Here is a 1,153,433-nt window from a genome sequence, read left to right on the forward strand (position 1 = left end):
ATGTATATCTCATGCACATATCTTTCCACGTAGCACTTTTAATTCTTATCCCTACTTTTATTTTTTCCATGTCTATTTAAGTGTTATTTATGACACCATGTTTGCACTGAAGCACCGCAGCAATTTCCTAATGTTGTAAACCTGCTCAACATTTGGCAATAAACCCCATTCTGATTCTGATTCTGATCACATGACAAAAGATGGAAGCTGTCGCATCAGTATAAGTTTTTTTATTGTAATATATTTTTAACTATGGAACTAATAGTGTTTTGTGTTTCCCAAACAAGACCAAACACTAAAATCATCCAACACTGATGTGTTTTTACCTCAGTGCAAAGTGCATTTGGGTATAGTGACAATTAAATCATTGTTATCCTGCTCAGAACACCACAACAGACTGTATACATTCAAGGTGGCCAGAGGGTAGATATTAGGTTCAACCATGTAAATCTAGACGGGGAAGTAAAAGTCTTTGGTCAACATAGAGACGATACAGGGGATCTGCTTCTTGTTGCTAAATCCAGGCAGGTTGCAGGACGACTCAAACTGGCGTGAAACACTGTGGCTGACTCGCGTCATGATCTGCATCAGATCCAGCTTCCCACTGTAGCGCTCCAACATCTCACACAACTTCTGTATGAACCAGGAGCCGTTGCTTGTGTTTCTCCATGAGTAGTATCCTGCAGGACGAGTGACAGCGTTAGCGCTCTTAGAAAACAAGTTTGGACACCACATGTGACACATCAGCTGCGTTGTAGACCAAAAAAAAAAAAGGAAACAGAAAAAGGGAAGCATAGACAGAAAATGAACAGGACAATGTGTCGATGCTTGTTCTTCACACCCCAACCCATCGGTTTATGAGAATGACCCAGAAGGTGGGTCCTGAGGTCGGGACATCACTCTAAAATGTCCCGTCTGAGAAACTGTTTGTACCTGGAGCGGTGGAATAGGCGTATAAGAAGTCGGCCTCCACAGGAATCTTCTCAGACGTCTGCTCGTCTCCTACACTGTCGGTCTCAATGACTCCCTCATCCAGGGCTGAACCACGGCATGCCTGAAAAGGAAGGAGAAACTCAAAATCGATCTCATATTTGGCACACATCTTGAAACACCTTAGGGAAACTTGGGCGGGCAGTTATTCGAAGCATTATCTAAATGAACTTGAATTTCAGCAGCACCAGGACATATAAACAAAAGTTATCAGTCATACTGGATATTAAGAAAAAGGGTTAAAGGTATATTTTGTAAATTCCAATCTTTAAAAGTAGTTTAAAACCTCCCCACATTAACTAAAGCTCTCGAACAATGTGAAGAAACATCTGGACTTTATATCCAAAACATCTGTGTTGGGCAAGTTGTCCTCAAAGCTCCTGGAGGAAATCAAAGTGGCTAAAAAGTGGGTGTGTTAGCTCTGACTCATCAGTTAAATATAAAGAAATTCAATGGTTACATTTTTTTCATGTACATTTAAAGTGAAAGCACTGTTTTGTTTTTAAAAGTTATAAAACAGATGACAATTAAAGCAACACTTTGAACTTAATAAACTACTAATGAAGACGTTACTATATAAAGACTGAAACACAGGAATCAACATCGCAGAAGTGTACCACACTGCCATAATGAACTCACCTGTATGAAGAAGAGCTTTGGTTTCCCCACCAGACCCTTGCACTGCTTTCCTTTGAAGCACTGTACCAGCGTATCAAACTTTTCACAGCCGTCAGTGCCGTATATGACACCCTCATCCCCATGACTAAGCATCACACACACAAATGATGCATTGTTCTTGTGGTCCTCTTTGGATGCTGGAAACACAGCAGAACAGAGGGGAAACACCAAGGAATCATTAGTCCAGCTGTTTTTAAACAACCCCCTGATGCCAACTCACAAGCCAGTGCTTTTATTTTGGCGGAGCTACTCTAATAGAATGAACAAAAATAAAATCTTCTGGATATTTTATGTTCCTTCACATCCTTTTTCACTCTTCTTTCTCAATGGGCTAAGGCTACTCTCCTAAAACGACTGGGATGATTGGTTAAAACCAAACCAGACAGTACCTGTTATGTAAGTGTAACTGGTGTAGCTCTATAACATCCGCCAACTGCTAACAAAAAGCTATAGCAACATTAGAACAACTGCCGTCTGGTGGTTACCACAACCACAGCATTTCACTACAATCAGCTCACAGGTTGACTGTAACAGGATGGAGAGGTTTTTGTGAATACAGAGGTAAAGCTTTAACGTCTTCTTACCGTCTAACAACAGCCTTTTCATCTCAGCCACAGTCTGGTCATTTAATATTTGGACCTTGTAACCCAGGTTTTTGAAGGTCTTTGCAACACTGGCAGCATCAGCATCTGTCCCATTACGAGTGCCCATCCCTACAGAGATACACAAGCAGAAAGGTAGCACACTATAAAGTCAGCACCGTCTGGGAATCCTGGAAATAAAATCCAAACAGAATGCAATGATTTAAAATCTCATAAGCTGATATTTTATTCACAACAAAACTTAAAAAAAACATCAAATCAAGCTAATACATTTAACTATTTCATGATAAATATACAGCTCATTCTAACCCAGATTATCTGTGTTTAATATTAAAGTTTGTTAAATTTAAAACATGTAAATGTGACAACTATTAAAAAAAAAAAAAAAGAACTGGAGAAAGAGGCAAATACTTTTTCACAGCACTGTAGGGTTACCTCAGGTTAACTGGCCACATGTCAGTAACATGGTTGGGTATCATATCATGATTGGACGCCCAGAATCTGGCATTAGTGCCTATGGAACTAACAGCCTTCACATCTGGGAGGGGACCATCACCATCGTCTTTTAAACTGCATTCTTTATGTGGCTTCGTACTAGAAGAGTACGGGTGCTGAACTGGCCTACCTGCCTCCAGATATTTCACCACCTGCAAACAGCTGGAGCATCACGAAACAGGAACATGACAAATAAGAGCCAGGAGTGCGGTACAGGTAGAGTCCTGATATTAAACAAGAACGGGAGAACGGGACAGCGCTCGTTTCCTCTGCTCTGTGGTCAATGAAGTGTTGGTTCAAGAGTTAGGAGTTTGCCTTGTAATCGGAAGGTTGGCGGTTCGAACCCGGGTTTGGACAGTCTCGTTTGTTGTGTCCTTGGGCAAGACACTTCACCCGTTGCCTACTGGTGGTGGTCAGAGGGCCCGGTGGCTCCAGTGTCCAGCAGCCTCGCCTCTGTCAGTGCGTCCCAGGGTGGCTGTGGCTACAATGTAGCTGCCATCACCAGTGTGTGAATGACTGGATGTGTAAAGCGCTTTGGGGTCCTTAGGGACTAGTAAAGCACTATACAAATACAGGCCATTTACCATTTGGTCTGTGAGATCTGTCGCTGCATTCTGTTTTACATTTTAGTTCCAAGTTTGTTTTGGAACTGGGATTGTAACTGTCACAGCAGGATTCCTTTGTACTGCAACTGCACAAAAAGCAAAGCAGTGGAAAGTACTTCATTTGACTTTTTGTACATTTGGAAAAATGTGGGAAAATCCCATCTCCCTTTTCACTGCAGACACTGGGATTTGTCACAGCAGCAGCTGTAAAATGATCCTACAGATGCTACTACTGTTACACCACAACATGTGCACATTTACAACTGGGTGAAGTGAGAGGGAAACATCTGCACCATAGAGGTGTCATGTCTTACAAATACAACACTATTATTGAGCATAGTGTAAAAAGAAAACAAGCACTCCCCGACATTCTATAAATCTGGATAAGGTTATAACATACAAACACTCCTGTGACAGGAAGTCCAAGAAGGAAGAGTTCGGGTCTTAGGAGGTCAATCAACCACCATTCAATCTCCAAACACGTGCTGGGTAATAACATTTAAAGGATCTTGTGTTGGTCTTCACTGTATTTACATTTTATTCAAGGTCATATCCATGTGAGGTACATGTTTTCTTTTCCTATTGTGATAAGTTAAAAACTAAAAAGACTGTATCAGGTTGTTTTTATGCCACAGTGTGAAGTGTGAGGCACAATGTAGCGCAGCTGATGACATTTGGAAAATTAGTGAAGTTTGGAACGAGCACTGTGACGAGGCAGTTTTAGACGAAGACAATGATCATGAAATGCAAAGTGTCTCAGTCCATCTCAATGACTGTCTAGACCAGGGGTGGGCAATTCCAGGCCTCGAGGGCCGGTGTCCTGCAGGTTTTAGATCTCACCTTGGGTCGACACACCTGAATCACATGATTAGTTCGTTACCAGGCCTCTGGAGAACTTCAGGACACGTTGAGGAGCTAATTTAGCCATTTAAATCAGCTGTGTTGGTTCAAGGACACATCTAAAACCTGCAGGGACACCGGCCTTCGAGGCCTGGAGTTGCCCACCCCTGGTCTAGACCCACTGTTACCACTGTGGTGGCATTTTATTTTATTCTATTCTATTGTGTACAGTATCTCATAGATATATCAATCCACTGTTTTTTTCTCTAATTTTCTATGCAACTTTGCACTGTCCACTGCTGTAACAAAACAAATGTCCCACACGTGGAACTAATAAAGGTTATCTCATCTTACCTGTTTTTGAGTGGAAGTTCTTGTTGTTGATAATCACACAGGTGCCAATGCAGGGGTAGTCCATCTTGTAGCGGTAAACATCAGAGGCTTCTGGTTTACTGCTGTTCCAGTCCTTTTCCTCAGTAGTCTTGCAACTTCCTGCAGCCTCTGCATTTCCCCTGATGGAGCACACACACACACACACTCTGACTCATGACTGCCCTGTACTTAAAACATGAAGAACTTGTTTAACACCGTCACACATAAAAGAAGTTGTTAACAAGACTGTAGCTACTGTAGCTAAACTTGTTTGTTTACCCACGACTTCAATGAAAACGTACAAGAATATCACACAGATTGGTTTTGAAATGTCATTGTACCAGATAGAACTTCAGAGCATTGGTGCAACTAAGCATTTTCACATGTACCATTTTCTTTTGAGCAGCTCTTGTACGCTCAGCTTCTTTACTAATTAATCCTGCTGGTTTAAAACCACACTGTGGCAAACTGAAGAATAAACTGCTGGCTGTCAAAGTGAAGATGACGGTAACATAAGCCACTTGTGTTAAAATATGAAGGAAAACAACCTGAGCCAAGGTCAAATCAGCCAGGAGGTGCACAAGTCTCCACATTTCAGCAAACAGAGCTGCTACAGTAGTTAAGCTTTCTCAACACGTGGGCACTCAGACAGTGAGCAACAACACACAATAGTTACCCATTTCCACAAACTGCAGCATCTACAGTGTCCCCACCTCTCTGCATGTCACCATCAGCCATGATGTTCCTGCACACAAAAGGTGGCATAGAAATCACCACAGGAAGATAAAGAAACCAAACACCCCGTGGATCCTCTCCAAAGGTGGACCACACCCCTACTAACGCTTGCAGTTGGTTTAAAAACACATGCATTTTCGTTTAGGCTGATTAGCTTCCTCATTTTCAAGATTTAAGATCAGTGATGTAGATCATGCTATAGCATTTCTTCATTAGAAAAAGGAGAACAATTACTTTACAAGGAAATACATGCCATTCTCAGTGTTTTCAAGAAAGAGCTACACTTTCTGGAGAAGTGTATTTTTGGAGTCTGGTTGGGTTGTGCAAGTTGCAAAACTGTGAAAAGCATGACTAAAACGTTTGGAGTTGATTGATGTGCAATTCTTGAATAATAATAATGTATACTTTACTGATCCCCGTGGGGAAATTCCTCTCTGCATTTAACACATTTACTCAGGGAAGCACACACCAACAAACTGGAATGGGATTCTTCTTTTTTTGCAGTCCCAACCTGTAAGGTCATGTAGCTTGATAGAGTATGCCAGATTATACAATCTCAAAGTGGAAAGAAAAACCCCACAACAAGCACAATAGTTACCCTGGAAGTTGTTTGGTAACAGGGATAAGATAAACCTTTATTAGTCCCAAACGTGGGAAATTTTGGGGTCATGGCAGAAGGCACAAGAGCAGTAAAAATAAGAAAAACATTAGACCAGTGGTTTGGTGGTTTGTGGGTTTGGTGCATACACTCAACCTTGTGTTTACCAACATAGAATCTACTTTATGGATTAACTAATATGTCAATATATAAGTTAAAGCAGTTTAAAAGCATACTCAGGAAGAGCCACTCCTGTTAAACCACACCAAACTGTAGCTCATAGTGAAACCACTGACACAACAGGAAGTGTTTTATAAGGATCATGAGAAAAGTTACCTCAGTGTGAAAGAGAAAATAACTGTCAACATGAAAACAGTGAGTCAGTATCTTTCTGTTTGATTTTTTTAAATTAAATTCTGAAACATCCAGATGTTAGTTTGATAAATATAGGTGTATGAGAACACTGCAGTACATAATGTACACGTTGTAAAATATAAAGGTCTGTCAAAATGAAGACTACTAACATAAGCCAGCTGTATATTACGATGCTTATTTTTCCTACATTGTGTGTACTAGTACATGGCACTGGTACATATGCCACCAAGCAACTGGTCACTTAAGCCTGTCGCTTGGTGTCAGCAAGGCTACGTGATGAGGTCATATTTTCCGATGCAGATAAAAGCCTTTGGGTGAACTAAGACAGTTTTCCTCTTTTAAATGGATATTACACTTGTACGGAATGGTGTGAAGGCACAGCAGTTAGTTTCAAAAACAGCAATAGTATTTTATGTCTTTTGTTCATCTCTAAAAATATATTTCATTTTCCTGTAACTGCGGGTGCTGTGCTGAACAGTAGACCGTCGTAAATGACTCATGGCCGATAATCTGTCAAAAACACATCTCTCATGAAAGCCATTTCTGTCACCAAGTAGATGTTGAGATGAAGTTTTGGCAAAATCACTTGTACAGACATTTACCCAGGTAAAAACTGATTGCCACCAAAAATGTCTTTTTTTCAACAGAGATTTGTCCCAGAGAGCTGCAAACAAACATAACATCACAGTTTTATTAAGATATTTAAAATGGCCAAAAAGGGCTGATAATGTAGGTGCAGTAAGGCTGTATAGACATAGGAAATACAGACAAACAGGTCCTGTCTTTATTTTAAATATATAACCCCTCCATAAATGTATGGTCAGTCTATTTACCAATATAAGCACACTGAAACATCAAAAATCAGTTTCTAGCACAACACTGGCATCAGGAGGAATACCAATAATTAATAAATGCCCTCAATGAAATTCTTTTATATTTTAAGTCGCCCATTTAGTGAGCTGGGCTACCTCTGGACCCTAGACCCATGTTCAACAACTCAGGTTTAGAGGATCTCAGCCTGTCATAAATACTGGTCACGTGATCTAGCCAAAGTGAAAAAACCACAAAACCCATGATGCTTCCTGTAAGTTGTTCATTTGACTATTATTAGTTAGGTTTACTTTTGGGGTTAGGACCACAGACTGCTGTTTCCACACACCCATGTGTTTGAATGTTAACATATTCAAAGCAGACTAATACTAAGGAACAACCATTACTGTTTAACTACACCAAGTTAGAGCTAATAACGAAACTGCAATGATAACAAAAAATTATTTACAACCCTTCTATCAGCACGTTCTTGTTTTTACGTTAAGCCAATTGAAATACTTCCACGCACCATACCTGGATGTTAGCTTAATAATTACCCCGTACATGAGTGACAGATCTGTGGGAATATTCCATATGAATTATATAAATGCCGTAAAAGTGAGTCCCACTGCAGACTAGTAGCACAAACTACAAAAACCTAACATACGACAACTGTCCATTAAAGTGCTACTACAGCTAATGTTACACAGTAATAAAGGCGAGTGAACGATGACCTAAAAATAATACTCCCGAGCTGGTTTGTTAAACAATTTCAGTTTAGTTTACAGCTACGTCAGAAAACGCGTTAGTGAAGCAAATAGTTGATAAAACACGTAAATATCAGCGGGAACACGGTAAACCCACGCAGCGAGTAACTCATAAGGGTAAATACGAACGGAGTAGAAAACACCAAAATAAACGTACCTCTTAATGAGACAGTAGAAAGTGCTTTTATGAAGTATGTTACATAAATAAAGCCAACCAGGAAATCTCTGTTAAAAGTTTATACCTGAAACTTTGAGCCAATGGGAACGCCGATTCTGTGTGGGCGGGATGACGCTACTAAAAGACAAACGCTGATTGGTTTAGACAACTATTGTTTAGTTACCAACAATCCCTTCTCTTTTCTGCACAGGCAGGTGAAATGCTGTGACAAATAATTATCAGAAGCTCCGCGGAAATCCCAGTAGCAGTTCAGACTGCTTCCGGAATTTCTTTCCTTTTGTTAAATAAAGAAAGTAACTGAACTACACACGCACACAGACTCTGGTTCCGTTATTTGAATTTATTAAATACAATATGAATGTATTCATATTATTAATCTATAAAACATGTCACATTCTTCTAGTAATCATCCAGTTTACATTTATGATCTAAATGAACAGGACAGTGTTATATACAAAGCCTTATCTACACCATACATTACAATCCAAACCGTCAAGCTGCTTCCAGCCTCTCATCTCATATTGTGCAGTCTCTGGGAGCTTTAAACGTTCTGCATTTGTGTCATTTCCCAGACTCATTTTAAGTCTCTTTTCTCTCTGCTGTTTTAATGTGCTTCGTCTCCAAGAGCAGAGCTGGTAAGCTGGAGGCCCCGTACTGGAAAAAGGAACCAGAATTCAGCTCATCATTGAAATACACAATACAGTATTTGGGTATTTAATGTTGTTGTGCATCTCTACCGTCTCTTTCTCATTGGGGTGTTTTTGTCTGTAGTCCAGGTACTGTCGGTTGAGCTCTCTGATGTCATGGAGGAAGGCCTGGCTTTGTCTCAGGTCAGCTAACCGCTGCTGAAGTTCAGCTTTCTCCTTCTCCAGCAACCATGCCTGCCTCTCAGCTCTGTTAGAACAATCACACGAGGTCAGCAGTCAGTGAAAGGAAAAGAATGTAAACTTTTACATTCTCCAAGACCTAGTTCTTTCACATAAATGACTCTATAAAGACATAAAAGTTATAACAGGCTGTTTGTAAACCATGTGTGTGAGCTGCTGCTCACCTCATCATCTCATGCTTGGCATCAAACAGTCTCTGCGTGTTTTTACGGATCAAAGAGCCCACCTAACACAGAACAATGGAAACAAGCACTTTACCCAACCTACAGAAATACAAGCTGCTCTGTTATCCTTCAGTGCAAAGTATGGACGCTGACTTTGAGCTAAACATAGGCATCAGTACTCTGACATAAAATCACAGTAACAGTATGTTCATGTCTAACACATTCTGCCAGCTCATACGGAAGGTAAGGAGGCGATATGGAACGATTAAATGACTAAAGTTCTCGTCTTATCTTCCAAGAGTATAAAGTGGATTATTGTCGTGCAGACTAGAAGTTCAAGGACACACAGAAACGTCAAAATGAGCCTATTGATCTGATTTTGACCGTTTTGAATGAGTCAAAGTTGAGAATCATTAACTAGCAGGGAGGTGGTGTGGTTAGATGCTTATGTAAATTCATCGTGATGGGAAGTTTAGGACTTTAATGAGTTCTTTGAACTTTTTCCAGTGCAATGATTGTGCAGCACAAATCTTTAATGACTTAAAAACCAAACAAATCAAAAAACAAGACTTTGTTTGAATCCATTTAGGATTTCCTCCAATCCACACAGGGTCAAAAGAACACAAATATACACACACAATAATATTTAATTCAATGTCCATTAACAAACTGCAGCTTGACTGAGTGCGTTTGGTAGCCTGATCGATCCATTCCAACCAGTCCCGATGTGTGTTTGGGATCCTTGATCAGAGGTGGCGTACTAACATGCTACTAGGGTCACAATTTAGTATTTTACCATGCTTACATTAGTAATGCTGACCAGACGTCATAATTACCTTGTTGTTTTCTCTTTTTAAAACCTTGAGCTCTTTAAGTGAAGTGATCTGAAAGAGACAAATACAGTGTTTGATTTAATGATGGCTGATCAACAAAATGCTGCTGTCTATTAGACTCAATTCATGGAGAAAACAAATCCAAGTTATATCATAAGTCCATTCGTGACATCTAGAGTTTGAAGTAGGATCGACTACTTATTATGTCGTTAGATGAAAAAGGCCTTGTAGGGACCTCCCTGCATTTCATGATGTTTAATGTCAGTAACCAACAAAATACTTAGCATTACAATTGTCACTGTAATCCTGTCCTTCTATAGTGCTTTACACTCTAATATGGCTACACAATGTATGAGTTACTGGTATTACACTGTTGGTTTAATCCAGCTTGTAGCATCCTTCAAAACAACACAGAGTAAAGCTGTGTTGTCCTTGACAACCTCTGTTTGACATCATGACCAGAATCAGGAAAGTCTGACCTTTTCTGTGAGCTGGTCTTTGACATTGCTGGAGAAACAATTAATGGTGTGTCTGACAGCTTTAGACCCCACAGACTCCCTGAAAGCAAGCAGAACAAAGTAATGCTACTGGCAACCTGAATGATTACCTCTACCAGCATGCTTGCAGTTTTCTTGCATCCTGACTCAGCCTTTGAGCTTTTCTAAAGTAAACATCATTGCTTCAATATTTATCTGTGATAGATATCTGTGTGAAACACAGCTGCTGTCAATGCAAAGGTGTTAATAAAAATGACTGTAATGTGTACTTAAAGCCTAGATTACAGGCTACAGAGACGGTCACGGTGAATGAGCGTTGAATTTTGGAAATTTACCTGTACTGCTCACAGAAGTCAAGGAAGGAATCCAGCAGCACCTCCAACTCTGTCCCTCTGTGTTGGCCTCGTTTCTTCCTCCTCTGCTCGCCTGTGCTGGCCTGTTCTGGTTCTCCGGATCCACTGCCTTCGAGGGGAATCATCTCCATTATTTAATCACTCTGAGCAATAATTTTTTAAGGAAAAATGTCAATTACAATTAAATTACAGTAATATTAAATAAAGCACAGGGCCAGGCTCACTGAGATACTTTTCCCAGTGATGTGGTTAGAGTCTGTTTCGGTTCTTTCTGATGAAGGCCAACTGTGACTGCATCAGCCACACATGGGCAAAATCAATCCATACATTCACCTCCTTAGTTTGGATTCCAGTTATTTTAGCAATATAATTCATTAATGTCTCTACTTTATCCTAACAATGATATTATGAGCACATAGTAGCATTGTGTGGTTATACTGGCTGCTTCCTGTCTGGGCAAAAGGTGTGGCCAGGTGCAGTTATGTTATTTTGTGTTTGTTTCCCTCTGTGAGTAAATGGTTTGGCCAAACCACTGTTACCCTCCTTTGTCTTTGTGCTCAGTTTACTCATTTAAGTTTCTGGAAGTCACTTTTTGAGTAGTTATGCTTAGTTGAGCTTCTTTATGAATCCACAAATTTTATTTTTAAATTTGTCTTTTTGGGGGGTAAAATGGTGTAATTGGCTGCTTGGTCCATCACACCAACAGTTGATACAGTTCAGAAACAAATGTTTGTTGTGTTAGTTACAAAAAAACAACAACAACAAAAACCCCCACAACAACATGTGATCAGAACCTTTGCAGTAAGGCGACAGTGTTGACTACAACAGCCTCCCACCTTCATGCCAACTGCATGTTTTGTGAAACACTGCCACAGATACTGATTACAAATACACTCATTGGACATTTCATTAGGTACACCTGCATAGTGTTGGGTTGGACCCTCTGTTGTTTTCTAAAATGTTGCAATTTCTACAATCAGGAATGTGATGGAAACATTCCACAGAGATTTGCTCCACAGTGATATGACAACATGTTCAAGAAACCAGTTTGTCGCGATTTGAGCTTTATGACATGACGTGTTATCGTGCTGGAGGCAGCTATCAGAAATGGGTACACTGTGGTCATAAATGGATTCACATAGTCAGCACCAATACTCAGGTATGTATTTGCTTTTAAATAAAGTTGATAATACTGAAACCCAAGGTGAGCCAAGAAAATATCCACACTATTACACCGGCACCAGCAGCCTGAACCATCAATACCAGGCAGGTCATGCTTTCATGCTGTGTGTACCAAATTCTGACCCTTACATCCAAACGCAGCAGCAGAAATGAAGTCTAATCAGACGTTATGCATTGTAAAAGTGATAACAGACAGTAACTAGTTCTCTTTGCTCTTACCTGATGAAGACTTCCTAGCTTTGGATTTCTCGTACAAAGACTTTTTCATTCTTCCCAAGCTTCCCCTCACGGCCTTCTTTGGACTTGGATTCTGAGGAAATGACATGAAGAAAAAGATGCAAAGTTAGAATATAGCCCATATTTGCCACTGTTGCTCAAAGCTCTGTGCTAATGCTAGTCCATACCCAGCTGGAGTCTACATCCACATCCTCCTCATCAGATGAAAGCACTCGCCTGCTCTTCTGTGGGGCGGGGCCAGAGCTCTGGAACAAATCATTATTTTCAGCACATCTGACATCTCAACTCTATTTTTATTTGAAAGGCTTTATGACCACACAAGAGCTCCTCACCTGTGACTGACTGTCACTTGATCTTCCACTAGCAGACTCACTTTTTCTCTTCTTGTCCTCCTTCCTTTGCTGATTATTCACAGGCCTAGTGGGACACGGACAGACACACACACAGATAAATAAACCAGTAGGGATATAACATAAAAGTCAGTCACTTCAGCATCATTACTCAGACAGTCAAGTTCAAGTTGTTTAAGTTCTTCCAGAGTGGGGGGGCAGCTTCTGTACTCACAGTCATAAATATTTGGGTAAGTAGAAAGGAGCTTCTAGAGCTTTGAGGGGTTTTTATGTCATCACACTCTTTGTACAGGGCCTCACCTTGCACTTCTCCTCTTGGCAGGCTTCTTCCCAATTAAACGCTTCTGTATGGCTTTAGGAGCAGGCTGACTGTCCTTCTCTGGGACAGATTTATGTACCTCCACATGTGGCTCTGCTTGTTCATCTGCAGTGGCTTCCTTCTCAGGGCTAACCGGTGCATACAGGAGGTTTAAAAAAAAAAAAAAGAAGTCAGCACTCACGTCACAATAAACTAGTAAGTGCAAATTAACTATACCTTACCTGGTTTGGCCCTTCTCACCAGCACTTCTCCTGCCCCTCTCTACCTTCTTTTCTTCCTTCCTATTCTCTCGACCTTCCTCTGCCACATTCCTCTTTACAGCAGATCCACGCTGTCTGCCGGTGGCCTTTCCTGGGTTTTCTGGTCTGTTCTGTTCTTCTTCAGGCACATTTAAATCTTCTTCCATGGCGGTACTGTGCAGAGGGTTGCCTGGGCAACACAAGCATCATGTGGTCAGCCAAAGTTCATTAGGAGCAGAAAATGTATAACAACACATGACAAAGGTACTCAGATTCAATAGTCTTACCATAATTTATCTGTAACCCTGCCAGGAAGCTAGCTTTGTCTATAGAGGACAGGTTGGTGGAATCCATTTGATCAAAAGCTGACGCTTTCTAAATTTGAGCAAAACAAAGTGGAATAAAAGTATAATTAGGTGCTTTAAAAAGTTGCCCCACAACAACTATTTTTACGTGTTTTTCCTCAACGATGCAGCAAACAAAAGAAGGACCAATCGATCTGATCACACTGAACCAGTCATGGATGAACTTACTTCGCTCTCCACTGGAGGCGCTGCCGACACTCTGGTTCCCAGTCGCTTTTTGGCACTGCATAAACAAAAGGCCATATGTTATTACAGTTTCTTCTGAATGCTTAAACCCTAACTGTGATTCCTGTAGCACAATCTCTAAAACTATTCAGACTTATAGCAAAACCACTCACTGAGTTTGCAAAACTAAAAGCACAAAAACTGCTTTGCACTCAGTTTGCAATTTTGTAACACACACTTTGCAAAACTGTAGGCACAATTCACTGCACAACACTCAATTACCAAATTTCCAACACACTCCTAGCAAAAGTATACACATGTATGGCTATCATTAACACTAACTTGCCAACTGTCTGGCACACTTTCACATGTGAAAACTTCTTTAGATAATTAGTTCACTTTGCAATCAGCCTAAGCACTATAATACAGGTAAGCTGTGTGTGCGGAGTACAATGGAGGGAGCAGAAAGAGTGAGAAGTAGAGGAGGCCGAGGAAGAGGACGTGGAGGTGAAGAAGTAGGATGAAGAGGACGACAAGGACAAGGAGGAGCAAGAGGAAGACGAGGAGGGGGGAGAGGAAGGGTAGGAAGAGTAAGAAATAGAATTAATGATGACATCAGAGCTACAATAGTGGACCATGTAATCAACTATGGAATGACCCTGAGGGTAGCTGGCCAACGGGTCCAGCCTAACTCGAGCTGCTACACTGTAGCAAGTACCATAGGGACATCTTGAAATGAGAATCGGTTAGTACAGTCACTTCGCACAAAGATTTGTAGCACTGCCATATGCCAATGAGAAACACACCAATACCATTGATGTAAAAATACTGAAATTGTTACTTTACAGAATTGCTAGATGACCAGATGCTGGGGGCAGAGGAAGCATGTTCACTGCAGACCAAGTAACCCATATAGTCATTATGGCGATTGCAAATAATCCTATACTTGGAAATAAACACTTGTGTTTGTTTTGATGTGTTTGAATAAACACCAGTACTTGAAGTTTGGATCCCTCTATGCTTAAGGATCTATGACAGAAGTATGAGCTCAAACTGACATAGCCTACCTTGTGCACAGAGAAAGCAAAAGCCAGATGTGTTTTGTATTCATACCATCAGTGTGCAGTTGGTGCATTGTGTGCTTAGTAGATGATGGCTTGTGTGTACTGTTTGATACGGAAACACCATTTTTACGAAGGTGTGAAGAGTTAATCTAGCTGTGTTTGCTTTTGCAAGAGAACTACAATGTTTTGATTATTGGGTGACAGGTTTTCTTATTTGTGTGAAGAGTTTTGCAAAATTAGCCAATAGTTACAAAAAATGTGCTTAAGCAATCAGAAAAAACTGTAACTGGCTCTGGATGCTGGGTTTGTTCACCTACCAGCCTGGTTAAAGAACGCATGGCTGTGGTGGAATTCTTACCTGGATAGACCCAGGTGAGGCTATATCGATAACGAGAGCCGGTTATATTCTTAAAATACTAAAAGGAAAGTGCTTCATGATTACCTCCTTTAGCAGAGGACTGTCACTTATGTTAATAGAGTAGATAGGCTGTCCCACACTTTACAGTGACACACCACCCAACCATTCAAGACAAACCATCACTCGATAAGTGGCTCACATCGTGTAAATACTCATCTGGGTTTCCTATTTCATGCCACAGTCAGCTGATATATTTTAAACCTTCCACGTTCTACGTTACACCCACATGTGAAATAAAAACATTGAGCCAGTGGCAAAATGTGCTTCTTATTAAGAGGCCGGCTCTTGTGCCGAATGTAGATTAAAAGAAATAAGAGCTTATCTGCTACATCGTTGTTGTTGTTTTTTTTTTATTGAATGTGAGCAAGCTCAGAGAGATGGTGATCAACATCAGAAAGAAGAGGGCGGCCATACAAATACTGAGAACTGGCTGTACATATAAAGCAGGCTCTGGCTCTGTGAATGGCTCCAAACGAAGCACTTTTGAAGCTGTGACCGCCATCACGGAACAGATACATACCACTAGTTGTCACACTCTATAACACAAGTGTGTTTCTCTTTTCGTTATTCGACAGTATAACTTCCCTCACTGACATCATGCTAACAGCAGCAGGTCAACGAAAAGTTTCTTTTAGCAAACAAGGTGTTCCGGTATGTATAAAGAAATATTTCTTGTAGTGTTGAAATGTTAGAAATCAAAACGGAAAGTTCTCACCTCATTGCGAACAACTGTAGGTTTAGTACGTTATATAAGCTGTTCGTCGGTCGGAGGAGCTCAAACAGCTTCCCGCTGCTCCCGCAAAATAGTTCAAGTTCCGGACTGTACCATTCCAGTCACACAGGGGTGTAAAATAATACAATAAAAATGTGCAAGTGGGGGTTATAGAGATAAATTAACTGCATTCGAGACTCAACTTTAACTTTGCCTTAAGTTGCTTTGAATTCACTATATTCGAAAGAATGTTTACAGTGAGAATAAAAATTAAAAAAAAGCCAACCCCACAGCGGATTTGAACAGTCCTTATTTCTACGGAATGCGAAAAAGACCATAAAGAACTTTTTTCGAACCTTCGAAAGCAACGAAATCTGGGACACAAATCAGTGACTGATGTCAATACAAAAACAAATGCGACTGATTAAATATAACAAGAAGAAATGAGAATCTTTAAATTTTGTGCATTAGTGAAGCAATGTACAAACATTACACCGATTTTTTTAATCAAATATTTTACAAAATGTGACATTAAAAACAATTATAATACAAATCAATGTTATTTTTCCTTGTTATCTAAATAATGCATTATTTAAAAAACCGATTCATTCACCAAATCTCTTCCCTTCCTGAACCCACTATAAAGTAATTAAACATTAACAAGGCTTTCCCTCTGTGTCTGCTCCGTATGTTCCTGAGTGACTTCCCTGTGTACAGTAAGCTAACATTGAATTGTTTCATCTGCTGATCCCCCTAGACAAGCCCTGACTGCAACTAAATTACTTCATGCAGACAATGAAGGAACCAAGTGAAACAATCTTGCTGTTAAAAATTTCAACACTAAAACAAAATCATGACATCAAACTGTCTCATCAATGCCAGTGAACCATTCTGTGTGAGAATGATGCAAAACAAAAGTGCACAATGTGTGTTTGCTTTTTGCTGGCCTGAGATTTGTGATGTGACAAAGTTGAAGTACAAACAAAAAACAGCTTCTTCAGACTCAGCACCTTATCAGCATCATCATCATTAATATTTAAATATCAAGGACTAATCAATTCCATCAACAGTTAAAATTGACTTCCTGTCTTGCGTACCACAGATCCTGTAGTCAAATTATTTTTGTGTTCTGTTGAGCATGACAATCGTGTTGTTTGGCCGTGAGAACTAAAGCGAGTCCTCAGGGTTTGTACTGTAGTGTCCTTGTCTTCGTCTATGTCCATAAAATCACATTACTGATTTGATAAGCACCATTGTGTGTGTGGAAGTAGTTGTTACTTTTAATTAAGCCAGGTAATAAAAAGATAACCTGCTTTGTAGTACAGGCCTGTGATGATGGCCTCAGAGGGTCTCATTCATTTGCTTTCTGTTGTGTGCTTCAGCTTGTACCTCAGTTATTCTTTCCCCTTTTAATTGAATCTAAAGCACCATTAGAAGAGCTGCCGCCTATTCTTCCCTCCCGCTCTCCACCTGTCCTTCTACATTTTGATCCCAGCGTATAACTCGTCGATCTGGGATCTGAAGTACTGGCGCAGTTCGTTCCTCTTGGCCTTCATTGTTGGAGTGAGCAGGTCGTTTTCGATGGAGAACAGCTCGGTGTGAATGCAGATGGCTTTTACCTAAAGAACAGACATGTGGCCAGGTGGTGTTAGTGACAATAATAATATTACTTCTAATATTTGATGGAAAAACAATTCAAAGTATACAGAAATACTTCAACTATGACTGAGTGCTGTACCTGCTCAAAGGACTTGAGGCCTCCTGCCTTGCCCAGCCTCAGCATGTCTTCCAAGATGGCTGCTTTAACTTCCTAAATACAGAAGAATGAAAAAATTCTCAATATATTACTCAATATTAACATTGTTAAGCTGCTGAACACTGGCCTATGATTCATTCAACCATAAAGAGAAACCTAAACAACAGACGAACCAGTGTTGTGTGTACACATAATAATTAGCCATCAGATTTTGCCTTATAAACCGTTTATATTTGCACATATTTCTATAAATCGCTCCACCTATTTCACCTGCAGCAAAAATATAAAGAAATAAGGGATGGCTCAAGACTTTTGTGCAAGCTTTCTGAATCCATTACCGCTCTGCCACATAGTTCCAGGTAGTTGCCCTGCAATCCCAGCGTCCTCCTGGTCCAGTCAGACAGGAAGTCGGGGTCAGGAACCACCACTGCTACCAGGCACGCCTGGAGGCAAACAACATGTAAATGTATCTCATTCAAAGTGGACTTTGTTCTAGAGAAACTTGCAGTTTTAAAGAGAGGACCTACCTGCAGACTGTCTCCATGCACAAATACCTGCGCCACCGCATCACTCCTCATGTAGATGTTCTCTATCTTCTCAGGAGCAATGTACTCGCCCTGTGCCAGCTTAAAGATGTGCTTCTTTCTGTCCACGATCTTCAGGGTGCCATTCTGTAAACAAACACGCGCACGCACTGAATCCTGGTGTGGCCACAGACCACATATGTATTGAGCTTAATGTAATGAACAGATGAAGAACCCACCGGAAGCCATTTCCCAATGTCTCCCGTGTGGACCCACCCATCTGCATCGATGGTCTCTGCTGTTCTCTCTGGGTCATTTAGATAGCCTTGGAATACGTTGGTGCCCTTCACGCACACCTGGAACACATACGCACACGTGACTAGTGTGAATGACTGAAACAACTATGGACATTAAGTAAGCTATATGTGCTGATGTCAGCTTTTTAGTTTTACCTCTCCCTCTCCATTTTCAGCCAGGTAGTTCATCTCGGGTACATCCACCAGTTTAACTATGTTACAGGGCAGAGGCGCTCCAACATGACCTGTTGAGATGAAGTCAGTTTGAGGTCATCTTCAGATCAGTAATCATTTCATACTTTTACATAGTTGGTTAAAGTAGGTTAAGTAAGGTTGGTTAAGTTCTGCAGCTTTGTTATGTGCTACCTGCAGTGCAGTCTCCAGGCATGGTCACTGTGCAACCTGCAGTGCACTCGGTTTGTCCATAGCCTTCATAGAACTGAGACAGAGCACAAACCACAATTATTATTATAATCGTTAGTGATGCTGCTGCTACAGACAGAATTATGCAACATGGAAAATGACAAAAGGAGGGCGGGGTGGATCATCCCAGAGGACATTACTGTGATGTCACATACTACGGAAGTAAAACACCACAGGATAACAGTAGATTACATTCAGCAATTGTGTGTGTGTGTGTGTGTTACCTGACAGCCTAGTGCAGCTCTGAGGAAGGTGAGAACAACTGGAGATATGGGAGCTGCTCCTGTTATCATGAGACGCACACAGCCACCAAGACTGGCCTGCAGAGGGCAGCACATCACATTATTTACTTCACAGCTGCTCAAATGCATCCCAAACAAACTCACTCAGACATTGTTAATGCTCTGATACTACAGTGTTTTTGTATCGTCATTGTTTGCTCTGTTTTCCATTTTCCTAGAATGGAAAATTTCCTTTTAATAATGTGGATCCCCAGGTAACGAGTAGGTTGGTATTTATGTTTTTTTTTTTAATTTTTTCACTGTTGTTTAAAATAATAAACTGTATATATTCATGGACAATTAGTCATTTTGTCATAACAGCAGCTGAAAAAATAGTATTAAAATAAAAGCGGTGCTGGCTCTGAATACCTGGACCTTGTTGAAGATGAGCTTATCCCATATACTGTCTTTCCTGATGATGCCTTTCATGATCTCAGAATGCTTCCTCTTGAAGGCAAATTCCAGCAGCCAGCGCTTCCAGGGTGAGTTGGCCAGACCGAAGATCTACACCAGAAGAATTACCAGGATTAAACAGAACAACATCAGTAAAGCTTACGATCAGCACTGCATTTATGCAAAATCGTATCTTTATAAGATATCATAGCACACAAATGAGCAGAGTGCTTACACTTCTTCATACCTTATCATACATTCTGTTTAAGAGTCGTGGAACCACGGGGAACACCGTAGGCTTCAGCACCTTCATGTCATCTGACAGTCGACGAATATCTCCCTGGAAATAACCAATCCTGGCTCCATGTATCAACATGACTCCCTACCAGACAGGGAGAGGAAATTTGGGACAATGTTATTAAAAGGAGCCTGACACAGCAGGCCGGAAGGAATCCTCCTTGATTTTTAACGACAGGTGGAACAAACCTGCACGACCCTCTCAAACATGTGAGCCAAGGGCAGATAGGACAAATGGATATCATTGGGAAGCACTGGACAGGTGGTCTAAAACAAACACACACAGCAAGCAATCAACACAAAGACAAACACACATGCACAAAGACAGAGATGGAAAGCATTAACCTTCGTAATCCCCCCGCCCTCCCCAGCATGTAGGACAGATGCAGAAAAGACAGCAAGCTTCTTCTGAAGCGGTCTGAACGTACGACTGGAGAGAAGAGGGACGAGACCATTAAAGGTCTTAGTGAGCTGTGTTTTCTCTATCTTCCCTTCAGCATTTTTCCTTTCCTTCTCCTTCCTGAAGCTGCATAGACACTAGAAGCGATGTGCAGTGATGTGGGGACAGGGCAGAATAAAAATTAAGGCTATTTGGTGACTTTGAGTGTCTACTGGTGAACAAACTCCTGGTGATGAAAAGTGGGCAGTACCCACAATCAATAAAGTCTCAACTTCCAGGCAAGCACCTGAGGAAACTACTAGACTGACATACGATACGTTAGAGCTGGGGAGTCAAACATAAGGCCCGGGGGCCAAATTGGTCCAACAAAGACTGCAATCTTTGGACATACATTTTACACTTTTTGTTATATTTTCATAAGTTTTACAGTTTTTCCTACTGATAAAGAGACAATTCATATAACATCAAAGTAACAGACAAACAAATGTTTTCTTTAACTACTATAGAAACTTTAGTTTTCTACATTGAGTCCGTAGTAATTCTGAAATGTTTTCTGTAATTTTGCACATTTATTTATTTACAATTTAAGCCTTAAGAGTCACGGCAACAGATTACTTTCATTTACTAGAAAAACATTTTCATGTTATGTAGAAAAACTCAGAAGGGTCACCACAAGGTCTCAAACGACCAGCTTCAAAGAGATGTGCGATGAGCAAACAGAGAGATGGTCTATGATTACATCAGCACCTCACCCCTGTAATCTTGATGACAGCTGAGCAGTTGGAGACAATATTCCCATGTGTCAACATAGCTCCCTTTGGTTTTCCTGAAAGTGCGTACAGGAGACATGGCAAATATTTTAGTTAACTCAAATCAGAGTGGCTGCATGTCACTGTGAGTCTGTGGATGTGTCACCTGTTGTTCCACTGGTAAAGCAGATGACTGCCATGTCCTTGGGCTGAGGGGGCTGAAGAGATGGAGGTAAAAATGGATCAGACAGCATCCTCAATATTTAGAGACAGTCTAACAGGCCTGTGTTTACATACCAGTGGTTCCTGGTGGTTGGCCTTCCCTATGGCCTGTGCAACAAGAAAAGCAGGTTAACTAACAGATCTGAGAATACAGAGATAAAAGGAAATGATGACAACTGAGACAAAACAACAGGAAACGTAGGCCGAAGAAGTAACCATCTAAGAAACAAATGAAAGTGAAAACAGGCCAAATAAACACAAAGCAGCAAGGACAGCAAAACTAAACTATTTGCCTACTTCCTGGATTATTAGCTTTTTGCACATCTGTCACACTGAAATGTTTCAGATTACTAGAAAAATTTGAATTTTACACAAAGTTAATCAAAGTAAACTTTTCATTAAGTAAAGATGAAAAGCTATCAAAGCCAGTCTGGCTCTGTGTAAAAGCTGTTAACTGGTTGTGCCACCCTCGTATTTGTGATAACCGATAAATCTGAGACGAGCCTGTTCTTTTTGGTCAGCAGTGATTTTCTCCTTGTAACTCTCCCATGATATCATCTCTTTTCTTATTGTTGAATCATGAACTTTGACCTTACTGAGATAAGTGAGGCTTGCAGTTCTTTAGATGTAGTTTTATTTTTGCGCTACCTCCTCGATGTGTCATTGATGCACTCTAGGAGTAAATCTGATTATGTGCCCAATCCAGGGATGGTTCACTCGAACGTTTCTAGATTGATCCATTTGGGCTCGCCCTTAGAACTGCATTTGTAACAACTTTGTAACTGATAGATGTCAAGGACTTTGTTTCCTTTTGGTCTTTTAAACTTTATTTCTTTTAACCTACTTCACTTTGTTAGACAGGTTTAGCATTTCAGTGATTTCATGAGTCAGAAGGTTTGACAGTAATCAAATAAAATTAAACTCAACTTTTTGAGAATGTGGTTAATGGCATTTAAATCATGGTTTAAAAAGGGGGGGATCAATAACTTCACACATAGAAGGTCTGGGAAGCTTTTTTTCTTTGAATAAATGAAGTTATAATTTTAAAAGACTGCATTGTGTATTTACACCTCCCACTGTCACAGCTGGACACAGGGAGGTGTTTAGCTCAGTATACACATTTTGGGTATTTGGGTCAGATCACATTTAAGTGAATCGCTCTGGAGTTCATTTGGACTCGCACAGAGACCACCTCCTCCAAAGCGTCTCATTGTGGTGGTTCTGGTCTGCACCAGAGTGTGATTACTGTGCTCACATCTGTCCAAGTGAACCACACCATTGACACGGATTGAAAGGTGGGGAGCGTCCCTTTTAATTGACAGCAGTTCTCTGCTAGGTTGGATAGGTTTTCTTTCCCCCTTAATAAATGAAGTCATCGTTTAAAACTGCATTTTGTATTTACTCTTGCCTTTGTCTAATATTCCAATTTGTTTAATGATCCGAAAGATTTGAAAGTGTGAGAAATATACAAAAAATAGAAAATCAGGAAGGAATTGAGTACTTTTACAGCACTGCACAAAAACAGAAAACAAAGGAGAAGCTGTTGAAGGAAAAGAATAAAGTTTATTAAAGGTAAAAGCAGAAGAATGAAATAATTACACACAAAAGACAAAGAAATTACGATAAATAATAATAATAATAATAATAATAATAATAATTAATTTAAAAAAAGAAAAAGCCTTCTGACCATCATCTCCTGCAGGCTGAGGATGTGGATTCCAGCCTGCTGTCCCCGTTCGATCAGGCTGGTGTTCGGGCTCTCCATTAGAACAATTGTTCTCACACTGTGTTTCGTGTTGTTAATGCAGTCCAGCACTAGATTGACTTTATCCATCACATCGCACACTATAGTTGAGATAGAAGCTGCAAAAACAAATAGCAGATAATCAGCTGAACGTCTTCAGAAAAACCTCTGCCATGTATCCAAATCTTCAACATTATGCACTCCACACTGTATATAAATGCCACTTGTTTTGCACATATTCAACTCTGTATATTTTATATATTTTATTATTATTATTATTTATTTATTTATTTTTTTTACTATTTAATTTGTAAAAATGTGTATACATATACACACACACACACACACACACACACACACACGTAGGAAAATATTTAGTATACACATCCAGAAATGCATACACTATTATATATTGTACATATATTTATTAGTTTCAGGTTGGCCATTCTTGCATTTTGCTCGTTTGTGTTGTTGTGTTTGCACATCTCTGTTGCTTGTGGGGCTCGCACACAAGAATTTCACTCGCATGTGCTGTGCCAGTGTGCCTGCACATGTGCTGTGACAATAAAAGTGATTTGATTTGATTTGATTTGAAATCACCATTGTTTACCTTTGTCTATAATATAGCTGATAGCCTCTGTTCCCAGCGTGTCATACAGAGGGACTGACACCAGAGAATAGGTGTAACACGCCAGCTCACTGATGGTCCACTACACACACAAATCAGAATCATCAGAATCAGAATACTTTATTGATCCCTGGGGGAAATTATTTAAACAAACATTACAAGATTAAGTTTGATAATGACTCCGTCGTCAAAAAGCAGCACATTCAGGTTCATCTTAGCACTGAAGTAATGAGGCTGTGAGATCATAGAGCAGCTGCTTGTTAAAGTAAAGACTAAAACCTTGAAAGTGTGCGATTATGTACCTCTGGTCTGTTCTGAGAGAATATGCCGATGTGAGAGTCGGCAGTCTTGCTGTTTCCTTTGTGAAGAAATGCAGAACCCAGATTCTCTGCTTGCTCAATTACCTAACACATAAACACACAGACACACACACCAGCTGTTAATGCTGACAAACTCAACCTTGTTCAGCCTCAGAAATCAAAGTTTGATTTATGCTCATTTTGCCTTTTCACCTTCTCATTTACATGTGATCACATTTAGCACAAAGTTACAAAGTGACGATTTCAGATTTGCATACAGAATAAAATGACGCACTTGCAGAGTGAATGTCACCGGCAAACAACGTGACCAAAAAGACGAGGTCACCTTTTTGACCACCACTTTGTAAACAACTGTTTATACTGACTGCAAACTGTAGCTTTCACCCTGGAGGCCATAGTGTTTATACAAGGTGAGCTAATCTTGGTATCTCTTACCTCTCTGTAGGAAATCCATTCATAAGGCTGTTTTGGCTTCCTGGAGCCGACACAGGGACCGTTACCTGGACGATGAAAGAGAAGAGTTACTACAGTGGAAAGTTAGAGCAACCTAATGTCACAAATTCAAAAGTGTTCCCAGGATGTCTTCATACACATATCCCTATTACACATATAGATGATTACACTTCCTACCCTGCATGCTTGGCTTCTGGCACAGCAGTAAACTGAAGTGTTGACTATTTTGTCAGGCTTCTGGCATTAAGAAAAAGTACGTAGGTCCCAAAGTCAAACAAACACTGCGGCATCACTGAGAGTTAAAAACTGTCTAAAGTCTTTCATCTTTAATAAAATGATCAGCGTTGCTGCTTTACCAGGTGTAACAATTAAGTTTAACATCCAGGCATCCATGAAAACAGGATTTAATAAATTTAACGGAGTTAGAAGTTAGCAGGAAGTTAGCTCGCTAGTTTCTACCTAAACATGATATAGCATGTTCTGACTGAGAGATTTCTGAAATAATTTAACTGTGCCTTTCATCTTCTTATCTAAATATGGACTTCTGGTTCCAAAACAACTGACACAATGGCTCTTATGGTTGGCACATACATGTGACAAAGCTGTTCCTCTAATGTGGAAAAACCACATGAGTGGTAATCCATGTCATTCACTTTCTTTTTCAGACCGTTCCTCTGCAAAAATGGAAAAAGGGTCCCATTTTTAAATGCTCATCTTTAAAGCAGCAGCATACATGTTTAATATGAAAACTGTAAAAACAACAGTTGCGGTCTCTACAGCTAAGTTTGCCTTAATGATCGCGTAGGAGGTTAATTTTTACATAACGTGTGTCATAAAATTGTATTAAAATATCTAAATATTCAAATAAAATATCCATCTTTTATATACAGTTTTTGTATTCAACAAAGTCAAAGTTACTATGAGATGTTAAACACATCATCACTACTGCACCAGTGCAGTTAAGGATGAATCTGAATGCGAGCTTGATTTATACAGTAAAAGTACCACATTGGGATTAAATTGTATTACTGGTGACTTACTGGACACTCTGGCGCCTCTGAGAAAGAATTCATACAACGTAGTGGCATCATCATAGATATGTGTCAAGGGACTGTCAGTGGTCAGTAGAACTGATCGGCGTGCCAAATCTCCACCCTCACAATGACAATGAAACAGATTGTGAATGCAACAATAACGACAGCAGCTGGAACGTTTCTGTATGAAAAATCTTGTTAGAGAATTAATGACAGCAAGTAATTTGTGGGTCACATCATCGATCAGCATAACTATCCTGTGACTCTGACAGGGACCAAACTTACCTGAACCTCAACTGACTGCATCTGCAGGTCACAGACCTGTGGGAGGGGCCTGGATCGTGTTGCCAGGTAATAGGTTGTTGCAGCAACCACAGCCCCAATGCTGACTAACACAGGGGTGGACATGTTTCTGACGTAGCAGCTGACATCTAGATCTGGCAGGTTCTGAATAAACTCCTCCATGTTATTTGCGATGAGGTGCCTTCAACAACACTGACTGCTCTGCTCTGTTCGTCCAGGTGCAGTTAGACTGAATGCCCTGAGGTGTGGTTGCAAGCAATATGAAGACGTTTTTGGCCAGGAGTTCACCTAGAAAGAGCAAGAGAAGACACATCGTTATTGTACTTTGAATCTTTTTTTATCCATAGTTTAGTAAAGTAAGTAAGTAAATTTTATTTATATAGCACCTTTCTAGATAAAAGATCACAAAGTGCTTCACACAGGGAAGACAAAGTATAAAACAAAAGCAGACAAAAGTTAACAAAATGAGTACTTCAATGTTTTGGTCAGAAGCCTTGCTGCAGCGTTTTGGACAATCTGCAGACGCTCCAGGGAGTTTTTTCTTAGAGATGTAAACAGTGAATTACAGCAATCCAATTATGATAAAATGACTGCATGAATAATAATCTCCAGTTCAGTACGAGACTTAATTTAGAAATGTTTTGTTAAGTGATAAAAGCAGGCTCACCAAAGTGAGCCGGGTCAAAGATTACCCCGAGGTTCCTGATGGACGATTTCACAAATGTTGAAAGAGGACCAGGAGCATTCATTATCTTAGGTACATGTCTGTCAGGAGCACATACAAGGACTTTGGTCTGTCCTTCATTAAGTTGGAGAAAGTTGTCGACCATCCAACCTTTAATGGATTCTAAGCACTCATTCAGAATCTGCAGCTTAGAAACATCTTGGGACTGGATATCATCTGGGTAGCAAATGCCCTCAAAGGGGCTTAAAATATGCTGGAGAGGAAGTAGATACATTAGAAACAATAAAGGCCCCAGCACAGAACCATGTGGCGCACCATAGGTTATGTTACGACCTGGCTCAAAAGCCGCAACATAAAAAAGGAGACGAATACCAGAGTATAGGTGAGAAGAGGTATTATCTTAGAATGGAATACCAGGTCGGCTAAAATGGCTGATGCCAGCAAGGCAAAGACAAGCGAGCTCCCTGGGAAGCTTGCCTCAGGTATGCTTTTATCCACACCTGACTAGGTGTGGCCAATTAGCACCAGCTGAACACATTGAGATGATTAGGGGCTACAGAGGGACGTAGCACCTCCTCCCTCAAAAGGGTTCCTCTAGGACCCCTAAATTCATTAAAAGCCCCTCTGAAGCCTCTAGGTCTTTGACCCACAAACCTGAAATAAAAGTAAAAGCTTAGAAGTGGAAGATTTAGAAACTGTCACAGAAAAGTATCGTTCATATAGATATGAGGAGAACCACTCCAAGGCAGATCCAGATACACCGACCCAATGTTTCAGCCTTTCAAGCAGAATTCGATGGTCAACTCTACCAACATCAGGAGAACAGAACATTTTCCTGCATCATTTTGCATCAAAATGTCACTGGAGACTCTGAGAAGGGCTGTATGTCTGTGAAGGTTCTCAGTCATCCAGGTCATCGTAGTCTAAGGAGCTTGGAAAGAAAAGCATCAGGACTTCTTTAAGTTGCTTGAAGACGTTTCACCTTCATCCGAGAAGCTTCTTCAGTTCTAGGGTCAAATGGTGGAGAGTCGCAGATTTAGACAGAAGTCAGATATCGGCTGCTGATTATAACCAAATCTTCAAGCCGACACACACAGACAGCAGTGGCTGATGTTTATCCGGACCTGAAAGACTTTGGTCTAATGTAAGGGCTGTTTGTTTGTTAATAATAATCCTGTGCACTGAAGCGTGCAACATCTCTTTACTGTTAAGTACAGAAACCAAATGAAAGACTGCTGCTTTTCCCGTACAGTAATAGCAGGCGATCTCGTTCAGCTGTGACTCACGTTACAGTGCAATTGGATCGTATATCATATATTTAACAGATTCTCCCAGGCATCAGATGTATTCGTCCCATTCTGTGCCAGTGTTGTTGTTTAATAGTTGGAGGAGTTCTCAGCATTACAACAAAAACACAGTTAAGCCTCCCTCATCCCAGTTATTGCCCTCGCTCCCACCCTCTCCCTCTCTCGACCCTCATGTCAGGCTCGTGTGTCCCAGCCTACATCTCTCTATGTTTCCTGTTTTATTATTGTGCGTTCCCTGTTCAGTGTGTTTAGTTTTGCTCCCATGTTCATTCATGTGTTTCCACACTAAATACACCTCTCTGTGTATTTAGTGTGTTAGTTTTCTGTCAGTCGGGGTCAGGTCGTCTGCGTTCCATGTTTCAGGTATTCGTGTTAAGCATGTCCAGGGTTTTCATGTTCAATTCTAGTTTAGCCAATTTAGGTTATTCTTTATTTTTGTATTGTTTGCTTTGCCCTTTATTTTTGTAATTTTTCCATCAGCTATAACAAAAGCGCTTCATTTTGTCTGCGTTTGGGTCCACATTTCTTAGTCCACACAGTCTCCCAGCACAGACTGTGACTGCAAAGCTGTTGAAGAATAAACAGACTGGAAAGTGTGACATCTTCATGTGAGAACAGATGAAGACGATGACCTTATGGTCCAGACCAGCGGTGGGCAACTCCAGGCCTCGAGGGCCAGTGTCCTTGGTCAAATACAGCTGATTCAATTGGCTAAATGGCCTCCTCAACATGTGTTGAAGTCCTCCAGAGGCCTAGTAATGAACTAATCAATTAATTCAGGTGTGTTGACCCAGGGTGAGATCTAAAACCTGCAGGACACTGTTGCTTGAGGCCTGAAGTTGCCCACCCCTAGTCTAGACTCTAGAAAACACAGACAGCACTTCTCACAGCAACACCAAGGCAGACCCACGATTTGGACTTCTCCTCTCTCAGCTCTTAAAATGAAAGTTGCTGCATTCTCATTAGCAGGATAAAAGAAAAACTGTCTGTAAGACTGAACTGAAGTGTGAGAAAACAATCCTACTTAAAGCACAGCTTGAGTTGAAATGTACCTCAAGAGTTCAGGTTCCTGTATCAGCTGTGCCCTCTCTCACAGTCACATTCTGTTACTCTACATAAACTGCATAACAAAATACATCACTGTTAAATGTTAATGCTGTTGTTTCTCTTTTAAGACCAAGAAAAAAAACATTGAAATTATAGAGTGCTCAATTCTTTGCATGTGGTCAAAATTATGAATTCAACAAGGGGTCGGATACTTCTTTCCCCGACTGCACATATGCAGAAAGAGTTCAATCAATTTCAGAAACTTAAATTACAAGTAATATTATTACAGAAAAGGATTTAGCATTTTTAAATAATCTTTTTTATTATTTTGGCAGACCACCCACCAATTCAGTTCAATTCAATTTATGTAGCATCAAATCACAACAGCAGTCACTCTAGCGTGCTTTATATTATAAGGTGAAGACGCTTCCACATTACAAGGAAACCTTCAGTCTAGTTTCTCATCCTTTGATTGCAGAGCGCTTGTTTCACCTACACTAATACTACTCAGTGTTTCATTTCCCAGCACATGCATGACAATAACATGAGCCAGTCTCTTAAACTGGAATAACCTGTAAAAGAAGAGGCTTAGCTGTGAATGCTAACTGTACAACAGTTAATAATAACAGGATAATGCAAGAACAACACACGACACACACTATTTCCGTATCCCCGTGTGTGTTTCTCCATGTTTTAACGTGTTTCTCACCCACTAACCTGTAACAGAGAGCAGCCAGGTGAGACACTGAGCATCCAGTGGCAGGGATCCTGCAGTTTTTACTGCCGCTCTGCCTTCACAATGCACTAATGCACCGTTGACACGCAACAGCAACAAACATTCTTTTAAGAGGTCAGGCGGGGCCACGGGAGCCCTCTAATTGGCTGGCTCCTGGAAAACGATCAGTCTAACTCAAAGTCAAACAATCAATGCATGTTTCTGTAATTTAATCTGATAGTGAAGACTGGGAGACCAAACCAAGCAAAGTTAAACTTGTTCTAATAGCAGTTAAATGCAGAGTATCTTCAAAATTAATAAACAACATCAATACGGACTCTTTGTCTGGTGACGCGTCTCTTTCATTTGTCTCATTCTCACACAGTTACAGCCTTCTTGCAAAGGACAGCAGGTTTCAGCAACGCCTGAGTGCCTTCACCTTTGCCACAGTGACCTATGACCCACATGTGGTCAGGTGAGCAAAGGAAAAACTATCTGACACAATGTTCTGGGGCAAAAGTGTGTGTGACCATACATGAAGTTATTTTCTGTCTTGTGATTGTTAAATATTGACTCATCTGTGTTTATCATGTGAACATGGTTCTCAACAGCCTTTAAGCTTAGGACAATATTCCCTCTGTGCTCGGTGCTTTCTATGTCAGCATGACCAGACCAACTTCCTTCTTTAAATCCTGTCAACTACACAACAGTGGACGATCACCAATTACACACACATCACTACAGTGGGCACATACTTCCTCCATGTCTTAAAAAAATAAAAATAAATATTTTTTAATATTGATGGTTAAAGAGCTGGTACTCATACAGCACTTTTCTCCTGAATTTGAGCACTCGGGCGCTTTCATGCTCACAATCATCCTTTTATCTGTATCCAAGCATGAGCTGCTCCTCACAAACACACTCACACTCCGATGGATGCATCACGGCCAACTCAGGGTTTAGCATGTTTTTTGTTTGTTTTTTTCTCTTTTTGCCTGTCCTCTTTGGCTCTTTTGCCATCAGAATTATTGTCTAAAGGCGAAGAAAGATGCCCAACGGACTTACTTTACCAAATTGACTATCCCAGCCTTGCCGTAATGGTCTATTTGATTCACCTTTTATTGTTTATTTTATTTTTTATTTTCACTTGCTAGATACGGGACAGACTGAATGAGGAAAAGAGAAGGGAGAAAGAAAGAGGGAAAGAAAAACAGCGGAGAAGAGGGACGGGGATAAAAAACAAAAACCAACTAAATAAGCAGACAAAAAAAACAAACACATCAATCACCTGGATCACCTGTTGAGAATGAAAAAAGAAAACAAGCAGAAGAAAACGAGAGCAATAGAATAAACAACATCACAATGATCTATGGGAATATGACAGTAAATACTAAATATTGAACATTATTGTGCAGCACCTAAGATCGACAGCGCACAGTGTGCTTTGAGGTAGGAGCCAAAAAGGGTGTAGTTTGTGTGTGTGAGCAGCCGTGTGTACACCTGTGAGCATGGACGCGTTTGTTTTTAAAAGGTTCCTTCATGTAATGATCTGCTAGAGGGTGTGGGGGGGCCACTGCCCCGTCCACCAGGGCATGAAGCAGGTATGGAGGAGATCAAGACTCCAGACATCCAGAGGCCCCCAGAACACAAGAGACCAAGGAAGACCAACAGAGGGGCAGCCGCGCCACTGTCCCAGTAAGAGCTGAGGAGAGTCCCAGATGAGGGGTCACTCAGCAGCCGCGGAGCAGAAGCCAGGGGGGGGTTGCAGTGACGTGCCCGTGAGCTCCGCCGGCAGCCAGCTGTGCCAGAGTGGCCTCAGGCCTCAGGCCGAGGCCACCCCACCCCTGAAGTGGCCCGAGCGAGCCCCAGGCTCCAGGCCCCGATAAGGAGCCACCAAGGAGTGAGCCGGTGTGTACCTGGACGCCCATCCCCGGACACAAAGAACCACCAACGCACCGATGTCTGAGGGCGTTTGCCACCGGCAGGGGAAGTGGTGGGGGGAGATAGGCCTCCATACCTTAGAGGGCCTGAGATGTCTCCAGAGAGGTGGCGACTGATACCCAACCTGACATATAGACACAGACATACAGGCACACACAGACACAAACATCCATTCCCACCCTCATGCTCTCATATGCACTTACTCCACACTCAACCAACGTGGAGACAGACATAAAGAGACGCTGTACACACGATCACACTCCCCAAGCGTACTCTAAGAACCGGGTCTAGGTACCCTTGCCCCTGGAGGGGGAAACTGCACCCAGACCCAGGTGGTGTTACCCTTTTCCCTGCGGTGGGGAGAAGCAGACCGCCCCGACTCCGCAGCAGCAGGGAGGCCCCACACTCCAGACCCCAGTCGGACGGCCAACTCCTCCTCCTGGCCCCCCCGCTCCAGCAGGCCGCAGAGAACGGGGATGAGAGAAGACTCCAAACCTCCCTCCGCCAGGCTCATATGTAGTGTTGATGCATGTGTGTTCTAAGGTGCATTTAAAACCCAGGAGGGCATGGAGCTACCTGCCAGAGAGCAGCAGGTAAGCGCACAGCCCCTCCTGATAGCCCTCAGTGTCTACGTGTATTTAAAATTGAGAGGTGGGCAACGACGCCAGGGGTGAGGTGTACACCCTGATGGTCTTTTGGATTCCGTGTAGCGTGCCCACCCCCAAGATCCTATATGTATGTGTTATGAGAGTGTGAGTAATGTGAATGTCTAAGATTTTGAAATAAAATTGAGGCACAGGCAGCCAGAAGGGGACAGAGGGGGGGATGCCTCCCCTGCACCCTGGTGCACCCATTCTCATGTGGTACTCATGGCCATTGATCAATGGTCATGAGAATTTGCATAATTACGATTAAGGAACTGACCTCCCAGCCCATTGGTTTCAGTCATTATGCAAATGTACTGTTTATAAGATTTGGGGAAACCTGCAGTCAGCTGAGACTGAAGAAGTCACTTGGATGAGTGACGAAACGTTTCTCCCACAAACGCTACGTCCACATGAACAGAATCAACTTTTGGAGATATAAAGGAGAACATCACAGGATGATACCTGCAGGTCTGACAGCAGCAGGTGTATCACTCCTGTTTCTACCTGGAGACAGCAGTCGCCTCATTGTTCTGACACACAACACAAAACTATCCACAACACTACCCACTAACTACACAAGACAACACATTAACTACACACTACAAACACGCTAAACGTCACAAATCTCTCTTCCTAAACAACCAAATGTCGTATTGCCATATCATTTTTGATTGGTCGACATGGTGCATTTTTCCACCAACACAAAAGGGCTGTTTTTTGATTTGGTTTGGGGTTTTCTTTATTTTTTGCTCATAAGCAGAGAGTGCTCGCTGCGCTGTCCTTATACATTAAACGTGACGAAACTATTGAGGAAAAAACGCTGCATATATATTGTTTATCACGACTCTGGTTTTACGTGGCCTATCAACACAATTTATAAACTGGTATATATCACTTTGTTGTTTTGTCTTTAAGTGGTCATGTGATTGGCTTACCACGACTACTTTATTCTTCCTCAGTCAAACAGCAGCACTCATGCGATTGTTTTGCCCCCTTAGCTCCAGGTGTTGTGCCAAAAAGTTATCGTCGGGCAGAAAGTGATTGCCGTCTGCAGGAGCGCGCAGCTGCTTAAAGGTGTAGCGCCCAGATTACTTACAGCTACTTCCGTACAACTGATGCAGTAAGCTGAGCACAGCTTCAACCGTCTGTTGAAAAATAGTAACGCGACCGCAATTTTCTTGTTAGTAACAGTAACGGCGTTGTAACGATATTCCATCCATTTTCATCCGCTTTGTCCGGGGCCGGGTCGCGGGGGCAGCAGCCTAAGCAAAGAGGCCCAGACCTCCCTCTCCCCAGCCACCTCCTCCAGGGGGCATCCTTGTCAGATGCCCGAACCACCTCAGCTGGCTCCTTTCGATGTGGAGCAGCAGCTGCTCTACTCTGAGCCCCTCCCGGATGGCCGAACTTCTCACCCTATCTCTAAGGGAGAGGCCAGCCACCCTTCGGAGGAAGCTCATTTCTGCCGCTTGTATCCGCGATCTCGTTCTTTCGGTCACTACCCACAGCTCGTGGCCATAGGTGAGGGTAGGGACGTAGATCGACCGGTAAATTGAGAGCTTCGCTTTTACACTCAGCTCCCTCTTCACCACGACGGACCGGTGCAGCGTCCGCATTACTGCAGCTGCAGCCCCAATCCGTCTGTCGATCTCCGGCTCCCTTCTCCCATCACTCGCGAACAAGACCCCGAGATACTTGAACTCCTCCACTTGGGGCAGGAACTCATCCCCGACCCGGAGTGGGCACTCCACCCTTTTCCGGCTGAGAACCATGGCCTCAGATTTGGAGGTGCTGATCCTCATTCCCGCTGCTTCACACTCGGCTGCGAACCGTTCCAGTGCGAGCTGGAGGCCCTCACCCGATGAAGCCAACAGAACCACATCATCTGCAAAAATCAGAGATGAGATTCTGAGGCCACCAAAGCGAAAGCCCTCCGCCACTTGGCTGCGCCTAGAAATCCTGTCCATAAAAATAATGAACAGAACCGGAGACAAAGGGCAGCCCTGGCGAAGCCCATCACCCACCGGGAACGAGTCCGACTTATTGCCGGCAATGCGAACCAAGCTCTTGCAACGGTTGTATAGGGATCGAATGGCCCGTAGCAATGGGCCAGACACCCCATATTGTAACGTTGTAACGATAGAAATAGTAATTAGTTAGATTACTCGTTACTGGAAAAAAGTAACGCCGTTATTCCCATCACTGCAAAACACACACACAAATACACCAACACAGTAACGACTAAAGTGTTGTGTTGTTGCACTTTGCCAGCTTTTAAAACACAACCTCCAGCAGCTTGTTCATGCCCCGCCTCCCTTTAGCAGCGGTGCCCGGAGACACATCTGTCTGACAGCGCTGACTGGACTTAAGGTCGGAATGGAAACTCCCCCCCCCCCCCCCACACACACCGCACTAGCACTATTAAAAGCGTGCACAGCATTTGTCATATCATAATAATTTATCATATTAATAAGTGCGCGTGCAAACACAGGTTAGTGTTGTTTTCTGTCACGCGCCACCTTTATGGTTTCGCTTGAATATAATTAACTTACCTGATTTCTAAACGGAGCTCGCTTTGATATTCTTCTTAATGCCAGCTGGGATGTGCTGTTCTCCTATTAGCACACTTTCTTTAGCATACTGTATCAAAGCCAGCAAACGCACTATTATTTCTTTCAGTCGTGATTAACTGACTACGGTGAGCTGCTGTCGCTTACTTCGCACCTGTTCCCACGACTTCTTCCCGGTTTCTCGCTCCTCACCTCGCGCAGACCTGACCAGCCAATCATGGCATTACATAAGTTTCAAACTTCCGGACAAGTGTTTCTCAATAAGTTAGCAGTAAAAGGTTCAATGCGTAAAATACTAGATCCATGATTCAGCTTTGCGTTCACCAGTCAGTCTTTAAAAGGCGTGTTTTTCTCACGGGTCACTTTATGACAAGATGCAGCGTGGAAGGTAATTTCACTATCAGGGTCTCACATGGCTTGTCAGACCAATCAGCTGGCTAATCACTGGCTCAAAGCAGACTGTAAACTGCTCTCCTTTTAGTGTCACTCAGAGTTAATGAGAAGCAAGTAACTGTCAATATTTAGCCTGCAGCGTCCATCGACCTCCACACTTTGACTTTGTGTGCACCGCTGCAGGCAAATAACTGAACAACATAAGCATAAAAAAACAAAACCAGGCATCAACATACTACATCAAAAATAATGAAAAACTAAAAACAGAAGACTTTCTTCTTTTTTGGACTTTATTAATGAAGACCGACACAGGATGCTCACATGGCTGCGACATATTAAAATTCAGATCAGGAAATTGGATGTTAACATGAAAAAGTGCAAGTCAAATAAAACTACAACGATGTAGAAATAATAAAAATAAAATTATAAATCACATTTTATTTTCACCACAGATATCAAAGATCAGCCACTCGGGAAGAGCAGCAAAGCAGACTTTTTCAATATCACAACGAAGTGAATCTGCTAAAAACAGCTGAAGACACTTTGGTCCAATCTGTGCAACTGAATACAGATTCATTTTGTTCCACTGATAATTTACTGCTGTACAAACATAATTTTAACTTGCATCAGAACAATCACAACAACCATGATACCGAATAACACTGTTTACAAGTTACTGGTCGTGTTCCACAACTAAAAGTAACTCAAATACTGAGAAGCTCCTGATGCATTGCTGATGAGAATCAGTTATTACAAACTGGAAGCTTTGCAACACGTGTGTGTGAGCAAAGACAAGACTGTGGTCCAAGGCCCTTTCTCATTATAAACAAAGCAGTTCTTCATAAAGTGTTTTGTTAAAAATATCCTGTGACTCTTGCTTGACTTCTGTTCAGTGCCTCAGAGAGGATATGAAAATGTTCACACCACAAAAAGGAAGCGCTCTGCACTAGAAGGCTGTGGTGGGTCAGCTGTGGCAGTAGGAGCAGTGGATCCCCCCTGTCAGGTCAGTGATGGTTCCCTCTCTAACCAGTCTTTGCAAGAGCTCAGTCTCTCTGTTCACGTTGTGCATGCTCTGCTCCAGCATGGCACTCATAGGCAGCTGGTCATAGTAGTGCAGTGGCGCCCCGTGCTGGGAGAGGTTGTAGCCAAAGCCTGCCAGGCTGACCTCGTCACACAGCAGGCTAGCTAGAGTCAGCGCAGACACACCTAGAGTGGGAATGTTCTGCAAATATATGTAAAAAAAGGGTTAAACTTTCTTAAAGAGTAAAGACGTTTGTTTCTGTCTTCCTGTTGCAGATTTTTCACATCATTTTATTTTCTAAGCAAACTGACTATGGTTGAAGTAAAGAAGGAAAATGGACAAGAGTGAGACACCGGCAAAGTCAAAGTAATATAGGCCATAATAAATAAACTATGACTTAGCTTACTGTAATATGCACAGACAGGTAAACCGATAGTATCACGATATTAGCCTTTTGTTAACACCTTTCCCATGTCTGCCTGTAGCTCATGAGAACAGCAGCTCAGTGAGCTCCATTAGAAACCTCAGCGCTGAGTAACAACTTTATTCTTGTTCAGAATGACTTTATTACTCCAACAGAGTCGAAGACAGAGGTTAACATAACTTGACACACAGAACCACTTCTAAGCTTTTATTTTCTAATTTCACTAATCTGATCATTACAACTTAAATGAGCTCAAATCAGAAATGGTCACATCTGCTGCTGTTAGATAGTACTGCAATAGTCAAAAGTGACCACAAGGGGGAGTTGCTCCAACACAACAGACTGCAGGCTGGCTACAGCAGGCATGACGATTAAACCTGACACTTGGCACAGTGGCAGATGGACAAAGGGATGTTTTACTGTGCAAACAGATATAACTTGTTCTTTATTAGAAGGTTTAATTCCTAAGCTGGGCTAGCCCGTCTTTCTACGTGAAAAATAATAAAAAAAAAAAATACACAATACAAAGGCATTTCAAAAACGACTTCAATGAATCAGTAGTTTAAAAAGTATTTTTAAAACTGACTTCAGTTTTCACTTTAACCAGGGGTGGGGGAACTCCAGGCCTGAGTGCAGGTGTCCTGAATTGCATGGCTAAATTACTCAGCATGTCTTGTTCCCCAGAGGCCTGGTAATGAACTAAGATCTAAAGATCTAAAACCAGAAGGACACCAGCCCTCGAGGCCTGGAGTTCCCCGCTTTATACCAGATTTACGAACAGACACACTTTCACTTAATGTGTGGTATGTGAATCATCAATTACCTGGTCCCAGCCCCACAGGCGTGGCCTGGGAAGAGGATATTTCAGGAGGTCCAGTGCAGTCTCTCTGATCACATGTGGGTTTAGAAGTCTGAACTTACTGGCTTTGAGAGGGATTCTATCTGGAACCTTCTGCCAGAAAAAGAACCAATCCCACAGAGGCTGCAACACAAAGCACAAACTGTTGGTTTCTCAACAGCTCAGAACACTGACTCACAAGAAAACAGCAGTGAGATCTGAGACTGTGTCACACTTTCACGTAGAAGATGATACTGAGGAATTCACAAGTTGACAATGACTTATGGAGCTAGCAACGGAGACGTTACATAATCCAAGAGATCCATGTGATTAAACCACAGGTAGGGGAGGAATTCCTGGAAGCACACTTCAGCCAGACGTCTCACATATAATGTCTGATAAGAGCTTTTCTGATCTTTAAAAATGTCTCTCGTGCTTAGAGGCTATTTGTACTGCACATGATTTTTATTTTTATCTAATACTTTTTCTAATTTATTTTCTTCAAAGCTTGCTTTTATATTAAAATATGAGAATTGATTTCTAATCTTCACCTTACAGACAATCCCAAACTGTGCTATTACAGTGCTGCTACTATTTCCATTCAGTTTAACAGGATCATTCTAACATCTAACTGCATTTAAACATCTCAGTGTTTTTGACTCAGTGCAGCCATCATTATATTTATAAGTAGTCAGATTTTCCATATTTATCTGTTTCTCCAGGGTGTATTCTCCAAGATGGCATATTCTTAAATAATATAGCTTTAATCCAAGAACACGAGCTGATTTATTCGTGTGAAGGTGGGTTGCTGGTTAGTTTGATCAGATGAATTCAGCAGTGCTACTCACCACAGAGAGCTTGTTGATCATAGCAGAGCTCCAGCTGATGTCTCCGCTTTTATACACCACCGTCACAAACAGAGTGTCTGGGTCTGTGTCAGCCCAGCTAAGAGGCGTGCCCTCCGGGTAACTCATCCTGATGGTGGTTCGATTCCCAACGTCAATGCTGAACTTTCCCAGTGGACCTCTGTTTAACCTGAGGGACAAAGAGCCAAAAGCCGAATGACTTTCTATAGTAATATTAGTATGAAATCAAGAAACACCCCACGATATGATCCATCCATTCGCTTCCGCTTATCCTTTTCAGGGTCGCGGGGGTGCTGGAGCCTATCCCAGCTGTCATAGGGCGAGAGGTGGGGTACACCCTGGACAGGTCACCAGTCTGTCCAAGGGCCAACACACAGAGACAGACAACCACTGGCGCTCACATTCACACCTATGGGCAATTTGGATTAATCAATTTACCTATCCCCACCAACTGCATGTCTTTGGACTGTGGGAGGAAGCCAGAGTACCCGGAGGGAACCCACGCAAACACGGGGAGAACATGCACGCTCCACACAGAAAGCCCCCGGCCTGATGGTGGAACTGAACTCAGGACCTTCTTGCTGTGCGGCAACAGTGCTAACCACCGTGCTGCCCCCCACGATATGATATTAATCCAATATTTCACTCACGTTGCGATATTATTGCATTTTTTAACAATTTACAATCCACTGCTATCAGCCTGTGAATCTGTTGGTAATTACATGCAATACGTCTCTGCAGCCACTAACTGATAAACTGTCAAAGATCACATATCTGCTGCTGTCTTCATGGAAAGAAAGTCACATCTAACTATTACATTTGCACTCAGTAACCGTCCTGTTCTATAGGAATATTACCCGAATACAACAATAATTTGTTTAGTTAAATATCGATATTTGGTGTTACTGCCACCTCAAACATTGCAATACTATGCTGTATCGATTTTTTTTTTACCTGGTCAAACATGCATTCAATATGGTCAGGTAGGCTGTTTATTTTGTTCAGGTTTACTCATCAAGCAACAATTCTGACCTGATAATGGTGTCAAAGCGGTCAATCACCGGGCCAAGCTCCAAGCCTTTGAGAATGCCTCCGTTTCCCATGACCAAACAGCGCTGACATTTCCCTGCAGCCTTCTCAGGCTGTGGTGAGTCTGAGGCTGGTAGCTGCAGAGAGAAATTCACACTATTACATCTGTGCTCTGAAAAAGACTGATGCACAGGCGCACAAGTCCGTGGCTTACCACTGACTTGTGGTATATACGTGCATTCAGCTGCAGTGGTATATGTTCTGCATAGTGTAAACCAGGGGTGTCGAACTCCAGGCCTCGAGGGCCGGTGTCCTGCAGGTTTTAGATCTCACCCTGGGTCAACACACCTGAGTCACCTGATTAGTTCATTACCAGGCTTCTGGAGAACTTCAACACATGTTGAGGAAGTAATTTAGCCATTTAAATCAGCTGTGTTGGATCAAGGACACATCTAAAACCTGCAGGACACCGGCCCTCGAGGCCTGGAGTTCGACACCTGTGGTGTAAATGGAACACAAAAAAATAAGAGGAACACTTTCTAGCAAGAGTACGTCAAGTCAAGTGACGTCATTTAAACTTTTGGGGATTCTGATGTGATCAGTGAAGCAGCAGAGGGGGTTGTTAATTACTTTCAGCTGCTCTTAATGAAATTAACAACAGGTGCTCCAGGGGAACAAAAAGACAACCGCAGGAGCAAGAGTGGTTCCACAGGTGGAGGCGCTCACATGTTTTCCCTCCTTATCTCTTCTCACTAGTTAGCTAGTTTTGCATTTGGATAAGATCAGTTTCAGGACACCAGCCATTGTCTCACTGCATGCAAGCACGTTGGGGCCATGCAAACTACTGAGGATCATTTTGAGTTGCTTAGCTGCTGCATCTTTTTTTTCACTTTCATTTTTGGGTGTGTCTTTGAATTCAGCCCTCTGTAGGTTGATCATTTTCATCCCCCACCCTACTGAGAAGTGTTTATTATTTTTTGAGCAGTGGAAATCACTCAGATACTGAAGGATCTTAACCCCCCTGCCCAAAAAACAAAAAAAACAAAAAAACCTGCATTCACCAGTTTTTGCAGTTCTGCTACTTTGCTCTGAAGACCTCGGAACCCAAACGGCGGGGGATACAAGAAAAGGTCATCGTTCAGCGGTTCATCTTTCCACAGGAAGGGCTGGACATTGTGACTGGAAGCAGGGAGATGAGTTAACAAGCTCTGTCTGGTGTTGCCAGGGCGACACTGACTCTCTAAGACTCTCTGCACATATTCATGCACCAGCTGCAGGAAGAAGAAAGGAAAGCCAGTGTTGGGAAGGTTACTTTTAAAATGTATTCCACTACAGATTACAGATTACATGCCCCAAAATGTATTTAGTAACGCATTCAGTTACGTTACTCAATGAGAGTAACGTATTCTGAATACTTTGGATTACTTAATATATTATCATGCTTTTTTACAACTACATGAATGTACTATTGCTGTGTGATTTATTACTATTACTGAAGGTTACTCTCCATACCAACACCAACTAGATGTTTAAATCTTAATATAAATGAATAACAGTAGGTGGACATTAGGTAAGGCTGCACTTTTTGCAGCGATCTCGTATAGAAAACTATTCGGCGCGTATATAAAACAGGTCCGCGGCTCTGAACTGTAGTAAAGGGACCTCTGGCTAATACGTCGGGTTCGTGTCGGGCTCGTAGCTGAAAACTAGCTTTACTTTGTTGTCTGGGTCAAATTTGCTAGCGAGAGACAGAGAGAGGCGTTGAAAGGCTGCTCCAACGTAACTTATTGTTTCAGAGGAAAACAGGAACACAGTGTACAGTCGAGTCTTAACAGCTTACTTACAACTGGGCTACACTGGGCTGCATTCTTTGGGGCGATGCCTGTAACTCTCTGCCTTCATAATTTTGAATAACAATTAAAAAAAATATTTCTTCACATCTTTCTGTGGGCCGCAGTAGACGTGACATGGGCCTGAGATTGTGACACAGGCATTAGAGCCTCTTAATGCGTGTTTTGTTTGGATTTCCACCGGCGTGGAATTACCAAAAATAAGAGAGATCATAGCCGAACATATGAAACAGGAAAAGACCGCTGTGTAATCCATTTATTTCAACAAAGTAACTGTATTCTGAATACCACATTTTTAAACGGTAACTGTAACAGAATACAGTTAGTCATATTTCGTATTTTAAATACGTAACGGCAGACCGTTTTCATCTTAGAAAATAAAATAATGTCAAAAAGGGAATGAAAGTTTAACTGATTGAAAGACATATGGATCTGATAGATGGGATTATGTAAAAAGCTGAATACAACACAACAAGCTGTCTGCACACCAAGTAAAAAGTGTAATGCAGCACTTCACATCCGGGGCGCTTATCTAATTTCATGACCTGGCTCAGGTTTATAAAAAAAACAAAGCGGCTTCAAACGCCACGTCTTCTGTTACAGAGGCTCGTTCTCTTGTGGTTTTTGCATCTATATCAGAACAACAGCGCAGACACACAGGACAGTGTCAGCTCAGTTTCAGGGCCAGTTAATGAAACGATGAACAACTAGATCAGGTTTAATGTGTAAAAAAAACTGGCACCATTAGCTCACGTTACGGCTGCAGTTATCGATTATTTTCAAAATTGAGTAATCAATTAATTATTCCATTGATTAATCGAGCAATAGGTTAAGAAATACTTGTGTTATTATTGAGAAAATGCAAAATATGTAAAAAAAACCCTCAAACAAAGTCAAAGGTCAAATAAGATCTATCCAAATCTAAACAAATCTAAACTATATTAGTGTTTTTGCACTGCTGCTTTACAGGATACAGACAATGCTGGACAACACCTCCCACCCACTCCATGACGTGCTGGCCAGTCACAGGAGCGCGCACTGAGACTATTCATATTACCACTGAATAACACAGAAATCATCTTTCTGTACAACTTCTCCATTTAATGTACAGTTGCACCCTTTCCATGCTCTATAGTGAAAATAACATAAGTTTTACCAGTTAGAGTAAAAAAAAGAAAAAAGAAAAAAAAGAAAAAAAATTATATATATATATATATATAATTATTTTAGGGGTGCAACGATACTCTATCGATATTGAACCGTTCGATACAGTGCTTTCGGTTCGGTACGCATATGTATCGAACAATACAACATTTATTTTATCAACTTTCCTTCTTACGATGTTGTCTGTGTTGAGCGCTCAGTGGATCTGCGCTCGACAGTGCAGCCTAGGCGGAGTAGTCGAACACAGATTCACTGAGCGCAGCGCAAGCTAGCGAGACAGAAGTTAAGCTCTCCTTGCAACATGGCAAATTGAACCTCCCCCACCCTCATTCAGATCTGGCGTTTGGAACTATTTTGGTTTTCATGTGACGTATGACCCTGAAGGTAAGCGCGTCATGGACTAAAGTAAAACAGTATGTTGGATGTGCCACGCAATGCTCAATTACATGGGTGGGAACTAGTGTGTTAGCGCAGTTAGCGTGTTAACGTGTTGGCCGTCCAGCCCCAGGCACGGGGCAATCCGCGGTATCTCGTTAACTGAGATTTGTTGTGGCGTTAACGTCATTTCAGCGAGATTAACGCTGACAGCACTAGTGGGAACACAACGAATATGACTGCACATTTACTCCGACAGCATCCTAGTGCAAAGACAAGTGGAAGCAGACAAAAACAACAAGCACGTATGCTTTTTTTGTATCGAAAAAATATCGAACCGTGACGCCAAAGTATCGAACCGAACCGTGAATTTTGTGTATCTATATATTTATTAGGGGTGCAACGATACACAAAATTCACGGTTCGGTTCGATACTTTGGCGTCACGGTTCGATATTTTTTCGATACAAAAAAAATGTTCATGCCTTTTTAATTTGTCATTTATTAAAATTATAAATATATATTTTAACTCAAAAGTACAGTTTTTAAATTTAATGTTGCTGAAACAAAAAAGTAATAAAAAATAAATAAATATATCTCAGGGCTCGCAAAATTTCAAAATCCCTGGTAGCCCTTCGGGCAGGGACTCTTCAGTTTTTGGTAGCCCAAAATAAATTTAAGTAGCCCGAATAAAAAAGAGAGCAATTTTTTGATTGATGTTTTGTTTCCTTTACAATATTATACTTTAATGTATAATATTGTAAAGGAAACAAAACATTAATCAAAAAATTGTTGAAAAACAAATTACAACATTGTATAAAAATTACAATCATCAACTCAAATACTTGGTTGTAATTGAACAGAAATTTCTATGAACTTGTAAGAACTGTGTAAGACATGAATCAGTCTGTGTCAGATCCTGAATTTGAAATTTCCACTGAAGTCACCGGTAAGAGGCAAGTGGAACCAAGATCTAGGACATTTGCTTTTTGAAGTTTGCAAAGACTGCTAAATTTTGCCAGTGGTAGTTCACTCTTTGCAACATAGTACGCTGTTTTAAGCTGATTTTCAGGTTTATTTTTAGGATGTTATTTGCAATTGGTGTTTGTTCTGGGAAAGATATTGCAGACTGAGCAATAATGCATTTCTTGCATTTCTCATGGGTTCTAATGGGGGCCTTTCTTAAAATGACTGGTCCCAGTAACAAAAGCGCTTGTCGACTCAGAAATCGATGGAAAACCAACAACACACCCGGCAGAACATTATGTTATTTACACAGGTGCACATAAGTGGTCCGCATGTGCGCATTCGCTGTCAAAATAAAAGACGCGCACCAGATAAGAAGTTGCAACGCACGTTTGCGTCCATATAAAAAGCACTGTTTTTGTCCGTTAGAGTGGGATTTTCACGGCACATTCCGCACCACATCTCTGTGCGTTCATCATTTGTTTGAAGCCAGCTCACCTCCTGCAACCACTTTTCCGAGAATATGTGCTTCTTTTGTGGTTCTGACTCCTGCTGACATTTCTTTGGAGGTGGAGGAACAAGTAATTGCTTAAAGGAGCTTCTTCGACATCTTTAAGAGTTCTAAACAAATGTCTGTCCTCCTCCAGAAAATCTTATGTACGCAAACACGCGTTGCAACTTCTTATCTTGTGCGCGTTTTTTATTTTGACAGCGAAAGCGCACCTGCGGACCACTTATGTGCAGCCCTGGTTATTTAGCTCGTCATATTGCAGCCACAGAAATTATTTTGTCCATGAAACCATAAAGCTGCACTTTCTTTTTGCCTTATAGTCTGATTTGTCATAACTTCTCCGTTTTGTGGTAAGCTTTTCTTTGGCTGTCACTTCTTCACCCTGACCTGTCTTATTTGGCTCAGCAGAACTAAAATATATATCCTGCTGCTTTTACACACGCACTCACATAACGCTCAGCGATTCTCTGCGCGATCAACCTCTCACATGTTTAAGCTTGCTGCGGGAGATTTCACTTGTCATGTTTGCATAGTAAGCTAACGATTAATAAGACGATGTCAGAGGAATTGATGCGCAAATTATCATCACTCACCAATCAGTGCTGTCGCTCTCTATACACAGTTCGTGCGATTGCAAAGTGAAAGCAAAAAACAAGCGCAAATTCAAACGCAATTTCAATATGTCACATATTGACAGTGGCTCGCCGATGCCAATGACATAATTACCCAGCTACATTTCCGAAAGAATGCAAAAGCATATTTTTCCTTCCTACGATAGCCGACGGGCAGGGCAGAGATAGATTTTGGTAGCCCGACTGGAAAAATAGATAGCCCAACATCCTGGGGCTAGCGATTTTTCCAGCCCTGTATCTGATTGAGGAATCACTCATCTTTGGAAAAGAGAGTTTATTACAGAGAAATGGCTCTTTCCAAAATAAAAGCTATACTATACGCTTCTTCTGGGCTATATTCTCAGCAGCATATTAAACAAATCAGGTCCCCATAAGGAGATTCATGTGCTAACGGCTGTCTAAATGACTCGGGTAAAGTTTGTAGCATGCGTGCTTGTTGTTTTTGTCTGGTTCCACTTGTCTTTGCACTAGGATGATGTCGGTGTAAATGTTCAGTCATATTCGTTGTGTTCCCACTAGTGCTGTCAGCGTTAATCTCGTTGAAATGACGTTAACGCCACAACATGGCAAATCTCCGTTAACGAGCTACCGCGGATTGCCCCGTGCGTGGGGCTGGATGGCCAACACGTTAACGAGCTAACTGCGCTAACACACTAGCTCCCACCCATGTAATTGAGCATTGCGTGGCACATCCAACATACTGTTTTACTTTAGTCCATGACGCGCTTACCTTCAGGGTCATACGTCACATGAAAACCAAAACAGTTCCAAACGCCAGATCTGAAAGAGGGTGGGGGAGGTCCATGTTGTAAGGAGAGCTTAACTTCTGTCTCGCTAGCTTGCGCTGTGCTCAGTGAATCTGTGTTTGACTACTCCACCTAGGCTGCACTGCCGAGCGCAGATCCACTGAGTACTCAACACAGACAGCATCGTCAGAAGGAAGAGCGCAGGGCAAGCTAGCGAGACAGAAGTTAAGCTCTCCTTGCAACATGGCAAATTGGACCTCCCCCACCCTCATTCAGATCTGGCGTTTGGAACTATTTTGGTTTTCATGTGACGTATGACCCTGAAGGTAAGCACGTCATGGACTAAAGTAAAACAGTATGTTGGATGTGCCAAGCAATGCTCAATTACATGGGTGGGAACTAGTGTGTTAGCGCAGTTAGCGTGTTAACGTGTTGGCCGTCTAGCCCCACGCACGGGGCGATCGGCGGTAGCTCGTTAACGGAGATTTGCCGTGTTGTGGCGTTAAGGTAATTTCAACGAGATTTACATTGACAGCACTAGTGGGAACACAACGAATATGACTGCACATTTACACCGACATCATCCTAGTGCAAAGACAAGTGGAAGCAGACAAAAACAACAAGCACGCATGCTACAAACTTTACCCGAGTCATTTAGACAGCTGTTAGCACATGATTCTCCTTATGGGGACCTGATATGTTTAATATGCTGCTGAGAATATAGCGCAGAAGAAGCGTATAGTATAGCTTTTATTTTGGAAAGAGCCATTTCTCTGTAATAAACTCTCTTTTCCAAAAATGAGTGATTCCTCAATCAGATACAGGGCTTGCAATATCGCTAGCCCGACGCTAGCAATTTTTCCAGTCGGGCTACCAAAATCTATCTCTGCCCTGCCCGTCGGGCTATCGTAGGAAGGAAAAATATATGTCAATGCTTTTGCATTCTTTCAGAAATGTAGCTGGGTAATTATGTCATTGGCATCGGCGAGCCACTGTCAATATGTGACATATTGAAGTCGCGTTTGAATTTGTGCTTGTTTTTTGCTTTCACTTTGCAATCGCACGAACTGTGTATAGAGAGCGACAGTACTGATTGGTGAGTGATGATAATTTGCGCACCAATTCCTCTGACATCGTCTTATTAATCGTTAGCTTACTATGCAAACATGACAAGTGGAATCTCCCACAGCAAGCTTAAACATGTGAGAGGTTGATCGCGCAGAGAATCGCTGAGCGTTATGTGAGTGCGTGTGTAAAAGCAGCAGGATATATATTTTAGTTCTGCTGAGCCAAATAAGACAGGTCAGGGTGAAGAAGTGACAGCCAAAGAAAAGCTTACCACAAAACGGAGAAGTTATGACAAATCAGACTATAAGGCAAAAAGAAAGTGCAGCTTTATGGTTTCATGGACAAAATAATTTCTGTGGCTGCAATATGACGAGCTAAATAACCAGGGCTGCACATAGGTGGTCCGCAGGTGCACATTCGCTGTCAAAATAAAAAACACGCACAAGGGTTAGGGTTAAATTTAAAAACTGTACTTTTGAGTTAAAATATATATTTATAATTTTAACAAATGACAAATTAAAAAGGCATGAACATTTTTTTGTATCGGAAAAATATCGAACCGTGACACCAAAGTATCGAACCGAACCGTGAATTTTGTGTATCGTTGCACCCCTAATATATATACACACACACACACACACACTATATCAGTTATGCTACCAATCTCAGATTTGTACTCCACTGTAGACACTATTGGTTTGAGACAGGATGTATGTAAACATCTGACTTAAGAAGGAAGGAAGGGCAGAGTGCTGCACATGTTGAACTCTTGCAGACCTTTACCCCATCACGATTCTTCACTTCTGAATACAGATAAGTCACTAAACCCACACCATGGACACTCTGCTCTACTGTGCTCTCACCTTTCTATGTGCAGGGTTGATGACCCACTCTGCAGGTTTGATTGGTCCTGTGCTCAGCAGTTGCATAGAGACCAGCACCAGGCCGAGGAAAACCACGACAGCTGCTGCCAACACACGTCTGAACACACACACACAGAAAGCACACAGGGCAAACATGACCAGAAATTTAGTTCATTTTATTATAACCCCTTTCATTGAGCTGGCCGCAATTCAATGAGTGCTTTGCAGAAAACAGACAACGTAACAACAAACTCGAGATTAAAAACAAAAAAGCAAAATAAAAGGTGAATACGACAGGGCTTGTAAAATGAATACATACATAATTTATTTATAATTTATGAACAAATTTTAAATATTTATTATTTATAATTTGTTCGTGCTAAAAATAGACTTGAAGAAATAAAAAATGGTATTGTGCAAAAAAAAGAAAGCTACATGAGGAAGTAAGTAATTTTCATGGACTTAAACTGTTGGAAATAAATGTGTAAAATTACAGGAAGTATTGTGGATTTTGTTTTTTGTTTAAACTGTAGTCAAAACAGAAATTCTTCTGTCATTTAATTGTTTATTTCTTGATTACTTTGTGTAATATGAACGTCCATAAAGGATCAGTGGGATCAGTTTTTATCAGTAGGAAAAGCTGTAAAACTTGACAATACATAGTCCAAAATGTCTGCTTGTGCCCGTTTCTGCTGAGCAGCAGATCAAACAAGTTAATAATAATAAATGTCTTCAAGCCTGTGAGACTCGACACTGAGCCACAGCTCTGTGGTACATGCACACACTTCTGCACCTCTGCTGTTCAAAGACACTTTGTAACTAGAAAAATGTGCATTTCCTGCGAAAATGCAGTGTGGATGCTTTACAATAAACGACTACAGTCTGATTCAGTTTTTTTCTGAATCGAAACTGTTCACTTGTCTGACTGTTTCATTTCCCCATCCTACATCAGCTATTCTGGTTAAACTGTGTGGTTTAAGAGTCACAGCACACTATCTGAGAACAGTAAGGCAAATATTGCAAACATTTGGCAGACTAGCAGCCACTGCGAGAGGACAGATCTGAGCAGATAACTCCAAGCCACAAACTGTTGTTCAGTATTCAACAGGCTGAAGAAGCAGGTTAAGCTAATAGTCTGAGTTTGTTACATCAAATGATAGTCAGTTTATTCATTTCCTGATTGATAAAGTTGAGCACAGGGCTCATACGACTTTTCAGGGTCAAAGTCAAGCACTTTTAAGCACTTACAAGGTCTATTTTCAAGCTTTTCCGGCACATTATCAAAAAAAGAATGCATGATTGCATCACCTCAGTAAGACTAAAACAAATCATCTTAGGTTGACTTAAATGTCCTTTGTTCCCTTTTTGTTAAAACAGAGAAAAACACACCACACAAAAATACTGCAAAAGCAAAGGGCTGCCTTATATGCATATAGTGTATAAACTGAAAACACACATTTCACTTAAAAATTAAGATGTGAAAATGTGAACAAATCAACCTGTAAGAGATATTCATCTCCCCTTGAAAATAAACAAGCCCACAAAACAAGAAAACTGCACCAAACACCACAAAATAACCCACAGCAAGTCTTCTCATCAGATATTGATGCTTCTTTCCTATATGACACACAAAATAGGAGACAGATGTTTGTTAGTGGGGTTTTTTAAAGTTTATTCCCAATAAAACTAACAGTGTTTGACTACACTGCTGTCTGTATTATTAAATTATCACCTTTAAAGTGTTTGTGCTGAAAACATCATGTACAGTGAGACAGGCATGGACTACAGCACTGACTGGGAGAGGCTGTGAACAGATGACAGACTCAGTTCAATTCAACATATAAGACTTTAAGAATGCACAAGCATCTATCTAAAATCTGTTTATTTAGTCTATCATCTGTGATATCATTATGTACAGTTATAATGTATTGTATCATCTCCCTTAAATAAACAGGCAGCCTTAAAGTATGAAACATTCATGAACGAAACACAAACATGTGTCTACTGTCTCAGTGGCTGACAGTGTCCACAGGCCTCAGTGTGAGCTTGAAGCCGTTATATTGTTTAAGTTGTTTCATGTGTCGGTGCTCACGATAAACCGATTTTGAAAGTCGGGGAACATCGTTAGAACAAAAAAGTGTCTATTATTTGTGCCCATATGGATCAGTCATATTACCATTATTACCAAAGCCACCAAGTTAATACTTGAAAAAGCTGCATATTCCATAAATATTCCATTAATAATAATAATAACTTTATGTATAAAGCACTTTCAAACAAAGTGCTGTACAGCTATTTGAAAATAAAGAGATAAATGAATAAAAGCAATACAAGTTAAAAAACACAATAAAAGTTAAAAACGATAAAAATGTCAAAGACTAAATGGCAGAGAATGGAGACATGTAGGATAGGGTGAACAAGTGGGTCTTCTCCCAATAGTCTTTTTTCTGGCTCTAGGAACTTTTAACAGGCCAGAGTCCTGAGATCGGAGAGCACGGGATGGAACATAAAGGTGTAAAAGGTCGGAGAGGTATGAAGGTGCCAAACCATTTAAAGCATGGGTCGCCAATCCCAGTCCATGAGGGCCGGTGTCCCTGCAGGTTTAAGATCTCACCCTGGGTCAACACACCTGAATCACATGATTAGTTCATTACCAGGCCTCTGGAGAACTTCAAGACACGCTGAGAAGGTAATTTATCCATTTAAATCAGGTGTGATGGATCAAGGACACATATAAAACCTGCAGGGACACCGGCCCTCGTGGACTGGGATTGGGGACCCCTGATTTAAAGCCTTGTAGGTGAGCAGCAGGACCTTAAAATCTGCTCGAACCTGACAAGCTAGCCAATGAAGGGATTTCAGTACAGGACTAATGTGCTCACATTTTCCAGTTTTAGTTAAAATGCAAGCAGCTGCATTGTGCACCATCTGTAAACCTCTAAAACTTTTCTTTGGCAGCCCACAAAGGAGAGCGTTACAATAATCGATATGTGAAAACACGAATGCATGAAGAAGAACCTCTGCAGTGTTTCAAGTTATTGTCAGGATATTATTGACGAGACATGACAAAGACGTGCAAAATGCAAAATGTGCCAATATAGTATAATTTAGGTGTTCAGAGCTATGTGACTGAGTGCGCAAATAAGCATGTTGTTCCCAGGTCCAGTTTGTAGTGCATTTGTGGGGTTTTTTTTGTTGTTTTTGAGTCCTTTGATGAGTATTGTAGGTGTCTGTAGAGGTGTATGTGTATATCAGTCCTTCTGTGGTAGTGAGTTAAGGGCCCTGCCTGCTTGGGGGAAGAAGCTCTTGCTCTGGTCGTCACGGTTTTAATGCTGCAAAATCCTCTGCCAGATGGAAGGAGGGAGAACAGTGCATGTGAGGGGTGGAGAGTGTCCTTCACTATGTATCAGGAGAGGTCAGCTGATATGTGCACACCAGGAACTTCACACTAATGACCATCTCAGCAGCAGATCCATTGATGTGCAGTGGGGTGTGGGCCATTGAGCTCTTCCTGAAGTTAACAACCATCTCTTTAGTCTTCTGAACATTTAGAGACAGGCTGTTATTCTGACACCAGTCCACCAGGTGTTGTACCTCCTCTCTGTATTCAGACTCATCGTTGTTGGTGATGAGACCCACCACTGTTGTGTCATCTGCAAACTTGATGATGTGATTTGAGCTGTACTGTGCAGTACAGTCATGTGTTAGCAGGGTGAACAGCAGTGGGCTAAAGCTGCAGGTCATCAGCATAACAATGAAAGGTTACATTAAAAGAATGCAAAAGAAGACCAAGAGGCAGCAAATACAGCGAGAACAGCAGTGGGCCAAGTACAGAGCCCTGAGGGACCCCGTGCCCCACCGCACAGAAAATCCCTGATAACGACTGTGTTTAGACTGTTCCTTCCCATTCTATGCAAGGCCACCTGGGTTGGCTGGAAGACTGTTTACTTAGCCTAGCAGGGCGAAGGACACTGTCTCAGCTGAACTCTGGAAACACACACACATACATATACACTGATATGCACACACTCACCCCCCCTCCCTTTCCAAACGCCTTCGACGCTTATTCCCTTCCGATGCAGACGGTGGATCAAGGAGACAAGCGCACAGGCTGCAGGCCCGGATGTACTGTCTAAATCGGCTGTCTCTCACCCTTTACTGCCATTACCCTGCCATTTACCCTGTTGCTTGTCATGTGTTTCTTTGGTGTATTAAGAGTTTTTTTTCATGTGCTATGTGCAGAAGTGTTTTTTCTGTTCTCAAACTGATCTCCCTGTTGGAGCTCAGTCTGGGGGGAGTTATTTTTTTTTCTCTTTATCTTTCCTCATGTGGTGCATTTTCCACTGTTATACCTCTCTGACCTGTCTTCCCCATGTGATGTTTGTGTAATGTATGTATGGTCAGAAGGGTAGGTCGGCGCTGGCAAAGGTCGGCAGCCTTAACCCAATTTCCTTCGAGGTCAACCTTCAGGATCAATAAAGTTTTATTGAATTGAATTGGTCTAAAACCAGACTGAAATGCTTCAAACAGATTGTTAATTGACAGATGCTCAGTGAGCTGCTTGAAAACCACTTTTTCAAAGATCTTGGACAAAAAAAGACAGATGTGAGATGGGTCCATAGTTTACAACCATGTCAACATCCAGAACAAGCTTTTTCAAGATTGGCACTACCACAGCTGTTGCAACATGGCATTTGGGTCTTCAAACTAAAACAGGAAAACAGGAACATAAATAGTGCATCATTGCCAGACCTGGCCCACATCTGGTTGACATACACCCTGCCATGACACCAGTCAGTCACAAGTGCCAGCTTAATACCATAATCGGGCCAGATATGGCATACCACCGCATAGACCAGACCTTCCCAAAGTGTGGGGGGCGCAGAGCCATTGCAGGGGGGGCGCGGTATGAAAAGGGGGGGAAAAAACAAAACGCTTGGACACTGCTAGCACGGGGTGCCCACACAAACGCAAAGCAGGAGATGAAGCATCGCTGAATAAGTTTCCAAACCAACTTCATTCTAAGCCAAAGACTAGAAAATATGGTGAAGCAAATCTTCCCTTTGGTTTCACCTGCACAAGTGCCGAGGTACGTCTCCCTGCAGAATTGCTTTTCCCTGCGTCGGGAGCAGCGTTGGGCTGTTTAAATCACGGACAAACAGGATCCCACAGTTGTTTATGTTTTTAAACCCATTTTGCACAGAGAGCATTTTTTGAAAAATGTATTTATAGCAATGTTGAACATTATTACACAGGAAAAAAACAACTACATGTAAAATAATCACACCGTAACGCCTCGTCCACACGTAAACGCAAAAAAGGTGTCATGGTCTCCGTGCCTGCCCGGCCAGCCCCACAAGGCTACATGTGTTGTTTGGTTTTCTCTCTCTCTCTCTGCCTGGTTGGACTCACTGCAGGCTCCCGCCCTTGGCCCACACACCTGACAACCATCAGCTGTCATCACCTGGAGCACTATTTGAGGCTGGAACACAGCTCCTCTCGTCGCTGGATGATTGTACTACAGACGTTAGTGATCCTCCCAGCTCCTGTGAACCTGTGCTTTAGTATTCTTGTGATTTGTGATTCTGCTACAGACTTTCCTTCCTGGACCTATGACCTCCCTGCTGTGTGAGCGTGTGTGAGTTTGGGCAAGAAGACGTGAGCGAGTGTAAGAGAGCTTCCCCGTGATTCCCTGGAGTTTGGATTTTCCCTTCACTGTATATATTGTGCACTGGTGCTGTAAATAAACTGTTTTTGGAGATGTCAAACAGCTCTGCTCTTGAGTTTCTACTACCAGTTTGTGACAAAAGGAGTTTTAAAAAAGCTCCGTTTTCGGTGATTCGAAACGCTGTTTACGTGTGGACGAAAGGCCCAAACGCATAGAAACAGCTGCGTTTTCAAAAAAATACCCATATAGGTGTGGATGTAGCGTAAAAGAGTTAGTTTATTTCCTTACTAGCTGTAATTTATTGCAGATTACTTGTTTAATTGTTCACTAAATGCTTGAGGTGTGAAATAAACAGCAATGGAGCAAAATATGGGTGTGTGTGGTTGGAGGATGTGTTTGTGCGTGCGCGCGTGCGTGCGTGCGCACGGGCGCGAACATTTTTCTTGTAAAACAAAGGCGGGCCCGGCAAAAAAAGTTTGGGAACCACTGACATAGACCGTGCCATCTATGCCAAGCCTGGCCCATATGTGGCTGACGTACCACTTACCATGCCAGAAGTCAACCAGCAGTGCCGGCTTGACACCAGATGTAGCGACAGACCTGCTTGCTATGTGGGTCAGTGGTTCGACCTAGAACTGGATCCACCTGAAGGTTCAAAAGGCTTGGCACACCACCCCCAGGTCAGAGTACACTTGCAAGTCAGGATGGATATGAAATTTAAAAGGTTCATAAACTGGATCAGACCCGGTTCAAGTTCAACTCCAGCTCATTTCTCGCCGTATACTAACTGGATATGTTTTCCATTCACGGTGGCTTATTTTATCGCAACACGATCTGTAACCATTACTGATGACAAGTCATCATCCCAAAGCTACACTGAAATATTTAAAATCCAGCTTATCCATCTTACAATATGTTTGCCTTTACATTCAATACAGACTCAGAAATATGTCAGTAACAGTAACTGTTCAGTAACATTTACTGACACTGAATTCTGACTCTAGGTTAGGTTAACATCTCTGCCACAGCTGTAACAGAGCCAGCATCTATCAGTGAAGGCTGATGTTAAAATAAAATATTAAGGAACAGTTATTCTGTAAATCACATTCATCATTTTCTATCCAGTAATGGCAGAAATAGTGAGTTTCTCTATAAAGGAGCAGGACTGTTAAAGTCCATTGGTATTTAAATGTTGAGGGCAGATCCGCCTGGTGTCTGTTTAATAGGGATGAGTACCGGTATCCGGTGCCATTATGGCAGACCGAAACCAGACTGAAAAGCAGCGCACATTTCGGTGCTTTATTTCTGTGCTTTTTTTCCTGAGATGTCACACACTTTGGATTCTAGCCAATCATTTTACCTTTGCGAGCATAGTAGGCGGGCCCAGGTACGTACGTTCTTTTAGAGCAGAGCTACAGATTAAAAATGCCCAAGGCAAAGTGGTCAAAGTTTGGCTGTACTTCACAGCAAAAGATGCAAACTCAGCAGCCTGCAACAAGTGCTGTAAGCTGATACTGTACAAAGGAGGTAACACCTCGAATCTGATGAAACACCTGGTGACTTATAGCATTTTGTTAAAAGCCGAGAAATGCGCCGTATTTGATAGCTTGCTCCGAGACCTCACACGGAGTACATCTACTGCGGGTGGGTTGCCTGTTATCGGACCCGGAGCAACATCCCCAAAGACCCCGAAGAGGAGAGTCCTGGCCCCTAGCCCTGCCAGTGTAGCAGAAATGATGACGGATGATGATGGCAGCAGCAGCCGTTCTTCTCTGCATGAGTAGCTTAATGTTGTTCGTGTGTAGTTTACATTGAGTAGGCTAACCACGTTATTAAATTAATGCACGTAAGGTGAACTAGCAAACACCGTCTTCTTGTTTGATGGCAGATACTCCCTTCACCCTGGCCAAAAAGGCTAAAATGACCAAAGAAAAAGTGGAAAACAGCTAAACATGAGAGGTTTTTGGACAAAGTTTGTGTTTTTTCCCCATTGATCAAGCACTGCTTCCAGCCAAGAGTGATACCATAAATCCCCTATAGCTGCAGAAAAGGCTAATATTGTTGTCTTTTTACAAAAAAAACCCAGCTGAACATGAGAGGTTTTTGGACCAATTTTGTGTTCTCCATTCTTTAAGCACCGGTTCGAGCACCGTTTAAGCACCGGCACCATTTCAAAAGTACCGGTTTGGTACTGGTATCGGATAAAACCTAAATGATACCCATCCCTACCGTTGATGCCTGGTGAACTAGAATAACAGGTCCATCAGTCAGTTAGCTCAGTTTCACTTTTGATGGCAGAAACTTCAGGACATGAGCACACAAGTATAAGAAATATGCAGCAGGGCTATAAATCGAGCTTCACAAGACGGCTGTGGAAAGGAAGAACTGGCAAACACGAGAGGACCTGACTACCACTGCTCACCCACCAGGTGCTGTGCATGTCACAACTATCACAACCATGGGTCATTTAAATAATTACCTTTTATACTAGAAGTGGCACTGAAGTGGAATAGTATGTGCCACCATCAGCTAATTGTTGAAGAAAATGCAAGACTTCCACAACCTGCCTCCACTTACAAAAACCAAGGTGTTCTCCTTCCATCCTGTGAAGGATTCTCTTTTACTAGAAAGCACTGTGTCCTTTCAAACAGCAGAGGTAAACCAGGAACCACTTGAGGCGATCAGGCTTCTGACTACACTCTTCATGTGATTTACATGCAAAGATGGCAAAGTAATGAAGAAAGAATAGTAATGAATGAAGTAATGTAGTAATAATGTGTCTAGTAATAAAGAACTTACAGCTTCAGATAGGTTAGAACGTTGCATGCAGACTGAGAAAAAATTAGAACAAGCTGTGCCTGTTTTCTGCAAGTTTCAACTGGGACTCTGCCTACATACGTGTAAGCAGTTTGGAATGACATGTGATTAATATCAGAATGAGTGGGAGCTTCTTCTTAAGTATGACACAGACATAGTTCGTCTCCATGGCGTCAAATGATCTGTTTGAACTTTCATTTTATTGCTTTCTTTTGTTAATGTCCACAAAAGCCACAGCCACTGAAAACCAAATCATTTAACATGAATGAGGAAAGTGCTGCTATTCTGTCAGATTCATGTCTAACTATGGGCAAAGCATGTCGGGATGTTGAATAGTTGAATAGTTAATTGCGTATTAAAATTGACATTTTTTAACTTAAATTTGTCATTTCTTAAAATGTAAAGGGATTTACAAAAAACAAAACTGAATTAAAAACATATTTTTGAATTCTGCATTAAAAAACTGATTTTTAAAAATACAATTTAAAAAGTCAAATAAATAAACAATACCTTCTTTTTTTTCTTTTCCACCAATCCTTTTCAATTTCATTTCGATGTCTTTTTGCATATTTTATTTCACAACTCATTATTAAATTACAAAATATTGTATTTATTAGGGGTGCAACGGTACACAAAATTCACGGTTCGGTTCGGTTCGATACTTTGGTGTCACGGTTCGATATTTTTTCGATACAAAAAAATCTTCATGCCTTTTTAATTTGTCATTTATTAAAATTATAAATATATATTTTAACTCAAAAGTACAGTAAGTAAGCTGCACTTTCTTTTTGCCTTATAGTCTGATTTGTCATAACTTTTCCGTTTTGTGGTAAGCTTTTCTTTGGCTGTCACTTCTTCACCCTGACCTGTCTTATTTGGCTCAGCAGAACTAAAATATATATCCTGCTGCTTTTACACACGCACTCACATAAGCTCAGCGATTCTCTGCGCGATCAACCTCTCACATGTTTAAGCTTGCTGTGGGAGATTTCACTTGTCATGTTTGCATAGTAAGCTAACGATTGAAAAGACGATGTCAGAGGAATTGATGCGCAAATTATCATCACTCACCAATCAGTGCTGTCGCTCTCTATACACAGTTCGTGCGATTGCAAAGTGAAAGCAAAAAACAAGCGCAAATTCAAACGCGATTTCAATATGTCACATATTGACAGTGGCTCGCCGATGCCAATGACATAATTACCCAGCTACATTTCCGAAAGAATGCAAAAGCATTGACATATATTTTTCCTTCCTACGATAGCCCGACGGGCAGGGCAGAGATAGATTTTGGTAGCCCGACTGGAAAAATCGCTAGCCCCAGGACGTCGGGCTAGCGATATTGCGAGCCCTGTATCTGATTGAGGAATCACTCATCTTTGGAAAAGAGAGTTTATTACAGAGAAATGGCTCTTTCCAAAATAAAAGCTATACTATCCGCTTCTTCTGGGCTATATTCTCAGCAGCATATTAAACATATCAGGTCCCCATAAGGAGAATCATGTGCTAACAGCTGTCTAAATGACTCGGCTAAAGTTAGTAGCATGCTTGTTGTTTTTGTCTTTGCACTAGGATGATGTCGGCGTAAATGTGCAGTCATATTCGTTGTGTTCCCACTAGTGCTTTCAGGTTAATCTCGTTGAAATGACCTTAACGCCACAACACGGCAAATCTCCGTTAACGAGCTACCGCCGATCGCTCCGTGCATGGGGCTGGACGGCCAACACGTTAACGAGCTAACTGCACTAACACACTAGTTCCCACCCATGTAATTGAGCATTGCATGGCACGTCCAACATACTGTTTTACTTTAGTCCATGACTCGCTTACCTTCAGGGTCATACGTCACATGAAAACCAAAATAATTCCAAACGCCAGATCTGAATGAGGGTGGGGGAGGTCCATGTTGCAAGGAGAGCTTAACTTCTGTCTCGCTAGCTTGCCCTGCGCTCTTCCTTCTGACGATGCTGTCTGTGTTGAGTACTCAGTGGATCTGCGCTCGACAGTGCAGCCTAGGCGGAGTAGTCGAACACAGATTCACTGAGCGCTCAACACAGACAGCATCGTCAGAAGGAAAGTTGATAAAATAAATTACAAATGTTGTATTGTTCGATACATATGCGTACCAAACCGAAAGCACTGTATCGAACGGTTCAATATCGATACGAATATCGTTGCACCCCTAGTATTTATATATGGAGGACTTTCCTGGTCCTCCATATATAACCACCAAAATCATTGCAAGTCTTCTGTGTTCTGAATATCACCTGTGTGCTGCCCAGCGTATATGAAGCCTCATGCTGGTCTCTCTGTTCTGGGACGTCTTCTGGTCTCTGCTGTAGACTGAAGCCCTCTGACTGTCAGGAGTCCTGACCTGCACACACAGGCATGGCCATTACCAAACATTGAAAACAGTGGATGTTCTATGCATGACTCGAGGTTTTGGTCACTTAAAAATACTCAGATTTCCTGCACACAGACTTTACTGAGCATCTTCCTCAGCTCATTCCAGTATGAAGGTCACCATATGAGATGAATTAATTAGTGGACAAACACAGCTTTTATTTTGAAAGTTTAGTCACTAGAGCCCAGTATTGGCTATTTGCAGATATTTTGGTGTCTGCATTTATTGGGGGTCATATAATTAAAATTTAAGAAAGGAAAGAGGAGAAACACCCTTCAACTATGAGTGCTAATGTTGCTGAATGCCCTCTGACTAGGGCTGCTCAATTAATCGAATTTTAATCACGATTACGATCTGGGCTTTCAACGATCATTAAAAATGACTGAGCCGATTATTAGCCCCTCCCTCATTTATCCGCGACACCTTAAAGGCCGGTCCGTAAAAATATTGTCGGGCATAAACCGGTCCGTGGCGCAAAAAAGGTTGGAGACCGCTGATTAAGAGGACCCGAGGGAAGCTCGGAAAGCTAAGCAGAAGTTATTTGGAGAGGAGAGTGACTGCTGTTGGTTGAAAAGAGAGGTTAAAAAAAACTTCAGTGGTGTTGCACACTATTTTATATTATTTTTTAAAGTCATTGTTAACCCTTTAAATCCGATCAGAGCAGCACGCTCCGTTTTGTGTAACGATTTTTAAATCCCTGTAGAACCTGAACCGTGTAAGCTAGCGCAATAATTTGTTTTGTATATGAAACCGGAGGAGTTGTACTTACATCTTATGCCATCAGCTTGTCCTCGGTCACGGTTTTCTTCCACATATAGCTTTGCAAAAATTGCATAAAAAGTGCTTGCAGGAACAAAAACATAATATTCCAGAAACACACTTTGCCGATCCGATCAGCTGTTCGTAACACTTCCCACAGTGAAACAGACATCAGCGCGAACTATCGCATGTCCGCCATTTCCTGGCCGAACCCGGAAGTGACGTCATTTTTGCGGAAATGTAGTTTTTTACTTGTAGGCCTTAAAAACCTATACTGGTCATGTTTGACTTTTCTGAATAGTTTCTGTGATGCTTAGAACTCAAATTGCACAGCTGGAAATAGTTTATTTTGATGCACATGCTGTTTTCTTTGCAAATTTGCATCATAGGATTGTTTTTTCGTTTTTTCTGCAGTGTATATAAAAATTGGTGTATCTCCAAAATAAAACTATGAAGACACTCAAAATAAATTTCCTGTTGTTGTAAACTATTTTTTGCAACTTTTTTGTATTTAAAGTTTTAAGGGATAAACCTCTTAAATTTCTCCAAGTAGAAATATATGTAAAAAACAAAACAAAAACTATTTTCAATTTTTTTGTAGTTTATTGCACTTTTTTGCAATTAATGTAGTTACTATGGACTTAATGCATACATATTATTAAAATATGGGCCATAACAGTTGTATAGCAACTTGAAATGCTCCCACAAATGGCACTACTACTACAACATGTAAAAAAATAATATAAGCTCTGGCGGACTTGGTTCTATGGTAGGTCTTAAAGGGTTAAATAAATATCGTCAAATAATCGAGATCTCAATTTCAGTGAAAATAATCGTGATTATCATTTTTGCCATAATCGAGCAGCCCTACCTCTGACAGTCACACTCTGTGTCAGCAGCACGTATTTGGACCAAAAAATAAATCTACAAGAACACACGCACACACACACACTCAACCATGAAATTTTATGTAACATCTTATCAGCAAAGACTCATAAAGATCACATCATTTTTATGGAGACTAGCTGACAGTGTAATTACTGTAAGATAATTTGTTCCTTAAAAGCAAGCAAAAACAAAAGCAGTTAAAAACACTATATTAGTGTAACCTGTCACATTGTGCTCTAACTCCAACTCTTTAGTGCACTGTGCTCCACAGAACGTAGGCTTACCACACAGCTGTAACGTATTAACAGTTATTAACTTAAACTGTCACTTAAACTTAAACTGTCCTTTCTGTGCACTTTGTTTTTTAAACATGCATTAAATTAAAGTCGATTAGGTCAATTAAGCATTATAAGGCGGAAGGTGGGGGGTGGTTCCCTTTCTTTTTTGCTGGGAGTTGGCAACCCTATAAGTTAGGTTATTTAATATTTCTGCTAAGTTCTCTTTAAAATACCAGAATAGGAAGGATGGTGCAGCTTTAAGTTTATTAAACTGATCACTTTTGCTGAACTATTAAATATTTTGGGTGCAGTGTATTTTTTGCATGCAGGTGTAACAGAGTAGCTTTAGTTTAGTTTTTTTAAACTTGAGTATGAACTTATACAAAATGCAGAAAGATATAAAAAAAAAACGTTTTATTGATTATAAAATATGCTATATCGGTATCAGCAGATATTGAAATTTATGATATCGGTATCAGACATAAAAAGTGGTATAGTGCCATCTCTACCATAGAGTGAGATCAACCAGACTGCATTAACTCAAAACACTCCTAGCCTTCCCTATTTAAGAAGAAGTTTCTAACACATTATGCTTTTAGCATGTACAGCACTTTGTGAACTCTGGTTTTATGTTAAAGTGCTTTATAAATAAAGGTGGTATGGTATGGTGGTACATTAAATGAAAAGAAAGGCAACTTTGGAGATTCCACTCATTGTAAAACAAAACCTTATAATTCTGAGTCAATGCCGAGACCATACACATAAGAACAAGAAGACACCACAACCGAAGACTGCCGGGAAAAGTGGGTGAAGAACTTATTAAATAGGAACCTCCCTGAAACTGAAAAGAAGAAGCTAACCAAAGGACTCAATTTTGCCATTTCTCCACCACAGCTGCCCATAGTGGACCTCATCACAGGCACAGAAACAGCGATACGTATTAATAAATGAATACTTCCTATGAACAACACCTATGAGCCCTTAAGACAAGACCTCAGAAGCAACTATAAAAATAAAGTCATCAGTTTGAGCGGTTTCACTGCATCGTCGGTATCTACAAGTAGGCATCACGGGGCTGTGTGGATTCAATAATACAGGGAGTGCAGAATTATTAGGCAAATGAGTATTTTGTCCACATCATCCTCTTCATGCATGTTGTCTTACTCCAAGCTGTATACCGATATCATAAATTTCAATATCTGCTGATACCGATATAAATCCGATATAGCGTATTTTATAATCAATAAAACGTTTTTTTTTAAAAATATCTTTCTGCATTTTGTATAAGTTCATACTCAAGTTTAAAAAAACTAAACTAAAGCTACTCTGTTACACCTGCATGCAAAAAATACACTGCACCCAAAATATTTAATAGTTCAGCAAAAGTGATCAATCTAATAAACTTAAAGCTGCACCATCCTTCCTATTCTGGTATTTTAAAGAGAACTTAGCAGAAATATTAAATAACCTAACTTATAGGGTTGCCAACTCCCAGCAAAAAAGAAAGGGAACCACCCCCCACCTTCCGCCTTATAATGCTTAATTGACCTAATCGACTTTAATTTAATGCATGTTTAAAAAACAAAGTGCACAGAAAGGACAGTTTAAGTTTAAGTGACAGTTTAAGTTAATAACTGTTAATACGTTACAGCTGTGTGGTAAGCCTACGTTCTGTGGAGCACAGTGCACTAAAGAGTTGGAGTTAGAGCACAATGTGACAGGTTACACTAATATAGTGTTTTTAACTGCTTTTGTTTTTGCTTGCTTTTAAGGAACAAATTATCTTACAGTAATTACACTGTCAGCTAGTCTCCATAAAAATACAGGAAATGCAGAATTATTAGGCAAATGAGTATTTTGTCCACATCATCTTCTTCAAGCATGTTGTCTTACTCCAAGCTGTATAGGCTCGAAAGCCTACTACCAATTAAGCATATTAGGTGATGTGCATCTCTGTAATGAGAAGGGGTGTGGTCTAATGACATCAACACCCTATATCAGGTGTGCATAATTATTAGGCAACGTCCTTTCCTTTGGCAAAATGGGTCAAAAGAAGGACTTGACAGGCTCATAAAAGTCAAAAATAGTGAGATATCTTGCAGAGGGATGCAGCAGTCTCAAAATTGCAAAGCTTCTGAAGCGTGATCATCGAACAATCAAGCGTTTCATTCAAAATAGTCAACAGGGTCGCAAGAAGCGTGCGGAAAAACCAAGGCGCAAAATAACTGCCCATGAACTGAGAAAAGTCAAGCGTGCAGCTGCCAAGATGCCACTTGCCACCAGTTTGGCCATATTTCAGAGCTGCAACATCACTGGAGTGCCCAAGAGCACAAGGTGTGCAATACTCAGAGACATGGCCAAGGTAAGAAAGGCTGAAAGACGACCACCACTGAACAAGACACACAAGCTGAAACGTCAAGACTGGGCCAAGAAATATCTCAAGACAGATTTTTCTAAGGTTTTATGGACTGATGAAATGAGAGTGAGTCTTGATGGGCCAGATGGATGGGCCCGTGGCTGGATTGGTAAAGGGCAGAGAGCTCCAGTCCGACTCAGACGCCAGCGAGGTGGAGGTGGAGTACTGGTTTGGGCTGGTATCATCAAAGATGAGCTTGTGGGGCCTTTTCGGGTTGAGGATGGAGTCAAGCTCAACTCCCAGTCCTACTGCCAGTTTCTGGAAGACACCTTCTTCAAGCAGTGGTACAGGAAGAAGTCTGCATCCTTCAAGAAAAACATGATTTTCATGCAGGACAATGCTCCATCACACGCGTCCAAGTACTCCACAGCGTGGCTGGCAAGAAAGGGTATAAAAGAAGAAAAACTAATGACATGGCCTCCTTGTTCACCTGATCTGAACCCCATTGAGAACCTGTGGTCCATCATCAAATGTGAGATTTACAAGGAGGGAAAACAGTACACCTCTCTGAACAGTGTCTGGGAGGCTGTGGTTGCTGCTGCACGCAATGTTGATGGTGAACAGATCAAAACACTGACAGAATCCATGGATGGCAGGCTTTTGAGTGTCCTTGCAAAGAAAGGTGGCTATATTGGTCACAGATTTGTTTTTGTTTTGTTTTTGAATGTCAGAAATGTATATTTGTGAATGTGGAGATGTTATATTGGTTTCACTGGTAAAAATAAATAATTGAAATGGGTATATATTTGTTTTTTGTTAAGTTGCCTAATAATTATGCACAGTAATAGTCACCTGCACACACAGATATCCCCTTAAAATAGCTAAAACTAAAAACTACTTCCAAAAACATTCAGCTTTGATATTAATGAGTTTTTTGGGTTCATTGAGAACATGGTTGTTGTTCAATAATAAAATTATTCCTCAAAAATACAACTTGCCTAATAATTCTGCACTCCCTGTATAGTCTAATACAACACATCACACAGACCCATCGCTGTCCCTGAATTATTATTCAACAACTTCCTGAATGAAAATGTATTCCACCCAAACCTCAGCCTACTTTTTTCTTTTGTGCATCTATCTCTGACTGCACGAAATGTCCAGAAAAGTGGACATCAAACTCGGAATACTATGCTGAGAAACAAAAATACAAATGTGCAGATCACAGTTGTCTTTTCCTGCCAAACATCTACAAAACGCTTTGTGTAACTGAGTGGCACATGATCAACTCTCTTACCAAGTCTTGTGATACAAGATACATCCTCTTCATTTACACAAGGGTGTAACCTGCGGTTGTCTTCTGATAGGCGCAGCTCTCTTATACTTATCACTTCGTGCTTATGTGCCAGAAGCTAACTTTTCCCCCCCTCAAAATACTATTTAGACTCTAACATCGAAATTTCGACTTTATTCTCAAAATTATTCGTAATATTTTTTTCTTAATGCGGTCCCATTGCTCCCTCGTATTAAATCAGTATGAGTGTTTACTGCATCCCTGCTGCCGTTAAGTGGTAAGAACTCTAGGGACAGATTAAGAAGCCTTTTATAAATGCTCGGAGAAAAGGCCGGGGCGGCGGGTGTCTGACACAGTAAATGTGGCCTGTGAAGGTAAATGATTTTATTGCTCCGAGTCTCTTAACAACCGGCCTACCAGCCCTTGAAAAAGTAAAAATAAAACAAAGCTAAACATTTTTGCTTTTCGTAGCTTCGGCTTTCTCCTCCTTTGCTAACGTCTCGCGCACGTAGGTCTGTCGGGACGATCCTGCGCAGAGCCGAGGATTGTGGATAAATGCGCCATAACGTTTTTACAAACGCTGTATAATTAAATTCCGCTAAACTGCGTGAAAATATCACATGGATAATCAACTGCTTATTTACAAGTAACGCAAATATTTTTAATACAGCGAAGCTTTTGTAATAGGACAAAAAAAAAGATACAGCATCAGCGGCCGACTGTTAATATCGGCAGCTTCAAAATGTAGCAAAACACTGACCAGCAACGAAGGCTCAAGTCAGCTTACAGGCTGACCATTGTGTCCATATCGAACCAAACTGTATTTTACCCCCAACTGCTGACGCCTTTCAAACCAGCTTCTACTGTTTCGCCTCATTTCGTTATGACTCACCCTTCCATAGATATCCACGAGCGGTCACGGCGCATCCTTCGCACGAGGGTACATTATCACATCTCGAGATTCTGCAGCTTTATCACACCACCTTCACTGGTCGGTCCTACCGCAGGAGACCAACCAACCAATCAAATTGCGTAAAAGTTCCCATCATTTCCGTTCTTTCGTAATAAAAGCCTCCCAACATTTCAGTGTCCCGTTAGCGCTACAAGCAACGGTAGCTGTTTGCAAAATTTGTCCACAAAACATGTTGTAAACTGAAATGCACAGTAAAATCCGTTAGATTTACTCTTAGAACAGTAGTAATGCAGATTTATAAATCGAGATAAATACACAGAACCAACTTTACAGGTTACACAATAAGGTTTAGGATAAATAAGCCAGAGATGTAAAAGTGTAAATAAATCAGGAGAGAAACAGTAGATACATTTTGTCTGGGTGCAGGACTGGATCAATGCACCCAAGTCACACTGGACTGGTGGACTGTGACCTCGGAATATTTTCAACACACTAACTATAGTTTTTCTGGGTGAGCTTATGCTTTAAAGTACACACTAATTACTCAGCCACTTACACATTACACATGCAGGAGCTGCTTACTCATGGACACCCATATCATGACGCTCTAGAAAGTTTGGAGTCAGCAGTGACGGCGGTTTTTGCTCACTGTGTGCCTCAGCACTTGGTGATTATGCCAACTTTAGTCATCTTGGATGACCTGTTGCACTTCTTAATCATTATCTCTGCAGTAACAGATATTTTACAGACTGACAGTAGCATCCTGATAGAGTACGGCCCTTGAACACAGTGAGAGCTTTAGAATGACACACATATGTTTGTAAATCTAGACCTCATGACCTCAATTCACTGAAAAGACTGACCTCTGTTCAGAGTCTTGAGCTTGAGCTAGAGTAAGTAATCAGATTCATCTTTTTTTCCTTTACCAAACGAACTTAATAAAGACACTCTGGACCTGCTCAAGGCCTGTCTATAATGCTGAATGACTATTGTTGTGTTCCCAAAAACATAAATTGATGTTGTTTACAATTCAAACAGTCCCAATACTGTCACAAAATACATACATAACAAAAATACAAAATTCAATATTCCTTTTATTAAGAAATGAAAACAAAGTGACTTATTCCATCAGTTTTTATGTTCTTTTAATGAAACGTTGCAGCCTGGAAGGCTTTTGCTAAAAGGAAATAAACATATTTACTGATGCATTCTGTAGAGGATGTAAGGAGCCTGCAGACCGGATCAGCTGTGATCTTATCACATCATATCTAACCACTGTCAGCATCTCTGTCTCTACTGCAGAGGCTGCTTCAGTTCAAAGAGTCCTGTTCCACCTCTGACTACTTTCCCCACCACCAGGCAGGCTGAGGGTGACACTAGCTGATCATGTGATCCTGAAGGGGGGGGGGGAAGAGGAAGAAGAAGAATACTTTACTTAACAACAATGCTGAAAATGTATTTCTATACATTTACTTCTGACTAATGATCAAATCCGATTTAGTACATAGAAAAAACAAAGAGCCTAACGCTGGTAGACCAGTAGCGACCCTCGTAAACTGTGATTTCTCTTCAGCTTTCTATGCTTTATCAATGTTGTCATCCTTACCTAGCATGGTGGCCTGCTTGAGGAATTTGTAGCTGGTCTCGAAGGTCATCTGCTGCAGAGGAGAGGAGTTGGACCGGATTGCGTGTCGGTTCAGTGGCTTATATACACCTTCATAGCACATGTAGTCTGCTACCAGTGATAGATGTCTGGGGTCAACTTCAATACCTGGAGAGAGACGGAGGAAATCTGAGTGATTCTGAGAGCTTTCCTGGTTTGGGGTTTTTTGAGTACGAGTCTAAATAAGAGCATGTTTACCATAGACAGCAAAGACATTTTTGATCTCTTTCTCTATGACCTTCAGAGCCACCTCAATTCCATATGTCTTCGCCATGGCGTGCACCTCATTGGAGTACAGTCTGTTGATGTCCAAGATCTGGAGGAAAATAAATAGAGCTGCAGTGTTGGGACAACTGAAAACATGCAGTCTGGTAAGACAGAGCAACACAAATACAATAAGAAACTGCAGAAGCCTTTCCAAACTACAGAGGCGATATCGCCACAGTTACTCTCTGTATTTCTGATCGGACCAATCAAAATGTAGCTGGAGGAATCTTATCTGTAACCCAGCAACTTGTAACTCTGACCAGCTGTTTACCTTCACTTAATTTAGAAAGGCTTGCAGATGTGCAAAAAAACAAAAAGCCACCCTTATAAGCACGGCATTGTTTCAATTTCACCACCTACATCACTGTACTTGAAGATTTCATGCATGTTGATTCCCTCAGTGTTCAGAACGGTTTCCTTTTCTCCGGTCTTTGTTGTCGTTTCGCTGAGCAGGCAGCGCGTCAGGCCCTTGGTCTCCATGATGACGGCATTCTGGGCCAGCGATGTCAGCACCGAGGTCAGATCAAAGTGCACCTTGCTCACAGGTAATGCCAGGTCAACCTATAAAGGAGACAGATGAGAGTTAATCTACTTCCTGTAGCTGCATACCTTAGCGTCATGCGTGTCAGTGCAATCGCAATACGTCGTAATTTCCAAAAGTCCTCAATTATACAAAACCCAGGCTAAAAACCCCACAAGGATCAATGCACAGGTTGTCTTCTGGAGGGAGATCGTCTTTCACACCAATTGCGCAATTGCACACTGCTGGCACGGTGTCTGTGCACAGAAAATCTGTGTTGCGCACAAAAAAAACCTAACCTGAATTGAAATTAAAATAAATACGTTAACAATTCTGTTTTGCAGTGTTAGTCAGTGAGTGACTGAACGATGCCACCTTATCCCATAGTCCAGCCAATGATGCGATTCACATTCGTATATACGCAGCTAATCAACGTCGTTGACAGGCTATGACAGCGTCCTTATGTGCCGACACCGGTGTTTTAGCTGGCAAAGTGGCGTGGCTGATGTGGAGTGAAGCCACGTTAATGACAACGTGGACAACAGTTGGAGATGTGAGCAGGACAGACAGAACAATTGACGGGAAAAGTGTGGACTTCATACCAGTTTCTAAATTGTGTTGACCGGCCACGTAAAACCAGAGTAAGGCATTCACTTTTGGCTCACTCTTTCTTCACTTCCACACGGGGCGGCAGCTGAGGTGAGGTTCTATTTGGGTTTTATTTTTATGTATTGTTTAAGGGAATGAATAAATCTGTTTTCCTGTTTTCTTTCAGCTGTGGCAGTCCATGTGTGTCTTTGTTTCCTTCCTTCTTTGCCTTAATTATTTGAGAATAAAAGGAGAACCCTGAGAATAATTCTGAATTAGATGGCTGCTTTTTCTTATTCTAACCGGATGAGCCCATGATGCTGATTGCTTCAGCCCTGAACCTTCCTTCCTTCAAAACAGTTTTGTTGTGTGTGTCAGAACAATGAGGCGACTGCTGAATGTTACAGGTGTTACAGCAGTGATACATCTGCTGCTGTAATCAGGTATCAGGCTGTTGTTCTCCTTTATCTCATAGTGGACAGAAATTATTTTTTGGAGTGGCACAAATAATTTGTGTGGCATCAGATTTGATGCAGAACAGCTGATTGTTCTGTAAATAGTTTGAAATGTTTATTTAAAAAAAACGCCTTCGCTGCATTTTTAGGGAAACAGCTGCAAAAAACTTTGTTTGCAAAACTCAGTTACTTTTTTGAAGAAGTAACTATATAATTAATTGCCCAGCATTGGTCATTATTTACTGTATTTTGCAGACAGAGTTACAGACTCTCTCCCAGACCACAGACTCATAATACAAGTCAGAACTTTATTTTTTTAAAAAAGAAGAAAGTTGAGTTTTCAAAATTGGAGTTCAAGTTATTTTTACTTCCAAGTGTTAACATACTACACAGGTCATGAACAAGATTTTTTAAATTGTCATTGTAAGTGGGCTAAAGCAGTTAATTAGAAGTAGCCTAACATAAATGTAAACGCTGTAATTTGATTATTTTAATAAACATGTAACTTGGATGGATTCGATGCTGGCGTGACCACAGTGCTCATGTCTGCTGTTGCTCACAGTGGTCCACAGTGGGTCGCTCAGGGAGTTTGTGTGTTTGCTCAGACACATGCAATATTAGAGGGAACATTGTTTCACACCAACCCTCTGGACTACCATCCACCACTCTTCACTGTGGTCTTCAACGTCCTTTATCCAGTACATTCACTGTCCTCCTCTGCACATGTCCACATGTTTTTAGTTTTTATTGTGGCAAAACTCATCAGTTACTCCTGCAGTTTAGACATGAACGCTGCAACCCACAAATCTACCAGTTCATGCATTCACAGCAGCCACAGTAAGAGCCTTTGTAGCCTTCCTCTTTTCAAAGATGGCACCTGATAATGAATGCTAATGACGTGTTATCTTACAGTAATTACACTTAGGAAGGAAACTTGGTGAGAAATGTGCTTAATTGTACAATTTATGATTTCCTTCCTGCTCTTCTACGCAAACTGAGTGAAACTAGCATGACCAGAAGTAGAGGAAACAGTTGCTCCTGAGGGCCAAACATCTTTGCCTGTGTGTGTGTGTGTGTGTGTGTGTGTGTGTGTGTGTGTGTGTGTGTGTGTGTGTGTGTGTGCGTGTGTGTGGGTGTGGAAGCAACAAAGTGAGAGCCATCTCTAAGAGAAAGTCAGTGTTCATTTTTCAGAATCTACTACTCTGACATGCACACACTCACCTCACACCAGAGTTCATGCTTGTGGTCATAGCTGTATCTCTCTATGGCTGCGTTTGACTCCAGCACAGAGTTCACTCTCATCTCACTCTGCGACTCTGCTCCTTCCACTCGTTTTTCTCCCTTCTTCCTCTTCTCTGTTCTCCTCCCGTTAGCCTGAGGCTCCTCCACAGCGTTTGTCTCCTCCTCCGCCTCTTCCACGCCCTGGTCCTCTTTATCCTCTGGGTCATCGCCATTGTCTTCCTCCTCGCTTTCATAGTCCACCTGCAAAAAAATTAGCCTGCTAATCTTTCTGGCCTTTTGGTAACATATTGAACAGGAAGCACGTTTCTTTGTGAAATAAACTGATATCAAACATCAAACAAAGGAGCGCCCATTTTAATTTTTAAAAGAGGCAAACCTTAAATCAAACTGAACATATCTGAGAATGAAAGTTAATCACGGACCACAGAAACCTCAAGGTGCACGCCCTCACAGACAGAAACTTTCCACCGTACTTCACTGTCTGCACTCCTTTGCCTTTGCATATGATGTTGATCATCTGACAAACCAGAGGAACCTGACACTGAGGGTTCGTTGTGTTAAAGCACATATGTTAAAAATGTGTTTAACACATGTGCTGCACTGGCTCAGATACAACACATTGTGTGAATTTTGACACGCTGTTTTAAAACAAAACCCACGCTGTGTCCAAATTCACGTTCAATGTGTCCAACACATTTTGTGTGTCATTCTTTAAACACATCCTTTGTAAGAGTGTATGAGTCTTACAAGTGTGGCGCATATTATAAACATATAAAACATAAAAAGTACTGAGTGAAGATTAAAAATGGCATGTGACAGACAGCGCTGCTTTTATCAAGGAATTCTCAGAATTTTTAAAAAACATACATTCAAACTATAATATGATAATTTTAACCGGTGATTTTAACCTGCACATAGATAATCCTTCTGACCCTGCAGCAAAAGAATTCTTAAACATTCTTCACTGTTTGGATTTTACCCAGCACGTCACGCAGCCGACTCACAACAGAGGACACACTCTGGACCTGGTCATCACCCATGGGCTGTCCACCAGTGTGTCCTCTGTTGTTGACTTGGCTGTCTCTGACCACTACTGTGTGTTTTTTAACATCACCGGTTTTATTCAGCGGGAGACCTCGGTGCGAACTGTGAGGAGGCGCTATCTAACCTCTGAAGTGGCTGCAAATTTTACCAGGGTTTTAGACGAATGCCCCCCTGTGATTTTACCTGCACCCTGCGATCTGATTTTTAATCATTTCAACAGCAAACTGAAGAAAAGCCTTGACTCCGTTGCTCCACTCACCACCAAAAAGATTAACGTAAAACACGTATCACCCTGGAGAAACGAAGAAGTCAAAAAACTCAAAAGAAATTGCAGGGCAGCAGAAAGGAGATGGAGGAAAAATAAAAATACTATCAACCATCAAATATTTTGCGAGCAACTTAAAATGTACAATAATACATTAAGGAATTCAAGAAATTCATACTTCGCCAAAATAATCAGTAATAACAAAAATAATCCCAAGGTCCTCTTTTCCACCATAGATCATTTATTTAACCCTGATTTTAACAGCTCCCAAAGAACCCCCACAGACTCACTCTGTGAGCAGTTTGCAGACCACTTCAGGGGAAAGATCAGCGCCATCAGATCTGATATTTTATCTAATCGCGATATGTTTGTAAACACATCTGAGGGCTCGATTGTACCTGAGGAGACACTGGACAGCTTTGTCCTGGTTAATGCTGAGAACCTTCAGAAGGTTTTCTCCACAGTGAGACCCACCACATGTCTTTTAGATCCAATCCCTTCTTCACTCTTTAAAACACTTTATGGATTTTTTGAGGCTGAGCTTTTATACATGATGAATTGCTCTCTTCAGTTGGGTGTCTTCCCTGCTGCCTTTAAAACGGCGGTGGTGAGGCCCCTTCTGAAGAAGAGCAATTTGGATTGTAATGATTTTAATAACTACAGACCTGTATCCAACTTACCATTTTTAAGTAAAATCTTAGAAAAACTTGTTTTTACTCAGATTACTGATTTTCTCAATGATAGACAGATCCTGGAGATATTCCAGTCTGGATTTAGGGTGAACCACAGCACAGAGACTGCTCTCCTAAAGGTTTTAAATGATCTTAGATGTAACTGGGACTCCCAAAAGCTCTCAGTCCTGGTGCTACTGGATCTAAGCGCAGCCTTTGATACAGTAGACCACGCTATTCTTTTAAACAGACTGAAACACATGGTGGGCCTCTCTGGTGCTGTACATAACTGGTTCACTTCCTATCTCTCTGACAGAACTTTTATGGTGAGTATGGATACATGCTCCTCTAAGATCCATAGAATGACATGTGGTGTGCCTCAAGGGTCGGTTCTAGGCCCTGTACTTTTTAATTTGTATATGCTCCCTCTCGGCAGTGTCATCAGGAGGCATGGAGTGAACTTTCACAGTTACGCTGATGACACGCAGCTGTACATCTCCGTGTCTCCTGATGACACCAGACCAATGGATGCCCTTTTTAACTGTATCTTAGATATACGATCTTGGATGGCAGAAAACTTTTTACAGCTTAACCAGGACAAAACTGAAGTTTTAATCGTCGGTCCTGAGGCTCAGAGAGAGAAACTCTTGTCTAAATTACAGGCATTTTCACTATGTCCTTCGCTACAAGTGAAAAACCTGGGTGTTATTTTTGACTCTGAGCTTGGTTTTATCCCACATGTTAAACATGTAGGGCTGCTCGATTATGGCAAAAATGATAATCACGATTATTTTCACTGAAATTGAGATCACGATTATTTGACGATATTTATTTAACCCTTTAAGACCTACCATAGAACCAAGTCCACCAGAGCTTATATTATTTTTTTTTTACATGTTGTAGTGCCATTTGTGGGAGCATTTCAAGTTGCTATACATCAATACAACTGTTATAGCCCATATTTTAATAATATGTATGCATTAAGTCCATAGTAATTACATAAATTGCAAAAAAGTGCAATAAACTACAAAAAAAATTGAAAATCGCTTTTGTTTTGTTTACATATATTTCTACTTGGAGAAATTTAAGAGGTTTATCCCTCAAAACTTTAAATACAATAAAGTTGCAAAAAAATAGTTTACAACAACAGGAAATTTGAGTGTCTTCATAGTTTTATTTTGGAGATACAGCAATTTTTATATACTGCAGGAAAAACAAAAAACAATCCTATGATGCAAATTTGCAAAGAAAACAGCATGTGCATCATTTTACTGTGGGAAGTGTTACGAACAGCTGATCGGAACGGCAAAGCGTGTTTCTGGAATATTATGTTTTTGTTCCTGCAAGCGCTTTTTATGCAATTTTTGCAAAGCTATATGTGGAACGAAACCGTGACCTAGGACAAGCTGATGGCATCAGATGTAAGTACAACTCCTCCGGTTTCATATGCAAAACAAATTATTGCGCTAGCTTACGCGGTTCAGGTTCTACAGGGATTTAAAAATAGTTACGCAAAACGGAGCGTGCTGCTCTGACCGGCTTTAAAGGGTTAACAATGACTTTAAAAAAATAATATAAAATAGTGTGCAACACCACTGAAGTTTTTTTTTTTTTTAAACTCTCTTTTCAACCAACGGCAGTCACTCTCCAAATAACTTCTGCTTAGCTTTCCGAGCTTCCCTCGGGTCCTCTTAATCAGCGGTCTCCACCCTTTTTTGCGCCACGGACCGGTTTATGCCCGACAATATTTTCACAGACGGCCTTTAAGGTGTCGCGGATAAATGAGGGAGGGGCTAATAATCGGCTCAGTCATTTTTAATGATCGTTGAAAGCCCAGATCGTAATCGTGATTAAAATTCGATTAATTGAGCAGCCCTATAAACATGTAACCAAAATTGGATTTTATCATCTAAAAAATATAGCCAGAGTCCGCCCTATTCTCTCTCGGGCCAACACAGAGATGCTGATGCATGCTTTTATTACCAGTCGCATTGATTACTGTAATGCCCTGCTCTCTGGTCTTCCTAAGAAGAATATTTCAACTTTACAACTTTTGCAAAACTCGGCAGCTCGTGTGCTGACGAAGACCAGAGGGCGGGCCCACATTACACCGGTTTTAGAATCGCTGCATTGGCTCCCCGTGTGTTTCAGGATCGATTTTAAAGTTCTTTTATTGGTTTTTAAATGTCTTAATGGTCTTGGGCCTTCTTATCTCTCAGATCTGCTTTTACCATACGAACCCTCGCGGACCCTGAGGTCCTCTGGTACTGGCCTTTTAATTGTCCCTAAAGTCAGGACACATACTCACGGAGAGGCAGCTTTTCAGTGGTATGGTCCTCATCTGTGGAACAGCCTGCCGGAGGAGCTCAGGGCCGCAGAGAACGTACATGTTTTTAAGAACAGGCTCAAGACCCACCTTTTTAATTTAGCTTTTACTTAGCGTTTATTTATTTTATGCTTATTTATTCTATCCTGTTATTCTATTATTAATTTAGGCTTTACCTAATATTTATTGATTTTATTCTTATTCATTTTTTAATCTTCTTACTCTATTTATATTTATATTGTATCCTGTTTCTTATTTATTTTATCATTTTACCCTGTATATATCCTATTGTGTCATATCTCCAGTGTTTCCTCAGAGGGCGCTCTCTGCACCGGGGCTGTGATCGACTGTGGCTGCGGGGTCTCTGGGGGTCCTCTCAGCCTGGTTGGGGGGCTCCTTGGCCTCCCTCCTGCTGTGTGCCCAGCCTGGAGGCTGCGGTCTGTGACCGCCTCCCGGTGCAGACGGCTCCCTGTTATAGTGTTTCCTCACTTGGCTCATGCGAGCCCAGCCCAATTTTTACTCTTTAAGTGTGCGCATGTGTGTGTGTGTGTGTGTGTGTGTGTGTGTGGGGGGGGGGGGGGGGGGGGGGGGATATGTGTGTATTCACATCATTTATGTTAATGAGAGTGTGGGGAGTGAGTTGGAGGGTGGGGTGGGCTGCTTTTAACTATGTAAAGCACTTTGTGCTACTTTTTTTTTTTTGTATGAAAAGTGCTTTATAAATAAAGATTGATTGATTGATTGATGTGACATTTCACCTCTGACCCCGCCTTCAGATCTGAAGGCTAGAGTGACAATAATGTTATACAGCCGTAAAACTATATTTCTTGCTGCTATTGTTTGTACTGACAACATACACACGGGGAAGCACATGTTCAAAAGAGCACATTACTTTGGACGTCTGACTTTTTCTTCAAGGTCAAATAAATGAAAATTACTTAGGAAATGATACTGATATATGAAGATTCCCATGTGACTTCTGACCTCATGTCTAAGTTTCACATCTGTTGTGTGTTGTTTTCGATCTGGGACAGTTTCCAATTTCCTTGTACTATTGGCCTGGGTGTGACAGTGCAATTATCTTTCTTTCTTCCAAGCTGACCCCAAAATGTGTTGTGTCTTTAAAGCAGTGTTTCCCAACCACTGTGCCGTGACACGTAGGTGTGCCGTGGAAGATGATCTACTTCCACCTGATTAGTACTCTAAGCCAGAAGTTCCCAAAGTGTGGGGCGCGCCCCCTAGGGGAGGCGCAGAGCCATTGCAGGGGAGGCCCTGTATGAATTAAAAAACAAACAAGAAAAATGCTTGGACACTGCTAGCATAATGGACAGGTTTTTGACGGGGCTCCCACAAAAACTCAAAGCAGAAGATGAAGCATCGTCAAACCAACTTCCTTCCAAGCCAAATACTAGAAAATATGATGAAGCATATCTTTCCTTTGGCTTCACTTGCACAAGGTAGGTCTCATCTGCAGAATTAGTTTCCCCTGCGTTGGGAGCACGCGCTGGGCTCTCCAAATCCTGACAAACAGTATCCCACATTCTGGATTTTCGCGAAGATTTTCTTGTAAAAGAAAGGGGGCCTAGCAAAAAAGTTTGGGAACCACTGCTCTAAGCGATCGCCGTGAATTATATTCTCTTCCAATAGAGGGCAGTACAACTGCCTGCTCTAATTAAAAGAGCTGCCAACTGCCAGTAAAACAGAAGAAGATGAAGAAGACATAATATAATTACATAATAGCCATGCTGTGAGACCACGCAGCATAGTGATCGATAAATATTTGAAAAGAAAAAGCAGTCAGTCTGACCCGAATCCTGGAGAAAACGCAGACCCAGGTGAAGGGCCTAGCATGAGTTGTGGTGTACTGGAGACAAACCGAGCCAATTTCACCATACCTGGTGCGCAGGGAAAAATGATCAATAAGTATAATAAGTAATGAGTACGTGGAGTGGATCAGTACCAAGCTGTTCAAAAACGACTCCAACTTCATCCCAGCGGAGGACTCCCACACCTCATATTTAAACATCTCATGCACTGTGTCTGGTTTCCTGTTTTGTATCTGTCAGCCTCCCCACGATCACCCACTGGCAGTTGCGACAGGCAGGAAAGAGAGTGGGCTTCAAGCACACACCACATTTCTTATCTTCATACCTCCTCTTCCTGTTTGCCTTTCCTCTTCGCATCCGAAGCGTCAGTATCTCCTTCATTCTCCTGGTCGTCAACGATCTCTCGCTCCTGCTCTTCCTCTCCATCATCTAACTGCTGAATGACAACGTGACAAAGGTTTGTTTTTGTAGTGGGAAAGAAAATGTTTGAACACCACATGTGCTGTAAATGCTTCAAAAGAACACTGAATTAAAAAACAGACCCCTCCTGAGGCAGCTGCTCCATTGCCGTCATCATCCCTGTCTCTGGCGGTGGCCCTCCTGGTCTCCACAGCGATGGAGGCCAGCTTGGCAGAGCGCTTCTTTATGGCGTCGAGGAGGAGACGGAAAAACCTGGAAGGACGAAACAAAGCGTGAGGAAGGTGAGGAACAATGACAGTGCTTCCTTTATGGCACAGTGAAACAGACACACACCTGGTTTCCATGTAGTGGAGGATCTGCTGCGGTGACAACAGCCTATCATCAGAGTAGCGCTCTGGAGGCAGGAAATGGAAGGTGATTTTGAACACCCGCAGCTTGTGGTGATTTTCAATTCGCAGCGTCTCAACCACACCCACCTTCTGCAGCACCTGTTCTCACACACACACACACACACACACACACACACACACACACACACACACACACACACACACACACACACACACACACACACCTGCAGTGAGTTCCTCCCGCTCATTCCTCACATGCAGCCACAGTTAATGACAGGCAGGATCAGGGAACATGTGCCAGGCAATAAAGATTAGAGGGAGTGAAAATTGGGAAGGTGAATAAGTAAGCAAATCAGACGCGCAAGAGAAGTGATTCCTACCTCAGCTAGGCACACCCGGGCCAACTTCTTACGAAGCACTTTCACCCTCTTCAAAGCTCTCTTGTTGTTGAGCACTGGAACGCTCATCATGGGGGTTTTAATGTTGGCGCTGGCCACCATCAGGATCTCTCTCAGACTTTGAGGAGGACACACACAAAATGAGAAACTGAGGGAAGGTATAGTGGAAGGCTTTACAGACAAAACAAAAGCCTCTGACACATGCAGCAGCAACCCGCTGCACACGTAGTGCCACCCAACCTTAATGTGAGTATGAACTAAAAATACAGTTTGCCTGTTAGAGGATTTTTAAGTTTTATTGTCATGAAATGCAACTGAGTGATATACTGATAAGTGTTTAATATTTCTGCTTATGCAAAGGTCTTTCTATCATGAACTCTCTGAACAGTCACATCACAACACCACAATGAGTTGTGAAAACAAGCTGTTATTGTTAGATTAAGTTCCAGAAACTGCATGTTCTCTCCCCACGAGTGAAGAGCGTGCAGCTAAGTTCCTGTTTTATCTTTGCTTTGCCATGTGACATCACTATACTGAGTGTATAAATAAAGATGCAAGACAAGTGTGGGGTGTGTGAGTCTTGTTGGGCTCTCACCCGTGCACGTTACCTGCTGAACTGTCTGAGTGTCATTTCTTCACCTGAGTGTTTGATAACTGTTCACCCCTAACAAAACCCTTTACAGACACAGCTAACTGGAAACAACTGTAACGTGTTGGCCCACTCCTCAATTTCATTAATGAGTGTGCAATTTTGTCCGTAATTCTATTTTTTCAAGCCGCCGTATTGTTGTTCGACTGGTTCAACCAGCACCTCATGCTTCCTTCGGCCCACACTTCTTTTGAATCAACCAAGTGCAAAAGCTTATTAAAGTGTGCAAAGACTCTTTTAACGGCACTATGACACTGTTGTGCCCCCACATTTGCGATAAGGACGAGTCATTACCGAGGTATTCCCAAAGTGACGTTCATCTCTCCTCTGCCAGCAAAGTGGAAGGTGTTGAGAGTCATCTGGGTGGAGGGCTCACCTATGGACTGAGCTGCCAGCAGACCCACAGCTTCACCTGGGTCACACAGCGAACGCTGCCACTTATAATGCAGCAGCTGGCGAAGGCTGAGGACAAAAACAGAAAGTTATAGCCTGCACAAGTATCATCTGTCCCAGCTGTTTCCAGCTGTTCTAGGTACATGAGCGTAAAAACCCCTTTGTCTATATTTAGCCTCGAATTACACAAAGAAAGCTCTCAGTTTTCATTCACACTTTATTTGGTGGTTCTCGTCCTTCGTTTAATTAGAAATGCACTTCTGGGATCTTTCTTTTCGATCAGGTTTTCCCAGGACTCTGTGCATCCCTCTTTAACAGGAACAGTTTTATCAGGCTTTCACATTACTGTGTAGAAATATTTGGACCACTCCTCTTGGCAACCTTACTTTCCTGGTATTTGGCATTTGTTTACACACAGCTCTTGTAAATTTCAGGCAGACTCACATGTGGACTTTGAGCGCTTACCAGCACTTTATCTTTTTTCAGCTGCTCTCGTTTAGATTTGCTGCTGTGCTCTGAATGCTGCTCTGTTGCATAACCCTATTTTGGCCAAACTGTCAGCCTAACCCTCTAAGAGCACTTTGTATACACAGTTTGTGGTCAGCTCGATCACTGCAAGGTGTCCAGGTCCTGTGGCTGCAACTGGAAATGATCACCGCTCCAACACTTTGTCTGATGCTTGTCCTGATATGATGTGTGGCATTTGTGCAGATGCAGCTTTGCTAACCAATGATGTGGTTCTTTTGTAGAGAGAAGAGCCAAACAAGCCTTTTAGTATGTTTCTATCTGAACTCTCATGAACTTTAACATGGTAACTGAAGACTGTAGAGTCTACGATGTCGCTCTTGGGGTTTTTTGCGGTTTCTATGAACATTGCATTCCTTTGCTATGATGTTTCTCTGCTTTTAGATGTGCTCACACTAGTTCATGATCATTAAATGAAGTGCTTTTGATCAGCAAAGCACAGGCATTCTCTAAAACTGTAATAGGTATTTGTCCCCATTTGAATATTCAGACACTGAATACCTGTTTGTGTCCAGTCTGTCTTGGTTCGCAGTGTCTCTGCTCTGCAGGTATTTCTCTGTGATGCCATGAAAGTTTTCAGAGATTGATCCAAAGCAGACATCAGGCCTAAACAGGCCCAGCGACGGCTCCGGGCAGCGGGAGGACTTCCTGCAGTATTTGGATCTGCTAGCTTCATCCAGAGTGTGCCACTGTTGTACAAGCTGTGAAGTGAACAGAATTCAGTACGCTGTTTATTTCGACTACATTGGAGGTCGGGAGTTCACGTTATACAATATGTGCTGAGGAAGAGCAAACGTACCTGCAGCACAGCAGGATTTCTGCCACAGTCGGCCTCTGCTTCATCAGTCTGTTTTAATTTTCCCAGCTTCTTCTGGGAAAAAAGCAAAAACGCTCCTGGCAGAGATGAAAACATGGAAACACAAACATTAGTTACAGAGGCAATGCACAAATATGCATGCAACGATTCACTGGACTCTCCTGATGAAGTTGCTGCTACGACCTACAACAGTTCAAAGTGGTAATTTAGACAATTTTTTACTTTTTCATACAAAAAGAAAAGTTTTACAATCAAACTGTGTGATTGGAAAGAGTTGGGCAGACATGTCAACCATCAGCACTGGTCCAAGATTTTACACTCAGTGCATCTCGAAAATATCATTCGGGCAAATATGTGGGAAATAATTTCCCTGCAAAGACAAACATTTTTACATACCACTCCGTGGACATGCTAACTCTCTCTTTGCTTTCCAGCGCTGGATGGCAGCAAAGTGCTTAGTGGCACTTTGAGGGTCTAAACGTGCTAAAATCTCATCCAGGCCCTGCGACCTCCTGATGACCTGGCAGGAAGGAAACACACGTCTCCTTCATTCAAACTGGCATTGTACACAGGAAGTCATTTGCTCTTTGCACGTCACTGTCACTTATTGTTGCTCGCCGGCAGACATTCAAGCACCAGCTGCCTTGGTATATTTGTCACTCTGACAATTTTACTATCCTGTTATATCTAAATCACCAAAATCCGGCACACGCGTTTGTAGCCGCTTCAACTTATCGCCTCGAAAGTGAGGAAAGTGTATCTCGGGAAATTATTTTGCATAAAGAAAAGTTTAATTTAGCAAAAAAAATTCATTTCTATGTGCAAATGTATTTGAGTGTTTGCTATTATCCATATACACACACAATAATGTGTGTGTATATGGATAATATATATATGTAATATATATGTGCCACAAAACCAACCAATCACAAGTCTGTGGTTGGTTGGTTTTGTGGCACACTTATAACGGCGTACAGAAAGAGTTGAGCGTGCACGGAGGAAAGCTGCTGAGAGCGCGAGCGACACACTGAGAGCAGGTGTGCAGATGTCTGTGAGCACACAGAGCAGAGATCTGAGCGCGAGGGGCTGTTATTGCATATGTATATGGATATTAGCAAACACTGAAACAGACTTCTTGCACGCAGCAATGAATTTTGTTTGCTCAAATTAAACTTTTCTTAGCTCAAAATAATTTTCTTCTCAAAATACAACATTTGCACTTGCAAATATTTTTACGTGCGCTCAGAATAGAGGCACTAAAATAATAACGCCATAGTCTGGGCGCATTCAGATTAATGTGGCTTAGCTTTCTTTTTGTAGCTTCATGCTAAACTAAGCTAATAGTTAACAAATATTTATAGTTTTGTTAACAGCTGGGCTAATACAACAAATCGTCATGGAAACTGCACAGTATTATCTGAGTTGCTGAGCACTAATGTGCTTGTATGCAGTACATATTTATCCCCCACCGAGGCCCATGACCTGCTCCTTCACTGTAGCAGCCATTTTGGCCAGTACCAACCACAGAGGGGGGAGCACTGAATTTGGCTGCGATCTTCCACAGCACTATCACAGGGAGCTGTAATGTGGCTGTGAATCAACAAATGGTTTGTGTGCAAAGTTAAGGTTGCGGTTAACAAGTCGTTTACCATCAAAACCTTTTTATAACTTGTCGAGCTGTACGCAGACAGTACACAGATGATGAAACACTGAGCCAGCCATGCGTGTATCATCAGCCATGGCTGGTAAAGTTTAGCTTTGCAGCACTACCTTGATATGTGGACCGTCTCAGATTACCATTCACATCCTCGCTGTGTTCATACCTCATAGTTGTCTTCTATGAAGGGGAACTGTCTTGGTTGCAGGAACTGAGTTTTGGGGATATCTAGTCCATCCTCGCCGTACAGGAACTGGACCACAGAGCCATCGCTGTCTCTTACCGTCAGGTCGTACTGCACTACCAAACCCTCCAGATGTTTTATGACACATCTGCAGAGGAAATGGTTTGAAGAAGGCAGAGGGGCAGATGTGCCATATTAATGACCTTACACTGTGTTTGAAACACCTGCGTTTGATATTCTCTGCTGCTCACTTCCACACATTGCCACATGGAAGCAACATTTCCCTCTGAAATCAAATCAACTTGCTTCTCAATCTCATATCAAAACAGGGTTTCTGGTTACAAATCATCTCTGTTTGTGTTCACTCCAAAACAAAGACTAATGCTTTATCCGACCACGCTGGCATGCAAAGAGATTTACAAAGCTCAAAGCAGTGCACATATGAATGCTGTTCAGAAATCCTGTGAACTCAGATTTGAATAATGTTTCATTTGCACAGCACTCATTGCCAGCCAAAACAACAGTGAGTAAAATTCGTATAATATTTGCATTTCTTGCCCCAGACAGACACAGGGAGCATTTCTGTGTTTTTTGGGGCTTGTGTTAGTAAAACTTTTGTTACCTTTGCAGATATCCTGATCTGGATGTTTTCACGGCCGTGTCGACCAGTCCTTCTCTGCCAGCCATGCAGTGGAAGAAAAACTCCTGAGGATGAAAGAAATGCATCATAAAGGAAGAAAGTATTCAAATCCTGTGCTGTGCCACTCCAGACTCTGATCAGGTGCCTCATATTTGCCTTTATTATCTTTCAACTGTGCCCAACAGAAGCAGAGTTTACTTTAAAAAAACCATCAGCAGCAAACCTGAACTCTAAGGAGCTGCTCTTAGCAGCGAGGTTTAGCTCTCTCTATAGAGCATAAAATGAGAACAACCGCATTGGGATCCTTTACAGGAAGTGGTCTCGGTGGGTTGAACTCCAGTGGTTCTTTTATGGTATGAGTGTGAGCCACCCTCAATGCATAGGGTCTCTCACAGCACGCCATCACGGCTGAGGTAAGTAATTTCTTAAATGATCCTGAGGGTTATGGAACAAAAACCTCAAGTGGAAGACCCCAAAAAAATTCACCAGCACTGAGCCGGAGGATCCAATTGGCTGTCCATCAAGACACTGGACGATCCTCCAGTGTCTTGATGGTCCAGTCGGCCGTTACTGGTGCCGACTGCAGCCCTATAACCATCAGATGGCATCTGAGACTGAAGGGCTTCAAAAACAAATGTCTTCAAAGGCCTCGTCTCCTTGGACGCCACAGAATCAACCGTTTGGACCAAACATGCAACACTGAAAGGTGGCAGAGAGTTTTCTTCTCTTATGTGACCCTTGTCTGTGTGGTAATGCCTGTGTTTTTCAACAGGACAACGCTACAGTACACAATGTTCTTTCAGGAGAGTAACATCACTCTTTTGGACCATCCTGTGTGTTCTAAATCCAACTGAGAACCTTTGGGGATGGATGGCAAGTTTACAGAAACAGACGACAGTTCCAGACAGCAGACGCCCTTCATGCGGCCGTCTTCAACACTTGGAGAAACTTCGCTCACCTCATGGAAACGCTTACATCAAGCATGCCGCAACGAATTTTTGAAGTGATCAATAATAACAATGAAGCTCCTCATCACTGAGTTCATGTCTCAACTTTGATTTCTGTTTTGGGGGGTGTACGAAAATGAAAATATGATTTTTTGCCATTTTTCAAGCCGTCTTAAACGTTTGAGTGTGGATGTATCTAAATCTACAAGACAGCTAAATGTTCAAAATATCAAAGTCTACCTCCTTAAGTAACGTTATAAAAAAAAAACTTAACCTGGCCGCACAAAAGGAGCTATCATGTAAAAGTGACTTTTAAACGTTACCTGTGGTTTGATGCCTGTGAGGAATCTTCCAGAAACAAAGCCTCCAGCACCGGGCGCAGGGTCGTAGGGCTGGAAGCACGGCAAGAATTTCCCAGAGGGCATCAGTGGAGGCCTACGGCCCTCCAACTCAATCTGACCAAGCAGACAGGAAATCTGAAACACACACCAACACACAGGTCAGGACATCTGTAGCTTAACACACCTGGCTATCAAATCAAAAGGAAAGCCAAGGTGAATGTGAGAGCGAGGGGGAGGGCCGTACCTGCATGGTGTTCACTGTAGACCCCTTGGCTCCTGATTGGACCATCAGCTGGAGGTTGTTGTCTGGGAAAGAGGTGTGTAGTCCAACTGGCATACATACCTAACCAGCATACAAAACAACGTGCACACTGCATTAAACCAAACACGGAGTGAAACCTGTCTGAGGGTGTCTGAGTTATAGAAAGGAACGATCTAATGCTTTAGAAGATGCAATTAAAATGGATAAATCTATAATGTTGTTAAAAACAGTCTCAATAACCAATCATGACAACACTAGAGCCCAACAATAAATCAGCTGATCTGATATACAGGATGAGATTAGACGTTTTCTGACATACATTTTTACACATTCAGAAACAAATCAAATGAGTTTCTTTAGACGCTTCCTCTGCAACGACGCAGACATGTGACTGGACCATTAAACCTTCTATTCTTAAAGCAAACAAAGGAGGAACAACGTGGCTCTGAAACAGCAGTGACAGGTTACCTTGTTGATATCATTGTTGACTTGGTTTGCCACTTCTTTGAACTTGTGGTCGGCCGTGATGAAGTCTCTCTGGTCTGGGTTGAGGTGAGCATCCTGCCAGCGACTCTGAGCCTCGGCTTGGTCCACATTGGTGGGCAGATTAAAAGCAGCCTGGAGCGCCTGAATGACAAAAAGAAAAAAGGAAAAACAAAAATAATAAAGCACCGAATCTTTAAAGCCACCATGTGGACAATCTGAAAATATGTAGACTTTGCTGCCCCCTATTGGAAATCACCTAATGCAGCAACCACTTGCAGATTATTATCACCATAATGTGAGTGAAGCAGATATAGGGTTCATAGGCCTTTTTCAGGGTCAAATTCAAGCACTTTTTAAGCACTTTCAAGGTCCCTTTTCAAGCTTTTCCAGCACATGCCCCCCCGAAAAAAAAGAATGCATGTTTCAATTCGCATCACTTCAGTAAGACCATGTGAAAATTAAAACAAACCATCCTCGGTGAACTTAAACACCTTCGTTCACCTTTTGTTGAGAAATAGAAAAACGAACCACACAAAAATACCGGTACTGCAAAAGGAAACGGTCGCCTTATATACATCATGTATAAACTCAAAATGCACATTTCACTTAAAAATTAAGATGTGACAATGTGAACAAATCAACTTGTTAGAGATATTCTTCTCCTGTTGACAAACTGTATCAGCACAATTTATCTAAATTCAGACAAAATTTAAAATATGAGTAGAAAGTGATATTTTTGACTGTAAAAACCAAAAACATGTTTAGCGAATCATTTTGATAACTTGAAATGCAAACAGAAATTTTTGCAAACAACAAAGTTATTTGGTATTATTTACCTAAAAATACAGCCAAGGCTCAGACGTTTTTTATATAACCATTTAAAATTATTTACAGAACAATCAGCTGTTCTGCATCAAATAAGAAGGCACAAAAACTATTTATACAACTCCTAAAATAGTAGGGGTGGGGAAAAAAATCGATATTGTGTAGTATCGTGATATTTTCTTTGCTAATAATGTATCGATACAGGGACAGCAGAAATCGATATTTTGTTACAAAAAAAGTTTTTGTGGACTGGAACTCTGACTTCAGAGCATGTTGATCCTTTTTCTGAGCAAGAATCCTGACGTTCCTTCACTGTCCAAATGTGGTTTTTTTGGCAGCAATAAACATGACAGTTTACTTATTTTAATTTAAGACATGTTTTATTTTAATTAAGTTTAAAACTTTTTTATTTAATGTAAAATTATATTTTGTTTTAATTTACTTTCAAATTCTTCAGTTGCTGAAGGGGCTGCATAGTTTTCATATTGCATAGTTCAGAACAGCTATAATTGTACCAGATGGTTGCATTCAGTTAAGTTGGACTAGACTGTGGCACAAACCGTTCAGTTTGTAAACAGTAAAACTGACTGAAATGAGAGAAAGACTGAGTGCGAGACTTTGATATTAGATAAAATGAATATTGATAAAGTTTACCTTTATGTACAGAATCTGAATATCGCAAAATATTTTTAAAAAATTGCAATAATATCGTATCGTGCGTTAAGTATTGTGATAATATCGTATCGTGGGATGTTTGGTGATTCCCACCTCTAAAAAATAGTTTGTGTCACTATAACACAGATGAGAACAGCACAGGGATAAACATGCAGGTCTGACAACAGCTGTGTCACTCAGCGTTTACGCTGCAATCTGCCTTTGGTGGCTTTAAGGCAGCAACTGTGACGTTCACTAGTAGAACTGACACACAAAACAAAACAACGACTACACCACACACTAACTACACAAGACAACACACTAACTTGAGACTCCATACACGATAAACGTCACTAATCTCTCATGTATCAAAACTGTCTCTCTCTCTTTCGCTCACTCCTAAAGCTTCCCTCTCTTCCCAAACAACCAGATGCCACATGTTGCCATATCATTTTTTTGATTGGTCGACATGGTACATTTTTCCACCAACAGGGAAGGAGTGATTTTTTTCTTTTTTCACCAATGACTGTTGTTTTTCACTCACAAGCAAAGCGTGTTTGCTAGCGCTCTCCTTAGAAAACTCAGTTTTTATGGAACCCTGCAGATAACACAGATTCATTTATTAAGAGCACGTTTCTATACTGGTTAACAGCTAAACACAGCTTCCTTTTTCCCCATTAATTAGCCACATCCGCTATAGCTGACAGTGTCACACTGCACACTACAGACCATTCCACACCCTCTCATCTGATCTTTGTGGCTCTCACATCTCACTACAGCCACGAACTGCTTTCATCTCATTCTTGTCATTCCCACATTCAGCCTACGAGCACAGTGTTTCACTGATGTTTGCATTCACACGTCCTGAGTACGAACGAGTCTTATAACACGTGTTTTCCCAGTGATTTATAAACCCAGCTGCCTGCTGAAACGTCAGCGTTGTAGAAGCGTTATTGTGGACACAGCAGAACTGGAAACAGCCTTACACACAGACACTTAATGACTGTGTACAGGTAAGCGTAATATAATTACTGTGTGTAGTACATATTTATCCCCACAGGCCATTTTCCAGCACCATGGGGCCCATGAACTACACCTTTACTGTGGCAGCCATTTTGGCCAGTGGCGTCCAGGAAGGAGGAAGCACTGAATTTGACAAAGCTGCAGTTTAGTCTCTCTGTGGTGTCAAATGTAGAGCGTGCGTTCATGCTTGCAGGCTGTTCAGTGAAGACCACATTAGCTTTACTCACTTTGGTTCCAATCTTCAGCGACTCCTTAATAATTTTCTTCCTCCGCTTGTTGGCGCCTGGTTTTACCAGGATGTCCTCCACACCTGGGCACAGGTCAAAGGAAAAAGTTAGTGTTTCTGTTCCTTGTACACAACTGACAAACAGGTGAATCATCAGCATTTAGCAATCATTTCCCAAGTGCTGGTAAACAGAGCAAGGAATTTTTAAAATATCCCTTTATGCTGGATGGTTACATTATTTTTTCCCCTAAAACCAAAAACTACCAGGATGAAAATGATGATGCAGTTGTGCATCCTTTATGCTGGCTAACAGCCTGCAGTCGTCTCATGCACGTCTCTGGAGCAACCCCAGCCTGTCCTTCTCTGGCAAACCTCTCCAGATCCTCCAGATTTAACTGCCTTCTAGCGAGGACCCTGGTCTTTGGTTCACCCGACAGATTTTAAAGTCAGGACGTTGTGCAGGTCAGTCAGCAACGCTCACTTTGAACTTCTGGAGGTCTTTCTTCACCAGGACGTGTGTTTAGGTCGTTGTCATGTGGGACGACACACTGCTTAAAGTTGTGTTTCAAAATCTTCACACATCCTTCATGGTTTCTTCCACCTTGATGAGATTCCCAGTTCCAGACACACTGAAGCGTCCCCGCAGCATAATAGTCCCACCACCGTGCTTCCCTGTGGTCTCTCTCTTCCTGCGTTCTCCAAACATCAGCAGCGTTTCTTAGTTTAGTCTCATCTGACCAAAGGACAGCTCGAGTGTGCAGAATCTTTCTCCAGGTTGCTCTCAGTGTACCTGACACATTTGTGTGATTGCAGTAATACTAACAGGGTTCAGGGGAGGAACGAAGAACACTGGTCAGTATCCGGGTTCTTACCCAGAGTGAAGCCTCTGTAGAGCTGCAGGTATGCAGTGAAGAGTCGAGCCAGACAGCTGAGCAGTTTGCCGCTGGTTTCCCCTCCATACAGCTCATAGCAGCAGTGCACCAAACCGTAAGCCGAGGAGCCATAATGAGCTTTGTCCAGAACCCCAACTAACAGCTCCCCCTGACGAATCACCACCTGAACACAAAGACGTTCGAAAGAAGAGGAGAAGCAAGCGTCAATGCCACAAACCAAATCAGAACTACAAGATCCCTGGTCTCCTTTAGTAACTGAGTAATTCGAGTACTTTTGGCTCGAAGAGTGTACATACCTGAGAGTCACACATGCTCTCGGGTTGGTACCCTGGAGCGGCTCGTGGTGGGACCTGGATCCACGCCTTACTAGGAATCTTTGATTTGCCAGCCAGGTTGAGAGGCACAGCTTTCTCTGGGATCACATTCAGCAGGAGGGTCGACACCACCTATGAGGAGCACCGAAATCATCACACAAGAGATGTTGAAGCCATGAATTCCTTATTTTTACTATTAGAGTTCAAGACGATGGATAATTAACACGCTGACCTTTGACTAAACTCTTTCGTTCAGCTTCCAGCATCACGCTGAAAAGCTTCTATTAAAACCAAAACTCAAATGTACGTTCGCTCACCTGTTTTCCCGTCCATAGCTGCTGTGGTTTGAGTATTGCTGGAGGAAGTAACTTCACCCTGCCCGGTTTGTCAGTCAGCCCTCTGTACACCAGCTCAGTGTACTGGTCTTTGGTGAAGAAGCAGCCTCGTATTGTCATCCTTGTTCCTGACACCATGTGGTCCTGGATCAGGCCTGCTAAAGGTTTACCATCCTGAGGAGAGAAGAATGAGAAGGTACAACCTGCAGTTCATGAGAGGAAGGAGGCCCTTACTCCAGATTCACAGTGGAGTACTTCGATGCACGCGATGGAGCGTTGTCCTGCATAAAAACCAGAATCAGGTTTGGGAGTTGAGTTTTAGTCTTTAACCCCAAAAGGTCCAACGAGCTCATCTTTAGTAACGCCAGTCCAGACCAGAACCCCGCCTGCACCTCGCCGGTTAATTTGTCTTTTTAACGCCAACACAATTCTTGTGATCGTGTTGACTAGGGTTGGGTTTCTGTGATCACACACCAATATCTTATTTCAACAATGCTGCATCCCTCTGAAATACTTTTTTTTTGCCTTTTTAAAGTCTATTAAGTTTATTGTTTTGGCCCAAAAGAAGCTGCCTAATAATTATGCACACCTAAATAAAGACTTTTGATCTCTTAAGGCCACAACTTCCCTTACTCCACAAATACAGGTCACCTGATGTACTTAGATCCAAAAGTCATTCAAGGTTACGCAACTTGATCGTTAAAAATTAAATCAGTCCGTCTTTGAGTAAAAGTGAAGGTTATTGCTAAGCTCATGGATATGGAAGCCTGTTTCTGCCACTAAAAATAACAAAACAAAACAAATTCATCTTTCTCAAAAAAGTAAATAAATTTTGACTTATTAACTCAAAATTTTGAGAAAAGTAACTCGAAATTTCGAGTTAGCGCTGCCAATCAGTAACCTACGTCAATGACGTCATTTCCTTGTTACCCAGAAGCTGAAGCCCTCGGCTACAAATGCTATGCTAAGCTAGCAGTACTGCAGCCAGTCATGAATGCACACATTTCTGAGTATTTTCAGCGTGGCTTCACAAATGATGAAATTCTTGTGTTATTAGCTGAATCACATGGCGTTAATATCAGCAAACGTACTCTCAAAAGCGCCGATTTGTTGCGATCCGGTTTTGAGTGCACGTTAGTCTGCGCCATATCCTTCCGGGTAACAAGAAAATGACCTCATTCAGGTAGATCACTGATGGGCAGAGCTAACGCCAAGTTTCAAGAAAACAACTCAAAATTTCAAGTTATGGATACTTTTTTAAAATTTTTGTGGCAGAAACGGGCTTCCATACATGAGTCATTAAAACCAGAGGCTCTATTTCCATAAGCAGGAGTCTCCCCCTGCTGGCCATTAGAAATAATAGAAGTTTAGAGGGTTTTTATTCGTGGTCGTCTTACATGTATAATCCAGTCTGTTTATAACGTTTTGCAGCTATAATCCCTGAGACTGTCGGGCTGCAGTGTTAATCCTGTGTACTGTCTGCATACACACACATACCTTGGGGACGAGGTACTGCTGGTCAGTGCTGACTAACGTGTAGGCCTCGGCTCGGCCCAGCTCACTTTGAGGGAAGTGAGCGTTCATTTCATCCCCATCAAAGTCAGCATTGTAAGCTTTACAGTTGGCATAATGGAGCCTCAGCACCTGGAAGATCGAGTTGAGATCAAGTACAGATCAAAGTAATCCACAAAGCACAGCGGCTGAGGGGCTCGGAGCTACCTTCTCTCCTGGTAAGATGCGTGCACAGTGGGCTTGGATGGAGGGTCTGTGCAGAGTCGGCTGTCTGTTGAGCAACAAAACATCTCCGTTCTTTATGTGTCGATTCACCTGAGCAGACGAAACGCAGCTAGTGAGCGCTCACGCAGGGCGTTAAATCTGTGACTGACTGCTGTTTCAATCCACGCAGCTGACTTACGATCTTCATGGGCATCTTGCGTGGACCTGGAGAGGGTGTCAGCAGCTCCTTGGCCACCGCCTCCCTCTGTGCGAGGCAGGTAGGGGAGAGGATGGTTTTCCTGCCGTCCTCGTTTATCACCATGGAGGCACCGGGGTGGACGTTGGGCCCGTTGAGAACGGCCTGCCGGAGCTCCTTCACATTCCAGGGAGTGACTGGCTGAGGGTAGGTCAGCTTGGTGGCGAAAACCTGCACGGATACACAAAACAGCCAGAAAACTTTGAGCTCCAGTCCTGATACCATTTTGATCTCGTCTTCTTTAACAAAGGTAGGGATGTACCATAGGTATTCCTATCTCGTTGGTGCCTATGTACATGTCTGGGCAGATGACAGATCTTGCGGCGTAGTCCACACGTTTGCCCATCATGTGTTTCCGAAATAATCCGTCTTTCTTCTCAAGGATCTGTAACGTAATGTGAGAAACTGTAAGGTTTACTTGCCTAAACCCTGGTCAGCTGTGCTCGTGCTGGTGTGCAGTGAGGTACCTGTCTGATCCCAGGGTATTTCTCTGTCATCAGTTTGTCCATGTCGCTGTCAAAGACGATGTTGACGTGGCTCTGCAGGCGGACCCACACGTTGTACAGTTTATCTGTTAGAGTCGCTCCCAGGATCCCGGACAGAAACGACTGGTCCGTCTGCTCGACAGCCTGAAAAGAACCACATCCACTCTGCCATCACAATCTGGATGGAAGAAACGCTTCAGCTGCTCAGCTTCTTACACTCTTCATGTTTCATCGTCTCCGACTCACCTCTGTCTCCGGGACAATTTTCTCGCCAGCTATGAGGGCCAGGAGTTTTCTTATGATGTCACAGTCCTTCATGACAGCCTGCATGTTCACTGTCTGACCGTTAGTAAACATCTGGTCACCCAGGCGATTGATTGGACGATACCTGACGGGGGAGATGAGGAGTGTAGTGTTTGAATAAAAATAAGCTGCTCGTACAGCAGTAACAGATTACAGGTCGGAGTGGTAGGTGTTTCAGTGTAAAACAAACAGGTGCTACTGTGCCAACTGTGTAATGTTGTACCTGCATGGCGGGACCACAAGCAGCTCCAGGAAGAAGAGGTCAGGGTAGAAACTGCTTCCCCCTTCTTTGGACCACATGCACTCCTCCAGCCCAGAGAACAGACACTTGAGGAAGAAACCTGAAGAAATAACACAAGTAGTGCTTTGAATTCTGCTCACACACACACACACACACACTAAAGTTTCGTGACTGTAAGGTGTGCACTCAGGTATTTTTATGACTGGCCACGTTATACATGTATTTGTATGAGAGCATGAGCACGTTCTTAATAAATGCAGAGCAAAAATAAACAATAGTAAAAGCCAAAGCGATCTCTCTCTTTTTTTAAACTTGTTACATTGCATTTTACACATATGTAACGAGCAGCTTCTTTCATGTTGGCTCTCTAACACACCCCCAAACCAAACGTCCAGCTTCAAATACTCAGAAATGCTGTAATCTCCTCACTGAAACTGGAATAAGCATCATATTTTAATACACAACAACCTTCCAGCACAATGAAGTTTGACAGAGCTGAAAGGCAGCTGAAGTTCCCTCTTGTCTTAATGGGACGCTTTGGCCAATCACAGGTTTTTTTCCTACTAAATCACAGGTTAAGCAGTACACGCTGATCTGGGAGAAAAGACTTTAAATCTCACATGCAGCTGAAAGTCAGGGTTGACTTTTAATCCACAAGAGACATGTGGGTGAATGTGTCTGCGTGTGTCTGGAGGGAGGGGCTTAGAAGAGCCTTAAACATGTAACCTGGAGCCTTTATTTCTGGCCTACCTTCCTTTTCCCACACTTTGTTGACGTGCTCTCGAGCAGTGCTGGCAGTCATGTAGACTCTCTTTCCACGCAGCAGATCTTCTGCAGGGAGACATGGTTATGGATCAGAGTGAGAGGAGGTGCGTGCAGCCACCACTAAAACAGACGTATATCAAGTCCACCACAAATCACAATTAACCAGACATTTGTTCAGCAGTGAAACTGCATGACAGAAAAGGCAAGTTACGCAGCAGCCGTCGAGCTAACAGTCAGCTTGATTTTGTGCCACGTGTGTGGACTGTGCTGTGTTTTGTCTGTTTATCTGCATTTCCTGAAAACACTGCTCACCTTCAGTTTTGTCACTGGTTTGAGCTCCTGATGGCATCGTGACAATCAGCTTACTGTTGTGTTCGTGACGCACTGTAGACCTGCCACAACTACACAAACACACACAGAGTGCATGACTAATAATAATAATAATAATAATAATAATAATGGAGTGGATTTATATAGCACTTTTCAAGGCACCCAAAGCGCTTTACAATACCACTATTCATTCACTCTCACATTCACACACTGGTGGAGGCAGCTACAGTTGTAGCCACAGCTGCCCTGGGGCAGACTGACAGAAGCGAGGCTGCCATATCGCGCCATCGGCCCCTCTGGCCAACACCAGTAGGCAAGTAGGGTAAAGTGTCTTGCCCAAGGACACAACGACCGAGACCGTCCAAGCCGGGGATCGAACCGGCAACCTTCCGATTACAGATGCAATTCCCAACCCCCTGAGCCACGGTCGTCCCTACGTCACAATAAGGGAGAATATATTGTTTATATGTAAGTATAAACCTCTCCATTATCATGTATTACATTACAGCGAGGGATGATTAAACTTTGACTTGAAGACGACTTTAGAGCAACACTTTTCAACACTGACATCCAGTAAAGACACTATTTGCTGAAATCATAAACAGGATGAATATCAGTGACAGATGTGTGCATTCCATCGAGTTACCCGCAGTGAGGACACTTCCTGGTTTTCATATGGATCTTCCAGAAGTCGTTAATCAAACTGCCTTTCTTCTCAACCAAGTGCTTAATCTGAAACACACACACACACACACACACACATGCCAAATAAACAGAAAAACTGCACAGCTGACACAAATGCACATCGCAATCTGATTTACGTGCGGTTTTATTTCATTCACAAAACATCTCCATGCATTCCTTCATGAGTCTGTAAGTGTGTACTCACAGGTTTGGTGTTCTCTGAAGTCGCTGCGTTCATTCCAACTGTGGCGTCTGTAAACACCTGAAGCACCTGCACGACCTCATCGACAGTCGCTTTGACATTCTCCTCCATGTACTAACACAAACACACACACAGAGTCAAATGAATCAAACATAAAGAGACTAACACTGACCTGTGATAATTACAAAGCACAGAGAAGCAGAAGTGAAAAAACAAAACAGTGAAAGACCCCATCGTAGGAGAAGCTGCTGCAAGAGTCCAAACTCGGTTAATTTCTTTTTAAATCCCTTGTAAAACTAACCACACCTGTCAAAACTAGTTTGCTCCGTTTACTACACCTGGCCCTGTGTCGGTGCACTTCATGCCATCGTGAGTGCAGAACCCACCTGGCCGAGAACTTGTTCGATCTGGTAGACCTCCTGCATGGCTCCGTGGTCCAATAACTTGAGCTGGTTCAGCAGCAGGTGCATGGCTGCTCGAGGACATGTTAGCATGTGACACGCCAGGCACGAGCCACGGATCAGCAGGTAGAGTTTCTGAAGAGAGAGGTCAGCGCAGACATTAAGGTGAGGAAGGAAAAGCAGATGCTTAACACTGCTACTCTTTGTAAGCGTGTATGTGTGCATGTGAAACGCTTACATCAAAGAACAATGGATTATACACAGGTAGAGGTAACTCTATGTGTCCAAGGTGGCCTGGGCAGTTGTTGAAATCCTGACAGCAGGTTGAACACACCTGGGTAAAAGCAGCAACACACAACCATGAACACATGAAAACAACACATTCAGCTGATCATTATTTATTCCAAAATCTACAGATTCCAGAACATTATGAGCCCTTTTTGGTGGATTACTTCCTGAAACTTAAGCTGTACAGGCATAAAACCTAAATGGGAAATAAAATGGTACGGACTAATCTGTGACAAATGCATCATCACGTCTGAAGATCTTACCTCTTTGATGTCTGCTGGTCCCAGAGCCAGATCATACAAGCCGTTTGGGGCCACATTCCCAACACCATCCAGGAACCTGAAGTTAGTGATGGCTTTCACACTCAACTTTCTGCATGAGGGAAATTCGCAAGATACATAGATTATTAGAAATGCACCAGTTTGTAAACCAAACCTCAGCTTTCACACAACAGCTTGTTGGAAATTAAGAGGACATTAGTCATGACAGGGGCACAACAAGGTTTCACTGGCTATTTTTGAATCATGGTACATAAAGAAAGTTCAGATCAGACATTTTTGACGTTATTATCGATGCATTATGTCTTTACTACAGTTATACTGAATTTCTAGCAGCTCTTGGGTCTGTTCCGAATAGGTGCATATCTGTGTTTACTCGATGACACGTTCTTTATCACAGCATACTGGGAGGCTGGACTGTAAAGTAGCACAACGGTAATAACCTTATAACGGGAGGTCCTTACACGTTTCACAGATGAACACACATTAATAACAACAACACAGCAACCACAAGACATACTATGCGCTTTGTGAAAAGCCAGAACTTCTCATCATGCTGTCTCTTGCGTGTTGTTTTGAACTAGCACTTAGCGCGTAGCTAAAAACCGACCAGCTCCCTCACCTTATCTCTTCGGCGGAGTAAATGCCAAACGACATGCCTTCCAAACGCCGCCATGGCACTTCTTTTCCGAACAACATCTTCTTTGGCGGGGAATTATCAGCACTTTTTACCCGTTTACATAGATTACTTCATAGCGCTCAGTGAGAAGCTATTCCTCCTGTTTCACACGTGGGGCCGTAACACGTAAGTTTCTACGACAGGGGAGACACGAATAGGTATGACTAAACTTTCCACAACACCTGCTGCATGTTTAAAGTTTAAATGACCACACTTAAAGATAAATATTCTTTTTTGTTCTACATGAAAGGGAAAAGTGCACTATATCCTCCAAAATGTCACTACTTGTTATTTAACTCCCCCCTCCGTCTTAGCACAGATAGTTTCGTCCCTCCCAGAATCCTTCAGTTTGTAGCAATATGGCGGCGCCCGGTAGGCACATAGGGCACTCTGTGCAGAGAAACGGACGATTTATTCTATATAACCTCGAGCAGCTGTTGGGCCACAGGTAGGACGAGTTGATAAATGGTTATTTTAAATACGGGCGTTATTCATTCGTCTCCTATGTTGTGTTTTTTATTTGTTGCGACAAGAGTGCGACAGCTGCAGCAGCTAGCGCCGTCTGACAGGAGGTCATGTCTTCACGTCGTTTACATCAGAGAGCTGCTAGACGTGTGAAGCCCCAACTAACCAGCTACCTGCACGGATTCTTAAATGTCTACATTAGTGAGGAAAATAGTAACTAAAACGTTAAAAAGCGTCACACCTGCATTTTCCACAACCATTAACTGCCTTTTGTGATCCTCGGCACATAAGAATATATCTGACACAAGGAGCTAGAGGTGCTGAATAAGCTGCTGAGATGTTAGCTATGACGTGTGAATGTAACAGCTGAAATGTCCGAGTTTGCTTGGAGGACCCTCTGCAAACAAGCAGGTCACAGATGAAACAGTGGCAGAGCCTTACTGATGTGCTGTCTGGCCAATACTCATAGACGATGCCAGATGTACATAATGTAACCGCCGTGAAAGCTTTTTTTTTTCTCTCCTTTTTCACAAAAGTCGGCTGATGTTAGACAGGAAGTGTGGGAATGAGAGCGAGGCAGGTGTAACAGTGAAGATGTAAGGTGCAGAGGTAGTGATGGGCAAATTTAAATTCACCCAGAATAATGGACGAGAGCACAGGGAAGGTTGGAGACAAGTGTCAGGGAGATTTGTGACAGAAGTGCAGTGGTTCCCAAACTGTTTTTTACTAGGCCCCCTTCATTTTTTTTAAAATTCATAACACCCCCCCCCCCACACACACACACACACACACACACACACACACACACACACACACACACACACACACACACTAGGGCTGCCACAAACGATTATTTTGATAGTCGACTAGTCACCGATTATTTTTGCGATTAGTCGACTAATCAGATCATCATCCATTGGACGTAAAACTACAGCTTATTGCACCAGCAGCATCTGCTCTTATATAACTATCATTAGCTTACAGCTTTAAGTGTTTAAGGTCTGTGCTAACTAAAAATAAAGACAAGATGATAGTTTATTAAATTTCAATGAAATTTGCAGATTGTTTCAGTGAAGTTTAATAAACTCCTTGCTATCTAAAATATAACAGGACACCGGAGAATATTCTCGAGCATCTCACACTTCTGATAATCAGCTGTCTGCTTGATGTTTATTCAGCTGTGTAAAAACTATAACTTTAATCTCAGCCAAACCGATTTACTCAGGAACAAATAAAATACTAAAATAAGCCAAACAATAACATTTGTAAGTTATCTAAGTGACTTATATATCATGTTTAACCTGAGCAGCGAAAGACAGCGGTGTGTTTGAAAACAATCTGCCGGGAGTCCGGTGTTCTCACGGCTCGAGTGAGCCTTGCCCCGGCTAGATATCGAGCTAGTGGGTAACAGACGTCTCTAAAAACATCGGAGCGCTTTTGAAAATATGTGGTGTCTTGATAAACTGAGCAGATACTCGAGGTTTACACAGCTACATTCTCGCCTGAAAATATGAGCTGGTGACACAACAGACTTGAGCAAAGCAACCCAAACACTTAACAGTTTAATTCTAGGGTGATTTGTTGTGTTGACGTTAGTGGAAAATAAACCAGACCGCTGTTAAGTGAAACATATTTTAGTGTCGATAGAGGAGCGCTTAATTTCAGTCGACAGACCTGTGAGGATACATCATCCAGTTAAAGCAGGTGTAGCGCTGGTCGTGTTTTTAGATTGAAGTGTAACAAGTAGGGCTGGGCCATATTATACCGTTCACGGTAATACCGGTATAATGTTAGGCAACGATAGGAAAATGAAATATCGCGATAGAATGGGAGTAAAACGCGCATGCGCAGTGCCTTTGTTTTCCTACGCACATGGCCGATTGTTGAGTGAAACAGATGAACCAGAATTGGTTTGTAAAAATGGTGCAACTTCCGTGATGTGGAACTGGTTTGGTGTTTGTCCGTCAGATACACAACAAAGCACATTTTTTTTGCAGAACATGCAGGCAGCCGTTGTTATTGTCATATTTGTCGGACTAAGATGCTCTTAAATCTGGGAGTAATCTGGGTCCTAAACTCCGTATGCTTCAGGTCAAACAACACTGCAGCATCACTTAGAGTTAAAAACTGTCTAAATTCTTTCATCTTTAATAAAACGATCAGCATTGCTGCTTTACCAGGTGTAACTATAAAGTTTAACTTCCAGGCATCCATGAAAACAAAAGTTATTACATTTAACGGAGTTAGAAGTTAGCAGGAAGCTAGCGGAAGTTAGCTCGCTAGTTTCGCTAGTTACCTAAGCATGATATTGCATGTTCTGACTGAGAGATTTCTGAAAAAAATCAAACGTACAGCTCTGCTATCACTTCCAACATAAATGAAGACAGGAAACTAAACAGCAGTGACGTTTGTAGGGTTACTGAAGTTGGGCTAGCTGGTATATAATGATGTGCTACGTGATCGCTAGCGACACAGCTATGTTAGCATAACATAAACAGTGAAGCTGGAGGACGAACACTAACACTTTTCCACTTATAAAAGTTAACGTGAAGGTTCTTCATGGTTAGAAACAAATGCAATCGCATGGCAGGATGCTGTAAACGGACCAAACTTCAGTCAGGAGAACAACTGAGATAATCCATCCACAATACGAGGTTAGTCATTAATATACTGCAACAACATGGGAATAGAGCAGCTGCCAGAGAATTCAACATTAAGGAATCAATGGTACAGAAGTGGAGGAAGCAAGAAGAATGAGTTTAATAAAGTTTGATTTATCTGACTGCTTTGTTTCGCTTAATGTGCCTTATAATCCTGTGCACCTTATGGTCCGAAAAATGCGTACTGCACACTGCAGTTTAATGTTGCAAAGCACCTCTTTTTAACCATATAACCATATTATACGTGGTTATGCTCAGGATATGTCAGCCCATTTCTACTGGAAATGCCTTTTGGTTAAACTTTCAGCAAGGAATTTGCATTTGCACTGTTACATTTTTATAAAGCTTTAATGTACATAAAAACCAGCTTCTTGTTTAAGTGAAAATAAATGGAAGGTTGTCTTTTTGCGCTAGTAATGTTGTGGAGTTGTATTTTGTCTCGCATCAATTATATCGTCGGTTATATCGTTATCGCAAATTTTCAAATATATATCGTGATAAATATTTTTGGCCATATCACCCTGCTCTAGTAACAAGGATGGAAAAAATCATTCTGGCTAAACTGACAAAAATGATCTTTCAGGGGCTTCGGTTGGACCTCAGCTCTACGACAGCAAGCTGCTGAAGCCAATAAAGGTAAATGATATAAATTCAGTGTTTGTTAGTCAGTGGGTTAAATTTAGGAAGCATTTAGATTTCATCAATGAGTTTAGTTGAGCAGGAAAATATTGAACTGAAAGGAGCATTTATTACATCAAAGCTTTCATTTTTAATCTTCACGTCTCGTCAATTGTGTTGCAGAATCGACAGAGTCCGTTGTCATCCCCAGGAAGAAGACATGGTATGAGCTGATCTGACTGTGAATTGGGGTATTACAGCCTCTCATGCTCTTTTGTTTAAAGCGTTCTTTAAATGAGGCATTAAAATCATGTTTTTCTTTATCAAACAGGAGCAGAGAGGCAGTGCTGGAGGCACTGGCTTCAACTGTCAGCAGGGTGAGAGCACCTTCACATTTTTCACTGTATTCATGAAGCTGGATTTTTAGCTTGGACTGACCGCCTTTTCTTTGCCCCTGCAGGATCCCACAGCATATCCCTACCAATTCCAGGATGATCCTTACCTCTCTCCCAGGACTTCTACTGAGTTTGTATGTTAAAACATGTCTTTATGCTTGTATGTATATTTAGGGACACTGTTAGTTACATCAGACAGTTTCTCTTTTTATTTAATTCATTTCAAGAGTCTTAGATCAGGTAACGCAGACAACTTTGTTTTTTGCCTGTATTGCTCATTACTCTGCGAGCAACCTAATAAACCAGCTTTATTGTATCTCTGCAGAAGCTGTTCTCTCTCTCTCAGGAGTCCGGCAGATCTGCAGCCAAATACATCGTCAACAACAACCCCAAACTCTTCACCAAAGACTTTGCAGAACCTCATATACCCGTAAGAAATACACAGCAGTGTGGGTATGTAGTGTAGTGCTGCTCTCGTATTGTGCGGTTCCTTTTCACTAAGCAATTGGTTGTCGTGTCTGTGTGTCGGTCTGTGTGTAGTGTCTGATGCCAGAGACTGTATCCCTGCGTCTTGAGGAGGTGAGTGAGGAAGCACTGAAGGAAAGGATCACCCTGAGGAAAGTTACAGCTGCTGTTGACATGTATGATCAGTTACTGCAAGCTGGTGAGAACACACGCGCACACACACACACACATGCACGCACAGCATGAATATCGTAAAGCTGTACTCCAAATACTTATTTACTCTGCTATTGTGTGCATCAGTAGTATAGGTGTTGTCTGCAGAAGTTCTTTGCATTTTACAGAATGTTACTTTGGAGCTCAAAGCTTCACATTTAAAAATGTTTTTTTGCAATTTTTTTTCAGGCACTACTGTCTCCATGGAAACAACCCATAGCCTGCTGGACCTTATCTGTCTCTACAGCGACAGGGACCCCGTCCAGGATGGGGAGCCACAGACAGACGACGCAGTGAGTTCCCGCCTGACGTAACATTAAAGTAGCTGCTCCAGTGAAAAGGACGTTAGCACTGCAGGATACTTCTCTGTTTTTTCTCCGCAGGAATTTGGAGAGGAGCTGAAGAAAAGGAAAGCACGGGTCCGCCGAGCTTCAGACTTCCTGAAGTTCACCTGGAAAGAAAACAACAATGCGGAGAGAATCTTTAACCTGCTGCCAGAGCGGGATACACGCTGTTACTCTGCTCTCATCAGAGGCATGGTCAAGGTAGGCGTGCATCAGAGTCACAGGCTAAATGCAGGCCTGCAGCATTGCAACAGCAGTGAAAGGGTCATTTTAGTGTATCCTAATATTCGTGTGTGTGTCTGTGTGTGTCCCCACAGCATGGAGCCTATGCAAAGGCATTCAGCATGTACACAGATATGCTTAACAACAGGCTGACAGGTGAGCTGCTTTGGTTAATATCACTGCTTTGGTTAAATACTGTATAGAGGTCATGTCATTGCTTCTAGCAATCATGTGGCCTTTCGTGTAGTTATTCTTCTCATCATTTAAATGAGTCTTGAACTTAAATTGAATGAATTTTGTGTCTTCTTACGGTGATAAGGAAATATGTTGTTTCATCGAAGATGGAAAAACTGGAGGACTCTTATAGCCCGACTCAGAGTTTAACTGTGGGTGTAATGGGGTGGCCAAGTACTTTTGGCCATATATTATGTATTTTTGTATATATTTTACATTATATATGTAATCTGTTAACTAATAACCCAATCGTTTCCCTTCAGCTGATGTCCACATCTTCAATGCTCTGATCTCAGGAGCTCCAGATGTCCGAGACAAATTTAATGAGCGATGGGACCTCGTTGCTGTAAGACCCTTCACACTGATTTATTGATCGCTGCTGCACAATGCTTTTGTATTAAAAAAAAAAAAAGGCAAACAAACACAAGTAATTTGTCCTGTGGTAAAGAGGTTTTGTATTTACTGCCATCTTTGCACTGGTAGTTTGGTCGTTTCCAACCTTTTAAAGCTAAAGGTCATCCGTGTTCACGCTCTCTTCTCCATTGGACCCTTTCTGGTCTCCTAGTTAATCAAATCAAATCAAATAGTTAATATTCACAATGGCGTCTCCTTGTCTGCAGGAGCTGTTGAACCAGATGAATCAGCAGAAAGTTCGTCCTGACCTGTTGACCTTCAACAGCGTCCTCAAAGCTCTGAGACGCTGCGGCTTCTTGGCCAAAACACAAGCTCTGCACACTCTGAATGAGATGAAGGCGCTGGGGATAGGTAACACTGCCATTCGTGTTTTATTACCTGGTGTTTTACAGGCAAGTCTTATTTTTTTCTCTGAGTGTGTGTGTGTGTGCAGCTCCCAGCCTGGCCTCCTACGACCACATCCTGGCAGTCTTTTACAAATCAGGTAGCCCTGCAGTTGCTCTCATACGTGACCCTCACAGGCATCTGCGCTGTTTGTCGGCTGCATGCTTTCAAATGTGCATTCACCCCATGTGTTTCCTCTCCAGCCTCTTCTGCGCAGAACAACACTGATCTTCTTCAGGAGGTGATAGCTGAGCTGGAGGGACGCATCTTCACCTGCCAGGACCCTGACGATGGTATATCACGGCGCACGACAGATTTAGCAAATGTTTCCTTTTGTTTGGGTAGAACAAACGTGCGGACATGTGGATGGTAAAACTGATGCTGTGTTCTCTCTCTGTCTCTCCAGTTCTGTTCTTCTCCAGCGCAATGAGAATAGTGAGTCCTGCTTTACAGTCTCGACAGTCTCATGGCAGCGTTTGATTCTTAGCTCCCAGATCAGTGGTGACACAATTATCAGTCATACATTATAATTAAAGGAGGCTATGCCCTGCTTATACAGCGTGACCTGTTTCCGCGTGCATGCTTTTTGTCCTTGCAGTGTTTGGACAGTAAAGATCTGGAGCTGGGATATAAAATCCAGAGTTTGGTAGATGTCGGGGAGAACTGGAGGCTGCTGGGAGACTCCTTCCAGCAGAGCATTTACTAGTAAGTAGGAACCCTCTGCTAACTTCCAATGATGTGGTCGTGTAATGCAGTATAATCACTCTGAATCTGTATCTGATCCAGTTATAAGCAGTAAACGTGGGTAGTTAAACAACCATTCTCCCTCCTCTGCAGTGGTCGCTTCTTCAACCTGCTGTGCATGATGGAGCACATTGATGTGGTGCTGAAATGGTACAAGCAGATCATTCCCTCGGTCAGTGCATATCTGCTTCTCTCCGTCTGCTCCATGTGCTTATATTATATGCATATGTAAATGATATTTAAATATATGCACATAATGTCTCAGTTATAATCTGTCATCTTTCCGGGTCACAAGTGCGCTAAGTTGAGAAAAAAAGGGGAAAAACCTGATTTGTTTTGGAAGATTCTTTGGCTGTCTCTGTCTTTATAAAGGAAAAAATAAAGAAATAATAGGTTTCACCTTCAGTCTTGCTTTAACTACCTTTCCTTATATCCTGCGTTTGTAGCTCTACTACCCCAACCCTCAGGGAATGAGGGACCTGCTGCAGGCCCTGGACACGGACAGCCGTCTGGACTTGCTGCCTTCTATATGGAAAGGTGAGTTCCAAGATGCATTGTTCAGTGCATATCTTGATGAAGAGTAGACAATGCATTGATTGTTTAAAAAGCCCCTTCCTCTGCATGTCAGGATCTGTCACATTGACCTGTTTTTTCAGACATCAAGACTCTCGGGCACGATAACAAACCCGATCTGGTGGAGGAGCTGCTCAGCCTCATGGCCAGAGAGAAACACAGTTCTGAGGTCAGTCTGACGACATTTGTGTTATCAGTTTTCGCCATCTGGACAGTGATGTTGAGCGAGTTAGTAATGCCAACCTGAGTGTGTTTCTATGAGCTCGCCTGCCTTTTGCCTGCAGGTTCAGGAGTCCTTTGCAGCATGCGCTCTGGATGTAAAGAGTGTATTTGATTTGAGGCCCAGTATAGAGTGGAGCGCCGCCTCCCTCTCACACATCACCACACTGCTGCTGCGAGCTAACAAGACCCGACAGGCCTGGTGAGAGCGACAGCCGCACATGTCAGGAGGAGAACTTTTACTGTATTCTGACTTGGCTGCAATCTAATGTCACCTTTTCTCTGCAGGGAGATGCTGCAGCTCTTCAAGTCCAGGAACAGAGTTCCTTCGTAAGTCTCACTTCAGACTAGACTCATAATGAGTGATGACAATGACAAAGCCCACACTCCTTCATCATGTCACACATGAACAACAATTGCTATATTTTTATGCAGAAAACTTCACCTGTGTAACTTTATTTAGGACATTTAAAAACTGATATTAAAGAGTTTGAAGAGAAGACAAAAGAAATCCACTTTCTTCTTTTCAAGCTCTCAAAGCTACTGTGAGCTTGATGATCCAGAACCTGCGCAGACAAACCCTTGTGTTGGCTGAGTTGCCTCTGACTCTGTTTCCTGCTGTGTTACTCTACAGCGAGGGGCTCTTGAACAACTTCCTGTCAGTGTGCCACAGTGACGGTGACTCCCAGAAAGCAGTGCAGTTGGTGCAGCTGTCTGCAGCCTTCTGCCTGCCAACAACATGGAGGCTAGCAAAGAGAGCACTGGCTGAGTTTGAGCTGACTGAAGAGCAAAGGTAAGCAGGATACATGAGAGAGATATCTGGATAGATATATAGTTTTGTTATTTAATTACAAAAAACCCTCAAGATTGGATATTTGGTTAAATTGCCCTTATCAAGTTACACTGTTACCAGATTTTATGGGTTTTGATCAGTAAACCTGGCATAATTCTGGCTGAGGTCTGGATTTTGACTAACTCAAATGTTCTACATCATCCCTCCACCCGTGGTTGGGGTCACTGCCCTGCTGAAACATTCAGTTATGTTCAGCATCAAAGGTGGCTGGAGGTTATACTCAAAACTTCTAAGGTAGTCTGTTTCCTTTGCTGAAATGTATCAGTTCCACTGACCATAAAACAGCCCCAGAGTGATGCATCCATCACGTTGTCTCATCTGTCCAAACATGCATGTGGTTAATCGTGGCTAGAAAATTCAAGCACCGTAAACCTTTACCACTGGGGGCAGTATTATGAGCTTAAACTTGCAAAAGATTTATTACAAAAAGTGCTTTTATTGGATGGATAGATGGATGGATTTTGAGCTGTTGTTTTCCACTTGGTGAATGATTTCTTCAGACATCAGCAATGACATCATAGCTCCCAATCCCAATGGTCGGGCATTGCACAGCTACAAACATTTCACCCCCATGTCATACTGTGTGTGTGAGAGAGAGTGTGAGACTGTGAGAGTGTGAGACAAATAAAATTTGAATTTGAATTTGAATCCCATTTAATCTGCTAAAGCTTACACACTGTATCTCGTCTGTCTGGCCCTTCCAGAGCTATTTTATCTGAGCTGGAGACTGCAGGAGAGCCGTCTGACTGACACAACACCAAGTGACCCAGCGTAGACTCGCATCTTCTAAATGCATACAGAGTCTGTACTTTCCTGGATTATCTCTGGATGTAAAATAAATACAATGTGACCCTGTCCTTGTTTTTTATTGTTTGGTCACTAGGTGGTGCTGTTTTACCTGATTGTTTTCAGCTCTGCCTTTTATGAAAAATAGTTTCATGCTCGCTCAAAACCATTTTAATAGTAGAAGAAGAGCATCTGAAACGTATAAGTGCTTCTTCTGATTCTACAAAATGAATAAATAATAATAATAATAATAATAATAGCACTAGATTTACTGTCCAAGACGGATGGTCTACACAGTTCATGGCAATTAGCTGTGTTGGTGGAGGGGAGGGGGCTGGGGGTGTGTGGATGCATTCAGTGTGTGTGATAACAAAACAACTTCCTGAACTTACTGATAAGCTGCTTCCTTAAATGTCATAATTTGAGATCTGGAATGCTGCTTTGGCCGTTCTTCAGTGTCTCCTCATAGACCTCCTGCATAATTACAAGAAAGTTCCAGATGTTAAAATTCCTGCAGAATCAGGTATGCACACTGAGGCTTTCTGTCCTGCGTGTTTGGACAAGACATGCCGTCTGATATGCATTTATGTATCATTCCATCTCATTCAAACATTGCTCTGGACCTTTAACACAAAATTTTTGGGGCAAAGATTCATTCAAGCATTCGAAAACAACTTTACTACTTATTAAATTTATTGCTATTGTGTATTTATGTTTAGCTGCAATCAGTACAGAGAAAACCCTTACATCATGTCTGTACCTGTGTGCACGTGGGAGGTGCTGGGAACAATATAGGTGTGTTCGAGCGTGTGTGTGTTTCAGTCAAAATAGTTTTCACTCCACCAATCATCAGCCGAGCTGGCAGCACGACCAAATAAGGACAAGTGGACTGAAGAAGGAGGAGGGTGGGGGGGGGTACTTTAAAATGGGGTGTGGTCTTAGGACAGCATCGTTCTCAAGAGGAACAGCCTATTACCACACACACACAAACACAATCGCCCTCACATGCTCTCACTTCACCCTTATTTCTTCTTCTGAGACAAACCTGAACGATCCGGCTGATGACACTCACCTATTTAAGGCTAACTGTGGGTGTAGCTAAGGGACAGAAGTGCCCTGCATGAGCTGCAACGACGGGACGCGTGTAAAGTTACAACATCAGAGTTTAATTTGCCTTGATTAAAGGATGAAATGTAACCAAATACTTAATACCTTCCAAAAACACAGACACACACACAAATAGTCTGGAGCAACAGTGGAAGCAGAAGCATTCTTTTCTCCCACTCCTTAACTGACTCAGCATGAGTGTGCGGTACTGCAGCGGAGGTCAGAGGTCAAACCTGTTCACAAACACAGGATGTTTTTTTTTTTTGTTTTTTTTTGAAAATATTTTTATTGAAAAAAGAAAACAGCACTTGCAGTTACCGAAATACAATCAACCTTTCTTAATTTTCCTAAGTAAATTAACATATATATATATATATATATGAAAAAAACAACAAAAAAAACAAAAAAACAAAACAACGCCCCCCCCCAGTCCCACACAGATCAACACAACCATCAAACATATTAGAGGAATATAACAGTAACAAAAGTAGATTTAAACAGGCAATACCTCTAGACTAGCAAAATAAGAGATAAAGGGTTGCCACTTGTGAAAAAATTTGGCTGTGCAACCTCTCAACGTATATTTAATTTTTTCAAGTTTTAAAAAAAACATGACATCTTTAAGCCACCGGGAAATAGTAGGATACTTAGCAGACTTCCAATGCAACAATATTAGACGTCTCGCTAATAGGGATGTGAAGGCTATAATATCCCTTTGTGTGGAATCAAGTGTAAGTGAGCGAGCAGGAATCCCAAACACAGCAATCAGAGGACAAGGATGAAGAGTTACCCCAAGAACAGTTGACATAATAGCAAAATACCTTGTCCAGAAACCTTGTAGCTCAGGGCACAGAAAAAACATGTGGCTAAGGTAAACACAGGATGTTTTTGATACCTCAGTCTGGTAATAGCAGGTTGTTGGTGATAAAAATGAAGGGACATGAGAGGAAAACATCATCGGCAGGAGGAGGATAGGGGCATACTGGTTTGACCTCAAAAAAGCATGCAACTGTAGGTACAGGTCTCTGATGGTGAACTCGCCAAAGCGCAAACTTAGTGGAGACCATGCTGTAGCAATTCCAAAACCATGGAGCGATCTGCCTTTAGAGATTAGACAGACCTCTTTGCTGCCTGTTTTTTAAATCACTCCTGAAAGCCCACCTCTGTACTGCCTTTGACACCATGTGAGATGTTGGTTTTAGTTGTAGTTGTAGTTTCTGAAGAAACAAGATGGCGCCGAGTATGGCAGCCTCGTCGCGAGCTCCCCCAAGCAACAGCTTTTTTCTGTGTTTACCATCTCACCCTCAACGTCGCAAAGACAAAGGAGTTGATAGTGGACTTCCGGAGGTGCAGAGAAGTGCACGCCCCCATCACCATCAACGGCGCTGCTGTGGAGAGAGTGAGCAGCTTCCGGTTCCTTGGTGTACATCTGGCTGAGGATCTTACGTGGTCAGTACACACAAACAAAACAGTGAAGAAGGCGCAGCAGCGCCTCTTCTTTCTCAGGAGACTGAAAAGATTTGGCACGAACCCCCACATCCTCAGGACCTTCTATCACTGTGCCATTGACAGCATCCTCACTGGATGCATCACCACCTGGTATGGCAACAGCACCGCCTACAACTGCAAAGCTCTCCAGCGAGTAGTGCGGTGCTCTGAACGGATAATTGGAGGTGAGCTTCCCTCCCTCCAAGACATCTACAGGAAGCGCTGCCTGAGGAAAGCGGGGAGGATCATCAAGGACTCCAGTCACCCCAGCCATAAACTGTTCAGACTACTTCCATCAGGAAGGAGGTTCTGCAGCATCCGGTCCCGAACCAGCAGACTGAGAGACAGCTTCTTCCATCAGGCCATCAGACTGATGAACACGTCATAGACACCTCAGCTTCACTACTGGAACTTTAACATTATGCACTCCATACTGTACAGAAATGCCACTCTTTTGCACATGTCTCAACTCTGTATGTTTTTATATATTTATTTATTGTTTAATCTATTTAATTTGTAAAATATGTGTACACACACACGTAGAAAAATATTTAGTATACACATCCAGAAATGCATGTATGTATATATATATATATATATATATATATATATATATATATATATATATATATAATCTCATCCATATATATATCATCCATGTACAGCCACCTCCTGTACATGGATGACATCAAGCTGTATGCCAAGAGTGAACGAGACATCGATTCACTGATCCACACTACCAGGCTATACAGCAATGACATTGGAATGTCGTTCGGACTGCAGAAGTGTAGTCGAATGGTAACAAAGAGAGGGAAGGTAGTCAGAACTGAGGGGATTGAACTACCAGAAGGCAACATTGCAGACATAGAGGACAGTTACAAGTACCTGGGGATCCCGCAGGCAAATGGGAACCATGAAGAGGCCGCTAGAAAGGCTGCAACCACCAAGTACCTGCAGAGGGTCAGGCAAGTCCTGAGGAGTCAGCTGAATGGTAAGAACAAGATCCGGGCCATCAACACGTACGCCCTGCCCGTGATCAGGTACCCTGCTGGGGTAATAGGCTGGCCAAAGGAGGAGATAGAAGCCACTGACATAAAGACAAGAAAGCTCCTTACCATGCATGGAGGGTTTCACCCCAAGTCCAGCACCCTGAGGCTGTACGCTAAGCGGAAGGAAGGGGGCCGGGGACTGGTGAGTGTCAGCACCACAGTCCAGGATGAGACAACGAACATCCAAGAATACACTGGGAAGATGGCCCCAACTCACCGAGTGCTCAGTGAATACCTCAGGCAGCAGAAACCCAAGAAAGAGGAGGGAGACGAGGAACCATCATGGAAGGACAGGCCCCTGCACGGTATGTACCACCGGCAGATAGAGGAGGTGGCTGATATCCAGAAATCCTACCAGTGGCTGGACAAAGCTGGACTGAAAGACAGCACAGAGGCACTAATCATGGCAGCACAAGAACAAGCTCTGAGTACAAGATCCATAGAGGCTGGGGTCTATCACACCAGGCAAGACCCCAGGTGCAGGCTGTGTAAAGATGCCCCAGAGACAATCCAGCACATAACAGCAGGGTGCAAGATGCTAGCAGGCAAGGCATACATGGAACGCCATAACCAAGTGGCCGGCATAGTGTACAGGAACATCTGTGCCGAGTATAACCTGGAAGTCCCGAGGTCAAAATGGGAGATGCCCCCAAGGGTGGTGGAGAATGACCGAGCTAAGATCCTGTGGGACTTCCAGATACAGACGGACAAAATGGTGGTGGCTAACCAACCGGACATAGTGGTGGTAGACAAACAGAAGAAGACGGCCGTAGTGATCGATGTAGCGGTTCCGAATGACAGCAATATCAGGAAGAAGGAACACGAGAAGCTGGAGAAATACCAAGGGCTCAGAGAAGAGCTCGAGAGGATGTGGAGGGTGAAGGTAACGGTGGTCCCCGTGGTAATCGGAGCACTAGGTGCAGTGACTCCCAAGCTAGGCGAGTGGCTCCAGCAGATCCCGGGAACAACATCGGAGATCTCTGTCCAGAAGAGCGCAGTCCTGGGAACAGCTAAGATACTGCGCAGGACCCTCAAGCTCCCAGGCCTCTGGTAGAGGACCCGAGCTTGAAGGATAAACCGCCCGCAGGGGCGTGCTGGGTGTTTTATATATATATATATATATATATATATATATATATATATATATATATATATATATATATATATATATATATATGGTACATATATATATAGTACATATATTTATTCGTTTCAGATGTAGCCATTCTTATATTTTGCTTGTTTTACGTTATTGTATTTTGCACAACTCTGTTGCTTGTGAAGCTCGCACACAAGAATTTCACTCACATGTACTGTACCAATGTACCTGCACATGTGATGTGACAATAAAAGTGATTTGATTTGATTTATTTTAGTTTGTCTGTGAAGGTTCTCAGTCATCCAGGTCATCGTAGTCAAAGGAGCTTGCAAAGAAAAGCATCTGGACTTCTTTAAGTTGCTTGAAGACGTTTCACCTCTCATCCGAGAAGCTTCTTCAGTTCTAAGGTCAAATGGTGGAGAGCCCCAGATATAAACCTAGTGGGAGTATCCCCCCACAGAGGGACAAAAGGACCCCCTGATGATCCTCTAATCGCCTGAGCCAAGGTGTGAAACTGGGTGTGGGTCCCACTCAGCCAGAGTTTCGGGTGTGTTCATTGTGAAACCTGGCCCCACCTTATCATGCGAATTCCTGAGATCAGATGGCCCAGGATGTGAGTGAGCGTTAAGGCGTCTGGGAAGGGATCTCAAAACTGGATTATAGATGGCAGAGAGTTGGTGTCGTAAACCCCCGCCTCTGTTCAAAGATGGTCGCTCACAGTGGACATAGATGGCTTCTTTCACTCCTCTTTCAAACCATCTGTCCTCTCTGTCCAAAATGTGAACATTGGCATCCTCGAAAGAGTGTCCTTTATCCTTAAGATGCAGATGGACTGCTGAGTCTTGTCCTGTGGAGGTGGCTCTTCTGTGTTGTGCCATGCGCTTGTGAAGTGGCTGTTTGGTCTCTCCAATGTAGAGGTCTGAGCATTCCTCGCTGCACTGTACAGCATACACCACATTGTTAAGTTTGTGTTTTGGCGTTTTGTCTTTCGGGTGAACCAGTTTTTGTCTGAGCGTGTTGCTGGGTCTGAAATGCACCGGGATGTCATGCTTGGAGAAAACTCTCCTGAGTTTCTCTGATACACCGGCTACATAGGGGATGACAATGTTGTTGCGTCTGTCCTTCTTATCCTCCCTCGCTGGTGTCTGGTCTTCTTTTCTCTGCCTCTTTGCTGACTTTAAGAACGCCCATTTAGGATAGCCGCACGTTTTGAGTGCTTCCTTTACATGTGTGTGTTCCTTCTTTTTTCCTTCAGGCTTAGAGGGAACATGTTCTGCCCGGTGGTGTAGGGTCCTAATTACTCCAAGTTTGTGTTCCAGAGGGTGATGGGAGTCAAAGAGGAGGTACTGGTCCGTGTGTGTGGGCTTCCGGTAAACTTCGATGTTGAGTTTGCCGTTCTCTTCAATGTGCATGGCACAGTCCAGGAAAGGCAAACAGTTGTCCTTTGTGTCTTCCCTGGTGAACTTGATGTTTTTATCCACAGCGTTAATGTGCGCAGTGAAGGATTCCACTTCTTGTGTCTTGATTTTGACCCAGGTGTCGTCCACATATCTGTACCAGTGGCTGGGTACTCTTCCTTTGAAAGAACCAAGAGCCTTCCTTTCCACTTCCTCCATGTAAAGGTTGGCTACAATAGGTGACACGGGGGAGCCCATGGCACAGCCATGTTTTTGTCTGTAAAAGCCTTCGTTGTATTTGAAATATGTAGTGGTGAGGCAGAGGTCTAACAGTGTGCAAATCTGATCGGGTGTGAAGTTGGTCCTGTCCTCCAAGCAGCTGTCTTTTTGTAGTTGTTTTCTGACAGTCTCCACAGCCTCCGTGGTGGGTATGCAAGTGAAGAGAGAGACTACATCAAAGGACACCATGGTTTCTTCTGGATCCAGGGTAAGTTTCTGGACCTTGTCGGTGAAGTCGGTGGAGTTCTTGATGTGGTGTGGGGTGTTCCCCACGAGAGGAGCAAGGATGGTAGCAAGGTGTTTAGCAATGTTATAAGTGGCTGCGTTTTATTTTAGTTGTTTTTAGTTCCTTCTATGCTATTTAATCTTATTTTTTTATTATATGGCTGTTTTAATTTTTTATGTATTATGTGTTTTATTGATTTATTTTTGCTGTTTTCCTTTATTCTCTTGTTTTTAACTTAGTTTCTGTACAGCACTTTGGTCCTGTGCTGGCTATTTTAAAGTGCGTTATAAATAAAACTGGGTTGGATTGCAGTAATTATCATAATTAGTATTATATTTATTTATTCTCATGACTTATTTTTATGATTATTATTTAGATTATTCGCGAGTGCTCTTGATGACACTAATGAATAGCTAACTGTGATTAAAAAGCCAATTAGAGAGACAATTAACTGAACATCATTATTAAAAGGGAATAGTAACAATAACAATACAGCGCTGTAATGTAACAAATAAATCACTCCCAGTTCTCACTTTTTCGGAGTATTATATGTTCTGTAACAACATGTTAGAACAGTGGTATCATGATATCCCTGGTCTCTTTCAAAAACACGGGACTATATAAAAGTTTAGGATATGAAGTATAAAATATAGTAAACAGTATAGTCATGAAGTATAGAATACTTCAGCCGACACCCTCTTTCCGTGTTGTCGTCCAAAAGGATCGTGCACATACTGCATGGACTTAGACAATACTATGTTGTCTGCGTGCTTTTAATATATTGTCATATTCAAATACATGTAAAGAGGAATGCCCACATGTGCATATCAAACCTGTATGGTACAGTTATGGGAAAATGTTTTAGGTGCCTGACATGTTAACCTTCATGTGTTTGATCAGTCCCTGCTCCATTCATCCAGATACAGACGACACAATGTGTCGCTGGATCATGATACCATCGTTCCTACAGACAGTGTATGCTTTCTCTACTGCAAGCTGCTATGGTGATTCTCATCTTTTGTGTGAGAGCCTGTGCTCTATTTTCCCCTAGGGATCAATAAAGTATTCTGATTCTGATAACAGGTGAACAGCATGTATTGGTTTGATTTAGGCTTTTAATCTGGGCCGCATTCCATTTGTGTGAGGGAGTTTTAGGACACACTGACATTGGATAACGCTGTCTGTCACTGCACCTGTGAATTTCCTGTCAAACAAAACGTCTTAAGTTACTTTTTGTTGTTTATGATAATATTTAATTTCCAGCTTAGTGTGACATCTCATTTAAGCTCTGTGAACTCATGGCAGTGTAATGTAGCTTAATGGCTTACCACTGTTTACTCTGATTAACGTGCACCACAAAGACACCTGGCCACACAGCTGAGTAATACAATCCTTACGGGGATACACAGTGTGAGCTTCTGTTCGGTGTATCTGAACATGTGTTTAAAACAATCGATCCATCCTGCCAAAACTGCACAATGCTCAGTCAGTCGGCCTGTTCCTGACTCTCTCCCATCTCCTGCTTGTCCACATCTCTTTCTGTTTCGTTGTGTTTTTGTCAGTGTGTCTCACAGGCATTACTGGAGAGCAAACAACACTCAATTTGAGTGTGTTTGGCTTACTCACGTCCTTTCAGCGCTATCACATGAGCTGGCTGAGCAGCTTCCAGCTCAAATCCAAGGTTGTTGTGTGGCTCTGTGGTCTATGCTTCAACTACTTTTTCCTTTGTCATTTCAATTAGAATCATGGGCAATGTTTGAAGTTGTATTTGAAACAATTCAATATACATTATTATCTTATTATTGTGTAACATTACAAGGCACCAAAAACAAGGGCACTGTGTAGGGCCACACCTTTTACTCTTGCATGAATTGCAAAAAATCCTTCACTAACAATGGAAATGAAGGTGCCAGTTCAAAATGGGTACACTTTTCATTTTTGAAATGAATTCTAACAACAATTAAAGATGCTTTGACACTTTGTGACAACCAATCCCCCCATATGGTTGGTTGTCTCTATTGTTTCAGTAAAAAATGGTGGTAAAAAATAAAGTATAACTTTTTTTCAGACCAACACATCAGTGAGTTTAGACATGAATATCACCTGGTGCTCCTTCCATATAAACCTTTCATTTGAAGTAGTGATAATTTGTGTGAACTTTTCAATGTACAGTCCTGATCAAAAGTTTAAGTGCACTTGAAAAATGGCAAAAAATAAAATAAAATCATATATTGCATGTTTGGATCTTAACGGTTCCAAGCAGAGCTTCAACATGCAACAAGAAGAAATGGGAGTGAGACAAAACATTTTTTGAGCATGCAGTTTCCTGAAAACAATCAGATCAGAGGAACAAGCAGGATGGTCCAAAAGAGTGATGTTATTCTCCTGGAAGAAGTCCCTTGTCCTGCGGGCGCTGTGTGCTGTAGTGTTGTCCTGTTGATAAATCCAGTGGTTACCACACAGATGAGGGCCCTCAGTCATGAGGGATGCTCTGTGCAACATCTGGACACAGCCAGCAGCAGTTTGATGCCCCTGCACCTCCTGAAGCTCCATTGTTCAACTGAAGGAAAAAGCACCCCAGATCATTATAGCGCCTCCTCTACTGTGGCACCTAGAAAACATCTCAGGTGAGATCCGCTCGTCATGCCAGTAACAATGGAAACCATCAGGACCATCAAGGTTAATTTTTTTCTCATCAGAGAATCAAACTTTCTTCCATCTTTCAATGTCCCATGTTTGGTGTTCTCTTGCAAAGTCCAAACGGTCGGTTCTTTAGAGTCCAAGGAGACAAGGCCTTTGAAGCCCTTCAGTCTCACCAAGTGACAAGGCTGTCACTTGGTGTTCGCTCGCTCTGCGGTAGAGTATCACTTCCTGTTCCTGCTCAAACACAGTGGTGTTTCTGAGTAGCTTATTTGCTTAGCAATTTAATTAACAACTTTTAAATACATTCTTTTTCATAGTATAATCTTCACGTGCTTCATCCGAAGCACACTTTCTGTGTACTCACTACCTAATTTATAGCCAAAGTATTCACTCACTGTCTCTGTATTGTTTCGCTAGCTTAGCTTAGCTCGTAGCCGACTCGTTAGCACCATGGCTACTTCACCTGTCCCTCCTGCACTTTCTTGCTCATTGTGTCAGATGTTTAGTTACTCCTCGGCCTCCTTTAGCAGTAATGATATCTGTAACAAATGTAGCATATTTGCAGCTCTGGAGGCCAGGATTACTGAATTGGAGACTCGGCTTCGCACCCTTCATTCACCCATAGCTAGCCAGGGCCCTGTAGCTGGTGCAGCCGAAGATAGCGTAGGCCCCACTAGCTGTTCCCCGGCAGACCCCAAGCAGCTGGGGAAAGAGGGCGGCTGGGTCACGGTGAGGAGGAAGCATAGTCCTAAACAGAAGCCCCAGGTACACCACCCACCCGTTCATGTGTCTAACCGTTTTTCCCCACTCGGCGACACACCCGCCGGGGGTCAAACTCTGGTAATTGGTGATTCTGTTCTCAGACATGTGAAGCTAGAGACACCGGCAACCATAGTCAATTGTCTTCCAGGGGCCAGAGCAGGCGACATTGAAGGAAATTCAAAACTGCTGGCTCAGGATAAACGTAAATTCAGTAAGATCATAATTCACGTCGGCAGTAATGACACCCGGTTACGCCAATCGGAGGTCACTAAAATCAATATTGAATCGGTGTGCAACTTTGCCAAAACAATGTCGGACTCTGTAGTTTTCTCTGGTCCCCTCCCCAATCAGACCAGGAGTGACATGTTTAGCCGCATGTTCTCCTTAAATTGCTGGCTGTCTGAGTGGTGTCCCAGAAACGATGTGGGCTTCATAGATAATTGGCAAACCTTCTGGAGGAAACCTGGTCTTGTTAGGAGAGACGGCATCCATCCCACTTTGGATGGAGCAGCTCTCATTTGTAGAAATATGGACAAATTTATTAAACCCCCCAAAATATGACTATCCAGAGTTGGGACCAGGAAGCAGAGTTGCAGTCTTACACGCCGCTCTGCTTCTCTCCTCCTGCTACCCCCCCAAAAACCCATCTCCATAGAGACTGTGTCAGCTCCCAAACAGACAAAAAACAAACTAAAAACCAGCAACAAACAACTTAAACATAAACAATTACAAAGAAAGAACAATAAAGTATCCACATCTGAACCAAAGAGTAAAACAGTGAAATGTGGATTATTAAATATTAGGTCTCTCTCCTCCAAGTCTCTGTTAGTACATGACTTAATAATTGATCAACAAATTGATTTACTCTGCCTTACAGAAACCTGGTTGCAGCAGGATTATTATGTTAGTTTAAATGAATCAACACCCCCGAGTCATTCTAACTACCAGAAATCTCGAAGCACAGGCCGAGGGGGCGGTGTGGCAGCAATTTTTCACACCAGCCTATTAATTAACGAAAGACCAAGACAGACTTTTAATTCATTTGAAAGCCTGATGCTTAGCCTTGTCCACCCCAGCTGTGAAACTCAGAAACCAGTCTTACTTGTTGTCATCTATCGTCCACCTGGGCCTTACACAGAGTTTCTGTCTGATTTCTCAGACTTTATATCTAATTTAGTTCTGAGCTCAGATAAAATAATTATTGTGGGTGATTTTAACATCCATGTAGATGTTAAAAATGACAGCCTCAACATGGCATTTAGTCTGTTATTAGACTCAATTGGTTTCTCTCAAAATGTAAAAGAACCCACCCACCACTTTAATCACACTCTAGATCTTGTTTTAACATATGGCATAGAAACTGAACATTTAACAGTGTTTCCTGAAAACCCTCTCCTGTCTGATCATTTCCTGATAACATTTACTTTTACAATAATTGATTACACAGCGGTGAAGAGTAGACTTTATCAAAGTAGATGTCTTTCTGAAAGCGCTGTAACTAAGAATATAATCCACCCACTGTTATCATCTTCAATGCCCTGTACCAACATAGAGCAGAGCAGCTATCTGAACGCTACCCCAACAGAGGTCGATCATCTTGTTAATAATTTCACCTCCTCACTACGTACGACTCTGGATACTGTAGCTCCTGTGAAAACTAAGGTCTCTAATCAGAAGTACCTGACTCCGTGGTATAATTCTCAAACACGTACCTTAAAGCAGATGACTCGTAATCTGGGGAGGAAATGGCGTGTCACAAATTTAGAGGATCATCATTTAGCCTGGAGAAATAGTTTGCTGCTTTATAAGAAAGCTTTATAAGAACAACCCCAGGTTTCTCTTCAGCACTGTAGCCAGGCTGACAAAAAGTCAGAGGTCTTGTGAGCCAACAATCCCTTTAACGTTAACTAGTAATGACTTCATGAACTTCTTCACAAATAAAATTTTTATCATTAGAGAAAAAATTACCAGTAATCATCCCACAGATGTAATATTATCTACAGCTACTCTTAGTACCATTGATGTTAAGTTAGACTCTTTTTCTCTAATTGATCTTTCTGAGTTAACTTCAATAATTACTTCCTCCAAGCCATCAACGTGTCTTTTAAACCCCATTCCTACAAAACTGCTCAAAGAAGTCCTGCCATTAATTAATTCTTCGATCTTAAATATGATCAACCTATCTCTAATGATCGGCTATGTACCACAGGCCTTCAAGCTAGCTGTATTTAAACCTTTACTCAAAAAGCCATCTCTAGACCCAGCAGTCTTAGCTAATTATAGGCCAATCTCCAACCTTCCTTTCATATCAAAAATCCTTGAAAGAGTAGTTGTCAAACAGCTAACAGATCATCTGCAGAGGAATGGTTTATTTGAAGAGTTTCAGTCAGGTTTCAGAGCTCATCACAGCACAGAAACAGCTTTAGTGAAGGTTACAAATGATCTTCTTATGGCCTCTTACAGTGGACTCATCTCTGTGCTTGTCCTGCTAGACCTTAGTGCAGCATTCGATACTGTCGACCATAATATCCTATTAGAGCGATTAGAACATGCTGGAGGTATTACAGGTACTGCACTGCAGTGGTTTGTATCATATCTATCTAATAGACTCCAATTTGTTCATGTAAATGGAGAGTCCCCTTCATACACTGAGGTTAATTATGGAGTTCCACAGGGTTCAGTGCTAGGACCAATTCTGTTTACATTATACATGCTTCCCTTAGGCAGTATCATTAGAAGACATAGCATACATTTTCACTGCTATGCAGATGACACCCAGCTCTATCTGTCCATGAAGCCAGATAACACACACCAATTAGTTAAACTGCAGGAATGTCTTAAAGACGTAAAGACCTGGATGGCCGCTAACTTTCTGCTTCTTAATTCAGATCAAACTGAGGTTATTGTACTCGGCCCTGAAAAGCCTAGAAATATGGTATCTAACCAGATTCTTACTCTGGATGGCATTACCTTGGCCTCCAGTAACGCTGTGAGGAACCTTGGAGTCATTTTTGACCAGGACATGTCCTTCAATGCACATATTAAACAAATATGTAAGACTGCGTTCTTCCATTTGCGCAACATCTCTAAAATTAGAAATATCCTGTCTCAGAGTGACGCTGAAAAACTAGTTCATGCATTTATTACTTCCAGGCTGGACTACTGTAATTCATTATTATCAGGATGTCCAAAAAACTCACTGAAAAGCCTTCAGCTAATCCAAAATGCTGCAGCAAGAGTACTGACAGGGACTAGAAAGAGAGAGCAGATTTCTCCTGTTTTGGCTTCCCTTCATTGGCTTCCTGTTAAATCCAGAATTGAATTCAAAATCCTGCTCCTCACATACAAGGTCTTAAATAATCAGGCCCCATCTTATCTTAATGACCTTGTAGTACCATATCACCCTATTAGAGCACTTCGCTCTCACTCTGCAGGCCTACTTGTTGCTCCTAGAGTATTTAAAAGTAGAATGGGAGGCAGAGCCTTCAGTTTTCAGGCCCCTCTTCTGTGGAACCAGCTTCCAGTTTGGATTCGGGAGACAGACACTATCTCTACTTTTAAGATTGGGCTTAAAACTTTCCTTTTTGCTAAAGCATATAGTTAGGGCTGGACCAGGTGACCCTGAATCCTCCCTTAGTTATGCTGTAATAGACATAGGCTGCCGGGGGATTCCCATGATGCATTGAGTTTTTCCTTTCCAGTCACCTTTCTCACTCACTATGTATTAACAGACCTCTCTGCATTGAATCATATCTGTTATTAACCTCTGTCTCTCTTCCACAGCATGTCTTTTATCCTGTCTTCCTTCTCTCACCCCAACCGGTCGCAGCAGATGGCCGCCCCTCCCTGAGCCTGGTTCTGCCGGAGGTTTCTTCCTGTTAAAAGGGAGTTTTTCCTTCCCACTGTCGCCAAAGTGCTTGCTCATAGGGGGTCATATGATTGTTGGGTTTTTCTCTGTATCTATAAAGCGCCTTGAGGCGACTTATGTTGTGATTTGGCGCTATATAAATAAAATTGAATTGAATTGAACTGATTGGATCCTCCGGCTCAGTGCTGGTGACATTTTTTGGGTCTTCCACTTGACCTTTTTTGTTCCATAACACTCAGGATCATTTAAGAAATTCCAAATAACTGTCTTACTGTGTCCGACCTCAGCAGTGCTGTGAGAGTGGACACAGCACTGACAGACCCCGCTCATGCAGTTCAACAACCCGACCACGTTCAAAAAGGGAACGTTTTTTTGCCTTTGCCATCAGAACGTCATAACAGCATGACTACTGATAGAAAATGACAATGAATCCACATTTTCGCACAGATTTGCACATGTGGTCCTAAACTTTTGATCAGCTGTAAAACAGCCCTGTTTCAGTTTAAGCCTTATTTTCAATAAACCGCACGCTCAATAAAACGATCTCTACTTTTAAGATTAGGCTTCGAACTTTCCTTTTTGATAAAGCATATAGTTAGGACTGGATCAGGTGACCCTGAATCCTCCCTTAGTTATGCTGCAATAGACGTAGGCTGCCGGGGATTCCCATGATGCACTGGGTTTTTCCTTTCCAGTCACCTTTCTTACTCACTATGTGTTAATAGACCTCTCTGCATTGAATCATATCTGTTATTAATCTCTGTCTCTCTTCCACAGCATGTCTTTTATCCTGTTTTCCTTCTCTCACCCCAACCAATCACAGTAGATGGCCCCGTCCCTCCCTGAGCCTGGTTCTGCTGGAGGTTTCTTCCTGTTAAAAGGGAGTTTTTCCTTCCCACTGTCGCCAAAGTGCTTGCTCATAGGGGGTCATACGATTGTTGGGTTTTTCTCTGTATCTATTATTGTACGATCTACTGCACAATATAAAGCGCCTTGAGGCGACTGTTGTTGTGATTTGGTGCTGTATAAATAAAACTGAATTGAATTGAATTAAAATGGTTTGTCTCACTCCCATTTCTTCTTATTGCTGCACATTGAAGCTCTATTTGGAACCTTGGAAACTTGGATCCAACCATGCAAAATATGATTTTTTTGCCATTTTTCAAGTGGTCTGAAACTTTGATCGGGACTGTATAAGCAGTGAAATGTAGGAAGTTTCAGTGCTGATATAATCTATCCATTATTAAAGCCACAAAACACCTGAGAACAGATAAGAGCATTTGAAGCATTTCCATTAAAAAAATATCAGTAGTTCTTGGTATTTGTTAAAGACAAACAGCCTTTTTGTTTGTTTTTAACTTTTCCAGCACATAGTCTTGACAGTAGTAAATGGCCTGTATTTGTATTATATAATACAAAAACAACAATAACAACAACTAGTGTGTTTTCCACAAAATGACCAAGGACCGACATGGACCGATTAGGTCAGACGTGTGATATCAACACAGTTTATAGCGGCCTCTCATGTGGCGATAACAAGCAATGGGACGACCAACCCACAAATTTCTATTCTAATAAGTCATTCTTTTATTACATATGAACACAGAACCAACGATAAAATGCAAAGTTGAAAAGAGTTTTCAAACGACAATAATTCTGTTTTAAAAATGTAGAACAGAGCCTGCTCAGCACTGCCTTTGCTCCCTGTGTAAGTTCATGTTGTGGCTGCTGGACTGGGGTCAGTATGCACTCAGCTATAACATCACTCTAGGTGCTAGCTTTGCATTTGCATGCTGTCTGTGCGGATGCTTGCAAAGAGCTTGTGTTGTGTCAGCAGTATAAGGCAGTTGTTTCTGTCCTGGATGCAATTTACACTTTACCATCACCTTCTTGTTCTTTTATGCAATAAATAAAGGTTTTGTCCATATCTGCACTCCTCAAAATCCATAAATTTTCCTCCTCCTCCTGGCACCAAACTAAGATCAACTGATCGTAGTTGTGGCTGGAGTCAGAGCATATGATCTGGACCAACTTCAACAGGGTGGCATTTGGCTTTTATTTAAAAATATATGTATTAAAAAATGTAGTCACTTATGAGCAGCTGTGCTTCCAAACTTAAATAATAAATCAGTACACTCAGGCACCTTTACAGGCTACACAACAGATTTAAAGAAAAACGAGTGAGTTTGAACGAGATTATAAACAGGTATGCATAATTACAAATACATGCATAGTACAATGCAAATGCACTTGTGCCTTAGACTGCAATGTGTACAGGGCAGGAGAGATGCTTCCTCTATAGCTGCAGAAGTGATTCAGTGAACTCAACACACACACACAATGATAGTTGGAGCTAAGTTGTGAACACAGAATGTACTCAACACATTTCCTATGATTTTGGAGTCTTTCAGTGAGAACATAGTTACAAAACTGGAGCACAGGCTGATAATTGACCTTTCGTTTTTAGTTCCAATGAAACATGAGGGGATGCTTCAAAAAGTCTGCCTTCCAGAGGCCGATCCACTCCAACACCAGTGTCCTCTTTAGCCATGAACGTTATCACAGTTGTTGCAAATGCACTAAGCCGCTGTTAGCTGCTTAACTTGAGCTTGAACTGCAGTAACTTAACTATAGTTTATTATTACTTTGGTTGTAAAGGTATATTAGTAGAAATCAGCTGAGGTGGCACAGTGACCTTTCTGGATGCTCCTTTTTCTGCCAAAGCCCTTTTATAACCACAACACTGAATAAAAAGGATCTTTGCTATTTATTGATGTCAGTTAAAGACAAATCCCCAGGCCAGCTGGAGGAGATTTTTTTGTTTTGTTAAAAGACGACTCAATATATCCAAGCTTTGGCAAACAGAGCTCATTCTCTATGACAATCAGGTTCAATCGCACAGTGTTTTGTGCACAAGCCAGTGCGGTCTAATCCAGCACTCATTAGTCTAGTATAAGGTTACAAAAACGACTAGACACTGGTTTCAGTTTACTTTTGCATCACTGGATTCATTCATTACAATAACAGCCATGAATTGCATCCCTTCTCTGTGTGGCTTTTTGGAAATGTCTCGCTCAGTGTCTGGCACAATCAAGGAATTGTGACAGTTCTGACAAGATGAAACACATCAGTCCACTGAGGGAGAGAGACATCACAGAGCAGGGGGAGGAAGGAAAGGTATGAGAAGAGTAGGAATGGGAAGAGGAGCAGGAGGAATTCCTACATGTACGGACTGGTAGGAGCAGCAGGGCTCTGACTGTTTACACATATTGTTTTAGAAAATGTAATAACCTGTAGAATAATCTGAAGCAGACTATAATTTAAAAATAAGCACATGACTGATGGTGATGCATATTAGAATTTGAGATTGATATAATGAGTTTACTATCTCATTGGACCATTTTGTTGGCTATTACTTACTGTGGGCGATCGTGGCTCAAGAGTTGGGAGTTCGCCTTGTAATCGGAAGGTTGCCGGTTCGAGCCCCGGCTCAGACAGTCTCGGTCGTTGTGTCCTTGGGCAAGACACTTCACCCGTTGCCTGCTGGTGGTGGTCAGAGGGCCCGGTGGCGCCAGTGTCCGGCAGCCTCGCCTCTGTCGGTGCGCCCCAGGGTGGCTGTGGCTACAATGTAGCTTGCCATCACCAGTGTGTGAATGGGTGGATGACTGGATATGTAAAGTGCTTTGGGGTCCTTAGGGACTAGTAAAAGCACTATATAAATACAGGCCATTTACCATTTTACTTTGGATTCATGCTGCCCAAACAAAGAAACTTTTCTGGCATTCTTGATAGAGTGTATGTTTTATTTATTTTATGTTTTATACTAAAGTTTCTTCTGCTTATCTGCACATAGCAGTTACATGTGAGTTGAGTTTAAATAAACATTTGCCAATGATGTTCTTTCAGTGGCACATAGGTGTGGCAACTGCTTTGATATTAATTTAACGATTACAAAAACTTTACTAATGCTGGCTAACAGCAGCTAACAGCAGCTAACAGTAGCTAACAGTAGCTAAAGGCAGCAGTGTTTACAGACAGAAAAGTCTAGGATATCTTCAAAATGTATCACTGTATCACTGTAAATAGATGTGGAGACTTTGAGATAAACATGGACTAACAGCCTACTGTCACTATGAAGAGTGAGATGAGAAGGTAAGAAGAGAGAATTCTGTTAGTGGTGAGATTTGACACACTACTTTAATTTAGAAATTTTACAGTTACACTTATATTATGAGCACTTTATGTAGCCAAGATAGCACCAAGATAGCACTTTCTAACGGGGTGTTCACAGATTTTGAATAAGTTGCTCAGTTTGAGTTTCTTTTCAAATAAATACTCCCACATATGTGAACCAATGAGGAACATTTACACTATTAAAAGCTCAAAAGTATCCTTTGAAGGCAACATGCCGCCTTTCACAACCTAGTGCTTACCTTTGTTTACATGTTTACATGTACAATATATTGATATATGTTTTCATTTAAATAATCTAGAAATTTTTCTTACTCTACCGTTAAACATACCAAAAATTCCCTTATTAAGTAAAAGGTTGTAAGTGGTTGTTAAATAAGTTATCAAAGCTGTGAAAAGATGCCAGATATGAGACCTGCTTCCAGATGGATTATAGTTAGTGTTAATGTAAATAGGCTAAAATTGTTAGAACTACTTACATTAGTTTATATATAATGTATTTCAAGTCTGCCCATCAAAGAGTTTATTGTTTGAAGTTGAGAAACACAAGCTATTAATGCTAATTAAGCTACTGTTAGTGTTACTACATTTTATTTGTTTAGCATTACATATCAGTTGGCCATAAGTGAGTCTTCGTGTTTCTCTCTGTTTCATTAGTGCAGAATTTTATGTTCTTGGTAAATTTCGCCATTGTCTCCGAAGAACACCACAGACAGTGTTTTCTTTTGCTTGGTGCTCAACATGACCGCGGGCATGAGGAGGAGGCTTGGTTAAGGGAAAGGGTGGCGCCGAGGGGGCGGAGCGGCTCCCTTCTCCGGGCGGCGTCAGCAGAAGAAAACGGGACAGAGGGGCAGAGCCAGGCCGACAGAGAGATTGGTTTCCCCGGGTGATTTTGCCCCATCCGCCGACTACAGGTAAGCACAATGAGAGTTTCAGGGCGTTTTCTCGTGACTAATGACAGGAGGTAAAGACTTTTATGCATCGGAAGAAAACAATTTAAAACTCACTGCGACACATCAGCTGTCCGTCCATTCACCTAGAAATCACATTTTACAGCTTATGTGGGGATGCTTGTAGAGACTGTATTCAATAATATTTTAAACATATGCTAAAATACGCAGTATTTGTGGGTTAGATGGCTCATGGTATGCACACATGGTAGTTAAGCAAAATGTCACCTTGTGTATTACTTTTATTCTTATTTCATGACTTTGTCTTCTTGGAATACTATATAACTTCTAAGTTGCGTATATTATTACAGCATATTGTGCGTTACTTGCAGCCTGTCTGATAAAACTCCCACTCAGGCCTCAGCCACACCGTTAATAGACGTGAAAGTGGCTTTTTCTTTCAGTGAGTGCTAGAATGTGATTGGCAGACGGTGCAGCAGCAGCGGCCGGACGAAGTGCGTCGTCACACTGAGCATGTGCCAGGCTTTATAAGCTATGAACATCATTCATGTGCGCGGGCTCTGCCTAATCTATCTGCAGTACAAATTGCATGCAGACAGCCAGACTTTTACAGCGGGCTGCAGTGCTGTTCAGTCAGTGTCACGTCTCACAACAGAGGGGCAATTTTGAGGTGGTCGGTTTGTCCAAATAATAGTCCCCCCCCCCCCCCCCCAACACACACACACACACACACACACACACACACACACACACACACACACACACTAATAATAATACTCATAAAAGGATTTGGATTTATTGGCAAGGACACGTCCATCTGAAGGTCTGATCTTCCCAAAGCAGTGACACCTGGTGGCGGCATGATATGTACATTTCCTATAAACTGAGTATTGTGAACGAGTTGCTACACAATTAAAATGTTTAGATCATAATACGATATTTTCGAAATAATCCGAATCACATTTTTTGCCTTTAAAAGCCTAAAAACCTGTGAAATCTAGCTTGTAAAATCAAAATTAAAAAACAGCAACACTTTTTAAATACCTCTATGCTGTTTGCACCAGTTCAAAGCAGTAGTGTGATGTGCACATATTTGGGCTGGTTTGCGTTAGGAGAGATGCTTTTCCTTTCTTTATTCAAATAACCGTGGGTATAGCTAACTGCCGTCTGATCACCACTGTTGTCTTTTTAAAGGGGCATTTTTGTTTCTAGTTTTTATAGAGATATTAGAAGGCTTGTATTCAAGTGCCTGTATCCATGTGTATCTGGTTGAGAAACCACTGTTTGCATATTCACGCTCAGCTTTGCCTGTTAATTTGTTTGTCATGCTGTAACATGATCAGGGTGCATGAGAGATTTTTGTTTCAAGAGATGCAGCCCTAATAGGAGCTCAGTTTTTGGAAAAAAAAAAACCTTATTGAGTGAGAAAACTGTTAAAACTCATTTATTATATAAATATTTTTTAATAAATGTATTAATATAAATATGTATTTGTATGCATGTAATTAATTTCTAGTTCAATTTCTGTTATTACCGCAGCCCACCTGCAGTACCTGTGTGGTCCACCAGGGCCCCACACTTTGATAGTCACTGGCCTATTGGATGGCTGTACGAAATGATCCCTAATAACATTTAATATTTTTGGTATCATTGCTGGAAAATTTCACATTGAAAATGGAAATTGGTGCCAGCTGCATATTTGGAGCCGCTCTGCTGGACAACCTGTGTCATTACAACAAGCTTCTTTTCTTCTATTTCTAGCTGCTTTCAATAATGATATTAGTGTATGGCTATTATACCACTCAGGCTCTATGCTGTCATGTACACTGACATGCCATTTCATTAGTTACACCTGTTAAGTACTGAGTTGGACCCCCTTTAACTTTCAACGCTGCCTTTATTCTTCATGGCATATAGATTCAACAAGGTGCTGGAAGCGTGCCTCAGAGATTTTGGTCCATATAATAATGGATTGCATTTATATAGCGCTTTTCGGGGCCCTCAAAGCGCTTTACAATTCCACTATTCATTCACTTTCATATTCAAACACTGGTGGAGGCAGCTACAGTTGTAGCCACAGCTGCCCTGGGGCAGACTGACAGAAGCGAGGCTGCCATATCGCACTGAAGGGCGAACTGAAGCACTGCAGCCAGTTCAGTCACAATGCATGCATAAGAAATCTGCATTTTATAAGCCTTTTATGGTCATTACTCCTGATGCTCTGTGCGATGTGTCCGGAGTTGGTACGCAGCACTTACACGCATCATTTGCCTGTGTAGGTGTCAGGTGTCTCACAGGTGTCGGAATGTCAAAGTCTTTCAGTGCCGAGGAGATGGCGGAGATAAAGGAGGCCTTTAACAAAGTGGGTGAGTAAAAATGTGTGTGTTTGTGTGTGTTCGTTCACATTGCAGAAAACTATGAATTAGCCACTTATTTTTGACTGTGTGGTGTACATGACTGTGAAAAGTGCCTCTTTGTGCACGCCTGTGTACGTGTGCAGGATCTGGCAGACAGAAGCTTTGATACGCCTACATTCCCGTTATTGTCTAAAGCAGCGATCCCCAACCCCCGGGTCACGGACCGTTAGCGGGCCGTGAGAGTTTGGTACCGGGCTGCGAGAGTTGAAGCTCAGGTGTGAAATTGATGATTTTCAGGGTTTTTAACGCTAACTCGGTTTCACTGGGTCTTTTTTCCCATTTTTTTGGTACCAGGCCGCACAGAAAAAATAAAAAACTTACTAGTGCACGATCAACTGTCTTTTCTTTTAAAAATAATCTGAGTGTTACTTCCCATTCACGAACTGCTTTAAAAGCTTTAAAAGTATGTTCGAGACATCAACTACTTTGGATAAAAGTCATGGCAGAATATTCCAAGATTGCCACAACAGCACACACACACTACCTGTGTGAAGCGGGGTTTTCTGCGGTTCCAGCTACCAAAACAAAATTGCGGAGCAGGCTGAGCATAAGCAACACACTTCAGGTGTCATTGTCTCCCCTCTCATTGATTTAGCATTATGGTGAATTATATATTTTCATGTTCTTTATAAATGTTTTGTAGTCGTGCGTCTTATTTTGAAAGAAATATTTACGCGTTACCATAGCGACCAGAGAGCATTAAGGGGCAGAGAGGAGGATGTTACTCTCAATGTTGTTGGTGCATTTCAGGAGGACGCTGCTAATAAAGTTACACAATTACACAGTGAATTTGCTTATTATTAATAAATTTACAAAATAGCACAGTTTTTGTCTTGGTCGTATCATTTTATTTGGTTGTATTTATCTGCGACACCTTAAAGGCCGGTCCGTGAAAATATTGTCTGACATTAAACTGTCCGTGGAGCAAAAAAGGACCGCTGCACTAAAGGAGCAATTCAGTAAATTTTACTCCAGAAAAGTTGGAACACTGTGTAACGTAAGAAGAGAAAAGAATGCCATGATTTGCACATCATTTCAATGGAAAATACTACAGAGTAAACATAAGCTGAGACTTTAGGGCACTGACTCTTAGCATGTCACAATGGCAGCACTTTAAATCTCGCCCTGCATATCTGGAAAACTGTAAATAAAGAAATAAAGAGTAGAAGTTTAAGCTTAAGTAAAGTTCTCTTTCATTTCCTGTCTTGACACACCACGTGTAGATGCGGATGGCAATGGGTACATCTCCTCCACCGAACTTGGCAATCTCTTCCGAGAGGTTGGCTGTCCTGTCCCGGGATACCAGCTCAGACAACTCCTCCAGAAGCTGGATCTGAACAACGACAGCAAAATTGAATTATCAGAGTTCGAGGCTGTAGGTAACACTAGTTAACTAACTGTAGTAATTCACAGCTTTACTAACAGTTTACTCACAGCAGCCAAAAAAGTAAACATGTTACATAAAAATCTGTTTATATACTAATGTACTGTAAAGAAAGGCAAAGTACCATAACATATTAAGTGATAAATGACTTATATTGGTTAATATCTTGACAAATATACAGTAACCATGGTTTGATTGTCTGTAAGTTAGCGTGTGTTTGCATATATATTCAGCTCTTTAAGGAACTCAAGGATGACCGCATAGCCCAGAGTTTCAGGAAAGCTCTCAACAAGAAAGAAGGCATTGTAGCCATCGGGGGCACCAGCGAGCTCTCAAGTGCAGGAACTCAACATTCGATCTCTGGTTAGTAACGCCATATATAATATGTGTGGTGTCACCGCCTGGTGGAGTCAGGGAACTCTCTGATCAAACAGCCTCAGGTTTTAGTCGTCGCAGAAACAGATCTGACACTTGGCTTTGTCGTATTTCAGAGCAGGAGCGTTTCGCCTTTGCCAACTACCTCAACTCGGCTTTGGAGAAAGATCCCGACTGTCAGCACGTTCTCCCCATCAACCCCAACACCGAGGATCTGTTTAAAGCTGTCGGAGATGGCATCATGCTCTGGTAAAGCAGTTTTCTTTAGACGCTGTTTGTCACGTTCAGGCAGTGCGCTAAGATGCTTCCCTCACGCTCACTGTTTCAGTAAACTCATCAACCTATCTGTGCCTGACACCATCGACGAGAGAACCATCAACAAAAAGAAACTGACTCCTTTCACCAAACAGGTCAGTTGGTTCCCTTTCACATCTTAATCGTGTGCTGGCTTAATGCGATTTAACCCTTGACCCTTCATATCCTACAGGAGAATCTGAACTTGGCTCTGAATTCTGCTTCAGCCATCGGGTGCCAGGTCGTCAACATCGGAGCTCAAGATCTGAAGGAGGGGAAACCTCATCTAGTGCTCGGGCTCCTCTGGCAGATTATCAAGATAGGGCTGTTTGCCGATATCGAGCTGAGCCGCAATGAAGGTGGAGCACAGATAGATTTGCAGATAGATTTGTCTGTGGAGAGGGAATTTTGCAAACATGCAAAAAGTAAAACACAATTTAAAGGGGACCCATTATTTGTTTTCCTATATTTTCTATCATTTCACTTCCTGGCCACAAAAAAGTGACTCACTGTAAAATGTCACATTGACCCGCCTTTAGCTCTTCACTAAGCTTATGCAGTGTCACTACATTTACTTCTATCCAAAGCTGCACTGACTTCTTTGACAAAATCTGAACCCTCTGTGACAGTTTGAGCCCAGTGAATCCCAGATAAAAAGGAGAGTCCCAGGATCAGAACATGGAAGTTTATATAGCAGTTGTCCTTTAAATACATGCTGGAGTTTAGTTTAGGCACCAGAGTCATTCCTCTCTCTCTGTATAGCTATTGCAGCGTTGCTAGAGGAAGGTGAGAGTCTGGAGGAACTGATGAAGCTCAGTCCTGAAGAGCTGCTGCTCCGCTGGGTCAATTTCCATTTAAAGAAAGTCGGGATGAAGATATCAAACTTTTCTGCTGATGTTAAGGTAAGAAAATGTAACCAGTCGCTTCACTGTTTGCTATTAGAGACTGAATCCTTATTTGATCTTTTACAGATGTTGGGTCACAATTAAAAAAAATCACATTGTCTTCAGGGTAATATGCCTGTGACAGTATAAACACTTCATTCATGGGTTGTAGCTCTGACACACGGGCGTTTGAATAGTTGCTTAGATTAAACATTAAACTAGAATATTTAAATGATGAGGGCAGAATATGCACAAATAGTCCCTGTGAAACAGAAGAACGTTTGTTTTCCACTCATGGCTCTGTTTGAGTTCACATATCTGATATCGTCATGTCAGGCTAAACACAGCTACCTGCTTTTCTCTGAGCTTTCTCTTCATGAGGGACAGCCAATCAGAGGGAAGCTGGCTAAAGGGGAGGGACGTTTTAAAGACAGAGGATAGTTTGTTTCAGGTAGAGGATGAACTGATTGTCTCCACCAAAGCCCAGCATAAGCAAAATAATTATAGGTCAAATTAAATAGATCAGCGGTCCCCAACCCCCAGAGTCGTTTGGTACCGGGGCGCAAGAGTTGAGGCTCGGGTGTGAAATTTATGGTTTTGGGGTTTTTTTATCTTTATTTTGTATCGTATTTATCGTTAACTCGGTTTTCCTGGGTCTTTTCCCGTTTGTTATGAATAAATCTTCTTTTTTTGGTACCGGTGCTGTTTTCATTTTGTTGTGCTTATCCGCGACACCTTATCCGCAACATAAACTGGTCCGTGGTGCAAAAAAGGTTGGGGACGGCTGAAATAGATGTTCAGTAAAATATTAAAAAGCAAAGGCAGGTTGGCTCTGCAGTTGGCTGCAATTAACTGTATTCTGCTTTCATATAAAAATTTGTAAATGCACTTTTATTTTTGCACACATTTACACACATTAAACACACATTTACATTTATTTTGCATGAGTATTGTCACATATTGCAACAACACATAATGCTATTGAAATCAACCCTGAATAAATGAATAAATGTCACTCAAAATTCATGTTTACTCTCAAAATGCTGACTTTAACTAATCAAACTACGCTAAGTACAAGTAGAATATAAATATTACATTTAATTGAATTTTACTCCTTCATGTTTGTTGAGGGTGAAGAATCTTTTTTTTAGCGCTGGGAATAAACATGAGCGCAGTCTGACACGGGTCTGTCTCTGCCTTTGTGCACTTCTGTTCCCACGCAGGACTCCAAGGCCTACTTCCACCTGCTCGAGCAGATCGCCCCAGATGGCAGCAAAGAGGATGTTCCCCATGTTAACATTGAAATGAGCGGTCTATATGTGAGTTTGCTTGAAAGGCAGCATGTCGTTTGCCTTGTAGATTCTTTGTTTGTAGTGCTGTTCTAGTCAGGCCTAACCCTTCATACACACCCTGCATACACACACACACAGTAGAAAAATGCCCCAGTGATGTCAGAGAAAATGGTTCAATTTCTTTATTTGAACGCTTGAAAACTGAGAACTAATACAGAGGATGAATCTGTCATTTAAATACATGCATATCACACGCCTCTGTGCCTGTGTGTGTGTCACAGGAGCAGGATCTGGTAAAGAGAGCAGAGTGCATGCTGCAGCAGGCCAACCGTCTGGGCTGCAGGCAGTTTGTCACTGCCACCGATGTTGTGAGTGGAAACTCTAAGCTCAACATGGCCTTCGTGGCGACCCTTTTCAACAAACACCCGGCTCTCACTAAACCAGAGAACCAAGAGTGGATTGTGGAGAGTAAGCATGGATGAGCATTTCCTTTCTCGCTCCTGTAGTCGCTGAGGTAAGATCCTGTGGCTGACTCTGTCTTTCACGATCTCCAGGTGAGACCAGGGAGGAGAGAACTTTCAGGAACTGGATGAACTCTCTCGGCGTCTCTCCAAATGTTCATCATATCTATGGGTCAGTGTGCGATCTGTACCGTTTAGCAACACTCTGATATGTATTTTACATGTGCATGTTCACCTCACACGCCACTGTGTGTGTGTACAGTGATCTGCAGAATGCCATAGTGATTCTGCAACTTTATGAAAAGATTATGGTTCCAGTGGAATGGGACAAAGTCAATCGCCCTCCATTCAAAGCAGGAGGAGGCCACTTAAAAAAGGTAAATACACAAACTGCTTCATTCAAAGAACAGTTTTTAATAAAAGATGTTCACGTGGAAACGACACATACACATTTAATGGGTGTGTATGATGCTCATTTCCAGCTCCATATATTTATGCCTTAGATTGGGTCTTGGTGGAGCACCTTGTTTTGTTTCACACTCGACACACATTCTTCCCGTCTCTTTAAGACAACCGTTTTCTTATTGGCTGCCCCTCATACAGAGACAGTCTAGTCAGCAGATGTATGGAGCTTGTACGCTGACAGTCTAAGCTTAGGTGATCATATTAAGGACATCTTACTCACAGCGATGACAGCCAAGAATAGAAAAACTGTCTTAGTGTTTAGATCAGCCTGAAAGCTGAACTTATGACTCGTGAAATATATTAAAAAATGTTGCAATGTGTAAAACGTTAGTAAAAACAGAATGTATCCAGAATGTATCCATCCATCAACAACATTAACAAATCTCATAAATCCATATTTTACTCACAGTAGAATTTAGAAAAAACTGCATCTACAGATTGACCTTTTTAGTATTATTATTTAAAATGGTAATCTACTCTTTTTAAACATTTGATATGTTTTCTACTATAAATTAAATGTGGCTTTTGAAATTTGCAATGTTTTGTTTGTGTGCGTGTAAAAACTAGGATTCCCAAAAAAGTTGGGACAGTGTATAAAGTGTAAACAACAAGGTGCAGATCCCAAAAATGTCTTTCTGCGCACTGCAGATTGAAAACTGTAACTACGCCGTGCAGCTGGGGAAGCAAAAAGCTGGGTTTTTCCTGGTGGGGATTGGTGGACAGGACCTGTACGACGGAAACCCTACTCTCACCCTGGCACTGGTGTGGCAGCTGATGAGGAGGTGATTTTCTTTTGATTCCTATGTTGGGTTTGCAGTACAATCGAGGACAGATAGGGGGTACTGCTGTTTCAGGATGGAAACCGAAAAACTCAGAGCTCTCTCACCAAGTTCATCGAGTTTAATGCACTGAGCTGTTATGATGAGACACATCGGTGCACTGATGATTAAAAACACCGGGGCTTATGGGAAATATAGTGCTCAGTAACGAGGCTAATATTCTCACATCCACATGCAGGTACACGTTAAATGTCCTCAAAGACCTTGGACATGGAGAAGTTGCTGGAGATGATGTGATCATTTCCTGGGTCAACAAGACTTTGTCTGGCGCTGGCAAGACTTCCTCTATAAAAAGCTTCAAGGTAAAAAGTTACACTTTGCCAGAGAAAGTATGCATTCATTACACAAACTAGCCAATTACTAGTGTAATGTGAGATATTTTCACATGTATATTCTGTTTTGTCATTGTGGATTATTGCTTGTGAAGAGTGAAAGACCAGCTGTGGATGTGTGATGCTTGTGTGCTCTTCTGTTTAGGACAAAATAATCAGTAGCAGTCTGCCAGTTCTCGACCTGATTGATGCCATCCAGCCGCAGAGTGTCAACTTTGAGCTGGTTAAAAAGGAAAATCTGTCAGAGGAAGACAAACTGAACAATGCCAAGTAATCACCTCTGCTGCTCCGTTTGTTTCCAGTAGTTACTGGGCTTTTGTATTTCATTACATTGCTATCTAGAACCTTAGCTGGCAGTGGGGCATTCTGATTATTACATCAACGTTGTGATGATGAGGTGATACACTCTAATTACCATCCTTCCTTTCTCCAGGTATGCCGTCTCCATGGCGAGGAAGATTGGTGCCAAAGTCTACGCCCTGCCTGAAGACCTGGTAGAAGTCAACCCCAAAATGGTGATGACCATCTTCGCCTGCCTGATGGGGAGAGGGATGAAGAAAGCTTAAAGGAGACACGCTTGCACCTAAAGACAAACAGACACACGTGTAGTGGGCATAGATGTACTGCGTTGTTGTTTTATGTGGTTATTCTGAGCTAACCAAAACAGAGTGAATCCAATCTGAGTGTAAACAGTAAAGTGCAGTAAAGTGGGACTTCTTTAACGGCTACATGATATAAAGGTTGAGGTTTGGTTTGGGGCTTTTCTTTGGATCTCATTTTTACGATCGTTTACGAGGTGATCATCGTCTGTGCTACTCGCTGAGATGAATCTAATAGAGCGCTGACTATCACAGGGTCTGAGCCATGCATGCTAGGACTGTGCGAAGGGGAAACCTGTTAAGAAAATATGAAATTGTGTCTTTATGTTTGTCTTTAAGTTATGACACGTGGCAAATATTCAAAAACAACTACTTCACATCTCACATAGAAGCACCTAATGCTGCCTTTCCTCCATTCCTGAACATATTTAACATTTTCTCAGCTGCTTTTTCCTCTCAACTTCCCATGTGTCAGTTATTGTTCTCGAGCCATAATAATCTTTCATGTATATGACCAAAGCTGTGCTACATTATAGGCAGATAATATATTCACAGAATATAAAACTGAAACCTGTTTTAACCTTCAATGTCTATTAAATGCTTTGACTAGGATTTTTAACCCAGAACAGCACATCTGTAGTGCTTTTTTCTAGCGCTTTGTCTGTAGACGGTCTGTTCCAGCATAACACTTGAATTCAGTAGCTCTGCTTTTGCTGCCATGATGACTGCAATAAACAACCTCAAAGGTTTAGTCCCGGATTAATTTAAAGTCATGCGAGCAATACTTTCAATGTGTTGTGTGCACAATTACGTCTGTTATGGTAAACAATAAAATCTTTTTTCATATATTATCTAGTTTTGTGTTCTGTGTGATTTGTTCTGTTGCCGTTTCAAGCGTGTTATTGCAACAACCACACATTTACTTACTGAACAGAACCAATAGCAGTCATTCATTTCCATTTCCTTAAATATTATTATTGAGATTTTGCTTCCATCACGTAGCAAATAGCACGATGTTATATTTATTTGTATTTAGCAATTAAAGACTGTTTTACATTTAATTGATGGCACAGCTGAGGCTACTCTGAATTTTCTTGGTCTACTGAAACAGGATATCATGGATAAATGTAAGTTTCATTTTTAAGAGAACTCAGACTCCTGACAGGGACTAGAAAGAGAGAGCAGATTTCTCCTGTTTTGGCTTCCCTTCATTGGCTTCCTGTTAAATCCAGAATTGAATTCAAAATCCTGCTCCTCACATACAAGGTCTTAAATAATCAGGCCCCATCTTATCTTAATGACCTTGTAGTACCATATCACCCTATTAGAGCACTTCGCTCTCGCTCTGCAGGCCTACTTGTTGTTCCTAGAGTATTTAAAAGTAGAATGGGAGGGAGAGCCTGCAGTTTTCAGGCTCCTCTTCTGTGGAACCAGCTTCCAGTTTGGATTCAGGAGACAGACACTATCTCTACTTTCAAGATTAGGCTTCAAACTTTCCTTTTTGGTAACGCATATAGTTAGGGCTGGACCAGGTGACCCTGAATACTCCCTTAGTTATGCTGCAATAGACGTAGGCTGCCGGGGGATTCCCATGATGCATTGAGTTTTTCCTTTCCAGTCACCTTTCTCACTCACTATGTGTTAACAGACCTCTCTGCATTGAATCATATCTGTTATTAACCTCTGTCTCTCTTCCACAGCATGTCTTTATCCTGTCTTCCTTCTCTCACCCCAACCAATCACAGTAGATGGCCCCGCCCCTCCCTGAGCCTGGTTCTGCTGGAGGTTTCTTCCTGGTAAAAGGGAGTTTTTCCTTCCCACTGTCGCCAAAGTGCTTGGTCATAGGGGGTCATATGATTGTTGGGTTTTTCTTTGTATCTATTATTGTACGATCTACTGTACAATATAAAGCACCTTGAGGCGACTGTTGTTGTGATTTGGCGCTGTATGGTAAATGGCCTGTATTTGTATAGTGCTTTACACGTCCAGTCATCCACCCATTCACACACTATATAAATAAAATTGAATTGAATTGAATTATACATACCAGTCATTTCTTTTGTGTATGTGTGTGCTGCTTAAGTATTACATCAAAGAATTGGCTTTAACTTCAGTCAGTCTGCTCAGCAAACAGCAGCAGGTTAATCCAAATCTTCTACTGGGTTGGGGGGTGAGGGGGTGGGGGGTGGGTGGACTCATGCTTGAGAAACTTTGAGATGATCTGAGCTCTGTGACGTTGATCGTTATCTGAAGATGCATACACTGTGGTTATAAAGGGATGGACATGGTCAGCAACAGTACTCGGGTAGGCTGTGCGATTTATGCTCAATACTCCCAAAGTGTGCCAAGAAAGCATCAGCCCACACGTTACACCACCACTACCTGCCAGAAGCACTGATAGAAGGCAGCATGAAGTTGCAGCAAATAAGCAGACTCATCAGAGCAGGCAACCCTTTTCCAATCTACTGTTGTCCAGTTTTGGTGAGCATGTGTGAAATGTGGCATCAATGTACAGTACTGTTTTTACCTGACAGGAGCGGCAGCTGGTGTGTATTGTGCTGCTGTCGCCCATCTGCTTACATTGCTGCCCATTCAGAGGTGCTCTTCTGCATGGCTTGGTTGTTTTTGAGTTACTGTTGCCCTCCTGTCAGCTTGAAGCAGACTGGCCGTCTCCTCTGACTGCTGGGATCCACAAGTTATTTTTGCCAGAAGAACTGCTGCACACTGCATATTTCCTCTTCTCTCTGTAAACACTAGAGAGGGTTGTGTGGGAAAATCCCAGCAGATCACAGACCAGCCTGTGTGATACCATCAACCACGCCACATTTAAAGTTGTTTAAATCACTTTTCTTCCTCATTCTGATGCTCAAACCGAACTTCAGTGTGTTTCCTGTACAATCATGCCAAAAATTCATTGGGTTGCTGCCCTGGGATTGGCTGATTAGATTCACATTAGCCAATAGTTGAGCAGTTGGTCCTAAGAAAGTGGCCATTTTACTTATGTTTATATTTAGGACTCAAGGACTAAAGAAGTTTATTGTCATTTCATATGGTGTTACCCAGCCTGAAACAAAATGCTGTTTCTCACCAGCCTCTACAGTGCAATAAGCAATACAGTTTAAAAGAATAAGTTTAAAAAAGAGCAGTAAAAAAAGGCATAAATAGCATAAGATCTAAGTTCTAAAACAAACTCCAGTCACATGTCACATTCGTTTGGGTAGATAGCAGCAGTCCTTTCACAGAAGTCCTTTCACAGATTTAATATAATGATTACAAATGATTTCCATAAACTTTGCAGAAACTATCAGGACGCAGTTACGGCTGGCTTGTAAGGCTGGAACACAACAACCATTTACTCTCTAATGAAGGTCATAGTCATCAATCCATTCATCCATTCTGCTTATCCTTATCAGGATCACGGGGAGGCTCCTGAAGCTCATATATTACCCAATATTGAAAGCACAAAACCAAAAAGGAACAGCAACCTAACACAAAGGCCAGATTGCTGCTTTACGAGGGACCGTAAAGGAGCAGAAAGAGCCGAGGCAGAAGCCACTATACTACATCTATCATCAGGGGGCGGGTCCTAGGCCTCAAAAACACGAATCACAGCCAAATGTATGCACAGACAAGCAAACAATAGCAGTGCTAGCGATCCATAACCTTGTTTTAACTAATTTTACATACAGCCTGCTTTGATCTTAAGTGGGCCGGACCAGTGAAAATCTTTCTGTCAGTGTGAAGACTTTTAGCTAAACACTTAATCCCTGAGATGTCTTAATATTGTTATTGTACATGTACAACAATTAGTAAATGCTTTTTAAAATAGAATAAAATTGTAGGTTATTATGTGGCAGGTAGTGGAAAAACTGTAACTTTTTCCATTGAATTGTTTATCTATCTATTTGGTGTAGTGTGAAAGTCTTTGTCAACAGGAAATCTGTCAAATTTATGAAAAAACAGTTTAAAGTTCAAAATCCATGCACTCCTTCACATTTTCCAAAGCCTTCGAGCTGCCCAGGTTGGAATTCTTCGCTGAGCTGATTCTGGTCCCCGGGCCTTATGTTTGATGCCCCTGAGAGTGTTAAATACAAGTTCAGAGTTATCTGAAGCAAAAAGAAGCTAAGCTGTGATTTACAGACAAAGCATTATGTTAAAATGTGTTAAGACACTGATGGGAACCGACATTATATTTGATTTGCTATTTTGCTAAAATGACAGGCAGAATCCATCAAGGGTTTAAGTGATGTTTTCAGTGGAGGCAGCGTGCACAGTAGCATGACCTAACATGGGTGGAATGCAGGTAGCATTAACTTTATTGAATATACAGCAAGGTGACTATCTCCAGGCTTAAAATGAGCAGGAGTTGTTTTTGTGAAACAAAGGCTTAAATATTTGCAGCTGTCCTGCAATATAAGAGGGAAAACTGGGATAGGTCAGTTGAGCTTCTGACAGGTTGTTAATGTGTCTGCAGTGCGGTGTATTTGTCATCACTGCAGCAGTGGAGCTGCTATCATGATTGAGAGGCAGCTGCTTCACTTTCTAAATGTGTGCTGGTAATAACTGAGCCAATTACACGTGACACTCGATCCCAGAAATGACTTTTACCCTGTAAGGCACTCGTGTTTTCTGTCATTTTGAACAGACATGTCAACATCCCGTCACAACCAATCAAAACACATGGTGAAAACACGTTTTTGGATAGATGGGTATATTTTTGTGTTGTTTTGTAATCCATCTGAACAGAGCTGAAATAGTGCAGGTGCACTCACAAAAATCTCTCTCAGTAATCAGCAGAATACACACACACATGCACAAAGACACATTTCCAGATCAGAGGCCACTTCAAACGAGATTCTTGAATTCAGATGAGCATGCTGGTGAAAAGAAACACACACATATATGCACGTACACACACAATTTGCAATTTAAACGATGCTTTTTCCCCCCCCGAGTACCACGTGATTGTTCCTTTTATCGGTTACATTTGTTCACTCCATCCACCGTGTTATGTGTGTATTGCACTCGAGTCTGTTCATCGTGTCTTATAGCCTGTAAAAGACGTTGAGTTTTGTTTTGTGTTTTTTGAAAGAAATAATACTTTGGCGAGATGCACAGGATCTGAGCTGATGGACTGACCACCTGAACGCTGGAGCATCAGAACAGTTACCAGGTTTGCTGAATGGATCACTTTTGCATTTCTGTCTCTCCCTCTTATGATCTGTTGTCATAACTACTGTACAGCTTGTTGCTATGTCATCTGGTTTCTGTGGTGATGCTCGACAAAGGATGACCTCGTACTAGATGACCTTCCATATAAGTGCGATATGTGGGTGTGAGTGTGCACGCGTGAGTGTGTGTTCTGACACATATTCTGACGGTGCTTGGGATCTTGGGTTGGGTACAGTCGACCTGGCTCCATGTGTGTGTTTTGTTGTGTTGTGTTCTTTTCGCAGTGAACAAAATGAAAATGACTTGAGTGTTGCTGTGTTTGCGTCTGTAGGATGACGGGTCTGGTTCAGGATTCTCACAGGCTGTCTGTGAAAACATGGACAGAGGAGGAGAGTGACCGAGCTGAGAGCACACTTAGCAGGTACACACACACACACACACACACACACACACACACACACACACACACACACACACACACACACACACACACACACAGGTACAGGTATTGTTACAGTTTAGTTGATGCTTAAATCCGTATTCTTTCTCATGGCCAGCAGGGGGCGACAACCGTGATAGCAAAATTAGTCCAAGTGGACAGAAGGATAATCACTAGTTTCAAGTTGTTGAAAGCTCTACACACTGTTTGCTGAGTTACATGGTTTGTGTGTTATGTGTTTTGTATGTGCATGAATACACAGAGGACAGTCAATATGTGACGACACTTCTTCAGAGCTACAGCAAATGGCAGCCATTGACAGGAGAGATGCTGGTTCCCAGAATTCCTTTCGGGCCCGAGGGGCTCTGTCCAGGTATGATAGCTGATTTTCAGATGATAATGGAGTAAAACAGTACAAGAGTGAATGTTTTAGCTGGATACAACCACAATAACAAAACAACAATACAACCTTGGTCAGAGGGCCCGGTGGCGCCAGTGTCCGGCAGCCTCGCCTCTGTCAGTGCGCCCCAGGGCAGCTGTGGCTACAATGTAGCTTGCCATCACCAGTGTGTAAATGTGTGTGTGAATGGGTGAATGACTGAATGTAGTGTGAAGCGCTTTGGGGTCCTTAGGGACTAGAAAGGCGCTATACAAATGCAGGCCATTTACCATTTTACCATAACATTTTCTGCCTGTTTGTCTTCAGGATAGTCAGTATGGTGATGACCCTGAGAGAATGGGCGCAGAAGAGTTTGGCTGAGGAGACGGAGCGACCAGATTCTTTCCTGGAGCGGTTCAGAGGCCCTGCTAACATGGACATACAGGCGCCGCCCAGCAGGTTCAGCCACAGCCGTACCGGCTCAGATGCAGATCACGAAATCAGACGCTCCAGACGCACGTGAGGAAACTACAGCTAACATGCAAACAGTGTGAAACTTCAGTTGATGCTTACTGTCTGTGTTTTGGGTTCTCTCTGTCAGGAGAAAAAAGTGTAATATTGTGGTTTTATCTCCATCTGATGACGCGTACTATTACTGGCTGATGGTGATTGGTGCTGCAGCCTTTTACAACTGGACCCTGCTAGTTGTCAGGTAGGGAGCTGACATTGACATAGCTTCCGCTAATACAAACGGTCAAACTCCCTCTCAGAAGCAGATTCCTGTTTGTGTTATTACTCTTACTAACACGTCTCTGGGGCAATGACATGTGTCTGGAATAGCAGATTGATATCATTTTTGTCACTTTGCTGTTTGTATTTCTTTAGGGCTTGTTTCGATGAACTCCAGATGAGAAATGTGCTCATCTGGCAAGTGCTGGACTACACCTGTGATGGAGTCTATATCCTGGATATTGCTGTTCGGCTTCACACAGGTACTCTGATAAGTTTCCATCATGAAACAGACAAGAAACTACTGAACATGAAATATTATGACACTGACCTCTTTTTTGTTCCTGATGGAATCTTAATTCAGGTTTCTAAAAATCCCAGAAGTGGGACATTGTATTTACATTTATTATGTACATCAAGGTTTCTTGGATCAAGGCTTGATGATCAAAGATGTGCGCCGTCTGAGAGAAACCTACATTCGAACGTTACAGTGTCAGTTTGACATCTGCTCCATTCTTCCAACTGACCTCTTGTACCTGATTGTTGGAATCGGCTACACTCCGCTTCTTCGATTCAACAGACTGCTGCGCCTGCCCCGTCTCTTTGAGTTCTTTGAGCGTACAGAAACACGAACGGGTTACCCCAATGCTTTCCGCATCTGTAAACTGATTCTGTACATCCTGGTCATAATCCATTGGAATGCCTGCGGATACTACAGCTTCTCCAAAATCCTGGGACTGGGCTCTGACTCATGGGTTTATCCCAATGCGTCTGACCCTGAGTTCGGCACCTTGTCACGAAGTTATATATACTGCCTATACTGGTCGACCATGACGCTGACCACTATAGGAGAAACTCCTCCACCCGTTAGAGATGAAGAATATCTGTTCCTGATATTTGACTTTCTGGTAGGTTTATAGCTTACTCAAACCCTATACAAAAGGTGTATACTAGTTTTTCCAGTCTGCTAAAACAATTACTACTGGTATTTCTCTCCAGGTTGGTGTTCTGATATTTGCCTCCATTGTGGGTAATGTTGGATCCATGATTTCTAATATGAATGCAACAAGAGCAACCTTTCAAACACGTGTAGATGGACTCAAACACTACATGCACTTCAGACATGTCAGCAAGGTGCTGGAGCAGCGTGTCATCCGCTGGTTTGACTACCTTTGGACCAATCAGAAGACAATTGATGAACAAGAAGTCCTCAAGAGTCTGCCTAATAAACTGAGAGCTGAGATAGCTATCAATGTTCACCTGGACACACTTAAGAAGGTAAAGACCCATATCTTACCCTTTTACCTCACTTGGCAAAACTAGTCAAACGATCTGAAGTTCCTAAATGTTGCTTTTGTGTCTGTTTTTGGACCTAGGTGCGTATCTTCCAGGACTGTGAGGCAGGCCTCCTTGTAGAATTGGTGTTAAAACTCCGACCGCAAGTTTTCAGTCCTGGAGACTACATCTGTAGAAAGGTATCACGTTTACTGGTTTACCTAACTGTATATATGCAATAGATAGAAGGGCTGTACAACGTCACTGTCCAACAATTCTGCTAAAATTTACAAAGCACATACACAAAAATAAATTCATTAAATCTTTCTTCGACTTTCTTACGCCTTCTCCTAAACTGTTTGGTGACTGGACCTCTGAGGCAGATGAGACTTCCCTCAAATTCCTTGAGGCTCTGGATGTGGTGGGGCTGTCCTGGTTGACATGCCTTTGAAAGTTCGCGTGCCTTTGGATAAAAGAAATGGGGGCTGGTTTCCCTTCAACTTCACTTGGATCCCAGCCTCCCTAGCAAGGTCTATGCCAGGGTGCTGGAGAGGGAAGCCCACTTTTTAGTCAAACCTCAAATCCAGAAGCAACAATGTGGTTTTCTTTCTGGTTGTTAAATCCTGGACGAGTTCTTTTCCCTCATAGATATTTGAGGGTGCATCGGAGTTTGCCTAGCCAGTCTAGATGCGTTTGTGGTCTTGGAGAAGGCATTCAACCATGAACCAGTGTCCTGAGGAGGATGTTTGGAAGAAAGGGGGATAGGACCTGTTGTTACAAGCTATTGGATCAAACACAGAATTTGCTTGTGCATGCATGAATCCAGGGCTGTACATGCATGTGCATTCTTGTACAAGCAAAGCATTACAACACTTGTAAAAAAAACAACACACATAATTCTCTTTATACAGTGTTGCTGTTAAAAATGCTAATGTATATTTTTTGTCTGTCTTTTTTATCCAAGGGAGATGTGGGTAAAGAGATGTACATAATTAAAGAGGGCCGCCTGGCAGTGGTTGGGGAGGATGGCGTCACACAGTTAGCTGTTCTGACCGCAGGAAGTTGCTTTGGTGAAATCAGCATCCTAAACATCAGTGGCAGCAAGATGGGGAATAGACGCACGGCTAATATTAGGAGCCTTGGATATTCTGACCTGTTCTGCCTTTCCAAACAAGACCTGATGGATGCGCTACAGGAGTTTCCCCATGCCAGGGCACAGCTGGAGCAGAGGGGGCGGGACATCCTGATGAAGGAGGGACTTCTGGAGGAACTGAATGTGTCTGCAGGGGAGGAGTTGGAGACGAAGGTGGAGAGGCTAGAAACCAGTCTTGATCGGTTGCAGGTCAGTACTGTTATGCTGAATATTGTAGCTGGTGGTCTTGTTTCTCATAACACAGTTTCTTGCATTATGGCTCTTTGTTTTTGAAAAATTAGAATGACTAATAACATTGATGTTACTTTCAGACGTGTTTGGCCCGTCTGCAGAGTGAATTCAACTCATCCCAGCTTCGACTGAAACAGCGAATAACGGCCCTGGAAAGCAACATCCCCACAGCAGCAACTGGCAGCGGCTTCCTGTCAGATGCTGACGGCAATGAGAGTATTTCTGGTGGTGACAGTGTGCGAAGTGAAATTACCTTCCGATTTTAAATAATGTCTTAAATTAGTTTTCCTGAAATATTTAGCATAATTTCTTCTTAGAAGTTTCTTTTAGTTTGAAGCTTTCTTAATACCACTGAACAGTTGCTCACACCTTTATGATTAAATATATAGATAAAATTGCCAGTATACAGTAGAGTAATGCAATAAATAAACAATGCTTGAGAGAGAGAGAACCTAAAGACGAAAAATACAGCTGACTTATGTCCTAATTATGTCTTAATCTACTATTTGGCATGCATTAAAGGTACAGTATGTAAAATCTCACCACTACACGTCAGCAGATTGCGATGTGAGAATGTAATCAAATTGTTTATCAGAGGGAAAGTGGGATTTTTAGGACACTTAAGCCTCACATTAGCTGGTATAATGTTAGCTTATGTTTTGTTGTTGTTGCATTTTTTAGTGGCTTTTTGTTAGCTGTCTGAAAACAGCAGGTTTGCATGCCTAACCTGCTGACACTAGCTAACTGTGACAGTAATGAAAATGTTTAAGCCCTAAATTCATTTAAGGACATGAGGCTTGAGGCGAGGAGGAAGAAAATGAGGTGCAAATGAGGAAGGAGAGTGGGCAAGGGTGTAGGAGGTGAATGGAGGCATAATGAGAATGAGAACAATTTTGCCACTGATTTCTAGCCACATACATAAAAAGACGATTACAGCAATGTCCACTTTGGCCACTGTATTTAAGATTTGTGTGACAAAAAGGCAGCTTCCACAAAGCCACTTTGTATTTTTCATGGATTAATTATGAGTTTATGAGAATGGACCAGTTTGTTGGTAGACTTAATTCAGCTATAAGTACAATAGTAGTTTTATGTTAAATAACTTTAAAAAAAAATACTTACTATACCATCAAATCATCTTAAACGTAATCACATAAGTGTGAAGGTTTTTCTGGTCATGTGGTTGGTTTGGTTTGTCTTTGTTAGTATGCCTGTTAGCAGGATTTTTCCCATGGAGCTTTTATCAGTGGTGGGCCTTGCTCCAACTTAGAAATGATTAACTTAATCATCTGAAAAAATCCTCTTGTTCTCAAGAAATAATAATACATTTGGATCAGATATCCTGGGGATTCAGTTCATGGTGTGGAGGGACTTTCAGCCCTGTAAATGATTTCAGACTGGGTCCCTCTTATCTACATTATGCTATCATACAGTGTGCATTTTTAGTTTATGAGGACTCCTGCTGTTCAAAGTGTTCCACTGATCACATTTTCTGTCACAGCCCATTTCCTTTCATTTCATTTCATCCGCTCTAATTAAAGAGATTAATACAGAGCATGTCTTTCATCCTTCTGTCTAAGTGATCACAGATAAAACAGCATGAGTCATTTTATTATTTTCAGTGTTTTTAGCATGCAGTTTAGTCTATTTCTCAGAAACTCTGAAAAAGTATGAACAATTTTGTTATTAAACGGTATATTTTTAACACAAATACTGAACATTTATTAACAATAAATTACATCATTTGAATGCATTCTTTTATACTGTGTGTGTGTGTGTGTGTGTGTGTGTGTGTGTGTGTGTGTGTGTGTGTGTGTGTGTGTGTGTGTGTGCGTGCAAGTTAATAACGGTGTCATACCCATTATAACATGGTAACTGTATAACTGCAGTCATGTCAGCAACTGATTTTAGAGCAAAGTCCAACACTACATAGCTGTGAGATTTCAGGAAGTGAAACAGGGAAAAATCACTGTTGAAAAGCAGGTAAAAAAACACCTATTTAAAAACAATTTATTTGCCTCGTTGTTCTTTTATTTTCGCCCTTCACTGTTAATCTTTATCTCTCTTGTCGCTGCGTTTCTCTCTCGCTTGCATTTGACTTCATCTTCTTGTTTTCCTCTGCTTTAGTTGCACTTTTTTCTTCCTGCCTCTGATCATTGTAGTCACAGAACAAATAAATAACGAATGATTATGATTGAAATCACATTTTTTCTTCCTTCAGAATCTTTGAATGTGGTCTTAACCAAGTATGCTTAGGTCATGCATGTGTATACAGTAACACCTGTAGACAGTATGAGTATTGCTGAAAATGTGTTAATACTTAGTGTTTCTGACTCATGTCAAAAACTGTTTAGTTCAGTACAATTCACAGTTTTCTGTTGTGTTTTATTATTTATTAAGATTAAAAGACTGAAACACCCCATATTCAGATGATTTCTTACGGGACTAAAATTAAAGTCTTCCTCAATGAATCCAAGGGTGATTAGGGATGAAGGACCAGAGCATCTCCAAAACTGTGACTCTTGTGGGGTGTTCACGGTCTGCAGTGGTCAGTATCTACCAAAACTGGGCCAAACAAGGAAAGACTGTGACCCAGTGACAGGATCATGCAAAGGCTGGCCCATGTGGTCCAATCCAACAGACGAGTTGCTGTAGCTCAAATTGCCAAAAATCGTGATCCTGGTTCTGGTATAAAGGTGTCAGAATGCACAGAGCGTCGTAGAGTATAGGGCTGCATAGCTGCAGACCAGTCAGGGCGCCCATGCTGACCCCGTCCACTGCTGAAAGCACCAACAATGAACATGAGAGCATCAGAACTGGACCATGGAGCATTGGAAGAAGGTGACCTGGTCTTCATTTGGATGGTTGGATTTGTTTGCAGCACTTACCTGAAGAAGGCAATCCAGCGTAGGCAGTGTGATGCTTTGGGCAATGTTCGGATGGGAAACTTTGGGTCCTGCCATCCATGTGGATGTTACTTTGACATGTACCATCTACACGCTTTCATGGAAACAGTACGCCCTCATGGCTGTGGCCACTATCACAAAGCAAAAATGGTTGAGGAATGGTTTGAGGAGCACTGTGCATTGACTTGGGCTCCATCTTCCCCAGTTTTAATCCAGTTTAATCATCTGTGGGATGTGCTGGTCAAACAAGAACAATTCATGGAGGCCCCACTTTGTATAACTTACAAGACTTCAAGGATCTGTTGCTTACATCTTGGTGCCAGATACCACAGCACACCTTCAATGGTCCATACCTCAACCATTTAGGCCTGTTGTGGTAGCATAAGGGGAACCAACAGAAAATTAGACAGGTAGTCAAACTGTTACATCAGAATATTTAAAAGAAGGTGGGTGGGTGTGGGACAGCTCTGTGAACATACTGGGGACTATGCCAATTATAGAGAATCATCTAGAATCATCTATACTTGAAGATGCCATTGTTGCCAAAAGTTGTTTTTAACTATAAGGTCTGTACTATATATAACAAATGGAATATTTTAATCTTTATTATGAACAAACTGATAAAGGACTACAAAATCTATTTGGCTATGATTGTTGTGGATAGATTGATCAGAGAAAATGAACTGAATTATTTTAAAAGGTTTGGAGCATATAAAAAAAGAGTCTAAAGACATTCAGATCTCATTGCATGCGTGTGTGTACACCTGTACTTGTATTTTAGGGATGGACACCAGCTTTCTGGTGCTGTGCATGATGCTGGCAGCAGATGTGACACCAGCTTCTGCTACAGCAAATGTAAGAGTTTTACTGCATTTATTCTTTTTTTGTATTCACTAAAGATTGTATACAGATTGTATACAGTGTAGTATTGTGAAAAAAATGTTTTTTTACTATTATACTTTTTCTTTTCTTATCTTTAAGGCATGCCTAAAAAAAACATATAGAAATCTGCCACTATAGATGCGGGTTGATATAACAGACTAATAGTTTTGCTCTGCAGTCCATGCACCTAGATTACTTACACACCACCTAGTGGTCAGATGTAGAAATGCATGGCATAGAAATGAGTCAGTCATGTTTCCTGCTGATTTTATGACCCCGAATAATGGTCTTGGTCACATTTTTTTTTAAATCCAGTACTTTTGTTTGTTACTTGCCTTCTTCTAATTTTTTGGCATTTTACATTCATGTGATCATTTTACAAGCTGTTTTGATCTTTTATCCATCATTATATGCAGTTACTTTATTTATCTAATGACATATTTGTTTATGTGCGCTCTAGCCAAGCATCATAGAGACCCTCATTCTGGCCACTTTCCAGCGTCCCTGGCTCTGGGGTCTCTATGTCTTTGTTGTTGGACTCCCCATCGTTCTCTTCATAAGCTTCATGTGGCCAGACAAGGTACATTATACTTAAGAGTAGTTTGGTCTTCCAGAGAAATACGACAGCTCCAAAAAAACCTAAATCTTTAACTGTGTGGTGTGCTTGCTTACAGAGGTTTGGTCCCCCTGATCAACCATATTACTATAAGAAGAGTGATGAGGATCAATCAGATGACCTTGAGCTCTCACCACCAAGGAAATCGATAGAAAAAGGTAATTTATTATTATTATTATTATTATTATTATTATTACATGAATGCAACAGAAGTAGTCTATTTCTACAACATGAAATTTAAGATATGTAATGAAGAAATAAGTAAAGCGTTATCTGAGCTCTTAGGCAAAGATCTTGTGACATTAATTACACAGTGTTTGGAAATAGCTAGCTTATATTTTCTTAAAATTAATTCAACAGCCCTTTAAGTTCCTTTGCATCATATTAATTGGGCAAAATTATATATATATATAATTATATACAATTTCCTATTTGTTTTTTATTGGAACCAGACAGTGATTATCTAATTTAGCTAGTTTATAACAATTTTTTGTTTTTTTGACAAAGTCTAAGTAGGATTGTTACTAAACCTGCGGCCGGCCATGGAAACTGTTGATGAAACTTTTTGTCTGTTTCTGTATGTGTATCTAGATTCATGCACCAGAGCAAGAACCTCAGAACAGGAAACCCAACAAACTCACAAGAACCTGCTGAGAAGAAAGGCTAAGGAATGAATGGCATCCCCTTACTTAGGCAAACTAAAAAAATGAATATAACCAATGTATTCGTATTTAGTTGCACATATATGGGTCCTATCATCACCCCACAAAACTGCTCAGGAATTATACAGAGGAACACGAAAGCTAACCTGACACCCCCTCCCACCAACTCACTACATCTGCAGGATATGCTGCAACAAGCTTGATTCACAGAGGCCGAAACCCACAGTTAACTGGACATAACATATGCCGTGTGTTGGGAAATGACACATTACTGCAGTAACTAAGTACTTCTATATATCAGTTCCTCTTGCCTGCTGTGTACATAACTGGTTCCACCAAAAAGTATACCTGTTTTTGAAGCTATGAACTTGAGTCATAAAAACTAATAAAAATTTAAGATCACACCAGAGGATTTTTTTTTAATGTTCATCTTCTACAGTCTTTGCTTGATTCCTGTTTTGGCTGTTACAATTGAACTGTACACTGGCATTAGAGGAAATAATTGCGTTCTTGCTAGAAAATAAGTGAGAATAAATGTCAGTCTGTCCATTAGCCAGTTTAGCTTAGCACAAAGGCTAACTTCTCTATCCAAATGCTGCAACATTTTCTAAGAAACATATTTAAGATTACTACCTGTTATGAAGTTTACTTTTACTTGTGAGTAAAAAATGAGAACATCTGTTTGTCACAACAGCTGTACAGATTCTCAGTTGATATCGTGCACACATTGCTTGAGAGTTGCTTGTGATACAGCCACCAGTAATGAGGGAAAAATCTATTCTCCAGTTAGAAGCTGAGTGTTTCTTTGCTGTGACTAGGTGAAATCAGATGCAAGAGTGTGCTACATCCAAGGCCTGTTTATGATTGCCTTGGCCACTAGCTGATTGCTGTGGTTGCCTGTAGTTTGCATGGAAGATACAAACTCTTCTGCAAACACTTGCTAACGACTATTTGAGTAGAAACATTATAGGATGAACTGGAAATGGTGAACATTCACCCTCAAAGTAAAAGTTGCACTTCATTGCTACAGCAACATATTTCAAAAAGTGTAATGTTTTCATTGAAGGCTAATGTTCTCCTCTTCTGGTTTTGTGTTTTATTACCACCTGGAGTGTAGTTGGACAGTTTTTACAGATGAGCTGGTGTGTTCTGTGTAAAGTACAGGCAACCGCGGCAATCTGCAAGCAACCAAAGCAAAAGAGATGGTTTTTTTGCCAACTGGTCAGGCAATACACATTTTTCTGTAGCAACCAGTGGTTGCCAAGCAGTCAGTGACCAGTCTCTAGGACTGCGTGACTGGGCTTTACCAGTCAACTTTCACAGCGACTACCAGCAACTTCAAGCAATCACTTGCTATTCTGTGATTGTTTCCCATCCCTGTGTGACTGGTGATTTATTTAGTTGATCCTACATTTTCAAAAATAGTGGACAAATTAACATCACATGGTTAGTTGTCACATGACCACTCATGCTAAACTAAGCTAACCTGCTACTCCAACTATATATTTAGCATACAGATGTGAGAGCGGTGGCAAGTACCTTGTTTAACTTTACTGAAGAAAAAGGCATATTTACACAATGTATGCCTGCTGTGACAGCCAACACTACTATATACTATTACATCCTCCTACAGCATCACTGTCTAAAGCTGTCATTGTTTGGTTATTAAAGCTTTCAACCAACAGAAAACTTGCCTCTTCTTCCCTTGAAATGAAATCACTAAAAGCCAATTAATACAGTCGAGTCTCTTTGTAATCCTTTGAGACAAAATATCTTCTGCTCTTCCTGCTCCTGTTAGAGTTGACCTTCAGTGGCATTTAGCTGCTGGCAACATCTATTTAAAATGGCACAACACTCACTCATCAACAAAATGACTACTTGACTCTTTAATGACACTGACAAAGAATGCAATACAGATCAGTGATAAGTGGTGGATGGATCTGCAGACTATCATCAAATGCACATTTTTGAAAAGGAATAACTTCAAATAACCTTCTGCTAAAATTGTTTGAAAAAAGTCTGTTCTCTTATTTTATGGTGTTTTCCTGAAACCGTGGCTGGATTTTGGGAAGCGGACATCTGTTCTGGATATTTGCTGCATATTTCTTCACTGTAGAGAATCAGGTATTTGGTCAAGTTCTTCTTGTTCTTCTTGGCCACAAACGTGGTTTTGTTCCAGCTGAGGGGAAGATCCAAATAGCAGCATTTGCTCAGGGGCAAAAATCAAAGAGATAAAACCAAACTGGAAAAAGCGAAATACTTATTCATTTGCGACTTCTTGCCACTTAGGGTGTTGTGATATCCAAACACGAAGAGGATGAGAGGCTCTCTGTTGCTGCTGCTCATACTGACAGCTTATATCCAGTCTCTGTGTGTAAGTACGTGGATCTGACACGTTTCTTTTTACATAATTTACCAGGTAGGCTGATCATTTGAATTTAATTTTAAGTTGTATTTACTTCATTTTTTCCTAAACCACAGCAAATGTCAAATGAAGTTCTTCTGCCTAATATATGATGTTAGCTGTGTGTCGTATTGACCAATTAACAATGCAATCTACCATTTAAGCATATTTTGACAAATGATGAAATCAACTTAGCCACGTAACTCTAATTATGTCTTTTTTAACCTATTTTAAATTGCAGGACATATACAAACTCAGAACAGTTCATATTTAAATATTTATGAAGATTCATTGTAGGATCAGATTAAAGTTGTACCACTCAGGAGGCAGAGCCTCAGGTTACCTACCAAGTGGAAATTTGATAGCTTGATCACTGGCTCTTCTGGTCTGCACAGGCAAGATACTTAACCCCGAACTGCCCGAGTATGTGTCAATGGTAGGCAAAGTGTTTAGGCAGGCAATAAAGAGTGGAAGACTGCTGTATAAGTACCAGGCTATATTTCCCCAAATGATTCAGTTTGAATTGTACAGCCTGATCTTGAATTTAACATAAGAATAAAAGTAAGTATTAAACAATGGCACTTTATGTGGCGTATCAGATTTCAAAATTATAGTTATTCAGCTTGTCAAAACTGCAAATGCACATAAACATTAACTGGATATGAAGCTTGGAGCAGAGGGTTAAATGTTGATTTGACTGGAAGCTGATGCTTATTTTTTTTAAAGAAAAGTTTTAGTGATGTGTTACAGGGTTAGATTCAGTTTTGTTGTATAATCTATGTTTCACTCTGTATATCAGCATAACATTGGATACCTATCATATGTTATGTGTAGAGGAGGGAATGAGAATGAATGATGATTCTTACAATTACAGCAGTACAATTATGTGTGTGTAGGCGTCAGACAGTTGCCGTGAGGAGGCGGCTCGTCTGCGGGAGCGGGAGAATCTTCTGAAGGGCCAACTTCAGAAGCAAGAGCTTCTTCTGCACAGATTACAGCTCCTGAACCAGCCTCGTAACAACAAAGTCAGAGGTGACCAGAGCCAGGACAGACAGTATGCAGGTCAGGGCAACACCTTCAGGACTAGACTAAAAATATCTTCTTTGAAAATCTCCTGCCACAGAATCACAAACCAGATAATGTTTTAAATACAAAATATGTGTCTACATATTTAAATTTGAGGGTGTATGCATCAGATTGCTCCCAGGTCTTCAGCGCTGGCCACAAATCCAGTGGTTTATACAGAATCAAAGCCAATGACAGCCCTTCTCCAGTCCAAGTGTACTGTGATATGAGCGACGGAGGTGGTTGGACCATCATTCAGAGACGGATCAGCGGAGCTCGGACATTTAACAGGTGTGTCTTACATCTAACAGCAAGGGTAAAAAAATTTAATTATTTACATTTTAAAAAATTTCTATTTGCCTACAAGGTCATGGGAAGAGTACAAGAATGGTTTTGGGGAAATGGATGCAGAATTTTGGCTCGGAAATGACAACCTGCATTACATCACCGAACAAGGTATTAGCAATGTACTATATTATTCTTATTGTTTAAAGGAGCAGTAACTGATAGCATATATTATCAAGTGGAACACAATAATGGCAGAACATTGCTCTCTGCTCTTGTTCACTACGCAATGACTTGTGGGTAAAAGTCAGTGTCCTCTGGCGTCAGTGGAGTTGTTACAGGTTTTGGACATGTTTTGATGCAACAACGATAGTGTTTTGGCCCTCACCATATTGTTATTATTAGTATTATGTTTTTATTTTATTTTATTTTTTTGAAGCCAGAAGCTATCAGCTAATGTTAGCAAGCTTGGTTAGCATGATGAATTCATAAACTCTAAAACTGAAATAGTGCAACACACAAACACAAATATCTGCTAATTAGTGCTAAGTAAGCAACATTAACAAAATACTAGAATTTCACTCACCAAAACTGATGCACAGACTTCCTGTTGCAATATGCAAAAATGTAACAAACACAGTTGGGTGGTTCAGGTCAGTGAATACTATCCGATTGTTCAGTGATGACGTGACGAATCCTACTTCCGGGCCTAAAGTAGTCTGCGTTTAATATGGCTTTTGTGTTGTTAACATGTTTAATGTTATGTATTTTCTTCTATTTAATCTCAAAAAGCTCCTAAAACATTCAGTGATCACTGTTGACCTCCCTCGGCTTTTATTACCGCTAATCATGTATTTAAGATCAGTTTTTAAAACCTTAGGATGTAACTACAGCCCAGGTAGTGCAGCAGTATATGAATGCCTAACCTCGTATTGTGGATGGATTATCTCAGTTGTTCTCCTGGCTGAAGTTTGGTCCTTTTACAGCATCCTGCCATGCGATTACATTTGTTCCTGACCACCGAGAACACTCACGTTAACTTTTATCGAGTGGAAAAAAAGTTAGCTTGTTTATATTGTGCTAACATAGCTGTGTCGCTAGCAGTCACGTAGCACTGCTGTTTAGTTTTCTGTCTTCATTTATGCTGGAAGTGATAACAGAGCTGTACGTTTTAATTTGTTTCCAAAACTCCGCAGTCAGGACATGCTATATTATATTTAGATAGAAGCTAGCGAGCTAACTCCCTGCTAACTTTTAACTACGTTAAATGTCATAAATTCAGTTTTCATGGATGCCTGGATATTAAACTGAATTGTTACACCTGGTAGAGCAGAACGCTGATCATTTTATTAAAGATGAAAGACTTTAGACAGTTTTTCAACTCTCAGTAATGCTATAGTGATCATTTGATATATGGACCTGCAGCGGAGTTTAGACCCAGACACGGCTAGTGACGTCAGACTGAACAACCGGATTAGAGGAGATGAGGTGCTAGCTACAGCTACATCTGACCGTCACAGTTTAGTAACACTAAATTCCCATAAACCAAATACAGCCTGTTGAGATGTGATTGGTCAATACTTGGACTACAAACATAAACCAGAAAGCTTTGAGTACAAAAACATTGAATGCATAAAATCACATGGTGCACAAAATAAGTTATTACTGCTTAAAAAACTGCTACAGATCCTTATTGTGTTTGCAGGGGTCAAGATTTTAAATTGGTTTAAAATTGTCATTTTTGTTATGTTCATGTGTTTGTTCCAGGGAATTATACTCTGAGAATCAACTTGGAAGATTTCGATGGTAACCAGCGCTACGCTGAGTACAAGAACTTCAGAGTCACGGATGAAAAGGTAACGATGCTAGGCGACCGCTAAACTAATAGATAGTAGACTTGACAGTCATTTAATGTGTTTGATTGTTGCTGGGGAAAATAATCTTGAATCTCATGCATGTCTCTGATATATCTTATATCTGGTTTTCTTCTCTCTATGAGATTGTACCATTTTTAAAGGATCGATGCTAATTGAAAGATACTGAACAGAAATATGAAGCTACAGTCAGCTGCTGGTTAGCTTATCATAGCATAAAGACTAAAATTTGGGAATTGTAACATAAGAGGGTTAAGTTTTCTCATTCTGAGTCGGTCTAATTGAATTTTATCCATCCATCAATTGAAGTCCCACTCCCCCAAAACAAGTTCAAGTTCTTCCTGGTGGGTCCCCAGATATTCGAAGACCAGATGAAATTTATGTAATCTCTCCAGTAGGTTCTGGATCTTCCCCAGGGTTTCCCATCAGTTGGGTAACTTGTATCATACTTCAGCTGTTATTTTAAACTTATAGCAGCTGACAATCTCTTATTGTATCCTTCTTTTTAGGATCACTATCGCCTTAGCTTTGGAGTCTATGTAGGTACAGCTGGAGATGCTCTTTCTGGAACCTATCAGGTTGGGGTTTCAGACTGGGCCAGCCACCAAGGCATTAAATTTAGCACCTATGACCAGGACAACGATAACTACAAGGGAAACTGTGCCGAAGAAGACAAAGGAGGCTGGTGGTTCAACAAGTATGGGGTTTGCCCATTCATCAAAAGATTTGCAAAGATGGAAAAGTATTTATCAGTCATCCATTATCATAAAAAAATAACAAAAGGATATTTGTTTTTTCACACTCCTCAGGTGTCACTCAGCCCATCTCAATGGCAGATACTATCCCAGTGGGTACTACAACTCTGTAACAGATGATGGTGTAGTTTGGTACACTTGGAGAGGATGGTGGTACTCTCTGAAAACCAGCATCATGAAGCTGAGACCCACTGCCTTCGAAATTGATCCCATTGATGACCCCAATGTGGTTCATCGCAGCCCCGATTCACAGGCCGAAGAAGATCTCAAATCAATTGTGGGTAGAAACTAATTAGAAAACAGTACTTTTACAGTAATACTGTAAACATTTTTTCCTGTGTTATTGGACTATATCTTAATGGTAAATGGCAAGTAGAGAAGTAAAAAGTGGATTAACTCGAATTCATTATTTTTCCTATACCGGTATTGGGAATATAAAAATAAACAACCCTTCTTAGCTTATCTTAGTAGGAGATGCTTATGAAATGCTGTTTTATAGCTCCATGTTACAAGAGGAAGTAGAATGCACACACAGCTGTCTGTTTTGGTGGACAAAAAGGGGAATCTGATGTCAGTGTGTGTGCCAGACACAGGCGCAAACATTGAAGTGAAAGGAGCCATTATCATGTCACTGAAAATAGTTGTAAGAGGAGTTGATATTGTCATAGATAGACAACATAGCACTGAAGCCAATGCTATTTCTTTGGCACACACAAACAGTCTGCCCCAGTGCAGCTGTGGCTACAACTGTAGCTGCCTCCACCAGTGTGTGAATGTGAGAGTGAATGAATAGTGGAATTGTACAGCGCTTTGAGGGCCCCGAAAAGCACTATATAAATGCAATCCATTATTATTATTATTATTATTATAAATAGAGGCTTAAAAATACTATGCATGGACTGTTATCCACTTACAGGCTGCGGACACACCGTCAACTCCATATTCCTCTTATTTGAATTATAACCATGATTCCAGAACATGCAAGTCCTCCCTGTTATTTCATAATGCTGAATTAACTAGTTGTGTTGTTCTAATGCTGTTGTATTTGTTTCTATTCTTTTATTAAAAACGTTAAATATCAAATTTCTTGTGACACCTTTATTTGAATTCTGACATTTTGTGAGCACATTTTGCTACTCCACATGCCAAATCACTATCACTCAAAGGTGGAATTTAACCTTATCCACAACTTTTTGCACTCTTTATTCTGTACCGTTTATGGCTTACTAAAATAAAATAATAAAATAATAGACTCCCACATGACTTTGTACAGGACTGCTTGCCTACATATTGTGACGAGTAAATGTATGAATCGATGTATGTTAATGTTTAATTTTTCGTCTAGGTCAGGTTGGACTGAACGCCATCGACCAAACAGCAAGGCTTATATGTAATCTGAAGAAGGATACTGACAATAAAAGAAAGCCACCCAGTTTACTTGACTGACAATGAATCCATGAACTGACAACTGTGTATTATCACTGGATCGCTGGATTTTTCAAAGGAGGATGGCTTATTTTATTTTTATAAAGCCTTTTGGAGTTAATAATGGCCTAACTACAAATTTATGCCAATCATTACTAGTGCGTCAATTATGAGAAAATGCAAGCCTGTGATTATCATTATAGAAAGTAGGGATGAGGGCAACAGGAAATCGGAATGCAAAATAAATATGTGTGAAATCTAAATTATCATTGTGTAAATACACAGTATCGCCTTTGTTTAAGCCAGTATCTGTAAAATTAAAAAAATCTACGCAATCATAAGCCAACTATTATCCTGTATCTGGCGGTGTGCTTAATTAGCATAACCAACTTGCCCGATGGGCGGTGCTTTCCCTGCTACAGATAGGTTCAAGCGAAAGCCCCGTCCAATCACACCATCTCCAGAGTTAAAACAGACGCGCCGTCGGTGGTTAATGCCGGCGCTGATTGGCTAACACCCTTTCACGTTTAGAGAGATTGTCAGTCAGCTGGAGCTCAAGTAAAACAACACAGTACTTGTTTTTTTTTTTTTATCTTTCAGGGGCTTTTGAACTGGAGACATTTTTTCTCGCTGCGTTTATGGCACCTTTAATACATTACTAAACGGCCCGTGGAACATTCTTTTACGGAGAGAAAAGCGGGAATGTAGCGTTGTTATCGTCCACCCCAATTTTTAACGATAGGTGAGTAAGCTAACGTTAGCTGAAGTTAAATTGCTTAATTAGCACGCGAGCTAGTTAGCCGCCTGTTGCAGTTAGCTTGGCAGCCAAAGAACACAGAAGTTCGAGGTTGCTCGACTCTTCCTTGTATTTTATAAATTTTTTTCTTCCTCGTTTTGAAGCAGGTAACGGCAACTTATGCTGGCTTTCTAGCGTAGCTTCTTGCTAGCTTAGATTGTAAACGACAGTCGGTGAGCTACCCTTCCACCGAAAGTGTCTCCAAGGTGACGGTGGTTGTTTCTCCATCCATTTACTCCCTGCTCTCTCCCTGTCTCTGCTTTCTGATAGCTCCTGACGCCTTTCCCAGGAGAAGCCCGGTGCCCTCTTTTGTTGTCTGGAGCGCCGTGTTGTGGCTGAGAAAGCTCTCGGGGGTCCGTGATTGTTGCTGCCAGGCGGGCCGACGCTAGGAGCGTGGGGGAACATAGCGGCGTGTGTCTGGTGAGGAGATGTCAGAGCGGGGATGCCTCTTTTTGGAGACAGTTTTGTAGGCGAGGGTATACACGAGTGTACACAGTATACCTCTCGCTGGGACTTGGCGTGCAAACCAGCGGAGCGAGGTTTCAGCATAACTAGCAGTGACACATATATGGATGGTGGGGTCGCAGTATGCCCACCCCCTCGAGTACCACTACATCACCGGCTGGAGGGAGAAGCAATACTGGGGGAGAGGAAGAGGGGCCCATGTCCGCAGCTTCTACCTCCTCAATCGGCTCATCTTTCCGGTTCGTCCCAGCCTTCTGCCTGGGCGTGGTGGCAGCAGTAGTATTTCAGCTGGCATGGGGAGGCCTGTCTCTCACCTCGTTCTTCTTAAAGCTCTTCATCTATGTGTCATTCGCCCTCCTGTGTTTCCTGGCTGGGAGCTTTGCCCTGCTGGTCAGGAAGAGTCCTCTCAAAGTCAGCTGCTTTAACCGGAGCAGGAGGCAGCCTTCTGAATGGCTGGAGTTCTTCAACAAGCTCATGGTAAGAAGACCCCTTAAATTCATTAAGGGACATGCAGCACACCTCCAGGAACGCAAACTGTAGCTCTGTGCGACATCTCATTAGGATCACACTGTGTCTCATCAGAAAACATTGTTTACTGCTGACATGCAGACTTATATCTAAGGGCTTTTTGCACACTCTGCGTTATTGACAAACTAGATCTGTTGAGCATCTGATGTTTTACATTTTGCCTCCTGATTTGGCCTTCTCAACCATTCCACCCCCTTGTTTCCTGCCCCAATTAATTTCCTTCCACCTCAGCATTTGTACCCAATCTGTCTCTCTGATGATGTCTCCCGACTCTTTTATCCTTGCTGTGTTCTATAATAGAAGAGGTACAGTCATTCTTCTGGATTTAGCCTGATTCGCAACACTGAGCACATGCATACACACAACAAATGGTAATTTATTCTTTAAGGAAAGCCTTTGGGTGTTTGCAGCCGGTTGGTGGCATCCCTCAGCCCAGCGGCTGCCTTTCATCTGTGATGTTTGATGTTTTGTGGCGCTTATGACTTATTGATGTTGACAGTTGATGAGTATTGTCACAAACATTAGTCTGAGTGACATGTTGCACGAGCTGTGACCAATTTAGGCTGCTTCATTTGTCATGATTTTAGGCCTTCTGGACACACAGTTCTAAGTCCTAGCTCTCTTCTCTCCTTGTATTTCCTGTTTTTATGTTGTTCCTTAACTGGAATTGCCTGTTTGGCTACTTTTCAGGTTCGTTTTTTGGTGCCAGTTCAGGAGTCAAGCCAGAGCAGGAGGGTGGTGGTGTCGCACAATGTGGACAAAACCCTGAAGGAAGGTAATTAGTCACCTGTTTTATGGCACATTTATGTGAATGCATGAGGAGCTATTGATGTGTGAGGAGATTTTGATATTCTAGCAGATGATGTTAAAAAGAACTTAAAAAAACCCCAATTGCTTCTTCTGTTTCTGCCATTTTTGTGGCATCCTGTCTTTATAGAGTAAAATGTGTGAGCGAATCAGGATTCTGAAATTGGATCATATGACAGTCAGACGTCTGAGATCACTTGAGAGTCAAGTGTGGTCATTTTTTGAAAGGCTTTAAATTGGCGATTGCAGAAGAGTGAGATTTTCATTGATTATTCATGCTACTTTTTTGAAGGACTTCAGAAGCAAAAAAAACAAAACAAAACAAAAAAAAACTTCAGAAGCAAACATGAATGTGTCTTCCTCAAAATTTCAGTTTCAGTTATTTCAGTGTTTGAATTCCACGTATAAAAAGTTCAAAATTCCATAAAAAGACTTTTCCTTTAGCATTTATGCTCTTTTCAAGCTCTGCATTATGTTTTGTTTTGTTTTGTTTGTGGACTCTACCGTAGTAGCTTATCTTACATTGGGCCTCGGTCTAGCCTCTCAGTTCATAACACTGTCTGAAACAAAATGTTTCAGCTCCCTTTCCTGTCCATTAATGCTCCTGATTGGCTGCCACTCTCAAACAAAATACATGAACAGCAGCTGTGGTCTTAACTTTGAGATGACTGTAATAAGGACATCCATTCTCACTGGTGTTATTCAGAGTTGAGAGCTGGGAAAACGTAAAATTTTTAAAATGTAGTACTTTACAGCATCAACACTGCCTTCTCTCCAGTCATCGAATTAGACATATTTTGGTGGCATTACAATACTGCACTTCGACAGTGGTGATTCAAAAGGATAGTCATGTTGATTCTTATTGTGGCTGGCTCTGTTTTGAAAAAAAAACTTTGCTTTTTTTCATATTGAAAACTTGAAGCTTACACAGCATTAAAATCTGTTTTTCACTCTCAGTAGTATTAGGAGACCTTTCCTGAAATGACTGACTGATGGAAAAAGTTTCAACTTCTGTTTTTGACAAAATTGCTGACTGATGGAGCTCTGCTTCTGTCATTCACCACGACCTGTCACCCATCTCTCCCACACATTAAACCAGTAGAAGGTTAAAGACACGTACACACTGGGAGCCGCAAACAGACACTTGCACACCCATGCACGCTCAGTAGATCAGTGCATGTGCCTGCCAAGTAACAGATGGCTCCAGGATTTACACTGAGGGTGTGTGTTTGCACATCCATCTGTGTGTTTTTAAAAAATGGTCTTTTGATTGCAGTGTGATACAAGTTTATGACATTATTAGCTTTATAATCAAGACGGGCTGTGTCAGTGAACTGATGCCTTGATATACCTTGATGTGTTTTGTGGGATTCTTTAGAGTTATGCATTTAAAGCAAGCAGAATACTTGCATTCTAGTTAGAACCTTTCCAGAGGAGCTTACTGTGAGTGCTCAGCACAAAATACCTTCTGAACTGTGTCTCATTTATTTTATTCATTTTTTTTAAAAAGATGAAGAAGTAGTATGAGAGCATAATGTTGTTTGAAGTGGAAACTGAGAAATGGAGCAAATCCAATTGTGCAAGATTGGTCTTTATCTGTTATTAGAGTGCTAACCTCTCTAACCATTCATCCCCCCTCTTCATCTGTTTCTAAAGCACTGATCCTGGTCAGTTCCAGTGTCTAAAGGCACACATAGAGGTTGTATGGTCGCTTAACTTGCATGTCTCTGGTTAAAGGGAAAAACCCCAAGAAGGTGACAAAGTATGTGCTTTACAGTCATTCCTTACAAGAGTGAATGCTGGTCACGTCCGTTGTGAGTATTAGGGTGCTTCTCCTCCTGTTCTGCAACATACAGTACATGTTGATAATGTGCTGTATATAATCTACAGAGGGTTCGCTTGGATCACTGCATACACTTCAAAGACAGATTCTGCATTTAGTTAAAAGATCACAACAGAACAATTGGTTTGGTTCACACATTAAAACTGAATTTCACAGAGAAGGGGAAGTGCCACACTGTACTTCAAAGCATAACTCGATCAGTATGCAGTTATTCAAGTGATAATATTAATTTAATTTTTACAGTTGAATTCATTTTTTACGTATATGTTGTACTGTTTAGAATACTGGACGAGCTGCTCATATTTGGATTGCATCTGATTTTTTTTTTTTTTTTTTTTTCCCCTGTGATTTTGCTCTTTGTGCAGTTTGTAAGTTAAAGATTTGACCAGTAAAATCTGTTTTTCAGCAGCTAGTTAAAGCAGAGCGCTCACTGTTAAGCTATGGTGTTCCCAGGGTTAAAATTAACCTTCCAGTTGCAGCCGTCTGTGTGGAGTCTGGGTGTGTTATTTATATATTTCTGTCAGTTTTTTTTCCAGGTGCTGTAGTAGGTGTCTCCTCCTATATTCTTCCTGTAGTTACATCATTTGAAAGTGAGTGTGAGGGATTGCCAGTGTTTTGTTTGTTTGTTTTTGTGCATCTAAGGGTCAGCTCTGTGATGAGGTGGTGAGCTGTCCAGTTTCCAGTTACAGCTTTCCCCTCACAGAATGAATGCTGGGATAAGCTCTCGGGGGGGGGGGGGGGGGGGAGGGCTGGGGACCGTTTACAGAAAAGCGGGCACAGAAAGTAGATGATGGAAAGCGTGAACCACCCTCCAGCTTTCATAAGCTGCACCTGGGCTTTGGGGAAATGAAACTCGATGCACCCGTTGTGGTCTTCAGTGGCTCATTGAAAACAGAGTTTATACAGGGTTTGTGTTTTGTTTTGTTTTTTTTGTGCATCAAAAGTTTGAAATGTAAAAAAGCCATTTGGTGTTACTGTCAGAAGAGTACTGACTGCAGCTGTTTGTCTATTCTAACAAAAACTGGATTTAGATTTTCTTTTGCTGTCTCCGCAGTGTTTGACTATGCCTACAGAGACTATATCCTATCCTGGTACATTCCTCTGAGTCATGATGAAGGCCAGTTGTACTCCATGCTGTCAGAGGACTGGTGGCAGATGATCGGGCAGTTGAGATCCAGGCTTGCTGAGATCGACCTCGTCAACGTAGTGTGTTATGACAGCATCCGGATTCTACACACACACTTCACCGACCTCAAAGCTGCATCTGCAAGGTGCACTAACACACACTCTTTAATTGTATGAAGTTCTCCCACAATATTCATCACCTGCAAATCAAGGATGGGAAAGCTAGTGAAATAATGTGTTGTTACTGTCAGAGTCACTGAGCCTCTAACAGCTTTCTTTGCACAGGTATGACTCACAGTTGTTTATCAGGAAATATGTTCCATCTTTGATTTGTTACTGAAAAAGATTTCTCTTCCCACCAGTGTCCATACCTAGTACCATAATTTTATGTACACAGATGGTGTGAAATTACTGCAATTTGGTCCAGCGTAACCGCATTAAAATCCCCCTTCAGTGTGTGCCAGGTACACTATCACACATGTGTGTGCAGGAAAAAGAACAGACAGAGCGATGATTCACACATCATCTGGTTTTATTATCTTGGCCAGTCAGACGAGACTTATGATTTGATTGCACTGCTGTGATGTCTGGTCTGCCTAATTTCCAATTGCTTGGGAACAATGTAGCAGCAGCAGCATGTCTTTAGAAGCAAAAACAGCGAGCTACAACACAGCTGAAGTATGAATAACAGAGGGAGCGAAGCTTTAGCTCACGTAATATAATCGGACATCTAAGGTGTGTGTGTGTGTGTGTGTGTGTGTCTGTGTGTCTCCCCAGACCAGAGGAAGTGGCTCGGCCGTTTCCTCTCCATCCCTGTTTGGTCAGTCCGGAATCGGAGCTGGCCTTCCTCCGCTGTGTAGCCAGAATACTACTGCTATGTCTGCTGCCACAAAAGGATGCCAAGTCGCACACACTACGCTGCTGTCTCACTGAAGTCATCACTAATAAAGGTACATAACTTCCTTGGGGATTAATAAAGAATTCTGATTCTAATTGGTCATTGTCACATACATGCATTATTGTTGTCAAAGAATAATATGTTCTGTTTTAATGTACTGTTTATAAGTCATTGCTTTTTTGTCTTATGGATTGTTATTACAAGTAGCAGTCGTTGAATGTTTATATCTTTATTTTGGCTCTACTCCAAGTCATTAAACACAAGAGTACCGTAATTGTCGGGCTATAAGCCGCTACTTTTTGCACCAGCTTTGAACCCTGCGGCTTTTAGTCAGGTGCGGCTTTTCTATAGATTGTCCATGATTTTTGTGATATCGTAAGAGGATTTGTTTTGTTTGTTCCGCTGTTGTACGGCACTACGTTGCCTGGCGGAAGGATCGGGGTTCAAGAGTGGTATGTTGGTCACATGTCCATCCTCCAGGCAACATAGTGCCGTACAAGTAGCGCGAAAAACAAACGTCAAAGTAGCGCTACGCGTTCAGTGGGAGGCGTGGATGACGAGCGGCGATAAACTTGCGAAAAGCAAGTTATGCTCAACTCCACCGGTGGATTCTGACAGCGTGGAAAAGTGTGAAAACATCCACGATCACCAACGGATTTCGAAGGGCTGGACTGCTGCATGATGAAGAGGAGGACACCGCCACGGCCCTTCAGAGGGTGTTCGACTCTGACACTGACAATGAGGATTTGTTTGGTTTTGAAAGTGACAACGAAGGAAAGAAGCTGAGAGTGGATGACGAAGCCATCCTGAACCTGTTCGTTTCCGACACTGGAGAAGAGGACTTTGGTGGTTTTAGTGCGCAGGAAGATGAGAAAGATGGTGGTGAATGACTGGCTTTTCTTCTTGTTAAAGCCGTGTCACTGCACCTGAGCCTAAAAGGTAGTCCGAATCTATTTTTCTGGTGTGCTGTAGGTTACTGTTATGTACTACATTTGTTACTCATTTATGAAGCACAGCACATGTGCAAATATGTACCCATAACTTGTTTTTCAAAATATTAATAAAAGAGGTGTGTCTCCAAACAGCCATCTCTTTCCTGACAATTCGCTTTGTGCATATTCTCTTACATATGATAAGTCAACATTGAAACACCTGCGGCTTTTGGTCAGGTGCGGCTAATGTATGTACAAAACAGGATTTTCCCCTGATTTTAGCTTGTGCGGCTAATATTCAGGTGCGCTTTGTAGTCCGGGAAATACGGTAGTTGAATCAGCTCCACAGTGCAGACATGGTGATGAAATGTGCACCATCCTCTTGGTGGACTCCGTTTGTCAGTGTCACACTCCCATAATTGGGGAATTAAACATACGCTGTGAATGAATTTCATTTAAATAGAATTAAACTTTACTCAACACATTAGGACACAATTCATGATAAGCACAGTTGTAATTAAAAACACAAATGGTGTCTCCTTTCCTCTAGTTGTTTAATAGTTGCACCTGCTCAGTGAAAGAGATGTAACACTGAGGTGTTGTTGACATAGATGCATAACACTCGCAGCTCTTCAGGTGTGTTTGATAAACAAAGAATAAATATACAATTCTGCTGAATAGTTTTACTCTTTAATATACAATACTATGTAGAACTCGAGTTCTTTAATTTCTTTTGATTTTGCTAGGAAAATAAGAAACGGGTGCAGCGATTTATTGAATCATAGCCAAGCATACATGTCAATACAATAATATAAGGCAAAAACAGTGTCTGTACAATTCTCACTAGCTTTAAAGTCAATATTTGTATGACCACCTTTATTCTTCAGCACAGTCTGGTATAGTTCATTTCAGGTCTTCTTTGGGTGTTGGCTGTCTTTTGTTTGTTTCTGTGTCGATGAACTCACACTGCCTCAGTAATGTTGAGGTCTGCGCGCTGGGAGGCCAGTGTGTGTTCCAGTGTGTTCCCCCCCCTTTTTTTTTTTTTTTTTTTCCTTTTGGACATATCTCCACCTTTTATCCCATTTCTGGTGACGTTTGAACAAACAGTATTTAGATCAGCTGCAGGGTCAGACGGATTTCTCAGGTCCTGTGTCACGTCTTTGTTGGTTTTTGCCTATTACATGACTTTCACTTACTCTCCATCTGCTGTAGATTGCTTTTTATGCCTGTCACTTCTTCTTTTGTCCTCTACTTTGCCAGTTTCCTCATTTTCTTTTACCTTTTTTTTTAAAACCATGTAGATGTAAACTTTGTCAAGATATGACAAGATCACCTTGTTGGTGCATTTTCTGCCTGTCAAAGTGTCCTGCCGTTGGGATTTTTACTAGATTTGAATAAAGAAATTGGAACAAATATTATTGTGACAGGCTTTTAGCAACAAAGCGCCTAAAAATACAATATAAACTGTCTCTTTGCTAAGTTTCCTGGTATGTTTGGAGACAGCATTGCTTCTTTTCTTGAATTAGATGCTTGCTTTTTTTTTTTTTTTGAATGAATGACTCATAGGTCAGTGTGGCTCAACAAACAAAAACATTCCTCTGGACAAAGACTGGACTCATATTCCTTCCAGTCTTTGTACCTTGAATAAAGACCAAGGGATGAGGGGAGTAACAATAGTGAAAATAATAATTTTCTTACAAAGGATTCAACTCAGAGAGATTATTAAATAGCCAAAGGAAAAGGCTTTGCTGCTCACTAGTAGCTCCACCATTAATTTCAGTCCAAACTCAGGCAAAGCACTTCACTACAGCTCATCACTCTCAGGCTGGCACACACTGAGTCCGAGCAACTCCACACCAGATCTTTTTATAGTGTTGGATGATGATTGGTGAGCAGAGCATGCTCCACACTGGTGGCTCCTCACAGGAAAATGTGTGGCAGCTGCAGGCAGGGGAGAAGGAAAGCAGAACACACCCACTAACAACACCTGTTAGGGTTGTAACAAAATATAACAAATGACGAGTGGCCCAGTCTTTGGACATTACTGCATGTTATAAATAATTTAATTGTCATCTAATTATTGAGCATTGCAAAATGTACTCTTAGCTGTTGTAACAGCACTGACTCACAAGGGAAGTGTGGCAGTGAAGCAAGGAGAGGAAAAAAGAATGCAGGAAGATACAGAACACTTTTTCTTCTTCTCCTGCATTGCAGCAGAGCGTCACACTGTTACTTCTGCACTTGGCTCTTGTTTCCAGAGTACATGTTGGTTTACATGGTGTGAAATGAAACAAATTTTGCTGGCCCGACACACGAATCAATGGACTTTTGTTATTTATCTGTAATGTTTTGCTGCATGTTTGAGCTGTTCTGGAAAATTTACCTGATGAAAAACCAGAAAACTTCAAAAAAAGTTGGAATTCAACTGAGAAAAACTGGAATCTTACAAACTCTGTGGTCATCCTTTCCTCTTGAGCAGGTGTGTTGTCAGTGTTGTTTTGAATGCAGCTGTTGTTGTGTTCCTACTGTGAGAAGGAACGATGAAACGATAGTATTAAGAAAATGTGTGATATCTTGATGTCTAGCTGCTGCTCTGTTTCTAGAACTGCATTCCTCAATTTCCCACACCTAGGATTTTTTTTAATTTTTTTTTTATTTTTAAGATCAGTGTCTCATTTTATTATGCGTCACAGAAATCTGTGGTTCTAACTTCATCAAGAGCATTTGTCCGTCCTTTTTACATCAACGTATTTTTATCTTTGTGTGTGTGTGTGTGTGTGTGTGTTCTCCAGTCCTGAAGCCGTTGGTAGAGGTACTCAGCGATCCAGATTCCATAAACAGGATGTTGTTGTCTCAGCTGGAAAAGAGGGAGCAGCAGGCTGAGCAGCAGAAGAAAGCCTACACCTACGCTGCCTCCTATGAAGACTTTATCAAACTGATATCAACTTCTACTGATGTCAATTTCCTCAAGCAACTCAGGCATGACAGTGACAACGTGCACACAGGCACACACACAGTAGATGCCTACATTACCTCATTTAAGTAGACTATCCTGTACCTACATAGAGTCAAATTAAACAAACCACGTGTGTCCTTATATACATAATGACAAACATGTTAACCAGGCAGTCTTAGCCACCAACATGTTTGCTGCTCAGGGGTTACCATGGGAACAGACAATGTCTCTGCAGCAATATACTTGATCTAAATGCGGGGTAGACATGATACTGCTATATTGTCTCGTTAGTTTGAGAAATGGTGGCTCAGTACTGGCTTCTTTTTGAAATGTTTCTTCTTTTTGTTTGTTTTGATTTATTTTGGCCTCGTCACTTTCCATACTATATTTCCATCTTTCTGTGACGTAATTCATCTAATAATTGTATTTGTCTCCCGTCTTTCCTCCTTTGTAGGTATCAGATCGTGGTAGAGATTATTCATGCCACCACCATCAGCAGCCTGCCTCAGCTCAAGAAGCAGAAAGGTACAGACAACACTACAGTTTCCTGCATTTAAAACCTCAAAAGTATGGCAGCGTTTCAGTTCACGTTCACTGCCCCTAAAAAGCTAGCCAGGTATGCAATATAGGCATTCATTCATAGAAGTAAACAATAAGAGTACAGTCACAATTCTGCTTGTTTTGCAACAATTTGAAGAGAAGTGATGTGAACATTTATCTGTCAGACACTTGCAATATGCCTGAGTTCAGCCTCGTGTCAAAGACTTTTAAGGATCAGGAAGTGACAATGAAAGCGAAGTTTCAGGACAGCTGTGTGAGCGTGGTTATAATGACATTACCAGAGTGACTTTAGTCGTAAATGTATTGCAGCAAAGGCTGATTCCCGTCAGTTTCAAACTTTTACATACAATACTTACCTTCAGACCCAACCACTGAGTCCCATCATTAGTGTTGCAGGTGGTTGGGTCTGAAGGTAAGTATTGTATGTAAAAGTTTGAAACGGATGGACACACAGCACCAGCTGATACAGATTTACAAACAAAACAAGGGAATGAGTGGATTTGAACTGCCCTGCAGTGCAGAGCCTAATTTTTATTCTCATTATTGAGGGGGGGAAATGGTCCATAAACTGTCTCCATGTGCACTTTTAAACGCTATACTATCTATACTGTGTGATCCTGCTGGACTACACAGTATAGACCAGCACTTTTTCAATTTGCTTTTGGGGATTTTGGAGACCCAGTACTGGTTTCTGTTTGCACAGGCTATTTGCTGTTGAAACACACAGTCCCTGTTCAGCAGTGAATGAATTCATGAGTACATTTAAAGGCCAGTCGGCTGTAGAAACTGCAAGTGCATTCACATGCTGTATCTGAAAATCAATGACCAATAAAGTTCACTTGCTGGTGTGCTTAGCTTGAAGCACATTTTCATAGAATCAGGCCATCGGTATGTATCAGCTTTATCCCGATAGTTCAGTGGCTCCACACCAGGTGATTGTGCGCCTTTGTGTTATTATGTGGCCAGAACTTGCTCAGACAGACTTTCCCTCTCCCTTAGAGAAAAAAGGTAAAGAGTCAGCAGCCATGAAGGCCGACCTGCTGAGAGCCAGAGATATGAAAAGATATATCAATCAGCTGACTGTTGCTAAGAAACAATGTGAAAAAAGGATCCGCCTCCTTGGAGGGCCAAACTATGAGAATAGTGAGGAAGGAGGGGCCGATGACAACGACGAGCCTCAAAGCCAGAAGGTAAATAATATGTCATGTAACTCAGCGGTCCCCAACCTTTTTTGCGCCACGGACCGGTTTATTCCCGACAATATTTTCATGGACCGGCCTTTAAGGTGTCGTGGATAAATACTAGAGATGGACCGATCCGATATTACGTATCGGTCCGATACTGACCTAAATTACTGGATCGGATATCGGAGAAAAATAAAAAATGTAATCCGATCCATTAAATATCACGAAAGCACCTCACAAAACTTGCAACACACCGTAACTCGCCTCAGAACGTTAGCACGTCGGAGCAGTATGCATCACGTGATAGAGCGGCTGTGGCATGCGGGACCTGTGGTGGTCTGGATAGCATTTGGAGCTTCGCTAGCAACCCGGCATTTCATCTCCGACAAAGTTATCCCGAGAGAAGTAAAGCAAGTGTGTAAGTCCATCTCTGAATGTTTGTAAAGCATTCCTGCGTTAAGCTTAACGAGCGACTGCCTCTTCTTGCTGCTACTTCAATCATGAAACTGCTTAATGATCAGCTGATCGGCTTTTCTGTCGCAAGTCCGTCTCTCTTATTTGTTTTTGGCCCACTTTGCACCAGAAAGAGGAAACCAGCGGCTGAACAACAGCAGCACGTTTAAGCTTGATAAGCTGTTGTTAGAATGTATTTAATATTACTTTCTACTCGAGGATCTTTTTCTACGTTGCTGACGGCTGTAACTGTGCAGGGGCGGATCTAGCAAAGTTTAGCCAGGGGGGGCGATAGGGCATTAACAGGGAAAAGGGGGCACAAAGACATACTTTTCTTTCTTATTCTCATTTAAAATGTCTAGCTTTTAATAAATAATTATCTGACACCCAAAGTTTTAATTTGATGTAAAATGAATAGAAGTCAATTACTGTATATAGTGACTATTAAGTCTAATATATATACCCTAGTAAGCTATAGTACTTTTTCCTTTGGGAAGGTACCATCTGTGCAGTCTGCAATTTTGTTGAAGAAAGATGTTGAATCTATTTAATATTTCTTGAAAAAATAATTGATTTCTGTGCATTTTTTTTCACACTGCATCAAATTAAGGTTGATTACGTCGATTAAGCATCATGAGGTGGAGCGTGAGGGGTGGTTCCCTATTTTTTTTTTTTAAATTTATTTATTTTTGTTGTTGCTGGGAGTTGGAACCCTATTAGTTAGGTTGCTTAATATTTATTCTAAGTACTCATTCAAATACCAGAATAGGGAGGATGGTGTAGGTTTAAGTTTATTAGATTGATCAGTATTGCTGAACTATGAAATAATTTTTTTGCATACAGGTATAACAGAATAGCTTTAGTGTAGTTGTTGTTTTAAACTTGAGTATGAACTTATACAAAATGCAGCAAGATATTTAAAAAAACAGTTTTGTTGATTAAAAATCACTATCGGATTCATATCGGTATCGGCAGATATCCAAATTTATGATATCGGTATCGGAAAAAAGTGGTATCGTGGTATCGTGCCATCTCTAATAAATACAACAAAATAAAACTAGTACCGGTACAGAATAAAAGAATTTATTCATAACACATGAGAAAACCAAGGAAAACAGAGTAAACGATAACAAAATAATGCTGAAAACCGATTAAAAACCCTGAAAACTATACATTTCACACCTGAGCCTCAACTCTCGCGGCCCGGTACCAAACGACTCAAGGACCGGTACCGGCCCGGGGGTTGGGGACTGCTGATGTAACTAATGCGGTCTCTCTTCATTTCCTGTAAGGTGTGAAATTACTTTGGTTCTTTTTAAAAATTCTCTCCCCTTATGCAGATTCTCCAGTTTGATGACATCCTGTGTAATCCAAGTTACAGGGATCATTTCAGAGTTTACATGGAGAGAGTAGATAAGAGAGCTCTGATAAGCTTCTGGGAACTGGTGGAAACACTGAAAACTGCCAACAAGGTAACGGCTGCACACATTCAAGAGCTCGAGGTGTGACGAGGCGATGGCATTCATACTGAGATGTACACAAAAGTAGAAAATTTGAGTGCTTGATGTAATTTTATTAAACAGTCTTGTATAAAGAAACGTAGCATAAAGCTTTTTGTGAGTCCAGTGCACAAAATCAGACTTGAAAATAACTGCACATAGTGTCAGCAAATGTCTTTTGCTTTAATGTCTTTAAACTTGGAATCTGCTGGTGTGGCTGTAACTGACAGTTAAAAGAAACTTTATTCGTTTTATTAAAAGCTTTGGTGCAGCTTGTTAGTTCATCTACCGTCTGAAGCAAACTATTTTCACTCACCTCCTTTATAGCCAGTGATGTGACCAAATTTAGGATGTCCACTTGCATTCGCACCACAAAGACTTCAGGGTAGAAATAAGAAAAACAGAAACTTGAGATTTTTGCTCACAGAGATTACATTAATTCAGTTTTATTTAAATAGTGTCAAATCACATTTGCCTGTTGAGAAAACCCCAACGATCATATGTCCCCCTATGAGCAAGCAGTTGGCGATAGTAGGAAGGAAAAACTCCCTTTTAACAGGAAGAAATCAGGTAGAATCAGACTCTGGTATGGGCAGCCATCTGCCTTGACCGGTTGAGGGTGAAGGGAGGAAGACGGGACGTTAGTTAGTATTAGTCTCTGGATCACTAACACTAACTAATGATAAATGTAGAGCTCTGTATAAACACAGTGAGTGGGGGGGAAGAAAGGTGAGTGAAGAAGTAAGATAATTTTATTCAGATTATTTGTTATTCAAAACTTTGGTCATGAGCATCAGCCATTGTAACAGTTTGTGAATGTGAAAATATATATGTGTATGTATGTATGTATGTATGTATGTATGTATAAAAAAGGGAAGCAAAAAATGTTCAAAACGGTGAGAAAAGTATGTGAGAAAATAATTTTTGTTTGACAGAATGAGGTGCCCCAAATTGTTGGGGAAATTTACCAGAAGTTCTTTGTGGAGAGCAGAGACATTCCAGTGGAGAAGTTTCTTCTGAAAGAGATCCAGCAGAGTTTGGTGGGGAACAGAGGAACACAAGTCTTTGTTAAACTACAAGAACAGGTATGTGCTGCTCTGCTTAGCCAGCTGCAGCTACCTGTAGCTACAGCAGCTGACGGTGGATTTCTTGAAAATCTCAAAAGAAAGCTGTTGAACTTCGATCATTAAAAGCGTGTGTAACAGTGGAAACTGACACATCCCTTAGGTTGCTGAGACAATGAGAGAGCGTTACTACCCCTCCTTCCTGGTGTCCGACCTCTACGATAGGCTGATCAGACGAGACGACCATCACAGCCAATCGCGGTGTAGCCCAGAGGAAAAGGGAGAAGGGGTGAGGCATTCATACGCAAACGACACACATGCATACAATACTAAATGAATGTGTTTAACACTTGTTTTTCTTTATATCCTCTGAAGTGCCAGGGTCTAGATACAGGAGAGGTGTGTGACGAGGGCAGTAAAGGAATCAATGAGCAGGCGAGCTATGCTGCTACTAAACTACACCAGCTCTATGACAAACTGGAGTACAAGCGACAAGCCCTGGGCTCAATCCAGAACGCACCCAAACCAGACAAGAAGGTAACAAAATATAGGTCAATGTGCTAAATACAGTCTGTTGGATCACTTCAGTATTGAGTATCAGGATGTTGGAATGAAGTGGAACCAATTGCAGGATGTTTGATTGGGTTAAACTCCCATTTATCTGATGTGGTCCCTGCTAGAGTATGTGACAACTTTAAAGTAGAGCTTTGAAAACACCTCTGAATGCAAAGACTTTTATTCATTGTGGTTCAGCATAATGTCATTTTACTGTAACTCGTGTGCTTATCTGCCTCTGGTGTGTGCTTTGCAGATAGTAAGCAAACTAAAAGAAGAAATAGGAGCCATGGAAAAAGAACACAGCGAACTTCAGCAACACATCACAAGGACTGACTGGTGGTGTGAAAACCTGGGGAATTGGAGGGCTACGATAACTACAGCTGAGGTAAAAGGAAACAACAAACCTGAGTGTAGAAACGAATGATGCACTCACCTAAACAGTTTACAGCAGTCTGCAAGCATGCCCTTCATCCTTTATGCTCTTGCACAGAAGAAACAAATGAGCCACACAGCACAGATAATTTAATACTCTGCATACTTTATGCTTAAGTATAGAAGATAGATTGGACAACACATACATTTGTATAGATCAAGCACATTTCTGTTCTTTATCTATACAGGACTAGATTCACTAAACTTCATGCAGCAATCACAGAAATGGCCCAGTGGGAGTGGAAAGTTCTGTGGTTGATCTACTAACAGTGCACATTAAATTCATAGAAGAACAGAAATCATCATTTAGAGTCAGATCGTGTATGTGTGTGAAAATATTACTGTTACTTTGATGTGTGTAGAAGCATATTTTTCTTTCTTTCTTTAGTTTTTCACCAGGCTGCATGTTTTTAATGAAAAGTTAGTGTTAAACATTGTAACATTGGATGTTAATCAAAGACACTGCAGGTTTGCTTGAGTGTCTCGTCCTTCAAAACTCTTACACATAACATGCACTAAGGCCAGCCCTAACACTGTCCTATGTTAATGAATATTGACAGTATCTCTATAATGCTAAACGATTGTTTTTCCAGCTGACATTAAATCTGACCCTAGTCATTCACATTTCATTCATTTTGTTCTTTCGTGTACTTACGTGTGTAAATCCTTTGTAAATTTATACTAAATTATAAAAATATATTGTGACAATGAAGGACCCGACAACAGCAGCGTTGCAGTTCAACACATCCTTTATTGACGGACTTCCCAACATGTGCAGCTTTCTGGCTGCCCTGCTCCTGTAGCACACAACACCGCCCTCTCCTCCGGTCCTGGCAACATCTTTAACAGGGGAGACATGATTAGATGATCAGGGTCAGGTGTGTCAGCCTCCCCTGACAGTACACTCTGAACTCCACTGCTCCACCCTTCCCCTGCAGCTGAGCCACACCCCACCACATATATATTAATGTGCCTGAATAAAGAATATCCAGGTTGTGTCAAAAAGAATCCTCTGATTTCAAAGAGCTTAATTTCAAGGCCACTCACCGATAACGACTTAATTGCGCATTGTTAAAAAGAGTGGATCTGTGAGCAGCATAACGACAGCAGTGGCTGCATTGACTCAAAAGTATGGGACAGATTTGACTGTGGTATGGACTAAAGCTGTGTGGCTGGAGGGGGACACATTGAGCACTTGGGAATATTGTTTTTATATTCTTTTTTTCTTTTTTAAAGTATATTCTTTATTTTAAAAAAGTGTCACCTTTTGATATCAGATTCTTTTTGATACGCCCTGTATGGATACTACATCTGTCCATTTTGGGGTTGTGGTTTTTTTTTTTTTTTTTTTTTTTTTTTTGGGAAATTCCCAAGTAATCTCTCTCCAGAGTAAAGAGGTGGTGGTTTATTGTGTATGTTTGTGTGTATTTCAGGCTGCAGAGGAAGGTGGTGAGACTGTAGCTTGTTACAGTGTGTGTGTTAGCCTGGTGGAAGGAGAAGAAACGGCCAACAGTCGCTGGAGCGTCCAGAGGAAACTCACTGAATTCCAAATGTTGCACCGCAAACTCACAGAGGTAACAAGGCACCAATCCTGCACACATGGATCAACAGCTGCTGCCTTGTTGTTTAAATGCTTAATGTCCCCTGCACAATAAACCAGTAAGGTCATCAGCTCACTGTGTAGCACTGAAATGGAAAGACTCTCAACAAAAAAAATAATGTGATGATGGATTTACTGCAGCCTATGTGCCACAGAAAGCAGAGACTGCTGTTTGTTAGAAGCATTTCCAGTCCTCTGTGTGACCATCTGTGGTCACTGTACAGTGATAAATTGGTTTAGATGAAATCTAATATCTGTGACATCTGGAGAGCTGCATGCTTTTAGTCAGTCTGCTCTATTGACTAATTTATGGTTGTTAATGCATTTCTGAATCTAACAAGAGTAAACAGAGTAGCTGTTGAAATCAAAAATACACATATTTTTGCCTCCTGTTAGTGTAAAATCATCACCTGTTAATGTGTCTCTCCTTCAGTGTTTTCCATCACTGAAGAAACTCCAGTTACCATCACTCAGTAAACTTCCCTTCAAATCTATTGACCAGAAGTTTTTGGACAAAAGCAAAACACAACTCAACACTTTTCTCCAGGTAAACAAGCAGCTGCTGCATCTATATTTTATATCTCTATCACCTGCTGTGATACAATCATAAATGCTTCACTTTATCTCTACATTGTTAATTATAACACACAAAAACCAGGGTGCTGAATCACAACCTATTTCAGTCTATGAAATGTGTGAGCTCTTTTAATTAAATATTACACTGTAACGAGGTCTGTAACCTTACAAAGTCTGTGCTCACAAAAGCTTATTCTGCTTATGATCACAGCTGTTGATGATAACGTCAGGTGTGTGTGTGTGTCGTGTGTTAGCGTCTCCTAACAGATGAGCGGTTGTGCCAGTCAGAGGCTCTCTATGCTTTCCTCAGCCCGTCTCCAGAACATCTGAAGGTAAGCCATTTCTCATATTTCAATTTTAAAAAGAACGGGGAATAATATGCTTATTTCCATAAGTGTTTGCACATTTCTTTTTAAATTTATTGCCTGTACATAACAACAATGGATTTGAAATAAAGTTAACTCAATGGGATTAACTGACATATTAGATCAGCTCTGTAGGAGTTACAGTTTCCCTATTTTTACAGATTCATCAGTGATTGTACATATAATAATTATTTTCTTAATTCTTCACGTTTAATGACTACCAGAGGTTTGCAGCCCATAGACCTCATGCGATGCTGGATTTTCCTGTCTGAGGCTATAAATTTCAATTTTTATTTTTTCATAAAATAATGAAGAAACAGGCCCCACCCAGACGTGAAATTGTTGTCTTGCAATTGTATATTTTATTTAGCGTCTATTAAATGGAAGTGCAGTGACAAAATGCAGTAATTCATGAATGTTACAGCAGTTTTTGTTATCATTCTTTTTTACCTTAAAGTCCTCACCTTATTCCAAATCCACTGTGTGGGTGTACAGTGTGAAATGACCAAAATTGTATCACATATTTCCTTTCTTTTCAAAGCCACCACTTTGTCCTAGAGCTGGGCGATAGAACGATAACGATATGTATTGCGAAATAACTTTTCCTCGATAGAAAAGTTAAACCTACCCTGTTGAACTTATTATGGGAAATAAATATTTAAATAAAAACAAGCTGCTGATTATTTCACATTTTACTTGTGAGCAATATAGTTATTTGGCTTATATCGTGATAGATATCGTTATCGCCTTAAATGAAAAACAAAAAACAAAAAACATATCGTGATATGAAAAAATCTTAAATCGCCCAGCTCTACTTTGTCCTGTTTTAATGCTTTTAAAAGTTAAATAACCATTTAACTTCATTAAAACTCAATCTATTTTAAACCCCAAACCAGAAGAAGCATTAGTTTCCTGTATTAGTTAATCAGCTAAAGTTCTCTGACATGAGTTGTGTTTGTTACTTTAATCTGAAATTTTGACCCTGTGAATTTAATGAGCGGCAATTACTTACATCAGATATGGGCCATTAAATACAAGGTTATTGCTCTAATTACCAGCAGCTTATTGATGCTCTTTTACGCACATTTATGGCTTTGTGCAGTGTTCGAGCAGCAACACTGGCAGAGCCGCTTCATAAGAGGGTCACTACTCATTTGACACTGGCACCATTAATGAGGAGATGCTGATTACAGGGCCGTGTTTGTGGCTTCACAGGGATCCTTTCATGTTTCAGACCTTCCTGATAGGTGTGTTATCTGGATGATTTTGTCCATTGTATGCAGACCATTTTATAGTAATGATATCTTGTATAACGTTTGAAGGTGATGTCTATTCAGAAGAAATCCTCTTTCTCACTGGCCTCCTTCCTAGAGAGGTTACCTGGAGATTTTTTCTCCCATACTGAGGTACACACTCATGCACGACGAGTAAAGCAGCATTCCCATGCTGTCCTGCATCCTCATTTGCATGATGTGCGCTGTACATTTTCTTCATAGGAGGATGGCGATGACGACAGTGACTTGTCAGACTACGATGAAACAGACGGGCGGAAAGATGCTCTGGCTGAACCCTGCTTCATGCTCATAGGAGAGATCTTTGAACTCAGAGGAAGTGAGCAGGACACTGTTTTGATGTTACACACGCTCGTGTTGGTGAATTCTAACTGCCTCAGAGTCTGTTTATCTGAATACATTCCCTCTCTGTCTGTCTTCCTGCTCAGTGTTTAAGTGGGTGAGGAAGACTTTAATTGCACTAGTCCAGGTGACATTTGGACGAACTATCAACAAGTAAGTACTAACAAGTACTCTTTTAGTCAGTGGTCTGGCAGTATTGTTGATCCAGAATAAAATATCTCATCTGTCGAGTCCAGATCCAGAGGCTTTGTTAACTTATGCAAGGTAGAGAGTGTAACACCTATTGTACATTTTCCTGAGATGAAAGTTTTCAGGCCTCTGTTGTGTATTTCAGACAGATCCGGGACACTGTAAACTGGATCTTCTGTGAACAGATGTTGGTGTGCTACATCAGTGTGTTCAGGGACACCTTCTGGCCTGATGGCAAGCTGGCGCCACATATCAAAGCTCGAACGGACTATGAACGCACTGAGACCAAGGAGCGCGCTCAGCAGAAACTACTTGACAACATCCCAGGTAGCAACACACACACAGGCGTGACTTATTATTTCATTTATTATGATTGCACATGTTTGCAGTGTAAAAGAAATAAAGAATAAAGTGCTTGATTCAGCATGCTTTTCCTCGTCCACCAGATGCACTCACAAATCTAGTTGGCCAGCAGAATGCCCGCTACGGCATCATCAAGATCTTCAGTGCTCTGCAGGAGGCCAATGCCAATAAGCACCTTCTCTATGTAAGCGTGACACACATTTCCAACATCAGCGTTTCATTAAAACAAGATTTCTTAGCCATTTATTTTTTCCCTGTCTCCCTGTGTTTGTTAGGTATTGATGGAAATGTTACTAAAGGAGCTGTGTCCTGAGCTCAGGGCTGAGGTGGACAGTATCTGAACACATGCATGAGAATGAGGATCGGCTGGTTCGTCTTTCAGGCCTTTCTGTAGCTGACCAATCACAAACTGCCAAGCCAAACAGGGAGAGGGCCATTGGGTGAATCCTCAGACAGAAAGCAAGCTGCGTTGGTCAGAGTTGAGATGCACGAAGACTCTGTTCAAAGAAATTTGCTGTGAACCGGTGAAAAGTTGGCCTAACACTCTCCTGACAAAGCTGCTGACAGAAGGGTGCATCTCTAAACCTGCGTTTGGACAGGGAGAAACCACAGGGACTTCTTCCTATCTAGACTGCAGTCTGATGAGACTGATCACAGAAGAACAAAGTGTATTTTTGACTTAAGCAACTCACATCTGTGTTTTTCTTTTAAAAATAATTATAATTCTTTCACTAGCACTGACATTCAGCATCTGTGCCAGAACAGACTGAAATGAAATGTTTCACTCAAATGTAAATGATGGTGGTTTGGTCGACAACTTCTTTGTACATCTTTAATTTTTAGAGTAGATAATCGACTGACTTGACTAAAGACAAAAAAAAGACAGTCAGACTCGCTGTTGCCCTCTAGAGGCGACCGCTGTGAGTCCCAGCCCACATACCTCTGAACATTCCTTCTACACACAACCTGAGCAACACTTGTTCTGTGATTCTTGTAATAAGGCTTATAATTGTGCAATGTAATGTAAAAGTCATTGTGATGATTTTATTTATGATTTATTATTGATAGATTTTATTTTTACCAAAAATTGTTTAGAGAGCATTTATATAAGCAATAAATTGCAAACAAAAAGCGGTTGTGAGTTTTGCATTTCTTTGGGGGGAAAAAAAAGTGTGTGTGTGTATATGTACGTATGTATGTATGGGGGGGGGGGGAAGCACAATGACGTAGTCGCTTGTTTAGAAAGAGCTTAGAGGTCACAGCAGAGATATGCAAGTATTGCGCTACATTTAGTAATGCCAACATATTAAGAGAACAATATTTGTCTCTCATATATAATACACTGTCAAAGATACTTGACTTTGAGTGAAGATTTAAGGTGATAGGAAATATAAATAACTGCAACAGCAGTGAATTCAAGTTCACTGGTGTAATAACTAATAATGGTTAATATAATAATAACTTTAATATTGGCCATATTATATTTACATTACCAAAGTAAGATGACTTTAGTCTCATGAACAACATTAGCTAATTGTTATTTACTAGCTAATCTTAAAATGACTGCTCAGTACAGAAATGAAGCCCAATAATCACGTTTTTACAGTCCCGTGGTCTCAGCCTCAGATACTTATCAAATCAAAGCTCATGTAGAAACAAACAAATGAACAAAATATTTTTTTCTTCATTTCTGTCAAAAAGTGCTGTAAGAAACGTTTCCAGCGGTTAGTATCATAGTTGCTAGGCAACCTGGGCAGCGAGACGGAGGCTAGACCGTCCCATTTCACAAGCCTCGCACTTTCCGGCCTTAGCGGTCTTTGAGTACGCGGCCCTTGTGGACCTTTAAGGCTGAAGACCCAGAATTGGGATAGAGCCATAGTGTCGATATGCTAGAGAACATGAGATTGAAAAGCCTGTGATATGTGAACGATTGTGTAACTAGCTTATAATGGAGATACAGAGAAAACTTGATTTGATGAATTCCCAAATAAAAAACATATGTTCCTATTAACACGGACACATCAACATAGTTTCAAATTTGAATGGTTTCTGATAGCTGACACATCACAAAGTATTCCTACACAGTACTTTATTTCGACACCTGCGACCGGAAGTACTGCTATTTGTTTGCGATATACAATCGCTCAAGACACCGCCATCCTTTTCAAGCTAACGAACACTGCCTCGCAATCATACACCACCTAATGGTAGGTTTGACTTAATTCTAATAACAACAGTACAAAGTTCCAGTAGAAAGTTAACGCTAGCAGCTCGAAGCCAAGTGCTCATTAGCTAAGATTAGCTTTCATGTGCTTTTGTGGTGTTTTTGCTAACTTTACTTTGCTTTCCATTAGTCAAAGCTAATAAGCAAGCGAACCATAGCAATTTAAGTCGGTTTAAACGAACCAAACACGTTCTGGGCGTTACAGTTACGAGCACTTTCCATGCTACATACTAATTGCATTATTATATTGCTAATTGCTAAGCTAATACAGTTAAGCGGGTTAATGCTATCTGTGCCTGGAACTTGACGCCGGTTGCCTGACAACAGTAAATTAAAGTGATAGAACCGACTTGCAAGCGAAGCGGTGTGTGCTGCAGTTCATATCAGTGACGGCCGTGACGCACTGAACCCTGTATAACATACATTTTTATCATTTGTTCTCGCTGCAGTGAGCTCTCTGTAAGCTCACTGTAAGGAGGATTAAGTTGTTGTTTCCAGCTCGGTTGTGTAACTTCGCCGGATGGAGATGGACGACGAGCTGGAGAACTTCATCATGGAACGCAAGGCGAGGGTGGCAGAGGATAAAGCCTGTTTAGAACAAGACCCCCCATACATGGAAATGAAGGTGGGTTAGAAATAGATAATTTTCAAGGCAGACCTTTTGATAAACGTCTGAAAAACAACACCGTTTTAGACCAAATAAGAAGTTTATTGAAGTTAAACTTTAGCCGCCCTCTTTGCCGTTATATGCTGTAACTAAGAAGTAATGTGGATCTTCTTTTCCTTCTGACTGACAGGCAAAACCCTACCGAGGCTACGGGTCTACTGCTAAGGAGAACATCCCTCCTAAGTCAAAAGCACAGGGAAGAGGTATAGATCCTGGCCACAATTTGTCACGTCAGTTCATACTTTAAGTTAAATATTATTTAAGTATTTCACTTGTCACTTGAGATTTGTTTTGGTTTAAAATGGAGCACTGTAACAAAAAATAATTTCCCCCAGGGATCAATAAAGTATTCTGATTCTGATTCTGATAACACTGTTTACCTTCTGTCTCTATGAAATGTTGATGTGTTTTCAGAGGAGAGCTGCAGTGTGGGTCTCCCCCTTGGTGTGGAGTACGAGAGGAAGAAACAGAGGCTGCAGCACGAGCTTCGTATGGACTACAGGCGCTACATGACTCGGGTGACTGTCACACACTGCTCTGTTTATGTGTGTGTGTGTGACACTGTAGCGAGTTTGAGTTTTCAATCTATATGTGTCAGATCCTTATTCTAAACTTATACTTTTATGCTGCAAGTTAGCTATCACTTGTCTCAGGTTTACAAAAAAATTACATATCTTTTTCATTTTCTGAGAATTCTTCGGGTATCAAACTGCTTCCATTCTATAAATTGTTGGGGTTTAGTAGACCCAAACATCACAGTTTGCCACAATTCATCCAGCACTATCATCACAGCCTAAAGAGAGCTGCTAGCATCTCTGAGGCTGAGTTAGACTTCTGTGGGGAATCTTTGTAGATATTACTGATGTAAGTGGCTGAAATTGTTGTTGGCATTTATGCTTGTGTGTGCTGCATTATGGGTTAAGTACATTGTGATTGTGTTTTATACATGATGCCAGCCGATAGCTACAAATAAAATGCTGGGACTTTCCCCCCACCTGGGTCCCAACTCGTTGTCATTTTCCTTTTTTTTCGAGTTTGTCCACTTCTTTGTGGATATCCTCACATCCATTCCTATATCAGTCCCCTCTAGCAATTTGCTAACATTTGTGAGGCCTTAGATTGATCCTCGACATGTAGTTACATTTCCAAGGAGGTGCACTTTAGTTACAATGTAGGGTTTCAGTTGGCTTTTCGGTTACAACGTAGCAATATCATGAATTTCCCGCTTAAGTATAAATCTCCAGTAAGGAGGCAAATTTCACCAACTGACCAGGTCACACCTTTAGATGTGTGTGACTGTGCTGAGTGGGGTTTTTCTCTCCATCGTGGAAAAGTTTGCTGGGTATAGGATTTAGAATAAAATGGAGCATTGTTTCTTTGCAGTTTATTGGTGAGAAACTGTTCAATAAACTACATTTTTTTTTAGACATAGTTCTGAGAGAGATTGCAGACAGATTTCCGTGGCGGTGGCTCGGGAGGTAGGACAGATCCTCTAATCGGACGGTTGGTGATTCGATGTCTTCCTTTTGGCAAAATACTGAATTCCACTGAACCCCCAAAGTGTGAATGTGATGTTAGATAGAAAGCACTTGGACACATTGGGTGAATGAGGCATGTTGTATAAAGCGCTCGTCATGCTGTGTCACAAATATGACAAAGCTGTGTGGCAATTGAAAGACAGTCAGGAATAAGAAACATAGAAACCCAACTGAACATGTGCTCGGCCTGTTTATTTTGCTAATCCTGTGTTAATGAAGTAAAAAATAAGACAAAGGTTTCAGTTGTTCTCCATGTAATACAGTGACACACATGAAATATTACACACTCTACTGTAAACATCAGCGTTGTTGCGTACCTATCTGTACACCTGAGGTCGCAGCTCTAGCATCAAAGCCAGTTTTTAGATTCTAACTACAGTCTGCTCATTAGGTTTACACCACCTGTTTCATCTCTGCTTTTATTTTATGTTACAGAAAAACCAGTTTGAACGTGTTGAGACTGCAGGACCATTACTCCAGTTCAATAACAGGAGGCCTGTCAAGGTAAATGCCTTAATGTCTTTTATGATTTTAATATATTTAAAGATTAGATGCTTGGCCGAACAGAATGGCTGCTAAAGTGGATGGTAGATGACAGCAGTCCTGCTGAAAAGAATTTTCTCATTTGTTCATTTGGAATAAAACACTTTTATTTACCAAAACACTATAAACACAAAAGACTATAAACACAGTTAAGATGCACTGTGAAAGAGCCCACACATGTTTTCATCAGTGATTCTCAATCCGGGCGACTCTTAGTGGAGCGGTTACTTGTGATGTTACCAGATGTTACATAAGCCATTGTCCTGCATGAATCAACATGTGATTGTTGGGAGGATCATGTTGTGGCAGTGCTGAAGCTGTCCTTTTTCACATGCAGGATGCAGCAGTAGAATGTCTGCTTGCTGGCACTATCTGTCGCTGGTACAGTCACACCTCAAACAGACATTTTCCTTCCTACGTAAAACTCTGTTGGCTCAGAGCTTCAGTGTGTGTATAAAAGATGGAGACACCTCAATATGTGCACAAACACCATGTGAATGTCAGTAAAGACTAAAGTTAAAAACTAAGCTAAAACAATAGATCAGCGATTGACGTAGAATGCTAAACACATCGAGTAAACTGTTGCAACAATAAAGGCTTTCATCTAACTTTATAAGCAATTTAAAGCTGTAAACTTTGAAACAGCACTACTCCAAGTGATACTCGTACAAATGCAGTAGTGACAGCTTGACAGTCCATTAATCCACTCTGATGTGATAATGAAAGACTGTAACATCTAATGTCAGATCAGACAGTAGCTTTGTTACTGTACTTGATTTCATCTAACATGACAAAACGAGCACGGTGGTTCGCGCACAAGAAGGCCCTGAGTTCAATTTCACCATCAGGCTGGCGTCCTTTTGTGTGGAGTTTGCATGTTCTCCCCGTGTTTGTGTGGGTTCTCCCCGGGTACTCCGGCTTCCTCCCACTGTCCAAAGACATGCAGTTTGTTGGGTTAGGTTAATTGATTAATCTAAATTGCCCATAGGTGTGAATGTGAGTGCGCATGGTTGTCTGTCTCTGTGTGTTAGCCCTGCGACAGACTGGCGACCTGTCCAGGGTGCACCCTGGGTGTGCCTTATGATAGCTGGGATAGGCTCCAGCACCCCCCACGACCCCGAAAAGGATAAGTGGATGGATGGATGACAGAACAAAGGCAGCCTCTTTCTTTCTAGTGATCTCTGTTTATTTCTTCAATGTTGCCTTGTTATGATGGTGTGTCCTCTAGCCACGCCTGTCTGTGCTCAAACAGAAGGACGTAGCCACTCTAACAGAGGAGAGCAGGACGCTACACAGGCCTCTGTGCCTAGCTGAGGATGAAGAGAGGCAGTCGCCAGCGCTCTTCAGGCATCGAGACAGGCTGGGGAGGCCAACGGACCAGGAGTCAGAGGGAGAGGAGTGTAAAGATGAAGTGGAGCTGATTGAAGGCACAAGACGTATGGCAGTTAATGGCAATTATGAGAAGAGACGACCTACAAAGACCGATGGCAGGTAGAAGATTTTGTTTTTGTAGTGTTGATTTATGTGTTTATGATAAAAGTAGTGTTAAAGATAGTGACTTCTTTCTCCCTCATTTTATTTGTGTGTTTAGGGAAGATTCAGCTAGTGTTACCAGAGATGGACAGACATCCAGAGTGCGGAACAAATCTGCAGATGCTGAGTTTGCCACTGGCCTTTTAATAGGTAAAAAGACTTCCCGTGAGCAGCTCAAAAAACATCATTTGTGTTAAAACAGCTGAACATACAGTTACAAACTTATGAACCCTTTAAATGTGGAAAAGAATTGGGAAAATGAATTCAAGGTTTCAGATGCGGTCCCGTGTTTTCAGGAACAGTTGATACACATGAGGCTTTGCAGAGGAGGAAGGAGCGCTACCGACAGGAGCTGCAGGAGCAGATAGCTGAGCAGCACCGCAACAAGAAGAGGTGCGTCTTTATTTATGGTGCTTACTAGAAGCCCTAAATATTTCACCACTTAGCACTTAGTTATGACTTGCAGTGGCTGCAGAAATGGATACAAATTTGTCTTTGTTTCAGGGAAAAATATTTCGAGTTGAAAGTCGCAGCAACAGGAATAAATGACCCTGAGAAACAGGTCAGCTTACAGCTCATAAGCCACTCTCCTTTGCTCTGAGAATGTTTACACTGTGCAGGATATTTATCAGCTGTTTCTTTATCCAGCCGGACCGAATCAGACAGTTTGGACTGAGCAGAAGAAAAGGTGCCCAGGTGTCAGATCCTGTAACCACAGGTGATAGATCATCATCAAGCGCTCTACCTGACATCGAGAAGATTGGTGCTAGAGAGAGGGAAATGCCTCCCCTCGGGCAGGCTCACGTGGCCTTCCCGTCCCCTTTGCTGGAGTATAGCTCTGCCCTGGGCTTAGGTGGAAGTGGTCTGCCTCTCAACAGCAAGCCTGCCAACCCTGTGACGTCCATGGACATCCCTAGGTAGTAATACGAAACTTTACATCAGTTACAGTCTGAATGATTTCATAATGCAACACTTAAGATTAGGACAGGAGGCAACACTTGAGCAGCAAGTTGGTTGACAGTTTGACAGTGGAGCCAAATATGTCTGCATTGTTTTCATAACGAAATCAGTTAATAATAGCAATGATGTCATACTGCAGGACATGTTTAAATGAACTGAATGCAGCTGTGGAAGAGTAAACAGTATATAATGGCTCATGTCAGTGAGATCAAACAGTAATGATAATACAGCGTTTTGTTTTGGGAATCAGTGTCCAGTACGTGTTTGTGTGTTGAGAATCTGGATCCAGCAGAATTGACAAACACTGTAGTTAACGTTGCTCAATATAAAGATGTATATCGGATGACGATATGAAAACATCTATCGTCTCATATTATACGCTATCGTTTGTTTCGTGGTGTCACAAAAGAAACCGTTTACGGCAAATCTTTCCATCATTTTGATGGTCACTGTAGAATTTGTTGAAGTTCTCCCTTTTTTATATTTAATGTAACCACACTACAGACGGACAAGCGACTGTTTTTATGCGTTGTCGTTAGCAACAACGATCGCGTGGCTCCACAATCCGCATGTTTATTTTCCACATAAACCTTTCACAATAAAGTTGAAGATTTGAGATTTTTCAAAATAAACAGAATCACGTGAAATAGTATGCAGAGTGTTTACGGATGAGAGGCCAAAAAACCCCCCCAAAAACCTTAGAGCAGGCTTTTCCCCGCAGCACGCCTTGTAATAAATAGTCACAAAGAAAACTGCGGCCATTTCATCTTATGTAACTCCAGGTACACGACGCCCAGCTGAAAACACTTTGCAAGTCGAGTTGCTTGAGATTCATAGAGTTTACAGAAAATATAAAATTTTTGTGATACATATCGTTGTCGGGACGATAAATATGAGATTTTGGTCATATTGCACGGCCCTAGCTGCAGTTAATGAAAAGGACCTTAAAGAGAAACTAGAATGATTAACCGTTGCAGGGCTTCATGAACCCTTTAAAGACACTTAAAAAAACACTAACTAGTCACAGTCCCAGCTGAATCCAGAAATTCATTCAGGATTGAATATTTATTTAGTTACAAATCACATGTTTTGAAATGGTTCCTCCCCAGACATCCTCTGTTTCATCCCCGCCCACCTCCTTCAGTGAGTGATGCATACAGAAGCCCCTACGTAGAGCCACATCACTACGCCAACAGAAGCATGCTTGATCCAAACATGGCCTACTGTAAGTCCGGGTCTCTGTTACATGGGAGTAAAAACACTTTCTGGTCTACATTACAAAACCTGATCTGAGTATAATTGGTATATTAGACAGGTGTTCTACTTTTAGTTTATTATGTGATTGATTTTCTTTCAGACGGGCACATGCCTGCTCCTGGTGCTGGCTTTCCCACGCCCTACTGGAATGTCCCACCAGGGGAAGCCGTGCCCAGCCAGCTTGGTAACCACAGCCCTCAGAGCCAGCACAGTGGCAGCAGCTTTCCTGAGCCTCCTATGCAGTAAATATCTACTCTTACAGTTTTCTAGAAGACAAGATGGCAGTAATTATATCTGTTATACCTGCACGCACACAGTCATGTTAGTGAATCCTGCCCAGGCCAAGTAAACTCATTATAGTTTCCAACAGAATGGTAAGAACGTGGCTTTAACTCCTGTTTGTGTTTGCTGTAAGACATGGTAGTAAGACACACCAACCAAAGTGCTCATCGGGTCTCAACTACTCTAACAGGCCCAGCAACGAGACGGCTACTGAACCATCGCATGCCTACATGTTCCCTTCAGAGAGATCCAGATCAGCCAGGGAAAGGATTTTGAGCTACAGGCATGCTCTGAAACAACAGGTAGGTGAGATAAAAGGAACCCTTTTCTTTGTGCTGCCACCACCCAAAGAACTTAAATTTTGTTGGTGCTCGTGATACAGCAAATCTAGTAACAACAGTGTTAAAGTATAAGCACAGAAGAATGTCGATGGATGTGGATTTGATTTATATGATTAAGGGGGGGGGGCTTTAAATCACCAGAGAAGCATTCAGCACCGTTGATATTTAAAGGTGAATAAATTTGGCCATCACGGACGTTTGTGGTGATGATGTTGCTGGGCTCCTCCTTTGTTATTTGACTGAAAACAGTATTGGTAGAGAGTTGAAGGTAATGAAATTTCACTGCATCCTAGTGTGTGATGTGTTGACAGGAAGCTTCCAGGAGTGGAAACGGTGAGCTTTACAGCAAGGTAAAATGGATAAGGCTCCCTGTAAGTTATCTGGAATCAAAAATCCTTCTCATGTATTAGTCGAGTTGGCTGTAGAAGTAATTCTGAGATCCTCCTCTGTTCAGTTACTTCATAACCAAATCCCACCCTGACCCCTTTTATTGTGAAAATCCTCTTTCCATCTGCTTAGCGTGCATTTTCCCCTGGTCTTCTCTTTAGCATACAAGATCACTGCAGACTCCCTAAAATGTTTTCCAGGTAGTTTGTCGCTGTGCTTTGGTTCCTTGTCGTTCTGGTGCAGTAATAACTTAATTCTTCTGCTTTTTTTGGTTCCATATTTGCAGCTCATGTTTGAAAGCTTCTGATAAACTGAGCTGAAATGTGAAAACTGGAACAAATGAAGTCAACACAAGATATTCAGTTTTACTTTTGTTTTGTTTTTTTAAATGTTTTTGAATTTATATAATAGGCATCTTGACACATTTAATGAGAAAACGGTGGTAACATTCATCACTGAGGCTTACTGTTTTCATCAATTGGACAGATAGTTGTGGTGAAAATAGAACATTTCACAGTGTCTTGGGAACATAGTTGTTGATCGCTGACATTTGATGAGTGTTGAATAAACCGAGAAATACTGTTTGTTAGATCCAGGAGCAACAGGAGCGGAGGCGTCAGGAGAGGGAGGACAGGGAGCGTTACGAGGCTCAGCTGGAGGCTGACATGAAGAACCACCAGCCCTGGGGGAGAGGTGGAGGAGGAGCGCCGCTGAGGGACAGCACTGGAAATCTCATTGGTATGTCCCGCTTTGTACCGTCTTTTTATAGTATGCAGCATGTAACGAATTCAGAGGAGCTGTTCTAACTTAGCCTGCCTGACTCTGCAGCTGATCTCAGTCAGATGCACAAGCTGAACAAGGAGGCGTACAGCAACCCGGAGCAGCGGCAGAGGAGAGCCACAGCTGCTGCGGCAGCCAGCCGGACTGAGCACCTGGACCCCAATGAGAGGGTTTCTGGTAGTGTGGCATCCATAGCACTAGAAATATGACTTTGCTTTATTTAGCTTTTGTTTGCTATCAGATTATTGGTGACACCACAGCCATAAAACACAAAGAAAACAGGCTAAAACTGGCTGTTACTTCAATGTTCAGAAACTGGCATCTCCACTGAGTAGCATATCAGAATATCCAGAAACAACAGCATTGAGACTGATACGTTTATTTTGAAAGATCTGTTTCATGTTTTGTAGGTTTCACCCATGTACAAACCCCACAGTTTGCCAGAGGCAAAGTATTTGCCAGCCAGCCCACAGAGCAACAGCTCCAGGAGCAGGACAAGTACAAAGCTTACCTCAAACAGCAGGTAAAAGGCTACGCAGCTGGGGGCATTTCTCCTGTCGGTATTATATGCTACGCTGTCTTGTTGAAAATCGCTGGTTTAGTTCTTTATCAGCCTGCATTTGTTTGCAGATCGAGGAAAAAATGCATAAAAGGGCAGAGGAGAGAGAACGAATCAGGCTGGAGGAAGAGAAGGAGGAGAAGAGGCTGGCAGAGCAGAGGGCTCGCATCCAGAGGGAGTACGAGGAGGAGCAAGAGAGGAAGAAACGAAAGGAAATGGAGGTGAGAAACTAAAATCTGACGGATAGAAAGGCTTCGATTTGATTCGACTCGACTCGATTGGTAATTTGTTTCAATCGAATCGAAGGCTTCATCTCTGACTTAGGCTACGTTCACACTGCAGGCGAAAGTGCATCAAATCCAACTTTTCTGACCCTATGCAACCCATATCCGATCATGGTATGACAGTGTGAATGGCACAAAACCGATCTGGGTCACTTCTGTATGTGTTACTGAAGACGATACATATCTGCTGTTTGAATGGTCATGTTGCATTAAATCCGTCTTTTACGTCACTGATACAAGACAGACGCCAATTATCAGCGCCGGAGAAGACATCGGGAACGCTTCCTGGCCATCCAGTGAAACTGTTGGGAAGACAACGTTGGAGAAACATGAACATTTTATTTGTACTGTATAATCTACAGATTCTGACAAATCTGCAACTATCCTTTGAAGCACCGCTCCTCTCTAAAACAGCAATAAGGATCATTATTAGGCCAAATGTAAATAACAAAATAACTTTATAACTTAAAGCAAAATTGGGAAATGTAAAGTCCGAAGTCTTTATATTAAGGGCCATCAGTCAAACAATACTGTTTGCTCTGAGTCTAAACAGAGCGTGTTGTGTGTGACGTCTTCTTTTGCGCATGCGGCCGCTTTGAGGGCCGTGAACCGTTCACACTAGAGCGCGTTTGCTGTCACATTTTATTTGTTGTGTGAACAAGCAGAAAAAAAAATTGGATTTGAGCACTAAGACATGCAGTGTGAACGTAGCCAAAGTCACTTTGAGTACTTTGGCAGGTGTTTTTATGCCTGTCTGTCGACCGATCTTTTCTGTGCAAGATGTAGTCATGAAACTGTGCAGATGTGTAGCTGAATTTAAAATCAGGGTTGAGTCCAGAGATGGGCGTTGGCCAACCCCTACAGAGTGAACACGCATGTAGTAACAAGTGCACACAGGTTGGACTGTAAATCATGTTGCTGGGGATTGCGGATGTTGTGATGGTCTCTAATTATAACACATTGCAAGTTTTTCTCATTTCCCTAAATCTTTGTCTTGTGCACTTCCTCTAATATTTTTTCTTTCTCTCAGCAAAAGGCCAAGAATGAGGAGCTGATTCAGCTGGCTGAACAGAGGAAGAAGGAAGCTGAGAGGATAAAGAAGGAAGCAGAGGAGAAGGAGAGTGCGATACTGAGGAGACAGTATGAGATAGAGAGACAGGCACGGGTGGAAGAGGTCAGTTCACAGATGTACAGCTGTGTCACGCTGTCCATCTTTTGACTTGATGCCTACTTAATAATCCAGGTAACAAAATCCCAGAAAGCAAATTGTCCCAATCATTAATCACTAAGAGTACTGATCACAGAAAGCTGTGGAATGGCTGAAATCACAGGATTGTAACATAGTGAAAGATACATTTTCGCCCCCTCGGTGGGTCAGAGACGGTCATTCCCTTTTCACATAAATGGTCTTCATGACTCTGTGATCCTGCTTCAGTGATGAACTTATACACCTGGACAGAGACGGAGTCACTATGAGCTGGTAAATAGGTGGCTGAGTCCTGGCGTGATGAGGTAGCTCTTCTGCTCAGCCAGAAGTTGTTCGGTTTTCAATGCTTTGGCACTTGAACCCCAGGGTTAGTATCTCAGGTGTTTGTGTGTGTTGGAAAGTGCTCAGGCACGTATAGATTGGGTGATTGAGAAAGTGCTTTGAGTGTTTAAGTTGAGCAGAACGATAAATACCAGTCCAGTTACTATACTGGTCTTTGTTTTGAGGGACGCGATCCTCGAGGTTGGATCTCCCCGAGTCCAGATGAACAAAATGAACTCCATTGCTCACTTTTGTTAACTGTTTACACTTATTGTGAAACACAATTTGTAGTACTGTCAGGGTTAAAGTCAGTTTATACAAGGAACAGAAGTATGAGATGCGAAGCAGACATCTGATGTTCAGGAATAAAAGTCATCATCCTCCATGTGACCAAATGTCTGCTCAGGTGTTGTATTTATGTTTCATATTTCAAGACACACATAACTACAAAGACTGTAACCAGTGACCAGCTGACCACCAGTGTTGGGAAGGTTACTTTTAAAATGTATTCCATTACAGAATACAGAATACATGCCCCAAAATGTATTCTGTAACGTATTCCGTTACGTTACTCAATGACAGTAACGTATTCTGAATACTTTGGATTACTTAATATATTATCATGCTTTTTACAACAACGTGAATGTACTATTGCTGTGTGATTTATTACTATTACTGAAGGTCCGCGACTCCGAACTGTAGTAAAGGGACCTCTGACTAATACGGCGGGGTCCCTGTCGGCTCGTAGCCGAAAAATAGCTTTACTTTGTTGTGTGGGTCAACTTTGCTTGCGAGAGACAGAGAGAGACGTTGAAAGGCTGCTCCAACGGAACTTATTGTTTTCGGAGGAAAACACGAACACGGTGAAAAAGTCGAGTCTTAATAGCTCACTTACAACTGGGCTCGTCAGGCACTCTTCTTGGCTGAAGTGGTTATTATTATATTTACATGCTTCCAGCTCCTGTTTTTCCTCGATGACAACTCGTACCTTTCCACTCCCCTTTTTCTCCCTCCTCGCGCTCACAGACTCATAACGTGTATGGCAGTCCATTCTCCCTGCAACACGGACTACACTGCCCATGATGCTACATTCTTTAGAGCTATGCTTGTAGCATTCTGCCTGTTAGCTTAGCACAACAACAACAACAACAAGGCGCTCTCTCACCCAAATCCAAATCAAATCAAATCACTTTTATTGTCACATCACATGTGCAGGTACATTGGTACAGCACATGTGAGTGAAATTCTTGTGTGCGAGCTTCACAAGCAACAGAGTTGTGCAAAATACAATAATGTAAACAAGCAAAATACAAGAATGGCTACATCTGAAACTAATAAATATATGTACAATATATAATAGTATATGTATTTCTGGATGTGTATACTAAATATTTTTCTACGTGTGTGTGTGTGTGTGTGTGTACACATATTTTACAAATTAAATAGAGTAAACAATAAGTAGAATATTTAAAATAAATAAAATAAAATATACAGAGTGAGACATGTGCAAAACAGTGGCATTACTGTACAGTATGGAAACACACTGTCGCAGAGAGAGAGAGCGTCACCCTGTAACCATGGCAACCGTAACGCTGCCGCCTGGAACAACAGAACGTAGCTGTCAAACAAAACCCAAACAGTCCTGACCCGCGACAAAATGAAACAGGAAAGTACCGCAGTGTAATCCATTTATTTCAACAAAGTAACTGTATTCTGAATACCACCTTTTTAAACGGTAACTGTAACGGAATACAGTTACTCATATTTTGTATTTTAAATACGTAACGGCGGTACATGTATTCCGTTACTCCCCAACACTGCTGACCACCAACATACAAATATTGTATGTGTCTGTGTGTTCACTTGAATTATTTGAAGACACCCCTTCATTATTTTGATCCAAAGACCAAACAGTGCCACTATTTGGTTTATCCCTTCCCACACCAGCGGAGTTGAGCTACCGTGCATGGTGCTGGTGTGAGCACTGGGAGCAATTAGTTGGGGTTCAATGTTTTGTCCAAGGACACTCTGACAGATGGACAAGCCTGTCAGCCCTGTGGTTACTGGGCCACCTACCTCCTGAACGACAGCTGCTTCTTTTAATTTCTTTCCTTTGATTAGCTTTCAAGATGAAAATGGCCGTCGCTGATTCCACTCAGGACACTCTCACTCAGTTCAGATCACTTCAGTCCTGCTTTATTGGCATGATGGTTTCTGAAAAAGATATTCTCAAAGCACCAAAATACTATTAACAGCAGAGCAATATAAACATGATGATGTGGAAAAAAATAAAATGAAACAGTTTTTATATCAATATGTTTGATTAAATAGAGCACACAGATTAATTCACAAAGGTGTGTGTGTGTGTGTGTGTGTGTGTGTGTGTGTGTGTGTGTGTGTGTGTGTGTGTGTGTGTGTGTGTGTGTGTGTGTGTGTGTGTGTGTGTTCAATCGTGTTCTTAGGTCAAGATGAAGGTAGTCACCATTTGTAGGGACTTCTTCTCTTGTAGCTACACTGCTATACCCTTCTTCCAAATATTCTGAAGAATAAGTTTCAAATAATCAGTTGGCTTATATTAACTGTAGTATTTTAAAGTTTTATGTAGTAAATCACAAGCTGTGTGTCTTCAGGTCTACAGGGAACCCTCACCTCCAATCCCCACTCTGCAGAAGAAACGTGGCCTTCACCAGTATACCCCCAGACCTCCCACTGCTGACAGCCAACACTCTACAGTCCCATCGTCTGTAAGTCTCTTACACTCACTTCCATTAGTCTGACAGCATCTTGAGGTTGGTTTATCTTATGTGAACATGTTTGAGGGTTGAATGCACCCAGAGGTTTTTTGTAAAAGTTGTTATGCTAATGTTACTCATCCAGACTGAGTAACACTTTCTGTGTAAGTTTCAGTCTGTTGCACATGTACACATTTATTTCATGTCTCTTATGCATAGCTTTTCAGAGTTACTCAGGTCACAGTTAGCCGGTGCTAACTACCTGCAACAAGTCTTTTCTACAAGTGTTTGCACAGATCACATCTGTACTGTGATGAATGATGATGTGAAAGGCATTAAAGTCAAGACTCAATGACAGAATGTTACCAGCAGTGTTTTGTATTTAATATTTGAAAGGCTTAAACACAGGCTACTATAGCTGCACTGTTTTTAAGACTTTTCTTGGTCCAGTTTATTTAAAAGTTAGAAAATGTTTAATTTATTTCTCTGTAATAGAATATTTTCTGCTAAAATCCTTTGTGAATTAATCTTTTTGTTTTTAAGGAGCGGTCTCTGTCCGGTCTGCAGTCCCCTCCCGTCCCTGCTTGTAGGAACCAGTTGCGAGCTGCAGGTACTGTGTGAGAGCAAACATAGACGCCTCTGATCATATCTGCAGGATCTTTGTGTTGGGCTCAGTCTCCCATAAACAGTGTTACATTTTCTTTGACACTTAGAGTGATCCGTCCTTTCTTACACATCGACTCGGCTGTGTTTCTTTACGTTTTGTTGGTGCTGAGAAGGGTAATGATATTGAAAACACTGTATCAGCTATAGACTGTGTGTGTTTTAGGAGACCGTTGCGATCTGTTCAGTGAGCTGTCAGCATTGCGTCGGCAGCTCCGCAATGAACAAAAACGCCTGGAGGGTGACCTGCAGCAGGCGGATTGGGAGGATTTAGACTCTCCTCTGAATAACAGGTAAAACACATTCATCACTCATGCTGTAACCTTTGGCATACTAATGGATGCATATACATTTACTGGACTTCATATTGGATGTAGCTGTGCATCAGTTAATGCACATTGCATACTTAGATATTTCATATTGTAACCACCAAAAGTGTTCTTCTCTGTGTTTGTCGACAGCAGCTTTGCAGGCTTTTGCTTTCATGTTGTCACCAGGAGACTGTGTTACAGATTGCTCTTAGTTGTGCTGTTGTTGGTCCTTCAGAAAGACGTGGAGAAGAGTGAAGTTAGCAAGTGAAACTGAGTGTTTAATACACACTATCATTCACATTGAGCTACAATACCAGTAAAAGTTTTGTTACACCTTCTTTTTTAATGGTTTTATTTTCATGACTGTTTATGTTGCAGATTGTCACTGAAGGCATCAAAGCTATGAATGAGCACATGGAATTATGTAGTAAATAAAAAATTGTGAAATAACTCAAAAAATGTTTGATAGTTTAGATTCTTTAAAGCAGCCGCCCTTTGCTTTGCTTACAGCTTTGCTCACTCTTGGCATTCTCTCCATGAGCTTCATGAGGTCGTCGCCTGAAATGGTTTTCCAACAGTCTTGAAGGAATTCCCATAGATGCTGAGCGCTTGTTGGTCCTTTTTCCTTCACTCTGCGCTCCATCTCATCCCAAACCATCTGCACTGGGTTTAGGTCAGGTGACTGTGGACGCAAGGCCATCAGGCGCCAGCACTCCAGCACTCTCCTTCTCGGTCACACAGTCTGGAGGTGTGTTTGGGGTCATTGTGCTGTTGAAAAATAAATGATGGTCCAAGTAAATGCAAACTTGATGGGATGGCATGTTGCTACTGGATGTTGTGGTAGCCATGCTGCTTCAGTCTGCCTTCAATTCTGAGTAAATCCCCAAAAGTGTCACCAGCAAAGCCCCCCCACACCATCACCACCTCCTCCATGCTTCACAGTGGGAACCATGCATGTAGAAACCAACGTTCACCTTTCTGTGTCGCACAAAGACACGACGGATGGAACCAAAGATCTCAATTTTGTCTCATCAGACCAAAGCACAGATGTCCACTGGTCTAATGTCCACTCCTTGTGTTTGTCTTGGTCCAGACAAATCTCTTCTGCTTGTTACTTTTCCTTAGTTGTTGTTTCTTAGCAGCTATTTGACCATAAAGGCTCCTCTGAACAGCTGATGTAGAGATGTGTCTGCTACTGGAGCTCTGTGTGGCATTTATCTGGGCTCTAATCTGAGCTGCTGTTAACTTGTGATTTCTGAGGCTGGTGACTCGGATGAATGTATCCTCAGCAGCAGAGGGACTCTTGGTCTTCCTTTCCTGGGGCGTCCTCATGTGAGACAGTTTCATTGTAGAGCTTTATGGTTTTTGCGGCTGCACTTGGGGACACATTCAAAGTTTTAGAAATTTTCCGCACTGACTGACCTTCAGTTCTTAAAGTAATGATTGACTGTCGTTTGTCTTTACTTAGCTGATTGGTTCCCGCTTGTGTGGGAAAATTCTAGCAGATGAGCAGTTACTGAAATACTGAGAGCAGTTTGTCTGGCACCAACAGCTATTCAATGTTCAAAGTGACCTAAACCACCTTTCCTTCCCTTTCTGATGTGATTGGCTGCCTGGGTATTTATGTTAACAACCTCTTGAAGAGATGCAAGTGGCTGTTAATGCTTTGTATAGTTGTGCTTGTACAGTCTTTTTGTATGTTTACAGTGTCTCACCTGTCCGTCTTCTCATTCTTCATTGTAGAACACACAACAGTTTCCCACTGACAAAAGTGGGCGGTGGGGTGGGTGGGAGTTGAGGAGATGAAATAAACAAGCATCTGTGCAAGTGCAGACTTATTGAATTTAAAAATCAAACCAGCAGTCAGAAATAACCTCCATCTCATCTCTCATTTGATCATAATGAGTCAGTGTGCCACTCTGCACACACGAGCATAAAGATCCAGACATGTTTGTGTTGGTATATGTGGAGATGCAACATGAAATTACAGTGAGGCAGACTACATGTAGCTGAATGACTCAATCATGGAAATGAGCTAAAAAGCTTGGCGACCTACTGCTTATCGCTTTGACCATCGTTGATCCTTGGCATTGTCTAGCAGAACAAGCCAAACTCAGACAAAAGACTGATCTGCTCTTCCATAGAAACTGATATTTCTGTGCGTACACCTGTTTCCATTCCTCCAGGTATCGCGAGCGTGCTGTGGTGGATGTGTTTGATATGGCCAGGCTGAGGCTCCAGGCTCCAGTTCGTAGGCCTAACTCCAGATATACAGAGCCACGAAATTTGTTACGAATCCACGACTCCCTTCAGCTCAAGTACAGAGGTAACACAGTGATCTCAAAGTGTTGACTGTACTCTATTAGTAACAACATTACTTCACTATTATATGTTTACATTTACTTCTAATGTGGTAGATGAAGAATCGAAGTTGGGCTCCAGTGAAGTTCCTAAACTAGAGGAAGTAGGTGGGACCAGCAGACGGAGGCGGGACTACAGGGATTCATATCACCAGTTGAGCAGCCAGAGGTCTACGGTCCAGGACGGTCAGACTATATTTCAATTACTTTTTTTACCCTGTTATTACTTTTCAACAGCCAAAGTGCCATCCATTGTTGATAATAAAGAATATCCTACTTGTGTTGCAGATTATTTCGACCTGTCCCCACCACAGCAAAATGATCTACTGGTGAGAAATAATGTTTAAGCTGCACAAAAATCCTGTGATTTGTACCGTATCCACCAGCTTGTAGTTATTAGAGTGGAACTGTGAAAAGAGCTGTGTGTATTTCAGAGGAGCGAGACCAGGGGATCTGCAAGAGGTTCTCTGCTGGAGTCAGAGAGTGCTTTCATTGGTAAGACATGGTGAAATAAAAGCATTTTACTGCTGGTGAAATCCACATTCTCCTTTTGAGTCATAGAGCTGCAGGCGTTTCACTGACTTCACAAGACCCGAGTCTTCATGGCAGACAGCCATCCCGAATTCTTTGAGCTGTTACAGTACTGACATCGCTTGTTCTCTGGATCACAAACATAATTTACCTCCTGCTTTGTTTGTTTGTGTTGTTTAGCTCATGCTGGAGAAGTATGACGCACACCTGAATGTATCTAACTTTTCAAGTTGAGAAAGTTTATTTCAGTGGGGCCAAACTGTATACTGCAAAATGACATCTGGAACTTTTTAATGTCGAGGATGCTTTAAGTGACGAGGATCACATAAAAAGTTGCAGCGATGTTTGAAATGACTGACTTTGGTTGTGTGTGTGTTAAGACCCTCTGGGCGATGGCTCGTCAGTGCTGCAAACCCCAGAACCCGAGAAGACTCGTCAGCTGTCGGCCCGGGAGAGGAGGAGGCTTTCCAGACAGTCACAGCGCCCACAGGTATTCTTCTTAAAAACCATCCGCGAGTCCTGGTCAAACACGAAGTTTATTTGCTGAAGTTTGAACTTTTTTCTTCCCTTTTTTCAGGAGCGAGCTGCTTCTGGCCACCCTGTTGGTCATCATGATGATTACTCCGGCCACGCAGTTACCAGACAGCGGCAGAATGAGGATGGGGAATGGGGAAACCGGAACAGGACGGGTCATCAGGCTCTCAGTCGTCGTGGCAACACAGCTGGTACGACTTCATATTTTTTTGTGTAAATATGTTTCTCGTTGTATAAAAGCCCAGACCAGCATTCAGACCATCTTCAGGATTATGAAGCTCAGGGTCTAATATATCGATCATTATAAAATTCTGCATTAGGATTTTTAATGGGTTTGAAGTTTGCTCGATTCAGTAAGTACAGCATCGTTCATGTAAACCTGAAAACTAACAATATATATTTAGCAAATATTTGTTCTTATATAAAGCATGCATTGTAGCAGTGAAGATGTGTGTTTTCTGTGTTCACTTGTTTTTCTTCAGCACCGCTGGATCTGTCTAACGACGACGACTCTCCTCCGCGGTTTTCTCTTCATAATCGTCAGGGGTCTATAGAAACCGATCGCTGGATACGGCCAGAAACATCAGACACGCTGAAGTGTTTAGACCGTGCGATCAGAAGGGAGCGGCTGGCAACGTAGCACCTTGTCTCCTAAGATTTGGAGGGTCCTTTTGATTTTGAGTGCATAAGTTCAAAGTTGGTTTTAATTTATTGCTTTGATTAAAGATAAATGTAAGTTACTGTCAAGGAAAAGATGTTTCTCTTTTTGCTTCTGTTGAAACCTCACAGTTGTAATCCAGTGTGGGAACCTTTGTGGTCTTTTACATGTAAATTATTGTTTTATTGAATCTATTTTTAAATAAATTATTTTTTACTTTTATGTACTGTGTTTTGGTTTGCTTCCTTTTACAAGACATATCATCGCTAAAGCAAATTGCTCTTTGCCTGTAATTTATGTTCATGTCAACAATTTTCCCTCAATTACTCAAAGGTTCAATTTTCTCCCTTTTCATTCATATTGCATGGCAAAATTAAGACTTCACTGCTGCATTTAAATGTGAATTACATATGCCAAGTCACACAAAGTAGCATTAAGTCATTAGGACAGCAATGTCACGATACTGGAATTTCAAATGCAATACTATTTTCAGTACCACAGAGAAGAATTTGATCCTGCAGCAACAGAAGTTATAGCAACCGAGACATATATTGAAAAGATTAACATATATTTTAAACAGATTTTCCCATGAGTTATAAGTTTGATCAAAATAAGTAATTTTCAGATTAAAATTTGATTATTTTGCAAATTTAGATAATTTTCTTGTATTGTCAGAGTAAAAATATTTTCATGTTTATTCATGTTTAATAAATTATTAAACAAATAATTAATTATTAAACATGAATAATTAATAAAGAAATAATTATTCATGTTTGATCTAACTGCAGTCAGCTAGTTGATATATTTTTAATGATAACAGATGGCTAATGTGGCTAATTGCTACATGGCTAATGCTAACATATTATGTATAAATTATGAACTTTTTTATGAATTACTTGTCCATTTTTAATATGTTTTTTGGGCAACAGATGGTAATTAGCCTTTGGCTATAATCTTGTATGTTTACATTCATGTAATTTCTTTTTTTAACATGCACTGTCCCAACTAAAATAAAAAAATAACGTGAGCACTGACCAGGTTAAATTTCATGATGGCTGTTTCATACTGCAGTGTTGCTGAAGCGTGAGCTATAATGACCATGAAAGTGTTCCTAAAGTGTTGGTCAGTGGTATCAATGTTAGCTACTTCAGCTGTGAACTAGCATTTTTGCTACATGTGCTATTCCAGAGCTGAAATGTTTTCTTTTTGTACTACCCAGAAAACACTGCTAACATAGCTGTCATTATTTGTGACTCTCAGCGACGTAAAAAGTAAAGGTTCAAATCTCTCGCAGAAATCGTCACTGAAACATCTCGAAGCTGTTCTATTACACATGGTCTTTCAAGCAGCTCTAGGATTTCTCTTAACTTGAACATCGTTTGCCGCCTTCTGTTCGGTGAGAACTCACGCTGACAAACATCGTGACCTCTCAGGATGAATGAATTATGTTCTCTCTTTATCTCGATAGACCCGCGAGAGCCGTGCTCTACATCGTATCCCCGACCAAAACTAGAGAAAACGGCACAAAAGCTGCACAGCCTGTAGCTGTTTGTTTATCATTTGTCTTCTGGGTTTGATTTTCTGACAAAATGAAAGCGGAGCTGTTTACCGTTGAAGTTCTGGATGTGGCGTTCATCTGCCAGGACGTAATTTGTAGCAGAGCAACACACAAAGCACAAACCAAGTGCTGGTGTGAATCCAAGACATGGATTACTGCCCAAAAGAGACAATTTCTGTTTATTTGTCCACCAAACTCAGTGGCAGTGGGGGATGAACACAGTGTTACTGCTGTGTGTGGTGGGAGACTAGATCTCTGCACTGATTGCAGAGATCGGAGTGTGTTTTTGGCTTTGTACTGGTTCTGCTGGTAGCTGTGCGGTTCAAGGTTGTACAATCCCAAACAAGAGCAAGTGTCTTTCTTGTGTGCCACGTTCTCTCGCCACTGCACACGTCCTCACCTTTTTACTCCTTCCTTCCTGGACTAACACTGTCACCCGCTCACACCGCCTCCCCCTCACTCTGTATGAGTGATGACCCTTTCCAGGATTGGATAGGAAGGAGGATAGAAGCCATCTAAACTCTGCTATGCCCCCATTACTCAACCAGACACCCCAGTGTCAATATAAATGCATACACACACTGCATCCCACTCAGCATTACACTGACTCAGGAAGGCCACAGCAACATAGCACAACTCGCAACTTCATCCAAAAATTGATTGTCCAGGCAAAAATCCTTTCACTTGGTTGAAACAATTTATTGCTCCGAACACATTTTATGGTCTTTAACTTAGTGGCCCAACCCAAACCACGAGAGCGGGAAGGCCTTCGCTCCCCTGTTGGCATGGAGACAGCTGGGATTAATGTCCAATATGGCGTCTATAAAATCTATACTCGGTTGTTTTGTTACATGGCCTATCTAAAAATGTCTGATTTTAGCCGATTTCAAACTGAATCCACGGGTGTGCGTTAAGCAGACAAGGTCCAGCAGAAAACCATCATTTGGATCGCGTCTTCACAGAAAAATCTTCCCCTTAAAATTGCCCCTAAGACTGATAACAAAATGAAATGCATGTGCATCATTTAAAAAAAAAAAAAAAAGCCTTAACTTCTTAAGTTCCTGAAATCCTTCACTTTTATATTCACACTCTATGCTGAGTGGCAAATCAGGGATTAATACGTTAGAGACGTAAATATATGATAGAGCTGTGATATTGATAGGTCTGTTCATTTATGCAGTCAGCATTCTCACACGTTTACATTCCAGGCCAATGTCATTAATAGCCCATAGAGGATGTTTTCCAGTCTTACTGAGAGCCTGTGCACACAGTTCCTACAGTGCTCTTTTTGTTATCTTGGATTTAAAGACACATACTGCTAAGATGTCTGCAGCAGTTCTGTTGCATAATTTTTAACACCTCTCTTGGTCTGATGCCAGTTCCTCAGCAGTAAACACAGGCAGAGGTTTGCCAATCTGCAAAAAAAAAAAAAAAGTTTAAAAATTGTGGAACAGTTTCAGGATAATATTCCTCAATGTAAGTTTTTAAAGTTTTCACAATCTGCAGTTCATGATATCATCAAAACATTCTGAGAATCTGGAGGAATCTCTGTGTGCAAGGGACAAGGCCAAAAATGAGTCAATTTGGATGTTCGTAGCATTTGGGCTGCAGAACTGTCATGGAAATCAGTGCATTAGCTCAGGAACGCCTCCTGACATCCACAAAGTGAAGAGGAACGTGACGAAGCTGAACAAGTGGAAAGCAGTTCTGTGGTCAAATGAATCAAAATTTTAAATTGTTTGTAAAAACATGGACACTGTGTCCACAGACCGAAGAGGAGATGCACCATCTGACTTATTGTCAGTGCTCAGTCCAAAAGCCTGCATCTCTGACTTTGGCAAAGCCTCCATCAGCACTGAAAGGTATATCCAGGTTTTAGGCAACATATGCTCCCAGCCACATTATCTCTCTTTCAGGGGAGGGCTTACATATTTCAGCAAGACTAAACAGCATACTACATCTGTTACGACAGCACGGTTTCGTGGTAGAATAAACCCATCATGAAATAAAAAATAAAAAAAATGCAGAAGAAGTAGACCCGGGACTGCTGAGCAGCTGGAAACAGTCAAGAACGGGGCAACAACAACAACTCGTCTCACTATCATCAAATCCAGTGGGCAACTGTGGCCTCCACTTCCTTAAAAAATAAAACGAACACACTACACGTGTGCTCTGTGTGTGTGTCAGTAGCAGTGCAGAGAAAATGCCGCCTGAGTAAATGACTTCGGTGCTCGCCTCGGACAGCGTGCCGAGGATCCCATTCATTTTGGTCAGTGTTATGAATCCTTGATAAGGCTAATGAAAGCCATTGCTCACTTATGCTAATCAGTCTCTTGAATTAGCCTGCCACTGGAGTGCCCTATTAGTGGAGATCACTGTGTAATGGATGATATCAGGGCTGCACTGCCCAATGCAGTTTGAGTGGGACTGCGTGCATGTGTGGATATGAATGATATAAATGATCTCTGCACATCTATATCTGAGTGTTTCGGGGAACAGGGCTGCCATAGTTCAAGCTGAACACAAAGAGGGGGAAAAAAGCTTTTTGAAGATTCTGCATACGATTTTCGATGTATTTTTAAAGTTGTTACTGGAAGCGAGCGACTCCACTGCACCACCACTGGATGGCAGTAGTGCATTACACTGGACTAGTTAATGGTACTGTAAGTTAAAGAGGCTCTCTCCCAAGAATAAATCTCAGACTGTGAAATAACATATTCACACACATGAGCCGGGCTGGGCTCATTTCAGTGGGCGCAGCGAGTATGATTAAAAAGATGAGAACATATTTAAATGTATGCACACTGAGACTGTGAACTCTGCCCATGGTGTATCACCTTCAGCCTTAGAGGAAAACTCACTTCTTTGTTTGTTTGCCTTTTTCTACACCACTCCTTCCTTCTTCATCCTCTTCCCCGCCTCCTCCTCCCTCTCATCACTCATAAAGTTCAAGCCGGGAAGCATTGGACTAAATTTTGGATCAATCACTTGATCATTCCCTACAACATCACCGCTACGCCCAATTTAGCTGACATACACACAGACGCAGACACTTGCCCGTGCAGATACACACTTGTGTGGCCTATCCCTTATGTTACCTCTGGGATGTAGCTGACAAATGACAGCACTACTCATCTGCCAACCTAGAGTCTCTTGCTCGGCAGGGTGTGTGTGTCTGTGTGTTGCAGGAGGGGGGGAAAAAAATCGTTGAGGGACATGGGGAGATGGAGGGGAGCACTGGCAAGACTCTCGCTTTGTGATTGGTTGAAGTGAACATCCTGCAGAGTTATGGATTTTTGACAGAAAAGATGGTTTGCTTCGACCATGTTGCGCAGCAGACTATGAAAATCAGGTTATTTTCCTGCTATCTGAGTCCAAACCAAATTTTTTTTTTTTACTATATTGTTATTTTGCACAGAGGACAGCAGCGGCCATAAAAAAGGAAGCGAGGGATGTAAAATGGAAGATAAGAGAGCTTAAAGCTGCAAAGGGCTGCAACATTTGAGGAAATACAGCCTGTAGTGTGATTACTGCTTAACCTTACCATGTTTTGCCTGTTGGACACATTTTTCAACTGTCATTGACAAAAACCTTCACATCAGAATTCAAACTATGCTTAGTTTGAGTCCAGGTTTTGTTAAACATCTTAATGTTCTTCTGATCTGTGCCCGATGCTACAGAATTTCATCCACCCGCTTCTTATCACCTGTTTAAGTCAACGAGGAAGTAGCGCCAAAAAGGCCTGTGTTGCTTGTTCCATTCTTTTAATTCCCCCAGTTCTTCTTGTGTGATTCCCAAGGCTTTCCGATGCCTGGTGGGACATGTAGTCCCTCCTGGCCAGCAGGAGCCATCTCTGCTCTTCAGGACTGTTTTGAGAGCAGTGACTGGAACATGTTTAGAGAGGCTGCAACTTACGGCGACTTCACTGACTTGGAGGAGTACACATCATCAGTGTCCAGCTATATCAACAAGTGCACCGATGACGTCACTGTCTCCAAGATCATCATCTCACGACCCAACCAGAAACCGTGGATTACTGCGGAAGTGCGTGCACTTCTAAGGACCCGAGACTCTGCCTTCAAAGAGGGAGATAAGGTGGCGCTTAGAAGAGCGAGGGCTGAACTTTCTCGGGCCATCAGAGAGGCGAAGCGCGCACACGCCCAGAGAATCCACAACCACTTTAAGGACAGCGGCGACACACGACGCATGTGGCAGGGCTTACAAGCCATCGCTAACTACAGGACGACACCACCTGCCTGTGACAGTGACGGCTCCCTCCCAGATGTGCTTAACAACTTCTATGCTCGGTTCGACAGGCAGAACGACGTGGCGGCGAGGAAGACCACCCCTCCTCCGAACGACCAGGTCCTGTGTCTCACTACAGCTGAGGTGAGGAAAACTCTACGCAGAGTCAATCCACGTAAAGCTGCTGGACCAGACAACATCCCAGGCAGAGTGCTCAGAGAATGTGCTGATCAGCTGGCAAATGTTCTCACCGACATCTTCAACATCTCTCTGAGCAGTGCCGTTGTCCCCACGTGCTTCAAGGCCACCACCATCGTCCCCGTGCCCAAGAAGTCTTCTGTGTCCTGTCTCAATGACTACCGCCCTATCGCACTTACACCCACCATCATGAAGTGCTTCGAACGGCTCGTCATGAGACACATCAAGACCCTGCTGCCCCCCTCACTGGACCCAATGCAATTTGCATACCGCCATAACCGCTCAACGGACGACGCCATCTCCACTGCACTCCATCTTGCCCTGACACACTTGGACAAGAAGGACTCACACGTCCGAATGCTGTACATAGATTTCAGCTCAGCATTTAACACGATCATCCCCCAACAACTGATCGGAAAGCTGAGCCTGTTGGGCCTGAACACCTCCCTCTGCAACTGGATCCTGGACTTTCTGACCGGAAGGCCTCAGTCAGTACGGATCGGGAACTGCACCTCCAGCACCACCACACTGAGCACTGGGGCCCCACAAGGCTGTGTGCTCAGTCCTCTGCTGTTCACACTGCTGACTCATGACTGTGTAGCAACACACAGTTCAAATCACATCATTAAATTCGCTGATGACACGACCGTGGTGGGTCTCATTAGCAAGAACGACGAGTCAGCGTACAGAGAGGAAGTGCAGAGACTAACGGACTGGTGTAAGGACAACAACCTGTCTCTGAATGTTGACAAGACAAAAGAGATGGTTGTTGACTTTAGGAGGACACGAGGCGACCACTCACCGCTGAGCATCAACGGCTCCTCTGTGGAGATCGTTGACAGCACCAAATTCCTGGGCGTACACCTGGAGAAGGACCTCGGCTGGTCCCTCAACACCAGCTCCCTGCACAAGAAAGCCCAACAGCGTCTCTTCTTTCTGAGAAGACTGAGAAAGGCCCGGCTTCCACCACCGATCCTGACCACCTTCTATAGAGGAACTATTGAGAGCATCCTGAGCAGCTGCATCACTGTCTGGTTTGGGAGCTGTGCCATATCAGACCGCAAGACCCTACAGCGGATAGTGGGAACAGCAGAGAAGATCATCGGGGTCTCTCTACCCTCTATTGAGGACATCTACACCACACGCTGCATTCGCAAAGCCACCAGCATTGTGGCTGATCGGACACACCCCTCTCACACACTCTTTACACTCCTGCCATCTGGAAAAAGGTACCGAAGCATTCGGGCACGCACATCCAGACTGTGCAACAGCTTTTTTCCACAAGCCATCCGTCTCCTCAGCAAAAAGGGACTGACTGATAAACACGCACACACACATACACTAACATTATCACTCAGCTTAACTCAAATACCTCAAAACATTGAGACTGGACTGACTAACCAACACAAGCGCAAACACACTGACCTACACCACCAAACCATCGCACACACCAACCTGTAAATGCTCTTTTGCACAATATTATTACTAGATATATTATTATTATTATTATTATTATTATTTTTTTTTTTTTTTTTTTTGCACTAACTTGTCTTGTAGCACCTTGGTTCCTGGAGGAACGTTGTTTCGCCTCACTGTGTATTTTTAAACTGTATATGGTTGAAGTGACAATAAAGTTGAACTTGAACTTGAACTTTGTTGCTCGGATCTGTCTCGGGGTCTCGTCCTTTTGAAATTCGTGCCCTGGGATGTGTCCTTATCAGTCTTTAAAACTCAGGAGCAGCGGCTCTGTCTGGATTCTTATTCTATGAGCACATCCACATTTTTCTGATCTCGGTCTTACAGTCGCCCCTAAACCTTCACGACCGCAGCGGAGGGTTCGTAACAAAGATCAGCGGATGAAATGTGCACTTCTTAAGTCATCCTCGCATTGTGTCCCACCCTCACCTCATCACAGTCCACATCCCCAGAGCCGGCGTTTGCTGCCTGTTGTTTGAACTGTGTAGGCGTTACACAATGTACTGTATGCACACGGTGAGTAGGTGGTCAGCTCCCAGATTTAAAACTCTTGTGTTTAAAAGAAACAAAAAGATTCTGCAGGAGTTGGTAGTACAGATACACACTTACTATTTTCTTTCTCCCTTTTTTGGTTCAACATTGGCACATTAGAATCATTTCCTGGTGTAAAGATGAGTAAGATCTGTGACAGGGAAGAACACTGCATGCTTATATTGTAGTTACCATAAGTGCGTTAGGGCAGGCCAACCTTGCAGTTCTCTGCTTTGTTCTTCTTCTGAACACTAATGGGGATTATAATTTACAAAATATACATCACGTTGTATTCAGTGAGTTGTATAAGTAGAAATTGATAAATGCATCATAAAAGTGTTTATTGAGGGTTTAGATGGAGGGAGCGGCCTGACTTCAACACAACCCGGCTTCATTTTGTGACCCCTGCTGCCCCCTGGTGGCTGTTTGAACAAAAGCAGATTTAAGCCCAATTTACTAAACAAGGCAAAATCCTCGAATAGAGCTCATAGGTGTGGTGAATTTCACAGGTGATTTACAAAAGTTGCTTCTAAACATAGACACAGTCAGTTCATTTTAATATCAAGCACAAAAAATAAGAAATGCATGAGAAAAAGACGATATCCACACTACGCTAAAGGTTAGTTCAGGGCTACGTTCATCTTTCATATACAGTCTATGGTAGATTCCATCTTCTTTCTTCTGTTTCAGCGCCACCACCCAACAGGAGCTGACAAACGCGATTTTGGTCCACGCTACACGTTACCCCCCTGCGAGCCTCTATCCTTTACCATTCCCCATAACACTGTTTAAAGTTTAAGATTCCAGACCTCCCGTCTCACAGTTGACGTTAACATTTTAACATTTTCAGCTCTTTCTAGAACAACAACAACAAAAAAAGTAAAATGAAAGAAATACCATTCTTGTTTAGTCCATTTGAAAACCAGAAGAAAAAGCTTTTTGACTGAGTCTTTTTCTGAGTGTCAGCATTTAAATTTGACAACCTCTTTCATCATATTGCTCCTTTTATTAGCCACTGGAAAAAAAGAGAAAAGACAACTGGTGGACGTTTTGTAGCAGCTGGCTTGTCAAGTCACTCGGCCACTTTAACGAAAGCTGGGAAATTACTGCTTTTACTGGTGAGAATTTATCTGTAAGAGCATTTAGCTCCTTTGTTTGACGTGCTTATCGTTTTTTTTCGCGTTTTAAATCGATAAAATCTAGCATCTGCTGAACTCTGATTCACCTTTCTCGCAGAAATCTAATTCCCGTCCGTGGAAGTGAGGAGTCCAAATTTGAGGGAAATCCCGGAAGGGCCTGCTGAACTGCGCAGAGGTTACTATAATGATGACAGAGCGTCTTCACCGACTGGAGGAAGTGAGGCTGAAAGTTACAGTGAGGCAGCGGTGGGAAGATTGAATCAATGCATCGATGAACCTGAACCTCAGGTTCATCGATGCATTTAAATGTACAGCAGCTTCTGCTGAACGGGGGACGTGGTGATGGAGGGATGGAGAGAAAGATGGAAATATTTGAAGTAGCGATCAGGTAAAAACAGATGCTTTAATTAGCAGACTAAGAAATGCCTGTAGCTGTGTGTGAGTGTGTTTGATGGCTTTAATTAGTTGAAGTGTGTGATGAAACACAGAGGAAAATCAACAAAGTGGCATCTCTATAAAGGTTAACAACCACCCACCCTCTTCTCTCCTCCCTTCCCTTTCTCCCCAAGTAACAGAGGGACAGAGGAAATGAGAGCTGGACTCGGAATGAGAATGAGCGAGCAGAGACAGAAGAAGATGGAGTAAATGTCTTTAATCAAACAATAGCTCAAAGTGCTATCAACTTTATTTGCTACACACACAAAGACACACACAGGCGCACACATGTTGTTGCTGGAAAGTCTAAGAATTGAATTTTCCCCTCCAGAAACACAGGAGAGCTTTAGCTTCGAGCCTGTGTCTCAGTGTACAGATTACAGGTAGCAGCACAGAGATTACTGTGAAACTGGGGTGTCTACTTTCTGATGTCTCGCCTGCGGCCTGAATGAAGACAGGGATGTTTTTCCCTCTTTCTACTTCACTGCTAGGGTTGTTTTAATATTATTTAGGCGAGAGGAAACAGAGTTTGAGCGTGTAGCCTGGAGACAAGCGATGAGGAATGAAGGTGACAGAAGGGTGGAAGGAGGGGATTTATTTGGGTTTTTTTGGTTTCTTAAATGGTGGCTAAATGTTCACAATATGTGAATCAGAATTTGAGACAACTGTGACAGCCAGTCATTCACAGATACACTGATGTTAACCTGCTGTGTATGTAGCACCTATCCATGGAATTTACTTCTTCCATTCCAATCTCTTCACCACCATTGGGAATACCAAAGAGCTGTCAAAGGATATATAATGACCCTCAGTCACATTCAGTCTGGAGGTGGTGGATCAGCCCAAAACTACATGGGAGGAGCTTATTAATGATCTAATGGTAGTTGGGAATAGTCACCAAGAACATCATTGGTAACGCACTGCGCTGTAATGGACTGAAATCTTCATACATCCGCATAAACGTCCTCGTACTCAATAAGGCATATGTACAGGGCTTGCCAGTGAACATCTAAATGATTCAGAGAAGTCTTGGGGGGAAAGTGTTTTGGTCAGATGAAACCAAAAGTGAGCTCTTTGGCATCAGCGTCTCTCCAACTTGATCATGTTTGGAGGAAGAGAAGTGCTGAGTATGACCCAAAGATACAGTGAGAGGACAATGGATGTAAAATCTTGAACGAGAACCTTATTCCCTCAGCAGAACACTGAAGATGGGGGATGGATGGGTCTTGATGCATGCTCAGTCATCCAGGTAAGTAAATCCCAAAAGGTTGATTCTTGATTCTGGGCTTTGATCAGTAGTTGTTGATCAATGGTCATGAGAATTTGCATATTAATGATCAAGGAACCGACCTCCCAGCCCATTGTTCCTGCAGTGGTTCTAGTTTCAGCTGAGACTGAAGAAGTCACTTGGATGGATTTCTCCCACTGAAAATGTCCAGATGAACAGAATCAACCTTTTGGGGTTGTGGATGGGTCTTCCACCATGGCCACAAAGGAGTGGCTGAAGAAGAAGCACATTAAGGTCATGCAGTGGCCTACTAGGATATTTGGTTCCTACCACTATGAATCAGATCTTAGACTTTCACTCAAACATTTACTGTACAAAACATTTTTTATGGTTGTTACGACTGTGGCCGTAATTGTGTGGGGATTTGAGTGTCTAGGTGCTCCTCCGGGTATGTTACGATTTGGCGTTGGTAATGTGTTGTTTTTGCGTGACTGTTATGTGTTTCTTACTTTACTTTGAAAGTCTGTGTCATCTTAGTGTGTTCAGTTTACGTTTCCTTGTCTCGTTAGTTCTAATTTGCCCCGGCTGTGTTTCCCTCCTGTGGTCCATTCCCTGATTGCTCCTTCTATGTATTTAAGCCCTGTGTTTCTGTATGTCATGGTCGCGATCTTCCCCCCCGTTGTAAATAGTTTGACGTTTTGTGTTTTGATGTAAATAAATTCGTTTTGAGACACTTTTTGGGATTTTGGTGGAGAGCCTTAGTGTTTTTCTTCGTAGTTTTATTTTCCTTATTTTTATTTTCCTGCGTTGCACCCCGGTTGCCTAGGCCAGGGTGTAACATATGGGGGCTCGTCCAATCGCTGGGGGGTCCGAGGGAGGGACCGCTTCGGCCTCCGTCTGTCTTCGCTGGAGGGTCCGGGATCGCTGGAGGGTCCGAAGGAGGGACAGCTTCGGCCTTCTGTCTTCGCTGGGGGGCCGGGGACCGCTTCAGCCGTTCGCCGTTGCTGGAGGGTCCGAGGGGCCGCCTCAGCCTTCGTCGTCTGCTGGAGGGTCCGTGGGACCGCTCCAGCCTTCATCCACCTTCGCTGGAGGATCCGAGGGACCGCCCCAGCCTTCGTCGTCTGCTGGAGGGTCCGTGGGACCGCTCCAGCCTTCATCCGTCTTCGCTGGAGTGTCCGAGGGCCCGCTCCGGTTTTCCGTTTCCACTGGAGGACCCGTCCAGTCATCAGCGTCGCCTGCGGGACGGTGGCCGGTGCCGTATGGGCTGGACATGGAACGAACATTTTTCGTTGGGGTTGTATGTTTTAAATGTTTGTTTTTTTTGGGTGGGGGGTATGTTAGGTCTATGCTGGGTCAAGTGTGCTGCCTGTGCAGGTGTTTACCGGTCACAACCCACTGGTGTTCCTTTCCCGAATGTGCAACTCCAATCAAAGACTTATGCGCTGGTCCTTGTTGTTGCAAGATTTTAACTTGGAGATCAGCTACAAGAAAGGGAAGGTTAACGTATTGGCTGACACCCTGTCTAGAGCACTGTCTCCTTGAATTAAACATTTTGGGGTTAATGTTAATTCTTGGGTAAGGGGGTGTTACGACTGTGGCCGTAATTGTGTGGGGATTTGAGTGTCTAGGTGCTCCTCCGGGTATGTTATGATTTGGCGTTGGTAATGTGTTGTTTTTGCGTGACTGTTATGTGTTTCTTACTTTACTTTGAAAGTCTGTGTCATCTTAGTGTGTTCAGTTTACGTTTCCTTGTCTCGTTAGTTCTAATTTGCCCCGGCTGTGTTTCCCTCCTGTGGTCCATTCCCTGATTGCTCCTTCTATGTATTTAAGCCCTGTGTTTCTGTATGTCATGGTCGCGATCTTCCCCCCCGTTGTAAATAGTTTGACGTTTTGTGTTTTGATGTAAATAAATTCGTTTTGAGACACTTTTTGGGATTTTGGTGGAGAGCCTTAGTGTTTTTCTTCGTAGTTTTATTTTCCTTATTTTTATTTTCCTGCGTTGCACCCCGGTTGCCTAGGCCGGGGTGTAACATGGTGAAGAATTGCTTTGCATCTGGTCCAGAAATCCTCACAACTTTTGGTTTCTGTTTAGAAATAGAGTCGTGGATGTACCCAAGAGGACTGGTGATGGTGGCAGTGTGCTTCATTGGACCAGTCTGACTGAGAATATCATACAGGGTGTTGTTGAAACACAAATCGTCAAACTGCCGTGCCAAAGACTTTCATCGGGCCTGTGTGCGTTGTCTGCTTCAATATCTATTCCTATTTGTATTGCTCAATCCTATTTTCCTTTATTACAGTTATTGACATTTTCCAGCAGACCGAAAATCACTTCTGAAGCAAATTTTACACAGTGGTAGGTGTTGTATAGACAACAGTTCCCTTTGTGTCATCATTCAATTGTCCAGGTGTCATGTTTCAGCTGTGTACAGGCAGGAGAAGGACCCAAACTCAAAAAGCTGCTTTATTGCAGAATGGCATGGAAAACTAAACTGGAACATGGATAAACTGACACACACGGAAACACAGCCATGAGGAAGACTACGACACTGACAAAGAGAAACACAGGGCTTAAATACACAGAGGGATAACGAAGGAATGAGACACAGAAGGAGAGCACAGCTGGGAGTAATCAGGCTGGACGAGACAAGGGAAGCAAAACTAGAATCACTCACATGAGACATGGACCTTCAAAGTAAAACAGGAAACACACTGACTGAACTCTAGACATGCAAACTTAACAGCAACTGAGAAGACAGAACATAGGGACCTGAAACATGGGACAGAAAGGCACAGTAGACACAACGTGGACATAACAACGCCACAGGGAAAGAGTAAAACAAAACACAGAACCTCTTAGAAAATAAAACAGGAAACATAATGAAACGCAGACATGACTACATGAACTTGACAACATAACAGACATGAAACACATGAAGGGCAAGGGAGACTTAACAGGGGTTGGAAGACACAAGGGGAATCTAATAACAAAGAACTAGAAAAACTCATGAGCTTAATCATATAAACATCCAAATAAACTAAACTCAAAACACTGGGTCATAAGACCCAGGATCGTGACACCAGGTGCATGTGTGTTTATTTATCACCATCATTTGATCTGTGTCAGATTAAGGCAATTTGTGACAAATAGAGATACGGCTTTTCTGTGTGTGTGTGTCCTATTTGGACTGTAAAGGTAAGTGTGAGGATTTTACTGCTGTTTTATAGTCCATTACAAGCTCTTTACTGCTGCCTCATGGCCCCATTCTGTTCTTTTTATTCTGTATCTCTTTATGGCGTTAAGTATTTAAATAATGGCAGCAGAAGGGGCAGCAGTGCTAGCAGGCAGCTTTTGGCAGGAGAGACAGCCAGCAACACTTCAGCGGCATTCCCACCCAACTGTCAGCTGTCTAACCTCACATTTTTGAAATATCTGAATTACTTTACTCATTCCGTTTATTTGATAAATAAAACTCCTGAAATATGCCACATCTGACGGAAAATAAAAACCGAGCGGTTTTGGTCAAATTGTTTTTATTCTTTAGTGACAATAGTGTCAGGCATATTTCAAACTGTCTAGAGATGAGAAGGACCCCCCCTCCTCCCCCCAAAACTTTAATATTGCACTCCTGTAATAGCCATGCATAGCAGAGGCTTAACATGGACAACCAACTTATTTTTTACGAGATTTTGCTCGACAGGTCGGGTACACTAACCTTTCCAAGTACAGAGTTTTTAATGGGAGAGCAAAGAATGGTCAGAATTAGTTTAACAGTCGTGTTAGAAACCCTCTCTCATACATGTAGCCATGAGATTAATCTTATGGTCTGCTGACCTGAAAGTGCCTCATGTGTTAGTACAAAATCCAAGTATTGTTCTTTTAATCTTTATTAGTGTGAACGCTTGAAAAGCCTCTAAAATTTCTTTTCTCATTACTTAGGTTTTTCTAATTTACATTTAAAACATTTTCAGCTATTTTCCAACTTCTTCTGTGTAAACGTCAGCTTTTAGCAGTTCAGCACTTTGGTTTTCAGGTTAAATTCTGTTTTTTGTTTTTTTTTATCTCATTCAAAAATTTTAACTTAAATTCAGCAATTAATTCATTTCAGTGCATACATTCAGATTCAAGCATTCACACTGCAGTTTCTTCAGAAAATGCACTTTCTAGTTTCATTTTCCGTACATTTTTCGCCGTCTATCTCCTTCAAAACCGTTCAACTTAGAAAAACCATTCAAACACCGTTAGATTCCTACGGAGCCCTGCAGGGGACATGGGAGAAAAAAAAATTAAGACAGACTTTTGCGAGATCTCGCAAAACAAACTCGGGATCTCGCAAAACTTTTGCGAGATCTCGCAAAACAAACTCGGGATCTCGCAAAACTTTTGCGAGATCTCGCAAAACAAACTCGGGATCTCGCAGAACTTTTGCGAGATCTCGCAAAAGTTTTAGCCGCATTCTTCGGACGCTGGCTCGAAGCCGACCAGGAGGTCGAGGCACGATGTGCCGGGAAAGCGGTGTTCCTCCCGGCTCTAGTAGGTCTCGACCTCCCGTTAGCTTCGAGCTAATGGGAGGTTGAAGGCCGAAGAATGTGGCTAAAAGTTTTGCGAGATCCCGAGTTTGTTTTGCAAGATCTCACAAAAGTTTTGCGAGATCCCGAGTTTGTTTTGCGAGATCTCACAAAAGTTTTGCGAGATCCCGAGTTTGTTTTGCGAGATCTCGCAAAAGTTTTGCGAGATTTCGCAAAAGTCCGTCTTAATTTTTTTTTCTCCCATGTCCCCTGCAGGGCTCCGTAGTTTCCTATTCTTTTGGACATGTGTGGTTGTATTTCAATGGGGAGACCCTTCAAATTCTCCTTCAACTTACTCCTCTTTAAACTGTATCTACTTCCACATACATTGACGTAGAGCCACCATTAAAACTTTAAAACAAAGACAAGACATTCAACTATTCAACTTGTATTTATCTTTTTAATATCAATTATACTTTTTCTTCAGTTCCAGTTTAAGTTTCATCCTTTTTTTCAGCCGTTTCAGAGTTTATAATGAGTGTATATGGGACGGACTGTTGGCGCTAGAGTGAGACAGCTCAACTGCTAGAGTGAGAGGAGGGGGGAATTAATCTTAAAATCTTTTCTTAAAACTGCTGCTGTGTCCACAATGTTCGCTCTACAGCCATCATTTTACCCTCAAAACGTAGCCATCGCTGTCCTCTTTCATCCAATGTGTTTATTATTGCAATAGGTGTTATGGTTCTTTCATAAAGGTCACCAATGCACAGCCTCCTCCCTCCAACTCTTCCATAGACTCTAATGTTAAAATGGCTCAGAAACTTCTTTTGAAAATCAGAAGTACCGGCTGTCTTTACACTGTCACCACGTCCATATAATAAACTCCACGGGCATGAAAACTGAGATTTCAGTAGACTGGACATTGCTGGTGCTCACGATGAAAGAATTTTGTCAATACGACCTGTACTTTTCATTTGGGAAGGATTTGTTTCGGGCTGACATTTCTATTCATTTTAAGCAGCAAAAGTGAGGTGCATGTCTGTATGCATGTGTATGGAGCCATTGGGTGCAGTCACTATAGCAACCAGGCTCACACCTGCCTGCCTAACGAGCTCTCTCTCACTGTGCCAAGATTCATCTTAGTCTACGTTCACACTGCAGGTCTTAATGCTCAATTCCGATTTTTTTGATCAAATCCGATTTTTTTGTCTTCTCGTTCACAATACAAATAAAATGCGACAGCAAACGTGCACTAGTGTGAACGCTCAAAGCGGCCCGCATGTGCAAAAGAAGATGTCACACACAACGCGCTCTGTTTAGACACAGAGCAAACAATATTGTTTGACTGATGGCCCTTAATATAAAGACTTCGGACTTTACATTTCCCAATTTTGCTTTAAGTTATAAAGTTATTTTGTTATTTACATTTGGCCTAATAATGATCCTTATTGCTGTTTTAGAGAGGAGCGGTGCTTCAAAGGATAGTTGCAGATTTCTGTCAGAATCTGCAGATTATGCAGTACAAATAAAATGTTAACGTTTCTCCAACGTTGTCTTCCCAGCAGTTTCACCGGATGGCCAGGAAGCGTTCGCGATGTCTTATCGGGCGCTTCTCCGGCGCTGATAATTGGTGTCTGTCTTGTGTCAGTGACGTAAAAGACGGATTTAATGCGACTTGACCATTCAAACAGCAGTCGCTTTCTGAAACATCGGATATGTATCGGATTCAGTACCACATACGAAAGTGACCCAGATCGGATTTGAAAATATCGGATTTGTGCCGTTCACACTGTCATACCATGATCGGATATGGGTCGCATAGGGTCAAAAAAATCGGATTTGATGCGCTTTCGCCTGCAGTGTGAACGTAGCCTTAAACACTTCTCTTTCAACTGCTGCTGTGTCCACAGTGTTTGCTCTACAGCCATCATTTTACCCTCAAAACGTTGCCATCATTGTTCTCTTTCCAACACCGTGTCTTTCAAAGCTCAGAGATGTAAACTTTTTAAACTGTGTGGATCCAAGTGGAGGGATCACATTTTAGTCATTCAGTGATTTAAAGAGTATTAACTTTTAATATTCATTCAGATGTTTTCTGACTCTAAAATTTATTTTCTCATTACTTAGGTTTTTCTCATTTACATTTAAAACATTTTCAGCTATTTTCCAACTTCTTCTGTGTGAATGTCAGATTTTAGCAGTTCAGCACTTTTGTTTTCAGGCAAAAATTTCTGTATTTTTCATGTAATTCAAAATTTTTAACTTAAATTCAACAATTAATTCATTTCAGTGCATACGTTCAGATTCAAGCATTCACACTGCAGTTTCTTCAGAAAATGCACTTTCTATTTCTGCTTTGTTGTGCAAGAGCTTAGAGTTAAGCTCTGAATACACTTAAGTTAGAGTTCAATAGCTGAGAGTGGTTTAAGACGTTCCTTTGCCACGGGCTGCATATAAAAAGCAGGGCACTACCACCGAGGCACCAACGTTTATGTTTTATACCTATTCTAGTTTCTGCCTTACTGGGTTTTATTTTTGGAGCCAGGAGTGGCCATATTTAGATTAGAGGGTGGTCCTAAGTTATCACCTGACATTAACAAGCTTGGCTAGCATGCTACATCTCTGAACTGTAACCTTGATTAGTGCTAAGCAAGAGACAGAGAAACTTTAGAACAGTGAGTAGTTTCCTTTCCAAAACTGAAAAACCAAGTTTTTGGATCTTTACCAAACAGCAGGCAACACAGTTTGTCAGAAATACCATTAAAATGATCCATAGTGAAGAGTGACTCTAATTTACTGACATGTAGCTAACAGCCATTGGCTATAGCAGCCTACGTTGGCACACATATCAGTTAAAGTTGTCACATCTCTACTTTTAAACCTTAACCAAATCCACCTGGATTAGTTCTAGAAGGATGAAATCAGCCACAGAGATCAAAAAATGTTTAAAGGCTTTAAATATGTAATTTTCATGGCTAAAGTTGGGCTTTTTTTAAACGGGAGTCTGTGGTGATTCACTTTTGGAGCAGGCCCCAACTTCAACTTCAGCTTCACCAGTGAGGAACATGCAATTGCAAATGCACAAACGTGATTAAAAATAACTGCACAGCATCCTCCGTTCAGCATAAGCTGCTGTACATTTAAATGAGCAACTCTGCCTCTGCTGCTCGCGTCATTTTCCCTGCAAATGCAGATTGAGGTCCAGGATTCATTTATTCAGTCTTCCCACCACCGCCTCACTGTAACTCTCACCCTGACTTACTCCTTTCACGAAACCTTTACTGAGAGAAAGCACTGAGACACCACTTTGAAGCCCAGCGTAATGTGACTTTTTAAAGAGACACCATTCAAAGCAGCCATTGCATCAAGCCTGTCCAATTCAAGTGCTTGGATTAAAGCCCAGCTGCAGACGAGTCACTCGTAGAACTGGACCTCTTCTGACATCATTGAAAACACAAAATGATATCATTAAATCATGTGCACTTAACCACTTAAAGCATCATACACAGCTGGAAAGTTGCCTTCTGTGCAACCTTCAACCTTATGGCCATTAATTCAAAGATCTGCCTCTGTGCCAGTGTGCAGCCTTCAGCTTTAGCTGGCTGAATGTAGCATGTAGCCACTGTTGATGGGAAGAGAGCAGCGAGTCAGACTGCTGACAGGACAATATTAATGCAAAGAAGGTTATTTCTGGCATAAAACGATTCCTTCATTTAAACTGATTGGTTTAAAAAGTAAAAAATAAAAAAGAAGTAGTTTTTGTACAGATAAAGGACTCATCGCAACAAATCATCATTTAGGAGAACAAGCAGTGAATCCACAAAGGCTGTTTCCTGTTGATTTTGAATGGAGCAGCTCCAGGTTTTGCCTGCGTGTGCGTCATTATGAAGCATCTGTTCAGCAAACAAGAAACAAAAGGGAAGAGCAGCTATACGGTGCCCGCGCTGGGTGCAATCCATCAGCACACATCATGAACTGTGTGTGCGTGGGTGAGTTTGCTGGTGACGGCGGTGGGGGTGTGTGCCTCAGAAGTGATTAGCGAGTGTTTTCAGCTCTCAGACGTGTCACGGAGGAGGGAAGTCAAACGACGCTCCTTAGCGCCCACACACACGCAGCCCGGCACAGTTTGACCCGAGTCTGTTGTCATCAGAATAGGTTGCTAATTAAGAAGAGATTCTCTCACACTGACAGCTTGTCGCTTGCCTCCCTACCCAAGAATCTTGTGAGGGACCGAGGGTATGTATATGTGTGTGTCACAGCACTGTTGTGTGTTGTGTTCTTCTGTCAAAGAGCTGTCCCATACCGTGAAGGGCCAGAAAGGTGATTTGTCTCCCTCAACCGTGCTCTGTGTGTCAGCGAGTGCCGCTGTACACAAACATGCACTTGTGCAGTGTGCACACAGGGCAAAATTAAGTTTAGTGCACAACTCTTACATAAAAGGAACACTTTTACAGAGAGGCTAATACCTAGTCTGCTGTCACTGTTTGAGCACTCCCAGCGCAATCTTTAAAGCAGAATCCCCCCTTCCCAAAATCAGTTTCATAAAATGTGAACATTAACATTTATTGCAGTGCTGTAGCACTTGAATGCATTAGTTTTAGACAGCTGCAGCCCTCTAAACTGGCAACTAAATGACTTTGTGTATTGACGAAGGTGTCACTTCAAAGCTGCAGGCAGTAATCGCTCAACTCTTTAGCTCTCTGCAGCTCTTCGCACTATGCAAGCAGAAAAAAGGACTTTTTTAACCTCATCCAGCTTTTTCTTGGTGGACACTGGGCAGCACATAGTGACTGAAAATCTGGTGGCCATGAAATATGGGGAGGTGTGCTGACCCCTCAATATATTCTTAAAATAAAACACCAAGCTGTTCCTAAACCAATCCGGAGATGTCTGCCTTTGGCCTTCTCCTCATCTAGGACCCGCCCCGGAGGCATCCTAGTCAAATGCCCAAAACACCTTAACTGGTTCCTTTTCATGTGGAGGATTAGCGGCTCTACTCTGAGGGTGAGATCATCACCCTCTTTCAGGCTGAGCTACCTTTCGGAAGAAACTCATTTCCGAATTGGGTAAATTATTTATTTTATGGACAAAGGTATTCATATTACTTCCACATTCTATTTTAAAAGGGGATGAATATGTGAATCAGAAGAACAACTCCACAAATTAGAAATGAGACCACTGAGGATCGTGTAAGCGCAAAGTAAATGCAGCCTCAAAGAGGTGCTAGCATGGCTGCTGACTGTCTCGGGTAATGGACACAAAACCAGAGGGAAAACTTCAAATGATGGTGTTATCAGAACGACAAAAAGAGCTCCAAACAAATGTTTTTATGTTAATATGTTTGCTACTGCAGGCTTATATAGTAGACTATAAGTGACTATTTCAGTTTTATCATGGTAAGCCGTAGTTAATGCTAAATGCTAACTGTTAATGCTAACTGTCGTTTTCCTTTAATAACAAGCTCATGAATTCAGGCTCAGAAAATGTGGTGGTTGTAAACAAGTTCTGTACGGTGGCCATGAGAGGTCAAACGCACTGCAGTTAAGAAAGCACCAAGCAAAAGACAACTTTTGTGCACTTTTGCAACATTTTTTAGTTGCTGGTCCTATCTTAATTTGCAGTGCATCTAATCTCTTAGATTCACTGTCCAGTCCTATATAAGGCCATCTACTTGACATCTGCAAACACTTTGAGTTTACGGGCTACGCCGCTCATTTTAGGTAAAAAAATAAAAATCTAGGTCATACTATATTTTAGAATAGAGGGTTATCAATGCTCAACAGCTAAGGACTCGTTCTGCTTTCCTCGAAGCTAAGAAGGTGAACATGCCTTTTCTTTTACATTGTTAATGAGGACAAGTCATGTCTGGTGTGAAATGGGCCCTTTAATGCTTCTTTAAATATATTTTACTTACTGAACTGCTTTAGGACTCTACATGTTTTAAGCATATTCCATTTCTTAATTAAGTCATTGTAATTAGTCACTATCAGAATCATTATCAGGTGTAACGTATGTGGCTGTTCTTCCAAAGCATTTAAAGGAGTAGAAACATTAATCCCATATTTCTTTGAATAACAACTTTAACTTTAATGCTTATTTTAAATAATAACTCCATATTTGTAATTATTTATATGTTTTTGTTCCCTAACTAGTCATCATTTTGGGTTGTGCTCTCTCTCTCTCTCCAAACTGAATAAAACTGAAAAGATAAGTATTTTAGTATTTAGTATTTATTTATTTATTGTCATTGTCAAGAACAATGAAATTGCGTTTGGGGCTTCCATACAACCCAAAAAAAAAGAAGAAAATAATAAATACCCCTTAAAACCCAAGTGTACATATTTAACCCAGTGTGACTCCAATGCAATAAGACAATCCTTAGCAATAATGTTCGTAGAAATTCAGACAAAGACCTGAGAAACATGACAAAATACAACAATGCAACCCATTCAATATTATTGTACTGTGAGATATGATATCAGATATGATAGTTATCTATCTATCTATCTATCTATAAGGAGACATGAAGTAGACGAGCGAGGACAGAAACAGAAAGATGAAGGATGAAGTGAGGAAGAGATGATGAATGAGATAATCATTATCAAAATCCCACTACCCCCCCTTCCCTCGTCTCACTCATTCTGTCTCTTTGAACAAATTAATATCTTGATCACTGATATAATAAACTGTTGTACTGCTGTTCTCATGCTCCTCAGGGGAAAACACAAAGAGAGGACGAGGGAGGCAAATAATCTTTAAAAGTAAGTGAACTGACAAATAGATGAGAGCCTGTTTATGTGTGCAAGTGTGCAAATGAGACTGAATTAGAACTACACACAGTGAAAGAGCCTCATCCATATTAATACACTGCAGGTCATCCGCCCCACTCCTGGGACCGATGGCTTCCCTCGCTCTAATAGATCACACGCCATCTTTGATCACATGGCTGTTTGTTTTTAGAATGAACTCAAATTCAGCTTCGCCTGTGATATTTCAGCTTATTGACACTTGCTTGGCATTTTAACTTCATTACAACCAGTTTCTTTCTCGCTGGTGGACAGTCACCATGTGCTGCTCTGTATGTCCCAAACAGACTTTATTAATGTTGATTCCAGTTTGAACTCTCGGGGTTTTCATTTTGTTACTGATGGTGACTTGATCTGATTTTTTTTCCCTTTAGAAAATCCAGTTATATGGTTGTTGCACTGTGGGTGGTTATAATCCTTGTGTTGTCATGCTAGGACGTTTCTGTCTGCTTAAAGCATAAACAAAATTTACCCTGCAGGAGTTTTCTGAATGAACACGACAGCTGATCTTCTGTATTTTCAGCTGGTGGTGGTGGAAACGGTTGTAGGTCACAATCAGCCAGGGTTTCGGGTGAGCTCATTGTGAAACCTGGCCCCACCTTATCATGTGATTTCCTGAGGTCAGATGGCCCAGGATGTGAGTGGGCGTTAAGGCGTCTGGGAAGGATCTCAAAACTGGATTATAGATGGCAGACAGTTGGTGTCGTAAACCACCGCCTCTGTTCAAAGGTGGTCACTCACAGTGGACATAAATGGCTTCTTTCACTCCTCTTTCAAACCATCTGTCCTCTCTGTCCAAAATGTGAACATTGGCATCCTCGAAAAAGTGACCTTTGACCTTTAGATGCAGATGGACAGCTGAGTCTTGTCCCGTAAAGGTGGCTCTTCTGTGTTGTGCGTTTATGAATGTTTGGTCTCTCCGATCTGGGCATTCCTCGCTGCAATGTACAGCATACACCACATTGTTAAGTTTGTCTTTAGGAGTTTTGTCTTTGGGATGAATCAGTTTTTTGTTTTTTGTCAGTATGGTGATGACAGAATGGGAAAGTGGTAGAGATGTAAAGAACAGAGCAGCATCCAAAAAACCAGGAAAGCTGGCAGATGAGTGTTAACACATCTTTCTTACTGAACTTACATACAAGCTTCATCAGTGGTTAGCAGGTTTTCCCCTGTGGAAGAGAGGAATGTGGTGATACTGGAGCTACTTTTACCTGTTTTCTTGTCATTCATATTCACAAGAATAATGATGGGCTAAATCAACTCAACTCAAGTCATCCCTTCCCAGATGCCTTAATCCCCACTCACATCCTGGGCCATTTGACCTCAATAAATCACATGATAGGGTGGGGTTAGGTTTCACAATGAGCTCACCCAAAATCTTGGCTGATTGTGACCTACACCCATTTTCACACCTTGGCTTGTGTGATTATGTAGAGGATCAATAGGTGGTCCATGACCCTCTTAGGACACTCCCATAGGACTTAAATCTGGGACTGCACCAATTGCTCTGAGAACTGAAGAAGCTTCTGGACGAAATGTCTTCAACAAAACTTAAACAATTCCAGACACTTTTCTTTCCAAGCTCCTTGGACAACTCAAATCAAAATTCTTTCTGACCACAAAATTAAAAGTGAGCTCCCTGAAAGCAACGTAGTTCTTTGTAGCCAACAGATAATCAGGTTTTCCTGACTTCTCAGGAGTTCGGTATCCTATGGGGACTATGCTTCTATTATCGGGACCAGGCTCCCTCTTACAGTTTTTCGGGGGAAATTCCCTCCTCAGGGAGTAGAATATTCTGAAAGTCTAGAACCTCTTTTTGTACTTTTCAGTTTCCAATTTATTTCTGTTTGTGTGACCTTTTGCAATATTTTCTGGGCCTCGCCTGAAGTGTTTGCTGGGCTGACAGATCTGAGCATGACCTTTAGCGTGGAAGGAAAGTTTCTGGATTTTGCTAGAGATAAATAAATGTATTATCATGAATAAATCTTCTGTCAACTTGAAAATACAAAGATCATTTTCTCTGATCTTGATTTAATTATTTTTAACCAAATTACAAAGAATGAAGTCTTGATTGACTTTAAGCAGATATCAGAATCAGAATATTTTATTAATCCCAGAGAAAACTATGTGGTCACAGTCGCTCCAAGACAGTAAGAACAGTAACAAATTAAAGTCCCAATATAAGATAATGCACTATACAAGATATCACAAAATACCTCTAATAATGGAAATAGACCTAAAACATAAATATCCCAATTACACAAAATTGAAATATAAATAAAGTTGAAGTTGAACTTTGCTATTGTCTCTGTAGATGATGTGCAGATATCATATAATGATATATTGGTAAAATGTCTTTTTACTTAATTTTTAATCAATACACAGATTTAACCTGGAAATAATTAAATGCATGCAAATGCTATTATGGCTGATTTTCATTTCTCGATTTGTGTTTTTCTCTTGGTGTAAGGAAGGATCACAGTAACAATGTTGTATTGTATCTACAATTTAACTATTTATGCTAATTAGTGTGTGTTCTCACGCCATAAAACTTGCTTTCCCTTCTTGATAATCAGAAAGATCTTGTTACTGTCACAATGTGCTGCCATGATACTTGAAGTGTAAAGCGCCAAAAAGGCAATAATGCAAAGCGAACTAGTTGAGAAGCTATTTAACGTGCCACAGATTTGTTCACCTGTAGGAATGATTTCTTGAAGTGTTCTTTAGCAGGGTGAAATCAGTCTGAGGCAGAAGCAGCTCCACTGTATAATGTAGACCAGATTAGACCACGTCTACCAAGTTCACAGTGTAGCCCTTTGCTTGCTTTAGTGGCCTCTGACACAAAATGTTCCTGACCCCTGCTGTAGTCTGTTAGAGCTGCTCCAGCCTGCATGGCTGATTGACAAGTATTTTAAAAGGACATCTGATTGTGAACAGGTCTGAGGCTAAACTGTTCAACATCACTGAGGTGTGTTGCTGCATAAGTTGAACAGGCACCAAGATCATGTGAGAAAGCAATTTTCTGAAGCATAACTTTAATCTAAATCCTAAAGCTGACAAAATTATTTGTGGGGTTGCAAATCAGGCATATAAGCAATGGCTTTGCAATCAAAGAACACACACACACGTTAAAATGTATCATCTGTATGCGAGTATGCTGGTACGATGGGGTGAAAATCTTGTAAACTGTAGTAAATGCGTTTGCTTTTATATAATTATTGGCTTCTGTGAGTTTCCTGAAATGAGCAATCAATGATGCATCACCTACAAGCAACTAAATCCAAAAAAACATGACACACTGACGCTGACTCACAGCTTGGTTTGATAAAATCAGAAAATGGAGCTTTAACATCCACACGCATAAAAGATGCATTTACATTTAAACTCTTAGATTCATCTAGTTAATCTAAAGCATATTCACAAACAAATGAATAAACTGTATACTGTCCTCCACCTAAGCATGTATGCATTCACCCCCCACACACCTCATTACAGAGACAAAGCCATTCTTTTTGATTCCAAGCTGACGTCAATCCGAATCATCGGCACTCCCGGAGCATCTCAAAGGGGAGGGGGAACGAGGAGAGCAATCAACCCGATTAGGAGAACGGTGGATTCACAAAGTGGTTGACACCTATGGGGGAAATGTGAGGAGCAGGGAGGGAGACAATTGTGTTGGTGGAGGTACTGTCTTGTCTTGACTCCTCTCTGATCAAATAGGGTCTAAAATATTCCCAGCCAGGCGTGAAAGCGGGAATAAGAAATGTGCTCGTGGCTGAGGCAATGGAGGGACTTTTTGTACAAGGATGCCACGATGTTGCACTACCTGGTGTGGAGAGAAAACAGGAAACCAGACGGAAAGAGGTAATTGGACAGCTTTAAAAAAAGTGTCTCAAAAGAATGAGGTGAATCGAAAAATCCAATTATCATCTCTATATCCTACTTATTCCCCAACACACTCGCACACACATACACCAAAAAAGAGATCTGTAGCAGAGATTGTCATCCTGCTGGTCGTCACACGCCTACCTCAGACGAACAACACGGGTCAGGACGCACAATCGCGCATCGGTGTAGCTCGACTTGTTGTGCTATGACGCAAGTCTTCTGGGGAACACAGCAGGTCGGGGCACACACATATCTGCACATACAGAATAGGTAAAGGTAGGTAAAAGGGTACTGAAGGAAACTGAGATGCTGACATGATGCTTCTCCAGTGCATACATCTGTGCTGTGAATATGAAATCACCAAGAATCAGTGCTACACATGCAAATGCTTCACAGCTAGCGTTTAACTGGATAAACTGCAAGTCGCATTTTTCGTGGTGTAGATGATGTGACTGTTAATCTTTCCAGTGTTGGTTTATTAAACACTTACTTGGTTACTGTTACTTACATACAGCAACCAAAGAGCCAGACTTTCTTCTCGTTTTAAAAGTGAGCAGTATTACTTTTTGAAAGGTTTTCAAACTTCTATTACTAGAAACGTGTCACAAAAACACAATTTGTTTTCATTTCTTTAGCTGAATCTATGAAAAATGCCAAAGATAACACAGCTTGACAGACACAAAATAGCATTTTTTGCACCAGGAAAACACCCCCCAGCAGATGAACTGTATCTGTAAGTCATGTCCTTGAGGAATAGGAAAGAAAAATCCAGCAAAGACCTGACAGAGGACCTGAGAGATGAATCTGGTCCTCCAGTTGATCAGTTTCAGTTTACTGTTCACTGAAGGCTAAGACAGGCTTCCTAAGCCATTCTTAGGAAAATCAAATGCCAAATGACAGATGAACTGGACTGAAAGTCAGCACCAAGAGGTCTGATGGAGTGACGAATCCATAAGTATCTATGGAGGTGGCCAGGAGGTCCAACAGTGAGTGTCTATAGCCATCTGTAAAGCACGGTGGAGGCTCTGTCAATGTTTGTGTTAGCATTGGTCTCTTTAAAACTGAGGAATTATGAAAGCTGAAAAGCTGTCAGAGTTTGATCTACTGTCAAAAATAATCTGAAAAGGATCTGACTGGAAACAGCTTTTTTAAAATGACAGAGATCTCAAACACACTGCCAATGCAGTAAAAGCATACGTGGATAGAAAAGCACACAGTGGAACACAACAGTCATAGATTGGTCTCCCTAGAGGCCGGACCTCGACACTAGTGGAGCAGTGTGGGATAATGCTGACAGAAAATAAAAAGCAGCAACATCTAAAGAAGAGCTCTGAAAGAAGCCTAGAAAACGATTCCTGGAGACCAGTGTTGGTCAAGTTACTTGAAAAAAGTAATCAGTAACTAATTACTGATTACTTCCCCAAAAAAGCAATCCCGTTACTTTACTGATTACTCGTTTTCAAAAGTAATTAATTACTTAGTTACTTAGTTGCTTTTTAAAAACATGATTTACAACCTGAATAGGTGATAAAGGATAGATCTTTCAGCCCAATTCTACTTTTTCTGCATAATCCATCATACAAAATGTAATCAAATGGAAAAGTCCCTTTTAAAACTTGTTTTATTAGTTTTGATCTTTTAACTTTATGCATCAAGCAAAAATGTAATTATATGCAACATTCTCTGACTGGAAGAAATTTGTTTAACATTTAAACCTATTTTCTGCACATTCCAGCACATAAAATAATTTTCTTTTGTGTTTACACTCACTCTTTCAAATAGATGCAAGTAAAACACAGCAGAAAATAAATAAAGTCAAAGACTAGCGGCCCTTTTGCTCTATTTTAACCTGTAAAGCAGGAGTGGTGTAGGCGGAGGGTTACCCTGGAGCAGGTGAGCCGCAGCGGTCAGTGGAAGATTCCGCGAGTTTCTCTGTGAGTTTCCCATTACGTCGTAGCGCACTTGGTACTTGTTTGGAAGTTTAGGGGTTTTTTTCGCTGTAAAAAGAAGTTTTCTTCCCACGCACAATGGACGCAAATGTTTTTGTCACTTTTTATGGAATCAAACTCAAAGTAAGGTCAGTACTTCCACGCTTTAAACGCTGCACGCTCATACTCTCTCCCACACTCGATATGTGATCCATTGTTGATCTGCACACAGCTGTTGTCACAAACGTCGCACTCGCCTACGTCACTGTCGTGAGACATTCTCACAAAAAAATCACGCTTTTAGTAACGCAGTAACGCAGCGTTCCTACGGGAAAGTAACGGTAATCTAATTACGTTTTTGCAATAGTAATCCCTTACTTTACTCGTTACTTGAAAAAAGTAATCTGATTACAGTAACACATTACAAGTAATGCGTTACTGCCCATCTCTGGTTGAGACTTACTTGTAGAAATGATGAAAAGGCTTTCCTTAGAGAGCTCAGGCTGTGTTAAAGAATAAAGGTGTTCACACCACATTTTGACTTTCACACTCATTAGAATTGTAGAAACACTGTTTTTGCCATATTACATATACACACACACACACACACACACACACACACACACACACACACACACACACACACACACACACACACACACACACACACATATATGTGTATATATATATGTGGAGTCAACTGCAAAGGTTGGTACCTAAGGCAGGAGGAGTTGAGGTCAGGGAGAGGAGAGGAGAGGCACCAGAGTGCCTTTGGCCTTGTAGTGGGTTTATGATTGTGGACGCTTATTCCTGCTCTGTGGGGAAGAGTGTGTTTGATCATTTAACCATTTGATTTTATGCCTTTTCTTTTCAATGGTTCTTCAAAGCTTTTTTGAATTGGCACCTAAATGCAATCCCCGCTTTCCTCTATATTTTCCACTGCAATCTTTGTAACTTATGATCATGATCAAATGCAGGATCAAGGCGGAAGAAAGGTGCAGAGTTCACAAAAAGACTACAGACAAAGTCAGTGTCATTCTCAAAATATTTAGTAGATGCCTGTACCTGGGAAGACCTTGCTCAAAATAGAATAAACATGGAGAGATAAGGAGCCATAGATGTGCTCAGACAGGGAGCCAAAGTGAGAAGCAGGGAAGTATGAAGGACTCCAGCACCTTACATTAAAGGACCTCCACCACCATCCCGCGGGTGACCCTCATACACAGTCACAGATGATCAAATGAGTCTTTTATAATTTTTTTTATCTCAGTGTTCTCATACAGTAAGCTGGGTGTTAGCTCCCAGTGTGGTGTCAACACACCACATAACACTCCAGATTGCTGTTTGTGGATAATTATAGTTCTCTGTTGTATGCTCAAAAAAAAAAATCATGACTTCTTTCAATGTAATTTCTGAGAGAACAGAAAACAGTGACGTTCCTGGATTGATCTGAAGTTATATTTCTTTGTGCTGTTTTATACCCACAAATACTATTGGAACAACTGTCAAACATATTTTTGACAGGACTATATTAAATTGTTAGAGCTCACTTTGTCCAAACTTTAAAGCAGATGTAACATACTTGTGATTGCTTTGTGATTTTTTTAAATAAAAAAGTAGTTACTGTTGTGATGCCAGAGGTCTGTACATAGTCGAAGAGAAGTTGAAGTTCACAGACGCAGCAAAGCAACCTTGTGTCAAACAAAAAAACAGACTGAACCAGCTCATTCTGTCATGGTCTGTGGAATGCGTGATGCTCGGGTAGCCACACCCCCGGGCTGGGCCATCACTAGCACACCTGCTCTCCATCCCGGTGATTACACGGAGATCCACTTAATCCGGCGCTGACGGATGCTCCACGCCAGTCCGTAGTCATCCCCACAGTGGTAACCAGACTTCCACGAAAAGTGTGCATTCTCTTCTGCTTGGAACTTTGTTTAACCTGCCTACTTCTGTCCAGATTTCTACTCGGCGTCTGCTACCTGCCTGTCCTCCGGCTCAACTGGATCTCGCGGCGCTCACCTGGCCCACTCGCCATTCCACGGACTTCCTGCCCCCACGGACTGCCACACTTCCCTCCCGAGCTCCCACGGTTCCGTTCTATCGTAAGCCCCTACTCTAACTCAGTCCTGATATGTTCTCCCCGCTTCCTGGCTCCCTAGTAATCATCTCCCCTTTCTATTGCAGCCCCCCGCCGTCCTGATCCCGGCTTCCTCGTGTCATTGTTTCCCCGGATTTTTAGTTTCTGTTTTGCTCTCTACTTTCCCCGGGTCGCCTTTCGTTGTTTTAATAAAGTGTCTTTTTGTTAGCTCGGAGTCTGCGCCTGGATCCTTTCGTGCCCGCGCACCACGGCGCATGACACATTCTGGTGCCCCTGAAAACAGCTGGTTGTTGTATGTTGATACACATTGTTTCACAGATTTATTCATCAACATGTGTGAAAGTATCTGAGAAACTGACATTTTATGTAAATGATGAGTAGGAGAGGTGAAGTCGGTCTACTGTCTGTTTTTCTTTGGTTGCGTGCGGTGCAGTTGGAGCTGGAACAGCCTGTTTCAGACATCAGCTGAACTGGCTGACCCGCATAGTTTAAGATAATTAAAAGTACCAAGAGCCGATGTAGAAGAGGAAGAGTGTGTGTGTGTGTGTGTCCAGCTTTGCCTGCTTCTTTTTTAAAAATATTTTTTATTATTTGAGGTGTACTGTTTCTGTCTATTTTATGTTGTATTAATATCCATCCATCCACTTACCCAATTGTTATTGTTATTAGGAGGGGGTAAGCCAATCCCAGCTGTCGTAGGGTGAGAGGCAGTCTATCACAGGGCTGTGTGTAATTAGCAGCAATACTTTGATTTTGTTAATACAGAGGTGAAAGAGTATTTTGTCAAGGAGATTTGTCACTTTCTCACCTCTGTACATTACACTACTTCATTCAGATGCTCCCTTTACGTTTCTCCACAGTAGTCATATGCCTCCATCTCACCCTATCCCTATCATCCTGCGTGTCCTCCTTCACTACATCCACAAATTTTCTCTGTGGACAACTGCTTTCCATCTGTACATCGTATCAGCCAGCTCTCTCTATTATACACACCAGTCTCCTAACAACTCTTTTCCTTGTCTGTAGAAACAGTAGCACAGTTAACATCGGCACCCTGTTGGCCAACAGTGGCAGAAACTGTTGTTAACCTGGTCCCGTACCATGTCCAGTATGGAAGTCTTATTCTTTACAATTCACATACTTGTTTTTGGCAAAGACTTTACAACGGACGCCCTTCTTGACACTACGCTCTCCATTTATCTGGGTTTAGAGCTAGTGCAAGTAGAACGCTAACAGGGGATATGAAATCAAATGTGAGGATGTGATTATGGCCATTTCTATACACAGTCCCCCCGTTTTTCTCATTTCCTTCGGCGAGAGGAAAAGCAGCATTTGGTGATGTCCATGAGCTGGAGACCTGCCTAAGGTGCAATGATGCAAATATTAAAAACAGCCCTTATGTTTTCACAATTCGCTTCACACTGGTCAAAAGCAGTTTTATTTACTGTAATAAAATCACTGCATTCACTTGGAAGAGAGAAGAAATATAAAAGTGAAACACAGTTCAAGAAGGTCTGAGTGGTAGGGAGGTCCAGTCTCCTTGAGGCTAAATCCAGACAATGACAATCTTTCCATATGGAAAAGAAATAGTAAAAAATTAATAAGAGACTTGCATAAGATGTGGCCTACTTCATATAGTGAATTGCATAAGGCGTATAGATTTACTCATGAAAGTGGCCACTTTCTCATTACTTTCATATATTGTTTTAGTAAATATCCAAAACATACAAGTTTCATTTATATAATTCAATTTATAATTGATTTATATAATTTCATACAAGTTTCACACAAGACAGATACAAACTTTATAACATTTATATATATCTTTTCCATATGGAAAAGATATATATAAATCTTGTACGTGCTTTGTCTTTAGGGGCCACCGTATATATTTATATATAAACATATATAAATAAAACCACAGTTTTTTTTACATTAGTAATTCGTTTTGTGCATAATTTTATATTGTTGTTAATAATAAATTAATTAAAGCAACAAAACAACCTGAAGAGCCGGTTGTGAGCCGAAAGAGCCGGTTCTCTAAAAACAGCCAGAAATCCCATCACTACACTCTGCACTTTGAATACTCCGTTTGCCTGACAAACATCATCTATCAGATGTGGCATGCTTCTTATTTCTATAAAATACTACAAAGTGTAAGAGCCATTTGGACACAGATATGGCTGTTACAGTTACAAGCTGAGTCAGTCTTTGGTAGACTAGGCAGGTGAGGTTACAGCTCTGTGGCTGGTTGTCCAATGCTCCTACAGGGAGGCATATTTGGGAGTGCCGTGCTTCTTGTTTGGCAAATGAGCTGTAGTAGCCACACCCTGAACTGCAGGACGTGTGATGCTTTTGGGATCTTGTATCAATTTCCCAAATGTTCTGAACTCCAGATACATAACATTTTTCCCAGCTATTGTATGTTTTTTTTTTTTTTTTTTACTATTTTTCCCAGTGCGCATTTGAGGTATTTTCTTTCATTTCCAAAGGACAGAAACAAAGTACTGACCTGATACCAATACCAGCATTGCTATCAATACTATTGATATTTGTAGCAATTCGCGCACCTATTACTTTTTACTAAAAGAAAGACATTTTTAGAATGAATTTTTTTCCTCCAAAAACTATCCATCTAGCCATCTCGGGAGAGGAGGTGCAGCTGCATCTTCTCTGGCTGGGTTCTGGCTGTTGATGGCCCCTTCTGTCCCCAAACTGTCTCTTCGGTTTATTGCCAGCTTTTGTTTGGCTCTTCTTCTTATCATTAAATATCTCCCCCCATTAGGCTCTATTTCCCGAGAAGCCAGAACAGCTATTCACCACATTGGTTTCCCTCCTTCCAAGCTGATTTAACATCATTTTGCCTTGGTGCCTTGTTTGTGCTGCAAAATATTCAGCGTTGGCAAGTCTGCACTTCCTACACAATGACATCAGTTTCTTCCTGAAAGGAAAGCAAAATCCCTCCAAATAATGCCTCTACATAACTTACTTGATATTGCTTTTGTATATAACAACATTCTCATGATATTAGTTGTTTTTTTTAAACATACACTTATTAACATTTTTTATCTCACTATTTTTCTTGGGTTGGCCGTGCTTTTCTGCTATTTTGCTGTCTCATCTCCCATAGACATTCCTGTTTTGCATTTTGAAAAATGTTCTGGAGGAAACCTGCCACTCAGCCTATGTTCACTGGCACTGGCAGTTGGAAGGAGGCTGGGGTTAATGACTGGGCTTGTAGCCCAGCCGCACAGCACATAACTGTGGCGCTAAAGATTGAATGTTGTGTGCCATCTAACATTTAATCAAGACCATGTTTCCCCCTCATTCATTTTAGTTGCCCAGAGGCCAACATAACACCCCATATTAGCTTGAACACGGAATCATTAAAGAGTCACAACAGCATTCAGTAGTAATAGTTAATGTTACTCTGATTGCTCTCTGGTTACTTCAAGCGTAAAGAATAATAGGAATTTAGGAGGTTACATAAAATTTCTTTTTTCCTTGTAAAAGTAAAAATTGTTAAAATTAATATTATATACTGGAGTCAAAATTAATCGAAGATGATGGGATTTTAAACATTTTATTAAAATAAAAGACAAAAAGCAAAACAAATGTGAAATGTGTACTACTGTCTATATTGCATTTATAGCTCTCTCCACAGGAACTCATACATAGTTGCAGTCAAATACTTGTTTTTTCATCAGTACTGTGGCAGACATCATATATTTCTTGGTTATGAAATATATTTTCCACAGTGTTGTGCGCTTTTACATAGCCTGGATGAAACAGCACAATATGAAAGGCTGGTACATCATATTGAAGATCTAATTTTAGAAGTTCATCTTAGGAAATGCATACGCTGTTTTCTCAAATAAAAACCTGTAGATAAATCATGAGTCATCATTTAACGGTGAGGGTGGCACAGTGCACAAAAAAAGATCACACTGTGACATTACTCATCAGGTTCTAAACTAGTATTTTATTATTCTTTAGTTATTCATTTATAAAACCTTACATACTGCTCATCGTCTGGGCCTTCAAAGTATGGTCTGAGTCCATTTTGAACAAGAATTCCCTCATAACATACAATTACATCTGAAATTAATAAATGGATGATTAATGCTTAATTCCATTTACAGTGTGTAAAATTTTCACCACTAGATGTCAGTAGATTGCACTTTGGCTTTCTGACCTCTCCAATTCGAGTGCATAATCGTAGCATTGGTGACCCTGCGGTACATGTTTTAGTCAGCCATGAGAGATCAAAAACATTAAATTTAGACTGTCTATAGATTTATGCCTAAATTCGTGGTGTGTTTCTGCTATAGTCTGGATGGACCCGCTTTCTGTCCACAGTTTACCTCAGCTGTCAATGCCGACAAGCTTTAGAAGCGTCCATCTTTATTTACTCCGGAAGATGCTTTATAACTTTGACTCACTGACAAGTGTCGTACGTCTTTCACAGAGAAGCTCACTTCTGACTGATGACAGCAATACTGAGGTGAGTTGTTGAGGATATGCTGAACTTTTTTGATGCTGTTAGCCAGTGTTAGTCTCTGTTAGCCAGTGTTAGCTGCTGTAGTGGAGTTTGTGAAACTACCTTTGACGTGGAGGAAACTTGATTCTCTGATTCTTAGTGAATAAACTTATACAATGTGAGAATGTAATGAAACTGTTTATCAGAGGGAACATGTGATTTATAGGACCAGTGTTGGGACCAGTGTTGGTCAAGTTATCAGTAACTAATTACTGATTACTTCCCCCAAAAAGTAATCCCGTTACTTTACTGATTACTTATTTTAAAAAGTAATTAATTACTTAGTTACTTAGTTACTTTTTAAAAACATGATTTACAACCTGAATAGGTGATAAAGCGATAGATCTTTCAGCCCAATTCTACTTTTTCTGCATAATCCATCATACAAAATGTAATCAAATGGAAAAGTCTCTTTTTAAAACTGGTTTTATTAGTTTTGATCTTTTAACTTTATGCATCAAGCAAAAATTTAATTATATGCAACATTCTCTGACTGGAAGAAATTTGTTTAATATTTAAACCTATTTTCTGCACATTCCAGAATATAAATTTTTTTTTTTTGTGTTAACACTCAGTCTTTCAAATAGATGCAAGTAAAACACAGCAGAAAATAAATAAAGTCAAAGATTAGCGGTCCTTTTGCTCTATTTTCACCTGTAAAGCAGGAGTGGCGTAGGCGGAGGTTTACCCTGGTGCAGGTGTGCCGCGGTCAGTGGAAGAATCCGGGAGTTTCTCTGTGAGTTTCCCATTACGTCGTAGCTACTCGGTGCTTGTTTGGAAGTTTAGGGTTTTTTTTCCGCTGTAAAAAGAAGTTTTCTTCCCACGCACAACGGACACTAATGTTTTTGTCTGGTTACAGGTAAACACAGTTAAACACTTTATCATAAAAATCATTAAAGGATCATTAATATTATTATTTTATTACTATTTAAACTTATAAATGTTCGTTATAAGTATTCATTCAATATCAATTAATTCTTTGAATACAAAACTTTTCCCACACTGACTGAGATGGCAGGTTAGATGTTTTTATAACTTACTTTTATATATTGTGGGTATTTGTGCTTGCCCAGTTAATAAATAAACCAGTGTATGTTGGGTGCCATCTCCAACAACGATGAGGCGGCCTACATGGATGAAGTGAAGAATCTGGCATCATGGTGCCAGGACAATCACCTCCAGCTGAACGTCAGCAAGACCAAGGAGCTGGTGGTGGACTTCAGAAGGGGTCAGCACAGAGACTACAAGCCCATTATCATCAATGGAGCTCCAGTGGAGAGGGTGCAGTGCTTCAAGTATCTTGGTGTCCACATCTCCTCAGACCTGACATGGGCTGCCCACATTCATGTCCAGACCAAAAAGGCTAGGCAGCGCCTGTATCACCTACGACAACTGAGGAAGTTCAGGGTCTCTCCAAAGATCCTCAGGATTTTCTATACAGGCGCTGTGGAGAGCATCCTCACACAGAACATGACATCGTGGTTTGGGAACAGCTGTGTGAAGGACCAAAAAGCTCTCCAGAGAGTGATCCGTACAGCAGAACGCTGCTGCAGGATTGCTCTCCCCCCGCTTCAAGACACCTACACCAGGTGTCTCTCTTGAGTGTTTAGGGCCCGGATGGGCCCTAAACACACACACCCACCCTCTCACATCATCTATAATTGACTGAGACAGGACTCTCTTCCAGATGCTAAACCAAGGCACAATGTGCATTCCAAATTCCTTTAATTTTAAATATGTTTATATTGTCCATTCTGTAAAATAGTCAGATGTCTATTCATATTAATGTACAGAATTCACCTGCTTGCTGCTACTACTGCACATTCACCCAATGTGTGTGTGTGTGTGTGTGTGTGTGTGTGTGTGTGTGTGTGTGTATATATATATATATATATATATATATATATATATATATATATATATATATATATATATATATATATATATATATATGTAATGTTCTTCCTCTACCCCCCCCCATTTTTGCACATGTCGAGGAGCGTGTCAGGCTACATTTCACTGGGTGTTATACTTGTATAACTATGAATGTGACAAATAAAGAACCTTGACCTTGACCACAACCTTCAATAACTTCACTCCAATTAAAGGAAGTGAAAGATATGATATCCTTGACTTTCCGCGTTGTGTCCTTCCTCATTTCCCCTCAGATATTTTCCTTCTCTCTTCCTTTCTCTCTCTGCTCCTCTCCTTCTTTTCAAATTTGCTGTATTTTTTAAACCTTTATTTAAACCGAAGAAAATTAGTGCACATATTAGACGTTCATAAATTTGTGTCTACCACGCTGATAGCGGAATGGAGAGAGAGCAGGGATTGTACAAACCTTTACCTTAGAATGTGAAATAGAAAAACAGAAGAAATGAGGATGAGCCAAGAGTTTCTGTAAAATGGAGAAAAGTGAAAAAGTAAATGAGACCGATCGTGAATCAGCATGCAGCTGGCCTCTGCAAATCTCAGCTCCTCCCATCTGTCTCCTAAGTGATAATTATGTCTGTCTGTGCACCGCTGTATCTGCTCATTTTCTTTCCATCCTCCACTCCCGCTCCTTCACCAAACCTCTTAACAATGATTATCTATCACTTAACCTGTCCTTCTTGTTGTCTCTTAAGCATTTTTCTTACATTCCATCTTCACTCCCTCAGTTTTCCACCATGTGTCTACTAGAGATGGACCGATCCGATATTACGTATCGGTATCGGACATAAAAAAGTGGTATCGTGCCATCTCTAGTGTCTACTGCCCGTGTCCCTGCTGATTGAGCCAAAGAAGAAGAAGCGATTCTGAGCTCTTTGTGCTTCCCTGCAAGCTACAATGGAACTTTAACCTGTTGCCTTTGTTTAAGCTCAGATTTGGGCGTAAGAACGATGCCATCAACATGTATTTTCTGTCCCCGGGTTTTCTACAACATCTGGGTTCAAGTTGTACAATGAAAACTGAGCCCCGAAAGTTTGTGAAGTCAGACAAAAACTTCTTGTTACACTTGCTGCTGTATAAATTGGTCTGACAGGAGATCTCCTATCTACTCAGCTCCAGATCTACAAGTGTTCTAGTGTGGAAAAAATAATGGGAAAGTATATTTTTAAAATGACTTGATTTGGTTATTTCTATATCACTGAATATATAGTACAAAGAAAAGTAAAGGTTGAAGAATAAGTGGAGAATCTAAGGAACACAAAAAACATAAGGCTTTGTCTGCAAAATAAACTATAGCAGCAATGACATAAACAGTTATTAACATGAACAATTAGGGGTTTGCACATTTGCACAGAAAGCACAGAGCACCGCACCGTGCAGAATATTGTGTATGTTTTATTGTTTGTGATTAATTAACGTGAGTTTCTCACTTAATCTCTGGCTCTCTTCCACAGAGTGTCTTTTATCCTCCCTCCCTCCTTTCACCTTAAGTCTTTCATATGTAAAAAAGCAGCTTTTTCCTTCCCACTGTCACCAAGTGCTTCCTCACAGGGGGGTCGTGTGATTGTTGGGTTTACCTCACAATATAAAACACCTCCAGGTGACTGTCATTGTGATGTAGTGCAATACAAATAAAATTTAATTGAAAAACAAAACAAGCTTATATTTTTTAACCTAAACCATAATATTAAAAGTATAAATTGCTATAAATGGCATTGCAAAGCTGTTTAAAGTCCAGCAGCAGCAGCTAGTGACTGCAGCCAGCTGTGATGCATGTAACCATGAGAGTGTTAAACTAGGAATGATGAGCCATGTGCTCACTTTTCCCTTTTTGGTTTTTAGTCAATAGCTCTCGTTGTCGGGGATCTTCACTCATGCAGTAAATGGCTGAATTATTATAGTACCTCCTTTTGCCCACTTTAGATTTAATCACTGGGAGAATATGTTGCATTAGCATTTTGCATTTGTAAAATCCTCCTTTCTGTCATTGTTCTGTTATTTTATTTGTGCATTATCCTACTGGAAGGGGGGAGTGGTTGCTATGGCAGCAGAGATGGAAAGGCAAGAATTTTTACTCTTGGCATGAACAGATTTTACAAGACATGGTGATATTATAAATTTTATTTATAGCACATTGCAGTACTGTACTGTGGAATTCAGCGTGATTTAAAAGCTTAAACCTTGTATGAGGTTACAGACTGTGTGCACTTCAGCTAATGCAGGTGACTGGAGCCGTTTCAACTTTGGTTTGAGGCTCTGGAAGATCATTTCTAGTTTTTCAGGCCTGAATAACAGCAGGTGTGAAAGAGGAAAACCATATAAGACAAATGGACAGTATACCTATTACATGCACGCTTTCCCTTATTTTCATATGAGTGGTCAGGTGAAGGAACAGTGATGAAGAGTGTTGGGGTCACTACTTAAGTAATCTGTTATGCTGCTCGTTGCATTACTTCCTCTTTACACTCTAAAATGACCTGAAAGACATTGTCACAGATTAAAAATGTAAACCACAGTCCCACACACCAGCAAAATTTCCCAAAGTTCCAGAAGTTGGGATTGGATGCACTGCACATGCTTGCAAAGAGTTCTGTTAGCACTATAATGTGGTTGTTTCTGTCCTGGATGTAGTTTCCCCTTTATCATCACACTCTTGTCCTTTTGTGGAATTAAAATGAAAGCAGTGTCTATATCTCCACTCCTCAGTCCTTCTGCACAAACTGACATCAGCTCAGTTCAATCGAGCTTCTGTGGGATGTGCTGCACAACCAAGTTAAATCCACCTTGCAACTTACAGGATCTTAAAGGATATCACAGCACAGCTTCAGTGGAGTCCATGCCTGGACGGATCAGGGCTGTTCTGTTAGCTCAAAGTGGACCAACACTAAATCATGCAGGTGGTTATAATGTTATGCCTGATCTGTGTGTATATATACACACACATAACTGAAACAGCTTATTTTAGAAAGTGGTTAAAGAGAAGTGCAGCACCGAGGTCCGGTATAAGAGAACTGAGCAGTGAATCATGCAAAGCTACTTTAGTGTCCAAAAATAAAAATTAGGATCTGAAAATGAGCAATAATAGGCGCCCTTTTATAAAAGCCACACTTATTTTGGAGTCATTTTTTGTCTGCCAGTGTTCAAAAAGAGTAACATTATCTTGATAGCGTATTTTAAAATGCACGACTGTTGTCACAGTTGTATTCATACTTTGTGAACATTGATACGGCCTTTAATCTGTGATCTACAGTGTTATGATATTCTTTGCTGACAGTTAAAGAGAGGCTTATTTTTTTCATCGCTTGTTTCATAAAGCTTCTAAAAACTGTCCAATAAAATTGTACTCATATCCCTGTCTGTAAATCAGCCCTCTAATCAATATTAACGAGCTAGCACCAGGATTTGTCTCTTTATAAAAATCACCCGAGAGTCCTGAATGCCGGGTTTTCAGCTTTGAAAAGCTGGGAACAAAATAAAGGGCTTTAAAAATTTCTGCTCAACTGTGCACAGGCTTGTCATCATATATTTATCAAATGGCTATTGCAGATTAGAGCAGCCTCTCTTCAGATCACACTCACGGTGTATAATCATTAACCAGCGATAAGAGCTTTTCTTAATTTGTAAAAATGAACAGAGTTCCATATACTTAGAACATACAGGTAGTCGAGCCAGTTTATTTGTACACCGTAGTCTACATGCAATCAGGGAAACAGCCCGGTGCCACACAGTGCTTGATTCAGGGAAGATGTGGTTTCTTTTTTGCAGTCGGTGAGGATACTAGCATCAGTGACTGATATATAGAGTTAAGGTTCAGTAGCCAAAGAGAACTGCAGTAGGTGTGTTTGTTTCATATTCTCTGCATGATTTCAACCTTTCAAAAGCCCTTACAGTGGGGCAAAAAAGTATTTAGTCAGCCACCGATTGTGCAAGTTCCCCCACCTAAAATGATGACAGAGGTCAGTAATTTGCACCAGAGGTACACTTCAACTGTGAGAGACAGAATGTGAAAAAAAAATCCATGAATCCACATGGTAGGATTTGTAAAGAATTTATTGGTAAATTAGGGTGGAAAATAAGTATTTGGTCAATAACAAAAATACAACTCAATACTTTGTAACATAACCTTTGTTGGCAATAACAGAGGTCAAACGTTTACTATAGGTCTTTACCAGGTTTGCACACACAGTAGCTGGTATTTTGGCCCATTCCTCCATGCAGATCTTCTCGAGAGCAGTGATGTTTTGGGGCTGTCGCCGAGCAACACGGACTTTCAACTCCCGCCACAGATTTTCTATGGGGTTGAGGTCTGGAGACTGGCTAGGCCACTCCAGGACTTTCAAATGCTTCTTACGGAGCCACTCCTTTGTTGCCCGGGCGGTGTGTTTTGGATCATTGTCATGTTGGAAGACCCAGCCTCGTTTCATCTTCAAAGTTCTCACTGATGGAAGGAGGTTTTGGCTCAAAATCTCACGATACATGGCCCCATTCATTCTGTCCTTAACACGGATCAGTCGTCCTGTCCCCTTGGCAGAAAAACAGCCCCATAGCATGATGTTTCCACCCCCATGCTTCACAGTAGGTATGGTGTTCTTGGGATGCAACTCAGTATTCTTCTTCCTCCAAACACGACGAGTTGAGTTTATACCAAAAAGTTCTACTTTGGTTTCATCTGACCACATGACATTCTCCCAATCCTCTGCTGTATCATCCATGTGCTCTCTGGCAAACTTCAGACGGGCCTGGACATGCACTGGCTTCAGCAGCGGAACACGTCTGGCACTGCGGGATTTGATTCCCTGCCGTCGTAGTGTGTTACTGATGGTGACCTTTGTTACTTTGGTCCCAGCTCTCTGCAGGTCATTCACCAGGTCCCCCCGTGTGGTTCTGGGATCTTTGCTCACCGTTCTCATGATCATTTTGACCCCACGGGATGAGATCTTGCGTGGAGCCCCAGATCGAGGGAGATTATCAGTGGTCTTGTATGTCTTCCATTTTCTGATGATTGCTCCCACAGTTGATTTTTTCACACCAAGCTGCTTGCCTATTGTAGATTCACTCTTCCCAGTCTGGTGCAGGTCTACAATACTTTTCCTGGTGTCCTTCTAAAGCTCTTTGGTCTTGGCCATGGCGGAGTTTGGAGTCTGACTGTTTGAGGCTGTGGACAGGTGTCTTTTATACAGATGATGAGTTCAAACAGGTGCCATTCATACAGGTAACGAGTGGGGGACAGAAAAGCTTCTTACAGAAGACGTTACAGGTCTGTGAGAGCCAGAGATTTTCCTTGTTTGAGGTGACCAAATACTTATTTTCCACCCTGATTTACCAATAAATTCTTTACAAATCCTACCATGTGGATTCATGGATTTTTTTTTCACATTCTGTCTCTCACAGTTGAAGTGTACCTCTGGTGCAAATTACTGACCTCTGTCATCATTTTAAGTGGGGGAACTTGCACAATCGGTGGCTGACTAAATACTTTTTTGCCCCACTGTATATATTAAAGCCGCATTAATAAATTTGTGAACACCAGGGCTCTGATGATGATGATGATGATGATGATAAGGCCAGGAGTTAGTTTTCCAGTTCATCCCAAAGCTTGAAGTTGAATGAGGTTTGTCTCGGAACTGCTGTTCCAACGATCCTTCAGTTTTTTCAATTCAATATCATTCAATTTTATTTTATTTACAGAACACCAAATCATAGCATGCCATCTCCGGGCACTTTACATGCTAATGTCAAGTCCTTACAGTGTTACTGAAAAAAAAAGGAAACATTCCCTTTGGCCACCATGAGGATAAAAAGAGGGAGGCTGGCTGTCCGCTGCGACAGTCTGGGGTCGAGGAGAGCAAAGAGAGAAAAAAATATTACCGAGCCACAGACACCTGCAGGAAGGCAGAGGCAGAGAGAGAGGCCAGAGAAGAAACAGTACCAACAACAGGAGAGACAAGTCACAAGGTTCATAATATACAATAGAAGGATTTAAATGCATGGAGAATGAAAGGGAGGAGAGGTTGTCGGTATATTTTTGTGTTTTCACCAGGAGGCTGGGCCTACAGTATAAACACCTGAACCAGCTCTAACTCTAACTATAAGCTTTATCAAGAAGAAAAATAAGGCTGATGGCAGCAAAGACAAATTAAGTCTGTCTTTACTAGGGATGGGTACCGGTTCTGACATAAACGGTAGTAACCAGACCGAAAAGCAGCGCACATTTCGGTGCCTTTTTTTCCTGAGATGTCATACACTTTGGATTCTAGCCAATCATTTTACCTTTGTGAGCGTAGTAGGTGGGCCCAGGTACGTACGTTCTTTTAGAGCAGAGCTACAGATTAAAAATGCCCAAGGCAAAGCGGTCAAAGTCTGGCTGTACTTCACAGAAAAAGATGCAAACTCAGCAGCCTGCAACAAGTGCTTTAAGCTGATACTGTACAAAGGAGGTAACACCTCGAATCTGATGAAACACCTGGTGACTTATAGCATTTTGTTAAAAGCCGAGAAATGCGCCGTATTTGATAGCTTGCTGCGAGACCTCACACCGTGCACATCTACTGTGGGTGTAGTGCCTGTTATCTGACCCGGAGTTAGCAACATCCTCCAAGAACCTGAAGAGAAGAGTCCTGGCCCCTAGCCCTGCCAGTGTAGCAGAAATGATGACGGCTGATGATGGCAGCAGCAGCCGTTCTTCTCTGCATGAGTAGCTTAATGTTGTTCGTGTGTAATTTACGTTGAGTAGGCTAACCACGTTATTAAATTAACGCATGTAAGGTGAACTAGCAAACACCGTTGTAGTTACATGCGGCTGTCTTCTTGTTTGATGGCAGATACTCCCTTCACCCTGGCCAAAAAGGCTAAAATGACCAAAGAAAAAGTGGAAAACAGTTAAACATGAGAGGTTTTTGGACAAAGTTTTTGTTTTTTCCATTGTTCAAGCACTGCTTCCAGCCAAGAGTGATACCATAAATCCCCTATAGCTGCAGAAAAGGTTTCTGGACCAATTTTGTGTTCTCCATTCTTTAAGCACCGGTTCGAGCACCGTTTAAGCACCGGCACCGTTTCAAAAGTACCGGTTTGGTACTGGTATCGGATAAAACCTAAATGATACCCATCCCTAGTCTTTACTGGCCTCCACAATCAAAAAGTCCCATCCAATAAAGCAACTTTGGTGTGTGGTGGAATGACAGATTCACACCTCTGAGGCAGCTGGATGAGCCTGTCATGTCAACATTGCCCAGAATCTCAAAGGAACGTTTCCAGCACGTTGTTGAATCTATAGCACAAAGTGAATGAAGAGTCATGAAGTGACCAGTGTGTGCATAAATATAATATATGTCATCTTACTGGCCATGAAGGTATATCCATGCATCTCTATAGACCTGAAGTTATTTACCTATTTTCACATGTGCAAAAAGGAGTGTGCGCTTACATGAAAACATCACCACAGCTTGAACATATATGCCTGTTTCTATGCAGTAATACATGAGTGTGCTAAGGTATTACGTGAGGAAGATGACATGAAAACTGAAAAATATGAGCTAAATAAAGTTGAAAAGTATGAACTGGATTGGGAAAGGAGGGGCGAGGATGACAAGAGCAAGGAAGAAAGATGAGTAGAGGAGACAAAAAGGACAAGGCAGGAGATGTCACATACAGGATTTTGCTTGTGTCAGACCATGTGTGAGCAGTGTGTGTGTGTGCGAGAGGGATAGACAAGAGGGGAAAGGTTGACAAGCATATGATGTCATCAGGTGACATTTAGTTGACAGGGGCCATGCAACAGATGGGGCCGTGGGTTGAGAATGAATGTGCATGTGTCCTTACCCATGGCGGTCCTCATTGGTGTGTGTGTGTTGGGCATGGGGACACCTTTGGTTTCAGAAGTGATGTGACACTAATTGGTCCAAAAGGTTGCAAGGTTCAAGTTACACGGTGGTCATGTGGCGATCACGGTCAAAGTTTGCAGTTGCTCTGGCTTTTCAGTTATGCAAACTCTTCAGCTTCTTTTAAGCGCCGACCCTTTCCTTCATCAGAGAAGTACAGAATACAGAGTTCAAAGGGCACAGCTGGAAAGAAGCGGGAGACTAGCACCATATTGTGAATAACGTTTCCAGTATGCTAGTTCTGGGTAGGATATGTTGTGTTGGGTACCCGGGCAAACTGGGATACAGGACCTCCTCCTGTCAGGAATAAAAAAAAGTTTGCTTTTTGAAAACAAACTTATTGGCACTCACTGTTATGCATTCTTTTTGCCTTTGAGCACTGTCAACGTTGAGCGTCACAGAAATTGTATGGAAAACAAGCTGCCTTTCACAATGTGCTCATCTGAAAAAATTTAAATATCTGGGCTTGACAGTTGTCCAGATGACAGCCTGAATGAGGAGGGTAACGACACCACAGGTCATTCCTGAACAACAGATCTTTGGGAGAGTGGTATCTCCTCACTTATTAATACAAAGAAGGGAAACGTGTGGTTGGAGAAGGTGCACAAGCAAGATCACCACAACCTTGAGAGGAAAGTTGATTCAAGAATTTTGGAGATCTTCACCTGTCAGAAGCATCTTACCTGGAAAAAAGAACTGAACTTTTGTTTAGTGGTCCAAAGTCCTCTTTTCTAATGAAAGTAAATTTTGGATTTATTTTGTAAACCAAATGTCCTAAAGTGTAGAGCAGGGGTCTCAAACTCCAGGCCTCGAGGGCCGGTGTCCTGCAGGTTTTAGATGTGTCCTTGATCCAACACAGCTGATTTAAATGGTTAAATTACCTCCTCAACATGTCTTGAAGTTCTCCAGAGGCCTGGTAATGAACTAATCATTTGAATCAGGTGTGTTGACCCAGGGTGAGATCTAAAATCTGCAGGACAACGGCCCTCTAGGCCTGGAGTTCGAGACCCCTGGTGTAGAGGAACAGTGAAGAGGAACAAAAACCAAGGAATCTGGAGTCCTGTGTGAAGGTGCAACAGTTTACAATAATTAAAGGTGCCAGCTGTCTGCCAAACTTGTCAGCACGTGCTTCCATCTTTCCATCCAAGCTTTATGGAGATGCTTGGATGCTCTTGCTGACCATGTTGTTATCGTTGTTGAATGACCAGCAAAGTAACCCATTGCGAACCTCACATGACATTGATACAGTAATTCTGATAAAGGAGCTCCAGCCTTGTACTGAGGGTATAAATTAATTAGGCTATTTCTATGAAAGAGTGATTTACTAGATTTTGGATTTTCATGAGCTATGAGCCATAATCACCAAAAAAAGCAATATACAATTTTTAGAATAAAAGTTTTGCATCTTCGAGAGACACTATAGATGTCTCATAGCATGTCTATAGAGAGACTGCAGTATGAGCAGCAGCGTGCATTCTGCCCATGTGTCTGCACAGGTCTACAGGTAAATTGTTGAGCACAGGCCACTGGATTTGTTACTAACACTCTGCAAGTGCTGCGTGTCCCATTCACAATGACTGTAATGACACATGTTAAAATGGGTTTGTTGCCTAATTGACTCTTTTGTCTGTGGCTGAGTGTGTGGCATTCAGACATGCACAATGTGTGACATGCAGGGTGAAGTCGTGGATAGAGTTATTGATCACTGTTGTTCCATCAGACGTGCACAAGATGACTTAATAACTTGTTTGAAACATTCTTTGTGAAAGTAAACTTTTCATAAAACAAACTCTGATATTTGCGCCCTCACGGTTCTTGATGTCTGCACTTTTAGCCTCTGTATACTTTATGATCACAGTCTTGGTTGTCTTTAGTTGTTTATCAGCCAGAAACACAATTTGAAAGTTCCTGTGGTTCAATGCAAACATTTCTCAGACTGATTTGCATAACTTACAAGCACTTCTGTTTTATTACTCTATCTTTAGGTCCTGAATGTATGGAACTGCAGGTAAGTTGACATTAACCCTGGAAAAAATTAATGAATTGTTTTAGAAATTACAGTTACAATACAGCATCACACAGGGCAGGGCAATCAACCGCACCTCAGGTCATTAGCACAGTCATTATGTCCTTAATTGATGTCAGTACACAGAATCTAAGAGGTTTCATGCAGTGTTTCCTGAACAATCATATCTTAGGAATTAAAAGTAATTGGAATAGATTTTCATACCTCAAACTAACTTTCAGTAGCAGGATGATGGTCAGAGGCCTTGTATTACCTTTTCACCATCCAATCCAGCCAGTGTGGTCAGTGTGGGAAATGCTTCTACATGTCTATTTAACACTGCAGCATTCTATATATAGACTGGAATAAACCTTTAATATTAAGGATTTATTTCAGTTCAATCACAGGGTTCTGTGCTTCCAACTATACTTGTCTCACTACAGAAGCTTCCTAGAGGCAGCCTTAAAGAATTCAATGTGACATGATGTCTAATTTCTTTAATTCTAACTTCAGAAAACCTGAAGTTGTATTTCATTAAAAAACAAAACAAGGTGTCTTACGAGATATTTTGCAATTGTCTTCAGTAGTACTGTGAGAAACATTCGAGCTGCTCTTTAACTCTCACATTAAACCAGTATAATTTTTTTCTGATTTTGGTAATGAATGGAAAATCGTTGCCTGTGGTATGTATGTATGTATGTATGTATGTATGTATGTATGTATGTATGTATGTATGTATGTATGTATGTATGTATGTATGTATATGTATATTTTCCATTGGGCCATTCTATATTATGATATTCTATTGGTGCTCAGTTGACCTGTCAAAAGGTGCAAATATATACAATTGTGGGATTTGTCTAAAATATTTGCATGCTCCATATAGATGCTGACACTCACTCTGCGTGAGGTAATGTTTATACACACACACACACACACACACACACACACACACACACACACACACACACACACACACACACACACACACACACACACTTCAGTGTGTGTCCTTAAAAGTGGGCCTTAAATAGGACTTAACTGTTGACCATTTTAAATGCTCATGAGTACTGGACAGCAACAAAGTCTATGTCTCCTTGTTGCTTCAGAGCATATTTATTGCTTTGGGGTGTTTAAAACAGTCATGTTCTAGCATTTCTGCTCACTGTGAGGAATGGCTAGCTCAATGGTTTGGAAAACGGCAAAAATGATTCCTGAGGGAGATTACAGCATAAAATACTGGGGAATACTGTAATGTAGGTTATGGAAAGACATGCTTTAAATGCACTGTGCAGTACCACTTATTGAAATGACATAGTGATATGCTGACGTACTGATACTGTAAAGCCCAACACTCATGTTTCAGCCTGATTTGCTTGGAATAAGACTTTCAAGAGCTGATGGATATTTTTTTTGTTTTGTTTTCCACAATTACTTACAGATAATTCAGTATATCAGTGCATAACTCTCTGATGTCTCAATCAGGCAGAAGTGACTTTTTCATGGAAAAAGTGTAATTTTTTCATTGATGTGTTTCAGTTACAGAGATGAATTTTGTTATTGTTGAAGGTTTGGAAAAACACTAGTAAAATACAAATATTCTAAAATCCTAGGATTAGGGTTGGGGTCATCACCAAATGATGCCTAAGAGCTCAGAGGGTTAATAAATGGCTGATCGATGTTGTGTCTCTTCATGCTCCACTGGGCATGGTCAGAAATCCAATTCAGCAAGTACAGCAACCAAAGCCTTGCCAAACAAAAACCTGCGTTGAGTGCATGGCGTCACGCCTACTTTAATGCTTGGCTTCCTGAAGAAAGAAACAATTGCGATGAAAAATCAAAGACAGAATGCATACCATTGAAAGAGCCAGCTGTTGGTACAGTCTGGCCTATGTTTGACCCTTCTGATCCAAGTTTAGAGTTTTCTAACATTTTCTAACCTCACTTTAAATTCCATCACATCCTTGCACCAAATATCCAAGATCTTGCGATGTGACATTGAGGTTGTGATTTAAGACAGTAAATTCTATGATAATTCATATTATGGCAACCCTGCTGCACAGTAGCTGCACACATTTACACAAAAACTGCAGCTTGAGTCATAATTTTACGTCAAACCTAACTGCACATCCTTTCTCGATATGTGGGGTAAATCAACCACTTTGCATCCCATTTCGTGCAAGCTCATTCTTATGGTAGAATGAAGGTGTGCTGATCTGTCACTGTCTGAGACATACAACTGCCCTGCTTGCTCCAGAGTCATTAACAGAGAGAGAAATGTGAGGTGACATGCACACGCCCGTACTGTAAAGATGCCAGGATGGAAATGTGTCGTGGCATGTAGATCAACTGTCGGTTTAGTGACTGCTTTGGCATCTGTCACTTTCTTTGTTTCCCATTGATACTTTCCCCCTGCCGTAGTCAGTCTGTATTTACACTGCCCATCTCATTAGGGCCCGAACACTGAGAGTGCGAAGGCCCTATTGTATCTGCTCCGTTGTTTCTTCTTCTTCTTCTTGCAAAACAAGGGCCTTTTTGAGGGCTTTAACATGCTCAAAAACTCATGAAATTTTGTACACATGCCAGGCCTGGTGAAAAATTTTGTATTTTAATGGTTTTACATATGATCACTGGGAAATGGCTCTAGAGCGCCACCTGTTAAATGCAGGTCTACTACCACATCGTTTGAGCTACATGTATGAAATCTGGCACACATGTGTATCATGCCAAGATGAACAAAAAAGTCTGTGGGCCCATTGACGCAAACCCAACAGGAAGTCTGCAATTTTGAAGTGAATGTGACATTTTGGCTCTAATTTTGCCATTTCCATGCCTCGAACTTTTTCAAACTCCTCCTTGGGATTTGGTCGCATAAGCTTCATCTTTGGTCAGTGTCAACTACACACCTGGGCCATGTTAAATTGTGGAGCTTTTGAGTTTTTACAATACGGTGAGCCGGTGGCGCCACGGCGAATTTCGATGACTCGCCATGAAAATCTTATTGCTTCTCATTCTATCATACATTGTCCAATCTGGACCAAAGAGCACACATATGATAAGGCTCCACCCCTGAACATATTTCAACTGCCATATTTGACATCAGCGACAGTGCCACCTAGTGGGAACAGGAAATGTCATGTTTTACACTTTGGGGAATAGTATTGTGATGGGTGACATCTGCAGCCTCATATTTCTCCAGGAAAGCCTTAAAGAGTTGGTCTTGGGTTACAGTGAAAACTGTGAGTTTTCACGAAAGGGTGTGACCCCTAAAGCATGGCGAATTTTGATGTCTCGCCATGAAGAAACAAATAAGTATAACTCAATGAAATCCAGTCTGATCAGTACCAGACTTTACAGGCATGATGTCACACCGGCCATGAACAGATTGATATGCCCATTGTCAGGAATATGCAGAGCGCCACCTAGTGGCAACAGGAAATGTCATGTCTTTCACTTTGTTGTACTGATTTTCTCAGGTTCATCACGGCCACCTCAAAAGCGGTGAATGTCACCATCAGTCCTTCATGATGCTTCAGTGCGAAAATTGTGACTTCAAAGTGAACGGCGCACCCTGGTGGCAACGCGGTTCACCGTGAAAGATGAAGTGGCTTTTGAGGGGCTTGGAAAGTTTTAAAAAAGTCTTGAAATTTGGCGCACCCCTCCAATGTGATGAAGGCTTTGTTGTTATGTGATCATTTTTACTGAATAGTGCGAAATGGCTCCACAGCGCCCCCTACAAAATTTCAAAACATCAGCCCTTGCTCTGTGTTTTATCTATGAGTCTGAAACCTGGTAAGCTTATAGAAGATGTCAAGATGTACAAAAAAGTCTCTTGGAGCAATATCCCAAATCCAACAGGAAGTCAGCCATTTTAAAATTAATGTGTAATTTTGTCGACATTTTTCCCTCTTTTCAGGCACTTTGACGAAGTCCTCCAAGGGATTTGGTCAGATTGGACCGATCTGCAGTGCGTGGCATCTAAAGACCTTTGTGATGTTAAATTGCGAAGCTTTTTACATTAAGGGAAACGGGGTGGTCATGGCGGCACTTAGAGTTTGAATCGCTCGCCAAAAAGCAGTAATCTGGTGTCACTCAAAAACACAATGTCCAATCTCTCCCAAACGTCGCAGGCATGATGAAACTCGAGCACGGAAATGTTTGGTATGCCATTTGTCAGTAATGGTTAGAGCGCCACCTAGTGGGACAATTACAATCATGATTGAATGAGATGAAATGTTAGCTGGTGGTTAAATGCATGAATTCCATCAATGTGACATCAGATCAGACGTGCTGGTTGTAGGTGTTGGGCGTGGCTCGACACGCCGGGGGTGCGAGGGCCCTCGTAACGCTGCTTGCAGCTTTAATTTATTTTTGCTTTTCATACTGTCCTCCTTCTGAGACACCTGTCACTATCTTGTCCTTAAGGCTACAAACGCGTCTCCTCGCCTTAGTGTCACAGCAGGCGTATGCATGCGAGTGATTAAGCAAACGGCATGTGTGTAACTGCACTGGAGTGTGTGGTGTGTCCAGTCTTGTCAGCCATTCTGTCAGTTGAAAATCATGTTTAAGTCACCGAAGGCTGCAAAGTAACTTCTTTACACTGGAGCTGCAGGCTAGTCATTTTCAACAATATCCCAGCTGTTGCCTTGTAGAAATGTCAATGACTTACTGCACTTATAATGTTGTTTTTCTTTTGGATCTCTTTTCTTCCAGTTTGCAGTCATGTGATTGGGAGCTTTTAATACACTGAGACCATTAACTGGTTAAATGTACACAGTTTTCATTTGGGCAAGATTGGCTGAACTGTCATCCTTGTTATTTTAAGCCCTTGCCTAACTTGCCTTGTCTGCTCGCTGCTCATTTTCTTTCATTTCTTCCTCTCACACATCCATCAAATGATATATGTCAGATCTGCCAGGACTATTAGTTTCTATCAACAACCCCACTGGCACTGGCCAGGTCGCGCTGATGCACCATCTCGACTTTCCCTCCTTACAGTCTCCTGTTTGAACTCTTCTTTTCTGCTACCAGCAGCTCGATCTTTTCACCCCTTGCAGTTGATTTGTGTCAAAGAAAAATTGTACAGAAAATTAGTTGATAAGGTTGAGAAATACATTCTTGTCATAAAGATAAAAACAACACCATAAGGAGGTATAGCTCTTCAGGTCGGCTCTGTCCACACATTAAGTATGTGCTTTCCAATTCCACCTCACATATAATGTCTCCCCCCTCCTTTCTTTCATCACATTGCAATGTGCAAAATATGCACAGATATAACTTCATGTAGGAAGTATAGCAAGTTAAGTTGGTCAAAGAGCAATGAAGCTATTTCACATACACTCCTATTTTAATATTGTCTCACAATTGTATCATAGACGGATCCATATGGTAGCGCAATGTAATGTGCATCATATGCCAGGCCTCCAAAAATGATGTAGAGAATGTCTGAATCTTTTTTCATTTTAGCAGAAACAGATTCATTCACAATGGTCATCAGAACCATTGAGCTCCTTGATTTTGGAAGTGCCTGAAACTCTAAATCAGAAATTCTGTGGCCAGGCTTGTTTGTGAGGCTCACCTCCCCCCCTCTGCTCCTTTCTGGCATTACACCTGACTTTCTAAGTTTAAAATATTGGTATTGGGGATATTAGCCTTGTTGCGACCCGGCTCAAAAGCCACAACATAAAGAAGGAGACGAACACCAGAATGTCAGTGAGAAGAGGTTTTAACTTAAAATGCATAGCAGGTTGGCTACAATGGCTGGCACCACCAAGGCAAAAACTAGTGAGCCCCCCTTAAAGCTTGCCTCGGGTATGCTTTTATCTACACCTGACTAGGTGTGGCCAATTAGCAACAGCTGAACACACTGAAGAGATTAGGGGCTGCAGAGGGGCATAACAAACCTTTATCTACTATACTTGGTATTGATCAATACCAAAAATTGGACAATATTGGCATCTAGCTTTGGCCTCAACAGTGCCTCAAGTAGGAACTCTGTTTGTCAGCCTTTTTGCGTTACTGGTAAAAAGGAGTTGATTTGTACACAAAGATGAAAACTTATCCACAGCTTTTGGGAAAATTTGCTGCAGCAAATACAGAACAACATGTGCTGGTTGCAGCCTTTAATATTAACAGTCCGCTCTCCTTTTTGCTGTTCAGGAAACATTTAGAATTTCATTTGAATGTTTACCTGCCCGCCAGTGCCGTGTGTACTCATGTTTTCCTACCGCAGACCCAAGGGAAATACAGCCTTTACCCTGGCAGCATTTGTATCTTGCCCTGCCCACTGAATTATTAAAAAACATATACTTTCATTATACCCATGCAATGTGTTGGTTATAGATTGATTGTCTTGACATTTGAGAAAAGTCTCGAGGCATAGAATTTCAGGCAGGTGAGGTGCTGAGTTAGAATCTATGAAAGCAGCATCCGGGAAATATTAATTTCCTCTAACCTGGATATGTCTGAGTTGACTTGATTAGAACTGGACTGTGGCCTCTCTCTCTCCCTCTCTCTTGCTCTGCCTTCATTGTAGGTGCAGAGGTGTGTGTGTGTGTGTGTCAGTGTGTCAGTGATGGATGCATTGCAGATGGTCTAAGCTCCATCTAATTATGCTGTGGACACAAGAGGAAGTTCTGCACAGAGGTCACTCAGGACACACATACATACACAGCAAAGAATCGGCAAGTGAATCTGCTTCAGGTGCTTCTGCTAATATACTTTATCTTAAACAGTCTGCCAAAGTTAGAAATGTCACTGAGATGTAGACACCTTCACCACTTCAAGGTTACTCACTTATATTTTTCTATTGTACATGGAAATCTGTACATTTGCACATCCTCATTAGCATTTTTAAACATTTTATAAATCATCATCAATAATTATGGTGTCCTTAAGTCACTGATCCTCCACTAAAGGTTAACAAAAGTGCACACTGACTGCTTCTGTTAGTACTAACTGTAGACTGCGTGGATCTAATATAAGGCATTCTTAAGACTATAAGCACTTCAGTGTAAACAGGTAGGTGAGGTAGGCATCATTATAATATCATCATACAGACTTGAGGTCCAAATGTTGGGAAAAATACTCCTTTTTGTAAAGAAAAGAAAAAGCTGTTGAGCTATGATGAACCATCTGTTGAGCCCTAAGCTCTGCTAAATACAGTAAATGTTACTGAACAATGTTCTGAAGTTTTTCTAACCCATAGCAGGAAAGTAATTCCCCTCGATCTACAAGATGCTGCCTTCAGCACACTGGTTTAATTCACACGTTGGTAAAATCACCGTGCACTCGATTGACTTTGTAAGTATGTCATTGGATTTTTGCAAGAATGCAGTCACGGAAAGATTACTGAGCCGGTCCATAGGTTATTTGAAGCGACTCTTATTATTTCTTTTTGGAAAGTTAAAAGAAAAATCAACCACAAAGAAAAGCAGACAAGAGAAAATAAAAAAGTAATCAGCACAAAAGATGCAAACTGGAAAAAGGAAACACACACACACACACACACACACACACACACACACACACACACTCTACAACAACTTTGTGTGTCTTACTGTCGTGAGGGCATTTACTCAGTCTGCATAATGCATTTTAAACAAAACAAAAGGAAACAAAGACAACTCTCGGAAAGGTTAAAAAAGTAGCAAACCACAGCACTTCAACTCTTGCCATTCTGTAGACATAAATGTTTCGCTTTACGGGCTCAGCCTCACTAATTCCAGTTAAGGTAAAACATTTTCCACCTAAAGTACAGTAACTGATTGTTATTGTGTGGATGCTTTAAGCATCCACACAATAACACTAAAAGCATCCACACTATTGAGTTCCTTCTTGGTGTTTCCGTACACTTTTCGCCGTGGATCTACTTCCACAATTTATGTGCTATTTTCACTGTTCAAATTTTAAACCATTCTGCTATTTCTGCTAATGATGGCTATATCTTTTGGTATTTTTCACTATTATACTTTTTAAAATATGAAGCTTTTTTCCTTTAATTTGAAATGAATGGGAAACTTCTGCAATTCTGCTAAAATTTGTTTTTGAAACTTAACTACTTCCTCATATTTTCACGTAGAACAACCATTCAAACTTTAAAATGATCTCAAATTATTGGGCTATTCAGGTATAAATCAGCTTTTTCAAATCTTTTACTGTTTTACTTTTATGCCTCTTAAAGTTTTGAGTTGCAAAATTGTGATTTTTCACAAAATACATGCGTTGTTATGGTTGCTATGCTCTTGGCTTCCAGTGTACCACTGAAGGTTTTGCAGTCTTCTTTTCATGTCCGAACAACTTCTTGCTACTTGCTCAATTTTCACTCAACTTCCACAATTATACATCGAAACGTAGGTATTTTTGCTGGCTTTCTGAAAATGCCACTATCATTGTTGTGGGATTCATAGACTTTTGGCAAATCTCCTCAGACCAACACAAAGTCGGAAAACTCTCCATAGAAAGTCAATGGAGAGTTTGTTCAAAATCACCGCTTGATTTCTGTAATGAGAGGCATTTTCGAATCGTCATATCTCCTTAATGAAGCAAAGTTAAGACATGAGGCTTGTCCCAGTATATCTTCAGACACTCCTGACGCTCACAATTCAAGAATTTCTTTCTCACCTATTACCGTTATGAAATGAGTTAGACTTGTTTGAGGGTAGGAAATTCGTCCTTCGGTCAAATTTCTTCAGATTTCAAACTCTGGAAATGAACCACTTTTTTCTCTCATCATAACTTTTTGTTGGATTTCCACAGAGACCTGAAAATTTCCATGACTGTTCACCAAAGCCTGCTGTCTCTTACGGTGAAAGAATGATATCAATGCTCCAAATAGATTTAGAGTTACAAAGCGTTATTTGAGGGCAAGTCAAGGCAGTTTTTGCTTCGCTCTACTCAGTTATGGTGCATTACAAGTCAAATATCTTTAATAATTCATATTTTAATGATAGATTGTTAACACTTTAAGATTCCCCCATCTCTTCTGAACAAAACGTTGTAAGAATGACCGTTCTAGCCCCTACGGTTAGGAAATTATGGCCATTTGTTTGAGGGGCGTCCTCACTATGAGAAATAGACTGCAAAAATCCTGTGTCTCTGTGCTGCGTGCACCTGTTTTGGCGGGAAAAAGTACACAGCCCCTCTGATTGGTGGATTCAAATTCAGCAGCTCCCAGGCTGCTTGACTGAGCTAGAAACTTACTTCTCTATCCCTGTGTGTGTGTGTGTGTGTGTGACAGAGAGAGAGAGAGAGAGAGAGAGAGAGAGAGAGAGAGAGAGAGAGAGAGAGAGAGAAAGCCTTTTAATGGGATGATCTCATTGTAAGATTTAAATTCAATATATTTAGACTGGTTGACTGAATTGGATCTTGTGTGTGTGTGTGTGTGTCTCTCTGTGCATGTGTGTTTCCTTATGTGTACATATTTGTGATTGTGTGGCTGTTATATATTTTTTTGCTGATTTTTTTCATTTAACAAGTATATTTGAGGGACCCTCAGCATGTCCAGCATTTTTTCAGTTGTCCATTTTGCTTTTCCAATTTTTCTCTTTAAGTTATTACTATTGTGCTAAATCATACTATTTCTGCTATTTTATAAGATTTGTGCTAAATATAGTATTTCTGCCAAATATAGTATTTCTGATTAATTATAGTTTTTCTACCAAATCATAGCACAGTATTTTTGCTTTTTATAGGATTTGTGCTAAATATAGTATTTTTGCTTTTTATAGGATTTGTGCTTAATATAGTATTTCTGCTAAATTATAGTATTTCTGCTTTTTATAGTATTTGTTGTAAAACATAGTATTTCTACTAAATGTAGTATTTATTCTTAATCAAACTATTTCCATATATTACTGCCAGGTCCCCAGGCAGCCAATCCTCTGTGAGGACTGAGACATTTAAATTTACAAATCAGGGCCTGCATGACTTCCCAGCCAGCCAATCATATCTGAGGTTTGAGGCATTCAAATTTGCATATTGAGGCCTTCACGGCTTGTAAGCCAACCAGTCATCCATGTCATATATCTCTAAAAATTCACATTTTTATTTTAAATAGACAACACTTGACGATTCCCCCATCTCTTCTGAACAAAACGTTCTAAGATGACCGCTCAAGCCCCTACGGTTAGGTAATTATGGCCATTTGTTGGAGGGGAATCCTCAATATAAGAAAAAGACTGCAAAAATCCTGTTTCTCTGTGTTGTGTGTGTGTTTGTAAAACCCTGCACTTGGTGCACCAGTTTTGGCGGGAAAAAGGTACATAACCTCTCTGATTGGTGGATTCAAATTCAGCAGCTCCCAGGCTGCTTGACTGACTAAGAAACATGGTGTTAACAGCCCCAGTTCACTTGCTGCTGCTGCTGTCTGTGTGTGTGTCTGTGACAGAGAGAGAGAGAGAGAGAGAGAGAGAGAGAGAGAGAGAGAGAGAGAGAGAGAGAGAGACTTTTTATGGGATGATCTCATTGTAAGATTCAAATTCAATATATTTAGACTGTTTGACTGAATTGGATTTTGTGTGTGTCTCTCTCTGTGCATGTGTGTTTCCATATGTGTCCATATTTGTGATTGTGTGGCTGTTATATATATATTTTTTTCATTTAACAAGTGTATTTGAGGGACCCTCAGCATGTTCAGCATTTTTTCAGTTGTCCATTTTGCTTTTCCAATTTTTCTCTTTAAGTTATTACTATTGTGCTAAATCATACTATTTCTGCTATTTTATAAGATTTGTGCTAAATATAGTATTTCTGCCAAATATAGTATTTCTGATTAATTATAGTTTTTCTACCAAATCATAGCACAGTATTTTTGCTTTTTATAGGATTTGTGCTAAATATAGTATTTTTGCTTTTTATAGGATTTGTGCTTAATATAGTATTTCTGCTAAATTATAGTATTTCTGCTTTTTATAGTATTTGTTGTAAAACATAGTATTTCTACTAAATGTAGTATTTATTCTTAATCAAACTATTTCCATATATTACTGCCAGGTCCCCAGGCAGCCAATCCTCTGTGAGGACTGAGACATTTAAATTTACAAATCAGGGCCTGCATGACTTCCCAGCCAGCCAATCATATCTGAGGTTTGAGGCATTCAAATTTGCATATTGAGGCCTTCACGGCTTGTAAGCCAACCAGTCATCCATGTCATATATCTCTAAAAATTCACATTTTTATTTTAAATAGACAACACTTGACGATTCCCCCATCTCTTCTGAACAAAACGTTCTAAGATGACCGCTCAAGCCCCTACGGTTAGGTAATTATGGCCATTTGTTGGAGGGGAATCCTCAATATAAGAAAAAGACTGCAAAAATCCTGTTTCTCTGTGTTGTGTGTGTGTTTGTAAAACCCTGCACTTGGTGCACCAGTTTTGGCGGGAAAAAGGTACATAACCTCTCTGATTGGTGGATTCAAATTCAGCAGCTCCCAGGCTGCTTGACTGACTAAGAAACATGGTGTTAACAGCCCCAGTTCACTTGCTGCTGCTGCTGTCTGTGTGTGTGTCTGTGACAGAGAGAGAGAGAGAGAGAGAGAGAGAGAGAGAGAGAGAGAGAGAGAGAGAGAGAGAGAGAGACTTTTTATGGGATGATCTCATTGTAAGATTCAAATTCAATATATTTAGACTGTTTGACTGAATTGGATTTTGTGTGTGTCTCTCTCTGTGCATGTGTGTTTCCATATGTGTCCATATTTGTGATTGTGTGGCTGTTATATATATATTTTTTTCATTTAACAAGTGTATTTGAGGGACCCTCAGCATGTTCAGCATTTTTTCAGTTGTCCATTTTGCTTTTCCAATTTTTCTCTTTAAGTTATTACTATTGTGCTAAATCATACTATTTCTGCTATTTTATAAGATTTGTGCTAAATATAGTATTTCTTCCAAATATAGTATTTCTGATTAATTAGTTTTTCTACCAAATCATAGCACAGTATTTTTGCTTTTTATAGGATTTGTGCTAAATATAGTATTTCTGCTTTTTATAGGATTTGTGCTTAATATAGTATTTCTGCTAAATTATAGTATTTCTGCTTTTTATAGTATTTGTTGTAAAACAAAGTATTTCTACTAAATGTAGTATTTATTCTTAATCAAACTATTTCCATATATTACTGCCAGGTCCCCAGGCAGCCAATCCTCTGTGAGGACTGAGACATTTAAATTTACAAATCAGGGCCTGCATGGCTTCCCAGCCAGCCAATCATATCTGAGGTTTGAGGCATTCAAATTTGCATATTGAGGCCTTCACGGCTTGTAAGCCAACCAGTCATCCATGTCATATATCTCTAAAAATTCACATTTTTATTTTAAATAGACAACACTTGACGATTCCCCCATCTCTTCTGAACAAAACGTTCTAAGATTGACCGCTCTAGCCCCTACGGTTAGGTAATTATGGCCATTTGTTGGAGGGGAATCCTCAATATGAGAAAAAGACTGCAAAAATCCTGTTTCTCTGTGTTGTGTGTGTGTTTGTAAAACCCTGCACTTGGTGCACCAGTTTTGGCGGGAAAAAGGTACATAACCTCTCTGATTGGTGGATTCAAATTCAGCAGCTCCCAGGCTGCTTGACTGACTAAGAAACATGGTGTTAACAGCCCCAGTTCACTTGCTGCTGCTGCTGTCTGTGTGTGTGTGTGTGTGTGTGTGTGTGTGTGTGTGTGTGTGTGTCTGTGACAGAGAGAGAGGGAGGGAGGGAGGGAGGGAGGGAGGGAGGGGGAGAGAGAGAGAGAGAGAGAGACTTTTTATGGGATGATCTCATTGTAAGATTCAAATTCAATATATTTAGACTGTTTGACTGAATTGGATTTTGTGTGTGTCTCTCTGTGCATGTGTGTTTCCATATGTGTCCATATTTGTGATTGTGTGGCTGTTATATATATATTTTTTTCATTTAACAAGTGTATTTGAGGGACCCTCAGCATGTTCAGCATTTTTTCAGTTGTCCATTTTGCTTTTCCAATTTTTCTCTTTAAGTTATTACTATTGTGCTAAATCATACTATTTCTGCTATTTTATAAGATTTGTGCTAAATATAGTATTTCTGCCAAATATAGTATTTCTGTTAAATTATATATATAAATTATGTAAAGCGCTTTGGGGTCCTTAGGGACTAGTAAAGCGCTATATAAATACAGGCCATTTACCATATTAATGTTAATAGTTTAGGAGACGCATGCTGTTGCAGCAGTTCGGTACTTTCCTTTGTGGTGTTTGGTTTGGCTGCTGCTGTGTGCAAGGGCGTAGATTTGGTTTTGGCATTGGTGGGGACGGATGATTCAACCACTGAACCCTGCCCTGTTTCTTTTTTTCCCCTTTTTGTCTTTGCTTCTTGATAAAAAAGGAGAAACATAATTGCCTACATATACTATTCTACATGCTTTTAAACCATTTAAAATTACAATTCATAGTTTTACATTTGAGTTATATAATGTTAAATTACTATTAAACAAATGACTGACTAAGTATTTTAGAGTTTAGTTTACTTCAGCCATATTTCATATAAATCAGGTATCATACAAAGATAAAAATAGCTTCAAATACAGTCATGACAATAAAAGAATATGACTTTAAGGACTTAACAACATTACTTCAGTTATAGTACACCAACATCTCTTATACAGGGAGTGCAGAATTATTAGGCAAATGAGTATTTTGTCCACATCATCCTGCATGTTGTCTTACTCCAAGCTGTATAGGCTCGAAAGCCTACTACCAATTAAGCATATTAGGTGATGTGCATCTCTGTAATGAGAAGGGGTGTGGTCTAATGACATCAACACCCTATATCAGGTGTGCATAATTATTAGGCAACGTCCTTTCCTTTGGCAAAATGGGTCAAAAGAAGGACTTGACAGGCTCAGAAAAGTCAAAAATAGTGAGATATCTTGCAGAGGGATGCAGCAGTCTCAAAATTGCAAAGCTTCTGAAGCGTGATCATCGAACAATCAAGCGTTTCATTCAAAATAGTCAACAGGGTCGCAAGAAGCGTGTGGAAAAACCAAGGTGCAAAATAACTGCCCATGAACTGAGAAAAGTCAAGCGTGCAGCTGCCAAGATGCCACTTGCCACCAGTTTGGCCATATTTCAGAGCTGCAACATCACTGGAGTGCCCAAAAGCACAAGGTGTGCAATACTCAGAAACATGGCCAAGGTAAGAAAGGCTGAAAGACGACCACCACTGAACAAGACACACAAGCTGAAACGTCAAGACTGGGCCAAGAAATATCTCAAGACTGGTTTTTCTAAGGTTTTATGGACTGATGAAATGAGAGTGAGTCTTGATGGGCCAGATGGATGGGCCCGTGGCTGGATTGGTAAAGGGCAGAGAGCTCCAGTCCGACTCAGACGCCAGCAAGGTGGAGGTGGAGTACTGGTTTGGGCTGGTATCATCAAAGATGAGCTTGTGGGGCTTTTTCGGGTTGAGGATGGAGACAAGCTCAACTCCCAGTCCTACTGCCAGTTTCTGGAAGACACCTTCTTCAAGCAGTGGTACAGGAAGAAGTCTGCATCCTTCAAGAAAAACATGATTTTCATGCAGGACAATGCTCCATCACATGCGTCCAAGTACTCCACAGCGTGGCTGGCAAGAAAGGGTATAAAAGAAGAAAAACTAATGACATGGCCACCTTGTTCACCTGATCTGAACCCCATTGAGAACCTGTGGTCCATCATCAAATGTGAGATTTACAAGGAGGGAAAACAGTACACCTCTTTGAACAGTGTCTGGGAGGCTGTGGTTGCTGCTGCACGCAATGTTGATGGTGAACAGATCAAAACACTGACAGAATCCATGGATGGAAGGCTTTTGAGTGTCCTTGCAAAGAAAGGTGGCTATATTGGTCGCTGATTTGTTTTTGTTTTGTTTTTGAATGTCAGAAATGTATATTTGTGAATGTGGAGATGTTATATTGGTGTCACTGGTAAAAATAAATAATTGAAATGGGTATATATTTGGTTTTTGTTAAGTTGCCTAATAATTATGCACAGTAATAGTCACCTGCACACACAGATATCCCCCTAAAATAGCTAAAACTAAAAACAAACTAAAAGCTACTTCCAAAAACATTCAGCTTTGATATTAATGAGTTTTTTGGGTTCATTGAGAACATGGTTGTTGTTCAATAATAAAATTATTCCTCAAAAATACAACTTGCCTAATAATTCTGCACTCCCTGTACATTAGCACCAGTGTTGGTCAAGTTACTTGAAAAAAGTAATCAGTAACTAATTACTGATTACTCCCCCCAAAAAGTAATCCCGTTACTTTACTGATTACTTATTTTCAAAAGTAATTACTCAGTTACTTACTTAGTTTTTAAAAACACGATTTACAACCTGAATAGGTGATAAAGTGATAGATCTTTCAGCCCAATTCTACTTTTTCTACATAATCCATCATACAAAATGTAATCAAATGGAAAAGTCCCTTTTTAAAACTTGTTTTATTAGTTTTAATCTTTTAACTTTATGCATCAAGCAAAAATTTAATTATATGCAACATTCTCTGACTGGAAGAAATTTGTTTAATATTTAAACTTATTTTCTGCACATTCCAGCACATAAAATATTTTTTTGTGTGTGTTTACACTCAGTCTTTCAAATAGATGCAAGTAAAACACAGCAGAAAATAAATAAAGTCAAAGACTAGCGGTCCTTTAGCTCTATTTTCACCTGTAAAGCAGGAGTGGCGTAGGCGGAGGTTTACCCTGGTGCAGGTGTGCCGCAGCGGTCAGTGGAAGAATCCGGGAGTTTCTCTGTGAGTTTCCCATTACGTCGTAGCTACTCGGTGCTTGCTTGGAAGTTTAGGGGTTTTTTTTCGCTGTAAAAAGAAGTTTTCTTCCCACGCACGATGGACGCTAATGTTTTTGTCACTTTTTATAGAATCAAACTCAAAGTAAGGTCAGTACTTCCACGCTGCACGCTCATACTCTCTCCCACAATCGATATGTGATCCACTGTTGTTCTGCACACAGCTGTTGTCACAAACGTCGCACTTGCTTACGTCACTGTCATGAGACATTCTCGCAAAAAATCACGGTTATAGTAACGCAGTAACGCAGCGTTCCTACGGGAAAGTAACGGTAATCTAATTACCGTTTTTGCAATAGTAATCCCTTACTTTACTCGTTACTTGAAAAAAGTAATCGGATTGCCCATCTCTGATTAGCACTAAGGGAACACTGAATGACCTGGTGGGTTTTGTCCATAAAACTTCTCATCTAAGATTACCACAAAGTAAAAGATCTCTCAGCACAATTATGCAACATTTTAGGCACTATTGCCCCTATCAAATCAGTGAGCTGGGATTTTTTTTATTCTAAAAATGAACTACTGTTACAGCAACAGACAAGGACTACTGGTGTCCCACACAACAACTCAATGTCCACTATGTGAAGGAGCCAAACACATGCCTTCGCCTCTCGTTAACTGAGATAAACTGCTGGCATATTGGTTTTACATCTACCGGTATACCAGGGCTGCCCAATCCCAGTCCTCAAGAGCTACTATCCTGCAGCTTTTAGATGCATCCCTACTCCAACACAGCTGAATCAAATGGTTTGATTACCTCTTCAGCATGCCATCATGTTTGGCAAAGGCCTGATAACAAGCCATTCATTTGATTCGGGTGTGTGGGAACAAGGATGCATCTAAAAGCTGCAGGACGGTAGCTCTCGAGGACCGGGATTGGGCACCCCTGAATACTGTCCAGTCTCTCCTGGTGGACATGGCATACAGCAGCATTGTTTAATCTCATTCGAGTCACTGTTAACCTTACCCATCTTTTTAGTCTTCTGAGAGCACTGAAGCTTCTTCTTCAGCCTCAGTACATGCGTTTTATCCTCAGATTAAAATTATTATTGTGTGCTTGATGTGCCTCAGCTTTGGCCCTGGCTCTTCCCCTCTGACTGCACTTGGACATATTGCCACCTGATAAAATAACACATTGATTCATGCTATATAAAAAGTGAGACATGTCAGATTCTTTGTCAACTATACACTAATGAATCAATTTACATCAGCAGCCTAACAATTGTCATGATAATAAATACTAGTTAATCTATAGCACCAAATCATCAGTCAGTCACCTGTGACCTCGCATCTTCACCTCTGTCTGAGCTACAACATGGCAGAGCTGCCTCTGTCACCTGATAAATAACAGTGAGACATTCCAAATACATGCAGTCACACATGTGCTTCAAATACAGTCATGAACCATCAAGTCATCATCCAATTTCACCTTGATCTTGTATCACCATTACTCTCTGAGCTTTGTGTTGGTTGGAATATTTGCAAAATCATGACTACCTCATGATATTTTGTCTCATAAATTAACCCTATGAATATGTCAGTACCATTAGGACGAAATTGTGTCACCAACATTTAACGTTAGACATATAATTTTAACAGCCTCTGTAAACTAATATCCTGGCTTGCTCAAGGCTGCCGTTTTCTCTGACAGTTTCAATCAAAATTAGAAATGCTACTCTGGGACTGAGATAACTAATAGTGCTGCATGTTGTGCAGTTAGTTTCCAAAACACGTTATTCATGGTTACATACAGTTTTAGATTGATGTGGGCCAAAGCCTAGCATAGCCTGTAATGTTATTATGACGGACACATTTTATGAGTGAACTTGGCTTTAAGTGACTTACAGGTTTCTTTGAAAAATACTTTCTTATATCCAGGTTCTTCCTTTTTGCTGCCATCCTCCTCTCCTCCTCGCAGCGCAGGTTTGCCACTGCTAAAACTAAACAGAGCTCCCTGAAAGGCACAGCTAATCACATTGGCCATATTTGTCACATGACGTAGGACTCCAGTAGAGAACATAATTTAACTCGTTCTGCACTGCTGGGTGAATGAGACGTTGACAGATGTTTTTTTTTCTTTCTATCGGGTTAGTTTTTCTTTACTCGAAGAGATCAAATTATTCGCGGGGACAATTCAATAATCGCTGGATATTGGTGGGGACATGTCCATGCCAAATCTACGCCCTTGGCTGTGTGTATTCAATATAGCACGCTTCACTTTTTGCTGGGCGAACCACCACTACAGTGGACTTGTTCTTCTTTGACTGGGTTTCGCTGTGAACTGTGTTACGGTTGAATTCCTACCCTCGCATAACATCCAGGCAGACAAAGTAAGGATACTCAGCTCCCCATGGATTACCATGGGATATGACTCTGAAATGCAGACCCTTCTACCTACCAAGGGAGTTCACTGTTGTAGTGATCACTGTTGCTTAGATTCCACCTACTGCTAATGCTAACTTGGCTCTGAAGACAACTATACAGCAGCTTTAGCAGAAAGGTCAGCCGCTATCCTGTTTTCATTATTGCTGGGGACTTCAATCATGTGGATCTAAAGGCAGTGCTCCCCAAATTCCATCAACATGTGAAGTGCGATACCAGAGGATTCAACACACTGGACAAGGTCGACTGTAACATCAAACTGGGCTACAGAGCTAAGCAGCTACCACATTTGACCCAGTGTGACTACATGTTACTGATTATTCCCACATATACAGAACTATGGCAACTTGCCCTGATGATACCGTTTCTGCAGCTGCAGGGTTGTTGGAAAAGGACTAACTGGGGCATTTCTGAATATACAGACCTGGAATTATTCACTGGCAGGGTACAGTGTAATATCAAAACCTGCACTACACTGTTACTGTGAAAAAAAGCATCCGGGTTTTCCCCAACCAGAAACCCTGGATGACCAGGGAGGTCCAGCAGGTGCTTAAAGAGAGGAACTTGGTACAGTTTCACTCTGCCTGAAATCATCCACCATAGTCCCCCCCTTCCAAAAAAAATGTTTCAAAAGACTGTTCATTCCTGTTCATCCCTCCCATCAAAGGTAGGAGATATGATGGGATGATATGACGTGACATATAGTACTACACATGTGATGGTGTTCCTCTCTGCTATTCTGCATAGGCCTGAACCCCCCCTCAGTGAGCTTGCTAATAACACTGGCCACGGATACCGACTACAGAATGGAGCAACCACCTCCTCTACATGACATCACGCTGTATACCAGGAGTGAATGACACATCGATTCTGTGATGCACACCACTAGGATTTACAGCAACGACATCGAAATGTCACTTGGACTGTAGTTGGGTGGTAACAAAGAGAAGGAAGGTAGTCAGAACTGAGGGGTCTGTACTACCAGAAGGAAACATTGCAGACAACTACACCTGATAATCCCACAGGCAAATAGGAACCATGAAGAGGCTGGTATGAAAGGTACAACCAACAAATACCTACAGAGAGTAAGGCAAATCCTCAGGAGTCAGCTGAATGTAACAATGAATAAGAATAAGATCCGGGAAATCAACACCTACACCCTGCCAGTGATCAGATATCCTGCTGGAATACCCACTGATATCAAGACAAGGAAGCTCTTCACCATGCATGCAGAGTTTCACCCCAAATCCAGCACCCTGAGACCGTATGCTAAGCGGAAGGAAGGAGAAGGACTAGTGGCTGTCAGAAACACTGTCCAAGATGAGACAAACAGCCATGTGTACATCAGGAAGATTTCCACTACTGTCCATGTGCTTAGTGAATATGTCAGGCAGCAGAAACCCAAGAAAGAAGAGGAGCAAGGAGAAGAACCACCATGGAAGGACAGGCCCCTGCACGGTGGCTGGACAAAGCTGGACTGACAGCACAGAGGCACTAATCATGGCAGCACAGGAACAAGCTCTGAGCACAAGATCCATTGAGGCTGGGGTCTATCACACCAGGCAAGACCCCAGGCTGTGTAAAGATTCAATTCAATTCAATTTTATTTATATAGCGCCAAATCACAACATAAGTCGCCTCAAGGCGCTTTATAGATACAGAGAAAAACCCAACAATCATATGACCCCCTATGAGCAAGCACTTTGGCAACAGTGGGAAGGAAAAACTCCCTTTTAACAGGAAGAAACCTCCGGCAGAACCAGGCTCAGGGAGGGGCGGCCATCTGCTGCGACCGGTTGGGGTGAGAGAAGGAAGACAGGATAAAAGACATGCTGTGGAAGAGAGACAGAGGTTAATAACAGATATGATTCAATACAGAGAGGTCTGTTAATACATAGTGAGCGAGAAAGGTGACTGGAAAGGAAAAACTCAATGCATCATGTGAATCCCCCGGCAGCCTATGTCTATTGCAGCATAACTAAGGGAGGATTCAGGGTCTCCTGGTCCAGCCCTAACTATAAGCTTTAGCAAAAAGGAAAGTTTTAAGCCTAATCTTGAAAGTAGAGATAGGGTCTGTCTCCTGAATCCAAACTGGAAGCTGGTTCCACAGAAGAGGGGCCTGAAAACTGAAGGCTCTCCCTCCCATTCTACTTTTAAATACTCTAGGAACAACAAGTAGGCCTGCAGAGCGAGAGCGAAGTGCTCTAATAGGGTGATATGGTACTACAAGGTCATTAAGATAAGATGGGGCCTGATTATTTAAGACCTTGTATGTGAGGAGCAGGATTTTGAATTCAATTCTGGGGAAGCCGATGAAGGGAAGCCAAAACAGGAGAAATATGCTCTCTTCTTCTAGTCCCTGTCAGTACTCTTGCTGCAGCATTTTGGATTAGCTGAAGGCTTTTCAGTGAGTTTTTTGGACATCCTGATAATAATGAATTACAGTAGTCCAGCCTGGAAGTAATAAATGCATGAACTTTCAGCGTTACTCTGAGACAGGATATTTCTAATTTTAGAAATGTTGCGCAAATGGAAGAATGCAGTCTTACATATTTGTTTAATATGTGCGTTGAAGGACATATCCTGGTCAAAAATGACTCCAAGGTTCCTCACAGCGTTACTGGAGGCCAAGGTAATGCCATCCAGAGTAAGAATCTGGTTAGATACCATATTTCTAGGCTTTTCAGGGCCGAGTACAATAACCTCAGTTTTATCTGAATTAAGAAGCAGAAAGTTAGCGGCCATTCAGGTCTTTACGTCTTTAAGACATTCCTGCAGTTTAACTAATTGGTGTGTGTTATCTGGCTTCATGGACAGATAGAGCTGGGTGTCATCTGCATAGCAGTGAAAATGTCTTCTAATGATACTGCCTAAGGGAAGCATGTATAATGTAAACAGAATTGGTCCTAGCACTGAACCCTGTGGAACTCCATAATTAACCTCAGTGTGTGAAGAGGACTCTCCATTTACATGAACAAATTGGAGTCTATTAGATAGATATGATACAAACCACTGCAGTGCAGTATCTGTAATACCTACAGCATGTTCTAATCGCTCTAATAGGATATTATGGTCGACAGTATCGAATGCTGCACTAAGGTCTAGCAGGACAAGCACAGAGATGAGTCCACTGTCAGAGGCCATAAGAAGATCATTTGTAACCTTCACTAAAGCTGTTTCTGTGCTGTGATGAGCTCTGAAACCTGACTGAAACTCTTCAAATAAACCATTCCTCTGCAGATGATCTGTTAGCTGTTTGACAACTACTCTTTCAAGGAGTTTTGATATGAAAGGAAGGCTGGAGATTGGCCTATAATTAGCTAAGACTGCTGGGTCTAGAGATGGCTTTTTGAGTAAAGGTTTAACTACAGCTAGCTTGAAGGCCTGTGATACATAGCCGATCATTAGAGATAGGTTGATCATATTTAAGATCGAAGAATTAATAAAGATGCCCCTGAGACAATCCAGCATATTACAGCAGGGGACAAGATGCTAGCAGGCAGGGCATACATGCACTGAAAAAAATGCAATAGGGTGGTTGTTGAATTTGCATAGAATTACTTCATATATCCAGCATGACTAATTTAAATTTCACATCTAAACATATTTTTGTCTTTTAATTTTCACATATTCTTTAAGAATATTGATTCTTTTAGAACAAATCATGTTGAAAAGAAACAAGTTAGTCGTGTTTTATCCTCAAGCTCCGCCCCCTGGAAAGGAAAAATCGGCTGCGCTGTCCGCCATTTTTGTCTCTCGCTTTGGAAAATCTACTACCATCTGGAGTTTTACACTTGAAGGTAAATAAGATTTTAAAGCTAACACACCAGTGAGAACGAGTGTAGACCCTTTATATATGTGGACTTTTACTGGGGTGTTGTTATTTTACAGGTATGTGGGCTGTTTATCGAAAACCATGAAAGGCCAATGTTAGGCTCCAGTTAGCTAATGGTAACCGAAATTATGCGATAAGCAAATTAGTAATTAACATATATAATGTGAGTTAATATTGTTTCTATATTCTTTCAGTCTAAATTAACAGACTATTACAAACTTGCATCGGTGTCTGTAGTAAGTGGTGGTACCTGCAGTGTCTTAACCATTAAACAAGCTAATGTAGGGCCGGGATATGAATAGTTTGTTGAAACATGTCTGCTGCCAATGTGACTGCTCACACACGGTAACATTACCAGCACATAGCCACAGCCGCTATAAACATGCTGAAAGGTCAATCTAGCTTCTGTAGTCAGCAGCTGGAAGACTCAACACAGACCCAAGATTCAGTGTAACGGTTATCTAAATGTTGTGTGTCCTGTTTGTAAGCCCAGAAAAAGAAATTAAATAAAATGACGACCTTGAGCTTCAAGCTAATGTAAGCGTAATGCTATAGCATAAAGCGACTAATGCAATGATGAGGTTGTTAAATTAGTAAAAATACAGTAAATATATCCAACATGAATCATTTATATTTTTGGTCTAAACATAATTAAGTCTCACGCCTTTCACTTGTTTTAGAAGGATGTTCAGTCTTTTAAAACCAGTCATATCAAAATAACAGAAAATAGTTATGTTTTCTGTTGAAACTCCACCCCCAGGGTGTGTTTTGCGAGGGAAAATTCACTGTGGCGGTCCGCCATTTTTTGTCTTCGCTTCGTTTACGTTTGGTGCTGAGCTTTACTTTGTCAAGGTAAACTGAAAACTACATGTTTGAGAGGAAACGAAGAGAACATCCATTAGATGGGGAAGTTTTTCTCATGAATTGCTGTTGAGCAACATAATGTAAAAAACAAGTCATTCCTTAAGTTAACTAACGATAATGCTAGCTTAAGCTGCGAGACAATATTATGTGCATTAGCTTTTTTTCAGTGTGTGCCCAGTCACATCCGCTTGTTTTTTCTCAGTGAATACAGACTAACAAACTCGTGTCCATTTAGTTAACTGGTTGTACCTAAAATGTTTTAGTTATACAGTTAAATAAGCTAGTTTGCCATGGGGTGGGCTCTGTGTGTGTTGGGGGGGGGGGGGGGGTGTCTTCACTAAAGTCGGTTTATTTAGGGCATGACACCTATGCAGTACTCATTAGGAGAGGAAGTGCATGACGTGGGGCTTTATTTCATGTTCTGGGGCAGTGAATGTAATCTACTGATAACATGTTAAAGACACACAAAAACCCAACAAATTATTTTAACTGATTTATAGAGAGACTGAGAGGAGGGCTTAAAGAGATAAAAATAATGACAATATAAATATGTTAAATTTATTTTTTCTGTATCGATATATGGTGCTTATCCCTGCTGAAGGGCAGATTGGTGTTGCTTCAGAACAATTCTCTAGCGCTGTTATGTAGAGGTGTTACTGTTAAGGTTTTAATAACATTATTTTATTTACTAGTGAAGATTTGCATATGTTATCTCACATTCTGTAAGGTAAATTTTCTGGAAAGGTCAAATTAACTAATTTAACTAAGTATTAATGAAAGACCTTGATGTGTATATGACAATAATAGATGTCGTTTCTGGGTCATTTGGCAGAACTGCAAAATGGCCAGAAGGAGGCAACTGCTGTGGTTGCAAACAGGCTTTGGGTGGTTTGGAAGTAAGGGCAACTATGGAACTGCTCAGCAACATGGGACCCATAGCTAATAAATAGTAATATAACTTTGTGTGGATGTAACCTTGTGAGATTTGAGATTTTGACAGCATTTTTATGTGACAACTTCTCTTTTTAGATAAATGCAGAGTTTAAGCGCATTACCACCATGCCACTGCAGTCCAGATTACTCTCGCAGATAGATGTGCTATCTGACAAACTAATAAAGGTCTTCAAAAGGCGAGGAGGACAAATAGGAAGAAGACTTCAGAACATTCTGGAGCCCACGGCCCAGGTAAGAAAAAAATTAATTTGTGTATACACTTTAGGGAAAATAATAATTTTAACAAAATGCTGCTTGTCACTCTATGCCAGGAGTATGTCGAAAATCACCTGGGATTTTCACAATTTACCATGGGTGCGTTTTTTTTCTTTTTCTTTTACCTGCATTTTTCTATGTGTGGAGTTGATAGTTGAACACCTCTCTGTGCTCTGACCGTATTCTGCTTCTTTGCATGGAGATTTCACTTCATTACCTTTTTAAGCATTCTGAGGACTCAAATCACATGCTGTAATGAATCCATTTTTGTTCACCTAATGTGTTAATGTTAACATTTTTTGGAATAGTGACACAGATTAAAATAAGATTTGGTATAATGTTCTTTGACCAGTGTTCTGTTTAATTAAATTTTGGAATTCTGCATTTTCTAGGCCACAGATGAAGCCATTATCCAACGATCTAATAAGGAAACAACCATGGGAATTTACATCATAAAGTCAAGAGATGCCAATGGCAGCCCTGAGGACATCGGGATAGTCCTTGAAGGCCAGAGAGTCTGGCAGGATTTGGATAACTATACCCTAGCAGCTGCAATGCTGTTTGGACTAATGTACACTTTGAACCTCACCTACCCACTGGAAAAGTATACCTTCGAGGTATTATAGAAACTGGTTATGGAGCTCAAAAGGAACAGCCTTTCAAAGAAGGCCCAGGTTTTCAGGACCAGACTGTACGATTGAACAGTTTTCCAGTTATGATGTGGGAACAACATGTTTACCTCTTCAAATATGTACCATCCTTTCTTTTAAGCCAGCACTGGTAAAGTTGCAGGACATAGTGAAACTTATTTTTCTGGCACTTTTCAACTTGGGGCCTTTATTACTGCAGTTTTCACTTTTCAAGCCATGACTCTTTTAAAAAAAAATTAAAACTTTGAATTTCCATTTTTCTCAATGGAAATGGTGCCTTGCACCAATTTCACCAGTTTGCAATTTTTTTCCCAAGGTGCACCACTACAAACAGATTGCATCGTCTAGTATTAGTGATTGTGATGTTTAGTGATAGAAGCAAGCCAATACTAATCAGTTTAGGTCTCTTGGTTGTGTGCCTGTGGGTTATAATGTTATTTTAAGTCTCTTCTTTGTGTCATTTTAATAATTACACCCCTGTTGCCATATTACCTTATGGCTCTTACATTTAAAAAACTATTTTTTACATAAGCGCGATGTCATAAGGCCCCACAATGTTGAATTCAGGTTACAGCAGATAACTTTGAGGAATGTTATGGAATGTTTTTCAAGAGATGCATTGTACAAATATGACTCATGTATATTTTGGAAGCCTGAATTGAAAGTCCATTGTTACAACTGTGTAGTATTTTCAAAAATACAGGTCATTGTTCAAAAATGTTTTGCTTATTTCTTTGATTGAAGAGAAAGTGTACAGTACATACAGTAAGATCAGCCTTAATTTAGTTTTATTTATTGAACACTCAATTATATACTATATTATATTATATATTATATATTAGAAATTTGTTATAAAATAAAATAAGCTTACCATAAAATAATCTTGTCAATATAACACATAGTAGTCCAATACAATTAACACAAAAAGTTCATGTCTGATAAACAAGTGGTTTCTATAAATATTTGACCGGAATGAAAAACATAACAACAACATAAAAAAGTCATGTTTGTGTTACCAGAAAAATGTGTGCAGGTATAACATAAAAAACTAAGGTTAACCAAACATAACTTAATTTCGTGCAACCGATTACAATAATTTTTTTACGTTTATACCACTGATTATTTTTTTCAGTGTGGAACGCCATAACCAAGTGCCTGGTATAGTGTACAGAAACATCTGTGCTGACTATAACCTGGAAGTCTCCAGGTCAAACTCAGAAATGCCCCCTAACTTGGTTGAGAATGACCGAGCTAAGATCCTGTGGGACTTCATAATACAGGCAGACAAACTGGTCATGGCTAACTAACCTGGCATAGTGGTGGTGGACAAACAAACTGCAGCATGTGACAATTAAAAGCCACCCTTTAGCTATTGAGAGTGACTCATGGTCAAAAGTAGCCATTCATTTTACTTGAATCCTTGAATCTCGCTCTTCCTGATTACATCCCTTTATCTATTTTCTTACCACGTTAATTTGACCTCTCTCTGTCTCTTCCTCACTCTGTTGTTGAGACTGCAGTCCCTCCTGTACTTCTCTACAGTCACAGCCTCCTGTGCTGTGAAGAGTTGTTACTAGTTGTTTCTGGTACTGCTGAGACAGTAAACTCTGTTCTACCAGCTGTGTGAGTGCACTGTGATGGTAGGGGAGGTCCCAGTGGAGTTAAGAGATTTAAGTAGGCAATCTAGTGTCGGTAATGAAAATGAACAAATGGGTTTGTAGGGCCGGTGCTCAGCAACCTTTCAATTCACCCATCGACCCAAAAGTGCTTTGGCCCACTGGGAAAATGCCCGGCATACCAGATTACTAGTCTGGGCCTGCAGATTAGATAAACTGCAGGAATGTCTTAGAGACATAAACACCTGGATGACCACTAATTTCCTGCTTCTAATTTCAAATAAAACTGAGGTTTATTCTACTAGGCCCTAAAAATCTTAGAAATGTGATATCTGACCAGCTGCTTCCTCTGGATGGTATTACCTTGGCCTCCAGTAACATTGTTAACATTGAGGTTTTCTCTGTATTATTGTAGGGTCTTTACCTTCCAATATAAAATTGCCTTGAGGGTTACCTTGCCTGTAGGGCTATTGTGATTTGGTGCTATAAATAAAGTTTAATGGAATTGGTTTTTCCCTCTCGAACCAGCTCTTGACTTTATCACAGAGTAGGTGAAGTACTGTGTCACATGCTCTCCTGTAATAACTGGAATATGGTATATGCGGCCTCTTGGTACAGGCTTTTCAGTTCTTTTATAACAATCCGGTTGTTAAGTGATGACGTGACAAATCCTACTCCCGGGCCTAGAGTAGTCTGCGTTTAATATGGCTTTTGTGTTGTTAACATGTTTAATGTTTTGTATTTTCTTCTATTTAATCTCAAAAAGCTCCTAAAACAGTCAGTGATCACTGTTGACCTCCCTCGGCTTTTATTACCGCTAATCATTTATTTAAGCTCAGTTTTTAAAACCCTAGGATGTAACTACAGCCCAGCCAGCAGCAGTATATGAATGACTAACCTCGTATTGTGGATGGATTATCTCAGTTGTTCTACTGGCTGAAGTTTGGTCCTTTTACAGCATCCTGCCATGCGATTACATTTGTTCCTGACCACCGAGAACACTCACGTTAACTTTTATCGAGTGGAAAAAAAGTTAGCTTGTTTATATTATGCTAACATAGCTGTGTCACTAGCGGTCATGTAGCACATCATTAGCTACAGCTAGCCAAACTTCAAACTTCATAACCCTACAAACGTCACTGCTGTTTAGTTTTCTGTCTTCATTTATGTTGGAAGTGATAGCAGAGCTGTACGTTTTAATTTGTTTCCAAAACCCCGCAGTCAGGATATGCTATATTGTATTTAGATGGAAGCTAGCGAGTTAACTTTCTGCTAACTTCTAACTCCGTTAAATGTCATAAATTCCGTTTTCATGGATGCCTGGATGTTAAACTCAATTGTTACACCTGGTAGAGCAGAACGCTGATCATTTTATTAAAGATGAAAGACTTTAGACAGTGTTTCAACTTTCAGTAATGCCATAGTGATCATTTGATATATGTACCTGCAGCGGAGTTTAGGCCCAGACACAGCTAGTGACGTCAGACTTAACGACCGGATTAGTAATGGCGTGGTTCAGATTCTGGGCATTGAGTCAGTCATTCCTCTAACATATAGCTCACCTGCTCAACCATGTGAGCTATAGTTGCACCCCAATACTGGACATTTCTAGGACTGCCCTTTCTTGTCAATTTCAATTGCAACCAATTCTAAAGGGGCAGGATTGAGAATGAGCAATTCCAAGCCTTAGGACATAGAAGCTGATAAAATAACGACTTATGGGCATGAAGATGAGGCATGGCCTCAAATGAAGGAATTCAAGCACTGAATTGGTTTTGAATTTGGGAGGATGGAGACTGCATCAATGAAACTACCCTGATTCTTGTCAGACTATTTACTGGTTTGTTTTCAAATCAAATCAAAATGTATTTCTATAGCACATAATAATGCACATAATAATACAACAAACTTGACCCAAGTGCTTCACAGTCGGGCACATCAATAGTATAAGACAGTTAGAATAAAAACAGTTAAAAGGAGGGCAAGAAAGAATATGGGTAAACAGCATAACTAGCCACAAAGTAACAAACTAGTTTGAATCAAAAGCCAGACTAAAACAATACGTTTGAAGATGCAATTTAAAAGACTGGATGGACTTGGAGGAATAAATGTTAGGACTGAGGTTATTCCAGAGTCTGGGTGCTACAATAGTAAAGGCACGATCACCTCTGGACAGCTTTGAGATTTTAATGTAGAGAGGCAAAGCTGTTGATTTGTTGGATGATGTACATTTTAGAGATGGACCGATCCGATATTACGTATCGGTCCGATACTGACCTAAATTACTGGATCGGATATCGGAGAAAAATAAAAAATGTAATCCGATCCATTAAATATCACGAAAGCACCTCACAAAACTTGCAACACGCCGTAACTCGCCTCAGAACGTTAGCACGTCGAAGCAGTATGTGATAGAGCGGCTGTGGCATGCGGGACCTGTGGTGGTCTGGATAGCATTTGGAGCTTCGCTAGCAACCCGGCATTTCATCAAAGTTATCCCGAGAGAAGTAAAGCAAGTGTGTAAGTCCATCTCTGAATGTTTGTAAAGCATTCCTGCGTTAAGCTTAACAAGCGATATATGGAGCGACTGCCTCTTCTTGCTGCTACTTCAATCATGAAACTGCTTAATGATCAGCTGATCGGCTTTTCTGTCGCGAGTCCGTGTCTCTTGTTTGCTTTTGTCCCACTTTGCACCAGAAAGAGGAAACCAGCAGCTGAACAACAGCAGCACGTTTACGCTTGATAAGCTGTTGTTAGAATGTATTTAATATTACTTTCTACACCAGGATCTTTTTCTACATAGCTGACGGCTGGTAACTGTGCAGGGGCGGATCTAGCAACGTTTAGCCAGGGGGGCCGATAGGGCATTAACAGGGAAAAGGGGGCACAAAGACATACTTTTCTTTCTTATTCTCATTTAAAATGTCGAGCTTTTAATAAATAATTATCTGACACCCAAAGTTTTAATTTGATGTAAAATGAATAGAAGTCAATTACTGTATATAGTAACTATTAAGTCTAATATATATACCCTAGTAAGCTATAGTACTTTTTCCTTTGGGAAGGTACCATCTGTGCAGTCTGCAATTTTGTTGAAGAAAGATGTTGAATCTATTTAATATTTGTTGAAAAATAATTGATTTCTGTGCATTTTTTTTCACACTGCATCAAATTAAGGTTGATTACGTCGATTAAGCATCACGAGGTGGAGCGTGAGGGGTGGTTCCCTTTTTTTATTTATTTATTTTTGTTGTTGCTGGGAGTTGGAACCCTATTAGTTAGGTTGCTTAATATTTATGCTAAGTACTCTTTAAAATACCAGAATAGGGAGGATGGTGTAGGTTTAAGTTTATTAGATTGATCAGTATTGCTGAACTATGAAATATTTTTTTTGCATACAGGTATAACAGAATAGCTTTAGTGTAGTTGTTGTTTTAAACTTGAGTATGAACTTATACAAAATGCAGCAAGATATTTAAAAAAACAGTTTTGTTGATTAAAAAACACTATATCGGATTCATATCGGTATCGGCAGATATCCAAATTTATGATATCGGTATCGGTATCGGACATAAAAAAGTGGTATCGTGCCATCTCTAGTACATTTATGGAAAAAAAGAACAGGAATGCAATTAGAAGCTGTGGAAGTGAGTTTCCTTTAAAGACCTCGCCTTTAGGGATAGCTTCAGGAGCTCAGTCATTTGAGAGGATCTCACAGAACTACTTGTTGCCTGTATCAAGAATAAAAACATGAGTTTTTGGGGCATTAGCCTAGGTACTGGATGCATTTTGGGTAAGTTACAGGTCCACCCAGGAGAAGCTCTCATGATATGCTGAATAGATCAGGGCTCTCAGCTAACTCACAAAAACCTCAGTCTTGGAAGAGCTTGAGGTCTGGGCTTTGTTGCCCCCAGTCCCATAAACAAATAAGCAGTCTGAAATGGATGGATGGCTGTATAGATAAGATTAAATTGAAAAAACGTTGAGATCAACAATTTCCAAATCCTTGAATGGACCAACAAAGAGAGAGACTGTGTGTTATGAGGAGCCCTAAAGTGTGACTGCTGAGGCTGAATTACATTATTTTCCCCCAGGAGGCCATGTAACGGCGACCATGACTCTGATCAGACAGGGCAGCTTGTGTATAGTTATTTATGTCATTAGTATCACAAACGTTATACAGCTGAAGAGAGGGAGCAGTTATTCATATTGATTTTGCCTGAAGCAAAACTGAAATTAAAGCATATTAAATGCATGATGCAGCATTAACAGGAGTACTGTGGCGTAAAATCAGATGTGAAAGTTCTCCATGGTGTTTAAATGTATTATAGTGGATTATATACCTCTGACTATGAGACTGCAAAAGAATTTATACATAGGAGAGGCAATGGATACATTATCACACATGAGAGATGAATATAAAAGCAACACAGTTTGAGATTAATAATCCTTTTTTTCTGTCTGTTTCTGTTTGCAGGTTTAGGAACCAAATGCAATCCAGGCAGACTGAATTAAACAAAAAAATGAGCCTATTCATTGAGGGTTTTGGGAAAAGTCTGTGAAACATAAAGTCCAAAAGCAAAGCAAAGCTAAACTAAACTAAATCCACAACAACACAGGGTCAGGAATACAAAGAGACATCATAGATGGTCTGACAAGAAACAAAGGGACACCGAGGTTATAAGTATACACAGACACACCAAGAGGTAATCTGGGGAACTGGAAACAGTTGGGTAACAAGACACAGCTGAAAACAGTCAATGCAACGAGATGAGAAGTCAAACTAGACACATGACAACCATCAAAGTAAAACAAGAAGTCACAGATGAACACTGTCATGACTCAGGGTTTGTGTTTATTAATATTATCCTATGTTCTTGTTTATTCTGGTTATGTATTCTGTTAAGATATATAAGATATATAAAACTCCTTTGTCCCCACATGCCATTAGACTGTTTAACTCCTCACTGGAGGGGAGAGGAAATGGGGACAAGGAAGGAAGGGAGGGAACAACTGAGCTGTAGTGCTTTTTTACACTGTGCAATATTTGCAATCTTTGTTTTTTTCTTATATTCGACTGTATAAAAGGCTCTGGGATTTTATGTCTATGTGTGGGGTGGACTCGTAGGAAATGACGTAGGCAGAAGTTGGGTGTAACGCGATGCTACTTGAGAAGGGGAGATTGTTTTCCGTGTTAGTTCTGTTTACCTCGTAAGCTGTGTTCCTGGTTGCCATCCTTCACGGTGATGCTCCAAGTGTTAAGTTCATGACTGGAAGTAAGTTTCCTTAAATGTGTTTATTTTCCGATTCTGATGTTGGCCGCGGCTTTAGTTACATTCTACCGCATTGTAGCACCATTTTTTTTTCATCTCGTGACTAGAGGCATGTGCCGCTGGCCGCTGCCATTATGTAGTAATTTTATTCGGCCACACGATGGCGCCAAAGTCCCTTTGTTTACAGTAGGAGTGGATGTTTCGGCTATGTATGACATTCTCACTGTGCTTATTGTGTCCTTTCTGTGTTTGGAGCAAGAGATGTAAGATTGGCATAGTTCAAATCATATATGTTGTATTATGTGTATATTCAGATGGATGTGTTGGTTTATTTCATTAAATTCTTTATGTTTATCTTGGTGAAGCTGTTGCTGTATATATTTATATACTCATGGCAACTTGTTTGTTACTGCAGACTGCTGGCAACACTGAGCATCTAGGTGGCAATAAAACAGCTGGCGGTGACAATCCAGCAAAGTGGAAGCCTGTTGTCCTCCTTCCTGTATCCTGACCGATACACCATCTTGTTAGCTGCTGAACCTAAAAGAACTAGCCCTCACCAAGTACTCCTCAACATCGACTGTCCAATAATCACTGTGCAATATACTCAAATGTGCAATAGTATTTATCCATATTATATATTGTGTGTTTATATGTGTATATTTGTATATATGGTATATTTATGTTTAATCCTTATATCCTTAATCTGTAACATGCAATCCAACCCTCCACCTCGTGATGCTTAATTGACGTAATCAACTTTAATTTGATGCAGTGTGGAAAAAAAAATGCACAGAAATAATTTTTTTTCCAAGAATAATTAAATAGATTCAACATCTTTCTTCAAAAGAACTGCAGACTGCACAGATGGTACCTTCCCAAAGGAAGAAGTACTATAGCTTACTAGGGTATATTAGACTTAACAGTTACTATATACAGTAATGGACTTCTATACATTTTACATCAGATTAAAACTTTGGGTGTAAGATTCAGATCATTTTTTATTAAAAGCTCGACATTTTAAATGAGAATAAGAAAGAAAAGTATGTCTTTGTGCCCCCCTCTCCCTGTTAATGCCCTATCGGCCCCCTGGCAAAACTTTGCTAGATCCGCCCCTGCACAGTTACCAGCCGTCAGCTATGTAGAAAAAGATCCTGGTGTAGAAAGTAATATTAAATAAATTCTAACAACAGCTTATCAAGCGTAAACGTGCTGCTGTTGTTCATCCGCTGGTTTCCTCTTTCTGGCACGAGGTGAGCAATAAACAAACGAGAGAAGGACTCGCGACAGAAAAGCCGATCAGCTGATCATTGATCAGTTTCATGATTGAAGTAGCAGCAGGAGAGGGAGGGAGAGAATGAGAGGCAGTCGCTCCATATATCAGTTGTTAAGCTTAACGTGGGAATGCTTTACAAACATTCAGAGATGAACTTGCACATTTGTTTTACTTCTCTCTGGGATAACCTTCTCGGAGATGAAATGCTGGTTAGGTAGCGAGGCTACAAATACACACAGCCGCTCTATCACGTGAGCACACTGCTCCTACATGCTACGGTTATGAGCCGAGTTACGCCATATCCCAAGTTTTGTAGGGTGCTTTTTTGATATTTAATGGATCGGATTACATTTAAAAAAATAAAAAATAAATTTCTCCGATATCCGATCCAGTAATTTACGTCAGTATCAGACCGATACCGATACGTAATATCGGATCGGTCCATCTCTAAAAATAACATGGGCACCACTGCCAAGCCCATTGCTAAAAACGGCCCAGTAAAGAACCCAGTAAACACGATGTTCCCTGCTGTCAGCGGTCACGCAGGAAGGTAGTGCAAGTGTCAGTCAGTGTAACAGTAAAAATACCTCATGGAAATGCTTCATTTCAGCAGGTTTCAACATAATCTAATCATTGGTCTAATACTAATATGCTAATCTTCTCTGCATAATATACATCCTCCCTCTAGGTACCATTTTCTGCAAATTTGATCTTGACTTTGACTGTTTTGCTGATGACACCCAGTTATATCTCTCCTGCAGGCCTGATTCAACCCTCCCTCCTCCTTCCCTTACTATCCAAATTAAAATCCTGGTTTAGCTCTAATTTTCTCAAGCTCAATGAGAATAAAACTGAAATCTTCCTTATTGGCTCGAAATCCAACCTTTTTGAAGGTGAACCATTTCTCACTCACCATCGATAACTCCACAGTTTTCCCTTCTCCTCAGGTTAAGAGCCTTGGTGTCATCCTAGACAGTTCACTCTCCTATAAATCGCACATCAATAATCTCACCTGTTCTGCCTTTTTCCATCTACGCAACATTAACAGATTACGTCCTTCTCTTTCCACCCAGTCTACGTCCATTCTTGTCCACAGTCTCGTTACCTCCCGCAGTGATTACTGTAATTCTCTTTTGCATGGTCTCCCTCATAAATCCCTCCATAAGTTTCAACTGGTTCAGAACTCTGCTGCTCGCATTATTACCAGAACCCCTCCTGCCAGCACATCACCCCTGTTCTTCAGGAACTTCACTGGCTCCCAGTGAAATTCCGGATAATATACAAACTTCTTCTGCTGACCTTCAAGGCCCTTCATAACCTTGCTCCTGCTTACCTGACTGACCTTTTAAGCACTATCTCTTCTGCCCGCTCACTTCGATCTTCTTCTTTTATCCAGCTTGCTGTGCCTTCTTTCCACCTCAGCACCATGGGAAGCCATGTTTTTATTGTTCTTCATTGTGTCATTGTTCTATTATGTGTTTTATCCTGTTGTACAGTGTCCTTGGATGTCTTGAAAGGTGCTTTCTAAATAAACTTTATTATTATTATTATTACTGATACCTAGTTTTCCTTCATGCATGAAATCCATAATAGTGACTTTCAACAGAAACAGGAGGAAAAAATGAAAATTTATTCACAGAGAAATAAAAGTTTATTCCAAAATGAGCTGTCAAGATAGATTCTTCTGTTTGTCTCCTTAATGCAGTTTTAATAAGAAAGTTATTGTCCCCATGACTGAACACCTCTGTTATTTTCCACGTGGTAAAAGTGCTTTAATCTATATCCAAGTACATTTATATCTTACATTTATAACTTCAAGAACATTTGGGATTAGATGGTCATAAGAAACACAAATTCAACCCTCTAACTTTTACATTCAAGTTAAGTGATTCTCAAGCGTAGCCTAGAGAGCAATTGCCCTAATTTTTCCAGCAAAGAAAAAGCCAAGCTATTAATGGCTTAGCAAAGATAAGCCCAAACGGTGTTAATAAAAGATTGGATAATGATTTTTAAAGAACGGAGAGGGGACAGCACATAGGGCAGAAATAATTAATCACCTTGAATGGAAGTGGAGAGGAAAAGAGATGCAGAGCTGGGGAGGCACAAAAAGGCGAGAGAGGAGGGGAGATCAGGTGAAAGAAAAAGAGTCAAATGACTTAAGAGGAGGAAAGGGGAAAGGAAGGCAAAAGGTTAGGGGGAGACGGGGAAGAGATGAGAAAAAGATAAGGCCAGTACTATAAAAAGATACTGACACTGAGCAGCAATAATTAGTCTTCAGGTATGGATGGAAAGATAAGGATAAGAGAAAAAATAAAAGAGAGAGAAGACGGGATTGATGCAGGCGAGATGAGGGGGAAGAAAAAGGAAAAAAACAGTTTAGACATTTCCCATCAAGACTAATCTACGGAAGGAGCTTAAAGTTAATCATCACTGAAATTACAAGTAATCAAAAATAAAGGGTTTAGCAGTCTCAGTGCCCAGGCAGTACTTTTGTAACAATAAGATCACAGTGATTAGACTGACAGCAGCAGATAGAAGAGGGATGCCGCTTTTTTTAAAGGTACATCAACAAAGAAATTACATGCAGTTGAGTCCAGTGTGGAAATGTCACTGAAGTTAACAAGGAGTGGATTCATGTCTGAAGCTCTGCTACCTGAACTTTTTTTGTCCAATGTTCTCCTGCAGTTCTGTCAGCCGTAGTCTGTCATGTTCCAAATATGACAGCCATTATAAACACAGCATTTAAACTCAGTTCTTTCAGTAACCTTTCTCTCTAAACATACTGATGAACTCAGTTATTTTGGGTATCTCACTTTATTCTACATTTGTTACCCCCCACAGTGGCCCGACATCCACTTCAAGCAGAAAGTGGAGGAGATGTGCAGGAGATGAGAAAGTGAGCAGGGTGCTCTCAAGCTTTCTTATTGGTGTCCATTATGCAGTTACCTGAGAAAAGTTGGGAAATATAAACATAATCATGTCTTGTTGTTGGCTGTCATCCTGATTTTGACTGAAGTGTATTGGTACACAATCATGCTATATTCCAAAATTCTGGTAATATTACCATGTACCATAGTCCATGTACTATAGGGTAAGGAGTCAGTGGTCTGTGATATGTTTCATCTGATAAATGTCTTGTTGGTCATGTGTAGGTAATCGGGGAAACAAACGGTTTGATCTAAAAACAGAAAACATAGATAGTGTCCTACAGAGCAAATTAACGTACCGCCTGAAATAGGGTCTATATGCAGAATAGTCTATAGAACCATTGTGATTTACACATCAGTCACCATGCTATTTCAATTTGAAATAAAAGGCAGCAATGGTATTTGTTCATAGCATGGGGCTTTATGCATTCCTGTAGATGCGTATGCATACTCATGTGCATGTTGTTTTTCCATTCAGAGTCCCACTGTGGCAAAAACAAACAAGTTATTATTCCTGCTGCTTTCTTTCCTTTATATCAAATCTTTAAACAAATAGATTTTTTTTTAGCAATAATTTTTACACACACACACACACACACACACACACACACACACACACACACACACACACACACACACACACACACACACACACACAAAACAAAAACCTGGTTAAATTTCCTGGCACTTCAAGATCATAAGGAAAGAAGGCTGTTGTGGTCATTGGCATGCTGAAGGGGCCATACTGTGACGGGGATACAAAGTGGAGGCTTTCCTCACAGGGGGCAGCTTTGGTTTTGTAACCAAATGTTGCAATATGGAAACCAATAAAGCGGTGCCAATCGAAGTCAACAAGAGCCACTTTGAAGTTTTGTAACAGGCAAAACTGTAAATTTTCATCCTGGAGCAGCTGCGATTTTTGAACCTGCAACATAGAATGGCTTTTTTTTTTTTTTTTTTCATCTGGAGCATATATACTATAATTTAACTCCTTGATCAAAGCCTGCTTCATTGCACACAGGACCAGGGCCTTCCCATAAGAGATCCAGGGCTGCCAAAATGCCTTGTCCCACCTGAGTTCCATGGAAATACAACATGTTGAGTTCAAACTTGACAGCGTAATTGTTGTGGGTGGCATTCAGTGTCCCCTCAATGTCAAAGTTACTGACTTTGGTTTGGCAGACAGTGCATTGTCTGCAGTGGTTTCTGGTGTATGTGTGCAGACGATTCGTTACAGGGCACCACAGGTCATTCTACAAATTACAGATTTGGAATATCGTCTATGATGTTCTGGTGTTTATCAGACACACTCAAGGCTAGCCATCAGACTATGCCCTGGATGGTATGGATACTCCATATCATTATGTACTAGAAAACCGCAGCTAACAGAGCTGGAGATTTAAGTCTGGAGAAGAATTCTAGCCACAGGAAATGACACACAGAAAGCTTAAGTGTCTTGATAACCTTGATCAATTAAAGGAGATAAAAACAGAACACCACAACGATGGCCTCTCTAAGAGTTCCCCCAGAGACACCTACATTGATATAAAGAGCACAGAAGGCCAAAACCTTGTGGTCTTTCCACAGCAAGGCATCGATTTAAATATCCAAAACCCAGTTGTCTAACTCCTATGCTTAAGCACAGCAATGAAGAGGTCAACATTCAGTCTGAGACCAAAAACAGCAAAATCATAGATGCAAACTTTCCAAACCCTAAACCAGTCAGAGCAGATGACTGTCCCTCCCTGAACTCAGTTCTGCCAAAAAATGAAATTTTTTCTTCCCACGGTTGCCAAATACTTGCTCATAAGGAACTGTCTGATTGGTGGCGTGGAAAATACTCTAGGGGAAATAGCTATTCGTAACTTGCAAATGCAATGGACTTGCACTCATATAGTGCTTTTCTATTGTTACTGACTATAAGTGCTTTTAACTCACTCGACATTCACACAGAACTTTATTTTATACACTTCAAACACTTTACCTACTTCCCACCCATGGCCAATTTAGAATGAACAATTAACCTAGCATGTATGTCTTTAGATTATGGGAGGGCCAGAAAATGTATTGCTGTAAGGAAACAGAGCAACATGATATGACAAAATGATCCAAAACCACAGTTTTCCTTGATTTAACCCATGCTGGTGGATCTGAACTCCACCTGAATACATACAGTGGGGCAAAAAAGTATTTAGTCAGCCACCGATTGTGCAAGTTCCCCCACTTAAAATGATGACAGAGGTCAGTAATTTGCACCAGAGGTACACGTCAACTGTGAAAGACAGAATGTGAAAAAAAAAATCCATGAATCCACATGGTAGGATTTGTAAAGACTTTATTCGTAAATCAGGGTGGAAAATAAGTATTTGGTCAATAACAAAAATACAACTCAATACTTTGTAACATAACCTTTGTTGGCAATAACAGAGGTCAAACGTTTACTATAGGTCTTTACCAGGTTTGCACACACAGTAGCTGGTATTTTGGCCCATTCCTCCATGCAGATCTTCTCGAGAGCAGTGATGCTTTGGGGCTGTCGCCGAGCAACACGGACTTTCAACTCCCGCCACAGATTTTCTATGGGGTTGAGGTCTGGAGACTGGCTAGGCCACTCCAGGACTTTCAAATGCTTCTTACGGAGCCACTCCTTTGTTGCCCGGGCGGTGTGTTTTGGATCATTGTCATGTTGGAAGACCCAGCCGCGTTTCATCTTCAAAGTTCTCACTGATGGAAGGAGGTTTTGGCTCAAAATCTCACGATACATGGCCCCATTCATTCTGTCCTTAACACGGATCAGTCGTCCTGTCCCCTTGGCAGAAAAACAGCCCCATAGCATGATGTTTCCACCCCCATGCTTCACAGTAGGTATGGTGTTCTTGGGATGCAACTCAGTATTCTCCTTCCTCCAAACACGATGAGATGAGTTTATACCAAAAAGTTCTACTTTGGTTTCATCTGACCACATGACATTCTCCCAATCCTCTGCTGTATCATCCATGTGCTCTCTGGCAAACTTCAGACGGGCCTGGACATGCACTGGCTTCAGCAGCGGAACACGTCTGGCACTGCGGGATTTGATTCCCTGCCGTTGTAGTGTGTTACTGATGGTGACCTTTGTTACTTTGGTCCCAGCTCTCTGCAGGTCATTCACCAGGTCCCCCCGTGTGGTTCTGGGATCTTTGCTCACCGTTCTCATGATCATTTTGACCCCACGGGATGAGATCTTGCGTGGAGCCCCAGATCGTGGGAGATTATCAGTGGTCTTGTATGTCTTCCATTTTCTGATGATTGCTCCCACAGTTGATTTTTTCACACCAAGCTGCTTGCCTATTGTAGATTCACTCTTCCCAGTCTGGTGCAGGTCTACAATACTTTTCCTGGTGTCCTTTGAAAGCTCTTTGGTCTTGGCCATGGCGGAGTTTGGAGTCTGACTGTTTGAGGCTGTGGACAGGTGTCTTTTATACAGATGATGAGTTCAAACAGGTGCCATTCATACAGGTAACGAGTGGGGGACAGAAAAGCGTCTTACAGAAGACGTTACAGGTCTGTGAGAGCCAGAGATTTTCCATGTTTGAGGTGACCAAATACTTATTTTCCACCCTAATTTACGAATAAATTCTTTACAAATCCTACCATGTGAATTCGTGGATTTTTTTTTCACATTCTGTCTCTCACAGTTGAGGTGTACCTCTGGTGCAAATTACTGACCTCTGTCATCATTTTAAGTGGGGGAACTTGCACAATCGGTGGCTGACTAAATACTTTTTTGCCCCACTGTATGTGTCATCTCAGGACACGCAACAGCCTCTGTTATTGTTCACATTACAGTTTGTACGCAAACACACACTCTGGGATTCTGAGTTCTCAGAAAGTTATGGATGGTTTTGGTACTATACAGTAAATTTGAAATCACAGATGCACCATGGTGGCCTGAGGCAATCTGAGTGTCAGCTCTATAACTGCAAGGTCAAAAGTTCATGCCTCCGTGGCTCGGCCAGGCTGTGGAAATGTTTTCAGTAAGCCAACATAGTGTGTCTGTGGTAGAGGTGCAGACTTTCTGGCTGGAAAAACTTTTTCTCACTAATAAATATATAATGCTGATAAAGCTGATAATACTGAGTGAGGATGTATATAATAATGCTTCAACCTCTATGGCTCAATTGTTCTTTTGATGAGTTGTTGTTAACATGGGGGAATATATCGATTAAACTGTAGTGCAGTAACCTTTTACTCAGGACCTTCCCAAAACGACGAGTTAATTAAAAACTTCAAAATAATTTTCTTTCTACACAAAATATGGTACTGTATGCAGTGTTATGTTGTCAAATGTTTAAAAGAGTCTACTCTTCTTCAGTCAATGGTGTTTCTCGATATAATACAATATGATATTTGGGCATTTATATATAACCAGTATGCCAAAAAAAGAAGGACAAGAATGTAAATAATATAAACTCCTCTGCAATTGGAGGCATGTCCAACAACAACGCTGCCACTAGATAATTCACAACATGATCTAAATAAAGCACAAATTCAGACGTTCGTTGGCAGAACACACCTGCTAGAGTTGTTCATATAAAAATAACAAGTGATCAGGCATTTATTTTGAGTCTCAGTCTCTCAGAAAGGAAATCAGAAAAAGAAAAAATAGACACTACCTGAGAAAAATCTAATGAGAACAGCAACATTAAACACTTGTCCCTGGTTATTTTTGGCTTTGACATCAAAATGATGTTTAAGACTAGTTTATTAAATGTTGTTAGGTTCCTTTCATGTCCTCTCTCCTGTCTAATCAGCCATGTCTTTCTGTTTGTTAGCTTTGCTCTGTGTCTAAGGCCATGCATTTGTGTCAAGTTTGCATGTTTCTGTCTCAGTATTCGTTGTTTCTTGTTTTATTGTAATGACTAACTTCCTGATTATTCCTGATTTGCTCCTGCTGTGTTTTCCAACTGTTTCCATCTCCCTTGTTTATTTAAAGTGCTGTTGTTCCTCTTGTCTTTGTCAGAGCGGACTGTTCACATTTTAGTTTCCTTGTCTTCTCTCCCCTAGTGTCTCCTAGCTCCTCTGAGGTTTTAGTTACTTTACTTTTGGACTTTTTTTGCTTTTTGGAATTTTTGTTTTTTGTTCTCGCAGTCTTCATCAGCTCAAAAAACCAAAAACAAACCCTTTTGTTTAATTGCATCTTCCTCTCAGTGTCTGCATTTTAGGGGCTTGTTCACCACACACCCTAACACTCTGAAAAATGACTTGCCCCTCAGTTCCCACAATATCAGTTATGACCAAATGAAGCACTACGATACCCGTCCTGTGGTAACAGTTATCAAGACTGCATCAGTTTGTCCTGTAATGTAGGTCTGACACTACAGGAGCTAAACGGGACTGGTGTTAAATTTTTCTGTCAAATCTCAAACATGCACACACAATATCTGGAAGTAGCACTTTAAACACATGACAAGATATTAAGGTTATTGTGCCAAGGGGAGCGATAGGCAGTTTCATGAGATCTTATTAGGGGTGAAAATGACAGACAAAAATAGAGACTTGAGCCTGAAAAATTTGCTGGTTGGTTGTTTGCTTTGACGGAGAGCATGGGTTCCTGCTCTGCAGATTGCTTCACCTGTTTTCTATCAGAAGTCATTACCATGTGGACCAGATCTTCAGGTCATAGTGAATCATTCACAAATGTTTCTCCTGCAATCTTCCTCTTCCCATGTTTGTTCCCTGTTCCCAGCGATTCCATTCAGAGCTTAAGGACAGACCGCACTCCCCAGCTTTTTGCCTCCTTCCAGAAATTCAGTCTCTATTGTTTGAAAAGGCTTCCTAGGATCCCGAGCTCTCACCAGCTAACTACGTGCTGTCCTGGAACTCCTCAGCCTGTAAGACAGCTGTCTTCCTCCATCCCGGACTCAGGCACCTCCCATTCTCTCACAGTCTGCCTCACAGTCTAGCCCACAGCTTAGACTGACAACGCTGAGCCAGTGAACAAACCCAAATCTGCCCTTTGAGTTAAATAAAGACTTTAAACCTGCTGTTACTGTTGCTCAGCTTTACAACACAGCTGCAGATTAGCTTGTTTTTTCATCAAATTACATCCCCTCATTGATTTCAGATAATCTCATCGAATTGTTCAGTTGAAATCAGGTGACTTTCAACGTTAAGTCAAGTTCCATAACCCATTCTTCAATAACTTCTGCTGTGTTGGAAGATATCTCATACTCTCTCTGTGCCATCAGTACATACTGTTGGCATGAAGCGGTGTACATGAATTGCAACAATGGCTAAGTCGAGTGTTCCAGTTTCCCAAAAGAACTTTTCCTTGACCATTGTCACCGTCTTCTATTGGACCACGATCTTACACTCATGTCTCTATCCAGGGTTTTAATAGTTTTGCAATTTTCATTAGTTTTTATTTTTATTTAGTTTTGACTTCAGATTTTCTTTTTTATATCAGTTTTAATTAGTTTTTACCAATTGTTTGCTAGTTTAGTTTAGTTTTTATTTTTTTTGAAAATCCTTAGTTTCAGTTTAGTTTTGATTAGTTTCAGTTATAGTTTTAGTTGTGTTTGCAATAATTAAGTGTAACAAAATCCCAGTTTCATCATATCAGTCATTCTCTTCTGCTTATCCTTGGGTATGTTGCTATTCCAGCTACCATACCCTGCACCCTGGACAGGTCGCCTGTCTGTCGCAGGGCTAACACGCAGAGACAGACAACTCACATTCCCACCTATGGGTTCTTTAAATAAATAAATAAATAAATAAATAAATAAATAAATAAATAAATAAATAAATAAATAAAGGCAGATGAACAACCATTGATACCAGGCAACGATAAAACGTATATCTTGGCCCCAATGAGACTATTGACTCTTGCAGCACCGGGTGTTCGTAATTTTGGTTCAAGTGAATTGATAAACTTTTTGAAGGCAATTGACTCACACAGTTATGTAGATATTCCAGTCCTGTTGTCTCGGGATGCATCACGCTGTCTTGCCTGGGGTTAGCTTCTGTTTCTGGGGATGAGGGTTGAGTGTGCTCCCTTACCTTCTCAAGGTAAGCTAGGTTAGCCTTCTTGTGTGAGCTTTTCAAGTGCACTTTAAGGTTTGTGGGATTTTTTTCCCTTTAGAAATGTCCCTCATAATTTGTCTCTTTCCACTACAAGACACTTGCTTTATCCAAAACACAGTCATATTCAAAGTAATCCCAAATTGGACTCTGGCGCTTTCTCCCGACTTTTCCTGACATGATTCTGCGCGTGGACGGAGCAGAAACACAGACGACTCGACTAACATACTGCCACCTGCTGGCATAATGAGACACAGCAAGAAAAAACTCTGGAAACTAAACTTCATTTTCACCCTTGACTATTGTATGACACGCACACATCAATGAAAACTAAACACATTTTTGCTATAAATTCAGTTAATTTTAGTTAGTTTTGTGAACACTCATTACAGTTTTAGTTAGTTTTCCTTTTTTTGTTTTTATTTTTATTTCCATTAATGAAAATGTTTTTTCACTTCTAGTTTTCGTTATTTCGTTAGTTTTAGTTTTGTTCATGTTTGGATTACTTTTAGTATGTATGAATTTCTACATACGATGAGCACTCTGCAAGACCTACCCCTTAGGAGGTGGTCCTGCAAAGACGTGTAGCCTTTATCAAAGTTGCTCCTAACCTTTCTCAACTTAAAGACCTGATCGTGTATTTGCTGTCTAATACAGTCTTACCATCCTTTTTAATTTTATAAGAAAGAATCTAATTTTCTCTTCAGAATCAGTACAACTAAAATATTTTTGTAGCAAAATTGAAGTTTTGTCCTGACTACAAAACGTCTCATGATGAGCAAATTTACTGTCTTCATTAATACTTTATAGACATTTTGGCTAAGGTCCAGAGAACAGTACCACTTGTCTTTATTTGGTGTTATGTAGTTTTTGCCCTCTGTTGTGTTGTTTTATTTAAAAGGTGCTCTTGGCTGAATACTTGTCAAATGCTTGACACTTCCAGAGTTTTAACTTCCATTTGTAAATGAAAAGATTTACACGGGTGAGACACACCAAAAGCTAACAAGATTCTTTTTTTTGACGCTTAAAGAAAATTTCAATTTTTCATCTGGTATTTTTCCCATAAATGTGGCTATTTTGATCCCTGAGATTTTACTAATTTAGAACACCTTGCATGCATCCCATTTCTCCCAATTAGATCCTTAACTCGTGTCTTTCCTTGTCCTTTAGACAGTAAAAACAATCAAAGAGAAAGGAAATGGGGTTAAAGGTTTTTTGTAGCAAGTTTCGATTAGTTTAACAATTATCCGAGTCTCTTATATGTCGAATCATTAATAATACTTGTGATCTGGGTGCAGTAAGTGTAAATAGATCTTATTCTATTCAGATTTAATGTGGAGGGCGTCTACAGTTCTGACTTACAATATAATTTCAGTGCTTCTTTTCAACTGTGTAGCTTTCCACCTTCTCACAATTAAAAACTTTACAGTCCCCTACTTGTACAAAAAATATGCAGAACAACTAACTTGAGGTCTTCCTGGTCAGTGTTGCAGTCTAAGGCTTGATAAAGGACATATGAATTTGTTTAATAAACCTCACTGGACCAGAAAAGGATGACGGTCGACTTTGCCGTATCTCTGAGGACACACAGCCAGAGAAGCAGCAATAAGAAAATAGGAACAAGCTGGCGCAGGAAGCAGAACAAATCAGAATGAAGGTATCAGCGGCTCTGACATGTACGGGCATGTTTTGATGGAAACAGTTACAATTTCTTGTCTAATTTAAAATGTTTGGAGGGATCATTTGCTTATGAATTATTGATTTAGGAAGCTCAGATGAATGGCTTTTTCACTTTACCAAAGTCACCTGCTGCCTCTGGCAGATATGATTTCACTTGACATTTTGCATATGGTGTAAAGTCTCAGTCATGCTTTGCAATTCAATGAGCTGAGGTGGTGAAACCACAGCTAAGTTAGTGAACTAGTTCATCAAATTAGTCTGGTTATGCAGAGATTACCTGTGAGCACAGACCTGGAATAATGTTGTGTTGGCAGGTTCTGGCCAGTTGAAATTGTAAAAAATATTAATGTTGATTTGATTACAAGGAAAATTTACATGTAAATTTGTTACATAAGTAAAATTTTACATTTAATGCAGTACAGTCAAATGAAATGTACCTGATTGATTTACATGCAGTTTATATCGAGCATAACTGCCAAGAATAACTTTTTTAGTGTGCAGTGTGTGAATTGTGCATGTAGGTGGAATTTCATAGTTGACCTGGGAACTTAAATAACAGACAAACACAGAAAAACCTATGGTTTCATGTGCTGTAATTATTAATCATTTTGCAGCATAATCTATGCCACTTTGAACATCAAAACCAGCAGATGAGATCTTGGCCGTCATTAGATCAGAATCAGAATGTGTATTTTTCTTAATAACTTGGCAGTCTTGGCAATCAGAGAACAAAAAATTATAATTGCAAATGACACACTTCAAAAACTATTTTTCCCATCTTTTGTCCAAAGTACAGTGTCTGGGCAGGGTTATGGTTATCGCCTATGATAATGTAGACCACAGAGGATTATAATACAGGATTGGAAACAATGGTTACATTAGCACAAGTTTCAGCTAAAAGAGCTCGGTACAGAGGCCAATACTAAGTGTCTCAGTGCAGGTAAAGAGGGTGGAGGTTCTGTGATGCCAGCACATCATTATATTCGTTATATTTTTACTGTATAATTCCTCAGCTGTTATTATTCTGATTGTTACCTTTATATCATGCTGGTCTTCTACAGCAAATACAATTGTGCTTCAAATAAAGCTGATTTAAACATCTATGAACAATGCAGATAAAAACTGTATTCAAGAAATGCATCTGTTGGATTATTTTCTTTATGTATTCACATTTACAATACAGCAGGAACTCAGCGTAATTGGCAATCCACAAATATAATCAAACAGTATATGAGCGACTTTGGTCTTTGCGATGCATGGCGCTCCCTTCACCCCACCAGTAAGGAATATACTTTTTTCTCACATGTCCATCACTCTTACTCTCGTCTGAATTATTTTTTGGTCAGCAGCTCACTGCTAAGCGACATTTCAGACACTGAGATTCATCCTATAGCTGTCAGCGATCATGGTCCTGTATCTTTAACACTAATGCACAAGAATAATACTACGCCAAGTAAAAACTGGAGATTTAATATATCACTACTTAAAGATGAAGACTTTATTAAATATTTTAAAAAAGAGTGGCACTTCATATTTAGACTATAATGACACTCCCGAAACATCAGCTTCTGTTCTATGGGAAGCAGGGAAAGCTGTGATGAGAGGTAAAATAATTTCTTTCTCATCACATAAAAAGAAAAAAGAAAACAAAAATATTCAGGAATTAGAAAAAAATATCAAATCACTAGAAGAAGCCTACGCGTCCCACCAAGATCAGGAAACATTGAACAAAATATGCAAAAAACCCCCAACTAGAATTAAATGAGATAATTGATAAAAAAACAAAATTCTTAGTACAAAGACTACGCTTACAAAATTATGAACATGGTAATAAATCCGGTCAATATCTAGCAAACCAGCTAAAAATAAATAAAGAAAAAACAACTATATGTGATGTTCAAGATTCATCTGGGAACACAATATATGAACCAATACAAATAAACAACATTTTCAGGGATTTCTATAAAACGTTGTATTCACCACAAATAAACCCATCTAAAAAGGAAATTGATCAGTTTTTGGACAACATAACTCTTCCAAAATTATTAGACACTCAAGCAATGGCACTGGATTCACCACTGACACCAGGCGAACTCCAGGAAGCCCTGATAAGTATGCCCAATAATAAGGCTCCAGGTCCAGACGGCTTTCCTGCAGTATTCTACAAAGAATTCTGGACGATTCTAGCACCAGTTTTCTACCAAACGTTGTTGGAAATCAAAGAAAAGGGCAGACTTCCATCAAATATGAATTCTGCAAACATTAATCTCCTGCTAAAACCAGGCAAAGACCCTGTATATCCCTCAAGCTATCGTCCAATATCCCTTATAAATGTAGACCTTAAAATAATCTGCAAAGCTCTCTCAAAGAGACTGGAGAAAATAACCCCCCCTTTTAATTCATCCTGACCAAACTGGTTTCATAGGCACTCATCAACAAATACACGTAGATTACTTAATTTGATAGACTACTCATACAGTAAAAACCTAGAAACTACAATATTCTCTTTAGACGCAGAAAAAGCATTTGACAGAGTTAACTGGAAATTTCTATTTGCAACTTTACACAAATTTGGTTTTGGATCCTCTTTCATAAACTGGTTAAAAATATTATACGATTCCCCAACAGCTTGTGTCAGAACAAATGACCAGACATCCTCCAGCTTCTGTCTCTTGAGGGGCACCAGGCAGGGATGCCCACTCTCCCCTTCACTGTTTGCAATTTTTATTGAACCACTAGCAGCAGCAATTAGACAGAATTCAGTAATTAAGGGCATAAAATGCAAGAACGTGGAACATAAAATCAGCCTTTATGCGGATGATGTGTTACTCTTTCTCCAAAATTCACAAACCAATATCTCTGGGGTGATTGAATTGATAAACTCTTTTGCAAGAATATCAGATTACTCAATTAACTGGTCAAAATCTACAGTTCTACCGATTAATTGCTCCCTCCATAATTCCTCTTCTACACCACTGCAATCGGGAAATATAAAATATTTAGGTATTAATGTTTCTCCCAAGCTTGCAGATCTAACTAAATTAAACCATATCCCACTTTTAAAGAAGGTAGAAGATGATCTGGCTAGATGGAAATGTCTACCCATATCACTCATGGGAAGGGTTGCCGCTATAAAAATGATGGTCTTACCAAAAATAAATTATTTATTCTCAATGATCCCAACTAAACCGCCACAAGATTGGTTCAGATCTCTAGATTCATGTATGTCCAAATTCCTTTGGAAAAATAAACCCCCACGTATAAGCTTAAAAACACTACAAAAGACCAAGGATAAAGGAGGACTAGAACTGCCTAACTTTCAGCACTACTTCTTAGCCAACAGGCTTCAGTTTATCTCAGCTAAAACACACCCTCTTAGATGAACCTTGGCTAGATGTACAAAGCACTTTGCAATAATCTAGAGATTTCAGATCTACCATTTATCAGCTCAAACATCCAACGACATGAATGCTTTAAAAGCATCAACATCAGCTCTTCTCTGACAGCATGGTGGGAGTTTCTAAAATTGACGGAGTCTTCATTAATCCCATGCAAACGTACACCTATCTGAAACAACCCTGACATATTACAAAACAATAATATGATAAACTTTTCAGATTGGAGTGGTAAAGGAATCAAATATTTAGAACATATACTAGAAGGAACAGAATTTATTTCATTTGACAGACTAGTTACATAATATGGGATCAACAAGAAAAGATTTTTAGAATATCAACAAATTAAATCCATAGTAAAAAAGAAATTTAAACCGGGTCAAGTTGAACTACAAACACCACCAAGTGTGGTTCAATTTCTTACTCTTAAAACCTCCAAATTACTATCCAAAATATACAGAATGCTTTCTAAAACAGATGAATCAATATCACTTCCTATTGCAAAATGGGAAGCGGATTTATCAGTTAACTTAGACCAAAACTTCTGGTCTCAGATTTGCTTAAAAACCTTTCATCTAATTAGAAATCCCAGTCTTCAATTAATTCAATACAAAATACTACATAGAGTGCACTATACAGGTCATCGGATGTTCAAGATGGGCTTTACGTCTACCAACAACTGCTCACACTGTCAAACCAATACACCGGATAATTATATCCACGCTCTTTGGTTCTGTCCACCAGTTCAGAAGTTTTGGCGCGAGATATGTGAAGACTTATCAAAGTGTCTGAAATGTAACATTCCAACTTCCCCTTTAGTGTGTTTGTTGAGCAGCTTAGATAATGTCACTACAGATAAGAATATAGCCCATATGGTTTTCACTGCCCTATGCATAGCCAAGAAAACAGTCTTCATGAACTGGAAAAATAAAAAGAATCTTAATTCTAACCAATATAGAAATTATCTATTAGATTTCATTAGTCTCGATACAGCCTCTGCCACCACATCAGATCAATTGCTCTAGGCTCCTTTGATTAGCTCCATCACCTAGTGGGGGTGGGGGGTCCCACCTTCGCTGTTGTGATTGGTGTGGGGGTAGGGACAGGCTTAGGGCGTCGGGGGGTTCCCCAGGAGCATCTTCCTTGGGGGGCTCAACCCGGGGTAGCGGTCATGGCCTATTAGGGGCTCTGTTGGCTCTTAGGTGGAGGTTTGCTCGTGGCTGCGTGTAGCGGGGCCAGGGGAGGGTCTGTGCTGACGGACGTGGGTTACTGACCTGGTAGCCTGGCTGCCCCTGGGTGGGTCCGGGACGGGCGTGAGGTTCTGGGGGCGCTCTGTCTCTGGGCTGGGGCCCTGGATGGGCCTCAGGGGCTTGGGTCCTGATTGGTATGTTGCTGGGGTTGTGGGCGGGTGGGTGTATGGGGGCCCGGCCCTGGCGCAGGGTGCCACCAGTGCATCGAGCCACCTGGGGGGCTCTTCAACTGGTGGGGGAGGTTGTTACACCTTGCAGGAGCTCTCCTCTCTTCAGGAACTCACTCTGCAGGAGGGGGAGATACAGGAGAGGTGGAGAGGTGGAGGAAGATCTCAGCCTGGGCGTCTATTGTCTTGTGTAGTCTGGAACATGAGTGGATGATGGGGTGGGTGCAGTTTTCTCTGTGGTGGGGTTGGGTGGGCTGTCCCGGGCTCTATGGGGCCGGGCGGCGCTGCTGTTCTGGGCCCCGGTCCGGATGGGCCTGGGCCCCCTTTTCCTGGCGGGTTGCGGAGTATGGGGGTGCCTACTGGGGTCAGCGGGGGAGCTGGCCCCAGGAAGGGGTCACTTGCCCCTCCCTTCCTTCCCTCCCCATCTCCGGCTGCCTCCCTCTTCCCGCTCCACCACAATCACCCACACATGCAGGGCCTTGGGGTAAAGGTGTGTCACCAGGGTGCAGGGGAGGCATCCCCCCCTCTGTCCCCTTCTGGCTTCTTGTGCCCCAATTATATCTCACAACTTAGACATTCACATTACTCACACTCTCATAACACATACATATAGGATCTTGGGGGTGGGCACGCTACACGGACTCCAAAAGACCATCAGGGTGTACACCTCACCCCTGGCGTCGTTGCCCACCTCTCAATTTTAAATACACGTAGACACTGAGGGCTATCAGGAGGGGCTATGCGCTTACCTGCTGCTCTCTGGCAGGTAGCTCCATGCCCTCCTGGGTTTTAAATGCACCTTAGAACACTCATGCATCTACACTACATCTGAGCGGGCAGAGGGAGGATTTGGAGTCTTCTCACACCCCCGTTCTCTGCGACCTGCTGGAGCGGGGGGCCGGGAGGAGGAGTTGGCCATCCAACTGGGGTCTGGAGTGTGGGGCCTCCCTGCTGCTGCGGAGTCGGGGCGGTCTGCTTCTCCCCACCGCAGGGAAAAAGGGTAAGACCACCTGGGTCTGGGTGCAGTTTCCCCCTCCAGGGGCAAGGGTACCTAGACCCGGTTCTTAGAGTACGCTTGGGGAGTGTGATTGTGTGTACAGTGTATCTCTATGTCTGTCTCCACGTTGGCTGAGTGTTGAGTAATTGCATATGAGAGCATGAGGGTGGGAATGGATGTTTGTGTCTGTGTGTGCCTGTATGTCTGTGTCTATCTGTCAGGTTGGATATCAGACGCCACCTCTCTGGGGACATCTCAGGCCCTCTAAGGTATGGAGGCCTATCTCCCCCCACCACTTCCCCTGCTGGTGGCAAACGCCCTCAGACATCGGTGCGTTGGTGGTTCTTTGTGTCCGGGGATGGGCGCCCAGGTACACACCGGCTCACTCCTTGGTGGCTGCTTATCGGGGCCTGGAGCCTGGGGCTCGCTTGGGCCACTTTGGGGGTGGGGTGCCCTCGGCCTCTCGCCCTGGGGCTCGGTCACTCTGGCACAGCTGGCTGCTGGCGGAGCTCACGGGCGCGTCACTGCAACCCCCCCTGGCTTCTGCTCCGCGGCTGCTGAGTGACCCCTCATCTGGGACTCTCCTCAGCTCTTTCTGGGACAGTGGCGCGGCTGCCCCTCTGTTGGTCTTCCTTGGTCTCTTGTGTTCTGAGGGCCTCTGGATGTCTGGAGTCTTGATCTCCTCCATACCTGCTTCATGCCCTGGAGGACGGGGCTGTGGCCCCCCCACACCCTCTAGCACATCATTACATGAAGGAACCTTTTAGAACAAACGCGTCCATGCTCACAGGTGTACACACGGGTGATCACACACACAAACTACACCCTTTTTGGCTCCTACCTCAAAGCACACTGTGCGCTGTCGATTTTACGTGCTGCACAATAATGTTTAATATTTAGTATTTACTGTTATATTCTCATAGATCATCGTGATGTTGTTTATTCTATTGCTCTCGTTTTCTTCTGCTCGTTTTCTTTTTTCTTTCTCAACAGGTGATCCAGGTGATGGATATATGTATTTTTTTTTGTTTTTTTTGTCTGTTTATTTAGTTGGTATTTGGGTTTAAAAAAAAATACAATAAGTAGGATTTTCTTCACAATTCAGCCTTTGTCCTTTGTGTGTGTGCATACATTGTATCTTACATTTGTTTTCCCGTGTCTTTAAAGGTCTTATTTAAATTCACTTTGCTGCATTTGTATCTTTGTTCTCCATTGTTGCACAAACAATGAGAGACTTATGAAAGTTTAGAAGTATTCAGCCGCCTGGTGCTCACACATACTTGAGCTGTGGTTGTTGTGGGTGACAGCCGTGTAAAAATAAAGTTTAATTGGTCAAACTCTGCACAAGCTGTAACCTCTATGTACAACTCTCCCTGCTGGTAGGGACTCGAGCATAAAATTAGACCTGGATGTCCTAGCTGTGGCATTAAGGGGAAATGCTCTTTTGCTACTCCACGTGTTTCACTTTTCTTAGATGATGAGAAGGCATGGAAGGACAAGCTCAAACCTCACCAGCTGGCTGTCAAGCCATAAATACACCTCTTGACGCCTCCCCTCCTGTCATCAATAGCTGCACACCGGAGAGCCTGAAACTGTCACAGTGGAGCTGCGGTCCAGAATGTATTTTACCATCCACACTTTTACTATAGGTATGGGCGAGGGTGCTGAGGTGAGGGAGATGACACTTTAACGGTTCCTGTGGGGATGCTGCATAAAAACAATGATCTCTTCTCCAGCAGGGAATCAAACCTCAGCTTCCCACAAGAAAGCAAAAACACAAGCATGGAATTATTAAATGCTCTGTAGTCTTTTCTGTACTTATTAAAGTATTGCTGTACTTTTTAATAAACTGCTGTCTATGCAAGTTCATGTAATTGTATTATATCAATTAAAGGTAATGCCTTATAATACAGCCTGCCCCATACAATTGTTGGGGTTTTCTCTGTTGTGTTATTGTAGGGTCTGCCTTATAATATAATACCATGAGGCAACTGTTGTTGGGATTTGATGCTGTATAAATAAAAATTAAGGATGTAATTTCCCTTTAATTAAATGGAATTCCATTTAATTAAAGGGAAATTACAATGTAATAGTATTTACATAGAGATATTTAAAGGTGGGGACAGTAGAATAAGGGATCAACAAGTCAGTCTAAGGAGCTTGGAAAGAAAAGCGTCTGGACTTCTTTAAAAAAGCCCCAACAGTCGACTAAAATTGTATCTCAAAAAATGACTCAAAAGACATCACTCCGACGTCACTGTGTGCAGTGGGATCATTGTATATTTTACACATGTTTGTATGGGATATTGTATTTGTTTTAAATGTTATATACCTATGTGGTATGTGACTTTTGTTGCCATGATGCCAGGTCTCTCTTGGAAATGAGATTTTTAATCTCAATGAGATTTTTTACCTGGATAAATAAAGGATTAATAATAAAAAATTTGATCTCAGAAAGGGAACTATTGTTTGTTTTTTCTGCTAAATTACCAGGGAACTTTGCAGTATTTAAATTACTTATGCAGTACTTAACATTACCTATAGTATATTTTTTCTTTGATTCCTGTAAACACCTGACTTGTTGATGCCTGAAGGTTCTTAGTCATCCAGGTCATCGTAGTCTAAGGAGCTTAGAAAGAAAAGTGTCTGGACTTCTTTAAGTTGCTTGAAGATGTTTCACCTCTCATCCGAGAAGCTTCTTCAGTTTTTAATGTGGGTGTGTCCCCCCAAAAGGGACATGGACGCCCTATTGATCCTCTACCTAATCACACGAGCCAAGGTGTGAAAATAGGTGTAGGTCACAATCAGCCAAGGTGTCGGCGGAACCCGCTGTGAAACCTAGCCCCACCCTGTCATGTGATTTCCTTTCTTGGCTTGTGTGATTAGGTAGAGGTCCATGTCCCTCTCGGGGGGCCACTCCCACACGTCTTAAATCTGGGACTCTCCACCATTGTAATTCCCCATTTTTTTTCTAAATAATTTTACCATTTACTGTTTACATTTTAATGTAAATTTCAATGTTTTTAATATTTAATACATTTTAATACATGACAGTAAAACTGGTTTATTCATTTTAATTATTTAACTTATTTGTTTGTAACCAGGTTAAAGAAAAACAAGAAAATGTAAAATAACAGTAAAATTACATGATTAAACAATATTACTTTTATTAATCATGTAAATTCCCTGCACCTGTCATAGGCGTTCGCATTACATCCATTACAATCCAAAATACAATGAATTTTCATTTAATTGCAGATAAATTATGCCCTTATTCATAGGTTGTATTATGAAGTGTTACCCATTAGAATTGTAAGATGACTTTTTTGCTATGCGAACCTTTCTGTTCTCTACACACACTTTTTCTGAGGATGTACAAACAACAAAGGAAAACAGGTGTGCTGTACACAAAGAGTTAGAAGTACAGACACGAAAGAAATATAAACAAAATACACCCACACATGCATACAAAGTGGATGTGTATCCACACACACACACACCATGCATAAATGTAAATAGATTTGTTTACACATTGTAGCCTATTCTAAGATACATTGTAGAATCCATCGAAGAAATGGAAGTCATCAATATTATGTATTGGGCTTTTCCAGTTTTGTGTGTTTGCGTGTGCGTGCATCTTGTCTCATATTGATTCACACTGCAGGCTACAAACCAGTCAGCGAACATGCTTCTGAATAAAATAAATCCGGCCTTAGAGGCAAAGCCTCTTGACACAGAGCTGTCATATCCCCTTATTCTCTGTCTCACACACACAAACACACACAGTTATGTTCAACTACCCACTGGTGCGATTGCAGCACCACTGAATGATTAATCACACCTGAGCTCTGTGTGTGTGTGTGTGCCACAAAAAGACAGTGCAAGACTAGGTGAGATTTGGCGAAGAAGAGATGGCTGCTCTGTCTCTCAGCTCCACACATGACCCTCAACCCTTTGGATGGAAAGATGAGACAGCATGCAGGCATGCATGGGCACATGCAAGCCACCGTCCCTTAAACTAACTCGATCCCTCAGTGAGGTGCTTTGGGCCAGGCTTTGCTACAGGTTCTGTTTGTTTTGAAGTGATGTGGTGATGTGCAACACTTTTGAACAGGACTGTGCTGATGGGCGACATGTTGGTGTACTGACCTGAGACCACCTTCTTCACAGACATCATCTTTTGTATGGATCATGTTTAGGAGACATCCATTTGTGAATAAGCATGATGCTAGTTACCCACACATTTGAACCCTTGTTTTAATGTGTGAAATAATTCATTACAGATGGTTATGCTTCTTTTGTTTAGAGCTTGTTTAGAGTTCAACTAAAGCGTTTTAAACTCAACCACTCACTGCAAGGTTTATGCCTTATATCAGCAGAACTGATAGTAACTCAAATTATTTTTATGCTTCATCCACAAGTATGTAATTTGGCATCTTAAGACAATAACAAAGTGCTCCACTATTTTTTTTCTGCTTTTTTCTAAAACAGTACAACAGTTAAAATGAATGAATAACAATAATTATATGCAATACTCTTTAATCAAAAACAATTATTGTTATTCATTATATTCTCACATTTACTGTTTTCAAAAAAGCAGAAAAAATCTTTAAAGCTCTTTATTTTGATTAAGATGCTGATGATTAAGTGTTTAATGTTATGCTTAATTAAATTCTGACTTCTGAGAATGGACGAAGTTTGGTGTCACCAGGACTCTTCCTAGAACTGGCTGCTCAGCCAATCTGAGCAATCGGGGTAGAAGGGCCTTAGTCAGAGAGGTGATCAAGAACCCGATGGTAACTTTGACATACAAGAACCTTCCAGAAGGACTATTTTTGCAGCATCACCAATCAGGCCTGTATGGTAAACTGGCTAGACAGAAGCCATTCCTCAGTGGAAGGCACGTGACAGCCTGCCTGAAGTTTGCCAAAAGTCACCTGCAGGATGCTCAGGCCACGAGAAACAAAATTCACGTACATAAATACACAGGAAGGATAATGAGGGACGTGCGAGGACACGGGGAACACAGCTGACACTGATAATCATAACAAGACAGGGCAGGAGCAAACCTAATGTGACGTACACTAACAGGAGACCATCAAAGTACAACAGGAATTACACAGACGCAGACCGGATAGCGACGGAGAACACGGGGAGAGCACAGACATAACAGACTGGGAAGGCATTGGATAAACTAAAACACTCTCGGGGCGATCGTGGCTCAAGAGTTGGGAGTTCGCCTTGTAATCGGAAGGTTGCCGGTTCGAGCCCCGGCTCGGACAGTCTCGGTCGTTGTGTCCTTGGGCAAGACACTTCACCCGTTGCCTACTGGTGGTGGTCAGAGGGCCCGGTGGCGCCAGTGTCCGGCAGCCTCGCCTCTGTCAGTGCGCCCCAGGGTGGCTGTGGCTACAATGTAGCTTGCCATCACCAGTGTGTGAATGTGTGCGTGAATGGGTGGATGGATGACTGGATATGTAAAGCGCTTTGGGGTCCTTAGGGACTAGTAAAAGCGCTATATAAATACAGGCCATTTACCATTTACAATAACATCAAATAACAAAAATACAGTAAAACACTCGGTAGAAGTCCCGGGACCATGACATTCTTCTTCCAAAAAGACGACGACGACAACAACAAGCACACATCCAAGATAACAAAGACGTGGCTTTGTAGCCACTCTGTGAAAGTCCTGTGAAGGTCCTTGACTGTAAAAACTCATACTTGAATCCACCTCAGCAGCTTTGGAGAGGTCTGAAAATGGCTGTAACATGACAAAATGTGGAAGCACTGTGAATGCTTCCCAGATACAGCTACTTATGGTATCACCCTGTCACTCTTACTATGTTCACACCCAAAATAATGCACATCAAAATAACCCAAAGATAAACCCTGGCTTTAATCATGTTGTACACAGTATCCTGTAAACTATTTTTCAACGTTAGTATTTCCTATGACAGGGAGATGGGGATAAGATGTTTCTTTGACTGTTTCATTCGACAGTGTTGCTGTTAAGCAGCCGTCAACCTCAAAATAACTTCCACTGGCAAATTTCCATCAGTTTGTAAATACTGTGTCTTCAACAAGCTGAAATTTAAACGGAACAAATCACTTTCAACAAGTGCTTGCTTGGCATTATAGCACCTCTAACCAACCCTTACACTAAACTCTAGAGTTTAAAAAACAGAGTTTGTGAGTTAGTTTCGTTTCCTGTTTTTTTTTTTTTTTTTGTTTTTTTTTATAGTGACATATTCTCCTGTGGACTTAGATTTTGTTTTTGTCCACACATCTCCTGATTTTCTCTCCTATGGATAGATTTTTAAAAGTCCTGCACTCTGTACTATTGCATATTTATGTACAGAGTGTCATTTCTAATTTATGCACTTGGAATATCAGCATTTTATTCCACAGCTGTTGTTAGAATTTGAACATGGCACATCCTTTTTAAAGTTTTAAATGTTTTTTTTATGTGGGCCAGTAGGAGATGTTACTTTGCTCTGTTCACATGTGCTTTGTGATTCAAAATTCATGTGGTTTTAAACATTCGAATCATTCATTCATCATGCACAACTAACCTGGAATTTGCACATGTGCACACGTCATTAGAAAATGGTGACACAAACAGAGTCTGCCTGTCTCTGTGTTAGGCCTGTGATACACATTTCACTTGTCCGGGGAGTTCCCTACATCGTTCCCTATGACAGCGAGGATAAGTGGTTAAGGAAACAGGTGGACTGACTTTCCCCGTAAGGCTTGTTAAAGCTCTTTGTAGACAGTTTTTTGGACTTTGGCATTTACCTGCCACTTGCATGTGCTCTTGTCTAAAATGACCACCTGTAAATAACCACTGCCTGAAATTTAAGATTTGGATTAGGAGCTTTCCAATACTGTCTGGTGTCCTGTGTTTGGGTTCTTTCCACGGTGACTCATTGTAACGCACAGCTGTTCTACAGGAAAACAATACAGAAAATAAATATAAACGGAGGTGAAAAATGGCTTTGTATCATAGTATATTACTCATGCACAGTACTGCTTAGAATCAAAGTGGATGCATCTGACCCGCAAAGTAAAATGAGCTGGACATCCCTGATGTGCAAAGAACCAACGAACTTTGCAAATATTTATTAAAATTAAGCATAAATTACTACAAAAAGCGATACACTGAGCTGGTGTCCCTTATTGGGAAATATTCAACTCATGCTTCAGCATTTTGCTTTTTTCTCCTTCTCTGTTCGACTTTTACCTTTTTTCCTGACCTTAAACTTCACCAAGCAGCTCGTCTCAGTGTTATCAGTAGAGAAACAGGTAGACAGTTGCTATATGCGTCACTAAGAGACATGATGACATCATTTTTGTCACCAGGTTACAGTAGGGTGACTGTAGCAAAAGTGAGAGTCATGTCAAATGTGTGGATTCAGAGAGCTGTCAGCTCAAAGTGACCGTGAAGCCTGTGAGAACTGTTCTGCCATTAGTCTGTTGTTCAATCAGATGTAAATATATTGCAATACTGTGCTATTCTTACAGATACTACCAAGCTCTTATTTTTCCATCTCATCTGTGCTGTGATTTCTGCTTTTAGCTTCTTTGTTAAAAGATTAAAAAATGTAAAGCATCACACACTGTGTGTTCAAAGCCACTGACTGCCAAAAGAATGAGTATCTTTTAATGGAAGGAAACAAAAGATTGTGAATTTCCAACATTCCACTAAGATAGTTACTAGGATCAAGAAACATTTGAGGAAACATTATCCACCTCTCATATGCCGGAAAATAATAAAACTAGAGATTAGAGTTTTGTGCAATACGAGTGTTCAGTTAAGCTTTTCTATTTCCAGTGATGCAGTAGTGACTCATGCCAAAGCTCAGTAGGCCTGGAGATGGAGCTGCACCAAAGGGCCTACGGTGTGAGTCACACTCAGCCCCAATAGGATGTGCTTTTAGAGCAGCACAACAGAGCTGATTGTCATGAGTCATTCATGGTACCAACATTGTTTTCTTCAAATCAAAGCATTAATTACAGAGGCTTACAAAAGCATGTACCATACTTTAGCCCTGGAACAGAGCAGAAAGGTGTTCAATCCCTAAAACAGGAAAGCAGAGTAAACCATTCTCTCTGAGATCGTTATCATTGCTCTCCATTAATAAATCTAATAGCTGTCACAGCGTTCTACAGGGTGGGCCATTTATATGGATACACCGTAATAACATGGGAATGGTTGGTGATATTAAAGTCCTGTTTGTGGCACATTAATATATGTGAGGGGGCAAACTCCTCAAGATGGGTGGTGACCATGGTGGCCATTTAGAAGTCAGCCATCTTGGATACAACTTTTGTTTTTTCAATAGGAAGAGGGCCATGTGACACATCAAACTTAGTGGTAATGTCACAAAAAAGCAATGGTGTGCTTGGTTTCAACATAACTTTATTCTTTCATGAGTTATTTACAAGTTTCTCTGTGTTCACAGCCATTGACATGTCGAAGAGGTTAACACGTGAGGAGCGGATCGAAATTGTGTTGATATTTGGTGAACGCAGTAACTGGGTCATTGCAGCAGATTTCAATGCAAGACACCCTACGAGACCACCCATCTCCCATGCTACAGTTAGCAAACTGCTTGCTAAGTTTTGTGAAACTGGTTCAGTGTTGGATTTGCCAAAATGTGGTTGCAAGAAAACTGTCACTAATGAAGAAACATCAGTAGCTGTCCTAGCTTCATTCAGCAAGAGCCCACAGCATAGCACTCGCCGCATGTCACTGGAGAGTGGTATTAGTCGAACATCCCTTCGGGGGATATTAGCTACTCCAGCTACTGCAGCATGTCAACGAGGATGAATCCAGATCAGCGCACAGAATTTGCAGAATGGGCAAAACAAAAATTGGAACAGGACCCTCAGTTCACGCAGAAGATTTTGTTCAGTGTTGAGGCAAACTTTTATGTGAATGGTGAAGTTAACAAAGAAAACCACCGCTATTGGTCTGACACTAACCTACATCGGATGGATCCCTCCAAGACTGCTGGAACAACAAAAGTGATGGTTTGGTGTGGTATATGGGGTACAACGATAGTGGGTCCATTCTTCATCAATGGAAACCTCAAGGCCACTGGATATTTGAAATTGCTACATGATGATGTGTTTCCCTCTTTGTGCACTGAAGCTGGCACGTTCCCTGAGTTTTTCCAGCAAGATGGTGCACCACCACATTATGGGTGAAGGTCCGAGCATTTGATTGGTCGTTGTGGGCCAGTTGAATGGCCCCCAAGCAGTAGCGGTTTTTGATACGGGCGACACGGGCGGTTGCCCGGGGCGGCATCGTGGTGGGGCATCACGGGCATCAGCAAAAAAAAAAATTTAAAAAATGCTCGTACTCATGCTGCCCCGACGTCAGCCAGCGCATATTGGGAATGGCATAGGCACCGATCGGTTTTCTGTCGCCCATTTGCTGGGAGTAAGGGCGCCCTCCATTTGCGAGGTGCGCCTGCTGCTTGCGGCGCAGAGAGGAGAGGGTGGGGCGGCGGGGGATTCTCTGATCGGCTGGAGCAGCATCTAATAACCAACTCGCAAAATAAAACAAAATAAAAACAAACCAACAAACACGAAAACACCAGACATTATAATACAGACTTATAATTTGCACTGATGTTTTTTCGAAATTCTATACACGAAAAGTGAGCGTGAGAGCCCTCGGTGCACCTGCTTGCTGCTGAAGTCAAAGTAAACTTTATTGTCATCTCCGCTACATACAGTCCAGTATATAGAGAGACGAGACGACGAGGCTCCAGTTACAGCAGTGCAAGTAAACAAACAATAAATATAAGAAGAGTAAGAAAATAAATATACACTTTAGGACTCAGGGTAAAGGGATCAATAACAATTTAAAATTTACAGTTTGATGATTTAAAGTCTCACACACAACCCGTCAAAAGGGGAGGGGGCTGCTGCTACCAAATTAGTGATGGGTCGTTCGCGAACGAAATGGCTCTTAGAGCCGGCTCTTTGACGTGAACAACGCGAGCCGGCTCCTTATCGCGAGCCGTCACGTGGGTTCTCTTAGCCTCTCTCTCGCATTTTTTTTCCGCTTCACTCTGCACGTGAGCCTTGTGCTTTACGCTGGGCAGAGGGGGGAGGGGCGGTAGTTACACTCACTAGCACAGGAACAGAGCCAGAGGAAGAGAGAGAGAAAGAGAGCCAGGGACAACAACGTCACATTAGAAAGGTATAGTAATCATCCACAACTATTTTCGGTTGCAGATGATAAAGGATTCAGAAAGTTTATTCATGCAGGTCCATATGACAGAGAATATGCATGTTCTTTTTGTTTTCATATTTTAATTTATATTTAATTGTGTTGTGGTTTGCAGTGTTTTGTGTTATTTCACTTTAAATTTGTAAAAGGAAAAAGCTGAAAATTTAAATAGTTAAAAGTTGAAATGTGACTAGTTGATTTTTGTATTATATGATTTATTTATTACATTTTATGTGGAGTGAATAAATAAAAGTATATTTACGGTGGCCCCTACAGACAAAGCACATACAAACTTCAAATCACGTACGAACTCTGAAGCACGTACAAACCCTGAAGCACGTACAAACTCCAAAACACGTAAAAACACATACAAACTCCAAAATGCGTAAAAACTCCAAAACACGTACAAACTCCAAAGCATGTAAAAACTCAGGGTGTTCATACTGGAGTGCAAAATTAAAACCAATGGAAGATGGTCAAGAAAAGTTCAAAGCCATCAGGTCCTCAGTTTAGAAAAAAGAGAAAAGAAGAGGAAGCTAAACGAGCAACAGATACAGGTAAGCAGATGTGTCATTGGATAATGGCAGGTCATCCTGAAACAATCAGAATCAGAAGACTTTATTAATCCCTAAGGAAATTATGTGTGTTACAGTTGCTCCAAGAAGAAATGGTAAAAATAGCAACAGTAACAGACTAAACTCCAAACCTGTTATCATTGTATGACGAATTATGATGGCTGTTCGGTAGCTGTTTGCATACTATGCATACTCTCTCTCTCTTCATATGTGTGTGTGTACAACAGCTTTGTGTTAATGTACAGTCCTTAATATGTTCTATGTGTGTGTGTGTGTGTGTTTGTGGGGGTGCCGGGGGGGGGGGGGGGCGCCAGAGGGAGTGTTCGCCCAGGGAGCCAAACAGGCTAGGACCGCCACTGCCCCCAAGGTCTCAAAATCTGACCCCCTTTGACTTTTATCTTTGGGGTCATCTGAAGGCAATTGTCTATGGTGTGAAGATACGAGATGTGCAGCATCTGAAACTATGGATACTGGATGCCTGTGCTGGCATTTCTCCTGCGGTGTTGCTATCAGTGTGTGAAGAGTGGGAGAAGAGGGTTGCATTGACAATCCAACACAATGGGCAGCACATTGAACACATTTTATGAGTGGTCAGAAACTTGTAGATAACTCATGAAAGAATAAAGTTACGTTGAAACCAAGCACACCATTGTTTTTCTTGTGACATTACCACTAAATTTGATGTGTCACATGGCCCTCTTCCTATTGAAAAAACAAAAGTTGTATCCAAGATGGCCGACTTCTAAATGGCCACCATGGTCACCACCCATCTTGAGGAGGTTGCCCCCTCACATATAGGCTACTAATGTGCCACAAAGAGGCCTTTAATATCACCAGCCATTCCCATGTTATTACGGTGTATCCATATAAATGGCCCACCCTGTACTTCAGGCGCTTCACTGACTGCAGAGTGTGTTTGGTTGAGTATAAATCTCAGTTCTGTAGTATTCAAATGTTTCCCAGAGAAGAGGGATAGAGTTAAAGACCCGGTCACAAGGGACGGGCCGATAACCTTGTGCACCGTGAAACAGGAATATTCTTTAGATGCGTGGCGAGTGGTTGGTGGTTGCAATAAGTTGCAAAAAGTGTGCTACACCACAAACCTCCTCTGGTTGCTAACAGTTTGGAACTTTCCCTTAATTTGCATGGAAGAGTTGCTGTCTAACCACTGAGTGCCTGTAAAACTTAAATTGCAACACAAACCACATAGGAAAGGAAAAGTAGAGTTCAGCACGCACACTTAAATGTTTATTAGTTGATAAATGTTGTTATTGTTGCCACCAGTTATTTTTTTAATGTTCCCCAGCCCACCTTTCTTTTGTTGCGTTTTCTTTGTGCATATACACACAACCTTTAGGTTTCTTCCTGTTAAAAGGGCCTTTTTCCTTCCCACTTTTGCCAAGTGCTTGCTTATACAGGGTTGGCTGGTTGTTGCAGTTTTCTTTGTATTATTGTGCGATCTTTGCTTTACAATATAAACCATCTCAAGGTGCCTTGTGACATGAATATGTGCGATACGAATGAAAATGAATGGAATTCATTTGTCAGTAGCGGGAGTCGGTCAGACATCCAGAAACTTCCAGCTGCTCACTGTCTCCTGCAGCGGACCTGCAAATGTGCAGTGGCAGGTGATTAGGGGTGGGTTTTTATAATCGATTCATCGATTAAAATCGATTCTGGCTTGGATAACGTAAAATCGATTCATTAAAATCCTGAATCGATTTTTTTAATATAAATTTATTTTGCCCGAAATGCCAGAATCTCTGGTGACATCTCACAAAATTTCAAGAACCACCAAACAGTTAAGACAGTAAATGAGAGCAGGTACACGGATTCTGCACATAGACTTAAACACACAGCGCGACCCGCGGATCAGAATCAGTGAGATGTCGCCTTTCTCACCCGACGGCACGGACACGGTCGGGGCTGAAAGCCGACAGCTCGCTGATTCTGATCTGTCGGCGGGTCCGCACTTTGTGTTCACGCCCTTTATGAGCCGATTCTAAAGCTGTTAGTTTGATCTCTCTCCAAACAATATTGACCGAACCAGCAGCAAAAGAAGATTCACATAAAATCGTCATGAATTCACTCTGACTTTTACTGTTTTGCTTCCACCGTGATGCACAGCTCTCTCTCTCTCTCTCCCTCTCTCTCCCCCTCTCTCTCTCTCTCTCTCTCTCTGTACTTCAAGAACAGTTTCCCTTTCTTCATTATTCGCTTGCTTGTTACGCACCAGTCTACTGTTGTTTACAGTGCTGTCAGCCGCTGTTTTTTTCCTTTTTACATTCTTCCGAAAAGAAAACCTCATTTCTGCTGTTCAATACTGAACAAATTTAAACTTTTTAAAATTATTCAAAATGCAAAACGCTTAACCGTGTCTCTAATAAAACCGCTGTAACTTCAGAGGTGATGTTCATATGTTGATTAATGGTTTTCTTTCGTTTTTGATGTATTGTAGAATATTTTTATAAAATCTCAGGCCAGGAAAATCACCTTCATGTTTTTCTGTGTTTTATCTTCAGCTACTTTGACACAAAGGCATCTGCTGTGACGCTTACACCTGTGATAAAGTCTTGCGTCTGTCAGCTTCCTTTTTATTGACACAAAAATATGTAAATGTACTGATCTGAATTATAATATTTCTGACTGTCAAAATTTCCCAGATTTAAATCGAATCGAATCGAATTAAATTGAATTAAATTGAATTAAATCGAATCGTGGATCGAATCGATTCAGGACCTTGTGAATTGGAATTGAATCGATTCTAGAAATCAGTGACGATACCCAGCCCTACAGGTGATTTCCTTTGAGGGGGAGCAACCTGCGGCCTGTCACCATGGGTCGGCGGCATCTTGGAGATTACACACAATCATGAGGCAAACCTTTGTCTGCTGCAATAAGCAGTCAATGAAGCATTCGAAGACACTTCCAAGGCTGCACCGAAAAAGGAAAAATGGCCAATTCTCTCTCAGTCATGAATAACTGCACATGATACTCCAAACATCCTTTAGTCTGGATCACTTAACCACACAAAGAGGAACTCAAGGTTCAGTGTAAGCAGCATGTGGGTTGGAAGGTTTAAAAAAAATTCGGATTTGTTGAGGGTAACAGATTCTTTTCTTTTCCAGATTTGAACACAGAATGGAGACTTGCCCATTAGAGGAAAAAAGTGGAAAAGAAATGTGCAATGTTTAAAGAGCACAAAGACAAAAAAAACAAAAAACTCTATGCACTTCTGCCTGCCTGTGGGATAATTTGGTCTTACGAACCAGTTTATAATGTTTAATGGTCTATTGAACACCAGATGTAAAGTGCTGCTCACCTCATACACTTTGCCAATTCAGATGGTTCCAGTGTTCCTTTTTTTTTTCCATCCAAGCTGGAACACAGGGTAGCATTTTTTTCTGATTAAGCAGAAAAGTGATAAAAACTGTTTGCTGGAATCAACAGATGAGAGCCTTGACTGCAAAGTCTTTGGAAATTTGCTTTGAAACAAAGAAACTGAGGATGGAAATGATTAAAACTCACATTGACATGAACACTCCAAGGTGACGGCACAGATGTTTTGTGAGGTCATCACAGATTCTGCGTTTTTAGCAGCAGGAAAGACATCATGATTTAGAGGAGCTCGAGATAGCAAACTTATTCCAGTTTCCCTGAGGCATCCTTAATATCAGCCAGTTTCTTTGGGACTTTCATGAATGAAATGAAGTCGATAGGTTAATAGAAGATCAAAGCTTTCAGCTGAGCTCTGTTGGTTTGCCCAAGGAAAGAGAAATTCCTCGTAGCTCAAATTACTGTGGGAATATAATGGGTTTGCGTTTGAGGATTTCTGTATGATGTTATACAGCATGAACAAGCAAGCAACAAAGTCAACTGATAACATCTAAAGATTCAAACCTAAAAGGTCTTATTTGAACTGTGTGTGTGAAATTCAAATATAACTAAATTTCTGAGATGTGCACAGAATTAAAGTTTTTAAATAAATCATTTCTTTAATTTATGGCAAAGAGTAGAGAGGTTACAGGAAAAGTGGATCGGAAAATGTCTTTAGCAAAGTATTTTTTTCTGCACACTGCATTCGCCTTCCTGCTGTCTCTGTCATTCTCTGCTTCCCTGCTGTAGCCACACACTAATATCCTTGACATCATCCCACAGTATCAAAAAGAGTGGCATGATACAGGTTAAAAATTTCCCATGAGCTAAAGACAAACAACAATAATGATAACAAAGATGTCTTTTCCAATTGATGTCCTTAATGGAACAGAAACGGTTGTGTCACGGCCCATTTACAACTCATCTTTGTTGGTTAAGTTTAATTATTTGAGATATCTAAAAATATACAACCCCTCTCTATGCTAATTATAATCACAGTGACAATCAGCCACGTGAACAATGTTTAAACGACTCTTTTAGTGTTTATAAATAATTGTTTATTTTAACAAGCATAATATAAAAATAACAAATTCAATTAAATTAGCAATTTGGAGACAATTATTCCTTTAGTCAGAATGTATGATAAACATATTTGGTATAATTTACATAATGTAACTAAAAGCAGTTTATCCTGCAATCAGTTTATGTATGTGTTCACCTTAGCTGTTTAACTGTTAGCTGCTGATTATTCTGTACTTCAGTTTGAGAACGGACATTGAAATTCTTTTGGCTATGTTGGTTATTTCTGGAATGATCAGAGAGGAAAAACGAGCCACGAGGAATTCAGCTGGATCAGCCTGCAGCGTTGTGCATGTCAGTGTGTGTGGAAGAGAGAGAGGGTGTGTTCAGGTTTAGTGCGCAACCTCATTTCACAGAGAACACAGGTTGAACAGTGTCAAACGATTGGTCACCCTATGACTCCCCCTGAGGCTATTTCAGGAACCGCACTCTCACACAGAGATGGCTGAGGTCTCACAGTGGCGCAGTTGGACAGCACGCAGCTCAGTGCTCGCTTTCTTTCTGCCTGCTGCCTTGTCACTTTCTGCTATGCACTGCTGCCGCTGCTTCGTCCCCTGCAGGAGAGACGAGGAATTGTTTAGGCTGCTTTCAGCTCATCCAAAGCCTCCTCAGCACACCGCTTCCCGGCAGCCCCAGACGACAGATGGCCTCTTTGCAGTTTCAGGCTAAACTGCAGGGAGCCGACAGCAGCAGGAAAGCCCTGATAGCCCAGCAGCGCCCGTCAACCCCGCAGCTATCTGCAAGCTTAAATCACGATTCTCCCAGTAATGTGGAAAAGAAGCAAGGGTTTGCATGGGTGGGGCAGTGCATTACATTTCCATTACCTAGAAGCAGTCAGTGGGGGCCTGACTTTGTTTGCAACACTGTGCCAGAGAGCAAATGAAAAGTGAACCTGCAGGAAAGCGAAAACACAATGAGCAGTGATTGCTTTGTTTTATTCTCTTAACTCTAGAAATGTTGACAAAGTGGTGACATCAAATTAATAAAGGGAGCAACTTTGCTTTAAGTGACTTTTTACTTGTTCTGATTAAAAAAAATAGACCTAATATTCTTTACAGAGTTCCTTGAATAAAAATTGGTTTTTAGCTTAACTGAAAGCTTCAGCAGTAAAATGTAAGTAAAATCATATACTACTCCTTGAAGACGCCCCCCCCCCCAAAAAATAAATAAATAAAATTGGTCGCAGCAGATGGCCCCGCCCCTCCCTGAGCCTGGTTCTGCCGGCGGTTTCTTCCTGTTAAAAGGGAGTTTTTCCTTCCCACTGTCGCCAAAGTGCTTGCTCATAGGGGGTCATATGATTGTGAGTTTTCTCTGTTTTGTATTTCCTTCCAATACAAAGAGCTTTGAAGGAACTGTTGTTGTACTTTTGCACTATATAAATAAAATTAAACTGAATTGAAAATTATGACATTTACAAGGTTCAAGCTGAATGTATTCTTGTAATAATCCTGTAAATACTGAATTACTTTCTTTTCCTCAACATGTTATTCTAACCCTGTGCTCTGTTTTCACAGGATATATTGTTTCTCTCAGATGGGGGCTTCATTGCATATCCCCTGGTGAAAAAGACCAATCAAAACAAACAAAGTAGAAATATGGAAAATATAGGCCACTTAAAAAAAAATTAAACACCACTAATCTACATTAAAAAAAATCATAAACCTGATAAATGACTGTAACAGATCTTAATTGATCCTTTGTAAGCTGTTTAAGGAAAGTTTTGGCACTTTTTTGATTTCAATGGTAAAGTTATCATTTTGGAGGATGAAATAGTCTCTTAGTATTATTAAAAAAGGCAGGAGAGCTTTGTCAATAATGAAAACATTGCTGCTCTCCCTTCACTGCCTAAGATTGCCACCCAACTTTCTAGCAGACATACAGCCGTCCCTAGTTATGAATCTGAGTGCAGAATGATATAAATACATTGGATGAAGAGAGCAGAGGCAGAAGAGTGTATGTGATCTATGCCACCATAATCAATGACAGACAAACGGCTGACTGAACAATTTGCTGTTTTACTGCAGCTCAGGCTTGATTAATTACTTCATTCTATATTTGTTATACTTCACCTTTAATGACTTTGTTTATTTAAATGAGTTTTAGAGCATAGCTAGAAACAGTCATTTATAAGTTTGTACTCTTTGAGTTTATGTATCGCAGCATTTAATTAGACACACTCTGTTGTACTGCATGTAGAGTACATGAGAGCGACAGCTCACACCGAGTGCTTTGGAGACAACGTTAGAGAAGCGGAGATGGTTTGGACATGTTATAAACTATGAAGTGGACAAAGGATGTTGAAGGTGGAAAAGAGGAAGACTTCAGAGAAGATTTATGGATGCAGTGAAGGAGAGGCTGGTGTGACACAAGAACATGCTAAGGATAAATAATGGCACACACTGTGCTGTGGCATTCTCTTTACTATCATTAAGGATTGGCTCATTATGTTAATATTAGTAGAGGATGTAAATAAAAAAACAAAACAGAATGTACTATTTGCACAAAACGCTGTGTTTGAGAAAGGATGATGTCTCATGACATACAATTTATAATTACAAATCAGAAGCTTTATTTTTAAGCCAATAGTTATTTATGTCAACACTGAACAGTATGTTGACTCATAGGGACAGCCCACACAGCTCATTATTTTTATTGAACCCTGTTTCTTTACTTCTTTACTGCCCTTTCCACCCTACTGTTTACAGAGCTGGTAACATTTAAACTAACTATCTAACTCTGACAGCTCAGTGAATCTTTGGTCCATATATCAGAGTGCAGACCAATCAAAGCTGGCTTTGGCACCGGAGTTTGGATCTGTTTGTTTACAGTAATTATCCTAACATCCCAAAATGAATGTCATTTATTGGTGTTAAAGTGCTACTCATAGCGTCTGGTAAATCTGTTTAAATCCAATAGTGTTTAATTCTTGGCAGAAGCTTGACGGGAGCGCAATAGCTGAACAGAGAGGCCAGTGATGAAAAAGGAACCTTTCCCCCGGCTCATTAAATCACAGCAGTGGCGCTCTTGTCATGTCGAGCCTCCCCAAGAAATAACCCTGCAGACCGTTCCAGGATATTGACCAGTACTTTGAGAAAAGCTTGTCTGCGGCACTCTTCTCGCCACTTAGCTGTAGCCCGACTCAGATTTGGGTCTCCATCTTAGCTTCTGATGTTTTCCTTTGGCGGTGCGGCGGGCATTTAATAAAAGATTCCACTCGGAGGATCTGTAGAGATTTATTGGTCCAAATGGTCGACTGATGGAGGGAGGCAGAGGTAGGGAACCCTGCCAGCTGACAGGAAAATGCACGCATGTGTGCACCGGTGCAATCATATTGTTCTTCGCTCCTTTCTCACTCTATGCTAATCATGCAGTAATGCCAAAACACACCTACACATGCGGGTGTATATTTTAGAGAGGAAAAGGCGCTCGTGCTAACGTACTAATCTGCATTCAAGCCCCAGCAGTAATTTACCTTAACATCACCAACCTGCCTGGTGCAAAGACACAGTGTGAAAGCGTCAGCGCCAGTGCACGTGGATGCCATAACTGGAAGTGCTAAAATATGTGTGTGTTTGTGTGCCCTTTGCAGTAATCCATTCTCCAATGCAGAGTATTTTTAATTAGTCAAGAAAAGCTCGAGAGGGGGTGGTTTCTGGGTGCTGGTCAATTTACAGCACAGACAGTGACATTAAACAAAGCCTCAGCTTCACAAACACACACTCGTCCTTATTGACTAATGCACATACACATGTTCAAACAATAACACAAAAAAACAAAAAAACATTAAAAACCAGCCATAAAATTGAAGCGCTTGGTCCAGAGTTACGCGGTTGTGTGAAGATGTGTTGTTATTGTTGTTGCTGTAATGTGCGCTTGTGATCAGTATATTGACTTACCAACATAATAAAACATGCCTTGTTTGCCATTTGGGAGCTGGAAGCACTCATCGCCGTTGGATTCATCCTGTTTATTTTTATTAAGGGATTTTAAAGCATCACTTTGTGGAAATATGTGTTTGCCAGTGCTGCTTTGTAACAGCAACCAGGGAACATAGAACTGGATTAAATAAAAAAAGCCAAAACAAACAGTTTTTGACTTTAGGGCTCCACAGTGTATCACCCTTTTCATAATGAGCAAAGCAAATGTTGTTTTCCATTATTAAAACATTTGTTACACTCTGTCCTCAATAAGTGTTGTCCCGACTAATGTCTGCTGCGAAATTCAGGCAATTTAACACTCCTCTAAACAGAAACTGATGAGCAGAACAGTTTGGCAGGTTCATCAGCGAGAGACTGTTGGTAGAAAAGAAATATCCCAAAACATTCTAAGCTCTTAATAACTAATGCTGTAGAATGTGACAGAAAATTCATTAAATGACATAAAAATGTCTTATTTATATAGAGAAAGCCAGACAGTGTAGAGGAGTGCAATCAGTGAATGTGGAAAAGTCTCCAACAAGGTGGAGCCAGTGCCCTGCAGGGCAGTTTCAATCGAGGCTACTCCTCAGTTGACAACCTTGAAAGTAAAACAGCCTTTTAATGGTCCTGTTACTAGTATGTGCTTGTTACAGTGGTTCATTCATTTGTTTTGCAAGTGTGACACTGATCCCAATCAGGTTTGTAACATGCTACAAGTTGCTAATTGATGCTAATGCTAAAACTGAGTTCAACCTAGGCTTGACAGATATTTTATGATAAACTAGGAGAACAAGCAAAATGTTGCATCTAATTATAAACTGGAAAAAAAAGCTGAGCTTAATTTTTGGGACAAATTTTAATTTTTTAATTGTATTATTTTAGTGTAAGTGAAAAATATCTGCAGGAAGGCTGCTGCTATGTGTTGAGGTAAAACAGCGGCTTTAGGGCTTTTGTGCCAAAGGCACAACAAAGGACAAACGATTGAAAGGAACAAGTCTACTGATGTCTGTGCAGAATCTGCCATATCATTAGTTCTGATTTTGATTGTGTTCTTGACAGCACATTAAAATCATTAGGATCTAGTGTGACAAGTGTTGTTTTTTAGGTGTATACTTTGCCTTTGTTGCCTTACTAAACACAGGCTTTGACAAACAGCTGTATCTGGATCAGATCCAGTGCTATTTTGAAGGAGGTCAAGTTCCTCTCAGAAAGGATGTTTGTGTTATGGGTCCCAAAACAGAATCCATACCACAATAACAAATGATACTGGTTCAGTGCCCTATGAATCCCTTAAAACATGAAAGAGTCAGAGAACAGAAGACATGAGCCACTTGTGTTGTTTCACAAATTTCCTCTTTTATCAGAATTAAGAGATCATAAGTAAAATTAAAAACTTCTATAAAACCAGAGGTTCTGGAGCATTCGCTCGAGTGTTAGCACAAGGCCATAATCCTTCCAGCAAGTTGACCCTGAGATCAGACCATGCAATGCTCAAAGAAACTGCTAAAACCCAAGAGCTACATCTCAGACTCTGCAGGCCTCAGTTAGCGTGTTAAATATTAAAGTGCATACGACATTACAATCAGAGAAAGACTGAACAAGTATGTCTTGTTGCCAGGCAGCACAGCTTAGTTTTGCAAAGCTGCCTTTGAGTAAACCACAAGACTTATCTGGACTTTATTCACAGGACCGTGTTTGGTGAAAACGGTGTAAACCAGCCCAAACTCCTCATACCAACTGTCCACCAGCTAGGCCAAAGTTTGCTCGTGAAACGGGGCAAGAATCCTAAGCACAGCAGCAAATAGTAACATGTAGTTGTCGAAAAGAATTGTCACGGCTCACCTGCACCTGTCTCAGTGACACTGGAGAGAGGACATCACTCACTGAAACCATAATAATGACAGGTTCTTGGCCCATGATGTCCCATTAGACAACCTCTAAAAGACTCTATTTAAAAGTTCCAACACCAGACACAGAGTTGGGGTTGAAAGCCTACCATTATAGCTTGCCACTTATTGCACCCCACTGCACTCTTGATGAAATCCATTTTGGTAATAGGGATAAAGGAGCAAATGCATAGGTACTACTACAAAGCATTCATTTGAACTGATCACAAATACTGCACTCAAAGGACAGGCAGCTCCAGCCTCTGCAAACTTCATGTAGTATGAATGGAGTACGTCAAGTACAGTGCAGCAGAAGTGAGAGCTGTATTTGCAGAGTATTTTCTTAAGAATTGTTTTTTTGCTCATAGGTCTACACTGTTACACATGCAACAATTTAGCAAAACATCAAAGAGACACCAAGCCAATGTAGAAAGTGGCTAAAAGAACAACAACAAAAATAAGAATTTGGTCCAAGTTACTTTCTTTACCAACTACGAGAGCATTATCATTATTGAGGGATGCGCTCTTCTAATTTGTTGTGCAACAAAATATGTGTACTATATCAGATTCCAGCAGTCATAACAGGTGGTAGACTTGTTTTTTGCTGGCAGTAAGCCATGCAAGTTAACACCTGTCACCTGACCAGAAGTAATTCAGCACCTACCCAAAGCCAGCCAATCAGACATAATGTAACACTTCTCCATTTCTCTACAGATTTGTATTTGTTTACAAATAACCCCCATTTAAACCTCATACTTCATTGTGTCACTTCAAAGGTACAAACTTACTTTGAAAACTTTCTAAATCTTATGGGAGATTTCACTTTTGGTGTGTGTATGTGGACCTCATGCTGTGGGTTCCAGCCCTGTTATTTCAGTGGCCATCAGCGTAATGGTGAGCACTTTTACACACACACACACACACACACACACACACACACACACACACACACACACACACACACACACACACAGTAGGAAATAAATGCTGTACATTTGCTTCCCGTAGCTCGAGCCCTCCCTGCAGATTACGCTAAACCTCACCAACTACCAGGCACAGACAGACAATAATGTCAATAAAGAGTCTTGAATAAACCATTAAATATGTAAACAGGTAAAATTGTTTTACTGCGTGCAGCTTCAATAAAAACGAAACAAACAAAAAAGCATCTGGTTGGTTTGTTAGTGAGTATTTTCTCAGGGTTTTCTGGAGAAATATCACCAAGGAAAGGAGTAAAACTCAGTATCTTTACTCTCCGGTTGGATGTTCTTAGCCTTATCTCTGTCTCTGCCCTTTCTTTTTATGTGTCACTGTGTTTCAGTAACTATTTGAACTTGTGGTCAGGGGTCAGCAACTGCTCTCAAACAGCCCAATTTCTCTTTCTGTGAAAGATGCACGTGTCTCAGTTTTCTCCTGCATTCCCACTCTTACTTATGTGGATTGTGGATGTCGTTTTAACAATTTATAAAAAGCCCAAGTAATTAAAAAAGTTTCAACACTCCGGTACATTTCAGAGCATTTAAAAGTACATAATTACTAATCTATTAATAAGCATTAACTGTCTTACTGTGGTACATGTTTTTATATGAATGTCTGAATTTACTAAGTCCCAGTATAAAGCTGCTGCTATGACTGGTAATTACAAACGAACCCAGTCACAGTGAACACCCCATCTCCATATGTTAGCGGACTTAGTTACGCGGTCAGGCCACTACCACAGTGTCAACTAAAATATCTGATGTGTTGCTGTGAATTTCATATTTCACACATGATGAATCATCTACTGACTTTTGGTGATACCTTGAGTTTCCCTCCAGCAACATCCTGGTTTGGATTTTACATCAAATTTTTCCAAAACTTTACAGATGGACTCTGATGAAACTTTAATGCTCCCTTCAGAATTATATGCACTTTGGAAATTGCCTTTTTTCATCCACTCGAAATTCACATTTTGGTTGATGCGCACATAACGGCATTTCTGTTAGCTTCAGCTGCCTTGCACACCTTGTTTTATTCTGTGCTAATTAGCAAATATTAGCATGCTAACATGATTAAACATTAGCATAGTGTTAGTATATCATCTACTTAAAAGGTAACTATCTGTTTAAAAGGCTGGTTTTAATCATTCCAATATACATGTAAATGACTAGTGGGTGTCCATCTGGAGGATGAAACACTTCAGAAAACTGAGAAAATCACATTGTACAGTGATAAAACTCCTGGTCTCCTGTTGGAACTTTGATTGTCTGGCTTTAGAGGATGTAAGTAGTTTGATATCAGATCCGGATGTCTAAAACCAAGAATTTTATACAATGTCAAACCTGAGACAAAAATTCATAGCATTAATAGAGCTGTATGACATCATCAGCAGTCTGTAATTTCCATAAAGGTTTAAAGAGACTGGCTCTAACAGTTCTTTCTAAACTTTATGAGGTAGAAAGCTGGTGAGAATAAAAAGTAATAAAGGTTATAAATATCCTGGAATGTGATTCACAACTAAAGCATGGATAAACACCTAAAGCATATTAAAATCATCAGTCATTTCATATAGTGATGAACAAATGTAAGATCACCAGAGGAGGCGTCAGCCTTGTAAGCAGTAAAATAGTGCTCTGTAACATGTTAAATCCTGTGGTGGTATGTGTACTTTAATCCAAACCATATTTAATGCTTAAAACTGGCTTACACCTGCCTCATTCAAATTTTCATCGCTCTTTTAAAACAAATTCACATATAGTTTCATTTCAATAAGGTGTCATAATCACCATCAAATAGAATCATAGCTACCTGCAGTGTGTGTGTGTGTGTGTGTTTGTTGCGCTCGAACACACACACACACACACACACTGATATGGGAGTAATATGAACTTACACTGGGAATTCAATGGGCTGATAACCTCTGAGAAAGACAGCTTTTCGTGCACAAAGTCAGATACACACACACACACACACACACACACACACACACACACACACACACACACACACACACACACACACACACACACACACACACCTGTATCAAGTACTGATTGAGTTTGCATTTGTGTATGTGTGTGCATGTGAGTGTTTGTGTGTGTAACTTACATCTTTATCTTGTCCCAACAATAACCATGTCTCCAGCAAGACCTTTCATTCCCACTGTGGGGAAATAGGATTAGTGTACACACACTCACTATCTCTGACAGGGTCAACACACGTGCACACGCACGCACGCACGCACGCACGCACGCACGCACACACACACACACACACACACACACACACACAAAAGCCTGAGGCCAATATTGCTGCGCTACAGTACAGCAGGATGTAACCATTAATGTCTTTCATTGTTCTCTTGTTGCCAAACAGTGGCTGATAGCATATTGTGCATGAGTCAGTGCATTGGTGCTGCCATTTAACCTTTGGACGTGCACCGTCTTAGATGGGAGATATTAGCAGCTTTGCCCCTACCGTGTGGTCTCTCTGTATCATATATGAGATGCAAACTGCTCAAAGAATAATAACAATGCATGATGATGCAACCGTGTGAGTAGGTGTGCTCCTTAGCAGAAAACCACTGATCACCTCAGGGCTAGCTCTGCATTTACACATCACAGATAAGTGAGGGGAAAAAAACAAAACATCTTCTGACTGCTGCTTTAAATGTATGAATAGCGTATCGAGGCAGCAGGAGTCTTGACCTGCAGGTTTAAACGGCAGACCTGACAGGAAAATGTGGGAGAAGAGAGGGAAGTGGAATTTCCCATCATAACTGTTGTGGACCCTTGAGCCACATATTTCACTGCCAAGTGCTTTAGTTCAGGTGCCCGCTGGCTAGAAGTAGAAGGCCGTTGGGTATAACATATAAACATTATAAACAGAAAGATTAAATAATGGGATATGTGGTTAGTTCTCTAATATAAGAAGAAAGGTCAGCAAAGCCAAATGTGTTTATACTCATACTGAGTCCAGGAACCCTGTGAAAGAAGTTCTAAACATTATTTTTCATAGATTCTGATGTAAATCTAAATGAGGCATCGTTTTCCTGTCTCGCTTTGGTTTTATCTTCAGGCAACTATTTGAAGCCAGATCTCAGGTGTGGGCAACTTAACATCCCAACTGTGCTCCTGCCCTCTCTGCCAAAGAATTCTTTGTGTTATCTGTCCCCACAGTGTTTCTTCTCCATTCCCTCCCTCACATGTGCATCTTGGCTGGGGGTTTGTTCCTGCCTTGATCTGCACTGAACTTTAATCTTTTTTAATTCTTAGTAATGCATTGCCATTGTCCATGGTACATTATGTGCTCAATGCCACGTGCTGTGCAGTTTCAGAGCAACCCTCCCCTATTTTCCTCAGGTGTTCTTTGTGTGATCATCTGTCTGCCTGAATGAGCTGATAAGATGTTGTGCCTTAACTGAAGAGCATGTTGTTTTGTTTCGATCCCCAGAGCGCTTTATACTTATAGGATTATTAAATAACCCCGTGTTAATATGCCCATTGCAAATGGTCCTCTTATATTTTTCCTTTTTTATGTCAAATATATAGTGTTACAGTCGTGGGTGCTTATGTTAAATATGACCTGGAGCATATACTCAGGCTTCAAACTGCTCTTAATTTTCAGATTCAGGTCCTTTTAATTCTACTCCTGGAATATTGACTTAAAAAGAGGATAAATATGGTCATCAATACTTTATGTATTGTGTAATTGATTATCTGGCACAGAAACCTGGCTGTAAAAATAAAAATGCTCCACCCACCTACTCATTAGCATTTGTGTTTGTGAAGGCCATCCAATCAGGAAAAAGTTAGATTAAAAGAAGTCTGGCCTGGAAGAGAGAGGAGATTAAACACCCTGCAATAGGACAGTGGATAACCTGAAGGCCTACATTAATAACCAGTGTAAGACTAATAATTATTTTGAACTGGAAGCTGCTTTCAGCTGGTGTTGAATGTGAGCATTATCAGCTTATCCTCAAGTCACAGTCACCAAATGGCCCTGTTTACTCCTTTATACTATATATTTTGCACGTGTGAAGTGCCTGCTGCTGACAAAACTGAAAACATATTAATGCACATACTGTCTCACCTGTGACACCATCAGTGGGACCTCAGATGTGGTCACATTGGTCTCATTTTGCTCATCATTTTTGACCTGATTAACAGGTGATCCAAAGTTTAATAATACTCGATGGCCGCTTTATTAGATACACCTGTCCAACTATTTCACCAGCCAATCAAAAGACAGGAACCCAGGACCAGGACTTGGTCAAGACAACTTGTATCAGACTAATAATAATAATAATAATAATAATAATAATAATAATAATATATACTTTGTGAATCCTGCAGGAATTTTTTTTTCTGCTTCCACTCATTCAGTGAAGCAGTGGGCAGCCACCAATCCAGTGTGACGGTACCTTGCTCAGGAGTACCTCAGGGTAACCGTTCGGTGGATTTGAACCCCTGACTTTCCGGCATGGGGCAAACATTCTACCTACTGAGCTGTCTCTGCCCCAAAATGGTTGAAGAAAAGTGATTAAAGTGACTTTGAAAGTGGCATTGTTGCTAGCATCAGACAGGCTGGTCTCAGCAGTTCATAAACAGATGATCTACTGGGATTTTCCCACACAGCAAACCTCTCTAGAGAGAATAGTCTGAAATAAGAAAAGCAAAGAAAAAAAGAAAATAAACTGTCAGCTGAAGTTCTCTGGAAAATATCAGAAGTTAGAAGAGGATCACTTTCTTTGAGCTAATAGAAAGACAACTGCAACTCAACAGTAACAATAAATCAACAGTAATTTATTAAAACCAAAGTATGCAGAAAAGCATCTCTGAACACACATTGAACCTTGAAGCTTTGATTGTTTGCAGTAGTGAAAGATCAGACAATAGTGCCACACTGTCAGTGATGAAACGGAGGCTACAGTTTGCATTAGCCCTCCAACACTGGGTAACAGACGCCTGGAAAACATCGTCTGGTTTCATGAGACTTGATTTCTTCTGTAATATTTGGATGGTGGAGTCAGAATTGCATTAAAACAACAACAGGCTGGATCCTGTACTAATGATTCAGGCTGGTAGCAGTAACATAAAGGTTTGAGGTGTATTTCTTTGTCATACTTTAGCACCTTAAGTGTCACAGCTTACCTGGCATTTAAATGCTGATTATGTCCTTCCCTTTATGACAAATGTCTGCCCATCTCCTGATGTTTATTTCCAGCAGCATCACACATCAAGTCCCATGTTTCCAGCAGCTTGTTGAATCTGTGCCATGAAGAATTAAGGCACTTCTAAAGACAAAGGGGGTCACACCTGGTACGAGCTAGGCGTAACTAATGAGATGGCATTGTGTATGCACCATCACTGCACCAAAAGCATTCAAAGAAAAATCTCATTCCTCAATTACAGCTGAATGTGAAAAGAAAGAAACAGTCTTTGTTTATGTGGTTTTGGATAAAAACATCAAAGACCGGATGCAAACATAAGAAATGGCTGAGTGCACTGCAGCCATAATTGTTGTGGTTTTATTGACAGATGTGAACTCCCAGCTGTCCCCTGGACTGAGTTCCAGACAAACAAGCATTAGCAGGCTACAAGCTGCCAGAACAGTTACTGTGTGAAGAGCTGAGAATGATGTTACACATCATACTTATACAGACCCTGGCAGCGTGGTGGATTTATTTTGCTGTCATGCTATTTTCAATCAATCTTGTATTTTCCTCATATTTAGGCAGGAAGGAAGAAGGAGGAATTTCATTAGAGGTTGTAATGCGTGTTGTGGCTATAAATTACCCTGTGTTTGTTTCATCCTTTCAGCCAGAGCCAAATCCAGCCAGTGTATTAGTTTAAGCTCTATTACTGAGTTATTTCAAATCTTATTTCTGGATCCAGTGTGCACGTGTGCCAAATGCTTTATGACCTTTTTTTTTTGCAGTAATCTCTAACTGAGATTTCTCCTGTAAACTGTTAAAATTATAAAGCAGAGGAATAAATTATATATATGATTAATACAATGTGATGTATCTCACTCTACCGAACAGTGAACTGAAAGTTTTGAATGCAGCTTCTATCAAAAGTCATATCTTGCAACGATCTCTTCAAAGACTTTGTTTGTACTTGAGTAAACTACTGGATTGTGGCAAGGCAAGGCAAGGCAAGGCGAATTTATTTGTATAGCACAATTCAACAACAAGGTGATTCAAAGTGCTTTACAGAGACATTAGAAACAAAAACAAATAAAAAGCATGATTTAAAATTGATTAAAACAAGCAAACAAACAAACTAACTAAACACACAAAACAGTAAAATCAAAACAGATAAAATCAGAAATAGATAAGATCAGTAGTTAGTGTAAGTTTTGAAATTTAAGCTTAAAAGTGTGGATTTGGTGCTTTATTCAAATGCAGCTGAGAATAGGTGAGTCTTCAGCCTGGATTTAAATAAACTGAGTGTTTCAGCTGATCTGAGGCTTTCTGGGAGTTTGTTCCAGATATAAGGAGCATAAAAGCTGAATGCAGCTTCTCCGTGTCTGGTTCTGACTCTGGGAACTGATAAAAGACCGGATCCAGATGACCTGAGGGATCTGGATGGTTCATACTGGGTCAGGAGGTCATTGATGTATTTTGGTCCTAAACCATTCAGAGCTTTATAGGCCAGCATCAGAACTTTAAAGTCTATCCTCTGACGGACAGGCAGCCAGTGTAAAGACCTCAGAGCTGGACTGATGTGGTCCACTTTTTTGGTCTTAGTGAGGACTCGAGCAGCAGAGTTCTGAATGAGCTGTAGTTGTCTGACTGATTTTTTAGGTAGACCTGTAAAGATGCTGTTACAGTAATCAAGCCTACTAAAAATGAATGCATGGACTGATAATGTGCTGATAGTAATTATGCTGCTGCAGATCAGTTTGTGAAAGACACTTACAGTCAGTCACTGTATAAACTGGGGATGTTCCTGGTAACTAATTTTTAGTCAACTAAACAAGAGAAAACAATGTTTAACTAACTGCCTCGTGTAAAACTAAGAAACGGAACTAAGATTGGAATGAAGAGTGGTAGAAACTAGGAATTTCACTGTTCTCATGTATGGAAGCCTATTTATATTTACAGAAATACAACCTGATGACCACGATTGGGTATAAAAAGAGAACCTTAGAGATGTCGTTTTTCAGAAGTAAAGATGGTAGAGGTTCACCAATCTGCACAAAACTGTCTACAAATTGTGACAATTTTAGAATAATATTCTTTTATACAGTACATACTGTAGATGTCATCAAAAGTTCTGAAAATCTGGAGAATCAAAAATCAGTTCTGGATGCCTGTGATCTTTGGGTCCTCAGGTGGCCCTGCTATTAAAACAGGAATGATTCTATCTTGGAAATCACTGCACGGGCTCAGGAACACTTCCAGAAATCATTATGTGAACACAATGTACTGTGCCATCCAGAAATGCAGGCTGAAGCTCTGTTATGCAAATCTTTCTGTCGCTCTTCTCTAGGCCAGCAGAGCATTTTCCTTCCCAGCTTTTAACACACGACCCGAGGCGTCTCATAGTAACGTGAAAGGTAGCCTTATGGTAGTAGAATATATGTTTACAGACATTGCTGGTAAACCCGTGTGTCTTATTAGTGGAGCTAATGTGGCTGTAATTAAGAAATTTAATTTAAGTTTGTCCTTACAACAGATGGAGCGCCGGTGTTGTGCGGTGAAAAAAGCGGACTAGTCAGCAGGATACGTGTAAAGATGCAGGAGGAGAACTGTACCGGTGAGTTAACAGCATATCACTGCATCACACACCAGGAAAGGCTGTGTGGTAAAGTCCTAAAAATGGAGCATGTAATGATCACCGTAACGCAAGCCATAAATTTTATCTGAGCTAAAAGTTTAACCGTCAATTTCAGTCTTTTATGTGGGAAATAGATTCAGAGTTTGCCGACATTCCTCATCATACAGAGGTCCGTTGGCTGAGTTGGGATAAAAATTCTCAATAGAGGTTTTGAGCTCAGCAAGGAAATCTGTCAGCTCATGGACATGACATGTATGATGCGGTGAAGGCATTTCAAGTGAAGCTGTCACAAATGCACCAGTGCAACCTGCCTCACTTTCCCTGTTGCCAAGTAATGTTGAACCAAGTCAGCGGACCTGCTGAACTGCACCTGTGCAGATTCAGATGGAGCTGCAGTGTAATGATGCACTCAAGGAAAGTACGATACTGATTATACAGTTACAGTTTGATGATACAGTTTATTAGTTCCATTCCTGAAGCAACGCCCAGCTCCGTCTACATGCGGCTCCAACCATGTGTATGCTTTTATTTATTTTTTCTGGGGTTTTTGGCAGCATGTTCATATTTCTAACTTGCATAATTTTGACAGGATATGTTTTTATGAAGAGCAAAATATTTAAAGTTACATTTTATTTTTTTAAGTTTATTTAATCTGGAATAATATTCCTGTCTGTTTTTATTCGTATTTCTGTTTAAAAAACATTGTTTTAGTGTGTTCAATAAATATTTATCTTGTTTGGCCCGTGACCTAAAGTGTTCCTTGAGTTTTGGCCCCCTGTGCAATTGAGTTTGACGCCCCTGCAATAGAATGCCACTTGCGGCAGTAACACACGCTTAGAGAAGAGGCTCCAGCTGTCCATTCCAGCCCTAACCCTGTCAGTGTTTTCCAAAGTGATTCGTGAACAGAATGTAAAACACATTTACATGTATAGATTCATTCCAAATGGCTCTCATGCCTTTTCACATAGCGTGGGAATGTTATGTGTTGGGATGAAAATGTGTTGAGGCCAGAGGTAATTACAAAAGGACTGTGATGGTTTAATAGTGCATCAATGGCTGTAGAATTAACAGCTAGCACATCTGGAATGGGCAACATCAATGCTCAAAGGTTTTGTAAAGGTTTTAGAGCAACATGTGCGCCCATCCAGGGGACATCGGTTTCTGCAAAGGCCTTGCATATATCAGCAAGTGTGCTTAATTGCATACTGGATTTACTATAACAGGATGCATGGCTTCATAGTAAAGAGATGGTTTCTGAACTGGTCAGCCACGACTGTTGGTTCAAGGTTCAAGGTTCAAAGTTCAAGGTTCTTTATTTGTCACATGCATAGTTATACAAGTATAACACACAGTGAAAATGTAGTCTGACACGCTCCTTGACATGTGCAAAAATTGGGGGTGGGGGGGTGGGGGGGGGTGGGGGTGTAGAGGAAGAACATTATATATATATATACATACATATAGTATATACACTGGGTGAATGTGCAGTAGTAGCAGCTAGCAGGTGAATTCTGTACATTAATATGAATAGACATCTGACTATTTTACAGAATGGACAATATAAACATATTTAAAATTAAAGGAATTGAAATGTACATTGTGTCTTGGTTTAGAGTGTCTGGAAGAGAGTCCTGTCTCAGTCAATTATAGATGATGTGAGCGGGCGGGTGTGTGTGTTTAGGGCACAGATGGCTTGGGGATAGAAGCTCCTCTTGAGTCTCTCTGTCCTTGCCCGGAAGATGCGGAACCTTCTACCAGATTGCAGAAGTTGGAACAGTTTGTTGCCAGGATGGGACGGGTCCTTCAGTATCTGCGCTGCTCTAGTCCGGCATCTCCTGGTGTAGGTGTCCTGAAGCGGGGGGAGAGCAATCCTGCAGCAGCGTTCTGCTGTACGGACCACTCTCTGGAGAGCTTTTTAGTCCTTCACACAGCTGTTCCCAAACCACGATGTCATGTTCTGTGTGAGGATGCTCTCCACAGCGCCTGTATAGAAAATCCTGAGGATCTTTGGAGAGACCCTGAACTTCCTCAGTTGTCGTAGGTGATACAGGCGCTGCCTAGCCTTTTTGGTCTGGACCTGAATGTGGGCAGCCCATGTCAGGTCTGAGGAGATGTGGACACCAAGATACTTGAAGGACTGCACCCTCTCCACTGGAGCTCCATTGATGATAATGGGCTTGTAGTCTCTGTGCTGACCCCTTCTGAAGTCCACCACCAGCTCCTTGGTCTTGCTGACGTTCAGCTGGAGGTGGTTGTCCTGGCACCACGATGCCAGATTCTTCACTTCATCCATGTTGGGCAACATTGCTCTTCCAAGAGTCCAGCAACTGGTCTCCCCTGTTCCCAGACATTTATGGACTGTTGCTAGAAGAAGAGCGAATGCTGCTCAGGTGTAAGCATGGTCCTGTCCCTTTTTTGAGATGTATTGCTGCCATCAAATTCCAAATGAGCTAATATATTTCTCTTAAAATAATGCATTTCCTCTGTTCAAACATTTGATATGTTTTCTCTGGTCTGTTGTGAATGAAATATGGGTTTCTGTGATTTTATAAATCATTTAGTTCTGTTTTGTTTTGGGTTTTTTTTTTTTTACATTTTTCACAGCATCTGAATATTTTTGGAATTATGTTTGTAAATGATTGTAAATGATTGGGTCTTGATGAATAGATTACAGAGATCTAGATGCTCAGTGCTTATGAAATACCTATACCTGATTATAATCTGGATTTCGCTCGAGAATAAAAAAGAAAACAAACAAAAACATACATCTTCTGCAACTTACTCCCACATCTCCCTTCAGCCTCTTATATTCTCTCTTCTTTGTGTCTGTTCAGTTTCTCCCTCTCTCCTCTCATGCTCTCTATAATCCAGCCATCCAGGGATGCTTTGGACAATAAAGCTGTCACAAGTCAATCTCTCCTGATAAACCAGTTCTTCCTGCTTTACAGCCAATGATGACAGTTTCCACGCTCCCAGACCATTTCATTGGATGAACTCCAGGAAGTGTTTGGATGGCGTTTTTGTATATCAAATCCTGCTTTGGGAAATGGGCTTACAGTGCTCAACACATCACGCCAAGAGTGCAGCTGTACACATAAACACATGATCACAAGCACAGACACACACACACTGTTTATGGTGCTCAATATTCACACACACATACTCACTTTGCATCATGTGCATGGAAGTGACACAGATTTGTGAAAAACACCACAGATGGATATTTCTTTTTGAATAAACACAGTCAAGTGATTGTTCAGCTCTTTCATAGTAAGGTTGTTGTTTATGACTGTGATCAATGTGTCCAAAACTTTTAAGCCAGTAGACCTACAGTATATTTTTCCCGTGTGTGTGTGATGGATGTGTCTCTTTTTCTCTGTTAACTGCTCCTTCGGTTCAGGATATCACAAAGCAAACAACACAAACAACAAGGGCACCAAATAAAAAGAACAACTCAAAGAACCACCACTATACCATTATTGAGAACAATGACCATAACAGTAAAATCATCATCATCATCATTACAGAACGCAATTCAAGCAAAGACTGATGCTTTCTAAAATGATCAAGATTCAGCACGGTCAGCTCCGTGAGAATCCAGTCTGCAGCTATATATTTACATAAAGCCAATTTTCTCGAGTAAACAGTGCCATAAATGTCCTGTATATTTGTGCTTGCTGTCATATATAAAATTAACACTGCAGTGTTTGTTGTAAATAACTGATTCAGACAAGCATTAAGTTGCAGTTTATATTTTCAGGTCTATCCAGACATGACCTTTGAATGTCTGCATAATTTTCATGTTACACTTATTAAAATGTGCCTGAAACCTTTGGAGTTTATCAAACAATTAGTGATAGTGAGCTGAATTTAGAGTCACAAAAACAGATGTTTTTTAATCTTTATTTCACTGTTGCACTCCAGTTATAAAATAAACAATTTAGCACTAAAAGGATTCAGATTCAGATTCCCCGACGCACTCAACACAAATTTTACAATTCTCTCACTTATAAGTTCAAATGAGTGGAGTTATGGGTCAGTAAATGTACAATTTTTTGAGACATGAATGCTCCTAGACCACCCACAGGTGCGAAAGGGGAATTTTTTTCTTCGTGTGTGTGTGTGTGTGTATATATATATATATATATATATATATATATATATATATATATATATATGTATATATATGTGTGTGTGTGTGTGTGTATGTATATGTATATATATATGTGTGTGTGTGTGTGTATGTATATGTATATATATGTGTGTGTGTGTGTGTGTATGTATATGTATATATATATATATGTGTGTATATATATATGTATGTAAATATATATATATATGCAGCTTGAAAAAACCTGGATCCCCCGTAGCCGGTTACCAAGATTACGTGAAGTACCCTCAGAAGGTCTGCTGGATGATGTTAATGCAGCACTACGGACAATACCTACAACCACGATTACCGACACTAGCAAGCTGATCTACAATATGGCAGCAGTGATCAGTGAGATGCTTGGCTACAAGTTGAACAGCCACAAGGGGCAGTACCCTCCATGGAGAAGGAGGCTAGAGGGCAAGATCAAAGTAGCACGGAGGGAGGTTAGCCAACTAACGGAGTTGCAGAAAGGTGCGACAAAGAAGGTGCATAAGAAATACAGCAAGCTGTCCATACCTGAGGCCTTGGAAACTGCCAAACAAAGACTCACAGCCTTGGCCAGCCGCTTGAGGAGGTACACCAGAGAGATAGAAGGCAGGAGAATAAACCAGCTGTTCTCCACAGAACCAGCAAAGGTGTACTCTCAGTGGCAAGGGGACAATAATAATAAGAGAACAGCACCACCAAGGCTGGAGACGGAGCAATACTGGAAGAGCGTATGGGAGAAGGACGCAACCCATAACGGCAATGCTCAGTGGCTAGTGGATCTGAGGGCAGACCACAGCGACCTCCCTGAACAGGGTCCAGTAACCATCACAGTGGCAGATATCCAAGAAAGGGTCTCCAGTATGAAGAGTTGGGCAGCACCAGGGCCCGACATGGTTCACGCCTACTGGCTAAAGAAGCTGACTGCACTCCACGAGCGTCTGGCAGCACAAATGAACCAGCTGCTAGTTAACGAGAGACACCCGGAATGGCTAACTGAAGGTCGGACGGTCCTGATCCCCAAGGACCCCAAGAAGGGACCGGTCCCCTCCAACTACCGACCAATAACCTGCCTCAGTACTACATGGAAGCTCCTGTCAGGCATCATATCGGCTAAGATGAACAGGCACATGGGCATGAGCGGGACACAGAAAGGAATTGGCAAGAATATCAGAGGCGCAAAACACCAGCTACTGGTAGACAGAACAGTCAGCCGAGACTGCAAGACCAGACTGACCAACCTGTGCACTGCCTGGATTGATTACAAGAAGGCCTATGACTCAATGCCCCACAGCTGGATACTGGAATGCCTAGAATTGTACAAGATCAATGGGACCCTAAGAGCCTTCATCAGGAACTCAATGGGGATGTGGCGTACAACACTAGAGGCCAACTCCAAGCCCATAGCACAAGTCACCATCAAGTGTGGGATCTACCAAGGAGATGCTCTGTCCCCACTGCTGTTCTGCATAGGCCTGAACCCCCTCAGTGAGATCATTAACAAGACTGGCTACAGATACCGACTACGGAACGGAGCAGTTGTGAGCCACCTCCTGTACATGGATGACATCAAGCTGTATGCCAAGAGTGAACGAGACATCGATTCACTGATCCACACTACCAGGCTATACAGCAATGACATTGGAATGTCGTTTGGACTGGAGAAGTGTAGTCGGATGGTAATAAAGAGAGGGAAGGTAGTCAGAACTGAGGGGATTGAACTACCAGAAGGCAACATTGCAGACATAGAGGACAGTTACAAGTACCTGGGGATCCCGCAGGCGAATGGGAACCATGAAGAGGCCGCTAGAAAAGCTGCAACCACCAAGTACCTGCAGAGGGTCAGGCAAGTCCTGAGAAGTCAGCTGAATGGTAAGAACAAGATCCGGGCCATCAACACGTACGCCCTGCCCGTGATCAGGTACCCTGCTGGGGTAATAGGCTGGCCAAAGGAGGAGATAGAAGCCACTGACATAAAGACAAGAAAGCTCCTTACCATGCATGGAGGGTTTCACCCCAAGTCCAGCACCCTGAGGCTGTACGCTAAGCAGAAGGAAGGGGGCCGGGGACTGGTGAGTGTCAGCACCACAGTCCAGGATGAGACAATGAACATCCAAGAATACATTGGGAAGATGGCCCCAACTGACCGAGTGCTCAGTGAATACCTCAGGCAGCAGAAACCCAAGAAAGAGGAGGGAGACGAGGAACCATCATGGAAGGACAGGCCCCTGCACGGTATGTACCACCGGCAGATAGAGGAGGTGGCTGATATCCAGAAATCCTACCAGTGGCTGGACAAAGCTGGACTGAAAGACAGCACAGAGGCACTAATCATGGCAGCACAAGAACAAGCTCTGAGTACAAGATCCATAGAGGCTGGGGTCTATCACACCAGGCAAGACCCCAGGTGCAGGCTGTGTAAAGATGCCCCAGAGACAATCCAGCACATAACAGCAGGGTGCAAGATACTAGCAGGCAAGGCATACATGGAACGCCATAACCAAGTGGCCGGCATAGTGTACAGGAACATCTGTGCCGAGTATAACCTGGAAGTCCCGAGGTCAAAATGGGAGATGCCCCCAAGGGTGGTGGAGAATGACCGAGCTAAGATCCTGTGGGACTTCCAGATACAGACGGACAAAATGGTGGTGGCTAACCAACCGGACATAGTGGTGGTAGACAAACAGAAGAAGACGGCCGTAGTGATTGATGTAGCGGTTCCGAATGACAGCAATATCAGGAAGAAGGAACACGAGAAGCTGGAGAAATACCAAGGGCTCAGAGAAGAGCTCGAGAAGATGTGGAGGGTGAAGGTAACGGTGGTCCCCGTGGTAATCGGAGCACTAGGTGCGGTGACTCCCAAGCTAGGCGAGTGGCTCCAGCAGATCCCGGGAATAACATCGGAGATCTCTGTCCAGAAGAGCGCAGTCCTGGGAACAGCTAAGATACTGTGCAGGACCCTCAAGCTCCCAGGCTTGGTAGAGGACCCGAGCTTGAAGGATAAACCGCGATCCGCAGCGCTGTTGAAAAGGCTGTGGAAGTCCCTGTATTAAACACGTAGACCTGTGACACAAAAATCACCAAACTCGGACAACCACAGACTGTTTTCCTTCGTGGTGATGAAGGAAAATGCTGGGTTGGCATGTAAAAGGGCATTTATTCCCTTCAAAGACCTGCAGTTCAAAAAAGCGCCCCTCCGACAGCCAAACCCATCTGTTCTCTGATTGGACTGTTACATTTGTGATTGACATGACATTGACCAATCAGATGAAAGGAAGAAAAATAGGGTCAAAATCCGTACTTGTAACTTGCAGGGTTTTTTTTTCTAAGTCCACACACAAATCTTTTTTACGCACACACAAATCTTTTTTACACATACAAATCTTTTTTACGCACACACAAATCTTTTTTACGCATACACAAATCTTTTTTACACACACACAAATCTTTTTTACACATACAAATCTTTTTTACGCACACACAAATCTTTTTTACGCACACACAAATCTCTTTTACGCATACACAAATCTTTTTTACGCACACACAAATCTTTTTTACACATACAAATCTTTTTTACACACACACAAATCTTTTTTACACATACAAATCTTTTTTACGCACACACAAATCTTTTTTACACATACAAATCTTTTTTACACATACAAATCTTTTTTACACATACAAATCTTTTTTACAAGTACAAAATATTTATGACCACATTTTGAGCCCATAGCTTACCTTCAGGGTCATACGTCACATGAAAACCAAGATAGTTCCAAACGACAGATCTGAATGAGGGTGGGGGAGGTTCAATTTCGGCTAGCGTTGAGGCAGTTGCCATGTTGCAACGAGCTTAGCTTCTGTCTCGCTAGCTTGCTCAGTGGATCTGCGCTCGACAATGCAGCCTAGGTGGAGTAGTCGATCATTTCATCATTTCACAGACCGGCCTTTAAGGTGTCGCAGATAAACACAACAAAATAAACGATATGACCAAGACAAAAACGGTGGTATTTTGTAAACATAATAATAAACTTTATTAGCAGCGTCCTCCTGAAATGCACCAACAACATTGAGAGTAACATCCTCCTCTCTGCTCCTTAATGCTGTCTGATTGCTATAGTAAGGCGTAAATATTTAATTCAAAAATAAGACACACAACTAAGACCCAGGGAAACCGAGTTAACGATAAGAAGCCTGACAACCATAAATTTCACACCCGAGCCTGAACTCTTGCGACCTGCTACCAAACGACCCGGGGGGATCGCTCCCCTACCACATCTGTGGGGAACACAGCTGCTGACCAAATGCGACAATTAAATGGTAAATTAAACGGGTTCTTATTTAGCACTTTTCTACCTGAGCAGTAAAAACACTTTATACAATATGCCCCATTCACTTATTGTTAGGATGCCTGGGTCGTTGACCCAGGGTATTTGAGTTTCTTATATTATTTATACTTTCTAGTCTTTGGTTTCTTTGAGTTCTGTCTTATGGTTTATGTCTCTGTCTTCTTTAGTTGCTCTGTCTCCCCTATCACCTGTATCCCCTTGTCTAGTTCACGTCTCTGTGTATCCTTAGTTCCTATATCCCCGTGTTCAGTCAGTGTTTGTGTCTGCCCTGGTCCCACGTCTCTGTTCCCTCTGTGGTGCCTGCATGTGAGTCTGTGTCTTTGTTCAGTCTGTGTTTTGTGTTTCCTGTTTTACTTTGAAGGTCTCCTTGAATCGCTACCTTATCGTGGTGGAGGGGTTTGTGTGTCACAGGGATCCCAGGGGCTATGTTGTCTGGGGGCTTTTGCCCCCTGGTAGGGTCTCCCATGGCAAATTGGCCCTGGGTGAGGGACCAGACAAAGAGCAATTCATAAGACCCTTATGAAAAGGACACCGAGGGAACAGTTTACCCTGCCCGGGATAGGGTTACCGGGGCCTCGCCCTGGAGCCAGGCCCGGGGAGGGTGCCCGAGGGCGAGCGTCTGGTGGCCGGGCCTTAGTCCATGGGGCCCGGCCGGGCACAGCCCGAAGAGGAGACATGGGCCCATCCTCCCGCAGGCCCACCACCCGCAGGAGGCGCCATAGGGGTCGGGTGCATTGTGTGCCGGGTGGCGGCCAGGAGCGGAGGCCCTGGCGGACTGACCCCCGGCTGCCAAGACTGGCAATAGGGACATGGAATGTCACCTCTCTGGTGGGGAAGGAGACTGAGTTAGTGCGTGAGGTTGAGAGGTACCGGCTAGATATAGTCGGGCTCACCTCTACACATGGCTTGGGCTCTGGAACCAGTCTCCCGGAGAGGGGCTGGACTCTGTCTCAGTCTGGAGTTGCCCTTGGTGAGAGGCGGCGGGCTGGGGTGGGTATCCTAATATCCCCTCGGCTTGCTGCCGGTACGTTGGGGTTTTTCCCGGTGGACGAGAGGGTTTGTTCCCTGCGCCTTAGGGTGGCAGTTCAGAGTACCCAGCCTTCTTAGAGTCCCTGGGGGGGGGGGGGGGGGGGGGGGGGGTGCTGCTGGAGGGTGCTCCACCTGGAGACTCTGTTGTCCTGCTGGGAGACTTCAATGCTCACGTGGGTAACGACAGCGAGACCTGGAGGGGCGTGATTGGGAGGAACGGCCTCCCTGATCTGAACCCGAGCGGTGCTCTGTTATTGGACTTCTGTGCTAATCACAGTTTGGCCATAACAAACACCCTGTTCGAACATAAGAGTGTCCATAAGTGCACGTGGCACCAGGACGCTCTAGGCCGTAGGTCGATGATCGATTTTGTAATCGTATCAGCAGATCTGCGACCATATGTTCTGGACACTCGGGTAAAGAGAGGGGCTGAGCTGTCAACTGATCACCACATCTTACTATTCATCACTGATTGAAGAAAATAAGAACAACCCCAGGTTTCTCTTCAGCACTGTAGCCAGGCTGACAAAAAGTCAGAGCTCTTTTGAGCCAACCATCCCTTTAACGTTAACTAGTAATGACTTCATGAACTTCTTCACAAATAAAATTTTTATCATTAGAGAAAAAATTACCAATAATCATCCCACAGATGTAATATTATCTACAGCTACTCTTAGTACCATTGATATTAAGTTAGACTCTTTTTCTCCAATTGATCTTTCTGAGTTAACTTCAATAATTACTTCCTCCAAACCATCAACGTGTCTTTTAGACCCCATTCCTACAAAACTGCTCAAAGAAGTCCTGCCATTAATTAATTCTTCGATCTTAAATATGATCAACCTATCTCTAATAATCGGCTATGTACCACAGGCCTTCAAGCTGGCTGTAGTTAAACCTTTACTCAAAAAGCCATCTCTAGACCCAGCAGTCTTAGCTAATTATAGGCCAATCTCCAACCTTCCTTTCATATCAAAAATCCTTGAAAGAGTAGTTGTCAAACAGCTAACAGATCATCTGCAGAGGAATGGTTTATTTGAAGAGTTTCAGTCAGGTTTCAGAGCTCAGCACAGCACAGAAACAGCTTTAGTGAAGGTTACAAATGATCTTCTTATGGCCTCTGACAGTGGACTCATCTCTGTGCTTGTCCTGCTAGACCTCAGTGCAGCGTTCGATACTGTTGATCATAATATCCTATTAGAGCGATTAGAACATGCTGTAGGTATTACAAGTACTGCGCTGCAGTGGTTTGTATCATATCTATCTAATAGACTCCAGTTTGTGCATGTAAATGGAGAGTCCTCTTCACACACTGAGGTTAATTATGGAGTTCCACAGGGTTCAGTGCTAGGACCAATTCTGTTTACATTATACATGCTTCCCTTAGGCAGTATCATTAGAAGACATAGCATACATTTTCACTGCTATGCAGATGACACCCAGCTCTATCTGTCCATGAAGCCAGATAACACACACCAATTAGTTAAATTGCAGGAATGTCTTAAAGACATAAAGACCTGGATGGCCGCTAACTTTCTGCTTCTTAATTCAGATAAAACTGAGGTTATTGTACTCGGCCCTGAAAATCTTAGAAATATGGTATCTAATCAGATTCTTACTCTGGATGGCATTACCTTGGCCTCCAGTAACACTGTGAGGAACCTTGGAGTCATTTTTGACCAGGACATGTCCTTCAACGCACATATTAAACAAATATGTAAGACTGCTTTCTTCCATTTGCGCAACATCTCTAAAATTAGAAATATCCTGTCTCAGAGTGACGCGGAAAAACTAGTTCATGCATTTATTACTTCCAGGCTGGACTACTGTAATTCATTATTATCAGGATGTCCAAAAAACTCACTGAAAAGCCTTCAGCTAATCCAAAATGCTGCAGCAAGAGTCCTGACAGGGACTAGAAAGAGAGAGCATATTTCTCCTGTTTTGGCTTCCCTTCATTGGCTTCCTGTTAAATCCAGAATTGAATTCAAAATCCTGCTCCTCACATACAAGGTCTTAAATAATCAGGCCCCATCTTATCTTAATGACCTTGTAGTACCATATCACCCTATTAGAGCGCTCCGCTCTCGCTCTGCAGGCCTACTTGTTGTTCCTAGAGTATTTAAAAGTAGAATGGGAGGGAGAGCCTTCAGTTTTCAGGCCCCTCTTCTGTGGAACCAGCTTCCAGTTTGGATTCGGGAGACAGACACTATCTCTACTTTTAAGATTAGGCTTAAAACTTTCCTTTTTGCTAAAGCATATAGTTAGGGCTGGACCAGGTGACCCTGAATCCTCCCTTTGTTATGCTGCAATAGATGTAGGCTGCCGGGGGATTCCCATGATGCATTGAGTTTTTCCTTTCCAGTCACCTTTCTCACTCACTATGTATTAATAGACCTCTCTGCATTGAATCATATCTGTTATTAACCTCTGTCTCTCTTCCACAGCATGTCTTTATCCTGTCTTCCTTCTCTCACCCCAACCGGTCGCAGCAGATGGCCGCCCCTCCCTGAGCCTGGTTCTGCCGGAGGTTTCTTCCTGTTAAAAGGGAGTTTTTCCTTCCCACTGTCGCCAAAGTGCTTGCTCATAGGGGGTCATATGATTGTTGGGTTTTTCTCTGTATCTATGAAGCGCCTTGAGGCGACTTTTGTTGTGATTTGGCGCTATATAAATAAAATTGAATTGAATTGAATTGAATTGGTGGTGAGTTGGATCAGGTGGCGGGGGAAGACGCTGGACAGACCTGGTGCACCTAAACGCGTAGTGAGGGTGTGCTGGGAACGTCTAGCAGAGGCCCCAGTCCGCGAGATCTTCAACGCACACCTCCGGCAGAGCTTCAACAGCATTCCGAGGGAGACTGGGGACATTGAGTCCGAATGGACCATGTTCAGCGTCTCCATTGCCGAAGCTGCTGCATTGAGCTGCGGCCGCAAGGTGGTTGGTGCCTGCCGTGGTGGTAATCCCCGAACCAAATGGTGGACACCAGAGGTGAAGGGAGCCACTAGGCTGAAGAAGGAGTCCTATCGGGCTTGGTTAGCCTGTGGGACTCCGGAGGCAGCCGACAGGTATCGACAGGCCAAGCGGAATGCGGCTCGGGCAGTGGCTGAAGCAAAAACACGGGTGTGGGAGGAGTTCGGAGAGGCCATGGAAAAAGACTTTCGGACTGCCTCGAAGAGATTCTGGCAAACCGTCAGACGTCTCAGGAGGGGAAAGCGGTGCTCTACCTGCACTGTGTATAGTGCTGGCGGAGCGCTGCTGACGTCGACTGAGAAAATTGTCAGGCGGTGGAAGGAATACTTCGAGGACCTCCTTAATCCCACTGACACGTCTTCCGAGGAGGAAGCAGAGTCTGGGGATGAGGGGAATGACCCGCCAATTTCCGGGGGCGAGGTCACTGAGGCAGTTAAACAACTCCTTGGTGGCAGAGCCCCTGGTGTTGATGAGGTCCGCCCCGAGTTCCTGAAGGCTCTGGACGTTGTAGGGCTGTCCTGGTTGACACGCCTCTGCAATGTTGCGTGGAGATCAGGGGCAGTACCTGTGGACTGGCAGACCGGGGTGGTGGTCCCCATCTTTAAGAAAGGGGACCGGAGGGTGTGTTCCAACTACAGGGGGATCACACTCCTCAGCCTCCCTGGGAAAGTCTATGCCAGGGTGCTGGAAAGGAGAGTTCGTCCGTTAGTCGAACCTCGGATACAGGAGGAACAATGCGGTTTTCGTCCTGGTCGCGGAACACTGGACCAGCTCTTTATCCTCTCCAGGATACTTGAGGGTGCATGGGAGTTTGCCCAACCAGTCTACATGTGTTTTGTGGACTTGGAGAAGGCATTCGACCGTGTCCCTCGGGGTGTCCTGTGGGAGGTGTTGCGGGAATATGGGGTGTCTGGCCCATTGCTACGGGCCATTCGATCCCTATACAACCGTTGCAAGAGCTTGGTTCGCATTGCCGGCAATAAGTCGGACTCGTTCCCGGTGGGTGATGGGCTCCGCCAGGGCTGCCCTTTGTCTCCGGTTCTGTTCATAATTTTTATGGACAGGATTTCTAGGCGCAGCCAAGTGGCGGAGGGCTTTCGCTTTGGTGATGTGGTTCTGTTGGCTTCATCGGGTGGGGGCCTCCAGCTCGCACTGGAACGGTTCGCAGCCAAGTGTGAAGCAGCGGGAATGAGGATCAGCACCTCCAAATCTGAGGCCATGGTTCTCAGCCGGAAAAGGGTGGAGTGCCCACTCCGGGTCGGGGATGAGTTCCTGCCCCAAGTGGAGGAGTTCAAGTATCTCGGGGTCTTATTCGCGAGTGATGGGAGAAGGGAGCCCGAGATCGACAGACGGATTGGGGCTGCAGCTGCAGTAATGCGGACGCTGCACCGGTCCGTCGTGGTGAAGAGGGAGCTGAGTGTAAAAGCGAAGCTCTCAATTTACCGGTCGATCTACGTCCCTACCCTCACCTATGGCCACGAGCTGTGGGTAGTGACCGAAAGAACGAGATCGCGGATACAAGCGGCAGAAATGAGCTTCCTCCGAAGGGTGGCTGGCCTCTCCCTTAGAGATAGGGTGAGAAGTTCGGCCATCCGGGAGGGGCTCAGAGTAGAGCAGCTGCTGCTCCACATCGAAAGGAGCCAGCTGAGGTGGTTCGGGCATCTGACAAGGATGCCCCCTGGGCGCCTCCTGGGTGAGGTGTTCCAGGCATGTCCCACCGGGAGGAGGCCCCGGGGCAGACCCAGGACACGCTGGAGAGATTATATCTCTCGGCTGGCCTGGGAACGCCTTGGTATTCCCCCGGATAAGCTGGAGGAGGTGGCTGGGGAGAGGGAGGTCTGGGCCTCTTTGCTTAGGCTGCTGCCCCCGCGACCCGGCCCCGGACAAAGCGGATGAAGATGGATGGATGGATGGATGGTCTCTGTCTTATCTCAGTGTGTTCAGTTTACGCTTCCTTTTTTCTCGTCAGTTCTGATTTACCCCAGCTGTGTTTCCCTCCTGTTATTCATTCCCTGATTGCTCCTTCTGTGTATTTAAGCCCTGTGTTTCTCTGTGTCCGTGTCGCGATCTACCGTTTATTTTGCTGTGTGTTTTGTCCATCCACCGGTGTTAGTTTATTTTGAGTTTTTTCTAGTTATGTGATGTTTGCGTTCAGCATTAAAGCTGTTTTGGTTTAAGTTCTGTCTCCGGAGTCTGCACCTTGGGTCCTATCCCTGTCCGCACACAGCCGTCACCTAACAGAAGATCGCGACCAGAACATGGACCCAGCAGACTCCGTGTGGTATCGGCGACCCGCAGTTTCTGCCTTCCTCAAGGAGAGCGTGAGGCAGGAGGCTGGGCATGCCCAGGAGCTCCAGTCACCTTTTTATGGGTCACGTTTGGCTTTGGGAACGCCCCGCAGCCTCCAACCTGCCATGGCTACGGCCGAGCCAGCGCCTATGCCTCGGGCGATCAGGTTGAGCACGTGCTCAATCTCTCCAGTCGCTACACCTCCGCCTTCACCCCTGGATTACCAGTCCGACAAGAGGGTTAAGCGGCGGAGGAAGAAAGATTATGTGACGCCGGACGTTAGACTCACTCCACTGCAGTCCTTTGCTCTGTTTTTGGGACTGCAGCGTTCTGAGCTTCATAAACTCTCTGATTCCTCATCACAGCCCGGTCCGTTGGAGGATTTACAGCCCAGTTTGCCACCCCCCACTTCCCGGAGGAGGCGACGCTCACACCGTCACCACTCTTTTTCTGCGGAGCAACTCCCGGTTGTGAGTTATGATTGCTTTCGTTCCTCTGAGCTGGAAAAAAACAATCATATGAACACTGCTAAGACTGAGACTATTAAGACTGTTAGACGTGGTGGTGGTAGGAAGCTAAAAAACATTTTAGAGGAGTCTGGGTTTACTGAGCCTGCTCCTTCGCACAATTGTGTTCCTGCTCCCAGGGCAGCTCGGGCCCAGCATCCCCCTGCACCTGTTTCAGTGTTTCAGGTGAGGGAGGCTGAGGTCCAGCTGGTCCCTGCTCTGGTGTCTAGGCTGGCTGAGCCTCTGCCTGTCGCTGCACCCGTACCAGCTCCTCGGGTGGGGACAGCAGCTGCCCAGCCGTTGACGGTGCCTGTCCCGGCTCCCGGGGTGAGGATGACCAGGAACCAGTTAGCTCCGGCACCCGTACCTTCACCTCGGGTGGGAGTGGCTGGTGTTCGGCAGGTACCCGCACCTGTTTCTGACCTCGCTGGAGGCTCAGGTGAGCCCGTCCAGCAGTTTTCTTCAGGTTCTGGAGGCTCAGGGGAACTAGCTTAGCTTACTGCTAATCCACCGCCTTACCCACCATTACTACCATCTTTACAACAGTCGATACATATTAAACTTCTCTCCATAGCTCAGACATTAGCTCACCTATCGGCTCAGTCACCTGCTCAGTTACCGCCTCAGTTGTTTGCTCAGCCACCTGTCTCTGCTGGAGGGTCCGAGGAACCGCTTCAGTCGTCTCTTCCTGCTGGAGGATCTGAGGGGCCCGTTCAGCTTCCTGTCTCCGCTGGAGGGTCCGAGGGGCCCGTTCAGCCACCTGTCTCCGCTGGAGGGTCCGAGGAACCGCTTCATCCGTCTCTTCCTGCTGGAGGATCCATGGGGCCAGTTCAGCCTCCTGTCTCTGCTGGAGGATCCGAGGGGCCCGTTCAGCCACCTGTCTCCGCTGGAGGGTCCGAGGAACCGCTTCAGCTGTCTCTTCCTGCTGGAGGGTCCGAGGGGCCCGTTCAGCCACCCGTCTCCGCTGGAGGGTCCGAGGGGCCCGTTCAGCCACCCGTCTCCGCTGCAGGGTCCGAGAGGCCCGTTAAGCCACTTGCCTCGTCAGCTGGGGGTTCGGGAGGACCCAGTCAGCACGCCTGGCCAGCCTCCTGTTCTGCTCCGTCGCCGCCGGTGCCTCCCGCCTGGCCGGCCTCCTGACCTGTTTTCTGGGCTCTTGGACCATCAGCCTCCGGGCCGCCCCCCTGACCTGCCCGGGTTTGGACTGTTGTGCCGTCAGCCTCCAGGCCGGCCCCCTGAACTTTTTCGAGACTGTTGCCTGGGCCTCTGCGCCTTTCATGGGCTCTTTTGTTTGTTTGCTTTTGGACGATGCCTGGGCCTTTGTGCTGTTGTTTTGGACATTGTTCCTGTGTTTTGTTCTGTTGCTTTCCGGGCTCCATTGTTTGTTCTTTTTTTGTTTCTGGCTCCTTGTTTGGTTTTGTTTTGAGCCCTCCATCCTGTTTCCCCCGCCGCCCACCCTGGTTGGGTTGTTTTTTTTGTTTTTGTTTTGGTGTTTTGGTTTGGGCTGTCTGGAAGCCAGCCCTTAAGGGGGGGGGGGGGGGGGGGGTACTGTTAGGATGCCTGGGTCGTTGACCCAGGGTACTTGAGTTTCTTATATTATTTATACTTTCTAGTCTTTGGTTTCTTTGAGTTCTGTCTTATGGTTTATGTCTCTGTCTTCTTTAGTTGCTCTGTCTCCCCTATCACCTGTATCCCCTTGTCTAGTTCACGTCTCTGTGTATCCTTAGTTCCTATATCCTCAGTGTTTGTGTCTGCCCTGGTCCCACGTCTCTGTTCCCTCTGTGGTGCCTGCATGTGAGTCTGTGTCTTTGTTCAGTCTGTGTTTTGTGTTTCCTGTTTTACTTTGAAGGTCTCTGTCTTATCTCAGTGTGTTCAGTTTACGCTTCCTTTTGTCTCGTCAGTTCTGATTTGCCCCAGCTGTGTTTCCCTCCTGTTATTCATTCCCTGATTGCTCCTTCTGTGTATTTAAGCCCTGTGTTTCTCTGTGTCCGTGTCGCGATCTACCGTTTATTTTGCTGTGTGTTTTGCCCATCCACCGGTGTTAGTTTATTTTGAGTTTTTTCTAGTTATGTGATGTTTGCGTTCAGCATTAAAGCTGTTTTGGTTTAAGTTCTGTCTCCGGAGTCTGCAGCTTGGGTCCTATCCCTGTCCGCACACAGCCGTCACCTAACACTTATTCACACTTTTTAATGCATTTAAGTGTCTACGAGCAACTTGTGGTTAGTATCTTTGGAATGCTTTCTATGACGTTAAGAAAATAAAACAGGAAGAGAGACACAAGTGAACTGAGAAGCACAATAAACTTCACACAAATAAACAGGGCAACAGAATGGTAAATGAAACCAATAAACCCAAAGTCACTAAACTAAGAACTAGAGGCCAAATGAGAAGGAACCAATACCCAGCATCAGAAGATAACAACATTTATAAGGAAATACAAAATAAAACAATAACAGAAACTATAAAATAATCCAGAAGATGAACCTCAATCACTTCTCAAAGCCCAAAAGGAAACTAACAGAAAGCTGCAAACCAGAGCCCAAGACCCAAGGAACACGACACATCCACTTTCATCAGAAGTGAAATGACTAGCTGAATACAATTTCTAGTACTGGAGTGGAGCCACTTTGGAGGAAACACTGCTACTAAAACTGTTGAATTTATGTTGCAGGCTTAGTGAAATGGAGACATTTATTCATTCTCAAATATCCTAAAGCTTCCATGTGAGCACAGTATGTGACAGCTTAATGTGAATTTCAGTGTTTCTCAAGGTTCTGCAGTGTTTGATTACTTTAGAGAAAAATCATTATTTTGTATTAAAACCAAATATAGAAGCTAAAAAAGCGAGTCAGTGCACTTCTTAGAATACGTCAATGCAACTTTTCCATTTTTTGTGATATTGTTTATGATTTCCACACAATTTAACACCCACATTTATGCAGCATGCATTACAAATGCATCAAACTTTTTATAGCTTAAAAACATTTTGTTAAATACTCGACACTATTATCCTTATTTGTGTATAATTTACATTTACAGTCAGTCACCTGTTTAAAAATGTTTCTCAGCTGGATGGAATAAACTTTGAAATAAATCTAATTCTAGTCATTTTTACATTTGAGCAGTGACTACCAGGAATGCCTTAATAGGATTGTTGAAAACTTCCTGGCGATAGCTCAGTGTTCATTTTAAAGCTGCGTTTACACATGCAGGAAAGAGTGTGGCTGTCAAGATGTAGACGAGTGAATCAAGCTTCAAAGAAGACAATATCTGAAATATGTGAACCCTTTATTCGGTGAAACCCTGCTGTGATTCACTTAAAGAAGCTTTTTTTTTTTTTACATTTCCATGGAATGAACCGAAAGTAATGAGGATAATAAACAGGAGACCACTGAGAAAGTTAAAAAAGGTCCCAATAAATCAAATCAAAAGAAAGTGACAGATGCTGATTAATGCTGAAGACACAAGAGAGACGAGGACAAATTCTGAGAAGGAAGAAAAACTGTAAAAGTATTATTTACAGTTTTCCAAGGCAGAATTAAATCCATCGAATTTCAAGATACAAATCTGAAACCTGCCATTAAATGACTGATATTTGACACAAACAATCACAGGTCTTTCTGCTTCTTAATGGTTGTTTACATCAGGAACAGTGTTTTAGTTTTCTTCTGTTCAGAATAATAAGTCTCTCCCTATCTGACACCCTAAGGGTTTCTCTTTATTCTACAATAATTTATCAAAAACCTTTATACTATGCATATTTTTTGAGTTAAAGGCCCTCAAACTGCTTCAAGGTGGGTCACCATTTTTCAGGACTCTATGTAAAAGGGGACATGAAACGCTACACATATAAAGGCTAATTTTCACCATTAAGCCCTGTTCTCAAAAACAAAGTCCTCTTTTAGGAAGTACTTTACAAACCTGAACATTACGGCTAACACCTGTATTTTCCCGTTTGAGTGCAGCTAGCTAGCTAGCCTGTTACTGCTAAAGAGACAGAATAGCTATGTCCCAATTCATAGGCCTTTGTGGTCTACGTGGGCTGGGTCTTTCGAAGACCGAGAAGGCTGGAAGTGCGATGCTGTGAAATGGGACTGTCTAGCCTTCAGATCTGCGTCACCGATGTCTCGTTGGAGTTTAATAAACTCAGCCATCTGCTCCTCGCTCGCTAATGTATAACAGGACACTGGAGTAAACTCTTGACCATCTCACACTTCTGTTTAATCGGTTTTCTGTGTGACGTTTATTCAGCTGTGTGAAAACTATAACTTTAATCTCAGCCAAACTGATTTGTTAGTGCATGCTTGAGGTATATATGTTTAGTTAAAACCCCCAGAATGAATTCAACACAAATCAGGAGGTTACATACTTACGTATCGATCCTATCACGCTAGAATCGATCTGATAATAATATCAGCGTTGGCATCAATAATGCCGATATCTGGACCGATGGATGGAAGATTCACATTTTGACATGTCTGTGTTTGAAGCTGAAACGTGTTCATTTTTGTTCCACCATGAAGAAAAAGGAGACTATTCATCAGTGAGTGGCGTTAAGGTGACTGTTTTTGCGGTTCGGTGCCATATAAATAAACCCGACTCAAACTGAAACTGAATTTGCACTGTGGCATACTTTTGCTATTCACTTTGACCATGTACCTGGTAAATTGTTAAAGAGTTGAGCACATTTTTCTTATTATTGTAACGGGATTTTGCCACACTTCACAACATTTATCCCCGTGGCCCTGGTGATAACAGTCATTACAGAAGAATGATAGCTTTTCAACAGGGGGCACCAAACTGCAGTTGCTGACTGCAGCTGGAACTGTTTCAAATATCCACAATTATAGAAGCGCCCAACCCTTTTGATAAAAACACCATTGTATTTAGCCTTAGGCTAATATTCTGCTTACAAATATGATATTTTTTTAATCAAAGGAGCTGAGAGCATTCTCCTTTTGCTTGCATTTAATTCAGCAAGTCAAATAACTCACACAGCCTGCAGTGCTGCCATCCATGACCTCTGACCTCACCGTGGAGGGCTCCTGCAGTCACCATTGAAGAGCAACACTGATATATAATGTTTTTTTCCTCTGTTTGTTTTTCTGACTTGCAAACAACTGTGACAGGAGGGTTTACGTATTCTCAACAGTGATAATTTGTATGTATCATTTTTAAACAACCACTGTTCTTTTTCTTTTTTCTCTACATATTTAATGGACATCTGCATTAAATAAATATGTCTATCAGATGCAGAACATGCCGAAGAGAGCGGCAATGATAAATTATTCACGGCAAACAGAAACCTCCATCCGAAAATTAGATGCGAGAGCGTTTTTGTTCTGGCTCTCCTCCTCTCTTTACCTCTCTTTTTCACTCTAATGCTCTCTCGCTCTTTTGCTCTCTCGCTCTCTTCTGCTCTGCATTTCTCTCTCTCTCTCTCTCTCTCTGCCCACTCTCTATCTTTGGAGTACCTGCCAAATTCTCTATGATATTTCCCTTTGAGAGGGATAAAGAGAGATGAGAGGGAGGCAGGGAAGCAGAAAGGGATGGATGGATGGAGGGAGATTTGGGGAGTGAGGGAGAGAGCAGAGGGACCGAGGGAAGAAGGTGATGGAGAGAGTGGAGAAAGGAGGAGAGGGTGTAGGCAGGTAGAAGAGACAGACTGACTGGGGGAAATAGTAAATTAAGGAAGGAGTAAAGGGAGAGAGAGAGCGAGAGTAGTTCAGTATATCTGTCACTATGTTTTATTACCTGGAAGGGACCCAACATAGAGGAGCAGGGAGCTTAGCTTAGGTTTTCAACAAGCCCACAGAAGTCCATCTCTTTGTCTCTCTACAGACCTCGTGCCCCCCCCCCCCCAGCATTTACCTAATCTCAGAAATCAACGCTTGAATTAAAATGAAAAAGGTTCCCGTTCCCTACTTGCGACTTTACAGAAATTGTAACGTTGATCAAACAAAAAAAGGCTAATTGCTTTTCTCATTTAGGCTCTTTTCAGGGACAATATGAAGAAAACGAGAGCCAAATTTGGGAGGAATGGTGGGCGGTATGTCGTGGGCTACGAGAACACAGAACTGCAGACAGAGTCAGAGGTGAATAAACTTCAGGTGAACTTGTGTTCAGCTGCACTGAAACCTGTGATTAAAAGAGAAGTCACTAACTGCATAGTGCACTGTTTTTCTTTTTCGCTTCAGTGTCCAGGGCTTTCTTATATCATATATAATCTCAAAACTCATGATTTCCCCCCCAAAATAAATAAATAAATAGGAACAAAATTGAAAAAACAGCAAACAAAAAATATCAATTTTATTCCTTAAATGCCTAAAGTTTGGGTGTACGATTTGTAATTTGTGGCTGCTGTAGTTTTGGATGACCATCTTGCAATGTGCAAAAAAACAGAATAAATCAAGAATGCTCAAAATGAAATGTTTGGTAGTACAATAAGCAAAAGTGTAACTGAGTTGACCCAGTTGAAGTGTTTGGTACAGCATGTTCTCGAGCTATTTTCACCATGAGAAGAAACATTTCAGTCTACCTACATCAAACATACTCCACTGCTGTATACCCAACTGTTTACTTTCCAAAGCTTCCCAACTGCTTTCTCATTAGCACGCTCTTTGGTCAACCCCTAGAAAACGAAATGAGGACACTTTGGTTAACAACACATTCCTTGTAGATGTGAGTTGCTAAGGACATGTTCTTTTTAGAGTCTAGACTAACCCGCAGAGCTTTACGTCTGTGAAATTAGTCATACACAATGAGTACTTTCATACCGCAAAGGAGAGACTACTGGCATGCTACAGAAACCTTTCAGTCAAGCACACTAAATCTGGAAAACGTTTATTTTAGCTTCAGGTTTTTTAAAATTTCATGCTTGCTAGGTGGTGCTCGGTGAGGTCATCTATCTGCAAAAGGCCTTGTTGCTTCAGTGTTCCTTTGAAAGTGGCTTGCGATAAATTCATACAGTTGTTGAAACATCAGTCTGTAGGCACCTTAAACACTGTTTGATTTCACCTCTTTAACAGAACAGATTCAGTCAGCCTTGGTCTGATATGAGGTGAAGGCTAAAACTGAAAAAAGAACCTCACCTTTGATTAAATTGTGTGTTAAATATGATGTCCAGGTACACAGTTTCTCAACCTGTTTTTCTCTTATGACATAAAACTGGACTTCTTGATACTTAGTTACACTTAGTAGGTAATATTTGAAAAGTGGGCTTTGTGCCACTGCCGATTCAATCTTTGGTATATTAATATGATAGGGGAACTCCACCTTAGCACCACTTAAGTCACCTAGAGAAAACCCCCAAATGCTTAAGCTGAGCTGGAGATAGTAATTAGCAGATCTGTTTGTGGTCACAATGGTTTGCTTCCAGGTCTTAGTGTGGATAAGTGTCTCTGTGTTTGTCATGGTCCTGGGCCATGTTGGCACAGTGTTCTTAGTTTCCTTGTATGTTTGTATTTTGTTCCTTGCTTAGGCCATGTTTTCTGAGTTGCCCTGTTGTGTTGTTCCCTAAGTGTTTTCCCTTCATGGGCTTTTACCCCCTGTGTGCCCCTCTGTGTATCTGTGAGCCCTCGTCTCTCCTTATGTTTTATCCCATGCTTCCCCTGCCCATTATGTCTAAGTTCTCCCCGTGCTCTCTCTTCCCCCTGTGTGCCCTCTATGTATTTATGAGCCCTCGTCTCCCTTTGTGGTTGTTTCATGTTTCCCCAGCCCGTTATGTCTGTGTTTTCCCCGTGCTCTCTCTCCTCCTGTCTGAACCTCTGTGCACTTCCTGTTTACCTTGTGACTCTCACGCCCGTACATGTCATGTTCAGTTCACCCCGCCCTGTCTCGTTATGATTATCAGTGTCACCTGTGTTCCCCGTGTGTTCCCACTTCCCTCGTTAACCCTCTGTGTATTTCTGTCTGCGTCTCCCTCTGTTCAGTGTGACGTCGTCCCTCATGCCGTGTGTGGATCTCCCTGTGTCTCTCTGTGAATTCTTAGTTTGTAGTTTTCCCAGTTTAGTTTTGTATTTCCTATGTTCTGCCACTCCAGCATTAAAGCTGTGATTTTGAGTTCATCTCCGTGTCTGTGAGTTTTGCGTTTGGGTCCTCCTCCTGCCTGCCACACAGCCGCGCCTTGACAGTACGACGTCACCAGTAATGGACCCAGCAACTCACAACCCCTCCGCTGAGCTCCGGGAGGATTTGATCTATACGGTGGAGTACCACTGTCAGGAGTGGGAGGCGCTGCCAGGAGACGAACACCGGGAGGTCGTAGCCGCCCGTCTACAGCGGATGGTGTCCGGACTCCCGTGGCTGTTCGGCGCGCTGCACCCCCACATCCGGGACTTCCTTGTTTCCACCGTAGGCGTCCGCCCGGAGCTGCCTCTCCAGTGTGAGGGGTCGGAGGACGTTCAGCCCGGTCCGCTGGAGGATTCGCGGCCCGGCTCATCTCCTCCCCCCTCTCGGCGAAAACGGCGCTCACGCCGCCGCCGCCCTAACGTTTCTGAGCAAACTCCGGTGATGAGTGACACTAACTGTTTCTTCCATACCACTTCCAAGTCGGACCAACTCGGACAATATTCTGCTCCTGAGTCCGCTGTTTTTCAGGTCCGTAACACATCAGAAACGAATAGTGAGTTTGAATATGACTGTGTTTCCAGGGCTCATAATGTTTCTAAGTTCACCTCCGCACCTTTTAAACACGAGACTGTTTCATCTGGAACTGTTTATTCTGGAGCTATGTTTATTCAGTCAGCTGCCCGTCCGCTTTCAGCTCAGTCACCTGCTCAGCAGCCACCTGTAGCTCAGTGTCCTGTGTTTCCTGCTCAGAAGCCGCCTGTTGCCCAGACACCAACTCCACCACCATTTTCGTCTCAAGCTCTGTTAGCCGCCCGGCCCGAAGCTCTGTTAGCCGCCCGGCCCGAAGCTCTGTTAGCCGCCCGGCCCGAAGCTCTGTTAGCCGCCCGGCCCGAAGCTCTGTTAGCCGCCCGGCCCGAAGCTCTGTTAGCCGCCCGGCCCGAAGCTCAGTCGCCACCTCCACCACATTCAGCCTCGCTTCCCATAGCACAGTCACATCCACAGCCTGACTTACTACAAACCTTATTTCAATCCTTAGCCCAGTCAATAGCTCAGTTGGTAGAGGAATCATCGGCCTTATCGACAGCTCAGTTAGCTCCCTCGCAGCCCTTCACAGCTCCGTTAGCTCCCTCGCAGCCCTTCACAGCTCCGTTAGCTCCCTCGCAGCCCTTCACAGCTCCGTTAGCTCCCTCGCAGCCCTTCACAGCTCCGTTAGCTCCCTCGCAGTCCTTCACAGCTCCGTTAGCTCCCTCGCAGTCCTTCACAGCTCCGTTAGCTCCCTCGCAGTCCTTCACAGCTCCGTTGGCTCCCTCGCAGCCACCCTCAGTTCAGTCTCCTGTGTCCCCGTTAGCTCAGCCATTAACTCCACCACAAGCTCCATTTTCACCTCTACCATCGCTTCAGTCATCAGTTTGGTCTGCCACTCAGTCGCCCTTAGCTCCATCATCCACACTGCCACCTGTTTCTCTTCCACCACAACCGTCACTACACCCAGCCACTCAGGCTGCTACTCAGCCAGTCATTCAACCCATAGCCCTGCCGTTGCCATACCCTGTAGCTGAGCCACTAGCCGTCCGACCCACAGCCACTTCAGCCACTCCTTCACCCGTTACACCTCCACTACAACCATCAGTGCAGTCTCCAGTGTCCCCAGTGCAGTCTCCAGTGTCCCCAGTGCAGTCTCCAGTGTCCCCAGTGCAGTCTCCAGTGTCCCCAGTGCAGTCCCCAGTGCAGTCTCCAGTGTCCCCAGTGCAGTCTCCAGTGTCCCCAGTGCAGTCTCCAGTGTCCCCAGTGCAGTCTCCAGTGTCCCCAGTGCAGTCTCCGGTGTCCCCAGTGCAGCCTCCTTTAGCACAGTCACCCACTCAACCACCAGCACCACAACCGTCACTACCTCTAGTTCGTTCCCCTGTGAAGTCATTAACTCCACCACCTACTCCACTCTCACCACCTCCGTTACAACAGACATCAGTTCAGTCCCCTGTGCCAGTGCGGACACCCTCAGTTCAGTCTCCCGTGCAGTTATCTACTTCACCACCATCAGTAGCTCAGCTCCCACTCTCATCCGCATCTCCAGTAGCTCAGCTCGCACCTGAACCATTGGCCCAGTCCCCGATAGCAATACGGTCTTCTGTTCGGCTTAACATTCAGCCAGGGGTCCCAAACCTCTCTGGCTCTACATCAGCTCCTGCTGGAAGCTCGGATGAGCTCATCCAGGACTCCGCGGCTCCCACGCCGCCATCTACCTCGTCCGCTGGGGGTTCCAGTGAGCCCGGCCAGCACCTCCTCGTCTCCGCTGAAGGGTCCGAGAGGCCCGTTCAGCCTCCTGTCTCCGCTGGAGGGTCCGAGAGGCCCGTTCAGCCTCCTGTCTCCGCTGGAGGGTCCGAGAGGCCCGTTCAGCCTCCTGTCTCCGCTGGAGGGTCCGAGAGGCCCGTTCAGCCTCCTGTCTCCGCTGGAGGGTCCGAGGGGCCCGTTCAGCCTCCTGTCTCCGCTGGAGGGTCCGAGGGGCCCGTTCAGCCTCCTGTCTCCGCTGGAGGGTCCGAGGGGCCCGTTCAGCCTCCTGTCTCCGCTGGAGGGTCCGAGGGGCCCGTTCAGCCTCACGCCGCATCAGCTGGAGGGCCCGAGGGGCCCGTTCAGCCTCACGCCGCATCAGCTGGAGGGCCCGAGGAGCCTGTCCAGCCGCCACCTGCAACCTCGCCTGGCCCGGCCTCAGCCTCTGCAACCTCGCCTGGCCCGGCCTCAGCCTCTGCAACCTCGCCTGGCCCGGCCTCAGCCTCTGCAACCTCGCCTGGCCCGGCCTCAGCCTCTGCAACCTCGCCTGGCCCGGCCTCAGCCTCTGCAACCTCGCCTGGCCCGGCCTCCGAGCCTTCGTCTGCCGCAGCCTTCTCTTCAGAGCCTTCGTCTGCCGCAGCCTCCTCTTCAGAGCCTTCGTCTGCCGCAGCCTCCTCTTCAGAGCCTTCGTCCGCCGCAGCCTCCTCAGAGCCTTCGTCCGCCGCAGCCTCCTCAGAGCCTTCGTCCGCCGCAGCCTCCTCAGAGCCTTCGTCCGCTGCAGCCTCCTCAGAGCCTTCGTCCGCTGCAGCCTCCTCATCAGCTGCTTCGTCCGCTGCAGCCTCCTCATCAGCTGCTTCGTCCGCTGCAGCCTCCTCATCAGCTGCTTCGTCCGCTGCAGCCTCCTCATCAGCTGCTTCGTCCGCTGCAGCCTCCTCATCAGCTGCTTCGTCTGGTCCAGCCTCCTCATCAGCTGCTTCGTCTGGTCCAGCCTCCTCATCAGCTGCTTCGTCTGGTCCAGCCTCCGCATCAGCTGCTTCGTCTGGTCCAGCCTCCGCTTCTGCCTCGTCTGGTCCAGCCTCCGCTTCTGCCTCGTCTGGCCCTGCGCCCACCAGGCCATGGCCAGCACGCCTGAGACTGGAGGGCCGCCGCTGCCTTCCGCGCGGTCGGCCCCCTGAACTGCTCCGTCGTCTCCTTCGCCGCCGCCGCTGCCTTCCGCGCGGTCGGCCTCCTGAACTGCTCCGCCGTCTCCTTCGCCGCCGCCGCTGCCTTCCGCGCGGTCGGCCCCCTGAACTGCTCCGCCGTCTCCTTCGCCGCCGCCACTGCCTTCCGCGCGGTCGGCCCCCTGAACTGCTCCGCCGTCTCCTTCGCCGCCGCCGCTGCCTTCCGCGCGGTCGGCCCCCTGAACTGCTCCGTCGTCTCCTTCGTCGCCGCCGTTGCCTTCCGCGCGGTCGGCCCCCTGAACTGCTCTGTGTTTGGGTTGTTTTCTTGGGCTCCGGTGTTTGCTGTGCTCCTCTTTTGTTTTCTGTTCCGAGCCCTCCGTCCTGGGCCCCCGCCGCCCGCCCTGGGTTGTTTTCTGTTTGGTTTTGTTTTTCTGTGTTTGGGCTGTCTGGAGCCAGCCCTTGAGGGGGGGGTACTGTCATGGTCCTGGGCCATGTTGGCACAGTGTTCTTAGTTTCCTTGTATGTTTGTATTTTGTTCCTTGCTTAGGCCATGTTTTCTGAGTTGCCCTGTTGTGTTGTTCCCTAAGTGTTTTCCCTTCATGGGCTTTTACCCCCTGTGTGCCCCTCTGTGTATCTGTGAGCCCTCGTCTCTCCTTATGTTTTATCCCATGCTTCCCCTGCCCATTATGTCTAAGTTCTCCCCGTGCTCTCTCTTCCCCCTGTGTGCCCTCTATGTATTTATGAGCCCTCGTCTCCCTTTGTGGTTGTTTCATGTTTCCCCAGCCCGTTATGTCTGTGTTTTCCCCGTGCTCTCTCTCCTCCTGTCTGAACCTCTGTGCACTTCCTGTTTACCTTGTGACTCTCACGCCCGTACATGTCATGTTCAGTTCACCCCGCCCTGTCTCGTTATGATTATCAGTGTCACCTGTGTTCCCCGTGTGTTCCCACTTCCCTCGTTAACCCTCTGTGTATTTCTGTCTGCGTCTCCCTCTGTTCAGTGTGACGTCGTCCCTCATGCCGTGTGTGGATCTCCCTGTGTCTCTCTGTGAATTCTTAGTTTGTAGTTTTCCCAGTTTAGTTTTGTATTTCCTATGTTCTGCCACTCCAGCATTAAAGCTGTGATTTTGAGTTCATCTCCGTGTCTGTGAGTTTTGCGTTTGGGTCCTCCTCCTGCCTGCCACACAGCCGCGCCTTGACAGTGTTAGGATACTGACACATCATATGAGTTTATTCACTAAGCATCAGAGGCCAACAATGTTTCATCGACTTAAATTTCATCGACTTAAATTTCACTAATACTGACTAACAGCAGCTAAATGAAACTAACAGCAGCTAAATGAAACTAACAGCAGCTAACACCAGCAAAACTACACCGCTTACTGTCAGAAGAGTTACGGGTATCGTCGACAACTCACCTCAGTATCACTGTCATCCATCTGAACGGAGCTTCGCTGACTCTTTGACTCGTATTGTACTCCTTTCTCAGAGTTTTACAGCTTTGGCCAGAGTAACTAGATGAGTATGCTTTTCACCGCTTTTCAGATAGTGAAAAATTTCCAGGGCAGATCATGTCTGGAGTCACTTTGCTATCTCTGTAAACTTGTTACTGATAGAAGACTTTTTAAGGTAATTTGGGAATAAAAACATAAAATACTGCAAAATATTTAATTGACATATATCAATTTTTTATTGGTGTATTGCATTTTTTTCATATTGTTCAAATATGTTAAAATGTAGTTTGCACATTTGTTTTTTTAAACAAACAGCTGTTATGGACTACGGCTGAATTTAATGGCCGCGTGCCCCTCCCTTTCTTCCCTCCCCATCCTCAGCTGCCTCCCTCTTTCCGCTCCACCACACCCACACACACTCACGCAGGGCTTGGGGTGCAGGTGTGTCACCAGGGTGCAGGGGAGGCACTCCCCCTCTGTCCCCTTCGGGCCGCCTGTGCCGCAACCTAGACATCCACATTACTCACACTCTCATAACAGATACATATAGGGCCTTGGGGGTGGGCACGTTACACAGCATCCAGAGGATGGTCTGTGTATTCAGAATCAGAATCAGAATCAGAATACTTTATTGATCCCTGGGGGAAATTATTTTTTGTTACAGTGCTCCATTTTAAACCAACATTAAGACAAGACAGACAATACGCTAACTAAGAATAGTACAATATATACATATATATACATATATATACATACATACATAAGTCACTCATAGATAAATAGTTGGAAAAGAAACATGTGTAGTTGTAGCAGCAAACAGTGTGTTAAGTGGATGCGTTGTACAGGGAGATGGCCACAGGCAGGAATGATTTCCTGTGTCGTTCAGTGGTGCTTTTCGGTAATCTCAGTCTCTCACTGAACGAGCTCCTGTGACTGACCAACATGTCATGGAGTGGGTGGGAGGTGTTATCCAACATTGTCTTTATCTTGGACAGCATCCGCCTCTCCGACACCACCTTGAGGGAGTCCAGCTCCATCCCCACAACATTGCTGGCCTTACGGATCAGTTTATTAAGTCTGTTGGCATCTGCGACCCTCAGCCTGCTCCCCCAGCATGCAACAGCATAGAGGATCGCACTGGCCACCACAGACTCATAGAAAATCCTCAGCATTTTCTGGCAGATGTTGAAGGACCTCAGTCGCCTCAAAAAATAGAGACGACTCTGGCCCTTCCTGTAAAGTGCTGTGGTGTTTTTAGCCCAGTCCAGTTTATTGTCAATGTGTACTCCAAGGTATTTATAGTCCTCCACAATGTCAACACTGACCCCCTGGATTGAAACAGGGGTCAAGTGTTTCCTGGTCTTCCTGAAGTCCACGATCAGTTCCTTGGTCTTTGCCACGTTGAGCTGCAGAATATTCTGCTCACACCACGTGACAAAGGAGTCGACCACAGCCCGGTACTCTGTCTCATCATCCCTGCTGATGCATCCAACCACCGCAGAGTCATCAGAAAACTTCTGAAGATGGCAGGTCTCTGTGCAGTGGCTGAAGTCTGTGGTGTAGAGGGTGAAGAGGAAGGGGGAGAGGACAGTCCCCTGTGGTGCCCCTGTGTTGCTAATCACCTTGTCAGACACACACTGTGGGAGACGTACATATTGTGGTCTTCCTGTCAGGTAATCAACAATCCAGGACACCAGAGAAGCATCCACCTGCATCGCTGCTAACTTATCACCCAGGAGGGTCGGCCTGATGGTGTTGAAAGCACTGGAAAAGTCAAAAAACATGACTCTCACAGTGCTCGCCGGCTGGTCCAGATGGGTGTAGACACGATTGAGCAGGTAGATGATGGCGTCCTCTGTTCCGAGACGAGGCTGATAAGCGAACTGAAGGGGATCCAGATGTGGTCTTACTATGGGTCGCAGCTGGTCCAGGATGAGCCTTTCCAGGGTCTTCATGATGTGGGAGGTCAGTGCCACGGGCCTGTAATCCTGGGGGCCACTGGGACGAGGCGTCTTTGGTACAGGGACGAGGCATGATGTCTTCCACATCACCGGGACCCTCTGCAGACTCAGACTCAGCATAAACAGTTTATGAAAGACTCCACACAGCTGGGGGGCACAGGCCTTGAGGACAAGGGGACTCACTCCGTCTGGTCCAGCAGACTTGCCTGAGTGAAGTCTCCTCATTTGCATCTCAACCTGGTATTGAGTGAAGGTGATGGGTGGGGGAGGGGTGTCAGGAATCTCACAGGAGGCAACATGTGAAGAGAGAGGCTGGCACAGTGGTGTGGCTCTGGATTCCAGGCTGACTGCAGGTGAGGTTGTGGGGGTGGGAGCAGACACTGTGGTGTCGAATCTATTGAAAAACAGATTCAACTCGTCGGCTCTATTCTCACCTCCCTCAGCTCCCCTGCCGTTGGTTGGCCTGAATCCAGTGATGGTCTTCATGCCCCTCCACACCTCTCTCATGCTGTTCTGCTGGAGTTTCCACTCCAGCTTCCTCCTGTAATTGTCCTTAGCCTCTCTGATCTTGTCCTTTAGTAACACCTGGACCTTCCTCACCTCCTCTTTGTTGCCCCCTCTGAAAGCCCTCTTCTTGTTGTTGAGGAGGGCTTTGATGTCCTTAGTCACCCACGGCTTGTTATTTGGGTAACAATGAACAGTCTGAGCTGGAACAATGGAGTCGGTGCAGAAAGTTATGTAGTCTGTGATACATTCAGTAAGCCCATTGATGTCCTCGGCGTGAGGCTCACAGAGTGTTTCCCAGTCGGTCACCTCGAAACAGCCCTGTAGTTCCGCTATTGCCTCCTCTGACCACCTCCTAACAGTCCTGGTGGTCACAGGTTCCCTCCTCACAATTGGCACATAGCGGGTGGTGAGGTGAATCAGGTTATGATCTGACCTACCAAGTGGGGGGAGGGAGGAGGAGCTGTATGCATCCTTGACGTTAGCATACAGTAAGTAACCCACCTCTGGCGCTGGTGCCCTACCCTCAATTTTAAATGCATATAGAGACTAAGGGTTTTCGGGAGGAGCCGCGCTGCTCTCTGGCAGGAAGCACCATGCCCTCCTGTGTTTTATATGCACTTTAGAACAGCATGCAGCAACACTACATACAGTGGGGCAAAAAAGTATTTAGTCAGCCACCGATTGTGCAAGTTCCCCCACTTAAAATGATGACAGAGGTCAGTAATTTGCACCAGAGGTACACTTCAACTCTGAGAGACAGAATGTGAAAAAAAAATCCATGAATTCACATGGTAGGATTTGTAAAGAATTTATTCGTAAATCAGGGTGGAAAATAAGTATTTGGTCACCTCAAACAAGGAAAATCTCTGGCTCTCACAGACCTGTAACGTCTTCTGTAAGAAGCTTTTCTGTCCCCCACTCGTTACCTGTATGAATGGCACCTGTTTGAACTCATCATCTGTATAAAAGACACCTGTCCACAGCCTCAAACAGTCAGACTCCAAACTCCGCCATGGCCAAGACCAAAGAGCTTTCGAAGGACACCAGGAAAAGTATTGTAGACCTGCACCAGACTGGGAAGAGTGAATCTACAATAGGCAAGCAGCTTGGTGTGAAAAAATCAACTGTGGGAGCAATCACCAGAAAATGGAAGACATACAAGATCACTGATAATCTCCCTCGATCTGGGGCTCCACGCAAGATCTCATCCCGTGGGGTCAAAATGATCATGAGAACGGTGAGCAAAGATCCCAGAACCACACGGGGGGACCTGGTGAATGACCTGCAGAGAGCTGGGACCAAAGTAACAAAGGTCACCATCAGTAACACACTACAACGGCAGGGAATCAAATCCCGCAGTGCCAGACGTGTTCCGCTGCTGAAGCCAGTGCATGTCCAGGCCCGTCTGAAGTTTGCCAGAGAGCACATGGATGATACAGCAGAGGATTGGAGAATTTCATGTGGTCAGATGAAACCAAAGTAGAACTTTTTGGTATAAACTCAACTCGTCGTGTTTGGAGGAAGGAGAATACTGAGTTGCATCCCAAGAACACCATACCTACTGTGAAGCATGGGGGTGGAAACATCATGCTATGGGGCTGTTTTTCTGCCAAGGGGACAGGATGACTGATCCGTGTTAAGGACAGAATGAATGGGGCCATGTATCGTGAGATTTTGAGCCAAAACCTCCTTCCATCAGTGAGATCTTTGAAGATGAAACGAGGCTGGGTCTTCCAACATGACAATGACCCAAAACACACCGCCCGGGCAACAAAGGAGTGGCTCCGTAAGAAGCATTTGAAAGTCCTGGAGTGGCCTAGCCAGTCTCCAGACCTCAACCCCATAGAAAATTTGTGGCGGGAGTTGAAAGTCCGTGTTGCTCGGCGACAGCCCCAAAACATCACTGCTCTCGAGAAGATCTGCATGGAGGAATGGGCCAAAATACCAGCTACTGTGTGTGCAAACCTGGTAAAGACCTATAGTAAACGTTTGACCTCTGTTATTGCCAACAAAGGTTATGTTACAAAGTATTGAGTTGTATTTTTGTTATTGACCAAATACTTATTTTCCACCCTGATTTACGAATAAAGTCTTTACAAATCCTACCATGTGGATTCATGGATTTTTTTTTCACATTCTGTCTCTCACAGTTGAAGTGTACCTCTGGTGCAAATTACTGACCTCTGTCATCATTTTAGGTGGGGGAACTTGCACAATCGGTGGCTGACTAAATACTTTTTGCCCCACTGTATGAGCAGGTGGAGGGAGGTTTGGGGGTCTTCACTAACCCCGGTTCTGTTAACCGTCGGGGCTGGGAGGCTGGGAGGAGGTGCTGGCCGTCAGATTGGGGTCTGGGATGCGGGGCCTGCCTGCTACTGCAGATAAGGAGGCGGTCTGCTTTCCTCCACCCCAGAGAGAAGGGTTACATCTCCTGGGTCCGGGTTCAGTTTGCCCCTCTGGGGTCAGGGGTACCTGAACCTGGGATATAGAGTATGTTTGGGGAGTGTGATTGTCTGTGCAGTGTCTATTTGTGTCTGTCTCCACGTCGGGTGAGTGCCGAGTATTTGTTTGTGTATATGGGAGTGGGAATGCACATTTGTGTCTGTGTGCACCTGTTCGTCTGTGTCTATATGTCAGGTTGGGTCTTAGGCTCCACCTCTCTGGGAACATCTCAGGCTCTCCGAGGTATGGAGGCATATCTCCCCTCACCACACTCCCTGCCGGTGGCTGATGTCCTCAGACGTTGGTGGTTCTTGGTGTCTGGGACTGGGCACTCATGTATGTACCGACTCACTCCTGGTGGCCGATTGGCAGGGCCTGGCGCCTGTGGCCCGACTGGGCCCCTTCCGAGGGGTGGGGTGCCCTCAGGCCTCTGGCCTCTGGGTCAGAGTTTCGGTCCTCTCTGGCACAGCTGGCTGCCAGCAGAGCCCGCGGGCGCGTCACTGCAAAGCCCTCTGGCCTCTGCTCCGTGGTTGCTGGGTGACCTCTCGTTTGGGGCTCTCCTCCGCCCTTCCCAGGAGGGTGGCACAGTTGCCCCTGTGGTGGTCCTCCTTGGGTCCTCATACTCTGGGGCCTCTGGATGTCTGCCAAAACCCCCAGAAAAAATAAATGAAAGCATACACAAGGTTCGAGCCGCATGTAGATGGAGCTGGGCGTTGCTTCAGCAATGGAACTAATAAACTGTGCGGGCCATTCAGTGTCGTACTTTCCCTTCAGTGTCCCATAAGAATGCAGCTCCGTATGAATCTGCACAGGTGCAGTTTCCACGTCAACTGTAAATGGGTTGTGAAGCAGCTCGAAATTCTCATTTTGTGCTTCAAAGTCACCAAAGCGCCGAACTCAGTGCGCTCCGTTTATCAGCAAAGTGCGCATTTGGGAACACTGTTGCGCTGACTTGGTTCAACATTACTTGGCAACAGGGAAAGTGAGGCAAGTTGCACTGGTGCATTTGTGACAGCTTCACTTGAAATGCATTCACCGCATCATACATGCCATGTCCATGAACTGACAGATTTCCTTGCTGAGGTCAAAAGCCCTATTGAGAATTTTTGTGTGTGTGTGTGTGAATGGGTGGATAACTGGATGTGTAAAGGGCTTTGGGGTCCTTAGGGACTAGTAAAGCGCTGTACAAATACAGGCCATTTACCATTTTTTCCCCAACCCAGACAACGGACCTCTGTATGATAAGGAATGTCGGCAAACTCTGAATCTCCCACATAAAAGACTGAAATTGACGGTGATTTAAACTTTTAGCTCAGATAAAATTTACGGTTTGCGTCACGGTGATCATTACATGCTCCATTTTTAGGACTTTAACACACAGCGTTTCCAGATGCAGTATGCTGTTAACTCACCGGTACAATTCTCCTGCATCTTTACTGTCATCCTGCCGACTAGTCCACTTTTTTTCACAACACAACACCGGTGTTCCATCTGTTGTAAGTCCAACAAGTTTGTCCCAGGGCAGTTTCATATCAGTTACACTTTGGAATACGTTTCTGCTCAGGCTCACATTGCCAAAATCAGTTTTGTCTGGACACAAGGTGTCACACACCTTCATCATGCAGCTCTTCAGAGTGGTACCGGGCTGATTTGGCTCCTCTGCTACAATAAAACTTGCTTTCACAACAGCTTCACTTTGTGATTTTGCTCTGGTGAAAAACGTCTGCTGAAATGTCAGATTCTTCTTTAGCTCTTCTACTTTCTGTAGTTTCTGATCTGCATTTAGGTTTTTCAGCTTATCCTGATGTTTTGTCTCGTAGTGCCGTCTTAAATTAAATTCCTTAATTACAGCCACATTAGCTCCAATAATAAGACACACGGGTTTACCAGTAATGTCTGTAAACATATATTCAGTCTCCCACTGGTACTGAAAGCCTCTGCTTTCAGAATCAACTTTTCCCTCCACCATTGTGAGCAGCTAGCTTCTCAATAACAGAAGTTTGACTTGATTGACGTGGGAATGTTCTCAGCTAGCCTAGCATTCGGAAAGGAGGCTGCAGCGCTGCATTTTGGCATCTTTAGTTTGTGTGTTATTAGCGCCTCATTTCGCCAGGCCATTCATAACAATAAATAATAAATCTATATAAAATGATCTCACGGGCCAGATATAAATGTCGGGCCTTGAGTTTGACACATGTGCTCTAGCAGATCGTTACATGGAGAAACCTTTTGAATACAAGCGTGCTGATGCACACAGGTGTGCACACAGGTCTTCACAGACACCAACTACACCTTTCTTGGCTGCTACCTCAAAGCACATTGTGCGCTGTCGATCTTGCGTGCTGCACAATAACATGTTATATTTAGTATCAACTGTCATCTACTGTTAGCTAGTTTATTGTGATGGTGTTGTATTTATTATTGTTGCTCTTTCTTTTTTTGTTTGTTTTCTCTTCTGTTTTTTCTTATCTCCATACAGGTGATCCAGGTGTTTTGTTTGTTTTTCTTTTTTCTTCCCCCCTTTTCTCACCATCTCTTCTCCCCTCTATTTTTCTTTCTCTCCCTCTCTTTCTTCATTCTTTCTCCCTGTCCTATCCCCCAGTCATGTCTGTCCTGTCTGTAACAACCGAAAATCAAATCAAATCAAGTTCCTTTCACTGTAACTAAGGGAGTTAGCCCAGCTCCTGAAAAACAAACCCACTGTTCTTGAGTTTTTGAAGGCCACATAAAGTTTGTAACTCTGTAGAGATAGACTGCAGAAAGTGGACGATCTCTGTGAAACTTGCACCTTGTTGACCCTGCTCTGTGATTTTATGTGGCCTTCCACTTGGTGTCTGAGTTGTTTTTATTTCCAATCGCTTCCACTTTGTTATAATTACACTAACAGCTAACTCTGGAATATTTAGTAGACTCTCTGCACAGGCGATAAGAAATAAGAAATAAGAAATAAGATAACCTTTATTAGTCCCACACGTGGGAAATTTGTTTTGTCACAGCAGGAAGTGGACAGTGCAAAACTTATGAGGCAAAAATTAGAATACAATAAGAATAAATACAGTACACAACTGTACAGAATAGAATAAAATAAAATACTATATACAGTAGAATAAAATAAAATAAATATACAATAAGATAAAAATAGAATACAAATACAAATACTATATACAACTGAGTAAAAATACAACGATGACAGAAAGGATTATTGCACTTAGTATTATTGCATATGTATGGATGTGTGTGCTTGATCAGTTATCCTATCACGTTACCATGCTTGAATCCACTGAGCTCCTGAGAGGGACCCATTCTTTTCACAAATGTTTGTAGAAGCAGTCTGCATGTCTAGGTGCTGGATTTTATACACCTGTGAACATGTAAGCAATTGGAACACCTAATTTAAATGATTTGCATACATGAGTGAATACTTCTGGCAACATATTGTAGTTTGTAGCATGTGAAAAGGTTAATTATTATCACAAAAGTCTTGGACATGGGGCTAAAGTAAAAGTGCATACCTTCAGGCAGAATTTGCTCTAATTTCACCCCTTGTGGTAAATAATTACATTACATTAAGGTACACATAAGTCATCTGGTACAAGCTGTTATGTTTCTTTAGAAAGAACTTGATTTTCTGAGACTATGGGAGTGGGCTTGAACAGCCACAACGTTAACTGCTAGATGAACTCCAGAATGAAATGACATTACATTTGGCTCACATATCCAGCACATCAATTCAGGAAAAACTGGCCTCCATAGGATCATAAATGTTCCCCATTAAGGATTTCCCATGGGTACTGTGTGCTGAAAATGGTTTGTGTGTCTGTGTGAGTGCTGTACTCACTAAAGATGAATGATTTTGAGTCTGGGACACTTTGCATTCATTGCTCATCATTTTGCTGCCCGCAAGGCTAAAAATGTTTTTTTTTTCCATAAACAAGAGAGAAATACTGATGTACAAACCAACAATGCCCACTGATCTATTCCCCTTTTTATGGCTGTTCTGTGTTTAATTGGATAATATGCATTTGTGTGTCCAAGATAAAAAAAACCCCCAACAAAAACCAAAAACAAAACATCATCTTAGGGAACTTTGGGACTGCTGCACCACTTCAGAAGCATCAGTTTAGTCGTTTATAGAAGGTTTTAAGGTTTGCTTAAGATTCAGATCTTTTCCAAAGACAAAAGCGTCTTTTCAGTTTCAATTTCTAGACTGACTGCTTGACATTTGCATCCAGAAATTGTTGGTATTTAGTGGAATCCAGTCCCAGCTATTCATTTCATTAATCCTGCAAATTTCTAACTATATGCTTCACTATTGCAAAAGTGTTCTTTTAATCAACTGCTCCCCCCCCCCAAAAAAGAAAAAAGACAGAGTAAGAGAGCTCAATTCTGGCTTTATCTGCCCACATCGCTTGTTTCCAAAATGACTTTGGTTTTCCAGATGTTGCTTTGCAGACTTCAAAGGCACACTTCACCTGCAACCGCTTCACCAGTGTCAATGCCTGATGGCTAATGTAGACCCTGCTGTGCATCAGTGCTGCACAGAAATGTGCATCAACATTTCTGATAAACCTTCCAGTAGATCCTCTGGAGTCATATTTGGGCTTTGCTTGGCTTTCTGCCTGCTTTTCCTGCTTTTAAAGCTCTTGCCACGACTCCCATAGCTGCCTTTAACTGCCATTTATTAATGTTATTTCACAATGTGGGAACTGAAAACTCTTTGATATCTTTTTAGAGCTATGCTCTGGTTTTTGGGTCTAAATTAGCTTCATTTAAATCCTCAGCCAGTTGCTGAGATTACTACATAAATATTTTAGCTCAGAAACTGTCAAGAGGTGAGGATTTTCTGACCTGCTGTAATGAGTTAATGAACTACTAATACTTTACAAGCATATTTCACAATTACTGTTAAATACTGTATTTTTAATGTTTTAAGTCCATGAAAGAAAAAGTAAAAATGTATTACCATATGCAGAAATATGCATTTTTAATGCCCTCCATGTTTCTTTTTTACAAGAAGTATATAGGTTTCAAAAATTACCAATTTGTAAAGTCTTAAAATATATATTCATATTTTAGATGCAATTCTTATGAACTTGTAAACTGTACTGTACTTTAATCATGTCTCAAATGTGTACATTTCACAAAGACTTTCCTACTACCTGGTAAAAAGTAAGAATATCCAGGTTTTCACCTGAATACGCAGGTTTTGTTGTTGCACATGGCATTGTTCGTTCTGCTGTACAGTGTGATTAACATCTATATATAAGAGCAGTGAAATGTACGCATACTCACACACATGGAGAACACATGAAACCCTGGACAGCTGGTTGAATGTAGTTGAAAAATTGTGCCAGAGGATTTTTTTATAGACATGAATTACACATGCACAAACAAGCAGTCATGTTTTCATGACTTCAGAACACATTATATTATATAATGAAGAAGACATTATTTATTATAACTACTGACTTTTAAAAATGCCTTTTGATCAAGTCATCAAGACTGCTTTGACACATGTGTCTTCTTCTGCTTGGGAGTACCAAATAGAGTGTCTGTCTCTCTCAAACACATTCATGCACTTTCACCAAAACAGAGCGCGTTTGATCACATTATGTAAATTTGGTAAAGCGTTTACTTGTGGCATTACAGTTCCACTGTTACATAAACAGCTTCATTTAAAGGAGGAGGTCGAGACGAAGAGTGAAACGGGAGTGGGAAGGATTGAGAGCCTGTGAGTGTAGAGAGAGAAGGACGGACACGTACCTAGAAAACAGGAGTCATTGGAGAGCTTCGAGAGAAATCCCAAACAAACAGAAAGCTGTTGGCTATTCTTATTATTCATTTTTATTTACTAGAACCTCTATTTTACCAAAACCATAATTGGTTCAGGCGTACCTTTTTACTCAGTGTGGACAGTGAGGATTTTAAAATGACTTCTATTAACAATCAAAAAGACATGACAGTGTTACTTCAGAATTTCTTACTTAACTCACATCATCTGCCCGGCTATACCAAACATTTGAACATTACCTCCATCTGTCTGTCTGTGTTCTCACTGATATATTTTACATTTGTGATGACTTGGTCAGGCCTGGATACCTTTGAAAACACCAAGATTGCTACATGATATGTACATTTAAAAAATAATACAGAATTACTGTGGGCTTTTTACTTGTCACATGAATGTGGCACCATACTACAGTATAGATACAGTGGGGCAAAAAAGTATTTAGTCAGCCACCGATTGTGCAAGTTCCCCCACCTAAAATGATGACAGGGGTCAGTAATTTGCACCAGAGGTACACTTCAACTGTGAGAGACAGAATGTGAAAAAAAAAATCCATGAATCCACATGGTAGGATTTGTAAAGAATTTATTCGTAAATCAGGGTGGAAAATAAGTATTTGGTCAATAACAAAAATACAACTCAATACTTTGTAACATAACCTTTGTTGGCAATAACAGAGGTCAAACGTTTACTATAGGTCTTTACCAGGTTTGCACACACAGTAGCTGGTATTTTGGCCCATTCCTCCATGCAGATCTTCTCGAGAGCAGTGATGTTTTGGGGCTGTCGCCGAGCAACACGGACTTTCAACTCCCGCCACAGATTTTCTATGGGGTTGAGGTCTGGAGACTGGCTAGGCCACTCCAGGACTTTCAAATGCTTCTTACGGAGCCACTCCTTTGTTGCCCGGGCGGTGTGTTTTGGATCATTGTCATGTTGGAAGACCCAGCCTCGTTTCATCTTCAAAGTTCTCACTGATGGAAGGAGGTTTTGGCTCAAAATCTCACGATACATGGCCCCATTCATTCTGTCCTTAACACGGATCAGTCGTCCTGTCCCCTTGGCAGAAAAACAGCCCCATAGCATGATGTTTCCACCCCATGCTTCACAGTAGGTATGGTGTTCTTGGGATGCAACTCAGTATTCTTCTTCCTCCAAACACGACGAGTTGAGTTTATACCAAAAAGTTCTACTTTGGTTTCATCTGACCACATGACATTCTCCCAATCCTCTGCTGTATCATCCATGTGCTCTCTGGCAAACTTCAGACGGGCCTGGACATGCACTGGCTTCAGCAGCGGAACACGTCTGGCACTGCGGGATTTGATTCCCTGCCGTTGTAGTGTGTTACTGATGGTGACCTTTGTTACTTTGGTCCCAGCTCTCTGCAGGTCATTCACCAGGTCCCCCCGTGTGGTTCTGGGATCTTTGCTCACCGTTCTCATGATCATTTTGACCCCACGGGATGAGATCTTGCGTGGAGCCCCAGATCGAGGGAGATTATCAGTGGTCTTGTATGTCTTCCATTTTCTGATGATTGCTCCCACAGTTGATTTTTTCACACCAAGCTGCTTGCCTATTGTAGATTCATTCTTCCCAGTCTGGTGCAGGTCTACAATACTTTTCCTGGTGTCCTTCGAAAGCTCTTTGGTCTTGGCCATGGCGGAGTTTGGAGTCTGACTGTTTGAGGCTGTGGACAGGTGTCTTTTATACAGATGATGAGTTCAAACAGGTGCCATTCATACAGGTAACAAGTGGGGGACAGAAAAGCTTCTTACAGAAGACGTTACAGGTCTGTGAGAGTCAGAGATTTTCCTTGTTCGAGGTGACCAAATACTTATTTTCCACCCTAATTTACGAATAAATTCTTTACAAATCCTACCATGTGGATTCATGGATTTTTTTTTCACATTCTGTCTCTCAGAGTTGAAGTGTACCTCTGGTGCAAATTACTGACCTCTGTCATCATTTTAAGTGGGGGAACTTGCACAATCGGTGGCTGACTAAATACTTATTTGCCCCACTGTATATAGCATAATATAATGTAGTCTACTATAGTATATAGCTTATAATGTATAGTTAAGTAAATTTATAGGATTGTAGAATATTAAAATATTAAAGAATATTATAGAAAGTTACAGGAAACAGGTTGGAGGAAAAAAGATGCAATCAAAGATGGGTTTGCTACTTCAGCACCATGGACAGCACCATGGATTTTTCAATACATAGCACAATTAGGCTACAGATATTTCTGAGCCATTGTTCGGGGTCATGGATTGTATCTTGTAAAAACCAAAAAGCCAAATGAAAGATCCATGAGTCAGACCTCTCAGACACAATGCGAAAACAGCAGTGCATGCTGAAATCCATTATTTCCAAAGGGTTGCGTCATGCAGCAACACTTCCTCACTGCACTCAGCTAAGTGTTCTACTCAGCAAACCCCATGTCTATGTTCAGAGTTCAAATGAATTTAACTTATTTAACACAAGTTTGAGTTTGTGTTTCTTCCAAGCAGGCTTGTCAGATGATATAGTGTTAGTTTTTTTTTGTGTGTGTGTGTGTGTGCAGGGGGGGGGGGGGGGGGGGGGGGGTAACGTGTAAGCTACATTTCTAATGAGTCAATAAAGTCTACAGTTTTGTAGAAAGCTGTTTGATCCCTTCCTTATTTCTTCTTTTTCCCTATTTTTTCACACTTGCATGTTTCAAATCACCAAACCTGCCAAAGCACATTCTGCTTGGCCTTCAGCTGCCTCCTGCAGGTTAACCACTCGGTTTCCACCATTTGCTTCAGTAATTACAACTATGACAGACACCAACCATCTTGCAGCTGCAGCTTTGTGCGGCAGCCTCAACAATAGAGGTGTGGAACATGGTCTATTAGGAATCAGTGTCCTCAGTCTCCCCCAGACAGTTGGAGACGTTCTGCCAAAGGTGTGAGTTGAAGATCTTGCAGACAGGGTCTTTTGCTAGGCATCCAAGGTGTCAGGGAAGGTGCAGGGAAAACAGCCCTCTAACAGCCTCTGCCCTTGGCTGTCTCGACTGTCCTGCTACATAACCCTTGTGTGCTTCCGCTTCAGAACGTGACCTGATGGCTGCACATTCTCCTTCAGGATTTTCTGGTGGAGAATAATTTATGGTTACATCAATTATAGCTATTTGTCCAGATCCAGATCCAGAAGCAGCAGACCGTCACCACCACCATGTTTGACTCTATGATGTTTTAGTTTTTTGTTTTTTAAAAAATGAAATGCTGTGTTAGTTTTATGCCAAATGTAACGGGACTCAAAACTTCCAAAATCTTCAGCCTTTGTTTCATCATTCAACAGAATATTTTCCCCAAAGTCTTCGGGATCATCAAATGGCAGCTGTGAGCCGAGCCTTTAGAAACAGAGGAAACACTACAGAAACACCATCTCACTTTAGTTTTACACATCCTTCTTTGACTTCAAACACAAACCAGTGTAGTGTTAAAGATTTGGTTTTTTAGGCTTGAATAGTTACACCATTAGTTTAACTCAGAAGCTATGGTCTTCCAGGGAATATTAAATCAGAAAGCAGCAGAGTGAGGCTGTCAGCCTTGGAGGTCTGGGGGCTGGAGCAGTTAGGCCATTGTTTTTGAAACCTGGGTTCTCTGGCCATTCAGAGATGATTAAGTACACCCAGTTATTATAATCCTTTTGAATTTACAGTACCACTTTTTTACTTTCCTTTTTAATTTTCTGTTATTCAGTCACTGTCAATGCTTAAGTGATAGGTCAATGTTGGGGTCATTACAAACTCTTTCTGTCTACTATTTCTCAGCCCTGGAGAAAATAGCCTTTTAACAGGTTGACTTTTAAGCATTCATGGTATCAAAAGTCATGTAAACAGCTAAAGAATAACACTTTAACCAGAACGTGGCCTTGAGCCCAATTACTCACTGCAAGTCATCTTACGCTTAACTCAGCACTGTTATCACTCTGTGTACAGCACAGACAGTCTGTGTGCACCCCTGGGGAAAAGTATCTCCTCGAGCACGGGTCTAATACTGAGAATCAAGTGCTCAGATCCATGACATTAAGAAATGTTCACAACTAAAAGGCTTGTGAGAACATAAAGCACATTAAAAGAAATCCAACACTAAGTACAAAATGGCACAGACTGGTTACACAAGTGTACAGCTGCTAAGTGGCTGTGCAAACGAGGCGGAGAAAATCAAACGGCTTTGGATCAAAAGACAAAATATAATTTTTCCTCTGTCTCAGATCTGTGTGTGTGTGTGCGTGTAGGTTTATCCACACACAGGAAACAGTGTGGGCTGCATGCACTCCGGGCGATTCCGTTTTTTTGTGTGAGTGTGTGTTTGTGTGTGTGTGTCTGTGTGTGAGAGACAGAAAGTGAGCATGTAAGAGAAAAAGAGGAATTGGGAGTGGGTGTATGCAGTGTTTTGCAAGTGTGTATGTGCATGTGTGGGTGTGTGTCAGAGAGAGAGAGAGAAAGGGGGGGGGGGGGGCGAGCAGGTCTTTTCTAAATGAGGGGGAGACTAAGAGATCAGTAGAGAATTAGTCACAGAGAGAGATCTCCTGCGCCTCCAATATCCAGTATTTCCTTCACTTTCTTTCTTCCCTTCTTCACGCCATATCCTCTCCTCTTTTCTCCTCTCTGTGATTTTGCTGCACAGGCTTTATTTTCTCTTTTTATTGCACAAGAAATCAGGTTTGAAGTGTATATATGCGTGTTTATACATAGGCCTAATTATGTACTCAAAACAATTTAGCTATATGAATATTCCATTTATGAGAAACCTGTTTAACATGCGTAGCTTTCATCCATATTTAGCCAGTCAACATAGGAATGTATACTATGCGGAGCATAGCAGCAGTTCCTATTAATCTCTTTCCGCTGCATTAAACATAAGCTACTGTTGCTGAGTCAAATAGGAAGAAGGAAATGTTGTGTTACATTAGCTGGTTTATTAATGACAGCTGGGACAGTCAGGAGCAGTGCGTCAGAGCTGCGTTGTGAACGTAATCTAAGGGAGATTTGAACTCTTGTATGAACACTTTGCATCTGAGCCCTCAAATCTTTCCCAGTCAAGTTTACTTTGCGGTGCTTATTTCATGAAGGAGTTACAGCTGTGCAGCACTGGAGCCAACAGGTAATCAGAGCATTGTTCAGCAGCTACGTTTGCAGTTTTAGAGTAGATTTGAACCAAAAGCTGCGGTAATAGTTGAAACATTGGTCATTGCTTGCACGGACTGTGATGTCAGCACAACCCATTTACATTTTCACTTGAGGCGCATTGGACTCGCCGCAGTCTTTTCCTAAACGATAGGTGTCCCAACTCAGAAAACTCATAGCATCAGCACCGGTACAGGAAGAATTTTAAACAGGAAATTAAATGATTGCTGAGGTTTTTCTATCTACAGTCTTTTTTTTCCTTTTAAATAGAAGGACTCATCTTTTCCAGCTGATGCAGCAATCTTCCTCCAGGAATCTCTGTGCTACTACATTGATTTATATATTAGTGAAATGGCAGGAAAGACTGACCCACTCATACACTCATGTACACTCAAACCTGGCTGCACTGGCTGCATGCGCCAGGTTACAAAAGTCCAGAGGTGCACGAAGAGTCGAAATGATGCCAAAGTGTGCTGTGGGCTCGCAGCTTTGATGTCGCTTTTGGCATACGCCTCCTTTCACAAAGGTGACAACAACGACCATATCTCTGAAAGTTGATTCTGTTCATGTGAGCGTAGCGTTTTGTGGGAGAAACGTTTCGTCATCATCCAAGTGACTTCTTCAGTCTCAGCTGACTGCAGGTTTCAATCTTATAAACAGTACATTTGCATAATGACTGAAACCAGCCCACTGAAGGAACAACGGGCTGGGAGGTCGGTTCCTTAATCTTAATTATGCAAATTCTCATGACTATTGATCAACAACCACTGACCAAAACCCACTGATCAATGTCCATGAGTCCCATTTACAGAGAGTTGGGGAATGGCTGCAATCACAGCATTGTAAGATGGTGACAGATGTACTCTTAGGCCCCCTCCTCGATTCAGAGATGGTCTTTCCCTTTTCACGTAAATGGCCTCCTTGACTCCGCCCTCAAACCAGCTTTCCTCCCTGTCCAGGATGTGTACATCCTCATCTTTGAAAGAGTGTCCACTGGCCTGTAGGTGTAAATAGGCTGCAGAGTCCTGACCTGACAAGGTAGCTCTTCTGTGTTGTGCCATCCGCTTAGTCAGAGGTTGTTTGGTTTCCCCGATGTATAAATCCTGCCAATCCTCCTGGCACTTAACTTAGGTTTGCGGTACACATCAGCTTTTAGATGTCCCCCATTACTGATGGTAATCTCACAGTCTAAGAAGGCTAACCTGCCACTTTTCATATCCTCCCTGGTGAACTTGATGTGTCGGTCCACTGAGTTAATGTGATCCGTGAAATGTGGAACGTCCTGAGATTTGATTTTCACCCAGGTGTCATCCACATACCTGAACCAATGACTTGGTGGTGTTCCAGGGTAGGATAACAAAGCCCTCTTTTCGAGACAGAAGGATGCAACACCGAGGATGTGGACAAGTGGGTGAAGAATTTGTCTGACCCCATACCACAGGCTGTACCCAAGGGAACCTACACCAGGTCTGTATGGTTTAATGAAGATACATAAACAGGGTGCACCTTTAAGACCGATTGTCTGCATGATCAACTCGGTGACCTATAACATCTCCAAGTTTCTGGCTTCGATCCTCAACCCGCTGGTCTGAACATCACATCCAGAACACTTTTGTTGAGAAGGTGAGAGATGTCATTATGGAGGTAGATGAAACCATGGTCTCGTACGACGTTACATCTCTCTTCACTTGCATCCCAGTCATGGAAGCATTGGAGGTAGTGTGTAAGAGATTACAGAATGACCCCAACCTCAGCAACAGGACCACTCTCAGCACCGACCAAGTGTGTTTGAGCTGTGTCTTTGCTATCGTACCCTGGATAACAAAGCCACCAAGCCATTGGTTCAGACATGTGGATGACACCTGGGTGAAAATCAAATCTCAGGATGTTCCACATTTCACAGATCACATTAACTCAGTGGACCGACACATCAAATTCACCAGGGAGGATATGAAAAGTGGCAGGTTAGCCTTCTTAGACTGTGAGATTTCCATCAGTAATGGGGGACATCTAAAAGCTGATGTGTACCGTAAACCTACACATACGGATCAGTATTTAAGGTTTGGCTCTCATCATCCACTGGAGCACAAACTGGGTGTCATCAGGACGCTACAACACAGAGCGAACACCATCCCCACTGACACAGCGGCCAGGGAGGCAGAAGAACAGCACATCAAGAAGGCCCTGAGTAAATGTGGTTATCCCAGCTGGACTTTTGTCAAAGCGGGAAAGGCTCCTAAAGAAAGCTCCAGTTGATCCAGGAGAGAAGGACAACCGCTGCCCAAGCGAAAACCTGTAGTGATCCCATATGTGTCAGGAGTATCGGAGCAGTGGAGATGCATTTTTTCTAAACACCGGGTCTCTGTGACTTTTAAACCCCAAAACACGCTGCGCCAAAACTTGGTCCACCCCAAGGATCGGGTCCCCCGACACAAACAGAGTAACATAGTGTACGCTGTGAAGTGCCAGGAGGATTGGCAGGATTTATACATCAGGGAAACCAAACAACCGCTGGCTAAGAGGATGGCACAACACAGAAGAGCTACCTCGTCAGGCCAGGACTCTGCAATCTATTTACACCTACAGGCCAGTGGACACTCTTTCAATGATGAGGATGTTCACATCCTGGACAGGGAGGAATGCTGGTTTGAGGGCGGAGTCAAGGAGGCTATTTACGTGGGTTTTGGTCAGTGGTTGTTGATGAATAGTCATGAGAATTTGCATATTTACGATTAAGGAACTGACCTCCCAGCCCGTTGTTCCTTCAGTGGGCTGGTTTCCGTCATTATGCAAATGTCCTGTTTATAAGATTGAAACCTGCAGTCAGCTGAGACTGAAGAAGTCACTTGGATGAGTGACGAAACGTTTCTCACACAAAACGCTACGTCCACATGAACACAATCAACTTTTGGAGATTTACTTACCTGGGTGATTGAGAATGCATCAAACAACAACCATAAACTCAGTCTAAGGGTAACCTGTTTGTGTGTGTTATGTCATTGTGTTCTGGCATATAAATAAGAGGCAGGAGACAGCACTGGATCTCTGGACTCTTTACTGTAAATCACTTAAATATCTGCAATATATAATACATATACAGAACCATGAGCTATGTGTGTTGTGCGTCTGCTAGGCCTGCCCTCCTGGGGGCCCTCCAGAGTCACAACACATAGCCAGGAGATTAAAACACAAAATGAAATATTTAATAAAAAGGGTGTTTTGGGGAAATTCAGATGCACATATGAATTTCCCCATATGCCTTACACATATGCTACGTAAGGCCTAAACAAGTCATCCATGGCTCCTTTAGTTCTATAATCCAAAACCTTTTGCTTATTTTAGAAGCACGTTTCACCAGACTGATATTAGACAGCAGGAATAGAAGACCTTGCAAAACGCAAGAAAAGCATTTATCCAGGCAGAGAAGCCACCTGCGTATCACAGACGGTGGTCATGTGCTAGAACACGTTAATGTCATCCATAACAGGTCTGAGACATGTTAACTGCATATTCTTTAGTCCAGCTTTGAACATGCCTGTAGGCTTATTGCTGTCCACAACATCAGGAAGAGAAAAGTATGTTCCAGTTAGAATTCTAAACTGTAACTTTGTGCATTAAAAGACCCCCCCCCACCCCCCCCACCCCCACACACACACACACACACTGCTTATTCTTCTCATGGCATATGACATATATCAGAATTTTCTGTCTGCAGCCCCAGCAACCACATGTAGGGTCTCAGGACATTTTAACAGATCTAGCCCCAAATTCTATATGTAACTTGTATGGAAGGAGTGTTGTCCTCACATCCTAGGCACGGAATTCAAACTATTTTCTGGTGTAATAAACAGACTAGAATAAGCTATGAGACTAAATTATCATCATCAGTGTATCTAATGACATTTCAAATCAACTTTCTGCGCTCCGGTGCTGTTGCAGTAAAATCCCTCAGTGAATTCAACTGATTAATTTAGTGTTTCTTTGCTGAGGAATTCATTCAAGTACAGTGTATCATTTCATTTTCAAAAGTTAGTCTCTTGCTCGTACTCATTTAATTCAAGTACCACTTTAGTTGTGTCTCATGAAGAACAGGCAAACCTGGTAGTCTCATCTGCATGCAAAGTTTAACATGGCAAGGTGAGACCTGCGCCAGGACGCCCAAAAGTGGAAAGCGCATGATGAAATTACACGCAATCCAATTTGGTTGTGATGAGAATTTGTTTTGGTCCCTGTTGACTTGTTTCAACACTGTTAATGAATGCTAACAAGAGATTTTTCTACCTATGAATCAAATACCCGTCACACTGGCACTCAGAGTTTTGGAGCGCTTCTTTAAAGAGCCAAAGCCTACGATCAGTCTGCTGGACGTTTTAAAGATGTCAAGTCTGCCCTCATGTTCAGATGAAGCTTGCAGAAATCAGACAGATCAATTTAAGTGAGGACAGGAGATGGAAACCACAGAGGAATGCTTCAAAAGAAAATGAGGATTAGACAGACTTGAGGAGAACATTGAGGATGAGTGGACTTGAAAGAGGGCAATGAAGAGAAAACAGGAGATGGATATTTAGGAATGAATGGGAAGGATGTGGAAATAAACGATGAAAGCGATGAAATATGAAGAGACTAAAAAAAACGGGGTACAAGAATAGTGTGAACTGCCAACCTTTAGAAAATGAAACAGATAGGAGAAGAAGGATGACGAGAGAAATGCAAATCGAAAGAAGAGCCGAGCTGAGGACAAACAAGGGGGAAAACAGGCCGTATAAGAGAGGCAGTGGATTTGGAGTTGGATGGAGGGATGCATGCATGGAGAGTCTGTTGGCAGAGTTTAGATTTTTGAGGGAAAGAAAAAGCCTTTAGAAGAGTTGTTAGGGGAGCTACAAAGAGATCCTTGCTAAGCAACGGAGGACGAATGAGTGGGAGAAGCATGTTGCACTTCAAAGTATCTACTCACCTGGGAGGTTTGTGAGTATGTGAATGTATGTAGCATATGTCATCAAAGGTGCCATTTGAAGTCAAGGGCGTAAAGCTATAGCCCACTTAATTAGCATCGCCCCTGCATTAAAGGTGGTTGTAATGGTTGGTAGTCACACAATTAAAAGAAAGAAACAGGTCTGAGTGGCTTACATTCGTGGCAGATGGAATGGATTTTAATAGTACCCGAAAACACAATTTCATTTCAAATCTTCTTCTAATGTTCATTTGACAAAAAATCTGGTGGTTCATTCTGTTAAAGCGGAACATGCAAAACGTACTTAAGTGTAAATTGTACCTTTGGAGGACCTGTGGAATGACCCCAGGCTATATTGTGGAGCACGTTGGTTAATGCAATGAATTACCCTTGGTAAGCTGAGTACAAGGAACACAGCGCAGGTTAGGTTAAAGGTTCACAAACCACCGAACTGAAAGACTCAAAATGCAGAGATGTTCATTATTTAGTCAAGACATGTTTTTGCTACATGTGTGTTTTTTTCTAAAGTTTTCTTTGTATACATTTTCTTTGCAATCAAGTAGCTTTTTCTTTTGTAATGATACTAACAGATGCACACATTCAGGCTGTGCAGGAATGCTGCTGTGCTACAAGTACAGGGAGTCATTTAGTCTGCTGGTTCAGGGCTGGATTAGAACATTGCTTAGCAGTGATGGGACTTAATCTTGATGATAAAACCAAGAAAGCACAATTAACTTTATCTCTGGGTGTATGAAAAATGGAATCACCTGCTTCTAATCCGCCCACATATCCCAATGAGATGCAATTAGTGTTCTACCAAATGCTCTTGTCACTGCGAATAAAAGGATGACAGAGGAGATACATGGCATCCCAGATGGGTGGATATGTTTTATACTGAAGAACCAGCTCGACTTCAAAGTTAAGACATAAGCCAAAAAAACAAACAAAAAACAAATGTAATAAATGCAAAATTATTAACAAAATTGTTTTCTGAAAAAAGGACTATGAAACATGTTACTGGTTTCATAATTCTCGAGGTATAATAAGTCTCTCAGCTCTCCTTTGTGCTGCTTTCATTTAGATCACCGGTGGCCCACACAGTGCTTGTGCTTCCTTGTTCTTCACCTGTGATCAAAGCCAGTGGAGAGCACATGTGGGTTTCAGCACTGCAGGCAGAGAGCAACAAAAGTTGACTGGCAACAAACTGAACAGGTTTTGATTATCTGCTTTGATCCTGTTTGGTCACAAGATTAACTTTCTAACGTTTACAGAGATACCGATGTCAAATTTAGGACTATGGAAAGCAAAAAAAATAATAACTAAAAACCAAAAATCACAAACGTGAAAAAATTATTTACAGAAGTGTAATGAAGTGTGGTGTTTGCGTGTGGGTTCTCTATGTGATCTCCTGCAGATCATCTGCAGATTTTTTTTCATAAAAAAATTCTTCAATTCAGAAAAAATGGGACACACTATTTAAAATAGCTGTAAGTATTCAAGTGTCTTGCATAACCCTGATATTGACATCCTGTCCTCTTCAATGTTCATTCATTTGGTATTTTTGGCCTCAGACCAACTTCCTTTTCAGCTCTGTTCTGTTCTCTACTATGCTGATAGTGCCTGTTATTTACTTGCTTGTTGGCTGGGTTGTTAAGATCTAAATGTCTTTTATTAAAGTTTTAACTCGGAGATATTATTTCACATCGTGGGTCACATATGGCTCACTTTGAATTTAAACTGGACCAGCGAAACTCTTCTTTTTGTCAGTGTAAATAAGAGAAAAAAGCACAATTTCAACAATACATATCAGTTTTTCTGCATGATAAAGAGACACTGCTGTAGTAACAGAGCAGGGCTCTTAAATTGTCCAAAGTCTTTGGACTTAAATTGTAAGAAATACATTTGTGAAATGACAGAAAAGGTTCTGGTATGTCATTACCAAAACCTGTTTTTTTAATTTATTGTGAAGCTACAGTATAAATGCACATCTTTATAGTCACATTGAAAAACAGGAACATTCTGTAATTCCATTGTTTATCTATTATGTATTTACTTTGGTGTGGTATGAATGGCCAAGAGAAAATGTCACAGAGTTTAGCCTCCTTCACATTTTCCAAATCTGCCCCTGCTTTAACTGTCAGCTTTATCTGTAATAATTTCCGTTATTACACTTTTGTAAATACAACCTAATGATAAACTCTTTGAACCTTTTTACCTTTTTCAAAAATAATAATAATAAAAAAATTATCTTTCTTTTTAAGGTGCACTGTCTATTTCTATAAGAAATGGGCTGAATGGATATTACTTATTATTATTATTAAGTTGTACACCCTTCACCCTCCTTATCCATCTCATGGTTCACACCAGCTCTCCAACATCTTCATACCTACAGCATAAAGAAACTACAGTACATAAGTACAGTATGTAAAATGCATTTTACAGACAAAAAGGGGGTGGGAGTGGGCGACGGGTAACTATAAAATAGCACATTTAATTAATATAGGAAATGCATAAAAAATGTGGAGCATCTCGATTTTGAGAAACCTAGACTAAATTCATATTAATAATAATTAGGAAATGCCCATAATGCTGAACTGATAGATCAAATATCCACTCGTTGACAGCTTCACATGGCTGAAATATTAAGACAGGAGTCCCTGACGGTATACCTGTTCACAGTATGAAAATGCTCCTCACTCAGCAAGCTAATTGTGACAACATGGCTCGTTTAGACTTGGCACATTAGTGCAGCGACACAGACAAATCTGTTTACTTTTTTATGTGTCGATGTTTCAAGCACAGCTGCTGTCACTGTGGCGGCAGATGAAACTGAACTAATTTACACACACAGCGAGAACACAGAGTAGTTCTCGAGAACAGGTGGAAGCAGTTCGTGGTAATGTGCAATTAATTGTGAGAAAAGGTTTGAAGAAACTATGACTTTTGTAGGATAATCAGAGTCTGGATTAGAAAGTGAGTATAGAGGAGGAACACACCCGTTTTTTTTGCACCATTTATAAAAATCTGAACCACACAGTACTATAAAATGTTTTATATTTTTTATATTTTTATATTTCAAAACACATGCACACTGAAAAAAATCCAATGAAAACACAACACAATGTACGGCTTTAGATGAAGATACATTAAGATATTGTCTGTATTTTTACAGATATTCTTCTGTATTATTTAACCAGGTATATATAAAATGTAATTTTTCAAAAGTGTGGGTGACCCACTGACCCCTGTCCCATCTGAGCAGATTACTTGGTGTGTAGCAATGGTTTGTATTTGAAACATGGAGAGTAAATACTGAAGATTTAGGAATGAAACGCTGGTTTGTAGATGAGCTTTTTCAGAGCAAATTAAATAAGATTTTGTGAAAAGGTTTTGTGGATTATAACCTTTATTTTTGTGGGATTTATAGATGTGTGCTCAAAAGTCCAGTGGATTTAATCCATGGACAATGGCACCTGGGGGCGAATGACAGTGGAACAGCAAGAAGAACTCCACACAGTGGAGTGAACTGCAAACTCAGGATGATGTAATAGTTACAGATAAAACCGTCAGCTTCATGTACTGGTGAGCGACTTCACAGACAAACATAATAAAAAAGCTTTGACAACATTGCATTGGTGTCATTCTGACTGTTCATTCAGGAGATTTCTGCTCTTTTCCTTGACACCAACATGTGGGGAAAGATGATGTATATGATATAAAACATGACATTTGGAGACATGAGACATGAGACGGAGTTAAATGCAAATAAAATGATGTCAGATTTTCATATCCCTGAACATTGAAAGGTCACTGCAAACTCCGTCTAGCTGCCTATGTCACGTAAAGGAAGAAGAAATGAGATGAGAATCTGATAATAGAACCATGAAAATTAGAGTGACAGACACACACAAAGAGGCCGAGTTATACAGCTATACAAATGAAATGTAGTTTCAGAATTACCATATTACATTTCCTCACATAGCCCTTAATAGCATGCTTCTCTTTACACATTTTACAAAAGGCTTTGCTTGGACAAATGTGGCAGAGGAAATGAGGAAAGTGCTGGACAATCAATCAAAAAAATGAGAGAAAGAACAGATCAGGAGTCAAAGTCTTACCAAGCTGCAGGAGTGTGTGGGGTAGGGAAATAGATTTTTTGAAATGCCTCCGAAAATGAATCAATGGCAGTCTGAATAGGAAGGAATTTAATAAAGCAGCTTCTTATCTATTGAAGTTAAAGGGAGAGGTTTAGTAGGAGCCCCAGCTCACTATTGTAAGTGAAATATCACTCTGTGTGTGTGTGTGTGTGTGTGTGTGTGTGTGTGTGTGTGTGTGTGTGTGTGTGTGTGAGAGAGAGAGAGAGAGAGAGAGAGAGAGAGAGAGAGAGAGAGAGAGAGAGAGAGAGAGAGAGAGAGAAAATGAGTAGGAGAAAGCTTTTGTGAAACACTATGTGTTCATCCCAAAATGTTGGCGTGCTAATACTTTTATTTCCCAATATCTTTGAATATATTCATAACCACCGACCAGTGTAGCTGTGTAAACTTCATCTGCACATGCAAGATGTGTGTTAGCACAAAGTTTCAGTACAATATAGATCCATTACTAATTTACTAACATGGCTGCTGCATTTGATTTAGATTATTTTAAATCTATACTGGTATAACACATCCTCACTTGGTGTTAGGCAATCATTTTCAGTCCAGTCCTTATACCCGACCATTTTCCAAGTAATGTTACACAACTTAGCTAACAACCCATTTTAAATTGTTACCTTAGACACTTTGTTACTAGCAGCTTATTGAAAAAACAAAACACACTATTTGATCTTATCTGCTCCTGAAAAATGCCAAAAGTTTGTTTGACAGCAATAACATGGTAACACCAACGAAGGTGATTCCCAAAGTGCTATATGATGTGGATAAACTGCATCTGAAAGTCATTCCTCAAGAGATTCCAGAAAGAAAAAATCCAGCACCTGATACAGAACCTGAGACATGGATCTGGTCCTTTAGTTTACCAGTTCACTTTTCAGCACGACCATTATCACAAACACATATCCATCTGCCCATGCTATCAGTCACAAAATGATGTCTCCAGAGCTCAGGGTGCCACATTACCAACACTTGTCCGTCCATCCATCCATCCGTCCATCCGTCCATCCATCCATCCATCCATCCATCCATCCATCCATCTTCTTCTCCAGGGCCTGGGTCGCGGGGGCAGCAGCCTAAGCAGAGAAGCCCAGACCTCCTTCTCCCCAGCCACCTCCTCCAGGTTGTCCGGGGAAACACCCAGGCGTTCCCAGGCCAGCTGAGAGATATAATCTCTCCAGGATGTCCTGGGTCTGCCCCAGGGCCTCCTCCCCATGCCTGGAAAACGTCACCCAGGAGGCGCCCAGGAGGCATCCTCGTCAGATGCCCGAACCACAAACGCTTGTTTTTAAATTAAAGGCTGTCGCAGCAAACACTGACTTTCAAGCTCATTAGACTTGTACAAACTCTGTTTTTATTTTTCATCCTGTCTTTCTGTTTGTATTTGTAGATGTTTTGTTAAATCGCCAACATTTTACTAACTGAAAAAAACGAACCACAAAAAATTCTCGACTGCTAGGAGCACAGTCAAGAGGTGAAGTTCAGTGAGTTGAATCAGCTGTGGCGATGCCAACCACACAGCTATCTGAAACGCTTACAGGAGACTGTAAACATTATTATTTCTGCCATAAAATTAGGCATTTTCACACAGGGATTTTTAAAGCCAGCCAAAGTAGACCAATAACTTCTTGGCAAACTAATGATTACTTTTTCAACTTTGGGAAATGTCTGCTTATTTAATATCCACCTATTCTGGCTTTCTAGTACACCAAGCCACTTTAGTGTCTGGCTAAAGTGAAATATATACACTTTCCCTTTAAATTGAAGTCTGATTGTATAAATTCTGCATACTGTTAGCTCTTTCCAAAGAAGAGCCATTAATCTACAGATGTACCTCCTCGGGCACTTGATTATAAATGCAAAACCAGACCTATAGGACTCAGAAAGGTGTGTGTTAAACTAATACTGCATTTCTGTGCAGCACATGGAGCTAGTGAACATGTGAGTGAGTATTCTGTTTTAAATCACTTCAGATTAAGCATACATGTGCTACGTAAGTTGGTTTTTATATATAAGGGCTGAGGCATGGCAGGGTCATCAAATGACTTATACACTATGTGGCATGTCATGCATTTTTCTTTGAAGATTTTTTTCCCCAAAAATCTCAAACTCATTTACAGTTCTAAAGTGAATGCAACACGGGTCACCAAATATGGCTTTCATCACGCTCTCTTTGAGGTCAGCTTTAATCCCTTATGGAACCTCAAAGTAACACATGTCTAAATGGATTTGTCTGAATCTGATGATGGGTCTGGCCTGTGCAAGTTTTAACTCCTTCTGTGTGACAGCCAGAAAAAAAAAAGGCAAATACAAGCTTATGAAGTGAAGGCGATTTTTGCCATCAAGTAGAACATTACGAAATAAGTTAATCATTCTTATAATTCTGATTCCAGGTATGATGTCCACCAAGAATAGCTTAGAAAATAAAGCCAAATAAGTTCAGTATTTATTGAGCACTGTCAGTTATTTTGTATTATGACCCCCCTCCCCCCCTTCCCCCAAGATAAGTGTGCTCCAAACCTAGAAGCAGGTAGATCTTTATGTCCAAATTTATGTCCAAGTGGTTTTGTGCTTGCATGAAATTACTGGCAAATATTAAATGCCTGCAAAAGTTATATAACCTTTCAAGAAGTGCTGTGTGTCTGAGCATGCCGAACAAAGTCTCAAAACACTTGCACCAAACATCCTTAACCTCAGAGTCTCAGGGTGTAAATGCTGTGATAGCATCAGTAGTATTTTTGCTATATATGTATTTAACATTATAAAAAAACATACATACATAGCAGCGTGTTCATGTTCTTCACGGGTGCAACAGAGCACTGGATAGTAATGTCATCCCATTGCATAAATCCCCGTAACGCGCCCCTCCCCCCTCCCTCCAGTAGTTTAAAACATGCAAAAATGATTGTGGAGGTTTTAATGACTTTGGTGCTCTTTTGGAACAAACTGGAACTTTGTGCTCCTTTCTGGAGTTTCCCCTTTTATTTAAGTCTTCTAATGGCTTGCTGTAAGATGGACACACAGAGTTATCTCTAACCTCGCTGGTTAGCGCTGCGATTAAATGCTTGCTTAAGGTCAGTCAGGGGACTTAATAAATATGAAAGGGGAGAAAACTAGAAAATGGATGACGAGGCAAAGTGAGGCGGTAGCTAAAACGGCAAGTCACCCTACTGGACAGCTGAGCTAGCACTGAAAAGAAAGACCGAGGCTCTGTAGAGAGAGAAAGAGAGAGATGGAATTGGAAGATTTTGGGTGAATGAAAGGGGGAAGGAAGAAACAGAGAGAGAGAGAGAGAGAGAGAGAGAGAGAGAGAGAGAGAGAGATGTAGGGAGAAAAATCAAGTGAGTGTGTCAGAGCAGAAGTGTGTGTGTGTGTGTGTGTGTGTGTGTGTGTGTGTGTGTGTGTGTGTGTGTGTGTGTGTGTGTGTGTGTGTGTGTGTGTGTGTGAGACAGAGAAACAGAAATAGGTGTACCTAAAGATGCTGACTATGTAATAAAACTCCAGTTGATGGGTAAGTGGATTTCTGTACTTGACTATTCAGTAGAACATGGCTCACACACTGTAAAAAGTAACACACAGCAGCCTGTTTTGCCCTGTGTCTAGAGCGATTGAGATTATTATAGTACTATTCTATATATCTGTTTGTATTCTACAACAATCTGCTGTCTACTGAACCTGACAGTCTTCATGGGGATAAAGAACTATCTAGATCAAACACTGGACCACTTGAACCACCTGAATGCCACATAGTGTTGATGCAGAGTTTTACAACGCTTATAAACCGTTCAAGCAGCTTGTTTTTCTTTTCAAACGTTTTTGAATCAAATATGTTTTATCTTCAAACTGACATTTCTGCTTTCAGGACCTTGAGACCTGATAGTATGATGATCACAACAGCAAGGCTTAGAGCGGATGGTGCTGCAAGTAAAAAACATTTCCAAAGTTTTCACTTTTTGCAGTGTGTGCTTTTAGCTGTAAGTGGTGCAGGGGGAACTATCCTCAAATCATCAACTTTCCTACATGAGAGGGTTAGGAGAGCTAATGCAGACATGAGCAAAAATATATCTACAAAAAGCTACAAATATGCAAGTCCACAGTGGTTGATTTAATGACACTGAAAAACTGTCAAGAGGAAACAAGTCACATGATTGAAGTCAGATTGAAGATTAACTTGTGTTACATAAAAGCTAAAAAGGAAAATTACTGTAAATTAATTTGGATCAGTAGAGTTGTGATTTGTGTTGTAATCACTGTGTCCACGCATCTGTCTGCTGAGTCAGGCTAGTGTACTCCTCGGGCCAGTCCTAAGCCCACTTATTCGGGGAAGATTTCACCATGATGGGCATCAGGAGTTAAATCTTTTGCTAAATCAAACATTCAGATCTGATCAATCAGTTAATAATGACTCCTTCTGGTGCTGTTGGCCAACAGGGTGCTGATGGAAACTTATTGTTGGCTGAAGATACTCTAGGAGGCAGTGGAGAAATGGAGAGAGCTGGTAGATATGATGGTGGGAAGGAAGGCAGATATCTATTTGCATGAAACCAAATAGATATCTGCAGATATCTATTTGAAGGGAAGCAAGGCCAGGAACACCAAAGGTGGATTCAAACTGTTCTACCCTGGTGCAGAAAGGAAGAGAAATGGAGCAGCAGAGTATGTGTGTTGTTGAGGTGAAGAGAGCATCAGACAGGAACAAGATTTTGAAGCTGGTAATCAAAGGGCTGTTACTGAATGTTGTCAGTGCATACACCCCACAGGTTGACTGTCAGGATACAAAGAGGAATTCTGGAGTAAGTTGGATGAAGTGGAAAAGAGTGTATCGAGGATGGAGATGGTAGTGATTGGACTTTAATGGGCATGTAGGTGAAGAGCACAGGGTGATGAGGAGGTACTGGGTAGGGCTGGGTATCATCATTGATTTCTAGAATCGATTCAATTCCGATTCACAAGGTCCCGAATCGATTCGATCCACGATTCGATTTAATTCGATTCGATTCGATTTAAATCTGGGAAATTTTGACAGTCAGAGATATAATTCAGATCAGGACATTTACATATTTTTGTATCTATAAAAAGGAAGCTGACACTCTCAAGACTTTATCCAAGGTGTGAGCATCACAGCAGATGCCTTTGTGTCAAAGTAGCTGAAGATAAAACACAGAAAAACATGTAGGTGATTTTCCTGGCCTGGGATTTTATAAAAATATTCTGCAGTACATCAAAAACGAAAGAAAACCATTAATTAATCAACATTACCTCTGACGTTACAGCGGTTTTATTAGAGACATGGCTAAGCATTTTGCATTTTGAATAATTTTAAAAAGTTTCAATTTGTTCAGTATTGAACAGCAGAAATGAGGTTTTCTTTTCGGAAGAATGTAAAAGGGGAAAAAACAGCGGCCGACAGCGCTGTAAGCAACAGTAGACTTGTGTAACAAGCAAGCGAATAATGAAGAAAGCGAAACTGTTCGAGAGAGGGGGGGGAGGGGGAGGGAGAGAGGGAGAGAGAGAGAGCTGCGCATCGCAATGGAAGCAAAACAGTAAAAGAGTGAATTCATGATGATGTTTATGTGAAGCGTTTGGATCTTCTTTTGCTGCTGATTCGGTCAATATTGTTTGGAGAGAGATCAAACTAACAGCTTTAGAATCAGCGCATAAAGGGCGTGAACACAAAGCGCGGACCCGGATCAGCGAGCTGTCGGCTTTCAGCCCCGACTGTGAGAAAGGCGACATCTAACTGATTCTGATCCGCGGGTCGCGCTGTGTGTTTAAGTCTATGTGCAGAATCCCTGTACCTGCTCTCATTTACTGTTTGGTGGTTCTTGAAATTTTGTGAGATGTCACCAGAGATTCTGGCATTTCGGACAAAATAAATTTATATTAAAAAATCGATTCAGGATTTTAATGAATCGATTTTACGTTATCCAAGCCAGAATCGATTTTAATCGATGAATCGATTATAAAAACCCACCCCTAGTACTGGGTGGGTATGGTGTTAAAGAGAGAAATGGAGGATGGATGGTGGTAGATTTTATGGAAATGGCTGTGATGAGCGCAAATTTCAGGAAGACGCAGGAACACTGAATGTCGTATAAGAATGTAGGAAGGTGCACACAGGTGGACTACACTTTATGCAGACAGTGCAATCTCAAGGAGATTGCAAAACAGTGTTCTTTTGGGGGGGGGGGGGGGGGGTTATTCTGTAGGATGACTTTGGAAAAAAAGTACAAGAAGTAAAGGCAGAGGCAAGGATTAAGGTGTGGAAATTAAAAAAGGAAGAGTGTTGCACAGAGTTCAGGAAGGAGGTGAGACAGGCTCTGGCTGGTGGGGAAGAGATAGCAGATGAGTGGGAAAGTACAGCTGCAGTTGGTTTTTGCTTTATCACACTCTACACAGCACCAGATCTAAATACAAATAAATATGAATAACTATAATACTACAGTGCTTACCTCCAGAGTAATTCTATGACTGAGCTTAACCTTCTTGTGACCTGCTTGTGAGTCCTGGTGGAGTCATAGGAAGCTCTGGTGCAGAAGACTGAACTGTAACCTTCAAAGGAAAAGAATGAACCTCAGACTCACAGAGCTAACACACAGACATAATGGCAGCATCATCTCAATGACTGCACACTGATTGTCCCATGGATCAGTGAACAAAGACACAGGACAAATGTTCATTGTGAATACATACTATATCCAGCATATAAGCTTTAAACTCAAAAGTTCTAAGAAGTCAGTCACGTGAGGGGACTTTCTTCAACTGGTTGTAAAACATCAGCTTTGCTTTGCTTTAGTAAGCTACCACAAGTTTGTCTCTCATAGTTATAGTGAAGCTGGAGCTGATATACAGTTATGTAGTTTTCACAGGAGTACGCCATTACTGCTTCCATAGGAGCTAAAGGGGTAAGTAGCAGTCATGTGTTGCTGACTAAATGTATTTGCAGCTTTGGCAGCCACTCCTGGGAAGATTGTGGCTTTGTTCACATGCACGTGAATGCTGCAAACTAGCAAACAGCTAAAATTGCAAATTCATCCTAAAGGTCAGACCATGCAATGCTTAGAAAACTTCTCTAAGAAAAATAATAATAATATAATAATAATAACTTTATTTATAAAGTGCTTTCAAACAAAGTGCTGTACAACTAAAGGGATAAATAAAATAAAAGTGATACAGAGCAATACAGGTAAGAGACACAATACAAGTTATAAATAATAACAATTTAAAAACTAAAAGCCATAGAATTAAGACATGTAGGATAAGGTGAACAAATGTGTCTTCAACTTAGCTTTAAAAACCTCCACAGAGCATGCCTGCCGAATATCTTGAGGGAGGTTGTTCCACAGAAACGGGGCACGAAAAGAAAAAGCACGCTCTCCAATTCTCTTTGTTCTGGCTCTAGGAACTTTTAGAAGGTCAGAGTCCTGAGATTGTAGAGCACGAGATGGAACGTAAAGATGTAAAAGGTCGGAGAGGTATGTAGGTGCCAATCCGTTTAAAGCCTTGTAGGTGAGCAGCAGGACCTTAAAATCTGCTCGAACCTGACAAGGTAGCCAATGCAGAGATCTCAGAACAGGGGTAATGTGCTCAAATTTCCCAGTTCTTGTTAAAATGCGAGCAGCTGCATTTTTCACCATCTGTAGACCTCTAAAACTTTTCTTTGGTAGGCCAGAAAGAAGAGCATTGCAATAATCAATACAGGAAGACACAAATGCATGGACAAGAACCTCTGCAGTGTCGCTTGATAAAACTTGTCTGATTCTGGCTGATGTTCCTCAAATGATAAAAGGCGGTCTTTGTTATCTCTTTTACATGAGATTCAAAGGAGAGCACCATGTCCAACCACACACCCACGTTTTTTACCTTGTTCCTGCAATTTATGGCACTGTCATCAATTTTCAAGATGAAATTTGTGTGGCCCAATGACCATCAACTCTGTCTTATCAGTATTTAGGAGCAAGAAATTATCTGATAACCAGCCCTTAATTGCAGATAAACAACATTCTAGTTTAGAGACTTCAGCACAATTTCCAATGGTTAAAGGAACATAAAGCTGCAGGTCATCAGCGTAACAATGAAAGGTTACATTAAAAGAACGTAAAAGAACACCAAGAGGCAGCAGGTACATAGAAAACAGCAATGGTCCAAGTACAGAGCCCTGAGGGACCCCATGCCTCACTGCACAGGTCTCGGACAGATCATTTTTAAAACTAACAGTCTGAGATCTCCCAAGCAGGTAAGATCTCAGCCATGAGCCAGCCAACCCTAAGAGATGCATCTCAGACTCTGCAGGCTTCATTCAGTGTGTCAAATGTTAACCCTTTATAGTGCTTGTCACACTTTGACTCTATTTGCATAATGTAACATTGATCAGCTGTACAGTTCGATTTCTCTTAGTTTCTTTTGGACTAGGCCTCTCTGAATTCTGATTCAGCTTGGCTCTGCAGTTGTGTTCTGGCCTCTCACTATGCAGTAGTTTAGGCATCAAAGGAGTTGGTGAAGATTACATTTACAATAGAAGACCGTATGCTTTAGTTGGAAGGAAACAACCCTTTCACTTGTGATCATACCCACAGGCATGCCAGATGTATGAAATTCCATATTTGAATAACATCGGGGATAAAGGGAGTGCAGAATTATTAGGCAAATGAGTATTTTGTCCACATCATCCTCTTCATGCATGTTGTCTTACTCCAAGCTGTATAGGCTCGAAAGCCTACTACCAATTAAGCATATTAGGTGATGTGCATCTCTGTAATGAGAAGGGGTGTGGTCTAATGACATCAACACCCTATATCAGGTGTGCATAATTATTAGGCAACTTCCTTTCCTTTGGCAAAATGGGTCAAAAGAAGGACTTGACAGGCTCAGAAAAGTCAAAAATAGTGAGATATCTTGCAGAGGGATGCAGCAGTCTCAAAATTGCAAAGCTTCTGAAGCGTGATCATCGAACAATCAAGCGTTTCATTCAAAATAGTCAACAGGGTCGCAAGAAGCGTGTGGAAAAACCAAGGCGCAAAATAACTGCCCATGAACTGAGAAAAGTCAAGCGTGCAGCTGCCAAGATGCCACTTGCCACCAGTTTGGCCATATTTCAGAGCTGCAACATCACTGGAGTGCCCAAAAGCACAAGGTGTGCAATACTCAGAAACATGGCCAAGGTAAGAAAGGCTGAAAGACGACCACCACTGAACAAGACACACAAGCTGAAACGCCAAGACTGGGCCAAGAAATATCTCAAGACTGGTTTTTCTAAGGTTTTATGGACCGATGAAATGAGAGTGAGTCTTGATGGGCCAGATGGATGGGCCCGTGGCTGGATTGGTAAAGGGCAGAGAGCTCCAGTCCGACTCAGACGCCAGCAAGGTGGAGGTGGAGTACTGGTTTGAGCTGGTATCATCAAAGATGAGCTTGTGGGGCCTTTTCGGGTTGAGGATGGAGTCAAGCTCAACTCCCAGTCCTACTGCCAGTTTCTGGAAGACACCTTCTTCAAGCAGTGGTACAGGAAGAAGTCTGCATCCTTCAAGAAAAACATGATTTTCATGCAGGACAATGCTCCATCACACGCGTCCAAGTACTCCACAGCGTGGCTGGCAAGAAAGGGTATAAAAGAAGAAAAACTAATGACATGGCCTCCTTGTTCACCTGATCTGAACCCCATTGAGAACCTGTGGTCCATCATCAAATGTGAGATTTACAAGGAGGGAAAACAGTACACCTCTCTGAACAGTGTCTGGGAGGCTGTGGTTGCTGCTGCACGCAATGTTGATGGTGAACAGATCAAAACACTGACAGAATCCATGGATGGCAGGCTTTTGAGTGTCCTTGCAAAGAAAGGTGGCTATATTGGTCGCTGATTTGTTTTTGTTTTTGAATGTCAGAAATGTATATTTGTGAATGTGGAGATGTTATATTGGTTTCACTGGTAAAAATAAATAATTGAAATGGGTATATATTTGTTTTTTGTTAAGTTGCCTAATAATTATGCACAGTAATAGTCACCTGCACACACAGATATCCCCCTAAAATAGCTAAAACTAAAAACAAACTAAAAGCTACTTCCAAAAACATTCAGCTTTGATATTAATGAGTTTTTTGGGTTCATTGAGAACATGGTTGTTGTTCAATAATAAAATTATTCCTCAAAAATGCAACTTGCCTAATAATTCTGCACTCCCTGTAGTCTTCTCCCAGTTTGTGTCATTGTCATTTCAGACAGGTGTCCTGGAAACTCTTGTGTACATTCTTGACTCGGCTTGTTTACAATGTTGATTTTATGCCAAAATTAGCGCATTAGTTACCAGGCTAATTAAGGGAGAGACCCTTTTTCATCACATTGATTTTAGCTCCATGTCTTTCTTGATTTTTATCAAATGTTACTTATAAATCTCATGGATTTATGTTTATTTGTACCACAAATATTAATGTCACATTTCAGATCTTCAAGGTTACTGAGTTCAGCTTTGCGCTTTGCTCTAATTCCCATCCATCCATCCATCTTCATCCGCTTTGTCCGGGGCCGGGTCGCGGGGGCAGCAGCCTAAGCAAAGAGGCCCAGACCTCCCTCTCCCCAGCCACCTCCTCCAGCTTATCCGGGGGAATACCAAGGCGTTCCCAGGCCAGCCGAGAGATATAATCTCTCCAGCGTGTCCTGGGTCTGCCCCGGGGCCTCCTCCCGGTGGGACATGCCTGGAACACCTCACCCAGGAGGCGCCCAGGGGGCATCCTTGTCAGATGCCCGAACCACCTCAGCTGGCTCCTTTCGATGTGGAGCAGCAGCTGCTCTACTCTGAGCCCCTCCCGGATGGCCGAACTTCTCACCCTATCTCTAAGGGTCTAATTCCCTTCATTCTAAATTGTCTTTTAGTTAGTCAACAAGTTTGTACAGATCTTAGGACTGATTTTGGCCCAATCCTCATTACAGACACTCCTTTAGGTTTTCTGACAACTCAAAACTTCAGATTCAGAATCATAGATTTTCTGTACGATTGAGGTCTGGAGACTGGCTCGGCCAATCCATGACTTTAATGTGCTTCTTCTTTTAGCCACTCCTTCATTGCTTTGCTGGTAGGTTTTGGGTCATTGTCATGCTGGAAGACCCATCCACAATCCGACTTCAGTGTTATGGCTGAGAAAAGGAAGCTCTCAACCAAGATTGTACAGTAAATGGCTCCGCCCATTAGCCTGTCAGTGTGCCCTTAGCAGAAAAAGAGCTTTAAAGCATAATGATTCCACCTTCTTGCTTAAGTGTGGGAATGATGCAGGATAATCCATTACAGTGTAGGGTGTTACCAGTGGTGTTCTTGATTCCTGTGATCCAAACTGCTTTCAGATCATTAGGAAACTTCTTCCATATAAGAAGCTCCTTCTTGCCTCATGAGGCAAGATCTTGCTTCTCACCAAACTTCTTGCTGATGATCTTGTAGCTCGTTCTAGCCTTGTGCTGTCATGGTCCTGGGTCGGTGACCCAGCGCTTTTAGTTTGTTATCATTTTCATGATGATGATTGTTTTAGTTCTGTGTTATATTCGGTCTGCCTCTGAGTCTGCGTCTGGATCTGTCTGTCTATGGTGTCACCCCATCTGTTTGTGAAGCTGTCTGTTTAGATCTGTGTCTTGTTTGGTTCCCCGTGTCTGAGTTTCCTGTTTTATTGTGAAGGTCTGTCTGATGTGAGTGTGTTCAGTTTACATTTCCCCTGTCCCGTCAGTTCTGATTTCTCCCAGCTGTGTTGCCCTCCTGTCCCTCATCCCCTGATTACTGGTGTGTATTTAAGCCCTGTGTGTTCTCCTGCCTGTTGTCGGCTCGTCTGCACTCATCCGTGTATTTCTGCGTATCTCTGCATTCCATGGTGTCCTGTCTCTGCGTCCCTCTGCCCCGCACCCCCTTTGTACGGTCTCAGGTTTGCTATTTAGCTTCTCCCAGTTTAGGTTTCCATTTGTAAAGTACTCATACCTCGTTGCCTGTTTTTGTCACCACCACCTTTGTAAATAAAACATCACTCGTATCATCAGTTTGCTGCATCTTGGGTCCTCCTTTTCCTCCACACCACACGGCTCCCTCCGCCAGCCGTGACAGTACGAGCCGACAAACATGGACCCAGCAGCATCCGCACCTTCCCAGGAGTTTCGGGAGGAATTAATTGACACTGTTTCAAGGTTGGTCAACTTGTGGCTCGAGCACGAGGGGGAAGGGTTTCACCGCGCGGTAGAAGCCAGGATACAGCAGCTAATCTCTGCCCACTCCTGGCTGCTGGACTCGCTTCACCCGCTAGCACAAGACTTCCTCCTTCATGAGCTGCACCTTCGCCCTCCAGCCGCTACCGCTTCCCAACCCAGCCCGGCGGTGAAGGTTTTGCCCGGCCCGCCGGAGGTTTTGCCCGGCCCGCCGGAGGTTTTGCCCGGCCCGCCGGAGGTTTTGCCCGGGAGGAAGCGACGATCGCGCCGTCGGCGCGTCACCCCACAGCCGGAGATTAGGACTTCGGAACTGCCGGCTGTGGTGAGTGAGAAGGACCCTTTTTCTGTTTTGGACTGTGTGACTGTTTGTTCCGGGGCTGTGTTTTTTGAGTCAGCTGCCCCGCCGGTAGCTCAGTTAGCTGCCCAGCAGCCACTAGCTCAGTTAGCCGCTCAGTCGCCACCTCCATCACATTCAGCCTCACTACCCATAGCCCAGTTACAGTCACAGTCAGATTCATTAGACACTATGTTACAGTCCATAGCCCAGTCAATAGCTCAGTTGGTAGAGTCCATCCAACCCAAAAAGCACTGTTTTTCACCTGTTCATGTCCAGCAGAGAGACACGCCACATAACTCAGTAATCAGTCCCCAACAGCTGGCCAGTACAGAGACTGTGACGCACTCCAGGGCCTCCCCAGAGGCTGGGTTCCAGCCCCCAGCCGACTCTGGACCCCTGGAGGTCAAGAAGCCAGCTGAGGACTGCATCCGGCTGTCGCTGCCTGAGCTGAGTCACTGCTCTGTGCAGCCGCAGTCCGCTTTGTGTTTGCCAGAGGCCCGTGCGCCTGCTGGTTCTGCTCTGTCTCTGCCAGAGGTCCCCGTGCCTGCTGGTTCTGTATTGTTCCTGCCAGAGGCCCGTGCGCCTGCTGGTTTTGTCCCGTGTGTTCCAGGGGCCCCTGTGCCCACTGGTCCTGAGACTGTTCTCGCTGGAGGGCCCGAGGAGCCCGTCCAGCCTCCCGCCTCGTCAGCTGGAGGGCCCGAAGAGCCCGTCCAGCCTCCCGCCTCGTCAGCTGGAGGGCCCGAGGAGCCCGTCCAGCCTCCTTCCGCTTCCTCGTCAGCTGGGGGGCCCGAGGAGCCCGTCCAGCCTCAAGTTTCGTCTGCTGGGGGTTCTGGAGAACCCAGCCAGCCTCAAGTGCCGTCTGCTGGAGGGCCCGAGGAGCCCACCCAGCACCACGCCTCGTTAGCTGACGGTCCTGGAGGACCCAGCCAGCACATCCTCACACCTGCTGACGGTCCTGGAGGACCCAGCCAGCACATCTCCACATCACCTCCTGCAGCATCGCTGCCGTCAGGTTTTGCAGCCGTCCCGCTGCCGTCATCCACGCCTGGTCCGGCCTCCGTGTCTTCATCCTCGCCTGGTCCAGCCTCCACCTCAGTCTCGTCTGGTCCGGCCTCCGCTTCAACCTCAGTCTCGTCTGGTCCGGCCTCCGCTTCAACCTCAGTCTCGTCTGGTCCAGCATCAGCATCGCCTGGTCCAGCATCAGCATCGCCTGGTCCAGCATCGCCTGGTCCATCGCCTGGTCCAGCTACGCCCTCGCCTGGACCAGCCTCCGCATCGGCTTCAGCCTCGCCTGGACCAGCCTCCGCATCGGCTTCAGCCTCGTCTGGTCCAACCTCCGCTTCGCCTGGGGCTGCAGGGGCCACGCAGCCTTCGGGTCCCCTACTACCACCTTCACATCGTCGGTCGTCTGCCAGGCCGCTTGTTGGGCATCATCACCACCGTGGCCGCCCTCCGGACTTCTGTTGCCACCCCCGCCTGCTGCGTGGACGACCTCCTACACGCCGCCGTTGCCATCCGCACGGTTGGCCCCCTGAACTGCATTTGCGCCGCCGTTGCCGTCCGCACAGTCGGCCCCCTGAACTGTTTCCCCGTCGCCGCCGTTGCTGTCCGCACGGTCGGCCGCCTGAACTGTTTCCCCGTCGCCGCCGTTGCTGTCCGCACGGTCGGCCGCCTGAACGGTTTCCCCGTCGCCGCCACTGCCTTCCGCATGGTCGGCCCCCGGAGATGAACTATTCTAGGCTCCTGAGTTGTCAGCCTCCGGGCCGGCCTCCTGAACTATATTTTGGGACCCTGTTCGGGGACTCCAGTGTGTGTTGTGTTTTGGTCAATTCTTTTGGGTCACTGGAGTTTTTTTTGTTTGGTGTTGGTCCCTCCGTCCTGGTCCCCCGCCGCCCGCCCTGGGTTGGTCGTCTGTTTTTGTTTTGGGCTGTCTGGGGCCAGCCCTTGCGGGGGGGGGTACTGTCATGGTCCTGGGTCGGTGACCCAGCGCTTTTAGTTTGTTATCATTTTCATGATGATGATTGTTTTAGTTCTGTGTTATATTCGGTCTGCCTCTGAGTCTGCGTCTGGATCTGTCTGTCTATGGTGTCACCCCATCTGTTTGTGAAGCTGTCTGTTTAGATCTGTGTCTTGTTTGGTTCCCCGTGTCTGAGTTTCCTGTTTTATTGTGAAGGTCTGTCTGATGTGAGTGTGTTCAGTTTACATTTCCCCTGTCCCGTCAGTTCTGATTTCTCCCAGCTGTGTTGCCCTCCTGTCCCTCATCCCCTGATTACTGGTGTGTATTTAAGCCCTGTGTGTTCTCCTGCCTGTTGTCGGCTCGTCTGCACTCATCCGTGTATTTCTGCGTATCTCTGCATTCCATGGTGTCCTGTCTCTGCGTCCCTCTGCCCCGCACCCCCTTTGTACGGTCTCAGGTTTGCTATTTAGTTTCTCCCAGTTTAGGTTTCCATTTGTAAAGTACTCATACCTCGTTGCCTGTTTTTGTCACCACCACCTTTGTAAATAAAACATCACTCGTATCATCAGTTTGCTGCATCTTGGGTCCTCCTTTTCCTCCACACCACACGGCTCCCTCCGCCAGCCGTGACATGTGCAGGTCTACAGTCCTGTCCCTTATGTACTTTGACAGCTCTTTGGTCTCACCCGTGGTGATGGAGCGGTTGGAATAAACTGATTCTGTGGACAAGTATATCTGTAATTGACTGATTGATTTTAATCTGGGTTCCAAAATCATAATAAATTAACACCAGAATCAGAATACTTTATTAATCCCTAGGGTGTCATGGTCCTGGGCCATGTTGGCCCAGTATTCTTAGTTTTGTGTGTTTTTTGTATTTTGTTCCCTATTTATGCCTTGGTTCCTAGGTTATTTAGTTAAGATGTTCCTTATTTGGTTACCTCCTGTGTGCCCCTGTGTATCTGTGAGCCCTCATCTCTCCTTGTGTTTTATTCCAAGTTTTCCCCAGCCTGTTATGTCTGTGTTCTACCCGCGCTCTCTCTCCTCCTGTCTGAACCTCTGTGTACTTCCTGTTTTACTTTGACAGTCTCTCGTCAGTATGCGTCATGTTGTGTTCACTCCTGCCCTGTCTCGTTATGATTATCTGTTTCAGCTGTGTTCCCCGTGTGCTCCCACTTCCCTCGTTGACCCTCTGTGTATTTATGTGCATGTCTCCCTCAGGTCAGTGTCGCGTCGTCAATGTCTCCTCCCCGAACCTGTGTGTCTTTCTGTGTTCCCTCGGTCTTCTGTTAGTATTCCCAGTTTAGTTCTGTTTCGTTGTGAAACCTGCAATAAAGCAGTGATTTTGAGTTCAGTTCCTGTCTCCGTGAGTTTTGCGTTTGGGTCCTCATCTGCCTCCACACAGCCAGTTCATGACATAGGGAAATTATGTGGGTTACGGTTACTCCCCCGGGGCAGACCCAGGACACGCTGGAGAGATTATATCTCTCGGCTGGCCTGGGAACGCCTTGGTGTTTCCCCGGATAAGCTGGAGGAGGTGGCTGGGGAGAGGGAGGTCTGGGCCTCTTTGCTTAGGCTGCTGCCCCCACGACCCGGCCTCGGATAAAGCGGATGAAGGTGGATGGACGGTTACTCCAGTCCATGATTCGATGAAACACATCAAGCTACACTCCCGGTATTCCGTACCAGCACTGTCAGATCATCGATTTTATTGGATAACGACCGAACATGTAGCATGTTACAGCAATGCAGTAACATATCTTATTATCTTTCTTGCTGTATTGTGGCCTTTGACATCCTATATAACCATTTCTTTGAGAGATTTCTTAAATTCAGGAGAGTATTATAAAATTTGAAAACATTTGTTGTACTGTAGCTTCTTTTTTCTCCTAAATTATGTTCCTTCCAAACAGGCTGGTGTTGTCACTCTTCCAGAGGTAAAATAAATCATTTACTGTGCTGCAGAGGATTTTCTAGGAAAAATGAACCACCTCATGGGTGTCTAAACAACAAACATGGCTTTCATGAAGTGGGTAAAGGTTAAATCACTATTGTATGGTATAAAGACAGAGAGAAGCAGCAGAAATTGCAGGTTATTACTTTAAGCTTCTCTCATAAAGAAGAAAAGTGAAAAAGTAATACTTTTGCCCTGCTGGCCCGTTTCTTAAAAAGCGATACTGTGTTTTACTTTTTATAAAGACTTCCATACTAATACACAGACCGCTGAGATGGAAGCATCAATGTGAAAACAGCTCACACAGCAGATGAACAAGAGCAAGATCTCTTGATATATGAGGGCTATCAGGGTTGATGAAATCAGCCATCCAGGTTAGTGAAGTCAGAACAAAGACAGGGTTACTGTAAAGACACAAGGACACACGCGCACGCTGTAAGATAAGGGTATTTCCTAAATCCTTTCCCAAAGGTACTTGAACGTCCCTCAAATACAGAGTATGCTCCCTAAACGGATTACATCGGTTTGGAGACAGTGTGTGCGCGTGCGCGGGCGTGCGTGTTATCCTCCATTAGATTGACTGAGATCACTATCTCTCAATTCTCCGGCATCTCGGAATAACCTCCTAGCAGGACACACAAACACACTCATGCACAACACTCACCTGCACATGACTTATTGCCCGTGTGATTACAAGGACAAAGATAGACAGGAAGTGAAAGGGAGCGCAATAAGAAATGACAGTATGGCAAAAGGGAGGCAGAGGAGAGTCACCAAACACTGCAGACCCACATGGTGATATAACCATATCCCGAGTTTATGGTGTGTGATATCCAGGTTATCTCGCCTCCTCAGTATATCTGTGCTATCTGTGCATTTAGTTGTATTTGTATGTCTGTGTGGCTGGGTTTGCATGCTTGTGTGTTGATAGTGCAGTAATGGGTTTTAGCGCAGTGCTGAAGAGGGTTTTTAAATGGAATCAGAAAGAAGCAGGGAGGACAGGACAGACTGCTGATGTCAACACGGCGAGATGAGATAAAGTCAGTTTAGAGGTAAAAGGCGGGGGGTGGTAACAGCGCAGGACTGGACCCACAGGAGAGGCTGTTGATGCCAACGATAAGACTGAACTGGAGATGCTCAAATCCCATCAGCATCAGGAAGAGGCTGAATACCAGCTGACGGGCTCACAGAGCGAACAACTGTGTGGCTGCCCGGTTTCCTGAATACTAATGGAGATATTTGAGTCACCCACATGGTGATTAGCTTTCTGTCAAATAGTAACTAAGTAACAAAACACAGGAAACAAAGATGTGATTTGTTGAATTTGCAGTAGTTCGGTGTAGACATTTGATATTTATTGTTTATTTCTAAGCAGACATGAAGTAATCCAACTTGGTAGATTAACACCATTTGAAAAGGCAAATCAGCTTTCAGGCCCCTCTTCTGTGGAACCAGGTCCCAGTTTGGATTCTGGAGGCAGACACCCTCTCTACTTCTAAGATTAGGCTTCAAACTTTTCTTTTTGATAAAGCTTATAGTCTGTTTGTGGATACATCATTCTCATTTTTATCATTAGTTATTAATATCCAGCTCTCTTCCACAATTTGTCTGTGGAAGTTTCTCTGTTTCCTGTCAAAAAAAGGACGTTTCTTCTTCCCACTGTTGCCAAGTGTTTGCTCATAGGGGGGTCGTCTGATAGTTGGGGTTTCCCTTTATTATTGTAGGGTAGGTAGGTATTGTAGGGTATTGTAGGGTTTTTTGGTTAATATGTTTAATTATTTTATTTTAAAATATGTAATTTTTTAAAAACCATTGTTGGTTTTAATCAAGTTTAAACCAAACCAATCCACTGGATTTAGCTACATTCTGGACCGTGTTTCTGGAATGCAGTAGCTAGCGAGCTGATTGGAGACCGTATTAGCCAATCAGAATTTTTGCATCCAAGTCTGTGGTTGGTTGGTTTTGTGGCACACTTATAACGGCGTACAGAAAGAGTTGAGCGTGCACGGAGCAGAGATGTTGAGAGCGCGAGTGACACACTGAGAGCACGTCTGCAGATGTCTGTGAGCGCACAGAGCAGAGATCTGAGTGAGAGGGGCTGTTGTTGTGTGTGTATTTGGATATTAGCAAACACTGAAATAGACTTCCTGAGCGCAGCAATAAATTTTGTTTGCTCAAATTAAACTTTTCTTAGCTCAAAATAACTTTCTCCTCAAAATGCAACATTTGCACTTGCAAATATTTTTACGTGCGCTCAGAATAGAGGCACTAAAATAACGCCATAGTTTCTAGGAACAATGCTGTGAAGCATGTTCTCTTCTTTTTTAGAAAAAAACAACAACAGGAGGACAAACTAGCGTTAGGTGGCATATCTTCTATCGAGGGAAACCACTTGGAAAGGCTGTCTCATCCTGAAGTCATCTGTCCCTGCACAAGCTTTTGAGATACTCACTGTACTTGCCCTTTCTGCCTCTCGGTCACAGTACCCTGCCTATCTCTTCTCTCTATCATTCTGTCCCACTCTCTATTATCTTGCTCCTATTCTACGCCCTCTGTCCATCTCTCTCCTGCTATCCGTTCTCAATTTCACCCTCCCTCTCCACTTTTTTTTTCCATCCTCTTCTATATTGAGTTTTTCCTTTCCAGTCACCTTTCTCACTCACTATGTATTAATAGACCTCTCTGCATTGAATCATATCTGTTATTAACCTCTGTCTCTCTTCCACAGCATGTCTTTTATCCTGTCTTCCTTCTCTCACCCCAACCGGTCGCAGCAGATGGCCGCCCCTCCCTGAGCCTGGTTCTGCCGGAGGTTTCTTCCTGTTAAAAGGGAGTTTTTCCTTCCCACTGTTGCCAAAGTGCTTGCTCATAGGGGGTCATATGATTGTTGGGTTTTTCTCTGCTCTGTATCTATGAAGCGACTTGAGGCGACTTATGTTGTGATTTGGCGCTATATAAATAAAATTGAATTGAACTGAATTGAATTATATCGCTTGTTCTGTCACCCACCACTTCTCTGCTATGTGCTCCTGTGTCTTTATATCTACAGGGAGATGGTTAAATGCTCAAAAATAAGGTGTTTTGACGCTGACTGTGTTATTCAAAACAGACTGATATCTACCATTTAATGTCCCTCCACCTCTGAAATTTGGTGTGAGCTTAAGACGCCACCTCTGCCGCTCTGTCTCCTGAAACACCACTCGTGTTTCATTGTGTGGGTGGAAGGTCGACCGTCTATTACGTGTAATGGAGCAACCTGATATGAAGCTGTTTTCTCTGTTTAGGTCTACAGTGGACTGTCTGAACATTTCAGTGAGTAAAATTCAAACATGTAATAACCCTGTGAGATGGCCGCAGTAGTAAATATTTTTAAAAGTGGCATTTGAAAGTTCACCCAGCGGTTGGTGACTGTGAGAAGCTTTGCAGAGTGTTTTGATCTGAATGACTTTCTCATATTTTTTATCCTTTAATGCAGAGCAGATCTTTTGGAATCATAAATTAAAGGCCAATTCGCTTTTTATTTTACTTTACTTTAAACAAACATGCTCCTCTATTCATGCTAGCAATCTGTCCAGTGTCCATAATCAACCGCTGTATAAACTAATGTCATAATACCCTTTAAAATCAGGAGTGTTGAACATGAGGCCCGATGCCTACAATCAGCTCCACAAAGACTCCAATCTGACCCACTGAACTGCTCTGGGAAATGTGAAGGGAGCATAAATTTGGGGCATTTAACAATATTTTAAAGTTGTTGTTTTGTTTTTTTTACGGCTGAAGATCTCTGCTGAAGATGGCTGTTCTTACTGTACCAAAGTAATTAAGTTACATTTTAACAATTCAATGACAGAAAGTTCCTGTTTTTTGGACAGTGGCATGCCAGTACTTTTTCTTGAATCTTACACATTTATTTCTTACTACTTAAGCCCAAAGAGTCATGCCACAGATTTCTTTCATTTAGTACAGCAGCATTTGTTTATCATGTACAAAAACTGAGACATACTAAAAACAGACACCTCTTTTACTTCTCTTAAAATATCTCTTAAAAGGATTATACGTGTAGTTAAACTTCTTTACACTGACAGAAAGGGGCGTTCCACTAGCCCAGCCCACTGAAGATTAAAGTGGGATGTGTGTGGTTTGACATTTCAGCTAAAGGTCCATCAGTAGTGGACTCATGTATTAAAGATGCCATTTGGAGTCACAGCGTGTTTACGCGGACTATTAAAAAGCAAAAAATGTGTGACTATTGAGTCAGTTTCCTAAGTGAATACAGAAGTCCACGCAGGATGTTTCACTTCTGATCTTGTGCCTTTTCTAAACATCTACAGTGACAGTATTTACTCCTCATTAGATACTGTAGGCAGCTCATCTCTTACACATGTACTACACTGTGTATATAAAGAAGATGTAGCGTGAACATCAAGTCCATGTGCATCAGGTACAGGTGGTCAGGTACACAGTCACTGTGATTATGCACATCAAAGTAGACTTGAAGTGGGAAAAACACACTGTGAGCCTTAACAAGTGATAGACAGCAAGGGTGCTTCAAAGGGCATCTCTAACACTTTCTGTGTAGATGCAGCTTCTCGATACAGCTTGTGCTTTCTTCTAGTTCCTAGTATGTAGAATAGAATAGAATAGAATAGAATAGCCTTTATTGTCATTGTACAGAGTACAACGAAATTGGAGTGCCACTCCCTTGGTGCAAGTTTCAATAATAAATATAAATGTAAAATATAAAAAGTACAAAAAAAACAATCGTAAGTACTCAAACAATAGTATGTACAATATATACAGGATAGCAGCATTAATATGATGACAGTATGAATAGCAGCATAATATAATGACAGTGACGGTATGGAATAGGTTCAATTGTTTTTGTGCTTATTTACTACGGTGATAGCTCTGGGAAAGAAGCTATCCCTGAATCTGTTTGTCCTGGTTTTATGTGACCTGTACCGTCGGTCTGACGGTAATAGTTCAAACAGTTGGTTGCTGGGGTGAGAGTGGTCCTTGATGATATTGCCAGCTCTGCTGAGGTACCGAGAGTTTGCAGTGACCTCCAGGCTGGGCAGAGAGCAGCCAGTGATCTTCTGGGCTGTGTTGATGACCCTCTGCAGTACTTTCCTGTCTGCAGCTGAGCACCCTGCATACCATGTTGTTATGCCGTACGTTAGGATGCTCTCTATGGTGGCTCTGTAAAATGTCACCAGCAGCCTCTCCTCCAGGTTGTTCCTCCTGAGCACTCTCAGAAAGTGGAGACGCTGCTGGGCCTTTTTAACCACCGCTGTAGTATTTGCAGTCCAGGAGAGGTCATCAGATATCTGCACGCCCAAAAACCTCATGGAGTGTACCCTCTCCACACAGCTCCCGTGAATGTAAAGTGGGGCCGGGTCTGCTCTGCCCTTCCTGAAGTCCAAGATAAGTTCTTTAGTTTTCGTGGTGTTCAGTTGGAGGTTGTTAACTGAACACCACTCAGTCAGTCTGTTGACCTCATCTCTGTAGTCCGACTCATCCCCCCTTGAGATGAGTCCAACCACTGTGGTGTCATCCGCGAACTTTATGATGGTGTTTGAGAGATGGGTAGGGGAGCAGTCGGATGTGTAGAGCGTAAACAGGAGGGGACTCAAAACACATCCTTGTGGAGACCCGGTGCTGAGTGTGATGGTGCTGGACCGGTGGGGGCCGAGTCTGACAGACTGTGGTCTATTTGTCAGGAAGTCCTTGATCCAGAGGCAGATGGGGGTGGAGAGTCCCAGGTGAGACAGTTTCTGGACCAGGATCTCCGGGATGATATGATTGAATGCTGAGCTGAAGTCCAGAAAGAGCATTCTCACATAGCTTCCTCGGTGCTCCAGGTGACTCAGCGCAGTGTGGAGCGCTATGGTGATAGCGTCCTCGGTGGAACGATTTGTCCTGTAGGCAAATTGGTGGGGGTCCAGAGTGGGAGGCAGACCGGCCCTGATGTGCTGACAGACCAGTCTCTCAAAGCACTTCATCACTACAGGCGTAAGTGCAACAGGCCTGTAGTCATTTGGGCTGGCCACAGCTGTCTTCTTGGCGATGGGGATGATGGTGGAGGTTTTGAGGCAGGGCGGGACGGTGTTTGATGACAAGGAAAGGTTGAAGATTTTAGTGAAGACTCCGGTCAGTTCGTCAGCACATGCTCTGAGAACCTTTCCATGTATTCCATCAGGACCTGCCGCCTTCCTGGGATTCACTGACCTTAGAACACACCTCACTTGGTGCTCCCTAAGTGTTAGTGTGCCAGTGCTGGGGGCGGGTGGAAGTGGTGTGGCAGCTGAGGGCCTGGTCGTCCCAAGGGGGCGAAGAAACGGTTTAGATCCTCAGCCAGTGAGGCATCAGTCCTAGATGTTGCCTGGTTATTGCTTCTGTAGTTGGTAATGTGATTGATCCCCTGCCACATTTTTCTGGGGTCGTTGTCAGCAAAGTGATCTTCAATCCTCCTCCTATAGGCAGCCTTAGCTTTCCTGATGCCTCTACTCAGGTCTGCCCTGGCCGCCCTATACGCAGCCCTGTCCCCTGACTTGAAGGCAGTGTTGCGGCTTTTTAGGAGGGATTGCACTTCGCTATTCATCCAGGGTTTTTGATTTGGAAACACCCTGACCCTTTTGTTGACGGTGACATTGTCAACACAGTTCCTGATGTACGAGAGTACAGTGTCCGTGTACTCCTGGAGGTTGTGGCTGGAGAATAAATCCCATACAGTTGTTGAGAAGCAGTCCTGCAGTTGAGAAAGGGCTCCTTCAGGCCAGGTTTTTATTGTCTTTGTCTGGGGCTTTGTTTTTCTCAGCAGGGGGGAGTAGGTGGGGGTGAGGGACATGCAGAGGTGGTCAGATCCAGCCAGGTGGGGGAGGGGTGTCGCTCTGAAAGCATGCCTGATGTTTGAATAGACATGGTCCAAAGTGTGTTCTCCTCTCGTAGCAAAGTCCACGAACTGGACAAATTTAGGAAGCACAGTCTTTAGGCACGCTTTGTTAAAGTCGCCGGCGACAATAAAAACCCCATCGGGGTGGGCAAGCTGTTGTTTGTTTATGGTGTTGAGCAAGAGGCTGAGAGCCGTGCTAACGTTAGCATCCGGCGGTATATAAACAGCTATCACAATAACTACTGTAAACTCCCTCGGGATGTAAAAAGGTCTGCACGAGACTGCCAGAACCTCCAAATCAGGAGAACAGTGTGTGTGAATGATCCTGCTGTTACAACACCACTCGTTATGCACGTAAACACATAGCCCCCCTCCTCTGCTTTTACCTGAGTTGCTGTTTCTGTCATGCCGGTGTAGCGTGCGGCCTGCTAACTCGACTGCAGCGTCGGGAATCAGCGGGTGAAGCCACGTCTCCGTAATAAGAATAATGCTGCAGTTACGTGCAAAGCTTGTGTTGGCTATCTGTAGCTCCAATTCGTCAAGTTTGTGGGTGATGGATCTGGCGTTCGATAGGAAAAGGCTCGGAAGTGCTGGCCGGTGTGGAGCCCGTCTGAGCCCGACCGGCATCCCCTCTTCTGCTTTCTTTGTGGTGCTATATCTGGCTAAGCATTATATTAAATGGGTCTTATTTTGCTAATTTCCTGCTTCATAACATTGCTACTGTAAAAGATTACAAGGTGGTAAAGGTAGTACAAGAAAAACAGTGGCGGTGTCTGGAAGATGTCACATCAAAGGTCACTCTCTCCTGCATGTATGACCATCATAATTTAACTTGTTACCGTGAACACGCCCTGATCACTTCTTAATGTTCACAGTCATTAGCACTGCTAGTGTGGCTAATCAGTTAGCTGTATCCCAGATGTTCTGTGGATCCAGGGGTCATTCTGGCTCCAAGCTGCTTTAGTCTGTCTGTTTCCTCTTAAACAGCTCCAAAACTGGCCCACTTCAAGTGTGTTAAATAGATTTTAAAGAGGCAGGTGTGTGTGTGCTTCTCTGGGTTCAGAAATAATAGAGATAATAGAGAGAGAAAAACCAGTCTGTGTGTTTGTGTCTATGTGTGTATACATTAAAACTGTATGTAGCTAAATGTAGGTGGATCAATATTAACTAAAAGGTCAGTGATTGGCCATCTGCTCTTCAGTACTTTTGGGGCACAGCCAGCTGCTCGGTGTCTCTCCAGAAAGCAATGGGCCAGATGAGTTGTTGTTTGACCTGACAGTTACTTAATAGTAGGAAATTACTTGGAAACCCACCAACGCCTCAGTTCAACAAGCGGTTGGTGAAGCTGCAAAACTCTTCTGACAGTAAAAAGGAAATTTCTGCCACTGCAAATCACCACAAAGGTATTCCTGTGAGTGTGTGACAGATGGTAGCATGCAGGAGATGGCCAAGTTCCACTCAAAGGCATCCACTCAAATGAGCACAAAACTTTCCCAAAATGAGATTATGTCACAGCATTGCTTCAGTTTAGTTTAAAAGAATCATGTTCAAGCTGTGATCATCTTCTACAGCAACCTCTGTAGCTCAGACACATGTGTTTTCTCATGTGGACTCTTCAGAAAGTGGTATAAATCTCTCAGACACAGTCAAAGTTGGGGTGTATTCAGCTGACTTCTTGAAGACAATGAATCTCAGTTTTTGAAAATGCTTACTTATAAATTGCTGGCACATTTGCTGCACATTATGAAGTGCAGATCACTTCATAACCAGCAAATATATTTGATACCTCTGTGCTGTTGCTATCCAAAGCTAATGCCATTTAGATGTTGAAAAACATTCTTGTGTGAATGAGACATGGAATCTAAAGCTCTTTGAAGCAGAAAGTAGAAAAGTGCAATACAAGAACCAGTCCATTTACAACACAAAGCAGCATCGGGTGCTGCTGCTAATATGTTGCTAAAACCCAAAGTATTTGGCATCTTTGGACCAAATAGTGATCTGACCCATTGATAACACCTGTAAGGGGGGTTCAGGTGTGATGGAGGAAACACACTTGGAGGCAGGAGCTCTCTTCACCAGACGTGCAGTTCATTTCCAAAATACCAATAACCAGGCAGCTCAGGTTGGTGGAATGAACAACAAAAGAAGAAACTTGTGCAAACTCCCCAAAATGGTTAAAAAACAAAACAAAAGGAAACAAAGGAAACTTAGAATCAAACCCCTCCAAAGAGGCTTGGAATTTACTGTTTCCTGTTTGGAGTCTGGACTTCCAAAATTGTGGCAACATGGAAAAGCGCAACTTTCAAACATTCTGGTAATACTGATAATTTCACTTTAAAACAATTACCCAGGAGACCCACACATTCAAAACCATTTATTGCATAGTATGAAAATGATGACTTAGGACAATTACCAGAAATATATATTTTATTTAAGCTAAAACTAACCAGTGAAGTATTGGTCCACAGCAACAATAGCCTCACATTCACAACTAAGATAATAAATATATAATAAAACAATAGAAATGACCATTCTAGTGTGCTGCGGGTCAGATAAACTCTTAGTCCTCCAGAGGGCACGGCTTACCCTGTAACAATGCCATAATAATATATTATGATTTCTTGTTCACTGTCTGGTGCTTTTTGAGTGATGCCTGTCTGTTATTGTAAAGATCCTATCCCAGCCTTCATTCTGAAGTCTGAATAACGACTTAAATGACAAGCTGGAACCAACAGCTGACCTATAACATGCATAGATGGAATGTATTGTATTCATGCAAACAGAGGAACTATCCTGCCTACTTAAATAATGTGAGAGCTAGCTGTAGTTTGACTCAACCACATGACAATTAGACAAATTTTACAAAAGGTTAAGTTACTTTACTGCCCACCATAGAACCATTTCTGCATGTTCTAATGTTCTCCAACATGTGTTATGGTCAGGAGCCGGACTGGGCCAGGGAAAACAACAGACAGTGTTCTCACATGCCTAAATGCCTCACAAACAAAGAGAGAACTGTGTGTACAAAGCCACACAAAACACGTAAAACACCCAACACATGCACACTCAGACAATCCTGCTCCCTAGCAAAGCAGAAGTGACGCCTCCGCCTGTGCATGCCAGGAACATGCAGAGAGTGCGCAGGAGAGTGAGAGAGGAGGATTGGGAGAGAGACACTGTGTCTGTACAGAATGTGACATGCCTGCCAGTGCATGCCAAGATCATATGGTGCCAATCCCAAGCGCAAAAGCACATAAAGAGAAATGGGATTCAAGCAGCACCGAGTCCAAGTGAGTGGGATACTGGAGCAAGATATAGAGCATTTATTCGCATTAAACGTGCATGTGTTTCCACTGCGACACACCAAGTGATGCTCTCACAGGTGTAAGAGAGCGTTAGTGCACACAGAACGTGCAGACAAATCATCTTAATGACAGAACTACACATTTATTTGACAAAAGTCATTATCAGAGAAAATGAAACAGAGAAGCAAAGGGAGGAGATTTCAGGGAGATTCTCACATTCATGTAATCCACGGCAACTTTTCAATCTTTAACTGTTAAAAAGAAATGAGTGTATACATGGAAAGCGGGCTTGCACGGATTGTGTTTTCGTTCGCATGTGCTTGTTCACGCAGGCGATCGTGTCATTGTTCATGCATCCTCAAAAGAAGTGCTAACTGAAGTGTAAAGAAACTGGAATATGAGTAATAACTGTAGCATAAACACTGAGGAATTTTAGGAGCTCCCAGGCTTAAATGTCACTATCTGTGAGTCAAAGCTTTACTTAACTGCTTATTAGGTGTAGTAGAAACTATAAGGTGGCTTTGTAGTGAGTCAAAATTACCTCAAGCAATAACCCGAGCAGACAAAAGCACTCCAGCATCATTCCCTGTGGGCCAGTCATATGTGTTTAATCAGAAATCAAACACAGGCCGAGGCTGAATTAGAAAGGCTCTACAGCAGTAATATATTTTGCTTTCAGAAGAACAAGGGTTTTTGTTTCTCGAACAGGTAATGCTGAATTTCCATTTAGTAAAGCAACACTATGTATTCCAACTGAAGATAGCTGTCATCAAGTAAATTGCTCGAGTTCCTGCAGCTTAACAGCAGTTTTTCATTCCATTTCATGGAAAATGTTTTTGCAGGAGGCTTTATGAGAGAGTCCAGGTATCTCCAGATTTGTCATAAATGTGTCACTATATTCAAAACACTGCAGGTATTAGCATCTCAGCATCTCAAAACCCATTTCAGAGACATACATTTACTGAAAAATTGCCTTCATGATGTCTCACTATTGCTTCTTCACGATATAGCTGTTCAGATGAAAGTCCTAATGCAGGTAAAGTGAAGGGAACATTTTGTTTCTTTCCAGCAGCTCATGGTGGACTAATATATCGTATTGCTACCTGCAGAACAGGAGTGAAGGTCGGTCAAAGTATTTCAAAAATACACCTGCATAGACACGAGAAATATAATCATCAGGAATAGCAAGAGAATAAAAATGTAAAAAAAACTAAATGCACTGATTTAATCTCAACTTGACTAAGCACATTTTCACAATTAGATTTAATGGGGCAGTTGCATCAAGTTACTCCAAAGAAAGAGATCCTAAAATGATGACTTAAAAAAGAGTTATTAGGAAAATCAGCTGAAAACAAGAAGCCCTCTGTTACATTCAGATATACCGTGAGGCCTTGGGTCTAAGGGAACCAAGAGCCTTACAGTGTGGTTAGATTTATGACGACTAGAATAAATCCAGCTGAATTATTTGTTACCCATCAACACAGATATGAGACTTAACACTGAAATGCAAATAAGAATGGCGATGGTGGCAGGATGTAAACGGTGTGGAAGTGAACGCTTACTGACTGGCTAACAATGCTAGACGATCAGTCTCAGCTTTTCCAGCAGTGCCCACTACTCTGGAAAAGTGAAAGCCGAATGGCTTTTATCTACTATGGTGCCCACTGCTAGAAGGATACTACAACTACTACTATTATTACTATTACTAGTAAAACAACTGGTACTTCTACAACTAGTACTGCTAGAGGAGAAAATGAGCTTGCTTCTTTCTGCTAACCTCATGCTGGAGTAGACTTTTCAGTCCTCACCTGGTTGTGATTCTGGAGGGTTTCTACAGTCGGACATGACGTGTCAATCAGGCATAACATCATGACCACTGAGAGGAGACGTAGGTAACACTGATTATTTCTTCATCGTGCCACCTGTTAATAGGTGGGATACTTTTAGGAGAACGTGAACATTTTGTCCTCAAAACTGATGTTTGAAACAGGAAAAATGTACAAGGGTAAGGATTTGAGTGAGTTTGACAAAAGCCAAATTGTGATGGCTGGATGACTGGGTCAGAGCATCTCCAACACTGCAGCTCTCGTGGGCTGTTCCCAGTCTGCAGTAGTCACACTGCTCTGATAGAAAGATGTCAGAATACGTAATGCATCACAGACCAACACAGAGCTGTTGAGCTAATCAGAGTAGCTTCACCTGTTGTTTCCAAAGGAGCCACAAAGAATATCTTGAGAGCCAAAGACTGTTGCAATATTCAGACTTTTACACCAAAAATCTAACTGATGAAACAGTTGTGATAAATCCACCTGCGCGGTTTCATCTAAGCAAAACTGACAGCAGTGCAGTGGTATTTAAAGAAAAGTGACCCAAGGTGGCTCAAGGACTTTTTAGATAGAATCTAAATATGTATAGTGATGTTGAAATGAGTTAGATTTTCACGAAAGAGCAAGGAGGAAGAGACAAAGAAAACAGCAGCAAGTTGGAGTAGGAAAAGTCTATTGACTCAGAAAAGAGGCGGGACAATAGGGGGCAAAATCAGCCTGAGAACAATGGTGTAAGCTTCACTTTCTGTATGTTTGATCTTCTTTGTTTAATCAGTACAGAAACAGATGATGATGATAGCAATTTCTTGGCAAACAGTTGGCAACAGTGTATTATTATGGGCTTGTTGTCATAGTAATAACACAAAGATCTTCACAAAAATGGTGCCAACCAACTGCATCTTACAACCCTACACTCCAGACAGTGAGCCTATTTTAGACAAGCTGTTGTTCACTGAGAAATAGTTGTCACATGACGCTAGTTAGAAGAAGTTTGAAATAAATAAATAGATGAATAAATAAGATGGAGCTTTAAGTTGTTTGGAAAGATGGCTGGTTTCTGTAACCTCTCTGGGTCCATACTCATTGTACAGGTGAACAGTCAGAGGACAGGATGCTCTGTAATCAACAAACTCAAGTATTCTACAACAATTTTAGTGTCTAGTGTGTGATAATCTCTCAGTTATGTACCAGAATGATTACCTGGAACCATATGCAAATATTTCCTTTATACAAGTAAAGCCAAATGGAAGTGACTTTGTCGGGCATCAGAGAGATCGTCTGCATGCCGATACTTAAACGACAGAGAAAGAGGAACATTTTTAGTGTTTGCGGGATATTGACTGAAATTTGCTCCGTCAGCTGCTGACTACAGTGGGAGCGCACACAGATGGATGTTCACACACCTTCCTACGCATGCACACACGCAGCTACACACACAACCCGCACACAGACAAAAAACACACAGTGTTCAGCGTAGAGCTAATCAGCTGTCTAATCGTCTGTCAGTTCTCATATTCATCATCAGGTTCCGGACATATGGCTCTGCTTTGATCAGGAGACTGTGTGTATATTTGTATGTGTGTGTGTAGATTCTGATACTAGACTCCATGGAGGGAAATAATCAAGAGGTAAAACATTAATAAATAAATAAATTAATTAATTAATTGATCTGTCTGGTTAAATATTCCCAGTGGCAAGATTAAGTGTTTTCTGATCAGATTAGCAGGAAGATTTTTTTTAAACAGACCATTTCTAGTTATTTATTCTTTAAATAATGCAGTTAGTGTGTAAGTATGTATGATGCTCATTTTCAGTTCCATTTTTTTAAGCTCTGCTAAAGTAGATTTGCATAATTAACAGTTCAAAAATATTTGCTCCTTTACATTATACTGGTCTTGGTGCACACTATCAGTTTATTATAAGCGTCCACCGTAATTCAAAATATATGCAAAATATATGCAGAAAAGCCCCATAAGAGTTTTTTAAGACAGAGAAAACATCTAAATCAATTTGGGCTAAAAATATATCCATGGGACCTTTGTAAAGTTTTAAAAAACACCATTAAATCATATGTGGAATAAGAAAATAACAAAAAACTTCTCTTGCTCAGTGTTTTATAAACTTTAACTTCTATAGTAACATTATTTGGCTTTTCTTTTTTGCCAGCAGAATTATAAGGCAAATTAAACCTGGCTGAAACTGCTTTTTCCAAAAATCTATAGTATAAAGATAGAGCAATGACAAACAACATAGTATGCCTAGGTAAACTCTACAGTTAAACCACTGTTGGTAAGAATGCTCAGCGATCCCACACTGCCACATAAATGATCATCATCAACACAAACAGAGGAGGAGCTTCAAATAGTTGACGATCACTGACACAAAGACGCTCAGGTTAATATCCTACACTGTAGGATAGGATTGTGTAGGACCTACACAATCTAATTGCCCTATAAGGTGGAGTACATGGAAGCAGTCCAGGATATGTCAAATATAACACAGCGTTAGGATGTTAGTCAAACGTAATAGGAAGAATTTCAGTTTTGCATTACGACAAATCTATCACGGTTACCTTAAGAAGAAGAAGAAGAAGAAGAAAGTGTGTACATTATTGTACTTTATTGAGCCCCGTGGGGAAATTAAAATAAATAAAGGAAGTTCCTCATTCACAATACTGATAATAAATACTCAAACAGATCTTGTCTGCATAAACTGGGATTTCATTTTGTGTATTTAAACATTTTTACAGATTCTTGCTTTCCATCTATGAATCTGCACATTACAATTGTAGTGTGATTAAAGGGTGAATTAAAGTCGTCACCAGATGCAAATGATCTCGCACCAACAAGCCCAACAATGAAATAACTCTATAATGGGGTGACAGCAACCTGCATTCATTATTTTTTAATCAATATGTAAGAAAACAGAAAAGACTGTAATTCCAAAATGTAATAACTTAAGTTGAAATGTAACATGAGGCTGAAACAAATCCAGACCCTAACCATGGATGAGCAGCTGGTGAATCTTAAGAGGTAAGGCTGGTAAAAACTGAGTCTTGGTGAACTTGCTTTAACAGGGAAGCTCAAAGGAACAGAGCCACTGCCCCTGTAGGGTGATTTAGACACCCCATGAGGATGAACACCAGCTGCCTTCCTCTGGAGGTTCTCCTGGTACGTCTACCTGGTAGGAGATTGAGCAGACCTAGCACACTGGGGAGATTATATATCTAATCCACACCTTGGGAGCTGGAAGATGTTACTGTGGAGAGGGACATCTGGACTTCCTTGCTTAGCCTGCTGTCTGCACAGCATGACAACATGATTAGACAATGATCATGAATCTGCTGCACCGTTCAAATCTGTTGTGACAGTCATGGTCTGTGACCAAGTTAGGGGAACGTTCTGCCATCAGTGCTGATGGGTGGATCGGTTTAACAGTGAATTTGTCAGAACTTTTCTGTTTGACTGTAGCATTTGTTTTAAATGATGCCCACGATATTATATTGTATTTATAGATGCAAACAAAGACGCGCATACACAGCTTTTATGCTTCTAAGCCCCACACCAGCCTGCAAAAAACAGTCAGTGTCATGAACATATGAACTCATATGTTGTACTTTTCATACTGGATCCATCTGTGTGACAAATCTTACAGATCTCAAAGTGTGCATGTGTGTCTGTGTGTGTGTGGGGTGGAGGGTGGGGGGATCACTGTTCAAGGGAGCAATTAAAGTCTTTCAAAATATGTATCTTTCTTGTCATGTTCCTTCCTCTTCCCCCTAAAACCCCCAATCCCCTTCATTTTTAACAGTTTCTTTGAATACTAATTGGACAGCCATCTTTAGAAATCTAATTACGATGTTTTCAAAATATAGACAGCAAGTGTGCATATTTAGTATTTGTAGTCCTACAGTCTTTGAGCAGCCTCAAAAACTGTAGATTGAGATTTTTGAAGTATCAGGATACTTTATGATTAACAAATGCCAACAAAAAGATTGTTTTGACTTACTAGAGCTAATTTTCCAAAAGAATAATGTGGACTGAGACATTCTGAGACATTCAACAACTGGACACCATTTTTTTAATATTTAACATTTTGAGCTGCGTTTACTGGGTTAGGCTTCAGGTGTCTGTTCTGTATGCTGCACGTACACTGCTACTATTCGTTCTCTGTCCTGTAGAGCGTAGAAAACATAATGAAAGAGCAAGTATCACTTGTTTACTGACTTATTTTAACAACCTTATTAGAATTATTTATTAGTTTGCAGTATTCTTTATGCACTTTTATTTGCTTAAATTATAGTTATGTATGAATGGTGATTAAGGAGAACAGCAGTGAACTATGCAGTCTCTCTCTGGTGTTTTAATAAAAAGTGAATGGGTCATTATGTTTTTACATTCATGGCCAGCAGTACATGTCATTCTACTTTTCACTCGCTGGGCCCAAAACTGAAAAGGGAGGGAGGGTGGGGCACATAAACAGGAACGAACAGCTTGTAGAACTGGGGGGACATATGTAGATGAAGGAGCGCGTTTGGAGGCGTGGTCCCGCTCCTGAAACTCTGATACTTTATCTCCAATTGTGGCTCGTTGTCTGCGATTCTCTGGTTATAAAGAGATGGACATGGTCAGCAACAATACTCAGGTAGGCTGTGCTGTTCACACAATACTCAGTTGGTACTACTGGGCCCAAAATGTGCCAAGAAAATGCTCTTGCACCACCATCACCTTGAACTGTTGATATAAGAAAGGATGGCTCTGTTTGGTTGTTTAAACCAAATTGTCACCCTACCATATGAATGATGCAGCAGAAATCGATGCAGCAACATTTTTCCAATATTCTACCATCTTACTTTTGAAAATGTATCCTCAGTTTCCTGTCATTAGCTGAGAGGCATACAGTTTGGTCTTCTGCTGCTGCAGCCCATTTGTTTCAAGGTTGAACGGTTGTTACAAGTAGTACAACAGTTTTTGAGTTACTGTTGGCCTCCTATCTAACCTCTAACATCAATGAGGAATCTTTGCCCAGAGAACTGCTGCTCACTGGATATTTTCTCTTTTTCATGCCCTGCAATTGGTTGATAACATATTTCCATTAGCAAGAAACTGAAGAGGTGTATCTAATAAAATGTCTGTTGAGTATATGTTATATATCCTTTTAAAAGACCAAAGTACGCTGTATAAGCAAAACAACTGGGGATCACAAAAATTTCATGTTAATGAAACCATCACTGCTGTTTGGGTTCAATTAAATGTACACGAGCGTGGTGCCAGTCTTTAAAACTGTACCAGAAAGACAGTTAAGCTGAACTGAAACCACATTGTACGGTTAAACATTTTTAAGAAACACAACTAGTTCCAAGAATGCAAAACCTTTTCTCATCTGTTTCCTCCGTTAACTTCACTATCTTGGTCTTGGTCTACCGATTTCTTGCCTGTGAGTTACAGTTTTCTTCTTCCTGAATACTAGTTCACACTCTGCCTGGTGGCTTTTATCCATACTTCTGAGCTCTCCCTTGGACATATTAACCAACAGCTGCTGATGAGATGGAGATTCCTTCCCCCAGCTCTGAATAATTGGAGCCTTGAGAAAGAGAAAACATAGTGAAGTGCATCACTGCTGAAGGAGATAAAGGTTCCTGTGCTGTCTTTCCTCGAGTACGCTCTCCACACAAAATGGATAAAATAGCAGTGCTGACCGGGACTAATAATAGCATCACTTGAGCAGTTTAGTTTTGGGGAAAACTGGTTCTCCCTTAAGCCTGAGCTGTGGAAGTTTATGCTGATTCAGACAAACTGTGGTACACAAGTCAGGACCAAAACAAAAAGGAGGAGATGCTGTTTTAATATCAGAAACAAGTGGTGAACAGTTGTGCCTCAAATCAAGACTCGGCTATCTCATACAGGAAACGCTCCTTCTTCTCTGAGTTTGCTTCAGTCGTTTTTACCTCTGGGCACAAAGCAAAGGGCACAGCCTGCCTTCTATCAGAACAGATGATAAAAATGAAAGCCAACTCTGCAGTCTTGATTCGTGGCAAGCGGAGGAATGAATTCCCCTCACTTCTACGGGAGAGGATTCAAAATACAGAGGAGCCTCATTTACTCAACCAATAAAGGTTCAGACCCTTCACTTGTTGCAGCCCTTCATGGCTTTTATTCAAGGCCCAGATGGTTGCAACATACTGATGCTGAAGACAGATCTACACTTCAGTTTGAAAGTAGGCCCTAGACACTGTCTGAGAGTGCAGTGACTGCATCATCACTACAGAGTGGGTGTCTCTTTGGTATTTGCCAAAGACTGTCTTTGGAGCCCAACTGCTAAGCACTCAAATCTTGGAGCCGATTTGTGTGTGAAGCCACAGGTCTGCTCACATTCCCTGAGAGACCAAGAGCTCAACTGTCGAGCCGATTGAGCCATAGCAATTTTCAAAGAAAGCCTTCACTGACAACTTTAAGTGGGATGAAAACATTTCCCACAGAGTCATTCTTCTAAGTGAACCTCTGTATTCATGACTTCTTTTGTCTCAAATGTGCCTCGAAGTCAATAGAGCCATTAAACACATATTGTACCAGGCAATATTTTACTCAATGTGTGTGTGTATTTTCTGTATTTTCCTCACACAAACATTAACAAAAAACAAAAAAAAAACCAAACAAACCATGAAACATAAACATTCCATTATTTGTAAGTTTATTGTGGTGTTTTTAGTCATTCGTTGAATTTTCACTAGGAATGGGAACTGATAGGAATTAAGCACCATCACTTATCGATTCGATTCCTCATCGATTCTCATTGGCTCCACTTTGAGACTCACCACCATCTCTAAGCAGAATATCAAATACATTACATTCATGCAAATTTATTACATGCTGCTGGTCAAATGTTTGTGTATGTTAGAGGTCTTTCTCCTCTTTGTTGTGATCATTTCTGGGATCATTACTCACAAAAAGTAATGTATTACACATACTACACACAACACTTTTCTTAAAAGTAACAAAGTAGGTTATTTAATTACACACAGGAGAAACACATTCGTTATATTACTCATAACATCACTTTCATGTTACTCTGTAAAATTATCTGAAATAAACTGTCTCATAATTACCAGTTAACAATATAAACCTGCAGACTATAGCCCCACACACCAGCACAAATCACATCCTAGTGATTTTTCTCTTAGTATTTAGATATGAACACAAAGCCGACAGCACAAATTAAAAATGAAAACCAGCACAAAGGGACTTTTTTGATTCTACTGCAGAAACATGAGCAGGTAGAAACACGCAGCCTGACTGCTTGTCAGTTTGTGACCTGTTGAATTTCAGCAGTGGCTCACTTTAACACGGTGCTGGTCTGGGGTCAGCATCCACTCAGCTTTATTCCATAATAAAGCTCAACATGCTAATGCAAATGTATGCTATCGCTAAGCTAGCCAAAAACCCAAAGTTCTGTTAACTGTATAACTGAGTTGTTTCTGTCCTGGAGCAGTCTCCACTTTACCATCGCGCTCTCATCCTTTAACAGAATACAAATAAAAGTAATGTTCATATCCACACTGGAGACTGTGCCACTATTTTCCTAATCCGACACACAAACTGAAATCAGCTGATCATAGTGAGAGTGCAAGAACCGATTATCAGGATCAACAGGCAGGCAGGCTAATGATCCAAAAAACTGGACCACTCAATTCCCATCTCTAATTTTCACCCCATTTAAATTCTTGATTTTTGCTACCAGAAACATCTGCTGATGTTTGCACGGCACAGGATTGTCTCCAGTTTTCTAAATCATAATGGGTAGTGTCTTTTTGGGGCTGCAAGAAATCAGCTAAAACTAACCTATTCTTATAAATCTCAATAAACTAATAAGGAATCTCTGTATGTGTGTGAGTTCTCCTAGTTCTTGCCTAGATTAGCTTTAATCTACTTCAAAAACAGTGTATTTGGGGGACTTGAGTAAGTGCAGTTCTTGACTTAAAAAAAAGTCTCATCCTCGGGGCTTTCTTCCTGTAGCTACGTGAATAATGGTTGGAGCCCGTTGCCTTCACTTACTGGGACAACTGTGCCTATAACACCAAGCAATGAATAAAAAGTGAATAGAAAAGAGAATTCACTGGAAAGCCCTTTTTTTACGCTTCACAGGTGTTACGGTCGCTGACCTCTAGTGGCTCTCCCTCTGTGGAAGAGGTTTTTTTCTCCTTTTTCTTGTGTTGCAGGTCTGCCTCATGAGCCACAGCTGAGGTGTGTTCCAGCTCGTCAGCCACGGCATATAGTCTGCCATCCTAAACTGCCACACCCCTGCCACATCCCCCATTTTTGGCCAGAGCTGTGAGCTATAGTGTTTTGGGCAGCAGGCGTGCGTGCGTGTGTGTGTGTGTGTGTGTGTGTGTGTGTGTGTGTGTGTGTGTGTGTGTGTGTGTGTGTGTGTGTGTGTGTGTGTGTGTGTGTGTGTGTGTGTGTGTGTGTGTGTGTGTGTGTGTGTGTGTGTGTGTGTGTGTGTGTGTGTGTGTGTGTGTGTGTGTGTGTGTGTGTGTGTGTGTGTGTGTGTGTGTGTGTGAGTGAGAGAACTTGAACTCTGTGAAACTTTGGTTTTCTTTCTTTTATTGTAAGCAAAGGTGTGCCCTTACTGTGTTAATTAGTTCGTCGTTGTGGAAGCAGGTAGGGGTTCTCTGCCATTTTTGTTTCAACTGTTTTCTCCTGTTTTGGTTAGACAGGGAGCTCAGCCATTGTATTTTGTTTTGGTTAGAGAGTACTTGGTTTGATTTTTAGCTAAAGGAGGTGTTTTGTTTGTTGTTTTGGCCTTGGAGACCCTGAAGAAAAGAGCTTCCCTGTGTTTATTTTTACTGTAGTAGTTTTGGGCAATAAATCTTGTTTAATGACTTCTATTCTCCGGTAGTTCATGTTTTCTCTTTCACTCTTTCACTTTGTGTTACCCCTCACCCCAGTCAACACTTCGTTTTTAAGTGGGGCGTAACATAAGTGGGGGCTCGTCCGGGATTATTTTGGATATGGCACAGTTTAGCCTGGGTGATTTTATAGCTAAGCCTGCACTGGACCAGCCTGATGCATGTAGGAAGGAGGATTTATGTGCTGTTGCCGCGCATTATGAAATCCCTGTTGCTAAGTCCATGAAGAAGAGAGTGTTAAAGACTCTTGTTGTCAGTGGGTTTGTTGGGAAAGGTGTGTTCCCTTTAGACGTGGATGGGGATGCCGCGTCAGTCCTCGAAACCTCTGATCAGCCTGAGGTTTGTGCTGAGGAGGGGGCGGGGACACCTACGGTGGTCAAACCAGGTGGGGGAAAGCCACCAGCCTCTCTTCCACGGTTTGAGCCCTTCTCTGTCGAATCCAGTAATCCCAGTGTTAGTGCACGCGTAAAGGTACGTTTGGCTCGTCTTGAACTTGAGGCCAAAGAAAGGGAACGTAAGGATGAGCTTGAGTTCAAGCTAAAGTGTCGGTGTAGTAGGAAGTATGGGCAGCTCTCACTATCGAGGACAGTCTTGTGTATGACAATGTCAAAAGCGCTATACTCAGAGCCTATGAGTTGGTGCCTGAAGCTTACAGGCAGCGTTTCAGGACCCTGAGGAAATCCACTGCTCAAACATTCCTTGAGTTTGCAAGGGAAAAAGGGATACTATTTGATAGGTGGTGTCAAGCAAGCAAAGTTTCAGAGTTTAACGCACTGCGTGAACTGGTATTGTTGGAGGAATTCAAAAACTGTGTACCTGACCGTACAGTGCTGTACCTGAATGAACAAAAAGTTGCCCCTTTGCAGGAGGCAGCTGTCCTGGCAGAAGAATTTGCTTTGACGCTCAAAAGCGTGTTTGTGGGTAAATCTGAATCACTCTATCATGAACAGATGAAAAAGGACACAAAGCCGCACCCTCAACAACCTAGGGGTTCCTCGGATTCCAAGTCTGATAGACAATGTTTTTACTGTCGCATATAGTTTCTGAGTGTTTGGCTCTTAAACGTAAACAAGTGCCCCAGCAATTAAAACAAGCTAAAGGGGTTGGCCTAGTCAAGTCGCTGAACTCACCCTCTCATGTGACCATGAGTGAACCTGATAAGTGTTTTAAACCCTTCATTTTCGATGGTTTTGTCTCCCTAACAGGGTTTCCTGGAGATCAGAAGCCCGTGAGAATACTGAGGGACACGGGTGGCTCACAATCATTTCTATTGGCCGACGTTTTGCCAGTCAGTGATGAGTCATCTTGTAACGCGAGTACAAAAGTGCAAGGTATTGGGATGGCCTACATACCTGCACCATTACATTGTGTTCATGTGCAGTCGAAGTTAGCCTCTGGTTTTTTCAAGGTTGCAGTGAGAAACTCATTTCCTATTCAGGGTGTTGAGTTTATAATGGGAAATGATATTACTGGGGACAAGGTACTCCCTGTTCCTGAAGTGGTGGATAAACCCAGCTGTATCCCAGAAGAGGATGAGCTGTTGAAATCCCACCCTGATGTGTTTTCTGTCAGTGTTCTTACCAGGTCGCAAGCTCGTAAGCTGGAGGAAGTGAACCTGAGTGAGACTGTTCTTGGATCTGTTCTAACTGGGGACAGAGAGCTGGCTGCTAGCCCTTCTAAACCAGCACTCAATGAACAGGGTCTGCCTACTCTGTCTGAGGTTCTTCCTTTGCCAGTCTCACGTGAGTGTTTGAGCCATGCTCAGGAAAAGGATGAGTCACTCGCTAAGTGTTTTAAAGAGGTAAGCGAGTTAACAAACAATAAAAAGGCACACAGGTTTTATCTTGAGGATGGGTTACTGCTAAGGAAATGGGTCTCAAGACCTGCATTACAACAGGAAGGAGGTGATGAGGGTTGGGGGGGTGGTACGCCAAATAGTCATTCCTAGGGATTACCGAGGTGGCATATTGCAGCTTGCGCATGAACACCCATGGTCAGGTCATTTAGGAATCACTAAAACCTATGACCGCATTCTTCAGCACTTTTTCTGGCCAGGTCTGAAGAAAGACGTTGCCAAGTTCTGCAAAACATGCCAGGTTTGCCAAATTGTGGGTAAAACTAATCAGATGGTGCCACCTGCTCCTCTTAAACCCATCCCGGTAGTTGGGGAGCCTTTTGAGCGTGTTTTAGTGGACTGTGTGGGTCCTCTACCCAGAACAAAAGTGGGTAATCAGTTCCTCTTGACAATCATGTGTGCCACAACCCGTTTTCCTGAAGCCATACCACTTTGAAAAATCACCGCTCCTACTGTAATTAAGGCTCTACTTAAATTCTTTTCAACATTTGGCCGTTCAAACTGACCAAGGCAGCAATTTTCAGTCAAAACTGTTCAAGCAGACTTTACAATCACTTGGTATCAAACACTTCCCTTCCAGCCCTTACCATCCCCAGTCACAAGGTGCACTAGAAAGATAGCACCAGACCATAAAATTGATGATGCGAAAATATTGTCTGGTGACTGACAAGAACAGGATGAGGGACTGCCATTCCTACTGTTTGCAGCTCGTGAAGCAAACCAGGAGTCCCTTGGTTTCAGCCCTGCTGAACTAGTTTTTGGGCATAGCGTGAGAGGGCCACTAAAAACTCTGAAAGAACAGTTTTTATCTGATGTGCAGCCGCAATCAAATGTGCTTGAGTTTGTCACGCAGTGTCGGGAACGTTTGTACCATGCTTGTGCAATAGCTAAGAAGTCTCTGTCAGCAGCCCAAGGGAAAATGAAGCGGCAGTATGACAGGAAGGCAGTGCAGCATTCTTTTAAACCTGGTGATCAGGTACTCATGTTGGTGCCCACATCTGGTCCATCTCTGTCAGCCCAATTTGCGGGACCATATGTGGTAGAGAGCAAAGTCAATGACACAGACTACATTGTTCGCACTCCGGATAGAAGGCGAAAAACACATAAGTACAAAACATATAAGTATGCTGAAACTGTTTCACTCCAGGGAAGGCGATCGTGAGGGCTCCATCTCACTCATTTCTGTGCCCATAAACCATGATGATGGTTTGGTGAAGGGTAGTGAAGGTCAGCAGAGTGGCAGTCTCGCAAACTCAGAGGTTCTTGGTGCCTTAGACACGTACCTCTCCTATCTTCCTCATGACGAGAAAGATGACGTGAAAAATCTGATCCAAGCGCACCCTAATCTGTTTGGGGATGTACCATCTAGAACCGCAGTGTTAAAGCACGACATTGACGTGGGTGATGCGTGTGCTATTAAGCAACACACATACACTGAAAAAAAGGGACTGGCCATCTCTTGGATTTATGTAAGCATCTTGCATGTATTTAACACAATTGCCTCATGTTTTAAAGTTAAATGTAACTATATAGTGTAAAAACTACATGATATGCAGAAAGGGTGTATTAAATTGTTCATATCATGTTCAGGTGAAGTAAGTTAATAAGATAGCAACGTTAAATCTCGTGAAACCACGCGTGATTTCATCTCGCGGGCTTTGGATCGTGGTTTAAAAAAGGCATCCATCTCAGTCAAGTCGAGCAGCCAACTGTACGTTTTTGGTATGTCTTGATTTTTTGAATTAATTTTTACCATATTTCAGCCAAATGTAGTTAAACGTCTAGAGTGTCGCCATGTAACATGCTAAAAAAGAGCCGTTAGCTTATTTGCTGTTTTATCTGTTGTCAAAGAATTGGCGCTTTTTCATTTGAATTTGTCTTTGGCACAAGAGCCGTAATATCACATTAAACCTAATTACGAGGCACTCATAACATAATTTGGTTTTCTGTGTGAATAGATTTGCCAACTGACTCTTCAGTTACATTGTGTATTTACTGCACCGTGGTGTTAGTGAGATTTTGGACATTGAACAGCTTTAGCTAATATCATCAGCGGCATTATGCTAGCTTACATCCCTACCCCTCCTGCCCTCACCTGCTGTCCTTTTCTTTTTGTTTTTGTTTTTTTTTGCTGCACATTGAGAGACGACCTCTATTCTGCATTTCACCAGGAGTCAGCTGATGGATTGTGGGTTCAAGGTGTTATGGTAAGAAAGTATATTCTATTTTCGTTTCTGTAACTTAATTATAATAGGTTTTTTATAATTATTAGGTGCATGCATACTCACCCTATTAATACAACTGAGAAATCCAAAATCTGCCATAGGTTTATCTTATACCTGTATGTATTGCCAGAAAGGTGATTACTGGACTCGCATTAATGCACACTTGAACTGAAATGAGGTTGTAACTTGTGGGTTGTTGGGTTGCAAATCAGAAACAAACATCTTTGGATTTTTTTAATCCCATAAGATCTGGAAACACAGTTTTTATTCAACAAAACATTACTGATTAACCAAGCACAGTGCCTGCTGTTATTTCAAAATAATTTTATGTCATTTCAGATGAAATGCAGCATTCCAGTGCATCCCAACCATGCATACAGTCAAGGTTTCTGACGGAGCTGAGTTTCTCTCTGGCAGTCTGCTGAAAGTGTTTGCAAAGTGATCGGGGGAACAGGGCACAAAGCTAATGGATGTAGCTGCCATTATGACAGTAAGAACTTTAAAATTCTTTAACTACAAAGTGTATATGTATTGCATTAGGTCAGTAAAATTTTTATGCTACATCCATTGAAACCGTCAACTATTACCTGTGAGTACTGATTCCACTAAAAGGATGCCATAATTTTCGTCATGCATTTACTGGCCCACTGAGAAAAATTTATCTTTTTTAAAAAATAAATGTTCTGGAAACGATATATCCATAAAGTTGATGTCAAACAGGAACTTTTGATATTGCTTTGTAGATGCTGGTGTTGCATGTTGACTGGTTTAAAAAGTCAAGAGTTTTTGTCTGGGATCATTTTCTTCTGTGCTACTGAAAAGTTCACAAATCTCTGTTTTCTTTGTTATAATACTTTAGGATGACATTAATGCTCGGAGTCCCTCATCAAAGTGCTCCGCATCTGTGTGAAAGACAATTGCAACATCTTGGTGCAGGAGTTCATGGTGAGTGTTTTATGAGTAGATTGTGGCTTTGCAACATTTAAAAATGCATTTAGTTATCCACTTGATCCTCATTGGACTGGTTAGGACCAGTAGTCCTCTTTAATAATTTGAAGTTCACATGAGGCCTGGTAGTGAACTCAGCCGCCGGCCCTTGAGGCCCCACCCCTGTATTAGGGGTCACATCAGTGTGAAAAAACTTTAAATTTGTCATTCTAGTGAACAAAGAAAAATCCCCCCAATATTTACATTAGCTTTTGTTTGAAAAAAAAAAAAAAAGACCAACAGCTAACCAAATTGTGGGGCTGAAAGTCTAAATTCTAACATCTTCTGAGTGACATAACCTGGATTTCTGATGGGCCGGTGTCTTTCTAACAAAAACTAATGTAAAGCATTTGAAATTATGTTTTTCACCCTCTCTTAGAAACTCTGTTAGACCATGAATGGCAGCATGGCAGGCCACTCTTTGGCTATAGCTATTTACTATGTTGCTTGCATTGGTTTAAATTACTCTAACATTAGAACTGGTAGATTCAAAAGAGATGAGTTTAAAAAGGAATCTTAAAGAAATGTTTTGTGTTTAACCAGGACTTGACTGAGGCCACTGCACAGATTGAGAAAACCACAATGAACATCTGTCTCCAGAGATGCGCCAGGCAATGACTTTTCTGATGTTGTTCTTCAAGATCTGGATAACGTGACCTTTGCAGTAGCCATGCTGTTTGGACCTTTTTTATTCCTTCAACATGAGTTACCCATCACAACTCTGCTACACTTTTGAGGTGATTCAATGGGTGGTAATGGAGTTGGATGCAACTCAGCTCTCAAGAAAAGCTCACAACTAAGACAAAACTGCTCCTGCAACGAAGCTCACTGTTACGCATGTGAGGTGATCAGCTCTAGGTGAGAGGACATTTAAATCTCACACTTGTTCTGCTGCATTTTTGAAGCTCAATTCCAGGAACGGATCGCAGGGTTCATTTTTATATACTCTGCAACTGCCATGAGGACAAGCCGTTTTTTTTGTTGTTTGTTTTTCCTTTTGCTCTGTACAAGTTCTGTTTGTCTGTTTGGCAGCATTTTTAAATTTCTCTTTGTATTTTTTCTTTCTTTTACTAGTGAAGAGATGTAGCGTGAACAGTTATACAGTCTAAATATCCCATATGGGTCGTGTGAAATGGTATTTTCAGTTTCATTCAGTTGAAGTAAAGAACGTTGAATATTTCTAAGTGTGCTGTTTTGAACCAAGATGTCACAGTATGATCAGTGCTGTAATTTTTGACAGTCACTGTATCAATGTTATTTTTGCGTCTCTTGAATAAAGGTTTTGACCTGCAAGTGCTAATTTCTTTAGTTATTGGGGTAAAATGGGAGGTGTTAATAGGAAGGTGTTTGCCAATTCAGTAACCTAATTTAATGTTAATGGAAACTAACATTACCTCAAATTGTTTAGTTATAATTGTTGTTTAACTGAATCTTGAGGTCAGAGGCCTTAAATAGAATGTTTTGATTTGTTCTTTCCCAACATTTTTCAAAAGAAACAGTCTAATTTCTTTACTGTGATTGATTCCAGAGAACACGGAAGAACTGACATTATTTAACTGTTGATTTATATAGATTCAGTGGAGGAGTAATGTCAGTTTAATTCTTTACCTACTGTCAATGCAGTGAAATTAGACATTTTGTTTTGAAAGGTTACTGGTGGATGCCAGCAACCATCTTGGAAGAGAACAATACAATCTGTTATAAGGCCTCCATTTGAAAATTGTGTATTTGATGCTAGAATATAATAGCAAAATGTAATTTGAAGATAACATGTAGTATTTAAGTGACCAAGTAGTATTGGGTAAAAGTTATTGAATCGTGTTGGGATAACGTGAGAAAATTGTGAAGGATTAAAATATTCCAAGAGCTCAAATTACTTCATCAAAACATGTTTAAGTCACATTTTATCAACACAAATTGCACAGGTTTATTGAACATGAATAAATTGTGTTAATTTAACTCAATTGTTTAAGTTGCTGCCGAAGCAAAACATCTGTGTGCAACAAATGTCCACCATTGAATTAAGTAAATCCAACAACATATTTTTTTCAGTGTACCGGTGCCCCCCACTCAAGAGGGAATTAATGAAAAAAGAGGTACAGTACCTGCTTGAAAATGGTTTGGCGATACCTAGCCGTAGCTCTTGGAGCTCTCCATGTCTGCTGACACCAAAGTCGGATGATTCTCTTCGTTTTTGTACTGATTTTAGGAGGGTAAATGCAGTCACAGTCCCTGACTCATACCCGTTGCCTCGCATGGAAGACTGCATAGACAGTATTGGAGCCGCCACCTACATACCAAAGCTAGATCTGTTAAAAGGGTACTGGCAGGTTCCTCTAACTAGCAGAGCCTCTGATATTTCAGCATTTGTTACTCCAGACCATTTCTTGCAGTACACAGTGATGCCGTTTGGCATCCGGAATGCACCAGCCACTTTCCAATGACTTATGAACTTTGTGTTAGCGGACATTAACAATTGTAATGTGTATTTGGATGACATTGTGGTTCTTCTTGCTGGACCGATCATGTGAGTACTCTGAGGGATGTTTTTGCTCGTTTAACCCAGGCTTCCCTAACTCTGAACCTGGCAAAGTGTGAATTTGCCAAGGCGGTAGTGACATACCTCGGAAAACAAGTAGGACATGCCCAGGTGCGCCCCGTGAATGCAAAAGTGGAGGCCGTACTGAGCTACCCGGTTCCCACCACAAGACGGGAGCTCAGGCGCTTCTTGGGTCTAGTGGGCTACTACAGATGTTTCTGCCGGAACTTTTCGACAGTAGTGGCTCCCCTGACTCATCTGTGCAGTCCAAAGGAACCCTTCGTATGGACTGCTGAGTGCCAACATGCATTTGACTGTGCCAAGTCTCTCCTTTGCAGTGCCCCTGTACTGGCTGCTCCGGACTTCAGCAAGGCCTTCAAGCTGGAAGTGGACGCAAGCGCTACTGGCGCTGGAGCAGTACTGTTACAGGATGGAGTTGATGGCATCAGTCACCCGGTTTCCTACTTCTCAGCTAAGTTCAAGCCTCATCAACTCAACTATTCCACCATTGAGGTGTGTTCCAGCTCGTCAGCCACAGCATATAGTCTGCCATCCTAAACTGCCACACCCCTTCCATGTCCCCCATTTCATTTTTGGCCAGAGCTGTGAGCTATAGTGTTTTGGGCAGCAGGCCTTAGTGTGTGTGTGTGTGTGTGTGTGTGTGTGTGTGTGTGAGAACTTGAACTCTGTGAAACTTTGGTTTTCTTTCTTTTATTGTAAGCAAAGGTGTGCCCTTACTGTGTTAATTAGTTCGTCGTTGTGGAAGCAGGTAGGGGTTCTCTGCCATTTTTGTTTCAACTGTTTTCTCCTGTTTTGGTTAGACAGGGAGCTCAGCCATTGTATTTTGTTTTGGTTAGAGAGTACTTGGTTTGATTTTTAGCTAAAGGGGGTGTTTTGTTTGTTGTTTTGGCCTTGGAGACCCTGAAGAAAAGAGCTTCCCTGTGTTTATTTTTACTGTAGTAGTTTTGGGCAATAAATCTTGTTTAATGACATCTACAGTATTCTCCGGTAGTTCATGTTTTCTCTTTCACTTTGTGTTACCCCTCACCCCAGTCAACACTTCGTTTTTAAGTGGGGTGTAAAACAGGTAAAATATATTTTACAGATTATTAGCCAATCCAAAATTGAAAGTACTCTTTTCTACTTTAAATATTACTGAGAATGAAGTGTATTTAAAATCTTCAAAAGACTACAAAAGCACAATAAAATATCTAAAGTAGGGCTAAAGCAGTAATCAACCCAGCCTCATATAAATTTTAGCAGTTTTTAGAGAAAGTCCACACAGACTAAGACGTGTAGTGCATTAAAAAAAAGAAGTGCATAAATGATTTTTTTTATTCTGGTTTGAATTTTTCCTGGAGGGTAGAGCATGATTGTATCCCTAACTGTGGCCACATATGATGTCTCTTTAGCCAATTTTAGGCATCCCTTGTTGACAAGATCCTCGCATCGTACACCAAAGCTAAAACAGGCAGTCTCCTTTCCAGGGACAAGGTCCAGCATATTTTCCGCACTGGTAGGTGCCTTGCTGGCTGTCTGCTCCGCTCCATCTAGGAACCGCATGACACTAGGGTGAGGAAAAGGGCAGCTAGGATTGCCAGTGACCCTAAACATCTAGTTAACCATCTGTTCCAAAGCTTTGCATTCTGAGATGGTCCACAGTACCCTGACTCACCTGTCCGTACCTCCAGCCTCTATGCACAAGCTTTCAGTCAACATAACATGTTTTAGCAAGACTCAACTCTGTGAATGGAAGAATTGTCTCTCTTATGTCTATTAATATTTAAGCATTTTAAATTTGCATGATAATCACAATATTTACTGTCTGTATAACCCGGTGTGAATGCATGCTATGGCACATTTTAGCCTCATAGTCTCCGATGGGGATAATTCACTGCGTATATCTCTCTCTCTTCAGTGTAACTTATTCTGGACTTACCTTGAAATAATGCATTCTCATTCCACTCGCTCTCAAAGCTACAACTGCACTGTTTGTAAGAGTTCCCAAATGTACATTTGTAACAGTTTCTCATTGTATATGTTGTCCCGTGTTTTCTTTTTGAATGTGTCTCCTCTCTGTTTCACGTGCATTCTGTTGCCACATCCTGTTCACATTGTTTCTGTATGTAAGTGACAGAAATTAAGAAAAATAAGCAGCTGACACATTCTTTGCTTTAAATTTCTAAATATTTTCAAAGTAAAGGTGTTGGTAAGTAGTAACTTAAACAGGTGAGGCATAAGGATCCAGAGACTCCTCCCCTCTCACCTCTGTAATTTCTGCCTAAGATCATAGGCCAATTAGCCAGGCAGCATGTGGAGGTTTAACTGCAGTCACAGTTTCTCATTTAGCCATGAAACTTTCAGTCCCTGACCCAAGGAAAATGGTCATTGGTGACTGAAGCATGAACTTAATGATATAGTTTCTGTTTTAACTGATATTGTTTCTCATAATTGAACTCGTGCTGCACTCTCTGGAAAAGCATTACAGATAAGAAAAACACTACCCCCCCGTATTTTAAAATAGAAGTGTAACAACAGTGTTTCCCCTCCTCAAATTAAAGCCTATAGACCCTGTTTAAAAAAGAAACAAATATCTAATTCCTGATAATTCTACTAAGCATCCTTCCTTCACCATTAAATGTTTTTTCCCATTTCGCCCCCTCAGATAATTTCCCTCAGTGGCCAAAAGGGGGCAACAATGTGGCACTGTTCACCCTCCTGACGCAACAAAACCCCAGCAGCAACACTTGGCTATCCTCGCTGTCTCCTTCGCACGCACTCCCTCTGTTACGAGCCTCCCTTATATATTTTTTCTTCTAAAACTTTCTCTTTTTACCCCTTTGTGTTTTTCCCTCTAAAAATAAAGATCTGTAGCGTTAAAATGCAGGTAAGATGATATGAACACACCAACTCACAAACACTAAGAGGGAAAAATAAAACAAAAACTAACTAACTACATAAAAAGTCCAGTTTAATGTAAGAAAATCGTATCTGTGCACCTTCACCTCGTTTCTTTCTGTTCGCCACTCTGGCTGTGGTTGTGTGTTTGTGTGTCTGTGTAGTGCTGAAGGAACAGCGCTGTTCGCGTGGGGAGCGAGAGCAGCCCGGTGCAGTCTGTCCCAGTCATTTCTATCAATGTCTCATCTCAACAACACAAACCCTCCGTGTTACCCACGACAGTAAACCAGCTGACATGGGCACGGGTTTAAACATCAGCACACACAAAAACACAGAAACAAGAAAAATGATATTCCTTTAATTTCTTTTTTCTTTTTTTTCTTTTTTTCTTTGCCCAAAGCGCTCTCTCTCTCTCTCTCTCTCTCTCTCTCTGGCTTCTCTGCGCTCTCTTGTGGACTCTCTTAAGGCACTTTGGATAAAAGCCTCCGCGAGAAATGGCAGATTTCATGTCTCTTATCTGTCTTTCTGTGGGCAGGTAGTAAAGTATCTGAGGGAAACGGATGAGCAGGGTAAGTATTTCTGGAAGAGAGGGGGAAAAGAGGCGCTGTTTCAGCCACCGAATCAAAAGTGGTGTTCCTCCTTTGTGGTTTAATCAGAGGAGCAGACACTTTCCTCCTTCCAGTCTCCTCTTCTTCTGGTCCCTTCATCGTTCTGTAGCTTAAAAAAGGGAGGAGATACTGCTCCCCCTGTTCCTCCTCCCCATCTCCTCATTCCTCTTCATCGGGTTGGTGGACGACCCAGAAGAAGCGGCTGAAGGCTTCACGCTCTCCCCTCCTCTCCCTTTTCTCCCAGCGCTACGAGAAGGATTTCCAAAAGTCATTTCAAGTAGACTTTTTTTGTGATTTTGGCAGCAAAGCACATTCCGGGATTGTGTCCAGGAAAGAAAAAAGGTTGGTTTAACACTCTGACCTGTAAGGGACACATTCCTGGAGAGGAAGAAAAGTAAGAAAAGGGGGAGAGCAAAGAGGAGACAGCAGAGAGAAATGGAGAACACGCGCAAGCTATTATTTCCAAAAAGGTCTTTTGGGGAAAATTAGGGGAAAGCGGAAGCCTGTTCCTGAATTACTGCGCTGTAAGTAATCGACCGCTGATTGAGTATGGACTCATTGTTTTTATGAGCTGATAGATTGGCTGACTGACTTCTGGAGATTTTTAACGGACAAACTTTGAGCTGTTGGAGTGGGTGTGAGGAGAAAGGTGAACGGTGCACTGCAGCTTGATTCTCATGCCTCTCCAGCAGCCCCTCTGGATCTACTTATTGATGAATCGATACACTGACGATATCAACCCACAAAGCTGGAACCTGCAGATTATTACTTGGTCATTAAGGACACATTTCCTGTCATTCCCTTCAGCTGTCTTGCAAGCAGTGAAACTTGGAATGAACCTTATATAAAGGAATTATACATGACTTTTAGAGAGATCATAAATCATAAAATATTAAGTACCTCAACATTTCTGTGGGCACACATTGACTGCTGCTGGCGCGTTAAATCCCCTGTAGAGATATTATAGGGACAGAGAAAAACCTCCACAAAGTGCAACAAGGACGAACATAAAGGCGTCATTTCTACTACAGCGCCACAGTATGAATATTGTAAGAATTTAATAGAGATTATTTGAGTGCCAGCGCTTCTCGGGATTCCAGTTTGGAGATTGGAAGTTATTTTTGGCTGCGCAAAGTAGAGCGACTCTTCCACACCATTGCCCGGACAGAGTCAGAGAAAAGACTGAACACAGAGGTCTGTACCTGCTTTTTCTTTGTCTTCCATCCTGTCCTGGAAGAAAGGAGCGGGATACACGGAGGGCGGAGGAAAGGAAAGGAAAGCTAGAGAGAAAGAGAGAGGGAGAGCGGGGGAGATGCCTAACTGCGGTTAATTGGAGGAGACTTTATCCTACCAACATCTCGGAGAAAGAAGGAGAGAAGAGGAAAAGGGATTTTATTCCTTTTATAGCCAGAGAGGCTGTCTGAGGGTCTACATCTCATTTTTGGGGGGCAGAGGAGAGAAGAAAACAACCTTCTTCGGCTGTTTATTTACGCTTATATCGTCCCGTCACTTTGGAGAGGAGGAAAGAAAAGAGAGCCAGTGCTGGGATTATTTTTTTTAACCTTTGTGTCTGGTCAAGATTCCGTTATCTGCTTGGATTCAGGATTAGTTCCTCTGAAACACCAGGTAAGAGGATGTCACGCTCCGATTTAACGCCTATGTGCGCGTAATGAGTGCGGGTGATGAGTTTACTTCTCGTGCTGAGTGTGTGTGCGCGCTGGCCGAGTATACGAGATAGCGAGGGCGCGAGTCACAGAGAGAGAAAGAGCGAGAGAGCAGGGAGTGCGCCTGATCCTCGCGTGTGTGTGTGTTTGTCAGAGGTGAGAGACTCAGGTGAAGAAGAGCATTTTTACGCGCGAGGAAAGGGGGAGAGAACACGGGTGTCGTTTATTTAGGACGTGCGTCCATTCGTTAGTTACAATCGTTTTGATTGGATACAAATTCAGGCTTTGACACTTTGATTGGACAGTTTTGGTTTTTAAACTCACTGCAAGGCCAACAGGCTGCCTGCTATTCATGCATCAGCGTACACGTGGGCGGATAAAATAACACGAGTGTGCTAAAAGCTGGACATCGCGGGTGAATCGCATTTCCTCCAGGGAAGCTCAGGGACTCTCAGCCAGAGTTGTAGTGCGATATAAAGAGTCGGCATCCAAGCAGGAAATATTGTTCATTCTGAACTCACATCCGTGTCTCTAAGGTTGCAGAGGACTCAGCGGTCTCTTTGCGGTCGTTATTCTGCGTCGCTTGTCTCCTTCTTTGCTATTCCTTCCCACCTCAGTCTTGTTGCACACGCGCTTGTCATTTGTGTCCTTTTCTTTGTATGTTTGCGTGACCTGGCAGTTTGTCTCGCTCTGGTCCCTTTGGGGTCATTTTTTATGTCTTATGATCTTTAAGTTTTGCATCTTATTGTGTCTCTCTGGTTATTTCACTTCTTTAGCAGCTCCAGTACTTATTTCTGAAGTCCTAGTTTATTTACCTTCTGCTCAGGTATACTCATCATATGCTCTTAACAAATACAGGCATTAAAACAAACAAACAAAAAAATACTGGATATGCTCCAAAATGTCTCCTCGGCTGCGTGGGACGATGCATCTTTGGGTGAAAGAGTGTCGTTTAGGTTCCACTGTATAATTTTCCCATTTGTTCAAGTCTTCCCAAACACAGATGACCGTTTGTCTGAGTGCTTTACAAACAAGCAGGTGCTCTCTCACTCCCCATTCCCTCTCTCTCTCTCTCTGTGAGGATGAACAGAGAGAGACTGTGTGCGTGTGCGTGTGTAAGTGTATGTAAAAAAGATGTGTAGTGCCAGAGGCAGTGGCAGAAAGTGTGAGTTTATAGTTTTAACACTTTGTGTGAGAGGAAAAAGGAAGAACAGACGTGTATTCAAATTGTGCATGTGAGTGCATTGCAATGCACCAGCAGGATACACACACACACACACACACACACACACACACACACACACACACACACACACACACACACGCACACACGTGCGCGCACACACGGGGTGGGATGTTGGGAGTTTAATTATATTGGGCGTTTAGCAATAAGGTGCGCATCAATCGTCAGAATGGACGGAGGCCGTGCACCCACCAGAAACTGCAGGGGTGTGCGCGCTGATTTATTGTGTGAAGCTGATGTCATATAGATCTGATCAGCAGGTAGATGAACCGGCGGCAGGACGACTCTGTCACACTGACCAGCATCAGCCATCTATTACAAAGATGGAGAAGGGGGTGGGAGTAATTTACAGCAGGGGCGCAGAGATGGGAGATTGAAGGTACTGGAGAAACATCGGGGCAACAGAAGAGCAGTGGTGAGAATGTTCAGATCCATTACAGCGATGTGTCAGAACAGTCCTGCAAGCGAAGCTGTCAAAGTAAAAGAACTCATTACGCAGTAAATGGCCCTCGTGATTATTAATGTTAGTAATGTTATTGAGACTTTTCTCTTGTGATATTTTAGATTATTTGAGCCGTGTAACCCTCAAACTGTTCCAGCTGCAACAACAACTAACCTGTCCCTGCACACCTTCACTCTGTTTGTGTGTTGGTGTGGAGCCTCTGACACATTAAGTGGTATTCCAAACCATCTTGCATAAAGTGGACGTAACTTGGCCTTAATAGATCCATCCAATGGTAGCAGAATAAATGCTGATTGGAGTATTATGTTTCCATCAGAGAAAGGTGAAAACATAATAAAAAGTCCCATATTTTCCATCTCACTCAACGCCTGACTGTGCTCAGTCTAGTTGGCCTGTCGTAGAAAATACCCTTAAAAAGTTGGAAGTGTGTAGACATGCCCAAAGCTGGAAGGTATTTATAAAGATTTTCATCACATGTAAATTTTCCGTCTGAATAAAACATTCCCACATTTGGCAACAGCTTCACAGCTGTAAAGCCGAACGACCGTGGGCTATATGGATTAGAAAGACTTGGGAGAATTTTCAAAAGCATCATGTATCCTTATCCTCATCAGCAGGTCACAGCCCGATTAGAGAAACTTTCTGCTTTGTTTTCATCTCACCATAACTGCAAACTCGAGATACTGGAGAAAATATAAGTCAGAAATTGATTTATTTGAACCTGTTGAGTCCAATTAAACTGCAACTTTACCAAGTTTGACACCAAACAATGCTGGATACATTTGAAATATGTAAATGTTGAACCGCACACTTCTATGTACATGCGTAAAAATGATCAAGATACCTGAAAAGTGCACTTTTCTGCGATGCTTCAGTCAGTGCGTTTAGCTGCCCTCAGATTCTGGAGACAGCAATGAGAGAAAACTTAGACACAGAAAAGAGAAAAAAAGGATGAAACTAAAGATCAACAGCAGGCGGAACCACGGAAAGTTGGAAGAGGAGCAGAAAAGAGGGGTGATGAGGAAGAAGGGGAGAGGAGGAGTATAGCGCAGAGGGAATTGCTGCTGTTTCTTCCATTATAATTGTTTCGAGGCAAAGCTAATTCAGTTGAGCACCTGTTATATATTGAATCCTTGTTAAAACGATGCAATATACTGTACAAACTGAAAAAAGACTTTTAATGTCAACATTGAGCTATAATAGCTCTGCACTTACAAAAAAAGAGAAATTTTGCCATAAGGGACAAAATGATTTGCAAAAGAGCTGAGGAGGAAGGAGACTCGTACAAGGAGGGAAGAGGAGATAAAGTGAAATAAGAAGAGAGAACAGATTTAAAGACATGAAGCAAGAAGAGAAGAGAGAGAGAGAGTCATAAATTGTGGAGGGGATGATGAGGTACGAAGAGATGCTGGAAATATATGGGAGGAGGAAGATTGGCTGGAACGACAGCGGGATGAATGAGAGCGAGTGTGAGACAGATATACAGGGGATGATGTTGAGGACACTATTCTATGCTATACATTTATGCATTATCTTCTCAGATTTAAGTTGGAAAAGATGTTGATTTCAAACTTCACAACTTCTTTCCAGGCACTTTCCTAAACAGCAGTGAGGAAGGATTTCCTTTAAGACAAAGACAGACTCGCCTGTGTTACTTACCATCGCTTTGGGCCTGTTGTCCCACTGTGAAGAATTAGATTCTCTAACACAAACAAAAGTCACCTCAAGCTATTGCTGTGGGAGCACTACAGTGCAAAAATGAAAACTCACAACATGCGTTGAAGGTTAAGACATTTTTTATACTAGAATATCCACTTTATTTTAATATTTGTACACACCTGATGATTCCATGCCTGTTTTTATGTCTGTGTTTAAGCATTAACCCGGGGACGTGGAAACATTTATTGTCTGATTTAAAACTGGAAAACGTGATCTTTCCCCAACCTTAAGCAAAGGTCTTGTGCTGCCTGAACCTACATGTGAACCCAGCCTTGGGTGTGAGCCGAGCAGTTTGAAGCCGCTCACAAGTGTTACCTCTGCAATTACACAACATTTAAAGATAACTTGGAAAGCCACTATATAGAAATGCCTTTTATTTGTACAGGCAAGCTTGGTATACAGCATATTGTATATGCTGGATTTATTACATCTTAATCAGGCAGTTTCAAATAAGTAAAATTCTCCTTTATGAGGGAGACTCGAGAACAAGAAACAAAACATTTTAGGACAGTTTGGAGTCCTTACCATTTGTATGTGTAGACTACATCAAGCCACTTCTAGCAAGCTTTGTATGTACATATGAAATATGTAAAGTTAGGGTTTTACTGGATCTTGAATTTCATTTTCAAGATTTAAATGGGAGATGCAATGCTTTAGAAGCTTAAGCAGAGACGTTTTATATATGAATACTGTTAGAGTTCTTCTTGACTGTAAAGCCTGTTCATATAGAGAACTGTGGGGGTTTTGTGCACAATGCAGGGCAACCTTCATATAACTCAGTCATTCTCTACACAAAGCCTAGCTTAAGTTTACAATATAAATGTTAAATGAAAGTCTGCTGCATATATACTTCTAAGACATTGTGTGTGCTGGTCAGCTTTAATTGCAGGAAAGGCACAGGCACATATGCAGGATACCATGAACCCACTCTTTTCTGTATTCAGAACTAGTGTGGGATTAGGGAGCGCTAGCTGAATGGTGTTTAAATGAGAATGAGTGTGAGCCAGGGCCTTGGCTGGGGTGGGTGAGCTGGACCTACTGCTGCGGACGACGTTTCCAGTGTGAAGAATGAAATTTAGATTTCAGCAATTAAAAGTTGATGTTTATTCATGTGTAACATGTACGCAATGACAAACTCTTCTAATCCAGAAAGGTCCCAGTACAAGAACCAGGCTATATCAGTTACTAATATGCAACTAACTGAAAAGGCTGTGACTTGAACAGGTATAGCATTGTAGCATATAGCATAGTATAGAAGCTTCTTGGAGGTAAGAAGGTTTAGAAACTTCTGAAAAACACTTGTTATCAGGTTGATTAATCAAGTTGCAAACTCGTTGTTTAGATCTCACCTTTCGTGGGAACGCAGCTACACCTACGAATGTTCACTTTTGACCTTAAAGTTGTGAATTTAGGATGCTCAACCTCTTCAGGGGGAAATTAAAAATCAGTCAAAGACTTAAAGGGTTCATCTAAAATCGAATTATTTGTTTAACTCTTCTTTCTCTTTACCCGCTTCACGGAGCTTGATTTATTTGGAGCTCTGCTCTTCTCCGTTCTGGATTTGTCTCTTGTGTTTTACATCGAACCCTCTGATCAGTCGTATGCCGCATGGCATGTGCGATATTATTATGACTTGTGTATTGCAACATTTCAAAGAGCAGCTTTGATCAAAGTATTGTCATACAATGTGGGAATCCTTATTCTTCAGTGAAAATCCGGCATAATTTAATCTCATGCAAGATAAAATGATCAAGGAGCCTATTTTGTGTCATATGAAAGAACTCGTTCAGTGGCAAGAAGCAGTTATACATCAGACTCGTGGTTAATTCTTTATTGAATATATGAAAAACATTAGAACACTTTTTTGCGATAAAAGAAGTGGAAACTCCCATGTAGCATGTGTATACTTGCATATTCTGTGTATTACAGTTCTACTTAAAAATAGCTCACCTTTTCTTAGTTTTTGTAATGTTTTTTCAGAGACAGCCATCTTGTCTAAATAAAAATGCTTTTGGATTGTATTACAAGAAAACTCAGGGTGTTTAATCTGCAGTGGTCAGCTCCACTGCCTGAATGATCAGACTTAGGCTACGTTCACTCTTCAGGTGTTAATGCTCAATTCCGATTTTTTTGATCAAATCCAATTTTTTTGTCTGCTCGTTCACACTACAAATAAAATGTGACAGCAAACGCGCTCTAGTGTAAACGCTCCAAGCGGCCGCATGCACAAAAGACGACGTCACACACAACGTGCTCTGTTTAGACTCAGAGCAAACAGTATTGTTTGACTGAAGGCCTTAATATAAAGACTTGTTTCGGACTTTACATTTCCCAATTTTGCTTTAAGTTATAAAGTTATTTTGTTATTTACATTTGGCCTAATAATGATCCTTATTGCTGTTTTAGAGAGGAGCGGTGTTTCAAAGGATAGTTGCAGATTTGTCAGAATCTGTAGATTATACAGTACAAATAAAATGTTCACGTTTCTCCAACGTTGTCTTCCCAACAGTTTCACTGGATGTCCAGGAAGCTTTCGTGATGTCTTCTCCAGCGCTGATAATTGGCGTCTGTCTTGTGTCAGTGACATAAAAGACGGATTTAATGCGACATGACCATTCAAACAGCAGTCGCTTTCTAAAACATCAGATATGTATCAGATTCAGTACCACATACGAAAGTGACCCAGATCGGATTTGAAAATATCGGATTTGTGCTGTTCACACTGTCATACCATGATCGGATATGGGTCGCATAGGGTCAGAAAAGATGCGCTTTCGCCTGCAGTGTGAATGTAGCCTAAAAGAACATTTCAACATATGAGTTACATTTTTCTGCTTTATAAAAAGAGTGATTAAAAATTTCAGGGTAACCGAAATGAAGGGTTTACAGATTTGAGTAATATTCTATTTGCAGAAATGTTAGACAAGGAGATCAATGCTACTCTCATATGTCTAAATATAAAGCTTTAAAAATGTAAAATGTTTCTGTGTCTTTACTCTGGCCTAGCATGTTAGCCAACTCTACAGTGATGAGCGAGTAGAAGAGAGAGACACTGCTGTAATTTTGCTGTTGCTAGTTTGCTCTGGTTTTGCCTTTTCCGTGGCAAACATCATACAAATCAAACAGCTAAATAAAACTGATAGACTAGAATAGTTCTTCAAAAGTTCAAACTGTGGGTGTGTATTTATGCTAGCCTAGTTTGCTAGCCAGCAATCTTTAGTGCTTGGACCAGCTCTTCAGTGAGACGTAGGAGAAACATCTCATCTCAGACTGCACAAGTAAAAACCAACTTACATAGCACCACCGAGTTTCTGCCATAGTCCCCTACTCTAAAGTCTATTTGCATGTAACCTATGTAAACCCAGTTTCTAATGAGCTACCACAGAGCCCATCCTTACAGCAGGAATGATGATGCATTTCTGCAAACCGAGTTATCAGTAAAATCTGCTTCAGAAACAGGAACGTCACAGCTTCAGGATTATTACACCCACCACCAGAGATGGAAGGCGCTAAGTATTAAAGTATTAAAGAGGACTCCAGCTACATAGCACATGGTCTGTTCTCATTTCTTTTCTTAGGAAAACACCTACAGAGCATCAGAGCTAAGACTAGCCACCTCAAAGTTTTTACCCCCAGGCAGGAGCATTTTACATAACCCATCCTTTCTCTATATATCTATGTATCCCCTACAAATGTTTTTACCTACTTCTGCTGCTGTAGCTCATCTGCCTCCAGGTTTAACAATGCATACCTCGACTGGTTACTTAGTAGTTATTTGAGTTACTTTTAGATCAAAACAGTCTGGCCATTCTTATCTAACCTCTGACATCAACTCAGAGAACTGCTGCTCTCTGGATATTCTCTGTTTTTCTCTGTAAACCCTAGAAATGGTTGTGGAGCAACCAGCCACATTCAAATTTGCCTATTTTTTCTTTCTTCCCAAACGTAATGCTCGGGTTGAGCTTCAGCAGGCCACTTTGACCATGTTAACATGACTACATGCATTGGGTTGCTGCCATGTGATTGGCTGATTAGACATTTGCTTTAACAAGTTTTTTAAGCAAAGTTGAGTTTAATTCTGAACATTTCAGCAAATGTTTTAAAGAAGTAAAAAACTCTTCCTGTATCAGACAAATATCTAATAGCCAGCATATCCATCTGACTCTGAAGTACTTTCATACCATGCCAAAGTACTATCCCAGAACAACATGGTCATAGCCTTGGGCAGGCCAGAAACCAGCAAGCACTGGTCATTTGAAATATCCCTGTTTCAGCGCACAGCTTGATAGCAATCGACAACAGCTTGACAGCTGTTTTAATCCTACTCATGGTGCTAATGGCTAATTGTTAGTCTTCCCACTGTGTTTATTAGACCATTTTTTTACGTTCGAACACACTGTTTCAGAGAAATTATTGGAGTGGGTAGATTTCAAGTGTGGATCCAGGCAAGCGCTGGCAAACTACTCTACACTCCTGCTGTATTTAAGATGTAACAATTTGCTGCTCATCAGGCCTTTTAGTTCATTAGACATATTTTTTTCACATTTGTCTTTAAATAATAAATGTGCAATATCAATTTAAACCTACTTTATGTGTTTCCTCATTAATTTGTAAATTTATACAGCGAGGTCCTCCAAAATCTAATCAGATCATTTCTCCACCCGTGGTGTAACTTTAAGATATCATGCGCACAGAATCACAGATGCCAGCATGATGCATGATGGGTCACTTCCCATGTGCCACGCGAGGAGGGTTTGGGTGAGGTTAAATTGAACTTCTCCTCATTCCGGCTTTCAGAGAGGAGTCAACCTCTGCCCATAGGGACAAACTGCAAAACATTCAGACTAAGCTCTCAAAGCGGCCACCTCTAGCACTACATCCACTTCTGCTACTATGAATAATAGTAAAGCACATTGTTATGAAACTATTATGTTGCCGGCAGGTCATTTCACATGTCTCTGGAGGTCAGCCTCAGCTCAGACTGGCGCCCCACAGTTGATAAAGATTCGGTGACTCAGAGTCTTACTCATCATCGACAGGGTGGGGGCCTGCTGACGTGAAGGTTTAAATCAAGATGATCCAGTTGAATGTTGGTGTGCTCTACGTGATGACCTCAAAGTGCTGTTGAAGTGAGAGTGCTGACTTTCACTAACTAACCTCAGCAGAAAGACTGACATAGATATTTGTGGGGCAACGTACGTTCTGTCCATCAGGGTTAGAAAGCAGAAATACCATTTGCTGGTGTAGAAAGTTGAGTGTTTCCAGAAAGTACACACAGTTATTAACTCTCTTTGTGGAAGACATTTTGGTCAACGGCCTCTTTCTGGCACGGAGTCACTTGATAAAAGAGGCATTATGCTTTAATGAGACTGGATCCCAGAGTGAGACTGCATTTTTCTTCTTTGTCCTAAGTGGAGAAAAAAAGTTGAAGACACCTTGGCACCAGAGCAACAGCAGAGTATTTTATTTTGCTGCTGGGCTGTTTCACGTTACATTTGTTCTGGTAGAAGATAAACGACATCCTGCATTTAAACCCCTCTGTCTAAACAAGCAATAGACTTTAACTGTAAATGATCAGTATAAAGGAGATTTAGTTGTCACAATGAGTACCGTGTAAGTTTTCCATTTTTTTGTGTGTGTACGTGTTGACGAGTTTATAGTTAAGCCTTAAATGTACGAATCCCAAGCAAGCAGCAAGTGCTTTAGAAATCATGAAATAAATGTAGGGAATTCCAAGAAACTCCATGTATGGCTTAAAGGCATTTACTCTAAAGAACTGGGACACAAATGATTGTTTTTAGTCACGTTACATCATTCCCTGTCTCCAAGAAATAGGGATATGGTTAAATAGGGTTTCTGTAGAAATAGAAAGTGTGTGTGTTCACTTCATGAATTTCTAATGTTTCTCTTCTGTGTAAATGAAAAGAGATCCATTGGGGTTAAACAGAGCTGATTACACAAAACCCTAATCTGTAATAATAATTAATTCGATGTTTGTTTGCTGTGTGTTCGCTGAATGATGGTGATGATGTTGGTGGGCTTGTAGTGGTAAAGCATCCAGAGGTAAATCTGCTGAACCTCAGTGCTAGCCGGTCTGGGTTGTAGACGCCCCTCCCTACAAATAAAGCCACAGGTTTTGGCTGAATAGTCAAAAACACAACATCCTTCTTAAACACAGTCTTGACCTTATAGCAAATGTCAGTGAAAGAACTAAAGGAGAATTCATTAGGAGTTAGGAAACGACAATCACAACGGAATCTAACCGCACTTAGATAATTTGCCCTGGAGAAGTGGATAACCATGTCAGAAGTATTTAATGAAAGAATAAAAACTGTTAGTGAAATTATTGCTCACCCACCTGTTTAGTTATATTTTCTCCCAACATTTTGATGGGAGCCAGATATTTTCTTTTTTAAAGCCTGAACCATGAAAAAATTGCCAAAAAATTCAAAGAGTTTAAAAAAATAGTTTTTATTGAACCTTCTGACAATTTTTTTATTCTTAAACATGTGTGATTTAGAATTTATTTAGATTTTTCAGGGAGACTAAAAATCACACTGATGATGTAGAAGTCTCTAAAAGTCATGTATTGAATATGATATGCTTGGTTTTAAAGGGTGAAGGCTTTCAGCACTCATGATGATGATGATAGTGCGTAATATCGTTTTCCAACAAACAGGCACATTGTCATAAACCTAATTAATCCAGAGTGGGCGCAAGATTACTCCTGAAGACAGTGGCCAGGATGGACATCGGCATTCTACCCAGTCACGTTTTATGTATGTTGCTAGAGTACATAGTACACCTCATAAGTTACTTTTAGTTATAGATCACAAATAGCTCTTTCAAACTGTGTATGATTATCTGATATTTCTACATGTACATTTTCATTAGGTCTTTGTCCTTCTCCACCACTGCTCTCATTTCCACACCATCCTCCTCAAACCTCATCTCCTGAAATGAAGTCAGGGCTCTAACACATGAAAACGTGCATAAACATGCCTATTTATTTACAACTATGTCGCACTTAACTGACAACACATCAGTTAAACAGCAACAACAGCTGGTTACAAGCTAATGTTAGGCTTGAAAGTTCTAAAAATCCCCTGTTAAATTACATTCTCACATCATGAGAGCTGTTTTTGCTGTGTGTCCCACAGTGTTAGATAAATTTCAAAGATGATTTTATTAATGACAGCTAACAGCAGCTATCAGCGCCAAAGTTTTACAGCCTCCTGTAAACTCCTCCTACTCCTAGAGAGTAAATAGAAGTGGACGCCCAGTATGCACAATTATTAGGCAAAAGAGTATTTTGGCCATATCATCATTTTTATGCATATTTTCCAACTTCAAGCTGTATAAACTTGAGTGCTTATTGGATTTAAGCATATCAGGTGATGTGTATTTGCCTGATGAATGAGGGTGTGGCCTAAGGAGATGAACACTCTATATATACTCTCTTCCTCAGGCAAAATGTTATTGAAAAGAAGGGTTTGCTATATTGGTCACTGATGTCAGAAATGTTAATATGTACATTATGAGTATTTTTATTATTCTCATTTTCACAGATGAAAATAAACTAGTGAGATGGGAAAATGTTTGTTTTTTCAGTTTGTTGCATAAAACTTCTGCACATTAATAGTTGCCTAATAATTGTGCTCATATATATATTCTCTTAAGAAAGACAAAACCTCACTTTTACTTTCCTAAACATTCAGGTTTAGGTTCATTAACATTTTGGATTGACCGAGAGCACTGGAGTTGTTCAATAATAAAAATAATCCTCAAAAATACAACTTGATTAGTATTTTTGAGGATTACACTGTGTGCACAAATAATTGTGCACACAGTGTATGGACACCCAAGTTAAACAGCAGACTGGGAGCCTACAGTCACTACAGGGGAACGGCAGCCAGAGCTGTTTGTCCTACAGGAGCCACCATAGCCAGGACTGAATCGGGAGGGGTAAACAGAATTTAGTTGACCACAGTCTACAATCTACTGACATATAGTGGTGATTTTACTCTGTAATTTATCATTTATGATGATGTGCACAAGTTATCTTATGATGATCATTTAATTTCATGGCCAGTAATATGGTGCACTGCTCTGATTTATAGCATTACCTCCTTTCACCAAGCATGATCTATTGTATACTGTATGCTATAGGAGGTAATTTGCATTTAAATTCAATTAGATTCAAACAGCCCTTATCAAGGCTGCCTCTCAGATAATTATGGGTCAATTCACTTACTTCGTAAGGAAGGTAAATATCACTGAGGTGTTGATCAAATATGACAATCTTACCAGAACCATAGTAAAAGTGAGCTCCACTCAATAACGAATGGTTGGTGCAATGCACGCCACCATCACAGCATTCACAGGAGCATTATACAGAGAGCTGAAGATTGAAAAGGTGTTAAAAAACAAGGACATTCGGCACTGGTAAATTTATCTTGTGAATTAAATGCGTTTGGCTAATTTGGTAGTTTTTAAGGTCAATGATCTGCATTGATTTTATAATTGATTTTATAATTGATTTTATTGTGCAATAAGATGACCTAACCCAATCCTTTTTTGTACATTTAAATGCCTGCACATTTGTTAAAATTAGTGACAGCTTTCTGTATAACTGTATTTGAGTGAGCTGACTGCCATAATAAACAGATGAACTTATTTTAAAGGAAAACACATCACTTTTACGAAGATCACTTTGAAGACTGGAGGTTATGTTGACACAATTCTACAAGTGTTCACTGCTGCTTTTCTCACCCTCCTACCTCTGCTCTATTTTATCTTTGCTGTCAGCATCATCTTCTCCCCCTCAGTCAGTATTTCTACCATTCACTTGCCTGCACCCTGGTACGTGCAAAATCTCTGAGTTCAGCTGAATCTGAATGCTGTATAGGGGTTGTAAATGCTGCATATGTAAGTGAAATAATATTAAAAATATAAAGGATAGGAAATGGAACTATTTCATAGCCCTTTCATCCCTTTATGTGTTATTTAATTTGCCTTATCCTCTAGACCCTCACTCCTCCTCCTCCTCCTTCTTCTCACTGTGACTCTCCAGTTCAGCCTTCAGCACATCTACTAGTGTGTGTAGCCTCCCCTTAGTTGACTTAACATGGTCTGACAGGCCAATCCCTATGGATTCTGATCAAATAGAGGAATAGTGTACACAGCAGCAACAGTGCAACTCCAGCCTGCTAAAGCAGCAGCCATAATATGGCAAAGATCAGCGTCGTGCAGAACTGATTCGACATGTTTATCTGCTGATTCTACTTTGTTGCACACGCAATTTTAAAGGCTGTTATTAGGCTCATGGCATCTGTTTGAGCACACTGCAGAGCTTTTCTTGGTCTCCAGTCAATTACTGTACTTTACATATTTTACCTGTGCTTCAGATGTTTGACACTGCTGTCATTCATGTTCCAACAATTTGCAGAATTCATTGGTGCCTGAGCTTTTATGCAGAAAGTGTAATTGTTCAACTGGTGTGTTAAGCTTAATGCAGCTGTAAGTGAATGGTGCAGTCAAAGGTGTCCGGGCATAAGAGAGCTCCAACTTGTTGATATAGCTACTACTGCATACGGCTCTGTGAGATGAAATATAGGAAAATGTGTTATTTTAAGAATTTAAAGAAGATCTCATCCTTTCCCAAATTCTTAGCCTTAACCTTATCATTCCCCTACTACTACTGCTTCTATAAGTAAAATCACATAGTTTTGTGATAATGTAAAAAATAGAAATAAATACAGTGCTTGCTGAACATGTACAGCAAACACAGACAGTTAAAAATAACTTAGCCAAAAATAATATGAAAAAATGTTAAAAAAAAAAAAAAAGTAAAATATTGAAAAGTTACAAAATAGCTTACAATGTAGCAAATCAATGTTGCCTTGTAATTTGTTACAGTGGCTCGTTGTGCAGTCATTTACATATTTGCCCATCAAGCAAAATGTCTCTGGTTAGATTCCTTTGTATCAGGAAGGACGCAAAAGAATCAAAGTGGTTTCTTTTTTTCTTTTTTTTTCTTTTTTACCAAACTAACTTTGAAATATCATTTATATATAATGTTTTACTGCCCTAGAAAAGACATCCATCTGTGCTTCTAGCATCAGAATAAATCACTGCAGATGCTGGCTGCACAGTCCTGTGTTTTCTGGACTAACTTGAGGGCTTTTTAAAAGTGTGCTGAAGTAATACAGCCTTGGGATGAACTCTTCCCAGTGACTAATGCTGTCATGTAGTGGGAGAGTGGAGGTGATTGAATTGTGAAAGTGTCTCAAACCAAATTTATTTGAAAGTGGATTTTCTCACTGTGAGCTTTTCTATAATTTTATGTAAAATGTTGTAAAATGGGCTAAAATGTGCAGCACCACAGATGTGGGCTCTGCTTCCTCGTGAGTGAAGGACAGTAAGTTATCCGAGTTTTTACGCCCAGGTTTCACTGGTTGGAATACAAAGCCAACCCCGTTTTAGAATCTGACATGAATCATGTTTTCTAAAGAAACCACTGTACATTCAAAAATCCCAAATGAAGACGGGCCTCTGGTGTTCTTATCTTTCAGCAGCTGAACTGGTTGCTTTAAGCATGATGGGCTGCACAACTTCAGCAGTCTTCTCATCCTGCACCAACAGCGGTTTTCATGTGCTGATAATGATGATCACCTGGATTGAACCGGGCTAAGTTAGCATGTGAACCTTAGACAAGGTTAAATATATACTTCTTAGCAGTTTCAAACGAAAGTGTCAAGGCCTGGCTGTGATCAAAGAGAGCTACAACTAAATTTAAATCAACAGGGATTATAGATGTCACAGCCAGTTTGAAAAGCTTCAAATCAACAGTGGAGCAATTGAAGCTAACAGGCACAACACAGTCACAGCCTGCTAAGTGCCAGCGTTGGTACATTTACTTATTCAGAAATCAAGACCCACATTTAACTTTATCATTGCATTTGGATGCAGGTTCTCAGCGTTTTATTAGATTTTTTATTTAGTTTAGACAGCTTATTTACATATTAGCTACTGTAAATATATAGAAAATCTTTAAAATTCCTACATATTTTATCCTCACAACGATTCACAAGATGTTCAGTAGAGTACTAGCCTGAGTATAAATGTGTACGAGTGCATGCAGACTTTAAAACGACAGGTTAACCTTGCTGTCCTCTGGGACTCTTGGTTTTCATTCCTCTCAGCTTACCAGAAAATAGAAACGGAGTATGTGCACCAGCAAAAATAACAAACAATGGATGCTTCTTCCATCCCCAAGTGTCCTGCTCTTGAGCTCTCTTTTCTTTCCCTCCCTCGCACTTTCCTTCTTCTCACCCTCCATTTATCTCCGTCAGCCTCTCTTCATAGCAGCCATGGCTTTATTAATGGAGAGAAGGAGGGAGACGCAACACATTTCTAGTTTCACTTGGCTAGATTGCAGACTATCAGAAGGATTTATGAGTGTTATGGTTTTAGACAACTTCAAAAAATATGGATCTCTGAATTTAAGTTTAGGTAGAAGCAGCTGCAACTGGCAGTCTGGAGGGAGATACGATTTGAAAAAAGCTGCTTGGCCACACTGTGTTGACTGCAGCTGGAACATTATAATGCTAAGCTGCACCTCCTCCTTGGCCAGTGGGTCCACACTGGCATGAGCTCTGGTGAGTCAGACGGTCTGAATGAAGCTATACAGTTCAAATTGTCTCTTTTTATGCCAAGAGCTGCTCTTTGTCTTTTTCGTTTTGTTTTTTGGTAGATTCGGATTTTTTGGGTTAACATTTCTCAGATCAGATTATAGAATTGAATGTACGCCTCGTACCATGCAAAATGCGATTAAAGGGCTTTTAAAACAAACAGTCTTTTAAAGCTAATACAGTCAACATTTTGGTTTCCAGCAGGCAGGAAACTGACTGAATTTCTTGGTCTGATAACTTCATCCATTAAGAACCACAGTCGACTCACAGAAAGGAGCATGTCACACATGGCCTTTATGTAAGGTTTACATGGGTAAAAGCTCCACTTTCCTCCCACAGTGCAGACAAGAAGATTTGGTTAGTAAACGATGTAGGTGGTATAGCCCTGCGAGCAGTATGCAGTAGGACAGCCTGTAGTCACCAGCATCCCTGCAAAAGATAAGCAAGTGTAGGTTGTAGCACACTAATGCAGAAATACGCTGCCATAAATTTGACTAATAATTCTAAAAGTTCTCAGTATTGTGAGAAGATCTTTATTAATGAGGTCATGTTGTGGGTGGTGTAGTTGGCTGCATTATACCGAAATTCCTGTGTGCTGACACAGAGGACAAAATGTTGAAATGTATTAATATGATGCCATCAGAAACTAGGAAGAAAAGTAGAACTTTTTATGCTATCTGTATAAAAAGAGGGACGTTTTCTGAAAGTGATTATGTTGGATAACAATAAAAATAATAAGAAACAATAAATAAACAATGAATACTGTGTTGAAGGCCAGACTAACCAAATTAATGTTCAGAATCTGGTTGAAAAATGGCCTGGCCTGTATTTATATAGCGCTTTACTAGTCCCTAAGGACCCCAAAGCGCTTTACATATCCAGTCATCCACACACTGGTGATGGCAGCTACATTGTAGCCACAGCCACCCTGGGGCGCACTGACAGAGGCAAGGCTGCCGAACACTGGCGCCACCGAGCCCTCTGACCACCACCAGTAGGCAACGGGTGAAGTGTCTTGCCCAAGGACACAACGACCAAGACTGCCCAAGCCGGGGCTCGAACGGGCAACCTTCCGATTACAAGGCGAACTCCCAACTCTTGAGCCACGATCGCCATGTGATGCCACCTCTAAATTATTATCAAAAAACATAATTATAAAACATGAATTAGTTTTTAAAATTAAGCCGGTAAATTCTAAATGAATTTTGATATGAAGTTAACTAAGTCAAGTGGAATAAATAAAGAGGATGTACCGACCTTAACCCAAACAATGGAGCAACATTGTTCTAGTAGAACTAAAGCAGTCATGTAAAACTTAACATAAGTATTTGGACAAAGAAATATGTTTTCAGTAATCTCTCACCTGGGTGTTTAAACAATGATTCAGGAACCTGACTTGGTTAATTGTTGTGAGGAAACACAGCAAAGTTTTACAAATAACAGCACATGCATGTTTTTTTTTCTTCAGTCATCCATATAATCAAACTAAGTGTGCAATAAACTTTAACTAAAGAGAGAGCTGGGCATAGCAGAAAAATCAATGCAACACATGGCGATCGTGGCTCAAGAGTTGGGAGTTCGCCTTAGAATTGGAAGGTTGCCGGTTCGAGCCCCGGCTCGGACAGTCTCGGTCGTTGTGTCCTTCGGCAAGACACTTCACCCGTTGCCTACTGGTGGTGGTCAGAGGGCCCGGTGGCGCCAGTGTCCGGCAGCCTCGCCTCTGTCAGTGCGCCCCAGGGTGGCTGTGGCTACAATGTAGCTGCCATCACCAGTGTGTGAATGGGTGGATAACTGGATATGTAAAGCGGTTTGGGGTCCTTAGCGACTAGTAAAAGCGCTATATAAATACAGGCCATTTTTCCCACTCTTTCAGGACTTTTTTTGTCAGAAATTCTGCTTGAGCAGAGCCACCAGCATTATCAGAGAGGCCTTACACCCCTCACACAGACTATTCACCCGTCTGCCCTCAGCAAACAATACAGTGCTGCCAGGATCTGTAAGGGCTTTTTTCCCACAGGCTATTAAAGGGAGTTGAGGAGTTTAAATACACCACTTCTACACTATCGGAGATTCATTTACTTTATTTTTCCTGCTCACTCAAACTCATCTAGGAAGCAAGATACCTATGAGTGTGTGTGATTGACACACACTGAAACAAAAGCATCCTGGAAGTGATGACAAGGAGAAAGAGCGAGAGACTTAAGAAGGAGAAACTGGCAACTGAGCCCAAACCTGTTTATGTAAACATTCATCTTGGCTAAACTGCAGATAGATTGGCTTTACAAACACATGCACAGCAGTGCGAGGTAATAGCTTCAATCCCACCTTTCTCAGTAGATACACTCCCGTGAATACAACACACAGAAAGAAGCGAGGCCGTTTGTAATTAAGTTCTACATGTGCAAATCCAGTTGTGAAGCATTGCTTATGAGATCGGCTGTATAATCGCATCGCCCCAAAAGGGAGAGACCGCTTACTTAGCATTTAAATAGGTTCCTTTGCCCCTGCAACTGTGCATACACACACACGCACGTGTGTGTATACGACACTAATATTACACTACACTGTATTTCCCTGTGTGTGCGTGTGTGTGTGTGTGTTTGTCCCTGCGGGAAACGGGAAAGAGCGTACATATGATCGAGAGAGGTTTTGTCTGCATGATAAGCACTGCTAGGTATGTGTGTGTGTGTGTGTGTGTGTGTGTGTGTGTGTGTGTGTGTGTGTGTGTGTGTGTGTGTGTGTGTGTGTGTGTGTGTGTGTGTGTGTGTGTGTGTGTGCAAATCTTGCCTTTAGATTATTTCCTAGCAGTCCCAGTGGAGCATTGTAGTGTCAATAGAGCAGGTTTTAAATGGCATGTAGTGGGAATATCAGAGGAAATTAACTGCGTGTGTATTAAATCTTTGTAAGGTTACGTGCTTATGTTAAATTCATGCTAGGGGTTTTATGATTTACGGTTGGGGAATTAATTCCTGTTGATTAACTATGCATAAAAGCAAAAAGACCCATCGTGTTGTTTGTTTTACCGTGTATGTGTGTGTGTTTTCCACTGGGAGATATTGCCAAGGCAGTCGACTTTGCAGAGGCATTGTTATTGAAATAAAACATAATGTCAAGTTGTGTCCTGAAGCTCATCTAGTCTGCTCATGCTCAGGGATTTGGCCTTGTGAAATGCAACAGTTGTTCTATTTTCTTCTGTCTCTCTTTATTTCACTGAGTCTGCAGCACAAAATGAGTTGGCACCGTTCCCTTCTGAAGAGGGGCGAACTTTAGAAATGGATTACTTAATGGGTTTTACACTGTTGCACAGTGCTTAGTCTTGTCAAAAAGTTAAACGTGTCCTGTTGGATATTCTTAAAGTGGATTGCAGTCAGAACAGTCCATGTTATTTTGCAGCATGATGACCTCAGTGGAAGCACCACTCACTGGCTTCTAAAGCATCCGATGACGTCTCTATAAAGTCATCCTTAAAAAAGAAAAAAAGAATAAACTTTGAAAATGTCTGTTAGAATCAAAGACGTTATATGAATTTGCTTGAGTAAAATCATCTCCAAGTAAAAGCTGAACTTTCTTGTATCATGTAAGTGTATCTCCAGCAACTCTGCAAACACTGAAATGTCTTTTAATCATAGGACCCATTTTGTTTGTGTTAGATTGTCATGGGCAGTGTTCATCAACATATCAATGTTTTATTGCTTAAAATGAATTGATTTAGTATTGTTATAGTTTTGTGTTGATTCTTGACTTCTGTTATTTTTTACCTCCTGTGTTTCCTCAGTCTCCACTGTTTCATCTGGATTTGTTTTTCATATCACTTTCAGGTCACTTCCTGTTTTATTTTGAAGATTAGGTCCTTCCTTAGCTTTTTATATTTTTCTTGTCATCTTTCCTGCTCCAGTTATTGTCTTGACTGGGTCTCTGCCATTGTGTGCATTTGTTACAGGTTTTATTTAGATACTAAACAAATCTCTCTCCTGTTGTCAAGCCTCTCTTTTTGTTTTTTGTACAGTACCTTTTTTTAAAAACCCACTTTACCCACAACCAGTCAAATTAGTGTCTGGATATCGTAACTTCAATTGGCAACAGCCAGTGGTACCCCTCAGCCTCCTAGTAGATGCAGGTATTGTATGAACTCTGATCTTAAGATCAAAGTCAGTCAGAGTCAAAACCTTTAGTAGATACAGCTATGTTATCAATTATCAGATACACCAATACTCCTGCGTTGCGTCCACCTGTCTGCCCAGAAGGGTGACGACTATACTGAATCAACCTTTTACAGCTGAAGAGTAAAAAGTAAGAAATATTTGTCAGATCTCGAGTGTAGAATGACATTTGTGATACATAATGTCGTCATAATGTGGTCAACAAGCAGAGGTGTCAGTTAGATATTAAAAAAAACCCTGCTTTTCATATGAAACTGGGTCTTGGTTGGTTGTAGTACAGGACACTGTGTGAGAGGCGTCAGGAGATTGTCTCCCAAATGATAAATAATCCCTCTGTGATGTCAGGTTAGCTCAAAAAACAAAAATCAACCCTTCATCTCATTGTAAAGGTGTCATCACATCATTAAAAGGTAGCACCACCATCATCAACAGCATCATGGAAGAAAACCTCACAGTCTTTTCTCTTTCTTTCTTTCTTTCTTTTTTTTTTTGTGCTGCAGGTTAAGATGCACTCACACAGAAAACTGACCACTGTTCATTTTCAGCAACATTTAGCAGCAGCTGACAGGTGATGACTGGAGTGCCGCAGGTTCACTGATAGAGCTGATCAGATCTAAATGAGCTCTTGTGAGTCTCGACTGATGCCGTGTTCCTCTAAAGTTGGGATGTCAGACATGGGGGTGATGTGTCTCCCCGGTTCAGCGTGTTCCAGTGATAAAGACAGAAGTTTGCTCATTAGCAAGGTAGAGCCATTCACGCATCATTAGCAATCTAGCACAGTGCTTAAAAACAGCTCAGTCATAGCCTGGTCAGTGCTCTACGCAAGGCTTACTTAGGCTACGTTCACACGTACCCGGGTATTTTTGAAAACGCAAATTTTTCTATGCGTTTGCACCTTTCATCCACACGTAAACGGCGTTTTTGGTCACTAAAAACCGAGATTTTTAAAAACTCCGGCCAGGGTGGATATTTTTGAAAACAGTTTTTGCATTTCAATCAATCAATCAATCAATCAATCAATCAATCAATCAATCAATCAAAGCTTTATTCGTCACATGCAGGTTGCCCTGCAGTGAAATGGGACCCCCCCCCCCCCCGATCTTACACCTATAGCACAAATATTACATGGGGTTACAGGTCGGAGATTGGTAGAATCAGAGAAAAAACATTGAAATGTACACTACAATGGGGAAAGTACAAGAGGAAAAAAAGAGACCCCTACTCATGCTATGCTTCCATGGTAGGACAGCATGAGAACAGGAAACAAAAAAAACTCCTCTGCACAAAAAAGCACATAAATGTCCACAGCACAACATTGTGAAGACATGACAGCGTTTTCCTTCATTTCCTTCAACAGCGTTTTCCTTCATTTCTGCCTTTACGTGTGGACGGGATTATTTTTTAAAACGAAAACGGAAAATCTCCGTTTTCAAAAATACTCGTGGACGTGTGGACGTGGCCTTAGTGAGTCACAAATACACAGCAGGGTATTACAAAGTGATGTCAGCTCTCACTGACATCACTTTGTAGCTTTATGTGGTCGGCCACTTTGTAGCTAACTTGTTGCAGTTCCAAAAGTCTTTGACTCTGTACAGTAATAGCATGAAATGCACAAATTTAAACAGTAGTCACAACAAGTCAGCACTACTCTTAAATTCAATGAGCTCTTTAACCTCCTAGGACCTGGCGTCCCCATATGTGGACATCACATTTTGGGTTATTTAGACCAAAATACTCAATTCTGCTCTACAAGGGCCTGATATCCACTTACGAGGACATTATGCTGCTACTGTTCTATCAAAATTTTAAACGAATATCCTCATATGTGGCTCTTATTTTTCTTAAAAACAAAAATAAGGTAAAAAAAAAAAAATCTGGTAATTCTTTGTTTTTATATTAATCGGGCCCCAATATGCCCAAATGTCAAAGAGAAATTAAAAATGCATGCTGTGGAAGAGTTCGGGTCTTAGGAGGCTAAAATGATCTATACAGAATCGAAAGTTTTATGACGACTCTGTGGTGGTTGGATGCATCCATGTGGGTGATGAGACAGTATCAGGCTTTGGTCACGTGGTGCGAGCAGAATCATCTGCAGCTCAACGTGACAAGGGAATGATTTTGGACTTCAGGAGGACCAGGAAACCTGTGACCCCTGTTTCAATCCAGTGGGTCAACGTGGACATACTGAAGGACTATGACTAACTCGGACCCTGCCTTAACAATAAGTTAGAGTTAAAAAGACCAATGCACTCTAAAGGAAGAGTCGTCTTTATTTCCTGAGGCGGCTGAGGTCTTTTGACGTCTGTTGGACAATGTTCAGGATTTTCTGTCTGTTGTGGCCAGTGCCGTCCTCTGTGCTGTTGCATCCTGGGGCAGCAGGTTGTGGATGCAACAGCCTCCATGAACTGATCTGCAAGACCAGCGACACTGTGGGGATGAAGCTGGTCTCTCTAAAGGTGGTGTTTGAGAGGCGGACGTTGCCTTAGTTAAGCACAATGCACCTCCCACCCACTCAATGACGTGCTGGCCACTCACAGGGGAAAAAAGAAAAGATAAACCATTCATGTCAAATCAAACTATATTAGATTAGATTAGAAGTCTTTGTGTCTAAAACATCTTAATACTAAAGCTACTAAAATCATAATTATTGAATAATCATTTTAGTTCTAGACTATTTTTAAACAGGTTCGATGTGCTTCACATTTTAAATGTAATTTGATTAATTTCTGAAAAATATAATTTCCTCTCAATTTGTTTTATTATTCCACAGCTTCTGGATACCAAGTGGCAACTGACATTTATACACTTTGTACAAAACTGGAATGATGCGGTAATTTACTAAACCTACAAATACTGTGACCATTTAAACCTCGAGCTAGGGTCATTCATTGTCATTCATTCAATATTAAACTCAGTGTACTCATAATTTTAAATGACAATTTGACAAATGAAAATTTGATCAGTGGATAAAAATAGATTACTGAGGGTCAGAAACTGGAAAAAGAGAATATTAACAGGTAATAAGTCATTGATGACAACCCACATGCCCTTATATAGTATCTGACACCCTCACTGCAATGATGATAAAAATAAATAATATTATCATAACATTCCTTTCATTACACATGTCTGTGTTCTTGGAACAATGTATGTTTGTTCTCTTTGAATTGTGCTGAAAAGCATATTGTTAAATGAAAGAAGAGTTTAAGGGACAATGTACGGTTTTTACTAAGTTAACTACCTTTAATTTAGCAAACTCCCACCGTAAGGGTGTGTTTTAACTGATGAAACTGTGTCGTACTCAGGCTCGGACATCTGATTGCTGCCTTTTATAAGTTTATTCCACAACCATAAACTAACACCAGTACAGTAACCGTGCCTTTACAGATTCCAGGTAATCAACTGAAAGACACAAAATAAAACAACCATACAACATTAACAAAGCAACACTATTAATGACAGTACAGTTTAGTAATAGTCATATTTATAGCTTTAACACGTTACTTGGTTAACACAGAAACTCACCAGCTCGGCTTCATCAGTCATAACAGCGATATCAATGAAAAGAAGATCCGGCAGGTAGGATCTATGAGCGGCCGTTAACACATACCATCCCAGACTTAGATAAATCACTACGTCTTAAATAAATTTGTCATTTAAAGCAAATATGAGTCTGGCTGATAATAAATCACAACAAACAAATTGGCATGTTAGTAATATGGGAAAAAACCACACACCTCCCACTTGGGCTACGTGCCAGACTAAGTAGGCCACAATAACCAGTAGCAATAAACACTAATATAGAAAACAAAAAGTCTTATAACAGTGTTTTAAACAGGTTGGGCCTGGTCCCCACACCCAAGAGTCCCCAATCTGCAAGTATCTCCTGGGTACTCAGGGGGATGAACCACGTTCCTCTTGCTCCTCTACTGGCAGTAACACCACCAACCTCCTTACGTCCCTGTGGAGAATGGTGGAATGACATGGTTCCCTGTCCTTCCTTGCCTGAGACCAGTTGATGGGACGACTACAACAAATCCTTACTTTGACATCTCGAACAACACCTAGGTGATCCGGATCTGCCTCCTCCACGCGGCCCAGCTTGAAACGACCCCTAAGTGCGTTCTGATCTGCCACCCAGACAAGGTCCCCAACAGAAACATTTCTCGCCGGGGCATGCCATTTTTGCCGAACAAACAGGTGCGGCCCGGCCAACTGACTCCAGCGTCTCCAAAACTTGTCCACTTCCACCTGGACTGCACGTAGACGACTGAATGGGTAGGCAGGGAACTCAAAACCCATGTTGTCGCCCCTGGGCCCTGCCCGACCCAACAACAAAGAGTTTGGTGTCAACACATCTACAATTTCTTCCTGAATTTGAGCTCTGGCCCCGATAGGCCTCTCATTGGTGAGGTTGGCCGCCAAATAGAGGAGGGTTTGGAATTCCAGAGCAGTCAAGTTTCCCTCCTCACCAACGTTACTCAACGCCCTTTTCAACACGCGAACAGCTGCCTCTGCTGCTCCATTCCGGTGTGGGGAGTCCGCTGGACTAAACTCCCACATCCAGTCAGACCCAACTACGGCTGCCTTTCTTTGGATCTCGTCTTTGTCGATACCCGCAAGGAAATCATAGAGCTCCTTCAGCGCAGGTTTAGCTCCCACGAAATTGGTCCCCTGGTCAGACCAGAGTTTCTTGGGGTGACCCCTCAGGGCAGTAAACCGCTGGTATGCCTTCAGGAAGCCCTCAGTTGACAGATCTTCAACTATGTCTGCATGAACTGCTCTTGAGGCCATACAGCTAAAAACCACGCCCCAAACTTTCTTCTTCACTCGTCGTCTTACTGAGTCTCTGACAAAATATGGACCAAACAAGTCCAAAGTAGTGTACTCAAAAGGGGCTGCTGGCGTAGTACGTACGGGAGGAAGATCACTCATCACCTGAGTGCATAGCTTGGCCCTGCACTTTCTGCAACTTACGCACGAATCAATCACCTTCCGTACGATCCTGGGACCTTGAACTACCCAGCCCCTCTTCCTCATCCGAAGAAGGGTGGCAGAAACACCTTCGTGGTTGACACGATGGGCGTCCTCAGCGAGGAGAGAGCTTAACCGACACTTGTAGGGGATCAAAGGGACCCCGGACCTCTCCTCCTCAACGGATTGAATCCGACCATAGCACATCAAGAGCCCCGTTGTTTTATCCTTGCGCACAACCAGGCGGTTGAGCGTCGTCGTAGGGAAAGTCACACCTGCTTGGGCGGCGAGGCATAAGTCCTGAAACGCCTCTACTCGCTCCTGAGCCGTGGGCACTGCCTCCCACTTTAATCCTACAGCAGTTCGACCCCTGCCAGATAACCAAAAGCGCAAGGCTCTGTGGACATAAGCTATGACCCCACAGAGCTTGGCTAGAGAATTGAACCGTGAAAGATCTACTTGATTTATCAAGGCTGAACCCCAGCACTCCTTGATCCTGCAGACATTAGAAGCAACAGAAGGAGACCCCTTAGTCTCAAAAGACGTAACCTTGTTGCTGAATGGTAAAAGCTCTGGACTTACTCGGCCGCCGACCACGGCTTTGACGCTATCAAAACCATCTGGAGTAGTCTGCGCCCTTTCCTGCGACCTTGTTAAGATGGCAGAAAAAGCCTTTCTTTGGAGTCGACTGACGACTTCTCTAGTCCCAGAGGCCACCTCTGCAGCTGACTTTATGGGCCATTCCTCTACTGGCTTGGTTAGGAACATGGGACCAGTCTGCCATGAAGAGCCCTCACCAAGCTGCTCAGGGGAACATCCTCTTGTGACCAGGTCAGCCACGTTGAACTGGCCAGGAAGCCACCACCAGTCGGTCACAGGCCCAGTCTTCTGTATCTCTCCCACTCGATTGGCAAAGAAGGTCTGGAACCCGTAACTCTCCCGTTGGATGGCACCTAACACAGTCTGACTGTCCAGAAAATGGTACCAACGATCTATTTCCAACCGACTGTACTTCAGAAAGTAACCTTTCAGGCGAGTGGCAAAAACAGCTCCACAAACCTCTGCCTTGACAGCATCTCCCTTTTGTTCAATTGGAGTCAATTTGGCCTTGGACTCCACGAGCCGGGTCTTAACCCCTCCAGATGTTTCCCAGCGCAGGTAGAGGACCGCTCCGTATGAGTCACAACTTCCATCAGAGAACGTGATCCCCCAGGGTTTACCCACCCAGCCGGATGGTGTAATACTCCTGGGAAAGGTGATGGTACTCAGCCGCGCGTACTCCTCAAAGAGCTTGATCGCTCTCCCACGTAGTTCACTAGACAGCGGCTTATCCCACGTATCCTTAGTCAGTATCCCGGCCTCCTGAAAGGCTCTTCTGACAAGAATAACACCTTTCTGCTTCAGGGGCGTCGCCAGACCAAGGGGGTCATAGAGCCCTGCTACCTGACTTAGAAGCATACGGCGGGTGAGGGGATTTGGCGTCTTCTCCCCTATGTTCTCCTCAGTGAGGTCTACTTGAGTACGCATCTTTTTCTTTCTTGCGGAGAAGTTAATAGCCACCATGAGGAAGAGCTTGTCTTCTTCCACGAGATAACCCACACCCAAGGCCTTGTTGTCCTCGGTCCGCAGCTGGTTGGGCAACATGATGGTTTCTGGTTCGGCAGGAACAGCACCTTGCCTCCCACTAAAGCCAGACCGCACCCAAGGCTTGAGGTAAAACCCACCATGCTTGAGAATGGTTTCAACCCCCTCAAGGATCTCGCTCAGTCTCTCAAGGTCGTTGTGGGACACAAGGATGTCATCCACGTAAGTATCCTCTTCAATGACACGTCTTTCTTCCACTCTGTTGACAAACTGTGGCAGAAGGGCAGTCTCTCGCATGGCAACCTGAGCGATACAACCTGCAGGCTTGTCACCCATGTTCACACGCACCACAGCATAATCCTTGATGTCCTCCTCCAGGGAATGCCTCCACAAGAAGCGGTGAACATGCACCTCTTGATCCTCCAGCCATACAGAGTTATACATTTTGGAGACATCCCCTATTGCCGCATGCTCTCCCTCCCGGAAATGGAGCAGCACTGCCCTAATGGGATTCAGGACATCTGGGCCTTTCATCAAGATGCTGTTCAAACTAACACCTCTGTACACCTGGCTGCTGTCCCAAACGAGCCTCACCGGCGTGGTGTTGGAGTGTGGGTTGGGCGCCATCAGATGGTTTATCCACCACACCGCTCCTTTCCACTCGTCCAACACCGTCTGGGAAAGCTGGATAGCGGCCCCCCTAGCCAGCATGTCGCACACCTGCTTAGCATAAGCTGCCTTCCATAGCGGATCTTTCTCGAGGCGCTTTTCTTACTTCAGGAAAGTCGCCTCCACAGCTTTGCGGTTGTTAGGCAGGGTCGCAGGGTCCTCTTTCCAGGGATATTTAGCATCCCAATGGGGTTTGTCACTATGATTGTCACTCAGCTTGAAGGTTAGACCTCCTCTGATGATCTCCAACTCTCTTTCATCAGCAAGTGACATTTCTTTCCCTCCAGGGGCGCACTTCCCGCAGCGGCACCCGCCACACATGGGATCACAGGCGGCACCAATACTGTCCCACTGCAGCCATTTGATGATCTCAGTGTTGGATGTAGCCGTGGTACCGACTTCTACGCCGTTCTTTGGTTTTGGGCAGCAGTTATGGAGGGCCACAACTCTCTGAGACTCCGCCATCATGGAGCATGCAAAATGGGTCGATGAGAGTCGTGCAGTCACCTCCACATCTTCAAACAGATCTGGGTGTGCACCACTGATGGTTTTCCCCAACGGACCATCCCACAGAACCAAGTCACCGCACCTCATCATTCTCTGGGGGGCTAGACGACCCTCCCGGGTGCTGATGAGTAGCTCAATCTTTTCCGGGCGAATCAGTTCCCCGGGTTCGACGGAGCCTGGGAAAAACTTCTCCAGGCGCCCCGAGTCCACAACGTGACCCACATTGGCAATCTCTTCTAATCCATAGCAAACCATCTCATGGAGTCGCCATGTTCCCTTCTTTGTGGCTACTTTTATGCTCACCAGGTATCTCTTTGTCTCTACTTTTGCCTCCATGCCACCAACACCATGAACAACTAAGGTGATTGGTTCACCAGGCAGACCAAGCCTCTCCGCTGCCTCGTGGGTGATATAATTCGTGTCAGAGGCTAAATCGATGAGTGCTCCAATCCAGTCTCCCCTCTTGGTGGTGACGTCCAACAACATCATGAGGACCGGGAGCTCCTTCAGACAACTCTCATCTTCTGAGCCTCTGCCAGCCCACAACTTTGAAGTTACTTTGTTTGTGCAAGCCCTTCGAACAGCCGCCAGCTGCTCCGGGGACAGACCTAGGCCAGCAAACACAGCCTCTTGCTCTTCCGTCGGGCCTCGGGGTTCTCTCCTTTTATCCCCTTTTATCCCTTGCCTAGCTGCATCTTTCCTAGTTGGGATCTTAAGACACAGGAAGAAATGGTGATCCGATGAGGCATCACCCCTTCTGCATCCTTCATTACGACACAGAAAGTTTTTACTACACGGGTCATCACTCCCATGAGAGTCCAGACACCTGGGACATACTTTTGTCTTTTTCACGTAAACTCTCCGCTCTGACGGGTTGGCCTTTTTAAACGTCTTACAGCGGTATAAACGCCCTGTGTGACCCTCTTCGCCACACAAACAGCAAGGATTCTGTGACAGCTCACCTCTCGTCTCGCTCGCAGTAGCCTTGGTGAACGAACGTCTCTCTATCCTCCGATCAGGCCTCTCTTTTGGTTTCTCGCGGGGGCTCGGATCGGCTGCCCTGGCAGTATTAGACTGTCTGATGGATTGCAACTGCTCCAGTTGCACCAGAACTGTCTTCTGATCTTTCAGGAACTGCCATAGCTTATCAAACCGGTTCTGTGGACTGACATCATTGACAGGATCACATCGGTACAAAAGCCACCTTTCTTTCATACTGTCCGGCAGCTTACTCTCAAGTGACCGGATCACTAACTGATTTTTTATGGCATCTTCACAACCTAGGTCTATTAAGTCCAACAGCGCCCTCTCTACAGCTTGGATCAACTGTAAAACCTCTCTGGGTTTGTTGTTGCGCACGCCCGGTAACTCCTGTAGCTCAAGTACAATGTCATCTGCTATCTGTGATACGTCACCATAACAGTCCTCTAAAACTCGGAAAACCTCACTCGCTGTACGGCAGTGAGACAGCCTAAGTTCACATTTTACTGGATCAGCAATACTGTCCATCAGGTGGAAGAGCCTGCACTCCGGGGAACCTGTGGGTTCCACTAACGCTTGGAGGATCCCCCAGTTACTCTTCCAGCGCCAGTAGCTTCTCCTGTCCCCAAAGAACTTTGGTAGGCTCAGGGGTGCGAGTGCGATCCTTGTTCCGAGTGATCCTTGAGAGACGGTAGACGTGCTCTGTCCTGCCCCAGCGCCATTGGGTCTCACACCATGCACTCCTCGAAGCTGCTGTGGCGTGCCTGAGAGGCCAGGGTTGAACACAGGACTCCCCAGACCCTGGTATAGTGGTCCCTGTGGTGGCGCTTGAAGGGCTGCAATGGAAGGACTTGCAGCTCGTGCTCCATCGGGGCCACCTTCATCAATAACCTGGTTACTACTGCCCACTGCGGCACTTTGGCATGCAGCAGGGTGCACGTCAGCATCTAGCGCACCACTGGCACGCGCTGGGCCATCATCTCCACCGGTCGCAGCGGGCCCACTGGGCTTGCTAGTGCTGGTCGTCACTCCACCGTCAGCGCCACCTTCATCACTGCTTTCACCTTCACTGCTAGTCCTGCTTCTAAGGTCGCCACACCCAGATCTCCTTCTTCCATCTAGGGTGGTAGCCAGCATCACCATAGCCACTCTCCTCCTTTCCTTGAACTCTTTGAGACAAGCTCGCATAACGTTCACTTCTTTCTCTGGCACATAACGATCCCACTTATGCACAAACTCACTCAGAGCTTCCTCTCGGCCTTCCACAGCAGGGAGCATTGAATCAAACTGATCCTGTTTTATTTGACCCGTTTTGAGCGCTTCCACCTGGCTAATCATATCTTTTAGGTCAACTCTTAGACTGTCAAACTGACCTGATGCACAACGAGACCATGACGCTTCCTTTAGCTTCATTTCTGTGGTCTGGTATTTTGAGCGGCAGTCCTGCAGCTTCTTCTCCACCTCAGCTATTTCTGCTGCAAGCCCACTTGCATCTTCTTCTTCCATAGCAGCGATGTAATCAAAACTGCTATCACAAACCTCACTATAACTGTCTTTGAGTGTCCTACTTTCACACATGAGGTCATGTTCAGTCAGAAGGTCAATGTTAAAGGCAATGGAATTGGCTTTCCTAGTAAAAACTGCTTGCGCAGAGGACCGCCTTTTCTTTAATTCTTCTCGGGATGCCATACTGACTTTTCCTTGTTTATTACCGGCGTTATTCCTTTGCCCTCAACAAAGATGGCGGCGACCCACTTCCGGTCGCTTAGCGGCTAGTAACTGAATTAAAAGTTCGTTTTCGGCGGCCGGCTTATCCTATGCCAGCGCCCTAATAGTCCCAGCAAAGAAATCCACACACAGTCTCTCACGTACGAGGGCTTGACGGTGTTTTGAGAACGAAGTCACGTCGATCGGCCGTGTCGATCGGCCGTGACGATCGGCCGGGCTCCGTCTAATTGCTGGATTCTCCGTAGTCGACACAGACCCTCCTCCACTTCTCCGTCGCGGGGGATGGCTAAGTGTTGATTACTGTACGGTTTTTACTAAGTTAACTACCTTTAATTTAGCAAACTCCCACCGTAAGGGTGTGTTTTAACTGATGAAACTGTGTCGTACTCAGGCTCGGACATCTGATTGCTGCCTTTTATAAGTTTATTCCACAACCATAAACTAACACCAGTACAGTAACCGTGCCTTTACAGATTCCAGGTAATCAACTGAAAGACACAAAATAAAACAACCATACAACATTAACAAAGCAACACTATTAATGACAGTACAGTTTAGTAATAGTCATATTTATAGCTTTAACACGTTACTTGGTTAACACAGAAACTCACCAGCTCGGCTTCATCAGTCATAACAGCGATATCAATGAAAAGAAGATCCGGCAGGTAGGATCTATGAGCGGCCGTTAACACATACCATCCCAGACTTAGATAAATCACTCCGTCTTAAATAAATTTGTCATTTAAAGCAAATATGAGTCTGGCTGATAATAAATCACAACAAACAAATTGGCATGTTAGTAATATGGGAAAAAACCACACAGACAAATCAGCTATTACTATTGAAACATAATATGCCATATTGTTCATACACGCTCAGCTATTTAAAAGAACTTATTCCTGTTTCTACAAAACAAGCTAGAGAAAATCTACAGTTTGTGCTGGAATAGAAACCTCCCAGCTTGCTTTGAAAATAAAACAAACGCACACTTACGAAAGGGGAATACGATATGATTGCACCAAACACCCTGCCAGGGCTTTTTATCCCCTTCATTTATTCCAGTATGACATAAGATGTCAATAAGTAATAGGGAGAGGGAGCACATGCATTTATTATTCATAAATGTCTTGTGTTATCAGAGAAACATGCTGGGACGTTGATTTACGACAGCTTAACATTGTACGAGAACAGAGGAAGAGACAAAGGGAGCACATGACAGGGGAGTAAGGGGTGGGGAAGCGAGTTGGGGGGACATGCTGAAATCAGTGTGATTACAAATAGCATTCATTATAAGCCCCGGAAAGAACAACAAAAAAGAAAGGTTAAGGTAACAGGGGAAAGGACACAAAAAAAATAAATGGAAAAAAGGCCGTGGAGTTGTTTTCTTAAACTACAAAACAGAATTTAGTGCAATGGTCATTTACAGTAAAGTAACAGTGATGTGAATATAACTGCACATGTCAAACTATGACAATCTAGGTTAAAAAGTCTGTATCTGTGAAGTTAATAAGGTTCCCTGATGAACTTTAGCAACAGGAAATGAACAGAAGATGGTGTTCATGATTTACTTTGGATTAAAACAGGAGCCTAACACAGAACTTTGAGTCCTACACATAAACAGCCTCTGTGGCCCTTCTTACTTTCTTGATAAATGGAGCCTTGTTCTTGCTTTGGAAGTCAGGCTCAAGAAATTGGAGAACCCGCTTTGTACCATTGAAAATAACCTCAAAGCTAGCCAGGCCCTGTAGTCAGTGAGGGCTAGCCACCCAGCAAAGGTAGCTAAGCCCCATTTGTCCCCCTGCAGATGTTCCCAAGCAGCCAGAAAACCAGACCGCCTGGGTGACTGTAGCCTGAAACTGAAGCCCCTGGTACACCTCCAACCTGCTTACATTTCCATTAGATCTCCTTGACTTGGGAACACACCGTCCCATAGTTGACCTTTTGTTCTATCTTCCCCTGCTCTCCTCTCGTCATCACCTCACCCTAACTGGTCATGGCAGATGGCCCCGCCCCTCACTGAGCCTGGTCCTGCCGGAGGTTTCTTCCTGCTAAAAGGGAGTTTTTACTTCCTACTGTTGCCAAGTGCCTGCTTATAGGGAATCGTCTGACTGTTGGGGTTTTCTTTCTTCTTGTAGGTTCTTTCCCTGGTGGATATCACGTGCCTGGCGGTGACAGTTTCTGTAATTTCTATCTATAAAAATGAAACTGGATTAAATTGAAATGAATCCACATCTTTCTTTGAAGGTTTAGGTTTAGGGTGGCCAATAATGGACTATTCATATGTCATATTTAACAAAGATCTATGACATTATCATAAGTCTGACCAGTTTGAACCTCAACAGCCTCAGACTGCTGGAGTCGGCAGGATGAGCCATTAATTTATGGTTGCCTGTAAATGCTTTTCTGTGGTGCTTTACTTTCTTCATTTTATTATTTTCGAATTACCTCAGAAAAAAAGCTTAAAAAGCAATCTGAGTTTTCTAACATATTTTCGACTCTCTCTACCTCCTCCTCCTCCTTCACACCACCCTCAGGGCAACCTTCATTTTCCTGTCTCTTCGCTTCCATCATCTTCTACCACATTCACTATCTGTGACACAGACAAGCTCCTCCACAAGCATGAAGCACGCAGCCTGTAATATACTAGTTCTCAATCTTTCTGTTGCCAAGCCACATCAGAGGCTAAAATCATGAAATATCTTTATATTTGTTAAAATTTAAATATGTGTCCAGCTGTTTAACACTAAAACGATAATAATGCATTAGAAAAAATAGGTTTATGCTATGTGCAATGATCATACTGCTCAGTTTCTTTTGATGTTATCAAACACAGATGTCATATATAGTACATGTTGCGGATGTACTGGGTGGTTACATGAAAACATTCGCGAGTGTAGGCACACGTGTTTGTGTGTTGCCAGATGGTGCTTCATTAGAACTAGCAAAAGTTAAAATACATACGTTGCCATGTAAGTGATGGCCTACAAATGTTTTTCTTTTCTTTTTGTTTTCTAACAATTAAGAAGCAGTGTCATCATAGGAAGTCAATGCTTCTTGCATTTAGTTGCCACTGTGCAGCTATTATGTGATTATGTATAAACCCTGCTTCCTGGTCCAAGCTGTCTTTAAAAAGGCTTTTTTCTTTTTAACGAGTTGTAATGTGTTCTATCTTGTTTTGTTATAAACAAGCCCCCCAAGATAATAGCCACTCATTGTGAGCCTCTCTGGCTTCTTATTAGCACAATCCATGTGCAGGACGTTTCAGTTTTTAAAACCTTTCAATGTAACTACAACCCACAGACTTCCAGTTTGCCGGACACCAAATACTTCAGAAAATAATCACTCTAAAGCGAACTAAGATTTGAATGGATACATGATGATCCGAACTATGCAGCAGCATATCAATGACTAACCTCGTGCTGTCATTTCAGGTCTTCTTCTCAGTTTGATCCTCTTTCAGTGCCTTTTCCCTACCATATGATTTCATTTGTCTCTGCCCATCAGGGACCCTCATATTAACTTTTACTGAGGGGGAAAAAGCTAACCTTTATCCTCCATCTTCACTGTGCTGATGTGTTTATAATCATCAAAAACCATAGCTATGTAGGCAGCCGCCAGGTCGATCCACCCCCGTCATTTGTTTATAACTCTCAGGGATGACACAGTCTTTGTTTGAGTTTGGGAACCAAATAAGTTTGGATCCAGAAATGGCTAATGACATCAGATTTAAGAAGCAGATATAAGCTTACCTTGTGTCTCATCAATTAAAACAATAATAAAAATTAATAAATAAATAAAAAGCAACTTTTAGGACCCATTCCACCACTCAGGTCTTGGGTAGTGAGTTCTACTTTCCCACCATTACCACTCATAAAAGTTATTGTGTGTTTCATTGTAAATCCTGGTGTAAATTGATTAAAAAAGGTTGCTCTGTATCATACTGTATTACAAAGTGAGAGAACTGTGAGCAGCAACTTTTCCCACGAATGGCTCATCAGCTTTAAGATAAAGACTGACACGATGGGAGAAGAGACAAAGTAAACGTTATACAGGAGATGAAGTGAACATAGCATCCGTGACAAAGGCATTACTCAAGCCACTGTGGATATTTAGCCCTGTAGAAGAAATTACTCAAAAAGGAGGGATATGAAACAAATGCAAATTTAAAACTCTGAGTCTTCAGTGCTGTGAGTTTTAAATGAGGGTTTAAAGGGCAAGGTAGATTTTAAAGTATGCGAACTGTAAAATGCAAAATGAGAATCATGAATTCGCACAACTTTAACACCGATTAAATGAATTGTTATGCACGAAGAGTTGAGTGTTCTTCTCTTGTTAAAGGTAATTTCGACTTTTTCGTGAAGATTTGTTTTAACATTTACAGTTCAGCTATATTTGAAGGGAGGAAGCAGGACTGTTTGAAGTGATGCCGTCAGAGAGACTGAGAGAGGATCAGTGCTACTACCACTGTGTGTGTGCAGGCGATAAATCATATCACCATTCAGCTTCTTTTACCCAACTCTTATTTCATTGCTCTTTTCCTTTCGGTTCACTCTTACCTGACCCCGATCTTTTCCACTTTTTTTTCCCTGTCTTCCATTCTTTACCTCCTATTTTTCACTCCTACCTTCTCATTCTCATTATTGCCAGTGTGCGACCTTAGCTGACATCTAGTTGAAAGTTCAAGCAGGTCCAAAGGTCTAGAAGGTAGAGCACAGGCACACCATCCCACATCAGCACATACACTCAGCGTTGCTTAAGCTCTGGCGGGTTACCTTTAAAGTTACTCATGTGTGTTTGTGTGCATGTGTGTATTTGTGTGAAAACAGGTGCACATTTATTTGTAGGCTGACAACTTGACTGCTTGCCAGCTTCTTAGTCCCTGTATGTCTGAATGTGTCGTGCCAGGGTCAAAGTACAGCTTACACAATGATGCCAATTAAGAGTGCATTTAGTATAGCATTGCCTTTTGACCTCAGTGCAGTTTAAATTACGTGCAGCAACTTCACGCAGTACTGCTGCACACAGGCACCATCACTGGCAGCTCAAACTGGTTTCTTGAACATGACAATGACTTTATTATCCTCAGATGGTCTCCTCAGTCAACCAGATCTCAATGTGAGCACATTTGGGATGTGACAGAAGTGGACATTGGCATGACGGATGTGTGAAGCAACTATGTGACGCTATTATGTCAATAAGGACCAGAATCTCTGAGGAATGTTTCCAGCGCCCGTTTGAATCTATGCCAAGATGAATTCAAGGCTGTGGGATCCAGTACTAGCAAGGCACACTATACATAATAAAGTGGCCAGTGGGCGTATTTTGATACACTAAGCCATTTTATTTTATTTTATTCTATTCTATTGTTTACAGTATCTATCTAGTATTGGTATCTTATTCCAGTGTTTTTCTCTAATTTTTCTATGCAACTTTACACTGACCACTGCTGTAACAAAAAAATTTCCTACGCGTGGGGCTAATAACGGTTATCTTATCTTATTATTTTAATATCCATACCTTTGAAAACATTCAGTATTTTAAGAACATTAAAATCAGTATTTTCACACTGACATCACCACGATGTCATTTTAAAATACGATGTGCACGTCATTCCAGACAAAACAACACACTTTTGTGCCTGATTTCCGGGTTACAACTCCATTTTCCAGGTGAAACTACATGACTCACTATGATAGACAAACAGAACTGTAAATTATAATGGCAGCGCAGACTTGTGGTAATAATAATGTTCTCGCCTTAGCAGTAGTTACACATGCTTTATCATTTATTAAAAGTATCTTTTCCCTGCTCACCTGCTGGATACACATTGCTCATACAGTATGTTCTTTACGTTTTTATTTGTTGTAATGATGAAAATGAAACCAGGAGCCTGATCTCTCAGCATGAAGTCGCCATCATTCTCTTCAGACCGGCTCCTGTTTGACAGTGACACAGCAGAAAGTACAGGCTGTCATCGCCTGATCATCCCTCAAGAAGAGCAAGAAGGGAAAAGATAATGCAGGAAGATGTTTTCGCTTGTTGTAAAGGTGCTTATTATTATTATTATTATTATTATTTTGATTAGAATTTACTTCTTTAAACACTGATGCAACAATGGCAGATACTGAAAAAAATAAACGAAGCTGCTTCTGTGTATGCCAGTGTTAAGCAGATAGTGACGAGAGAGGAGAATGGGAGGAGAGAGAGACATGACAACACTGCACTGGAACAGGATAGGCGTAGGATAGGGTGTAAGTGCTAAAGAGGATCTGGCCTCCCCTGTTTGCTCACTGTGTCAGGGAGAAAATTACTAACATCCCTACTACAAGTCTTCATTTGCTAAACAGATGCTGCTCAATGCCAAATGGGTCATTACACCAACTAAACTGTGTGCGAGTGTGCTTATGTGTGCATGCAGTGCATGTGTCTGTGTGTGTATGTGTGTGTGTTACAGTTGTCTGCTGCTTGTGTCATTTTGCAGAAAGTGTCTGCGTATGTATTATGAATTTGTATGTTACTGATGAGAACATATGGTGTTTCCATATGGAAATGTGATGGTTTATGAAGTCATAGTACAGAGTGACCGCTAGTCAGTGTGTTTCATCTGCTGTCTATATTAAACTCCACATCATAGATTGTTGTTTTCTTATTACTTTAGAGGATAATAGGATCTTAAATTTACCGTTAAATTCACCTTTGTTATCTGAGAATAACTGCGATCAGTTTTCTTTCTTATTCATCTTTTTTCATTTATGTCAGTGCAGATACAAAATTTTTTTTTCTGAGTGGTGACTGCTTTTGATCAGGAGAATAGTGCAACAAGTCTGCCATGCTGAAGTGCAACTACTACTTCTAACATTCTTCCACTAGGTGTTAGTGGAAGAATGTCCCAAGAAAAGGGACGCTATTGTGGAAAAAGTTAATGCAATACGAGGTAAGTCACGTTCACGTGAGGAAATAAAAAAAGAAAAAATGATGGCGTTATTTAAGGCAACAGACTGAAGAAAAGGTCACCGTTAATAAAGCTGCAGCGAGGAGATGGGCGGATGTCCGACAGAGGAAAAGCCTTTAACCCGACTGGGAGAAACAATACTGCAGTCACTCACGTGATGGGACTTCATGGAATATGATAAAGGAAAGCGACGTACAAGGTGACTGATAAGGCCATGCAAATGGAAATATGAACTTAATTCAAAAAATCAATATGATTCAGTTAATAAGCTGCTAATGCTCTGGTTTTCATATTGACAGGGACAAACTCAAACAAATTTATGATGCTGTCTTTGGAGACAGTGATGACCTTGATTGCCTTTCACAGCTCTTCAACAGCTCTGGGAGAACAGTATGTGCAAACTGCTACTGTAAGATAAACACTGTCTAACTTGCACGGATGAACTTGGGGCCAAATCTGCATATGGACACCCCGTATAGGTCACCAGTCAGTCAGAGGGCTAATACAGAGAGACAGACAACCAATCACATTAGGGTCACACTACCAATTTTAATCACCAGTTAACCTAATCCCATGTATTTCATTAGACCGTCGGAGAAAGCTAGGTACAGGTACAAAGGACTAACGAGGGAAAAAACTTTATTTAATATATACTCTATTTTTGATGTTTCCATATTGTTTCTAATTAGGATTAAGTAATTCTTATGACTCAGTTGTCAGCTGCAAACATTTTGACGCTGCTGGTGATCGAGCTGTTTCATCAGCCTCTTATTTTCCTGAAACAAGTCGTCAGTTATGAAGCTACAGTCATGTGGACATCACAAATAAGGATGCACGTCATCCTAAAAATGTGAGAAACATGCTGTGTAACTAGGAGTCTTACGCCCTGCAATGTAAATGTTAAAAAAATATGTATATGGTTTATATTTATGAAACATGAAATGCACAGTGCCGCTCCATTACCTATTTGATGTATAGTTTTTTTCAATTCCTTGTTCTTAAAAGAAGAATAGAAAGAGAACAGGATAGAGAAGGTTAAACATGTGCATTTGAAATCTTGTAAATACAGCTGCATGTGTTTCTTTCATTAAATCGTTTATTTTTTTCTGCATTATTTCTGGAGTTGGGAAGAAAACAGACAGAACATTACAAAGCTAACTTCTGGCAGATTATATCTAAAACAGGTTTGTGACTGATGAGATCACTCCCCTTGTTATTGAAGGTAATTTCCTGATGCCAGTTTTAAATTTTAATTTCTGGGATCAGGTTAAACTCATTTGACTGTTTTGTCAGCTCAGACATTTCTTTATCATTTCACAGCTTTGTGACGTGCTCACACCCGCAGGACCAGAACAGACTTTTAATGAGAAAGTGAACATTTCATTTTGCTAACCCTAACCCTCATTAACTCCTATTATGTGCTACCCTTAAGGAGAAAACAGATTTGTTACCAACCTGAAATAAAGTCATTTCTTCAATTTCAAAACCTGCTCATTCTTTTTTTTTTTTTTTTTAAATTTGATTTTTTTTTTTTTTTTAGCCCTCGAGTTGATGCTCTTAAACTAAAGTTCAAGATAAGAAAGTTCAGGCCTAGAAATTAAATTCTTAATAACAGGTATTCTTGTCAAAGCCATAATCATAAACAGGAGTGCTGTTATAGGACATAATGGATAGAAAGGATATAAACATGAAGAAGGAAACATAATGACAAATATTCCATGAAGGTTCTTGAAGTATCTTGAAATAGTTTGTGGCCAGTGTGCACTCGGGAATAAAAGCACAGTTCTGGCCAAATGTCAAATTGATACATTTGTATATATCTTAATAGAGATTTATGTCCTTGTCAGGGACCAAGCAGTAAAGCATAAAGGACACAGGTGGTTTTAATTCAAAACGGGTTTTATTGACCCAAAAATATGAAAATATATTTAACAAAGCCAAAACTTAAACAGGCAGACCAATAAAAGAGGTCAACTCAAGAGACTAAACTCAAGATAATAATTAACAAAACCTCAAACAAACATATGGTAAACTGACCTGCTGAAATGACACACAGGGGGACTTAAATACTGGTTTAGCTAAACCAAATGACACACACGGGGGAAAACAAGATGGCTGCCATATAACCAACTAATACAAAACATTTAAACAAACATGAAACACCCCCCAGGCAATGAAGCATGTGGTGCAATCCAATTAGGCTGTCAGTAGTACTTTAGGTCTCCCAGCCCTTTGCCACACCTTTTGCCAGACAGGAGGAGACACCAACCCCCAGGTAACTCAAAGAAAGATGTATTAATATAACATAAAACAGAACTTTGACCTTGCAAGGTTAATATGTGTGCACGCCATATAAACATTGGAAGGTGTGATGGAAAAATGAATACATTTAATAAAGAAACGATATTGAACAATAAATAGAATATTTTAAAGTAGTGACTGTAAATTAAACTAAAGTGAATCAACGGGTGGTGAGGTGTGGAGCTTACCATGTGTGGCATGCCATCACAGTCCTGTAACTTATTCGGTACTTTAATGCTACTAAATAGGAACAGAAGCTATACTAATACAGGTATGCTGTATATCTGTACTCAGTGCACCGATACAGAAACTTTACACTTCATATAAATCTTGTGTAAATCACAGCATAATGTCCACAAACCCACTCACACACATGATGGAATAAAGGAAAACCAAGTGTACTAACATACAGGCATGGATCACATACCGTACATATTGACCTGCAGCAAGGCGCAGCTACAACACACACCTACACAAAGGCATTTACAAGATGAAGCTGCATACACAAAATCATTAAGCCAGGCATGCACAGGGACCACTGTGGTCTTGGAGGCTCCATGCTGAATGTGATGTTATTAGAAGTGGCTTAATGGTGCCATATTGTGTCCCTTCGCAGCCACTCACACACACATGTGCATGCACACACACAGACTCAAGACACAGACCATACACTTTCCTGTGACCACGAGCGTACTCATACATTCAGTGACGTCGATGTCTTTCTGCTCGCTTTTTTTCATATATTTCCCAATAGATATACATGTTCATAAGCATCATGACGTAAACTGTACTCCCATCACAGTTTTTACATTTTAATTTGCTGCTCCTGGTTACTTTAGCTCTAAGAAGTTTTAAAAAATGTTGTAATTTTTTTATTCATTTTTATGAATATATTTTTAATATTGCATGCAGTTTTGTAACAACATGGAATAAACGATCATGTATAATGTGAAACAGTAGACTTTTCATTTTGTCATCCCATACAGATGGTCATATTGCCCAGAGTCCTAATGACCCTATTTATTTAGTTAAGTTGGTGGTTGAAAATCAGTGTATATGTCTAGAATGACTGTATGATACAGTCAGGTCTCTGTCAATTAAAACCAAATGAATGAACTAGCAGAACTACAAAGTAACACAGTAGAGAAGTCTGACTAGGTCAGCTCTGTGACTTAGTATCTAACTAGCGGATAGTTGGCTGACTTGTTGACAAGACTACGAGTCTTAAGTTACCGGTTCATGTGACGATGACTCAAGGTGACCAAATGACTGGAGAACAAGGTCACTAGTTGGGTAATTTCTATACATTCATGTATCCATCCTCTTCCACTTATCCTTATCAGGGTGGTGGGGGGCTGGAGCTTATCTCAGCTCCCGTAGGGCAAGAGTTTCACCCTAAAACAGGGGCTAACACAGAATAAGCACCGATGAGGAAGCTGGAGGAACCGGGAGCAAACCCACTCAAACAGGAGAGAACATGCATGTGAACTCCACACGGGAAGGTCAGACTTTGATTTCTTGCAAGTAAACAGTCTGAGTCGATTGTAAATGAACGATTCCTCCAATGCAATCTAAAAGCCAGTGGCTATGACAATGATTTAGCTTGTATTAGCATGTTTTTCAATTTTATTTGCATTTATAATCATGTTCCTCAGCACAAAGAACAGAAAGGATTCTATCTATTATCTGTATATCCAGGCTACACTGCAAGCCTAGAAATAAAATGAGCAAGAGAGTCATGTGATTGCGAGCAGCAGCCAAGCAAGGAACTCCAACGCTTGCTCAGTTACAGCTGCCTCCGTGAAAATTGCAGCATTAAAACAACCAACAAATCTATAAGGCACGTGAGAGGGCAGCGTGTGACTGCTTCCAAAAACTGTTGCAATTAAGCCGCAAAATGCATGAAATCATGAAAATGATTATACTTGTGATTTTCAAATGCATGTTTGTGCATAAAGAAAGCAAAAGTAAGCAGTGAGAGTGGCATTGAGATGCTGCTGAGACATGCTGAAGCATTCTCGAGCTTGGATCATTAGACACAGCGAGAGTACAGGCCGGTAGGGGAGGGTGGACGGTCGTGTTTGGGCACGGTTACAGCAGCAATGCCCAGTGTGAATACACCCAAAGACACGTGAGCCTGGATGACAGAATGGCTGTCTCAGTAACTGCCTGGCCTTTGCTTCAGGTAAATAGCTGATGTTAAAATGGCTACTACTCCAGGTGACTGTGTCTGAGTAGATTAACTTGATGCTAATAAGACAACCTAACGTCAAAAAAGGGAATGATGAAATCTGATGATTGGAACAACACTGCAAGGAGTGACTCACCATCTCGGTGTGTGTGTGTGTGTACTTGTGTTTACGTGTGCATCCAGTTTGGTCTATAGTGAAATAATTGTAAACTTGTTCCTGTAATCTGTACTGACTAGCAATCAAGTGACTAATGCTGTGGTGAATGCTGAGAAATAGCCATTGATTTGTGCCTCCCCCCCCACCCCCAGCGTGGGTCTAACTATGTCCCAGTCTCTGGCCTTGTAGGTCTTTTCTCCACTCCCTCTCTTCCATTTCTCTCCCTCCATATCTCTGTGTCCTTTTTGCGTTACCTCCCATACGCACAAATCCTTTTTCTTTCGTTTTTCTGATGCTCTGCCTCCTCGTCTGTCTTTCACCACCCCTCACAGAGCCATGAGCATTTTAAGGAAAAATCTATTTCTCTTTACCCAGATTATCACATTGCTCCTCTTAGTAATAGAACCAGCCTGCCTAGTCAATAGGATTGTATTGGAATACAATACCCTGCTGAATGGAGCAGGGGTGGATCACGGATAGCCACTAAAACTGTCTCGGTGTTGTCCTGTGCAGTAAAAGAAACATTCCTCAATTTTCTTTAAACAAAGTCTCAATAGAAAGTAATTACTTTCCAAAGGCAAGTTTCCCTGATTTTCTTGCCTGTTTAAGCTTTTACCTTCTCTTCAATTAGCCTGAAATGTGTGGCCCTGCTATAGAAGCCATATTATTTTGCATGCATTGTTTTCCTAAAACACAAATCTGAGTTTTAATAATAGCTCTGTGACAAGTTAAAGCGCTCGTGTTCCAAGTGAAACTGCAGCAGAAATAGTAAAAGTCAGCCATGAGTTTTACAACAAAGTCATAGCTGTTTCTGCAATTGGCTGCTTGACTGGACAAGTTTTTTTTTTCACACCTATTTTGCTAAATGCAGTGTTTATTACACAACAAATCTTTGCTCGCCTCTCGGCGGTGGTAAACCCGTTAGCCAGGGGACTGTTGTTTTTCTTTTTAGCTGTTTTTCTTCACATTTTTAGACTTTTGTCCTTCTTGCAAGGAGATGGAGAGAATGTTTAGTTGTTTTGTGCTCGCTGGCGACTTCTATCCTTAGTTTATGTCAGCCATGGTGTGTCTGTACCCCAGATGTTGGGAAACAAGTAGCTGAAAATCATCTAGGGGAGACACCGACTGGGGTACAGAGCACAAAAAATGTGGCATCTGTCTGCCTGGTTTTGCCACAGATGGTGTGTGTGTGTGTGTGTGTGTGTGTGTGTGTGTGTGTGTGTGTGTGTGTGTGTGTGTGTGTGTGTGTGTGTGTCCTACCCTGGACTTCCGACCAGCTCGGCAGCTGCTGATTACACCGACAGAAAAATCTCTCTGTTTCTTCTCCCATCAATACTCACCACCTTTCTTTTTATTTGACTTTCTCTCTGTCAGAGCTCGTTCTTCTCCTTCCTCTATTTCATTATTTTACCCTCATCACTCTTTTCCATTATCCCTCCAACTTTTTTCTGTCTTTGTCCTTTCGACATTCCTGTATAATACCTACAGCTTCTTTCTCCGTGTGTCTTTTCTTCTCTCTTTTTCATTCAGCGGTAGATATCAGCACTATTTGGAATGGAAGCACACCTCTTTCTGTCCACCTCTAAACACGCCTTCGGCTCCATTTACTATTTGTACTCTTTTTTTTTTGGACATCATTCCCTCCCATTACTCCCATTTGTTTCGGCTTTTTCTCTGAACCTTTAGGTCCATTTTGTTGCTATCTGCAGAAATTAAAAATGCATGCAGGGGAATTTTCAGGCACAAGAGTGAAAGTGCACATGACCAAAAACAAACCACTCATTGCTTTCCTGCTGCTCCTCTTCCTGTGTCTGTCAGGCTGTAGTTTTCTTACCTTCTCTCACGCCATCCCCTCCTTTGTCGATCTGATATGTGACATCATATTTAGAATCAAACTATAATGTGATATTTAAAAATCCCCATATACCAGTTTCTTTTCCTAAATGTTGCCAATACAAACACAGGCAGTAGAACTTTAAGCAAAGTTTTAAAGATAAAAGACATTTTATGAAATTTTGACCTTATTTGACCTTGAAGGAGAGGTTAGAGGTCAAATCCCACATGTATTGTAAATCTTAATACGGTACTTTCTACATGTTGAAAACACACATGTAGGATCATAGCTTCAAAGTTCTTTTTTGTTTAAAGTCAGAATGACACCCAGACTAAACGCTACCAGAACCTCCTTAGGGCAGGTAATTGAATAGAGGGTGTGTCTTGATGCATTCTTGATCATCCAGGTAAGGAAATCCCAGAAAGCTGATTCTGTTCAATAGATAACACTGTGGCTATTTTGGAGCCAGAGGTGATCATATTTGGCTGACAGGGTGGCTTTGTGTGGCCATCACAGACATACAGATCCCTGCTGATTAGAGTTAACATATGAATAAAATGATAAAAGTGTAATCACTGAATAAAATGGAGCATAGACTTCTTGGACAGGCTTTTAGTACAAATAATCAAACATCAGCTCATAATAATTGACAGATAATTGCCTAAAAATGTTTAATAGGACATCAACACTATAAACACTATCTAGCAAAAATCCTACAGCTGCAGGAGCCTGACACTCAAAGAGGCCAAATATTGAAAATGGTAAAAATAATAATAATGATATTAATAGTCTGAATTAATTAGATCTTTATTGACTCTGACTCCTTAACTAAATGTTTTCAGCTTTTGCTTTCTGTCTAACAGCAGTCTAAGCTCATCGTTCACATGAGATAAGAAGCCTGGAACTTTGAGACAAAGCCTAATTAATGTTCACAACCTGCAGCTGGAAGCAGCATGAGATACAAAACACTGATTAAATATGTATATTACACTAAGGCCACAGTGAAGACAAATCAAAGAGTTTATTTTACCTCTGGCTTTTTTAGAAAACAGAAAATAACTATTTTACAGGGAGGGGTGAAAACTAAATGCTCCTTTTCTGCTCAGAGCTACAACTTCAATGCTGACTACTACGGACGCTACAGGCCTTTGTAATGTTTGACTTACAGTAAATGCAAATACCATCAGTCTTAGAGGTTTAAGTGACACATTAAGCTGTTTATTGAGAAACAATCAGAGTAGTAAAGAGTGAACTGAATCTCACACTCACTGCTGACCTATAGCTTAAAATAGCAGCTAAGAAACATGTCAAAAACACTAGTTTCCTCAGAGTTCCCTCATGTTACCCCCCATTTCCAAAGGCTATGTCTTTACAGGGAATATGTATACTCATTCTGCTCGATGTTCCCATGAACTCATCATGACCTTCAATTTAAGACTACAGAAGTAGTAGGAACTTATATCCTACTTATATGTATCCCATGCCCCTACAATCAGATATGATAGATCACTATCTGTAGATGCTGGATTATGTCCAGTGAGATGCTGCCATGTTATCCCTATAATGTTGTTTTGTTTAAACCCAGTATTCTTTTTTAGCTCTACTTTGGTCTCCACCATCTCCTCTAGCTTTATATCGGCTAAATCCTTTACTGCATTAACCAGCTAGTTGCTAACTTCACCTGCTCTTATGTGTTTAGTGCGTAGAATTGGGCTTTAAAAAACCCTTTAAAATGGCTGCATTCTAAGACAACCAAAACAGCACCATTCAGGTCCGTGAAAGCCCAAAAATTTGGCTAAAATGATTCAGTTCATCTCATTGAGAGAAATGGATTATCGCTCATCCAAGTGACTTCTTTAGTATCAGTAGACCTCAGATTCGTGAAAACGACCAGTGGCATTGCATAACAACAGGCTACTTAGCTGACAGCAACCTGCAGTCAGCTAAGACTGACAAAGTTTCTCCCACTGAAAATATTACATCCAGAAGAACTGAATTAACTTTCTGGGATTTCTGGGAATTATTGAACACACATCAGGACACTTTGTATATTTTAGTCGACTGCTGTCAGACGGGACCGTAGCAACACATTTTAATTTACATACATGTATTTGTCTTCACAATGTTTTTCACTAATGTAATGAAGAAATGACAGGCGTTAGAGGAGATTCTTTTAAAGGCTGTTGTAAATCAGGTCATATTAAGTAAACAAAATAGAAGAAGAGTTGAGACACATTAGCTCCAGAGATTTTGTACTAGCACTCAAAACTTCCAGCCTCCAAATGGTTTTGTCATCTGTCACCAATTTTTTTTTATCATAGTGTCATGTTGAGGCTATATTCAGGATCTGTAGCTCAATCTTGGATATCACATTAACCCAAAGTCTAGGTGCAGTTGCCTCTTATACACTGTTATGCATCAAATACACACTGAGCCCTATCCTCATCTTTTCTGAATCCAGATGAAGAAGCGATTTGCCAACTGCTTCTCAGATAGAACCTCAGAATAAGGAGGTGAGAGTGAGGAGGAGGCGTGATATGCAGGCAGAGTCTTCTCTCTGTTCTTTCACCCTTGTGGGGGGAGAAGGGGGGGGGGTCCAATGTTCCGCTCTATTCTCCTCCTTTGACGCAACAGGAGTACGAAGAGAAATGAAGGGAAGGAGCAAGAGGAGGTGCCGTCTTGGCACACACTCACCCCCTCTCCTCTCATCTCCTCCTGGCAGACAAGCTATCTGACACTACTGATTACTCATCTCATTACAGTCTGCACTTAACCTCTAAGTGTACGTGTATGTGTGTGTGTTTATGAATCACCTCCTAGCCACACTCGATTGTGTAAACATGCATCCACGACTGCTCCCGTGTGACCTTTTTTATACATTTGAACGTGGCCCCAGTCCACTAAACAGACTCCAGGAAATACTTGAGGATGCCGTTTGATCAAATAGCATTTGATCTGATACATGTGCGTTTAGTGTGTTCAAGCGTGTGCTTACCAGCTGTGTTCGGCATGTGTCATATGATCATGTCATGCTAGCAGGAATACCTCCAGGCTTATCAGTACTGTGAACTCAGCGGTACTTGTGTGTTTTTAGAGTTCATTTCTTTAGCATGGTGAGTTGAATGTCCTCAAGCTCTTGGCAGCAATAGTAAAAGAAACCCACTATCTGAATTTGGTGGGTAAACACCTCTGGGTCTTCTTGAGGAAACAGTGGAGTGTTTCCATGATAAAGGCTTAAGTCAGTCGGTTATGTTGTCTGTTCATATACAGGGAGTGCAGAATTATTAGGCAAGTTGTATTTTTGAGGAATAATTTTATTATTGAACAACAACCATGTTCTCAATGAACCCAAAAAACTCATTAATATCAAAGCTGAATGTTTTTGGAAGTAGTTTTTAGTTTGTTTTTAGTTTTAGCTATTTTAGGGGGATATCTGTGTGTGCAGGTGACTATTACTGTGCATAATTATTAGGCAACTTAACAAAAAACAAATATATACCCATTTCAATTATTTATTTTTACCAGTGACACCAATATAACATCTCCACATTCACAAATATACATTTCTGACATTCAAAAACAAAACAAAAACAAATCAGCGACCAATATAGCCACCTTTCTTTGCAAGGACACTCAAAAGCCTGCCATCCATGGATTCTGTCAGTGTTTTGATCTGTTCACCATCAACATTGCGTGCAGCAGCAACCACAGCCTCCCAGACACTGTTCAGAGAGGTGTACTGTTTTCCCTCCTTGTAAATCTCACATTTGATGATGGACCACAGGTTCTCAATGGGGTTCAGATCAGGTGAACAAGGAGGCCATGTCATTAGTTTTTCTTCTTTTATACCCTTTCTTGCCAGCCACGCTGTGGAGTACTTGGACGCGTGTGATGGAGCATTGTCCTGCATGAAAATCATGTTTTTCTTGAAGGATGCAGACTTCTTCCTGTACCACTGCTCGAAGAAGGTGTCTTCCAGAAACTGGCAGTAGGACTGGGAGTTGAGCTTGACTCCATCCTCAACCCGAAAAGGCCCCACAAGCTCATCTTTGATGATACCAGCCCAAACCAGTACTCCACCTCCACCTTGCTGGCGTCTGAGTCGGACTGGAGCTCTCTGCCCTTTACCAATCCAGCCACGGGCCCATCCATCTGGCCCATCAAGACTCACTCTCATTTCATCAGTCCATAAAACCTTAGAAAAACCAGTCTTGAGATATTTTTTGGCCCAGTCTTGACGTTTCAGCTTGTGAGTCTTGTTCAGTGGTGGTCGTCTTTCAGCCTTTCTTACCTTGGCCATGTCTCTGAGTATTGCACACCTTGTGCTTTTGGGCACTCCAGTGATGTTGCAGCTCTGAAATATGGCCAAACTGGTGGCAAGTGGCATCTTGGCAGCTGCACGCTTGGCCTTTCTCAGTTCATGGGCAGTTATTTTGCGCCTTGGTTTTTCCACACGCTTCTTGCAACCCTGTTGACTATTTTGAATGAAAGGCTTGATTGTTCGATGATCACGCTTCAGAAGCTTTGCAATTTTGAGACTTCTGCATCCCTCTGCAAGATATCTCACTATTTTTGACTTTTCTGAGCCTGTCAAGTCCTTCTTTTGACCCATTTTGCCAAAGGAAAAGACGTTGCCTAATAATTATGCACACCTGATATAGGGTGTTGATGTCATTAGACCACACCCCTTCTCATTACAGAGATGCACATCACCTAATATGCTTAATTGGTAGTAGGCTTTCGAGCCTATACAGCTTGGAGTAAGACAACATGCATGAAGAGGATGATGTGGACAAAATACTCATTTGCCTAATAATTCTGCACTCCCTGTACACTGTGAAAAAGTCTTGAGCCACATCTTATGTCTTTATGTTTTGGTTTTAAGAAGTTAGACTTTGAAAGACCCTCTATGCCCAAGCAACTGTTTCTCAAAACTACTTTAAATAAACACTAGCAAGAAAGTCTGTCTTTGGACATTGGCTGCTTTTTCACTCGCTAGCAGTTTAGTCCTTGTACCCGACTGTTTTCAGAGGAATGTTTTGCTTCTTTCGTCAATTAATATTGATCTTTGAATCATCCCTAATAGCACACAGGTCTGGCCCGGATCTGGTGTCAAGCCGGCACTTCTGACTGACTGGTGTCATGGCAGAGTGTATATCAACCAGATGTGGGCCAGGTCTGGCAATGACAGCACTGTCTGTTTTCCTATTTTAGTTAGAAGACCCAAATGCCACGTTGCAACACTATACTGCTATGGTAGCCAACGTTTCAAATGCAGGTTTGACAGGTTTGTGAGTGTACACTTTATCCAAAGCCTAGTGACGGTTTAATCATGTTTACCACTGTGGCTGTAGCTCAGGAGGTAGAGCAGGTCACCTACTGATCGGAAGATTAGCGATTCGATCCCTGGCTCCTCTAGTCTGCATGTCAAGAGTGTGAATGGGTATGAATGCAGTTAGGGAGCACTGTGAGTGATTTGGGAGAGTAGAAAAGCGCTTTATAAGAATCTGTCCAGTCACTGTCTGAACAGAGATTCGTCATGTTAGTTTTGCACTATTATGTTCCGGCACATGTTGTTATTACATGGCTTGATTAGGGTATACATTAGGCTGACATCTGGGGCCAGAGCTGAAACTATTCTGGGCCAGCACAGGACCAGCAGTGTATCTGCAACTGGCCTTGTGCTGGCCCATGTGTGGGCCACCTCTGGCAAACCAGATCTGGGCCAGAACAAGGCCGTCATTCTTTGTGTGGGCCAGATCCGGGCCATACCAATTTTGCTATGTGGGATTCAGCATGAAAATTAGCCAAGTAGTGTGGTTTTAAATGATCCCAAATACTGTTAATGCTGTAAAAGCATAACTGAATAGAAAAACACCAGTGAAATGCTATCAGCCATAGACAGAGCCCGAACCTCAACAGTGTGGGAGCACGATCAGATATCAACAGCGAATGGAAGAAAAGTCAGCCAACATCCAAAGAACAGCTTTGAATATCCTTCAAGAAGCCTGGAACACCAGAGAGTTCAGGCTGTGTGGAAAACTAAAAGTGATCATACTTAACGTTGACTTTTAAGCTTGTTAAAATTTTACTATCTCTGTTTTTACATCATAAACTGTATTTCCATTCCAAATTTATATTAACTACATTGGACTATAAATTATATAGCTTTGTATTAAATATTCTTATATATTTTTGTATACTCCAACTTTGTGGAAAACCCATGTTATCCCAGTGTGAACTGATTGTTTCAAAGAGCTTCTTATCATGTCTGTTGTTGTTTGCTCTTTTACATCCATCATTACTGTTCAAATAGATTGTGGTCAGTTTATTCTGATATTTGGGGAATTTTATTTGGTTTTCAAATAGTTCTTGATACTTCTTCTTGTTAGGTAAACTTAATTTGGTCCAAATGTCCAACTTAGGTGTTAGGAAAACAAGATTTTAATATCCAACCGCTGTGTCTGATATAATCCGGTAGCATTATATTTACTGTCCATCCACTGGCATTCTTCTGTTCTGAAATCAATCTAATTTTGGATTAATACTTGGGACAAAGACTTTATGATCTATGCAGTGAGTATATGGTCACTTTATAGCTGTCAAAATAATAAAATAAGTATGCTTGCAACATTATGAATGGTGGTTATGTAAACTTTGAAAAACAAGCCACAACCATGTCCCTGTATGAATTGAAGGTCCACTTCAATTCGTTAACAGAAGTGACTCCTCTCCTGCTATCACCCTACTGTAAATGAGACGTTTTCTATGTTTTGGGTAACACCGCCCAGTCAAATTACTAAACCCAAAAGAAAAACAATATTCTGTCGACCTGGTTGCACAAATGCTCTGTATGTGGACATGATATTTTGTCCTTCAGCTGAACTAGAATCTCGCCATCCCTCTCATCGTCAGCCAGAAGGTCACTTTCTACCTGCAGCCAGACAACATAATAATCTGAATCTGACATAGAAGCCTTGTGTGTGGATTTCTGAGTTTGTGTCTCTTTTGCACTACTTGTATGTTTGCATTTGTGTGCGCAGCTCGCAAAATTCAATTCAGGGAACCTAGATGGCCTGAATCTTGTTCAAACCAAATGTGAGTTTCCTCTTAGCCTTCGGTAGTAGATACCTCGGATTTGGCACTGGGAGCAGAAGCTAGTCTTTTTTGGCTCTAGCTGTCATTACAATGTTCCCTGATCCCCCCTAAATCCCCATGGGTTCTTCCATACAGTCGGCTCCACCATCTTTTCCAGTCCCGTCACTAGGAGGCTGTACACTGACGTGACATTACAGATAAAGGGACGAGGCAAAACTCTCCTTTTGTTCGTGGCCAGGGGACACAATGTTAAATGTTCAGTTTGATCAAATCTGACTGCTGCAGTCATGTAACGAGTGGCTGTAAAACACCTGCTAAATGCACAGCTCGTACTGCATTGTTGATTTGTATGTTAATGCCATAACTGGGGGTTAGGCTGATGGGAGAGGGAATAGGTGGATGCACAATAGCAGTGAATTGATATAAAGAGGCAAATGGATAAAAGTGAACATTTTGTCCTTAAAATTGATGTGTTAGAAGTAGGAAAAATAGGCAAGCTTAAGGACTTGAGTAAGTCTGACTTGGCCTCCAAAGTTCAATCCAATGAGGCTCTGTTTTTAACATCTTGGTCCCAGATACCACAGCACAACTTCAGAGGTGCAAGCCTGGACCGATCAGGGTGTTTTGGCAGTAAAATTAGTCACAATATTCGTCAGCTGGTCAAAACTTTTCAGCCTGTGCTGTTTTGTTAGTCTAAATGAGCTAATTTTCAAACTTAAGCTTTGGCACCTTCACAGGTCCTTTAGGTATTCAGTTTATTTGTGCTACTGCTGTTTAGAATAACTTTGTTTTTTACAGGATAATAGTAACATTAAACACAAAACACTATAGATGAGTCATCATTGGCTTCCACATTTTTTTTTCTTAAGCCATTCATATGAATATTTTCTTATATGTGGCTGTACTGGTGAAAGGAGACAGACACCAAGTGAAAGACATCCACCACCTTTACACCCTACAGCCTTAACTGTGCTCCAAAATAATCCCCCAGCAAATGCACATCTTTCAGCAAATCACTTGGCCTTTTATTTCAATGAAATCACATTTCCATGACCCATCACTCACAACCAAATGACCTGAGACTGAACACATTTTTACTGGATTTGTTGATATACTCATCAGGTTCACCTTCAAATAGTGTAATGAACAGAACTGAAATCTCTGTTTACATTGTTTGCATCTGTTTTTACTATATCCAGTCTCGGGACTTCATCTTAACTAAGGCTAAAAACACTCAGGGATGGAAAAAGTGCCACCTCCTCTTAGATGGATGTGTTGAATCTTTAAACAACAAACCTTGGTTGCATGCAGGTAAAAGGTTTGTGCAAAGAGCAGTGGAGGGACTGAAACTGACAAAATACAGCCTTTTAACCATCGGCAATAGTTTGATGATGACTTCACTTTTCATGAGCTTTTCTTAAACTTTATTTAACAGAACAGGAAACCTTGGCTCACTACGGCATGTGTGTTCCCCGAATCTGTGATGCATAACTTTAATTATCTAACTATGGACCTAAATGTGAGTTTAAAGAAGAGTGAATTTATAATTTATCAAGCTGTTCACAAGTATTTTGGAAAGTAGGTCTGTGTGTTTAGTAAAAAATAGATGTGTGAATGAATACCTTGCATCAATTAGTTCCCCTCACTGTTTAAAACCACACTGGTGCTTGACTAATTTTCATTATCTAGAGTCTCAAAGCTATTTTAATGTGATTGTAATTCACTGTTGGAGCCTGCTGGGACATGGCTGCTTTCTCTTTCCTGTGGCTGGACGGTTCAATGGCTGGTTGGCTCTGTGTTTCCGCTGTTGCTCATGTGTGGTGAAGTCTCACTTGGGACTTCTCAGCTACTTTCCGGAGGGTGGTTTTGGAGTTTGGAAAGCTAACTCTGAGTGGCTTAGAGCTATAACAGTAATTGAGTTGTTCTAAGGCACAGGAAAGACATATTAGAGAGCTGGAATTGTGTGGCATTCTCCTTTTGAGTTCTGCATGAACAGCCCTTTGCCATCATTTCTTTATTGATCGTCTTTTAACGCTCTAAGGAAGAATATTGACTGCTGAGTTAGCCTCTGATTTGTGTAACTCGAAACATAATGCGCCTGTGTGTGGGTGTGTGTATTAGTTGTGATTGCATCTCTGCCTGTGGCCACGCTGCATCCTAAATAAGACCAAATACATACAAAAAATGACTGCCTCAAAATTGTGTTGAATATAAAAGCTGCAGGTCTGCATAGGAATCAGTAAGAAAGCACAAGAACACGGAGAACGGGCTCGCCTGGAAATGCTTCAGAGCACACTTTTGTCTGCTTGGTACCTACACAACAAGTCAAACTCAGCAGTTCACAAGAGGTAGCGTGTTCCTCTGTTGTGATTTCACTCTCCATTCTTCTCTCAGGTGTTTGAAAAATGTCTCAGATAAATATTAGATGAGCAAACATCAGCACAACAACTTCAAATGATTGGAAAGGGGTATTCAAACAAGCAACTGTGGCATTTTGGGTTGTTTCTGTTTCCCCATTTAAAAGCAGTAAATGGGGCTTGCCCCTAAAAGTACACTCCTGTTTTAGCTTTCGGAGCACTTGAAAGAAAATGCGAGCACTTCTATTTATTGTCACACACTCTGTTTTGTCCTTTGAATTTTGCAGTATTCACAGAGAGGGCTTTTTCCAGCAAAAAGTTTGTTTCACTGTTGACAGGAGAATGTGAAAGAAAGGCATGATGAAGCTTTCTCTCTGCTCTCATTAATTCACTTTAACTGTATGCACATTTGAAAGGCAAAGGAGGAAAAAGCTGAAGCTATAAAAACAGACAGGATAGGAACACTCAAAGAGAGAATTATTGTACAGCTGTTCTGAGTTCTCCCCTGTGCAAAGTACAACTATGGCAGCTTTGACGCTGGACTTAAGCAGCGATATGTCTAAAAAACAAGTGTAGAGACTTGCTTGTCTCAGTTTACAAGGATGCCCAGTAGAAGTATCTGCAAATATCGGGGTTTAAGCCAACAAAAGATTTGTTGAGACTGTGATTTTTCAACAGAAAAAAAAGATCTTAGGTCATAGTTATAACAGTATATGTCGACTAGGGCTGAACGATTATGGAAAATAATCTAATTGCGATTTTTTGCCCCAATATTGCGATTGCGATGCGATTATTTTTTAAGGTCTTTGTCTTCTGTATTATTAAACAAAGACAAGCAATACATCATATAGTATGGCCAATACTATATTACATTAATTTTAAACTGTTCTTTCCTGGAAGACAGACCTCTGTTATGATGACATGAGGTGATGCATGAATTGATGACTGACATTTTTATTTAACTTCTTCAATCACAACAGTATATTTGAACATACACAATAGTTTATTTTTAGCTTACAAACATCTGAGCATAAAGTGCTGACAAGGAACCCTGGTGTAAACATTAAAATGAAAGTCAGTACAATGTGCAGATTGCAGAAATATACATAAAAAAAATCAGTGGCTTTACCACACTCAGTTTTTCGACATCTGTGAACTACTAGACAGTCATTCAATTAAAAAATAATATTAAATAAATAAAACTAATAAATAAAAAATACACACATCTTACTGATCTCTGCAGTCAGTAACATTACACATAAAGTGCAAACATAATAGCAATTGTATAAACACACACAAACACGCCTTTAAAATTTAAAGGCGTGAAATTGGACGGTCTAGTTCTGATTAGCGTCACCGCTGTCTCGGTGGAGTTTAATAAACTCGGCCGTCTGCTTCTTGCTATCTAAAATATAACCAGACACTGGTGTAAATTCTCGACTGTCTCATACTTCTGTTTAATAAGTTTTCTGTTTGACGTTTAGTCAGCTGTGTGAAAACCAAGGAGGAACCCACCCGGGGGATTAATAAAGTTTTATTTTATCTAATCTAATAACTTTAATCTCAGCCAAACCGATTTACTCACGAACAAACAAAACACTGAAAAAAGCCCAACAATAACATTTTTAGGTTGTCTAAGTGACTTATATATTACGTTTAACCCGAGCAGCGAAACTCCGCGGTGATCTGAAAATGATGTGCCGGGAGTTGTGCCGTTCTCGGCCGCATCAGTAACCCTCGAGCTCCCGGCTAGCTGTCGAGCTGGTGGGTAGCAGACGCCTCTGAAAACGTCGAAGCACTTTTGCAAATATGGGATATCTTGATAAACCGAGCAGATATTTGATGTTTACACAACTACTTTCTCGCCTGAAAATATGTTAAAAGTTTATTTTGTGACCCAGAAAGATTAGTATGAGTAATTTTAAAACTTAGTAGCGGCCGCCATTGCTGGAAACTGGAGTTTGGCTGGGCCGCGCTATGAATTCTGGGATATGGTAGTAATTTGGACAGCCTTCGGCGCGTCGCTGTGACGTAATCGGTCTACAAATGCGGCCTCAGGAGGATGCAGCCCATGAATTTGGACATGTCCAGAGTATAATCGCAGCCTTTGCGGTTAGAAAATTGCACTTGATCATGTCGCGATATTATCGCAAATGCGATATATCGTTCAGCCCTAATGTCGACCAGGTATAAAATTATGACCACCTGCCTAATATTTTACTGCCAAAACAGCCCTGACCCATCAAAGCTTGGACTCCACTAGACCACAGCCATGAGGGAGTACTGTTTCCAAGAAAGGGTGTCCATGTCAGCAACAATGCTTATGTAGAAGGTACGTGTCAAAGGAACATCCACATGGATGGAAAGACCCAAAGTTTCATCAGAACATTTCCCAAAGCATCACACTGCCTCTGCCGGCTTGCCTTTTTTTCCCCATAATGCATCCTGGTAGCAGTTGTTCCCCAGGCAAGTGGCACAGACTCACCCATATGGAAAAGATATATATAAATCTTATAAAGTTTGTATCTGTCTTGTGTGAAACTTGTATGAAAAGCATATAAGAGTGAAAACAGATATAAGATCCCTTGAAAAATTATATAATGAAACATGTATGTTTTGGATATTTACTAAAACAATGTATGAAAGTAATGCGAAAGTGGCCACTTTCATGAGTAAATCATGTAAGCCTATGATTTACACATATAAGTTTTTACTATTTCTTTTCCGTATGGGCACCCAGCCATCCACAGGATGTATAAGAAAAGATAATTCCTCAGACCAGGTCACCTTCTTCCATTGCTCCATGGTCCAGTTCTGATGCTGCTGGGTTCACTGTTGGTGCTTTCGGTGGTGGACATGGATCACCATGGGGACCCTGACTGGTCTGCAGCACCGAACACAACAAACCGTAATGCTCTGTGTATTCTGACACCTTTCTATCAGAACCAGCATTAACCTTTTCAGCAATTTGAGCTACAGTAGCTGGTCTGGATTGAACCACACAGGCCAGCCTTTGTTCGTCATGTGTCTTGGCTGTCCGTGAGGATGGTACAGTGGCTGGTTCACCAATGTTTCTTCCTTGGACCACTTTTGATAGATACTAACTGCTGCAGACTGGGAATACCACACAAAAGCTGTAGCTTGGAAATGTTCAGACCCAGCTGTCTGGTCGTTGCAGTTTGGCCCTTGTCAAACACGTCCGTATCCGTATGCTTGCATTTTTTACTTCCTTTTAACATATAAACTTTGACAACAAAATGTTCTTGCTCCCTTATATATCCGACCCACTGCAGGTGCCATGATGAAGAGATAATCCTTGTTATTCACTTAACTCCTCAGTGCTCATAATATTGTGTCTGATCATTCTTTCTAAATCTGATGAGTTCTGAAAAAAAGATGCTGATAGTAAAAAAACAAAAAAAAAGTTTTTTATGATTTGAGCCTGTTTTCTTTGTTTCTTATGTTCTTTTTGAAAACAGTAACCTTTTACTCAGCACACATGTCAGCACATCAGCTTCTCATGCTGGTAGAAACTGCACTGATGATGGATCTTACACTGCATGATTTTTGGCTGAGATGAAAGTTAACAGTCATGACTGAAACATGGTAAAATCTTTAGGCATCATCCCAAAACAGTGGTCCTATGAGACTGTGAGACACATTATCAGAGACTTTAGAGCTTTGGTGACCAGCAGCAACATTCAAACACAAATTTAGGAATAAATTCTAACAATGTAACAACCAAGTAGAAAGAAAATGACAACATGTTCATATATAGAATGCATTTTGTGGAGGTGCATTGCCAAAACATGCTAGTGACATGTCTAATGATGGACCTCTATACAACTACACTGTACCACCTTTAAAGACCTGAAGGAAAAGGCACTCCACTGCAGGTGCAGGTTTTTGATAGTGTAATATAAAATTGATTCATACACACAATCTTCATCCATTTTCTTGGAACAGAAGCTACTGCAGAACCAGGACTGCCATTCAGCTCAAACTGCATCAATTTCTGATTGTTTAAAAGAGAACAGTGAAGCAAATGTAAGAACACAAAAAATCCAGACATTTCTTTGGGAGTAATTGATGCTTCTGGTTATTGTATCCTCTGTCTGAGACAAAGGTAAATGCAGCATAATGAATATGGACACCATATATATACTGTTATTATCCTGTTATTGCGTGTCTGTCTTTGGCATGACTCTCACCACATTAACACAGCGTGTGCGGAAATGTGTGAGTGTGTCAGTTTGTCACGTTGAAGACTGAACACAGTTTCTTTGATCACATCATATTGGCTTATGCAAATATTTGAAGCACAAAAACACACTCGTAATGAATAATTTCCCCTGGCGTCAGTGTGAAGTTTCTCATTCATATTTGTTTTGTTATTTCATCTTGGTATGAAGACAAAGGGGAAGATTTTTGTGTCAAGAGGGTTGCTTTCATTTGTTGTGTATGGTTTCATTTCAGTGACTTGTTTTACATGTCTAATCATCAACAGGCAGACTCAGAGAGGCAGAAGCTGAGAGAAATGTACCGATGGTTCATTAATTCTATTGCAATAATGACAGTGGAGCATTAATAGGTTCAACACTCTACCATAGATGGGTACAACTTGAATACATCACCAGGTAAAAGCTCAATTAGCAGGTGTATAGCCACCAACACTCACACCACTCTCATGAGATTCTGCTCCGTGTTCACATGATTACATGACATAATTTCTTCTGATTAAATGCTGTCAATTGACTGTTTTACCATTTCCCAAAGGTCTTCTAATGGATTCAGCTGAACCAGTTTGAGCATCAGAGTCATTATAAGATGTTAAATGACCATAAAGACATGAACATTCTCAGCAGCAACTCTCATGTTGCTGCATTCAAAGCACTGTTAAGAGCCCAAAATTGATCACAATACAAAAACAGAAACATACTTTACAGCTTTACACCACTACTTACACTCTAGATATTAAATATAAGGCAGGTTAGGTCCATGGATGCATGCTGTTGAATCCAAGATCCTACCATCTACAGAAAATTTCATTTGTTAGGAAATATTATTCTAGTTTACTGTGTCCAGTTTTGTTGAGGCTGTCCTCAAACGTTTCTGCTTTTTCTTTGGAAGGAGTGGAAGATGGTACACACCATCAACTTGGTTGTTATAAATGTTTTGCATCGTGAGACACTTTTGTTCTTACAATAGTTGTAAAAAGTGATTATGTTGCAGTTTAGTTCAACTGAAACTGTTCTCTGTGACGATCCAATATCAAAGTTGGTGGGATTACATTGTAACTTAATGCTGTTGCAGTATCGGTTGTCCTGATTGAGATTGTGGGAATTTGTGTATTTACAAAGGACACCTACTTTAAAGGCAGATGATCATTTCTTTTTCATATTTGTCACACTTAAATGTTTCAGATCATAAACAGATTTTAATATTAAACAAATATGACTGTAGTAAATACAAAAGGAGATCCAAACCTGCCGTACTCTTTGTGAAGAATCTGGTCTTAAAGCTGATTGAGATGCTGTGGCATGACCTTAAACAGGCCGGCGATGCTTGAAAACTCTCCACTATGGCTGAATTACAATAAATTTGCAAGAAGAGTTGGTCAAAAATTCCTCCACCTCTTTCTGCCAAGTGTGGCAGGAGCAGTTATTTGGTTTAGGAATAACTTAATTTAAAGTTATATTTTATATTTACTCAGGTTATCTTTGTCTAATATTGAAATTTGTTTAATGATCTGAGACAAAATTTGAAAAAAGGATGGGGGCACTTTATGTATATCCCTCAGGAAGTAAAAGGGAACAAAAAAAACACACACAGAAAAAACGAATTGCACATTGATATCAAACAACATAGATTCAAGAGTAAACTAACTATGGTAAAAGCCACGCATAGCTGTTGTGGGAGGTTTTTTGAAAAAAAAACAAAACATTCCAGTACAAGTTTTGGAATGTCTTAAACTTATAGCCGAGGCTGAGAAAAATCAATTGGCACACATACAGTATACAAGGCTTTCAGCTTTTAAGAGAGAAACCCCTTTGATCTCTGATTTCTTTTATGGCAGATGCTTCACATCTGCCTACACAAACACAGCACTGGATGCGTCTTCTGTATATTCATACAGTGTTTTCAGAAGACTGTATCTGGGCTTAAAGTGTGTTTCCTTGCCTGTTTCTTTGTATGATGTGTGTAGCGTGTATGCATGTGTGTGTGATTGTCAGTGGTGGGTCGAATCAGCGTGGCTGGTGCTTTGTGTGGGCGGACAGGCAGACAGCACCCTACTTCCAACCTGACAGCAAGTATCTAGAGACAGAAGGAGAGCGATATGGAGGAGGTTGGGTTGGAGAAAGGTTCTCAAAATACTACAAAAAATCTTTAATGTAGTGTAAATTGTTTCATTCTAAATCAATCTGTAAATCTAATCAATATTTATCATTTTTCTTTCCTTCTTCTCTTAATCGTGTTTATTACAAGTGTTTGCAATTGACCTTTAATTACTACTACATGAAAACTTAACATTCCCTTGCACAATTATTTCACAATAACAGTCTCATTGACACATAAAGACACCTTATTGGCCAGGCTTTTAATGTGACAGCTGAAGACTACAAATGGATTAAACACCTTTTTATACAATATCATCTGCAAATTATAGTCACTCATGCACACATGAGAGAGCATTATCACTATTATAACTATTAATAATAACTACAACTATTTATTATTACTAACTAACAACTATTATAATATTAAATTATTAGATGGCCATCTGCTGGACACCGCAGATGGCCCCGCCCCTCCCTGAGCCTGGTTCTGTTGGAGGTTTCTTCCTGTTAAAAGGGAGTTTTTCCTTCCAACTGTCGCCAAAGAGCTTGCTCATAGGGGGTCATATGATTGTTGGGTTTTTCTCTGTATGTATTATTGTAGGGTCTACCTTATAATATAAAGCGCCTTGAGGCGACTGCTGTTGTGATTTGGCGCTGTATAAATAAAACTGAGTTGAACTGAATTGAATAGATGTAATATTACCAAAGCGGTTATGGTTACATTTTATATATTTTATTATATGCATTTTAATCCAGACTATATTAGACTTTTTAGCTTGAGTTTGATTTAATAACTTTTAAAGTGTAAATATTGTGAAGTTCAGATTTTCAAATAATTGTTTAAAAGCTCATTTTGAACTGGTGGAAGAAAAGTGCACTGATAGTCAGTAATAGAGTGAAGTGGTCTTCTGTGTTATTGCTTACTGTTACTATTATACTGCCTTTTTACACTGTTGGTGATTTTTTTTTTTGTCTGGATGTGGTGATGTGACCCGTGGAAGAAAAACAGGGATAAAAGGAGAGTGCATGGTTTCCTGGAGAGAGAAAGACAGTAGGAGGGAAAAATGGACGATGAAAATATTAAAGATGAAATGAGAGACCGAGCCAGAGAGAGAGAGGGGGGGCTGCATTCGGCTTTGACAGCCCATATTGTATCACTCTGATCCCGGCTTGGCTCTGATTGATGGCATAATTACAATATGGATATGAGATATTTACATAAGGCAGCCACAGTTATTCACAGCCAAATACTTTTCGCTGAACACATGACCCCACAGCTCTACATAAACCATGTTGTCGGAACAAGAACGCTGTAAAGAGGCACTTCGTGTTAACATCAAAACACTTCCACTGAATATATATGCTGTGCTTCTGTATAAGAGAGTATACAGGATCCTGTATACTCGCTACAGTACGTGTACATGTGATAAACACATGGAATTTTTCCTTGACTTCATGGCAACACTGTTTGGCATTTCCAAGATCATTGGCATTTTGCTGAGACGTTTTATGTCAAAACATGGAAAGATGCTGGGTATCCTGATTTGTATGTTTTTATATGCTGTCAGTGTGTCAACCTGGTTTTCGCTTTGAAGGAAGAATCTGGTAATAGCCACACTGGGGAAATACTGCAGCACCTTCTCAAAGCAACATTTTCATGTCTTAAAAGTGAGAGGATATTGTTTTATAACTTGATATCTTTTAACATGTTTCTTTAAAAAAGCAGTAGACAGGCAGTAATGACAAGTGTTGGCAAATATCTACATGCTGACAGAAAATGCTAAGTTTATATGCCAAATATTAGAACAACTGTGCATTTTGGAAATCGCGCCATGAATTGTTTTTGATCCATGATAACAAGACACCCTGCATACAAAGGGCTGTGTGCTTTCAGTTTGAGTATAAAGGGAAAAATGTCAAATATCCAAATGTCAGAGTTATCAGGGAAGGTTAGCAAGGAGCAGCAGCATGTTATTCCTACAGTCTTGGACAGGTCCAGTGGTATTTGTGTACATGAAGAAGCCTGTCTTGGCCCGGTGCTATTTCAGGGAAGGTACCATGACAATAACTACTTATTTCTGTCATTTTACATTCTACAGACCTTCCTCCTGAGTCACACATTAGGAAAAAGGAATTGATGTGTCCGTAAAATAACACCCTGCTGCTGAACCTGACTAATATAGCCCCTAATTGTCCCACTGTTGCATCACTCATCATATTTCAGGAATGTAAAATGTTACCAATTACTCATCTTTAGTCATCCATCCATTTTTAAATGCTTTCTTAGCTGCTTCCAACTAGAGCTGAAACCTGGAAATGTATGTGTGTTAAGGCCCCTATATTGAACTCCAACAGCCAGGAGGCTGAAGAATATAGAATATACTCTGGCACTAGAGAGCAGCGTGTTTATCCGGTATCCCAGGTAGCTGAAATGGCAGCAGATATTGTCATCTCCTGGCCTTAATGAGGAGCTTTGAGTTGCCCAAGAAACTGGGGACATGGACACTGATATGTCCATGTCCCTATATGTCCATGTCACTGATATGTTAATTAAGTTAATTGCTCTTGCTCTTGACAAAGGCGGTCGCACTTTTTCTCCTCTCCTCCTCCTCCCCTCCCTTAGCTTCCCTGCTTAGCCCTTGTCTAGACTTGTGTTTTTTGTATTACTTTTCCCTGGAACACTCTCTCACAGTCTGTTCTCTAAAACCTAAAAGAGGAATTATGGATTTGATCAACTGGTCCCTAAATGTAATTGACACCCTTTTCTCAACGAGAAGTCTGGGCTTGGGTGAGCCTGAGTGCTGAAGACATCTACCTATTCGGAACCATGATAACAGGGTTCTGTCTGATCGCAGCTGGCTTGGCCCTGGCTTATCGAAGATTTAAGGAAGCAGAACCGGCTGTTCAAACCCCCACAAGGCTGCCTGCTGGGATTGAAATGATGGGATGAGGCGTGAGTTTCTCAAAATGGGCTCATTGAGTGCAGCAAGGAGAAGATCTTGGAGAAGCTTACGGCTGCGGTGAATAAGAATAAGACCTCTGAGTGCAAACTGGATACATCTTGGAGGGGCTCGCTCGGAATAACACCTTTGAGCGCAAATTGATGACATCTTGGAGAAGCTCACTGCGGTCGTGAGTTCTCAGAAATCGGCTCTTTGAGCACAAGAAGGACAACATCAATGAGCGCAAGTTTGATAACATCATGGAGAAGCTCACTGCTCTCCAACGGGAGATTGAGAGACCAGTGTCAGAACAGCTTTGAAATTCATATGAGTTGTTTGCACTAAAGTAAAAAACCACCATCACTTCATGCTGATACCCCGTTTGGCGCCAGCTGCGGTCTCAAGGCTGGAGCTGAACAACAACACTCTGATAACGACTGTGTTTAGACTGTTTTTCCCATTCCATGCAAGGCCACCTGGGTTGGCTGGAAGACTGTTTACTTAGCCTGGCAGGGCGAAGGACACTGTCTCAGCTGAACTCTGGACACACACGCACACACAGACATATATACACATGCAGACATATACTCATCCCCCCTCCCTTTCCAAACGCCCTCGACGCTTATTCCCTTCTGATGCTGACGGTGGATCAAAGAGACCAGCACACAGGCTGCAGGCCTGGATGTACTGTCTACATTGGCTGTCTCTCACCTAGAGCTGGGCGATATAAGATTTTTTCATATCACGATATGTTTTTTTCATTTCAGGCGATAACGATATCTATCACGATATAAGCCAAATAACTATATTTGTAAGATTTAAATGTGCCGTTGCTTACAAGTAAAATGTGAAATAATCAGCAGCTTGTTTTTATTTAAATATTTGTTTCCCATAATAAGTTCAACAGGGTAGATGTACTTAAGGAACATGAGACTTTTTCAGATAAATAAAGGCAAATATTGCAAACTACACAAAACGCAGCCGCTAAAGCGTTTAAGTTTCAAAATAGAACAAACGAAACAGACGACTAAATTGTCAATTCCACTTAGAAACAAAATATTAATTCTACAAATAAATCTTAGTTTGTTTTACAGAAGAACAGACAAAATTGACTAACTTTTGTCAATATCAAATAAACTGAGAACTAAAAGGAAATTCTCAATCTCTCCTTGTTGTATAGCTTAGCTTTTCAAACAGTTTTAACAGTTACTTTAGTCTGACAAAAGCCAAATGACGAATTAGCGCTTCCAGTCAGAGACTGAGGCTACGTCCACACGTACACGGGTATTTTTGAAAACGGAGATTTTCCGTTTTCGTTTTAAAAAATAATCCCGTCCACACGTAAAGGCAGAAATGAAGGAAAACGCTGCTATGAACATGCCAAAACAGCAGGTGGCGCTAGATTTCTAACCGTGCAGAAATGTTGGCCAATCAGAAGTCTAGAAGCCTTGGTGGGAAAAAGTAAACAAAGCTGGGGCATAGAAGCAGAACAGAGTCGTATGTGTGGAGGGACAGTAACTGTGTGTATATGTAAGCATTTAAACACTGCAGAGAGTAGAATTAACAGTATTGTAGAAATTCATTTCACCGAAACAATAACGTGGCGCACAGTGTGACGTCAAAAAATGTGCACACCTTTGACGCTGCGTTTTCTCCGTTTTTCTAGTCCACACGTAAATGCAAAAACGGAGTTTTCAAAAATCTTTGTTTTCAGTGACCAAAAACGCCGTTTACGTGTGGACGAAAGGTGCAAACACATAGAAAAATCTGCGTTTTCAAAAATACCCAGGTACGTGTGGACGTAGCGCATGCACCAGTTTATTGTATTTCCAGACTTGCTTTCGGCACAATTTACAGTGCACGCTACTCTGTTTTTTGTCAGACTTGAAATAGCCGAAATACCTTCACACTACGGAACTTCTATGGCTCTTCCGTTCAACAATCTCTCCGGCATTGGAACCATCATCTGTTTTCTCTTCGGTAACCTTCGGTCACGCTTGGTTGATTTTTCTAGTCGGCACACTCATTTCCTCCATTACCCGGGCGGTACGGTGGCTGGCTGCTTCCCAAACAAATACACATGTGCGGCTTGGCACTTGTGCTGTACGTAACAAGTCACGTGACGTGACGCTGCGGCTGTGATTGGTTCGGCTCTGCGCTACGTAATTTGGATTGGCTTTTCCTTTTTTTTTTTTTTTTTTTTTTAAAGAGGACAAGAGCCGCGAGGTCTATCGCGATAGTTTAATTTTTCTATCGAGAAAAGGTTGTATCGCGATACATATCGTTATCGTTCTATCGCCCAGCTCTACTCTCACCCTTTATCCACCCCTGTTGCTTGTCATGTGTTTCTTTGGTGTATTAAGAGTTTTTGCTGAGGTGTTTTTTTCTGTACTCAAACTGATCTCCCTGTTGGAGCTCAGTCTGAGGGGAGTTATTTTTTTCTCCTTATCTTTCCTCATGTGGTGCATTTTCCATTGTTATACCTCTCTGACCTGTCTTCCCCATGTGATGTTTGTGTCATGTTTGTATGGTCGGAGGGTAAGATGGCGCTGCCATTGGGTGCAATAGTTCGGCAGCCTTATGACATTTCCCCTTGTGGGACTAATAAAGGTATATCAAATCAAATCAAAGTTCAACTGATTTTAGCACTGTATAGAGCAGTGGTAGCACACATGCATGTGAAAAGGAAAGTATTCACACCCTAGATCAGCCTCAGCAGAGCCTTACTGCTTCCAAAGAAATTAAGATGGTAAGTAGCAGTCAGGTGCTGACAATCAAACACCATTTAATTAACTGGTAATCAGTAAATGCAAGCACCTCTATAAAAGCAGAACTTTTGGGAGTTTGCTGATCTGGAGCATTTAGGTCAGGAGCTCTCCCAGACTCCACAGGCCTCAGTTAGCATGGTAACGGTTACAGTTCAAGATAGTAAAATTAGAAAAGGACTGGTTTGTTTAACAACTTTGGCTAGTTTGGAAGGGTTGCCAGATAAAAAAGCCTTTTCATTCCAAAAAGAACGTGGCAGCACAGCTTCGTTTTGCAAAGACGATTCTGAACAAACTGCAAGACTTCTGGAACAATCTCCTTTGGACAGACAAGATGTTTAGCAATAATTCACAGTGGCACTTCATACCAGCTATCAAGCATAGTGGTTTATGGACGATGATTTGGGCTTGTTTTGCAGCCACGGGACCGGGACACCTTGGAGTCATTGGCTCGACCGTGAACTACTCTTTATACCAAAATATTCTGGAGACAAATGTGAGGCCATCTGTCCCACAGCTAAAGCTTGGCTCAAATTCAGTTCTGTGATAAGAAAATGATCCCAAGCACAGCAGCAAATCTACAGCAGAATGGCTAAAAAAAAAAAAAGAGACACAACGTGTTGCAGTGGCTTAGTCAAAGTCCAGACTTCAACGCAACTCCAATATAGAGAGCTGTGCTTAAATAAATGTCCAGAAAACTGAATGAGCTAAAGCAACTTCCTAAAGAAGACTGGGACAGAATTCTTCCACAGTGATGCACAGTGTTGGGAAGGTTACTTTTAAAATGTATTCTACTACAGATTACAGATTACATGCCCCAAAATGTATTTTGTAACGTATTCCGTTACGCTACTCAATGAGAGTAACGTATTCTGAATACTTTGGATTAATTAATATATTTTCATGCTTTTTACAACTACATGAATGTACTATTGCTGTGTGATTTATTACTATTACTGAAGGTCCACAGCTCCGAACCGTAGTAAAGGGACCTCTGTCTAATACGTCCGGTTCGTGTCGGGCTCGTAGCTGAAAACTAGCTTTACTTGGTTGTCTGGGTTGACTTTGCTAGCGAGAGACAGAGAGAGGCGTTGAAAGGCTGCTCCAACGGAACTTATTGAAAACACGAACACAGTGTACAGTCGAGTCTTAATAGCTTACTTACAACTGGGCTCGTCAGGCACTCTACTTGGCTGCAGTGGTTATTATTATATTTACATGCTTCCAGCTCCCATTTCTGCTCAATGACAACTCATACTTTTCCACTCTCCTTTTTCTCCCTCCTCGCGCTCACAGACACATAACGGGTATGGCAATTCTCCCTGCAGCACGGACTACACTGCCCATGAGGCTACATTCTTTAGGGCTATGCTTGTAGCATTCAGCCTATTAGCTTAGCACAACAACAACAAAATGGCGCTCTCTCACCCAGGAAACACACAGTCTCAGAGAGCGTCACCCTGTAACCATGGCAACCGTAACACTGCCACCTGCAACAACAGAACGTAGCTGTCAAACAAAACCCAAACAGTCCTGACCCGCCACAATATGAAACAGGAATGTACCGCTGTGTAATCCATTTATTTCAACAAAGTAACTGTGTTCTAAATACCACCTTTTTAAACGGTAACTGTAACGGAATACAGTTACTCATATTTTGTATTTTAAATACGTAACGGTGGTACATGTATTCCGTTACTCCCCAAGAACTGGTGATGCAAGAGACTGTTAAAATCATACAAAAATGATTACTTCAAGTTTTTGTTGTAAATGTGGTGCTACAAGCTCTACAAGAACTATACTTGACTTCACATAGCGCAGTGACACAATTAACTTTACGTTTCTTTATCCTATAGATTTTACTAACAAGTATGTTTTTGTGTATCCAAATTCTTCATCTCCATTACATCATTAACATCATTTTTTTTTCTCATAGTTATACACAATGCAGCTCTATGGCAAATCAGTCAAGGTTTGAATACACCAACAATTCTTGTCATGCTGATTTTTTTGGGATTTATTGATAAGAAAAATATTATAGAAATATTTTTCAATTAAAAATGTAATTTATGGACCTTTGTTCTCATGCTGCATGTAGCTTGCCTGTGCATCCACCTTCGCCTTATTTTCTTTGATATATTTTATTTTCCCTCATACCTTTTTAGTTTCATTTTTCTACATTTCTTATCCACGTACTTGCTACCCCATGTGAAAGAGCAGCCGGTGCCCTCTGATGCGATGGGAGGTGCTGCTAAATGGCAAATCGGTAGTGTAATGGTGAGGGTGCCTCTCTGCAGCAACCTTTCTTACCTGCTAAATGGTGCTGTTAAACAGCGCAATAGTGAGGAAATGGGGATCTGCTGAGAGCAATTAGATCATTCACTGAACAGGTGGTGCTGCATTCATTAGCACACACCCTGTGCTGTGCATGTGTGGGTGCGTGCATTCAGGCGTATGTGTTTCTGTCCTGCAACCTTACGATCAGGCATCGCAACAGACATTGATTTATTTTTATTTTTTTTTGCATTTCTAAAAATCCTCCAGACAAACCAAAAACTCTGCTCTACTTCCCCACTCAAATAATTTGTAAATATTTATACTAATTTATTATTAAGTGTCCCTTTCCCACTAAAACTGGCTGCCACAAGAGACTCTTGTTCCCAGTGTGTTGACTAGAAGGCAGCTGCCTCCTCTGGTACCATCAGCATCGTATTAATAACCATGAGAAGTGGATTGAGCCTCATCTTTACATAAATTGTAGGCAAAAGTCAGTTGGAATCGATTCATAAAGATCTCGAGTTACTCCCGACGCAATTTATTCACCAATTTAAATTACAAAATGTGCTGTAGTAGTTACACATGCAAAAAAGTAACTAATATCCAAATGTGGAGTTTATTCATCGTATCATTCATTCATTCATGAGACTCATGTGTCTCAAAAGGATTAGTTTGCAAGCAGATGTGCATTTTTATTTCAAAGGGAAAGAACATAGACTACATAGCTGTCATGTACAGTGTCCAGTCACTTGTTACTAATAACAGTAATTTTATTAGTAAGCATAACAGTAAGTTGATTTTAAACTACATCTCACTGTTAGTGAAACATTTTAAAACTGTGTGACTGCAGTTCCTCTTTAGCTTTTCACATGGTTGATGTCATTCAGCCTGATGCATGGTTTTCACATGTTTTAAAAGCTTTGCATGCATATGAAGTACATGTTTTGCAAAAATGTCAAATCAGTGCTTTAGTATTGCCCAGTTGCCTACTTAAAGCAATGGCAATGATGATGATGTTTAGAACATTTAAAACTGACACTTAAAATAGCTCCCAGTTTTTGTTTTATTAACACTTGAATGTTTGAGACATGGTTTTTCACAGAGGTGCTTTGTGATACGTGAGTTTTTTGCACTTATGAAGTTTATATGCATGCAATGCCATCAAAGAGGTCTCTGATCAGTCCCGAATTCATTCTGCATCATGACAATACGATATACAGTACGGAAGAACAAAGAACTTCATCGCTTTTCACTTGGGGCAATTTCTTTGAAGCAGCTTTTTGTACCCAAAACACAGCAGCGAACACAAGGAACAAACAAGTAAGCTCAGTTTAAAATAAATCTAAATGTGGAATAAACTCCCTAACAGTCTGTTCATGCACATTTATTGGCAAATGGTAAGATCAAATAATAACATGTCAAGTGTCCTTGAGTGTTTTGAAAGGTGCTTTTAAATAAAATGTATTATTATTATTATTATTATTGTTAAGAAGATAAAGTTCAGTACTGAAAACTTTTTATGCAGCCTGGAGTCAAAGTAGAGAGGGAATTATTAAACTAAATTAAAAATAACTAAATAAAAAATCGTTAAAAAGAAGGTAAGACACGGTGACATCCTAATGGCAACACCAAGTATTCTAACAGGAAGTTAGAATACTTGGTGATTTCTGGGGGATTTGTTGGTTGTAAAAAGAATTCATATCTTTTCGCTTTACTCTGATGATCTTTAACAATGCAGATCAGACTGCTTTTAACTGTAAGGTTGTGGAACCAGCAGCTCAACAACAACAAAAAAAAGCTCGGGAGACTTAATAAAAGATTGATAAAAGTGAGAGAGGATGACAGAACTGAGAGAAAAGGAGTTTGCCAAGGAAGTGAATTCTCTTTTGCGTCTGCTTAAAAAATAATCTCAGATTTCACATTAAATTCTCATCAGAGGTGATCACAGAAAAAAAAGTATTTGTATGATCTAACCTTTTCCACCTTTGCATTATATGTGACGTACTTTGACCATTCAGCTCTTTGGTTTCAGATGCATTTTAGATACAGAAGAATTTTGTGGTCTGAATCCAGAGAAGGGTCATTAAGTGGTGGACAATCAGCTCAGTCACCCAGTCACAGTCAAAGAGACCTACCCCCACAGAGCCTTTCACCATCACGGACTTAGGCTGAAGTTACCGTACATGAACAGAGAGAAGACCCTGAAACAGCCAAAGATAACGGTTGCTGATTTGAATGCAAATGGGCTCTCAAAGGATGTTTACTGCGGCTTTTATTTAACAGACCAATAAAAACCTGACATTTTGAAAGCATTTTCATTTTATGTTTATGTCAGGTGAATCAGAGAAAAAACACCCCCCAAAAATAAGCTGAGTAACAGTTTACTGTCATATTTTACAGCAAGACAGTGTCCTCGCAGATTACAGCAGGTGCGCCGTAAAAGAACGGCATCATCCTGGCAAATCTAACCTGCCAAAAACTGGCAGATTTTTGGCAGATAGCAGGTGCGACAGAAATCACAGACAGGTAGGGTGTGCTGCAAGGTTCTTCATAGATCTACCAATGCATTCACCCAGCAGCCTCACCCTTATCTACATAATTCCCCGTGTGATAAAATCAACCACACTTAAACCAGGTTTTTTCTCCTATAAACCATCGATGGCAGGTTACGTCCTCTGCCCCTCCATCAGAGGGAGAAGTTTAATTTACTAAGGAATCTGACTTCCCTGATTCTGAAGGCCATTTCTGGTGTCAGACACGCCAGTGTGAGGATATCAGAAATAGCTGCCATTCTTGCTCTGTAATGTTTGGAATTTCCAGGGACTGGCGTGATAAGCATTTGCAGGCCTGAGGGCACAACTTGCTATGCTGATAAAGTAGAGAGAGTGACAAGAGTGAGAGAGTACAAATAAAACAACCCAACAGTGATGAGCAAAAACCACAGCTGTCGGACCTCGAAGCGAACAGGTTCCAGCAGTAAAACATGATGCCGGCCTCTGGTCCTGTTAGTTTGATACAGACGACTACATGATCCTCATCCATTGAGAACAGACTGGAATGGGCTGCCTGGTCTTCCTGTAGCTACAGCTGATGATGGGGTTAGAAACTGGCATAAACTGCATACATGATTCCAACCTTCCTGCTGTCAAACGCACAGGTTAATATTGTGGATCTATTTTTTAGGTAGTTCATTACATCACTAACATTGGATATGTACTGCATTTAGTTCAAGACAATGGTATATATTATCGTAGTTTTTGGTATTGATGACCATAGATGACAAAATGCCATCTATGGTCTGTCTACAGAGGCTGGTAAGGAGGAAGCTGATGTAGAGTTTACATTTTTAAAGGCAGCCTGCAGAGTTTGTGACCACTGGTGGTGCTGTAGAGTAATGAGTGGATTTTTGTTTGTATTACACACAATTACTGATAGATATTTGTCCAACATAACATCATTGTTGTGATTCACTTGATGGCAGTAATACACCGGAAGCTACAGGCTTCAAGAAAGAATTTATAAAATGTATTTAATTTTTAAAAATGGTTTAATTTGAAAGAAAAGTCCATCATCCATCCGTTCATCTTCTTCTGGTTTATCCGGGGCTGGGTCACGGGGGCAGCAGCCTAAGCAGACTCGGCTTCCTCCTCGGAAGATGTGTCAGTGGGATTAAGGAGGTCCTCAAGTATTCCTTCCTTCCAGACCCTCGCCCTCGAGCACCCTCCCCGGGCCTGGTTCCAGGGCGGGGAGGGTGGCAGGGTAAACTGGCAGGGTAAACTTTTCCCTCGATGTTTTCCTCATAAGGGTCTTCTGAATCGCTCTTTGTCTGGTCCCTCACCCAGGACCAATTTGCCATGGGAGACCCTACCAGAGGGCAAAAGCCCCCAGACAACATAGCCCCTGGGATCCCTGGGACACACAAACCCCTCCACCACAATAAGGTAGTGATTCATGTAGTCATTCAGCGTAATTATTAAACCTCAAGTCATGTTCTCTTTGATTTAAAAGAATATCACCAGATTGCTGTAGTGTGATTATACACTTAAAGCTGGTCCACATATTCTGAACTACTATGTAAATACATAAGTCGGATTAGTCTTTAAAACTAGCTGGTCAAAAGCGTACTGAAGTACTGATGTCATACCAGCATGGTGAGTTATGTGCGTAAAATCTTTAGTGTCCATCTGTTAATTTTATCCTGTTCTAAGTTCAGAAAAAGCTTGCCGAGTTATAAACAACCAGCTTGCAGCACACACAAGCCACAGATGTTCCTGTGCTTTTTGTGTGTCAGAGCCTAGTGCTGCTTGTGCAAGATTTAATCAAGGTACTCACATTAGAAGAGGCGTGCATAATTGCACGGGGCTTGATGACTGTGCACCACATCTCTCAAATTAGGGACTGCAGATGGAACGGTCATACCTTTCACGCCTCATCCCGCTGCAGTTGAATGGATGTAGAGAGTTTGTCGACTAGAATGTATCCTAAAAGCATTTGTGAGTGGCAGATGGTGGTCAGAAGCAGTACCTGAGCTTGTTCTGTGGAGACTGTGGTTCATTTCTAGCTCCATGTAGCGTTCGAAAATGAATGCAGTCTGTGAGTGTATGTATATAGAGAAGCGTAGTGAATGTAAAAACTTGTGTGAAGTATATGTTTATAATTATGATACGCAGCAGTTGTAATATAATTAAACTTTTCATCACATTAACATAATGACAGCATCGTGTTTTCATGGGCCCTGCTCTAATCACAGTTTTAATTATAATCAAATAGTTTTTTACATGCATTTAAATATTGCAACAACTTCAGTTTGCACCATCTAAGCACGTGTCATCATGAAAAGCTAATGTTTATCATTTTAGATCTATTCTGCTCAGCTCTTTTCCTCAGACCGCTCAGAGTTTCTGTTCTGTTAGGAAATCGATTTATCTTTGGTATTTCAAATGTTACATTGTTGATAAGAAATGGCGATAGCAATTAAAAGGAAACAAATTTGTATTCATTTGCCTTCCATGACAGCATGTAGTGACAGACAGTGACAAGACAATTTGCTCCAGTGGATGAGAGTGGCACTTAGGCTGCAGTGGTTATCACTGTGGCCTCACCTGGCTGGCTGAGACCTTTCGATCTCCAGTTTGTGTTCTCTCGGAGAATATAAAAAACATCAGAGTCCATCAATCCAAATACAGGCTTGTTAGGTTAGCTGTTAACCCTAACTTGGCTGTAGGCAGGAATTCGGCCATAAATGTAACCATGAATGATTGTCTGTCTCCATGTGTTGGTTCTATGACGGATCCACCTCTCAACAAATGACAGCTGGGATTGGCTACAGGCCTAGTGCCAGTTCTGAATGGGTGCTAGATAGCCTCCCAGTTTTTAACATCTGGAGTTGTTGGAATGAATTGGCGCACATTCCACATATTGACCAAAATGCTTCCTGCTCCTGACCTTAAATGACTTCTTCCTCCTTGGAAGTTGCAAACTCTTCCACTGCAGTTAGTTTTTTTTTCTCAGGGCTATAGTTAGTCATCAGTCCAACTCCAGTAACCAGTGATGGTTCTTAGCATGAAGGTTAGGTCATCCTGGTCTCATACACCAAGATTCTACCTTCATGACACAAATTAGGTGGACCTGAAAGTCGTTCCAAAGCTGTACATTTCATGGGAATCCTGACTAAAAAAGATACCAACACCTGATGTGCTCATAAAATGCAACTTTCAGCTATACAAAATAAATATAAAAGTTTATTCTGCATTCAAACACAGGTTTTAAATACGCTGCAGTGAAATTTCAAATGAAAAGCAAAACCTGTGCTGGCACTCTCAATGTTCCTGCTGCAATAATGTGTACTGATTGTGGACATACGTTTTAAATGGTTTACTGCACATATCCAGTATTTTATGGGTTTGTCACCAAAAAAAAAGGCATTATTCATTATTACTCTTAGCTTTTATGGGGCTCTCACTAGACTTAAAAAAAGCTCTATTAAATGGAGGAACTAAAACTCCAGGCAGAGTGGCTGCAGTTGTTATTAAATGGGAAATGGCTTTAAAAGTCAGTGCAAATCTGGTTTAGTGTGCACGGTTTCAAACAAAACAACAACATCAGTTGCTTTAAAAGAACCAGATCTGATCTGCAGACATATACTAACATTCATCGCTGGAATGCAATAACAGTGGTGAGTCATTGGCTTGTTCTGTCTTCACATTTATTCACATTCCTTTTGTTTCTTTGTGCCATTCCTGTTTTCAGTGATTTCAGGACTGCCACAAAATTTGAGTTGAGGTCACACTCAACAGCTGAAACGCTTTTGTGTCACAGAATAAACCGCTTTGCTCAAGAATACTTTGGTGAAATGGGTACTTGACACAAAGACAAAGAACATGTAAAAAAAAATAAAATTATATATATATATATTATGTTCTAGTGTGTTTTGTGTGATTGCTGTAGAATGTTTTCTTTCACACATGCAATTATTTTCTCGTACTATAAGAATTTTTTGGAAGCTGTATGAAAGAAAAACCCTGAAAAAAAGTGTAACAGACTCCAATAAGAGTGCACGACACCAGACTGAAACCAATTACACCTCCTCTAGCAGAGATTAAAAGGACGGATATCAAATCTTTCATAATGATGACGAGGCGGCTTATGTTTCCATGTAAAACACAGACTGCCTCTGTAACCAAACAGCATGACTCATGCACTTTGGGAGAGAGAGATAGTGTGACAGAATAGAGCTGCAGGCTGTCTTTAATATTGGATGTGTGGCTGAAGCGGCCTAATGGCTTAACACTAGCCTGTTTGGGACAAGAATAACCTCTTATCTGTGTGTGTGTGTGTGTGTGTGTGTGTGTATGTGGGCTGGGCTTAGCGGTGGTGGTCTGCAGTGTGTTTGTGTGTATTTTCATGCCTGTCCATCTAGTACTTTTAAGTTAATTAGGATTTGCATGTTGTTTACAATTAGACAAACACACAAAAAATGGACAAAATCTTGTCCGGATGAGATTATTATAATGACACCCCTCTTGGTTTTGCAGGCATCAAAACCAAGAGGGTTTGATGCCTATTGCATATTCTGTTTAAGCAAACAGAATATGGGCTCTACATTAAGAGCAGTATGTTTTTGGGACCTCTGGGTTGAAAGTTAAACACTTCTATCGCACACGTTTTATCCCCACAAAAGCACTTTAATATGCAACCTGCCTGAGTGCCGTGCAATGTGTGCGTCTGCATTATACACACACACTGACCCTGCTGAGAGCTCCCCGGGCTCCCGTGTTCGGATATCATTATCAGAGATAGACAGACAGAAAAGCAAAGCGACAGAGAGGATGAAAGATACGAGTAATGCTTTAATAGTGTTTGTTCTGCGCTGCACCCTCTCCTCTCTGTTTGTGCATTGATAGAGCTCACATTCACTTAACCCATCGCTGATGACAACTTTTTTTTTAAACAATTTCTTTTTTTCTCTCCCTCTCTGTCTTTTCATTTGCTTATTTATGGTCTAATTGTTTTCTTGATCATTGGGGCTTTGTTTAAATATCCTTACCTTCTTATCCTTGCTACCGTGCACACATGCATGGCATCAGCTTCCAGTGATGTGCTTGCATTCACCTTCCTGCATTCACGATGGATCAGACCTGAAAACGAGCTGCTGCCGTTCCTGCCTGAACAAATGTGTCAGGGTTCATGTGTGAAAGAGCAGAGAGACAGAAATTGACCTTGGTGAGGCAGTGTGTGTGTGTGTGTGTGTGTGTGTGTGTGTGTGTGTGTGTGTGTGTGTGTGTGTGTGTGTGTGTGTGTGTGTGTGTGTGAGATGGAGAGAGTGTTTGGTGATTGGGGGTGGGGCGTTGGGTATGTGAGAAAAGGGGTGTTAGGAGAAGACTTTACCCTCTATGAGTCAAAGAAGGTTAGCTTAACGCATAAGGGAAAACAAGAAAAATGACGCGCTACCTTCTGGGGTAAGCAAGGCATCAAGTTATGAAATTATGCATGATAAGATTAAAACAGTTGTTTCTAAATTTTGAACTTCTTGATCAAAGCCTGATGGACTACAAACTGGAAATCAATCAATAAATAAATTGGATAATATTTGTTGTTTGTAATTCTTTATAAATACAGTGGTACCTCGTAGATACAATGGTGTGAAAACATTTTGCCCCCTGCGTGATTTCCTAATGAGGTCCCAGGACTCAATGGTAATTCAACAATTGGGTTTTATTGACCCAAAAATATGAAAGATAATTAACAAATCCAAAATACTTAAACAGGCAGACCAACAAAAGAGGTCAGCTCAATAAACTAAATTCAAAATAACAACTAAAAAAACCTCAGACAAACAGACCCCCTGAAATGACACATGAGGAACTGGTTTAGCCAAACCAAATGACACACAAGGGGGACAATTAAACAAACTTCAACCACCCCCCAGCTAATCAAGCATGTGGTTTAGTCCAATGAGGTTGTCAGTAGTAGTCAGCAGTATTTCAGATCCCCCAGCCCTTTGTCACACCTTTTGCCAACCAGGAAGGAGAAGCCAACCCCCAGGTAACTCAAACAAAGAAAGATGTATTCATATAACATAAAACGGAACTTTGACCTTGCAGTGTTATTATGTGTGCGCGCCAACACTGGAAGGTGTGATGGAAAAAAGAATGAAAGTAGTGACTGCAAAGTAAAGTGAAGCAACTAGTGGTGAGGTGTGGAGCTTGCAAGCAGAGTATGCAAAATAAAAAATAAATGACTACACAAACAAAAAGTTTTCATCTAGAAGAAGTGTGTACATTATTGTACTTTATTGAGCCCCGTGGGGAAATTGCTCTCTGCATTTAACCCATTCACTCAGTGAAGCAGTGGGCAGCCATTGGGCGCCCGGGGAGCAGTGTGTAGGGACGGTACCTTGCTCAGGGGTACCTCAGGGTAGCTGTTAAGGGGAATCGAACCCCCGACCTTCCGATCATGGGGCAACCACTCTACCTACTGAGCTATCCCTAATTGCACAAATCTATTTTCCAGTATTTACTTATTTATCAGTATAGACGGTGTTATTGATATTAGCTTCCCTACTCTGAAGTTTAATGTGGCATTAACACAAAATATAATAGGAATTGCCCAGATATTTTGAAAATTTAAGACTAGCATCATGAATAAAGTATTCTGATTCTGATTCTGATTTTTAAGCAACATTCATCATTATTCCAATACTCCTCTAGGACTCAGTGCTAGATTTCTTAGGTTTTTTAAGTCACGAGCGTTACACCCAGCACTCACAGGACTTATCTAAGTTTGTGTGGATTTTGATGTAGGTTTATAATCTAGATAACACCGTAGAAAATAATGCCTAATCAATTTGTCAGAATGTTGCCTTTTAGGTTTAAACTTGTCAAAGACTAAAAACACACAAAATCCAAAGTGTGGGTTTAACACTGGGACTATTTTGCATTCCTAAACTATGAGTAATTAATTAATTAATTTGTTTCATATTAAAAGTAGGTGTTCCAACATCTGAGGAAACGCAGCACGCTTCTGTTTTTCAAAGTAAAAAAGCTGTCACAGTTTACTCTTCCATATTGTTAATGCTACGATGTCGGCGTGTTGGTGATGTAAAAGTCTTCAACATCTTTTATATCCATATCTTGTTGCAATAACATAAATTGTGAACAATAATAATGTAATGCCTAAATGTAAAATGAGTGCTATTGGTCATGAATTTCAGAATATATTTTATGGTTTGTCATCTTTAAATATTATAACAAACTCTTGAAATGTTGTCTTAAACTCTCAGTTAGGCTTTGGCAACAGTTTTGTCTGCTGAATTGTCCTGTAGCAGGACTGAGTAGCTTCAGGTTTTTTGCGTAGCTGATTCTCTAATCTTCCTCCTCTGGAAGGCAAAGGTAAAAGCTATCCTACAACTATTTGTTGAAGTTTATGTCTCAACAGTGTAATGCCTTGATGCCAGGCTCTATTGGGATTCCTCGTCTCTTTCTTTTTATGTTTTTTCTTTATCAGATAAAACTCACAAATACGTCTCACTTGTCAGTGCATGCCTTCTTTTCTCTGTCTTTACCTGAAGACAACAGCTCAATTTAGCTTCTCTGTTATAATAGAACATAATCTTCCAAACTATCTTCTTCAGGCTATGTTGCCTCTTCTTCACTCTAACAGGGTCAGGAAGAGACAGATTTATTCCATAAATCCTGCTTGGTCTGTTCCTCACGTGTGCATGTAAATTTTAACGTTATGAGTTGAATGCTCTCCCCGTGTTTGCGTGGGTTCCCTCCGGGTACTCCGGCTTCCTCCCACCGTCCAAAGACATGCAACTTGTGGGGATAGGTTAATTGGAAAATCCAAATTGCCATTAGGTGTGAATGTGCGAGTGAATGTGAGCACGAATGGTTGTCTGTCCCTGTGTGTTGGCCCTGCGACAGACTGGCGACCTGTCCAGGTTGTACCCCGCCTCTCGCCCTATGACAGCTGGGATAGGCTCCAGCGCCCCCCGCGACCCTGAAAAGGATAAGCGGAAGCGAATGGATGGATGGATGGAGTTGAATGCTTTTGATTAAAAAAAAAAACACAAATAAGGATTCAACTTTATTGTCATTACACATGTATAAATATGGGTAATGAAATACAGATTGCATCTCATCAGAAGTGCAAGAGCAGTAAGTGCAGTAGGAGCAGATAAGGAACAGATAAGGGTAGGATAAAAGGTGAGAATAGTTATGAACAGATTATATACAAGTAAGTTGAGTATACAGATGTTTATATTGGTATACAGACAGCAAATATACAGATGTGCTGCACATATACAGATGTATCGACGTGTGGTAAACAGATCTACAGAGTGCTATAAATATATCTACAGTAGTGGAGGCGTAGCGCTTTGAACAGACTATAATAGTGAACAGTGTACGTTGTATTACAGAGACTATGCTATGTCAGTGTCCTTTACTATAGCAGTAACAAGTATCAATCACTTTAAAATGTCACCATGAACTTGAGAAGTTCTCTGTGCAAGGTCACCGTAGTTTTGGTTGTGCTGTGGACCTCTAGCATGACCAAAGCATAATAGAACATATATCACGTAGTGGAAAAAAATTAAAGAATTTAAAACATGCAGTGTAATTGGACACTAAAGTTTTAGCTGAGAAAAAAATAAAATGTTAAAATAAAGAAAAAGTTTGCATTCGTACAGAGTGAGGAGAATTGGTGCTTTCATTATTTATTAGCACCACACTTTATATTTGCATAAATTGAAAATGTTCATTAAGTTTATTTTGGGCTTTTAAATAAATAACTGAATTAATTTGTTCCCCCAAGCAGTACAGCGTTGGACTAGAAGTCAGACAACATGGTTACAGAAGCAGCCACTCTGACTTGTTCAGCACAGGTGCACCCAGTGTTCATAATAATGGTACCACTCCAATTAGCTGTTTCAGTAGCTTGCCCTGGTACTGTTTGTGCTGGCTTATTGGAACACTCCATATAACGTAGCCATCATTAGCATTATTAGATGCACCTGTGCTCTTCTTGGTGTGACAAATGTGTCAAAATGTTTGCTGTGAGAAACAATTATTGTATGTTGTTGTGTCATTTTTAGACCTTCTTCTTTTCTAAAGTCAAAAAACAAAATTATGCTAGAGAGACTTTGTAATATCATAATAACTCCTTGAAATAAAGTAGAGCTGAGGAATTTCTAATTTACACACACACACACACACACACACACACACACACACACACACACACACACACAGACACACTCTTCATCTTATATGTGTTCACTTGGATTTGTTCCCATGGTTTTAGAGCTCATATGATATGACACACACATATCAGCAATATTCACGTGTCTCCTCAGCAGCTGCTTCATTGTTCAGGTGATTTCAAACTACAGTCATGATTCAGTTAATTCCAGCATCAAATGGATGAAAAGCACAACAGAATGAGTGCTGGTTTAGCTAATCTTCTATTTCAGTCTTACCCTCATTTACTCTGTATGTGGTAGGCACTGCAGTTTATGGGGGGGAAAAGAAATAAAAAAATGTAAGAATTAAATATTGAAGTGATCCAGCTCACAGTCACAACAATTTGACTCTTTATATTGTAATGTAAAGACCTTACAATAATACAGAGAAAACTCCAACAACCAGACGAGCCCCTTTGAGCATGCACTTGGGGACAATGAAGGAAAAACTTTTAAGAAACCTCTGGCAGAACCGGGGCAGCCATCTGTTGATTGGTCCACACACGTCGTTTTCGTTGTTACTTTAACCCTAAATATACCGAATTTCCCAGAGGAACCCACCCGAGGGATTAATAAAGTTCTATCTTATCTTATCTTAAATACATTCAAAATGTTGTCATGTAGCCTATAGAAGAAAGAGTAGACTAGAAACAGCATTTCTTTTCACTGTTGCTCTCTATAGATGAGGCAGATAAATCTAAAAAGACTATTTGACTATTTACCGTTGTTTGAATCGACCTGTGACCAACATGCTTTTGATGATGATGGAATGGAAACATTTTGAAAATCTGGAAATGTTTGTATTTTTGTAAATGGCCTTGCTGATTTCAATTCATTGTTGCGTGTGATTTTGATCAAAACACCAGTATTATTGATGAGAAACATGCTGGCCTGCAGGTTACTAACCAGTAACCCAAACCTCAGCACGGTGCTCACTCCCGCACAAAGTATGAACTTGTTCTGACGGCCTCTCTTTCTCACATTCCAAACAAATTAACACTCCTAGTGTCAAGTGTCGTACAGCACACCAGGAGCAACATTTTTGCATAATTTGGTGTAAATTACTGTAAATTAGTATGATGCATTTAATTACTCTCCTCTCAAAATGTTGCACTTTGAAAATGCCCACCAATACATGTCTCGAGGGCAGCTGCAGAAATACCTGCGTGCACGCTTTTAGACACTGCAACGCTTTGATGAATCCCAGCAGTCTATTTCTAACCTCAAATTAGGATTTTGCACTTGTGCAGGCTGTTTGTAAAAACTACAGGCGTTTCTTATTTCCATACTCCATACTGTTTCCCACCTTGTCTTTCTCCATACTCCTGGTTGTGAACCAGAAATCAGTTTCAGTATGTCTGCTGTCCTCCACATGCATTTCAGGAACTGAGACGTCCTACATCGTGGCAGAGCACAGGACACAACACGTGACTTTGCAATTACACTGGGTGCTTGTTAGTGCCGGGTTTTAATGACAATGTTGCCTCCTGCGCTGTCTCTTACTCTTTCTCTCTGTCCTGTTTCCCAAAGGTGCCAGTGGAGAACAGAGAGATGAAGACTTTATCTCTCCTCTTCCTCCTCCTCCTCGCCTCGGGAGCCTGTGACGACGTCAAGTACATCTCCAAGAGGAACTCAGGTAGGATGAAGAGCCTCGGTGTTTGTTGTCATGTGGCGTACTCTGCTTTGTTGAAAACGAGCCTTTCTCTCTTGAACATTCTCAGGCTTTTTATTTTTGGAGCTTATTGTTGCTTTGTTTTTCTTGCTTTGTTTCACTGCCAGCACTCTACAGTCTTCTCGCGATAATGCTAACTCTTGTCTTTTGTCATTATACTCCACCTCACTCTTATTCTCCTTTTGCTGTCAAATATAGGGTGTCTCTCAATGTTCCCCTGCAATCTGCTCTGCTCTCATCCTTTATGATGTATTGACATCTCTTAAGTTGATGCAATGGACACTCGCTCCCACAGCTTTTCCCCCTCATCCACAATCACCACCTCTGCCTTTCTTAGATAACACTCCTCTCCAAACTCCATCTCAAAGCTCAGAATGGCTGTCTCTCCATTTCTATCCCTCTCCTTTTTCTGCTGAGGGGGTGTAATGATCAGCCCGTCTGACTGCTGCTGTCATTGTTGCTGCTGCTGTGCTCATTTGTGTATCGGCAGGCCCGGTGATGACAGATCTGCTGATAGTCTTTTATTCATAATCGATTTGTTGTGTCACGCTAATCGTCTTTACAGAAGGAGCTTGATTGGGATATTGATGTATGGCATCAATAGTTTTGTGTGATACTATTCGGTGATCTTGGTACAGTGCTTTGCAGAAGCCTTGAGTAATGCCACATTTCTTTATATTTTGCTCCCAAGGAGCCAGACTCTCTTATCATTTTTAAAATGGAGCAAAAGTTCTCCAGGTTTTCTCAAAGTTTTTCTTAGACAGCATTTGTTACCATTTTTTGAGCTGAATATAAAAGAAAAATGCCTAAAACTTGGCATATCTCACTTTCCAGTGTGTTCCTAAAAACAATTTCAGGAAACTGGACACGTTGAGGACAAACAAGTGGCAGGTCTTAAAACTATCTAAAGCAAATGAACAGTATCTGAAAGTAAAGAAAAAAAAATCCAGCAAATACCTGACCCCGATCCTGAAAGACATGCATCTGATCCTTCAACCGATCCATCTACTGTACACTAAAGCTTCATCAGACATGGCCTCAGTGGAAGAGTGGCTGCCAAATGCCATTTTTAAGGAAGGAAAACTGGGAGAAAACGCTGAGGCATGTCCCATTACACAGGAACTGGACTGAAAATCAGTCCTAACAAGTTTGAACATTTTGGTTCAAATGATCATCAATATTTACAGATGAGCTCAGGAGACAGTCAAAACAGCGAGTGTCTGCAGGCATCTGTAAAATCATATCAGCTGGTGGTGTTTGAGATTTTGTCATAACTGAATGCAAAAAAAGTAAGGTCAGATTTTGCATCCATAACATCTGGAAAGCATCAATGATCCCAAAGTAAAATCACACCTGGACTGAAAAACACACAGTTGAACACTATCAGTCATGGATTGGCCTCCCCAGAGTCGGACCTCAAATGTATTGATACTGTGTGGGATCATCTTGAACAGAACAACAACAGCCAAAGTAGAGCTTTGAACGTCTGGAGAAATAATCCTGAAGCAGCCTGAGAGAGAAGAAAGCGGCCTGAGAGAGTTCAGACTGTGCTGAAGAATAAAAGACTAACTGTACAAACTCTGTTTTTGCCTTCCATACTATGTTTCTATTTATGTTTCCAAGTTTCCTAGTAACATATAAAGAAATGAGGAGTAACTCAAGACTTTTGCAGTATTGTATGTGTGACGTAGAGGTGAGCTGTTTAGCATTTTGATTCATTTTCATGTTGCCTTCATACTTGAATGGAGCATTTCACCTGCGGTTTTACACTCAGGGAATCTTTCATTATAAATATTACCTACAGCATCTGTAATTTTATTCTCACACGCTCCTGCCAGATCCTGAAAGTGATAAAAACACAGAAAATTACCCAGCGATTTTTAGCAAGCTCAGGTCATCTAATTATAACAATCCAGTTAGAATTGATTCCCCTTTAATATAATCCTGTCTCACTGTTTTGCTTGCTTATAAGTGAGCGTGTTGGTCCTGGTGCTTTAATCGAGGGGATACGAGGGCAAGCATAACAATACTTCAGAGATTCTTTGTAATTACACACACTCAGCATCTGAGAATTGCATTACAGCACTTCACCCAACCACTGTAAGAAAAACACAATTGTGGTTTGTGTCTGCTTGCTATACTTGATTTTCCTGGGAGACTTCATACCTGGTGGAGGACAGAACTGCATGGTGAAAGCATATGGTTTATGAGGTGCTGTTACACTACTATTATTACACACTGTGCATGCAACATTTACTTATATAAACAAAAAAAATCATATGACTATCAAATAGCTATTTTTGCCTTGGTTGCATAGTTTAACATAATTAAGCTGAAATGAAATCATGGGTAGAAAAATGCAGGACATGACAAAACTTGCAGGGAAACCCCAACCCCACCCTTACCCACTTTCTTCATCTGAAGTTGACTTTCTCTAAAAGGAGCTCAAAGGTCGAGGTCACCCACAGAACAGACCCTGCAGCTGGCAGCCAGTCACTGAGAGTTAACCTGAAAAGATGCTTGCCAAAATGCTTTCCGGCCCACCCTGAGATCCGCATAAAGTGCTTCTTCCTGGATACAATTTTATGGAATAAAAAAATAATCAAAAACTTTTTGACAACAGCAACAAAAGAAATATCACAGTTTCTCAACGTTTGCTTCTTCGTGAGAATCAAACTTGGTGAAGATGTTTTTAAGACTAGTTAAATTGTTTTCTCTCCACGTCTGTCTTTGGCACGCTCGCCCCTCAGCCTGCTGACTGTGTGTGGGTAGGTGAGTTGGTGGGAGTCTTTGTTTGGTGTTTGCCATGTATGTGAGCGTGTGCGGGTGAATAGACCACTTCTTGACATACCAAACTGTGACTGTGTGTGTGCTGTATATATCCAGGTTCTAAGTGTATGTGTGTACAAACTCCCCGAGTGTGCTTCAGTGTATCCTCTCTGTATGTGTGCTCTACTTCTGTGCATGTGTGTGAGTGGGAGAGGTGTGCACAGAGCAATTATGTGATCAGAGCAGAGCCAAGCGGACATTTATGTGGGCGAGCGCTACAGTTGGCCAAAGATAGTCTGTTAGATTTTGTTTCTCTTTTGTTGTGTGTGTGTGTGTGTGTGTGTGTGTAACTGGACACCATATGGATGGGAACTACCGTTTCCTTGTATCAGTCTCTGCATTGCTCTGATGCAGCACCTGCTGCAGTTAGAAGAGACACAATGTGATTGGAGAAAGCTCTACATCAAGGTTGTTTTTATACAAATCAACACATTCATGTAAAAATGGCAGTGTGAGACTTTATGATCCTTACACAGAAATCCTTGCCTAATTGTGCATAATGACAGGACATTAAATCATCCTCATTATTCCCATGAATCAGCTGATGGTGCCGCTGATTCATCTCTACTCACTGACTTGGTAAATCTCACACAGGGTGCACATTTAAACTGCTTTAGCCTGCATGAAGTTCTTGCAATTCTGCAAGCCACTCTGCAGCCCAGTCCACTGCAGTTCCTCTTTCATCGTGTAAATAATTTAACCAGTGTCATGCATGTTGTTACTGCCTGCTCTGTTCTGATGGCTCATAAAAGCCAAATATAAATCACTACAGCTGGAAATAACAATCATCGTTTGATTATATTGGTCCTGACTGAACTGCAGTTCAATCCTCATGTACAGAAGCTGACACCTGACTGCCACTCAGAGGTCAGGTGTCAGCTAGTATATGCATCATCAGCGCTCAAGGTGCTCAGGTTCGGTCCTTGGCTGAGAACGCTTCAGCGGGTCTGATATTTGTTGACAAGAAGATTTTTCACTCCAATATTATATAAATAGAAAAGTACAGGAGAGACTGATGGGCATCTTTCTGCCCGCCGAGAGAGCTCAAACACGTTGGCAACCATCCATATGGGCAACTCTTTGAATGGAAGCTGCATTTTAAAGAATGATCATTACAATTTGGAGTAAATAAGCTGAAATACAATATGAGGAAAATGAGACTGAAATACAGAGAAGCTAAACAAGGAATCCTCATGTGAAGGGACAAACCTGACATACTTTGGCTCTACCAAGATTTAAAATGTCCTTTGTAACCTGTTACAGAGCCTGTTTAGAAATAACACAAATTTAGAATTCATATATTTTTTTTCTCAGTCTAGACTTGTTTTCACTGAGTCAGAACAGCAATTTCTAATTACAGCCACTTCTTTGGGTTATTGCACAGCTGAATGACAACGTTCGCCATGAAGAAGGTTGATTTGAAGTTTTTGGTAATAAGAAACTAAACCATTTGGGCACTTTTTGGAGCTGAGTCAATGCAGGCTAGGGAATGTGAATCCCTTACTAGCGGTAACTTCTATGGCTGTCAGCTGAGTGTATTTGACCTCTGTGCTTTTAAATGACCCGATTCATGAATATCGATGAGAACTACTCATCAAAGAAGATGCTGATCTGAATGAAAACTACTATAACTAACAGCTAAACAGAAAAACTGTCTGATTTTAGACAGACACTGAGACAACACTGCCACGATGCGGTCAAATAAAAATGACAACATTGCCGTCTGCAACATTGTTACAAGTATCTAATCATAAAATCACCAAAAAACAGTAATAATTTCGCACCACGAGACTGTTTACAAAACAGTTTAAGGAAGCTAAGTGAATATTTGAGGCAAAAAGGTAATTGTAGGGCTGCTCTTCACTTACTAACAGCTTGAGGTGTGCATGCAGATTCAAATCTTCCCTCGTAAGCTTTTCTGTAATCTTGTTTATTGTGCTGTACAGACTGTATGCACGTTGTGAAGCGGTGTACATTTAATATATCATTGGATGAAATATTTCAGCACTTTGCTCTGGCTCCTCAGTCATTTCAGTATTTTATCTTACAATTCAATCATTCCTTATTTATCTGAAAGGCTATGCTATGAAAATCTATAAATCTGATAAAAGTTCTGTCTACAGCTCTGTTCACTTTGAAAAGTTTGAATTAGCTGCACATCTTCAAAGCTCTGTATGACTGAATCTGGGGGATAAATGCACTCGCAAAGTTACCTAAAAAGATCTTACATAATTTCATATGTTAGAGTTAGACCCAAAAAATATTTTATGTATAAATTAAACTTTATAATTTATATATTTTTTAATTATAATGTCAAATCTAGTTTATATTAATTGGTGAGTCAGTCGTTACAAGCTTTAATTATGTTACATGCGCAGTTATTACTTTTCAGAGGTTTAATGTTTTGTTAATTCGATTTTTTTCTAGATTTCATCTGAGCACCTGAAATTAAAATTAAACTGAGAGGTTCCAAACTAAATTTGCCTGTGATGTCACGTTCTATTAATAAGATAAGCACCTCGTGACTCAGAGATGGTTGGATCAAAACCTGAATATCTAAACAAGCTAACTACATACAGTATGTGATGCTATGTAGTTACTTATATAGCACCTTTCATAGAGTCACAGCCAGTTTATCGTATACATCAGTGGAAATTAAACAATACAAAACCCTAAAAAGTAATGAGAACAAAAAGATTTGTATAAATACTGTTTATAATTTGTAAGAATGAAAATAACAAAACAGAACAACAATGAACCAAATGCAAATGTAAGGATTTTATGATTTAATGCTCTAAGCACAGATGCATAGATGGATGGGTTTATGCATCCATGGATACATTAAATATTAGGAGTGTGTATAAAAATGTGGATAATCTCAGAATGAAAACCTGTGAAGTAAAGTTGAAAGCAAAGTTCAAAATCAATCAAATATTGATTGTGGTGGTGAAATGAAGGAACTTTACAAAAAAATGTGTCATCATCCAAAATCTTTAAAAACGGTATGCTTTACGTTTTTTACCAGCTCACCTAAAAGCTACGCTACCAGTGTTTTTGCATTTTAATACCTTCATTAGTAACACTTTAAAAATATATATATTTAAGTCTACCTTTCTAAATGATCTGTTCCTTACTTTTACTCCTAAGCTCTTTCTCTGCTGGGCTCATTCTGGCAGAGCCTCAGGAGTACCGCATGCATGTATGATTCATTTTCATATTCAACTTTTCAGTGACCTTGCTTTTTCATCTATCTGCACTTTTATTTCTAAAAATACATATTCAGGTACAGGACAGCTTTCCTTTACACAGCAGACATGCTGAATTGTTAAGGGAAATATCAGAGTGCAGCTAATGATGTTGAAGTAACTGCATTTATACACAGGCAGAAGTGCTTCTTAGATTAGCCCATTTTGCTGAAAGTGCTAATGAGCTCGACAGTTGCTGCACAGGCATGACAATGCTGGAAACAATGCCTGGAAGTCATGAAGGCAGCTGCATAAACACACACGCAGTCACATGCACTGTTTTCATTCAAGCAGAATTTTGCACATAGCACGAGCCAAAACCACAGAACACACACACACAGCAGGAATGTCTACACAATAACACACTCACACAATAACACACATTATGTGCTTTAATGTGTTAAGTTGAACGCTGATCATTAACATCTTCATCATCCACATGTTATTTTAGGAAAACCCCACCAAACCAAGGGTAAACTATTAACCCAGATGGCGAACAGAAAAATACGATTACAACTCTGTACATATTTTTATCCTACCTTTCTTATTTTGGAATTAGATGGAATGTATATGTCAAATTCAGGAAAGAAAGAAAAACCTTGCTTATACTGTTTATGCCTTACACTCTATATTCTACATCCATTCTCATTTACATGATACTCTTTAAAGACTCTTCATGGCTGGCCCCTTTATGAAGTGCAGATACAGATGTTTTGCAGTGTTGCAGTGAGTGAATGTTTGTTTGTGTGTGTAGAGGTGACTGAATGCCCTTGTGTGCTTGCATGTGTGTGTGTGTGTGTGTGTGTGTGCGCCTGACGCAGCTAAAAGCTGAGATCAAAGAGCGATTAGATCTCAGAATGGTCTAATCTCAAATCATCTCCCATGCATGCAAAGCAGAGCAAAGACATTTTAGATGTGTGCTGGTGTGTGACACAGACGGTGCTTACTTCACTTTGGTGTGTAACATATCTGCATTGTACAGATTCAAAACACATGCTGCCCTTTGCTCTGAGAGCGCACTGCAGCTGATTTTGCACTGGAAGCATCTGAAGTTGAGCAGAGTTTTAACTTCTGCTGCAGACAATTTTTCCACAGTGAAATGTTGACGCACGTGGTTTTCACACTTGGCTGTGATCGACTTTGCTGCACAATGAAGATGAATGTCAAACTCTGTAAAACAGCAACTTCTATGAAAAGAGACGTTGCCAGAAAAACAAAACGATACCACTTACTGATATTGTCCCATTTGCTTTATTAGCTCAAATGAATGGGTTTGTTTGTGGCAAATAAATCATTTATGGATGCTTTAAACATCTGCTGTGCATTATTAAGAACTCGCTTTGGCTCATCAGAAAAGTCCTCCTCTAGTGCACCTACATTTAATAAAATAAAAAAGTTCAGTGAGCTGTTGATGTGATTGTTGTTGTTTCAGTTCCAGCCAGTCACACAAATCCGTTGGGCTTGTTTCAGGAATGGCACAAACCATTGGATGACATGAATGGCATCTAATAGCTTTCTTTGTTGTGAAGAGGCAGGCCACTATTATACAGCAGCTACTGTATGTGTAGCTCAGGAGTATGTGTGAGCTGGGGAAATGCTGCAGGGCCCACGAGGCACAGTAGGAGGTGTCCAGCTCACGTGACATCATACCAGAGGTGTCAAACATAAGGCCTGGTGGCCAGAAAAAACCACCAAAGACTCCAATTTGGCCCACTGGACAGCTTCTGAAAGTGTCCAGTGTTGGTGAAGGAAGGCATCAATTTTGGACTTTTAACTGTTTGTCTCAGAAACAAAACTTAGGTAAAAAAAAAAAAAATCTGGTAATTCTTTGTTTTTACATTCCTCAGGTCCCAATCAACCCAAATAGCAAAGAAAATTTTAAAATGCATGACATGAAAGAGTTTGAATCTTAGGAGGTTAAGGCTAACTGGGAGCCAATGCAAAGGAACCAGTGAAATGCGGTCTTGTGTGTGTGCCAGTTACAATGTGGAATAGAGATCATCAATGGACTGTTCTGGGAAAGAGCTGTGAAGACATGCATAAACAATTTAGAAAATTTAGAAAGAACTCAGAAAGTTGTGGAGAGTGTAACATCCACATCACAGTGCCTGGTAGAAGCCTAATCTTCTCCTGTGTGGTTGTTTAAGAAGCACTGTGAATGTCATTGCCACTTGTGTAGGCAGAAAAAATTCAAATGACTTATTCACCACTCTGGAGAGTGCAGACAGACAAAGAGAACAGGAGACGGAGCAATATTCAACATTTATTGCATATTCTACTATAAGAGCTGAAGAGAGCCAAAAACAATGCTGTTAGCTCGAGACGCAAATATGAAACGAGTAACAAAGTATTGTGATATCATTGCTGTTTTAGCTTCATCTCAGTTAGCAGACAAATGAATGCGTTTCACTAATCATCTGAAGTATTGACAGTGTGGACAACAGCAGGATAAAGGTTTAAAAGGCTGCATTTCAATGTTCAGACTTTCTCAGCTTCACATATTTTGGAATGATTAAATGAAAAGAAATGACATAACAGCTCGCTGCAAACATCTAATGAGGAGAAAAATGAACAGTAGCGGCTCATTTTCCACTGTGATCTGTCAGTGAAGGCCAGGTATTATAATATAGCAGAATATGTAGAAATTGTCTGTTTTTATAGAACGCTGCAACATCAGTTACCGTGTGCAGCCATGGCAAGCTGCAGTACAAAAGACACAGGTAATTACTGGTTGGCCAGTTTCCTTCCCTGACTTAAATGCCACATGCTCAGTTTATAAACTGTACATCTTGGGCGTTCAAGAAGCACCAGAAAGGGACTGAAATTCTATTGGTCAAACACCTTTGGGAGATGGATCCTGATGCTTTCTTGCCAAATGTAACAAAAAAAAAAAGTAATATGAAAATGAGTTCTCCAAAGTGTAACTAAGTCAGTCAGCATCCTGTAAAAGCTAAAGAATTTGAAGATGCAAACTTTAACGGAGACGAGGAAGATGGACTAAGCTACATATACAGTGGGGCAAAAAAGTATTTAGTCAGCCACCGATTGTGCAAGTTCCCCCACCTAAAATGATGACAGAGGTCAGTAATTTGCACCAGAGGTACACTTCAACTGTGAGAGACAGAATGTGAAAAAAAAATCCATGAATCCACATGGTAGGATGTGTAAAGAATTTATTCGTAAATCAGGGTGGAAAATAAGTATTTGGTCAATAACAAAAATACAACTCAATACTTTGTAACATAACCTTTGTTGGCAATAACAGAGGTCAAACGTTTACTATAGGTCTTTACCAGGTTTGCACACACAGTAGCTGGTATTTTGGCCCATTCCTCCATGCAGATCTTCTCGAGAGCAGTGATGTTTTGGGGCTGTCGCCGAGCAACACGGACTTTCAACTCCCGCCACAGATTTTCTATGGGGTTGAGGTCTGGAGACTGGCTAGGCCACTCCAGGACTTTCAAATGCTTCTTACGGAGCCACTCCTTTGTTGCCCGGGCGGTGTGTTTTGGATCATTGTCATGTTGGAAGACCCAGCCTCGTTTCATCTTCAAAGTTCTCACTGATGGAAGGAGGTTTTGGCTCAAAATCTCACGATACATGGCCCCATTCATTCTGTCCTTAACACAGATCAGTCGTCCTGTCCCCTTGGCAGAAAAACAGCCCCATAGCATGATGTTTCCACCCCCATGCTTCACAGTAGGTATGGTGTTCTTGGGATGCAACTCAGTATTCTTCTTCCTCCAAACACGACGAGTTGAGTTTATACCAAAAAGTTCTACTTTGGTTTCATCTGACCACATGACATTCTCCCAATCCTCTGCTGTATCATCCATGTGCTGTCTGGCAAACTTCAGACGGGCCTGGACATGCACTGGCTTCAGCAGTGGAACACGTCTGGCACTGCGGGATTTGATTCCCTGCCGTTGTAGTGTGTTACTGATGGTGACCTTTGTTACTTTGGTCCCAGCTCTCTGCAGGTCATTCACCAGGTCCCCCCGTGTGGTTCTGGGATCTTTGCTCACCGTTCTCATGATCATTTTGACCCCACGGGATGAGATCTTGCGTGGAGCCCCAGATCGAGGGAGATTATCAGTGGTCTTGTATGTCTTCCATTTTCTGATGATTGCTCCCACAGTTGATTTTTTCACACCAAGCTCCTTGCCTATTGTAGATTCACTCTTCCCAGTCTGGTGCAGGTCTACAATACTTTTCCTGGTGTCCTTCCAAAGCTCTTTGGTCTTGGCCATGGCGGAGTTTGGAGTCTGACTGTTTGAGGCTGTGGACAGGTGTCTTTTATACAGATGATGAGTTCAAACAGGTGCCATTCATACAGGTAACGAGTGGGGGACAGAAAAGCTTCTTACAGAAGACGTTACAGGTCTGTGAGAGCCAGAGATTTTCCTTGTTTGAGGTGACCAAATACTTATTTTCCACCCTGATTTATGAATAAATTCTTTACAAATCCTACCATGTGGATTCATGGATTTTTTTTTTTCACATTCTGTCTCTCACAGTTGAAGTGTACCTCTGGTGCAAATTACTGACCTCTGTCATCATTTTAAGTGGGGGAACTTGCACAATCGGTGGCTGACTAAATACTTTTTTGCCCCACTGTAAAGCGACTTGAAGTGCAAATCAAGTATTCTGAAGAGTCTGCAGGTTCTCATCTGGATATGAAACACTTTAAACAGTGACTGTGTAAGATTTTAGTGATATTTAAACTTGTAAGATCGGCTCTTACAATGTGCTGATTGGGCATGCAGTACTTTTTAATAATCACAGAGATTGGGATCTTTTTTTTAAATGTCAAATAACTCTTCAACCTAAATAAACATAAAGTGAAAAATATAAAATGTAAGGTTTATGTATTGAATTAATGAATAACTAAGGAAGTGTTTCCAAGTAAATTTCACTTGACCAGATTCCATCAAAAGTAACATTTTACATTATACTTACTGTATGTAACAAAATTATATGAAAAATTTACATGTAAATAAATTCGTTAAAGTTAACATTGGGCAGATTTTTATTTTCTTTTATTTTTGTTGGAAGAATGCAGAACTGGCAACAAACACAAAGAAAAGAAAAAAAATACAAGTAACAGTTTTTCAATCATCATTCTTAATATGAAGTATAAATCATGGATGAAGTTCTATGCCCTCATAAATATGAAGCAATATTTTTTAGTAAAATGCTACTGAAAAACTGAATGTATAGCAATCATCATTAAATTGTATATTATATATTATACTCATGTAGCAAATTACATGGAATATGCACATGTAATCATATGATTTAAAATCAGTATTTTGGGTATAAAAATTTTGAAAGTGTAAATCTGTTTGGTTAAATCAGTGGTTCCTAAACTTTTTTTGCTGCCCCCCCCCCACTCCCCGCGCAAACGCACGCACACACACAAACACATCCTCCAACCACACACACCCATATTTTGCTCCATTTATTTCACACCTCAAACATTTAGTAAACAATTAGGCAAATACAAGTAATCTGCAATAAATTTCAGGTAGTAAGAAAATAAACTACTAACTTTTTTATGCTACATCCACACCTACACGGGTATTTTTGAAAACACAGCTGTTTCTATGTGTTTGGGCCTTTTATCCACACGTAAACGGCGTTTCGAATCACCGAAAATGGAGATTTTTTAAAACTCCTTTTTTGCGTTTATGTGTGGACGAGGAATACAGAGTTCGTCACGCAATGTCAAAGGTATGTGCCTTTTATCACGTTACGCTGTGCGCCACGTTATTGTTTACATGAGATGAATAGCAGAATGGCAGATAGAGACAAAATACTGTTAATCTGACTATGTGCAGTATTTACAGGCTTACACACACACGCAGTTACTGTCCCTCCATTTACAAAGGCAGAGGCATCACGGTGTAATTATTTTACATGTACCGTAATTGTTGTCAGCCGGTGATCGGCTGTGATCAGCTGATCACGGGGCCGGGGTTAAAAGAGAGACGCCACCCACCTGTTCGCCGCTCAGACATCAGTATCCTCGTGTCACGAGCTCCGAAACTCTGCGACATCAGTCTCCGCCTGATCCAGCAACTGTGAGTTACAACCCCTTTCGATCCTTTTTCTCTTCCCGGCTCCGCTCGCTCTCTGTCTGTAACGACCGTTCCGAAGCCACGCTTCGTGCTCAGGTCATTACTAGAATAACTGCGTGTCTGCTCCAAACCCACCGCTAGCCTTCGCCGCGCTTGGGTCTAGCCAGCACGCCACACGGGCACGCCGAATTACTGTGTGCGATCCGCCCGGCCGTGACAATTGTCGGGCTATAAGCCGCTACTTTTTGCACAAGCTTTGAACCCTGCGGCTTTTAGTCAGGTGCGGCTTTTCTATGGATTTTCCATGATTTTTGTGATATCGTAAGACGATTTGTTTTGTTTGTTCCGCTGTTGTACGGCACTACGTTGCCTGGCGGAAGGATCGAGGTTCAAGAGTGGTATGTTAGTCACATGTCCGTCCGCCAGGCAACGTAGTGCCGTACGAAGTAGCGCGAAAAACAAACTTCAAAGTAGCGCTACGCATTCAGCGGGAGGCGTGGATGACGAGCGGCGATAAACTTGCGAAAAGCAAGTTATGCTCAACTCCACCGGTGGATTCTGACAGCGTGGAAAAGTGCGAAAACATCCACGATCACCAACGGATTTTGAAGGGCTGGACTGCTGCATGATTGAGAGGAGGACACCGCCACGGCCCTTCTGAGGGTGTTCGACTCTGACACTGACAACGAGGATTTGTTTGGTTTTGAAAGTGACAACGAAGGAGAGAAGCGGAGAGTGGATGACGAAGCCATCCTGAGCCTGTTCGTTTCCGACATTGGAGAAGAGGACTTTGGTGGTTTTAGAGCGCAGGAAGAAGAGAAAGATGGTGAATGACTGACTTTTCTTCTCCGTGTCACTTCACCTGAGCCTAAAAGGTAGTCCGAATCTATTTTTCTGGTGTGCTGTAGGTTACTGTTATGTACTACATGTGCAAATATGTACCCATAACTTGTTTTTCAAAATATTAATAAAAGGGGTGTGTCTCCAAACAGCCATCTCTTTCCTGACAATTCCCTTTGTGCATATTCTCTTACATATGATAAGTCAACATTGAAACACCTGCGGCTTTTAGTCAGGTGCGGCTAATGTATGTACAAAACAGGATTTTCCCCTGATTTTAGCTTGTGCGGCTAATATTCAGGTGCGCTTTGTAGTCCGGGAAATACGGTAGTTGTTTTTTTACTGTGTAATAATATTCAACATTGCTGTCAATACATTTTTCAAAAAATGTCTCTCTGTGCAAAGTGGGTTTAAAAACAAACAGCTGTGGGATCCTGTTTGTCCGTGATTTGAACCCGGGGAACAAATCGTGGCAGGATCAGCCTGATGTTATTTGTATCCCGCTGTAACTTTGCTGTATAAAGAGCTAATATCTCCAAAATGTCAGGAGTAGTTAGTCATTACAACAAGTGTTTGTGAACTAAAAATCAAGAATGTGGGATGCTGTTTGTCCGTGATTTGAAGAGTCCAGCGCATGCTCCCGACGAAGGGAAAACCAATTCTGCAGGGAGACCTACCTCGGCACTTGTGCAGGTGAAACCAAAGGGCATATATGCTTCACAATATTTTCTAGTCTTTGGCTTAGAACAAAGTTGGTTTGGAAACATATTCAGCGATGCTTCATCTCCTGCTTTGCGTTTGTGTGGGAGCCCTGTGCTAGCAGTGTCCAAGTGTTGTGTTGTTTTTTCCCTTTTCATACCGCGCCGCCCCTAGTGGGCGGGCCCCACACTTTGGGAAGGTCTGGGTTAAATGGGTAGAAGAGGTCCTGCGACAGTCTGCCTTCAGTTTTCACATTGCTCCCTTAGCTTTGGTTCATGTGAAGTAAAAGGCTCAAGTATTAACGCATTAGTTAATAAACAAAAATCTCAACTTTTACATATAGAAATGCAACAGGACATTTTGGGAACACAGCCCAAAAAGTATTAGTAACTACTTTGGCCTTTACTCTTGTTACTGTGGAATTACTGAAGTGTGCAGTGTTAAATAAGTGCAGTGTGTATGTAAATATGTGTAGTTACCACTGGTTAAGTATAGATATGAAACAGAACATAATTTTCTTGTATGTGATTAAAAACACGATATTTAGTATAAAATGTTTTTACCTCAACACTGCTACCAAACATCTCTCCACAGCATGACTAATTAAGACGAGTGGCTTTGTCAGAGAAACACGTCCACTTGACTTTTCTCCACTTTGCTTTCAGCTCTGCCTGTGTGTGTGTTTCTGCTCACACAATAACCACAGTACTCTCTTCATGTGCTCTCACTACTTTCTCTCCCTCAGTTTCAGACGCACACAGACACACACTCACACAAATTTGCCTCATAGTTGCCCTTCTTAAATTAAAGATATCACACTCTTTGTGTGGCTTTTGTGTCATCGTGTGTGTCGTAGTGTCTCTGTCTACAGTCTACATTCATTTTAACTCAAATATATAACAATTAAGAACTGTACTTAACATCTGTCTCTGTTTCTAACATCGGTTTTGTTTCTCTGCCGTACTTGAATTCTAACTGCATCATATGTGTTTGACAACAGGTCTTCTTAGACCAAATGTGTTCTGTCTTCCCACAATGGAGCTGGTGCTGTTTTCACACTGTTCCTGAACAAGGGCATGGGTTTTCTCTCAGGAGAAGCTTTTATTGCAAAGCCTGTCTGCCTGTGTGCTCTGGAGCACAGGAGAGGGAAAAAAGCTGCTTTGATTGGTGACTGACTCTAACCCCCTCCACATCCACACATAATGTGTTTCCAAACTTTTTTCTATTTGTACCAGAGGTATAAAAAGCCCAAAATATAACCAAAAGCCATCCCCACAGCCTGCTGTAACACTTCGTACCACTAAACTAGATGTCAAAACTTCTCTGGATATAACAGTAGTGGTTATATATACATAGCTAATTTAAGAAAAAATTAACATCTTGATACTGGTGAAAAAAAATGAAAATATTAAGACTCGTGGAAAGTACATTGACTAAGTGTTGGTACAATACTAAATACAATTCAATTAACTTTTATTTATACAGCGCCAAATCACAATAACAGTCGCCTCAAGGTGCTTTATGGTAGACCCTACAAAAATACATACAGAGAAAAACCCAACAATCATATGACCCCCTATGAACAAGTACATTGACGACAGTGAGAAGGAAAAACTCCCTTTTAACAGGAAGAAACCTCCAACAGAACCAGGCTCATGGAGGGGCGGGGCCATCTGCTGCGACTGGTAAATTATACTGTGCAGTCAATTATCAATCATAACATCCTAATCCAGAGATTCAGAAACTTTACATTTTTTCCAGTCTTCCCAATTATACCTTAAGGATTTCTGTCATCTTTGTCTCTCTCTGTTTATTATATTTTATTCCAGCATAGTTGGTGTGGAGCACCCACAATTTTGTTGTACATGTACAATGTCAACATAGAGCTATTTGATTCTATTCGATTCTATTCTTTCTTTGTCATTGTGTCACTGTCACAGTGAGAAACATGAGGTCCTCCTCATTGGTACAAAACCAGCACTATCCAAAATTGAAAGTTTTTCCTTAGTCATTGACAGTTCCTCTGTCAGCTCCTGCTCACAGGTTAAGATTCTGGGTATCATCCTCGGTAGTACTCTATCCTTCCATTCCCAATTTAATAATATTTCCAGGTCAGCATATTTCTGTTTCTATCTCTATCTTCTATTTCCATCTACATAACATCAACCACCTTCCCCCTCACTCCCCATGCCACTGCTATCCTTGTTCATAGCCTTGTTACTTCTCAATGGATTATTGTAACTGCCTCCTCTTTGGTCTTCTTCACAAATCCCTTCTTCCCTTCTCAAGCTTCAGCTGGTCCAGGATTCAGCTGCCCCTATTATACTTTCTACAGGCCACATCACTCCTGTTCTGCAACAGCTTCACTGACTCCCAGTTAAATTCCGAATTAACTTCAACACCATCTATGACCTCGTCCCCCCACACCATCTATGACCTGTCTGATATCAGAAATACTGATTCACTGTCACTTTTCAAATCTAAGCTCATGATCACATTTGCACTAATTACAACTTTTTTGTTCTCTTTTACTTGTTTTTTGTTCATTTATTATACAAATATTATCATTATTGTCTGATTGGCTTCTTTAGGTCATTTAGTAACTGATAAGTAAAATTGTGAGAATAAAGTTCAGTTAGAATGATGAGAGCCTTTGTGGCTTTTCTCCCCACCCGACCCCACTGCATCCTCCGTATCTTCACCATGTCTTTGTTGTGCTCCAAGGTCATATTAAAGATTCATCCATTCGCTGGATCCACAGTCAAATATTGATAAAGGCTGACACCACTTTGACTCTGTACACCTAACGGTTCCCATTCTGCATGCACACCTATATTTGTATGCACATACAGACACACACAGCCTTGAATGTACTTATAGGGCACACAAATAGCAAAATGACTGCTACTGAAACAGGAGAGGCTAGTGTGATACCCCAACCTTTGCTGAATATGTCATACATTAACACCCATTTTGCCCATTTCCTGCATCATAAAATGCTTTCATTTAGACCTTATCCACATTGGCTAAACACTTGAGGATAATGTCACATTATAATGTAGGCAGAAATACAAACAAACAGTCAGACAATAGGACGAACGTGAGCAATGGCTCAACACATTATCGAACAACTTGATAACACTGACCTGACACAAGTTTAAAGGCTGTTCTTAGAATCATTTTCAAGCAAAAAGCATAATCCTTGCAAATCAACAAAATCCTCAAATTGAAGGCACCAGAAATGAAGTGCAATGATGCTACAATAATTTTAGCAATAGTGCATATTGCAAAAACTCTATATTGTATTTGTATTGTGGTGTTCTGCTACCACATCTGCAGTTGAATTCAGCATATTTTCATTCTACAAGTCTTTCTTAAGAGTGAAGTGCCCAGTCCAGGTCAGGGACCAGATCCTGCCCCAAGTGCAGGAGTTTAAGTATCTCGTGGTCATGAGTGATGGGAGAAGGGAGATCGATAGACGGATTGGTACTGCTGCTGCAGTGAAACCAGCGCTGTACTGGTCCATTGTGGTCAAGAGAGAGCTGAGTGTAAAAGCGAAGCTCTCAATTTCCCGGTTGAGCAATGTTCACCTATGGTCACAAGGTTTGGGTAGTGACCGAAAGAACAAGATCACGGATACAAGCAGCAGAAATGAGCTTCCTCCGCAGGGTGGCTGGCCTCTCCCTTAGAGACAGGGTGAGAAGTTTGGCCATTCGGGAGGGGCTCAGAATAGAACTGCTGCTCCTCCACATCGAAAGGAGCCAGTTGAGGTGGTTCGGGCATCTGACAAGGATGGAATAACACCTGGGTGAGGTGTTCCTGGCATGTCCCACAGGGTGGAGGTCCCAGGCCAGACCGAGGACACTCTGGAGAGATTATGTCTCTCGGCTGGCCTGGGAACACCTTGGTAGCTGGGGAAAGGGAGGTCTAAGGGCTTAGGCTCCTGCCCCCACGACCCAGCCCTGGATAACTGGAAGATGGAAGTCTTTATGTGTCTGGTCTACAAAGTCTTCAGACCCATGTTCCACACTCACAAAACTTTTGATCTTGTTCCAGTATTTCTAAATAAGATATGAGGTTCGTATGGAAGCTTTTAAAGGATAAACAAGTGTGACATCACAAGTATGGGAATTCAGTCAGTGAATGGAGACTTGGGGCAGGTAGAATATGTGCTGTATAGGTTATTTGGATCAGTAGTTTACTGAACTCTTTAGTTGGGAAACAATGGTTTTACAGCTTTCAGCTGTCCATGTTGTCCTTTTCTGGGACAAGAATACTAAACTTTGAATGACGTTATGATAATTTTCCTTTTTCATTTTGTGGGTCAGTTAAATAAAGCTACTACAATTCATGACAGATTTATTAGACGACCGCTTTATGTAAGGTTTATATCAAACCTGAAGCCCCCACACAGTCTGACCTGGCAACACTGTAAATGTTAAAGGAATGTTAACAGCCAGCTGACAGTTTGGCCATACTTGCATCATCACGCAAGCCAGATGGAAAATCTAGTTTTCTATTCAGCTTATCTGCCTCTTCTGTACTCTTCGCCCCTCTCGTCTCCTCCATACTTTTCCTTCTCCTCTCTCCCTTCTGTTTCTGTCACCTCTGCTCACATTTTAGTGTTTTTCTGTTTCTACTCCCCCTCCTCACCCATTCCTTCACCTTTTTCTTGCTAATTTCTCTTGAGTCATCTCCCCCGATAAAACTTCTAGCCCATCTCCTCTTCTTCCACCCTCACCGCTTTTCCATCACTCTCTCCCTCCCCTCTTCTGTCCTGCTGTCCCTGCTCTCCCCTCCTCTGATCTGCTCTCCTGGCTCAGGCCCAGCTAAATTACCAGTTCTACAGAGCGATGGTGACAGAGTGCAGAACTTAATTACACACTGGCTGACAGCAAGGACTACGTGTTAGATTTTCTCTGTCTCCTTCTTCTCTCCTTTGTGCTCTTCCCCACCCCCACTGCCTCATCTCTTCCTTTCTCTTTGTGTCTTGTGTTTCCTTTTTATTTCCATACTTGTTTTTTTCTTTGCTTGACTCTTTTTTGTCTCTTCCGCTTATTAATTGCTGGTTAAGGCACTGTGCTCCATGTTGTCTCAGTGTGCTTATTATTGTGTGAGAGCCTTTGGGGGGAAACCAGCTAGCAGCATCTAGAATATGTGAGTAATAGTGTAATACGTGGTAATAGTCTAAGTTTCTACCTAAGATTTTAATGCTGAAACACAAAAGTTGCTTTATTTGAGTTTTTTTACTCTTTAAAATTTGACACCAATTTTTTTTAATATGAAACACACATATTTTTTTCAGAATTAAAGAAAGAAGCAATCACTTTCACTTGGTGGAAGAATTTGCAGATGCTCTTAAGCAGACCTTCCTCCTGGGCGTGGAGTTAACATCACCCAGATCATGAGGCCTAATTTCAGCTGCAGCTTCACGCTCAACCAGCACCAGCTGAAGCTCTTCATGCCTGTAGAGAAGTGCCAATCAGCAAAACAGTAATTTCTGTGTTTCCAAAATTGGAAGCATCTGACCTTTCATGGTTAACCACCACTGTTTTTGGTTCATCAGCAAGACAGCGGTAAATAAACCAACATCTTTACAAGAATATGTGACAATCCTGAATACAAATCCAAGGGAGAATTGCGTGATAACAGAGATGGCAGATGTCACCCCCACGCCTGCCTCCATAAAGCCAACCACGAAACATATGAGCAAATCCCAGAAAGTTGATTCTGTTCATCTGGATGTAGCGTTGTCACTCATCCAAGTGACTTCTTCAGTCTCAGCTGACTACAGGCTTCCCCAGCCTTATAAACTGTTCATTTGCATAACAACTGAAACTACCACCATTGACTAACAATGAGCCATGGGCTCCATTTCATGATTGTTAATATGCAAATTGTCACAACCATGAGCAAATCACGTTGTTGCATTACTTTGTGCACAGCAGATGTTCACCACAGTTTCAACTGTGTGGTTGCAGCCACAGCAACTCATTGTTGTAGTACAGATGTAGATGAGTGTATCTATGAAATCAGTTTTCCTCAATGCAAACGCAAAAGAAAGGCCTGAAGCCTCTAACTTCCCCCCAATGCATCCGTGTGTGTGTCTGTGTGAATGTTAGATACAAGTGTTTAGGTATAGATAAAAGCTCTGTGTGTGTGTGTGTGTGTGTGTGTGTGTGTGTGTGTGTGTGTGTGTGTGTGTGTGTGTGTGTGTGTGTGTGTGTGTGTGTGTTGTTGGGGGAATGAAATGTGTGGTAGAAAAAACACTTTGAGTGTTCAAATTAGAGGTGAAAGGTGCTATAAGTACCAATCTATTCACCAAATAGAACTATTATTATATTAAAGAACATTTTTTAAGTCATCCAACATAAACTTAAAGGTGATTGCGTACATGTACTTTTATGACCTGAATTAACATCTCTTACATATTCAGTCACACTAAGGAAAACTGCATTTGGAGACCTCAGAATAACCAAACTGTGCACAATGGATTTAGGAACTTGTTGCCTTTGAAATGGTTGCTTCACAGGCTGCGACCATATGCAACCATATATGGCTGCATTGTCATAAAACAGTAATAAGAGGAAGTCAGTCTGCTATCAATCGCCATAAAATGTGGTCAAGCTGGCAATTACATGTAATCTATTTGGGAGAATAAAGCTATAAACTAGAAAAATTGGAAAAATTCACAACTCTGTAGTTTATTGCAAATATGTTTCTATTTACATGCACAGAGATTCATATTAAAAAGAAATTAACATTTACATTCAGAGTCCAGTCAGGTCACTAATTATAAACAAAAATTTAGAAATTCTTCCACAATAGTGACGTAGTCGCTGCAGGACTGCGTCATGTCTTTTGGAGACATAGGCACTTTGTTTTATATAGGCATACAGCCACAATAAAACTAACAGAGTGGAGTTCCCTATTGCAAAGAGCTCTGCTGCAGTTGTGTTGTGCTCACTGACAGAGCAACTCAGATTGGTTGTAGTAATCATTGCAATAATTTGCAACTGGTCACCACATGGGAAAAAAATTCAGTCACTGGACATTAACCAGTTTATATCAGTGAAAAGGGTATTCTCATCCTATTTTTACTGTAGTGTAATGGAGAAATTAAATAAAGCCTTCATGGTAACTTCCCAAACAACTGCCCAAAGATACCAAGATGACTGCCAAGTGGCAAGATTTGCTTATATGTAGACTTTAATGCAAATATTACAGTGTGCAATGAGCACGATCAGAATTCAAGAATAGAATAGTTAGCAGCCTGATTTAAAGCAAAACAGAAGAAACCAAAGACATCAGCAATCAGAAAAGCTGAAGGATAGGAGAGCGATGTTTTAACTTTAGAAAACATAGAGAGAGAGAAATTAATAATCTTTCTCTCTCTCTCTGTGTATTTGTACTGGTATCTGTGGGTGTGACATTGTGAGAGTCTTTTTGGACATACTTGCATCTTTCTGCACATCTTAGCTGCTTGTGCGAGTTATGCTGGTAATTAATGGGGGCTGCGTATAGTCTGTTTCCCTTGGGCATCCTGTCAAAATTAATCATTGTCACACACACACACACACACACACACACACACACACACACACACACACACACACACACACACACACACATACATTCCAAGTGTTTCCTAAAATAGTCTTTATCCTGATTTTATGTGTGTTCTGCACATAAATACACAAAGATTCCCGTGTACGTTATATCATGATGTCAGCCTATAATCAGCCTGTGAGAAAGAATTACACACAGTGTTCACATAGTGCACACACACACACACGCACATGCACACATGCGTTTTCATATCTTAGTGAGGACATCTCATTGACATAATGCCTTCCCTAGCTGCTAACCCTAACCCTCAGCCTAAACCTAACCAAAACCTAATTGTAACCCTGACACCAAAACTCGTGGGGACGGGCATTTTGTCCACATAGGTGACTGCTGTTCCCCACAGGAATAGTAGCCTGCCAATTTTCTGTCCTCACAAAGATGTCTAATGTATATGTGAATGCAGAGATCTTCCAGCTACAAGTTGGGATACAATCAAATGTTTTTCCATACATTGAAAGTTAAATTAAAAACAAGTTTAAAAACAGTTCTGTGTTCTCTTGCATTTAAAATTCTGAATTGTCTTGAATGTGCTCATACATATTGTAGTTTTACACTTCAATTGTAAGGCTTTAATCATCTTTAGTTTAAGATATGGATGATTTATGACTTCAGAATGTGTGAGCCCTGGTACACCCTGCCTTTCGCCTTATGGCATCTGGGATAGACTCCAGGTTTAGATAAATATCATGATTTGAGTTATAATACGTTTTTAGTTTGCCATGTTGATACGTCCCCACTGGACAAAGTACTGGCTGTGCATGTGACATATACTTCGATTAGGCATCACATACTGACCACTGACAGGTGAAGTGAGTAGCACTGATTATGTCCTCATCGTGGTACCTGTTTAGTACCATGGCACCCTGCCCACTGGCAAAAGTGTGGACCATGAAGCACGGGATAAAGGTGGCCCAGATTGTCTGCGTTTCTTACGTGGGAGCACCTGGCACTACAATGCACTATGGGAAGAAGGCACGCTGGCACAAGCAGTGTGATGCTTTGGGCAATATTATTCTGGGAGAACATTGCAGACAACATATACCCTTTTAATGGAAACAGTTTTCACTGATCGCTGTGGCCTCTTTCAGCAAAATAATGTGATATTCCACAAAGTGGAATGGTTTGAGGAGCACAACAACAAGTTTGAGGTGTTGACTTCTTCAAATTCTCCAGATCTCAATCCAATCGAGTATCCTATGGGATGTGCTGAACAAACAGGTCCGATTCATGGAGGCCGCACCTCGCAGCTTGCAGAACTTAAAGGGTCTGTTGCTTACATCTTGGTGCCAGATACCACAGCACTAGTGATGTGCGGATCAATCCTGAAATATCGATTCCTCCAATACCAGTTATTTATGTTCTAGAATCGATTCTCACATTAAAATATCAATATTTTTAGTAATTTAGGGTTAATTTGTAGTTTATCATTAACAGCAACACAGTGGAAAGAAACTATAACATTCGGATTGTCTACATTCAAAGGAACTACTTCCTCTTCCGCCTTTCATAGTCATGTGCGAAATACGGCTGTATAAATGTCTCGAAGCCCCTTGGCGCGCGCACTCACAACAATGGCTGAGCGTAATTGTGCGGACGTATTTTACCTCCAAACAGCTGAGACATGGTTTGCGATACATGTGGCAAAAAAGTGCTCCAAGAGTGAGGTGTTGTGGCTATACTTTCCCAACCTTGAGACCTCAGAATTAGGGAGACATTCAAAAGGGCTGTTGGGGGGGGTGATAAATACATTTTACAGTGTTTATTTATCGGATAAAATACGTTAAATGTCACCGTTATTATTAGCCGGTCCGGAAACAGCGGGGGTGTCCAAATTCAGAGGCTGCTTCCACCTGAGGACCCGCCCTTCACGGTCTAAAGAAAGCCGGGTAGTACGGCACGAGCTCCCTCGGTGGAGTGAAACTCAGCCGTCTGCTTCTTGCTATCTAAAATATAACCGGGCGCTGGCGTAAACTCTCGACCGTCTCACACTTTCTTTAATTAGTTTTTTGCTTGATGTTTATTCAGCTGTGTGAAAACCCCGGAGGAACCCACCCGAGGGATTAATAAAGTTAAATTTAATTTAATCTAATCTAATAACTTTAATCTCAGCCAAACCGATTTACTCACGAACAAATAAAACACTAAAAAAGCCAAACAATAACATTTTTAAGTTATCAAAGTGACTTATATATCATGTTTAACCCGAATAGCGAAAGGCCGCCGGGGTTTGAAAACAATGTGTCAATCGGCTCAGATATTTGAAGTTTACACAGCTACATTCTCACCTGAAAACATGTTAAAAGTTTTTTTTTTTTTTTGCGACCCAGAAAGAGAAATAAGAGTAATATTAAAAATAAGTAGCTGCCTCCATTGTTGGAAACTGGAATTGGCTCGGCCGCGCTATGAATTCTGCAATATGGTTTTTCAATTTTGTTGTCCAGGTGGAAATTCGGGAGAATGGTGGCTCCGGGATTCTCCCGGAAAAATCGGGAGGGTTGGCATGTATGGTTGTGGCAACATCACTAACCTTGTCAAACACCTCAGAGTAAATCATATCACAGAATATGAGGCGCGTATGTTGAGACGAACTGAAGAGGAGGAGAGAGACAGGTGCTGCTAGGGCGAGACAGACGTCTCTCACAGAGTCCTTTAGTGCTGCAGGCAGGCAACGTGTTCAAATAGCGCACAACTTCAGTTTTTTTTATCTCTAATCTGATGTCCTGTAATCATTATGACGCTATAATTTGAGATACCATAAATAAAATACGTTTTTGTTTAAAGTATTGGTATCGGATCAGTATCGTCGATACCACCCTGAATATTACTTGGTATTGGATCGGAAAGGAAATCAGTGGTATCGCACATCACTACACAGCACACCTTAAGGGGTCTAGTGAAGTTCTTGCCTCGATGAGTCAGGCCTGTTTTGGCCGCAAAAGGGAAACAACACAATATTAAGCACTGTCATCATTTTTTTGTGCCACTTATTCAAACTCTTTCTTTTCTTTTCTTCTGGTCTGCTTTCACTGCTCTGAGATCAGTTACAATCTATATGGAAAGGTGTTTTTATATTTTTTTTATTCTTTCTTTTCCTAAAGGAATGATTTGATAAATTAATCTACCAATTCTCATTTTCATCTAATAATAACAAGTTTTTTGTAATGTAGTAAATGTTTATTTAACTATAGTAGTATAAATGTTTTACAGTGTGCAGAAAGGTGAAGATGTTCGTGTAGAGTAAAGGCAAGCAGCACAAATGGTATGTTTTAAAATGCAACTTGTTGAACTGGTGGAGGAAGATGTTTTTGTTTGTGTGGCATCGTCTCTGCTTGCCTTTCAGTAAAAGTCACTGCATTAGATGCATGAACAACATAATTGGTCATGCATCAGTAACAGAATACATTTACAGTTACAGAACAACAGAACATAAAATGCGACATTGTGCAGAACAACTAGCCGTTCCCCTGACACCACAATAAGTACAGCGAGAGATTTCCTTTGCCCAGTGTGCAGCCTATCTCAGTTTAAATTAGACAGAATGAAGAACAAATAGCACATAATAGCCTGTATATTCACGCCTCTATGTTTTAGTCCAATTTGTCTCAATTCCATTGCTAATTTCATTGTCCTCGTGTTTCTTTAATGGGTTAAATCGCAGAGAAGTGATTACTGTAATAGACTGTCCAGAGAGTGAAGTCAGATGGCACATTAGAGCCAGCATGGTAAATGCCATCAAAAAGCAAAGGATAAGGAAAAATGAAGATGATAAACAGAAGGCAGGGAGAGAGCAGCAACCAGCAAGAAAGCGTGAATAAAGATCAGAGTAAGAGCTGTAGTTAAACGGTCGAGTAAATGACTTTTCAATGTGAGAGTCTCCAAGGACGAGACAGAGAACGATGTGAGGTAATAATGAACTCTCAACAAAGCCTGTGACCTTGCGTGCAAGCCTATATGTACATGTGTGTGTGCTGGTGTGTTTCAAAAACACAGTACGAGGGTGGCAAGAGTATGGCAGATTGACTCCATAGGGAGTCTGAATGGACGAATGCACAAGTGGGACTGTGTGTGTGAAAGTAAGTGCTAAAGCATTTGAATGAAGGGCAATTAAAGGATAGCGTAAAAGTCCCTGTTTAAATGATGGCTGTAGTGTGAGGCCACACTGCTGTGTAGCTCTGTATTGACATTGTAATTACCAGTGAATAATGTGGGTCTTATGTGTGCATTAATGCATGTGTGTGTTAGCATGTGTATCAAGTATATTCACTTGGAGAAGCCTGCTATTGGCATTCTAATTAGACTGAATGATATACTCTCCCTCTTAACACCAAAGCAGAGCTGTAGATAGTGCTGGTTAGGCTGTATTGCAGAGCCATTTGGTTCCAATGCAATGCCTATGGCTGTTACTGGATTATTATATAAAAGAGTAAACTACTTAACACCATAATTCCCTCCACACTCACCACCAAGCTGGAGCATCTGGGACTCAGCTCATCTATGTGTCAGTGGATCTCCAACTTCCTAACTGGCAGACCACAGGCAGTAAGGATGGGCGGACATGTCTCAGCCTCCACCACTCTCAGCACTGGAGCCCCCCAGGGGTGTGTTCTGAGCCCCCTGCTGTACTCTTTGTACACATATGACTGTGTGGCCACTACCAGCTCCACCACCATCATCAAGTTTGCTGACGACACCGTCGTGGTGGGCCTGATCTCTGATAACAACGAGACGGCCTACCTGAAGGAGATTAGGAATCTGGAGAACTGGTGCCAGAGGAACAACCTCCTTCTAAACGTCAGTAAGACAAAGGAGCTGATAGTGGACTTCAGCACTAAGCAGGAGAGGAACTACCAGACCCCCGTCATCAACGAGTGCCCAGTGGAGAGAGTGGACAGCTTCAAATACCTCGGAGTTCACATCACGCAGGACCTGTCATGGTCCTGTCACATCAACACCGTGGTGAAAAAGGCCCGACAGCGTCTCTACCACCTCAGACGCTTGAGAGACTTCCAACTGCCCTCCAAGGTGCTCAGGAACTTTTACTCGTGCACCATAGAGAGCATCCTGACGGGAAACATCTTAACCTGGTTCGGGAACAGCACCATGCAGGACAGACGAGCTCTACAGAGGGTTGTGCGGTCAGCTGAGCGCACCATCCGCTCCGAGCTCCCTGACCTGCACTCAATCTACAGCAGGTGGTGCTGGACCAAGGCCAGGAAGATCGTGAAGGACCTCAGCCATCCCAACAACAGACTGTTCTCTCTGTTGAGGTCAGGAAAGCGATTCCGCTCCCTGAAGACCAACACAGAGAGACTGAGGAGGAGCTTCTTCCCGCAGGCGATACGGTCTCTCAATCACACCACCACACAGTACTGACCCACACATACAGTTCTTACACACACACTGGACTTTCTGGACTTTGGTTTTGCACAACACTGGTCACTATATTCTTCATTTCCGGTTAATACTTGTACAGCTGCTGTTATTGTGTATATATTTATTTATATTTAGATTTCTTCATACATTCTTATATAGTTCTATATTGTGTATTGTGTATTTTGTTGTACAGTTATTTTATTTTCAACTTTAATTTATATATTTATCTTATTCTTCCCAGTTAAATTTACCTTTCATTCTAATTTGTGTTGTACAGTTATTTCATTTTTAACCTTAATTTATATTTTATTCCTTCCTAGTTAAATTTACCCTTTTTAATTTTTCATATTTATTTCCTATCTTATTCATAGCCTTTTCCTTTTTTGTTCTCTTTAGGTCACGAGCAGTTGTCCAAGCATTTCACTACATATCGTACTGTGTATGACTGTGTACGTGACAAATAAAATTTGAATTTGAATTTGAATTTGAATTTGAATTTGAATTTGAATACTCTTATACCTTTACAAATTCTTTTTCGCAGTGAACTGTAAAAAAGGGAAACGTTCTCACTCTAAGTTATCACTTTACTTTATTATTGCACTTTATCATGAATGCACTTGATTCATGATAAAGTGTACAATAAAGTGTACAAAAATGTACAATTTTTAAATGTTTCAGGTAGTCAGATATGTCATTTGTTGTGTCAGTATCTTAAATGCAACATCAATTAAAAACATGGGACACTTAGCAAATATGTTTAAATATAACCACCGGCATGGTGGTTAGCACTGTCTGGTTAGCACTGCAGTTGCCGCAATTGCACCATCAGGCCGAGGTATTTCTGTGTGGAGTTTGCACGTTCTCCCGCTTTGCGTGGGTTCTCTCCGGGTACTTCAGCTTCCTCCCAGCGTCCAAACACATGCAGTTTGTTGGGTTAGGTTAATTGATTCATCTAAATTGTCCATAGGTGTGAATGTGAGCGCAAATGGTTGTCTGTCTCTGTGTGTTAGCCCTGCGACAGACTGGCGGCCTGTCCAGGGTGTACCCTGCCTCTCGCCCTATGCCAGCTGGGATAGGCTCCAGCAACCTCCGCGACCCTGAAAAGGATAAGTGGAAGCAAATGAATGGATGGGTATAAACATATTTCTGTTTAAATATAAACAGAAAGCAAAAATTTGCCAATTAAAAAAATCCATATTTTATTCACAGTGGAAAATAGAAAACATATCAAATGTTTAAACTGTGAAAATGCAGCTTTTTAAGAAAAAGGTAATTTTGAATTTGATGGCAGCAACTTGTCTCAGAGAAGTTGGGATAGACCCATGTTTACCGTCTTCTTTTCACTACCGTCCATAAAAGGCAGGCCAGTTAAGCACCCGGACTCAACTGTTTTAATACATGCAGTATGAGGTTTAGCCTCATCTTTCTGAAATATGCAAAGCCTTCCCTGAAAAAGGCATGGGAGGACAGAAAAATATGTCGCTCTAAAAGCGACACATATCTTTCAGCATTCAGTGCTTTTCCAGATGTGCAAACTGCCAGTTCTGTAGGCACTAATCAGCCCCCGTACCGTCAGAGGTGGAGGTTTTTGAACTGAGCGCTGATATCAAGCTGGATCTTCCCTTAAGTTTGGGGGATGTGGTGTCCATGTTTTCCAAAAAAGAATGTCACATTTTGATTCATCTGACCATAGAACAGTTTTCCTTTGGCCCAGAGAAGACAGAAATGTTTTTGGATCATGCTCATGGCTTCTTCTTCATGCATTTGTGGAGGTTACAGTGAATTGTGTTCACACCAAATTATTTTGTGTGGGTTTATGAAATTTGCAAATCATTCCATTTTGTTTTTATTTGCATTTTATACAGGATCCCAGCTTTTTGAGAACTTGGGTTGTAGTTGCCACAGGACTGCATGCAAATTTTCTGTGCTCGTTATGCCACTGTCATGGGAGTGAAGTTTCTTGCACACAGCCAAAATAATGTGTAAAATGCTTATGCCTTCTTCGACAGAAATCTGGATATGAACTCCCAGGTTATGTTCCAAACGGAAGAAAATGCAATGCAAAAACCAAATCCAAATTACTAATGCAGGTTACCAGAGACCCTGAGAGACTTTAGTGTTGGTTATAGATGCCTAGAAATGTGAAATAAGGATTTTGTTGAGCTTGTGCAGCTTTTGACTGAAACTCATCGGCAACAAAATGAAACATTCTGTTTGAAATTCAAATTCAAATTTGGAAAAGAAAATGCTGGTCTTTTGGGTTCTTTAATTCAGAAAAGTTGTATGGATTAACCAGGACACAGTTACACCTTCATCTCAGAAGTGAGCCTGTATCCTTTTATTTGCTCTTTCCACTATTTGAACCTTTCTTCTTAATCTTGGTTCAGAGTTGGCTTTGATCCCATGGACTTTAACCTTGTTGATAAGGTTAACAACTATGGTGAAAGGAGCATCAGGCTGTTTGTGGGTCGTCCTCTAGCATTTATGTTGATAACGCTTTGCAATAGTTTTTCTTTTTTGCTGCGCACATTGATACCTAATGGCACTTATCTCTGTTTATAAAAGCTGAATGACATTTTTGAAACATCACCACTTCTCTAATTTTGTCCAGGAAAGATGAAAAGAATCCAACTCGACTCAAAGCATCTTTGCTTCATGTTTTGGCAAACAACCAAGCATGCAGGTACAACTGACAATATTGCTTTTAATTTCAACATTTTTCCAAATAGATGTGAGTCTTGGATTGTAAGGGTGCTGAATACTTTTGCTCATGTTTTTGATGTTATCTTCTTCTCGCACCCTCTTTCTCTGTCTCTCCTTTGTGTCTTCCCGTCTCTGCCCTCCCACTCTCTTTCTTTGCCCCTCGTTCATTTTCAATAGAACTTGACAGGGAATCATTAGCTGCATAATGAAAAGCAGCAGACCAGTAATATATACCGTCACTGTCTATTACAGCCTCCTTAGCCTAAAGACCCTGACTGTTAATGAGGCTATATTATGGTCTTTTAAAGTCAGAGTGGAAGGTATAAGTATCTCAGAAATGCTTTTAGATTGGAACACAGACAGTAATTGTTGTTGCCTAGAAAGTGATGAAAAAGCTGTGTGATATATGCAGCAATGTGCTGGCTCCTGAAAATGGTTTAATAATTATTGTCCCCTTTGTAGACTAATGAATGGATTGGTAATGCAGGTTTGGGTGAGTCAAGGAAAAAGTTCTATTAAGGTAAAAGCACTTCATTTAATCACAAATTCAATCAAATAGATCTGTGTACTTTATTTCAACCCAGCTTTTAAATATCTAAGTAATTTAAGTACAAATCTCTTAAGTTTGTCCCTTTTCAAAGCTCACATAAATGAAATACTCTCAACCTGTTTAGCTAAAGCTCAAAATGTGAATTTTTTTTTTAACCTGTGCTGTTTTATAGTTTTCCAAAAACTTCCCAAACAAGTCCCCAGTGTTTGCTTGATAATGTTGGGAGGTTCTGTTAGCACATGCATCCATATGGGTGCAATGCATAGAAATAAATACCTGCTAATGAATACCAAAAGGACCAACCCCACAAACACTGGTCAGTAAAAGTGTCCTAAAACGTTTAAGCTTAAAAACATTCCCAAAAGTATTCACATAATCCAAATCAGCTTTAATGCCTAATTTTTGTACTTAGCTGGAAACATGCTCATTTATTTGCTAAAGCTGGTCATTTTAACTTAACAGTCTGGGAGTCTGCATTGTTAAACACAAGAAAACAAGCTTATTTTTCTTTGTCACTAAGATGCAATAACATGTGACATTTTATACCATAATGTGTAAAAATGAACGATAACAGCGCTGTATCTTGAAAGCATGCTTTGCCTGGCAAGCAGGGTGTTTTCATTTGCATAGTACACTGTTTTCATCCTGCCAGAAAAAAAGCGAACCACAGTTCTTTTTGCACCTAAACATAAGGGGACACATGCACCATAAATCCACTGACAGTTACACAAAATCTCCAAGAAGCCTCAAATCTTAGCTTTAAGTCCTCAATCAAAATACAAGTCACATAACAAGCCACAGGTTAAGTCGAATGTCTGTTTGTGCAAAATGTTCCTCTCCAAACAATTTCACAATCTCTAGCATAATATTAGTGTGCATGGGTCCAGTTGCGTTAAAAAAAATGAAACTGTTTCCCTTTCTGTGTCCATTTGGATTTATTCTTCAGTAATTCACCAAAATTGAAACATAACCAAAATTCAAAGACCCGAGTACAATCTGTACTTTTCCTTGGCTGAGTGAATGGTAAGATCCAAGTAAAGTCACAAGCTGCTGGTACTGAATTTAGGGTCCAGTTTTCGAAAGTCACCACATTCATGGCTCAAGTCTAGGTCATGTGATTACTGGTAGGAATTCTGCAAAAACAAGGGTAGAAGTTATTAAAAGGAAGTCAGATTTTCTACTTATAGAACAATGTTTGCCTGTTAGCCAAGTTAGAACCACCAGCTTTTACCACCCACGGTATTTCCAGTTCCACCTGCTGAGTCTATATCTTCTTGCCAATTCTGCTTGGAACAAAACTTTAAGGCAAAGTTCAGATTAACTTAAAAAGCAATTGTTTAAAATTAAACTTGCGCATTTAGGACGCCCCACACCACCAACTGTTCTTTCAAGATTTAGACTGTGTACATTTACAGCATCTTTGAATTATGTAAAGGATCATGTTGTTACATGTAGCCAAATGTGTGCCTGATTAGCTCCAGAAAGAACTAAAAATGTCCTTACATGCAAACCGTAGTCAAGATCTTGGTGTATATAGTCTTATTTGTACAGATGCCTATGTGTGTGAAGAAGATACACACTGGACCCAGAAAAGTGGGGACGGAGGAACAGATAACTTTTCACAGCTGACAACAGTTGGAGATTGGAAACGTAATAGAGATATCAGCAAAAGCTATCATGTTCACTGTAGTGGAATACACATTCACATAGATGCATGGACTGCTATATTGCATGTGTGTGTGCAGATACACATTGAGTGGACTGAACTGGTGCCGGAGAAAGAAAGATTGGAAAACTATTAGCTGAAATGTGATTTTAGTGTCTCCAAACACATTGCAATCTTTTTCTCTGTGGTTCTGCACTCCCTCTTGCAATCTTTCTGCATGCACACATATGTTCACATTGACATACACACTCACACGTGTGCACAAACAAATTCTTTTTTCTTCCTCTGAACATCCCCGTATTATAGGGCTGCTATTGAGATGCCAATGGCCTTGGGGAAAGTGAGACTGGAGAGGTTGGTGGGTTGAGAGAGGTGGCGATCATATTTAACAGAGAGCAGAGTGTGACAGGTTTTTGATTTGGGACTTTCATACAGATGTAACATTACATCTAGGGCCTGGGAACAGAAAACAGCAGCCAACATGTACCCATCTGTTTGCTGAGGACTCAGGTCAATAGACGATAACTTCTCAGGAATCACAGTTGCTCCAGAAACAGCCACTGAAAAATCATTTTGCATGGGGAAAAAAATCCTAAGAGGCATCAGTAGAGTGTTTGGTATTCACTTTAGAGAGTGTTTATGGCTTATATGGAGGGAACTATTCTTGGGGTAGGTATAAGAGTCAAGTTTAAGAGCTAAATTCAGCTTGAGCAACTGGAAGTGAGACTCTTCACTCCTCCATACTTGGTTGTTATGAAATCTCATCATTGTGTAATAGACTAAAAATAGTTTTGTATAAAACTCTGTCTGCATATGGCAGCTTTGAAATATCTAAACAAAAAATGTATCTGAAAAGTTTAGCTTGTAGAGCTGGAGCGCTGATTATTTCTGAGAAACCCAAGCTAAGCACATTCACCACTGGGTCCAGACTGAGGGTTAAAAAACATTTTAAGACACACATTCCCAGATATACAGTTAAAGGAGACCATTATCAGATATTGCCTAGAACCCAGGTGCCACAGGGTTTTAAACATTTTACGGTGACACATTTTAATACCCAAGTAACAGGATGTCTCTGTTTAGTTTTTGTCATACTATAACAGAACAGCTGTACTCCTGCCTTTGCTACTGAAAAGCCATTATTATTATTGGCATTGCTGTAAATCACATTTCTTTGGACTTTGGATTGAGCTGTGTCACGTTCAGTTTCACTGATGACCACACTGGGAAAAGAGAGTCACATGAAGGATCAGAACCTATACTATGTAGTGGCATGGCAATGCAAAATAAATGCCTCTCAGAGCTTTGTCAAGTATAATTGGGCCTACAATACAGCCAGCTCAAAACATCGTAGGCCACATATTCAAACAGCTGACAGCTAAAGGTAGTGAGGAGCAGTGTTGGGACTAACGCGTTATTAAGTAACGCGTTACAGTAACTACATTATTATTGTGGTAACGAGCACGGTAACTAGTTATTATGCCAAAACCGGGAACGCGTTACTCGTTACTGGGATTTAGATAGGCTCGTTATTCGTTGCTTCGTGTGGTGGCTATCGCGGAGCTTCCACAGATTCAATAACATTAGCAAGTGGTGGAAGCCAGCAGGTGGATGAAGGAAAAGGGAGGCAGGAGGAGAGACCCGAAGCGGCCGCTGGTCCGAGAGTGTCAGGTGAACTGAACTTCAGGTAAGAAGTTATAACCTGCAGTCCATCTGGGTCAGATATAAACCAAGTTTAGTTGGAGTTTATTTTCGTTGTGCTGACATTTTCGTACTGCATGCTAGCTAGCATGAAGGAGTTTCTATACAACTGGGTGGTGCTATGTTACTGATATTGAACTTTATTTTGTTCATAAGGTTAATTATTAGAGTTGCCAACCGTCCCATAAAAAACGGAATCGTCTCGTATTCAGAGAAAATATTACGGGTTTCGTTTTGAGGTGAAAAGAAACACAGTTTGTCCCGGACTTCAGCTACAATGAAAAAGACACAAAGCTGGAGTTTTTCTGCGTCTTTACGCTGTCAGCTGCCTCTTCTCCTCTCATCCTCTCCTCCCTCTCCTGTTTCTACTTCAATCATGAAACTGATCAATGATCAGCTGATCGGCTTTTCTCTCTTGTTTATTTATCGCCCACTTTGCGCCAGAAATAGGAAACCAGCGGATGTCGCCCTAAACAACAGCAGCACTTTTAAGCTTGATCAGCTGTTGTTAGAATTTATTTAATATTAATTTCTAGTATCAGCTGATGTTTGCTGGAGCCACAGCTGTAAACCTGCTGGTCATGATGTCGGTTTGGTTATGTGGTGAGATGGAAGCATGAAGATGAAACCAGGAGATGTCCTTACTGAATCATCAGAGCTGTGATGGAGAAACAGGTTTACCTTTTAGGTGACATGAATGAGTTGAAGGGAAGTTATGAACTGTTTCTGAGAGACAAATAACACCAGGATCCTTTTCTAAGTAGCTGACAGCTGGTAACTGTGCAGGGGCGGGTCTAGCAAAGTGTTGCCAGGGGTCCATGTAGGGCATTAAAAGGGAGAGGGGGGCACAAGGAAATACTTTCTTATTCTCATTTAAAATGTCTCACTTTTAAAAAAATAATTATCTGAGTCTTACAACAAACAATTGATAGATTGATACATATATACCATCAAAACAGTGTACATCACTGTCACAACAGCGTTTATTTTCATTCAAAGGCTTTATGATTTTTCCTATAATGGTGGGCCGGTCTCTAGTCAAAATGCCCGGGACGAGTTTTTTTGTCCCAGTCCAGCCCTGTAAGCAGCTCATCTGCAGTCTGGTGTTACCTACATCTTCCTATTCAGAAGGCAGAATTTCCGAGTTCTGAGTACAATCGAAAGCACCACGACTGCAGTTTTTGTGTTGGATGTAAAAAGCAGGCTAGGATAGAATCAGGTGTGGGATTTCTCTCGTGGAAATGTGCACATTATTTTTTCCTTTCTATAGGTGGCACAGTGCACTTGTGGCAAGTAAGCAAGTTAGAAGACTGGCACTCTTGCTGGATATCCAGTTACGGAAGCAACACATTAACAAGAGAATTCTGAGTAAAACCAAAGTTACTTTCCCTCGTAACTAGTTACTCTGAAAGTAATGAGTAACTTGAAGTAACTGAGTTACTTTTGATAGAAGTAACTAGTAATGTAACTCACCCCAACCGGTCGCAGCAGATGGCCGCCCCTCCCTGAGCCTGGTTCTGCCGGAGGTTTCTTCCTGTTAAAAGGGAGTTTTTCCTTCCCACTGTTGCCAAAGTGCTTGCTCATAAGGGGTCATATGATTGTTGGGTTTTTTTCTCTGTATCTATGAAGCGCCTTGAGGCGACTTATGTTGTGATTTGGCGCTATATAAATAAAATTGAATTGAATTGAATTGAATTAACTAAGTTACTAATTTAAAGTAACTTACCCAACACTGGTGAGGAGCAAAATAAATCCTCATGTTTGTTCTTCTCACGTGAGTCTCAAATAACCAGTGTTACACCCTCAACATCACAACACAGTGGCATGAATGACAGTGTAAAGTTGATCACATGAAACAAAAAAAGAAACAAATATTTCTGTCTCTGTTTCCTGTCACTGTCGTTTTAGAGTTTTGATGGTTTTGTGGATTCAAAATTATGATGCGAATTATTACTTCTTTACGACAATTACCATCTCATGTGCAAATGGATACACAGGCCTGTCTTTATGATCCATAAAGGCATCATCATCATTGTTAGGTTGCTTTCTAGCTTGCATGTACAATGAAGGTTGGAATTTTGAATTTAGCACATGCACTGGGCAAACCTTGATGCACTTGGCTAGCTAAACTAAACTAGGTGGATCAAACTTCATGAAAACCTACAATAACAGGGATAAGGGTGTGGTAATAATATTTGCACAACAGTCAAAGCTAACAGGACACTGTCAAAGTTCAAGATTTCATTAACATCAGCATCTCTTTGAACCCGTCAAACAAGTCGGATAAATGACAAACAAACAAAAAGTTTCTATGCAGTTTAGACGTTTACTGATCAGTTTTAAATATTAGCAGGACACTATTTTTCTCTGCCTTTCAAAATTGTTATTTTGGCAACAAAAATGACGAAATTAGAGATATCCCCTTGAAGTGGTGATGTTTGAAATGGTTAAGTTTTGTTGTTACATTTACATTTTTGTTGTTTACACACTCCTCACATTTACAAGAAAATAATGAATTGTGCTCTAATTTTAGGTAAGCACTGAGTGAAAGTTGTATCAAAAGGATAATGCTAACATTATTTTGGTTGTAATGAACACTGGGGCATTTTTTTTAATTTTCAACCTCTTCAGCTCAAAAAAATGTCAACATTCACATTACACTGGTCCCTCAGTTCAAGCTCAGCTTCGTCCAGTGGCCATGCTCATTTCCAGCTCGTCAGCTTCTGAAAACTGTCCTTCTACGGATGTAACGGTGTTCCAGAGCAAGCATGTGTTGAGAAGGACTGGATATCTAACTTAAAAATTTCTCAGGCTTACCTGAATAAAAGTTGCCCATCTGGCATATGAGCGCCAAAACAGTTTTCTAGCCCCAGGTTTTCTTCCATGTTGCACAAGCGAATGCACTGTGAAGGATCTTTTTGTAAGATGGAATCTAAAGGGGTCTGTGCTATGGTCCCACAGAGGCCACTTGCTAGTGTGACTCACCAGTGTTCCTTACCTTTAGAGTGTATGCAAGGATGACTCAGCATCAGTCTGTGTACGTGGCACCGAACAGAAACTATTTTAAGCTATCTAAGCATTGTTGTACGTGCTGTGTTTAAACCTTATGGCTACACGAGTACAGATTGAGAATGAACACTTTGCTAGAATGGGAGAGGGGTTTATGTCAGCTCGTATTGCTGTTTTGTATCCCTCTTGGGTGAGCTTATTTTGCACATGCTGACTCGGTCACACTGAAATGGCATCATATTTTAGAAGCACTGGAGAAATTTTTTAAACATAAAACCTTCCTTGTTTTTAGTTGGGGTCATCTTGTCTCATTTGATAATCGTATTACAAGATAAAAAAAAAATTACTTTGGAGTAAAAATGATATTTCCTCTGCCATTCATTCATCTGGGCTTCAACAGCTTGAAAGCTAACAAAATAGTTGCTACCTCACCGTTGCCTCTTGGAAATCAACATTTAATCAAAATATCGACTTTGCGATAAATTTACATGTTTATGTTCAGTGTTGGGAAGGTTACTTTTAAAATGTATTCCATTACAGAATACAGAATACATGCCCCAAAATGTATTCTGTAACGTATTCCGTTACGTTACTCAATGACAGTAACGTATTCTGAATACTTTGGATTACTTAATATTATCATGCTTTTTACAACAACGTGAATGTACTGTTGCTGTGTGATTTATTACTATTACTGAAGGTCCGCGACTCCGAACTGTAGTAAAGGGACCTCTGACTAATACGGCGGGGTCCCTGTCGGCTCGTAGCCGAAAAATAGCTTTACTTTGTTGTGTGGGTCAACTTTTCTTGCGAGAGACAGAGAGAGGCGTTGAAAGGAACTTATTGTTTTCGGAGGAAAACACGAACACGGTGTACAGTCGAGTCTTAATAGCTCACTTACAACTGGGCTCGTCAGGCACTCTTCTTGGCTGCAGTGGTTATTATTATATTTACATGCTTCCAGCTGCCGTTTTTCCTCGATGACAACTCGTACCTTTCCACTCCCCTTTTTCTCCCTCCTCGCGCTCACAGACACATAACGTGTATGGCAGTCCATTCTCCCTGCAGCACGGACTACACTGCCCATGATGCTACATTCTTTAGAGCTATGCTTGTAGCATTCTGCCTGTTAGCTTAGCACAACAACAGCAACAACAACGAAAAGGCGCTCTCTCACCCAGGAAACACACAGAGAGAGAGAGAGAGAGAGCGTCGCCCTGTAACCATGGCAACCGTAACGCTGCCGCCTGGAACAACAGAACGTAGCTGTCAAACAAAACCCAAACAGTCCTGACCCGCGACAAAATGAAATAGGAAAGTACCGCAGTGTAATCCATTTATTTCAACAAAGTAACTGTATTCTGAATACCACCTTTTTAAATGGTAACTGTAACGGAATACAGTTACTCATATTTTGTATTTTAAATACGTAACGGCGGTACATGTATTCCGTTACTCCCCAACACTGTTTATGTTGAAAAGCTTCCTTAACAATCTTGGGAGAAATGCTAGCAACAACGGCTAAAAGGGAACTTTAGCTAACACTTAAACTGTGACTGTAAAATCAGGCTGGAAGGTTTGAACTTGCAAACAGAATTTTTAAATATGTTCACCTCAAGCTTTGGAATACTAATAAAGTAAAATGTGCATGTACAGACAGTGAACGTCATTATTAGTTTGTGATCAATTTGGATTGTTTTTCAAAGTGATTTCTTACCATTAGATTGGTCAGTTATTCTGTTTTGTTTCTCAGTTCATCAAGTTCTCCTGGTTTTGTGTAGCAAACAAGAAGCCTGATAGATTCATTTATATTTAAAAACCTTTGTAAGTAACCTTTAGTCCATTTCAAGTTGGTGGTTGAACATGTCACAGCAATATATCATGACAGTGACACAACAGTAAGGACTCTCTGTCAGCCTCTGTTAATATGTTTTTACTTTTTTTTCTGGTTAATGTTTTAAAACAATCTGTTTGATGATGAAGCATTATCTTCTTAAGACCTAAAGGTCCATGGGTCACACGGAGCTGAATATCTTTTAGTTGTTTTGCTCTTCTATTATATATGGAAACACAGTGGAATAAACTCGCATCATTAGAAGACTAGGCAGCCATGTTTCTGCTGAAACTTGCATATGGTGTCTGTATTTTGGCTTTTGGTTGTCCAACCAGTCCAGTCCTGTTAAAGGAGGAAACACTTTGATGACTGCACAGTTAAATCTTCTACGATCGCTCAAGTAGAGGTTTATAAGAATTATTGCTATGAGGTGATGCTCTGAGGTGGCTATGCTTCACTGTGTGTGTGTGTTTATTAAGCTGTTTCCTGGCTATTTTCTCCTTCTTTGTGTCAGGGCCTCCCAGGCAGCATCAGACTGTTGCTGGTCTTCAGTTCTGATTACACACTTCTTTAATCAAGGCTTCACATGCTCTTTGAACCACTTCTTTCCTCCTTGGGCATCACACACTCATCGGCAAACAGTCGGTGAGGCCATTTTTAGCTAGATACCTTGCACTTTAAGAGAAAAGTAGAAAACGCACATTCCTATTTCCCATGTAGAAATGAAAGATGCGCACAAAATGATGTTGATAGAACATATTATACTGGCAAGACCCCACCAGAGCCACGATGCTGGTGTTGCCGGTGATAACCACCAAAAACGTACATGTGTAAGCTGTCATTTTAAAAATAGAGATAGGACATCGTACATGTAGTGATTTCTATGGTTAATAACACATTTTGATTTACATTGTATCCAGTTGGATTCACATCTTGACTAATGATCCAATTTACCAGCGGTAACAGCTGACTTCTTAGTACTTAATTGAGAGAGATCTTCACAACATCTATAAGTCTAGGATATTTAATTTGAGATTGAGTTAAAGAGGAAATCGAGTACATAAAGACATTTATTCATACAAATCAATATAGTAAGATTAACAATGGAATAGAATAGACACATAGGTGGGAAATAATAGGGGTGATCAAGCTTTAGCTTTTTTTAAATTTAAGGTGGGCATATGTCGAACCTGTGGTTGCTGCAAACCAACAAATGCTAGCTTTACAAGTGCAACAACTTTAGAAGAACAATCGTAGTAAACCTTCACGTTTTACCATAGGTTGAAACCTTGTCCTGAAAATTACATTGATATACAGTAATATTCCCACTAGCTTATGAAATTTTGTGATAAATGTAATGTTGTTCAGATCATATACTGAACATAACAGCTTGTATAAACAGGTGGTGTTTGTGCTCATGACGGTTTTATATTTCACTCTTGCTTTATGTGGATAAACATATCCAAGAGCACTCCAGTCTATTTTCTTCCATTGTAGGCATACACTTTTAATTATTTTGTTTTGGTATCTAAGTGCTGCCAAAACACAGGTGACCTATGCAGCGATACTGCTCCTGAATGCATATTGTGTTGACACTGACAGAGGGGCTGCTGCTTCTGCACTGCTTTCACTTCGCAGCATGTGTCTGTGTCTTTGTTAACAAATCAGCAAAGCAAATAATCTTAAGATATTTTCTTTGTTTTCTTTACAGTGTCCACGCCTGGCAACTAAAGCATAATTGACATTCATGTAGTTTAGGCAACACAGCACATGGTAAAGTCAGCCTCTTGAATGCATATGAACAGAAGGATAGATGCATTGTCAAGGACTCTAAACTGTCAGCCAATCGATAAAGTAAATTAAAACTGAGGCATGAACTTAGTTTCATTGTGATTCAGTATGTTATCAGTAGCCCTGTGCAATGTGTGTAATTGTTCTGTCTCCTAATACTTGCAGTTAATACATCTAATATATGTCCTGATTTGAATTGTATATCTGGATAAATAGTGTTTACCCCTTTGTGTACTTTGTGTGTGGGTGTGTGCAAATGCTCTGTCTTGCTTTTCCCTTCTGACCATTTTTCAATTAAAAAACACTAATATCCCCAAGACTGCTCTGCCCTAGTTATTAGACAGATGCGCGCGCACACACACACACACACACACACACACACACACACACACACACACACACACACACACACACACACACACACACACACACACTCCAGTTTTTCTGAGTCCTGCCTACAGCATCATCCCCCACTCATCTTGATTGTATAAGAGCACTAAGTCTGTGTTTGTATGTCCCTGTCTGTGTGTGTGTTTTCATTTTTTGTTTGATATATTTCCACCTGTGTGCATTTGCTACATAGTAACTTGACGATTTTGAACTCCTGAACCCTGCAGTCAGGATCTAGTAGCTCTTGTATCATGTGTGGAGGGTTTTGCTTGCATGGTTTTTATCCACTTGTTACCTTAGACATAAGGGTCACTGCAAATCCAAATAAAATTGTTACGATGAGCTTTATCCTATGATGAAACGTTTTTATCCTGATAAAATGGTCTATTCCATCCATGAGGGATGGTGTACTGAGAATTTTCTGGTTGTATTTGATAGCCCATTACCCGTCAAGAGAAAGCTAGAGACAGAGCGATGTCTGTATGTTGCCTGAATATGTTTCATTGCAGGTTCCTTGCATTTACTGGGACACGAATCTCAAAATGTCCCTGAAGTCAGACTTGTTCTTAAATTGTAGCTCTCTAAATGAGAAAGGCCCTATGAAAGATCTTAACTATATACTGAACCTCAGCATTTTTTCACTGATATGCAGATGACACCCAGCTCTATCTGTCCATGAAGCCAGATAACACACACCAATTAGTTAAACTGCAGGAATGTCTTAAAGACATAAAGACCTGGATGGCCGCTAACTTTCTGCTTCTAAATTCAGATCAAACTGAGGTTATTGTACTCAGTGCTACAAATCTTAGAAATATGGTATCTAACCAGATTCTCACTCTGGATGGCATTGCCTTGGCCTCCAGTAACACTGTGAGGAACCTTGGAGTCATTTTTGACCAGGACATGTCCTTCAATGCACATATTATTGTCCTTCAATATTTAAATTCAGGTAATATTTTAAATAGTAGAATTGTTTAGTTATAACATCTGATATGTTTACTATGTTCTATGGAAAAATGGATTATGAGATTTCCAAATCACTGCTTTATAGTTTGATTTAAGTTCTACACTATAACCTAGATACCAAGAAAATAGTGTTTGAACACTTAGTGAAACAATTAGAGATGGACCGATCCGATATTACGTATCGGTATCGGTCCGATACTGACCTAAATTACTGGATCGGATATCGGAGAAAAATAAAAAATGTAATCCGATCCATTAAATATCACGAAAGCACCTCACAAAACTTGCAACACGCCGTAACTCACCTCAGAACGTTAGCACGTCGGAGCAGTATGCATCACGTGATAGAGCGGCTGTGGCATGCGGGACCTGTCGGTGGTCTGGATAGCATGTGGAGCTTCGCTAGCAACCCGGCATTTCATCTCCGACAAAGTTATCCCGAGAGAAGTAAAGCAAGTGTGTAAGTCCATCTCTGAATGTTTGTAAAGCATTCCTGCGTTAAGCTTAACAAGCGACTGCCTCTCCTGCTGCTACTTCAATCATGAAACTGCTTAACGATCAGCTGATCGGCTTTTCTGTCGCGAGTCCGTGTCTCTAGTTTGCTTTTGGCCCACTTTGCACCAGAAAGAGGAAACCAGCGGCTGAACAACAGCAGCACGTTTAAGCTTGATCAGCTGTTGTTAGAATGTATTTAATATTACTTTCTACTCGAGGATCTTTTTCTACGTAGCTGACGCTGGTAACTGTGCAGGGGCGGATCTAGCAAAGTTTAGCCAGGGGGGCCGATAGGGCATTAACAGGGAAAAGGGGGCACAAAGACATACTTTTCTTTCTTATTCTCATTTAAAATGTCTAGCTTTTAATAAATAATTATCTGACACCCAAAGTTTTAATTTGATGCAAAATGAATAGAAGTCCATTACTGTATATAGTAACTATTAAGTCTAATATATATACCCTAGTAAGCTATAGTACTTTTTCCTTTGGGAAGGTACCATCTGTGCAGTCTGCAATTTTGTTGAAGAAAGATGTTGAATCTATTTAATATTTCTTGAAAAATAATTGATTTCTGTGCATTTTTTTTCACACTGCATCAAATTAAGGTTGATTACGTCGAGTAAGCATCATGAGGTGGAGTGTGAGGGGTGGTTCCCTATTTTTTATTTATTTATTTTTGTTGTTGCTGGGAGTTGGAACCCTATTAGTTAGGTTGCTTAATATTTATGCTAAGTACTCTTTAAAATACCAGAATAGGGAGGATGGTGTAGGTTTAAGTTTATTAGATTGATCAGTATTGCTGAACTATGAAATATTTTTTTTTGCATACAGGTATAACAGAATAGCTTTAGTGTAGTTGTTGTTTTAAACTTGAGTATGAACTTATACAAAATGCAGCAAGATATTTAAAAAAACAGTTTTGTTGATTAAAAAACACTATATCGGATTCATATCGGTATCGGCAGATATCCAAATTTATGATATCGGTATCGGTATCGGACATAAAAAAGTGGTATCGTGCCATCTCTAGAAACAATTGCTCAATTGTAGGTAGTACTTGATAATGAGAAGAATAAAGATGGATGCATAGAATCGGTGGTAGGAGCATCCTTTTTCTAAAGATGTTAGAGTTTCATAAAGTGCCTCCTACTTCTACTCTGCAATATTACAAAGCATTTACGGTGTCCTTAAAAACACCAAGTTCCATTGGCTTGAACCCTTTTTGTTTGTTTTCAAAGGAAATTTAACAAAAACTGAAACCCCACAGTTAGAACAAGTTACAAATAGTAAAACAAAATAACTTTATCAAGTATAAAGAATATTCATGCAATGAAAAGCAAATAAGTTCTTGTCACCTTTTCGCTCCCAGTACTGCTGCCTGGTCAGGTATCAGAAAAAAATAAGATAAGAGCAAAATATAAATGGTTAATGCAAAGCTTATACGAGGACACTTACAAACACCAACCCAGTCCCATTCACTATCAGTCAACAGTCATCTACATATGAGTCACAACCTCTTTTATTGAGTAAAGTGACAAATTCCGATTGAGTGAAACTAACTAACTCCAAGTCTGCCCCTGCTGTTTTCATGTCTGAGCGGGTGCTGTTTGGCAGATGAAAAGGAAAACAAAATCCCACACTTTTGAAAAAGACTGATTGACTGGGAAGGAGGATTATTAATCTTTTCAAGTGCCAAACTGGATTCAGAACATTATGTCTTTTCTGCCAAACGATCTGCTCAAATCTAATTAGCATCACAGAACCAGACAGCACTTGGGATTTCTTTTTTTCCCCTGCCTTTCAAAGTGTTTACGAGAAATAAACTGATGGTTTTCTGTCCAGATGAGTGATAAAGTAGACAGCAGAAAACAGTTTATTTCTCGATCTCCCCATCGCTCTCTCTGTCTTTCTCAGTAATGACGTTCTCCTTAATTACATTTTAATGGGCTGGAAACAGCTGCTGCTGGTTTATATCTCCACTCACTCCTCGCTCCTCCTTCATCTCTCGCTCTTCTTCATCCCTTTGCTCAGTCATCTCCACCTTCTGTCAGCTTCCTTGCTGACCTCTGCCTTTGCTTGATGTCACTTTGTGTTTGTACACTCAGATCCAGACAGATTAAAAGTCTAAGTGTTTGGAAACACTCTTTAACTTTTATATTATCTACAAACACTACATTAGAATAAACAAAAAGATATTAGGTTTTAGCAGCATTGGGTCTCAAATACTGAATGAGTAAATCCTCTAAGCTAATTTGATTGGGAGGGAAAAAAACAACAATCAAAGGTAAAATTGGATCAAATGAGTGACTCATAAGCTAAGCACGGTGAGTGAAAAAGAGACTAATTATTTTAAAGGTCTTTAAAAAAAGCTCTTTGGAAACTATTTAATTATTTTTCCAATACAATTTAGTAGAGTTAAAAAATGAAAGGCCTAAACACTCCACTGCTGACAGACACACACAAACTCTGTGTTCGATGAATGTAAGAAGTGAGGGAATATTCAGAAACTGTGGGCATCAGCTACAGTTTGGATTCCTGATACACGAACATTAGTAAGTGTTTCCTCGGGCTACTGGTGAATAATTGGACATTTAGGCTGTACTGACACCACTAATAATACTGCTCCTTATGAAATGTGTCAAAAGCTTTGATGGTTTTAACAGATGACATCCTAGCAGTGACTTGAGCTCTTGACATGGATGACTTGTTAATGTTCCAGTCGGTTATCTCTTAGTTTTCTACCTGAACAGAGTGGAGGATTGGGGAGAACAACAAGAGGTCGCAGATTGTGACTGAAGGTTATGTTTGGATCCTTGAAAGAAAGACTTTTGTCTTGTTCATACTAGAGATGGACCGATCCGATATTACGTATCGGTATCGGTCCGATACTGACCTAAATTACTGGATCGGATATCGGAGAAAAATAAAAAATGTAATCCGATCCATTAAATATCACGAAAGCACCTCACAAAACTTGCAACACACCGTAACTCACCTCAGAACGTTAGCACGTCGGAGCAGTATGCATCACGTGATAGAGCGGCTGTGGCATGCGGGACCTGTCAGTGGTCTGGATAGCATGTGGAGCTTCGCTAGCAACCCGGCATTTCATCTCCGACAAAGTTATCCCGAGAGAAGTAAAGCAAGTGTGTAAGTCCATCTCTGAATGTTTGTAAAGCATTCCTGCGTTAAGCTTAACAAGCGATATATGGAGCGACTGCCTCTTCTTGCTGCTACTTCAATCATGAAACTGCTTAACGATCAGCTGATTGGCTTTTCTGTCGCGAGTCCGTGTCTCTTGTTTGCTTTTGGCCCACGTTGCACCAGAAAGAGGAAACCAGCGGCTGAACAACAGCAGCATGTTTAAGCTTGATCAGCTGTTGTTAGAATTTATTTATTATTACTTTCTACTCGAGGATCTTTTTCTACGTAGCTGACGCTGGTAACTGTGCAGGGGCGGATCTAGCAAAGTTTAGGCAGGGGGGCCGATAGGGCATTAACAGGGAAAAGGGGGCACAAAGACATACTTTTCTTTCTTATTCTCATTTAAAATGTCTAGCTTTTAATAAATAATTATCTGACACCCAAAGTTTTAATTTGATGCAAAATGTATAGAAGTCCATTACTGTATATAGTAACTATTAAGTCTAATATATATACCCTAGTAAGCTATAGTACTTTTTCCTTTGGGAAGGTACCATCTGTGCAGTCTGCAATTTTGTTGAAGAAAGATGTTGAATCTATTTAATATTTCTTGAAAAATAATTGATTTCTGTGCATTTTTTTTTCACACTGCATCAAATTAAGGTTGATTACGTCGATTAAGCATCATGAGGTGGAGCGTGAGATGTGGTTCCCTATTTTTTATTTATTTATTTTTGTTGTTGCTGGGAGTTGGAACCCTATTAGTTAGGTTGCTTAATATTTACGCTAAGTACTCTTTAAAATACCAGAATAGGGAGGATGGTGTAGGTTAAAGTTTATTAGATTGATCAGTATTGCTGAACTATGAAATATTTTTTTTTTGCATACAGGTATAACAGAATAGCTTTAGTGTAGTTGTTGTTTTAAACTTGAGTATGAACTTATACAAAATGCAGCAAGATATTTTAAAAAACAGTTTTGTTGATTAAAAAACACTATATCGGATTCATATCGGTATCGGCAGATATCCAAATTTATGATATCGGTATCGGTATCGGACATAAAAAAAGTGGTATCGTGCCATCTCTAGTTCATACCATGATTCAGTAGCTTGTGGAACCGCCTTTAGCAGCAAGAGCTTGAATTAATTGCTTTCTGTATGGTTTTATCAGTCACATCGTTGTAAAGGGTTAGAGTTATAATCATTTTCCTGTTGTATGACCCAATTTACCATTGGCTGTCAGAAAGATGGCCTTATATTTGTCTCTAGAATACCATCATCGCCCTTCACGACCCACTCCACTCGTGCCCACCCACCTCACCAATTTGAGCCAGCATGTGAGTACCTTCATCAGTCAGGCCACACACATACAGGCTTTATATTGAGATCAAGTCCTTTTGCACTGCTTCCAAGCACTTTGCTCTCCAGTGTGTTCTGTTGTTTTGAATATATTCCACTAGTATGTATATATTTCTTTTGCTTGCTATTTATTGCTGATGTATTTGCTATTTATATTTTTTTTACTCGTGCACAGCTGGTGTGCAGGACCCATAATTTCATTATACATGTACAATAACAATAAAGAGCTTTTCCATTCCAGTTAAGATTGTGAGTCACGTGGACATGATTACATCACAACATGTATCAGCTATGCTTTCACCCTTCCACATCCCAGTGGCCTTCCTTTGGCTGAACTGCACAGCAAATCCAGCATGTCCAAATTAACACTGTCAGATTTGATTTCAACACTATTAAAGTATTAGAGTGTTAATTTAACTCTTTTTGGAGAGTTGGTACGTTAACTCTGATTTAATGTTAAACACCAAATCTGTCTGGAGTTGATAATTTAACACTTACTAATGCTAACTAGGTGTTAAGAGTTTATATATTAACTCTCAAAGAGTATTTTAGTTTAACTACGTAAGAGTTATCTTCTAATTAATTCTAAAAAGTTGGAATTTTCCTGTTCTGAACTTCTAGAAATTTCTTTTGGAAATAAACATTTACTAAAAAGACGCAATGGTTTTTGAAAAACATTTATTCTGAACTGTGCACCACAATTTCAAAACATTTTCTGAAAGATGTAACAGTGTACATGTTCTCACTTTCATTAGAATTTTGTTTATCAAAAGGTCTGACATAGGTGAGCTGGTAAATGCAAATAACAGCATTCTCATCACTTATTTCTTCAATACAATATGCATGTCCTTCATTCATCACTTTGTGGAACTTCAACGCACTTCTGCTCTCCCCCATATTCCATCTTCATATTCACAGCATATTCTGTGTGGAGATTGATTAAAAATTGATTAAAAATTAGTTGACACTAATTAATTGCACAAATAATCTGGTAATCAATTGCAGCACAGTAAAAAAAAAGGAAACATTTTTGAGCCATTACTTGTGTAAAGTATTTTCCCAAAAGACAAGGACACAGACAACAGGTAATACTGAACGTAAAACCTCAACCTTTTTCATTTTTACTTAAACCATGTGCACAAAACTCTGGAGGGATCTAAATGCTAACGTAGAACCCAGTCAGGACATCTGCTACTGCTGTTTGCTCGTTTGTTTTTTAATGGGAGATCATTTTCAGGCTTCAAGTAGCACCATTATACAAACATTTCACATTCTAGACATTGTTTTAGGTGTATTTGACCAAAAATTTGACTGAAAATTCACATGCAAGCTTTTTTTCAAGGCTGTGGTATTTGCCCACAAACAATACCTTTCAGCTAGCTAAAATAGAATATTATGCTATCACCGAGCAACATGGCTAATGCCTTTCACACAGCTTTGTCTCAACTCCAAAGAGCCACAGAAGTAAAAGCTCATAATAATAATTGAAACAATCTTTGAAAAAATGACTTACCAAGCATGGCAAACAACTCAAATATGTAGAGCAAAATGTTCTGAAACAGCTTCACTTCAGCTTCGATTGGAGCCTATGGTGCTGGGGGCGGAGTCTGTGAATTTACTCTATTGGTGTCATAGCCCCTCTAGGAGTACAGAGTTGAGAGGTCAAGAGTTAATGTTTCCATTGTAACACCTCCAGATTTGACATTTTTAACACTCGGTTTTAACTACTATCATTTTACACCTCAGAGTTACATTAAAAGAATGTGACTCTACTTAGAGTAAAATTAACTCTACTTTTGCAAGAAGACTACTAACACCAAAACATTTAACACTTTTGAATTTGCTGTGTGGATATGGTCTTTTGCTGTAGCAACAAATCCATCCCTATGTTCAACAAGTGCTCACCACAGTTGCAAAAAATGATTATGTGTGTAACTGTAACACTGTAACCTTTAATGTCAGCTCCTACTAGTCTGACCTTTCTCATCTGACTTCTTGAGTTTGTTCTTATTGAACACAGACAGTGAAAAATACCAAGGAATACAGCGGCAAGTTGAAGAAAGGACCAGAGTGTCTCCCCAACAAAAACTGCATATAGTCTAATCACTCAAATCCTTTTCAGTAACTGAAACCAATTTGACTCCCATGAAAGTTTTTATTTTATCCTACTTATTTACTTATATTGATTTACAACTTCTGTACATTCATTAATAGTGACTTTCTGGCTTGTCTCTCTAATTATCTGGTGAAAAAATTAGAAGACTTATGTATCGTATATAAACCATATATATAATTTTGAAAGGGTTGTGATGTCTCAAAACAAACACAGCAAACTGTGCAGTTATCAGAAGTGGTGATTTCAGGATTTGACTGTGATTATCACACTTGATCCATTGTTTTGTGAAAATTTTTAACTTGTACAGAAATACTTTCTTCCACAGTTGCCTGGCAATTCAACACACATGTCAACCAGCCAACATTTAATCCAGAGCCTAAAAATAACCTTCAGCTGGTTGCTAGCTATAATTCACATTACTCTTGGTGATGGTGATGTTTTTTTTAACCTATCCGAGATGCTGTCCAGCAGGTGTGAGAGCTTTCATAAAATCATTGACTGTTGTGGATACTCCATCATTGTAGAGCTCTTTATGTCAGTGTGAATGAACTTTTAATTCAAAATACCAAATGTGGTATGGAGTTAGTCTCTACATAATTTATTTAGAGACTAACTCCATACATAAGTAAAAAAATAGCAGTAATAGGGGATGACCCATTTTCCCGGACACATAGTAAAATATAAAATAAACAAGACTTCACCCAGTCGATGATTTTGCTATTCATTTATAACTGGGACATTTTTTGGCAATAAAATGCTAAATGGGTGTACTTAGGAGGTACAGTAAGTACTAAAATTCTGCATCTTCTGACTCTCCCTTTGTCCCAACACACACACACTGGAGCAGTTTTTCTAACTTATTCTTAAACTTTTTTTTTTTAGTTGCATGTTTATGGGTGATGGTCAGGCAAAAGAAGACCAATAGTAGGAACAGGGGGAAACTGTGGTGCGATACATACAAGATTATGAGCAAAAGCTAAATAAGAAAAGACACTGAACATGTTTATCCTTTAAGAAGAGAAAACTTCAGCCTGTTGTGATTAAATGGATGCATTTCTGGTCCAAAAAAACCCCTAAAAAACCCACAACAAAAAAAACAACAAAGGGTGTATACATACACATGCGCGCGCGCGCACACACACAAAGTAGGAGGAGCAAGTTTGATGGTCTTAATTAGGGACTCCAGGGAAAAGAAGACAGAAGTCTCCGATGCTCCGTAGCAATTAGCCTGTATCGATCTGCCAAAGGAGAGAGAAAGGGTTGGAAAAATGACAAATCAGGAAGAAGACTACATAAATGCTCATTTGAGATAAATGACAAACAACTAAAGAGAAAGGAAAGGGGATAATAGGTGGTACAGAATAAATGAAAAGGAGGGAAAAGGGAAAAAATGCCACATAAAGACACTCAGTAGTCCATAGACATTAACATCGTCAGGCTCTTACTGTCTCTTTCAGCAGATTAGCTGATTAGCTTCATGATAACAACTATGAACTGCATCAAATCGTCTCATATCCACACACACAAACAAATCAATTGAAAATCCCTTTTTCTTTTTAATTGTCCAACTCTACAAACTTTTCTCCAGCTCATATCTCATAAAGTGACTCTCCACTTTAGAAACTCTTCACTTTTATCTTGTCGTTCTTCAAGTATTAAGAGACGATTTTGCCCAATTAGATTTAATTATGCTCTTAATCCATCCCCACTATGTGCGTGTCTTCCCTGTTCCTTTGAAATGGACCGTACAGAAACATCACAGACAGAATAATTTTCCCTCGGCAATGATGTGATAACCTTTAAGTGTCACTTTAAATGGACTAATCTGAACTAAGCTGCTAATCTTAAAATGAGGGGATAATCTCTGACTGTCTGATAATCCAATATTAGGATTAGCACTTCGTGCCAATTCAAGTGGAGGCCTGGGTCACAGTGGACTGATAAATATGGTGTGTGTGTGTCTGAGAGCGTTTGTAGAGGAGGTGAGCGTGTGTGCACGCATACGAATGGGTCACTTCTTTTTCCGTGTGTGTGGGTGTGCCAGTGTTTCTTTGTCTGCGAGAGGGAGTGAGTCAAGGTGACTGTCTGGGGGTTAATAACTACTGACCCATAGATGGGACCAGAATGAGGGGCTTAAAATACACACGCTCAGAAAGTCTTGCTTAATTCCTGTATTTTGTGTTTCTCCTCAGTCGGATCGTCATGGCCTGTCCAAATTGACTTGACAATATTCTCACCAGGAATTAACACAGATGTGTGTGATTTAAGGGGAATCAACACAGAAAGTGGTGTGGTGGCCAGAGATGATAGAAAGGCAGTGGCAATCAGCAACTACAACTGGTGATGGGGGAAATAACCACAAGGAATATAATGTGGGCGGGCAACCTGTCAAACTTTTCTCAACCTTCTCCTGAGTGATTAAAGTGAAAGACAACAGTGAAAGATATTGCTGATTGACATATGAGAAGAGACCAAACGGAGGCCACTCGCCCATCGGTCACCAACAGGTGTTTAGGCCTGCACGCATCAGGCTTTAGGAGGTGATTTCACAGCTACTCTCAGCAGCCTCTGACAACCATTCGCAACCAGTTTGGGAATACATTTTTCCTTTGAGACCAGTTGTTGCCAGTAGGACCTTATTACCTTTCACAATGAAAGCAAATAAGTTTTGTGGATTTGTTAAATGGGGTCCACAGGGTGGGACCAGAAGGAAATCTGGGTTGTGGGTCTTTGTTTCAAGCTCACTGTTGCAAAATACAGGAGCGAGGGAATGTGAGCAGTCAAATCAAGCGACTGTGAGCCGCACGAACTCCTTGACCCATTAATTAGGAAAAGAGCTTTCAATGGATTTAGTTGAATTTACATTGAGATGCACTGAGCAGGATAACCAGAAGGAAAATTTGCAGTTGCAGTACGGCATTAAGATAGTAATGTCCTCAACAACTCAGAGTTGAGAAATAGTTTTCTATACGAGATCACTGCCAAAAGTGCAGCCTTACCTAATGTCCACCCCACTGTTACTCATTTATATTAAGATTTAAAAATCTAGTTGGTATTGCTTTCAGAGCTGCACATGGTTATTTGCAGCTAGCGAGTTGTTAATGCTAGCCATCAAGTCTAACAGTCTGCAGTCTATGAACCTCAGCTAATGTCGGCTAATGTTAGTGTGGTGGTGAGTAGCCTTCAGTAATAGTAATAAATCACACTGCAATAGTACATTCATGTAGTTGTAAATAGCATGAAAATATATCAAGTAATCCAAAGTATTCGGAATATGTTACTCATTGAGTAATGTAACAGAATAAGTTAAAAAATACATTTTGGGGCATGTAATCTGTAATCTGTAGTGGAATACATTTTAAAAGTAACCTTCCCAACACTGTCTGTATCACTAAATCAATACAACTAGCAAGTTTTCTGGTTGGAAGAGTGCCCCAAATCAGTGGCCCAAGTATTCCTTCTATTTAGCTGCGTTATCATGAAGTTATCATGAAGCTGGTTTAGATTTTTTTATTTATTTATTTTTTTTAAACCAAGAGTGTTTTAGGAGATTTTTTCCATCCATCCATCTTCTTCCTCTTATCCGGGGCCGGGTCGCGGGGGCAGCAGCCTAAGCAGAGAAGCCCAGACCTCCCTCTCCCCAGCCACTCCTCCAGCTTATCCGGGGGAACACCAAGGCATTCCCAGGCCAGCCGAGAGATATAATCTCTCCAGCGTGTCCTGGGTCTGCCCCGGGGCCTCCTCCCGGTGGGACATGCCCAGAACACCTCACCCAGGAGGCATCCATGTCAGATGCCCGAACCACCTCAACTGGCTCCTTTCGATGTGGAGGAGCAGCGGCTCTACTCTGAGCCCCTCCCGGATGGCTGAACTTCTCACCCTATCTCTAAGGGAGGAAGCTCATTTCTGTCGCTTGTATTCGTGATCTCGTTCTTTCGGTCACTACCCACAGCTTGTGGCCATAGGTGAGGGTAGGGATGTAGATCAAGGTTCAAGGTTCTTTATTTGTCACATGCATAGTTATACAAGTATAACACACAGTGAAATGTAGCTCCTCGCTCATGTGCAAAAATGGGGGAGGCGGGGGGGGGTAGAGGAAGAAATACACACACACACACACACACACACACACACACACACACACAATGGGTGAATGTGCAGTAGTAGCAGCAAGCAGGTGAATTCTGTACATTAATATGAATAGACATCTGACTATTTTACAGGATAGACAATATAAACATATTTAAAATTAAAGGAATTTGAAATGTACATTGTGCCTTGGTTTAGAGTGTCTGGAAGAGAGTCCTGTCTCAGTCAATTATAGATGATGTGAGCGGGCGGGTGTGTGTGTTTAGGGCACGGATGGCTTGGGGATAGAAGCTCCTCTTGAGTCTCTCTGTCCTTGCCCGGATGATGCGGAACCTTCTACCAGATTGCAGAAGTTGGAACAGTTTGTTGCCAGGATGGGACGGGTCCTTCAGTATCTGCGCTGCTCTAGTCCGGCATCTCCTGGTGTAGGTGAAGCGGGGGGAGAGCAATCCTGCAGCAGCGTTCTGCTGTACGGATCACTCTCTGGAGAGCTTTTTGGTCCTTCACACAGCTGTTCCCAAACCACGATGTCATGTTCTGTGTGAGGATGCTCTCCACAGCGCCTGTATAGAAAATCCTGAGGATCTTTGGAGAGACCCTGAACTTCCTCAGTTGTCGTAGGTGATACAGGCGCTGCATAGCTTTTTTGGTCTGGACATGAATGTGGGCAGCCCATGTCAGGTCTGAGGAGATGTGGACACCAAGATACTTTAAGGACTGCACCCTCTCCACTGGAGCTCCATTGATGATAATGGGCTTGTAGTCTCTGTGCTGACTCCTTCTGAAGTCCACCACCAGCTCCTTGGTCTTGCCGATATTCAGCTGGAGGTGGTCGACCGGTAAATTGAGAGCTTCGCTTTTGCACTCAGCGTCTGCATCACTGCGGCCGCTGCACCAATCCGTCTGTCGATCTCCAGTCCCAGGAGATTTTTTTTTCCCCACTTTTTTTAAACATGGGAATTCAGTATTGTATGTTATCGTGGACCTTGATGTGTGTGTGTGTTTGTGTATATTGAGAGGGGGTTTGCACCATGAAAAGCATACACACATGCGCACAGAAGCAGTGCAATTAGGTACATGCCATAGTACAAGCTTTTTCGTCAGAAACCCCAGAGTCCATTTAACACTGGAAAACGCTGCAGGTTACAGAGCTAAAACACGAGCTTAGATGTGTGTGTTTGTGTATATTTGTGTGCTTTTGTGAGTGTGTGTTGGTAGGTTCTGCCCCCCAGTCTAATTGAGTTTTCAAGGAGCTCTTATCCTTTAAAAGAATAGTGGTGTGTGCTTGTTTGTGTGAGTGGGGGATGGTTGGAGGCTATCATTTTCATGGTGTATGTGTTTGTGTGTCTGTCTTTCCATACAAATATACCATTGTGTGTATTTGTACCCTATATAATTTTGTACCCATAGCTCATAATCTTAATGACTTACATAGTTACTTTAAATCAAATTGTCACGCGTTACCATTTTGCTTTTTCTCTCTTCATATCTCTGCAGTGTCTTTTACTCAAAATGGTTCAAATGCCTCATTGCAAACCTGTATGTTTATAAAAACGCACAATTCAAATCTTAATTATGATCACAATCTTACAATCCTGGGGTGTTTTGGTGTAGCTATCCTAAAGAGTCATATGTTTAGTGTTTGAGGAGAATGTGCGATTTTTGTAGCACCGTGGTTTGAATGTCATTCTTGCTATGACTTGGCCACGGGCACCTGCTAAACTGAGTGTCCTGTGTGGATAACTGTAGCAGACCCGCACGCACGCACGAACTCTTAGACACTCAAAGGTCATTGTCTACCCCCAATTGTTCTACTGGCAAACACTCCTCCCACTGTTTTCTAGTATCATCTTGTGGCCCCTCTGAATAGTAACTGACACTAAAGCAGACTCCATTTGCTCGTCACCGTCCTCGGCTACCAAATAAGCACATCAAATTTCAAGAAAAACTCTGGAAGCCATACTACATTTGGTCTAGATTTCATTTTGTAAGGTTATACAAACAAAAGTTTTGTGAGACTAAACACTGACACAGCGAAAAAAGCTATAAAACTATGAATAAAATTGTAGAAATAATTTCATGAAAATGATGATGATGATGATCATCATCATCATCATCATCATCATCATCATCATCATCTCTTAAAATATTTTCTCTTCAACAGCCATATATATTATGACCAGTGAGTGCAACATGGTATATTCTAATCTTTGCCTAAATAAAATCCATCCATCTTCTTCATCTTATTAGGGGCCGGGTCGTAGGGGCAGCAGCCTAAGCAGAGAAGCCCAGACCTTGCCCTCTTCAGAGCCACCTCCTCTAGCTTGATTAGGGTGAATGCCAAGGCGTTCCCAGGCCAACCGAGAGATATAATCTTTCCACCGTGTCCTGGGTCTGCCCTGGGGCCTGCTACCGGTAAGATATGCCCAGAACACCTCACCCAGGAGGCATCCTTATCAGATGCCCGAACCACCTTAAGTGGTTCTTTTCATTGTGAAGGAGCAGCGGCTCTACTCTGAGCCCCTCCCGGATGGCTGAATTCTTCACCCTATCCTATCTCTAAGGGAGAGGCCTCTTTCTTTCGGTCACTACCCACAGCTCGTGACCGTAGGCGAGGATGGGGACATAGATCGAATTGACACCACGACGGAGCAGTACAGTCCGTCTCTCAATCTCCTGCTTCCTTCTCCAATCACTCGTGAATAGGGATGGGTATTGATAAGATTTTCACGATTCCGATTCCATTTTTGATTCTGTTTAACGATTCGATTCTTTATCGACTCTCTTATCGATTTTTTAAAAAAAAGGAGAACACTAAGTTCAATTAGCTTAGAACTTTGTTTTATATCTTCTCTTTGAACAAGGTAGAAAATTAGGAGTAACATGGCCTTACAAACCCAACAGTGAGATCTTAAGAGATCCAGCCTACGGCTCTTCAATGGGGTGTCACAGGGTCCCCGGGGTAAAAAAAAATTGTAAATGTAAAATAATAAAATAAATATTCTTCTGTTGCAATAACAAAGTATAACATAAATTATTCTGTAGCAATTACACAAGAATATCCAGTAATGTCCCTGCCTACAATTAAACACATTCACTTACCGAAAATCGGGACATCTGCTGTGGCAAATGGGTGCAAGCCTTTGACCACAAACTTAGTCACTGCTCGGTGATATTCGTCTATCCTGGCCTGAAAGGAGACGCTACCGGTAGACTGCAGCGAGAACTGCCAGCATCTGAGCCAGACTCTGTCCGTCTCTCTCATCATGGTCACCTAAATGCACAGTAATGGCAGGTTTTGTAATAAGGCAGATCGCGCTAACATAATATGCACTGTTAGTTGATTATTTACCTGCCGCATTAACGGGAGAGGACGTGCAAACGTTACCGCTGCTGCTGGGTTGAGATTCATGAGTCCGGAGCGGAATTAAAAACACGACATTCATTTAAGGTCATCGTGTGTTTTGTGAGCAAATGCTTTTGCATATTCGTAGCGTTTCCTCCCTTAAATGAAATATCTACTTTGCAAGTATTGCAAGTTGCCCTGTTGTCATCCGTTCTCGTAAAGTATAACCAAACTTTTGAGCGTTTGAGCCGCCATGTTTCCTGCCAGGTATCGTTTGCAAAAATGGCAAACAATTCCAAGCAATTGAAACAGTGGGAACCGATTCTCAACAAGAACCGGTTTTCGATACCCATCCCTACTCGTGAACAAGTAAAATTCATTTTTAAAATTATATTTTCTATAAGGAACACTTTTGTTTAAAAAATATAGCTGCTGTGTTATTTTAAAAATGAAATATAATCAGAAGGTACCAAGAAATGCCCTTGATTAACTGATCACCAGTAAGTGTGAGCACCTCTGTAACAACAGGGATGTTGGCAGTTTGCTGGGTTGGAGCATCCTGGTGTGTGTTAACACAATGCCACCATCTACCCAGTAGTTGATGTTAAGTCTAATTGTTGAATGTTGCCATTGTGTTTCTTAAATTTGTACAGTCTTAGTTCAAGCAGTAGGGTCAAAGCCATTCCTTTGATCCTGACCACCTCTCCAACCACTCTGTGCTGGGGGAGGTTTTATTGTAGATACATCCTATCTGAAAGATCTGTTTCTTTTGACGTAAGCTTCCTGGGTTTACGACCCTTTAGTCAGCAGGAGGTCTGACACACACGCACACACACACACACGTTCACACATATACATCAAATGCTTTGTCTTAGAACCAAGGGGACGTGGCTTTGTTCTGACGTGTTTTGTGTGAACTGTCTCTCAATAAAAGGTAGCAAGAGGAGGTCAGATCTGGGGGTCATTTTCGTGGTGGACACAGACGAGGCCTCCCTTGCGCAAATAATTGATCAATCGACTGTCTTGTTTTCTTCATGATGAATAAGTCTCTAGAATTAGCGGGGCTTTTGGAAACACAGACCCAACAGTTGATGTCTCAGAAAATTCACACCAACCATCAGACCGTGCAAAAACAAAACAAAAACAGAAGCTAGAGTTAGCCATCTAAACGAGCACAACACTGAACAAACGTGTCTTGTTTGAAATGTCCCGTCTCTTCCCTCTAAGAAGAACATTGTGGAGCAACTTAGGTTCATACAGTTGAATCTGAACACACCACACAATTTCCTTTGGACATACAAGACCAAAGTGGAGAAGCATGACCGTAATGCAGAGAACCATGGCACCAGGACAAACACTGCACATTAAATTTCAAGCACGGTGGGGGAAGGCTAATGATTTGAGCTTTTTTTGCAGCCACAGGACCTGGATACCAAGTCAAATATGAGGCCATCTGTCATCCAAAATGATCCAAATTGATCAGAAAATTTATGGAAGAATCACAGCGCTGCAACAACCCAGTCAAAGTCCAGACCTCAGCCGAGTCCAGGCTTTAAAAGAGCTCTACATAAAAAAATGTTCAGCGCTTCTCCACACCAACGTGAGAAACTGATAAAGTCATACAGAAAATCTTTATGCCAAGTTATTGCTGCTTAAAGGTGTTCTACAAGGTACTGAATCGTGGGGTTTAATTAGTTGTTCACATGGCTGCATACAGTCTTGTATAAAGTTTCATTTTCATAGGGCTGTATTTTGTCCTCCTGGATGTAGCTTTGGGTGGGTCGGGGGAGGAGAAGAAAGGAGAGCAGGCATTTTCTGGGATGATTCATTACCATGCTGGATTACTGTTTTATCAAATCAAAGTCCTTTCTAAGCCCCTTTTATTCACCCATTATTTAGCTCACATTAAATCACCCCTGCTGTAAGTCCGGTTGATGGGAAACATATTAACTTACTAGCTTCTACACCCCTGTTGGCTATTGATCAACAGCATTCAATTAATCTGATTAATTAGACCGCCGTGGCAACACAGAAGAACAGTCAGCAAGTCTTTATGTCTGCTCAGAGGGTCGTTAAGATACACACCTGTGCACATAATTGGAGCTGGTTTAGATTTTGCTCAGCATGCAAATATCCAACACAAAAGCACAGTCCACATAAAAACAGAGCACATACACACACACAAAGAGAACCAATCACACATAGCAAGAGAAAACATATTTAGAAGTTAAATAATGACTGGAAACTACTTTGATTCAGAATTTGAGAAGAAAAAAGCGAGCTCTCAGTGCAGCCGTTTGTTTTATGGCTTTGACACTAATAATAAACTGACACCATTAACAAGATGTGGATGAGCTGCTAAGTGTTTGGGGGAGTGAGGTTAACTGAACTAATAAGTTGAAGTCTTTGATTTTGTAATACTCGTGCTAATGCTATGCCCTCCCCAGCTTTAAGTCGTTGTAGATATGTTCATCAGTAAATTGTGCTAAATAATGAAAGCTTTCCAAAAAGTTTGGATTATTAAAGTAAAATAAATCTTATTTCACTAAAGCAGCTGTCAGATAGTCTGTTAGGTTTTATATTTCATCTGTATGTTCAGTTTTGGGGGATTTGAGCAAATTTCATTGTCATTGTTTTCAAGGAAACTGTGAGAAAACTCTGGAGGGAAGCACAAGTAGAGCATCATTTAAATGAGTTCATCTAATAATACAATCAAAAGGAACAAACAAAGAAAACAAAAATACTTGAAAAAAAAATTATAAATCAGTTGATATTACCACCATAAACTGAAAGTGAAGTAAAATGTGCTTTTAACTGATAGAGCCCAAAGTAAAAGAACAAAAAAATAAACCAAGGCCAAAATCTAATCAGGAGAACTTAAAGGCAAAATGCAAAAACAAAAATTTAAAATACATAACATCAAAAAACAAAACAAAAAAAAAAACACAACCCAAAAAGTAATAAAAGAAAGGACTATCAATAAACTGGGAGCTGTTTTATCATCACACTGGGAAATACTGTACATGTTTTAATGAAAGAATACAGAGAAGGATAAATAACTTGGGGTTTAAATTGGTTAGTTTAGTTACATTAAACATGGCATGGAAGTCAAAACTGGAACACTGAACATATCAAGAACGCAAGAACAAAAAGGAAACAAATAAAAAGAAATGACAATTGACTGAAAAGTACAGAAAGAGTTCAGGAACATCAAAGAAAACTGCATGAACCAAAGACTCACAATGTAACAAAATAAAGATGTGAGGATTCAGACAAACAAATGGAAGCAACAAAAAAGTAAGAGGAGACTGATTCTCACAGTGGAGTCACAATAATCAGTCTAGGACTACACATTTACTTGGTTTCTCACTGTTTAATGGGCTGTTGTATTTACCAGAAGAGTTACACTGTAACTGCCTTTTTCTTTGTACATATGGAATTAACTGTCACTCCTGTCCACTGAAAACAAGAAGCTGAGGCTCCAGTTTGCATTGGCTCACCAAAAGTAGACAGTAGAAGTTTGGTCACCACTACTCCGAGGTTTTGTAAGGATTTTTGTAAGGATGTAACCTGTCCTTACACACCATGTCACAAAGCTCAAATCATACCGGTTTCTTGAACAAGGCCATGGATTCATTGTGCTCAATAGGTCCCTACAGCCACCAGATCACTTGGATTTGGTGAAAATGGAGATTCTCAACATGGAATCCGGAGTAGCTAAAAGTTATACTGTCAACGCGGACCAAAATATTTGAAGATTGTGTTAAAGATTTAACAAGTTGCTGTGAACAAAGGATTAACATGGTTCTAAAGGCAAAAGGTACTAGAAAAGCTTCCCCGATTAATTTCGGGATTTTGAATCCTCTGAATTATTATTGTTTCAATGAGAAACTGAGTCATCATAGTTCCTCCACACCTCTCACATCTTCAAAACATGGGCTGACTAAACCATATAAACTTTTATCTGGTTGCCATTATTAACACTTGCATGTTTGGGGTTGTTCTGTCGAGTCGGTGCTTTGAGTGACTGATTATTTCATCTCCTGTTTCCTTTCAAGACACTGCCTTGATCATTTTGGCTGCTGTCACTTCTCTTACAGTTTCCTATTTGAATCTCAGTGGCGCTCCACATTAGTGTACCATCACTGTACAGTTTTCTGGGAAAAAGCAACAACCCTGCGCAGGTATAGACCTTAATGGATTTCAAAGGGTTTTTTTTCTTACCTGTATTATTTCATTTTCAAGCTACAGAGGTAACCGAGCGCAGCAGGAATGCTTGTCGCTATAAAATGAAATGTCACACTGTGGCATCAAAAGAGCTTTGGACATAGTGCCATCTACAAAAATCTAAGAAAGATCAGAAGTCTGAAGAACATGCAGTGAGCTGTGTGACACAGTCACCACACAGGTACAAGAAGTCATTAAAAGAGCAATCGTGTTCCGTGTCAGAGGGATGAGTGCACGCACGCACACACACACACACACACACACACACACACACACACACACACAGAGAGAGAGGAAGTTATAATGAGGGCAGGGGAATGTGTGTGCAGAAAACTCCCACTAACACACATGCTGCAAAGTGGTGCACACATGTAAATGCCTAAAAACTATTTACATTTTGGCTACGCCACATGACCACCACCGTGTCATTCATATGCTTGCACACAGGCACTGATGCATGGCGGGTTTTGAAATGCAGCCTCCAGCTATGAGACGGGAATACGAGTCAGACATCGCTGAAAACTGTGAACAGAGTTTAACCCCCTGCTGTTAATAGAGAGAAAGCCAAAGAAATAGAAACATTGCTCCAAGCTGGGAGAGGTGAGAAAGTGAGACAAGAACTCAAACTCCGGGAAGGGGAAATAAAATGAAGAAAATTAGAAAGAAGGAAAGTTGCAGGCAGTGTCTCACAGGTGTGATGTCATTGATTGAGAGAAATGAATGGAAAAAGAAGAAGAGGCACAGAAAGAGAGAGAGGGCCAAAGAGAGTAGGTGTTCTTTTGGCGGCAAATATTTCTCATGATCACACACACTACACACACATGCACACAAGACCACTTAAAGACACATACAAACCTTGGGTCATTCTGACACCCAGCGAGGTGTTGTTTTGGCATCTAAATCTTGGTCAGAGAAAAGAGATAAAAAGATTAAGGTCACATTTGTGCCTCCCTCAGGTGTTTTAGAGGGAAAAGTTACAGTAAGACCCATTCAGACATGCATTCTATTCTGTTAATCTGAGGAAATCTGAGTGTGTCGCCTTCATGTTTGAATGCACCCTGATCACGCTTCCTCACAAGACAGGTTGGGAGTCTTACTATCTGGGTTAAACCCAGTCACAGGGCAAGAACAGCAGCAAAAAACTGAATATTTGGGGACTCAAACTGGGATTGAAAACTGTTTTCAAAATGTTATATATCACTGATATCATTATTATCATTATTTACACATTATCATCAAATTGTTAAAATCAATGACCAATTAATACAAGCTACTGTGCAAAAGTCTTTATGAAAGTCTTTCAAAGTTTTGCTTTGGACACGGGGTGTCAAGTGTTAGCTGAAAACTTGTCATATCTCATAAATTCTGACCAGGACAGATGGACTACAAAAAAGGGAAGTGTGGCAGGCCTATGAACAGCAGCATTAGTAACAGAAACAGTATTTGAAAGTCATGTCCTTAAGAAATAGAAAAGAAGGACCTCACACAGGGCGTGAGAAATGCATCTCGCCCTTCAGTTGATCCAGCAAATGTTCTCTGTGGCTATCAAGAAGCCATTATTAAGGAAGGGAACCAATAAGAGAGTATGCCAAGTTAAAGACAAACTGAACTGATAACCAGCAGAGACTAGTCTTATGGATCAACAATACAAATGTGATTTTTCTGGCTCGAAAAACACCTGCATTCATATGTACATCAAAACTGATGTACTGTCACAGCGGCCACAGACCGATAACAAAACTGGACTCAAACACACTCAAGACCCACAACAGAGACAGTACGTCCATTTAGCAGTTTACCAATAGCAAGGTGGTGGGTGAAGGACTCTTAGGAAGGGTGAGTATGACTGATATTGTTTACTGGTAGCCAGGATGAGCTTGGCTTTGAAGGAGAGGATCCGGGTGAGTAATGGCAAAGACTGGCTGACCTGAGTTCCAATTGGGGGGGGTGGGGGTGTAGAGGAAGAACATTATATATATATATATATACATACATATAGTATATACACTGGGTGAATGTGCAGTAGTAGCAGCAAGCAGGTGAATTCTGTACATTAATATGAATAGACATCTGACTATTTTACAGGATAGACAATATAAACATATTTAAAATTAAAGGAATTGAAATGTACATTGTGCCTTGGTTTAGTGTCTGGAAGAGTCCTGTCTCAGTCAATTATAGATGATGTGAGCGGGCGGGTGTGTGTGTTTAGGGCACGGATGGCTTGGGGATAGAAGCTCCTCTTGAGTCTCTCTGTCCTTGCCTGGAAGATGCGGAACCTTCTACCAGATTGCAGAAGTTGGAACAGTTTGTTGCCTGGATGGGACGGGTCCTTCAGTATCTGCGCTGCTCTAGTCCGGCATCTCCTGGTGTAGGTGTCCTGAAGCGGGGGGAGAGCAATCCTGCAGCAGCGTTCTGCTGTACGGATCACTCTCTGGAGAGCTTTTTGGTCCTTCACACAGCTGTTCCCAAACCACGATGTCATGTTCTGTGTGAGGATGCTCTCCACAGCGCCTGTATAGAAAATCCTGAGGATCTTTGGAGAGACCCTGAACTTCCTCAGTTGTCGTAGGTGATACAGGCGCTGCCTAGCCTTTTTGGTCTGGACCTGAATGTGGGCAGCCCATGTCAGGTCTGAGGAGATGTGGACACCAAGATACTTGAAGGACTGCACCCTCTCCACTGGAGCTCCATTGATGATGATGGGCTTGTAGTCTCTGTGCTGACCCCTTCTGAAGTCCACCAACAGCTCCTTGAGAGAGATAGCTGGAGGGCAGGCAGGTGAGTTATTTGTATTTTCCAGAATGTAGCGGTAATCTGAGCTGAGGTTGAAGGTAAGTGGCAAGGAAGGTCCAAGGGAACTGTGGTACAGGAAAGGAGAGTCTGAGTGGAGATTAAATCCTCAACCTGCTTACCCAGGATCAGCTTCAGGTGTGTAGGACTGCAGGATAGATGATGGCTCCGCCCAGGGGTGGAGACCAAGGGAACTCAGGTGCCTGGTGGAATTTTCCAGTCATACCTCCAGATTTATATATGCAGTATCATATATAATCATATTTTGATCCACCATACGATATCATCTGGAAAGCATCTGATTGGCAGCAGCTCCATTTTTTGGGATGAAAATGTTCCCAAACATACTTCCAATGCAGTAAAAGCATACTTGGACAGAAGAGCATGCAGTGGAACACTATAAACGATGGACTGGCCTCCCCAGAGCCCAGGACTTAACATTATTGAAGCTGTGTGGGATCAAGTTGATAGGGAAGAGAGCAAAAGGAGGCAACATCCAAAGAAGAGCTTTGAATGTTCTTCAAGAAGCCGTGAGAGCTATTCCTGAAAACCAGATCTGTAATTAATATAAGATTTTAATAAGATTTTCTCCCCATGATGGAGCAAAACAGTTTGACTTGTTTTAAAACTCAACAATTTTTAGATGCTAAATGTTGTAACTATTGTTTTAGTTTAGTTAACTGCAATCTTAGCTTCTTTTCAACATGCATTAATCAGAGTATTCACTTGGAAAATTCAGTAGTTTTGAGTTTTTAAAGAAAAAGCACCTACGATCAAAGACAGGTTTATGTTAAGGCTCACAATATAACATCCGCCCACTGAATGCAGCTGTGATTTAACAGGTCAAACAAGTTCCTCCAGCTGGAGGAAAATCACCAGTTACCACTAGCTACCAAAGCACTCACATGTATGCTTTTGTTCTTTCGCCAGAATCACTCCCGGGATGTGTAATTTAACAGAAAATTTATTTTGATATGAAATGTCATTACTAAGAGAACCATTTAAACCATTTAAAAGGGCAGCCTCAACACCCACTACATCAGTTTAGCTTCTGTATGCCTGAGGCTAAATGAGATTGTCAAACTGGAGGCAGATTGTGGCCACAAATTGTTGGAGTTAAGAGGCCAGCAGCCACAGATGATATGGGAGGTGGTGCATGGCAGCAAATGAAAGAGGCAAAATCACAGCCGAAGGGCTGAAAAAGTGACAACACTGTAGCATTTTTACATTTTAAGCAGCTTTCATATATTCACATTGTTTGTTATAACAAGTAAAATTAGCATAAACCATGTTAAAAGGAGGGCTGCTACTACATAAAATCAGGGCTGTAATCACAAATATGCATAATATTGTTTCAGTTTAGAGACATGTGTTTTTCCTTTCTTTCCTTTTTTGCAGATCTTACATGAGCGACACATTTTACATATCATCCAAATCTGCGAAAGATCAGCACAAACTTTTTCTTTTCCTTTATTTTACACTTTGTTTTTTAGTTCCCATCCTTCCACCAGCTCTGCCTCTTTATCTGCTCTAAGCAACTGTCGTCTGACTACTGGAGGCATTGTGTAGCTTGTCATTGAAAACAACAATAAACAGAAGCAATAATGTTGATTATAAGACACATAAAGCACTTTAGTTCAACATATTCTGTGTTGAGAATAAGTACAACGCATATGAATGTTCGCCATTATGTAATAACATGATAAATATACATGTGCTGTTTGGAAAACTGTTGTTATTGTTTTTTGTTTTATGTTTTTACAGCTTTATCGTTTATATCTGCAGATATGGCTTTTAAACATCAAACTGTATAAGATTTCAACTTAAATTTAAGCTGAGGCTAAAAATAACTTTTATCAGAAGAACCCTCTTTGACATGAGCTCGAAGGACTACAGTGTATCTGTCACTGTACGTCTGTGTTTGTTGGTGAAAAAGTTAAGCGTGCATGTTTGAGTGAACAACGTAATCACTAAAAACTGAAGAATGTTAATCTAGATACGAATTCTCGGGCGCGAGGGCTGCATTTGAAGGCACGAGTAGTGCTATGAGTAGTCCTAACAGAGAGTCAGAGACGGAGCAGACTCTGAGTTAAAAATGGAAGCTGTTCATTCCTGTGAGATCTCATATGCTGTATGTGCGTGTAGTCATCCACGGTATCAGTGTGAAGTACACCTCTACAGATCCATTAGAGAACTGAGGAGTATATTTTCAACCTCTCTTGCATACAGTATATGGTCAGCACTGAGAGTGTATACACATATACATATAGGTTATCAGTGAGTGCGCTTACAGCTGCAAGCTAGTCCTACTTGCTGCTCTTACACAGCATCCTTCACAAGCCAAAACACTGATATAAAACACAATACATTACATAATAATTCAATGTGATAAACAAACTTGAGTGGAAAATGTTGGGATCAATAAAGAAAAAATGGGGCAAAAGCTCAGCAGTCGAACTTACATACACGTTAGGCCAACTTTAACTCTAAAGCTACAAACAGATATCACTGACAATGGCTGACATCGTGGCAAACTTGACTGATTGTTAATGTGTTCATGAAAATATTGACATATTGCATTTTAACTAACATTACCTTACAATCTGTTCAGAACAAATACAAAGTATTTCTACAGCACCATTACACACAGTGTCTATGCAAACCAGCAGAATGTTGTGCCATGCACCTCGAAGAGTGAACTCGCATCAGTTTGAGTTGTAACATGTTTCACTTTCAACAAATGCTTTTGACACCTCATCAGCTGACCTTCTCCTACACTGCCTCCTAAGCTCCTGTACTGTAGGTGACAGAAATAGAAGACTAGTGTATTGGAGAGACGTGTGAACAGCTGGAGGTGTATTAATAAACTCTCCAAGAGGCCTTGGAGAAAATTAATCAAAGTCACTTCATAGGCAAGTAATAAAAGCATCGTAGTGTTAGTTCCATCTATTGGAAGTTGATGTTGGGGGTGAATGATCCAAGTACATTCCAACAACTGAAGTCCATATTTTAGAGATCCATTACTGTAATCTTTGGATGAAGTTAGCATCTTTCTTGATGTCGAGTCTAGGACTTCATAGAAGCTTTTTATGTTAATGCTGAATTGAAAAATGTGTGTATGTTAATATGTTTTCAGATTATGTCTCATAGTGTTTGTCTGTCTGCTCATATTTCTCCCACAAAAATGCAAATATGAAACAAACAACAGCATGACAAGAGCAACAAGAGCATCAACAGCCAAGCAAATTTACAAATGTGTGCACTGTAATAATTGTATTGGAAACAGAAGACTCTCTGAATGACAGCTGGTTTGTTCTAAATAAAAGACTAGACGATATTGATTTCTGAAAAACACTTGATAAAGCATTGAAGTTAGACAAAAGCACAGCCATGGGCTAATGTTGCATGTCTGTGGCATTCAATTATACTACAGCCAGTGGATATTTATTCTGAGCATCTTCCAGAAAAACCTCTAATACCCCGCCTGCTTCAGCGTATCAGCCAGTGTTGTGTGCAGAGTTGGCAGTTTTCTGTACAAAACCAATACGATGCCTTTAAGAGACCAAGCTGTAGGAAGTAAGTTATCAGCAGTGTGTACAGGGTTGGAGGGAGAATTGTATTTTATTTGGAGTCCAGTGACTGATGGAGCTCCTGCAAAAATAACTGATTTATATTGATATTTCTATACGGATACTGAAAGGAAGAAGGCTGATAATTTGTCATTATTATCAAAACTTGTCTGCAAGCCAGAATGTGTTGGCATCCATGCAAAGGTACAATCAGACACTTAATGGACACAGCTAAGAGACGGGAAGATATGCTAGGAAGTATTGAACAGTATTTTGATGTCTTTACATATCTTACAACCTCAACTTGGATCACACAGGCAGAGAGTGGAAGGTGGGTGGACAAATTACACTACTCAAGATTCAATGTTGCTACTCAAAGTGTAGCAACACACTAACAAGTGGCTAAAAGAAACTTTGGCTGTTTTTGTGCTAATAATTTAAAAAATCCTGTTCAATTTTACCACAGTACAATGCACTCACCACAGCTAATTTGTATCCCTACTTTATTTCACTTAGGGAAGCAAAGTGCTCTGTGTGGAGGTAACCTAATTCATCTGCAGTTTAACATATGCCAGTAGCTTATCCCTCACACACAGCCACACACACACACACACACACACACACACACACACACACACACACACACACACACACACACACACATACGCACACAGCTCCAGTAAGAGATAAATTGGATGCATATAAATTTATGGGGAAGACAATAAGTCTTTGTTTCACAATATTCTGGCATGGGCTACACATGCACACAAATACCCACAGAGCAGCATTAAAGCCCTGATGCTTACACACACACACACACACACACACACACACACACACACACACACACACACACACACACACACACACACACACATATACATCCGCATGTACGCAGAATGATTTGTCTACTGCCAGATTCTCATTCAAAGTTAATTTGTTACAAGGGAAATCCCGATCCCTAATGCGCGTGTTTGTCTGATTTAAACATTTGATGGATGCGTTTCAAAGCAACCTCTGACCTCAAACTTCCCCACACATGCAACGTGTGTTTTTCAAAATTAAAACTGCAATTGCATGTGTTTTAACAGTAGTAGTTAAAAGTAGTAGTAATACAACTCTTGTTACTAGCATTTTAAAGTTGGATTTAATTTACTCTTTGCTACCATGGCAATTTCATGGAACTGTGTATGGACAAGCTAGTGGAAAGAAATCAACACGTTCCACAAAACATAATCAGGAATAAGAGGATGTGTAGCTAAAAATGAGAGAGTGGCTCATCTGCCCAACACGTTGTAACAGACGTTTGAGTCACGCACGTTTTTGTGCAAATTTAACTTTCTTTAAATTTTCAGTTGTTGATCAGATGTTTCCATGGTAGTTCCAAGCATTCAAACACTCAAAGCAGATGTTTAAATTGAGGTCATTGGTGAGCTGCTCTACTCATATTTCATAAAGAAGTAATAGCTCCAGAGAGTTCAGGGTGTAAAATTTAAGCAGCTATCTTTAGGGATGAGCTCGTCTGATGGCTTTTCTGCCAATTTGGAGTAGCCTGAGAAATCTCAACATCTCTTGGATGGATTAATATGACGGCCTGTACAGAAATTCATGGTCTCTGGATGATTTATCTTAATGGCTGAAGCCTTTGTCCTTTTGTCCAGCAGGCAATTTAGCAAAAGGAAGACAAATTTAAGTCTAAACATGTAGATAGATTGGAAAAAGATGGCGACTGTCACAGTTATTTATTTCACCTTAGTGATGAATTCTGGTCAGTTTTCTGTCTAGCAGTAGTTACCAGACATTTACCATTTCATCTGTTTATCTGTCCATCCATATTTTCAAATGATCTAATTCAGGGCCACGGGGACGCAGCTGCCATGGGGTGAGAGGCGGGGTAGACCCTAGTCAAGTCTATGAGGCTAAAGGCTAACAAAGTGGGACAGACAACCATTCATATTTATATTTACACCTACATCCAATTTAGAATAAGAAGTTAACCAAACCCTGTGAATGTCTTTAGACTGGAAGTACTCAGAGTAGCCCACACAGATAAGCTCCATACAGAAAGGCCCCAGGCTGGATTCAAACCCTGGGTCTTCTTGCTGTGAGGTGATCATGCTAGTTTTTCTCTTTTGTTCCATTATTCATGAGGCCTTTATAACTCAAACTGAGATTTATATATTTGTAGGACTTTTTTTTTATTCAGTTATAGCATCACCAGAATCTGTAGGTAAGAATTCTGACCATAATTATTAACCTTACAGTGTAAACTGAACTATCAGCTTGTTAGAACTGTTAATGTGAGCCTGCTAGTACCCAACTCAAAGCACTGCTGTGCAACTTAACAGCAGCACTAGCATGGCTCAAGACTTGAATTTGAATGTTATTTACTTTTTGTCACAAATTAAGAGAAAAACAAGACACAACATGACCGCTGCTTTTCTGAATAAGGCTATCCGTTCATCTCTATCATATGATGTGCATTAATACTGGTATTAAATATGATGTGATATAAAATTGTCACGGCAAAACATCAGTGATATACTGATGCCATGCATTGGGTTAGACAGCCAGCGATAGCCATGTTAGGGAATGATGATCATTTACAGTAGTACAAAGAAAGCTCTGTCATTTACCTACAATGCTTTGTAAAATATAGAAGAAAAAAATATTATCCTGCTAAAGATGGAAAATACCAACTTGTTTTATAACTTGAGGCACAAGCACACCATCGAGTATAGCCAGGCCATGAAGGCAGTGGAAGGAGGGGACACTAGCAGCTGGTGATGCGGGATGCAGAACTAAACAAATGACTCCACTGAGCATCGCTGGAACACTCGTTAGTTGAACTCCATATGACAGGAAGAGGAAGCGATAAATGAAAATTACTGATGCAGTTACATGGTGGAAAAGCAGGCCTTTAAGCAGCTGGTTAAAAATGCTCAACCCCAGTTACAACATCCCATTTTGAAAATATGTTTCACTTTTACTGTGCAGGCTCCTGGTGAAGTCATTATTGTTGTTAAAGTGTTACGCAGCTATGTTATAGCTTCACTTCAAATTCCTGGGGAAAATACTGCCCAGGTTACTTGTGTGCTGTGACTTGTGCTGTGTCACTGGATACATTGCTGTGTCACTACTATTGCACTGTATTGGCACTTCTGCTGGCCTGGCAGCAGCATTGTGACAACAGAGCCACACTTTGAATTAGGTGATCTGTCATCAGTGACAGTAGCTCATTGGAAAAGAAGGCTGGGAAATGTTCTTGATTTTGTTTGCACTAATAAATGCTGCTGTCTGCACGCTGCAATCACAGATAACATGTTGTTTAGTATTATTTTTTCCTATATTGTCAGAAATGTTATTTTCCAAATTTCCATGAGATATTGTGATACAACGTTAGAGCCCTATCACCCACCTTTTTTCTTCACAGTGGTTTTGTTCTTCTGCCTTAAAATTCCCTTAAATCATAAATAAGGCATAACTGGAATGATATGATTGCATGCACTTTATGTACATCTAGTGGCAGCAAGAGGTGAAGCGTGTGTGTGTGTGCGTGCGTGTGTTCATTGCATCTGAAGTTGTAAACATAAACAGGGAACCTGCCAAAAAAGAACTTCATTACAAAAACAATCTGGGTGGGGAGGTCAAAACATTGCTAATATCTCAAAAAATTGATTTAAAAGTTGCTATTTAGTTTCTGCTTGAAGTCACAGAAGTGAAAAAATGATCCTTTCCAAGTTTTCTTGGAAGTTTTTTTTCTTTTTCACAGAATAAAGAGTGCAGAGTGAGTCGTCGCTGCTAGTGGAAGCCAACTGCTTTGCTAACATTCTATACGTTTTCAGCAGCCAACTTTTCCTGTGAAACCAAACACAGAGATACTTTTGGATCTGTGTGTGTGTGAGTGCATGTTTGCGCGTTCTTTAATACTTTTTCAAAGGCTTCTGTGGCTGCATATTTGAGTGCTGGGTGTGTAGCATATGAGTGTGCGTGCACGCTTGGACGCAGCATGGAAACAATGACGTCAGCTCAATTAGCTGTATCTCTTTCAGCCCTTACACACGTGTGTGTTAAAGCATGGATATGGAGGTAACACACCGTGCAGTGAGAGAATTGCACAGTCAGGCAGGTGTGCGTTCCCTCTCACACTTTCACACACGCACAATGTGCGCTCAGTCACCCTCGGTTACATTTGGTCAGAGCTGAGTACATCTAACAGCCGAATGGAAGATTTTTTGTGAGGTGTGTGTGCATGTGAGTGTGTTTGATTATGTCTGGTGTGAAACACAATGTTTGGCCCACGGCCTGGCAGATTTTAGCGGAAGCCTTGGATCCAGATCACACTCACGCTGGGAGTGAGAACAATTCTATGAGGACACACCCACACAAACACACATAGACTACACACATGCACATGTAACAGTGTGGGAGGAACACTTTTGTCTTTGTCTCACCCTTTCCTACTCATACCGCAAAGCATTGTCCTTTCTTCCTTCCTTCCTACCTTCCTTCCTTCCTTCCTTGTCTCCAATTTAACTCTACTTTTTCATGCACATCTGTAAAACTAAATCCTTTGCCGATCTGAGAATATTAGAAGGAACCTTTGTGTTACAGTGGGGCAAAAAAGTATTTAGTCAGCCACCGATTGTGAAAGTTCCCCCACTTAAAATGATGACAGAGGTCAGTAATTTGCACCAGAGGTACACTTCAACTGTGAGAGACAGAATGTGAAAAAAAAATCCATGAATCCACATGGTAGGATTTGTAAAGAATTTATTCGTAAATCAGGGTGGAAAATAAGTATTTGGTCACCTCAAACAAGGAAAATCTCTGGCTCTCACAGACCTGTAACGTCTTCTGTAAGAAGCTTTTCTGTCCCCCACTCGTTACCTGTATGAATGGCACCTGTTTGAACTCATCATCTGTATAAAAGACACCTGTCCACAGCCTCAAACAGTCAGACTCCAAACTCCGCCATGGCCAAGACCAAAGAGCTTTGGAAGGACACCAGGAAAAGTATTGTAGACCTGCACCAGACTGGGAAGAGTGAATCTACAATAGGCAAGCAGCTTGGTGTGAAAAAATCAACTGTGGGAGCAATCATCAGAAAATGGAAGACATACAAGACCACTGATAATCTCCCTCGATCTGGGGCTCCACGCAAGATCTCATCCCGTGGGGTCAAAATGATCATGAGAACGGTGAGCAAAGATCCCAGAACCACACGGGGGGACCTGGTGAATGACCTGCAGAGAGCTGGGACCAAAGTAACAAAGGTCACCATCAGTAACACACTACAACGGCAGGGAATCAAATCCCGCAGTGCCAGACGTGTTCCGCTGCTGAAGCCAGTGCATGTCCAGGCCCGTCTGAAGTTTGCCAGAGAGCACATGGATGATACAGCAGAGGATTGGGAGAATGTCATGTGGTCAGATGAAACCAAAGTAGAACTTTTTGGTATAAACTCAACTCGTCGTGTTTGGAGGAAGAAGAATACTGAGTTGCATCCCAAGAACACCATACCTACTGTGAAGCATGGGGGTGGAAACATCATGCTATGGGGCTGTTTTTCTGCCAAGGGGACAGGACGACTGATCCGTGTTAAGGACAGAATGAATGGGGCCATGTATCGTGAGATTTTGAGCCAAAACCTCCTTCCATCAGTGAGAACTTTGAAGATGAAACGAGGCTGGGTCTTCCAACATGACAATGATCCAAAACACACCGCCCGGGCAACAAAGGAGTGGCTCCGTAAGAAGCATTTGAAAGTCCTGGAGTGGCCTAGCCAGTCTCCAGACCTCAACCCCATAGAAAATCTGTGGCGGGAGTTGAAAGTCCGTGTTGCTCGGTGACAGCCCCAAAACATCACTGCTCTCGAGAAGATCTGCATGGAGGAATGGGCCAAAATACCAGCTACTGTGTGTGCAAACCTGGTAAAGACCTATAGTAAACGTTTGACCTCTGTTATTGCCAACAAAGGTTATGTTACAAAGTATTGAGTTGTATTTTTGTTATTGACCAAATACTTATTTTCCACCCTGATTTATGAATAAATTCTTTACAAATCCTACCATGTGGATTCATGGATTTTTTTTTCACATTCTGTCTCTCACAGTTGAAGTGTACCTCTGGTGCAAATTACTGACCTCTGTCATCATTTTAGGTGGGGGAACTTGCACAATCGGTGGCTGACTAAATACTTTTTTGCCCCACTGTAATTAAAATGAGGACTCAGACTACACAGCAATTTAAAGAACTAACAAACTACCAGTGGTCATTTTTATATCCCAGAGTATGCATCCAATTAAAAAGAACCTCAATATCAATGACAGAAAAATGCATACACACTCATTAGGTGAAAACAAATGTTGTATTTAACCCACACATAAACTGGAAATTCTGCATTCAAACATTGCAGTTAAATGCCTGGAAAGGTCATGACAGAGAGAGGAAAATGGTTTCACATGCCTGTGTCTGTAGGAGGAGGTTATTCAATGACCACATCAACAGATAATTAAGCTCCTTAAGTGTTAGATGCCTTAGTCTTTGAAGACTGACTGTGTGGTTGCCACTTGGATGAAGCTTTGAAACATTAAGAGGGTTTATTTGAAAATACTGGTGCATGTGCATCTTCATGCATACCTTTGATTTCAGTCTCACTGTACTCTAATGACTGGTACACTCCTGCTGCTGTCTTTTAAAACAGTGATTGATGGGAACTTGTGGTTTTTCCCATAGTGGTCCCAACAGTTCACTACAGTGTTTTCTACAAGCTTCAGCATTGCATTAGTATGCACTTCAGTAAAACCCATTAGTACCGAGAAAATTTCCGCTGAAAAATTCACAGATTGGTCTCTAACGTCCATCTTTGTGTCAAAGTTTCATGCCAGGAATGTGCCAGGGAATGTCAGCCCATCTATTAGTTTACGTGCAGGTCTTTTTTTACTTCTGTTTTTCTTTAAAACTTCTGTTGTTTTGGGCAACACCTAAAAAAAAATCTTTACCTGATTTAAATTTGGCCAAACTCACATTAATTGTTATGGTCTTGGCAACACTATTGTATCACTATCTAAAAGTTCTGTTGGAACCACGTTCTCATGTTCTCTGCAGTGTCTCAGTTTTTTCAAGCACAAAGTACTTTCCACAGGAAGAATGACTGTCATTGCTGTATTCCTTTCAGTGAGTTGATTTAAGGCATTAACATTTAGATGTGTCTAGGAGAGAACATTCAGAGGAACTGAGTGCCAGTGTACCATCTTTTCAGAGCACAATCACAATGCACGAGTTTTGTGCCACAAAATTTAAAAAGTGTATAGATCTTTTCTCACTATCTGAGCCACTCGCCAGAATAGCCTCATTGCAAGTAGAAGATCACTATTTTGATACACTGCAAAGACACAAGTTCATTGGGACATAACACGACTTCCACTAAGGGATCTACACCAGTCCATGCCTCGACAGGTCAGGGCTGTGGGACCAACACAATATTAGACAGGTTCTCCTGTTATATCTGATCAGTGTGGGTTAGTTTTAGTCCATATGTTTATCCCCAATAAAATGACTGTAATGAGTCTTTAATGCCTTTAATGCCATGACAATGGATTATCGTGGCTTTTTTTTTTTTTTTGCTCATGTTGGCCACAGGTTCTATCGTAATGATGCTGTCTGAAGAAAAACAGGTCCGTCCACTGACTTTCACAGTGGTTGCCAGGCTCTACACAACCTTTCCTGTCTTCCACACACAACACACTACATCCAGGCAAGCATGTCAGTGTCTTGGTCTACATGTGTCTGTGTGCGTGCAGAATGAGCCGGCGCTGTTAGTAGCAGCCAACTGCTTTGCTAATGTTCTATATGTTTTCTGCAGCCAACTTTTGCTGTGAAACCATACACAAAGACACGTTTGTATATGCGTGTGCGTGTGTGTCTGTGTGTGTGCAGAGCTGTCTTTTCCTTTGCAGACAGGTGCACCAATTATCTCACTATCTTTCTCTTCCTCAGTCTTCCTCTCTCGCTTTCTCCCTCTGCCGCTTCCTGCCCGATACCCTCTATTCACACCTGCTAATTATCCCTGCACAGCTATGGGTATGTGTGCGTTTGCATGTGCACATGCGTGGCATTCTGCCTCCCGCTGAAGCAACCTGTTAGGTCCAGCAGTAACAATATATCCGCTGCCACATCCACACGTGCACGCGTGCATATACCAGATACATTTATTCTTCTGGTGTCACCGCAGGATCGATGCAAGATGTTAATTAGGAAAAGCTGTTTTTACACCACTGGTAGCTCGAAGCTCATACCCTCCTGATTGCAGCGCACAAACATTTACCAGCATATTCATTGCAAATTAAACAAGAGAAAACACTGCAAAGGGTCATGCCGCTCGCCACACAGTGACAAACATCTCTCAGTGAAGAAGTACATCAAAGACAGCCTGTTTGAGTTCTCTAGAAAGGAGCGGCTTGATTCATTCGTTTTTGCAATGGGTTAGTGTTTTCTGTCAGTTGTGGCTGGGGTCAGGTTCACACACTCTATATGTTATTCTTGATGGTGGGGTGTTTTGTGCCGGAGAAACAGAAAAACACCATCTGATGTTGTTCACTTTGTCACGAGCTGAGCAGATGGACAAACAGAACAGTCAACTAGTGTTTTTTCAGACACTTGAAATATCGAGCACACGGACGTGGGTGACAAATTAAATACAAGCGCTGGATAAGTAAGGTAGAGAGGGGCAGAAGAAGCTACTTTCAGCTGCTCCCTTACTCAATGAATGTAATTTAAAGATAACAAAACTGTTATCCTTTTATACAGATAATGGGGAAACAGTTACAAGACCTCAAGCAAAAGAGTTGTGTGCTCAGACTGCGAGCGTGTACAAACTAACCAGCACCACCATTTTTAATGATTAAGTGTTTGCACCGTTGTGTGATGGCTGAAGGCCTTTAGACGTGTTAAATATTGTGTATTATCTGTGCCTACACCTTCACTTTTTTACAACTATAAATAGCCACATATCTGAAGCTGAAGCAAGGCTTTTAATTCATCACCACCTCCGCCTCCCGAAAAATCCTCACAATAGGTTGGAGCTTCTGTACAGGTGTTCACCTTCCCTCAAAAGGTTGTCCTTCCTTTTGGGTGGGAATTCATTTACAGCCCCACCCTCCTCCCATTATCAAGTGCAGTTTCAGCATTATAATTAGAGGGTTTTGAATTAATTTCTGAGCACTGTCGTACAGCAGGTTGCCTGTACTGCAAAATAATGTCCCTGAAAGCATCTCTGTGCAGATACGGCTGCTAACAGGCTGCTTGTGCTCCCATATGGAAAAGATATATATAAATCTTATAAAGTTTGTCTTGTATGAAACTTGTATGAAAAGCATATAAGAGTGAAAACACATATAAGATCCCTTGAAAAATTATATGATGAAACTTGCATGTTTTGTATACTTACTAAAAACATATATGATTTACTCATGAAAGTGGCCACTTTCATGAGTAAATCATATGTTTTTACTATTTCTTTTCCATATGGGCTGCGCCGTTAGTACCAATAAATAAATCATTCTTTTTTTAAGAGATGTATATTTCATTCAACAAAATAGAGTATTAAAGTTCTTGTATTGTGGGATTAGATTTGACTCATAGGAGAAATAATTGATAAATAAATGTGTCAGCACTGCGACAAACACGAGACCTGTCCATGCTGTACTCTCTCTTTCCCTAAGACAGCTGGGAATTGAATCTTGGATAAGTGAAAGAGAGTGGATGGATGCATTGTAACTGAGGAACAAATAGTTAATTCCCTAAAATAATTTAAAGAGAAAAACTTCACCAGTCGGGGTGCTACCAGCGATCCAGGAGTGTGATATCTCTGAAGTAGGTAGAGTTAAACCGAATGTGACGGTCAGTTTGGAAGCTAAATGTCAGCGAATGAAAATGTGTTGAATGACATACAAAAACACACACAAGTCATAACATCTCCTCTCGCCCTCTTCATCTTTTCCCTCCATCTCCGAGGTGCCACCTTGTCCTCCTCATTAGATCATCACTGTCTTTTTCTCTCATTAAAGGTCATGGTGAATAAGAGCGGTTGGTAAATAAGTTCAGTCTTTGCTGACTGCGGGCAAATGCTTATAAGTCTGAATGTTTTCTGCAAAAAGAAGAAAGAAGGATTAGAAAAGTGGTGTGTGTGTGTGTGTGTGTGTGTGTGTGTGTGTGTGTGTGTGTGTGTGTGTGTGTGTGTGTGTGTTTGGGGGGGGGGGTAATGAAATAAAAAAAAGATTGCCATTTTCATTTTCTTGCAGAGACATACGGGGGACAGAAAGACGCAATTACAGACAACAACCAGACCGTGTGTGTGTGCACACAGACGCACACACACCCTGAGTCACAGAGAGATATGGCATTTAGCAGCCATTGTCTTTTATAAGCAGAGTAAATCTAATTCATGGACTGGAGTGCGACGCCAAGCAATGTTAGTTTGTCATCCAAATGTCAGCTGTTGGAACGCAGTATGCAAATTCTGAAGATCGGAAGATAGACAGAAAGGCAGAAAGCAGTTTAAGTCTCTTAAGGTCTGTCCCACTCCCAGCTGGGGGTGGGGAAGGGAGGAAAATGAGGGGCTTGGTTACCGCAGTACACCGAGCCTCATGTTTATGTCCAACCCTTCCCAAACCCGGCGTGGAGCAGGAGGGCCAAAGAGCGTCACAAATCAAACCTGTAGCGGCGGCGAGACGGAGCGACAGAGCGGGTCACAAATCAAACGCGCTCTATTGCGGGGACAGAGGGTCAGTGCACGTTACAAATCAAAGCAGCTCCGTCAGTGGGATGGCGGGTGAAACAAATCACGGTGACCCCATCTCGTCGGCCGCTTGTCCAAGTGTGAGAAGGGAAAAAATAAAAAGTTGAGCCGTCGTTGAGCCTGACATTAAAAAGACAGAACGAGAGATCAAATGACAGACAGCGAGAGTCGAGTGTAGCGTGACTGCTGACACTAACAGAGAGGAAGAGCTCAGAGACACACATGCTTAGTCTTGTTACTGTTATTACAGACATGTTTGTCATTTTCTGTGTATGGGCTGATGTCGTTGTGTGTACCTCCATGCGTGAGGTTGACTGTAATAGTCTTCCAATTGGGGGGCAGTCATGCAGAGCCGGCACATAACTGTGTGGAGATTCTCAACCCAACGAGCTGTCGATTACCCAAAGAAAGCGTTTGTTGATTTTTATATGCGGACGAAATTCTTCCACCCGCTTCCCTTTCTCGCTCACGCTTCACATTTCCCTCGAGGCTCAGTGTGTGTGTGTGTGTGTGTGTGTGTTTGTTTGAGAGTGTATTCACCTATGAAATACCTTCTATGTACCCACCACCATGCTTGACATGCTGCAGAGATAGCACAGCCCTGCTGACCCCTTCATCCATGCTGGTTTGTGCTTCTCCAGCACACACAGAGAAGTTAAATCATCTTTATATGGAGACGGGGATCGTTAACAAGAATAAATCTTTCCTGAAAAGAAAAGATATTAAAAAGGATGATAGAAGGTAGAAATAGCTGTAAAGTTCATGAATTTCAATTTTAGTCGTGGTAAATGTAGGAATCTTTATTGTTGACATAATGGACTGTAATTTTTCACTTTGTCTTCAGCGGGACAAACGCAGGTGAATCAAATTTCAGTTTAACAATGTCCCTATTCCATCACATGTCTCACTGAGCCATAACAGAAAGTGAACATACGCCAGGAACGAGGATTGCTGGCCTTAATGGAATCCATTAGATTTTAGTTCAATCATTTGAAGTGGAAAGGCTCTATCGGACTGAAAGAACAGAGATCTAAAGGGGCCAAAATGGATACACAAATCCTATGACTATAAACCCTTAAGAAAAGAGGGAAGGCAGAGGGAAGGTAGGAGATAAAATGTATATTTGAAAAGCAAAAATCATTATTATTACTTCATTGGGTAACCAAATAATAAGCACACTTGCTGAATAGCTTGGCCTAAGTGCTCTGTTTTTAAAATATCGTATTGTAGAATAATAAGTGCCAAACCTTCAAGTTTGACCAGCAGACTGCTGAAATATGGCAGACAAATGTCAATGTTGGGTTGAAACAATTTTTTTGTTTGTTTTGTTGTTTTTGTGCAGATGTAGCAGGTATTCTCCATGTGTGAGTACCACTAACATGTTTCTGGCCTTGATCCCAAAGCAGAACAAGATAATCCCACATGAAATGAATAAATGAAAGGGTAGGGATAACATGATGAGATTATCAAGCTTACCAGTCTACTCTGAGTGGACCACCAGATGACCATATGTCCAAGAGTGCTGAGGCTTATCAGGTGCCTGTTAAGTCTACGGAAATTGTAACAGTGCAGATTTGATATCTAAGAAGGAATCGCTGAATGGACGTTTTCATTACTCCTATCTATAGAAAAGAAGTGTGTGTGTGTGTGTGTCTTTGGTTTGGAGCCATGCCTTAACAAATCCCCCGTCATTACATCCAGTCAATACAGCAGATAATTGGGCCAAATCATATCCATATAAAAGCTTGAATCAGAATTGTTGCATCACTGACACTAACCAGGGTGCTGGACTCTATTTCAAATTCAAATTGCAAATTTTATTTGTCATTTTATTCTTTCTCTATTTATTTTTTATCTGCTTGTGACCCAAAAGAGAATTTTCTCGTCTCCATGGTTGGGCATTTCGATTTCATTCTAATCTACTATATATCTGACTGTGCACTGGACTCACTTATTTACGTGGATCCAAATTAGTTTGAATGTAGTTCATGCTTTCTTTGAACACATTTTAAACGGTCTTTCAAAGCTAAGCTCATGCTGCTACTCAGATCTCAACCTAATAAGCGGTGACATGAATGTGGTGGGAATTAATTCAGCTTACTCCTCTTTTTAAGAACATTTACTCATCAGTTTTGTTTGAAATGCACCCTATTAGTACAAAGTCATAGTAAACAGAGTAAAACTCGTGGAAATTAAAGGAGTTCGGGCTCTTGATGAGCACCAACTTCTGATTTATTTCCAAGCTGATTTTGCAGCAGAGCTTGATGTTCTCTTCTATTGGAAAGTGCAGTTTAGTCCAAAACAAACAATCAGGGCAGTCAGTTAGTTTTTGAGGTTATTTAATAGAAAAAAAATATTATACTTATAAATATACATATGTTATTATTTAATAGTGTGTTTGATTACATCTTTCAAAAATGTATGCATTCTCATAAATGAATAACAAGTTATTAAAAGAAACATAGGAGCAGGCGTGAGTTTCTGAAAACTGCCATGTTCTCCCACCATGTTTCAATACAATCACTGAGAAGGACGTCTCCCTTCTGACGAATGTAGTTTTATATTACTCACTATGTGCAGCCAGATACGGGCATATATGTAGTACACCAAATGTGGAGGAGAGGTGATTTTGTAGGTGTTTTTGTCCATGGAGGGACATTGAAATTCATGCTTTCACCTTCATAAGCAAGACACAGTATGATGGTTCATACCTATGTTTTATCACCGGAGAAGGAGTGCTAAAAAACAATGCAATGGAAAGGACAGACACAACACGACCGACATCTTAATAAGATGTCATTCTCTTCCTAGAGAACACTTACAGCTGATCAAGTTCAGCTGCTAAAGAATTATGAAACTTTCAGTGTAGGAGCAAATAAAATATCTGCATTATCGCAGATAATTATGCTTAATTTATAATTTATACCTTTAATTTGACATTTTTTATGTATATTTATCTGAAATATATAGATGGCAAAATTTACTACCAGGAACTTTGTGGAAGTGGTTTTGGGCTTTAGGAACCAATTACTCAACCTTAAAAGAAACTTAGTAATGCTGCTTAGTTCAGCTGGTACAGCACAGACCTTTAAACTGCAGCAAAATAAGCACAGAGAATAAATGGGCTCACTGTGAGTGGGATAAATGCACTTTAATAGTTGTACCAACAGCAGAGATAGTAATAACTAGAGGATTATTTGCAATTTGTAAATCAGTAAAGCACACGTGAGCCATATTACATAACTCTGATGTAAGCGCCGTGCTTAACTCTCTGAACCTTCTTAAACTGTCCCTCATGGACAGATGGACACAAACGGCACACACCGGCCAACATCAGTCACAGTGAGGTGTACATGTGCACATGGTTAGCTGCCTTGGCTAAACTATTACTGAGTAAAGAGGGCCGCTACGCCTCTTACTCTTCTGGATTACACACCCAGTCCATCACTGAGTGCAATAAATAACATGTTCACCAATTGGGATATTATGCGCCTACTAGGGGTGCAACAATACTCGTATCGATATTGAACCTTTCGATACAGTGCTTTCAGTTCGGTACGCATATGTATCGAACAATACAAAATTTTTAATTTATTTTATCAACTTTCCTTCTGACGATGCTGTCTGTGTTGAGCACTCAGTGGATCTGCGCTCGACAGTGCAAACTAGGCAGAGTAGTCAAACGCAGATTCACTGACCGCAGGGCAATCTAGCAAGACGGAAGTTAAGCTCTCCTTGCAACATGGCAAATTGAACCTCCCCCACCTTCATTCAGATGTGGCGTTTGGAACTATTTTGGTTTTCATGTGAAGCATGACCCTGAAGGTAAGCGCGTCATGGACAAAAGTAAAACAGTATGTTGGATTTGCCACGCAATGCTCAATTACATTGGTGGGAACTAGTGTGTTAGCGCAGTTTGCTCCTTAACGTGTTGGCCATCCAGCCCCACGCACGGGGCGATCCACGGTAGCTTGTTAACGGAGATTTGCCGTTTTGTGGCGTTAACGTCATTTCAGATTAACGCTGACAGCACTAGTGGGAACAAAATTAATATGACTGCACATTTACGCCGACATCATCCTAGTGCAAAGACAAGTGGAAGCAGACAAAAACAACAAGCACGCATGCTACAAACTTTACCCAGGTCATTTAGACAGCCGTTAGCACATGATTCTCCTTATGGGGACCTGATATGTTTAATATGCTGCTGAGAATATAGCCCAGAAGAAGCGTATAGTATAGCTTTTATTTTGGAAAGAGCCATTTCTCTGTAATAAACTCTTTTCCAAAGATGAGTGATTCCTCAATCAGATTTGTACCTGCAATATAAAGTTTGGACCATTTAATTGAACTTACCGGGCATAATCTTAATGCCTCTTTCCTCCCATTCAGTCATTCATTCATCCGTCTTCTAGTCACTTATCTTGGCCCGTGTGAAAACAGCAAGCAGAGCATAAAAACTGAGATAGGAGACGCAAGCCCTCCAGCATATCCAGGGTCTGCCCTCAGCCGTTCCTGCCTGTAACACAAAACCACCTATATGATTCCTCTCAACATGATGTAGCTGCGGCTCGATAACTAAGCTTCTCCCAAATTGCTGAGCTATTCAGCCTTTTCCACAGAGCGTGACCAGCTGCCCCATGGAGTATCCTCATCCCTGCTGCTTGTTTCTGCCATCTGATTTGTTTATGATTACTAAAATCCTGTGTTCCACAGAAAAGTGTTGGAGCTACAGATTCTAAATCCTCTCTTACCTTTTGTGTTTTGTGTGCACAAAGACAAAGATGTGTCTGATGCTACAGTAAATATTCCATCCACCCATTTTTTATCACTTATGCTAACCTCACTAATTGCATGTGCTTAAGAGTACCTGGTGAGAACCTGCAAACTACACACAGGAAGGTCCTGGCCAGATTTGAACCTATAGGACCTTGTTGATGTGAAGCAGCAGTGCTAATCACTGCATCACTGTGCATGCTATGCAGCATTTAATACCAATGAAAGAAGAAAAATGCTATACTTGAACCTTTAAGTTTAGCTTTTGTTTCTTAGTCGATCAGCATCACACTTTGCTTAGAAAGTTCAATCTTTAGAAAAGTTCATGATTTATTTTCTGAGGGCTAGGTGAAACTTGACTCTGGAGGTGATCAGAAGGATTAGAGCTCAGAGGGAAAAACTTACTCTATCAAGAAACTACAAACTGTGCCTGCCAGTGCCTTTAGAGCTTACTAAGTAGTTCACTTATTCATTGTTCCTGCAAAGAGCTGCAGGTGCCAGTAACGTCTGTCAGCTTTGATTATACTGTGATATGAATATTGCCCTCCCACTAGTGGACAAAACATACATTTTCTAAAAGGAAATAGATATCGAGACTGCTATCTGCTGACTTGATTGATTCAGATGAAAAGTACATTTCATTTGCTATATGGTGTGTACCATAAAGCTGTATGCAGTATGACAGCTTAACAGTGGCAAATTCATGAAAGTTTAAATGAAGAGGGACTAATCTTTTACTTTTATACCTTTAGGATCAATAATTTGTGGTGACATTGTCATAAGAAATGAAAGAAATATGCGTACCATATTGCATAAAACAAACTATGGGTCAGACATCTGCTTACCTTCAGATTGGACAGGCTGCCTGTGACTTAATAAATGATGAGATATGACAAATAATACATGTACTGTAATTGTTGGCGTGAGATGACTGGCACAATATAAATGTGCTTATTATTCCTCAAGACACAGTTGTGATAGAGTTGAATTAGCATGTGCATCTCACCTCTCCCTGTGTGCTTCATCTTCCTGTTTCCATTCATGTCCGCTTTTGTCTCTCCCTCCCTCCATCCCTTTATTTTACCACCACTCTACCTCACTCCCATCACTTCTTCTCAGCCCCTCTCTCTCATCCCTGCTGTTTGGTAAAGATGACTGAGTGTGAAGATATGATGAAATATTTCCTGTCATCATTATGAATTAGCCTTTGCACAAACCGGCACGCACACACTCCTGCAGATGTGCATACACGCATGTATGCACACACACAGCAAGGCCCATGTATCATATCAAGGTCTCTTGAGACAGTTTAACAGTGATGTCATTGATCTCAGCTGGCTATCATCACAGAACCTGACACATACTGCAACAAAGCACAGCCAGGACACTTTCATGAGGCCATATCTGGGTCTAAGAACATACATTTGAGCTGAAGTGAAGAAACTGATGACTAATGCAAATGGCTTAAACACCTGCTGCATATATATGGTATATGGCTGACATGTAGTACAGAAGATGTATTTTTTTTCTTTTTCTGCAGGTTAGTCTTTTTAAAAAAAGCTATTATACTGTAGTACCTTTGTGCCATAGCTGGAAGAACTAGATAGCCTGTCTCTGTAGGTTTGTGATATTGATGCAAACCTACACAGAGGCTGAGGAGGTGGAGCAGGTCATCTACTGATTGGAAGGTTGGTGGTTTGATCCCTGGCTCCTCCAGTCCGTCTCCAACACGCTCTCATCCCAAAACGTAACATATTACGCTATTTGACAAATCATAGGTATGTTACGCTTTCAGCCACTCCACACATCTCTATGTTATGCATTCGGAAACATGAGAACCTTTTGGACTTAATCTACACATGTACATTTATTTTACTATCATGAATCGCTTTGGAAAACACTAACTAACACGATTAAGTTTGAGGCTGGAATACACGTCTGGAACGTGTGTTACTGCCGAGAGCGTCATTCTATTGGATTCCAACCACAATCCGGCGCATATCATAGGAACGCGGAAGGTTACCTTTCACGTTCTACTTGAATACAAATAATCTGAACATTTAAACCTTGAACCTTTCACTTTGCGTTTGTTCATACTTAAAATTTATATTTTAATCATTGAAGTTAAAAATGGAAAAGAAAATTTGACACATAATCTGCTGCTAGAAAATAAATGCCTTTTAAAATATCAAAATATAATAAAACAGGTTTGATTAAATCTGGGAGTCTGTAATCATTTGCCCCTTAAGTGCAAACAGGCGTGGATGGTTCGGATGGTTCAAAGTAACCTGGACAGCAGTTAGTCTTCACAAGCCAAGGCATGTATCGTGTGTTACATGAAACTGATCTAGGCACTGTTATCTGTACAAGTTTCATGATGCTATTAACCAACAACTGGCAAATGAATAATACCAGATAGCACACAATAACACAATATAACAATAACACAATATTCTTATCTAAAAGCCTTAAACATCTCAGTGCAGAATTTCAATGCGATTCTGGTTCGACGGTCAAGTCAAAGTAAACATAGCTGAGACGTCTCCATAGCTGACACAGGGAAGCGGGCTACTTCAGAACCCTCTGAAAGAGTAATACACTCTGACTTGTACCATCTGCTGCTGTCTACCAGCCCCCCGCCAAAGCTGAGCACACTGCAATGAAGGAAAGTGGAGCAACTCAAGAGAAAAGCAATCGTCATGATGGAGAAAATGTCTTTTTGTTTACTATGCTGTTATTTTACTTCAGTGCTGAGCAATGCTCCTCTCATTTCCAAATGAAGAGGCTGTGTTGTGTTATCCTTAAATATAGATGAGAAAAAAAACTATAATAGCCTCACAAATCAATATTATTTTGTCATTTTGGAGAATAATGGATATATTAATATGGATCCCGAACAGAACTGGACACAAATCCAGCTACAGGCAGAGGCAGATTCTTTATAAACTCCAAAGCAAAAACTCAAATTATTCAGGCCACTCTAGAGGCTGGCTCTAAAAGCCACAGCACAATAGCTCATTCACTCATGCATGCTTTGTTAGCCACAACATGCAACGCCTTTGGCATGCAACAACTGCTGCACTGCAATACACACAGTTGTGATTTTGAAGCAGAAGCCTTAGTTTTCGACAAGAAAACAGGATCTTGTCATGCAACGTCTGGGCGTTTGCTCAGGGTCGATTGAGTTTAGACTGGAAATGGAAGTAATAAAAAAATGGGAATAATAAATGCTTTGATTGATTGATTGAATCTTTATTTTGAACATGTTGAAAAAGTATAAAAAAAATAGAATTAAAAGAGACAAATGAACAAAGCAAACAAAAGGAAAACGAGCAACCACAACTCCAAATAACGTCCATGTTCAAAAAGGAGCAGGAAGAAGCATAAGCTTATTTAATCCCACCCCTTTTCCACTATCTAGTATCAATAGACTACAGAAATACCTCCTTGCAATTACATTATATGTTATGTGTAATTTTTTTTTTTTAATATATACACATATATGTTTCTATCTATCCATACATACGTATATACACACATACGCACATATACACATTTTCAATAACCCCATTAACACCTCAAGGATACACAACCTACAATTATTTATATATATATATATATATATATATATATATATATATATATATATATATATATACCCATACCAACAAACCCATGCATGCGCACACACATGAAAATATTAGACAAGAACACCCTATCAAATCTCTACCTTTTCCCTGTACCCTGTAAAAACCATATCCTTAAACCGCTTTTTAAACTGCGCCATGCTTGGACATTGCTTCATATCTTTACTTAGTCTGTTCCACAGCTTCACTCCACACACAGAGATGCAAAAACTTTTTAATGTTGTACGGATACGAGGATGTTTTAAATTTAATTCCCCCCTCAAATTGTATCCCCGTTCCCTTTTAGAAAACATTTTTAGAATATTGTCAGGAAGCAGGTTATTTATTGCTTTATATATAATTTGTGCTGTGAGAAAATGAACCAGATCTGTGAATTTTAGAATTTTTGATTTTAAGAATAGTGGATTTGTATGATCTCTGTAACCAGTTTTATGGATTATCCTTATGGCCCTTTTTTGTAATATAAAGATTGATGATAGCGAACATTTGTAAGTATTGCCCCAAACCTCTGCACAGTAATTCAAATACGGTGCAATCAGGGAACAATAGAGAATGTGGAGTGATTTGTGGTCCAGAATGTGTTTTACTTTACTCAAGATTGAGACACTTCTTGAAATTTTGTTATGTATATGTTTTATATGAGACTTCCAGTTTAATTTATCATCTATAATCACACCAAGAAACTTATGTTCAAGTAGTATTTAGTATTTAGTATTTATTTATTTATTGTCATTGTCAAGAACAATGAAATTGCGTTTGGGGCTTCCATACAACCCAAAAAAAAAGAAGAAAATAATAAATACCCCTTAAAACCCAAGTGTACATATTTAACCCAGTGTGACTCCAATGCAATAAGACAATCCTTAGCAATAATGTTCGTAGAAATTCAGACAAAGACCTGAGAAACATGACAAAATACAACAATGCAACCCATTCAATATTATTGTACTGTGAGATATGATATCAGATATGATAGTTATCTATTTAAGAAAGAGGGGGGGGGGGGCAGGAGGGGGAAGAGAATAAAGATATGATGCACCAATGCAGACCAGTTCATTGCTATTAAGAAGTTGGATATGGTTATTGTCCGTGAGAGGGGGGCAGAGAGTTCAGGAGCCTCACAGCCTGTGGATACAGGCTGTTGGCCAGTCTGGATGTTCTGGCCTGTATAGACCTGTACCTTCTCCCTGAGGACAGCAGATGGAAAAGGTGGCGCGCAGGGTGATGTTGGTCCCGCAGGATACTGTGCACCCTCCTCAGACAGCGAGTGGGGAAGATATTACTGATCTCTGGCAGACTTGTTCCAATAATTCTGCCAGCTTCTTTCACCACCCGCTGGAGTGCTTGCTGATCGGCCTTGGTGCAGCTGGGGAACCATACTAGAAATCCATACGTCAGAACGCTGCTGATGGCACAGTTGTAGAAGTTCAACATCAGAGATCTGGGAATGTGTGCGCTCCGCAGTCTCCTCAGGTAGTAGAGGCGCTGTTGGGCCTTCCGTACAACTGAGGTGATATGGTTGCCCCAGGACAGGTCCTCGGTCACAGTTACCCCCAAGAATTTAAAACTGCTCACCCTCTCCACCGCCTCACTGCCAATGAAGAGAGGCAGATGGTTGTTATGGCCCCTCTTCCGGAAATCTACAATGATCTCCTTGGTCTTTTTGGTGTTTAAGACCAAGTTATTGTCGTGGCACCATGACTCTAGTTGTTGCACCTCTGTCCTATAGTTTGTCTCATCATTGTTGGATATAAGTCCGAGCACTGTAGTGTCATCTGCAAACTTAACAATGAGATTGGACGCGCAGGAGGAAATACAGTCATGGGTGAAGAGAGTGTATAGCAGAGGGCTCAGAACACACCCCTGAGGGGCACCGGTGTTGACCACAAGGGTGGAAGAGGTGTTCTTACCCACTCTGACACTCTGTCTACGGTTAGTGAGGAAGTCCACAATCCAGTTGCACAGAGAGGAGTTAAGTCCCAGTTGGTGGAGTTTGGGATGGAGTTTGTATGGCCGGATGGTATTAAAAGCCGAGCTGTAGTCTACAAAGAGGAGCCGTGCATAGGTGTTCCTGTGTTCCAAGTGCTTCAGTAATGTGTGCAGCACTGTGGCGATCGCATCCTCGGTTGACCGGTTCTCCCTGTATGCAAACTGGTGCGAGTCCAGGGATGGTGGAAAAGCAGCTCTGATGTGTTTAATGACCAGTCTCTCCAGGCATTTGGCGGGAATGGGGGTGAGTGCCACAGGTCTGAAATCGTTCAGACATGTGACATTTGACTGTTTTGGGATGGGAACGATGGTTGCTGCTTTGAAACAGGATGGTACCAGTGAACAGGACAACGAGGTGTTATATATAGAGGTGAAGACGTCCGCCAGGTCCGCAGCACAGTCTTTTAGCACCCGGCCCAGCACTCCATCCGGCCCGGCCGCCTTCCTGGTGTTAATGCTCCGGAACACACGCCTCAGCTCATGAGTGCTCAGGACCGGAGCAGGGTCGGTTGAGGGGAGAGGGGACAGGACAGGGTCGGTGTTCTCCCTGTCAAAACGGGCATAAAAGAGATTTAGATCCTCAGCCAGAGTAGAACTGTCGGCTGAGGGTGATGGTGTTCTTCTTTTGTAGTCCGTGATAGCCCTGATGCCCTCCCAGACCTGCCTTGGGTTTGTGTTGTTCTCAAACCTGGCCTCGATACGCCTCCTGTGCTGCTGCTTGGCAGTCTTGATGCCTCTTCTCAGGTTGGCCCTGGCAGCACTGTATGCCTCCTGGTCCCCGGATTTGAAAGCGTTGTTCCTTGTTCGAATAAGTTGTTGAACTCCGTGTGTCATCCAGGGTGGATTATTAGGGAACACACGGAATCGTTTCCAAGTTGTTACATTGTCCACACAGAAACAGATGTAGTCCAAGACAGTGGAGGTGTAACTGTCCAATGCGACACGATTGTCAGTGTCCTGCACCTTGAATACATCCCAGTCTGTGCAGTGGAAACAGTCCTGAAGCATCGGAATAGCGTCCTGCGGCCATGTTCTCACGGAGAAAGTACTCTTTCAATTTCCACACCATCTACATGAATCTGCACTTGTGCATTTCTAAGGGAATTCCCAAATAAGATAATTTTAGTTTTACTTAGATTTAGCGATAGTTTGTTCCTGTTAAACCATTTTTTAATTTTGCACATTTCTGAAGTAATTGTATCCAGCAGCTCCTTTAGATTCCCCCCAGAACAAAAAATATTTGTGTCATCTGCAAATAATACTAATTTTAATATATCAGATGCCTTACAAATATCATTTATATAAATAATAAATAATTTTGGACCCAGTACAGAGCCTTGTGGAACACCACAAGCAATGTCCAAGCATGATGAGGAATGGACACCCAGCTTCACAAATTGTTTCCGGTCACTTAAATAATTTTTCACCCATTGCAGTACAACCCCCCTAATCCCATACCGTTCCAGTTTATTAATTAATATGTCATGATTGATTGTGTCGAATGCTTTCTTGAGATCCAGAAATACTCCAGCTGCATACTGTTTCTGATCTATAGCATTTGTAATCTCCTCAATTGATTCGATTAATGCCAGAGATGTTGATCTTTTTGATCTGAATCCATATTGACTGTCAGAGAGTAATTTATATTTATCTAAGAATTTGTCTAATCGTTTATTAAACAGGTTTTCTAGGATTTTGGAGAATTGTGGTAGTAAAGAAACAGGCCTGTAATTTGTGAAGTGGCGTCTATCCCCGGTTTTATACGGCGGCACAACTTTAGCTATTTTCATTTTGTTTGGCACTTTTCCCGTCTGAAATGATAAGTTGCAAATATATGTTAGAGGTCCTACAATTCCTTCAATGACCTTCTTGACGATTTTCATGTCAATATCATTACAATCAGTAGATGTTTTATATTTACACATGTGTACAATGTCAATTATTTCTTTTTCCTCCACTGATGTGAGGAACATTGAGTTAGGGTTCCTATCAATCAGGTTTTCACTACATTCTACTGATGGCAGTGACTCAGGAATTTGTTCTGCCAGTTTTGGTCCAATATTTACAAAATAATGATTAAAGCTGTTGACCTTATCAGCAGTGTTTTCCATAATATTGCCATTATCGATAAAGTATTGTGGATAACTTTGTTGTCCAGAATTATTTTTAATGATACCGTTTAAAACATCCCATATTCCTTTCATATTATGTTTATTGTTGTTCAATATTTTACTATAATACTCCTTTCTACATACACGTATAATATTGGTCAACTTATTTTTGTATTTTTTATATTTATTTTCAGCATCTTTTGTTCTTTGTTTTAGGTATTCCCTATAGAGTGTATTTTTCTTTTTACATGCATTTTGTAAACCCTTAGTGAGCCATGGTCTATCTGAATATTTGTGCTTTCTGTTGTATTTTATTGTTGGACAGTTTTTATCGTACAACTCCATGAATATTCTTAAAAATATGCCATATGCAATATCAATATCAGCTTCTTTGTACACCTTGTCCCAGTCCTGATTTAATAGATCGTTCTTAAATGCAGTCATAGTTTCTTCTCTCCTTACACGTCTGTATCTCAGTTGTTCTTCATGCTGATTTTTCTTATAATTAGTGTCATAAACTGCAAAAACTGGTAGGTGATCACTGATGTCATTAATTAATATTCCGCTCACAATGTTGTTTTCCATATTGTTAGTGAAAATATTGTCAAGTAAGGTGGCACAATGTGGTGTAATTCTGCTAGGCCTGGTTATTTTAGGATGTAAACTCAAACTGTACATAGTGTTTAGGAATTCGTCGGTCATTTTATGCTTTTTTGGATTCAACAGGTCAATATTAAAATCACCACAGATAAACATAACTTTTTGATTTGTTTTAGAGAATATTTCCTCTATGAAGTCATTAAATACTTGAATACTAGAGCCAGGTGTTCTATATATACAGCTAATTATTACATTTTTTTCTTTTTCCTTATAAATTTCAATTGTTATACATTCTAGTAAATTATCAATTACAGTTGTCATACTTTCTACCACCTTGTAGTTTAGGTTTTTATCCACATACACAGCTACTCCCCCTCCACTCTTGTTCCTTCTATTTACAAAATTCACTTCATATCCCTCCAGTCCAAAGTCCATTCCTTTCTCCGCATTGATCCATGTTTCAGAAATGGCAATAATTCCAAATGGATTTGTCAACTCATTTAGATATTCCTTTATATTGTTGAAGTTGGCATACAGACTTCTGCTATTAAAATGGATTATTGATAATTTATTTTCCGTGTTGATGGTGTGCTTAAACTGTTCATCAGTGAAGTAGCAGCAGTTACAGCTGATGTTGTAGAAGAAATTATTTTCCGGGTCTATATCCTTTTCTAAGTCTAGAACATTATGGTCTGTGTATCGAAATGTTCTCAGTTCCAGATTATCATAAAGAGAATTCCAATGAGTCATGTTGATATTGTTGCCGGATGCAGATGAAGTTCTTTTGGACTGTGCCATGTGTTGTGTTGTGTGTCACGTCACATGTGTATTCATACCTCCAGAGTAAGTTGACCTCAGTATTTGTCCAGCTCTTCCATATTTCTGATGACCAACACTTTGGCTTGTTCCGGTGTTCCATTGAGTTTAATGAATACTTTGCAGTTGGTGGTCCATGTATTTTGAATTGTTCCCTGTTTCTTCAAGTAACGTGCTTTCCTGGCAATGTCCGCATTTCTTTTTATCAGATGTTCGTTCATGAAGACATCGGATCCTTTCAGTTTCTTTCCTTGTTTTAACAGTGCTGTTTTCTGTTTTCTGTTTGCAAATCTCACAATGATGGCTGGTTTGTCACTGTCATTTTTTCGGGGTAGAGGGTGGCAAGCCTCAATGTTGTTATAATCCACTTCCACACCTTTGGACCGTAGAAAGGTAACCACTTGATGCTCCGTGGAGTTGACATCTTCCTCTCCTGGCCCTCCTACATTGTCAGTGGCGACCGCACGGGCGTATGACCGGGGTTTGATGCGAAGCCCCGTGATGATAACATCGTTCATCCGGGTGTACTGCTCCAAATCCGCCACTCTGTTCTCCAGGTACGCCAGCCGCCGATCCTTCTCGGCGTTCTGGATGCGGAGAGCCTTAATTTCCTTGACCAGGTCCAGGATGGCTTTCTGCTGCAGTTTGACAGTAGAAATCTCCTCTGTCATAAACTCCAGCGACTTCTTAATATCGTCTCCTTCCTCGGCTGACAGAACTTTTTTCGGGCCCATGCTGAGAGACGCTCTTGTAGCTTTGCCGTGACGACCGGCTAGCTAGTTGATGCTAGCGTCCTTCCTCTCACTCCAAATGTCTAGGTTAAATGTCTAAGTTAACATTACGGTCTTATGTTACAATATTTTATGAAGTCACACCATTTACAGTCTTTAACCGAGTGAGTTCACTGACCTATACATGGACTATTAGCATCTACAGAGGAAATGTCAGAATTTCTAACCTTAGGCATACAACAGAGCAACAATTGTCACACAGTTCATTGGATAAACATTGTCCTTTGCATGTATCCATATATTGAACTTTTTTGACGACGTCTTTCTGACTAAATTTCCTTCCTATACTTGTACAGTTTTATGAAAATGGGCATCTTTCAACACATCTTTTCTAAACAGCTGCTCAACACTGGTAGGATCTCATGTGATGTTCAGCATTGTTTTGTGCTGCAAAAAACATCTCATTACTTTCAGAGAGTCGAAAGATGAGTTTAAACTCTGAATCTTAGAACACATGACTGAGCATCACCAGAATCTCTGCACGATCCCGTTTTCCACATCACTTGGTTATAAAACAGAAGTTAAAAGTCAGTGCTATCGATGGACAAGGCTCCACAAAACAAGGAAAAGATTTTAAAAAATCCCAACAGATTAGATAATAGAAATGCACAAGAGCTAGAAAGCTCTTAGGGTCAGTGGTTATGTTAATGTCAGCTGTCAGAACCAATCCATATGTCTGTCCGATAAGCAGTGATGTTGATGGAGGATATGCATGTGACATACCCAGATAGCAAAAATTATGACAACGCTTCACTGCCTTATTCCTAGAAACTGAAAGCTTGTATACATATAGTCAATACATGCTGCAGGATAATCTGCAGCATATGCTGTTTTTTAGGCAATGGTAGATTTGCAACAATATTTGGAAGTACACATCCTGGTTCAATATAAAAGCACCAGTTTGAGTTGTGTGGTTTTTTTGTTCTGTTTTTTTTGTTTTGTTATTGGCATTAACAGATCAATTCTAATTTGTCAATGCTTAGAAGCCTAAAAGGCTTTGTTCCAGTAGGGAACTGCAAAACTGTGACTACGTCCAATGAGGTCAATCAGATAATAAGCTGTCTAAGGTGAACTTTCATTTTTAAATCGGTATTTGTTTCAAGATGAGTTGGTTGGATGCTGGGTTAGAGCATGGCTATTCAACTACGAAGTTAGTTGGGCCAGATTTTCAAACCGAGGAATTTATCTGGGCCAGATTTTTTTTTTTAAGCCAGTAAGCAGCAGATCATGATCAATTTCAAACCCACACAACTGTACTGAAAAACAAGTAATTTTTTTATTCATTTTCCCTTGTAAATCTGGTGACCTCTCACAAATGCACACCAAAAGGTCCATTTAAAAAAAGGGAGCTATAACTAAACTATTTTTTGCACATTTGAAATAATAATAATAATAACAAAAAACATTTTGATAATTCCCTTTCAAATTAAAATATTTTGCTGACCACTCACTTTTCCTGCCATGGATGGCGCCCCATCCGTCACAGACACGCTTCATATCCAGACCATTTTCCTCAAAAAGAGCTTAAATCTTCTCAAACATTATTTCGCCAGCTGTGTGTCCCTCTAACGGTAGTAAACCGAACAATTTCCCATCCAAAAAACGGACATATACGCATAACTGTGCATTATCAGTTCTGTCTGTGATCTCCTGCTATAGACATTACATCAGTTTTCTTCAGGTCATCTAACAGCATTTCAAACTCGTCTGACGCCAGAACTTCAACTCTACGAATATTTGAACTGTCCTACAGGGGTACGTTTTTAATAGCAGATGTCACACTTACTTTAATTTTTTTCATCACTTTTCACCGCATCCACCACGGCCAGCATGCAGTATTTCATTGTTTCAGAATCTGTGAAAGGCCTTTTCTTCTTCGCCAAGAAGCAAACACGAAGGAAAGATGCTGCAGCTCTCTCTTGGGCTGTACAGGACCCTCACCATGGTAGTACAACTCCGGTTGTAAGATTATTAAACTCGGTAAAATGAATAAGTATTTGTCAGTCCAGGCAGGGTTAAACCGACAGTTTTCATTGTCAATTTTGCGCTTTTGGAGTGAGAAAGACATGCTGTTGTCGCATCATATATTACGATGATTGTTTAATATCTGTACATCACGGTGCATTGTGGGTTAAATATTGCTAGACTACTAGGAGTGTTGCATTCACAGTCTACACTACGCTGTAGGAATTTTTAATTTTTTTAAAATTAATTAATGAATTGATTTTTTGCGTTTTCTCTGTGTTTCTGCCAGGACCACAGGCAGGGCCACTCGCAGGTTGCTTCTGGGCCGCATTTGGCCCGCGGGCCGCCATTTGAATAGGCTTGGGTTAGAGCATAGGTGTCAAACTCTGGCCCGTGGGCCAAATTTGGCCCGCAGCCTAATTACATTTGGCCCGCGAAGCCATACCAAATTACTATTAGCGCTGGCCTACTGGTATTATACAGCTAATATATATATTGTTTAGTATTAAGCTTTGCTTGTTCCATATTCAGTTTTTCAGCAAAACTTGTTTTAGTCCATAAGAAAAGATTCATTCTTATATCTAGAGGAAGATTTTTTTTTTCAATAAATATTAGCGTTAGCCCGCGACTTTGTTCCAGTTTTGAATTTTGGCCCACTGTGTATTTGAGTTTGACACCCCTGGGTTAGAGTATCTTCTCTCTGATAAAGCGTAGTATAATAACAGCAAACATCCTCACATGAAGGCCTTGCATGAAGACCAAGTAATTTATCTATAAGACACTAAAGTTTAGAACCGCTGACATAGAGCCGCTCACATGAGCAAGTTTGGCTATGTCTCGGTGCTTTCTATTTACCATTCACCGTCCAATGAGTGCATCAGGAGCAACTCGAGGGTCAATATCTTACCTACATATACTTGGACTTAGACTCTGGAGGAGCCAGGGATTGAACCTCCAGCCGTCTGATTAGTAGATTCAATTCAATTCAATTTTATTTATATAGCGCCAAATCACAACAAAAGTTGCCTCAAGGTGCTTCATAGGTACAGAGAAAAACCCAACAATCATATGACCCCCTATGAGCAAGCACTTTGGTGACAGTGGGAAGGAAAAACTCCCTTTTAACAGGAAGAAACCTCCAGCAGAACCAGGCTCAGGGAGGGGCGTGGCCATCTGCTGCGACCAGTTGGGGTGAGAGAAGGAAGACAGGATAAAAGACATGCTGTGGAAGAGAGACAGAGGTTAATAACAGATATGATTCAATGCAGAGAGGTCTGTTAACACATAGTGAGTGAGAAAGGTGACTGGAAAGGAAAAACTCAATGCATCATGGGAATCCCCCAGCAGCCTACATCTATTGCAGCATAACTAAGGGAGGATTCAGGGTCACCTGGTCCAGCCCTAACTATATGCTTTAGCAAAAAGGAAAGTTTGAAGCCTAATCTTGAAAGTAGAGATAGTGTCTGTCTCCTGAGTCCAAACTGGAAGCTGGTTCCACAGAAGAGGGGCCTGAAAACTGAAGGCTCTCCCTCCCATTCTACTTTTAAATACTCTAGGAACAACAAGTAAGCCTGCAGTGTGACAGCGACCTAGATGACCTGTTTGACCTACTAAGCCCTCTTCACGATACTTGACCTGAAGACAATAGTTTGAGACATGACTGGGGCAGTGTTTTGTTTATTTTTATATTGATGATAAGCTGGCTCTGCTCAGTGGTTAGCACTGTCACTTTACAGTAAGAATGTTATTCAGTCAAATCTTCTGGTTTGTTTGGTCCTTTTTTGGGGGGAGTTTGCATCTTCCCCCATTACCTGCCGTGGTTTCCTCCAGGTTCTCCAGTTCATTCACACAGTCAAAAGGTTTGTTTGAGTGGTTTGACTTTAAGTTGGTTATGGACATGAATATGAACATCTAATGTTGTCCGTGTAAACTTTTTGATGAACTGGTGACCTGTCCATGTTTAAGAACAATGCACATTAAGGTTTCTCCCACACGAGCACAGCAGATGTCCCAGATGTTGAAGGAACCCTGCTGAAATGACTAAGGTGCAGTTGCACTAAAATGGTACTAAACACATGATAATGTGAATTTTATCTGACCTGATGTGTCAGTTTGTATGGACTGTCAGCGTCCTGAGATTCCCTATAGAAAATCTGTCAAGCTAAGGAGAATTTATTTAAGAAAGACTGGAAGCTCAACGCACTACCAATACAACCCATTTTCAAAAGACTTTTATCCTGGTTTGAGTCTTAATAACACTAAAATGTTTTCTTGATTGCTGTAATATAACAAGTGAAGCATTCTACCAAATTATACTTTGTTTATACAACAGCTGCCAAAATGTGGTTGATTTTTCAAGTTCCAAAAAGATGGAGTACCATATTGTAATGACTAAAGTACCTTGTAATAATAAATCAAGCCTCTGTCTTCTTTCTAGTTCCTATTTTGCTGGATGAAATTGTCAAAACACAGAAGGTTTCTCTGGGAGGAAACTCTAAGCAAAGTGACACAGTATGTTTTGATGTCACTGAGGGTGTGTGACCTAGCCTGACCTGAAGGTATGGGGCTTAAAATTAGAGCAGGAAGCAGATGATCTGTATTTCAGGCTGACCCCGTGAGAGCTACACAATCTGCCACTACAGGAGAGTTTGTCATTTCAGCTATCATTTGTACCTGATTTGGACTTTTGCATGGCATCGTGACTGTTTCTGAATTTAATAACATACTCACAAACAAAGTGCAGAAAGTAGTGGGTCACAGCGACATTTTGATTCACCACTAAGAGTAATACTGTAGGTACAGCCGTTTACTACAGTGCCACCCAGAGTTTGTACTGAAAAGCACCAAATGTAGAGCAAGCATCTGAATGTGCAAAGTGACTATACCTTGAAAGTGGATATATCAGAGGCTATGCTCTTGGTGCAGCAAAATGTATACATGTTTTTTTCAGTGGTTGATTGTCCATTTTAGTCATATTTTTATTATTTAAAAGAAATATAAAAATATAAAAATCCTTTCCTATGTGCAGCTGAGCTGAATCAGTTGTCTTTGTTGTCCTGCATTTATAAAAAAAAAAACATTACAATATTTTATGTATCAAAATGTCTACACACTCCCAATAGTGACCTGCACTGTAACAGTGAATCACCTTTTAGCCGTTCTTTATTTATGTAGCTTCATAACTCCTCATCATCATCACTGAGGTATTTTCAGAGATAAGGCACCACTGCCAACGTTCCTCTTTCTAATGACTTTGTAGTTGTTGCCGTTTTCCGCAAACTTTGAAAGACTTTGAAAGACCAAACAACACGTACGTCCAAACTTGAATTTAATTAGGGTCACAAACGCTCTATTGAACCATGTAATTTTTCAAGCGTTGTGTGACAGGACCAAAAGACAAACAGAAGTTATTGTGAGGGCAAAGCATCACAGAGATGGCTCTTTTTTCATACAACCCTGACTACTTGTTTTACGAATGTCAAACATGTATTTTTATTCCAACTGTCCACTCATCTGCAGTTGATACAGATGTTGTCTGTATTATTGTAGGGTTTTACAGTGCAGTATAACGACTGTGAGGTGGCTGTTGTTGTAATTTGGCACTATATGAATAAGACTGGATTGAATTATGTGTATATCTTGGGTTTTTTATATTTGCAGAGTGAGTTTTTGCTTTCATCTTCAGTGGTGCTGTTTCTGACAAATGGACACAACAATGGAGCCATTTTGGTCAAGAGTAGCTCCCGTGGCTTGCGTCCCATCTCTTTTAAGCCTCAGGCAGAAATCTAAAAGCTGTTGTACCGTGGTTTGATAACCTACCAGGGAGCAAGTGGGCTGAAGGTGGGTGAGGTAGAAAAAACACTGTCACACTGTCATCAGCAGGCCAGCTTGGCTCTTTTGCAGAAATCTTAATGCTTTCTCATAATACCAGACAACACACCAACACATACAGTGAAAAGTTCCTCAGTGTTGCTGATCATAAGGAGCAGTCACATGCTGCTGTATGATCTGTGATTTATGCTCTCATCTGATTTGCTCCAAGCAGGGTCAGCAGATACAGAATGAAGCACACGTTCAGGTACCACACTTCTTTGATATGACAGCAGAAACAACACGTATGTGACTGGACAACTGGAAATAGATAGGAAAGAGAAAATGTACAATATCATTCAAAGGTTTAAGGAACTTTATAAGTTCATATATTTATTCATCATTGTGTCTTATTGGTTGAAAACCCAACTTTTTCATAACCCTTGGAGACCAAACTAAAAAGAAGGGAAAGTTTCCATAGGTGTGTCCCAGATTGAGTTTTTTTTTTTTGGATGAGCCCTTCCTACTAATATAAGGACACGGAGGTCACATACAGTTTCTTTGCACTCACACTGTCACAGACCCACACCATGCCATGCCCTTTCAGAGAGATTAATGTTTACCTGCACACATCTAGATCAAGTTTAGACACACACACACACAACGATCACTAAACACTTACTCTGGTTTTACTTTACCTATTTTTATTGTGTCTCATGTTTATTTTTTCTTTCTTTGTTCTTTTTGAAGAATGCATTGACCTTCCTACCTACCCATCTCCTCCGTCTGACTGAAAGAGATCTTTTTCTTTTTGGCTGTCATCTACGAATAAAGCTCTTAGCTGTATTTCATGATGTGTTTACATGAATATAATAAATTCCCCATTTGACACGTCTTCCCAGATTATCTGTTGTTTGCTAGAGGCTTATCAGAAGTGACACAGGAGGGTTGGTGACTGTGGCAATCAAGCCCAGAACCCCGGCAGCATGAATATCGAGCAGTGTGCTCTGAAATGCACCTCTAAGCGTTACAGTGTGGCTCTCCACTCTTTCACTTCTTTTGTTTTCGCTGTGAACTGATGAGTTGTGTCAAAGTCCAGTTTGTGTTGTTTATTTTGTCATGTGTGACGCTGAGTAGCATTGACTGCTGTCTGTCTGTGGGCGACTCTTGTCCAGACCTCATGACGTCCTCGCTAATGGACCCCTATCAGCTTCGGTCACATCACAGCAGACTGGCTGTGCACTTCAGCATTCAGCTTTTCCTCTCTCTGCTCCTCCAGGGGAGAGTAGGTTTGGATTTAGCACTGGTACGTGGATAAACTCACATGTACAGACGAACCTCGTGACAGAATGCCTAATGACATTATAACCATGCCCCTGTTTTACTCACAGCACTGTAATATATGAACCTACTTGTTGCGTATGTAAAAGAATAGCAGCAGAACCGCTGACTTTTTCAAATCACTAATTGTGTTCACTCTGTTTTTTAACATTCACTGTATAATTGGCACTTAATTAAGAGATTTCTGGCTTTTTGTCATTACTTTGCAACACTGCTATCAGCTGACTCATATTTTTTTTTCTTCATCAGTAATTAGACACCTGGCTTTTGGAGTCTGGTAGCTTGAAAGCAGTGTACTTGCCACGCACACTTTCAGTCACTTTGACTTGCAATTAAAAGCATCGGGTACTCCAGAGTCTGTTTAATCTAATGTGTAGGGGGCTGTATTTAACACAAGTCACAGTCTTCTCCAAAAACCTGAGTGTAAAACTCAAGTTTCCACCAAGCAACATTTGGGGCTAAAAAAATGAAGCCAATGATTGGCCATCAAGTTGATGCCATTAAAGGCAACTCAAGGCAGTCCCCATAGGGTCCAAATGTCCAAACGACTTCAAATAATTAACAGCATGTTTACAGCCTGGTACCAAAAACAAAAAAACAATTGCATGTTTAGATAGTTTTCTCATTCATAACACAACACAACCAAGTCATTACAATTGTAGTTCATTACTCAGAATGAACAAGCAGATATACTGTTTATATGTCTGTGCATTGCACCTGTTCAGCCTTTCAATGCAGCTTGCTAACCAACCTTTGCTTTCTCTATTAACCAAATATAGTAACTTCTGCCACCGAGAAACCAGTGTGGTGGATGGAGTTCAATATGTTAATGTGTAGACTTCAAAATGTAAAATCCAGAAACTAATGGGTGGTGTTTAGACAGGACATGAGTCCATGTTCTGACTTGTCATTTCTGCCTGCTGCTTCTGCCTTCATATGCAGATGCAGATCTTTAAAAAGGGACAGTTAGCAACTACATGCAACTTTTCCACAGAAAGCACACTGTTGTACCAACTCCAAAAAACAACTTCAGATGTTTCTGTGACGCCAGGGACTTTTAGCAAATTGTTAGTTTAAACTTTTGATGCACCTAACATCCACTGTAATGTTTTATTTAATCTAAAGTAAAAGATGGAATGTTTATTTTTGCTGTTAGATTTCTGGTTTCGTGGAAAAGAAAAAAAACCCGGAGATCCACTTACCTGCAGGATAATAGCATGTGTTGAAGTCATTTACAATGAACACCTAGGTGATGGCTTTAAAACCTAATGCTCTCAGTTATACTGTCTTGCTTATATAGCTAGCTGAACCTTTATTGAAGGCCAAAGGAAATGAAAAGTTGAAGGAAGAAATTTAGGTTTGACTTGCTGATGACAGCTTCCATACTGGCATAAGGATGATTTTTTTAATAGACAAACTGTAGGTAGAAGAAAGTAGAGCATATAAAAGTAACAATTTCTCACTTTATTTTCATTGTTCGCTGGGTGTTCGATTGATGATATGTGCTGTGGATATCGTTTAGTCCGTCAGTCTCCTGAAGTGGGTTATTACTTTTTTTTCCTCCAATTGTAAAACACGCACAAAAGGTGTATCAGTCATTTTTGCCACAGTTTGTCATTTTGTCTTTCACGCTCATCAAATGTCTTATGATCTTTAGATGCTTCGAAGTGGAAAAAATGCCGTCCCAGTAATGTTATGCAGCTCTATATGCTTTTCTTCCTGAGAGGCTGTAATAAAGTTTGCAGTCAGGCTGTGAAAACGTCTGACTGAAGTCATTTTCCAAACGCTGGTTCATATTTTTCTTAAGCCTTGTTGTACTGCAAAGTTTTGAGAGAACAGTAAGAAGACGTTGGTGGGGCTGCATTTTGATTCTGATTCAGGAAGTTAATGAATCAGAGCGGATTGATTGGGTGCATGTTAGACGAGAATGGTTTTGACACCAGGGTTTTCAATGGAGGTGATTTGTAAGATGCTACTCTGTTTCCATAACTCTGGCATAACACATAAAATTAAAAAAAAAAAAAAAGCACCAATTAGTACACTTTGTTGAAGCCGGGTGTCTTTTGGTGTCTGTGCCCAGAGGCACTGGAGTACAGTATCAGTGAAATGAATCTATCACTCCTAATGTGTCATTTGTCACTGAGCAGGGTTATCCTTGTGATGTTTGAACCCAAACCACAATCTTTTCCTAAACCCAGCCGAGTATTCTAGTTTTCAGCACCTCAACCTAAAAAGCAGCTGAAGCGAAATTCAAAATTGGGGAAAAAAAGAGACAAACTGTGAAACACAAACGTCCCAACTGCATGCAACCCACCTGCTCCCACCTGAAAAACTGGTAGTTTATGCCTCTGGCACTCCATCCCTACTAATGCAGACTTTGGGGTCTCTAAAAAGAAGCTTTTATCTTGTGGCAGCTGATGTTGCAACTGCTGCAGCCTCAGTGAGATACTGTACTGGACCTATAATGGGGGGATGCAGGGTGAGAATGCTGTGGGATAAACAATGGATGTATCAAAGTACTAGAATGCTATGTGTGGTCAGCACTGCTAACAGTTACTGTATCAAGTAATCAGGCTGAACAAAAATATCTTCTTTGTGTGGATGTAACACCTCTGAATTGAGATTATTTAGCTGGGAAAGTTTCACAAGTGGTGCAGTTATTGTTATCCCTGATTTTTACAATGTGTAATTCTTCATGAGTAATTGATTACATTTTTTATATTACCCTCATCGGTAGCGTTTGCATTTAAAAAGGATCTTTCTACACATTCTACTCTATCCTACATCAGTTTCACAACAAGGACTCAAATCATTTCACATTCGTTTAATGTGCAGTCATTGTAAGGCAGCTCCTCACTCAGATCACAGGCTGGAACCCACTAAGAGGTTACCCTGTGATCTGACATATCGTATACATGTGTGGAGCATATCATCAGGTTATTATGCATATGAATCCGTTTCATACGTGAACCAATTACCCACCAAGCTGTCACTGGGAAAGGAAGAAAAAAGAAGACTGGGGAAGAGAGGAGGAAAAAAGGTAAGATGAAGGAAAGCAGAAAAATGTGCTGTTGGCTAAGCGAGCATATAGAGGAAAAGTGGCAGAAGCGGAAGCAATATATGAGAAAAAGGCAAATAAAAGAGGAGAGAACTATTGTAAATGGGAAGAAAGGTAAAAAGAGTACGGGGATTAAAAGACGGAGATGGAATAGAGGGAACGGGGAATGAAGAAGGGCATGAAGATGGACAGTGAAGGAGAAATGGAAATTGGAGCGTGCACGATTTCTTGTCTGCTCCACATTATTTAAATAACAGCATTGATCTGCTGAGACCACAGCACCCCTATGTTAGCTTCATATGAACACACACACACAAACAGTTACACGGGAGGACAGATGTGATCAGTGGAGTGCACTCGTGGCCGTGTCAAACCAATGAGCACAGCAGTGTATTTGTGTGTTTGTGTGTGACCCCAGAGGAAGAGGGCAGCCTCAGGGCAAACTGATATCCATCTAATGAATGATACAGACCTGTGTCAGCATTTAGACAGGGGCACACAGACACGACAAGCACATGTAGGGCAGCGTTTGTGTTTTGAAGCACATGTGTGATGGAATGAGGAGTGTATTTGTAACTGTGTGTTACTGCTCATTCATCAAGACCTATTAGAAGCACCAGGATGACATGTGCAGACAATCATGGCCCCCAAAATCCTTACAGTGACTTTTAATCCCGCACCATGAGCAGATCAATTGTTTCATTTATTTGGATTTTTTTTTTTTATTAAAAAATAAAAATAAAAATAAATACATGTGATAAGTAGTTTGGACTGTACTCTGGATAAATACTGGATGGATTGTCTCAATTTTGACACAGAAATCTTCCTCTTGCTGTGAATGTTGATGACATTAGTACAGATTCTGCCATCATAATGCTGGTTTACAAAAGTAGCTCCAGCAAAGAATTGCGCTGCAGTTGCCCCGTCCAAGCCAGGGTAATCCAGCCACTGAGGAGGCTAGGACTAGGATGTGTGTGTGTGAGGCCCCGGGTAGACCCAGGAGATACTAGAAAGATGACATCTTTCGGATGTTAACATCTCGGTGAGCTGGAGGAGATGGCTGCGGGATTGGCTTCGCTGTTTAGGCCACTGAGCCCACATCACAGCCTTGAGTAAGCAGAAGGAAATCCACGGATGGATCCAATCATTCGTTTTTGACTGTCTCTTTGTAAGTTCCATTTCAATTTAACTGTGAAAGCAAAAAACACATGTAAAACATTTTTGTTATTCATTTTTTAGGAAGTAATTATTCAGCAGCGTCTATAGGGCCTACATCCTCAGTTATATAAAATTATAACTGGGCAAAAATAACCATTGCAACATTCAGGGTGAACTTCTGTTGAGCAGAGAAGTCATGGGTTCGTAACATGCGTGAAGGCTGATTGGAACATGTTGTACAAGTTGACACACAGTGCAAAAATAATAAAAACAGACAAAAGAGAACCTTGAAAAGACAGCCGCAGGCTGGTAAGCATGGCTTAGATGTGTAATTCAGTCTTTATTACAGTTTAAAGGCGATGCGTGTAACAGAATTCCTTTATAAATGCGTCCCTTTCCTTTTGTTCTTTGTTTGGTTCAATTTCTCCTTAATTGCTTGTTAATGTATAATATATTCTTTATGAATGTAAAAACTTAAAAACAAGCAATCTGGATACAGTAGAGACTTGATCGTTGGTTACTTATTGCGTGAATGTTGTGATTTAGAAATGTCTACTTGTTCCACTCTGTTAAAAAAATAAAGGCAAAAAAACTCAACAACAGTAGAGGTTTCTGGACTGAGCCAATATCTTGCGAGTGTGTGCTTTTGTCACAGAGAGACAGTGTCAATCTTACGGGAAGATAGTGTCTCCCTAAAAGATTGACACAATCTCTTGTCAAAATATATCTGGCTCTCTTCTGTGTCAGTTTTGGTTTATCTCCCCCAAACACAGAGTGTGCTTCTGCACAGAAATGAAGAGCTCCATGTCAGACATCTTTCCACTGTTCATCAGTTTAACCTCCATTACTGTGATATGACCAAGACATGCAAGATACACACAGACACACACGCATCAACAACCAGAAGGCTACTGAAAGACACATACATCCACTCTGAAACATTATCTTTCTTTTGTTTCTGCTGCACACACACACACACACACACACACACACACACACACACACACACACACACACACACACAGATATGAACCCACTAAGTCTAGTGGGAGGCTGGTTGACTGGTAGAGATTCTGTCAGGGCTGTCTTTACCAATCAGGATCAAACTCCGCCCCCAAACCTCTGACCTCATCATCTTCGCGGGGCTGTCAGACAAGTCTGCTGAGACAGCAACTTTACTGAGGCGTGGACCTTGTGGGTGTGGGTGTTTGCATTTATGCGTATTTGTGTGTGTGAATAAAAGTATGAGTGTGAACCAGGAAAAAAGCTAAATATATGTATTTATCTCAGTATTGTCTCTAAATGGTTTTAAGAACTGCAGTGATGTAATTTGTGATCATGAATCATTCGGACTCAAGTTTTTTTTTTTAGTTTTGTTTAATCAACGTGTCATTTCAGCATTTAACCTGTCTTGATTTGAAGTATGTCGCTCTACAGGAAATTAATCTCACACAGTGTCCATCCAAGTTTTTATTGGCAAGTGTGCTGTTGTAAATTCTTAACAGTCTAACTTGAAAACATTGGCAGAATGCTAGTTTTTTTTTTTTTTTTAGCAAAACACTATTTCATTACAATTTGAATACATCATTGTATCAACGACAAGACAAAGAGAAAACAATGTGCTGGAATTTTTGGCTATAAGGTAGAAATAATTTCTGTAGAATAAGAATAACATAAAGTAGAATTGCTCTTCTCTTGTTTTCAGGTAGTCAAAGATTATCCCTGAATCAGGAGATACTTATGTTGAAAAGATGAGCATTTTCTTATATAATTAAAAAACCAAGCTGCCTGACACATGTGTGCCGTAGCTGTCCTCAGTTCTGTGACCTACTGTACCTCACTGCAGTATTTCAGTGAGTCTTTAGAACTGTTCCAGTAACATTCAGGTTTTGCAAAAAAAAAAAAAAATGCAAATAATTTGTCTCGTGTTGTTGTCAAGTTGGTCTCAGGCTCTGAGTGACCTTTGAATTGGCCCCGTGCACCACTGCTATCTCTGTCTTAATATGAAAAACAATAATTAAAGGGGTATTTCTTGTATTTCCTGGGAGCTTTGGCACTACATTACCCAGACATGTCATGTTATGCAATCAGCACTTTTGCAACACCGCGTATTTTGTTCTCTTTGTCTTTGTACATTTCTCCTGTTGTCTTCAAATTCGATTTTCTATCTTCTTCTTTTTGTTGTAAGATGGTATCAAGCATCTGTTGTATTTTGTCTTTTGCCTCCTTTTTTATTATTTCCTACATCGCTCTGAGCTCACCTATTAAAATACATGATGGCACCATTGCAGATCACATTGTCCTCTCACGTGTTTACTCTGAATAACCTTAGGCCAGATAGCTGTGTTTGAACCACCATGTGACCTACAGTATTTTTAGCACTACTAAGTTTTTTACATATGAATAGCTAATGTGATGCTGTTAATCTGTGCTTATGCCTCTTGTTGACTGGTTGTTTCATGTTAACGGGCTAGCATGCTCCCTCTTTATATTTGTGTGGCAGGAAAGCAAGCTGTGTTTTCAATGCTAGCATGAAACAGAAACACAAAACTGGGCCTGGTTTTCTGTTGAGCCCCCTAGGCAAAAACTCTGAGTCAGTGTGAGCCCTTTTTTTTTTCTTCCTCCAAACATCTTTGCATCAAATACCATCATGCTTCTTTTAAATGTTGCGCTTAACGAGCATGCCAAATTCTTATGTACCCTGACGGTGTTAGAACAATTGAAAACAACATGTCATGTGTGGTGATCTTAGGCTTCTTTTGTTCCACTTTGTCTTCAGATAGGTTAAATGAGCTACCCTATTTCATAATTCAGTGCTCCAAAGGCCAAATTATGAGTAACTCCTTCAACCTAGTTTCTAAAAGCATCACAGCCCTAAAGGCCTTGTTACACCGGCAGTTTTATCCTGTTCAATGAAACTGCTCAGTAGCCAACAGCAGAGGAGTGTGACTGTGGAGCTTTGATTAGACAACAGTAAAAGACTAGCTAGCCACTTACTGTCTCCCATGGATGAATTAATGCATATGACTGTGAGGCAGGATGCTGTATTTATCACCTATATGGGGCATTTTCTTGAGCAAGCTGGGTGGAAAATAAAGTTTTGATAGCAATGTGGAAATCCATAGATGTGTGGGTCAATTTTACTTTGATAGGGGTTTTGATGCAGTGAGTATTTGGTATTCCATTTGAATCCATTTCTACTTTGAATGCCAAGAAATCTGATGGGGTTAGTATGAGATCAGCTATGACAAGGGAGATGAGTTCTAGATGCTGGCAATGCTTTATCTCAGCTTAACAAAATGGGCAAGCAACCAGATCTGAGTTAAATCAAATTACCAAGTGACAAAGCTGACCTGTAATACTCCAGCTGCCACGTGGAATCTACTCAGTGTACCGAACGTACTGAGTTTCTTGAAGGTGAAATGGTGCATACAAAAGACTGTGTTCAGTAGGGGCCTGTAGTTCATTTCTGGCTTACCATGCCCTCATGAGTTAATCCTGCCACGTTCACTAGAGAGCGTCTGGCCTGTTAGATACAGTTTGTCTTGGAGCGGAAAGCCACAGGGGACACAGCAGCATCACACCCAGACACTCTTTATATGCTTAACTTAAGATTAATTTAAGAGGTAATCTTATTTTGACGTTAATATAAAAATCTGCACGGCTTAACATTGTACCTCCTATTATTCATCTTAATAGCCACTAGATGTAATTAGTTAATTGATGTGTTTATTTGTGATTGTAATGAAAGTCAAAGACTTTGTGGTAAATCAGTGACCTACACTGTAAAAGGAAGCCTGCTCAGAATACTAACACATAAACACACCACAGTCCAGGCTGTGGGAATGACTGTATGTACTGCACCTGTTTGCCTATCTTGCTCAATTTTACCATTGACCACAAGCGATATGATTGAAGTCTCGGTGCACGCTCAATCATCCAGGTATGTAAATCCCAAAAAGGTTGATTTTGTTCATCTGAACGATTTCAGTGGGAGAAACGTTTCGTCACTCATCCCAGTGACGTCTCAGCTGACTGCAGGTCTTTGATGAGCTTTAATCAGTGGTTGCTGATCAATAGTCATGACAATTTGCATATTAATGATCAAGGAAGTGAGGAAATTGTTCATTCAGTGGGCTGGTTTCAGTTATTGTGCAAATGTACTGTTTATAAGGTTGGAAACCTGCAGTCAGCTGAGACTGAAGACGTCGCTAGGTTTCCTTACATTAGTAATGTCTTAGTAATTTACCTTTTTATAAGATAAGATAAGATAAAACTTTATTAATCCCTCGGGTGGGTTCCTCTGGGAAATTCGGTTTCCAAAAGCACAGCACCGACAGAAGTTATAGTTATTTGTTACACATTGCAAGTATTTACTCAGCTATCTGTTTGTCTAACAAATATTTTTCTGAAATTCGTACATGGTACAGCCGGGTACCAAACGTAGTCGTTTGGCACCGGGCCACATGAGTTGAGGCTCGGGTGTGAAATTTATGGTTTTCAGGGTTTTTATCGTTATTTTTTTAATCGTTTTTATTGTTAACTCGGTTTCCCTGGGTCTTTTCCTGTGTGTTACTAATGAATCTTATATTCTTTGGTACCAGTACTGGTTTTATTTTGTTGTATTTATCCGCGACACCTTAAAGGCTGGTCCGTGAAAATATTGTCGGACATAAACTGGTCTGTGGCGCAAAAAAGGTTGGGGACCGCTGGTCTAGCCCATATAGCTGTCTCACACATTTCCATGTGAACATTACACTCAACATCTTATGACGCAATTTACAACGCTCAGGCCGTAGCTGAACCTCGCAGATGTGGAGGATAATCAATCCTTAAGGAAACAGTGCACTTGAATCTTGTCTACACTTTTGCAAAGATACTCAGATTCAACAGCACTGACTTCATACATTATAGATTAACTATTCTGGTAGTCTTGACACTTGCTTCCTTTCTTTAATGACCTTTCTCGCTGCACAAGGGATTGTACCTAACTTTTTAAAGTTGTGCTATATATATTCTTCACTTCACTTGCTTACACAGTCACGTACACATGCATGTGTATGTGTACGCACACACAAACATAACATACAGTTAGCTCTGTGTCTACCCTCTCATCCTCATGTTTCCCAAAAGGCAGAGTTGAGTAAAACTGAAAAATCCCACAGATGCAGTGTTGTGCCAGGCTGGATGGTAGACACTCCAGGGATATGTACGCACACACACACACACACACACACACACACACACACACACACACACACACACATCAACCCGGAGTGCCGAGGTAAGCGGGTATTTGACAGTAGACCTTCAGGGAGATGGAAGAGCTTTCACTGTCCGGAGGGAGGAAGCGATGGTGAGGGGGAAAGATAAAGATGAAGGAAAGAAAGTGACAGAGAAGCAGGAAGTGAAAGGATGAAAGCTGTACAATTAAGAGGAGAGTTACAGTGACTCAGTGAAACAGTTGCCCTGTTTTACGCAAATTTTCATCATACCCAGAGAGGGGCATTTTTTTTTTTTTTTTTTTTTTACCATGTTTCTGTCCCAGTGTAACAGTACTGTTGGTTACATTCTCTTTTTTTTTTTTTCTGCCTGTCCCGTTTGGCTCTTTTGCCATCAGAATTATTGTCTAAAGGCGAGGAAAGATGCCCAACGGATTTACTTTACCAAATTGACCATCCTAGCCTTGCCGTAATGGTCTATTTGATTCACCTTTTATTGTTTATTTTTTTCATTTTCACTTGCTAGATACGGGACAGACTTGAATGAGGAAAAGAAAAGGGAGAAAGCAAGAGGGGGAAAAAAACAGCGGAGAAGAGGGACGGGGATAAAGGGCAAAAAACCCCAAAAACCAACTAAATAAGCAGATCACCTGTTGAGAAAGAAAAAAGAAAACAAGCACAAGAAAACAAGAGCAATACAATAAACAACATCACGATGATATATGGGAATATAACAGTAAATACTAAATATTAAACATTATTGTGCAGCACGTAAGATCGATGGTTACATTCTCTTGTTTGTCTTCAGAACTACGTCAAGCAAAAGCTCAGGAAATGATTTGATTGACGAGTTCTGTGTTGTATTTTTTGTCTGGGACCACGTGTTCAGAAACATACTTAACAAGCTGAACACTTCGAATGTTAAAGAGTCCTTGAGGCAAAGTGTGGAGTAGTTACCAAAATGAATGAAACATATTGGGTATGTTATTTGTTCTCAAGGTTTTACAATCACTACTATTGTACCGTCACTGCCTGAAGTTATGATTATATTTTATTAATGAACCAGTGAAAAATACTTTTCCTGTTAGATTCACATTTTAAAACAGATCAGATTTATTTTTATATTTGAATTTAAAAAAAAGAACATCATCATCAGTTTAACTTACCACATCCAGACCTGATTGCTGCAGACCTGAAGGACCCAAAAATCCCCTTAATGACAAAGTGAAAAAGGCTAAAAGATCTCAAGGAGAAACACATCATGCCATGATTTAAAGAAACTTAAGAGTAGATGAGAAACACATCTATCAGTCAAAGACGTTCCAGTCTGGAAAGGTTTAAAAAGCCATTTCTAAGGTTTGATCAGTGAACCACAGTAAAAAGCCATTAACCACAAATGGAGAAAACTTGGAAAATGGGGGAAACTTCCCATGAGTGGGTACTTCAACCAAAACAACTCATCCATGTGGTCACAAAAGAACCCAGAACAACATCTAAAGAACTCACATGACTCAGTTAAGGTCAGAGTTCATAATTCAACAATAAGAAAGATGCCTGGCATGGTGGTGGCAGTGTGCTGGTGCTTCAAGACCTGGGCGGCCTGGCATGAATTTTGAAGTACAATCTCTGGCCGTCATTCGTGTCTTGAAGCTCAAACACATTTGGGTTTTATGCAGCAGAACAATGATTCGAAACACGTCAGCAAATCCACCTCTGAGTGGCTCAAAGAGAGAGAGAGTAGAGTCAGAATACTGTACTGAAAAACCATGAGAGCTGCTACTGTTGTGTTGATGAAAGCAAGACTTAGAAATGCGGTTCAAGGAGGAAGCGAGTCATAGTGTGTGTGTGTCTGTGTGTGTGCGCTTTACACCCCCACAGTGTCAGGCTTCTGTCCTCCACCTGTGTCCTGAATATAAATGAGAAGCTGAGCGCTGACTCTGTCTGGGTTGTTGATTTGGCTCTTTTTTTTAATGATGTTCTTTCTAGTTTTTTTTTGTTTGAGACACTGAATCAGGAGCCAGGTGATGGTTGAAACGTGTCATCAGTAACTAAAACCACACAATCTAGTTCATACAAGTGGCAAATTAAATGACTGACAATTTCTTTATTTTCAGGTTTCATTCGTGCAGACATCCACTTTCACTATTTGGAAAGTAATTTGACCAAACATTCATGCTACCATGCTTATGTTTTTTTAATTAGTTACATGTTATTCAAACATGTCTAAAAATTTGTTATTTATTCTCTGGTTTTTGGTTGCTTTCCAAATGTAAATATGCACAAGCAGTCCTTTGATATCTGCGTCTATGCAGTAATGTCCAGCTTAGCATGAAGTCTACATGAGGAGGCTTTTTTTTAATTTACATTAAATGTATTACACAAGTCTGGTCTGCTGTAGCATTTTTTAATGTAGAAAAATGTATACCTGTGGAATGTAGTTTGTTGCAAACATACAAAGAAAAAATTCTCATATGCCAGCACATAAAAAATCATTATCGACATGGTGAATAAGCACAGAAATAAATACATGTTTTTTGATCTGGGCACAGTGGAGTGGTATTCAACACTCATAACAGGAAGGTCCTGGTCCTCTCTTTAATTAGCCCTGTGAGCTTTCCAGGGTTTGCCCCGCCTCTTGCCCCACAGCAGCTGGGATAGGCTCCAGCCCTCTCAAGATAAGTGGAAGACGATGAATGGATTTTATGGTCCCCCCCCCCCCCCCTTTAAAACATGATGCTGTACCACCCACAGTGACATTTGTTGTGTAAAAATATATATGCTTGTTGTGACCATTTCAATTTCAGTCCCTTGAATGTTTACTAATCTCAGGCTGTTTAGATGACAACACTGTCCTATTTGAGAATGACGTGAATTTGGATTTCCCTGCATTTAACACAATCTAACAACATGAGGACCCCTAACCTTGACATGACAGGCTTAAGACAAAAAATCTAAGATAGATAGTTGGTTACTGAGTGATGTTAAAGCCTGTAGGGGTAACAAAGAATTTAGAACAGGAGCCTTCAAACCAATTGCCTCTGTTGCCACCATGATCAATCCAAAAGCTGAATGCTTACATTATTATTGTGACTACAGCATATAGTTGGCCTAAACACTGCCTGAACCGAAAAGTAAATCCCTCACAGACAAGCAGGAGTTGGTCATTACATAAGAACATTTAAGAAATAGATGGAGGAACAGGCTTTTAACCAAAGTCGAAACAAAAGCAAAAAAAAGTATGGAGAGAGAGTGAGAGAGAGAGAGGGAGAGAGAGAGAGGGAGAGAGAGAGAGAGAGAGAGGGAGAGAGAGAGAGTGAGAGAGAGAGAGGGAGAGAGAGAGAGTGAGAGAGAGAGAGTGAGAGAGAGAGAGGGAGAGAGAGAGAGTGAGAGAGAGAGAGAGGGAGAGAGAGGGAGAGAGAGAGAGGGAGAGAGAGAGAGGGAGAGAGAGAGTGAGAGAGAGAGAGGGAGAGAGAGAGTGAGACTCCATCCTGTCTTTATGAACCTCGTAGCTTTTCTCTCCCTCCTTCCTCTCCTTCCGCTCCTTCTTTCCGTTTGCCATTTAACCTCGCAGTATTGTGTGACTTTTATCCCCGAAGACTTTATAGGTTCATAAACTCTGTCCGACCATGTGAAGTGAACACGCACACACCTCACCCCACCAACTGCCAAGTTGAGACGCACACATACACACAAACAAATACACACACATTGGTCTGGGCTGAAAATCTCTGTCTTTATGGAGCTATCTATTGGTCTGTCCAGTGGCAATAAAAGACTCTACATCTCTCATCTCTGTGAGGAATGGATAGGAAGTTAACTTCCAGTGGGTGGAGGTGTTAGAGAGGCCAGTCAGACTGGCATGTTGTTACAATTTACTACTTCATCACGCATTACTCTTGCAAAGTGTGGCCCTGCTACTATTGAGTAGGAGAGCAGCAGAACAGTGAGGACAATCCATTCTGAGATTTTGTCAGAGCAGTTACTGCTAGCGTGTGATACGCTGACTCTCAACGTCACATCTGCCATTTATTTGATTGTAGAATTTACTCGCTTTGCAATTCTCAAAACTTGTGATGTGATGAACTGAAATTTAGCCTAAACAGTAGCAAACAGTCATTCGTCAGCATATTATATGTGCACATGTTGTTCTAAATCCATATGCTTCTATAACTTGCACTGGAAGAGTCCAAATTACAAAGTATCATATTTACTCTCCTGTGAGTGGAGAGATGTGCAAATATCCATCTCTCCACTCACAGGATAATGTCAATATTGGGAAACTGTGCAAACACAGAATTATGTTCACCATGCTGAATGAACAAAGAGGTTTTTTTCCCCCTCCAGCACTTACTGCTGTCATAACCATATTATGTAATTATGGCTTTAAATGATGATAGTTGTGGTTGCTCGTGGCAGGGCTCAATATTCCTCTGCTTGGTTCAAATTGACTCTGGATCCAGAGGAAAGTTTGTGACAATAAAATTTTTCATGTGGTCTGTCACTAACTGAATCTCCAAAAGTTGATTCTGTTCATCTGGACGTAACGTTTTCAGTGGGAGAAACATTTCGTCACTCATCCAAGTGACTTCTTCAATCATAAGCAGCAATAGATGTTTGATGCGTCTTCAGCTTCAAATATATTTGTTATGGTTGTAGGACAGACAACAGTAACCACTGTGGCTGCTCAATCCATCACAATAAAATCACAAATTACAATATATGTTCAAATGCATGAATAGTGGTCAAACTGCAATGTATACAGCAGTACAAATGTTGACATAGATGAATAAAGGAAACATTACAGAAATATCACGATTTTTCTGTTTCTAAGCAACATTTCAAATTCAGTATTGTTCTCATTAATAGAATACAAAATCTCTTCCCTGGGCACCAACAAAAACAAACAATCTTGGCACTGAATGAAACTTTTGTTCCCTGGACCAAAGAACATTTTATTTTCTTAATATGAGTTGCTCGCACATTTAACACTATCTGCTGTGGCTTGATGATAAAATCATGCCAGACCACAGAATTGTCTTTTTTTTTCTCATGTGCTGTTTGTGTCCAGTTGGTTTGTTAAAGCCTCACAGTGAGTTGTCTGGTCCAAGCAGCCCGTGTGTGTTTGTGTGTGTTTTGGCGGCAGCCATTAGACCACTCTGAAACAAGAACTAGAAGAGGCCAGAGGCTCTCTCACTATCCTTTGTTTCTATCTTTGCTCTCCCCCGTCCCTCTCTTCCATGTTTTATTTATGCTTGCTCTCTCTCCCCCTTTCCCTCTCTTTCTGTATTCCCTCCCACTTCTCATTCACATATCCATCCGCTCCCTACATCAACTCACTCTTCCCCGCTCCACCCTTCAAGCTATTTCCAGAAGAGTGACACAAGACAAAAGTGCCTCGCTGAGCTCATGTATTTTTAGAGCACGCACACAAGCACGGGTCAATTGTGGTGCCGGAACAGGACTTATGAGAAGCCTTTCACTTAGTTTGACATGATTTCACCTCAAAGCCTCATAAACCTCTCTCTCACACACGTTGCATTCAGGTGCTGCGGGATAGGTGACAATTACATAGGCATTACATGAAACTGAAGAATAATGGGGTGTAATAATTTACAGTGAAACATCCTCTGCATGAATCCTCCATCACAGCATTCCGGAGCATTTGGATTTCCAATGGATAATGGCTTCCTGCACATACGTCCATCACAGGAGGAGAAAATAAATAAATGAATAAATAGAAGCTCTACTGGTGGCCGGGACCTTCAGTTGGGATTATGTTGTGAAGCTTCACAAATGCTGTTTTATTAATTTCAGGTGTTTTTAGCTGTCAGGAGGAAACCACACATGCAAACGTTGCCTTCTTTATTTAAATAACCTGCACACGCTTCAGTCTGCAGTGGTTGACCTCACTGACTGTAGGGCGGCTTCCAAAGTCAAGACAGATTATTTCTACCAAATGCATCTTAGCACACATCCCCCCATCCCGTAACAACCTTCCTAATTCTGATGAACCTGTGAACCTGAACAAGAGAGTGGGAAGAGCTGCTTACGTCTCCTCCCATTTGTTGTTTGTTCTCACCACCGGGTTAAGCCTTGTTAGCATTGTATTGTAGCATAATATTTAGTGTATTTATGCATAACTGGGATATGGAAATTCATATGTAAACAGATTAGCTTGTGCAGGACTCTAGAGGAATATTAGCTTTTATGTGAAAGTGTGTGCTCGCTGAAACTAACTGCATGCTAATGTTTTACAGACGTTTGTTGTTGTGGGAAAAGCCATTTCCTTAGTGACTATAACGAAGTCTGCTGTATATCCTCTGGCCCAGGGGTGCCCAATCCCGGTCCTCGAGAGCTACTATCCTGCAGCTTTTAGATGCATCCCTACTCCAACACAGCTGAATCAAATGGTTTGATCTCTTCAGCATGCCATCATGTTTGGCAAAGGCCTGATAACAAGCCATTCATTCGATTCAGGTGTGTGGGAACAAGGATGCATCTAAAAGCTGCAGGACGGTAGCTCTCGAGGACCGGGATTGGGCACCCCTGCTCTGGCCTATCACTATATGTAATCCAACCCCACCCCCCACCCCCCCCCACCCCCACCCCCTGCACAAACTGGCCCACAGCCATCCGAAGTTAAAGCCTTACTGGTTGTTGGGGCCGTCAGATAGCATTATGTACTGAGTCTTTTATACCGGATGTTTTATTCACTAAAGGTGTTTTTAGCTGTCAGAGAAAACACGGCAGAGAGAGGAGGTCACACACATCTACGTGCCTACACTTAAAACCACAAAGGTAGACAAGATGTTCTTACCTTTATCAAATTATTAGTACACACACACACACACACGAGAACAAGCTGCTCGATCACTTTAAAAATCATTTAAAATGCAGGCGACGAGTGGACCCCATTTCAAATGGAGCAAGCTGAAAAGCGGAGGATGCCAAGTTGAAAGAAGCAAACGCACATACGTACACACAAATCATAAAAGCAGCAGCAGCATGAGAACAACTTCACAGTCAAGTGCAGAGCATGATGTTTTTTGGCTGTCAGGGAAATGTGTGATGTAGAAGTAAATATTAGCTGATTTAGGAGAATTCCACTCTGGTTGCAACATATTTAGAATAAATGCCTGTTTTCATATAGGAGTCTGATCTTGTTTGCTTTCAGAAAGCTTTGTAGTTGCAAAGTTGGCAACAAAAATCAGATGGAAATAGTTTGTAACAGTGGTCTAACAGCATTAGGTCTCTGGTTCAGTTCTAATTTGACTGCTCTCTTTGGCCACATTTCCCCTCTGTGTGCATTGCACTGTCTGAATAAGATGCAACATAAATGTCAAAGAATAAACTTCAGTGTTAGAGGACGGATTATTTGGGAAGGCTCACTGACAATAAGCTTAGAATAAGGTGCTGTGGCTTTGTGCCACTGGGGAATGGATCTTTGCAGCTGTGATCATTCTGTCAGAATCAACCATTTCAGCAGCGGCACTGTAAATAAAACCTGCTTTATTGCTTGCTCAGCACTTCCTTTATTGGAACCAAAGCTGACTAGAAGTTTTATTTGAACTTAATCACCCTCCTCCGCCCTTTGGTTGGACGTTGCTTGGTAGGATATCGCAGCTTTATTGTAACTGATGGAATTTAATGAAGGTGCTCTTTTACTGTTTGTTACGTGTTTATTCAATTTAGATGACAGCCTTTGTATGAGATTCAAGAGTGTGCTCCTATTATAGATGAATCCCCATTTCACTCATATCATGGAAATATCACTTATACAGACTTACAGGGGACATACAGTTGTGTAAAAAGCTAACTTTTATTCTGTTAGGTTTAATCAAAAATCTACCTGAGATTAAAAAAAATCAAATATGACACAGAATTTTTTTTTTTCTTCAGTTTAGTCAAAGTGCATACTTTTCCTCTACAGCATTATATTAGGGGATATTCTTCTAGCCTCCCAACGTTACCTGAGGCACTAGCTTTTTGTGTTTTCCTTTCAAAATATCACCAGCTTGTTGTCTCACTGGATTTGTGGGGACCTATAGATAAAGGTAAATGACCTTTAGTGTGGCTCTTAGCTGGTAACCAGTTTTTCTGTTCGGGCCAAATGTAAAGAAACATTGCTGCAGTTGCATTAGACAGGACATTTATTTTAAGGATGTTATTGGTGACAAAATCTTGAAAAATTCTAACCCAGTCATTTAAAAATGAAAAGTAACAGTAGAAGTGGTAATATGTTGATCCGCTAGCTGGACATATGGACGCTTTCTCGTTGCAAACATGGGATGGCTGAGTAGTCTGAGGTGCAACATGTTGTATCCACCCCATACATTTTCTACTGCTTATCTGGGGCCGTGTGGCAGGGGCTGACCCAGACCTCCCACTCTCCAGCTCATCTGGGGAAACACTGTGGCGTTCCCAATCTATCTCTCCATGGTCCTGGTTCTACCCCGGGGCCTCCTCCCTGTAGGACATGCCCGGAGCGAATCACCTAGCAGGCTTCCTTGTCAGATGCCCGAACCACCCTAACTGGCTTCTTTCAATGTAGAGCAGTAGGAGCTCTACTCTGAGCCCCTCTTGAATCACTGATGTCCTCCTCCACCATTTCTCCAAGCAAGATATCAACCACCCTTCTTATTTCCACTGCTTGTATTCATGGCCTCATTCTTTAGCCTTCAGAATAGCTAACAATAATAGGCCTAGCAACAATTTTAGGCCATGATTAACAGAATTGTTGATGTTGGGTTTGTAGCTTCATCTGGTGGCAGATGGCTGTATAACAGCATTGGGCATCAATTAGAAGTCAACAATTAGATTAAGCGACTAATACATCTGGTACCAAGTAGTGAGAATAGCGACAATTAGTTGTCTAGCTGCACACATCCCTGATCGTTGATCCTTTGTAGAAGTGGTCAGTAACTGCCTCAGTAATAACTGGACTATCCAGACACATTTTCAGCTGCTGTAGTTACTCATGTTGGCATACACTTCCACAGGGCTCAGACGACATGCTGCTACTGTTGCTCTCACTCACACACCAAACAGGGGGCATCCCTCACTTCTAGAACAGTGGACCTATGTCTCACACATGTTTTCCATCAGGGTACTTTCACAAAGAAGAAGACTCTGCCCGAAGTAAAAAAGTACTAAACACTGAATATAATTTTTGTTTTAAATGTAACTGAGAATGTGTTTTTCTTTAAGTGTGCGTACTTGAGGAAATAATTGATTTTTTGCCACACGAGGTTTATATGGAGTACCTCTCAGCACTTCTTTCACTGCTTTGAGCAGCACCTGTTAAAACCACCACCTTCCACGTGCACAAACAGGCACCATACACTTTGAATATTTAAGGCTGTCTTTCCCGTCAAAGCCACACTTCATTACTCCTATTCTTTTCCTGAGGCAAACTGACAAGGCATCCCTCTGCTAATGGATTAGGGTTTAGAAAGTATGCGTGCAGGTATTTGCCGAGCAGACGCTTGTGGACATACTGACCAATACAACCTAATGATGTATTCAAATTAGACCTTTGGTTTGTGGGCTTGGTATTGAGTATGTGCAAATTACAGAGGGGATCTGCTGTATATACATGCATTCTGAGCCATGGATATGTCTAAGGAAAGCGGAAAAGGGGTGTACTCTGTCAAAAGGTTGGGGTTTATATGCAGAGCCTGTCAGGATTAAATTTATGGGACTCTGTTCTTTTAATTGATTCATGTTTGCTTTCAGGTGAAGCCCTTACCTCTTGTGTTGTGTTTAAACTTTAGCTTTAGTCTGGACCTTTGCATTGCCCAAAGGCCCATGAACCTATGTAAAATCTGTGTAAAAGCTCTTGCGCGTCTAGGCCGTATTTGTGTTGATGCTTATTTTTGTGCGTCAGAATACTTTAAGTTGATTGTAGTGGCGTGCAGGACCTCTCTCATACTAATTAGCATTGCAAATCTCTGAGCTTGTTTAGGAAAATCAGCTCATTTTGTTGCTTTTAATTTGATGTGTCATGCTCTCTACCCCTTCCTCCCCACCTCATCTTCCTCTTCCTCCTCCTCCATTACCACTTCTGCTTTTGAATTTGCTGGTGTCCAATTCCAAAGGCAGGGTTTGTTTAGCTAATCGGATCATTTAGCTGTTTTAATTTCAAACCTCAAAACGAATTTTCCCACTCCTCTCCATTCCTTTCTTTTATCCGGGGCTGTCTTCTTCCCTCTGGGCATTCAGTTACTCCCTTTCCCCTCACTCTGTGTTTTCCTCTCAAATTTCAAAGCTTATTTATATAATCAGCTCATTTAGCTGGTTTTATTTTAACAGCATTTGGAGACCTTTTTTTCCGCTCTCTATCTGGATGTTTCCTCTGTCTTTTCCTTTCATGAGTCACAATGTAGTAGCCATTTTCTGTTCCTCTATTTCTGTCCTCTCTGCTTTCTTGTTTTCCCTGCTTCTCCTCTCTTTGCATCTGTGGGTCTCTTGTCATATTGAATAATGCACCAAAGGATCCGCATCGTTACGACAGTCTGTTTAGCTTCGATAGGGTCTAATTACGTACATTACATACGTAACACTCATCTCTGATGTCGCTTTTAAGCTGTCAGATGTGTTTCATCTCGGGGCAGTGAGAGATGCTTTTTGTGGTTAGGATTATGTTGTCATCAAGGGAGAGAGACTGCATGGAACAAATCCCAATCATGACAAAGTAATGCTTTTACCCAAGCGAAAGAAGATTAACAGGTATAAAGACGACTTTTAGAATTTCGAACATCGGGATCATTTTACTGATCGTAGAAAGTACTAAACAGGCAACAAAATTAGTTGTGTCATAACTTTTGTTAGCTGTCGAGATTTCCTGAAAAAAGAACTCCAACGATATCACAGAGATGCCATCATGACTCTGGGATTCATTTAGAAAAAAAATCCTGCCTTACAAAAGCAGGGGCATGAAATTTTGAAAAGTTTGGACATTTGGAGGCAGAGATGTTTTAACAAAAGTCCACAGAGTGTATGTAAAAGAGAAATGTATCCCCTGTGACGCCATCAGATTGTTGTCTTCCGTTGTTGAAGCATCGCTTTTGTTGTTCTGACACATTTGTGTCATTCTGGTTCTTGACAACTGGAAAAGACAAAACTAAAGAAGCAAGGACAATGCACAGCCTCAATTACAAAATAACCACGCCCTGAAGGACACATGACTGTGACTGTCTCAACCCAGTCCCCAATGTCTTAAGAGGAAAAGAGCAGCACATGAACCAGCTCTCAGCCAGCGTCAGGTTCTGGTTGGACTCACAGATGAGTCTCATAACACCCGATGAGTTCTGTTCATGTTCGGTTGGTTCTCTATACAGTCTGAGGTCTTTTTGCAATTTGCCCCCTGCTGGCTATTCAAAAGAATACAGCTTTAAGCTACAAGCATCAGCTGGACTTTTCATACCCAGAGGCTACATACATCTTTTATGTACAGCCTGTGGAAAATTCTGAAATATTGAATTGTATCTTAGGAAGTGCAGTATCCAGGCACTTTGGAAGTCATTCTAGATTAGGTTGGGGTAAAAATGCAGATATTCTGGCTTGTGTTATGTTGATATTCTCCATTCTTTTGCTAATCCATGTGGACACTATCACAATCTTAACAGACACATACACAAGCTTTTCAGGAAGTTAATATGAATGTAAATCAAATTCAGTCTTATCATCTAAAGCTGAGGAGATTTGCAGTTTGCATTTCTTAATATACTGAGACTACTGAAAAAATAATTCAAGAACACTTACACGGGCAATTTCAGGAACTATGAACAAGCTCTTATTCAGTTGGAGGGCTTACTGGTCAGTCATCATCAGCTGTATTTTACTGGCAGTTTGAAACGTCTGTTTTAGTTACAAAGAATTATTCTAATGAGCTCTGCCTATAAGAGCCTTGAGAAAACTAAGTGCCATGGATAGTTCCCTCTTGTTCAGCACCTTGGACAGCAGCCCTTACACACTTTGTACAGCTGTGCTGCACTTTTTCTACATTCGCTAACAGAGTGTTGTACTTCTTGATCCTTGTGAAGATGAAAAAAACAGAGATGTCCTAATGCCATTATCTGTAATTTAATTTAAAAATATTGGAAGTCATTCACATTAAACTTAATAGTTAAAATCTCTACAGGAATCTCTGATGGAGAGGAGGAGCTGCTCTAGCTCAGCCTAAAAGCTTGCATGATTTCAACAGGCCTTTATATGCATTCACAATTAGTATTTGTTTCTGGTTCACAGAATTTAGCACAACACACACACTCACGCAGCTCTAGATGTTTTGTTGTTACAGAGCCAGAAGTGTATTTTATTCTGTCTGCTGCTTGTAAAAAGCCCAGCTCATCCACAGGGTCGAAACCATCTATGAGGCTATAGAATTTGATCTGACCCACTGCCCGTTCCTCACTTTTATTTTTGTGACATACAAACACGCTTTTGAGGGTCTAAATACTCTTTACCATTAAGAAAACTACATTTTCTTAAGATTCCACATGCAGCTGCTTTACTATGGGCATCTAATAGGAACAAGATGGTACAAAATAATACACTGCCAGCATCCTAATCCCTCCAATCTGTGGATGTAGCCCAGACTGCCAAGTATGACAAATTCTGTCCAAGCTGTGACACAGTATTTAGCTCCCAATGCTGTCCAGTGTAGCTAAGACTGAGAATTCATGCTGGCTTTTCTTCAAGATTTCTATTACATATCTGTTCTCTAAGTCTTAAGCCCTGCTGTATTTCCACACACGCACACACACACACACACACACACACACACACACACACACACACACACACACACACACACACACACACACACACACACACACACACACACCTTATTGCATCTTAGGTCACAGTAGCTATGCACATGCTGAGGTCATGCAAGTGGCTGAGGTCAGGGTCATACTTGGCCTTAAGCAATTCAAACGCGCACACACTCAGTCTGTCTACATATGGCATACACACAGAAATACACACATTGTCTGTCTCATGCACACACACACACCTATTGTCTGCATCCATTAGCTTTGCTTTGCTGCACTGACCTAGCACAGGCTAGACCTACTTTGTTTTTGTGTGTGTGTGTGTCTCCTTTGGTCTGCTTCCCAAGTGGAGCATATCTGAAGGTATAAGGCACTGTTACTTCCTGCACATGCACAGACCCACCTCTCCTGGTTAGATAATTGTCTGTTTCGATAAAGAAATGCTGTACCTGAAGGGAAGCATCACTGTGTGTGTGTGTGTGTGTGTGTGTGTGTGTGTGTGTGTGTGTGTGTGTGTGTGTGTGTGTGTGTGTGTGTGTGTGTGTGTGTGTGTGTGTGTGTTGTTGGTGAAGTGGCTTTGAGAGCGGAGAAACTTGCTCTAGTTAAAAGCTTTTCTTAACCTCTTGATTCTGATGCTGTTGTTTAACTGTGGTGAGAACACATGAGCTGATTAAAAGATGTCTGTAAGTCTGATTAGCCGAAGGTGCCAAAGGTGGACAGGTTGTATTTTGCCTCCATGTTCCTCCAGCTCGTGTATGCACGTACTAAATGTAGCTGCAGCTATCAGGAGGCTCTTAACAAGCAGCTATTATTTTTTTATTGCAACAGCTTTGGGAGCTTTTGTGCAGGAAAAGCTGCAAAGAGATCCTCAATAGAATACACTTGTGTCACTTAAGCGTTTGCTGTTTGAAGTTTTAGCATCTTGGCAAGCTGTAAATATCTTTAGATTGCATATCTGTGGCATTTTGAATGCCTGTGCTAAGCGGGATTAGATCTTTTGATGCAAATGGTTTTCACATGAACTGCCAGGCATGGGGGAAGTTTTGCTGTTTTGGATGGCGACTAATTCCTGGTTCCAGCCAGCTGCCCGTGGGATTCTAAACCTAATATGTCTACAGAGTTCACTGGATCTTACATGGTAAATAAGCTGCACATTTCATCTTCAATAGTCAATATGTATATCTTCATAATAGATGTTCTATTATTCAATTGTCCTTTTATGTTACCAATATAGATGTGATAAGGACTGTTCTCGCTTACCAATTTACAAGAAGAAGAAACCAAATACCAAATACCTTATAGTGATGGAGCCAAGCCTAAATTGTTTTTTTTTTACTTTTTAAAGTCACTGTTTAAATATAACTTTCAAAATTATTGTACAGGAAAAGAATGTCTGCTTCCTTGTAAAGTGCCTGAAAATTAGGCAAGGTTAATAGACTCCAAAATGTAGCCCACGCCCCAAAAGGTACTTACAGTATAAGATGGGGAAATCTTTGTTTTTCTGTAAAATTACCAAGTAAATAAAATTACTTATAGTATAATTTGTGTTTCCTTTCATCTAAAATATATGAAGTTATCCATTTCTTAAAATTACTCATAAACTACCTAAAATTACTTAGATGCTATTTAACTTTACTGACAGTTTAATTATTACCTCTTGTTATTCTTGTAATTCTAGTGGACCTAAGTATTTGTACATACATTTATCTGCATATATTTACGTTGTACTTCCAAATAAAATATACTGAAATTTCACTCAATTCATTATGCCCTTAGTCGTGTTACCAAAAAGTCATTCCTGTGTCGCTCCTGTCGTGTTGTGCGACAAATTCAATTTACAGATTGGGTTGCCTCCTAACAAACTGTCGGTGTTCCAATGGCTACTTCACCTGTCAAGCATCCCAACGTTTCCGCAGGGGCAAAGCAGAGGAAGCAATCATGAATCATTTTTGTTATTCAAAATCACTTCATTCACTTCTCTTCAAAGATTCATAATTGCTTATTAAGTTGTTCATTCACTTCTTCCCCTGAGCTAAGCCTTTACAGCACTGTTTAAACGCACTTCAGTGAACACATCGGTGCTCACATGGTCCTAACACTGATTCACAATGTCTTCAAATCCTTTGGTGTGGTGCTAGTTGCAGTTATCTTCATTCAAGTACAAAAATCTAGCAGCCAGAGATCCAGTCGTATATGCACTAAACACTGAGCTTCACTGAAAAAGCAGAATGAGATATCGCTATCTGGTATGTTATCATTTTTTTTTGTATTGTGGAAGAAGACAGCTTTGACCGAGCATGAGACCTGTTTGTCCTTCCTTATCAGACACAATGCAATGCACACTGTCACAGCCTCTGATTCAGATCCAACACTTGATCAAAGTTTCCTCTTAGAAGTGATGTTTGGTTCAGGTGTTCAAGACAGGAAACACTCACCAAACTGTTCCTCCCGTGTTCAGGCTGTGGGTCATCATTTCCCCTCACACTGTCTCATAATTCCTTCCATACGGCACTTTATTCTTTCATTTATCGTCCCAGATAAAGAACAGCTACACGATGTCTGCCCCCCCTCCCCCCTCGCGTGGTTAGTGACACGTTAGGGACAAAATGATACACATACCTTCACTTTATTAGTCAATGCTGTGGTTAATGCAACACTGCTCTGAGGTGAGTCTCATCTCCAGAGATCATACACTCGTTGATTGGATTATTAATGGTATAGATTAGTTTATAGCTGTAATCTGAATGCAGGATTGATTCCAAAATAACTCTAATGGGAATAGCATTATTGATTACTTAATAACCCTGACTGTCCCCACGGGAGGAATGCATTGATTGTGCATACATTGGAAGAAGCACTGTGTTCCAGCCACCGGACAGAAGAAGACGAATGTCACCGTTTTGCATGCCTGATCCAGCTGATTTCTGCAGATCGAGTAATGTCTTTAGTGCCACCGATTACGCGGGTTAAAGCTAAAGGAAACACGACACAGGCTGAACGAAGCAGCTCTCACAGGAGCTCGTGGTCTTTCCCCAAATGAGCCACAGTAAGCCAGGGCCTGAGAGTGAGGAATGAAACCTGGGATGTTTTACGGGGTCTAACATTTTAGCGTGAATTAATGTTCGACTTTCACACTAGCGCTGTTTCAGGGCGCCACTGAAATGCGGAGCGGGACTTTGCGAATGCAATTAAAGTCAAGGAAGTTAAGAGCTGTGAACCTCTTTTGCTCCCCTGAGAGAACAAAACAACAATACCCAGTGAGCTAGCAGACAGACAGAAATTTACACACACAGGCTCAACGTGCCATTAAAGTATTATTGTTCTTTGGTTTATTGTTACTTTGACATTTATCTCTTCTCTTTGCTCTCTTAGCTTTTTTTCTGTCCTACCTTACTTATTGTTGGCTTTACTTCTGCATTCCTAGTACTGACATTACACATACCATTACATTTACTTCTGCCGTAGAAAAAAGGCTTCCTTGAATGACACCGAGGTGAAATGAAGGAAGCAAGAAAACTGAGAGAGGAGAAAGGCAAGGCTGAATGAGACATAATAGGAAATAGATGGGGTATGGCAACAGACACAAGGGTAAGGGAAGAAAGCTTAAAGGAGAAAATGGGAAATGAAGTATAAAAGAAGAGAAAAAAGTTTTAATATTGGTGCCTATATCTATCCGGCCCTGGGAGGAGAGGAAGGATCGGCACTTCAGAGAGTTACGGAGGTAAATGAGGAGCTGCTGTCGATACAGTCGATATAGTTAAATCCTTTTAAATAACATACACTGAGTCAAGCCAAGAATTTGGGGAGCATCAAATACTCCTTGCACAGCTAGTTTGTTAGAAATACACTATAAAATTAACACAGCTGGTGTATCTGCGTATGCTAGGCAGTTAAGGTGTTAGAACAAAACAAAAGTCTCCTGATTGTTCCAATAACTATTCTGTTCATTTTATTTTCTGTATCCATAATGTGGATAAACAACAACTGTCCACTTTGCCCTTGATGACAATTGCCAGCTGCAGTGCAAATGCAAAGTCCCAGTTGCATTGTCAGAAAATAGTAAGGGTGATACAAACAATGACACTTGTTTATGTAAAGGTTATCTGCAGCACAGGGTGAGAATAGTATGTTACTATTCGTTAAACAAATCCACAGAACAATAATTGTCCAAACATTTCATGAACATCATGTTTTTACCTTACAGCAAGACTTCTGTTTATATAAGTTGGTGGTCAAGTTTTTCCTTCAGGCATCTTCAGGATTTCTCTTCATTGCAAACGGTATTGAAAAAAAGATGCAATGCTTGAATCCAGACAGACACACCCTGTGAGCTCGTGCACTTCTGTGGAGACGTAAAAAAAGAGAAATGCACGTATTAAACTGAAATGAGAAGATGCCAACTTTCCTCAGCTTTAACGTTTTCCTTTCACTTAACAGCTTAAATTAATCAGGATGCTTTACACACCTTTTCATGCTGTAGACTTTTTATTATTTTACTACTGAATTGAAATGAATAATGTTACCTTTTCTTTGTGTTTCCTGCAGATATAGCCAGAATGATTGAAATGTTCTGTTATTCAGCCGGTTTGATTCTTGTCTATAAAATTACACCAACTCCCAAAGACAAAACTAAATAAGAGGAAGAACTGACTAAGTGCTTTAAGCTCTTCTAAAAAACTAATTAGTCGGTCATTCTGAAAAGCTTTTGACATTTAAAATTGAGTTGGATTTGTATTGGTCAGCATCTGCAGTCAAGATGAAATAAATCGTTGGAACTGGTTGAGTAACATGCACGTCCACAGAACTTTAGTCCCTAACTAGTTAAACCAAATGTGGCATAAATAGTGTTTGAGCCAGAGGACCACAGTCACGACCCTCATCTGAGAACACTCCTCTGATCCCTTTCTCTCTAATATCAAACTATTATTTAAAAAAAACTACAAAAACTCACAAACACACTATTCCTAATTAAATTATTTGATTTAATGGAACCGAAAACAATGTAAATGCTTTTAGCAAGACTCCATATGTACTTTTAATCAAGAAAAAAAGTCTAGCAAATTTGAAAACATAGCTGTATGTTATAGTTAAAATGTATTATATAGTATTATAGTATATTTTGTTTATATTATATATAGTTGCAGTATATATTGTAATATATAGTATTATACCAGAAATGCTAGCATGGATAGCCCTTTAGCTGAAGTTAAATAGCAATTAGTGTCTCTTTGTCTTTGCTGGTTTAGCGTTAGCTAACTGCACCTATGTGTGATTAACACCCTTGTTAGTAGGTACATAATTAATTAGTTAGTTTTTTACATTATTTTAATTCTTAACTTGGATTGGTTAAAATCACAGATCACCTTGTAAAGTCCATCTGTGTAACTTCAGCTATCTTCTTCTTTTTTCTTTTTTTTCAAGCTCAGCAGTAAAAAAAAAGACCTAGTCCTCCCAGCCACGCCTCCTTAATTAACACTTACTGGTCTGAATGCAGGCTCAGTGAAATTTGTTGTCTTGTAGTTTGTCTTCAAATTTAAAAACATAAAACTGAACAATTCAAATGAGGCAAGTTTAAATAGCATTCACAAAAGCCACAACAACAATAGCAGGAACAATAGTTCTAGCTACTTGTTTCACATCCAGTGAACAAAATGCTTTTCAGCTAAAAGCATGTTGAATGCTATATGCTATACATGAATTACCAAAAGGTAAAGTAACAAGAAAATTGTTCAAGATAAAGTTGTTTACATCCCCCATCAAACTTAGTTTGATATTTATTTACCTTATTTGGTTAAGTAGTTTATATTTTTCTAAAGTGTGTTAGTGCCATCAAACATCAATCTTCCTTCCTTTTACCACTTTTATTGCAGTCAGTGGGCACAGTAGTGACTCTCTGGAAAAGGCCAGCTGGGCTAATTTGACCTTGCTCCTGGCCAGTCCTGGCTCAGAAATTGTCTGTTTCTGATTGCCGATGTTATTTGGAAAATAACAATCTTGATTGGAATTTGAAGTTTGCCTTTATGAATCTAAGAATGCTTTGCTGCATATCCAGACCTCAGGGCTCTGTGGATGCTTAAAAGATAGACTCATAGCTCTGTTTGGAGAAGTGTACGTGACAGTAGCCTTGGAACTTTAGGACTTACATGTTTACTTGGATTGGCTTGTGTTACTGATCTTATATTGCTGCTCTCGCTGTTTTTGTCACTGTGACACATACAAAACGACACAAATAACAGAGGTTGTCTCTTTTTCAACCCCCCTGCTCTCTGGCTCATTATCACTCTCTCTCTCTCTCTGCTTTGCTTTGGATAGAAATCGTTGTGTCTTTCCTGTCAATACGTTGTCTACCCACGCTCACCGCTATATATAGGAGCTGCCATCTTCCCACAGTCCCCACATCCTCTCCTCCTCCACCTCTTCTATTCAGCTTCCCATCAAACACACTCATTTCACTTCAAAACAAACGTGGAGTGATAAGGAAAAATGAAGGGAAAGAGAAAAAGAAGGAAGAAAAGGAGAAGGATTTGAGAAGAGAGATGAAATGGAACAATATGTAATAAAACTGAAGAGACAAGATGAAAATGAGAGCGACTTAATGAGATTTTTATGGAAAGGGTTAAAATAGTGAGTTACCTGGAGTGAACAAAAGCAAACGCTCTGACAGGATCATACCACAGTCACCTCAGGCCTTCCAGCTTTTGACTGCCTGCACTGTTGCTGATCAAGGAGCTAAAACATAGCCGACTCGTATGTGTGTTGTAACTGTATCTGCATGTGCAGCACCATGTGAATGACTTCAGAAGACAACAGAGCAGAGCTGTTAGCTGTTAGATGCTGGGAGATTGCTGAAGCGCAGGAGCGTAGCATGTAATTAAGAACCTCGGTTCAAACGCTGGTGCTGGCAAACATCTGACTTGCTGAAGTGTCCTTGAGCAACAGTCTCTCACCTCTCCAGGGTGCTGTTCTGTAGCTCAGTGGTTCCTAAATGGTGGGCTGTGAAACAAGTCCAGATGTGACATTTTTACATATCATTATGATGTACAACTGCACAAAGAGGTGATTTCAGTCCCTCATTTTCTTCTTGCTAATACAGGATGGTTTGAATTAGAAGAGCTTTACATATGACAGAAGTCCCTGGGAACTTTCTTCAACTACTACCGACACAAAATCTACCCAGATTTTGGGTTTGTGCAGACCTAGTATGTCAGCTGTGCTAAGCAAACGAAACAGGTGCTTGGAAACAGAGCTTCCCTTCTGAGAGACATTTACTTCAGCAGGTTGCATATTTGGAGTAGGCATTGTAATACGGCAGTAGAGTTGCAACATTTTTACATAAACTAATCGCAGGTGCTTCAAATGGAGCATCCAATAAAAAGAAACGCTTTTGATTGCATGAACGAAAGCAGACATGCCTTTTGATTTTAGCCTACCTCTTTTTTTTAATCCACAGTTATAACTGAAGCCAAACTCCTCCTGTGCTTATAATTAGTGAGATCCCTGCAGAAGCTATCATGGATCAGATGTGACTGTGGCTATTTTAGCTTGTGGTGTCTCAAAGGCACCAGGGCTTCAACTTCTGCATTGTACAACAACCTAATTATGAAAGAAAGAAAGAAAATAATTGCATGAACAGGACAGCTTGGTTGTGCATTGGTTAACACTGTTGCCTCACAACAAGAAGGTCCTGGGTTTGAGTCCACTAGCTTGTTGCTTCTGTCCTGCCTGTGCTTTCATGGGTTCTTTCTGAGTACTCCAACTTTCTTCCTTAGTCCAAAGACATGCATGTCTATTAGGGGTGCAACGATACTCTATCGATATTGAACCGTTCGATACAGTGCTTTCGGTTCGGTACGCATATGTATCGAACAATACAAAATTTTAAATTTATTTTATCAACTTTCCTTCTGACGATGTTGACTGTGTTGAGAGCTCAGTGGATCTGCGCTCGACAGTGCAGCCTAGGCGGAGTAGTCAAACGCAGATTCACTGACCGCAGGGCAAGCTAGCGAGACAGAAGTTAAGCTCTCCTTGCAACATGGCAAATTGAACCTCCCCCACCCTCATTCAGATGTGGCGTTTGGAACTATTTTGGTTTTCATGTGACGTATGACCCTGAAGGTAAGCGCGTCATGGACTAAAGTAAAACAGTATGTTGGATGTGCCACGCAATGCTCAATTACATTGGTGGGAACTAGTGTGTTAGCGCAGTTAGCTCGTTAACGTGTTGGCCGTCCAACCCCACGCACGGGGCGATCCGCGGTAGCTCGTTAACGGAGATTTGCGTATAGTATAGCTTTTATTTTGGAAAGAGCCATTTCTCTGTAATAAACTCTCTTTTCCAAAGATGAGTGATTTCTCCATCAGATAGATTTATTTTTTTTTATTACTTTATTGTTTCAGCAAGATTAAATTTAAAAACTGTACTTTTGAGTTAAAATAGATATTTATAATTTTAATAAATGACAAATTAAAAAGGCATGAACATTTTTTTGTATCGGAAAAATATCGAACCGTGACACCAAAGTATCGAACCGAACCGTGAATTTTGTGTATCGTTGCACCCCTAATGTCTATCTCTCTGTGTCAGCTCTATGTGTACCCCGCCTTTCGCCTTACGACAGCAGGGGTAACTTGACAAGCAAATGAAAATAGAATCACAAAATATAATCACTTTGCAGCTTTCTTTGCAGGAACTCTCTGTTGCTTCGGCACTAACTTTATTTTATATTAGAATCAGGTTGATTGGCCACGAACATGTTTTGCTCCATTCCTTTCAAGTGTTCATATATTATATAAGTATGTGCGTCATCTGAAACATCGGTGGTTGGACGAGGTACCAGAAGGTGCCAAATCTTCATTACGTCAGCCCAGTGCTGGGATCCCTGCAGAAAGACATAAATAAGACAAGGAGGGATTAAGAGACAAGGAGTGGGAAGTGAGGAAAGGAATCAAGGATGTACAAACTAAGATATAAGAAGAAGTAAAATCTGGTGCATAAAATGATATTTGGCCACAGTGTGTCACATTTAGTCTTTTTGGTTAACCAGTCTATTGGAAGAGATTAAAATAAAAAGTCAGTGTATGCGACTGTTTAAATAAACCACTCGTGGATGTGGATCCAGATGTATTTGCATATATAAAACAAATCTACTGAAAAATACAGAAAAAAAAGAATTGTAAATGTGCACCAGAGCTGAAGAAATCCAAATGGACATGTAAATGCATTTCAGGAGAAGAATAAACATAACAATGACAGCCATATGCTCGACTGGATAACAGGAGTTAAATGTCAGGACAGGAAAAAAGATGCTGCACAATGCAAAACTGTTAGAATAGCGTGTAGTGGTGGTATAGTTTATGCTTGAGTGAAATATTCAGCGATTTTTTAAATCCTTCTTTTACCGAAGCAGCTGTGTGGGAAGTGTCCCACACAGCACTGGCTCAATGTGGCAGTGCTTTTTATTCCCGGTGATTTTTTCTAGTGTAGAACCAGAGAAAACTTCTAGAGTGTGATTTCTATAATTAACGTGGGAGGTTAGAGTAACCCTGGAAGTACAGTGTGTTAACCTCTCTCAATAATGAACACACCAAGACCGGTGTCTGATGCTGTTTGTGTGTGGAGCCATGTGCAGGCTCGAACACTCTGTGTTCTTATATTTATTCTTAGGTCACAAACGCCACTCTGTTACCGGGGTGTAGCTGCTCGTCCACCACATGTTTCTGTAAATGAGAGGAGCAGGGACGATCTTAGGGCGGAAAACTTGTACACACAGTAACACATGCACCTGCTTTCTGTACTGACATACTGAAACTGCTTCCACTAACTTTGGTATAAAAACAGCTGCTTTTTTGTATCCACTGTATTACATAACTTTAATATTCATAATGTGTCCGGAGCTCTTGGCTTTGTGTTGTGAATCTAAAGCAAGAACATGCTGCTATTTTTAAGCAAGGTCTGGTAATTTAATATAGAGTTGTAACGTCAGTTCACTGACCAAGTGATCACAGAACCTGAAAGGATAAAAAAAGATAAAAAAGATAACGTTTTTCTGATTGCAATGCAAGTTTAAATTAGCAATATTTGAACTTACTGCATTCATTTTTCAAAAAGCGCTACACGTCTTTGTTTGATTACTCTTTAAATTATTTGTATTTTTTGTTGCCACATTCTGTTTCTTCATGTATCACACGCAGCATCTCAGCTTTTCTAGAAACTGGGTTTTACTCTGAGGGGAAAATTGATATTTTCGGTGGGTTTACAGAGACGCCCACAACATTTAATGCACCACACACTTTTATGGCACTTTGAAATGTGTGTATGACACGCCAGTCTCACAAATACAACCACACAAAAGCTTATCTTAACTGAATAGTGACTCAGTAAACCACTTGTCTGAACAGTCTGTGCGTAGCTGAAACGTGCAAGCTATAACCTGTATCATGTTAGCTCTAGCTAACTAGCTGTTTTTTTGTACAATCTGAACCATAAATGTACTCATTGAGTTTTTTTTATGGAGAAATATATTTTTATATTTCGATTTATTTTATTTATTTATTTCTTTTAAATAAGAAAACACCTCCTAAGATTTGTTTTAACTAGTTCTAAAATTGTCCCGTATCATGCTGGACATGGAAACAGGAACAATTTGAGTTGAGATGAATACTGTTTACATATGACCTTAGTTAATATTAAATCTATCAGAACCTATGAAACATGTATGCAGCGTTCACTTTAATAAAACAGAAGAGGGGTCAGTACGGTGCACTTGAATACTCACCTACATACATGTGTGGAAAAGCTGAGAGTGATGCTAAAGTGGTTAAATATTGAGAGGGAAGCCTCTAAGAAACAGCCTTGTTTCTCCACTTGAATCTCAACAAGCAGCGGAGCTCCTTGAAAGGATTTTTCTCACTGATATTTTCTTTTTACACCACGTAACACTTGAACCAGTCTGAGTGATATACCAGATCCCTATTGATACATCTCTATAATTAGTGGAGCTTAAGCGATTCTAAATGACATAATGATGAACGTTTTCACCTGAATCATGTGATGAACACACTTATGATCAATTCTAGATGTTGAGGGAAACTCAATACAGGATGGCTGAAGTAATTCAGCACGTCAGAATATGTATGACGGACCAAACTGTCATGATGTGTGTGAGACAAGATTTCTGTATAAACCAATCACATCAAGGGCAAAATCTCTTTTGAATGACAATACAGCAGAAAAATAAAGGAACCACAGGAATCCACTCAGGCACAGGTAGACTTAAAGTCAGTTTCAATTAACTGGGAAGGACAATTTCTCAAATAACAGCATATCTTTGATATGGACACTTTGTAAGAACTATTTGAAACAGGGTGATCACAAAAATGACAGAGCTCTGAGCTCAGCTAGAGACTTGCTTTGACTTTTGCTGTTTTCTACCTAAAGAGCTCACTAAAAAACAGAGGGCAAAGTGAATGAAAACCAGCCGTGTACCTCACTGAGCTCTGAGGAGATAGCAGGCCTCACAGGCAAGTGACATTTAAACACAGACTAGACTGTCTGTGTTTTAGTTTAATATTCATGACTGAGATTTGTTTCTTGGACATAACGTTCATGAACTCAACCCTGAGGTGAACGGATGACCCAGAAAACCTGACCGGATGCACGGTCAGCTCTCCACTCAGCCTGAAGATGTGATGTGAGTGATGTACACTCAAAAAGGTAATGCTTCCTAAAAGGTCTCCAGTGGTACTGCATGATATTTAAAGGGCCTGAAACATTTACCAAGTGCTGTACATGACAAACATCTGGGATTTATTCAAGCATGGATCCATATTTAACTATAAGCTCACGTCAAAGCCTCTGGTTATCTTTTCTAATCTGCCTTTTATTTTGATAGTGGGTTATGATTGAAAAGTCTTTACCCTTACAGCTAAAGCTATTTAACTGGGTCACAGAGAAAGACGGCTAAGAAAATGAAGAAAGTAAAAGAAATCCCACTGTATTTCTTCCTTTTTTCCTGGGTGCCAGTTGTTTAGCGTATTTTCTCTTTTTTCTTTAGTGACGTGCAAGTGCACTTTGGGTTGTGGCAGCTGTTGCATCACTGTCGGTTAAAGGGGGGCATCGTTCTGACCATGACAAGCCAACCTGGAGGTGCAACACATTGGAAAGCATTGTCTAAATAGCTAAAGTTGCATTTCTTATCCTTTTTTTTTGTAGCTTCCAGCTTCAAGTGTGTTTCTCTCAGACAGTATGCTGTACATGTGCAATCTTCTGCTGCTAAATACTTCACTACATTCACTGGTTGTTTGCTAACTTACGGTAGATCAACAGTTAAACAGAACAGAGCTTGTGGAGGAGGATAACCTGCACACTGCAGACATTTAGCTGAGGGTTTCAGTGAATATTTACTGGTTACCAATTGGATCCACTGCTAAAGACAGATAAGTTGAGCTATCTATGCTAACATAGTTCTAGACTAGTAGATTCGACACTTAGTTGCATCTGACTCTGCAACCTTAAAGATAACACCACTTGTATTATCTCAGCTTTAGCTATCTTTTTTACTAGGACTGAGTGTATACTAAAATATGTGTAGAAGGACATATATAAAGTCCAAATCTAGGCCATCTATGATATCAGCACAGCTCACCTATTGGTTTGAAGATGCATAGACAGATGGGGATTTTGATTCCCTGGAAGGCATCTACTTAAAGTTATTGAAGAGCAGTCACTGGACTTGCAGTTTGTAGCAGAACACAACCCAGTAAGTGCTTTCCATTTCAAGCTTGACTTTGCTGACATGACACATTGCTAAATTACCCACTAGCTTGTTAGCATGCATAACCCTCCCAGCTAAAAAAATGTTATAGCTTGAATATTATTAGCCACAGAAGCTGGGATGAAATGACCCACAGGAGAATTTTGGTTCTCGTTCGTTTCTTAAGGACTGTGCTCAAAGCAGATGCAATATTAAGAAGCTGAAACATTGTTCGGTTTATTAAAACGTGTCCAGAAAATAATTCTGCAAGTCACAATATGGTATCTCTGCAGATTTAAAATCACTGCAGAGCTGCAGGCTGGCGCAGGGTAGAGTGGAAGTAAATATGACACAAAAATGCTTTTGTGTGTTTTAAAGAGACGATGCTCGAGTCGACACCTTATTACATCATGAAAGTGTGAACTTGTGTATGACGATGTGAAAATGTTCAAATGTTTCCACAGCTTTTTGCCTCGACGGTGGAAACGGGTTCATCCGAGGATTTCATACACAGATTGTTCCAGCGTAGATTTCTGAGTGATCACCAATATGTGTGTGTGTGTGTGCGCACCCACACACACACACACACTCACGCTGTGTAAAACAATAGAAAACATAATGCCTCAGTGGAGGGGAGAGTGAAATGAATAGAGAAAATAGATTGGGGTTGAGCAGGGATAACATTTCTGTGTGTGTGTGTGTGTGTGTGTGTGTGTGTGTGTGTGTGTGTGTGTGTGTGTGTGTGTGTGTGTGTGTGTGTGTGTGTGTGTGTGTGTGTGTGCGTGCGTGCGCAGTCCTGCTGGATGGGCTGATATATTTATTTAAAATAGAGCAGCTAGTTGTTAGATTCCTTTGAAGCTTAATGACATCAAATGAGCAAAACATATTGACCAAGCCTTTCCTCCCTCTCTCCGTTTCTCCATCTGTTAGTTGTTTTTCCTCTCCTTTAATAGTATCTCTCTACAAATCCCTCGCTGCCTCTCTTATTATCTTTTCCCTCCTTGTCTCATGCCCTTTCACTCGAGGTTTCCTCTTCTTGTGTCCCTGCTGCCGTCCAGTGCTGCTTAAAAGAAAGCAGCTTCTTGAAAAGCAGCAACTATTTCTTTTTTGTGTAAATGCTGAACAAATATTGACCTCTTCTGTGATTTTTTTAGTCACCCTTCTTTGAGTATGCACACGTGAGGTAGAGTGAAAGTGTGTTACTCTGCATAAGTGTTAGCTCCCCTGTGTGTGTGTGTCTGTGTATTCTTTCACTTGTTATGTGGGTGTATGCACATCTGAATCTGTGTGCAAATGTGTGTGCCTGCTTCGATTGCTGGGGAGAATCACTCCTTGGAAACAGAGACAGTAATCACTCGCACACACACACACACACACACACACGCACGCACACACAGACAAGCCTATTCTCTCTGTTCACAGTGTAATGAGGCAGAAATCAGAGTCAAGCTGTGAACTTATGAAAAAAGATGTAGATGAATGGAGGCCTTGCCAAGACTAGAAGGCCATCAAGCTGTTCTGTTTATTGCTGTCTCATCCCACTCACATATACACGACTGTATTGTCAGTGAAATGGCTGTTAGTCTTTAAAGGCGCAATCTGGAGAGCCTTTGGATTGAAGTATTTCCCACTTGGATTTCTTCATTTTGGGTTGCACTCAGAAAATGAGCTTTTGGAAACTTTCCTGTCCATTGTGACTGAAACTGTCAGTTTAATCCATACTGCAAGCACAAGGGAACATTTCTCAGCCACAGGATGAGTGAACAGTGAAAATGTCTCGCAGCGTGGATGAATGATGAGCTGTATATGTGGCCATCATCATAACACATCATAAGAAATAGCTAATTGTAGAGCAGTGGTTCTCAAACTGTGGAGTAGGCCCTCTAGTGGGGCGTTGAGTCAATGTGGTTCTTCTGGTATTACAATTTTATTTGAATACCATAGGAAGGATATGGACGGAGCATGGGTGTGTGAAGCAGGAGTTGCTCCACTATCCTCAGGCAAGGAAAAGATGAAGAAGAAAGAGGCACCTCATGAAGCCACAAAGGCTGTGAGGATAAGCATGTTTATGCTCCAACACTGAATGAATCGCACATCGGTGTGACGGAGGACCGTGATGATTCTGAGCTGTGACAATCTGAGCTATCGATAGAGTGTGAAGCTTGAACTTGCAGTCTACCCATCACATGGAGTCCTGTGCTGGATATTAAATGTATTAATGATATAAACTCATCATTATACTAACAAATCTACACGAATAAATTACATTTAAAAAACATCTCCAGTACCAGCACAATGAGGTCCATGTAATTATACTGATAATAATACAACAAGTACAGAAAACAGAAACTTTGTTTTACTGTGAATATTATAGCCTAACTATACTGGTTACACTAAATTTGATTACATTTACATAAACATTACAAACTTAACACAAAAAGGAAGGAAATTTGTGTTTGGTCAATTAATTCTTTTTTGTAACAATGCTTCTTGGCAATAAATCTTATACTGGTGGAAAGCCTGTTTATTGCACCTTAAATGGTGCCACATTTGTAAAGAAAAGACATTTGTGGGTTGAGCAGCAGAGTTGAGTTTGTGGGCTGAACTGCTTGTTCCACTATTGACTCTGACAATCAGGAGCATGATTAGCAGGAAATGGTTGGCGTCTGTTCCAAGCATGCCACATTTGACCGAGCAGGATACGGCAATGCAGCAACTTCAAGCTGATGCTCCACACAACCAAGTTGCAGTGTTATGTGGAGTGAGCCCTTGTACTATCTCCAAATTGAAGGCCAGGTTCCATATAATATATAACAGCAGATGTCAAAGACAGTCTTCTTGTGGTGTCGTCCTCTTGGGAGGCTCATTTTGCAGCCTGTTTTCCTCACCTTCTCAGAACTTAGGAGCTGTATGTAGTCTTCTACAGATTTGCAGGACAATATGGCCGATGGCTTTCCACCTAGACAATCCAGAACAGAGTGCACACACCAATTTCTTGTCTGATAGGGCTGCCAGGAGGCCTGCAAACTTCATGCTTCAATCATCCAATCCAATAAAAAAAACACCCAACAAGAGTCAATAGCATAGTAAGCTGTTTGGCAATGGCAGAACTGATTTGTTTTTTCATGGGTGCAACCCACATACTCAACTCTGCTGCTCAACCCACAAATGCATTTTTCTTACAAACGTGGTTCCATTCAAGGGGGAATTACAGGCTTTCCAACAATATAAGATTTACTGTCAAGAAGCATTGCTACATGTAATGGACCAAGAACAAATTTCCTTACTTCATTATGCTAAGTTTATATAAAAGTCCAACCCTATACAATAAAACTACAAGGACAATAGTGTCTTGTGTTTTCTCTTTTTCTTTAAGTTGGAGATTAACACTGCTTTTAACTGTATGAGCAGGTTTTTTTTGTCTGTTTTTGCATAAGGAAAAAGAATGATTCAAAAAGGAAAATCAAGCAAAACGTTTTAGATTATAATACTCTGTAGACTTGCTGTTATTTTGCACGTGGGGCCTAAATGTGTGTTGTTTCAGCCTGCCCATTTTTTCTCTTTATTCCTTTTAGAATTTCTGCAACACGCACACTGTAAATCAAGTAAAGGCTAAATGCCAAGGTAAATAAATAAATAATCAAAAAAACAAGAAAAAGCAAAAAAAACAAAAAACTTTCAGCCAGTCAATTTCAACTACCACTGTGCTATCTGAGTAAAAAAAAACAGAAACTGTAAACAGCTAGCCTCTGAGGTATAAACTCTTGAAATTATACACTGCAGACTCATCTCCCCCACTGTTCTCACCATGGCTACTTATGTGAGCAACATGACTAGTGCCTGTCAAAGTGAGTCATAATGATTAGTTCTCTGCTTCCAGCTTCAGTGGTAACAGGAGCTGTTAAAACACAGAGATGATTGAAACATTTCTAAAGAACTATATGAGGCATTTATTTGGTGTTTAGGAGGACAGGAGATCCATATCTAGTTACATTTTTAAGAAGATAATATATAATAAAAAAATGATATGTATAATCCATAATAAGTTTCACAGTTACATGTATCCCATCTTTACAAATATGCACTGTTGTACTCATTTTTTTTTAAAAACCTCAAATTGGACATATTTAGGTACCTTACACGAGGTCAATGAATCACTACTTGTTGATGATGCTTAAACTATGTTATTAATATCTAATAACTAATAACTGATAACTTATGTTATTTAAAAATTATGTTAATGTCTCTCTTTTGGTGATGTTTTTTCAGTACACAGGATTTAAAATTCCACTGCAGGTTCCTCAGCTAAAGGTCCTCATGTATGGTTGTAGAATCATTTATACAACATATACTAGGCAATAACTAAAAAGGCTTTCCTTCTCTCTACACCTCTGTTTTCCCGTGCCTCCAGAGCAAGTGTTTCATGACCCTCTAGCAGACTGCAAAGCTGGATCAATGCTCACAGTGTGTGTGCGATCAATAGCCAATCTGATTATAATTAATGTGTGACTGAGTGGGGTTCGAGTATACACATATATGTATATATATGCAGGATAGTGTAAAATATGATTTGGTAAGAAAGAAGGAGGGGGTGCAAGCTATGAGCAAATCTATATCTTTCCTTTCATCCCTCTTCTGATGCTGGTTGTGGGCAGATCTCACACAGTTCTTTATTTTTTAATTTTTTATTTAAGCCACAAATACGTATACAGCACATTTACCCTCCCTACACCTGCCTTGTTCACCAAGCGAGAAATAGGAACTCATCATAATGATGAAACAATTGTGCAATAATTTCCCAAATTGCCCTCGTGAAACTCCACAGTTTTGCTGGACAGCTAACTTGTTCAATATGTATCATCTTTATTTGCAACACTGCAAAGCAAATGACACATTTCACATCGTTCCATAACTAAAAGAAGATTGCAATCTCATGAGTTATATTTATATTCAGGGAGCTCTACGAATGTACACGTGTGCCCATGAAAAGGATAATAGCTTTCCTCTTGAGGTGTGCAGCAGGGAATGATAGCAAAGGGGTGTAAGTGAATAGATCATCCATGACAGCAGATATATTCTTCATGCGTCAACAGGACTGAGGTGAAGGTGGATTGCAAAGCAGCTTGCAGAGGAGGCAGCGAGTGCAGAACAAGCTAAAGCTACTTAAAAGCATGCCCTATATGAAACTGAGATCAGCTGGTCTGCAAAAATAACACCCAGCTGATATAAAGTGGCATTTTCTTATATAAAAAACATAAAAAGAAGTGTTAAATTATGTTCCTGCTCGCAGTTTATAGTAAGCATAGTAAATTGTCCTTTTTCAAACAATATTACAGTTGCATGACTTACTAAGTTACAGAGTTGAGAGGCCACAGTTACTGCATAGGAAAATGGGAAAGCCTGAATTTAGCTATGGGAGTTGTGATAGTTGAGGGTTCATAACTGGTTTAAATGGTTAATGTGTTTTATAGTTCTGGGAGAAGAGAAAAGGTCACGACTGATTAAAGAATCATAGGACTGATCAATAAAGCATGGAGGGGAGAGAGCGGAAGAATTAAAAAAGGAATGGTGAAGATGAGAAGTAGAGGTCATAATTTAATCCTTAGGGAAGGATGGACTTCTGTTGAACGTTACAGGACATGAGTGTGTGTGTGTGTGAGAGAGAGATGGAGGGAGGGAGAGATTTACCAAACATGGGTTAAACATGTGCATCTTTCCTTAATGTTGCAGAATTTCATGATAACACTCACACAAGCGCTTCCACACAGTCAAAGTCAGCAAAGCAGCCCGTGAAACGGTCGCTTTTCTAGTTTTTTTTTTTACTTCCATTTTCTTCCCCCTTGCTTTTAATCCATCTTTTTTCTTTCTTTTTTTTGGTGAGTGTTCATTCTTTCTCATCTTCATTTTTTCTTCTTTTTGTCCCCCAGAGGCTTTTCCCATTTCCTTCTCACCTCTTTTTTTCCCCCCTCAACAGACATAAAGTATTTCTTTTCTCTTGCTTTTCTTGTGCCAGTCTGTCTCATATTGCCAGAGAAAAGTATGTTAGAAAAGAACCGACAGCCTATAAGATATTTTCTGTACTCAGAGCCAAATCCAGCCCATGTCGGTACTTATGTTAACATTTCCTTCAGGTCACAGCTAAGACAGCTGAAGTCTTCTAAGGAAATGTTAATATTATACAGAAGAGAAACAAAGACCTTTCCTTGTTGAATACTAAAGATCAAATAATTACAGATTTCTCAGCTGTTTCTCATATGTCATACATGTTTGCAAATTCTTTCCCACCATCTCTTCTTTGAGGGATAAAGTTTTTATTTGGATGCACAACAATGGAGGACACAAGAAGAACTGGTAAGTCTAAAAACCATCTACAGCAGATGGACATTGTGTGAAAGTTTGTCCTTAAGGAACAGGAAAACACCCAGCAAAGACCAGACAGAGTTTCAGTATCGATATATCAATATAGAAGATGGGCGTATCTTCTGACCACCCATTGGTTTGGGGACTGCCATTCTGAAGGAGTTAAGCATTTTCTATTTCTATCATATGGAAAGTAGCACTATGGCATCACAGATTGGTTTTGAATCTTCACCATTACTATTATACAAAAACATCTGTCACGTGTTAATCGATTTAGGAGTTAATGACCAGATGATTTTCCACTTTTAACAAAACTGACTGACTTTAGGAAGATTACAGTAAAACACATGGATAATGTAGGGTAAGCATTCAGAAACAAAAATGAAATGTGAAGGATTTATTTGATACTTTACACAACATATCCCAAAAGTTGATTCTGTTCATCTGGGCGCTTTCACTGAGAGAAACATGTCGTGACTTCTTCAGTCTCCGCTGACTGCAGGTTTCCCCAACCTCATAAACCGTACATTTGCACAATGTCTGAAACCTGCACCACTGAATGAACAATGGCTGACCATTGGATACCCTGGCTGAGGCTGAAATATTGTTTCATGCATCTTTAAGCTGACATCTTCAAATTGCTGCTCATGTCAGACACGAAGGATCTATGTGATGTCTATGTTTTAATTTCAGCCGTTGGATTGTGTCATGTGGCTGACAAATAACATACATTCAATCAAATCTTATGAAACCTATTTACATTCTCTGAATATTTCTCATAACTCACCATTAACTTAAAATTGGGGCCTATTTTCTTTTTGATTTGTGAGAACAGACCATTTTGACGATGTGATAGTTTCTCTTGTCATCTTTCTCATTACTTTCTTTCTTTTGTCTGTTATGTGCAGCACTTTCTGTCTGAGAACAAACAACCTCCTTCATCACGTTTGCCTCGCAATCTGTCAGCAGGTCATTTATCTAAGTGTGTGTGTGTGTGTGTGTGTGTGTGTGTGTGTGTGTGTGTGTGTGTGTGTGTGTGTGTGTGTGTGTGTGTGTGTGGTAGTTTTTGTGTCCCAGCATTTGTGTGCCCTTGCTTTGACATTTTTTGGTCCTTACAGTGTCTGGGGATACGATATGTGTTATCACCTATAAAAATGTACAAATGTTTAGTTTAATGTGTTTGTTATCTCTTAGCATGTTATTGCAGTACGCTCTTGACATACAGTAACTCCAGAAATGCCGCTCACCCCTCTTTTTCCGGAGCAAGTTTAAAATTAAGCACCATTGGATTCAATTACAAGGCAGATCGCACACAAAGCTTGTGAGAATAAATATGCTAACTTTCACATACTGACACACAGGCACAAAAACCACACACATATGCACTGACATATGCTCTTAACAATAAAGAGCACATCTTTGCAGCTGGGGTAAAAATAAACACACACTGTTTGAGTGTGTGGTGCATATCTTAAAATATATTTTGTGTTCCAAGTGAAAAGCTTCCAAACACCAGTTTCAGCACAACACATATAAACAGCTTCCAAATGCATATGTATGTGTTTGGGTCATACCACTATGTGAATATGTTTACCCCTCCAATCCTTTAAAATCTGCAGAAATCTTTTTCTGTTGCATAATTATTTCTTTATTTTTGGAAGATTTTCTATCAGCACTAAGACTCTAAAATCAATGAGAATGATTTAATTATTGATGTTTATGCAAAATAACTGGTTTGTCCCAGTAGACGAGGTTTCCTCTGAGCAGCGAAACCAACATAACGATAACAACATTTATCTAAATAAACAAGAAATGAAGATAGTGGTGAGACTTCATAAAATATCTGTGCACATGGGGTTAAATGGCTATAAGGTATAAGGAAAAAACTGACTTTTAAATGCTATTAATGGGGATGTTAAATAATAAAATACAACAATCCCGAGTATCTTAAGAGGTTTCCACTCTCAAATGGAAATGATATATTTCCTACCAACAAGCTGGGGGAATTCATCATGGTTTCTTCATAGCTGAATATCAGTCCTGCCAACGGGCATCCTAGTTAGATGTAACTAATTGGCTGTTCCACTTTAATCTCCTCCCCACTGCTTGAGCTTCTCACCCTGTCCTTGAGGGTAAATGAAGGAAACTCCTTCCTTACACATATATCTTATAATCTTATTTTTTCTGGACTGAACAGCCTGTGCAAACGTGCCCAGGTGTCCTTTAGCATCAGTTTCTGTTACACACCAGCTTATGGCAATAATACAATGACTTTCACTCCCAGTTCATTACATACAGAGCTTTGTCAGGACTACTTTGCTTCATAAGGAGCTGGGAAAGAAAACGATTGGAGATGTTTCATCTCTCATCCAAGAGGTTTCTTCTGTTCAACCTAAAGCTGGAGGAGATTGTCGGGTATTTAAACATAGTAGGATTTGTCCCTTAAGAAGGTCATTGACCCACTATTAATCATGTGGCTTGAAACAAAGTGTTTTTTTTTTAAATAGTTAGGGCATGTATCATTACCACCAGAGATTTCATGTGGAGTCACAGAGAGATCTCGTCCCACCCTGTCATGTGACATGTTTCTCTGACAAGTTTCTCCCTTGGTGTCTAACTTTCTCTCCTTTGCATCTTCACTGATCTGATGAAGACCTAGCAAATAGCAACCAGATAATGCTTGTTTTTAGTATCACTTATGTGTTGATAGAAGACCGGTTTATCCCTTGAGTTAGCCTTTTTTATTTAATGCTTTAATGATGATACATAGCTGGAAAAAAAACACACATTCCTGTGAAAATGATCTGATTGGTGGACTAAACTTTGGATGAGTGATGAAGCAGAATACCTTCAGAAAGCCTTGATCAAAGACATTGAAGAAGACACCTTAAAATGACAAAGGGCTCCTAGAAGCTTAATTTCTTGTCTTCTAGGAAGCCAAGAAATGAGGAGTGGCTCAAGACTTTAGTTTGGTACTTTATGAAGCCTTTATCCAACCTGTGTCCTAATGTAGAGTTCTCTAAAAATGGATATCTCTTGGCATAAGGCACTGGATGATGTGTCGAGCCACTGACAGTAAAGGACACCTTGTGTGTATCTTTGTGCAGCAGCATCTGAAATTAAGTCTGACATCTAAGTAGGCACGTATCCCCCCAAAAACATATTGCTCCTGGTGTCCTCCTCTATTATAGGAGCACTCAGTGCCTCTGCTCCTACACTGGAAGATATTTTTCATGGGAACTAACTTTGAGCTACCTTAGTTTTTTTTATTCCACTTACATGTCTCTCTGCTGTCTAACATTTTCTTCAGTCTCCTCTGGCCTGCTGTTATTAAATGCCTGTCTGAACTAGACTGTTACATCTTCAACTTAAGACTGAGACCACTCACCGCAGAAGTATAGTCCACCACCTGCATTAGCTGAATTTAAGTAGGTTTCAAATTATGTGTGTCTGCACAGTGACAAAGATTGTGCAAGAACAACTAAAATGAGCGTGAAAGCGTGAAAGTCTGAATAAAGAATAAAAATAAACTTCTCAGAAATCTGCTGTCTTTGTTCATGGTGGACGTTTGGGCTGAAGAGAACTGGAAGCAAAGGTTTTCTTCAGGCCAGTGGTGTTTCTTTTTGTCAGTTACACAAGCAGCAGCTGCCAGATTTAGCACCCAGTTTGTCTGCTGCTCACTTGAGAAGCAGTGTTGTTGTATAACCACAGCTAGGCCTTTTCAACTATTTAAGTGTATTTCTAGTGTACATACACACTCAACTGTACCTCCATAAGGCAACTACCCAAGTCAAGGGCCTTTTTCACCTGCATGGCCACTGTTCTCCCCTCTTCTTCTTCTCACCAACCTACACTTTGTAGCACAAGGGACTATAACAGTCCTTACAGGAAACACAAAAGTCCACACTTTATGTTTAGATGCAGGTTTGTTTTTCTTCTCATTTCTAATTCAACAGCATTATGATGTACTGTGGTGGATGCACCATGCTAGAACTTTTGTTTGCTGCACTTGGGGTAAGATTCAAAGTAGAACTCCGAAAGGATACCAGATGGCCACAGGGTACAAGTGAGAGGTGTCACTTTATTCAATGGTTTTTATGTCTCAATTTGTGAATATTAAAACTTCAGTAGAATAGAATAATACATTCAACATGATCTTTAGCCATCACAAATGCATAATTCCAGATTTATAACTGAGGAGTTTTGCTATCATGATCCCTCACGAGTGATGTCAGGAAAACAGTGAATGAATCTCAGATAAAAAAAAGAGAATAGGGAAAGAAATGAGAGTCATCCACAGTAATTTTGTCCCCTGAGAGGCCAGCGTCTTCTCGGTGAAAAGATGAGTCAAGGGTTTAAACAGTGGAGGCTGTGAAAAAAGAGCGGTCGGCAAGTGGAGAAAGAAATTTGAGTGGAGCCATAACGTGAGTCAGAGATGGATGATATGTGGGTCATGACTCCATGGTTTTCTGTGAATCTGTCTCTTCCTCTTCATTACTCACATGACCTGATCCGACTGGTTGTTTCAACCAGACTCAGCACTCGCTGACTGGATGGATGGATGGCTAATTGACTGGCTAACTGATGAATGGATGACCGATCCAGTGTCTGAATGAGTTTATTCTGGGTGGATGGATGATGATGATGGATGATAGACTGATGAATAATCAGGGATGCACAGATTAATGGTTAATGAAGAATTTAGCATAAGGTCAACACACATCAATAAATGAATCACCAGATAGTCTCTGCTGATATCCAGCATCATCCAGCATCTAGAGTTGTAATTTGTCTCTTCTTTAGTCAAAGATAAACATTATGTGTTAATTCAATTACAAACTTCTCTCATTAATTTGCTACAGCTTCATCTGTAATACCCTTCACACCAGTGATATTAAGGATGAACAGTAATATTTTCAGGTAACACCTTTTCTTAATAGCACAAAAATCATTGCCTACACTAATTCGCTCCAGTCACAGTACTCTGATCTAACTGATCTAACTGTCCATGCAGACAGTTTAAATAGTTAAACAGCTAAAGGTCTATACTAATTTTGTTCTGTAGCAGTTTCACTGATGCAATGAACTCTATGAAAAAGATGGAAGTAGTCAGTTTCTTCACTTCATATTGTAAGACCTTAATGTTAGCATTTTGATTTAGTTCATCTTAGCATGTTAGCTAATGTTAATTTTAGCTGCTGCTAGCATGTTGATTAGCAAGCTGCATCCATGAAATAAAATAAGATAGATTTTCACTCACCAAGTCAAGGATTTTAAAATTGTGTTAAATTCAGAAAGTGCGGATCCTGGCAAATTTCCTTTTTCCCTGATTAGATTAAGTGGTAATTTTTTTCAAACAAGTTAAAGCCAAAACACATAACTCCTGAGAGTACCTTTGGGTCTAACGGAGCAAAATCATTTGTTTATATTATATTTATTTGTTACCTGTAAAGTTGGCATTTTTAATATGGGGGTTGATTAGGATTCACTTGTGGGTCTAGCTTCACCTGGGACTTTGGGGAGCTGCTTTTCATACTTAGCCGTGGCCTCATATTTCAGCATCAGATGTTGCTGCGTTAGAACCCAATCCTCAGACTGAACAATCAAACTGATTAACATGTTGGATAAAGTTCAGTCTCTACATGCAATAACATTCCCATTCCCACCTGAATCCCATTATAATATAATTGTTTCTATAATAATGGTGCATTACTTTTATGGTAAAGTTATTGTTAAAAGATTACTATTATCAGCTGAATCACCTGAGCATCAAAGACAGAAGCCTTTAAAGCCCAGGAGTCTCTCTCTGTGACCAGTTTTTTTATTAAATCTCACGTATATAAAGGGTTCTTATTTTAATACCTAATCTTGTGGCTTCATTTTGGGATTATATGACAAGATATGCATTGTATCTGTGTCGATAGCACATACTGTTAGAAAGGGAAAATATTGTTTGGAATACTGGCTGAATTCTGCATCTTTGTATAAAGTTCCCGTGACATGTGGTTAATGGGTACTTGGCTATAGCAGCCCCCTAATTGTCACCATTAATGCGGCCATAATGGCTAATGACTGAAAAGTATGGTTATGATATAGCTAGGGTATGGGAATTACTGGAGTCGTGGTTAAAAAATTAGACCTCAACCCTCCAGTCTACATAGAGGATTCTCAATGAAAAATCTTCTTATAGTATAGTACTTATAGTACTTGGCAGTAGCTACAAAGTGGAGAATATCACTTCTGTTCAAATAAAAACATGCTGTAGTGCATCAGCTTCATACAGAGGAACAGAGGTAAATGCCAAATTACAAAGTGCTGTGATTTCCCTTTCTATTTGCTGATGTGCTCTCTTTTGCTTGCTTAAGATAAATAATTTCCCTCCAGTCAAGCCTTTCCTGCTACAGGAGTTTACTCAGGTATTGTAATGATTTAATCTGTGCCGTATTTCTCAGCAGTACTACGATACCTCACCGCACAGTCTGTTGGGGCTTCCATCTAAGTGTTAATGTAAATGCCACGAATTGGCAGAATGAAAAACAAATTTCAACTGCAAAACAAAAAACATTTGCTTCAGTTTCAAATGTTTGGTGTTTTTGTTAAATAAAGTCAGAGACATAGGCTACTGTAACACTTGCCCATCATACCTTCCTAAGATGATGGCTGTTCATCTCTACCATTGCTTGTATCGTATTTCTTGTGTGCATTAGACTGTAAGCAGTGTCAGAGTTCACTTCAAGTCTGCCTGGCAGTTGGATGGAAACTTGCTTTGTGCCAGTTTGCTGCAATGGCTAAAGGGGGGGGGGGGGGGGGGGGGGATTAGTGGGCTGCTGTCCCTGGCTGTGAGGCCCTGACCTGTGCGAGGACAGCAGCCCTGTCCCCTCTCTGCCCTTCACCATGAAAGAAAACAGGCTACTAAAGAGGTAGAGGGATAGCTCATTAGCAAGGCACTGCACACATTTCTCTCTATTCCCTATCTTCCTACATCGCTCCCTCGTTTGCCTCTGGCCCCACATTTCTCTGGGCATCTCCTGATCCTGGCCTATTATCAGACACCCGTCATCAGTAAGTTCATCCAGACAGGTAGCCACAAGTGTATCAATTTCTCATCAGGGAAATAAACACTATGATTTGTCCACATGTGGCACTCAGGCGGGTACAAACACCTGAACCCAGGGTGACTAAAGCGGCCGTCATTGTGTGGCTGTGAAATAGTAAAGTGAAAACACCGTGGCAGGATGGTTGGCATTGGTGGAGATCAGTCAACCGCATCAGCAAATTGCTTTCTATTTGCCTGAAGGTGATTTTGATACACAAGGGCAAGAAGAAGGACAAAATAATGGGGGAAATGTTTTCAGCAGTAAAGGTGGGACATTTGGTTGAGGAGTAAATGACAATGGTAAAATGCATGCTGACAGCACAGTCAAGATGTTTTTAGGAACCTTTTTTTAAAACTGAATTAGACTTTGTTTGTGTTAGCTTATTTATAGCCACGTAGTCCTCAGAGTATTTAGTTAACACAGAGATGGCAGCAGAGATTTTAGCTTCTATAAGTTGCAAGTTGGAGTCATTGTGGATCTGTCTTGATCCAAAACAACTCCCAACATCCCAGCTGATGTGAGTCCTCTTTAACTGATAAGGACTGAATTGTACTGATGGTGCTCTTTCCCAGTCATTTGGTGTGAAAGTATTAGTTACGATATCCAACTATTTTTTCATGCTTACACTGCTACTTTAAAACTTGATATTCATAAAACTGATAGCTACATGGTACTAGAGATTTAAGGGTATAAGAGTTTATTTGCTAACAACGCTAGATCCGCTTTACAGAAGTTTTCTGGATGAAGTTAGTTTCATTGACTCATCGACTCGTATTGGATTACTTTTAAGTTTTACAGTTTTCAACAAAGGGAAATAGACATGCACACATTGACAGAAGAGGTAAATAACGGACTAACGGCCTAAATTTACTGCATATGAACAGCAGCCAGTTGTTTGTCCTACAGCAGCCACCATGGCTTGAATTATGCATGAATTGAGCTGGTAAGAAAACAGAAGTTGGCTAATCTACTGACATGAAAGTCATGAGATTTTACACACTGTACCTTTGAGTCCAAGCTTGTGGCAACTGGTTTTTCTAAATTTTGTATTTACTGAGATCCCCCTGTTGTCACTGGTCATGTTTTTCTTCAATGAGACAATTAGAACATTTTTTTAGTTGCTCAAAAATCTACCCAAAGCAGATTTAAGCAGACTCTGTTTTCATTTTCACACATGAGTTACAGCATTAACTTTGGTCACCGACTTTTCTACTCTGCATTTAGTGGAAAAATTGTGGTCCACCCCTGAATTAATTTAGGTTGTGCACTAAACAGAACAAGCAAACATTATGCTGTTAGCTCAATAATGACTAACAGCATAATGTTTGCTTGTTCTGTTTGTAAAATTCAAAGTCATATCCCTCACTCGTATTCATTGGATCACCTAAACTTTCGGACTGAATCTACCCAACAAGTCTTATTTCTTAAATAATAAAAACAAGAAATTATGTAGCATTAGTGTATCATACTTTTAAAGTTGGCATGTATTTTTAAATCTATTCCTTTAACCCTGAGGTTTCTAATGCAATCATTTCAAAACATTTCAAATAAGACTTCCTCCGTCTTCCCCAGTGTATTCTGTATTTCTTCTCCGGTCTCTCCTAGTTTCATCCCATTTTTACCCAAATCCTTTTGTAAAAGGCCCAATGAAGCCGTGTCATCAGCATATTTAAAAAGACTGTACTGAGACTTTTAATCTAGAGTTCATTAAGCTACAGGGGAAATAAAGCTGTAGATAACGGGGATCCCTGCGGAGCTCCTTCTGCTAACGAGGCTTTGTTCAGACATACTGTAGATCCGCTGAAACAGACACTTTGTGCTCAGTTTAACAGAAGATCTGTGATCTACACAATGAAGCATCGGTTAAAGGCCAGGTGTGCAAAATGTCACTGTTTTAATTTAAGAATGAAACTTGTGGGTGTTAACAGGTAAACATTGTCACAGCTGCATAATTTGTAACATGATGAGAAATACTCACATGCCATGGGGAATACTCAAGTATCTGGTTACATTTAGGTTGAAGGTTTTTTTGAGGTTTTTCAGGATAAACCTGATGAACTGAAATGATCAGAGAAAGAGGAAAAAAGGAGAGATTGTTCAGCCTGTCGGACACAGACACTTTTTATCTTTACTTGCAAAAATGAAAACTGTTATCTTGTTTGCTTTTTTCTTATTATTTAAATCTTGGTTGTTTTACCTCTGCAAAGTCTCCATTACACCATTTCAAATGAATTACTGGAAAAAGAGAGATGGAAATAAATAGATAGTAACGCAAAGGGATATAATAAAGGTAGCAACACAGTCAGAAAAAGGCAGGAAATGAAGGCAATATTTTCCCTTCCTGGATGACATAATGATGTTGTATTAAATCTGAAGGCAGAAGCCAGAAATTTCCAACCTGTTTTTTTTTCCAGAGGAGAAACAGTATTGCACAGTTTACTTGTTTATCACACTGCTTAGAGTTTTTGTTGATTACTAGAGTAATAAAATGACAGCAACAATTAATACTGAAGCATTTTCAAAGCCAAAATAATCAGCGATGTGTTGGGTTTATTTTGGTTTTTATTTTGCAGAGACACAAAATGCCAAACGCAGAGTGCATCATGCACAATGAAGAAGTGTGGGATGTTCATTCACAAGATATAGTGAATGAACATAGCTGATAAATAGCTGGTATTTTGTTTGAATAATAATAAATCAGCATTTGCACTGAGAACAGATGTCAGAAGCACATTTGTTTCTGTCACAGTGTCGATCTGCTGCCATCTAATAATTTCCTCAACAAACAGAATGCATAAAAGCTCGTACACAGTAATAACAGCAATGCTTAGGGAGATAAATTAATGCTCTCAAATGCACGGCTACAAATTTAAATGATGATCAACTAGTTTTCTTGTGGCCAAAGCAATAACACCAGCAAATCAGTCTCTCAGAGCCATAAAATCTAATAGGAAAAAACAATTCAGTGAATCTGATTAGAAATCAATACAATATGACATATTTTTAAAGATCACAAACAGTAATTTCTTATACAATTTAGATCTATTAATTGTTATAAGTGATTGGAAAGGCATAGTTTATTCTTCTGGTTTCTTTCTTTGTGAAGTCCTACTTTCAAACTTCACTGTTTTGCAGCTATAGTAATTAACTGTAATATAATTGAAGTTTTTGGTTGTTAAAAATGGCAATAGGTGCAAAACTGTTGCTAATATTACTGCAGCACATTCAAAGCAACAAGTCAGAAATTTAAGCAGCCACAAATTTTACATCTGCACCATTTGTTGTCTTCATCGTCGATAAAACGCACACAGAGGACATCAAGCTGCTACAAACAAGACCAAGCTCATCAAATCTGTGCCACACAGTCTGGTGCAGTTTAAACTCCCATGTATTCTGTATGTTTTGCATGGGGCGACACATATTTCGGATTAAATACCTCTCTTATATAACACTAAAGCTTAAATTCCATTTGTTGAAGCCTAATACTGTAAAATGTTATGTAACATTTAGGCTAGAGATCTTCTCTCACTACATTTGGGTTGATTGGCAATTATGCTGCACATTAGGAAGAAGCTAAAACGAATTGCCATCCAAAAAAACCCCAAAAACGTTTACATTTCTTGCCCTCACTCCCCCTGTTCCCCCTTTCACACAGAAATAGCTGAAATTTAATTAAAGGTCCAGGTGAACATTTGTGTTTATAATACTGCGTTAGCTTCTGCCTGTCTGGCCCGCCAGTAAAAATTCCATTAATTTGGCGATTTCTTATCCCCAGTTTGCATATTATATGCACGCATACACACACACACATATCCAGTATCACTTCCGAAAGGACAGAAGGTAGGATTATTTTAGGGTAATCATGCACATTAAAGGATTCATGCATGAAAACTGTTTTCACATAAACTAAAAACCGTCATCTTTCATAAACTCTTGTGAGACTTACATGAGTCTGAACTTAAGAGCAGACTTTGAAATATTTGGATACCAGAATGTGACTCAACTCATCAAATAATATAGATATAAGAGTTTACTCTGTGAGACGTTTCTTTTTAATATAGAATCCGGTAATGTAAGCACCCTGCTGCTACAGTGCCTAAAGATAACACATTTAAAAAGATATGAAGTAGCTCGGGGCGATCGTGGCTCAAGAGTTGGGAGTTCGCCTTGTAATTGGAAGGTTGCCGGTTCGAGACTTGGACAGTCTCGGTCGTTGTGTCCTTGGGCAAGACACTTCACGCGTTGCCCATTGAAACTGGGCCCACTGTTCCTTGTTTCCAGTACTTGGGGTGGTCACCTGATGTCCCCAACCAATGAATCCTATCCTCTCCCCACATCCTTTTTATGTTAGCAGTGCAAAGGTGTAGTTGTGAAGTTTTGAGGACATAAATAAGTGATATCTGCTCATGTATTGAAGAAGCCTGCCATTGTCGGAAGTGAGGGTTATTCACCTGCGTCTGTGTGAGTGTCCTTATGCACTTAAAGAACCACTATGTGGAAAGTAATTACAGACACAGAGAAATAAAAGGTAGGAAGGAGATAAAGAGAGAATAAACGATGTTGTGGCAGAGAAAATTGTCAAGGATGATGCATAAAAGAAAAAAAGCTAAATAAAAGAAACAAGAGTGTGATTCTCTGCCTGCACATTAAACTGTAATGCATGTAAATGATTTTGCAGCATTATGATCAGGAGATTGTGTAGAACCTTTAGCAAGATGTTACATTATCATCTAAAACAGCTTTAAATGATCAAAATCACCTTAATTATAAGCCTTGCAAGTCTTAGCTCATGTTCTTCCTCCTACAACAAAATCATCAGCAAGTGTTTCTGCTGTCTTTGTTCCACTTTCTACGTTTCCTCTCCAAAATCTGAAATATTTATGGATTTTGAATTTCCCGCAAGCTCACAAAGTAGCATTGTCAAAAACCTGTTGTAAACGTTTGAGAAAAAAATATTTAAGCCTGTGTCATAACCAATTTCACCCCTGCCCTCTGAAAGTGAATGATTTCCACATTCAGATATGCTACCTTCATCTGCTGCGAGAGGCGACTGCTGACCGTAATCAACCCGACAATCGCTGCTCTCACCGTCAGTGCAAATGTGTTCTGTTGAACTTTGACACCTGCTGTAATGGCAAAATCAGACAATAAATCAGTCAGTATTACACAGTGACTGTTGTATAAATGGTGCTTTGCTTGTTGACTTTATATCAGTAAAATATAAACACATTCATCATAGATTCATTATAGAGTGGATGGAGTTCTTAAAAAGGCAGAAATAGTCTCACTTTAAGGCTTTAAATGGGATGACTGAGTCTTAAAAATCCCCATTATCCAAGTTATTGTCATAAATTTCCAATTTGGTTTCTTCCTGGTCTACTCTCAGATGAAGACAGAGTTGGTTGCATTACACACCCTGTTTGTGTTGTGGTGCCTCAATTTTGTCCCAGGATTTTGAACTTTGTTAGATGTTGGACGTTTAGTCTGTTAGTGTTTCATAGAGTTTGGTATTTATACTTACCGGGCATTTTATTGGCTACATCTTTCTAAAGGTTGGAGCCCCTTCAGAACCACATTAATTCTTGTGGCTGAAACATGTCTCTGAGATTTTAGTCTGTATTGACATGATAGCATCACACAGCTGTACATTCCAAAAGCTTTACCACATCCCAAAAGTGCCCTGTTGGATTGAAATCTGGTTTCAGTACAATGAACTGTCATGTCCAAGAAACCTGGTAAGCAACAATACTCAAACAGGTTGCTCAGTTGGTACTAAGGGGTCCAAAGTGTGCAAGAAAATGTTCACTTATTATTACCTGAACACCTGCAGCATGAACCAATCACACAAGGCAGGACAGATCCCTGCTTTCATGTTTTCGTTCATAAATCGAGATTTTTCTAGTCTCCAGTTTTGGTGATTCTGTGTAAATCTTCTGTTTCCTATTCTAAGCTGACAGGAGTGACACTCACTGGGATCTTCTGCTGCTATAAACCATCCACTTAGAAGGATTATGTGTTGTTCATTGAGAGGCTGCTTATTTTAACTGCTTTTTGAGCTTTTTAGCAGTCATTCATGTCTGCCCTCCGCTCACTGTATATTTTGTCTTTTTTGGACCATTCTCTTGGTCCTACAGATGATTGTGTGGGGAAATCCCAGTAGATCAGCAGTTTCTGAAATACAAGCCTGTCCTCCAAATTCAAATTCACTTTTGGACCATGGCTGCATGACTGCATTGAGTTGCTGCCATGCGATTGATTAGATATTTGCATTAACAGTTGAACAGGTATATCTGATTGTGTGTTGTTTCATATTTCCTTATATACCTATGATATTATTTCATATATGTGTTTCCTTGCTGGTGTAGCCCATGTGTCCCTAATTTTGTGCTTTCTGTATTTTGTTCATTGTGCTTTCCTCAGGAGACAAATATTGGACTTTGTGACAACAACCAGCCGAAAACGCTAAACGGTCGTCAAAAAAGAACCGCACTCCACGCAGCAGATTGTGACACAGTGTGTTTCACTGCAGAAACTTCATTTCCAGAAAAGTTTGTTTCTTTGTGTCTTTTAACACAAATTTAATTAGCTAAGCTCAGAGGGGAAAAAGTGTTTTCTATTTACAAAACGTGTTTTCATATAAAAATGGACTAATTAAAATTTAAGAAATGATTAATGCGATTTATAAAAGTTTTGAAAATGGCATTCTAGCTCAGACTCGGCGTTGGGACGTGAGCAAAGTAAAAAAAGAGACGACCTGACTGATCTGCTTTCTTTTGTCTATGTACACCTTAAATATTTCAGCTGGCATGAACTACACATGCTGACAGACCAACAGTCTTCAATTTCTAGTTGAAATTTATACATGATATTGAATTCATTACATCATCAGTCAAGATAACCAGAGATTGATGAAGAAGCGTGTCAAAGCTCAGAGCAAACCCCCTGAGCTCTAATGAGTTTTCCATACCATTGAACCCTGCAGTTGTGAGTTTGCGTTGATGTGAGATTAGTGCGTTTAAATGAGCAATTAATCAAATCTATTATTTTGCCTTTTATTCATCTGCTGATGTGAAATCCATATTTGACTGAAAACAAGCAGCCAGAAAAGACTGACGGCAAAAATACTGATGTGAAAAGTTTGTGCGTATCATTACACAACTTCAGACGTTTCTTATAAGATGGATAATAATCGAGTGTTACGCATGCAGATAGAAGTGCATTATCAGTTTGTGTATCTAAAGGACTGAAGGCACAGTAGATCTGAGTATTTAAACTACATTTTGACAAGTTCGCACTAAATGTCTGAGTCCCCTTCTAAAACATATATTTCATTTCTTTAATATCTGTGTTTAGTGATGCACATTACTAAACATAACTAGCTAATCAAACAGTTATCAGCACATAAACAACACAGGACTTTGGGGACCTTTGTGATAAGCAGTGTTGGTCAAGTTACTTGAAAAAAGTAATCAGTAACTAATTACTGATTACTTCCCCCCAAAAGTAATCCCGTTACTTTACTGATTACTTATTTTCAAAAGTAATTAATTACTTAGTTACTTAGTTACTTTTTAAAAACACAATTTACAACCCGAAGAGGTAATAAAACGATAGATCTTTCAGCCCAATTCTACTTTTTCTACATAATCCATCATACAAAATGTAATCAAATGGAAAAGTCTCTTTTTAAAACTTGTTTTATTAGTTTTAATCTTTTAACTTTATGCATCAAGCAAAAATTAAATTATATGCAACATTCTCTGACTGGAAGAAATTTGTTTAATATTGAAACCTATTTTCTGCACATTCCAGCACATAAAATAAAATATTTTTTGTGTTTACACTCACTCTTTCAAATAGATGCAAGTAAAACACAGCAGAAAATAAATAAAGTCAAAGACTCAGCGGTCCTTTTGCTCCAATATCACCTGTAAAGCAGGAGTGGGGTAGGTGGAGGTTTACCCTGGTGCAGGTGTGCCGCAGCGGTCAGTGGAAGAATCCGCGAGTTTCTCTGTGAGTTTCCCATTACGTCGTTGCGCACTCGGTGCTTGCTCGGAAGTTTAGGGGTTTTTTTCGCTGTAAAAAGAAGTTTTCTTCCCACGCATAACGGACACTAATGTTTTTGTCACTTTTTATGGAATCAAACTCAAAGTAAGGTCAGTACTTCCACGCTTTAAACGCTGCACGCTCATACTCTCTCCCACACTCGATATATGATCCATTGTTGATCTGCACACAGCTGTTGTCACGTCGCACTCGCTTACGTCACTGTCATGAGACATTCTCACAAAACAATCACGGTTTTAGTAACGCAGTAACGCAGCGTTCCTACAGGAAAGTAACGTTTTTGCAATAGTAATCCCTTACTGTACTAGTTACTTGAAAAAAGTAATCAGATTACAGTAACACGTTACGCGTTACTGCCCATCTCTGGTGATAAGGTGGGCTGGCTTGCATTGTGTGGTTCCCTGATTAAGGCCTGAAACAATGAATGTTTTATACTCACAATAAATCAAAACCAAGAGGCTGATGCTTGTTGTGATGAATCTGCAAATAATTATCACCTTAGCATTGTAGCGCTTTCAACATTTAGAGCAAAGGCATGGCCCATAAAACCAGAACGCAAGCTAACTGTTTTCATCAGCACCGTTTCTGCCTGCGTCCTGGAGCTATTTACAGTGAGAACACACTGATGAGCCAACTCTGCACTGCCTCAGCCCCAAATGGGAGAAAGACAAAATTAGCCTCTAGATGTTAAACGTGTTTCCTTAACTTCTTTCCCCATGAAGACGACATGTGATGACCTCCCCTGTACCCTTAATGATACATTTTGATACCTGAGTGTATATTAAATAAAGATGCAGTGTGACAACCATCACAATCCTTTCCAAAGATCACTGCTTAGGCAGAGACCACCCTCACTAACTTGTGGTGCAAACCGGTCCTTTTCTTCTATAAGCAGGCCTGAAATATGACAGAAATCACTCAGTTCAGAAAAAAAGTTCAAGAGTTGATCCTAGTAGACTGTCAAGCTGTAAAGAGTTAAAGAATAGGTGACAGCTGAAAACAGGGCAACTGCATCGGATCCAAAATCAGATATGTCAGGTTTAAATACTGACGGCTGATGATGACGTCTTTAGTAATGGTGAATTAATTGGTTCTGTAAATCCTTTGAAGTTGTTGACATGGTTACTACATTGCATATGTTTTGCAAACCTCAGAGGTGGGAAGTAACAAAGTACAAATACTTTGTTACTGCGCTTAGTAGAATTTTCACGTAACTGTACTTTACAGTTATTTTTCTGACAAGGTTTTACTTTTTCTCCCTACATTTTTAAACCAATATCAATACTTTCTACTTTTAAATCATATTTGTTACTTTTGGTTTAAGATGTTTTAGGACATTAAGACATTAGCATTCCTAGTCACCACAGGTGGAAAGATTGGTGAAACTATAAGTTATTGCAGCTGCTTAGTCTCTGTGGGCTGAACTATTTTGTTATCATTTTTTTTAAGCTAAAGACAGTTGTGCATTCACGTGTCAGGACACCAGCAGTTTTAGGAATACCCAGATAATGCATTAACAAACATGCCACAATCAAAGTCAGTCGAGTTGCACACCTGCATCTGCAGGATTTTATGCATTGGACTGCAGCCGTGTGATTTGCTGATTGGATAATTGCGTGAATAAGAAGGTGTACAGGTGTGCAATCTAAAGTTCTTGGTGATGTTTTTTGCAGTGAAACAATCAATGAGTTCCCAATGTTAACATTGCAGTGGACGAGCAGTTGTAGCCTTACGGTTGGAGAAAAAAGCGACAGATTTAGACACGATACAGACAGGCAGTCAAAAAGATAGACAGGAAGTTAAAGAGACGAAAAAGCTCACCGCCTCTGAGTGATTTTCACTCTCTCCTCAGCTGTATAATTTAGGCCATCTGCCACAGCCACACAGACACAAACACCTCAAAGACGCCGCGTGCATGCGTGTGTGTGTGTGTGTGTACCTGGATAATGATGGCAACAATGTTTTTTTTTCTTTTGCATCTGTGTCCTACACATACACCTGTGTGACTCAGTATTCTTTGCTAATGATGACTCTGATGTGCTGTGAACAGACACACACACACACACACACACACACACACACACACACACACACACACACACACACACACACACACACACACACACACACACAGATTTTCGTTGTATTTGTTTGGTGAAGGCATTTTAATTTTACTGTGATTTAATTTCACAAGTGTAGCCAGCTCTAACAGCAACTCAGCTCATCTTATTCCAGGTTTTTTTACAGGTATTTTTGTGATGAACACCTGCCGCCGGATTCTTATTGACACATGAAGCAAAGTGAAAGCCTGTGAACTGTAAATATGTGTCAAAAATACCACAGCAATGCAGCCAAATAAGTTTTATTTGCTCTGGTTTTGAAACACACTCAGTAATGAATGCCTCTGGAGCTCAGCTATTGATTCTAGTGTGAATCTTTTAAGTTGTTATTTACAGGACTCTTTTTTTTCATAGCATAAAATTTGCAGGTTGGACCTGCATACACTTTAAAAGACAACTCTAGCAAAATGCTTCAGACATCACCAGTATCTCACTTTGAGGTTTACTAGCAAACAATTTTAGCTATTTTTCACATTAGGCACCAAAATGAAGAAAATTCTTTAGCACACATCTCCTGTCCAATGCAGCAAAAAATGCTGGAAGTAAGCATCAGGAACTATCAGAGTAAGAGCATGCAGCACATGAATTTCAGGCTGCAAGGATGTGAGTTTTTGTTCCACACATACATTTGCTTATACATTTGGAATGGCTGTAGCTCAGGAGATAGAGAAGGTCATCTTGGTGCTACAGTTTACATGCCAGAGCAACATAATGAACCCAAGGTTGCTCTCTGGTGTGTTCATCAGAGTCAATGTAGGCAGGAAACACTAGAAAACAGGGCTTGTATGAACTGGTGAATGAGGTGTGTTGTATAAAGTGCTCTGCATGCACAAGTTGGGTTGAAAAGTGCTATGCAAGATCCCGTTCATTACCCATTTAGTGTAGACAATGTCTTAGCTCTTTAACTGTACTATGCTATGTTATACATATTATTTACTATGAAATAGTAGTGTAATTGACAAGGAAGGATCCAGGACTGTGCAAAAAAGTCATTTTGCCAGGAAGGGATGGCTTTTCAAGGAAAATGGGAAACACATGCACTGATTCATTGAATATGTGCAAGCATACATGGAAATACAGCATGTAAGGCATGGTATCTTTACTCTTCAACACAGCATGAACTCTCTTACTCCAAAGTAGTCTTCCGGAGTGGTTCTCCAGGCTTCTTGAACAACATTCAAAGCTTTTCATTGGATGTTGCTGCTTTTTGTTTTGTTCTCTGTCAAGATGATCCCGCACTGCTTCAAGGTTGCGATGAGAGATCCAGGGAGACCGACCTATGGCTAATAGTGTTTTGGCAGTGTGCTTACTGAAACATGAAGCCAATGCAAAACAGATGCTGTTTACATCTGTCTGTTCAAAATTCCACAGTGAACAGATTCATGTCAGTCCACTAAAAATTGTTTTTTGATTTGGACACAGGAAAGCAAGTTAGAGTAGAAAAAGTAAAAGGTAATTTCTGGAGTTTCAACATAAACACATAAAAACATCCATCATGCATTTGCCTAAGTACATTGTGTGTATCATTTTGATCAGCATTTGAAACTATGTTTACATGTCTGTTCATCAGCTTGCTATCTTCTGCCTGTGCAGGAACACTGCAGAGCTTCCTTGTGAGTTCCCACCACCTGCAGATCAATGTAATGAGGTGAAATCATTAGTGTAAAATGGGAGCTCCACATTGTGAATACAGTTGTGATGTGGGGGTCAAGCGGTGACATGTGATGTGAAAACAGTGTCCTGTTTTGCCTTTTTTGTAATGTTTGGTGCAGCCAGATTCACACAGACTGCTGCAATTACTAGCTCTGCCTTATAAGATTTATGAGTTATGGACTCGCTTTAATCTCAGTAACCTCTTTTTTGCTTTGCACGGCTCACAATTACCGAGTGCATCTTGAGAATCATTCAGTTAAATTATGCATCAATAACTACGATGGGAGTAATTACCTTAAGCTAATTCATGCTTTCAGGCTTGAATTTTGCAAATACACGGGTCACTTAACACATCAGCGTTTCTCAAAGAAGAGTTTTTTTTCTCTAATTGGTGTCTGAGGGGAAAAGAAAGAATGAATTACCAAACCTTACTTAGAGCTTAGACATCAGCACCTTATGATTACAATAAAAGTCATTTCAGTGTGCTCACTATGGCCAACTTGATTCACACCTGTCCAAACACACAAAAACATACATGAACACAGCATATCTTTGTCACTCTATGTCATGTCGCACATGCGCGCGCACACACACACACACACACACACACACACACACACACACACACACACACACGTGCATTCAGGCAGTGGTTGTTAAGTAGATAGTGCAGTGTCAGCAGTAGTGACATGTTATTAGCTGGAAGAGGAGTGCCTTTTGACATGTGGCTGTGTGTGTGCTTTTCATTTGTTTGGGTTCCATTGCAAGCAGACTGCTGACACTTCATTAGGTCTCCACTACAGTGTGTGTGTGTGTGTGTGTGTGTGTGTGTGTGTGTGTGTGTGTGTGTGTGTGTGTGTGTGTGTGTGTGTGTGTGTGCGGTTGGCTGTGAGAGAGAGAGAGACTGACAACTGCAGGCTCTGTAATCACAATATAATGGCAAAGCTGCACAGAATCAATGATTACACATAATTAAAATGGACAGAAGAAGAGGGCAGGCAGGTATACAAGTAAGAAAGATGGAGAACAAAAGAAGCTTGTGAGGAAGCAGTCACAGCCAGAGAGAGATAGAGAGAGAGAGAAATAATGGATGCTGAGCGATCATTACTGCTTCCATAAATGTAAAGTACTACAGTTAGACTAGTGGGCTATCACCCATACTGATGTAAATTGTAAGTGCTTCAGTCATGCTAATTTGATTGCACTGACAGCCATGACAGAGACGCAGATGCAGAGAACATTATCCATATGATAACCGACTTGGCTGACACCCTGTGGGCTTATTAAAGTGCTCCCCGTACAATTAGCAGCGATAGGCGGCGAATGGCAGGTTGATATTTGCTGCAGAGCCCCAACATGGCTGCCACACGGTTTCATTAAGGTTGTGACAATCAGTGTTATACATGTCGTTTGCATAGACAGCCAGTGTCAGCGATAATGTTACTGTTAAGTGGTGCTGCAACGTGCAGGTTATCAACGCGATGGTCATGTCAGTGGCTGATGCTGAGGCCATTAGGACGGTGCTTTACAGAATTAGAAGATGCAACAGGCTGCTTGTTACGGTGAGCGCAGGCACTTGTAGCAGGTCGAAGAGGAAGAGATGCGAGCTATGGTACTATTCATGTTTAGAGTGAAAAAACTGACACATTGACATCTGAAAAGGTGCAGATAGAGTGGGCGTTTCAAATCTTTGGCTTATCCAACTTGTCAACCCAAAGTCAAAAAAAAAAAAAGTAACGGTACATTTCAATTAAATGAGAACAAAACTATGCACTGATTTCACCTTGGTTTGAGTAAGACTGGTGAACCTAAAATATCTAATTATTGATGATCTGATGAACACAGACTTTTCTCCCACCTGCTCCAGGATGGCGAGAGAGGCTTTGGTGTCCTTCCATAATCTGTTCTGTGAAACCAGCTCCCAGTTTGGATTCAGGAAACAGACACTCTTTCTGAGATTATGTCACAGTGGTGGGTCTGCGACCTGGTATTTGTGTTTCAGGGTTTGAATTAATATTCTTTGATTATTGTTATTCATGGTTTTGGCTTTTAAGCTCTCAGTGATCTTAGTTCTCCCTCCTTCAGTGTTAATCTGTGTTTTAGTCTCTGTTCCCATGTCTACTCTGTGCCTTTCCCCCATGTTTCATGTCTCTATGTTCCTGATGTCTCTGCAGTCACTGTGTTAAGCTTGAGTGTCTTGAATCTGGGTTTTGGTCTTTGTGTTTCCTGTTTTATTTTGATAGGGCCTTTTCCTGTGTTCAGTGTATTCAATTTTGCTTCCTCCTGGTCTCGTTATGTCAGATCAGTCCCAGCTGTGTTTTCGTCCTGTTTCCCATTCCCTCGTTACTCCCTTGTGTATTTAAGCCCTGTGTTTTCCTCTGCTCATTGTACCCTCTCAATGCTGTGTGGTTTCCTCTGTGCTCCTGACAAATTCCTAGTTCCCTGATCCTGGTTATTTTTCTAGTTTGAGTACCATGTTTCTAATGGTGTTTTTTTGTATTCAGTGTTAAAGTCTTTCCCAGCATATAAAGCCGTCGCTCTAAGTTTACCTTTCCATCTATGGGTCTTACATTTGGGTCCCTCATCCTGCCTGCCACAGCACAGACCTTGACAGATTAGGCTTAAAACTTTCCTTTTTGCTAAATCTTATAGTTAGGGCTGGATCAGGTGACCCTGCTACCTTAGTTATGTTGCAAAGGGACTAGGCTGCTGGGGAAGTTCCCATGTTTCTTCTTCACTCTGGCTCTCTTCCGCAGTGTGTCTTTTGTCCTGTCTCCCACCCCTCACCCCCAACCAGTCATGCTGGCCCTTCCCTGAGCCTGGATCTACTGGAGGTTTCTTCCTGTTAAAAGGGAGTTTTTCCTTCCCACTGTCACCAAGTGTTTGCTCATAGTGGGTCATGTGATTGTTGGCTTTTTTTTTTTTTTTTTTAATAGTAGGGCCTAACCTTACAATAATGGAGTGGAGTGAAATGGAGCTCCCACAGTTAACTTGCACTAGAAAGTAAACCCACAAATGTAGCCTATGTGTACTATGAGTGTAGAATTTGTGTTGTTATTTAGTGTTTAGAGCTTTGGAGCTTTCAGGATTTATCGTCTGTTATTGCTACAACAAATACCATACACAGCAGTTTATATAGCAGTCAAGCTGACCGTATTTATTCATTTATTTTTACATTAAATAATTAAATAGGGTGTGCAGCAGAGTGGTGCCGTGGTTAGCACTGTCACCTCACAGAAAGAGGCTCTTTAGCTTGAATTCACAGCTGTATGTTGTGAACATTGTGACGTCCTCCCACTGTCCAAAGACATGTGCGTTATGGTGATTCTGAAACAGCTGTAGGTGTGAATGGTTATCTGTCTGTGTTAGAGTTACTACAGACTGACGATCTGTCCAGAGTGTACCCGGACTCTTGCTAAACGACAGCTAGGAATTTAATTTTCATTCATTTTAGTTTCATGTGGCTACCAAATAAGGACTTGTAATGCAGAGTTACAGTTGTGTCATTTCAGTCACTGTAACCTGACACTTCAACCACAGCAGAGGTTTTAAGCACATTTGCATTTGCTCACAAGGTGCAAAAGAACAGGGAAAAGCCTGTAAGGCCACAACTAAACCAACATGTGTTTTGTGTTCTTCAAGGTCCAGACAACATTTTAAATGGGTGTAAGTTATATGTGGATGTGTCTTTCATAAAATGTCTTTCAAAATGTGCTTGAGGATTATAAATATCAAAATTATAATTTGCATCCAAATACCATCTCACATTTAACTTCTTACATTGCTTTTACATTTCACATCTGCCTTTCTTTCAAGTTGACCCCAAATTGTGTTAGTTAGTTAGTTAGAAATATGCATATATAAGCTTCCATTTGATTGATTTATGGCATGCAGCTTAAAAACTTTTTGTTAGACTAGAAGAAATATTGTTAAAGATTTTACCACCAGTGGATTTTTCTTAAGCTTTTCTCGTGCAGTCTGAGCTGTAAGCTGCCTTGTTAAATCAGACGGGCGTGAATTTGCTCAGTCTCGTGCCTTTTCATGTGTCGTTGTTGTGTTTTTCTTGTTTGTGAAAGAATGATGCTCCCTTCTTTGAAAGTGCTGCATGAATACAGAACATTTCCAATGAATGTACTTTAATGTTTTGTTGGCGTTAAGAGAGCAGAATGCTGTTTGTAGTTCTCGGGTGTGGTTTGGAAACAAAAACTACAATTTTTGATGCTTGATGCTGATGTGTGTGGTGTGTCAGTGAAATGCAGTCCAGGAAGAGGGAGCAGTCGTCTTCTTCTTTAGTGTCGCCATGAGGGATCATCGGCCTCCATATCAATATATCCCCAGCATCCTACTCCTGTACCAACCTTGTCTTAACCTCTTGAAGTCTTCCACCTCTTCTTGTTATTCCCACAGTCTCCAAATTGTCTTGCCTGCACGCTCTTCTTCACGTCTCCCGTGTAGTTTCAGTTTCATTAACCAGGTATTTGAACACATCCACCTTCACTACATCTGCTCCTTGTGGCTTCACTCAGGAACTGGATAGAGTGATGAGATCCCTGAAGGTTAAACCTTGATCCAGCATTTCCTTCCGTTTTTTTGCTTTTGTTTTTTTGGGGGGGTTTTTTGGAGTGGTGTATCCCAGAGTCAGCCTGTGGCAATTCATAAGCAGCAAACAGGACTTAATCATTAACATGTATTCCAAAAAATCCCAGTTCTTCTTTCACAGAGGATGTGCTTTTATTTTTTATGCTTTTGGATTGGGGTGGCTTCATTAAAAACTCTGTTAAACATGAAAAAAAAGAAATATGCAGTTATATAATGAGCTGAAGTTATTCAGCTTCTCACCTGTTGTCCAGGATCTAGACCTACATCATCTTTACTTGTGAAAAAACAATACTATTCCCTTCAAACTAAATACTGAGCTGCCATGGCGAAGGTTTGCACTCGCAGAGTACTTCTCGTTTCCCACATCACTGTTACAGACATTTTATGTTCCATTGTTAACCAGCAGAAATACATTGGGAACACAGTGTCAGTACAGCAACAGCAACATAGTCATTCAACAGGGCTCTTTTGCCACGACTCAATCTGAACTCCCGTGTGACGTCACATTCAGTTGAAACAAAGAGCCTCCTTCACAAGCTCCTTCAAACAGGTATTTTCCTACAACCATAGACTAGAAATGGCTCGTTCTTCGATGCAAGTGCCATTAAAAAGGAATTGTTGACGCATGGGCTAATGTACCTTTATACAGCCGTTCAGTTTGCAGTGCAGAGATGAGAATTGTACAAAGAAGCAAGTAGACATTATATGACTGTCCCCAAGTATGACCGGGCTGCCTCATTTGTTGCTATGAAAATGCTCAGAGCGTCTAACACGACACGACTTCAAACTGCAGACAGAACAATCGCTCCTCAGTCACAATTCATTATCTTACCATTACTTGAAGCCACTGTCAACACCAGTGGGGTTTACTTTCTTTTGTTTTATTTTTGTTATTGCAGTATGTGAAACCTTGTATCACTGAAAGTAATATCTTAATGGTGCTTTTATGACAGTTTTAGTGTGTACATGATGTTTACTGCTGTACTACTGCAGCAGCCTGAGGCCACAGGGCCATACGCATTAGGCCAGCAAACAGGTGTTTAATGGAGTCTGGACAAATACACTAAGACCTCTGCACTCACACGTATCTATCACACATACACCAAGACACACACACTCAGTAAACAGAGGGAATGAGAAAGAGAGGTCTGCCTGTTACATGTATCAATCATTTCTTACAGATGCGCACACCTCAGCGAGTGACTGCTGAACACACACATGCAGGCCTGCACACAGACTTGCCGGTCAGTGTTTGTGTGTGCATGTGTCACAGAGGGAGGTCCCGTAATGAACAACAATATGTTCCGTCCCAAATTATCTCCCCTGTTCACTCCATTAAAATGTCATAGGTCCAAATGTTAATCTCTTCCCCTTGCGGTTTAGCAGAGTGACATTTCACAACTGTCCCCTAATTTGTTCTTCAAGTGCACACAAATTACCTTCTTTTCTGTTCTAATTCTTTAAAGTCCTCCTATTTAGAAATATCTTTTTTGAAATGTAGCACTTCTTTCAACTTTTTTTCTTTCAAGATTTTTTTTGCATATTCAACTACTAGAAGCCATTAAATCCCATGTGCTGGTCCTTTAGATCTAAGAGATTTCACAGGGAAATCCTTTATTTCCAATGGAATCAAAACAATCACAGGCTTTACCTGGAAGGGGGGACTAAATCACTTTTACTTTGGTTAATTTTGACATATAAATTTTGACAAAGGCTGTCTCCAAGGAAACAGAGTCCATGACAAGGAGCACCGCTCACTGTTTAACCTCCTCAGTTGAATTACTCAAGAGGAAAGGTTGGCATACAAAGGCAAAGATAATGTCGAGTCAGAAGAAGGCCCTCTTTCTTTGATGAAAAAAATATGTGGATCAAACAGGCTTTCTGTGCTTATAGGATATAATCAAGCATGACACATCCTGTGTGACTTTACTTGACAGACTTGGCAATGCAAAATTTGTTTTCAGTACTCTGTCACTAGAGTTTTGCATCATTTCTTTTCCTCCACAGTTTGACATCTCTGAAAGAGTGACACATCTCTTGTATTAAAAACACAACTGCACACAACAGATGAGATTAAAAAGATACATCCATAATGAATTTAGCCTGTGACCATTCGTTATTAGTACCCATTTACTGCCTAAAACGTTTAATTAAAAATGAATGAAGTGAAATTATTACACATCTGCAATGTTCATACAAATCAGCCATCCTCAAGTTGTGTCCTGTGAGTCCTGCATTTGGGTCTTTCATCCTGCGTTTCACCTCAACAGTGAAATATAGAACTGAAGGGTGAACTAAAAGAGGCAGTTTTATTGCACTGTAGCAAAAAAACATACTAGGAACCAAAAACCCAAAAACAGAAAACTAGAAACTAATGACGAGGAACTAGGACACTGGGAAGCGAGACAACTAAACTGGGAACAGAGCTAGAAAAGTACGATGACCACAGAGGGGGGGGGACACAGCATGGTGAGAGTACGACAACAACAAGGAAAACACAGGGCTTAAAAACACTGAGGGATAACGAGGGAATGAAACAAGGGAGGAGAACACAGCTGGGAGTAATCAAACATGACGGGACCGAGGGGAAGCAAAACTAAAAACACTGACATGAGACAAGGGAACGTCAAAGTAAAACAGGAAGTGTGACACAGAGACGTGGACTTGACACTGAACAAAGGGAACACGGAGCACAGAGACCGTAGTGACATAAGACACGATTGACTGGGGAACAAAATCATAAACATGAACCTGAACCTAAACACGAGGACAAAGGAACAAAACCTAAGAACAGAATTTAAAGAGCAGAGAAGAACCTGAGCACTATAAACACAAACCAAAACACTAGAAGTCATAAACACGATGAATTCACAGATTAACATCAACAACAACATCAAAACACTGGGTCACCGACCCAGGACCGTGACATTCACAGCCATTGGTATCATACGGATGCCAGTATTTGGTGATTTAAAAGTCTGATGTATCCTCTATTTTTTCACAAATGAAACATAAACAGAACTTTGGTTATGTGCAATTATTTATGATAACTTATTAAGATAATCTGACAATGCAGCTGTCTCAAAACCTGAGTTGCCAACAAGGAACTCGCAGCATGCCCTGTGGTGGAAAACAAATGCAATATCAACACTACTAAAGGGTGTTTCTTACATTTTAATGTTTTGATTTATCGGCCATTATAAACAGCAATAACAAAATATCTGCAAATAGTGAATATTGGCCAATGTATCGGTCCGGTTTTCGTTGAAATATTTTTCTATCTCTGTTTAGCAGGAGCCACTTATCTGTTATACTGAATGTATTATCGTAGAGATTTTTCCTGTTTACAACCTCACAGCAAGTTGATTTACAATATGAAATTATTTTGTGTATGGATGTATTCGGGATGGATGAGTACATCACCTCTCTAATAATTTCAAAAGTATGAAAATAAGGCTAGAGGTTGCCTAGCAACAACAGGAAAATTATGGAATCATAAGTTGTTATAGTTATTTGTTATTCAATGTGAGATTTTAAAAATATAAATAAATTAAAATATGCTGTCAGGTACACATTCAGCAGCTATTAGTGTTAATTATTTATTGAGAATATTAGTGCATTATGAGACCTCATGGGGGATGTTTTCCTGTTAAGTATACCATAGCTCCTCTTTTAATGAATGTAAAGAGCATGCTTACCCAAATTGCTGTTAGTTTACTATTAGTACTTAAGTAAAAGTCTTTATCACCAAGCTTCCAGAACTAAATATTTTGCAGTGAAGCCTGGGCAAATGTTGCTGTGCCTCTTACTGGTGTACTGAGGCCTTTTCGGCTGATTTATTTGCAGTCTGAACTACAGAACTGTATGCTACAGATAAAGTAGCAAAATACCAGCACAGCGTGTGTCGAGGGGTGCAGAAGAAACTCCTTTCATGCCAGCTGTGGTAGCAGCGCTTTCTAAAGACTGACCTAAATATTTTTCAGAGGAGAGATTGTGTTTTTGAAGAACCAATTTGCGTTTCTGAATAAACATGTAGTCGCATAACGAGAGGGTGAGATTATGAGGGGGGAAAAAGAGAGGAATGATAAGTGTGAGGGCTGAGCTTAAGATACTGAGGAGTGTATTTGCACATGCAACATTTTGATACTATGAGAGAAATCATTACAGATTAAGCACCGTGGGATCTTTGATTTTGTAGTGTATGGATTGGAATGGGGATAAAATACAAGGTTTGAAGGAACATTAGCAGAAGCCAAAAACACAATAACATAAAGTGTAATGGAGGAGAAAATGTTCCATCTTTGAGTTCAAAGGAGGAATATGTGAAGTAATAGGCTGGAATCAGGACCTGAAATGAACATTAAGCTGCGACTCTATTGCTGGGTGAAAAGATGGGTTACAAAAGTGCCTTCACACCACCATGCTACAGTTTTGAAGAACATTTATTTCTTACTTCAATTCAAATCAGTGATGATGAATGGCTTATGTATACGAGTAGAGTCAGTGGTTGTTTTTCAGGAGTTGAGTTCCAGTGTCGGGTAAGTTACTTTAAATTAGTAACTTAGTTACATTACTAGTTACTTCCATCAAAAGTAATTCAGTTACTTCAAGTTACTCGTTACTTTCAAAGTAACTAGTTACTAGGGAAAGTAACTTTGGTTTTACTCAGACTTCTCTTGTTGCTTCCGTAACTGGACACCCAGCCAGACTGCCAGTCTTCTAGCTTGCTTACTTGCCACAAGTGCACTGTGCCACCTACCAAAGGAAAAAATAATGTGTATATGTCATGGTCCTGGGTCGGTGACCCAGCGCTTTTAGTTCGTTATCATTTTCTTGATGATGATTGTTTAAGTTCTATGTGTTATATTCAGTCTGCCTCTGAGTCCGCGTCTGTATCTGTCTGTCTATGGTGTCACCCCATCTGTTTGTGAATCTGTCTGTTTAGTTCAATGTCTTGTCTGGTTCCATGTGTCTGAGTTTCCTGTTTTATTGTGAAGGTCTGTGTCATATGTGAGTGTGCTCAGTTTACGTTTCCCCTGTCCCGTCAGCTCAGATTCCTCCCAGCTGTGTTGCCCTCCTGTCTCTCATCCCCTGATTACTGGTGTGTGTATTTAAGCCCTGTGTGTTCTCCTGCCTGTTTCGTCTGTGTTCCTCCGTGTCAGTCTGTGTTACTCGGTGTCCTGCTCGTCTCTCTGCCTCTCATCCCCTTTTGTATCATCTCAGGTTTGTCATTTAGCTTTCCCAGTTCAGGTCTTTAGTTTTGTCTTCCCTCTTGCCTGTTTGCCTTCTCACCCCTGTATAAATAAACTCACCGGCATCTTATCCACTGCCTGCATCTTGGGTCCTTCTTCTAACTACACACGGCTCGCCTCGGCAGCCGTGACAGTATATTTCCACGAGAGAAATCCCACGCCTGGACCGTTGTTGACTTCCGCCATGATTCTAGCCTACGTTACAGCATCATGTGCGCTTTTTACATCCAACACAAACTGCAGTCGTGGTGCTTTTGATTGTACTCAGAACTCAGAAATTCTGCCTTCCGAATAGGAAGATGTAGGTAACACCAGACTGCAGATGAGCTGATTACAGGACTGGACTGGGACAAAAAATCAGCCCGGGCATTTTGACTAGAGACCGGCCCACCATTGTAGCAAAAATCATAAAGCCTTTGAATGAAAACAAACACTGTTGTGACAGTGATGTACACTGTTCTGATGGTATATATGTATCAATCTATCAATCGTTTGTTGTAAGACTCAGATAATTATTTATTAAAAGCTAAACATTTTAAATGAGAAGAAGAAAGTATTTTTTTGTACCCCCCTTTCCCTGTTAATGCCCTACCTGGCCCCCTGGCAACACTTTGCTAGATCCGCCCCTGCACAGTTACCAGCTGTCAGCTACTTAGAAAAGGATCCTGGTGTTATTTATCTCTCAGAAACAGTTCATAACTTCCCTTCAACTCATTCATGTGACCTAAAATGTAAACCTGTTTCTCCATCACCTGTTCAGCTCTGATGATTCAGTAAGGACATCTCCTGGTTTCATCTTCATGTTTCCCTCTCACCAGATAACCAAACCATATCATGACCAGCAGCTTTACAGCTGTGGCTCCAGCAAACATCAGCTGATACTAGAAAGTAATATTAAATAAATTCTAACAACAGCTGATCAAACATGCTGCTTGTTTAACGCGACATCCGGTGGGTTCCTCTTTCTGGCGCAAAGTGGATGATAAATAAACAAGAGAGAAAAGCCGATCAGCTGATCATTGATCAGTTTCATGATTAAAGTAGCAACAGGAGAGGGAGGGAGAGAGAATGAGAGAAGAGGCAGCTGTGCAGCAAAGACACAGAATAACTCCAGCTTTGTGTCTTTTTCATTGTAGCTGAAGTCCGGGACAAACTGTGCTCCTTTTCACCTAAATACGAAACGCGTAATAATTTCTCTGAATACGAGACGATTGCGTTTTTTACGGGACGGTTGGCAACTCTAATAATTAACCTTATGAACAAAATAAAGTTCAACATCAGTAACATAGCACCACCCAGCTGTATAGAAACCCCGTCATGCTAGCTAGCACGCAGTACGAAAAAGTCAGCACAACGAAAATAAACTCCAACTAAACTTGGTTCATATCTGACCCAGAATGACTGCAGGTCATAACTTCTTACCTGAAGTTCAGTTCACCGCTTCGGGTCTCTCCTCTTGCCTCCCCTTTCCCTCATCCACCTGCTGGCCTCCACCACTTGCTAATGTTACTGAATCTGTGGAAGCTCCGCGATAGCCACCACACGAAGTAACGAGCCTATCTAAATCCCAGTAACGAGTAACGCGTTCCTGATTTGACATAATAACTTGTTACCGTGCTCGTTACCACAATAATAAAGTAGTTACTGTAACGCGTTACTTAACAACGCGTTAGTCCCAACACTGTTGAGTTCTGCCTCTTAGTTCCAACTTTGCTTCAGATACAAAGACATTTTGGATAATTTCATGCTCCCAACTTTGTGGGACCATTTTGGGGATGGCCCCTTCCTGTTCTAACATGACTGCACAACAGGGCACAATGCAAGGTCTATTAAGACAAGGATGAGCAGCTTGGTGTGGAAGAACTTGACTGGTCAGGCCTTCTCATTCAACATCAGTGTCTGACCTAAAAAACGCACTTCTAAAAGAACAGTCAAAAATTCCCATAAACAGACTCCTGAACCTTGTTTAGTTGAAGCTGTTATAGCTGCAAATGATGACATCATATTAAATAAACCCTGTAGATTAAGAATGGAAAATCACTCATTGTTATATGTGTGTGAAGGTAGTTACTTGTGGCAATATGCTCTATGACCAGTGTAGGGTTATCGCTATTTTTTCATCATCGTCAATTTAAAAGTGAAATGTAACAGTTACTGGGGTTGTGAAGTCAAAGTTAACTCATTCACTGCCAGCCACTGGCAGTGAATGAGTTAAACCCATTGACTCATTCACTGCCATTGACGGCTATAGACGTCAATGGCAGTGAATGAGTTAAACCCATTGACTCATTCACTGCCATTGACGGCTATAGACGTCAATGGCAGTGAATGAGTTAACTGCATCATTGTCACTTTTATGACATTTTCCCTTCTGCCACTGTTTTACCTCCAGCTCCATAACCTCAATCACAAAAACTCTTTTTAATTTCACTTGATTTGCAATTTCCCCAAAAAACTCAATATAATCAATCGAATTTTTCATGTGTACCTAATGCACTTGTTTGTTGGTTTTGAAGTGTTTGCAGGTCCAGTTAAGGAATAGAGACCAATAATGTTCATTATTGATAAACTCCTGGAAATAAAAAGTAAATTTCACAAGATAGAAAATACCTTTCAATTTAAATATTTAACGCTGTTTTTTCTTTGGGGTCAAAAGCTAAAAATATGTGCTTTGTTTCATGAAGCAGTAGCAGTAGAAACGTTAACAGTTACACTCTAAGAGTAACTTAAGTATGAAATACCTGCTCTGACAATTCAAAGATACAGATGAGGACTGATGTTTTATGTTTCCAGTAAAATAGGTGCTGTTTTCATAGTTCCATATATGAACGGAAAACGAATGTTAACACAGTTATTTTAGTTATTTATCAAATAATTAGAAACACAATAATACATTATTATTCTGTATATATTATATTATTATAAAAGGGTTAGATGTCATGATTATGTAAGTAATAATATCAATCAAGGCAGCTGCTCTGAAATCAATAAACGGCTGTCGCAATAAATCAACTAAAATGAAAAGGAAAAAAAAATCATTATATTTGCCCCAGGGTTAGCTTAAGAGATAAACATCACCAGCACATTATAATGTAATTCTCTGGAAATTGTCTTTGTCCATTCTAACAATGACAATGTTAATTAACTAAATGCATTTAGTGAAAGAAATCTTCCACTCCTCTCTGTTTCAGTGTTGCCAACTCCTCAGTAACGAAAATCGCTATTGGCTGTCCTAAAAGTCGCTAGAAGTCGCTAAATGACGTCATCGCCTAATTTGCATAATTGGTCATGCTAAACTAATTGTAACCTATGTTGTTGGAGAGAGAAACAACATCGTGGAAGAGACATAAAGTGAGTAAAAAAATGTCCTAAATGCATTTAGAGTTTATTTAGAACTACAAATTAAATTTCTTTTAGCAATTATTGTTTTTTTTTAATGTCACAATTCCAACCCTGCTCCTTTACCCGGGCTTGGACCGGCAAAAGTGACCCGAAATAGGCACTCTGGTGGAGTTACTTTGTGTGTGTGTGTTTATAAGTAGTTTTAAACCGTGTGAGCCACAAAACAGCATAAGAGTAAAAGAACTGACTGCGTTACAGCACCTGCTGCTTGTTGAGAGTAAAAGCAATACACGCTTTCACGTCTTTTTTTGGCGAATTTTTTTAGAAAAAAAGTCGCTAAGGGGTCTGAAAACTCACTAAATATAGCGACAAAGTCGCTAAGTTGACAACACTGCTCTGTTTGCTTCTCTTTCTCTCTCTACTTTTGATGTGCGTTTAAGAAAGGACTAAACTGACTTTTAACACTTTTAACATAAACTAACTCCTGATCTAGCAAAAAGAAAAAAGTGAAAGAATTTGAAAAAAAAGACTGTAATATTAAGGTACAGGTACACTCTTAATTTTCAGACAGTTTGAATGGAACACAAATCTTCTCAAACACAGGAGGAACTGGCTTTAAATATTCTGTTAAACATAACATATTACCTTGGAAATAAGTTTCAATACTCTTTTACACAAAACAGGAAATATATATGCTTCTTGACATGGCTTCTTAATGATAAACCAGTGTTTTCTTATGGATTATTAATTCATCTATGAAGCTTTAGTACAGGGGTCTGCAACCTTTAACACCCAAAGAGCCATTTGGACCCGGTTTCCACGCAAAAGAAAACTCTGGGAGCCGCAAATACTTTTTGACATCTAAAAGGAAGATAACACTGTATATATTATTTTTTTCCTTTATGCTTTGTGTGAACAACTAAGGTGTGTTGCTTATGAAATCCATGAAGTGCTACAGAGAAAATTACATTTTTATTTATGTAATAAACACATTTTGAACTCTTAATGAAACATAACAAAAGGAAAGACACCCAGCTGAACTAAAATGATCCAACAAACAAAAACTGTTGTGAGCCACGACCCTTATATTGCCTTTGGGGTTTTGGAGCCTTGACCTGACTTTTAAAAAATAACTGGAAAAAAGCACTATGCTGCTAAAAAATGAAAAACAGATATCTGCAAAATTCTGCCTAAATATGTATTTTACCTGGTTAAGGTGTGTGGCGGGGCGTGGTCTGTAGCGCCACTGCAGGGGAGGCGGGCGCACCTGAGCGGGACCCGCAATCACACCTCGCCACCTTTACGTCTGTGCTATCTATGCTGTTGTGTTGGTCTATGTCGGGCTGTGAGCTGAAAAGCTACAGCCGGCTGTATGCGTACAGCAACCGTGTGTGAAAAGTGGTCAATAAAGAGATGCTGAAAAGCGTGTTCATGGAAACAGCGTCGGGTCTGCCGTGATATGTTTACAATGGAACTTCTGCTCCTGAACCTCTGCGCACAGCGTCTGCAAATCGGGGCTGTACGAAGTCACTTTCATCTTCACGCAGGACTGTAAGCTGTCGTCTGTGAGGCGTGAGCGGGGTTTGTTTTTAACATAGTTTACGGTGGAGAACAGCTGCTGACATAATGTGGATCCGAAGATCCATAATTGGCATACCTGGGGTTAAAAGTCTCGCACGGCGTTTTGGCGGGTACACCGGCTTCCGCAAGTATAACGCTTATTTTGAGCGATGAAAAAATAATAGAATATAATTTTATTTTTATATTTCAATATCACAATAATCTTCCAACTTAGAACTGCAAGTTAAAAAAAGAACTAACATAAATAAAATACACTTCAACTAAATACTTCTAATTTATTTTCCCAAACCACGCGGAGCCGCACTATAAGGACTAAAGAGCCGCATGCAGTTGCCGACCCCTGCATTAGTAGAAGTCACAAAGTACAGACCTGTTGTAAATGAACACTTCTTGGGTTTTCAAAGTCATACTAACAGCTTTTTATTTTTAGAAATCCATTGGCTCGTGGCTTTATGAAGGATATGAGTATTTGTCAATGTTAATGGAGTTTTCAGTTATATTTCGTTACAACTGCAATGTTTAACGGTTAATGATAGCATGCTAAACCTCTGAGCCACTTACTGAGTACAACAGTTCCCTCATTTGAGGCACCATCTCAAGGTTTGCTTTTTGTTTCATAAGTAAATTGTGACCTTGTTTTGTGCAAAAACCTGTTCTCCTGTTCTCTTTATTTACTGTTGAACAGCAAGAGTTAGCATGCTAGCACACCAAAGGTAGTAACCTCAGCAAACCGTATATCTGCTCAATGTGAAACTGTCACAATGTCACAGTGAATAAATCAGTTACTGTATGCTATTAATGTTTACAGAATACTGCTACATATTAGTATTTGTTGAGGCAAGTCAACAAACTTTTACAACAAGCTAATAAAGTCACGCAGCGCTTCGTGAAATTGCTTCTTTGTTAGATTAACGGCTACTTTGGGATCCTCTTCCAAAAGGAATTATGATTCTGTATGTATGCAAAGCCACCGTGGATAATAAAAGGAAGAGAAGTACCATGAAAACTTTTGGTATGATAGATGCTGAGAATATTGCCCATCTGACGAGTCTCAAAGTGCGCCGGTGTGTTGGGACCTAAAAATCCAGTTGATAAATCTCAGCACAATGGAGAAATGTTGACAGGCAAACAGAGGAGCATTCTCTTCCACAGCTGGATGTACTGGAGCTGTTATGGGACTGACAAATCTTGAGTTTCTGCTTTGCGTGTGCGTCAGCTGGGCTTTAGCAGTGTAAGCCAGGTTTTGAGGCTGTCAATGTCTCTATAGCCTCTAATCCATGTGTGGAGTGAAGGGTGACCATCTCTCCTTGCTTTCTCTCTCTCTCACTCAGTCTCTATAGCGCTACCTAAGCCTCTTTTCACCCCAATTTAACACCAATCGTCCTTTGCACAATGCTGCCCATAGCCCTAACATAACCTCTGCATGCATGCACACACACCCACACACATACCGCAGCTTCCCCCCGTCATTCCTTACAATTGTAGAAGCATCATTCTCCTTCCCTGTAATCTCCTTTTCTACCATTTTCTCTAGCTGTTAGTATCTCTCCATCACTAGAAATTTATCTCAGTCTTTCGTTCCGCATCAATCATAGTTGGTCTTTTATTTGTCTTTCTATCAGAGAAATGATGAAGCTATGACTGAAGTAAGAGTTAAGAGGAAAGGTAGGAGATTTAAGGATAGAGCCAATTTAGATGAATTTCAAAGTCTTTGTAGGAATTTAGACTCAGGCCATTCCCATTAGAAGAAGCCAAATTGGAGAAATCAGGTACCCAAAGTTAGTTTGATTTTATCTTTAATAAACTTGGCAAACCTCCTGGGCTTATATAGCTCGTATCAGGTTTGACTCCATTAATGAAAAAAAAAAAGTCTGTTTCCTGCGGTGAATCCAAATGGCAAAAGCAAAGTCTGTGTTTAGCTTGCTGAGATTTCTAGTCACCGGCTACAGACCCAACATTTCTATTTATAGACTGTGACACAACTGTTGAGCATGCTAAAAGATAGCAAAGTGTTCTGTACTGAATGCTGGTCTTTATCCATCCCACTATCCTTTGAGATTTCGATCTTGTGGTGGATTTCACCTTGCTCTCTGCAGATGGAGCTCCGTGCTGTGTAGCAAAATGCACGCAACGCTCATTTATAATCGGAAGGAAAGAAGCACGAGAAAGGTGCAGATATAACAGAAGCCCTGCAAAGATTTGCATGGGATTCAATCACAGGCCGATGATGGATGCATAAAGGATTAAGAGCACAGACAACATGTGACATAAATACAATTCACTAGAGATTCACATATAATAACAGAACTGTGCAAAATGGGTTTTGGTTAACACGGCTTGGCAATGCTCAGAGCTCTTCCAAAATATAGAACTTTGAGAGGTGAACAAAGAACTTATTGGAAGTCTGAGTGTCAGAATTTTCTGGATTTGTTGATACAGTAGAGTGTGTGTCCCTGATAAGACATGAAAGCATTTTACAACAGATTTTTGCACAGCGCTGTCTACTGGAAATACAACGAAATGCAAATAAACAGTGAACTTCACATTTACAAACAAGGAAATCAGATTATTATTCAAATGTTCCAGTGTAATAAATCTATACAGTAAGTAAAATTCCACTTTAAATCATAATTCCAAGTATATAGAAAAGCCTGTTTTTAAATGAATTGTACCTAAATTATTCAAAGATCACGTTGAGGTTAATGTAAGAAGGAACCTTTAGCTTGGTGCATGCACAGAGTTTTGAGAAGCTATGAAACACTACAAATGCAGATTATGCAAAGACCACTTTAATGTGTCTCTGTAGAATACTTCACATATTTCACCTCCCAGAATGCCTGAGCAGAGAGAGGTCCCAGGTTCGATGAAAAATGCAGACAGTGTGGACCTTCCTACAGAATGCATGAATTGGAAAAGGAGGAGACGAGGTGAAAAGGGCATGACTGGAGGTTGTGCAGAAATGTTTTCTTCTATTTCAGACCCTCGTCTCTTTCTCCTTCAGGTTGCTGGGAGGAGGTATCTTTGGCGGCTCAGAGAGAGGAGTATTTAAAAAAATAGCGTACTGACGCAAATAAGGGGGGAAAAAGGTGTACAGATTAAGAAAGCGAGACAGCAAGAGGTACCACAGAACAAATATGCAGGATGTAAGGGAAGATGTTTTATATTTCAAAGCTGGCCTCTGTGTGCAGTTAGGAGGAAGAAACTCTGATGCCTCCCACTCAGTTTGGCCTCAAGCCTCAGTATCCATGTGAACATGCCTCTGTTCTAACTCAGTCAGATCTGCCCCGGTGCTGCAAAGGATTGCAGTCTCTGGCTGGAGACGCTGGGTGGGTGAGAACATCTCTCTGTGCTTGAAGTATGTATGAGACACTCCTGTACAGGCTCTCTGGATGGAGCCCAAATGGAACTTTTCACTCAGTTAGTCATACTCTGTTGTGGTATAACATGAATGTGCATGGATACACAGAGGAGATTTAGGGCACTCACGGGGAGATGCTTTTGTGACTACACGCCAGGTATATTAACTTACAAATGTGGCTACAGCTGAATCCATCTTTTTAAAGCAGCAGGGCTCTTGGAATCCAGTTTTCACTTGGTTAGGCAAGATTCCTTCTAGCATACAAAGAAGATACTTGGACACAAAGAATGTGTCGGTCGCATAAAACTAAAAGGTCTTCCCTGGTGCTTCTCAGCTTATTAGAGACATGAGGCGAGTCGTAATTTGGCATGTATGAAGCTCCAGATGTTAGAAGAACTGAAATCATCCATTGATATCAGTTCTTCTGCTGCTCTGGGGGCAAAACATTGTAGCAACAAATGGTTATCAAATATGGGATTAAATGTTACAATTCAAAAGCATGCAAAGGGTTCATCAACAAAGCATTCAGAGGGAGGAACCATGCAACGCTGCTGAGGAGGCATGTGCTTAAAGGAAAACAACTCTTTCAAGGCCACTAGGAGAAAGCAGACCAAGCTACAAACACAGCAATAAAAACTATATAAAATACGCCCTAAAGTTCAACAGTTAAACACTTCGACAGTGTTGTAGAACCTCTGGTTTAACATGATCATGCCATTATAATAAAAACAGGTTCATGGATTTTTTTCTTTCTAGTGGTGGCAGTTGGATGAGGGTACTTCAGTGTGTGGAGGATATTTTGGCACTGAGTGACAAAGGTACTGTACTCTGATTGTTGGGGTTTGCTCTGTATTATTGCAGGGTCGCTGTCTTTCAATATAAAGGCAACATATCATGCTATATAAATAAGACTGAATAAATTTGGGGTGCAGGGCTAATAAAGATAAGCAGAGGAGAATGGATATATAAATCAAATTGAATTGTACAAAATATTTGACAAACTAAAGTAAATGGCTAAAAGCAAGCATGTATCTTCAGTATTATATGACTCATGCAATTAAAACATACATTACCCTGCATCTTTTTCTACCTCCCAAAAGCTCAGTTTCTCAGTGCAAACCTTCACACGTCTTGGTTTCTGTCACAGTCACAGCTGGTCCGTCCCATTATCGTCTCCCCAAACTCACTTTCATTGTGTTTTGTGAGATTTTGGGGTTTTATTTCTACTTTCATTGTGTTTCATACAGATTTCATTGGATTCTGTGTGCTTCTGCAGAGTTTTTCTACTTGCTGGCGTTTTCTTAAGTAGTCCATTTGACCTGTCAGGGCGACCATAAATTTGACCCCCATGAGACCTTAGATTGATCAGGTCCTATAGGCAGCAGACAGGAAGGAAGGAGCATGAAGACCCCCGGATGGTAATTGGATCCTCACAGTCTGGAAAATCAAGAAACAAAGGGTGCAAGACGGACAAACAGTATAGATTTTAAAAAAAAGAGGAAATGCCATGAAATAGATTGTTGAATGAAAAATGTTGTTTTGATGGTCACATATTGGCCAGACATTAGTTGCAAAGCCCACTAATAGCGCGTGTGTGTATGTGGCGTGCATTCGTGTGTGGCCTCTAATTGGTGGCTGTAACTGGGTTTCCTGCAGTGACTCAAGCTGACTGTGGGGATAGCGATACACATTTGCACGTGCACGTGTGCGTGCAGAATCACAGACGGGGCTACAATTAATGATGGCAATAATGTCAACACAGAGCTGAGGCCAGTGAGAGAAAATGGGAGGAAAACGAGATGAGATGGGGAAAGAGGAAAACAAAGGCAGAAAGAATCTAATGATTTGCTACTGTATCTTAAAGCATCTCTCCCTCAAACTTTTTATTTGAGCAGACAGAAAAGAACACAGGAAATGGGAGACGAGATCACAAATTAATGCTTTGAAATAACCAGTGACATTTTAAGGGACACTAAAACCTGAGTAAATCCATTAATGATCATTGATTTTGAGAAGTGCCTCTTATAATGTGCTGACACAATCCTTTATCAATAAAACTGAAGTGTCTACTTCACCAATCGACACTGCAATCTATATCCACTGTGGAAACTGCTAGTCCTCATATTTTGCCTAATAATAAGGGCTGCTGTCAGTGAGTGGCTTTACAAAATAAAAGCACACTTTTTTCTTAAAAAGTTAAATAAAAAGTCCAAAAACCTTGGACTTTGGAATCCTTAAGAAACACCAAATCCACTGAAGCGCCAATAAATGTGATTGGTGGATTAATACCATCATACAGTGTGAGCTCTTGTTTTGTGCACTGCATCCCGGAGTTGCTTCCAGCCGACAGCATGGAGATGCTTTCCTCAGCAATAAGGAAATAACATCCCAAAGTCTGTCTTACATCCTAAATGCGTCCCTTTTTTTCCTTCCCTGTAATGCATTCATGGTGCAGGTTTCAAATGTGCATTCGCTGAACTTTAGCATCTTGCTAGCGCCACAGAAGAGGAGTGAGCATAAATGGTGTAATGATTTTTAAATGGCAGGTCATTTCAGATGTAACTTTTCAATCAGCTCAACAAACATCAGCAAAAACAAAGTGTCGCTGTGTCTTCTGGGTAAATATGCAGCTGCTGTACTTCCCAGGCAGAGGAAAATCAACTTTAACATGTTAATATGTGGCACTCAGAGATGGAGAATTATGTAAAGAGAGGACAGACAGATTAGAGATTATTTTTAAAGTTAAGAACAAGTCAGAAGGAAAAGGGAGCTTTCTAAAGTAGAATGCAATAACTTGCAAATCTCACAAACCCAAATTTTATTCACAATTAAACACAGAAACCACGTCAAATGTTTAAGCTGAGACATTTTACTATTTCATGAAAAATATTAGCTCATTTTCAATTTGATGACAGAAACGTTTCCCCAAAAAGTTAGGACAACCCATTTTAAAACATCTGGCACATCATGGTACAAGAACAAGAACACCTGCCTAGAACTGATATTGTCCAGATGTAAAGGTGTCCGATCAGAGTCTATTTTCCTTTTGTAAAGTTCGCTCCAGGTTTTTAAAGTTAACAATTGAGTCCAGTCTTGCCTCATTTATTTAGGCTTTATCATCCACTAGTACTAGGATTTGGATAACATTTGGCTCAGACGTTAATGTTTCCCAGGCATTTCATGTAACAATGTTACCTGTAAAAGTTTATTTGTTTAGCAAATTCTAACAAACTGGCACCATCAGAGCTCGGAGAACTGCTGAGTCTCAAAGCTAGCTCCTGACGACTGTCGCTTTTAGCATATGGGGAAAACATTCTTGCTTATTTGCTTTTTTTTTTTAAACCACAATGTTCTTGTCACAAAGTCATAAATTCCTGGATACAGCAGCAGTGTCCCTGTAAAGTTGTGTAAGGGGAACCTAGTCGCCACATATAGACTATGTCTGAGCCTACCACTGGCTCTTTCATGCAACACTTTCACTGAAACATTTGTTACCATTTTTAAAATCCAGGAAACGACCACAATGAAACAAAGGGGATTTTGAAAACGGTAACATGTTGCCAATGGCGAAGCTTATACAAGCACATCACATCCAGTGAGTCAGACTAGGTTGGCTGAAGACTTGTGGGCTTTACCCAGTTAAAGTCAACACTATTTCTTCAACTGTTTTACAATGATTCCTCATATAATGATTTTCTGATACAAACTCTAATGTGCTCTGCTCCCCTGTGAGATCAACAGGGCAGAGGAATCAAAACCGTGTTCCTTATGGAGGATAAACCTCTGCTGCAGTAACGCAGCATCCTGCGGTATTAGAATTTCCTCGTGTCTGCAATCCTTTACATAACTCATTTTTTGGCCTTACATCCAAACAAAGACACACAAAGTACATGCTCATTCATGAACACAAGCGTCCTCAGCCGACCTGTTTGCCTGATTAAAACAAATCCTGCTGACAAGTGAGGGTTTATAGTGCACCTGAGGATTCAGTGAGTGTGTTGTTGTGGTCAGGGTGAGTGAGCGCTACAGTAACTCAGAGTTCGGGGAACTCTCCCTGTGTATGTATTTGTACATGTGCTGCTCAATAGCTGTACTTACAGATGTAGGTGTGTGTGTGTGTGTGTGTGTGTGTGTGTGTGTGTGTGTGTGTGTGTGTGTGTGTGTGTGTGTGTGTGTGTTGGTACCTGGTATTTAATTCTCTCCCTCAGCAAAGTTACATTTGCTCCCAGGAAACAAGATTTGGTTTTAAGCTGTAGGTCTATGTTCAAACGTGTGTGTGTGTGTGTGTGTGTGTGTGTGTGTGTGTGTGTGTGTGTGTGTGTGTGTGTGTGTGTGTGTGTGTGTGTGTAGTACATGTGGTACCGGTGTAAAGACGTGGCTTTTTCGATGTACACTGTTGTCGTCAGTCTTTAGCATTTCATGGGACTGAGGAGATTTTCTGCTCCTCATAAACCAATTAAGAGTGTAAATGGGAAGTCTTCTTCTTCCTCCTGTTCTTCTTCTTCTGCTCTTTTCTTGTCTTCTCTTCTCCTCCCTCTTTCTTGTTTGTTTCACTGTCTTTTTTTAATCACCTAGCAGTCTTTATCTTCATTTCTTTTCTGCTTTCCATCTTTCCTCTCCACTTTTGTCCTGCTTCCCTCTGTCCACCTCTCCTTGAATCCCCCTTTATTCTCCCCTCCACTTTATACCCCTCCCCATCCCTCACTTCCTCCATCTTCTCTCTGTTTTAGATTAATTTGATCTTCTCTGTACTATGTTGTAGCCATAGGGGAGAGTGTGTGCGATAGTAATCTCAGCTGTCCGATTATATCTTGTTGCTCTGGTGCTGAACCATGAGATGGTTTATTGATATTTTGTAAGGGAAGATATTTTCTGAAGATGAGTGTGTCTTGGTTTTTATCCCTGATCTAACTAGGCAACTTGGGGATTAAACGCTCCTTTCAACTAAAACATGCTTCAGGGCTCTTTGTTCAAAAAAATTCAAACACTTAAACTACAAGTGGGTTTTCATTTTCTGAATTATTTGTGGATCACATACCAAAAGCTCTCAGGATGCATTAACGTTGGAAAGATAAAGATTATAATAGTTTCTAGTGTGATCAAGTTAATCCAAAAGGCAGGCAGGATATAGATGAGTGTATAGTGAATTGCATATTTAAGGATTCACAAGGACCCAGAAAGAGAGGAGTAGCCTTGTAATTAGCACCTTTTATATGTCAGCAACATAAGCTAAGCAGCTGTTGCGTTGCCATTTAGCTCAAAGCTTTACAAAGCACAGCCTGACTCGTTGATGGAGAAGACATGTCTTGTTTAAAGACTTTTACTATAAAGTTATCTCATATTTTCAATGAAAAGTGTCCTTATCTTGCAAAAGACTATCTTGAAAATCGAATGGCACGTGTGTATATTTGCCTCACGCGTTGTCTAAATGGACTTTTACACAGGATATAACATGAGTGGTGTTTCACTGCGCAGCTTCACAGATCTGCCAAGGTCAGAGCAAAAAAAGTGTTTTTCAAAACTAACCCAAGAAAAATGTTTGTTTCTCAAGTAATCAAGAATCTGTAAAAACCTGGAAAAAAAACATTTTTCACTTTTTGTTAACTCTGTGGTGTAAAAATAAAGCCACCTCTGAGAGACGTATAATATTGTGTACTTTGTTTGGGACCAATAGAAAGACAGCTTTGGTGTAAAGAAGTAAAGAAATGAACTGAATGAATAAAAATGTATTAGAAAACTCCACCAAGCTATATCGTCTGCCAACATCAAGCTTAAAATACAAAGCTGACATTTCAACTTGGATAGAAACTGGTTTTCAAGAAAGGAATAAAAGAACTCACCAGTTCTCAGTACAAATGCAGATGTGTGTGGTATAATTCAGGGATTTTAAATACACAATACTACCGTAGTCTTTGTTTTGTCTTCTGTATTTACTGGATAGCTTTTTTTCTGTTGGCTGAACAGACAGAAAGTGCACAGCAAACTTTAACCAAACAGAACAAGTTTCAGAAATATTGTGCAGCGGTGCCATTATTGTGCCCTCTGTCATGGCCCCTTAAGTTCAATTTCAAAATCTCAGTGTCTCGGAGATTGCAGCTTATTTTTAAGGACTTTTTCACTTTTTATTAACTCTGGGAGGAAAAGTAAACCCACCTCTGACAGAAGTATAATATAGTGTACTTTTGGGGGGACTAATGCAAAACTTTGGCATGAAGAAGTTGGAAATGAGCAGACTGAAAAACTGTAGTAAAACACACTAAAAGTACTATAGCATACCATCTTGAAATAAATGTAAAGTTGTCTCACATTGAGTGTTTTGGCGATCACCATGAGTGATGATGGTGTGAAAGTGTTTGTGTGTCTCTCTGAGATACACTCTCCAGTCTGTGCCACGCCTTTGTAGCAGCTGGGATGGGTTCTCGGATTGGTCCTACATAAGTAGCCTTGATTATACTTTTTACTCAAAGGTACAGTAAGTAGTTTTTTGCTCTTATTCAATAGAAAAAATAATGTTGTATTCGTAAATATACATTGATATACATGACTAATGTTTAATTATGTTTTTCAACAAATTGATTTATTCTCATAAACTTGCTTTCTCTCCTCTTTCATTTTTACCTCATCCTCTTCCTCCTTGTCTTAAGCTTCATCTCCTAAACTGAAGTTAGGACTCTAACACACATTACCATTTGTATTTATTCCAGATATTATCGAAATTACTTAGTGTCCACCAATTAGACATCTGTAAACAGCAGACAAGCCAGCTAAACAATAACAAGCTATAACAAGCAAAAAGCTAACATTACATCAGCTAATACTAGTCTTAAGCATCCTGAAAATCACACTTTCCTTCTGATTCACTTTTTGATGGCCTCCCTGCATCATATAAGAGTCCAACATTGTTAGATCCATTTCAAAGTTTCACAAACGCCAGCTAACATCGGCTAACAGAAGCTAATAGTGGCAAGAACAGCAGCACTTACTGACATAAAGTTCAGAATATCCTCAGCAACTCACCTCAGTAATGCTGTCATCCAACAGAAGTGAGCTTCACTGACTCATTGAGATGTATCGAAAAGTTTTACAGCCATCTCCAAAGATGTGGACACCCTACATATTGACAGTGCAAGATAAAAATCAGCCTGCACTCACTACAGGTGAACAGCAGAAAGACTTGTTTGTCTTACAGCAGCCAATATAGCTAGCATTATGTACTTGAATTATGTACTCCAATATGAAGTTTGAACTTTGTGCACAGTCACCTTTCATGTAATAAATTGGCCAAATGCCTCAGGACAGCACAGGAGCCTAAAATATTGGCCAGTGTATTCTATTCAAATCTTTAATACTAATTTTATTTCTGATTAAATATTCTGATTTCTTGCTTTGTTTTTGATGCCCTTCATGTAACTTCACCTAAATATCTGGGTGACAACCAGGCTGACTGAAAAACTACTGATGCATTTTTAATACATCTCCTCTTGATTGTGTGTTTCCTATGCACAAAAGCATAAATCTGTGCTCAGGTGCAGAAGTTTCTTGTCTTCTAAAATCTTAAATTCTAATGTGCTGCAAGAAATAATCCCTAAGTTACTTAAGTTGCATTTGATTGTGTGTCCCCCACCCCGCCACCTGGAACCAGTGGGTTTGTTCCCAAATGTCTTTCCATCCACCTGGTGTGCAGCAAGGAGTAAATGAGGCGCTCCCAAAGTGAGGGAGTTTTTTAAAAAAGTTATCATATTTTGACCTCAGAACTCACATCCCCTTAATGCCCAGCTTTCTCTCTGTGGCCTGAGCCCACCGTTTCAGTCTGCTCATTCTTGGTTTCTTTCCTCTCGCTGTCAACACGCACGCAGACATACACGCTGGGGAAGACATGTCAGTCAAGATGGATGTTTAAGTTGGACCAACATCCCATATGGCAGCGTGTCATTTATGTGCGTGCGTGCATGTGTGTGTGGAGAGCTCGTCCCACGGGCTGTGCCATAGAATTTGGCACCGTTCAGCTCTGCTGCATCCAGTCTGCTGTTGAGATGGTTAAAATATTCTCTCTCACACACACAAACACACACACACACTCAGTCAAACATCTCCATCTCGCTGCTCAACAGCTCTGAAACTTTTTCAGACACTGTGCAGGATGTTCATGACTCAGAATTGTGATTGAAGATGTTTACTTGCTGAAACGCTGCCATAACTGTTGAAGAATACTGACTTTAATACCATCATTTGCCTCAATACGATTATTAGAAATACTGAGCAAGACGAGCCCGCCTCTCATAAATGCTGAACAAAGCAGTGCATGCGCTTTTTAAGATGTGAGTTCATCACAGCTATGAGAAATAAATGAAGAGTGAGCCTTTTTCACTCGCTTCCACCCATTTCCTGTTCATACCTGAAATAATAATGGCACTTACTTTAACCTGACATCCGACATGGTTGCACTTCGCATCCTATTAGTTCATCCAAGTATGTTTCCCCTGACCTTGACAGCATCTCGGAGTTGAACATGTTCCAGACTCCTGGTTTGTTCTCTAATTTCGCTGCAGAATCCGTCATTTTGCAGATCTGATCTTACACATTCATAAATTATTCAAAATATGCTCGCTGTGTGTCAGCACTGATTCGACAGCTTCCATCTTACACACATAGCACACGTGCTAAAGCATCCACATCGGAGCAGAATGACATCCTACACATCCAGAAGTAGGGCCGCCCTGCACAGACTGTACTCGTACACATACTCACACATTTCTTTCCTTGTGAATGCGCGCGCACACACACACACACACACACACACACACACACACACACACACACATGCATTGAGTCTAAACCTTGATGACTGGGTCTTTTCCTATCTGACTGGAAGTGCAGTGTCTGCAACTCTTCCTCTGTCCTTCACAAGCAGAGAAAAAGAATCACTCCTGCTCCTTTCCTTCCTTTTCTCTCTCTCGATATATTTTCTTCAGCTCTTTTACGCCTCGTATTTCCACTGCATTTTCCTCCACCAACAGTGACTTTTCCCCATATTTAGACCTGAGCCAGGCAAAGGAAAAGTAGCAGAGTTCTACTTGAAATGTCATGCTGTCTCTTTAATATAGAAGTTGGTAGCTTGTGAGGAACTCTGTCATCTGAAAGCGTTTTTTCCCTGATGCATCATACTGGCACCTAATGATGTGTGCAAAAACACATCATTACTAAAGTGAACTACTGTGAATTTGGTAGAAGAAGGCAATTTTTAGGTGACAATGAACAAGTGAGGTTAAAGGTCGAAGTCTTAACGAGAGGAGGGACGCCCTACTGTGCAAAAGTTTTGAGCTACCCCTCTTTTCTTTATATATTCCTTCGGAGAAGCCAGACTTGAAATATTTCAGAGGTCTTGAGAAACAGGGTTTTTGAAGGTCTTTCAGGGTTTTTCTTTGGATTAAATGCTTTTCACTCATTTTTAGTTAAGCTGCTGTACCTCATGTAATAACACCTTACTAGTTACTTTTTTTAGAAGGAATGTATTACGTTACTTTATTATTCACTGGAGAAAGGAATTTGTTACACTAATTACGTTACTTTTGCGTTACTCTGTGAAATGATCTGAAACGCATGTGTAAATAGCAGTAAACAATATGAACCTCAGACTACAGTTTAAGACACCAACACAAATCTTCATCCTAATGAAAACACACAAATTTCTAGTTTTTAATTAGAAAAATTGACAAAATAACACTACACTGAACATTGAAGCAATATTCAAAAATGGTCCAAAGAGACAGTAATGCTATTGCACAAACGTGCACAGGCAGAAATGAAGGCCACACATTATCTCTTTTCCCACTTCGTCGAACAAAAATGACAACAAGTTGAGAGGCAACAATGAGCTATTGAACTACAACTTGGTATATTTCAACAAAGTGTACAGTATGTATCTAAAAACTTGAGGAAACTAGACAAGAAGCTGGATATTATCTCAAAGTCTGTACTTAAGAAGGAATTAAGAAGAAAACAAAATCCAGCTAAGATCTGACACAGCACCTAAGAGGCACCTCTAGTCCTTCAATTGATTCATCAGATGTTTGCAGAAGACTGAAGCCTCATCACGAATGATCCTACTGGAAGGTGGGGGTCAAGGCAGTGGATACTGGGAAATAGCAAAATATAAAAAAATAAGGGGAAACTCTCTTTCTTTGCATAGTTCTGTACATTCACAGAACACGGTGGAACCACTAAAGAGCAAGAAACGTCCACTAGGTTGAAGAGGGAAAAACTAAGAGTAAAAGTTGTTGGCTCAGAGTTGTACAACCAACAAAGTTCAAAGTAGCAGTTTGCAAGTCTTCCATGCAAACTAACCCAGAAACCTGCTAGGTTGGCAGCACTACTGTATGTACCTCTATACTGTAGCAGCAACCTCCAGCAGCCACACTCCAACTGGTTGCAGAATAAACACCATTTGCTAGTGACTGGGGTTACTGGGAGTCACTGGCTAATCTCTAGGCCTGTGTGACTGGGTGTGAGTGCTTACTGCCAGTCACTGTGAAATTAACTTCTAAAATCCCAATCATGAAAATCACATTTTTCCATCCTTACATCTGCACTTTACATCCAGCAGAGGGACTTCAAATTACTGATAATGTTACTGCATAACTGTTTGATGTGTGTAAATGGGGAACAGCTATTAGTTACCTAAAAGCAGTAACAGATATTAATAGCTTAATTCGCTCTTCTTTTAATGTGTTTTTTACTACTATATCACTATTAAATCACAGCTCTGTGCTCGCAAAGGTATTATCTTGATTTTTACATAAGGATATAATAATGTGATCTATGTCATCTCACACATGATGGTTAAATTTAATGTGCCTAAATTATATGACATTACCACAAAACAGGCATTCATTCCTGAGACCGCTTGACATTTGTGTCCCGAATCACTTTTTTTTTTGTCGTGTCGCTCAGAGCTGAGATCCTCAAATATAACTATCGGCCCTCGACAACTTGGCAAAATAACATGTTTTCAGCAAACAATCTGCACCAAAAAACTCTGATTGCACCTTATACCATGTCACATGGAGAAAAACACAATTTTAATGTAGGGGAAAGTGCTTTTTCAGTGTCTCGCTAAGACTGCTGGTGTCTAAAAGCACCGTGGCTGTCTAAAAAAGAAAAGGACGATGTGTTTTCCCCTGACAGGCATCATTTCAGGAGCAATCTGAGCATCATTTCTGTGGTTAAAATTTTACCAAAATGCAAAGGTAATGCTTTGTTGTTCATCACTTTCACTTTATCTGCAAGTTAAATTCTGAAAGAATGATAGAAAGCGCTTTTGTTGAATCACAGCTAATAAATACAAGTACAAATAAAATGAGTGCTAATTACAGACTTGATGAAGACGATTTCAATTTTTTAACAGCCTCTGTGAACCTTTTTGTGCTCTGGAGTATAAATGTCCTTGGACAACTTGCTACTTTTCACAGCTCACCGTTAAGACAAGCTGTCGCTCCCTCTCTGTCTTGCTTCTTTCTCACTCCTCTTCCTCCTGCCACTCTTCTCTATCTTCTCATCTGTCTTTCTACCAAGCGCCCCTGTCTGTCATCTCCCATTTCCTCTCCTCACTCCCCACCCTCCTCTTTGCTGAGAAGTCATACATCTCTCAACCTCTATTTAGCCCCCTCCATTTTCATTGCTTTCTGTCTCTTTTTCTTTGCTTACTGTGCGGGACACTTTGTCTGTCTCTGACACATGCTGTCTGTTAATCAGCAGCGTATTGGACACCCATTCACTTGGCCATTATAAAAGCCTATTTCTGACCAGCGTGACACACAATATTATAAACTCTCTCAGCTGTCTGGCTAGTTCCGCCTCCCTCTTTGCATTATTAAGATTGACACACACACAGTGACAGCCATTTACAGCTGTGGAGCCAGATTCGAGGCTGAAGGTGCCAAAAATTGCTGAAAAATACTGAACACTTCTCGGATGAGAGGTGAAACGTCTTCTAGCAACTTAAAGAAGTCCAGACGCCTTTCTTTGCAAGCTCCTTTGACTACGATGACCTGGATGACTGAAAACCTTCACAGACACTGAACACTTCTGCTCAAACCTCAAAGTAATTGTGGGTTTTAAATGCTTTTTGGACCTCAGCCTGATTAGCATAATTATGATATTTCATTACATGCCTTTTCACAGCTTCCCACAAATCATCTGTCAATCAAACAGTGTGTGCACCACAGAGACACTTTCCCTTGGACAGCTCAGTATGGCATGCATTTCTGGCACTCTTTTCTGTATTTGATGATTTGTTCAGCCTTGAGGTCCATCACTGACCATGTTTACAAAGCTTTATTCATTTATTGGTCAGGACGAAGCCTCTTGGTGTTCATCAGCTCCTGAAAGGTCTGTGATGGGTCCGACCTGTAGTACAAACAGGGGCTAGATGACGCAGTAAGATGTGTCCATTTACTGCTGCTAATGCATTTCCCTGAACACCTAAAAAGCACCAGTGCTGCTTTTCCAAGGAAATAATTCTGCCTGCAACCAGAAACACAAACACATCACCTTGTAAGTGCCAGAACACAGAATGTGCTCAAAATTTGCTCTGCTCTTTTTCCCTTTTTGCTGTTTTCTATGTAAAGGCTGGAGGAATGCTAAAACAGAGCATTAAACTACTTGGGACATTTTTTCCAGATGAAACTATAGGATCTCTCTATAATCTCACCCACTTTTTATTGATGTGTTGAAGCTTTTTACCCCCATTGTTTATTTTAACTGCACATTTTGATTTAGTTTTAGTCACAGTCACCGATTGAAACATCATTTAGTTTTACTTATAATTTAGTCATCTTAAGTGTTTTAGTTTCAGTCAACTTAATATAAGATTATCATAGAATAAATCTAAAATCGATTCAGTTCAATTCAGTTTTATTTATACAGCGCCAAATCGCAGCAAAGTCAACAATAATAAATACAGAGAAAAAACAACAATCATATGACCCCCTATGACCAAGCACTTTGGCCACAGTGGGAAGGAAAAACTCCCTTTTAACAGGAAGAAACTTTGACTAAACTTTGACATTGTGACAACAATACTTTCAGAGGAAAACACACTGAGAAGGAAAATACAAAATAATATATATAAAATAAAATCCCCACTTGCCCTGTAGGTGGTTTTTATCCTTCAAGATCAGGTCCTCTACCAGAGGCCTGGGAGCTTGAGGCTCCTGGTCAGTATCTTAGCTGTTCCTAGGACTGCGCTCTTCTGGACAGAGATCTCGAGTGTTATTCCTGGGATCTGCTAGAGCCACTCGTCCAGCTTGGGGTCACTGCACTATGTGCTCCGATTACCACTGGGATATCTGTTACCTTCATCCTTCACAACTTCTTTTTGCTCTTCTGGCAGGAACTTCCATTTGATACTGAGCAGCTGATTGCATGGGACTAGTCCCTGCTGTGGATCTTTGGGGGGTCAGGACTGTCCGGCCTTCAGCTAGCCATTCTGGGTGTATCTCATCTAATAGTAGTAATAGTAATAGTAGTAATTTGCACTGCCAGACGCTCAACTTCTTCAGCCAGTATGCGTGAAACATGTCCGGGCATGGTGCTGTCCATCTCTTTATACTGCAGACCTGTTCTTGGATGTCTGCCACTGTGATGGTTACTGAATCCTGTTCAGGGAGGTTGCTGTGGTCTGCTCTTAGATCCAGTAACTACTGAGAATTGGTGTTATGGGTTGCATCCTCCTTCCAGATGCTCTTCCAGTATTGCCCCATTTCCAGTCTTAGTGGGGCAGTCCTCATATTGCCCCCTGCCACTGAGAGTGCACCTTGGGTGGTTAAGAGAATTACAGCTGTTTTGCTCTCCTGCCTTCTGTCTCTCTCGTGTACCTCTTCAATCGACTGGCCAGGCTATGAATCTGTGCTTGGTTTTCTAAGTTTATAAGGCCTCAGGCATGGAAAGCTTGGTGTAGTTCTTAGGCACCCTATTCTTCATCGCACCTTTCAGTCTCGGGCAACTGCTCTGTCTACCAGCTCTGATAGTGCAGAGGGAAGTTGGCCAGCTGATCTTGGCCTCTAGGCCCGTTTTCCATGGAGGGTACTGCTCCTTGTGGCTGTTCAGCTTGTAGTCAAGCATTACAGCAATTGTGGTTCAGATCAGCTCATTTGTTTTGGTGATAGTCGCAGTAGGGATTGTCTGTAATGCTGCATTCAAATCTTCTAGTAGACCTTCAGAGAGTACTTCAAGTAATCTTGGTAATCAGCCACGGAGGGACCAGGTTTCCAGCTTCACCATGATCCTTTGTCTTAGGTCAGCAGAAACCCAAGAAAGAAGAGGAAGGACATTGAAGGACTGGCCCCTGCATGCATGTATGTACCACCGGTAGATGTAGAGGAAGTGGCTGACATCCAGAAATCATACTAGTAGCTGGACAAAGCTGGACAGAATGACAGCACAGAGGAACTAATCATGGCAACACAGGAACAAGCTCTGAGTACAATATCTATAGCAGCGGCGACCAGGCAAGACCCCAGGTACAGGCTGTGTAAAGAGAATCAAGCATGTAACAGCAGGCAGGGCATACATGGAACACCATTTCCAAGTAACTGGCATAGTATATATGGAAAAATCTGGGCCGAGTATGGCCTGGAAGTAGGAAGAAGGAACGTGAGAAGCTGGAGAAGTACCAAGGACTCCAAGAAGACCTCAAGAAGATGTGGAAGGTGAAGGTAACAGTGGTCCCGGTGGTAATCAGCGCACTCGGTGCAATGACCCCCAAACTAGGCGAGTGGCTCCAGCAGATCCCAGGAACGACATCAGGGATGTCTGTCCAGAAGAGTGCAGTCCTAGGAACGGCTAAGATACTGCACAGGGCCCTCAAGCTGCCAGGCCGCTGGTAGAGGACCTGATCTTTAAGGAAACTTCTAAATAAATATTTTTTTGTTAGACGGTGTTTTCAGGGGACATGATACAAGTTAATAACCTGTCCTGAAAGTGTTCCCTTAAAAATAATTTGAAACGGTCCTAAGCAAAATTAGCTGTACTCTCACATGCTAGTCGATATGTCTCCTAAGAGTTTGAAATCATAGAAGATTATTAACTTTGACAAGAAGTGTTAAGTTTTGATTTAAAGAGATAGGGATGAGACCAGAAAGCCAAGGCCAGTAAATTAATCAGACTGACTGCAATTATGTCTAACACTTTATTTATTTATTGGCAAGCTCCTCAAATCCTGGTTCTTTTATCATAGAAATTCGAGGTAGTTTCATTGAGATATCCTTAAGACATTATCGAACTCATGGCTCCTGCTGTATCACACATCCCTCACCCAGCCCCTTTAAATGGTAAATGGTCTGTATTTGTATAGTGCTTTTACTTAGTCGCTAAGGACCCCTAAGCGCTTTACACATCCAGTCATCCACCCATTCACACACACACCTTTAATTACATCACTTGTCATAGTAATTATATCAAAAACACATGCAGACAAACAAACACAGTCTATAATGAGCACATGAGTTATTAAATATTTGCACTGTTAATTACATGCACCTCATTAACTAACAATGATAATTTGTGCAACAATTCACTGAACAAAACGCTTGTGACAGCAACTCTGCTATTTATGGAACAGTTTGATGATTTTATCTAAATGTGGGATAAATTGTCAGTGCTGAATGCAGAGTGATTTTCCCATTTGATGGCATGACAGTGAGCAGTGGTAGAAAGTAATTACAGATCGTTTCCATAATTAGGCTAAAAATGCATTTATATGAACTCCATTATAACACAAAAGACCTGCAAACAAAATACTGCATATTTCAAAGTACTTTGAAGAAATGGGGGCTTTCGAGCTACCCCTCCTGTTTTTATATTTTGCTGGAAAAATGGGAAATAGGCGCCGCGATTTATTGAAGCATCTGCAAACATAAATGGAAATACAGTATATTAGGTGAAAATTGAGTACTATCACCTTTATTCTTCAAAACAGCCTGACCACACTTGGCCACACTTCTTCAATAATTCAATTATATTTGATTTGAAAAGCCAGATTTAAAAGTTGTGTTTTAGGAGTTTTTTTTTAAATTGCCTGTAGTTTGCTTCCCTAATATCTTCAGTCTGGTTTTTGGTAATTTGTTGTTCATCCGCGTATTTTTCCTCTTCCTGAGGATGGCCTTCAGTAACCCTTCCACTGAGACCCTGTCTTATGAAGCTCTGACCAACAGCACACGGCCCAACTGAAAATCCAGATGTATCTTGCAGGCCCCCTGCCAGGTCTTTGCAAGATTTTTATTTCACTAATTAAAGGAAAGACTTCAAAATACTGTCCATCTGTTGCTGATAGCTTTTCGGTCTGCAACCTCTTCTTTTGTCTCCAGTTGTCCATTTTCCTCATGGGACAGAGTATAAAGAGATATGCCATGTTTTCTTTCAGCTAATAGCTCTTCTTAAATCACCTTGTTGGTGCAAATACTATTTTATGTCTGTCAAACTGTATTATCCTTTCTCCCATTTCCTTAGTTGAATCTACAAAAAAGCCCAAATGCATTATTCACATACTGCTAGTAACAAAGGGCCCAAATGTCTGTGAAGGTTCTCAGTCATCCAGGTCATCGTAGTCTAAGGAGCTTGGAACGACCCTCTTTGATTGTGACCTACAACCGTTTTCACACCTTGGTTCATGTGATTAGGGAGAGGATCATCAGTGGGTCCTTTGTCCCTCTTAAGGGGGATACTCCCACAGGGCTTAAATCTGGGACTCTCCACCAGTTGACCCTTAGAACTGAAGAAGCTTCTCGGGTGAGAGGTGAAACATCTTCAAGCAACTTAATTCCAGTCCAGACTGGACTTAAGTTGCTTGAAGATGTCCAGACGCTTTTCTTTCCAAGCTCCTTAGACAAAGGCCCAAATATTACATTTAAAATTGGTTCTTTGCTAAGTTTCCTGTTATGCATAGACAGTGTTGCGGAGTAATGGAATACATGTACCGCCGTTACGTATTTAAAATACAAAATATGAGTAACTGTATTCCGTTACAGTTACCGTTTAAAATGGTGGTATTTAGAATACAGTTACTTTGTTGAAATAAATGGATTACACGGCAGTACTTTCCTGTTTCATATTGTGGCGGGTCAGGACTGTTTGGATTTTGTTTGACAGCTACGTTCTGTTGTTCCAGGCGGCAGCGTTACGGTTGCCATGGTTACAGGGTGACGCTCTCTCTCTGCGTGTTTCCTGGGTGAGAGAGCGCCTTTTTGTTGTTGTTGTTGTTGTGCTAAGCTAATAGGCAGAATGCTCTAAAAAATGTAGCATCATAGGCAGTGTAGGCAGTGTAGGCAGTGTAGTCCGTGCTGCAGGGAGAATGGACTGTCATACCCGTTATGTGTCTGTGAGTGAGGGAAGGAGAAAAAGGAAAAGTACGAGCTGTCATCGAGCAAAAACGGGAGCTGGAAGCATGTAAATATAATAATAACCACTGCAACCAAGAAGAGTGCCTGACGAGCCCAGCTGTAAGTAAGCTATTAAGACTCGACTGTACGCTGTGTTTGTGTTTTCCTCCGAAACAATAAGTTCCGTTGGAGCAGCCTTTCAATGCCTCTCTCTGTCTCTTGCAAGCAAAGTTGACCCAGACAACAAAGTAAAGCTATTTTTCGGCTACGAGCCCGACACGTATTAGCCAGAGGTCCCTTTACTACGGTTCGGTAACAGTAATAAATCACAGCAATAGTACATCCACGTAGTTGTAAACAGCATGATAATATATTACGTAATCCAAAGTATTCAGAATACGTTACTCTCATCGAGTAACGTAACGGAATACGTTACAGAATACATTTTGGGGCATGTATTCTGTAATCTGTAATGGAATACATTTTAAAAGTAACCTTCCCAACACTGTGCATAGACACAATACAACAATTCTTGAATCATACATAGGTCAGTATTGTGGTTTAAAAAAACAACAAAAAATAAAAACCCTCTAAAAGTGATCAGGTGGAACTGGACTGAGAATTGGTGAAAAACTGTTCAAAGAAAAACTTTGAAAGACCTTCAGAGAGAAAAAAAAAAGTTTGGCTCCTTGGAAGCAAAACATAAAGAAAAGAGCAGTGCAAGATTTTTGCACAGTACTCAATGCTTTTAAAGTCAAATGTTACCCAAAGTAACCAGTAATAACAGCTGTTGTACAATAATGTGAACCTTATTTGAGTACATATTTCATTTTTTTTACACCGATGTCGTCTATCTGTCAGTGTGCGTGTGTGTGTGTGTGTGTGTGTGTTGGGGGTGGGGCGTGGGTTCTTAGTACAAGGGGTGACTGTTGGGGTAGCAGCAGGTAAGCAAGGTGACCCTGGACAAGGGTTAGGGTGCCAGGTTTGGTGACAGTATCCCACTCCTGTACATTCTCTTCAGAAGGACTGGCATAAACATACTTGCACAGGAATCCCACAGTCAGCTGATGCTGCCAAATTTGTCTTTAGAGTAAGTTTTCTGCACTCATGTTTTTTTCTCTGCTGTTTTCAAATAGCTTGTTCAAATGAGTATTTTAAAATTCACTGACAGAATTTGTTTTGCAGAATTTCAGTACCTTGCAAAGACACTCGGTTAGAAGCACACACACCGAAGTCACCGCAGTCGTTTCCAACTTCAGAAAAAGACCTTGATGTGTTTTAGGTCCTGCTCAACTAACCTCTGTTCCTCTTTCTCTTTCTCACAATATTTCCATCCAATATCTCTTTCCTACACTCTTCACCTCTTTCTGTCCAGGAAAATAAACCCTGTGGCCTTTACAGACACAACACACCATCCCTGCGGTTATTCCACAGTTTTCAGAGTTTTGTCTCTTCAACCTTAAATTTGATCTCACACTTTCAAGAACAATTTGCCTCCTTCGACTCCGATTTTGTTTAGATGTTTATTTAAAGGTGCTGACAGCTGATATGTGCTGTACTGTTGCATCAGATTAAGATATGCACTGAACCTGTTTCTGCTGCTGTTCAGCAGTTTCACCATCAAACTGCGCAGCTCCGCCGTGCTTCGTTTAAAATATTCAGCACAGTTGCTGGGTGACACACAGAGAGATGGGAATACAAAGTGATTTTGGAGAATGAGAGATAGGTGGGTAAAGTAGGTGGAGTGCGGGGAAGATACAGTGAACAGATTTGGAAACTGAAAGAAGAACAGAAAGGTAGAGGGAGGTGGGAAGTGCCAGAAAAGAGATTTTTTTATTTGATGTTGTTTTTTTACTGTACTGGTTTTCATGAAGTGTCATTTTCTCCACATGGCCCACTGCCCACTTGTTGTGTCGTCATGCGTGTGTTAGTGAGTCTTTTTTCTCTCTTTGGCTAAAGGTTGCTAATTCCTCCTTTCAGCCATAACCTCTGTCCGCTCCTAAGACATCATTTATGACTGCAATGCAAACAGTCTTGCAGACACAGTGTAGAAGCTTCATATGAGACTCATATTAAAGATCAGAATGGGGAAAATGTTGCCTTGGGCTGATTTTGGATCTCACATGATTGTTGGTTTCATGCAGAGTGCTTTTAATATTTGTAACTGCTCATTTGTGTCTGACTTGTATCCACAAAGCTGGAGCTTTGTTTGTTTTGTTTTTAGTGCACATTGGGGGAAATGTGATAGTGATTTTCAGCTTTTTTTAAGTTTACAATGCACTGACGTAGCTTTTCATAATTACATATGTTATACTAGTCCTTGGTCCACCCCTTCAGTTCCCCTGTAGGTCAGCTGATTGGTTTCCCCTTTAGAAGCAAAGGGTGTTCAAACATCTGGTGGGTGGGGCTACTGTACTCAGTCAGACCTGTATGGCTGACATGATTGTATATCTGCAGGCAAGCACTGAGAACAGAGCATAGAAGAAAACTGCCTAAGCCAAGCTTTGAAGCCCAAAACTGACTTTAGACTGGTCTAACAGTTTGACACTTGGCAATATTTAACATGAAAATCCACCACTGAGTACACGCATGACAGAAAATAGTAATAATTTCAAAACTGAATTTAAATCAATCAGTGGTCCCAGTGCCAGAACATATCTGAGTATAGTTGATTTGCATCTCTTTATGACCACAGTTCACCAGCATCACCATGATAACGTAGAATTCCACAAAGCTAAATTATCATGAACACACTGAGATCAGACTCTGAAAGAACACAGTTAGAATACTGTAAAAATAAAAAGAGTTTAGGTTCCACTGCTATAGTGAGCGCCGTGGTGCAACTGTTGTTGTGATTTGGCCCTATATAAATAAAATAAAATTGAATAGTGGCATGCAATGATCTGTGGAGAACAGTATTTATTATAGCTACTACACAGCTGTGCTTTTTGCTCTCTTTTAGTCTCCACTACCTCCACAGTGAAATATCCTCTTCTTTAGCCTCTACGATTACCAACAACAGCTGCTAATTTGTCTACTGGGCTGCTGCTGGGAAGATAGCAGTATCGTATCGTACTGTATAGCTTACGCTGAGGTCACCCTTTAAACTAGTGTATTATGACCTGGCTCAAAAGTCACAACCTAAAGAGCGGAATGATGTGGGAGCACGATGAGGTCTGGCAAAAAAGGCATTTTCCCCATGCTGACCGCAGGTGTGCCTTTTTCCACACCTCATTAGATGTAGATAATCCACAATCAAGCCCAAGCAACACCCCGAGACTCTTACAATGTCAATGTAAAGAGGGGGTAGGGGTTATAAGGGGCATAACAGAGGGGCTTGGGCAAGATGTGGACCTGGGTCCTTTCATGAGCTATCAAATATCAAGAACATACCTGCTTACAATGACTTTTCACATTTTCTATTATTGTTTGAATATGAAAGGTCAGCCAAAGGGGGGACAAAATCTTGCATAATTAATGCACAAATAGCTCTTAAATCCATATTCCATTTCCCTAGTAACTGCATTCCTTGGTTGCATTTGGACTAAAAGAGTATTTACTTTTTTTTTTTTAATGGACACGCTAGTTGTTTTCAGAATCAAGGATTACCAGTGAAAATGAAGAGGTACAGAGCACATTTCATTTGTGAAACTGCAGGACTAAGTGCAGCTCGTATGAGAGGCAAAACCAAGGGAAAAGGTCTAAAGGTCATCTTTCCAAGCACACAGTGAGAGCTCTACTCAACTCAGAAATACTAGAAAAATAATCAAAAAATGTTAATAATATGTATGAATTCTTCCCACTGGTGTGAAATCTCCAATAAAACATAAAATAAAGTGGTTGAAGACAGATGGTTTCATTGTGAGAGAAAATGCATGTGCAGTGAACGTGGAGCCCAAGTAATAATGTCTGAAACTGATGGAGTCGGAGCCAGCAAGTTCAAGACTAATGCAGAGCTGTGCATCATTGAGAAAGACAGAGTCGGGGAAAAATTTTCAAAGCAAAGCTAGGTCTGACTTTGGAAGCCAGGGCTAAAGACAAGCATGCAGCGCCTGAGCTGTGGTCAAGCAGTGAACTATTGAATGTGCGATGGATTCATTGTTTTAATAAGTGCTTTTAAACAAAGAAAAGAAGAGGTCTGAAACTCACTGAAACCGACCCTCCTTTCCCTTTTTTAAAATCCTTGTCACACTTTAGCCCATCTCCCCCTCTGTCACTCTGTGGGGTGCTGTCAGTGAACAGGTGTGCAGCTACTTCTTTTTATTAATGACGGGCAGGAGGAGAGCAAAGGGGACCCTGTGTGTGTGGAGGTGTGTGTTAACACACAAGAGAACTGACAAATACGGGAGTGAGTGTGCTGCATGCTCCATCGACACAGTGATAAATTGGGCGGGCTGCAGACGTGTATATATAAATTCACACAACAACACAAAGAAGCAATTTGATGGAGGACAGTGCTTTTAGAGCTTCTTGTCGTTTGGTTCACACACTTCACAAAAATTCACCGAAAGCTTAATTTTCCAGTGTCTTTGTTAACCTGGCAAGTAATGCTGGAAAGTTCCTTAAAGAAACGTTGCTTTTTAAATCCTCATTTTTTAAACAGAACCCTCACATAGGATGTGCCTAAAACACTACAGCCTCCCCCACCAACAGGCTGGGGAGGGTAATCAGAAACAAAGGAATGTCTTTGATCATGCTGCTTGAACTAAGACCTACAAATTTAAGTAACACAATGACAACATTTAACAATTTTACTCCAACACCGTCAGTCTTACTGTCTATAAACATAAGTGCTTCTTGTTGTTTGAAAATGTTACATTTTTATTAGTTTCCATCTTTTTAATTATTAATATTGTATCGAGGGTATATGTCTGAGGCAAGACTTCAAGAAATCAGTAAATCAGGTATTACAACGATAGAATCACAGAAGGTTTTGAAAGTAGTTGACTCACAGTCTTGTTGGCATCCAGTCTCAATAAAAACGTCAATCAATGCCTTATCAGGCAAGCTGCAATCAAATTTTTATCAAACTAAAAAATACAAAAACTAAATGTTTTACACATCTAGTTTTAGTTAACTATAACAACATTAGTCTGTGGCTTTAAGTCACAGAGCAGCCTGCAGTTTCTGTGCATCACAATTGTATCCAAGCACATATTGTAATTACCACACCTTCCTTTCTGTAATGCAGAGTAACCAATGGTTCTCAAACCTGTAGAAATGAAGGCAGATCTGCCTCTTAAGGCAGTATATTGGTAGAAAGAGATATCTGCATGTATATATGCTAAATCCCAAAGCAGGGTGAGATTTTTGATATCCAGAAGATTTCTGGTTTCTGTTTGTAGTCTGCTTTAGTCTGAATCTTACTGAAGGGTTACTTTGGAGGTTTTGGTTGCATGAAGCTAAAGAGTGCATGTAGAGATTAAAAGAGGGAGCGCACTGCCCAAGCATGTTGTGTGACTGACACTGATATCCACTGGCTATACTAGGAATCACACATTATTATCTAGTCACCAGAGGCTAAGTTGTTGGCAGTGAGTGGGTTGCCAGATTGAGGAAAAAGAGATCCCTATATAATGAATGAAAGCATTAGATGATTAACAGAGTATGCATCAGTTTAAGTGTGGGTGGTTTTACTAAAAGGTAGTCAGAGCAAAGGTCACGTTGACCTGTATCTTTTAGGAATAGATTGTATGGCTGAATTTAAAAGCTTGATTCCAGAATGCACATTAAGGGGATAAGTGTAAAAAGTAAAAATAAGACTCTGCACAAGCACACAGATCACCTCCTTCATCCCGCTGCTTTAAAAAGATAATAATCCCGATAAAGACACTGGGGACTTTTCATTAACCCTGAGATTCACCAGTGAGATCAAAAAGTAATAAAAGCAATCATTTTCTGAATAAACATGAAATATATCACTGTTTTAGGCTCACGAGCCTGCACAGCCAGGCGAGATTAGATTTTAATGATCAACAAGGGGAAAGTGGGCTGTTGTGGAACCAAATAATGAAATGATACAGCAAACAGAAATGTGATGCAAGCAACACTGTGGTAAACACAGAGAGATGCATAAAGTGGAAGCAGATGAAATCTGAACATTGTAACTTGGATGCAGGTAGCTGATGGCGTCCAACATGCTGCTTTTATTTTCATTGCCCCCTTTTTTCTCTTCTTACATCACCTCCCGCTTTTTCATCCCCACTTTGCCTTTTTTCATCTTGCACAAAAAAGTCTTTTGTATCATTTTCTATTGATCTGATCTCCAAGGTTTCGTCCAGTTGGTTGGGTCAGTTTACATTTCTGTTTTTCTAGTTTTTGCGTTCTGTCTCTGTTCTCCGTCTAATCCTTTGAAGGACTTTTTTCAATTACCCAACATGTTCCCCACCCCAAAAAAGATTTCCTGTCATTTTCACCATTAATGATTTGGGAATCTAATTTCCACTCCACTAAGCATGAGATCGAACACTGAGTCTGGAATTCCTACTATGGCATCCTGGCACGTTCCTTTCTTCAGATTTTCCATTTTATAAGGGTAGATTTCTACACACACCAACAAGAGGGTAATGATTTTCCTGGGTAATAGCCTCCATGCATAGCAGATGGAGTGGCTGACTGTAGGATATCAAGAGTGAGTGGCTGTTTGGTTGAGTGGGAAATATGGTCTTAGTATTCAGCAAACACTAACATTAGCTCTAGTGTGAGATATGTCATCAATCATCCCAACCCTGATCACATTTATTGGTGTAATTATACCAGGCTACCACGTGTAATTTGGCATTGATTTATCTATGTTGCAGATGCTACAAACTATCTTCTGTTTCTCATCTTCCTCTTTTTTTACCTTTTGTTTCTGCTGTCATTACTCATTGAGGAGTAGCCTGATAGGGAAACATTATCTACCTTCTTATTATCTTTCCTGATAAGATCCTTTATCTGTCATCCACAGGTGCTTCCTTTGTGTCTCCTCTCCATCTTCCCTCTATGTTTCCACCTCTCCTTTCCTTCATCTATCCATATATACCTCTTTGAGAGTCATTATAGTTAATAGGAAGGCCAATGTGTTGTACTTCCCAGGGAAATGGGACTCATTGTTTCTCATTAAGTACTTCCTATCAAAACTACTCCTTCATCCTCAATCTTTCCCTCTGCCGCCCATCTTTTTTTTTTGTTTTCTTTTCAGCATTTTCTCAAATTATTTGGGCCTACTTCTCTTTCTGGTTCATGACCTGATTTGCAAAACTCAAGTCAACATTTTGAAGATATTTCAGACTGCGCTATGCTTTATTTCCAAGAATCAGTTGCACATAGCACAATCAGTGGCTGAGTCAACAAGCCCGTGGCAGAACTGTAACTCAGCTGGAAATGTTAAAGAGTCTTGCCTCCAGCCTGACCAATCAAATCACATTTTCCCTCCTCTTCAAGATAGCGCAATCTGTTACAGGGCACTCTGACCATTTGGTGATCGGAAAGTCCAAAGCAGTTCAAAAGCAAAAGCTCCTTCTGGGAGAAAACAGATGTTGTCAGTTTACTAATGGAAGGCTCGTTTTCACTGAGATGGGAAAGTCGTTTCTGTTTAATAAACCAGTCAGTTTATAATTGTAGTAGAAGTGTACAGCACTGTATTTTGTTAGTACCTATAAACCTTGTACTGTCCTATGAAGGCTTTCATCCAGGAAAAAAAAAGCAAAGTGGGGCACAGTGTGTGTCCGTGTGTGTGTGTGTGTGTGTGTGTAGAGAACTAAACACACTTTCAAGTGGTTTGACCTGTTTCTGGTTAACCAAATTACCAAACTGGAAAAGGAAGGAAGGAAGACGTCCACAGCAATTCAGGGCGATCTAACACTTGGATCAGTACCTTCAGTAAATATGTTACCTGGATGATATGGGTCTTTGCATTCACATTGGTAGAAAAATAACATGTGACAACAATGTGATCCCCTGGACAGGTCGCCAGTCTGTCGCAGGGCTAACACATAGACACAAACAACTGTTCGCACCTACGGGCAATTAAAAGTTTTCCAATTAACCTATCCCCACTAACTGCATGTCTTTGGACTGTGAGAGGAAGCCGGAGTACCTGGGGAGAACCCACGCAAACACATGCAAACTCCACACAGAAATTGAATGGAATTGAACTCAGGACCTTCTTGCTATGAGGCAATAGTGCTAACCATGCTGCCTGATCTGATCTCAATATGTAAGATCTACCACATTGCACAAAAACTTGAGGCAACGTGGGAAATTCAGTCTGGACATGTCCAATGCTGCCTTTTCGCACAAAAATACACAAGTGAGTTTTTTCCTGTTAGACATTGGTTGGACACATGCATTTCTCTCATTCAGAAAAAAAGTTATCTGGATACAGATCATGAAGGTTTAAATAGTGTCATTTTTTATCTTCATTCAGCCTGATTTCAGCAGAGGCGATAGCGCCTTCTCAGTGGTGCCTCAGCTAATCTTTGGAACAACTTACCTTTTCACATAAGAGCTGCCCAGTCTCTCGATCATCCCCAATCAACATTTTTTGAATCCTATTTGTCCCAGTAGAGTACCCTGGCTTCTAATATGCAAACACAGTCATGTTCGCTTGTTCTATTTGATTGTTGGTGTGTACTTCTCGTTGGTTTAGTCAGTGTTATGCATATTTCATGTAACTTCTACAACACCTTTGCCAGCTGTTTAAAATGTACCATAGAAATAAACTTTGACTAGACGTGGGTTCACCAAGCAGTCACAGAAATCTGGCTTTACTTTGAAATAAGATCAGACTAAGAGGCACATCAAATATAATCATCCTCCAATCATCACCCACCCAGCCATTTAGGGTAAATTTAGGTGTCAGCCATACTTTGTATCCAAGGTGGACAAATTTGTGCAGTCATAATAGATCTCTGACTACATTATCTCTGAATGCACTCCATACCCCGCATTTCTGATCCACGTTTAACCTGAAAACCAATTTTAACAAAATATGCAGTTTCTATTCTTATCTCTTTTTCTCGTGCACTTTCATCTTTGAACAATAAGACTAGCCTAAACACAGGAGTATTCTTATAGAATTTTATTTTCATTGAAATTCACAGCTTATAATGGCTTTATTGATTAACAGTGACATTAATGATGACGGTGCTCTACTACAGTCTGTTTTAGGTCAAATAACACTAAATGCAGACTTTTGTGTGTGATTTGTTTACATCTTCTTCAAGTAATATAGAAATAAATGTGTCAGTGTGCAGACGTACTGCTCCAAGTATTAATTGTTCTGCTAGTGCCAGAATAACTAATCCACTTTCTAGGCGAATGTAGACGAGCTTAAACAGATTTATAAAGACAATTTAAGAGGTTTTTTACCTACAAGCTAAATAAGCCAGCTAGATCTTAGAAATATAATATTTATTTATATTTTATGACACTGTTATTCTGCCAGTCACATCAGGGTTTCTTATTATCTTTATTAATGATAGTTCAACTCAGTCCACTCAAACATGCACTCTCATTCATCAGTAGAATCCACAGGTTAACTCAGATGATGCTTTCAGTTTTCACAGCTGCAGTTTTCTTATCAGTACATGTCACTTTTTTCCCTTTGTTTTTTGTGGGCATGTGCATCTCTGTGTGTGCTTTCTCCTGTGAGAGTGAATAAATTTCAGTCTGTTTGGTAGCATTAGACAGAGGGCAGATTGTGGTCAACTCCATTTATTCAGCCCAATGCATGTGCGTGAAAATGTGTGTGTCTGTTAATATGAGGTTGAGTGTTTTACTGTGTGTCTTGGTTGTAATATGTGTGTGTACGTGTATGTGCGTGTGTGTGTGCTGTAGCACTACAAGCCTCGTATGCTGATAGATGCTGTTGTAACTCCGTTGCAATGAATGAAGGCCATAACCCAGACATGTATTACCATATTCATAAGGCTCACAAAATAGATTGCTTTGGTTTGTGTGTGTATGGATGTGCGTGTGGGTTGTTGCCCAGCTAACACTGTGAGAATCAGTTTGAGTCTTAGTCCACTGGAGTGGGAACGATTTTGAGGATACCTTTAAAGGGTTAAAATTTGAATTGGGTTTAAGTTACAGCTCGGGTGAGGGCTGTTGTTAGGCCCTTAGTTTTGATGGCTGAGTTGAAGGTAAGTGGCTAGGAATGGATTATGTATGTGAATGCCCTCACAGTTACACCCATACATAAATCTATGTGAGTGTGTGTGTGTGTGTGGCATAGATTCACAATTTGAGCCGGAGTGCAACTTATTCTGAGAGTCATTTTGAAAATGGCAAACACGCACAATGTCACGCTTCTCCTCGCTCTGCGGTGCCCGCACACAAATGCAGCATGTCCTCGAGGCGTACATATAAAGCTCTATCTAGGCTAAAGCCTATTCTCATAAAATGTGTTCAGAGAAAATAAGTAACCATCAAGCTGGCCGTGCGCTGAAATTGAACATCAGCACAAACCACTGGGCCAAATGGCAGGTACACTCTGTCTCTCTCCCCCTCGCTCTTTCGCCTTCTAATCTTGCTCTCTCTCTCTCTCTCTCTCTCTCTCTCCTTTCTTTTCTCTTTTTTCTTTCTGTCTTTTCTCACCCATGGTGTAAATTGCCCTCCAGTGGTGATAGACTGTTGTGTGTGTGTGTGTGTGTGTGTGTGTGTGTGTGTGTGTGTGTGTGTGTGTGTGTGTGTGTGTGTGTGTGTGCGCACTCATGTGTGTACTTGTCTTGTCTTTCCAGTGTGTACATGTACGTGTGTGTGTGTGTGTGTGTGTGTGTGTGTGTGTGTGTGTGTGTGTGTGTGTGTGTGTGTGTGTGTGTGTGTGTGTGACTTCATACTGCTTTTTTGTGTGTGTGTTTGTCCCTGTTTGTGAATATGGGGATCATTACCTGTGTGTGCGTGCGTGCGTGTGTGTGGGTGGGTCAGGTCAAGCTATTATTATGGCAGCAGCTGTAGTGGTATTGCAGGGGATTGTGGGAGGCGTGCAGACAGGCTGGAGGCTCTGAGGGGCTTTACGTTTGAGTGACAGGCCTGGACTGAATATTCGGCTCCCAGCACAAACTACATAACTCGCATAGCTCTTAAATTAAATAAAGCATACATGCCCAGTATTGTCAGTGTTATTGTTAAACTATATTCATGTTGTCTAATGTGTGCTCTGAAACTTATGGAGTAAATTTAAAGTTTAAACTTGCGGGCAGCTTATTGAAGCACTTTTATAGTCTTCTCTGGTGTCTAGTAGAAACAACCCATCAGGATCACCAGTATAAGATGACTACTGCAGGTATAGCTCAAAACCGCCAGAGTGAAAGGTACCTCCATGCACACATTTATATGGGCTGTGATAGTGTAGCTGGTATTGTGTTCGTGTTGTGTGTGTGTGTGTGTTATGGTGAAAAAAATCTGGCAGGTGTTTCAATATTTCGCCATCTATCTGTAGAGAGATATTGTCAAAACTCAAGATCTCATAGGCATGCAAAACACCATCATTAATCTTTGCAGTACACGGTGGTCTCTAATGGCCTCAAAACAAAAACAAGACGAAAGGATCTTTTAAAGATTTATCCAGGAAGCGTGCCTCACCAAACTATGTACTCATGGCACATCAGCAAAGAGTCGTTAGCTCAAAGAGATAATAATAATGGAATGGATTTATATAGTGCTTTTCAAGGCACCCAAAATGCTTTACAGTACCACTATTCATTCACTCACTGGTGGAGGCAGCTACAGTTGTAGCCACAGCTGCCCTGGGGCAGACTGACAGAGGCGAAGCTGCTAGGACAGAGAGCCCGGGGATCGAACCGGTGACCTTCCGGTTACAGATGCGCTTCCCAACCCCATGAGCCTCGGTCGCCCCCAAGCTATAGAGATGAAGCAGAAGATCTTTGGTATGGCCATGTCAAAAAAATACTACAGCCTTCCACCTGTAATGCAAACAATAGTCACAAAATAGAAAACACAAACACAAAATAACCACCTATAGTCCTGTCTAAACTATAGAATTTAGCACCGTGGATAGCAATTCCCACTTGTGGAAGTCGACAAGACGACAGTCACACATCTTCCAATCCGGTATCTATGGGCAACCTCTGATCTCCAGGGAAATACATGTGACTGGTTGACGAATGGTTACTGGATGTTGCCTGCTGTTGCTGGCTGAAATATGTTACAAAAATACTACCACTCATTAGCGCCACCCTCAGCCTCCTAGCAGAAGCACCTATGGTATAAATTTAAACATCCCTTGTGAATGTGTGTGTGTGTAATTTGCAAGCAATCAAAGCAATCACAATGAGGTTCTTTCTCCAGAATTTCATACCTAATTGCGACCAATTTGACCTAGCTACAGCAAACAACCTCCCAAAATCAATGACCAACAGGCCGACCAGTACAGGTTTTTTCCTAATAGCAACTAGTAATCATGCAGTCCAGCTGATATCTATGCAAGATTCTTTGCCTCCTCCTTTACAGCTATTTTTGTCAAACAATGATGACAAAGGTTTTGACAGTAATACTGATAACAACCGTCCATCTAATCATACATCCATCAGTTTTTCACCAACAGCATTTCTTTTTGACAAACCATAATTGGATTTCGGATCTATAAAAGCTCATTTCTGTGGATTATATCTGCAGTTTTAGGTCAGTAGCCAGAGCTTGTGGTCACAGGTGGAGGTAGAGACACTGATCGACTAGCTTTGCCTTCACACTCAGCTCTCTGTTCACCACATCAGACTGTTACAGGGTTTGCTTCGGTGCCTTTGCAGTTTAAATCAGTGAGTGCAAAATACTGCAAGTGCAAGTTTAAGATCACTATTAGTATAGACTGCAGTCTTGCACTCTCCAGTGCTGCTACACATCTTTGGCTAATAACAGAACACTTATAATAATCAAATAAGTCTGCAGCTTTCCTGCTTGGAACTCATTTTTACGATGCTTAAATGTCAAGTTTATTTTATTTCCCAGTATCCTATCAAACTGTTCAAATCTTACAGGATAAGATCAAATCTGGCAGAATAAGACTAAATAAAGCTAAAGCAATTTTGAAGCATCAGAAGAACTAAATGTGTTATTTATGGTAAATTACCCTGTTGCAGTTTAGTTCAGTGGGAAATACATTTGATGTTTTGTAATTTTTGTTGTTGAACATGATTGTTTCTGCCAAAGGGGAAAAAGTGCAGCCTGTATATAGGTTTGTGTCACAGTTCTGGGTCGGTTCAATCCAGTATTTTGAGTACTGATGTTTGGTTATTTTTGAATGATTGTTGTGTTTTTCAGATGCTATTATTATTATTATTATTAGAGTTCCATGTTTCTGTTTATTCGTGTTTCAGGATTTGTGTCTCATATTTAGTATTGCGCTCCGTGTGTTATATTCTGTCTGTCTCTCAGTGTCGGGTCTGCGTCCTTGTGTAGTGAGCTCTTGTTTCCTGTTTTATTGTGAAGGTCTGCGTCTCATGTGAGTGTATTCAGTTTTACCTCCCTTGTCTCTTCTCGTTAATTACTCCCACCTGTGTGTAATCTCCCTGTGTTTCTCTGAGTGTATTTAAGTCGTGTAGTCTGTTGTTGTAGTCGCTGGTCTGTCTGTGTATCCATCGTATTTCATCCGTGTGTTCTTCCTGCTGTCTGTCATCACTTACCTCCGCCCATCCTTCTTCATGTTCATGTTCTGGTTCGTGTTTTGTAGTTTAGTTGTTCCCAGTTCAGATAGTCTGCAGTCCAGTTTACCGTTTTTCTATTTTGTACTTTACTTTCAATAAACCACCTTCACACCTTTACAAGTGCCTGCGTTTGGATCCTACTTCATTATCTCCACACGGCTCACTTCACTCGCCGTGACAGTTTGGGACTCTGTCCATGCGTGTGTGTGTGTGTGTGCGCGCGTGTCTATGTGAGTATATTTGCCCAAAACTCTCTCCACTTTTCCAGACTCTGAAACTTTGCCATTTATTCAGGGTTATTTTCATTCTGCCATTTGGGAGCATCCGTATGCAGATACAACTGACGGGAATGATATATCTGCCCATGCTAACACCTCGCCCACACATTTAATATGTCTACAGACACACACAGCTGCACTCCCCCATACACACACACACACACACACACACACACACACACACACACACACACACACACACACTCTCTCTTCTGGCTTATATATATATATATATATATATATATATATATATATATACACGTGTATATATATATAAATATATTTATACACACAAACACATATTAACACATATGCATAAGCACATGTACACGCTAAGATAAATGGATTATTGGAATTTTTCTTTGGTTATGACCTGAAACACAGGTCTCACCTTTCTCGTGTGTGTGTGTGTGTGTGTGTGTGTGTGTGTGTGTGTGTGTGTGTGTGTGTGTGTGTGTGTCTGACCTGTGTTAAACATTGTCTCAAACAAATCACATTAGTCCAGCCGACCAAACTAATGTGATTTTTCTATTAATGTGATGCCCTGGGTGCATCCTGTGTGTGTGTTAGGTGTTGAGTGGACTACACTAACATCTTCAGTTCGTGTCAGCTCATTAATTTACAACCACCAAGTCTGACTGGCCAATTCATTACTTAATTCTTTTACACACACATTTGCGCAGACACATACACACACTCGCACAGAATTTCAGGCTTTTTTACCTTTCTCATGAAAAAAATGTTGTTTTAGTCTGTGAAACTGTGTGTTTCATGACAGATCGGCACAGTTTTTATGACTATCTGTCAAGCTTGTCACTGATTAAATGACTGCTGTTGGTGCATGTGTAGTGGGAGATGAGGACGAGCACTAATTTGAGAAGGTGAATGAGTGATCGTGTGTGTAATAAATCTGCCGTGTGTCTGTACATGAGTGTGTGTGCAGTGATGCTGAATCTCTCCTGCCACAGTATGACTTAATGCATATTGCTAAATCTATAAATGTACCAGTTAAGTATGTGGCTGTAATTTTAAACCGCAAACTGGTGCAAATAAAGTCGTTAAATCTTTGGTAGTGACTTAACTCAACACAAATTACACCTGACACATCATACAGAGTGCTAAAACATGTTTACATTGACTTATAGAGCTAGCCAATGTAACGATCCACAACCTGTATCCTGTGTCCAAAAAGCACAGACCCAGCAAATTTTGCCAACAATGGCCCAATGCCAGTGAATATGCTACTGAGCCATGATTATATATATTCCTGTTATGACAAGCTGCTGGGACAGACATGTGTTTGTATTTGATTCAGTTGTATTTTTGACGTGGGATACTTTGTATCACAAGTAATTTGGAGTTAGACCAGACCAGTGGTTCCCAAACTTTTTTTGCTAGGCTTACCTTTGTTTTACAAGAAAATCTTCGCAGGTGAAGCCAAAGGCAAGATATCATATCTTCTAGTCTTTGGCTTGGAAGGAAGTTGGTTTGGAAGCATATTTGACTATGCTTTTGTGTGGGAGGTGGGAGCCCCATCAAAAACCTGTCCATTATGCTAGCAGTGTTAGCTAAGCTAAACCAAACCTTAAACCCAGATGTGCATATTAAAATATACCCACATAATAAAATTGGTAAGACTCGGATCAGGCCCACTCAATGTGCTTACACATGGCCCACATACCGCAAAGAATGATGACCCTTTGGTGGCCCAGATTTGGTTTGCCAGAGGTGGCCCACACATGGGCCAGCACAAGGCAAGTTGCAGACACACTGGTGGTCCTGTCCTGGCCCATGTGTGGATTACCTCTGGCAAACCTGATCTGGGCCACCAAAGGGCCGTCATTCTTTGCAGTATGTGGGCCATGTGTAAGTTGTGTGCAGCCACGGGCCAGTTGTAGACACACTGCTGGCCCTGTGCTGGCCCAGAACAGTTTCAGCTCTGGCCCCAGATGTCAGCCTAATGTGTACCTTAATCAAGCCATGTAATAACAACATAATAGTGCAAAAGTAACATGACGAAACTCTGTTCAGACAGTGAATGGACTGACTCTTATACAGCGCTTTTCTACTCGCCCAGATTACTTAAAGTGCTATACACAACACATTCACAATATCTCACACTTTCTCTAAACTGAGTGCTTCCTAGCTACATTCATACACATTGACACTCTTGACATGCAGACTGGAAGAGCCAGGGATCGAACTACTAACCTTGCGATCAGTAGGTGACTTGCTCCAACTCCTGAGCTACAGCCACCCACTGGCAACGATGAGTAAACCGTCACTAGGCTTTGGATAAAGTGTACACTCACAAACCTGCATTTGAAACATTGGCTACCATAGCAGTATAGTATTCCAACATGGCATTTGGGTCTTCTAGCTAAAATAGGAAAACAGGAACATAAATAGTGCTTCATTGCCAGACCTGATCCACATCTGGTTGACATACACCCTGCCATGACACCAGTCAGTCAGAAGCACCAGCCGGATCCAGGGAAGACCTGTTTTCTATGGGCCTGGGCTGCATAAATCAAACCACAATCGAGCCAGATATGGCATGGCATGCCATAAACAGTGACGTCATTGCCAGACCTGGTACACATATGGTTGACATACACCCTGCCATGACACCAGTCAGTCAGAAGTGCCAGCTTGATGCCAGATCCGGGCCAGACCTGTTTTCTGTGAGCCTGGGCCCATGAAGCAAACCACAATCGAGCCAGATATGGCATGCCATCACATAAACGGTGCCATCTATGCCAGGCCTGGCCCATATCTGGATGGCATACGTCTTATCATGCCAGAAGTCAGCAGTGCCAGCTTGATACTAGATCCGGGCCAGACCTCCTTGGTATGTGGGTAGAGGACATGTTCATCTGAACAACTTTCCTCCAGATTCCATTTTCCTTACTTAAGTCATGCTGTGATATTGTGGTCAACGGTATCGTTCCACTGCTGGGGGGAAAAAAGATGATATCACAGCCAAATTTTAGATGCCATTCAGAGCTTATGGTCTGTTCTAATCCAACTAGCATACATACGCTATTTATGACAACACTAATAAACAAGAGGGGGAGAGTACAGATGAGAGACAGAAGAGGTATTTTGAAGTGGATGACAGAACCAGAGGCTTTATTGCTACAGGCTGTAATTCAGAGGGAAGGCCTTGTGGCAAGTGCCTGAGGGTGACAGTTAAAACAGAGCACAGCTATCTGAGGCTCAGACCACAAGGAAAACTAAAAGAAGTGAGAGGAATGAGGGACAGAGAGGAAAGGAAAAAAACAGAAGGGCAAGCTCTTTGTCTTTTTTTTCGACCTCTAACATCTCGCCATCTCAAACTTGTCTCACATCTACAAGTTGTTTTCTGTTCGTTCTTGTTGACCTGGACTCACCCCAACACTGCCGCAGCACACTTCCTCTTTCATCTGTTCCTTTGGTCATGACCTCTCCCTCCATGTTTCATATTCTGAATTTCTGTCTTTTTATCTCGCACACATTTTCTCCAATTACTAAAGCAATACTTAGTAAGCAGTCCTTACTTTTTTTTTCATACTTGGTGTATGAAAAAAAACTCTATACAAATAACAGTGAAGAGAAACATTTGGTCGTAGGGATGAAATCAAAAGAAAATAGAATGAACTTTGTTCGTCTGTTCTCACAAGAAGTTTATTTCTGACACCCTCCTGTGTTTGTACCTTCAACATTTAAGAAAAAAATGCTACACTTTTTTTTGTAACTCGTTTAATCTTCCACTATGTTGCCCCCCCTCCCTCCCCTGAAACAAAAGAACAGACTAACTGTTAAAAAATTTACATTCAATGTTCTATTGCTTTGAAGGTAAAGAATAATATTGCCAAAGAAATGAGATAAAACAATATCCCTGTCACTCACACTCTCTGGCTCTCTCACATCCTCGTTTCTTTCTCCTGTCAAGCATTTTTCTTTATGTTTTTACTTATACATATCTTATATAAACCCTTGGCTGAGTGAGGATTTTTGTTTTTGCTGTTTATGTTCGTGTTTCGCTTCCTGTGTTGTTTGAGTTTTAATCAGTGTTTCTCTCTCCTGCAGTATTTGGTGTATAATGGTGTATGTCCTCAATATTTCTCTTCTCTGTGTTCCCCCTCGCAGTGGATGGATGCATTGACTGGTCTGTGGATCTGAAGGAGTACCACGTATTGGCTGGTGAGCCTGTTCGAGTTAAATGTGCCTTGTTCTACAGCTACATCCGAACCAACTACACCATGGCCACAAACGCCAAGCTGCGCCTCATCTGGTACAAGAACAAAGGCGATGCAGAGGTGAGCGTCACTGGTCTGAACTACAACTGATGTGGAAGGAAAGATGAGGCAGGGAAGAAGAGTCATGAATTTCAAGGAAGACACCATGAAATGGAAATTTAAAAAGTTAATTACCAAAAAGCATTAATTTAACCCAACCATAACCTGAGCAGCCCTGAGACTGCTTAGAACACGGATGTGACCTCTGCGCCGTTGGCTTTTGGAGTCTGCAATTTTGAAGCCTCGGTATTAGCGATTTTTTGTTTTTTTAACACCACATGCCATGGGTTATCAAATAATGCCACTCGGTTAGCGTGCTGTTGCCATAAACCTTATTGGTGCAGCTCACACAAATATCTGCTCATTAGTGCTACATACAAGAATTTTACACTTCAAACCTTCATGTTTGGTCTGTACCACGCAGCAACAGATTTTCAGTCAGCACCTGAATTTGCAAAGTTAACAAACCAAGACCATGATTTATTTTTTTTATTACACCAACTGGAATAAATAAAAAGATAAGTTTTCCCCCCAAAAAAGCTGGATTAACCATCTGGTTGAGTGGAAACGCTCCACAAATTGGAGTGTAGTTTTTCATGTTTAAATTTCTTTCCAAAAAGGTAACAGAGGTCCTTCAAGCTGTAAAAAACTCAAAAACATTCAAGCATTATTTTTAAAGAATAATTTGCTTTCTCTAATTATTATAATAACTGTAATTATTATATAAGTATAGGTATATGTAAGCATAAATTTGAAAGTACAAACCTCCTGGAGAAACAGGTTCAGGGAGGGGCGGCCAATCTGCTGCGACGAGTTGGGAGTGAGGGAAGGAGACAGGACAAAGATTAATAACAACTAATGATTAAATGCAGAGTTGTGTATAAACATGTAGTGAGGGACAAATGTGAGTGAAGAAGAAATCAAAGAAGTGCACTCATTTGTGTTTATCACTAACTTCCATAAGCCTGTGTATATTAAAATGTCTCAAATTATGAACAGCATATCTGAGTAGCAAGGTAATACTTGGTATATTATTAAAATGTATAACATTTTTTCATAGCAACCACATTACCGTTGTCAATTCTTGGTTAAGAGGAAGTCGTTACAGATTATAGATACATGCTCTGTATCGTTGATTCCATTAATACATATTATAAGAGTCCTGTTATATTAGATTGGATAATCTTCTACTTATTGTATCTTTTAGGAGCCCATCATCTTCTCGGGTCACAGGCTGAGTAAAGAAGATGACTCCATCTGGTTCAGATCTGCTGAATTGGAAGACAGTGGATTCTACACATGCGTTTTAAGGTAATGTGGATGCATGTCAGTGCACAGGCCTGTCTGACTCCATTCTGACCAGTATCCTGGCACTGTAATGCATCAACCCTGAAGTAAAATAACTACAACCTAGTTTCTCTTACAAAGTAGGATTCAGAATTATTTCTGGTTCAGATGGGTGCATTGTTTGTGAGAATCACATAAACACAGCTCTTCTCCCCAGACGGGAGCTGGGTCAACGTGAACACACTCAACAAAACACAGGCTTTATTTTGAAGTTTCACTTGCAGCCCCAGCACATTTACTTCATAAGACTAAATAAACAGAGTAAGGATTTCAGCAGCATGCAAACAAAATATCGTTGGCCCGACTCTGACTTGCAGCAGGGTTCACGAGGTTGCTGCTGCATTGTGGATTTCATGGGAACAAACTGAGAATAAATTTCTGACTGACTCTCTCTACACATGTGGTCCATTTGCATAGCAAGGGCAAGAAGCAGCACTGTTTCCTGTCTGAATGAAAAAAAATAAACACTATTTTATTTTATGATTAAAAGCCCCCTGTTCTTACTAATCAATCAATCAATATTCAAAACACAGATGACCGATGGATTACAAAACGTTTCATCATATCTTAAGCTGCTATTTTATTATTTGACAATTAGTCAATTAGTAGGAAATTAGCATTTTTTGAGGTGTGTTTGCAATATCAGAACATTGGTTTTATGCCTTGCAGGTGAGTGTGTGCACCTGTGTGGACATTTGGTGTGAGATGGTGCACCTGTGCTTGCCAGTTGAGTGGCATCCTGCCAGTTTATTCAATTGAAAATGTACAATATGACAGTTGGCACTACATCAGAAACTGAGCCCTGTAAGGCCCTCTAGAAATATGTGTTTATGTGTAAATTTGTAATGACAGCGTAGTGTGGTGGAGCGGGAGGAAACAAACAGAAACAAATCTGCACAACTGCTTCAGTTATTGTAGTATAAATTCAAATTCAAATTTTTATTTGTCACACACACACAACCATACACAGTATGACATGGGGGTGAAATGCTTGTAGCTGTGCAATGCCCAACCATTAAATGACAGTGGTTTTGCAGTATTTACAATTTACAGGTTACTACAAAAGTTTACAAATTAACTTAGAAATTTACAGTAAAAAAAAATGTGCAAATAGTAGAAAGAGATTATAAAGATTTTAAATTATAGGAAGTGTGCATAAAGAAAAACCAGCGTGCGTGTGGTGATGTGATGTGTGTGTGAGAGTCCAGTCTTATAGTGACGTGTGTGGGAGAGTCCAGTCCTACACCTTGTTCAGGGCCCGAATAGCCTGGGGGAAGAAGCTCCTCCTCATCCTCTTTGTTTTGGCCTTAAGGGAGCAGAAGCGCTTCCCAGACCTCAACAGTGAGAAGAGTCCATTGTTGGGATGGGAGAGGTCCATCATAATCTTCCTAGCTTTGGACTTGCACCGCTTGGTGTAGATGGACAGCAGGTCAGGGAGCTCTGATTGAATGATGCGTTCGGCCGAGCGCACCACTCTTTGCAGATCTCGTCTGTCGTGCTTGGTGCTGTTCCCAAACCAGGTGCAGATGTTTGCCGTCAGGACGCTCTCGATGGTGCAGGAGTAAAAGTTCTTGAGCACCTTCAGTGGCAGATGGAAGTCTCTAAGTCTTCTGAGGAAGAAAAGACGCCGACGGGCTTTCTTAACCAGGGTGTTGATGTGACAGGACCATGACAGGTCCTGAGTGATGTGGACACCCAGGTATCGGATATATATATATATATATATATATATTACACTTATAAGCTGTAAAATGTATTTATAAAGATGTCTTGTGGAAAAAGTTAATTATATTACACTAATATCTATTTTTCCTACAATATTTTTCCCAAGGTGGTGCAAAGATAGCTCGACACTGCAGATAACCAAAATAAACACACTTATGAACACAGAATGACACCTAAAGATTACAAAAGATTTTTCTTCCTTGATGTCATTTATTAGACCAAACTTGGAGCACGCTGGAATTCTTATGGAAGTAGCTCACAATGAGAGGAAGTGACACGCAGCATTGTTTAAGTAAAGACGGATCAACTGGAATGGCATCACAGTATTTGTTGAAATTAGTGAGGAAAAAAACAAAACAGTAAAAAGGTTAATGGGAGTCAGGCTTCCATCAGTGAACACAGAACTTCAATATCAGAATGTCATGCAGAGTTAAATGTTGGAAGTAGCCTCGGAAGAAGGTTCTTCAGCGAGAATGTCCTGGAGGCCTTAAAGTGGCACAATCACAGGGTAGCTCTTAAAGCTTTTGTAGAGAACCAACAAGATGGTCTGACGTCAGAGCTGCAGATATAGGGACTTTGACAGCGTGGAAAAGTGGAAGCGACAGAGAAAAACAGAAGTGGAAGAAAATCATGACTTCAACCATATCTGGCAGAAGATGAGAGCAACCACAGATTCTAAAGCTTTGAAACACATATCGTATATAATGACAGCTGAACTTAATCTGCCGATGTGGACCATGAGATGTAGTCGTATTTATTTTTTTATCTTTTCCCACAAAGAAGAATTAACTGGATTGATTACATAAACATGCATTCAGATGTTTGGGGTTTTCTGTAACAGCTTTTTATTACTTCCATATTTTTTAACACAACAATGTTGCAAACGAAGGGTGACAAGGTGAGAAAGTGAAGCAGGCAGACAACATGAAAGAAACTCTACATTTCTAAGTGGAAATTGAGGTAAACAGTAACATATTGACCAACTGTCATTGCCATTTCAGATTTAACGTTACCATACGGTGGTTAGTTAAATGCTGTCACGTTTGGTTTAACCTCCAAAAGCTACACTGTGATGGATTTTTTTTACCACCCTTTGAAAAATCTGACTTGCCACGTGCTTGTATCCCAGTTAGCCACAATTAGCCAGTTCATTTGGAAAAAAGGAAGCTTTGGTTGCACCAGCAGCACTGCTCTCCTCTTGTTTTATTCCATAAATCACTCGACCTGCTTTGTGCTTGATCCTGTTTGTCTTCCTTCTCTGCATCTGATACCTTCTCTACCTCAGCTTTCTCCTTTCTGTTTCCATCTTTTCCCCTTCCTCTTCCTAGCTGTTTTTATTCCCTCCTACACCTCCTCTTCCCTTCATCCTGCCAGCAGCTTCTGTCCTCTACACCTGAACCACCTGTTTCTCTTTCCTCACTCCTACATACCATGTTCCATTGTTTCCCATTCCCACTCCTTTTCTTTCCCCACATCAGCGTCCGATTCCTTCTACCCCTTCATTGCCCTCATCCTCCCCCTTATTTGCTCTCCTCCCACCTCTTTTTTCTGCCAGAACTTGACACCTATCCTCCTTAATAAGCTCTCTCTCCCCCCCTCTCTCTCTCTCTTCCTGTCTTTCCCTTGCTCTCTCAGCATGACAACCTAATTAGGGCTTGGTGTCTGTCATTGTCTCAGGGTTTCTTATTAGCAAGCACACATATACACGCACACATTCACACACATAGACACATACACACAAAGAGGCACAGTCCCCCCTATCCTAATGGTGAGCCACCAACTGGATCCTATTATACTGCTGAAGGTTGTATCTAGAATTTGTAACCATGTACAGAAACTGCAACACAGGAGCAAGACAAATTCTACTTTCAAATGTGCTTATTGCCCTCGTACACATGTTTTTGTTGCTATAATAAAGAACAGGCGAGATGTGGCCTGTTGCATACAGTCAAAAAAACCATTTTCATGATTAATTTAAATTTTACTCTTGGAATTCAATCCTGGCATTAAGTGCAGTTCAGTTTACAAAAGTGAAATTAAATTTGATTTGACATTTGATTATTTTCAGCTGGATTGACATAAAAAACCAATAAAACTGTGTAATAGCTGATCTATCTTCGTACGATAACATGAATCCTCTTTGCAGTATATCAGCATTTCAGGATACTGGGATATCTTTTGCAGATGGTTGCACATTGTTTGCCATGGTAACATGAATGTAGTTATTTATTTAGAACAAATATGGATAAGTATATGAACATATAACAGTTTTCAGTGCAGTTTTCATGTAGTGTGTTCCTGTAATGTGTGCCCATTTAAAATAATCTTTGCAGAATATTTAATGTGTTAAAGAAATCTTAGTGTTAGCACAAAATACTGTTAGCTGTTAACTAATGCTAAGAGCTAAAGGTTAAGCTGTTAATTATCCAGTAAGAGCATGGACTGTTTGTAAAAGGAGTATATGCAGCGTGCCTCATTTATCGCGGGAGTTATGTTCTAAAAATAATCCGTGATAGGTTTATTTTTTACAATTTTCATAGATGTTTTAAGGCTGTAACACCCCTCACTACACGCTTTGAACACTTCTCAGACAGGCATGAACATTTTCACACTTCTTTCATTTAAACACTCTCAAACCTTCATAGAAAAATAAGTCCATGTAGAATGAAACCAAAGATCAAATCCTGTTTTCAGGTCCACAACATGGGAATAGAGCAACTGCCAGAGAATTCAACATTAGTGAATCAATGGTACGGAAGTAGAGGAAGCAAGAAGAATGAGCTGAGGAATGTTTGACTTATCTGAATGTTTTGTTTCACTTAATGCGCCTTTTAATCCGAAAAATACAGTCACTTCTATGTTCCTTTAGCATGTCCAGAATTCCAACATTTTGTGCGATGGTTAGCATCTTCCTCTGCCTTCTGGGAGCTACCACAGGTGTCTTTGATGGTGCAAAACGTTTCGTCGACATTGTTGTGTTTGTTGGGGAGAAAACTTCAGAGTCACTCTGCTAGCGATCGAAGATTTATGTAAATTTGAAAAGCTGGACGCTTTCTGTACTGTACAGGAGACACGGAGGAGATTAATTGACAATGGTCTACAGCCAAACAGGACGCAGAAGATAATGCGCTGTTAAAAAAAAAGCGAAAGGTGAACTGCGTTATAGCGAGGGATCACTGTATAGGTTTTGTGCTCTGCATTTTAACATCTTGGTGTTAGTATTTTGGCCACCCACCACATTTGGACATGCTGACAAATCGCCTAACCCTAACCTGTATACACACGACTTTTCACCTACCTTAATTTTTTAACCTACCTTAATGTCGTTTTGTAGGGGAAACCAACTGACGTAGGCCAAAGCCTTTCTTGACTCGAAGTTAAACATTTAAACATGTGAGTCTGCAGAAACTTTGAACATTTGAATTCAGTCTTCTGGGTAGTCTCATAAATGTTTTGTGATAATGTACAGATGATAAATAATAATTACACAATTAACAGCTATTTAATCAGTATTTAGTGTGAACACTAACCGAAAATGTGGCAGATATTCTATGTTTTAAAAATGTTATAGAAAATTAAACATGCATATTCTGCTTTGCACGTCTGTGTGGGCTTTATTAGTTTCTAATTGCTGCTTCGTATTCGTCTTGTTCGTCAGAGCTGACAAATGTATCGAGTGGATTATATAAGGTTTAGAAATGCAAAGGTAAACCATTAATCATCTTAATATTAAAATCTCGTATCACTAGCTTCAAGCAGTTTAAAAAAATCTTTGAAAACAGAACATATTTAAGCTGAGACCATGGCATTACAACATCTATGTTTTAGAAATGTATCGTATATAAATAAGAAACCTGTTTAGTCTCTGTCTCCTGCATATTTGACCATTCATCTGTACCCCTCCCTTCTCTCAACAATCCACCCCTCCATTAATCTTTCTAAACCCTGTGCTTGTCAGCAGTGATAGATGTGTGTGATAAGATATCTATATCATCTTTAGTGAATTAACAAGCCGTGACAGAGAGGGTCAAGGGGAAAATGGGGAGCTTTTCTAGGAAACTTTTTTGTTTTCCTTTTGGGTTTCTCTATTCTAACCCTGCTGCTGCGGTGCGGCACAGTGCACCGTATATGCAGACTGGTAACAAATTAAAGAAATAGAAAATCTGAACTCTTAATCTCTACAGTGAGGGGGATCCTGTGGGCTGTGAAAATATGTTTTCGAATAGCAGACCTAATGGCGTTGTGCTTGTTCGTAGCAAAAGGGTGTCTCTTCTTTCCCAGTCAATTCTCACTGGTGTAATGTGATCTTCTCATGAGTTCACACGGGAGCTGGTCCAAATACAAGCTACAAGAAAAGAAAAAAATCAAACTACTTGTCCTGTCTTGTTTTAAAAAGTGAAAACTAAGTTGAATTCTCAAATACAAGATAACACTCTGTTGGCCTAAGGCAAAATAATTGGGATTCAAAGTCCACAGTGATCCTTTTGATAACCTTTTCAAAGAGGCTGGCCTTCTTTAATTCATGGACTACGTCCTGAGCCTGCGCTGCGCTTTACAGCCGGCTGCATTATGTGTTCATACTTGTTGTTGAAAGACCTCAAATTATTTTAGCAATTTATTAAATGAATGCGAGGAAACAATGTGACAGTGTGAATGATTCATCTGTTGTGAACTGTCACCAAAGTGTGCTGCTTCTGTAGCTTCACTTTCAATACAGTCAGACTCTCAGCTTCAGCTTTAATGCTTTGGTTCATTCTCACAGCTGCTGCAGAGAGAAAAAAACAAAACACAAAAAGAGGAAAATCCACTGTTTAGTACCTCGTCATCAAGGTACAAGTCAGTGACATCGTGTTGAATGGGGAGGAGGATTTATCTGCTGTAAGTATTTTCCTGATACTGAAATATTGGGAAAAATCAGAATCAGAATCAGAATCAGAATACTTTATTGATCCCTGGGGGAAATTATTTTTTGTTACAGTGCTCCATTTTAAACCAACATTAAGACAAGACAGACAATACGCTAACTAAGAATAGTACAATATATACATATATATACATACATACATAAGTCACTTATAAATAAATATTTGGAAAAGAAACATGTGTAGCTGTAGCAGCAAACAGTGTGTTAAGTGGATGCGTTGTACAGGGAGATGGCCACCAGTGTTGGTCAAGTTACTTGAAAAAAGTAATCAGTAACTAATTACTGATTACTCCCCCCAAAAAGTAATCCCGTTACTTTACTGATTACTTATTTTCAAAAGTAATTAATTACTTAGTTACTTAGTTACTTAGTTACTTAGTTACTTTTTAAAAACACGATTTACAACCTGAAGAGGTGATAAAGTGATAGATCTTTCAGCCCAATTCTACTTTTTCTACATAATCCATCATACAAAATGTAATCAAATGGAAAAGTCTCTTTTTTTAACTTGTTTTATCAGTTTTAATCTTTTAACTTTATGCATCAAGCAAAACATTTAATTATATGCAACATTCTCTGACTTGAATAAATTAGTTTAACATTTAAACCTATTTTCTACACATTCCAGCACATAAAATAAAATATTTTTTGTGTTTTCACTCACTCTTTCAAACAGATGCAAGTAAAACACAGCAGAAAATAAATAAAGTCAAAGACTCAGCGGTCCTTTTGCTCTATTTTCACCTGTAAAGCAGGAGCAGGGTAGGCGGAGGGTTACCCTGGTGTAGGTGTGCTGCGGTCAGTTGAAGAATCCGCGCGAGTGTCTCTGTGAGTTTCCCATCACGTCGTAGCTACTCGGTGCTTGCTCGGAAGTTTAGGGGTTTTTTTCGCTGTAAAAAGAAGTTTTCTTCCCACGCACGATGGACGCTAATGTTTTTGTCACTTTTTATGGAATCAAACTCAAAGTAAGGTCAGTACTTCCACACTTTAAACGCTGCACGCTCATACTCTCTCTGCACTCAATATATTATCCATTGTTGATCTGCACACAGCTGCTGTCACCAACGTCGCACTTGCTTACGTCACTGTCATGAGACATTCTCGCAAAAAAAATCACGGTTTTAGTAACGCAGTAACGCAGCGTTCCTACGGGAAAGTAACGGTAATCTAATTACCGATTTTGCAATAGTAATCCCTTACTTTACTCGTTACTTGAAAAAAGTAATCAGATTACAGTAACGCGTTACAAGTAACGCGTTACTGCCCATCTCTGATGGCCACAGGCAGGAAAGATTTCCTGTGTCGTTCAGTGGTGCTTTTCGGTAATCTCAGTCTCTCACTGAACGAGCTCCTGTGGCTGACCAACATGTCATGGAGTGGGTGGGAGGTGTTATCCAACATTGTCTTTATCTTGGACAGCATCCGCCTCTCCGACACCACCTTGAGGGAGTCCAGCTCCATCCCCACAACATTGCTGGCCTTACGGATTAGTTTATTAAGTCTGTTGGCATCTGCGACCCTCAGCCTGCTCCCCCAGCATGCAACAGCATAGAGGATTGCACTGGCCACAACAGACTCATAGAAAATCCTGAGCATTTTCTGGCAGATGTTGAAGGACCTCAGTCGCCTCAAAAAATAGAGACGACTCTGGCCCTTCCTGTAAAGTGCTGTGGTGTTTTTAGCCCAGTCCAGTTTACTGTCAGTGTGTACTCCAAGGTATTTATAGTCCTCCACAATGTCAACACTGACCCCCTGGATTGAAACAGGGGTCAAGTGTTTCCTGGTCTTCCTGAAGTCCACGATCAGTTCCTTGGTCTTTGCCACGTTGAGCTGCAGATGATTCTGCTCACACCACGTGACAAAGGAGTCGACCACAGCCCGGTACTCTGTCTCATCATCCCTGCTGATGCATCCAACCACCGCAGAGTCATCAGAAAACTTCTGAAGATGGCAGGTCTCTGTGCAGTGGCTGAAGTCTGTGGTGTAGAGGGTGAAGAGGAAGGGGGAGAGGACAGTCCCCTGTGGTGCCCCTGTGTTGCTAATCACCAAAAACTACACTGAAGTGCTGCTGTATTCTCCCTCCAAAGGGAGGAAGTATGTCATTGGCTCTGTTTGGTTATTTGCGGTCTAGTATCCACAGATATCATTTTCAAATGTTGTGTGATGGTAGACAGAAATAAAAGATCAAGTTAATTTGATTATTACTTAAGTTTGGTAAAAATTTGAATCAAGGGCACACCAAATGAAAAAATTTGCAAAACACTATATGTTAGCCGTATTCTATGGATCATCAAACTTCACAATAATATACAGTATACTAGTTTTTATTGACAGTTTAATTCTTTTTTGTAAAATTCATTTTAAATTTGAAGTATTTATTAAAGGATTAATAATTCATTTTGAAATATTGATTTATAAATAGTGTTTTTGTCTTAAATTAAATAAATAACAAATTACTTTAGTAATTAAAAAAATAAGCGAATAATTATAAGAGAATTCATAAATGAATTTACAAATGCATATTTTATTGCACAATTCATTATTTAAGTGCAGAATCCTTTATTTCGATGCGTGTGACTCTTAGGACATGAGTACGTTGGTCGGCAAAGCATTTGACCTTGACATTCACTGCTGGTGCCCAAGGTCAAATCGGACCTTGAAAAATAATCTTCAAGAAACCGTATGTAGTGATATATCATTTGAAAGGGCATAGAGAGAGCTCTACAATACGTTTTTATTTTTCCAATACAATGCCCTGCAGCAACACAACACACTGACGTCATCATTTTGTAATAAAAACATCATAAAGCATCCAAGTTTTAGTACAGCCTCTGCCCTTTGGGGAAAGCTGTGCTCTGTGAGCACTGTTGTTCGATGTCTGCGTTAATAAGCTTGCCATATGAATGTAAAAGGCTATATGTCAGTATAAAAAGGATTTGATATATTATTTTGCAACTTTTTTTTCACTTTGCTTACAATAAATGAAACAAAGTACATGAGTAATTACACCAGTTTCACTCAGGTCTCCCTGAATTTGTGTTGCTCTCTGCTGCAAGTGACAAGCCAAACAAATCCAATTACAAATGAAATTAGTTTCTTTTGATGTGATGACTGGTTATCGTGGTTATACCTTACAGAAAAATATTTCTGCATTTATACATAAATATGGCCTAAACACCACTGAGTTTTGTGAAATCCAGTTAAACAAGTTCAGTTAAACTAAACTGTGCTGAACATCCTCTGAAGGCTCTCCTTCAGAGATGGTGGTTAACTGGGATGCCTCCTGGATGCCTGCTAGGTGAGTCATTTAAGCATGTCAAAGGTCAAATGTATAAAGATTTAAAATGTTCCAGTGTTTGTGCAGGTCTAATATTTAGAGGCAGACTAATCCAGAGTCTGGAACCTGCAACAGACAAGGCCACCGTGAGATTTAAGCTTAGACCTTGGAACGGATATGAATCATTTTGAACCAGACTTCATGTTTTTTTTCTGGAGAATGAAGAGATAAGAGCTCAGATGGGTAGGAAGGGGCTCCACCGTTTAATGATTTAAAATCAAAAAGTAACATTTTAAATTGGATCCTGTAAGTAACATGAAGTCGGTGTGAAGGATTTCCATGTGATTAAATTGTTTTACTTTAGCATTATGCAAGTTTTTTATTCCAACTTAATTTAATTGAGTTGATCTATGATTACATAGTCCAGCTACTTAATGCTAACAGAAAGTAATTTATTAATATGGAAATCTGTTCCATGATTATTTTAACTTCATTTAAAGAGTTGTTGGAGTGTTCAACAACGTCTAGAGTCGGGTTAACATAAAACTTGAATGGATATTTAACAACTTTCACACAGCTGTCACTCCATCCATCCTCTTTCGCTTATACTCATTAGGGTTGTGGGGGGACTGGAGCCTGTCCCAATTATTATCATTGTTTCAAGTACATCCATGATATTTCTTAAAACAGGCCCATATTTCACAGATCGGATGAGCTGCTAATGCTGGATTGTAGTGGTGTTCCTTCAGGAGGGCAATGGTTGTTTGTCAGCATCCTCTTGGCAAATTTCTGAACACAAACATCGGCAGATGTATGTGGCCTCTCACAATATTACATGCTCTACTCTTGGAGTGATCTTTGTTGGTCGACCTCCTCTGTGAAGGGTGATGAATTTCTTTCACGATATGTCTGACTGACTGATGAAGTCAACACTCTTTAGAAATGGTTCTCTAACCTTTGCCAGCCTGGACAAGTCTTTTTTGTGAAGCTCTCAGAAATGTTGTCATCACATACGTCCAGCTGTTCTATCATTCGATTATCCAATTCTAGGTTGTGGGAAGCTGGAGCCCCAGTTGTCATATATAGGGCAAGAAGTGGCATCTGGTCAGAATGCCCAAGTAACACACACAGGCATGCAATCATCCACGCTCACATTTACAACTACACGTTCCGTCCCACTGATAGAAATTCTGAGTAATTTCACCCCTGAATTAACTGCTATTATTGGTCACATTTATACAGAAATTTAGAAAACCTCAAAGGGTTTACACACTTTTAAAGGTTTAGTAAAGTCCCTTGTGTATGTTGTAGTGGGTGGGTTTGCGAGAGGGGTGCAGCCTAAAGACACTGTTAAAAAAAGTCTAGGTGAACAAAAGTAGAGTGACATTCCTTCTCAGGAGACCGTAACTGGAAAATAACATTGTCCAAGTGAAGCAGAGAAACAGAGATGTGCACAGGGAGGGAGCAGAAGAAATGGAGGCAGGTGGGCGGGAAGGAGAGGGAGAGAGAGAGAGAGAAAAGAAGGTAAAAAAAAAAGAGTCAAGGAGAAAGTAGTTAAATTGGAGGGGTGGGGAGAGAGGGCAAATACACGGAGAGAAAAACACAGGACAGTTGATAGAGAGAAGATGGAATTATACAGAGAGATGAAGGAGAGAGTTGGAAGAGATGGAGAAATGAGTAGAGGAGAAAAGAAAAGCAAAAATCCATTTTCTCTGCAGGTATAAGGACCTCAGTAGGGAGAGAGAGCATGCGGCGACTGCCCAAGACCCTCCATACGCACACTATGATTAGGACTATGGCACACACACACACATATACACACAGACATCATGTAGAAAGAAATTGATACACCCAGCAAGAGGTCTCACTTTACTTTTGAGGCTGTAGCGCTGCAGGAAAGACATTGCACCAAACCTCTATCCTGCAACACTCGGTTTTCTCTCAGACTGAAGCAGAAAAGGAATCAAAGAGTAGATGGAGACACACACACTCACACACGCAGATGAAGGTGAAGAATGAGAATGGCGGAGGACAAAATGATGGAGAGGACGACTCCAAATGAACAAAATAAGTGTTAGATAGTGAACGAGGTAGCATGAGATGAAAGATTTCATGCCTCTGGCTTTTCCCATTCTTCACTTCAACACGGCACATTAGATGGAAATGCAACGTGTTCTCTGGGAAAATGAGTAACTAGACTGGTTGAAATGCTGGCTGGCTGCTCTCTAAGGTTAAAAAAGAGAATTGTGGTTGGCTAGCTGAGCAGTTAGGCGGATGAAAGGTTGTTTCAATTGGTGACATCTTGGCAGGACAGGCCATTTGGCTAGGTAGGGTCATTGGTGGGTCAGTCGGGTGGCACAGTGACAGGCTGATCGGCTAGCTGGTGTTTTAGCCGACTGACTGAGAACTCTGTCCGGTGCTCTGAGTTTCTGATTGCGTGGTTGAATGCTGGATTGGCTGTAGGGACACTTGATTTGATGGCCAACATGCTGGCTGTCTTTGGCTGTTAACTGTCTGTCTGTCTGCTGATCAGGCATTGTTCTTGGTGTCCAGAAGTCCATTCTGTAGAACTTCCTGATGACTCAAAAACTAGCACGATTGCAATGTTGTAGATCGATAATTGATCAAACACAGAACTCGAGGTTACTGGAGCCCACGTACCACCACACAAAAAGCCAACAGTGGTTCCCCTTTAGAGTGAAGAGTGGGTATTTTTTGCTAAGACTGACTACAGATAGTGAAATCGCTGTGTGGATAGAAATTTATATTCAAATCAGTTCAGTTTTATTTATACTGTATAGTGCCAAATCACAACAGTTGCCTCAAGGTGCTTTATATTGTAAGGTCCTAGAATAATACAGAGTAACCTCTCTGGTAGGACCAGACTCAGGGAGGTGCAGCCACAAGAGGGGGAACAGACACAGGTTACATGCAAATGTATGTGCAAGTTCCCAGGACCGTAGTTTCTGGGTTAGTTTTTACCAATACTGCCATCCATCAAATCAAGAGTTGCAGTGTGGCTGACATCTATCACAGCTGCCATCGGAATGATTGCACCAAATAATGCTGTTAATGAAATCCCACTTTCATTGCCACGGGTGATTAGATATACATCGCAACAGTGAATATTTTTGGACAGCAGTTGAAATGTGAAACATAACACTGACATTTCAAGTTGTCAGCGAATATTTTGCTCAAATCATATGAGCATAATCTGAAGAAGGCAGGGTTGAACTATCGAGACAAAAAGGGCCCACGTTGACATTTCTCCTGACAGACGACTTTTTGTGGTCTGCAAAACAAAAAACAAAAAAAACAACAACCCAACAACCCCAAAACCCTTAGAGAGGAGTTCAGGGTGAGTAACTGGGCATGCAATCTGTTTGATTTTAACAATGCAGCCCTCAGCCTGAAACCCCTCTGTGACCAAACGAATGTGTACGTTTTTCTTAACCATGGCAACTTTCTTTAACTCTTTAACAAACTTTAATACAGGTGGCAGATCAATAAACACTTAGGCTTGTAATTTTGGAAGGCAGTAAGTAATTCTGTGTATCTTTTTTTACATATTTTTTCTGATGCCATAGTTAATGGCTGCACAAAATAAATTGCTGTTTTTCTGCTGAAATTTCACCGCCATTACCCTACCTCACATCCCATCAAGCGCTTTCACCTATCTGCGGTTGCTGGTGAAGTCAAATAAAAGACCAGATTCTCATTTGCAATTTCATTTTTAAATTTCTGTCTTTATGCGCACCTCTCCCTGCCACACTTTCTCTCTCAGCTATTCCCCTGTGGTAAGGCACACACACAAGAAATACACACAACATTGTCACAAGGGTGTTTTCTAATGCCAGCCAAATGTTTAACCTTTCTCTTCATCAGATTACCAGACTCCAAGCAGGAGATAAAGACAGTGAGTGGAAGAGGAAGAAACAAAGAGATGGAGAGAGACGAGAGGGAGGTAAAACAACGATGGCAGTAACAAAGTAAAACAGAGAGGAGTGGGGAGTGAAATAGGTGCAGAGAAGGAGAGAACGGTCATTTGAAGTTTCTTTGGCAGTCCTCAGTGACTTGGCAGCCACTGAGTCGGCACCAGTCATTTGCCAATATGGGCTAACATGTGCCAGTGCATGCCACGTTGAGCCAATGCCTGCTGCCCTGGCCAGTTTTTTGGGAAAAAAAAGAAGAAAAAAACGAAGTAAAGCCTTGGTTTTGACACTTTGATGTTCAAGGGGTTTTAAGGATGCTCTGAAATATGATGTGACTCAGTAGATTTAGAGAGGAAGGGGCTAAAGCAGGGTGAAAGGAAGGGCAGAGGAGAAATTGTGAAAACCAAGCCACCGCTCCAATGTTAGCAACACAACTCTGTAAAGTCTGATCCTCACAGCTTCTACAACTCTTGCTTGAGTGTCCTTCAAGTACACTTAGACTGTGATCTGCAAAGTCACTCGTTTAAGCCTTATTGAAATGATTTCAGGTCGTGGAAGTGGAAGTTTTCCTAAGATGGTACATCTGAATTATCCATTGTGCTGTGTGAGTTTAAATTTAACATGCAAAGTAAAAAGGAAGCACAATCAGGACCTCGCCTTATACATGTGATCACACAGAACTACCTCGCACAAACTGCACATGAAGTGCACGTGTGTAAACTACCCTTTTATTCCATCTATTATGTATTTTTATGTTCCTATTTAGTTATATAATAATAATAATAATAATAATGAATTGCATTTATATAGCGCTTTTCAAGGCCCTCAAAGCACTTTACAATTCCACTATTCATTCACTCTCACATTCACACACTGGTGGAGGCAGCTACAGTTGTAGCCACAGCTGCCCTGGGGCAGACTGACAGAAGCGAGGCTGCCATATCGCACCATCGGCCTCTCTGGCCATCACCAGTAGGCGGTAGGTGAAGTGTCTTGCCCAAGGACACAACGACCGAGACTGTCCGAGCCAATTACAAGACGAACACCCAACTCTTGAGCCACGATCACCCATATATATATATATATATATATATATATATATATATATATATATATATATATATATATATATATATACATATGATTTACCTCCAGACCTCTGGAGCTCAGCCCAGTTAAGGACAGTTTCATGCATAAGTCACTTCAAATCAGCACTGGACACAAATTTAATGGTACTTTAGCTAGTTTTGAGACCGTACAGAACACCAAAGTCCGTATGGTATGGAACAATTTAATTACTGTCAACATGAAGTGCACCAGTGTACAGTATTAAAAGCAAAAATTCCCTAAAATATTTGCCCAAAGCCCTGCAGTCTCTTTGATCAGCAGGTGTTTTGTACAAATGGGAACAATAAGTACTCCAAGAGTCCAAACCTCCTCCGGGTAATTAATTTTTATTTACATATATTCAGTTTTGTTCTTTTAAGTGTGCTTTAAGTTTGTAGTGCAGTAAAAATAAGAGAAGAGTAGTGTGAAAGACGCTTACTGTGATTATACCAACATGTAGGAGTAGGTCATGGATAACAGGCACTGATGTGTAAACAACAGACATGAATAACTTGAGCTTATTACATAATATTATACTACAGTATATTTCTAACTAACCAAGCAGCTCATTCTCTTAACAATGTAAAAGTAAAAAGTGTAAAAGTGAGGTCAGAGGTCAACTGTGACATAATATTTGGATCCAAACTATAATGTGATATTTAGAATTCCCTATATGCTTACATGTTATTACAAGCAATGGCAGTTAAATAGCTCTATATAGCATTACTCTATTGACCTTGAAGGAGAGGTCAGAGGTCAAATGTGAGGTCAGAAGTTAAATGTGACATATTTACTTTCTATATGTTCACAGACTGCACTTGTAAGTTTTAAAACTTTTAGCCCATTTTTAACCAATAAATCACTGAGTTGACCTTGAACGCCTGAGTGGATGTAAGCCAGATTTGAATGGATCATTAACATGAGGCCACTCTGCACCCCTACAAAGCTGAACGACAATTCATTTAAAACTTTTCAAGCTATCGTGTCTACAGACAGAACGTCATGCAAACGCTACCAGAAACACAACCTCCTTGACGGACCCACCTGACATTTAACTGGGTGAGAAGATGAAGAAAAAATATTTTCTTAGCTCATGGCAAAAAAAAAATAGTGTGGTTGAATATTTGAGTCATTGTTTCCATTTAAATCCCACAAAAGACCAACATATGCTGCCCTGAGATGTCCAACAACCAACAGCTTGCTGATTTATTGGGAATCTAAAAAGTCTTTACCCATCATGAGCGTTAACCCGGCCTAAATTAACACTATATTTCATTGGCTGACATTGCTGCAAGTAAAGCCTCACAGTAAAGTTTGGTTCAGCAAGAGTGACTGTGTATATCATGAAGAATGCATTACTGCCACCTGTTGATCACTGAAAACAAAGTAAAAAAAAACGTGTTAATAACGTCTTTTTAAAGATGCATACAAACTACACGTACTTAAGAATCGAGTGCAGTATTCTGTAAATGACAGGGGAAGCGTATACACATCCAGATACTGTGTATTTACATCATGTTCACATAAACATGAACATGAACCTGAATGTGACCAGGATCAGTACATCACATGAATAATTAGAACATCATGCTTGCATAACAAACTCATTTCACAAACATGCCGAGGGATAAAAGGACTTAGTTCTGCACACAAATAATGTACATAAGCACACACACACACAGACACACACACACACACACACACACACACACTCAGTGGAGTCACCTTGCCTAGGAGACTGCAGACACTGTTCAAACACACATCGGCTCTCATGCTGGGTCTGTAACACAAGCTAATCCCCACACTACAGTAATAGTAGTTGTACTTTTTACTTCCTCACTTATTTAATAACATGAAAGAACTGCAACATTTGGAACATTCAGGGGAAAAAAGGGAGACAATTGTTTTTAGGCACACAAAATTTCCTCCCTTTCTGTTTGTAAGTGAACACGTTGCACATGTGAATCTATAATCCAACGTTGTTGTTAAAGCTTTATTGGTATTTCAGCGCACAGTGGACTTGTGTTTATGATGAATTTGGCAAAATAAATCTGTAATAAAAAAAAAATTGCAACATTACAGAACACAAAAATCGAAAGATGTTTTTCATGGGTTAGTGCAAGTGTAAAAATCCACTGGGGAAAAAACCCAAAACAATGAAACATTACAATTATGTACCTTGTTTATTATGTGTTTTTTTTTTATCTAGATTGGAAAACAGTGCAGTGATGATTTCAATCAGTATTTTTTCCTCTCATATACATTGTGTGAACAAAGGCAAGATTGTTGCTTATCAGCAGTGACAGGTATTGATCTGTGCTTCACAAGTTGGGGTTGCTGACCTTTCATATCAAAGAATATTAGCGCTCCAGTGAAACACACAGAAGCGCACATGCTAACACAAAAATGATGGAGAGCGTGAAAAAGGTGCAGCTTTACTTTACTTTACAAATCACACAGCAGCCGACACGGGTACACACAAAGCCAGCATGGAGCAAACACTGTACCTCAAACAATTTCTGTGTGTCAGCGAGCCGACAGAGGCTGCTGCGCATCTCTCTGACAGCGTGTTTGTGTCTTCTGTTTAGCAAGTGCTATCAGAGTGAAATGAGTTTTTAATGAGGTTCCAGTTTGTTTTGATGCATTGCAGATTTTTTTTAAATCATAAAATGTCCTAAAAGGTCTTAAGAACATGTAATGGTGAAAAATGACTCACATTTGCATCTATTCTTATTAATGAAAAGCTGTGGCTTAAAAAATTATAATTTTCTTACAGTGTCATTAAAAAAATCTGCGTTAAACACTTTCTACACACAGTATTTAAGACCTCATTAAAATATAGCTTGTTGTGGCGTATGGATCCATATATAACCATATGAGATGCACAGAAATGTGTCGGCCATGCGTGTGTATGTGTGACTGTCTCAGCGTGCAGCAGTGTCCACGCTTCCTCTCTCTCGGCCTGTTCGTTAGATTGATAGTCAAATTAATCTGCAGCTCCGTGCAGGTATAAACACGCTGCCTGCTGGCCAGGATACATCCCCCTCTATTAGCTCCATAATTCAAAGCACCCTCCAGCAGCCTGCCCTGATCATAGGAGGGTAATTGCAGGAAGGGTGTGCCTGATTTATTGACGAGTTGGATATGGTGGATTACAATTTGATTTGGAGATTCATTAACGGCTCATTTAACATTTTGTGGAACTGGAATTTGTGTCTTTTTTGGGGGGGTTTCGAGACTGCTCCACAACAAGAACAAAACACAAATTCTGCACAAATATGAAATATTAGCGGTCAGCCAAAGTGCAGTATGCCTGCAATTGTTGTAGAAGTGATGCTGCCTTGCTTGAGGACACTTTAGAAGCGATTATGTAGCCTCTGACAGACGTACAGCAGTCGCATCAAATTAAGATCAGTGTGACAATTAAGAAAAAAAGAAAAATCATTGTAGCCTAAGAACGTGCTGTCTCTTTGCCAGTATCATAGCCTCAAACCAGCATGGACATTAAGTCTTACTGTAACTGTGACTCTACTACTTGGTAGTGTGTTGTAAAATAAAGGAAAAAACAAGCAGTATAGATTTCAGTGCATAATTTTGATTTTGAACGATCATTTTTCAAGCAGTCTGAAGTGCTTTTATTTGCAGCTGATTTGTCAGCTGTGTTTCAAGTTGAAAGAGGTTTTCGGCTCACACCTGGTATCTGTTTCATCATGACAGCACATTCCTCATTTGCTTTAATAAATGCACATAGGCAGTCATAAAACCACACATCCCCACATGTGTAAAAGTGAAATCCTATGCTTTATTCATACACTTTCCTTTGCCATGTGACAAAATAACAAGCCGCACTCAGCAGACGGTGAACACGTACACATACACACACATGCAGGCACATATGCAGATGCTGTGTGTTACGTGAGCTTAATGCAAAAAATTGCTGATAACCAAAGTGTTATGAATGTTGGCTAATCACATTAGATGCAAAATGGCAGCCACAAATCTTTCCTTTCACCTTTGAAATCTCTTTTTTCACCTCATTCACTGCCAGTAAGACAAGAGGCAGCTTTGCTGGACAGATTTTGCTGGCATTAAATTGTCGGGTCGAGCCTAATTTATTTGTAAGCCATGTTTGCTGCGAAAAGGCCTACACAGAGCAGCAAAGGACACACTGTAGTTAAAGGGACCTATTATGTGTTTCCTTATTATCTGTCATATGCATGCTGTATAGTGGCTGCATAGTGTAGTGGTTTGCACATCCACCTAGCATGTAAAATACTCCACAGTGCACTCCAGAGACTCGGATCACTTGGGCGGTGTGTCAGGAATCCAGTGTAAAAGTTCAGGAGCGAATGTTTTAAATAATGAGATCCGTGAATATAGGTGGGTTTTTTGTTGGTTGGAATAACAAAGAGAGTGGGTACCCCCTAATATGGCCATCACAGCCACACACAACTATGGCTGTAACACATCCTTCTATATACAAATTGTGTTTGGCTTTAAGAGGGAAAGAGGGGGTGTTTTACGGACAAATGATGAACTTCAGTGCTCCTGGGTTCCTGTAAGATAGATAATAAGGATTTTGAACTGTTAATCCAAGATTAAAATGTATGGCATTGGAAAAGAGCAGAACAGGTCACCTTTCATTTCACGGTTTAAAGCATGTATGTCATAAAGTCACCCAGAGATATATTCTATAAAAAGATAATGAGATGATGTGTTTCCTGCCCTCCTGATGTATATTTCCAACAGGACCAAACTTGTGGTTAAAAATATTTAACTTTTATTTTAAAAATTGAATAGACTTAACTGCCATCTTACTGAGAATGACATGGGAAGGTGCTACATGCTGAATGTTAAGCTTATCAGCTATGGTTTGAACTTTTGGTCCATATCCACATATAAAAGTGCCTCTGAGTATAAACTCTGATCCAGCCAAGCAGGACTATTTATGACAGCTCTGGAAATACAAGTGTGTAAATATGGAAATAACGACGCTAAAATTATAAAGCTGTTTGTTGATTAATGCAGAAAAATGTTTTGCGAAAGCAGACCATTCACCTTAGTGTTAAGCCTGGAAATGGTGGAAAAACAGCACCTTCATGAAAAAATAAGTATTCCAAGATATCAGCGACATTGTCAGACAGTTTGTTTAATTACACTTCATCCTGATTACAGTACAATGCAAACTGTACTAAAAACACATCAAATTATTGAGCGATTTTTGTTTAGATTATTTGTTTAGATAAAATAAACCTGTCAGTATAGCCAAATTGCACACTGAGACTAGCACGTACAGCACAGGTATGGTTAATACGTCAAAAACAAATTGGGCTGCCAACATCGTGATCACTCCTCCCGAAAATGGTCCCAATAAACACCAGTGGTCTTATTGCTGCTTTGTCGGCCTGGAGCATGTGCACATCTCATAAAAATGAAATGGCCTAAGGCTATGAAATGCAAACATATCTCTAATAAGATCTAGATGAACCTTAAATACCATCTCTGGAATCTAATCTGTAGCACTCTATTGCCTCTGTTACTCAGTGTTTCAAAATCTTTTCTCATTTCTGTGTCTGAAAGCAATTTTCTTGTCTCCTTAATAAAGTCAGAAATGTTCTTAACTCTTGACACATACTCACATTAGCAGCTATCTATAGGGCTGAGATGTGCCATTAACATCAATTATTTAGTAATATTTAGTGTGTGTAATGGGTAGAAAGAAGCTTTCTACACAATGGTAAAGAGCTTTAGTGTACACTAGGAAATATATTTTATTATAATGTGTTTGCATTTATTTGGATATTTTCTGTCCCACTATGGCAAGGTCTGCTATGGAGGAAATGCTAGATAGAAAAGAAAGAGAGATCTATCTATCTATCAACTACTGGTCATGTGATAAAAAATTGTAAATACATTAAAAAATGTATTTCTGGCCAGTGGTGAAAGCCTGCTTGTGACTGATTTGGTTAGTTGTTTGCCAGGAACACACTGACTGTTCTGCAAACACTTGCCAGCTATTCTCTTGACTGTAATAAACTAAAACAGTGAAACACAAACTGGAAATGGAGAGTGGTAATTATGGTAATTATGTTGTTCTTGTCCTCCTTGACCTAACAGCTGCTTTTGTAGACCATAACATTTTACTGTCTCGCTTGCACCATCTTGCAGGCATTCGTGGTACTGCTTTGAAATGGTTTAGAGCTTATGTTTCTGACAGAACTTTTAGTGTTAACTTTTTTAGGGTATGAGTCCTCCTCTGCCGCTTTTCAGTTTGGGGTCCTGCAGGGCTCAATTTTAGGGCCTCTGCTCTTTTTCATTATATCTACAGCCCCTGGGAACCATCCTCAGAAAGCATAGAATATCCTTCCACTGCTATGCTGACGAATGTCAGATTTATCTGCCTCTGAAGCAGAAAGATGCCTTCTCTATTAAACCACTTCTAACATAAATTGCTTGCTTGCTTGAGTGTCATCTGTCAAACAACAGGGGTGGCTGTAGCTCAGGTGGAGCACGTCACCTACTAACTGGAAGGTTGTTGGTTCAATCCTAGTCTGTTCCAGTCTGCATGCCAAATATCCTTTGGCAAGATACTAACCCCAAGGTTGCTCTCCGATGCATCCATCAGAGTGTGAATGTGTGTATGAATGTTAGATAACAATAAAAACTTAGAAAAATAGCTTGTGTGATTGGGTGAATGAATGAGTTGTGTAAAGCACTTTGAGTGCTCAGAGTAGAAAAGCGCTATATAAGAACGAGTCCATTTACCATTCAAGCAGAAGAACTTTCACCTTACAGCAAGATGATTTGGGTTTGGACCTCCTGGTCAGTCTTCCTTATTCCTGTGTGACCACACGTTGGATAACCAGTTAAGAAAATGGATGAAGTTCTGATATGTTCACACACTGGTAGCATGACATTTGCTGGAAATTCTTAATAAAGAAATTTGTTTTAGTAATTTTAGGTGATTTGCTTTGTTTGCCACTGATCTGTGATGTGCAAACCTTTGCAAAGTTTATGTCAATGTTCAAACAGAATGCAGGCATATGTGTGGCTTCTTCGATCTGGGTAATTTGGAGCTGCCTTTGAACAGTTTGTCCTAGACTGGATATTTTGGCAATAACACTATTTTACCATTACCTGAAATAACGGATCATTCCTGGGAAGCTAGTGATGTAGTCTTTTCTTTGTAAAAGTATCATTACTGAGAATTTAATCAGATGAAACCGGAAAATCAAATAGCAGATGCTGATAATATCCCTTATGTTCTGTATGTATATTTAGGAAGAAAAAGTATTAAATTGATCTGAAGGATGTTTGATTTCCAGGTTCTTGGAATTCTTTTTGAAAGAATACAATTAATTGACACAAGAAATGACTATACCTGTTCACGAATATACGCTATTATTTTATCTTTTTTTGGTTCATCTCTCTATTTTTTTCTGCTTCATCTCCTTCTGCTTTAATTTGTAATTTCCTAGACATCTTGTAATTTCTTGAACAAAGGCCATGGACACATTTTAATTAGATGTGGATTATAATGAGGTTTTCCTGAACGTGTTGGATATTCATTTCATATAGTAGAGCATGTTCGTTCTCCTCTAATAATCCCAAATACAGTATATTCACGGTTGGTTATTACTTATTTGCCCTGCAGGTAAATGGCAATGGAAAAAAAAAACCTACCCCCTGAATATCTAATTATGATAACTTCATAATTCCAGCTGCAGTGACTTTTTTTTTCGTTGGTACAGCAAACCAAAAATGTGTACGACTCTAACTTGTATCACATTAAATAGACAAATGTCTTTAACTTCAGGGGCATTTTTACTAACAAAGCAATTTAAATGTATTCACATAGCGCCAGATATGAACACACACCCACACACGTACCAACAATTTGCATTTATAAGAGGCGCACAGCATGTGCTAAATGCTTCTGACACAGCGTTTGCATTGCGGTCTAATTGAATCATCATGTTTACAGTGCGATATGCATAATACATTCTTCTTTACATAGTTGTTGTTTTCACAGTTTAGTGCCAGGCTTCCAGTGTTCAGGTTGAAAGGGGAATGGGGGAGAGCTTTTGACAAAGCCCGATAGAAAAACAAAAAACAGGGAAATGTGGAAAGACAGCAAAGAGAGAGAGAGGACAGTTCTGCTTCAGTTCATCTCAATCCAATATGCATTACTGGCATGAATGTATAGAACCAAATCATCAAAGCTACAAGGTTAAAGCATGTTTTTAACATAAAATCAATTTGTGGGAAGTGTTTATAAAAGTATATATGTGAGGAAGAGCGTGTGTGTGTGTGTGTGTGTATATATATATATATATATATATATATATATATATATTAGGGGTGCAACGATATTCGTATCGATATTGAACCGTTCGATACAGTGCTTTCGGTTCGGTACGCATATGTATCGAACAATACAACATTTGTAATTTATTTTATCAATTTTCCTTCTGACGATGCTGTCTGTGTTGAGCGCTCAGTGAATCTGTGTTCGACTACTCCGCGTGTGTTAGCGCAGTTAGTGCAGTTAGCTCGTTAACGTGTTGGCCGTCTAGCCCCATGCACAGAGCGATCGGCGGTAGCTCGTTAACGGAGATTTGCCGTGTTGTGGCGTTAAGGTAATTTCAACGAGATTAACCTGAAAGCACTAGCGGGAACACAACGAATATGACTGCACATTTACGCCGACATCATCGTAGTGCAAAGACAAGTGGAAGCAGACAAAAAAAAGCAAGCATGCTACTAACTTTAGCCGAGTCATTTATACAGCTGTTAGCACATGATTCTCCTTATGCTGCTGAGAATATAGCCCAGAAGAAGCGGATAGTATAGCTTTTATTTTGGAAAGAGCCATTTCTCTGTAATAAACTCTCTTTTCCAAAGATGAGTGATTCCTCAATCAGATACAGGGCTTGCAATATCGCTAGCCCGACGTCCCGGAGCTAGCGATTTTTTCAGTCGGGCTACCAAAATCTATCTCTTCCCTGCCCGTCGGGCTATTGTAGGAAAAATATATGTCAATGCTTTTGCATTCTTTCGGAAATGTAGCTGGGTAATTATGTCATTGGCATCTGTGAGCCACTGTCAATATGTGACATATTGAAGTCGCGTTTGAATTTGCGCTTGTTTTTTTGCTTTCACTTTGCAATCGTGCGAACTGTGTATAGAGAGCGACAGCACTGATCTGTGAGTGATGATAATTTGTGCACCAATTCCTCTGACATCGTCTTATTAATCGTTAGCTTACTATGCAAACATGACAAGTGAAATCTCCCGCAGCAAGCTTAAACATGTGAGAGGTTGATCGTGCAGAGAATTGCTGAGCTTATGTGAGTGAGTGTGTAAAAGCATTTCAGTTCTGCTGAGCCAAATAAGACAGGTCAGGGTGAAGAAGTGACAGCCAAAGAAAAGCTTACCACAAAACGGAGAAGTTATGACAAATCAGACTATGAGGCAAAAAGAAAGTGCAGCTTTATGGTTTCATGGACAAAAGAATTTCTGTGGCTGCAATATGATGAGCTAAATAACCAGGGCTGCACATAAGTGGTCCGCAGGTGCGCATTCGCTGTCAAAATAAAAAACACGCACAAGGGTTAGGGTTAAATTTAAAAACTGTACTTTTGAGTTAAAATATATATTTATAATTTTAATAAATGACAAATTAAAAATGCATGAACATTTTTTTTTGTATCGAAAAAATATCGAACCGTGACACCAAAGTATCGAACCGAACCGAACCGTGAATTTTGTGTATCGTTGCACCCCTAATATATATATACATATAGATATTTAATTCAAGTATTTTGCCACACATTGATATTGCCCGTGGTAATAATGGATTGCATTTATATAGCGCTTTTCTAGGCACCCAAAGCGCTTTACAATTCCACTATTCATTCACACACTGGTGCAGACAAACCGCAGTTGTAGCCACAGCTGCCCTGGGGAAGACTGACAGAAGCGAGGCTGCCATCGGCCCCTCTGGCCAACACCAGTAGGCGGTAGGGTAAAGTGTCTTGCCCAAGGAGACAACGACCAGGACAGAGATAGCTTGGGAATCAAACCGGCAACCTTCCGGTTACAGATGAGCTTCCCAACCCCCTGAACCACGGTCGCCCTGGTAGTGCACATGAGCCGCAATCCTCGTTTGTTGTGCAATTATGTAAAATAAATGAGGATTGCGGCTTGTGCGCACTACCACAAGCTGGGACATAGCGACAGAGAGTTATCGATGATGCAAGAAGGCAGCAAACAGTGCCGTTTTGCTAGCAGCAGCTGGCAACACAGGTGTTTTTTGATGTCAGTGCTGTGACATTCCAGCTCCATATTCGCCCCGCTTTTCGGGATCTCTATGACATCATATTTAAATGTACTGAGTAACATTATGCATCGTGACTGAGAGTCATCAACATCAACGTTTGTGTTGATGACTCTAAGCCACAATGCACGGGGGTATTTTAAAGGGAACCTGTTATGCTCATTTCCAGCTCGGTATTTTGCTTCTTTGACTCTTGGCAGATTATCCTCTGTCGGAAGTTTTAACCCCACATCTCTAAAACTGTAATTTCTTCATTTTGGTTAGACCTTGCCTTTTTTCTGCAAAATACCTGGTACACAATGAACTCACTGACAGTAGCTTTACCTACTTACTGTAAACATTTAGGCTAAAAGTATTTAAAAAGCTGATGTAGCCTCTTTAGTCAACCTGCTTTGATACCACTTTAAACATAATAACAGCTAACGAGGGTTAATGTAATTATAAAGAATAGCTTAGCTACATTGTACAGTAAAAAAGCCCATTGCCTTTACTAAAAATGTCGTATTGATTAGGATGGAATAAGCACATTCTTGTTATTGGTCTAAAAAAAGACGTCTTACCTGTTGCAACTGTTGTCCTTTCTTCTTTAGGAAAAACAAACTAATTTAACTTAAATTAAAGAAGATTTTTTGGTGTACTTTAACCCTCTAATATCAGGAGATCATTAAATTATGAATGGCAGATAGAAAGTGCTTACATAGAAAAAGGGATTACCGGTAGGTGAAAGAGGCAAGTTGTCTCAAGGCCATCTGACAGAACACTTTAATCAGTTCAGCTGTCTAAACAGTTGGTCAACAGCTCACATTTTTCTCAAGCTGTACTCCTGTAAAGACAGTCTGAAACATGTGTTTACACTTCAAGTCTATTTCTGTCATTTATGGGCTCAAATACAGGTGACCTGGAGCTTGCCTTGCCGGAAACGCATTCGTTTTTAGGGACATATGGAGCTCTGGGATTACTGCTGCTCTCCTACTGACGTGCTCCTGTCTTGCACCTGTTGACACAGTGCTGGTGTGGAAATCATTTGGGCTGATACGGTCCATATCTTTCTTTCTATTTAGCTATTTGGTCTTTTTTTATTTATACATAAAGGGTGATTAAGTAGCTAATATGAACGTGAAAACAAATCCCAAAAAATAAGAAGGGTTAGTAAAAGACTGAATTATATCTGATTGAGAGAAAAAGACAGAGAGGGACAGAAAAGTCAGAGAAGCGTATAGGATAAGGTAACCGAATCACTGGAGGAGAAAACAAGATGCTGTAGGCTGGAGATAGATTGATGAGGAGTAGAAAAAACTGGGGGATGGATGGATAAAAAGCTTTCCAGGCCTCTAGTTCAATGCTCAGTGGTCTTGGTAAGGTCAATGACAAAAATCCAGGGTCCCCTGTAAGACAGACAGACACACACACACACACACACACACACACACCCATTGTCCCTTAACCTCTCATCTAAGTGGATCTAAACCACTTATCCCATCAATGCTCTGTGTGTGTGTGTGTGTGTGTGTGTGTGTGTGTGTTGGGCAGGGTATGTGCATGAGGGAGTAAGACTAAGAGATCAATGCGCTGTTTTGTGTTTGGAGGTGAACTTGGGAGAGCACACATAGCAAAGTCTGCCCACACACAACCACAAAACCACACACACACACCAACAATTACAATCACCTTGAGCAGATATTAAGACTTCAAATCGAAAACGATGTTGAAAGCGTGTTGCATCACGCACATGAAAGAAAACTTCAAAGTTCGCTTGTTTTGTTTCATTAGAAAAATTTGGCTCAAGGACACGCTGTCACACATGGCGTTATGACGGCAGCATGTAACTGTGAGCTGTAACCTCCGATGTCTCGCTAGCACAAATAACAACACACATTTTATCAACACAGTCCACAGAGCCTACCTGTCTTCGAGGTAATTGCTTCGGCTCTGTTTTTGCACATCTGCTGCGACAGGGAGCTGCATGCTAATTGCAGCAGGTGCAAAAAGGCAGGGCAGGGGTAAACCTTATTTAGTGGACGGGCTTCTGGACTGAGCTGAGAAACATTTTATGTGTCTAGAAACTACTGTACGAAGTGGGCTGAGGTTTATCCCTTTGGGGCAGCGCAGCAAGCTTTTGCAGTCCCTCTGGCTTCTATTACTTTTCACTTGTTTCTAATGTTATTCTCTTCTTCCCTTCCTCTTACTTTTGTGTCCCCCTGTATCTTACATCCTAGTCTAACGCTGGTCTTTATCTCTTTGTCTAACCTACTTCTATTTTGGTTAATTCCTGTTTTACTCTGACAGTTAGTTTTCTCATATCTTCTTTTTGTTTTAGTTCCCTTCCCTCCTTGTTATTGTTTGCTGTCCTTATTAGCTTCATCTGTGTTTTACTGCTTTCACCTCCACCCAACCAGGCCCCTGTGTAGTCTTGCGTTTCCCTTTGTCCTTGGCAGATTGTATATTTTCCTCCCACGTGCTTCAGTGTTTCTCATCTTAATCTTCAGTAATGTGGACCATCTGGATTTTAGTTTATCAGCTTTTTAATAAAGCTTGCACTATCTATGTCCACAAAGCCTGCTTCTAAAACTCCTTTACAGTTACTTTAGGCACTAGTAGACTGTCAATTTTAGTTGTACCAGCACAAGTTCTACTTTGAAGGTGAACGGAGATTACATCGAAGGCATTAACTTGCAAACTGTGGCAATCTGGTGACAACCAAAGCAACTGCAAGGAGGTTATTAGTGTAGTACTGTATAACTGTCTGTGACTATTCTTACACTGTTAACCTTTTGGAACGTCACAGAGTGCACACTCTTCTCTAGCAACCGGTGTTTATCAGGCTGACACAATTCACTCTCTAGATCAACATTAAAGGGCTTTAGTAGTTGATTTCACAGTAACTACTAGCTTCTAGCAACCTCCAGCGACTAATCACATCATACTTATAAAAATGACCAGTGCCAAATTGTCAGCAACTCGTCTCTGTGCCTGTGTCAGTATGACCTCACTTGTCCTTTAGGTGTTTTGTATTGAAACAAGTAACATGCTGCTTTTGGAAATGAAGGCATTCGAGGTTTTAAAACCCCAAACGAGTATCAGCAATGCTAAATGCTAATAGCTATTCTCTGTGCTCGCTTTATAAACAACATCTTTTGCGTGCTAACCAAAATGTTGCTTCTAGAGAGGCTGCTCCCTGATATTGTTGCCATAAAGATAAAAGTTAATATGTGCAGGAGTGCTCTGGATCCGATTAATATCTTTGTACAAACACCCCAAACAGTCAGTTTTGATTCAGTTTCCTAAATACACGCAGTGGTACATTTTTACATATTCATTGCCAGTTTTGTCCACTGTGCAGTGGTATTATGGGCTATTTGTTAATAATAATTTTTTAAAAAAGGATTTATGTAATTCAAACTCATTAGTCATGTAAAATGCCATGTCAGGAGAAGGAAATTCAACATAATCATCATATATCACAGGCTCTGGTCACTTATCGTACCTTATTGAAATATTAATGTGGAGAACAGCTACAGGTGTGAATATCGTGCTGCTTCAGGCCTCTGAACAATAATCCACTTGTGGGCTCTAAATGCAGCTCTGTCTCTGTGCTACTCATCAGTTGTTGTGTGAAGTGACTGACGTGACAGTTTTCTTTAAAAGCAAAGCTGTTGCAGTTCGCTTGTTTTGCTCCTTGGTTGACAGTAGAATGCCAGTAACCACAAAGACTGATACTTTATTTCTTAGTGACTCTATTTGTCATTCAGCACTAAACATTACTATTTACCCTTTGTTGTCAAGGATGGATCCTAACAGTTTAATCTCATAATTGGTGTATATAATTATGTCAAATTTTTCTAATTTCTTTCCTTTAAAATGTTTGATTTCAATCAAAGTGTATTTTATTTTTAGAGCACCAGTTCTCAAGTACAGTTATCTTTGCTCACTGCGATCTGCAAGAATGAAGCCAATGTACAGCAATGCTTTTTATGAAATCTTTTGTTTATGATGGCGTTTGTAAAACCTCTTATTTATTGCCAGTTCCTTGAATGGTGTCAGTGAAAAGCTGGGATGTCAATGGGCCTATAATTTCACCAGAAATAACCAGAACAGAGCCAAAGGGTCCACCCTGCATTTTCACCAGAAAATAGCTCTGTTTGACACAGATTATAAGACTTTGACAGTTTGAGTCTCGGTGTTGAACAAATGGTTGAATAACTCATGTCACTGTTGTAGCTAACTTTTGAATGGATAAACAAACCAGCTAAAAACAAACCCACTCAGATTGATTTCAGGGTGCTTGAATTGGCTTAGAAACAACTGCATAGATGGGTTATATTTGTGATGTCAAGTGGTTTCTTTTCTCAACAACTCCGAGAAAGATGTCAACATGCAGTGATACAGAATACTTTTTTATGTATATTTTTAATCTGTTTAGGAACTCCACATACTGCATGAAAGTGTCCATGTCGATGACCGTGGAAGAGAGCGACGAGGGAAAATGCTTCAGTAGCAAAATCCGCCATCTGGAGAAAGCTGAGATAACCCACAGCAAAATGATCCACTGTCCTGATATAGAAGACTATTTGGCTCCATATAAACAACCGCAGATGACCTGGTACAAGGTATGGCTTGAACACAGAGAAGTTTTTATGAGTCTTCTGTTTAAGGTTGCGACTGATCTATTCTGCCTATGTCTCCTGTTAGGAGTGTGAGCTGGTTGAATGGAGAAGCTCCATCATTGTTAATACCACACATATTTGGATACCTGAGATAGAGGAGGGAGACGGGGGAAATTACACCTGTGAATTGCAGTATGGATCCAGATTGGTGCGAAGGACAACGCAACTCAAAGTCACAGGTAGGACATAATGAATGGATGGAGATGGGATACAGTCCAAGAGACTGGTCACTAGTCCACTGGCAACGTTCGGTTGCTTTTGGTGTATTGCCAAGCAGTTGGCACTTGATTTCTAGAGGTTGCTGTTGTTGAGGATACTGCACTTAAAACTGTTATTCTGTTATTGCTTTGCTAACACATTGCTGTGGTTGCCTGTATTTTCCATAGAAGACCACGCACTAACTGCTGAGCAACGGGAAAACTGAAAAAGTGCAACACAAACTGGAAAAGGAGAATGTTCATAAAAATGGCGCCTTACTCTGAAACCAACATAGTTTAAAGGACACACCTTTTACTTTGAAGGCAAGGGTCTCCATTTCAGGTTTGCATTGCTCTTTTCATAGTTTCACTACAACTAGGGGCAATGGCAGCCATGGACCCCCAGAAAGTACTTGTCAATGGGTCAGGAAATAAACTGATTTGTAATTACAAGAGAGTCACTGACTGACCGCAGGTGTACTTGGCTAGGGCTTTAGCAACTGAAACACTGCCAACAACCTCCAGCATCCACTCACAACATTCACTCATTTTTCCCTTGTGACCAGTGGCTGTCTGGCAATCACCAGTTAGCCTCTAGGCTTTAGGGTTAGGCCTCTAGATCTAAAGGCCTGGGCATATAGAGTTAAGAATATGCATCAAATTCTGTCAAGAAGACTTCTGCCTGGAAGGACTGCAATGAGAGAATGGACAAGAACCAAGAATGCAGCTACTGGGTATCACAATCATTTTCCAACCTCTAACAAGTATACAGCCGATTTGTTAAGTGTATCATCCTGAATATGTTCTCCTGACTGAATTTGGTCCGTTTACAGCATCCTGCCATTGATTGCATTTGTCCCTAACCATCAGGAACCCTCACGTTGACTTTTATCGAGTAAAAAGATGAGGGTTCATCCTCCAGCTTCAATGTGTTTATGTAGTGCTGACATAGCTGTGTCGCTAGTGATCACGTAGCACATCATTATATACCAGCTAGCCCAACTTCAGTAACCCTACAAATGTTGGAAGTGATAGCAGAGCTGTACGTTTGAATTCCATTCAGAAATCTCTCAGTCAGAACATGCTATATTATGTTTAGGTGGAAACTAGCGAGCTAACTTCCTGCTAACGTCTAACTCCGTTAAATTTAATAAATTCTGTTTTCATGGATGCCTGGATGTTAAACTTAATTGTTACTAGAACTGAGCGTGGTAGAGCATCACACATTAAATGAGCAACAGTGGTGAGAAATAATCAAAAGCAATATGGACTATTGAATTTGGTTGTAGAGAATATAACGGATGGGACGGGCAGGGATATATATCACTAAAGCTTTGCCAGCTACTGCTTTGCAGTGCCAGCATGTGACTGGAAAGGCACCGTGTGCCAGTTGGGTCAGGAATACATAGTATTTGGTATTCTGCTGGACATATTTTCTATTGCATTTTTTTTTTAAGAATTGTAGAATTGATGAATTACTGTTCCATGGATTAGAGGTCAGCTGACTACCATCAGAGAAAGCAAGTGGACTTAAAATATGGTCAGAATATGTACTCTGCTTCCTTTTAATATACAATGGATCCCTCAGTGACTCCAGAGCATCCATTACTTTGACAGATCCCTCGACTCAGCAATACATCATTCATCATTACTACAGCACTTTTAAAGTTTCTTTGAATGCACATTTCAGATCTACGCTAAAACAACGGGGTACATTCCTGGTATCATTTTGTATATTTGCATTAAACTTTGAATATTTAAAGCTTCAGTGGCTTTTGACTTAACTTTCACTCAGAAGAAACATCTGCTCCGTGCTGTTATGTCTTTAAGCTTACTTCCATCTGCGCTTTTGTTATGTGTGTGTGTGTGTGTGTGTGTGTGTGTGTGTGTGTGTGTGTGTGTGTGTGTGTGTGTGTGTGTGTGTGTGTGTGTGTGTGTGTGTGTGTGTGTGTGTGAGCGAGTGTTTTGGGAGGAGGGTTGCAGTCCTGCTTGTGTTTTGCTGTTGTGTCATGTACCATGTGCAGTCGGTCTTTATGAGCGACACACTGTGCTACTTTTGTCCTAGCACACATTCTTAAACGTGCGCCTTGATTTGCTTCGTACATTGTGATATTATTTGCATTCTGACACTCGTATACACACGAAGGAAACAGTCTAGAACACTTACTGCTCCATTTTACTCATATTTTGAATCCCAGAACCAAATTCAGTGTCCTTCTCAACTCGCACTTCTTGCTATAGTTCAGATGCACAGCTTCCTCTTGCAGTGTAGGGCTGAACAGGCAGTACTACATTTCTTGTGTTTGGTGTTGTTGAACGGGTTAGTTTCTATTGCACCCCCTTGTTGAATTGTCACATTGGACCATATCTTAGGTTGTGACAAACAGAGTTTAAAGGTGAAATCAGATACGAGCCTTTTACTCCAGCTTGAAGAAAAAGAGTCATATCTGTGTTGCAAGACCTCAACATATGTTAAACAAAGGAAGTTAAAAATTCATATTTTTGATGTGTTGTCTGAAACCCAAATAAAACATACAAGAAGAAGGATGTTAAAAATGATGCTAGTGAGTATTTTATCACTGTATTAAACTTACAGAGCCATGGCTAAAGATTTCTTTCAAAACTATCTATACTTTCCCAAAACATTATGATGCTTTTTTTTAATTAGCTCACAGTAAATGAAGTTTGGTGCACATTGGTAAGATATTTCGCGTTCCCCGATACACATTAGAGTAGTCATCAAAGGAATCTGACTTTCTTTGTATACTGGCTGTTTTCACTGTCATTTTCAGTCCAGTTCCTGCACTTGATATTTGTTTGCTAAGCCTTTTAACACTATCCTATGAATAATTCAAGCATAAAAAGGTAACTTAAGGGATGAACCAATGTTTTGTCTACACATAACATACAACCAATCACTCTGTCAGAGAACCAATTTTAGGTTGTACATTTAGATAATTTGTTATTAGCATCCTGTTAGAAAAATAATTCTTCAGTTGAAACTTTGAAAATTTCCAAAGATAACACAGTCTGACATAAAATATTATGTTTTGGATCAACAAGATGATTACCAAAGAGCTATTAGCTAGAAACATGTCTTTATGATGTGCAGTGTGTAATTACAAAATTAATGAAACTGGACAAAAGAGAAACTGTCTACAGTTCACGAACAACATCTGATGGTCATGTCCTTTAGAAATAAGAATGAATCCAGCAAAGACCCGACACAGGACCTGAGAGATTCATCTGGCACTTCAGTTGATCCATCTAATGTTCACAAAATTGGTCATAACTTAAAATATTGATAAAACTGAAAAACTCTTGTTGGCTTATATAATGTATTTAACTATATTTTTACATGTTTCAGTAAATCTCTGCATCTATTTGCAAATTTTTCTAGCAAAGCATAAAAATAAATGAGGGTTGGCCAAAGGCGTTCTCGTATATCCTGGTTACACAGTGTAGACAGAAAGGTAAAACAGCTTTGATTATTTCCCCCAGATTCTGATCGAGCAGACGTGAGACAGCCTCGTGTGAGAGTGGTCTGACTGTGGCCATAATCAGGGATGGCCTGTATAAGATATACTACTATATTGTTGTGGTAAAAGCAGGCTCACTCATGCAGAAAGAGCATTCAGGAGACATCTTGCGTAGAAGCATTTATTGCAGCATGCTCAGCCGAGGAGAACAGAATGCAGTATTATGGGTTGATGTAAAGGACCTGTCCACTGTGGGAGCTATCCTGATAAAAGCGCGCATGTACTTTCATTTTTATTTATTCACTTCTTGACACAGACAGTGCCCACTGATAAACTGAAAAAAATCACATATAATAAAAATGAGTTAGTAGTCCTATAACCTCGACTTCATTGTCCCTGGCCAGTTCTTCAAACTGCAACCTGAAATTGGAATAAATTTGGGTGCATTGCTCATTCCTCTCTGCCTTTGTCACTCTCACAGAAGCAGCTATGTGGCAGAGAAGACATGCTAACGCCAGGTTTTTTTTCCTAACAGGCTCTTTGGTGTCTCCAGACAGATGCTGAGTCATTACACCGTTCCTCTATAACCCTGCCTGAGAGATCATTTCTCCACATATACCATAAGACAGCTCAGGTTTTCTCTATGGATGAAAGTAAATACAAAGCTTACTGTGAAGTTTTCAAATATTTCAAGGAAACGTAAAGTAAGTTCTGAAAAAGAAACCTATTGCTAACACAACACAGTTTATGAAGAATATCAGAGAATTCCAGCTTGACTGAAGTTAGAATGAACGACGTGTAAAGGAAAATTGAGACCTACCACTGTTGCAAGGGATTTTTTTTTAAATATAAATGGTGAGATTTAGTTAATTAGCTAATATATAAACAATCAAATAACAGTGAGTCCACAGGAGCAAAACAAAAAAAATTACCAGAACGTTTGCTGTAAGTAACATCATGTAGTTTCACTGCTCTGGGACAATAAAGGTCAAAATGGGCTTTATGTGGCCCACGATGTAAAAAGAGTTGGACATTCCTGGTTTACACATTTATACAACAGACTTTGTTTTCTCCTCTGCAACAGGCTCGGTTTCCTCACTTTAAATATGTTGTTTTGTGTCACTAATTTAACACAGTTTCCTAAAAGAGGATGAGGCTACAGCTCGTGTAAAAATATGCAAAACATGTCATTTCATTATTCTGAAAGCACATAGTGAGGTACATTATTATTATTTAATAACTGTGACATTTCTCATAAGAGATATGACAGGTCCTGCTGGAAGAATTGTTCATAAAGAATTTTTCTTTATTACGTTTCATGCCAGCTAAGGCTGCATGCTGTTTAGATTTTACCAGCTGTTTGGTTTTATTTTTGCCTGCATCAGATAAGTTACCTAAATGAGCAGGGAGGCAGACTAACGTATGGGGATAGACAAACTCAGTGATGCAATGTGAGCATGAAGCTTTGTGGGTTTATATATGTGTCAGCTGCATGCTGCACATGCCAACTGCTATCAGGCCAATTTATCTTGCCCCATTTAGGAGGTTAGAGTAATTCTTTGACACTTATTTCATTTTATTCATCTGCTTATATCTATGACTATTTCTCACTGCCTCCAGGGCTTAGGGACACATTTCTGGCCTTTCCAAGCCGATGCCCATGACCTACTGCAAGTTTGTGCACTTAAATTCATACTGTATCTTGTATTATGTAATGGAAAATTCAACATTTGAGAAGGATGCTTCAAAAACACTGTAATGATCTGGTTTTCGAGGATTCTTGGAAATCAGCATCTGCAGTGGACACTTACATTAATGTTCAGACGTGTGCTGATGTGTGCCCGGGCCTCATCTAAACGTCTCTGTCCTTGATCCTGTAGGTGGGTCTGTGTCTCTTGGCAACAGGCTTTCTCATCATCCTTTTCACATGAAATTGAGATTAAAGTAAAGAGTCGGGCAGAGCCGGCAGATCGACTTTTCCCTTCGATGTTGAATCCAGGTATTGGAAAAAAATGCAATAAGAAGAAACATTTTAAATGTCACACTCTCAACAACTCGTTTAAAGCGCCTTTCTGTTACAGCTCTCGTTTAAATATTTAAATAGTGTGATTAATTGCTGTCTCTAAGAAAAGTGTACACTTTATAAAGGAAGAGAATGCCTTGTGTTAAAGACGCAATTCTCTTATTGGAAACTGGAATATTTTTCCAGACTGTAACATTTGGGATTACTTTGCATTATAGCCGTTACCAACTACTTGCTTGTCAATCCAGTTTCCTAGAAATGACGTTTGTAAACATTCATATTGTTTTCCCAGTTTATCTACCCCAACTCATCGCCCCCAACCAGTCACAGCCGATGGTTGCCCCTCCCCTAAACCTGGTTCGGTCAGAGGTTTCTTCCCGTTAAAAATTAGTGTTTTGTTCCCACTGTTTCCAAGTGCTTGCTCAAAGTTGTTGGGTTTTACTCTGTCTGTATTATTGTAGGGTCGACCTTGCAATATACAGATTATAAATAAAACTGAAATGAATTGAATTAAATTGAAATAACAGGGGACAGTGTTATTGCTGGATGGAAGATCTTCGAAATAATGCTTTTTGCATGGAGATGTTTAGAAGAGTAGGTCGGTTTTCTTCAAATCAACTCAACTAATGTTTATATTTCAGTTTATTATACAAGTGCATATTTGGATGTTAAGAAGTGAATGGAAAATTGTGGGTGAGGAGGCAGAAAGAAACTGTCCATGAACAGAAAGTGCAGCATGGTGTACAGACATAAAGCCCTTTGAGGAACTCTAGGTTTTGTGACAGTGGGCTATATAAATAAGACTTTTCTTACATAAGCAGGGCCCAATTATGAAGAAATACTGTCTGTGAGCATGAGAAATATATCAGAATATACTGCTGCTCTGACATGAGCGGCGCCTGCAGTTGAGGAGAAAAAAAATCCAAATGCAAACATTGCCTCTCTGTGCCTGTGACACCCTTTCAGAGGGAGATTCTTCATCTTAAGAGTTTCACTTCTTCTTTAAGTGCAGGATAATAATCATAATTGTTGGAAGAAGAACAGGTATGCTATAGCAGAGCATATTTTGTGTACAACTAAATGTGACAAAAAGCTGTTAATATGGTCTATCCAAGCAGCTGAACGGCAAAGTTTGCACAGTTGGTGTAAATACATTACTTAATATGCATTTTCTGCAGATGTATTGTGGCTTATACAAAGCATATTCTTACCCTGCCTAAATACAACAGGCATCACAGGCAGTTAGCTGAATAGCATTACTAATGATGGCATGCATGTGCTATCTGCTGCATATACTGAAGCTGTGTGCTGTATGTCAGTAGCCTCTGGTTACACTTTGGGGCTGAGGATGAAGGTTTGTTTTTAGTTCCTTTAGTTCTGTGTTCCTAAAGTATTGTGCATGTGTGTGTATGTGTGTGTCTGTCTACATATCACAGAGTCCAGAGTCATATAGCATTACAATTGTTGTCTAAGGACCCTGCATACACACAAATGCTTAAGGAAATATGTACCCACAGAGAAACAGATGAAGCAAATCCACGGTCCGCTGGGTAGAACAAATCTGACCTGGTCACATCAGAGATAATTCAGGGTCAATGGAGCATTCAGAGAGAGGAGAGATAAATAACAAGGAGAAAGTGAATTACAAGAAGAGGGAAAGAGCAACAAAAAATAATAACAGTAATGACCTGTCTGATCAATGCAGTCATTGCAGCAAATTGTAACAAGAAAATAGACTCAATCGCTTGAAATTAGCATCTTTGATGTAAAACCACAGGATAAATGTGTAATAGAGCACACTGTGATGTCTAAAATAAAAACATTTATTAATAAAGATGTAAAATGCAGCCAAAACTATACTTTCGTTATAAAGACATGATGGATTTTATATAAGTAGAGTGACAGCTTGGCCATGCTGTGCCCTCTGTTCTGTTGGGATTTTTTTCGTTATTTCGAGCATTTAAGTATTCTGATGTTGGCGTTTAGTTCAAAGCACAACTACGCACAATCTAGAGCACCATCTGACATAAAGCTGTTTACAACTCAATCGCTCTACATGATCATCCAAAGGATTTTTTGTTAGTTGCTGAAATGACAAAGTGAGTGATTCTTGGAGGAAGTGAAACACATTTTTGAAAGGATGTTTCTGCAGGCAGACAGAGGCAAAGCTATAGCAGGCTGAACTCTCTAATTTGTTTTTGTATCTGTCGAGTCCCACGGTGAAGAGCTCCAACAGCCCTGAGCTGCCTTCAAGGGCAATCTGCTAGCTAGCACAGCATAGCTCTGTGTGTGTGTGTGTGTGCGTGCGTGCGTGCGTGCGTGCGTGCGTGCGTGCGTGTGTGCGTGCGCGTGTGTGTGTGTGTTCTGGCCTGTGAGTAAGCACAAACAAAGAAAAGTAGTATATCTGATGCAGCCTGTGCTCTATTTTCATGTGTGTGATACGGAGAGAAAATCAATAAATGTGGACACCTGCTCTGAAATTGGCAATAAAAGCAAATCAAGGGAAACATTATCAGATATGTGACAGATCACAACTATTTCCCATCACAAAATTACCAGCGCTGTGTTTCTTTAATGTTTACACATTGCTGATTTGAAATGAACACTGCCATTACAGAGATTATAGGATTTTGCTGACAGCTCCACAATCACATTAGTATTACATGATGTCAAAATAAAGAAAGAAGTGAAGACATATTAATATTGCTGTGGTGTACAGTGTAAGGTCAAAAACCAAACAAAAACAAAAATCACCATCTATCTATTTTTTTACCTCTTATGTGGGGTCGGGTAACTTTGGCAGCTGCCCACGCAGAGATAAGAAACCAGCCTGCCCACTGTGTCTCACCGAGGGTGTCTCCTTTTTGGAACAGAGTCCAGAAAATGAAACTAAGAAAGTCTTCCAAAGAAATGACTCTCGTCGTTCCAGAGCTCACTGAGGCAAGCCCGACTATATCTAGTTGGTATCTCTACACCTCACAAATCAACACCCCCTGCAGGTGGTGAGCCCACAGGAGTGAGGGCCTATGACTCCTCTTTGGTCTGTGCCCAGCTGGGCCCAACGGGCTAAGGCCCAGGCACCAGGCCTCCCATGAGCGCCCTCCTCAGGGCCCTGATAACCCTTTTCTGGACAGGGTAAACTGGCCTGTTGATCTTTCCTCGTTCATTGGCGTCATAAAAGAAAACCTCAGACTCTAATATTTTGTTTGAGTTTAGTGTTGATGACGTAGCATCGCTTTATGTCACAACACTTACTTTGATCCCGTGTTGTCGGGCTGGTTCCTATCCCAGCTGCCACAGGACGAGAGGTGGGGTACACTGTGGTCAGCCTATCACAGTGTTTCTTATTATTTGATTGTGCTGGCCGTAGCATTTCTGTAACCCATCTTTTCTTTTTGTTTCATGCTCTGAGCTAATCTGTTAACATTTGCTCAAATAAACAACTTCTACATTTTTAAGCCGCCCTCTCACTGTTTTCGGCTTTTCCTCACGCTCTTCCCATGCATAGCCATTTTTCAAGAAAAAAACTCATCCATATTTCAGAGGCAAAGTAAAATGTGTGTTAGCAAAGTACACAGCATTCAGGCTAAATTTAACTGCAGAGGATTTCTCCATTGAGGTGTGTGTGTGAGAGCAGGATAGAAGCAGCGAGAGAAACAAAGAGTCAGAGACAGAGAGGTAATTTATTGTGGCGCAAAAATATTTGGAACCTCACTGGAATAATGTCAAGACTAACGCAAAATTATTTCCCCTGCATCCCAGTTTTTCTCTTCCACACACACTCACAGAGACAGAGATGCTTTTAAAAGTTTCTCTTCTGTTAAACCCACTCTGTGCACATCTATTACTCTTACACATATAACACACATGTACTGTGTGAACGTTTTGTTCATGCATGCACGTCTGTTTTCCTTTGTGTGACGAACAGGCTCGTGACCTATTTAGATACTCACCTTCTAATTCATTGTGAAATTGACTGTGTTCTCCAAAGACAGAAGGCGAAATTGTTAAAAAAGATAGATGAAGCCAATTTGAGCCTCCATCTTCTGTTCACTGTAACCAGTTCACAGTATTTAGGCTCAGGGCACAGTTGTATTTGTCAAAATGTTGTTACATCAAGGTGCCTTTGGCTTTCCTCTCCAGCCAGTGATGTGGATGACTGAGCCTTGCTTACTGTAAATGAAACTACTCTCCACAATAAAAAAAAATGACTCTGTGGAATTTGAGAGATCATTTTATAAAAACAATTTATTTAACATACCTTTGATTTAATTCCAAGTCTTGTTTTAGAAACATATCATGATGAGCGGTAATTTCAGCAGTTGCACAGCTTGAGGAAATCAGAACACTAATATCTAACTAGGAGATATCAGACATGTGGATACTAGAAAAACTATTTGTTTTAGTGTAATTAACAAGTTGAAAACAGAGCTATTGAATGTTTTCCACAGGAAACGTCATCGTGATTATTGGAAAATGGTAATAGGGCTGTGTGAAAATTCACACTGAAGGTGCGAAGGCGGTTAAAGTTGAGTTTTAGAGAAAACAAATTCTGAAATGCTGTACACTGTAATGAAGTTTGATGGGTACAGACGAGTAATTTTTAAAAATCAAACATGTGGAATGAGTCAGCTACAAAACGTAACCACTGCCTCTTAATGAAGGGTTCAGTTTTTAATGAAGTGGTCTTTGCATCCAGCAAATAATTGAAGGTCGCTCAGCAAAAATACGCACATATAACACTTCTGGTTTTTGTGATGTGTGTGCTGACTGGAAACGCTGTATGTTGGTACGTAATTGTCCTTTTCTGTGTTTAATTGTTGTTCAACCATCTAAACTGCACAGTGGTGGGAAGGTTTCGTCTGTGGTGACAATTAGAGAGTGTTGGACTAAAGATGATGGTGCATGCATCAGACCAAGTTAGTTCATAAGAACAGAGCTCCTGCACACCATCTCACTTTAATATCTGGAACATGCAGCTACAGCCTGCTCCCTATTGACTTGTGTGTCTGTCCCTCTGTGCCTTCTGCTTTACTGGGATAAATGACTTCTGTCCAAATATTGGCCATTTTAAGGCATATGCTAGACTGAATTATTTTTCTTTGGAAGACTTTCTTAGTTTGAAAAAAGTAAACAAGATTTTTGCCCTGTGTTACATCAAATTCATGTTTTTATAAAAAGCAGAGCGGTGGTTATGCTTGAATGTATCTGTTTTTCTTCACAGTAGGTTTATATTACCTAGACAATTGCTTTATTATAAAACATAATCATTCAGTTGTGGGTTTTGCATCTGCTGCCAGGGTTACAGCCCACATCTTCAGTACATGCAGAGCAGCTGTGGGTTTTTTACACAAACTGCATAAAATATGATTTACTCTCGTTCACTCTTTAAAAATATTATTATAACTGAAAAATCCTTGTTGAAAAGACACACACATAGTGTCATATTTGTGTAGTAATTAATGTCAATGTGTTTAAAAACTGTCTTCAAACTACCTACAATATTAATTCCATAATGATGCTAATTTATGCTAGCAATACCAAAATCACAGAGTGCTTTTATTACATAAAAACAGCTTAATGATAAAATTGTAAACAAAATTCCAGCAGGCTTCAACAAACTTGTTTTTTTAATACTGTTGTTCAAGACCGTATTAAAAATATTTTTATGTCTATTTTCTTTTAAAAAATAAAACCAAGTAGATAATTATTTACATCTCAGGCTCCAGTGGTGTGGCGACTGACGCATGTGCTTGGTAAGTTAAAAGACACAAATCCCAAACAAACATCGGTGGACTACCTGCTGTAGTGCCCCCTTGTGCCAAGGAAGCAGCCAAAAATAAAACCAACTGATATTTGGTTGGGGTTTTTTTTGTTACTTTTATGGTCTTTTTTAGGTTAGTCTTTTGAGGTTGGTGTTACCCTATTAACTATCAAAATACCAACTGTCATAGTTGATGTTTACTTTATGTTGAATAATAGTTTTTCACATCAAATGGTATCACTTTAATCATTAAGATCTGTTAGCTTAGCTACACAGATGGGGTTTTATGACAGAACAGTTTTCATGCAACAACATAAACGCAGTGTTTAGAGAAGAAAAGCCAGAGGATTCCTTCAGTCAGTAGAATTAATTAAAGAGGAATAACAGATTGTCAGTTTCCTCCAAATCCATCTGAAAGATGTTGACTGATGACTGAAATACTGCACCATAAGCTAGCCAGCTAACCTGCTTATTTGTAGCTGGAACTTTCCTGTGATAGGTGCATACTGCAAACATCCCAAAGAGACAAGTGAGTAGGTGTGTCTGTATACTCTTGATCTATTTTTTGATCACGTTTCAGTTTATATCACTAGGTATAATATTTCTCTTGCACTCTCCTTGCCCTGCTAACAGTAAGAAGTCAACCTGATAATGTTGTTTAGTTAGTTATTAGTTTATTAGTTAATTTCAGCCGAAAAAACTTACTTTGACTTGTGATTTCTATTTTTGTAGTGATTTAATTCAGATGTTATACTTAAATGTATCTTTTGGAGACATTTTTTTATACCCTGCTTTTGGTGTGTACATAATAATGCATGTGTGTGCATTTGGCTCTAGTGATTTAATATCCTTTGTTTTTTTCCACTTGAAACAAGATTCAACATGATTCAACCACTGGTCTGGAAAATAAGGGAGTGAGGAGCTCTATCATGTATACACATATAGTTGCACGTACAAGATTAATTTGTCCACTGTTGCTGAAGGAAGGCAAAAACACATGTTCTTTACCTACACACACAGTTCCTTGGAAAAAGGACACAAAACACCGTGGATGTTAACTTTGTCTCCGAGTACTGCTTTTCCCTCTCTCACAAACACACATAAGAAAACCCAGTGGTCAAGTTAATTGCATTAGACCACCTTAAGATGCAGACCCTTCTGTGTCTCACACATCGATACCTCTGACAGAGGAAAACAACAAAACAACAAAAAGGACAAAACAGGGAAAAAAGCACATGAAAAATGCAAAAAAAAGAAGATAAAAAAAAACCTATTTGAAGAGGGAACAAGTGAAACAATTATGCTAATTGGTTTACACCAGGTTACCCACTCCAGGACATCTGTAGCAAACTTTGTTTGGCCTCTGTTGGTTTGACAAATATTATCTGTTGCATTATTATCTGTGAGCTTTGGAAAACGACATCTCATCTGTTTTCTCTCTCAGAAAAGCAATCTGCGCTAAAATAAAATCTGTGATTATTAACATTTGTTTACCAAGCAGAGAGCTCTCTGAAACTACTTTTAAAAACAAGTCTTATATCAAGTAGGCTCAACGTATTACAACTGAGGTAGATCCTGTTCTGTGAGATTTTGCTCTGTGATTCTGCGATGAACATGTCTGCGTAAACATGTTTTGTTTTCTGTATAGCATTAGCATAAGAGTGCAAATGAAATATTTTAAGACTCACTTCAGTTTTATTTATACAGAATCATAAATCACAACAACAGTCGCGTCAAGGCGCTTTATATTGTAAGGCAGACCCTACAATAAGACAAAAACCCAACAGCCATATGACCCTCTATGAGCAAGAACTTTGGCGAGTCAAGTCGGTGCTCCTGTTAATTTTGCTGACCAATAAACTTCATCATAGTTTTCATCAGTGACCAGGACAAAGTTATGAGCCAAGATTAGCTAACTTTGTTAGCAAGATTCAGCCATAAAGGAGGTGAAGTTCAACAAAGTGGTAACCTCCAGGACTGCTAAAAACACAGCTTGCAGCAAGTGTGTGATCTGCTTTATGGGATAAAATTATAGACTTTTATGAGTTTGTCACTTAGCAATAATGAGCTTAACTAAGCTAGCTAGCAGTAGCTGACAACTTAGCTTATCTTCCATCCACATGTCGATACTACTTTCAAAAAAACAAACTTAGTAGCTAAACGTTAATGATTTGAATCTGGCGTCTGAATCCAGGTTAACACATGGTGGCCAGCTTTTACACTGAAGAGGGTCTAACTATTTATATGAGCTAACCATAAACTTAAATAAATAAATGAGCACATTTCCTTGAATTTTATGTTAATAAATATGTTAATATGTTAATATTTAAATATTAACATATTGAAAGATCGCCCTGTAAATGCATGAGCACACAGTACATCAGAGAAAAGTGAACACAGTGAAAAGTGGAGAGGACATTTAGGAATATGTCTTCAAAGTGAGTTGGTCAAAAAATGATGTCTGAAACTGTCTGCTGACTTTACAGTACCGCTCCTCTGTGATAGCAGCCGGTGTACACTGACCTCAGATAGGAGGAAGAAATGAGGAGCATATGGGCCTTCTATGCTGCACATCTTTGACACACATACCAGAAAAAAGGACAGGTCTAATGGAGAGCATTTATTATTTGCAGTCCATTCGTTTAGATGCTTCAGGTCACTTACTTCTCTGCTTTATTTAAAACAGAGATAATGTTAATGAAATTATATCAGTTTGTGTGTGTGTGTGTGTGTGTGTGTGTGTGTGTGTGTGTGTGTGTGTGTGTGTGTGTGTGTGTTTGTTTCTTGCAAAAAATAGTAGGAAACATTATTTTTATAATAAGTCATTTCCTATCACATCTCTGGCCTTGTTTGAGCAGAAGAGTGATGCTACTGTCTCCATATACAGTAACAGTATCACATAACATATTTTCATTACTAAGTGATGGTTTGTAGTACTTTTTAAGAGCCCACCAGTGGGTTATAGTCACAGCATAAGCGCACAAGCCAGTCACCCACCTTCACACCATAGTTCTTACCAAGGTTATTATAGTTAACGAAAACTAACGAAATAACGAAAACTAGAAGTGAAAAAACATTTCGTTAACGTAAATAAAAATAAAAACAGAAAAAGGAAAACTAACTAAAACTGTAATGAGTGTTCACAAAACTAACTAAAATTAACTGAATTTATAAGAAAAATGTGTTTAGTTTTCGTAGATGTGTGCGTGTCATACAATAGTCAAGGGTGAAAATGAAGTTTAGTTTCCAGAGTTTTTTCTTGCTGTGTCTCATTATGCCAGCAGGTGGCAGTACGTTAGCCGAATCGTCTGTGTTGCTGCTCCGTCCACGAGCAGAATCATGTCAGGAAAAGTCAGGAGAAAGCGCCAGAGTCCAGTTTGGGATTACTTTGAATATGACTGTGTTTTGGATAAAGCAAGTGTCTTGTAGTGGAAAGAGACAAATTATGAGGGACATTTCTAAAGGGAAAAAAATCCCACAAACCTTAAAGTGCACTTGAAAAGCTCATACAAGAAGGCTAACCTAGCTTACCTTGAGAAGGTAAGGGAGCACACTCAACCCTCATCCCCAGAAACAGAAGCTAACCCCAGGCAAGGCAGCGTGATGCATCCCGAGACAACAGGACGGGGATATCTACATAACTGTGTGAGTCAATTGCCTTCAAAAAGTTTATCAATTCACTTGAACCAAAATTACGAACACCCGGTGCTGCAAGAGTTAATAGTCTCATTGGGGCCAAGATATACGTTTTATCGTTGCCTGGTATCAATGGTTGTTCATCTGCCTTTATTTATTTATTTATTTATTTATTTATTTAAAGAACCCATAGGTGGGAATGTGAGTTGTCTGTCTCTGCGTGTTAGCCCTGCGACAGACAGGCGACCTGTGCAGGGTGCAGGGTATGGTAGCTGGAATAGCAACATACCCAAGGATAAGCAGAAGAGCATAACTGATATGATGAAACTGGGATTTTGTTACACTTAATTATTGCAAACACAACTAAAACTATAACTGAAACTAATCAAAACTAAACTGAAACTAAGGATTTTCAAAAAAATAAAAACTAAACTAGCAAACAATTGGTAAAAACTAATTAAAACTGATATAAAATTGAAAATCTGAAGTCAAAACTAAATTAAAATAAAAACTAATGAAAATTGCAAAACTATTAAAACCCTGGTTCTTACTAAGAATGTAGTGACTATTGTCAGAATCATTAAGTGCATTCATAAACTAAATAGCCTAATATTAAATCCATAAAGTCTTCCAAAACATTCATTCCATGTTTTCTCTTTAAATTCATTACCCAAAACCCAGAAACAATTATTGATAAAAAGTGGAAATGCAGGGAGACTGAAGTGCTTCTTTTCAGAGCTTCTAACTCACAGCAGTTTATTGTTTCTCTTTTTATCCGACATTCACGTCGTTTTATTTAATCAGTTAGTTGTCCTTTTTTTGTTCTTTCAGTTCCTTCCCATCTTTTTTCTGCACGTTGAAACATTTCCCCTGCTTTTCCAACCTCATGGCAAAAATTAATCTCTTAGTTCTCTCTCCTGTGGCTCATTTTGTGGCCTGTTTCTTTACTATCGTACTACTTACTTATGGCTTCTTCTGTATCTTCATCACTGCTTCTATTCTCTTTCCACCAGCTCTTTCCTGTCCTTCATTTCTTTTTACTCTTACATTCAATGCATTCAGAAACAGGGATAGTATTTAATAAGGCTTAACACTAGGGATGCACCGATACCGATACTGGTATCGGGTATCAGGGCCGATACTGTAAAATGTGTGTGTACTCATACTCGTAAAGGTTAATCGATACCATGAACCGATACTAACTTATTTCATTAATCAGAGGGTGGCTTGTCATTTCTGTTGTAGTTTTTTAGATTGGCCACTAGGGGGACATCCCGCGCTAAACAGGCACAGGGTTAGGCGAGTGAGACTGGCGGCTCCAGATAAAAAAGAGAAACTGGAGGCTGCTGTAGCTAGGCTAAACAAAATGTCAGCAGTGTGGACCGGAGCAGCCAACTTTAACTCGGGTTTTGGAAAAGCGATGAAAAATGTCAAGAGAAAATCCACGGGCAGTTAAAATAACAGAGACTCTGATTCATTTTATCGCTCTGGATGACCAGCCAATGCCGGTCGTGGAAAACAGAGGATTGCGCCATTATCACAATTGCGATAATGGTGCCAAAACTTTCTGAAGAGGTAAAGACAAGCAGTGTGTGCGCGATGTCAGTCCTTGGTTTAACGGCACAGTGGACTGATGATCCACGTGCAGATGGGGAGTTTGTTCGTCAATGCCAAATACTTTCGTTATTTTGTTTGTTTGTTTACAATATGGACACATAAAGTTTATTTTATTTTCAAACCTAATTTGTATTTATTTTATTCCAGACAGAAGTGTTTATTTATTATTCTGAAAGCTCGAGTTAGTGCCAATAGTTCAGAGATATTTTGTTAAATTACAATGTGGAGACTCTGTAATAATTTAACAGAAGTGCTTATTTTTCACTTGAAATTTTTTTGTGGTCATTTTTAATAAGATTTAATTTTTTATCAGCAGAGAATAAAATAAAACCTGTCTTCCAATTCATTGCATTTGTGTGTGTGTGTGTGTGTGTGTGTGTGTGTGTGTGTGTGTGTGTGTGTGGTAGGGCTGCCACAAACGATTATTTTGATAGTCGACTAGTCACCGATTATTTTTGCGATTAGTCGACTAATCAGATCATCATCCATTGGACGTACAGCGTATAGCTTATTGCACCAGCAGCATCTGGTCTTATATAACTATCATTAGCTTACAGCTTGAAGTGTTTGTGCTAACTAAAAATAAAGACAAGATGGTAGTTTATTAATTTTAATGAAATTTGCAGATTGTTTCGGTGAAGTTTAATAAACTCCTTGCTTTCTAAAATATAACAGGACACCGGAGTATATTCTCCAGCGTCTCACACTTCTGATAATCAGCTGTCTGCTTGACAGTTTTAGCTGTGCAAAAACTATAACTTTAATCTCAGCCAAACCGATTTACTCAGGAACAAATAAAATACTAAAGAAAGCCAAACAATAACATTTTTAAGTTATCTAAGTGACTCATATATATGTTTAACCTGACTAGCGAAAGACGGCGGTGGGTTTGAAAACGATTTGCCGGGAGTCCGGTGTTCTCACGGCTCTAGTTAGCCTTGCCCCCGCCTAGCTAACGAGCTAGTGGGTAACAGACGTCTCCGAAAACGTCGGAGCGCTTTTGAAAATATGTGGTGTCCTGATAAACTGAGCAGATATTTGAGGTTTACACAGCTACATTCTCGCCTGAAAATATGTTAAACATTTATTTTGTGACCCAGAAAGAATAATAAGAGTAAAGTTAAAACTAACTAGCTGCCGCCATTGTTGACAACTGCGCTGGGCTGCGCTATGAATTCTGGGACACAGCTTCTTCTTCTTCGGGGTTTAACGGCAGCTGGCATCCTTGTACATGCAGTGCTGCCATCTTCTGTTTCAGTCCGTTATTACACTCTTAAATCCTACTACTCATTCCTGCGTCCTTTGTGATCTTACAAAGCTTCAAACGATGCGTCGACTATTAAATTAGTCGTCGACGATTTTAATAGTCGACATAATCGTGACTAGTCGACTAATCGTGGCAGCCCTAGTGTGTGGTAGAAGTAACGGTTTTTGTACTCTGTATCAGCAAGTACTCAGATCCAAGTATCGGTATCGTATCAGTTTGAAAAAATTGGTATCGTTGCATCCCTACTTAACACTATGCCTTGCTTTGTTTTAGTAGTGCCATTTTGTACACACTGCACATCTGATGACCATAATAATAATGAGAAGAAGACAAAAAAGAGTTCTCATAAATGATGTCATAAAAAGAGAGAAAGATGCATAAAGGTTGGAAAAGGACGAGGTAATGGCAAGAAAAGTGGAACTAAATTTATTATAAAGCATGTCAGCGTAACCTTTTAGTGACCTGAATTTCCTTTGTGCTGTATGTAATCTGACTCAGAGTAATTTGTATCTTTGTAACAAGGGAAACAGGACAGGAGAATCTCTCTGAGAAGGTTATTTCCACCTCAGACAGACAAATTCATCATGTGTGCTCTGGCTCTGTGTATGTGGGTTGCCTTTTTGGAGATATGCACACATAGCGCGCACTCACCTCTGTGTGTTTCCTGTCGTTGTTGTATGATTGTGAGCATCAGATCTGATTTGGCCAGACAGTCTGACCTCCGGTGACTTCTCTTTCTGTGAATATTAATGTAGTCCTTTGGCTACAAATCCTTCTGCATCACCCTCATTGTGTGATTCACTAAAATTGCTTTATTTACTAATGTACTTCCAAATGTTTCAGGTGGAATAATTTTACATGTCTTTATAGGAGTTTCAATTAAAAATTTATCTGAAGATTACAGTTTGCATTTTGGTTGCAACTTATTATCTTTACTATTTCAAACACATGATTCTTGCTAATATTGTGTTGGTTCCTCTTTTGCTGACAAAACAGCCGTGACCAGTCGAGGCTTGGACTTCACAGCTGAAGGTGCTCTCTGGTATTTGGCACCATGTTGATGTTAACAGCAGATCCTTTAAGTCCTGCAAACTGCGAGGTGGGGCTCCATGGATCCGACTTGTTTGTCCAGTACATCCCACAGATGCTCGCCTGGATTGAGATCTGGGGAATTTGGAGGTCAAGTCTACACTTCAAATTCGTTGATGCGATCCTCAAACCATTCCTAAACCATTCCAGCTTTGTGGGAGGATCATTTACCCTCTTGGAAGAGGCTACAGCTATCATGGAATACCGTTTCTATGAAAGCGCCCACATGATTTGCAGCTTACATCCACACAGACCCTTGTCCAAAACATCACACTGCCTCTACTGGCTTGTTCTCATAGTGCATCCTGGTGCCAGGTGTTCACCGGCTAAGCAACACACACGCATCGAGCCATGCGTGCCACGTGTGGTAAAGGAAAACATGATTCATTTGACCAGGCCACCTCCTCCTGATGCTCACGTCCCCTTTATTGACTCTTTCTGTTATTTAGAGGGGCCAGCATGGGCACCCCGACTGGTCTGAGTCTATGCAGCCCGATACACAACAACATGTCAGGCACTGTGTGTTCTTACACGTTTCTCTTTTCAGCACTTTGAGTTAAAGTAGCTCATCTGTTGGATCAGAGCACATGGACCAACCTTCATGCCCCACCGCCGTTCCTTCCTTGGACCACTTTTGATAGATACTGACTTCTGCACACTGAGAAAAGTCCACAAGAGCTGCAGTTTTGGAGATGCTCTGATACAGTCGTCTAGCCATCGCAATATGGACCTTGTCAAAGTAGCTCAAATCCCACTTTTCCTACTTCCAGCATCTTTGAGGACAAAATGTTCGCTTATTCCCTAATATATCCCATGCACTAACATGTCCCATGATGAACAGATAATGGTTCATCAATACTGTCCAACAGTGCATGCCTGCATCTTAGATATATTCAACTGCCGTGTCTTGCTGTCATTTTGTATGATGCAGGAGAAAATGATTAGCAACAGATAGATAATAGCATAGATATAAAGTTCTGAACAAATTCTGATGAGGGCCGTGTTGTCTTCACCAGAGAATTGGTTTAGAGATGTCCAAAAGGCAGGAGATGTTCCTGATCAGCAGTGTTGAGGACCAGTGGTGCGAGCACGGGCAAACAAAAAACTGGCAACAAGGTGTTAAGGGATGTGCTGGGAGAACATCCCTCTAGCCTCGCAGGTATCCTGTAGCACCTACGCATCGTTGAATTGGAGCTTTTTTGGTGACCGACATCATATTAGGCAGGTGGTTATAATGTTTTGACTCATCAGTGTATAATCAGCTCTGGAGAGCTGATGAGATGTTTTTGATGTCTTCTGTTTCCACAGTTTGAAAGCAGAAGTAGTCCACTGACATCATGTAAACATATCTTCACAAAAAAAGCATTTTTACACAAAAAGGCTGTAATATTTTAAGACGGTATATTGTCTTTTCCACGACAGTTTCCTCAGAGGGAGAACTGCACCAAATGTAATTTCAGTGTAATTTTCCTTTACGTACTGTGTGCTAAGTGGAAGGAAGGACAGAGAAAGAGAGCCAAGAGACACAGAGAGAGAGCGAGGATGAGATGAAATGTGACACAGGTCATTACACTGGACTTAATGAACCCTGTTTGCCTTGATAACCACCCTTTTCATTAACTGCTGCTACACAACACCCTGTTTGCTCGTGACATACACCCTCCACTCACTGCCTGCCCATTGTCTGGGACCACAGAGTGAGACATTGGGTTAGATGAGAATGTGATTAATGAGACATCAATTAATTAGAGACAATTACAAGTAGCTCTCACTCCCTTTGCCTCGTCTTTCTCTTTTGAGCCTCAGGTTGCTTTTATTTATGTTCAACAAAGCTACGTGACCTTAACAAACCAACATTATTCCAGATATTCTGGTCTCATAGAAAAATACTCAGCGTACTGACTCTTGTAGCATTTATTCCACTGACAATAAAAGATGTGCTTGAGGAGGTGCAGCTGAAGGATATCGTCATGTGTGTCTTTTCCATTACTTACTGACCACACGTACGTGCTTGATTTCCTTCACATACTGTATAAATTACAGACAAAAGGCCGCTGATCAAACTCAATGAAGGGAAATATTATCTTTTTATTTGCTCGTGTGATTTTTGTGTCCCCGGGCAGGATCTGGAATGAAGCAGACATACTGTAAATTTATTGGACAAGGTCGCTAATTATTATGACTATTTACAGTCAGCACTCTCAGACTGTGAAATGCTTTTAATACTTGCTTTGATTTTGTATAACAACGCTGTTTGTACTTCTGTTGTGATTTGACTTGCCAGTGCGTGACTCAGGCCCTGTTATTTCAATAGGGTACTCGTTTTCATCATGGCCATCTCTCTCCTTCTCTCTTTCTATTATTTTTCAATCTACCTTTCCACCCTCCCCAGTGCTTGTTATTTAACAGGCTGTTGCATGACTCAGAGCACACTGTTACAACAAGGCTGGTGCTATTTTTTACTAGGATGAGGTTCCTCACCGCATAAATCATTCAACCAAGAGACACAGACACAGTGTCTACCTCTTGTCTTTCTTCTCCTTTTCTTGCTGCTCACTGCTTCACTACATTCATGTTTTCTTTTTCTTTCCTTCCATCCCTCTCTCCTCTCCAGCCTAATCAGAGGCAGGGGTAAATGAAGAGTAGATGAGCAGAATGGGATATTGGGAAGAGAATGGAGTTGCAATTAAGGGTGTCTCCAGCAACAGAACATCATCAGAAAATCAAAAGACCTGATTGGATCCTTCAAACTGCTTTAACTGAACTGAAGAAGTTTGATGCTGTATTCCGTGCATACTTTCTTAGGAGGAAAAGTCACGGTTAATTTATCAGGGAGTCATGTTGATTTACGCAATTGATGAAACTGATGTAAATGAAGCTTGCCTGGTAATGTCTTCATTTAACAGCAGTACTGCTGAAGACTCACTGATGCAAGTGGACAGCGAATGTTGGCCAATTTGGTTCAGTCCAACAGATGAGTTGCTGCAGCGTAAACTGCTGAAAAAGTTTCTGAGAGAAAGGTGTCAGAATACACAGTGCATCACAGTTTGCTTTGTGTGGGACTGTGTCGCCTATACTGACCCCTCTGTACTGCCAACAAAGGGCACTTGAGCATCAGAACTGGACCATGGAGCAATGGAAAAAGATTACCTGGTCTGATGAATCACCTTTTCTTTTAGATCACGTGGGTGACCAGATGCATGTGGTTTGGTTACCTGGGGAACACTTGGTACTATGAGAAGAAGGCAAATCAGTAGAAGCAGTCTGTTTTGTGCAGTGTTCTGCTTAGAAACCTTGGGTCCTGCCATTGCTGCAGATCATGTGCACCCTTTCATAGAAACAGTATTCCCTGATGCCTGTAGCCTATTCCAGAAGGATAAAGCACCCTGCCACAAAGCAGAAATGGTTCAGGAATGCTTTGAGGAGCACAACAAGTTTGATGTGTAGACTTGGCCTTCAAGTCCCCCAAATCTAAATCCAGTTGAGCATCTGTGGGATGTACTGGACAAACAAGTCCGATCCATGGAGGCCCCACCTTGTAACTTACCAGTCAGTTGTTAACATCTTGGTGCTAAATACCAGAGCAGAAGGTGTGCTCTGGTTACATAAAAGGTAACATTTTGTTACATAAAAGGTAACAATGTAACATGTCTGCGGAGAAACACCTGCAGCTTAACAGCTGGCAGCAGCCCACAGTACAACTTTCTTGCATCCCGGCATTTTTAAAAGGATTTTAGTGGTCACATCTGCTGCTGCTCTGTAAATTATTTATAGGATAATATTTATTATTTTAGTTATTTTACTGTGACTCCCACCACTGATGTATACAACTTAAACGTTTTATGTGGGCGTGTGTGTCTTATCAGTGTTTCTTATTTCTCTTTGTCACTTCTCAGCATGTATTGATCCGTGCTGCTCAGATTCAAGAGAGAAAGAATAATAAGAGTGGAAGAAAACAAGAGGCCCACACTGAAAAACAGACTGAAGAGAGAGCGAGTCCACGTGTGTGTCTGTGGACGGTCTTTTCACCTGCACTCATCCACGTGTTGTTTCCCATCATTATCCCAGACACAGCCAGCGAGAAATTCTGACATCTATTCAATAAACTGTCAGCACAATCAGCATCGATATGTTAGAAGTTTGACGAGCAATACTGCAAACACAGCAGAGACAGAGGCAGCTGTTTATCTGACACAACCCCTGAAATATTCCACTACAGTGTACAGAGCGCTGAACTGGCTGCAGCTTTCCCTGCAGACAGTTTCATTTCTCCAAGGTTTCTTTTTTCTCCTCTTCTTATTCTCTTTTTTTAATCAATCATATCATCTGATACTGAACCAAACTTTACTCTCAGTTTTATTCTAGTAATTTAACATTAAGGAAAAAGATTAGTTAGGAGTCTCAGTGCTCTTTTTCTTTGTCAGATACAATTAATCTGTACATTTTCTACTTACCCAGCATGCTTTTTTTGGTCAGAGGATAAACGTTAAAGCTTAGATTGAGCAGTCACAAGGTGTATTCAAAGTAACTGCTATGAGCTACATAATTGAGTGCAATTGGTCCCATGCTCTTGCAGCATAAACCCAAACATGACTTTATCAGTCTTATAAATAACTAAATTCGAGTTGACAGCATCTATAAAAACTAGAGAACAGAGGAGAAAGGAAACCAAATTAAATCTACACTAATGTGGGACTAAATCCATCCTCCCTGTGTTATCATTTCAGCTGTGGTGAAAATGTTAAGGGTCCACATTTAGAAATTTGGCATATTTGTTCATGTCTCCAGAATGTCTTATGCTCAGTAGTGCCAGGCTTTCTAAATCAAGTTGCATCTTTAGTAAATAAGGTATTTATTTGTTTTTAAACAGTAAAGGAAAAAGTTTAACAATGCAAGGATACAAAATACACAAAACAAGCGGGAGAGGAATAAAACACATAATAATAAGAATAAAACAATCAAATTAAAAATGCACAAGTCAAAGGTAAATAAATTATAAATAAACCTTATCAGTAAAGTTAAAGATGAATAAATTTCAATTAATGCATTGTGACAGGAAACAAGAAACCAAGTTATAACTAACAGACAAGAGATGGTGAAACTGAGACTAAAGGAAAAAAATATGAATATGAATAAAAGAAACTGAGTGGAATATGAAATAAAAAAAAAAATCATGAGCTGAGGAAAAAACATGAGGAAAACATCAAAAATACAAAAACAGTGAACTTGACAAAAACAGTGAGGCAGTAGCTTTGCATACTGTTGTTTCTCTTCTGCCATCAGCGTCAGAGCTGGATCATTTTCACTGCAATCACCAGGCCTGGACAATGGCTAATACCTGGGTGTCTCAGGGTTTTTTTCTACATCACGGATTGCTGTAACACATCCTCAGGGCTCATGTGTAATGATCTTTTCACTTACTCTCAGTTGAAATGTAAAAAGAAAATGTGGAAGAGCGAGTAAAGTTTTAACAGACTTTGCCATTAGTGCTCAGTCTTCTGTCTGTGGTTGCTGTGGCCACCCCTGGCCAGCTCTTGGCTCCGCCCCTGCATATGAACATCTTCTAAACGTGAATAAGTTTCACATCTAGTTTTCACTGAGTGCAGCTGCACCTCAGTCTCCTTCACAGATTCTCTCGTAAAAAATATTTTTTTCATCTTTATTCCAATCCTGTGTCTGTAACTGTGGTTTGATGAATTGTGGATGACCAGAAGTGTTTTACCACATTTATTCTATCTTTCTTCCATCTGGAAGTCAGGAAGAATAAAGTACAAACCTGCTGTGTGAAGTGAGGATCCAATGGTCTGTGACTGATCCAAAGCTTACATTTCACTTCAAACAATAAAAAGAAAACGAACGAAAAGCTGAAACTGAGATCTTATTTGTCTTGTGCTTCTCAGCATCTAGACATAGGTGATAGATAGGTGTTTCATGATTTGGTTCAGTGGATGAGCTACCACTAAGTATTTCCCAGTATATTAGCCTGAAATGTACAAGTGAAGATAAAGGCAGATGGGACAGGACTTGCTCTCCACCAGACTTATAGTCATGTGAAAAAGAAAGTTTGTTTCAAAGGAAAATGTGCAGTCTTGTGTTTCGGCAGTTTCCTGGTCTGGAGTGTTCAGGTGTGTGTACACATAATGCCACAATCTTCCCAGGTGTGGAAATCCTTGCACAGCCACATATTGTTGTTTGAGCAGTAATAGGCACTGTGTAGTAGCGGTATGATTCAGCTATCTCTCACTCATGTTAAGAAGCATGGGTAGGATTTGTTCATTTAATATATGTCAGGGACTTAATGAGTGGCTACACAGAAGGTCCGGGCTTTTAAATAACAGCTGGTAACACAAATAATTAAGAAAATATGGCAATTTATTGGTTAATTATATAAATCTATCCCACACACAAAATAAGCTCGTGGCCAGTGTTGGTCAAGTAACTAATTACTGATTACTTCCCCCAAAAAGTAATCCCGTTACTTTACTGATTACTTATTTTCAAAAGTAATCAATTACTTAGTTACTTAATTACTTTTTAAAAACACGATTTACAACATGAATAGGTGATAAAGCAATAGATCTTTCAGCCCAGTTCTACTTTTTCTGCATAATCCATCATACAAAATGTAATCAAATGGAAAAGTCCCTTTTTAAAACTTGTTTTATCAGTTTTAATCTTTTAACTTTATGCATCAAGCAAAAATGTAATTATATGCACCATTCTCTGACTGGAAGAAATTTGTTTAATATTTAAACCTATTTTCTGCACATTCCAGCACATAAAATATATATATTTTTTGTGTGTGTTTACACTCAGTCTTTCAAATAGATGCAAGTAAAACAGAGCAGAAAATAAATAAAGTCAAAGACTAACTTAAAGTAAGGTCAGTACTTCCACGCTTTAAACGCTGCACGCTCATACTCTCTCCCGCACTCAATATATGATCCATTGTTAATCTGCACACAGCTGTTGTCACGAACGTCGCACTCGCTTACGTCACTGTCATGAGACATTCTCGCAAAAAATCACGGTTTTAGTAACGCAGTAACGCAGCGTTCCTACGGGAAAGTAACGGTGATCTAATTACCGTTTTCGCAATAGTAATCCCTTACTTTACTCGTTACTTGAAAAAAGTAATCGGATTACAGTAACGCTCGTGACATATTGAGTAAGTGATGAGAGAAAATAGTGTCACATTACAGATATACACACACTAATGCAAACAAAAAGTCACACAAGCTTGTGACATTTCAGAGACTGGCCTTTCTGACCGTGTGTGATATACAAAGTGTCATGAGTGTTTAAGAGTGTGCTAAATCCAGGGTAGCATATTGCATTAATAAGTGTCAGCATAAAGAGCTAGTCGGGCCTCTGGCTTGGTTTTACTATTCGGTCTGAAAGAGAAAACAGTCTTCAAAGGTTACACTCAGACAGCTGAACTCGTATGAGCATTATTACAGCGTTTTCAGCTGTATTTGTGAGGATTTCTATGAATGTGGGTGGGCAGCACAGAACTTTCTCATGTTTTTATTTGAGGAAAGGTGCATGAATGCTTCAACACATACAGAAACTTATTTACACAACCACTTTAACTGCTTATATTAATCATGGATCAAAGAATATCCATACTGCTTGGCACTGACAGAAGGCAATAACTCGAATAACCACTTGTTGTAACTAAGATGAGCAGGTGAGCCTCTGTGAATCCAAAACATCCTGCAGATGGGCTACAGCAGCAGAAGAGCACACCTAGTGCTGATCCTGTCAGATAAGAAAGGAAACAGAGGCTAAAGTTCACACAGACTCACCAACATCGGGCAATGGAAGATTAAGAAAAAGTTGCCTGAACTGATGAATCTTGATTTATGCTGTGACGTCATATTCATAGGGTCAGATTGATGCAGAAGACCACTTTTTTAATCTTATGTTTGTCTCTTTTAATCAGTTACAGCCACAGAACTTATGGACAAAACTTCTATGCGTAGCCAAGTGGCAGAAGCCTTTCACTTGGGTGGTCTCAGAATCTCATCTCTGCTTTTCACGGATGATGTGGTTCTGTTGGCTTCATTGGGTGATGGCCTCCAGTTTACACTGGAACAGTTCACAGCGGAGTGTGAAGCAGTGGGAATGAGAATCAGCACTGTCCCCACTCTAGGTCATGGACGAGTTCCTGCCTCAAGTGGAGGAGTTTAAGTATCTCGGGGTCTTGAGCAGGAGATCGACAGACAGATTGGTGCTGCAGCCACAGCGATGCAGACGCTGTACCGGTCTGTTGTGGTGAAGAGAGAGCTGAGTGTAAAAGTAAAGCTCTCAATTTACTGGTTGATCTACGTCCCTACCCTCACCTATGGTCACGAGATGTGGGTATTGACCAAAAGAATGAAACTGCGGAAACAAGCAGCGGAAATGAGCTTCCTCCAAAGGGTGGCTGGCCTCTCCCTTAGAGATAGGGTGAGAAATTCAGCCATCCAGGAGGGGCTCAGAGTAGAGCCGCTGCTCCTCCACATCAAATGGAGCCAGTTGAGGTGGTTTGGGCATCTGATAGGGATGCTCCCTGGGCGCCTCCTGGGTGAGGTGTTCCAGGCATGTCCCCCTGGGAGGAGGCCCCGGGGCAGACCCAGGACACGCTGGAGAGATTATATCTCTCGATTGGCCTGGGAACGCATTGGTTCCCCCAGACAAGCTGGAGGAGGTGGCTGGGGAAAGGGAGGTCTGGGCTTCTCTGCTTGGGCTGCTGCCCCCGCGACCCGGCCCCGGACACAAGAAAGAAAATGGACGGATAGATTTGTCTCTTTTAATTGTCAGTTTCAGCTGACAACGTCTGGACTTTGGGTTGTATGTGTTAGCTTTATTCCTTTCACATGGCTACTCTTCTCTCATCCTGTCCTAGAAGCCAGAGGGAAAGATGTTAATTCATTCATATAGCATAATTGGAAGATCTGAGCAATCACATGCTTGTGTTCATGTTTAAGGAATGTGTGTATGAACTCACAAAGAAGTTCACTAACAGCCAAGATTTTCCCGAAGCATTCGATTTTAAAGACCATAAGCAAACAAGCCTTCCCACAGACTGCTTAACATCCCCACAAGCAGATTATTAATTCATCACGTTAATGTCATAATATTCACTTCTTTTTCCAACCTTGGCACTAGCGCAGCGGCCTTCATGTTTTGAGGCAGTTTACCAACAATCCTACAATCCTTCTGTCCAAACGAGCTGTGCGAAGTATCACAGATGATTGACTGTTTTCACTGAGCCTTTCTATAAAGACCAGACCTGAAAGAAATAACTTTATAACATCCTCCCTTAATCCTTCAAGGTGAAGTTACTGTAAAATCTACTGCAAATAATGAGACAAATTAGAGGAAAACTAAGAAAAAAAACTCTTTTGTTAAAAAATGGAGTAAACCTCTCGGAAAATGTAGGAATCCAGGAATTCAAATAAAAAATAAAAAGCTTGTTTCCAAACTAGCAGAGCAAGAAATTCATTATTTGAGGGAGAAATTGGCTCCAAGAGTACAGCCAGTTTTATAGTTTCTTAACCAAATCTCACAATAGTCTCAATTTCTTTCATTTTTATGCCTTTTTTTCCCCTGTTTCCCATCTTACGTCCTGAACTTTTACTTCCTTCTTTTTCTCTCTTATCATTCTTTTTATTCTTTTTTCCTATCATCCACCCTTCTCTCTCTTCTTCCATCATTTCCTTCACCCTTTCTCCTCACCCGCATCCTTTGTGTATTTTCCTCCATCCTCATTTTCTCTCATTCTGCCTCATCTTCCTCTTCCTCTCTCCCCTCCTCCTCCATCTCATCTGTCTCTTGCTGAGAGTCTGCGTCAGGGCAGATAAATGTTGGACAGATGTTATGTAGAAGTCTCGCCCTAGGTGGCTTTACTAAATAAGAGAGTGTGTGTGTGTGTGTGTGTGTGTGTGTGTGTGTGTGTGTGTGTGTGTGTGTGTGTGTGTGTGTGTGTGTGTGTGTGTCGCCTTGGTTGTCCTCAGCCAAATAAGAGGAGAAAAAAAATGCCTCAAGTTGTTTCCAGTACATGCCCCATGCCGGCCTCAGCGCTGTGTGTCTGTGACACTTAGAGGCTGTTTTCTAGTCTTTAGCGGTGTGATGCTCAGATTTAAAAAAAGCATTACCTTCAGAGTGCACAACAGATTTCCTGATGGTCTTCTGACATTGCATACATTTGGGAACAGGAACATTTGGGGTTTGTTTTGTTTTTTCTTTCTTTGATTGCTTCACTTGATTTCTTTTTACTTTTTATGTTTCTTCCCCCGTGGACAGCAGGACAGAAAAAAAGAGAAAAACAATGAATGAAGAGGAAGATGGGTTTTCCTTCCTGCTCCAGCTCTGCTGGTGGTCAACTTTTCGCGCTCTCTTTTTATCTGTTAGAGCAACATTTAGCACTTTGGTATGATTAGCATTGCTAAGGACAAACATCCGTGTAGAGTAATGGAAATGGATTTGGTAAGTGGACTGGCTGATTGAATGGCTCGGTCAGTGACTGACAAGCTGAGAAAATGAGAGACTGACTAATTGAGTAAATTGCTAAATGACTGAGTCACTGACCAGCTGTTTGTTTACTTACTGACTTAGAGGCTGAGTAACCGATAGACTGACTAAGCTTCCATCCAACACTGCCTGCTGAAGAAGCGTGGGAAGATTTCAGTGTCTGGGATTGACACACGCTTATTGACAGTAGAGTAAATCGTTATTCACAAGCACCTTTCTAACCTTACTGAGCACTTCAATCAATTTTACACTGCAGTTGTCATTCAGCCTTTTGCTCTATTTTCTGAAAAAGCTAATAGTTAATTACATATGAAGTTCTGTACACACACACACACACACACACACACACACACACACACACACACACACACACACACACACACACACACACACACACACACTATTCATATAGAATTTTATTTCGAACATGCAAATATAATTTAAATAACAAGAGAAAAAAACAAAACTTAAAAATCATCAAGTTTTCATGTATATATCTATGTCAACAGCATGTGTGTGCTCGAAAGGATGAAGTTTACATTTTTCCTGTTCCTACCACCTTATTTCAAATTTCATTGCTTACAAATCCATATCCAGAATTTAACATTATTTGCTTCATATATGTTTAACTATGTGCAGGTTTAACACACTGAACATACACAAAGAAAACTAATAAATAACATTTTCAGCACGTAAACCAAAACAACAACAAACTACATTTTTACATAAACTAATCACCCTGTGTTTAACACCCGTTTAATCTCTGAGCTTATTTAATATCTATGTGACAAACACCTTAATGAACACTTAAGCTTGGGTTACACTGGCCTTGATATTATTGTGGGGACATCTCAGCGACATAATGCTTTCCCTAGCCGCTTACCCTAATCAAAAACGAACGCCTAACCTAAACCTAACCATAACCATAACTAAAACCACATTTTGAGTCTCAGAAATGCCTTCAAACTTCTGGGGAACAGGATTTTGGTCCCCATAAGGGCTGTTGGTCCCCGCAAGGATAGTAAACCACTACAGCAGTCCCCAACCTTTTTTGCGCCATGGACCAGTTTATGGCCGATGATATTTTCACAGGCTGGCCTTTAAGGTGTCGTAGATAAATAAAACAAATCAAAACCAGTACTGGTCCCCCCAAAAAAGATGTATTCATAGCGCACGGGAAAAGACCCAGGGAAACAGAGTTAACGATAAAAAACGATTTTAAAAAAACGATAAAAACCGACAAACCAACCGCTGAACTACTATACAAAAATATTAATACATGTACACACAACACACCAAATCCATATCACTCTAAAACTAAAAAAAATTTAAATTACCAGTTACCTTGAACCTCGATGAAGTCGACCCACCTTCTAATTAGTTGATGAAGCCTCTGTGTTTGCTATTCAGAGAGACAGTCTTGCTTTATGTTGATTGATTGTATTTAATGAATAAGTGAGCTGTTATTTTGTATTATTTATGAACTGAAGCAAATGATTGGCTGATAGAAGAACTGGAAAGTGTAAGGATGTTATTTTGATGCGTACCACCTACCTAAGCATTTTTTGCAGACCATGTACACCTTTTCTTGGAAACAGTATTCCCTGATAGCTGTGCTCGCTTTCAGGAATGCTTTGAAGAGCGTAACAATAAATTTGAGGTGCAGACTTGGCCTCTGAATTCCCCAAATCTCAATCTAATGGAGCATCTGTCAAATGTGATGGATAAACAAGTCCAATCCATGGAGGCCCCACCTCTGAACTTACAGGACTGTCGCTAACATCTCAGTGGCAGATACCACAGCACACCTGCAGGGGTCTAGTGGAGTCCAAGCCTCGATGGGTCAGGGGGGACTAACACCATATTAGACTGGTGGTCTTATTCATGCACCCACTTTTGGCCTGTTTTATCATTTCCTTCACATCGTATCTTTTCTTGAATACATTTCACATCAGTCTGCATTAACCCCTGGGTGAAAACAGTCCCCGGAAAATGCACAGTTGTTCCCTGTTTAATTGTTTACTCATGGTTCTCAGCTGTTTAAGCACATCCCCCCAATAAATCGGGACAACACTTGGAGAAGAACAAGCATGTTGTTGGGATTTTCATGGGATTTACCCACACTGACAGAGGCTTCTGAGTTCTGCAGGTGTTTTTGATCACCATGTTAAATTACTGGGTGTTACTGCACAGAATTGCAAGATGCATATGACTCACTGCATGACTACATGAAGGAGTAAGAAGCTGAACATGTCTACTTCTTATTAGGTTTAGTTTTCACATCTTCATGAAGCAGATGATGATGATTTTATGGCTAGATTTGACAGTACTGAAATTATAAACATCTCTTTTCCTCCGCCTGTTTCCTGATAATAAAATGTGATCGTGTTAAAGAAAATTGGAGATAGAACGACTTTAAATTTGCTCTCTCTAGTGATTTTCTAGTAGCTCCTCTTTAGAAGTAAAGTCTGGTAGAGGCCTATTTTCTTGCAAAAATATGCACCGCAATATCAATACCTTTTTGAAATTCATTCCAGCACTATCTTTATATGGCCTTCACACAGCCTTGAGTTTCTGCCGGTAATGCAAAACACCGCTGTTTGATTGATGAACTCTGGACAGTGTGTAAGCCTGCCTCTTTTTCCTGTCTCCATGTCTGCCATCACTGCAGTGCACAGAAAAATAAGCTGTTGTGTTTGGGAAAAGTGAGTGACAGCAGGCAGCAAACAGCCAGACACCAGCTGAGATCTGATTCACTGAGATCAACAAACTCTGCCTCTGCTGCTGTAATGTGCTCTGTTTCACACTGTCAGAGAGTGACAGCTTTACTGACTGACTGGCTGACAGATTGGCTGAGTGACCGTTTAACTTTCTTTTCTTTACTTTGCTCTCTTTTTCTTTCTTTGAGCAACATTTAGCCTTACTGGCCTGCATAAACACAACCAGGCTGTCTATACTCAAACAGCGTTAAGTAATAGTAGAAAAAGGCCTTTAGGGCTATCACACGTAATATTGTAACACTAATTTCCCCAAACACCCCGACTTAAAAAAAAAGGTAATTCATTTGCCCACAAACACACATACAGAGAGAACTCGCAGAGGAAGACCCGCCCCCACAAACATAACAGTGTATGAACAGAGAATAAACGCTTCTATACATACACATAGACACAGCAATATGAGCATGGAAACACACATATGCAATAAGGGCTATTATGAGTTAATTACTTTCCTTAACCTAAATCAATCACTCCTAAAGAAGTAGTGCGTGTGCTTGTGTGTGCCTGCAAGCTATTAGAGCCAAGACACGAAAATCTGAGCATCTATGTGTGCACCTTCCCTGTGGCACAGCAGCATTGACCCCTATTAAAGTGTATTAATAGACAAGCTAACTGTTCAGCATTAGAATCTAAGAACTTATAGCCAAGATAATATTGTATTAAGACTGCATGTTTGTGTATATGTACACATTTGCACAGGCAAGGTTATCTGAGCTAGCTTCAGGCTGAAATGGAGATTTCCTTGTCAAGAATTCGTGATTCATTTTCTTTCTCATTACCCTGCACTGTAACGCTGTTATGCAGATGGAGTTACCTTCTGGGTCCAACATTTGAAAGTTTTTACTTTAAGTTTCCTGTATATTATAAAGCATCACACAAATTTGCTCGTGTTTTACATCACCAGCTTTTACTGATACACAGCTAACCCATGGAAGAGGGTCTGCTATTTTACCTCTATTTGAAAAAAGGCAAAAACACTGAGCCTGTACCTGAAGCTAGTAGACATGTCATTTTACAAAACACCCAACACCTCTGCAGGTTGGACAGGTTCATTATGTCAGTGGAAACTTATTACAAAGCTGTCAAAGATCGGAACAAGAACAAAAAGTACCCTTTAGTGTGTGTATATATATATATATATATAATATATTATATAATGTCAGTATGGACCATGAATAATTGAGGGGCAGTTCTAAAGGCAAAAGAATCAACCCAGCACTGGCCACGTGTACCTAATTATGTGGCGGGTGCGAATGCTAAAGTAGGTTAAGATAGTGAACATACAAAATACGACACCTGCAGATTCAACAAACACACATTTATATCCAAACCAGAACTGGGGCATGGAATAGGTCATTGATCACAGACTATGAGACTTCAGCATTACATACTGTGTTTATTGCACCACAGAACATGCAGCGTTTAATAGTCTGATGAAGAGCAGGTGTTCTCGAAGCATTATACTTTGAGCAGTGCAGTAGATGAGCAGCATGCAGCCGCAGGGTTTGGGATTTTTTTGCATAACATTTTTATTGCAAACCAGGTAAAAATATAAATCCTTTTAAATTGAATCTTTTTCACATTTTGTAGGAAAACAAAGAGAAACTACAGTTTATCATAGAGACAAAATCACAGCTACAGCCATTAAATATACTTAATGGGGACTCACTTTACTGACTAGGCAATACAATTTATATATATATAACAGTAGTAATAAATGCCTATTATTTATTTTATTGCATACATTTGTCACCCTTCCAGTTTTACAGGGTGAAAATATGCCTGCAATCTGGGAAAATCCATCTCGCTTTTAAAGTAATGCAATTATTAGGTTTCTCCTAATTCAAAAAATTTAGGTTGTTCTTAGATTACCAGAAACCCAACAAATTGTGCAGTATTTGTGTCGTGTACATGTAATAATTTACCAGCATGTTTTCATTGTTTGCCAGCGTGCTGAAACAGTGTTTCACTCTCCAGGTCAAAGTGACACAAAAAACATGAAAAATAGACAATATATAGTGTGTTGGCACGGTAACATTTTTACCTAGGTATTTATTTATTATTAGCTACAATGGCACCTACTCAGATTATTAATATAATTAATGTTTGAATATCAACTTTTATATTGTCTGTCAATAAGTCACATTTCATTCAGTGTCACAAACTTTGAATCTGCATATTGAAATGTTAAGTTTGAATTGCACAATATTCTATTTATTTTATTATGTTTCTTGCTTCTGGCGTGGACTAAGCATGGCCTGAATTGCCGTTGCCCCAAGTAATATATTAGGAATGTAGATAAGTGATTAATCTTTAATCATAAATCACAATATCAGTTTTTAATTATCAAAATTGAGAATAAAATCTTTATATGATCTTTATATTTTACTGATACTGCTGAAGTTCTTTTCTGTTCTGCCATTTTTTCATTTATCATATTACCTTAAATATTTCCACTAAATTTATGATCAATAGTCATTATAATAGTGAAAGGAATCTCAGGCGTGTTATTACTTAGACCAAAAACACTGGAAGCTAAATTACACATCCACAAGAATCAACATGTAAACACAACGTATCTGAAATAATGAGCACAACAACGCTGAATGAGGAATTTGAAGGTGAACAGCGAGACTCAGATGCTTGCTCTGTCAAACTCTGAGCTACGAGTTAGTCTTTTACTTTTTCTTTCTTTTCTTGTGAGCTGAACGTCTTTGTTATCCGTCCCCCCAGTGGCGATGGAGGCACATTGTTGCCAAATGATCGCTTAGGCCCCCTCCACCTCCCTAATCTGCAATATGTTCAGTTTGGCATGTCTGCTAATATTTGATACCTCTGGGGCACCTCAAAGACACACACACGTACACACGTACACACAGATCTGCAATATGCTCCATTTGGCAGATTGCCTCATAATTGGTACCTTTTGCACTTGTCGCTCGTACGCACAAACAAATGCAGACACACAGGTGTATGAGGAACGCTGTGAATTTCATTCATAAAAAAGAAGTAGCATGTAAGGATCGTTATATTGGTGGAAAACAAAACTCCGTTTCTGAGCTTTGATGAGAATTTGCTTCATTCAAATTTGATCTTGGGGACAGAGGCGATCCCTCACAATCGACACAAACACCCCGGCTTTCTGCTTGGCAGAGCGAGACACAGGCAGGCGGGCAGGCGGGCGGGCAGGTGTAATGTGCCATATGTTGACTTGGTTAAAAGTGCAGCCCTCTTGTGGTCTCATTATAGTATCCAGGTAGATTTTTCTTAGAGTCTTGCTGTTTCTCACACACATTAATACACACATTATTTGTATCAACACAATGTGTGTCAGGAGGCGTTTAGCTGCATATCACCACTGAAAGACTGACTGGAAACAGAGCGTGCAAGCAACATCGGGGATGCAGTCTGAGTTGTATTTCTCATTGACAGGATCTGTAAAGTGCAACTTTGCTGCTGAGTCAGCACACACACACCACACACACACACATAAGTACACACTGCATCTTTTGGGTGAGTAGACAAGTATGCACACAAGCGCATACACATTAAAACAGTGTAACTCGGGTTTTCTTTTTGATTATCTTTAAATGAATTCAACAAGCATCCACAGCTACACGATATCCTTTGTCAAAGTAACTTTCATATTTTTGAGAAGGCAATAAAACAGGCAGGACATGTTTGGCTCCCATTAGGTGAGTTCACTCTGGCAGGTTAGCTGTTTGATGGTCAGGTTTGGTTTGGATACCCATCGATCCAAACCAGCCAGCAGCAGGATCTGAAAATAATGAGCCCATATTGTGCAAAAGCAGAAGATGTCAACCAGACCACTAACGCTGTGACATTATTTTTCCAGTATTTAGTTTCTCACAGCACTAGTTTTAATATACTAGACGGCACAGAATATATAGAACGTGAAAACCACACTGTCAGCGCTTAGTTGATAAGGATGAAAATATGAATTCAGACATGGCATGAATGGGGCCCTGCATAATTGTTAAAGAGAGAAATGGTCCCCTCATTATCTGATGAGGCTGTGGTTAGCTTTGACCAGACTGTGCATGACTTTGGCTCTGTTACACTCAGCCAGGTTTGGCCTCTGTGTAAAGACAATACAAACACTGGTGGGAAGCCAGCAGCTCAAAAGACTGTCTCAGTGCCACTTGTATATTAGGCCATGGCAAAGTTTTACCTGTTTTCCAGCCAGTAAAGTCAACTCAAACTTTGTGTGGCACAATTACAAGTCAACATTGTAAAAGGCAGATAAGCGAGACACAATGTGACGCCTGAAACCAACAACACACAAACTTTTGGAAACTGGCAAACCTCAGTATGAGGATGTAGACACGCTCTCTGTGGTGGAATAAGGCAAAAGTATTTTGCACTGTAGCTGTAAATGTCACTTCCTCTGCTTTTGTTAACCAAAACAAAACGAGGTCAACAAGAACAGACAAGCAGAAAGAAACCCTGTAACGCTGATTTGACTTTTCAGTCGTGCTGAGATAAGCAAAGGTGTTTCAAATTCAAATCACTGTAATTTGGATTAGTCTCGCAATACATCATCATTCAAACTATATGATATCTGACATGTTGCACAATGTTTTATTTAAATGAATTAATTCATTTAAAGTTAAACAACAAAGAGAAACTGCCTCCCATTGTCATGCTTCTGAGTCTTTGACCCAGTGTTTTGTGTGTATTGGTTAATTTATATTCTCAGCAAAAAAAAAATTCTGTCACAACTTCACCTGCTTCCAAGGTGCACGAAGGGGATGAAGGAATTCACAAAGCAGGAACTCCAGCAACACTTGAGGGAAGATGAACAACTTTAATAATTCTCATGGCCCTGATGAAGGCCACAAGCCGAAACGCGTTGGTCAATTATTAAAGTTGTTCATCTTCCCTCAAGTGTTGCTGGAGTTCCTGCTTTGTTAATTTATATTCTTGCAGTGTTGTCATTCGTGGGTTTCTGCTCGTGTTTATTCTTAGTTAGTTTAGGTTTCTGTTACTTTGCCTTCCCTGTGTTCCTCGTCTAATCACGCTTGTCTCCATGTTCCCTCTGTCTCCCCAGTCAGTTGTGTCTCATGTCTCAGTGTCAAGTCTGCGTCTTTGTGAATGTCTCCTGTTTCACTTCAACGGTCCCTGTGCCAGTGTATCTAGTTTTGCCTCCCTTATCTCATTATGTCTTGATTAGTTCCAGCTGTGTTTCCCTTTTCCTCATTACTTCCTTGTGTATTTAAGCCCCGTGTCTTCCTTTGCCCTTTATCGCTTACATTGCATAAAATTGTTTATATAATCTGCACAGTAATATAGCATTTTTTTCATATAATAGCCCAGCAGAACTTATTCAAATAGATTATCTTGAAGTAGTGAAAAAACCATACACTGACTTTTTTAAAAGCAAGTTTTTCCCTTATTGTATGCAGTGGAACAGTGGTGAACCTTCCCAGGATTGGCCAGCTAATCAAAAATAGTGATTGGATGATCCCCACGACTTTTGTGAAAAAGTTCTCTGGACTGACAACTTTTTGGATGGTTTCTGTCCCGTTACATCTGGTGTAAAACTAACACTAGATTTCATATAAAGAACATCATATCAGCAGTCAACATGGTGGTAGTGCGATGGTCTGGGGCTGCTTTGCCGCTTCGTGACCCGGATGAGCTTTAATTGACGTAAACATTAATTCTGATCTCTACGAGAAAATCCTGAAGGACAACAGTAGTTCATTAGTTCATGCCCTGAAGCTCAAGCACACTTGTGTTATGATCAGTCAATGATCAAAAACACACCAGCAAGTCCACCACTGAAAGGCTAAAAAAACTAAAACAAATGCTTTGGCATGACCTTAAACCAGTCATCCATGCTCAGAAACCCTCTTACATGCAAAGAGGAGTGATCCAAAGTTCTTCCACAGTGATGTGAAAGACTCATTGGCAATAATCACCAACACTTGATTGCAGTAGTTTCCGCCAACGGAGGCTCAAGCGGTTATTAGGTTTCGGGGGCAATTATTTTTCACATAGGGCCGCTGAAATGCACTTCATTAATTGATCATCAGTGAGCGTAAGGACCTCTATGAAAGCATTTTATAGAAGTTTTTCTGGCTTGTTGTTCCGGAAGATTAAGAAGTGTGTGTGGATAAAATATTTCCAGGAGTGGGCGCCCGAGTACAGAGCCTCGCAAGGGACATGGGAGAAAAAAAAATTAAGATGAACTTTTGCGAGATCTCGCAAAATAGACTGCAACCTTCGCAGGTCGAATTTGAAGGCCAAGTCGGTGTATCCTTCGTGACGCAACCTATCCCAGAATTCATAGTGCAGCCCAGCCAATTCGTTTCCAACAATGGCGGCAGCGACTTAATTTTAATATTACTCTCTCTGGGTCACAAAATGAACTTTTAAGACATTTTCAGCCATGAATGTAGCTGTGTAAACTTCGAATATCTGCTTGGTTTATCAAGACATCACATATTTGCAAAAGTGCTCTGACGTTTTCTGAAAAGTCTGTTACCCACCATCTCGAAGCTAACAACAACAACAACAACAACAAACATTATTTATATAGCAGATTTAAAAACCAGTGGTGTAACAAAGTGCTTAACACGCAAGAGAGTAGGATGAAGTAACAAGGAAGGATGAGGGCTATGGCAAGGTACCAAAACATGCTAGCAGGTTGAATGGCATTAAAACACAAAAGCAAAAGAATTGCATATAAAAGCATAAAATAAAACTAAGTGTAAAGGATAAAACAGCCAAAAAATGAAAAAATGATTAAAAGTAATTAGGACTAATCCGAGATAAGAATAAGCATTAAGCTAACTAACAAGCAAGCGTTAACTGCTAGAAAAGGCGAGGCTAAATAAGTGGGTTTTTAACTGCGATTTGAAGGATTGAATGGAGTCGGACTCGCGTATAGCGATGGGGAGGTTATTCCATAAATCCGGTGCAGCCAAGGCAAAGGCGCGGTCACCTCTAGTCTTCAGCCGAGATCTCGGCAGTACCAAGAGTGACTGGGAAGATGATCTTAATGCTCTAGTAGGACTGTATGATCTAAGCAGCTCAATGAGGTAGCTTGGCGCTATATTGTTAATAATTCGGAAGGTAAGCAGCAGGATTTTGAATTGAATGCGATAATTAACGGGAAGCCAATGCAGCTCAGCAAGGACAGGGGTAATAGAGACACGGCGCCCACTACCAGTAAGGAGACGAGCAGCCACGTTCTGAACAATTTGGAGTCTATGGAGAAGAGTAGAGTTAAGACCGAAGTAAAGGGAGTTGCAATAATCCAACCTAGATGTCACGAAGGCATTGATAAGCTTTTTAAGGTGCCTATGCGGGACATAATGTCTGGCCTTGCTAATAAGACGCAATTGATGGAAGCAAGATTTAACAATAGAAGACACTTGTTTGTTGAATTTAAAAGAGCTATCCAAAAATACACCCAGGTCACTAACGGTGTCGGTGAGGAAACTGTTAAAGGAACCGAGGGCGTCACGGAGTTGGCCACGGGAGGTCCAGGCTCACTACAGCCCGGGGGGAACACCGCACTCCCGGCACATTGTACCTTGACCTCCCAGTTGGCTTCGAGCAGGTGGCCTCTGAAGGATGCGGCCAAAACATTTGCAAGATCTCGCAAAACTTTTGCCTCAATTAGCATGCTTAATATTGAAGTTCATGACAGTAAAATTTGAAAAAAATTGAACAAATATGTTTTTTTGGGGGGAAAGGATGCCGAGAGAAAGCATCTTCACTCTGAAAAGGGCGCGTGAGAGAGAGAGATATTATTTTAATATTATTATTTATTTTGCACATAAATATCTGAAATCAGAGTGTCAGTCAGAGTGATGCTTCATTAGGCTCCTACAAAAAGTTTATTTGCTCACGTCTTCATTGCTAGTAAACACACTGCAGCAGTCCTGAGGGCAGCAGCCACACAAAGCCTGAACAAACAAGTCCTACATCTCCTGCTAAGTACCAGCGTCCCTCTCAGGCATCGCAGTGGTCTTCAGACCTGCTTGTCCTGGAGCTGTGGAGCAATACGGGGACTGAGCCCTAGAGAAGAGGCTCACTTTAGAACTAATCCACTGAGGCAAAATCCAGTGGGGAGGTTTCTCTGGTGCTAATGGGATGTTGGAATGATGAGCGTGCTGCCTGTCACTTCATTTCCTCAGCAAAATCATCATCTGTGTTCACTGGAGCATGGTGAAAATTGGCACCCTAAAGGCAGAATATAAAGCTTGACAGAGAGCCATCTTTTGTCCTTCTCGTGTTGTTTAAGGGCAAAACATAATCTCAAGTGTCTTTACCTCAGAGGCAGTTGAGATTAGTCCTAAACAGACAATCTTGCTTTTGTTGTTTGTTTGTTTTACTTCAATCACGGCGTTGTGGTTCGCCAGTTTAGGACTGACCAGCAAACAAATGGACAAAGAAAGAGTAAAGCAGTACTGGGTCCAAGAACCTTTGTGTTACAGCGTGTGGAAGATCTTTTTGAAGTGTGTGCCGTGCAGCGATTCCTTCTTTGTGTGTCTGCTGCTTCCAGCATCACAATTACAAAAAACTACAAAAACTGCTTTCACAGTGTCACACATGTGTATGCAAAGATGTGTGTCTGATACAGTGTGAGGATGGGACGCTATTACTTCCAGTATAATATGCTAACCAGTCATATGCCTCCCTTAGAATATTTTTAACTGGAATAACTCCCACTGTTGGAACTTCAGGTTCAGGTGATGGTTATGATACCATGTTCTCGACTGCAGTGATCGGGTTTTCTGTCAGAAGTTCAGCTTCAAATTAACATAAATTATCAAATTAAACAATCACCTGGACTCAATGCAGTTAGGCATGTACAAATGTCAGGATGAGCAGCTGACGTTCAAAGTGAGCATCAGAATGTGGAAGAAAGGTGACCATTTTGAACATGATTTGGTTTTTGGAACCAGAGTATTTCAGAAACTGCTGATCTGCTGGGATTTTCCTGCAGAACCATATTTAGAGTTTACAGAGAGCAGTCTTAAACTGAGAAAACACTGAGTGAGCGGCACTTCTCTGGGGGAAAATGACATGTTGATGCAGAGGTCAGAGGAGAATGACCCGTCTGCTTCCAGCTGATAGGGAGCCAATTATTCAAACAACCACTCATTATACCCAAGGTATGCAGAAGATCAGATGAGATAGAACTGCAGGAGACCTAAATGGAGGAAATTTAGGATACTTGTGCTCAGAAAAATATGAGATAAGTGGAAAAACATTCCCATGGTCTGATTTTCTGCTGCTACATTCAGATGGTAGGGTCTGAATTTGGTGCAAGTAAATATGAAAGACTGCATTCATTGTGGCTTCTATCAATGGTTCAGACTGCTGTTGGTGGTGCAATGGTGGTCTTAGTACCAACTTAGCATCATCTTTATGCTACAGCCTAACAAAGTGTTGGTGCAATCCAATGGAACACCGTGAGGATGTGATGGGACAGGAGATTTTCATCATATTGTAGATTTGCAGCTGACTAACCTGTGTGGTGCTATCATCTCAATATGAACCAAAACTTCTGAGGACTGTTTCTATCAGCTTGTTGAAGCTACAGTATTAAAATGAAACCAGTTCTGGAGGTACAAGCAGGTCCAACCTGGTACTAGCAAAGTGTGACGACAGATCTAAGACCCCTGTCATTGTGTCCTTAGTGCTCTTTTCATGGAGTTAAAGCTATCCAATAAAGCTGCCAGAATCTATGTTACACCACCTTAGAGCCTTTTAATAAAACTCTTTCATAATTTCTGTCTGCTTGTAATGAATATTGTTAGATTATTTGCCCATGTCTTGCCTCTGTCTATTCTTTTTTTTTTTTACATAACTGCTTTCTTTCTCCCTGTAGCATCTTTCTCCATTTCTTTCTGTCTCTGAGCATACAGATAAGTGAATATGAAACAGACATCATTATATTTCCCAGTCCTTTGCAAACACAAATCTTACACCCCTCAGCTAAGCAATGAATATTTTCTCTGTTTTACACTCCTTGTTTTTGAGCACACACACACATACATCTACACGCGCGCGCACACACACACACACACACACATGCACTATTCAATTCCATTACAAAGAGCACTGTCATCAGTTTCTCACTTTCGCAGTAGTGATTCCTTCATATTGTTTTAGGAGCATTATTTAGATTTTTTTATAAACATCTTCAGAAAACTTCTCTTTTGCACCTCAGCTACTTCTTACTTGAAGTTGTTTGTAATGTTTAGCACTTTTTGCCACGCAGATGCTGGAGGATCTGGGATGTACTGTAATGACTCTAAGGTTAAACAGTTTGTAGAAAGTACTGTGCAAGCTCATTTACATTACAGGTGCTGTAGTCAGCACACACTGGCTTAGCTACTGACTACACATGCTAATTATCCAGAGATTTCTATTAGCAATTCCTGTGAATCAACTCTGAGTCATGACCTCCTCTTTAACATGTTTGTTTTTCCGAGCTGCACAAAACTCTCCAAGGGATTTTTCTTCAGTCAGTACTGACAAACTGGACAAACTAGTAGATTTCTTTTTAAAGGCAAAACATGTTTTTTATTAAATATTTCAACCAGTTAATCAGCTTTCTTGAAATTTGATTCATATGTCCAGGGGCTAAGGTGATAATCTGTGAAGTATTTCTGCTGGTGAGCTTCCCCAGTCTGCCATTCAATCCAGTGTATGCCGTGGAGATAAACACTCAGCATGTCAGGTAGTAATATTACCACATGGTCCTGCCCCCACAAATTAATGCTTGTCCATTCAAAGAAACATGATCCTGCGTGGTCCAAAAGAGAAGAATTACTGGGTTTAAACAGAGAGATCTGAGTTCTTTGTGAAACTTCATGAGCATACTGAAGCAATAATTACATGGGCAGCAGTACAGCAGTAACAGTAACAAGATCCTGGGTTTGAATCCATCAACTCGCTCGGCCTTCCAACGTGGAGTTTGCATGTTCTCCCCGTGTTTGCGTGGGTTCCCTCTGGGTACTCCACAGTCCAAACACATGCAGTTAGTGTGGTTAGGTAAGCTGGTGATTCTAAATTGCCCACAGGTGCGAATGGTTGGATGTCTTTCTGTTCCAGCCCTGTGACAAACTGTAACCTGAAAGAAAGAAGGAAAGACTGAACGTTTTAGCTGCCTATTCTCAAACTGCCAACTTTCACAATCTATTCATTGGAGCCATTGGAACAGAAAAACACTGCTTGTTTTTTTAACAAAGTTAAAAGGACTGTCACTTACGTAGCAGTGCTCATGTGAATAAATGCATGTAAAGTATCTGTCGTTTTCATCAGTGTTGATCCTTTTGATGCTGCAGGACTTTTTGTAGACGCGCATCTATTGAGCACCATGCATAAGCACACACTGTATGTGTGGTAAGGTTTTTTAACTGATCATCAGCAAATGGATGTTCACAACATGTTTCACAGAACTGAGAAAATAAGAGCCAAACAGTAAAAACATACTGCAAGTTACTTCAGTGCTGATACTTTACTTAGTTTAGAATACAAGCGAACAAACTGCAGATACAGTAATAATACATCAATAGCAAATTATGGACTTAGCTAAACTGAACTGGAGCCACACAAAGTCCCAGATTCATATCTTTAGTTAGCACACGATTAAATGTAGGTAGTCATCAGAATAAACTATTTATGCCCCAAAATAATAACTTTAAGTCATTTCAGTGTTTATATTTTTCCATTTTGTGACATGGAAAATTTACACTGTAAAATGTCAGATTTGATTAAATTTGGTCCAATGACATATGTTCTGCCCTCGCACTTAACTAGGCAGACAGACAACCATCATCCCATGTAGAAAAACCACACCGTTGTTCCTTTCTGGTGGATTTATTTGATTGGATGCATAGCATGGCTTTGTCGAAATACATGAATGGATGAATGGTAAAACTGTACACAAACACAAAATATCCCATGTGAGCTAATATAAGCAAACATTCTTACAATTAGAAGATGCTATGACCTGTTACTATGCAAAGCAAAGCAGAACGTAACAAGCTAACGTTAGCGGTTAGCTAGCGCTAATTAGCGTTTAGGCTAATGACTAATAAAGCACATCATTGAGTCAATTTGCTTTCTCAAAATATCACAAACAACACACGGCAGTTAGTGCTAACATAAAACACAACAATACTGCCAACTTACAGACTGTGCTGGCTTAAGAGGTAGCATAGGCAGGCACAGGAGTAGCAAACTGTCCTTCTCCCGTTAGACAGGAAGTAATGAGAAGTAGCACTTCCGGTAGAATGTCAAAATAAAATGAACAGTGTGCCAGAAACGAATAAAGATTGCATGAACTTGTATAACACTACATAACATGAGTGGTGACTCTTAAGGAGCCAGAACAACATATACATGATTGATATACATTCAGTTTATACCAAGCAAAATTTCCTTAATGAATAATTATTTGAAATAATGAAAATAAAATAAATTTTCATATATTTCACTTACATTTCACTCCAAATTATTGCTTCATGTTTACGAGTGCAAATGCATTTTTTGCAGTGTATGGAGCATTACAGTAGTTTTAGTTCAATCTTAATAAATATTGCAGGACTAAACTTAATACTAAAAAAGTAAGCAAAGCTCGAGTTCAGACAATAATTCTGATGGCTAAAGAACCAAATGGGACAGGCAAAAAAAAAGCTTGAGTTCCATAAATACAATCAAAGAAATTTCTCATGCTTTATTATTTACCCTGAAAAGGTGTAGTGTTGCAATAGTGAAAAAATATTTTGTATATATTATCGCCTGTATCTCTTAACCTCTCTAAATTTGTCTCTCTTAGATGAGTCATAAATAAATGTTAAAAGAAGACGATTAAGTAGAATTAGAAGCAGCAAAACAGGAAAAACTGTTTAGTGAAAAAAAGAGATGCATGAATATAATTCCCAGGAAAAGGTTTGATTTTAAAGCAGAGGTTATGATGGTGACAAGTAATTTAATTTGATATTATTTGACATGGATAAATTGGGTCAATATTACAAAGAGCTGCTAAACGTTAAACTGTGGCTACACGTCTCTCTTTGTACGTCCCTCTCATGGGTTATAGGTCTGGTTAAATGACTCTGAAATGACAGAACCAATTAATTTAAAGAATTTATACACGGACAACCATAATGAAAGACACTCCTATAACTCTTATCCAATTTGTGCATGTGGAAACAGCTACCATACAAGATGAACGCAACTGTCACACCTGTGAGAAACAACAGACGTTGTTGCCTTTGTTTTATTAGACCATTTATAGTGCTGAGAAAATAAGGCAGAAGTATGACTCTTACATGGCACTCAGTTCTTCTGGAGTGTGAACACGACACTTTCCTGACTATTTCATGCCTGTGTAAGCACTCCTCGAGATGTATCTTTGAGTGTCTGTGACTCAACTGCTGTATGATGTGAAGATGAAACCCAAGAGGAGCTGGTCTCCACTCAGGAAGTATCTGTACTGTGCAGACACGGTGTAGCCTCAGTTATTGTTGTTGGTCTGTGATGCCCTGTGTTCCATGGCCCTTAAGTGGCTGAGACGAGCACAATGAGTGCATGGTTGTGTCAAAAAACACACAGCAATCCACAAACAGTGTTTACACAATTTCCAGGAAAGGCAAACTCGCAATGAAAAGAATGAACCGGCAGTTTTCCGTTAAATCTCTGCTGCTCATTTAGCATTTCATATCACCCTCTGCAAATCTGACTGCATGAGAGTCTTTTGGCTGCTCTTTTATCTTTTCCTTATGGCACAGGATCACTGCTAGTAACACTTCTCATTTTAGATTACCCGAGCCTTCAAAGCCACAGGCTTCAACCTTGCTTGTCAGTGTGGCGACTCCCACGTGGATCTCCTCGTTTGATGGCATAACCACTCATTTAAACAATTTGTTGTTGGCGTTAGCTCAAGGCTAAATAAAAAGGGTCTGTTGGTGCCACAGTGCTGGTATGAATTTGCACAAGGTAACACACAAACCTTTAATGAAAGGTATTCAGACATCAGCAGCAGTAGACACAGCTAGAACCACTTGGACAAAGTTCAAACCCCCCTCTGTACCGAGCATGTGTGTGTGCTATCAGCAGATGGGGACAGCGGCAGGTTGTATGTGCGGCTGTGCCCACATATGTGTGTTGTAGGAGGTCCTCAGTGCTTCCTCAGTGCTCTTCATAAAATGACCTCGGGAGTTGTGGGTGTTGACATTTTGGAGCCTAGCCAGCCTAAGAGCTCTCTAAACAGACATAACGCATCGCTGCAAAAGCCCTTTGTGACCTGTAAGGTATCCGTGTGTGGGTGGGGGAGTTTCCATTCAAGCATCCCCTGAGAGCCTTTGAGCTTCTTCTAAAAACTTTTCAAGCTTCAGGTTAGTGAACTTACTGGAGCAACGTAGTTGTTAAAATGTAGCATGTTCCTCGTAGGAGTTTGTGGAGCGCAAAAAGGGGCTGAAAGACTGGATGTAGTCAAAGGAAGGGGGGAAAAAGCTTGAGATGAATAGCATTATCACGTCATGGCTTGCTAAAAGTTTGACATTTTGTGTACAGCTTGCTCTACAACCCCCAAGTCGCCACTTGGCCTTCTCAGTATTACAGATAACTGTGGTCACTAAAAACAAACAGTCAAAGTGAGAAAACGTGTTAACTTTTGTTCTCAGAATTTGTCTCAGTAGTCTGACTATCCAGTTGTTAAGTGATGATGTATGAAACCTGCTTCCAGGTCCGAACTACTCTGTGTTTATTAAGGCTGTTGTGTTTTTAACATGTTTTAATGCTTTGTATCTTGTTCTATTTAATCTCAACAAGCCCCTAAAAACAGTCAGTGATCACTGTCGGCCTCTCTCAGTTTTTATCATCACTGTTCATTTTAAAGCTCAGTCTTTAACTACAGCCCAGCCCCTGCAGCAGTATATTAATGACTAACCTCGTATTGTGGATGGATTATCTCAGTTGTTCTCCTGACTGAAGTTTGGTCCGTTTACAGCATCCTGGGCCCTGTTTCAGGAAGCCGGTTTAGTGGAAAAACTGAGTAAGTATACCCTGAGTTAACGAAAACTCTGGGTTTTCGGTTTCACAAAGCGAGTTCAGCTGAAGCCTGAGTGAGTCACTATGACGACACACGCCGTGAAGCTAACCTGCCCCCTAGCAGGTTTACTACAACTAACCCTGACTGTCTCCGCCCCTTTGTCGGAAACCTGACAGTAGGAAGTGTCAGACATGGCGTGTCCCTTCCTTGAAGAGCCAGTAGATCGTGAAGCCCAAATTCTCCGCAGAGCTCTCCGCCGGGAGAGAGTGATCAGAGCGCGTTTGGACATTTTATCATTTCCTGATGATTGTCTGTGCGAACGTTACCGTTTCTCAGCACAATCTATAATTTATTTGGATAACATCCTCAGGCCATATATTACGCATGTGACACATCGCGGACATGCTCTCAGTTCATTGCATATTATTTGTATTGCACTTCGGTTTTTTGCAAACGGGAGCTTTCTGTATAATATTGGTGAAGCTGAGCACGTTTCCAAGGCTACCGTCTGTCGGGCAGTCAGGAATGTTACAGTTGCACTGAAACGTCTCCTGTACACGTTTGTGGTGTTCCCCGGTCATAGACCCACAAGATTCATCAAAGAGGGATGCCACAAAATTGCAGGTATCAGGATGACCAAAACTTAATTTATGATGTGGTGATACTTGAACTACTACTTAAATTTTACATTTATTTTCAGGGTTCCCAGGCGTGATTGGCTGTATAGATGGCACTCACATTCCAATCATTGCTCCTTCAGTAAATGAAGGAGACTATGTGAACAGGAAGTCTTTCCACAGCATTAATGTACAGGTACATAGTTCCCTGTAGCATTTCAAACTAACAAATTATTTCATCATAGTAATGGATGCTAATTTGTGTTCTCTGCACTGTGAAGATCATATGTGATGCTGCCAACATTATCACAAATGTGGAAGCCAAGTGGCCAGGCTCTGTCCATGACTCACAAATATTCCGTGAATGTACACTGAGCACAAAATTTGGACATGGTGAGTTGAGAATACTTTAAAATATATAAAGACCAATTGCTTCAGGGACATTTGAACTGAAGTGTATCCTTCTGTCTTAGGAGAGTTCACTGGCTACTTGCTTGGTGATAGGGGGTATCCATGTTTACCCTATTTGCTTACCCCTTACTCTGACCCTGAACCGGGCCCACAGCAGCGATATAATCTGGCTAATTGCAGGACAAGAGCCAGAGTTGAAATGACTATCGGAATGCTTAAGGCCCGGTTCCAGTGCCTGCAAAGACTCAGGGTCACCCCAGAAAGGGCATGTGACATTATTGTGGCATGTGTGATTCTTCACAACATTGCCACAATTAGAGGAGAACACTGTCCTTCTGAACCAAACAGCAGTGATCCAAACCATGAACATCCTGACCCTCCCACGGACATACAAGATGGAAGAGCAGTCAGAGACACCATATGTCACAATCATTTCTTTTGACCCATCACCTCAACATGTTGAAAGAAGAATAAACAGATTTTTTGTTCAACTGGCTTTATTGGTCGCCTGTGTTTCCTGTACACAAAGTATTAAAAGATGTAAACCTCATAAAGTGTCTCTGTTGCTTCCTCCTCTGTAACAGCTGTCAATGTTTCTTCATTATTTTCCTGTAGTAAAGAAATTAACAACATTGCTGTTCTACTGTAAACTCATATAATCTGTGGAGTATTACTCACAACTGCATGTTGGTCTGGCTCAACAGGAGGCTGCACCAGATGCAGTACACCATCAACTGATAGAATATGAGGTTTATACAGGTCACTTATAACTTACAAGGGACCAAATGGCAATTAACAAACATACCAAGCACCTTACACTTCATTGTCATTATGCTCTCAAAGACAACCAAGACTGAGGCAAGGCAAAATCAGTAGGAAAATAACTTCACTACAAAATAATCCATTATGGTAAAGAGTTTATCAAATGAATGAGTAGCACTGCGAAGGTGACTGTGAAGAAAGGATGTATGCACATCATGTATTATTTTGAATTTACCCCCTATGTAGGCACTTGTGTCTTGCGGGGTTATTGACTCAGAGGATGTCCCCGCAGAGATGCCATCGGCCACAGGGCGCCCACTGTTTTGGCTGAGGGCCAACTGCTCAGCCTCTGTGAGTGGTGGTGGTGGTGGAGGACCCCCACCTGTTTTTCGGGCCTCCGCTTTTTTTCTGTTGGCTATAACGGGTCACATTTGAGCATACAGAGTAAGCAAATATGTACTTGTAATGTGCTCAGATAATTTCAATAAGTGCTTACAGAAAGAAAATTAATGTAGCCTCTAACTGCAATTGATTTACATGGGACAAACAGACCAAGCACTATGGCTCATAATACAATTACACCTTACCTGTTTGGACTATATTTTTATATTTCATTTTTACTTGCTGCCAGGAACGTTTGGGGCCTGTTGGGTTGCACCTGCGCTCACATCACGTCACAAAATAAAATGTATAAAATAACAAATAAAATAACATATGATAAAATAACGTGTTAAATGGGTGGAAATCCCTAGATCAATGTTTAAATTAACACTCACGCATTGACTCTGTCGGCTATGTTTTGCCATGCATGCTCACTTTCTTTTGCAGCTGTCGCTGTGTTACTTTTTTCCGCGGAATTTGCATGTTATCTGCATATGCTGCCATCAGAATTTCGGCCTCAAGCGCTGTAAAATACATTGACCGCGCCTTCTTTCCCTCCGTCTCCATGGTGACTCGCTTAATCTGTGCTCCACTGATCAGGGCTTTATGTATCCTCGTCCGCGCGCTTCACTTGGGGTTAAAGCAACTCCGCGTTGACTGAACTACTTGTTATCAGCCTTTCTGAAACCGAATATTCCGAGTTGGACAGTTCGGGGTTACTCAACCCTGCGTATCGTTTTTCACTCTGAGTTTTCTAAACCGGCTTCCTGAAACAGGGCCCTGCCATGCGATTGCATTTGTCCCTAACCATCAGGAACCCTCACGTTAACTTTTATCGAGTGGGGGAAAAAAAGTCACAACACTGATGAATCCTTGTCTCAGTGCAATCCTTCACATCCTTTGGTTTCTATCACTTCTGCAGCTGTTGTCATTGCTAATGTATTTGCTTAGATTTTGTGTTTAAAATATTGCATTTTTCTATTTGGTGATGTTTTTAAGCTGTAGCATGTTTGACCTCTCAGGCTCACCAGAGAATTCTGGTAGAAAGAAAAAACAAAGTCATGACCTAAAAACATTTTTCAGTGGCACTAACCCCTCTATACAATATTGATACATCACAACTTTCATTAAAACTGAATAACGTGTAGCACTGCTTGAATAAAAATAAATGCTACAGACACATTTATATACACAATAAAAGTTGCCTGGTTGCTGTAGCTAAAGACTAAAAGACAAAGTTATTTAAATCCTCTCTACACTAGTGTCATTGATTTTCATAGATAATGGTATTCATTCTCCTGGTCTGCCCAGGTGGCATCAATAGTGACTTAACAATATTCAGCTTTTATATTCAGATCAATACATCCTAATCCCCAACATTGATTTTACATGCTGAATATGTATGTCAGTGAAATGTGCCCCTTGTCACTTTCTGTTTGTTGTCCATTTGTTCCCTGTGCATGTGGAACACACAGAAGATTATACCAGATCAACACATGAGCATTTCTTGGTATGGATGTGGGAGGCATGATACTGGGGTAGGACACACATTCTAAGTGTTAAGTGTGTTTACATTGTTCTTTGGTACCCAGTCTTGTGTGTGGTGCGAACAAAAAACCCTCTGTAATAACTTTGGATGGTGAACAAACATAAGTTAGAATAAATCAAGAAATGTCAGGGTTCAGATTCCCAGTCATAGAAAGTCCTCTGACGGGATAGAACCGCGACTATGTGTCTCTGTTAGGCAGCACCTACATGTTATCTCCCAAACTGCTCGTCCACCTCCTGCCTCAGTCGCCCTCTTGGGCTCGCAGCTTATGTACCAAACCTGAGGAAGACGTTAAACTGAGCTGGATTAAAATGACTTGTGTTCAAATCACAAATGCATTGTGAGTCATCAGGATTCTGCATTTACGAGCTTATCAAGCTTGTTTTTTATTTTTCCATTTGAAAGACACAAGCTGAAGATTTATATAATTTTTTGTAAATGATGACATATGTGTGCACGTGATGTACGTAGACGTATAGTTAAAGGTTAGGTATGACCTCTCTGCTGACAAAATATGTGAGTGAGAGACAGAGAAAAGGAGATTTTGTCACTGTCTGGACCCCACTCACCACTCTCACTGTTCATTGGCTCTCTCCCCTCCTGTTAATGTCTATGTGTATAAAAATGAAAAATGCATTAATGGCTGAATACGGCCTAGAGAGTGACAGTGCATTGACTGATGACGGAATGAACAAGCTCATTATTAAAGGTCTTATCACCCCTCTGCAGATGCACTTACACACATGCGCACACACACACATGCGCTCACACAGAGTGTGAGAGAGAGACCTCAGTTGTTCAATGTCATGAATGCGTTTGTCATCATAATCAACACTTTGGCCTAAAATCACCTTTTTGAAAAGTTTTAAAAGGACCTTTTGTAGATCAGTGTTGTCCAAAGTACAAAAGCTCAGATGTGATTTCTCTGTAAACACGTAGAGACACACATAATGGTGCGAGTGGTGCAGTGTTGGCGCTGCTAGTTTAAGTGAAAAAGACGTGGAAAGACAGTCGAGGAAGTCATCTTAATGACTGAATGTTGAAAAAATAAATCTGCTTGATGTATTTTCATCAGCTGTAATACAAACAAACAAACAATCATACGTTCATCTGCGATTATCAGAATCATCATTCAGGGTGTTACATTTTCGAACACCATCATGCTTTCCCAGTTTACAGAAAGAGGAATCTGCCAGCTCATACCAAACCTTCATGACAAACTTTATAGTCAGAGGCTGTTTATCTGTTTTTAAGGTGGTTACATCCTCATATCCCTTAAACATTCATGATGTTGTGATTATATAACCTGTAGGTAACTCAGAGTCATGTAGAAAATGGCAATTTAGATATTTATCTAATTACCAGGAAAATGGACACAGTCTAACAAGGTGCATGGATACAACACTAATGCAGCAGATATGAGAATAATTCTGCTCCATTTAAATTCAGACCTTCACATAGTTTTTCCAATTATTAATAATCAGTATTGACTGGTAATTATATATAACAGCTGGGGGAACTGCTTCCATAACAGTAATGGTATTAGCCAGACTCATTCATTATGATGCGCATAAAGTATAAATAAATATATCCAAATGCAGCTTAGTCTGTTTTTTTTTTCTTACCAAGCAGAGGGACCAAGCTAGACTTGACCCAAAATGCAATAGAAAATTTTACATTTTTAATACATTTTGAAGCAGTTACAGTAATGAAAATACATCAAAGGTGTCACTTTAGCTCATCGTGCTATTTATCCCCCCCCCCTCCCTTTTTTTTTATTTTTACCACGATTAACCAGATTGGACCAAAGATGTACGATGTAAATGTCTAAAATATAATATATTAGTTTTCTTTTTAATTTGTACCATCCTGAATGTTTTCAGCAAACACATATTGCCAGCCAGACACCAGATGATCAATTTTGCACATCCTTAAAGTTCATTTTAGTGTCATTATTTAACTATGGTAATGTTACTGATTGTCATTTTGTTAGCTAATGCTACAACTATTTCTATAGTGAAATCAGAAAACAGGAATATAAAAGTAAGAATTTATAATAATGGAAAATGGAAAAGCTTTAGGGCGCCGGCCCTTTGAGATGCCTGCACTAGACTTACCGCTCAATCTTTATCCCCACCCTCACCTGCTATCACGAGCTTTGGGCAGTGGCTGCTCCTCCCTTAAAGAGGCTGAGGAGTTCAGCCACATGTTTTTAAAGAAATGGAAAACTTTGTTACTGATAGCAAAGCAAATAGTAAAATCCTCCCTTTTTATGCTTCCCTTAACTTTATTTTATCGAGCTACCTTCCACCAACCGATTTCTGATTTCCTTATATAAACTGTTCAGTCATTATGTTCTTTTATTTTCTTCTACTTAATCGATTGCTACTTGACTTGCTTTTATTGTGTGAAAATAATTCAAGAAGCTGATGCTTTACTTTCCACTTCGGCATCTTGACGGTTATTCAACCTGTTTAATACGAGCCATTGTGAGAGATTGAAAGCACTTTAGTGTACAGATAGCAGAAAGATAATTAGCTTAATCTCCATGGGTGGCTGAGTCCCCTTCAGCCACTATGATGGAAATAGTGTGCGTTCCCATCCATGCTGTCGGTGGGACCAGCGGCAGTTAGGTAACAGTCCCTTAACTGATTTGAATCAACTAATTAGAATCACTAACTACACTTCCTCCCTCCCTCTCTCTATCACACACAGATACACATGTCTGTGTTTCAAACTGGAGCTGCAGCAGCCAGCTGTGCTCGTCGATAGCTTCTCGTTATTCATATGCCGCTTATTATCTGTTTTAGTGTTCAGCTCTAAATCATCGCGATTCTTTCTCTTTCAATAATTGTCTTACATTTCCTGCTCTCGCAGTTCTTAGGTATCATTTTTTGCAACTAGCCACAAGAGATCAAAAATCTCTGGGGGTCACAGTCTAATGGGTCTTCGTTGTGATCCTCAGAAGAGAATTTTACCTTCGACTGAGACTCATCGGCAGGCTTCAGTCACAGTTCCTGCATTAACGCCTGTTACAATTACATTTTAAATAAAAGGATGTATTTCATGGTATTTCTGTGATGTGTTAGTGAAAATGTGAATATAAGTTTTAAAGTTCCCTGAAAAGGTTTTGTAAAAAGTCGTTTTTACAGTTCACTGTATGTTTTTGTGTCGGGTGGCAATTCTAACACTGCAAAACAAACTATTTGAATAAACTGGAATTGAAATGAAATGTTCAATTTCCTTTCTGCAAAATGCAAAAGACAAAACGCCTAACCAGTCAGTTTTATAAGATGGAGAAAAGTAAAGTGACACTCTCTACACTTTCTGCCAGTTAAAACTGTTCACCTCGTACCTGTCATATCCAAGCTCGTCTGTGTTTTTCTTTTCATCTGCAAACCTCTCTCTCCCCTCCAGAGCCCTTCATTTTTAATATATGCCTTTAATCATTCAGCTCAATGTGCAGCGTTAAGGGAGAGCGTTTGTTTCCTCCATCAGGGTGTCCCTCCAGTGTGGCACTGCTCCTGAGCAGATGGTATCTGTGATAAGGACCTACAATGAATATGCATCCCTCACCTCGGCACTTGCACCGGGGTCACATTAAAGCCCATCGATCTCACACACACACTTGCTTTACACTGCGTCCTCCACCTTCGGGCCCGTTCCAAAGAGTGCTTGTTGCGTCAGAAATTGGCCTCGGCATATTTCACACAGCAGCAGATCATCACACTGACATTACAATAAAGCTAAACTGCCTGAGAGTCAGTTTTCTGTTACTACAAGGCTTTTTTTTCCCTTGCTACTGATGATGATTCACGCTTCACATTTTCTTGGAAGATCTTAAAAAGGTCTAAGATTGTGTATGTTTGGAACAACACTTAAAGCAGTGCAACACACTTAAGCAAACCAGATAGTTTGTTTATAAAAACATGTTTTTTATTTAGCCGTCCCTCTGATATACCGTAATTCCCGGACTACAGAGCGCACCTGATTAAAAGCCGCATGCTCTAATTTTAGAAAGAAAATCAATTTTGTACTTGTACAAGGCCGCACCGGATTTTAAGCCGTATGCGTTTCACTTGTAATATGAGATATTTACACAGAAATATTACACGTGAGGAATTTTAACGTTTAATTTAATCCGTAAGGTAACATAAACATGGTAACATAAACGTTATGGTAACATACAAAAATACATACTGCAAATGCTTCTTTTCCTCAAACAGCAGCTGTAACACGGCTTCCTGTAAGTATACGTACGTATCAGTAACACACAAATTACGTTGCTTATGGTTTTTTTACGTAACAGTGCACAAACAACATTACAACTCTTAACAACCGGTAAAAATATATACCGTGCACAAAAAAATGCATTAGCCGCACGCAAGTATAAGCCGCAGTGTTCACAGTGTGGGAAAGAAGTAGCGGCTTATGACCCGAAAACTACAGTAGTCATTTCAAATCCCGTCCATCCTGGTCAGTCTGTTGCTTTAGATCAGGGCTGTCCAACTCCAGCCTCTGACTGACCAATTGATATATGTCCTCTTCGTCTCAGCCACCTCTCTCAGCACTCCTGTCTGCTTTCTTCATCTCATTTTTCTTTACTAACCTCTGTATTTGGAAAAAAAGCCTATCCTTCCTCATTCCACCACCAAGTCCCATCTTCTTGGCGCTGTCCCTCACCAAACTATGAACTAGTTACCGGTATCTGGAATCTCTTCTCTACCACCAGGAGCCTGATTCAACTCTGTGCAGCATTCTTTCATCTTCAACTAACACCATTTAATCCTTGCAGCTTTCTCAATTTACCAGTCATAGTCCCTACATTAACATTTAACGTCCCTACTCTCACCTCTGCTTTCCTGGCTTTCCTTCATTCCTGCTGCTTCTGAACACCCTGTCATAGAACCACGGCCGACCCGGCGGCATTTCCATGCTTTCCAGGATCTTTTATTCTTTCCAGTTGCTGTACAAACACTCGACTGCAGCTTTGCAGCTCCCAGCCAGGCACATACCACCAACAACAACCACCATTCAGGAGCTGGCTCACCCTTTAAGCCGGTGAGGCGTGATTGCGGATGCCGCGAAAAAAACTGATCTGAGTAACTCTGAATGCTACCAGTCAGGCTGCTCTGAGTATTTCACAAACTGCTGATCTGCTGGGATTTTCCAACACAACTATCTCTCGGGTTTATAGAGAATGATTCGAGGAAGAGAGAAACAGATATAGAAAAGAGAAGTGAACAGCAAAGAAAATGCCTTGATGATTTTAGAGGTCAGTAGAGAATAACCAGACTGCTTTGAACTGACAGGAAAGCGACATTAACTCAAATAACCACCGATTACATCCAATGAATGCAGACACGCATCAGATGTCTCAATTTCTACTGAGACATTCTTGTGGTAGGGTCAGACTTGGATCCATCCGTCCTCGTATCAATGGTTCACGCTGCTGCTGCTTGTAATAGTGTGGGGGATATTTTCTTGGTACACTTGGCTCCTTAGTACCAACTGAACATCTTTTTAATGGCACAGCCTGCTCGGGTATTGTTGCTAATCATGTCCATCCCTTTATGAGACAGTGTGCCCATTTTTAAGGTGTTTTCTATCAGGATAACGCAACAACAGCAACTGTGTGATCCTGATACGTCAATTCAGACCAAAATCTTTGAGTAATGTTACCCACACTTGTAGTTTAATTTATGCAACAAAGTATTATGGGAGTTCTAAAGGATAAAGGGGTCCAACCCACTTCTAGCAACGTCTGTCTAATGAAGTGTCCAGTGACTGTACATCAACTGTTTCTGCTGACTGACTAAGGCAACTCTTTATCAAATCTAACTGATTGTAAAGTTAAAGATTTTAAACACCAGTAAGTACGTTTTCTCTTTGGTACGGTCACCTCGAGTTTTGGCAGCTCGTAATGAAAACACCAGCGTCAGTACGTCATTATGAATCTGATGTCTTTGTTTGTGTTGAATATCTCTGTCAAATGAACAAACTTGCAAACATTGCTGACGTATATTGACATCATTTCTGAAAGGTACCAGCTGACTCACAAGTCGCTCTCAAAGTATCCCAGCATAAAATGAATATGCATGTGTGACTCATGTACACACAGACACACTAGCAAATAAATAAATGCTCATGCATGGAAATTCACACTCATTTTTCACTAACATGTTCACACACCCACACAAGCTTATTTGCATATCAGTGGGTACGTTCGTGTCTGGCCTACATTCACAACAGTAACGCTGAATGCAAAGCTTACACGCATATATGAACACACAAGTGCACGCACTCTTTCTCGCTGAAAGTGTTCACTCCATCCACTGAGACAACACAGATAATTCACAGATAAACATGCATACATTTGCTGCAGTTGTGCACAGGTGGCACTTTTATTTTTACTTGGTTTATAATTATTTTCACGCACGTCTCTGGAGCAACCCCAGCCTGTCCTTCTCTGGCAAACCTCTCCAGATCCTCCAGATTTAACTGCCTTCTAGCGAGGACCCTGGTCTTTGGTTCACCCGACAGATTTTAAAGTCAGGACGTTGTGCAGGTCAGTCAGCAACGCTCACTTTGAACTTCTGGAGGTCTTTCTTCACCAGGACGTGTGTTTTGGGTCATTGTCATGTAAGACGACAAAGCTATGTGCCACGCCCAGTTTTGCTGCTGACCGCTTTTGGTTTTCTTTCAGAATCTTCACACATCCTTCATGGTTTCTTCCACCTTGATGAGATTCCCAGTTCCAGACACACTGAAGTGTCCCCACAGCATAATGCTCCCACCACCGTGCTTCCCTGTGGTCTCTCTCCTCCTGCTTTCTCCAAACATCTTAGTTTAGTCTTATCTGACCAAAGGACACTTTGAGTGGGCGACCGTGGCTCAGGGGGTTGGGAATCGCATCTGTAACCGGAAGGTCGCCGGTTCGATCCCTGGGCTCTCTGTCCTGGTCGTTGTGTCCTTGGGCAAGACACTTTACCCTACTTGCCTACTGGTGTTGGCCAGAGGGGCCGATGGCGCGATATGGCAGCCTCGCTTCTGTCAGTCTGCCCCAGGGCAGCTGTGGCTACAACTGTAGCTGCCTCCACCAGTGTGTGAATGCGAGAGTGAATGAATAGTGGTATTGTAAAGCGCTTTGGGTGCCTTGAAAAGCACTATATAAATCCACTCCATTATTATTATTAGAATCTTTCTCCAGGTTGTTCTTAGTGTACTTCACACATGTTTGTTGTGATTGTAGAGCTCTTGTTCATCCCTGTTGTTGTTTTTATGGTACTCTACTCCAGTCTGGCTCTAAGACATTTTTCTTGGTCTGCAGCATCACAGTCATTCCTGTGCACAGTTCTAGTGACTGTTATCTTTGATACTACATTTCCTGACTTGGCTAAGTTAATCTCTTGTGTCTAAGCAGTTGTTCCAAGCTCTTTAGAAACGTCTCTAACTATTGGTCTTCGAAATCTTTCTCGTCCTACCTCAGTCAGGCGTGTTCTGTCCTGGGGGTCTCTCTTTGAATTTCTTAATGATACTTCTCACTCCATTTCTTGGCATTTGGAAACATTGTGATAACTTTGTATACAAATAATTGATGATCCCCAAAGAAAACTCATCCTTAGAACATCTACTGGCCTTTAATCCTTTTCTGCTTTATATTTCACAGGGGCTAATAATTTAATCCTCAACCGTGCTTTTGAAATGAAGTGGAAGAGAAGTACAAGAAGTATGTCTGTGTCCCTCTTTGTAAAGCTTTGCTAACATTTGATTAAAAAACATTCCAGTAATGTTTCACTTTACTTTGAATAGGGCATGACATACATCCTCGATGTATCCACACCCAGCATAAATGTCTCCCGTGTCTCTGCCCATTCCCTGCTTGGACATTTTACAATTTCCCAAAAGGTCAAATCAATTTGATATACAGAATGTAGAATCTGATTATGCACACTTAACAGCACAAAATGTGCGCCTTTTTTTCTGTTGCCTTTTGAGAAGAGGAGGAATGACACAGTGGATCGGTCCACAGCAAGCGCTTTGGCTGAGATTACATTAACAGTCATTCACAGCCAGTTAATATACAGTCAACCAGGCCAAAGGTAGACAAAAGGAAGCTTTTGTCTACCTTCTGGCCTGAACATATGATAATTCATTATTTGATGTTTCTGAGCATTTACCGCCCAGAGAATATTTAATGAGGAATGAAAATCACACATTTATTGGATCTCAAATCTTTAGTTTTGAGAATCACCGAATGTAAACCTAGTATGCATGCAAGAACAGGGTGCCTTCTTTCAACCAGTTGGTTTCAGTTTTTTTCTTATTCTTTTTCTTTGCAGAAGAAAAAAAACAACATTACTGTGGACATGAACATTCAAAAGGTCAAAAATCAAGCAACCCTTGAAATGCTGAAGTCATTCCATTTGCAGTCCCAAATATTACGGGCGAGGCAGCAGGAATAATGATCATTATGTTGAGAAAATGGCACTGATTTGTAATATTGTTTTTAATGCTAACAGGAGAGCTATGTCTCAAAAATTTCAAATTCGAGTAGAAGTTCACATTAGGTTTGATGACATAAACAGTTTTTCTTCCATCCAAGATTCAAGCTGAAGGAAAGCAATGGTTTAATCTATGTGAGCACCTGCAGAGCTAAAATGATCAGAGCTGGGTGATTCTTATTGACAGACATGTTGCTCAAATTACTTGGAAATGCTCTAAAGTTTCTGACCCTCAGGCACAGTAATATATGACAACAGGGATGTGCACGCATTTACAGCTTCCTTGAATTGAACAAAAATGCCAAAGTTTATACAGCATCCTCTGTAAAAACTGCACTAAAATAAACGTTGTCTACTTTATGTGGGGTCTAGCACGTGATTATTACTGTGCCCTGCTGAATGTGCCACACTGCAGTGAACTGTGTAACTATAAAAGGTCTAAGTAAAGAATCATTTTCAATTCAGTCCAATTTTATTTATACAGCACCAAATCACAACAACAGTCGCCTCGAGGTGCTTCATATTGTAAGGTCGACCCTACAGTAATACATACAGAGAAAAACAACAATCATATGACCCCCTATGAGCAAGCTCTTTGGTGACAGTGGGAAGGAAAAACTCCCTTTTAACAGGAAGAAACCTCCAGCAGTCAGTAGTACATTTTCCATCCATCCATCCATTCGCTTCCGCTTATCCTTTTCAGGGTCGCGGGGGGTGCTGGAGCCCATCCCAGCTGTCATAGGGCGAGAGGCAGGGTACACCCTGGACAGGTCGCCAGTCTGTCGCAGGGCCAACACACAGGGACAGACAACCATTTGCGCTCACATTCATTCGCACCTAGTGACAATTTGGATTATCCAATTAACCTATCCCCACAAGCTGCATGTCTTTGGACGGTGGGAGGAAGCCGGAGTACCCGGAGGGAACCCACACAAACACGGGGAGAACAAGCAAACTCCACACAGAAAGACCCCGGCCTGATGTTGGAATTGAACTCAGGACCTTCTTGCTGTGCGGCAACAGTGCTAACCACCATGCCACCGTGCTGCCTACTTTCTTTAAGTCACAACACACAGGGCTCTAGACTAACTTTTTGCCATGGTTGCACTGGTGCGCCTAAAAATAAAATTTAGGCGCACCAGCACAAAATTTAGGCGTACAAGCACAAAAGTTAGGCGTACCCAAATTTTTAAACTGCATTACTTAACACCGCAGTTTTACATGTTCACGTTTTTTTTGATTTGTAAATGATTAACTAACAACCTTTCAAAATGATTAACTTGACACCCCCTTTGCTGCCCAAATTAACAGCAGCTCCATCAGCCCCCATAGCAATGATTTTATCCAACCAGTTACTGCACTGGTCCCCAAGAGCAGCAAATGCTTTCTTTGAGGCAGCATAAATTCCTAAACAAATTTAAAAAAAAAATACCATTTACTTATCAGATCAAGAGTTTACAATGCAGTCTTTTTCAGTTTGAGTTTCTATATTCATGTATTATTGCTATGTTTAATTTTCAATGATAAGAGCATGCTAGATATGGTTAATTCAGTAACACGACGTAATATTATTAATCATATACATAGGCTACGTGACATGACATGGCTTACCTTGGGCATGGGCATGCTGGACCTCAATGTATCCAATCAGTATATTCGCTGGTCTTCCTTTTTGCAAGATACGAGCGTACACAATGACACATTCTTTTGTGGCGATGTCTGTGTCTCCATCGATCAGGAAGGCCATGTATGTACTGTTCGCAATTTCCACTGACGTCTTTTTTTTTCAGTGTGTCAGCGATTACGCCTATAAACTGGGCGCACGCAACATCATTGCTGTATGTGGGGTTTATGTCCAAGCCATTTTTCCTGTGAAGAGTTATTTCTGACTTGAACTTAGTAAACGGAACTTCTTCTTTTGCAATATTGTAGGCGATGTTAAACTTAATGATCATCTCGGCCTCCTCCGATGACCTGTTTACTCCTGCCTGCCGCTGAAAGGCAGTGGGGAGAGGGGACATTTTGGCAGAGCATTTATCGCGGCATATAATGTGTCTTCTCGATGCTGTATGCTTTTTCAGCGTTTCAATTCGAAACGTATTAGCACCAGTGACAAATGCTGTGTTGCCGGCCATGGTCTTTCCACACTCGCGACAATAAATGCAGTGCATCATATTGTCAGCTTGGCTGTATCTTAGCCAGGGAAACTGGTCAAGCCACTCGATTCGAAATCTATACATTTTCTGACTTTTACTTTCAGTGGACTCCGGCTGGGAGTCGATCGTATGTGGCTCATTTTCTGATGCCGTCTCCGGACCAGTGTTTGACAAAAACGGAGAGGTTGATGGCTCCGTGTCAGAGCGCTGGCTCAGAATTTTGGACTGATCAGGCCTTAACTTAACGAAAAAGTTATCAATTGTTCTTTTCATATTTTCTCAATACCAACTTCATACACTTCTGACCTGGGCTACTCACCCTTCTCTATCTGCCCGCACTTTCAAACGTAAACACAAGTAGGTCTGCAGGAATATCTGGACCACGGCCAATCACAGAGGTCCCCGCCTCTGAGTATCTCTGATTGGTTTAGAACACGACATGGGCATAATGTGTGCCTGTTGTTGAACACACGGAGACTTTCAGGGTTGCTGAAACTTTTTTTTTCCGAGAAAATACTTGGTTGCACCGGTGCAACCAAGTATTTTTTATTAGTCGCACCATGGAGAAATTTGGTCGCATTTGCGACCAAATTGGTCGCACTCTAGAGCCCTGACACATTTTGGGGTCAAGTTGAAAGGAAGGCAGATGTAAAAGTGAGGTCAGAGGTCAAATGCGATGCAGTGCGGTATTTTGAATCTTTATATGGTACATTCAACGTGTCGATAATACACACCACACATGTAAGAGTCGTGGTTTCTAAGTTTAAGGGTTTTTGGCAGTTTTTGACTGATAAATCATTAAGTCGGCCTTGAAAACCTCAAAGGATGTTCAGTCAAAACTTGTCAACTTCCCGTGCTTACAGACAGAAGGACATGCAAATATGACCACAAACATAATCTCCTTGGTGGAGGAAAAAAGAAGAAGAATTAGTTGTAGGTATGTCAGCAGTTAAACCACACCATGTGTCTAACTTCTAGAGCAGTCCTAATGAAAACAGGCAGCAATTTGTGCAATCAGCAGAGTCACCTCACAGCATGCAGACTCTGGGTTTGAACCTCCTAACCCCCCGGCCATTGGTAGTGCCTGCAGGGCTTGCCTCTGTTTCCTACCACAACCCAAACAGATGCGTGTCAGGTTCAGTGGTGAGTCTAAATTGGTTATGGTTGTGAATAAAAGGTCAATTAAGCGTATAGAATAAAGTGCTTTATGAATACATGAGTCAAATTAGACCAAATGTGGCTAAAAAGCTCTTTGAGTTATCAGTAAGTGTGAGGTAGATGGCAAACCATTTCACGCCACTTATTCCACAATCAGTTTTCACCCAGTAGATCAAATTGCTGCTGTCCTCCATCGTCAAACTCAGACTGAAAAGTGTTGGAATTCAATTTTCTATCTTTGATTGTTGTTTAGTTTTAGTTCAGCCCCAGTCCTGTTCTCAACAACCTCATTTCCAGCAGCAACTGTTTTTAGTTTTGATAAACCAAATGTTTGCTACTACTTCTCGCTGATGACTGAAATTTACATTTATTTTCTACACAGTACAGCCAAAAAAACAAATCCCAAGCATATTCATTCAGCAGGTCCTCTTTGCTTTCATTTTCTGGTATTTTCAGTCTCCATTTGTGTCCTCACACCTCTCCATTTCATCATCGATTTAAACAATAACACAACCGAAAAGCAGCGAGTTACAATGAATTGTGGAAACACAGTGTTGTTGTTCTGTCCTATGAATTTTTTATGCATTCATCGCTTCTTAGATGGTAAAGAAGTACAAAAACAAAGACTGAAATTAGCCATTGTGAATCACTGCTGCGGGGTGGCGCCGTCCTAGCACGCACGTAAGCACCGACAAAACACACCCTCTGCATCACTGGTGTCCTGTAATTTTCGACACAAGCAACCATTTTCAAAAGTTCAGCGATCTCTAATTCCTGCTGCTGCCTTTCTATGAGCCTGGCTGATACACGTAAACAGCAACCCCATCATTAACATCTATTTGAAGCAGACCTTTGATTTTAATTCAAGTTAGCGCAGACTCAGAACACTCACAAACACAATTTTTAGTCTTTTTCATAGAGAATTGACACATGCATGTACTGTTGATTTTCTAACCACATGACACATGGAAGCAAAGTCCAAACTCAAAATGGGAGATTATGGAAATATTATATTCAAAAGGACAGTTTACCGCACATAAAGATATATAGACGATTAAAACATGGATACAGCACCATTGTTTTTTCACAAAGGGACACATGAGCTCCCAAATGAAATTGTGAGCCATGAAATTTGAAACACAGTAAGCCAGAAAGACTTACAACTGTAAATGGGGGAGGATCTGTGCAGCGGTCGTATAGATGTGTATAGCGAAATTATGGGAAGATTGTGAAAGAGGAGAGGAAAGTAAAAGAGGAGTGGAGCACAGAAGAGAGGAGAACAAGAGTAGGTCTAGGTGAAGGGTTGTCTCATTAATCTTAAAAGGGCACAGCGGCACCTTCAGAATGCAAATGAAACTATCAGTCTTGTCACAGAAACACGAGGATGGAGCGATGGAGAGATTGACAGTGTTACTGAGGGGAAAGGAAGAAGTAGAGAAAGAAAAGAAAGAAGAAAAAGAGATGGAAAGAGAAACCTGTGTTGAGTGCTTCTGCCATGCTGCAAAAGTCACATAAAGAGCATTTAATCCAACGTGGGAAACTATCTGTTTCCTAAAAGTCAAAGTAATTAAGGCGTCGTAGGTGAGCGAGTGCTTTTCGACTCTATATTTACTCCTGATATTAAGCCTCAGCTTTGTTCTTGCGCTTGTTTGTGTTTAATGGATGCTGAAAAAAATGTATCAAATGAACCAAGTGTTGATTTTCACACATAACACTTGCAATCTTTATTTTTATGCTCGAGCAAATCTCGCACCACCAAACATTTGGCAATAAAATAAAGTTGGATAAAGCTAGAAAAGAACCAAACCACTATAATCTAAAAAATATATATCGCTCTGCTGTAATGCACGTGTGCATATGATCATATGGATTAAAATCTACGTTTGTTTGGCTTCATGCAGGATTGTAACCCCACACTTCCTGGTAGAAGTTCAGTGATGTGCTTGTGATATTGTACCATTGTGCCTAATCGCCTATGCAGCACCAGATCTGGTCTGAAAGACACGTAATTGGCCAAAGTCTCTTGTCATGGCCTAGATTTTGTAAAGCTTAAAAACAGAGCTCACAGGTGGTGCAGGAGTCTGGTCTCCTCTGAGGCTGTTTGAATTACAATCTGCTGAACAGCTCTTAAATGTAAGAAGCTTTAATAGCTCTACAACCCAGCTGACTGATGGTTGATGTTAATTCTCACCTCCTCCTGTATGACAGGGCATTTTATGCAAGACACTGAACCCTGAATTGTTTCCAGTATAAGCCAAGACTTTGAATAGTAACTCATTTTTAATGATCACAATATGAGTTAATCAGCTGGTGCTTAGTTAACTCCGGAAACCACCTTCATGTGCTCAGACACAGAATAAATTACGTGTGGAATAGGACAGGCTTTTAAGGGAGGACAGCAGTATTGAGGATTGTTAGACACTGGGAGGTGGTGAGGGGGGGAAGGTGTCGGGCAGCACGGCGCGCTGGCTTTTCAGAGTCAGTGAGGTAAAATGGGAAGGTGGTAGGAGTGGAAGCAGAGAGCGCTGCTGGTCATCAGAGGACAAAGGCAGTTCATCAACAGGTTCACCTGCACAGGGACAAGAAGGAATCATTAGGTGAGAAAAGTTGTGTTGTGAGCTGTCTCTGTGACTGAGGCAGCATCTAGTTGGTGTGACAGCTGGGTAGCTCCATTCTCTTTATATTTGGCTTTGTGATACTGCAGGCCGTTGATCAATTGATGGGGGCAACGGTCAGCTCTCCCTCGGGGCTCTTCCTGACAAAACACTGCACTTTCGGGCTCTACGCCTGCAGTACAGCTGTGGTTTTCCATTGTTTTTCTATCAACAGCGTAATGTTGTAAAATGAATGTTTCTTTCTAAAAATGGCAACTCTGTAAAGTGATAATATATGTTATGTCCAAAGCCCAGCATACTTTTAATGATGATCTCCTTCCTCTCTTTTCTCTCTTTCAGCTCTCCAGACCACACAACCTCCCAAGGTCCTTTTCCCCCCAGACAGACAAGACACAGTGATAGAAGTCACACCTGGTGAGGAACAGCAATTCCTCTCTATTTCTTTATCCTTGGTTTCGGGTGATGATCCTCTAGGTCCTTATTTTTAGAATGGCATCTCCATTCTGGGTGCAAAGTGCTCATCACTTTGGTGTCTCTTCGTGGAATGGCGTGCTCCATCAGGGCGTTTCCACGAACACTTTGGTTTCAGCCTGTGGCAGCGCATGTGATCCGTTTCACTTTACTGTGGCCTTTCAGGCATGCGTGAACTTTAGCGATGGAAGTCTACTTGAATGTGTTAACGGTTCTGCATCTTGATGATGAAAGATGCAGCTAAGCGTACAAACAGCTGATTGATCGATTCTGCAGATCTGTCATTTACATTTAGCAGTCATTGTCTTTTTTTAACTACTGCAAATAAAATATTTAGGGTCGCCTCACAGGAGTTAAGTTAGTGGAGATTATTAGCTGTGTCCCAAAACCTAGGCCGCATCCTTCTGAGGACCCAGCCTTCGCGGTCTACGTGGGCCGAAGCCTTCAGATTTGCGTCACTGCTGTCTCAGTGGACTTTAATAAACTCGGTGTAAATTCTCGATGTCTCACACTTCTGTTTAATCAGTTTTTTGTTTGACGTTTATTCAGCTGTGTGAAAAAAACGGAGGAACCCACCCGATGGATTAATAAAGTTTTATTGAATCTAATCTAATAATTTTAATCTCAGCCAAACTGATTTACTCACAAACAAATAAAATACGGAAAAAAGCCAAACAATAAGATTTTTAGGTTATCTAACTGATTAACCTGACTAGTGAAAGACCGCGGGGATCTGAAAACATTTTGTGGCGAGAGTCCGGTGTTCTCGCCGGCTCTGGTGACTCTGGTGGGTAACAGACGTCTCCGAAAACGTTGGAGCACTTTTGTAAATATGTGGTGTCTTGATAAACCGAGCAGATATTTGAAGTTTACACAGCTACATTCTCGCCTGAAAATATGTTAAAAGTTTTATTTTGTGACCCAGAAAGAATATTAAAACTTAGTAGCTGCCACCATTGTTGGTCCATTTATCGTTGGGGTTTTCTCTGTATTATTATGGGGTCTTCACCTTACAATACAAAGTGCTTTCTGGTGACTGTTGTTGTGATTTGGCATTTGGATATGATTGGCAGTACTGTGATGGGATCCTGCCCAAAACCACATCCATGACCTTGACTTCTACTCTTTCTTCCTGTACATGTATGTGAAGGGAACACTACTTCAGCATTTGAATTTCTCCATTGTCGTAAATGGCCTGTATTTATATAGCGCTTTACTAGTCCCTAAGGACCCCAAAGCGCTTTACATATCCAGTCATTCACCCATTCACACACACATTCACACACTGGTGATGGCAGCTACATTGTAGCCACAGCCACCCTGGGGCGCACTGACAGAGGCGAGGCTGCCGGACACTGGCGCCACCGGGCCCTCTGACCACCACCAGTAGGCAACGGGTGAAGTGTCTTCCCCAAGGACACAACGACCGAGACTGTCCAAGCCGGGGCTCGAATCGGCAACCTTCCGATTACAAGGCGAACTCCCAACTCTTGAGCCACGATCGCCCCGTGGCTCAAGACTTAAAGACATAAAGACTCAAGACATAAATCATGACTTGAGAAATTTCCCATATACATTTCAGTCAGTGTGTTTTTATATGAGCAAACTTCTTCTAAGTTTAGCCTGGTTTGTGAATCAGACTGAAGCCAATTGGCCAAAAATAATCACATCAGCTGGTATAGCTCCTTGGGGCTTTGTAAAAGGATACTTTACTGAACCCTGAAGGGTCATTGGCTCCTTCGGTTAGAAAGCTAGAGGTCAGCTTTGACCACTGAACAGGAGGCAGAGATTTAGAGTCTCGTGTGAGATAATGCAGAGACGGTGGCTCGCTGAGCCTGTCACCGTGCACTTTATCCATTGCAGTCCCGTCGCGTCTGTGTTCTTTTATTTCCCCCAGTCAACGACTAACAATGACTTATGTGCAGATATGTTCTCAAACCAATTTACTCTGCGCTTAAATATTTGCAGCACCCACACGGCACTCGCCGCAGAGCTGTCTTATCTACTGATGCGACCTGGCAGAGAGTCAAAACCGTGACATTTAAAAAATTCCCGTCCTTTCACTTCGACTCATCTTCAGTAGATGATTTTCAGATGAGAGTAAAAGTTTGTTTGGATTGGTAATTTATATCAGCCTCAAAAAAATGACATTTAAGTGCCGTCGCCGTAGCAATATAACGAAAGCAACAGGAAACGTGACGTCTAACAGGAAGGTGAAGAAAAAATCTATAAGCTGCTCATGAAAAACCAAGACAGGTGAGGTGAAGAATCTATGAGAGAAACATGAAAAATTCAGCGCTGAAAGGATCTCATTAAGATTTGCTTGTGTACCAATCAGTGTGCGCTGTGCTCTGAGGATGGCCCAGTTGGCTGCCTTCGTTCCCAGCTGCACGTGTGTTGTGTGTGTTTAAGTGTATAAACCCATCATGCATGCGCGTGTGTGTGTGTCTGCCCTGCTGTTTGGCGGTCTTTCTGACAATGTTAGCTCTGTAGGCAGAAATGTGTTTGGATGTGTGCACAAGTCTGCGCATTTGTGTGTTTCCATTAACTCCAGATTGATGTAGTAACAAATAGGCCCTAAGGCCTCTGTACACTGATTGCAGCAGGGACACCTTTTAATGGGCACTGCATTCTCACCCCTACCAAACACAAACACAAACACACACACACACACACACGGCCACAGTGTGACCCTGTGGTACATTTTTAATTATCATCTTGTTTTAACCTGGGGGAGATTTACATCAGCAACCACAGTTATGTTCTTCATTTTCCTCCACCCCCCTCTCTCCTCCACTCATCTGCTCCACTCTTCTTCTTTATATTTACACTTTCACTCATTTTTTTCTCTTCTTTCCATCCTTTTATTCTTTCTGTCTCATTTCATCTTCGGTACCTTCACTTTCTATTTCCTTTAATATCGGTTTTATTTACTTTTTCCTTCTCTCTGCCGTCCTGCTCGCCACCGCTTTTGTCATTATTCCATAATGCCTTGGGTTATACATGCGATTTCCTGTTACTATGCCGACATGGTCTAGAGGCAACAAACAGACAAAAATAACTATTAAACATAAATTTGTGATATTTGTGTTAAAAGAAATCAAAAGTAAAATCAGAAAAGCTAACAGTGTTTGAGGAGTTCTACACACGTCCCGGATATCCTGGAAATTCATCCTTACTCTGAATGTGCAGCTTTGTAATAAATGTTAAGTACTACTGCTAAGGATGAGCAACTTAAATATGTGAAAGAGATGAGAATAAATGAGTTATTGGAAGACTTGCTGTGTTTTTATCTAATCAATAGTAATACTTTGGATGGAGTCCAAAGAATAAAATATGTTTTCTGCCTCTTTAAACACATTCAGAGTTTCCATCTCTTAATACATTTTTGTTGCCAATTAAACTCTTTGATTGTTTCCAAACTGTCACAGTCAGAAATATATTCAAATTGGAAGTCAAAAACAAACATTTCCAAAACTGGGCATGTTTAACTGAGTATTCAGGAAACGATCAGTTCCCATTATTTTTCCCAGCATAACAGAGAAATGGAAGTGACAACGCAGCCTGACAAACGGAGCATAAAGATTGAGAACCAATGTGAGTATAAGATCAGTGTTGCTGAAATTATGAAACACCGCGATATGACTCGCAGTTTAATTTAACACTGTAAAATGTGCTTTCTGCTCATCGCAGGCTCAACAAATTAAGGTTCATCATTTAATTCAATAATCATTGTTCTCAGATCGATATTTAAACCCGGTGAAGCTCAGCTAATTGTTGGACTGTCACACGCCTCTGACGTCTGTCCATCCATCTTTCTCAGACATCCACCCTAACGGCCTCCAACTCTGATTTCTGTTTCCATCTATCTGTCAACTCCTCACAGCAAAGTGTTGCTATTCTGATGACCAAGCTGGATCTATGATCCAAACACAACCTGCCAGCTCATTTCAAATCTATCGCATGTGACTCATTCAGTGCAGAGGGTGCCGCTGTAACGCTGTCGTGCTTCATGTCTTTGGCATCAGTTTGGGATTAGTTGTTGTTGGGATACTTTGGAACCATTTCATTGATTTAAGGCTGTTATTTATTGCCTGATTTGCATTGAATGGGCAGAGGAAGAACTAAAGAGTTCAAAATCTCTCTGTGGGCTGGTGACTGGGACGTCATTTTGAAAGTAGTCGCAGTTCTAGAACTTTTCCTGAGTAACAGCCCCATCTGAGATTTTTAACATGCACTCATTCACGCGACCACTAGAGGTCTACTACACAATCAAACTCAGCCATTCATAAAATTCAGAGCAAGCTTTTTAAGGCATCTAAATGCTTCACTTCTTTTTCAGTTTTCTCCTTTATTGAGATTCTTTTAAGTGATTCTCTGTTTTATGGATGTTTTTCTTGTTTTTGGCTGCTGTGAGACATAAATAACATAATAGCAAAATAATATCTAAATAAAGTACATCTGACCTTATATTTAGATTTTATAACACAACGAAATTAATTTGCTTCCAAACTTTTTGTTTTAAGACAGAAATATTGCTAACATCCAGATTATAAAACAACCAAAGTTGGCTTAAAGTTGGTCCGTCTCCCCTTCATAGCTGTGCTGCTGCTGCTTTTAAATCCCCACTTTGTGTTAGACTCACCCAACCTTCATGTCAGGGATCGTCACCGATGATGAGAGTCGGGTCTCCAGCTGTGACCCAGAGACCAAAAAGCAGTGTTTAGTAGTAACGTGTCCAAGCCCGAAGGTGGCCGATCTGACCGGCAGCGTTTTTTGTGTTTTTTACTGACACTCTCTGTGTTTTGTTCCATAAATTATCCTTCAACCAGTCCTCAGCTGCTGATGTTCATTTCCCAATGACACGCCAAGCACTCTGGGAAATTAAATAGCCTTCATGGAAATCACCTAAGCACACACAGGCACACAACCTGTGCTTTTTAGAATTATGCAGATGAATTATCCACGTGGACGTCAGGTGCACATTCGCCAAATTTATTCTTGATTTTGATAAACATTTGAAGTCGTTGCACAGATTGATGTTTTCATTTCAGTTTCATTAGCTGCTGCCTGAGTTTAGACACCACACAAACAAGTCACGCTCTCTGATACTTTCACACATAGAGCAGTATTAGATGCTGCTGTGAGGTTTGCTGTGAAAGGCAGGGGAAGATAAGGAGGTAAGCTTTCTTCTCTTTACTGCCCCCCCCTCCCCCCTTTTCTTCTCTTTCTCCGTCTGTCTCTGTCTTTTTCGTATTTATCTCTCTACGTCTGTCTCCCTCTGTGCCGTGTCTGCCTCTATCTCACCTTCCTTCCATCTGTATATCTTCCCTCCATCACACTCTCTATATCTCTGTCCTTTTGTCTTTCTCTTTAAGGCTCATTCAGCCTTTTATTTTTTCTTCAAATGCTTTAAAACTGTGAGGCGCTATATCAATATTCCCCTTCAACCTGTCACAGACAGATAATGTGAGGTAAGAGCGGGATAAAATGAATGCAAGAAAGGTCTTAATGTTTCCGACATCCATCCTTCAGAGAGACTCTGGAGTCACCGTGCTGCATCATTCTGCACCGAATTCCATCAAATGATCGGCAGCAGAAACATACAGTGGCAAAACAGGAATGTTATTGCTGTAGTACCACCTAAAAAGTAAAGGACAGAAGGTGAGGAAGGAAAAAATGCATGAAAAGGAAGGATAGAAGGAAGCAAGGAAAAACAAAGTACATAGGAATGAGGGTAAATGCTTCTGACAACTGACAATAACAATACGTAAAGCAGTTTTATGTGCAATAGTGCATAGTGCATAGTTGATTGAACAAATTATGAAAAAATGGGGGGTTGATAACTTGTCAGGATGGATGCACAAAAAAGTTGGAAAGAGGGGCATAAAAACAGCTCAGAAATGAAAGAAAAGTAAAGCAAAAATTGGCAAGAGAAGAAAAAAAAAGTTTAAAAAGGCAGCCGAGATATAAAAAAGGAAAGAAAATGAGGACGCGACAGAAACAATGGAACAACAACGGAGGAGATGGGAAGTGATAAAATAAGAAGTGCAGTATGTAGATAGAATCAAAGGGAAGAAGTGAGGAGCAAACAATGATGAAAAGGAAATAAGGAAAGGAGAAATGTAACTCTATGAATGTTCAAAAGACTCTCGTGTTTCCATTACAGAAGAAGAAGAAGAAGCCGATCACAGTAAGATCAGTGGGAGTCAAGTTTATTTGTGCAGTGCAGTTTACTTAAATATAATCAGTGTGCTTCAGGTTGAACTGCATTAAAATTAAAACAATTATGTAAGCTAATCGATTAGACCTGTTGATTAGGTATTTGCTTGACTGACCTTCTCAAAGTGTCCTTGCCGTGTTCTGACTTTTTCATATGGATGCTGAGAAAAAGATAAAAGTGTCTTTGCAGGCAGTTCAAAGGGAGGACACAACTGTACAATAACAACAAGGCTGAGAGGCAGGGTCCAAAAAGAAGGTGTTACAGCTGTGGAAGAGTAACGGAAGGAAATTTGTAGACTGAGTTGAACTAAAGTCCAAAAAACACAGACACACACACATACTAAAGAAGTCCTTTAAACACAGAAAAACAGGAACAACAGGAGGCTGCTAGAGTAAACTCAAAATGCAGACATGCGACAATATAGAGTCCAAAGATTTTTGGACGGAGATGCAGTTTTTGTATTTCTTCTGCATCACAGTGGATTTGAAATGAAACAATTAAGATGTGATTAAAGTGCAAAGTTTCAGCTTCAATTCAAAGGTTATGACAAAAAAATATGAACAATAAATGTTACATTACAGACAGCCTTACACACAGTCCCAATTTTAATTAAACAATTCTAAGAATTGCTTTTAATTCTGTATAGACTAGAGATACCGATATCATAAATTTGGATATCTGCCGATACCGATATGAATCCGATATAGTGTTTTTTAATCAACAAAACTGTTTTTTAAATATCTTGCCGCATTTTGTATAAGTTCATACTCAAGTTTAAAACAACAACTACACTAAAGCTATTCTGTTATACCTGTATGCAAAAAAAATTATTTCATAGTTCAGCAATACTGATCAATCTAATAAACTTAAACCTACACCATCCTCCCTATTCTGGTATTTGAAAGAGTACTTAGCATAAATATTAAGCAACCTAACTAATAGGGTTCCAACTCCCAGCAACAACAAAAATAAATAAATAAAAAATAGGGAACCACCCCTCACGCTCCACCTCATGATGCTTAATCGACGTAATCAACCTTAATTTGATGCAGTGTGAAAAAAATGCACAGAAATCAATTATTTTTCAAGAAATATTAAATAGATTCAACATCTTTCTTCAACAGAATTGCAGACTGCACAGATGGTACCTTCCCAAAGGAAAAAGTACTATAGCTTACTAGGGTATATATATTAGACTTAATAGTTACTATATACAGTAATGGACTTCTATTCATTTTGCATCAAATTAAAACTTTGGGTGTCAGATAATTATTTATTAAAAGCTCGACATTTTAAATGAGAATAAGAAAGAAAAGTATGTCTTTGTGCCCCCTTTTCCCTGTTAATGCCCTATCGGCCCCCCTGGCTAAACTTTGCTAGATCCGCCCCTGCACAGTTACCAGCCGTCAGCTGTAGAAAAAGATCCTGGTGTAGAAAGTAATATTAAATACATTCTAACAACAGCTGATCAAGCTTAAATGTGCTTCTGTTGTTCAGTCGCTGGTTTCCTCTTTCTGATGCAAAGTGGGCCAAAAGCAAACTAGAGACACGGACTCGCGACAGAAAAGCCGATCAGCTGATCGTTAAGCAGTTTCATGATTGAAGTAGCAGCAAGAAGAGGCAGTCGCTCGTTAAGCTTAACGCAGGAATGCTTTACAAACATTCAGAGATGGACTTACACACTTGCTTTACTTCTCTCGGGATAACTTTGTCGGAGATGAAATGCCGGGTTGCTAGCGAAGCTCCAAATGCTATCCAGACCACCACAGGTCCCGCATGCCACAGCCGCTCTATCACGTGATGCACACTGCTCCGACGTGCTAACGTTCTGAGGTGAGTTACGGCGTGTTGCAAGTTTTGTGAGGTGCTTTCGTGATATTTAATGGATCGGATTACATTTTTTATTTTTCTCCGATATCCGATCCAGTAATTTAGGTCAGTATCGGACCGATACCGATACGTAATATCGGATCGGTCCATCTCTAGTATAGACATGACAAAATAGTGAGAGCACGAGGACACAATCAGTAAATTATAGTGAGGGACAGAACGCAGACAAGGTGAGAGGGAGCAGGAACAAAAGCAGGCAGGAAATACAGTGGAAACCCGGCTTACGAAGTCCCCATTTAACCAAAATTTCAAGTTACGAAGGCACTTAACGGCAATATTTCTGCCTGTGGTACGGCAAAATGCCCACGTAAATAGATAAAATAGAAAATTAAAAAAAATTAAATTCCATAATGTTATATACATGTACACGTACGTATGTATGTATGCATACGCATGCTTTCTTCAACCTCTGCCACATCCTCCTCCACCAAGAACTTCATCTTCAGCCATCATCGCCTCACTCAAAAGACGATGGAAAAAGGTGCTTCGACTTACGAAAATTTTGACTTACAAAAGACCCTCTGGAACGAATTAATTGCGTAAGTCGGGGTTCCACTGTAAAACCAGAGTAAAAGAGGACAACAAGAGAAGCTCATGCAGAGAGGAAGATGCTGACGGCCAATATGGGAGAAGGTAATAATACATTAAAAAACACACTCAAACTGAATACTGTGGCCTAGTTAGTTGAAGGAATTCAGGCTCTACATGTGGACAAATCCAGAACTTGTCAGACTTGTGGCCTGTACTCCAAAGCAGGATTTGGCAGATAATTTAGGGGTAACTGGGTTTTCAGTATCACAGAGGCGGTGCTTAAGGAGGAGTTATACAAAACCACTGATAACCACACAATTCTTCAGAAACGAGCCTCACCATTTCCAAAAGACTCTGCGGACCTCTCTGCATGTAAGAAAGTTTAAAGTTTTTAGAGACTATCAAGTTTTCATTATTCCCTTACAAGCATCAATAGGAAATACAGTTACTCTGAAGCAAACAAGCCTTAATATGGAGATCTTGTAAAACAGAGAACCTCATACTTAATGGAATCATAAAAATTTCCAGGTAGGCTAAATATACTTGGCAGTTTGAATTCTGTTTTCATATTTGTTTGTTATTTGCTCACGCACCATTTAACTGCGATGCTGATTGAGGCTGATTACACACAGTTGGCATTTTTTAGTGGCTTTCTCTCCTGGCGTCAATTACACTTTCCTACAAAGCACTTTTCCACTTTGATAAACAGTACACACACACATATATATGTATCTTTTTAATCCTTTTCCACACACTTGCACGCTTTAGCTATAGCAAGTGCTTGTGCACTGCATTGTGTTTTTAATCTCTCTGTATTATTTCGCAGAGGTGGGACCAAGTCATTGTTTTGCAAGTCTCAAGTAAGTCTCAAGACTTTATCCTCAAGTCTCAAGTCAAGTCTCAAGTAATGTCAGGCAAGTCAGAGTCGAGTCTCAAGTCACTGGTGTAAAAGTCCGAGTCAAGTCACAAGTCTGAAACTTTGAATTTCAAGTCCTTTCGAGTCTTTAAAAAAAAAAAAAAGAAAAAATAATGTTGCAGTTATGCTAAATGTAAATATTAGACCATGTAATTTTAAAATCTGTTTTTCTCAACACATGACAAAATAGTGAACTTAGAAAATATACACAAATTGTGAAATTGCACCTCTTTAGAATGCAGCTCAATTAAACCTAGCTCCAAGAATAATTTTCACCGACATTTCTGAGATACGCTGCATGTTATTCTTGGATGCGGTTGTAGGACTGGCTTTAAAATCGCATGACAAAAATATCATACACATTAAAAAAAACTGTATCACCAACGTAGCCTGGACAACATTTGCTAGTTAGATGAAGTCAGCTATCTCATCTTAGCATATTTATATGCATATTTATAATCATACGGTTCTTGGAGTGAGTGCATACACTCATGAAGTTTAGTAACTTCCGGTCACTGCAACAAGCCCAGGTACAGTTTACCGACGGATGGGTACAGGACCTTGAAATGCACCGTGTAGAACGAAAGACCATCGTACGTATCATAAGTTTACCAGTCTCACAAATCGTCGTCATAAATACACATTCGTTAACCGTTTATTAATAGGACCTTTGAGCTCAACGGTAATTAATTAGTAGTGGAAATAATTTCTGGTACCCATCACAGAAATGTAGCAGTGACAACAATATTGTATGCTGTAATCGTACTGGGCAATTAGTGATACAAAAAACCAGTTTTATCCTGTGAATAAAAGTATATGTTTTTGTCAATGTACCATAATAACAGAAGCGAAACGCAATATTGTGTCAGGACAATTCACTATTTATGCACAATAAATAAAGGAGCATAGCGCGACAATTTCTGTTCAGCGCCAGACTTGCTTGTAACCTATATCACCAGTTATGTTATGAAAATGACGTATTAAGTACTAAAAAACACTGACCTTCGTGTAAATGCTTGGAGCAGACTAACCTGTGAGCTGGAGTGTTCTGGGACGTTATATTTGATCTTTGAATGGCTGCAATCCAGGGGCCTGTTCTTCGTACCGCGCTAAGTGAGTTAGCTGGATGAGATTGTTGACGATTTCGCGTGATCCTGGATCGTTCGGTTCCCCGAAGCCCATCCGGGACTTGCTGTCATAGCAACAGAGCCGTAAGCGTAAACCTGCTGGGGAGCAGGTTTACTTTATGTAAACAGGATTAGATCGCGGCCACGCAGGTATGTCCGCGTCATTCATACGAAAGCAACAGCGATATTCCACCACTGTTTCACCATAAATAAATAACATCAATGTAACTAAAGATAATGCAGCACTTGATCCTTTTATTGATTTCACACAGATACATACAGGTCATTCCCTAAAAAAGGGAAATGAACTATTAACATTCTATTACATGTATGTGATTATTACAGATGTAATTCATATTTCAGAGTAGTGATTGTAAATTACTTCGTGTAATCAAGATGAGAGACCACGGCTATAAAAGCGAAGGTGGATTTGGGAAGCCTGTCGCAGTCATATCCTGTCCGTTTACGCGAGCAACCCATTGCGGAAGGTGCAAGATTGATAAGGAGAGTCCTCAGAATTCAGCGTATATTGCGGGACAGACAGGATCCTTTAGCTCAGCGCGACAGTGTGCTCATAGAGAGATATCGATTTTCCCGTGAGGGTATTATTCACTTAACCAACTTGTTGACGAGGGGGTGCAGGACCACCACCTGTCTTTTTTTTTTGCTCTGCCCTTTTCTTGGTTGCTGTTATGAACAAACAAACAGAGTATTCCAGGGTCTCTTTCCAAGAGACGACAAGCAATATAAGTGATAAATATTACCATTCTGTAGAATATTCTTATATTTCACTTTTACCTGTTCCCATGTTCTAGTGGGTCCTGTTGTGGCTCTAATGTGAAAGGGGATATAATATAACATATTATAATATAATATAATGTAATATAATATTGGATAATATGGTGTGATATGATAAATCTACCCTACCGCCTACTGGTGTTGGCCAGAGGGGCCGATGGCGCAATATGGCAGCCTGGCTTCTGTCAGTCTGCCCCAGGGCAGCTGTGGCTACAACCGTAGCTGCCTCCACCAGTGTGTGAATGTGAGAGTGAATGAATAGTGGCATTGTAAAGCGCTTTGGGTGCCTTGAAAAGCGCTATATAAATCCACTCCATTATTATTGTTATTATTGAATTACTTACGAGTTTGATTTGTCAGCAACTTTCTGCCAGCCCTCTCTCCTTGCTTTTGCAGCCTTTGCAGTGTTCCCTTGCATTTTAATTAAACTCTGAAACTCCTGAAATCCCTCACTCAAGAGTTCTTGCTCTGCTGCCGAAAAATACCGAGCACGCTCCTTCGACATTTTCGCCGACCAATCAAAGGGTTGCCGATCAATGTTTCTACTATCGATGCGTAGCCCCTGTTGGGCCACCCAGTGATCTCACATTACTTCATCCAGCTATACTAATCGTCAACAACAGGTGTGTTCGGGGAACCGGAATAGCGAGCTCAGAGTTAGCGCGATGATTTGGTCTTGGATGTTTCATTTGATCTTGGATGTAGTAAGCGACGTACGAAGCACAGGGCCCAGGCCATCCGTCGTGTCTTTGTTACTTCGGAAACATGGCTTGAACAATTTCTCTTCAACGACGTAATCCGATAACAACCGATCTCTTTACCCGTCGGCTTCCCGTGGCTGTCATGCGACCGGCTATTGCAGTTAATAATACAACGGCTTCTTGACATTTTTGTGTTTCTTTTTATCGCTGTATAACTGATTTTAATTGAAAGCCTGCGTGCGCTAGTACCGCTTGCCACGAGTTCCCAGAATCCTTTGCGGTTCTACCCGTGAATGACGTCACATTTTCAATCTCTATATAATATGCATGTTAAATTTTATATTTGGGGTAAAATATCAAGTCTTTTCAAGTAAACCGGTTCAAGTCCAATTCAAGTCCCAAGTCATTGGTGTAAAAGTCCAAGTCAAGTCACAAGTCTTAGAACATTTTTTCAAGTCAAGTCTAGGGTCATAAAATTAATGACTCGAGTCTGACTCGAGTCCAAGTCATGTGACTCGAGTCCACACCTCTGTTATTTCGACCTCTTTTTTTGGTAATATCAGTTAACCCCTCCTGTTTCTGATTGGTCACCACTCTTGTCATGTGAAAGCCTCATAGCTAATTTGGAGAACCCTGGCTCGACTGAGGGAGCTGCGCTGCTCTTGCCTGATTGCCAACGTTCTTGTAAGCAATGCCAGAGCATCAAAAGGATTTCCTGGATATGTTGAACTCGCTTGATAATCAGTGTTTGGGTTGTTACACATTACCCATTACTTTTCTTAAAGTAATGCACTGCATTGCTTTTCTTAAAGTAATGCAGTGCATTACTTAATTACTCACCAGAGAAAGTAATTCAGGACACTACTCATTGTATTACTTTCTCATTACTCCAACAAATGACCTGAAACACACTGTCTCATAATTACCAGTTAACAACAGAAACCTACAGGCTACAGTCCCACACACCAACACAAATCCCAATCCTAATCAGGACAAATGTGATCTCTTACTGTTTAGGTGTGAAAACAAAGCCGAGGACACGAAGCAAAAATGAAAACCAGCTCTAAGAGTCTTCAAAGCCATCGTCACAGCGATTCTACTTTAGAAACATGAACAGATAGAAACAAAGGGTGCAAGCCTGACTGCTCATCACTCACTTCAGGCTCTGACTGTTGGACTGGGGTCAGCATACAGTCGGCTTTGGCATCACTCTGGGTTTTTTGCTAGCTTTGTGTTAGCATGCTGTCTGTGCAGATGCTTCCAAAGAGCCAAAGTTCTGTAAGCAGTATAATGTGGAGTAATGTTTTTATTCTGTACTGTAGTGTACTTGTATTGTTTTTTTAATGAAAATATCTCCACTACTGCTCGCCGCTCCACCATTGTCCTCCTCTGGCAGCTAAACAGCTAATGTTAGTGCTAGCAAGCAGGAGGAAAAAAGGACGTTTGATTGATTTTTTCCCCCCTCTCTATCACACGTAGGAGACACGGTACATCGCATTACATAAGCTAGTACAAGGTGTTTAGCCTTTCCATCAGCATCATAATGTTCACACGGACAGTTCTCTCCCTCGATCTAAACGGGCTTTTGACAGACAGGAGAGCGAAAATAGAGTGAAAATCAAAGTTGTGAGGGTGGAGTAAGAGCATCAAAGGGATTGAGAAAATAATTGCAGTTGAAAGGATGATCAATATGCGATGGGCGTGCAATAAAGAATGGGTTTTGTTCTTTCTTTTACTCCTGCTTTCATTTGTCATCGGGGGGCTCATGAATATGGTAATCTGCTTTTGTTTGCTACCTTGATAGAGAAGGAGGGACTTGCAGAGAGAGAAAGAGAGATAGAAAACAAAGAGGGTGAGAAATGTCTGCAGTGGAGCTGAGATGGTGAAAACACCTGTATCCATCTGTTTTTACAGGAAAAAAATAACGGCAAGAAAAGAAAGAAGTGGGCTCCAAGGTCACAGGTGTATGTCGCTGGGAGAGAGGATAGTTAGGAAGAAAAGTGAACCATTTGTAGCCCAAGGTCAAATAGTGGTTAAGCCTGTCTATGTGTGTGTGTAAGGCTTACTGTGTTGGGCGTACGAGGCAAATTACTGCATTTGAACAGAATACGATAAAAAAGCATTAAATCATCTTCCATGTCATGTTTCAAAAATGAATGAAAGACTCAGGTTTCAACCTGCAAGCCTGCAGTATTATAATTATATGATGCAGGAAACGAGGCCATTACTGGGTAATAATTAGATGTTTTTCAGTGCAATGACAATGAAAATACAGCATTAGATACTGTATATAAGAGGTAAGAAATTTACATTGAAACCACATATCATTCACAGGTTTTTTCACCAGTCGATGCCGGCTATGCTCAGAATGTTTCATCACAGTTTGACAATAGATTTCTTTCTTTCTTTTTTATTTGGACAGTATAAGAATCAGTTATCACACAATAATGCCACATTATTAGCTTTTAAAGTGGTTGTAGAAGTCATTCTAGGAAACAGTTAACTTTTAATCATTCATTCAGGCAGTAAGGAAAACTGTACACCTTCAAAGTAAAGGTTATGCTTTACCACTGCAAACAATCAAAAGGCTCACTTCATACTTTGGAGGTGAATTGTCTAACTTTTCCAGATTGCATGTCACTGTATGCACACACATGTATGCACATCTTCTGTACAAACTATGGTTGACCATGGAAACATGCAAACCTCTTTGCGATCAAGGCGATTACAAGTGTTTTGGTGTAACATTGTATATCTCTTTTCGATTAATTTCATGCAGTGCCTACAAGCAACCTCTTGAAACCCAGCTGGAGAATACACGTTTTCCCTAACACCTGTGGTTGTCAGATACTGACCAGTCTCTAGGCTTATGTGGTCGGGGCCTTAAATAGTCATTTGAACACCTGTTAATACTAGGATTGTATTTAATGCAACTTTAGAGTACGATTTGGACGTTAAAAGCAGGCTGTATTTTGCACATATGAGGGAGGAGTGTTTTTGAACTGGTGACATTTGTATAATTATTAATTAGTCTAGATTACACTGGGTGCTAAAGTAGTTCTCCAAATCTGCAAATCATCAGATGTTGTACTTCCATAATTTTGAAGCTGGGGTGAGTACTATGTGTGTTTGATGTAGCATCAACATACAGCTGAGAAGTGGATCATGCCGGAGATGTTTAAAAATATTTCTAAGGACAGAAAGGTAAATCACATTGCTGTGAAGTCACATGTCTTCCCTAATGGGGAGAGCCTCCAACTTTAAAGAACCACCTGTCAAGCTTCAGGGACGAGGATTTGAAACCCAAACGACATCATCGGAATCTTCCTTTTTTCCTCTTGGTTGGCACACTGACTTGAGTCAGTTGATGTGACTTCAAAGCTGCATTTTAGAAAGCAAATACCTTAAAGCCTCAGACCCCGAAGCTGTAGCTCAGCATTTAAGTGTGTTCCTTGATCTCCGGTGTGAGACAGACTCTGATTGATTGAAAATCAAGTGCACTGGTTATTTAACATCATTACACAGAAAGGCAACAGTGTGGCATTAACCTCGATTAATTATTGCATAATTTGATGCCTGGAGGCTGTAAATATTTATTATTCACAACAACATTCATTCTTTCAAGTTAGTTTGTCTGTTTAGTGAATTACATAAATATCACTTCATGCCTTTAGCAGGCAAATAACTTTACAAGGAGGTAAGATTATATAGAAAAACATATGTACAGCATGAATTTGGTAGGTTATTTTTTTTTCTTCTGTTATTTAAGCCAGGTGTGTCAGAAAAATCCGAAAAGATTTGGCTTTTGTTAAAAATCATATTTTACATGTCTTTGGTTTTATGATTTCAAAAACCTACCACTGAAACTCAAACCTCAGTGAGTTAGTTTTTGGAGTCAAGACAAACAACCTGGTAATAATACACGTAGTCCAGTAGTTTGTCCATCAAATGGACTAAAAGTTGTCAATAAAATCAATGCAAAAACAAGCATGCAGGCATACAAGTGAGGATTTGGAGGGACACAGTTTTCCTTGTAAGTTTGCCTCTGTGCAGCATCACAGTGAACTTTAAATAAAACAATCTTGATGTGATTGAAGCACAGCTTTAATTTGATAAAGTTGACACTTCAATTATGTCTTGATTCTTTGTACACAACCACAATGGATTGTAAATCAGAGGATGTTTTATTTTTTTAACTTATGTCGTTGCCCAAGGGCAGCAGGTGGTGCAGTGGTTAGAAATGTCTCCTCACAGCAATTGGTCCTGCGTCCTGCTCGTGTCTTCGTGGATTCTCTCTGGGTACAGTCCAAAGACATGGGGGTTAGGTTAACTGGTGATTCTAAATTGGCTGTAGGTGTGAATGGTTTTCTGTCTCTACACTGTAAAATATAACTTGTTGTTTCAACTTAAAAATATCAGGTAAAGGGCTGCCTTAAAATTTTAAGTTAAGTCAAGAAATAAAGTTTGTTCTTGTAACACAACCAAATGTTATGTTGAAAAATCACATGTTGTCTAAACTTTCATCTTAGTTTAGTTGACTGAGATTTGTTAGTCAGTTCAACTCCTTTAATTGTCATTTTTACTTGGGGAAACCCTTTCAGCTAAATTAAAATAATCTATTGTTTATTAAACTCTTGTCCTAGTTCAGTTGACTTGGGTTTTTTAGTTAATTCAAATACTTTAGTAGGTCTTTTAACTTAGGAATCTATTTTAGCTTAACTAACATAATCTGTTAGCTAAATTGATTTAAGTTTATTAATTAACTGAGCTCCTTACGGTAGCTGAGTGAACTAAATCAGTTTCATTTTAATTATCAGAGTTGATTGACTGGATGTAAAGAAAAATGTGTATTGAACATCTTAAGTTTTTTTTAAGCTTTCTAACACCCATTTCAGCAAAACTACCTGTTAGGTTTATCTTAGATCTCAGGTTTAAATATCTACATTCCTTTAAATAAATTTTCTGTTGTTTACAGAAAAAAAAATAAAAACTCACAGATTCCATTAAAGTGTATCTGATCATTTCAGGCAGAAGGTTTGTTTTAAGAACATGACAAGACAATTACTCATGAGCACCCAACATTCACCATTTATTGTGCCATCTTAGTCATCTGAGAAACAGAAAAATCAGGCTCACAATCCATCAAAACTCAAAAGTTGCTCCCTGTGAAACAATAAATTTGAACTTGGTCTTGAGCCCAGTTTGGGTGAAGATTAAATTCTGACCAATACTCTAGGAGCAGTAGTGATTCTTGTGAAGTAACTACATAAAGTCTGCATTAATGTAATGTATCAACGGGAGACTTGCTATTTTAGAAAAGTTATTCTTTACATTTGCAAAATTTTAAAACTTCACTGTGCTCAGTCACACCTGTTAGCATAAAACTTGAAATATTAAAATAGTACAAAACCTTTGATAAGTGACAGTAAAGATCAGTTTATAACAACTAAGACATCAAACTCTTGTATTTGTCTTTGTTTACAATTGCAACAAATTCCACAGAACCAATATCTCTGAAAATGAGTGCATGCTTCTGAAACATTTGATAATATGAATATTTCAGAAACATTAGTTTGAGTCTGCTCAATTGCAAAACAAAGGAAAAACTACTGACTTGCATGAGATAAACATCTGCAGAGTCCACCATTATATTGTTGTTCACATAAGTTTCTTAAACCATGAACAAATGAGTAATTGTCTAATCTGGAATGTAAAGTGTAGTCATTTAGTGACATACAAAAGTGAGAATGAGAACTTGCAAGAATAAAAAAAAACAAACAGTAAAATAAAAACTGTCCTTAGTCCACTAAGGCAATTGTATGCTGTGAGCATACTATTACAGTTCTGCTTGGCGTTCTGCAAGAGTCTGTTTCTTAGACCATGCACTAGTGAGATGCACTGCCTTCCACCAATGTTCATTAGGACGTTCTGAATGACTTCAAAGATGCCCTTAACTTCCTTTGGATAGTCTATGCTGAGGGCAAAAAGAAGGCCCATCAGCATGGAAATGGCACTTGAGACATCCCTCAGATTAGACAGGATTACTGCCGCCTCAAGGACAACCAACACATCGATGATGTCTTCTTCTTTCACCATCACAATGCCAACTTTCATCCCCTTAGAAAACGTGTCTTCAATACCTGTCAGCTATAAAAGGGTTCAAAGACAAAATAAAATAAAATTACACAATTACACAATATCCCTCGTGCTTAAGAATTCATGTCTTTCCAAAGAAGAGCCATACTGATACCTTGGATGATGGTGATTGGCTTTGAGTAACACTTATTAGTTGTTAAAGTTTTTTCAGAATGAGATATGCACCCCCCAAATCCATTTCTTGCTTTAAACAAAGACCATGTTCATAAATAACTGAGCATGTCTTCAATTGCAGAATTCAAACAAAATTTTCAATTTAAATGGTAAATGGCCTGTATTTGTATAGCGCTTTATTAGTACCCTAAGGACTCCAAAGCACTTTACACATTCAGTCATTCACACACATGGGTGGATGACTGAATCGTGGCTCAAGAGTTGACAGTTCGTCTTATAATCGGAAGGTTGCCGGTTTGAGCCTCGGCTCCGACAGTTTCAGTCATTGTGTCCTTGGGAAAGACACTTCACCTGTTGCCTACTGGTGGTGGTCAGAGGGCCCGGTGGTGCCAGTGTCTGGCAACCTCGCCTCTGTCAGTGCGCCCCAGGTTGACTGTGGTTACAATGTAGCTGCCATCATCAGTGTGTGTAAATTTAAATCTACTTATGCCAAATATTGGCTGTGCTCTGAACCAAATCTGGCTGAGAATACATGAAATGTGCAAACTGCAGCTACACTACAGGATCAGATTGTGGCTCGATCGACAATGCTTCTTTAATCAGTTTATTGATTAAAGTTTATTCCCCCCCCCCCCCCCCCCCCCCCCCCCCCCATATTAACAGCATAAAAAAAGAGCATATAGACATGGCTGAACAGGTTGCATAATTGGCATTGAATATCAACATCCACCTTTACCCAGCTGCCCAATGACTCTGGGCCAGTAACCTTTAATTGCTTACCCAGTCTACACAGTCTCTTTTCCAGGGTCCAGGACATTTCACCAAAGTATTGCCCCCCACAGCTGTAGCAGCCACTGCAGGCCCTTAAATATCCTAATATCTCTGCCATTACAATATACAATGTGAGAAATCAAACGTAAAGCTGAAGTGAACAGTACAGCAGCGAAATGTCAAAGACCCTGGTGAAGACATGAATAAACACAAGACACTAATAATATCAATGCTAGCTTGCCAGTTAGTTTCTCTGAAACCTAGACCAAATCCAGTGTCAAAGATTTTGTAATAATACATTTGGTGAGGAAAAAGTACACATGTTATCATGTGGTATCTATTGTTTCATATATGCCACATGTTTCATTTAAAATCCACTGTGGTGCTGTCATTATTAAATTTACTAAAAGAAACAATGCTAACCTTCACAGTCTTGAAAGTGTGTGAGGGATCTTCCTTTAGAAAATGAGGTCCTCTGTCCTCTTCCTTTGTGTAGGGATCTGGTCAAAGAAGTCAAAAAGAAAACAAAAACACTTTTTAAACAGTGTTTATGAAGCTCCAAATTCACAGCTTTTTGATACATAATTCCATCAATAAATGATTATCATTGGAGATTTTGAATCAGGCTTATCAGGACATTCAAGTAGAATATGATATCCAACCTACCACCAATATACACAGTAAAAGTTACCAAACTAAATGTCCAGTTGTGAAATATGATGACAGACTTTACTTATCAGCTTTCTTTCAATGAGTTCATCAGTTGAACTGGATAACCTAAAACTTAAACAAAGGATTAGATTTCGCAGTTGAACACTTACATCATCACCGAAGCATTTTATGAGGCTGGTTAGCCTTCCTATGCCGCTCTTAATTTTGTACAGCTCCACGAACCTTTCCATAATGGTCAAGAACAGCAAAAAGAAACCCTTTCAGGTCAACAGATGTAAGACGGGCAAATTCTGCTTCAACCTGAGCAACAGAAGAAGAGGGGTGGAGAGTAAAGGGCAGAATAAAAAAGATTCTTTGAGACCCAAATGTAAGCAAACCGTCATCTGAGGCCCATTAGAGAAAACACAAACACACAAAAGCAAACAAACAAAAAGATGCACTTTACCTGAAAGGAAAGGAAGTTCAGAGAACAATAAGCTCTGTCTTGAAATCTTTTAAAGTAGAATGATTGTGTGATGTAAAACTTTAGTAAACGTGCGATTAAAAGAACACTGAGTAAAAGGACAAGTAACAATTTCCTTATTCCTCAGATGTTTAGCTTGATGAGCAATACTGTTTTAGTCCAACTGCCTCATTAAAGTTACACAACAGGCTTTTTACATTAAAGCCAGCAAGTCCATTATATACTCCCTTTTTATATCTGAAATACTGTGCACATTCTGTGTATATGTAGTGGACCGCAATTTACCCAAAAGAGTGCAAAGTTTGCAAGTCCACCTCATTTAAATGACAAAGTCAGATGTGATCATCTAGACCTGTGAAAATAAATTAATGACAGCAGGTATGGATGTTATTACAACCACAAGAACCTAAACGGTCTGCTCCATTGCTTTTGTTAATGAATCATTTGTTGGTAGCACGTCTGAATATTTAGTTTATGCCACCTGCATGCGATCATCAATAGTGCAATATTACTTCTTAAGAAGTACCCTGACACTACAATCTTTATATCATTTGTTCTACAGAGCTATTAAGTTACAATATAATCTGTGGTGTTTCCAATATGACAAAATGCACAAATTGTAACTTACCCTTTGAACCCACTGACAAAAATAAATCCCCAGCATCAAGTTTGGCTTCACAGACCTAAAATAAGTAAAATAAAAATGTAAGTTATAATTATATTGTTTTCGCCATTTATTCATGTTTGCTAATTTTCTGATATATTAACAATGTTAGTTTTGTTACAATACAGGGAATGCAGTTCAATTAAAAGGTAAATTATGCAAAAAAAAAACCCAAAAAACTTCTGCAGTATACCATGCCAAAAATCAGTGTCTCTTATGCCAATTATTTTATCACTATAGCTCTTTTAGAATGGAAACTCACACAATCTAGTCATACTGATCACAAGAGTTCAAAATAAGTTAAAATAGTGAGCTGTTGTTAAGCATAAAGCATTTCAGGGTAACAAATAACTGCACAATATAATTAAAGCAAAAACTGGAGGACTATCTGATAAAATCTAATATAATGCTGGTTTGTAGACCATATTTTGTCTCAATCCTCAGTGCACTCTTGCAGCTTAGCATGCAGCAGTTAATAACAACTTAAGTGATTACATAGGGGTAAACAGATGACAACAAGCATGCCAAAAAGTTCTTTTTGAACCCAGTCAGTTATTGGAAATATTGCCAAAATGAACTTCCACCAAAATACAACAGCCTGTGAACTTGAAAGAAATTTACAAGTACAGAGACAATATGAAATAAGCTTTATTAATTAGCTGAGTTAGCTTGCTAATATCGCAACAGTGATTGAGTGCACAACCTTTAAAGCTAGCGGCACAATACTTGTGATTTGGTCAGTGCCACATTAAACCCATAAAAAAAAAGGCCATATGTCAGTTTATTAGGTCAAGTTTGGTCCTGACACACAAGCTGGACCTTGTCGGCTAAAGTTACATTAGCTAAAGCAAACATTTTGGTAAAAGAGAAAACCCACGTCATGCCATAAATTCAAAACATGTTCCAACTTTTGTAGCTATCTTTCCTTATAGTTATAACCAATGTTACGCACCTTGGAAGCATATTCCAAAGAAGACGATTAGAAAACGTCCAAGTAAAGTGAGCATGTCGTTAACCGCCAATTCCCCTCGATAGCAGTCACGTGGGACAGTTTTGAATCCTGCTGTGCTCAACTTACCTACATTGTCAAGTTCACATAAGTTGCTGATTTAGCTGGACATGAGTTTTCAAGTTAGCTTTTTTTGGTGTAATTGGGACATTTTTAACTTGTAATTCTATGTTATAACAACAACTTCAGTCATCTATCATCAAACTGATATAGAATAATATGTTGAAATAACAAACATCTAGAATTACATTTTACAGTGTACGTGTTAATCTGGTGACAGTTTGACGACCTGCCCGGGACGTATCCTGCCTCCCACCCTGTGACAGCTGAGATAAATTCCTGCAACTCTAAAGTGGATACGTTGAAGAGAACGGATGAATGGATGGCAGTATCCAAATACTGATGGGCCTAAGTTTATGGAGATACAGATTCCCTCTGTCATAGTTAGATTTGTAGAGAGTGTGTACCTTTTTCTAGTGAGTCCAGATTTTCACCAGTGTTAATTTTGTTTCTTGAAGTCTGACTTTTTGTCACACAGACATATTTTTACCATAACCACACAGTGTTATACTTTATCCATCATCCAATGCATGCTGATCTGCTGAATAATGTGTATAATGGTTGTGTACAGAGTTTCTTACAGCCAATAAGATGAAGTTTTCTAGTTAAATGGACTATTTTTGCCTTTCTGGTTTCACCAGGCAGTGACCTTCAGCCCTCACTGAGAAAGATGGTGCTAGGTGGCTACATATGAGAATTAACGCACACATAGGTCTGAGATTAACCTTCCATTTCAGTAAAGGGTGGGCCATCCACTCTGGGTTAGGGCTACGTTGCTTCCCCAAGTGGAAGAGTTTAAGTATCTGGAGGTATTGCTCCTGAGTGAGGGAGGAAAGCAGTGAGAGCTTGACAGATTGATTGGTGCGTCTGTAGAGATGTAGAAATTGTACTGGGATGTTGTGGGGAGGAGAGACTTGGGCATGGAGCTGAAAATATTGATTTATTGGTCAGTGTTCCTACTTTCATTTATGGTAAGCTGTGTGTAGTGACTGAAAGAGTAGTATCATCAATACAAGAGGCAGAAATGAGCATCCCCTAAAGGTGTCTGAGGTTAGCCTTAACGGATTAGGTACAAGTCTAAGCCACCTTTGCTACACTGCTGGGTACAATATGAGTTTTCATTCCGTAACAAAAGCCCACCCTTATCTTATTAGCTGGGTGGGTTAAGTCAAGGTTCGGGAGGAGCAGTTGTCCTCGGAGTGCCTTCTACTTCGGGTGATTCAAACATGTTTAACTGGGATGGATGGATTAATGCAACACAGTTTACAGTAAGCTAATTAAAGTGCCTTAAATTATAACTCAATAGTTAAGAAGCTGCTGTCTTTAAAAAAAAAGAGAGAGAGAGAGATCCTGGCTGTTGTTGTACAGTCTTTTCTGTGTTTCCATCACTGTCCGTTTAATTCTGCTGCAGTATTCCCACTCCTCCTCTGTCTTCTTCAAACCCCCACTCTCTCAGCGGGATAAGGATCCTGTGGAGTCAGAATTGGATTTTTATTAAGAACAAATCCCCTTTGAAAATCCACATAAAGTACACCACTGAGTGTGTGTGCATGATATGTGTGAATGAAACTGAAAGGATTAATGACTGGAGTGAGACTGGATTTCCACCATGCAGTGTCTGCAGTAACTACAGTGTCTGTTGCTTTACAATATCAGAGGTGTGCTGACACATAATATGGTTTCATGAACTTAAGATGTTTCTTTTTTTAAACTTAAAGCAACCAATGTATCAAATTGTGGTTCATATCTGTCATTGTTCAAAATGTTACCACATTTAATGGTAACAAACCATACAGAATCTGGGTAAAAGGTTATTTCTATTTGCTAGCCAATTTGAAAAACGTTACCAATAAACTTCTATCTGTATCTGATCTGTCCACCCATAATGAACTTACCATTATATAGCTGGTACTGGTTGTCAGATGCTGTGAAGTAAACAGCTACAATTTGGACGTTTAGCAGTGATGGTTATATTTCTTTTGGTAATGGTTGTTTTTGGCATCAATCAACAATCAATCAGTACAACTGACCTCCTTCTATTGGTCTAATTTGATAGAAAATAATAATTATATCCATCCATCCATCTTCTTACGCTTATCCTGGGCCGGGTCGCAGGGGCAGCAGCCTAAGCAGAGGCCCAGACCTCCCTCTCCCCATAACCTCCTCCAGCTTGTCCGAGGGAACACCAAGGCGTTCCCAGGCCAGCCGAGAGACATAATCTCTCCAGCGTGTCCTGGGTCCGCCCCGGGGCCTCCTCCCTCTGGGACATGCCTGGAACACCTCACCCGGGAGGCGCCCAGGAGGCATCCTTGTCAGATACCCGAATCACCTCAACTGGCTCCTTTCGATGTGGAGGAGCAGCGGCTCTGCTCTGAGCCCCTCCTGGATGGCTGAACTTCTCACCCTATCTCTGAGGGAGAGGCCAGCCACCCTTCGGAGGAATCCCATTTCCGACACTTGTATCCGCGATCTCGTTCTTTCGGTCACTGCCCACAGCTCGTAACCATAGTTGAGGGTAGCGACGTGGATTGACCGGTAAATTGAGAGCTTCTCTTTTACATTCACCTCTCTCTTCACAATGACGGACCGGTACAGTGTCGGCATCACTACAGCTGCAGCACCAATCCGTCTGTCGATCTCGGGCTCCCTTCTCCCATCACTCGTGAACAAGACCCCGAGATACCTAAACTATAACCCAAATGTTTCAGGGGTGACATCTCGTCTACATAGTTTCAGTCCACTCAACATCAAAGATAGTCTTTGAGATTACATGTTAATGTTCTATGTCATATATGTTGTTCTATCCACCGGACACCCAAGCTCTTTTCTTAGGATGCAGCAGGTCTATGATGAGCAGAAGAATCAAATCTAAGGACCAGCACCTATACTCTCTGTACTTACTATTTCTACCACAGACTTTTAAGCTGTTGATTTACTGAGCTGAACATTTGATGGTTATTTTACTCAAAGATAGTAATGGATCTTTAAAACTGCAACATATAGGTATTAAAATAACAAATTCCACCAGTGCACTTTATGTTGCCTAACAGAATAATTGATGCATGTTACCATTACATATTCCTCTACAAATTTATTGTGTTTACAGACGTAGCCTGACGGCCATAAACTAAACTAAAGTGCTCTGCAGACCTGAAATGTGCTTCAGGCTTTCTGTGGGTCTCTTCTGGATTACAGTTTTTAGACTGTAGACTCCAAAGCTGATATTTCTTTGCAATGTTTATTCAGCTGTAGAGAAAACAATTGCAAGTCAGTCAGTCCAATGAATGTATAAACAAAGCTTTAAACATATCGTGTGGTGTATTTGTTACTTATTTGCATTATCTTCAACTTCCCCTTGAGAGTTTCTCAAATATATTGACTTTCATTGGTTCTGGGTGAATTCTTACCCCATAGGTCCTGATCATGAAAGACCATTCATTCAAACAATTGTTTGTTAATTTAGGAAAAAGCACTTGTTTACAACATGAGTTTTCATTCCCTAACAAAAGCCCGCACTTATCTAATTAAATTTGGTTTGTTGTTGTTCTTACTGGGGGGGGAAAGATGTGTTCCCTATAGCTAATTTTACAACAGGGAAAGAAATCATTGTATGCTAGACACAGAGAGTAGAACGAAAGATGACAGCAGTGCTTGTTTTACATGACAAATATGCGTTTTCTCTTTTATTGTAGAAAAAATCATGGATTCTTCAGTCTCCATGTCGGTGCATTGATTTATTACATTACATGCATGTCTGTGGCTTCATTTTGTTGGCCCGTGTGTGTGCATGCTCTCACAGGGCACCACTCTTTTTTCCCTTTTTTTAATCCCTCTTAACATTTTCACACCTTTAACAGCTGTGGGAGCAAGAGCAAGAGGAGAGAAATCATAGAGGAATCTTAAGTGGAATAGTTTGTTCTATCACTTTTAGATGTGTAATGGGGGTCAAAGGGTCTCTTACGCTCACTCTCCCGCCACAATAGGCACAGCTGCTCATCTCACTAGCCGTAAAATGGGTTTTTATGACCTCAAGATAGTGATACACAGCATGTTTTTGACAACTTTGAAGGACAGTAATGCTCATAGCATTTCAAAACAAGGCATTTCAAACCCTCAGTATTTTTGTCTGTGGTGCTTTTTCATTTTTTTGGAGCCACACATGAAAATATTAAGATAAGAGGGTGGAAAAAAGATGGGTGAGGATAGTACCAGACTTTATAACAATAACATTCTTGGATAGCAAGCTACATTCATTGTAACTCTATAGATGCAACGATAAAAACATACATGCCTGCTACTTATTGCTAAACAGAGATGGGCAATAACGCGTAATCTGATTACTTTTTTCAAGTAACGAGTAATGTAAGGGATTACTATTGAAAAATAAGTAATTAGATTACTGTTACTTTCCCGTATGTACGCTGCATAACTGCATTACTAAACCGTCGTGATTTTGTTTGTGAGAGTGTCTTATGACAATGACGTAAGCGTGTGCGACGCCTGTGGCAGCAACAGACGTGTGCAGATCAAAAGTGGATAATATGGAGTGAGAGAGAGCACGACCATGCAGCGTTTAAAGTGTGGAAGTAATCACATTACTTTAATTTTTAGTCCGTAAAAAGTGACAAAAACATTAGCGTCCGCTGTTCACTCTGTGTGGGAAGAAAACTTCTTTCTACAGCGAAAAATTAAACTTCAAATCTGAGCGAGCAGCGAGCACGCTGCCACGGGAACGTGACATTCACAGAGAAACCCCCTGGATCCCCCCACTGACATGACTGCTGTGGGCAAACCTCCACCCGCCCCACTCCTGATAAACAGGTGACAATAGATTTAAGAGCTGCTGAGTCTTTGATTTTATTTATTTTCCACTGTGTTTTACTTGCATCTATTTGAAAAAGTGTAAACACAAAACATTATTTTATATGCTGGAATATGCAGACAGTAGATTTAAATGTTAAACAATTTCTTCATGTCAGAGAATCTTGCATATAATTTAATTTTTGCTTGATACAATGTGCATAAAGTTAAAAGATTAAAACGATTAAAACAATTTTTAAAAAGAGACTTTTCCATTTGATTCAATTTTATATGATGGATTATGGATAAAAAATAAGATAGGGCCTAAAAGTCTGTTGCTTTATTACGTATTCAAGTGTGTATCATGTTTTTTTTAAGTAACTAAATAATAAGTAACTAATTACTTTTGAAAATAAGTAATCAGTAATAAGTAACTAATTACTTTTTTCATGTAACTTGAACAACACTGTTGCTAAATAACACTGCAATCTTTCAATCACCAAAACAAGCTTGTTTCCACTACCACAGTGGTTGTGTTGGCTAGTGGCTCGTTGTCGTTAGCTGTCTGCTATGCCTCAACATACCAGAACGCTAGCATCTAAAACCACCTGTGTTGATATATAACTGTCAAATCAGTGTGGCCATCTGTGTAAATAACTGTGTTATTTACATGACAAAACTTTTCAACATGTAAATCTATAAGGACTGACTCTCTTCTGGAGGTTCTCTCTGCCATTTGTAATCTTACAACAGCAGTCATTTAAAAACTTGCAAATTTCTACTGGCCCAGAGCATTAAACAAATTTAAAAAAAACAAAAATACAGAGCACTCTACTTTTGTTTTTGTTTTTTCTTTTTATTTCTAGTCAACATGACCGAGGGAATTCACAGCATTTCTGTCCATAAGAAAAGAGAAAGCAGTTTGAAGGTAATTTCCAAAAGTCCTACGACTATTTTCTTTGCACTCCTCTCCTGATGTAGCTGATGTATTAAGTTGAATAAAAGAGCTCACAAATGTGGCTAGTTATAAATATGAGTAAAACCAAATGACATGCCTACAATTTTCTCCTACAAGGAGTGTAAATGCCCTTGGATATTGAGTTAAAATTGCTTTGAGAATACAGTAAAGACTGCTCTCCTGGTAGACCATCAACTGACTTTCATGGCGGCTGCCAAATCTGAAAACATTGTTTCACAAATAGCTTAGATTCTGTTTTAGCATTTTTAACCACTGCATGCTTGTTATTGTCCTCAAAAATTTAACAGAGGTTGCAGGCGATTCTGAATGTGAGGTGTCAGAATACACGGTGCATCACAGTTGTTTGGTTTTGGCAACAAAAAGCAGATGGTCACATTGTTCTGTACATATACATACATTTATTGCATGCTACTTTGAGTCTTAATTTTGTTATTCATTCAAATAATGGGCTGGCCTCACAAGGCAAGGCAAGGCAAATTTATTTGTATAGCACAATTCAACAACAAGGTGATTCAAAGTGCTTTACAGAGACATTAGAAACAAAAACAAATAAAAAGCATGATTTAAAATTGATTAAAACAAGCAAACAAACTAACTAACTGAACACACACATTTCACACCTGTTCGCGCGATCTGAACCCTTATCGTAAGGGGAGCTACCAGTCCTTCTGTGGACGAGCTACTTTCTATTTTAAATTCCCTGAATTTAAAATACTCTCTAGACCCAGTCTAGACCCAGCTGGGGAGCTACCCAGAGCTCTAAACCCACTTAACAAACAAACAAACAAACAAAACAGTATATAAAATCAAAACAGATAAAATCAGAACAGTAGATAAAATCAGTAGTTAATGTAAGTTTTGAAATTTAAGCTTAACAAACAAACAAAACAGTATATAAAATCAAAACAGATAAAATCAGAAATAGATAAGATCAGTAGTTAGTGTAAGTTTTGAAATTTAAGCTTAAAAGTGTGGATTTGGTGCTTTATTCAAATGCAGCTGAGAATAGGTGAGTCTTCAGCCTGGATTTAAATAAACTGAGTGTTTCAGCTGATCTGAGGCTTTCTGGGAGTTTGCTCCAGATATAAGGAGCATAAAAGCTGAATGCAGCTTCTCCATGTCTGGTTCTGACTCTGGGAACTGATAAAAGACCGGATCCAGATGACCTGAGGGATCTGGAAGGTTCATACTGGGTCAGGAGGTCACTGATGTATTTTGGTCCTAAACCATTCAGAGCTTTAAAGGCCAGCATCAGAACTTTAAAGTCTATCCTCTGACGGACAGGCAGCCAGTGTAAAGACCTCAGAGCTGGACTGATGTGGTCCACTTTTTTGGTCTTAGTGAGGACTCGAGCAGCAGAGTTCTGAATGAGCTGTAGTTGTCTGACTGATTTTTTAGGTAGACCTGTAAAGATGCTGTTACAGTAATCAAGCCTACTAAAAATGAATGCATGGACTAGTTTTTCCAGGTCCTGTTGAGACATCAGATCTTTTATCCTTGAAATATTCTTGAGGTGATAGTAAGCTGATTTTGTTATTGTCTTAATGTGTTTTTCTAAGTTTAGGTCTGCATCCATCACTACACCCAAATTTCTCGCCTGGTTTGTGGTTTTTAGATGTATGGATTGAAGTTCTCTGGTGACCTGTAATCGTTTTTCTTTGGCGCCAAAGACTATTACTTCAGTTTTGTTTTTGTTTAGTTGGAGAAAATTGTGGCACAACCAGTCATTAATTTCCTCAATGCATTTACCAAGAGCCTGTACAGGGCCTCGGTCTCCTGGTGACATTGTGATATATATGTCAGGGATAGCTCAGTAGGTAAAGTGGTCACCCCATGATCGGAAGGTCGGCAGTTCGAATCCACTTAACGGCTACCCTGAGGTACCCCTGAGCAAGGTACCGTCCCTACACACTGCTCCCCGGGCGCCTGCTTAGTGGGCTGCCCACTGCTTCACTGAGTGAATGGGTCAAATGCAGAGAAAAACAAGTAATTTCCCCATGGGGATCAATAAAGTATCCATTATTATTATTATTATTATTATTATATTTGTGTGTCATCTGCATAGCTGTGGTAGTTTATTTTGTTGTTCTTTATAATCTGTGCCAGTGGGAGCATGTAAATGTTAAACAGAGGGGGTCCCAAGATGGAACCTTGGGGAACTCCACATGTGATACTTGTCTGCTCTGGTTGCTTCCCAACCAGAAGCCGTGGGTGGATAAAACCATCCGCGACGCTCTGAGATCCCGCACCGCTGCCTACAACACGGGACTCACGACGGGGGACATGGACCCCTACAAAGCCGCGTCATATAACGTGCGGAGGGCAGTGAAAGAGGCGAAGCAGCACTACGGGAGGAAACTAGAGTCACAACTCCAACAGAGTGACTCTAGGAGCCTGTGGCGGGGACTAAGGACAATAACGGACTATAAAGCACCAACAACCGGTATGACGAACGTGGCCGTGACTCTGGCAGACGAGCTGAACACTTTCTATGCTCGCTTCGAGGCTGCAGCTAAGGACTCCAACGATGCTAGTGTTAGCGGCGCTAACGGCTGCAGACAAGAAGATACTGCCAGCACCGGAAACGTACTCGTCATCTCCGAGCATGAAGTAAGGAGAGCCTTCAAGAGAGTGAACACCAGGAAAGCAGCAGGGCCAGACGGCATCCCAGGTCGTATCCTAAGAGACTGCGCATACCAGCTAGCTCCTGTGTTCACTGAGATATTCAACATCTCTTTATCTCAGTCGGTGATCCCCACATGCTTCAAGGAGTCCATCATTGTTCCTGTCCGGAAGAAACCCAACCCTGCTTCTCTCAATGACTATCGCCCTGTAGCCCTCACCTCAGTAGTGATGAAGTGCTTTGAACGCCTGGTCAGAGACTTCATCATTTCTTCACTACCAGACACACTGGACCCACTACAGTTCGCTTACCGTCCAAATCGTTCCACAGACGATGCCATCTCCCATCTCCTCCACACATCACTCACTCACTTGGACACTAGAAGGGGGAATTATGTTAAAATGCTCTTCATAGACTACAGCTCTGCATTTAACACCATAATTCCCCCCACACTCACCACCAAGCTGGAGCATCTGGGACTCAGCTCATCTATGTGTCAGTGGATCTCCAACTTCCTAACTGGCAGACCACAGGCAGTAAGGATGGGCGGACATGTCTCAGCCTCCACCACTCTCAGCACTGGAGCCCCCCAGGGGTGTGTCCTGAGCCCCCTGCTGTACTCTTTGTACACATATGACTGTGTGGCCACTACCAGCTCCACCACCATCATCAAGTTTGCTGACGACACCGTCGTGGTGGGCCTGATCTCTGATAACAACGAGACGGCCTACCTGAAGGAGATTAGGAATCTGGAGAACTGGTGCCAGAGGAACAACCTCCTTCTAAACGTCAGTAAGACAAAGGAGCTGATAGTGGACTTCAGCACTAAGCAGGAGAGGAACTACCAGACCCCCGTCATCAACGAGTGCCCAGTGGAGAGAGTGGACAGCTTCAAATACCTCGGAGTTCACATCACGCAGGACCTGTCATGGTCCTGTCACATCAACACCGTGGTGAAAAAGGCCCGTCAGCGTCTCTACCACCTCAGACGCTTGAGAGACTTCCAACTGCCCTCCAAGGTGCTCAGGAACTTTTACTCCTGCACCATAGAGAGCATCCTGACGGGAAACATCTTAACCTGGTTCGGGAACAGCACCATGCAGGACAGACGAGCTCTACAGAGGGTTGTGCGGTCAGCTGAGCGCACCATCCGCTCCGAGCTCCCTGACCTGCACTCAATCTACAGCAGGCGGTGCTGGACCAAGGCCAGGAAGATCGTGAAGGACCTCAGCCATCCCAACAACAGACTGTTCTCTCTGTTGAGGTCAGGAAAGCGATTCCGCTCCCTGAAGACCAACACAGAGAGACTGAGGAGGAGCTTCTTCCCGCAGGCGATACGGTCTCTCAATCACACCACCACACAGTACTGACCCACACATACAGTTCTTACACACACACTGGACTTTCTGGACATTGTTTTCACTTCATTACTTAAATCACGCTGCTGTTATTGTGTATATATTTATTTATATTTCTTCATACATTCTTATATAGTTCTATATTGTGTATTTTGTTGTACAGTTATTTTATTTTCAACTTTAATTTATATATTTTATCTTATTCTTTCCCAGTTAAATTTACCCTTCATTCTAATTTGTGTTGTACAGTTATTTCATTTTTAACCTTAATTTATATTTTATTCCTTCCTAGTTAAATTTACCCTTTTTAATTTTTCATATTTATTTCCTATCTTATTCATAGCCTTTTCCTTTTTTGTTTTCTTTAGGTCACGAGCAGTTGTCCAAGCATTTCACTACATATCGTACTGTGTATGACTGTGTACGTGACAAATAAAATTTGAATTTGAATTTGGATGTGAAGTTACCTATTGATACAAAGTATTTCCTGTTTTCTAAGTATGTTTTGAACCAGTTTAGTACAGTTCCTGAAAGACCTGCCCAGTTCTCCAGTCGTTTGAGTAATATGTTGTGGTCAACTGTATCAAATGCTGCACTGAGATCCAGTAAAACTAGGACTGACATTTTTCCACTGTCTGTGTTCAGACATATGTCATTAAACACTTTTGTCAGAGCGGTTTCAGTGCTGTGGTTCTGTCTAAAACCTGACTGGAAGGCATCGTAGCAGTTATTCTGTTTTAAGAAGTAATTGAGCTGTTGAGAAACTGCTTTTTCAATGATCTTACTTAAAAACGGGAGATTTGAGATCGGCCTGTTGTTTTTCATTTGTGTCTTGTCAAGATTGTCCTTTTTCAGTATAGGTTTGATTACAGCAGTTTTTAGTGGTTCTGGAAACACACCTGACATTAAGGAAAAGTTGACGATCTCTAACAGGTCTGACTCCAAAGTCTTTGAGACCTTTTTGAAAAAACTTGTTGGCAGGACATCTAAACAGCAAGAGGAGGAGTTCAGTTGACCTAAGATGTCCTCCAGGTCTTTGCTGTTAATCGGGTGAAACTGTTTGATGGTGTTTAAACAGTTTTTCGGTGGACACAGTACATATCCTGGATCTGCTGTTGATGTACCAACTGCTTGTCTAATCTTTTGGATTTTGTCTGTGAAGAATTTGGCAAAGTCATTGCAGGCCATGGTTGAATGAAGTTCAGCTGCCACTGACACAGGAGGGTTTGTTAGCCTGTCAACTGTAGAAAATAAGACCCGAGCATTATGGCTGTTTTTAGTGATGATGTCAGAGAAGTAGGACCTCCTTGCATTCCTCAGTTGTAAATTATAATTGTGAAGTTTCTCTTTATAAATGTCATAATGAACCTGGAGGTTTGTTTTTCTCCATCTGCGCTCAGCTTTCCTACACTCTCTTTTTTCATTTTTCACTAGTGTGGAGTTTCTCCATGGAGACTTTTTCCTTCCAGAGATAACCTTCACCTTAATGGGGGCAATAGTATCCATTACATTTAACATTTTTGCATTAAAGCTATTGACGAGCTCATTGACTGAACCTTTGGACAGGTCAGGTGTTAATGGGAAGACCTGGTTAAAGATCTCACTACTGTCTTCAGTTATACACCGTTTTGTGATCACTGCTGTTGATATATTTGTGTGGGCTGAGATTTTACTTTCAAAGAAAACACAGTAATGATCAGATAAGCCCACATCAGACACAGTAATGTTTGAAATGCTCAGGCTCTTGGAGATCAGTAGGTCAAGAGTGTGTCCTCTATTATGTGTGGCCTCTGTTACATGCTGAGTCAGCCCAAAGTTGCCCAGAGTGTTACTCAGGTCTTTAGTCCCTTTGTCCTGAGGGTTGTCCACATGGATGTTAAAATCCCCAACAATAATTACACAGTCGAAATCAACACAGATCACAGACAGCAGTTCACTGAGGTCATTAAAAAAGTCTGTGCAGTATTTGGGAGGCCTGTAAACATTAAGAAACACAACTTTGGATGGGGCCTTCAGCTGTAAAGCCACATATTCAAAAGACTGAAAACTTCCAGGAGATAGCTGCTTACATTGAAATGATTCATTAAATAAGACAGCAACCCCTCCTCCTCTCCTGCTCACCCTGGCCTCACTGATAAAACTGTAGTTAGGAGGGGTCGTCTCGATGAGAACAGCTCCACTGTTATTTTGGTCCAACCAAGTTTCAGTTAAAAACATAAAATCAAGGCTGTGCTCAGTGATTAAATCATTAATTAAAAATGTTTTCCCAGCTAAAGATCTAACGTTTAATAAAGCCAACTTAAGTGTTTTAGAGGCATTACTTGTCCCCTCGTGTTTGGGAGCAGTCTGTGGCACACAAGGTATGTTTACTATATTTAAAGATCTTTTAGAATGCAGCTCTCTGTGTTTTGACCAGGCCACATGTCTCCTTCTGTCACCTAAAAGTACAGAAATTTTAAAACCTTCTAGTAAACAGGGTCCCAGCTTCTCCTGGGAAAAGTCACCACTGCCATAATCCTCGCAGCCCGGACCCTCCACACATCACACATCAGACTGCGGAGACAAAGCATGAAGGTGGTAAGGAGGAACTAAGGGGGGCGAGGCTGGGCAATGTGACTTCGATTGCTCTGTTGAGGGTGGGGCTCGGTGGCGAACCTTTGGCTGCTTTGGTGGGGGGTTTATGGGGGACAAAGAGGGATTGGGCCGGGGGGTAGATCTGAGCCCAGCATTGACCCGCTCCATCATCTCTTCAGTGAATTTCAGGTGTGGGGAGGAGGGAGAAAGGGAGGGGGAGGAGGGTGATGGGGGTGATGGCCTGTCAGGGGTTTGGGGGACTGGGGAAGATCCTGGTCCTGGTCGTTGGTGTTGTTGAGAGAGTTGGAGGCAAATAGGGACTCCTCTTCTTGCCTCTTCTTGCCTCAGATGTCTCTCCTTTCTGAGGCTCTTCCCGGGTGGGGGCAGATGGAGCTCCTCCTCAAGGTTTCTGCTGGGCTTTGTCTGTTCTTGGAGTACTGTTTGTTCCTCTTTATGAGATAACTCCTCGTTTATCTCAGCCTTGGCTCCAAGCACAGATGGATGACGTATGGAATAAAACAAGTTGGAGGTGAACAGTTTCACCCCTGACTTGTTAAAATTAAATCCATTTGCTTTAAACAGATGCGTGCGTTCCCAAAAAATATTAAAGTTGTTGATAAAATGCACTGAGTGGTCAGCACATGCTGATATAAGCTATTTATTCAGTGTAAACAGCCTGCTGAATCTCTCGTCTCCTCCTCTGACCGGCGGTACAGGCCCACTGATGAATACAGCTGCATTCAGAGAGTTTACAGTGTTTAATAATCCAATAAAGTCCCGTTTCAGAACCTCCGATTGTTGTTTGGACACATCGTTTGACCCTGTATGCAGGACAATGTTTGTCACAGTTGGATATTCATCTGCAATTTGAAGAATTCTCTCCTTCAGGATGTTGACCATATCGTTAGGAAAGCAGAGGACTTTAGTGTTCTTACCGCACATGCTTTGTACATCCTTTACAGCAGAGTCACCCACAATCAGCGTTTCAGGCCTAGCCTTTAGCTTTCCCCGTGGATTTTCAGGCCTTACTTCGCTACTTTTAGATGGATGGTTATCCGATATAGATCCAGGGTCCTTTGATAGTGGAGCAAATCTGTTCTGCAGTTTCACATTCAGTTGTTTTGAAGGTTTGTTGTTAACCTTCCTATTCACGGTTGTCCAGTCCTGTTTCCTCACGTATACAGGGGTAGAAGAGCTTCTCTGTCTCGTAGGAAGTGAAGGCCAGTCGGTTTCAGAGATTTCAGCTCGCTGTGCCCTGCCTGTGGTACGTCCTCCCCCTTCCAGGAGACATGATTTATGTCTTGGTTTTGCACCAAGACAGTCCAAGGGGGGATTATCGCTTGAGGATTTATAATAGTGCACAGAGTCTACTTTCTTGGTCATGTTATCTGTGCTCCTTAGCTGTGTGCTAGCTTGCTCATCGCCATTGTTTTGAGTCAAAGGCAAGGTTGTTTCATTTCCACACAGTCCATTTACCTCCACGTTTACTTCTAAGCGATGAATTTTTGTCTCCAGTGCTGCAATCTTCTGCAGGAGGCTGTGGTAGTCATCTGTGGAGAGGGAAGGCATCTTGTTGCTAGTTAGCCTAGCGGTTAGCACCTTTCTAGGCTATCGAGGCTGCTCGGTGCCCAGACGCTGTAATCAGGCTTCAGCTGTGTCTAGGCCACAGACACACGGAGCGCTGAGGATAAGGTAACTATAAAAATGTTGCTGTTTCTGTTAAGAACACTTTAGTCCTAATGATCTATAAGTGTCCAGAAGCTATCGCAGGTAAGCTCATATGGAAAAAAGGGAAAAAATCAGCATAAAAATCGGTAAAAATCAATAAAAGAAGCAAAGCATTTAGAGAGCAAAGAGATGAAGCGTCCACACTCACAAAGGGGGAGGAGTAAAAGTGAACGGACAACCATGCAGTCTCATAATTTGGTTTGCAGCTGAATAATGACTAAGGCAACAGTTGGAGCTTAGATGACACTGTTTTCTTTTTGCACTGCTTGTACTCTGAATCTGGCTCTCAGATAGTGCTGGCAGTTCATTTGAGCCCAACATCCGCCAATAAGAGAATGTGACAAGAGTGAACATTAGGTCAGTACAGACACTGCCACAGCAGACTGCTTTGACACTGAGCTGATGATAAAACTGTCTTTGTTGGGATAATGCTAACGAGTCTGATCTGACTCATGTAACATTTATTTATTTGTGTAATGTTTAGCTTTCTTTGTACTGCTTTGTGTCTAACCTACTTCTCAACAGGAGCAAATCAGGTTGATTGACATTCAGACCGGCACAGCATGTTCCTAAGACTATGTAGTGTCATCATCCTCGCTGTAGGATGCCAAGGTGTATCTAGAGATGCAGAGATAATTCCAGAATTAGTGGTAGGTAATAATATCCAAACAGCCCTTTTCCAAATCACCCAAGATTGTTTTTGCTAAAACTAACAAATGTTTAACCGTGGCTCAGGTTTCAACTGAGGATATTCAGTACAGATGTATAAATCATTTTAGAGGCTTGATGAGTGATAAATTAAGTCAACTAAGAACGCTTTAGAGTGTTTAGAGAAAACAACACACTCACAGAAACACACCAGCACCTAATTGAAAGTCACCAGTTAACCTAGGATAGCTGAACCTGTTATCCATCCGTTCATCTTCTTCTCCTTGTCTAAATTGGGATTTCGGGGCCTCAGGGAGGGTGAAGCCCCACCCGACTATCATAGGGTGAGAAGCAGGGTATACCATAGACATTTTGCCAGTCCATTACAATGAACCTTCAGTACCTTTGTTTACTACTACTCAGTCTCTCTCTGTCTCTCTCTCTGTCTCTCTCTCTCTCTCTCTCTCTGTGTCTATATATATATATATATATATATATATATATATATATATGTACTTTTATATTGAGCATGCCCTTATTGAACATTTCACATATTGAAACCATTGAATGTAATAGTATTGCCTGCACTGCAGTCCCTGCTGTTCACACCTTTTTGAAACCAGGTAATACGAGGAAATTGAAGTTTGGCCAAAAAGAGATAAGAACTCAATAGTTTTTGTTTGTTTGTTATTATTCATAACAAGGCTGTGTATGATATGAATGTGTATTATTTTGAAGTAAATAATGTGTAATATATATTTTACATGTATATCTACTTTAGTTCGAGAATTAAAGTTGGACTGGAGGAACAGGTCTCCTTTAAACGACAAACCAAACTTTCTCTCTAGTCTATGAGGATCTGCTCAACTGGGAATGCTGCAATAGCTGCAGCCTAAAACTATTTACAAAATTAAATCTGTCCAGTCATTTGAAGGCCTACAGCTGTTCAAACCACAAATGAGTCACACAAATCAGGGACCAAATTTAATTTTCAGCGCTATCCTGTTTTAGTTTACTTTGTTCACCATTGGCTCTAAGCTAGAGAAGTAGAACACTCTTGGATGATTTGGGACTCTCGGGTAACAGCTGTCAGTCAGCCATCACCTCCCACCCAGTTCTGTCATGAAAACCCCTCAACACACACACAGTTTCACCACTGAGACCAAAACTATTAGTACTCCTAACCTCATGTGGGTTTTCTTGATTTTTCTTTTCTTCATCCTTTATTTTACTTCCCCTCCTGATTCCTGTTTCTTTATTCAGCTCACAGCCAACCACCCCAAAGGCTAAAACCATCTGTTCATTCCTATTATCATTTTTATTCATCTTTTCTGTCCTTATTTCCAGTGGTGGCTTGGGACCTACCTGGGTTGGACTGCAGGCTTACACACATCTTCTGGCTTAATGTGAAGCAAAATTGTCCAAACTCTAGACATTGATGTTTATTTATTAAGATGCACAAATTGTTCAAAACCCCTCAGTGTGTCTCCCCCAACTTCCAGACAGACCTCTCCCAGAAGCAGTATAGAAATCCCTCCTGCCTTACAAGAAAATGCTATTGCTTCCATAACCTTGTTAGCAATTGATAAGAAACTGAAAAGCATGGGGGATTTTTAAAAAAAAAAATTGATCATTTTAAATGGGACATGTTTGTTACAGTGTTGCAGTTCAGTCTTTAAGTCATTAGCCGTTTCCGGGTCCAAACTCCGCTTCAGTCAAACGAACGCTGCGGCCTCACTGAGAGTTAAAAACTGTCTAAATTCTTTCATCTTTAATAAAATGGTCAGTGTTGCTGCTTTACCAGGTGTAACAATTAAGTTTAACATCCAGGCATCCATGAAAACAGAATTTATTCAATTAACAGAGTTAGAAGTTAGCAGGAAGTTAGCTCGCTAGTTTCCACCTAAACATGATATAGCATGTTCTGACTGAGAGATTTCTGAACAAATTCAAACGTACAGCTCTGCTATCACTTCCAACATAAATGAAGACAGAAAACTAAACAGCAGTGATGTTTGTAGGGTTACTGAAGTTGGACTAGCTGGTATATAATGATGTGCTACGTGGTGGCTAGCTACATAGCTGTGTTAGCATAACATAAACACAATGAAGCTGGAGGATGAACGCTAACTTTTTTCCACTCAATAAAAGTTAACATGAGGGTTGCCGATGGTTACGGACAAATGCAATTGCATGGCAGGATGCTGTAAACAGACCAAAGGTCAGTCAGGAGAACAACTGAGATCATCCATCCACAATACGAGGTTAGTCATTAATATACTGCTGGATGTGCTGGGCTGTAGTTACATTGTAAGGTTTTAAAAACTGAGCTTTAAAATGACAAGGTCACAAGGTCATCTGCTAAACAAAAGTTAGCCTGTTCGATCGCTAGCTGTTCCAGTCTACATGGCAAAGTATCCTTAGGCAGGACACTGAACCCCACAATGCCCCTGGTACGTTCATGTGAATAGAAAACACTTAGACATATGAAAATGGGGTTGTATAAATCTCTTTGAGTAGAAAGTAGAGTAGAAAAACACTATATACAAACCAGTCCATTTACCATTCCAGTTTGGCGTGTCTTGCCCTATTGAAACTACAACTAATATAGTTCACAAACCATACCATTAACCATCAATGATGCCTTCACCCATGTGCACTTGTGTGTACTCATACCATCAAGTTGCTACCCTTTGAAATTCACGCTGGATACAGTGACCACTTCGGTTTCCTGATAGTAATTTTCAGAAGTGTTCCTCAGCCCATACCACTGAGCCCAGTCCATTTTAGGACCACTTTCCAGATACTTGGAGTCTGTCAATATTATAAACTATCCACCATTTGCTGTTTGCATTAACTTTTCCAGTCCTAAGGTATCATTAATCTGCATAGCTGTTTTATTTATATTTGACAGTGTCTTAACTTTTTGTATTTTGCTGTAATTTAGAATCAGGAACCAAACTATATCAGTTCTAAATCTGTTGGAGATGTTGGATTTAACACACTCCCCTTGTGGCTGGTCATTTAATTAACCTTGTCAAGCATATCTGATGTAATCTCCAATCTAATTTCATCTGTTAATTTAAAACCGTTCTTAACGAGGCCAGCCCCCCAGCTAATCAAGTGTCAGGTATAGATGCATTAAGGACTTGGTTAATTAGAGCTGTCAGAAAATGGCCAAATATGGACAGAGAAGGAGGCTGGATTTCCCTTTATTACTTTCCTGGGAGAGTTATTATTTTCATGGGAATCACCTCACGTGGTGTCACTGTGTGACTGGGAGTGTTTGTTTGTGGGGATGAATCGAGACGAAGAGGACGATGAAGGAAGAGTGATAAAGTCAGATATGAAGAAATATTTAGTTTATTCACAATAATCAAATATGACTCTTTCCAACTTGTGGCAGCTTCATTTCCTGTTAGACAGGAAATTGGGCCTTTGCATTTCAAGGAATGATTCCCCATCTCATATTTATCAAATAATATGCAGTTTCTCTCGAAGGAGTGTAATGTCAAATTATATTGAAAATTTGCAGGAGGCTTTCAAACAGTTCCATATCACTGGAAACATGTTAAAAATGGACTTCTGTGAAATTACTGGCAATACTTTCATTAACTTTTGAACTTTTCGATTCATTTTCTTTTTTTTATCCAACTTTCTCTGATTTTCCATCAGTATTAAAAATGTTTAATTGCAATGATAATTTAAAAATAAACCATTTGTTTTTGAATTGCCAGCTACCTTATTAAACTGTCTGTGTGAGTGTGTATACATGTGCATGAGTATTTCAGTACATAAAAGGGGTTTAATAGGCTCAAATTCCATCAGAACCACCTCATCATGGTTAGTGATGGAACCTCGTTTATGGGTTCTAAAACTGTATGGTTGATCAAAACTAAATTAGCTTGGCTTCTGCACTCTAACACCATCTGTTGAAGATACTATGTTAATGTGTTAATTAAACATAAATTTTACATCTAAAAACGACACCGTTGCATATTATAGCATTTTACTCCTGTCTCTTTTCTTTTATTGTAATTTAGAATCAATAAAATTGTAACTATTCAAGTTCAGGGATGCTAGAAAAATGTTACTGTAGAACTTGTAGAGTTCAAGTGGTCAGCTCATTAATGCAAATGTCTAATTAGCCAGTCACATTGGCAGCAACTAAGTGCATTTAGCCATGTAGACATGGTCTTGACGACAGTCTGAAGTTCAAAGAGTGAGCCAGAACTGTCAAGAAAGGTGATTTTAGTGGCTTTGTATGCTGCATGGTTGTTGGTGCTAGGCCGGCCTGTCTTGAGTATTCAGAAACTTTTCCCACACAACCTTCTCTGGGGTTTAGAGAGAATGTTCTGAAAAAGAGAACATATCCAGTAAGCTAGCTCTCTGGGTAAAAAATGTCTTTTTGATCCCAGAAGTCAAAGGAGAAGGACCAGATTGCTGAAAGAGTTGAGTTGATTAGCTTAGTGTGAATTAGCTTAGCAAAAAGACTGGAAGCACTGGGAAATACAGATAGCTCAAACTATTCTAAAACAACAAACACTCATTTTAAATTCTATTTTGTGCAGAGTTTAAAGATATGGACAGAAATGTATTTTAACTTTGGACGAGCAATAGCTGTAGCAACCATAGCTGCTCCCACTGTTAAGCTAATCGAAACAGAGCTCCTGCTCCAGTGCACAGACATAGGGCTGTTTGATACAACGATTTATATCGGATGACGATATTAAAACGTCTATTGGGTCATATTACGCTGTCGTTTGTTTCGTGGTGTCGTAAAATAAACTGTTTATGGCAATATTTTTTTCATCGTGTTGATGGTCACCGTAGTAAATGGCCTGTATTTATATAGCGCTTTACTAGTCCCTAAGGACCCCAAAGCGCTTTACATATCCAGTCATCCACCCATTCACACACTGGTGATGGCCACTGGTAGTGGCTATATTAATTTCTTAGTTCTCTCTTTATCTAATATATTTAATATAACCACACTACAGTCGGACAAGCAACTGTTTTTTGTCGTTAGCAACAACGACAGTAAACCCAGCGTGTGGCTCCGCCATCCACTTGTTTATTTTCCACATATTCCTTTCACAATAAAGCTGAAGATCCTGTTGAGGTTTTCAAAATAAACTGAATTTATGACAAAATACATTATTCTCAAACATCAAATTTCAGAAAATGGTGGCTGTTAAAACTTATATCTAAAATATATGGTTTAATGCATTGGTCAAAACACTAGCCATCACAAAACACAGCTGAAAACACTTATAGAAATTCAAGTTAGGGAGAAGGAAATGCAGCATATAATAAAAGAAATAGAGAAATTACAGCATTGACCACTTGGCAACAAACAACAGTGACTTTCCCCTAAAAATGTATCTGGCACAAAGGATGGCATTTCTGAGGAGAGTCGGTGCGGTGTAGAGCCTCCCTAAAAATAGAAAGGATTGAAAATTAAAATGGAATAATTTGTTAGAGGCAGGATGTCTGGAAATAGAAGAAATGAAAGCATGAACAGCCTCCCAGGTTACAGCTGAGCTGCCCACTTACTTACACGTGGCTGTGTGTGTGTGTTTGCGTGTGTTTGTGTGTGTATGTGCGCTTGGCCTAAGTGTGTGAACATGCATTTCTGTATGTGAGCATTCAGCTTGTGTGTGTGTGTGTGTGTGTGTGTGTGTGTGTGTGTGTGTGTGCGCGCGCCTGTGTCTGAGGCACCATCTGTGTTGCCATGTGCAGCTGCGTTCCCTTGGAGCCCAAGACCCGAAACTCAGCTGTTACCAAGACAACCCCCACACACCCCATACCTGGTCTACACACAGACACACGTACACACACCCACAGCATTTCAAAATCACCTTAAGGTCTTACACTGTGTGTGCTTTTAAATGAACAGATGGACTGAGATGGATCATTCCTCAGAAAGTGTGTGTGCGCGTGTCTAAGAGGGAGACAGAAACACGCAGTGACAAGCAGATGGGAAGTCTATGTTTCAGTTCTGGATGACTTTCTCTTTTACTCGAGAACGTGCGACATGTGTGATGTGAGGCTGATCCTAGTCTGCGCTAAAATACATATATACAAGACTTTTGTTTTGGAAAGAATTTCATCATGTTCATCTTTTTCTGCTTGTTAGGTCTATTCTGCTCGGAGCATTTAGAAAGTTCCCGTATTAGCTTTTGCTTTGAGAATATTGAGTCATCGGCAGGGCTGTGTGCACAAAGAGCTCCCCTTTCTGAACAAAGTGCATAAAATCTGAGCAAGTGTCTTGGAATATAAAGTCACGGGTGTACCCATGTAATGTCAAGACCATTAAGTGCACCATAAACTGTTAAGAGAAACATAAAGTATATATAAACTTATAATAATGACTTGTGCTCTGGAACATATTATCACCAAGGTTCAGCTGCCGCGATTCATCCATGCACCTAACTGCATTCCCTTCAGCACTTCCCTTCTTTCCTTTAGACAGATAATTTAATTTTATGCTGCGTGTTATCAGGGCCCCTAACCTGGGAATAGACATGATAATTAACCTCTTAGCCACAGTGCATAATCCCTATAGATTATGCAACGTGCCCATCAAATATACAAGTACACTATTTGTAAATCCAGTATTTATGTTCTTCCTGTCACTGGAGTCTTTTCACTGCTTCACAAATCCAGGCTATTTAGCAAGCCCCTGAAGGTCCAGACCTCTACGATGAGAACCAGTGGTATGTGACAAGAGTTTTTAGCAATATTTGACAATTGGTGCTCCTAAATTAAGGCCAGAGTACAATCTGGCTCCAGAGGAGCTGTCTGGACTTGTTAAGAGTATGAGTGTTTTTCCAGCCGTGTGCAGTTCTTGCAGATTTTTTTTTTAACTCTCTAGCACAGAGGCAAGATTTATGTGGAAAGGATCAGTGCGTTGGTTAAATCAGTGTCACTGAAGCATGCTGCTGCCAGAATTAAACAATGTGCTTATGCAAGCCTTGTCTAACTGTGGCTAGCTGTCAGAAGTGGATAGGGTCTTTGCTCCAACATCTGCTGGGTCCTAAAAAGGCAGCATGCAGAGGGCGCACAGAGAAGCAGAGGAATATGTTTACTGTCTACCTGGAATAAGATATAATGGCTCTCCATATTTCAAGCTGACATATAAATAGTACAATATCGTCAATATCGTCATGTCGTATTCAATATGACATGAAAATTAGTGACTGAGGCTGTAATCACACAGTAAAGTCAATGATATCAAAGACACCTGTGTGTGCACTTCACTTTACAAACTGAGAGGCCACCTCCATCTTTTAGATACAGTCTATGACCGCAACCTGTCTAAACACAGTCAAAATAACTAAAAGCCAAACTGGACTGTGCGTATTTACTCCTCAAATAAATGTGCCACCTTAAGATTGTTCTAACCTACTGAGGAAACTAAGGGAAGATTATTGCACCCCCTTACAGCCCAGAGGTCAAATAAGCTAGCTATGTGACACAGGATGACACAAGGGTACAACAGATCAAATCCAGGCAGTTTTTTGAAAGCCTCAATAGGGAGAGAGCAATAGCAATAGGGTTTTTAAACAGATATGAACAGTTGCTGTTCTAAGTTGGTTTTATTTACTGGCTCACAGGAGCTTCACAGTTCTCCCACAGAGTTCTGTTCGGTCCTTCATATCCACCAGAACTCGTATTGGTCCAATATAATTTTATTGAATCATTCGGTCTGTCTTCACTCTTAGAAACCTGCCAGAGTAGAAACAGTTGAATCAATCATTGGATAAAAACCATCCAGTAATTCAGTGGAATGACTTAATTGAAACTTAAGTATCTGCTCTGAAACACAGCCAGGTTTCCCCTGACAACCATAAATATCCAGGGGAGAAGGGACAATTCAATCCAATAATATGTATTTAACATTAATCTCGGTGTTAAGTAGGCCAAGGTTTAATAAAAAGGGTGAATCGCAGATGATGGGGGAATATAAAAATATATGACAGTCAAAGTAATTCTGGGTCTGTTAAGTGATTTTTTTTTCTTTTTTTAACCATACTTGTCAAGTCAAGTGATGGAGGGTTCTCTCAGTGTGTGTGTGTGTGTGTGTGTGTGTGTGTGTGTGTGTGTGAAGGTAGTTTTCAATGATTCATTTCCCTCGTTAAGAGTTGTCCTACTTCTCTCCTACAATCCTTTACCTGAATGTTTTCTGCTCTTTTGTCATTTCCTTTAGACACACACACACACACACACACACACACACACGTACACACGTTTGGTATGCTGTCCAGAAAAATAATCTCATTGACATATACTGTTTCAGAAGTACTTTGATTATTCTGCCTGTCGTACTCTTTACAACAGTTCTCGTGTAAGGTGCATAAAATCACCTGGATTTGCATAATAAAATATGCATTTGTCCGCACATAGAAAGCACACTGCAGGTGAAAGATTTCTATAAAAGGAAAGAGGGAGAGCAAGCAAATGAAAAGACAGACGAGGGACAGCATGACGACAAAAACATCTTGACGCACAGAGGGAAAAGGCTGGGAGGCGAGGAGATTTGAGCGAGGATCTATTTTAGTGATAAAATGTGAAAAGCAAAGAACAGGGAACCCCAAAGAGTGACAAGTGAAACAGACTAATGATGTGAATACCAGCTATAAGATTTACAGGAAGTGAGTAAGACAGACACCAGATTTATATGAATTTCCCATCTTATCGTGTCCCTTTTCCTCACTTTTCATCTATATGAAATATTGCTGGCATCGCAGTTCAGTTCATCCTGGAATTTGGGATATTGCTGTCAAAACAAATGACATAATTCAGAACCGGCGGGTGTTCAGTGACTCTGCTGTTCATTTGAGACCGATTTTAAATGTCAACTTAAAACAAACAAGAGCTGATTTGTACATCCACCAAATATTTCGGTAACAGTAAGATTCATATTAAATGTAATATTGCATGCCACTATGTGCCTATGTGTAGCTCATTTACTTGACAAGCCAAAGCCCGCTAGTTCAATTCCCGCAGGAGATGCAAACCTCCTTTGGGGTTATATCACTACATCACCACTGCTACCTGGTTTTAGACAAAGATATCCTGAGTAAATGCAAAATTCTTTCTTTTTAAAGACAGATTGTCATCATCCACACTGAGGGGTTTAAGTATGGACGGCCTGTTTAATGTTTTGGCAAAGCCAATCTGCAGTCACTTGCCGTCTTCGGAACAGCTTTGGTGCATCGAGGAGGCAATAAAACGGCAACAAAACAGATTCAGTCTTTTGTCGGTTAGTGATTAACAAATCTGTTGCCATTTACATGCACAGAGATTCACATTAACTTCTTACTTTCAGAGTTCAGCGAGAATCTCATAGATTTGAAACTGAAAGTTCGTCCACTCGATGTAACTAGAATACAACCAGTTGACAACCACCTGAGTCGAGCCGTTTGTTGCATATTGACACAAAGCAGATGAGTTGTCCTGATTGGTGCAACCTGACTTTCATTAATTACAATGTGTTAGCAATCTGTCAGCATTCATAAATTAGTTGGTAATTATTTGCAAACTCTCACCAATCTGGCTGAGAGTAACTGCAATCAGTCTGAGTCACAGTGCAAGTGTTTGCAGGCAGATTGCCTCCCACCAAGCAACTTGTGCATCTGCCTTTGAAAGAGGTCCGTCAGCGATTGGTCAACTACTTGCAATGGGTCTCGGACAGAAAAATAAATCAATGCAATCATGGAGGAACCATTGATGTTTACTAGTTGCAAGGAGGTTGGGATACAAATTTGTCCACACAGGTTGTACACTAAGGTTCAACAGTTACACATCTTGTTTGCAAATTTTTAATGGCTTGTGTTGCTAGAAACATTTGTCTGCTTTGGTAGTTTTAGTGATCTAAAACAAAATTATGTGGAGCTGAAACTGAAACTGTGAAAGGCAACAAAGTGCTCTAAACTGCAAAGGACAACGGCACTGCTCACTGCGTGAACCCCAGGACAAAATCCAGGTTTTGCATTAACACCTCTGAGTTTGTGAAAGTTCTCTGTGTTGCCTACAGTTTACTGTGGACACTCATTAACCTGCACTTCGATAGCAGTTTACAGTGCTGCTTACTTCACACACAGACGCTATCCTGATGAGGATGCTAAGTGCATTCCCACAACCTTCAAATTCAGAGTGGTTTCCTTCAGTTCAAGATTAAATTGATTTGTTCATTTCTTTAGATGTATCTGAAATGAATAAACCCAGTGTAATAAATGAACAGCAATGAGAACTTTTCACTGTTAGAATGCAGCACGAGCCTTTGACAGGAAAGGACCTCAAAACGCACAAGACGGGCCGAAGGAAACAGATGTCAATGTCTGATACCAGCAGCTCCTTTTGCTTGGATAAAAAATGAATTTAAAAAACTAAACCAAGGACAAAGCAAAGTCTGGACCGATTCTCATATTCAGCTGCTTCTTTATGTGCATCTCTAAATGCCAGCGACGCTACACTGAGGAGTACAGACAAGGCTGTCGGGCTACAATAACGATACAAAGAGGTGGAATCAGATTGAATTTGACTTTGTGGTCACATGACTTCTGTTTGCAAACTCACTTGTGATCGGGGAGAGTGAGTCCTTCCTCTGTTTGTCACACCAAAGAAAACAGAACATAGTTGTGATCACACAGAGGAGCAGTGTGAAACAGTGATGCACCAACTTGAGAAAATTCCTGTCAGTCTTTCTTATTAATGACAACAATACAGCACCAGCCCTCATTTTTCCTCAGCTTCTCACAAATATCCTGCCGCTACAGCCACAAATAGGAACGATGACTCGACTCAGCTGTATTAAATGCAGGCTGCGTTTCTATTTACTGGAGAGATACGCACACACAAAGTCACTCGCCCACACTGACACACACCCTCACGCCACACAAGTGCAAACAAAGTTGATGATTTTAATCACCATAGCATGCTGAGAACACAAACACACCCTCGGGGTGCTAATCAATTACTGCAGAGCTCAAATACACACACCTACTTACTCGCACAAACACACACACACACACACACACACACACACACACACACACACACACACACAATCAAGCTAAACTAATTTCACTCCAAGCCAGATTTTTTTTTTCTTTTTTAAGTGATTTTTAAAGTGTGTGTGTATTTATACGCCTGTACTGCAGGATGATGTCTGACTAGGCTCAAAGGTAAAAAAAAGAAAAATCCCACGCAAGCCCACCAACACACACACACACACACACACACACAAGACATGTGAGGCTTCAGTGGGCACTTTTTCTCTGAGTTTGTTAGAAATTCTAATTTCGAGACTGGCAGAAGTCAAAGCCTCCTCGTCCTTTTCCATCAATCAAAATAAGCAGCGCAGTGACACCAAACATAAAGACATTTCCATATGAAAACAGTTGCGTTTTGGCATTGACCAACTGAAGGAAACCTCATGTTTATTCAACCTGTAACCAGTTTGTGAAGATTTTTACTTTTGCTGCTCTAAATGTTTTGAATTTCTTCTGAAAAAGATAATTACCCCCCAAAGCTTGAAAGGAAGAAGCTGCTTTTCCCACGCATGAAAAAACAACACCTTAAGTGTTAACTTTAAGTCAAAACTGACAACAAACACACAGACATACACCGAATGTTAACATTCACTGTTGGTTCATGACTGTGCTGACAGAGCTATCATTATGATAATACCAAGGTCTATCATAATTATCTGCTAATTGACTGCCTAACGAGGTAGCGCTCATTAGAATGCTCATTAATACTCCATCATCACCACTGATAGCTGTAATCATAGAGTGATGGGGGTTTCAAGGTCTTACATGAGTGTGTGTGGATACTGTCTGCCCATAGATGTGTATTTACATGTGATTTCATAGTATTGCTGATTGATTCTTCCAGCAGTAATACATTAAAGGTACACATCTGTTGAATATGGAGCTCTGCAGAATCAAAGCTTCATGGCTCAAACTAATTAAGCTGCAAGTACACTATGCAACTGAATTTAATGAAATACTTTTGTTAAACCCCTTGAATTAAAGCTGAAAATTTGCACTTCAGTCACAATTCGGTTTTATTTATATAGCTCCAAATCACCATCACCTCAAGGCAGTTTACACTGGAATGTAAAAATCATACAATACAGAGAAAACCCCAACAATCAGACAGCTTCCTCTGAGCAAGCCCTCTGTGAAAGTGGGACGGAAAAACACGCTTTTAACAGGAAAACCAGAGGCTCAGGGAGGGGGGGCCATCTGCCACAAGCGGCATATTAGTGAATATGAATCGGCTCGAAATATTTTCTGTTCTGTCAGTAAATGTGCGGCTAATTTAAACTTTAATATCATGGCGCTATAAACCTGAAATGATGAAGTTATCAATGCGATATTTGATGGGATAAGTTAGCGAGGACAGGGGTGATGTGCTCATGCCTTCTAGTGCCGGTTAAGAGGTGTGCTGCCACATAATGTGAATATAAACAATAGTTGTTGTTTTTTACAGTAATTACATAAACAAACACAATTGTGTCTGAGAGTCAAATTGAGTCACTTGAAATCCAGTGAACTGTTCAAGTTTGTCAGAAAACTTGTCCAAGCATGCAGTTAGCTCTATAAACAAATAACTTCTTGTAATAGCCCCTTTCATTGAGTACAGAGCTGCCAGGTATGTAGTGGTCTGTGTCACATCGCTCTCCTCCAGAGCTGCTGAGAAAAAGAAAACTGTTCACTTTGCTTTTCAACAAAAGCTCCAGATTCATTTGAAAAGTGACTGTTTTACAGTTCAAGCACATTCTTCTTTTTTCTCAGGTCATATTAGGAGTCCATCGACATTCTTTCTTACTCACTATCACAGAAAATTTCACAGTTTTTGTGATTTGGAGGAAAATCATCCCTGAATTTGTAAAGCTTGAAAACAGTCCTCATTGCTTTTGCAGCTTTGCTAGCAAAGGTTCTGATGTCCAATCCCACTTTGCATCAGTCAGTTTCTCGTATTTCTCTCTCTGTTTAGTTTCATAATGATGATTCAAATTTTAACCCTTAAACATACCAATCTGCTCTCCACAAACTAAGCACACAGCTTTTCCTTTGACTTCAGGAAATAAGCACTTGAAGGTCCAGGTCTTGGACCCTGCATTCATATTTTGGGGCTAGCAAAATCAAGGGGACCGTACAGGAGGATCTTATGAAGTAGATTTGTAGATCCTTAGGAAAATCATATATTTACCATGTAAGATAAAAAGAAATCCACTGGTGCTGACACGTGTTTGCCTCACTAACACTACATTTCCTGTGTATGCCACCTGTTGCCACAGACTCATTTGCTCAGGTGAAAGGTTGGCAGTGCTGCAGCTTATGATACACAGCAGTATTTTACCTAGTGTGATTTTGTTTCCTCTCATGATTTCAGAAATGTGTTTGCACACTTCTCTTTAAAGTGATATTACTGTCACCAGGAGGAGGCAGCAATTATTTCAGGTTCTCATTTCAAAGGGACCCTGCAGGCACCCAGCTACACACCTCGAGTAGTTTTCTGCACTGGCTCCCTGTGGCTCCCTATCATCCGGACACCTCTTTGGAGAAATGAGAAAGGATATAAACCAAAATGTGCCAGATTTGTTTAATGACTCCTTCTGTGCTCAACTTTCAGTGTGGTGTCATCTTTAATGTGTGTTTTACCTTCAGCCTGGACTGCAGCTGGTTTAAAGATTCAGCTGCAAAACAGTGCAAATTCATCCTCCGTGTGGCACCGTGTGGCGTCTAACATTGCTGTGCTGTGTGTTGCAGGTATGCCTCTCAGTCTGGACTGCAAGGCATTTTTTGGCTACAGTGGAGAAAACAGAAAGCCCATCATCTACTGGATGAAAGGAGAAAAATTTGTTGAAGAACTTGCAGGGCATATTAAGGAAACTGAAATGAAGTAAGTAAACTATTTTCTAGAGAACCACTGATTCAGTAACATACTCAAATAGATCCTGAAATCAGTGTCCTGAGGGTGGGGGGCAAGTAAATTCTAAGTACATCTACTGCAAGACAGTATCAATTACATTCTCTCAAGTTTACAGGTTTCTATTGTTAATTAATTTCTGAATAGGCTCGACTCCAGCTGCTCTCCTCACACTGTCAGGATCTAATTTGGTCTCTCGTGATTTATGACTCATTGAGGGTTTTCTGACAGCTTTCTTCTCAACTTTTCTAAAAAAAAAAAATTATGAATTCTAATAATAAAGTTAAATTGAATTCATTTTCTCCCCTATTGGGACCAATTACATTGGAGTCTATTGGGAAAAGCCTGATTGTCTGCGGGGCATCAAATATCATTAGAACAACCTGCTGGATCGCTATGGTAACCATCAGAGAATTTACATTGTCTCACACATGTGCACACACACACACACACAGTCGATGTGAGTTAAGAGAATTATGTCTAACATCCATTAATTACACATAAAACAGTTTATCATCAAAATCTATAAAAGATGAAGTTGAAAGCAAAACATTTTATTTAATTAATCTCCGTTGTTCAGTCGGGAGGCGGGAATGATGGTGGTCTTGTTGCTTTCTCCAGTGGGTCAATGCAAAAGGTGTAAAATGAGGTAGAGACTTGACTTGCTACACCCCTGCGTGTTGCACTGAAACAGTCCTCAAGTCTGTGAGTCCTAAACCTGTCCCAAAAGAACCAATCAACAACTGAAACCGGAGACATATTAGCCAATCACGTTGCAGCGCATGTGCACAGTACAGGGGGAAAATGTTTTAGCTTAATTCAGGTAAAGTTTGCTGACTTTGCTTAAAATCTTTTTTCCCTGTATGTTGTATTTGTATACATTAATATGGCTTCATATTTCAAGTATATCCCACCAGAGCACAGAGAACAAATGATCACAGTTATCCGACATAGATTTTTGGTTTTTATACTTACTGAGATAACAAGTAGAGCAATACGCCTGACATCACACACCTGAAACAGTCAGGACCTGAAGTATGCACACGCATCAGTGCGAATACTTGATTTGTTAATCTGTTACAGTTACAGCTACTGATTAGATCTTTAGGGGCGGGACCAGGACAACCACAGATATCTATTGAGTATACCTGAAATTTAGAGTGCTATAAAACACCACACTGCTTTTCTGTGTTTTTTCTTTTTCAGTGGGTGATCTCGTATAACTCGCCTCATTTCAAAGCATTTGCCCTTTTTCACTCTGCAAAGCGAAGAAGCTAGAAAGTTATTTCAAATCTTAGTGGAGATCACAAGAAGTTCAGACAGACTTTCCCAGCGCATCTAAGACAGCAAAGTATTTCAAACAGCCTGCAGCATGGTGGTCATCTTTTCTGTAAATAAATGAGCCCGTGAAAGGCTCTGGAAGTGGTCTTTGAAAGTAAGATGGGATAAGGTAGGCAGGATTAGACCAGACAAATCCAGCCTGACTCTTAACTCACCTGTTAATACTCATGTGCATGAGTGCTGCAGACTCATGAATCATAATATTTAATTTGTGTATGGATTTAGCTACTTCAGTTATAGCTACAGCTGCATCATCTCCTCTAAGCAACAGTAGTCAAGCTAAATAATGTGCTACTACCTGAGTTCATGTTGGAGACGTAACTGCAAAGTTTAGGTCCGATGGGGTTCAATGTTTAGTAGATGAGCACTAAATGCTACTGACTGCTGTTGCAAATTCAGCACCTGTGTTTTAACTGAGCAAAACATTTAGTCCATGGGTCATTCCAACCGCACATCGTGCCAACTCCAATCTGAAGGTCCAAAGTTTGAACATATATATTGAGTGCTGAGAAGTTTTAGCTTCATATATCAAATAGTTTTTAAGATACACTTTTTTGAAAAATAGTCCATCGGCCCACTACCACGCACTAAAATATGAGTCAACATTTGAACATGAATATGTCAAAGACTATTAAAGATAAAAGCCTGAAGTTTGCACCAGTCTTTCTTAACATCAAAATAAATCAGGATCTTTAATGTGGACCAGATATATTTCAAATGGTCTGAAAATTTTAAATTTAAAAAAAAATCACACACTAACAAAGAAACTTTACATTGCAAAAGACAACCAGTAACAATTTCTGAATGGTGTGTTGTTGAATTTTACAGTAATACAAAAAGAAAGCTGGATTTTCACGATGGTACTGTAACTGTAACTCACAGGTCCTGGAAATGAAAAATATGAAAATATTTAACAAAATTATTTTCAGAGTTATATTTTTGGGTACCATCTGGAATTTCGTTTTATTCGAAGAGGACAATCTGCTGAAATTTTAATTTTTGTGTTTAATAATATTTTTTGGCTTTATTGGATAGTGAAAGTCAGGAGAGACAGGAAAGCAAGGAGAAGCGGGGAGACACACAGAAAAGGGTGACGGGTTGGACTCAAACCCGAGCCTTTGCAGGAGTATGCTTGATGATCAGGCAGAGTGCATGTGGTGATTTGAGATGGACAAAAGTTTCATTCAGTTCACACAGGTGGGGCTGTGGTGGTCTGTAGTTTTGCTTCTCCCTTCATTATATCTTTAAAATGATTTAAACTGACAAATATTTGGTTTGGTTTTCATCCTGCACTGTGACCTGGCCAATCATGGCCTCTTCAGATTATCACATCAGCTTATTCATTTTAGACATAATAAGCAGTCGTATGAGAAGCAAAAGCCTGTTTGGTTTTCTTTGAGCGCACTACTTAAACTCAGTTAATAGCAGGTTGGAAAGATTCTGGCAATAATTAATGTACCATCTACACTGTGTGTGTCACTGTTTTTCCCCTATTCAGGTTAATGCTGCTCCCTTTTGAGCAATACTTCTGCACCATCACGTTAAAGAAAAAGTGCAACGTAGTAATGTAATCTAAATGTTCAAACTGCAGCACGTGGGCATTAGTGTGGTTAACTGACACACTAAGAGCTGTAATCAAAGCTTTAATATTAGAAAGTAAAATGCTCACTTCTGCTCAAAGAGCCTTCACAGGTCATGTTATCAGCCGAGCACAGCAATACTGATATGAATGTTTATCTCCCCTAAAGGGAAATCCTCTTGCCCTCCTCCCTTCATGGGGGAGGTCACAGGTCAGAGTCAGCATAGCAACAGTGGCTCTGAAGCCAGGTGACCTTCAGTGTCTTGCTGGAGGACACTCCAGCAGCAGAGCTGTTTACCAATCCAAGACTGGAACCTCAAGAATGTATCTGCGACTGCTAATCCACCTCCTGCCCTCTGAAAATGTTCTCTCCCGGGAAAATGATGTTGTAGAGAGCAGCACGGTACATGAGTAGGAGTGTTTAAACTTGAAACTAATCATGCCCCATAGTATTAAATTAACCTTTGCCTGATGAGTTCTCAATCTTTCAGTCCAGTCCTCTGGCCACCTCTGATCCAATCATACTGCTATTCCAAGTTCCACAATCGCACTCCAGCAGGTCGACTCCCGCTGTGATGCCCATTAATCTGTCCACTTTAAGCTCCCTTCCCCACGTCCTGCAGCACTGGCCCGAGAACTTTGTCTATGTCTGTTTGCATAGTGTCAAACACAGTCTCGTAGCCTCTGTGATAATGGGAATACCTGTAATTACCAAGGCTTGCTCTCTTACTGACACACTCACACCCTGCAGCACCCAAGAGGATGTGATAAAGCTGCGAGTTTGTGGAGAAAAAACTCCTGCCAACAAGTGCCTCTCTTTGTGAAACCTTACTTCTTTTTCTGGAAAATGTAAATCCATAGTCTAAGTAGTTTAAGTATGTTGGGTTAAAATAGCAGGCGAGACAATATATATGAGCAGTATCATCAGTTTTACTCCAGCTGTTGGCTGAGCTCAGCTTCACCGCTGTCCAGCTTCTTCACGTTTCTGCAACTCAGCTATCACAGTCCGCAGCTCGTTCATGTGCAATGAATTGGTAATTACAGTATTTCCACTTGGGCCAGTGCTTGCTTCATATTTTCACTTGAAGGCAGCCCATATGTCTACTGATGCAGAGAGGCCTTCTTTTACCTGCTTGAAATTCACATCTGTTGTCCAGTCCAACTGCTGTCAAAGCCTCACTGCTTCACTGTTCACAACCTCATCATCAACCATTATTTTACCTTATATTTTCTTTGTCATGAAGCATGGTAGTTAGCCCATTCTAGGTGCTAAAGTAGGAGGGAAGCAGGGTTTTTATGTTAAAAAGTTGAGGTCTGCATTGCAATTGGGAACACCTTGAAACAGAAAGGTTTATTGTATGCTTCCTGTCGGCAGTGACAAGTACAACGGTCTGAGGAGACAAAGCATCAATAATACAGAAACGAGTTGTTTGATCCACGATGGGTCCAGCTCGCAGCTTAGAAGACTGAATGATGTACTGCAAACATCTTGCTACTACATACTGTACAACAGGGTACCTTCAGAGGTCTGACCTGTGTTATCGCTACACTCCAGTGGAGAAGTTCAGGGAGGTACAGAAGGAGGAGAAGGGCACTGTTGACATGAAGTGAAGAGTTGTAGGATTGGAAACCTGGGAATCTGTTTGAGGAGGAGAGTAGTACCAGACTTTTGGGATAGTGGAAAAATAGGATAAGGCCACAAACAGACTGTCAAATATTGCCAGCCCATTCCTCTGGTGGATCTGCTATCAATAATATTCCATAGCTGACTTGATTTCTTGATTTATAAGCTGTGAGACCTTCTACTCTGGGCTTATTCCTTCTTGCAGCTACCTGGATTCAATTCTGCCCTAGGCCCTTTGCTGCATGTCATCCCACCCATCTATCCTTCTGGCTGTCTTCAGTATCTGTGTCAAAGAAAATGCTAAAAAACTACTAAAAAACACACACACACACACACACACACACATACATATATATATATATATATATATATATATATATATATATATATATATATATGCACGCACACAGTGCTGACCTTTGAGATACAGCTTGGGTCTGGGTGTATCTAAGGTATCAGTTTCAATAACAAAGACTGATTTATTGTTTAAAGAAAAGTGCAATTGTTGTGTTTTATTTTCAAATCAAAGTTGCACATCCATCAAAGCCTTCAGACATGAGCGGAGAAAGAGAAGAGCAGAGATGATAGATATGATAGAAGAGCACAGTGTGTGATTTTTGTTCGACTTTTGGGACCAGCGACGATGACCTTCTTAGATCTAAGTTCAGTTAAGCAAACTTGGCCTGATTCCATTTGGTGAGTCAGTTCATTTGGTTGAAGTGAGCTGTGTGGTCACATCCACAACAGCAGTCATTGCAAGGCACTTTATATTTGAGAGGGAACCCAGCTGATCAGACAACCAGCCCCATGAGCAAGCACTTCACATTGGCAGGGAGGAACAACTCCCTTTCAGCAAGAAGAGACCTGGGGAGGGGAAGCCATCTGCTGGGACTGGCTGTGGGTGATTGGAAAGCCACAACAAGAGATGCAGGCCTTGATATCATCAGAACAGCAACACAAGTGGAGGCAAAGATGATACAAATGATGAGCATGCACACAGTGCTGACCTTTGAGATACAGCTTGGCACATACATGTAGCTGAACTCAGAGAGGAAGGATACTTTGGCTGATGGTGTCACGTTCACCAAGATGTACAGATTATGAGGAGAAAAACTTGTGCTTTTAACAGTGACTTTTATTTTGAAATGTACCCATTTAATCACCGGAGGACAGAAAGAGGAGAAGGAAAGGAGATGTAGGATATAGATAGCTAATGGCTAGAAGGTGAGAAAAAGGGAGAGGAGTGATGTGTTTTAAACTAAGCATTTTAGCAAGTCTCATCTTTTGACAGCAACCCCTGATGCACTGTCCTAGGAGACTTCAAAGTGATGCACACACTGAAAATCTCTGACACGGAGCAAGGAAAAAAAAGACGTACATGCAGAGATGGTGGTAGTCATTTTGCTGTATGTCTTCCGGCACATTTGACATTTTGAGTCTCATAACCCTTTCTGTAATGTTATCCATCATTATTAACCTGCATTGAGACTTCACTGCTCTTTCTGTGCCTCTGGTGCCACGAGGGAAGAGGAAAGCATGAATATTTAGGAGGTTAGAAGTTCAATTCCCAATGGGAATGCCTGTGCTGAAAGTTTGCGTGTCAATTTTCTTTGCATGCAGCCACTTGGATACAAGCCTCAAGTGACAGATACAGCGCATTTCTGTGGTGAATTACAAACAGAGCTGCAGGAAAATGACTACACAGTGTCTCATCGCTGCTTGTCATGGTTGGACTGTGCCAACTCCCATGTGGTTCAACCCCTGTGTGTATTACAATGTGGCCAGTCTGGATTACTGTACTGTACGCTGAGTCAATGCAGCACATACTGTACAGAAGAAGGATAACAAAATCCTGTGGACCATCTCGCCTGTTTCTGACAAGAGTGCTGATTCTGCACTGAAAACGCTCATTATTTCCAAAATCCTGCTGCCTGCTTGTGTGGTTGAACCAATTACTAGAGATCCAAACCAACCCACCCCAACCTGCAACTAAACCAAGACAGGCTAAACATCAACAATATTACTTTTAATTTATTTTTCATTTTTTTAAGTAATCTGATGCTTCATTGCGGTAAAATTTGTTTTCTACACTTAACGTTGTATTGTCTTTATTTTTCATATAAAAGAGCTCATAACACTCATGAAGTATAACTCGCCACATAGTGAAGATGTTCCTGGACTGTGATCACAGCTTAATGTAAAAATAATGACTTTTTAAAGACTTCTGGTGTCATTACCCATGTGAAACTTTGAAAGCTTGTTTAGGTGCGACTTAACACTTCTGGTGCTGTCCCAGTCCCAGATAATTTGCTCTGAGGTTCAATTACTCAAGTATTAAAAGCTGACTGAGGGTTCAGTTCACAGCATGTTTGTTACATAATTATCTTCCTCCTGAACCGCTGAAAGATTTCGTTAATAGATCTGCTGGGGCACGTAAAAATGTCAGTTTGATAAAATCCTCATTCATACAGTAATTGTTCAATCACAGCTTCCACAGTTTTCTAGGGTCTATGATTTAACAACTGGACAATCAAGCTTTGGGTTTTTCTACATCAAGAGGTGAAGAAGTGCACATGGACGCCAAAGCATCTGGAAGGGTCTTTGTTTGTTTGTTTGTTTGTTTTTGCTTTGTTTTCTTGTATTGACTTTCCAAAATATGATAAGCTATTTATGCACAACATGTTTATTTGATGTCAGCCATTAATGTGAGTAAGCCAGGATAATTAGTTTTCTGCTTTCAAGTCCAAGAATAAGCAGTCGTTAGCTACATGTTGTTTTGGGGGTTTTCCACATAACAACATTAGCTAGCTAATGAATCGCTAGATTCCTCACTCTGAATTTAGTGGTGACTCGAATAAAAGCTTCTGCTTCAAATTTTTGAGGATGCTGACTTTTTGATTTGCACCTTCTCCTTTCACCCTCTTTCCCGTCTTTTCCAACGACTCCAGCAGAAACATTAAACAGATATCAGCCAGCCAGTTCTTCTTAATGAGCTAACTCTACCACAATTGTGACTGTAAACATCATAATGTCTTGGAATCAAAAGACAGGCATACCCACAATAACATACAACAGCTGTGAACAGAAATGAACAGAATAAATAAATGCAACAAATGCATAACGGTGTCAATTACATGAAACTAGCTTTTATTAAACAAATGTTCAAATGTACCCAGCCTATGTGGCTGAACCATCTGTGCCACTGCTCTGAATCTGCCACCTGAGCTAAGATCTCACTGGTTATGGCTGAACCTCACCAGGTTTAAAGGTGCACTCTGTGACCCTGACATCAGTTCAGTCTCCTCCTCCAGCCCCTCTTCCTCACAGCCTCACAGGCTTAAAAGGAGTATGACCTCACCATAAGGAGAGAGCTTTTTCCAGCTGTCGCCAGTGTTTTCCAGACATGGCTCCTTGCTTCTTCTGCCCTCATTTCTTTTCTTTTCGCTCTCTCTTTCTTTTAAAATCTGCCCTATATACTGTGCTCTATAGCGCCATGTTCCTTGTGCTTCTTCATCTTTAATGGAACAGATTAAGAGGCAAGGAGATTCTCTCATCTTTAAAATTTACATGTGTTTACTTCCCTCCTGATGCAATTTGCATAAGTAGAAATTCCAAGTTAAAGTCTTGAGTGTATTAGAGTAAATCACAATAAAAGATTTAATATCACTGCTTTGTGAATCCACTTCTCGCATGTTTCTTTTCCAGGGTGGTGAGGGAGCATTTAGGAGAGAAGGAAGTGCAGCTGTCCCTAACATTTGATGCCGTGGAGGACGGAGATTTGGCCAACTATACCTGTTACGTGGAGAACCACATAGGGAGGCGCAGCGGTAGCGCTATACTGCAAAAGAAAGGTAGAGCTTTCCCTTTTCTTCGCTCCTGATTTACTGGTTTCTGTTAAACTTGTTAGGCAAAAAAGAAATCGACAAATATTGGCCTCCAGTGTCTTTAAGAATGACAAATGATCACATGTGCATGCTGGTCCATTCACTATCAAAGCAAAAATGTGTTATCTATACAATCTGCTTCCTTCTATCAAACTATTAAAAAGTAACACAAATAATTACCTTGCATTATAAAACAACACAGTTTTTGTTATATGAAAGAGGACATAGGATGTTTGATGGTGACACGGACCGAGCGCTGAGCCACCAGAAACCAGCTTTCTGTCACAAAACACGTTACGATGCAGATGATTTTGTTGGTAACACCAAGATTTCTGAAGTAACATTAATGCTTCACAAAGGAGGACACAGACATCTTAGATGGTGCTTAGGATGGAACCTTGAGGCACCCAAAAATATGTTTTCGATTACAAAACATGCTGAGGAAACATAGATTCTATTGAATAGAACAAGTTTACCCAGAGTAAGGTTGTGGATTTTAAATGTATTTTAATATGAAGTCAGGTTAGTGAAGCAGCATTGAAGCAGAGTGCAACAATGAGCGAGGTAATCGAGTTCTGTCGTCTCATACATACCCATCAACTCATTGTTTGTTAGTTAACAGAAATGCAAAAACCTTTAACATTTCAGTCAGTGCTAAAATCTGATAGGGACATTTCCTTCTCTGGGATGTTACATGTGACATTAGTAAACATGGTCACCCCTCCCTGAGCCTGGTTCTGCCAGTCTTCTTCCTGTTAAAAAGGGAGTTTTTTCTTCCCACCATCACTGAGTGCTTGCTCATAGGAGGTCGACCGAAATGAATTAAATTGATTGAAATAAATTTTCAAGCTGTTGGTAATATTTTCCATAATTACAGGAATGGGATGACATTGGCCTTAACTGTCAGTAAGAAAACAAACATGTCAGATTCTCTAAAGATCAGAAGATTTCATTAAGTGCATTTAATCCTTAAGCAATGTTTGTTTTAAATGACAGGTTTCTGAGGTGCATTCATTCAAAGAAGCATAATTTTTTGCTTCCACGTTAGTTTTACGTTGTTTTTTGTACTCTGGCTTGCTAAATATAAGACCATGTCTGCTCCAGTTACCTGGGACTATTCCAGTCTCTTGTTATGATTCTGTTAACAAGGAAAACCCATCCTGCTCAGTGTTTTCATTGGGTAATAAATATTTGTGGATGTGAACAGCTTCTGAGATAATTAAGATTTAAGCCCATGGCGCAGCCATGTTTTTGTCTGTAGAAACCCTCGTTGTATTTGAAATATGTAGTGGTGAGACATATTTGAAATATGTCCATGGGCTCCCCTGTGTCACCTATTGTAGCCAACCTTTACATGGAGGAAGTGGAAAGGAAGGCTCTTGGCTCTTTCAAAGGAAGAGTACCCAGCCACTGGTACAGATATGTAGGCGACACCTGGGTCAAAATCAAGACACATGAAGTGGAATCTTTCACTGCGCACATTAACTCTGTGGATAAAAACATCAAGTTCACCAGGGAAGACACAAAGGACAACTGTTTGCCTTTCCTGGACTGCGCTGTGCACATTGAAGAGAACGGCAACCTCAACATTGAAGTTTACCAGAAGCCCAAACACACGGACCAGTACCTCCTCTTTGACTCCCATCACCCTCTAGAACACAAACTTGGAGTAATCAGGACCCTACACCACCGGGCAGAACATGTTCCCTCTAAGCCTGAAGGGAAAAAGAAGGAACACACACATGTAAAGGAAGCATTCAAAACATGCGGTTATCCTAATTGGGCGTTTATAAAGTCAGTTTTGAGATCCCTTCCCAGACGCCTTAACACCCACTCACATCCTGGGCCATCTGACCTCAGGAAATCACATGATAGGGTGGGGCCAGGTTTCACAATGAGGTCACCCGAAACCCTGGCTGATTGTGACCCACACCCGCTTTCACACCTTGGCTCATGTGATTAGGTAGAGGATCATCAGGGGGTCCTTTTGTCCCTCTTTGGGGGGGAAACTCCCACTGGGTTTAAATCTGGGACTCTCCACCATTTGACCTTAGAACTGAAGAAGCTTCTCGGATGAGAGGTCAAACGTCTTCAAGCAACTCAAAGAAGTCCAGACGCTTTTCTTTCCAAGCTCCTTAGACTACCCTACAATAATTAGGGATGGGTATTGATAAGATTTTAACGATTCCGATTCCATTTTCGATTCTGTTTAACGATTCGATTCCTTATCGATTCTCTTATCGATTCTTTTTTTTTAAAAAGGAGAACACTAAGGTCGATTAGCTTAGAACTGTGTTTTATATCTTCTCTTTGAACAAGATAGAAATTTAGGAGTAACATGGCCTTACAAACCCAACAGTGAGATCTTAAGAGATCCACAGCCTACGGCTCTTCAATGGGGTGTCACAGGGTCCCCAGGAAAAAAATGTATATGTAAAATAATAAAATAAATATTCTCCTGTAGCAATAACAAAGTGTAACATAAATTATTCTGTAGCAATTACACAAGAATATCCAGTAATGTCCTGCCTACAATTAAACACATTCACTTACCAAAGTGAAATCGGGGGCATCTGCTGTGGCAAATGGGTGCAAGCCTTTGACCACAAAGTTAGTCACTGCTCGGTGACATTCGTCTATCCCGGCCTGAAAGGAGACGCTACCGGTAGACTGCAGCGAGAACTGCCAGCATCTGAGCCAGCCAGACTCTGTCTCTCTCATCATGGTTATCTAAATGCAACGCACAGTAATAGCAGTTTTTGTAATAAGGTAAATCGCGCTAACATAATATGCAATGCTAATTGATTAGTTACCTGCAGTATTAACGGGAGAGGACGTGGAAACGCTACCGCTGCTGCTGGGTTGAGCTTTGCTAGTCCGGAGCGGATCAAAAACACGACATTCGTTGAAAGCAATCGCGTGTTTTTTGAGCAAATGCTTTTGCATATTCGTAGTGTTTCCTCCCTTTGATGAAATCTCTACTTTGCAAGTATTGCACGTTGCCCTGTTGTCATCCTTTCTCATAAAGTGTAACCAAACTTTTGAGCGTTTGTGCCGCTCAGGCGCCGTGTTTCCTACTGGGTAAAAGACGCTACTCAACGTGATGACGTCATTCGGGGCGACTGGAATCGATAAGGGAATCGTTTTTAAAAGTGGCAAACGATTCCAAGGAATTGAAACAGTGGGAACCGGTTCTCAACAAGAACCGGTTTTCGATACCCATCCCTAACAATAATATACACAGAAAAAAACCCAACAATCATATGAGTAAGCCTGCAGTGTGAGAGCGAAGTGCTCTAATAGGGTGATATGGTACTACAAGGTCATTAAGATAAGATGGGGCCTGATTTTTTTAAGACCTTGTATGTGAGGAGCAGGATTTTGAATTCAATTCTGGATTTAACAGGAAGCCAATGAAGGGAAGCCAATACAGGAGAAACATCCCGCCTCTTTCTGGCGACAGAGGCCAAAGCCCAGAGAAAAAAAAAGGAAGAACCTAAAGAGACATTAAGACAGAATAGTAAAGCACCCCTGAAGGAGCAGATGAATTGTCTGTCTTACCCCAGCTATCAGCAGAAACTAGTTTCCCTGAATGCCCACTATATGAAACCAATGTATGTAATGCAAGAAAGCAAGGACAGGCAGAATTGGAGAAATGTGAAAAGAGATAAACAGGCAGGGAAACGCAGCGGGAGGCCGAACGGGGCAAGGAAATAGAGAATAGGGCCGAGGTAATAGATGCAGACAGAGAGATAAAGATTAGGAAGGTGAGGGGTGACTGAGAGGATTGGGAGAGATGAAGAGAGGAGAGACACACAGAGAGGGGGTGGACTAAAAACAGGCCTTTCTCTCTCCCCGTCTGACTCCTGCTGGATGCCTTGGGTGTTAAATCTATCTTACTATACTTAACTAGCACCCCAGGGACGGACACACACACACACACACACACACACACACACACACAGGATCACACAGACACACACCTCCAGAGGAGGTCAGAATGAGAACTGTAGGGCCCTCATCACTTAACACTGTAATTACCTACAGGAAGCTGTGTGTGTGTGTGTGTGTGTGTGTGTGTGTGTGTGTGTGTGTGTGTGTGTGTGTGTGTGTGTGTGTGTGTGTGTGTGTGTGTGTGTGTGTGTGTGTGCATATACAAAAAACGTATACACATATACTTTCCCCTCATGGGAGGCATTAAGTTGAATGGGATTGTTTTGTCAGTGTGTGTTCTCCCAACACACACACACACACGGGCGTGTGCATCAGCACAGCATGAAACCTGAAGTAGGTGTATGTACATGTTGAAAGCGTTCTTATCAGCTCTGCCTACAGGAGCAACCGCACAAGCAGCTGCAAATGAAGTCGAGGTATTCGATATGTTGGCGTGCTCTGTTCCACAGCACGCTCACACCGTCTTGTCTGTTTGTTTTCTTTATTTCCTCTTTAACCCCTGGCTCCAAACAGTATGGCACAAAAAATGGTATGCAGCCATTTTTTGCACTTTCCACATCTTAGTTGTCCCAGAGCTCAAAACTCTTTCTTTCTCAGCTTCTCCTCGTTCAGAACTCCCGCTCTGTAATCATCTAGACTGAAAGAAAATGAACAAAAGATAACAGGTTTAACCTGGATTTAGCTCACTACGTACTTCAAGAAAGAAGCTTTTCCTTATAGCTCATCACCTGTTGGGAAGTTTTTAACTCGGGCTTTAAACCAGGTTTGTCAAAGTCATTTTACATCTCAGGCCACATGTAGTTTGATCTGAAGTGGGCTGGACCAGAGAAACTTACCTTTTACTGAAGTAGTTTACTTGCACATTTAATTCCTGGGATATCCTAATATAAGAAAAAGAAGTGAAATTTAAACAGCACTTCTTGCTTTTCTCTGCATTATAAAGAAAAGCTGCAGGTAATGAAAGAAATCTGTCAGCACAATTCTTTGGGCTTAAATTGTAAGAACTTAATGACCAGAATGTCTTTGTGAATACACAGAAAATATCCTGTTTTATTTATTTTACAGTGGAAACTATATATGCAAAAAGACATTTCTATAGCAGAGGAAAAAAAATGGACTTTTTCTGTCGTTAATTTTTTTATCTATTACTTCATTGGTTCATACAATATGAATTATTGTTGGGGAGGTTGTTATAACTAGGGCAAGTTATGAAATGTATGAAAATACAGTTAAAAGTCCTAAATTTATGTCCTCCTTCACATTTTCCGAAGATATCAAGTGGACCGGATTGTCTTTATTGGGCCACTTCTGTTCCCCGGGCCTTATGTTTGACTCCCCTGCTTTAGACAATGTCCCAAACAGCTAAAATAAGGTCTCAGTTCCTGACCTCCATCATCTCCTCTGTCATGATAGTTCTCCATATTTAATTGCAGAATGGTTATGAAGGTTATAACTGTTTAAATGAAACTGCGTGTCCGTGTGCCGCTCCATGATAAACGAGGACAGCACTGAAACCCGAGCAGCTGGCCTCAAAAGTAGCTGAGACTTGCTGTTTAACAATATGCGGAAATTAAGTCCGAGTCTCGGGGTTGACTTGTATAGCAATTAAACTAATAACCACTTCTGAGTAAAAAGAGTGTTTAAAAATGACCAGTGCCTTTCTTTGAGCAGACAGATCACTGCAGCGCTCTTTTTCTCGGTCTCTCGAAAACAACAACAACTATAGATTTGAGTTTATTTAAAACTCTGCGGCTCAGCTATTAACCACAACCAGAAACAGAGAACGTTAGTCTATTTTCTGCTGCTCTGTGTTGGCTTCCTGTATGGTTTTGGGTTTATTTTGAGGATTTTCTCCTATATGCAAAACCCCCTACAGCAAAGCAACAGCATCCCTTGTTTACACTTCCATCTTTTAGGAAACCACAGTAAAGCTTTTTTTAACTTCTTGTACGCTCTGTTGCACTTTAAAAAAATGTTATTATTTATTGGGTTCATTCCACCTTTTAAAAAAAGAATTTAAATATGAGAACTCTGTTTGATTACATCCTCTCTCAGAGGTCTTTGAGGTCGAATTAGTTTTTAGCCCACTTTTATCAGTATTAATGTTGAGGTTTCTATTCTTTGGTAACGTCCTGCGTAGGGATGGGTATTGATAAGATTTTAACGATTCCGATTCCATTTTCGATTCTGTTTAACGATTCGATTCTTTATCGATTCTTTATCGATTCTTATGTTTTAAAAAGGAGAACACTAAAGTCGATTAGCTTAGAACTTTGTTTTATATCTTCTCTTTGAACAAGATAGAAATTTAGGAGTAACATGGCCTTACAAACCCAACAGTGAGATCTTAAGAGATCCACAGCCTACGGCTCTTCGATGGGGTGTCACAGGGTCCCCAGGAAAAAAATTGTAAATGTAAAATAATAAAATAAATATTCTCCTGTAGCAATAACAAAGTGTAACATAAATTATTCTGTAGCAATTACACAAGAATATCCAGTAATGTCCTGCCTACAATTAAACACATTCACTTACCAAAGTGAAATCGAGGGCATCTGCTGTGGCAAATGGGTGCAAGCCTTTGACCAAGAACTTAGTCACTGCTCGGTGACATTCGTCTATCCTGGCCTGAAAGGAGACGCTACCGGTAGACTGCAGCGAGAACTGCCAGCATCTGAGCCAGACTCTGTCTGTGTCTCTCATCGTGGTCACCTAAATGCACAGTAATGGCAGGTTTTGTAATAAGGCAGATCGCGCTAACATAATATGCACTGTTAGTTGATTATTTACCTGCCGCATTAACGGGAGAGGACGTGCAAACATTACCGCTGCTGCTGGGTTGAGATTCACGAGTCCGGAGCGGAATTAAAAACACGACATTCATTTAAGGTCATCGCGTGTTTTGTGAGCAAATGCTTTTGCATATTCGTAGCGTTTCCTCCCTTAAATGAAATATCTACTTTGCAAGTATTCCAAGTTGCCCTGTTGTCATCCGTTCTCGTAAAGTATAACCAAACTTTTGAGCGTTTGAGCCGCTTAGGCGCCGTGTTTCCTGCCAGGTAAATGACGCTCCGCAACGTGGTGACGTCATTCGGGGCGACTGGAATCGATAAGGGAATCGTTTGCAAAAATGGCAAACAATTCCAAGGAATTGAAACAGTGGGAACCGGTTCTCAACAAGAACCGGGTTTCGATACCCATCCCTAGTCCTGCGTTTATTCCCCTGTTGGAGTCATAAAGACGAACTGCGCATAAGTAAATAGTTACTAGTTTGAGCCAGAACCACCAGAGATTTGCCAATAAATGGTTAGTGCTGAACCAGTCCTGTATCCTCAGCATTTATTGTAACAAACTATGAACTGGAACGTTGTAACCAGCTGGATGTTTGTGTGAAAATGAATTTGGTTTCAGTTCTAAGCAAATATAGCTTTAACCTAAATTAATTGTGTTTGCTCTTTATTCTTTTTTTTCTTCCTGGTAAAAGTGAGTTATTCTTTCTCACTTTCGCCAAGTGCTTGCTCATGGGGGTATCCTCTGATTGTTGGGGTTTTTGCTGTATTACATCCCCAATCAAAAGTTTAAGACAGCTTGGAAAATGGCAAAAAAAAATCATATTTTCATGGTTGGATCTTAAAAAGATTCCAAGTCGAGCTTCAACTTGTAACAAGAAGAACTGGGAGTGAGACAAAACTTTTTATTGAAAATAACACTTAAACTGAAACAGGCTGTTTTACAGCTGATCCAAAGTTTAGGACCACACCTCCAAAAAATTTCGTAAACCCCCCAAAACAGAAATCAAAGTTCAGACATGAACTCAGTGATGAGGAGCTCCACTGTTATTGTTGATCACTTCAATAATTCGTTGCGGCATGCTTGATGTAAGCGTTTCCATGAGGTGAGCGAAGTTTCTCCAAGTGTTGAAGACGGCCGCATGAAGGGCGTCTGCTGTCTGGAACTGTCGTCTGTTTCTGTAAACTTGCCATCCATCCCCAAAGGTTCTCAGTTGGATTTAGATCAGAGGAACACACAGGATGGTCCAAAAGAGTGATGTTACTCTCCTGAAAGAACATTGTGTACTGTAGCGTTGTCCTGTTGAAAAACCCAGGCGTTACCACACAGACGAGGGTCACATAAGAGAAGAAAACTCTCTGCCACCTTTCAGTGTTGCATGTTTGGTGCAAATGGTTGATTCTGTGGTGTCCAAGGAGACGAGGCCTTTGAAGATGTTTGTTTTTGAAGCCTTTTGTCAGGATGAGGTCGTAGACGAAAGAAGGAGGACCCAAACGCTGGACTCACAGGTAGGTGAAGATTGGTGTTTTATTGTCAACGGAGTGAACAAACAGAACAGAAGTAGGAAACGGCTGGCCGGCTGGACGACTGACTGAATGGATGAATGAAAGACTGACTGACAACTGACCGGCTGACCTGACGGAACTGAACAGAGGACAACCTAACAGCGGCGAGAACAACATCACAATAACATCAATGACACGACATTGGACTGGTTGAACTGAGGGACATAAATACACAGGCTGAGTGATGAGAGATTAGAACCTGGTGAGTACACAGCTGAACATAATGACCTAATGATAAACGGGAAGAGGACGGAACATAATGCACATGGACCAAGGCTAACACAATAAAACAGGAGGTGAAGCAGACAGAATATAAACAGTGAACATGAACTAAGAATACTGGGTCAAAGACCCAGAAACCCTGACACCTTTCAGTCTCAGATGCCATCTGATGGTTATAGGGCTGCAGTCGGCACCAGTAACTGCCTTAATCTGGGTCGAGGATCGTCCAGTGTCTTGATGGACAGCCAATTGGATCCTCCGGCTCAGTGCTGGTGAATTTTTTTGGGGTCTTCCACTTGACGTTTGTTGTTCCATAACCCTCAGGATCATTTAAGAAACTCCAAATGACTGTCTTACTGCGTCCGACCTCAGCAGTGATCACGTGCTGTGAGAGACCCTGCTCATGTAGTTCAGCAACCCGACCACGTTCAAAAAGGGAACATTTTTTTCCCGTTGCCATCAGAACGTCATGACAGTGTGACTACTGACAGAAAATAACAATGAATCCACATTTTTGCACAGATTTGGCCTTTTTAAGGCATATGGTCCTAAACTTTGGATCAGCTGTAAAACAGCCTGTTTTAGTTTGTTTTCAGTAAAATGTTTTGTCTCGCTCCCATTTCTCCTTGTTACATGTTGAAGCTCTACTTGGAACCTTGTTAAGATCCAATCATGCAAAATAGGAATTTTTTTTTGCCATTTTTCAAGTGGTCTTAAACTTTTGATTGGGACTGTATTGTAGGGTCTTAACCTCTCAGTAAAAAGCTTGTTTGTGATTTGTGCTGTATGAATAAAATTGAATTGAACTAAATATTTTCATCTGGCACAGACTTAATTTTAATTATTATAATAAAGGTTTTCAGGTCTATGTTACATTGTTACATACACTGTCCTCTGCTGTAAAGCACTTGCCATTTCTCATATGAAAGGCATGAAATAAGTAGTAGCTCTTAGGGATTTTCTTGTACTGAAAATTCGTTGACATTAACTATATTCCTTTTGCACACACTGTGACTTACTCACTCACTGGTGCCAGTTCAAAGACAGCTCCATCTGTAGTGTCATTATTTTATTTAACTTGGGGAAGTTATAACATAATAAATTGCTTGATTCCGTTTTTGGATTTTACATCTAAAGGCACTATACTTTCTGATTATAATAAGAGATAGAGAAACTGCTGACCAAAGGTTAATCATAACTAAAATGAAATTAAGGTCTCTAAGGGAATATTTAAGCCTTTTAGCAATAAATCACAGCGCTCAGTCTTTTAAGAAACATGTCACACTGGATGAGGTCATCTCTGCACATCAGATGCCAAGTTCAGCACAAAACACGAATATCACTTCAGTTTGCCCAAAGAATATATAATATGTGTTTATGCATAAAACACTTATATTACACTGAGCCATTGTAATCAGGAAACCTGCTGATTAGCTGGACATGGATGTTTTTGCAGACATCTTTGTGGACTGTATCTGCTGCAACACTGAAGCATCTTTAGACTCCCTGGTTTGGTTTTACAAATTCATGCACTGCATCAGCTTAATTTTTTTATTTTTGTTGGCTTGCACAAAATTTCTTTGGATGCTCATTTTTAAAGGCGCACAGGAGGCTAAGGTGCCAGGCTCTGACTGAACAGAGGTTGCACACAGAATTCGAAGCAGAGTCACAAATTGATTCAGTTGCTTTTAGAATTGGTACACCTCTCATTGCTGGGCCTTAAAAGCCTATTAAAAGACTACAAAGGTCACAGACACAATCAAGATGTCATATTTTTCCCTAAACGTTTAACCAAATGCAGTAAACAGGTGTAGTGATGCACTAGATACAGTGTAGGAAATTCTTATTTTGTCAGTTTATAACTTTTATGTAATGTGTTTTTTGGGGAGTATGATGATGTTCCATCTCTCACCATTAAAATAAAACCAGCATAAAAATTAGAGACTGTTCAGTCCATTGTAAGTGAGCGACCTGACAAATTCAATTCGTATGTGCTCAGCTGAACTACAGTTAAAAGAAGAAAAACAGCCACAAAAACAGAACTGTTTGTACAGTCAGTAACTATCATCCTTAGTCCGACTAAGCAGACTTATTTATAATTCCCACTTCAAGTCAGGGCTATTTAAAAGTTCGCTAACAGAGCTGACTGTTCCAAAGCCTCCTGCCCGAAGCCTCGGAGCTCATAAGGTCACATTTGGGTGCCAGAACTCGACATGACAGCCTAAACAAAGCACAAGTTATCTTAAGTTAGCGCAAGTTATCAAAGCTTGATTTCCTGCACTGAGTGTGTGTGATTGAATTAGGGTGTGCTCTCACTCTGCAGTGACCCAAGGTAATGGGTTGATGCATCTATGTTGCACGCATGCACTCACATGGACACGTGCACCTACAGTACACACACCATCCACATCTGCTTATTGCAACTGACAGAGCATAAAGAGCTGCCTTCAGCACCGTGACGAGAGTCTTACTAGAAAGAAAAAAATGGAGGCAAGGAGGGAGATGGCCGGAAAGATCGGGAGGAGGATTGAGAGAAATGACAAACTGGAGGATAGATGGGGAAAGACATGGACTTAGTTTCTCAAATGTCACTCAAGGGTTTGTTCGGGGGTTGTAAGGCTTTGAGTTTGGGCTCACCACAGGCTCCGGTTTGACAGGATTGAACATGGATTTATGGATGAGGAAGGGCAACAAACTCCAGACTTTCCCTTCAATCGCCTTTCCAAATTTGATATCATACTGTGTCCCTTTCCTTTTGTAGAACACACTTTTTTCTTTACAGTAGGCCCATTTATTCTGAAGCTTGTTTACGTGTTCATCAGATACTTTCCACTCCACCTTCATGCCATTATACATCTTTATTTGTTCTGTGCACTAGCTGCTCTAGCTATTTACGGCTATTGTCAGGATATTTCAACTCAGAATGAGACTGACGCTGCATTGGGATGGTAGCCAAACTCCATGAATATGACTAATGAGCAAGAATTGAAGTTGTCTTAATCTAACAGTCAAAGCAGCAACGCTCAGGTTTAAAAAATGAAGCCAAAGTGAACAAACACAAATTGCAGTTCCTGAAGTGGCCACTTGAGTTTGGATCATGCATTTCTATCTGATCTTTAAGTGATGATGTGATGGATTCTGCTTCCGGGTCCAAACTACTGTGTTTATTAAGGCTGTTGGGTTTTTAACATGTTTTTAATATTTTGTATCTTGTTCTATTTAATCTCAACAAGCCCCTAAAAACAGTCAGTGATCACTGTCAGCCTCTGTTGGTTTTTATTGCTGCTGTTCATTTTAAAGCTCAGTTTTTAAAACCTTATGATGTAACTCCGTCTGTCTGGTCCGTTTACAGCATCCTGCCATGCGATCGCATTTGTCCCTGACCACCAAGAACACTCATGTTAACTTTTATCGAGTGGAAAAAGTTAGTGTTCATCCTCCAGCTTCAATGTGTTTATGCTAACCATAGCTGTGTCGCTAGAGAGCACGTAGCACATCATTATATACCAGCTAGTCCAACTTCAGTAACCCTACAAACGTCACTGCTGTTTAGTTTTCTGTCTTCATTTATGTTGGAAGTGATAGCAGAGCTGTACGTTTGAATTCTTTCAGAAATCTCTGTCAGAACATGCTATATCATGTTTAGGTGGAAGCTAGTGAGCTAACTTCTAACTCTGTTAATTTAATTCTGTAATAATCCTGTTTTCATGGATGCCTGGACGTTAAACTTAATTGTTACACCTGGTAAAGCAGCAACACTGATCATTTTATTAAAGATGAAAGAATTTTAGGTTTTAACTCTCAGTGATGCCGCAGTGTTCATTTGACTTAAAGACCTGAAGCGGAGTTTGGACCCGGAAACGGCTAACGACGTCAGACTTAAAGACCGATTGTAGCACATGGGGGTGTAGCTGATCTCTGTCTATGTGCCCTTTGTTGATTTGGTTAGCCCCTTTTTTCTTATTTTTTTGTTATCTTTTATATACAGTCTGTGCAGTCTTTATACATTGGAACCACTGTATATAGACTGTATATAGACCACTGTTTCTGAGGCAGAATACAGTATCTGACCTGTCTGCACAGAGAGCCTTTAAAAACCTGCCTACTAGATAGAATATTACTATAGGCTGTACTAATTCCAGAGGCAACACAAGGTTTGAGTCTTTAAACACTTCATGGGTCCAAACTGAACAATGGTGTGACAGATGGTGTGTTTGGAGTCCAACATTCAGATTATTTTTTGCTATTAATAATTGTTGTTTTAGACATAATACTTTAGCAGCAAATGCAAAAAGCATTCCTGTCAAAGCCAGATGAATGAGATAAAAAACAAACGGGGAGAAAGAAAGCAAAGGCGGTGGATGTGAATGAGCTTTCAGTGCAATAGCATTGGGCTGTAAAGCCCGAAGAAGAGAACGAGAGTCTGAAAACTTATGTTAAAAAAAGAAAATCTTTTATCATATTCTTTCCTTTACATGCAGACACTGTCACCATTACAATTCCCAATTCTTTTTATGCCTAATAAGTAAAAAGCATGCTTAAAAATCCAACTTCAAAATTCTGCACCCATTTTCCTGTGTGCTGATATCAGGAGACGGCAGCAAGTGACTCATTACTAATGGAAAATATCTGAGAAAGATAGATGAAGGGGAGCCAGTGGTGACAGAGTGGGTGTGGGGGGTGCAAACTGAGAGAGGAACACAGAGCGAGGAGATAGGGATAGATATGGATGAAGGCAGGAGACAGAAGCAGAGATTTCTAAATGTGACTCATTACAATGAAGCAATGTGAGTTAACTTTACTGTAGAGAAAATATTTGGCAATTACTGGAATTTCACTATTTTTCTTCCCGCTCTTAGACCACCACCCCTCTACTCCGTCCCCCACTCACTGCTGTCCCTGCTCTGTCTGCTGTTAGGCGTATCTAGTGAAGGTAGTGTTTGGCTGATGGGAGCAGAAGGGTTAGAGAGACGTCTACTGGTGAAATGTGGTAACTTCAGCTGGTTTATTAACTGTAGTGGTGAATAAAAACAAAGCTGCATGGTGGAAGACTTTAGAGATGAACTGCACCAGTATGTCAACAATATTTCAGAGCAGATCTTGTGTTTTATAAATTTATCCTTAAAAATAGCCTTTATTTTGTCATGCAATTGCAAAAAAGCATGACTTGGCCATAAAATCAAGAAAGCAAAAGAACTCAAATTGAAAAAAGAACTGAAAATCGTGCGATAAATACATTCCAGTTACAGCTAGTGAGGAAAATACAGAACTGCCAAAGCTGGAATTTAACGTCTGAATCCAAACGAACATTTGCAAAGAGTTATTCGAAATCTGGGAAATTATGCAAATTATTAACACATCTAGGATGACATGTTTAGTAAATTTGACTAAAAAGGCATCACAATTATATGCAAAATAACATTAAATTCATTAAAGATTAATGCATCTTACAAATCAGTGTAGAAAGCATCTACAAACAGGCGCTCTCATTTTATGCTCTTAATAAGAGTTTTAACCCTTTCAGCATAGTGGTCACTACAGTGGACAGCTATTCAAAGGCTGTTTTCTTGTATTGGGGTCAGTGTTGATGGGATACTTGCTCATAAAACACTACCTTGGACACTGATGCGTCACTCCATACCTGCCACCCACTGGTCAGCCAGTGGACATGTAAAAAAACCTCTTATGTTTAAGAAAAACATCCTGATTGAGGTTGTCATAATTCATGCATGAAAGGGTTAAATGTGATATTGTGTGGTTATATTTAGCTTCCAGGGTTTCCTGCAAAGACACTGCTTACAACTGAAATCAACAGATCTTGAACGTTGTATTTTTTTTATACAATTATTATTTCTTCTTGAAAATTCTCAAGCGCTGCTATTTCTTGACATTTTAATCATGTCAGTATTATACAGTATCCCAGATGTTCAGCACAGGAATGCATCCTGCAGGGTCACACAGATCTTATTGAACATTAAGTAGAAAGTTTAGACGACTTACTGATGAAGTACATTTTGCTCGTGGCACTTTATCTTTGCATTATCATGATCCCACATTGCTTCCATTTCTATTATAAATGACCTCAGTGTGTTTTTATTACAGTCAAGGATTTTTATCAAGTTCTCAATTTCTGATCACATAACTAAGAAAAATGTACTACTCTATTGTTTACAAAAGGCACAATAGTACAGTACCCTGTAAAGGTCTTACTAAGGTTATTAAAACATGTGCAAACACAGAGACAGTTCTAACAAGCTTAAGTCTTAGATAGTCTTCAGGAATCGTTCTCCAGGCTTCTTGAAGGACATTCAAAGCTCTTCTTTGGATGTTTCTGCTTTTTGCTCTGTTCCCTGTCCAAAGGATCCCACACTGCTTCAATCATGTTGAGATCCGGGCTCTGTGGAGGCCGATCCATGAGTGACAGTGCTCCATGGTCTGTTTCTCTGTCCAGTTATGCTTTTACTGTATTGGCAGTGTTATGGATCACTGTCATGTTGAAAAAATGAAGCTGGTGTCATTGCATGGTGGATCAAAATCTGACAGTATTTTTCTGCATTCATAATTGCATCAGTTTTAAGAAGCTCCCCAACACCACTTACTGAGATACAGCCCGAAAGACAAAGGCAGTCTCCACCATGGCTGTAGGCATTCACTGGTGTACATCTTTCCTGATCTCCATACATACCGTACTCATAATCATTTTAATCAAAAATTTCCCCATTTGGAGTCATCACTACATTATACCTACTGTCTGATTTTCAGTCCAGTTCTTGTGTAAGTCAGCCTCAGAGTTTCCTCCCTGTTTCCCTTCCTGAAGAAGCGCTCCTTGACAGCCACCCATCCACTGAGACCATTGCTGATGAAGCTTCAGTGAACAGTAGATGGATCAGCTAAAGGGTCAGATGCATCTCTCAGGTCCTGTGTCAGGTTTTTGCTGGATTTCTTCCTGTTTTTTAAGAACATGACATTCGCATGCTGTCTGTCTGCTGTGGATAGCTTTTCAGACCTGCCACATCTTCTTTTGTCCTCCTCTTGTCCAGTTTCCTCATTTTTTTTGACTGCACATCATGTCGAGATGTGCCAGAGCTGAGAGCTCTTTGGGAATCGTGTTGCTTGTGAAAAGATTTTGTTTTATATCTGTTAACTTAACTCTCTGGTTTGTCAAACCATCAATATTTTTTATAGATTCAGCTGAACAAAAGTTGGGTTTTTGCAACAGCCTAAAGATACTATTTAAAATTGGTTCTTTTGATAAGTTTTATATTATGTGCAGAAACAACCGACGCTAGTTTATCCCTAGTTTGTCCCTAGTTTGTGTTTGTGTTTAATATCCTGATTACTGTATTAACCCAAACACAAAAAGGTCAGAGAAGAAGACAAAGACGACAACATATTAACTGTTAAATGTTCTGTTTAAATATTCTTGTTGTAGAGTTGTTAAGAATAAAACGTCGAGCATGTGCATCACAGATATGATCACAGGGTCGTGTTGTTCTTCATTTAGCCAATTATATCTGACAGTTTGGAAAAACAGGTAGTGTTGTGTCGCCAGGCAGTGTCTGATATGTTAGCTTAATAGTTATAATGACAGACTAATACTGTATCGTCAAAACCGAGAGCCACTTACTGAGAGACACCAGAAAATATTAATTAGGGATTTTAGTTTAGTTCAGACAAAACTACGTGTACTGCAGTTATTATTGGGTGCAATTGTTAATGTACTTTATGTTGAATTTTAACAATGGACTCACTTACCCTCTACTATAGTGTGTGCTATTCCTCACCATGACTTGATAAATCCATCCAAATAACTGTGTGTGTGTGTGTGTGTGTGTGTGTGTGTGTGTGTGTGTGTGTGTGTGTGTGTGTGTGTGTGTGTGTGTGTGTGTGTGTGTGGTGTGTGTGTGTGTGTGTGTGTGTGGCGGGTACACTAATGGATCATATTTCCCATGGTGTCATTCACCAGCCGTGTTCCATTAATCTTCCATGCACTCATATTGCCTTGATAGTACTAACATCCATTCACACAACACAGTCTCAGCTCACACAGGTGTGTGCCCGACGCGCTGCTGTAATTTCACCTGTTTCTCTTTATCTGAGTGGTGGACTTACTTTGTAGTCTGCAGTTTGGCGAAACACAGCATTACTGCATGTTCAATATGGTGACCCTAAAAAATTAACTAACTGCAACCAGTGAAAACATGCACGCAAACTGTAAAACGTGCACTGATGACTACTTACAACTATCAAACCTGCAAAAGTGTGGCAGTGCGAGTGTTCTCTCGTGTGTACCGAAGGTGGAATTATTGTCTCTCTAGCCTTGTGAGCCTTTACTCTTAAACAAGGGAAAATCTTTATCTGAAAACGTGTTTTTAGTTTGCCGTTCACAAATTCAATATTTTTCCTTCACTGTCAGACTGTCAAATGTGGTTCATGTGTTTGGAAAGCTCGACCTTTTCTTAAACATAACCAAGCAGGTTTAAGTAAGCAAACTGCAAATAAAAGCTAAAAAGGAAAAAGACCTTCTGAAAAAAAGCTTCTCTAGTCGATGCATGTTGTGAAAAAAAAACTATTTTAAGCTACAACTACGAAAGCAGCAGCAGTAGTTCCTACTTCTGTGTAAGTTTATACACAGTGGATTGTAGTAGCTAACATCTCCATCACCTGAAAGTAGCCATATTTGAATCACTACATGCTGCACACAGCTTTTATACCATTTCCAAAGAGCAAAATGCTTCACAACTTTTCATCTGTTGCTGGGAACACTGGGTGGATGTAAAGTGGTTACATGATAATTCACTATGAACCTGCCAAAAGTCAAAGACTGAGTGCTTAGAGAATGTGCCACTCAACTGGGGAAGTCATTGTTGTGAAAGTCTTAACTTTGACCCAATGCAAGGACTTCTGCATTAAATAAAACTCAAAGGCTGACGTCTGTCTGCTAACATAAGTGTTAACATCTGCATGTGTCTACCTCGTCCCTACCACAGCTGCATGAATGCATTGAATGAGCTACTGAAGTGCTGTAGACGACTCTGTTTTGAGAAATGTAAAGCCAGAGATATCAACAACCTTGCCCTACCTTCAACACCAACCAGTGGCAGCAGATGGCCCCGCCCCTCCCTGCACCTGGTTCTGCTAGAGGTTACTTCCTGTTAAAAGGGAGTTTTTCCTTCCCACTGTGGCCAAGTGCTTGCTCGTCGAGGGGTCATCTGATTGTTGGAGTTTTCTCTCTATTGTAGGGTCTTTGTTAATTTATTAGCTTCTAATTAAATAGACCGCCAGATGATTTTGTGACTCTCATGTTAGCGCATCTGGTCCAGTGTGTTTCTGTGTGCATTTGTCTTTTTCTGGGCTTCATTGGTGTGGTTTTCTGCGCTTTTTTTTTTGCAGGCCGTTAATAACGCCTCTAAATGCAGCTGCGAGTTATCAAAAAACACATTCAAATGAAAAGCTGATATCAGCATTCTGCATGTTTGTGTGTGTTTGTGTATTTTGTGTGAGTGAATGAGTTTCCAGCTTCACTGCCGATTTGGAAAAATGTGCCAATCTGAAGATAATTGAAGTAAGATTGTTGTCAAAGCAGTCAGATGTGAGCAGTTTATTTAAAAAAAAGCATTATCTAAATATGTTTTGAAAAGCTCTGAGTTATTGGGGGGGAATTTTGTTCTTACATCAGTTAGTATTCCTCCAAGCAGACTGATCACTGATATAAATTTGTTGCTGTGTATCTCTGGCAGATATGTACCGTCTGGAGTTAGCTGGAGGCCTTGGGGTCATATTGCTGCTGCTGGGAGTCCTAACCGCACTTTATAAATGTTACAACCTGGAGATCATGCTCTGCTACAGGAGACACTTTGGGAGTGATGAAACTGAAGATGGTAAGCTATTTTGAGTGCTCCCTTTTTCTTCAGCACACTGCAGAAGGGGTCAGACAGGTATCAGAGCGCTGAGCGGTATCAGCATTGATAGGAAGATCAGAGAACTACAAACATGGAGCAAAATGAGAGTTAGACTGTTGCTGCGAATGAAACAAAGTAAAGCAAAGGAATTATGCTATTGAAGTAGGATTTTCCTGTAGGGCTTCTACACATAGCATAACACAGACTGCAGGATGAGTCTCACAGTACAACACTGTACAGCACATAAGATGCACAAGCCTGTAGTGAAGTCAAAGAAGGCAATTAATAGAAACAACAGCAGAGTAAATGAAAATGTGTTTTTCTTTTTTTCATCTATTGATGGAATAAGGAGCTACTTGTGCAGCACTTTTAAAAAGTTACACTGACAAAGCAATGCAAGATCACTCCCCGAACAAAACAGCGAAACGGCCAAAAGGAAAATTATAAAGATGTGAGTTTGTAGTATTGATTTAAAGTATTGATTTCAAGTTTAGGTCCTAAAGCAGCTGGATTTTCTTAGCCGTGCATTCACAAGTACAAAACATGAATTACGGTTTTCTCATCAAGTCTACATGTATTGATGATCAGGAGCTGTCTGCTGTCTTTTAGTGCAATAATTACACAGAAACTGCTAACATATATATACTGTATGAAGCACTGTACTCACAGAAAGACGGGGAAGCCTTGTTGATTGATTTGTCAAATCTTCCAAATACTCTTATTTACTGTCCCATGCTCTCTCTGTCTCTCTCCACAGATAATAAGGAGTATGATGCCTATCTGTCCTATACTAAAGTGGACCTCGACTCATTGGGCAGGTCAGGTTTCTTGGATGTTTTTGTGCAGTGCTGTGTAAACAGATTAGGCGCTAAACTTAAAGTGAGGATTGATACAAATGAAACAAATATCATGTTCAGTTCCTTCAAATAGCAGCAAACACAAAATACTTGAAATCAAATCAGCATTGCCCCCTTTGACCTGCAGAAAAGCTCTGATTGTCTCTGATGTAGAGATACATAGAGAAAGCGAAGCTGATGCAATAGCGCCTTTATCCTGCAGGGGGATCTGTGAAAAGACGCATAACAAAGGGATTACCTTTGCTGAGGAGTTCATGGGCTCAGTGCCTTTGTATAAGTCATATTTAAAACATTACATTCATTTCATAAATTATGTTCTCTTTTGGAGTCAAAGATGATGATGAACTGTTGTCATATAAGCTGTCCTCAATTTCTCAGTCATATCTTTCCTCTCTGGTTTCAAAAAGCTAAGAAAAAGCCACAGGTAAGGCTTCAGTAACCCCTAGATGATGCCATGGTGGCTCAAACTAGCTTTCATATATATATATATATATATATATATATATATATACACATACACACACACACTTCCTGTGAGCATAGTTCTTTGCTTCTGTGGTTGAAACGGTTTAGACAAACCTCCCTTTTATATCGAAGCGTGGCAGCCACATGAAAAGGACTTGCTAGCCAAAATTTTGTCTGGGCTACAGACATGTTTATTAAAATACTACTTGTTGTATTGTTAGCAGTAAGCCTGGTCATGTTAAAAATCAAAAAATGAATAAATAAATTCATAAAATGTGCAGATGTTTGATATTGACCAAATTAAATGCAAAAAACTAAACCTGACAGCCCTACAGTGAGGGGATTGAGAGGCTCCGTTACTTTGAGGAAAGCATTCTGTTGGCATAGCTTCAGTTTACTTGTCACCTCAGAAGGAAGGCTCACCGTGAATCAATACAAATTTGCTCAAAGCGTTCACCTTTACACTCTGATTAAACATCTCTGTCCTGATGGAAGTGGCTCCTTCCTGGATGACAATGCAGTGATCTGCATGCTGAGAAGAAAATGATGTAATCACGTGCTACAGTCTTTGTACTCACAAGATCAGCTACGAAGATGCAACACGTGCTCGTCTGCACATCAAATGAGGGAATATCTTCTGGAATGTAGTGCTCCATCTCTCCTGTGGAGTTTAACAGAGCAGGGCAGCCCACATCTTTACGATGGGTTCCCCTCTAATTTTCCACCTGTGTGCAGGCGTTTGTAGTTAAGTGCATTCGCTGATTGATTTGTCTGTTATCTGATTTTGAATTTGGAGCCATGTTTGTTATTCCCTCTCCCAGCAGGACGAGCAGCGACGAGGAAACATTTGCTTTGGAGATCTTGCCGGATGTTTTGGAGAAACATTATGGATACAAGCTGTTTATACCAGACAGAGATTTAATACCCAGCAGTAGTAAGTATAAATCTGTGTATCTACCTACACACATGCACACACACACTCTCTCTCTGTGTAACTCCAATCCCCGCTACCCAGAATTCATCTCTCTGTCAGAATAAATAAGAACATATGTGGATCTTCATCATAACACACTTACAGCCACACACGTATCTATGTCAGCTCTCAGATGTACGCCACATGTACCACATGCCTTACCACAATTTCATTTATTTGTTCACAAACACACACGTACGCACACACGTGCATGCATGCTTGTACCCTCTCACAATTTGTCATCATTTCTTGGCTCCTGTGTCACTCTGTCCAACTGGAGGGGAAAATATGCTGGTCAAACCTGGCACATTCACAAACACACATATACTGTATTTATATATACAGTACATATATATATATATATATATTAGGGGTGCAACGATACACAAAATTCACGGTTCGGTTCGATACTTTGGTGTCACGGTTTGATATTTTTTCGATACAAAAAAATGTTCATGCCTTTTTAATTTGTCATTTATTAAAATTATAAATATATATTTTAACTCAAAAGTACAGTTTTTAAATTTAACCCTAACCCTTGTGCGTGTTTTTTATTTTGACAGCGAATGCGCACCTGCGGACCACTTATGTGCAGCCCTGGTTATTTAGCTCATCATATTGCAGCCACAAAAATTCTTTTGTCCATGAAACCATAAAGCTGCACTTTCTTTTTGCCTTATAGTCTGATTTGTCATAACTTCTCCGTTTTGTGGTAAGCTTTTCTTTGGCTGTCACTTCTTCACCCCGACCTGTCTTATTTGGCTCAGCAGAACTAAAATATATATACTGCTACTTTTACACACGGACTCACATAAGCTCAGCGATTCTCTGCGCGATCAACCTCTCACATGTTTAAGCTTGCTGCGGGAGATTTCACTTGTCATGTTTGCATAGTAAGCTAACGATTAATAAGACGATGTCAGAGGAATTGGTGCACAAATTATCATCACTCACAGATCAGTGCTGTCGCTCTCTATACACAGTTCGCACGATTGCAAAGTGAAAGCAAAAAAACAAGCGCAAATTCAAACGCGACTTCAATATGTCACATATTGACAGTGGCTCACCGATGCCAATGACATAATTACCCAGCTACATTTCTGAAAGAATGCAAAAGCATTGACATATATTTTTCCTACAATAGCCCGACGGGCAGGGAAGAGATAGATTTTGGTAGCCCGACTGAAAAAATCGCTAGCTCCGGGACGTCGGGCTAGCGATATTGCAAGCCCTGTATCTGATTGAGGAATCACTCATCTTTGGAAAAGAGAGTTTATTACAGAGAAATGCCTCTTTCCAAAATAAAAGCTATACTATCCGCTTCTTCTGGGCTATATTCTCAGCAGCATAAGGAGAATCATGTGCTAACAGCTGTCTAAATGACTCGGCTAAAGTTAGTAGCATGCTTGCTTTTTTTTGTCTGCTTCCACTTGTCTTTGCACTAGGATGATGTCGGCGTAAATGTGCAGTCATATTCGTCGTGTTCCCACTAGTGCTTTCAGGTTAATCTCGTTGAAATGACCTTAACGCCACAACACGGCAAATCTCCGTTAACGAGCTACCGCCGATCGCTCCGTGCATGGGGCTAGACGGCCAACACGTTAACGAGCTAACTGCGCTAACACACTAGTTCACACCCATGTAATTGAGCATTGCGTGGCACATCCATGTTTTACTTTAGTCCATGACTCGCTTACCTTCAGGGTCATACGTCACATGAAAACCAAAATAATTCCAAACGCCAGATCTGAATGAGGTTCAATTTGCCTGTTGCAAGGAGAGCTTAACTTCTGTCTCGCTAGCTTGCCCTGCGCTCTTCCTTCTGACTATGCTGTCTGTGTTGAGCGCTCAGTGGATCTGCGCTCGACAGTGCAGCCTAGGCGGAGTAGTCGAACACAGATTCACTGAGCGCTCAACACAGACAGCATCGTCAGAAGGAAAATTGATAAAATAAATTACAAATGTTGTATTGTTCGATACATATGCGTACCGAACCGAAAGCACTGTATCGAACGGTTCAATATCGATACGAATATTGTTGCACCCCTAATATATATATATATACATACACACAGTGTTGGTCAAGTTACTTGAAAAAAGTAATCAGTAACTGATTACTGATTACTTCCCCAAAAAAGTCATCCCGTTACTTTACTGATCACTTATTTTCAAAAGTAATTAATTACTTAGTTACTTAGTTACTTTTTAAAAACACGATTTACAACCTGAATAGGTGATAAAGGATAGATCTTTCAGCCCAATTCTACTTTTTCTGCATAATCCATCATACAAAATGTAATCAAATGGAAAAGTCTCTTTTTTTAACTTGTTTTGTCAGTTTTAATCTTTTAACTTTATGCATCAAGCAAAAATTTAATTATATGCAACATTCTCTGACTTGAATGAATTAGTTTAACATTTAAAGCTATTTTCTACACATTCCAGCACATAAAATAAAATATTTTTTGTGTTTACACTCACTCTTTCAAATAGATGCAAGTAAAACACAGCAGAAAATAAATAAAGTCAAAGACTAGCGGTCCTTTTGCTCTGTTTTCACCTGTAAAGCAGGACTGGCGTAGGCGGAGGTTTACCCTGGTGCAGGTGTGCTGCGGTCAGTTGAAGAATCCGCGAGTTTCTCTGTGAGTTTCCCATTACGTCGTTGCGCACTCGGTGCTTGTTTGGAAGTTTAGGGGTTTTTTTCGCTGTAAAAAGAAGTTTTCTTCCCACGCACAATGGACACTAATGTTTTTGTCACTTTTTATGGAATCAAACTCAAAGTAAGGTCAGTACTTCCACGCTTTAAACGCTGCACGCTCATACTCTCTCCCACAATCGATATGTGATCCATTGTTGATCTGCACACAGCTGTTGTCACTAACGGCGCACTCGCTTACGTCACTGTCGTGAGACATTCTCGCAAAAAAATCACGGTTTTAGTAACGCAGTAACGCAGCGTTCCTACGGGAAAGTAACGGTAAACCAATTACCGTTTTTGCAATAGTAATCCTGTACTTTACTCGTTACTTGAAAAAAGTAATCAGATTACAAGTAACGCGTTACTGCCCATCTCTGTGTATATATATATATATATATATATATAGAGAGAGAGAGAGAGATATGGGGGAAGCAGACCAGAGTAGCAAGGGAGTGTGAACCTTAAGGTGTGAAACAGCTGTGTACTGCCTTTTGTTCCTGAAGAAGGTATTTAACTGAGAGCCATGCTAGACTCAGAGAACTCTGCTGACCGTCTGTCCCGCGGACATGCAGGGGCTCCATCAGGCTTGATTGTCTGCTGTCTTTGTGTGTTTGGATTAAAGAATGTTAGCTACCGCTCACCGCTCATTTGCAGGCTTTATTTAAGTGGAAAATTTCCACAACAATATATATATCTCTCTATATTTATAGAGATAGATATATAGAGATATAGATATAGACACCTCAAACAATGTGGTAACATGGCACTAAATACAACTGACGTCTTTTGTAGCAAAGATGTGACTGTCATCAAACCAGGATGTGGTGCTCACACAGGTATTGTTAATAATATCTGGTGCAAAGCCCATAAAAACATTTGTGTCGTTTTGGGTAGCATGTGTGAAACCAATCTTGCACTTCCAACACTCTGACCTCTCTTATGAACTTGAGGGATATCCCATTGTTAATCTAGATGTCAGCCCGCCTTTGCAGATATAACAGCTTCACCTCCTCTGGGAAGTCTTTCCACAAGGTTTAGGAGTGTGTTTATGGGATTATCTGATTGTTCTCCCAGAATTGTATTTGGGAGGTCAGACTGGTGTTGGACGAGAAGGCCTGGCTCGCAGTCTCATCCCAAAGGTGTTTTTTCTGGTTGACCACAGAGGTTGGGACTCTGTGCAGGCTAGTCAAGGCTTCCACACCAAACTCACTCATCCATGTCTTTATGGACCTTCCTTTGTGCAGAGTTGTGCAGTCTTGTTGGAACAGGAAGGGGGCATCACCAAACCGTTTCATCAAAGTTGAGAGCATGAAGTTGTCCAATATGTTTATATTAGCTTGTAGTTAGGGCTGCATCAGCTGACCCCGAATCGACCCTTAGATACGTTGGAATAGGCCTAAGCTGCTGGGGGCTTCCCCTCTGTGTTTATACACCCCTCTGCACTTAATCACTAGTTCACTAGCTGGGACAACATCCTTATTTTAGGTTTGACAGCATTTTTATTAGATAATGGTAGATGGTTGAGCATGAAATGAGGCTGCGGTTTGGAGAGTGAATACATTCAAAGGAAGAGGGCGAGTGGGGCACGAAAACAAAAAATGAACAATGTGTAGTGCTGGGTGGGTCATATGAACCAGAAGTGTTCAATATGTGTCCTTAGACATTTTCAGCCCAGAAAGTTCACTCAGTCATTCAAGGAAACTGAGCACTAAGTCAGAAGGAGAGCAGAGTAAGTATTGACTTCACCAAGTGGCCAAAAACATGGTTACAAATATTACGATCATAGTCTGTGTTCGTATGTCTCTTCTATATCTCCGCCTAGACTCCTAAAGTAATCTGGATAATTAAAAATATATTATCAACATTTTTTTTATGCATAGAATGTTACATATAACAATATAACACTCAAATTCATACAAATGATATCTCAAAAAAACATCAACATTAAACGTATGTCTGTGAAGGTTCTCAGTCATCCAGGTCATCGTAGTCAAAGAAGCTTGTAAAGAAAAGCGTCTGGACTTCTTTAAGTTGCTTGAAGACGTTTCACCTCTCATCCGAGAAGCTTCTTCAGTTCTAAGGTCAAATGGTGGAGAGTCCCAGATATGAATTCGCATGATAAGGTGGGGCCAGGTTTCACAATGAACTCACCCGAAACTCTGGCTGATTGGGACCCACACCCAGTTTCACATCTTGGCTCAGGCGATTAGAGGATCATCAGGGGGTCCTTTTGTCCCTCTTTGGGGGGAAACTCCCACTAGGTTTATATCTGGGACTCTCCACCATTTGACCTTAGAACTGAAGAAGCTTCTCGGACGAGAGGTGAAACGTCTTCAAGCAACTTAAAGAAGTCCAGACGCTTTTCTTTACAAGCTCCTTTGATCAACATTAAACATGTACACTGTGGTTTGTTAATGCTAAATAATTTTTATTGCTGTGGTACTTTGAGGAATGTGTCATTCTAATTATTTTAATAATACGTTTTTAAATAAGTATTTATTAAGCAGTGTCCCTAACACTGCCTCAAACTGACTGCTTTGTCTTATATAATGAATATGTAGCTTTCAAAGAAAAACCTAAAAGAGCACATCCTGCAAAGGCCTCTCTAGACCAGTATGGAAGCAAACTGGACAGTCCAATTAAAGGTAGTATAAAAATAAATAAATCTAAATAAATAGGATATTAATTCTAATTAGTAATGTCTGAGGTCTCTGAGGTCTAATGCGTGAAATAAAGTAATACAGCTATCATTTCCTGTGTATTAGCATTTTGGTACCAAAATCCCACGTCTCCTTGTCCTCAAAACATCAAACCAAAAAATATACACCAACTGAAATAACCGTATAATGTGGCACAAAAGACACATGCTAATATGTGCTCTTTGAATTATTTAACATTTTCTCCTAAAATACATAAATATGTTTACTTAAGTATGGTTCATAATGAAAAGCCACACTTTACGTGACCTTAGCTAAAATTATGCCCCTTCCCGACGCACCCGGCAGACGAAAAAGTCATATTTCCTGTGTTTGCCCTGAAAACATCCGAAAAACAAATATCCCCTGTGCATATAACATGTAACTTTTTCCAGGTTTAAATATGCCTACACTGAACAAGAGTCTTTTCTTTGGTAACCAAAGCTGCTGAAAGAGCAGCATAGCAATGCGACCCAAAACACACCATTCAATTATTCACTCCACTTAACCCTCTGAAATGAACAGGAGAGCGAGAAATAAATAACAAGGAACAGAAAGCAGTGGGTACAGGGTCACTGGTTATTTTATTAATTGATTTACATAATCCTCACAAATGGGGGAGCAGGAAGCAGTCAAGGGCAAGAGAGAGGCAAGGAGGTGTTAATGTGAGAGGGAAAATGTAAAAAAAGAGAGGCAGAAAGGCAAACCAAGAGAAACAGAAAAGAAAGAGAATGAATTTGGGGATGTACTGTACTATTTGTGCCCCTCAAATTGAGCGTGAAATTGCAATGTGTTGTTGGAGAGTCTGTCATTAATTTAGTTAGCAGAGATGGAGAAAGAGAGAGGTATTTAGACGGGGTGGGGGGAGCCGTGGTTCAATGAACACAAAGTTTTCATACTTTTTCTGTAACTACAAATTTTAGAAATAATGAGCAATGTGTTCCAAGAAAACACACACACACACACACACACACACTGTTGCAAAAAAGTAATTGGGTTGTTTGTTAAGACAGGTTTTCACTGGGTTTGGCGTGGAGGCTACTCTAATGCTGAAGCATAGTAGCTTCACCTCATATTAACTCACCGTCCACATCCCATCACCTGCCACTTCTCCTCATCAACTTCACATATTCCTCACTTAGTTATAAGTAACAACCGGCGATGGTGGCTCAGCACAACTCTGATCCCCATTTAAGAGCTGACTGCATCGTGCTGTGTCAGAGCCAAAGTTCTTGCACAAGCATTTCTGTCACTCCGTTATATCCGCCCGTCACTCACCTCAGGCATGTATGGACGAATGAACTTGACACATGCAGGAAGCGGGGGCAAGTGTTGCTGTGCGAGATGTTTCCCTTACATACTGTGATGGTAATTCACTTCTTGCCTCCTGCTTTGTCTTCGTCAAAGCTGCTGGAGCTTTCCGTGTAATCCAACAAGAATTAAAACCTCTCAGTAATTCTGGAGAAAGAAATGCACGACTGTTACAGGATTAGTTCAGCACTGACAATATTAAGAGCAAAAGCTTATTAACCTGCTTTTTTGTCACTTCTGTTTTGGCTCACAACAAAATCTGGAGACACAGGAAACTTGGTATTACACCATCATGTGGATATTCATGGAAACTTTTTAGTAATAACAGAATGAAAGGAAAAGTTTTCTTTTTCAATTTCAATTCAATTTTATTTGTACAGCGCCAAATCACAGCAACAGTCGCCTCAAGGCCCTTTATATTGTAAGGTAGACCCTACAATAATGCATACAGAGAAAAACCCAACAATCATAAGACCCCCTGTGAGCAAGCACTTTGGCGACAGTGGGAAGGAAAAACTCCCTTTTAACAGGAAGAAACCTCGGGCAGAACCAGGCTCAGGAGGGGGTGGGGCCATCTGCCGAGTTGTCCCTTCTCTATTCATTATTCTTACTCTCCATGTGTCTCTCCCAGCCTACATTGAGGACTTGGCTCGTAGCGTGGAGCAGAGCAGACGTCTGATCATCGTTTTAACGCCAGAGTTTGTCGCCAAAAGAGGCTGGAGCATCTTCCAGATAGAGACACGCCTCCACTCCATGCTTGTTACTGGGGAGATCAAGGTATGAATTCAGAGGTCAACGGTAAAAATCTAGAGGACAGACATTTTTCCAACTTGATTGCATTATTATTCTTAACAGTTTGAAAAAAGAAGGCAAGAAGACTTCTTTAGGTTTGTGAAGACCTTTGACCTCACAAGAGGTTTCTTTAGTTAAGGTGGAGAGTCCCAGGTATTTAAACGCTAGCTGTGGTTGTTGGCCCACTATTGATCATGTGAGTCATCAGATGAATTAAAGCCAAAAATAAGGATAAAACCACTGTGGGACTGTCCCACCCCATCATGTGACCTATTGAGGTCGTCTGAGTATGATTTGGGTGTTTAAGCATCTGGATCTCAAAACTTCATTGCAGGTGGCTGATAACTGAGAGACGACCTCTACTAGGGGTTAAATACTTGGAGCTGCCCACCTTTTGTTTTTAGAACTAAAGAAGCTGCTTGAATAAGAGGTGAAATATCTTTACAAATTTAAAGAAGTTCATTCACCTTCTGTGTTCAAGCTCTTACTACTACCATAACCTGGATTACTGAGAGCCTACCCGGACATTGCATTATTACATATGGAGAGTTTTGTTGGCGAAGGTCTTCTGCTTAGAAATCTCTCCGTGTTCTAGGTGATCATGATAGAGTGTGCAGACCTGAAGAATGTCATCAACTACCAAGAGGTGGAGGCACTTAAACATACCATCAAGGTATACAGAAAGAGCGGATGAATGAAAGGATGGAGAGTTTATGGGGTGACCTGAAGAGTTATCACCGGCCAGAATGGCAAAATCTTTTTTTTTGTAATTTGTCTCCTTCTCTTCAGGTTTTATCCATCATCAAGTGGAGGGGTCCTAAGAGCAATGAGCTGTCATCTAAGTTTTGGAAACAGGTGGTCTACGATATGCCCGCTAAACGCAGAGAGACACTGTCCAGACGTCAGGTACACTGCGTCTTTTTTCATGTATTCTCGATATACTTTATCTTTCTACAGTGGTATAGCCTCCACTCTGGGACTGATTTATGACCTCTGAAAAGAAATTTCATAAAAAAAGCAAGTCTACAATACATGTGCGACTATAAGTGATAAAAACATTTTGGATAGCATGTGAATTTGTTCATGTGTCATTATAGAAACCCTTAAACTCAGACATCTTGATCTATACCTATATTAATAATGTCCATTTCATGCATGGGAGCCAAAAAATTCTACTGAGATGTACTCTTTCCTTGGGCGCATTCAAACAGGCAGATGGCCTTTAAAATGTCTGCAAAACACAGGTAATGTATTAAAATTGGAATCACAGCAAAGCAAAATGTGTAGATGTTTACCATGCCTCAGGTTGTGTATGCCCTGATTAGCAAATAAATGTTTCCTGCTGCTTTCTTTCCTGAAGAATGATGCTACACAGAGAATATTAACAACAACCGCAACAGCGTGGTGATATCATTCTAATGTCTTCTTCTACTCTAATAATTGATGTCATGGAATCTAGATGGTGTTTAAGTGTGTAAAGGTGTGTCAAATTATTTTATGCACCAGGGCTTAGATTATGCTACTCACCCATAGGTGGAAACTCTGAATAAAGTTGTTGAATGATTGTATGTCTCTCTGCGTTGACCTTGCAAAAGACTGTTAGCAAAGAAAGACTCCAGCACCCCATAACCTCCAACAGAGGGAGGGAGGATGGATGGATGGAATCGATGGATCGAATTTTGACTCACTGTTGGAGGAATCTCTGTGTTAACAGGTAATGGATTCTGGTGAACAGGGCCTCTTTGGTGACCTACAGACCACAGTCTCCACTATTGCCATGACAACCACTTCTGCCTCCCTGGTGCCCCCTAATGAGAGTCGGCATGGACACCATCAGGTCAGCACATGTCTTTTAGTTCGAACTTTTATTAATTAGTAGATGGTTTTTCTCAAATCAGTGACCTTGGCACTGCACTATGACAACATTAATCTTAAAAACACAGACTTAGTTGATCGTTGTTACACCTGTAAATTAATTTTTTCCTGAACTTTGGGCTACCTTGTGAGAGCAGATGATCAGGAACAATGCATTGTTACCTGTTTGATAGGACAGGAAAGAAGGAATGTTGAGCTCCAGCATCTGGGGGAGGCCATGCAATGACTGATAGTGCTTCATTGTGCATTTTTCTATCCAGGTACACTTTTACTGGACTTTTACAGTGTGTTTGGGATCAGTGTCATACTGAAAAAGCCAGTGCCAGTCAAATGCTTTCAAGATGGTTTTTACATGGTGGATCAAAATCTGACTGTACTTTTCTGCATTTGTAATTCCATCAATTTTAAAAAAGCTCTCCAACATCACTGGCTGATATGCAGCCTCAAACCATGACGGAGCCTCCACCAGGTTTACCGGTGACTGTAGCCACTCACTTTTGTACATACTGATTACAATTCGAACCATTTCACATTTGAATTCAAGTCCTCTTGCCAATGATTTGTAGTCCAATTTTGGGTAATTTGCCATACCTCAATTTTTCTCCCTGTCTCCATCCCTTACCCCAATGACTTTCTTAGAGCCATTCTTCCACTAAGACCATTTCTGATGAGGCTTTGGCTTTGGTCACCAGGACATTAAAACTGCATGTATATAACCACCGGTCAACTCTAATAAAAACTGAATAAAAAGTTTTCTGACTTTGTCCCATGATAAAGTTTTACAAGTTTTTCTACCACCAGTTCAGTTCAGAATTCTTTGACTGCCATGGATCTCTCTTTAATGTTTGTGACTATGTTCTAACTGTTTCTGTACTTCTTATGTTTCCACTGCTGTGTTTTCAAATGTACAGTTTGGACTAGAAAGTTTGTTTCAGTTGTTTAAAACTTGCCTTTGAATTCATATCAGACGGAATTCGGGGATTTCACGTTTTCCTGTGTTTAGCTCTATTTTGAAAAATAAGTGAAACTCGAGCTTGAATTATTTTAACACATTACACTTAAGTTCATTTACATTTATTTCATTAATTTACAATTATCTTGTTTTCATAGTTCACCCAGAAGCTAACAGAAGTCTACAAACAGCATTTTCATGATGAATGCTTCATATTTAGTTGCCTCTTGCAATAATGCTGAAGCTAATGAAAGTTACTAGAAAGTCATGTCTTTTACACACAGGTCGCCTTGGCAACAGAGATCCCTGACTACAACCAGATGACCTTGCCATTAGGAGGGGGTCACAGTGCTACAGCAGCTCAAATGCGGCATTTCTGCCGCAGCTATGAGTTTCAACTTCCCCCACAGCCCTCACCCCCACTTCCACCTCCCTCCACAGTGCAGTTCTCCACTCTGGGCCCCGGGGGGCGCCATGTCTATTGCAATATCCCAATGACACTGCTGAATGGACAGGTGGGAGAAAAGACTAAGCCACTTATACGTATGATGTTCTTAGTTAGTCCCCAGCACCCAACATCAGCACAGTGTATCCTTTTCTAAAGTTTGCTTGCTGTTATCTGTTTGCATGTACTCAGAGCTTAAACACAATAAAAATAAATCCTCTCTTCTCCCCAGGGGTTCAGAGCAGTTCACTGGGGAACAAGAGGTCTGTTTGAATAAAAGAGAATATAGAAAGAAAACAATATCTTCATATCATCTAGCCTGAAAACATGCTTATTCTAACAGACTGGGAAACGAAATGCAGTACAGTTCTTATGTTTAAGTCAAGGCACAGTATTGGCATGCAATATTTTGTCATACCATAAAATGAAGCACCATTATATGGCAAGGTTAGTGCTAATCATGGTGGTGCTGTGTGTTTCCCAGGTGCAACAGAGCAATACCCTTGGGAAGAAGCCAGAACTCCACCTGAACAGCACCTTTGTACCCCTCACCAGCAGAGAACTAAGCTCTGACATCTGGTAGTTGGACTTCTCAGCTGATACTGGAATACAGACTGCTTTTCACTGGATTCGTGTAGACTGGCGGGTCGTCTGGTTTTCATCAGGTTTTTGGACTGTGTGCAGACTTGGCGTTGGACTGCCCATCGACTGCTTTTGGGCTACTCCTTCCCAGCTGTGAATAAAAGACTACCGAAAGACCGCAGAAGGCTTGGTGTCACACTTATTAGGAGAGTGGTTGTAAACTGTTTACAGAAAGACTGGGATTATACAAAGGATTGCACTCTGATTTTGGACCTATTACCTGGTAACAGGCTGATGCCAGCTGGAATGTACACTGCTGGCATGACCATGTGTCCTTGACACACTGGCAAAAAGTTCCTGACTGGTCATGCTGAGTTTGTGGAAAGGAATTAGGAAACTTAAGAACTAGAGAAGTTAACGAAGGCATCCTGAGTACTTCAATCGTGGGTATCCACCGTCTATAGTACTCTATTTGTTCAACAGGCAGGCAGGTTGGATCTTGGAGCACTAAAACAGCACCTTTTAAGTCTGCTCACAAACCAGCTGCTGTGAAAACCAGTTGACTTGTCAGCTCAGACAAACAAGACGTAGCGTAATCTAAGAATGCCAATTGATCTACTTATGCGAGTTCTCATCTACCTGTTGACTAGGTGGCTTGTCGGGCAGACAAAGCAGACATCAAGCAATGATTTTGGAATACCAGACCACCTTAAATCAACTAGTCAACCTCTTGAAATATTGCTCTACAGCAAGCTATATAGCTACCTGGTTTGGCTCTCAGGAGCTGAACTAGACTTGAGAAATGTTTTTCAGCAAGAAAAACAAGAGGGGGTGACACATAAAGCGAAGGCTGAAGCTGCTTAATGACTGAGAAAGCACAGTTAGGTAGAAACTAGCTAGTTGCATAGACTAGTTGGCTGAAAGAATAGCTAGTACTTGAGGTAAGTGTGTTTAAGGGCACAGCAAGACTGGAAACCAGCCAGTCCATCACCAACAGATGAACTGTCAGATTTAACACCAAGCTAAAAGCATAAAGGACTTGGCTTTTTTCTATTTGCATGACCACCCATTTAGATTAAAAAAAAGAATAATAATCAAACAAACATAGATAAAAGAGTAAATGACACAATCATTTGTCGAAGCCTCTTTTAATATGGAGGGTATAAACATCCTATGTTGATACAGTATATTTGTTTTCTGTCTGGCCATGATTCAATGATAAAAACTGATAAAGGAAAAAAAGGAGGTGTCCCTCCAAAAACATTTGGGTTATTTATTTTGTCACGTTTTATTTAAGGGTTTTATCCTTTTAGAAGGTTGTTGAGAATTTTTACCAGGCTTTGTTTTTACTGTCTGTTTGTTACAATAATCTTTGTACAGCTTCCATAACCTCTGTATAGACCTATACATGACAGTGATTTGTTCCCTACAGTTTTTGTTAACACTCACATTAAGTGTTCTCTGATGGCTCCACAGCCACTTTTTTTGTTGCCTTTGTTGTGTTTCTCTTTTCATCGATGGATGGATGTCTTACGGCAGTACGACCCTGCTAACGGACTGATATTTTGAACCTTACCACTACCAGTCAGCCAAAAGGGGGCTTCACTGTATAAAAAGCTGTACTCCGAGCTGAATCAGACCACATTCTTCTTTGTGAGCTTTAAAAAAGAAAAACAAGATTATTAAGATAATATTTAAGCAAAGTGGGTAATGTTTTGAATTTACACAGAGCTACTGTCATTGTCTTATTAGAACCAATGAATTCTGGATATTTGAGATTGTTTGATACAATAATTAATTATTTCAGTTGTTATATTCAATGGCAATATACAGTATAGTGGTTGTCCTTTAATTTCTGACTATTTCTTTGACTATTCTTTGGATATATTGGTTGAATAATTTAACTGCGAGCAAATAAAACTTATATGAGTTGTTTTATAGATTTTGGATTCACTGTTGTCTGACATGGTCAACTTTTTTCCTCTCTTTTTTTTTTTCCCGGACAACTATTTTTTTTCTCATTTTGTTTTTATTGCTTAACCAGATGTGATTTCGCAAGCGGTCTGGCATTTCCTCCAACTGTCAGCTTACTTTGTTTCACCCCTGTCACGAATCCTTTTCTTCGAATTGCACTTCTCATGGCTTTATCCTCTTCTCCAATGGTCACTTAAATTTCCTTGTAAGCTGTTAGCTTACTCAGTGACACATAGTTCTTTGCCCAGTGTCGAAAGGCATGAACTAAAACATTTGCCTTATCCAAATTTTCAAGATGCGCTGCATGGAGTTGAGCACAAGGAGTGAAGCTGTCCAACAGGCCTGGAGCAAGCAGGTTTTTAGAGCGCCTGAGACGCACTGAGATGGCGTTTTCGCGGAAGGAAAACGCAGCGTTTTCAAAACGCTCTCGAAAACACATACATTTGGGTGCCGTCATGTGACCAATTATACAAAGATAGTGGAGGGCAGCAGTTGTTTTGTTTGCTCTCAATTTTGACAGCCCTGTTAAAGATTAATATCAGTCTGTACATGCTCCAGATAGCATTTCTTCAAATTCCTTAATTCTCACTTGCTTTTGCAACTTTGTACTTTTGTGTTACTCGCAGCAACAACTCCACCTCATTGTTAGTCCATTTAAAAAACTCGGTGCTTTTCCTCGACCTTTTGCCGCAACAGTTCAAAGAGCCAGAAAGTAAATAAACGACAGACAGAAATGAGGCAGGTCGAATCTTCTTGCGTTTCACACATGCGCAGTACTGGGACATAGGCGTTTTCATCCATTTCAATGTGGACACACAACTCTGTGAAAACGACTGAAAACACTAGTGTGGATGTGGAGTGTTTTCAGACGGAAACGCAGTTTTCAAATCTATCCGGGCTAGTGTGGACGTAGCCTCAGGCTGCAATTGCGGCACTTCACCGGGATCAACACTATCAACAGTAGCTCCCCACCTTTTCAAGGGACCAAGTGAGTATTGCAAAGGACCCACGGCTACACCACATATTTGGCGCACCAAAACGTACAGTGAGGGTGTGCTGGGAACATCTAGCAGAGGCCCCGGTCCGCAAGATCTTCAACTCACACCTCCAGCAGAGCTTCAACAGCATTCCCAGGGAGACTGGGGACATTGAGTCCTGTTCAGCTCCTCCATTGCAGAAGCCGCAGCACTGAGCTGCAGCCACAAGGTAGTTGGTGCCTGTCGTGGTGGTAACCAAGCCACCAAGCTGAAGGAGTCCTACTGGGCTTGGTTAGCCTGTGGGACTCCGGCAGCTGATAGGTAGATAGGCCAAGCAGGCGATGGCGGAAGCAAAAACTCGGGTGTGGGAGGAGTTCGGAGAGGCCATGGAAAAAGACTTTCGGACTACCTCGAAGAGATTCTGGCAAACGGTCAAGCAACTAAGGAGGGGAAAGCGGTGTTCAACCTGCACTGTGTGTAGTGTGGGTGGAGTGCTGTTGACTGAGAAAATTGTCAGGCGGTGGAAGGAATACTTCGAGGACCTCCTTAATCCCACTGACACATCTTCCGAGGAGGAAGCAGAGTCTGGGTATGAGGGGAATGACCCGCCAATTTCCGGAGGCGAGGTCACTGAGGCAGTTAAATAATTCCTTGGTGGCAGAGCCCCTGGTGTTGATGAGGTCCGCCCTGAGTTCCTGAAGGCTCTGGAGGTTGTAAGGCTGTCCTGGTTGACACGCCTCTACAATGTTGCGTGGAGATCAGGGGCGGTACCCCTGGACTGGTAGACCGAGGTGGTGGTCCCCATCTTTAAAAAAGGGGACCGGAGGGTGTGTTCCAACTACAGGGGAATCACACTCCTCAGCCTCCCTGGGAAAGTCTATGCCAGGGTGCTGGAGAGGAGAGTCCGTCCGTTAGTCGAACCTCGGATACAGGACAGGGCTCTAGAGTGCGACCAATTTGGTCGCAAATGCGACCAAATTTTTCAGTGGTGCGACTAAAAGAAAATATTTGGTTGCACCTGTGCGACCAACTGTTCAGGTAGCAAAAAAAATAAAATAAAATCTGCAACCTTCCCTGTGGTCAACAACAGACACACATTTTGCCCCTATCGTGGACTAAACCAATCAGAGATAGTCAGGGGCGGGACCTCTCTGATTGGCCGTGATCCAGTTGAAAGTGCAGGTGGAAGTGGGAGGTGAGTAGCTTGAATAAAGCGATATCAATTCATTAAATCCTGAATCGACTTTTAAATATAACTGTGTTTTGCCAGAAACGCCAGATTCTCAGATTAAAGCTCACAAAACCATTTCAACAACAACCAAACAGCAAATGAGAGCAGGTACACGGATTCCACACAAAGACATAAACACAGAACGGACCCGACGCATCAGAATCAGCTTTGTCTTTCTCGGCTTTCTCACCCGACGACCCGTAGACGGACACGCTGTCGGAGCTTAGCGATTCTGATGCGTGCGGTCCGCGCTGTGTTTACATCTTTTTGCGCTGATTCTGAGCTGCAGGTTTTGTCTCTCTCCAACCAAAATTCACCGAGCCAGCAGCAAAAGAAGCAGCAAACTGCGCTTCACATTTGATCAATGTTGTCATGAATTTTGCTGTTTTGCTTCCACGACTATTAAAATCACACTTCATGCACAGGTAGCTCTCTCTCTCTATCTCTCTCTGTACTTCAAGAACAGTTTCCTGTTTCCAATCTCTGTTTTCTGTATTATTAATTCGCTTATTACCCACCAGTCTACCGTTGTTTACAGCGCTGTGGCTGCTGTCTTTTTCTTTTCTTTTTTTCACTTAAATGACCTCGGACAAGAAAGCCTGTTTTTTCTGTTATTCAATACTGAAGAAATTTAAACTTTATATGCAGAACATTGTAGAATATTTTTAAGGTTATCTGCTATAAAAAGCCAGACCAGGGAAAATCTCCTTCATGTTTTTCTGTGTTTTATTCTCAGTTACTTTCACACAAAGGCATCTGCTGTGATGTTCACAATTCTGAAGAAGTCAGTACTGATAAATGATCAGAATTATAATATTTCTGACTGTCTGAGGCTAAGTTGAATCGAATCGGGACTTTGAAAACCGGAATCGAATGGATTATAGAAATCAGTGATGATACCCAGCCCTAGTGAGCAGCCTAGGCACCACAGAAGTGGATGTAGCTGTAATAGGAAAAGAACCATTGCTAACTTTTCTGTTAAGTTAAGGCCTGATCCTTCTGAAATTCATAGCCAGTGCTCGGACATGGTGTCATCAGTCTTTGAATGCTGAAAAAGCACAGTGTATCCAGAAAAACACATTATATTATATAAATTATTATAAAATTTGTGTACGCCTAACTTTTGTGCCGGTACGCCTAACTTTAAAAAGTTAGGCGTACCGGTACGCCCATGGCAAAAAGTTAGTCTAGAGCCCTGGATACAGGAGGAACAATGCGGTTTTCATCCTGATCGTGGAACACTTGACCAGCTCTTTATCCCCCCAAGGATACTTGAGGGTGCATGGGAGTTTGCCCAACCAGTCTACATGTGCTTTGTGGACTTGGAGAAGGCATTCGTCCGTGTCCTTCAGGGGGATCCTGTGGGGGGTGCTCTGGGAGTATGGGGTGTCTGGCCCATTGCTACGGTCCACATAGCTGGCAATAAGTCAGACTCGTTCCTGGTGGGTGATGGGCTCCGCCAGGGCTGCCCTTTGTCACTGATTCTGTTCATAATTTTTATGGTTCTCAGCCGGAAAAGGGTGGAGTGCCCACTCCGGGTCAGGGACAAGACCCTGCCCCAAGTGGAGGAGTTTAAGTATCTTGGGGTCTTGTTCATGAGAGATTGGAGAAGGGAGTGGGAGATTGACAGACGGATTGGTGCAGCGGCTGCAGTGATGCAGAAGCTCTCAATTTACCGGTCAATCCCCTATCCTCACCTATGGCCACGAGCTGTGGGTAGTGACCGAAGGAACAAGATTGCGAATACAAGTGGCAGAAATGGGCTTCCTCCGAAGGGTGACTGGCCTCTCCCTTAGTGATAGGGTGAGAAGTTCAGCCATCCGGGAGGGGCTCAGAGTAGAGCCGCTGCTCCTCCACATCAAAAGGAGCCAGCTGAGGTGGTTCGGGCATCTGACAAGGATGCCCCCCGGGCGCCTCCTGGGTGAGGTTTTCCGGACATGCCCCACCGGGAGGAGGCCCCGGGGCAGACCCAGGACACGCTGGAGAGATTATATGTCTCGGCTGGCCTGGGAACGCCTTGGTGTTCACCCGGATAAGCTGGAGGGGGTGGCTGGGGAGAGGGAGGTCTGGGCTTCTCTGCTTGGGATGCTGCCCCCGCGACTCGGCCCCGGATAAGGAAGAAAATGGATAGATAAACAACATTATAGCACTTATTAAATAGTTACATCAGTTACATGTGACATTTATACATTGTTTTTTTTATACAAACAGCATTATTAACAGCATGTTACAGGTTTTACTTGAGCTTGAATGTGAACACTTATTGCAAAACCATATACAGCAAGACTGAGTCATCAGCTGAGCCCGTGTGTTAGAAAATAAAAACACTTCAAATATACTGAATACATTCCCAGTTTTTAAGCAGCTTGGGAAATCTGTAAAGACAGTTTCATAAAAACTGATGACTTCTACACTACAGTCAATTACCACAGCAGAAATAGATCCCACGAGACAAAACAAATGATAGTTTTCTCAGGCAGTCGTCCGTCTCGACTGCGGCTGACAAGTTTCCACTTCCTGTGTTATCAAATCGAGCTGAGTTTAAAAATGCAAGAACTTTTGAATCTTTGCAATGTTCACACACTCAAAAGGTAGATTAAACACTTCCGCTAAAGACTGTGGTTACAGGGTAGACAAAAAAACAACAACTTAAAAAAACCCAAAAACAAAGTATGTGATGCCGTTAAAAATTATGTTAAAATCAATCGACCTTAGTCAGTAACATTAATCTAGTGCATGCTAACGGATGTTGTAATAACAGAGCATTTTGTTTTATGTAGTTTACTTGCACTCAAGTTTCTGCAAAAATAAAAATAAAGGTAAAAGCACAGTTCAAAGTACAGTTTCTCTCCAAACAGCTGACACTACTCATCTCAAAATGCAACTGAAACCAGTAGCAGTCACAGTGAGATCAGTATGACAGTTCCACATGACATTTTCTGGTAACATCATTAGATCATTAGATAAAGCCCAAATACTACAAAACAATTTTAGTCTGCCAAGTTGGCTCTTCCCTTTAGAGGTCATCACTGCCTCTATCACACCCACCTCCAGCATATTCCCCTTCGCTACATGAACATGAACCTTCTCTGTGGTCTTCCTCTGTTCCTCTTGCCTGAAAGATCAATTTTCAACACCTCTGAGGTGCTATGTTTTGCTCCATCAGTGCGACCAGGTAGCACCTCAGACTGTCCAGAAGCTCAGTGATGCACTGTTTCAGATCTGGTAGGAAATCCCCCAGGACACCATCCTTCATCTCATTAGGAGCATGCCCTGAAGTTGTCTAGCATACATATAATCACTTGGGGGCTAAGAGGTATCATAATTGGAAGTGAATAAAACCCGCAAATCAAAAGGAAATTTCACCACAACTCTGTTCCCCTTTGAAATGCAACAGTAAAAACGTACCAGTCTTGGAGACATTATGGAGGTCATCACTCCGAAGAACAAGGAGGCCTCCCAGAACAATGATGCACATTCCTGTCACATCTGGAACAATGCAAACAAAATAAAATGCAATATTAAGAGACAAAGACAATAAAAATACTACCTTGTTTGACATGACAGCTAACAGTAAGAAGTCACAGTTATTATTTATTATCAACAGCAATAAAGTTCAACACAGAAATTGTTTCAGAAGTCAGATTTAAGTCAGGATTCAAACCTTAGTTTCAAATATGATACTTTATTTATCATACTTTACTTTATTTAGATACTTTATTTACAGTTTCGGCTGGAGTGCAGAGGAGTTATATGCATGGAGTTTACCTCTTGTAAACAGGATTCAAATGTATTGACTTTTCACTCAAAATGGCACAAACAATATGTTTCACAGCTCTCTCTGAGTATCTGTAAGGATAGCTAGTCTTTACTGTCAAGCCAGACTCAAAACATTGATCTAGGTGAGCATTCGAATTTGATTCAAGTTTGAAGTGGGCTACAGTGCACGCTCACACACAAGTGGCTACTTCTTTCAGCAGACTCAGCACAATTTGGTGCACTGTTCTTCATACTGGTGACATTCCATTGTTTCCTTTGTTGTTATTCACCTGCTTTCACTCTGACAATAACTAAGCTTTTATTTTCTCCATGTAGTAACCAACAGTAAAAGCTAGCAAATGCTAGCAAACGAAGCTAGTAAAAAGTATATATTCTTAATTTCTACCTAAAGCTAACTTACTTATGTAAGTGTAACCGACCCAGAGTTTGGGCCGGTAAAACAGATTAAATGTTCCTGCAAAACAGGGAAATGATGAGACAGAGACGACTGGTGAAGTTTCTCTTTGCCTCGCTTCTGCCATATTTATTTATACAATCACATGTATTTTTAACTTGCAGCATCACCATTCTCTATATACAACAGAAATAACAATAAAACCGTCTGTAAGTTCAAGCTGCAATACCACGATCTTTTCATGGGAAACAAGAGCACTTCACGTGTAGTGACCTTCAAATCATTTACTCGGCTATTCTCTCTGAATGACAATTCAAAACAATATGAAATGCATGTTCAAATACATTTTTACCTCGATTTAACTCTTAACCCAAATACCTATGTATTCTGATTGTTTTAACCAACATACCAGTGCTTGGTCTTAAACCAATTTAGCTTAGTAGCTCACAAATACATGAAAGAGTCATGTGTATGCTGGCAGGCTTAGCTTTAGCTTTAACATTCTCAAAATCACTTTTCAGAACCAGTAAACAGTTGTTCTTCACTGCCAACAGCAGATTAACATTCATATTCACAAAATCAGGACACGACAAGGAGCTTATTCAGCTAAAACGACCTGAAATAAGTGGAGAAAGGAAACCAAAATGGCGCCCGCGGCTGGCTAGGCTTTGGCATTTTTTTCCAGTCCTTCTACTTCATAAAACGTAACAAATAACAGCGTTTACCCGCTGATTTATACCCCCACATTTAGCTATGTTTCTTATCAATATTTTACAACCGTTTTACTATAGTTTTACCGGTTACAAACCTGCAAAACAGGGAAATGATGAGACAGAGACGACTGGTGAAGTTTCTCTTTGCCTCGCTTCTGCCATATTGGAGAGGAGGACCTATGACCTCGCTATTCTGTCTCACTGAACAATGCGCCACCCGGAGGCTGGGGGGTGCAACTACCTCATTAAACATAGTTCACTTCGGTGACAAATCTCTCTTTCTTTTAAGTACTACTTCTGATGGGATCACACATTAGTGTGTCACATAAGTCAGAAATCAGCACCGTGAACTGCTGGAATTCAATGTACATAAGAGCAGTAATGTATCAGCTTTATTTAGTATAGGCAAGAACTTGTCTGACAAATTTACATACTTCCTTATTTTTCAAGCTGACTGCGTTACAAATCTATTTCTCAAGAATCCCACATGGCAGACAACCTCAGACATTATCATCACTGTTAAAGGAAATGCATTTTGGCCACGCTTTAGCATATCAGTAAAACTGCTTCTGAATTTTGGCTTCATTTCTGTCTGATAAATGACACAGCGTATAAACTCTATGTTGTTGTTCAGCTAAGGTTCCGTTTTTAGTAACTGCCAAGAAACAGACGACATTACTATTTATTTGTCCTGATACATAAAAACTTAGAACTGAAAGAGGTTGCACTTTTTTTATCATGACTGCACACATCACTGAAACTGTAACGGACAGTGTGATTGCAGAATTAGAAAGCATGACAATTCTCTTTTAATAATGCCGCTAAAATCCCAGGCAGTATTAAATATGTGACCCTCCTTCATACTCGTACTTAAAAAGAATTACAGTCTAAAACTTGAAGCTGCTATCAGCTTCTAATTACAGTTTTTGCCCGTTGCCTGAACACATTTTGCAAAACTTTGCTCATTGTGCCAAAACCCTAAACACAAGTAAACATGACACAACACTGGGAAATATACCATTCACATCTGCACCAAATTGAAACTCTACTCTCAAAACCTAAACTCTGCTATCAAAACCTAACATTCCTTTGTCAAAATGTAACTCTGTTGACAAAATGACACATACTTGCATCATATGCAAACACCTACAGAGCAGGGGGAACACACTAGTCTACTTTATATAAAGCACTGCAGTCTTTGATTTCCATTGTTCATTCAGAAGGCATATTTTCAGGAGACACATTTGCAAACAACCAAAAAAGCAAATAGGCCTACTCAATATTGTACATTGCAGTACCAAGAATTCAGATAAAGCAAAAAAAAAAACAAAAAAAAAAACAACCCATAATACAGTAATAGAAAAAACACTATACTGTAAACAAAAAATCATGACAATTGTGCATACGTGGGCTCATGGATCCCGCCGTCTGTTGGGGTCTGGCCACAGGACCTCATCAACATCGCAAGCAATGTCTTCTCCCGCTAGGCACCGGGGAAAATATCCTCTTCCATGTCAAAACCATCCATGGATTGCTGTCACCTGAATGTCGCCGCAGGCCTGTTCCATTGCCTGCAGAAGAGGCATGCAGGCATGTAGTTGGCGGTCATATACACGCCATCTCCAAGCCGAAAAAAATTCCTCTATAGGGTTTAAAAATGGTGAGTAAGGGGGCAAGCATACCACTTCAAGTTGACTGTGGTTGGAGAACCAGGCCTGGACCAGAGCAGCCCGATGGAAACTGACATTATCCCATATCACCACAAACCTGGGCTGATCTGGTCTATTCTGTACAACTATATCATGGAGATCTAGAAATGTGAGTATATGTTGGCTATTGTATGGACCTAGTTTTGCATGATGATGCAGAAGCCGTCGAAGGCTTATGGCGGCACACAATGTGATATTTCCCCCGCGCTGCCCTGGAACGTGCACAATTGCCCTTTGGCCAATTACATTACGACCCCGTCGTCTTGTTTTGCACAGGTCGAATCCAGCTTCATCAATGAAAATGAATTCATGAGGCTGTGCAGCTCCATCCATGGCCAAGATTCTCTGTAAAAAAAAAAAAAAAAAAAAAAGAGAGAACATATTACTGTACTACAGTGCTACACATACAGAACCCTCACCCCATCACACGGGTACCTGTGTAGCTCTCAGAATGTATTCATGTGGTACTGATATGGTACATATTCAGCTCGAAGTCCTTTGACCCTGTCACTGTTCCTCTCAAATGGTACTCTGTAGAGTTGCTTCATGGTGATGCTGTGTTTTCCCAAGATGCGTCTGATGGTGGTGATGCTCACATGGTTTATGTTGTTGAACACTTGCCTGTCTGCAAGTATTTGCTTTCGTAGCTGGTGGAGACGGATAGCATTGTCTGCCCTCACTAGGTCCACAACGGCAAGTTCCTGCCGTTGTGTGAACAGGCGTTGGCGTCCTCCCCCAGAAGGTCTTCGAGTCATTCTAGAGAAATACAACCACATATTGTCATTGGTTTGCTTATTTTTCTTACAGTACTTTACTGTATATACTGTATCATCCACTGTACAACACTGTACTTCAATATAAGTAATCATGGTATGTTTCACAGAAACTACCACTTTGGCTGCAAAAGGAGCATTAGCACCCTGCAATACCCTGTACACTTGATATGGTAACTGTAGAACAGTACTATAAAAACCATCTGAGTAGAGTAGAAGGCAGTGAGATGAAGACAGACCTGTTTTCTAGTCGGAATTTTCTTACAGTTTTTTCTGATTGCTTACAGTTTTTACCGAATGCCTAAACACTAACTGTGATTCCTGTAGCACAATTTCTAAAACTAGTCAGACTTATAGCAAAACCACTCACTGAGTGTGCAAAACTAAAAGCACAAAAACTGCTTTGCACTCAGTTTGCAATTTTGTAACACACACTTTGCAAAACTGTAGGCACAATTCACTGCACAACACTCAATTTCCAAATTTCCAACACACTCCTAGCAAAAGTATACACATGTATGGCTATCATTAACACTAATTTGCCAACTGTCTGGCACACTTTCACATGTGAAAACTTTCTTAGATAATTCGTTCACTTTGCAATCAGCCTAAGCACTATAATACAGGTAAGCTGTGTGTGCGGAGTACAATGGAGGGAGCAGAAAGAGTGAGAAGTAGAGGAGGCCGAGGAAGAGGACGTGGAGGTGAAGAAGTAGGATGAAGAGGACGACAAGGACAAGGAGGAGCAAGAGGAAGACGAGGAGGGGGCAGAGGAAGCATGTTCACTGCAGACCACGTAACCCATATAGTCATTATGGCGATTGCAAATAATCCTATACTTGGAAATAAACACTTGTTTGTTTTGATGTGTTTGAATAAACACCAGTATTTGAAGTTTGGATCCCTCTATGCTTATGGATCTATGACAGAAGTATGAGCTCAAACTGACATAGCCTACCTTGTGCACAGGGAAGGCAAACGCCAGATGTGTTTTGTATTCATACCATCAGTGTGCAGTTGGCGCATTGTGTGCTTAGTAGATGATGGCTTGTGTGTACTGTTTGATACGGAAACACTATTTTTACGAAGGTGTGAAGAGTTAATCTAGCTGTGTTTGCTTTTGCAAGAGAACTACAATGTTTTGATGATTGGGTGACAGGTTTTCTTATTTGTGTGAAGAGTTTTGCAAAATTAGCCAATAGTTACAAAAAATGTGCTTAAACAATCAGAAAAAACTGTAAGCACATTTTTTGTAACCATTGGCTAATTTTGCAAAACTCTTCACACAAATAAGAAAACCTGTCACCCAATCATCAAAACATTGTAGTTCTCTTGCAAAAGCAAACACAGCTAGATTAACTCTTCACACCTTCGTAAAAATGGTGTTTCCGTATCAAACAGTACCCACAAGCCATCATCTCCTAAGCACACAATGCACCAACTGCACACTGATGGTATGAATACAAAACACATCTGGCTTTTGCTTTCTCTGTGCACAAGGTAGGCTATGTCAGTTTGAGCTCATACTTCTGTCATAGATCCATAAGCATAGAGGGATCCAAACTTCAAGTACTGGTGTTTATTCAAACACATCAAAACAAACACAAGTGTTTATTTCCAAGTATAGGATTATTTGCAATCGCCATAATGACTATATGGGTTACTTGGTCTGCAGTGAACATGCTTCCTCTGCCCCAGCATCTGGTCATCTAGCAATTCTGTAAAGTAACAATTTCAGTATTTTTACATCAATGGTATTGGTGTGTTTCTCATTGGCATATGGCAGTGCTACAAATCTTTGTGCGAAGTGACTGTACTAACCGATTCTCATTTCAAGATGTCCCTATGGTACTTGCTACAGTGTAGCAGCTCGAGTTAGGCTGGACCCGTTGGCCAGCTACCCTCAGGGTCATTCCACGGTTGATTACATGGTCCACTATTGTAGCTCTGATGTCATCAGCAATTCTATTTCTTACTCTTCCTACCCTTCCTCTCCCCCCTCCTCATCTTCCTCTCCCCCCTCCTCGTCTTCCTCTTGCTCCTCCTTGTCCTTGTCGTCCTCTTCATCCTACTTCTTCACCTCCACGTCCTCTTCCTCGGCCTCCTCTACTTCTCACTCTTTCTGCTCCCTCCATTGTACTCCGCACACACAGCTTACCTGTATTATAGTGCTTAGGCTGATTGCAAAGTGAACTAATTATCTAAGAAAGTTTTGACATGTGAAAGTGTGCCAGACAGTTGGCAAATTAGTGTTAATGATAGCCATACATGTGTATACTTTTGCTAGGACTGTGTTGGAAATTTGGTAATTGAGTGTTGTGCAGTGAATTGTGCCTACAGTTTTGCAAAGTGTGTGTTACAAAATTGCAAACTGAGTGCAAAGCAGTTTTTGTGCTTTTAGTTTTGCAAACTCAGTGAGTGGTTTTGCTATAAGTCTGAATAGTTTTAGAGATTGTGCTACAGGAATCACAGTTAGGGTTTAAGCATTCAGAAAAAACTGTATTACAGATGCCACTGTGAAGCGGCTTAGATGTGGGTGGACTCTCTGCCCAGCTTCCCTCATAGTCAGGCCATGGTTGATGACAAGGTCCACCAAAGTTGCTCTTATATCATCAGAAATATGGGTCCGTGCATGGCCTCGATGACGACCTCCTCTTCCTCTTGTTCTCCCTCCATCCATGCTTGCAGAGTTCTTGAATTGGCTGAACTGAGGGCTTTTTGTAGTTGGCTAATTGGTGTTCAGTTTTGCAAGTAAGTGCCTTCAGGTGTGTATTTGAGTGGTTGCAATTACCCGATGTGTTTTGTATTTTTGATACATGGGTTTTCCAAATGGCACCCTGAAATTTCATTTTTGAACGAAGTGTCTTATGTATGAAATAGAGTGTAGTATGCAGGACCATGTGTGTTGCATAAAGGAGTAAGTGTGTTGCATAATTGCAACCAGAGTGCAAAGCAGCACTTTTGTTTAAGGTATGGGTACATGTGTTTGAGGTATGGTAACAAAAGCTTCAAGTTGTGTTACTTTAGTATAAGCATGGGTTTATAGTGTTCAAGCAACGAGCAAAAACTGTAATAGAAATGTGAGCATCAGTTTTTCTCACGCATTAGTTCCTTTCATGTACTGAAGCTGAAACCCAGCTGTGGCCTTTCTGTGTGTACTTTACACTAATCGTTGTGCCTGTGCGGCTTTCTTCAGGTATTCAGCTTCCTCCCCAGATGCACAGAATGGCACGTTAGATTAAAATGTTGTTCTAAATCAGTCATGAGCACAAGCCAATTGTATGTGCATAGAATACAGTGCTGCATGAAAGTATAGCTAAATATGGATTCTATGGTGAAGCACTATAAGTTTTTTTATCTTTTAGTTTAATTGTTGATTTAAATGGGGGGTGGGGGGTGCACTTAATCTTATGAGCTAGCTAGCTTTTTCTTTTGTTTGCAATAAAGTTTTTTCACATTAAAAGTCTCGTCGAGTCTAATCAGTGGGACAAACTCTTATTGTGAAACACTGCTCAACTCACAGAAAGATGATTCTGTTCATTTGTTCCGTCTCACCAGAAAACAGAAGAAGTCACTACTACTGAAATGCAACAGCCAGATGAACAGAATCAGCTTTCTGGGATTTCCTTCCTTGGATTTATCTGATTGAACTTACATCAATTCAGCAATTGCAGAACAAAAAAAAGTCGGAGGGTTGGGAGGTAGGTATTCCATCGATTCCACTGTTTATTTAATTAAGAGCTTTTATTTGTGACTGTTTATGAAGCAGTTTTAAAGGTTTTATTATTCTTGTATTTTTCTTCATGATGTATCTTCCATATTTGCTTTAGATAGCAATCAGTCAAAATTTAAAAAAAGACAAGGTGTCTGTAAATCTATGTAAAAAGGAATGCTCCAGCTCGTATCCAGACATATCTGGTAAAGTTGATCTTTACAGCTCATTACAATGCCACTGATATTTCTTCACAGTGGTCTGTGGCTGGTCTGAGCCTCTGGTCTCAATGAGGAAGTATGTCTGGTCTGAGCCTCTACAAGCGCAATGCTACAGAATAAAAAGGAATTATTCCGATCTTGTCTTGTACCAAAGCTTATACCAGAAATCATTCTTCACCTGCTGAAAATGCCGGAGAACACAGTTTCCAAAGGGTAGGTCTAATTTTTCCTTTAATTTCAAACATGCTAATGTGAAAGTATAGCACAGGCTGAAGGCTCACTGTGGTTTTTAAATGGAAAGCTTGTCTGGATGATTCACTCCATAGCAGGGCATATTACAGCCAGTTAATGGGTTGAGTAGCAGTGCACAAATATAATACCCCCTTATATAGTGACCGTAATATTTACTCGGATATGCTATGATGCCTACAAACCCTTCATTTTACAACAAAGTAATAATATTAGTAAAACTACTGACTTATGTGCCTTTATTTTTGACTTCAAATAGATCTACTTCATGTTTTTTTTCTTGTTGTGAACTATTTGTGTAATAACATTTTTTTAAATGTATTTTAATGTAATGTTTGTATGTAAATGTATGTAATACTGTGTAAGTATCTGACATTAAGTGACAACAACTTATGGACCTAAGGGTACAAATAATATGTATCCGTTTCCATTCTGGGTTACATGTGAAGAGTAGTTTGGGTTTCACTTTATTGAATAAGGCTACATATTCTGTCTCATTACAGTAATACTTGTTCAGTTTGTGGTAACATTCCTAACAGAAGCTTATTTTCTTGGTAATCTTATGACTCCATTATTACAAGTACGCCCACATTATCCTGAGATAGGAAGAGGCAAAATGTTTCTCAGTTGATCCAGCAGTGGACAGCTAAGTGCTATTTAGAAGATCAATAACACTTTAACTCATTTGCAGTAAAAAATAAATAAATAAATAAAAAGACACTCAGTCTGAGTGTCTGACAGTCAGTTAAGATTTTGCATGTGACGCCATGTGCAAATCCCCCAAGAGCCGTTCGCTATATTGAACAAGATAATCAGTAACAGTCACATCCAATAAATGATACATAGTTTACATCGAAATGATCACTGCTTTTTTCCCCCACAACACCTATGCTGTGCTGCTGGGTGCTGCAATCATCAAGACTGAAAGATCATCTTTCTTTTTATCACTTCTCTGCTGATTTGGATAGAAGAAAGTGGGGGGAAAGATAAGCAGTAGTATCAGCTATCAGTTATATTTTTATTTTCTCTTTCACATTTTTTCCTTTCTCGTGTTCTCTATTTGCCTCCACCACCACTACTCTCCCCTGCTCATCTCCACCTTGTAAGGGTTTAAAAACTGAGCTTTAAAATGAACAATGGTGATAAAAACCGAGAGAGGCCGACAGTGATCACTGACTGTTTTTAGGGGCTTGTTCAGATTAAATAGAACAAGATACAAAGTATTAAAACATGTTAAAAACACAACAGCCTTAATAAACATTTATTTTACTTGCAGGGAAGCAATGGCATAAACACTGAACGTCTGCGCGAGTGCTTTCCGAGGCAACACTGCCAGTTTCGCTTTTTCCAATGTTATCCTTGAAACAGATATGTGTGTGATACTCTTACTGAGAAACAGTTAACTACATGATGTACTAGTTAGTACATGATTTTAACTGTGCTTTGGATAACTGATCCCATATGGAAAAGATATATATAAATCTTATATAAATCTTATATAAAGATATAAAGTTTGTATCTGTCTTGTGTGAAAAGCATACAAGAGTGAAAACAGATATAAGATCCCTAGAAAAATTATATAAATGAAACTTGTATGTTTTGGATACTAAAACAATATATGAAAGTGGCCACTTCCATGAGTAAATCATATGAGCCTTATATGATTCACTATATGAAGTAGGCCACATCTGATGCAAGTCTTTTATAAGTTTTTTCTATTTCTTTTCCATATGGGATAGCAGAGGAGCCACAACAAGGTCTGAGGACAGATGAGGACAGGTTAGAGCGAGAGAGATTTCTTCAGATTACTGAAAAGTGCTGAATAGCTTACATTTCAGAATGTGTTTATTGATCCTTTCTATAATTTCCCTCCTGTTTATGCTACACTACCACATTGTAGTTTACAAAATGCTTTATTTTTCTGCTAATACATCAGGCTTATCTCTTATCTGTCTGGGTTTTTCAATGTGGGACTGTGGGACTTCCATATACAGACGGACAAACTGATGATGGCTAACCACCCAGACATTGTAGTGGTGGACAAGCAGAGGAAGACGGTTGTGGTGAGAGATGTAGCGATACTGAATGACAGCAATATCAGAAAGAAGGAACACGGGAAGCTAGAGAAGTACCAAGGGCTCAGAGAAGAGCTCGAGAAGATGTGGAGGGTGAAGGTAACAGTGGTCCCAGTGGTAATCGGAGCCCTCGGTGCAGTGACCCCCAAGCTAGGCGAGTGGCTCCAGCAGATCCCAGGAATAACACTCGAGATCTCTGTCCAGAAGAGTGCAGTCCTAGGAACAGCAAATATATTGCGCAGGACCATCTACCAGAGCTCCCAGGCCTCTGGTAGAGGACCTGAACTTGAAGGATAAAGACCAAGAGTGCGGATGTTATTTTATAGATATTATTTTGTTGTTATCCATCTCATTGTGTTTTCCTCTGAAAGTATTGTTGTCACAAGAGGATCTGAACTTAAAGACCGCTCCCAGGGGCGAGAGGGGAATTTCTTCTATACTAGCTTCTAGTTTTGCTTGACAGTGTGTAGAATATACCTGATGGCACAAGCTCCTAGAGAACTTAATTAACCGAACGATTTTTAGGGCAGTGAGCAAAACCAAAGCTAGCTGAGCCCGAAGTAGCTGGAAACCTGTTTGCTTATTCCAATAAACATAGCAATATTTTCTCAGTATGTTTTATTTCATAAATTGATTTATTGCGAGCAACAGAACTGTTATCAGGGTTAGATAACAGAGATTTACAGAAAAATACTTTTGGTGACAAATCATTTATAAAGGTGTGTTGGTTTGACACACGCTCAGGGAAGAACCACCTTATTTACTGAGGATTTCTGGGATTTCAGCAAGTACCCTCTGCCCCGGTTAGCGTAACTTTAAAAGGTTGTCAGTTTTGGTTTTGCCCCGTTAAGTGTGCTGCTTTTGTTGCCAGGGTTGTACAGTTTAGCAAAGACACATATGACCCCAGCAATGGTAAACACTGTATACCAGTGCAGCCTGGGAATGGCTCCCAGTCTGTGTCACACTTAACTGCAAATTGCCCAAAGGCCCCCATTTCCCTGTGTGTGGTTTAGCCACTGACATATGTGGGGTGACCAGTCCTTTGTAAAATGGTTTATCAGGTTCGCCAAGTTTGTAGGTTGAGACCGCACGACCTGTTTCAACCCAATAAAAATGTTTGAGCAGCAATGTTGTGGATTTTTTTGTCAAAATTTGCCTTTCATACATTGTGTCAGGCCCCAGTGAGTTTTATAATACATGGTGCATGCATTCCTGTCTCTGTAGGTACAGGAGCAATTTGCAATTTTGCCATTTAGTCCTGCCTGAGGAGGTTTATGGCGCACAACTGCAAACACACCACCTTGTTTTTATTGGGGTTTTTTTTTTTCCTTTCAGTGCAGTCTCACGCTCAGTGTGCAACCCTGCTGCAGTTGTATCAGTTTCCACCGCTATCCTTGCTTTGTCCTGACCTGCCTCTGTCTCTGATTTTTCTGTTTGACATCTAAAAAAATGGACGGGGGAGGTGAAAATGTTGGCTTGACAGAGCAGATGGCGTGTGTGTGGCTGTGTCAACTGAGAAATAGATGCAATGGGGGAGGAGCTGTTTGTTCCTCTGTTGTTAACAGAGGTGCTGCAGCTTTTTTAACCAGTTCTTCTCCCGCCTGATGTTTCAGGTTTCATGTTTCGGCTTTCGCGTTCCATGCTCCTAGTGTTTAGTGTCTAGCATTTAGTTTTGCCAAACAGTTTCATACAAACAATCATGACACTTCTATGCTGAAAACCACTTTCTCCAGTCCTTTAGATAGAAATTGAAGGGTAGAGATTAGTCAGAGCTTTGAAGGATCTGTCTTACTATTGTATGTTTAAAGTAGACTGGCACTGTCCCTGTGAATAATTTTTGTTTTTAAATCAACTTTCATTTGCTTGAGAAACCTATTTAAAAATATGAGATCTCATTTGTTTTGCTTTTGCAGTGGGGCAATATGTACTCAAACTGGTAGGAATGCACAGCATGTTAAGTCATGTTGTGCCTAAACACGCACAAACACTAAAAGCATATCCACAGATAATCAAGAGTTGTCAGGACATGACATCAGAGCAGAATCTGTCTAAGGGTGCTCACAGTGTGTCATGACCCATTTGTGCAACACAAACCACACAGGCAGATCAACACGAAGAGCTCATTTGCCAACTTCTGCATTTACTTAAGTTACTGAAGTTGATCAAATAATCCATTCTTCACCTCCCGAAAATGTCAGAGCTCCCCATTTCCAAAGGGTAAGTCTAATTCTTTGTTTTACTTCAAATATATTGACATAAAAATGTGAAACAGACTGTAGGCACACTGTGGTCCTAAAATGGAAAATGTTTTACTTATAGGAAATTATGTCCAGCTATGACATGGATTAGTTAGACTTATTACATCTTGAGTAGCAATGTATAAATATATCATTTTTAATTACTGACTGTAATCTTTGCTGAGGCTTTGATAGCAAACAGCAGCAAAGGCAAAAGTCATTCTGTAGCTGCTGTTGCTTCAATGCCTTGAAACTCTTTTTATAATAATATTCTAGTAATAATGTTATTTAAAACTACTGCATTATGTTTATTTACTTTTAACATTTATCGAATTTGTCTTTTTTTTTCATTTTGTTACCTTTTTTATTTTTATAAAAAAAATATAAAATATGTTTTTTACCTGTTTTGTAAGTGATATATTTAAACATGTTTTTAAACATTTGCTCCCCAGTTAATTTTGTCATGCACAAGCTGTCCAAAGACTGTAATACAAACACTGTAAACCAAATATTGTAAAAGAACACTGTACCATGTCTCTGGTTGTCTTTATAAAATGCAGATTAATGATTCGAATGGAAAGGCTAGAACGCATTTAAAAACGATCCCTTCAAATTGTGTTTAGCTGTTATAATTTCTCATTTGAAGGAGCCACACGACATGTAACGGAAATGCTGTATTGTCTGTTGCTGTGTACTTGTTTGTTTTTGTTGCTAGTTATATGAAAAGACATAAGTGATAAAGATGATAAACGATATACAGTTGTTAACCTTTTCTGGATTTTAGCAAATACGTTTTCTTTAACTGAGCAGTGGTTCTATGTAGGAATGAATTCTTGTTTTCATAAATATGTACTCGTCCAGTACTTGTCAGCAATGAGGTGTGACAGTGAGACACTGCTAAACCACATAACCTTAGTTTCAGTTATAAACTAAAAATGACTAGCCTGAAAAGTCCAAAATACATCTGCAGATGACTTTTTGTTTCTATCCACTTCAGAGCTAAATGTGAGGAGTAGTCAGGGTGTCACATTAGTCTTTTTACATTGCTTTCATTCTGCTGATTAACTACTGAATAAATGCCTTTAGGGACATTAGCAGGTGGCACATACCTATATATTTTGTGCACTTACAGTAACTTCCTCAATTTTTGGTTGTTGTAACTCTGCTATTGCAAGCTTGTTGATGTTCCCCATTTAGTACACTAAACCTGGTAGTTATCAAGATTTTATAGCCTAAGACTCATAAGACTGTTTGAGCTGCTGTTGATGACTTCTTGCAAACTCCCAAATAATATAAGTTATTCTTGAGACACACTGGGGCTTCATATAACATTAAAGAATTATATTCAGAAATTCAAATGAAAATGTGTTGATGCGTCATCTGGTTCTACATTACAAACAGGAAACTTTAAAATAGTTGTAGACTTGTGTTTTGTGACCACAAGGAAGTTGCAAGTGTTGTGGTTATCTGACTGCCATACACAGAAAAGACTAACAAATGACAAGGACTTCACTCAGTGCTTAAAGGATAACTTTTAGTTATATCATGCAATTAAAGGAAGCATCCTAAAATTGATGTCCCAATAAATAAGACAGTTTTTTTGTTTTTTTAAATGTAATTACAATATTTTTTAATTTGCACAAAAGAAATTCATCTGAATCTAGACACAATTTGATTGTGCTTGAAGCTACAGTGTGTAAAATCTCACTGTCAGATGTCAGTGGATTACAGATTGCAGTCAGATCTGTTTTCTTAGCCTTCCCAACTGCATTGCATAATCTTAGCTTTGGTGACCACTGTAAGAGAAACACAGTTTAGTCAGCCAACAGATATCAAACAAATAAAATGTGATGTTTGCAAGACACACTGTCTTTATACACGTTGACTGTTATGGGGTGCCATCTAAATTTAAACATATTTGAATGATTTCAACATTTGGAAATAAATCAGGAGTAAAAGCAGGATATGTGTCAGTTAAATAATATTTTGATATTTTTACCTCAAAATCGCCCTATGACCTGTTGTGAGTGTAGGCTGTCAATCACCTGTTTACCTCAGCTGTCAATATGCAGGGTGTCCAAGTCTATCTACTCTAGAGGAGGATGTAAAACAACATCAAAGTCAATGAGTCTGTTAAACTGACTTGGACACTTTGTGAATAAACTCTCATGAAATGAGAATACAATTAAAATGTTTGTCGAAGGGGAAGTCTCATTTTTAGGACATTCGATACTGAAATTAGCTGCATTAATGTTAGCTTACGACCAGATATTATTTAGGTGGCTTGTTGTCACCAGTCTGGAGATGGGTTGGTCACATGTCTAATCTGCTGACAAAAAGTAATTGTGAGAATGAAAATGGAGTTATGATTCTGGGGTTGCCGTTTTATAGGCTATAACATCAGAGAAAGTTTTGGTTCCTGCCTTAAGAAGTTGGGTTTCTTTTCTGTTCTGCCTTTAGCAATGTAGAAACCTCTGTTTTGTCAGTATTTATTGTTGTCTGGTTTTGGTTCTTCCTTTACAGGTCCTAATTAAGTGAAATGACTATGCATTATGTACATTTGGTATACCGATTTTCACAAACTGCATAAATACCCAAGTCAAATCTGCATGAGAAAGAATTAACTTTTCTTTTTTTGTTGTTTTTTTGTTTGTTTCTTTATTTTTTTTTTAAAAAATCCCTAACAATATATATATATCAATATTTTATCTCTAAATCTGAAACTATAAAATTCAAGTAAAAAACAAAATAGTGTAATTAGTTTATGTGGCTTGTTGTCAGCTGTGTGGTGACGGGTGGGTCACATGTGAATTGTGTACAATTGTGTCGTTGTAACAATATTGGGAATAGATAAACATGCATATGCATATTTCCATGTGTTAGAGCCCTGACTTGAGAACAGGAAGTGAGGTTTTTTTTAAGTACCACACACTCTGTTAAATAACCTGAAAAAAAAAACTTAAGGTATGTTTAAGCTTTTTTCTCAATTCAGTTCAATTATTGTAATTTGTAGAATTTGATAGAGTTTAGCAGAAATTCTTAGTTAACTTGTGTTAAGTCCACAATAAAGCGCACACAGCAGTGCCACAGGGTGGAAAAACATTGTGACTCTTAGAGTGGTGGCATGTGTCTGATGTGAAAGCAAAAGTCAAAGTGCTTTCTCATTTCAGCCCAGCAACAGTGAGCTTCACCGCAGCCCTTCACTTGTTCCACATTGTGTCAGCCTTATTCCAAAATGGATGGAAATCATGTTTCACCTCAAAATTGTACACACAGTACCCCAAGTACATGCAAATTTATTAAAAAATCAAAAACATAAATGAATGTAATTCATTTTGGAATCAGCTGTAACATGACAAAATGCAGAACAAATGAACTGCCCTGGATACTCTTAAGTGCTTCTGCAGTGCTGATAAATACTAATCACTTTAACTTCTTTGCAGTGAAAGGACTCCGTGGATAAAATTTAGAAGATGCTTGTGGTATGTGGCGGCTTTGATCATGGTCGGGACTTTAGTGATCTACAGCTCCGTTTTCCAAGAATCATGGTCTTTAAACCCAAGGACATCCACCCCAAACTCAAGTACCTCTCACGACAGTGTACCTCCTCTAGTTGACGAGGTAAGTATATTCACTGGCCTCCATATAATCTGTGCAAAGGCAACACTAACAATATTATCTCTACAAATTAGTCACAAAAGTGATCAGTTGGTTGTTCGATGTTTTTCTGAACTGAAACTAGTTAACTAGTTAAGTTAAAGTCATCATGATGCAGTCGTGTTACCGTGATGTTCTTCATCTCATTTTATCCATTTATATTTAAAATATTTGAAGAAATACATGTTCATAATTATTATGACTGTGACGTATCAACGATTTCTTTTAGCTAATTAAACACATAGTATATGTTTTATTAGTGGCAGCTCAGGGTTCTCTAATTTTCTGAAATGGGGTGGTCAAACAAAATTTATAGCATGGAAGATGGAAGAGCACCTGTCTGCTAGGAAAGGATCCTGCACTAGAGTTTGAGAAGTACAAGCTCTATGCTGAGGTCGGCCTCGCCTCAGTCACAACTTCTTAGTTTCCTCGTCACTTCAGAAGAACTGAGGTGACAAAATTGAAGCTGAACAAGAGAACAGAGAAGAAATATGGGAAGTTTGTAATGAAGGGTTGTCATTTTATTCAGCTGTAACATCAGAGACTTGGTTTCTGTATTTTCAACATAGAGTGGGTTTTGTCAGTATTGGTTTGTGGCCCTGGTTTGGTTTGATTTCCTGCTTTACATGACCTATTTTAACAGCTCCTCCCATCTAATACAGAAAACTTAAATAACGCTGACTGTGTTATGTGCATTTGCTATACTAGTTTTCACAGACAGCACAAACAGCCAAGTCAGATCTGGACAAGAGAAGATTAACTTAAATTTTTTTCTTTCTTTTTTAAAAACATACATATTTTATCTCTCATTCTGAAGCTCATTTTAGAAAAGATGCAAAATTCAAATAGAAAATATGAATCTAGTGTTATCAAGTACAATGCACAAAAATCACCAGCCTTCTCTGCTTGCACAGATCTCAGTCTCATTATTCCTTGCAGTACACTGTGGCGTACCCACACGAGTACCATTTCATATTGGATGAACTGAACAGATGTCGGGAGGAAAGCCCATTCCTGGTTCTAATGATCCCGGTTGCACCCCACAACAGAGAGGCTCGTCACATGATCCGCAGCACGTGGGGGAATGTAACAACGGTGCAGGGCAAAGTGGTCAGCCACTACTTCATACTGGGACAGTCCAGAGAGGAAAATGGAGCAGAGACCATTGAAGAACAAGTGAGTGGCTTCAGTCCATTGTAGTAAACTTTCCACACATTTCCCTTCTTGTTATTATCAGGAATACATAGTACAGGGTGAATGAGCTACACCAGATGATTTAGAAAAGTCACAAGAGAGTCGAAGCAGAGGAAGGAAAGAAGGATCAGATTCCAAGCAGCCAAAGAAAATCCAGTACAAACACAACTTCCTTTACTTATAAGATTTCGATGTGGCTTGATCTGATTTAGTCTTTTCAGACCACTCTACCAAACATGTATCATGTTTGCTGTATCAATGAGTGAGTTAACTGAAGAATCATTACTAATTATTAATTTATTAAATGATGCTTTCAATTTCACTTTCTCAGCTGTTACGTGAAAGCCGGGACCATCGTGACATTCTCCAGAGTGACTTCTTGGACAGCTACCATAACCTCACCATCAAAACAATGCTTATGTTTGAATGGCTCAGCACCCATTGCCCCCAGACCTCCTATGCCATGAAGGTTGATAGTGACACGTTCCTCAATGTGCACAACCTTGTCGGGATGCTTTTAAAGGCCCCTCAACATCTCTACATGACAGGAAACGTGGTAAGGTTTGCTCCTGTTCTTCGAGACCAAAACTCTAAATGGTTTTTGCCGTTTTCCACCTTCCCCGAGTCAGTCTATCCAACTTATGCCATTGGACTGGGCTATGTGTTCTCTCTGGATTTAACCAGGAAGATACTGGAGGCTGCTCAGCATGTCAGAGCTCTTTACATTGAAGATGTGTATGTGGGACTGTGCATGAAACATCTGGGTATTCCACTGACAGATCCTCCTCGTAATGATATGTTTATGATTTGGAAGCCATCAGACACGGACAACTGTTACTGGACTTCTGTCATAACAACATTGCTGCACAGCTCTAACCAGCTTTTGGACGTATGGAAATCTTATCAAATTCAAGCACAAAGTGGATGTTAAACACCTGCTTCTTACTACAGTGCGATGAAGAGTTTTTCTATTTTAATCATTTTAATGATTCAATATGATCTTTATGTCCGCTGTTAGCTTACTGGTCCACAATGAAGAATGCAAATTTTACAAAAGCGCAGGGAGGGATTAAGATGTTTACACTGTCCCCATTCAATTACTCTGCACATTTTGATACATGCTGAGGTTTTATTCACCTCATAATTCTTTTTCCAAAAACGTTTACTGTAGTAGGATATACATTATTAGAACAATGCTGTTTGTGTTTCAGTGGATTAAACACCCTGAGACAATTTGTCATATGCAGGGCAACTCACACAGTATTAATAATGATAATGTTGCTGTCAGGCAGCAGCGCTAAACACCATATTAAATTTTTCCAATTTGGCCTGTGCACACAACCACGGCAGACTCTAAATCTGAGAAACCTGATATGATTGAAGTACCCACTTCAACTTAAGTTAAAGCTGAAAGTTTGTGCTTCAATCACACCTCGACTGATTTATTTAAAATGCACTGTGGTGCTGTACAGACGCAGAATTACAAACTGTATCTGTGTTTCTGGAATGGGCACTTTATGGGTCAAAATTACAGTCAGTCCGATTGGTACTAAACCTGGTATAGGCAGGACCGTCCTGGTACCGAAGCCACTCCCGTAATATTTGATTGATTTTTACTCAGGTCACACACGCTAACCTCACATTATAAAAAAGGCAAATTTTTTACATTGACGTGTCATTTGTTCCATGACTACGTAGTACTCAGTTGTCGCCAACTAAAGATAGAAACCTATTTAGGCGCACATCTGTAAATAAAGTCTTATTTATATAAAGCGGCAGTGACGATGATGCTGTCACAGTTTGTTGCATTTGTATTTGTTTTATTGTCGTGTTCAGGTCAAATCTGATTGATTTACAAACTAAAGACTGATAAATATTGTGTTTTACATCTGGTTGCCTCAAGGCCTTACAACATCCTCCACACTATGCACTTGAACATATAAAAGCGATGAGCACCGCTTTCGTTGAATTTTGAGTGTTTTAATCAGCTTTGTTACATCTGTGGCGTTCCCGGTCAAAAGTGACTGCCATAGAAAATGAATCGGAATCCACCCCTCACCCCTCTTGCCCTCTGACCCCCTGAAAAACCCACTGAATGACCACCAGTGTTGGGCAAGTTACTTTGAAAAAGTAATTAATTATAGTTACTAGTTACTTCTTCAAAAAAGTAACTGAGTTAGTAACTGAGTTACAGTATTCTAAAAGTCATTAATTACTTGAAAAGTAACTATTGCGTTACTTTAAAAATAACGTTTAACCCTCTGGGGTCCAGGGTATAATCGGCCATTTTTAACTACTTTTGATTTTCCCTCCACATTTCACCTTTAAAAACGATTTACTTTGCCTTGTTTGGTATCAGTCTTTTCAGCACATCCTCACGTGTCTGAATTTACAGTTATGTTTTCATTTTGACATACTGTATTAACACAATTGATCTAAAATCAGACAAAAAACAATATTTATAAACTGGTATATATCGCTTTGTGTCTGTTAGGTATTTTAGCATTTACTGGATATTGTTTTATAGCAGGGGTGCTCAATACGTCGATCGCGATCGACCAGTCGATCGCAAAGGTAGTATTGGTAGATCGCATGGCATTAAAAAAATAGATGCCAGCCTATCATCCATCCCGTCACTTGATTGATACAGGGAAGCCAGTCAGATGACAGCAGATTTTTTCTGACGCTTAGGTCGCTGCGCATGCGCAAACAGCGGCGCGAAGTGTAGTAAAACTGACAAGCTAGTCAGCGAGTTAACTCCAATTTTTAGCTCTCGGTTTTTTCTCTTAAACCTGGCCGTCAGCAGCTACTGTCCGGACTATGCATCCCTGGCTGATTCAATTCAGTGCAAGTCATCAGAGTAAACTCAGGTAATGACAAAAAATTTACATAGTTAATTGTGTTGTGAAATATTGGATATTGCGGTTATGCATGTATATACATTGTAGATATAAAGAATCCTCAATATATTTATAAATAAGTATATGTTTTGGATTTTTGTAGTGGGTAGATCATTTTGACTTGGTCATTTTATAAGTAGCTCACATGCGGAAAAAGTGTGAGCACCCCTGTTTTATAGTGACATTATGCAGGAAAACTCTGTCATTCAATAAGGCCCCTTTGTTTTAGTTATTTTTCTCTTTGACCCAAGAATTGATGTGTGAGAATCACAGGCTGGTACAAGGTTGAAATACCACAGAGATCACTCCCTCAGCTACATTAGTTTCTTAATCTTTTAGACGCCTGTTGAAGGCCAAATGGTTTGTTTCAGATTTTACTAATGTAAGAACTCTTTGTTTTGTGCCTTGAAAATATGTCGCTGAGATAATCACAATTGTAGCTGAACTGATACACTACACAAAGGATGCTTCTTCACCCATGGGCAGGAAGACGCTGCCTTATCTTGGTCTGTACTGGTTTAAACTGATAATCTGCTGTCTCATGAATTTTACCCTCTATATAAACTGTTATACTTGTGAATAAAGTTGAGTCAATTTGGGAAGACAATCTGAAGCAGTCTCTGTTTTCTTGTTCTCCCAAGCTGCTCCCGAGCTCGTACTAACACGCTGAATGGCATGCTTGAATATTACTTGAGAATATATTTGACTGTGTTACAGACTAAGGGACATTCTCTGCTGATAGACGTCCACGCCTCGGAGGAAGTCGATCCACGGATTAGGCCTTGGAAACCGTTTCCTTCAGTGTCTTTGTCTTTAAGTGGTCATGTGATTGGCTTACCACGACTACTTTATTCTTCCTCAGTCAAACAGCAGCACTCATGCGATTGTTTTGCCCCCTTAGCTCCAGGTGTTGTGCTATAGTGATGTGTCGGTCGCAAACGAAACGGCTCTTAGAGCCGTGAATGACGTGAGCCAGCTCCTTATTGCAAGCTGTGGGTTTTTTTTTTCTTTCGCTCACCCTCTCTGTTGCACGTTTTTTCTGCTTCACTCTGCACACCATTGCGCTGTGAAGAGGGGGGAGGGGCGGTAGTTACACTGGCAGTAGCACAGGAACAGAGCGGGAGGGAGAGAGAGAGGCAGGGACAACAACGTCACATTAGAAAGGTATAGTAATCATCTACAACTATTATCAGTTGTGGATTATAAAGGATTCAGAAAGTTTATTCATGCAGACCCATATGACAGAGAATGTGCATCTTCTTTTTGTTTTGTTTTAATTTATATTTAATTGTGTTGTGATTTGCAGTGTTTTGTGTTGTTTCACTTTAAATTTGTTTAAAAGGAAAAAGCTGAAAATTTAAATAGTTAAAAGTTGAAATGTGAATAGTTGTTTTTTGTATTATATAATTTATTTATTATTTTATGTGGAGTGAATAAATAAAAGTATATTTACGATGGCCCCTACAGACAAAGCACGTACAAATTTCAAAACACGTAAAAACTCAGAAGCACGTAAAAACTCCAAAACACGTACAAAAGACAACAGAAGTGCTCCAGGATGCTAGGGACAGTGTTGAGCTTTTGTTACGTAGTGCCTACACAAGCCAGGAAGTACCAACGACCGGATTTGGTGTGTCGTAACAGGTAAATGAACTTTTTTTATTTGAATATATATGAGTGCTTGTGTATAAATACACAAACAACACACATATGCTTTCAATTGTGTAATTTAAGTGATCTAGGTCAGCGGTCCCCGACCGTTTTTGCGCGATGAACCGGTTTATGCCCGACAATATTTTCACAGACCGGCCTTTAAGGTGTCGCGGATAAATACAACAAAATAAAACTAGTACCGGTACCGAAAAAAAGAAGATTTATTCATAACACACATGAAAAGACCCAGGAAAACAGAGTTAACAATAAAAACGATAACAAAATGACGCTGAAAACCGATGAAAAACCCTGAAAACCATACATTTCACACCTGAGCCTCTACTCTTGCGGCCCGGTACCAAACGACTCACGGACCGGTACCGGTCCGAGGCCCGGGGGTTGGGGACCGCTGATCTAGGTAGCTCTGTTTTGGAAGTTCAGTTCAGGCTAGAAATGTGTTTTGGAGTTTGTACTTGTTTTGTCTCTAAGGGCCACCATAAATATTTATATATAGACATATATAAATGAAACCACTTTTTTTTGCATTAGTAATTCCTTTTGTGCATAATTTTATATTTTTGTTAATAATAAATTAATTAAAGCAACAAAACAACCTGAAGAGCCGGTTCGGAGCCGAAAGAGCCGGTTCTCTAAAAAGAGCCGGAAATCCCATCACTATTGTGCTCGACCAAGGGTGTCAAATTCATTTTAGTTCAGGGGCCACATGGAGAAAAGTCTATTCTCAAGTGGGCCGGACTGGTAAAATCATTGTATATATAACTTAAAAACAACAACTTCAGATTGTTTTCTTTGTTTTAATATGATCAACATAAAAATAAATCTAGAGCCTGTGGACAGTATGTTCAAAATAGTACAGGCACAACATAGCTATTGATCATAAAACATCTCAAGTTATTTGAAAATTCTGAGGACAAAGAACACACAAACACACAGTGCTTTAGTGATTCACAGCAGTATATCACAGATCACAGAACTACATCAGGGTGTCTCATGCAGCACTTTCAGTGGGGTTGCATAGTTTATTTGATTCCTGATACCTGGCATCTTTTAGCTTTCACCAGCTCATCAATATCAGGCTTCACATCCTGAGCAGCAGCTAAATTCAGGATGTGATTCGAGTGCCTGTGCGTGAGCCTTGAGCGCAGTTTTGTTTTATTTATGCTCATTACAGAGAAAACTTGCTCACAAAGATACGTGGTTCCGAACATGCACAACAGTTTTGCTGCGAGGGCTGTCAAGTTGGGGTAACCTGATAAGAGATTCTGATAGAATGTGTTCAAGCCAGCTGCGGCAAATTTGAAATATATCCATGGGGCAAACCCCCGAGCTGCTGTCCTGGGGCCTTTGGGTTGGAGAGTGAATTTGTTTATTATTATTCATTCATTACTAACATCTACACCATCAGAGTGACTGTTTTCTGCAGCAGGAAACATCGCGTCAAAGCTTAAAATCTGAGAAAGTTGATTAATTCAGGATTCTTGCATTTACCACATCCTCCTCTAAACACACGCACACCCACCCACACTCAGACCACTGTCACACCAAATCGAACTCATCCGGTAGATATAACGCTGTCGGAATTTGTTTAACCTCCTACTAATATCAACTAAAGCCTTAAGCTGCGCACTGAAAGCGACTGCTCGTTGCACGTCAGTGTCGCAGAGTAAGCGGCTGTAAGTGACTACTCTTTTTTTTTTTTTTCATACTTTAATTAAATTTATGCACATATTACAATCTCTCGTTGGGAGACAACATTAGCGCAACAACGTCTTGAAAAGGTTGAATAAGAAACCAGACGAAATAGGAAAGTAAGTGACTACTCTGACCGACGACTGGCCGCTCGCGGGCGTTCCGAGGTGTGGTTACCTAGGTAATCCTCTAACGTATTTACCGCCAGGTCACATGTCAATCACCGTTATTCCTCGCAGTAGTCGCTCACCTGGAAGCTGAAAAAAGTTTGACTCGGGTCCTGCCCACTTGCTCCGACGTTAATTCGCCTGTAGTCTTTCTCTGGGCTCACTGCCGCGACCAGCGTGTACGCAGCTCTTTTTAAAGTTATGTTTTCGACATTACATCTATTTAATAAATTCACTAAAACCGCTTATTTCTCTTAGACTAATGTATGCAGTTAAACAATTACAAATACTGCAGTCTCTAAAATAATAAACGACGAGCAGTTCATTTTAAAAGACTTCTCTTTTGCCTTCTGTTGAACATTTACTGTTGCTCATGAATAAGAGCATTTAAAAAATATCTGATGATTCAAAGATCTCATAGAATAATCGACAGACTACTGAAATACTAAAATAATTTAATTAGCAGATATTTTTTACAGGGGGCCTTATAACGTGTATTTGTAGCAGTTTACATTTTAGAGTACAACATTTCAGGAGGACAGTATTTAAATGAATCACTGACTCATGATTTAGTAAGGTTTCCTGCAGAAAAAAAGCCTCATTGTGCAACCGATGAATACTTACCAGTAGGAGTGTTTAGTTCTTTGGAGTGACATAAAGATCTCAATTCTAAGAATATGTAAAGTAGTGCCAAAAAAGTTGTTGTCGGGTGGGGTAAAGAGTCTTTATCCCAATTGACAACATGGAGAAAAGGGTGTGTCTGGTTGATTATTACAAGGAGCCAAGCTATGGTTACGCTGGTGTGAGTGGTGAGTTTCCTCACTACAGGATTGAAATCAAGACTTTGATGTTGCCGTTCTAATACATTAATTTTATTTTTTCCTTAATCATTACAATACTTGAGTTAGTTTCAACTTCCCCTCATATGCTTGGCAATCTGCTGACTTCTTCAACTAGACATATGTCTGTACAGGAAACCACAACCACATTCTGTCTGGTGTGTGTGTGAGAGAGAGAGAGAGAGAACGTGTGTATGTATGTCTGTATGCAAATAAATGGTAAATGGTCTGTATTTGTATAGCACTTTATATTTGTCCATAAGGACCCCAAAGCGCTTTACACATCCAGTCATCCACCCACACATTCACACACTGGTGATGGCAGCTACATTGTAGCCACAGCCACCCTGGGGCGCACTGACAGAGGCGAGGCTGCCGGACTCTGGCGCCACCGGGCCCTCTGACCACCACCAGCAGGCAACGGGTGAGGTGTGTCTCGCCCAAGGACACAACGACCGAGACTGTCCGAGCCGGGGCTCGAACCGGCAACCTTTCGATTACAAGGCAAACTCCCAACTCTTGAGCCATGATTGCCCCTATTAATAACACCATGACACCCAAAATGAAGACCAAAATGAATGACGATGCTTTCAATTTGGAGTAAATCTCCAACAGTGTCACCAGCGAAGCACACCCACAGCATCACACCTCCTCCTCCGTGCTTCATGGTGGCAACCATGCATGTAGAGACCATCTTCACCTTTTCTGTGTTGCACAAAGGCACAGCAGGTGGAACCAAAGATCTCAAAATTCGGACTCATTGTTTATCTGGGCTCTAATCTGAGCTGCTGTTAACTTGAGATTTCTGAGGCTGGTGACTCAGATGAATTTTTCCTCTTGGTGACTCTTGGTCTTCCTTTCCTGGGTCGTCCTCATGTGAGCCAGTTTCCTCATAGCACTTGATGGTTTTTGCGACTGCATTGGTGGACACATTTAAAGTTTTAGCAATTTTCTGACTGACCGTCAGTTCCTTCTTTCCAACCTTCCTGTCATGTTCAGGTCAAATCTGACTGATTTACAATTTAAAACGCTGATAAATATTGTGTTTTACATCTAATTGCCTCAAGGCCTTATGGCATCCTCCACACTATGCACTCAAACATATAAAAGTGATGATCACCTCTCTCATTCATCATGGTGCCCTCGAGGCAAACGTGTTTGCTTGCTCGGCTCAATGCCGACTTCCCTAACTGGGCATTGGTGTGTAGCAGCAAAGAAAGAATTTCATTGCACAAAGAAATTACGTTTTTTCCTTTGTGCATATGACAATAAACACTTTGAATTGAATTGAATTGAACTGAATTGAATTTTGAGTGTTTTAATCAACCTTGTTACATCTGTGGTGTTCCTGTCAAAAGGGCCATTTGAAATGAATGGGAATCCATAAATTTATATTTATGTAATTATTATAAAGTATAGAAACAAATTACTTTGTAATGAACTGAAAATATGTGTCCTGTATATTGTGTACTCAGTACAGAGTACTCGGTAGGGTTGTTTTCTTGGTTAGCCATGCTTCTTGAAGAAACGGCGCTCTCTTGTGGTAATTGAGTGAACAAAATGTAGTTTGGAGTAAAAAATGTATTTGATTGGTTTAACTGATTGATTCACTTTTAATAAACACATGAAAACATACATTTTGAAGGGTTAAAAATGTAAATTATCTATTGTCTTATGTAGTCTGGAAGATGAGTGGATGGTGGGGTGGGTGCAGTTTTCTTTGTGGTGGGGTTGGGTGGACTGTCCCGGGCTCTGTGGGGCCAGGCGGCGCTGCTGGCCCAGTGCGGGTCGCGGAGTATGGGGGTGCCTACTGGGGTCAGCGGGGGAGCTGGCCCCAGGGAGGGGTCACTTGCCCCTCCCCTCCTTCCCTCCCCATCTCCAGTTGCCTCCCTCTTCCCGCTCCACCACAACCACCCACACATGCAGGGCCTTGGAGTAGGGTCACCAGGGTGCAGAGGAGGCTACCCCCCCCCCCCCCCCCTGTCCCCTTCTGGCTGCCTCTGCCTCAATTTTATCCCACAACTTAGACATTCACATTACTCACACTCTCATTACACATACATATAGGATCTTGGGGGTGGGCACGATACACGGAATCCAAAGTACCATCAGGGTGTACACCCCACCCCTGGCGTCGTTGCCCACCTCTCAATTTTAAATACACGTAGACATTGAGGGCTAGCAGGAGGGACCATGCGCTTACCTGCTGCTCTCTGGCAGGTAGCTCCATGCCCTCCTGGGTTTTAATTGCACCTTAGAACACACATGCATCAACACTACATATGAGCCTGGCGGAGGGAGGTTTGGAGTCTTCTCTCAACCCCGTTCTCTGCGACCTGCTGGAGCGGGGGGGCTAGGAGGAGGACTGCGGTCTGGAGTGTGGGGCCTCCCTGCTGCTGCGGAGTCGGGGCGGTCTGCCTCCCCCCACCGCAGGGAAAAGGGTAACACCACCTGGGTCTGGGTGCAGTTCCCCCCTCCAAGGGCAAAGGTACCTAGACCCGGTTCGTAGAGTACGCTTGGGTAGTGTGTTCGTGTGTACAGCGTCTCTTTATGTCTGTCTCCACGTTGGTTGAGTGTGGAGTAAGTGCATATGAGAGCATGAGGGTGGGAATGGATGTTTGTGTCTGTGTGTGCCTGTATGTCTGTATCTATATGTCAGGTTGGGTATCAGACGCCACCTCTCTGGGGACACCTCAGGCCCTCCAAGGTTTGGAGGCCTATCTCCCCCCACCACCACTTCCCCTGCCGGTGGCAAACGCCCTCAGACATCGGTGCGTTGGCGGTTCTTTGTGTCCAGGGATGGGCGTCCAGGTACACACCGGCTCACTCCTTGGTGGCTCCTTATCGGGGCCTGGAGCCTGGGGCTCGCTCGGGCCACTTCGGAGGTGGGGTGCCCCCGGCCTCTCGGCCGGGGGCTCGGTCACTCTGGCGCAGCTGGCTGCCGCGGAGCTCACGGGCACGTCACTGCAACTCCCCCTGGCTTCTGCTCCGCGGCTGCTGAGTGACCCCTCATCTGGGACTCTCCTCAGCTCTTACTGGGACAGTGGCGCGGCTGCCCCTCTGTTGGTCTTCCTTGGTCTCTTGTGTTCTGGGGGCCTCTGGATGTCTGGAGTCTTGATCTCCTCCATACCTGCTTCATGCCCTGGTGGACGGGGCTGTGCCCCCCCCACACCCCCCCCCACACCCTCTAGCAGATCATTACATGAAGGAACCTTTTAAAAAAAACAAGCGCGTCCATGCTCACAGGTGTACACACGGCTGCTCACACCCACAAACTACACCCTTTTTGGCTCCTACCTCAAAGCACACTGTGTTCTGTCGATCTTACGTGCTGCACAATAATGTTTAATATTTAGTATTTACTGTCATATTCCCATAGATCATTGTGATGTTGTTTATTGTATTGCTCTCGTTTTCTTCTGCTTGTTTTCTTTTTTCTTTCTCAACAGGTGATCCAGGTGATTGATATATGCATTTTTTTTCTCTTTCTTTTTTTTTTCTGCTCATTCTGTTGGTTTCTGTTTTTTGCCCTTCTCCCCCGTCCCTCTTCTCAGCTGTTTCTCTTTCCCTCTTTCTTTCTCCCCTTCTTTCCCCCAGTCAAGTCTGTCCCGTATTCAGCAAGTGAAAATAAAATAAACAATAAAAGGTGAATCAAATGGACCATTACGGCAAGGCTGGGATGGTCAGTTTGGTAAAGTAAATCCGTTGGGCATCTTTCTTTGCCTTTAGACAACAATTCTGATGGCAAAAGAGCCAAAGAGGACAGGCAAAAAAAAAAAAGTAAATTATCCTATACACAAAGGCTTAAGACTCCTGTCTTTGAAAAATGCAAATAACTTGTGTATCTGTGTGTGCTTGTATATTATTATAAGGCTGTGGTGGTAGAACGATATATAGACTAAAAACCAGCACAGGTAGCTGCAATCAGGAAGATCCAGCAGGGAAAATAAGCATTATTCCAAGTTAATACAGAGGCAAGCCAACCTGACTTGCAGGTCTCAGAGTTACTTATCCTCACTTTCCAGGGCTGCATGTCTTCACATGTCCACGTCCTCACACTCTGGCTGGAGTTCCCTCACTTCTCTCATCTTTTGACACAGTAACAACTGTTGACATTAATTTTGTGCTGGAAAGTGTCTGATTTGCAACAGCTTCATTTGTACTTTTTAAAGATATGACAAGTTTGCATGAAGCTGAATCCACACTGGAAGCGATTCGCTCCTCACCCGCGGCTTTGAAGCTGACAGCTGCTTACCTGCACATGGTGAAGGTTTACCCACATTGCCTAGCAGCAGTTGCACGTAATTCCTTGAAGACGCTAGAGGTTTTTATTCACTGCCAGTGCTGAAGTAGCTTAAGAGAGTAATTGTAGTTACTTGTTAGAGTTACTTATATCCTGTTTGTGCATTTTTTGCACACGTTTTAATAAAACACTACATTTATGGCTCATTTTCCAAACAAAAATATAAAGAAATGAGGTTTGGGTCAAAAGGTTTGTGCGATACTGTACAATATTTTTTATTGTGTAACAACAGCAGACGAATTGTTTTCATCATTTTCTTTTAAGGCAAATGCACCCATCACATATTTACCTTTTTTTTTTTAGTTTGTCAGTATTATTAAAGGGAAATTGAATCAAAAGCCCAAATTTGATTTTTGCATTTCATACACTTATGTATGAATAGCAATGAACTAAAAAGAATATTTTATGATATATTATTTAATCCTATTTTACCTATACCAATTATGAACCTAGGTTTTTTCACTAGAACCTTAAATTGGACAGTAGGTCTTGACATAGAAATGTGGATACATTACATTACACTACATGTTAATTTAGGCTTTATTATAACGGCATTTGTTAATCACAGGTTGAGTCTTTAGTCATGACACTGTGTGGTAAATCAGCCATTCAGGTGTATAAGGATCACCACCCTCATCCATGGAAAACCTGCTGCATATACTTTAAAGACACATTCCTTACCAGTTTTCCCATTTCTGTAGCAGCATTAAGAAATCAAATTACTTGGTATTAATTAGAATTATTACTTACAAATGTGCTACTCTCATAATTACATCTTAAAGTACGTGCTATGGAAATGGTCTGTTGCTACTAGCAACAGAGCTACTGCTAGTTGTATCAAACTTTTTAGGTTCAAGTGTGAGTTAACCTACTAATGCATTACATCCTAATCTGTATAGCAAAATGAATAATAATATGCAGCAAACTCACCGTGTCCCTTAGAGTAAAGAGTAGAGTAGTATAGAGTAGGTATGTATGTATTTATTTAAAAACTGTGAGTGTAAGCAAAAGTTCCTTCTCACAGACAAGGTCTTGTTGAGTGACTTTTTTACTCTGCCGTTCTTTAGATTAAAACAAAAAAACACAAAAAAAACCAAAAACCCTCCTCGGTAGAAAAACTAAATGGTGCTGGCAACATTGCGACAGTGTATAACCACAAAAACGTCATGGTTGTCAGAGTATACTGAAATATAAATTGCTATAAATTTAGTATATTGTAAATAAGATATATTCATAACATATCTATGATATGTTTTATCTGTCTCAAAACGTAACAATAAAGACTTTACACAAAGAAACCCGGTTGAAAACAATTTCAAAAATTGTTCAAAAATCGTTTTTACTCAGCCGTTCTTTCAAATATCTAAAAATTTAAAAAATCTCAAAATTTAAAAAAAAAGATTTCCTGCAAAAATCCACACCTCAGGCTATCACACATGCCTGAGGTGGGCATAAGGGTTAAAGAATCATCGTACGTGTCCTGGGCAATATCAGACAAGTAGAAAAAAGCTGAGATGCATTAAAATAACATTAAGGATATTGGGCCAACTTGCTGCTGTCCTCTCAACACACGTTTCTGTCACCCACACTCACAACGACTGCTCTGCCTGCTTTTGCCTGCAGATGTCGCAACTGAGGCACCGAAATCTGAATTTCAATCAGGAACACTGTAACAAATGTAAGCGTCACTTAAACTCAAATTTCTGTTTTTCTTTGAAAACATTTGTTTAAAGTTTTTCTTTATATTTTAATAACACTCTTGTCTCTCGAGAGACAAACTGCTCTGCCTCAAAGGACCAGGCAACAGAAATCTCATGTCGTGTTCAGCAGTAACACATAAAGTAAAGTAACAAGCAATGTAACATATTACATGCTTCAGGAAGTGCATTTAAATCTTACAGCTGGTATTGTATTAAAGAAAAAGGTAAAAAATGAAATGATGTGTATCGCACTAATTTATCTGAATACATGCAAGGTTTTATATCATTCTCCACAGCTTCAGATCAGAATGTAATGTAAGAGAGAACACAAGCATTGATACAAAGTTGATCATATATTGCAGACTTTTGCTCCCAATGACCAGGTCTTATAAAGCCCATAAGTTCATATGATTGATTCCTTTGCCATTGCTCATCCAAACGTGCAACAGAAACTAAAGAAGAAAAAAGCAATGAAAATATGTTCACTGGTTCTAAACAGAAAGGACACAGTGGTGTGCCAGTAGCTCCCATCCCGACAGTCATTGATTATCCACGTGCACAGTGTACAGCCTGAGCTGAACTGTCGTTTGGTTGAAAATGAAATGCTGTTAATCATTAACTGCATAAAATATCATTGTAATTACATGCCATTAAAAAAAATCTTACTTTTTTAAAGAAAACATTTTCTTACATGCAAAAATAAATAAATTATCACAAGTAGAATAATCTCAAATAAAAAGAAGTCATAGATACAGCCCAAACTAAGGCATAAAATAAACCTTTAATAAGCCTTTACTCTGCCTTCTTGGAATGTGTTCTTGCATGAGCAGATAAGAAATAGATAGAAATAGCCGCTGATCACAGTATGTTGACATATTATAGCAAATATGTTAACTGTTTTCAAATATGCAGCAACACAGACACACACAGAAGAGAGAGACAGACAATCAGCCTCTATCACTCAGGAATTTTCTTATTCAGTTGTTTCACAGAATGTCTTGTTTAAGTTGGATGCACGTCCAGAAATCTGTGTGTGTGTGTGTGTGTGTGTGTGTGTGTGTGTGTGTGTGTGTGTGTGTGTGCCCGTGCAGGCAGCTGACCCTGGCATGAAGAGGGCCACTGTGTGAAACCACAGAGAAACCATTCTTCACTGCGACACACACATTACACACTCGCAGCCATCCACTCCCTCCCCCTTCTCTAACTCCTTAATTTGTCACATTCACCGAAACACACAAGCGCACAGCACAGAGGGAGCAAGAGAGTCACTTGCCATCTCTCATTCTTTTACACAGAAGTCTAGCGTAGTCTTTCTGTTTCTCCCCAGCACATACACATACACAGTGACTGTGTCCCACCAAGTAATGACCCTTATTTCACCATCCTGACTCAATCGCTGCTTCGGTCAAGAGACTAAAATGTAAAGCACAATTCCTCCAATACACTTTACACTTAAAAAAACAATTATGTGTGTTAATTAACTAAAAAGAGTTCAGGGATACATTTTTTGTGATGAATCATCCTCAGCACTCATATTTAAGCATATAGAACTGTGCACAAGTCTTGAGCCACCCTTAATTTCTTTATATTTGAAGCTAATGCTGTTTTATATTGTTACTGTTTTCTTGCCTCTTTTTCCTCTTTGTTATGCCACTATTGTCACATTGTTACTAAGCTGTAATAAAAAGTGCAACAGCCATTTCTTCAGCTAAAACTATGAAAAGTACCAAAGATGACACAGTTTGATAGCAGCAGTTATAGTAGTAACGTAGCAGCAAGGCGATTCCAAAGAACTGCTGATAGCTGAGAGCTTAGCATCGTGATGTGTCACAAACTCTAAGAAACTCACTACCTTCACCAAAGCCTCATCAGAAAAGTAAGGTATGCCAAATGACACAAGTAATGACTGAAAATATGTATCAACAGCTAACTAAGTGGTGGTTCCTAATTTGAAATATTTATGTAAAACTGTTGTTCTTATGTATGGAAGGAGATCAGGAGCCATCTGTAAACCACAGTGTTGGCTCTCATGGTTTGGGGTGGCATTTCAGTCAGTGGTTGTTGGGCATCTTGTCAAAACCGATGAAAACTACAAAAAATGTCGTTTTGATCCACCGTGCAACTCCATCTGGAAAGTGTCTGATTTGCAACAGCTTCATTTGTACTTTTTAAAGAAATGACAAGTTTGCATGAAGCTGAATCCACACTGGAAGCGATTCGCTCCTCACCCGCGGCTTTGAAGCTGACAGCTGCTTACCTGCACATGGTGAAGGTTTACCCACATTGCCTAGCAGCAGTTGCACGTAATTCCTTGAAGACGCTAGAGGTTTTTATTCACTGCCAGTGCTGAAGTAGCTTAAGAGAGTAATTGTAGTTACTTGTTAGAGTTACTTATATCCTGTTTGTGCATTTTTTGCACACGTTTTAATAAAACACTACATTTATGGCTCATTTTCCAAACAAAAATATAAAGAAATGAGGTTTGGGTCAAAAGGTTTGTGCGATACTGTACAATATTTTTTATTGTGTAACAACAGCAGACGAATTGTTTTCATCATTTTCTTTTAAGGCAAATGCACCCATCACATATTTACCTTTTTTTTTTTAGTTTGTCATTAGTATTATTAAAGGGAAATTGAATCAAAAGCCCAAATTTGATTTTTGCATTTCATACACTTATGTATGAATAGCAATGAACTAAAAAGAATATTTTATGATATATTATTTAATCCTATTTTACCTATACCAATTATGAACCTAGGTTTTTTCACTAGAACCTTAAATTGGACAGTAGGTCTTGACATAGAAATGTGGATACATTACATTACACTACATGTTAATTTAGGCTTTATTATAACGGCATTTGTTAATCACAGGTTGAGTCTTTAGTCATGACACTGTGTGGTAAATCAGCCATTCAGGTGTATAAGGATCACCACCCTCATCCATGGAAAACCTGCTGCATATACTTTAAAGACACATTCCTTACCAGTTTTCCCATTTCTGTAGCAGCATTAAGAAATCAAATTACTTGGTATTAATTAGAATTATTACTTACAAATGTGCTACTCTCATAATTACATCTTAAAGTACGTGCTATGGAAATGGTCTGTTGCTACTAGCAACAGAGCTACTGCTAGTTGTATCAAACTTTCAAGGTTCAAGTGTGAGTTAACCTACTAATGCATTGCATCCTAATCTGTATAGCAAAATGAATAATAATATGCAGCAAACTCACCGTGTCCCTTAGAGTAAAGAGTAGAGTAGTATAGAGTAGGTATGTATGTATTTATTTAAAAACTGTGAGTGTAAGCAAAAGTTCCTTCTCACAGACAAGGTCTTGTTGAGTGACTTTTTTACTCTGCCGTTCTTTAGATTAAAACAAAAAAACACAAAAAAACCAAAAACCTCCTCGGTAGAAAAACTAAATGGTGCTGGCAACATTGCGACAGTGTATAACCACAAAAACGTCATGGTTGTCAGAGTAAGATTTATGCCATATACTGAAATATAAATTGCTATAAATTTAGTATATTGTAAATAAGATATATTCATAACATATCTATGATATGTTTTATCTGTCTCAAAAAGTAACAATAAAGACTTTACACAAAGAAAAATCGCAGTCTGGAAAGACAGAATAAGAAAGACACTTATTCTGAAAGGTGCAGCCGGATGTTGCGTGTTTTCGGCGACTAGCTTGGTGAAGCTAAACTTCAGAATGGACCCGACTAGAGAAAAGCCCGTTAGTGCGTAGCGTTGGGAGACAAACTCTGACCGTCCATGTCTTGTTTACACATATCAACATACTGACAAAGTTTCTGACAGCAATGTCGAGAGAAAACACCACGCGAAGTTTGGACAGCATAGACCTCGCTGCTTTGAGAGTAAGTAAAGAAACCTTGCTTCTTTTTTCTGTATATACATATAAAAGGTAATGTTAAACAGTGTGGGATGTGGTGGGTGTTGCTTGAAAATTTAACGGTGCTTTCAAGCTGCAGCTGAGTAATCAAACAGTGATTGGTTTTTGTGCCTCGTCTAACGGTCGGTACTCGCTACTATTCTTCACTGTTACACAAACTCAGTGTGCTTTAACTTGGCGTGTAAATATAGCGTGTCGTGTGCCACGGTGCCTCCTGTCTGCTCTGTGTCCTGTTTGGTGTCAACTTTACAAGCTGCACTGTTTACACAAGGTTTCTCCCGGTGTAGACTTGCCTAAAAGTTAGTGTGCAACAATGCAACAAGTGACCACTGAAATAAACAGAGTTTGTTTAATGTTTAAGATGCAGTCCAAGTAGCGCACAGCGTGTTTTTTCCCAACTGTAATGTTTAGTTGCTACTTTATTGTGGCCTCATGCTGCTTAGTCGTTTGCCTGTGTGACTACAAATATTTGATATGACATTAGGTGTGATGATGTTTCTGTAGCCACTCAGGCCGTGACCTAAACATAAGCCGTATTTAGCCAGTGTCACTGTTCTGTTTTTGTTCTGTATTTATTCCTCATTTTTGCGTAGGGAAACAAAGAAATGTAACTTAAGTGTTTTACAGCTTTCATCAAACTGTAAAATTAACGCACCATCCTCCACTAACAGCCAAACTGATTTTGTTCTGATACAAATTGGTGCAGTCTCATCTTCAGCTCAAACTCTCATCTACATTTGCAGTCCCACTTCTTCAGTCCCCATCCAAGCATAACTTTGAGTTGTACCCTCAGCTCTGAGCAATGAAACTGTTTGTCATAGTTTTTCTTGGCACTAGCCTGTTGCATTTTGACTTTGCTGCAATGTCGCATTTCCTATACACTATGTTGCTTCACTCGAGAACAAACATGCTTGGATTTCTCAGCATGTTGCTGTTATTTTTAATAACAATTTATTTATTTGTATTTTTTTAGGATCCAGCTGGGATCTTTGAGCTAGTTGAAGTAGTTGGCAATGGGACCTACGGTCAGGTGTACAAGGTGAGTACTGCCGTGATGCGTTGCTGCACATTGTAACATCAACAGACACATGAAAGTATCATATGTAGTGCTTTAAATCTAAACATTGTTTAAATGGCAGCAATAGTAGCTTCCTGTTGTCGTCTTTACCTTACAAGCTAATGCGAAGCTAAACATGTAGCAGCTGTTGGCATATGCAGACTCATGGTGTTACGGTTGTAAAACGTCATTTCTGGTAAAAGTTGCAACAGCTACTTCCAGTTAATTAGGAGGGGAAAAAGATACTTTTGTTTACTGAAATATCCTTTAGCGCACACACACACACACACACACACACACACACGTGCAACTAGAGCATCTTTTAAAGGCCCTGGGTGGGGCTCACTTCCTTATCGCAGTATCTGTTTATATATGTGTGAGTGAGTGGTTTGTGGTTGTAGAAGGTGTTTAGTGTTATTTAGGCTCCTGCAGCTGGTTGTGCCCTATTTTCACACGAGTTTGCTAAACCCCTAAAGCTGATGCTTTACCAGCTGCACTGTTTGCTACACCTTTGTGGGTTAGTTTCATCTTTGAGCAACTGAGAGCTTCCTGGGTGAAAAATTATTGTGGTTGAGGCCGTTTAGGAGGGGTCAAGTCATGAATGCCTATCTACCTGCCCTATAACAAACAGAAATGTTTGCATGATTTCAGATTAGACATAAGCAGTGTTTCCACTACTTAGACCTTGTGTGGTAGGAACTGGGTAGATTTTTATTGTTTTGTTGTCATCAATCTAGGAGAATAACACCAGTCAGCTCGCTCCAACTTCAGTCCTATGTCTTGTTTCCTCACCAGTGAGCTTAGCTGACAGATTATTGTGGAGGCTGTTCTCAGCATCATTCTGATGCTCCTCCAGAGTGGTAAGATGAACTCCAGCTCCACTTACTTGCTCTAGAATAATAACTGCAGTTGCCAGTTTTAAAGATCCACTGTGAGCTAGAAAACCTGTAGCAGGCGGAGACTACTACACAGAGCTCGCCAAGAACTAGCAGGTGTGATCCAGAACCACTGGGTTGGTGTGTGGATATGGGACGAGAGACTGTGTGGACAGATGTTTGAAACAACTTTTTTTTTTTTTTATTCCACTGTGAATTATGGAAAAGGAACAATGTTGTACATGAAGGGCAGGATACATGTACAACAAGTGTAACTGTTTTGGAAGAAGCAGGCTTTAGGTTCTCCCAAAAGTTTTAAAGTAACAGGTTTATTTAAGGAAGAGGTTAAAAGTTAAGGGCTGAAGGATGCACATAGCCAATGATGCGTTCTCAGAGTTGTCCATGTCTTCGTGGGATTAGGTGACACAGAAAGTAGGGTGTGTGTGCCATTTGATTTCCTGAAAGAGGATATGTTGCAAGAGATGCACAGGACAGTCAGGCCTTACAGGGTTCTTTCAAACCGGGGAGGAAAATCACAAATTTCATGCTTGGTAAAGATTTTTTTTTTCAGGGCTAAAGCATTAACAAATGTGAGTAACATTTAGTAGAGCATTAACAAGGGAAGAAAAACAAAAACTGATAAACTGTGAGCTGAATCACAGCAGTGATTCTAATGACTGAAGGCGGTACCATGTCTGATACCTTTTTCTTTCTGTGTACTGTATTCTCTAATGATGCTTGACCCTGCTTGAAAAATTACTTGTGTAGAATAGTTTAAAAAGTTAATTGGCTGGCCCTCTATGTGTTTTTAACTTTCTTAAAGAAATGTTATTTGGGGCTTTTTTCTGCCTGCATCAGTACAAATAATGGAGCCGCAGTCTGCCAGCACTCTGCTGTGGTTTAAAAGCCTCGCTATAGGTAAAGTAATAATGATGGTGTGTAGCTCTAACAGGCAATCAATCAGACCTTAATGAGGCTGAGCAAATCTGGTTTCCCATGTACACGGTCTTATAATGAGAGTGAGCCTCAACCTGGGAAACCATGAATGCAGCATGGCCTGGAGAACAATAACTGGCACTGCACACACGCTCTCCTCACCCCGTACAAAAACACTTGTGGATTGATGTGAGTGCTGACATTGCATCTGGGCTCTTCCTTTGTTTATTTCTTCATGCCTCTGCATTGAATGATAGGTGTGTAGTATTGTTGGATGAATAAGAAACTTTGATTACCTAAAGGTGAGCACCACGGATTAAAATGCCACCATTATACCGGTAATTTTAATTCAGATCATTTAAGGTAGTATTAGAGGTATAAAACTAACAATCACACAATGCCGTATGAGCTGCACATGGTTGTGCTGAAGGTCTCTTCTATTTAATAGGAAGAAAATCTGTGAGTACAATAATCATACAGCAATTACCGTTACCCACAGTGAAACTGCTATTGCAATACAGTGATTCTTACTTTTAAAAGACAAATGTCGTGCATTACTAATTTCACACGTGAACACTGAGCAGTGGCAGGAGAATCTGGTGCAAGCATTGCCTGAAGTTGCCCTTTGTTACACGTAGCACACAGCAGGAGATGGTGCCTGCTTGCAACTGCAGATTCCCCATTCGAGGTGCTACCTGAGCATGCAGGAGGCATATTGCATCACCTCACCCAGTGTGAATATACCTCCTCAATCCTCATGTGGATTCAAGTCAAGAAATCTCATACTTACACTCACTGATTTACGTGTATTCACGTGATCTGAGAGACCATTCCTGTCTACCTGAAAGGAAATGTTTTTGGAGACAGAAATGCAATCAGTGTTGGAACAAATGTAACTAGTGAAGCAGTTGATCTGTATAGAAGGAAAACTAAATGAGGGCATGTTAGCTGTGATAGGATGTGAAGAATCCTACAATAAGTACTGCCAAAAGGGAGAGGCAGAAGATGAAGGTGGAACAGGATCCACCAGGATGGTGTTTTGTTTTTTGTTTTTTTTTATGTGCAGGTTGCTGTTGCTGTCAGTCACAGTGATCCTCTGCTTGGTGAAAATGTTTGTATTCCAACTTAGGTTATGTTCCCAATCAGTTCTGCTCTAAATTGAGGCCTCAGAGTTGATGTGCATCAGGAATTGATTGTAGTGATTATGACATTTTCCCATGACTCATGTACACATTTGATTTTTGATCCAGCAATTGTCAGTTAGACATCTGATCCCGTGTCAATCAAACCCCAGTGTCCACTGGAACAGACACCGGAGCAAAGTGTGCCCAAATTATCCTCATTTTCATCTTAATTGAGTGGAAGAGCCTCCTGGTCAGCAGATGGGATTTTCTGACATGCAAAGACAGACACAATTAGACGGCATGGAGAGCAGAGAGGCCTGGAGACAATCAGGGCTTTTCTTCAAAATTACCCCAGAAACAGACGCCAGGAACTACTCAGGGAATCAAAGAAGCTTTAGTGCTTTTGTGTTCAACCTCATCTAAGGACGTGACAATTAGAGAACTTAGTGATAACAGATTCAATAAACCAGTACACCAATATAAAAAGTCCAGTGTGTTCACTTATAAGTGTAGATTTCGAGATGTTTGAAAATTAAAAGATGAAACCCATTTGCACGATACAAATAATAGTAAGAGTGGTTATTCCATATAATTAAATCTGACACCGTGCTGCACAGTGCACCCTGACAGTTTTTGGCACATCAAAGAACAATACCTTGCAGCGACCCAAGTTCCCACAGTATAAATGCAGATACAGATTTAAACATTTTACTGTACATCTTTGATAATTTGCCCCGTCTTAAAATATAAAAAAACGAAAGAAAATGTAAAGAGACTGCAGAAGTTTTATTGCTTAGAAGCAAGGAGGTGCTCGACAGAAGAAATGGGTGACACATGCACATAAATATATTAAAATGCTGTGTTGGACATTCGTAGTGCATGGTGCGTGCTTGTCTTATTCACCATATACACATCATTCACACACACACACACACACACACACAGGGCGTTTCCCTGTTTGCAAAAGGAACTTCCCTTCTGCGAGCCACTGCTATAGAGTCATCTGTGTGTGTGTGGGTATGTGTGTGTGTCACACTGTGAAAAAGCCAAACTCTACTAAAGCACAGACCTCTGAGCACTGCTGACGCAACACAATTTTCCTTAGTAACACTGACTAAAGTGACTGCAGTATCTTAAGCACAATATTGTAGCTTTATAATTTACAATGATGCCACTATGATAATTAGTGTGACTAATTTACAGCAGTTGGAATTTTTTTTTTAACTATTTGTGTGTCACTGACCTGTGTGGCTGAGTTGTGGTAATCACATGAATAACAAAAATCAAGAATATCAATGTAAATTGATCCGTAAATGAATGTGAATTACATTTGTGATGGGTCAAAGAAAGTTTCACTCGAGCATCTGTGCAAACTTTGACTCGGTGTTGAAACCATACAACAGCTGGCTGTAGTACCACTCTGACTGAATCACTTGCACTTCCTCTTTCAAGTTTCAGTTGCATTGCTTCCCTTTCTGTTATTCACATATCATCATTCCTGTGTTGCTCATGAGGAGATCTGCTGACCAAAATCATGTCCAAATGTGGACTTGGACATTCACAGACTGATCAACTGTCAGTCTGCGTTGACAGCACAGACTGACTCCTTCCCCCAGCTCAACACTTTCTGCTGCCACACAACTAAGAGCTTCCTTACATTAAAAATGTAGTCACCTAATGCTTCTTTATTAGATGTAACTGAAAAGAGTAATAGCTTTCAAAGTTAAAGTTTTAGTTTCTTAGGTAAGTGTTTGTGGGGGAAGGTGTGAGCTGGAGCAGAATGGGTAGTATTAGAAATACTGTTTGTTAACAGTGAAACAGAGAGAGCAGAGAGAGAGAGCGAGACAAAGGGTAAAAATGGAGAGGAAAGTGAGTGAGGGCAACGGAAGGAAGGCAGAGGTGAAAGCCAGAGAGACAGAGTGGAGGGGAGGAAGGAAGAGGGAGAGAGACCTATTAAAGAGAGAGAAGAGGAAAGCGGCCCCCCATGAGGGTTAGAGCTGCAGTTTGTGCTGATTACCCATGTGTCCCAGAGCTGTGAGTCCAATTGTTAGAACATTCATAAAAGTATCTGGCCTCCTTACTTTACTTTCTAAATGCCAGAACTATAATTAAAAGTACTCGAGTGATTCAGCGCTGAACTCGGTACAATAGTAGAGCTTGTTTAAAAACCAGAGAAATCAGTATTTGACACTCTGATAGAGTCAGACAGTATGAAGCCAACCTCACAGTTTCTCAATCTTAGAATTCCCATAATGCATTTGGCTTGCCTGGTCATTACCTTTCACCCACCTCCTAAGTTTGTGATGCAGGCTCTGAGTGTGTAATGACTATTGCTGTCAGTTAGGGCTGTTTTCCCAGACTGTAAAAAATTATTAGGATTCTTTTTCATTAGCTCTTTGTTTTTATTGTGCATTCCTTTTATTTCTTTTGTGGTAATAAAATAAGAGAGTATGTGGTGAGAGCCCACAGATTGGCCAAGCTGCTATTCATCTGACTGCTTGTACATGTAACATGCATAGAAAGCAAAAAAGGAGCTGCTTGATTTTTCCCAGTTCTCCTCTGATGACGGTGTGGTGAGTTTACCTTTGTGGAGTTTACACCCATGTAATGAAAACACTGCAGCTTTGAAACTGTAGTTCCAGCTAATGAAGGTTACATGTGAATGGAAAAGTAGAAAAAAAGTTTTAAAAAAGCTTTAATGTGCAAAATAAAGATAATTATGCTAATTCAGCCCTCATCACTTCACAGGATATTACCTGGCCTGGTAATAGACATAGCCCAGCTCCTACCACAAACATTCCCACCAACACAGCTCATTATTGAAACTGTGACATTTGATTGACTTTTTGACTTTGGTCAAAAACTCCCCACATCCCATTGTGATCAAACATGTGAAATGCATCTGAAGGTCCCACCCCAGCTAAAGCCCAGTGGATGTGGGACTGATTTCCTCGTATGAGATACCAAAACCATTTTCACTCGCAGGCCAACCAAAGCCTTCAGATCTGAGCTGTCATATTTAATCGTTTTAGTAATTGTTCTCTGCTGCTGCTGTTTCTCATTTCTCAGTGAACGCTCACGTGTCCCGGGATTGAAACTGCCTCTCTGAATTTCATGTGGTGAACTTTAGTAATGCAGCCTCCACATGTGCAAGCACAGCTAAGCTGAAATAAAGTGAATCTTTTGTTTGGGTGTACACTTTTTATCATGCACCTTATCAACATCACTGAATAAGAAATAACCATTCATGTAATATTATCACTGGAGGTTCATGTTAATAATAGTGTTACTTAACTGTGGCAACTTAAAATTGACTCATATGAGGGGAAAAAGACTTGGACTATCGGTGTGGAAAATGATCAGTGTGTGCCAGCAGTGCTCCAGACAAGTGAAAATCGCAGGCCAAGTGTTCTGGTTCCTTGTGGTTCTGAGCGGTGGTTACTGATTACAGACTAACTATTAATGCTGAGACATGTTAACAAACAAACTAAAAGCTAAATGAACTTCAGATGATAACTGATGGTTTCTAGAAACCTTTTCAGCAAGTTTGTTCTTATTCTCTCCGCCCAGAGTTTTCAACTGCTAAAAGTCAAAGTCGCCTCAAACACGACTGGTCTGCACTGCAGTGTCGTCACAAAAGACTCCAAACAAAAGACCCCACAGAGCCAGTATCGAAAATCTATTCTGCATATTCATGTGGAGATATCTGTCAATAGATATTACTCCCATCCTAACTTCAACCGTGACCCAAAGTCTTCAAAACTGAAGGTGAAGTGAAAAATGTCCTCATTAGGGCTGTGCGATATGAGGACATGTATCGGATGATGAAATTAAAACATCTGTCGTTTCATATCGGATGATATTGTTTGTTTTGTGGTGTCGCAAAATAAACAGTTTGCAGCAATATTTTTTTTTTTTCATCGTTTGGATGGTCAGCACATGGATGCAGGCACAGATAAGTCCCAGCATGGCCAGTGAAGATGAGGCAGAACCAGGTAGCTCCAAACAAATCGAGGACCAGCATGGACATGGTTTGGTTCTGAAAAGTCTGATACTGGCCAGAAAACTGTACTATGCAAATTATGCAGGAAACAGGTCTCCACCACAGACTCAAACCTGACAAACCTCTACCACCGACGCAAGAATCACCTTGAAAGCGTGTGGAGAGAGTTTACAGATGAGAAGCAAAAACAGCCGTCAAGTGCTCAAAATAAACCGTAGACTCAAACGTTAGAACAGGCTCTCCCCCGCAGCACGCCGTGTAATAAATACTCACAAAGAAAATGGCGGGGCTACACCTCCTGTCTAAAAATACATAGTTTCATGCATCCGTCAAAACACTCGACTCTAGGTGCACCACGCCCAGCTGAAAACATAAATGGTAAATGGTAAAGTCAAGTTGCCCGAAAGTCACAGAATTTACAGAAATGTCTTATATGGATATGAGATTTTGGTCATATCGCACAGTCCCCAATCTGTTCTCACAAAGCTATATGAACACAAACACATGCAGTTACTGCCACAGACCGTATAGCAGATAGACGTAACCACCATGATGTCACCCCTTTGTTAGTGAAGTCCTGTTATGGAGCCTTGAGCATTTTTTTCCCCAATTGCCTCGTCACACCTCCTTTCATGGCTCAGCCGATATAACAATTAGAAAAGTAGCTGCTGAAGTTTCAGAGCAAGGAAGCTGAGACACCTGAAGCTAACCACGGGAGTCGCCCCCTGCTGGCCATAAGAAAGAATGCAGGTTAAAGGCACTTCAGCAACGGCTTCACTTTTATGTGAACTGGAAGCTACATCCATCTTTTATACTGACTAAGGTTACAACCGTATAGGCTTTAAGTGGCACAGTTTCCACACTCAGTTTCTTCAGGAGAATTAATCTTTCACATATCCACGTATGTAACCAACATATTGATCTTGAAGGGGACAGATACAGCGGGTGGCGAGACTGACACTGAAGCAAGAGCAGGACAGAAAGAGAGATGCAGTGAGACTGTTTCTCTCGTTTGTCTCCGTGCTGTCTGTGTTATAAATGTCTCGCTTGTATCTGATTAGCATATGCATGAATATATTATAGTAACCTTTTCACTGAAACGATATTTGTAGTCTTCCCTTATTGTGTGTGTGTGTGTGTGTGTGTGTGTGTGTGAGATATTCATGGACTTCAGGATGCAAAATAAGAGCAACATTTTTCTCCAATTAATTCTGATGGAGAGACCAGACCCCTGTTAGTGTGTGCATGCGCGTCAGTGCGGCGTATTTTTAATGAGTAACTAGATCAGCTGAGTGGAGAACATTTCACACTGGTTTGCTGTGGTGGCAGCAAGCACACACCATCAAGTGTGATGGGACAGGAAGGCCATTTCCTTATTTATTATAGCCAGGCTAGTGGATGACTCCATGCCACAATTCTTTGCAATTATGGAGACACTGTCCTCTACTTTAGGACACAATCAAGGCCAGGATGAAGAGACGGCTTCACATCACAGCTCATGCTCAGTGAAATGTGTGTGAAGAATTCCAGCTGAAAAGGGTTTGGACTGGCCGAGGAACACTTCAACCGACTGTGAACCAAGTCTGCATGCTACTGGTCAAGATGTTTAGTTTCACTGTAGTGACCAAAACACTGACATGCTTTATATCAAAGAACACATGGCGTGATAAATAAAACTTTTCAAGGATTCAGGCTCCAGCTGCAGCTCACTCTCTGGGCACTGTTCACTTTTCAGGGAAGATTATTTTATTTTTAATATCTTTTGATTTGTTTCTTCTTTTTAAGAGTTTGAAGTGCCATCAATATCAGACCAGAGCTACATGACAGATGTTTACTTTGATGTTTTGTTGAATGATGTTTACATGAATAACTTGAGCTCATTGGATAATATTCTACTGCAGTATATTTCTAACTAACCAGGCAGCTCCTCTTCTTTCTCTTGACAACACTTTCTTTAAAGATGTCACATCTTCATGGATCTATTTCTAAAATAAATTGTCTGTGCTGAGTATCCCTGAAGCCTACAGCAGGTTTGCCAGCACATTGTTAGTTGTTTCTCACCATCTTTCTGTTCTTGAACAGTACAGTCTATTTGCTGTGATAATAAATATTCTCCAAACTTCCCATTTGTTATTTCCCACGATCAGCCAAGAACTCCCGCCTCGTACCATGATTGAATTCTGTTTTCTTGAGACATAATCAAAAAACATGTTGACGCAAAAGGATGGATGCTGGTTTTGTTAGCCAGTAAAAGTAACCTCGGTGCTCGTTGTAAAAAAAACCCAAAAAAAACACTCTTTCACATAAAAACTGCACATTTGTAAATCTTTAGTTCAGTTTAACTTGGTGACTTTCCATTCATGCCACTGCAGTTGAATGACTTGTCTTCTATTCATAAAGAGGAACAGGCTAACTATAACAGGACACGGAGCTACAAAATATGCCACCCACCATTCAGCTGGATTATGACAGACGTGTTTATGCCGTCAAGCTTGTTGCAAACTCCTGAAAACTCCTCAGATGTGGAAATGGTCGATGTAGACACATGTTTTGACACCCTGCTGTCCTCCAAGTCCAAGCTGTACAGGGAGTGCAGAATTATTAGGCAAGTTGTATTTCTGAGGAATAATGTTATTATTGAACAACAACCATGTTCTCAATGAACCCAAAAAACTCATTAATATCAAAGCTGAATGTTTTTGGAAGTAGTTTTTAGTTTGTTTTTAGTTTTAGCTATTTTAGGGGGATATCTGTGTGTGCAGGTGACTATTACTGTGCAGAATTATTAGGCAACTTAACAAAAAACAAATATTTACCCATTTCAATTATTTATTTTTACCAGTGAAACCAACATAACATCTCCACATTCACAAATATACATTTCTGACATTCAAAAACAAAACAAAAACAAATCAGCGACCAATATAGCCACCTTTCTTTGCAAGGACACTCAAAAGCCTGCCATCCATGGATTCTGTCAGTGTTTTGATCTGTTCACCATCAACATTGCGTGCAGCAGCAACCACAGCCTCCCAGACACTGTTCAGAGAGGTGTACTGTTTTCCCTCCTTGTAAATCTCACATTTGATGATGGACCACAGGTTCTCAATGGGGTTCAGATCAGGTGAACAAGGAGGCCATGTCATTAGTTTTTCTTCTTTTATACCCTTTCTTGCCAGCCACGCTGTGGAGTACTTGGACGCGTGTGATGGAGCATTGTCCTGCATGAAAATCATGTTTTTCTTGAAGGATGCAGACTTCTTCCTGTACCACTGCTTGAAGAAGGTGTCTTCCAGAAACTGGCAGTAGGACTGGGAGTTGAGCTTGACTCCATCCTCAACCCGAAAAGGCCCCACAAGCTCATCTTTGATGATACCAGCCCAAACCAGTACTCCACCTCCACCTTGCTGGCGTCTGAGTCGGACTGGAGCTCTCTGCCCTTTACCAATCCAGCCACGGGCCCATCCATCTGGCCCATCAAGACTCACTCTCATTTCATCAGTCCATAAAACCTTAGAAAAACCAGTCTTAAGATATTTCTTGGCCCAGTCTTGGCGTTTCAGCTTGTGTGTCTTGTTCAGTGGTGGTCATCTTTCAGCCTTTCTTACCTTGGCCATGTCTCTGAGTATTGCACACCTTGTGCTTTTGGGCACTCCAGTGACGTTGCAGCTCTGAAATATGGCCAAACTGGTGGCAAGTGGCATCTTGGCAGCTGCACGCTTGACTTTTCTCAGTTCATGGGCAGTTAGTCAAGTCAAGTCAAGTCAACTTTATTTGTCAATTCTGCCACATGTACAGGACATACACAGAATAGAAATTGCGTTACTCTCAAACCCTAGTGATTAGAAAAATGCAAATAAAATAATTAAAAAGTAAAAATTTAAATAAATTTAAATAAATACAATACAATTTTACGTATAACAAAAAAAAGCTATGCAATATACAATATTCAAGTAAGAAGGCATAGTGGTGCAAAATAGGCAAATAGTGCAAATGGGGATTTAGTAGTGTACGGTAAGAGATAGTGTAACAACAAAGGCTTATGAGGTCCAATGCTTAAGCAGTCCAATGCTCCACAAAGTGACTGGAGCAGGCCAGTGAGTGCGTCAGAGAGTGAGTGTGTGTGTGTGTGTGTGTGACAGAGTTCAGTGAGACCGTGGTGGAGAAGAGGGGAGAGGGGGGCAGAATCGGGAGGGAGTTTAGCTTCCTGACAGCCTGATGGATGAAGCTGTCCTTCAGTCTGCTGGTCCTGGCCTGGAGACTCCGCAGTCTCCTCCCTGACGGCAGCAGCTTGAAGAAGCTTTGCATTGGGTGCGTGGGATCAGCCGCTATGCAAAGGGCTTTTTTAGTGAGACGGGTGCTGTAAATGTCCTGGAGGGAGGGGAGAGAGACACCAATGATCCTCTCTGCAGCTCTCACTATGCGTTGGAGGGTTCTATGGCAGGACGCATTGCAGGCTCCAAACCACACAGTGATGCAGCTCGACAGGATGCTCTCGATGGTGCCTCTGTAGAAAGTGTACATGATGGGGGCTGGTGCTCCTGCTCTTCTTAGTTTGCGGAGAAAGAAGAGACGCTGCTGTGATTTCTTGGCCAGTGCTGTGGTGTTGTACGTCCAGGAGAGATCCTCTGTGATGTGCACACCCAAGAACTTGGTGCTGCTCACTCTCTCCACAGACGCTCCGTCAATGGTCAGAGGAGCATGTTGGGTGTGCATTCTCCTGAAGTCCACAACAATCTCCTTCGTCTTCTCCACATTCAGAGAGAGATTGTTGTCAGCACACCACGTGGCCAGGCGTCTCACCTCACTTCTGTAGTCGGTCTCATCCCTGTTGCTAATGAGACCCACCACCGTTGTGTCGTCCGCAAACTTGATGAAGAGGTTGGAGCTGTGTGATGGAGTGCAGTCATGGGTCAGCAGAGTGAAGAGGAGGGGGCTCAGCACACATCCCTGCGGGGCCCCCGTGTTTAAAATGATGGTGCTGGATGTATTACTGCCGACCCGTACTGCTTGAGGTCTTCCGGTGAGGAAATCCAACAGCCAGTTGCACAGTGAGGTGTTGAGCCCCAGCTGGACCAGTTTTTGAGTGAGCTGTTGGGGGATTATAGTGTTGAATGCTGAACTGAAGTCTATGAACAGCATTCGAACATATGAATCTTTTTTGTCCAGGTGTGTGAGTGCTGAGTGGAGTGCAGTGGAGATGGCATCATCGGTTGAGCGATTGGGCCGATACGCAAACTGGAAGGGGTCCAGGGAGGGGGGCAGGACAGTCTTGATGTGCTGCATGACTAGTCGTTCGAAGCACTTCATCAGGATGGGAGTAAGTGCAACAGGACGGTAGTCATTAAAGCAGGAGGGAGATGACTTTTTTGGAACCGGAATGATTGTGGTGGCTTTAAAACATGTGGGGACGACAGCCTGGATGAGTGATATGTTGAAGATGTCTGTGAAGACATCAGTGAGTTCCACTGCACAGTCTCTCAGTGCACGACCAGGAATGTTGTCAGGACCCGGAGCTTTACGTGCATTGATCCTGCTGAGGGATCTCCTCACGCTGTCCGGGGACAGAGTCATCACCTGGTCACCAGGAGGGGGTGGGGTCTTCTGTGCAGTGGTGCTGTTTCGGACTTCAAAGCGAGGAAAGAAAGTGTTCAGCTCGTTCAGCAGGGGGATAGTACTGTCACAAGTCTGTGGTGGGGGCTTGTAATCTGTGATGGTCTGAATGCCCCGCCACAGGCTCCGTGAGTCTCTGCTGTCTTTGAAGTGATGGGATATTTTCTTGGAGTACTGTCTCTTAGCCTCTCTGATGCCACGGGAAAGGTTGGCCCTAGCTGTCCTCAGGCTTGCCTCGTCTCCATCTCTGAAGGCAACATTCCGAGCTTTCAGCAGCCTGTAGACCTCTCCTGTCATCCATGGTTTTTGATTGGCCCGGACAGTTATGGTTTTCGTGACTGTTACATCCTCAATGCACTTGTTGATGTAGGCTGTAACAGTTATTTTGCGCCTTGGTTTTTCCGCACGCTTCTTGCGACCCTGTTGACTATTTTGAATGAAACGCTTGATTGTTCGATGATCACGCTTCAGAAGCTTTGCAATTTTGAGACTGCTGCATCCCTCTGCAAGATATCTCACTATTTTTGACTTTTCTGAGCCTGTCAAGTCCTTCTTTTGACCCATTTAGCCAAAGGAAAGGACGTTGCCTAATAATTATGCACACCTGATATAGGGTGTTGATGTCATTAGACCACACCCCTTCTCATTACAGAGATGCACATCACCTAATATGCTTAATTGGTAGTAGGCTTTCGAGCCTATACAGCTTGGAGTAAGACAACATGCATGAAGAGGATGATGTGGACAAAATACTCATTTGCCTAATAATTCTGCACTCCCTGTATAGCTACGGGACCAATTGTTCATATCAACAATATTTCTTTGGAAATGGCCGCGAGCGTTTCTAAGAATTGGCTGCTGAGGGGGAAACAGATGAATAGGCAGATATTTGTTACTTTTAAACTTGCCCCTCATTTCAGTGTCTGTGTTTGTCTGACTTTGTCTCTCTGTATGAATCCTGACTGCTGACTGATTGAATAATGGCGAGTTTGTCATGTCTGGTGGTCTGTTTCAGACACATACACTATACACTCCCACAGAACTGTCATACATCACAGCTTAAAGGCTTATAGAGTAGCTACTCTAGTATCTTGTCAGCTTTCTGAGTCATGACATGGTTTTCAATTTTCCCTTTTTCACCTGACTGCACTTTACAGCTCTGCTCCTCCATCCTGACTTAGTCTCTCGCGCTCTCTCTCTCGTGTCATGTCCTGTTCTTTCTGTCTGCGTCTTTCAAGAGAAAATGAAATTAGGTGGACTTGCCCGAGTCCATGAATATTGAGAATTATATCACAGTCCAAGTATTCACTCAGAAGAGTTACAGGGAGAGCGGGAACACTTTGTGAGCGTTCATCTGTTTACAGACTCCAGCGTGGGACAGTTGTTGTAGTCCTCGTCAAACATTTAGAGGCTAATCTTTTATATTACGATCCAGTTGCTGCCTGTCTTTCCAAGATGCACAGCTGCACTTGTGATTTAAGAAATTTGAACTGGTGCAGAATATTTAACAGAATCTCTACAGTGATCGTATCTCATTGTGTGTGTTTTCCAACAGGGCCGTCATGTCAAGACAGGTCAGCTGGCAGCTATCAAAGTCATGGAGGTCACAGAGGTAAGGGTTCATTACCTCACTACTCTCAGAGTGTACCTGTGTCATCATGTGTCGTGTTTGAGGCAACGCTGTCTCCTGCTCAAAAATAATCCTTATTTATCTCTATTTTATTTCGACATCCTTTTTATGCTCCACCTGTTCTTTACCTGGAATGTCAACTTCTCAAATGCATCCTTTCATGTTCAAACAGCCTGAGCAACACCATAAACACTAAACACTATTTGTGCCATCGCATGAACTACCTGACGACAGTTTGATGGAGAAATGAGGGTAACTCTGCTAATGAGCCATTGAGAGCAGGCTGAAGCGATGGATGGCAGACTGCGTTACACAGTATATAACTGACAGAACATCATAAGATGCGTAACGACCAAAGTGGAACGTTAGTGTAATTAAATTCAACACCACCGTGATAATCATCCTGTTAACATAAATCATACATGACAGCCTTTAATACGTGACTCCTGTTTGAGGGTTTTGCATCGAGATGACCTGTTTTTCTTCAGCTCCTGGATTAAATTTACACATACTGTAGTGCAAGAGTTTCTTGCAACTTATTACACATACAGTTGAGTTTTCTCGGTACTAGGAATCGCTGAATATACAGCTGATAAAATAAGCATTGAACACGTGACCAATATAGTTCCAGATTATCACCAGATGTTGGCAACAACCCATCCAATCCATGTGTTCGATATTTACTTTAACCGCTATGGTTGTGCCCTCTAAAGAAAAACAATCCCTTGTACTATTATAGCATGATGTCCGGTAGACATGTAATATGCAGGATTGAAAGAAAAGACGAGACAGTTTGTGGTGGTGTATTTCTCTCCAGAGACCCTGCTCTCGGCCTACATCCTAGTCCTAAGTACCCATAGCATAGTTGTGTGAACGTATGGCTCTGTAATAACCTCCACACACTGTTTTTATGGTTTATGATGTCAACCACTGGCTTCTAGATTCCTCGCTTTGGAGTTTGCTCTTTAACTTCGTGGCCATCTTGATCTTAAGGTGTCAGGTAACAATAGGAGTGTAGGTTAGCCAGCTGCATTTCTAAACTGTGTGGGTATAACACACAGTTACCTACTTGGGGAGGCAAAGTACCAGACTAATGATCAGAATTTCACTAACCAGAGCTGTGAAAATGCTTCAAAAGGGCACCAATATAACAAATGCAGTCAAGAGGTGAAGCCTAGCGAGCAGCTAGAGCTTTTTTTGTAAACAGCTTATGTTTGCTGTTAGAATGAGTGAGTTCCAATCTTGGGATTTAGCAAGGTACTGCTCCACAGACAGGCTTGCATGGCTTTGGATTTATATCGGTGTGAAGTAAAATAAAATGTTAAAAGATCACAAAATCCAACACGCTCAGTCTTCTGTCTTGATAAAATCTTATCAAGAGGGAATATCTTTGGGTTTTGGTTTCTTGCTCAGTAATGCAGCCAAACTGGAGAGTTTAGCACAGACTTTGTCATTTTTCTCTGTTTCTTACATTTTATGTAGCAGATAATTACGTGATTAATGGAGAGAATAATCAGACAACTAGATGACGTGTTAAGAACTCGTTAGAGCCTCCCCCAGAAAAAGAAGTCAAATACAAATTATAGAGTGCCTGAATAAATTATATTACAGATTGTTCTGACATCTAAACGTCGTAGTTTCTTTGTGTGGATGTGACAGCAGGAAATGCTTGGCTATTATCTGCCTTCTTGCAGACACACACACACACACACACACACACACACACACACACACACAACCTCGTCGTAGGCAGAAGCCTGTGTGTTTCAAACGGAAGTGAAAGTTCAAACTCTGCCTTGTCATTTTTCTCCCCTCCTGTGAAGATTTAAGGGAGGGCAGCGACTGTGAGAAGCTCTCTGTTGTTTCCACTTTCCTGATTAACAACCACAGCCAGCTTCTCCAGCTCTCCTCTTTTCTTCTGCTCTCGTTTCCAGATCCTGAGTAGATTTAGGAGTCCAGTGAATTGGAGAAGTCACAAGTCATTTCCAGGATTTATACTAGGAAAACAAAAAGTGCCGCACACAGTTTCCTCTGCTTTCTTTTTGTCCTCTGTCACGTAAAGTCGACCAACCCCAGTGGTTTTGTTGTGGGATGGGAGTAGTTGAGTTAAGGTCCAGTAGCTGGGTGAGAGATCATCTAAGGGTTATAAAACAGATTCAAGAGGCTATTTACCTGGATGTGTTTGTGATTTTACATTTGGAGCGACACTTTAAAACTTTAAATAAACAGGTCACATGTCCAAGGCAGAAGGGCCACTTTTATAAAAGCCTTGAAACCTTTTTGAACCCAACACAGAAGCATCACAGCGCCGTAACACCTGCTCTTCAGACAAACACCAGGCAGCGCCATTTTCAATCACCTGTGAACGGTCAGATGACCATGACTAATAATGAAATTCCACATGGCAGTAATATTTTTGTCACTTGTTTGATTCCTTATGTTTTTGTTCTTGTGTTTAGGAGGAAGAAGAGGAGATAAAGCTGGAGATCAACATGTTAAAAAGTTATTCCCACCATAGAAACATTGCTACTTATTACGGTGCCTTCATTAAGAAAGGCCCTGCTGGACAGGACCACCAACTCTGGGTTTGTTAACTCGTCACATTTGTTTGTTCTTCAGCACAAACTGTGGATTATCTTAGTTTTTATTAAACAACTGCTGTTCTTTTGGGTTACCTGTGTCAAACACCACATGTTTCTGCTATTTATTTCCCATATAGTTAGTGATGGAGTACTGTGGCGCTGGCTCTGTGACAGACTTGGTGAAGAAAACCAAAGGAAACTGTTTGAAAGAAGACTGGATTGCTTACATCTGCCGGGAGGTGCTCAGGGTAAGATCAAGCACACAGTTTTTTTTTACCTTTATAAGTGACCATTTTAAATAAGTATAGAAGATGTGAGCTTTCTGGGTAATGCAACGATGCTGTTTGTGTCAAACCCTCCATCGTCAGCTAACTCTGTGTGATCTAATAACACAAACAAACACTCAGCAGGGACCTCTCTCTGCCTGCGGTGCTGTTTTAGTGTTGGTTAAAAAAACGCAGGTAGTAACTTGTTTGTGGATGTAAGCGTGGTTCAGTGTCTGGTGTTGTAAAGAAACACGATGGCTGCTTTTAGTGATTCTTTGCCAAAACATCAAAGAGCAGCCAAACTGACACTGATACTTCCTCATGTTCAGGGATTTATTCTCTCGTATGTTTCCCACTGTGACTCGGGGGGATTTCTTCTTTTAGTTATATACTTAAAAGGCCAGTTTAAAGCACATCTCTGTAAAATGTTATGGTTATCATTATGAGAGATCACGAGGTCCTGAGAAAGGCTCCGGGATGTTTGCTTCGCTTTCTGTGCTGGTGTTTGTGGCTCAGAGACATACACAGTAACATATCAGCTTATATCAGCCCCCGGTGTCCTTGATGTTGCCGTTATCTGCAACAAAAATGAAACGGAGCTCATTTTTTTTATTTTGTTGTTTTTGTAGTTGTAAAAAAACTTGAGAGACAAAGGGCTCTGGACTGTCGCCAGAGTTTTCTCCACTGCTGTCAGCCATGCTGTCTCCCCATTGTTTTAACATCACAACACACGCATGCACAAATACAAACAGAAACCATGGTGAAGTCATTGTCTGAAATAAGACTTACTTCCTGTTTATTTAACCCACTTTGAAGAAGCGAGAATGCAAATACACACACTAAAACTGTGCTTGAGTTACTCGGCCACTCAGTAACTGCCTAAAGTAAGGATGTCTACTGATGGACTTGAAGCTAAAAGCTAAATCCTGCTCTCCGTTCAGTAATCCTTCAGACACGTGATCTAAATGCTCTCCGAGGGCAGCGTTTGCCCCTTCGTATTTATAGCGGCGGTCATCTGACCGTGTGTGCACGGGAGTGTTTATATGTATTCATATTTGTCTTCCAGGGCCTTTCCCATCTTCACTCCCACCATGTGATTCACCGAGACATTAAGGGACAAAATGTTTTGCTCACAGAGAATGCCGAAGTCAAACTGGGTATGACACACTGACACATGCGCTGTGGTTCCTCAAGCAGACGTAACCCCTGGGAGAACAACAGAACAATCACACAGTCATATTGAAACACATAAATCTCACGACCACAAAGACGCTTCTGAAAGTAGCAACAGTTGTGGCTGTTTTTCACACATGAAACCTTTATTTTTTTTAATTTAATTTTTTTTGCAGTTGACTTTGGCGTGTCAGCCCAGCTCGATAAGACGATCGGTCGGAGGAACACCTTCATCGGTACTCCTTATTGGATGGCCCCGGAGGTCATTGCCTGTGATGAGAACCCTGAGGCTACATATGACTACAGGGTACCTAATTTCAAAGACACAGCCTTGTTTCATTTTTGTTTTTTAAGTGAGAATTAAGGCAGTTCCCAGCTGCTTAAGGTGGTTTATTTGTTATCTAACATGGTGCAGACTATGCTGTGGACAAAGTGGAAGTGGCTATATTTTAATATTGAAGTTATTCAACCACACATACATGGAAATGACTGATAAAGATGAACTACTTTACACTTTTACAGTTTCAGTCATCTCACAGCTCATGAAATCCAGATGCAGGGAAAGCAGCATTTGTGTAACTGTGGTTGTTTTGTACTGTAATGCTGAGGCATTATGCTGAGTGTGGGTCACCAACCACAAGTCATATCTGTTGTGCCACACGCATGTAAGACACACAACCAAGATTCAAACATCTGCTCTTATTATTGCTTTTGCTTCGAGCTCAGTTTAGTTTCACTTGGTTTCCAGAACTCATTGCAGTGTTTCACTCTAGTTTTTATTAGTTTCAGTCTTAGTTACTAAAATGTTTTTGGATTTATCCATTTATGATTGAGGAAGTTCAAAATAGGTAATACAAAATAAACACAAAGCTTCCTGTTATGTAGACACTGCAGCCATGAAAACCCTCCTGAGTTGACAAATTTGACCAGCGTGACGAAGAGCAAGTCTGCAGACGTTTCCTGTGTGTTGTCTGTTTTAGTTATTTTTGAAAGTGCGCAATATTATTTTTTCTTCTTGTTTAGAAGTTTTAGATGTGAGTTTATGTTTCATCAACTCTATTACCTTTTACGTGAGGGTGTCAGTAAAGCACTTTAAGCTGTTTGTTGCTGTGTAAGGCAAAACTCACTTGGAGGTCACAGGTTTGCTTTAGTCCTTTTAGCTGAAACAACGTTGTGTTGACAGCCAGGATCAGTTTCTTCTTCAACATCGTTGAGGGGATAAAAAGTCCAGTCGTCGCCTTCAGTTTGACTGGCTGCTGAGGAACACGTGGTTCTGGATGTTATTGCTACTTCGCTGCCTTCCTCATGTTTTCCAGCTGACACTGTTGAACCATGTTAGTCTGCCATGGCTGTGTTTGGTCCTGACAGCCTGACACTTTTAATTATTGTTCTGAAACACAGAAAAAATCATTCTTAGTCAGACTTTATCTTGTGTTTTCATCTGTAATGTCTGTCACTAACCAACACGTGTCGATTCGCAATATTGAGCCAGTTCAACACATATCACCACACGCAAGAAGTTCATTGTCTGTGAGATGGCTTGCAAATCGCGTCGACCATGATTTAATTCCAGCGACGCCAACTTCTGTGACGTAAAGTCGTGTAGCGCTCGCTTCTCCTGCCTGTCAGATGTGGGCTGAGAAACAGCCCCGGTCTCATAGCAGCACTCAGAAATAAGTCTGCATAAACATATATTCAACAGACAGCTTCCATAAATATAAGAAATTCACCAGAGTGACAACATCTTTCAAACACAGTCCAAAATCTTTTTGCTGTGTTCTTTTTTTTATGATGCAAACCTCATCCAAAATCTTCACGATAAAGTTCGAGTTTACTGAGTGACTGATTCATTTTATCGTATTTCGCAGAAACAACCTGAGACTGTTTTTGAAGAAATTTTATATTAATCAGATCTCACACCCACGATCTGTGAACTCTGGAGACTGTTTCTGTGATTCCCAGACCTCGATGCACTACACCGCTTTTACTAATTACATACAGTCATTTTAAAATGGTATCCAAGGTTATTAGCTACAATATAACCTTTAACCCGCCTGTCTTGTTTTTAGAGTGACCTCTGGTCTTTAGGCATCACGGCCCTAGAGATGGCAGAAGGAGCCCCCCGTAAGTTAAAAACGCATCTACACACATGCACATGACTAACTGATATGCTGAAGTGTTTTACACTACATCGTATGTATTTCCCTTCTCATTTGTTCATTTATTTTTATTTTTTCCACATCTGTGACTCTGCTGCTCTCGGCCTGTGCCCTCCATAGCTCTGTGTGACATGCATCCAATGAGAGCGCTGTTTCTGATTCCTCGAAACCCTCCACCAAAACTTAAGTCAAAGAAATGGTAAGCCCTAAACACACACACACACACACACACGCAGCAGGATGCAAACAGCAGTGTTTGGGATTTCTCTTCTAAAAACAGGGCCTCTGAGGGGTCTTTGTTGTGGGTTTCATGCATCTGATAAAAGATCTTCCAGCACTCTCGTCTTGAGAAGAAAAGGTTGAAAGTAACGGGCATGTCTAGATATATCAAGATAAAGTTTTTTTCTTGTTTTGTTTTTGTTTTGTTTTTTTAAAGAAGTCCAGTCATCCAGATTAAAAACCCACTGGTGTGTGTGTGTTCTGGATTGAATCCTATTTAGGGTTTGATTATCAGCCTCTTTCCTTTCTCTCTCCATATTTTCTGTGGATAATTGATAGGCACTTGTTGAACTCATGGTGGAACTGTCATGCTGTCTTTCATTCAGTATTAATGTCATCTGAAAAACGCTTTCTATTGGTGCTTTTAATAGCGTCAATGATTTGGGGTGAACTGCTTTCCCATTTCACTCCAGGCCCCCTTGAGGCAGAAAAATAAAGCAGCCCCACATTTTCCTTCCCAGTTTTCTATGACTTTACACACGGCGCATGTCACTGATTGTAGAGTGCTTCTGTAGGTAGATATCATCGTAAAAGTTGGACTCGTTATTTTGGATTTGCTTTTCCTCGGTAGAGTAGCGCTGGGAGAGGCGATTCTAGCTTTTATACTGTGGGTGAGTGGAAATACTTATTTAAGAATTATGTGGAGTGTTATGCAGTTCAGTGAATTGAATATTTATTTAATGTTGTCTTCTCTTCTGATTTGTTGAGTTTTATGGTTGGAACTACAATTTGTTGCTGGTTTTAACCCTACAAAAGCATTTTTATCATATTTGCTACATGAGTTTCTGAGACCTCCATCTCCTCAACATAATCAATACTTGCCTAAAAAACCTTAAAGTCTTGTTTGTTTTTTGTCTAAAATTAACATTGTTGCTAACAAAAAGTTGCCAAAAGCGCCGAATGTATCAAATGTGATACAAAAAATATATCATCAACAACATGATATAGCAAAAAAAAAAAGTGGATTTTAAAAAATGAGTCTTTAAATTAGTGATTCGGTTTAGAGAATTTAGTGTATTCACAGAAATGTGGAGGAGGTTAAGTGATACTTTGTTACGTTAGTGTGTCTGTTGTTAAACCTGCTTGTAATGCTTTCACATTTGTCTGTATTTTGTCTGCAGGTCGAAGCGTTTCTTGTCGTTCGTTGATAGTTGCCTGATCAAGAACCATCTACATCGACCCACCACAGATGTCCTACTGAGACACGCCTTCATCAAAGACCTGGCTAACGAGAGACAAGTTCGCATCATGCTTAAAGATCATCTGGACCGAACCAGGAAGAAGCGAGAGAAAGGTCAGGGCAAATAAAGGCAGTAAATTTAAACCATAAACAAGCTGTTGGCTGTTTTCCTGCTGTCTGTATACAGGGTGGTTTACAGTGACAGAAGCTAGGGCTATTTTTCTGCTCATAGGCTGCTTCACATTTTCCAAAGTCATCCAGCGAGCCAGATCAGAGTCTTTGCTGGACCACTTGTGTCCCCTGGGCCTTGGGTTTGACACCACTTCTCTGCAGGGTTCACAGTTTAATTCCACGTAAAACAAAGGCTGTCATATCTGCACTACGCTGTTAGAATCTGAAAATCCTTTCAGGTGTGTCTAAGTGTCAGGGGTTTTTCAAAGTAAAATGTCAGGTTGAATTTATCACCATGTTTTAAAAATTGACGGTATCTTCTGGCTTTGAGCCCAGCCGTGGTGGATAACGCCGCACACTTGAGCTGAGAGTGGACCAGCTGCTCTCACGGCAGCAGCAGCTGTTTCGCTCAGGCTGCTCAGACAAACACAGCATTTTGCCTCATTTCTTGCCTGCTGTTTATGGAAATGATTCATTTGGTTGCCATTTGGTACTTTTGCATATATTCTGCTTTGTTGTATCTTCATTCATTTTGTCAAAGCTTATGAAAACATATTCTGATGCTAACAGCGCCGGCGAGGCAGACGAGGAGAGCGCAGCAGCGGGAGAATGTTAGGTCAGGCCGAAGGGAAGTCTCGGGCTGACCTTTGCTTTCCTTTTTCTCCTGCATTCTTTTATAACAATGTCTCGCTCACAAAGATGGACGAACGAAGTGAGGACGAAGGGAACAAAAGGCATAGAAACAGACAAAAGAACAACAAATTAGGAATGTGTAACACGAGGAAGCAAGCTGTGAGACGTATAGTGTGAACGTAATTTATCCTCCGCTTACTCTGGATGAGCTGCATGTGCTGAATCACTGATGCCAAAATGTGCAGTCAGACAGTGAGAAAAACAGTCAGGACGGAGATATTTATGACTCTCTTTGCTTTGTTCTCATGTCAGTATTCAGACAGTGTAAGTAATCCTCATAATGTCTATTAGCTTTATTTTTCTTCATTTGCAAAAGTGAGAGAGAGAGACGCTGAAGGGAAGTAAGGAGGAAACGAATCACCATCTGGTTCTAATCTTCTGTTGGCTTATAACAACACTCTAATGACTGGTAGGCTTTCTGCTGTATGCGCTGTGTGTATGCAGTGTGTATAAGGCCATATTTGTGATTTAGTGTGTGTTTCTGTTCCCCTGTGCCCCTCCACAGTAATGAAATGTTGGTAGTGTTACTGTGAAGAGAAAAAACTTTGCAAGTTCTGCAAGAAAGGGGGAAAAAAAAGAAAATCAGTGCGTCCGGATGTGATGCAAAAACGGATGTGTCATTCATCATACCCAAGAGTGTAGTTTGGACAAAGATGTCTGTGTTTTGGAAGATGAGTCACTCCAAAAAGAAATGATTAAAGTCCCACTTTTCAGTCAGGAAAAACTAGGCCGTCCCCTCCAGTCCTTCCCGTGTCTTTCAGCTCCTTTGGAGCCCTTCAAGCATGACATCACCACCATATAAAATATGCTTTTGCCCTGTTTGTTAACAAAAGTCTTCTTTTCTGCTTCGAACAAATCCACCTGTGTTGTGTTGCCTTTTTGGCTTCTTAATGGCAACATATGGTGTGTCAAGTTGATGTTCAACTCACCCCAAGCTCCTATCACACCATATGGTGGCCAAATGTTGTTATAGGAAGCTGACTGGACCCATCTTCATGTACTGTCAGTGCGCCCCAGGGCAGCTGTGGCTACAATGTAGCTTGCTATCGCCAGTGTGTGAATGTGTGTGTGAATGGGTGGATGACTGAATGTAGTGTAAAGCGCTTTGGGGTCCTATGGACTAGAAAAGCGCTATACAAATGCAGGCCATTTACCATTTACCATTTACCCCCTTGGAAGAGTGATTGATTTTAGTGCAGTGTTCATGAAGGCGGTCCTGGTTAAAAATGACACTGGGATAGTAGCATTTTTAAACATTTCCTACCTGTGCTAACACATGCTTGCATGCATTGTGTTGCCGTGTGTCCCTTGATAAAAGGTGTATGTGGAAACGAGAGACACCTTTTAGATGGGGAAGCACTGCTGTCCTGAAATCTACTACAGCATAAAACTCTGCTCCTTTAGGCTTCCATAAAGGAAGCCTCTTTCATTTTTTGCTGAATAACTTTGCCCACACTAGACTTTTGTGTGGCTTTGATAATGACAAAATTGCTACTGGCAGCAGACGATGAAGGGGGAAGAGGGTAGGGCATGGAGGAAATTTTAATGAAATAGCGGCTTGCTCACAAAGCCAGAAACACAGATGAGAATTCCCACCGCGGTGCTGACACATCAGAATCGTTCACCCAAGACACCACCCGTGAGCGCATCGCATTTCTAACGCGTCAATTTACAGTAGAGCGTGCAGTGCAGCGTGTGGATGGTGCGACTCGTCAGAGAGTCTTCACTTTCTCTGCATCTGGGGCCAGATGCATGAAGGCCTGGTGACTGACGTCATACAGTGGCTGTTTGTGCATCAAGTTATTTGAAATGTCAGTGAAAGGAAAGACAAAGAAGAAGCAAAAGTGAAAGAAATGCACTCGCTCGAAGTAGAGAAAAGAAACTGTTTTATTTTGGAGTTTCAGTTCTGGAATAATAAAAAGAATAATCTGTAGAAAAAGAGAACGAGAGCATTGGTGCTGCAAGGCAAAAAGGAGAAATGGTGTAACCACTCACAGCACAAAAGGGCAGATTATTACTACAGCAATTTATTTAAGCACCTACAATTACCAAAGAGAAGAAAAAGTTTCACGAGGTTCAGTACCCATTAAATTATGTGCCAGATGACTTAAACTGGAGATATTCATACAGATGTGCGTCTGTGCGCTTCTGTAAACAGGACAAAATGTTCTGTGATATCAGCTGTTTGCCTAAAGGTGAGATTGTGTCTCAGCTTATTTTTCATCGGCATCATTTTGGGTTTGACTCTGAAAAAGTGTGAAGTATCAGGACCAGTGTCCATGTGGGAAAAGGAGTACGTGTATTTAAATATCACCATGTTGGGTGCTGCATAGTAACTTTTTACTGTATCCACTCCTCCTCGCTTTCTCTTCTCTCTCCTTTTTACTCTCTCAGAGGGCCCAGAGTATGAATACAGTGGCAGTGAGGAAGAGGATGATGAGGTCACAGAAGAGGAAGGAGAACCCAGGTAAAGCTTTGTCACGCCAGGCAAAATATTATTCACCAGAAATTAAAGCAGGACTCAGTTACTACATGATCCTTTGTGAAGTAATAATCACACTAAGCAACAAGCTGTCAAGCACACATCATGCGTCTGCCATATAAACATATAAATGATTTTTTTAATTGTTATTAGGTCTTAAGTGATCATTGCTACTGAATCACTACAGGTTATGTTTTATTATAAGTCCACAGACAGATGTTGCTGTCCCTGGATGTCAAATAGCAGATGGTGCCGTGCACAGAGCTCACTCACTCCTAGAGTGAGATTAATGTGTGTGTTTTTGTTGCTGTGACCACTTTCCCTTCGTCCTCACGTTAACTCGAGCACGTCACTCGCACTTGACTTAATGCCGCTCACGTGTCTCTCTCCATCAGCTCCATAGTCAATGTTCCCGGCGAATGGACGCTGAGGCGGGAGTTTCTTCGACTGCAGACAGAAGATCACGAAGGCGGCAGAGACGTAGGGCGCGGAGGAGGTGGTGGAGGTCAGCGGGGACAGCAGGTAGTTTGTTTTGTTCTGTGCAGTTTTGTCTACATGCATATAAATTTTAGTAAGATGCAGAGAATTACATGTGATACATTTATTATGAGCAGCAGGTTATTTTACTGAACTATTTCACATTTAGCAGTTAGCTTTCAGTATCGTGTCAGGGTTAGACAGCACTCCGCTCAACGGTGGATGAAGTCAAACATGAATCGGTTTTCTTAGTTGCATTTTAAGTGTGGTCATGTTGTATTTGACATCCAGGCGTTGCAGCAGCACAGGCAGCAGCTGGAAGAACAGGAGCGATACAAGCAGCAGATCCTGGCTGACAGACAGAGGAGGATCCAGCAGCAGCAAGAGCAACGGCAAAAGTTAGAGGATGTAAGTGCTGTTATTTACAGTGGTTTCCATAGGATTCACTCCGCATTGACACATTAATAATAAAATATTAAGAGCGAATATAATATTTTATTGTGTGTGTTTAACTTCCTCTTTCACCTTCCTCATATCGAGTCTTTAAACTGCGACCGTTGTGACTTTATGTAGTTTTACTGCAGGGAACAATGTCAGCATAAAGCCTTAATGTTTGTTTAATACTTACATTTGTTAGGTTGATTAAAACAGTTCCCTTTGTTGTTGCCTGCAGCAGAGGCGACAGCTGACAGACTGTGCCTTTCAGTGGGGAGAGCTGCAGGAGGTCTTCCTTGGGGAGGAGTCTGAGCTCCACGACAGCAGGATCTTAGTGGATGAGGGAAACAAGAGGAGCGACAGGAGACAGGTGCAGATGAACTTTTGACTTGGTAGCAGTTGGAGGATCTTTTTATACATGCATACTGAGTCCACTGTAGGTGTAGTGGTGAATTTCCAAAGCTTAGGTTTTACAGCAGTGTTATGATAACCTTACAGGAGACCTGTTACGTTTATTTGCAACTTTATCTGAAGCGAGCCCTTTTTGTCACGTCCTGAGCTCAAGATGGTTCAGTTTTCTCTATGCGCAGATAATATTAGCAAAGCTAATATGGTAGATAACCACAACTTAATGAAACTGCTTAATATATTTATCTTAAACAGTTACCATTGTTGTTGGTGCTTTCCAAAAAAGCTTGTTTGGTTTGTTAATATGATGTCGCTTGAGGAGAGGACAAAAGCTGAACTGCGTGAAGGTGGACAGTGATTGGTTTAAAAACATCAGATGTAAGCACTGATTCTTAGCTGACCAAACAGCTGTTGGATGAGCTGTAACATGTGTCCCAGGCTCTCCCACCGTGTTCATGTCTTTACCACCTTCTTCACCTGACGAGTTTTAAAAAACATGATCAGAAGCATCAAGCAGACACACAGCAACTTTGTCACTTTGTTTCTATCATATTCACGTGCTCGGTTGTTTAATTAATTAAAAAAAAGCTCCCGAGGGGAAGATCAGGCTCCATAGCTGCTTAATGCTCCGCTGTGTTCGTCACCTGGCTGCTAACTTTGTCTGCTGCCTGGTGCTGGATAAGTAGTCTACAGTGCATTAAACAGAGCCTTTTTTGCCAAAAACAGCTGCCTACTGAGATGGAAATGATGCTGATGAGGACTGTCGGGATGGAACAAAAGTGAAGACGTGCATAGTGATAAGTTACTTCTTGCTGAAATGTCTTCCCAGTAGGCTGACTGCTGCATGTCCTTACTAACCCCTGTGTTTGAGACATAAAAGCCAACACAACAGCTGAACGTGTATATGTGAGTGATAGGAGTGATAGGCCCCTGAGAGTCTGACCTGGGTACCAAAACTGCTCTGACCTCCAACAGCTAATCCCTAAAACATCTCATGTCTTTAGATTATAGTTTGAGCAAAGTTATATAATGTCTGTGAAGTAGCTGTCAGAGGAGTTACTTTGTGACAGGTGACTGAAACACTGTGTGTGTGTGCGTGTGTGTGCACGCGCGCGCATGTGCTATCTACATTTGGTTCAAGCTTCAGAAAATAAAGCTGTGATGATGATGATGTGCACGGCACTGATAGCGGGTGCACCTGTCAGGCTTTGTCACTTGGGTGATAAAAACACACCTTCAATGTAACAGAGTGATGAAGGACCTGGTGTAGTCTTCTCAGTTTTTGAGGACTTAACTGGTGCAGGTTAAGAATAAAGTAAAAGAGGAGGTCTGTATTTGGACATTTTTTCACATTTCACTGTACCGCTGAAAGTTTTCTGAATTATTTGGAGTTTGAATAAGTTTTTTTTCCCCATCAAGACTGTTTCCCCCCCCACAAAGCTACAACATGAATATGTTTTACTTCATTAAAACTCAGTTTATTGCATCACAGAAACCTGAGACCATGAGAATGACCTTTTCTGTGAGGCAGTGTTACAAAGTAACTGTAGCTATGTGTGTGTCTGTATGCACACATTTAACAAAGTATGCTGAGACGGTGAACTGTCTGTATCAGTTTCAATCATTTTGAGCAAAGACACAAAGACACTCTTTTTACTGTTTTAGAAATTCATTTTTTACTCATTAATTTTGACACATGCTTAATGAATCTATTCCATACACCAGTGGGTTTCAATAGGTTTATATTAACACTGCAGAGCAGGTTAGTGACTGGGGATTCTTGTTGAAGATGCTGTATTTAAATGCTATTAATATCTGTCTTATTTTAGTGTGTGTGTGTGTGTGTGTGTGTGTGTGTGTGTGTGTGTGTGTGTGTGTGTGTGTGTGTGTGTGTGTCAGGGAGGTATCTGTACGTGTTAGTCTGATTACCTCAAAGTCATTAAGGTCAGCATGTGTAATGGATCTATCTGATGCTTCATTAACTTTCACTGTATGTGTGTTTAATTATGCGACAGGTTCAGTGAGCACATGATGTGATCTTGTATTATGTCAGATGAATAGCACGTCTGCTGCTCCCAATCATCGCACACATCGATTGATTTAGCAAGTATTGCGTGATGTAGTTCAGTTCACTGTCAGCGGCTTCAGACTGTAGAGGTCGCCTCTCCAACTGGAAAGGGAATACTCATTACACAACCTTACTTTTTACAAATCTAAATGATTTGTAGCAAGTAAGGTCTGATTTCCCTTTAAAGAGTTGCAATGTGACATTTCTTACAGTAGTGGTCAGGATGGGTTCCAGTTCTCACTGGATTAGTGGTGACGGTCACTTAAAAGGAGCTACAGCTGCAGCATGGCTCTGCTTTAATCGTGATGTCATGCTTTGAATCCTCCTGTATCGTCACAAAAACTTGGCATAGTTGTTTTTGGCCTTTTTTAACTTTTATTGACAGATACAGTGAAGAAATGACTGGAAAGCAGAGGGAGAGAGAGACAGGAGAAGGCATACGGCAAAGGGCTGTGGGCCGGACGCGTATGCCATGTGGTCGCCTGCTCAACACACTGAGCTAAACTGGGCCAGTGTGTTTGACTGGATTTTAAATCATCGTTCTGACTGGCACACATTTTCATGGCTTAAACCTGAGTATAAAATGGTTTTCTGGCAAAATGCAGAACAAATCAGCACAATATCCTTTATTTCTATTGATTGGTGACTTTCATCTAATACCACCAGAAGGTCATAAACCACACGGTCCAGATGACACATGTGAACAATACATCGAGTCGGTCACTTGAAGCTGGTTATAAAAGTGATTCGGTGCACACGCAGTTTTATCTTCTATCACTTTTACAGCAGTAAGCTTGTCTGTAGGCTGCTACAAAACTGTGTTGGTGCCTAAAACTAAAATTATCTTTCTATCAGTTGAACAGGAGAGGATTTTATTGTGCAAATTACCAGTAACTTACCAGTTTAAATCAGATTAAGGTTTAAAATGTGCGTGACTGTGGTTGTGACCAGTTTGAGTGACAGCTGCGAGCTGTCTCTGAGGGTTCACCTCAGAACTGAACCTCGTGTTTGTGGTTTTAGTTGCTTTGGAGGACTTTTAACACATCCTTTCAATCTAAATACAAACTCATATGTAATGTCACTGTGGCTTTGTTCTTGTTTTCCTGTTGTCACGTGTATCAGTGTAGCATGATTCCTGTCTCAGGTGTAATTGTTAGTGCTTCCTTGTTAACAAAGCTGTAATTAGTTTGTAGACTCAAGGCCTCGGTTCTCACCCTGCAACAGTTTTGTCCTTGCGCGTCCTCACAGTGGCACCATCGATTGCTCGCAGATGAGGTGAGCTTCACCTTGGATCACTGCTCAGAGGGCGCTTACGTTTGTCCTGCAGACATTTGATTTGTAATCAGGTTAAGCTGCCGTTTCAGCTTAAACCCTGTTTAGTGTGACCCTTCACATCAAAGCCCAGTGAACACAATTTGAAGCCAATGGTGCAATCACTGAAAATATTTACATAGATTAGATTTGATTAACCAGTGTAAATGCAAAAAAAATTCAGTTTGTGCTACTTAGTTTTTTCTCTTTTTTCAGAGAAATTCAGATGAGGTTATAATGAAATATTTAAAGTTGAGTGTGGCGGCTAAAAGCTTTGTGCCATCTTGCACACTCTGAATATTTTAGTTCCCACCTCCTCAAAACCTCAGAACATCTTAATTAAAGTGTGTGTGTGTGTGTGTGTCCTGAACAGGATCAGGCAGGCAGACAGTGGAGTGCCGATGTGTCAGTGAGGCCTCTGGACTCTGTGGCGGAGCAGGTAACAATCCTTCACTTCATATTTGTTCATATATTTGCTTGTTTACCTGTCACTCACATACGAGTGACAGCAGGTGAATTTTCTCTTGAAATATTCCAAATGTGAGCCGATCCTTCATGTGGTCGATGAAAGCAAACAGCGTGGGAGTGTCCAGACTGCACCTCGTGTCTCTTTTTCTCTTGCTTTCTTTCACCATCTCTGTATGTTCTTATGAATGTGTTGCATGTTGTTAGATGTGTTATAAACCTGGATTCTCTTTTATTTTTAACACTTCATGAACAGCATCAGTGTAAACTGTTAACTTCTCTTATTTCTTATAGTTACAGCTTTTTTTTTTCTTGTAGCCTGACAGTAAAATTGAAACTATTCAAAGACTTGTATTTGTTTAAATCTTTCTTAAGTAGAAATTTTCTGACATGTGAGGTGAGAAAAAATGTGTTGCTGACAAGAGAATAAGGTTTAACCCAAAGACTGAAATGCAGACAGAGAGACAGCAGCTGGCTGTTGTTTGCGTCTCGGGTGGATGGAAGATGAAAAGATGTGCGAGTGAAGGCAGATGAAGAGTCAGAGGTGAAGCAGGTGGTGGTAATTGATCGTCTGCGTTTCATGTTTGAAGTGAAGTTTACGGAGGGTGACAGACCTGTTTGTTCTGGTGAAGTTTATTATTTAAAGTTCTCAGTCAGACATTAGAGGTTTGTAATTTTCAGTGTGAGACTACTGCAGGAATGCAGAGAAGTCTCTGAGGAATCACTGACTTACACTTTACTGTACCGATAGCATCAGTTCTCAGTTTAAAGCCAAACCTTATCACAGCTTGGCATCTCTTTTTGTTTTAAAAGGCTTTCCTCTCCATCTCTCTCTCCACTGATCCCAGCACGCCTCCTATCCTCAGTTGGGTCCTCCTTCCATCCATCCCTCTGCTCGCAGCATGGGATCTCTTTTGCTTCCAGCAGCTCTCTTTTAACTTGTCTTGGGATGATACTATCTAACCTCAGTAGATGTTTCAACATAAAAATTTGCAAAACATGGTTATATTTCTAATGCTCATACTCTTCATCTCCTTCTTTAGTTCTAAAGACGCACATCTCTGTATTGTTATGATTTTGTGGTGTGATTAGACTTCTTAATTTGTACTCCACCGCCTGCACTGACTGTTAAATGGTAAATGGCCTGTATTTGTATAGCGCTTTTACTAGTCCCCCCTAGGGACCCCAAAGCGCTTTACACACCCAGTCATCCACCCATTCACACACACATTCACACACTGGTGGAGGCAAGCTACAGTTGTAGCCACAGCTGCCCTGGGGCAGACTGACAGAATAATTACATTATACATGATCTTTTCTGATGTGAGAAGTACACATGTATTGTGTGTTTGAGTCGATCATTTTTCCTTCTTCAACAGTTCAGTCTGGTTTGGTGTTCGGTGACTTTTTAGACTACAAACAGAATATCAGACCTTACCATGACACTGAGTCAGGAAAGACTGCGTTTCGAGTGATCGTGGAGTCGGGTGTGGGTGAGATGGGTAGGTTGGCGAGGCAAGAGTGGACAAACTGTGCTTGTGGGCAGGCAGATAGAAACGCAGACTGGTGGTGGAGGCAGAGTGAGAGCAGGCAGGTGAAGGCTGCTTTTGTGCTGCAGGAGGGTGGAGGCTGAGCTGGGCACACGAGAGAAGTGAAGAGCTGACAGTCAACTGAGTATAAGAGACTAGAAGCACTAAGGTGACTAAAGTGGGCAGCTACTAAGTTAAGTTAATTGCAGTTTTGAGCCCCAAATGTTCATCTGAGTGAAGAAATCTGATTATTTATTTATTATTTTATTTTATTTAGAAAGAGGGGCAATACATATTAATGAACATTTTAACAAATGTAAATATGCCAGATTATAGCCTTGGGCTAATTTCCATCTGCAGACCCTCTGACAGGTTGGTGTTAAACACAAGTTAGTAAAAACATACAGAGACAATATTTACAGATCATGTGACAAGGACAAAAACAGTGATCACATTATACTAGAACAAACAATGACAAGAAGAGTGGACAACAGAGGACAGTATAGATTTCGATAACGGAAACACATCAATTATATTGCACAAACCCCAGTAATAATAATAATAATAATGGATTGGATTTATATAGCGCTTTTCAAGGCACCCAAAGCGCTTTACAATGCCACTATTCATTCACTCTCATATTCATACACTGGTGGAGGCAGCTACAGTTGTAGCCACAGCTGCCCTGGGGCAGTATTGCACATGCGCTGACTGTCCTGATACAGACCCTGTGCACGAGAAAATGCTTCCTGTTCCTGTTAAAACTTCCTGTTTTAAGACCGGACGTAGGGTTGTACATTTCCGGTAGCTTTACTTTGAGGTCAATCGCTACTGTGAAGATGGATTCCTAAATTATGCCCAAAATTGCGTAAAGTTACAAAGAGCAGAGGTGGGAACACTCACCACTGCTGTGTCATAAAAAAATCAAATGATCAATTTTGACGTTTGAAGAGTGCAGATCGATTGGTTGTTTACATCACTCAACACGAGCAGAACAGCATTACTGCATGCAGAAGACACCTCGTCCACATCTCTGTATAGTGACAGTTCTTATGATTGAAACTGGGAAATGTTCAGCATTCAAACTACAGGTGAACATTAGTCAAAGGTTTTCCCATTATGTCGATATGCACAGGGCAGCAGCAGAGTATGGCAGTCTGAGTTTTACTCATTTCCATCACTGTAACAGAACACATGGATTTCCTCTGTTGTCTGTTTTGGTTCTATTTTCTCTGTTCAGATGTTTATCTTGATTGAGGTTTATGTTTTAGCTGGAAGAAAAACAAGCTCTGGTTTGAGATTATATATAGATCTGAAATTAGTGATAGTGATTCTCTATTTTGTCTCCGTCTCACAGTGTTGGACAGCAGACGGTGTGTTTGTAATGTTTCTGTGTGTAGGCCTTGTGTTCAGGCGCAGTTTAGTTAAACAGGATTAGGAAACTATGCTGTGCATTCTGACTGCGGCTTCCATGTTGTTTCCTCATTCTCAAGAAAACTGCATTAAAGTGATTTAAAGCAGTTTTCCCTCGATGGCAGCAAATACCTGAGCTGCTGTAGTTGTTGTCTTAAGCACAGACTGGACGTCGTTGTTAAATTGTTCTCACAAATCCTGAAGCGATTTTTTTTAACCTACTTACTTTCCCCGTGTTTCTGTTCTCTAATAAACCACTATAACAGTTCATGCTTTAATATGTCATATTTATTGTCATGTGACTAATGTGACTCTGGCCAAATCAGACCATAAAGCAGAGCGTGCAGTTTTAACAGATCTGATACTGTGTGCTGAAGGCTGATCTGCTTTAAATATTGCCAGGATACATAAATTCATCCATGTTTTTGTAAAAAAAAATATAATTTTAAATCATGTTCCGGACAATATAAAATTCCTGTTGGATGTGTTTAAGAAATGAATACATTTATAGTTAAATACTGATGTGCAGACGACACCATTGGCTGATTTATTTACAGCTTCATTCCTGTCAGTGTTTGCTGTTTAATGAATGTTTCCCCTGTTTGTTGCTTTACCAGTTTGTGTTGTTGAAACTAGCTTAATAGGCCAGTGTGTGTTATATTTCTGTGCTATATCTGTGGGCTGAGCCTGGGAGTGTCCTTTTCATTGGGGATGCACAGCTAACATTTAACACAAATGACCTTTGTTACCCTCATAGTCGGCATATAGTTATATACTGTATTTGATACAGATGTACAGAGTTAGTTGTACATGAGTTGGAGTGGACCAAACCACGTAGCACTGGTTAGGACAAATTTGGTGCCATATAAAATGGGGTGTCAGCACTAGATTGCTAAAATAAAGCTTAAAACGAAATTTTGTTAGCAAAGAAAATCAATAGCCACGTCTTTAGTTTTTTCTACTACAATTGATTGCTAAGCATGACCATTTAAATTGACGACTTAAAAGTGACCGTTGTACAGTTAAAACACTTATTTTAAGTGTGCATATTAAGCCATTAGGCCATTTAAAAAACCACTCTATCAAAAAAAGGGTTATTCCACATAAACTATGCGTACATTTAGCTGAAGTCCATTTGTCCCGCTATAATTGACATTTGAGTAAAATCACATTTTCATGTTCATGTGGCATCTGCCACTTAAATCACTTTGACACTACTACTAGTAGTTAAATGAGCAAAGATGGTGGGAAACGTTTCAGTTTGTCTTTGTTCATGTGATTGTGTTACATTTGAATCTTGTGAGTAGCTTTGTAAACTGTTTGGGTGTTACTTTGTAACACAGTATACACGCCGTTTAAGAAGGACACTTCCAGGCTTTGTCAGTTTGTATTTCTGCTCTTCATGTTTGCTACATAGAGAGCAGTGGCTCCAAACCAGCTGCTTCAGCGTAAGGCCCAGCATTCGCAGTCTCGGCTTCAGTCGCAAGCCAAGTCCCAGCCCCTGGCCCAGCATCAGCAGCCCTCAGCGGGCAGGAGATCCCACCGCACCCTGCCCAAGGACCAAACCCAACTCCTGTCCCTGCAACACGACCACAGACACAGGGAGAAAGAGCAGCAGAGGAAAAGAGAAATGCCTGTGGCATCACCCCACAAGCTAACGGCTAATAGCGGGAACACTGCTGCTGCCGCCGCCGCCTCTCCCAGGCGCTCTCCAGTCAGTCAGAGCTCAGCGGTAAACCCTGCCCCCCTCAGCCTGCTAGCATCTTCATTTCTTCTACACCCTACCTGGTCTTTTTGTACTTTCTCTTCTTGCTCACCGGTGCGAATATCATGCACTTTTTTATTTGTCGTCAAAGTGCAAACATTTCATTTTTGCAACGCTGTGATGATTTAATCAGCTTTGGCTTTGTTGCTTTTCATGTAAATGCATGATGACAGATGAAAGACTGTCTGTGGGGGGTGGAGGCTGAGGATGCATGTGGTTTCTGGCCTCTATTCATATCATCGAAGCTAAACCACACAAGGAACATGAACATGACCCACTGGTGTTATTTACAGAAATATGTTGAGACAGTCACATGATCGTGGTGATTGAAAAACATTTGTTTCTGCTCCTGATGTTATATTAGACACTCTCCAAACCACAAATTTCTGAACATGTTGAAAATATTTAAGCCTGAGCGCCTCGAAAGGAGAACAGGTTGAAACACAGTCAGGGCTTCACAGAGTCTGCCTTTAGGACTTTAATGTCAGGGAAGCAGAGCTGTGTCACAAATATAATATGCTTTTCGTTATTTTTCAAAGCTATACTGTACAATAGTTTATATTAAACATTAGGGCAGCTCAGCTCAGTCTTCAGACTAGTCTAAATGCACAGTTTCATGGCAGCTCTGTTTAGATTTCCTTTATTTTAGCCTTTGGTTCCATGTAATAAGAGACTATTCATAATATGCTCTTCTCAGAAACACATCTCGCCTGCCATCTCCTCTTTAAATGTTTTGCTTGTGAGGGGCAGCGAATCACAGGAAAGTTTTATTAAAATAGGGTTGGCTTAAAGGGAAAGCTGTATATGTTAAACAAAGACGCCGGTATAAGATAGATGAGGATTATTTTGAACCAAGAACCTGACAAGATGACTCTAGAGTCCAAGAATGAAAAGATGGTGCAAAGATCAGCATAAAAAGTTCCCTTTGAGGTTTTATATTTTCATATGTTGTTACATGCTTGTTGAGAGATTAAAGGCACATTATTACATAAACTAGACCCCCCGATAGTTATGTGGACAATTTCAGTGTATAAACTGTTAAAGAAAATAAACTTTGAAGTAAATCAAGACTTTTTTTTTTCACCCACGACACTTCAGAATCGGTTTAATTTGCCCTTCTTCTTCCTGCACAGGCTGTTTTTGTCTCTTTAGTCACTTCTCATTAGAAACATTTTCACAGTCTCAGAAATGGCATCTTTCAAAATGTCATACACCTCGATGATAAAATTCAAAACTCATTCCAACCTTCATTCTAACCTCATTTAGATTAGCTCCTAACCAGACGACTGTGTCCGTTTGTTTATGTCTATTTAACAACAGACATAAACAAACTTAATGGTTTGTTTTATATTTTAGATGGACTTCCACGAATCAAACTTAGCCAAATTGCTTTTAGCTGCTGGTCTTCCTGGCCAGATGCACTCGAGGCTGGGCTCCGGAAGCAGCTCTAGTCCTTGTACCCCAGCCATGCAGAGAGCTCACTTCATCCAGGTATACAACAGATGTGTCACATAGCTCATGCATGCAATTGTGCAATTCTAACACTTTGGGTAAGGCTACAGTCCCACTAGAGAAAACGATGAATGGAGACCGCTGTGTGACCAAAATTATTGCAGTTAACTTTGAAAGGATCACTTCAACGATGGGGACCAAGTCTGGGGACCACTCAGGCAGTTGCTGTCTTCAAACTTTGGCGCATTAAGTTAGTGATGAAATGGCAACAAGGCAGCTTTCAGTTTTGAGTAGGAAAGGGCATTAGTGCAGTTAATTAAGTCTGTTCCCATCAGACTTGTATTGTTGTATCTGAACCAGGGTGGACTCACACAGCCAACAATGCACAATCTGCAGATCAAACATGACCGTCTTAGACTGGGCCAGATCTAAACGTGGCAAATGTACCAACAAGCAGACATAGCTTGTTCATTTCTTTAATCACCTGCATTTTATTAAAAGCAAGTTTGCTCATCAAAAATGAGGGCATGAATAATGCGTGCAGGGTTTCTGTTTTTCTCTCTGAAACGTGGCATTTAGAATAAATGTTTATAAGGGTGAACTCTTCTGTTACACGTTGCTGTAACAGAATGTGTGCGTGGTCCTGAGAAGAGAGACTCGGGTGGAGCGAAGTTACAAACTATTCCTCCATGAAACCTCGAATCTGTGTCCAGCAGCTTAATGAAGATGCTGTTATTGTGCTGTGTGCATAAATGCTTGCATTTATGTTTTTCTGCAGTATGTGAAACTGAGCTTTGCACCAGGGCCTTGCTCTCTGAAGAAATGTTATGTGCGTAGTTTGTTGGCTTTGCTACTGATGGTGCAGCTGTGATGAGCTGATAGAGAGGAACAGGAACACTCCTGAGTGATAAGATCAACCCTAACTTGACTGTCATTCATTGCATCATTCACAGAACCTGCGGATCATGATGCTGTAAAACATGATACAGAGCCAAAGGATTTAACGTGTGTAATAACTTACAGATGGAAGTTTTAAAAACAGCGTTTTGTCCCGTTGCATTTGGACATTATTTCTTATTAATAATAGCATAGCCGGTCAAATATCAAAGTCCAATTAATAGCTGGATTTTAAGAAAGAAGAAGCTAAGAAATAAATGTTGCCGCTCCTCTGTGTGTGCGCACTGCTGAGAAACAACAGGGAGATTGTGTACCGATTTAGTAACGTGAATAAATGCCTGAAACATTGGAAGCTGCTCTGCTCGCTGGAAAGAAGGAAACGACATGGACTGGATCTGGATTCTCCGTCTCCTCACTTTGACACTTCAGTTCTGCTCCGTTTCAATAAAATCTGTCTTATTGCAGAGGAGGAATATGTGGAGCAACAGGACAAAGCCAAAGTTTTGGCACTGCACACAGTTTTGACACATCCAGCCGTGACAATTACGCACTCTTTCTGATCGCAACTCTAATTCCAAATAAATGAGCATTCCTAGCAGCAACTATCGTGCATGTTGGATGAAGATATGCGTTTCACTGTTAAATTTCAGCAGTGTTCAGTAAATAACCTGCCACAAACCTTTGTAACTTGGGTTTTGATGGTGCAGATAAGTTGCACTAGTTGCAACATGTTGACAATCTGTCTACATTTATAAATGACATAGCAATTAATCACAACCCTTTGCCAACCTACTAGAAAGTGACTACCCTCAGTCCAAGTCAGACCAAGATTTGTTGCCTTATGTTGAAAAGTGGTCAACCAGAGGTTGAGGCTGCTGCACGCTCGTGCCACAACTACTTGCAATTAGCCCCAGACAACAAAAACAAAATCACCATCCAACTATTCATTCTCCTTGGGGGGGTGTTGGAGCCTATCCCAGCTTCCAGGGGGCGAGATGTGGGGTACACCCCGAACAGGTCCCCAGAATGTCACAGGGCCTATTTACTCACAAACCTCTGGTGTTTCTTGGTCCCTCGGAGGTTGCCGTCCTGCTTTTACTCCAGTGTGACTGAAGCCTAATATGCTCATTTCGTATAAATGCTAAGTGCTGTCACGAGGTACTATTTAATAACTTTTTACATTTTTTTTTTTCCCAGAATGAAAATCTTCGTTCAAGTCGGGATGCCCCACACAGCAGCTCTATGTCAGACATGGCCATCTCCCCTTTGTCCCTATTTTCTCCCGTGTCCCCAACTGACAGTGTCTTCTGGGACTCTGTGGAGACTCCACCCAAAGTGAGTATCATCTGTTTTTAGTTTCCAGCTCCTTACTGGGTCACGGTGCAGATTTGATGATTGGCGTGAACGAGACATAAGTTCAAGTGATGCATTTTGTTCTTCTGGCTCCCACCAAAAGAGGAAGTCTTTGTTGTGTCCTGCATCACATGAGCACAGGATAGAGAGTGTGTGCGTGTGTGTGTGTGTGTATTTGGCATCTTGTATTCTGATCAGTTGCCCAGCTAAGGAAGTGGTGCATTGAGCACGAGGTTGTTATGCGGCTGGCGTGTTTGTCGTCAGTCTTTTGTGTGTGCAGCAGATAGGAGGGGAGGAAGGGACTGTGTTTTACCTCGAGGTTTGTTGTGAAATGCCCCCAACTAAAATCATCTTTCTCACATTTACCTCATCTCACCTGCTAATATCGCGGCTCTCCCTGCTAAGTGATGTACAGAGTCGGTGTATTTACCAACAGAACACCATATGGGGTTGATGAAACAACTTATAAGTACTACAGAGACAGCAGGGGGGTGCAGTAAAGCTGTCTATTTGCTGTGTTATGTTGTTGATCTAACAGGAGGCCATATGGTGCTTATAGAGAGAGCAGCTAATAAGTCAGTACACTTTCTTGCAGTGTGGTGACTTAAACAAAGGAGTGGCTGTGAAAACACTGGGTTAAACAACACTACAGTGTGAGTTATGAGGCAGACATTAATGACTTTTCCTGTTGCCTGAATTCACATAACTTACCCTCTGAATAGTATTATGATGAAACTTAGAGGGCATTTTTATAAATCCCTAAATTTATAAAGGTTTTGAAATGCTCTTAAAAAAATGTTTTAAAAGCCTTATATTTGACGTGTCTAGCACAGTTGACGGGAAGCGATAGACACTGGTGCAGCTCAGTGTCTCTGTGGGTGTCTGCGCTTGTGCAGATGCAGGATGTGGGCAACTCGTGAGAAGGACGATAGCTATTTCCACAGCTCTCTTCCTGCATTCCTGGGTGTGTCTTCCTCTCTGTGACTTTGTCACTTGACCCAAGAGATGAGAGGTTAAAAGGCTGCCAGCTGCTTGACCGAAAAATACACACACACACACACACACACACACACACACACACACACACACACACACACACACACACACACACACAGATCTGAAAAGAGAAATTGCTCCGAGTCAGATAATATTTCCACACTCTATGATTTGGAGGTGGCTTTGATGTGTTAAGAGGGGCAACATTGAAATGTTATGAAATAGCAAAGCCAAATGGTCTCATTAGTTTCTCAGTAATAAATGTCTCCTCGAGGGTTATTAAAGATTTTATTGCACTCTGCTCTGCAGCCTTTCAGGCATTGTAAATGTAAAGGTTTCATAACCACATAAACCTTTTTTAGAATTAGCTCTAACATACTTTGAATCGACAGAATATTTAGTTTGAAAACAAAAAATGAAATAATCAGGCGGGAGCTTTGTGTCCACGTGGTTTTATTAAATCTATTTTGCTTTGATCTTTCAGGTCCCAGAGCGCACCACCTCAAAGTATTACTGCAGGGAACCGATGATGGGACACAAGAGGGCCGCCTCAAGGTAGAGCACTAATACATGATGTCCATACAAGAACCAGCACTTGGTTCACCAAGTCGGTGCCAAACGTGGCTGCTAATGCTAGAGGGCTAACACGCGTAGGCTACACTAAGCTAGGTCCTGTTCATAATGTTAGTAGGTTGTCATTACAGTTCAGTCTGTACCAACACAACGAGTCTGGTGTGTGTGCAAAATTTGATTTGTCTGAGGCATTTTTTTGGATCAATTTTTGTATTAAAGTGTGTAATGTGATTGCCATTAGTAGAGACCATCACATGGGTTTGTGACAGAGCAGAAGTGTGTTTAAATGTTACAGGTTGCTCATTTTTCACACATAACAATATCAAAAACTCAGCAAGTGTCACTTGCAGTGACAAACCCACTAATAACTTTTAGCAGCACTTCAGTTTCCTCTTTCTTGAAGCGGTCTTAAGTGCAGTTTTTTGTTTTACAGAAACCCACTGCACACCACATCTGAAGTATTAGACAATAGCAACTAGCTAGTGACCGAATGGGAGCATGCAGCATCTAAATGACTAAACTTTACCCCAGAAGAGAGCAAAAAAAGATCAAATACAAAAACAAAGAGGGAAACTTGAGACTCTTACATGATGACTGTTGGTTTAACAACCATGTTACTCATTGTTTGTGGTGCAAGCAGCCATAAACCTCACCTGGGTTCTTCTTCTGCTGAGAAATGAACTCTTGGAGCAGTCAGCACAGACACAGTGTTTGTTTTTTAAAATGCACACGCCAATGCACGGGAATCAAACTCGATAATTAATGAGTTTTAATGCAGTTTCCAGAATCACAGTGAGAATAATTAGCTTCAGATGCAAAGCGTTGTTCAGCACCTCATTTGTCTACCAGCTCTTCACATTATCACATTATTTTACTGGTGTATATATCATATTTAGTATAAAATATTAATTGATATGAAGTTAAACATTTTATTTTAGTTGTAGTAAACTCTAGTAAACTGTCTTTTAAGCTGGCGAGTCATTTTTCTTTTAATGCCTCATTAGAATAAAATGTCTCTTTACCACAGTGTTGTTGGGCCTGATTTATTGTTGGTGTTTGTGTGGCGCTCTAAGTCAGCATGTCGGCATCCAACTCGGGAGAACAGCAGATCAGATTCATTTAGCCTGGATGATTATTTTTGATGAGATGAAAATAATGGTGGAAAAACTGTCACTGCAGTGACGGCGTGAAGGACGTTCTCAGATCAGGACAGAGAGATGTATAGTGTTGATCACAATTCAGCTCACTTCCTGTCTTTAACTGTCTTTAACTCTGCGTCTGTAATGCTGTCTGTGTGTCTCTCTCGCCATCTAGTGGCAGTCCAGTGTCTGCAGCAGATAAGAGTGGGAGGTGTGCGTCCCATGGAGGCTCCTCTTTAAGCAGCAACCATCCAGGTGTGTGATGCCTAAACACAGCTCACCTCACTAACCTCAGTCCTGTGCTGTTGGAGTAACAGAGCACAGTGTCCTTGCCTTAGGGTTCAGTTTATATTGTGCACTAATAATCTTGGTTCTGCCATCTTTGAACAGCTAAAAGCACTCGTGTTATTTTAGTAATGACATGTGTTTGCAGTGTGTTTGTTTTTGACTGCTGTTCTCAGCAGCGCTTCAAACTTACACCTTACTTGCCCATGTGTGTGACACTAGTGTGAACAGCGTATGTGGGTGTGATCTCATGGGTGCCTGGCGTGGGTTGGGGGAGGGGTGTACGCATGCAGAGTACACTGCAACAGAAAGCACAACAACAGAGCGATGTATTCAAAGCCTGCCCTCTCCACCCGCGTCTCCGGCGAGAAAGAAACAACCAAGTCATCTTTTTCAAAGTTCTGCTTGGTGTGTCCTCTGTGGTCGGCAGCAAGGAAGCTGCACTTCTGCTGGGATAGACAGAGGGGAGAATATGTTTAGGATTTCAAAGTTGCCCTCTGCGTGTAGTTGGAAGGAAACACCGTTTGATGCCTCCCACTCAGTTTGGCTGCTGGCCTCAGCCTCCTTTGTTCGAAGTCACAGATCAGACATTGTTCTTGACAGTCGTGTAGCTCCTCTGTGGTTAGACGAAACCTTTATCTACTCATGCTACAACTGAGAGAAAGCCGCTTACTGCTTTGTAAATAGTAAAAGGAGCGTTTGATGTCTCGATTTATTGAATGTGTGATACTTAGGCTTACTTAGGTGCCCCGATGATGTTATTTCCACGAACACTTTTGATTCCAGCAGCACAGAAAGACTTTCTTCTCTCTCACGCTTGATGGAAACACAACAAACAGGAGTTGTTTCCTGTTTTGTTCCATAAAACAAACTCTTTATAAACAGTCGTTCTTTGGGTATTTAATTACCTTCTTGAACGACTTGATAACCAACCCTAATGTAACTGTCCTGTAAGTCTCTACTTCATGATTACAATGCATCACATGAATCTGTGGAAAATATAAAGGGAGTGTTTGAAGTGACAGCATGACAAAGGCTTTATTTTTAGTCCATTGTTTTTGTTTTACAGGCTAAATCTTTACTGTATTGATTTAGTTTCTATTGTTAAAGTTTGAGCTGCAGTATTGTGCAGTTTTCAGGGAAATGGCTCTAAAACCCAACAGTAAACTACCAACCAGCACCAAGAGCAGTTAGACACCAAGTGGTGAGCCAGATACTTCTGTCATGTGGAGATAAAAGAAAATAGAAAGAAAATAGAGCCCATTTGGACAGAGCGCAGCTGAAATGCTAGTGTATAAGTTTAAGTAAACTGTGGGCTGGACTTTTAAAAGGTGGATTGTAAATCACTTTTCTTCAAATACACTATGAACAACATGCCTCTGTCTTATGGAAACTTAAATATATTTTTATTTTAAATCACCTGGGCAGTTTAGGGAGTCATTATTAAACATTCCCCTGGAAGCTGCAGGTGGATGCTGGAGTTTAAACAGCACACAGTAATGCAGTGACATGAAGCTGAGATTGTGGTTCACACATTTGCCTAACGAGCTAAAGATTGTCCGTTCGATCCCGGGAGGAGATCCAAGTCATTTCAGTCTTTTCCCAGAGAGGGCATCCAACATTTAAAAAAAATCTGTCAAATCAAACATACCGAGCTGTGGTGACCCTTTGTGAATAAGGGAGCATTTTTTAGATTCAGAAGTGTTGCTGTAGACAATGAGGACAGTACAGCTCGAGTAACCTGCCTGAACTAGCTCACAGCCTTGGGTCCATTTACTGTCTTTAAAGCAGTCTGGCAAGAAACAGGTATATTTACACATGAGATTCCACATGTAACTCTCACACTGATTACTGCTGCTAACATATGTGTGTGTCTTAGGTTACTTCAAGCTGGAAAGTCCCCTCCTGCAGCACCACCCACACAGGAAGCTGGATAACATAAGCAGTGGACACACACAGGTAAGTGTTGTTGGAGCATGTGTGCAGTCTCACTGGTTTATAGAGTTAAATTGTTTCAGTATATCATAGTATCAGTACAAAGCATGCATGCACATGTCATCTAGATCCCTCTTCCTCATTGATTTGAAACTTGCTTCATCACATTAACATCAATGATTTTTCTCTCTGTCCAACTCATTTTTCCGGCTACTTCCTTTTCCTCTCGCAGGGAATAAAACCCGCTCTGGGTCGGCTTAACAAGGCCGCAGAATACTCTTCTTCTAGCGATGAAGTCGGCAGCAGTGATGACGAGGAGCGAAGCGGGTAACCAAACACATCCTCAGTGTATTTATGATGCTGTATTCTTATTGTTAGAGGTTATTGTTTAAGAAATGTTCCCATCAAGCTCATCATGTGTTTGACCTGCTCGACAGTTTCTTTTAGCAAAAAAACTAAGTGTCCTGCTGCACATGAAGGAGTGAAGCAACTCTTTTAGTTTCCAAACAGCACTGTGACGAAACATGATGTGTTGCAAGATTTTTTTTAAACTGATATTTAGAATCTAGTAAAAAGTCACAAAATTAGTAATTCTGCTGCATCTACTGGGAGAAATGAGCACTGAAATATTTCTGCTAAGTATGAAGAGGAAATGAAATCCAAGTCTGTTTATTGTGATTTCAATTCCTGTGGCAGTAAACCTGGGAGAAGCCAAGTATCTCATTTGGTTTAACAGTCCTGAAAGCAAATTAGTGTTACTATAGTGTTGTTTGTGAGTTAGTCACAGTCTGAAACAGCAGGTGTCATTAGGATCCAGTGTGTTGCTTTTATTGCTGAAGGATGCATCAGTCTTGTTTCTAACTATGAAATATGACATCTGCAGTCGGTCTCTAGTCTAAAATCTCGAGCGGTATGTTTCAAGGTCTGGCATGTCCAATGGAAAAGGGAAATACTTCAGAGGAATACCCGACGGCATCGTCCTGCAGCCTCACCACAATCTCAACCAGGTACTGAGCAAACACAACCACAGAGCACACGTGACTGTCTGCTCTGTGGTCGGTTGTGTAAAAAAGCTGACTTCCTAAAGCTTTAACATTCATTCATGTGACGCCTCACAGTTACTCAAGTTACATCCTGTCCTGGTATTGCTCTATAGATTTCGCAGTTGGGTTCAGATGACACCTACTTGCTACCAGACCTTCTGCAAAAAATTTCTTCCTCTAGTCCTACCCACAATGCATTCATCCAGCAGCAGCGAGCACGGGAACTTGGCTATTTGAGATCGCCCACATCTCCCGGATCCCCCACACACCAGGATCTACATGTAAGTAGAAAATCAGCACAGATTTCTCAGAGCTTTACTTCTTCTGGTCATTGTCATCATCAGCATCCCTGTTTATCATTCAGTGTACACTACAGCGACGTTCAGCAGTGTTGTTTATAATGAAAACAGTATATCATGCTCTTTATTATGTTGCTGTCATACTGTCAGTTTGTTTCAGTGGTGGATGTTCACGTTGAACACTGTCAAAGTAACTGCTGTGAGCCAAAAGCTCTAAACACTCGATGTCTTTTTACTCTTGAGATCAAATTGCATTGCTTTTGAGGGGCAACCAATCACTCAAAAGTTATCTTATATGATGAGGGCCTTAAAGAAAGACAGAGGATGAATTGATCGGCAGCATCAAAACCCAGTATAATATAAATATGGATTATTTTGAACTATGAATGAAAGCTACTCTAGTAGCATCCAAGAACAAAAGAATTAGATTGTAAATGAGAATAATAGTTGTTTGTTTTTTGTTTGTTTTTAAGACAAAGTGCTGATTAAGTTCAGATGGACTTACAGTTGTATCAGTATTAATGTCCTTGTGTTAATAAATGTCAACAGACTACTTGATATAAACCTTTGGGCTCATTATCATAGCCAAGGTTTAAATAAAGCGACAGACTGCATTAGTTATAAATGTCCACCAGAGGGAGGTAGTGGCACAGGCTGGGAGCTCAGTCTTCCTGGGTTTCAGTTTGGATTTCGAGTTAACGGAACTGTTGTTACTGATGTATGAAAACCATAATTTGTAACTGGTAAATGATTATATAAATGGTTTATGGTTTCATAACTGTAACTGCCTGTTGTGTTGTTTTTTTTGTTCGTGTTTTATTAAAGTATAAAATCTCTTCCCTTGTCATTGTGCTCATCAGGATATCGGCAGTCCTACTGGTAAAAGCCCGACATCATCATCTTCCTCCTTCCTGCCCTTCATTGATCCACGATTGATCCCCATCTCATCACCACCACAGAGCCCGAGTGAGTTTTCTACCAGAGAGCCGAGCTACAGTTTGCTTTGTGAGCACAGTTTAGTTTTATTTTTTAAACTTTTATCTTGAATCATTTTTGCATTCAGCGGGCATTAAGGGCGAGCCACTGAAGAGAGAGAACCACAGGAAGGGCTCCGTGGTTAACGTGAACCCAACCAACATTCGACCACAGAGCGACACGCCAGAGATCCGAAAGTACAAAAAGAAGTTCAACGCGGAGGTTCTGTGTGCTGGATTATGGGGTATGTAGTTTTTATGTGTTTTATGTTGTTTGTGTTTTTAAATGAAGTAGATTCTTTCAGAAAATGATACAAACTGTGTCAGTGTTGATATTTTCTGTTTTGACGTGCAGGTGTGAATCTGCTGGTGGGCACAGAAAACGGTCTGTGGCTGCTGGATCGAAGTGGTCAGGGAAAGGTGTACCCGCTCATCAGCAGGCGACGGTTTCAACAAATGGATGTACTTGAAGGACTCAATGTGTTGATTACTGTATCAGGTATATGTGCTGCATGTTCAAATGTTCAGAGCTACAGAAACAGTGACACAGAGTGCAGCACTCTGCCCTGCATAATGATTAAACTCTGCTTATAAGTTTTGCACAGTAGTTCAAAGAGACCACATTACTGTAACTGTTTAACAGGTTTCTTCAGGTAAAACTGACACTTGTGTGTGGATGACTGCTCGATATTCGTGCTCTGTTCTGGTTTGCTCCGTCACCTCAAAGAAACTGATTGAAACTTTGTCACACTGAAGCAGGAGTCGTTTGCATCCTTCCCTCTCTGTCTGTAGGAAAAAAGAACAAGCTGCGTCTCTACTACTTGTCCTGGTTAAGGAATAAAATCCTGCGTAATGACCCGGAGGTGGAGAAAAGACAGGGCTGGACGTCAGTGGGTGATTTAGAGGGCTGTGTCCACTATAAAGTGGGTAGGTACACTAAATAAAAACAGAATGATATTTTACAGAGCTTCAAACTAATGCAGGTTACAGATGTTGTGTATGTAGTGATCTTTAGGAGCTACGTGTAGAATATGTGGTCTCAGATTTTTCACGCTCCTTACCGCTTGTTTTGTTTCTGTTTTTCTGTTTTCTAGTGCGTTATGAGAAGATAAAGTTCTTGGTGATTGCCTTGAAGAATGCTGTGGAGGTGTACGCTTGGGCCCCAAAACCCTACCACAAATTCATGGCCTTTAAGGTTGGTAACAAATTAATGAAATGCAATAAAAATAAGAGATACTGAAGATATAAGTTCATCAGTCTGTGGAGCTGTGAAATACTAATATCATGGAAAGTACTACTTATTCTACTTATTAGAAGGTTTTTTAGATGTTTGTAGTAATCGTAAAGTCACACAGTAGTTTATCTCAGACTTTTCTTCTAGTTGAAAACTTGAAGCACCTTCCTTTTTACTAACCAGTGTGTGTAGTCATGTAAACAGGCTGACATGCTGGTTTTAGCATGCTAACTAACAGCACTACAGACAAGGTGAAGCTAAGTTTAACATCGCGGTGTAACACCTAAGAACATCAGCCTGCTCAGCTTTCCTTTCCATTGATCGATTCATTGATTAAGTGGGTTATTGCTGTGTTATTTCCACAGTCGAACACTTGCATGTACACAGACAGGACACATCAGGTTCTGGGTCTCATAACCACAGACTCTCAGCAGAGATGTGTCCCATTTCTGTTTGTCCTCTGAGGCCTGAACTACTTTCTCTTCCATACCGTGTCACAGGCCAAAAATGGAAGAATTAGGTGGACTATCTTAGGATGGCAGCTTTTGTGACACTGCATTATTATTAATGGAGCAGTTTCACTTTAGATTATGTAATTAGGCTAATGTGCAAACTTATGTAACTTAATCATCGTGTCTGTGTGTCTGCCCAGTCCTTCAGAACTCTGCCTCAAAAGCCCCTTTCTGTTGACCTGACAGTGGAGGAAGGTCAAAGGTTAAAGGTCATCTACGGCTCCGTGTCTGGTTTCCACGCCATTGACGTAGACTCTGGGACACCATATGACCTCTACTTGCCGACACATGTAAGCATCTGCTCCGTTCTTCGTACTCTTTGAGGATTGTGTCATCACTTCGACTCAGGAGGTTGTGCGTGTCTGTTTGCATGTTTTGTTGGCACTGTTTTTGCCATAAAGGTGTGTGTCGAGTCTGTGATGTGGGATAGTTTGAGGGTTTCCCTGCTCTGCTCCATCACTGTGGCTCAACCTGTAGTTGTCATCGTGAGAGTTTTACATCTTTAAAGACTAAACCGATGTCTGATCTCTGTACCTGCAGCTTTCTGTTAAAGCAGCTTATTAAGTCATTTTCTTTCATTTATCAGCTCTCCAGTCGACCATATCACCTCACTCTTCATCTCTTAGTATACATCTCAGTATAGCCCTCCTCCCACTCACAGTCATGTCAGTCATTACTTTCCTGCATTTCTGCTGTGTTCCCTCCACTCTCCTCCAACACAGTCGATGGCTGTCAGAAACTATTCTTCCATCCGCTTCCTTTTCTCCCTCCCACTGTCACTCTATCATTCAAGGTACCACTGTTCATTTTCTCTTAATTTCATCGTCTCTCTTTCTGCATTTACCAAAATATCATTGCTCGCCCTCACTCCGTCTGTGGGAACTAATATCAAACTGTTGTGACTCACGTTCATAGGTGGTGTTTGAACTTTCATTAAATCTGCAGACACTGACTTGAGTGAAGCTGCTGTCACAGATCTTTTATGCGTGTACGCTGATTTTTCAGCTGATGTTGAAATGTGGATGTTTTGACGAGGCACTGGAGCGTTTTATCATTTCCTGTGTGGCTGTGGAGGAGTTTGATTTGTGATGTTCTCTAGAATTAGCACAGCTTGACCCAACAGATTCATCACAGACTCGACACCGCCTCCTGAAAATGAGACCGACACGAGCAATGACACTAAAGGAGTCACATGCTTTAGTGTCATTGATGCAGGTGGCTGTAGCTCAGGTGGGAGAGTAGGTCACCTACTAACAGTGGCTGGTGGTTCGATCCCAGTCTGCTCCAGTCTGCATGCCAAATATCCTTGGGTGAGATACTAAGCCCATGTTGAAGCCGTCTGTTTACCATTTACATGTAGAAGGTGCTGTTCTCAAACTGTAACGAACCACAGCAGACCCGGTGACATTTTCAAGCTTTTCAGCTTTATTTACACCTGCACAGCAACAACCAATACAGGATCCGGTATAAGCTGGCGAGGCGTGATTGTAGATGCCACTCAGGCGCATCCATCTCACCTGCAGTGGCATCGCAAGCCACACCCTGCCACATAAACCTAATAAACTGAGACTCACAGTCCAGTCAAGTCACCACCCTCCTTAGAGGGCCTTTAAATTAGGCAATAACACATTGTACACCATGTCAAACTAAGCACACCCTTACTACACACTACTGCTGCATTCAGGCTTAATTTTTTCTAATGATGTCTTCATTATTTCCTGATATGTAAAACCTTTAGAATTGAATGAGGAACCGTGACTGTATATGCTATAGCCTCAGTATCTGCATCAGATTCATTTCAGTTTATAGGTCACATACAAAGCGATTTAATCTCAAGTGGGTTGTCCCAGTTAAACTTTGCATAATAACCTCACTTTCACCTTAAAGTACACTCTGAAAACATTCACGGTTAACGACACAGTCACAGCACTGATGAACTGGAGCATCTTAGGTGTGTTTTCAACACCTGTGGCTACAACTCTGCATGATCTCTTTGGTGAAAGTAAACGACTGCATTTGGTGGCTGGAGTCAGCACGGCCAGTATTTCTTTGTTTGGTCCTTGTTGGGAACATGTAAATCTGATTTGTTTAGTGTTTAATATTTAGAAAGGTTACGCTGTAAATGTATTTGTGTCTTTAACTGTGACCAATCGCCCACTGCTGGTACAATTGGAGCAGTTATTATTCTTCCTCTGCTGTATGTGGGCATGTAAAGCTCGCTGTAGCTTGAGTGAGTCATATTCACATTCTGACACATCCTGTTAAATATGTTCTTAGCAACAACTGGAGAGGCCCGAGGCTCAGTTTATATTAAAGTGGTTCAACTTTACGCTGGAAACATTTTGGCTTGAGCCTTTATTTAATCAGTCTTTCCAGAGTCTGAAGGTAATCTGATTCCATCAGTTGATTTACTGTGCAAACTATACAGCACTACATGTGGTGTGGAGTGTGAGTGGGTGGCTGGTTGTTCCAGTTTAATGGTTTATTTAAAGATGTTCTTTATATTTGTCCGCCTAGCATCCATACGAGGAACGTTTAATCATTTTGTGAGTCATTCTGAAAGGACTCGTGTCACAATTCGATTTTTCGGTCACAAATTGCTGCGTGGAGTTAAAGCGATTATAAACTTTCTTTCTGTGAGGTTGTTTTTTTGTTTTGTTTTTTTTTTATACACCCAAACACACACAGCACCCCTGCCACCGCTAAACGTGCTACTTTCTGTAAGCAAGGAGGAGTTGGAGACACATGAAGAGAGAAATTAGCTCTAAAAATACACCCCTTCTGTCCTCCTTCTCTTACCATCATTAACTGTGTGTGTGTGTGTGTGTGTGTGTGTGTGTGTGTGTGTGTGTGTGTGATAGAGAGAGAGAGAGAGAAAGTGAGTGTGTGTCCTGACCTGCTCCCCCCCCCCTCCCTCCTGTGTATATTAAGCGAGCCTGCTCACAGCTGTCTACTACACCGGTGCCTTATGCTGCTGCTGCTGCTGCTTCGATATCATTTCTGCTCTCCTTCCCGTGTTTTCCTCTTTTCTTGTCTCTCTTACATACACACTGGAGCTTTTCTGCCAGACACACTCAGCTGCAGCACTCCTTTAAACCCACTCACTTTCTCTTTCTTCACGCACACTGGAGGAACCTTCACACTGCTGGGGCTTTTCCCAGTAGCTGTTATCTGATACACACTCATTCTTGTCTTAGGTGCATACCCACACACACATACACACAATCAGTTAAAGACGTCAAAACAGTGATTTCTGTTACTGTTAAAATCAGTTCACCTGTAAGCAAAGCCTAACCCTCAAACGTTTTCTCTCTCACACACACACACAATGTGCCCACCCACTTAAAGAAGTATACACACACGCGCACACACACGCGTACAGCCATCTCCTGTTGTTGCCTGCAAACTATGTAACAATGCTGATTCCAAGGCAGAGGATTAAGATTGCGTTGCGGCTGTGGATGCCTGTTCTCATGCTCAGGATTGTGGTGGCTCACACTCTGGTAAGGTGTTCGGTGTGAAGCGCAGTGTTTGTGTCGGGCACAGAGCTCAGCCCAACATTTTCTTCTTTTATTGTAGGACTTTTGCTTCGGTGGAATCTGTTAAAGGATTCATTGACATTGCAGTGTTTGTCCTAATATCTGTAGTTTGTCTGATATTCATGTTTAGAAAGTTGCAATGATTTATTTTCATAGTTAAATCTTGTCAGACCTGCTGCAGTGAACGCTTGGTTGGTTGGAATATTTCATAACTAGTTTGCTAAAAGTGTCTGAACAGATATTTCAGAGTTTCGCGATTAAATGAGGCTTGCAACAAACAAACACCTCTCCTTCACGTTTATGGACTTTAAGGTTGTGCGATATATAAAAATGTTCCAATCGACAGTCCAATAACCGATGATAGGAGGAAAAGTCGTGCAGCTGCAGACTTTTTGATGGGCGGAGCAATGCAATCATGCACGGACTGATTTGCGCATTTTAAATTTCTAAGTTTTGTTTGGAGGGAATATTTTAGCTTCTTTTCTTGTTTGTTTCAGTATTATTATAGATACTTTTTGGATTATTCATTTATTTATTTGAGATGCGCCAAATCCAACAAAAGACTTAACTTTACATCAGAGGGTTTTATGTTCACTGGAAGAGACATTTTGATTTTTAACTTACTTCTTGTTTAATTTGTATTTGTTGTTCGGTCGAGTGTGTCAGACAGATAAACACTGGAACAGCCTGTAAACACGTTACAGTGGGGGAAAAGCTCGTTCCTCTTTGTTTCCAACATTGTGGTTTTTTTAATTTGTTGTTTGTTAAAACGGCGCTGTTATTTTTGACTGCTTCTCTTAGCTTCAACCAACATTATTAACAAATGTACTCACGGGCAAAAAAAATAAAAACGATCAGCGAAAGGCTCCGCCTATCGTCGATAGTCGATGTATTTGTCCAATCACCGATGGACCCTTTGATTTATTAGAAACCTGTTTCTGAAGCGTTGGGTTCATCCTTCAGCTGGATAAGTAAATGGATCTTATCTGGTTAGATAAACATCCTGAGCTGTTGTGAACATGTGTCTGAACTGTTAAATATATTCCTAGGTCACTACTTTGAAGATGTTCTCAGTGAAATAATGTAATAACACTTTTCTGAATGGATTTAAATAAAGTTAAAGTTAGATAAACTTAACTGAGCAGTGAAATGCGTCTTCGAATAAAATCGAATCTCTAACTTGTTTTTTTACTTCCTCCTGGAATTTTATCTTAAATACAGGCTGCTGTGTTCAATCTCTGTTAAAATGTTTTATTAAATTAAGAATCTGAGTATCTGGTCAGTTCTGATACAATGCCGCCATATTTAGTCAAGGACTTTAGTTTCATCATGAAATCTAGTCTTTGAAATAAAGTTGTGACTATGGATTTGTTACGTTTGATTGTTGCAATGGTTGTGCATTTAGACCTGAACCTTAGTCTTTGGATCACCAGTGACTGTAAGATAACATTTAAATAGCATGAAGAAACAGCCTTCATGTTTTCTGCAATCCATATAGATGATAGTATTTTCTGGGGTTTTTAATTTGGGTTTTTCTTTCCAAACAATAATTAAAAAAAAAAAAACGAGTGTTCATGTTGTGTTTGTGTGTGCGTTTCTCTGCAGATCCCGGGTCCCATCCGTCCCCATGCAATCATCATTTTGCCAAACAAAGCTGGAACAGAGGTCCTGGTTTGCTATGAAGACGAGGGCGTCTACATTGACACCTATGGCCGTATCACCAAGGATACAGTGCTGCAGTGGGGGGAAATGCCTACATCTGTCGGTAATGTTGGAGCACACATCTTTATGCAAATGCTATATACACCCATAAAGGTCTATTTTTGTACACAGTGCATCTTTGTGCAGGTACCACTAACAACAACCCAATTGCGATGATTAGTCAGGCACTGCTTAACATCACTGTAGATTTTTCCAGTTCGACTCACTAGATCTGGATGAGCAGCTGTCCTGCCACTGAGAACTTAACCTGAACCACATTCAGTGGAGACAGATCAGGGACAGGGTGGGCTAAAAATAAGATGGTAGTCAATCTGTGTGTGTGTGTTTTTGGGGCATGGAGATGAGGCAGTATTCAAGTATAAGGAGTAAAAATGTAGGAGACATATTTAGACTGTTTTCTCATACTCGTCTGTTTCTCTCCAATCCAGCCTACCTGCAGTCTAACCAGGTGATGGGTTGGGGAGAAAAGGCCATAGAGCTGAGGTCAGCGAACACGGGGAACCTGGAGGGAGTGTTCATGCATAAAAAGGCTCAAAAGCTGAAGTTCCTGTGTGAAAGGAATGACAAGGTAGGAGGAACCTACGACAAAAAACAGCCTCACTCGCTTTATTTATGCACCGTTTGTTTGATTTCAGTTCCTAAAAGCACCGTCTTGTTGCAGGTTTTCTTTGCGTCGGTGCAGTCGGGCGGCAGCAGTCAGATTTACTTCATGACTCTCGGACAGAACTCTCTGTTCAACTGGTAACACTGAGACCAGTTACCTCTGGGATCGACTGGTGGGCGTCTGCCTTCATTGTTCTGGGTTATCCTGGTGATGCTTTGTTGTGTGTTTTTTGGCTTTGTGCTGACCTGCGTTGACCTCCGTGAAGTGGTGGATACCATTGCAAGAGTCTGCTCGATTCCTCCATCCGTCCCTCAGCCTTGTGCAGTCGCCATGTTAAACCATTATGATCAACGATTGAGCTGGTCAAAAATCCGCCTGCAGGAAAAAAGCTTGAATTCATCGCTCCATCATCGACTAGTGACGCGTGGATCACAGCACTGACGCCTGGACATCATTTGCAGCACAAACACACATCCACAGAAATGTTCAAAGGTACAAGCAGCTGTGCCAGCGTCTTTTTTCCTTTATTTTACGTGACGCTTCACCAAAACAGAGGGCTTCACGTGGACGGTTGTTCTGGGATTTCACATGAACACCTGGCTGTTTGTTCAGCGCCTGGATTTTTTTTTCTTTTTTTCAAGAATCAATTATGACTTAATTATGTGCTTAACAAGTATTTGATTGTGTGCATTTTAAAATGCCCAGCTCTGATGCTTTTCTGGATCATCGGCATCCTCACACCTGGATCACAGTTGTTGCTGCACACACCAGAGAGTAATCATCACTTAATTTGTGTTTGTCTGTCAGTAGCTTTGTTCACTCTGTACATCACCTGGGCATTTAATGAAATGTGGGCTGCTTCATATCATTCCATCTTTGTTGCTCGTGCCATGATTACGTCCTTGGAGCAGTTTTAGATCCACAGTGTTCGCTGCCTGTCTGCAATACCTCAAAACTGTTCCGGTATTTATGAAGTCCTTGAATTGATAGAATTGCTTTTATCAGAGTGGTAGAACCCAAACAAACTATCATATTACTGTACTGACTCATGTTCTAGTTTATTAAATACATATCACTATTTTATTTAATATATAGCACTATCAAATGTTAGATAGGAATTATTTTCTCACGCAACTAGTCTGCAAATTCGTTATGAAGTGAGGAAAAAAAAAATACTGATGGGTATATTTGCTGCGTTGCATAGTTTGAATTAGTTTGAATATATGTTGCTAGCACAGCCCCTCCCCTCGGCTCTAAGTGTGAGAGGTCAGTCTACCACAGAACTGGACCACGTCATTTAAATCGCATTTCTTTTTGCAAAGGACCTTAAAAGCCATTTACCATAAAAGGAGCAATTTAAATGTGCAGCATAAATAGTGTAGATAAATAGAGATATAAAGCAAGTATAACTCGCTCTTTTTTTGTATAGCTTGTATATAATCCTGTAAGATGCACTGTTTTCTAAATATTTTATTACACGCCATCTTTACATATATGTACAGAATTGCAGGCTTACGAATGTGAAATTCAATCTTAAAACCGAGTCGTGCATGCCCCCCACGGTCTTTGATTGTGAATGTGAGCTGCTCACAGGACTCACAAACTTGGCTGAATCGTCTAAAATCAAATGTGAATTCTGTTTGTTTGATTTTCTTGTTGCGTGTGTAAGAAAGGTGTTTTGCACAGTTGCCCTCTTATACGCGTTACATCAAAAGCCATCCTGTCGTCAGTATTGAAGAGATCACTGCTAACCTTTGGATCAGTATTTGTTACACTACCCACTGTCGGACCAGTTTTTGATGGGGCAACATGTTGAAAATATAAAATATAGGATATGTAGTGAGTTGGGCCTCTTTGTCTTTTATTCAATGAGCTTCAAAGCAAGAAACCAAAGATGAAAGCTTTGATGTATTTGCTTCCTTGATTCTAACAGATTATTCACAAGTGACAACTGATCTCATTTATGAATCAAGTTATTAATTTGATAAACTCTTAGATCACCTTGGAAACTCACCCAGGCCCAAAGTGTTGCAACAAAATACACACAAGTCAATGTTACGAGTGTTTATGTATTAAATATCACAGATGTATGCATTAAGTATTATTTGCTTTGGTAAAGGTAAAGAAATCATTGCGGTTTTCTTACCTTCAAATGTGAATCTGAGTATTTATCCATTTTATTATTCTGTTTCTCCTCTACGAGATTTTGCTTAAACGGCTAACTTTATGTTTTTTACATTATCCTGCACACTCTTGAATTTTGTCGTTATCATAATTGTGCCAAATGTTTTTATATACATTGATACTTTAATTTTACTTTTATTATAGACTTATGACTTGTGAGAAATATTACAGCTGGTTCTGTGAGAATATTTTGAACTGGAAAATGAAATTTTTGTCTTATTGCTAAGTTTTAATCACGTCTTACAACGATTCTTTCGGGGACAGAAGGTGTTTGATTGTCTGACGTACTTAACAAATAGCTTAACGCGGCTATTGTGCATTAACATAGTGGATTGTGACCTAATATTACCAGGCTAAGAGGTGCTCGCTAACAGGGCCAAAATATGCCGTAACTATTAGCTAACTTGCAGCTCCTAGCTAATGCTGTTAGCTGTTATATGAAAGCAAAGCTTGGCTAGCAGTACCGAAATGAGTCACTTGTCTCATAAACAAAAGGACTTGTACACACGTAGCATACTTTGCGCTAATATTTACATAGATTCAGATTGTAAGGCACCTTAAAACTGTTATCCTTGTTTGAAGTGGATAACAACTGAAATTAAATTTGGTTAGATTAAATTCTGGCGAGCATGTCACGAGTAAATACACCTTACCTAGCTTGCTTTTTTTAAATTAACTTTTTTACCAATAATGTTAACATTTTTTAAAACCTGTAGGCTACTGTATATGTGGGTTTTTGTTTTAAGTATGGAATAGGACAAGTACATAGAGACTGTTGCTGTGCTAGCTTGTGGTCAGGCCTACAGGGAAAGGTGACAGTGTAGAACCGACAGCTTTGGTCAGGTTCCTGAGCAGGACCGTGGCCAGACTAGACAGGAGAGCAGACCAAAACCTAGTGCTCCACAGTTCTTATAGTTTTTGTTCAGCTCTAACTTTCAGTTATCGAACAGCCTGTATCTGCTCATCCTGCTTCCACACTCTGTCATACACCTTTAGGGTATATGCTGGGAAATAAACCAGCTCTAAAATGAGTTCTGACTCCATAATTCTCATTTGTCTTCAAAACTGATTAAATTGCAGAGTTCATTATGAAATTCTGTTACAATAACCACTTTTCTTTTACATGGTCTAACATTGGAATGATTGAGAGTATCTGTCTTTCTCTCTGGACTGCTTTAAGTAACAGCATATGAAATCAGCTCATCTGCAAGCTGACCAGTTTGACACCTAATAACAGTTTCCTTTTTATCAGGGTTTATCCATTTATGATCTTAAGCTACTCTTTTAGAGAATGAGGATATTTTTCTGGTTTATTTGAAGCAAAGTGCCTGCTGCTGCCACTCTTTGCTCCCTGTTGCTTAGCACTGGACGATCGCTGTATCACTAATGAGAGCGCGAGGGAACAGCGCACTTCCTCCTACACCTTCCACTGGTTAAAAACGTGATAGATTCTGTATCAGGCCTGTGGTGACTCACATCCTTAACTCTCCCACAAACTCTTTTTCTCTCACTTTTCACAACTCGTTTCCTCTTGCTGCCACTTTTCATCCCCTCAGCATCTTTTCCCCATCTTCAGCTTCATGCTCCCACCCCTGGCTGTCTCTTTAGCTTCCCACGTCCGCTTCCTTTTATTTCAGTTCGGTTCACGGAGACCTGTCGCATCAGATTGCACATCTTTATTGCACCAAGTAGATTTGCACAGCTTTTCAGATTAAAAGTAAGGTTTAATTGATGGAGATGGACCCAAACATTTAGCCCAACCTCGTTATTTCTCCGGATTGTGTTGCAAAGTAGGATGAAGCGTGATACAGGACGGGAAAAAAATGAATACAAAGCAGCTTGCGTTTTTGCAGTATTCACTTAAGTGTCAGCTGTTGTTTTCCACCCTGTGGATGTGATGTGTGGGAGAGTGTGATGAAAACTGGTGTTTAAAAAGGCAGAATTCAGTCTTCAAGGAAAGGAAGGACAAAGTTGGAGGAGGTAGTTAGGAGGTTTTAGTCAAGTGTCAATAGGAGGAGCGAGGAAGAGGCTTCAAGAGGCTTAATTTCTTTAAATAATACCTAGAACATATGTTTAGATATCTATATAGCTTTGGTTGTGATGAAGAGAAGGAGGAAGAGGATGTGAAAGGGGTGCTGACTGCATACATTGGCCTTTTAAGATTAAACATTTATTGCGTCATTCATCAATAAGCAAAATGATTTTCCTGGTGAATTTTGGGGGGGGGGGGGTGGTGATATTTTCCAAAATCCAACTAATTACATGTTACATACATGGTAGTCTGACTTTATTCTTTAGTTGGAAGTTTTTGGTGTTATTTGACCCACAGAACCGTTGTTTTGAGATTATATAAGACCAAATATTATATGGCTAAATATCTGAAAATATATCTGTCTGCTCCTGTGTCATTTATAAGATAATTCTTTTGATACTTTGGTATATTTTTGCACTGGACCTTTGTTTTATGCATTGTACACTGTACCCCTCATGCTTTGATACGAACGCACACTAACTCGTGTTTCCATGTAAAACGGTGAGGCCACAATAAATATGTTGAATCAAGTATCGTCTGTTTCTTTCTAGTTTTCACTGATAGGACGACTTTATTTAATCCACTGATGGGTTGATTTGCACGCTGATATTTCTGATCACACTGCATCTGTCAAAGTGACAAAATATGTTGTGTTTGTCCTTGTTGGCATCAACAGAAACATTCTGTCACTCATTTTCTAATGATGACTCTAATATACTGAAAAGAAAAAGAATATCACATATATGTTTTTAATGCATTTCCCCATTTAGAAAGGATCATTTTATTAGACTCAGATTCCTGTTGGCCAAAACTGAAGTAAGGATAGAAGCCACTAACATCGAGACATCCATGATTTCATCAGGCCACAACTGACCTTGTGCTTGGAGCTTATCTCAAGCAGCAGAAACCTGAGAAAGAAGAGGACCAAGGAGAAGAACCATCGTGGAAGGACAGGCCCCTGCACGGTATGTACCACTGGCAGATAGAGGAAGTTGCTGACATCCAGAAGTCCTACCAGTGGCTGGACTGACAGCACAGAGGCACTAATCATGGCAGCACAAGAACAAGCTCTAAGCACAAGATCCATAGAGGCTGGGGTCTATCACAGCAGGCAAGACCCCAGGTGCAGGCTGTGTAAAGATGCCCCTGAGACAATCCAGCACATAACAGCAGGGTGCAAGATGATAGCAGGCAAGGCATACATGGAACGCCATAACCAAGTGGCCGGCATAGTGTACAGCAACATCTGTGCCGAGTATAACCTGGAAGTCTTGAAGTCAAAATGGAAGACGCCACCTAGGGTGGTGGAGAATAACCGAGCTACGATCCTGTGGGACTTCGTAATTCAGACGGGCAAAGTGGTCATGGCTAACCAACAGGACATAGTAGTGGTGGACAAGCAGAGGAAGAGCGTGATACCGAATGACAGCAACATCAGGAAGAAGGAACACAAGACGCTGGAGAAGTACCAAGGGCTCAGAGAAGAGCTCGAGAAGATGTGGAGGGTGAAGGTAGCAGTGCAGATAACTGCACTAGTTATAGTGACGGGGCGATAGTGATAGGGAACAACATTGAAAATCTCTGTCCAGAAGAGCAAGAGCGCAGTCGTAGAAACAGCAAAGATGCTGTACAAGGCGTGCGAGCTCCCAGACCCCTCGCAGAGGATCTGTAGGGATCCTGTATGGATCAATGTAGGTTTTGCATATTCAGGCATGTATTTTAAACTATCCCAGAAGCTTCTATGTCCATTACTTTAATAAGTGAAGCCTTTTGGAATGAGATGATTCTGTTTGATGTACTCAGTATATTGCATCAGTTAGATCTATGTGAAATATGATGAATAAAGCCCTGATGAGCTGAGCTTGAGTGTGATCTGTTTTCCAAGGTTGTGTATTCACGTCTCCCTCCGTCTGTCCGACTCTCTCTGGTTCTCAGGTTTCTACCCAAAGACTCACTGGCACCGGTTGCAGGTTTTCTGGCCTCTGTCTCTCACACTTGGATGAAGTTTGGTCCGGTCATGACGCCTCCGCCACTTTTTGTAATTTCAGATGGAACAATATATCTTTATAGTTTGTGCAGCAACGTGCAACAAGCTAGCTCTGTGTCAGCTATCCATGGTCATTTGGATTTGGCATTAGCTGTGCACATTAGCACAAAGGCATGAGGCACCGGCTGGGGCAGACTTGAGCTTCCCTATTCTCTTTGACCATTAATTAACACTTCACTCTGCTCTAAATTTGCTCCTTCCGTACCCCTCTAACCAAACCCCACGTGGCTTCCTCTCACCCCCCCTCCTCAGCCTCAGATTCCCCCCTAACCCCGTCCCACACCCCAACCTCTTCAACACACACACACAAGCTCCTGCTTGTGGAGCGTCCAGTAACCAAGCCATGACTGGCAGCCACACAGTCATATAGCAGTTTTGGTTTTAACATTTGGATTTTCTGCTTGTTGGATCAATATATTTGTTGTTATTCTTGGTTTTGTGGCCTGCTGGGGATAAAGCAGACAGGTAAGGATGGGGATATTTTTGCGGAAGTTCACTTCAGATGGGTTAAAGATTGTGTTGAGGATGCAGAGCTGCCTGTTGCTTGTCTAAATTAAGCTAGGAGCATATGACACACAATTACAGCATGGAGGAACTTGTGCAACCCAGCTTGCATTTCAAATCATTAGCTTTTCGGTAGAGACATCCAGAAAGTTTCGCAAAAGTGTAAGTCCAGCATGTGTGGCATGCTTCAAGCCCTGCTCCTTGTCAGGATTCAAAGAAAAGAGAAAGCAAAAGTCAAGTTAATCAGATCATCAAATGGTGTAATTCATTTGGTCCATGGCCAATGAGATCCTGATACTGCAGGCAGTACTGGAGTGACTGAGTTTGCAGCCAGAAGGAAGAGGACAGCTGGAATGATCTGTCTAAAGTTATTTATAATTTATATGCTGCGTCATGTGCTATCTAGCTATATTTCATTGACAATAGTTACCTCGACACGCTATTATTTTAACTACCAACCTTTGTAGCTATGTAACTTCCTACCTACATGCTTATCTAATAACCTACCTTTCTACTCGCCTATCCATCTGTTGATCTACCTACTTACTTTCCCCTGGCTGCCTTCAGCTTCTAGTGACACCACTAAAGATTCTTTGTAGTTACTGTTACAAAACGGCATATATCAAAAGAGAACATCCCAATGCACATCTTTAAATTAGCACAATGATAGTCTTTGAAAAATATATAGGCACACTCAAAGACATTGGTGCAAACTATCCACATAGGATATCGAGTGCAGCAAATGAAGAGGGGAATTTAAAGGGTATAAATAAAAAAAGGAACTGTGTCAGTTACATGTCCTGCAGTGTGAGGCAACATAAGACATACCAGCCAAATTTGAGCTGTGTGTGTGTACAAGCCTGGCATGCCTGTGTGACACTGTGTTCAGCCACTGGGTTCTGGTTGGCCAAAAGAGAGATCAGGTGACCCAGTCTGCGCTAAATTGGTCCTGTGCACAGCCAAGCTGAGGAGGTAGGAGAATTGGAGAGTCATAGGTTGAGGACTAGGATGGTTTCTGGAGTGATGCAACTGAGAAAATTCAAAACGTAATTTCTCTTTGTTATCAGTAGTCCCTTTACAAAGAGTTGGCCTTTGAAATCACCTCTTCACTAAAAAATTAAGTCACTTATTGATAAATGGCTGAATAAGAAAGAAGAGCATGTGCAAAAAGGGTGTAGCTATTGCAGTATACAGTGTGTTAAGTCGATGAGTTGTACAGGGAGCAACAGGCAGGAATGATTTCCTGTGTGGTTCAGTGGTGATTTTTGGTAATTATTTGGTGTTATCCAACATTGTCTTTATCTTGGACAACATCCGCCTCTCCAACACCACTTTAAGGGAGTCCAACTCCATCCCCACAACATTACAGACCAACATACCCAACAACTATGTTGGGTATGTTGGTCTGCTCTGACTTTCTGCTCTGAATTCCGCAAAAAATTTCCAACTGGGAATGTCAAATTTCCGAATTCTGACTTATTTTGGAACGCACCAAAACAACCATTGTTACCAATATTAGCATTTAGCTTAAATTACTACTGTATCTGAACAGTCTCAGAGAAACGCTGGAGTGAACCAAGATTCATGCTGTTAGAGAAGATACAATTTAATTCCTTATCATATCCTGCTGCTATCACAAAACATCATACCATATACAGTATAAACTGACACTAATGCTACATTCACTTACTTAAGAGTCTTCTATTAATTACAAAGATATTTCCTGGAAAGACCCATGTATTAAATATATTTCTTAATGTACAACAATGAATAGTACTAGATTTATAGTTTCAGTTTTTCATAAATAACTAATAATAGCTGTGTGCAGTATGCATCATGTAATGCTACTTTTATCACAACTATTACAACTGAGTAAAGCAACAGTGTGTGCCTTTTTGTATCTTTTCTCTTTGCTGGTGTGCTCTTGGTCTGGTCACAGAGATGTATGGAAAAAGTTTAACATGATGTTTGTGTTTGTGCATTTTGCTTAGCCTGTTATAAACCTCCTACATTCAGTGGTTAATACATTACTCTAGATTTTTGGAGGGTACTTTTCAAAGCCCACAGGTTTATATAAAGGTTGCTTTGTTAGCTAATTTTAACACGGTCCACTTCATTCTGGATTTCTGCTCTAATGTGCCATTCCTGTCCACAGCTGAGAGCTGCTAGTGGCTGAAAGCTTCATGGTGTTGTGTACACCAAAGAGGGATCTGTTTAAATGAGCAAGGCTGGCTGTTTCTTCCTGTTTGTCAGAATCTCCTCGTCGACTGCAGGACAGCTCAGTTTTCTTTGATAACTGTAAATGACACATCTATACATGTTGTTAGTGTATAAAATAGATCATTTATGCTAATAACACAGGTTGGAGGATACGTTTGTGGCACCTGTTAACTATCACCATTCACCGTTTGTAATAGCAAACCAAATGACAAACAGTCATCACCATGACTCATCTCCAAAGGCTGGCTTTCTCCTGTCAGGTGAGAACAGGTGCACTGGAAATGCACTTACTGGAATACTGAACTCAGACAGAGTGCAGCCATCTTCCTCTTTCCCCGTGTTACAGAATCAGTGGGCTCAACATGCTGTTAAAAATACCAGCCATGATTCTTCATTGACACATCAGTGAGCAACACGGAGTCGTGTGCCATACGCATTAGCAAGCCATATTGACAAATTACATGCAAATGTTCAGAGTAGCAGTCTGCCGTAATAGGGACCTACGATTGGTCTAAAGTTATGTGATTTTACATATGCATTATACTGTATTAATGCTTCTCACCACACAGACCAGTCACTGTATTCAGAGCTCTGGTGCAGGAGCCCACCGAACTCCTGGCCATGTTTGACTGGGTATGGCTTCAGGGAAACAGGAGGTCTGAGATGGGTAGCATCTTTCCTCTTTGAGGGCTGCTAAAGGCCAACTGGCAATAAGCTTCTGGACGATCTAGTGATGATGTTTGTTCTCCTTTGGATTCATGTTTTAACATCTTCTGTCAGTCTGGACGTCCTTTCGTCTCACTTTAAACTTTAGGCACTTAGAAAAACTTAATAATCTGAAGGCATGACAGTCTACATCGGACACCCAGGGAGGGAGGTCATACTGAGAAGCCTCCAGCAAGTTGCATTATGGGAAATGTAGGGTCTAATACTGCTCAGTCTTCACCTACACTAAAGCAAAAAGGATGCCACTGTCACCCGTGTCTTTGATTTGCCTGCCGTCAGATAATATCAATGTTACATCCTTGTTTGGGACGTCACTGAACTTGGCTGTCACTGCTTGTGTGCCTCTGTCCATCTGTTGCTTGCCAGGTAGTGGATTTGTTGCACTGCATGAACTTGTCCTGTCCTGTTGTCGCTGCCACAAATTCTGCAGTTATATAAGAGAGACAATTGATACAAAGGGTTTAGCAACAGTTGCTGTTGTATCAGCAGTGGGCTTTAGTACGCGCACACACAGCTGTTTGGAGTGATTATGTGAGGGGAAAACTGGATGTACACACGGATGTCATACATGCCTTAGTTGTTTCTTCTTTCTTAAGCTGTGATCCTCTCATTTAGACAATGTTTAGGCTGTGTTTATTTGACTGCTGTGACCCCATGTAGCACAACTAGTACAAATAGTAACCCAGCTAAGATGTACTGTTGTAGATTAAATGTATATAATTCTAGAGCAAAGACTTTTCTTTACCTCTGCGACTTCGACATGGAGATGTGTTGATTTATCACAGCTCAGACAGTCTGTGCAGTGCTTAGGAGGTGACAAAGTTTAATTTAGCCCAGAAACCTGAACCTCAGGCAGCTCCTTCTCTGAAACCAAGACAGACCTCCCAAGGCCGGAAGGCTGAGATCTGAGGGAGTCTTTTGGGTGTATGAGTCTCCTTATGCCTTCAGTTAGCTCAGATATGGCCATGCTGTTGCCAAACAAAGTCATGGAGAAACAGTGACCTGTTACAAGAGTGATTTGGTGCCCTGTTTGAGGAATCCAGTGTGTGAGCTCAAGCGTTTAAGCTTATATGTTTCCACGTCTAACTTTGAGTCTGCGTAAGCGTGCGTGACCATTCATTTGTTTGGGGATGATAAATAGTAATACAAAACATTACTGTGTTTGTATATCACCACCTGAAAGAAACAACAGATCAATAGAAATGCATGTAATCAAGCTTGAATTTAGCTGTATTAAATATAACTGCTGGAGGTTTCTTCCTGTTAAAAGGGAGTTTTTTCTTCCCACTGTTGCCAAGGTCTTCCTCAGAGGGGATTGTCTGATTGTTGGGTTTTCTCTCTAAGGTCTTTACAATATAATTTGCATTGAGGCAAATGTGGCTGTAAAATTTAATTCAAGGCAAACAAAGTGTTGTGTGTTAATTAGTTGTGAAATCCTGTTTTGAAGCTTTGAGTTCAGTATTATAAATGAGGGGTGGAAGTGACTGTGAAACGAACAGCTTGTCAGTTACAAAGTAGCTCCGTCCTGCCTTATTATCTGTTTTACTATCATTTGGACAAAACTTCTTCTTGTTGCAGTAAGATAGTTCTCTCCATTCTGGCCATTTGGAAGAATGCAGATTTAAGGCACATCTTTTTTTATACAGTCTATAAATTAAACCTGTCTAAAGTTTCACTAGACGTGAAATCTCATAATTACATAGGCTTTGTGCACGTTCATTGATCCAAACGTGACGTACAGTCCTGCCAAGATGTTGTTTTAATCAACACCCGACTGTGTGTCTTTTTTAAACAGGGGCTCATCCAGCTTTAATCTCAAGCATTTGTCTGAGGCGTTTTCTGGCCAGGGATGCTCTCAGAAGATTTTACTGATACCAGTGCCGACATCAGTTTTGTTTATAGGCCTACACATGTTCAGCATTAATCCAAAAATGTGTTACTTATTTAATGGTTTACACAAAACAGAAAGACAGCAGAAAGGAGGCTTACAATCCAGGAAATAATTATTTGATCTCTGGCTGAATTTTTAAGTCTGCTCACGTACAAGGAAATGAATAGTTTTTAAATTTTATGCTTGTTGCAATTTAATGGAAAGAGACAGGTTATCGACCAAAGACAGAAAGAAGTATTTCATCCCCTAAAATGCAGTCAGAACAAGCTCCCACAGATTGGCTCAATCAACCTACCAATCGATCAGTTACAGATTCGCTTGATCTCAACTCGTATGTATAAAGCACACCCGTCCACATGATCAGTTTCTTCCATTCCAACCTCTCCATCACCACGGGCAACACCAGAGAGCTGCCAAAGGACGTCAGGGACAAGGCTGTAGACCTGCACAAGGATGGACTGGACTAAAAGACCATCAGTGCGCTATAATGGATTGAAATCTTGCGATGCAAAGTCACCCTGCTCAAGAAGGCACATATACAGGCCCGTTTTAAGTTTGCCAGTGAACATATAAATGATTCAGTGAAGGGTTGGCAGAAATCAAAAATGTGAGAATGTGTGTGACCCAAAGAACACCATCCCAACACTCCAGCACACCTGTTTGAACCTGTTTTTCTGCTAGGGGTACAGGACAGCTTGACTAACATTAAGCCCCATTAAGAGGCCAATGGATGGAGCAATGAACCATAAAACCAACAGCCAGAACATTGAAGATGGGTCATGGATGGGTCTTCCAGCCTGATACTGACCCAAAACATACCGCCATGTCATGGAGTGGCTGAGCCCGTCTCCAGAGCTCAGTCTGACAGAAAATCTATGGAGGAACGTGAAGCTTTGAGTTGCTGAGCAGCAGCCAAGAAATCTAAAGGATTTAGAGAGTTTCTGTAAAGAGGAGTGGACCAAAGTCCGTCCTGAGACATGTGCAAACCTGCTGAACAACTACATGAAACGCCTCACCACTGTGCTCGCCAGCAAGGGTTTCTAAGCCAAGTATTAAGTCATGTTTATTAAATGAAATGAAACTACCTTCAAATTAGAGACTGTTCACATCTTTGTGAGTAAACTCACAAATTCAGCGGGAGATCACATAATTACTTCCCCACTGCACATGTGACTCGTGTGCAGAAGCAAACAAAAACTGAACCGTGTTTCGAACTGTTGGAAAAAACATTGAATTAATATGATTTAATGGGTTGGAATCTAATTCTTGATTAACATCTTATTAGTTGCTAAAAGTCTGTGCTGGTGCTTTGTAAAATGAAATGTATGTGTTCAGTCATACCTGCAGACACTCATTTCTACAACACTGTAGCACAGCATGTTTGAGAGTGTCCCTTTGTCTTTGCAGGACCTCTGTCACTGCAGCCTGGAACATGGAGCAGTAAGTTAGACCTGCACACAAACACACGTTTCCTTTTCATGAACCATAAGTAATACTTGACTCAATTTAACCTAATTTGATCATAAATCTTTACTTTAAATTTCTAATGATTGTAAGATGGAGACTTACTTTTTGTCCTTAACAATAAGGAAAGAATCCCCACAGTGTGACTCTGTATACAGACTTATGTCCTCACAACCCGAGGAAGCATCCAAACACAGATTTATTCATTTCATTATTGGCGATTAGAGTCCAGAAGGTGCAGAAGAAGACAAGCACCATGTCTCTGACCATCTCCTCCTCCTCTGCTGCTGCATCCTCCACTCGTGAGCTCTCCTCCTGCTCCTCCACCATCTCCTCCTCCTCCTCCTCCTCCACTCTCCTCGGTCAGAGACACTCCAGCCTGGTGCAGCCGCTGTGTGTCAGCCCTCAGAGGGTAATTACAGCCATTTAAAATGAGTCATTTCACCTCATTCGATAAAACACACGAGTATGTTTCATTAAGGGGATAAACTGGTTAAATAGCTAAATGTCATTTTAATGTCCTGTAATGTTGAAAGCAACCTTTTTGTAAATAAAGAAATGGACATGGCAAATGATTTTCAAACAAATTAGGTGATTTATATTATTCCATTTCCCCAGACTCAGAGTCCCATCTACAACCAGCAGCATTCAAGCAGCGCAGTGGCTCCCACATTTGTTAAGGTGAAATAAATGTGCACCCTTGTATTTGTTCATGAAAGTGCACAAAGAAAATCAGAAACCATACTCATATGAACCTGTTGTCATACCTTCTCTTGATCATGGTCATCATTGCTCCCTCTGCCAGTGTCTCCACGACGTGTCTACGGTGAAGGGTCAGCTGGTGGTCCTGGAGTGCAGACTGAGGGGGACTCCGCCCCTGCAGGTTATGTGGTACAGAGAGGATGAGCAAATACTGGACTCCGATGATTTTAGGATACTCCGCAAGAGTGAGTGTTTTCATACTTGCTCTGATTTTCCTAAATCTTGGTTCTAACATGTGCCCTCCATACCATTATAAGAGACAGTAATTAAAACTAGACAGCGGAAGGGGGTGATGGAATACACACCCTTCTGCACCTTAGGGTCAGACACACAGGGCAAACAGGATTTAAGCTCTGAAAAAAATGTTTTCCTAGAGAAAACTATAATTTGTATCGCAAAGATTTCTTCACCGTGACTGAAAGCCACTTCCAGTCTACAAAATATTAAATTTTCATATCTGTAGAGTTTATTATATTGATGTGGTGACAGTGTAAAGAATTTCAGTGAGCTGAAATTTGGGAGCCGATTTAAATGGACCTCTATGGGGAACAAACAGGGAGGAGGCTGCACTTTGATGGCATTTGCAAGGAAACCGTTACTCCTATGTCACTGAGGATGACACTGAATGAAAGAGGGCAAGGATAGTTACGTATATATATATATATATATATATATATATATATATATATATATTAGGGGTGCAACAATACACAAAATTCACGGTTCGGTTCGGTTCGATATTTTTTCGATACAAAAAAAAATGTTCATGCCTTTTTAATTTGTCATATATTACATTTTCACGGCACATTCCGCACCACATCTCTGTGCGTTCATCATTTGTTTGAAGCCAGCTCACCTCCTGCAACCACTTTTCCGAGAATACGTGCTTCTTTTGTGGTTTGGACTCCTTCTGATATTTGTTTGGAGGTGGAGGAAGACCAAAGTAATTGCTTAAAGGAGCTTCTTCGACAGAGTTCTAAACAAATATCTGTCCTCCTCCTGAAAATCTTATGTACGCAAACACGCGTTGCAACTTCTTATCTTGTGCGTGTTTTTTATTTTGACAGCGAAAGCGCACCTGCGGACCACTTATGTGCAGCCCTGGTTATTTAGCTCGGCATATTGCAGCCACAGAAATTCTTTTGTCCATGAAACCATAAAGCTGCACTTTCTTTTTGCCTTATAGTCTCATTTGTCATAACTTCTCCGTTTTGTGGTAAGCTTTTCTTTGGCTGTCACTTCTTCACCCTGACCTGTCTTATTTGGCTCAGCAGAACTAAAATATATATCCTGCTGCTTTTACACACGCACTCACATAATGCTCAGCGATTCTCTGCGCGATCAACCTCTCACATGTTTAAGCTGCGGGAGATTTCACTTGTCATGTTTGCATAGTAAGCTAACGATTAATAAGACAATGTCAGAGGAATTGGTGCACAAATTATCATCACTCACCAATCAGTGCTGTCGTTCTCTATACACAGTTCGTGCGATTGCAAAGTGAAAGCAAAAAAACAAGCGCAAATTCAAACACGACTTCAATATGTCACATATTGACAGTGGCTCACCGATGCCAATGACATAATTACCCAGCTACATTTCTGAAAGAATGCAAAAGCATTGACATATATTTTTCCTTCCTACGATAGCCCGATGGGCAGGGCAGAGATAGATTTTGGTAGCCCGACTGGAAAACTCGCTAGCCCTGGGACGTCGGGCTAGCGATATTGCGAGCCCTGTATCTGATTGAGGAATCACTCATCTTTGGAAAAGAGAGTTTATTACAGAGAAATGTCTCTTTCCAAAATAAAAGCTATACTATACGCTTCTTCTGGGCTATATTCTCAGCAGCATATTAAACATATCAGGTCCCCATAAGGAGAATCATGTGCTAACGGCTGTCTAAATTACTCGGGTAAAGTTTGTAGCATGCGTGCTTGTTGTTTTTGTCTGCTTCCACTTGTCTTTGCACTAGGATGATGTCGGTGTAAATGTTCAGTCATATTCGTTGTGTTCCCACTAGTGCTGTCAGCGTTAATCTCGTTGAAATGACGTTAACGCCACAACACGGCAAATCTCCGTTAACGAGCTACCGTGGATTGTCCCGTGCATGGGGCTGGATGGCCAACACGTTAACGAGCTAACTGCGCTAACACACTAGCTCCCACCCATGTAATTGAGCATTGCGTGGCACATCCAACATACTGTTTTACTTTAGTCCATGACGCGCTTACCTTCAGGGTCATACGTCACATGAAAACCAAAATAATTCCAAACGCCAGATCTGAATGAGGTTCAATTTGAGGTTCAATATGTATATGTATGTATGTATGTATATATGTATATGAGGAAGAGGGAAAGGAAGTTACAAAACAAAGACAAAACCAGTGTGTCAGTGTAGTTAAAAGGGAGTTTTTCCTTCCCACTGTTGCCAAAGTGCTTGCTCATAGGGGGTCATATGATTGTTGGGTTTTTCTCTGTATCTATGAAGCGCCTTGAGGCGACTTATGTTGTGATTTGGCGCTATATAAATAAAATTGAATTGAATTGAATTGAATAGTTATTGGCATCGGTGAGCCACTGTCAATATGTGACATATTGAAATCGCGTTTGAATTTGCGCTTGTTTTTTGCTTTCACTTTGCAATCACGTGAACTGTGTATAGAGAGCGACAGTACTGATTGGTGAGTGATGATAATTTGCGCACCAATTCCTCTGACATTGTCTTATCAATCGTTAGCTTACTATGCAAACATGACAAGTGAAATCTCCCGCAGCAAGCTTGCACAGAGAATCGCTGAGCATTATGTGAGTGTGTGTGTAAAAGCAGCAGGATATATATTTTAGTTCTGCTGAGCCAAATAAGACAGGTCAGGGTGCAGAAGTGACAGCCAAAGAAAACTGTCACAAAACGGAAAAGTTATGACAAATCAGACTATAAGGCAAAAAGAAAGTGCAGCTTTATGGTTTCACACAGCAAAATCTCCAGTGTTAAATTAACACTAGAGAGGGTCTATATGGGTCCACACCTCTGAGTATTAAATACAACACTGTTGAGTGTTAAATTAACACTTTTGACAGTGTTATATGTTTAAAAGTAACCTAGTCAGTTTTGAAGATTAACAAAGACTAACACTGAGCAGTGCTGATTTTCTAACACTGGAATATTTCTAACATTTTGAGTTATTTGAGTCCCACTGAAAACACTACGTCCAGATGAACAGATTCAACCTTTTGGAATATAGAATGCAAATGATGGTTGATAAATAGCTGGGTATGGAATATGACCACTGGCTAATTAAGGCCAATTCATAGCCAGTCGCCTCAAGGGACTTTATATTGCATGGCAAAGACCCTACACTGTAAAAGAAAACCCCAACAATCTAACGATCCCCTATGAGCAAGCACTTGGCGACAGTGGGAAGGAAAAACTCCCTTTTAACAGGAAGAAACCTTCAGAAGAACCAGGCTCAAAAAGGGGCAGTCATCTTCCGCGACCGGTTGGGGCATAGACAGCATTGTTTGTTGGAAACATGAAGCCAATACAGAAGAACCCTAAATGTACATTCGGTCTGAAGTCTACCAGATGGCAACAGCTAGCCTAATTGAAACCTATAGAAATCTATAGGAAAACAGCTTTCTTTCTTTCTTTCTTTCTTTCTTTCTTTCTTTCTTTCTTTCTTTCTTTCTTTCTTTCTTTCTTTCTTTCTTTCTTTCTTCCCACCTTAGCTGGTTTTTGCAATCAAGATGGCAACGGTAATAATGCTCATCTTGATGCTACAAAATGGGACTTCAGAGACCAATGGATGATGTTACTGTAGCTATATCAATGTTTTATACAGTCTATATTCTATACTGTCTATGGGGGTTGAGGGGACAGAGTTGCAGTGGTGTATACAAATGGGAAGTCGAAAGATGTGAGTGGAGAAGAAATGCTCAGTTCCCAAGCAGCCTGAGCCTTACTGTGAACTGCCTTTCAGTAATAGGCATAGTTGTAGTGAGAAAGAGCAAAATGCAAGGCAGCACCTCGGAGCAATGTTATCCATCGCCCCTGATCCTCTTCCTCCACGGCCCTGTCTGTCTGTGAGATGAACTTTTGTGGGGATGTCCGTGACTGTTCATGAAATGCTGGGCTTCTCCATCTTCTGGGGCGGGCCTACGGTGGAGCTCTGAAGATGAGGTGCTACTGAAGATCATCAGTCCTCCTGATCCTGAATGAATTTCAGTCCAAAGTCTTGTAACTCGTATAAAGTTTAAATGAAGTACGGCCAAGCGATAGGGTCCCACAGTGACCTGGGTTGGTGCCTTTTTTTTCGGGTGCTTTCCCATTCAAATGAATGGGGAAAAATTCTGAAGTTTTTTGGGAATTTTGCAGAAACCGTGTGACAAATCGGTACCCAAAGTCATAGCTCACCATTCCCAATCGAGCCGCACAAAATGATATAACATGTTGGGGTTGTCTCAAAGCTGCGGGGTGAGTTTCGCAGCAAGATTTCACATGATCAGATGTTTCGCAGCAGAAGAAATTTCAGACTGGGGCTGGGAAGAATAAATCCGACAAATAATAAGAAGTGTGCTACTGCATAGGCGACCTTAATAATCATTAAAAAAAAAAAAGACTGAAACTAGTAGAAACAAAATTAAACATTTTCAAACAATAAAAACTAAACTGACGTAGGAAAAGCTACTCTGGAAACTAACTGCAACTAAACTGGATACAAAAAAATCAAAATCAAAGCTAATTAGAAAATACTAAACTATAATAGCTGGTTTGGATGAAGGATTAAGCAGAAATACACTCCTCGATCTCACCTCTGAAGAGTGTGTAAAGATCCACACCCTGCACTCAAACATCTTTTTATCCCACGGTTAAGAGCTCACACGGGTCAGATTAGAGGCGCTTAGATGTTTTCTATCCAGAAACAGAATTCAATATATACAACTCTGAAAATATTATTACCGTGTAAATTCTCCAGAAATGATCTCATCTCTTTGCTTATTCTTCCAGAGGCCAGTTCTGCATCAGTGCCGGGTGAGTACCTGATGTTAATTACATTCAAACTCAAAGAGAAGCCATTTCCCCAAAGTGTCAAACCTACTCGACATTGTAAGATACAAAAAACAAAAAAACAAAGTCTCTGAAATTACTAAAAGTGATGTTTCTGTGTTGTTATTTAAATTTTCTTTGTTTTGTTTTGTTTTTGAGAGAATCCATGTTCCCCTCTGCAGGTGAATAACTTTCCAAAGCCTGTAAGATCAGAGAAGAAACATGTGCCCTGGATGGTTTATGGTATCGAGCTTATAGAGGATGGAGCATGGATCACATGACCAGAGTCACTGAACTATTAATTTGAGCCTCATGTCTGAATCATCAGTTTTTAAGTCTCTTTAATGGTAAAGTCAGGGCTTCCTGTACTGATCGAAGTGAGGTAGTTAAACCAAAGAGGCGTCTTGCGATCGCAGTAGCTCTCTGTGATGAGAGGGGAAAGTTCTTTCCACTAAAAGAAAGTGAAACACTGACAATTTTACATGTTGATATACAACAGTGCTACTGGTCTAAGACCGTAAAAGGCCTCCATCTTTAATTGATATGGTCCGTTTGATTTGATAATAGGGGTGTGTTTCTATAACAACCAGGAGCAGTGCGTCTTTGATCATGTGTGAAACTGCAGCCCTGGTGTCTTGATTACCAATGCTGTGTTAACCCCTGCAGAGGAGCTGTGTACTCTGGTGATCACTGAGGCCTTTCCCGAAGACTCTGGCCTGTTTAAGTGTGTGGTCCACAACGCTTTCGGCACTGTCTCCTGCTCAGCCATGCTGGAAGTTTATGACGGTGGGAAGTCCAGTTGTACATACCACAATGTTTTCCAGTTAAAAGTTCACATAGTGACTCTGTTACTTTACACCCCACACGCAGACCTGGACGAGCAGTTGGATGCCGAGGCCATTCATCAGGAAGCTGTTTCTATCAGGCAAGATAAAGAGGCCATGTCCCAACAAGAGACTTTGTCCTGCAGAGCAAGCAGCAGAGACTTTCCTCCAGGGCTGTCAGACAGTATCAACCTCCCTCCTCCTGAGTGGCCTGACAGCGCTGTAGAAGATGACATCCCAGTTGCAGAGTGAGTGCATGATGGTCTCATGAACATCCAACAGTATCTACAGTGCAGTGCAGTGCTTTTGCATGTTTATCACACTTACATGTTTCAGATCATCAAAGAATTTTAAATATTAGGCAAGGATGACCTGAGTAAATACAAAATGCACTTACTTTTTCTGTGTGAACAAATAATTGCCTCCTGAAGCTAATAACAGCTTGTGCCACCACTGACAGTAAAAACTGCAACCAAGCTTTTGTGATAACTCACAATGAGTCTCACCGAGGATACATTTTGGCCCACTCTTCTATGCAGAGTTGTTTTCATTTGGCTTCATGGGAGGGTGTTTGATGATGAATGGACTATTTAAGCTCATCTCGAAGTTCAAGGTACAAACTGACATCCTGAAGGATTACAGCAAGTCTCAAAAGCAGCAGAGCAGCCCCAGACCATCTCACCATGTTTGACTGTTGGATCATCATTTTATGAAACGCTGTGTTAGATTTATTCCAGATGTAACAGAACTCACACTGTTGCAAAATGTCATTCTACTGCTGCAGTCCCAAAATCTTAGAAATGGCCTTTTAACCATTTCCAGGCAAATATTCAAAAACCTAAGAAATCAGGAAGTGGGGAAAAACACTTTTCACAGCACAGTACAAATATTACATAACTCTGATGTCACTGTTTATGCACACTGATATGTATTTGTGGTTTTATGGCACTATTCAATGTGTATGACTCTACATCCCTGTTTTGTATAAAAAATACCCTTTTTTATTTACGAACTTTAGTTTGTTTTATACTGTATGGTATTGGATATTTCCTTTACGCATTTGTAGTTCTACTTTTATCCAGATGAGGTCGCTGTTATATTATTGCATTATCTCTCTCACCTGACACCGTACAGTCGATACTCCATACTTCTAAGAACGAGCCAGAAGTATGTTTGATAATTGATCAGAAAACAATTTCTACTTTCGGGGGAAACATATTTAAATTTACGCAGTAAATAGAAATAACATGTGTGTACTACGTGTAACGATGCTGAGCTTTCGGAAAAACTAAACCAATCTGCCAGACGTGCGCGGTCACGTCACTCCGCGTGCTGCTCGTGAGCGCGCGGTGTCACCTGTTGCAGTCTTGCCTCGCGCTTCTTCTCCTCAGTGGAGTTTCGGGGGTCGCGCTCTTCCCGCTTCAGTGAGTCCTCTCTCAGGTTTAAGGACAGTGGTGTGGAAACGTTTACCGAGGTAAGAAAGCCCCCGCATGTGTCTGCACCGGTAGCGGCAATACGCATGTTTTTACTACCTGCTGTTAACTTTGGCTGTTTGGACTCCAGCTCGTTTAACTCCGTACTATCGCCGCTTTTTAATCTTCCAACAGGATAATTTTCCTTCCTTGTTTATATCGTGGAAACCTGATATGCTATGTCCTCCTTAAAAGGTCAAACTATGTTTAGAGCGCTTGGAAAGTGAACTTCGGTCTATTTAGGGGGTCGGTGTCATTTGGTTGGTGCTGTTTGACCCAGGCTGTGGGGTAGACGTCATAACTGAAATTAAGCCAATTAAGACATTTACGACGCCGTCAGGTGCGAAACGGTCATTCATCGCTTTTCTGGAGTAGCTTTCAGGCTGTCCTTTCTGTGTATACCATAAATATGTGGCTTTATTTAGCTGTTTAGCTGTGTTTGGTGAGCACAGTCCCCGCTCGGGCCAAGTGGTACCTCAGAATGGGCTATGAGCTCATCAGTACAGTGGCAACTCTACCTTCAAGCCACCGGCGGTCAAACAAAATGCTCTCTCTCTCTCTCTCTCTCTGTGTGTGTGTGTGTGTGTGTGTGTGTGTGTGTGTGTGTGTGTGTGTGTGTGTGTGTGTGTGAATTCCATCCAAAAGAAGACTTCTCCATTCTGATGTGTTACTATGATGGGTTTAAGCAGAACCACAATGGATCATGAACCACAAATAAATTCTCAGTAAAATAAATATAATATATAAGTTTAGTAATAGGCTGCAGATAAAAATAACATCACTTCACTGATGCTGTTCAGTAAGTTGGTTTTTAGTGTGTTGCTTTGATTGTCCTCATTCTTCGGTTCACATTCAGCTAGAGCGAGTGTTTGGCGGTGTGAAGTATGTTTGGCTGTCCAGCCTATATGAGCGTTCAGAGCTATGATCTCATCTGTAATGTGAAGAGCAGACATGGCGTTGGTGTCCTTCAGAAACCCCCCCTCTCCCCGGTCTTCCTCTGTGTTACACACAACAACAGTTGTTCAGAAACTGTTGGCAGCAGTCTGGCAATTAAGGTCAAGTTGAGGTTCTTTGGCCGCCATCAAGTTTATCTGATTATCGATTAAATTATTTGATCAGGAAGAGGAAATTATCTGAGGCTGGCAAGGCATCTGTTGGTTTTTCCTACAGTAAAAATAACAGCCCAGATAAATGATGGTGCAGTGTACCTATTATGGCCGGTATTCTGAGAAACCATCCTACTCTGACAAAACGTCCTACCCGTATTATAATTTGACGGTGACTTGCGACTAAACCTAACCATAACCTTAACCTTAAACATAACCTTAAGAAGTATTCTGGATGGGTGAGAGAAAAAGAAGTTAATTCGGCGTTGGTGTTGTGCGCCTGCGCCGCGTCTGCTCAGAAACATTGGGTAGGATGTTTTTTTTTTGTTTTTTTTTTTAGGTAGGATTGATTCCCAGAACACCTGTTAAAGAGCACTTTAAAATCTGAAAATGAATGGGTTCGTTTTCTTTGAGGCACTTTGTGTGACCCAGCTGGCACATATAGGAGTGACTTTGTTTTCCATTTTCTTCCTTTTTTCTTTTATTAAGTACCCACAACCACTCACCCCCACCCCAAGTTCCATGGCTGTTACCAAGATATAAAGGGAAATGATAGAATCAAAGAATAGATTCATATTATATCGTTACTGTGTTGCAGTCAGTGAACTTCCATGGAAGTCTTTTTGTGTGTGTGTGTGTGTGTGTGTGTGTGTGTGTGTGTGTGTGTGCGCGCGCGTGTGCGTGCGTGCTAAACGGGTTGGGTCACCAGTAAAGTGTCTGCACCTGCCAGCCGATGTCCGAATACCAAGATTAATATAGCTTTGCCCACTTAATCACACAAACACACACACTTTCACAGGATTAGATCACAGACGCACACGGGCACATATATCATGTATTCAGACAGTAGCATTTAAAACACACACAAAAAAAATCCCACACATGGATCAACACATTGAATGCACTGTCATTAATTAACTGAGCCTCTGGCAGGTTAATATCCACTTACACAAAGCAGGAGCGTTTAACCAGTAGGCCTGAGCAGGGTCTGTTTTTTCAGGCCTTCCTCATATTTCACCAGGCTTGTAGGTATATGACACTATTTGTGTGGATATGAGGAATTAACCAATCAGATCTGAGAAAAATTAATCAGAATCAGCTGATTTCTTTGTACAGTGACTTTAGGATATTTAACAAAACCATGCAATGCAGTACATGGGCGTTTGCTGAAAGGCATTAGCTTTTTAAAAAAATTGTGTTGTTTTTTCCCCCAGAAAATTTCAGCTGTGTACAAAAGTGTATAGGGGGACAGTCGGTGCTGAAAAACACATATAATCTCTGTTAAAAGCTGCAAAGAAATCATCTTTATGCCCGAGTCCCTACTTCCGGCGCCACTCCGAGCTGGCAGCCAGTATCAGCAGCTCCAACCTGACAGTCCTTTTTTCTCTTTAATATATGTTCCTCTGTTGTTTTGTGTTTATTGTTTTTGTTTTTCTATTGTGGACTGCTGTCCCCCACAATGGAGCTCAGAATTCTATGGACAATGGTGTTCTTTATTACATTTTTTACGGCGTCTTTGTCCGGAGAGCGCGTGGAGGTCCGACCTCCCATTGTTTACAGCAGGGATCAGCTGTTAGCCCTCGGAGCCTCCGCTGCCCTGCCTACCGCCAAGCAAGCTAACATCCCCCGTGAGGTGAGGAGGAAGAGACGCGGTACTCGAGCCGGGATCGGGCGTCGCAGTAAAGTTAGGAGGTACCGGCCAGCGATTCCATCTATTATTATGGGGAATGTGAGATCTCTCCCCAATAAAGTAGACGAACTGGCAGCCCTTACTCGACATCAGAGGAGCTACAGGGAGTGCAGCCTGATGTGCTTCAGAGTCGTGGCTAACTGCGCTAACTCCGGACTCACACGTAAACATGGATGGTTTTCATCTGATCCGGGCCGACAGAACAACGGAGAGTGGTAAGAAGAGAGGAGGGGGTCTGGCTGTGTATGTGAACCATAGATGGTGTAACTCTGGGCATTTATCTATCAAAGAGACGCTATGCTGTAAGGACATTGAGCTGCTAGCGGTTAGCATGAGACCGTACTATCTACCACGAGAGTTTACACACGTGATTATGATAGCTGTGTATGTCCCGCCCTCTGCTAACGCTGCAGCTGCCTGTGAGGTCCTGCACACTGTAACCAGCAGACTCCAAACACAGCAAACTCAGGCCCTTTTCCTGATCTCTGGGGACTTTAATCACATCTCCCTGTCCATCTCCAGTCTATGTATAAACCTCTAGTACACAGAGAACCAGTAGTGAAATGCACCGTAAGGAAATGGTCAGCAGAGACTGAAGAGGCTCTGAGGGACTGTTTCCGTTCTACTGTGTGGGACAACCTCTGCAGCCCCCTGGAGGATGACGTTAACAGCATCAAAGACTGCATTACGGATTACATGAACTTCTGTGTGGACAACACCGTACCCATCTAAAAGGTACGGTGTTTTTCTAACAACACGCCATGGATAAATCCTGAAATTAAGGCTCTCCTCAAGGAGAAGAAGAGAGTCTTTAGATCTGGAGACAAACAGGAGCTGAGAGTTGTTCAGAAGAAGCTGAAATGGAAGATAAGGAAAGGAAAACTACAGGAGGAAGATGGAAGAGCAGCTGCAACAGGACAACATCAGAGGGGTTTGGAACAGCCTGAAGACAATCTCAGGACAAAAACCAACCCCACAGGCTGCAGGAGACTTGGGGTGGGTGAATGACCTAAATAAATATTTTAATAGGTTTGATCAAACACCCACCCCTCCCACAGCATCGTCCCCCCTGCTGCAATCTGCCTGTCCTTCATCTCAGGACTTCACACCTCTCAGCTTCACACCTCCCAGCTCCCAGTCATTACACCCACCCCCGGCTTCTGTGGACTCCAACATACACACCCCTCCCCCAAAATCCACTCTTTCTATCTCAGCACTTCAAGTGAGGAATGAGCTTCGCAAGATCAAGGTACGGAAGGCTGCAGGTCCAGATGGCGTCAGCTCCAGGCTCCTGAGATGCTGCGCAGATGAACTGTGTGGCATCCTAGGATATCTGTTCAACCTGAGCCTGTCACTGGGGAAAGTACCACAGCTGTGGAAGACATCCTGCGTGGTACTGGTACCAAAGACCTCCCATCCCAAGGACCTCAGCAGCTACAGGCCGGTAGCCCTGACATCGCATCTGATGAAGACCCTTGAGAGGTTGGTTCTAAACCATCTGCGCCCCCTGGTGAGGTCTTCATTGGATCCGCTGCAGTTTGCTTACCAGACTGGCATTGGGGTGGAGGACGCCATCATCTACCTCCTGCACCAAGCTCTGACTCACCTGGAGAAGCCTGGAAGCACTGTGAGGATCATGTTCTTTGATTTTTCCAGTGCTTTTAACACCATCCAGCCACGACTTCTGAGAGACAAGCTGGAGCTATCGGGAGTGGACCAACACATGTCCCAGTGGATACTGGACTACCTCACAGAACGTCCACAGTATGTGAGGTCACAGGGCTGTGTCTCTGACACGCTGGTCTGCAGTACGGGGGCCCCACAGGGACTGTGCTGGCACCGTTCCTCTTCACCCTCTACACTGCAGACTTCTCCATCAACTCCCCACGCTGCCACCTACAGAAGTTCTCTGACGACTCTGTCATAGTCGGCCTCATCACAGGTACAGACTCAGAGTACAGACAGTGGACTCTGGACTTTGTTGACTGGTGTCAGCAGAACCACCTGCTGATCAACGCCGGGAAAACCAAGGAGTTGGTGGTGGACTTCCGGAGACGCAGACCCACCACACTGACACCGGTGAACATCCAGGGAGTGGACATTGAGATAGTGGACTCTCATAGGTGGGTGTTCACCTGAATAATAAACTGGACTGGAGCCACAACACTGATGCTCTTTACAGGAAGGGTCAGAGCAGACTCTCCCTGCTGAGGCGGCTGAGGTCATTTGGAGTCCAGGGAGCGCTTTTAAAGACCTTCTATGACTCTGTGGTGGCATCTGTCATTTTTTACAGTGTTGTATGTTGGAGCAGCGGTTTATCGGCAGCTGAGAGGAAGAGGTTGGATAAACTCATCAGGAAGGCCAGCTCTGTTCTGGGATGCACTCTGGACCCAGTGCAGGTGGTGGGAGACAGAAGGACCCTGGCCAAAATAACATCTCTGATGGACAGTCTCCCACCCCATGCATGTAAATGTTGCTGAACTGCAGAGCTCCTTCAGTGACAGACTGCTGCATCCTAGATGCATGAAGGAGCGTTTCCACAGGTCCTTCCTCCCTGCAGCTGTCAGACTGTACAATCAGAACTGCTCCCAACAAACATAGATGTTTACATCTGCGCTGTAACTGCAATAAGTTAATCAACCGATTCACACTACAACCTGCTTTGCCTCTTATCTGTAGCTATTTTTATTTAAATGGCCTGCATTTGTATAGCGCTTTTCTAGTCCCTAAGGACCCCAAAGCGCTTCACACTACATTCAGTCATCCACCCATTCACACACACATTCACACACTGGAGTTGGTAAGCTACATTGTAGCCACAGCTGCCCTGGGGCGCACTCACAGAGGCGAGGCTGCCGGACACTGGCGCCACCGGGCCCTCTGACCACCACCAGTAGGCAAACATGGGATTAGTATCTTGCCCAAGGATATTTGGCATGCAGCCAGGAGGCAGCTTAGGATCGAACCACCGACCTTCTGATTAGTGGCTGGACCTGCTCTGCCACCTGAGCTACAGCCACCCCATATTATTTAATTTAATAACTGTACAATACTCTCTGTATATAGTAACCACTGTCCTTGATGTAAATATGTAAAAATTGTGTATGTTTCTGTTCCATGTCCTGTGCACTGTTTGTTTGTATATCTGTCTTTTTGGCTGCTGTTACAACCAAATTCCCCCTTGTGGGACAATTAAAGGATTATTCTATTCTATTCTATAATTTAAAGACTGGATCATGACTTTGTTCAACAGAGTTCTGACTATTTCAGTTCTTCTGAGCTCGATGGAATACTCATGAATGTACCGGTAGTTCACAATGTTTATTATGAAGTTTATTATAGAAGTTGTTTGTTTTTTGCAGCAGTAAGCTACACTGTTGCACATTTAAGGCCTGACAGCTCCTAACACTGCTTTTTTTTTTTTTTTTTTTTTTTTACATGACCGGATTTCATATGCATGTTACATGGACGATAGACACACTAAAGCTTTTACAGCAGTCTATACTTAAAATTCTGTTTAACTGTATGTGTATTAAACTGAGAAAGGTTAAACAGAGCGAGGGAAACAAACCGATAAGTGTACTGAGCAGAGATGTTGGCAAACTGGCAATTTAAAGTGTTACACTCTTCAGACAGAAGTTTTCAGGCAGCCAGTGTGCGCTATTTACTGATCTGCTGGTGTTTGCATTTATAACTGCCAATAAATGGAAATGGGAAGAAATGGGAGAAGCGACCTTCAACTGTGTTATGAGTTTGTTCATTAGAAGGCACTTTGTAAGAGTTGGTGATGAGACAAACAACCAGCTGATCTGAGCAGAGTAACTACACATAACAAATGTCTGATTGGTCTGTATCAGATTTTTAAATCCCCAAATATCAGTACTTGTCTTAAAAATCCTGGATCAGTCGGACTCTACTTTCAAGAAGCAGAAAGTCCACACAGATGCATCCATGTCTGTTAAAACATGCCAAATATTCCCAAACTGTAGTTAATTTGGTTCTTACTTATAGATTAAAACTCATGCTGTCAGAATTTTGAAACCCCCTCAGATAACACAGTACTGTCCAAAGCTATAAACCAACCGCTTGGGTAGAAGGAACATCACTGATCTTTAAATCCTCAATCCAATCATGCTAACCTGAAACCGTTAAATGACTGAAATGTGCGTATTCAGAGTTCTCTGCTAATATGTACACATCACAGATATAGTACCAAGAACATTTCTCCTGCTTAGCATGTCTAGCAAAGATCATCGACACATTAAGTTTTCACCTGTAAAAAGTCCTGATTACATATATCTAGGGGCCCATTTCTTTAAAATAAATAAATAAAATGAAAGCCATGCAGCTCTTTTTGTTTGTTTTCATTAGACTCCCAGCTTTACCATTCTCCAAAGACAGTTTTATATCCTTATTACAAACTCTTTGTAATGAGGATATAAAAGGAGATATAAAATAGGCCAGAGATTACACACACCTCCACTTACAGAAATCTTTACACTTGTCTTTTGTGCTTACACCACTAAGTCTAACATGCTTCAGAATCTCCCAATAAGCATCTATCAGACGGCGTTGATTCAGATCCAAGGTTTTAGGCTCTGGGTCAGCTGATGCTGGCTAGTCATCTTGTGCCCCCAGGAGAAGTGCAGAACAAGTGTGTGGATGCAAGGAAGTGTGTGAGAGCGCGTAAAGAGAGGGAGACTGCTATTGTCATTACTGCTCCTGCGTAGCCCAGACTTCGTGGTAGCCATGGGAACAACATTCTTTCCTAGTAGAAAAATAGAGGTCGAGCCAGGCTCGGTATTACAGGAGGAAAACCAGCGAGTGGGCTGAAATGGGAGTAGATATCTGTTACTTTCATTAAACAGCCTCACTGGTACCGTTTCAGTTATTTTGAAACATACTGTAATCTTTTTTTATTTTATTTTAAACAATACAAATACACTTTTTATCATATGGATCGCACACATGAGTATTTCAGTCACTACTTCAAAGACATCCCTCCCACCTCAAATGACTGTATAGCTGTGGGAAACTTGTGTATCCCGTAAAATGTGTACAACACCAGACTCCACATTTTGGAACCAGAAGTTGGTAAACGAAGAACGTGGACACATTGGGGGTTATTGAGAGAAAAATCCTTTACCTTTGAGGGACTTGTAGTAATATATTTTAAATCTACAGCTAACACACTTGTCTTTATGGCAGTTTCCCTGAACCTCAGCTGGCCAACCAGTATTCTGACGAAATCTTTGGGCGGAGCGAGGACGAGATCGCCCTGAGCTCAGAGGGCCAGAGGTCCCCAGAGGTTACTGCCCAAACTTGTACGTCTAGCCCAACCCCACCACCCTCACCCTCACCACCGCCAGAAGTCAAGGAGAAAGCCCAGGCGCCCAAGCTGTTCACCCCAAGCAAGCTCAGTTTCACAGTAAGAGTATTTCTGTTGTCAAATGTAAAAAGCTCAGAATTTTTTATTTAATCATTGCACTGAGATGTTGCATGATCCAGTCTTATTCCATGGTGCAAATTTGGTTTTCCTCTTCATTCCAGTCCTCCCAGTCAGGAGGCAACAACATGAACCTGTCCGACCTGCCTACGTTCACTCCCAGCACGTTCCCTCCCAGCGCCTTCAACTATGAGCGACCGAGGCATTTTATTCAGTCTCAGCCGGCCTTCCAGGCACCCAGCTACGACAGCGTGCTGAAGGAAGCCCAGGAAAACCAAAACAACTCCCAGCAGAACCTCAACAGTGCCCAGAAAAGTCCAAATGTCCTGGAGACGCAGATTCAAACTAAAGCCATGTCCACACAAAGTCAGTCATTTTCTCAGTCCGCGTCAAAGTCCTTGTCAGAGACCCAGTCACAGCTTCAGTCACTGAGCCTCAGTCACAACCAATACCAGTCCGCCGCACCGCCACAGATCCACATCCAGGCCAACGGAACAGCCAAGAGTTCTCCGTCTTCATCCAGCCTCAGCTCCCCTGTCTCCACCCCGGCCTCCTCTGCTGTACCTGCTCTTTCCTCCGCCGGCCCTATACTCAGTCACTCTCCCACCTCCTTCTCATCTCTCCCATCCTCATCTCTCCCCCGCACCACCATGCGCTCCACCATCACCCTCACCCCTAGCGTCCCCAGTGCTACTGGCCTTGGCAGCGCCACCTTACCTGCTAACCAGGACAGCATGTCGGCCTCTGCTGCTTACCTCTGCTCAGTGTTACCCTCCCAGTCCTCGTCCAAACTGTCTCCTAACACCAACCGTCCCCTCTCCTCCACCTCCCCCTCCCGCTCCCCACTCGCACCCTCAAGCCCTCTCCTCCCTCTGAGAACCTCCTTTTCTTCATCTGCTCTCCCTCAACAACCTCCGCCAGTGTCTCCTTCCCTCCCATGCTCCCCTCTCTCTTCTTCTTCCTCACCCTCCTGTGTCCCACAGCAGCCTTTCACTCCCAGCACCCAGAACAGTGTACAGCCTGCTGTGGTCTCCTTACCTGCCAGCTATAAGGGGACGCCAAGCACGTGAGTTGCTCGATACCTCAGTTTACAATTTGGCATGCACATTATTACAGTCGGTACAAATTCAGTTTCTGATATTTTGACATTGAAAATAAACCAAAACACAGCATAACTCCATGCAGCCTCCAAACTGATGATAAAATTGAAACATTTCTGTCAGAAAGTTTAAACAAAAACTTCATGAAGGAAGAATTTATCCCAGGCTGTACCGGTCGATCTACGTTCCTGTGGGTAGTGACCAAAGGAACGAGATCGCGCATTGAAGCTGTGGGCTTCCTTAGAGATGGGGTGAGAAATTCAGCCATCCAGGAGGGGCTCAGAGTAGAGCCGTTGCCCCTCCACATCGAAAGGTGCCAGTTGAGGTGGTTCGGGCATCTGATAAGGATGCCTGCTGGGAGAGGTGTCCGACCGGGAGGAGGCCCCGGGGCAGACCCAGGACACGCTGGAGAAATAATATCTTTCAGCTGGCCTGGGAACGCCTGGCTGTTTCCCCGGACAAGCTGGAGGAGGTGGCCGGGGAGAGGGAGGTCTGGGCTTCTCTGCTTAGGCTGCTGCCCCTGCAACCCGGCCCTGGACAAGCGGAAGAAGATGGATGGATAGCTGTACCTAATAGATGGCTGCCTGAGTGTACACACTTTGAACAGATGTCAGGTTCTTCAGAGTTTAGAATAACTTTTAACCAGCCATGGAGCTTTGACAGGACTCTGTACAGTCCTGTGAAATGAGTTAAAGGAGATTCTACTTATTTCTCCGTGTTTTTAAGTGTTGAACTCAAAGTAATCTTTATTTTATAATAGGCACTCAGTCCAACCATTGTCTCAAAGCTATTTAGCTCTCTCTCTCCCCAAACTATAATCCAGCTTTCCTGTTATTGGCTGCCTGTACAAATAAAAGATTTTACTAACAGGAGGCTGGAGCTGCTCACGGCCCGAGCTGTGTGCATAAGACGACCATAAGAAGAATATCCGCCCTTACGCGACGTTGAGATTCAAGAAAAAACAACCCAGCAGTCTGAAGCCTAAGCTTTTAGCTTTAGTCATGTTTAGTATGAGCATCCACCAGTACTTTATTATTGTAATATTTGTTGTAGTAAGTATGCATATAATCCTTTCAGTGCATACATTTGTGCTTTCTTTTATATATAAGAAAAAAGAAACGTCTAAATAAAGTAGGACACAGGAAGTAAGGAGAAGGGTTCAGTTCTCTCCCTCCTTCCTTTCTACTTCACAGCCTTCCCAAACCCATACTGAAGAAGGCTATAGCTCCTCGACCGTCCTCCGCCCGCTCCACAGATGAAGACATTCAAGGTTCCAAAGACGCTTTGATTCAGGATCTGGAAAAGAAGCTTCGCTCAAAGGAAGCCAGGAGGAGAAACAGCCAGGTGTGCCCCCCTCCTCCACCACACACACACACACACACACACACACACACACACACACACACACACACACACACAATGTCTGTTTGAAGAGAATGCAGTGCAGTAGTTTACCAGAAATATCAGTGACCCATTCTGTGTGTTGGTTAAAAATGATGTAATCAATTAAAACTTACCAACATGAAGCTTCATTTTTACAGAAGCTGTCTTACGAGGAGCGCATGGCTCGTAGGCTGTTGGGTCCAGACAACACTACCTACATGTTTGACCAAGACAATCTTTCAGACTCACAACTCGACCAGGTACAGCTTTGACTTTCTCCGTTATTATGAAAAAATTTCCAATCTCAAGAGAGCGTTTCAGAGTGTGCTGCAGGGCTGACGTTCATGCTGGCCCTGTTCCAAAACCCATTAGCTTTCATTTAGTCGTTAAGTGAAGACCTCGCATTAATACAGTCATTTGGGTTTGAATAGCAGAGCAGGGAGCCAGTTTCCCTCTCGGGGCCTCCTGATGGGCTCCCAAGCTTGAAGATGAGAAAGTGCAGCAGTATAATCAGCAGCCACAGCGAGCGGCTTCACACTGTCATTTTGACCACGTCCTTGTGTGTGTGTGTGTGCGCGCGCGGGATTGTTCTGTCAAAAAGCCTGTTGCTCACAGGGCTTTGCACCATCTAATTTCTCTCACACACACATCATCCTCTCAAGCCAACGAGGTTGTCAGCAGCTTTTTCTAGCTTGTTTCTGGGAATGAACCTCTCAGTCGTGACAACAGCACCATTGTGTCAGCACACACACACACACACAGTTGCTGTCATTCCTGTTGACCTGTATGAGCTAGTTTTCAAAGCTGAAACCTACAGTGTGATTGTGTCAGTTTATCTCAGTCTTTCTGTTACAGCCAGATTCACCAGAAGGAAGACACACGGGTGGACTATGGTAAATACAACTTCTACATTTGCACAGAATGATTAATCCAGGTTTCATTTAATGTTTATCCAGCATCTGTGCACTTGTGCACTTCATCTGCAGGCTAAAAAACAAAATGGCAATTATTTATAAGTAGATTTGATATTTTTAATCTGTCTGATGCTGCAGGTAGCACTGCTAGAACAGAGAAGGCTGGCAGGTTGTAGTAATTTAATCTAAGCTAGCAGTTTGAGTACAAGGAGCTTGTGTTTGAGCTTGTTTTAAAATGACTTTGTAAACATGCCTCTGGTGCTGGGAGCAGCTGAAAATGCAGCTTTATTTAGGCTTAATCTTGTTCAACAGCAGGTTTGGTGCAAGATTTACTTCTGTTTAAATCTTATACTTTTCCACAAAGACCTGCTCCTTTAATAATATCATATGCTTCCATAGAGGTGATGCATTTAGGCACAGTGAAGGATGTTGGGGCATCAAGGGTTCAGTTTAGACAGTTTAGAGTACGTCCTGACTTCCTGGCTCAAACAGTAGCTGACCATTCAACCTGTTCAGCATCCTTTTTTTGTCGCAGTTTATTTTTTTGAATTGGCTAAAACTGACTTTATATCTGCAGAGTCTGTGCTGCATGAAATGCAAATGTATACCATTCTAATAGCAGATCACTGAAGCAAGAGAAAAATGAAAACAAAGTTGTGAAATTATACACTTTACCTCAGTTAAAGCCTCAATTTAAAACAAAAGCCAAGCAATTAATCGTTGTGCAAACCAACCCCAGCTGTCTGCTGGTAAGGAGGCTTAAGTTCTTCATAGCATATTTGTGATGTCAGTGGACAGAAAAGGAAAAGCAGTCGTGTTAGTGCATTTGCTTGCGTGCGTCTGTGTGTGGTCACTAGTTTCCTGTAAAGTTCAGTCATTGAAAGTGAGGTTATAAATAAATAATGTCCTCTGCAGGGGGAGGCACCACTCGCGCACAGATGAGAGGGGTAACGAAGGATTGGCTATCCAGGAGAAATGTTACGCGCCTCGCTTCCTGCAGGTCCCCCCAGACCTCACAGTGGAGGAGGGGCGCTTCTGTAGGCTTGACTTCAAGGTGGCTCTCTTAAGACTGAATACTTCAAATAAACTTTGCCAGAAGCCTAACAAAATTAGGTTCAATAAGCTGTTTTTCACTAGTGATGAATCATGAAAAATGTGTTAATTTCAGGTGGGAGGCCTCCCAACGCCCGATGTCTCCTGGTATCTGGACGGTAAAGCCATTCGTCCAGATGACTACCATAAGATGCTGGTGTGTGAGAAAGGGATGCACTCATTCATCATAGAGATTGTGACGGTGCATCATGCTGGTGTGTACGAGTGTGTGGCCAGGAACCGAGCCGGGGAGAGCAGATTTACCATGAGGCTCAATGTAATCGGTAAATATTAGCATACTGTGCTCTTCGTCATGGCGACTGATTTAACGATACCGCCTTTCACCGTGGGAGAGGACCTAATCACATGTATCCTCGTTCGTCTCTGCAGCTCAGGAAGCGCTCCGTCCTCCTACCTTTGTCCAGAAGATGGTGAACTCCAGAGCTCTAGAGGGCGACACGATCAGGTTAGAGTGCAAAGTGGATGCTTCCCCTCCACCGCAGCTTTTCTGGAAGAAGGATAAAGACATGCTGCGCATTGACCCCAACAGAATGAGGTGCGTCAGCTTAAGTTCAGACTCCACTGTTCAGGTGATGATACCTGGCATCGACTCTGTGATTGTGACACTTTAGCCCGTATGTGTAACTTTGCAGTCTCTCTCACTGTTTCACTGCAGTCTGTACCAGGACGGGTCAGGCCGCCAGTGCTTGTTGATAGAGAGGGTGATGAAGTCAGATGCTGGCTGGTACACTCTGTCTGCCATCAACGAAGCTGGCATGTCCACATGCAACGCCAGGCTGGATGTAGGAAGTAAGTCTGTTCATTTTTATATGCAAATAAGCTCTGAGAGGCCGCCTCAGCTATCTGCTGCATGAGATACGACACGCTGCTCGTTACCATAGAAGCCCAGGCTGTAAAATCAAACACCAGATGGAAAACGCTGTGTGCCCGGTGTCTCCATGAATCCCGCTCTGTCTCTGGGAGCTCATCAAACAAATGGCGCGTTATGTGATCGAGCGGAAACTCGATGAACGCACGAGGCTCCGAGCTGCCGAGGAATACGGTATAATCGCCGAGCGATAACTGTGAGGCAAATACAACACGGCTATTAGGTTTCTGCTTTCTCACATAACACCATCTGCTCCGTGGAGAGGTCCTCCATACACAGCAAACATGAAAGTGAGTTTAAAGCACTTTGTCTGAACCAGAGCTCAGAAACGGGAACTCATCAGGAGGTTTTTAGAAGTGAAGACTATGGCGTTATTTTTGTGCCACTATTCTGAGCGCACGTTAAAAAAAACATTGTGCATGTGTTGCATTTTGAGGAGAAATTTATTTTGAGCAAAGAAAAACTGAATTTGAGTGAACAAAATTAATTGCTGTATTTCAGTGTTTGCTATTATCCACACACACAACAGCAGCCCCTCTCGCTCAGTTTTTGCATTTGCGCTCGCTCGCAATGTGTTGCGCATGCTCTCAACATTTCTGCCCGTGCGCGCTCAACTCTTTCTGTACACCGTTATATTTGTTCCACAAAACCCGCCAATCACAGACTTGGATGCAAAAAAAATGTGATTGGCTGTTTTGGTCTCCAATCAGCTCGAAATGACGAAATGCAATATCCCAGAATCCATTTCGTCCAAAACTCAAACGAGGCAGTGGTGGAGGAACACAGAGGGGCGGAGTTTGAAATATTACTCTTTCTGGGTCACAAAATAAACTTTTAAGATATTTTCATGCGAGAATGGTGCTGTGTAAACTTCAAATACCTGCTCGATTTATCAAGACATCACATATTCGCAAAAGTGCTCTAACGTTCTATCGGATTGTCACAATAGAGTAATGTTTTGCCCACCGAGGTGTTAAGTCGGTTATGTGACTGAATAGTGTGGATTGCACTGGGTTAGGATGTTACTCAGTGATGACAGAGTTCAGTGTGTGAAAATGCAGTTGAAAAGCACAGCGTCTGGATACGTCTCCTAACTCTTTCCATGTTTATTCATCTTAATTAAAATGAAAAACATTTGATGGTGCAGAGTTTAGTCCAAACGTTTTTAATCTGACACCTTAGTCAGTTGATAACATTTCAGACTTAGACCAGAAGAGTAGAGGTTATCTGATCTTAACTTTAGGCCTTTATGCTTAATCATTTTTAAATTGTTCCTGTTTGTTTTTTTTGTTTTTTTGTTTTTTTACATCATAGCCTTTCAGTGTTGAAAATGTTTTTAAAAAGGAGGGAATAGTAATAGATACCATAGTTGTGTCTTCATACAATGCATTATTACAAGAACTTTACTAAAACAGTATTCAGTTAGGGCTCAGCAGCAGGGAAGGCTGATGGTGAACTGAAAGGAATGCTAAATGCACTTTAGCTTAACCTCCTAAGACCCGAACTCTTTCGTGGCATGCATTTTTAATTTCTCTTTGCTATTTGGGCTGATTGGGACCTCCATCCAAGCATCCATCTTCTTCCGCTTTAGCCGGGGCCGGGTCGCGGGGGCAGCAGCCTAAGCAGAGAAGCCCAGACCTCCCTCTCCCCAGCCACCTCCTCTAGATTATCCGGGGGAACACAAAGGTGTTCCCAGGCCAGCTGAGAGATATAATGTCTCCGGCGTGTCCTGGGTCCGCCCCGGGGCCGCCTCCTGGTGGGACATGCCTGGAAAACCTCACCCAGGAGGCATCCTTGTCAGATACCCGAACCACCTCAACTGGCTCTTTTCAACTCCTCCACTTGGGGCAGGAACTCATCCCCGACCCGGAGTGGGCACTCCACCCTTTTGCGGCTGAGAACCATGGCCTCAGATTTGGAGGTGCTGATCCTCATTCCCGCTGCTTCACACTCGGCTGTGAACTGTTCTAGTGCGAGCTGGAGGCCCTCACCCGATGAAGCCAACAGAACCACATCATTTGCGAAAAGCAGAGATGATTGGGACCTGATTAATGTAAAAACAAAGAATTACTTTTTGTTTTTACCTGATTTTTTTTTCTGAGAAAAATTAGATCCACATATGACATTTGCTTTAAATTTCAATGGAACAGTGGCAGTAAAACGTCCTCGTAAGTGGATATCAGGCCCTCGTAGAGCAAAATTTTGGTCTAGACAACCCAAAATGTGACGTCCACATATGTGGACGGCAGGTCCTAGAAGGTTAATAACAACATATATCAGTGAAGTTGAGCTGAACTAATTCTGTACCAGACAAGAGTCTGCAGCCTCGTCATTAAAGAGTAGAACGTTTGCTTTGAAAATATAAAAAGGTAAATTACATTAAGTGGTGAATTTCTATGTTTACTAAAGATGTTTTTTTTTTGTTTTTTTTTTTTTAAATTATCAAATTTTAATGGTGACATTATTGTATGTGGATATGATGAGTTGGTGTTGTGGGTTTGTCTCATTCAGGCTTGTGGAGGTGAACACTGTGCATCCACTGTTCCTGCATATATGTGCTGGTCACATATCTGCCTCTGAGCTATGCTGTACTGTGGCATGCAGGGTAGAAGAGTTATTTTCAGACACCTGGCATGAGAGGAATTTTTCTCCCCTGAGTGTTAGTAAGATTTGATGCTGCTCTCAGGGACAGGAAAGGTGTTGCTCTGCTTTCTTTAAAAACTTTGATTTATAATCAAAGTTTAAATAAATAATCTGAAAACCCAAAACAATATATTAACCCATCGTCTCTCCGCCCCTACCAGCCCGCACAACTCCGGCCATGAAGACTGCTCCTGCTGGCTCCAAGACTCTGAAGCTGCTGTCCTCTCTGAGCCACGTCCCTGCTCTGACGGTGGAGAGCCCCGCCCAGCACACGGCGCCGTTGTACGAGAGCGAAGAGCTGTAGACCCACACGCTCCCACCCTCCACTAACCACCATGTCAGAACTGTAAAGAGAGGAGCCTCTGACTGTCGCGTCAGGGCCGAAACATGAGTGCAGACTAATAATCATCGCAGCGCGCACAACTCACAGTAGTAACACATTCACTAAGCTTCATGCAACAGCAAAGCACATCTGCCATCTTTACAACACTTGGGTAAAATGATTATGATGCAGCATTGGAGACTTTTTACTGTGGGAGAGTTTAGGACTTGTTCTCGTCCATGTGCTGCTGTTTGTCACACTGTTTCTGCCCATCTGTCTGTCTGCTCTGCTTTTTCCTCTCCGTCTCTTCATGTGCCCGTCCTGGCTGCTCTCAGCAGAATGCGGCTCCTCGGTCATGGATGTATTAATAGAGCTGGGTATGTTGTGGCACAGGCTGCGCTGCTGTCAGGTTTGGTCCCAGTGGGCAGCCACATTACTGCAACATAATCTCCTCCAGTCCAGAAACCATTTTCAAAACGCACATTTCAAGCAATGATGACAGGACACCGGCCATATGTTACTACATGTACTGAATATTTAAAAGGTTCTTTAACATTTGCACATTTTAAGTTTTTTCCCATGTCTTATTGTAAAATCTGTGATTGGAGCAGGCCAAGTCAGACAAACTGGATGCTGCTGCACAGGGGAGGACAAACATCCTCTGCACAGCAGTGCATGTGTTGCAGTGCACCCTTCAGATAAACTCTTCTATGGTAGAGAGTAGAAAACAGAACCAAGTCTTCCCACAATCCCACACTGTCTCTACACATCACACTCACTCCACTTTAATCCTGACAGCTGTCTGCTTATCACTCCTCTGTCCATCCATCCATGTTCTTAACCACTTATCCAACTTGGGGTTGCGGGGGGGGGGGGCTGGAACCTATCCCACCTGTCACGGGAACAGACAGTAAAAAAAAAAAAAAAAAAAAGATGGACGTAGCCACTGTGACGTCACTGATTAGTGAAGTCCCCTCTGAAGCCTCGAGCCGTTTCCGTCTTTGGTGTTTTGAAACAGGATGTGATAGGGGAGGGGCGACTCGGACTGTGAAACTGAGAACACCGCATGCTTGTGATTGACGCGTCGTTAGCCAATGAGAATATCCTGGACATTCCTCCTTTCTGGCTCTAATAATAACCGTAATTCCATTATTCAGTGTAACCCGAAACTAGTCACGGAGTCATCAGGAAAGTGTTTACAGAGGTCACACAAGAAGAAAGCCTAGGGCTATTTTCCCCCATAGCTTCTATACAATCAAGTCTTTTTGCAACCAATGTTGCCCCCTGTTGTCCATTTAACAACAATGCAGCTTCAAAGCAAAGCATCGGCTCCACTTTTTAGACCTGCTTAAAGTTACGTCCATCTTTTCTGTGCTGTCACAGGGTGAGAGGTGGGGACGCCGTGGACAGGTTGCCAGTGAGGAGAAAGAGTTCTGTACTCGTGAATTACTGCTAAGGATCATTTTGTGTGTCCTTGCATTAATGCTGCCTGTGGTGTGTCTGTAACGCTTTTTAAATGATCAGATTCTCTGCTGTTGTATGAATTTAATCGGGTTGAAATGTTCTGATACAGTTTATGTGACTGAAGCTTTTTATCAGTGTTGAGACTTTTCATGTGTGCAGCCTTTTGCTGCTAAACACAGGCTGCCATCCTGATACCTGAACCCAGAACGTGCTCTGAACTTTAAACGTTTACACTTGGTCACATCTGCAGTGCAGATACGTTTGAACTCCAGACAGAAAATGTTTTTTCCTGTTAAGCGTACAGGCGGGTATCAGCATGTCAGCCTCAGTCTGTCTTTTGGTGACTTTATCCAAATGGATTCATCAGATATGCTTAATTTGCGTGCTTACATTGAAACTGCTTGCTATTACCAGCCTGGAGCTCACGTCACAAAAACCAAGATGGAAACGTGTGTTCTGTGGCCATGAAAATCTGGCGTTGACCCCTGTGTGGCCACGGCCTCGCAGTGACGGTTGTTTGCTGAGGTCTGGATAAACTACATTTTCTGCCTTAATGTAGTCCCAGGTGTTACAATAAGTAGTGTCCTGTACTGGTCTAATCCACTGGTTTAGCTAGTTGATCTTCAGTTGGTCACTAAGACATGCGGCTCAAATGGGCTCAAATGGGGTTAAACTTTTATAAAGCACAGGACTAAGTCATAATTCAGAGATTTTAAACTGCAGTGTGTACTCTCCTGTACTGTTTGTTGTGACAAGAACTTCTAAATATCACTGGATGAATGAGGAATAAAGTCTACACGACCTTGACCTCATGCATTTTTCTTTTTTTGATCAGCTTCAGTTCAATGTCACGATGTCGCCCTCAGGTGGCAGCAGAGAAAACGTACAGATAATGTGACACACACACACACACACACGGGTGAGTCAGTTTATTAAAAACAAGTTGAAGACGATATCAAAATTGACAAAAAAGCTGTTTATGACTAAAAGAGGGCAAAGTGTTTCTACTGTGGCTGCCAAGACCACAGACAGAACTGTTCATCTGCAAAAGCATGATCAGATAATTTACAGGCTTCATCAGCAGTTATCCTCAGTTTTGTGCAGAACAGCAACGGGTACCAGAAGAAACTGGAGCACAGGCAGTTCTTGGATCAGCTTCTGCTCGGTGGCCTTGCATACAGAAGCTGCCAGATCAGTGAGAGTTGAAATAGTGCCCTGCTCTGTGCTAGTGCTGGACTTCTCAGAGCTGTAAGGCACATGAATAATGAGTATATTTGAGATTGTGTCTTTGAAAACTTCAGCAACCATCTGAGCAGGCCTGTGTGTGACTAATGCCACCGAGCAGGCACTCCCACGTTTGTTTCTTGTTATGCCTTTTCCTTCCCACCTGGTGCTAACTTGGTGTTGCAGTTTTTTCGCCTAATGCGCTCTGCCCTCCAACCAGCTGCTCACAACTCCTGTGGACTGACTGGTGAATCTAAATCGTAGGCTGTGTGCAGCAGAAGTCTTTCAGAAGCCAAACATTCCATTAAGATAACATGAAGATCATGAGCAGAAAAAAAATGAAACAAAACATCTGGAGCACAAACGAGAAAAAGAGCAGCACGTCTGATATATGTCACGTTTCTGTGTGTATACAAAGACCAGAACGCACAGGAGTCTGTTCTCAGTCTTTTGAGTCCTTCAAGAAATGTTTTCTTTGTTGCACCACAGGGGATTTGAAAATACCGTCAAATTTCTACGTCGCTCTCTTTGTCGTTGTCGTGGTCACCATCGTAGAACTCGTTTGCTGCCTCCGGCCTGTGGGAGTCACGTCATGAACAGTGAGGATCGTGCACACCAATCTTTTATAAATACACGCGTGTTGCTGACTCGTGCTGACCTGGTGTAGTTCTCCTCAGCTCCCCTCTCATCGGGGTCGGGCTCGTCGTTGCGCTCGTAGCTCAGCATGTCGGACGGGACGTCGTGGATCTGAACGCTGGGCGCGTGGTTCAGCATTTTCAAGTTCTCAAACACCGTCTGACGGATTTGCTCCAAATACTGCAAACACGTGAACACAGCGAGAGGGTCGGCCGACTGCATGTCAGGATCTCTACTGTGCACTTTACACCAATGAAAAGAGGAATGATGCTTTTACCTGTCGGGAGTTCTGGTTTTCTATCCTGGTGCTGACATCAGGGTGCAACGTGAAGTCTGGAGCAAAGTACTCAAAATACTCTGCAGACGAACCAAATCAGACAAACAGGATGTTCCAAGTATTTCTGTTCACTTTCCTTCTTGTTTCACCCGCAGTCCTCTGTAATGTCACGTGTAGCGACTCTAAGAGTAACTACTAACTGGCTTTTAATTTGTTGTTTATGCATAAATCATTTTTCAGGCTCATTGTGACATCCTGGACAACAAGAACGCACAAAAACAATCCAACAAAGATATTAAAATCTCACTGAAACATGAAACATAGCTCACCGCTGTAAGGCAGCTCATCACTGATGGATTCATCCAACAACAGAGACGTCTCATAGGTCCTACAACACAGCACAGATTATTATCATCATCATCATCATCTTAAAGCTGTATTCATGGAAAGTGCACATCAGACTGACCAACAGCGAGCCACGTTCCTCACTGTGTATCCTCCTCCTCCCAGAACCAGCAGAGGGATCTTAAAGCTCTTCACAAACTCCACACACTCACTGAAAACCACACACACAGATTATGTTGCAACTATCAGTACTCATGTGCTGGCTGTTTAAAAATATTTGAGTTCAGCTGGAAAAAACTTTGTCTCACCCGTGTCCTCGGATACTGAGGTTGAAGCAGCCCAGCCTGTCACAGCCCAGCGAGTCCGCTCCACACTGCAGACAGACACACACCAGGTGAGGCAATCGCACACACGCAGATTAAATCATACAGAAGCAAATGATAGGAGCTACTGACTGACCTGCAGGACGATGCAGGTCGGCTGGTAATAATCCACCACCTGTCTAATAACAGGCTGGAACAGCTGCCTGTAGCCTGAAAACAAAACATGCAAACACGTTGGTCGAATCTCATGTGATAGTCACAGAACAATAAGAAAGTGTGACCTCATGTGTTGTTGCTCTCACTCTGGTCATCGATGCCGTCTCTGAGAGGAACATTGAGGCAGTAGTACCGGCCGCTCTCTGCCCCGACCTCGTACATGTCACCTACAGGAAGCAGAGCGAAGAACAGATGACGAACTTCTGTTGTTGCTGGACTTTTAATTCCATTCAATGTTTCCACAGTCAGAAAAACAAACACTACTTTAGAGTCTTATTTAAAAATAAAATAAATAACTGCTAAACAGCTGACTCAGTGACAAAGGGCAGCCCGGACAGAGTCCAAGACAAACTTAATAGGGACCAAACGGCTCATAACAACAGGGTCAGATACACCCTGAGTCTACGGATAGAAACCCGCCTGGAATACACTTATCATTTATCTGCTTATACAGCTGACAGAGGACTACTTCAGTATTTCTATGTCTTTAAATTGGACTTTTGGGGCTGAATATGCACGCAAGTAAAATAATAAATGATATAAACACCACTATGTGGACAGCAAACATTTGTTAGATAATTAAAGCTGCATTTACCTGTCCCTGGGAAAAAGTAGTTTCCATATTTGTGAAAGGACACGGTCATGACTCGGTCTGTGAGGTAAAAGGCTTCCTGGACGCCATCGCCATGGTGAATGTCTATGTCAATGTAAAGAACCCTGGGGTGGTACCTTGAACAAGCACAGAGCAGGAGATTTATGTCACAAACAGACACGGTAAAGATTCGAGGAGAGTTACTCCGGAGCGCCGTCTTACTTGAGGAGCTCCAGTATACTGATGACGATGTCATTGACATAGCAAAACCCAGAGGCCTACACCAACACAAGAACCAAAAAAGACATTTAACTCAAATGAGCTGAACAGAGAAGACACACATCAATACATGTGGCTTTGTTCTAACCTCAAACTTTTTGGCATGATGCAAACCTCCGGCCCAGTTTATAGCAATGTCACAAATCTGGAAAATAAAGCAGAGTCAGCATCAGTTAGAGCTCACACCTTTAACTGACCACGAAGCTGAAGACCATGACAGTTTTAAAGGATGGAAAGCAAAACAAGAAATCAGAAATGTCTTTGATGAGTAACGATTTTAGTTTTTAAACACAAACTAAAATATTCTCACAAAACTCCTCAATGCTTCTCCTATCCTCCCTTTAAGTTCACTTTTTTCTGATTAGCTGCCCTTTACAAACAGAAAGGGGGTGTCCAAATTCATGGGCTGCATCCTTCTGAGGACCCGGCCTTCACGGTCTACGTGAGGATACAGCCCATGAATTTGGTCACGACCAAAGACTGAACAGCAGGTCTACTGCTGCTGGGAGAGAGAGAGATACGTTCCCTCCAGCAAACATGAAGAGAGGCCTTTCTTCTTCTTTCTTACTTCAGCTAGAGAGCCTTGGCCACATAGAACAATCAATGACTCAACCTACTCCTCAAGGATATCACATAAATGAGTGTCTCTGACGACACTTTAAGTTGTAATTCAAAATGAAACCAACAGATGCCACCCTAGGCTACCTCAGTCTTGTTTTGTTTTTTCTCTGTAGCACCAAAACCATCAGCTGGGTTTATGTGTGCGTGGTACCTTGTGGTTGAGCTGAGTAGCCCCCTGTAAGGATGCTCCCGTGTATCTTGAGCAGAACTCAAACAGTCCTGGAAACACCGGACTAAAACACACAGACATGAAATATTTAAGTTATGGGTTTGTCCGCCATGATGATCAGAGAGGCTTTTATGCTGAAACATTTACAATCCTGACAGATGAGATGTAAGAAAAGGAAGTTAGCTGCTTGAAAACTACAGTCCTTAGTTCCTATGGAAGCAGTAAAGGTGTACTTAGTTTTTCACAGGTCTTGTGAAAACTTCATTAAATCCTTCAGATTCTTTTTCTCGATAAAAACGTATTTAACGAGAAAGAGACACTCACCAGTCATCTCCCACATTAAACGCGTTGAGACTTTTTGTGAAGCCCTGCATGTTATTGGGGCTGACCTTCTGTAGGAAGTCAATGTAGTCTTCAGAGTGGAAGCGACACATGTCATGCTGAGACGCTTTGTAGGGCTTAAACACCTGGTGGGAATAAGAACATTTGATAGAGTGCAGCATGAACTTGTTGTTTCTAATAAAAAACAAACAAACACAAGATTTATCAAATGTTTTTTCAGTGTGAAAAGCATCAACAGGTGTGAACACGTGACAGTATCTGTCACTACTGCTCGCTCACCATCATTTTCTTGTAAAGTCCATAGTGCAACACCAGACTGTGAGTGAGAGACAACCGGTGAGGCTTCATCGGGTGGCCAGCACCTAACAGAAACACACAGTTCATGCATTACAGGGCTTATATCTGCATCTCACAGACATTAATCAGGTCAAAAAAAAAGAATTAAGTGTACACATTATGGCTAATCACCTAAAAGAGAAACACGGTTGAAATTGGTACAATTTATGACGAAAGAGATTTGGAACACTGAAACAGCCATCCATGCGCTGTTACAAAAGCGAAAATACTTGAGGTAATTCGCAAAATAAAAATAAAAAAATAAGCACGGTAAGTATATCCTGTGAGCATGCGTATTGCTGCACTAAAGTTTGAATTTGTACAGTGTATCATTTCGTAAAAGCAGCATTAGCGTAGACAGACATATTACTTTATTTATCGTTACTGTTACACAACCGCCACGTTATCCATTCAGGACACCGTAGGAAGCACCGAGACATCCTAATAAAAGCTTTACAGGCAAATACTGAACACAGGGCTACAATACGCGTCAATAACGTTACATCTTAAGGTTAAAGGCGCAAGCAAAGCCCAACTGTAATATATAAACAAATCAAATTAAATATTAAAGCGTAGCAGTGACGCAAAACTAAATGTTAAAAAGAAAGAAAAGAACTGAGAAAATAAGAATAAAGCACAGTCTCGTACACATTAGCATGTAGCTAGCTTTCCTTAGCATCAGCTCCCTGAGTAGGCCGGTTCACTATAATAATTAAACTTACCGTAGTGGAAATTGCCCACGTCTGGGTCGTAAAAGTAAGATGTTCTATTGGTCATTCTGAAAGCAATGTCTCCCGACTTTCTACGAAAAACTGTTGTCGTCTTTGCAGCTACAAAACCCGCATTTTTCTTTCAATTAGCAGATAGCCGCCATAGTAAACACCGAGGCGTCTGCGTCATCACACGGAGACAGCAGCGACGGGGAGGGGATGGGTGGGGCCACGGAGCCGGAAAGAAAAACAACAAAACAGCCGCGACAGATGGAGAGAAAGTTACACTAGCTTTCTGTATTTTTCATTACATGAAGGTAAAGAAGTGCAATTAAAAAAGAGTGGAAAGATACCTTGAGCAATGTGCTTAAGTTATACAGTACATATAATATACAGTTTACTTTAATAAACTCATCCACACATAATTAAAACTTATATTTTTTACAAATCAGTGCAAATACAAATCCCCTGGTCGGGTCTTAAAATTAGGAAAATAAAATCTCAGACTGAACAGCATAACACGGCATATGATATACACTGTGTTATTTATTTATTTATTTTTAAATAGAAAATACAGAAGCAGTGTGTGAAAAGCCAATGCACTTTTAATGTTTCAACTGTGATTGAGAGAGTAACACACTTGATTGGTGTGAGTGTAAAAAGTTTTAGCAGTTGGCTAAAAGGGCATTTAAAAGAATTTGAAGTGCATTATTCTGCAGTGAGAAACATTGTAGAATAATCCGGTCTGTTTTAGATCCCTCAAGCAGACGTGTGTAACTACCACACACAGAAAGCTCCGGGACCGGATAACATCCCAGGTCGTGCTCTCAAAGCATGCCTTCACGATGTCTTCTCAGAAATCTTCAACTTGTAGTGCCCTCATGCTTTAAGAGGACCACCATCATACCTGTCCCAAAGAATCTGAGCTGCCTCAATGACTATCCCCCAGTAGCATTCATCTCCATCGTTATGAAGTGCTTTGAGCATATAGTTCACATCACATCTTTACTGCCTGCTAAGACCTGCTAAGGATTTATTTTCCTTTCTGTTTACCTGTATAAATCCTATGTATACCCAATGTTACACAAACCTGAGAAAAAGAAAAGAAAACAAAGCTTATCCTAACCATTTGCAAACCAATTTTAATCCGTTTTAACCCTCTTTTTGATGTATGTCATATGCAATTATTATTTTTCTTTGCTCCCCAATAGCCACAACTTGGACAAACAGTTCAATAAATCTGATCTGACACTGTTAGAATACTTTTCTGGTTAAAATCTGTTGCATGCTATCACTTGGCAGTGTCAGGTTTAAATGTAGTTCATGTTTACCTTTGAGCTATTTTTAGAGGATTATTTTGCTATTCAGGTGATTTTGACAGCATCTATTATTCATCCAAGACAGCATGTCTCTGCAAGCTTACTGACAAATTAGATGAGGACGAATTCAGAACAGCACCAAAGCACTAACAGTGGCACCAGTTTCATTCTTGAACACCTGCTCATTTAAAAATGATGAAGCGGAACTTGCTGGAGCTTCTCTGCATCATAAAATGCTTTTTTTTTTAAAGAAAAAAAGGGCAGACTGTATACACGTGGCAATGAAAGGACGCTAACAGAGGTAGGAAACAAAGCAACCATGTTACTGTCTATCCACTGTATCCAGCATCAGTAAAAGTCAGTAAACATGTGGTCGCACTGTGAAGCTTTAAAAGTTTAATGTCTTTCAAAGATGCTCCCACTGAAATTTCCTCTTCATCATTTCCTTCACCTCTTCGTGCCCGTCTGTATTCTTCTTGTCTTGTCCACGTGTGTCCTCCTTTTTTTCTGCAGTAAAAAATAAAAAATCTGTGTGTGTGTGTATTCATATCCTTGTGAGGACTAAAAAATTGGAAGTTTACTATACTTGTGGGGACCAACAGCCCTTATGGCAGGGATGGGGAACTCCAGGCCTCAAAGGTCAGTGTCCTGCAGGTTTTAGATGTGTCCTTGATCCATCACAGCTGAATTAGATGGCTAAATGACCAAATTTCTGGTCCCCACGAGTTTGAAGGCATTATAGAGACTAAAAATGTGGTTTTAGTGTCAGGGTTTGGGTTATGGTTAGGGTTAAGGTTAGGCAATCCTTTTTCATGGTTAGGTTTAGGGCTAAGGGGCTATGCCCCAGCAATATGCCACACCACACCACAAACACTGGTAAGGACCAAGCAACAACTTCTGGCACTGGAAGCTTAAAAACCTGGCTCCAAATCCCAGTCAGTCATTATAAAAGAGGCAACTTTACAGCATCATTACAACCTGTTCTAAAAACAGTTTGGTCCCTAAGGATTTTGGAGAAAGGTGTGAAAAAGGGAGGGCAGGAGGGGAGGACGGGAGATATTATTAAAAGACAAGGACTGTTCAACGAGTAAAATTCAATCACTTTAAATGAGAGACTGGATCTATGCCTGTGTTGCTGCATGAAAGGTTATATGAAAATCCCAGGGGAGTTGATACAGTTTAGTGCAGGGTAAATGGGTTATTGTGCAGTATTGTGGTTAAGTTTATAGTAACACACTATGTTGGGCTGGTGTACAGGAGGGGAAGGACAGGTGGTCATCCATGAATTTTAAGGAGTGTGCTGGAGAGGCTGGCACAACTAAAGCCTTCACTCTGCAGTATGTGTGTTGGCTTGTCAGTCGTTTTGCGCTGGAATTTCTGGAGGTATGTTTGATTTTTCTATCTGCGCCTGTTTGCTTCCTCTCTCCCTGTCTCTGTTTCCCTCCCTGCTCCGTGTTTTTCTGCCTGGAGCTAAAAGGCAGTGCTGCTCTGGAATTGAATCGGTTATGTATTATTCATTGCTGAAGTTGCAAGTTACAGAGAGTTCAACACAGGTTAGCACAGGTGTATAATTTATATGTCTGTCTGTCTCCATCATTAAGAATTATAAGAATTTACCTTTAGGCACTATTTAAAGCTCCTTTTATTTCCCCAAAATAATATTGAACACAAATTGTTTGTACTGGGGTTTCATGTCTTGTGGGGGAAACAAATGTTTGCTAGAAGATCACATTTACAGTAAACAAGCTGTCCTTACCAGAGCTCGACTAACACAGAAATCATTAATAAAACTATTTTGAAAACTTAAAATAAGATAAGATAACCTTTATTAGTCCCACACGTGGGAAATTAGTTTTGTTACAGCAGAAAGTGGACAGTGCAAATTTACATAGAAAAATTAGAAAAACACTGGAATAAGATAAGAATAAGATACTGAACACAACTGTATAGAATAGAATAAAATATAATACTATGTACAATAGGATAAAATAGAATACAAATGCTATATACAATTGAGTATAATACAATGATGCCAGAAAAGTATTGCACTTAGTGTTATTGCACATGTGTGGATGTGTGTGTTTGATCAGTTGAAGTCTTTGTTGTGGAGTCTGACAGCAGTGGGGAGAAAAGACCTGCGAAATCTCTCCGTCCCACATCGTGGGTGCTGCAGCCACTGAAGGAGCTGCTCAGTGCTGTCAGAGTCTCCTGCATGGGCTGGGAGATGTTGTCCGACAGGGATGACAGCTTAGCCGCCATTCTCCTGTCACTCACCACCTCCACTGGGTCCAGAGGGCATCCTAGAACAGAGCTGGCCCTTCGGATCAGCCTGTTCAGAGTCTTCCTGTCCCCGGCAGAGATGCTGCTGCCCCCCTCCCCCAGCAGATCACAATGTATAGATTTAAATGTATTAATGTATAAATGTAACTTTTTATTTGCAATAATAATTTAATGTGTATAAAGGACTGAAGTCAATACCAAGATGCATAGTAATACTAATACTACTAATAATAAAATATTAATGACAGGTGCACAGTCATTACCACTATTCATGTTGGACAACCTTTTGTTCAGTTTGCAGCCAATCACAGAGCCAACTTTAATCAGTTTGTTCCGTCTGTTGCTGTCACAGGTTCTCCCATCAGACAGCACTTCCCACGATGGACTAATGACTAATAGAAAATCTGCATCGTTCTGCAACAGGAGTCTGCTCATCTCTTTTCTGTAGCCTCTGTCTTGGTCTCCCAGTTCAGCCGATGCAGACACCCAGGTACTCGTACTCCTCCTCCACATCAATATCCTGTCCCAGGATAGATGCTGGTCACACAACCTTCCTCGTCCTTCTCAAGTCGATCCCCATCTTTCAGACAATTCCTCACAGACCTACTGTGCTTGGTGTCTCTCAAGCACAGCAATGTAAAACACACAATTTATGAGCGACACAATGAACACTATAAATAAACCACAGTATAAACAGTCTAAATCCTTATATAAAAAATACAGGATTACAAAAATTAATACCACAGAATGTACATAAAGTGCAGCTGCAGTCTGGCAGTGTGAAGCAATGTGACAGTTCAACTGTTTAGAAGGGAGATGGTGAGGGGAAAGAAACTGTTCTGCAGGCTCTACCGTCTACCAGAAGGCAGCAGGTCAAAAAGTCTGTGTCCAGGGTGTGAGGGGTCTATGATGATTTTCCCTGCCCGTTTCCTGGTTCTTGAGAGGTGCAGGTCCTGGATGGAGGGCATGGGGGTGGCGATGATCTTTTCTGCTGCCCGTACAGTCCGCTGCTGTCTGCACTTGTCCTGTTTAGTGGCTGTGATGGAGGACCACAGGACAGACTCAATGACTACAGTGTAGAACTGGATCAGCAGCTCCTGTGGAAACCTGTACTTCCCCGGTTGTCTTAGGAAGTACATCCTCTGCTGGGTCTTTTTGCGGATGGAGGAGCTGTTGGTCTCCTACTTCAGGTCCTGGGAGGTGGTGGTACCCAGGAGTTTGAAGATCTCCACAGTAGACACAGGGCTGTCTGATATGGTTGAGGGCTGTCTCCTGAAGTCCACTGTCATCTCTACAGTCTCAAGCATGTTCAGCTCCAGATTGCGCTGACTGTACCAGAGCACCAGCTGCTCAACTTCATGCTGGTACGCAGACTCATCACCATCCTAAATAAGGCCAATGACGGTGGTGTCATCTGCACAATACTATTTAAAGGCAAACTAAAGTCCACAAATAGGATCCTGGCATAAGTTCCCGGACAGTTGAGATGTTGCAGGATGTCCCATGTTCACTGCATCATCCACCGACTTGTTTGCCCAATAATCAAACTGCAGGGGGTCCAGATGGTGTCCCATAAATCATCTGTTAGTGCTCTTTATCCTTCTCTTGCTGACACATCCAGCCACTGCAGAATTGTCTCTCTGTAGGTGGCATGACCCAAAGTTGTACTGAAAGTTTAAGGTGTACAATTGAACTGGAATGGAAACAGCAGAGTCACCTGTGAAGCTCCTGTACTGCACATCTGCAAATCAAAACAAGTACTGCTCGCACTGCAGCCTGTCTGTTTGGTAGTCAGTAATCCATGATACACACGGTGGATACTGACAGATCCTCACTGTACAGTTGTCACGCTCTAGAAAGGAGTAAGCTCTCTGCAGATTTGATCATCCACTTCCACATTAGGTCTGTATGCAAACTGCAAAGGGTCAACAGATATTTTCATCTGTGGCCTTAGGTGGGAGAGCCCAGTCCCTCCAGTAGCTGTGTCACATGTGATGTGGTGGTGACTACTACAGTACAGGAAGTGGACGGGAGGTTTGCCTTAAGAAATAAATACACAAATGTGACTCACAATCGCAGACAGACCAAAATCACTGAAGGAAGGCCTGAGTGTGTGGTGGAAGAGGCACACGGGAATTGAATTAAAATACATTTTACTAATATTACCAACTGGTGACAGCAGCCTTCTCTGGATATATCCAGTGCTGAATATATAAATAACACTCAGTTATAACACAGTTATAACACACTGTTGATCCTGCAGCCTGTAAAACAGTCAACCTTGGACCTTTTAAACTTTAATAACTGCATCACACTTGTCAGAGTTCGAGGCTTGTCAAGATTTTTATTTGTATAGCTATGAAGTGTGTGTGTGTGTGTGTGTGTGTGTGTGTGTGTGTGTGTGTGTGGGCTTCCTCCTTAGCTGGCTTGTTTTGGCCCCAGGGTCCAAATCTGTTCTGTCAAGCATCTGTCTCTGCCGGCTTGTTAAGACACACACACACACACACACACACACACACACACACACACACACACACACACACACACACACACACACACACACACACACAGAGGACAAGCGACCTCTCCAACTCATGCCTGTGTGTTATCGCCATGGCAATATAGACAACACACAGAGGTGTTGTCTGTGACATATATAAGTAGTAAGTATCATTTTAAAGTGCATCAGAGTTTAACTGCAAAGAGACAGAAATCCACAAAAACTGACACTGATATTTGCAGTTACCTACTATCAAAGTATCTATGTCAAAGTTGAGGCCAGAAAAAAAATGGCAAGTGAGCTAACAATAAAAAGTTTGCTTGTATTTTATCCAACAATGACAGGATTATATTAAGGTCAATATGAATAAATCCCAGATGTTTTTTTCGAATCAGGAGGAAAATCTCTCTTCCACGATTTTTCTTTCAGCTTGTACATAATGTTTTTTTCTTCCTTTGGTTTTCCTCTAGTGCGCAAAGGATGTCAGGGGAGGTGTTTCAAACTCCAGCATGTTTCAAGGTTGCCAGCAGAACTGAAAAGCTGGAATGGAAGAAGCGCTGTGTAATTCTCAGCTGTCAGCACCTTCCTGTTACATGCGCTAATGTTGTGCATATTGCCTGGACAAATTTAATGCACTACATGCACACACATTTGCTTTTGATTCTTCATAATCCAGAAAGAAACTTTGAGGTTAAATTTGAAGAATGATGCTGTTGCTTAAGTATCTTATTTAGGCCCCAGTCATGCGGGCCGAGGCGGGCTGGCAACTACCTGCAACCAGTGATCACTAATGAAAAATGAATACCCTGACCGGTGAGGACTTTGAAACTGATTGCAAAGAGTCGAATGATGCTGCACTAAAAGCCTCTTTGCAATTGTTTTGGTCACTCGTGCATTGCTGCAGTTGACTGTAGTTTGAATGGATTTACTTGCTAAATGGTTGGGTCAGGGCGCCGGGTCTATGAGCCAGCATTTTGAGTTCATTTTGTAAGTCTGATTTTTTTATGATGTATTAGAGTAATGGTAAGTTCTAGTGTTATTATTAGCGTGTCTTTGTTAGGTTTTGTTTAGTTAAAGTTTCATCCATGCTTCCTTGTTTATGTGTCATATTCTTTCTCCTGTGTGAGTCTCTTGTCCTCTATGTAAGATTTTTAATTATGACTGTGCCTCGTTCCCCTTATCTGTTTTCCTGTTCCTCTCCTTGTGTATTATTCCATCTTCCCAGTCTGTTCTGTGTTTCATGTCTGCATTTTCCATGTCATATTGTCATCTCATTACTACTACTACTGCCCATCTCCCCTCCGGGCCGCCAAAGATAGATCTCCAGAGATTTCTGTCCTAGGCCATTCTTTCTAGATGGGACCAGGTGTAGCCCATCATTTTTGCTTCTGCCTCAAGTTCTCATCACCGGGTGTTTCTTGGGCGGCCTCTCTTTCGCTTGCGTGGGGGTTCGATCTGAGAGCCTGATATTTAAAACCTTTTAGTTTGCACATAATAATAGCCTATTTGGTGGTTTGGTGGGCTGTGGATCTTCCAGTTTGCATGTCTAGTGTATCTTGTCTTGTGCCCAAAATCGTCTTATATCTTTTATATATAACTGCGAATGCATAGTGAGAGAGACTTAGAAAGGGTGTATGCCTGCAGGTGTAGCCATCATCCTGAACTTGTGCATCAGGTGTTATTGTTCTTTAATTCTCATACAACATTCATCAGTTGCACCAGGACAGTTACCAAATGCCTCCAGGACAGCTTAGTGTGCAACGCTTTGGCTTAAACTTGTCAGCGGTGCTGCTTTCAGAGGGTGATGATTGACTTTATCATGGAGGCTGAGTCACTGGACTGCGCAGAGCATCCTCATTCTGTTTCTCAGGACAAGAGAAAGAAGAACTCCAACTCCCCCAGTGTCAATTACACTTCAGTCTCACCAAAGTTTGGCTTTGAAGCTTGAAATGATGGGTGTGTATTCCTGCAAATATGTTAGCATCTTTGAACAGGCCCATCACCAAAGCTACACGGAGAAAGGCAAATAATGCCTTAAGAAGAGTCAACAAGTTTTGGCAGTAAACAGTCCTCAGACAGTCTTAGTCATCAAGGGCTTATTAAAATGTTGCCCATGAGGAACATTAAACTGGAATTAATTATGAGACATTCATTTAATATCTTCACCAAAGGATTAAGCAGACTGAGTAATGTGACTCTAATGTCTCTGATATAACTATTTCTACATATACACAGGATATGTTTAAAATACAAAGCAAAGCAAAATGCTGACAAGGTCGGGTTTGATCTTCCTGGAGCCTGGACAGCAGGAAACTTGAGTCTCATCACTCAATCATTGAGTCTCTGAGGAATCCTAACTTAAAAGTTTTATGATCTCTCCAGATGACAAAAGGCTGTTCGGCCCCCTCCAACTAATGTTGTCTCTCCTCTAGAGCCAGTTTCACTGCGAGTAACTCGCAGTCTCCCACATCATAGTTTTTCTTGGGTGGTGTTTGTCAGTGTGAAAAGAAGGGCCAAGGCTGCAGCTTACCTTGTGGGCCAGAGCGCTGAGCAAGTATTGCCTCCACCCCTGAGTCTGATTCATCTACGGATGCATATTGTAACAACCCTTATTGTGTTATAGCACCACTAGGGGGGTTGCCCTACTATTGTAGTAGTTGGGGGAGTCTCCTAGTGGGTGTGTGAGTATAGCGTGGCAGCCATTACATGCTGCTCGTGTTCTGTTCTCAGGATAGAGCTCACCATTGTAACGGCCTGGCGCCGGCGACTACCGATCCCCGCACATGTATGTACGGACAGAGTAGAGCTGTGGAGACCTGGCTTGTGCGGTCTTATGTTGCTGACAATGAATAAAGGTCTGTTGTTTAATTTAACTGACTGGCTTCGAGTTATCCGGCTAACCTCCCAGTGGGGCATGCCCAGAACACCTCACCCAGGAGCCACCCAGGAGGCATGCTTGTCAGATGCCCGAACCACCTCAACTGGCTCTTTTCAATGTGGAGGAGCAGCGGCTCTACTCTGAACCCCTCCTGGATGGCTGAACCGCTCACCCTATCTCTAAGAGACAGGCCAGCCATGCTTTGAAAGAAGCCCATTTATGCCGCTTGTATCCACAGTCTCGTTCTTTCGATCACTGCCCACAGCTCGTGACCATATGTGAGAGTAGGGACATTGACTGAGGAGTATGATCCCCTGTAGTTTTAACACACCCTCAGGTCTCCCTTCTTAAAGATGGGAAGCACCATCCCAGTCTACCAATCCAGAGGTACCGCCCCTGAACCGTCGTGCGGCGCATAAGCACAGATGACAGTCGGGATCTATTCCCTGACCCAGAGGGAACAAACCCTCTTGTCCAGCAGGAAAAACCCCAAAGTAAAAGCAGCAAACTGAGGGGATACTAGTCCGCCTCTCATGGATATTCCTTGTACTACAGAAATAATATTGCCAAGTATGCGACATAAATAAGATTCAATTGTAACAATCAGATTTTCCTTTCCAAGAAACATAAACCATTTCCTTATGACACAACATGATGAATACCTGGCTATCCCAGTGACAGTAAATCACTCACTGCATACAAGCAATAAAAACTTGAATCACTGTAACAGTACAACACACATATATGTGTATTTTTACTGACTGATAAATGAGCTGTGAAATGCTGACAACAGTCACCGTGCAAACAAAAGCCAAAAAATCAATTACAGATGTGCACATGGTGTTTTACAGCTGTGTGGCTTTGACAAAAGGGATTTAGAACTTTGTTAATATGCTCTTAAATTAAAGTTTGGCTGTGCAACAATAAAATATTTTAATTAAAATCAGCAGAGATCACAAACATTAGAAAGAAAAAAAAATGGTGTTGTAGCTGTGGAGGCTGCAGGTTTGTCTGATAAACCAAAAAGGGAAGTGAAAAGTAAACAGCAGTTCCCAGAACACTGAAAACGTGACCTCTGAGCAGTAAAACCCACTTTATGTGACTTATGAAAATATTCTATGAGGCACACCAAAAAATTCTCCTGATCATTAAATTGCTAATAATTTTAGGAATACCACAAGACTGAGTAACATCAAGCTTCATGAAACAAACAGAAACCTGTTGAAGCAGGCACGGCTGAATTACAGTTCGCAAGTGTTCACAAATGTTGAGAAGCTCCACTTCCCTCAGGAGATTTTTATGAAAAGGAATTCTTCTCATGACCTTTACTTTTATGTAATTGATACAACTTTAATACTCATAATAATTCCTTTGATGCACCTGGAAATTATGTAAATTCAACACAGCTCATAAAACCTAACAGAGGCAGGAGCATGTTTCCTAATAACAATTAGGAAATGATGTGAATGCGTTTTGTAATGTTTACTTCATTTTGTCCTCATGTAATGGAAGCTACGTGATAGCGTGTTCATGTAATTTTGTTTGAAGATCAATTTCATGCTTTCTGTCGACTTCCAGCGGGAATGAGGATCAGCACCTCCAAATCTGAGGCCATGGTTCTCAGCCGGAAAAGGGTGGAGTGCCCACTCCGGGTCGGGGATGAGTTCCTGCCCCAAGTGGAGGAGTTCAAGTATCTCGGGGTCTTGTTCGCGAGTGATGGGAGAAGGGAGCTGGAGATCGACAGACGGATTGGGGCTGCGGCTGCAGTAATGCGGACGCTGCACCGGTCAGTCGTGGTGAAGAGGGAGCTGAGTGTAAAAGCGAAGCTCTCAATTTACCGGTCGATCTATGTCCCTACCCTCACCTATGGCCACAAGCTGTGGGTAGTGACCGAAAGAACGAGATCGCGGATACAAGCGGCGGAAATGAGCTTCCTCCGAAGGGTGGCTGGCCTCTCCCTTAGAGATAGGGTGAGAAGTTCGGCCATCCGGGAGGGGCTCAGAGTAGAGCAGCTGCTGCTCCACATCGAAAGGAGCCAGCTGAGGTGGTTCGGGCATCTGGCAAGGATGCCCCCTGGGCGCCTCCTGGGCGAGGTGTTCCAGGCATGTCCCACCGGGAGGAGGCCCCGGGGCAGACCCAGGACACGCTGGAGAGATTATATCTCTCGGCTGGCCTGGGAACGCCTTGGTATTCCCCCGGACAAGCTGGAGGAGGTGGCTGGGGAGAGGGAGGTCTGGACCTCTTTGCTTAGGCTGCTACCCCCGCGACCCGACTTCGGATAAGCGGATGAAGATGGATGGATGGATGGATGTCGACTTCCAGTGTTTCAATTCAATTCAGTTTTATTTATACAGCCCCAAATCACAACAACAGTCACCTCAAGGTGCTTTATATATATTAGACCCTACAACACGTTTTCAACTTCTGGATGTGGTTAGATGTGCAGCAGACCATATCCATCTTCAAGTTGGTGACTTGTCACTGAGCAGTTTTTTTCTTTTTTTTTGTCCTTTTGTGGTGGACCACTGGAGGGCTCCACTCACACCCAGTTCTCAGGAAGTGTTGCTGTGTTTTGGAGGGAAAAGTATTCAGTTGTGTGGTGATGAGGAATAAACGAGGAGTGTTAATCGAGAGCTCTCGTGTCGTCTGTGTTTACCGCCACACTTTTTCTAATTTTTCTAAGGTGTAAATACACTTGCTGCCCTGGAATCATGAGCTTTGGAGAGGGTTGGGATTTTTAAAGGGCAGCAATCACATATGCTGATGGCTCAGGGTTAGGGCAAGATACTTGTCATCAATAATGAGTTAGCCATCACAAGGTATACAAATATTTGACAATGCAGAATATTTTAACTTACAAAATTCCTCCTAAAAATGATTATTATCATTATTTTTCTCAAAAAGCAGAAACTTGAGCTGCTGAAAATAAAAGACATTTGCAACACACTGTAAATGCTTTATAGCCCGTTGGCTGATGGAATCTTGGCTCCGTGAAAAAGCTGGCGATGAAGAGAAGAGAGAAAGTGCGTGACAAGAGAGAAAAGATGGGAGACATACAGGTGCTTCACTTCCTGCAGATACATCAACACAGCTGGGCTGGATAATAATGCGCAGAGTTGAAAGAAGAGAGTGGACAGGACTGGTACCAAAAATACAGAATGATAAAGAGAAATGAAGGAAGGAAACCAGACCCATGAGACACAAACATGTTCACAAACAGATCGACACCTGACAGGCACGACGAGGTATTTGCAGCTTTCAAACAAAGTCTGAGAGAATTGTTACTGTTCTTCTTTGTGTCACTGTCACCTTTGTACGGTTGACCTTTGTGGAGCTGAGGCTGATCACAACCCTTTAGCTCTGACTAGTGCAAAAAAAAAAAAAAGCAATGCATGTTAGAAAATGCCAGACATGCCAGACATCGTGGTTTGGGAACAGCTGTGTGAAGGACCAAAAAGCTCTCCAGAGAGTGATCCGTACAGCAGAACGCTGCTGCAGGATTGCTCTCCCCCCCGCTTCAGGACACCTACACCAGGAGATGCCGGACTAGAGCAGCGCAGATACTGAAGGACCCGTCCCATCCAGGCAACAAACTGTTCCAACTTCTGCAATCTGGTAGAAGGTTCCGCATCTTCCGGGCAAGGACAGAGAGACTCAAGAGGAGCTTCTATCCCCAAGCCATCCGTGCCCTAAACACACACACCCGCCCGCTCACATCATCTATAATTGACTGAGACAGGACTCTCTTCCAGACACTCTAAACCAAGGCACAATGTACATTTCAAATTCCTTTAATTTTAAATATGTTAATATTGTCTATCCTGTAAAATAGTCAGATGTCTATTCATATTAATGTACAGAATTCACCTGCTTGCTGCTACTACTGCACATTCACGCATAATGTTCTTCCTCTACACCCCCCCCCCCCCCCCCCCCCCCCAATTTTTGCACATGTCGAGGAGCGTGTCAGGCTACATTTCACTGTGTGTTATACTTGTATAACTATGCATGTGACAAATAAAGAACCTTGAACCTTGAACAAGCAACTTCGTCTGCTTTTAGATTAAATTCAACAAGACTTATTGTTACTGACCTGTCTGAGACCTGTTTGACTCTTAAGTAACATATCGCAGCGCTTTCACTGTAATAGCATCTGTTAAATGGTCAGTGGTGTGGAGGTGTCACAAGCAGGAGACAGCTTAAACTGTTTTCATTTACGGCGTTTATAGTATCAGGTATCACTACTTGTTTAGGGTAAAAATAATTATGCTGGATAATTTTACCTTAACCCTAAAAACACGTAAAATAACTTACTTTTTAAACTGACCATGGTAATGAGGTAACATATTTTACATGGTCTCAGTTCACTTTAGGTTTTTTCTGATAGCCCACAGTTAAGCTTAAATTCTAACATACTAAGTTGCTAATATATCAGTGTGAACAAGGTAAACATAGTTAGAATAATGTGTCCCAGGAATCCCAGGGGTTATTGTTGGGGGCTTTTTGTCTCCTGCTAGGGTCTCCCATGGCAAATTGGACCTGGGTGAGGAAGTAGACAAAGAGCGAGTTAACTGATCCTCGGCTACTGAGAATAGCAACTGGGACATGGAATGTCACGTCTCTGGTGGGGAAGGAGCCTGAGTTAATGCGTGAGGCTGAGAGATACCGGCTCGATACAGTCGTGCTCACCTCAACGCACGGCTTGGACTCAGAAACCAGTCTCCTTGGAGGGACTGGACTCCGTCTCAGCCTGAAGTTGCCCTTGGTCGAGGTGATGGCCTTGCGTGGGTATCTTAGTATCCCCTCGGCTTGCTGCCTTTATATTGGGGTTTTTCCCAGTGGATCAGAGGGTTTGTTTCCTGCACCTTCAGGTACAGGTCCTGATTGTCCTCTGCGCTTGTGCACTGAACAACAGTTCAGAGTACTGTGTCATCCGCTGAGAGACTTCAACGCTCATGTGGGCAATGGCAGTGAGACGTGGAGGGGTGTGATTGGGAGGAACCCGAGCGGTGTTCTGTTACTGGACTTCTGACCACAGTTTGTCCATGACAAACACCATGTTCGAAAATAAGGGTGTCCATGCGTGCACGTGGCACCAGGACACTCCAGGCCGCAGGTCGATGATTGATTTCGTAATCTTATTATCAGATCTTCAGTCTTATATTCTAGATACTCAGGTGAAGAGTGCTGCTGATATGTCATCTGATCATCACTAGCTGATGAGTTGAATCAGGTGCAGAGGAGGATGCTGGACAGACGTGGGGCACCTAAACGTATAGTGAGGGTGCCCTGGGAAGGCCTGGCAGAGGCCCTGTGCGCAAGATCTCCAACTCCCACCGATTCAATTTAATTCAATTCAATTTTATTTATATAGCGCCAAATCACAACAAAAGTCGCCTCAAGGCGCTTCATCACCACCACCACCAGCAGAGCCTCAACAGCATTCCAATGGAGACTGGGGACATCGAGTCTGAATGGACCATGTTCAGCATCTCCAGTGCTGAAGCTGCTGAGCTGTGACCACAAGGTGGTTGGGGCCTGTGGTGGTGGTAACCCCCAAACCAGATGATGGCTCTACCTGCTGACTTCGACTGAGAACTTCATCAGGCCACCGCCATTGGGATCTCCTTAATCCCACTGGGTCGTCTTCCATAGAGGAAGCAGAGTCTGGGGACGACTCATCTATCTCCAGCAATGAGGTCACTGAACAACTCGCTGGTGGTAGGGCTCCTGGGTCGCTCTGACTTCCTGAAGGCTCTGGATATTGTAGGGCTGTCTTGGTTGACACACCTCTACAATGTTACGTGGAGATCAGGGGCGTTACCTCTGGATGGGAACCACCATCCCGATCTGCCAATCTTTAAGAAGGGGGACCGCAGAGTGTGCTCCAACTTTACAGCCTTACTAAACTATGTTTATGTTTTATATTTTTGTTTAAAAATTGAATATTCTCATTCACCTACTTTATTGTACACCTGATTGTCATGAACCGAAGTTCCACGCACAAGCTGGACCCAGGAGCAGAACACACACACACAGCGGTACGAGAGAACAAAAAATAAACTTTATTATAACTGAGGGTGTCCCGGGAGGGTAGAAGGGAAAAAAACCGCACGGAACCAGAAAAACCGAGGGACCGGGAGGTGAATCGCGCAGGAACGCCGAGAGCGGGACTGTGGGAGGCTGAAACAGAAAAAGGAAAAAAGGATTATTGGGGTGCGGGAAAACGGCAGCATACGAGGGGAAGTAGAGTACGCGTCTTACGATGATAGCGGGGCCGAGGGAACCGGAGGGAGGGGTGAGGGTCCGTGGGGAGAAGCTTCAGAAAGGTCGAGGCGGCTGGGGCTGATTGTGATCCAAATTCCGGACAGGCAGGTGGACAGGCTGGTGGCTCAAACACGCCGAGCTGTGATCTGAGTATACAAGGCAGAGTTAGTGTTAGTTCACACGGATAGGTTTACATAAGGGCTTTCCCGCAGGTGTACGTTACCGCTGAAGGACGACTACGGACTGGCGTGGAGCAGCAGGCTGGGCAGGATTAAATAGTCCACCTGGTGATCGCCCGGGATGGGATGCAGGTGTGGAGTTAGCAGCCACGCCCACGGGAGTGGGCATCCCATCAGCACCTCGGACGCCGGGCCGCGGACCATGACACTGATATCACTTTGCCTCACCATATATGCTTATAGAGCCAGATTGCATCTGAGAGCACCTACTGACACTGTCATTGGACAATTCCACCTTCTCTGGAGCTGTAAAATTAAAATAATGATAATAAAAAAAATTTTTTTAAAAACTGGTATGGAGCCCAGCAGCTGAATCACAGCATCAGCTAAACCACAGTCAACAAGTGAATAATCTACCTGATAATATGTAGAACAGAGCCTCCCCTCCACTAAACCTATTACAAATACACTAGAGACTTCTTTTCAAATGTGTGTAATCACTTTCTTAGTCTACAGGAGTGTATTATAGGGCAAAGAGACAAAGAGAAAGGGAAAATGGCTTATAGACATATAAGAGGTGTTTAGGTGAAGCACAAAGAAAGAGAACTTGAGAGCTTACAGGATTACTGCTCCAGGAACAGAGAGGAAGATCACCAGAACATCATACAAAAGTTAAGACAGAATAACAAAGCTTTAATCTGAAGTCTTTGGCCGAGAGTCTCAATAGACAAAGAAAACAAGTGAAATCCTACACCGAGGCAGAGAATGCTCCCAGTGATGGGAAAACAGCATTTTGCTGAAGGTCTTTTTCCATAGCGTTTTATGTGTGGGTGTGAGACGCATCACATTCCGACATGGTCAGACAAGTGTCTCCTAGGACATTCCCGCAACTGGTAAATAAGAAAAAAAAAGATTTTAAATGGCTGAAGATGAGCTGGAAAAAATAAAATCTCACACACATCTAAAAATTATTAAGAAAGGGAAAAAATAGAACGTCAAAAACGTTTTTTTATGTATTGATTAAAGAAAGTGACAGAACAATAATGGGGAGACTTGGCGGAATGGAACTGGCACCAGAGACTATCATTAGTATGATAAGCTAACGAGTGAAATATGTGTTTGCATGTGTGCGCACATGTGCAGTTGATAGAAAAATGAAGAAATTAAAGAGTGATGCAAAATTATAGCTATTTCTTGATTAGAGATACTCGAGGATTGGCAAAGTAGAAATGAATGTACTTACTCTGGGATGCATAGAAAAAAACCCAAACAACAAATTTAATAGTAATAATTTAAAAATACTGCAAATAGAGACAAAAAGTTCACTTCATATTTTGGTATGCTATATAGTTTGTCAAATGTGGCTAAAATAATATAATATGGAAACTGGGACTGAGAATAAATATGTGCTAACATATAGTATTTTCCTGTTAGTTTTTTTTTAACATATGTTACAATACCTAAGGTTAAAAAAATTATAGAAGAAATGGGGAAACATTACAGCTTAACATTTTACATTTTACCCGTTTACTGTAGCTGATATCCATCCACTCGTGTTAACTAATTAAGGTAGGTTGAATCATTCAAGGCCATTTTATGTAGCATTTTTTCACTGTGTTCTCTTGATACTGGAAGTCCCTGTACTTTTCTCTCTGAGCAGAGCTACACATATGTAGACCTACAGTTGTATGTCTGCGTGTGCACAGCTAAATGTTAACATTACCTGGCAACAACACACGCTTCAAGGACAACATTAAATTTCTGAGAATAACTTTATTGCCCAAATTATGTACTGGCTGTCACCATCTTGGATTTCTAGCAATAGAAATAAGCTTGATTAGATGAGACAACAGAGTGCATCGGCTAACCAAACTTGCTAGCATTAGCACTCAATACCCGCTAATTCACGCTGCAATGCATGCAATAAAAGAAGCAAATAAATTATAGAATTTTACTCACTGAAACATGTTAGTACAGTTAATTGCACAGAATGCCATAAACATAATAAGAATGCACTAAAACTAAGAGAAAACCAAGGAGGCCTAGCTTAGTAACTAGATTTGGCTTAGGTGTCGATTACCAGCCCGAAGCTGCAAACTTGCCAAAAAACTTTGTACCCAAAAGGGGTGTATCCATACAATAACTTAATACTATGAAACAAACAAGTTGTACATCGGAGATGAAGAAGTCTTTGCTATTATAAAACTAATGTCCTCAGAAGCTCATCGTTCCAGCAGCGTTCCTGTTTGTTTGCTTCTTGAAATGTTTTTCAGTTTTTCCAAGAAGAAAAAACTGATGAAAAAACTGCACAAAATATAAAGTCAAGACCCAGCCCCCTCGTAAATGTAATTATTTGTACTGTGTGGCTTCAGTTTTGGATTCTAAGTTCATGGACAGGAGAAATTTTGAGTATAATAAGAATAATATTCTCCAATGGAGGAATGCAGGGAGGTGGGGTGGAGAGAACAGAAAGCAAAATATTTCTCTGAGTGTTTTACAAGCTTTAGCTTGCACTTTTAAACCTCACATTATTGGCCTAAGCTAGGTGAAGTAAACTACATAAAAGTGAAATGATAGGAGGGGCTGGAGAACAAAAGAGCTCTGCAACAAAAGGCCTATTCATATTGACGTGTTTAGTTAGTTGCTTAGATCTTTCCAAATAGTAACAATAAGATCAAATCTATTACAGTTTACATAACACATCTAATATTCATGTTTAGCCAAGGTGTACCGCAGTCCAGACTTCATGTTTCTATGAGGTAAAAAGAAAATTCTGTCTTCAGGCCTGTAAAAACGGCTGTGTCAACAGAGCGCAGGTACGGTGCCACAGTGTTAGAACAGCAGGTATTTCATACAGCATCAGGGCTTAAGGCACAATTAAACAGCTCAAATGTCCCCATCTTGTTTAATTCATTGTAAATCTTATTTAGGCAGATCAAATGAATAACACTGAATACCTGCCAAGTTCTGCAAAGAGAGAGTCGGCGTGTGTAGCCGCAGGCTCGATATCTGTGGACAGGTTATGATAATTGGCTAATATGCATTCACACACTGTAATATACCTCAGGAGGGGGGAGGAAGCTAGAGAGGGAGCGTTGGAAAGGTGAAAGGGTGTAACGAGAAAAACAGGCAGAGACAACAGAGAAAGAATGTTGCGATAGAGAGACGAGTAAAAACTAAGACAGATGGAGGAGTGACAGAAAACAGCAAAAAGGAAAAGAAAGTGATCTGTTTCTACCAGGACAGTCTGCATGAAGTGGAAGTCGAGCCTCAAAGAGGGAATAGCGAGGAATGGTTAAAGACAGAGTGGAATAGGAGATGAATAAAGGAGGTGAAGGAGGGAGCGTAGGTGTAGAAGGGGATGGAGAAGCAGCATTCCTGACTGCACAGTTACAGAAAGGCACGGGAAAATGGAAAAGCAGTTAAACTGAAATCCAGATGCCTCAGAGACCAGCAGAGGGTCAAACTAATCCACACACACACACAGACAGAGCGCTCCATCCCCTCTTTTACTGCCTCCTTCTCAGACCTCGGGACATTGGTGGCTTTACAAATCAGCAAACATCATCAGGACTAGAACATCAACTGGATCCTTTTTTTCTTGTCTACACCTGGTTTTCTTGTAAAGCTTTGTATCCTGCAGCCAAAACAAAGGACTTTGTCTATTTTGTACTAAAGCTGTTTATGTTTTCCATCTTCTAGAGGAATTTTCAGGTGAGTCTCTGGTGGTTTTTCCTAAAGAGAACTTGTTAAATGCTCCCAGATGCAGTTGTTTGAGTTGAAGTTTCAGGATGCCGTTTTCTACGTAGAACACTGACTGTAATTTTCTCCAATTAAGAGGTTTGAAATGTGACTGTTGACTCTTAATTTCTATGTTTAACAATTGGACGTTGTCTAATAAGAGTCCAAAGACAGTAAACATGATCGTTTTAGAGCCGCTTTGGCCACCAGTGTCACAGTAATTCATCTGTTTGTTGGCTTGTATAGAATTAAATTTGCCATTCTTTTGTCCACAAGTCTTAATAAAGCTGTGAATTAGCTCTCACATAAATAATGTGACATGCATGCCCACAGCCCACCAAGGTGTCCAAAGAGCAAACGTTTATACATGATTTACTATGTGCGAGACAGACTTATGTGAGACCAAATCTTTGTTTACTATAACCGGGTCCTTTGGCAACATGCATTTTAATCATACTGGTACAAATGAGCACTTCAGGCAAACAGACGGTCAACATGAATACACAGTTTAGTATTTGTTAGAAACGGCTCTGTTTTAATGACTAATGAGGACCAGCTTTCAGAAATAAGACTTCTACACTCTACAAAGACGCAACAACAGCATTTAGATTAGCTGTAAAGTCAGCTAAGCTTCCCTTCATCCACATGCTAAGCTAAAACTATAAGAGATTTACACCTAGTACTTGGAGGGAAACCAAAACAAAAACTTTCTTCTCAACCTAGTAGCATAGTAGCAAAACCAACATAGAGCCTTTTTGTGCAATACACACATTCAATTATCATTTTGCTGTAGCTCAAGAGGCAAAGCATCCATCGTGGTGTGAACTTGTGTGAATGTTAGACAGAAAAAGCATAGCAAACAGTGCCTGTGTGAATGAGGCAAGTTGCATAAAGTTCTTTGAGCGCTCAGGTAGAACAGAAAAGTGCTGCGTACGTTCTAGTCCATTTACCATTTCTTCCCTTATGAGCTGATTAGGCGTTAATAAAGAATCATAACCGCAACATCAATCAGTAAATGTAACCATTATAATTGCTAGATGACCTTATGTAGACAGGGTTAGTATCTAATGGCAACACTCGGTACATAATGTTGAAAGAGATTTCTGAATGAGGATATATGGGCAGCACATGATCGCAGGCCTACAGACGTGCATGGAAAACATGTGGGAATCATATTGTAGTCCTCTCCTGACATGTGTTATCTTGAATAAAGCAGCTGTGACTTGGCTGACTGTCAGCATAATGCTTTTGACATAAAGATGTATTGGCTTTACTCCGACATTCTTCTTTTTTTTTTTATAATTCAAGTATTTGTTAGATTTTGCATTTTATAACAGCAAATACAAAGATGCAGCAACCAAAAGCAAGAAGCAAACAAACAAAAACAAACAAAAAAACAAAAAACAACAACAAAACAAAACAAAAACAAAACAGTGAGGTTTTAACATATGTTGTATTAAGATCAAATGTCCAAGTCATGGAGACTTGTAGGTGCAAAAATGGTCCCACTGTTCCACCGCAGCTTCCGTCACATGATGTATTTTTCCCTACTCTGGCATTCTTAAAAGAATAATCAAAGTGAGAGGGATCTGACTTTTGATCAGTCTTCAGTGGCGGATCATTGGCTAACAGTACTTTTACCCTAACAACACAATTAAGGCTGGGAGATATAGTATGACAAGCTCTAAAGACTTGCTTGTAGTAGGAAACTGTAAACTACATTCAGTAGCTTACTTGCACTGAAAAGCAATGAGCCTACCCGACTCTGTTACTGTTGTCGCCACATCTGTTCAACTAAAACTCTAGCCTATCACGCCATAAGAAAAGCACCTCAAAGTACTTTTGCAATTGCACATCTTGGATATATAGTAACTACCTTGGAATGTGTTGACTTTGAATACTGACTAAAGCTTAGTGTTGATGTCGAGAGTTGCTGATACCTTGATTCGATACATTCCACCAGTACACAGGAGAAGTCGCTAGCAAATATTTTGATGTTGAATGACCGCTGGCTTACCATCCTTTCTGCTCCATAAGGAAATATTCTATTGTCCCCTTTCTTAGCTCACCATCTGCTCTTTATGAATATTGTCTGGACCTCTATCCTGTACTTACTGGGAAGAAGATGTTTGTACACAAGAATGTGAATTCTGTTCAGTTAATATCTAAAGTCTAACAAAATAGAAACAGTCATTTGTTTTTGTTTTAGTATTTACAAAACAAAACAAACTGTGTCAGAGTAACTGTGTTTTTTTTAAAGGTTTCATGAAAATACTCTACAGCTTACTGCAGGATAAATAGGTTAGTTTGCTGTGCTGTGCTGGGTTTAAAGTGTGTGTGAGAGTGCAGAGTGGCTGTGGTGTTCATGGTCAGAGTTAGGTTACATAAAGGGCAGAGATGAACTTGAAGTTAAGTTGGTTGTATAGTGTAAAGTATAAAGACAGCATAAACAGTGGACTGTCAGTGTAGAGGATGGAAATCAGCCAGGACGACTCATAAAACATCTGCTAACATCTGGTTGAATTCAGACGTGTACACCCACAAAGAGCAGCAGGTCAGCTGATCACAGCCTGTACGTGATTCTTTTATTAGAATAAAATTTAGATTGAAGTAAAAGTTGTATTCCCATCTACTAATATTATTTATTATTGCATTAATGTAGCACAAGGTTCAGTTAGATTGGCATAAAAATATGTGGTAGAATTGTCCTTCAAGGATCTACTTTGTTACTTTGAGTACTTTTCAGAGCCTGCACTTTTTAACTTTTACTGGCGTAAAGAAGTTGAGTCAGTACTTCAACTTTTACTTTGCTTTTCACAGTAGTATCTGTACTTCTACTTGAGTAGAGAATGTCTGCACTTTTGTCACCTCTGCTAAGCAGGAGCAGCAATCTGCTACGAACCAAAGCAATCACAAGGAGTGTTTTCCCACATTTCTCCCTTGTGACCAGTGTTTGCTGGGTGGTCTTGAAACAGTCTCTAGGCCTGTGTGACTGGGGCCGTACAGCTGTGATCTTACAAGTTAACATCAAGTAGTTAGTGGTCACAAACCTCATGTTTGAACAAACAAAAAAACTCTTTATGTGATTCGGGAAAAGTAACATCTCATAAAAGAAGCCAAGTGGCGTATTATATAGAGTTTCTTTGCACACTCCACACAAGGATAATCCATGTGCCGAAGTGTAAAGTGTTAGCAAAGTTGGTTTTCTATTGACCTAAATAGAAAACCAACTTTACAGGTTACAGTATACTTTTCTTTGCTTCATTTACTCAAGGTGTTTAAAAGTGCAGTGGAGATGAAAAGAACTGAATGGCTATAAGACAGCATGACCATATACAAAGACATAAAGGAAAGATTGATGTATTTTGGCAGTGATATAAAGAAAAAAACCTTTTTCCAGGAAACACGTGAAATTGATAAGAAACAGAGTTTTGTGCTCTGCCCCTTTCAGGAGGTATATGCATTTAATCTCTGTCGGGAGGAAGCCTGAAACAGGTGCTTTATGGTTGCATAGTTCAGGGAAACCCTTTTCTCATCTCCTCGTGTGTTTTCTCATGCCTCTGTTTTTTAATCTTCTTCTCTTTTGTATTTTTTTCCTTTCATCGACCTCTTGCCCTCTCTCACTTTACACTTTAATTTCCAGCTTTTACTTTTTGTTTCCAGCGTTTTCTGGCAGAGAAATGTTAAAGGTGTTAAAGAAAGGGTAAAACACTTCTTTACCCTTTCTTCTTTTCCTCTGTGATCAGCATATCCATTCACATTGGAGACTGAGACCAAACAGACACCTTTACTGGACTATAAAATCTATGCAGGAGCTGTCGATGAAACTGGCTCCTAGTTTTTAAGTTTTATGACGTGAAGTTGCTGCTCAGGTATGTGTAACACCCAATAAACTGTAACAAAACTGCTTTTAACATGTCATTGAAAGCACAGACTGGATGTTTGAAGCTACGTGGACATTTATTGTGAATACTGTGATATCATACTTGACCCCAAAGCTCCAGAGATTATTTTCCTTAGCCCCTGAACTCTTCGTGGAGGACACATTTTTCCCTGTAACCCAAACTGCTGCTATCATACTCAGACTGAGCAGGATATTTCAGGGCTCAAAAGCCTCATGGCAAGGTTGTAGACCAGGGGTGTCAAACATAAGGTCTGGGGGCCAGAATTGGCTCAGCAAAGACTCCAATCTGGCCCACTGGACAGATTTGAAAAATGAGAGGGAGGGCATAGAATAATTTGTCATAAAAAAGTAATTAAGTAACTGTTTTGTTAATAATCTAATATAGAAGTGTCTGTCTGTCACAATGGGTCTTCTATCTTTTTTGTTTCCTTTAGTTTTGCACATTTATTTCTTACAATTTAAACCAACAGCAGGATTTCTTTATCATGTAGAAAAACTCAAGAAGTACTGTTGAAAATGGCCTTCATGTTCTTATAGGGACATAGCTTAAGGATTAAATGTGTGGTTAGAAGTCTTTATGCTGACAGAACAGGGGGTTTCACGGGTCGGGCAGCTTAAGATCAAAGCGGACCGTATGTGACCCACCATGTAAAACGAGTTTGACATCCTTCCTGTAGATGTCCAATTCACGTTCCCACGGTTGTATCCGCTTTTTTGCAGGTCTTTGGCGACACAGAGGGAATGATTTAGAAAACTTAGCCAATGCAGAGGTCCATGAGATGTACTCGTGTGTGGTCTTTGAAAAAGTTTGTGTAGGTTAAATTGGTCAATAAGTCGCTTTGGACGGAAAGCAGAAGTCACCGCAAAGAGGAAGACGTGTGGAAAAAAGCAAAAACATGAAAGGCCAAGAAGCATAGATCAGAAGCTCACAATGGCTGAAAAGGAGTGTTTGGTGTTTAACACTCCATTTCACTCCGACTTGTGCATTCTTAGACACGTGGGCTAAACCGAGAGACCAGCAGCTACGCAGACATAAACAGGAGTAGCCCCCATGATCAGGCGAGACTGCCCCATCACAGCTACAACATGTAGACGTAGGTCTCTACAGCTTCTTCCCACTACGAGTGATATACTTTGCTGGGTCGTTTAGTCTTGTTATTATGAAATTTTAACTATTCCTGGAACGTCAAAATCATGCAGAATGTTTTATTTTAACTACAAAAGGGGAAAAATATTGTTTTTGACACAGAACGGTCCATTTAGGTCTTTTTCCCGCTTGTGTGTGAGCAGATTCTTTATTTTGATTAAAACTGTCATGACTAAATCCAGGTGATGATGACCTGACCTCTGTAGTAGCAAGAAAAATGAGAAGTGCACGATTGTAGATTTGTGTTGCAATGATAATAAAAAATCAAATTTCACGTTGTAGGACCTCCTGTCAAACACACACGCACACACAACCAGCTGTTAGATGAATCAGCCTGCCTTCGAGGGACGAGAGCACAGAGACACACAAGGAAACTAGAAACCCTTAAATGGCCTCAAATGACTTAAAATATGCTCGTGATGTTTGGTTCTATCTGTTCTCTTCCTTTATTTGTATCTTGGCTAACTATGTAGCAATATCACGTGCACGTGGGATTCAGTGTGTGTGTGTTTTTATTGTGCTTGGTTGTATGTAATTGGCATGTATTGTTCTCAAAGGAGCATGTTTAAACTAGGCTAATGGCTGCCAAGCGCCCTGGCACTGCAGCGAGCTACGGCTGACAAGTTTCCAGTGTTAAGTAGTTATTTTCCATTCCACTGTTTATTGTATTTCATTCTATCCTGTTCTATTTATTTGAGGTGACTTATTAAAATATTAAAACCAAGTGCAGCCATTGTTTTTACACGACTATGTTGGTTATGAGAGGATTTACAGGCTACTGTGGTGACGGACAGGATTAAACCAAGTGCACTAACCTCTCCAGGATGTTTCGTCCACCTTGAGGCTGAATAGTTTGGCACGACAAGAACTACTGTCGACTTTTTCTCACGACTCTCATTTCCTTTCTCACTGCTTCTCATGCTTTGAATGCTACCGGTGTTCTTTCCTCTGTCTCTTCCATCACCTTGGGCTTGTGGAAACGGTTACTGATGCGATTTAATTTGAGAGACATTATGGTCATTTACATTTTTACTTGCATCATAGCTCCTTAAATCTCAAATGAAATCTAAATGTAAAACGAGAAAGGGTGAGAAAGGATTCAAAAACTTAGAAGGCACTAAAAACTTCAAACGGCACTGTCATTAACTTTAACATTTAACATGCTAGCAGAGGCCTGCAGAGTCTGAGGTGAAGTTGTTGTAGTTTCTCTGAGCATTTCTCAGACCTTCAGGTGACTTTGCTGGGACATCCTCTCCAGATTCGGGCTTTGCATTAAGACAAACCTGAATGGTCCAAACCAGCAAAATGCCAAAACTTCAGCTTTTATAGGGGATCAGTTAATGAAGTGAGTTTGATTAGAGCAGCTGGCTGCTACTTTCCTTCTGAACTCCTGTGCAAGCAGGAGCACTGTACTTGGTGTGTGTGTGTGTGTGTGTGTGGGGGGGGGGGGGTTCCTGTGAAATCTGTCTGTTTCCCATGACTGTAGTTGGCCAAAGAATCTGCTGTATTGCATCCTTCATTATTTAAGGATTTTTGCTCTGCTTATTCTATCAGCAGTCCATTCCAGCATGCGCTAAGCAAGAGTGTGGTAGTCTGATGGTTTCCGCTACAATATCATCTACTCCGCACACGGATCAATATAAAGAAAAGAGTGTGTTATGTGATCATGTTCGTAAGGTACACGGCACTGCGAGAGATCTTTTTGTTAACACAAATCTGCACCAACAGGTGTGTTCATGACGTGATCAGTCAAACAGCCATCCAGTCATGGCACTGTGGTGGTGCGCCAAGGTCGCCCGCAGCCTGGCTACAGCGTGGTTTTCCCTGCTCCTTTCATCACTGCTGTGGCAAATGGTAAAAAAATGTATAGAGGCCCATTTGTCTTCTGAATTTCTACATTTGCCTGATATCACTCCATAGATTTCTTCCTTTAAACTTCCTCTAGATCATTTCTGTCCACACCGTCCCATCCTGCCCCCGGAGCTGCAGCTGTCCAGGTGTCAGAGAGGTCCACTGTACGTTCAGACACCTCACCAGTATACCAAAAACTCTTCCTAAGGACACAGAGCGGCTGAACCTGGGGTAAGATCCCACACACACTAAGACACAATTACCAAATGTCAGTCCAAGGGGAAGAAAACTAAACACATGAAGCCGTGTGGAATGCCATGGTCTTGTTTTCTTTCTGTAACTAATGATCGAGCTGCCTCGCAAACCAAGTCATGATAAATATTTACAATTGTTTTAATGACATTAATCTTAAATCTTAACCTCTCTTGTGTAATGGCGCCGGTGAGGTCGGCTGCCGTGCTGGATGCTCTGCCCTAACTTCTCCACTTTTTGCAGTTTTTCGTCACTTTTTGCTATATCTGCGATAATCTTGCATGGGCATCATGCAAAACACACAAATCCGCTACAGTAGAGACACTTTGGTTTCTATTGGTTTGCAATACACGAACATTTCACCATGTTTAACTCCGGACCCAACCTGGCCAAAGGAGATCCTGAGAGAGAACAAAGGACGCGACCCTAAGCGACGGCCTCGAGGTAAAAGAGCCGGCACCAGGAACAGGCTACGGGCTCGCGCACACCGCGCACCCATGCCCAGTATCCTGCTAGCCAATGTTCAATCCATCGAGAACAAGCTTGATGACCTCAGAGCCAGAATCAAGTTCCAGAGAGACATTCGGGACTGCAACCTCCTCTGCTTTACCGAGACTTGGCTGAACCCAGCGATACCAGACCACGCCGTGCAGCCGACGGGGTTCTTTTCGGTTTACCGCATGGACAGGACAATGGAGTCGGGGAAGAAAAGAGGTGGTGGAGTATGTTTGATGGTGAACAACAGATGGTGCGACAGCACAAACATCTCCCCACTCACACGCTCTTGCTCGCCCAATCTGGAGCTATTGATCGTTAAGTGTCGCCCTTTCACTGCGGTCATTGCCTGCGCTGTTTACATTCCGCCTCACGCGGACTCGGACACTGCCTTATGTGAGCTACATGAGGCTCTCACACATCAGCAAACACTTCACCAAGATGCCGCACTCATTGTTATGGGAGATTTTAACAGAGTGAATCTCAAACGGACATTTCACAACCTTCACCAGCACATCAACTGCCCCACCCGGGGCACGAGGACATTAGACCACTGCTACACCCCGTTCAAGAACTGTTACAAGGCTCAGCCCCTGCCGGCATTTGGAAAAACGGACCATTCCGCCATCTTCCTCATACCTGCTTACAAACAAAGGATAAAGCAGCATCCACCAATCAGGAGGGAGGTCGCTCGCTGGACGGACCAATCGGTGGCCGCGCTGCAGGACGCACTGGATGACGCAGACTGGGACATGTTTCGGCGCAGCTCTGATGACATCAACATGTTTACGGAAGCGGTTGTGGGATTTATTGGGAAACTAGCGGACGACACAGCAGAAAGAACTATCATCCGAACGTTTCCCAACCAGAAGCCGTGGGTAGATAAAAACATCCGCGACGCTCTGAGATCACGCACCGCTGCCTACAATGAAGGGCTTGTCTCCGGTAATATGGTCCAAAAGGCAAAGCGGAGCTACAGGGAAAAACTAGAGTCACAGCTACGACAGTGTGACTCTAGGAGCCTGTGGAAAGGACTGCGGACTATAACGGACTATAAACGACCAGCTTCTTCAATGATGAATGCAGATGCTTCACTGGCTGATGAGCTGAACACGTTTTATGCTCGCTTCGACGCCGCAGCAATTAAAACAACAAACGGCTGCGCGCGCTCGGAGTGCACCAGTGAAGAAAATGCATTCGTCATCACAGAGCATGCCGTGAGGAACACCTTCAGGAGGGTGAACACCAGGAAGGCAGCAGGACCAGATGCAATCCCTGGCCGGGTCCTTAGAGCCTGCGCTGATCAACTAGCACCGGTGTTCACGGAGATCTTCAACCTCTCCCTGGCCCAAGCTGTGGTTCCCACGTGCTTCAAACGGTCCATTATTGTCCCTGTTCCAAAGAAACAACAGCCCGCTTGCCGCAATGACTACCGTCCAGTAGCACTGACTTCAACTGTGATGAAGTGTTTTGAAAGACTGATGAGAGATCACATCACTTCTTCACTTCCTCCCACCATCGACTCACTTCAGTTTGCTTACCGGACTAATCGTTCCACAGACGATGCCATAGCTCACCTGCTCCACACATCCCCGAGTCACCTGGACACTGGCAGAGGGAATTATGTTAGGATGCTGTTCGTGGACTACAGTTCAGCATTCAACACAATAATTCCCTCTAAGCTTTTCACCAAGTTGACGGATCTAGGACTCAGCTCATCACTGTGTCAGTGGATCCTCAACTTCCTCACAGACAGACCCCAATCAATGAGGGTGGGAAAATAAGTCTCCCCCTCCATCTCACTCAGCACTGGAGTGCCTCAGGGCTGTGTTTTAAGCCCCCTGCTGTACTCACTGTACACTTATGACTGTGTAGCCACATCCGACACCACCTCCATTGTCAAGTTTGCTGACGACACTGCTGTTGTGGGCCTGATCTCCGACAACATCGAGACGGCCTACCTGGAGGAGATTAGGAACCTGGAGACCTGGTGCCAGGAGAATAACCTCCTCCTAAACGTCAGCAAGACTAAGGAGCTGATCGTAGACTTCACTACAAAGCAGGCGAGGAATTACAAACCCCTCATCATCAGTGGCACGCCAGTGGAGAGAGTGGACAGTTTCCGATACCTGGGTGTCCACATCACTCAGGACCTGTCATGGTCCTGCCACATCAACACCCTGGTTAAGAAAGCCCGTCAGCGTCTCTTCTTCCTCAGAAGACTTAGAGACTTCCATCTGCCACTGAAGGTGCTCAAGAACTTCTACTCCTGCACCATCGAGAGCATCCTGACGGCAAACATCTGCACCTGGTTTGGGAACAGCACCAAGCAGGACAGACGAGATCTGCAAAGGGTGGTGCGCTCGGCAGAACGCATCATTCAATCAGAGCTCCCTGACCTGCTGTCCATCTACACCAAGCGGTGCAAGTCCAAAGCTAGGAAGATTATGATGGACCTCTCCCATCCCAACAATGGACTCTTCTCACTGTTGAGGTCTGGGAAGCGCTTCCGCTCCCTTAAGGCCAAAACAGAGAGAATGAAGAGGAGCTTCTTCCCCCAGGCTATTCGGGGCCTGAACCAGGTGTAGGACTGGACTCTCCCAAACACGTCACTATAAGACTGGACTCTCACACACGTCACCACACGCACCACCACACATTTCCTATAATCCTATAATTCCTATAATTTATAATCCTTATCTTTATAATCTCTTCTGCTATTTTCACATTCTTTACTGTAAATTCCTAAGTTAATTTGTAAATTTTTGTAGTAAATTGTAAATATTGTAAAACTTTTCTTCTGTCATTTAATGGTCGGGCATTGTACAGCTACAAGCATTTCACCCCCATGTCATACTGTGTATGGTTGTGTGTGTGTGACAAATAAAATTTGAATTTGAATTTGAATTTAAAGAGAGATTACAATCAAGAAGAAGGATTATTGCTTGCCATGCATCTTATCAACCTGCCATATCAACTAAAGAAACCCCAGGCAGCAAGTGGCCCTGGTGCATTTAATATGACAACATTTGCCTTAAGCCCAGAAGATAAGGGCTTAGCACCAGCATGTGGTACTAGAGTAAATCTCCTAATAGCTTCCATGTGGGAATTATGGATAGAGCTTTCACTGCCCTCCAGCACAGTAGGAAAAAAAATCACCAGCCACTGTTTTGTATGTAACACACAGCCTTGTATAATTATCTTGGCTCCAAACAATACATATCCATCTATCAAACTGCTTGGCAAACAACACTACTGTCCACAGGAGGGGTTTGGGTGTGAGGCTCTGTTTTGGGAAAAACCTTTCACTGCATTTCACGAGTGTAGTTTACTTACTTTTTCATAGATTATTCTATTTATGATACTTTAACTCATTATATGCATCCTAATATAAGTACTTCAGGGGGTATGTGGTCCACTAAGCACCATGCAGTGCCAACCTGCAGTTCACAGGAGGCAAACAGCTTCCATATGGGCTCCTGTTCTGTGTGAAAAGCTATCACGCCGCTGCAGCTGAATCAAAGCATAATGCAGGTTTTACACTGCAGGGACAGTTACTGAATGAATTAGAGCAAGACAAATAAAAAATTAACATGAAGTTACACCCTTCAGCAAAAACATTTTCACATCTGCAACAATATTGCACATAATATAATGTTGTACAAAGTGCAATCAAAAGTGTCCAGGAAAATCTTACCTGATTCAACTGTAGCACAGCAGAGATGCTGGAACCATCTGTACTTTATCTGCTCTGAAATTAAACAAGCAGAGAGCAAACTTCAGCTCCTGTGAATCACTCCTGGGTAGGGATGGGTATCATTTAGGTTTTATCCGATACCAGTACCAAACCGGTACTTTTGAAACGGTGCTCAAACCGGTGCTTAAAGAATGGAGAACACAAAATTGGTCCAAAAACCTCTCATGTTCAGCTCTTTTTTTGTAAAAAGATAACAATGTTAGCCTTTTCTGCAGCTATGGGGCATATATGGTATCACTCTTGGCTGGAAGCAGTGCTTAAACAATGGAAAAAAACACAAACTTTGTCCAAAAACCTCTCATGTTTAACTGTTTTCCACTTTTTCTTTGGTCATTTTAGCCTTTTTGGCCAGGGTGAAGGGAGTATCTGCCATCAAACAAGAAGACAGCCGCATGTAACTACGACGGTGTTTGCTAGTTCACCTTACATGCATTAATGTAATAACGTGGTTAGCCTACTCAGCATAAATTACACACGAACAACATTAAGCAACGGCTGCTGCTGCCATCATCATCTGTCATCATTTCTGCTACACTGGCAGGGCTAGGGGCCAGGACTCTCGTCTTCGGGTTTTTGGGGGATGTTGCTAACTCCGGGTCCGATAACAGGCACCACACCCACAGTAGATGTGCACGGTCTATGCGTCGCCAGGTGTTTCATCGGATTTGAGGTGTTACCTCCTTTGACAGTATCACAGTATCAGCTTAAAGCACTTGTTGCTGCTGAGTTTGCATCTTTTGCTGTGAAGTACAGCCAGACTTTTGATTTGCCTTGGTCATTTTTAATCTGTAGCTCTGCTCTAAAAGAACGTACGTACCTGGACCCGCCTACTATCCTCGGAAATGTAAAATGATTGGCTAGAATCTAAAGTGTATCACAGCTCAGGAAAAAAAAAGCACCGAAATAAAGCACCGAAATGTGCGCTGTTTTTCGGTCTGGTTACTACCGTTTATGTCATGGCACCGGATACCGGTACCCATCCCTACTCCTGGGTGTAAGAGCTGTATGTACACCAAGGCAGTTTGTAGGTTTCCATGTTTTCTGTTTTGACAGAGAATCGTAGGTAAACACAGGTATTATAAATCACATTAATTAAGGCTTAGAAATGGACTTAACCTTGTTAATGTGATTGGTAACACCTGTGTTTGCCTATAATTTAAAGCAAAGGTTACATCATGTACGTAGCCATCAAGCCATTAAAAAGAAAAAAAAACGCTGGAAAGAATAAAAACAGTTTTCTACAGAGTATCGGACCTTCTGAGGCTCATGTTAGCTTAGTTTTATAAGCTGCTAGTCAACAACTAAAATTAAAAAGGCTTTTTTCATCTGCTGTATGTCCATCTGAAATGAACCCAGCATTTCTGAAGTTCCCAAAAATCCTGTTTATCTTCTTTAAATGGTGATTATTTTATTAGTCATGCCTCAATTATTCTCCTCTGTTGATTAATTCATTCAGTCATTCCTCTTATACTTCTTTGAAGTCTGCCACTGGGTGGGATATGCATACTTGATGCATATGTGAAGGCCTGATTTAAGACCCTTTCACATAGGGAACGGCATGCACTGCGCTGACCGCTAGCTGGAGCGAACGGACCAAAAATTGTTGTGCGTTCTGCCTGAAAGCGTTGGCACTGTCTCTGCTAGTGAAGAGTGTGTTGTTTCTGCAACAGTCCTTTCCTCCCGAGGTCCCTGTGCCCAGGTGGACTTGATCTCAACAGCTCTGGACTGCACTGATGTGTACTTACATTTCTACGGCGGTGCACGTTGGATTACATCACAGGTGTTTACTGTCTGATGATGAAATATATGTTCCATAGAGTAAAGTGGACCCTAGGGGACTCGTAGTTTAATCAAGGCTTTAACCACTACGTGTTTGATGTTTCACTAGGAAGCTTAGTACGACCAGCAGCCATGCTTACACCTGAACTCTTGACAATAATGTCTACAGTCATTTGTCTGAACTGTTGTCACCATCGGACAAAGATGCAAACTGTCCCATTGGAAAATAAACTCCATTTAGTTTAAGAGACCATTTTAGGAGCTGCCTGGGTAGAGCATAGAGGCCACATGTCTTTCACTTGTTGATTGTAAAAGTTCAGAGGACAAATGACTTGTGCTTTTCTTACACGGGCTCAGTCAGACATTATAAGATGTACTCGGACGCTTGCATGGCAGCGTTTGTTTAACGTTCACTCAGACTAAATCGGACATGAGTGTTCCTACAGCTACAGCTCTCCAAAGTGAAGCCAAGAAACACTCAGGGCTACGATGCGAGAGCGAAGGCTTACGATTCCATATTGACTCCTGATGACTTTGTGTGTGGCGGCGGCGTCTATAGTATTAGGAACAAAGGGAATTTCGGCAGGACACTGCACAGACAATACATTTGGAAGGGGACCACGAGCCTTTAGGGAACAAACAGATTTAAAACTTCCGATGACGGGACCACCCTGAAAATAGGGTGGAGGGATTTTAACTCTAAATGTTCACACCAGACATGTTTGGGTGTTTTATTTAGACTCTTGGGCCTGTTTCCTTTAGTGTAGGTTTAGAGACATGCAGTTTGAATTCAAAAGAAAACTGCGGGTTTCCACTGTCTTTCAAAGGAACTGTTCAGTAAATAGCCTGGAGGATGGTATGGACCGCCTACAGCACAGGGGACTGCTGTAGCACATGGGGATTTAAAGCTGTAAGGAGATGGAGGCTGACTTCTAAACACCAAGTAGTCTAACATACTTGAGACTCGTATAGTCGATGTGGGGCTGAGGATGTAGCTGTTTCTGATAAATGTTGACATGAATGAATGTATGGACAAAAGTGCATGGCCACATACACGCTACACTTAAAGGAGCCATGAAGCACCAGCTCAGTTTTTGTGTTGATGTTGATGCCAGAAGAGGTTTTGAGGAGGTTTGCAGAGTGGTTTTGCATGGCAAAGCTATATGAAAAGTTTATAACCAGTTACTGGAAATGCTGACATATCATGATCATTTTGTCTTTTTTTTTTTTTTTACTCTGGAACTGTTAGAAATAATAGAAATAATATCTTAGAAAACTGCGCCTACTTTCTGAACATGTTAGGCTACTTCCTGTTCCACATTGGTGCTGTTTTAGATCTTCTTTGTAAAGAAGATAAATCACTTGAATCTGCACATGCGTTTCCTCTGATTTAAAAATAGGAAAGCTTTAAGGGTCAAAGTCTGTCTGAACACTCTCTGTCACCCTTCATTCTTTCCACTTGTCAGTCCTTCAAGCATTTTCCTTTTATCTGAAAGGTCACATTTACACACATAGATTGCTGAATATTGTTGCCTTCTTCGCCTTATGCCATAACAGTACCTGGTCCTGTTTGTTTTCTCTAACAGATATAACAGCCTGACGGAGGTGGAGGGGTCTGAATTCAGGTCACTGCGGCAGCTAGAAATGCTCATGTTGCATGGCAACGACATTAACATGGTTCATCCTGGAGCTTTTTACAGCCTGAGATCACTACAGGTACAGTTTGTCTCTTTGTATACATCACATTCATATCTTGACCCTGTTTATTACAGTTGGTATAAACAGAAGGAACTGCTGCTTTTATCAAAATAAAAAGTCAAAACTCACTGGACTCAAACTTGATTAGGTCATAAGTGGAAATTTCATTCAACAGCCAAGTTTACTTCTGCATCACACTCTGTAGATCAGATGGTTTTTCTCTTTCTACCAGTGACATTAAATGTTTTTTATGGAAACACAGATTACAATGAAGAAATGATAAGTGTAAAAGAAACGAACACTAATGGCATACAGTGTATGCACAGAGTTCAATCTTCTCCTGTGTAAACCACATATAAGCCAGTAATTAGCTGTTCTTTGATTGCTTGACTAAAGTTGCAATGAGTCCTGTTGGGTCCAGATGGATCTGATCAACGCCTAAATTAGCTTTTTAAACACACCAGTGATCCATGCAATTACATCAGAATTAAAAATGAGAGACTCTGGACTTTATTACTGCACATTAGACAGGTGGAATGAGGCTCAACTGCAACTGCCTGATTACTCTTGTGCCGTAGCAACATCACAGGCCAACTAAAGACTGCAGCTATCTTTGAAAATGTCTTTCTGTCTTTTCATAGTTCTGTCATTCACTATTTTACAGATCTTGAAGCTGAGTTACAACAAGCTAACGTCAATAAATCCTGGTTTGTTCGAGGGTCTTGTCAGTTTGATTCGTCTCCATTTGGACCACAACCTTATAGACTTTATAGAGCCATACTCCTTTTCTGGCCTGACCTCCCTAAAACTCCTGCAGCTGGAGGGGAACCTTCTCAAAGAGGTCCACCCGCATACCTTCATAACAGTGTCAGTACTAGGACACTTTTGGACCTCAGGACTCAAGTAAGACATCGAGAAATTTATCTGAAACTAACTTGAGGTTATTGAGTTTGTACCTAATTATCTATTTACATTATTTTGATTGGAAGTAAATATACGCAAGTAAGCCAAGCCGTTCAAAATATGGTTCACAGTGTAGCTCTCTACTAGGAAACCTTGTGCCCTGGCATTCATTTAGAAACTAGAATGGCTCAAAGAACCTGACAAACAAACGTAAACTCTGTGCGGTTCTCCTTTGAGCACTGCATACTTATGCTACAAGGCACCACAGCACAAAGGAAATTATTACAACCATGTGTAATGAATTTGCTATCTTGTTGCCTATTAAATGGTTGCCATGAAGACCGGGTCTGTAACCAGTTTAAGTCAGCTGCTGTCATCATGATGCCTCAAGATGGCAATGAAATGAAAATTAATGGAGTCGGTCTGCTATCAGTTTGTACTGTAATGGACTTGAGTTTGTAATTCCATGCAGTCTGTTTCTGATAATATAGTGATTAGATGTAAATATAATTTTAAAATAAATAAATAAAAACAAATGACCATCTGCATTTGCAGAAATTTACATCAACTTGAATTCAAAGGCTGGAACTGGAACCATATTGATCTAAAACTGAAATTCTTCCAGAAGTAGTGACATATTTAGGTGGATTTAGGTGTTCAGAAATCTTGAGTTAGGTCGCTTCTAACAGATGACCCGTGCAGTCACCTTCCATTAAAAGTGGTCGGTCAGACATGTTGGTCACCACAGCTACTGAAAACTGGCTGCTAAATATCAAAAAATCCAATGAAATCACCAGGCAACCAGCAGATTTCACCTGATTGTAAGGAGACTGCCATCCTATTTTTTTATTTTTTTATTTTTTGGTTTGCATGGTGCCGCCAATAGAAATGCTAATGTCCCATATTAGCCAGCTGATGGTTGTAAGAGCAAACCCAGACTCATGCCTTAACAAACTGGAGCTGTGTTTTTGTCGTGTGTTTTGGATTGCGTAATCCTGAAGTAGGCAGAGAGATGTACTGTTTTAGTTTAAGCAACATAATGTCTGATTACAAGTGACATTTTCTGTGTTTTTATGTGTTGAATATAAGAAGACACTTTTTAGAGGCCTTTAGCTCCCAGTGCAACTGATAATAGCCCCCAAAATGATTGTTTCAGTTAATGTATGCTTACTCTCAGACCAATCACATATGTGTTGCTCAGAAATTTCTCTTAGTGTAGCAACCTTCAAACAGAAGCTAAACAGGCCCCCGAAAACAGTGTTTAAAGAGTTTCGATAGTTCCTAAAATTCTTGCATTGTGGATCTAGGATAGGATTGGATACACAGGTAATGTAATACATGTGTTTCCTTTCAATATGTGCAATGTACTCAACAATCTTTCCAGTCCCCATCAGTCTGAAGACCCTTTAACAAAGACACCGTGTAAATGTTTTTGTCTCAGACACTTACATCTATCAGACAATCTGTTGGAGCAGTTACCTGCCGGAGCTCTGCAGACAGCTCCCAGACTTGAGCTCCTCTCGTTACATGGTAATCCTTGGACCTGCAACTGTCAGCTCCACTGGTTGATGGAATGGAGCTCCACACATGAAGGTATGAAAGCATAACCCTAGCCCTATTTCATCACATGAGCACTTTGAAAGCCTGGAAACATATTATCATTAAATATTTTTTATGGTACATGCACTTTCTCTAATTCATTGTAATTTCACTATTTCACCTTGTTTTCCTATCATCTCTTATATTTTCCCTTATTTTACCTCAATGCCTTACTTTTCCCTCCAAACTTTTTCCCCTCACATCCTTCCAGGAGTAATAAAGTGTAAGAAGGAACGTGGATCCAAAGACATATGCCCACAGTGTTCCTCACCTCAGCACCTGAATGGGACCCTTTTTCTCGGGTTAACTCCAGACAAGCTTACATGTGAACGACCGGCTCTTCGTTCCCCTCTCAAAAAGTGGGACAATCCAGTGTGGGCTGAATCAGAAGCAGAGCCTGACACTCCATACACTCGGGACTTTGAAAAACCTTTAGGTCATTTGACCATTGTTCTCTCAGATAGCCATGGAAACAGTGCTCATGTGGCATGTGATGTTCGCCATCCTGGAGACAGTTCACCTATGACGTGGGCAGCAAATCCACGTTCACCTAGGGACTTATCTGTCAATGTATCACTGGTGACTGCTATTGAATGCGAGATTGATCGAGAGAAATTGCAAAATCTGTGGCAACTGGTTGCGTATTACTACGAAAGCCCTGCAATTTTGGAGAGAGGTCATCAGAGGGGAAATGCAAGTGGAGTAACCTATCAGTACACACAAGCTGTGAATGAGAACTCTCCATATTTCACAGAACTAAAAGGGTATTTGGTAGCAGAACCCTCATGGCTGCTTCAACCCAGAGTCACTTTGAGGCTTAATAGAAAGCAGACAACGACCAAGAAACTGGTGATGGATTTCACTACTTTAATTACAAAGGACATCAACATCCACAGGGCTGAAGATGACAGTGACTTTTCTTCCTGGGCACTAATTCGCAGAGGGACAGCAGGACGCGTTCAGACTGCTCTTGAAGGATCAAAGGTTAACTTAGAGTGCAGTGTCATTGCATCTGATCCACAGGTGAAAATGGAGTGGATGCTTCCAGATTTGTCCGTTGTGGAGGATGTAACTGATAAAATACACATTTCTGAAAATGGGCAGCTTGTGATTTTGAATGCCACACTGTCTGACTCCGGTGTCTACCACTGTATTGTCAGAACTAAAGCCGGTGTGGACTTGATGCCCTTGAGACTAACCATCAAAGAGCGCTCACTGAGTCCAACAGCTTTCAATGGTGAGAAAATTACAGTTGAGAGAGGGAACACTTTCTCTCTTCCTTGTGAGGTGACCTCGGCTCATCCCAGTCACACTATATGGTATCTACCCAGAAATCAAGTTCTTCTCCCCACACAACAGACAAGAAGAGCAGAAGTGATGGAGAATGGGACGTTGGTTGTAAGAAGACTGACGCTAGAAGATGCAGGGGAATATAGCTGCTTGGCCTCCAATCTGTATGGAGCTGACATGCTGACTCACATAGTGGAAGTCAGGGGAGAAAAGGCTTCTGAAAAGACTAAAGTACAAACTGAGAAAGAGCATCCTATCTTGACAGTTGCTTTGGAAGAACGAGAAGGCTCAGGGGGAGATTTTCAAGAAATTGTGCGTCCTTTTTCTACACAACTCCCTGAGAAGGTAGGATCGAGGCAAAGGAATCCTAACGGTTTTTCGAAAAGGATACGAATGAAAGATTCAAAGAGAAAACCTAATAAATCCATTAAGGAGTTGGATCCAAATCGTTGGGCAGAGATACTGGCAAAAGCTAATGCGAAACCAGGTGCTGCTCTGCCCACTGAGCAGACACTTGAGGAGCCAAGCACGGTAATCATCCAGCCAAGTACAGCCAAGCCTACAACTGCAGTTGCCACTATGGTTAATACTGCTGCTTACAACTTACATCACACCACTACACCTCAGACAGATTTTCCTATCAATGCGAAACTTAATCCTGAGGTACATTCAAACACAGGCCAGAAGGAGGATGTGAAAAAACACTCTGAAACATTAGAAAGTCAGATTCTTCAGACTGCTTCTCCCAGGACTACAGTTCCTTCTGGAGTTCGTCACCCAGTCGAACAGTCAGAAAATAAGCACTTAGGAGAGGGAGGAAGAAACGTTGACTTTGTTTCTGCTGGTTCAAACAGAAGAAGGCGCCCTTACAGACGTAGAAAACCCCCAGTGAGAAGAATCCACCCACATCTTAACCCCCTCTACCATTCATCAAACAAACCCCAAACAACTCTTCCCCCAACAACAACCACCACTCCAATGACAACAACGCCCATTACAACTACCACTACTACAACTACTACAACTGCAACAACTGTTCCAACCACAGTGGAAAGCTATGAAACCTTATCTGCTGAGTATCAGACAGAGGAAGATGAGTACTATGATGAATATAATTACAAAACTGGTGACAGTTTGGATGCTAAGGAAGATTTAAATAGTGAAATCCTTATTACAGCTCAGCAGCTTGCAATTAGCATTACCCCCTTTCCATCAGTTAAGGAGACTAATCCCCACGTAGGTCATTTGCCAGGTAGAAACCATTTACCTAATCCAAAGACAATCGTCACTCCTAAAATAAATAATTCAGCTTTACAGCCTGTTGAAGAAAAGACGAAGGATGTTGTACACTTAAAGAAACCCGAGATAAATAAAGTAGAGATGACAAAACAAACTCAAGGAAATGGCATCAACAATAAAAACCTGCTTCTAAAAGCATTGGAGGAGCAAGAGAAATATCAAATAGAAACAGAAGGGAGAAAGAAAGACACAGAAAAGTTGGTTACAGAGAGCTACAATACACGAGATATGTTGAGGTCAACAACACAACCGAGATTTTACACTCGACCTTCACCAGAGAAGAAAACACTAATGTACGCAAAGTCTTCATCCTCCAACATCTTTACATCACATTCAGCAAAAGGTGGAACCAGAGATGAGGGCACACAAAGAGAAGACAAATGGATACACAAACCAACTGTAAAGCCTCAAATGAGCAATTTCCCCATAATGGAGCCCCTTCACCCCTGGCTTCATCAAACCAACCAGGGAAGAGGACAAACTACCACCCAGAGGGTTACATATGGAAACCAAGACAGAAACACAGGAAGGCACACTAATGTGAATCCAGGCAGGCATTTCCAGCCTCCCAGAGTCCCTCCAACCTCTAGCTGGTCTTTACACCATCATCGTCATCATCATTCTCCCCTGTACCCTTCCTGGCCAGGACAAAGATCTTTACCTCATCAAAATCAAGGTAAATAAAGTAGCATGCTATAATTTCCTTTCTAAAAAGTGTGGGTTGAACACACAACAATATTAGTTTTCTGTTATTTTCTGTAATTTTAAGCCTTATTGCAATTCATGGTTCTCATCCTAGGGTCACACCCTGCAGCTCTCCCGCACCCATGGGCTCATGGCGCATTTGTCACCAACAGACCAGAAATTACAGCTGAAACAGTCAAACCCACACCCACTGTTTCAGGAGCAGGGAATATCAGACTGACTTACTCAAACACCCACCTATCCCAGCATCATCGTCAGAATCATCATGTGGATGGCATGACCCAAACAAAAGACCAACTGTTTCTAACCAGGCTGAGGAACAGATACAGACAGGTATAATGGGGGGCTTGGGGCTGGTATAGAGTTCACATGGTTTGTTTTGTCTAATTTTGTACGTAAATACTCATAAGAAAATGTCTGGCAGAGACATGCTCATATTGGACAACCTCACAAAAATAGCATAACTGTCTTAGAAGACCAAAAAATGGTACCATGCTCTATCTGTTGCAAAGTTGTGAGGTATTGCAGGTCTATTGTCTTTTTTCACATCATTATGTTGTATTACACAAGATAAAATAATCTACCATCAAGAAAAATGTTCGTTCCCTACAGAGATTACCTTTGTTGACCAGTCTAAGGAGGTTTTTCTTTGATCATCCAAACTCCAAAGCTGAAGAGCTTTTTGCTTCTTTAAGCCCAGGGTAATGATCATATGGCTCGTAGGCTTGTAGGCTGGGAGTATGGTTCATGCTTCCTATTGCTTAATCTAATGTCTTCTGCAGCAAACAGGCCGTTGGAAATAAAATCTGTGTGAATAAATTCACCACAGACACAGACAGTTAGCACTAGCTCTTAAATAAAGCATTAACTACTGAAATCCGAGATTTGACTTTTTTAAACTGAAAACAAAGCTAAATGGAAATTTCATTTAGAAGTTGAATGCGTATTGAGTCCAATAGCACACATGTGGGATGATAAAGTTTCATGAAAAACTTTTTCAGTATCTGAGCTCAGTTTGGCTTCTTTCTTGTAATAGAAATTATGTTTATTTGAAAAATGTTGACATTAAAACAAAGGATCATGCTTGGTTTTTTCCAGGCACAGCTTGATCGCATTGCTCAGCTGGGGAGAATGGTTACACCCAAACCCCTCCCTAGTTACTACAATACTCCACCCCCCTTACTGCCTAAACCCAACCTTCCATCCCAACATAGACCTTACACCCCCAAACCAGCAGTGCCTACTGCTTCTTACACAAGCAACCTTCAGCCTGCAAACTCCGCTAAGCCTTCATCATCATTTTCTGGTTTCATGCCGACTCCTCTTCCCTACCATCACACCACTGCTGGGGCTTTGCATGAAGGTTGGTGGCCTGTTGGAGGTATGGTCATTTGAAAGAGCTATATTATATTATATTATATTATATTATATTATATTATATTATATTATATTATATTATATTATATTATATTATATTATATTATATGTTGTTTAGAAATTAATTCTGATAATACTGATGCTTTGATTAATTTAATAGCAGGACGAATTAGCTCCCGCCGTCCTACAGCTGCACCTCCTTTCCGATGGATGTTTGAAGGTGGTGGTGGGGCTAAACCTCGCATTACCACAGTTACCACAGCAAGCGTGTCAGTGCTGGCAGAGAGTGATGTCCTCCTGCCGTGCAAAGCAACCGGGAATCCTGAACCCAATGTTGCTTGGACGAAAGTCTCAACAGGTAAGGCACAATTTACCATATGCTCGACTTTCAGCTCTGGTCTGGTATTAAATAGGTCTGCCATTTATTTTTTTTCTACTAGCAGAAATTCTTTGAAGTCTCTATGGTTTGGTCTCTCCTCAGGTGCCACTATCCCAGCTAACACCAAGCACGGTACCCGCTTTGAAGTCTTCAAAAATGGAACTTTTGTTATTAAAAACATCCAGCTTCAGGATCGAGGACAGTACCTTTGCACAGCCCAGAACAGGTTTGGATCAGATCGGATGGTCATCACCTTAGCTGTCCAAACGGAAGCACCCAAGATTCAACCACCCAAGTCCACAGAGATATCAGTCTACTTAGGAAAAAATGTGTTTCTGGACTGCCTGGCCTCTGGCAAACCACCAGCCCAGATTTCCTGGATTCTCCCAGACAAAACATTTGTTCGTGATGCCGGGACTCTTTCCACTATCCTCTCTCCAATGTCTCTGCTTCAGAATGGGACCCTTCACATTCATTCTGCTAATTTCTCCAGCAAAGGGAACTATAAATGTATCGCAAGCAATGCAGCAGGTGCAGATACAATTACTTATCATCTGCACATAGCAGCTCTGCCTCCAAGCATAAGCGAAGAAGCACTGGATAATGTGATCATTGCTCCAGGTATGATACAGAAGCAGAGATTTTCCAGTAATTTGAATTCACACAACAAAAAAATATTGTCATCTACATTGAAAGTGTTTTTAAAGACATGGCTGAAACGTTCATAGAATCACAACCCTTCTAAACCAATAAATCTCTATCCAACCAGGCAGAAGTGTCTATCTTCACTGCTCTGTGAAGGGTGAACCACCACCTGCTCTCAAGTGGACGCTCTCAGCAGGTGTCCAAGTCAAACCCTCACAGTTTCTGGGACGCAGGCTGTTTGTCTTCCCAAATGGGACACTGTTCATCAAGAATGTTCTGCCATCTGATGGTGGGAGGTAAGAGATGGCCATTTCTTTTAGACAGTTTCAAAATAATTAAATAATTGTATGTATGAATGCAGCTATCTTGGCTCTACCTATTTTCATAAGTCATATAAATTGTTTTAAATTCCCGTGACATAGGGATTGGCATGCAGTTTTCTTATTTATGTTCCATACAGGATTGTTTAAAATAACATTATTGATCAACCATTAGCAGGTTTTAAAAATCGTGCGTTCCAAGCAGCACAGATTTATGAGTAAATTCCAATATGGTTGTTCTTATGTTCTTCTGTGACAGCTGAGTTGTTTAAAAGATGTCACTAAGCTGTGATCAGTCTCTCACAGGTATGAGTGTTTGGCCAGTAACACTGTGGGAATTGCCAAAAGAACGATCCAGCTGGATGTGAGAGCAGATTCATCTACCTTCTCTCGCCAACCTCCTCCTCCTCTTCCCATTCCTCCAACACACCGGCATGCTACCCCATCCCGTCAACACACCGTCTCAGCTATGTATGGTTCTGCTGTTTACCTCCATTGTCCGGAGTCTACTGACTCCACGAGAGGGACCATCTGGCAACTACCATCCAAAACGATCCTGGATCATCGATACAGGTAACTGAAATGTCCCATTTTGTGAACCAGTACAACACTAACAAAGAGATTACTCAAAATGTTTGGGTTGCCTTTAAACCAGACTGCTTTAATCTCAGTGCCTTTTCTCTCCCCCATCTGCCTCCAGTCCAGAGAGACCAATTAAAGTTTTCCATAATGGGACCCTAAGGATTCTTCAGTTAACTGAGCTGGATGGTGGAAGTTATCTGTGTGTCTTCCAGCGACCCAATGGAGAGGACATGGAGCTTTTCCAGGTAATAACAAGTCAGAGCAATATGGGGCCAGTTCATTTTGTTGCCAACTCCTTGGAAGCTCATTAGTATCGCTTCCTTGTTGATAACTATTAATGTTCGAAAACACTGTGCCTTCCATTAAAGGTGAGGTCTGTCCTCACTGTTTTGTTTTTTTAATGTGGGCTGAGTAAAGCTAAAGCAGCTGTTGTGTCAGTGATGAATACTAAAAGTGGATTTTCATAACTTTCAAGCTGACTGATAAGAAATATGAACCAAGGTTTGCTGTTATTTACAATAACATACTTTATGCATTTGTTTTATTAGGTTGAGGTGTTAATGACCCCTCCGAAAATCGAACATGTGAGGATGGCACAGACCAGGGTCACTTTTGGGGAAAACTTCCAGGTATGTATCTGTGTGTGATAACTCTAGTATATGCCAAGTCATTGAGTCCATTGTCTCAAGAAAAACAGTAATTTACTTTACCAAATGGACCATCCCAGCCTTGCCGTAATGGTCTATTTGATTCACTTTTTTTATTGTTTATTTTATTTCATTTTCACTTGCTAAATACGGGACAGATTTGACTGGGGGAAAGAAAGGGGAGAAAGAAAGAGGGAAAGAAAAACAGTGGGGAAGAGGGACGGGGATAAAGGGCAAAAAACAAAAACAAACAAAAAGTAAATCCATTGGGTATCTTTCTTCGCCTTTAGACAATAATTCTGATGGCAAAAGAGCCAAACGGGACAGGCAAAAAGACAAACAACCCCCCCCCCCCCCCCTCCAAAAACCCCCCCAAAACAAAACAGTAATTTCAGGACGTTTGCCCTGGAAAGAACCCTGAACACTTGATTCCTAAAGTTAAGGCATCTGGTGCTCTGTTATGCTTTGAGTCCTCTTCTCCCATAAGTGTGAAGAGTCGCCGCAAATCTACATCTAAATCATTGTTAGCAACATATAGATGAATATCAGCTAATGTTACATTAATTCTATGGTGGAAAAGTCTAAGGAGACATTCACACAGGATGCATTGCAAATTGCTTTGTAGCTAATTGTTAGTCACTAGCAAACACCTAGATAATACCTGAAATATTTTCCACATTGTAATATGCCAATCACCAGTATCCTCACCTTAAGGTTGAGAAATGTTTAACTCAGGACTGACAACTTCAAGTTGCTAGTGAACTTTGTGAACATCATTGACTTTCTATGGGCTCACCCTATCATTGCTAGTTGCTTCCTGTGTGGGCAGCCCTATTTTATATTTAATTATTAATAATTATTCATGATTATATTCATAATTATGAATAATTATTTATATGTATTATTTCTCTCATAGCAGAATCTATACTAATAAGTATATTAAGACCAACTTTCATGTTGGTCTTAAAACATCTTTGTATAGCAGAGCAACCAATCAATCGATGTCATGAGGTATTTTTGGTTTTTTGAGGCACAATGTGACCTAACAGTTCACTTTACTATGTGCTAGTTTTTCCTTTATATGATTTAGTTCTACTTATAAAACCAATGGAAAGATTATCAAGCTGTTATTGAGCAGGGTCAGGATGGGTTGATGACTCAAACAGCAGACTTCATGTTTCTTTTAACCATGATTCTTCCATAATACATAATTCTTCATACCCAGTTGTATAGATCAGCTGTTTGGATTCATTGGTATACTTGCCTCTCCCCTACCTTCATTCTAGGTGGACTGTGTGGCAACTGGCCTACCCGATCCAGAAGTTTTCTGGAGTCTTCCAGATGGAACAATAATCAACAACGCCCTTCAGTCAGATGATAGCGGCCTTCGTAACCGCCGACATGTTATGTTTGGCAATGGAACTTTACTTCTCCAGCAGATGGGCAAAAAAGATGAGGGTGACTACACTTGTTATGCCAAGAACAAACTGGGAAAAGATGAAAGAAAAGTGAGCGTCAAAGTGGGACCAAATGCTCCGAAAATTAGATTCAAGTCACAATCACTAGTGACGATAAAACTGGGAGAATCAGCCAAACTGAGTTGTGAGGCAACTGGTGAACCTACACCTAGAATCACATGGATCTCACCACAAAAGGATGTCATACCAGCATCATCCGACAAATTTCAGATTATGGATGGTGGAATGTTACTCGTAAAGAAAGTGACACTGTCTAGTGAAGGAATATACACATGTTTGGCACGAAATTCAGCTGGTGATGATGTAAAGAACATAAAAGTTGAAGCTGAGCCCCAGGAACCCTTTATCAATGGTGTGAAAGGGAGGAGTACCACCAAGGTTTTGGGTGTATCGTACCAAACAGCACATCTGCATTGTAGAGTGGAAGGAAAACCCGAACCAAGAGTCTGGTGGGTTACTCCTTATGGCCTCTCACTCCCAGCACCCTACCTCGGAGGTCGCTTTCAAGTCCATCAAAATGGTACCTTGGAGCTGAGGGGGATAAGGAAAACAGATGAAGGGAGGTATATGTGTCTAGCAAAAAACAACATGGGTGAAGCCTCACTTTTGGTTGAATTTGATGTAGCATCATTAGCAGAGAAACCCACTTTTTCTGTTCCCAATATTGAGATCTTACCAATAAAGCCAGATGGAGGGGAACTGATTCTTGAGTGCTCTGCCCGTGGCAAGCCAAACCCAGAGTTTTCATGGATACTACCCAATGGCACATTGTTGATGCCTGGTGCTAGACTCCAGCGGTTCACCCATTATTTAGGCAATGGAACTCTGCGGATCTCTCGACCAGTTCCAGCTGATAAAGGAGTGTATCGGTGCCTAGCAAAAAATGTTGCAGGACAAGCAGAGAAACGTTATGCCCTGGAAGCTGGGAGGAAGCCAGTGATCAGAGGATCTACAGGTATGTTTGTGTTTTTTTATCCAAAATTAATGTAACAGAAATGTCTTTTGTTATGTGTCATTCATATGTGAAAAAGAAAGAAATATATTTGTGTAATGCCCGCTGTCTTTGGACCAAGACCAGTTTTAATTATTTTCCCACTTTTTAATAGCGACTGCAAAATGTGTCTGTTTGACCAAGAGCACTTCCTCTTAACCCTTGGGTGAACCTGGGACCCCAGCGGTCCCCAACCCCCGGGCCATGGACCGGTACCGCGCCGTGAGTCGTTTGGTACCGGGCCACGAGAGTCTCGGGTGTGCAATTTATGGTTTTCAGGGTTTTTATCGTTAACTCGGTTTCCCTGGGTCTTTTCCCGTGTTGTAGTTGTGTCTTATTTTGAAAGAAATATTTACGTGTTACCATAGCAACCAGAGAGTATTAAGGGGCAGAGTTATTATATTTACAAAATCCCACAGTTTTTGTCTTGGTCGTATCATTTATTTTGTTTTATTTATCCACGGCATCTTAAAGTCCGGTCCATGAAAATATTGTCTGACATTAAACCGGTCCGTGGAGCAAAAAAGGTTGGGGACCGCAGGTCTTAAAGGTTTTAGTTGTTTTGGTCTGCACCCAAGTATAATTTTTGTGTTCAGAGGTTCTGCCAAAGAGTCAACGCATGTTTGTGTTATCTCAGTTCTACCGTATCATTGTATTTATTGTCTATCATTTTAGCAAGAGATTATCTTACTGTTACAATTTGACTTTTTCCAGGTGGGATGAAGATCACTTATGGCCTCAATCTGAACTTGCCTTGCACTGTGGATGGCTGGCCGCAGGCATCAATCACATGGATCCTGCCCAATGGTGTTGTTTTGGACAAACCTCAAACTATTGGCCGAATATCTTTCTTTCCCAATGGTACGCTCCAGCTCAGGCAGATGGCTACCTTTGACAAAGGAACATACATTTGTAAAGCTTCCAACTCTTTCGGGTCGTCAGCACTATCCTACCCAGTCACTGTGATGGTGTTCCCTCCACAAATCACAAGTACAATGACTTCCATCACCAGAGCGTACAGGGGATCGCCCGTCATGTTAAAGTGTGTCGCAACTGGTATTCCCAAGCCAGACATTTCATGGACATTACCTGGGCGCACCACACTGGCTCCCCACAGCCGGTACACAGTACAGGGAGGAATTCATATGACAGAGGAGGGCAGTCTGGTCATACAGAACCCTGTGCTCATGAACTCTGGTATTTACAAATGCAACGCAAAAAATGCCCTCGGAACAGATTTCAAATCGACGTACTTACAAGTTGTTTGAATTACTTTAACAATCATTTGTACTCAGAATATCTCACAGCAGTGGTCTGGATAGGATTTTTTTCCATTAGGATTTGAATATATCATCAGTGACGAGGCAGATTTAAAGCTGGTTGACTAATGGCTTCGCTTGAGATTTCACGCACTGCAGTTTGAAAATGAACATTTATTATTTGTGAAGCGTAAATCACGTTTTCTGATTGTTTGTTTGTTTTTTGCAGACGTTTTGTTCAGTATACCTACTGACCCTACAGGTCTTTTGTCCTGTTGCAAGCACATCTTCTCGGCATTACTCCCATAGATGTGATCTCACGTTACCCTTATAACATTATAGTTTATTAAATTTTACTTCCCTAAAAAAATTGTTGCCACTTAACAGCAAGTTCTGTCAGCTGACACACCTTCATGCTTTACTTTCTGTACCCACCATCTGCATACAGTATTGCAGTTTTTTGTTTTTGGCAGATTAAAGTGTTTTTATAAAGATTCAACAGTTCATGGTACAGAAGAGTAGAGCTTACTGCAGACATCTGTAAGTCGTAGCTGTGGAGCGATCTTAAACTGCTTGTTTGCTAAGTACCATACATGATAAGCTTTCAATGTCTCTTTTCTATGAGGATTCAATTACCTCTTATTACTACAGTGTGTTTGAGCAAATAATTTAGTGTATGTATCAATATCATTTATTCATGTTCATAATGGTGGGAAGGAGTAGTTCATAGCTGGTTGTGAACTATTAACAAAATATGTAAGTACATAATTTATAAGTTAGTAATAAAATATCCAGGTTTTTATTGTTTTTTGTTGTTTTTATTGTTCTTTTCTTCTCTGTTTGTTTTTTGTGGGTTTGCATTGTGCGTTGAACTTGCTGCAGATGGTGATTTAAATGCAGAATGACAGAGCCCTTCTTCTATATAACAATATTGCCAGTTTGCAAGCAATTTACTCCTCTATCAAAGACATGCGTTGTGGGAGTTGTGGGAGTCGCCAATCTGTGTGAGATTGATTATAGTCAGTTCAAGTGGGACTTAGTTGTTTGGAGACAGGTTTCATCCCACCAGAAAACCTGTGCAATTACCTTGCAGTCAAAAGTGGTCACATAGAGGTTGCAGGTGTTGCACGCTGATCCTCTTTATGACCATCTGACCACCATTACTACTTGCAGTTAGTGGGCAACCTCCACACATGCCATAGTCCAGCACTGGTTGGTTGTTATTTTTGGAGTCTGTGAAACTCTCTGAGTCCAGGATGAGCAGAGTAGATGTTTATGTCATCCTTGGGTTTGAGCCCAGACCTTCCCCGCCTCATTCTGACCATCAGTCATGTTCATCCCTTGCACTTCATACAGCACATTCAATTTAAATTCAATTCAATTCAATTTTATTTATGAAGCACCAAATCACAACAACAGCTGCTGAAAGGTGCTTTATATTATAAAGTAAAGATACAACAATAATACAAAGAACACAGAGAAAACCCCAACAATCGGAACAATCAGAACAATCAGCAAGTGTGGGCGATGGTGGGAAGAAAGGAAACTCCAGCAGAACCAGGCTCAGGGAGGGACGGTCATCTGCCATGACCAGTTTGGGGGTGAGAGGAGGAAACCAGCACAAAAAGAGCCAGAGACTAATAATAACCATTGATTAAATGCAGGGAGGTGTATAAACATATAATGAGTGAAAAAAGGTGACTGAAGAAGAAACAATCAGTGCATCACAGCAAGCACACAGCAGCCTGCACCTGCTGCAGTGTAACTAAGGGAGGATTCAGGACCACCTGATCCAGCTCTGTGTGCTTTATCAAAAAGGAAAGCCTAATCTTAAAAGCAGGGTGCAACACATGCATCCATATGACCTCTTACTCTTGACAATGGGGCTGGTGTGGCTTCTCACCAAGTATGTTTCATGACAAACACACACTCACTTTCACCTTGTTAAAGATGCAGCGCTTGATGACCGGTCATGATGAATGTTTGCTTTAACTTTTATTCTTATTTTTTCTCCCTTTTCCCCTCTTTTTTATAATGTCTTCTCTTTTCTTTTGTCTGTCAGCTCTGGCATTGTTGAACAGCACACGAATAAAATTTACAGTAAAAGAAATTAGAATAAACTGTCACAGAAGAGGAGCCTACACAGAGTTTATAGAGCTCCTTGTGGCAAAGCAAATGTATTTGGCATAATAGTGTATTCAGACCAGGAGAGGATGCCATGATAACAACCTCCACCTCATCAGCTTTTACTTAAAGGCAAGCTCAAGCACCCAGTCTCCTCCAGGTTGTCTGCCTCCTCAGGTTCCTTTATGTTAGTCCTATGAAAGTTATCACTCTCTCTGTTAACGTCTGTGTCTCCTGTTTACCAGTGTCTTCACCAGTTTGTCTGAAGGCCCGTTCTGGAACACTCCCCTCACTTACTGACCTGCTGGGTCACTTTTGTTATGGATTCAAATATTGGGGATGGATACAAGAGGAAAACCAAAATAACAACACTGGTCCGGCCGGGTTGAGTCAAACGATGATTTTAATGTAAACGCATGGGAGATGGACACCGTGCGCAGACAGCATGAGATCTCAAAATGGTGGAGCATTGATCAAACTCTTATAGCCTCTAGTGGCCCCCACCTAATCATAAAAGCCTAAACATTCACATTCTTTCTCTCACACGGCGCCTAGGCTACGACCTTGGCTCCCTGTTTATCTGCTCCTGCTGAGATGGGGCAGAAAACCTCTCCGGTATGTTCTGCTCTCTTCTAGTCAGACAAATAAGGCGATGACTTTCTACGAACAGTATTTTTTATAACTCAGCAGTATAATGCATCATAAAACAATATCATTCATTCACAATAAATCAGCAGTCTAATGTAATGCAAATCAGTTTAACAAATGTAATAGTTATCACCTTCTTCTAATTCAGGAGAATAATGCAAACTAAAACTACATAATAATTTACAATCTTTAATTAGGGGTCTAACATGGCATAGAATAATATTATAATCCCACACTCTCCAATGATCTCTTTACCTGTGGACGAACAAACCAGTGGCCTCCGCTTCTGAAAATAAAGCTTGATTTAGACTTCTGTGGAAAGAAATCTATGTCCTAACTGACATTGTAACCAGAAACTCCTTTAATTTCTACACTGCAACCTTCCACAACATTCAAGTCATCGTGGTAACCGTCGACCAGACGTGTAGTTACATTTCTCGAGGTGCATCAGGTTAAGTCAAAGGATGCAGCGTAGGGTTAAAATGGGATTAGTGTTATGGTGTCATTGATCTGACAGAGAATTATAAAATCACATGTAACTGTCACAGCTCAGAGTAAGCACTGCATTCACACTCACCCTCACTAACTGCGCTGCTCATGAGTGACACGACAAAACTTGAGGACATGGAGGACTGGAGTCCGGCTAAAGGCTGGTTGTGCCACCTAAAGACACATATAGGACAATAATGGTATGTGTAACAAAGCTTCAAGTTTGAACTTAATTTGATGCCATAGATGTGGAAACTGAGGCTGAAATTTCAAAGCTGCAGAGGACAGAATTTCACATGTATTAACTGTTATTTTCCTTCTTTTTTTTCCTCCTGAAGTTTTAGTGAGAGAGGAAAACAACTTAGACTGAGTAATCATAAAAAGTCATCTATGGATAACTACATGTTATTTTTGTAACACTGGGGTATTATTTTGTTTGTATACGTGTATCCAAATGTGTGCTATATTTCACTGGGCTCACTAGAATGTGAATGTCCCACTGAGCATCGCTTTCAGACAAACAGGCCTTTTTCTGAGGATGAAGGGGAGCTTTGTCAGACAGAAACGTTGGGATTGTTTGACACTGGGAGTGACTTTTTTTTTTTTTTTGCGTGTGTGCGTGTGCGTGTAAGAAAAGGATTATGTTTGTCTCTTTGAGAGAGAGAAAATGTGCACGTCTGTGAGGAAGAGACTGCGTCTGTGTCTTAACGGATTTGTTCAAACAGAGAGTTTGTCTGTGCAAGAAAAACAAGTGTTTGGTGATTCTGTCTGCATTTCAGTCTGATATCAGCAAACAGTGAGTGTGCATACACGTGAACAAGGCTGCGTGTTTCTCAGCTGTCACTTCTGCTGCGTTGAGTCAAGATGGAAACACAGCAGCTCAAACGTGCTGCAGCTTCTTGTACAGCATCGTTTCAGACGGTGAGTGAAACAGACTCTGTCTCTTCCTTCTGTTTCTTCGTTTCAAAGCATCAGCTGTTATGCATCAGACTTTTTTTTTTTATCTCAACTGCAACAAAAATAACTAAACTTTAAAATAATAATAATAATAATCCAGGAGACTGGGAGCTGAGGAAAACTTGTGCTGTGTACTGTGGCATGACTGGTTGGTCTACAACTTTGGTCCATGAAATGCTGTAAAATCTCCAGGATGATCGTTGCATTGACTTTGGACTCGATAAAACACAGTGGATGACAGCGGCTGGTGTGGCACCTCAAATTATCAGAGACTGCAGACACGTGACGACAGGTTTCAAACACCTTCTAAATTTCTAAATGAAATGCAAAGTTACTTTTCATGTGAAAAGAGGACCCTGGACCACTGAACAACAGTTCAGCTTATTCCCTGTAAGATGTTACTGATGTCGCTGTTTCAAGAGGGCTTTGTTTTAGGAATTTGCTGAAGAAATCTGTGCACGGTGGCTCTTGATGCACTGACACAGCCTCTGTCCACTCCCTGTGAAGCTCTCCAAAGTTCTTGAAACACCTTGACTCGACAATCCTGTGCTGTGGTCATCTTTGTTTCTTTTGCATCTTTTCCAACCCTGATTTTCCCTTCCTGCCAACTTTCAGTTCATATTCTTCAATTTAGCACTCTGTGAACAGCCAGTCCTGTCAGCAGTTACCTTCTGTGGCTAACTCCTCATGGAGTGTACTGACTGTCACCATCTGTGGCTGTGTTAACATGAATTGGAGTGCCTTAGAGAATCGCCTCATGACAATCTCATGTTGTGACAGCCTTCATTAGCATTAAGCTGTTTCACTCGCAGACAGAAAACTTTATGTTATCTTAAAACGGTTGTTCTCTGTATTGCTCTTTCTTTTTGTTCACTTAAATCGAGCGAGGAATCTGGGAACACTGCAATCCTTTGCATTATGAACTTCTTGGTTTATGGAATGTGACAGTGTGACAAGCCGATCAGCTCATGTGACGACAGACAGTGTGAGAAAATCTTTCACTTTCTTTCTCTGTTACACCCTGAAAGGAAATGCTTGAATTATAGAAAAACCTTCTGTTTACTTCAGTACTTTAAGTGCATCACATTTTAAACTGTAATCTTTATACTATCTTGAATCTAGAAGGAAGTAATTATGACTAATGACAGTGGATGAAAAACAAGCTAATAGAGAGTTCTGCTCATGAACTGTAAACACAAGGTGAACGTAAAGAGATGAACTGTTGACCATGACAAAGCCCTGTGGCCCTGGTGTAATTTATATTAACTTCCAATCCTAGTATTACAATATGATTACGTTATAAATAAATAATATCACAATAATTAGGTTTGACTATGACTAAATAGTGTTTCTAGTGATGTGTAGGTGCCCTGCTTGGCATGAGTCTTTTTTCACATGTCTTTATAACAGTTTGGGTATTTTTTAGGTACTCGACAGATTTCAGAAAGAAGAGATAAAATTAGAAGTCTGGAGGTGAGATTGCTCTTTGGGTCTGGTAACATGAGCTGGCTGAATTTAGGCTATCAGCTGATTATATTTAATGGCCTTTGTGGCATCAGTGTTACAATGTTTTGTGGTTATAATGATGCAGTTCAGTAAATTTAAATTTAAATATCCTATGTTTCTATAATATGGTGCATTAGTCATTACCACTCAGGGCTGCCGCTCCCCAAGCCTGGTTCTGAGGTTTCTTCCTTTTAAAGGAGTTTTCCCTCCCACTGTCACCAAAGCGCTTGTTCACAGGGGGTCATCTGATTGTTGGGGTTTTCTCTGTATTACTGTAGGGTCTTACATTGCAATATAAAGCACCATGAGGCAAGTGCTCATTTACAACTTTTTAAACTGCATTTCATTGAATTGTCAATATTTTTATTATTCATAAATTATTATTATTATTATTATTATTATTAGTCAATTGATTTTTTTTTATTGTATTCTTCTCCCTTTAAGGCCACAGTCAGCTGCTGAAAGGAGCATCGTTGGTATTGTTGCCTCCCTCGTCTCCTCCTTCTTTTCTCCTTTCCCCTCCCTTCTCCCGTCTATCAATCCTCTTCTCGACACACGCACCCCGATTTCCGCATCGCCTCCTCCGGTATAATGACCAACGATAGCCCGGAGGAGGAGACCCGAGCTCCGGGCGGCGGAGGAGGTGGTTGTGGAAGAGCAATCGGTAGAAAACACCGAGCGGATGACAATGTGACGATCCTAACATCATCCATGGATTTACACAGAGCCAGCCGGAGCCGAGCCAGCAGCAGCAGCAACGATGCCGCCCCGAGCATCACGTCCTCCGTGGATCTGAGCACCTCCTCCCTGGAGCTGAGCATCCAGACGCGGATCTTTAAGATCATCGTCATCGGGGACTCCAACGTGGGGAAGACCTGCCTCACCTTCCGCTTCACGGGGGGCAGCTTCCCCGATAAGACCGAGGCCACCATCGGCGTGGATTTCAGGGAGAAGGTGGTGGAGATCGAAGGGGAGACTATCAAGGTAACAGGCAGCAGAGGAGCTGGATGCTGATCAGTGGTGTTCCCTCACTCCTACACCCTTCCTCCTCCTCTCGGCTGAGCTGATCAGCTGCCAGTGGACACAAAGGGGGCCGTTTCTTTCATTTTATCCTCACACTCTCAAAGGATGGGCAACATTTTAGAATATCTCTGGAGAAATGTAACATTTAAAAAAACATATTTTTAGTACATTCTAAAGAACTACAACTCCCTTTTTTCTTTGCCGCCACATGCTCTGTAGTCAGTAACAGGCCACAGGAAGATAAAGGTAGCCTCTAATGAATTCTATTGTATGGCTCAGTAGGCTTTTTGTGGATTTCGAGTTTGAAACATAAACAGAAATGAATATATTTTTACAAATCTTACTATGAATGCAACATTTCTTAAGAGAATTTTAAAACTCTAAATGAAAAACAAAACATCAAAATCTGACTGTGGTGCTGCAGAATCTATAAATATGCGCTTGTCCACCTTCAGCACGTGCAAGCCATTCATTTACATGTATAATATAAAGCAGGTCTACAAGGTGATTGCAACAATTAAGCTGTTCAATCAACAAAAATAACCACATTCCCGTGTTTGCACGTGTGAGGCAAGCCCCTTAGCTGGGCTGTTATTGTAGTCACAAAGTAAAGACAGCAGCATTGTAAATGTAGGCCACACTGTCATGTGCCCTGATTGTGAAATTAAAATGTAATGACTTTGAAGATCATTTCTGGAGCAATGCGTACTGGCAGACGTAACAAAACCAACATCAGACCACAGTGTAAAAACAGGTTCAAGATTTTAGCATGAATATGAAAGGTTAATAATTTGCTTACTCATCTGGTTCGTCGTTTCTTTAACTGTGATTCCTGACTCACACCTTGGCTGGTCACTCAGACCAGACGCTGTGATGTCAGTGAAGCTTACCTTTGTGTGCTCCCCTCCCTGCTTTCTCTCAGTGGATTATTCTGTGTGCATACTCCAGGTTCCCCCAGTGCTGACTCACAAACACAGTTGCACAGTCGCATTACGTAGTATTAGGTCATTGTATCTGAATCATCCAAATGCTCCCCAGACACACCTGCCACACTGTACAGTCATTGTTGTGAGACTGTGAAAATATCTGCTTTCTTGTTGCTGCTCTCTGAGCTGGTTACTGCTGGTGGAGTACATGGAAATGGGACATTAAATTAAGATTAATCCTCATTGGTAATTAACTCCATTTGCATAAGCAGCTGTAAGAGGAGACAGCTATGACTCCCCCTAAAGATGGATCTATATGTCTTTAAAATACTTAAAGAGTGATCAAAACAGGCCCATCTATTGTTTTGTTTTTACATTCATTTTTCTGTTCAACTGGTAATCCCACTGATATTGACGAGCTCTATTTCAACAGAGACCTTGTCAAGATGGCAGCAGTTTCTGATTGGATAATTCAAAGACAGGAAGCTGCCAACATTTATCTTAAAGAAGATGCTGTAAAGAGAATTTGCCCTTCAGTGAGCCCCCCACAAGTTTGCCTTCAGCACCAGAGCCAAGATGTCAATGTAAAATCCTGCCTTTTTATGTAAAAGTGAACTCTTCCATTGCTGAAGTAAAAACTAGGCCATTCTGTAGAAGTGGGGAAAAAATGTTGTCATACAAGTCAAAATTTCACTTGTACCTTTGATATAAGAGACTAATATATCATTAAAATTCAGAGGATTAAGTACAGAGGGATTAAACTGTGCAGCTCCCATGCTTTCTATTCCTCTGGCTGGTAAATATAAGTAAAATACAAATTTACAACTTCAAACGGCATAAACCTGCGTAGGACTATAAAAAGAAAAGCAGACTGATGTGTCAAAATAATGTCATTGATTCTCACGAGGGCATGAGATAACCTGAAAAAATATGTTTCGTAGCTTTTGACGCTTATTTCAAATTGATGAAAACAATGCTATTTACATATTCAGCGTTTCTTTTTAAACTGACGTTCCCTCTGAGTGCATACATAATGCCGTATCTCTTATATTCACTTTCATAATGTCCATTTGTAATCAGTTTAAATAGGATGCAATTTTCTCAACTTATCAAATCAAGAGGGCCACGCGTTCGAAACGCTGAGCTTTGATGTTATGGTTGGCTCTGATGCAGTGTTCTGCCTCTAATGATAAATAGCTGCGCTAGTCCTTTCAAATGGTAATAGCAGATAATTCTCTGGCCCTTTTTACACTGCAGGCCTGTGCTAAGTGTTGGGAGAACTCCCTGCTGATATACAAAGTGCTACTGATCAGACAGAAAAAAAACAAAACCGTTTTTGTGCATTAGTGAAAATAAATTCTGACCTCCGATTCAATCTAATAGCCTTAGTAAGGCTAAATCTGAAATCAGTAATTATTAAAAATTACTTCATTAAGCAGTGGTATGGTACAGTGCTGGGGCTAAATACTTCTCTTTTGCTCCCCTGTTGACTGGGGGTAGTGAACAACATTCTAAACATTTGATGAACTTGGCTAACCAGCTTGAATACCCTAATTTTGTTTGAAAACATAATATGTTAAAGAACACTTAATGATTTGATCAATTCTCTTTTGAAGCCTCAAATTTGGTATATTGGCAGCAGATATTTTATATTTTTGAAATCTATCATAATCATTTTGTTTATGATATTCTAGTTCTAGCTGGAACTAGAATAGTTTTCAGCTAATGCTAGCACTAACATAGCATTCTAGCTAGTCTAGCTAGCTCACATGGTTAGAAAGGTAAAGGATGCTAATTTTGGTAAAAGTTTAAAATGAATAGAAGAAATAAAGAAATAAACAAACTGGAAAAATAAAGAGCTGACTCATTGGAGTGTCTTTAAGTACAAACGTAGTACAAAAGTTAGACATAGCTACTGTGACTTCATGTTGTTGTTTGCTGTCTCATTGTTTGCAGTCTCATTTTAAAGCCTTGAGCATTTTCAAACAAAACCAAGGTGGGTCTTACTACGAAAATGCGTGCTCATTTATTCCTGCATACCTCAGGTAATACTCCACTTTGAAGGATAGTATGAACAGGATTTACAAAACAGACTTCATTTTTTATTCAATATGACTCAAACAAGTCACTGAGCCCATAAAGTCTTCAAGATAGTGTTTACAGAAAGCTGTTTTCTGTAGACGTCTATAGGTCTAGGTAATAGTGGGTGAAGTCTTGCATTTTAACATATATACACTTATTATGGAAAAGTAATTGCGCTAAAGAGAATAAAACCATATTTTGTACTTAATTATGTAATTATGCTTATGTCTGCTGTAAAGCTGGACATTTAAATCTAGTCTTGACACACCTGTGGAGCCAGCAGGAAGTGTTTGTTTTGATGAAATGCAGATTCTGGGCTTTTCGAGTTTTGTTTTTCAAGGCCCAGAGATTGACACTTGCTTCTAACCCACATTACATTATTTTAGGATACATACTGTAGATATTGGCTGAACCTGCTGTTAATGATCAAGCAGAAAAACGCACTGTACTGTAGAACCATGCTCTCCTGAGACCCTGTAGCTAGGAATATATTTGCACTGTTTCCTGCTCACGTGGCAATGTTCTGATTTGCAAAGTTGCAAGCTTAGACAACTCATTGCAGCCTAATTCATATTCATTGTTATTTCATTTGTACAATTTTATCTCAAGTAATTGTATGCAACAAAAAAGCTGTTGCTGTTACTTCTGATATTAAAATTGTCTTATATTTCATGATCTGCTGGATATTCTAAGAGAATACCATTTATATTTTCCACTTCTGTCAGTGCTGTCTCTATGTGTAATGATCGGTTGTCTCTGTAATTTGTATATAAACCTAAGTCGTCTGTCTCTACAGGTGCAGGTATGGGACACAGCAGGCCAGGAGCGCTTTCGTAAATCCATGGTGGAGCACTACTACCGCAATGTTCATGCTGTGGTCTTTGTATATGATGTTACCAAGATGGCTTCCTTCCGCAACCTACAGACTTGGATAGAGGTTGGCATTACATTGTAAAAATCACTTGTCAGTGAACAACAGAGGAGGCTGACTTACAGCCGCTATGTAATGATCCCCCTTTGGTACCATAAGGACTCTGAGCATTGTTCAGTGTTCCCTCCTACCCCCAAGACTGTTTATTAGTCACCGTTTGACACTGTGCTGTTTCCATCACCAGATGTGGTTTGGTGCTGTCAGAGTCTGGTGCTGTTTGGACTCTGGAGTTTGACGACACAGGAGGCAGATGAATCCAAAAATGCGTACTTTTACCAGCCATTCACCAAATCTGAAAAGGGAAGAAGGAAAAAAACAAATGGGAAAGTCAAATCATGTGCAGTCAGATTTTCTACACAGCAGTTCTCTTTCTCTGAGTCTAAGTCTCAACTATTAATAACAATCAAGACTTGAACCAAGACATAAGTTGTAAAACTGAAATGCAACTACAGTCATCTGAAAGTAAACACAAGAATCAGTGATAACGTCACTAGAGATGGTCATCCAACCAATATCACATTTTTAAGACCAATATTTGATGATTTCAAAAGCCAGTATTCCATATGTCGGCCAATATTTTTCCCTCTTGACAATAAGTTGCAGAGCGCCCTCTAGTGGACAAACTATATACAATGTCAACACTCAACATGGTGGAAGGGTGTTTCTCCCTTCTCTTCTTTTTTCAGGTTTCCCTTAATTACCCATTATAAACAGTGCTTACTCAATGTGCACTACCACTGATTACACTGCACCTTAAATTGCACCTTACAGCTTATATATGTTTGTATCTTTTCTCTTTATTATTAGTAATTTTAATGTAAAAATCTACACAGCAAAATCTCCAGTGTTAAATTAACACTGGAGAGGGTATATATGGGTCCACACCTCTGAGTGTTAAATACAACACTGTTGAGTGTTAAATTAACACTTTTGACAGTGTTATATGTTTAAAAGTAACCTAGTCAGTTTTGAAGATTAACAATGGCTAACACTGAGCAGTGCTGATTTTCTAACACTGGAAAATAACTCAAAATGTTAGAAATATTCCAGTGTTAGAAAATCAGCACTGCTCAGTGTTAGCCATTGTTAATCTTCAAACCTGACTAAGTTACTTTTAAACATATAACACTGTCAAAAGTGTTAATTTAACACTCAACAGTGTTGTATTTAATACTCAGAGGTGTGGACTCATATAGACACTCTCCAGTGTTAATTTAACACTGGAGATTTTGCTGTGTGAAACCATAAAGCTGCACTTTCTTTTTGCCTTATAGTCTGGGGAGATCTGAAACAGTAGTAACAGTGACAATACAGATCTATGTTTACATGTGTGACAATGTTACAACTGCTGTTGTTATACACACTGGCCAAAATCATTTCAATGTGTAACAGCAAACTGACACTGCTATAATAATGTTCATTATTTGCACTACTGACAATGTGGCCCCTACTACCCCCGAACAAGGACAGTAAAATGAACCTAAGCTCCTGTTTAAGCTCATTTTGACTAGCATTTGCAGCCCTTTAAAGACTAATGTGGCAGTGGCATGGCGGCACTGCAAGTGTAAAATTCACACAAGTAGAGTAATTTTGTGGGATGTTGTAAAGACAAAGACATTTCTAAGTGTTAATACAAGCTCTGTTTAGCTCTGTGTCTCACTGGCACAGCTTCCAGGGTCTCCTCTCAGTGAAAGTGAGTCATGGTTAATGTGCAGTAACCTGTTTTCCTGCCACAGCAATTTGTTGGAATGTCTAAAATGGAAATAATTTATAGCCAACACTCCCTTTTTAATTTAGTGTAGTTCTGTCAGCATTTGCTAGAAAAAAAATTGTGGTTTTTTTTTTTATACACGATATTTATATCAGTGGTTTTGCATGACAGATGCTTTCCAGCTTGTTGTTATCCCTTCAGTACAGCTCACTGTGAAGTCCTGATATTCTAAGTATTATCAGTAGATATACTGTGGGTAATTTTTAGCAGCAGTAAAATAATTTGTAAATTATATATAATGTAATATCTTATTCAATATAATTTAATATATAAGGTTTTTTAATTACACGTGATTATTTATATATTATTCTATAGTGTCATTTATTTACACTGAATGGTGGGAACGGGGACTTCTCGCACATCCTGGCACCAGTGCGATGACATGGATGTATTTTAAATGTGAAAAAGTCCTTCTTTTGTTTTCACAGCCAAGAGACCAAATGTCTATGTTGTACTCTACATGGTTTTACAGACACACAGCCAAAGTTTATAAAGCGATATGCTTTTCACTTTCCAGGAGTGCAATGGTCATCGGGTGTCGGCATCAGTACCTCGAGTCCTGGTGGGGAACAAGTGCGACCTTGTGGACCAAATACAGGTTTGTGTGCGCCGCCGAGGATCGCAGCGTGACTTCAGGGTTTATTCATCATCCACTTAACAACCGATCACTTGTGCTTTCCCAGGTGCCCTCCAACATGGCGCTGAAGTTCGCCGACGCCCACAACATGCTGCTATTCGAGACGTCGGCAAAGGACCCGAGAGAAAGTCAGAACGTCAACTCGATCTTTATGTCCTTGGCCTGCCGTCTGAAGGCTCAGAAGTCTCTGCTCTACAGAGACGTGGAGAGAGAGGATGGGCGAGTGCGACTCACACAAGAGACTGAGACAAAGAGTACTTGTCCTTGTTGAGGAAAAGGAGGAGCGGGAGGAATAATGGAAGGGAGGAGAGAAGAGTTTCTCTACATTTGAAGAAGGAAGAGGAAAAGGGATGATAGGGCGAAAGACAAGAGTCGTTTAAATTTGTAGTTTAGGAGAAGGATGGGGGTGTTAAAGCTGACACTACGAGGTGGACGGTAGAGGGGCTTAAAGCTTGTGCAAAGGACTGAAAAATCACCAACATCCTGGGAGTGATGCATCTGTTAACAATTCAGAAATAAGATGAAGCTGCCTTTTCAACTACAGTATAGTTTAGAAATTCTTCCACTTATTTGCACATATATACACAATCTGAGTAATCTGAAACCAGCCCTAGCTCGGTGTTTTCTAAGGTCATTATTAACCGCAGCAGCTTATTTTACTGGCGGTTTTTTGCTGTCAGAGCTTCATATTTGTCACATTTCACCCTTGTTGTGATTGCACCATTTCTACCGCCTTAAAAGCTAAACAGCTGGCTCTAAATTAGTTTTAATGACCCGAGGCAAAAACAGCAAAGATGTTTCAAGGATTTGAAAAAGCATTCAACAGATTCTTCTTTTGTTGAGAAATATTAGACTTTTATCGTCTCCCCCCTCCTTACATTTATGTTGCCTGATATCAAAAGCCCTCAAATGAAGGACTTAAAATCATTGTGAGATTTAAATGAATGGAGAAGATGACAGATTGCAGGATCTACAGAGGAAGACCTGACGAGAAGGTTTCCTGCAAATGGGCCAAATATAGGTTGCCAGAGAGCATGTCAGCTATTGATTTAGAAGCTGTGAGATCCTTTTACCCTTATGCAGGTGAAAGGCACTCTCCTACAAAGGGGAGGCAAGGCTCTTGTTTCTCATCCACTCCTCATGTAAATGTATCTTCTCCATGTTGTCCCAGTGGCCTAAGCCAGCTTTGCCACTGGATGTAAATTCAAAAACATCAAGTCTTTAAAATAGCTGCCTGGCTCTCTCCTGTTATGCAGCATCAATGCTCTAATAGGTATTTTTCAAGCTAGAGGCCTTCTAGCTGCCTTAGATGAAGCTTCACTGCCTCCAGTCTCTGAAAATGCAGGAGAGAAAACTGTGAACCCTGTGTAGGTGATGGAGAGGCCTTTGTGCTGCTGAACCCTTAAGCCTGGATTATTCGAGTCACTGGTGAAACTGGCAGCGTGAGACACTGTAGAAAGCCATATTTAATATTTCCTGCACACAGAGAGGCAGCTTGCTTTGCACCGAGGAAGCTCCCATGTAGGCTGTGGGTGAAGGAACACACTGTACATAAATCAGTGTTTAAGCAATGAAGCCTCTGTGTCACAAGAAACCATCCAACATCCCAACTGTGATGTATGTCAGTTTGATATAGTAGCACACTTAGCATATTTTACCACTGTAGCCTACTCTTGTGTGATTCTATTAATGTATCTGGATGCCATATGTAGAAAAATCAGATCAGCGAGCATTTAAGAGCGGCGTTCCCTCCAAGCTGCCAGTCTGATGTCCTGATTAAATTATTCACAGACTGAATCTGAACACTGTGCAAATCCAGAGAGCTTCTGCCTGAGGTGTGCCATGTTTTGGTGATCTTTCATACAGATTTTACGAACGGTGCAAAAGTCTTCAGCCACAAATAGTTATAAAATAGTCCTAGTCATTTCATAGCAATAAAATAAAGTGCTATTTCAGCATGGTGTGCAGTCTGCCCTTAAAAAATATGAGGCAAATGGATGAATAGAGGACAGGAGAAGTGGCAGGCCTTAAAAGCTCTACAGCAGATATCTGAAAGTCATTTGCTTAAGAAATAGGCAAAATCGACCAAAGACCCAACACAGGATTTTCAGTTGATCCACTGACTGTTTGCCAAAGCCTCATCAGAAATGGTTTCAGTGGAAAGGCAGCTGTCAAGAAGCTTCCTAAAGAAAGGAAACAGGGACTAAAATGTGCCAAATTACACAAAAGCTGTAATAAAAATCAGTAGAGACAGGTCTTATTGACCAATGAATCCAAATGTAACATTTCTGGTGTAACTCACTGTCAGCAGGCACAGCGGAGGCCAGGAGAAATGGGCCCACCGTGCAAGACCATCTGGAAAACGCTGCTTGGCAACTGACCTTTTCATGTTTGAGCATGACAATGATCCAAACACACTGTCAATGCCATAAAATTAGAAATGATTAGAAAAACACACAGTCGTGGATTGGCCTCCCCAGAGCCCAGACTTCAACATTCCTGAAGCAGTGTGGGATCATCTTAGTTAATGTATTTCCGTGTATGTGTGCACCTTTCAAGAAATTGCTACACCCATATTCCTACCAAAATATTAAAAAATGAGGGCCGGCTCAAGACTTTTGCACAGTTCTAACAGCAGGATCGAACAGCTGTCACAAGTGAATCAAATGACATTACTGTAAAACATCAGGAAGAGCTCTGTTCATTCTCCTTATATGGGCTAATCTGTGACTTCTTTTGTTTGTTTGTTTATTTGTTTTTAATCTCCATAAATGGCATCCACAGGTGCGCCTCAGCCACAGCTGGGGAAACCACTACGTTCAGGATTGATGGAGCGGTATCCCAGGACATAAAATGTAAAATGAATTGTTCACCCTTTAAATTTTAATACATTAACATCGACAGCTTTGTCCATCAGTGGGTTTGACTGTCAATTGGATTGACTGAACTAGACTAATGAGCAGAAAAACACATTGTGGAAAAAAGAAAAATGTGTCTGCATTTCTGTTAACATGGTTTCAAATGAATAGAAAAGGAAATGAAGCTATAGTTAGGTTGTTTTCACTGTCATCAACCAAACATATATATCACTGTTTATGAAATTATTCAGCAGTTTATGTCATTTACTAGAAAATGTAACATCGCTTAACAAACGTGCAGATTTAACCATTTAAAACTGCAAAATGTGCATTTTTCCAGGTCGAAGAGTTGCAAATATATGCTTGCGTTCCCTTTTCTCTATATCTCCAGTGTGTTTTCTAATATATTTGTACTTTTTTGCAGTTGATTTGTGTCATTTGTAATAACCCATGTTTGCTCTTGAAGGGTTGCCTTTGCATTTTGATATTTAGTCTGGTATTATTGTTTATCTGCAAAACGTCTGTATGTGGAAAATAATAAATATCGAATTCACTTTGAAGCATATATCATTCATATATATCCATAAGAACACACAAACATCGATGGACAGCTTGAACAAGCCAAAATTAAACAAGTTAGTTTATCATCACAGTTCATTATTTGATTTACTGTTTTAAGTGAATTAGGTTCTTTTTTTTTCTTTTTTTTTTAGAAAACATGTTTTTGTTATCTTTTAAATCCTTAAGAAGCTGTATTAGCTTTAGCATCATGGTCAAATGAATGTGGTCTTTCTTCGCTTAAGAACTAAAGTAAAGTTAGCTGCAGTCCTACAGAGTATCAGGATATTGGTTTTATACATTACCTACTTGCAGTGCTAACACAACTTAGCCTGTGGTAGCTTAAATCAAAGCGCTAGCTTATTTGCTAGCTAGCCAGCTCATTATTAGCTAAACTCTCACTAATTTAAAGAATATTTTAATGATTTTTTAATATTTAGGATTTCTCTGGTTTTATACAATAATACAAATTGTTATTTCGCTTTATTATCTAAAACAGCATTTGTCTTTGGTACTATCTACTATCTACAGCAGTGGTCCCCAACCTTTTTTGGGCCATGGACGGTTTGTGTCCGACAATATTTTCACGGACTGGTCTTTAAGGTGTCACGGATAAATACAACAAAATAAAACCAGTGCCGGTGTTGTGCCAAAAAGTGATTGCCTGCCAAAAACTGATTTCCAATGTTTCCGTGTGTTTTTTATGTGTAATATCGTTATGTATGTTGCTAAATAGACTTTGGTGAATGGGTATTACAAATGGGTTGTATATAAAATTTAAAAATTACCTGTTTCTCAAGTATCTTTGTAACTGTGTTATTGTACTTACATTATAATCAATCAGCTCCCTTTTGTCCACTTAAAATATCTTTACAGAACTATTTTTGCCTTTGTTGCAATTTCAGCTGTCCTCTTGGCCAGATTACGCTTAAAAGAGAATATTTTAAAGTCAACAATAATTTTTTTAACTGCATAAATAAAGCATACATAAAGGCCACTGCCAAAAACTGATTGCGGCTTCTACCTTGCTACAGGAATGTTGTTTGTTGCTCAAGATGATGTGATATCATTTATGAGGGATACATTTGACATATGTTTCACATATTATAGACCAACAAGTTATTTATAGCAGTTTAAATACAAGCAATCAGTTTTTGGCAAATACCAGAAATCAGTTTTTAACAGACAATCACTTTTTGGCACAACACCAGTACCAAAAACACACGCAAAAAGGCCCAGGGAAACTGAGTTAACAATAATAAACGATAAAAACCCTGAAAACCATAAATTTCACACCTGAGCCTCAACTCCTGCTGCCGGGTAACAAACAACTCCGGTCCGTGACCCGGGGGATGGGAACTGCTGATCTACAGCATCTTTGACTGACACAAGGTCAAATCAGACCTGGGGACTCAAATCCATGTTTCTTCCATCTGTTCTTCTGTCATTCTACATAGTGTGGAGGCTAAAGCCTATCCCAGTTGCAACAGGGCAAGAGGAGAGGTACACCCTGGACAGGGCTAATTCAATTTCTTTACACCCACTGGAGCTCAGTGTAAGTTAATAGAAGTCAGCGTTCCTTGTTTGATGACTCTTCAGATGGATGTTGCTGACAGGGATTCGAATGCAATGCACCCCATTTAATCAATACTACAAAAACGTCAGACTAAAACCGAGAATAATGAATCGCTCTTTTTGAAAAAGCCTGCCTGAAGAGTCATGTTGGCTGATTTTATGGTATTGTAATTTTGTTAGATCCTGTAAATCTGTGGTGACTTTTGTTTTTGCCTGTCAGTTAACTCTGCTTTTTGGACTGTGTGTGATTCTCCTCTTCTGTTCATATGTTTCATATGTAACACTGTATTGTTACAATCTCACCAAGAAACTTACGATAAAACTGCTGAAGAAGCATCGCTTGACTCTGAACCTTTTTCGTATCACTGCCCTTGAATTGGTTGCTTTAAAAACAGTGATCAGATATGCAAACACTCGCAGTCAGCTGCAACCTTTGGTGACTTTGATGCATCAAGACCATGATGAAAAGGCAATAAGATACAGTCAGTCTCTTATCAGTCTATTTTTGCTAATATGTTGATGAACTCTCAGCAAAAATTCACATTAGGCATTAATTCACATTAATTACTTACATTCAGAGTCCAGTCAGACCTTCATTTTTGAGACCTAATTTCAAAAATTAATCTGCAAAAAGTGAGGTAGTTGCTGCAAAACAGATATTTAAATGCAAAATGACAGGAGTGCTTGGCAACCATGCTTTTGCACACAGATATAACCAGAATACAACTACGTTAGCTGAGCTGCATCGCAGACAGTTTACACTCATCAGTCCAAACTGACTCCGACTGATTGCAAAGTGCTGCCAGTCTGTTTCCTTTGCAAGGAAGCTGTCGTCCTATTACTTTGTAGATTTTAACTTATGTGCCCGTGCCAACAGCATGGTGTCTTCAGTTTTCAGTGTTTCCCTCACACGCAGAACTCAGAATTTCACATCTGTTTATCCGTTCTCTTGCTCTCTGTCCTGTATCCTATTTCACCCTTCATGTGTGACCCTGTTTCTGCTGCACTCTCATTCTATTTCTGTCTTAATCTCGCTATAGATTATCCCTGTAAGTCACTCTATGGTCCTCTCATATGTCACTGTCAGCACTTCTTCATTTACCTCTGTGTGTAGTCTGTCTGCATCTTTCCCTTCTTTTTCTCTCCCTCTCTTAACATGTGGCCTGTTGCAGTTCCTTGTTTTTGCCTACAAAGTATAATTCTCAAGAAGGTCACATGTCCATAAATAGATGTAGCAGATGAGTGCTGCTGAGTGTTGAGAGAATGAGAGGTTTATAGAGGAAAAACATGAGGTTTTCACTGATCCTTAATACTGAATCTGCAGGCCTCTGTTTGAAGGAACATTAAAATATTTAAGAGGCTAAATCTGTACATTTATTCATGCCATGCCTTGCAGTTAAATGTAACAAACGTATTTAAGCATAAAAAGGCATGTGCCCTGACTTTATAACATAGTTATTATAGTTATGTTTTCGGTTTCCAGGCAAAACTATTTTGGAGTGGATGATGTGGTTTGGCATGTCAGCTTTCAAGAGACAGTCCTCAGAAACAACCAGCAGTAATGAGTAAGTCTGAGTCTAAATATATATTGTATATTACATTAGATTAGATTCATTGGATATTAATGGAACATTTAATGAGAACGCCTTGGTTGCTGTCCTAGGTTTTGAAATCTCTCATTTTAATTTCTTATTATATTAGATAGATATATAGATACTTTATTGACCTCATGGGGGAAATTATTGTTACAACAGTGTGATAAAGAATAAAAATAGTACAGTGTACAATAAACATCAAATAAACAACACATGAGGAGCCAAAGTTCTTTGCCTACCATTCTGGAATTGGGGTGGATGACGCTGTCATCTACCTGGTACACCGATCCCTCTCTCACTTAGAGCCGGCGGGGAGCACTGTGAGGATCATGTTTTTTGACTTCTCCAGTGCTTTCAACACCATCCAACCTGCACTACTGAGAGGGAAGCTGGAGGGAGCCGGAGTAGGCAAACAGCTGACTGCATGGACCATCAACTACCTTACCAACAGACCACAGTATGTGAGGCTCCATGACTGTGTGTCCGAGGTGGTAATCTGCAGCACGGGGGCACCACAGGGCACGGTTCTCTCACCTTTCCTGTTCAGCCTTTACACTTCAGACTTCTGTTATAATTCGGACGATTGCCATATACAGAAGTTCTCAGATGATACAGCCATCATTGGATGCATATCAGACGGGAATGATCAGGAATACAGGGGGGTCATCAGTGACTTTGCTGGCTGGTGTGGGACCAACGTACTCCAAATCAACGCCGGCAAGACAAAGGAGATGATCATAGACTTCAGGAGGAAGTCACCCCCTGCAACACCGGTGAACATCCAAGGGAAAGACATTGAGATAGTGGACTCTTATAAGTACCTGGGTGTTCACCTCAACAATAAACTGGACTGGACTACAAATACAGACGTCCTGTATAAGAAGGGCCAGAGCCGACTCCACCTGCTGAGGAGACTGAGGTCCTTCGGAGTCTGCAGGACTCTGTTAAGGACATTCTATGACACTGTGGTAGCATCTGCCCTTTTCTATGCAGTGGCCTGCTGGGGGAGTGGATGCATGGACAGGGACAGGAGCAGGATTGACAAACTGGTGCGGAGGTCTAGCTCCGTGCTGGGATGTCCCCTGGAGTCTGTGGAGGTGGTTGGTGAGGGAAGGATGTTAGTAAAGGTGACATCCATCATGAACAACCCACATCACCCACTGCATGAGTATGTGAGTGGGCTGAGCAGCTCCTTTAGTCAGAGACTGAAACACCCTCGCTACAGGAAGGAGCGCTTTCTCAGATCATTCATCCCAACAGCAGTTAGACTCTATAACTCCTCAATCACAATGTCATAAGTCACTGGACACTGTGAACATCCACTGTCACCACTTCATGCATAATGGACCTTCCATGTGTATAGACATGTGCAGGTATATATGTATGTATATGTATACATATGTATATTTAGTGTGTACGTGTGTGTGTGTACATGTCTATAAACAGGAATAGTAGTGGTACAATAGCTATATCAAGCTATATAGTTTATGTCTTCCATATTTCCAGCCATATCCATAATCACATACTGTGTATGCTACCATTGTATATGGTGTATTATCTTACTTTTTTTCATTGATTGTACTTATTGTATTTTTGTATTTCCTTCTGATATCTGTACCTGAGCTGAGGTGACGCAAAAATTTCCCCGTTGTGGGATCAATAAAGTCTTATCCTATCTCTTATCTTATCTTCTTTGCAACAGATTCCAGTAGTTAGTTAAAGATAGTCAGTATTATGTTTGTGAATGCACATTGTAAAACCAAGTGAGGAAAAAGAGCAAGGTGGAATAGTTGAAATGTGGCTTGATAAATATGGAGAGGGATAAATTTGCTGTTTTCCCGGAGGGACTGGCGGGCCGTGCTGTTGGGATAATATATTTTTTCATTTTTTCTTAGAGCTCAAATATGGTACACCATAGGATAAACACAGCGGTCATTTTTATTTTGATATATTTTCTGTTATATCAAAGTGCATTCCTATTTATTACCCGTGGAGAGCAGCAACAGGCTCGGATGACAGTAAGCAGCCTCAGTTTTCAGTAGAGGAAGAAAGCGGAGACGTCACATGGAGAGATACAACAGCAGTAGCTGCTACACCACTAATCACACAACATTAACATAACTAGCTACTAAAAGCTAACCTGGCTAGCTAATTGTTTCGTCTTCTTCATGCAGTCGGATTTGCAAATTTGCAAGAAACAAAATTCATAGACGGTGCAAAACGGAAAACAATATTACGGTCACACACAGCTACCGTGGCCTCTTCTTGCATCCAGTAGGCAGGGTATTTAGGCTAGCTAGCGACTCTGCCTTGGCTAGCGTCAGGCTAGCCAGCTAGCTAGCTAGCTACTAACATCGCTATCGGTAGTTAGCTAGCTAGCGAGCTGTAGTAACTTACGTCATGGAGGAACTAGTCGTGGAAGTAAGAGGGACAAGTGGGGCTTTTTATAAGGTAAGTTATTGACTTTTGTCGAGTTTAGTGACCACCGTTCACACACTATGTACCAAGTAAGCCTAACTAACATGAAATTGTGTCACGGGGCTAGCTCAGTGTTATATGTGGGCCTCGGTGCTTCTGCTCAACGTCTACCGGGACCTGAAACCTGTAAACAAAGCTAACGCTGCGGTGGGGCTCTAACATCAGCGGTAGTGGATAAATTGGTGAACTATTGGTGATAATGACGCTTAACCAGGGTAGCTGTTTTAGCGGTATCGGTAACGCTGATGTGACTGCTGTACGATGGTACCCCTAAAGTGATGTGCAAGGGTTGGTTGCAGACTCACAAACATCAGAATCAATCATGGGTTGGCTGTTTTTTGTTTTTTGCTTTTGTCAAATAAGTTAATTCAGAGCAGCACACAGGGGCGATGGTTTGGCTAACCTTTATTGTGCCCGTAGCTGCCAGGTGTTTTCTTGTTTTGTCAAGACTGCAGAGATTTTGGGGTCAGTCAGGCAACAAGTAGATCATAAATCCGATCCCGTGACCTGCGTGTATCACTGGGGTGGGGTGGGGGAGATAACATAAGCAGTACAATGGGATAACACGCTAATTAGCAATAATTACTTACATTTGAATATTGTTTAATTCAAGGACACAAGAATACAATGAATGGTGAAGAATCTAAATAAAATGATACATTTATTATTTATTTATTTTAGCTGTCAGGTTTGTTGTAGTGTAAATATAGGATGACATATATCTCAAGTAAAGTTCTGACAGATGTCTTTTTAAAGCTAATAGTTTTGTTGTGGCCACATTAATGCGAGGTACATGAATGCTGTGAGTATGCTGTATAATCAGGGTAAATAGTAATTGGAATTAATCTTGATTCAGGTCACATACTCTCATTAAGCTCAGCAGTTGCCATGTAAACCATAGACTTTCATGCTGTGCTCAAAACTTGTATGCTTTCCCAAATCAAGAGGCTTTTCCTTTGAATGTAGGAAAGTTGAAGTTGGCACTGTCAGCTGTACTTTGGCTTTTAGCTAGGTGTGGCACTAAACAGAAGCCTTTCTTTTAATAGTTGCAATCGTATTGTTAGCAAGTACAGAACCATATGAATGGGTGGGTGTGTCCGAACATTTGACTGGTGCCATAGCTTGAATGATAAGTTTTACTGTCAAACAGCTATGAGAAAAGTTAGGCTAATTTTTGTTAGATAGTAGTCTGGTTTGAAAAAATCCAGTCCCACCAGGTAACTCTTAAGAATACTTTCATTAGCCGTATATCTATCATAACCTACATGTATACCACCATTATATTTAATGTATTTTACCTTATGTAGATCAATCTAATAAGATGATGTAGGTGTGACTGCTTACAAGTATAAGCAGATACACAACAAGAGGGTGACTTTGGCAAATGTCTTTCTGTTCATCAGAAAATGCCCAGTGTGTTCACAGAGGCTTATTCATAGTGCTTAAAACTTAGGCAGTTTGTTCTTCTCTTGGCCCAGTATGATGTCACTGAGAGCAAATATCCCTAATATTGTCATCTTAGGTACACAGTTCTGACTGAAACCCCACCCACCTGCTGTTCACACCTTCTGTTTGCCAGGGGTTGACTGGCAGACAGTTGGCCTAATAGGAGTAGAGCTAAAATGGTTTAAAGATGAATTGAGCTGCACCAGCAAGAGATAAATGTGGATTATTTTCAATTGTGAATCATGCAAAGCTAGTGTAGTAGACTGTAATCGAGTAAAAGGAATAGTGTAATAGGTCCACTTTAAAGGAGACTTATTTACGGAGCAGTTACCTTTGCTAGATGGCAGCATAACTCCAACACAGGGAGTTGCATCTTACTGCAGATCACTTGCATGATTTCAATGTTAATAAGCATTCAAATTTTGGTTAATGAATCAAGAGTTTTGAACGTAATCATTTTAGTTAGTTGTTGTGAGGATGTTGATTAACTAAATGTGTAGTTGGCAAATAATTTTTATAATGTTTTTGGTGATAGTTGAACTGAAAAATGACACCCTTGTCTCTGGTATTATAGCAAAACTTAAAATATGCTCTTGGCTGAAATGAACAGCCAAGAGAAATAATGAGTGCATTCATCTGCCAAGTAAGAATAATACTAAAGAAATAATTGTAGAAAATGGTTCTGCCATAAATCACTTGAGTGAGAAACTTAATTTTGCGGTTTTTAAATTGCACCTTATGCAGCATAGAAGTCATTCCTCTTTTTTATTGTAATCTCAACAGCAGTACAACAATTGCAGTTTACTGCCAGTAGACTAAACTACATTATCTCCTAATGCACCCACTGTGTTGCCCTCATATTTTGTGTTTTGGTATTTTTCCAGTTTTAACAAGATTAATGTTCTTGCTAAAGTCTGAACTTCGTTTCTGAGCGAGACAGTTCAGTCAGTCACAATCCTAAACATGCTCACAGGTCAGTGAGGTCCTGTCAAAATTGGTTTATTTGTTTTTTTTTAACCTTGGGAGTTTTGAGAATCTCTCCTTCTTGCTTCATTTCATCCACCACTGACTGCTAGCTTGCCAGGTTAATGCAACCCATTGGCAAGGCTCTCTAGCACTCTCTTTTCCTTCTAGGCATCGCATGGCCTACTTGCAGTGTTTGACACACATGACACACACATCAGCTGTGTGTAGAAGCAGCGAGAGAGAGAGAGACTGAGCCAAACCTGGCTCGAGCCCAAAGCTCAAACTCCAGAAAAGGAAATTATTTAGGTTGTTTCATTGCTAGGAGCATTAGGATAAGGTCCGGCTTAAGCAGTAGAACTGGTTCCTGTTTACATGGTCGATGCCAGTTTGACTTGCACACTGACTATTTCAAAGATATTTCAAAACTGAATTTACTTCTGTGACTCTTGCAGGGCTTTGTAAAGGATGTTCACGAAGGATCTGTCATGGTAGCATTTGAAAACAAGTGAGTAAAGTAAAATATAACATTGTGTAATATGTCATTTCTTTGCCAAACAATAAAATGAACTTTTTGTGTTTGTTCCTCTGTCCCAGCTGGCAGCCGGAGCGGCAGATCCCATTCCAGGATGTGCGCTTTCCTCCTCCAACAGGGTTCTGCAAGGAGATCAGTGAGAGCGATGAGGTCGAGGTGAGAAAGTGATTGTTGCCATCAGACATGGTGGGTTTGGAAAGCAAAGTTGGTATAGCTGGGGAGCAGTTTGGAATAGCATGGAGCGGAGTGAGTAGAGTTGAATTTTCAGTGTAAAATAAGATTTTTAAAAAAGAGGGTGATGCTCCTTAGATAGTCTTAGATTTTCTGTTCTATCATTGGTAAATTAGTCTGACTTGTTATTTTTATTAATAATATTATTCACAATGATTTCCTGTATCAGTGTGTCCAGTTGTTTCTGTGCCAGTTTACTCTTATCAGCTTTGTTTAAAGGTGGGAATTATTTCTGAAATGAACTGTGTGTGTGTGTCTGCCAGGTGTATTCTAGGGCGAATGACAAAGAGCCATGTGGATGGTGGCTAGCCAAGGTTCGCATGGTCAAAGGGGAGGTAAGAGATGCTCCAGTTCATCTGTAAGGCTAACCAAGCAGCACTGAAACAACATGGCTCTGATAAATTTGCCTAAAACGCAGCCCAGACACTTGCTCCATCCTAAATGCTTTAATATCACAACTTCCTTTAGTAATACTAAATACAGCCATGTTTACTAACAACATTTTACACTCATGAAATGTTATGTACTCATAAAAATCCTTTTTATCAAGCTCACTGCAGATATTTAACTTCAGTGTAACATCATTTCTCTGGTGACAGATGTCAGTGTGTGGTTGAGTTTTACAATCCTGAACAACACATTAACTCAATGACTGATTGAATTCAGACTATATGCCCCAGATGTTCTTTATATCCTTGTATTTCCATTTTCCTCTGGATTTTTTGTGCACGTAAGCTCTTCCTCTGTTTGTCCTCCTGTTGTCTTACCACCATCAGATGTACTTTCTTCAAAATAAATTTTTAATAATATTTACGCACAGCTCCAGCCTGTATGGGACTTATTTAAACTTTTGAAAAAAAGTGATGTTTTTCTATTGGATCGCTCATACTTGATCTGTCTTTGTTTCCAGTTTTATGTAATAGAGTACGCCGCATGTGAAGCCACATTAAATGAGATAGTGACGCTGGAGAGGCTACGACCGGTCAACCCGAATAAACCAGCCACCAAAAACACCTTCATTAAGATCCGACTGGATGTACCCGAAGATCTACGGCAAATGTGAGTTTGACTTGCATGAATAAAGACTGGTGCACAAGTTTGAAATTATTTGGATTTTCTGTAATCCACATGGGGCCAAAAGCATGCATACACTACCCACTAACTTGTGCTTAAATGTCCCTTAGCAAGGTGCGCCTCAACCAGAAGCTTTTGGTAGCCATCACCAAGCTCCTAGCATAATTATAGCTGGACTGCTCATCTTGGCAGAATTGGTCAAGTTCATTTAAATTGGTTGATTTGTTGGTAAAGTTTAGGAAGTCCATTCCAGAGCCATTTCTAAATAACTAAAAATTCCAGAAGCATCAATTTAATGTTACCACTTTGACGAGGTCTAGGAGAAGACCCCAACCGTCACCCTCAGATGAGAGGAATTTGGTTACATTGTTCAGAAACAGCCAAGGCTCAGCTGTGCCCTGAGATTGAGACTGCTGGAACATCAGCAGAGAAACTAGTTTTACATCACCAAGAAAGAAGCCCCTACTCTATAATTGACGCCTTCAAGCATGATGGAAATTTGCACCTGTGCAGGTAGACAAGTCAGATGCCTTCTTTAAACTTTTGTTTTAAAGTTTTATTGTCAGAAGAGACAAAGACTGAGCTATTTGGTCATAATGACAAGGTATATTTGGAGAAGTAAAGATCAGGCTTTCAGGGCTAAGACCTGTACCAGCTGTCAGACATGGTGGTGTCATCATGCTGTAGGGCGGTTTTACAGAGCTGGAATACCTGAAATTCTTCAACTTCAAAAGACATAGTTGGGTGTTCCTACAGGATAATGACCCCAAACACATCAAAACTAGTTCTGGGATGGATAAGACAAACGAACATTTAGTTGCAACTTGAATTGAGACAATTAACCGACTGGGTGCATCTGTATATTTAATCCTATATACATATTTTTGACCCTGTGTGCATGAGAGAAAATCCAAAATAATTTCACATTTGCCATTAAAGTTGTATGCTGCACAATCTTTTCATTCTAGAATATTAATCGTTCAAAGAAATAATTAAAAGCTTAAGATTACTGTTACATTCTTGACCACAACTGTACGGTCAAAACTTGACTTACTCCAGCTTGTATATGAGCCTGTACTCCCAGAAGAGTTTGTATGTGTACATGTATCCATAAGCTGTTATCACTGAGGACAAATTCATTTATTAAGCAACTTGTTTGCTGGTTTCACTATGATAAAGTATACGTGTTCTTGTGTTCCCAGGTGCTCCAAGGAATCAGCACACAAAGACTTCAAAAAGGCTGTGGGAGGGTTCAGTGTCACCTACGACTCAGAGAAAAAGCAGCTGGTCATTTTGGTTGGTCAAACTGTTGTTTTTCTTCTTAATGTGCTACATTTTCACACAATCATATCCTCTATTGACCCTTGCATAGCATCACCTTGAAGTGAAGTGCATCCATAGGTGACTTAAAACATCAGAACCTCACTCGTGTATGATATTAATGAGCGTAATGTTTGATTGTTACAGTCGGTGAATGAGGTCACAACAAAGCGGGCCAATATGATGAGCGACATGCACTTCAGGAGCCTCCGCACCAAGCTGTCTCTAATGCTGAGGAACGAAGAGGCCAGCCGACAGCTGGAGGTAGGTTACGCACAGCTCCAGCCTGTATGTGACTGTTTGGATCATTTTGCAGCCTGGGATGGAGAGTTTTTAAAGGGTTTCTTTTCAGTAAACTTACACACCCTCTTTGCTCTTTTGTGGAATTTATTAAATGTTAATTAATGAATTTTTTTGATGTGCATTTCTTCAGAGCTCCAGACAGCTGGCGTCTCGGTTTCATGAACAGTTTGCTGTTCGGGACGATTTAATGGGTCTCGCCATTGGGACTCACGGGGCCAACATTCAGCAGGCGCGTAAAGTTCCTGGAGTCACTAACATAGACCTGGACGAAGAGACCTGCACCTTCCACATATACGGAGAGGTAGGAGGGCTTTACTTGTACACAAATGAGCTGAGACATAGATATGTAGAGCTTGCCCTCATTAATGTTAAGTGGGTACAAATTTAACAGACCAACATGGGGTAAAAAAACACAAACAAAAGTAAGTATGCCTGTTTTGTATTTCATGGAAGGACCAGGATGCTGTCCGTATAGCCAGAAGTTTCCTGGAGTTTTCTGAAGATATCATCAAAGTTCCCCGGAACTTAGTAGGTGAGAAAGTCGCTCAACCGAGACAAAGAAATGAATCATCGGGTACCTTTATTTTACTTGATTTAATCCAGTTTCAAGTTCAGCCAGAGTGAGACTGATGTTTTTTCTCATGCAGGGAAGGTGATTGGCAAGAACGGCAAGCTGATTCAGGAGGTGGTTGACAAGTCCGGTGTGGTTCGGGTTCGTATTGAGCCTGAGAACGACAAAAAACCATCAGCGGCAGCGGCAGCAGCTGCTGATGAGGTCAGTAGGGAGAGAAAGTTGCGTCGTGTTGCTGCATTAAAAATCATCACAGTAAATACAGCAGTGTTAGAGCTCAATCACTAAGAGGATTCAAACTCTCCTGGTCCTCCTCTGTCACAGGGAATGGTGCCATTTGTGTTTGTGGGAACCAAGGAAAGCATCTCCAATGCAACAGTACTACTAGACTATCACCTCAACTACCTTAAGGTTTGTGTCCTCAGTGATGTCATCTTCTACCAACCAAACATCAAAACGGAGCTAAAGGATGTGGTCAGGCAGGGATAGAGTGGTGGCCCCAGTAGGTAGAGTGGTGGCCCCATGACCGGAAAGTCGGTGGTTCGAATCCACTGAACGGCTACCCTGGGGTACCCCTGAGCAAGGTACCGTCCCTACACGCTGCTCCCCGGGTGCCCAATGGCTGCCCACTGCTTCACTGAGTGAATGGGTTAAATGCAGAGAGGAATTTCCCCACAGGGATCAATAAAGTATACTTTCTTTCTTTTCATTGTTGACCTTCTGTGACGTTTTCGTTCATGTCCACAGGAGGTGGACCAGTTGCGACTGGAGCGTCTACAGATCGATGAGCAGCTGAGACAGATAGGCGGTGGAGGCGGAGGGGGGGGGACAGGGCCCCGAAACCCTAAAGACAAAACCTACGTGTTCGATAATGGAATGGGGCTCGGGATGGGCCGAGGAGGGGGAGGAGGAAAGCCCTATGGAGGAGGGGGAAGAGGTGGACGAGGGCGGAGAGGAGGAGGAGCTGCTTTTGCCTCAGGTTTGATAGTTACTGCATCTATATTACTGCGGGTAAACTACAAGAGCTGATGTACTCTCAAGTCAGTCAGCTGCAGATGTTTCATGTAAAATTTGTTACGTTGTTACTGCACTTAGTATTTTCAGGTATCTGTACTTGGGTATTTATTTTTATCACAACTTTTTACTCCCTACATGTTAGCATAAATATCTGTACTTTCTGCTCCTTGAATTTGGAAAACTGGCTCATTACTTTAGGTCTAACACATTTGAGGGAAGTAATTACTTTATGTTGCTGAGCACCTTTAAACATTCAACCAATCTGAACCTAAATGGAGGGAACAATAAAACATAGTCTGCATTAAAAGGAGTAATGTTTTTTTAAGTGGCAGCTGATTTCAGATGCAACGTTTCAATCAGCTAATGCATAAACTGTTTATATGCAGTTTGTCACACAGTGTGTTGCTAGCTACAGGTCCAGCTGCTGTATTTCACAGGTAGATAAAAGAATTACAGTTAACTTCACTCAGAGAAAGATGAGAAAGACAGGAGAGGAAGATGAACAGAGGTTATATTTAAAGGTGAGGACTTCTCATTGCCATTTGATAGACAGGACATTTAAATCAAGCATCAGCTTATATCTTGATGAATTCAGTTGTTTAAATCGACTCTGAGCAGCCTGCACACAAAGAAAATGTACTGGAGCTCTGAACAAAGACTATTGTTACTTATTTCTAAGTGATTCTTCTCCCTACGCTGCACCACTACAACCAACCTTAGGTTTCCTCACCAGACAAATCCCACTTGAGCCGCTGACTACACCAATTCTTCTGTTTAGGTATGGAGGTAAAGTCACCCATCAGCTGGTAACAGTATCCTCCAAAGAGCTACTTACTTTTATAAAAGTGTCAGAGCTTCTACTTTTTTAAAATAAAAAATTGTAATCAGTTTTTCACCTTTTACCAGATTTTTTTTTTTAACAGAAGTACGTATAGGAGAAAGTCTCCTGTGATTGTTTGGTTTAGATGTAAAAGGCACAATGACAAAGCAAACGAGCAGATTCTCGGCCATAGATTTATGTTCTTGTGATTTCATTTCATATTGAAGTAAAGTGTTTGGACATCTGATATTTCAGTAAAAACGTTTCCCCAGGCGATGATCTGATTATGAAACGGCAATTAATCAAAGGTTGAGTCTGTGTTGTCTTTCCGAGGCAGCCGAAATGAGGTTGGACTTTGTCCTCGGTCCCCCAGGCACCAACTCTGAGGCATCCAACGCTTCAGAGACAGAGTCAGACCACAGAGACGAGCTCAGCGATTGGTCGCTGGCCCCCACGGAGGAGCTAATGACAGGAGGTGGGACCCTGCCCAGACGGACAGATGGGAGGAAGAGAGGAGGCGGCGGTGGGCTGAGGGGACGAGGAGGGAGAGGAAGAGGAGGGGGAGGATATAAAGGTGAGTGTTAATTATCATTGGCGGTCTTTGATCTTTTCACAGGACTCTTATCTCATTCCATGATTTTTCTCAGCCCATTTTTGGAGCATTTACACTTTGTCTAAAAAATGATCAATGCAAAAGCTTGCTAAATGTTTCTATTAATCAGATAATAATGAATGGAATTTATTTTCATTTGAAAAAATGAAAATATGAAAACGATTAAAGAGAAAAAAGTTGGTGTGTAATGACTCAAAAGAAATAACATTTTGAGATGCTTTTCATCAAATTATGGCCTAAAGAACGGAAATAAATCACATCATGAGATCTCTGCAGACCTCCTGTGCAAATAAATTCTCATTATGAGTTTTCTTTTCAAAATGATCCATATTTATATTGAAAGAAACTATTTCTCCCAACTTTAATCTAATTAGGATGTACACAAATTTCACCCTATTTTTACCTGGCAAAAGGTAGGTCACCTAAGACTGAGTCTACTGAGCCATGCGAAGATTGTTTACATGACTGTGGCTAACTTTGATTGCTAACTTGTTGTTTTTAATGTTGGTTTAGGTGAAGACATGCAGTGGAACGAGCCGAGAACTCGTCACATCAGAGACTCAAAGACAAGAGGCCAAGAAGATACTCTGCAGGTAACAGTCACAAACAGCTGCTGCCAAGTTATTTTCATGTCATTGTTTAAAGTCTAATATCTTTGAAACGCTCCTCAAAATTCTGTAAACATGCTTTTCAGTGAGCATGCCCTGATTGATCCTTCTTTCTGGCATTAAAAAAAATGGCCAAAATGCAGAAAAAATTCAAGTATTCTAAATTCAGTATGACCTGAAATGAGTGACTAAATCCATTAAAGCATCAGGAAAGTGTTCAAGGATATTTTTCAGACATCTGTAGGACCAGGGTTTTTTGTAGGCACATCTGTCACCCCTGGTGGTCATTAAAAGGAAAAAAACTACATCTGTCTTTATAGTTTTACACCTATAGTTTGTTTACTCCGGTTCAAATCAGATGTTTGGTTTGTTTTCACACAGAAAAAAGTGAAATAAAATGCGTCACTACAAACCATGTGACCATTCAGTCGTCTCATTGGTCAGATGTGTCTGGAGCGGGTGCATAAAAAAATGTAAATACAGGAAGAAGGTGCTTTGCTCTGGACTACTGGAGAACGCAGAGCGTTTACGTTCATTTCACAGCTAGCTGCTGAACAGACCTTTGCGCATCTATAGTGCCTTCCCGAGATCAGCGTACATAGTTATGGGATGTTTTGTAGCTCAAACTTGTAACGTACTCCTGTTAGCTGATTCATGTTGTGTTCATACCTGCACAAACAAACCACACAAAATGTGGGGAAACGAACAGAGTTAGAACTGACAACACGCCGCAGGTGTGCAAACACCCTTCTACTCTTCATGGCTCCCTTTTAGAGCCACCCTCAAGTGGCCATTACAGGAACTGCAGTTTTTGACCACTAATTTTATTTTGCAGCTACAAAGTTTGGAAATTCTGTTTCAAGCAAGACATTTAAAGGAGGTGATGATTGTTTACAGTGAGATGATGTAGATCACTTACGATGATAAGATAATACAGCTGAATAATATTTGAGGCTGACTGTAACTATTTACGTTTCTATTTTAAGCCCTGCTTATTTAATGAATTCTCAGTGCTTTGCAAAAACAATCCAGCTACTTCAGCATACTGGCAAATATTATGAGACTGCTACTAATTTTTGAATCATTTCTTCTGCAAATATTGTTTACCCTTACACCACTGTCACAGTCAACAGTGCTATTTTCTGCATATCAAATGTTCCCTCTGTTTAACACTCCAAACCTCAACTGTCAACAAGACACTCTCTGTGTTGTCACACACTCAAAGTCCTGCCTGTTCTCACTGAACATCACTGTAGGACACTTTCTAAGATGGGGCTATATTTAGTCCTAACTTAACTTTCTGCTTGATTCGTGATTGCAGCAGGTTTGACATATGTAAAGGTGCACAGCACGGTGGGGTGATGGTTAGTACCACTGCCTTACAGCAAGAATCTCCTGGATTTGATCCACCTGGGGCCTTTCTGTGTTTGCATGTCTTGCTCATGTCTGTGTGGGTTCTCTCCGGAAACACCAGCTTCTTCCCAAAGTCCAAATACATGTGGGTTAGCTTAACTGGGGATTTTAAGGTGGCCGTTGGTGGTCCCTTTTGCCCCACAGGACCTCTGAGGTGATCTAAGGAACATTGGCAGTGGACACTTGTGGTCTTTTTTTGGAGGAAACTTGTTCTATAATGAATTGTGATATGAAACACTTGAAGGCTGTGTTGTTTACATCAAGTGTTTTTGCACTATGGTGGACATCACCATACTGTGCTGTTTGGGACACTACAGCCCTTCAGGTGCTACTGCTATATAAGGGTTTGCCCGTTCTGCAGCAGTTTTTAGGTGGGTGGTGCATGTTAAATAACAGCTGCATGAACACAAGGACCAAAGCTCTTTTAGCAGATTTGTGCATCATAACAAGGTGATCATTGTTTTTCACGTCAGCTGAAAGAGGTACTGAAATTGTGGCGTATAGCATTGTTCCTGCTAATTAAAGTCAGATTTTCAGTACAGCTGTGAACGGACTGTACCAAATGCTTCAGATAAGCACTGACATCTGTGTGAATGATCAGTGTATGCAGAGACAGGTGGAAGTCCGCCCTCTATCTATCACACAGTTCGTGTTGACAGCTGGTCAGCTAGCATTGACTCATACACAGTAACAGAGTATAAACCACTGTTCGTTTCTCAGCTTTGTCTCAGAGAAGAACTCGTTTTCTTTAGTCTGACCCTCCTGAATGCTCCTCCTCTGCTTCTAGTAGTGGATTTACTGAGATGCAAAATATTTTACAGGACAGGCAAAATATAATTTCTATTACTTTTATTTTATAATAACCTTTTTGTGAACGATGCATTTCTACAGTTTATTAACCAAATAAAACAAAAAACAGAATTGCCATACAAAAACCTAAAATAACCAGGCTGAAACCAAACGGATAAATAACCTGGTGCAGGGAGGACTGAGGCAGGTGCAGGTGCTGCCCCTCCCTAAGTCTGGTCCTGCTGATGGGTTTTTCCTGTTAAAAGGGAGTTTTTCTTTCCCACTGTTTCTACTGCTTGCTCATAGGATTGTTGGGGTTCTCTCTCATAATACTGTTACAATATAAAGCACCTTGAGGTGACTGCTGTTGCTATTTGGTGCCATATGAAAAGCACGCAGCAGGCTGCACCGAGGGTAAAGGGAAAGTTAGCTGTGTAGTGTGGGGCCAGACTCTTATGGATTTCTTTATTTTTCTACCCGCAGATTCGTGTGGACGGGAACAACGAGCGTAGCGTGCAGCACTCCTCAGGTGGCCGAGGCGGTCCGTCCTCGTCCCAGGGCAGTCTCAGTGGCAGCGGCGAGGGACAGCCCCGCCATCATCATCAGAGACCTACTAGAGACAGAGGGATGAAGAAGGAGAAACAGGACGCTCCCGCGCTGGTGAACGGAGTGTCGTAGATACCCCACTGGAGGACCTTCTCACTTAGACACACACACACAGGCAACTCATCACAGAACATCGTAGAGTCTCAGTCTCTGCTTTTTCTTTTCTGTCTCTGTCTAACACAAGAATACACATATTTCCATCAGCATGGAAGTGTTTACAGTAGTGAAGTCTTAGGCTGGAGGTGATCTTGTATCTGCTGGTCTGGTCTGTTCTTGACTGGTGTTGTATCTCCTGCGCATTCTCTGGATGAAAGAAGAGGAGGAATTAGACTAAAGCTCATCTCACAAACAACCATTAACACCAAACATACTCGTGCCCCACTAAACCAACATAGTTTGTTTACTGATGCTCCATTTGGACTTGCTAATGTGAGAGAAAAAAATGAGGCAAAAGAAATCATTGGCCGTTGGGAATCAAAGATTTGCAGCCACTGGAGAAAGCAGGATGGAATATGTGCCCTCGCTCCCTGAAAAGCACACTTTTAGGAGGTGGCTTCAGTTTTTTCAGCAGGTCTAAATTTTATTTTTGGTTTTGTGAAATCTCCAACACATCCTTTATAATGGAACTGTTTTGTCCAGAGAAGCGAGTCTCTGTGGGAAATCAGCTCTATTATTCCACAGAGACTTTTGAGGTTAACTATCAATTTAAACACATCTTTTCAATAAGGGGCAGAAACGTTTCGGTGTCACCTAAATGACATGCAATCCTATGGGGATTCAGACTGGAAGATGATGTTTGTAGAGGGCACTTTATGGACTTTCTTTCTTTCTCTCTTTTTTTCTAACGTAGTTATTGTTTCTTTCTTCTTTTTCTTTTTTTTTCAACATTTAAAAGCATCCATGTTTCAGAATGAAATGCAAACGGGGAGGCATGAGCTCTGAAGTCACCTGTGTTTTGTTTCCCGTTGCCTTGATATTCAGATTCAGTAAAACTTATCGAAATGTACAAATGGAGAGACATAAATCTGAGGCACACTGATGCACATAAACTGCTTAAACACAGCGACTCCCATGAGTTTGTGTCAGGGTACATATTGTTATGAACTGTTCTCCTTTCCAAAGGAAGGTTACACTCCTGTACAATGACCAGAAATGCATTATTCCTGCGTGTTTACAATTAGTCTACCATAAACACTCCACATGTGTGCAGTGGTGTTAGTCCACAGTGAGGGACTACGCTCCCTGAACTCATTCATCTCATCTGTAAAGAGCTGTCAGCAGGAATCACCATCCTATACCAGACTCTTCATCCTCTTCAGTGAAGGGTGCAGACTGAAGCTAGGCGTATTTTGGTTAGGTCCACGTAAACCTGGCTTGATGCCCGTTAAAGTCATTTCTTTTGCTTTCAGACAAGCAGGATGCGTTTAGAGCAGCTAACTCCTGTCGCACCACTTTGTTTTTCTTAATTTATGAAACTCTTTGTATTTAACTTTGCCATGACAAACTTATTTGAAGTGTAACTGTAGAGGACATGACAGACTGTTGAGTTTTTCCTTGACAAAATAAAAATTTGGCCTAAGTTTTATTCTTTTTGGTGATCTTATTCCTGACCCGTTCAGTTCACATATGTTTTCTTTTAGTTTTTTTTTCTTCTTGTTTTTGAACAGTAGAGCAGTGTGATAGCAGTCATGCTCCATCCATTGATTTTCCATCCATCGATTTTTCGATCCATCGATTTTCTGATTCAGGGTCTTGGGGACTAGGGCTGATCCCAGCTGACTTTGAGAGGCAGAGGTCCATCACAGAGCCTTTTCCATCCACACCCACTGAAGTGTGTGAAAAGTCTTTATCTCTGTGCCTTTGATTTATGCTCCTCCATTTCTCTGAATTTGGCCTGAACAGATTAGAACTTTTCATCCTGCCTGTTCAAACCCAGCGCTACACCCCTCATTTAAAACATACTGCAGATGGATGTTTTGTAGAGTGAGTGGTTGTGTGACCCTGTTTACATTGGTTTCCATTGTTTTGAGGAGGCACAGCGGTGTAGCCTGCTGAGGTATTTTATTCTAGGGTGAGACCAGTTTTCTGACCTTGCTCGATACTTTTCTGCTTTGAGTCAGAGCTCTTCGAGGCGCTGACGTAAACAACCGGAGCAGCAGACGGTTCGTCTTCAAACAGCTCAGTAACTTTGTGTTACCAGTGCAGGCTTTCAGACAACAAAGGAGCAAGACTAAGCAGGACATCGCTTCAAGCTCTTGAGGTGTTCCAACCTGCTGTTCGGTTGACACCCCAGTTGATCACTGACTTCGTAAATATGTTGAATAGAAGGATCCTTAGGTTCACCGTAAACATCTAAATAGCGAGAGTCAAATGTAGGCTGCAGCGAGGCTGTTGGTCATTGACATCGTCAAGTTGTCCTAAAGTCAAAGCGACTGCTGTGCTGTATACAGGCTAGTGTAGAGAGTACCTGTGGACCTGTGGGTGATTATGATGAAAATAATACTCATTAGTTCGAATAAAGTGACGGTCAGTGTAAAAGACAAGCAACAAAAAGCTGTTCTTAAGGTTTCTCTGTGCATTTGTAGGCACATTTCACTGGAACATCTCGCCACTAGTTTCTAGCACTGAATCTGGAGTAGCAGGTTCGCTGTGGGTTATCCAGGTTACATTATTCCACTGGTTGTTACAGTAGCATAGGACTTTCCCAGGAAGAATCCACTGGATATAAAGTTAGATCACACAGCGTTAAAAGAAACCACGTCATCATGGGTGATCACAATACCCTAATCTTTTTTTGTTCCTTTAAAAAATTGTTCCACAAGTATTGGCAATCAAATTGTCCAAGGTCTGAGAAAATTTCAGTAAGAAAATTGGTGCCAATCTCTACTAAACAATGACGTTTGAGCCATTGCGTATTTAGATTAGCAGGGGCTCTAAACAGTTAGCCAAAGCTAACCAAACCTGGTGACCAGCACCTCCGAATGCCGGTCGGAGGACCAGCAAACCAGTCACATTCATTTAGGCTTTCTTTTTCTGATTTTGTTAAACTCATTTTTGCCTTGTTTCGATTGAAACTTTACTGTGAATTAAGGTGTACTGACCTGGATTTATTGGTGAGAAAAGCAGTAATGGTATTGCCCAACAGACTGCTTTTATTAAGAGCACCATCAATAAGCACTGCAGAAAATAAATTTACAGTATGTTCAATTAAATTCCAGACTGTCAGAAACAAGAGCTCTCTCCTCTTGGTAATCACCAGCTCACTGGTAACCCGTTCTCGGTTACATTTTGAATCCTGTTCCTAACCCTACATTTGTCACCAATAACCTGGGGGATGACCAGAGGTTAAAAGTCATGGCGAGCAAATCCATGTGAATGCTGTGAATGCTCAGGGAAACCTTAACTATATTTTGTGTAACATGTGCCTTTAATTGTGGCTAGCATCACAGCGTAGACTTGTAAATCAGGGATGATGAGATGTTACTAACGGACCAGATGAATAAAGACGGCAGCTCCTGTAGCGCAAATCCTCTTTGGTCGTCACTGACAATGCTGAGCATCTCGAGCTTCCTCTAAAAGTCTAAGGGCCGTTTATGAGATGGGTGATTTTTGGCACTTCAGGAAACTGCCTTGTTTAACCACCTGGTCTGGACACACTGAAGGTGTTGTAACCTTGTGCAGTTGACAAACGTAAGCCTGTAGCTCGGGACCTGGTTCGACTTGTTTCTGAAATGGATTCGGTTACTTCTGTGGGAACATGCAGAGATCAACTCTGAGCGGCTACTTTCATGCCAAAGAGAGGCATGTTCTCTGTACTCACACCTTTTAAAGGGTTTTCAGTAAAGACGACCCAGTGCAGCGTCACTGCTGCTCTCACCGAACCGAGAAAGCAGCTGAAGAGATTTCAGAGGTTGAGCCAGGTCTTCTCTTTAACAGACATCGGTGTACTTTTTCAGTCTTGCGGTGCATGCATTTATTTATTTTGGATCTTAAAGACATTCAGTAGATTTGGACACATTCAAAAGATAAGTTTAAGTTTGTTTTCTTTTTTTTGGATCAGTGTTGCTTTGTCTCAGTTCTTCTTGACCTGAGTTCGGCTAGCAAAGCCAGCGATGAATAACATCGTATGTGAATAGACAGTGATACCACTTTCACCTTTTTTAGGAAATGTCACAGGAAGTAACCAATCGTGAAACAGGCTTTCTTTGAATTTCATTTTTTCCTTTTACAAAAAAGTATTATGGCTGTCGGCTTTACTTATCATTAATCTGTTAGGACCTTTGCTTTTACTGCAGCCATGTTGCATTTTTTTTTTCCTCTGTAAGCGTTCTCAGCAGTGCATCGACAGATTGCTCGAGTGAAAGTAACCCATTTATTGTCAGTAGAGCTTCAATATTATGGAGTTTCTGTATTTAAAGAAAACGGTTAGAAAAAGAAGGGAGGATGGCATACTGTATATAATGATGTCATTATTTGTCTAAGAAAAGATGTTTCAAATGTGCACTTATCCTGATATATTCTTTGTTTTCTTTTTAGTTTGCTAGAACTCTTGATAATAAACTTAACGTGTGGAAAAAATAGTGTTCTCCAAGCAGGATTGAGTCACATTCAGCTTTCATTAATAATGAGATGTCCATAATTTTGCACAACTTTACTGAAAGAGAGTTTTTTGTTTTTTCTTTTGTTTTTGCCAGACGGGGAAAATCCACAATGAATGGTTGAAATCACATACAGAAGGTTTGCTAAGACTGATTTTGACTAGTCTGTACAGTGTTTAGTTGATTCAGTGGCACTGTGTTACTTTTATAATGCGTCCACTAATTTTCTGAAACAGCAATTAAGTCCATCCAAATAATGCACCAAAGTTCATAGTGATACTCCATCCAAAATATATTATTTAGTATACCTGTCTGGTTGGGCATAATTTAATTTAAAAAATGTCCAGTGACATTTTTCAACTCAGGTCTTTGGTAATGATTGGCCATGTTTACCACTAGCTACCACTATCCACTAGTCCAGCGGTCCCCAGGCCACGGACCGGTACCGGTCCGTGAGTCATTTGGTACCGGGCCGGGAGAGTGAGACTCTGGTGTGAAATGTATGGTTTTCAGGGTTTTTTATCGGTTTTTAGCGTTATTTTGTTATCGTTTTTTTTCGTTAACTCGGTTTTCCTGGGTCTTTTCACTTGTGTTATGAATAAATCTTATTTTTATTGGTATCGGTACTAGTTTTATTTTGTTGTATTTATCCGCGACACCTTAAAGGCCGGTCCGTGAAAGTATTGTCGGGCACAAACCGGTCCGTGGCGCAAAAAAGGTTGGGGACCACTGCACTAGTCCACCAACGGACCATGTAAGGTTAGGGCTGAGTTTTGTCTTAGCCATACGTACATTTTCAGCGTTAATCCATTGATTTCTTTTATTTGGGTGTTCCAAAGAGCCACCAGTTTTTTAAAGGGTTGAGGTTAAACTAGCTAGAACTTGACCAATATCAACAGTTAGTCCTCAAATATGATGAGACCATCAACATTAGGCTCATGTCTATGTGCTAACAGATGCAGCTAAGAGGTGGTTAGCCTAGCTAAGCACAGGTTCTATCCAAAGTTTAAAGGCGCCTTTAGGGTTGCTGAAGATGCACTGAAATGTTAAAATGTGGTGAATTAAGCTTGTAATTGGTAATTAAAAAGCATTCATTTAACTTATTAGGTACAGCTTGTTATTGGGTGACCATAAGTCTGCTTAGCTGTTTACCCCATAGCATAATGCCATGCTAAGCTAATTACCTCTTTGTTTATTTTTCTCCCATAAAGGATGCATTGGTCTACCTACAAGCATGTACCAGCTTTGGTAAAAGCTTGCCTCCTTCTGTAACTGAAGTAACTCATGTTTAATGTGGATTTTCCCTTTAATTTAAAGCCAGTAAATGTGTCTTATACCCTGGACTTGTCATCTTTTTATGTACAGAGACCCAAATGACTAATGAGAGTTTTGTTAGGATTCCCTTAACCTCTTTTTCTTTTAAAATACTGTAATGTTTTCATAAATTTACAGGTGAGACTTTTCTTGCAAGAGCTGATTCTCTTTGAAATGACAAAAAAAAAAATTGTATTGAGTCTACAAATGTCCTACTTTCACACCGTCGCACCAGTGACAATGAAATTCTTTGCATTTTTGTGTGAGCTACAACCTGCTTGTTGGTGTATTTTATTGTGCCTCCTAACACAAAGTTCAGAGTAGAAGTTTTTAATTTCCAGACCGAAAACTACATTTGGGAGAGCTGAAGTTTTTTTTTTTTCATGCTTTGGTTGCCTTTTTAGGGGCATTACTAACAAACTATAGTTTGAAACCAAGGCTTATATACTGTGGAAAATGTACATTTAAAAAAAAAAAAAAAAAAGCAGTAAAGGACAGTTGCATGCTGACCAGTTTGGGTCATTGGAAAAATGGTACTAAGGAAGCCTTTACGTTCAAGTTTCCACAACTTACTGGTTGTGGCCTTGTTATTCAGTTCTGTGGTTTTTGAGTGACTTGCATTGGAAACAACTCACTGTGAGTATCCTGATACGTGGTATCTAGCCATGGGAAACACTGCACATGTGGTCACAAGGGATGAGGCATCAGAAATGTTTCCCTAGAAACAGATTTGCGTGATATGTGAAGTCCCTAAAGAACGTTTAAGACTAGAAACTCTTCACTGTGTCCACCTCAGTGGCACTGATTCCTAGAGATTAATCAAAAGAACCGTATAGGTTGTAAAGATGCGCTGTACATTGTTTGACACCCCAGTTTAAATTTCAGTGGTGGGGTTTAAAATGCCTCCCTAAAAAGCTGTTAACCCACATGAAGTTTCAAAATGTGAGCCTAGTGGGTTTGGGATGGAGGTTTGTCTGCTTGTGACATTTTCAATCTTTTTAGCATTGTCATTGCAAATAGACTGTTAATAACTGAGTGCAGAAATAACTTTCACTGGAGGTTTCTGCCTTACAGGACAACAAAGAAACGGCATGATTGAAAGTTTACTGTCAGTTGACATAAATACAACAATACAAGTATTGGACAGTTTTTCTTGTGAAACGTTGCTGTGTTGAGGATGTTTTCTGGCAGATTGTCTGGTGGTACCTTGTTTTTTTTCTTGATAGAGAGGGGATCTGGATGATTTGATGTGCATTTGGTGTGGATTCTTACTCTTACAGCAACAGTTTAACGTACAAAGGCAATGACGTGACCAAAGTATGGACCCGTCACGTTGGGGTTGCAGCATGGTTTACGGGGAACCATCTAAAGAGATGAGACCTAAAATTGTCATTGTTGTTGGTTGCTATTCCACAGCACATGTCAGCAGACATTTATTTGCAGAATGTATATACATAAGCAAATACTATCTAGGCACATTGTTGGCTGTTCAACTATATTATGCCAGGAAGTGAAGACACACAGAGAATCTGTAGATACTTCAACCAGGGTAGAGAAAAAAAACCCGCTGTAAAACCTTGTGTGCACTTTTTGGGCATTTTTCTTTTCTTTTGTACATACTACTACTAGCATTTAAGATGTTTGGGTTGACATGTCTGGTTATAGTGCAATATATTTTGTATGCAAGCAGTTTCAATAAATAAAGGTCGATCTTCCTCAATTAGTGCTGGCTGTTTTTTTTATTTTACCTTAGCATGCGGGCAGTTTGATAACAGAACCAAGATCATTTGATTGTTGGTCCCTTGTTTTGCAGAGGAGTTAGTCTTTACTCCATTATTGCAAGGTGTCCTCCAAAACAAGCCCAAATCATCATCCTTCCACCACCGTGCAAACCTAAGCCTTACTACCATTTCTCTAGTGTAGGCGGTAGGTGGGAAAAAATTGTGGATGCAATGTAAAAAGACACACAATCCCATTCAACTGTAGCATTTAAAAAAAAATTTAAAAGCAACAACAGCAGTCAGAAATACCCTCCTGTTTTCACTGCCCCATACACACATTAATTTCAAAACAACACAGAAGTTGGGCCATGAACCTGTGTGTGTGCACCGGTTGTATGTGGAGATCCAACGTGAAACTATAGCACAGCAGATTCAATTTATTCTGAATCCCATAACGATGATAATTTAGCTTTATCAATGGGAAAATTAATTTTTAACAGAACTTCCTGAACTGGAGAGCCATTGCTGCTCACCTTGACCATCGGCAGGCTCTTGACAAACACATGTCTTTGGACTTTTGTGGTCTGATCTTTGGACAGATTTGCTGGGACATTCACTCCTGGAAGATTGTGGTGTTAAAACATACCTGAATGCTTCAAAGCATTCTCTGTCCCCTACTCAGCCTACTTCTCCAACAGGCTTCTTCCTGTTAGAAGTGCGTCCTTCCTTCCCACTGTGGTCAAGTGCTGCCCATAGGGATCATCTGATTATTGGGGTTTTCTCTCTAATAGTGTGGGGCCGTTACCTTAAAACGTAATGCACCTTTAGCTGTTGGTGACTGTTGTTGTGAATTGGTACTATATTAAACATAAATTGCATTAGGTTGAGTATAGACATCATCAGCATTTTGAGGCCTTCGGTGAAATGACCACTTAAATGCAGCCTGAATGAAAAGAGGCTGTTACGAAAGTGAATCAAGAGTCAAGGCCAAACCGCTCTACTCTGCTGCTGCCTCTAAAATTGGACAACGACAAACTCTCGAAAATCATTTAGACACAATTCAAGTGGAAATTAGAATAAGTGTCCTAAACGACTAAATACTTACAATCAGCACTCACCATAGTCCTCTGAAGCTTTCTCATGAAAATCCACTGAAAGCAAATAAAAGAAAATCAGATTAAGCATTTATAACTGCTTATTAACAAGGTGATTATGTTTTACTTATCCCGAGAGCGTCGACTGTGTGAGAGTTACTGCTTGTTTCTTCTCAGGCTTTAGAACTTTTCTAATATTCCTGTTTATAAAAGAACTGAACTGCACTGAAGAGCAGCCAAACATTAGAAAAGACTCCTTATTGGATGTGTCCTTAGATTTGAAAAGATTATAAAAAGATTATATTTACATGTAAATTAGTGATGAGATTGCTTTTAGTTTCAGTGAATGTTAACTTCACTCGCACTGTAAAAGTAATAATCACAGCAGTATTTATTAAAAAGCATCTGGACACGATGTTACCTTTTGTTCTGAAACTTTGAATCGAGTCTGTGTTTGTTGACTTTGTTGAATCAGTTCATTGAGCTTCAGGTAAATACCGACATACTGAACTACTAGACGTTAAAAGGAATTTGCGTTATTATTTCATTAACTTTGCCAAATTGAATTATAAGTATTTAAATACATACATATTTGTTTGCTTTTTGGAAATTAAGATAAACGTATTTATTATTTAATAAAATAAACAATGAAACAAATCCATACATGTATTACGTCCACAAAAATAAACAATTAAAATAATTGTACTCAAACTGATCTAAAGTAGATTAAAATGGGTTTCAGTGGGGCAAATAACAAAAACACTTTTCACACACAGAATGAATATATACAAAATATAATACTATTGTCTTAAAAGCAGGTCACTGGTGCCTGAGGCTGCAAAACAAGCCTGAGTTATGACCCGTCCACCACCATGCTTTGGTTTGTAGACATGAGGCGTTTGGGTGTGGTTCGGTGCTGTACTGTTCTCTCTATGTGTTAAACTCCCTGAGTGTGAACATAGATAAACAGCCAGCCAAACTCCTTTTCAAGAGCCAGGAAGGTGAGCGTACTTGCTCCTTTAATGACTCCAAACATAGCAATCATCTTGCACTGACATCATTGAACTGGAGTGAAAGACTATTGCTTTCTGAAGGACTCCTTTGAAGGATTGCTTTGGATTCCACATGAATGATTACAAAGTTGTAGCCATGCTTTTCCCACTGTTCTCTGCATTTCCTGCTTCCTGTCTATACACATGTCAAAATAAAAGCCTTCCTGTCTATCCAGATGTCAAAATAAAAGATTCACAATTTTCCGATGTATAACAATAGAAATACACTTTACACTTATTTGTGTCATTAGCATATGAACACATTGAAAACAGAACTCTCCCCGTCTGGCATTCCCAAATATGCCACTTCATGCTTAACTGTCTTTGGTTGAGGTCTGACTCTCTATTGATAAGAGCAAAATAACATCACTTATAGGCCTTGAGAAAGTCTTTACTTTGCCTTGTGATGCTGTTCTGACTTCCACTTTGCGCACCTTCCCATCACTACTTGGAAAGGTGGTAGTGACCAACCCCATCGGCCACTCGTTACGAGATGACTGCTTCTGTTTGAGCAACACTACATCACCCACTTGTAAGTTGCGACATGCTACTTGCCACTTGCGTCTTGGCTGCAGAGTGTGTAGATATTCATTTCTCCATCGGGTCCAGAATTCATCAGCAAGTACCTATACTCGTCTCCACTGGCACTTCAAAAGTTCTTGTCCAACAAACTCGCCAGCTGGAGGTGGTACACCAGGTTTCTGCGTTACTATCATAGCGGGAGTCAGCAGCAGTGGTGAAGAAGGATCGGAGGAGACTGGGATCAATGGCCTTGCATTGATTATAGCAGACACCTCTGCCATCAAGGTACAGAGCACTTCATGAGTCAGGGAACTGTGTTTACCGTGAGACAACATGGCGTCCAGTATCCTCCTGGTTACACCAATCATGCGCTCCCACACACCTCCCATATGCGAGGCATGTGGAGGGTTGAACTCCCATGTACAGCCGTGTTCGTAGAGGTAACTCAGGATCTTGTCTTGACTCTGATCATCTTGTCTTATTCCTAATTCAGAACATGCTCCAACAAAGTTTGTACCACAGTCTGACCTCAGCTGCTTCACAGGCCCTCTTAGAGCAAAAAGTCTGCGTAGTGCATTGATGCAGCTACTTGAGTCCATGGACTCAATGACTTCTATATGTACAGCCCTGGTACTCATGCACGTGAAAAGGATCGCCCATCGCTTACTCTGAGCTGCTCCACCTCGAGTTCTTCGGGTGATTACCTCCCACGGACCAAAAACATCCAACCCTACATATGTAAAGGGAGGAGACATGCTCAGACGTTCTGGGGGAAGGTCGGCCATTTTCTGGACTTCCAGTTTTCCTCTCAGCTTTCGGCAGACAATACAGGAATGGATTACAGAGCTAATCAACCTTTTGCCGGCAACAATCCACAGGCCTTCCGCTCTGATTGCCCCTTCTGTAAACTGTCGTCCTTGATGTTTTATCTTTTCATGGTAATGGGTCACTACCAATTTGGTCACATGATTCTGTTTTGGGAGAATGATTGGATTTTTCATCCCAAGACTAACAATGGAGTGTTTCAGACGTCCACCAACCCGTAAAAGACCGTTGCACATGAAAGGGTCTAGCTTGAGGATTGTGCTTGTCTTTGAAATTGCTCTATTCTCTTGCAGTGCAACATACTCTTCTGGATAAGCGTCCCTTTGGACCAACCTAAGTATGGTCAGCTTTGCTGCCTCCAGTTCTTCTGGAGTATGAAGTTTGTTGCACATATGCCATCCTCTACATGTATTTGGGGGGTTGGTACTGAATGATTGAGTCTGGTGGCTCAAGAAGGCAACTGCTCTCAGTAAAGACCTCCAGGTGGAGAAGCGTTGGAACCTATTTGAAGTCAACTTACCCTCGGTTATATGGGTAGCACAGGATGTCAGCTGTGGTCTTACCTCCACATCTGCATCTGGTTCCACCAGCTCAAAGGGCTCATGTGTTTCAGCCACAGGAGGCTTGTGAAGAAAATCTGGACCTGTAAACCACATAGTCTCTCCAAGCCGAGATGCTGGGACCGATCTGGTGGCTAGGTCAGCTGGATTCTGATGTGTTGGCACGTAGTGCCACTGCTGAGGAGAAGTTGTCTGTCGAATTCGGTGAACACGATTGTGCACATACACATAGAATCGTTTAGAATCATTGTGGATGTATCCGAGAACCACCTTGCTGTCACAGAAAAACTTCACAGTATCAGGTTTAAGATCGAGTTCCCTGAGGATTAGTTCTGCCACTTCGACGGCCAGCACTGCCCCACAGAGTTCCAGGCGAGGGATTGTGGGCTCTGGTTTAGGAGCTAGCTTGGCTTTCCCAAGTACAAAGCCGACTCGACACTGTCCATCTGTAGTGATGACTTTCAGGTAAGCTACTGCTCCTATGGCCCAGTTTGAGGCGTCAGAAAATACACACAGCTCAGTATACATGGCAGTGGAGAGCGACTGTTGTATGTAGGCACGAGGAAGCTGAAGATTACTTAAATCCTGTAGTGATCTTCTCCATGTTTCCCATTCATTTAACTTGTTTGTGGGAAGTTCGGTATCCCAGTCGCATATGTCAGCTGAAAGTTCCCTTAGTAGTGCTCGTCCTCGGATGGTCACTGGAGCAGCCAAGCCCAGTGGGTCGAAGAGGCTGTTAACTGTCGATAGCACTCCTCGGCGAGTGAAGGGTTTATCATCAGCTGCAACCTTGAATGTGAAGGTGTCAGAATCTATCCTCCAACACAGACCAAGGCTTCTTTGTGCTGGGAGAACTTCCTCATTTAGCGCCAAGTCTTTTAAACCTGTAGCCAGATCTTCAGGGGTGAAAGCCTGCATCACTTTGATACTGTTGGAGGCAATCTTATGCAGTTTAAGATTAGATCCTGCCAGTGATGCTTGAGTGCGCTTGAGAAGGTCAATAGCCTCTGCTTCTGTCGAGAGAGAGATCAGTCCGTCGTCCACATAAAAGTGTCTCTCCACAAACTGGCGTGTGTCAGGTCCGTATTTGTGCTCACCCTCTTGGGAAGCTCTTCGAAGTCCATATATAGCGACTGCAGGTGACGGGCTATTCCCAAACACATGCACGCGCATGCGGTATTCCCCTACTTCCTTTGTCAGGTCATGATCTTTGTGCCAAAGAAATCTTAGATAATTTCTGTGGTCCTCTCTCACCATGAAACCATAGAACATTTGTTGGATGTCGGCTGTCACAGCAACAATGTCCTTTCTGAACCTGAGCAGCACTCCTAACAAGGAGTTATTTAGGTCAGGGCCTGAGAGCAGGATGCCATTAAGAGAAATGCCACTTTCTTGTGCGCTTGAGTCAAATACCACACGTATTTGATCGGGTTTTTGGGGGTGGTAGACCCCAAAAATGGGTAAATACCAACATTCTTCATGTTCTTGGAGAGAAGGTGCCTTCTCAGCGTGCCCATTTTCGAAGAGCTTTTTCATGAACGCAATGAACTGCTCTTTCATTTTAGGATTTTTGCCCAATGTGCGATCCAGAGAGTGGAGACGAGACAAGGCTTGAGCACGGTTGTTTGGTAGGCGTGGTCTGGGCGACCTGAATGGTAGAGGAGCAACCCAGCTGTTTTGTTCATTCTGACAGAACTCCTTCTGCATGATGTTCAGAAAGCTCTCATCTTCAAACGACAAAGCCGGTTCGTTATCACATGTCTGTCTTGTGAATACGCTTACCCCAAGTTTTTCCTCAGCAGGCATGTTGGTGGAGCCATAACTGGACAGGCAGGGGTAAATATCGGGTCTTTGCTCCCCGCCATACGCCAACTTTTCTTTCACAGATATTTCATTCTGACATGGCACCATGAAAGATGGACGTCCATTCGGCAGGACACTAGTCTTATAGACAGCTACAGTAGGCTTGTGTGTCCTGTTGATGCAAACTTCCCCAACTATCACCCATCCCAAATCCAACTGCTGGGCAAAGGGAGCATTGTGGGGGCCGTTAATTTGTTGCCTTACTTTGTGCACACGTATGAGATCTCTTCCCAGTAAGATCAAAATCTGTGCTTCGGGATCTATCTCAGGAATGTAAGGCGCTATGGGCATCAAGTGGGCATGGGAACGTGCTACCTCTGGTGAGGGGATTTCAGACCTGTTGGTCATGATGTCATTACATTCAATGAGTGGAGGTAAGTCTAAGCATACTTCACCGTCCAAAGCCTCAATCTGGAAACCGACTGCCTTTCTCCCTGTCATCTCAGTAGTACCAGCGCATGTCTTCAGCAAGTACGGGGAAAGGTTGCTACTGATCCCAAAGAGTTGGAAAAACTCAGATTTGGCCAGCGAGCGATTGCTCTGGTCATCCAGGATGACATACATCTTGACTGAGCGCTCTCGTTGTCCCTTTGGAAAAACTCGCACCAGGCAGATCTTAGCACAAGATCGTTCAAGGAGACCAACTCCACAGACTTCAGTGCACTTTGAGGTTACCTCTGTTGTGGAGTTGTTTCGCTGGTCTGCATCTGACACTGATGCAGGAGGCGACACTTCTGGGAGAGTAGTCTCCGGATGAAGAGCAGTGCAGTGCTTATCACTCTGACATTCATTGCACTGTAGGTTCATGTGACATTCCCTCGCAACATGAGTAACTGAGCAGCACCTAAAGCACCGTCTGTGGTCCTTTAATAACTTCTTCCTTTCCATGAGTGGTTTCGCTTTAAAGACCCTACATTTTTCCAGAGGGTGGGGTTTGTTGTGAAGTGGACAGTACTTAGCAGGATCATTTGCGCCTCTCCCATCTGTTTCTTCTCTATGTCTGGAGCTTGGATTAGCTACTGTGGACACATTTGTCTTTCGAACGGCTATGGCAGTTCTCCCACCATCATGATTTGCCATGGGTTTTTCATTTCGATTATAATAACGGCTGCTGTTTGTCAAAACAAAACTGGGATCGTTCCTAGCCTTGGCTTCACTGTTGACAAAATCCACAAAAAAGGCAAATGGGGTAAGCATACTCTATGCTGTTCTTTATACCTTGAACCAGCGGAGAGCCATTTCTCTTGCAGGTTCACTGGCAGCTTTTCGACAATGGGGTTAATGCCTCTTGGAGTATCCAAGTAACTAAGACCTGATAGATAACCATCTTCCTTGGCTGCCAAAAGCTCCATCAGTAGGTCCACTCAATTCCCTTAGTTTTATGTTTTCTCTCAACGTGAGGCGAGGGAAGCAGTCCAGTCGCTTAAAGAGAGCACACTCTATCACTTCTGGGGTTGCATAACATTCTTGAAGTCTCAACCATGACAAATTAAGCGCAGCTTCAGGGTTAGTGATATGAGCAGCACGGATCCTTTTTACATGTTCTGATGATTCCTTGCCGAGCCATTTTACTAGTAGATCTAACTCTTCACTGGCTGTCAGCTCCAAATCCTGAATGGTGCTGAGGAAGGATGACCGCCAAGCTCTGTAGCCTTCTGGCTGATCATCAAATTTAGTGAGACCTGTGGTTACTAATTCCCTGCGTGCCAGATACTTTGCAAAGTCTAACATGCCTGTAGATGGAGTCTGAGAGTTTTGCTGTATGCTGTTCCTTTGAGAAGTATCTGAATGCCTGATGTGTGGACTGCGTTCTAAAGATGCCTTACAAAAATAGCGAGGGCTCAATGGAGTGGGCTGAGGCGAGAATGGCTGCTGTCCTGTAGTTGGCTGATGCTCACTTAGCTGTGAGTAACCAGGGTTTGTAGATAAAGTGTTATATTCTACGTTGGATTCTGGGAGTTCTTGTTTTGTTGACAACGATGCTTTCTTAACATAGATGGGACTCAGTGTGGCTTGAGAATCTATGGCAGGTTTAAAACTGATTCGAGCTTGATCTTCGAGGTATGCCTCGGTTTGCTGTTTTATGGACAAAGGTGAGATGCCACTCCTGTTGCTGTGTATATCATCACAGTCTATGGCTGCTGCTGCTTCTAAAACCTCAGCCTCAGCAACAGCAACGGCAGCTGCTTTTTCAATTTCCAATGCTTCTAGATCTGCCTCAAGAGTAGCCTTTTCTAAATCCAACTTGGCCTTTTGTTTTTTTTATTTCAAGCTCTCTCTCTGTGCAAATGTGGCCCTGGTGCGTGCAGCTTCAGCGATAGCTCTGGCTTTTGCAGCGGCGCTGGCTACTGAATGCTTTGAAGAAGAGGTGCGCTTGGAGCTGGAGACTGATGACACTTTGTCGTCCATTTTGGTATCCATAACTATGCTGGAGAATCCCTCTGACGAATATAGTCTTTCACTGTACTGTTCTCTCTATGTGTTAAACTCCCTGAGTGTGAACATAGATAAACAGCCAGCCAAACTCCTTTTCAAGAGCCAGGAAGGTGAGCGTACTTGCTCCTTTAATGACTCCAAACATAGCAATCATCTTGCACTGACATCATTGAACTGGAGTGAAAGACTATTGCTTTCTGAAGGACTCCTTTGAAGGATTGCTTTGGATTCCACATGAATGATTACAAAGTTGTAGCCATGCTTTTCCCACTGTTCTCTGCATTTCCTGCTTCCTGTCTATACACATGTCAAAATAAAAGCCTTCCTGTCTATCCAGATGTCAAAATAAAAGATTCACAATTTTCCGATGTATAACAATAGAAATACACTTTACACTTATTTGTGTCATTAGCATATGAACACATTGAAAACAGAACAGGTGCTGTCCATTATGGTCAGACATTTCCACTTTGGAAATTCCAGCAGTCCTGTGGTTTGTTGCGATGCAGCTTTCCAAGTAAGTTTTGCTGCTGTTTTCTTTTCAGAGAGAAAGTGTTTTTTGCACAGCCTGACATTGGGGTGAATTTCCTGGAACATCCACTCCTGTGAAGATTGGTGGTTGTGAATATTTTCCACTTCTGAATAATCTTTCTCACAAAAGATTGATGGACTTCAGACTGTCTGGAAACGACCTTATAACCTTTCCCAGATTGTTGGGCAGTGACAATTGTTTCTTTAAGATCACTGCTGATGGTTTTCCTCCTCCGCTGTTCTGAAGATGTACTTACCTCATTTAAATGGGCCAGGCGACTTGTTTTATTATGTCCTGACACCTTAAAAGGTGCACTTTCTTGTGCAAATCAATCATCTCAGCAACCTGCAGGTTACTCGTCAGCTGCTCAAACCTCCAGTTGTTTTCTCATCTAATTTGTCCACCTGTGCACAGCAGGCTAGATCCAGCTGGTTCCTTGATTGAGAAAAGCTACCTCTTGATTATGATATTGATTTGTATCGTCTCTAAAAATTTGTTTTTTTCCAAAGCCTTTAAAGCTTGTGTGTGAGCTATGAGAGAATGAACAGTGTTTTATCGGCTTCCTCCTTCTGCAATTCTTACTTTGAGCCACATGGGGGAGCTGTAGCACTGTGTTGCCTCCCTGCTACGAGAGAGCAAGAGAGAGAGGCGCATGGGAAAAGGATTAAAAAAAAAAAAGAGCCTGGGCTCATATTGAAAATTCATGACATGCACTTCTCAACTTCTGCAAGATACACAGCAAGTATAATGAGCTCAAAGCACAGAACTTGGTTCTTCCTGACTATTTTATCAGTTTGTATTTCTTTTCCAGCTCAGTGTGTGTGTGTGTGTGTGTGTGTGTGTGTGTGTGTGTGTGTGTGTGTGTGTGTGTGTGTGTGTGTGTGTGTGTGTGTGTGTGTGTGAAAGACTAACTCCCGTGCCATCATTTAAATATAAATTACTGGCACTGACTGTGGCTTCAAACAACATCACAAATGACAAAAACAATTAAAAATCTCTAAACAAACAAAGAGACACTCCTCTGCGAAGGCTGCGTAGCATGGCATGAACAGGAAAGGAAAGACAGATTTGGCCTTAATTACATTTTCCCTTCACGTTCATCCATCTCTTTATCATCTGATTCTTCATTAGCTCACCCCACAATTGCTTCTTTTTTTTCTTAAACTGTCCTCTGTCTTTTTTATCCTTCTCCTCTCCGTCGCCCCTGTCGTTCCCTGTCGTTCCCTGTCTCTCTGTCTGACCTAGTTTTGGGCGGCGTTTCTCTCACACGCACAAACCGGTGGTCCTTCAGGTGCTTTAAATCCTTGAGAAATGTTTGAATTTTGATGTGATGTTTTTAAGGTCTGGAGATGTGCAGAGTTTTTTGAGGTTGAAATGTCTGTATTTGATCAAGGTCATGAAACTGTTTTCATTTGCACTGTTGCTAGAGGACAGCAATCTCGTCTTCCCATCATCCTCCATGGTTTCCATCTTTTCTCTTCTCTGCTATTGTTTTTCCAGTGTGATGCAGACTAGTGTTGGCATGTTGCCCCAGACCACACCGAAATATTCACACACATACACAAAGTGACACGCCAACGCACAGCCTGCAGAATCTCTTCAAATCTTATTCCCGATCCACTTGGACTTCCCCCTCTTCAAGCTTCTTTTTTATTTCTTTATTTCTTTTAAAGGAGAGGACAGTGACGTCACAATGGAGCCTCAGTTACAGCTACGGCACATGCTGAGTGAGAAGTTTCAACCATCTGGTCAATCGTTATTCATAGCGAGGCGTAAACAGTAAAACGTGCCGCCGGGCATGTGTTGCAGAAAAAGAGCGCGAGGATGCTAAGCTGCTAGCTCGGCTCATCCGAAACAAAGGTGTGGTGGTTAAAAGAAGGCACACGGCTGCTTTGTGAGGGGTTCAAAGACCACCTGGACTTCATGGACAGAGGATTTCCTTCTTCTATGACATCCAATCCTCCGTTCAGGTAAAGTACAGAAACAGAATAACCACAGCTGCCTGAGCAGCCAATGTGCTGATCATCATCAAGCAAATGGCAATTTCCATTCACCCGGCGGTAAACTTGTTTGCACCGCCAGTGAAAGTTTTGCCTTTTGAAGTTCAGGTTTTCAGTGGCTTTATCGTTCGTCACAAAGTAACAAGGTTTCAGCAAGAAAGCCTCCAAATCAGACACTTTAATCATGCAGCACACAAAAATCCAAAAAACACTTAAAATGACTCTTTCAAATAATCCCAGTTTGCTCAAAAAGCAAACAGGTTTTTATAGAAATCACAAACTCAGGAGCTTAGCATAAAAGACTCCACAGAATTCAGACTCTGCTGGCTACAAATATGCATTCAGGTGAAGACGTCCAAAAAAGTTTCGTTCCCTGCTCCCTTATCCACAAACGGGTCATCACAGCATGTAGCTTCACACGTTTGTTTTTAGCATGATTACACACCAGATGCCCCTCCTGAGGGATTTGTGTCTCCAGCTCATTGGTACAAATCATTTATCACAAAGACAGTGCCAGCCAGCCACGCCAGTGCTGTCTGTCAGCTGTAGGCTGCTGTAGAAATACACTGGATTTCTACAGCATCGGCTGATGTATTTTATATTTATTTACATACTTCGAAATCTCTGGTTGTAGCTTCACCGTGTGCACAGCTGTGATGCTGCTCTGCTACATGTGCTGCTGGGAGCTGAAGCAGATCTGCCATTATCAGCTGATATATTGTTCTAATGCTTACCAATAAAGAGTGTTTGCTTCTTTGTGAGTTTATTTGCCTGTACACACACACAGTGTGTGTGTGTGTGTGTGTGTGTGTGTGTGTGTCTTGAGTCTTTGAAAAAGAGGTCTTGGGCAGGGTCGTAGTTGGTAAGAATTTGTTGTTTTTTCACAAAGAGGTCATGGGTTAAGCCCTCTGTATATTTGGGGGATTTGGGAATCAGCTTACAAGGATTTTTCACTCATCATAAAAGCACAAATCATGCTAGGTCCATTGTGAAAGCCTAGTTTGAATTAACCTCAAGTTATACCGGCCTATTAGACATTAGGGTGCTGAGATCTACACAAAAAGGAATTGAATTAAAGTTAAATGCATGAACAGGTTCAGATCTTAGCTAACAACCTTTGTGTCTCTGAAAATCCTGGTTGTAGCATTTTATGGTGCACAGTGTATTTATGCATTGCTGTGTGCACAAAGGCTCTTAACAGAAGAAAGTCTAATGTAATTTTCTGTTTCAAGGAGTGTGAAAACACACAAAAAGAAATCTTTTGTGTTGTGTACACGGGGTGACTGTCAAGTTTAGAGGTATGGGGCACCTTGTGATCAGATCAGAGGTGTGGTGTCATATGTGTGGCTTCCTGCCTGATGAAGATTAAAAACCTCACATGTCAACACCTTGCACAATTACACGGCACTTTTTTTAAGGGCGGCATTTAAACCATTTTCCAGCTGCTGTCAAGTGACTGATTCACACATTTATTTTGGTCAAATGTGCAATATAAATAGCTCTGCTTGTTATGAAGAACATTTTTGCAGTGACTTGTCTCCCACAGCATGAGTGTGTGTGTCTGTGTGTGTGAGAGAGCGCTCCCTCCCTCCACCTCTGCCTGGCTGTCAGCTTGCCTCGACCACGTAGCAGCTTCCTGGCAGCGGCAGCAGCTTGTGTCTACTCTCCCTCGCTCTCTCTCTCTGACACACACACACACACACACACACTCAGTGTCAGTAGCCTATGTAGAACCGCGTAGCACCACCTTTGGATTTTAACCACCAACAGCACCAGCCCAAGCGGCAATGGATCTCTTTGAATTCGACTTTTTCAGAGACTGGGAGCTTGAACAACCATGGTAAGTCCTGTGCGCGCAGCTTTAGATTCTTATGTGTGTGTGTGTGTTTATAAAATGCATGCATATGTGTGTTTATTGTGGAGGGATGGCCGGACATGCTTTCTGGGGTATAAATAAAGATTCTTGTATTTTTGTCTGGAGATGCAGCCAAACTGAGTCTCGGAGAAATCGCGCACACCGTCTTTCTTTGTCACCGTAAAGCTGCCCTTGTTGCTGGAGATGAACCGGGAGACATGCACACACACACACACACGCACACACTATAGGCAGCCAGTGCAACGCCGGCTTTTTACTGTTTCGTTGTGAAATTAAAAATAATAATAAATAAAAATAAAACGTTCGGCGTAAACGTGAGACCGGGGAGTGTGGCGGAGCGCTGAGCATGGAGGGATCGGCGTAAACGTGAATGAACTGCGTCCCCACAAGTTTGGGCAGTTTAGTGTTTGCTCCATTTCAGTCCCTAAAGAATCACGTGTCCTGGTGACATTTCAGTTCAGCTCACCTGGTGCAGCGCAGGTGTAAAGGCGCAGCGTCACATCCATGGAGGCATAGCGATGGAGTGATGACGCTCAGTCAGTGTTTGGCCGTGTGTTGACTGAGCATCACTGCAAAGTGGTTGTTACTGTAAACGCTTAAAGTAGATCATCCCCATCTTTAAATCCAGTACTGTTGACAGCATTGAGAGGTCTGTATCAGCCTCGTGTTGTTTGGCACACTTGGTCCTTTTTTTGTTGTTGTTGTTGTTGTTGTTGATTCAGAGCTGAACTCATTAGTTGACAGTCAGGACGAACACTTGACTCTAATTTTAAAAGCAGTAAACATTCTTCTGGATCCATCCACTCTCACTGAAA

General features: G+C 41.2%; 20 protein-coding genes, 6 long non-coding RNA genes and 2 other non-coding genes across 65 annotated transcripts; 17 read left to right on the forward strand and 11 right to left on the reverse strand.

The window, feature by feature from the left end:
* Window positions 1–215: 215 nt before the first annotated feature.
* LOC113032923 (caspase-3-like) lies at window positions 216–8,136 on the reverse strand. Of its 3 annotated transcripts, XM_026186073.2 has the most exons (7): window positions 8,025–8,136; window positions 5,259–5,327; window positions 4,565–4,722; window positions 2,253–2,381; window positions 1,630–1,805; window positions 934–1,054; window positions 216–680 (listed from the first exon to the last, which is right to left on the reverse strand). In XM_026186073.2, exons 2-7 carry the CDS (start codon window positions 5,318–5,320, stop codon window positions 451–453), a joined length of 876 nt encoding a protein of 291 aa, XP_026041858.1. In that variant the 5' UTR covers window positions 5,321–5,327; window positions 8,025–8,136; the 3' UTR covers window positions 216–450. The 3 variants fall into 3 exon arrangements, with proteins under 3 accessions (XP_026041858.1, XP_026041847.2, XP_026041866.1); XM_026186062.2 differs by lacking the exon at window positions 8,025–8,136 and having other exon boundaries at window positions 5,259–5,410; XM_026186081.2 differs by lacking the exon at window positions 8,025–8,136 and having other exon boundaries at window positions 5,296–5,322.
* A 229-nt stretch (window positions 8,137–8,365) lies between these two features.
* cenpu (centromere protein U) lies at window positions 8,366–15,913 on the reverse strand. Its single transcript, XM_026186140.2, has 14 exons — window positions 15,834–15,913; window positions 13,640–13,694; window positions 13,394–13,481; window positions 13,089–13,296; window positions 12,849–12,995; window positions 12,531–12,615; window positions 12,366–12,443; window positions 12,181–12,271; window positions 10,762–10,888; window positions 10,409–10,487; window positions 9,933–9,980; window positions 9,097–9,158; window positions 8,783–8,939; window positions 8,366–8,699 (listed from the first exon to the last, which is right to left on the reverse strand). Exons 1-14 carry the CDS (start codon window positions 15,836–15,838, stop codon window positions 8,625–8,627), a joined length of 1,305 nt encoding a protein of 434 aa, XP_026041925.2. The 5' UTR covers window positions 15,839–15,913; the 3' UTR covers window positions 8,366–8,624.
* LOC113032939 (long-chain-fatty-acid--CoA ligase 1-like) lies at window positions 15,455–34,829 on the reverse strand. 6 transcript variants are annotated; one of them, XM_080305906.1, is made up of 22 exons: window positions 34,545–34,829; window positions 27,148–27,345; window positions 25,636–25,941; window positions 25,357–25,471; window positions 24,299–24,363; window positions 23,846–23,947; window positions 23,526–23,625; window positions 22,859–23,034; window positions 21,247–21,279; window positions 21,116–21,167; window positions 20,953–21,026; window positions 19,990–20,067; window positions 19,751–19,885; window positions 19,480–19,614; window positions 19,054–19,149; window positions 18,773–18,845; window positions 18,563–18,651; window positions 18,350–18,466; window positions 18,114–18,257; window positions 17,925–18,029; window positions 17,569–17,640; window positions 15,455–17,449 (listed from the first exon to the last, which is right to left on the reverse strand). In XM_080305906.1, the coding sequence occupies exons 3-22, from the start codon at window positions 25,813–25,815 to the stop codon at window positions 17,309–17,311; spliced, it is 2,082 nt and encodes a 693-aa protein (XP_080162032.1). In that variant the 5' UTR covers window positions 25,816–25,941; window positions 27,148–27,345; window positions 34,545–34,829; the 3' UTR covers window positions 15,455–17,308. The 6 variants fall into 6 exon arrangements, with proteins under 6 accessions (XP_080162032.1, XP_080162035.1, XP_080162048.1 ...); XM_080305909.1 differs by lacking the exons at window positions 27,148–27,345; window positions 34,545–34,829 and adding an exon at window positions 29,410–29,547; XM_080305922.1 differs by lacking the exons at window positions 27,148–27,345; window positions 34,545–34,829 and adding an exon at window positions 27,104–27,120.
* Window positions 34,830–35,227: 398 nt separating this feature from the next.
* st3gal5 (ST3 beta-galactoside alpha-2,3-sialyltransferase 5) lies at window positions 35,228–64,801 on the reverse strand. Of its 5 annotated transcripts, none has more exons than XM_026186180.2 (8): window positions 64,664–64,801; window positions 58,060–58,166; window positions 47,308–47,425; window positions 40,195–40,404; window positions 39,137–39,270; window positions 38,087–38,273; window positions 37,224–37,382; window positions 35,228–36,177 (listed from the first exon to the last, which is right to left on the reverse strand). In XM_026186180.2, exons 2-8 carry the CDS (start codon window positions 58,089–58,091, stop codon window positions 35,920–35,922), a joined length of 1,098 nt encoding a protein of 365 aa, XP_026041965.2. In that variant the 5' UTR covers window positions 58,092–58,166; window positions 64,664–64,801; the 3' UTR covers window positions 35,228–35,919. The 5 variants fall into 5 exon arrangements, with proteins under 5 accessions (XP_026041965.2, XP_080162061.1, XP_026041974.2 ...); XM_080305935.1 differs by lacking the exon at window positions 64,664–64,801 and adding an exon at window positions 63,775–63,822; XM_026186189.2 differs by lacking the exon at window positions 40,195–40,404.
* A 959-nt stretch (window positions 64,802–65,760) lies between these two features.
* On the reverse strand, window positions 65,761–94,653 carry polr1a (RNA polymerase I subunit A). 2 transcript variants are annotated; one of them, XM_026186152.2, is made up of 37 exons: window positions 94,462–94,653; window positions 93,825–93,933; window positions 93,512–93,607; window positions 93,259–93,408; window positions 92,876–92,986; window positions 92,633–92,718; window positions 91,969–92,057; window positions 91,642–91,722; window positions 90,874–90,991; window positions 90,594–90,735; window positions 90,330–90,491; window positions 90,125–90,247; window positions 89,806–90,033; window positions 89,610–89,717; window positions 89,388–89,534; window positions 87,873–88,064; window positions 87,538–87,687; window positions 87,221–87,404; window positions 86,350–86,432; window positions 83,603–83,761; window positions 83,117–83,215; window positions 82,855–83,007; window positions 81,567–81,649; window positions 80,927–81,092; window positions 79,500–79,623; window positions 79,086–79,180; window positions 78,788–78,987; window positions 77,663–77,830; window positions 76,702–76,837; window positions 76,305–76,459; window positions 76,094–76,223; window positions 75,877–75,987; window positions 69,399–69,659; window positions 66,975–67,175; window positions 66,546–66,663; window positions 66,291–66,455; window positions 65,761–66,078 (listed from the first exon to the last, which is right to left on the reverse strand). In XM_026186152.2, exons 1-37 carry the CDS (start codon window positions 94,536–94,538, stop codon window positions 65,978–65,980), a joined length of 5,061 nt encoding a protein of 1,686 aa, XP_026041937.2. In that variant the 5' UTR covers window positions 94,539–94,653; the 3' UTR covers window positions 65,761–65,977. The 2 variants fall into 2 exon arrangements, with proteins under 2 accessions (XP_026041937.2, XP_026041945.2); XM_026186160.2 differs by having other exon boundaries at window positions 75,877–75,984; window positions 94,462–94,647.
* Window positions 80,543–80,656, reverse strand: LOC113009639 (small nucleolar RNA SNORA5). Its single transcript, XR_003270221.1, has one exon. It is a non-coding gene; the product is annotated as a small nucleolar RNA SNORA5 (small nucleolar RNA).
* On the reverse strand, window positions 86,129–86,265 carry LOC113009632 (small nucleolar RNA SNORA5). The gene has a single exon (XR_003270220.1). It is a non-coding gene; the product is annotated as a small nucleolar RNA SNORA5 (small nucleolar RNA).
* A 161-nt stretch (window positions 94,654–94,814) lies between the features above and the next one.
* Window positions 94,815–104,176, forward strand: ptcd3 (pentatricopeptide repeat domain 3). The gene is made up of 23 exons (XM_026186174.2): window positions 94,815–94,966; window positions 98,227–98,279; window positions 98,445–98,484; window positions 98,593–98,638; window positions 98,722–98,790; window positions 98,982–99,086; window positions 99,197–99,320; window positions 99,524–99,627; window positions 99,718–99,879; window positions 99,996–100,056; window positions 100,398–100,480; window positions 100,755–100,899; window positions 100,982–101,032; window positions 101,136–101,225; window positions 101,339–101,367; window positions 101,531–101,637; window positions 101,770–101,848; window positions 102,123–102,213; window positions 102,333–102,418; window positions 102,534–102,670; window positions 102,757–102,798; window positions 103,103–103,261; window positions 104,026–104,176. The coding sequence occupies exons 1-23, from the start codon at window positions 94,878–94,880 to the stop codon at window positions 104,069–104,071; spliced, it is 1,998 nt and encodes a 665-aa protein (XP_026041959.1). The 5' UTR covers window positions 94,815–94,877; the 3' UTR covers window positions 104,072–104,176.
* Window positions 104,177–123,004: 18,828 nt separating this feature from the next.
* Window positions 123,005–133,320, forward strand: LOC113032994 (plastin-3-like). Its single transcript, XM_026186212.2, has 16 exons — window positions 123,005–123,130; window positions 125,407–125,493; window positions 126,768–126,919; window positions 127,162–127,291; window positions 127,420–127,552; window positions 127,632–127,713; window positions 127,791–127,956; window positions 128,360–128,499; window positions 129,705–129,800; window positions 130,055–130,241; window positions 130,328–130,406; window positions 130,497–130,611; window positions 131,348–131,481; window positions 131,717–131,840; window positions 132,016–132,140; window positions 132,304–133,320. The coding sequence occupies exons 2-16, from the start codon at window positions 125,433–125,435 to the stop codon at window positions 132,434–132,436; spliced, it is 1,857 nt and encodes a 618-aa protein (XP_026041997.1). The 5' UTR covers window positions 123,005–123,130; window positions 125,407–125,432; the 3' UTR covers window positions 132,437–133,320.
* Window positions 133,321–137,973: 4,653 nt separating this feature from the next.
* On the forward strand, window positions 137,974–144,269 carry LOC113029085 (cyclic nucleotide-gated cation channel-like). The gene is made up of 10 exons (XM_026179702.2): window positions 137,974–138,062; window positions 138,343–138,453; window positions 138,787–138,978; window positions 139,061–139,171; window positions 139,345–139,451; window positions 139,609–140,096; window positions 140,188–140,466; window positions 140,565–140,663; window positions 141,428–141,805; window positions 141,928–144,269. The coding sequence occupies exons 1-10, from the start codon at window positions 137,974–137,976 to the stop codon at window positions 142,111–142,113; spliced, it is 2,040 nt and encodes a 679-aa protein (XP_026035487.1). The 3' UTR covers window positions 142,114–144,269.
* On the forward strand, window positions 143,740–147,317 carry LOC113029093 (calnexin-like). The gene is made up of 5 exons (XM_026179714.2): window positions 143,740–143,830; window positions 145,535–145,608; window positions 146,096–146,215; window positions 146,310–146,409; window positions 146,843–147,317. Exons 2-5 carry the CDS (start codon window positions 145,537–145,539, stop codon window positions 146,923–146,925), a joined length of 375 nt encoding a protein of 124 aa, XP_026035499.1. The 5' UTR covers window positions 143,740–143,830; window positions 145,535–145,536; the 3' UTR covers window positions 146,926–147,317.
* A 1,705-nt stretch (window positions 147,318–149,022) lies between these two features.
* On the forward strand, window positions 149,023–154,379 carry fgl1 (fibrinogen-like 1). Its single transcript, XM_026179724.2, has 7 exons — window positions 149,023–149,287; window positions 150,214–150,379; window positions 150,514–150,673; window positions 150,750–150,838; window positions 152,435–152,523; window positions 153,051–153,238; window positions 153,351–154,379. The coding sequence occupies exons 1-7, from the start codon at window positions 149,231–149,233 to the stop codon at window positions 153,586–153,588; spliced, it is 987 nt and encodes a 328-aa protein (XP_026035509.1). The 5' UTR covers window positions 149,023–149,230; the 3' UTR covers window positions 153,589–154,379.
* An 883-nt stretch (window positions 154,380–155,262) lies between these two features.
* Window positions 155,263–176,680, forward strand: snx25 (sorting nexin 25). 4 transcript variants are annotated; one of them, XM_026186224.2, is made up of 23 exons: window positions 155,263–155,463; window positions 155,788–156,459; window positions 157,201–157,285; window positions 159,685–159,750; window positions 160,215–160,431; window positions 161,063–161,235; window positions 164,908–165,094; window positions 165,526–165,596; window positions 166,632–166,822; window positions 168,610–168,741; window positions 169,704–169,853; window positions 169,996–170,121; window positions 170,208–170,369; window positions 170,644–170,775; window positions 172,256–172,396; window positions 172,856–172,969; window positions 173,253–173,330; window positions 174,686–174,769; window positions 174,860–174,974; window positions 175,084–175,150; window positions 175,332–175,513; window positions 175,633–175,733; window positions 175,825–176,680. In XM_026186224.2, the coding sequence occupies exons 2-23, from the start codon at window positions 156,106–156,108 to the stop codon at window positions 175,888–175,890; spliced, it is 2,994 nt and encodes a 997-aa protein (XP_026042009.1). In that variant the 5' UTR covers window positions 155,263–155,463; window positions 155,788–156,105; the 3' UTR covers window positions 175,891–176,680. The 4 variants fall into 4 exon arrangements, with proteins under 4 accessions (XP_026042009.1, XP_026042019.1, XP_026042026.1 ...); XM_026186234.2 differs by lacking the exon at window positions 159,685–159,750; XM_080305992.1 differs by lacking the exons at window positions 155,263–155,463; window positions 155,788–156,459; window positions 157,201–157,285; window positions 159,685–159,750 and adding an exon at window positions 159,893–160,067.
* Window positions 176,681–177,616: 936 nt separating this feature from the next.
* On the forward strand, window positions 177,617–196,443 carry LOC113033012 (centrosome and spindle pole associated protein 1-like). Of its 7 annotated transcripts, none has more exons than XM_026186281.2 (29): window positions 177,617–177,756; window positions 178,223–178,398; window positions 178,571–178,670; window positions 178,855–178,958; window positions 180,414–180,482; window positions 181,750–182,012; window positions 182,113–182,204; window positions 182,351–182,447; window positions 182,559–182,616; window positions 182,703–182,971; window positions 184,124–184,239; window positions 184,372–184,513; window positions 184,744–184,855; window positions 185,206–185,244; window positions 185,872–186,019; window positions 186,110–186,238; window positions 186,472–186,584; window positions 186,692–186,841; window positions 187,935–188,078; window positions 191,063–191,176; window positions 191,708–191,774; window positions 191,994–192,120; window positions 194,325–194,464; window positions 194,556–194,684; window positions 194,787–194,827; window positions 194,933–194,993; window positions 195,410–195,519; window positions 195,607–195,754; window positions 196,046–196,443. In XM_026186281.2, the coding sequence occupies exons 2-29, from the start codon at window positions 178,294–178,296 to the stop codon at window positions 196,201–196,203; spliced, it is 3,345 nt and encodes a 1,114-aa protein (XP_026042066.2). In that variant the 5' UTR covers window positions 177,617–177,756; window positions 178,223–178,293; the 3' UTR covers window positions 196,204–196,443. The 7 variants fall into 7 exon arrangements, with proteins under 7 accessions (XP_026042066.2, XP_080162098.1, XP_026042089.2 ...); XM_080305972.1 differs by having other exon boundaries at window positions 181,774–182,012; XM_026186304.2 differs by having other exon boundaries at window positions 178,571–178,643.
* Window positions 196,444–264,391: 67,948 nt separating this feature from the next.
* Window positions 264,392–267,595, forward strand: LOC145430941 (uncharacterized). 3 transcript variants are annotated; one of them, XR_013911283.1, is made up of 3 exons: window positions 264,392–264,617; window positions 266,546–266,701; window positions 267,118–267,595. It is a non-coding gene; the product is annotated as an uncharacterized LOC145430941 (long non-coding RNA). The 3 variants fall into 3 exon arrangements; XR_013911284.1 differs by lacking the exon at window positions 264,392–264,617 and adding an exon at window positions 265,408–265,504; XR_013911287.1 differs by lacking the exon at window positions 264,392–264,617 and adding an exon at window positions 265,863–266,412.
* A 149,065-nt stretch (window positions 267,596–416,660) lies between these two features.
* LOC145430944 (uncharacterized) lies at window positions 416,661–419,752 on the forward strand. Of its 2 annotated transcripts, XR_013911291.1 has the most exons (5): window positions 416,676–416,716; window positions 416,838–417,454; window positions 417,812–417,962; window positions 418,332–418,417; window positions 419,003–419,752. It is a non-coding gene; the product is annotated as an uncharacterized LOC145430944 (long non-coding RNA). The 2 variants fall into 2 exon arrangements; XR_013911290.1 differs by having other exon boundaries at window positions 416,661–417,454.
* A 4,185-nt stretch (window positions 419,753–423,937) lies between these two features.
* Window positions 423,938–910,144, forward strand: il1rapl2 (interleukin 1 receptor accessory protein-like 2). Of its 4 annotated transcripts, none has more exons than XM_026186343.2 (19): window positions 423,938–426,130; window positions 506,375–506,480; window positions 719,442–719,611; window positions 720,798–720,901; window positions 750,662–750,848; window positions 750,931–751,084; window positions 816,814–816,888; window positions 867,538–867,670; window positions 875,947–876,092; window positions 894,397–894,537; window positions 895,316–895,376; window positions 896,702–896,814; window positions 904,190–904,335; window positions 904,946–905,023; window positions 905,140–905,256; window positions 906,065–906,187; window positions 907,462–907,692; window positions 907,855–907,885; window positions 908,107–910,144. In XM_026186343.2, the coding sequence occupies exons 2-19, from the start codon at window positions 506,396–506,398 to the stop codon at window positions 908,193–908,195; spliced, it is 2,184 nt and encodes a 727-aa protein (XP_026042128.1). In that variant the 5' UTR covers window positions 423,938–426,130; window positions 506,375–506,395; the 3' UTR covers window positions 908,196–910,144. The 4 variants fall into 4 exon arrangements, with proteins under 4 accessions (XP_026042128.1, XP_026042139.1, XP_026042111.1 ...); XM_026186354.2 differs by having other exon boundaries at window positions 423,939–426,130; window positions 896,705–896,814; XM_026186326.2 differs by lacking the exon at window positions 907,855–907,885 and having other exon boundaries at window positions 423,940–426,130.
* On the reverse strand, window positions 793,818–795,658 carry LOC113033066 (uncharacterized). Of its 2 annotated transcripts, XR_003273999.2 has the most exons (4): window positions 795,459–795,658; window positions 794,533–794,722; window positions 794,160–794,394; window positions 793,818–794,067 (listed from the first exon to the last, which is right to left on the reverse strand). It is a non-coding gene; the product is annotated as an uncharacterized LOC113033066 (long non-coding RNA). The 2 variants fall into 2 exon arrangements; XR_013911312.1 differs by lacking the exon at window positions 794,533–794,722 and having other exon boundaries at window positions 795,459–795,656.
* On the forward strand, window positions 798,288–799,845 carry LOC145430956 (uncharacterized). Its single transcript, XR_013911315.1, has 2 exons — window positions 798,288–799,331; window positions 799,412–799,845. It is a non-coding gene; the product is annotated as an uncharacterized LOC145430956 (long non-coding RNA).
* A 2,950-nt stretch (window positions 910,145–913,094) lies between the features above and the next one.
* LOC113027334 (uncharacterized) lies at window positions 913,095–920,966 on the reverse strand. Its single transcript, XR_013911308.1, has 2 exons — window positions 917,369–920,966; window positions 913,095–915,875 (listed from the first exon to the last, which is right to left on the reverse strand). It is a non-coding gene; the product is annotated as an uncharacterized LOC113027334 (long non-coding RNA).
* Window positions 920,967–923,311: 2,345 nt separating this feature from the next.
* On the forward strand, window positions 923,312–934,183 carry LOC113033070 (beta-1,3-galactosyltransferase 2-like). Of its 2 annotated transcripts, XM_026186386.2 has the most exons (5): window positions 923,312–923,456; window positions 923,725–923,901; window positions 931,693–931,870; window positions 932,846–933,082; window positions 933,432–934,183. In XM_026186386.2, the coding sequence occupies exons 2-5, from the start codon at window positions 923,795–923,797 to the stop codon at window positions 934,029–934,031; spliced, it is 1,122 nt and encodes a 373-aa protein (XP_026042171.1). In that variant the 5' UTR covers window positions 923,312–923,456; window positions 923,725–923,794; the 3' UTR covers window positions 934,032–934,183. The 2 variants fall into 2 exon arrangements, with proteins under 2 accessions (XP_026042171.1, XP_026042161.1); XM_026186376.2 differs by lacking the exons at window positions 923,312–923,456; window positions 923,725–923,901 and adding an exon at window positions 928,062–928,229.
* Window positions 934,184–950,067: 15,884 nt separating this feature from the next.
* On the forward strand, window positions 950,068–1,005,572 carry LOC113033077 (mitogen-activated protein kinase kinase kinase kinase 4). 7 transcript variants are annotated; one of them, XM_026186399.2, is made up of 33 exons: window positions 950,068–950,259; window positions 951,268–951,333; window positions 965,458–965,514; window positions 967,992–968,117; window positions 968,252–968,362; window positions 969,447–969,537; window positions 969,730–969,860; window positions 971,623–971,677; window positions 971,833–971,911; window positions 973,113–973,285; window positions 976,430–976,502; window positions 976,913–977,039; window positions 977,286–977,402; window positions 977,668–977,799; window positions 981,590–981,655; window positions 986,041–986,355; window positions 987,745–987,879; window positions 989,935–990,072; window positions 991,571–991,641; window positions 992,974–993,053; window positions 994,963–995,042; window positions 995,251–995,345; window positions 995,941–996,025; window positions 996,175–996,342; window positions 997,221–997,326; window positions 997,424–997,579; window positions 997,690–997,833; window positions 998,127–998,261; window positions 998,429–998,529; window positions 999,221–999,370; window positions 1,004,225–1,004,384; window positions 1,004,770–1,004,909; window positions 1,005,003–1,005,572. In XM_026186399.2, the coding sequence occupies exons 1-33, from the start codon at window positions 950,203–950,205 to the stop codon at window positions 1,005,084–1,005,086; spliced, it is 3,804 nt and encodes a 1,267-aa protein (XP_026042184.1). In that variant the 5' UTR covers window positions 950,068–950,202; the 3' UTR covers window positions 1,005,087–1,005,572. The 7 variants fall into 7 exon arrangements, with proteins under 7 accessions (XP_026042184.1, XP_026042193.1, XP_026042202.1 ...); XM_026186408.2 differs by having other exon boundaries at window positions 977,671–977,799; XM_026186417.2 differs by lacking the exon at window positions 986,041–986,355.
* A 5,931-nt stretch (window positions 1,005,573–1,011,503) lies between these two features.
* Window positions 1,011,504–1,043,572, forward strand: myot (myotilin). 2 transcript variants are annotated; one of them, XM_026186441.2, is made up of 18 exons: window positions 1,011,504–1,011,673; window positions 1,017,957–1,017,989; window positions 1,018,239–1,018,425; window positions 1,018,632–1,018,694; window positions 1,018,819–1,018,960; window positions 1,023,784–1,023,807; window positions 1,024,489–1,024,608; window positions 1,024,693–1,024,894; window positions 1,034,123–1,034,342; window positions 1,034,465–1,035,426; window positions 1,036,654–1,036,804; window positions 1,037,002–1,037,103; window positions 1,037,699–1,037,736; window positions 1,038,673–1,038,811; window positions 1,038,926–1,039,133; window positions 1,039,240–1,039,405; window positions 1,039,526–1,039,659; window positions 1,042,543–1,043,572. In XM_026186441.2, the coding sequence occupies exons 2-18, from the start codon at window positions 1,017,982–1,017,984 to the stop codon at window positions 1,042,683–1,042,685; spliced, it is 3,009 nt and encodes a 1,002-aa protein (XP_026042226.2). In that variant the 5' UTR covers window positions 1,011,504–1,011,673; window positions 1,017,957–1,017,981; the 3' UTR covers window positions 1,042,686–1,043,572. The 2 variants fall into 2 exon arrangements, with proteins under 2 accessions (XP_026042226.2, XP_080162195.1); XM_080306069.1 differs by lacking the exons at window positions 1,011,504–1,011,673; window positions 1,017,957–1,017,989; window positions 1,018,239–1,018,425; ... (3 more) ...; window positions 1,024,489–1,024,608; window positions 1,024,693–1,024,894 and adding an exon at window positions 1,028,603–1,029,129.
* Window positions 1,043,573–1,045,081: 1,509 nt separating this feature from the next.
* On the reverse strand, window positions 1,045,082–1,050,447 carry hdac3 (histone deacetylase 3). Its single transcript, XM_026186455.2, has 15 exons — window positions 1,050,250–1,050,447; window positions 1,049,471–1,049,553; window positions 1,049,174–1,049,316; window positions 1,048,832–1,048,913; window positions 1,048,148–1,048,204; window positions 1,048,003–1,048,058; window positions 1,047,784–1,047,917; window positions 1,047,275–1,047,355; window positions 1,047,109–1,047,182; window positions 1,046,958–1,047,022; window positions 1,046,771–1,046,860; window positions 1,046,634–1,046,692; window positions 1,046,305–1,046,384; window positions 1,046,050–1,046,207; window positions 1,045,082–1,045,967 (listed from the first exon to the last, which is right to left on the reverse strand). Exons 1-15 carry the CDS (start codon window positions 1,050,302–1,050,304, stop codon window positions 1,045,898–1,045,900), a joined length of 1,287 nt encoding a protein of 428 aa, XP_026042240.1. The 5' UTR covers window positions 1,050,305–1,050,447; the 3' UTR covers window positions 1,045,082–1,045,897.
* A 14,753-nt stretch (window positions 1,050,448–1,065,200) lies between these two features.
* LOC113033114 (uncharacterized) lies at window positions 1,065,201–1,066,924 on the reverse strand. The gene is made up of 3 exons (XR_003274001.2): window positions 1,065,705–1,066,924; window positions 1,065,479–1,065,627; window positions 1,065,201–1,065,397 (listed from the first exon to the last, which is right to left on the reverse strand). It is a non-coding gene; the product is annotated as an uncharacterized LOC113033114 (long non-coding RNA).
* Window positions 1,066,925–1,076,219: 9,295 nt separating this feature from the next.
* LOC113033118 (matrix-remodeling-associated protein 5) lies at window positions 1,076,220–1,098,565 on the forward strand. The gene is made up of 16 exons (XM_026186517.2): window positions 1,076,220–1,076,306; window positions 1,076,398–1,076,534; window positions 1,084,173–1,084,302; window positions 1,084,949–1,085,187; window positions 1,086,629–1,086,780; window positions 1,086,998–1,090,051; window positions 1,090,175–1,090,413; window positions 1,091,179–1,091,461; window positions 1,091,618–1,091,815; window positions 1,091,939–1,092,457; window positions 1,092,606–1,092,777; window positions 1,093,108–1,093,374; window positions 1,093,502–1,093,628; window positions 1,093,932–1,094,012; window positions 1,095,317–1,096,463; window positions 1,097,214–1,098,565. Exons 1-16 carry the CDS (start codon window positions 1,076,220–1,076,222, stop codon window positions 1,097,765–1,097,767), a joined length of 7,386 nt encoding a protein of 2,461 aa, XP_026042302.2. The 3' UTR covers window positions 1,097,768–1,098,565.
* Window positions 1,098,566–1,101,753: 3,188 nt separating this feature from the next.
* Window positions 1,101,754–1,114,270, forward strand: rab33a (RAB33A, member RAS oncogene family). The gene is made up of 5 exons (XM_026186529.2): window positions 1,101,754–1,101,940; window positions 1,103,927–1,104,466; window positions 1,108,310–1,108,450; window positions 1,110,733–1,110,813; window positions 1,110,899–1,114,270. Exons 2-5 carry the CDS (start codon window positions 1,104,074–1,104,076, stop codon window positions 1,111,121–1,111,123), a joined length of 840 nt encoding a protein of 279 aa, XP_026042314.1. The 5' UTR covers window positions 1,101,754–1,101,940; window positions 1,103,927–1,104,073; the 3' UTR covers window positions 1,111,124–1,114,270.
* A 5,221-nt stretch (window positions 1,114,271–1,119,491) lies between these two features.
* fmr1 (fragile X messenger ribonucleoprotein 1) lies at window positions 1,119,492–1,133,804 on the forward strand. 2 transcript variants are annotated; one of them, XM_080306078.1, is made up of 15 exons: window positions 1,119,492–1,119,889; window positions 1,122,781–1,122,833; window positions 1,122,923–1,123,016; window positions 1,123,355–1,123,426; window positions 1,124,002–1,124,150; window positions 1,125,368–1,125,461; window positions 1,125,633–1,125,749; window positions 1,125,919–1,126,089; window positions 1,126,242–1,126,320; window positions 1,126,436–1,126,563; window positions 1,126,684–1,126,770; window positions 1,127,107–1,127,338; window positions 1,128,534–1,128,770; window positions 1,129,323–1,129,402; window positions 1,132,103–1,133,804. In XM_080306078.1, exons 1-15 carry the CDS (start codon window positions 1,119,839–1,119,841, stop codon window positions 1,132,295–1,132,297), a joined length of 1,839 nt encoding a protein of 612 aa, XP_080162204.1. In that variant the 5' UTR covers window positions 1,119,492–1,119,838; the 3' UTR covers window positions 1,132,298–1,133,804. The 2 variants fall into 2 exon arrangements, with proteins under 2 accessions (XP_080162204.1, XP_026042327.1); XM_026186542.2 differs by having other exon boundaries at window positions 1,128,570–1,128,770.
* Window positions 1,133,805–1,153,433: the final 19,629 nt, after the last annotated feature.

Source organism: Astatotilapia calliptera, chromosome 2 (assembly GCF_964374335.1).
Source record: "Astatotilapia calliptera chromosome 2, fAstCal68.1, whole genome shotgun sequence".
Taxonomy (NCBI): domain Eukaryota; kingdom Metazoa; phylum Chordata; class Actinopteri; order Cichliformes; family Cichlidae; genus Astatotilapia; species Astatotilapia calliptera.

Coding starts and splice junctions, on each gene's coding strand:
- LOC113032923 (XM_026186062.2), bottom strand. CDS start 5,347: ATGCCACCTTTTGTGTGCAGGAACATCATGGCTGATGGTGACATGCAG. Junction 2,382..4,564: donor GAACTTCCACTCAAAAACAG/GTAAGATGAGAT, acceptor GTATCTCTGTAG/GGATGGGCACTCGTAATGGG. Junction 681..933: donor CGCCTATTCCACCGCTCCAG/GTACAAACAGTT, acceptor CTCGTCCTGCAG/GATACTACTCATGGAGAAAC.
- cenpu (XM_026186140.2), bottom strand. Junction 13,482..13,639: donor CGCCTCCAGTGGAGAGCGAA/GTAAGTTCATCC, acceptor GCTCAAATTTAG/AAAGCGTCAGCTTTTGATCA. Junction 12,444..12,530: donor CAAGTGACAGTCAGTCACAG/GTGAGGAGCTCT, acceptor GATTTGTTCCAG/AGCTCTGGCCCCGCCCCACA.
- LOC113032939 (XM_080305906.1), bottom strand. CDS start 25,815: ATGGAGGAGTTTATTCAGAACCTGCCAGATCTAGATGTCAGCTGCTAC. Junction 24,364..25,356: donor CAGAGGCGCCAGAGTGTCCA/GTAAGTCACCAG, acceptor TTCATCGTCCAG/GTAACGGTCCCTGTGTCGGC. Junction 18,846..19,053: donor GAGCTGCACTAGGCTGTCAG/GTAACACACACA, acceptor GCTCTGTCTCAG/TTCTATGAAGGCTATGGACA.
- st3gal5 (XM_080305935.1), bottom strand. CDS start 63,807: ATGAAGAGGATGTATCTTGTATCACAAGACTTG. Junction 47,426..58,059: donor ATACGCTGGGCAGCACACAG/GTGATATTCAGA, acceptor GTGTGTGTTCAG/ACGTGTGTTGGCAGCAGCTG. Junction 40,405..47,307: donor TCAACCCTGCACATAGAAAG/GTGAGAGCACAG, acceptor TTCTTCCTGCAG/CTGGTGCATGAATATGTGCA.
- polr1a (XM_026186152.2), bottom strand. CDS start 94,538: ATGTTGTTCGGAAAAGAAGTGCCATGGCGGCGTTTGGAAGGCATGTCG. Junction 89,535..89,609: donor GCATCTTACCAGGAGAGAAG/GTAGCTCCGAGC, acceptor TCGATCTTCCAG/GTGCTGAGGCTCCATTATGC. Junction 76,224..76,304: donor CTCCACTACATGGAAACCAG/GTGTGTGTCTGT, acceptor TCGTCCTTCCAG/GTTTTTCCGTCTCCTCCTCG.
- ptcd3 (XM_026186174.2), top strand. CDS start 94,878: ATGGCGGCGCCCGGTAGGCACATAGGGCACTCTGTGCAGAGAAACGGA. Junction 101,638..101,769: donor TTCCAGCAGAGCATTTACTA/GTAAGTAGGAAC, acceptor CCTCCTCTGCAG/TGGTCGCTTCTTCAACCTGC. Junction 102,671..102,756: donor AACAAGACCCGACAGGCCTG/GTGAGAGCGACA, acceptor TTTTCTCTGCAG/GGAGATGCTGCAGCTCTTCA.
- LOC113032994 (XM_026186212.2), top strand. CDS start 125,433: ATGTCAAAGTCTTTCAGTGCCGAGGAGATGGCGGAGATAAAGGAGGCC. Junction 127,292..127,419: donor AACTCAACATTCGATCTCTG/GTTAGTAACGCC, acceptor GTCGTATTTCAG/AGCAGGAGCGTTTCGCCTTT. Junction 131,841..132,015: donor CCTCTATAAAAAGCTTCAAG/GTAAAAAGTTAC, acceptor TCTTCTGTTTAG/GACAAAATAATCAGTAGCAG.
- LOC113029085 (XM_026179702.2), top strand. CDS start 137,974: ATGACGGGTCTGGTTCAGGATTCTCACAGGCTGTCTGTGAAAACATGG. Junction 138,454..138,786: donor GCCCGAGGGGCTCTGTCCAG/GTATGATAGCTG, acceptor GTTTGTCTTCAG/GATAGTCAGTATGGTGATGA. Junction 139,172..139,344: donor TGGACCCTGCTAGTTGTCAG/GTAGGGAGCTGA, acceptor GTATTTCTTTAG/GGCTTGTTTCGATGAACTCC.
- LOC113029093 (XM_026179714.2), top strand. CDS start 145,537: ATGGACACCAGCTTTCTGGTGCTGTGCATGATGCTGGCAGCAGATGTG. Junction 146,216..146,309: donor GCTTCATGTGGCCAGACAAG/GTACATTATACT, acceptor GCTTGCTTACAG/AGGTTTGGTCCCCCTGATCA. Junction 146,410..146,842: donor AAGGAAATCGATAGAAAAAG/GTAATTTATTAT, acceptor ATGTGTATCTAG/ATTCATGCACCAGAGCAAGA.
- fgl1 (XM_026179724.2), top strand. CDS start 149,231: ATGAGAGGCTCTCTGTTGCTGCTGCTCATACTGACAGCTTATATCCAG. Junction 150,380..150,513: donor CCAGGACAGACAGTATGCAG/GTCAGGGCAACA, acceptor TGTATGCATCAG/ATTGCTCCCAGGTCTTCAGC. Junction 150,839..152,434: donor GCATTACATCACCGAACAAG/GTATTAGCAATG, acceptor TGTTTGTTCCAG/GGAATTATACTCTGAGAATC.
- snx25 (XM_026186224.2), top strand. CDS start 156,106: ATGCCCACCCCCTCGAGTACCACTACATCACCGGCTGGAGGGAGAAGC. Junction 165,095..165,525: donor AATTTCCTCAAGCAACTCAG/GCATGACAGTGA, acceptor CCTCCTTTGTAG/GTATCAGATCGTGGTAGAGA. Junction 165,597..166,631: donor TCAGCTCAAGAAGCAGAAAG/GTACAGACAACA, acceptor CCTCTCCCTTAG/AGAAAAAAGGTAAAGAGTCA.
- LOC113033012 (XM_026186281.2), top strand. CDS start 178,294: ATGGAGATGGACGACGAGCTGGAGAACTTCATCATGGAACGCAAGGCG. Junction 178,399..178,570: donor CCCCATACATGGAAATGAAG/GTGGGTTAGAAA, acceptor TCTGACTGACAG/GCAAAACCCTACCGAGGCTA. Junction 178,959..180,413: donor ACAGGCGCTACATGACTCGG/GTGACTGTCACA, acceptor TTTATGTTACAG/AAAAACCAGTTTGAACGTGT.
- il1rapl2 (XM_026186343.2), top strand. CDS start 506,396: ATGAAGACTTTATCTCTCCTCTTCCTCCTCCTCCTCGCCTCGGGAGCC. Junction 720,902..750,661: donor TTCTACACATGCGTTTTAAG/GTAATGTGGATG, acceptor TAATCTGTTTAG/GAACTCCACATACTGCATGA. Junction 895,377..896,701: donor GACCTCGACTCATTGGGCAG/GTCAGGTTTCTT, acceptor TCCCTCTCCCAG/CAGGACGAGCAGCGACGAGG.
- LOC113033070 (XM_026186386.2), top strand. CDS start 923,795: ATGCTACAGAATAAAAAGGAATTATTCCGATCTTGTCTTGTACCAAAG. Junction 931,871..932,845: donor TACCTCCTCTAGTTGACGAG/GTAAGTATATTC, acceptor TATTCCTTGCAG/TACACTGTGGCGTACCCACA. Junction 933,083..933,431: donor CAGAGACCATTGAAGAACAA/GTGAGTGGCTTC, acceptor TCACTTTCTCAG/CTGTTACGTGAAAGCCGGGA.
- LOC113033077 (XM_026186399.2), top strand. CDS start 950,203: ATGTCGAGAGAAAACACCACGCGAAGTTTGGACAGCATAGACCTCGCT. Junction 995,043..995,250: donor TAAGCAGTGGACACACACAG/GTAAGTGTTGTT, acceptor TTCCTCTCGCAG/GGAATAAAACCCGCTCTGGG. Junction 997,327..997,423: donor ATCACCACCACAGAGCCCGA/GTGAGTTTTCTA, acceptor TTTTGCATTCAG/CGGGCATTAAGGGCGAGCCA.
- myot (XM_026186441.2), top strand. Junction 1,024,895..1,034,122: donor GATGACATCCCAGTTGCAGA/GTGAGTGCATGA, acceptor TCTTTATGGCAG/TTTCCCTGAACCTCAGCTGG. Junction 1,034,343..1,034,464: donor CAAGCAAGCTCAGTTTCACA/GTAAGAGTATTT, acceptor TCTTCATTCCAG/TCCTCCCAGTCAGGAGGCAA.
- hdac3 (XM_026186455.2), bottom strand. CDS start 1,050,304: ATGACCAATAGAACATCTTACTTTTACGACCCAGACGTGGGCAATTTC. Junction 1,049,554..1,050,249: donor CGTGGGCAATTTCCACTACG/GTAAGTTTAATT, acceptor TGTTTCTGTTAG/GTGCTGGCCACCCGATGAAG. Junction 1,045,968..1,046,049: donor GCTGAGGAGAACTACACCAG/GTCAGCACGAGT, acceptor TGACTCCCACAG/GCCGGAGGCAGCAAACGAGT.
- LOC113033118 (XM_026186517.2), top strand. CDS start 1,076,220: ATGGCACTGTGGTGGTGCGCCAAGGTCGCCCGCAGCCTGGCTACAGCG. Junction 1,093,375..1,093,501: donor ATCCTGGATCATCGATACAG/GTAACTGAAATG, acceptor ATCTGCCTCCAG/TCCAGAGAGACCAATTAAAG. Junction 1,096,464..1,097,213: donor AGTGATCAGAGGATCTACAG/GTATGTTTGTGT, acceptor GACTTTTTCCAG/GTGGGATGAAGATCACTTAT.
- rab33a (XM_026186529.2), top strand. CDS start 1,104,074: ATGACCAACGATAGCCCGGAGGAGGAGACCCGAGCTCCGGGCGGCGGA. Junction 1,104,467..1,108,309: donor TCGAAGGGGAGACTATCAAG/GTAACAGGCAGC, acceptor CTGTCTCTACAG/GTGCAGGTATGGGACACAGC. Junction 1,108,451..1,110,732: donor ACCTACAGACTTGGATAGAG/GTTGGCATTACA, acceptor TTCACTTTCCAG/GAGTGCAATGGTCATCGGGT.
- fmr1 (XM_080306078.1), top strand. CDS start 1,119,839: ATGGAGGAACTAGTCGTGGAAGTAAGAGGGACAAGTGGGGCTTTTTAT. Junction 1,126,771..1,127,106: donor ATCACCTCAACTACCTTAAG/GTTTGTGTCCTC, acceptor TCATGTCCACAG/GAGGTGGACCAGTTGCGACT. Junction 1,128,771..1,129,322: donor AGGAGGGGGAGGATATAAAG/GTGAGTGTTAAT, acceptor ATGTTGGTTTAG/GTGAAGACATGCAGTGGAAC.